The sequence below is a fragment of the Lepidochelys kempii genome, chromosome 7, assembly GCF_965140285.1.
Source record: "Lepidochelys kempii isolate rLepKem1 chromosome 7, rLepKem1.hap1, whole genome shotgun sequence".
In the NCBI taxonomy this organism is placed as follows: Eukaryota; Metazoa; Chordata; order Testudines; family Cheloniidae; genus Lepidochelys; species Lepidochelys kempii.
Window position 1 is genome coordinate 27,228,635 of NC_136386.1, and position 984,284 is coordinate 28,212,918.

At 40.2% G+C, this 984,284-nt stretch overlaps 6 protein-coding genes and 1 long non-coding RNA gene across 18 annotated transcripts; 5 read left to right on the forward strand and 2 right to left on the reverse strand.

Moving 5' to 3' along the window:
* Nucleotides 1-6,252: 6,252 nt before the first annotated feature.
* CACNA2D3 (calcium voltage-gated channel auxiliary subunit alpha2delta 3) lies at nt 6,253-730,362 on the reverse strand. 5 transcript variants are annotated; one of them, XM_078853618.1, is made up of 37 exons: nt 729,904-730,362; nt 729,157-729,238; nt 566,886-567,002; nt 497,239-497,298; nt 443,180-443,342; nt 409,216-409,347; nt 404,572-404,632; nt 404,339-404,489; nt 387,196-387,270; nt 358,691-358,780; nt 345,244-345,357; nt 251,592-251,670; nt 242,159-242,292; nt 186,043-186,114; nt 185,118-185,198; nt 180,184-180,258; nt 161,829-161,912; nt 154,494-154,565; nt 154,182-154,243; nt 152,746-152,813; nt 150,141-150,186; nt 149,887-149,984; nt 148,549-148,642; nt 146,020-146,115; nt 142,022-142,143; nt 141,567-141,647; nt 75,588-75,649; nt 74,133-74,177; nt 65,676-65,738; nt 62,691-62,761; nt 44,867-44,942; nt 40,468-40,520; nt 38,788-38,843; nt 33,354-33,465; nt 10,473-10,585; nt 9,215-9,297; nt 6,253-6,633 (listed from the first exon to the last, which is right to left on the reverse strand). In XM_078853618.1, exons 1-37 carry the CDS (start codon nt 730,014-730,016, stop codon nt 6,541-6,543), a joined length of 3,249 nt encoding a protein of 1,082 aa, XP_078709744.1. In that variant the 5' UTR covers nt 730,017-730,362; the 3' UTR covers nt 6,253-6,540. The 5 variants fall into 5 exon arrangements, 4 of the variants coding, with proteins under 4 accessions (XP_078709744.1, XP_078709741.1, XP_078709743.1 ...); XM_078853615.1 differs by lacking the exon at nt 9,215-9,297 and having other exon boundaries at nt 10,475-10,585; XM_078853617.1 differs by lacking the exons at nt 9,215-9,297; nt 729,157-729,238; nt 729,904-730,362 and adding an exon at nt 588,744-588,805 and having other exon boundaries at nt 10,475-10,585.
* Nucleotides 113,831-124,044, forward strand: LRTM1 (leucine rich repeat transmembrane protein 1). The gene is made up of 3 exons (XM_073354720.1): nt 113,831-113,837; nt 115,345-115,941; nt 123,611-124,044. The coding sequence occupies exons 1-3, from the start codon at nt 113,831-113,833 to the stop codon at nt 124,042-124,044; spliced, it is 1,038 nt and encodes a 345-aa protein (XP_073210821.1).
* On the forward strand, nt 653,301-667,985 carry LOC140914214 (uncharacterized). The gene is made up of 4 exons (XR_012159821.2): nt 653,301-653,315; nt 654,024-654,167; nt 662,198-662,290; nt 662,723-667,985. It is a non-coding gene; the product is annotated as an uncharacterized LOC140914214 (long non-coding RNA).
* Nucleotides 730,363-883,236: 152,874 nt separating the features above from the next.
* On the forward strand, nt 883,237-887,840 carry SELENOK (selenoprotein K). Of its 2 annotated transcripts, none has more exons than XM_073351545.1 (4): nt 883,237-883,345; nt 885,742-885,832; nt 886,814-886,894; nt 887,744-887,840. In XM_073351545.1, exons 1-4 carry the CDS (start codon nt 883,327-883,329, stop codon nt 887,838-887,840), a joined length of 288 nt encoding a protein of 95 aa, XP_073207646.1. In that variant the 5' UTR covers nt 883,237-883,326. The 2 variants fall into 2 exon arrangements, with proteins under 2 accessions (XP_073207646.1, XP_073207648.1); XM_073351547.1 differs by having other exon boundaries at nt 887,744-887,831.
* An 8,550-nt stretch (nt 887,841-896,390) lies between these two features.
* Nucleotides 896,391-924,777, forward strand: ACTR8 (actin related protein 8). 3 transcript variants are annotated; one of them, XM_073351533.2, is made up of 14 exons: nt 896,394-896,797; nt 897,906-898,076; nt 899,129-899,239; nt 899,475-899,579; nt 900,473-900,646; nt 901,420-901,513; nt 904,866-904,998; nt 905,379-905,532; nt 906,953-907,048; nt 908,499-908,639; nt 910,340-910,604; nt 910,992-911,155; nt 911,882-912,021; nt 919,080-924,272. In XM_073351533.2, exons 1-14 carry the CDS (start codon nt 896,675-896,677, stop codon nt 919,171-919,173), a joined length of 1,965 nt encoding a protein of 654 aa, XP_073207634.1. In that variant the 5' UTR covers nt 896,394-896,674; the 3' UTR covers nt 919,174-924,272. The 3 variants fall into 3 exon arrangements, with proteins under 3 accessions (XP_073207636.1, XP_073207634.1, XP_073207635.1); XM_073351535.2 differs by lacking the exon at nt 906,953-907,048 and having other exon boundaries at nt 896,391-896,797; nt 919,080-924,777; XM_073351534.2 differs by lacking the exon at nt 919,080-924,272 and having other exon boundaries at nt 896,397-896,797; nt 911,882-916,779.
* On the reverse strand, nt 913,783-952,966 carry IL17RB (interleukin 17 receptor B). Of its 4 annotated transcripts, none has more exons than XM_078853619.1 (11): nt 952,355-952,966; nt 933,492-934,308; nt 931,166-931,306; nt 927,279-927,406; nt 926,109-926,235; nt 924,258-924,305; nt 922,925-923,076; nt 920,863-920,928; nt 919,443-919,527; nt 918,297-918,401; nt 913,783-915,423 (listed from the first exon to the last, which is right to left on the reverse strand). In XM_078853619.1, the coding sequence occupies exons 3-11, from the start codon at nt 931,170-931,172 to the stop codon at nt 914,810-914,812; spliced, it is 1,332 nt and encodes a 443-aa protein (XP_078709745.1). In that variant the 5' UTR covers nt 931,173-931,306; nt 933,492-934,308; nt 952,355-952,966; the 3' UTR covers nt 913,783-914,809. The 4 variants fall into 4 exon arrangements, with proteins under 4 accessions (XP_078709745.1, XP_073207640.1, XP_073207641.1 ...); XM_073351539.1 differs by lacking the exon at nt 952,355-952,966 and adding an exon at nt 936,307-936,425 and having other exon boundaries at nt 934,284-934,308; XM_073351540.1 differs by lacking the exons at nt 924,258-924,305; nt 952,355-952,966 and adding an exon at nt 936,307-936,425 and having other exon boundaries at nt 934,284-934,308.
* On the forward strand, nt 952,774-978,124 carry CHDH (choline dehydrogenase). Of its 2 annotated transcripts, XM_073351536.2 has the most exons (9): nt 952,774-952,936; nt 953,680-953,734; nt 958,515-959,344; nt 959,680-959,831; nt 967,089-967,218; nt 972,962-973,096; nt 974,497-974,639; nt 975,351-975,453; nt 976,135-978,124. In XM_073351536.2, the coding sequence occupies exons 3-9, from the start codon at nt 958,585-958,587 to the stop codon at nt 976,551-976,553; spliced, it is 1,842 nt and encodes a 613-aa protein (XP_073207637.1). In that variant the 5' UTR covers nt 952,774-952,936; nt 953,680-953,734; nt 958,515-958,584; the 3' UTR covers nt 976,554-978,124. The 2 variants fall into 2 exon arrangements, with proteins under 2 accessions (XP_073207637.1, XP_073207638.1); XM_073351537.2 differs by lacking the exon at nt 953,680-953,734.
* Nucleotides 978,125-984,284: the final 6,160 nt, after the last annotated feature.

Below are 984,284 nucleotides of genomic sequence, written 5' to 3' on the forward strand. Positions count from 1 at the left end.
GACAGAAGAATTCTTCCGTTGACCTAGTACCGTCTACACTGGGGTTAGGTCAGCTTAACTACATCTCTCAGGGGTATGGCTTTTTCACTCCCCTGAGAGATAGAGCTGGACGGATCTAACTTTTTGGTGTCGACCTGGCCTGTGCCTATACTGTGGAGATATACCAGTATAACTATGCCAGCATAGCCCAGTAGCGTAGGCACCTCTTACACCAAAAGAAAGGGGGTTTTCTATCTGGAAGGAATATCACCTCTACCAATGGCATTAGCTATGTTGATGGAAGCACTCGTCAGTTGACATACAGGCACCTAGACAGGGGGTTATGGCAGCATAGCTAGGGTGGTTGGGGTGTGGTTTTTTCACACCCCAACCGATATACCTATGCTGATATAACTTTCAAATGTAGACCAAGTCTCAACATTTTCAAAATTCAACTACCAGCCTCTTAAACAATTCTGTTAACCTGCTTACTGAACAACATCTTTCTTAAATTAAAAACAGTAAATGAAACCTCAGTAGTTTAACATTTAGCATGCATCGTAAGGAAAGAACTTTAGGGTATCACTATAATATAATGCCATTTTCCCCCTCACTTTAGTTTCAAGCAGCACTAATATTGTAGAGAACGCTTACAAATCTTTAAAGATGATAATCTGATTAATCCTTTCGAATCTAACTACAACTGTTTATGGTCTAATTTTTACTGTTAATGTTTCTGAGAAATACTGCCAACAATAACTGTTTCCTGACCTGTAATATAGCTATCAGTTATTTTCCTTAACATGGATCTCTAGAGTTCTTGAACTGAAACCATTACTGGGGAAATTTTCAAAAGTGGTTACAGACCTAAATCTACTTCTCCATTAAAGTCAGTGGGAGATTTACCATTACTCTAAATGGAAGCTAGGCCAGTGCTGAGTGCTTTCAAAAATCCCAGCCAAAAATTCCAGATAAAATAATGCCACTTTTGATGAAAGGCAAACAGCTCAAATTTATTCTAAACTCAAAATCGCATGTATTTATCAATGAAGGCTGTCAGTTAGTTCCATCATACATGCAGCTGATGCTTTAAATGTCTTGTCCTCAGTAACAATGCTGTGACGCTCTCCTCTGGGAACCCAACACTGTAAGCCATCCGATGAAGTGAGCTGTAGCTCACGAAAGCTTATGCTCAAATAAATTGGTTAGTCTCTGAGGTGCCACTAGTACTCCTTTTCTTTTTGCGAATACAGACTAACTCGGCTGTTACTCTGAAACCTGTAAGCCACTATGTTACCTCTCTGCCCTAATAAGACAGAGCTTTGCTGAAGCTTAGACTGTGAGCAAGCTCCATGCCACACCAGTCTATCTGCTTCACCGGCAAACTCCTCAAAACTCTGACAGTCTTAACCTCGCTTTGCAGGTAACAGTCAGTGAACCCCAGTTCCTGAGTACCTCAGAGATGTCTCTCTGCAGTGTCCAGAACTTTCACTAGTCACTCACAGAAATTATTAAGACAACTGTCCCCAGAGAGCCAGAATACACACCAGCCTGTTAGCTCACCGAGGACACACCTTTTACCTCAATACACAGCACTGAGATGGTTTATAGGAAAACTAAGAATAAGTGTACTAATAAAAGAACACAGATTTAAGGAATACCGTGCAAGAATAAAAGCAATCATAAAGGATTACAAAAATAGCACACTCTCTATTGCCTAAAACTTAATTCTAGCAAGTTATGTCTTTGCCTAACATGGTTTCTCACTTACATCAAGCCACCAGCATCGCCACCCCTCCAGGCAAGAGGTCCAATGTTTACAGAATCAGAAGGTACTGTCCCATTTGTCATCCCTTCTTTTTGTAGTCCAGTAAACTGTTGAAAAGGGATTCTTCTGAAACATATCCCCAGATAAAGTTTTCTCCCCTTCTGTATGGAGTTCAGATCCCCAGCATGATTATCACAAATGCCCTTTTTAGATTCCTCTAAGTAGACTTGATTTGGGAAGAGACAGGCTCCCAGTGTCTCATTCATAAAAAATACAGGGGAGTTGGGCTTGTTGGGGAGAGAGAGCCTTTGTGGATAATTTAGATATAGCTCAGATAGGTATATGAATTTTCGGGTATTTATCTGTACCACCTGAATTTTGAGCCATTGAAGAGGGGTGCCTAGTTGTAACTTTGCTATTCAGCTGTATGGATATTTGACTTGTCAGCAATTTTCTGGGTATTAGAAAATCCCAGCACCTTCCACAGGTGAAAGTTCAATTAATTTTCACCTAAGAAAAAAATTCATTTCCACCAGAATAAGTTAATGTCACTGCCCCAAAATAACAGGTACAAGCACAGCAAAGAATGAGCAGCTAAAGGATAATTCCCAATTTGTGACCTGAATTTTACCAGCATGGCCAGGAACAGTCAGCCCCATTGGTAAAAACTAGGACAAAGGTGGTGCTCAATCAGGTGTCTTGGAAGGAAGGTTTAGGAAACAGTGTAATTAAGCAGGAAAACTTAAGGTCAACCACCTAATATTTTCACGGAGTTGGTGGGGGGGGCAGTTCTTTGTAATTTTTTTTCCAGGGGAAAGCTTTCAAATAGTTGTTTTGTATGTGTCTTTCTTAATGGAGAATGAGTGGACAATGGAGACAAGGCTCATACAATTCTCATGGTTCCCATTTATAAGGGACAGAAAAGGGCAAAGTATAAACGGCCTAGGGAGACCCTAAAGGACTTAAGAGAGAAAGGGAAACAACTAGAACTGCTTCCACCTAAGCCCTCTAACACAAGCTTCCACCTTGTCTTCTGAAACCAAAGGGCTCAAAAGGCCAGTGCCTTGTTCTAGGGATTTCACTACCAGCCGAATACAGAAATGTCCCTTGTAGCCACTTACACAATGAAACAATCATTGCAGCCTTTAATATCTTCCTGCCCCAGGCAACCACCTGTTTTGCCTAACATATATATTGCAGAATTGGTCTTGGCAGTGGGTTGGGCTGTCTCAGTGTCACAGAAACAACAAGAGGAGATGGCACAGCTGCAGAATCCGCCTTGGGCTATGGCTTATACGGTTTAAAGGAGTGTTTGCAGGAGTGACAACTATAAGCAGACTATTTTCCCACACAAACTATTAGAAAATGGTGCGTTCAAGTCTGGTCCTAAGCACCAAAGTAGTTTTCTCCCTATCAAGATTAAAGGGAAAATTGGCAGCTGGGGTTAATAAGTCTGAAATCAATGCCATTACCAAGAAAAATAGCAACAGAATCCTGCAGCGATACCTATTACTGTGTAGAAACATATAGTGATATTATCATGGTTGTATTTGGATCTAGCCTCAGGTTTCAGGATGATAAAAATGTAGATTTATATCTGTGTTTCCTGTTTATTAAATATATATACAGTTTCTCAGTTTGCATCTGTATATATTAATGTACATACACATATTTCTATTGACTTAGCTGGGGGTTGGATCAGGTCTTGTATGATTTTTCAGGTACTGCAAGTTGCATGAAGATCAGTGTTTATCCACTGGATTTTATCCATCCATCCATCCATCCAGTTGTTCATACAGCATCCATCATCATAATATCACAGTGTCTTTTAGAAGATGGCATAATATTTTCTAGTGTTTATCCCACTGACAGCAATAGGGCATGCTGAGACTGGTACTGCTAAAGGATTGACCCATTTATTCAGCATAGGTGAAATTTACTCCTTCACAAGGCCGACGTGGGGGGCAGTAACAATGGACTGGTGGGGAGATGGAATTACTTTATCCTTTGTCACCTGCAACATGTTATCGGTTTGCAGTCCAGCTCCTCTTCAGCATCTCTGAATGTCAACTCAGGGTCTTTGGGCCAGTGGCTTCATGCAGTTAAGGACCACACAATATATTACCAATCTGCCCCTCAGCTGTGCCATGCTCCCATGAATGATGCCTAGAATATAGAATAAGTTCCTATAGAGCATTTTATAAATCTAAATTTCAGTTGAATATAAGGAATATAATCAGTTAGGGAACCTTAAGTCTGAAGACAGAAATGAGAAACTGCACTGCCAAACCAGTAGATAGTAGAACTAGATAAACCCCACACCGGAAAACAACCAAGTTCTAAAGGAACTTACCCAACACTTTAAAAATGTCGTCACTAGCAGCCCTCTTGGATGAAACATCACATTACAGGCAGCAGTTCTTTTCTTTGGATTATGCTGTTCTGCATAGTATTTGGTTTGATACACATTAATGAACTAGATCTTTATAATTTTGACTAACTCAATAGAGAAAGAAAATGAGCTGTCTCGTTTTTCTGAGCAATATTCATTTAACATGCCCATATTTTAATCTTTCTTATTCCTTCAGTGCTTTCCTGAATATGAAACTAGTCTGCTACTTTCCATAATTAACAATTAATTATTATTAGGAGTGTTCACCTTGGTTCAGCAGGAAATCAATTCGCTCATTTAGTTCTTTTCTTAAGATCCTTTCTTTGTAAAAGCAATAGCCATTTCTAGCATCAGCTAGGATTACATTCAAAATAATTAATTAGAAAGATTCCAGCTTCCCTTTCCACTTACAGGAAAACTGTCTGAACTGGGGATTTTTTCATACCCATACTCTAAATTTCATTTTAGTTCTTCACACATTTATAGTAGCTAACCACAACCACCAAGAAAAAGTTTTGTTTTACGAGCCTTTGTCTTGGTTGTATCATTTGAGAGACAACCCTTTTCTAGCATACACACAGCCTCTCTGTTCTTATCATGAGAGACAGACATTACATTCAGTATTTGTTCAAAGGGAAGATGGCTTTCTTTTACTTCCTAGTGGGAAAATTCTCTCACCAAATTTAGAACCATAGTATTTAATCATAAAGCTAATATAGTGTATTTTTACTGGTAAAGTTTTAATGATGTCATTTCCTTGATAAGATTCCTTGCATTTATACAGAACGCTCCAAAGACCAATCATGCTTTGGATTCCTGTTCTTGTCTTTCCAAGATCAAGCTCCTCAGCCATCATATTTACGATCAAAACATTACTAGTAAATTGAAAGGGGCAAGGTGCCAATACTTCAGGGATTTATAAGCATCTCTTTTTGTCTAGAAAAAGCTCTAAACCTTTTTTTTAACTGTACTTACTGTCAGCCTCCCTCTGCTACCAAATGATACAATTTTTTAATATGTTAAATTGTGGTCTCATCATATTAGGCAGCATTTACTCTGGAATCCAGCTCCTGAATGAAATATTGTAACTATTCAGATTGATTCGTTTCCAGGGCTGGATTTACATCTTAAGCGCCCCTAGGCACAGCATCTTCAGCACACACCCACACACATCTGCCTACAGCTGACCTTCGTGTCCTACAGTTTTAGAGAGGTAAGGCCACCCTAAGTATGTGCCTACTGTGCCTCATTGGAAATCCGGCCCTGTACGTTTCTAAGTAAGGCATTCAAAGATATCTAAGTCTTGGGTAACTTTTTTTTTCTCAATCTGATTTCCAGTTATAGGTGTGAGGTAGTGTGATCCTGACTGAGGCATAAACAAGGCATTAGGACAAAGGAATCCTGACTCCTTGCTGCCCCTGACTCACCCTGTGACTTGGGCATGTCACAACTTCTCTGTCTCTCCATTTCACCACAGGGAACTTGACCTAAGTATCCCACAGTTAATATATGTAAAAAAGCATTTTGAAGCTGAGGAGCAGAATGTAAGTGCTAATGTATCACCATCATCACCTCCTCTTTTAAGTCAATTACATTTGTAAATGTGAAACATCTCCATATCTTTTAAAAAGTGTTAACTATTGAATTCTGCCACTTGTGATACATATTACTAAAGAACCAGATTCAAAACCTGTGGACGTTAACAGAAAGACTTCAATGGGCTTCGGCTCACACTCCTAATGTCCTAAGATTTTCTTTATATCTGTGTTAAAAAAGCTCCAGTTTCACTGTAAATCATCAGAGAATGTTATCTGTGTCCCAGGTGAGCAAAATAACCGAACCACATGTGCAATTTGAAGGACGTGCTTATGTTCCATTGACTTGGTTAATAATATAAGTCACTCAGCCTTTATTATAAAAAATTAGGTATGTGTTATTCTCTAGTTTCCCATTATCTCAGAAATAGTTTAACAAAGCCTACACACGTGAAATATCCCCTTACCTGTATTATTATGTTCCAATTACTAGTTCAGGAAAAATGTTTAGTTGCTATATTTAAAAAAATACACAATGAAATTATGATTTTAATATACTTTATTTAAAAAGTACACAGTTTTAAATTGGTTTCAATGGGACAAAGCAGAAAGTAATGGACACCTGTGTATATCTGTTAAAGTCCTTTTTTGATGAATTGTGACTATCATATGGCAAATTCACATTTGCATGACTTGCAAAGTAAAAAGATAACCCTTTTTGAACATAGCTTTGTTTATCTCATCAACAGTTTAAAATCATGAAATGCTGATGTTTTGACTATATTTCTTGTCTTCTATGTTGCACCATTTCTCAGTTCACAGTTTATCCATGTATTTAGCATGCCAAGTGAACACATCAGTCAACGTCACCTTGAGAAAATTGCCAAAAGCAGTGGAAGAAGAACAAGAGTAGGTTTAGCACTAAGGCCTAGAACACCCCCACATTCTCTTGCATTCTCCTAAAGAAAAGAACAAAGAAGAATTAAGACAAAAATATTAAGATTCATGACAGGTTTCAGAGTAGCAGCCGTGTTAGTCTGTATCTGCAGAAAGAACAGGAGTACTTGTGGCACCTTAGAGACTAACAAATTTATTTGAGCATAAGCTTTCATGGGCTAAAACCCACTTCATCAGATGCATGCAGTGGAAAATACTGTAGGAAGATTTTATATATACAGAGAACATGAAACAATGGGTGTTACCATACACACTGTAAAGAGAGGGATCACTTAAGGTGAGCTATTACCAGCAAAAGAGGAAAAAAACCTTTTGTAGTGATAATCAAGATGGACCATTTCCAGCAGTTGAAAACAACATGTGAGGAACGGGGGAGGGGGGGCGAATAAACATGGGGAAATAGTTTTACTTTGTGTAATGACACATCCACTCCCAGTCTTTATTCAAGCCTAATTTAATGGTGTCCAGTTTGCAAATTAATTCCAACTCAGCAGTCTCTCATTGGAGTCTACTTGTGCGACATTGATGACAACTTCGTCATCTGGACCCATGGAAAAGAAGCCCTTGAGGAATTCCACCATGATTTCAACAATTTCCACCCCACCATCAACTTCAGCCTGGACCAGTCCACAGAAGAGATCCACTTCCTGGACACTACAGTGCTAATAAGTGATGGTCACATAAACACCACCCTATACCAGAAACCTACTGACCACTATAATTACCTACATGCCTCCAGCTTTCATCCAGACCACACCACACGATCCATTGTCTACAGCCAAGCTCTACGATACAACCGCATTTGCTCCAACCCCTCAGACAGAGACAAACACCTACAAGATCTCTGTCAAGCATTCTTACAACTACAATACCCACCTGCTGAAGTGAAGAAACAGACTGACAGAGCCAGAAGAGTACCCAGAAGTCACCTACTACAGGACAGGCCCAGCAAAGAAAATAACAGAACGCCACTAGCCGTCATCTTCACCCCCAACTAAAACCTCTCCAACGCATCATCAAGGATCTACAACTTATCCTGAAGGACGACCCATCACTCACAGATCTTGGGAGACAGGCCAGTCCTTGCTTACAGGCAGCCCCCCAACCTGAAGCAAATACTCACGAGCAACCACACACCACACAACAAAAACACTAACCCAGGAAACTATCCTTGCAAGAAAGCCCGTTGCCAACTGTGTCCACAGATCTATTCAGGGGACACCATCATAGGGCCTAATCACATCAGCCACGCTATCAAAGGCTTGTTCACCTGCACATCTACCAATGTGATATATGCCATCATGTGCCAGCAATGCCCCTCTGTCATGTACATTGGCCAAACTGGACAGTCTCTACGTAAAAGAATAAATGGACACGAATTAGACCACAAGAATTATAACATTCCAAAACGAGTTGGAGAACACTTCAATCTCTCTGGTCACTTGATTACAGACCTAAAAGTCACAATATTACAACAACAAAACTTCAAAAACAGACTCCAACGAGAGACTGCTGAATTGGAATTAATTTGTAAACTGGACACCATTTAATTAGGCTTGAATAAAGACTGGGAGTGGATGTGTCATTACACAAAGTAAAACTATTTCCCCATGTTTATTTTTCCCCCCTACTTTTACTCACACGTTCTTGTCAATTGCTGAAAATGGCCCATCTTGATTATCAATACAAAAAGTTTTTTTTCTCTTTTGCTGGTAATAGCTCACCTTAAGTGATCACTCTCGTTATAGTGTGTATGGTAACACCCATTGTTTCATGTTCTCTGTGTATATAAAATCTTCCTACTGTATTTTCCACTGCATGCAGCCGATGAAGTGGGTTTTAGCCCACAAAAGCTTATGCTCAAATAAATTTGTTAGTCTCTAAGGTGCCATAAGTACTCCTGTTCTTATTAAGATTCATGGCAAAGAATGGATATTTATGAAAGCAGTAGATGGCAGATTTTGTGTAATCAAAATTTGTGTAATCAAAGCACAGAAAAATAAAGATGATCAGAAAGCTACTCTTGGCTTTGGGTGACCTTGGGCAAGTCACTTCCTTTCTGTGCCTTTCCAGAGTGGATATTTAAGCTCTTAAAGTATGTAGCACTTGTGTAGCATCTTAAAAGCATTGTGTCGGAGTCCCAGATAAACAAATCAACAAATCACAAAATTACCAGTATGACAATTGAAATGCTGATGTTATTTACTCACGTAGAGATCAAATCCTGTCCCATGGCTAAGTGGCTTGGTTTCAGAAAGGAACACATGGAAGGAATCTTGCGGTCAGCATTAGACCCAGAATAAGATCTCAGAAGTTCCTGGATGCCAATTCTGCACTCAGATCATGCCTCTGCCTCTTACATGTTGTGCCGTGATGTGCAAACACAGCACTTAATTGTGAAATGGAGTACAAGCTCACTAGACAATTTGCGCATTGCTTGCAATCATGTAGAAACTTCCCTTTACTACTATGTTCAGAATGTCCAGAATATTTAGTTGCTTTTCACACTAGAAGACAGTTTTCTAATACCTACTCTAGAAAAAATATTTACCATAGAGGGGAAAAAAAATTATAAAAACTTACTTCAGGATGAAATCCATGACAAGATTCTGGACGTCTTCTAATCTTCTGAGATTTTAAACGTTCACATTTAAGGGATTCATTATGTTCACAGTAGTTAAGGAAAGATCTTATGATCATTGCATTTAAATATTCAAAGTTTGTTTGAATGGATTTGAAATGAAGTCCTTCCATCCATCCCTTCCTCCTCCCACTCCTCTAAAATCCAGCCAATCAACAAAAGAAGTAGGTCATAATGCTATTGTTGTTCTTCCCAGTGTTGTTCCCATTTGGCACTTAACATGACCAAATGGTCCTTTGAAAGTTCTATCACTCAGCAACAAAAATATACTGCAGATTCTTTTTGGTGAATTCCTATTTATGAGAAGAAACAAACCCCAAACTCTAGTGTGGCAATAAAACAAGATGGTGTTTAGACTACAAATTAAGTTACCAATTTACTTTGTTACAGAATCTATTTTTTATATTTTCAGAACACAAAGTGATACCTTTCAGCATAGCAATACAGCCCTAAAATACAAAGTTAAGGAAAATACTATATATTACATTATAATACAGGAGATATCCATGTTTAAACTGTTTTCTTTGGCAATATGGGTACAATTTTCAAAAGCACCAAAGATTTAGGAGGCTATGTCCTATTTTCAGAAGTGACTTAAGCACTTAAGGCCAATTTTACAGAGACGTTTATGTGCCTAACTATGCAGGTAGGCCTTACAAAGCACTTAAGTGAGTTAGGTGCACAACTCTCATTGACTTTCAATGGGACTTAGGCTCTTAAATGCATAAGTCACTTTGGAAAATGAGAGTTAAAATATGTCTATACTACCCGCCGGATCAGCAGGCAGCTATTGATCCAGTGGGGGTCAATTTATCGTGTCAAGTCTAGACACGATAAATTGACCCCTGAGCACTCTCCCGTCAACTCCTGTACTCCACTGCCGTGAGAGGCGCAGACAGAGTTGATGGGGGAGCAGCAGCAGACTCACCGCAGCGAAGACACTGCAGTGAGTAGGTCTAAGTACGTCAACTTCAGCTACGTTATTCATGTAGCTGAAGTTGCGTAACTTAGATCGATTCCCCCCTCTCCCCCCGGTGGAGACCAGGCCTAAGGAGCAGATCCTCAGCTGCCTTGACTTCAATGGGCCATGACAGTTTACAACAGCTGAGGATCTCTCTGTTAGGCTCATAAATCACACAGGGTAAAATTCAGTATTTGCACTTTGAGTCTCCCTCTTACAATCTTAAAAATAAAGGATATACCTTATTTCTATGGGTTCCATGGTAATTGGCAAGATAGACTCACAGTTGCATTCATTATCTACTACCACCATGAAGAGATTGCTGCTTGGGATTTGCTGGATGACAAAGGACCTGTAAATTTAAGAGTCAGTAATGAATGGTAACATTTTCTATTGTACATGATCACATTTCTTAGCAACAGGCTTTTGGTAAGGGCATTTTAATATATCAATAAAACAAAAAAAATACTTAATAATAATAATAATGATAATAATAAACTAGACACAACATATGCAGATCAATAAATATAGCTTTTACTGAAAGTCATTCACAGACAGAGAAGCCTGTGCAAGGCTCTCCTCACCTTATAAACTCTGTGGTGCCCTTCTAAGGTATGTACATTGAGGGGAGCAGCTGCATAGAAGGTCCCCTACACAGAACTTAATTTGTGCCAGGGCTGAGCCCTGGCACCTCTAGGCTTGGAGGTTCATAGCCCCAGAACCTCAGGGCTTCCTGCATGAGTTATGAATGTAAAAAAATTGTTTGAGTCCTGGCACCTAATTGCTCGAGCCCGAGCACGTCTTTCATTACAAATTAATCACTGCCCCTATGTAGGGGGCTCTGCCTCAGTTATGAATAGGCTGGTACAAAATGGATCAGTAGGGATGGCCTGAGAGCACAGCAATTGGATTTCTGCTCATGCCCATCTCCTACCCCTAGGGTCTCAGGAGTCAAGTATATTTCGATATAATTTGTGGATTTATTTTATGTTCTTGAATTTTTGCTCCACATTGAATCACGGCTTATATATTTACTATTAGGATACTTCAAGTAGATACTAACTGCCCAGGATTCTGCATAATTACTGTGCTAAGCAAAGTCTGCCAATATACATTCAAAGTCAGGGACTGCACGGTCATCAAATTATGGGTGGTTTTATTCACCACTGATCTTGCATTAAACAGCATGAATTAAGGAACAGGATCCTAGCTAGCAGACATCTTGTCCTGCTGAGAGTCATCATATTGCCAAGCCAGTGGAACCAAGATTATGCCTCAAATATTTATGAGTCAGGAGGTGTATTTGGTAATCAACTAGAAAACGTACTGTATATGCAGCACCTCAGTTAAATTATGACAACAAGATGTACAAGAAATTCAGACATGAGAACAAAGCAACACTGCTAATAAATATAAGAAACACTACACTCAAGTGCAGTGCATGTTCCTTCTCAGCATGAGTAAACTCCCACTGAAGCCAAAAATGAGTCTGATTTCAGTGGGAATTGGATTTGACCCTCCGTGCATCTCCACAAGGGGAGGGAGACGGGGAGAAGCCAGAGCCTGTGGTTTACAGGATGGAACAAATTGCACACGGCAAGACAATCTGAGGCAACAGGGGTGGGGCTGCATCAGAATGACCCTACTCAAGACTGTGCCTAGTGGGCACAATTCACCCCCTATTCTGAAATTTAGGACACAAGACAAGACCTTTATAGTTTGGACCCGGATTTAATTTACCCATGTCAGTATTTATACATCAAGTCAATGTAACAACATCTTGTGACATGTAACATCTTTGAAAGTTGGCACATCTAGACATGAGGTTTTTCGGCATGGTGAACTGGTGAGCATGCATGAAGGTAATGAGGGCTTGGACATGAGTAGATGTGGACAGAAGCATATTTTCACTCAGACGTCTCTATTTAAAATACATATTGTCTTACTAAAAAAACCTCTCTGCTTTTCCAAAAATCACAGAAGATGAAATACAAGGGGGGAAAATATCTTTGAACCTAGCTTGAGAAAAGAATAATTGGAAAACCTGCTATAAAAATATTGCCAACGGAAAGATTAAACACTTTTCAATATTTTTAAAACTCACTGAACCTCCATTAAAGTTACACTTAGAGAGATCTGCAATATGTTAGCTTTATGTTTATACATGAAATATACATTTATGGCATAATGTACAGGACTGAACTTTATAAATGCACCTAAACAGCTGGAGCATGTAGCAAGGCTGACATCATTGTAACGGAGCATCTGTGTCTTTGTGTGTGAAAGAAATGGGGCCAATAAAAGGAAAGGAGGAAAATTCTTTCACAGAAAATAACAGCAACATTTTATATGCATGAATAGCTCAGAAAGTTATAAATAAATGCAATCCCAAAGGAGGGAAAATGCAATTTCCCAGTTTATCCATCCCAGGAACTGAAACAACCCAGTCCTATGCTTTCTGGAAACAATATTTATATTTATTATATCTGTAAAATTGGCTCAAAAAATCTGAAAGCAGGTACTCAAAAGTGTTGATATCATTACTGTTCATTTGAATAACTCTATTTTGGCGGGAACGGGGCATCACTGCTTTGTCCAACTTGAGTTCTCCTTCTGAATCGCAAATTTCTTTTGTGGATTGCCCCCATTTTGAAGCCCTCCCAGGGACTCTTAGACCTGTAGGAAAACATGCATCTTATGTCCAGGGCAGTTGGGGCTTACAGTTGACATTTCATGAAAGGTGGACATATTTGCCATTTATTTCTTCCTCCTCTGGGGTGTTATAATGACTGTGCAGTAGAGAATATTGCTTGTTTTAAAAAAATTCCTGAACTTTTCCTGTAACTTCACCTAGTAGAAATAAAGCAGGAAGTGCTTTAAGGCAAAAGTGAGCCTACAGCTGGTAGCCATGGTCCTGAGTAGATTTCTACATGAGTTGCTTCTCTAGAAAGTCAGAAGCTGTAAAGACTGTTAGGAATGAAAGACACTTAAGAATGGAGCTGATTGGGAATTTTTTTGACCTTAATACTTTTTGTTGGAAAATGCCAAGTTGCTGAAACTGAAATGTTTCACAGGAACATGCCAGTTTTGTCTAAACTTTTGTTGAGAAAGGTTTCTTGGGTCTAGGATGGAATTTTCTGGTCAAAACCAGAGAGCCAGGCCAGATGGTTAATAGCCTGGTGGTTAGGGAACTCACCTGGGAGAACCAGATTCAAGTCCCTGCTTTGAATCAGGCAGAGTAGGGACTTGAACCTCACTCTCCCATCCCTAACCACCAGGCTATTGGCTACTCTGGTGTGCGCGTATATGTGTCTAGTCTGTCTGTCCTCCACTCCCTCCCCTCCACCCCCCCAAAAAACAACTTTGACAAGTCCTGATTTTGTACCAGTGTAGAATGGGAAAATGTTTTGAAAACTCAAACATTTTTGTGGATGAGAAACACATTTCCCCCTTAGCTTTACTTAGGAATATTGTTGGACCTGGTAATTTGGTGTATTCATGTATATGTCTGAACTGAAAGAAACTCTATGCAATATATTTACAAGGTACCCAGTATTAGGTTAATCTGAAACGTTATATATTAATATATATCTTTACAAGGTATCAAGTATTAAGGTTAGTCTGTCACCAGTGGGGGATTAATGATTTTGCCGCCCCCAGGTCCTGAAATAATTGCTGCCCCCGGCCCCATATGAACTTGTTTTAGTTTTTGTACAAATTCGTTCGAATCCACTGGTAGCTGTTTCCTGAGGCAAGCCTAGGAGGAAGGGGGGAGAAACCGAGTGGTGGCGCACAAGGGGAGGAGGCGGTAGTGGAGTGGAGGTGAGCTGGGGCGGGGAGCGGTTCCTCTGCCCCTGCCCCGGGCTACTTGCTGCGGCCCTCCCCGCGCCCCCAGCTCACCTCCGCCCTGCCTCCTCCCCTGACTGCACTGCTGCTCCGCTTCTCCTCCCTCCCAGCACTTTCGTGCGGCAAGCCTGGGAGGAAGGGGGAAGGAGGAGAAATGCGGCGAGCCTGCGTGAGCAGGTGGGGCCAGGGATTTGGGGAAGGGTTTGGAATGGGGGGCAGGGAAGGTGTGGAGTTGGGGAAGGGGGGGTGCGAGCACCCAGCAGCGCCGGGTAAAGTCAGCTCCTATGGCTATTATAAATTTGCCACCCCTGCACATTTGCCGCCCTAGGCCTGGGCCTTGTCGGCCTAGGGAATAATACGCCGCTGTCTGTCACACTGCTCCCACTGACAACATATTGATCTGGTTCCCTTCTCGGTCCAGCACCAGCTCTCAACAGTGAATGATGTGATAAATCCATAGTATAAATAGGATGCATATCTGTCTATCTTAGGTGTTTTTAAGTGCTTGGCACTGTGGCACCTAACTCCGAAGATGTATCTATCCTCCTCCAAAGGGGGTAAGCCCATGCAAAGTTTAAACCTCTTTGCCTATTGCTGCACCTCACAGCCCAACTAGTCTGTTCCACAGCAACTGGTGAGTGACAAACACCTTGCAAGATGGCACAGCTGGACTATCTGCACCACTCTACGGGTGCATTCAAATTAAGCTTTGCTTCTTCAGCATGGCCCTGATTCAGGAAAGCCCTTGAACAGGTCTTTAAATCCATTCCTGTTCAGAATAGTATTGAAGCACGTGTGAACTGAACTTTAAATATGTGCTTGCGTCCTAATTACTTCAATGTTCTGAATCGGAATGCTTTTTTCAAATGGGGCATATTTGAATTCAAGCTTCCTATGATAAAAACAGCTAATGCAATGCTTATGCATGCACTCCTGAAGCTACTAAGATATTTTTTCCTTGAGGAAACTCTAATACATGTTGTCTATCACAGGCAGTAAATTCATCCAATATATACTTGTAGAAAATGAAGATAGAAGTTTTCGATTTAGTGGGATAACCTTTAATTTATCTTTCTTTACCCATTTGTTTTTGTGTGTGTGCTTCAAACAAAATTTTCTCCCCCCACAATTCTCAAACCTAATCCTGAAATGAAGCTGCAATGCTGAATGTGTGTCTTTACCAGCCATAAACAAAGGATTAGAATGTGGTTATCAGATCCAGGTGAGGAACGTAGGTTGAGTAAAGCTGAGTGAGTAATTTGGGAATAATAATTTATTTGATCAATTTAGCCTGCTTTTCTATGTGTGGAACATTCACCAACAGATGACTTTTTTTTTCAATTGATGCTATTCAAAACCATCTCATGGATTTTGGGGGTCTTTTAACCTTACGGGATTGACCTCAAACAAATTTTCTGCAGGTATTCACTATTCAAGCTGCACTGATTAGCAAGTCATGTGGTATCATTTCCACCCTCAAACCGGATAAGCATGCAAGCACTCCCAGAATTAATACTTGCATCTAACTTTAAAATTCAGTTTCCATGGTTATATGCTCATGTGACTTTGAAATTCACTTTGAACGTTCATGCCAGTGACTCTCAATAGCTTGACCAGAGAATACAAAAAGGTGCATGAACACAATCAGAGTAAAGTCATTTAAAAACTGAAATAGTCAACCAAAATGTTTTGCAGTGTATGCCAAGCTCTAGTTGTGAGGGAGAAAAAACTCCAACAAAAATATCTCCAATGAGCTGTAGAGGAAAATACAGAAAGTTGCTGACAAAGTAACAAAAATGGTGCCAGCTGTCAAGTGGGCTCCTCAGAGAGTCTCCAAAGTCTAGATTTCAAAGAGTATTTCTGAGTCACCTGCTGGGTTAGGCTGTCATTTGTGTCACCAGCAATATGGGAGCCAAATATCAGTGATGGATTACAGGTTTTATTGAATTTTTTTACTGGTTTAACAATCAAAAAGATTATCTCTGTTTAATATTTATGGTGAATGTTTCATGTTTAAAGAGGAAAGGCTCTTTTCAAGTTAAGTAATGTAAATCTTTGAGTTGGAGACTTTTGCTTTACAACAGTATCATCATCCTCAATTGCCATCCACGACAAGCGAATATTAGTTTTGATAGTGTTAGCACACAGAGAGCCTTACACGCTTCTTCATGCATAAAACATCATGAACTCCCTTGTTATACTGAAGCCACATTGAGTCAATAGAAACCTTAGTAATCATTCTACCCATCTTTCATCCACTGTGGAACTGGTTTGGTTTATTTACAGTGTAGCTCCAGAGGCTCAATACAGCCTTGTAGAGGAAGTGTATCTTCACTCTGCTTTTACAAGGAAAGGTGGGGAAAGAAGACATTAAGCACTTGAAAAGGAAATGGGGGGAGAGCAAGAGAAAAGAAAATCTAAACTATTTTCTTGCTCTAGCCAAAGAGGAAATAGGGCTCAAAGGCAGAATGACATGAAATTCACTATTTTGATTCACAGAATCATGCACTGATTTTTTTCACACTCTAAGTTTTTCTTTTTTAAGCGATTTTGGCAACAGAAAAAGAGGGTGTTCTTTGCTAAAAAAAAATGGACCCACATTTTGCTTGGAAATAGGTAATTTTTGCTCACAAAATGCACTTTGGTAAAAGTTTCCGTGAAAATGAACCCATTTTCAAGAGTGGAATGAGACTAAAAAAAAAATCTATTTCAAGCAGTTTTGCATCTTTAATGATATTTTATGAATTGCTGCTTTGAGGGGCATCTTAATAAGACACAGTTTTAATAAGTTAGTAATTTTACTTCATTCTTTGAAGTTTCAATATGGTGTGTGTGTTGCTATGGAACTGTGGCAGACATCTGAACTACTACATTGGGTCTGTTAATGGTTGAATTTCAAGACTTTCAAGTGATATGCTAGAATTTAAATCTGAATTTCTTACTTTCAGGCATACATAATTCTTTAATCATGTTGTTCACCACTACTAAATGTCTATGTACAATCCTAATTTATGGACATAATTTCTAAATGGAAATGTACTCATTGCTGAAGAAAATTTGCACATTGTAGAGATGGTGGCTACTTGGAATCACCATAAATGTCACAGGGTGCTTTACAAAATATAAAATAAGGTTCATGTCCTGTCCCAAACAGCTTAATGTGCACAAAAATTTGCCTCTATTACATCCATGAACATTCCACTCAGGAAAATGGGCACATGTGTAACAAGGCAGAATTTGGCCCTTTTTCTTTTGCAGCACCCTTAGATATGAGGCCTCTATGTTTTGCAAAGTAATGATTAAGGGCTAGTTCCTTGGGAATGGCAAACATGCAGTGTGCACCAGTCAAGGGCTCACCTGATTCTGCTGTTGGTCACTGCTTATCATTGCCTTGTGATAACTTACTGAAGTCACAAGGGGCCGAACCATAGCTCATGATCATTGTGGGCTTTTTTTTTTTTTAAGTGATTCAATACTACTAGAAGGCTTCAGCTTTCCTTTCCCAAAATACGTGGACCACAAAGTCACTACTGAGCTCATTAGAAATCAAATATGAAAGAGAAGTGTGTTCAGTCCAGCTAAGCTAATTGAACCTTTAAGTTATTTACTTTCTCCTGTTTAAGTAAAACATCTCCTGCTAAAGGGAAATCAATATTATTATTAAACAATTTGTATTTACATGCCGGCACATACCTACAAACAAATCCAGGTGGTTAAGGAAACTACATGTTCAATGCAGCATACTTTGTATGGGAGTGAAAATGGGCCAGACATCAGTATGAACAGAGGACAGGGCCAGAATAGACCACACGGGCCCAGGATTCACAGGAATCCCTGGTCCCATACCCCATGAATTCCTGGTCAACTGCACATAAATAAAAACAAGGAGTACTTGTGGCACTTTAGAGACTAACACATTTATTTGGGCATAAACTTTCGTGGGCTAAAACCCACTTCATCAGATGCATGAAGTGGAAAATACAGTAGGCAGAATATATATACACAGTACATGAAAAGATGGGAGTTGCCTTACCAAGTGGGGGGTCAATTCACTGACCCCCCCACTTGGTAAGGCAACTCCCATCTTTTCATGTACTGTGTATATATATTCTGCCTACTGTATTTTTCACTTCATGCATCTGATGAAGTGGGTTTTAACCCACGAAATCTTATGCCCAAATAAATTTGTTAGTCTCTAAGGTGCCACAAGTACTCCTCGTTGTTTTTACAGACTAACACAGCTACCACTCTGAAACCTGCACATAAATACTTTCTCTCCTCATTCTTTTTAGGCTTCTGATGGCTTTTTACAGCCATGCTGCCATTTGCTGGTGGACAGTACCAGTGCTATATGACCCTTCTCCACCAATGAGGTCCATAAATCATATAGGAGAGGTAATACAACACCAAACAGCTTTAAAAAAATCCCTGTCTTCTACATAGCTCTCTTAGGAGAAGGAACATACAAATATAGAGCAGCTGTGCTGCTGCTCCCAGAGCCCCCTCTCCCTCCGACCTTTAGGAGGGTGTATGGAGGCTACAAAGTGTTTAAGGAACCTAGCTGAATGATGAATATGGGTCTCTGAAGACACTTATGGAACAGGACAATATTTGCAGAACATGTGTGAATTTACAGATAGCTGTATCCCTCCTGTGGTCCACCTTCTGGAGTGGAAGATATTTTTCTGTGTCATTCTGGGGGCACCTGAGCATATAACTAGCTTTGGAATCAATTAGACTCATTTAAATAAAATTCTGTATACCTACTGCCCATAAGTAAAGTGAATTCTCTTCTTGTGCAACACAGGAATATTGCTGTTTCATGCATTGCTTTTCAGATCACACTAGCTTTTTAGGGGCATTTTACAAGCAACTGTTACCTTCTAGAACTTTTTAAAAGTGGATATCATTATGTTATTCTGTGCTAATGATAACAGATGCTATACAGCAGAGTATGTGGTAGCAATGAACACATGGGTTATATGGGGTTTGAATTCCATTAATATTTGAAATGTCTGCACAGATTTGTATTTAATCTCATGTTCCTGGACATTTAGTTTGATTTAAGAAAAAACTAATTTCCAGATACCTGTTTTTCATTTTGTCTCCATCTATAATCATTGTAGGAAATGTTTGACACTAGTGCTCAGTGCTACAATGATGACAGGGGTGTATACACCCAGGGGTGTTGGAACTAGGGGTGCTGCCACATCCCCTGGCTTGAAGTGGTTTTCACTACGTACAGGGTTTATAGTGCAATGGCTTTCAGCATCCCCACTATAAAAATGGTTCCAATGCTACTGCATATACCTAGACCCAAGTTTTGACTGTGTGGATGTATACCTCCCAACACACATGCATCCACATAAGTCACCATTCTCCTAGCAATCAGTACTGATACCATTTTTGTTCTGGGTCATGTATACAAGCTCTGCTGGATGGATTAGCTATGCTATCACAGGGAATAATATAATGTGTAAAGAGTATTAGGGCACCTTAAAAAGTGGCCTGAATTTCAGAGGTGCTGAGCACCAGTAGCTCTCATTTGCTTCACTGAGAGTTTTGATTCTTCAGCACCTCTGAAAAATCAGGCTATTTTTTCCAGACACTTAAATATGGATTTACATTGCTAACTTCAAGCACCCAGGGCATAAGATTTTTAGTTATTACTTTGGGATTTCATGTCATATCTGTCAGGTTTTGATCTTTCCTATTTTTGTTTTAAGTAAAATAAAATAAAATAATAAAAAAAACCCACACTCATACATCAGGGTACAGTAAATGGAAAATGTTGTACAATCTACACTCAAATAGCTGTTACTCACAACATAACTGACAGTTGCATATATCCAACTTTAATGGTCTGGAACAAACTATACCCATTCAACTGAACTGTAGATATCCGTTGTTCTGGTTTCCAAATCACATCATGTGTTTTCCAGGCTGCTGGCTATCTTTCCAACCCACATTTCTCTCACTTATCCATTTTTAAATGAATGAAATGTCTATACTGCAAGCATAAATTAGGTTGTTTAGGATTTTTAAATAAAATATGAAATAGAGAACGGAATATTTTTATAATACTTGTGCCAACAACATCATTTTGGAGTGTTTGAACTTTTAAACTAGATGAAAAAAACCTGTGGTTCTTTGACACAAAAAGACAGTTCTGAGGCCTGATCCTGCAGCATGAACCAGACAGGTGAACTCCTGCTACAGCAGGGCTCTGCATGGGTATAAGCATTCACCCATTCAGACCAGATTGCAGGATTAGGTCCTTAAATGAATGAGACAGATATCACTGATAAATGTTACCCACCCATTTCAACAGGTGGGGGAATCGCATGGGGCCGGCAGTGAAAGAGGATAGCCCCAGCAATGAGGGAGGGAGACACTCAATGAGGGACAACAGGTGGCCCCTCCACCCCTTGGAGTCTTTGGCACCCATTAGCCAGTTGGGGGAAAGGCCAGCATCTCCCAGCTTCAGCGATTTAACCTGGAGCAGGAGCTAGGTGGAGCCTCTTTTGTCTCTGTTCCAGCAGGCGATGTCTATACAGGGCAACAATGGATAAATATAGGAAGACTTGCCCATAGGAGAGATTTCTTCTGAACTATCGGGTGTCACTTTTGAAATGCAGGAGGCAGGATAATTCCCTCTAACCTCTTCCATGCTGCAGAAAGACATTTTCTTTGTAATGAGGAAAATAACCACCGAAGGCAGTTGAGGAATTTTATAGACAAATGATAAAAGTACAATTGAGTGACCTTGTGTTTACTGATGATGTTGTCCTGCTCAGTTCAACACAATGCTTAATGGAAGAAAAGACCCAGTTTTTGGCAGACACAAGAAAACAAGTTGGTTTGTTCATCAACCATGGGAAGACAAAATATATGGCTACCAATGTTTCAAAAGCAATCATCTGAGTTGACAGGGAAACATTAGAAGAAAATAAATCCTACTTTTCTGGGGAGCAAGATGTGCTACGATGGTGGCACCATGCCAGATGTCAAACATTGAATATCAAAAAGGGCAAACAACTTTCAGAAATTTGAAAAGAATTGGAAAAGTAGCATGAATGGCACTGATACAAAAATATAATTTTTTAACAATGACATCATGTCTGTCCTCTATGGAGCAGAGTCATGCAAATCCACAACAACAATTGATAAGAAGTTAAACTCATTCCAAAGCAATGCCTATTGAAGATTTTCAGAGTCCACTGGAAAGAGTTTATGACAATATCAGAAATTGTAAATGGAGCACACCAGCTTCAAGCTTCAAACGTGGCAAGAAGACATATTTAGGACACAATTTAAGGAAGCCACCAACATGACTTCCACATCAAGTGATAACACAGACACCAGCTGGAGAGAGAAAAAGAGGGCCACCTAGAGAAACATTACATAGAACAATAGAGAAAGAAGCTAAATCCATCAGCATGACATTCAGAAGCCTGACCAGACCAAAATTGCTGGATGACCTATGTCCCTGAGGGTGTTGAAGAAAGAATTAAAGAAAGATCACATGCATGAGATTAACAAGAATATTGTATATCATATTGTATCCAGACAAACCTATAGTTTCTTTTAGTTTACAAAATAATTTGCCCTGCACAACTGTGAAGTTTAAGGATGAACTTGTTTTCCTTAGTTAAAGGCTACTAACTGTTTATAAAACTCACAGCCTTTATTATGCAGAAATGATGAAAACCCAGATGCATAGGTCACATTTGCATTAAATCAATCAGACTGCACTAATTCAGTGCAATGATTTATTATTAACTGAAATAAATCTCTTCATAACTCTAAGGATTGTTCATAACAATGGCTGACTTTAAAAGTTCACTGGAACATTTTCTAGTTTTAATCAATGTTCTTAATCCAAATATTTTATTTGTCAAAAGAATTCAATATAATCATACCAGTTTCAATTATTTTGGTAATTTATTTCATAATACCTATCAGCAAGTATGTCTCTAACAATATAGACAACAAAAAAGTTTTCCCCAGGAGTAGAGAGTTAAAGAAACCCCTACGACAATGCAGTTCCTGTTTCTCTGTTATGCTTTTGTTGGGTGCCTCAGTCTGGATGTGTCACACATGCCAGCTGGGCACATCTTGGGGGAAAACTCTGTCCCGCTGGTCTCTGACACATACCCCTGCTCCCCACCCCCAACCTCGAGCCCAGGGATTCAGAGGGAGAAACAGCTTGATGCTGGGTCCTGGGTCTGTACAGAGTTTCCTGCATGATGTCTCATTTCTTCACGACGTACTGGGAACTGCAGCTGCCAGGAACCCTCCAGCTTCCTCTTCCTCTCCCCCACAGCAGTGTCCTGTATTTGTGAGCTGGAGAGTTGGACTCTGCTGGATCCAGCAGCCCCTAGTGGTGGCCAACAGGTCTGCAGCACCAATTCTGCCTGGAAAAATGAAATTCTGCGCAGAACATTAATTCTGCGCAAATTATGCAGGGGGAAGCTTGTCCCCCATGCAACAAAATGTGAAACCTTTTCACAATTGCAGATCCTCTAGTTCTCTAGTGTCCCAGCACCCACATCCCTCTTCCTTAGGAACATGGTTGTATACATCCAACCCATTTAAACTCCTAACCATGTACCCTTTGACTTTTGTGGGATATGTGAGTACACATTATTCCTGCAAATAAGTGAACAGGCAATCAATATTTCAGACACAACAGATACATTTACTTCATCTTTAAAGAGAAACACATTAGGGCTTTGTTACTGAAAAGTTATTGAGCAATGTGCTTAGTTTTTAAGCATGTAAGGAACCTACACCTAGAGTCCGTGTTGTATGTGGGGAGTCAGTCCACATGTTCTAAACTACAGAATTAAAAGGTGTTTGTTCAATTAATATTATTGCTGAGGTATTTCCATTTAAATGTCTTTCACATCTCTGTACTGTAATATAAGACCAGATGTAGGACACCTTGTATGCTGCAAGTTGGTAACCTTGACAATGCACAAGAGGTGTTTAGACACATGCTAATAAGAAAAATTTCCCAGTCACAAAAAGAAATAGTGCATTAAGAAAGCAATTTCCTTCTTAAGTTCACAAAATGCCCTTTGAAATAGATTGTCATGGTCAGACATTTTATTTAGATATTAAGTATACAATGTTTCAAGCAGTTTCTCTTTGACCCACAGGGCTTATTTAATTCACTGGCTTTCGAAGCTAAGCAAATGGAAGGAGAATCACAGTTAACAAACATAGATTTGTATGGCTTTGACAGTTCAATAGGCAGCCTCAGATATATTATCTGAACAAGTGACAAAGAGATGTCTTGGCAGGACTCAGATGCCTCTTGGCAGGATGTGACCAAGGACACAAACGTGAATTGAGAAAAGAATACAAAAATATAATGAAAATCAAATACTATCTTTAAGGTAATATGTTGTAAATAGCAGCTACTATGATACTGAATCCCACGGACAAATAAAAAAGTTCCAAAATGTTTTATGTTGAAATCTTTCATCTGTTTTTAAAAATACAGGTTGGAAACTGTCCAAGGGATTGTGAGGCTAATAACTGACAAGTAGTCACCTGTCTGCTAATTTATATATGTGCTGCCTTCTTATTTCATATTACTATTTTCTTTTCAAAACATGGCAACTTACTTCATTTCCTGCACTAGCCATTCAAAATATAATGTTATCAAAGGGTAAAGATAAAATTAGCTACACATTAACTTTAAGTTCCACCTGCATGACAAAGGTTATCATCTCTGTTGCATTTGGAAAGAAGAGGAAGTTATCTCACTTTACAATTGGAGGAAACTTGGCTAATACTCAGTAGAGGAATGTACAGTATGTACAGTAAATACAAAGCCTTGGCATAAACAGACTTTGCAGTTTAGATTGGATAATTTGATCCATTTTATAAGGAGAGAAGAAGAAAAATTTTCTGTATGGAATCAGCTACAAGTTTCATTTTTGGCTGCCTTAATAATGATCTTGGAAATATTATATTTTTATTGGTCAGTGTCGGTAAACATCGATTTCACTGCATACACACACACACAAACCAACAAAAAAAATATTTCCATTGACATAATCAAAATTTACAGCGAGGCTAAGAAAGAAAAATGGTGCTTGAGAACTTACTAGTTTGAATTAGGGATATTTACTTTGTATATTTTCATATGAGATGTTGACAACTTGTGTTTTAACAATTATTAAGCTTTAACTTTTTGAATCTCAAAGTCTACAGTAATTTAATATTTACTGTCTGGCTCTCCCATAGTCATTCCCACAACTCTAAAAATTTAAATGGATAAAAATGTTCAAAATCCTTAAAAATAAACTAACATTATCCATTAAAGTTTTTTAAAAATTAAATAAATTCAGTTAAGCCTACTTAAGAACCTTCTTATTATCCTGCAGTTGCTCTACCTACAATACATCCCCTGACATCTATGAGGGTTCTGCATGAGCAATGACTGTAAAATCAGGCAGATTTGATTCTGGAAACCATTGTGCCAGAGGACAGCATTCCTACATCTTCTTTAGGGTCTGAAACACAGATCTTTCCTACTGGAGAGAGTTTTTGGTCAGTGGGCCTTTATTTATGGCTCCCTAGATAAAATCCTGTGATTTACTGATATACAGATAAGAAAACAGCCATTATATTTTCATCTTTAGCAATTTTTAAAGATATCACTGAGATACAGATATCATCCTGTACCTACAGTTTGTAAAAATAAACATTTAATGAAATTATAAAAAAAAAAAATCAACTAATCCAAAAACCCTAACAACTACAAAGGATAACGTAACCTTAAGAGTCATTAGTTCCATTTTACAAACAGAATTGCTACTTGGATTAGAAAATACATTTTTCACCCATAACTCGGTATTAGTATTGCTCTAATTTATATATTATTAATTCAGTTTGCAATAGGGTGACCAGACAGCGAGTGTGAAAAATCAGGACAGGGGGTGTGGGGTAATAAGAGCCTATATAAGAAAAAGACTCAAAAATCGGGACTGTCCCTATAAAATTGGGACATCTGGTCACCATAGATTGCAAGTTAAAAAATAAACAAACAAAAGAACTATGAACGCCCATAACAAACCCATTAGCAAGCCATTGAACCCCCTTTTTAAAGGACCTCAGGTCAGATTCTCATTCACACTAAGGCCACTTTACACTGTTCTGACGGCCAGGTCAGTGTCAAGGGGGTCTAATGTAAATGAAATCTTACCCCTTGATCTCCACAATGAATTCCTGTTGCAGTGTGCAAAATGCTGAGCTCATCCTGCAAAGTCAATGCTCATTCAAGTCAATGTAAGTTAAAGGTGATTAGCCCATTTTTTTTTATCGTTTCCACCACCACCAGTGAGAAATGTAGGTATGACACATCTGCTGCTCAGCTTGAACACAGGTCAAAACCATTCATTTGTCTGTTAGATATTACCCACACGCTAGAGTATACTTGGCATGGCTGCTGAAAAAGCAACTACATAAAACATACAATGTAACATCAACTATAAGGAATAGTTGCTTTTGCCCATGGGCCTTTAAGATGAATATGGTAAAATGAATAACAACCAAAACTACTTCTGAAGGGGTGATTGTATTTTACCGCCCAATCCACTCCTGGAATCCGTGGGGAGATCCTGATATATGAACAGGGAAGAAATTGGGCCTTGGTGTTTTGCTTGTTTTATGTGGCAAGCTGATTTGTTTAGAAGTAAACTAACTCCATCTGAAAAGGCAAATTATTATTTATTCTATGGAAAATTGAATTGCATATTTATTTACACATTTGAAGCAAGATTAAGTACAGCAGTTTAGTAAGCCTCTGCCAAACAACAAATGCAGAAGTGTTTTAGCAAATTATGTTAGATCTCAAAATTGAGTGGTTTTAAAATACCATTATATTTTTAATGCTATAAATTGTACTACTCATGTTGAGTACAATCTGAATCTAAGTTGTGTTATTTATCTGATCACCGCTGAATAAGCACATTCTATGGACAAGTCTGAAATTTGCTATTAAAAAGCTGCACAAAGAGCTGTGTGATCTCCAAATTAACTAGAATTCCAATCTCATTTACCTGTTTCTATGTGTAAAAAGCAGCAAAAAACACTATCCCTTAAAAACAGCAACAACAACAACTTGCCTTGGTTGGCTCCCTGGTGATTTGCAAGTTGGATAACTATGTATTTCTTCCCTTATGACATGGAACATATTGGTGTACATCAGGGGCTTAGGAAGGGTTTAGTTTATTCACATTTTAGGTGGCCATGTATACAATATAGCTGTTATTCAATGCAGTAACTCCTATGAATGTAAACAGTAATTGTTCGTGCAGTATATGAACACTTGTGCTTAAGTCCTACTGAAGTCACATACATACTTAACTGCTTTCCTGAACTGGGATGGGTACAGGCACGTTTACATGGTTTCCTGGTGAAAAATAGCAGGGCTGTCGATTAATCGCTGTTAACTCATACGATTAACTCAAAAAAATTAATCTCGATTAATCACAATTTTAATCGCACTCTTAAACAATAGAATACCAATTGAAATTGAACAACTATTTTTGGATGTTTTTGTATATTTTCAAATATATTGATTTAAATTACCACACAGAATACAAAGTGTACAGAGCTCACTTTATGCTATTATTTTTATTACAAATATTTGCATTGTAAAAATGATAAAAAAATAGTATTTTTCAATTCACCTCATTCAAGTACCATAATGCAATCTCTTTATTGTGAAAGTGCAACTTACAAATGTAGATTTTTTTGTTACATAACTGCACTCAAAAACAAAACAATGTAAAACTTTAGAGCCTACAAGTCCACTCAGTCCTACTTCTTATTCAGCCAATTGCTAAGACAAACAGGTTTGTTTACATTTAGGGGAGATAATGCTGCTGGCTTCTTATTTACATTGTCACTTGAAAGTGAGAAAAGGCGTTAACATGGCACTTTTGTAGCTGGCACTGCAAGGTATTTACATGTCAGATGTGCTAAAAATCCATATGCCCCTTCATGCTTTGGCTACCATTCCAGAGGACATGCTTCCATGCTGATGATGCTCATTAAAAAAATAATGTTTAATTATATTTTGACTGAACTCCTTGGGGGGAGAATAGTATGTCCCCTGTTCTGTTTTACCTGCATTCTGCCATGTATTTAATATTATAGCAGTCTCGGGTGATGACCCAGCACATGTTGTTCATTTTAAGAACATTTTAAGAACACTTTAAGAAATCCATGCAGATTTGACAAAATGCAAAGAAGGTACCAATGTGAGATTTCCAAAGATAGCTACAACACTCAACCGAAGGTTTAAGAATCTGAAGTGCCTTCCATAATCTGAGAGGGACGAGGTGTGGAACATGCTTTCAGAAGTCTTAAAAGAGCAACACTCTGATGCAGAAACTATAGAACTGAAAAAGAAAATCAACCTTCTGCTGGTGGCATCTGACTCAGATGATGAAAGTGAACACGTATTGGTCTGCACTGCTTTGGATTATCAAGCAGAACCCATCATCAGCATGGATGCATGTCCTCTGTAATGGTGGTTGAAGATGAAGGGACATATGAATCTTTAGTGCATCTGGCCCGTATATATCTTACAACACCGGCTACAACAGTGCCATGCAAACATCTGTTCTCATTTTCAGGTGACATTGTAAACAAGAAGCAGGCAGCATTATCTCCTGCAGACTTGTTTGTCTGAGAGAGTGGCTGAACAAGAAGTAGGACTGAGTGGACTTCTAGGGTCTAAAGTTTTACACTGTTTTATTTTTGAATGCAGGGGTTTTTTTGTACATAATTCTATATTTGTAAGTTCAACTTTCATGATAAAGATATTGCATTATTGTACTTGAATGAGGTGAATTGAAAAATACTATTTCTTTTATCATTTTTAGAGTGCAAATATTTGTAATAAAAAATATACCATATATAAAGTGAGCACTGTACACTTTGTATTCTGTGCTGTAATTGAAATCAATATATTTGAAAATGTAGAAAGCATCCAAAATATTTAAATAAATGGTATTCTATTATTGTTTAACAACATGATTAATCACAATTAATTTTTTTAATCGCGTGATTAATCACGATTAATTTTTTTAATCGCTTGACAGCCCGAAAAATAGCTTTTTTTCTATTTACATTTCTCTTTATTTTGTACCTTAACACTATGCACAAGAAATCCAAATAGAGTTGAGAATATTTCCTCAGGATTTTGTCACCGTGCAGTTAGTCTCTTAAACCCAAATGTTGCAATTGAAACTGATGGGAGTTCTGCCTTTCAAGTTAATAGGAGCAGGCCCAGGCCCTTGACTTGTAGCCATGTCCAGTGTGTCATAACTGTACCTGAACAAAGTAGGAAAAGGGCCTATTTTTCAAATTAGCATGTATGTGATGTCTGCCTAATTTGCGCGCACAATTTACCACAATTGCATGTGCAAATCTGGTAGCTATGCGTTCAGATGGTTCCATTTGTCTACTCACTAACAGTAACTGCATGCATGCAATTTTGAAAATACAAGGCATAAATCTACTACCCAGGTAATAATCAGAGAAGGTATTTGCTATGCATACTAGAATAGGAGATCTCTCCCTGTTCATAAGTCCCTGAATTTATACCAAAATGAATGGTATATCTCTAAGTGAACCTAACAAAATTAGCAGAATTTTAATACAAAATGCCTACAACTGTGGAAAAAATAATTAGATTAGAAAGGAACATTTTATCAGCAGGGATATACTGCAAAGGTTTGATACTGGCATGTTTATCAAATTCTAGCACTGTAAATGTTATCTTCCTCTCTAAGTTATAATAATAAACACTTTGCACTTCTAAGAGACCTTTCATTCAAGTAGTTCAAAGTGCTTTATAAACATTAATTAAGCCTCACAATCCCCGTGTGAGGTAGGCAAAGAACATAGCAGAAGCTAGAAAATAATATTGTAGTCAACTGAAATTGAGGTAGAATTGAGGTGGACTGAATTACCTGCATTAGACTTTGGTTAAGTGATTGGGGTAACACCCTATATTTGTGACTAGGGCTGTGAATTACTTAGTAAGCCCTAAATTTAATGTCTAATCTAAAAGACATCACCTCCAAACAGCATAGTGTCCCTTAAAAACCACATTGAGGGCTTTGTGCACTGTGCAGTATTGACTCAGAGGGAAGAGTGTTGCTTACCATTGATAAATCATTATCTCTTTTAAGCAACTATTTCCAATACTGCAGCTGCTTCTTATTGAGTGGAATATTTAACAGTCTGTCATTTGAGTTTAAAACACAATGCTGTGTGCGTGTACGTGTGTGTGTACAAGAAAGAAACAGCTTACTGGAAAATATGAAAATGTTTTATGTAGAAAACCAACATATTCAGTTTTGTGCTCTTGTTGACAATCTCAAATGCCCCAAAAATATGGGCTGACTTGTTTTTGATTTCTGTTACAATAACAGATTAATTTAATAATCAGTGGGATATTGAATGACAAAAAATTATTGGTTGAGGCAGCCAAACCCTGACCCTAATGACATTCTTATGTTAATTCTTGTTTTCTTTTAGGCTCCTACTTTCTTAATAAAACCTATATTTTAAAAACATTTTAAACACTGCAAATTGTCCTGAAGAACTATTTCTTTCTTTATAGCAAGTTTACACATACAAGATTATATTATATACATATGCACACATTTAGCGCCTGATCCAAAGCCCACTGAAGTCAGTAGGCATCTTTCTGTTGACTTAAATGGGCTTTCAAACGAGGCCATAGAGTTATTTATGAGTGAACAATGTATATATTTGATGTAGTCCCTTATAATATTTGTGATTTGTTCACCAGCACTTTGATTTTAATTCACATACCTAATATTCAAATTTATTTTAAAGCTTTATGCAAAGTAATTATAGCCTTTAAATTGGACCCTATCACTCAAGGTCCTGAAGTCCCTTGTGAGTCAATAAGAGTTGACAGCAAGCTATATCATGCAGGATTAGTCATTTGATTCTTGCTTTGTGTATGCTCTATTCACAATCAATATTTGTGCTGAATGATTGTTTTTGTAAGTCAAATAATATTGCTTCATTTCACTAACTGGTTGACCAAAACTTTTACAAAACCGGAGAAAGGCTTGAATGAGTCACTTGTGGTACAAACTTTCTTGCAGTGGAAGAGTACAATATTTCCAGATTGAATACTTGCGTAAATATCTATGACATTTTCACTTTCCCAAAATGTTCTTGAAAGCAAAAATTATTCATATGAATGCATGTGAAAATTAAACAAAGGAGTTGGGAATACCACGGGAGTAAATTTGTGATGTATATTCAGCTGAATATTTGCGAATACCTTTCTCCAGTAGCCACCCTGCTCTATTTGTATAAATGTGTAAAATAAATATACTCATTTATGGCCTGATCCATCTCACATTAGAATCAATGGAAAGACTCCCACTGACTCTATGGGAGCTGGATTGAAACCCTTAGCATCCGATCACGTGAAGCACTGAGCACCCTCAAGTCCCACTGAAGGCAGTGGAAGTTGAGGGCACGCAGCAGCCTGTAATATTGGACCCTTACTTGCAGCAAATGAGACACCACTCTTAAATTAAGAATATTGAGCAATATGCTTCCTTGTAAAAATATTTACTGTACTGAAGCCATGAAATTGAAAAATGGGTCATTAGATGTAGGTCCACAGAAGGCTCTGGGTCAAATTCCTTAGCTATTCTGTGGGAAAGCTGCTTGGGTTATAGCAAAACATTTGGTAACCAGTGCAGAGTACAATCTTAGATGCACTTTGTAGATTGTTAATGACAGTCAGTGGGTAAACTGCATAACGAAGAGTGTTCCCATGAAAATCTAACAGTTCTTCGGGATTATTTCTCTATGGTTTGCCATTGCTTGTGGAGAAAAATAATGGGTGGCTTGAGAACAGTTGGTAACTAACGTAGATTTGGTTGTGGTGGTTTTTTGTTTTGTTTTGTTTTTTGTTCCACTGTGGAACATAAAATGTTTTTCTATGAAAATCATCTTAGCACATTATTTTTAAAATACTATAATTTTCACTAAACTCAGTTTCCAACTCATTGCTTTCCAAGTTTGGCAGAATGATGTTATTTTTTGAAAGTTATTTCCTTTGCCCTGAAATTACCTACACAGCCTGAAAATCTGGTCCCGTTAAATCAATCTCTTTTTAATGGAATCAAGCCTTTTTGCAATGTTAAACAAAATGTATGTGATAAAGTAATTTGCTGTGCATATTCTCACTAATCCTCTGAGCAATGATGATAAAGCCATACTGTTTTATTTCTACATTGTTGACATCAAGCATAATATAGTAATATAACAATAAGTGGTGTTTGCTATGTGGGAACATAATGGCTTGATTTTCTTGAGTTTGTACTTTTCATGCAGTAGGACCTATTGTTACAATGAAAGTGTTCTGCAGGATTAGTTTATAAAATAAGACTACTTCTGTCACCAAAAGCCTTATAAAAAGAGTTGCTCTGACATGACTGCAATAGTTTCTTTATAACTAAATGATAACCAGAAATGAACTAGAAGTGAATACTCATTTTCAGCACGTCTTAAGTCTTCAAAAAGCTATGGGGTGATCAAAATGCACTCCTCAGCCCCAAGTTCTACAATATGGTTTGTAGCAGTTCTCATCCTTAATACAAAGGTGTAGCCCACAGGCTACTGGTTCCAGCATGAGATGATATGTCTTGATCCAAGTGGTCTGTGCTCAGATCCATATAGAATATTAAGTTCTGAGACTTGCAATTTCCAACTTTGTAGTAAAGTTGAGTGATGTTGCAATCTTTTGTATTTCATAAAAATTAAAAAGATCTCTTAGGCTTCTGACATGTTATTAATTTGTCCCTAAATATGTTAAAGGGTGGATGCCTCTGGCATACCGTCTGGCTGACCCCCCCACAATAAGTGTGTGAACCAAACACTTGACATTTCACTTGCTAGCTCCAACATAACATTGGCCACATTGCTGTGCTTCACTCTTTACAGTAAGAAAAATACATTTTTCAGATTCAGAAGTTTGTTCACTGTAACTAAACTGCCTTCACAAATGATCACTTTATAAATTATACCTCAGGGATTCACTCACTTATTTTTTTAAGATGTTCAGGTTATTACAAAGCATGTGTGTTGAAATGGGTTGAAATGAAAGTTTAGAGTGAAATCCTGCAAAACACCCATTGACTTCAGTTGGGCCAGGATTTCACCCTTAGTTACTAACTGCATATTGGTTTAGGATGGAGGAAGAAGGCTATAACAATTTCTGTCTGAACCAAATAAATCAAAAGTGGTAGGAATTTTGATTGTACTAGTTCTTCTTGGTATTTCTGTGATAGAAAGGATACTACTGCAAATATTAATGTGTTTTGTGACAATGATCTCTCAGCATACGGAAAGTTAAATTAAACAACAGAAACCATCACTAAGTATACAAAATTAATATAATCATGTGCATAAACTATACTTCTGTTCAGTCACTGAGTGACATTCTAATGATAATATACTGTTAAGTGACATTTCTTATTATCGATTTAGAGAGACACTAATGCAATGAGCAAGCATATTACTTTTGGGGGGGAAAGTTGGGACGAATTAATTTTCTTTGAAGTTCTTCTTTTAACCCTGGGAAGGACTCGTCTACTATCGTAATAGTACAAGCAACCAAGGGATGTCTAATGTGTGCCAGACTTGTCCATTGTCAGCTCAGCTTCCCAGCGCGAAAGCTTGGGAAAAGATCTTTACTCCTCTCCCATGCTTTTCAGCTTAACAACTCCAATATGGGGAGAGTGTTGGAGAGTCAAACAGAACAAACAGATACCACTGCACCAAAAGCCAGTGGAATTCCTACGTTGTTTTGCTTATAGGACAACTAACTGCCTTGACCTTTCATTTGTATGTAAATCAGTAAAAAATTCTCCCTTTTTTAGGATATTGCACAAGTCTGGTCTCCAGTCGTTGACCTAAAACTTATACCACTGCAAAGAACTTCTTCATTCACTAGAAGCCTGGACCTACCCAGCATTTTCTGGTACAGTAAAATATCCCTTGCTTTAATTTCAGAACATTAACCCTTTATATGACCCGTACACTACTGATAGAAATGGCATCCAGTCATTGATGGATAAGACACACTGTAAAAGCTAGAACTGCATATCCTTCAACATAAACTTAAAAATCTCAGTTTATCTGGTTTGTCACAATCTGTTGTATAAAAAATTGAAAGGGCTTACTTGAAACAGTCATCACAAGCAATGTTTCCCGTGGTCTCCTTTATCGTGCGTTCAGAAACAAATGCTGGATATTCAGTATCACAAGGCTCTAGGGTTTGTTTCAATCTCTGTGCTATAGGCATATAAAAATATCTTAATGTTACTTGGGAAGAACAGGCACACAAAAACTCTCAACAATGTGAGCTACTGTACCAAACAGCTTACAGTGAATGGAAATGTTACTCAGCTTCTGCCACCCTGTGATATTTCCTAGGCAGTGCAAAATGCTTTTTTTTAATTAACAAAAAACTCTTTTAGCTGGGGGATGTAATTCTGTAAGACATAAACCTTATCATAGTTATTTGCGATTTACCCTTAGCCAAGCTAGTTTTCATTTATGGACAAGATCTTGTTTTCACACTATGGATAGACTCAAGCGAAACTAGCTGCTGCTTTTATGTTTCAAGTGTACATATCTACTTTCTAATTCTCCTTAATAATTGTATTTAAATGCATTTGCTGGAGTACCCCTAATTAAGGTACTGTACATTCAATTGAAGTCAGCATATCATTTCTGTGGAGGGTGACCCTCGAGACTTTGCATTGTCTCAGAACTCACAAAGAAAGGACATAGGGGACAAAAAAAAAGGAAAAAAGAAAAAAGATCTCACCAAGAAGTGATGCTCAGGTTTTGGGTGTCTTTTATCTCTGGCTTTTCCCTCCCTAACATAATAATACTTAATTTTCCATAGCACTTTTCATCCATAGATGCCTCAAAGTGCTTTACATGGGAGGGTAAGTATCACTATTCCCATTTTACTCTTGGGAAAACTGAGGCACACAGCAGTGACATGACTTGTTCCTAGTCAAACCACAGGACAATGACAGAGCTGAGAATGACATGCAGGTCTCCTTACCCCCACTCTAGTGACTTATTCACTGGATCATATTTTACTGCTTATATGTGCAAACAACCTCTAGACGTATCTTCAACTAATTGCTTTCTGGGGAAACTGGCTATCAATTATGTAAGGATAGATTACACTGAACAGGCTCATGGACTCCACAGTTTCTCCACTCAAGATTGTTTTAGAGCCAATGGTAAGCCTACTGCAGATCAGTCAGGGAATTATCGCAAAGTTGGGTTTGTAAGTCAAAGAAAACAGTAGGATATATCTCTCCGAACTATATTATTTTTTACATGCCAAACAAAAACAAATTTTCTCATATGCATCAAACTTAGGCGGGGTATTGTTGGAGGGAGATGAGAAGACAGGAAGAGGGGGAGATTAATATGATATGTCTCATCCTTTTTTATACAGGCACTTAGGCACCTAAGCCATGTTAGTGGTTTTGAAAACTTTACCTCTGGCCTGGACTACACCACAGAGTTAGGTCGATTGAAAGGCAGCTTATGCAGGGGTGCTGGAGGAATTTTTATAGTAGGGGTATAGAGAGCTATTGAACCAAACTGTAAACCCTGTGTATAATGGAAACCACTTCAAGCCTGAGGGTATAACAGCACCCCCAGCTCCAGCACCTATGAGCTTACGTCGACCTAACTATGTAAGTGTCTATACTACAATGGTGCTCCTGCCCATGTAAATTGCCCACTACATCAACCTAATAACACCACCTCCATGAGAGGCATAGCACTTAAGTGGGTGTAGTTCGGGTGATGCAGTGTTTATGTTACTTACATCACCTGTTGATGAGGGATTTATTTGCGGGGAAGAGAGCCCAAGGCTGGCTACCTCCCAGTGAGGGATTGAGGGCGGGGAGGAGAGCCCAAGCCTGTTTGACCCCTGGCAAGGCATTAAGTGTGGGGGGAAATCCCTCACTTGGAGGTAGCAAGGCTCAGGCTCTCCTCACCTCCCCCAATCCCTTACCAGGAGGTGGCCACAGTCCAGGCTGCCAGCCCTGGCACGGAGGCTCCCACCACCAGGGCGGGGGCTAGGGTGTCTCCAGCTGTCAACTCTGGGGTAGGGAGGTTCTGGCTGTCAGTGCCCCACTTCAGTCGGTGGAAGCGCTCCAGGTGAGGACATGTTCCGCTGACAGAAGGAGCTGTTGTGGACATGAGAAACCGCAATAATGATTGCGGGGCTGTACGTCAATCTAACTTAGGTCAGCTTAATTTTGGAATGTAGACAAGGCCTCTGTGTCTTGCACCGATGGAACTAATCTGACTCTGTTTTACAGAGTGGGAAATATCTGATCCACAGAAACCTGTGCATCATGCTTCATGAGTAAGTTTTACATTTAAATAATTAAGGAGATTTGAGAATTATATTCATTTTACACTAGTCAGGAATTTATGATGGAAAAAATCTTTATAATCAAATGCGTGAAAACTAGAGGAGTGGGGGGAATCACCTGGCACTGTAGGGTTCTGCCTCTGTTAGGGACCACTTTATTGGGTCTGGCCACCTAGATGAGGTTAACTGGCAAGGATCTGCACCATCCCCCCTTTCCTTCCTGTTCTCTCCATTTGGGATGGTGAATACCTGCTGCACCAGAATGGTTGGTGTGATCCCCACCTATGATTCTGGAGCCCTACTCCCTCATGTATCAACAGACCTAGGTAACAAAGAGGCTTCCAGAGACTGGAAAGTTTCAGATTTCTCTGGTCTCTTGATTGTGAGGCCCAAGGTTGAGGAAGCCATCTCCCGTCTCAAATTCATAAGTGTGAGAGAGGTTATGGGGCTCCGTGATGCAGGTAGAAATATTTCTCCTACCATGAAGTTGATGAGCTGGCAGGTGTTTGGAGCAGGTTTTGTGTCAATAATAATGCACAAAATATACTTGTCATTTTACCCTTGGAGGGATTGAAAATCACTATGATCTATGAGGTATTGTTAAGAAAGGCATGGGAATTTGTTGCTACTGCGTGAGTTCTTTGGTTTTAATTGAGTGAGGTATATACATGTTCACTGTAACTCTCAATAGTACTAATGGGAGCAATGCTGTGGCATCTGAATAAGAACATACCTCAACATTTGCTTTTCGGAATACTTTTTCTTTCATTTATCTTGGGTAATGGAAGCCAATTTCCAAATGACTGCCAGATCACCAAATTCTAATTAGGTAAGCTAGTTTTATAAAAATGATAGCTTTCCAGTGAGCAGGAGCCCTATTCATTAAGGAAATGGAGCAGGTGAAGTGTATAATGACATGCAACATTTTTAGCTAAAACATGAATGAATGTCCCTCATTCACACTGTTGCTTTTCAGTAAAGTAATGGTAAATTTTTGGTTGTGGGGGGGAAGATAAAATGGCAAGTTAATAATATTGGTGGTGTTTGGTATCTAGAACATACCTACAAACCAAAGCAGGGGAACTACATAGACATTTAACAAAGAGAGGTACTAATTATAAAGTCATCTCTTCAAATGTGATGCATGCACCATTTGGATGGACTGCATCAGGACTAGAGGTAGTAGGGTGACCAGACAGCAATGTGAAAAATCGGGACGGGGGTGAGGGGTAAAAGTAACCTATATAAGAAAAAGCCCCCAAAATCGGGACTGTCCCTATAAAATCAGGATATCTGGTCACGCTAAGAGGTGGGCAAAAAACTGATTTTTTGGTTTTCTGGAAGTTCCAGAAAAATGGAAAAAAAATCAATTCAAACCAAACCAAAAATGAAAATTCAGACTTTTTGTAAATCAGACAGACACAAATTTTGTTTTGGGACAAAAGAAATATTTGGTTTCTGAGCATTTTAAGCCTTTTTTAAAATAAAAGCAAAGAGCTAGATTCACAAAACCAAAGCAGGGGATGGTGGTCCCCTTAACACAAATGGTTAGGGTACTCACTTGGGATGTTTGAGACCCAGGTTTGAATCCCTGCTACAGAGCTAGTATTTGAATTCTTCCCCCATTCCAGGATGGCACCCTTACCACCAAGCTAGGGTATTCTGGGTCTCCCAGTGTCACATGCTGAAGCTGTTCAATTTCGTATAAAATACGTGATTAGTCATTGGGCCAGAGAGAACAAAGCGCTACAGTCTGGTAATTAGGCCACCCAGCTAGGATGATGGAGATCCAAGATCAAGTCCCTGTGCTAATGACCATTTAATTATTTGTACAATGGAACAGCTTCAATAGGTGAGATTGAGAGAGATCCACCACAGAATACCTTCTAGTCTGGTGGTAAGGGCACTCAGCTGAAATGTGGGAGATTCAGGTCTGAATCCCTGCTCCAGAGAAGGGAACTGAACCCATGTCTTCCCCTGTCCTAGGAGGATGCCTGAGCTACTAGGCTCCTGGGTATGTGGAGGAGGAGGCAACGGAATCAAACCAGGATCAAAGGAATGCAAAAGATAAATGAAAGGTTACGTGTGCACCCCTTGCTCCTAAACTATGCTATCAGCAACTCAGGATCTGGGCCTTGAAATGGAGAATGTTTTAATTGTTATAGTGGCAAATGACAACCTAGTGTAATGATACCTAGTGTAATAAACAGTTTAATAACACTATTCTTACTAATTATCATACAGAAATTCTGAAGTATCCAAAAGGATTAAAAAAATATATATAAGAGCTGATCAAAACTAGAAATTTTCATTGTGCAGGAAATTCTGACATTCTGATATTTGTTTTCATTCCAAATCAGAAAAAAATAAATGGCAAGTTCCCATGAAACAAAAATGTTGACCTTTTTTTTTTAAAAAAAAACTGATTCCATAAAATCTAAACTTTCGTTCCAGTTTCAACTTTGTTAGCACTTTTATAATCTATCATAATTTATAATAGACTATAAAATAAAATAAATTTTAAAATAAAGTCATTTTTAAACAACAAAAAATCAAAGCACTCTGTTCTGACAAGGTCAAAATGGAATATTTAGACCTTATCAAAATGTGGTCTTTTTTCCAAGTTTTTTTCCTAAATGGAATTGTTAAATTAACATATTCCCACAGAATGTTTTGATTTTGATAAAACAGCATTTTCCAATAGAAAATAAATTCTATCAGAAAAATGTTGACCAGTTCTATACAATATGTGCTATAAACAGAATGAGGCTAATGGTGATGCATTAAGCAGGAAGATTTTTTTGTTTTTAATTTAGAAAAGAAAAAAATATTAGAACAGGAAAAATTCATCTTGTTTTATTGTATTCTGTTTTTTGTTTAAAATCACCTTCACAAAATCATCCTTAATATTATTTATATGTCACATGCATTTTAAGTTCTGCTTTTATGCTAATACATTGTAATTTCACTGCAGTATTAAAAATACACATAAGCACACACACACAGAGATATGGAAAATAACTGAGTCCTAAACTATCATAATGAGGGCTGAAAGAGAATATAATATTGATGACAGACAAAAATTTACCATTAACAATATTAATATAGTAAATAAAACACTTAATGTATGTTTTAATATTAAAAGTGCAATTAAATCTAGAATATTTTTCATTAGGGCCATAAGAACAGTTTACACTTACCTTTTGCTGTTAAATCTGAGTGCCACCAACTGCACAAATTAAATTCCACCAAGAACCTAAAGAAATTATCAAAATGTTTCATATTATTACATAGAACGTTTTCAAAATATTAGCTCTTTGTTCCATCTTTAAAATGTCGGTAGGGTGATACCATTCATCCCATTTTAAATAAAAACAAACAAGAAACTGATGTTCAAGCTGCTAGCATAACTCCTGAGTTATCTTTTGCTATTGCTATATTTTCACTAGGCTTTATCTTGCCAGTGAAAACTTATTCTGAAATTAACACTATCGAGATATTGTAGCTACATCATTTTACAATCAAGAGCTTTTACATGAGAAAGCTCATTAAAATTCCCAGTGCATGGCAGCCCACAGCAATTTTACAGTTGACCATTATTTATAGTTATTCTTCATCATACAGAATATTTTGATTCTCTAGTAAAAAGCCATATGGTTAGAACTTTCCTGGCCATGATACAGCAATACAAATAAAATACTTTCTTATGCTTATTCAAGGATCCTAAATAATAAAATATTATTTTACTTCTAGCAGTAGAACAGACTTGATTAACCAGAGGCTAACTAGTTTTGGGGGGTTTTTTGGTCTATCTATCTATCGAGAAAATACACTAGCCCATGAAAATACGCTGAAGGTCAACTGTAATGTATCAGCTTTTATTATAATGTGAAACCAACATGCAAAGTTAACCTTAATGACAAGAGACTACAAATTTTCAAATTCAGAAGGGGAGAAGTGTGTTTCTTGCAATTTTTGATGTTGTTACAACCAGCAAGAAAATCTCATTTGCAATGTGATTTTTTCTGATATTTACTTTGAGAGATGCATTTCAATTCTGCAGAGTGTTAATGGCCAATTAATTACAGTTTCCAAGATCATACTTCAAACTGTCTTTTCAAAAGCTCATAATACTTTTCAATTAAAACAAAATAGTTACGAGAAAAGATTGCTTCCTATTTATGGAGAGATTACATTTAAGCCTGAAATTGAGCTGTCTGAAAAGTACAATAATAAAACACACAGCTTAGAATATTCTAAGTGATTTGTTTACATAATAACACAAAACAGATTTTTTTAAAGCTCTCCTTCATTTTGTGTGATTCTTCCCTGTGCTTTTTTAGGCAATAGGTCCAATTTCTTTCAAAAGTCCATGCCCACTAATGCATCATCTATGTTCATTTAAAACATTGTGGGGATTAGATAAAGTCAACAATTAAATAACATGTGATAAGCACACCTTGATCTGGCATAAGTTTTAAAGGGTCCAACTTATAGAATACTTTATGAAATCACAAAATAACACAATGAATCACTAAGACAGCGTGTTCTATTGACTACAGCCCACCCAAGCAGCACTAAAAACAGCCAGACATTCATGTTAAATTTAACAGTAACCACAATAATAAATTTGGTTTGCGTATTGCAAGCTGCTAGACTGCTAAGCAAAGACATAAGGATATAAGTGACAACCATGAATAACTTATTAAAAGCTTCAATTATACATTCCTATATTATATATTTTCTAAGACTTTTACACCAGAGATTTAATAATAAAGAAAAATGTTACTGAATTAATAACAAGTTTTTTTAAAAAATAATTCAGTATGTAGGACAAAAAAGTTAAAATATTCTTTAAATTCTTGACAAAATTTACTTACACGGCAAGTTCAGTCATTATCCATTTTACTGCGGCAAAGAAGGCATTATAAGGCTGAAGAGAAGCAATTCATTTAATAAAAAGGTAAAACATACAGTATTTGTAGTTTAACTGAAGGCTTTATATAAAGACAATGGTATTTGAAACATATGGGTATCATGTCAAAAAGTAGCAGAGCTTTATCTAGGAGATTAAAAAGTAGATACAGTATCTCAATGGCAACATTTTAAAACATTCAAACTACACAGTCATGAAATGTGCTTTACAAGTAAAACAAACGTGATCCAATGCAGGAGTTATCATTGAGAAACAAGGAATTTCTGCAAATGATACTTAAATATTTTACCTCTAGGGGCTACTATTTCCTAGGCTAATGTGGAGGGAGTAGTACTGATAGATCACTTAAGTGTTTTCAATTGTAATTCACAGAGTTGCCTCTCTGCAATGTAAATCTCTATTCCTCACCTCACTGCCCTTCATTGTAATGGGGAGAGGAAAACTGACACAGCTTGAATTTACTTTTTGTATGTGAAGTCATCTGTGCCTTTCTGAAAGCCCAGAACTCGGGAATATTCAGAGTGTTAAAATATTTATTAATTTTCCCTATATTTTGTGGGAAATTAATTAAACTAATAATTCAATTATTTTTAAATGGAAGTAAATTGATAATTTTGATTTTATTGTGTTTTATACATTTTAAATATTTTTCAAATAAAGTATCAATAGCAATATTCATTTTGGGGGTAACCCATGCAGAATAGTTAGTTTCCTGAAATCTGAAATACAGAAGTCCATCCTCTCACATATTTGTGCATAGATCTTTCAGCTCTGTAAGATGTTTTGAGTTCTTCTTGTAGATGCCAGAGCATCAAGGCATAACTTTGAGCATATGCATAGTCCCACTGACTATAATGGAACTACTCAAATGCTTGAAGTCATACATATGCTTAAGAACCTTGCTGAATCAGCACCTTAATAAGGTCCCCATTGCAGTAACATCTGGAATACCTAGGCACAATGGAAAAAGAATGGAATGTCAGCTTAAACTGTTTTATTTCTGATTTCTGGCAGGTGAAGAGGATGTTTAACTAAACAATGCCATTTTTTAAGAGCTTGGGGTCATGTTCTCCCCTAGGTGTATGCTGTGCAGAGAGAAACAGAACAACCCTCATCACACAGAGGATGCTATATACAGCATTTCCTCTCTTAGGGAAGTGGAATTTAAGATACAATTTACATGAGTTATTGTAGCTTTGAGCAGCAGCAACTTCCCAACTGAAGCTTTCAGAGACCACAGAGGGGGTTTTGGTACATGGCTGGTCAACCCACAGCCAACTGCAGTATAGTGTATGTGCCATCATTGCTAGAAAGGGATGCTGAAGTGGTGCATATAACCTGAGACCAACAAGATCTTGACCTATGAAGGGCTGCTTTATAGGAAAAAATAAATGAACTAAAGAGCTAAGTGATGACTAAAGGGGATAAGATAACCCTCTACCAGAGCTGGTCAGAAAATGAAATTTCCACTCAGTGGGAAATTTAGACAGTGCAAAAATTGTTTTAATTGGAAAATTCCATAGTTTCACACACAAAAAATAATCTGAAAATCCTTTATTCTGAAAAAATTGATTTTCCCTCATAATGTCGAATCACTTCATGTTGATAATGTCAAAACAATATAAAATAAACACAATTTTAACATAATATTAAAGAAAAACATGAATTAAAATGTTCTAACATTATCAAAACAATGTTTCAAAAGTTCTAAATTGAAATATTTTGATGCTGTTGAAATTTTGCCATATCATCAAAATGAAAAAAGAAAACTAAAATGTTATTCATTTAGATGTTTTCCTGGTGAAAATGTCATGGCAATTGACACTTTCTCATGAAATCTTTGATTTTGACTAAGCTGCATTTTCGGATGGAAAACTTGTTCTGACATTTTTTTAAACCAGCTGTACTGACTGCTGATATATATATATATATATATGAAAGATCCTAACACTAAAGAGGGAGAGAAATCATTTAATGTCATGATCTTGCAAAGGGATCCACCTGGGTGGCCTTTATCCTTGCACAGGTCCCTTGTTAACACTGGTTTATTGGTTTGGCTCATGGAGGTATAATTTGAAGTTAGTGGGTGAAATTAAGATAAGGAAAAATCAGGCTGAATATCAGGAAAAAACCTTCTTTATTATGAGACCTATTTGGCTGTGGAATAATCCCATAAAGGAAGGGCCAAAAATCCCGTCACACTTGGGACTTTTAAAACTAACCATACTGTACAGCACAATCCTACACTGACAATGAGATGGACTGGATGATCTATATGTCTCTTGTCCATTTCTAACCTCTATTATTTTAATCCCATGGTCTACAGGCATATTCTACAAATCCTGACTGTGCGCCATCTCCTGCTTTGCACAGTCACTCCTCCTGAGTGGATGATATGGTGGAACACTGTCTCTTTAAGACTTGTGCACAGTTTTAAACTTTCAACCTCAAGACCAGCCTTACTTGTGCCTGCAATTGTACATATGTAATTCTGAGGTGGGAATATAGCACATATGTGAACATGAACAGTATGTGTCTGTGCAAATTGTATGGTAAGGTGCCTAATAGGCGACTTACATGTGCAAAGCTGTGGGCCAAGACACAAATGAGCTGCTTTTTAAAATCTGGCCTTAACGTCTCAGCCTGCATTTTCTTTACACTGTCACTGCAGTCATGATACTTGGAGATGGGTGAACCAGCAGAGATAAAATAAACTCCAAGTGAAGCTTTGCCCAGCCTTCAAAGTGAAACTGAAGTAAATCTCTTTTGGGAGTCCAAAAAACAAATGGTTATCTTTGATAGAAAATGTTCACCACATGTCTCAGTATATGCCACAATTTTCCAGGAAAGGCTTTTCTTCCAATATTCCCAGTGTGACCAGAAATAGGGAGTAATGACTATCTCTTGCAAAAATGTCTGCTTTTGAGATATAATTTTTGCATACCAAAGAGGTTAAGATAGTACAATTCCACATTCTGGGATGCTGATCCAGACTGAACTGACACCCTGCCTCCCCCCAAAAAACCTTTTTGATGTTTTTCCATTGCTGTTACTTTAAAGACATTTTATATCTCTCCTGCAAATCTGATTCAGAATATTCCATATCATTTAGCTGACATCTTACAACTTGATCCTGAAAACACTTACTGCTTTGCATAGTGCTATATAGTCCCAATATGATAGTAAGCATCTCTAAGCTCAGGCCTTTGCTTGGAAATGTTGTATTCCATATCTTCAGGTATTTAAAAATATGCAGGCTCATGCAAATACATACATGCAAATGTTGTAAAATGCATATGATTATTCAACAAGGCATAAAAGTTATACATAGATATTTGGAAATCACCATAATATTTAAATATTTACCTAGCAGTTTAAGTAATTATGCTGACAGAACTATTAGGTTTAGCTTGTATATCTGTACTCAGGTACATTTTTAAAAAAATCTGTTTAATAACTTTTTCTAGAGTCTATGATATCAGTGAATAGGGTCCTTCAGTTTTGCAAATATTTTGTGGCAGCCTTTATATACACATTTTTTACGCTAAATACTAACAAATTTGGTTAAAAACAATTCATTTTGTAATATAAAAGAGATAATTCAACTATATACATCCAATCTAATGGTCCATTCTGGCTTTTAAAAAAAACTATGAATATTTTGTATTATAAAACACCCTAAAATTATTAACTGCAGCTCTGATCCTTTAATGACCAGAGGTCTGCTCACGTGGAACACATTTGACTTCACTCGGGTTCTGAGAAGGCACAGGAGTCTATATGCAGACCTAGGTTTAAGTGGTCAGTGAAATTCCACTTTAGAAAAATAGATCTGTTGTTCAGTTTACTGCAGAACTTCAAAACAAGGTGCAGAAAACATTAACTTGAAGGCTTTAACAAATCCAACCACCCTGTAATTAAAACCTCCCAAACCTTTTTTTTTAAACAAATTATATATTTTAAAATTCCAGATCTTTGCCTAAAGCAAATGTTTATAGTTAATTTAGAAAGTTATGAGAGTAGGTGTTCAAAATGGGACAATAACATGCTGACAGACCCTTAGCATTAGTAGTGCTGGTGGAAAAAGCTACCGTACAAGAGTTTGGTCCTGCAAATACTTAAACACAGTGGATTTATGGATATAGAACCATTGTTCATATCGGATGGGATGGTACGATAAAAGTAAGAGCTTTAATAGTTCCAAATAGCAATAATAGGCTTGTGATAACTACAGTCAAAATATTACATCATATATATAATTTGCAACAATTTTATATATATATATTTGTAACAATTTTCTGGTGATTTTGTGCAAGGGTGCTCATAATGTTAACTATACTTACGTCCAGTAAGCTATGGGCACTGTCGCTACTCTCTTTGTTTGTTCTACACATGGCCTGGTAGTCATAAAGTGTAATTCTACAGAGAAGAACAGAAAACTGCTTGACTAAGAAGAAAACACACCAGAATAAAATGGTGAAATACAACAGGGTCTGCCCACAAAGTAGGCAGCAAAATAAAATTTAAAAGGGGGAGGAAAGGGGAGGGAGGGTCATTAAAATACATTCCAGACAAAGGAGCATAAAGGCAAGAAACACTGTAAAACTTCGTAAGGATTTTATCAGGCTGTGGGACAAAACGACGGCATAGTTGGGAGAAGAGAAAATAGGGAAAGGTACACATACAGTCTAACAGATGGTGAGGTAAGCTATGCAAGGAAAAGGAGACTATACATTCAACAGGATGCTTAAACAATTAGATTTTGATTCTGGACTGAGATCTGCACATTTAGCCCCAGAAAGCGAAACAACCTATGCATTTGAGGGGCTACTTGTACCACAACACTCTCTGTACCCTCAAAGGTGAAGTAAGACATCTCCACACATCTAGAGAGTCCACATACCAGTTATCCCCTCCAAGGGTTGTGGCTTCCCAAGAAGTGGGAGTTTGAAGCTCAGCGTATTCGCTATTTCGATATTCCAACCAGCATGAGTGTAACTGTGCTACTTTTTATGAGCGCAAAATATTCAATATGTATAGTGCTTGCTGTAATAAACAATTTATAGGAACCTCCTCAGATGCATAGTCAAAAGGGAGCTCTCTGCCATCTTTGACATAACTGAGAGATTTTGTGTAAAATCCAGCACTTAGAGACACGTGGAATTGTGACAGTCTCTAAAAATGTGTCCATACAACAATGAGTCAATTACACCCATCCACATAGATCGCTTTTAACATCTGTGACAGATGAAATATTGATTTTAATCATCATTTAATAAGTCATTACAAGTCTGAATTAACAAACGTTACTAATGTAAATTAAACATCCATTTAATGGTTTCATCATCATAAGTATGAGAGAACACAAGTGGATGTGAATGGCTTATAAAAATGTGAAAGGGGACTGGAGTGTTCTCTAACATTTGGCATGCCTCTAAGTGAAATGAAAAGCACATCACACTCTAGGGTTAGGCCATAGGATGCCACAGTGGCATGTCAAAGCCAAAGAGTCAGCTAATGACACATTTTTAACGTCACTCAGAAGCATTCTATACCATATACGTGAAATGTTAGCAATCCAAAGTGCAAATTGTTGCAGTCCATATTGTTAGGTAACTATATATAATCTAAATTTGTGACTGGAACTGTCACTAAGAGGTTCTGAGAATCATTCAAATGTTAGGTTTCAGAGTAGCAGCTGTGTTAGTCTGTATTCGCAAAAAGAAAAGGAGTACTTGGGGCACCTTAGAGACTAACAAATTTATTTGAGCATAAGCTTTCGTGAGCTACAGCTCACTTCATCGGATGCATTCAGTGGAAAATACAGTGCGGAGATTTATATACATAGAGAACATGAAACAATGAGTGTTACCATACACACTGTAAGGAGAGTGATCACTTAAGATGAGCTATTACCAGCAGGAGAGCGGGGCGGGGGGGGGGGGGAGAAAACCTTTTGTAGTGATAATCAAGGTGGGCCATTTCCAGCAGTTGACAAGAACGTCTGAGGAACAGTGATGTCACGGCAAACCTGGTGGCTGAACTTTGTCCTCACCCATAACTATTTCATATTTGGGGACAATGTATACCTTCAAATCAGTGGCACAGCTATGGGTACCCGCATGGCCCCACAGTATGCCAACATTTTTATGGCTGGCTTAGAACAACGCTTCCTCAGCTCTCGTCCCCTAATGCCCCTACTCTACTTGTGCTACATTGATGACATCTTCATCATCTGGACCCATAGAAAAGAAGCCCTTGAGGAATTCCACCATGATTTCAACAATTTCCACCCTACCATCAACCTCAGCCTAGACCAGTCCACACAAGAGATCCACGTCCTGGACACTATGGTGCTAATAAGCGATGGTCACATAAACACCACCCTATACCGGAAACCTACTGACCACTATTCCTACCTACATGCCTCCAGCTTTCACCCTGACCACACCACACGATCCATTGTCTACAACCAAGCTGTACGATACAACCGCATTTCCTTCAACCCCTCAGACAGAGACAAACACCTACAAGATCTCTGTCAAGCATTCTTACAACTACAATACCCACCTGCAGAAGTGAAGAAACAGATTGAAAGAGCCAGAAGAGTACTCAGAAGTCACCTACTGCAGGACAGGCCCAACAAAGAAAATAACAGAACGTCACTAGCCATCACTTTCAGCCCTCAACTAAAACCTCTCCAACGCATCATCAAGGATCTACCACCTATCCTGAAGGACAAGCATCACTCTCACAGATCTTGGGAGACAGGCCAGTCCTTGGTTACAGACAGCCCCCCAACCTGAAGCAAATACTCACCAGCAACTACACACCACACAACAGAACCACTAACCCAGGAACCTATCCTTGCAATAAAGCCCATTGCCAGCTGTGTCCACATATCTATTCAGGGGACACCATCATAGGGCCTAATCACATCAGCCACACTATCAGAGGCTCGTTCACCTGCACATCTACCAATGTGATATATACCATCATGTGCCAGCAATGCCCCTCTGCCATGTACATTGGCCAAACTGGACAGTCTCTACGTAAAAGAATAAATGGACACAAATCAGACGTCAAGAATTGTAACATTCAAAAACCAGTTGGAGAACACTTCAATCTCTCTGGTCACTCGATTACAGACCTAAAAGTGGCAATTCTTCAACAAAAAAACTTCTAAAACAGACTCCAACGAGAGACTGCTGAATTGGAATTAATTTGCAAACTCGATACAATTAACTTAGGCTTGAATAGAGACTGGGAGTGGATGGGTCATTACACAAAGTAAAACTATTTCCCCATGTTTATTTCCCCCCCGCCCACCCCCCCACTGTTCCTCAGATGTTCTTGTCAACTAGTGGAAATGGCCCACCTTGATTATCTCTACAAAAGGTTTTCTCCCCACCCCCCGCTCTCCTGCTGGTAATAGCCCACCTTAGTCGATCACTCTCCTTACAGTGTGTATGGTAACACCCATTGTTTCATGTTCTCTGTGTATATAAATCTCCCCACTGTATTTTCCACTGAATGCGTCCGATGAAGTGAGCTGTAGCTCATGAAAGCTTATGCTCAAATAAATTTGTTAGTCTCTAAGGTGCCACAAGTACTCCTTTTATTCAAATGTTATATATTAGTTACACAGTATATTTCTTTCTGGCTCAGATATATTTTGACTAAGTGGTTTGGATCCTGCAGTTTCAGCTAAACATTTAGTATGTGTCACATAATGCTTTCTTACTTACTATATCTTATGTCCAGTAAAAAAAATGGCAAGGAAGCCAGAGCTGTATCGGCCTGGCAGAAAGAGGCAAATGGTAGACAAAACGCATAACTAGAGACCTATACATGGGTGTAGGTTAAACACTGACCATATTTGGCAGAATCACGCCCACAGCCAGATCCACGCACACAGATCTGCCAAGACAAACAGAGCAGTACATGGTGTAAGTTGTGCTGCCCTTATGGCATGCAGAAATACACCACTTCTTCTAGCTTTCCCCCTTCTCCCCGCTAACCAGGGTTACACTTTCCAAGCCTCTCCATCTCCAGCCATGGCTCCTGTGTTTCACTCCTCTGTATCTAAGAACCATGCACTGCTCTTATCACTGATGTCAGCACGTGTTAAGCACACAAAGAAGAGCAGTTTACAGGCTTTAATTGTTCTATGAAGAATTGCCAAAGAAGACTACTTCGCTGAAATGCCCCCACTCTCCCATGCCCCGTTGTCTGTTCTTAGTGTTCAGTTTTCACTCCTTTCCTGGTATGTTTAATATAATGAATAAAAGTACTGCAAACGTGGTATTTGAAAAGTGCAATCATATCATCTAATGCCAGCTTCATCTGCTATAAGAGGTTTGTTAATCTGAAGATTGCTTTATCCTGCCTAGAAGTTTTAATGAAATTATATTACTATGTACCACTTAGAACATCTGTTATAATTATCATTTAGACTCCAGTCTTAAATATTGGAAGATGTCTTTAAATATTTTTTTTAATATTAACGCTTGTAAATACTATGATTGTATAAGTGAAATGTTGCGTGTGATTTCTTTACTAAACATTCAATGATAAAGGTTAATAAAATATTGCAATATGAATTCAAACAAGTAATTTTAAATACAAAATTTAACGGAATAACCCTGGTTACACAGGCTGATGGGTAAGGATGGTATTGTTTTGGAAAAATCTAAAATTGCTCTTATTGTTTGTAACACCTGGGTTAAAACATGTAGTGAAACAGAATTTTACTTTGCTGTAAGGCAAGAAGTAAGCCTTAGCTTTAAGGCACACGGAGAGCGTTATAACAGATATCCTTTCAATCAAGGTGAGCAAATAGCATAATAGCTATTGCTGGGCTGGAGTGCCACAAACCCATGTGTGTATGATACTGCAATGTGTTTATAGTCTTTTCTAAATATATTAAAGTGTTTCCAGAGAGAAGATTCCGGTTACAGGCGGAAAGTATAGGAAAGTCGCTTTCAAAACAGAGACAGCGTATCCAGGTGGAAAAAAAATTGAACAAATCTTAAGGAAAGCTGCAGGACAGATACAGTTTTCCTAATAAAGGCCTGGAATAAATTCTGCTTTTGTGAAGGAAGTACTGATGTTGTTACAACATGTGCTATTTAACAATGGCTATTAAATCCTACCAAACTGAGTAAAATAAGTGTTATGCTGTTTTTCAAAGGGTCAGCTTCAATGCTACTGAAAACCTGCATCTTTCCAAAGACAATTCAAACAACAACATCAACAAAGGATGTGCAGATCACATTAGCAAAAGTATGACTGTAGACAGCTTCATAAGGTCTAATTCTTCACCAATGGAAGCCAATGGGAAGATTGCAGTAACCATGAATGGCCATAGGATGATGCCCATAATGACGCTGAAATTTGAACACTACAACATGTTGAAACAATTCAGGACTTTCATTCAACGTCACTATTAATAGATATTAAAGATCAATACAAATGGGTTCTACAGCATTCACAAATTCAAATGCCAGCTTTCCTTTATTCTTGAAAATGTGTTACAGCTCTAAGATTTCCTGTACATCAAAATGGTAAAAGACTTCTAGTGCTAATACTTGCAAACACCACTGTAGCATGAATAGCAAAAGTAGTGATCCAAGATTCTGAAAGGTTTCAGAGTAACAGCCGTGTTAGTCTGTATTCGCAAAAAGAAAAGGAGTACTTGTGGCACCTTAGAGACTAACCAATTTATTAGAGCATAAGCTTTTGTGAGCTACAGCTCACTTCATCAGATGCATATCGTGGAAACTGCAGCAGACTTTATATATACACAGAGAATATGAACCAATACCTCCTCCCACCCCACTGTCCTGCTGGTAATAGCTTATCTAAAGTGATCATCAGGTGGGCCATTTCCAGTACAAATCCAGGTTTTCTCACCCTCCACCCCCCCACACAAATTCACTCTCCTGCTGGTGATAGCCCATCCAAAGTGACAACTCTTTACACAATGTGCATGACAATCAAGTTGGGCTATTTCCTGCACAAATCCAGGTTTTCTCACATCCCCCCAGCCCCATACACACACAAACTCACTCTCCTGCTGGTAATAGCTCATCCAAACTGACCACTCTTCAAGATTAAATCCAAGTTAAACCAGAAAATCTGGGGGGGGGGGTAGGAAAAAACAAGAGGAAACAGGCTACCTTGCATAATGACTTAGCCACTCCAAGTCTCTATTTAAGCCTAAATTAATAGTATCCAATTTGCAAATGAATTCCAATTCAGCAGTTTCTCGCTGGAGTCTGGATTTGAAGTTTTTTTGTTTTAAGATAGCGACCTTCATGTCTGTGATTGCGTGACCAGAGAGATTGAAGTGTTCTCTGACTGGTTTATGAATGTTATAATTCTTGACATCTGATTTGTGTCCATTTATTCTTTTACGTAGAGACTGTCCAGTCTGACCAATGTACATGGCAGAGGGGCATTGCTGGCACATGATGGCATATATCATATTGGTGGATGTGCAGGTGAACAAGCCTCTGATAGTGTGGCTGATGTTATTAGGCCCTGTGATGGTGTCCCCTGAATAGATATGTGGGCACAATTGGCAACGGGCTTTGTTGCAAGGATAAGTTCCTGGGTTAGTGGTTCTGTTGTGTGGTATGTGGTTGTTGGTGAGTATTTGCTTCAGGTTGCTGTAGGCAAGGACTGGCCTGTCTCCCAAGATTTGTGAGAGTGTTGGGTCATCCTTTAGGATAGGTTGTAGATCCTTAATAATGCGTTGGAGGGGTTTTAGTTGGGGGCTGAAGGTGACGGCTAGTGGCGTTCTGTTATTTTCTTTGTTAGGCCTGTCCTGTAGTAGGTAACTTCTGGGAACTCTTCTGGCTCTATCAATCTGTTTCTTTACTTCTGCAGGTGGGTATTGTAGTTGTAAGAAAGCTTGACAGAGATCTTGTAGGTGTTTGTCTCTGTCTGAGGGGTTGGAGCAAATGCGGTTGTATCGCAGAGCTTGGCTGTAGACGATGGATCGTGTGGTGTGGTCAGGGTGAAAGCTGGAGGCATGCAGGTAGGAATAGCGGTCAGTAGCTTTCCGGTATAGGGTGGTGTTTATGTGACCATTGTTTATTAGCACTGTAGTGTCCAGGAAGTGGATCTCTTGTGTGGACTGGACCAGGCTGAGGTTGGTGGTGGGATGGAAATTGTTGAAATCATGGTGGAATTCCTCAAGGGCTTCTTTTCCATGGGTCCAGATGATGAAGATGTCATCAATATAGCGCAAGTAGAGTAGGGGCTTTAGGGGACGAGAGCTGAGCCTCTCTCTCTACTCTACTTTCTACTCTCAGCCCAGCAGAAGCAGCTGTTCTATCTCGGGGCCTCTCCTTCTGCCCCTCCACTCCCACGAACATGATACAGTTCTGTGGTGACCTAGAATCCTATTTTCGACGTCTCCGACTCAAGGAATATTTCCAAAATACCTCTGAACAGCATACTAATCCACAGAGGTCTCCCTACCAACACTACAGAAAGAGGGATTCTAGGTGGACTCCTCCTGAAGGTCGAAACAGCAGACTGGACTTCTACATAGAGTGCTTCCGCCGACGTGCACGGGCTGAAATTGTGGAAAAGCAGCATCACTTGCCCCATAACCTCAGCCATGCGGAACGCAATGCCATCCACAGCCTCAGAAACAACTCTGACATCATAATCAAAAAGGCTGACAAAGGAGGTGCTGTTGTCATCATGAATAGGTCGGAATATGAACAAGAGGCTGCTCGGCAGCTCTCCAACACGAGTTTCTACAAGCCATTACCCTCTGATCCCACTGAGAGTTACCAAAAGCAACTACAGCATTTGCTCAAGAAACTTCCTGAAAAAGCACAAGATCAAATCCGCACAGACACACCCCTGGAACCCCGACCTGGGATATTCTATCTACTACCCAAGATCCATAAACCTGGAAATCCTGGGCGCCCCATCATCTCAGGCACTGGCACCCTGACAGCAGGATTGTCTGGCTATGTAGACTCCCTCCTCAGGCCCTACGCTACCAGCACTCCCACCTACCTTCGAGACACCACTGACTTCCTGAGGAAACTTCAATCCATCGGTGATCTTCCTGATAACACCATCCTGGCCACTATGGATGTAGAAGCCCTCTACACCAACATTCCACACAAAGATGGACTACAAGCCGTCAAGAACACTATCCCCGATAATGTCACGGCTAACCTGGTGGCTGAACTATGTGACTTTGTCCTTACCCATAACTACTTCACATTTGGGGACAATGTATACCTTCAAATCAGCGGCACTGCTATGGGTACCCACATGGCCCCACAGTATGCCAACATTTTTATGGCTGATTTAGAACAACGCTTCCTCAGCTCTCGTCCCCTAAAGCCCCTACTCTACTTGTGCTATATTGATGATATCTTCATCATCTGGACCCATGGAAAAGAAGCCCTTGAGGAATTCCACCATGATTTCAACAATTTCCATCCCACCACCAACCTCAGCCTGGTCCAGTCCACACAAGAGATCCACTTCCTGGACACTACAGTGCTAATAAACAATGGTCACATAAACACCACCCTATACCGGAAAGCTACTGACCGCTATTCCTACCTGCATGCCTCCAGCTTTCACCCTGACCACACCACACGATCCATCGTCTACAGCCAAGCTCTGCGATACAACCGCATTTGCTCCAACCCCTCAGACAGAGACAAACACCTACAAGATCTCTGTCAAGCTTTCTTACAACTACAATACCCACCTGCAGAAGTAAAGAAACAGATTGATAGAGCCAGAAGAGTTCCCAGAAGTTACCTACTACAGGACAGGCCTAACAAAGAAAATAACAGAACGCCACTAGCCGTCACCTTCAGCCCCCAACTAAAACCCCTCCAACGCATTATTAAGGATCTACAACCTATCCTAAAGGATGACCCAACACTCTCACAAATCTTGGGAGACAGGCCAGTCCTTGCCTACAGCAACCTGAAGCAAATACTCACCAACAACCACATACCACACAACAGAACCACTAACCCAGGAACTTATCCTTGCAACAAAGCCCGTTGCCAATTGTGCCCACATATCTATTCAGGGGACACCATCACAGGGCCTAATAACATCAGCCACACTATCAGAGGCTCGTTCACCTGCACATCCACCAATGTGATATATGCCATCATGTGCCAGCAATGCCCCTCTGCCATGTACATTGGTCAAACTGGACAGTCTCTACGTAAAAGAATAAATGGACACAAATCAGATGTCAAGAATTATAACATTCATAAACCAGTCAGAGAACACTTCAATCTCTCTGGTCACGCAATCACAGACATGAAGGTCGCTATCTTAAAACAAAAAAACTTCAAATCCAGACTCCAGCGAGAAACTGCTGAATTGGAATTCATTTGCAAATTGGATACTATTAATTTAGGCTTAAATAGAGACTTGGAGTGGCTAAGTCATTATGCAAGGTAGCCTGTTTCCTCTTGTTTTTTCCTACCCCCCCCCCAGATTTTCTGGTTTAACTTGGATTTAAACTTGAAGAGTGGTCAGTTTGGATGAGCTATTACCAGCAGGGGAGTGAGTTTGTGTGTGTATGGGGGTTGGGGGGATGTGAGAAAACCTGGATTTGTGCAGGAAATAGCCCAACTTGATTGTCATGCACATTGTGTAAAGAGTTGTCACTTTGGATGGGCTATCACCAGCAGGAGAGTGAATTTGTGTGGGGGGGGTGGAGGGTGAGAAAACCTGGATTTGTACTGGAAATGGCCCACCTGATGATCACTTTAGATAAGCTATTACCAGCAGGACAGTGGGGTGGGAGGAGGTATTGGTTCATATTCTCTGTGTATATATAAAGTCTGCTGCAGTTTCCACGATATGCATCTGATGAAGTGAGCTGTAGCTCACGAAAGCTTATGCTCTAATAAATTGGTTAGTCTCTAAGGTGCCACAAGTACTCCTTTTCTTTTTTCAAGATTCTGAAGTGCTTCTGTGTAAAGATTTCATTTCTACAGTATTATATTAATACTAATGTCATTCTAAGATGTTATAAAATAATTTTTCCTCAATATTTAGACAGGTTTAACTAAATGTTGCAAAAAGAAAGATTTTTAGGTTATTTAGCCTTTCTGAAGTGATTGTGATGCTGTTTGAAAAGTTTGTGGCTACCTGTGTCCTGTTCAGCTGTTTATAGTTAAAGAACATGATAATTGCCAGCTTTCCCTCTGATCTAAATTTAAACCCATCTAGTTATGCGCAACCCAAGCCTGATGTGTTCTTAGAATCAGTAGATTATTCTTGCCAGAGGGAACATGCCTGAGTCTTTATGACATCACTGTACTGTTAACTGCCCACATTTCCATACTTTATCATCGTCACTGAAGTCCACAGAACAGTTGCTTTCAAAATCTGATATATGATAGACACAAACTATATATAAAACTTTAAGTAATGGAAAACAAATTTTCAACAGCTAACTATGCACCTCTGTTTTAGATAAACTTGGGGGATATATCCATTTTGGTGAAACCCTTTTATAGTCAGTTTCCTGATACAGTAAATTCAGTGTTGCACTTTACAATGTACTTGCAGTTGAGTAAAAATCTGGTTCAAGAAAATTAAACATCTAACCCAAAATCACTGGGTAGGCCAGAGTGGGGACCATGCTTGACAGTATTTTTCCCATGCAGCTTCCTACAGTGAACTGTATCTCACTTGTGGGATATAGGCCTACATTGCTGTGCATGCATTAGAGGTAGAAGATTTCTCCCAGGTTATCTCTGGGTCCTGCTAGTTGTCCTCAGATCAGCATTGGCTGCACCTCAACGCTATTAGGGCTGTCACCTCTACCCCGTTGATCCACACAGGGATTAGATTCTTGGCCAGGCCTCTTTTTCTAACCCAGGTGTCTGGCATCCATGCCTGCCCATCGGGGCAATTCATGAAGGAGCAGTCACAGCAGAAATGACCTGTTGCTAGCACAAAAAAGCAAGTGTGAGTTGAGGTTTTTTTTCCACCCCTGACTGCACAGAGGAGGTGGGACTTGTGTGGTGGGTCTTTCTTTGGGACTGGTCCGTCCTCTCACTCTTTCCTCCCCTTGGAACCAGTCTTCTAGGGCTTTGTTATAGCCATGGACTGGCTGGGGGCGCCAGACCTGGCATGCAGTTCCCCAGTGGGTTGCCCCCTCAGCAGGCCAGAAGGTCTGCTGTCACTGGTCAGCTGGGGTGAGCATCTTTGGTTTTGAGTGGCACCACTGTCAGGTCTGCAGCTGCTAAATTGTTCCAGCACCACTTGTTTGGCCACCTGTCCTCCTGTCCATCTGTTGGGCTGGAGCCACTGCCAAGAGTATTCCTTAAGCCTCTTGGTCACTGCTCATAACTGGGTCCCCAGGGGACATCTTTCCCAACATAAGCACTATTGGTGGGTTTCTGCCATGATACGGAAGGTGTCCAAGATGGCCCCTTGACCTTAGCATAATCTTGGGCTTCCATGGCATCAAAGTTCCAGTACATAGCTTGAGTAAGTCCAGTAAGATATGGTGCCAGCAAAACAGTCCTGTATTTGGATGGCCATCAAGCTGCTGTGATGACCCTCTTGAAAGTGACTGAGAAAGCTTTGGAGTCATCTTCTGGCCCCGTTTTTGTGAGTCTTACAGGAGGTTCGTAATTGTGGTGGGGCTCAAGGTACCAGTCGCCATGTTTGCGTTTGCTCCGGGAGGTTGTAAAATGGCCATCACCTGTTGAAGCAGGCTTGTTGCTGTTCCTGCTGTTGTCGCCTGCTCCTGGATAAGCTGTTATTGCTGTTGTTGGGCAGTCATATGTTGGAAAACCTGGTTCTGCTGCTGTTGGCTGACCATCAGCCACTTCAAAAATTTGTCGAAATCCATTTTTCTTCTCATTCTCTCTCTCTCTCCCCTCTTTTTCTTCCCTTCCAGTTCTTCTTCTCAAAGTCTTACAGCAGACCCAGCGTGAATGCTTACATTCTCCACCAAGTTGGGATGTTGTCACTTGATGGAAGCATCACCCAGTGATTAGGGGGTGAGTTCCTCCTTAGTGCAGAGGGTGGTTGGTAGGAGAGCCCGGGCTCTCCCCTCTACTGGGCTCGACCCAGGGCTCTGCGAGGGTTACCAAGGGCGCCTTACAGTTGCCCTATCTGGGCCACTTCCTACCCCCCATTCTATAGTCCATGCTTTTCCATCTATAACAACAGATGCTGAAGAAAAGGTATAAACTGCACCTTTAGTCTGTCTAGGCCCACCAGATAGGCTCCCCTTTTCCTAGAAGAGCTGCTGCAGCATCCCTTCTTAGGCGCTCCCAAGGCATATCTTTCTCCCTGCCTTGTCTTTCCCTTTCTGAGTGGTCTGGCTTCCTTTTAAGTTCCATCTGGAGCATGCTCTGGGCGGGGTTGTCTGGGCCCAGATCTATCCTTTAACCCCTTCAGTCCTAGTGCAGGGTTTATACACCCCATCAAAACCAGCAGCACAGGTTATACTAACTTATGTATTACTTTCAGCTAGATCTTCAGCATGTGTTTTACTTTCTACCTATCAATGTCAAACATTCTTATTTACAAATATACTAGCAAAGACATGCAACTGAATAAAAATAGTAATTTTCTCACCAATTAAAGATATTATGGCATATATGTAATTTATATGAATAACAAGCTTTATATGATTCTGTCTTGTAACTTATGCAAGCTGCAATTCTATAAGAAAGGAGGAAATGCACACAAAGGGAAGCAGGGAAATTGTCAATGGGAGTAGCCCTGTGCCAAAGTGAGTAATTAACACAATCTTCTTCCAAAATTCAGCAAACCAAAAAATTCTGACCCTGAGTCATCTTAGCTTAATATATGTGCCTGTGAGCAACTGTTAGATTCATCTCCAGTGCTCCTTTTAATACCACCTAATCATGATCCCATAACGAATGCATGTACTGCCTACTAAGATTCCCAAGTGTCAGCGGACAATACTATGGTATTTTACAACAAACTATTTTTCAGCTATGTGATGAAACATGCACAGTACATTGCAAGTAAATGTTGTGAAATTTTTACCGTTAGGGGACTGGGTGACTCAGGTGACCGGTAGGGGACATGAAATATAACCTCTAGGCTGTGAGTTGAAATCCCACCCAGTTAGGCAGTGACTGAATAGTGGCCTGTGTGAAATGAATTGATGGGTCTCAGTCCAGTTCTAATGGACAGATGTCCACCTCCTCAAACACAGTTGGCATCCTTGCTTGAATTCTCAGCAGAAGGGCAAGATTTAATGAGCATGGAGAGTGAACTAGCCTCTCAGGCTTAGAGGTGGCCCTGTAGGTCACTGGCTGAACAGTGTAAGGATAGACAAACAGATTATTATAGTCTCCAGGGCTGTCAATCCAGCACCTTTCATCACTACTAAATTCAGTTAAAAAAATAAAAATAAATTATGCCTTTGACAAAAATAACTTGTCAGCGCATGTCTTTGGCTGTGCTTAGGAGAAGAGCTGAACTAGTTTTTAACTGCTTCTAATTGCCAAGATACTGCAAAGCATAACATTTATAAAGCTACAACTCGACGTTTATTTCTAGCATGCAGAACAAGGACCCTTTTACGCAGCACACATGGTTGGGGCCTTACAGTTGGGTAAAGATATTCCTGTATATCTTAATACACTGTATGAAAGTGGTAGTAAAATTCACTCAGACCTAAAGTCTAAACCCAAATTCAGTTATGAGCCCTTGAATCTTAGATGTCGGATGGGCCAAGAGCATACCACAGAGCCATGAAAAAGTGACAAGAGCACCGGTCAAGAAATACAGCTGGCAAATTTAAACAGTCAGAACAGGGCTCCTCTTTCTGGCAACGTCATTAGGTAAGATGGGGAGACTGATCTATCTTTACTGCCTAGAGATTGTGTGCAGGTTACAAATGAGGCCTATTGTGCAGGGCATTTTTGTTAACCAAAAAAACCCCCAAAATGCAAATAACCCCCCCAAAACCCCAAACCAAAAACAGCAACAACCCTCCCCTCCCACAACCCTGCACCTGAGTGCATTAATTTTGTCATATTTTATGACATACTTTTGGGGTATATGTTGGGTCTGATCCTGCTCAAAGTCAATGCAAGATTTTCATTGACTTCTTCAGTGGGAGTAGAAACAGGCCCTGGGGACTACAGCAATTAAATACATCAGAAATAGGGACTGTTTTCCTCTGGACCAGCGAAATAATGTTCAAATTTGTACAGGTGAATACAGCTACATTAAGCCCCTCTTGACTGCCCCTTCACTCTCAGCAGTAGTCTCCTCCAAAGTGCACATTTCATAAACAAATTGCGGATAAAAAGGTCATTGCATTTTTAAATGATTTTGAATACCACCAAATAAATAAATCAGTCCATCCAGTAGGAAGCTAAGCACTAAATTAAAGAAAACAAGACTTGCAAATATAACATTTATCTTTTAAAATATTCCCAGCACATTTAATTAAAAGTCATGTCTCAGTCAAGGAGCTTACATGTTAAAATGTCCCATGGTACACAGGTGAACATGCTTCTTTAGAAGGCTGTTATGTCTGAAAGGGAGTGGCGTGACCCACTAAGTTATTCTTTTTCCAGTATTTGGCTTCAAAAATGCTTTGCAGTTTTGCATGTAGCTTTTCAAAGCTTTCGGAATTTCATAGGCTAGTGAGGATTATAACCAAGAAGCAAAACATTTCTAAGATTTGGCGAACTTTCACTAAACTTAATTTATAAGCCAATCAAAAGATAGAATGTGTGTGCATGCATGCATGTGTGTGAGTGAGAGAGAGAGAGAGAGAAAACGGTAAGAGGTTTGGAATGTACCGTACTTTAAAAGCACAGAGAGCATGCATTATTCACTAGGAAGCACATAAAGAAAGATAAATGAAAGAAGCAGGGGAAGGCGAGCAGTAAGAGCAGCCTTCAGAGCAACAAGAAATTGTTAGTGAGCCTTAGCATCTGGGAAAGCTGGAATCCAGGTGTCCACCAGTTTGGTCTTATGTTCTGAGAACATGATTAAATACCAAAGTAGAGGTCCTTCTGCAGGGGCCAGGAGAATGCCTGATGGAAACAGAACTGTCAAGAGGAGAGGATATTGTGTCATATTTGCCTTTAAAATGTACTCATTTTTAGATCCTACTGAAGAATTTTGGGGGGACTTTTTGGTAGACTAGACCTTCGGCTTTCTCTTCCATTTTTACTCAGTTCATCCCTTTTATAAACATATTTATTCATAGATCTCTGATTTTGTAGGCTTTTCCACATTATATACTTTTCTTTCAGCAAACAAATAGCATTTCACACTATTCCCATGAACTGTGTGGTGTGACTCTTGCAAAAAGCTAAAGTATATTGGTTCTTGTAGCAAATCTTTTTAATTGAGAAGAAGTTTTTCATGATAAGTTTCAGTACCTATAAAAGCTGCAGCTTTTTGGTTTATATCAATTCAGTTCCTTCCATATGTACATCTTAATTTAATTGGTAATGCATTTAAATGACATTTTAATACCGGACTGTGTGCATTATACAGAACGTACAGTAGACAATGATTTGATAACTAAGGACTTAACAGTCAACAGGCCATGTGACTACAGAGGTAATTTGCTAAGAAAAAGACTATATATTTTCCTGAACATAAAGTTCAAACTAAGAAGATCAACAAAAGTGCACTACTCAGTCTAAGAAAAAGACTTTTTAGTTCTACTTGAAGTTTCACATTAAAATACAAACAGCCAATATATGGATGGATTTGTGAATACCCAGGTACATGATGAAAACAAATGTGGACTTATGGAAACAACCCCCTTTTGCCCAATGCTTCCAGCCTGATTGTGAGAAGTACTGAGTGCTCTCTTATCCAATAGAAGTTGAGGGAACTCAGAATATCACAAGAGGTCATCTGATCCCTTTGCAGGATCGGGCCCTTAGTTTGTGTGATAATTAGCATGAATCTGTGATGTAGTGGAATCTCTTTGTATTGCCACTTGGGATAGCTAGGTTCAAGAGGAACTTTAGGACTCCCATTTCTCAGGGTGTGTCAATAAATGCCTTTTGTGTTTTATGGTGTTGGTCCAGGTATCATGGAAGCCTACACTTTGCCAGCTAAGCCACTGAGGAGCACAAACAGCTCAGGTGACACTTTTTATAGCACACACATCTGCTGGAAAGTAGACAACATATAGGCAGCAAACTGGAATAAAGGATAGCTCTGGAAATCATCAGAGAAAAACTTCAAAGAATATAGAGACCGATTAGAGCCTGCTCTCTAATCTGATCTCCATAATAACCATAATAATAGGAAATATGATGTACATAATATTTATGGCAACTGCTCTGTTGTGCTCACGCAGCATCAATGCCCAGAATGCAGAGATCCCCTCCAAACCCTTACATGCTTTTTTCCCCTGATTTGAAATAAAAATAAATAAATACATTAAGGTAAAGTAAAAAGAAAACAATAACCTTTAAACAAGGAACATGTCTGATTAATGTTCATTACAAACCCAGGAAAGGTTCCCATTCCATGTTGGTGGGAGGATTCTTTTTAAAAGCCTTGTATACCTCAGACGAAAGTGACTTTACTTTCTGTTGCACTGGGCTATCTGCTGTACCACAGAAAGAGCAGGTGGCTCATTTAGTGCAATTATACCAGTTTGATTCTAACCCATTTTTTAAATTCACTGGCAACGACCAGCTAATTCTGTTTAAATAATCCACTCACTGTGTTTAAATTTTGCTTTCAGTGTGTGGTTCAGTCACTCTCAGTTAGTGGATTCGATGTTGGCTTCATTCTTTCTAGCTGCCTCATAGCTAAACATGAACCGATTAGCCATTCCAAGTTGGCTATTGCTGCACATGAGATGGATCCTTCACTTCATTTATGTTAGTCATGGAGCTCAGCCCCACTGAATTTTTGGTTGAACAACTATTTAAAATGCCAATATTCTGCCGGATAGGAAAAAAGCAAAGATTGGAGGCAAAGCATTATCCTTTGCATTTAATGCCAATTTTTAGCTTGGATTAAATAAAATGGCTTGCTTCTTGCCCTTCCATCCCAGAACCCATTTAGTAAATAGGAATTAGTTCACTTCATTTCATAATAACTATTAAAAATGTAACAGTAAACAAATAACAGTTCCTTTGCCAGCAGAATTAAGGTTGCCACCATCAGAAAACTAGGATTTGGGACTATTCACTGAGTGCTAGATCTTCTCATTTTGGGAGAGCTCTTTATTGTGTGTGATGAACCACTGTACAGCCCAACAGGAGCACAGGAAGCATACGGCCTCTAAGGATATGACTACACTACAATCAGGAGGTGTGACTTAGCTTTAAAATCAAAGCTAGCTTGAGTACAACAGCAGTAACAATACAGCAGAAGGGTGGGTAAATGCAAGGACTACAGTTCTTCACAGCTCTTATATGGGGCATACAACGGTGAAGGGATGGAGGCTATTTAGAGCTGTGTAAAAACCAGGCAGAATCTAGTACTGAGTTGGGAGATAAGGTTAACATATCCTTGCAAAATTCTACTTGCCCACTTCCCTGAAGTGAGTAATTTATTTTGATGGGCACATAAAAAAATTCATTTGTTTTTCATTATGATGTTGGTAAGGCCCAGCAAGTAGATTTTTGCCTGGCCTGGTCAATTTTCATGACAATTTTGCGAGGCTGAGATAGTAAATGTGAGTGAAAATATATCAATGAGAAGTAATTCCTTCCCTTTTATCTCTGGGACACTTTGGACTTTTCTGGTTTGTCTTTTCTAAAGAGGAGAATCTCCAGGATTATATAGGTTACATTGTTTTCTATTTCCTCTGTGACTTGCTTTAAAAATCTTTTTAAGCTGCTCTGCAGTATATAGGGCCCAATTCTGCGGCCATTGAAGTCAATGGGAACAGGATTGGACTCAGATTCTTATTTCAGTATCATACTCCAATAAGCTATACTGTGTTAACAGGAAACTCATTGTAACCCAAGTCTCCAAGACTTGTAACAGTCCATGTATGTGGCATCAAATTACGAAGATCACCTGGAACATGAGCACAAGCAGAATCCAGCCACTCAGTCAACTTTGGGCTTGTTTTATTTGACCTTGGTTTTATTTTACTTTATTTATACAAACCTTTTTTTAAGGGAGAGAAGGTTGTAAAATTCTTACCTTTTAAAGGAGCCCATTGTTAACAATTTGTTCATCACAGCCCCCTCGATCTCACCAAAAAAGTTCCCAGTCTGAGGGGGAAGAACATACATGACCGGAAGTGGAGATAAATGCAAAAAAAGAGTGGATACAATTTAAACTGGCATATCCTAGGACCTGACAAGAGTGGAGCTGACAGTTACATAGATAGATTTTCAGGACTACTGCTACTTAAAAATTGAAAAGGACTTAACAGTCATGACAAGTTATGGGGATTACAGAGTAAACCCTTGAGCAGATGGGTGAGTTTATACAATAGATTGAGGTACATTGCATAACATCTAATGTCAGAAATAAAAACCACCCAAATCTCAAGCTTGTAAAGAAAATGCAACTAATCTGATCACAAACCCTTGTGATTAAAATGCTACTCCATAAAGATATAAACTGGTTTTGAAAGGATTTCCTAAATGGTCATAAAAAAGCATTGTTTATAATTCCTGCATGACCTGTTTATGGAGCTGGAACATTACATTTCACCAATCCTATAAATTTTCACCCCATTTAGAGTCATTTCCTGCTTAAAACCACTCATCTCGATGAATGATCCATTTTGCCTTTGTTCAGTAAATGAAAAGATATGGAATAATGAAGACAAATTTCTGATGAGAAAACAAACATTCCTGTTATGAATTTGATATACAATCTGGAAGAAACCCCATTATCCATTAGGCCTGGTCCTGACAGCTAGGCAAATGGAGCTGTAAAGAATCATGCATGTGCAGGACAGTGTCTTTTTCCAGTGTAGGGATGGCATTTTTAATTCAGGACCTCAATTCACAGAACAATTGGACATGATCTTTGCACTGTTTTAAAGGGGAAAATCCCAGAATTTAGGGGAAGCGGGAGGAAAGGGCATGAATAACTAAACCCTAGTTTTCATTACAAGTAACTTACTTGACCTCAACTATACACCTGGGAGTTTGCAGACAGAAGTTACAGACCTAGCCAAGGGGCATTCCTCTGTCTAAAGAGCAAGTATTGCCTTTTTCACTGAGGGGAAACCTGGGACATTTTTCAAAACACATGAATGTGTAAAGCCTGCTAGGGGCAAGGCGAACATTTTTATTTTATGTGACTAAATGCACCAATTTCAATAGCACTGGTTGATTAATGATGAAGAAGAATTATCCTAATTGCAAGACAGGAAATCAGACAGCGTCAAATGAGCCCAGACCAGGAAAGGCTGGTATAATATTAGATAGCAAATCTGATTTATCAAGTCATGAGTCAGTTGTATTCAGGCATTTAAAGGACAGCTCTCACTCAAAACACTCTTTTTACAGTTTTAAACATTAGCTTCTCCTCAGAAATCAGTAACCTTTACACAGTTTGTGGGTTTTTGAGAACATTTGAACTGCTCAGTTTAGATCAAGTAAAGAAATGGATTGTCCAGGTGTAGGGCAGGGCTCTTAGAGCTGCTCTAGTTACTTCTGAAGCAGGAGTCCTCCAAATAGCAGCAGAGAAGGAGAATCCCAGATATTAGGGTAACTGATAGTGCCCCTCCTCCTCACGCACAAAGGAGATAGCTTTGTGTGGTGTGTGGCAAAGGAGTATGGAAAGACAGAGTCTTATTGCCAGGGCCCTACTATATTCAGGGTCCATTTTGGTCAATTTCACGGTCATAGGATTTTAAAAATCGTAAATTTCATGATTTCAGCTATTTAAATCTGAAATTTCACAGTGTTGTAATTGTAGGGGTCCTGACCCAAAAGGAGTTTGAGGTGGGGTTTGCAAGATTATTGTAGGGGGGTTGCGGTACTGCTACCCTTAGCTCTGCACTGCTGCTGGCGGCGGCACTGCCTTCAGAGCTGGGCAGTTGGAGATGGTATTGCCTCCTTTGTTGGGGAGGGTCAAAGTCAATTTCTGCCTCTGTGCCCTTGATACTGCCATGAGACTGCCTGCTTGTGATGCAGTCAGAGTAGGCTTTGAAACTGAGCTGGTTGGAAGGTTTTCAACCAAACATTTTTCCACCGGAAAACATTGATCCGTCACAAGTGAAAAATTTCACAGAAACTTGTTGACTTTGATGAACCTAATATAACACAGGCAGGTTTCAAAATCTGCCTGCCAGGCAGGTTTCACAAGGAAACCTAGCTAATTTCCTGCCATCTCACCTGCCTGGCTCCTTGGCAGCCCTCCTGAATGATTGTCCCAGAGTTGGGACCCCAGGGCTTCCAGGGTCCCAGCTCTTTGGCAGCCCCACCATGTGGACTGCTTCAGACTTGGGGGCCCCAGGGCTTCCAGACTGCTAGGCCAGCTGGCTTCACACAGCTTGGAGAGCCTGCTGGCACAGGAGTGTGGAAGCCCTGGGGTCTCCGACTCTGAGGCAGTCATCATAAAGAGGTTGGTATGGCGCCAAGGGTGCTGGAAGCTGCTGACTGAATTAACATGATTCTTGTCAGTTTCACTGCTGCCCACTATTGAATTGCACTGGTGAAAGTGACCAGTCTGGTCAGACAAAATATGATTCTTTTTCGTGGGAGCAAGGGTCAGGGTGAGGGAAGATGTCTCTGAAAGAATTTAAGGTTCTACATCCCAGTAAACCTACCTAATCATATCAAACTTAATTCAGCTGAGATCTAGCCAGAAATATGGGAATTTCAGATCACAACTGAATGAGGTAAAAACTCCACATGGAACCCTCTTCCTCAAGGTAAAAATTCTTAAAGGGGAACAGATACCTCTGTAGCAAAGAGTTCTATAATTTATGAGTTTAGAGCAGACCCACCCCACTGTGAGCTAGAAATTCTTTGAGGCCCTCTGAGAGGCAAATTACATTCTTTGAGGGAGGGATCTTTTTAATCTCATGCTACTTATTCCTTAAATGTGGATCATTGTCTTAATGCTTCAACACTGAAGACCATGTTTAATAAACAGAATCAAACAAACTAAACATTTTCTAATATCTGATATGGGACTGGTTAAAAAAAGCCTGCCACTTACCTGTCTGTAGTCTTCAGATACTAAAATAAATCCATTATTATCTATGAGGTAGCAGTTAATTGCCTACAAAATAATAAAGCCACAATTTCAAGTCTTGTTTTTAAAGTATGTCACTGATTTCATTAAGTAATGTATTTCAATCCCACGTGTCCTCTAAACAGATAAACATTTGGCCCTTATATAATTGTAAATGCTCAAATAAATTATAAGTGAACCAACTTCGCAACTGAGAGCAATGATTAAGGTATCTTAAGTGATTACTTCATGCACAAATGCCCCAAACCAAGGGGTTATCGAACAGAACCAAAAATATTTTTAAAAAAAATTCAACATTTTAATAATGCATTTTTAAAAATATTTCCCTGTAACAAAGAATGCAAAGGCATACAGGCCTGGTGCTACTCATGGCTTATGCTCTATTTAGAGAGCAACATCAGCACAATGTCATTACCCTAATGATGTATTAATGAAAACACAGTGTCAGCTTGGAGGACCAACAGGGGACCAGGTAATATTTTTTAATTTGTTCATAGAATGAGAGGGGGTAAAGCCTTCTGTAAAAGAGGCCCCATAGGTCTCCTAAAGGTTTTCAAACTGTGTTTTTAATTGGGACCTGGAATCAGGGGTAGGAATGTTAGCTTTAGGTAGGTCATACTTATAAATTACATAAAGCAAGGTAAACTCAAATCAGTGCTTCCCCCACATTATTTTAACCTCAAGTGAATGATTTGCTACAGGCTAAGTTTTAATTACTGCTCTGCAGAATTTAAATTCAAGGTTTAGCTCAAACCTTGGTATAACTTAGTTCCTCTTTATTATTACTTCAGATACCTGCCCCAACATTATATTTGTAACATATCTTTACTCTAGGCCTAACTCAGCAAAATATTGTTCCTTACACATTGTGAAATTTACATTAAAAAGTTCAGGATCGCTCCCAACACAGTACATTTCATGGATTAGCTCTTATTCCAAAGTCTTCTCTTCTTACCATAAATAGGCCGGATGCAGCCATGAATAAAAGGTACCCTGTGTTGCACAACAGCAACCCAAGACAATGTTCCTACAATTTGGAAATTAATACAGAGTCTGATCCTGGAGTCCTATCTTCAGTGGGAGTTTTGCCTGGGTAAGAACTACATGATCAGGCCCATAGCCTTCTTCACAACATGTATGCTGTGACCATTGATTCATATCTTGGCTTTTGGTTGAGAGTTGTTAAATTACTACAGAAGAAGCAGCCCTTGCCCTTGACAACCAGGAAGATAAAGTTCACTGAGTAATAATACATGCTCACTCACTATGTTTGGAGGTTCAGTTCAGATAAGCGAATGCTTAGACACATGTTTAAAGGTTATCTAAATCGCTTTAGCCTTCTGTATTGGACTGGAAATACGAAAAGATTTCTAATATTTACTCTTCTGGTCCAGGCTGGAAATATTGTGACAATGTTATGCAGTCTTTCAGGTTGAATTTTGATACTTCAGATTCTGGTTAAATACTGGCAGTGAACCCCCACCCCGAAAACTCAACTTTGCAGAAATGTCTGTTTCCAGTTTGTTTTTAACAAATGGGCAAAAGTTTGGTGAGCTTATCACTCCAACCAGTTTTGCTCATCCACAACACAGATACTGGGCGTTTCCTTTGACACTGGAGCTGGAGCTCATGTAGAGCCTCTTGCAGCTCTGTTTCAGAAGCCCCACCCTATTCACCCACAATTAGGATGGGAATCCAGCCTGGCAGACGCTGCAAGTCTAGCTGATGGCTCGTTTGGCAGGTAGGGAGTTGTTAAGTTGCTGCAACTTGTGGATGGTTGCAAGTGCGAGTAAAAGGATGAGACTCCTATTAACTTTACTGGAAGCTAAGTTAAGCCAACATGGAATACTTTCAAAAATTCCACCATAAAGCTACTCTTTGCTGGCGCAACCATCAAGGGAGGGTAGCAGCACAGAGGATGCACATTCAGCCCTGATGCATACAGGGGTGAATCAACAGGCCACCCACGCACCTCAACAGGTGGGGGAAGTTGATTAGGCTGGTGGTGAAGTGGGACAGCCCCAACAGCAAGAGAAGGAGACACTTGATGAAGGACATTGGGTAGCTCTTCCCCTGCTTGGAATCTTTGCTACCCATTGGCCAGTTAGGGTGCAGAGTTGCTGATTGGCCTGCATCTCCCAGCTCCAGGGATTTAACCTGGAACACAAGCCATGTTGAGCCTCTTGTGGCTCCATTGCAGCAGTGTTACTCACTGATGCAGCAGTAGAAGCAGTCAGAATGCAGAGGAAGACAGTGGGTATCCCAATCATACTCAATATTTGGACTTGCAGACAATCTACAAAGCATTGGACCCACACAAAAGCAGCCAGGACAGCAGATAGATCCCAGCCGGGTTTCAGGGCTGACACCATTTGCATCCAGTGTTTCAGCAAAAGAGGCCTGCAGAGGCATCAGGTCATTGACAAACAACGTGGTCCTGCCTCATGTTCTGGTTATTCACCTCAAGGAAAATGATCTCAGGGGCTGCATGGGAGTTGATTTCAGGGATAGAATCCAGAGGGTTGTTGGCTCGATTAGGCAATCATGGCTGGAGGTTGGGTTAATATGATCACTAGTGCTTGCAAGGCGGGTTGGTGAGGTGCTCCAAACCCACCCAAAGTGGACAAGGCTAGGTAGAAAGTGAATTGGGATGTCACCAGGATACCTGTGGAAACAAGGGGGTTGGTGGTACTGCATAAGGTCGCCTGTTACAATAGGCCTTAATTTTTCAGGGATGATGATGTACCTTTGTCACATGGAGGTACTTACATATGGCTATGGAATGTGAGGGAATGGGATGGGACAGGAGCTGTGATACCAGGCACTGTCACTGCGGGGAGGAGTGACCTAGCTAGTCGCTAATGCCTCTGTGGCTGGTTAAAAGGATAAAATGAACAGTTCTCAGAGGTAAAAGACCTGGGATTTTGTTGATGGGCCCTGGGCTCATGGGATAGGGTGAGGCCTTGTGCCCTTGTGGGCTGAGTCCCCACCCTTCTGCCTCCTCTTCCTCCACACAGGAGGTGGAGTGGTAAGACTCACAGCAAACTGATTCTTGGGGTAGGTTGAGGAGCGTCTATCCTGAGTTATGGGTTATATGATAGGAGCCCTGTAACCCCCCCCCCCACTGGAACCACTTAAATGCCTGGTATAGGGGAGTATTGCTGATGGGTAGGTAGCTCCCCTCCCTTGTGTTTAACTTAATAAAAGTTGTGGCCTTCTACTTAAAATCCATCCACACATGTCCTCATTTTGCTGCTATATCCGGATCAAATGCCACCCACCCATCTCAATGGGGTGGCCGGATCAACTGTAGTTTTTAGCAGCCACACAAACAGTTGCACAGACAGTGGTTGTCCAAAGCTCAGAAATAAATAAAAACAGTCACACGGAACAAGACAAAGTCTGGCTTCATTCGCTATTCTTTCTCAGTCAAGCAACCTGCAGAAGGGAACAAAATGCCTGGATTCCAGAATGAGAAGCGATATCTTGTTTCTCTTAGCCATAGCCACTTGTTAGCATTGTTCAGGTTTTAGAAGGTGATGAGTGGCCTGATTCATAGGTGAGAAAGGACCACTGTGATCTAGTCTGACTTCCTGTATAACAGGCCATAGCATTTCCCCAAAATAATTCCTAGAACAAATCTATTAGAAAAATATCCAATCTGGATTTAAAAATGGTCACATGATGGAGAATCCACCATAACCCTTGGTAAATTTTTCCAAAGATTAATTACTCTCCCCATTAAAGATGTACGTCTTATTGCTAGTCTGAATTTGTCTAGCTTAAATTTCCAGCTAGTCGATTGTGTTATACCTTTCCCTGCTAGACTGAAGAGCCTATTATTAAATATTTGTTCCACACGTAATTTGTTCCTCATGTTCCACTAATAAAGTCATCCTTAATCTTCCCTTTGTTAAATAAATTGAGCTCTCTTAGTCTATCATTGTAAGCAATGTTCTCTAATCCTCTAATCATTCTCATGGCTCTTCTATGAACCCTCGCTGACTTATCAGCATCCTTCTTGTATTACGGGTACCAGGACTGGGCACCGGATTCCAGCCCGAGTTGCACCAGCGCCCACAATAGAGAGTTAAAATAACCTCTCTGCCGATACTCAAGGTTTCCCTGTGTATGCATCCCAGGATTGCATTAGTGGAGTACTCCCTAGGATTAGGTGTTCAGCTACTTATCCACCAAGACCCCCACATCTTTTCAGTGTCTTTGGTTCCCAGGATAGAGTCCCCCAGCTGGTAAGTATGGCCTACATTCTTTGTTCCTAGATGTATGTATTTACATTTAGTTATATTAAAACACATATTGTTTGCTTGCACCCAGTTTATCAAGAGAGTCAAATCACTCTGTATCAGTGTCTGTATCACTCTGTCCTCTTCATTATTTACCAATCCCTCAAATGTGTGTGTCAAGTGGGATTTATGTGCCTAAGCACCTTTGTGTGTCTGGACCTAACTGTCTTGTGCAAGGTCACACAGAAAGTCTGTGGAGGAACAGGGAATTAGACCCAGGTCTCCTGAGGCACAGGCTAATGCCCTAACCACTAGCCCATTCTTCCTGTGTGCTAACAACACTACTGGAGATAGGGAAATGGATCTATGTGGTGAGAGGGTTTATGTTGTTCATTTCTTGGGCTCATCCAAATATTCCATGGGGGATAATGCACCACATGCAGGAGTGCATTCACTCGTCTTTCACTTGCCATAAATAAAAATAGCCTTCTCCATATAGCAAGAAACCCAGGAAAGATTATTTAAATTAAAAAAAAGCATTCGCAAAGGACAGTTGGAGGGATTTACTCGTCCAGCGCATAAGCATGAAATTCTTAATTATGAGATTAGTTCAGGAGATAATATTATTCAGACACAGTAGGCTCATGTGAGCCCTGTAGGATTTGATTCACAACAATAACCAAGTGTGAACCATACACTTCAGGTTTGCTTGAAGGCTCAAGTTCAATGAACTGCAGACTTCAAGGGGAACATTCCATATGCAGACAGTCCTTGGGCTTGTAAAAAGGAGCAGGCATGACATCCAGAATAAACTTGGCAAGAACGTGGGCTGAGTTCTGAGAATGCAACTGACCTTGCACCTAAAACTAGATTACTCTGGAGTGGGTTCAAGGTCTGAGTATTTTGCATAGCTCCAGTGTACAATTATATTAACAATCATGGAACGTAATATGAATTAAAACACATCCCACCTCAACACACTTGTGAAAATAACCGATTAACAAATTCATAGTCCCCCCTCAAAGAAACTGAAATTTCTGTTTAACTGCATGAGTGGCATGTCATCACTATTCAGTGCCATTAAAGCAAGGTTCAAAACTCACCAACTTGTTCAGCTTATGCCCACTGTGCAACTGGATGACAGACAAGGTCTCCCCTATTAGTTGGGTTTTAGCTGCTGCTCACCAGTAAGTAAACCATTTACCAGATGTCTGCTTGCCGTTGAGAGCAGGACAGTAAGGGCCATTGAGAGAGATTGTGACTTTTGAAATTTGATAGGATGTAAGAAGGGAAAAGTTTGTTTGTTTGTTTTTTTACAAATCTGCTTCCCTTCTCCAGTATAGCAACTGATGGCATATTTTGTGATTTATTAAAAGGCTTGATTTGACAAAAAAAGTCACATATCATCACAGCTGTTTATATAAGAAAATATGTACCATTACTATTCAATCACTAGGACAGCCACAAGGCAGGGAATCACCTCCACCCATCTGGATATTCCACTGGCTGACGGCTTGAGCTAAATGGTAAGGAGATTTCATATAGCACTCTAACCCTACCCAGATTGCCTGAGGTTATACTCAGCTCAGCAACCTGGTTGGATATAACTGGGAACCCATTGATACAAGTATTTTAAAGGCTGTTGGAGGGGATCCAAGGTAAAGTTTGTCCATTAAGTCCACAGCAGGCAGGCACAAAACTAACTTTAGTGGAGCAAGACTGGGAACGTGAAATTAACAATTCTACAGAGCTTATGTTTTGTATTGGGAGCCTGATCACATTTTAGGGGAAGAGGCTGTGAGCTCACTGAGCCCTAATTAAAATGGACTGAAATGTAAATGACGGCATGGAAACGGAGGTATAAAAGAGGATGGAAATGGCTGCCTTAGCATGAAATCAAGGATTCTGGGGAGAGGGTGTATTTTTAAATTGGCAGTTGAAAAGAAGAACCTTTTTTCAAAGGTTAAAAAATTAAAAAAAGAGGATGCAAGCTTCAAAGGAAGGAGACATAGGCCTCTAAAGAGAGAGACAGAAAAGGCACATTAGAGACCATCCACATTGCCAGGGCACAGGATAATCACTGGCCTTTCCACAGTTGACTGCTAGAGTAATAGTGGAGACTGCTTGTATTAGCAGCTATTTAATGGATGGGGAACACAGATTAACTTCAGAGATTTGGCTGACTGCTAATACTTATTTTTCTTTAGTGCTGCCTCTTAAGCCTCTATCATCTAGTGAATTCACTATTTAATGGAGCTAGTTGGAACATTTTCAACAAAATGAAATTTCATCAAAATATGTTGTCTACTCAATGTTAAAAGGTTTTACAGAGACATAGTGGCTCCAACGAAGTTGTCAAGTGTAAAGGTGGAGGATGGGAGAGAGACTCCCTTATACTCTACAACCTGGTGGTTAGAGTGCTGCCCTGGAATGTTGGAGACCCAGGTTCATCCCTCCTCTGCCTGCTTCAGAGTGGGATAAAAAACTTTCTGAATCAGACACTTGATGCTGGGACTCCCACATCCCAGGTCAGTGCCCTACTCACCAAGACACACACCCTCCTGCATTGAAAAGCTCAGGTTTTAATCTGAAAATAGATTTTTCAACACAATTCCATTTTTGCAAAAACATTCCAAAGGTTTTGGTTTCAATCCAATGCAGAACAAAACTAAATGCAGAAACCATGACAGCTGCCATGAAATTGAATTGTCGTTTTCCAGTCAGCTCTACTATTTAGTTCTTGGAAATGCATTGTAGTTTGCTGTAATGAGTTACTAATTTGATATGTTGAAGAAGTTGCCATGCTCCATTCTTATAATGTTGGAATTTTAAATTCTGTTTCCAGAATGTTTTGTGTGTTTTCAATCCCCTGTGGAACTGTCACACATTTAAAAAGTGGTATCACTCTACCTGGGTCTCGGCTGTGTTTTTTCAATAAAACGTCTGTTCAAAATGCTCTGAATGTCAAACTATGTTGGGAATGCGGGGTAGAATCCCAGAAATTGGCTTGCCAGAATTATTGTCAGACATCGTAAACTGTTTGTAAGTTAATTTAAAGAAAAGTCTAGTACAAAATGAAAATATTTTTTTTCCACAAGCCTGAATTGAATGTCCATCTTAATACTTGCACATGTTTCAAAACACTGTTAAAACACACCTGATGACCCTTTTTGGATAACTTACACTCTTATTGGGAGGGGAATGAGGTTTGAATTGACTGTTCCCAGTGAAGCCCCAACTTAATTTTATACCACAGGAAATACTGCGGAATACTTACTTTAACTATTATTGTTAATTATTTATACAGTGCTGTAATGAACTGACGACCTCCCCAGCTCACAGATGACCCACTGCCACATGCAGAGTCTCTTTCCAGAAGTTTTTTTTTTTTTTCAAACTTTGGCAAAAGGTAACAAAAACTCAGCCCACCCTGGGCTACAGCTCCCAAGGATTTTCCCCCCATTTCCTGCAGGAAGGACGGAGAGATATCTTCCATGTTCTGTTCACTGAGCACCACTACTCAAGGGCTTCTCTTTGGAGGCCATTCTTTCCCTAGCAGGTTTCCACTGCCTCCCTGTCCCAGGGAACTTCCTGCTGCTTCTTCCCACACTTTAGCACTCCCTCTCCCTGGTTTTCTCTCTCTAGTCCCAGATATCCTATTTTAAACCTAATTGGGGTCAGCAGACCCGTCACAGGTTCACTTGCCCTGCTCCCTCCTAAAGGGGCCAGCCACCCTGTGACAAGCACAATGACTGAGATTGGTGATATACAAAACATAACATAATCCAAGAAATTTTATGTCTAACAGACAAACAGTTCTAACAGGGCAACAGTTCCAATGTAGCTTTGTGCTTAATGAATCTTTCCAATTATAATTTCCAGTTTTAATATGTAAAAATATTATCAAGTGGGTAATCTTCACATAATAAGGAATAGTTATTTATTATGTAAAAATGTTCCTTTAATGAAAGGTACATTAACTTCTTATTCTATGGTATGTATCAGGGACGTGTCTGTATTTTAAGATGAACAGTACATGGGTATAATAGTATCCCTGAACAGCTTTTTACCATTTCCAAACTGACTTCAGAAAGTGCACTGCCTTACCTCAGATGAAGTTGCCATACTAAAAACTAAATGGAGATATAAAATGAGAAAAAGTCTATAAAATACTTACTTCATCATCACAGCTTATAGAACATCTTCCATCAAGAGATGGACACTGCAGGGGACACCAATAGGATATATATTTTACACCAATTTTTTTTAAAAAAATTTATTCTGGTGGTTGTCTGAACTGATATTTTAAAAACGATAAGTAAAAATTTAATCAAGAACAGTAGTTAATCTAGAAAAGACCACAAAAGTAGGACTATATTACATTAATTCCGCATTCCTGTTGTGACAGCATCTGCATCAAGGGGGTTAATTCATGCTGTGCCAATTTCATTTGCTTATTCCAATCTTTGCTGCCTATCTATAATGATACAGGGCCTTACAAGGCCTTAAAATGATAGGCAAGGCTCCACTGGGACTTCAGTAGGGGTATTGTGTGAGCCAATATTTCACAGAATACTTTAGAGATGATTATTCTCAGAAATAGTACAATCTCAATGTATTCTCAAATCGGCCATGTAAACTCTTGATCCTTTTAAAACTGGAAGAGATTATTTTGTTAAATAAATACACATTTTATTATTTATTAAAAACAAACTAGCCAAAAATGATTCACTGAATACAGTTAGTCGCTAGATCATTACGTCAGGTCGCTTAAAGCTAGATAGCAGATATACCATAAACCCTGAAAAAGGGACATAACTGTGCCACGCAAGAGAGACCAGGAGCCAAATTGTGACTCAGTCACACAATCTGGTCCTTGTTTTCCCCTTTCCTCCAGGAGGGACTTTATCTATGCCAGCCCTTTACCTGACACAGTTTACTTCTCCCCCTGCACCAACTGTGCTAGCTGGTCCATTTTAGGGACAGTGGACTCAAAGCTCCATCCATTTCTTGCCTACCTGCAGTGGAATGGGAGTAGCAGCCCCATGGAGGCTGCTCCCCAGGTTGAACTGTAACCCATGGTTACATGCCCTACCCCTGCCTTAATTCCCTGCATAGGCATGATGGGACAGCACAGTCTTGTCCCTAGTAATAGCAATGCACTGGAAGAAACGAGGGAAAAAAAAGGTCATTTGAAACCATATACAAAAATTTTGAGTGAAATCAGGTTTGTATTAAGTATATTTATTCTTACTGTTATCAAAATGCACTGATCAACCCAAAAGATACTTGAATATTGACAAGGTCATTCATATTTTTCATGTCATTGTTGCATTTTTTAATGCAATGTACCCTTAGGATAACTGTTCATGGATCTGTAGGTTATACTTGGGAGACTGGATTTGGGGAGCCTCTCCATTCATGACAATGAGTGTTGGATCAGTCCCATGTGTTTAGCCTCATGATCACACTTTTGTGTTATAATGAATTGAAAAGTAAATTAGAATAGCTTACAAACATTCATAGGAAATCTAGAACTGACTTGGCTAAACATATATAGAACATCATCACCGGTACAGGAAAAGAGTTGCTATGGTCTCATTTGCATAAGTAGCATCTAATTGGAACATACCTGTCTACTGGCAGTCCAAAACTTCCGCTGGAAAAATTCAAGTTTCATCTGGATACCTACAGCTGGTAGAAATTATAAATAAAACCAAGGTATTAAAATATTTTACATGGTTATTTCAAAAGATTCATGGGGGGATATACTGGTGAAACCTACTTGGAAAAAAAATATCCCAGTGGTTAAATTTAAGAGATCGTCATGGTCACACATTAAACCAGATTTATCTTTTGCTTAAGAAATCAAGATACTGAGGACACAATATAGTAGGAACTCATAAATCAGGAGTTATTAAAATTGTATGTCCTTTACAGTTAAAATAAAGGAACTGCAAAGTGAGCACCAAAGCTATGGCAATTCTTTTTTTCTAGACTGGTCCAATATCTCAATAATCCAACTCTGATGCATGCTGGAAAAAACATAACTATTACTACTGACAGGCCAGGACAATAAGTAAAATTTAGCTGCTGTGGAATTCTGCACTACAGCGGAACCCCACTGTGGGCTGAAGTCTTAAGTTGTCCAAAATGAGTGAAAGATGGCAGAAAGGCCATCTATAGATATTTGACCTTCAGATATTTGTGTCAATTTTGTGAAAGTAAGCCCAAGGTGAAGTAAAAGGAATGAGGTAAAATGAATGAGTGTGTCTAATTTAAAATATTGTTGGTTAAAGAGTTTTAAGACTCCTGATGAGGTTACCAATGGTAACACATTATGAACAATTTTAAAAATGGTTTACTAAAACATTATAATTAAAAGCTTATATGCTTTTGGAAACATATTATTAATATCTTCATTTTTTAAAAGTTACGATTTTGAAGAAAATGGCAGGAATTACAAGACAAAGATTTAGGGATGCCTTATGTTGCATGGCTACTTCAATTGCTCCTGTTGGCCATTGCAGGGAGGCAGATCTGCCCTGATATCTGGCCCCTTCTGCTCCATCCTAGAGCACTCCTTTCTACTAGTGGGGTCTTCCCTATGGCTCCTTTATGCTAATCTGGCCGAAGCACAAGGACCAACACAAGAACAAACCAGCACCTCACTGGGCATGGTCTATCCTCAAATCCAATATAAAATTTCCCTGTACAGATCTTCCTGCAGGTCCTCCATAGGAGCTGCAGTTCTTGGAGCTTTGGTGACCAGACAAGGATTCCAGCAACTTCATTGTCATTCATTATCGAAAAAACTCCCACCAAAATCCAAATTGTTTTGGAAACTCTAAGGAGACTTCATTCATTCAATCTTTCTCTAAGACCTATGTTATGGACTGCTTTTAATCATATTTCCATTCTTCCATAATATCTTATTCAGACTGGCAGTTGGTATTTGTTTTCACAAATACGCTGAAGATGAAATCATGAGCACATTTCATACTATATTACCAAATATAAAAATGTATGTGATATGGAACTCAAAATATACTGCTACAATGGGATGTAAAATTAATAACAGAGGAACATTTTCATATTGTATTGGTGTAGAAAAAGTTTTGTCCCTGCTGTGCATCACATGCAATACTCCATGGTGCTCTCAGGGAGATCAGCACCCCTACAATGTTCCATTAGGCATAAAAATACATCTTTAGGTGCCTAAATACCTCTGAAAATCTGGCCCTGAGTCCTTTATATTTAGTAATAAATTTAATAGCCTATTTAACAGTTATTAAAGAGCACCTTTCATCAAAGGATCTCAAAGCACTTCACAAAAGTAGTTAAGAATATCATCATTTTACTGATGGGAAAAATGAGACAAGTAAGATGAATGAAAGAATTCACACAGTCAGTGGCAGAATTCAGAATAGAACATAGGTCTTCTGACTCCAAGATGCTTGCTCTAACCATTAGATGACAATGCTGCCTTTCCTAAAAGAATGCAGATATAAATATAAAGTAGCTTGGGGCTCAAATATTTCATTATGAAGTTCTGAAAGGCTAAAGGTCTGTGGATAACCCAGAAAAAATGTATTGTCTCAAAAATCTTTTTCAAGTATATTTGATTGGTCTTAGGGCATAAAATAATCTGACCAAAACAATATCCTGTTCTTGTCTCAGTGCTCTTGAAAAGCACAGGGAATATATATTTCCTCACATGAAGCCTGCAAAAATGCTTTAGTATTACCTCAGGGGTTGAAACTAAAATTATTACTCCATTCACAAGCATTGTTAATTCTTCTGAACATGAGTTCAGTCAAATAATTATAATCTGAAATGTAGGAAACATTCGTAATTGCCATTTATTATACTTTACATACAGATGACTGTTCAAAGCACTGCATGTCAGGAAAAATGAATTCTAAGGAGTTATTCACTCAAAAAAGCATATAAAACACTATGTAGACTTCCTAATGACATTGCACAAACCAGCATATAAACAATAAAAAAGGATAGGATTAAAATGTCATATTAGGATATACTCTCTTCAAAGAAAACTCCTGGTGCTGCTTTCACCATAAAGTGTTAATGGGAGCTGTGTTTTCTCTTCTTGTCTTTCACCATAGAAATATATCATGTAGCACTTTGTTATTTAAAAACAAGTATAAGAAGGATTACAAAGCTTTCCTTGGGGGAATACTTCACAAGGGAAGTATGTAATCTGTTAGGCGTGATATTTAAAACTTTGCCACTTTTGACATCCTATAACCTCGAACAGCGCAGACTAAAATATGTTACATTTCTGTTTTACTTTCTTAAATAATATTGTACCTTAGAGATTAATGTTGCAGCCCTACTAATAGCCAAATAGCTAAATGATCTGAACAGTGTTTAAAAAAGGATAGAAGAACACTGGCAGAGTTGGTAAAGTCCAACCCTGAAGACTTCACACAAGTGAAACTCCCACTGAAAATCGTGGGAGTTTTACATGAGTGAGAGCAGGCCCAGCATTTCTGTCTGCTTTTTCCCCCTCCTGGTCTGTCCAAGTATACACTGAAATTCACAGAGCTGACACCAATAAAAACAAAACTGCAGCTGCCTGCCTTCTCTCATCTTCATAAAGAGAGCATGTTTCGCAGAAATTAGTCCCAGGATTTCAATTGTCTTTATATTCCAACATTACTTTGTGAAGTTCATTAAAATGTGCACATGAAATGTTTTACAGATGAGCTATGTCATAATTATCTCATTACAGTTTCAAATTCTCTCTCATGTGGTAAGTAATTTATACTGGGCATTAGGATATGTTCAGTATAAATTCATCTTTGATTTAAGCAAGGTTATAGGCTGTATATTTAACACTTGTCTACAAAGGTTTATTATGGAACTTGGGTGTTTGTAAAATGTTATCAAAGAGGAACAATATTATGGTATATTATGAATTGCTCTTATATGTTGATTACGCTTACATTAAAATGGTTTACAAGAATCAAAATGACTTTTAAACAAATGTTGTTTTTCTAGGTACTAGGTATGAATGCCAAATATATTTTTATGATCATTTTCTGATGCTTTACGATTTGGATATCAGATAAGTTGAAGAAATATCTTTCTTGTACTTAGGCTCTAATTCAGGAAAGCACTTAAGCACATGCTTAAAGTTAAGCATGTGAGTTATCCTGCTGAATTCAATGGCTACTCTTTTGCTGGATTGGGACCTCAGCTCTGAAAGGGGCAAGGTCCATGGTCATCCTTTTATTTTGTGAGAGTGAGTTCCATAGTTCCCATGAAAGCTCTGTCTTCCACACTCCCCCTAATAGTTGGCAGTTTCATTGTTCCATAGTCATGGAGAGAGAAGCAATCTCTTAAGCAGCCATGGCCTGTCCCATGGAGGGCTTTGAATGTCAGGGCAGAAACCTTGAAGTAGTCTTTCCAGTATAGAGCTCTGGGGTGATGTGTTCACAGTGACCTGCGTTGCTAAGCAGGCAGGCTGCCCTACTTTTAAATCATAGAATATCAGGGTTGGAAGGGACCTTAGGGGGTCATCTAGTCCAACCCCCTGCTCAAAGCAGGACCAATCCCCAACTAAATCATCCCAGCCAGGGCTTTGTCAAGCCTGACCTTAAAAACCTCAAAGAAAGGAGATTCCACCACCTCCCTAGGTAACGCATTCCAGTGCTTCACCACCCTCCTATTGAAAAAGTTTTTCCTAATATCCAATCTAAACCTCCCCCACTGCAACTTGAGACCATTACTCCTTGTTCTCTCATCTGCTACCATTGAGAACAGTCTAGATCCATCCTCTTTGGAATGCCCTTTCAGGTAGTTGACAGCAACTATCAAATCCCCCCTCATTCTTCTCTTCTGCAGACTAAACAATCCCCGTTCCCTCAGCCTCTCCTCACAAGTCATGTGTTCCAGTCCCCTAATAATTTTTGTTGCCCTCCACTGGACGCTTTCCAATTTTTCCACATCCTTCTTGTAGTGTGGGGCCCAAAACTGGACCCAGAGGAGAATGATCATGTCCCTCGATCTGCTGGCAATGCCCCTACTTATACATCCCAAAATGCCATTCTTGGCAACAAGGGCACACTGTTGACTCATATCCACCTTCTTGTCCACTGTAACCCCTAGGTCCTTTTCTGCAGAACTGCTCCCTAGCCATTTGGTCCCTAGTAGCAGTGCATGGGATTCTTCCATCCGAAGTGCAGGACTCTGCACTTGTCTGTGTTGAACCTCATCAGATTTCTTTTAGCGCAAACCTCTAATTTGTCTAGGTCCCTCTGTATCCTATCCCTACCCTCCAGCGTATCTACCACTCTTCCCAGTTTAGTGTAATTTGCAAACTTGCTGAGGGTGCAGTCCACGCCATCCTCCAGATCATTAATGAAGATATTGAACCAAACCGGCCTCAGGACCGACCCCTGTGGCACTCCACTTTATACCGGCTGCCAACTAGACATGGAGCCATTGATCACTACCTGTTGAGCCCGATGACCTAGCCAGCTTTCTATCCACCTTATAGTCCATTCATCCAATCCATACTTCAACTTGCTGGCAAGAATACTGTGGGAGACTGTATCAAAAACTTTGCTAAAGTCAAGGAATAACATGTCCACTGCTTTCCCCTCATCCACAGAGCCAGTTATCTCGTCATAGAAGGCAATTTGATTAGTCAGGCATGACTTGCCCTTGGTGAATCCATGCTGACTGTTCCTGATCACTTTCCTCTCCTCTAAGTGCTTCAGAATTGATTCCTTGAGGACCTGCTCCATGATTTTTCCAGGGACTGAGGTGAGGCTGACTGACCCGTAGTTCCCCAGATCCTCCTTCTTCCCTTTTTGAAAGATGGGCAAATTTTCATTGGGAGAATTTTCAGGGCACCTGGTTTCCTCTCCAGATACAATTAATTGCAATGATCTAGTCTAGAGATCAAGAACGTCTGAATCATCTTAGCTAGGTGTGTGTCCAATATGCGGAGAGACAATCTTCTGGCCAGACATAGATGAAGTTGGCACTTTTTGCTATCATGACTATTTGGGCACTGAGGAGTCCAAAAGGGCTTATTTAACAATCTACAGGCAGAGGTCTTCAATAGTGGGGCATATTATAAAGAAAAGGGGCTTATTATAAAGGAAATAACCTTTTCTGCTAATATCTCTAACATCTTGCCTGGGTTCAGCCTTAGCCAGCTGCTCTGCATCTAGATGCTGCCTAGGTCTTCAGAAAGCTAGGAGACTTGACATTTAGGAGATGTAGCACTGGGCACTGACTATGGTACTCCAGCCCATGTATCTCATGATGCAGTCCCACCTCACACCCTACTACCATTGTCTGCTTATCGATAACAAAGTTGAGACTTGGCCTTCAAAATATGAGAAAAGGCTTAAAATCAAGACAAGTTAAAAACTAATCCAGTGCTGTGAGTTTCCTCCTCCTAACACTCTCTTTAGACTAATCAAGAAAATCTATATTAGGGGAGTTGCAGCTGTTCCTCAAGTCAGGCCAATGTTTTCAAATGAAATGCTACTGAGGGTACATTATTATGTCAGCTGTGGCTACAGCACTGAAACAGTTGAATAATAGGAGAGATGAGATTGAGTCCTGCTTTTCCTTTTGTACTATATGCACTATTAAAAGATAGCTGGAGCTAAAGAAGCTACATTGGGTAGCACTCCCTGTGGGGTTCATTACACTCCTGTCCAAACTATGTGCACTATACGTTACTTGAGAAAAGTAATGAACAGAATCTGTTAGCCACTAAGCAAAGGTGGCTTTGGCTACGAGTTCTTACGAGCCCAACTGAACATTGTTTTGTGGCCCCAATACACCACATAGGATGGAATAGAGAGGAATGCTGAGGTGTAAGTGCCACTTTGATGACATTATGTGATGCCATCCTGTTACAATATTGTGTTAATGTGATGACGCTGGATCCCTACACAACCGCTGGTACCAGAGGCCATGCCAGGATGGCTCTGGTCAGTGATGAAGTGACTCTCCAGATGTTGAAGGTTGAATACTTCTCTATATGATTCATTTGGCAGAGTACAGCATTAAAAGAGATTCATGGCATCAGCAGTTACAATAACAAGTGAAGTTAAAACTGAAGGGGTAGTTTGAAATTTAAAGCATATCCATACTATGAATATTTGTACTGGACCAAGCAAATCCCTAGTGCAGTTGTGCTGCACTGAGGTAAAACAGGGCTTGCCGTGGTATAGTTTACTGTAATTTATGCCAGTCAAGCAAAACTACTTTACTAGTTTTCACAAATCTATATTGTGCATCGCATTACAGGAGTACAGGGGGCCCAATTAATGACTATAGGGGGCCCAATTAATCATTGCTCTGGGTCTTGTTTTTTTTTTTACTTATATACTACCACTCTAGTCTAGTAGCATTTTACATTTACGTTGCACAAGGTGGAGGACTCAGCAAAATCAGACCCAGAAAGTTACATGGAAAAATTTTCACCTGAAGTGAGTTACTCTCATTACCACTTGTGAGTGATGAGGTCATCCACAAATACAAAGTCTGAGTTTCAGCACAGCAATACTGTGCTGAATTTTAATAATCCAAACATTTGATACCATATGAAATAATAATTTGTAGTCAATCTACTAGCAAGGCAACAAATAGCCTTTGAAAGCAACTAAAGACAATAGGCAACATTAACTCCATGGAAATATTTTTTTTTCTTTTGACAAAGCTACCCATATTCCTCAGCACACAGGCTATGAAATAACAGATGGCAGGGACCTACAGCTTGAAACTCAGTTTCAAGAAGGCAGTTGCTATTCTGACTTTTCAATGTGTATCATAATCTAGTCAGTCATTTTAAAGCACAAATATGAGAACATAAGGGCTAATGTGCTTGTTTAAAGGACCAAAATGCAAAATACTAGACATGATTAATCACTCAGGACTCATTTAGGCTGCTCAGTCCAAATACTTAGTTACTGGCCATTTGCAATGCAATTGCATGCAAAATTTTCCTTCACTTCATTTGCTAATGGTTTCACTTGTATGTGTATATTTGCCAGTTCAGGTACATTATATTTAAATAATAGATGGTTACAGGGATCACTGAGGGAATAATTCTACTGAAAGGTGAGGGTGGATGGTTTATAACAGGGGTCTCAAACATGCGTCCCGCAGGCCGCAAAGTTATTTGCTGCAGCCTGCCGCCCCGGAGTTATTTCCTGCGGCCACCAAGCTCCCTTCCCCTGCCACCTCCCCTCTTTCCCCCAGTGCGCCACATCCCCTCTCCTCTGCCTACCTCCAGGCACTTCCCGCTGCCAAACAGCTGTTTGGCAGCACTTAGCACTTTCCAGGAGGGAGGGGGGAGGAGCGGGGAGCGGCACGCTCAGGGGAGGAGGCGGAGAACAGGCGGGGCAGGGGCAGGGATTTGGGGAAGGGGTTGGAATAGGGGCAGGAAGGGGGTAGAGTTAGGGTGCGGACTTTGAGGAAGGGGTTGGAATGGGGGCGGGGAAGGGGTGGAAAGAGGCAAGGCCTCATGGAAGGGGTGGAGTGGGGGCGGGGGGGTTCTTTTGTATCTTTATATGAAAACGTGTCAGTGATGCAGCCCTTGGGCCAATGTACTAGTCCTCATGTTGCCCCTGTGGTGATTTGAGTTTGAGAGCCCTGGTTTATAATATCACCAGAAAGCTCAAGTCTTCATTGTAGCCCTTTGGATCCTTTCCTTTTTCAATTATATTGGAACTCCACACGGCTTTTAAGTTTCAAAACATATATATATATAGGGTGACCAGATAGCAAGTGTGAAAAATTGGGACAGCTAATAATCTTATAAATTAGGTATATTACAGAATGATTTGGTTGATAAGACACTGAACTGACACTTCAAGACTTGGTTCAATTCCTGGTTCAGTCACAGACTTCCTGTGTAACCATGAACAAGTCAATTCATCTACCCCGTGCCTCAGTTTCCCATCTGGGGATACAACTTCCCTATCTCACAGGGGTGTTGTGAGGATAAAATACATTATTGATGGGGAGGTGTTCAAGTACTACAGTGATGAGGCACATATGTATCTAGAAAGACAGAGAGAAAACAAATAACTCCTCAGAATGGACCAGCATTTCTCACACTATATGGGTAAAACCTATGTTTGAAAACATGGTCAGCAAATACAAAAAGCAAATTTGTAGCCAGACAAGGAAAATGTTGTTGCTCTGTAACCCTTTCATCAGCAAATAACCTCTTCTCTATGCATTGGTGTATGCTGAAAGTACAGGAGTTCCCATACTGAAAATATAGGGCCTGCTTCCTCCTGTAAAACAAGTGATGGCGGCCAGACTGGGCAGTTCTATAAGAGGGGAAAAGCGGTGGCATCGTAACGCCTTCTACAAGCCAGCTGGGGTTCTGTAGGTTTTTTGAGGGCGAGCTTGGGGCAAAAGTGGCAAAGCCAAAAATCTTCTTCACTCTCTGGGCTATCCAAATGGGAGTGAATGGTACTTTGAAGTTAAAGCTGCACTGACTGCCACAGCACATCCTCTACAGTTCTACTGTGAGGGAAGGCATCCAACGGGAGGGCCAGAGTCTGTCCACAAAACATCATGGAAGAGCCCGCCACACACATGAAAGCTCTGGGACCAGTAGAGATGGAAGCAGAGTTCCACACAGCAGCCTGGGTTCAACAAATGTGGAGACCCATGTCCCTTGCCCTACTCCCGACTCTCCTCCCCTGAAGATATCATTAGAAGGTGAATGTTGTGGAATATCCAGGACCCTGTCTCCCCTCTTTCCACAGAGGATACAATATGGCCCATGATTAGTGATCTTTTCATGCCTGATTCTTTTTATTTAGCAAATAACTTTTATGACAGACTGAGGAGTAATTTAGTTGTCTAATCCACAGGTGCAGGAACTAGGGTGCTGGGGGTGCTGCCGCACCCCCGGCTTAAAGTGGTTTCCATTATATACAGTTTGGTTCAATGGCTCTCACACCCCCACTATAAAAATGGTTCCAGCACCCTTGGCTTAATCTGGAGTTTAGAAGATTCACAGCTTTTTAGGGTAGTTTTATATTGATGTTCAGGCCCTCATATCTCTTCCTCTGCTAACAATTACTTTAAATTAAATTTACGCGACTCCAAAGTCAGAAATATTGGAGTCATATCTTAACCAGAACTTAGTAAGAATGATGGGCAGGCTTTTAGGAAAGAGAAAGGAGGGTGGAAAACTAAGACCTTGTTTCTGATGTAATCCTTATCCACGATTTTACCCTTTCTGTCTTGACTACTCCAATTCTCTCCATTACAATCTTCCCAAATCACTAGTGTGTAAATGTGAACTATTCCAGAATACTGTAATTATACTACTGTCTCTGCAAACAAGGAAATAGCACTTCATAGGCTACAACAAGAGCTATCTCGGATTAGGTTCAAAGCTGTTCTTTTAAGTACCCTGGGTTTTCAGATTAGCCAAGGACCAAATAGCCATAGAGACTGAACAACCTCCTCACACCAGAGATGATTTCCGAGGTATACTGTGAAGCAGCATGCTCTGTAACTGCCTACAGTGTGTCTGCATTGTATATTAAAAGAGTACTTCCATGTCCAGAGCTGAAAGTCTAACACTTTTCACAAGTGCTAAATTCACCTCAAAACATGTATTTGACATATCCTGTAATGAGGACATAAAGAGGATCGTACACCCGAAAGTCTCTTAATTCCAATACCTTTTAACCAACAAATATATATTTCAGTCACATCATTATGTAACATAAGCATGTTCGAGTATCCTCTCGTGTAGCTATCTCCTAAGATAAAGTAATTCTTTCATCACCAAAGGAAGAATTAAAAATTATGAGTTAGCACTGATATACTATTAATTGTTAAATTTATAACTACTGAATGATAAAAAAAGAAATATGGCCAATGACTGCACCAAACTATTTACTCCTTTTGTGTCTGAAGTACTTGTATGCACCTTTCTTAGAGCACAATGCAATACCTTTCCCTGTAAGAATAAAAAACTATCATTTATTAATTTGGACAGGGTGTCAGAGGTATAGGTAAACACTGTCTTCCAAAATGTGCTATTTTTTGTATTCAGTGCAGATTTTTAATATATTTTCTGATAGGTTCTCCAACATGAAGATTTTTTTAAATGGAGCGTTTTAATTACAAATGTCAGCACTGACATTATTTCACTGGAAAGGTCACAATTACACAGGACAAGTTAATACCGAAAGCAGCGGGCGAAGAAGGGGAAGTAGCTCTTTGTCTGCAAAAAGCACCTATGTATTAGCTGCATCTGCACATTACAATAAGAATCTCCTAGAGTTAAAATGATATCTATAATCAATTGGTCCTTTACCATGTTCAGAGTTTAAGGAATATTATAAAACATTGTTTCACCATGTTGAAGTATGCCATATCCAAACTAAGCAACGAAGCTACCTAGACTATACAGGATCATGCCATTGTTTCCAAGTTTTGTCATGTTTATTCCTATTTGCTTCTCCCAGTTAAACAGTGTAATGTTTGCTTGTTTGTGGTTTCTTTCTTGGTAAAATGAAAGAATGTTAAACTACACTGATTCATAATTGAAGGGACACTATCAACCTGGTGTAGGTCCCCAAATGTATTTCTTTTATTAGAGGAAAGTATACATCAGAGATATATACTCCCATATCTAAATGTATATCTATGTCTGGAACATAACTAAATATCAAATCAATATTGTATCTGTATGCATACACATACACACATCTCCTGCCTCAACCTGAACTATGGAGTCGCTATCAGTGCTTATTTTGTCCATAAAATAACCTATTGTTAATCTATAAACAAACTTGAAATAAAAACATTTTATAAATATTAAATTACATGCAGATGCATACACACATTGAAATGGTTTCTGGTTAAAATGTTTTTGTGTTCTCAATGGTATTAAAAATTGTTCCAGGTATTATTGATACCTTGATTTAACTGTTATAGGCACAAACATCCTGGCAATGTTGCACACACATCTAAGGTTGCAAATATAATTAATGATGCCACCACAGCTTGGTAGGGTGCTCAAGCATAGTTTGCTAAAGACCAAGATGTCACAATACAGCTCCCCTGTTGGAGCTATGGAGATGCCAGGTATAAATGAGTGAATGTTCATGAGTGGCGATAGTGGAGAGCTAAAGTTCTGTACAATGCTCTAAGTGAAACTTGAAGCTGCTACCCCTCCTCCCAGAAGTTTTTTGGAATTAGTGGTGGGGTCAGTTGTTCTGGCTGGGGGACTCCAAAGATAGAAGGGAGGTTGTGCCAACTGGCATCTCCTCGAGGCAAAAGGAAAGCAGAAAGAAAGGCGAGCATGGGTGCTTGATGGGAGGCAGCACAGAAAGGGGAACAGAATGATGATCCTTGGAGGCCTAAGTTAATTGAAACTCAAACCATCAGGGAAAGTTGAAAGGGCTTGGTTTGCAGCCAAGCCTTGACAAGCTGAATTGTGGAGCTCAGTCTGTGAACACCACCGCTAACCAGACCCTCTTTGACTCCCTGACACATGTCTTCCTTCTGGAGGACTAATGAAACAGTCGCAGGAGGAAACATGAAAAGGAAATAAATTGAGTGAATACATGAAAATATATAGATGCTGCTGACTGAAAATACATTGTATTTCAAGCAGGTTTCAGTGAGATGCTTGGAAGAAAACAGGTATCTGTGAATTACCATTATGACAGTTAGACTATATTTCAAACTTTACAAGGTAGCAGTTGATATGCTGCCAATATTTTAACAAAAGGCTCCCACAAAAAAATGTTCTCCTTTACCCTGTGATAAGCCTGGTGTACGAGGGGTGGGACTCAGGGGAGGCACTCGAAAATCCATGTGTTGTTTTCCCATTTCAGCATAAAAAAGCTCTCTCATAACCAAGGAGGAGGGTGACCAGATGTCCCGATTTTATAGGGACAGCCCCAATTTTTGGGTCTTCTTTTTTATATAGGCTCCTATTACCCCCCACACCCTGACCCAGTTTTTCACATTTGCTGTCTGGTCACCCTACCACTTGGCAAACTTACTTCACTGGAACGATAAACAGCTTGTTCCCGAAAAATTTAATGAGTGCATCGACAGTACAATGCAGCGGTTTTTCCTGTGTAATTTGAAGGTGGGACAGAGGATGGGATGAAAGTGTGTCTAGTGTCTGCAGAATACTCCTGTAGATTTTTAGAAAACACCTGCCACCTAATGCAATCTGGTCCATTTCATTGCCAAAAAGGTGTCCTTTGGTAGTATTTTTATGAGTCTCAGGAATGATATACAGGTATCCAGAGAGGGGGCAAACTTCATCTGAGGCAAGAAAACTGTTCTGGCAGCAGAATTTTTACAAGGAATTCCTATGAGCCTTTGGGAGCCCTCCCTCCAGCACCTCCCTAGAAGGTAGCTATTTCTTAATTTTGATGATAGAGGAAATATGTAAAGATGGAAATCTGACTGTACTATGATTAAAATAAAGAAAATTTTATTTTAATAAATCTCTAACCATTTTATAGTGTTTGCTCATTCACTTTTTGGCAATATTCAAACACATCCCATGACTGGAACAAAAAAATAATACATTTATAAATCTTAAGGGAGGCGTCATGAAATGTCATGTATTTTTTTAAAAAAACATTAACTCTACTTGTTACAATTAAGGTTTTAATCTTACTAGTTGTTAGTGTGGCTTAGTTGGTATTCCTTTCACCTCTGGGCCAAAGGCTCGTGGTTTCAAGTTTCTAATTAGTGAACCTCAAGAGGCTCAGAGTTCCAATAAACAGCCACAAGTTGTGGTCCTTATCTGAACCCTTTGAGTCTGTGACTCCACTCTCCCCTGAGACTCTTCCACAGTTAGTCTCGACTGAAATGCAGCAAGAACAATCCTTCTTTCAACAGTTCCCTTCCTCTAGTTCCAGTCCTGATCACCAAATGGGTTCAAAATCACTGATCTACACATTCCATAATCTCAAGGAAGACTGATTACAGAAACGGGTGCAGCTTCTCTGGTTCTTATTTCCAAATAGGTTGATCTATTCCCTAGTTCAAGTTTTAATGCTAGAACGGTGACTCATGCCCAATCCTGACACAAAAGTGCAGTGCTGGGCAGGTCCTGCACTGTTAGGGATGGCATTTTTTAAAGTTTAGATGAAGAAAAGATCTCTCTCTTCCTGGTGACGAACAGTTATAGATTCCTTACAGATCTGTGCTAGGTTTTGTGGAGCCCTACATGAAATAACTTTTGGGTCTACATCCAGTTTCTCCCATATGTGACTAAGTCCCTCCCCTCTCCCTCGCTTCTCCTTACCCATGGAACACAACCTGACTGCCTCCTTCTTCCTGAACTGCAACTTCCCTGTGGTTCGATGACCTCATCCCTCTCATCTGTTTGTGTGATACATCCATAGATTGGGAAGCAAGGAGGTGGGGCAGAAGAATGGGATTCTAAGCAGGGAAGGAGTGAGAACAGTTAGGGAATTCAATTTCTGCTGCACCCTGATGGTTTCAGAGTTATACTGTACCACAGACTGGTAACAATACTCCATCTAGCATGATGGGTGTATGCATCTAGTGCCAGGTCCTTGGAAGCATGAGACCCTATTGGTCCAACAGGCCTAAGACCAACACTAGAGAAAACTGTGTCCAGGTCAAAATTCCTTTATTCATCATCACTTGAAACCAACACTCAAAAGTATGTGTTTGATCTATTACTGAACAGATAATAGTTACCATTTTCCTCTACACATTCCCTGTGCTATCCCACTACACTATAAATTGCTTCAGGTTACCATGAATATAAGTGGTAGTATATAAAGTCAAGTACTATTCTATTGTATTTTCTACATGAGAAGTATCTGATTACATGAGCATAACTTGCTAACTTTTCAGTAGTATGTATCTCTCTGCTAAATATTTTTGAAGTAAAATAGCTATTTGCTATAAGGACCAAGAATAGCTTCGGTTTTTTGTTTGTTTGTTTGTTTTTGTTTTTTTGACAACATGAATTAGTTTAAGCACATTGTGGTAATCTACAGATTTAGGAGCTCTTTTTAGAAGTGTGTATGCAGAAAAGAGCTGGTGCTTCCCTTGGGGATTTTGTGGGTACTCGTACCTTTGTGTGCGTGCAACTCTGATTTGCATGGTCACTTGAGGCACTCTCCGGAACAAGCAAAAGTGTGCATGCATTAAAAAAAAAAAAAATCTGTGCCTTAATTTTTGTACCTCTTAACTATTTTTAGTAGGAGAGAATAAATGCAAAAAACATGGACAGTAATGGGTAGTCTCCATGAATGGCATTTGCTGTAAAAGCAGCTTTACCTGCCTGTTATCCACTCCTTTGTTTTCTGTTAGCACAGAAAATGCAGTTTTCTTTAGTCTGTACATGAAAAGAACAGAGTAACATGTTTGTTCAATGTAAGCATAAGGTACTTACTACCTTGGCTAAGAGCCAGCTATCCCGAAGTACCCCCTGAACTGTAGGTTTAAGCCATGTTGAAACAAGAAGTCATTAAACAAATACTGGATTTTACTGTACTGAAATGCAGGAATTTTTCCTTTTCATTATCCTCCCTCTCATTTTATCTACTTAAAAGAAAATCAGGAATTCTTTCAAAAAAGATGAGTAGTTTTGTGTGTTTATTGTTTCTCAATATATCAATTACAGGCATGCCTGGTGAGAACTTGAATGGGTGTCCAAAACGTATTTCAGAAGATTGATTAATATGAATTATACCTCTGTTTCCATATTTTAAGTTGTTTAGCCTCATTCCATGAGAACACTTTTCCATTAGCATTTTGAAATCTAATCCCGAAGGGCAAAATTAAACTTGGGGCCAAATGCTGTATCTGGATGCTCACGCAATCCTTACCGATTTAACTGGGACTTACATATATATTTGCGAAAAGAATTTAACCCTTGACCCCCCTCTCTTATACCAAAAAAGCCAAATGTGCGAATTAGTGGACTAATCTGGACAGGTACTGAGCACTTTACAGATAGGGTGCTTGGGATGGAGGGACAGCCTTCATTTTGATTTTGCTATCTTGCATTATTTCATCTTCCAGTCGGAATGCTATTCAAATGTAGAGCTGAGCAGAAACAACTGGTTTTTTCAGTTCACTGGCAGAGGATTTTGGTTTGGGGCAACCAAAAATTTCACCAAACCAAAAAAGTAAAAACTGTTTGGGGTCAAACAAAACTTTCAGTTTGAACCAAACCAAATTTTTCATTTAATTTTCAACTTTTAACCCTTTTAATTTTTTTTAAAATGAAACTGAAATAAATTTTGACTTGAAAAGCTGATTTAAATAAAAAAAATTCATTCTGAAAATGTCAGAATGAAACATTCTGATTTTTTTCCTGAATTTTGGAGGGGTTTTTGACTGATACAATTTGACATGAGTTTACAAAATGTTTCAGTCAACCCCTGTCTACATTTTTCAATGAAAAAGTTGCATGTAAAAATTTCAACCAGTTTTACTCAAATGTTGTTCTTTGTTTTTTGGTAGCCTTTCAGGTCCTTATGCACTAAGGCATAATTTTGTTTTATGACTTGCATATTACTGTATCTAAATAATTAAAAAATTACAACTTTTAAAAAAATAGACTACAGAATAAAAACAGTAAAAATATAAGTACTGATATTTAACAAATGGTTTAACATGTTCAGTGTGCTGTATAAACATTAACTAATTAATCCTCACTACCCCTTGTGAGGTTGGTAAGCACTATGGCTTAGATCTGAAAATGCACTTAAGCATATGCCTAATTTTGAGCATATTACTCGTCCCAGGAAAGTCAATGAAACTATTCACATGCTTCAAGAGAGGCATGTGCTTAAATGCTTTGCTAGATTGGGTCTAAATTCTTTCTCCCAGAATATAAAGAACAAACTTTAACCCTGAGATAAGGGTGAACCTAAAGGGTCCAGATAGGGAGACGCCAAGGAAAGAAGCAGCAACTAATTGAATTGGGAAGCTTGTGGCAGCTGGGGCTAGTGAGGGCAGACAGACTGTTGATTTATTGGACTCTTTAATATAGTCCCGAAGACGTTCATTTGGACTTTGTGACATGGCTGGAGGGCCAAATCATTGAAGACCCAACGAAGTCAATTGGCAGCCGATCGGGGATACAAGGGGCAAGAAAGGGCACAACCTGCTGCTTGAAGGTGCTCCAGAGGTGAGTGTCCCATTACAGTGACATTTTCAAAAATGTCTTAGTGATTTAGGAGCTTAAGTCCCATTAAAAAAATTATGTAGGCACTTAGGAGACTTTCAATGATATTTAGGTTTCTAAGGGCCAGATTTTTAAAAAGGTAGTTAGGTCCCTAAAGATGAAGACAGATTCTCAGTGGGATTTTCAAAAGCACATAGGTGCCTAACCCATCCTGAAACTGATGGGATTAAGGTGATTAAGACCCAGATTTTTAAAGGTATTTAGGCATTGCTGCACTTAGTGTTTCAATGCCTAATTGAGTTAGGAGCCTAAATCTCATTTTCAAAGGGATTCAGGCATTTAGGCACCTAATTCCCTTTGAAAATCTGGACCTAAGTGCTTTTCCACTAGGTGCTTATCTGTATCTTTACTTGGGAAATGGTATTTAGGTTCCTAAATCACCTAAATTAGGTGCTTTTGAAAAATGTCCCCATTTTCCCCACACTTTTGCATTATTTTATAAAATGTTCAGTTTATTAACATTCCCATACAGTATCTTTAATTAATCATAATAATGAATAAGGAGAACACTTTTCATTTCTTGTTACCTTTCAAACATAGATGTCAGAGTGCTTTACCAGTATTAACTAAACCCCACATCACATCTTTGAGGTAAGTATGTTTTTTTTCTCCCTAATAACTAGAACTTCTTAGCACCAGAAAAAATGAATAGAAACTAAGCTGTAAACCACTGAACACTAGTTTTCTTCTTTTTCATTAGAAACAAAGGAAATACAATAAAACAAGCACAATAAAGATACAATAAAGTATTAACTGACTTCAGTAAAACATTTTTAAGGGATTTAATTTTATTCTGGTCTTAAATCATTTTTATAATAAAAAATTGGTAAAATGACAGAGATGGAAAAATAGGAGGATTACATACAAAGCTCTTTGCTTGAGCCAGCAAAGGAGTTAGAAAATGGTGTCTATAAGGAGCTCTGCTTCGAAGACACGATTTCTGCCTATGTAAGGATATGCTTATAGGGTGTTGACTTCATAGCTGAGATTCTTTTTCATTTAATTCACTTATATTAGATTATGGTACTGATTATGATCATATCCACAAATCAGTATTTTAACAGAGTTTCCATGGGAACATTATATGCCCCTGTTTTTTAACTTTGTAGACAAGGCAATGCCTGTTTAACAAGTTGAACTAGTTTGATGAGGACAACATGTTTTGTTTAAGTTACATTAACTCAGGCCAATATTTCCTAATTGCATTACCAGGAGAAACATTTACAGAAGTTCTTTTTTGTGGAAAACCTTCCATAGTCCAGAGTTTGAGTCATTTTAATCACTGAAGAACAGGAAACATCAGCACTGCCATTTCTTATCAAACTGAAAATGTGTTAACTGTTCTTAAATCCATAAAATTTAATCCTTTATCAAATGACAAAATTAGTCTTGTTTTCTACTCTTCATATGTAAGAAAACTATCCCACAGCATCTGGATTTCTGAGAAATTCCTAGCAGAGAACACATGCTTATGAAGCCAGGGTGGTCAGAGGTTAAAATAGTGGACTGGGCATCAGGAGACACAGTTTTCATTCCTGGCTCTTCCCCTTATCTTATCTCTTCCCCCTTAACTTTGAGCAAGTCTCTTTCCTTCATCATTATCCTCATTTCACAAATGGGGAAACTATTTCACTTGCTTTGCAAAGGGCTTTGAGGTCTATGAATGAAAGTGCAAAAAAAGGGAAGCATTATTAACAATATGTTGTTACAAAGTATATTAGGACCCAATCTTGGAACACTTATTCAACCTCCAGTCAATTGGATAACTTGCATAAATAAGCATTACCCATCTGAGAAAAATATGGCTGGAGTGAGCCTTTAAAATTCAAGACATAGCATGGATTGTCCCCGCAGACTTCAACAGAAGCAAGTCTTCCGAAAATATTGAGATAATTTTCTTTTAAAATACATAAATACTGTTTATAAAATAAGAATTTCAACAAAGCATACACCCATCAACTTTTAACTTACACAGTCTACAACTAAGAGAAGTAATCTATAGCAAGATTTTTTTAAAATACTGAACTTTATAAAATCACAGGGTGGGGATTTTACTGGCTGTAGTAGATGTTCCCCCTGCCAGCATAAAAAAAAAATATGGCCAAAAGAACGATGAGATATCTATAAATCTGAAATGCTAATAAAAGCTTAATAAAAAAAATCAGCAACGAATAGTTTAACAACATTAGTATATAGCAGTAAGTTGAGTGAAGCGAGCTGTGTTTTAATTCACTAAAGCAGTGGTTCCCAAACTTGTTCTGCTGCTTGTGCTTGTGCTCCCAGTGGCTGTGGTTCGCTGCTCCAGGCCAACAGGAAGCGGCACGCGCCGAGGGACGTACTGGCCGCTGCTTCCAGCAGCTCTCATTGGCCTGGAGCAGTGAACTGTGGCCAGTGGGAGCCGCACTCGGCCGAACCTGCAGACGCAGCAGGTAAACAAATTGGCCCGGCCCACCAGGGGCTTTCCCTGCACAAACGGCGGAACAAGTTTGGGAACCACTGGATTAAAGTATACTGTACTTCAGGGAAGCAGGCTACATTTGTTTAAAGACAGTCTCTACCCACACTTCCTATTTTTCAGAAGTCCTCTATTGAGAATAGTGATAAAATACAGGATATATTTGAATGACCCCACCAGGATGCCTTAAAGATAGTTGTCATTTTGATGTGCTCAGTACATTTAATGTAATCTTATATTTCACAAAACAGTATTTTCTCGTTGATCCTCTTTGGAAAGAAAATATTTTTACATTTATATTAGCAGGAAAAATGGCTTTCAGTCAATACTCAGAATAAAGAAAATGGAGTGTGATAATCAAATTACAGAACAGAGTCAAACAACAGAAACACAGAAAACCTGAGCGAACCCCCCGCAAACTTTACAGAAACTACTGCCCCACCAAAGAACTTATATTTAGGGTCAGTTGCATGGTCTGATTGATCAGGACACATTGTAGAATGGAGAAAGATAAGTGAATGTTGCAGCATGCTGCAATTTTTATTAACTTGAATATTAAAGGGCTTTGAGGCTGATCATTCCCCCACAAACTCTAAGGCATTAACTAAGTCTAGGCTGGTGTTCAATGCTATACAACTAAGGAATGAGAGTTAGGTCTGTCAGCCAAACCCCAGTACTGAATTCATGATTCAAACTACTGCTGAATCCCACTGGTTTCTCCCCACTCCCTACTGAGATTTTATCATGAGCACTGTGATAATTGGTGGGTTTTTTAAAGCCCCATTTCCTGGAATCATTATTTCATGAGAATCTCAGCTTTCATTTAAATGAGGCGGGGGAAAAAAGGTAAGTTCCCAGCTCTCATGACTGCAGGCAAAAGCTTGAAAAAGTGAACCATAAAGGCTCAAAACATTTTAAGCCAATCATGATTTCTGGGGTCTGATTCATGATTTTTAATGCTTGGGCTTCGCAGTACTGGATGTAGTTCAGTCTGAGAAGATTTTCCTTACTGCACAGGCTAACAGTGTCCACCCAGCCCCTCTGGGGCTTGTATCCAGTAATACCCAAGAATCTGGCCCTGAAATCTCTTTTAGCATTGGGTACTGGCCACAAATAATTTTAACATTTAAACAATTTATTTATTGACATTTATTACCTGCCTCGCATCTTTTGTGTGTGTTTGCTACCCCTTATTCTTATGATCAGGCATTCAGGATGCTCCGAGGAAAGTGAAAAAACCCACTGGGCACCTTGCCAATGCTAACACAGGGGGCAAAATTCCTTCCTGACCCCAAAAGGTGGTCACACCCACAACAAGCCCAGACACTGAGGTCTGACAATTGTACTATCTGTAGGGCATGGCAGCTTTCAGAAGCAAGAATGATTGCTGCATGCCCAGGAATGCTTAAACACAGAGGATTTGAGGTGGGGCAGGGGGGAGAGGGAGCCAATCAACTTCCTCTACTCTTCAGTTGGACAGTGGGTGCCTGGGGGAGGTTGGGACATTGCTACACCCTGCCCCTGCTTACACATGATTAATACATGTGTTTGCAGGAGGTGAAAAAGGAGGCCCTGGTGTCAGTAAGCAGACCCTCCCTCCAACCAGGGCCTCAGGGGTGGCCATCCCTCTGCTGACCCAATTCATAGGGTTGCCAGATGTCCAGTTTTCGACCGGAATGCCCAGTCGAAAGGGACCATGGCGGCTCTGGTCACCAGGCCGTTAAAAGTCCAGTCAGCAGCACAGTGGGGCTAAGGCAGGCTCCCTGCCTGCCATGGCTCCCAGCAGCTCTCGGAAGCAGTGGCATGTAGGGGCATTCAGGGGGCTCTGCACACTACTCCTGCCCTAAGTGCCAGCCCTGAAGCTCCCATTGTCCGGGAACTGCGGCCAATGGGAGCTGCGGGGGTGGTGCCTGCAGACGGGGAGGCATGCAGAGCCACCTGGCTGCAACTCCATGTAGGAACCAGAGGGGGAATATGCAGCTGCTTCCAGGAGCTGCTTGTGGTAAGTACCGCCTGAAGCCTGCACCCGACCCCTTTTCATGCCCCAACCCCTGGCCCAGTCCTGATCCCTCTCCCGCCTGCTGAACCCCTTGGTCCCAGCCCAGAGCACCTTCCTGCAGCCCAAACACTTCATCCCCAGCACCATCCCAGATCCTGCATGCCCAGCCAGACCCCTCACACCACCCTGTGCCCCAACCCACTGCCCCAGCCCTGATCCCCCTCCTACACCCCAAATCTCTCATCCCCAGCCCCACTCCAGAGCCCGCATGCCCAGTTGGAGCCCTCACACCTCCCCTCCCACATGTCCAAACCCCCTGCCCCAGCCCTGATCCCCCTCCCACACTCCAAACCCCTCGGTTCCAACCTGGAGCTCCCTCCTACACCCCAAACCCCTCATCCCCAGCTCCACCCCAGAGTCCGTACCCCCAACCAGAGCCCTCACACACTTCCGCACCCCAACCCAGAGCTCCCTCCCGCACTCCAAACTCCTCAGCCTCTCCTGCACCCCAAATCCCTCATCCCCAGCCCACACCAGAGCCCACACCCCCAGCTGGAGCCCTCACCCTGTCCCCTGCACCCCAACTCCCTACCCCCTACCCCTGGTGAAAATGAGCAACTGAGGGTGGGAAAAAGTGAGCGACAGAGGGAGGTGGGGCTTCAGGGAAGGGGCGGGACTTTGGAGATGGGGCGGGGCTTTGGAGATGGGGCGGGGCAGGGGTGTTCGGTTTTGTGCGAGTAGAAAGTTGGCAGCAACCCTACCCATCCAGCATCTCTAAGATGGGCAGAAGCATTCTCACTAAGAGTCACAATTCTTACTCAAGGCCCAATTATTGAAATCTTTGCCTGCTCTATTTTGCTCACCATTTCTTAGTATAGTTTTCAGCAAATCAGAGGGGCAACACATTTGCAATGAGAAATTATACAAATTTGTAATTAAAGAGTACAAACTGTACACTTTATCCTGTTTCTGCTGAATTCAATGGGAGCTTGCCTAATTATTTCACTGGGAGCAGAATCAGGCCCATTATCTTCACTGAGTGTATTTAAGGTTGTAAAGTACTTTTAAGTAACCACGCTCAGGCACGACAGTGATTAGGGCCATATACTGTAAGTACACGGATTTTGTTTTTACTTTCTAAACCTGGACTGCAGCGATGTGCCTGAAAAGTTGTGCAGAACAATTGTTTTCAGCTAAATTACATAATGTAACATTACACTGTAGAAATTAACTCTATTTACCTGGAGCCTACCTAGCAGCAATAACTGCCTTTGAGAAGAATTAATGAGGGCTTAATTAAAGAAAGACTGTCGGACTGCTCTCCCAAAGTGGATATCTGTTAGTTCCTAAGTTGAGAGCAATGCTATGTGAAAGTCTGAATGTTTTAAGGCACATCATAGGGCAGTATAGAGGTTTCATTTCCATTTCCTTTCCTGCCTGCGCTGCTCTTTTAAGTTGAACCAAATATTAATATAAATTAAACTGCCTACAGTCTATCACAGTGTCATCAGCTACAAGGATACTAATGAAAGTGACAGCTCTCTGCTCTTCCTTCTTACTCAGGGGTTTAAAGAAAGGAAACTTCTGAACTCAAGTAGTAACTAATGAAAACCTATTTAAGTTCTTATTGATGCTACAAATAGTGTCATAGAAATCATTAGTGCAATAAGTTTAGGCTTGGCAGAATTCAATTTAAAAAAAATTTGATGGATAATATTGATGTTTGGTTTTAAGCAATTTTTTCTATTTTTACCCATTTAAATTTTCCCAGTTGCAGGAAATTATGGAGGGCAATAATGACATTATTTAATGACAGCAGTTGTGATTCAGAAAGTTGAAGCTTTATAGTTGTTAAACACAAATTGTCAACATCACGTCAAAACATACAAGGCCAATATCCTGAAATCAAACTCTGCTAAGCAGCATTTTTCTTACTTTGCCTATCTGTAAATTTCATTAATTATCAATGGAAATATTTTTTTACTGGTTTTTGTGTGTATGGTTAAATCAACTTACCAACAATTACCAATAAATCCATCCAAGTAATAATTTGCAGATATTGCATAACTTCTCAAACTCTAAAAGCAGTAGCTTCCTTTCACCCCATATTTTCAGCATCATGGAAGCCTGTAATATGGTCCTTAGAAAATACCTTTTCTAATTCTGATGAAACTATAAGATGGGAAAAGATGAACACTGAGCCACGGACTGCCATTTTGGAAACTGAATGGGATGGAAAGGTCTTGGAGAAAATAGGAATCACACAGGTCAGCCCTTTCATTACATTTGAAAATTACATACTACAGGAGGGAGTAAAAGCAAATAAAGCAGATAAAATGTTGGCCAAGAGTGCTATAAATAGGTGGCTAGAAGAGGCCCTACTATGTCAGAAGCCTTTGAGGACATGCCCAAAATTAACTAGCATTAAACAGAAGTGATAAAATACAAAGGGGCACTCAACTGCTACCTGATAGAATAAACTGATATATTTTACCTGTATGTGTTAGTATCAGGCACTGCTAATGAAGTAGAAGTCAGGTATAAATACTGAGAAAGGATGTGATTAATACTGATGTGTCTCTTCAATTTCAGGGAAAAAGCAAGAGGAAAATAATCAATTTTATGCAGATTTTTTCTTTATGCTTGCCTACAGGCACTCAAAGTGCTGTCATAAGTTTGCTATCCTCTCAACTAATGCATCTACCTGAACCAGAAAGTTCATCCTTCAAATACACGAACAGCATCTGTGGGGACAGCATAATAGAACCTACAATAAAAGCTTGCAGACAACTTATGATAGAACAAACAACTAAGGGCATCTCAGTATCATGACAGTTAGGAAGCATTATCCTCATTTAAATTGAACACTGAAATGTATTCCCAGAAGTTGTTATGCTCTTATTTCTCTTTTCTTTTTGCAATCACAGAAAACATTTCACCCACCACAGAAGGAAATCTTGACTCTTGATGAGATTTAGAAGTAAAATACAGCTAGCTGCTGACATGGTATGTAAATTGTGATTCTGGACACTGTACAAATACATAGAAAGAGATGGTTCCTTACTCTGACAATCTTACAGTCTAATTACACAAGACAAAGAGTAACAGCTACATAACATAGAAAAAATATACAAAATACTTTTAAAAAAAATTGATTTCCTCCACTTCCCATTTCACTGACCCAGCACCTCAGCCAATGTGTTCGTTCCTCCATTGCTGACCCAATCAGCCCACCCCACAGAAACACACTGTTATCTACCTTTTGCATAAATTTTCCTCCCAGGGTCACTCCAATTCTGACTCAACACTCAGTTCTTCCATCCCCACTCCTTCTACTTCTGCAGTCTGGTTAAATTAAATTGCTATACCTGTTAAAGGACTGTAACTACCTATCTATTATTTTAACTATCCACACTATTATTTGTAAGTCCTTTTAGTGGCCTATTTTGGAGATACTCAGCAGCAACATCAACTGTGTTTCCCAAGCATTTATCATTTCTGACAACAGCACAACTGAGGCACATGTGGTAAAGGGGGAGGAGATCACCTATATACCTTTGCTTTACTCTCCAGCTTCATATAAAAGGTTTCTGTGGGAGAAAAAGAATTTTAAAGACATGGCGGGGGTTAGAAAATCTGCTTGCCATTAAGAAAAATACCAAGAGATCCCTAAGACGTTGTAGTAGTATAATTCTCTCAGTGCCTGCTGCTACATCATTTTTAAAAAGGCACTGCAGCTATCCTATTTTCAGCATGCTAGCTCGTTCAGAGCTAGGACAGGTATGGTTCAAAGGGCTAGCTACGTTCAAAGGGGGCAGGTGACAAAAGCCCACAGGTAAGCATAAACAAAGTAACCAGGGGGACAGTTATTTTAGACTTGATTCTGACCAACAGGGAGGACTTTGTAGTGAATCCATAGGTGAAAGGCAGTTTGGATGAAAATGATCCTGAAATGAGATTTCATGATTCTAAGGTAGAAAAGAAAGAGTTTCAAAGGGAGAAGAACAGAGACACGGGGACAGCAACATGCCACGTACCTCCTTGTAAAACAAATCTGCTATTGAAATAGAGAACAGCAGCAGCAAGCACAGGTATCAATCTCATTCTTGTTCATTGGAATCATATGGAAAGAAAGTATTTGCAATATCCCTATTCCATTTGTGAAACAGTACAATCATGAATCAACAGTGATGTTCCAGTTTCTATCCAGCTGTTATACTGACATATGCTTGCTGGTGATGACTGCAGCATAATGCATATAAAACAACACTGAAGAGGATTACTGTCTCACATTATCCAATACATGCTACAGTGTAGTTTATTGTGCTATTATACACCTGTAATACCTTTTAGAATTACTGATTCAAAATGACAGGTTTCAGAGTAGCAGCCGTGTTAGTCTGTATTCGCAAAAAGAAAAGGAGTACTTGTGGCACCTTAGAGACTAACAAATTTATTTGAGCATAAGCTTTTGTGAGCTACAGCTCACTTCATCGGATGCATCCGATGAAGTGAGCTGTAGCTCACGAAAGCTTATGCTCAAATAAATTTGATGCAAAATGTAATTCCTTACAGAAAAACAGATAGAAAGCCTGATCTAAAGACCATACTGTGGTCTGTTCCTGCAAGCTACTGAGTAGAGCTGGTTGGAATTTTATGAGTAAACAGCTTTCCCCCCCTTGAATATGCTGTTTTGTCAAAACCAAATTGTTTTGCTGAAACGTTTCAGTTATGATGGACTTTTGATGAAATACAGGCAGATTTCCAACGGTTTCCTGCCAGCTCGCCTGGTGGGGTGCTGGAGACACAAGGACTTCTAGTGTCCTCAGCTCTGGAACAGTCTCACCAGGCAGTCTGCCCCAGGGCTGGAGACCCCAGGACTTCTTGGAGCCTGGAAGCCTCAGTTCCTGGCCCCAAAGCAGGGATCCTGGAAGTCCTGAGAACCGTGGCTCATATCAGGGCTTTCAAACTCCCTGCAGCAGAGCTGGGAACATAGGTTCCCAAGATCCATGGCTGCTTTCTACTTGTTAGTCCACTAGCGCTGACAAGGAGCCAGGAGCCTAGAAGCCCTCTGAGCCATGGAGATTGGGCTCCCAGGCTCAATTTTGTTTCAAAAATTTTTAAATAAAATGTATTGATTATTTCAAAAGGAATTTGCTTGCAGAAGAGAAAATTCCTCCCAACGTCAAAAGTTCTACTTTTTGATCTGAAATACAGTGGGTTGTTTTTCAGAATTTCCTGTAAAACGGGAATTCTGACTTTTGAATATCTCTACTACTGAGCAATCTGTTCCTGATGCAACAGAGTATTTAAGCATATGATCAAACAAGTGTTCAAGTGCTCTCCTGGATTAGGGCCAGAATGCTTAGAACCTTGCCTAAGTCAATGGGAAGATTCCCACTGATTTTAATGGAAATTTCCTAAAACCAGAAATTCAGCAGTTAAAAAACTAACAATTTTATATCTGAATTAAATTGAGATTAATTCTAGCATTATGCCCCATGAAATCCCATTAAAGTCCACACACTCTGTTGTTCACATAACTATTTCATTTACACAGGTATTAAGTTAATGAGAGAAATCCCTATTATGAATCCACAGAACCTATAGTTTCAAACATTCATTTATCAATTTAACTAAATTGTTTATACAAACACTTTGCCACAAAAATGGTAGTGATAAATGCTATTTTGTAGTAGAATTAGAGATCTGCAGCTAAAGAGACACAGTATGTATTTTATTTTACTATCTCATTATAGACTGAGCGTGTTTTAAATATCACTAAAGAAACCATCTTTAGCAAAACCTCTTCCAATTTTGATAACAGATTATGTATTAAAATAAACATATACAACTCACAGAAAATTAAATTTTTATGGTATTAGAAAATACAATGTCCCCAAATTTGTCTTAGAAGTAACATCATGGTCACCTGTGACTGAAAAATGAAATTTCTAATTAAACAGTGCTACAAAAAACAACCAAAATGCACCAAGAAAAAGCTGACAAAAGAACTTGTTCTTTGGTGTAATAGGAGTAAATCAAGAATGATAATGAAATTGATCCCAATTTATACTTTTCAAGCTGGGAAAAAATGGTCTAAAATATCTAAATAAAACAACATGTAAATCCTATCCTTTATCTCAGACATGCTTTTCCAATTCCCATTTTCTTTATCCTTTTGTTTCTATTACTTTTATGTCAAGTAACATCTGTTTCTATTTACTGTAGCAGCAACATGAACTCACTAATTAACTTTAATCATACTTATCTGACATACATTTTATCTATATCTGCAAAGATGTACAGCACGCACAACAGCTTATTATTATAAGTTGGGAATTGATTGAAAATTGAAGCCTATTTTACTGCTGCTACTTGTGACGGCACCAATAAGTATGCAGACACATGAAATTTGATTTAAAGGCCTCTGGCTGCAACTTTATCTAACTTGTAATTAAGTGTAAGGTAACCCAGCATCGCTATTCCCTGCGGTCATTCTTGACTCCAAAGGCCTTGCATCCCCTAAACCAAACCTTCGATCAAAAAGACTGGGCTCACTGTAGAGGGAGTGCTTGCAACTGAGCCAGACCAGAAAGCCCGTGAGCCCGCTCCGCACCTACATGACTCAGACCCTGCTTATTCCAAACCCCTGCTGGAGTTTTGGGGAAAGGGGCTATCACAAACCAACCTCACAAAAGGCTCTCAGCCAAAGTTGTCACATACAAACAATACATAAACTGAGTCTCCTACTGGATTCATAGCCTCACCTCATCTAGCTGAAAAAGAAAACTGAAACCTTCCAGGACAAATAACTGACCCAACAGGCAAATATCTGTTCCTATCTCAGACACTGGCTATTCCTAGATGCATCAGTGGAAGGTGAAAAAAACCCTGCAAAAAAAACAGTAATTATGGAATACATTGCTCATAGCGGAATTCATGTCATTAGTGGTTAGTTAATGGCCCAAAGTGGGAGGATTTAGATCCCTTCTAAACATTTTTTATTCTATCCAATGTATTGTACCTATGGATGCTCTCATTAGTCATATACATTTCTAAATCTTATTTGAACAAGAACCAAAGGAAGGCAAAATAAGCCAAAAGGCAAGACCAAAATGCTGCTCCTGCCCCCAAAATCAGTTTTCCAAGTGGAAAGACCATAACTTCCATCCCCAGATTTGCTCTCCAGCATCTGACTGAAAAGCTTTTGCTTTACTCCGTTGAAGGGTTAAAGCTGAACAAATTGGAACTGCCACCAAGAGGAGGTAAGAGTAGTCTCTTAAACAGCATTTTACATCATCTCCCTTAAGCTATGCAGTAACCAAGCAGGGGCACTGGCAAAGTTTGACATTCTCAATCCCTAGCTGGTATCACTCTAGTCATCTCCCAGCCCAGTCAATCAGGAGCTTCCACCTCTGTAGCCAGCCTGGGCAGAGACACATAAAGGAGTTTGGTAAATACACCTGGTTAGCAGTTTCTGAGTAAACTGTGCCTCATGCAGAGTTGTGATGCTTCTCAGGGGAACCCATGGTCATGGGGAATCTCACTACCAGCTGCTCTTAGCATGAGGAAGTCTTGTCTGTGCCCCTCACAGGCAGGGGTGGCGAGTTGTGTGTGCGAGTTATATGGGCTCCAGCAACATTCAGGGCCCGGGGGCCCAGCTCCACCAATGTTTGGGGCCGGGTCTCTCCTCCAACCCCGCCTGCCATCCCCACGCACCTCCCCCGAGTGTCCCTCGACCCCCACTTGCTGCCCCCGCCTGCCTCCCCGGGGTCTGGAGCAGAGCATCCCTGACTCTCCTCTGCAGCTCCATGCTGCCTCCCTGCATCAACTGCTGCTTCAGGGTCCTAGTGCCCCCCCAACCATTGCTGCCCCCCATCCAGCCTTCCCCCTCAGACCCTTTCATTTTCCAGTGGGACCCTCCACCAGCACAGCCCCCCCCCCCACCTGCAGTCACCGTGTCACACCTCAATGGCCCCCCCTCCCTCAGGGAGTCTTCAGGGAAGGCAGATCAGCACTGTATGGCTAACACTGTTGCAAGCATCATGAAGCATTTTAGGGAGGGTCAAAGATGTGTGAGTGGAGAGTGGAAGTTTCCTTTACAGGGTACGAGAGGCCGAGAAGGGGGAGAAGAAGAAGAGAGCAGAGAACAACTAACGGGAATTTCAGCTAGCTCAGTCGGAAGATAAGACACTGGCCCCAGCAGCCCAAGGACACTGCTCACAGCCGAAACTTGGCTGACAGCAGAGAAAGACGGGGGCTTCAGGCTTTCCTGGGCAAAAGTGAGAAAGAAAAATCCAACTGCCCAGACATGCAAGACAGCAAGGTCAGCCTGATCAAAAACACAGTCCAGGGCTGCAGAAAGTAAAAACACCGACGAGATGACCTGTGTCCCTGGGAATGGTGAAGAGACCACAGAAAGCAGGTTTGGACTGGCACAAAGAGCACTAGGAGCAGAGATACACCCCCAAGGGAGCCCAGGACTTAAAACGTCCTGAGAGCCAGAGCAACTTGGAGAGCACAACAGATCCTTGGACTGCCTGGGCCCAGGACAGCACTCCCGTCTACCTCCCTCCTCCCCTTTCTTCTGACGTTACACCCAGACTTGGCCAGTCTGGGTCGTGCATGTGTGAGCATGAAAGTGGGTTAGGGCTTGGGGCATTAACGCTTTCTTTCTTCCCCTGAGTGACATGGGGAGCGTTCCCAATACTCTCTGCTGTTATTTTATTATTTTATCAATAAAGCTTTAAAATTTTGACACGTGGTGTGTTACATCATCTCCACCCTTAACGATCCTGTGGCCTCAGACTGATCACCTGACGCTTCAGGCACACTGGTAACAGAAATCTGTCACAACCGCTCCTGCCCCACGCTGGACAAGGGGAAGCCCCACCCCCAGTGAGGCTACAGTGAGGGGCAGCAGCAGGAGAGGAGGAGCACATGTGATGGCAGCCCCCCCTCACGGCACCCACCACAGAGGAGGTGAGGGGGCTTCCTGTACCTGAGAGGGGCCCTAGGAGCACGTGCAGTGACAGTGGTGCAAGGTGAGTGTGGTGCAGGGGGGGCCCTCCCCACAGCTCGATGCTGCCTGCGGGGAGAGGGCTGGGGGGGATCCTCCTCTCTGGCCCTTGCCCCAGGGCCCAAACCCCTCATCCCCAGCCCTGTCCCACTCCAGAGCCCTCACCCCCAGCCAGAGCCATCACCCCCTGCACCACAACCCTCTGCCCCACCCCGAGCCCCTCCCAAACCCCTCATCCCCAGCCCCACCCCACCCCAGAGCCCTCACCCCCGCACCACAACCCTCTGCCCCACCCTGAGCCCCTCCCACACCCCTGCACCCCTCATCCCCAGCCCTCTGCCTGAGCCCCCCCACAGCTTAACCCCATGACCAGCTCCACCCCAGAGCCCTCATATTTTTACATTATTTTAAAAAATATACAGTAACTCCTTGCTTAACATTGTTATGATATGTTCCTGGAAAATGCTACTTTAAGTGAAACGATGTTAAGCAAATCCAATTTCCCCATAAGAATGAATGTAAATATGGGGGTTAGGTTCCAGGGAATTTTTTTTTGCCAGGCAAAAGACTATTTTATATATATACACAGTATGAGTTTTAAACAAACAATTTAATACTGGTACGCAGTGATGATGATTGTGAAGCTTGGTTGAGGTGGTGGAGTCAGAGGGTGGGATATTTCCCAGGGGATGCCCGACTGCTAAATGATGAACTAGCACTCGGCTGAGCCCTCAAGGGTTAACACATTGTTGGTAATGCTGCCTCACACTCTATAAGGCAGCAGGAATGGAAGGGGTGGGGGGGAGACAGCATGGCAGAGAGACACATACCCTTTGTGTGAGAGAGAGACTTTGAGACAGCAGCTGCTGCCAGCAAGCTCCCTCCATTCTGAGCCCTGTTGTGTCCCTCGCTGCTCTGTGGAGATGGGTGGGGGCAGGAATGGGGGAGGGGGACACCCTGACATGAGCACTCCTCTTCCCCCTCCCACCCTGCACAGCAAGCAGGAGGCTCCCAGAGCAGCTCCAAGGCAGAGGGCAGGAGCAGCACAGGGTAGTGTGGGGGGGAGGGACACTTGAACTGTCCAGCAATTGATAGTCTGCTGGGCAGCAGTCACACAGGGAACTTAGGGGAGCTGGTAGGGGGGCTGCCGGCCCACCCTGGTTCCAAGCCCCCACCACTAGCGCTCCAACGGGCTGCTCCTTCTGCAAGCTGTGGACAAAGCAGGCAGCTGCCAAACAACACTAAAAGGGAGCAGTGTGCAACTTTAAACAAGCATGTTCCCTAATTTAGAGGTTCTCAAACTGTGGTCCATTCAGGTGGTCTGCGGAGAGTTCCCTCTAAGGTGCACTCTTGGGCGGCCGCACATGAGAGAATGAAGGGCCATCCACCTAATTATTGGAGCCGCACAGGCTTGGGGAGAGAGGGAGAGAGCCCCTCATCCTTCCCAGCCCCAGCTTGGGGGCTGCTGCGCTGGGGGACAGGGCACATCCATCATATTAGAAAGGTTACGACTACTGATTAAAATATGAGTTGTGTGCTTTTCCGTGTAGAACAAAAAAAGTTGTTTATTATTAAGGGGTTTTTTTATATAGCAATTTTATCCAAAACATTTTACAATAGTTAGCTAACGTTACAAACAACATTTGGAAAGATCATTAAGTGGTCCACCAAGACCCTCAGCAATTTTCAAGTGGTCCGTGGAAAAAAAAGTTTGAGAGCCACTGCTCTAATTGATCAGTAACAGAACAATAAAACAACGTTAACTGGATGACTTTAAGTGAGGAGTTACTGTATATTGGCTTACAAGGCAGGTGTGTGTGGGGGGGGGGGGAGAAACTTGGACCTGTTCTGGGCACCACCAAAAATTATACAAACCTGCCGCCCCTGCCCACAGGTTGGCTCCCTGACACTACCAGCCACAAGCAGCACAAGCACTTCCTTCTCAGCCTGCTGGACTCTGCTGTCCTCTGCAGGTTAGCGATAGGGACACTCGAACCCTCAAGTCCACCAAACATTTCCCTGGAGTGCCCAGCCGCTGATCCACTGGACACTCACAGAATTCCAGATTCTCTGTTCCTAAATGAACAGTACACCACAGTTTACCAGTTTCACTGTAGAATACACCTCCGCTTAACACACAGCACTTAGATTGGTTCACAGAGAAAGCAAGTATAATTTTATTTAAGAACAGAGATTCAAATGATAGCAAGCAGAAATACTAGGAACAAAGGGTTACATATAAAATAAAATCCTAACATGCACTCTAGAGCTTAAACTTAACTAACAGCACATTATTATGTCACGAGAGCAAACGCTAACCCAAAATCCTTCCAGCATCTTACAGCCAGGCTTGGCTGTCATCTTCCAATCATGAAGCAAACCCACTGCCAGCTTATTTCATAGGTGAATGACACAAAGGTATTCCTTTGCAACCCCAGATATATCAAAACAGTCCTTTGACTGTTATTCGTAAATAGGACAGAATACTTTGTATTCCTTTCTGAAGATTTTGCCATCTCTTGTTAATTACTTTATCTTGATGAGTTGGGGGCTTACTATGCAGAAGGATATTCATTGTTAAGTATACAATGTTCAATTTTGAGAAGGAATACTGAACAAGTTTGGTGGAGTCCTCGCACTCCTTGAGCACCAAGACTGTCATCAGATCCAGAAACTGAAAGAGCTTCTTGTGTCCTCTCACCCTCTTGTATCAGAATGTGGCCCATAGCCAGGAAAGACTGGGACAGTCTCCCATGATACAATACTATGTTTTCTCACGCAATATTATGCTTATTTTGCAAGAGGTGATAGGTGGGCTGTTTCAGTATTATTCATGGGTTTTGTCCACAAGCTCAATTTGAAGAAGAGACTGTATTGCTTTGAATTGCATCAGAGATTTCCAAGACAAGATTATTCGTTTAACTAGTTTAAAATCATTCATTAGCAGAATGGAAATCTAATGTTCACACAATTTCTAGGTTAAGCAACTGTTGCTATTTTAGCCGATTCCATGTCAAAAACAGAAGGAAAGTACAAGCGTGAAATGACCAGAAAGCACTGTGTTTATGAGCAAATTTCATATGTAATGATGCCTTTCTGTACTTGATATAAAATGTATTAGAAACAGAATGTTGTAGCTTTAAAGTATTTGACACATTTGTTTATCTTCATATTATTTCCCTATTGCTAGATTCTCTTTAAATCCAGGGTGTTTTTCTGTAAATAGAACTTCTGTAAATAGAACCATACTCCTTCTTCTGAATATGAAGTAATCAACTGCTTTTGGCTAGAACTGTGACAAACTATCTTCTAATCATTGGTCAGTGGGGTGCCCCCACTAAGGGGCAGCAGGGATAGAGGGTGTTAGTTTAATGGGTTGTCTTTACATTTGTGATGGGAAACATCATGTTACATTCTGATACAACAAGGCACAAGTTAGCTTAAGTGGTCACAACAATAGTTGCTGCACCACATCAAAAAAGAGAAAATCTTAATGTTCAAGTGCCGAGAAGTAGAGCAGATTTCATGGTTATTCTGTTTCTGGCAAATCTCTACTTGCCTCAGTATTGTAATTTTCACCACATCAGACTTTTCTCTCATAACCAAAGCATTACTACTAAGAAACAGGAATAGAACATGTATTATAGGGTGGGAAAAACTCTGTTTACAAATACAAATCTTCACTGATTTCTATATAGGGAAGAAAACACCTACACACACATGAAAGGTGAATTAACAGATTTAATCATAGGTTTCCAAAGTTGAATGGGGCATGAAGATTTAACTAAAAAAAGCAATAACTTCTTATATCACGATGCAGAGAACATAAAACAAGCCCTGTGTTATTGTTGGAAATGAACCTCACACAGTGCTTAACTTTCAATGACCTTGCCCTGTGAACATCTTTTCAATTTGTTGAGTGCTAAAAATAACACAATTGTAGCTGCAAAGGATTACTCAGACTAAGATAGGCACTTGAAAGGCATTCTTTACAGCTTCTGTTAGTTCACACAAGAGCACAGGAAATACACCTGGATAGCAAGCTCTCTTACACACACACACACACACACACACTCAGATCATTGAATTAATCAGCCTATGGAAAACTTTACTAAAATCCGTGGAGAATTTTTAAAGTGAGAAAAAACAGAGCCATAGCAGGAAACAACAACATGAAGAGTTACTGTATCCTGTAACAAGGTCAGGAGTTGCTAGGGGGGCCCTAATGTCAGTCATCATTGATGCAAGGGATGGGATATGTCAAGAATGGAGGAATGGCCTTTGTTGCAGGAACTGCAGTGAGGCAACACTTAAGGCAAGGGCATTCCCAGCTGCTGTGGCTTCAAACAGCAAAACATAAAAATCAAAGATGTGGAACACTTGCTGCTAGCAGGGCTGCTAAAAGTGTTATTTCTGAGTGTTACAGTGGCTCATCTCTAAATGTTACAGTAGCCCCATTTACATCTAGGTCAATCCTAATTAAAATTAGTCACTGTTAAACACAATATTTACTTCCATTTGTGCATGCATTTGCAGGGGGTGGGGCAGGTAGCAATAACTTATAGCACTAAGGTTTGGAAGCCTTTGTTTTAACCTTTTATATAGTTTGGTATTAATGTGAAGGCCACTACCCCTGGCCTTTAAATTCAACACATTTGGAAAGTCAAAGCATTTAAGTGCTACTGTGGTGCCATGTGACTCACATTCATAGGATTCTTTTTCACTGTGTTGTCTTTCATCTCGAAACAACATGATGTGTCATTCAACAAGGGTTTAAGAAACTAGACCGGGGTGGCCAATCTGTGGCTCTGGAGCCACATGCGACTCTTCAGAAGTTAATATGAGGATCCTTGTACAGGCACCGACTCCAAGGCTGGAGCTACAGGTGCCAACTTTCCAATGTGCCGGGTGTGCTCACTGCTCAACTCCTGGCTCTGCCACAGGCCCTTCCCACACTACACCCCTTCCTGCCCCCTCCCCTGAGCCTGCAGTGCCCTTGCTCCTTCCCCCTTCCCCCCCGACCCTCCTGCAGGCCACAAAAGAGCTGATAGGGAGGTTCAGGGAGGGAGGGGGAGCTGCTGATTGGCAGGACTGCTGGTGGGTGGGAGGTGCTGGGATCGGGGTCGGGGAGCTGATGGTGGGCTGCTGACACATTACTGTGGCTCTTTGGCAACGTACATTGGTAAATTCTGTCTCCTTCTCAGGCTCAGGTTGGCCACCCCTGAACTATACAGTCTGTCATCTACAGCAGTAACTGTACTATTCAGTGGATGAAAAATCATGATTACTTTACAGAGTGTCAGTTGCTCTACATTTTCAGTCACTGTTCAGCTTTCCTTCGATTCTTTTGACTGGTGTCAGATACAGTTCAACAAAGTACCTCCAGATAGTAACAAAGAATTATATAGTTCTAATTTTTCCAATTTTTTCCTCACCTTCCTTGAACAATTTCTATTTAGTTACCACATTTGTAAGGTGCCACAATTTGGGGCGGAGTTGGGGAAAGCATAAAAGCTCCACTTTGGAAATGAATCTGCAATATCAACTCTCCTCTCCAAACTCAGGGCCAAAAATTCTACCCTTGCATATGCCTAGGCAACTCCTGCTGGAATCACTGGCAGGTTCATGTATGTGTGAACTGTTAGGACACCCAGGAGCAGAGACTTGTCCAATAGCAGTAGAGGCCAAATCAGCCTTTTCAGCATACATCTGACCAGGAAATGTTGTCATTTTCTGCTGGAAGAAGAGCCGGTCTTTTGAATTCCTGCTTTTGTCAACTCCAGGTAAGACCAGTGTAATGCCCATGAAGGCTACGTAGAAATTACAGCTAATATAGCCTATAGTGGTCCACCTCCTAAAGAAGAAACACTGACAAGAATATACTGCACAAGTGCTTTGCAATCTACAGGATCCTATCCAATTCAAAGTCCTGCTCCTCTGCCACAAAGCCCTAAATTGGGCTGAAACCTGTCCATATCTGTGACCAATGGGTGCTCTCTCTCTCTGTCTCAGGGCAGCATTCATTCCGGGCACTTCAAGTGAAAGAATTCCATATGCACCTATATGGGGCCTTGGCGAAAGCTTTCCTGGTGAACAGTCTGGGTTGCAGATCTAGGCTCTGAAACAGTCAAGACTGAGTCCAAACTTTGCCACGTTCACAGCATATTGCAAGACCCACCTCTTTGATCAAGTGTTTTCCTGCTGGGAGAGTGGAATACCCTAACTCCTACTGGAGTACAACCTTAGTATTAAAGGGTGTGTAGGAGAAGTACGGAGTGGATTGCTTTGCTTTCTTCAGGGTGGCAATCTTACTTATATTTGTATTAGATATTTATAATTCAGCTTGGAAAAAAGGAGACTAAAGGGTGATATGATAGAGGTATATAAAATCATGAGTGGTGTGGAGAAAGTGAATAAGGAAAAGTTATTTACTTGTGCCCGTAATACAAGAACTAGGGCCCACCAAATGAAATTAATGGGCTGCAGGTTTAAAACAAATAAAAGGAAGTTCTTCACACAGCACACAGTCAACTTGTGGAACTCCTTGCCTGAGGAGGTTGTGAAGGCTAGGACTATAACAAGGTTTAAAAGAGAACTAGATAAATTCATGGAGGTTAAGTCCATTAATGGCTATTAGCCATGATGGGTAAGGAATGGTGTCCCTAGCCTCTGTTTGTCAGAGGGTGGAGATGGATGGCAGGAGAGACACCACTTGATCGTTACCTGTTAGGTTCACTCCCTCTGGGGTACCTGGCATTGGTCACTGAGGGCAGACAGGATACTGGGCTGGATGGACCTTTGGTCTGACCCAGTATGGCCATTCTTCTGTTTTTATGTTAAGATTAACTAGAGAAGACAGAACTTCAGAAATTAGTTTATAAATTATTGTATAAATAATGTAGAGGCAGAATTTGGCTCTCGGTCTCCTGAAAGCTCAAGCTAATTCATGTACAAACCAAAAATTAAGCTGAGACACTTTCTGCATCATCTCATAGTATTACAAATAAGACTAGTAGCTGAGTTCACTGCAAGCTGTTCTTGTGCATCCAAAGGCAGAATTTGGCCCTAACAATGTTACATTGTATGGTCAGCATTTGGAGAGGCTTGACATTTTGTGATGGTGCAGTTTCAAGGGCCCTCTTCATGACAAAGCTAACAGATGCATAAAAGTGAGCATGTGACCTTAGAGGAGCTCATTATACCAGATTTCACATTCCTTTGAACACCTTATCGCAGCTTTAATTCTATGGCAGTCATACGCCATTAGCCCTTTTACTATTGTGAATGCTACAATGTGAAGTGTTATTTTATTTCTAAAGAAGTTAACAGTGAGATAAAGTCAATATATTACCATGTGAAATATGAGTTTTCAATCAAATGTCACTTAAAGTGTCAACGCATTTGCGAAAAAAGCAGACCAATATTTTTAGTATCCCATACAAATATGTTTGCCATTCTTACCAAGGAAGGCACCAGCTCTGTGTTCCCATGCAACAAAATCCTGTCAGCACAGTTAATCCCTGTGGATGTCAGAAGAATAAGCCCCAGAAGAGCAAACAACTGCACTGTCAAAACCATGTCATCAACATGCAAGCCTATTTCTAGTATTATTACACACTCCATTGCCTCCAATCACAACCCAGGAAAACTAGAATCCATGTTCAGAGTCATCTGATCTTGAGGAATTGACACAGCATGGCTAATAATCCCACAGAATTCAGAAACTACATTGGATTTTAAAAAGGCAGCCTTATTTTTGTACCTTGGATTTGAAGCAGATTAAATAATAGAAAAGGGTAGGCTATCAGCTCATGATTTGTATACTACAGCTGTCCAGTTTGAGCTGACAGACATTCTTTGCAGGGCTAGTTGACTGAATAAGAAAGGCAGAGAAAAACTCAGAGTAATAGGTGGACTGTAAAAAAAAAAAAAAAGTGTGATAGAGGGGGGGAAATGAATGCAACAACAACCAAAGCTGATGGAGTTACTCACTAGAACAAATAGTTAAAGCTCCTTTGTAAACGACAAAATGAAGGTATAAAGGAAACTGGATTAGTTCATAGTCCTGACACACACTTCAAGTTGTAATATAGTGTAAATTACTGTTCTAAGTAAACTTGGACTAAGCTTTCTGCAAGCAGGACAACAATAGAACCACCATGAAAGGTGAGCTATAATTTACTTTTTAGACCTATAGTGAAGTGCTCTGTAAAGAAATATTTCCTTTGCCAACCAGTTTCTATTTTTAACTTTACAGTGGAAGTTACTGTTTAAGTTGTTTTTCTTGTTTCTGAAGCTAACAGTTGTAAAACGGCACAATGCTACAGAATATTTTTTTCTTGAACACAGAATCAGGCACTGTAGCAAAATTTTCAAATACAATTTCATTTAGAGTGTTAATTAATAAGTGGTTTGCAAGGTAAATTGTTGTCACAAAAATCCAAACCTTTCACTTACAGATTTAATGTGTTCAATACGGAAATCTCATTCTGTTGTTCTTTTAAGATAGTGTTCCTGTTACTAATTAATGTTTGAGCTCTACACGTCAATATGCACTGTATCCTTTATTTTCCAAGACTTTTAAATAATAATTGATGAGAAGCTTTTCTACTTTGAAATAACAGATACTATTAATGATTCGATGCATCACAAAGACAATGTTAAAAAGGATTTATCCACCTATTGCTCTGATTCTCCGGAGCCAACATAATTCATATGGGATCAGCAGCCAAGACTCCCTAATATATCTTTATTATTCCATTGTATGCATATTAACATAACTTTAGGCAGCATGATGTTTTTAAAGGAATAGCGTTAACCACATATGACAGGTACAAGGTATTATTATTTCAGTCAAAGCCAACTGGATCACTGTCAGGAGCCATGGGAGTAGATAATTTTAAATATTAAATATCATTGAGTACTCCTGTCACCTCATTTATCATTTTAACAACTGTACTTCACAAATGTTTGCTTAGTGGATAGATGTTCAAATCTTTGGAAAATACAGCTGGCATTCAGATAAAGGAATTTCAATTAATAAGCATAAACATGGGTGGATATTTTAAAGAACAGACTAAAAAAATCTGGCTCACTGGAAACTTTTGTTGAATCCTCTGTAGTGAAGTCTTTGAAGATTATTGTTTTCTCTAAAGGAACACAAGCTTAATTCTTTAAGGTGCAACATTCAATCAAAAAAGTAACTAAACAGGGACTGTGCTTGCAATTTTAACATACAGTGATTCAGAATCACTGGCTCGGAACCACTATCACTATAGAAAGATAAACATTACAATTTAATATCCTTGGGAACTCTATGAGAGTGTTTCATTCCTATGGGTATGTAGCAGCTAGAAATTCATCATATTTTTATGGCAAGGGGGTGATGGCTAAGCTTGCTAAAAGTTATTTGCATTTAAGATAAAGCCATGAAAAGTAGCTCAGTTTGAAACTAGAGAAAAATTATCTTTAGTCTACATTATATGAGGTTTCCAAAATTTTATCTAGGGCTGATTTATACTATTCTGATGTACCAAACTGTGAAACAAATGTACATTATTGTCCATTACCAAAAAGTACATCTTTTGTCTATGCTACCAATGTTTGTATTACCAAAACACACCGATTATAAATTAGTTTCACCACATTATCACTTCTTTTACTTCTTGTACAGGTGAACTGCTTTTGGTTTCAAGTATCATTGTACTAATGCATATGGTATGTGGATGCCCCGAAAAGTGCCTATGTCATCAAACGTCAAAGACAGTGGACTGCAGGAATCAAGGACTTGTTGAAATTCCCTCCCACATACCTCCTGAAACTCTAATATTACAGTTGCAGAATAACCATATTTGGAAAATCAATCAAAATGCATTCAATGAGACCCCTTTGCTCAAAATTTTAGACTTGTCTAATAATTCTGTTTCAAATTTGTCATCGGGTGCTTTCCAAGGATTACGATATCTACAGGTTCTAAACCTAACCAAGAACTTGATTCATTACCTAGAAAACAAGACTTTCAATTCCCTCCCTCAATTAAAAGAACTGGATTTGTCATCCAACAGTATATTACATTTGCCTGAAACTCTAGGAAATAATACAGAGAATATAACTTTATTGTCTGTTAAGTATAACAAGGTTCAAAGACTGGACAGAATTCTGCTGGAATCCCTCCCAAACCTGAAAGTTGTTCTTTTCAAGAATAATCCATGGCAATGCACTTGTCATGTCATTGGCCTTAAACTGTGGCTAGAGAGCTTTTTATACAGAGGTAAGTAATTTTCTCTATTAGATAAAATGTAAAGAAAATGGTCTAACATATACTTGATCTATCCGAGCTACCATGGCCTTGATACCAGAAAGCACTTAAGTACATACTTAACTTTCTCTCTGCTCTGGACTAGAGTTTGGCAAATACCTGAGTTTTCAGACTGCTGGAAGTTCAAGAACATAAACTCAATTTGGGTTAAATTGAATCCAGAATTTAAATAAATATTGGCAAAGGAAACATGTAGTTTGACGCAAAGCATTTTGTTTCCAGACTTTTAAAATAGGCTCAATTAAAAAAAAAAAAAGAGGAAGTAGAGGTAATGGTTGTGGTGTGGTATATATCTTATAACTTTTAGCCCAGTACTTAGGATATTCACCTGGGATATGGGAATCCCCACTTTGGAGCAGGGATTTGAACCCCCAGAGATTAGTGCCTACCAGGCTATTGACTACTCTGGGGGAGGTCTCTCTCAGTATCTCCTGGTGAAGCTGCTTGTATAAATAATTATTCATTCTAGTAAGGACTTGAACTTGGGTCTGCCCCCTTCCAGCGGAGTGCCCTAACCACTGGATTAAAATGATAATACAGAAATACACAATGCCACGGTAAAGGAAAAATTAAGTTTGTATGTAGTTTAAAAGCAGCACAAAGTTGTTTGGCCATATCTCTACCTGCATTTAATCTCTTCCATTTATAAATCCCTTAGTTATTCTACATAAAAAGAGAATAAGACTTAACTCTGTTTTTTGTAAGTCAGAAGTTGTCTCGCTCTGCTTTTGAATGGCATTGCAATGCTTTGTTCTGAGCAGCTTTAGAATCCAAGATGATTAGATAAAAGGGAAAAAAAAACATTTATAATCCTAAAATGTTTGGTTTTTTTAAGTATATCTCTTTTATATGCAGTGTAGGAAGTGAAAGGTATTAAAATTAAAGGAAGACCTGGCTCTGATTGCTGTGGGAGCTAGTCAGACTTTGAGAAGTCAAAAGAACAAGCCAATCCTATTTCCTCTAAAATAAACATTGATGCATGAATGTGATACAAATACTTCCTTGGTTTCCTATCTGTACGTAGATCAACATATTGGCATGGTACAAGGCAACAGCTCATGTGAAGATGCGCTATGTCTTCTGTTTGCCCTCTGTAACACAATTGCTATTCAGTGTCCATTGATAGCCTTCACTCATAGTTATATGGGCAGGAATTTTGAAGATGAGATTCGGTTTGTGCACAGAAGGAAGGCTGAAGAGATGAGATTGAAAGGAAATCTGACATGTCATAACCCATGACAGATTGTCCTTTGTTGTGCCTAAATAGAGTTGCTTTAATCATTCAACAAACAGAAGAGTTTCTGTGGAACTAACCAACTAATTTTCACTCCTTATTTCTCCTTCTAATTAATTACTTTTAAATGACTTTGTGCAAGAATAACTTTAAACCTTGCAAAAATAACCTTGAAAACCTCACACTTTGGTTACTAGAACTGTTTAAAGTTCATATGCACACTTCCTTGTTAAAATGAAATGTATATAATTGGACAATTTATATGTCCAGTTAGTGAATTGGTAACAAACAATCAAGTCTCCAAATGTTTCACCGGGAAATTCTCACTACCATCCAGTCACACACTGAGTACACCACAGGTAATCACTAAACTACACCCCCCCCCCCTCAAAATTTTATTTTTATTTCAGGAATTACCACCATGAGAAGAGACATATTTCTTTTTACAGTAGCTCTCTTTTTATGCTGTGGCCAAATCATAGGGCCAGTTCCTTAGCATACCCAGCGCAGACGGAAAGCAGCATTTATTGTGTACCTGAAGGAAATGGTTAGCATAAGGGGAATCTCCAGCACAAGTTAAGCCATTGCAGCTGGGCACAACTTAGAGTGGACTTGAGGCTGCTCTAAACTGTGCTGGAGGCACAGCTCTCAGGCGTTCTAGGAGTGGGGAGCCGAAATGATAGTGTAATAGCACCTCCAGAGCCATCTGTTCTAGAAGCAGCATTGGCACAGACAAGGATCTGGTCCATTGGATCTGTGTTAAAGCATCTAAAGTACATTTAATTAAGTTCCATCAGTACAAGATGCCTAATACTTGGCTAGGTAACAGGTGGGATTAGTTATAGAAAATAATAAATAAAATTAAACAAGCTTTTAAGCCAGTGATATGTGCAATTTATCAAAATATTCAACAGGCTAAGTTGATAGAGTGGGTCTGTAATTTAACTGATAAAAATTAGTCTCCTGAGGGCTTTCTCTCCCAGGGTTAAAGTCATACGACTTTCTGGACTGTTAAACTATTAAGTTATTTCTTTCAGCCTCCAGGCTTTTGTTACATTTTGCTGGACCTATTCCCTAGAACAAATTTTAGCAGGGGTTCTGAATTCCGTATGCAACAGAAGGTAATGATCCAAGATAAGCATATCAGATTATCTTAATTACTATGCCAGCAGCACAGCTTCTTTAGTTTATCTCAGAAACACAGCCATTGTTTGGCAATTCAGTGATTTTTTTTCTTGTCTCACCTTTGCTTTACAAAAATTTGCCAAAATTTTAAAAAACCAAGTGAAATGCAACACACAAACGCATTTTAACGACCAGTGTTGGAAGAAGTCTAGATATTCTGTACTCTAATATTTCTCCAGTATTATTCTTCTGTGACTTATACTAACCAAAATAAGTTATGTTCCTGTAACAGGGTAGCTGGTCCCTTAAATGAAACTGGGCTCAGCTCTTGCATTCCAGTCAAGTTCACCCTAGCTTGATGTAATGAGTTGGGCGTGGCTGGCCCCAGGGAGTTATAAATGAGAGTTCAGAACACTGATAGCATTTAGAAAGGAAGAAAGAGTCCTGAGAATAATACAGACTCCAAGGAGAGACTGCTAAATTGGAATTAATTTGCAAACTGGATACAATTAATTTAGGCTTGAATAAAGACTGGGAGTGGATGTGTTATTACACAAAGTAAAACTACTTCCCCATGTTTATTTCCTCCCCCCTCGCCCACTGTTCCTCACATGTTCTTGTCAACTGCTGGAAATGGCCCACCTTGATTATCACTGCAAAAGGTTCCCCCTCCCCTCCTGCTGGTAATAGCTCATCTTACCTGATCACTCTTGTTACAGTGTGTATGTATTGTTTCATGTTCTCTGCATATATAAATCTCCCCACTGTATTTTCCACTGCATGCATCCGATGAAGTGAGCTGTAGCTCACGAAAGCTTATGCTCAAATAAATTTGTTAGTCTCCAAGGTGCCACAAGTATTCCTTTTCTTTTTGCGGATACAGACTAACATGGCCGCTACTCTGAAACCTGAGAATAAAGAGCACTCAGAGGAGGGGATGCCCCTGAAGGTGGAGCAGTGAGAGTTCCCTCATTGAGCAGTGAAGCCAGATCAATGCAGGTGAAAACAGAAGGTACAAAGGTAGTCAGGAGGTCACCTACAAGCTTCCCCAGGCCCAACAGCCATGACTGGAGAGAGCTGAAGGCTGAGAGAAGCAGAGGGAAATGCCTGCTGGCTCTCTGAGGTTGATAGCTAATGCTGAAAGGCCAGAGAGACCTGAAGAGTATAGGTACTTGGAGGGGGTGGAGGCAGTAAATGACTACAAACACAAGGGGAAGGGAAACAGAATAAGTTTGAGAACCACTGATCTAAGAGCATTGGGATGCCCAGGGCCTCAGGGGAAAGACCTGTCTGTTGGGCTCAAGAAGTGAAACACACCCATTTTGCTTGGTAGGATTGTCTTGTGGAGTTCTTTCTGCTACTGGAGAGGACTGCCTACTCTGCATACTGCCAACAGACACTCCTGTGCTAGCGGAGGCATCCACCCAAAAACCAAGCTGTCAAGTGAAGCGTCCACGGATTGGGGTGCCAGAGTCTGCAGCTATGTTCTGTGAGCAGTCCCGGAAACGTCGGGAGTGGGAGAGGGTGGAGAAGAAGAGGAAATCAGAACTGGCAAGGCCAGAACGGAGCAATCGGGATGACCATCACCCTTTCCCACTAGAGTTTGTGACAGACACATGACAAGAGTGGTAGGGGAGGGAAGATGTAGTTGCTTCAGTGACCACATAGAACTTTGGCTAGCGAAAGGAACAGTTGAGGCATCTGAGATCCAAGATTGGTCTCATCCCCCTTCTTGTGTACCAGAAAACAGTTTGAATACTTGAAAGGCTGTGGGGACTGGCTCCATTGCACCTCTCTGCAGGGGGAGTCCACCTCTAGGGTAAGAATACTGTCGTGAGAGTGATGCCTGGCATGGGATCAGCACAGGGGATGTGGAAGAGGCAGCGTCACAAACTCAATGGTATAGCCATGTCGAATGACACCCAGGACCCATTTTGTCTGTTGTTATTACTCTCCATGCTGTCAGAAAGAGTTTGAGATGGCCCCCAAAAGGGGTGGCTGGTAAAACCATTGGGGTGCAAAGTGGTTGATGGCTCTCTAGTTGCACTCAGAAATATCGCTTAGCAAAGATTGGGCATGTTGTGCAGATGACTTCATCATCAAAACAGGTGGATGAGATCTGTGGGCCTTCGGGCATTTCTGTGGAGGCTCATAGATGGTAGAACTGGGGCCATGAGCTCCAATATGGCCTACCTGGTTGATCCTGCTGTTGAAGCAATGGTGCCCAAGGAGTCAAGTACCAGTGGCTCCTGGGCTGAGCTAAGGTAGGGTATTGCCATGGTGCCACTGGGACCTTCTGATAGGTATGTCTTCAGAACAGGCAGCAGACCATGCGTAGCATCTGGATCCTCAAGCTCAGAGGAACCAGAGTCCTGTGCAAATGGTGGTGCCAACAAAATGGGGTGTGTTGGAGGAATTCAGCCAGAAGGTGGCAGATTCGAGACAGTGGATGGGGCTCTCTTAGTCGGCAAGAGTTCTGGAACTCATGGAAACCTCACCCTTTCCAGGGGAGGACAGCTGATGAGGTCCAGGAGGATTTTTGAGTCTCCCTGAGTCAACAGCTCCTGGTTTATGGACAGAACTGGGGCCAGTAAAGGGATCCATCTCTGGACCAATGATGCCGACGCAGGAGTGGTATGTGGGTCTGGAACTGGAACTGGAGGGTCTGTTGAGCAACTTTTTGTTGCTCTTGTGGGACTTGGAATTTGGTGCTGCTCCATGGCCGGAACTTGTGGACAGCACAGCATCTTTCTTAGACTGGAGAAAGACTTACTGTCATGCTTATGTGCATGCTCCCATGACTCACGACTAGGCCTTGACGCAGGGTCCATAGCACTGGTACCAGTGGAGCCGGACTGAGGATCCATGGTAGGAGACACTCTCTTGGACTGTTCAGGCCAATGTACGGAGGGAAGGGGGGGGGGGGGTTCCCTGACCAGGATCTGACTGCAGCCCCATGGTAACTTGCATGAGGTGCTTTTTAGGACAAAAGACTCTGCCTTCCCATGAACAAGCAGGGAAGGAGAGGCAGATACCGCATCTGGACACGGTGAGGGCTTCCCCCAAATAGTACAGGCAGTGTTGGTACTCATCGCTGAGGGAAAACAAGCATGGACAGAAAGGGCAGACTTTGAATCATGGACTTTTTGGCATAATCCAGTACCGGGGGGAATTGTTCGGCAGAGAACCGCAGAAGCACAGTCCCAAGTCCTTAATCGTACCAAACTTTTAGAAACAAGAAAATTGCTCCAGAAACAGCAAAAATCTTGACTATATACAGTACCAAGACCTGGGTGCTGTAGGGGGTAGAGGGAGTTGGAGATTGTTTGCCAGGTAACCGCCGAAGTGAGATCTCCAGCCCTTAAACCAACAAAACTTCTAAAAACAATAAAACCACTACAAAAACCTGAAGAATCCTGACTAAATATGAAAATAAAAAAAGTTTTTCTTAAAAGTTTTGGAAAATGCATTACTAAGGACAAGAAGACAGCAGAAGCTCTAACACAGACCATGTGGCGGTGAGAAGGAACTGCAGATGTCTACCCCACCTTTTATCACCTTCGGCGAAACCATAAGGCAGTGCAAGGGTGCATGCATGGACCGATGGACATAACTACTTTGAAAAGCTCTGGTTCCAGGCATTTGCGCATAACCCTCAGTGGAACACTGATTGGGACCATCACTTGACGAAGAATAAAAGATTTCTTGAACTGAATGCAACTCAAGCAATTGATTCTTGTTTCATATACTTAAATAATTAAAGAGAATGCTTAAGTGATGGTAGAATTGTAGTTTTCCATTCCAACACCCTTTTCAGTCACTCATAACCATGGAAGGATCAGAGCTGCCAAATTTGGAACTTCAGCCATATCCACACTGAAAATGTCCATGTTTGGAAGTCTTTGGATCCAGGCTTTTGGTTTGACCTGTTACAGATCAAGGCTTCAGCTGCTAGGCTCTGATTCATCTTGGAACATCACCAATATTTGTCGGGAAGGTGGTCTTAGAAATTTGGTATGGGCCAATCTTAACTCACCAGCTTCTAAAACAAATTCTTTTTAAGATTAAAATTTCCATGCCTGGCCACAGAGGGAGAGGAATTTTGAAGTGACTTGATTCAGTTACTTTTGAATAATGCAAACTTGAAAATATACAATGGTTGTAGCCCTACCCAGTAGCTATAGGGCCATGATATGTGGGATGGTAAGGGAGCTGACTTCTGATACATATGTGCTCTAATGCACTAAGGACTGATCCTGCCCCGCTGCTTGAGCAAGGGTGAAAAGGCTCCCTACTCCATTCCCCCCACACCAAGTTCACCCATTCAGCGGAGAGCAGGTACCAGCCCTAAAGGCTGCATGGGGCACGAGTCACTTTCAGGTTTACACTAGTGTAGATGGTGGATTCTCTGTAACTTGAAGTCTTTAAGTCATGATTTGAGGACTTCAGTAACTCAGCCAGAAGTTATGGGTCTATTACCGGAGTGGGTGGGTGAGGTTCTATGGCCTGCAATGTGCAGGTCAGACTAGATGATCATAATAGTCCCTTCTGGTCTTAAAATCTATGAGTCTAATAAAATACATAGGATATACTGTATGGACAACTTTGAAATTAGAAAATTCAACTGCTTTACTTTTCTAACTTTTGTATGGAGAATACTGTTTTTGGCATGTAATGTGAATGGTATCATGCTTTTATAAACTATGTAGAAAAAATCAGGGCATTTAGGATATTTTATTTTAACAATTTGCAGCATGGCAAATGTTAGCACATAGTGTCAGAATTATCACTACTTCAAGGACCATTGCTGTGAATGCTAATAGGAAATGTTTACAAAAGACATATTGTTTCCATCTATGTTTATTAAAAAAAGTAGTGGTAAGAATGTGCTTGGTAATAATAGCTCTTTGGTTTCACTTATGGCTTTATACCTGCCTATTTTTATACTACTGGGTGTGTGTGTCTGGTGGTGATGCGGGGATGGAGGGGTTGTTTTGTTTTTACTATAAACATTGATAAAGTACAGGTAAATGTACTCCTAATGAATTATTGGTTACAAGTAATTGCTTATTTGAGTATATAAAAGTGTTATAATCCTAGTGTTTAACTAATTGGAAACATACACAAAATAATATATGGTTGTAAATTGTTTAAAAGTAGAAAAATGAAGCAGTTTATAAATTCCATTGGGCTTCGTTTTGTTTTTACATACAGAAAATTCAGAACGCCAAAGAGCTCAAGACTTTAATATGTTCTTTTCAGGAGGAATAAGTGATGGCATTATATGCTCAACACCAGAAAATCGGAAGGGAAAGGACCTCCTCAAAATTCCTTATGAGATGTACGGGGCATGCCCTCCCACAGTCGCTAATATTCATCTGGCTAATATTCATCACCACAACTTTGAGCACAGAAGTTCTCTGAAGCACACTCAGCACAATGAAAATGGAGAAAGTAGCCGTTCAGACTGTGAACCTAAACCAAAGCCAAGGCCAGTTAGTTTGCGTCATGCAATTGCCACTGTAGTAATAACTGGAGTTGTCTGTGGAATTGTGTGTCTAATGATGTTGGCAGCTGCTGTGTATGGTTGTGCCTATGCTGCAATTACTGCTAAATACCACAGAGAACACTTGGCCCCAGTAACAGAGCAGGGGAGTCCCGAGGAAAAAGAGCCATTTGGTAGTTCCTTGGCTTAAGTTACTTTTGGTCTTTGGTTTCACCCAAGTAAGACTCCTCGTTTCAATCAGAAGCTTAGTGTCAGGTATGACTGATTTACTTCTTACTCCTGTATTTTGCTTTTTCACATTAAAAAAGTTTCTGTAAAATAAGCATTCATTCCTGGGAAGCAATTTATGTTGAGAGGTGAAATAAATATATTATTTATGTTTTGTGCATGCATACATTCTGAAGTATTACATGAGGATGTGAGTTTGAGATTAATTAAATCTTCATGTAAACACTTTCAAATATTCTGTTCTACATTAACTAGTCCACTGTGTAACATTAGTATAATTCATGGCAATTACAAACAGACAGTCACTAGCCATCACAATGGAATGGAAAATGCAAAGCAATTTTAAGTGGCTTGGTAAAGCTTGCCTAATATGTACCTAAGGAATACATGGCAGAACAGTTACCTCTAAATACAGGTCATACTATCTAATAGTAGAACTGTCCAAATTATTCACTGCAAGTAACTGACCCAACAATTTTTTAAAAATAAATAATTTGCAAACACATTTTCTACTATTCGACCGGCTCTACTAGATAAACCATTTTAATATTGCACCCATGATGTAGTTTATGACATGGAAAATCCATAATTAGCTATAGCAGTTCAGTTCTAGGCCTTGTCCAAAGATAGAAACATCTTTCTCTTACTTGGGGAACAGTAAAGAGGAGCTGGCAAGATGGAAGTGAAGGAGAAATGGTTAACATGACTGCATCATGGCATTCTGATAAAAGGATTTGAGAAATGGCATGGACAGAAGCAAAAATAAAATATAGACATAGAAGCTACACTTTCTTCCTCAACAAAGGACTAATACACAACCACCACAGACACTTCTGATGGTCTTAATTCATAAAACTTCCATTTGGCAACTCTCATAACAGGAATAAAATAATGGATTTGGTACTGAAACCAATACAATTATGTGTTTGTATACTGTTATTCTCTCTCTTATGTCTGGCTAGATTCCCCGTAGGATGTATCCTAGCAGAGGAATCCATAAGCAGAAAGTTTGCTATAAGAGGAAGTTGCAGTCACAAAATCCTCAACACCAGAGAACCAGAAGGGAAAGAATATTCTTAAACTGCAGAAACATTTTTCAAATAAAATATTTGGCTAGGGAGTTCACTGCACCATTTAAATCTAGTATTAGATTATTATAATATATATGTCTAAATTTTCTAGCCTGGATTTTAGTTTCAGAATTAGCATTTTGTAACAAAAAAAAAAAGGAATTTTATTTTAACTAGTGTAGTGATGCAAGGGTATTGGATGGAATTTTACCATCTGTGCACTAAATGAAGATCCTCAGTGCCAAACCAAAGGCAAAGGCCCTTTACTGGTGGGAATTACAAGGGAGCTGGGAGACACATACACACAAGCTAAATTTAGGGTCCAGGGCACCCATGCAATTAGACTGCAGATGCAAATGTGAAAAATGCTAAAGCTCCAATTGACTTCAGTGGAGCCAGGATTTCACTGACACTGCTCCCAGTAACCTGGGACTCAGCTATGGCCCTTTAAGTACAAATACCCTCTGCTCACCCCTTAAAAAAAAACAACCCAACCTACCAAAACCTTTTAGACCGTCTTCCTAAAGAAGCAAAAAAAGATACAAAAATGATTTTTAAATATTTTTTAGGTCACCTTTAAGCTGCTTTTGCCATTTTCATGTGCACTTAAGGCCTTAAGTCCATGTGAAATTCTGCCATAAAGCAAGATACTTCTTACTTCCATTAGTGCATTCCTTTGTATGACTGGAGTAGGCCAATCCATACTAAATGTGTCATATACATTCTAACATGCTGTATGTTAAAAAAAATGCAGAAACATCACATTATGCTTTGATAAAATTGTATACATTTATAAATTCAGCCCACGGTTGCCACAAACAGCCATTTAAGATGATAATGTTTACCAACAGTTTAAATGTCAACAGAGGAAAATATAGAGCCAATCATTTAAATTAACAAATGCAAACTTACAATTTTGCAATATGAAAAATGTAATGTTTATCTGTAAAAATAAAATTCAGATGAAAGACACAATTTGCTGAGTATTCTGTGAGAACCACAAATTATCTTTCACAACCACTGCAGTTCAGAAGGGATGATTTTCAAACGCCTTACAGATTATTTTTAGCTGCTCATTGTATACTGCTGAATCCAGGGATTCCCTACAGAAATGGCCTTAATTTGTAAAACTATGGACATCTGCTGCTGCTGAAATAATGAGTTATTTGCACAGATTTATTTTGTCAGTAAAGGTAATTGACAAACAGTTTCAACAATGCAATGTAGAGTATTTCTATAAACACAGTGTTTCCCCCGCAAACTCTGGAAGAGCCCCTTTATTCCTGAAAACATCAGGATAGCTTGTTCACTGCTTGCCATTTGGAAAGACAGCTGAAAGAAATGGATTGTACTATTCTTATCTTTCAAACAGGGGTCACCTTGTCACTGCTTTCAGAATCGATACCTGGAAAATGGAGACGAAGAATGTGGTCCTACTCGCAAATTTGTTCCCCATTTAGAATAGGAGACAAAACCACACAGATTTCACTTTGTTCTCTACAGAAAAAGCCCATTAATGGTTATACATGGAGAGAAACACAAGTACTGAGTTTTCCATACTGAGTGCTGTATGCAAGTCTTTCCATCCAAAACTTGCAGAAGGATAATAAAAATGTAACTTCATTACCCCCAAGTGATCCCACTTCCAATCAGAGAGAGAACGCCCCTCCTTGTTTTTCAAAGTAGGCAGCTCAATTACATTATACATAGTGTATCTTTCATTTGCAACATTAACAAAATAAGACACCATTGTTTGCATAATAGTGACCTCCTATTTGCTGCTGGCCAGGTGACAAAAGTACAGAGGCTCCCTTTAGTTCAGCATTGAAAAAGTATGCTTATTTGAACCTCTTTAGTCTGCAAAACAGGTCTGGAAAGGTCATATTAATAACATTCACACAAGATTCTTGGTATTTCCTGGTTTTGTGTTACCTGAAATATGACTGCATGCGCCCCTGGTAAGGCAGCCAGCAACATCAATCACCTGGATGTAGCATTGACCTAGGGTTGCCAACTGTCCAGGATTGACCTGGAGCCTCCAGGAATTGAAGATTAATCTTCAATTAAAGATTATGTCATGTGATGAAATCTCCAGGAATACATCCAACCAAAATTGGCAACCCTCCATTGACCCATCATGGGGGAAGGGACAGATGATTCAGTGACAGCAAAGTACATGACTACAGCATGTTATGAACAGAGGTTGAGCCTGTGGTCAGCTCTGCGTGATTAGAGAGCGATTGATAGATTTAGGGCCAAAGTTTTCCATGGACTTCTTGCCTTTGTGGATATTGCAAGCTGAGGTTCTTCCACAGGATTGCCATTCTTGCTTCAAGGAGGGAATGAGAATCTGCAAATCCTGTGCGTTTTTGGAAGCAAAAGGTTTTCCATGGAAGGGGATAAACTAGCTAACCCACAGTATTTAATTTATAATGAATGTATTTATTATCCTCATAATTGTAGAGAAACAAACAATACATTGCTTAAAATTCAAACCAATGCAGCATTATCTTAATTTCATAAAATCAATCCAGATTCTTTGCCATGTAATCTAATCAAGGAATTATTTGGTTGGCAGCAATGTCCTTTGGCAAAAACCTCTACAATCTGCTACTAGAGCACACTGCTAGACCCACACACCTGCTAAACTTTCCCACGTTAGCTACACTTTTCAAAAAGAACAGCCTAACACAACTGGCCAAGAGTGAGGAGCAGAATCCTCTTTGAAGTTCACTATACATATCAGCATACAGATCTACTCTACCTGTGCAGCACTTGGATTCTAGGTGATGAGTGCTATAGAATAAAATAGACAGATTAGGCAGCCGTGGCACTTATGCTCAGAAATTATGATTACATTAACAGAGAAATATCCCCCTCAAGAAATGTGCTATCAGATAAAATCATCATTTCTAAATGGTGAAGCCAACTGAGAGTGTGTGCATGTGAATGCCTTGAACACTGAACGTACATTCTGTTTTTTACTGAAGCCATTAGTATACATTTCATTATTAGATTTATGAATATGAAGAGAATATGAAAAATGTATTAGGCCCTTTGGAAAAATATAAACTAACTGTTTTCCACTAAAGCATGCTGGGACATGCAAGGGATTTACTAAGCATTACTACTGATTATAATGTTCAGTGGCTTACAAACTGGAGTAAAGATTAAGTAAATCACTGTCTTGACTGATGAGAAAAGCATATATTTTAGAAACTTAGAATCTTTGGATGGCGTTTCAGTGTAACGGCCATTTTCCCTTAAACATTACTACTAAGAGAGACTTTTTATAGATGAGGTTATTGCTTTAAAGCACTTTTCATGGTTGTAGTCACATTCAAAGTAGTGGCAGGTAAAACAGTGGGTAAGCTGAACAGTACACAATATTTTATGAACAATTAATAGATGCTTTATCCTACCTAATACTTTAACTTAATATACCATAGTGCAGTAGAATGGAGGAAATATTTGACTACGTGGGAGACATTTACAATATACTTCATTCCTAAAGGTAATTGGTACTTACAGAGTGTTAACCTGTTGAAGTTAATGGCTTAATTTACAAGGCTCATATTTGTAAAAGTATGTGTTGGGACTTTTCATTTACAAAACTCCCAAAGCATATGCTTACAGGCACATCCACATGACACACTGGGTACACATTTTTAAAAATCTGGATCCAAGGCTTTTAAATGTCATTGACTGAGTCTACTGTACTAATTCTTAAACCACTACCAGTATCCTGAGATAACTGACTGAAGAACAGAATTTTTCACAAAGCTAATAATGGGTAACTAAATACTAACAGGTAACCTGGAATATTCCCATATTGCAATACAGTCAAACCTCACTTACCTGAAGCCTGGTCAACCGAGAGTCTTAGATAGTTTTGGACAGTTGACATGTCCTCTGAGTTTGATTTCAATGTATAAGTCTTTCTGTGCTGATTTAGGCACAAGGACCTGAACATAGAAGTTTTAATACACATGTGACCAGCACCATAAAGACAGTCACTTTCAAAAGCGACTCATGATTTCGAGTGCCTCCATTTTTGAGTGTCCAACTTGTGACACCTGAAAGGGGCATGGTTTTCAGAGAGTGGGTGTTCACTAAAATCAGGCCCCTTTAAAATGTCCCAAAAAACAGAGACACCCAAAATCATGGTGTGCTCCAGGCTTGAAACTTAAGCCTGAAACACAGCAGCTGCCACCTCCTTCTTAGCTGTTTATGACTGAGAGGATCTGGCTAACAGACCAACATCTACTAGGTGGGGTCATTCAATTTATCTAAGGGATTATATATTATTTAAATGACTTTCTTTAATTTTGAACCATTGTAATGACTTTGTATAAATGATGAGCATGTGAAAATAGAAAGTTAGCAAAGAGGTGAGGTGAGGCTGGGAGGTCTATGAAAGAATCAAACAAAAACATGACCTGTCCATGAGTTCAAGTAGACTTGCCTACCTCTGGCTGACTACCAACACAAAGCATCAGGTTAGGATTAAAATATAGGAAGCAGTGATTTAGCACTGAAAGTAGAACGCTGAAGGTGACTGATTAGGAGACTGTACAGAAAAAGTAGTGACTAACAAAGGTTTGGAGATAAAATGATGGAGCATGTTTATGAGCTGATCTATTGAGATTTTAAAACAGTAGCCTTTTGTACTTTATTTATTTATTGCATTTCCTCCATTCTAAGGTATTAAAAGATCCTCTTTGAAAAGTTAAATATTTGAAAGGGGAAATGCCCTTGTTCAGTTTTATATGGGATGATTTATTTAAAGCTGTGAAAACCGTATTATATGTTTGCATAATATAGTGTTGTGGTGAGACAAGGAATATTCAATGAAATTGTCAGAGAAAAGAGCTGTTGCTAGGCTACCTTTACCAGAAAATTAGTTTCATTCTCCTACTTTTAATTTAAAAATGGCTTGATACTTTTAAACTTTATATTGTAAGCAAGCAAATGTATATTCAAAAAAGCCCTGAAAATACTTTAAAACAATCTATAGTTTTAAAATAAATAAATTGCACTAATGGATTCCCTTAATTCTAGTAAGCCATTACAACATGTTCATTTACAAGAAATCTTTCACCTGAGAATTTATTTCTATCACCACCACTATATATCAGTGAATAAGTATTAAAAGGATATATAAACAAATAGCTGTCACAGTCAATATGACTTTTCCTTGTGCACTGCAGCATTGACACTATAGAATAAAGTTTCTAGTTTCTCAAAACTTTTGACTATTTTTATTCCCGTGGCAAAGAATAGTGAGCAACCCAATACACATTGTGTCCTTGTGCTCTGACATCAACTACTATGGAATTAAATGCACCAGCTAAATGTGGCTTGTTATTATGTGATACTTGAATGACAGATTCCTTAGAACTTTAAATACCACATGCCTATAGACAGATAATATACTGTGTAAAGAAATTAATCAGTTACACTATGTACTCTTTTTAACTTCTGCCTCTTTGTAGTGGGAAAATAATTGCACCATCCAAAGGTTTGGGCCAGATTCTGTCATCCTCACTGAAGCTGAGTAGTAACTTGCTGCATGAATACTGTTATTGTTTTGAAAAGTTGTATTTGCGAAGTAAACAATTAATTAACATGTCCATTAGTGGCAGAATCCGGCCCTTAGGACAAGTGTAATGGGGTCCCTGCAGGGCCCTCCTGGCTCCTGCCAGGCTGAGAAAGTCACACAGAGACCTTGTTGCAGTGCTCACCTGGTGCCTTTATTTACAGGTTGTGTTCCCACCACCTTTCCACCATACACATAGTCCCTTTCTTACAGTCCACCAGCAGGGGACAAACTATCTCTCTCTGCTTCCCCTCACTGCCTTTCCTCTACTGCAGCTTCCCTCTTTCCAGCTCCTCCCCTGGCTTCCCTCCCCTGGGGCTTTTCTCCAGCCCCAGCCTGATGAGGCAGCAGCTGTTCCAGCTTCCCCAATCAGGGCTCCTTTAATTGGAACTGGAGTGACAGAGAGTTGGCTAGGCAGTTTTCTGCTTAGCACCCTGTGACAACAAGATACACAAGTCTTCTCTTTTACATATATAGTAAAACCTCTGGAGTTATGAACTGACCAGTCAACCACACACCTCATTTGGAAATGGAAGTACACAATCAGGCAGCAGCAGATTTACACACACAAAAAAGCAAATACAGTATAGTATTGTGTTAAACAAACTACTAAAAAAATAAAGGGAAAGCAGCATTTCTTCTGCATAGTAACGCTTCAAAGCTGTATTAAGTCAATGTTCAGTTGTAAACTTTTGAAAGAACCATAACGTTTTGTTCAGAGTTATGAACAACCTCCATTCTGGAGATATTCGTAACTCTGACGTTCTATTGTACCCCAAAAGGCTATAAAAACTGGCTGTCTCGGGGCCGCGTTCTTAAGGAAACAATTTGGCTTGCTATGTAGAGGGAAAACAAAAACCTCAACCAAGAGTCTTGTAACAGTGGAGCTGCAGTGGGGCTCCCCCACTTACTACTCCTTAATCTTAATTTGTCCCCAACCTTGGTGCTGTGCTTGTGCAGCAATTGCTTCAGCACCCTCTATGTACCTCCAGCAGAAAGGGGGCATTACTGGACATACCTGGAGATACTTGGGTGTCTCTCCCCATTAATCACCATTTGCTGATAAGGAGTCGTAGTGGAGGTGCATACCTTGCTTGAACAGTAGATTTTGGAGAGCAGAGTTTCCTTCTCGTCTCCTGATTACACTAGGCTAGGAGAAATCTTCAGACCAAAAGGCTCTTTTATTCAGCTCTATTTTGGAACTGGGCCCACACAGGTTTGGGGGAACATAACCCACCTTTAGTTAACTTGGAGTTTCAGTTAATTGGACGTACCTTAATCAGGGCTTGCTTGTATTCAGAGACTAAAATTTTTACCTGATAAGTAAGAGTTCTGATGCTTTTAAAATGTGTTATGGAAGATGTTGCCCTGACTTAGAACAGTAATGTAGGGATCGCAGGAAGTTCTGTCTGCACGCAGTGTCCATCTAGTGCTTTGCATGTAATAAGGTGATTAATGTTGACATTCAAATATAAATATCCAATAGCAAAAAAGTTTCTATTTAAAAATTATTTAAAAGTTTCCTCAACAGGAAATAATCAAATTAAACAACAGAACAAAGCTACTAGCTATTTGCCCCATTAGACCCTCCTTCCTGACCTCACCACCCTTTAGTAGTATGCAAAACAAGACGTATACAATTCCACATTTTCACCAATAGGTGGCACTAGTGCTTTCTACTTTTATTAGAACAGACAAGGAGCCCTCAGTTACCTCAGGGGAAACAAACCCTGTTGTACTTAAAAAGTGAGTTCATCTAATAACTATAAACTATTCTTCTACTACAATGACAGGTTTCAGAGTAGCAGCCGTGTAAGTCTGTATTCACAAAAAGAAAAGGAGTACTTGTGGCACCTTAGATACTAACAAATTTATTTGAGCATGAGCTTTCGTGAGCTACAACTCACTTTCATCGGATGCATTCAGTGGAAAATACAGTGGGGGAGATTAATATACATAGAGAACATGAAACAATGGGTGTTACCGTACACACTGTAAGGAGAGTGATCGCTTAAGGTGAGCTATTACCAGCAGGAGAGTGGGGGGGGAACCTTTTGTGGTGATAATCAAGGTGGGCCATTTCCAGCAGTTGACAAGAACGTCTGAGGAACAGTGGGGGAGGGGGAACAAACATGTCACTAGCTGGGTGTCTGGCTATGTAGACTCCCTCCTCAGGCTCTACGCTACCAGCACTCCCAGCTATCAAGACACCACTGACCTCCTGAGGAAACTACAATCCATCGGTGATCTTCCTGAAAACACCATCCTGGCCGCTATGGATGTAGAAGCCCTCTACACGAACATTCCACACAAAGATGGACTACAGGCCATCAGGAACAGTATCCCCGATAATGTCACGGCAAACCCGGTGGCTGAACTTTGTGACTTTGTCCTCACCCATAACTATTTCACATTTGGGGACAAAGTATACCTTCAAATCAGTGGCACTGCTATGGGTACCCGCATGGCCCCACAGTATGCCAACATTTTTATGGCTGACTTAGAATAACGCTTCCTCAGCTCTCGTCCCCTAATGCCCCTACTCTACTTGCGCTACATTGATGACATCATCATCTGGACCCCTGGAAAAGTAGCCCTTCAGGAATTCCACAATGATTTCAACAATTTCCATCCCACCATCAACCTCAGCCTGGACCAGTCCACACAAGAGATCCACTTCCTGGACACTATGGTGCTAATAAGCAATGGTCACATAAACACCACCCTATACCGGAAACCTACTGACCGCTATGCTTACCTACATGCCTCCAGCTTTCGTCCAGACCACACCACACGATCCATTGTCTACAGCCAAGCTCTACGATACAACCGCATTTGCTCCAACCCCTCAGACAGAGACAAACACCTACAAGATCTCTATCAAGCATTCTTACAACTACAATACCCACCTGCTGAAGTGAAGAAACAGATTGACAGAGCCAGAAGAGTCCCCAAGAGTCACCTACTACAGGACAGGCCCAACAAAGAAAATAACAGAACGTCACTAGCCATCACCTTCAGCCCCCAACTAAAACCTCTCCAACGCATCATCAAGGATCTACAACCTATCCTGAAGGATGACCCATCACTCTCACAGATCTTGGAAGACAGGCCAGTCCTTGCTTACAGACAGCCCCCCAACCTGAAGCAAATACTCACCAGCAACCACACACCACACAACAGAACCACTAACCCAGGAACCTATCCTTGCAACAAAGCCCGTTGCCAACTGTGTCCACATATCTATTCAGGAGACACCATCATAGGGCCTAATCACATCAGCCACACCATCAGAGGCTCGTTCACCTGCACATCTACCAATGTGATATATGCCATCATGTGCCAGCAATGCCCCTCTGCCATGTACATTGCCAAACTGGACAGTCTCTACGTAAAAGAATAAATGGACACAAATCAGACGTCAAGAATTATAACATTCAAAAACCAGTCGGAGAACACTTCAATCTCTTTGGTCACTCGATTACAGACCTAAAAGTGGCAATTCGTCAACAAAAAAACTTCAAAGCAGACTCCAACGAGAGACTGCTGAATTGGAATTAATTTGCAAACTGGATACAATTAACTTAGGCTTGAATAGAGAATGGGAGTGGATGGGTCATTACACAAAATAAAACTATTTCCCCGTGTTTATTCCCCCACCCCCCACTGTTCCTCAGACGTTCTTGTCAACTGCTGGAAATGGCCCACCTTGATTATCACTACAAAAGGTTTCCCCCACCCCCACTCTCCTGCTGGTAATAGCTCACCTTACGTGATCACTCTCCTTACAGTGTGTATGGTAACACCCATTGTTTCACGTTCTCTGTGTATATAAATCTCCCTACTGTATTTTCCACTGAATGTATCCGATGAAGTGAGCTGTAGTTCACGAAAGCTTATGCTCAAATAAATTTGTTAGTCTCTAAGGTGCCACAAGTCCTCCTTTTCTTCTACTGTAATCTTTGCTTTCTGAAATGAACATAGGAATGACATTCAGACTAGATTTTCAAAGCAGCAGCATCTTTATATATAATTACTATTTAAACTCACTTAGAAAGGTCTTCTTCCAATGACAGCATCAGTATTTATTAAAATGCAATACAGAGATACTCAATAATCATACCTAGTATTTAAAATATCTCATATTAGCAAGGTGTCATGTCGCTTTTGCATCCTGCGACATTAGACATGCAGACACATTTAACAGTCCCTTTGTTAATGTTTATTCTCGTACTCCTCTCTACAAAGCAACTAGGACTAGATAGGTTCGTAAATTAGTTGAGAGATTTTAGATTGTACCTGATCTCACCCAGTAAAGGAAAAATAAGAGAATTTCTCTACTTGTATCCCAGAAGCCTAAGAGGATGGAGAATAGACTAAACCTTGGGTTTGACATGCCTCAAGATTCTGGCCAGCTCTGCTCAGTCCTTCATCTTTCTGAGGGAGATGCACTGAGCACTATGCAGTTTACTGCTTGCTTATGGGTCTTTTGGCTGATGCTTTAAAATCCAAGGCACTTTATTGTCTGTGGTGACACTAAAGAATCCCTTGACAATTTTTTTTGTAAGTCAGAAATTTGCTTAATGTTCTTGATCAAAATTCTCCCCTGTATAATTGGTTTGCAATGTGATGTGTATCTGTTAACGGCTGTTCTCCATTTCAAATGTGGCTAGATTTCAGTGGTGCAGTTTTGCATATTGGTTGTGAAGTGTTTGGGGACCATTCAGAATGAAAGGTGCTACATAATGTAAAGACTAGTCTATACCGTAGCATTTGGACCACAACCTGTACACAGGGGTGGGGTGAATGAAGGGAGCAAATCAGAATTCCTTCAGTGTCCCTAGGGAGGTGGCCTGTGGAGTGGGGGCTGTGCCAAACACCCTTGAAAAGGAGCACGCTCTGTAATGTTTCAGCTCTGATGGCCCTGTCTTCATTCCTCCCCACCACCCCCATTTTGACTCCCTTTGACGAGTTGGGCACCAATAATGATACTAGATCTTCTTTTCCCTTGTATTTAGGGAGGCAAAGGACTGGGCCTTCTTACTCCTTATGAGCAACTGGTCTGGGCCAACCGTTACTGCATTATCACTGCTTTCCATTTCTAAATGTCGAAGAACACTAAAGGCACCCCTCTGTCAAAGGGCCAACATATAGAATCTACTGCCAATCACTTTGAAATTTAACCACAGCAGAGAATAATACAAGAATACAATGGTCCAATTTGTGTTAGTTCACCATAAGATCACATTGTTGCTGCCTTTCACACAAGCTGCAGAAGAGAAGCTCAGTCCTAACCTGTGTCATTCTTAATCAGCAGCGTTGCCACCAAAAATAAAATTCCCATCCAAAGTACCCTGATCTTGCTAGAATAAAAACAACAACAAAACCCCGCAGGTTGACCTTGCAGCACGAGCAATTTAAAAAATATACTTTTTAAATGTAAATTCGATATAGAAATCACTGAGGGAACATAATGCGGAACACTAAGACATCTCTCTTGTGAACATAACTGCATTTTAACTACACGTCATATACACATTTTTCAGGCTTATTATCCATATCTCTGCAGCAAATAAATTAAGCTTTCAGATTGTACACAAACACAATAAATATATTTGTGTATATTTATAGATACACATACAGACATGCCTAACTCAAATCTGCATTTATTTAAGTTGATAAAGTCCTAGTTTGCTAGCTGGAGTGAGAGGAATTTAAAAAGCATCTCATGCTTTTCTCCAGCATTCTCACTTTGGACTGACAGAGGGGGTACAGATGGTAAAGCAGCAGCAGGACTCAAATTCTGTGTGGCAGTGTTGCCAACCATTCTAACTCTACAAACTCATTGATTTTGAAGATCTCCTGCCATTATTATTGGATTATGCTTCCTCCATTTGTAATAAGCATTTCTGTTAGCACAGAACTAGATAAGTTAGCATAGATAAGGGGCCTATTATCAGTGATGCTCTTCTACAAAAGAGGAAAACAAAAAGAGAAAGAAATACAAAGAAAACAGAAAAGGAGGACTTGTGGCACCTTAGAGACTAACCAATTTATTTGAGCATGAGCTTTCGTGAGCTACAGCTCACTTCATCTGATGAAGTGAGCTGTAGCTCACGAAAGCTCATGCTCAAATAAATTGGTTAGTCTCTAAGGTGCCACAAGTCCTCCTTTTCTTTTTGCGAATACAGACTAACACGGCTGTTCCTCTGAAAGAAAACAGAGAGGATTGGATAGAGAGTAGCAGGAATTTTGTTTCTCCCCCATGGTTAGGTATAAATGAGGCTCCTCTTTAATATTCATATATTTTTTGTTTATAAAAAAGACTTACTATTTTAGGGTGTTCTGCAAAGAAAAATGTTCTGGTGTAGTTTTATTTTCAGCCAATACCTCTGTGGTGAAGACAGTGATTTTATGCCAAAGGAGTATCTCAGTTGCTAGTGTGCTGTAATCTATTGACTTAATAGGAATCAGGAATATTTATTTCATAAAATAGAAAGTGTGGTTTTGGCAGAATTTAGATTTTACATATAAATTCTTTTGAAAATATTACCATAAATGACTTAGGAGCCCAAATCCCATTTTCAAAAGTGACTTGGAACCTGACTTAGGACCAGATTTTTAAAGGTATTTAGGCATTGCTCTGCTCAGCGCAGCAACACCAAGCTGATTTCGGAGTCAAAGTCTCATTGAAAGTCAATGGGACTTAGGAACCTAAGTCACTTTTGAAAATGAAATGAAATTAAAACAGTCAGATAGGGGTTGCAGCACTGTCATACCACTGCCTAAATGCCTTTACAAATCTGGATCGTAGGCACTTAGGAGTTTAAGTCTCACAGGTGCTTTTGAACATATTACTCATAATCCTTTGCAAATCCCTAAGTAAGTTGTACAGTGAAACCAGAACTTCTAGTTGCCCACCACTTCTCCACTTCCCACCTTTTTATTTTTACAATAAGTAGAATACCTTAGTTCAGTGAGATCTAAAAAGTTGTACTGTAACTTGTTCCATGGAAAAAATGGAATTGATAATGCCCATTTATGCTCTGCAGCTGAAGTATAAATAGAATAATGCATATAATTGTTGTCTCTCTGAACATCTGTTATTGTCTGATGGCTACCTCTAAGCAAAGTAGTTGCTGAAGATGCAGGGAAAAACTGAGTGAGTGAGTGAGTGAGTGAGTGACTGAAGCAGGAAGAATTGATCTTATACAATCTAGTGGCCAGATTTTTTAAAGCATACAAAATTGGTGGCAGATTTTTCTAAAAGAGCTCAGCTCCTATATAGGCACCTAAATGCAGTGGCCAGATTTTCAAAACATCTCAGGGCCCAGCAGCTCCCACTGAAAACAATCAGGTACTGAACACTTTTGAAGACTAGGTCTTTAATGTAGGTGCCTAGATGGAAACCTGTTGGGTGCACAGTTATTTTGAAAATCTGGAACTAGAATTATTTCCCTGTTCAAATTGCCAGTTCAAATGCAGAACAGAGAAAAGGGAACCAAACTCAGATCTCTTGGCTGTTTCATGGCCTACATAAAACTATTGTTACATGATTTGTTGAAAAGGGATTAAAGGTGGTTATGTGTGACATATCCCCAAAGCAAATCCTAAAGTGCAAGAAATGTCATGATATAGGACACCTGTTAATTATGCCCTTAAGCCCACCCAGCACATTTGCACTGATGGAGATAGACTTTGGACTTTGATAAGGAACTTCATTTTGTCTCCAACTAATAAAGGAACACATTATACATAACATATCAGTATCCCTCATAGTACAATGAAAATCCGTAGTTATATCTGCAGCAACATTAACCATTATCCACGTTGACATTTTTGCACAAATTAATTGTTCTCGTATGTTTTTATAAGAGAATGATGAATTTATAATTAAGATTTTCTGTTATGCTGTGAGGGAGAACAATGGTTTGTGTATCTTCTCATCAACTGGGGGCAGAAGGGCACTTTTCCTGTGACCTTGTGGAATCTGTTTTATCAGTGGGGATATGCTGAGCTTTAGAGAATAGTTGATAGGTGTCCCATTATTTGGCATACCCTTATTTTTCAGGGATTTGCGTGCTGGGGATAAGACTCATTTAACCAGCTTGAATCCCACTTAAACTATTTTTTGTTTGTTTATGGAATTTCCTGACTTACCTTAATATGATAAATATAGAGTGGTTTGGGGTAGTATGCCCCCCTAACTTTCCCTCCAGTGGGACAGGAAAGAGAGCCAAAGGCATAGAGAGGGGCACGGCGGGCTAATTGTGTGTGAGTGTGTGTGTGTGTGTGTGTGTGAGAAGTGGAGGGAAATTAGTTTTATTTCTACCCTCCCCGACTCCAGCTCAATGGTTCCTGCATTCCTGTGGTGAGGTCAGCTTGTGTATGGCCACATCTGCTCTGCTGGGCCAGCCACAATTCCTCAGGGTGGAAGAGCCTCCATGAAAGCTGCAGAGTATAAAACAGAGGCCAGAAAGCACCCTAACACTGGATTTCAAAAGTTCTCTCACCTGGGAACCCCTGATGCTACTCTTTGACTGAGATGAGGTTCACAGCATAGACAGCAGCCCTCTTCCCAACAACAATATATTTCTTCAGTTCCATTGGAAACAAGAACCAAGAGGTGACCATCTTGCCAAGGGGCAACCTCACTTTGACATAACAAGTATAGCTCTCAAATAGACTGCATATCAGTTGAATCAGACTCCCAGTTGGTGGGGAGAGAAAGAAGGAAGAGATCCCCATCAAAAATTAAAATCCCAGCTCTTAAAAACATTGATGCTTATATTTGTGTGCACTTAACAGCACTTAATGCCTTATATGCCTTCCTTAGAAGGCAGTCAAATACCAGCCACCCCATTTTACAAAGGAGGTAATCGAAAGTATGCATAAGTCACTTCTAGCAGAGCTGGGAACAGAGCCTAGATCTTTAATATGACAATCACAACCTCTCAACTCAGCCACACCGCCTCTAAGAAAGAACCTGCCAAATTTACGTGCTTGGGTACACGCTGGTTGTAACCACTAGACCACACTCCTCTTCCAAAGATTGGAATAAAACACTGTGTTTTGCTGTGTTGCCCACTGGAAAAATGAGTGTTGTTTTCCCCTTTAGAGGCTGCTCCACAGAAAAGCAGAAGTTACTTCAGACACTTAAGTGATAGAGACTTGGGCTTGGGATATGAAGAAGCTGGATTCAAATGCTGCTAATGACCCATGCAGTGGACTTAGAATTCCTGTTTTCCAAGTTTTTTTTTTTTTTTTAAAGAAACTGGTGTATTTAATTGATAGTGTGAAAATACTGTTAAAACAGGATTTATAGTGGAAAACCATTTAAGCTGGCAATAATGGTGCAACATACAACAAAGTACAGGTGTTCCAATTTCCATCAATTTTCCACACACTGATGTCCCACACTGGCAGATTTGAAGCTTGAGAAATATAGCAGCAGAAGTGGTCTAGTGAATGGGGGTCAGGTTCTAGTAGGCAGCCTGTGCTTTCAGAAATGGTAGCCATCTTTACAAGAAACACCTCCTCAGTTAGTAAAGTAGTGGTCACCTTTATTGAGTGTATTAGTAGTATCTATCCCATCGGATAGTATCAGATCTTTTGTAAATGACGGGAAATAGTGGCCATTTGAGAAAAGGAATATTATGACTAGAATGGTAAAGATAGGAAAAAACAATTGTTGATAACTTTGCTTACTTACAACCTAATTTCTTGAATTGTAGATTAGAAGGTGGCTGGCAATGAAGTTTAACGATATTGAATGTGTGAATGGTAACATACCAGGCATTTGTTAGTAAAAGACTTCTGAAAAATTTCAGATACTGGAGAGAAATTTCCAAAAGAACCAATTTTTTAAATTAATTTGAACTCTAACCAAATAAGAGACAACTGAAAAGCACAGGTAAGGGCCTGTAGGAGTGGGAGAATGCTTGTGGGGAGGCAGAATTCCTCACCTATATTCACAGATTTTAAGGACCAAAGGAACCATTATGATGGTCACCCATTCTGACCTCCAGCATAACATCAGCCAAGGGACCTGAATTAATTCCTGCTTCACTTCCAATAACTGTGGCTGAACTAAAGCTTATCTTTCAAAAGAAAAACATCCAAACTCGATTTTAAAATTTCCAGTAATGGAGAATCCATGACAACCTTTGGAAAGTTTTTCCAATAGTTAATTGCCCTCACTGTTAAAAATTTGTGCCTTATTTCTAGTCTGAATTTGTCTGACTTCAGCTTTCAGCCATTCGATCTTGTTAGACCATTGTTTGGTAGACTGAAGAGCCCTCTATTACCAAATTTCTGCTCCCCATGTAGGTACTTCTAGATAGTGATCAAGTCACTCCTTAACCTTCTCTTTGATAAACTGAATAGACTGAGTTCCTTAAGTCTTGCACTATTGGGAGTGTTTTCCAAATTCTGAAGAATGTGTTGAATCATATTATATTTGAGAGATTTTTGTTACATTTGTTTTTCCTTAAGGAAACTCATTCTGGTTTATAATTGTGAAGATTTGCTCCTATGAGTACTGAATAATCTTTGCTGATTACTGCTGTGTTATTACTGCTATGTCAACCTAGCAGTTTACAGGGGGGGACTTGGGTGCCCAACGAACACAGACTCAAGCTCTTAGGGAGAGGAGGCCTGCAAAGACCTAGGCTTTAGGGCATTCAATTGCACTTGAGATGTTTTCTTTCAAATTGTTTTTTCTGCATGTAATTTCCACTAAGTCAGACAGTCTGAAAAGGTAAGGAATTCACACACTGCTTTCATATAGACATACATATAAACAAACAATTTTACCTGCAACCACTGGAGATTTTCTGTCATCTAAAAGTTGAATGGCAGTACTAGCTGTCACCACATTGCTTTTGTTTGCTGTTTCTACAAGGTGTAAAAAAAAAAAAAAAAAAAAGCTATTAAAATCAAAACATATTGCAGTGTAAGCAAGTTCAGCTGTAGATTTTTAGTTTGAAAAAAATACCAAATCTTCATATGAATTTAATGCTCAGGAAAAGTGCTGGTTTGACATTCAATTACAGCCCCTATTTATCCACAAACCTGGTACAGCACAGGCAGTGACACTGCAAGTTTCCCTACCATGCCTGATTACAGAATTTGTGAACCTGGTGAAAATTTCAGTGCAGATTTCAGAAGATGAAACTCAGTTCAATACCCTCTCCAGAACATAACAACGTATGTTGGCTCTTCCCAATGTTATACATGCTTCAGTATTTAAATATGACAAAATTACAGACCTCTACTAAATGGGATTGAATAGACAAAGCTGCCTGGTAGCTGCTCAGCGGCTCTTCTGTACCAGAGTGGAAAATGATCAGCATTAAAAATATTCTCTTTATCTTCAGCTGTCAGGAAGTCTCTTGAAACAGAAGAAAGAAGAAAATATTTGCTGCTTTTTGTATATCACCAAAACATTTCAAGCTTGGCAATCAAAACAAAACAACATCTTTAATCTTTGGGAAAGAAAATGTGGGTTCTTTTCTATATCATTTGTGCAGTAAAAGAATTCAATATATCACTGAATAATTCTTGATATACTTGCAGTATCTTCTCAGAGAACAAATTTGGTAGCAACCCTGCTGTGTACAAGCTGAGAAGGGTGGGAAAAGGGGTAAAAAACTCAGCCAAAATCAAGTAGTACTTTGGAAAATTGTACTACTGTAGAAATTTAAAAAGATGCCTTTCTTTCTAGCAACTTGTTCAAATAATGTTTTACTTTTTAAACTAGCTGTGTGTGGTGGAAGAGGTGTTGTAACGAGTGAGGGCAACTGTTTCAAGCAATCCAAGTTCAAGTCTTGAGTTAGGCCAACACGATTAATAACTGTTCTTTCCAAGAAGATATAGTGGGAGGGGTGAATAATGAACTTAGCTATATCCTTCCCCAAAACAGGATGTCAGGGAAAGGTGCCTGAGGTAGAAGGGAGGGGTCATATGAGGAAAAAATGCAACTATCTTCTCCATGCTCATTGCTTTCCGTGTGCTGGATGAGGACACTAGCAGCACAAGCTGCAAGTCCACTGATTCCGGCTAACATATTTTCCACCAAACAACAATATTGTGTATTCAGATTAAATACCTTGCAAAAATCCTTAGTTATCATAAGTATAAGTACCAGATTACCTTGCACAAAACACATACACGTTTACCTGACATTTGCAATACACAGAGCCTCTTGCAGTAAGCTTCACCAACTAGAGAAAGTTTATTTTAAGAGAGCTCCATTTTAAGCAACACATGCGTCCAAAAATTGCTGCGTAACATTTTCTGGCACTGAAATCAGTATGTTCCACACATATTTGCACTTGCATATTGCAATTCCTTAGAAATAGGTCCTGAAAGATAAATCCTGGGTAAAGATGTCGTAGGGAGATCAAAATGAATACCTTCTTTCTTAAAACCTTTTCACACACCAATGATCCAGCTTTTTAAGTGATTTCCACTGTTGTCTTTGCAGTTTAATGGTGAGGAATATTTAACCATAAGAGAAGACAAGTATCTCTTCCTACACAATGCTGAACATTGCTCTAATATTGATTTTCACAGAATTACATTAAATATTATTGGCTCTCATAAAAGGACTGACATTGATTGCAGATGCTGATTGAAGCATAAAAAACAGTTATACTGTCAACATGATTTCCAAATAATATGACATGTATTCAAATCGGTAAAAATTAAGGGCATTTTCCTGCTGCTGCTGAAGTCAACAGGAGTTTTGCCATGGACTTCAGAGGGAACAGGACTGGACTCTAAGTAAATACAAATGTATGTCAAAGTTATGGACTGAGGGGTTTTTTCTTTCATCACTGTGGTTATTGTACAGGATTAGAATAGAACTATATGAGTAGATAGCTAGAAAGTTGACTTTTACTAGATAATTCTGTGTGGTTTTACTTGATAAAATCTAAGCTCTAAAACACCAACTTCTGTCTCATGCTAACTGTGGGAATTAATCTATTGTGTACAGCTAACCTCTCAAGTTTCTGTCTGAATTTATCTCTCTCTCTTATATGTACATGGTGTAAACATACTATCATGTTGCTATAACATCTTTGCACTTATGCCCAGATCCCCAAAATAACTTAGGTGCCAACTCCTCGTTTAGGTCCCCTTAGGACCTAAATTTCCACTGTTTAAGTCCTTGAGGGGCCTACATTTCTGCCTCTGGGCATATGCACTGTTGCCTCAGTCCTGGCCAGTACCTATCTTATGCCGAAGGTCCAGCAAAGATCCTCAGACCAGGTAAAACTAGACATTGTCCCACTTTGCTTGCCTGGAGAGCCCAATCCAGTAGGTATGCTCAGAGCAAGCCTAACTACACACAAAACAGCTAGGGAGGAAAAGAGAACTCCTTTATAAGCACTAGCCCAGTTGTTAGGGAACTCACCCAGGACATGGAAGACCCCTGATAATGAGCAGGAATTTGAACATGGGTTTCCCACCTCTCAGCTGAGTGCCCTAACAACTGGACTATGGAGTCACTCACTCACTCTCTGGCCCACTCCAGAGAGGAGAGAATGGGAGAGAGCCACACCAGAATATCCCAAAGTCCAGTGAGCTAAATATTGTAGGAGAGACTGCTCCCTCTCCTCTTCACCTCTTCCTCCACCAGGCCATTTTGGGAACAGTTTGGATGTGCTGCCACCATTCTGGCAAGAAACAGTTTAGGTGACTGACTCCGGGACAGGGTTTATGGCTGTGGATCCCAAGTAGAGACAGGCACCTTCCCCCAGCCCAGACGTAGCACCTAACTCCTTGAGAGGGGCATGGCTTAGTACTTACCCCTCTTCTTGGCATGTGATATTGGGTATTTAAGGCAGCTCCCTGCCTAGTGTGCCAGCTTTGGTAAATCCATTTCTTAGGTGCCTAACACTCCCCATTCATTATATAGGAAGCCTGGGTGCCTAACCTAGGGTCTGTGGATTCCACTCGGTGACTAGGCACCTAAAAGTTAGGTGCTGCAACCTCAGTATTGCAACACCCTAAGTCCCTTTATGGCTTTGGGCCTTGGGGCCTGATCCAACTTACACTAGTAAACGAAAGGACTCCCACTGACTTTAATATGTGTTGGACCCTTTTATGGCAGCTTTCTTCAAAGAATCTCATTGGGGATATATTATATTTCCCCATTTTAAACAGATGGCAAACTGATGCACACAGCGTGTAAGTATCTTGCCTAAAGTCATGCAGCAAGCCAATGCAAAGATGGGCATAGAGCAAACATTTCCTGACAACCCTGCACTAATCTCTAAACAACACTGCCTCACCCCAAACATTCATATTACTCATACTTACTAAGTTTTCCACTTACTCAAAGTATAAAACAATCACACTGACACTAAGTTATTTAGAAAAAAAGTCCAATATATACAGATAAACTGTTTCCCATAATATTCAACATGATCCTATTGTCTATATTATCTAAGCTTAATATAATTGGTGAAGAATTATTTTCCTTTCTACACTATGCAATATTCAGTATTAAGGAATTTTAAAATGAGCATTGTGATTACATTTTAAAAAATATTTTTGTGTGGCTTTTTTTCTCTTCCAAATTTAACTTTATAAAATACTTGAAGAGCATGGTTGAATGGCATAGATTATACTTTAAAGCCATAGCAATCCTCTGTGCAAGTATCTCACGGTAGACTGTGATAAGAGACAGTGCTCAACCTATATACAACCCTTCAAACTGAAGTATCCTTCCGTATGTTACAAATGACATAATGCATATCTAACATTTTGTGAGCCAAAGGCATTACAGAATAAGCAAAATTAAAGTTTTGATTTAGCAATATCAGCACACTAAGTGTTACAGACCTTCAGTTGAGGGAATTCCACAACTGGGATGAATAACTGCTGGAAACACCTAAAGACATTTGTTTTGGAGTGGGCTTAAGAAAAAATTGCATGATTTCCTCCATCTTCTGCAGCTCCAGTATCATCTTAGTTTTGCACTGAATAATCAGGATGTGATTTCTAACTCCAGGAGGGTGGAAAAAAGCAAACATATGGACTGAAAAAAGGCCCCTATTATAGCTGATATGCAGGTGAAAAATATTACACTAGTTTCAAAAGTTACAGAAAAATCTAAAGAAGACTACAAGAACTGTTCTTGTTTATTCTATGTATTCAGCTTTGCCAGTGTGAAACTTTGGGGAAGAAAAAAAGAGCATATTTCCTAAAAATTTTCTTGCCTACCCATCTGCTCCTTCAGCACAGTCATGTGACTTACTGATTAGTAAGTTGCTCTGGTCCCACAAACAGGTTGATACGAGATAGACCCGTCCGGGTTCCAAGAAAGGCAACTTCCACTCCCTTGTCAGAATTTCTGAAATAGAGCAGCACACAAGCAAAGATAAACATTTCCAAACAGTAAATAGATAGAGCTAGTGAAAGAGAATTTTTGATCTCATTCCTCTTATTTTTGAATTTATTGAAAGATATGTTCATTTTTGTTAAGATAAAACACACACACAGTTTGAAAAGTTATTTGGCCGCTGCATGAAATCTGTTTCTTCAAGATGGATTTGTGTGGTGGAATTACCTGAAGACTGGGGGAAGAACGGGAGTGGGTAACTAGCAGCATAGCTCCTCATGGTCACTCATCCTGATCCTTGGCTGAGATAGGGACTACAAACCCTGCTCACCCACTGCCTCAAATATAGTGCCCAACTATAAAAAAGGGACATAAGGTCAGCCCAGAGAATTACAGACCAGTCAGCTTAACTTCAGTGCCCAGAAAGATAATAATCGAGCAAATAATTAAGCAATTAATTTGCAAACACCTAAAAGATAATAAAGTGATAAGTAATAGTCAGCATGGATTTGACAAGAACAAATCATGTCAAACCAACCTAATAGCTTTCTTTGACAGAGTAATAAGCCTTATGGATAGTGGGGAAGTGGTAGATGTGGTATATCTTGACTTTAGTAAGACTTTCGATACTTTCTCACATGACCTTTTCATAAAAAAACTAGAAATACAACCTAATGGAGCTACTATAAAGTGGGTGCATAACTGGTTGGAAAACTATTCCCAGAGAGTATTTATCAGTGGTACAAACTGGAAGGGCATATCCAGTGGATCCCAGTTTTCAAGTACATAAAACGTTGTTACAAGGAGGAGGGAGAAATAATATTCTCCTTAACCTCTGAGGACAGGACAAGAAGCAATGGGCTTACATTGCAGCAAGAGCGGTTTAGCTTGGACATTAGGAAAAACTTCCTAGGTGTCAGAGTGGTTAAGCACTGGAATAAATTGCCTAGGGAGGCTGTGGAATCATCATGATTGGAGATTTTTATGAACAGGTTAATCGAACACCTGCCAGGGATGTTCTAGATAATACTTAGTCCTGCCATGAGCACAGGGGACTGGACAAGATGACCTATCAAGGTCCCTTCCAGTTCTACGATCATCTCTGAGGATTTGTAGGCACTGGGTTCACATTATCACAAAACCAACTACACCTTTGGCCCTCCTACCGCCAGCGTCCAATCCCCTATTCCTCCTCAATGAACTGTGTCTGTAGTGGCAGAGCAGATATAAAAGGTGTATAGGAGTCTCCCTGTACATGCCCTCTGAAGTTGCCTTCCACGCACGGAGTGAAATAGCTGTAGTTCCATTGTGTTGGAGGATTCAGAAGACCTTATTCTGCTGTGCGAATTTTACCCTCAAAGCTTAGGGTATATTAACACAAGTGGCCATCATAGAACATCATTTCTTATCTCTCAAGAGTAGACTGGCTAACCCCAGTTGGTTATCAGTTCAGTGCACAATATAAGCACAATTAATTTTATAGGTAGAATAATTAAAACACTTTTTCAGGCTGGATTTTTGATGTGTATTTTTAAACTAAATTTTAAATCTTTTTTTAACATTTGACTTAAACAGAACAAAACTTATATTTCCATGGTATTTTCTCTTTTCACCCACAGTTTCCTAAAGACGGAGATGGAAAAATCACAATCCTAGTAATTACAAACCAACCTCAACTAATTACCTCACTGTATTATATGTGGCTTTACAATAACAGGCCTTTTCATACAACACAGAAAATTGTACAAACTTAACCAAATCTCATCTGGATAGTCTCCAGAATTCCCTTTCTACAATTATAGCTCACATAGGCTTTGCTAATCGAATTACCTATTTCCCCAATATATATCACATTTCTCTGCATAATACTATAGCTTAAGTATATTGTATGTAGTGTAAAAGCTCAAATAAAGGAATAGCGAATGCACTGTACAGTAGAGCATTTAGTTCCAATCTGGTTTTGAAAATTTTAAAATCTATACACTTTCATATCCAAGACTTATGTCTAGAAAGTCAGAGTGAATAATGTGCAATGAATAATTTATGTTATTAATTTCACTGTTTTATGTACATAACCTGCTCTCGAACAAATTACAAATTTCAGAGATATATTCATTTTTAGAAAATTTTCATTAATTTCTTAGAGAATAATTCCAAATACTGTGTTGTATTTTCATTTCCTACTTTGTTTGCTAGTTTCATGTGTTATTCTGTATTGTTAAAGATCGTGCAACCTCAAAAACCACAATCACCCACAATTTTTCATCATCTGATCAGCCCAACTACATAGGTATTTATAACACACTCATCTCCACCGTATCTGGGTAAAAGGTTCTTAAATTGTTAAGGTGTTTTTCAATAATATTTCATAATCATATTTCACTGCATGTGCTAGTGTATACTTTATTATTATACTAAAATGTGCATATGTATTTATTTACTTACTCTGATTTATTTAGAGCTAAACTGGTCCAATAAGCTTCTATTGGTGCACTCACCACTGCATCAAACAGAACTTCTTGTATCAATTCTTTATCACCTATGAAAATATATTAAATAAATAGCAAAAAATAGATTATATGTGTGGTGAAAAAAAGTCAAATCAAAATATTTTATTAGGTGAACCACACATAAATAGTATTAATTATTTATATTCAACCTATATTTCATCTACTTTAAGCAAATGGGCTCTTCACAGAATTACAAGCTAAATATGTAAAGGTGTAAACTACTTTACTTCAACCATCACCAAAATTCTCCTCATGCTTTGTGCTCGTGTGAAACTGGCAGCCTTTACAATGGCACCAGCAGCAATGTTAGATGAGGAAGTGACATGGGCGTTTAGGTAAAACAATGCAATTTCTCATGTTGGTATTTGTGCAGGAGCCCAGATTAATGCACAATGTTTTGCAAAACAAGCTATCCGGTATATTAAAATGACCCACCCAAATCAAACGAAAGGGTCTGCTCCCAGAAGTAAAACTCCTGGGATTTTGTTGGTGGACCGCGGGCCTATGGAAAAAGGGGAGACCTGAAATCTTTGCAGATCAAGGTCCCTCAGTTGGTATCCTCTGTCTCCCTTGCCGGGGAGAGGGATTTATGAGTTTTATGGTAGGAGTCCTGTAACCTTTCATTGGACCCACTTAAATGCCTGGAACAAAGGAAACAGGACAGAGAGAGCCCTTCCCCAATATTAAATTAATAAAGTTGCAGCCTGCTACTTAAACCCAGCTCTGTGTCATTTTACTGTGTGTGTTGATCAATGATCATGAAAGTTCCAGGTCTCAGGTTTACATTTCATCTAAAGGACAACCTGCCTCTTCTACTGGACTGGAGTACTGGCGCTCTTCTAACTCTTCGGGAAGAGTGCCACCTCCCTAAAAGTTCACCATCACCACTTCCTGAAGCATGCGGTGTTTTCTCTAGAAGTTTCGTCCAAGTACTCTCTCAGCCCCCTATCCTTAATTAATAAGATCTGAGGAGACCATGACACAAGATAGCATGACTGCCTAGTGTGAACTGGAAATTCAGTGTTTGGATTTTCAATACTATATATGGTAAAATATCTGGGTATCAGTACATGTAAGTACTAAACCAATAGATTGTCTTATACTCTCAAGTAGATATGGAATTTGCAAGATGATGTCAGTTAATCATACCTGTCTAACCATATTAGCAATTCAACTAATTCGCATTTTATTATGTAAAGTTTAAATACAATCATTGTTTAGATAAGAGAACATTTATGAAATTTATCAGTATAAAAATATTTAACATACTCACATTGAAGCAATGGCTCTTTTCCTGTGAGGTAGAGTTTAATAGCTCCTAGCTGAGTCATTTGATGGTGTTCAGGATGTAAGTCAGTGTTGCAATATGACCTGAGAACATAATGTTGCCAAAATACTGCAATGTAAATATTTATAAGCATGATCTCTCTTTGTCTTTGAATGTGAAGAGTTGGGCACAGTAAGCACAAACAATATTAAACAAAGAAGGGTAAAAAGCACCGATTTCATGCTTTGTTTAAGACTTACCATTCATCTGCCAAAGATACATCAGGGTGTTCTAAATCATGCAAACCTGAAACAGGAATAATAACATGTTATATAGGAAGCAGTCTAGGTAACAGATGGATATTTACATATACTTCATTGCATACCCTCTTCCTTCTTGGAAGAAGTATTATTACCACAGCATAATAAATCACAGTAAACTATGTTCACATACACTTCAGGGTCTGACAAACTGGCAAGAGCCAAGTAAATGAGCATTAAGGATGAAATGCCAGGAATAAAATCATTTGTTTGTGCCCAGATATTTAAGCTCATATGATATGTTTAGCGATCCGAAGAAGATCTGAGCAAAAAGAGCTGCATTAAGGTAAAGTACCAGACAACTTTGAATTCACTTGCTCTCGTTATTTTAATAAAGCCCTTTATGTTACATCATAATCTAGAGTTGCAAGGAAGAACTTTTTTTTTCAGAAATGATAGTATTTTTTAAACAAAAGGATGCTATGGTCTCATGAATATGAATAGGAATTTACAGAATAATCTGGAAGGAGTCTATTGTTATTAACACTTCATGGAGATGCCTGTAAATCAGTACTGTATTATTAGTTATATAGAACCATAAATTTGAATTTTGGAAGTTTTAAAACTCTTAATCTCATATCAGTAAATGTAGGCATGTTGGTCCCATGGGATAAAGCAAAATGGGCTAAATTTTCATAATGTGGACTCTGGGTCTTACCTATGAAGATGTAAGTACATAAGTAACCATGGGCACAAATGTGGGGTTTATGAATGCAATTACACGTGAGTACATATGCTCTGCAGGTCCAACTTAAGGTCCAAGTTTTCAACATTCAGGCAATAATTTATTATTACTATGTATTATGCTGATGGTAGCATCAGTCATTTTAGAAAGAAAGAAAGAATTTGATTAGAGGGAACCAGAAACTGACTTTTTTGTTCCTTTCTTTTTTTACTTAATACACATGTAAACAATATGAACTGTAGGTAGCATGGCAGAAGTGGATCTTTAAGAGGGGCTTAACTGTGCATATGGTAAGGGCCTGGCAATGAGCTCAGGAAGTTCATGACATTAATAAGGTAAAATACAAAAAAGGGGGCATGCAGTTTATGTGAGAAGCTGACAAAGACCGATGAGGGTAGGAACATTAGCTAAGCGAAGGGGGCAAAATTGTGATGCAAAGTGAGAAAAGCTTGAGTAAGTAGGGAGGGAAAGAGTTATACAGAGCTTTGAAAGTGGTGACAAACAGCTTGAATCTGATGTGACAGCAGATGTAGGATTCAAAATTGTGGTCCTTAGTGATTGGGCAGATGGCAATATTGTCCAGAGGGATACAGTCAGAAAAGTGGAGAGGGTTTGGGAGAGTAGAGTTTGGTTGTGGCTATGTTAAAGCTTAAGGTGATGATGAGACATCCAAGAGCAAATGTCAGACACACAGGCCAAGATGTGGGACTGGATGAAGGAAGATAGGTCAGAGGCGTGTTGGGACCAGCTCAGAGCATAAAGACTTACAAGGCTCACACCATGCTACCTTTCTTTCTAGGTATTTATATAGTCCCCTCACAAACATTAATGTACTTACTTACTTTCACAACAACTCTGTGAGGTAGGGAACTAAGATCCACAAACATGAACTGACTTGTCTGGGGGTCTCAGAAAAAGTCTGTGGCAGGCCTGGGAATTGAACCCAGATCTTCTCAGTGTTTTTCCTCAGGCCTTAACCACAAGCAGCAAGCATTCCCTTTTTAACCCCCTTTTCACACAATGCTGATTATTTGGAGCTACCACTACAACTTCTCTCCTCACTCTCTCAGCACAAAGCTCCTCCGTTGTAAATGGCCAGCATACAGTTATAGCCATTATATGTTGGTAGCCACCTACCAGCTCCTGGGGATCCTTCTGCCTACCTAGCTCCCTCCATTATTGCTGTTCCTTCATTTTCCTGATTTCCCTTTCCTAAGACCCTCTCATACTGTATTCCATACAGGTCCACACACTTCCATGCCTGACCTCATCCCCACACAGCTGCCTCTATTCACCCAACCTCTCCTTCTTGGAAAGCTCTTTGATCACCATTTTAATTCTTTCATCCATTTCACTAATGAATTTACCAAAAATTAAAACTCTAGAAAGAAGAAGTGTTTTTTTTCTTTTAGTTTTGCTAATAAAAAGCAAAAAAAATCAAAACCAAAAGCGCTCAGCTCTAGACCTAGTTCTAAGTTGATTAACATAGACTTGCTCTAAATTGTGTGGTGATAAGGCTTACTATACTGTAGTCTGTGCATAGCAAAATACTACTTTAAATGTATCCAATATACTGATTAAGAAATTAGCACGACGTTTCTTCTATAAGGATTATTAACAACAAACACGAGCCTTTGAGTGATTCTTCAGCATGGGAGGCTTCCAGAAAAGAAGATCCGTAAGCACATTCTGACTACATGTCATATTAAAATGCTTAAATGTCAGGAATATCATAAATAATCTAATCCCGCTAGGGAATCTGCAGAAAAACCATGTGAGAGATGCACAAGCTTTAGGCCCACTAAAGATCAACAATAAAACTATTGTGCAGGCATCACGAGAAGGTAGATGGTATCTTACCTTCTTCTATAGTTACGTTCCCTCTGAAGAAATATTTGCCATGTCCTCTAGAGAGAGACACACCTAAACTGTGCAGAGAAATAAAGCAGACCTTGAAATCTGTGGCACAAATAATAGCAGAGACTGAGAGCTATTTTGCCTTGCTAACAATTCTAGTTAATGTACTATGCATATTTTAAAAAACAAAACCCCACTGATTATATTTATTGTTCAACTACCTACTTGAATGCCATTTGGGGTTTGATATGCCAGCAACAATTGGTTGTATTTATGTATGCTTAGAGGTGCAGCAAACCATTCACTCTTTGGCAAACTAAAAAACAAGTCACTCTAAGTACACAACTATTCACCCAGCATGCTCATTCTTCATCCAAATACTGAACTTGCCCACACAGGCTTGTAAAGAGTTGTCTTCTCCATTGCAAATCAGGCTCAGCTATTGAGAAATTTTACAAAGTTTGTAAGCCAATGGAGATGGTGAAAGGAAAGAAATATCAGAACATGATAACGGTGTCAGGAAGAAATTCTCAATGTAATTTTTCTGTTGCTCACATTTTTCACCTGTTTATATATTTTTTTCATTGACGTTATTTAGCTCCACTTAAAGTTTTTCAAAAATTAAGTAATCTGTTGGGGTTTTTTTGTTTGTTTTTTTAAAAAGGAAATCATCACCCTGCACTGGGTTGCTCATGTATGGGAGGCGACCCTAAAAGTCCCTCCCACTTTTTAGTGAACTCATGCAGCTGCAATGCAGGATGCCTTCTGACAGTCATATGTGCTAGGAGGGTGGCTAGGTTCACAGGAATATTTCAGTAGAGTTCTGCAATTACCAGCTTCCCTCTTTGAACACAGGCTACCGTAAATATACTTTTATTAATGCATTATTTCTAATTCAATGTTGGGCATTCAGTTAGTGATTTCTTGCCATTTTTGTTAAAACCCAGGCCAAAATAATATGGCTGACTTATTCAGTTTTAGTTGTACAAATACACTGAAGATAGTTCAGGGAAACAAAATATAAAAACCTCAAATTGGAAGTGAAATACTACCTCCATTTATATTGCATTTTTGTTGTGGAAAAAAAAATCAAAATGGGGCTCAATATGTAGTTAGTTAAATGGATTATAGTATTTATAGCTCTCTGAGTACTTGCAAAAACCTCTTGTTCAATGTAAACCTCAACTGAATATTTTTTTAGTGAAACGTAAGCCATGACAAACACAGTGAGTTTGCCTATGTGAGGTTGCACAAACTTTCCATCCACGGAAAAGCTGAAAGGAATGCTGGAAAGCCTCTTTTCTTTGCTATTTTCAGCATTGTCCAGGAATATTTCATTGTGAACTCCTGCTGGTGCTCTTTTAATAAGCTCACAAGCTTTGTACAAATGCAAGTACAATGAGTCTGATGAAATGTCCATTTATTATGGTCAGCTCTACCTGAAAGGAGTACCCCTGATGTCTGTATAATAGTAGTCATTTGTCATCACCAATACCCGTTTCTAGATTCAGAACAAGAAAGTCAGAGAAAAGAAAATAAGGTTAGTTTGCTATGAGAAATTTGTAAAAGAGTAAATGGTTAGTTTGTGATAAGGTTAATAATGACATAAAAGGTACATGCGTGGCTCAGGATTATTAAAGGCAAGAGAAAAATAATCTTAGTGAAACATATCTATTCCAAATAATCTTCAACGATCATTTCAACATCTGTTTGCTTTACATTTAGCAGGAAGAGCATTTTATACATTGTACCCCTTTGTCCACTGTCTTCTTCACCTCCATAGAAAATTTCCCTGTTTTCCGATTCACCATTGCATTTCGAAGCTGAAATGAGAAAAACATTTTTGTCACTTCCTTCATGTGTATATTTAGTAATTTTCACATCCCAAAGTTCTCAAATATTTCCATTTGGTCACAGCAGTTCTTTGTTTTCATATGGTTAGGACACAATTTTTCAGCAATTACTGCTGCACTTCCAATAAGTGTGTCTGTTAGAGGTGTTATGATAAGGCAGTCCGGTAGGAGGGAAATAATCTGTGATTCAGCTATGCCAACAAGCCATACAATGGCAAAGTAATAAAGAATAACTACAGCTATTTCATTTTTCTTTCAACTTCCATTAGGCTACACCTTAAATCAACCCAGAAACTGAAACTGGTACAGAATTGGACAGTCCACTAGGTAAGCAATGTCTCACCAGGAACACACAACAGCAGCGATCTGTGATCTGCACTGGCTGCCTCACAGATTCTGTGTGGAGTTTAAAGTATTGATTTTTACCTGTAAAGTCCTAAGCTGCCAAAGAATACCTTCCTGAAGTACCATACTGTCACAAGTCTACTGTTTTAAGGTGCTTGGGCTGGAGCCCCCACAGTGTAAAAGAGGACCAAATGGCAGGGCATTCTTTTTGAGGAACCCTTACCTTTGTAACTTACTACCCCTGTCTGTTTATTTGAAATAGGCCATTAAGTTCAATATTTTAGAGCTATCTATCCAGGTTTTTGGGAAGGGAGAAATATGATGAGAGCTGCTATGTGGGAGTAATGTGAGTATTGTTTGGATGTCTTTTCTGTATTTGCATGCAATGTTGTTCTAGCTGCGTCAATCCCAGGATATTAGAGACAAGTTGAGTGAGGTAATATAATTTATTGGGCCAATATCTGTTGGTGAGAGAGACAAGCTTTCAAGCTACATAGAGCTCTTCTTCAGGTCTGGGAAAGATACTCAATACTCAACAGTGTTACAGCTAAATACAAGGTCGAACAGATAATTTAGCATAAATAGTCGGCACATATTCTAAGGAATGGTTCAAGGTGAAGTGGTATTTGGTTATTTACCGGTTTAGGGTCAGAAGCTCCTGACACTTTCTTATCCTGTTGTATTTTTAATTAATGGCACAGGCACAGAGAACTTAGGAAAGATATCTTTATGATATATTTTAAATTAAAATATTGTTCTGTTTGTGGATATTTGTCTGGTAAACAATAACAATATTTGTTGTAAATACTTCATAAACATAATTCTCATTACAGATTCCCACTAATTACCTATTCATTCATGCTCACTCTGCAGATGAGCTACCATATTTTCAGATATAGTATTATATTTTATCTGGCAAAATATGTTCTGTAGAGGACAATGAAATAAATAAATAAATGCAGAAGAGTGTTATGAAATGAGCAATTTCAATCTCCCTTAAATCATTGCTATTTACAATATTGGAAACAATGTTGCACCTAGTGTTATAGCAACATCCATCCCTTTCCTTCTCCAATACCACATGCCACATATGACAGATTGGTCAATGAGGGCAGATTTCAATGACAATTTGCAAATGTGACCCTATCAAGGTGCTATGCAGGCTTTTCTGGTTAGTTAGAATGAGCGGGGACTGCCAAAGCTTGTTAGTGAAATATCTGTTTATATTTTCATGAAAAGAAATTGAGCATGGCTGAGCTATCAAAAACTCCAATGTTTGTGCTCTTTAAATGTAATTCTAGCTGTCTAGATTTGAGTTAACTATCTTACTTTCCTGTTAGTGAGTGTAAAAGAATAATTTTTAGCTGGAGGCATGCATAAAATAAAGCACATATTTTCCTGTAGATTTTTTTAACAATACATAATAGGCAATTCTGGAAATATTTTCCCATTTTAACTTTTGTGGTTTTGGACTTGGAGAGCTGGTCTTAATTAACAATCTACTTTCTAACATTTAAAGAACTGTTCCATTTATCTTTAACATGTTTTTCATTTCCTCCCCTTTTTGGTGCCTCCAGTTATCTAGGACCCATTCCTCCCACAAACCTCAGGCAAGCCATAGATTTACTAATAGGGCCTCAAAAACTCTAGTCGCATTTATGATCAAGTCTGCTTATGGCATTATCTTTACTTATTTGCTTTCTGCAAGTACATTTCTTGGATTTATAATCTGGTTTCTCAGCTCTTCTGCAGTGTCAGCTCTGCTCTGAGTACATAAAGCAAGTACTGCCTCAGATGGCTATAGACACTCAAAACATCATTCAGACTTCTTTCAAAAACACACACACACACACACACACACACACACACTTTGTCCAACTACAAATTATAGTAAAAGAATTTTAAGAAGTAACTTTGTGAAAAACAAGTACTCCAAGGATTTCTGTTCCTAATAGTGTGTCAGTAAGATCAAGTTAGTGGCTTCTATAACTTGGGGAAAGAATTAATGAAAAAAAATACCTCCACTGAATCTGCTTGTTGCTACCGAAATTCTAAATTCAGCTTTGCTACCTTCTCCTCACTAGGCCACAGGTTAGGTCCTAATTTATGTCTACTGTATACATTTTTGTATTACAAAATATGCCCTCTATTATGTGTCTTCATGTCCTACTGAGAGATGAAGGAAGGTCCAGTGGTTAGAGTTCTAGCCTAGGATTTGGAGACCAAGGTTCAAATACATGCTCTGCCACTCACTTCCTGTGTGAAACTGTGCAAGTCATTTAGCTTCTCCATATCTCAGTTTCCCATCTAAAAACCCTATGTCACAAAGGCTTGGGGAAGATAAATACATTAAATATTGTGAAACTCAGAGATCTACTGGAAAAAAAAAGCTATATAAGAGCTAGGTATTATTATTTCTGTCAGCCAACACACTCTCAAGGCTAAAGTATGAGATCATTTAACGTGCTTGGAAAACTGTGAAATCATTAAGTCAATGTAGTAACTAGTGAAAAATTCTCGTACACAACTTCAACAGAAGTGTTTTGTGGGGGTAAAATATGTCAGTAATATGTTTCATGATTACAAGCAGCTGTATGAATAAGCTAATTCTTTACTTCTTCTTGAACTTGAGCAAACAATGCCTATTTGGTCTGGCACAGGGAGAAACAAGAGCATCAAACCCAGGCCTTCTGAGCAGCTAAGCAGCATGCTGCCTTCAAGTCAGCAAACTGTATCACAAAGCTCTAATTCCCCAATGAAATGTCCAGCAGCCTCACTGACCCTTCCTATTACCAAGGAGGGGCTACATTTTCTTCCAGGGAATGGTGACATAAATAATCTCTGAAAAAAACAAAACTAAACACCACCACATTTCAAAACTTTCTGGATAGTCCTTAGACCTTAGAAGGGTTAAATGAAGAGTGGGATTAGTCTAGGGTCGCCAGGTGTCTGGTTTTCGACTGGAACGCCCAGTCGAAAAGGGACCTTTGCTGCTCTGGTTGGCACTGCCAACCGGGCTGTTAGAAGTCCAGTCGGCAGCGCAGTGGAAGCCCAAGGCTAAGGCAGGCTCCCTGCCTGCCATGGCTCCATGAGGCTCCCGGAAGCAGCTGCCAGGTCCCTGCAGCCCCTAGATGCATGGGCAGCCAAGAAGGCCTGTGCACTGACCCCGCCCCGAGGGCTGACTCCGCAGCTCCCATTGGCCAGAAACCACAACCACTGGAAGCTGCGGGGCTGGAGCCTGTGGGCGCAAGGGCAGCATCAGAGCCTCCCTGGCTGCCCATGCCCCTACGTAAGCGCCGCTGGGACCCCACACTCCCCCACATACCCATCCCCTGCACCAGCCTGGAGTCCCCTCCTGCACCCAAACTCCTTCCTGGTACCCTCACCCCCCAGCACCCCAACCCCCTGCCCCAGCCCAGAGTCCCCTCGTCCACCCCAAACCCCTCATTTCTGGCCCCACCCCAGAGCCTGTTCCCTCAGCCAGAGCCCCCCCAACCCCAACTCCATGCCCCAGCCCAGAGCCCCCTCCTTTCCCCTAAACACCTCATCTCTAGCCCCAGCCCAGGGCCTGCACCCACAGCTGGAGTCATCATCCCACCCCCGCACCCCAGCCCCCTGCCCCAACCCGGAGCCCTCTCCTGCACCCTGAACCCCTCATTTCTGGCCCCACCCCAGGACCCACACCCTCAGCCGGAGCCCTCATCCCCCTGCTGCACCCCAACCCCCATGAAAGTGAGTGATGGTGCGGGAGAGCAAGCGACAGAGAGGGAGGATGGAGCGAGTGGGGGCGGGGCCTCGGAGAAGGGGCAGGGCAAGGGCAGGGTGTTCACTTTTGTGCGGTTAGAAAGTTGGCAACACTAGACTGGTCATTACTTTGATGAGGAAAGTCCACTCCAAACCTTAAAATTCTATTGATCTCTAGTCATGTTGCTAAGAATGGTTCTATCTGTAGCCTTCATCATGCATTTCCTTATTTTGAACTGCTCCTCCTCCATCCCTTTTCTTGATCTTTCTGTCTCTCTGTGTATCTGTAGCTCTCATATATGTGGCATGTATAGTTATATTAAACATGCGCACACACACACACTCCTCTCCCATTACACAATAAAATTGTAGCAGTGCTGGGCTTGGTTTCAAAAATCTCCATAAAAGTATTCTTTTCACTTTGTGTTTTCTCATATTTAGACATCTGCAAGAATATTTCCAGTTGCAGGTGGCACTGCCAAAGCATTAGGCCAGGATTTGGAGTTTTACTACCTTTTTCCACAACATTTAACATATTGTCTATTCAGAAAATATTTGGTGACTAATGATCTACTAGTAGATTTGTAGGCCATTGTTGTACAAAAAAAGATATCTATTGTTGAGATTACTTTTGAAGGAGGATTTGTTTACTTAAGTATGTGATGATGAATTGTAAGAATTCTGGAACCTGCTAGATTTGACCCCTGTAAGGGAGTTACTATGATGTGTATATATTATGCGCAAGTATCCAAGACTGTGGTTATTAGTGGTCCAAAGCTACAGTACTAGGCCCATATATTTCCTGTCATGTACTCTGTATTCCTCAAAACTAAATCATCTTGCTTTTTATCTAGTTTTCACTTTTATATGTTGGGAGCCGACCTGGACCCAGTCCACAAGCTTATTGCTCAATTTAGTCTATTAGTAGTACTAAGAAAACTATTAGGTTTTTTTCGAAACCTGAAACCATGGGAAACTCTGCTTGTTTCAGGGTTCGAACATTAAAAACTAAAACTAGCAGAGTTTAGTCCAAACCTTTTTTGGGCCCCATGAACCTTTCATCAAAAATTGAAATAAAACTCTTTGCTGTCTCTGGATAGACACAAAACAGACTTTGGTTTGGTTTTGTAAGGAAACTTTGGTGACTGTTGGTCACACGATAAGTCTTCTGGGTCTCACATAAACTGCCCAAAATTGAATCCACAGGCAGTGCACAGAGATGAACGTCTGCCAGTTCTATCAGGAGCTTTGCTGGCTTTGTTGTATATTCAGACAAAACCAGAATCCAAGCACAGCTCCATTGATTTAAATCTTTTTGAACCAAAATCAGTTTGTGTTCAACAAGAAAACCTGAAACCACTAACTAGAGTTGTGTGGAATTTGTTGCAACTAAAGTGAGAACACAAATGAAGAAATAAAACTGTATAAACCAACTAGAAGGAATTATAGAATTATACAGGAAATGCTGAGTAGAATCAAAATGGGATAAAATATAGAAGGAAATAGGAAAAAAAAAGACAAATTCATGAATGCCTAAAAGGATGCATGTTCAGTTTACTAATAGTAGACTATTAATACTGTAATTTTTGTACATTGAGATTATATTTTTAAAAACATCAGTTAGTAGTAGATACATTAGGTAGAATGATATGTAATCAAGGATAAGAAAAAGGCAATGTAGAAAACATGAAGGATTTCAGAGATTACAGAAGGACAGTTAGAGAATATGAAAACATGAAAAGGAAATTTTACACATTGAAGGAAAAGAAAAATGCACTAGGTGACATAAAGAAGAAGAAAGGTTTCATGTAAAGTCAGCACAAAACCTCAAATATGGAGGCAATATGGCTTCTTGAGAGACAATGAGGACAATCTATCAACAAGAAAGAAACATATTGCTAAAACATAAATGAATTGTTTCATTATTCACAAAAGGAGGGAATGGGCAGTGGCAGACACCGAAATATATTTTGCAACCAAGAAAAAATATATAGACTTATGTCAGAAAAGGGATCAAGAAATTAGTACATCTGAAATCTGACAAAACTCCTGGGGAAGTTGTACGTGATTCATCCCAGATTTCAGAAGGACATGACAAAGTAAATATGGGAACCTTCAGTGTGTGCATTCAAAACCTCTCTGGAAACAGTAGAAGTATGAGGGATTCAAGAGATGCTACTGATATTTGAGAAGGAATCTAGGAAAGATCTATGAAAACACAGACATGCAGGCATGACTTTGGCAGTGGTGAAGTTATGGGAAAAAATAAGTAACAGGGACAGAAAGGGGAGCACCTGGAAAGTTACGATTTAATTAAGGTCAGTCAGCATGGATTCACACGAAATGAATCATGCCTAACAAATCAGATTTATTGAGGAAGTAACAGAAGGACCAGGCAAAGGTTAAGCCATGGACATACACATAAGGAAAACTTTTGATACAGTACCACAAAAAAGACTAAACCTGCAAGGTAACTAAGAATGGGACAGAGGGTAAACTACACAGTGGATAGAGAAATATGAGTAATATTTGGAGAGATCTTGTGCATGGCAGCAGGTGAGGATAGAAGGAATTGATTTGTATGATGTTCTTCAAACCTGAAATTAGGTGTTAGGAGTAAATCATTGATAGAGGCTCCATGCTAGCTACTGTGATCTAAACAGACTTCGGCATCTGTTTTTGTTTGTTTTTTAATTTAGTTTAGTTTGTTCTTTTTATTTCTAAGGGCAGCATGAGCCAAGAGAGCTCCTCCAGAAAGGTGGAGCAGTCAAAATCTGGTCCAGATTTCTCTGTTTGATCTGATAGGTGGGCCAGACCTGAACAGATGTACTGATCCTTAGTGACCAGCACAGTGCCACTGGGGTTGGTAATGGGACACATGGAATATGAAAGTTAGATGATGAATTTTACAGATGATACAAACAGAGAGGGAGAGAGAGAGAGAGAGAGAGAGAGAAACATGCATATGTGAAAGAAAGAATCAATACAAAATAGGAGGGTAAATAAAATTCTTAATTAGGTAAAATGGGACTACTGTCTCTGGAGCAGTTAGGTGGCCTCTTTGCTGACTACTTGAACAGTTACCAAGTACAGTAGTGGGATACAACAATCTCTTCTGACAGGCCCTTAAAACAAATCACTTACCACATCATCTCTGTCTTCCCACTCAACCTCAGAAAGATCAACACTGCTGTAGTTGGGTTTTCTTCGCTTTTTTCCTTCTTCATACTAGCATTCAAAATAAAATTAAAAAAATTAAAACATTAGGCATGTTATATTTCACTTGCACAAAGATCCAATGTCAGATGATTTTACGAGTTGCTGGATGGATACTGGTTAGATGCAATGTACATTTTCAGTGTGTGGTTTAATTAATATAAAGTGAAGCACAACGATGCTCAAACATTTTCTGTGAACTGACAAACCTGCTTAGTATATGTTTATACACAGGACTCCTATGCTGCAATGCAAATCTTTCCCTCAAGCAGAATTCTCCTTTCTGCATATGACTCTAATGTCAGACCCCTTTTAGAAATGTGGGGAAAGTAATACTCCTAATAAATTAGTTTGTTCTCTTTGCCACATTTTATAATCAACTCAGCAATTATACCTTCCACACATTACTAACCATATGGAAACTACATAAGGCCCTGATCTCAAAGTTTATACTAAGTGTCCCAAACTAGCTTTCAGTCAGGCAGGAAGTTATATTTCCTACAATCTTATCAACAAAATGTTTACACGTTTCTCTTTAAATAAGATAAGCTGTGAGTCTCGAGAAGCTTGGTGTTAATATTTACTGATATTACATTTTATCTATGATTTAATAGGAAAAAGAAAGTAATATACTAATAATGGCATGTTATAGTTTTTATCACTACAGCCATTGTTACTCTGTAAATTTCACATTTTAAGTAAACATCTTTAATGACAAATGGGGTGTTTATAATATAGGAAATTCTGCCCTCTGCTGAACATCAGAAATCAGCGACCCCACTAGTTTAAGAACAAACATCTTGAGGTATGGAGCAAGAGAGTATGTTTTACATAGGATTTCCCAGCTTTCTAAGTGGATAAATTAATCCATATGGTTTTAAGTGAATTGATGGGAACATATTTGAAACATGCGTACATTTTGCTGACAATGTTTGTGTGCTTTAAAATGTTGAAGACTCATTTTCTAGGCCTTTTACTTTTTATAATGGCTAAAAGGAAAAAAAAAAACACAAAACTTTCTACCAAGAGCGGTCAGAGAAACAGGAAGATCTTGGGCAGTTCTGGAATCAAGTTTGTAACTTTGCAGGCTTGGAACGATGGCCCCTCTACCACACAGACTGCAGAGGCAGGAACTTTCAGTCCTCTTTTGTGGGGAATACACACTTGCACTTGCACTAAGCCTAATCTTCCGGGGAGATGCCTTCCTTCTTCAAGGTTAAAACTGACTTCTATTCTCATGAATTTTATTCTGAATTAAAGGAACTGGATATTGAACTCATGGTCATATCTGTAGTCTCAGAATAATTTAAAAAATAGAGATGTCAGAGAAGGAATTCCTTCTGGAGAAGCTGCATATTTCTTTCAGGGGATCAGTTGCCAGATTGTATTTACAACAGAGATGTTGGGGGAGGGGTTGTAAACACTGGCCAGTAGTAGATCACAATGCTGCTCTGCCTTCTTACTTTTGTTCACAGTGATTTCGCTCCTCCAATCATTCCCATGGGCAGTACTTGTGAGAGGCCAGGTCTGATTACTTCCTGAATCAGTTCTCATTATTCTTTTTGAGAAAGACAAACACTTGCCAGGTCCTCTGTGGAAAGCCTTAGTCGAAGGTCACTTAACAAGTTGAGGGCTTAGTTTTTGCAGTTTTACACTCAGTTTGCAATCCCCTAGTGTGGATGCAGTTATACCAATATAAAGGTATTTCAAAACATGCTATAATGATATAAAAATATTTATACTGGTATAACTGTGTCCACATATGGGGTCACACCAATTTACCCAAATCATTATAATTTTTTTTCAACTAATTTAGTTAAACTGGGACAAAAAATTGTGTGCAGTCAGACCTTTAGATACTGGGCGTTGACAAATACTACATAGTTAGACATGAGGTGGGATAATTTGGGTGTAGTAAACATGTAATAACTCCTGAACTACTGCCAATATATAATTATACCTTTATTTAGGACTTGTCTGTACCAGAGGGGTGTAAATTTTAGTCAGCACAAATGTGTCATGCACTAACTGGCCTGTGTGGACGCTGCAGGTGCACAATAAAAGTTCCCTAGTATGTGTTAATATAGTCCCCTTTCCAACAGTACTACGTTAACGTGACCTACGCAACTTTTAGGGTGCACCAGCAGCGTCCACATGGGTCAGTTAGTGCATAACACTGTGAGGCAGGCTACAATTTACACCCTCTGATGTGGACTAATGCATGCTGTAGAAAAGCCATTACATACATTTAAGACTTTCTGGGGTATATTCTGTTCTCATACACATGTGAGAACTGTTACTGAAGACAAAGGGAGCTGTGCTTATGTATCTGAAGACAGAACTGTGCTGTCAAATATGAGGCAACCCAACTATATCATTTTGTTTATGGACTTCTTTTTCATACTAACTCTATGGTTTTCATATGTTTCATTTAAGTAACATGCATTCAAAGAGAGATGGAAACAGAGTCCAGAGAGCACACATATCCAAAGTATGAGCTATACAGTGAACTGAACCACAGTGGAACTTGTTAACAACCAGAAGACAAGTGTTCAAAAATTCAGAACTTACAGGTAGAAACAAAAGTGCATATCTCAAATGAAGTTTCCTATAGCCATGCAAGGAAGAAGAGCAGAAACCTCCCTCAGGTTCATCAGGGAACTCACGATAAGAGCTGGGCAAAACATTTTTGACTAATTTTTTTTCAATGAAAAAATGTAGATTTAGGTCCAACAAAGCAATTTGCTAATTTTTGTAGAATCCACTGAATCCTTTCAGTTGCAAAAAGAACCCCAGAATTCTGAGAGTGTCTAAATAGCTTGTTGTGACATTTTAAAAAAGGAACATTTTTACTTTTTGATTCAAAATGACTTTTGAATTTTACTTCAATTGTATTAAAAATATTTAAAGGTAAAAACTTGAAAATGAAATGAAACATTTCATTGCATGCCTAATAAAACATTTAACCTGACCCCAAATGAAATTTTTTTACCATTTCCAATTGACCGAAAAATTCAAAAAGTTGTGTGTTAGGACAACCTGAAATTAATTGCTTTTATATACTCTTTGATTTAGCTACCAAAAAAACTAGTTACTCACACATTTCTCCTTGCCATGCAGATACGGGAAACCCTTAGATACTACAATAACCGTGCTAGACAAAACACAAAAACTTTCATTGACTTCCATAGGGCCAGCATACGACCTGAAATACTCAATCCAGCAAACACTTGTGCAAGTGTGTAACTTTTGCATATCTGACTAATTGCACTATCGTATGAGCAAGATTACACATCTGTGTAAATATTTTCTGGATTGGGGCCTAATACAAAAAGATGGATAGACAGATTATAGAGCAGTTAATAATAATACTCTTTGGTATATTTAGAACTTCTCAAGCTGTCTATCTACTCTGTTCTAGTTCCTTTCTAATTTTAGTATTTAACATCCCCCTAAGATTAATTTTTACATACTGAAAACAAAGCTTGGGGTCAATTTACCTCTTTAAAAATCTCTTTACAAAATGTAATTCATCCATATATTTTCTTTTTCTACTGAATTTAACCTATCTTTACTTCTGTGTCTGACACTCTCTGTTGAAGTATAAAATACTGATTGAAGTCTGGAGCCAAACCCATTTGCAAGGTTATTCATACTGTAATACACTGAAACAAATTAGTAAAATATACACTAGGAAAGATGGAAACTAGGAATTCTACCAAATTAGCTTCCTTTCAGAGCATGCAAGAAAGAGCTAGATCTAAGGTGGGCACTGTTAATCCAGTTTTCGGCCACCACAAAATGTGTGGTGATATTATTTAGTGAATTAACATCTGCAAAATGAAGGATACATGCTGCATTTAAAAAAAAAAACATTTTGAATAGCACACTGGACTTCTTCTTAATCACCTTTTAAATTAAAAACCTCTCTCACAAGAATGCATATTTTTGAATAAAATAGGCAACCACTTCCTTTGGTCATTATAATGACCTTTTTCTTAATCAGTGTCTTTTATTTGAGGTTTGGCCAAACTGTTTTAATACTTGATGATTCATGAACAATGTGTGAGGTGTTCTGCTTGAAGATTTTTAAGTCACTTTTTTTGCTGCCCAGTATAAAACTATTTATATGTGCCCTTATTAAGCTCTATGCTTTGATTTTTTTTTACCCCTGAGAAGTCCCCTATGGGTTAGGCAACATTTGCATTTAACATGACTTGGCATGCGATTATAAAGTCACAGTGTAGCAATCTGAAAAGGAGTACTTGTGGCACCTTAGAGACTAACCAATTTATTTGAGCATGAGCTTTCGTGAGCTACAGCTCACTTCAATCTGACTCAAGAGGGACTGAGTGGTGTCTTAACAACTGAAAATCTCAGGTCTAAGATGATGAGAATAGGGTGATCAGACAGCAAATATGAAAAATTGGGACGGGAAGGGGGGTATTAGGAGCCTATATAAGAAAAAGACCCAAAAATCAGGGTTGTCCCTATAAAATCGGGACATCTGGTCACCCTAGATGGGAACTTAGTAGATACATGCTCCATCTTGATAATGGGTAGTAGTGGAGGAGAGTAAACAACTGAAACAGCATCCTCTGAAGTTCCAGTATATTGCAGGGAACTGTAGCCCGAATCCCCAGTGGAAAAGTACTGTAGCAAACAATATACTTTGTGACCAAATTCCAAGGACTAGAGTGGCAGAAATAATCTCTCCCTGACCAAAGTATTCTGGCATGAAAGGTAGCAATCAGGAAAAGAATGAAAATTTCTAATTTAAAAATTTATCAAAAGTCTGTTGTGTTCACACCCTTATGGACAAACACTACAGAATTTAATAAGAAATCAGTAAATTTTTATAGAAATTCCATAGGGATTTATGGGAACGACACTAAGAATCAAGGATCTGATTCAAAAGTCCATCTCTGTTCTCCAAAGCATTTTAGGCAGATGCTTAACGTTAGGCACATAGTTAAGTCCCATTGAACTCAATGGGACTTTAGCCCGAGTCTAATGTTAAGCTTGTGCCTAAATGGTTTGATGAATAGATATGTGCTTAAGCATGTGTGTAAATGCTTTAATGAATTGTGATCATATAGAAATGACCAAACAATGAGATTTTATAGACCTATAGATATGCAGTTATATTGAGCCATCATATCTCATTCTAAACTATCCTATAAGGTTTTTTTTAATATAAAAATTATGTTCTATCTTATGTAAGACTTTTCCATACAGATTTTTAAGTTACTAGGAAACTCAGACACTACAGACATACTGTAGTAGTTCTATGGAGAGCTTGGTTATTGTTGTCAGTTCTCTAAGGTTCTGGACATTAACATTAAAAATCATTTATGGTCTGAAGTAATTCCTAGTACACTCAATGGAAAGACCCTCACTGTTGTATTGGGAACTCATATAACACTGAAATTTCCCATGATGCTTAACAAACAGAGGGCCAGTAGCTGAGGACTTTACTCAGCCACTGACCCAAGTAGTGAGTTATTGCTTGGTGTGCAGACGGATTGCCCAGGCTGCACCAACCTTTAAAACAGCACAGACTATTCCTGCCACTACTCCCCCAAATGTGGCCTGCCTGCTCTGTGGGCTTGTGCACATGGCTGTGGTACACAGCCTCTCTCCTCCTTGACCCCTTTGAGTGATATGTTCCTGCAATGGGGGACTAGTCCCTTCACTTCCCCAAATGGAGGTACTGTGTCAGGCTCTTGCATGGGCCATATAAGTAAGTGGAGACCCCTTGAGTCCCCCTTCTCTCCATCTAATGGCAAACGTCAATGGTAGTTCTTCCAAGCACAGGCTGAGGAAAAAGCCACAATGTAAGGTTCTCAGCATTTGGTTCACAGATGAGACAACTGTCCTGCCCTGAAGTGCTTACAGTCTAGATAAGATAGGACAAACACAAGACAAACCCAGAGAAAACAGTTCCGGAAAGGGTGAGGATTATTAACGATGAGAAGAAGGCAGGAGGGACTGTTTGAAGAGGGATTTCATACCCTTATGTCTGGAAAAAATACCTTCCTGTTCCATCCATTTACATTAAATCATGCAAGAGGACTGAGTGTTCAGTTAATATGCACTGCACTGCCCTAAAACACACTGCCTCAGGATGTGAGTGTGAGGCTGCATCCTTTCTCCATTTAAATCTCTTCTGTCTGGCCTTTAAACCATTTATTTCATTTGCATTTTCTCCTAGCTATATGGTCCTGATTTGTCTCTTGTAGTACTTGTGCTTTGTGACCTGCATTTATTTTGTGACTTTGAAATATCTTTTATTGAGCTCTGCTGGACCCTGGATTTGTAGAGCACTTGGAGATGTTCAGTCATAAAAGGTGCTTGTAAAAGAAAACTCCTAGGATTAAGATTAAGAAAATGTGACTTCTTTACTCTCTGAGAAGTGAAAAAGAACTTCCCTTTCAAAAGAAAGGCTCACACATAAAAGTCTATTATTTAAGACTTTAATCCAGAAGTTCTTAGGTTATGGTTGGCAATGAAGACCAGTTATTTTTGACTGATCATTCATGCCAGCTGGCAGTGAGAAACTGCCATACTGTAAAATTTCCAGCAATATTGCAAAAGCTGACAAGGGTAGCCATGTTGCTTAAAATGGTGTATGTGTGTGGAGAGAATGGGGGAAGGGGGTGGGAAGAGCAGGAAATATACAACCTTCATTTTTCAAGTAAGAAAGTAGTAGGGGCAAATAGATGTGTCCTATACAGTAAGATCCCCCTGTCTAAGTAATGCAAGAAAATCATTTTCATGCCATACCTGTATTTCAAGGATTCTGGCAACTCAAAGACATACATATGTGCATGTTTTACAAATAGTACAGAAAATGTATAAACTGATGACATGGAAAATATGGAAATAGTACAGGGGAAGGTGGAACCAAAGAAACAGAACACAGCTTTATGTCACATGACTACCGAGACCAGGTGAACAGAACTTTGTTTTAGATCATATCATCAGCTAGATCACAGTTGAGTAGTAAAGTGACATGTATTTGATTCATTTCACTGAAAAAAAACAAAACACCCAGGTTTACAATTTTATTTGCATTCTCAGAACCTTATTTGGGATTATGTAAAATTGACAGCTGCTTATAATTATTTTGGGTTTCAGCTGAAATAATTAAAAACATCTGCCTTTATCTTAACACTACCAGACTTAAACCCATGAGCTTGGTTTTACCTAACTTCAAAGCTGAAAACAAAGAATAAAAGAAACCTTTGCATATTACTAACAAATTTCCAGTGATTCATTTATATGTACAACCAGTTATTCGAACAGCCTGCAAACCTTTAATTATCTTTTAAATATATGTAATTTAGAACTGCTAATTAGATAGCAATTTAATGCTCTCACAGGGATTCAGATGCTCTGTCTTTTTAAAAATGTAAACTCCAATAGGAATAATCATTGGCATTCAAGTGATTGATTTTTTCAGTTATTTAAATGAACATGAGGCATTTACACTGTTCAAATCATTTAAATATTCTGCTGTCAGCTGCAGCTGTAGAGTTTTACGGACTCTGAATAAAGCAAGGGTAAGTGTAGGTTATCTTACGTTCCAGGCGGGACTCCCCAGAGAGGAATGAGATTTGCTGCTTATGAAAGGCTAACACTGCTTAAGTGGGGCATTAATGTTTCCTCTGAGACTTGGATTTCTCTGTTTTCTATATTTGGAGAAACAAATTTTCCCAGAATTTACAGCTCTGAAAGACTTAATACTAGTTTAGCAATCTTTAAATACACAGGTCTTTTAGCTATATACAATATATCATGGCATTTAATGTTTTAATTTAAACTCATTGACTTACTCTGGTAGCCAAACTGCCAACATATTTAGGTGAGGGTTTTATAGTACATGTAGAGCCTTTGTTTCCTGAATATACCTTCCCCTATTAGGACCAATCTTTAAAATAAATTACATAAAGATGTGCATCATTTTGAGGAAAGCAATTTATCAATTAGACTACATATCACAATGATAGAAAACATTATTTATGTATAACCATTCCAAATACCATCATTGCTAGCATTCCTAAGCTAAAGCTAAGAGTGAGTTTCAGTTTCCCCATGAGGATACAACAGTTTGATTTAAACTTAGACATGTTAAAAAATCCTTAGTCAAAACCGAGTAAGAAACTGAAACTCTGGTGCAGCAGTATTTAAATTCTAACTCATCATGGATTATATAGCATTTATCTATGAGCCATGACACATTCATGATCTCAAATTTAGCAAAAATAAAAAGGTAGAATATGATGCTTCTCAATTCAATATTATAGTGGTCATCTGTGAAAAACAGAGAAATTAAGAGGCTCTCCTCCCCAAATGAAATTTTGTTAGTGTATTCCACCCCATAAAGCAAAATCTCTCATTCCTTTTGTGAACAACAGCCCAGATTCTGATGTCAATTACAAGGGAAAAGAACCAGAGATTCTATGCAGTCCACTAGGGACTTCACTATTAGTGATCAAATTTCTGTGGAAGGTGCTCAGATACTGTGGTGATGGCCGGCAGTACAAATCTCTAAAATAGACAGATAAGATAGTTACACAGGTATAAGCCCAGAGTAACTGTATTCACTACAAATTAAATGACCTTTCTGAATTTCACTGTAACCCCTCCATCTTCTCTTCAAGAACCACTTCTCCTGTGACACTACAAAAACTGGCTAACCAGTAATGGCTAGGCTGAGGGGTAATCAGGTATTGTTGATGTTTATATTTTTAATTATTATAAAAATTGTATACAATTTGATTGTAATCCTCTCTCCAGCCCTTAGTATGGCAATTGTCTTCATAGACTGGAAGCTCTTCAGGATAAGTACTATGTCTTCCTGTGTGTGGACAGCGTCTAGGACAATGGAGGTACTCATAGAATATCAATAAAAAACCAACAATATAAAGGCATAAGTGTAAATGGGATAGAAATCTTTCCTCAGGTGTGCAAATTTCAAGAATCCATAAGGACTAGGGTAAGCCAATTAACACTGATTTGAAAAACCTAAATAAAAGGATCAAAATCAAATGTATTTATTGTTAAATCAATGATTCCTAGGTTCATACAAATATGAAATTGTGCATGATTAAACAGAAGTAAAACAACTTTGTTATGCAAAATAAAATTCTGCATTCACTACAAAAAATAAGGATTTGTAATAGAAATATGACAGACAGCAGTGATCTTATAGAGATGCCCAGATAAAAAACAAACTAACAAAATGGATAAGATCTACTTCTGATCTCATTTACACAAGTAAAACTTCAATAAAGTCAATGAAGTTACTCCTGATTTAAATTGGTCTATATCAGATTTGGAGAGTTATCCCCATCAAAAACTAGTAATGTCTTACACATATGAGGCACCTTCATCCAGAAGACTCCGAAAAGTAGATAAGGGGTTGTTGCACCCACAAGTGAAATGAAGCTATATAATGTTTGTAAAACCATATAGCAGTTCTGGGAGGGGAAGAGATTATTTCACCCAATAAATCTTCCAGTTGTCTATGACTAGCACCTTCTATATTAAATATGGATGTATATATCAAATATCATAGTGTGCATGAACTTTACAGACACATAAGGCAGGGGCCATCTTTTTGCTATGTGTTTGTACAGTGCCTGGCACTACTGAAATATAAACAACAAATAATAAAATAGTAATAGACTCTCTCCCAGCCCTGAAAAGCTTGAAATTTATATCAAAGAATAATGACACTAGACCATGATGAGAACAAGAATAAACAATGGAAAGGGAACAAAGCCAAGAAAATAATATTATTTGCTAAGGAAAGCAGATGATACAATTTGCTTAGTTTCAGATGGTTGTTTTTTATGGTCTTTTTTTTTTTTTTAAACATGTTGTCCTTTTTGGACCAGAACAGAGATTAGTGGCAGAAAGAGGTGTGAAAGAAGTAAATTTTAGGAGGAGAAAGAGGCTGCTTTCAATACATTACTATACAGTATACTACTGTGTTTGCATCAAACCTAAATACAGTATACAAGATTGCATGCAGAGTGCAGTAATATCTTGATTTTCCTGACTCAACTTCCAGTTTGCAAATTTGGTTTCCCCTTTAGTTTTGATTCAGAATGTTATTTACTTTTCTTTGCAAAATGTATGAAGCCCTTATAAATATATACAGTATTCTACAATAATAATTTAAAACACTGCAGTCTCACTACTGTAAGCTCTAGTGTGTTGGAGCATTTCGGTAGTTTTCTTAATAGGGACATTTTTTCTCAGCATAGAAGCACTCACTATTTATTTTTCCATACTACAGTACAAAAACCACTCTCAAATATATCAGAAAAAGGAAATATATACTTTTTTCTTTTTCCCTTTTTAAGAAATTCCAGTAAATATTTGTTTCTGCATTCTAATACTGTATTTTGAAGTCAAGAGAAACACATTAAATATCAGTTTTAGCTTTCTCTTTTTTACATAAATGTAACATACTAAAAACAGGTGTGATTCAAAGTTACATTCATATCTGTTTCGAATAAGGAAAGAATTGGCACTGCCTAGTCCCAGTGCCCATGAGGTCCACACTTGGCAGTGCTAGGGTGCCACCTAATGGCAATTCTTCCTCAATTCATCACTGGTTTATAACCACAGGGGAACTGGAAATTGCATTTTTCTGACTCAGTGCTCAGAAAACAAATCATTATGAAATGGATAGAAAATGGAGCTGAAAAACTAGCAACAAGGTGTTGAATTTCAACACTTCACACAGGCACATTCTCAGTAAGCACTACATAGAGCAGAACATTAGACAATCTATTACTAATTACATTGTTCCTATACTATATTGCCCTCTTCTAAGGCAATGTCTCCTGGTATTCCTAGTGTGGGTGCACTGGCTATGAAAGACCTGGTTTCGTGTGACAGAGCTAATGACAATGAATGTAACCGAAGAGAAAAAGTATTCATCACAGGAAGAGAATGAAAAATAAGAGATGGCCTGAAGAGAGGTGGGATAGGAAGGAAAAACAAAGGGAAAAGCTGTTTCTCAGAGCTACAACTGGACTATTCCACTCCGTTATTAAAACCTTTGGTGGAGCAATGTAACTAAATACAGGTACACTGCTCCTGGAATAGTTCAGTCAGCTCCCCTGCATGACCACAATGGTCTGTGCAAACATCCTTGCAGCACTGCTTTGGAAGCTGCAAGTGAACATTTTCCTGATAATTTAAAACCTGATTTGACCTCCTAGAGGTCACAACTCAGTTTCTTTCCCTGCAGGGTGCCCAGCAGTGATTGTTCCCACTAACAGTCTACACAAAAAACTCCAGTTATATTAAAATGAAAGCAAAGTTTATTCAACAAATGGGAGAAAATAAAGAGAAAATCACTACCACAATGAACAACAAAAAACAGTTAGTGAAATATAAACCCAACATGACTAATCAGTACGAGAATTGTACGTAGCAAGGCTCCACACTGAATGGCAAAAGATACTCATTAAATAAGATAAAATCCTTACACATTACAAAGCGTCCCCTCCCCAAACCAGCTGTTGCTAGCCTGCCTGTCTTTTCAGGCACCCACAAAGGGAGTTTCTCAAGAAATAGTATGCCTCTCTTTCCCATGTTACTCCAGAACTTAACAGATATGGCTCATTGGAGTTAGCCACTCAGGAATCTCTGAGTATAATAGCATTACATCATCTCAGACAAAACTAATGATAATCTAAACCAGTTTGAATCCAGCTGGTACATTGTTTGATTGGAGGTAACCCCAAATTATGCAGAAGTTTTAGCTAATATCCTCTGTTAATTATTTAATTCCAGTCCTGCATGCATGTCACAATCTTGATTGCCAGGAAGTTAATGGGAATTTCCCCATTGGCTTTAATGGGACTTGGAATTGGCCACAATAATTGTGATTTTCTTATAAAAAGAATTACATCCATAATGGCCCAGCCCAGCCATCACTGCATAAACAAAAGCCCCACTACAGTCAATGAAAGCTTGTCAATATGCAGTGATTACAAGATGCCAATTTTAAAAAAGATTCTTCCAAAAACTGAAAGGAAGATAGACTGAACATACTGTATTGAGCTCACTCCAGCTGACAGCTTTCAGGCACACTTCCCAACATTTTGATTTTAAAAAGAAGGAAGATTGTATAGGTAATGAGATAAATACACCCAAAATGTCCAGTGATGAGAGGGGTGTTGATGGTAATGGATTCATTTCTCCCATTAAAAAAATACCGCCACATCTTAACTCAGGAAGGTGGGTAACACCATTTGCCAGACTAATTTACATTAGGCTTTCTTGTTGGATTTCATTACAATTTGTTCCTTAAATTCTACTGCATAAAGAATGGATAAGATATAATTTCTAGTATAGTGTTTGAAGTCAGTAATTTTCAGGAGGAGGATGGGAAGGTGGGGTGTGCGTGTGCATGTTTTAAAACTCTTGTAGGGGGGCTTTAAATTATACAAATATATTGTGCGAAAATACAGGCCATGAGGTGCATTCCATGGGACAAAAAAAAAACAAAAAAACGCTCTTCAAAAGTTTATTTAAGAACCAAGGATGAAGTGATGGTTATCTAGAGAGGGAGGTGAACCCTATCAAACAACAAAATCTCTCCTCACCTTTTTTAGAGCATCTTTTCAATTAAAGGAGCCGATGCCATATCCTTAGCATAAGGCTGGGTATCAAGAAAATGAATCATCCCCTCAACAAAATATTCACCTCAATACACAAAGAGAAGGGAAATACTGACATGTGATAAGTTCCAAAAGAAGGAACACCCCTGCCTCCATACCAGGACCTCTAAAAAGTGGATAAGAACAGAATACCAATTATTCCAGCACTGAACCCACAGCAGACAATTAATAACTACAAAGGTAACAGAAATGTTTAAATAACTAGTTAGTGCCTTCTTTTTTTCTTTCCACAAAATCTACAGATGTAGAAAATATAGGAATTTTAATTCATTTAATGAAAGTATTTAACCTAAGAGGTTTTTTTCCTCACTTTAACCATCTCTTTTATTTCCCCTTTTTCCAGTCTCTCTCTCTTCCACTCATTCCATCCATGTATCTCCACATAGGTTTTTTTTTTTTTCTAATTTCTGCTGAGTGATTCCTCCTCCCTGGCCTCTTTTGCCATAAGGATTTCCACTGACACCTTTACCTTCCTCTGCAAGGCTCGAAAGGAGATGTGGACTAATATGCTGACACTTAGGGCTTGTCTATAGAGCGGGGTAATGCGGACTATGGAGGTGTGACTTCTGAAGCGCACTAACGTGCTGCACATTGATTGGTCCATAAAGACCTGCTAGTATGCATTAAAGGTTCCCTGTTGCACTTTACTATGGTGCAGTACTACATTAAAGAGCACTAAGGAACCTTTAGTGTGCACCAGCTCAGCCTACATGGACCAATTAATTCTTAGCACATTAGTGTGCTTTAAAAATCACACCCTCTAGTGCACATTATCCCATCATGTAGAGAAGCCCTAAGAAAGATGGGAACCCAGGACAGGAGGGAAGTAGGTCACTGTTCTCACACTCTCTCCTCCCGTACCATCTTATCATCTTCAGTGAAGAGTTAAGTTGAGGGTGGGAGGATGCAGTGACACCAAGAGAGCTGAGTCTTATCCCAGATCAGTAGATTCATGGCTTCGACCCCATCCACTCCCTCTTTGCAGTGAGATGCATATACTGGAGAGTGGGTAGTGGAGGTGATGAGTGGGGAGAGGAGATAGTGCTAAAAAAGTTCATTAACAAAACCCCACAGCTTGTCTGTTGTGAAATTTTCAAGTCCAAAAATAAAAAATCTGCCAGGGTGCCATGGAATGTGCATAGCTATTTCACATTATAGAAGTAGCTGGATGAAATCCGGGGAGTTCTGCCCTTTACTTCAGTAGGGCCAAGATTTCACCCTCAATCTACATGTGTTAGACAAGAGATCATCATCATTAGTACTAATCTGTATTGCAGCATTGCCCAAAGATCCCAGAGAGGTTCACTGTCCTATATACTAAGTGCTCTACATACACACAGAAAAATGCAATCACTGCCTCAAATAGCTTATGGGGTAATTTGAGACAAATATTCAACAAGAGTAATGAACAAAGGGAGGAAATGGGTGGAGGGAGGACACAATGATAATAAGATCATGCGGTTATATAGGTCAGCTATGTGCAGAACTTGATGGTTGCAAATTGTTTGAATTTAAAAAAAAATATCAACTACGCTGACTGTCATCCAACGTAACCGCTATTATCTGGTTGATTTCTAGAGAGAGAGGGTTGGACCACAGTAGTAAAGTATGCAAACCTCTTATTATAGGGTAGAACAGAATTCTTTGGTTCATCATTACATGTACATGTGAAATTCTATCAGTTCAACTCCAATAATGAGGAACAAGATCTGTGCTTTATCACCGTACTAGCATTCCTGGCTAAATTCAAGCATTTCCTTGCAACTTCCTCAGTTAATAAGGTTTGTTAACTAAAAACAGGTGGAAAAGGAAGACATACAGGAACACTACAGAGGAAACCCTGTTTATCCAAAATACGTTACAGAAAATGGTTAAAGATCAATTCACATATATCAAACTACGAGCCCTTTAATGCAGCCAAGGCCAATGAAACCAATTAAGTGTTAGTTGCACACGTTAAAGCTACCTCCCAGGCAGAGTTCACATTCATGCTCAAACCATGCAAGACTTTTTAAAACAAGAATGAAACCAAAAAACAAACATTGAAGCGAAATTTTGTCACGGATCAAAAACTGGCTAAGAGTCAGGGAACAAAAAATAGGAATAAACAGTTTTCATCTTGGTGAACAGCAGGGAGCCTCATGGTTCCATAATATGTCTGATGCTGTTTAATGTATTTATTAGCAATCTGGAAATAGGGTGAGCACTGAGGTAGCAATGTCTGCAGATGAGACAAAGTTATCTGGGTTATTCAAGTGCATAGAAGACTAAAGTACTTCAGGATCTAACCAATCTAGGAAAACGGGCAACATGATGGCAGATGACATTTAATGTTGGTAAGTGCAAGATAATGCACACTGGAGGAGAAAAATGAAATTATATATATGTCTTAGAAGCAGAGCCCTGTGTGGATACAAAAAGGTGCATCTGCATCCGGTCCATGATTCGCAAAAATTGTCTGTGGGTAGACGCATCCACGGATGTGGATATCTGCAGATTTGCAGTGCTCTAAATAGCTCCACAGGTAACTGTGCAGCAGTGATGCAGGGCTGTGTCAAGTCCCCAACTGCCCTCTGGCCCCCGTTCTCCCCAGAGACCTCCTGCCCTGCCACCCGCTCTGCCCCTGCCATACGTCCTTTCTTGTTCCAGGCAGGGAGGCTACAATTCTGGGTCCTTCTATGCAGTGCTGCTCTTCCTGTGGTGAGCTTGGACACCCCTACGTAGTTACAGAGGCTCTAATGCACGCAGTTATTGCCGCCTGCTCATTTAAAGAACAACCCCACCTTCAAAATGGTGCGTGGCTCATTCCCTTTTGGGAGTTATAGTTTACCTCCTTCCTCAGAGCAAGCGGGGGACTACAACTCCCAGAATGCCCAGCAGGCTGGCTGACCGCTGCTCCATTCCGCTGAGTGTGGGCTGCAGGGCCCTGAGCTGATACAAAAGTCGTATCTGCATCTGTGATATGAGCTGCAAAAATGGTTTACAGAAATCCGCATCTGCGGATGTGGATATCCGCAGATACAAAGCAGATACCTGTAGATTTTCAGGTCTCTGCTTACAAGGTTCTCAATTAACTGTATCAGCTGAGAAAAGGGACCTGGTCAACCCTGTGAACAGCTCAATAAAGATTCTGCTCAGTGTGCAATTGCAGTCAAAAAAGCAAACAAGATGTAAAAATGGGTTACGACAAGGATGAGGAATAATATTGTAAAAATGATAATGCCATTGTATAAATCAATGGGACAGCCTAATCTGAAATACTAGCCACTGCATCTCCAAAAGAAGATACTGTAGAATCCAAGGAGGTTCAGGGAAGGGCAACAAGAATGAGTAGGAGGATAGAACAACTCTCGTATGAAGAGAGAGTGAAAAGATTGGGATTGTTTCATATAGCAAGGAGTTGAACATTAGAAGATATGATCAAAGTATATAAAATAATGAATGGTATAGAGAAGGCTGATCAGGAGCTCTGTTTTCTCTGTCTCATAACATGAGGAAAAAGGGTATTCAATTAAATTTAAAAGGTGGCAAATTAAAAACTGATAAAAGGAAATACTTCTTCCCACACAAGGTGTAATTAAACTGTGGAATTCATTGCCACAGGATGCCATTTAGGCTAATAAGATTAAAAAAGGATTAGACATTTATATGGATAGGAAGAATATTCAGAGTTATCATAGTTAATATTAACAAAATCTTGGAAAGGTATAAAATCTTATGCTTCACAATTTAAGACAATCTCTAGATCTACTGAGGATTAAGATAAGACATTCCTGGCGAGGGAGGGCAGATTACAAGACTTCTGCCCACTATGGGGTTTCTTGCACCTTCCTTTGGATCATCTACTGCTGCAAATTGTTGAAGACAAGATACTGGACTGGACGGACCATGGTACTGACCCACTATAGCAATTCCTGTTTTTACATATATAGTACACACACACTATCTTGCCACAGATACAGTGCAAATTTGAACAATAGATGGAATGGTGAGATGTTGATTTAGAACTCGCTATTTTGTTTATGAATAAACTGGCTGAATGGAGGCATAAGAGAGTGGAGGCTTCTCTTTTCCCAGTCTTGAAGTGTTTCAGAGGCAGAGACTCTAATTCCAATGTTTAGCAAAAGATATAAACTCACCATGATGGAGGTGTAGCCCCATGGAATGTGGTACAGTAACCAATCTCTTAGGGTAAGATATGAGGGTCGTTGGAGTACTTGTATTTAACTTTGTGGCTGTCTGGGAGTTGGGATGTGGAACTGGAGGTAGGGATCTAGTGGTTCCATGTTTGTATGGTAACAAACAAGGTGGGTTAATTTGCAAGGACCATCTCAGAGGACCTTATTGTTTCTTGGTCTATAATTTGCCAAATTCTACCCAGCTGCTACAGTCCTCCTTCCTGCATGCCTGTGGCAAATTCCACAAGGCAGAAACACAAGGTACTTTTAACAGAAAGAGAAATCCTCCTTACTATATAAAAAAAATATAATGAGCAAATTTCTGTTAGGTTGCCTTTAGAGATACTATAATGTCCATCTTGCTCCATGCTTAGTTCTCCATTTCTACCCAAAAGCTGGTGGAAAAAAGCTATTCCATTCACCCATGGAAGTTCCAGCATTGATCTTTTCATTTCATTCATCTCCAGTCAAATAATAAATAAGGAAACAATCAACTCAAATACAAATGTTAATTGAGTGTGTAATTCCTAATCCAAATGTTAAACAGACAAAACATTTGTGCTGACTGAAAATGCAGGATGTGCTAATGACTTCATAAATCATACTTTTAAATAATTCTAATTTATTTATATATGAAATTAGCCATCCAATTAATATTGCTGTTTTCTACTAAAATATTGTTAAAATCAGATATTACCCTAAGTGCCTACTTGAGAAATACATATGGCACCCACCTGTGTACTAGAGTGAATTCATTAATACCACTGCTTTACTAAGGGTTGATGGTGATGGAACACTTGCATACACTGTTCCTAAACAATGATGCAATCAAGAATGAAGCTATTCTTCAGGGTATTATGTCGATAAACATTTGCATAATGGGCACTTCTATTTTACTTATTTTGATTAATGCAAACAAGATGACAAAGAAAATAAAGGTGAACTTTGTTGCTATTATTTTACTAAAAATCCCTTGTGTCCCTCTTTTACCATAAAATGTGCGATTTTGGAAAATTCTGTACATATTTTAAATTGGAATCCACTTTAAAATGACAAATAGGGGTTATTACATAGTATTAGAGCATTCCGTTTCAGTGTAAAATGCACATAATTATAGCAACGTTGGGGTTTGCCATTCTGTAGAATAGAGGTCTGTATCTTTTACAGACTGATTTGTATATTTATGTACCATGGAATTATTTGTGTTAACATTCGTTTCTATTATGCTATAAAATATACTGAGCATTTATACTCAACCCTATGTTCAAAAGTGGCATTTCTCAAAGGCATGAGGTATTATATTTTGATCTTCATCACCAATATTATATTCTTCACACATTAAGTAAATATAATAACCAAAAATGCATAAAATAAGTCAATAAATAGCTTTCTTACCAATGGTCTGAGTTCTGGATGTGTCAAAATGTATCCATTGTTTGTAATTGCAAAAGCATATCCATGAATACCTAACTGTAAGAATAAATGAGAAAGGAGCATTAATTCGCTTGGTCTCCAGTGAATTCTGAAACAAAAAAGCAGCCAAACATTTAGTCATTTACAGCTTAAACCTGGCATTCATAACCCTTATCTCAACACAATATTTCATTAAAATGAATGCAAAGCACCAATTCTTGACATTTAGTGAACTTGGTAAATAGCACAATTTTAAAATGTCACAAATACATTTTGCTATTTCAGATACTTATTCCTACGTACTTGATGTGAACATTTTAAAACATTAATCATAAAAGAAAAACATAATAGGTGTGATGTGATACACTATGTGCTAAAATGAAGGGATACTGGAATTTAGTAAACTCACAAATCCACAGGAGAGGCCAGGTTCTGCTTCTCTACTTGTGCAAGTGGCTGCATTAGATCAATGGAACTACTGAAATCAATGGGACTGCTCCCATGAGTCGGCTGAACAAGAGGTGGCCTATTATCAGCGATATTTACATACAATAGTGTTGAGGCTATTTCATTTCCAAATTATTTCAAGTTTACTTTGATATACACAGAACAAGGATTAATTCTAATGCAGAAGTTCATGTAATTTATATTTCTGGATTGAATGGAACGGTGGGAACTCATTTGAGAGCAATGAAATGTTTCATTAGGCCCACAAGTACAAGTAATCAAAGATAGCACTGTGCTTATTTAAATAACAGTCCTATCTTTTGATAATATTCCTATTACACAGTTGGCTGCTCCCATTGACTACAATAAATGTACTTTCAAATCACTGATATGGTCATTAAAACATCCCTTAGCATAAACTTGGCACCGATACCATATCTTTCTGTAGGTGCTGTGCATAACTCAATTTTAACACAGTAAAGATTTGTATACAGATTTAGATATCAATCACTATCTTTTCCACTGAGTTATTTCAGTTTTGAGACACCGTAACGTAACATTTATCTGTAAAATTATTCCTTGTGTTACATAATAAAGGAATGTGATTGTGTTCAAATACTTAAGTACATTGCAATTCTTTCCAAACTAGAAGTACCCTGGTTTGTCAGTTACCTTAAATTTCTTGTTATGAGACTACTTTTTATAAAAATCGCTATCCCCTATTAAAGCCCTGATTCAGCAAATGATCCATCTTCAGCAATGCACTGAAGTATATGCTTAAATTCAGGTACATGATTAAAACTTTACTCAACAGGGATGAACTATAGCACATACTTAAATGCTCTGTTGAATTGGGTCCTAGTACAAAATGGTCTGGATAGAAATGTTAACAGTCAAAAGTCAGAGCCATTTCTCACAGTGATGACTATAACGGCAAGTCTGAAGATTTCTGTAATTTACTGGAAAGATAAAACTCAGGGTGGTATTATAGCTAGATCAGAGAGAGCTCCTATCTGATTGAGATTTATGTTGTATTTTGCTCAGAATTATCAGATATATATTCAACTCTATGTGCCATAGAGAAGGTTGCTTCATGAATTAGCAGTTGCAATAAGTTTTAGTAAAGGGTAATAGAAGGTGGTAGGCTCTTGGCATCTCTTCATAAAGCAAAAAGAAAACAATTTTGGACATATTTCACCTATTATACTATGACATGTGAACTTGCATCTGGCTAAATATCAGATCTCAAGTATAATTGTCTATATGGCGATAATTTCAGAAAAAAATCTTAACAATTAAAGTCAGGTAATGAAATAAATGTAGGTGGTATATATCCTAGAAACAATATCTATTTAAAATGTTCTGTGCCTTCAAGTGTGGCACTTTGTCATAGTTTGTGCCATGGTTGAAGATGTACAATGTTTGCACTTAAAATGTTTCTTCTGTTTTCAGAGACATTGCTCCTTCCAGCGGCATTCCCCATTAGAAATATTGGGACTCTCTCTCAAAACTGATAGATTATTTCAAAAGAGAAGAAACTTTGTGTGACCACTGCAAAGTGACACATAAGAATGAAATATTTATGAGTCACATCCCACTTTCTTCATTCAGGACAAACTCCCACTGAAATCAATGCAAGTTTTGCCTGAGTAAGGACTGCTGGTAACAGCTCATTGTTACTGTTCATCTTCCACCGCCCAAGGCCCATCTCATCTAAGCTAACAGAATTCCAAGGTAGCAGAGTTCCATCTCCAAGAAACAGTATCACATCCCTATATGAATGTCACTGAATAAATAAAGCATTCCATATATTGCATCTACAGGATCAGATCCCATATGTTGCCCATGTTCTTCTATCAAAATAACGATATTTCATATTATACAATGGACAAATGCTTATAGTGTGTGAAAAATGGACGTTATAATTCAAATTTTTTTGCCACCATAACTAAACTGCATGATGATAAAGTGCCTGTTACAATTATCTTCTCTTGTGTTACACAGTGTAGTGTAAAATACCTCCTTGAAATCAAAATCTATTTCTCAGAAAGAGAGACATATATTATTTCATAGAATCAGACTGAGCCTTCAATATATAATATGGTCAACATAGATAAAACAGAGCTTTTAATCTCTCCGTCCTCAGCGCCCCCAAAACAAACAACAACAAAAACCAAAACCAAGAAACAGTCCCATGCCTCCTTTCTCGATCACTCTGGACAACACCACCATCCTGCCTGTCACTTAGGCCTGTAACCTCGGCATCATCATCAACTCAGACTTCTCTAGGTCCTCATATCCAGGCTATGTCAAACTCTTTCAGATTCTTTCTGTGTAACATCTTTAAGATATGGTCTTTTGCATTCAGCCATATAGCTAAAACTCTCATCCAGGCTGTCATCATCTTGTGTCTCAATTACTGCAACATCCTTCTCCTGAGCCTTGGCAAATATAATCTTGCCCCACTCATATCAATTCAGAATGCTGCTGCGAAGATAATTTTCCTAGCTCATTATTTTGACCCTGTGAGTGATCTCTCTCTTTGTATTCTTCAACTAGCTTCCCCTTCCCTATTGCATCAGACACAAGCTACTTGTCTTCTTTTTAAAGGTCCTTCAGGACCTATCCACACCCAACCCATCAGCTCTCATTCACTATTGAGATGTCATCTCCTGCTTCTGATCAGTTCTGATCATGATGTCACCCTCCATTGCTCCTTTTTGTTCCTTTTAAACAAGCACTTTTGTGCTTCCCCCCCGCTGCTCCTCATGCTTGGGACAAGCTCCCCATAAACTTCTGCAAAGCTACCTTGTTACCCTCCTTCAAAACTCTCCTTCAAACTCTTCTTTCTTGTGATGTCTACAAAAAACTTGACAACAGTTAGGTTGCTGTAATGCGGAGAGAACACCACCTATCATACTGACCAATATTGTCTCCAGGTATGTTTACACTTAAAACACTACAGTGGCATAGCTACACCACTGCAGCTGTGTTACTGTAGCACTTTAGTGTAGACACTACCCACGCTGGTAGGAGGGCTTCTCCCATCAGCGTAGGTAATCCACCTCCCCGAGAGGTGGTAGCTAGAATTTCTTACACTGACCTAGCATTGTCTACACTGGGGGTTAGATCGGTAAAGTTACATCTCTCAAGTGTAGACCAGGCCTCATTATTTCTTGAGCTCCCACATACTGTCTGCTGTATCATTAGCAAATCATTCATGATAATTCAGTAATTGGTATTGTATTCAGTTATAATGAAATTAACAGTAGAACTTGGAAGCTGAGGTTCGCTGGTTTTGTGACTTCCTAGAATGGTCTCCTAATCTCAATAATGCCCGCTTCTCCACTAGAAAACTAGATGATTTAGGTGATCAAGTAACTAAGACCCAGATAGTATGATTGAAAATCAGATAAGAAAGTAGGTGCTGAATAAACTCAGTACAATTTAATTGTTACCTGCTATTCAAATAGTGGGCCTATCTCAAATAGAGACGTATGGCATCACAGTATTTGCCTATTTGTGTTGCAAAGAAACTTCCATTAGTGATTATGTTGAAACCATCATATTAATGTTCACTTGTTACTGAAACAGGATTATAATCTAGCACTTCAGAGATGGAGGACTAGTGAAATAATAATACACTGGATCAAACATAAATGAAAAGTAGTATTATCTTTACATTCATCACTAACCTATTTTTACCAAGCTACAAATGATTCATGATTGCCAAGTTTATTTTGCTTGATCTATTTTATTTATAGCTCTTTTTAAGAGTTTTATAAGTGTCATCTATAAATTTGGAAACCTAAATATAAGGGAATATTTAATGTATCCTGAACAGCACAAAAGACGATAGTAAACTGGGTTGGACAGAGTGAAACAAGTCTATGAAAGATGGCATTTGCTTTAATTCAAGGACATAGGAGCTTTCAGGTCAAGAAGTTCTAGGCAGGCAGGAATTCTGAAAGGAAAGTTAAGGATGGACTGAGTACATCTTTGTCTGGCTTGCACACAAGGATATTCAGGCCACCAAAATCATTTTCTGGTTAGTATATGTATGTGATATTCTGTAGCATGGAATTCTCAAAATTATTTTATTAAAGTTCACTTATTTATGAACATTAATTGACAGAGGGGACTATAAAAGTGTACAAAATCTAGAATGCTGTGCCCCCACACTGACTAATAGAAATTTGATTTGATCGGTGGGGCTGTTCAATCTAGTCATTAGTGCAAGAGAATGAGGACTTCTATGGAAACACCAGTCAGTCAGTGGCGTTACTAAGGATTAACACAAGCAGAAGTGTGTACAGCATTTGTCCCCTGGGGTTCCATTTCTGATTCTGTCACTAATTTGGATATATAAATTGGGTGCTATATATCTTACAATAAATAAATCTAAAATATTATTGTTAATTCAGCCCTATACTCTAAATATTTTGAATACATAATCATATGTAAATTACCTTATATTTTGGAATGGCCTTTAGAAGTTCTTTAACTGGAACATCTGTACCAACTACTCCCAGAAGAATCCCTTTGGATCTCTGTTTGAAAAGAAAATGCAGACCATTCAGAAGAATAAACAATCATTGTTGAAACAACGCATGCCATCAATAATTATGTTCATATTGTAAAAATTGTACTGAGAGTACAGATCGTAACATAATCTGCCAACTACTTAAAAAGATAAGGGGAGGTTGCAGCTAATGTGGCTGGCCACACACAACACACACTCCATCAGCAGTTGGCCTCCTTTCCTTGGCCTGAAAATGAAATCAAAGAAGTATGCAAACTTTCAGCAGATAAGGAAGGTCTCCTCAACTAAACTCTTCTACTTGTGAAGCAGTTTTAAGATGAAATGTTACAGATAAAACATGTGACTTTTCTTCTTTTCCAATTTGCACTGTCATCTGATACCCAAGAGAGAAAAATTAAACATTATGGGAGAAGTAAATGTAATTCTCTTTAATAATATAGCAGGATGTTAAAATAACAGGTCTGTAAAATACAGCTATTCAAACCACCTATATGAATATTACTAATGTGCTGGACCTATCTGAGATAAGAAGGTAGTCTGGAGGAGAAAATATATATAGATTATTTGTTGTAACAAAGCTAATGTAGAAGTAAGAAGACACATGGGTCTAATACCACTGCATCAAGTTCATCATCTAGGTGTTTTCTCTTATAAATAATACCATTAACTATTTTGAGAACTATAGTTTCTACACTATAATTATTTGTGCATAAATATATTTATCACGTTTAATTTTATTCTAACAATAGATGCAAATGGCAAAACAAATAATAATAATAAAGTTCTGCAAGTTATTAAATTTCACTGCAGACACCAAAGTATCACATTGTAGAAACAGTTTGAGTACTTACAGTCTCATTTTGCTTACTAAATACTGGCATGGCAACAGTGGTCATCAAAACCAATCCCTGATCCTCAGCAAGCTATATTTGAAAAGAAAAAGGTATTACCTCTAAGCTACTTCAGCCCATTATGAAATCATAATTATAGCGGCATCTAACTAAGTTTTCTTCTTTTTTAAATGAGATCATGCATTTCATCTAAATGGCTTTTGCAACTTTAAAATTTCAATCCAGCCCCCTCCCTCCCCCAGCCCACACCACATCAATTTGCTAGTCATGGGGTTACCTGGCCAGAGTATCTTTGCTGGTGTCTCTGAAGAGAGATACCAGGGGGCTGAAATGAGGGCTGTGGGAGCAGTATGTGCACCAGGTAAACAGGCGGAGCTAGAGCTACCTCTTTCCCATTGGCAGCTCTGCCATGATTGACTCAGGGTGAGATCATGGGTTCAGACAATTTGTCTCAGGTTCAGACTCAGAATTCTCATCAGCTAGGACAGAGGCAGCGGAATGACAGCCAGTCAGCATTCCAGGAGCACCTTTGGTGCCTTAGTACTCAACCGGTTTAAGTTTGTTGGACCAGCTGGTGGCATCAAGCACTGGCTGGTTCTGTATCTCAGGTTTTAACATGTTTCTTCAATTAGGGAGAGACCAGGCCTCCTGAACTTTGGCCCATTCAGGAGAAACATGTGGAACAATTTATCATCATTGACCAAAGGAGAGTGGGATTGCTTAGGAAATTGTGTCTTTGCACCTACTTGCTATTTTTTCTTTTGACAGGTGGCAGAGTTCCCATATGCATCTTTGTTACAAGACAAATGATGGAGGGACGTATTTGGCTGGGATTCCACAGGGTGGACTGGCACCGCTCTGTCACCCTGCAGAGCTTGAGGGACTTGAACATCATCATATGAAGGGAAGTGCAAGTTACTAATTAAAGCAGCATTTTCCCTGCAGGTTTTTTTTGGGGGGGGGTGGGAGGGGGAAAGGGGTGAGAGTGCATTTAAATTAGGTGAGGTTATCCCAGCTATCAGGGGCACCAAGCATCCAGGTACAATAAGGACTGATGATTTGACAGTGGGGCTCAGGTAGATTGAGTTGTGCACATATTTTTCCAAAAGGAGGGAGCAGGGGAGCTGATCATCCTGAGAAAACACCTAGGGAAGCTGCATGGCCAGTTGCAGTTGTGTGGACTATATACAAAACCTCCATCCAATCCCCATGTTGCTGTTACTACATTGGGACACATCCTCTTGAACTAAATTTCAGTTCAGGGCCATATTTTGGAGAAACTTGGCACCTTTTAGTTTCCACACCCAGCCTGTTTTGAGCACAATCCTTTTCCTATAGGAGCAGCCATGGCTATTGCCTGTTCAGATTTTCAGAATATAGACGTCACAGTCATTGGTGGCCAGGTCATTTTAAGAGACACATTAGGAACTAATAAATTTGACTGTTGAGATCTCTGACATTTTATTTCTTTTAATTCCCAGTTTGTTGTATGGCTTTCATTCTCCCAAGCTGCCAGCCACTCAATGGGAATGCAAATGGGTTTCAGGATTGAGAAGGTTCATACCGGACAGGACACACACAGGAACATGGAGATGGGATCACCTCATGCTTTGTTTTTTTAGAGATGCTTATTAGCACCTAATGTGATCCTTGTCCTATACGTCAGGAATGATTTAAGTAGAGAAGGGGGAACCCGGGGTCTGGGCTGGTAGCTAGAGTCAAGTGTGATTGTACCAGTGTAAGAACTTATTCTCCTTAGCCAGAGTAGTATGGTCTAGCATGCTGAAATGGTGGGTATGGAGGAGAGCCTCCTTGGGTCACATTAGACAAGGCCAGAACAAATGTAAATAGAGACATGAAAAAGCATTCCGCTAGTTATGGGATGACATCTTGGAGGTTTTAGATGATTGCCCAGGGTTACTCAGCTCTGACAGTGTGTATTTGTCAGGCATCCATTAGGATATGTTTACTGTGGAAGTCCAATTCAGGCTTAAGGGATAACTGAGAACAATTTGTTTGCTGGGAAGTCAACTATGCAACTGATATCTATCTGGTGGTGTTCTTTAAAATGGGGTGGGAGAGAAATCAGACCAGAATTTGGCTGAAAGCTTTGGGGAAAGGGGTCCTTAACACCAAACATATACTAAGGGTGCATAGGGTCAATCAATGTCCTGTATTAGTGATATCCATTGGTAGAGACTGCTGCGGGTTGCCCAGTGGTTGTTGTAACCTTCTTTATGAGGTTAGAAGCGTATGCTTATGGTCCAGGCTTACTGCTTTGCTCTGGGTGGGTGGATGGTTTCAGATGGGCTGCTGGCCACTTCCATGATCTCTGGGTCAGGAAATGATTGGCTCAAAGATGGCTGACATTTTGGGAGATCGACTGCAATCACTCCTTCCTATAAAGGCTACATGTTTCACCCTTCATAATTTATTTTATACTAAATATTATTTCTGTATTAAAGTTGAATATTTGTGTCAGAAAATTCATTAGGTTGTGAAGAGTTTTTCTTGGGTGATTCCCTGGGCAATGATGTTTTTGGTGGAAATACTTTGAAATAGTAGAATGGTAGTCACTGGGTGTTTCCATCAGCACACATTGTGACACAATTAACACTGGAACAGGTAAGTAAATTACAAAGGAAGCCATGATCTAGGAATTTTGCATGGATGTTAAGTCTTTTAATCCCTTTTCGTAATAAAATTAATAGTAGTGTATCATGGTTGCTGAAAAACATTAATTGTCCGAACAAACTTGGTAAGAAGTAAAAATGATGTATTCTTTTATCAATAATTAAACTAAACTTCATCCTACATTTATCATAACTGGAACCAACATATATCACTGATACCTACAGAACAGGCTAGGGTTCTTTATCTTGTACTATAAGTAGCAGCAAATAGTTAATTAGAAATTCATATTTAAAATATCTTCCTTTGTCACACATATAAGAATTTAGATATCAACAACTCTTAAACCAAAATGTAATTACATCCTCACTGAAATGATGCTATTTATTTAAAAACTCAAAGACGACAGTATGATTACTAATAGCTACTCAGATGGTCAAATTTTCAAAATCCATTTTCCAATCATATAGACCAAACTGAGAACTTCCAACTCCATCAACACGTCCCATGCTCAGAAACAAGCTATGTATGTATGTTAATAAATACATAAATAAAGCATTTAGACTTCCATTACAAAACTACACATCTGTACTTTCTTTTAGATTTCTGAAGAAATTTCAATTCCTAAGATGTGTCATGTGCGAAACAAATTGAAATGGGCAAATGTCTTTTTTTTACCGTAAAACATGATCAAATATGTTTTTATGCAGACTTTTAATGGCAGCTTAGTCACAAATATAAAGGAGGAAAAAATATTTCAGTTATTATAGACAATTATGTTGAATGGTATTCATCTATGATCTACTAATGTAATTTTCAGTTAACTACAACGGAGCATCCTTGGAAATGACTGAAATACAAGTATGCAGTGTTACTGTAACCATGTCAATCCTAGGATATAAGCGAAACAAGATGGGTTGGATGACCTGAAGAAGAGCTCTGTGTAGCTTGAAAGCTTGTCTCTCTCACCAACAGAAGTTGATCCAATGAAAGATATACCTCACCCACCTTGTCTCTCTGACATCCAAATGACATGATTTTAACCAGCTGCTATATATATGGTCTGACCTCAGTTTAACGGTCAATTTTGCCTACCCATTTTCTATTGCCACCGAGGTGAATCAGATGGTGGAGGTGGCGCTCCCGTCCCACCCCCGAGAGGGATGGCCCGGGCCCTGACACGTGTAGCTGGCATGAGTCACCTAGCATTGCTGCTCACCCCCCTGAACATTCCTCCATGCCTCCTTAGGGAGATGCGCCCCACAGTTTGAAAACCCCTGTGCTATGCTTATTCTTGACCTGGGGCACTATGTAAATTAACAGACATAGGCTCAGAATGAAATTAACGTTCTTTCTCTTATTATTTGATAGCATATGAATTACTACATTTTGATTTCCTTCAACTAAGTATATTACAAATAAAAAAATATATAAGAAAACAAAAATAGTCGACAATGAGTAAAACACAAATTCCACTGGCAAGCTCAAACACTTGAGGATACGAAGACATATGTGAGCTGAAAGAAAGGTATGTGCTTTGACGTGTTTTCAAAACCATTTTAGAGTACAGTATTTAAGCTATAAAATTAAGTGACAAAACAAGCATTACTTAAATGCTTTTGAACAGTTAGAAGGTTAGGCAAATCAGCGGGGTGTAAGATGCTGAGAGCCCCACAACAGTAAAATGAGGAGAAATGGGGTCAAGAACTCAAATTTTGGAGTCATTCATGTAATCAGTAAAGCTGGTTGAATGTAAAAAAATTGTCAGATTTTGCAGCTGTTCCCAAAGGGTAGCTGGAACTTTCAAAGGGGCCTCCGGACATTTGGTACTCAAATCCCATTGACCTTAACTGGGGATTGGACGCCTAACTACCATAGGTCCTTTTGGAAATTCCAGCATACTTTTTTGTTTTAATAAACAGTGGCAAAATTTAGTTGACACACTATCTATTGAATAATATTTGATCAGCTCTAGCTGATAGTGAGGGCAGCTATGCAGCAGTTAAAATAGAACTGTGTCCAAGGTAGAGTTGATAAGCTTTTCATAATTTTCTTCCATTTACAAAGAATGTATTCACTGGCTCCAGAAATGGATGTGAGCTCCACCTCTGTTTCTAAACTACTTGATTCTGGAGAGAAGAAAATAGACGGAAACTGATGTATACAAAAGCTGTAAATTCAAGAGTTATTTTTAAGGCACTGTCAGTGACTTTAGTTAATACTGGACTCAATTCATTATTAGTCAAATGGACAATAATTACTGGATCATTTTGATTTAGGAGATCCCTAAGTGAACATTGCTTTCCTGAAGTGACAGGTCAAATGGAAGGATACTACTAACAATTTATAGAAAAATAATTAAAGGAACACATTCTCTGCTCTGGCCCTCCTTGAGGCATCATAGGGATCAAATGATTTCCTTGAAAGAGGGCAAGAAATATTTACATGCATCTGATCCCTGTATCCTGCCATGTGTAGCTTGTTGACAGACTCTTGCACCCATTTGGAGTATGACTTCAGCAGAGCTCCACACAGGTGCCATAGGCCATCTGCATCTTACATGGTCCAGGATCAGTCTCTGCTTATACAAAATATGGCTCTAAAAGGGAGTTCTGCACTTTAAAACTCCTCTTTCCCTGCAGAATATATCCTCACCTGCAGCCTGAAGTCCACAGAATAACAAGGAGTTCCTGAATAAAAAAAACCTCTTTTCCTGAAGGACATGAGAAATTTTAAAGGGAAAGAACAACAAAAGGATGCAGAGAGAAAGGTTTCTAGTGAAGTACCAAGAAGTAAGGTAATATTTTTAAAAAGTCTATGAATGTTTAGGATTCTATGCTTTATGCCAGTGGTTCCCAAACTTGTTTTGCCGCTTGTGCAGGGAAAGCCCCTGGCAGCCTGGGCCGGTTTGTTTAACTGCCACGTCCGCAGGTTTGGCCCATTGCGGCTCCCAGTGGCCGCGGTTCGCTACTCCAGGCCAATGGGAGCTGCTGGAAGCGGCGTGGGCCAAGGGAAGTGGCAGGTAAACAAACCGGCCTGGCCCGCCAGGGCCTTTCCCTGCACAAGCAGCGGAACAAGTTTGGGAACCACTGCTTTATGCGAAAAAACACACAGTGTAACTAAACAACACCCTCACTGCTGAAATAACCAGTAGTTTCTCCACTAATATTATAAAATACGTTTAAAAACCAGCAAACTTCAACATTTTATTTGTAAACACACAGAGCTGACTCCATAGGGCAGCCCAATACATTGGCATCAGTCAAATGCAAGTGTTTGAAAGAAAACACTGGCTTTTATTATGCTAAGAGTTGCATTAAGAAGTTTTATTTGAGAAGCTGCTTTATCTGCCAGAACATGGGACAGTTTTGTTCAGTAACCATAGAATGTAATAAGAAGAAAAATGTTGGACAGTATTTCCTGGAATGACCCAAAGTTTGTAGTCTCCTTTTGATCCACCACCATGACCACCAGGCAGTACTTAAAGAAATCAAATAGCTCTGTGGCATATTTATTTTGATTATGTATCGCAACATCTGTACCCTACTTGGTGTCTCCGGTAATAATTTAGAAAACTCCCTTCGATTTATGCATGCCCACTTACTTAACAGAGAAATTAACGGACAGGAAGATGAAGACATTCCAAATATCCCATAGGATTTTATTTTAAAGGAAGAGAGATGAGTGTGAACAGACTCAGCCCCATCCCCTGTTCTCAGAGCACAGATCCTGAGATAGTCTCCAAATCAAAACCTTTCCGGAGGGTTCAATTTTATAGGTAAATGAAAAATAAACATTCAGCCTATGCTTCCTCCTTGTGCCTAGCTATTCTGAAGACCTCAAGGACCTTCTCTGTCCTACTAGGCAGGGTAAAAAGCACATACCCTATCAGAGTTGGCCTGACTGCTGCATCACATGAAGACATGAGTCAAGGGATATGTCTGAGTCCCCACAGACAAACTGACCTGAAAGGGTTTGGCCCTCAGTAGCTGCGGTTTGGTTTTGACTAAGCTCTCCCATATTAATATGGAGCAATCCACTAGGCTGGATACCATCTTCCCTTCTCGTAGCATGGTCACAGTACACCTGCTGGGTGTCCGGGAGCTCCTAACTTCTGGCACACTACATCTCTCTCACTAGTTGGAATGTATGCAGGAGCAAGGTTTTTTTCCTGCATCCCAGTTTTCTATGTGAACAGCATAATAAGAGGACTTGCCCTATATTGTGAGTGAGCACCCTTTTTTGACCCCTGTGGTAGGGCTGGAGTCTGAGTTTGCTGTTGCTGCAGCTGCTGTTCTGCCAGCTATTCTGGGACTTCTTCAGTTTTCCTGTTTTGGTATTACATGTGAATGGGCTGAGTTCCTACTTCAACCTCAATAGAGCACACAGGCCCAGGATTAGTAACAAAATCCTTCCTGGGGTTTGGCTTTATTAGTAACTCAAAAGCAACAACAAATCTCAGTTTCAGTTTCTTCTCAAACCAGGTTTCAGTTTTCTTCCTCAAACCTGGTTTCCATCCAGGATCTCCCTTTACTCCATTATTTCTCTCCTGCCAGCAGACCCTTCCCATCTCACTTAAATCACAGGGAAAATGAACAAGTCACACCTGCCACAATGAGTCAGCCAAATTTCTGCATCTTTAAGGAGTGTTCTAACATTTTCGAAAAGAGCAGGTCAAGAGAAGAATCTCACCACTCTGTTACACTGGCCAATTAGCTTAGAAATTGTGAGGCATTCTGGTGTGTGGTCATTTGATAATACTTGAGAAGGTAAAAGGATCACCCTTCATTTAAATCCTGTGTAGGAAGAGCTGGTTGGGATTTTGATTCAGTAAGACATTAAATAAAGGGGAAATGTGCATATATCTACACAAAGATGGTTCACATATCATGGAAATAGTTGATTGGGAGAACAGATCTAGATTCTGCTTTAAGTCGTGATGGGCAAACCTAAAAGACTGGGAGGACCTCTTCTGGCAAAACATTTAGATGCTTATCTTAAACTCTCTCATGTCTGGCACTGGAAATTTCACAAGACATTCAGTATTTCTTGGTTTTGGCTGGATCAGGTATATTGTACCATATTTCTAGCTTAACTCATAGTGTTTCAGTTTCTGACTGAAACTAAGAATTTTACAGGGGTAAAGTAAGAAAAATATATACTTCAGGATTTGTGTTCAGTTTGTTTAAAGTTCTGGGTGAAGTTTAGTATTGGTTGTTATTTATTTTACACTTGTTTGCTATACCTAATCCTAAAGCACATAAACAAAGATGTGGTAGTTTTACAATAGACCAACTATCTCAGGCATATTTTAGTCCCATAATTGCTAGGCTAGTTTGGATGATGGTTGGAAAGCAGAATAATTTAAAAAGGCCACTGCAGAAAAAATGTATCTTTGTTTTTTATGTGGATCTTTGGGGGGGATGTTAAAGTTATTTTATCACTTCTACATAAAAATAATCTCCTTGAAGCTTATGGATAAAGCAGAACCAGTGATAGTTGGCTTCCCCTAGAAGGCTTTTCTAATCCAGATATTTATGGTGGCATTGGGGGTGGGCGGAAGCTATACAGGGGCCTTGAAGCTGTGGCCCTAATTAAGTAGTGTATCATAATATACTTAGCAAATAATAAGACAAGCCCCAAAAATTAAAAAGGGGAAGGATGAAAAATGCATTCCTTGGCTTAGAAGTCACTGAATGCTTAGAACCAAGACACAGAGTTTAGAGAGGAGAATTTCCCTGCGTTATTCCCTCAGATAAATGGCTGATCTTGTTCTATCTAACTATAGCAAAAGCATTATGACTGGGAAATAATCCCCTTATACATACTAGATTTACAGTTTTAAGTGCCGCATTCTTTTTCTCCTTTGCCTCTGTGACATTTTGAGGTCCACCCAGGCCAGGAACAAGTCCCATCACTACCTGCCCTGTAACTTCAGAGGGCCTTTGTGCTGTGCAGCTATGGTTCAATTCCCTGATATCAATAGCCTGCCCACAAGAATAAGGTCTCACCCTCTCACCAGCCTAGTTACACTTTGTAGGGTGAAACCAACAGCCCTAAGTGAGCTGATAACTGGAGGGCTGGTTTCACACCTTTGGGGGAACCAGAAAGGAATACTCTGAGTGTCTGGTAATTAAGAACTTGGAAGGGCTATTGGAGTCACCCTGAGAAGTGTAAACAGGTTGGTGAGAATAAAGGTGAGACCTTATGCTTGTGGGGAGGCAAATGTCAGAACTGAACCATAGCTATGCAGAACAAAGACCCCCCGAAGTTATAGCGCAGTTGATGATGGAACCCTTTACTGGTGTGGATGGACCCCAAAATGTCACAGCTTCCCTAGCCCCATTTCCATCAGGAGTCTCCAATACAGTAGCAGGAGTTTAGGAATGATCTCTGCACCTTAAGCAGTGCATTCTCCTTATGTATGTATAGCCAAGGAGGGATGCACTGTCTTGACCCAAATTCTGACCTAAAACTACCCGTTTGTAGTTGTTGCTGATACCATATTATTCTCATTAATGTGTTATGTGTAACAGTTATAATAAATCTGCATGCTAGAAATGGAGGGGTGGGTTCCTGTCTTTTGGGACGTGAGAACAATTAACTTAAGGACAATAACAAAGTCCAGATTTTTTTCATATGTTCCTTTGTTTTTCAAAAGGAATACACAGTACTGTTTCATTTTAACTGCTATTCTGAAGGGGTATTTTTATATTTCACAAGACATGTACATTTCCTAATTATTATTAATGATTAAAAGAATATGAAGTAAACAATATACAAATAATTTAAATGCAAAGAAACTCTGAAGGGGTAATCCTGTTTTTTTTTTTAATAAAGTATCATTAGACCTCAGAAGCGGGGGAGGGAAAAATCAGATCTTAAAGCTGTATTGCTCTTTGTTTAGTATTTTTCAGAATTTATAGCTTGTTTTTTGAGGAAACCATAAGTTACAACAGTATTTTCAGAATATTTTCCACCCACTTTTCCAAAGAGTTTTGATTTTTGAGGGACTTTTACTTGTACTCATGTACATGAGTTATTAGACTTGTAACAACAAAATATCTGTTCTCTGTTAAAATGACTTACAGAATACATCCATAAAGCCCAAAGCAAAAGATAATATAAGCAGAAGTTAACTGATACTATGCTGCTCCTATCCAGCTTTCATTTCCCACTTTATAGAGCTTTTTATAACAGGGCAAAAAGGATTATTTCTTGCAACAATTACTATCATTAAAGAGATGCTTATGATCATTATCAGATAACTTGCCTCTTGTTATTATACAAGACTACTCCTAGGAGCACAGGGTTTAATGGGTTTGAGAGGAATACCTGCTTACAGCTGAAGTGCACTCTTATTGTACAAGAAGTTTACTGTAGTATTTTTGTACCAGTTGGCATAGCCTTCTAATGGAGACCCTTACATTGAAGATGAACTATATGCATGCATTGATAGGTATCCCATACAAAGAAAAACTTGGTTAAATTAACAGTTGTGCGGATGGCTGCTCAAGTGTATTCCTTTTTTACACAACAACTAAAAATTCAGGAAATCAAGATTCATCTTCACACCAACATGGACCCACATGTATTAGCACCGAAACACACTCATGTGCTCTACAATAACATTCTTTTGAATCCCAACATATAAGAAACCATATCTCCATTCAATTCCTCACCATCACAATGAAACACATAACTTGAACTCTCACTTCAACAAGGTTAAATGAAATTATCTACACGCAGGTGTGTACCAAAAGTCTATAGTATCCTATTTCTAGAGGGGAAAATATGAAATTGGAGTTAAGGGTGTGAAACTGGGTATGAATGCGATACATATCAAAAGTAAAACAGGAATGAAAGACTGGGGATAGCATAGTGGGACAGGGACTATGGGGGAAGCAGGCTTCTGCAGGGGACATGGGCTATATGGGGGCATGGGAGTGAGTGGGGAAGTGTGGGGAGCAGCATATGGGAATTTGACCTGTATATGTAGGAAGATGGGGAGCTTGACTTAGGGGATCCTAGAGAGGAAGAAAGAGAAGCTCTGCTCTGAGCAGCCATGTGAGGGAAGCATAGGAACATGACTAGGGTATCATGGAAGTGTGTTGGAAGGCCTTGAGTGAGGTGGAACTGGGGTGGCATAGGAGCTCAGTAAACTATCTTACCAGTATCCATGCTGGAAGGGTTCCCCAAAATGCTACTGTCTCAGTTCCCAGGCATACCTGGCCGCAACCCCATAGCAGACACTTAAAGTCTGAGGCCTTGGTGCTGAGGCGCTCACCTTCCCTCCACCCCTAGCCCCGGAACTGCCCTACTTTGACCTAAACCTTCCCCCCAGTCTGCAGCCCCATATCTCCCCAACTTCCATATCCTCTTATGGCTCGGCCTTCCTCCTTGATTATCTTGCTTGTACGTGCTGCGCAGAGACAGTGATAGAGGCTGGGAGCATCAGAGAACAGAAGCAGCTAGTGAAACATGACAGTGTCATTGGCTTTTTCGTTGTATTATATAGACTATTATGGAAAAGGGTAATAGCTCTTTTGTGTTTACATTTAAATTGTGACCTGGGATGTTAGGGAAATCTCTGTGTGTGAAGTCTGGAGAGATCATAGTTCTTTAGTGACAGGAGCTATGGAGAGAATGTCAAAAATAGCTAATTTTTAAATATTTACTCAGTCAAAGTTACTAAATCACTGACCACAAAAATATTATTGAAAATTAATCACCCCCTGAAGAATGTGTGGTAAAGTTGAAGACTAAATTCAACAATTTATTCTTGTTTTAAGTACAAATCTCAATGTAGACTTACTACAGACCCACTATAGTGCCTCCTATATATATATCTGAGATTATAAAGGTGAAAACAATTAGCCCCCATGCAGAATTAGAAAAAGGCAAAAATCAAATTAACAATAAACCAGGGTCAAATGTAAATATTTACTGAATGATTCTTTTGTACTTAATTTGATTCAATTTAACTTTTATCATTTTAGTAAAAATGCTAAAATTGCTAGTCATTCATTTCAGTGAAAATAGCAGCGTTACAAATTTTCAATTTTCTATTCCCAGTGACAGCTTCAACACTTCAAAGTATAAAAAGGTAAATGAGGTGAGGAATGATAAATGATGCTCCAAAATTGCTGAAACACGATAGCACCAAGATAAAAGAGGGCAAAACTCTACTTACACAAGTTAAAGGATAACACAAAAAGAAAAAAGAAAGCTGTCAGGAACTTTGGGAAACAAACATCACCAGACATTTAAAAAAAAAAAAAAAACATTTGAAGGAGACACAATTCCTTTTATGTGACAATAGATTAAAAAACCCTAGATGATTTTTTAAAAACGTTTACGTGTTCTTATAACTATCTACCTGCATTTTTGTGTCTAATTTATACACTTCTGCGTCTTCATACAAGTTAAGTAGAACAAAATATCACAGCAGGAGTAGGACAATAGGTCTTGAACCCTACTGTGTTTGTTCAAGAAAGAAAGCTATTTCTAACAGGAAACAAAACACCCTGTTGGGCTATTAAAGAGGAATAGCTTTTTGCTATTCTATAAAGCCCAAGTGAATCAAGTGCTGTTCAAAACTGGTTGGAGGCTGTGGTTCACTTTAACTATGGATTTGAGAAAAATGTCATTTCCCCTCCATACAAACATTTGGCCCAAGAATTTTTTCAAATCCATAACTGAAAACATTTGAAACTTGGCAAAATGATTAAGTTACAGATTTATTTTAAATTATTGTTATTTGCACAACTCTTTGTAGTGTTCTCTGATGGATCATTCTAGCCACACCTCTTTCTCCGTTTTTGTTGGCCAATATTAAAAACAGAACCTTTACTACCTACAGCAGTTAAGTTTCTTACTGTATTTGTGGTATTTTCCATTCTCATTTTAGGGAAAACCACAAAAATCTTTGTAAAGACAAATACCACGGTACAGTAAATAGCTGATTTAAACTGCACCCACTTCATGTCACCTCCAGTCCAGTTTTGAATTCACAGTAATTAGTTCCACAGTGCATAGCACAGTAATTTACACACTAGGTTTTGATTTGTATTTCATTCCCACAGACAAAATAAAATATAACAAGCTTCAAAGTGGGTAGTTAAGGGCTACAGAGCAATGACTAAACACTCACTGTCTCCAAATTTGTTACATGCAAAAAAACCCAAAAAGCCCAAAAGATTTTATAAACTGACTTACAATGGGTATTAAATGCTAAAGGTAAACTTGGATGGTACATTTTTATTTTAGATCATCAAAAGATTAATGTGAGCATGTTTAGAGAGAGGCGACTGTTTGAAATGTTTATAGAGAAAACATTCACAGAGTATACACAGATTCCAACAAAAACAATGTACAAGTTCCGTCATCATATGGAAGAACATTTGCACTAGGGACTAAGTCATTCATAAAGAAGTGCATCAGTCCTGTACTGCTCCCCTTCACCCTGCAAACAGCAAGGGCTTCCCTGATATGGAATGTGCTCACCATGACTTGATTTGCTGAAAAATTTCTGGAGATTAAACATTTCTTGTGTTGCATGTCATGGGAAGAAAGCACCCAAATTAGTTACCCACATAGCCTTATTTACATCTGAAATCATGACTTACTTTAGCCAACAAGCAACTTTGCATTGCTTGATATAGAGCTGCAGCAAGCTGCTGGTCAGTCATAAAAACTAATCTTGCAGCTTTAGGCTGACCATAAATCCAGATGCACCCCTCCACTGACCCATTAGGCTTCCATTTGCATCATGGTAAATTAGAATGAGGGTACCAGAGGAATTCTGATATGATCCCAGGCATCTGCTGAGGTTCAGCCGGCAGGAGATAGGCTTGGGAGGAGCAGCATGAACAATACGTTTTGAATCAAAAAGGTAACCTTTATGTACAGAGTGCTGCAAAGTGCAAGAGGGAGCAGCAAAAGGTGCCAGAGAGTAGCTGAGAGATTGGAATCAGGTGATTCTGGGAACGGGGGAAAGAAGCATGATAGTGGGGGCAAGACTGGTATGATATTACTACACAAATCAGTAATATAAAGCCTCATTGTGAGCATATTAAGGAACTAGCAAGGACTGTCACAAGTTATACAGCTAGTACAGAATGAGGAACAAGTATATCTCACAGTAAAGCCTATAATCTTTCTAAAGTAAACCAAGCTATATTTTAAAAATACCATATTCTTACCTGGTAGGTGAAATATCAAAAGCCCTCATGGATTATTTGTAACTGTCCTCTTCCCCCTCCCCCTTCCCCTGAAAGTAGGGCACAGTCTAGCAAAAAATGCAGATGGCTTCAATTCTGCAATAATCTGTTTTGGGGTAACACAGTGAAAAATGGCTTTTGAGGTCTTGTATGTAAGCTAGGTGTAGTTTTTACTGATCTGGAACAATAGTAATTTGTGGTGGAACATTATTTGATATTTCAACATTGTAGCACATAAGGACACATGACCCGAAATCACGACACAATCTGCCAAACATTTTTAAAAGTTCGAAGGGGATATGTACTTATGAACCAGCCTCTTGTAACCTCTCTTTCTTCTGTGTTCAGATTGTTAGAGAAACATTTCACAGACACTCTTAGACAAATGGGTGAAAACAAAAAAGGCTGTACTGTAGCTGAAGTTAGGCAGGCTGATTCCTACCACTTATCCAGGAAGCTAAAAACAAAGTATTCTTTAAACCATCAATTTTCAAAAATTACGTATTTCCTGTTTTTCACCATGTGTCACACTGGGTGCCCACTGTGTATTCTGCCATCACTGTCAGAGAATAAAAACAGACTGCAGATGTAACCCAGTGTCACATGACAGCATGTTACCTGGGGGGCTGGAAATGTGATTTTTTGGTATCCCTGAACAAAGATATGTCAAATTTATATGGTATCATACAGACATAAATTCAAACACATTAAGCAATCTTTTACAGATTTGCAGGCTTCTGGGTGTCCATTAGTTCTGAACAGACTTTTCATTAGAAAGAGCATTTGTTCTGTATCTCTCATTTAGAACTGGATTTGCTTTTTTCACCCAAGATTATTAGTAATAATAATACTTAGTACCTATGTATAACTTTTCATACTGAAAGTGCTTTATGAACTTCAATTCAAGGTAAGTCTGCAAAACTCTTTGACCTTATAATATTGCCCCCAAACCACAAAATAATATCCTAAATTTGGTGATTATTGTATTTTCTTGAAGTTTTGATTATATTTGTGAACTATACAAGAATGATGCAACAGGCATCAAGTGATATGTTTTTGTCACAATCATCGTGATATCTTGACATGCAATGGTGACTCTGGTATCATACCATATCAGTGCGGAAGCTGTACAAGAACAAGAGCACACTGTATGAAATCTACTTAGACAAATTATGTTAGATGTATCAAGAGGCTTTTTGATAGACAATACAATGGGGACCAGTGAAAGGCCATGGGTTTCACTGCCCTTCCAGCAGAGAACGCAAGGGCCCATGGATGGTTCACTTGGGCTAATCATGTCAATTTGATGTTTGCCTATTATTTTCCAGACAAAATGGCTCCCCTGTTGTGCTCAAGTAGCAGGTCACTGCTTGTCCATTTTGTTCAATTAGCTGTTACATTGTGTTTGAATTGCAGCTATCAGCAGGTGATTCAGCTGCTCACAATGCGCGGCTTTGATGTCAGCTGTGTTACTTGCTGCTCCATTTCAGTGCAGCATTGACATGGTGAACCATTTCACTGATTGCCACTGTACCATATTCACAACATTGTGGAAACATGAAGAGTTGGAGATTTCTTTGAATGATTAAGATTTGATTGAAAGTAGTTTACCTTTTGAGCCTGAGGGAGCTGGAAAACAACAAAACAGAACAAGCAATCATTATATGTTGAATTAGTTTGAAAGGTGACAGCTAGTTTATTAATAAAATCAGAAAAGTAATAAAAAGAAAACAAAGAACAAAGGGAAGCAACTATAGAAACTAAATGTACAATGCCAATTAATTCCACTTTCTGTATAAACATGGGGCTACATTAACAGAAGGTTTATTATGATTTGACAGCTTCTCTGTTAGGTAGCACAAGCACCATGCAACTTGTTAAAATACCACAGTGCTAGGACAAGGACCGTTTCCCCAGTAGATATGGTAACACACTTGAATTGTGAAGTTCCATCTTCCTGTACACAAATATAATTCATCCTGGGAAAGCTGAAGTTTTGAATTCAATCTTTCTGGTTTTATAAAGGACTGAACCTGCTCTTTACTGTTCACTTAGTATGGTGAATACAAAATAAGATGGGCTTATTGCACTTAAACTGAGAATTTCAATATCCATGATATACGTAATGAGAAAAAACAGATAAGTAATATGAAGTTACTGTAAAATGAAAGACATACCGTGTGCTTATAAAAATATGTGTGTATGGATATATACATGATTATACAGTACGTGTAGATATGCATGCATGTACAGAGACACAAATATACTGTGTGCGTGCGTGTGTGTGTATCTATATCACAAAGCCATTTCTTTGTAAATTGAAAAGGAGTACTTGTGGCACCTTAGAGACTAACCAATTTATTTGAGCATAAGCTTTCGTGAGCTACAGCTCACTTCATCGGATGCATACTGTAGAAAGTGTAGAAGATCTTATTATATACACACATAGCATGAAAAAATACCTCCTCCCACCCCACTCTCCTGCTGGTAATAGCTTATCTAAAGTGATCATTCTCCTTACAATGTGTATGATAATCAAGTTGGGCCATTTCCAGCACAAATGGCCCAACTTGATTATCATACACATTGTAAGGAGAGTGATCACTTTAGATAAGCTATTACCAGCAGGAGAGTGGGGTGGGAGGAGGTATTTTTTCATGCTTTGTGTGTATATAATAAGATCTTCTACACTTTCCACAGTATGCATCCGATGAAGTGAGCTGTAGCTCACGAAAGCTCATGCTCAAATAAATTGGTTAGTCTCTAAGGTGCCACAAGTACTCCTTTTCTTTTTGCGAATACAGACTAACACGGCTGTTACTCTGGTTCCTTGTAAATTGAGGCCATGTTTAAAATGAAATGTAAAGGTAGAAATTAGTTCAGGTAGAAATTCTCTGTGTGGACATTTAATGATTTCACTGTGAAAGTTGTATATAAACTGAGCACCATTAGTAATACCTTCATCCCAACAGAAAAAAAAATATTGCCATATTACCTGAAGACAAGGTGTGTATATTGATTATCATTTATCCCTAAATATGTCCATCGTATATGCGGTGAGCAATAATTCATATATATGGTATGAGGAGCAGTCTGTAAACTCCATTACATATCATGTACCTTGTTCATTAAAGATGAACTACTGGGTTTTGTTGTAGAAAATAAACCACCCTGCTGGTGGTGCACAGGAGTCAGGAATGTAGATCATAGAGAGGTACAATACACTACACTAAACTTCCTTTTCAATCCTTTTCCTTTTATCTTTTTCAAACTCTAAACAGAAATTCTCATTGATAGTAAATCCAAACCTGTGCTGAATCCACCTTCTTAGAAACATTTCTACCTCCAGTAGGAATTGCTGCTTTTATAGATATCAGGTGAGCACAGAAACATGCAGGTGAATAAAGACCAAAGCTCAAAAGGACTTCAGAATCTACACTGAGTTAACAGACCCCAACCAGTGCTCCAGAATTATAACAGACGACAAAAGAGCTCCCATCCAGAATTTTGGCTGCTGCTCATTCCTCACCTGTATCCTCTGCCTCCAGCGCAAATGCTGGCAATAAAGAGAGCTGTCACGTGACTCCTACACTATGCCTTGTATTATAAAGACAACCACCAGAGCTCTATTTTTATGAATTAATTCAAAACACAAAACTCCACCAACCTAAGAAAAGAATAATAGATACAGGTATGAAATCTTGAACACAATGCAAAAGATGACCAAATTAGAGGATGTATGTGTACTTCTTTAAGAAAGTGTTTGTATTTGAGTAACAGCTAAATAGTATGATATGCACAACTTGCTATGTGCATTATAGCTGTTTGACTAATTGTAAAATAAATATCATAATTAAGTCCTGCTTAAACAGCCAGAGTGCAAGTTAGAACTGCCTTGGGCCTTTCTGAACAGGTATCTACTTATTATTCTCTCATTTGATTAACCATTTGATTCATGGATGAAAATGCTGTTACTCTGAAACCTTCTTTTCACAAACTTTCTCTTTTTACAGACAAAAGGAGGATGTTGAAACATGAACATTTAAATTTATGTTTATGGTGCTGCCTTTGCTTTGCAACTGCTCTCTCTATGCTATTCTTTCTTGGTAACTAACATACTAACAAAGAGCATCGTTTCTATCAGTGGCTCAAACTAATCAAACTACAATGATAGATGCACTAAACAGAGAGTTGTACCCCTAAACCAGAGACCTTCGGAGCAGGTTTGTCTGAATCACTGGACATTGCCATCTTGGATATTTTCATAATCTTCTGCCTTGTACATACTTCCCTCCAAAACAGTATTTGAAGGAATGACATCATATCACTGGAGAACGTGGACTAGTCACCAACAGCATTATCATTTCAGAAATCCTGACTTCTGGATTAGATGAAAACTAAATAAGAAAAATCAGCATTATGCCAACTAACTAACTAACGTTCAGCAGAGATGGGCTTAATTAAAAACAACAACTTAGATCTGGATTCCAAGCACCTAGGAAGTTCAACTCTGTCAGATCCAGTTTGCTTCATTAAATAAAATAGATACAGTTTAATCATTTTCTTTACAGTATTTAAAAACGTTTTTCATTAACTAATTTCAGAACTGGAATAACTCATAAATGATCCTATACCTTCTACCATATATGGATTTTGCATGTTTGGTCAAGCCTTTTGCCATATGAGACATTTATTTAGAGAGTTACATTTACATGGAAAAGTGATGAGTAATTTTCTAGTGGCAATCACCATATAAAATTGTGGACTAGAGCTTGTAAACCATTACTCATACAAGCAGTCCTATTTACTTCACTGGGATTATTCTCATGAGTTGTTAAAGGTTTGCAGAGTCAGTTTGTAAAAATGTAATTCAGATTCCCAGGGTGGTTTATCAATTCCCTGTTACAGCCTTCCTGTAAACTGAGGAATATCTGTTTGCTTTGATTGTTTATCCTTTGAAGCATTAGCAGTCAAAACTTGGATTAAGAATATCTCAGTCATCAGATGAGGGTTATTTTCCATTAGGCTTTGCTGGGCTGGTACTTTGCTACTTTTCAGCCAGAGTCTTTAAGTTCAGGACCAGGGCCTTTTCCTTGAAAAATCAGCCTTTGTGACATCCAGATAAATCTTCATTCTGATGCGGGTTTGAAGCTTGGCTGTTACAAGATACTCTGTGTGAACAATTCACATTGTTCAGTTGAATTGTTACAAATTCCTTTGCAATAAACTATGGCTCTTTGCCGGACATTACCCTTTCTGGAAAGCCGTAGGAAAGAAATACTTTTCCTAACATTAACAGTACTGATCTGACCTATTATTGCAGACTCTAACAACTGCATGTCTCTGTGTAAAACCTATTGGGTATTTCTGATTCCTGTGGTTTGCTCTCACACTGCCAAAAAAGCAGCGTTTCAATAAACTACATGATCTTTTCCTGACTCTCAAAAGCATATTGTAGCAGTTTCTATTCTACTTGCATCTACCATAAATTGTCTTCTCCCAGGCTCGATCTGAAAAGCCACCTCTATTTCTATTTGTTTTCAGTGTCAGCATTTTTTCATGTAACACTCAAGAATAATTTTTGAAGGACTTGTTAATATTGTTCTCTCACTACATACCATACATTCAACATATAGAAATAATCACAATGCAGCTTCAAGACTTGCCATGCCTTATACCTTTCAGGCAAATTAATACAATAACAAAAGACACCTCTTAGAAGCCCCTCTGCCTCAGCCCCCCACCAACTCCATTGGGTTGGGATTCTGAAGGAGGAGGTGTAGGCAGCAGCTTCATTCTGCAGCATGCTTTCCTCCAGACCCTGCAGATGTTTTGTGCAAGAGTTAATGATGCTCTGTGGAGAAAGTACTAGGAGTACAAATCTGTGGAAGCCAGGGAATGCTGCTCACAACCCCCTGTAACTTCTGTAAGGAAAACTAGCCTATCTGTGTATGTTTACACTGCAATTAAACCCTTGCAGCTGGCCCATGTCAGCTGACACAGGCGTACAGGGTTCAAGCTACGGGGCTTTCTAATTACGGTGTAGATGTTCAGGCTTGGAGTGGGGGCCAGGCTCTGGGACTCTCCCTTCTTGCAGGGTCTCAGAGCCCAGGGTCCAGCCCGAGCCTGAAAGTCTAGACAGCAATTAGACAGCCCAGTGAGCCCGAGTCAGTTGACATGGCCCAGCTGCAGGTGTTTAATTGCAGCACAGACATACCCTCAGTGTTAAATGAAAAGCCTTCCTTTCTCTTGCTTGTCAGTGTAGCTGCCTCACAAGTCATGTTGCCATTAGCTTCCTGTGAAGAAGACTCAATAGAGGTAATAGCGATTGGAACAAACTCTGAAAGGTTTACCACGTGAAGTTTCCTGGGACCTGAGTGGATTTTTCCACAGGAGAGCACAATGTGGTACTCTGTTTTTAATATTTTCTTTCAAATTCCTGAAGTACTGAATTTAATAAATAAAGTTTACAATACAGACCAATTACTGAAGTAAAGGAGAACAAAATGAATCTGGAGCCATAACATGTTTTGTCTACTTATTCTCAAAAAAATTTGTATTATTAGTATTATTGAACATCTATACTGCAGTAATGCTGTCAGGGTTCCTTCCCCACTCTGAACTCTAGGGTACAGATGTGGGGACCCTCATGAAAGACCACCTAAGCTTATTTCTACCAACTTAGGTTAAAAACTTCCCCAAGGTACAAACTTGCCTTGACCTTGAACAATATGCTGCCACCACCAAGCATTTTAAACAAAGAACAGGGAAAGAGACCACTTGGAGACGTCTTCCCCCAAAATAGCCCCCCAAGCCCTACACCCCCTTTCCTGGGGAGGCTTGAGACTAATATCCTAACCAATTGGTTACAAAATCATCAAAGACCCAAACTTGGAACAATGGAAAAATCAGTCAGGTTCTTAAAAGAAGGATTTTATTAAAAAAAAGAAAGGTAAAAATCACCTCTGTAAAATCAGGATGGAAAATACTTTACAGGGTATTCAGATTCAAAGCACAGAGGATCCCCCTCTGGGCAAAACCTTAAAGTTACAGAAAACAGGAATAAACCTCCCTCTTAACACAGGGAAAATTCACATAAAACAAAAGATAAACCAATCCGCCTTGCCTGGCTTACCTATACTGGTTGCAATATTGGAGTCTTGGATTAGGGTGGGTTGGAGAAGATGGATTTCTGTCTGGCTTCTCTCAGTCCCAAGAGAGAACAACCAGGTAAACAAAGAGCACAAACAAAAGCCTTCCCTCCCCACCCCAAGATTTGAAAGTATCTTGTCCCCTTATTGGTCCTTTGGGTCTGATGCCAGCCAGGTTAGCTGAGTGTCTTAACCCTTTACAGGTAACAGGATGTTGCCTCTGGTCAGGAGGGATTTTATAGCACTGTATACAGAAAGGTGGTTACCCTTCCCTTTATATTTATGACAAATGCCTACAAACTCAACCAAAACAGAGCCTATTGTGCTGGGTTCTGTATAAGCAAATAGTAAATGAAAGTCCCTGATTCAAGGAGCTTATAGTTTAAAATACAAGACTAACAGGTATATGAGACAAACAATAAGGCTGGGTTGAGCAGTGGAGTAAAAAAAAAAAACTTCAAACATAATAGGATGTGCAAAATTTTAGCCAATCAGGAGCAGCAATCATAACTCATCACCTGCCTAACCATTATCAGATGACAGTTTTCTGCTCAGTCCTCATTCTCAAAGGAAATTTGCATAACTCCTTCAAAAGACAAGGCTAGGAACTTAAATTCTTAACTCTACTGGACATAAAAAAAACTCATGGATTTAACAGACACGGACTTCATGCTCATTACGGTAATTTGCAATACACCCTTCTGCCTGCTAACCCTGAATTGCCCACTTCATTGTAAGTGGTCTCCCACAGTATGTGTGAAACCCTTATGCTTAACAATCTGTCCCACCTTGTATTTAGCTCAAGACACTGTTTTTTTTCTCCAGCCCTAAGGAAAAGCTCTGTGAAACTCAAAAGCTTGTCTTCTACACTAACAAAAGTTAGTCCAATAAAAGATATTATCTCACCTACCTAGTCTTTGTTCATTACAACAGATAGTGGTGAATTTTAGTTTTACATTTCCCAGAATAACGGAAATGCTTTCACATAGACAGATAACCATGGTAAATAGGAAGCTTTGAATATTTGAAAGCAAAACATGAGTTTAGGCAAAACATGTAAGTGTTACAGATGAAAAGCATTAAAATCCCCTAATAATATTTTCATGTAATTTTTTAAAAAGTTTCAAACAGTTTTTAAAAATTTTGATTAGACTACTCCTTTACAATATTTGCAACTCAAACATTATACCATTATTGCATGAAAATTCATACATCTTATTGACTGTTAAGTTGATATACTTGATTGACCAGAAACTATAAAGAGGTGAAATTGACTAATCTATTTTCATTGTCAATGTTGAGTGAAGTGCAGAGGGAGTAGTTATGCTCCCATTGACTTTGATGATGCAAGATCAGCAGAACTAAGAGCATGTGTGATGAAAAAATAATTAGATTTTCAAGATTATTTTAGAGTTAATTATCTCAAGGTCCTGCCATGCAATCACATGCACAAGTAATTTTCATCACAGGAATATTTCCATTGACCTACTCCTGTGGAAAAAAACTACTCTTGTGATAAAGACCTTACTACTAATAGTTAACTTTTTAAAAAATAAACAGAAAACTTCTCAGTTTAATCGTGACAGCAACCCTATTATTTAAAACCTTACAAAATACTTTGATGTTGGCAATGCCAGCATACTCATTAGCATACTCATTAGCCTACTATCTAACTGTGAAATAGTTTGGGAAATCATCTACTTTACTCTTGGCTTTCATATTAACAGTCTTTATAATGCACCAATGATTGGCTGCTTTTTTTTTAAATGTATTACCTTTATCTAGCTTGGGTATGAAAGATTAATATTATTATTCCTCCCCTTTGCATACATCTGTTGATGTTTAGGTTACACCACTCCCTTGGCCAAGAATTTTCCACAAGGATTTGTTGCATGTTACCAGCTTAAACCATTTTTTCTACATTTAATTACAGCCAAAATGTTAACAGTAAAATAGTGTAGGCCAAAATTTTGATTTGCTTTAAAATCATTAAGAAATGCTTTGGAGATTGTAATATACATTTGTTTAAATAAACATTTTCCAATACTTTGTGACAAGAGAAAAACTGTAACAAAACCAATAGCCCGATTAGTTGAAACCAATACAAAACATTGGTCTGTGTTCCCTTAGCTGGCTCCGCAGCAACAGATAACCAGTAATTAAGAATTTTCAAAGCTGCCTAACTGCTGCCCAGACTTATGGGGGTTTGCCTTCTATTTCTTATATTCAGTGAGCATCACTAATTGTGCTAGGGCACAAAATAATCTTACTAAAGCCAAAATCCATCAGAAATACATGAAAGAAAAAAAGAAAAAAAAATCAAAGTAGGATAAAAAGAAAAACTCTGAAGAAATGGTTCATCTTCCAAATCATTTTACAAAGTATTGAAAACAATAGAGAATACAAAGAAAATAAATTGTAACACATTTTTCACCAAGTTCCTTTTTTGTAAGAGGTCAGACTTTCAGGATCCTACTGAATAGTATATATTCATTTATATGTCCACGAGGCAGTAAGACCACAATGTCACAGGACTGAATTTTATAAAAGATAAGATAAACAAATACCTGAAAGAAAAAAAAGTATGGAGAAAATTTAACTGTTCTTGCTTTGTCCAAGGTTGTTGTTTAATAGAAGAGTCCAGCTGAATACAAAAACTGTCACCTCACAATGTTCTTGGGGTACATAAGACATAATTTTTTATCAGTGGGAGTAATTAACTATTTGAACAATTTACCAAAGGTTGTGGTGCATTCTCTATCACTGGCCATTTTAAAATCAAGATTGGATGTTTTTCTAAATGATATTGTTTAGGAGTTATTGTGGGGGAAGTTCTCTGGCATGTGTTTCATAGGAGATCAGACTAGACGATTACAGCAATCCCTTCTGACCTTAGAATTAATGAATAATGACTATCACAGACATGTCCCTGTGCATTATAAGAGCCCAGTGGAGTTTTCCCTTCACGGAACAATATCCATCAGAATATTCTGTATGCCTTTTCTTTTCTAGTTGCTCTCATTGCCTTTTAAATCATATTAGCATTATTTAACTTATAAACCACTACAACAAAAAACATTCCACGAGTCTTACATTTCTTCCAATATGAAACTAGGAACACTTATTCCCATCAGTAAATAAATAAAGTATATCCTATAACCTATTTATGGTCCAATTTCCATAAGTGGCAAAGTTGTAAACTTACATATTAAAAGTCACAAAGGAAATACTAAATTGGCAACAGCCTAAAATTTTAAATCTCATAACATAAACTAGGTTTGATTTTGGTGTAAATAACTGCCTTCTGCATCTTGAACAAAGAAGAGGGGTCAGGCCCCACAGTAACCAAAGAATGTGTATGGTGAGTGTAAAACTACAGCAAATCATAAACCTCCATTCACTGTACCACTCTTCAAAGTGCAAATATCTTCACAAAAAACAAGGCAATGGAGAATATGGCCTAGTATCTTTAGAACAGTTCTGTATGATCCAGCACCACCACATTCCTCAGTCATTGGACTCAGTCAGAAACTGCAGGAGTTAGGGTTTATTTTTTTCTTCCCCCCCACTTATGGGCACTTTTTTCACTTATGGACAATAGCATAATTAACACCTATAAGTAACTGGCAGGATCTAAAGGTAGGCTGAACTTTGTTAATTTAAGTATCAGATATATATAAAAAATCCTCCCCCCCCCCCCGCAAAAGGAGATAATTTTAGGGAATAGCCATAATTGAAGAAGGTGAACACTCAGGAGAATAACTGCCTAACTGATATTTATTGCATTTTATCTGGAAATATATTCCAATTAGATGCCTGACCTGCATTTCTGTAAATGATTAGACAATGTTTGTAAGTTGTCCTCAGATGATACGGGGTGAAAAAATGTATTTTTGTCATGTTTTCAACAAACAGTAGTTTGAAAAACATGAAGCAACTTCCATAAGCCCAGACTGATGAGTCCAATAATCAAATGGGCTTCAAGTCTTTATTTCCCTGAATATATCATCTATAGGAGTTGAAAGGTAAGATGGATTCCAAGATAGTGTCTTTTCCCCCTCTCGTTCTTTTCCAGATTCTAAACGCCAGACCTGCAAAAGGATGGTCAACTAAACTGATCTGGGTTAAGTGTGATGATATTCAATGGTTCACATTATAAATGCTGTGAATTTAGAAGATTGCTCTCCATTTGGATCCAATGATCCTGGCTTGGCGGACTATGACAGTATTTTTTTTTTAAATGTAGTAGGGAGGCCTAGTAACACACTTTAAAATTAGGGAGTGTTAATCCTTCCATCTCTTTAAGGCCAAACAGGATAGACCATTTTACCCTAGCATTCCCATCTTTCCAAATAAAAGTGGGTAACAAAAAGATCAAGCTTCTCAAGGAAACTGTGAAATTGTTTGATAGGTGAATATGGGGAATAGTTGCAAGATAGATAATATTGGGAAGAATAACAATCTTGATCACATTCATGCTCTCCAGATAGCTAATAACAAGGTCTTTCTAGTACATGAGGTAGTTGTTCATTTTCTGAAGAAAAGGGAGATAATTTACATGAAACAGAAATACTAGTGGAAGAGAGCTGAATCTCTTGGTATCTAAAGAGGTCTGTAACTACAGACAAAGGGCATATGGCAACTGTTTTCTCTATTTTCTGAGGGTCTGCTCCAAAACCCGTTGTTAATTATTTTGGCATATTGATTTGTTATGTAGACATTTTTCCATGTGCCATAATTACCCACAGTACATATGGAACACAATGGGCTGGTTTGGAAAAGAATAGCAGGCTATATTCTGCATATAAAGCAACTTTGTGTTCTCCAATTTTAATGATCTGAGTAGAGAACTAACCTGATTCAACATGCCAGCAGTCCCAGAAGGAGGCTGAATTTAAAGGAGTTATAGGAGGCATCCGTGTTTTGTTCCTCTTCTGAGTTGGAATGTCGAAGATATGAATCCATGACAAGTGGTCATAATCCACTGCATCCTAATTAAAGTCCCACCTTACTTCCTGAAAGATATTCTCAGGACTGAGAGAGATTATTAAATGTTGTTGAGGTTTCAACCAGACAGACTGACGTAAATTCAACAACTCTCTCATACTGTCCAAACCATGATGGCTATTCACAAATATGGCCTGATTTCTGTGAATCAGTTTATCCATGACCATATCCAGTTAGGTTGCAATTATCTGAGCCAGGATTTTTTACATCTGCATTAAAGATGGAGATTGGTCTGTAGTTTGCACAATCATCAACTGGCCTTTCCTCTTTTGGGATTACAATGATTCATCAAGTAGGGAGAGTTAGCAGTCAAAATATGATTAAATACCTAAGGCAACACAGGGATCAGTTTTTCTGAAAAGTTTTCACAGGATTTGATTATTTTATGATTATATATGTTTTTTTATTTTAAGTTTCTTGAAAGGACAAGATAGATAAGGATAAGATAGATAAAATCAAAGTAAGAGACTTTATTTGTGAGACATACTATTTTTGTTCACATTGGTGTGTTTTTGATAAAGGCTCAAAGAATTCAGGCTGCATTTCTTTGGTAGTATGGACATCGAACCCTGAAGAGGTTTTAGTGCTCTGTTGTTTTTTTTTCTTTTTAATAGCCAGGCTAATGCTTTATCAGATGTGTTGACTTTCTCCTAATAAAAACTTAATGTGTTCTAATTGCATACTCTGAATTGTTCGTTCTAATTAAATTTATTTCTCAATTCTCATAATTTTTCCCATAGTGTTATGACCTAAGACACAATTCTATATTTTTTTCCAGCTGAGCCTGAAGTTGTTGATTTGCAAATTGTTTATTCATCAGTGTTACTGAGATAGCTCTACTCCTTATCACTGCTTTGGGAGCATCCCATGGCAAGTGAAGGAAAATCTCAGGATGCAGTTTCTATCTAAACAGTGGCATCATTCAGCACCTGCAGTATCTTCCAGGAGAAGTCATTTCATTAAAACCCTAGATTTCATATTTTTTAGTTGTAGTACCAATAGTCTTGGTATGAAATGTCAATTGAATGAACGAATCACACTTGAACACAAGAGAAATCAAGAAATAAAGTCATCTCAAATATATACTGTGTGCTTGCTAGAGTTAAAGGTGTAACTTCTTTCCAAGTGGTGAAGCTGGCACCAGATATTGGCCACATTGCTTCCTTATATAAATGTTGCCGATCTTTTTACCTTATAGTGTAGAGAACAGCTGGATGTGCCTAATCTTGAGAAGTTAGGGTTATGCTGAAGTTGCACCCTATTACCACTGTTCCTTTGGCATGTGAATTCACAGGACTTGATCCTTGATTGCAGCATTAACCTACAGCATTGACTCTTAAGTGCTTTTTCAGCACACACTGGATCTACTCTTCTACAGCTCTAGGCCTCCAGGACTGTGATAAAGAATTATTTGACAGTGTCCTCACAAGCTTCCTTTACACCCTGTCCTTCATTTTTCTTTTCCTTAAAAAGCACTTAGGTTTCAAATACTATTTATTTTATTGAAGCAATAATTATCCTAGAGGTTCATACATGGTCATTTTCAATGTTAACTTGATTTCCTTGTGAACAACATTCTATTTTTAAATGGAAACTTCTGTCAAAGGGATTTCTTTGAGTGATACCTTCCATAGCAAATTCCCATGGTGGTTTAACCAATAAGGACAATTTTAATTCTGATATATTTTCCAGAGCTGGCACTCTTGCATTCAATTTCTATGTAATATAATGAATAAACTGGGCACCCATAGCCAATTCAAACATATAACTTGATTCTGGAAAAGATGTATTGTTTGGATTTGCGCAACTTCCTCATGCTATGATGTTACAAATGACTTAATACTGGTTCCAAATCCTAGAAATAAAAATGCATATTTGATCAACTCACTAGTTATTAGAATACATTCCAGACTTCACAATTACATTTTAGATACTATGTTTTGTTCTGTGTTTGCACAGCACCTAGCAGAATGGGGTTCTGGTCCATGACTTTGGTTACTAGGTGCTACAGTAATACAAATAACTTAATAATATTATTCAATTTACCTTTGCAATAAACCAAGAAGTCAAGACATATGAAAAGAAAAGCTGCTAAAACATCACAGATCCTTTTGGGTATCAGACCTCTGGAACCCAAAATCAGGCTTCCATTTGCAGGAACCATACAGAAGGAAGAACACTAAATTTATCCAAATTATGCTCACAATTATCTGGAGACCCCCCCAAAAAATCTGATTTCTGTTGCGAGGGACAGAAAAATATCATTATTGTATAATCACTATTAATGTTACACTATCAGTGTTCCAAGCACTTCCATACTTCAGTAGAACCTCAGAGTTATGAACACCAGTTATGAACTGACCAGTCAACCACACACTTCATTTGGAACCGGAATTACACAATCAGGCAGCAATGGAGGGAAAAAAAAAAAAGAACAGCAAATACAGCACAGTATGTATTAAATGTTAACTACTAAAAAAAAGGGGAAAGCAGCATTTTTCTTCTGCATGGTAAAGTTTCAAAGCTGTTTTAAGTCAATGTTCAGTTTTAAACTTTTGAAAGAACAACCATAAAGTTTTGGTCAAAGTTATGAACATATCAAAGTTCCGAACAACCTCCAGTCCTGAGGTGTTCATAACTCTAAGGTTCTACTGTACCTTTAAGCAAAATTATTCAATAATTAACATCTTGGTTTCTTTGTGACACCTCCTCTAAAGTGCCACAGGACTCCTCGTTGTTTTTGCTGATACAGACTAACATGGCTACCACTCTGAAACCTGTCACCTGGGTTTCTGCATTGTAAGACCCCACTTCAGAAGCCCATCCCTATGCAGCCAAGTATTTAAGCACATACATAACTTTAGAACTGTGCTTAAAGTCTTACTGACTTGAGGGACTTGTGTGTTCTGTGTGTTTAAATGATTTGCTGAATTGCAGCCTAGGTAAACCAATTGTTACCAACCCATCTGTTACCAAATGGTTAGCATATACGAATGTGATTATCTCTGGAAAATTCATAAACAGCTGGGGTTTTGGATGCTGTTTGATTACATTATGACTAGCTTATGCTGTAAAAGTCACAATGTGGACTAGCAGCATTTGACACTGGATACCTGTGTCAGAAATTTTGCTTTGGGAAGCAGCACTCTAGCAGTGATGTGAAATACGGTGGCATGCAGGGTAAGTAATTGATTTAGTGACACCAGCAGAAAAGCATAAATCATTCCCATTGGCTAAGCTGTTTTATCCCTTTTGAGGGTCCTCGTTCATGAAAGTATTTAAACAAAAACTAAGCATGTGCTTAAGTCCTATTTAAGTCAGTAACATTAAGTGCGGTCCTGAATAAGGATGCTTTTCTGAATTGGGGCTATGGAGAATAAGCCATACAACAGGCAACTGTTAGCTAATGTTTCAAAGGTCTTGTGTTAAGCATGATATACTGATTATTTTGTCATGTTTCACTATATTCTGTCCTTTTGGTCAAAGAAAATTCTAAATCCCTCCAAGTTTTCACATCTGTTTTAGGACTGACTCACAATAATTACTAACACAATCTAAACAATCTCTTGTTAACCTCTCACAATGATGGACTTGTCAAAAGTTCACCATGTGTCATTCCGATTGTAGCATTCATTTATGTAATACAGTCCAAACAGTATATTCCTTATTGTATTACCTGAATTTAAAAAATGAAAGGCCTTTCTGAAAAAGAAAACAAGATGGTATAAAAGTCCTAGTATCTCTCAGAGGAGGTGAACTATGGATTCACTGGGGTACAGTATCCTGAACAATGTCAGTGTTTAAGCTAATGTGTTACTGCTGGAAACTGCAGGGACACTGTCCCGGACACATGGAAAGGCAAAATGCAAGGGATGTGGTTTAATTAGGCTGCAACTTTATTAACTCATCTGGGAACAATCTGGCAATAATTCATACAGTGCAGGTCAGGATTCCTTCCTTAATAGTTTCCACCTGGGGAAGGGCAGCCATCAGCCCCGCACCCTTTCACAGCTGGTCCCTAGCATGTTGCTGGGACCCCACTGCCCATCGTTTTCTCCACACGATCAGATGTTAGGAGCCCCAACACCACTTCCTTGCTTCTTTAGAGGATACCTTCCCCATAATCAACTTCCAATTCCAGTTTTATCAGGGAAGAAGATGCCCCATGGAATTAATACCTGCACAGGACACACGCCACTTGCTAAACTATGATATCTTGAAACTTACTTATTGACCTATCCCACAGGGTCTCTGAGCTGCTATGGGGAAGGCGAGAAAACCTATCCCACCCTAGCCAATCTGGTGGTGAGGGTAAAATTCCTTTCAAGTCCTGAAAAAGACAACTAGTTCAATGCCCACAGTAGACCAAAAATGGCAGTCCCAGGTGCTGGAAGGTGAGAGCTGCTAATCTGGTTGGGAGAGAGGGCTCAGGCTGGAGAAATAGGGTTATATACCCTCTCTCAGGTGCACAGGGGACAATGGCTTACCTGAGTCCCACCAGCCTTCCCAACAGTTCAAGTGATGGCTTCCAATCCCCAGCTGACAAGAGGAGGGGGGGCCTTAAAGCAGCCACAACCCTTTTTTCTGCCAGTAAAGTTAAAACCCATCTTTCCTGAGATTGTGGGGGTTCTATTTTGCAGAGATACTCCACTGTACAGTAGCTAATCAATATTTACCACATGATATGTACAATGCTATGTAAACTGATTATGGGGGCAGAAAATACAATAAAATCAAATGCTTGAAAAATGGGTTTCGTGCTCTATATGTACAAAATATGGGTTTACTTCTTCCTATGTACAAACTATGGGGATGTTTCTCCATTGCTTGAATATGCATGCCACAGCTCCCACTGAAGTCCATGAAAGTTTGGGTACACAAAGAAAGAAATGTCAAACTCACCGTCAGGGTTTAGCACAGGTTTTTTTTAAGACTCTCTTTAGTCTGCCTACTTAGGATTCCACTTATTCAGCTGCTTCAAGCTTCTCTTGACAACTTACTTTTACAACATAGAAGTTTATTCTCCTCTCCCTAGACCCATGTAACTCCTATTGACATTATGGAGAGTTATGTGCATAGAGGAGGAAATAAATCCAGTCACCTGATGTTAATATTTCAATGCAAGTATGAAGAGGGTGATGATATGCCTCACCTCAGAAGAAATTTGCACATGCTTTTTGCAGGGATAAATACTAAATCTCCTTTTGTTCATATAATTGTTTTACTGGGCTTCTACATATTTTGCAGTAACCAAAGTATCTCAGTCAAGAATCCATTAGACTGAGAACAGATTTTTAGAACTGCATGCAAAATGTTCCTGTCAGAAGGAAACATAAAGGTTGCTATGGTGAACAGTGTCATAACTTAAATGTGAAAGCCAACATTTAAGTTTCTAGCTTTAAAAATAATTCTCTCAAGGTATGTGAGAATTAAAAGAAGAGAAGCTCTAGTAAAAAGACAAAAGAAAAAACAAAAGGAACAAAGGTACCAAAGTAATATTCTGAAATAAAGAAAAGAAGACAACATGTTTTACCACAAATTTATCTGTAATAAGCATAGCTTGCCCATTTGAAAATCTTGCACTACTCTGGACTACATAAATGTTTTATAACATAAATGCATTAAATAATGTCTGAATTTTACATATACAAATTAGGGACATAAAGGAATATCCAGGGTTTTATTTTTAAATAACAGAATCATTCCGAAAAAGGCAAAATAATGCTAAATTTTAAACTGGTTAATTAAGTCACATCTGTCTGTATCTGATCACTGTCCTCTGTCTTGAACTGGAATTAAAATAGCTGTAACATCATTTTAATTACATAGACTAATAGTTTTCTCTTTCTAATGAGTGCAAACTGTTTACATAAAAGATTTTATTTAAATTACCCAGAGTGATTACTTTAAATGCACAGTTTGGTGGAAAGCTATAGTCATAAATAATTAATTTTCCTTTTTAACAAGACTTATGTTAATTTTACAAAGAAGCCACAAGGCTAAATAAGGAAAGAAAAGAGCAGATTCATTTGATGAGAATAATTCCACACAGTATTTCCACAGAGCAAAATTCCATACTCCTTTACATCAGTGTAAAACAAGACTGAGTTCATTCAAGTAACTTTGGATTTTCACCAGTTAAATGAAAACTGCCATAGTAGCTACTGGTCATTAATGCAATATTCCATTACATTATATAGCATCATAAAAATGTAGGCCTGGAAGGGACCACACAAGGTCATTTAAGTCCAGCCTCCTGAGATGAGGATGGACCAAGTATACCTAGACAAACACCTGTCAGGGATTGGTGTTTCTCAAATGCAGCCACCGTGGCCGCATGTGGCCACCAGGGGCTTTTCGTGGCCACCATGGGCAGTCACAACCTCCTGGGCGGAGTTTGGGAGGGGAGGCAAAGCAGTGTTAACAAACATACAAAAATCACTTTTCACAGAAACAGACTTACTAACTAGCAAGTCTAAAACAAAAAAAAGCAACCAAAAAAAAATAAAGCAAAAGAAACAACAACAAAAGACAAGAACGTGCAAAGCACCTTACTCGTCTCTATTCTGTGTAGGTCCAGTAAAGAATAGAGAGAACTGTACATTATTTTTATTATTGAACCTGTAAAAAAATCCTACATAAGTAAATTACAATGTATATGTGCACATTTATTTGTTTTTCCTAATTATTTTAGGAAAAATTGTCAGAGCAGCCACCACCCAGAGTTGGTCGCTGCATTCTGAGGCCACCAAAAAATTCCTTGTGAGACCTAACCTGATCTTAGAAACCTCTAATGATGAGGATTCCAAAACTTCCCTTGGAACCCTATTCCAATGCTTAACTACCCTTCTAGTTAGAAAGTTTTTTCCAATATCTAACCTAAATCTAGCTGATGCAATTAGTCCAATTACTTCTTGTCCTACCTTCAGTGGATGTGAGAACAATTAAACAATGTCCTCTTTATAAGAGCCCTTAACACATTTGAAGATTTATCAGGTTTCACACCCCTCTCCCCCCAATCCCAGTCTTCTTTTCTCAAGACTCTATAATTATCACTATCACTACTCACCTATACTCCTTGTTCTATCACAGGTGCGTCCCTTTCTTACAAGCAGAAGCTACATTCATGTACAGAATTTTTGTTTTTATATATTTTATTGTTATCTGTATGTAGAAAAAATTTAATTAGAAGAAAATTCATGCTGATATGTTACTACTAAATAAGATTTAAAAAAAAACCCTCATCTGTTCATGTTGGTATAATTACAGTGTGGTGTCATGTAAAGGTATTCCTGGAGGAGAAACATTGTCCGGCTATACCAGAAGGAGGACAGGAGACATCAGATATGGTTTAATCAGGCTGCAACTTTATTATTAGATGGCGGGACTAGCTGGCAGATAAAAATGAAAAGTACAGGCAACTCCATGTTCATTCAATAACTACCCGAAGGCTGTCGCTGGCCCCCCTTCATTTACCATCAGGTCCTCAAGCCAACCCATTGCTGGAACTTTACCATCCACCCCTCCATCATAGGGGGGTTAAGGTGGGCTATAAGAAAGGGGGGTTGGCTCCCTGCTGTACTATTCATAGGAGCTCCAACCCCTCCACCTCATTCCATTCCTTTAACCAACACCTTCTTTTTAAGTTCTTTACCAAGCCATTTATCCAGTCACTGGATGCCTTTCCTATGGAGTACCAGCACTGGACATCCGCCCCACACTTACATAATGAGTTGTGATAATAGTCTAACCCCCCTTCCTCCTAACCATAAAAAGTCCTCCCTGAACCCAATGTGGGGATGGTGAAAAAAACCCACTCCACCTCGGCTGATCTGGTGGTGAGGGAAAAAATCCTTCCTAGCCTCCCTTAAAAGGAGCAACTAGAACTAGAACAAACTTTTTTAAAAAATACAGCTGTAACAAACTCTAATAATAGTCAATATTTAGATGGTGAAATTTACTCTACATGCACACTGAAGGTATTTGGGTTCTGTGTGGGTGGATTGTGAGGGTGAAATCCAGTCTCCCGTCCCTCAGGGCCAATTCGTCGATTGGCTTTGTAGATTCCCCATGCGGCTACCCTAACATCTTGGCTTGAATACCCATTGTAGCTCCTCTACACTTCTTGGGTAAACTACTGAGGATATTGGATCTGTGTAAACGTGGATCCATAGCCACACTCTGGCCTATTCCACTCTGTCTCCATTGTGGCTTTTCCTGTCAGTATTGGTGGAACCAAAGAAGTCTCCTTCAGCAGTGTAGATGGTGAACAGACACTTCTGTATCACTGCCCAAACAGTGGACCCCTTATGCTGGTTCTCTTTGGCGTGGGTGTTTCAGAGGGTTTTGCACTCGAACTCAGCACCACAGGTGAATTTGAAAAGAGGAAACTATATACATTATAGCAATACTGTTCAAAACTACTTAAAAGGAAAGTCAACAGCACTGTGGCTAGCAATCTAGAGAGTGATAATCAAAGACAGAATAATTATGAAAAGCTTTTTCAAATTTTTAGGGATGTTACCAAGATGGGATGTTGAAAAAGAGGTTCTAAGTTTTGATGCTGATAGCTTTCATGTTATGGAGAGAATTAGTGTAATTGCATTTCAATTGTAAACTATATTAAAAAAGCACTAACATATATAAAGTATATTACAGTACATTATCGTGTTACAGTCAGAGAATGGTAACAGCTTCATGCTGTTTTATGAGGTAATAAGGGGAAGTTACTCACCTTGCAGTCACTGAAGTTCTCGAGATGTGTGTCCCTGTGGGTGTTCCAGTCTAGGTGTTGGTGCGTCCCGGCACCGTTGATCGGAGATTTTCGGTAGCAGTGCCTGGTCGGGACGCAGGCGCTCAGTTGGTATCTCCCATCTCATTGGAATCTTCCTGAGCGCCTGCGTCCCGCACCCCCCTCAGTTCCTTCTCTACAGTGGAGAGATTATACTAGTACTCCAAAGTAGAGGGGAGGAGGGCGGGGAGTGGAGCACCCGCAGGGACACACATCTCGAAGAACTTCAGTTACTGCAAGGTGAGTAACTTCCCCTTCTTCTTCGAGTGCTGTCCCTGTGGGTGCTCCACTCTAGATGAATGTGTAGCAGTTCCCACTATGGTCAGTGGGACTTTGGAGATGCAGCAGTGAGTACTGTAGAGATTACTGAATGGCCTACTATGGTGTCTACCGTGGTATCTTGCATGATAGCATAGTGTTTGGCAAACGTGCGTTCAGATGACCATGTAGCCACTTTACAGATGACAGAAATGGGTACGTTATGTAGGAAGGCAACGGATGTCGACATAGCTCGAGTGGAATGAGTTCTAATGCCTTCGGGTGGTTGAATATTTTGAATACGGTAAGAGGATCTGATGCAGTCAGAGATCCACTTGGACAGACGTTAGCAGTGTCCCTAAGGTGTGTCTATTGGGTTTGAAATTGGAATTGAGCCAGCCCTGAAGACATCTCATGTGTAGCCTGGTGTACTGGACCACGAAGGTGGTGGCTGCCACATGACCAAGGAGCTGTAGACAGATTCTTGCCTGTGTCCTGGGACAAACAGAGAGTGTGTGTATGAGCTGCGTGATAGTGAGGAATCTGTGATATGGGAGTGAGGCTCTGCTCTGGATTGAGTCGAGATGAGCTCCGATGAACTTGATCTGTTGTGTAAGTGTCAGGGTGGATTTTTGGATGTTTATTTGGAGGCCTAGGCTGTGAAAGAGGGAGATGGCAAAACAGGTAGCTTGAAGTGTCTCACCATAGGAGTTGCCCTTGATGAGGCAATCGTCCAGGTAGGGGAAAAGCGTGATCCCATATTTGTGGAGGTGAGCTATGACCACAGCTAGAGTTTTGGAAAAACCTCTTGGTGCTGTGGAGAGGCCAAAAGGAAGAACTCTGTATTGAAAATGGTCGCGACCGATTGTGAATCGCAGGACGCGTCTATGAGCTGGATGAATTGATATATGAAAATAAGCATCCTGTAGTCGAGGGCTGTGAACCAGTCCACTTGATCCAGTACAGGAATTATTGTGCCCAGTGTGACCATCTTGAATTTTTGTATCCTTACAAATTTGTTCAGTTGGCATAGAGCTAGTATAGGCCTCCATCCCCCGGTCTTTTTCTGGGTCAGGAAGTAATGGGAGTAGAACCCTTTCCCTTGATGTTGTGTCGGCACAGGTACCACACTGCCTAGCTGGAGAAGGTGAGCCACTTCTATGCGAAGTAGGTGCTCGTGAGAGGGGTCCCTGAAGAGGGACAGGGAAGGGTAGGTGGATAGGATATGAATGAGATAGAGTAACTAAACTGAACTATTTCAAGGACCCAGCGGTCCTGTGTAATACGCTGCCAGGCATGTTGGGAACTCTGGAGGCGGTGGCCAAATGGGCAAGTAGGCTGTGGAATCAAGGGATGGTCATGCAAAGCACCAACCAACGTTTCAAAATTGTTGTTTATTCCCGGATGGGTGGGAGGTGGTTGCTTGAGCTTGATTTTGTCTGCGCTTAGGGGGGGTCTAGCATGATTCCTATTTACGTGTATGGTTTGAGTTGAGGCCGATAATATTCTTGTGCGAGCGGTCTTTGGTAGGGTTGGTATCATTGTCTCCTGGGAAGGGATGAGTGAATGTCCAGGGTGCGCAGTGTCACTCTAGAATCTTTCATGGTGTGAAGTAGTTCATTGGTTTTTTTGGAAAACAGTTTGTCTTTATCAAAGGGGAGGTCCTCCACTTTGGTCTGCAGATCTTTAGGGATGCCAGATGCAGAAAGCCATGAAGATCTGTGCATAACCACAGCAGTTGCAGTAGTATGGACTGCTGTGTCCACCATGTCTAAAGAGGCTTGTAGGGCCGTTCTGGAAATCAATTGGCCCTCACTCAGAATTGATTTGAAGTCTACTCTCCTATCCTCTGGAATATAGGAGGCAAATTCAAAAAAATTTATTGTAGTTATCAAAGTCGTAGCTGGCGCTGAGTGCAGAGTAGTTTGCAATCCTGAATTGTAGAGTGGAGGACGTGTAAATCTTGTGACCCAAGACGTCAAGGCATTTAAGGTCCTTGTTTTGTGGGGTGGGCCAATATTGTGGCTGTTTCATCCTTTGTGTGACTGCATCCATGACAAGAGAGTTTGGCTGTGGGAAGAAAATAGGAAGTCAGCATACTTAGCAGGAACTTAGTATTTATGTTCAGCCTTTCTGCAGGTTGGTAATAAAGAAGTTGGAGTTTGCCAGAGAGTGTCAGATGGTTCTAGGAGTGCTTCATTTATAGGTGCAGAGGGTGCAGAGGGTTGCAGGATTCTGAGGAGTTTGTGTTGTGTCTCCTGAACCTCTTCTAGGGGGATGTCTTGACTGAGTGCCACCATCTTGAAAAGCTCTTGAAATTGTTTACAGTTGTCCATGTTCTGTGGAGGTGGGCGGGGGGGGCTCCATCTGGAGCAGATGGAGAATTAGGGTTTGATGAGTCAGGATATGGTTCGTAGCTCACGTTCTCAAGAGGGGGTTCAGGTACTCTAGAAGTGGACGGAGCTGGAGATCAAGGCACAGAAGCAGGTAGTGGTTTCGTGGAAGAGGTCTGAGGATGAGTGGTAGGAGGATGTGGCCAAGGGTACCACTGAGGCCAAGGCATAAGGTAGGAGAACCCAGGTGCCATCCATGGGGGGCGGAGGAGGGGCAAAGTAGGGAAACTGAGGCTGGTGGCTGTGGACCATAACCTGAGGTGGAAGAGGTTCCAGTGGAGGAGGAGAGGCAGGTGGGGAGAACTCCGCCTGCTGCTGTATATTGGGTTTGCTATCAGTGAAGGTAGCCAGTTCAGGTGGTGAGAGCGGCTGTTTGAAGACTGAGCCCTGTGTATCCAGGAGTGGAGAGTTAGGCTCAGGTGGCACTGAGGTCACAATGAGTGAGGAACTGGTGCTCCTACTCCCTGGGCTGCGCTCGAGCGCGTTAGCAAGTGAAAGTGAAAGTGTCAGTGGTCCCGCAGGTCTGTTGGAGGTGCCCTGCAGGGGGTCCACTGCTGATGCCGGGACAGGAGGCAGGCTCAGTGCCGACGTTCTTCCCGGCACCAGGGCAGAGCGTGCAGTCAGCATCGCGGCTATTTTTAGCACGGAGGGGGTCAGTGCTGACGTCCTTGTCGGCACCGGGGCAGAGTGCGCAGCTGGCACCATGGCTATTTTTAGCCCTGAGGCACTCGGTGCCACGGAAACCTTCCTGGTACGGGAGGTTGGGTTCCTGCCTCTGCGGTCTGCGGGAGCCGCAGCTGAGGCTTTAGAGAGAGCTGGACATCAAAGATACCGGGAAAGAAAGAAAAAAACATTCAATAATTTGGTTTAATTTAGGGTTGTTTTTTCTTTTAACCTATGGATCAGGAAATCATCAAGTGGTTTCTTTTGTCACAAATTCCTTTATATATTTGTGCTGTATCTTATTTGGTTAAATGGGGTTGCCACTTGTTTTTCTTTTCACAAAGATTTCATGGATTTATTGTGTTTTTTAATCATTTGTAAGAGATGCATAGAGTACTTGATAGGCACTTCCTGTTCATTTATCAGTCCAAACACATAAAGTACATTGTTATCAAGGACAATTTTATGCACAAAATAAACAGGACATTGCCTATAGTAGGTGTTACAGTGATGCACCATGGCTACAAAAAAAACCCTATAAGCTTAGTCGGTTAAATTTTTCCCCTACTTTACAATTTACCCTGAATAATAATAATACCTAGCTCTTAAACAGCACTATTCAACAACAAATCTCAAAGTACTTAACTAAGATGGTCAGTATCATTATTCCCATTTTACAGATGGGGAAACTGAGGCACAGAGCAGCAGAGTGGAGGGGAAATTTTGGCCAAGGATATCAGGGAAAAGTCATATTTTTACAAAAAGTGCCACGGAAAGTTTAATATCCAAAAAGGGGGGGGGGGAGACAAAGCATGTATTGACTTCATGTGAACATTCTGTTTCTTTATTATAGAGAGAATGTATTGATAATATTTATATTAAAATCAAGCCATTCCTCATATGTACTCTATACCCCAAACTTCAAACTTTATTGGAGATTTTCCGCCAGTTCTGTGACACTGCATCGCGTTTTGTTATTTTTTTTCCTTCTGTTTGTCATTACTGAGTGAGAGACTCTTTCCGGATATTATATTTTGCCACTTTGAAGTACCCTGAAGGTTAGACCAGCAAGCCACTAGCTCAGAACTGCTCTGAATGGCACAGTATATCAGAGAGAGAATGAAGTAGCTATTGTATGCTCATAAGGCTATTTGAGCTGATAATAAATATTAAAATAATGGGGATGAAGCTTCAGAGAAAAAAGATAACAAAATAACTATTAGTAGAATTTTATTATACAAAAACTAATTAACATATATTATAATGAACTACCAAGAACAGCACTAAGAGCAGACCGTAAAGGCAGTTTGGGCACAACTACTAATTAAAAGAAAACTATAAATAGTTCTAGGTACCTTTCCTTGCTATTCTGACCTGACATTTCCTCCAATGTAGGCACCCTACCCTATCAAAACAAAACAAAAAGCACTGGGACAGCTGAACAACTGATAAGAATTTACCTTTTAAACCATAGTAATATATAAATTGGACTTTACTGAGTCTCAAGTTCTTCTTTTATCTCACCTAAGAAAGGCAGACATCTTGTACTTCCTATCCCATTGTGACCATGAAAGGGCAAACACACAAAAGAACCACCTTGGTTCTCTTATAAAGGACTGAGTGGAGGTCAGAGGATGTCTGTAGGTAGGGAAGGAGCAAGCCACGTGCACACAAATTCAGTGGCTCCTCTAGTCAGAGAACCATGCATTGGGATGTAGATGTAAAGGTGCCAGGAAAGATCCACCCCTAGCAAAACCCCTCCACACAAATCTTGTTCATTTGTACAGGCATTTGAGAATGTCATCAATAATACATCAAAAGCATATTTTGGAAATAACCTGGTGATATGACTGAGCTCTCTAACACAGCGGTGGCCATTAGGTGAGATGGGGAATCAGCAGCTGCAGAGGTGTGCTTCAGGCTTGTGTGCATCAGCACAACACCTGATTTTAACAGCTAACAGTGATGCACAGCAGCAGAAGGTAGGATTAAGTCAATACATGTTACAAGCATTATTTTTTTAAATGTGTATTGTATTTGTAAGAGATGCATAGAGTACTTGATAGGCACTTAAATACAAGAATTCAAAATATGAATCTTAAAGAGGCTACAGCTTATACTGTCCTGAAATCTCTCTGGGTTCAACAAACCTCTGATTTAACATTAGATTTTCTCTTTTTTTCCCCCCTTCCTCCACCCCCCACCCCTTTTTTTTAACTAATTTAGGAAAACTGAGGTTATGACACAGCTTACTGGCAACATCATCAGCTGACAACACGGTGCCATCAATGCTTCTTATTGTTCATTAGCTTTTGTTGTGAGGAATAGAGAGTGCCTATCAGCCATAATAAGTATGTAGCTAATGCATCTCACCAGTCTAGTTTTACACCCAAATTTTATAGGTATACGTTTATCAAAAGGCCATGAAGCATTTTATGGGTGCATCACATTGCAAGCTAAATTCAGCAGGCTGTATAAAAATCCATTCACTTTGTGGAAAGAGCTATATTTCTCATTACACTTTTTATTTTAGAAGAAACACTTTGTTTTTACTTTGCACAACTTGAGGCTACTCAATCAAAGCTGCCTAACAGTAAGAAACCTTCTGGTTTGATTGACAGCATTTATGACCTTTAGCTATACTGAAAGAAAGTTAATTTTAATGTTTTTTAGAACGCATGACCTAAATTAATTTCAAATGCTCGGTTTATTACAGTTTAGTGAAATGCTTCTGCTCTCCAGTTCTCTAATACGTGATAGAAACCATTTTGGCCTGAGGCCTGAACAGTTTCTTCATCTGCTGCTGCTTCCCTTATGGTGTTACCCAGATGTTTAAAAAATGTTATCTTAGAAACTTCCCTCTTTCACCTTGACATCTCACAAGAAACAGGCTGTGAAATGCTGAGGCCGTCACAGAGTTGCCACTAGTTGCTCATGTTAATGGCTATCCTGAGAAGTACCCAGACCATCATGGAGAAGTATAGTCATCACATGTATCAGTTACATTAGCTAATGACAAATAGGTTAAACAAGGCTCAACAACTTCACAATTTTTTTAAATGTCAGTGTACATCTGTTTTCACTTGAAGCCAGGGACTCAAACTGGACTATAACATAGAAAGAGGGGTCACATTAAGACAAGTTGCTGCTAACTCTAATACTTACTCTTTTGAGTTCAGGTGAAGGCCTTAACCCAGAAAACAGAACATTAAAATTGTGGTGTCAATCAACGGCAGTAGAATTCAAAGCTGAAAACTAAGATTTAAAATGTGAGGGACCTGTTTCTAATTTCACTCTGGTTCTACATCAGTGTAACTCCAATGACTTAAATGGAGATATTCTGTACTGGTGTAAATCAGGAGTAAGACCCAACATATGCAGTATTGTACATGAAGAAATGCAAGGAGATATTAGATCTAGCTAGTTCTATATTGTTAATTCTTGATTGAATAAATCTAGCACTGTAGAAAACTGAAGATTTTAGTAAAAACTGTGACCCCCAACAGAGCAGCAAGACAAAGGACAGTTCACAGGGATAAGGATTAGGTGTGTTGCCTTGCTATTACTATTATTATAGTGTTTTAATGTGTTTATCCCTGTAAAATCTTTGTGCCACTACATGAAGGCTATTTAATATTAAACAACCTATAATCATATCTCAAATTTAAAACAGACAATTAATTTACAACATCAATTAAATGGACTCCCTCCATCAAATAGCTCGATAAATTGCTTTCGGGTTTGCTTGACTAGGAGTTGATAACAGTTAATTTCAAAGTTGGTTGGCTAGAATTAGGGATGTAAGCCCATACTTAAGGTTCTTATAAATAGGCTTGGAAGGATTAAATTTTTACCAGTAAATGTGAGTAAACATCAACTTCGCCATACACCTGTCCCTCCCGAACAGAAAAAAATATTTTGATCGATAGTAACAGAAATGTACAGATAGGCAAAGTAAGAAAAATGATGTTTGAGAACTTAATAGAATCCCATTTTAATGTGTATAAAATATGTTATAGAGCTGTGGTTACAAAATTGTCTGATTCCTCCCCCCCTCCACAATTTCACACAACTGCGACAATTTAAATTGTTAAAAATAGAAACAATGCTTAAAAATAAACATTGATTTTAGCTGTCAAAATTACAAAAAAAACCTAAAAATTGAATTCTACCAAGCCTACTTATAAATGGCCTGTTTTCCAGTGATGCTGAGCTCTTGCAGTTCCCATTAAAGTCAACTGCAGCTACTGTTGCTCAGAACCTCAAAAAAAAAATCAAAATATTTAATTAAGTACATAATCATGTATTTAAGTATCTACATTTTGGTACCTAACTTTGAAATTTTTGATCTGAGTAAACCATGGCCCTCCTGTTGGACCAGCAAGTGGAAGTGAGTTTCACAGCCAAGGGTCCTCAGCTTGGAACTCCCTGCATCAAGCAACAGCAGTTTAAATCTATGGATTATTATGGGGATGCATTTAAGCTGATCTTAACTACTATGGTGGTTTAAAGAGGGAAAGGTAGTCTCTTAAACAGTCCAGTTCTAAACTATATAGTACATCAACACCTTGAATTGCACCTGGAACTAGACAGGAAGCTAGTACTGTGTGTGGGAACAGGCACGATATAATCCATAATGTTGACACACCGTCTAGGTAGACAGCTGCATTTTGCACCAGCTTCCAAGTGATGTGCAATTACGGAATTAGCCATAGAGACCACTGCAATCATCCAACCTGATTAACAATATGCCAGAAGTGTTCATGTGTCAACAGAATATTCAATCATGCACACTCACCTTTTCTACAACACCCCAGTTCCACTAGAATGGAATACCTCATCCATTCTCAAATCCTCTTTCAGCCATAGCTTAATATCACACATGAAAGAAAAGCACTCCTGGACTTTCTCTTCTGAAAAGTGTTACATACGTGCATATAAATCAGCTAATATTAATAATAATAATAATACATGCATAATAAATCAGCTACATTTTCAAATACTTTAAAAATTTTCTAAGCACCCCACACTTACTCAGAGACTAGTAGGGCACCTGCCTCACTGAATTTCCTCAACTGGATGGAACACTTCTGGCCAGACAATTAAAGGAAATGTTTCCTCTGGAAGACCTGACTTGACACCACACAATGGTGAGGAGGTAGGTCAACTCGCAGCAGCAGCAGCATCAGCTGGAAGCTTTCCACAAACACCCCCCCCGCAAATCAAACCAAAACCCCTCTCCATGTACAGACTATCTAACTGCACTTACACACACTTTATACGTATATACCAATACGTAGTTAAGAGCTTGCAGAATAATGAAAAAAATCTATTTGTGAATAATTATTTCTTGATAAATTGCTAAACTTCACAATAAATACTATTTACAGTGTTATTTGAGCAACGCTAATTTTCATATGTACATAGTATTGCCTATGTATGTTGGTACTATACAAAATCTCTGACAAATTGGAGAGAAAAGAACCATTAACAACTAACTCACCCAACCTCAACACCTACCCAAAAAATAGTCTTTCCTTCTGTTTTCTCTCCCCGTTTTTTGTATTTAATTCTGTCACTGCAGCATAACTCAAATGGCACCGATAATTTAATGAGTCTTTATTCTTTATTTCAGTCTTTTATTCAAGTAGTTCAGATAAAGTATATTTCATCTTCACTGCCCTTTCTTTTGAAATGTCATAAAATGAGACATATGCGATGAAAAGATGGAATTTGTATATTACATTAAATCCATTGCCTTCCTGCATTATCATTTTACTCTAAATAATCCTTCATGAGAAAATGAAACATGAAAAATGTCATATATCCGACCAAGTAACTGCAATTTCCTTATAATCAACTCAGCTTCATTCAGAACATTTGTCTGTGATCTTATTAGTCTCAAACAGATATTAATTGCAAAGGCATTTAAATAGTAGTTTTCTTTGGGTAAGGACAAGTTTTTCCAGAGTGTTTGATCGAACATAATGGGGGGGAAAATCTAGAAACAAGTTCTCCCTCTGCTTAGTGATCTTTCACCTTTTGATTTTCAATTCTGTGAAATGACAAGAACAGCAATTCTGTGTGAAACTCAAAATGGAATGTCCCCTCACCTAAAAGCACTACACATCAGTGGCAGGCTGCAGATGGAAAAGGTCCCAAATTGCTGTATCTCTAGCATGCAGGTGTCTGGGAGCAAGACTGGAACCCTTTTGGCATGGATATACTAGTAAATCAAAATCAACATGAGAACTACTCTCTATAATTTATATACAATAATTGGTGGGAGAAAGTCCAGCAGGTGAACAGTTTCAGACATTTGTACTTCACTGAATTATTTTTAAGATACAACCTATTAAAGCCTCATATAGAGAGTAACAATAATTCCCTATATAATGTTGTCATAAACATACAGCTAAGGGTAGCCTAGAATTCCTCCTTACCTGTAAGGGGTTAAGAAGCTCAAATAACCTGGCTGGCACCTGATCAAAAGGACCAATGCGGAAAGAAGATACTTTCAAATCTGGGAGGTGGGGGAGAGGCTTTGTTTGTGCTCTTTGTGTGTGTGTTCTCTGGGGAAGCAGAGAAGCATCAGGTCAGAAAACTACTTCTCCTAAAATCATCCTAAAATGAGTCTCAATATTGCAAAAAGAGTAAGTAAATAAGGCAAGGTGTGTTAGATTATCTTTTGTTTTTAGCTTGTGAATTTTCCCTATGTTTAGAGGGAGGTTTATCCCTGTTTTTTGTAACTTTAAAGTTTTGCCTAGAGGGGAATCCTCTGTGTTTTGAGTCTGATTACCCTGTAAAGTTACCTTCCATCCTGATTTTACAGAGATGCTTCTTTTACTTTTTTTTCTTTATAATAAAAGTTCTGTTTTTTAAGAATCTGGTTTATCTATTTGATTGGTATATTAATTCTCAAGCCTCCCCAGGAAAGGGGGTGACGGGAGGATATTTTAGGGAACAGGAACTCCAAGTGGTCCTTTCCCTGAATCTTTGTCTAACTCACTTGGTGGTGGTGGCAGCAGTACCCATCCAAGGACAAGGAAGGATTTGTGCCTTGGGGAAGTTTTTAACCTAAGCCGATAGAAATAAGATTAGGGGGTCTTTCATGTGGGTCCCCACATCTGTACCCTAGAGTTCAGAGTGGGGAGGGAACCCTGACAAAAGTAATGATATTACAGGCCAGAAAACTGTGTAAAATAAGAGAAAACCCTGGAAACTCATGACAAAGTCCTAACATAGTGGTTTTAAAGATCATTTTCTTTAGATCTACAGTGCTAGTAAAAGAGAATCTGTTCATCAAACATTTGTACCTGACTGAATTTCCTAGATACTAAATTTAATCACAGTATGTTTTGTGAATGAATCCACTTTGAAATTTCAGTAGTACCAGTGGGAAATGATAACGCAGCTAAGCAATGCTGGGACAGCCAAAACACTTTCATAATAGTATGCTAATCCTACAAGGATGGGCTCCATCAGTCCCAAATCCTGGGCAAGCAATGTTACTGTGGGAACACAATACAAGTGAATGCCAGTATTTGAAAGATCTGAATAAGCACTTTTGTGCTTTTTCTCCCATAATGCCCCTCACACCTGGGAGGAACTCCCCATAAAAGTATGCAAAACTACCTCATTATCCTTCTCCACATCCCTCCTTAAACTCTTTTTTGCCACGATGCCTACAAAAAAAGTGACATATTAGGCTGCTGGTATGCTGAGACAACTGCCTATCATGCTGTCAAATAGGATTTCTATTCTCCTTTTTTTAAGTAACTGTACACTAGCAAAAATAATTATAATAGTAATCCGTTTCAATGGAAATAAAGTACAGTGATATTTATAGTCTGTGCCAGAGTTATAATGACTGTGGGGTGAGAAGTGAAGTGTCACAGCATGTTCCACATGTTTTTAACACTGTTTCTAAGGCTCTGGAGGCTATTAAATTTAATGAACCCATCTGCTATGAAATAGAGGTCCAACCATAATCAGTTTTCTCAGTGCCATATAATACAGATGGCATTCCATGTTCCACATCCCCAGCAGGAAATTTCATGCTCCTCTTTAAGTGCAGAGTTTTGGTTTGGTTTGGTTTGATGTTTGGACCATCTTTTTGATCTGTGGCATTTTATTGTGCACATACTGTACACACAGTGATGCACATGAAAAGTGTTAACTCATTAAAATAAATATTGCCATCTCTTACAACTTTTTTCTAGCAGCTCTGACAACCAGCAATTAGATCTGTGCGGCAACACTCTGTGGCTAATGCAATCACTGAAAATTCCCCTAATGGCAGACATTCCAACACTAGCACTGGGGCAAACACAAACATGTAATTTATCGGGCATACAAGGGTTTACTTTAAGCGCTGAAAGGTTATGTATGAGTGTGTACACTGAAAAGCACAATTTATCCATAATATATTTGTCTACATGCCTTCGAAATTGTATATTTGGTGCACACCAGCAGGGAAATTGCAAAATTAATTCTTATTTTAAACGATCATATTTCCATTAGTTCATAGCAGATTTTATTTTCTCTCACATGCCCATTTTCTTTTCAGGGTTCTCAATTTGTCTGTTTATTGGGCCATGCCGCTCTTATACCTGTTGTGTGTGATCTGGGACCCTAAGCTCTCATTTAAGTGGCACAACATTCCTTGCACTGATTAGCACCCAACTGCCAAGCATAAGTTTTTCAAGTTGTGCATTAGCTTACAAAAAGGAACACATTCTATTAATGACATTTTGAGCTGCACCTAAAAGATAATGAGTGTGCATGAATTCTATTCATTTGAGAGGTTTATACATTTACAATCTTGAGCATTCATTATATTTTGTCAATTGATACACAGGATCTTACTGGATTTAACACAATTAATGTCGTTAGCAGTAATTTGTTTACTCTTGATACAGCAGTAAAGCTAATGGATTAGAACAGTTGAGTGGAAAACTGGAATGTTTAATTATAGTGATTGGAAATTTTGGGCCAGACAGTTCTCAAAACCTCTGGGGAAGGCTTTTTGCATAGAAATCTCCATGATGATTCCCTGAGAGGTGCCCCCACATCATCTCATCGGGGGAGGAGGGCAGGTGGACACACACCTCTTTATTTTTGTGTGTGTGTGTTGTCTTACCAGTGTAAAAGTCACAGGACCCTTCTCCAAACCTGTTAGAGCCCAAATTAACTGCAGGAGGCCTTGGTCATCTGAGAAGAAGGCCTGTAGCTCCAAATAGGCTGTGGCTCCTGGCAGTGTTACTTCAGTGGAACAGCACTACCAGGGACCCCTCCTAGGTGTGCTGTATTTGTCAGAGATAAAATGAAAAGGTAATCCATGCTAGGGCTGTATTATCTTTTCCAGGTAAGTTAATCCAGGTTGGAGGGTAGACGATAGACATTCTCCAAACCCCATCCTATCTCCTCAGAGACACCTGAGTTGCAGAGAGAACTCTGCAGAGCTGTGGAGTGGAAGAGACAAGGATGCTGTGGAGGGGCCTGAGCCCCCATCCGCCTAATGGAAAGGCTGAGATCCATGCATGGGGAGTTTGCTCCGCATTGAGATCAAGTGGGTAAACCCAGGCTATTTATCAGAAAAGGGAGAAGAGTCTCCAAGGATTCAAATCCTGCCAAATAAATCCAAAAGCTCTCATTAAAATTAGGATCCACGACCAAATTCAATCTACAAAATTCCATCTGTAAAACTAGGTCTGGTCTACACTGGGAGTGGGGGGAAGATCGACCTAAGTTACGCAACTTCAGCTACGAGAATAGCATAGATAAAGTCGACGTATCTGAGGTCGACTTACCTCGTGTCCACACAGCGCAGGGTTGACTGCTGCCACTCCCCCGTCAACTCCGCTTCCGCCTCTCGCTGCAGTGGAGTACAGGAGTCGATGGCAGAGCGATCGGGGATGATAAATCTATCACCGATGGATCGATCACTACCAGCCGATCCAGCGGGTAGTGTAGACGTACATAGTGGCAGTGAACTGGTGCAACTCTCATGGGAATTTCTGAGCCATAATCTGGGATAACAGCACTCTCCTGTGAAGGGCAATGAATTGCTTGATTCTAAGGGATACTGACCTGGAAGCAGGGGAGGGTGTGTTTCTCTTGCCCTTCCACCCTAATTAGGGGATGAAAACAGGAAGCATCTGCCACTCCCAAGATAACTTGTGTTGGAGCAGCAAGAACCATTGTTCAAGATGGGGAAGTGGCTATCCGGTGCACCCTAAACACTCAGAGAGTCAGAAGATAGAGAACAGGTAATAGAGACCCTCCCCTTATGATAACAAAGTTAGCAAAAATTGTCCCAGGGGCCTGGGAGAAGGTGGGGTATGGGAGTACCAGAGGATTGTTATCTGGAAGATTGGATTATACAGGACATTAATCTCCAAGAAACCTTGCAGGGACTTTAGACCCATCCTCTAAAATCAGCCATGCACAGTTTCATTGACAATTAGTCTTAATCACAGGATCATGAGGGGCAGGAAAAAGATAGGGCAATGTAAGGAAGATAAAGCTGGAAAAGTAAGTACAACACAATGATAGCAGGGGCCATCGTAAAAAGTGTGGGACCAAAAAAAAAATGTCATGAAATCAAATTTAATCATTTATGGGTGGTGTGTAAATTCTCTTTTCATAGATGTTTATAAATGGTATTTACTAATATTCACTAACATAGTTATGTCTAATATTTACTTGCTGTGGTGACAGAAGATCTTTCCATACTTGCTATGAAACATATTAGTGGGATGCAGTACTGAAATACATAATCTACTAAAAAATTCCAGCCCTGGGCACCTTTTACCATGATAAAAATGCTAATTACATCCACTTATGATAATAGCACAATTAACTCATGCCAGAAAAGGTATGTGATGATATCTCTGGGAATAGAGTCTAGTTGAAATCGGGTAAGACTTCATTTTTATTCCTTCATAAAAGCTCCTACATGCAATGTGTGCAAAGGAAATTGAATGGTATGTAGTTTATGTAGTTTACCTCAACTTAAATTCTTGGAAAGAAAAGAGATAATAAAAGCTTAAGACCTAATGTAGCTTATGCTGCATCCATGTGTGTTATACAGAGGGCCTCATGTATTTTGCAATTCTGGGGCTGTGGAATTGCCACAGAATTAATTTTTTTGCCTTAGAATTGTACTCCAGAAACTCAGCTTCCATTTTATTTTTATTTTTTTACAAATAAATAGCAAATAGCCTGACGGTTGCAGAGATAATCTTGAAAATGTGACCTGATTATAATGCCTGCTGGATTCTGCAGAGAGCCAGAAACAATAGTTCTGAGGGTTTGACTAGATTTGAATTTTCAGTGAAGGTCTAGCACAAATCAACTGATTATGAATTAAGACATGTTAGTTAAACAACAAGTGTCAGAGTAGACACTTCAGAAATATCTGTTTCAAAACACAAGCTTTTGTTCTTAGTTATATTCAATCCTAGGCTAGAGCGAATTGAGTTCCCCCCCCTTAATCCTGCCACTCATGGGGGGGAATGAGGTGCTGAACCAGGCTGCCCGAATGTCATCATATGAGCCCACCAGCAGTGCAAACACAATGAAAAAGCATTTACTTGAAAATAATCATAAATGAATTTTATGCCAGTGATTATTTTGAACTATACGTTAGCAGGGGTTCTCAAACTTCATTGCACCACAAACCCCTTCTGACAATAAGAATTACTATATGACCCCAGGAGCGGGGACTGAAGCCTGAACATGCCTGAGGCCCACTGACCGGGTGGGGTTGGGAGCAAAGCTGAAGCCCAAGGGTTTCAGCCCCAGGTGGGGGGCCTGTAGCCTGAGTCCCAACACGCAGGGCTGAAACACTCAGACTTCGGCCCTGGGCCCCAGCAAATCTAAGCCAGCCTTGGCAAACCATTAAAATGGGGGTGTGACCCACTTTGGGGTCCTGACCCACAGTTTGAGAACCACTGCATTATAGCTCTGTGTGCCACTAGAAAGGAGTAGGAAGGATGTGAAAGAAGATAACATTGTAGAAGGATTTAGAGACTCATACAGGAGTCAAATTAAGCCTGCTGGTGATGACTCAAGTCAGTACTTTTTTTCTGAAGGCTGCCATCTTGTGCTTCAGACTCTACAATGTCATTAAAAAAAGCCTTTGCCTTTATGGATACAAAAGCCACAAGAATGTGAACTGACTGCAATCAATGTGGTAATGTCTGCCTGAGCTTGCAAGAGTTAAACTGCCCCATTCATCTCAGTGTGGTCTTAACCCTGTAGTTATTCTAAATGTTAATGCTGTTGACTTTTCTATTGATGAAAGAAGAGGGAGAAGCATATCATGAACAGCTGCTTAAGCGCCTGTGAGTGGCGTCTTATTTTGGCATCTAGAATTCATGAACATTAATCTGTAGATGGAGCCTACTTTGTGAGCAAAGCTCAGGTGAATATTGCTACTCCACTTCCCCACCCTCCATTTCAAGATCTGATATGCATTGTTCAAAACAATGTTCCTTTGCTACACTGACCTGATGGCTAGAATTGTCAATAAACCTTGCTAGAACTCCAATAAAAGATGCTTCAAGTTACTAGTCATTTGCCCCTTATCACATGCCTGAAAAGGCCCAGTAAGTGATTAACTGTGAGGCAAATTGTAAATGTGTATGAAAATGAAAAGCCCTCTTCAGTTACACAGAGGAAATATACTATGCTATATATATATAGTATTACATCACTGCTGTTGTGTTACGAATCTCTGCCTGACTAGTCCACCTCTCGCAAGTCACTGTCCAAACAGAAAGAAGGTGGGACATTTATTTACATATTTTCAAACATTTTCTCCATATGCCTCATTCTACATCCAGGTGGGATCTCTGGTACAGGGAGCCCTTTCCTTAGCAGAGAGATTCGAGGAACAACCATGGTTGTCAACAGTGTCAGCGGGACATCAGTAAGGATTTGTTTTTGTCACGGAGGTCATGGAAGTCATGGATTCTGTGACTTTCTGTGACCTCCATGACTTCTGCAGCTGACAGTGCACCTGAACCGGGGGTGCCTGAGCAACTCAGCCCCCTCCCCTGCCCCGAGACCACAGCAGCAAGAGTGTGTGGGGGGGCTCAGGGATGGGGTTTGGGGTGCACGGCGGTGGTTACCTGGGGGACTAGGCTCCTAGCTCCATGTGCTGCCTCCATCTGCAGGAACCGCCCTCGCAGCTCCCACTGGCCGTGGTTCCCAACCAATGGGAGCTGAAGAGTTGGGGCTTGGGGCCAGGGGAGGCAGCACGTGGAGCTAGGAGCTGGAGGTCACTGTTTCCCAGGAGCCGGGTAGGGAGCCTGTCCCAGCCCTGCCAACCCCGCAAGCACCGCTGCGCTGTTCACCCCCACACATACAGTGAGCACCCGTGGCACCCCTGGGCCATCCCCCCAAGCTGCCCCCCCCATGTTTTAGTCAGAGTTAAAATAGTGAATTTTGTTTACGGCCCGTGACCTATCCATGACTTTTACTAAAAATACCTGTGACTAAAACCTAGCCTTATTTAGAAGTTTACCATGGGGAAGCAGCTTCTATTATGATTTGAGCTGTACGAAACAATTATCTGAACCATAGCTTTTACAGTAGGGGAAGCTGCAGGCAAAACATTGCCCTCTCTCATATTTATATGAGAGAGAAAATTTTCATCATGAAAACTGACAGTGGCCTCAATTGGCCAAATTTCACCCTCTGATAAATCCACAAACTTTCACTTGCAAATATTCACAAAGTGAAAACTGAGGCACTAGTCCTGGGCTAGTTTTTTTGTACCACAGTTAGTGACTGAGGCCATATTTGTGCCTCTCTGTTTCTTGTGCTGCCCAGTTTGTGCCTAGTTTAATCCCCAATTTAAGGATTGTTCTTTACATCTAATTACATATGGCCCCAAGGAGCCATTCCTTCAGCCAGGGACCACTGGGGTGTCAGGATGCCACCACATCCCCTTTCCCAAGCCATGTTCACTTGCATTGACAAGTTGTAGCTGGACATAGAGTGATCAAAATGTACATTTGGAAGGGACCTTAAGAGCCACCTGGTCAATCCCCTGGCCCCACACTGAGTCAAGATTAAGTGTCCCTAGACCACCCTTGAAAAGTGTTGGTCTTTCCTGTTCTTAAAAATCTCCAGTGACAGGGATTCTACAGACCCCTTAGGAAGTCTATATCCTCGGTTGAAAACCACTCATTCACCATATCACACAAAATGAATCGCCACTCTCAAGTAGTTCCATACTTTTTATCAATCCCTACTCAGGCATAACATTACAGTTGATTGCCTAAAATTAGGCACATACATGCCGAGAGTCACCTGTAAGCGGCTCTATTTTCAGAAGTGCTGAGCACCCACATCTCCCATGAAAGTTGATGCACCAATAGCAAGGTTAAGGACCTGGCGCTGGAACTTTCACATAGATCTAGATCTGAGAATGGGGATGTTCTTTACAAGGCTCCTTCTGCACTATTTTCCCAGGGCTTGAACTACGGTTCTTTCCATTTATCCTCTTCCTGTATAGTCTCACTGTTGATTTGGGAAAGAAAAGGGATTTACCCTAGAGCACCAGGTATAATGGGGCCCTCAGGCCCTACCAAAATATAAATAACTACTAATCAAATTAATCAGAGTCTAGGGGTGGGAGGAGAGCACAGAAAGCAGAGATTTAAAGTGTTTTATTTTGATTGAAATAAATCAGCATTCATTTGGATTAAGATTCTTTATTCAAGAATGTAACACCTCAACTGTTTTTATTTTTCCTGTTTTCTCCTCCAAACTGCTTCTCTAAACTCACTCTGCTGTTCTCAAGTAGGTATTGCATTTACTCCCTCATGCTGTATTTAGTTAGGATTATAAACAATGTAAGTGGACTTGGAAGGATTAGCTTTTTATCTGTAAGTGTCAATAAACATCTATTTCTCCATACACACACAAACCGATGAAAAAATATTTCCACCAATAATCTTAATTTACACATAGGCAAAGAAAGAAAAATGCTGCTTGAGAACATATTAGCATTTGACTTAAGGCTATTTACTTTTGAATTTTGATATATGATGTTGACAATTTGTGCTTTAACTGTTCTAAATAAGAATCTACCAAATTCGCGGCCATGAAAATTGTGTTGCGGGCCATTAAATCTGGTCTCCCATGAAAACTGGTCTTTTGTGTACTTTTAACCCATACAATACAATAGGGTAAAAGTATACAAAAGCGTGCTAATAAAGTTTGCGGATGATACAAAGCTGGGAGGTATTTCCAGTAGAGATAAGGAGGTTTTAGTACCATTATACAAGGCACTGGTGAGACCTCACCTGGAATACTGTGTGAGTTCTGGTCTCCTATGTTTAAGAAGGATGAATTCAAACTGGAACAGGTACAGAGAAGGGCTACTAGGATGATCCAAGGAATGGAAAACTTGTCTTATGAAAGGAGACTCAAGGAGCTTGGCTTGTTTAGCCTAACTAAAAGAAGGTTGAGGGGAGATATGATTGCTCTCTCTATATATATCAGAGGGATAAATACCGGAGAGGGAGAGGAATTATTTAAGCTCAGTACCACTGTGGACACAAGAACAAATGGATATAAACTGGTCATTGGGAAGTTTAGACTTGAAATTAGACGAAGGTTTCTAACCATCAGAGGAGTGAAGTTTTGGAATAGCATTCCAGGGAAAGCAGTGGGGTCAAAAGATCTTTCTGGCTTTAAGATTAAACTCGATAAGTTTATGGAGGAGATGGTATGATGGGATAACATGATTTTGGTAATTAATTGATCTTTAAATATTCATGGTAAATAGGCCTAATGGCCTGTGATGGGATGTTAGATGGGGTGGGATCTGAGTTACCCAGGAAAGAATTTTCTGTAGTATCTGGCTGGTGAATCTTGCCCATTTGCTCAGGGTTTAGCTGATCGCCATATTTGGGGTTGGGAAGGAATTTTCCTCCAGGGCAGATTGGAAGAGGCCCTGGAGGTGTTTCGCCTTCCTCTGTAGCATGGGGCACGGGTCACTTGCTGGAGGATTCTCTGCTCCTTGAAGTCTGTAAACCACGATTTGAGGACTTCAATAGCTCAGACATAGGTGAGAGGTTTTTCGCAGGAGCGGGTGGGTGAGATTCTGTGGCCTGCGTTGTGCAGGAGGTCAGACTAGATGATCATAATGGTCCCTTCTGACCTTTGTATCTATGAATCTATACAGCATTTCTCATACTAGGTGTCCTGACCCAAAAGGAGGTTGGCAAGCCTATTGTAGGACGGGTCGTAGTATTGCCACCCTTACTTCAGCACTGCCTTCAGAGCTGGGCGGATAGAGAGCAGCAGCTGCTGGCTTGTTTGGGTTGCAACAAAACACACTCTTTATCCAGGTTAAAGAGAAAGAGGATAAGAAAGAGAATTGACCTCTAAGACATAACTTACAAGGAGTTTTCACCCAAAGGCATCAGAAATACAGATATGAAAGAAGAGTGTTATCAGAGATGCAAAATAAGATGTATTGACTACTTAAAGCATAGGAGATATGAGAGAGAGAGAGAAACATTATGAGAATTAAAACAAAACACTTTAGATTCTACCAGCCCTCTCCCCATTTCAGAAAATGTCTTGAAGCAGGGAACTTTGAGGCTCTATGTACTTTTTACCCTTCTCACCCTAACGTTTCCATGAAGAAAAGGAGGAGTGCAGATTAATCATGCTCTTAACTGCTACTTATTGGTAAAACAGGAAATAGGAAATAAGTGGATTACATCCAAAACAACATTTCCAAATGGGACTATTTTTTTTTCCTCTTTGGTAACTATAGATGTTCATATTTGTTTTAAATTATTCTGTCCAAGACCACAATTCAGACAAAAGAAGAAGACTTAACTCAACCTAAAACTGAAATAAAACAGCATCTTCAATTGTTTTTTCTGGGACATTTTTATGATGATTTTATTTTAAGCTTGCTAGCGGCTCAACAGCTTGGCAAAGTTTAAAACTTTCCCCCCCTACTCCCTTAAAGAAAAAGAAAGAAAAAAAAGCGGGGGGGGGGAGCAGGGGCTAGGGAGGGAAGGTTTGAGCTCACCTGATGGGGTTTTCTCAGTTTGCCCGGTTCTCATGAGGATTAAAAACAGTTAAAATAAATGAACAGCTTTGCAGCTGCTGATCTGTGATTTCTACTCCTCCGAACCAATATTTGTAACCATTTCACACTAAATTAAGAACATTTGCTGCAACTCTTGCTTTATGGAGTGCTTCTACAATATGTTACTCCCAATTAGGTAAATGAGAAAAAGAAAGAAAAAAAGCTTAACCAAGCTGCTGAAACCAAATAAAATGAATCTTTACCTGGGTCAGACACAACTTGCTAAACATATGATCAGTAAATTAACTGTCATTTCAAAAAAGAAAATCTGCATTAAATCTAATGCTTCCCAGGTGCCGAACCTGAAAATTATACATCAGTAAGGTAACCAAGTCATCTACCAACCAGAACAAAAAGGATTTGTCCTATTTTAATATATAACACGTACAACATTTTCAATATTCTTCAATTGAAAACATCTTAGTAGTCACCTAGTCATTGGCCTACCTCTGTAGATTAAATATATTAACAACTATTGCAGAAGTCTCATTTAATGTAGTTTATAGTTAAATTTACATTCATTTAAAGGCATTTGGAAAATGATGATTACTACAAGTTACTAATCTTTATATTACTGGTCAAGTCTAACAACCAAACTAAACATTGATGATCATAAAGGCAACAGTGACTGTTACTTTTTGGGTCTGACCTATGTATTCCTACATTATTTACAAATGTATAAACACCTACTAACTGCTGTAACTGGAATTAGTTCATTCAAACCTTGTAAAATTTAACCCCCACCTAGTGACAGTCAAAGGGTGGAAAGATGCACAACTAGTATTGTTAACCACAATAGCAGGTTTAAATCTAATTCCTCATCTTCTTCTGTAAGCATGTGTTTTAAATGCTTTCTCATGCAGACTTACAGTGCTGTCGATATATGCTTCAGTCCATACCACATCATGCTCTTGATCAATAACCTTTGGTCGGCTAAGAACATGGAGGTATTCCATGACGTTCTCCTGCACGTCAGCTAATGTAGAGATCTGAGTAAAAAACCCTGTGAAAACACAGAGATTCCAAGTTATGAGGCTAACAAAAAGAATTAAGGAAGATTCCAACAATAAATATGATGCATGTTATGTCTGCTGTGTTTTCTGTTTAACTGTCTCCAAAGGAGACATGCAAAAGGACCATATTTGATGAGAAGCAGCCTTGTCCAATATTAATTTGTGAAAGCAGAAGTCTGTGAAACAGTGTGTCAGCCTTTGAAGGACTCAGTTCCTGAGACTGTTCTACACCATTGCATAGCTTATCCTAAGTTTTTGGTTCCAAGACAGTTTTGTGGTTTCATGGTAAAGTAGAAATTATGGGATTTTTTTCATGGTAAATACTTAATAAAAATTAGAACTGTATTAACTCTTTACAACATTATACCAAACCATGCAAAACTGATCTAGTTTCAGGTGTCAGTTTACAGAAGTGAATTGGGGTCAAAATGGGGAAAAAATAGTCGTGGTACTCCATTTCAGACCTGTCCACACTCTCAATCCTGGGTGGCATGGAATGTGAATAAACTCCTGATACCGTAATACATTCTTTGCAAATGGCAGGGGCCAATGAGAATAGAATCAGAATCACTTGGGTAAATAATCACAACTTTGAATCATAAACCTTGAAACATGACACCTCCTAAAGGCAGTATCCTGGCAGCAGTGAAATAGGGAAGGCCACAGCCACCTACAATGTCACCAGCTTTATTCTCTTTCAATGACCTCAAATGCAAAGTATCCTTACATGTCCTTGCCCTGCCAATCCCATTTAATCCAAATATGATAAAGGCTTGGAGCAACTCCAAGGCCACAGCCCTGCCCAGACTACTGTATGCGTTTACCCAAATTTAACCTCATCTACACTACTGTGTCTGGATCTCCATTCAACACCAACCCTCTTCTCTACTACCAGAGGACGGATGCCTAATGGACAGGAAAGAGGCATTACCACAACTCCTGATCTTTGAAGGGTTAGAGCACCAGCCTTCAAATGGTGATAGGCAGCTGGAAACAACAACTGTTGAGCTGTATTTAGTAGAGAGGGAAAAACCAGATTGGATAAAACAACAGACCAAAATCTTCTATCAAAGTTCCAAGTGGAACTTTTGACTTTTCAAAAAGCTTGACTAACGTTTTTTCCTTCCTCATTTTTGTGACCTTTAATATTTTCTAATTCCATCCAGCATCAAAAGTACAAAGTCTGAGATGTCTAGTTAATTACCAAACCTAAAGGTTTTTGGATATATGTAATGTCGTCACGGTTACAGTGGGAGTCTGGATCTTAAGACATCTCAGCTTGCTCTGTGATTGTAGATAGGACATTTACAGTTTTCTTCATCTTTAATATGGTTTCATTTATGCTATCTACCACACAGGTTTGTTCTGAAGCTAAACTGAGTAACATTTATAAAGCAATTTCAGATCCTTGGAATTACAGTATTCTTCAACTAAGTGTACAAAAGTTTGGATTCTCATTTGACATAACCCAAACTTCCACACCTTTTAAGGTTTTTATACATTTCTATCATTAATTTATCACATTTACGACAAGTTTTTTGATCCACTTCTCTTTCATTGTGGGTTACATTTTATAACTCTCTGGCCATTATAAATATAATGCATGTGAGGCTCCCTCCTGCAGATATGAAATAGTCCACAGAAGTGAAAGACCGTGTCAGTTCCCATAGGTGTAATGGGAGAATAGTACCTCACAGGTGTGTTGTGAGGATGACTACATTAAAGGTTGTTAAGCAGTCAGATACCATGGTAGAGAGTGCCATAGATATTTGTGCTGAGAAAAATCAGTAACTCAGACTACTTTAGCCATCCATAATAAAGCATTTCACCTTATTGGTGACTACAAAAATACCTCAATCTTCAACGTAAAGTCCTAGACTGTGGCTCACCAGAATTGCAGAACCTGCACTAGGGAGAGGTGCAGAGGCTGCCCCCCTTGCCCCCACACAGAACCTGCTCATCAGAAAGGAATCTGGAAGCAGGCACAGCCTGAGCTTGATACTCCACCAGTTGCTAAGCATGGGAAAAATACATTGCCCTTTTAAGTGGGGGAAGGTGGCAGATTGTGCTTTCCTCCCCCAACCCCGAACAGGGAGCTCCAAGAGAGATCATGATTCTTTTAGGCAGATCTCACCCACTGCTCCTCTGTGAGGCACTGTATCTCTGCACCACAACTTACTTAGTGCTATTAGCATGATCTAGCCCAGTATTTCTCAACGACTGATCCGTGAACCGGTGCCGGTCCCGGAGACCTCCTTGACACAGTTTAGCAAGCTGGTCCCTGGTATCAAAAAGGATGAGTAACACTGATCTAGCCCACCCAACTTTACGGTCAGAGAGAGTCAGAAAAGATGATAAAACAGTACAAAACAACAAATTCTTGGCTAGACAAACATTGTAGCCAATCATAACGCACTCCTCTTTAAAGCTTGTCCTCATGTGCCAACCAATAATCCATGTGTCACTTGATACAAATATGGCATGTTTCCATATATATAGAATTCCTCTTGTCTCCAGAACATGAAATTATAGCACTTACATGAACAGTGCAAAGGTGTATGATGATGTGGCTCACTCTACATATCGGAAATATGTGGATATGAAATAAGTTAAAAAAACTATTTTCTTTGGTGCATATCTTCATACTCAACCAGCAAAGACAGATGGGACACTTACATTTCTCTGAGGGCAAAGTTCAGATAAATTTGGTTGCCTTATCTGTGAATTCTTATTCTTTCAAATATTTTAGCTTTTATAATTTTTAACTCTGCATTTCCTGGCATTGTATGGTTTGGGGAGTTTGGTTTGTGTTAAATTTTATTTACTAATTAGAATGTTCTATAAGGATATTAACTTACTGAAACATATTCTCAGCCTTAAATTTCACTTTAAAGGAGATGATTTGTTTTTGGTCTGGTTTTTTTTGGAGCTTTTGAAGCCTAGCAGCTTAACGACTGACTCAATCTTAATTGGGAAATCTGTTCTTGGGAAAACTACATTCTGTATAAATGGTGGAAAGATAGAAAAGTCTACCTTTATTTCATGAGTTATTGATTGAGAATACTTTTGGGAAAAGGTAATATGTATATTAGCCTTTCTGACATGCTGAGCTCTCCATTTTTGTGGCTGCAGGATAGCTGTAGCCAAAACGTGGGCTTTCCCTTCCTGTCAGCACTAACACACATTTCATTATCTAGCCCTTTTTATATTGTGTAAAGGTCACTACATACCTAAAATCTAATTACTTTTCTATATAAACTATTTAAGTATGGAACTCAATAAATAAAACCCCCAAAACATTTTGGTTTCTAAGACCTTTCATCAAGGACTCCGAGCACTGCACAGTTGTGGGTAAGTATTATTTTTATTTTATAAGCGATAGCATACATTTTCAAAGGTGATTTTGAAACACCTCAATTTTGGGGTGTTCACCTTGAGACATCTTAAAAAGGGAGATGCTCAGCATCTTTATGGGATCTCTGGTTGAGCACTCAAAATAACTAGCTACTCATGGAAATTTAGGCAGGTGAGACGGACACACAAAGAAATTAACTAACTTTATCTCCATCTCCTTCTTTTAGGCCAGTGTGTCAGTTGCAGCTGAGGAAAAATCCACCAAAAGCAAAACTAAACTATGCTAAGGAGCACACAAACCCTTTTAAAAATGTGCTGCTATTTCTAAAGCCTCTGGATAGGGGACTTAAAATAGGGAGTATTTCCCCCCACACATATGCCCCTTTTTACATTTTGTAATTGTTTTTCTGAATAATCCTAAAAGAGCATGGTTTAGTCATGAGTTTTTTTTAGATATTTCCACATGACCTTGAGTTATTATTCCAAAATGTATTATGTATTATGTTTTGCGACTTCCTTGTATGTTTCTTAATGCTTTGTTTTATATAGTGTACAGTTTATATGAGCTTATTACTATTATGTATTATTTCTAGATAGTTCCTAAGGACCCAATCAGGGATCGGGCCTCAGTTGTGCTAGGCACCACGCTACTGAGCAACATATGACCAGCCCTGCCTTCACAGAGTTCAAATTTTAAGAGGCCATTACACATTAGATCCTTGAACAAGTAATAAAAATAGAAGCAGATTACTAACTAGAGTAGAACCTCAGAATTACAAACACCTCAGAGTTTCTATGCAGAAGAAAAATGCTGTTTACTCTTTATTTTTTTAGTAGTTTACGATTAAGACGGTGCTGTATTGTATTTGATTTTTTTTTCCCATCTCTGTTGCTGCCTGATTCCATACTTCCGGTTCCAAATGAGGCGTGTGGTTGACCACTCGGTTTGTAATTCTGAGATTCTACTGTATCATAAAAAAAACTTTATGTGTATATGTGCCCAGGACCACGGAGAGATTCTTATCCAACAATTTTTTCTTTTCCACATATTTTCAAGTCAGAATTACAGGATATTTTTAATGTTAAATTTCTATTAAAATTACTACTTTGAATATTCATTTAACAAGTTTCTGAATTTCTAAGACTCGCGCATCCTTCATTCACAAGTCCTTATGCTACCTTTGAAATAAAGCTTGCCTCCACAGAAAGTCAGCATAAGCTAGGGTGCCCCATGCAAGGTTTTTATGTCACTATGTTTCAGATAAAATGGTCTTTCCCCCCTCTTTCTTTTTTATGCAGAAAGAGAAGACACTAACTCCTGGAGGTCGGTGAAGAATGGAACAACAGACATGACCCACACTAACCCAACGATAATTTAAACAACAATCAACAGGGAACCATGTGGTATTTTGTACCAGCTTTTTTCATTTTAAATTTGTGCATATGGCAAGATACAGCGTCAAAATACTGAGAATGACAAACATTTTCCTACTAACTTTATTTTGCAGATAACGAAGGGATATGTTTTGGTATTGCCAAAATCCCTTTTATGGCAATAGAGATATCCACTTAAGGAGGTTATTCTTGTCCATATCCTATATAAATACAAAGTACTCTCTTTTAAAGATACACAAAGAGGCATACACACGCACACATTTGACATTTCTAGGCACCATGACACATGTGAAGTGCTTCATTTCTTTTTGGAATAGTGCATCATACTCCAAAGGATCTGAACAAAACTGTATAACCAAAATAACTTTTCATGACATAAGCCAGTGATGTAGATGAATATGGGGTGGAAAGTTGAGACAAAAAAAAGTGTGTTACAGGGCTTAACCAAATGCATTTAATCAGCTAGGCTCAGCCTATTAAAATTATTGACCTTTTTAAAAATGTCTTTCTGTAAGAGTTTTTGTTAAGAAATTTAATTTTTGATTGATAATAGGAAGTAGGTGAGGACTGGAGTCATAGCTGTAACCATATACATTCTCTTTATTTTCCTTTGTGGTGTTCTTCTCAAAGCTGGGTTTGAGTTTGCACTGTAGGCTTTTGAATGTTTAGTCTCCCTTTTAATGTGTTTTTAGACTTCATGGCTCATGTTAAAAGCCTGCAATCAGTTTATAATTTCCATGAAATTATAATTAATACTAGAATTAGCTGCCTATTGTGAACTTTTGGCTCATGCTTTCCAGGTAGCATTGATTTATTTACTTTCTTCCGAGACACAGTAGTTTTCCCTGAACTTTAACTTCCACTATAATAAAGTGTAATGAGTTGCCACAGCCTGAGTGATGGAACTCCCCAAAATTTTTGCATACTTGTTCAAATATTTATTTTTGCATTTTCTCCCTTGTAAGTTATTATACTAGAGTTAAGGCCAAGGGGAGGCAACGTTGTTGTATTGCACTTCCACCAAGTATTTGGACTGTTTGATTATTTGTGTGTGTAATACTACCATATGTCACAAAAGCCAATCCTCAACTGAATCACACACTCACCCATTATATGAAACTGTTAACCAGGGGATTTCAGCTCCTCCTTCTTTAGACTTTGAGGTTTAATCAGGAAATAAAGAGTTATGCACTGAAATCCTTGAGCACAGCTGCGAAGCCTATGTGAGTTATACCAGATAAACCTTTGCTTTAACTTACACATTCTTACAACTTCCTCTGGCTGCTTGGTACAGAAGTTATATCGTCTAAGATTCACTTTCACACACAACAACTACTATTTTTTTAGGTAATAAAAGTTCTTCCAGGAACTATAGGCCATTTCATAAGACTCAACATGATGTTTCATAAAATTATTTGGTTAAACATTAAATATAATTTGGTTAAATGATTATCCTCTGAAATTAGACTTCCTTTCCATACTCCCATTATCCTAAGATAATAGTGATTTTCAGCCAAATGTCCACCAGTAGCATTAGATCCCAAACAGCTCAAAACAACAAACTATTTTCAACAGTGCACTGTGTACTTGATAAGAAATGTGTCCCACTTTCAGGTCATGGAACAAAATGGGTGCAGTGTTCTTGTAAGGAATACAAGATTAGAACCTAGTCTCCTTGGAGAGGGACTAAGGAGGGTATTCATCACTGCATTGGAGCTGTAATGCTCCCCAGCAGAATACCCCCAGCAAAAGGGGCTTTCCCAACAAGGTGAACAACATGCATAACTGTCTCTGTGCCACTTGCTGCAAGAGCCCACAGTGCTGGAGGTGTTGGGATGATGCTGTTTGTGCAAGGGGATGTAGCTGGTGCTTCCTAGACCTCAGCTATTTCCTAATAATATAACAGGCCATGGAGCTGTTGTCATTAAGGCACAAGTTGGGCAAACCCTCAGGACTGCACAGCTTTTTTGCTAGGCTCCCATCAACCCCAAGATAAGGGATGCACAAGCCTCTCTTCCTTTGTCCGTTCACCAGGCTCTCTGGTGTGGCGGAGATGAATCCCCTCTTTTGTCCTCCTCTGTGTTTTGTAAAGGGCCCACCACACTGAGGGTGCATAATTAATAACAAACATTCAAAAGAGGGACTGTCAAATGATTAAACTGACATACTTTTATCATATAAATATTTGTTTCATACCCTCTGTTTTGTAAGTAACCAAAAGTTTAAGGCCTATCTTTATTTTTACAGCTGGCCGACTTTCTGTTGAAAGTGACTGTTGAGAGAGATGCAGTGGCTGCATACTTTAAAACTTGGCAAGTTGAGCATTGGGAAACTTTACACCTTTGTTCACTTTAAGATCCTGGTAAATCTCCACTTTTTTTTTTTTTTTTTTAACTTCATGTGCACTTGCTTACAGAAAAATGGGGAAAATTATTGTAAATTTCATAAACCATTCTACCGGGGGTTTGAGGTCTTGATTCTTTTAATGTATTTAAAATGGTTTGCTGCTTAGCCTCATTAAGCCCATACTCCCTCAAGATATGCCCTACTTAAGCATAAAATATAGCAGAGAAATGTGGGGGAAGGGGGACGGGTGTCTCATGGTTTAACCATTAGATTCCAGAAGTTAAAGAACTTTTGCAAGGTGGTATGAATTTCCCTAGTGATCCTTTTCGAAAGAAAGGATTTTGCTGTCCACAATGCAGTCAGCTGGAAACCTTGCAAACAGCCTTCATCTATGCTGTGCTTCCAAGGGGAAAATCACTGCAAGGAAAATTGATTTTAGGGCCATTGACCTCAGTAACAACAACACGCTTTGGCCCACCCATGCAAGAAGTAAACTGCAGTGCAGTCATTCAGCCAATCTGCAGATCGGCTTTACTAGGTCTCTTCTCCCTGAGCTGTAATATGTCTTTTCACTAAAGAACTTGGCTGAACCAGAGCTAAAAAATCGAAGGGAAAGTTCTGAATCTCATGTAACTTGAGCTGAAGATGGTTGTGCTGCTTCCTACAGTGTCAGATCCTAGACTCTATAAATGAATTACAGATCAGAGATGGAAGACCCTAGTGTCAGGGAGCAAGTCATATAACCGATGCAATCTGAGGCAAAAGTCTAGGGAGACGATAATTAAAATAAACCATTCAGATGACACCTAATGGCCAGATTCTGCTCTCATTTACACACTCATTTAAGTCTGGAGTAGTTTCTTTAGCTTCAGTAGATTTTATCCAGATTTACCCGGGTGTGAGAGAGAACCAGATTTGACCCCCTCTGGTTTAGAAAAAGGCAAACCTACAATATTCTTCCATCAGAGTATACAAAAGCAAAGTGATGAGAAGTCTACTGTGTTTGTTGCTAGTAATGGTAAAGAACAAAGATGTGCACTTTCCCTTCATCAGGAACGAGACTGACATGTACCAGATGAACTAGTCAGGCAGCTCCTATTGCCTGGCCATAATTTCTAAGTTGCTGTGCTTAGATCTTTATGAAGCTATAGTACTGTACTGTCTACAAAGCTAAAGCATTTGGTTGATTAAATTGTCTTCAAAAAGATGCTTCAAAGGATTCCTATACAATGACTAAAACTAAATTATGGTGTAACATTAGCTGATTAAGACAAGACTTCAAACTGAGTAATTCCCATCAGATGGACACAACAGTGGTTAAAGCAATAATGTCTATGTGCATAGTGCCTTATGTGAGTCATCATAATGTAATGAGGCTCAAAGAAAAAACAAAATGACAGATAATATTTTTCAAGAATAAAGATAAAGAAAAATTGACTTTAATCAGTGATTTCTAAATTATTACTATTTATAGTATGCAATGTTGTAGCCATGTCAATCCCAGGTTATTAGAGACACACAGTGGGTGAGGTAATATCTTTTATTGGATCAACTTCTGTTGGTGAAAGCAACAAGATTTTGAGCTTACACAGAGCTGTGTACACCTTGTCTCTCTATTATATATATAATGTCCATCTCTCATATGTTCTATTATGATCATCATTACCATAGTACCCGAACATCTCATACCCTCATGTATTTCTCCTCACAAGATACAAATCTCTTTTTCCTATTTAGATTGTGAGTTCTTCAGGGGAGGGATGTGGTTTACTATACGGTTTGTACAGTGCCTAGCACATTGCAGCCCTAATCTCAGTCGGAGTCCTATGCACTACCTAATACCAATAAAATAATAGTAATAATATTACTAGTATAATAATAGTAATAGTAACAGTGAAGGAGCTTTTTAAATTGAGGCTAACCCTTTGAGAACAAAGAAGAAATTGAAAATCACATCTGTGAAATATTTTAGGTGCATTTTAATTAACCATAAATGTATATCAAACTGGTTATATTTTTAAGTCTTCATACTCTAGATATGTTTTCACAAACAAATCTATCTTCCTGAAAAACCAACCGATCCCCTCTAAACAGTTCACCTTAAACTGCTGGCAATGAGATGACTCTTGTAGCAAGGCTGAAAGATTGTACAAAGCTTAACATTATACCTTCCAGTTAAAGAAGGTAAACCAACCTTTGTTAGCACAGGCCATCCATTTGAGGTTGTCAGCAAAAGCAGCTTCTCTTCCGATCAGATAGGTAAACATTCGAACCTGAAAGTACAATACAACAGATTAAGTCACTTAATACTTCAGTTCCATGCTTAAAGCATATGCAGTTTAGCTATTTTACATATGGGCAGTTCACATGTATAGAAACACATCACAAAGGTTTAAAGGATTGCTAGTTTAAAAATCTATGCCAGTAAAATATTTATGACATAGTGCGTTTCTTTGTTCTCTTTAACCAAGTGGTTATCACTCTGGATGTTTTTAATATCTGGCACTTAACCAAAGCCATGAGTAAAGATAAAAGAAAACAAATTAAAACTATTGGTACATAATATGAAGTCACATATTTGAGATGTCTGTTGTGCAGTTGTGAATTTAGAAGGCTGCTCTGGTCTTGGGGTTGTATTTTAATAATTAAATACATCATTGCTATAGATGTGGGAACTTGAAACAACCTGCTGGCAAATCCTCTCTGTCTTTCAAAAAATAATGTATACACAGTGGTATATATACACGCGACACTGATGATATCCAGGTGGTAAATTGCAGAGCCATGTGACAAATTACTTCGACTGCCCTCCTGAACTCTGCCCACTTATCCATCTCACTGACACTACTAAAGTTTCAATTTTTGTGCAGCTTCAAACAGCTGCCATTTAATATAAAACAAAATAAAACCAACCCAGTGAAATGATTCCCTCTCTTCAAACACCTTCACTCAAACTCTTCTCTCTAAATTACTATTTATTTAATATAGATACTTAAATTATTTCCATTTTCTTCCTAGCTGAGTATCTCACAAACATTAATGAATTTATCCTCACAATACTCCAGTAAAGCATGAAGCGTTATTTTACAGACGGGGAACTGACATAGAGAAGGGTTATGTAATTTCAACACAGTCATGCAGGAAAACTGTGCCAAAGCTGGGAACTGAACTCAGATCTCCGGAGTCCAAAGACTTCCCCTTTGGAAACAATATTTTCCCCTCAATTTTACTCACTCCCACTTCTATCCTCTGATGTATTTTATTTTGTAATTCTTTGTACTTCTCTAATGGCTTTCAAATTGCAAATATAATACAAGTGTATTACATATGTTAATGACATCTGACAATGCCCAGTAAGTTAGGTATATTATTATTAGTGAGGGATGAAACTTTTGTACTAAAACACCAAAACGGGTGAAACTTTCTGAAACTCATCTGTTTGGATTTTTGATGAAACCCCCCAAACTGACAAAGGCTGGCCAGGGACCCATAATCTCCACAAATCCATCCCTTAAAAGGAATCAGCTCTCTTTCCCACCCACTATCATTTTCTTTGTGTCTTCCAGAGACAGGGACTGCTACTTTCTCCCCACCATTAGCACAGGATGCTTATATCAATCTCTCGGTTTCTTCAGTAACCCATTCATCCTCATCTTGTGTCTTTGGGATGACAGCAAGACAGGCCTGGCTTCACACTAGACTTACAGAATATCTTCAGGGAAGCAGAAAATGTGCCCACTTCCAGACCACAGAGTTACAGATCTGAAAACGACTGATCAGAGCTCACTTAAACAATGCCTTCCTTCCTTAACTTAATGACTAGTGCATTTTTCCCTTAGGACCATGACAAAAGCCCAACTGGAAAGAGAACATTAGAACACCTGGTTCTTTTTCTTGACAGAGACTCTACACAAACTGCTTCAGTTAGTCTCTCACTTGCAAACAGCTTGCCATAGCTCTTATCAAGCCATCAAAATCAGGCTTAAACAGATTTATAATCTATTAAAAATGTAGAGTAAGAACACGTCATATAATACTTTTTATTCATATTAAATAGACATTTAATTGGAAACATAAAACAATACTAAATGCTGGTTTCCATCACCTGAAAACACCACCACAGATTTTAAGTCGTCATTGTCAGGTAAAACATATTGCAAGGGATGAGGAGTTGTTGTATTTTCTTTAAACACACTTTTTGACAAGCACACCAGCATTTTCTGATTGCAAATTGTTCTTTTGTAAAAAAAGAAACAGAATCAACTAAGTGGATCTCAATCAGTAAAACTGATAAGACAGTAGCGTAGAGATATTGAAAATCTTTGTCCCCAAAAGACCATCCCTTCTAGTGGATATATACTATAGAAAAACTCCAAATCAAATAGTTCAACCACCTCTTTAGCAGAGCTACGTTGTGGGCATTCCCACAGAGGTGAATATACAATGGACAGTGAAGCCCTGGTCCTGGTCCTACACCTTTGTAGTCAATAGGAGTTCTCCCATAGACATCAGGAAAACCATATCTTAGAGCACACCAGTTAATTAGCTATCACAAATATTTAAATCTAAGAATACTTCTTTTGCCGATAAGCTTTTTTCTTTTTAGTTCCACTTCAGCTGCTGTTTATTATGCTCCCAAACATTTCAGATTTAATTTTCTGCTCATGGAAATAATATCACTGACAGGAGCTGGGCATGATCTCCAACAACTTTTGCTATAGTAGTTCCATTCTGACCAGCAGTATCCCTGCTATTCCATTCCTTCCTTAAACAGAAACCACCAGTATCAAATTGCATGATTGTTTTGTGATGTGAACAAAAGGAAATTAAGGTGAGATCAAAAACTCTGGTATTTTGAACCCAGTCTTCCAAAAGTAAAAAAAAAAAAAAAATAAATCATGCATCATCTCACAATGACTTCCAGTCTCCTCTTAGCTGTTTAGAGAATGCTGCTTTCGTTTCTTGTCAAAGCCTCAAACTTGTCAGGTTTGTCCGACACGCAACATTAAAGTACACGGCATGCCGTTAAGAGATAATATTGCTTTTTTTTTTGGCACTATTACTGCTTCTTCGCTTTTTGACTAAGATCAAATGCAGTGTCAGTTTCATACGTGATGTGACTTCTATTGAAGAACTATATTCTGCTCTTTCAGGCCAGTGAACTTGATTAATTAGTAGATATCTTTTTTATCTCTAACTTCTGTGATCCTACTGATGTAACCCAGCAAAGCCAGACGAGCACATACACTTTGAAAATAAAAGTATTTCACCAAGATGTGTTTTTAAGGTATCTTTGAAACAAAAAAAGCTTCTAAGTAAAGTAAGATAATCAGATTTCATATTTGATACTTAAATCTCTGAAGGTACTTTCATAGACTTCGGTACATTTTTCTGGTTTTTTTTTTCCTTTTTCTATAGAATGCAGTACTTTAGAACATCACATCTCAACTTTAAAAAATGTTTAAGGTTTGAAAAGTAACAGGTAAAGACAACGCTTAGCAGATCTTTTTTCTGGGGCTTTTTGTTGTGGATCATATTTTGAGAGGAAGTTAAATTTGAGTCAATAAAGCCATGAATTCCAAGAGGTTAGATGGATCAGACGGTGTACGCAGTGAGAGAGGAGAGGGAAGTACATGCTGAGTAGAGGATACAGTGACACATTTATGTGGGAAGATAAGAAATGAATACGTCTATTTGTTTTTTGCGAAAAGTTACTAAGTCCTGCTAGGCTCAAAGGACCTTCAGTACTAGAAGTAGTGAGAGGATGAAACAGACCTTTATAGTTTAAAAAAAATGGTAGCTGCTTCTTTGGAAGATTTTGCTGTTTCAAAACCAATTTAATACACCGGTTATATGTTTCCTGTAGAAATGCAGACGTTCAGTGTTTTCAGATTTTAACCATGAGGAAATGTGTAATAAAATTATTTCAAGACTCTAGCAAAAAGAATTATTCTTGAACCCAAAGTGTGCATAGATTTTAGTCACACTTTTAGAATCCAAATAAATGCCAGTTTTTCGGTGCAGATATAGAGTATGCTAATCCCATTTAAATGAGCATCATTGGAGACATATTTAAGAAATAGTACATTTCTAAAAATCAGGTGCTTCTTCAAACACCTAGCAATAATATTCTGCCCTCTGAGTAGACCAGTCAATGGGAGTCTGTAGTAGTGATGTTGTTTATAATATTACATTCTCCTGGGTGGATGGATAGACAGGCAGACATATACATACACACATGCCCTTAAATTAAAAGAATCAAGAGTAGAAGCCTTGAACACTAGCAAAATATTGCATTTCCAAAGTTATTCATTACAAGAATGTTGCTCAAAGCATGACCAAACAAATACCTGAAACTAGAAAGAGAGACTCTTTGGATCTCTTTGGCCCTCTCTAGACCAGCAGAAAAACTGTTCAACAAGGATTGAGGAAAAGCCAAAAAGTAGCTGAGCTTGATGACAGATTCAAAACTTGTCTCATTTTCTAATGGCCTTAATTGTTTCTGTGTCTTGCAGACTCTCCGCAAGGAAGATATTTTAATTAAACACAGGAATATAACATGTTTTGTAGTAACAACTATAGTTCCCATATTTGTGAAAATAGAGAAAATTCTGAGCTGCATATTATATAATTAAGAGTTTGAATTCAATACAAAACCAAATCCTGCTTTCATCAGTAGAAGGCAAGACAACTTTATTGAAGTATCACTGTCCAACAAACTTTCCCACAGATACCATGTTAGAATCATGGCTTAAAAAAAGCAAGAAAAAACAAAGGCTTCCTTTGCTTCAGCCTGTAATACTCATTAGTTAATTTTGGTTGCAAACTCGCAATGTGGATGATCTTAAATAATCTGGAAAACAAATTAATATCAAAGGAATAACCAGATATAAAGAACTTTCAAAATCCTCTGATTTAATATATTTACAATTTAAACAAATACTCAACAATACAATTCCTTCCATTTTTCAATTAGCTGTTCCTGCTCATTTGCAGTTAATCAAAAATGATTTGTAGAATACCACCAATACCACCACTGTAGGTAAAAGTTCACATACAGGGTGATTTTCACTTCAGATTCCTGAAGTTTTTGGAAGTTCTTTCTCTTTTCTTTAAATCCAATCCTTCTGTCAGTTTAAATACTTTTTAAGGTCCACATTTTGCTTCCAGGTTCATTTAGGTAGCTCCCATTTAACTGAATGGGGGTCACCTATGCCCAATTGCAAAATTTGTCCCAAATATGTTCCCAGTTGTTCTAAAAATCAAACACAGAAAGTATAATCATTTACTTTTTTGTAATTTTGTTAAAAATATATTTTTTAAAAAAAATATATACTGATTTTAGTGCATTGAATTAATTTGATGCAATTAAATATGTTCTTAATCTGTAAAGAAAATACCATTACGTGTAATTTTTTATTTCCATGCTTTGTTGATGGCTAGCTAAAATATTAGTAAACACAACCTTTAATCTCTAATCACAAGAGAAACAATACAATCAGAAGTATACCCCCAAAAATGCGACATAAATCACTGTCTCTGTTTATCTTCCTGAAAACAGTGCTGCCTTATAGTCTATGTGGAGACTGAATCCATCTAGAGATTTATGTTTAATGGTCTCCTTTAATCTACAAATAATCAAACTGCAACTGTGTTCCTAATAAAAGAAGTCCAACCTTATCTAAAGGAGAAAGAGGCAAATATGGGAAGATGCTAGAACAGCAACCAAACTGAATTAAAGCTACAAGTAATAAAATTTCAACAAATGGGTATCATAGATCATCATGAGAAATGGACTGCCATTATACTGGTGCTGCAAGGATGTTAATGATTTTTCCCTGAAAGTGTTTTATACACACATTTCCTATGATGTAAGCAGTGTTTCTAGAAAATATTTTAAGCATCAGCATAGGCAGTGCTAATTGTTTGACATCTACCTTGAAACAAACAAAAAAGACCACAGTCTCACAGCCCTGAAAATGACTGACCAGAGCACATTTAAACAATGCCTACTTTCCTTAACTTAATGACTAGATTATTTTCCCCCTTAGGGCTATGGATTATAACAGTATATCAAATATGTTATTAACCTTAGCCATGAAATATAAAAGCAAAAGAAAAATATAATTTCTACCTACCTTTTATAAAAATCAAAAATAAGATAACCTATCATTTAAAATATCTGTACTGTACTGCTGCATATTCAGTATCAATGGGTTACTGCTCAGCATAGTTAAGAGAAAACAAGAGTATAATGAGAAAAAAAGATGAATTGTACTACAAGTGAAACTATTTTATATTGGTTTTAAAGGTGCCAAACTAGATTTATACATACAGATATCTATATTCCTCCTTGATTTTGAGGACAACCTTTAGAATTCAGCTAGGAGGATAAATAATTCTTATTATCTGCCACTTCTACAAGTTTGTCTGATCTGTCAATGAACCCAGTGGTTTACATTTTATTTACTATGAACTTGCAGTGGGAAGTTATCGCTGATGACTAACTATTCAATGCAATAACAGCTTGCCACAGTTGTTTTCTGCTTTCAGATACTATGGTCATGAGTGAGGTATAAATAGATTAGGGCTAAAACTTTCCAGAATGCCTAAGTGACTTAAGAGCCTAAGTCCCATTTTCAAAAATGACTTAAGGCCTGGTTTTCACACAGTTCTTATACTGGTATAAATACTCTGGTTGGGCTATGGAGGATATTTTAATAATAGTTAATACTTCTACATGTACAATACAGCCCCGACTGTGAACATAGTTAAACCAGCATAAAGGTGCCTTAAACTGACATAGCATAGTCTCATTCCCATACAGGAGTAGCTCTACCCATATAAAGCAACTTTATATCTATATGATGGCACACACAAGGGGTGTGTATTGGGTTAACTGTATAAATATAGTTAAAGCAGTATAACTTTTACATTTGGCCAAGCCCTGAGGCCCATAGAAACCTAAGTTCCATTGACTTTCAGTGAGACACACATTTCATTGTGCCTAAATCTGTTCTGAACATGGGATTTAGGCACTTTAGAAAATTTGACCCTGTATGGGTTAGATGTTAAGTATAGGAGTGAATTTTGATATCTCAGATACCACTGTAAAGTAAATGCTGGAAAATACAGACTTGTAATGGTGACCACCATATCTTCTCTAGGGTCTTTTGTGGAATAACTGAACAGTAGAACCACTCTGAAAAGTGACTGATTGAATAAGGTGTCTGTCTTACATAATCTGCTCCACATGTGTAGTAGTATTACATTGTCTGGTACTAAATAGATATGGGACTCAGATGTTTGGGAGAGAAGCCAAAAATTAAACATTTTTAATTTTCAGACCTAGGCCTCACATAGATTGTCCTCTGTGGGGAGAGGAAATATTCACAGGCAGAAATATTAGTTTTCAATTATTATAACTGCTGTTTGCAACTTTGAACATTTTAGCCATGTCAGAATCACTGGCTGCAAAGCAAATATTGTCCAAAAAGCCAAATATTTCACTTTTAGGACTACATTTGCTATTTCTGCGCTGTCTGCAACTCCTATAGGCATGCCCTGAACTACGATTTCTGTTATGCAGTGCTACAGTGGTAACAGATGTTGGGAGAGAAAGCTCTAAATTAATGTTACAGACCCTGAAGGGTAGGATCTATAATAGAGCTTGTGGCTAACTTTCTTTTCTAAGTGTTTTTAGATGCCTGATAGCAGCATTGGAGACTAATGTCCTTTATCCTTCTATAGCAGCTGTAGAAACTTCCTAACACTGCCCCACTATTATGTGTCAGTTCATACGTAGATGAAGGGGGCAAACACTCGCCATTCAGCTACGATCCTATCTGATGAGATTGCTAACATGGGTTCTGATGAACCCAAAATGTGATGTGATCAAATGCCTACTAAGAATTGGACTAATTCCAACTATTCATTTTATACAGGCCAGATTCTCTTTTGATATTTTGCTTTTTTATGATTGAGATTGATAATTGTGTTCCAGAACAGTAGCCTCTGGTAGTGGGCTTGTGAGATAAAACACAACATGTGGACTATTGCAATGACATGTTTGTGTTGGTAACCCTGATCGGTGTGCCTGGACAAAGAAACCAGTGTTTGTGTGTTAAATTACCAAGTTAAGTAGTCCACACAAAATTGAATATAAATCTTGCACCCAGGTGACTAAGGAATAGTTAATTAGATGACCAGTAGAGAATACAGATATTTAATTGACTCTGTTATTATTTTTAAAACCTCTTTCCTTTGCCCCGCATTCTTCTGTCCCCTTTCCTTTTGATTGCTACATGCACTTCTTTCAGTTTGCCTTAAAATAGATCATAACTTAGATTGCACAACCTATTGTCCGCATGTGGCTCACTATTGGAGAATAAGTAATCAGTATCGGTGAAATGTCCAGTAAATGGGTTTATATAATGCTGGTGAATATTATGGAAATCGAAAGATGGAAAGGACCCACTGGGCATGTGGTGTGCAACCTACAGCCACTCAACTGTATTCACCTTTAATACTTCACTCAGAATACTGGTGAGAGAGCCGTGGATGAAGAATGGGGACTTGCTCCTCTGTATCCTAAACAAGATGAGCTGACCTAGGGTAATTGCAACTGTTAGTCAGGGGAGCTGATGAAAGGCTCGTCCCACAACTAAACTCTGCAAGGCTCATAATTCTGCAACCCTGAAGGCTCTTCTTGATGCTGAACAGCTGGTAAAATAATATTTTCAGATATTTAATGCTGCCAGAGGGAAAAGGGAACTTCTGCTTGCAGCTAACAGTGAAGTGAAGACCTTTTCTTGCAGCTGCAAGCTATTTCATGGACATCTCCAGCAGAATAGAGTTTCCTCTCTGACTTGCCAAGAAAGGACAGTTGCCTCTATGTTGAATTGATTAAGATGCTTCAATATTCATTGGATCAACAGCTGAGAGAATATTAGAGGGACAAACAATACTCAAGTTACTAGCAGGCTCCTTTTCAACTACACCCAGAGAACTTGGGACTAGAGGTCATCTAGAATTAACTTATATTGCTGAAATCTAAGTTTCGTAAAGGATTTTCTATGAATGTCTGAATTTCATGAAATCGAGTCATGGATGGGGGCTGCTTTTTCTTCAAGCCTCTTTGGAAGTACTTATATTTCTGAACCAACATTTTGGATTGTGAATCTAAGCAAATAAAATCACTGGTACTACCCAGTAGATTTTAACCTGCATGGCATAACGTGTACCCATCTTAAAAGGTAAAGACAGACATTGAGAAGCAATACCATTTTTCCCATTGATATGCCTTCTCCTACAATGCTTAAAGCATACTTGGTCATTGTGTTGTATAAAACACTCGTTACACTCACAGAATTTTGTATACAAAAAAATTCCTGTGTGCATTCATCTCCGATTAAAGTTAGAGCTAAGTGATTAATCATCTGCCTACAGGAGCTGGTCCACTGCCAGCCCCTGCCAGCACAACCTGCAGAGATCCATTCACAAATACCTTGCAAGCCAAAAATTAGGGTCCGTTCACCCTTTCTGAACATGAGAGACAGAGGATATGGGAGGAATCAGAAGGGAAAAGGAATAATGACAAAGCATAAGGGGGAAAGGAAAGGAACAGAATATGCCAACAACAAAATTGCCATGTGCACCCTGAAAATCAGTATCATTTTCCATGCAGAATATAGCCTGACTATTCCCTGAGGGATATATCTCCCCTTCCCTAGAAAGCCTGACTAGATAGCCAAAAAGCCAGAGACAAACTATATGAAATCAACTGAAATAAAAGCAGAAGTAAGTTTATTAAGGGGTAACTGTAGACTTGAAAAACTGTACCACACTCTACTTCAGTGGTGGGCAACTTGCGGCCCATCAGGATAATCTTTTTGCGATGAGACATTTTGCGGACGTTGACCGTCTGCAGGCACAGCCCCCCACACCTCCCGGTGGCTGAGGTTTGCCCACCACTGCCCTTCCATTCTTATTAGTTATGCTTATCAGGATTAACCCCTTCTTATGCTACTGTTTTGGTAATATTTTTATGCTATAAAGTTATTTGCTTCCTTCTTAGAAACAATTTCTGTCTCTGCTGATTTATCCATCAATTTACTATATATGTTTATTCATGTTCCATTCCCTCTAGTTCCTATTTAAAGTGGAAATATTTTTAAAAAGTTAGTTATAAAGCAGCTTTTATCTTCGTCATTAACTCTTCTACCTTTAGGTATGAGGAAATGGCTTCTACTCTCTGGCCTCCTGCGGCTTTATCATTTTTTCTGCCCTCCGCTTTCAGGTGCTCCTCTTTTAAAGGTTTGCATTTACACATTGCCTCATATTTTCTGTTTCCTGCAATTACATCCTGTATCCAGAAACTATTTTTCCAGCGGCATTCTTTTCTTTACATCCCGAGGACCCTAAACTGATGGGATGGCTCAACAGACATAAGCCAGCAGCAGTCAATAGTTTTGATTAATCAGAAAATAAGATACTATAAACAATAACAGTAGGAAAACACAACACTGCCTCATCCTGGGGATCATCCAGTTTCAGGGCCCAGGTGCTGAGCTCTGTTTTCCCACAAATATGCACCTCCCCCTTTTTTCCCCAGCAGGCCTTCATATAGCACTTCCCCAGAAACCATGTGAAAGGAGAAGGAAAACTGATGCTGGACTCAAACCTTTGTGTACTGGAGACCATACACCCTGATGTGCTGTTCCATGAGGAAGGGTTTGGGTCTAATCATTAAGATAATTGAGGGCAGTGTTCAGAAAACTCCAATGAACTAGGTACTTCACAGAGATGGGCAAAAGTTAACAAAAAAAACATATAACTGAGTTCAGAGTTGTCAACATTTTTGAAAAACTACACAGCAACCTATATTTATGATGAATAATTTCCCACTGCCAAAGTACCCCACACTGCCATTATATCATTTTACAGTATGGAAAGATATATTAGATAACAAAAAATAACCCAAACGGACAAATGCCCCTTGTTGTCTCAGTGGTTTGGGGGCTTTGTCTGGCATGGCAGGGGGAAAGACATCTCTGGCACCCTGATCTCCCACTGTGCGCCCTGAATCCTTGTTGATCATGGGGGTGCAGGGAGGGGACAGTTCCTTATTGTAGTGACCACTTTGAAGACATACAGAGAGCTGATTGTTGTTTAACTACGTGCAATGATTAAAGAAAACTCACCACCACATTCAGGTTGAACAGTTCAAGAAAAGAGTACAAAAGATTTCTACAGCAACATGCAGTATTTTCTATTCCTGTCTTTTTTGTTCACTGTATAGTTTTATGCATTTTCAGTTGTATCACTAAACCTATAGCACAGAACATAGCAAATGAAAAACATGGCTAAAAAACGTGGCATAACATGGTATTACCACTAAAACTATAATTTTGCATTTCCTGACTATTTCTTATCTTAACAGTTCAACTGTTAGGTTTAGTATTGCCGAATTGAAAAAATTGGCTGAATGAAATTTCCAACAAATTTTCCGAATATGAAACCTTTGGGCTGAGACCAAGCCTGGAAAGCTTCATTCCAAAGAGACCACTTTTCACAAAGTTATGATTATCTGAAAACCAGAGATTATAACAGAAACCAATTTGGAACCTTCACAAAGCTTTCACTTCCAGCCAAAAAACTATAATGTTTCTCCCACCTTTATAAATTACTTTGAGACCACTGGATTAAAAGTGCTATAAATATTTTAGATAGATCTATAGCTCAAGTGCCAATAAAACCTTTATACCACACTATCACCCACTATCACGCAAAATATACACCATATATTTTTACAGAAGAACTATTTTGGAAATATTTTCCAGAGTTTTATATTTTTTATTAATTCTAGTTTTGATATCCTTCTACTTGTAAAGTCAGCTGTAGTACAATGAATCCAACTTTATAGTGTTCAGATAGAGAAGAAAATTATAGGTTTTTAAAACTGCCACAAATATGTAAAATAGGTTTTCTGTAGACAATGTCACAATTTTAAAGTCCAAAACCTTACAGTTTACTGGAGCCAGAAACAAGTGGTCTATCCCCCACTAGAAAACTAGGAAACTCCTCTCTTCAGTGATCTAAAGCTCCTGTTTCCAGTCCTGATGGGAAGTGAGATATTAGATCCTAAATCTGTTATCTGTCATCATGAACTGTGAATAGACAATTAAGAAGAATGCTTGATTTATTTAGTAAATCAAGACCAGAACTTTGTCCTTCATCTCCAAAACGGTAGATCTCTACCACTTGAGCCAAGGGAGCCTCCTTTAGAAATTATTGTTCTTCAGAAGATTTGCACCAGGATAGAATTATTAATTATTTGCTCTGCTTTTGTCATTCATTTTTTGTCACTCAGTTTAAACCATTTTCATTCACCTAACTAGGTAGTGGAAACAATACAATGTGACTTATCTGACCAGTCAACAGTACAAATAATGTATAGCAAACAGCAGGGAGTTGAAGTGAAAGTTTATGAACAATCCCCAGAGTGAATTTTTTTCGTAAAACACTATTTGGTGAACTCTTCTACCTAACAAATATCAGGACTACTTCACAAATGATCTGCAAACAAGAAAAGGAGCTATATTTCCAATTAATAGTATTAACCATGAATAATTCAACCAGCTCTAATTATTGTCATTCCTATCACTTGAAAAGAGTCAACAGATTTCCTGAAATGTAAGCACAAGCTTACTTTACATTTTGCTCCTTATGTGCAAAGTATCAGCCTAAACAAATTAGTACGTCTGAATTATATTACAAATCACTTGGGGGGATAAAGGATTAGAGCAGAAACAATGACATAAAAACAGTCAATCTAGGAGAAGCTGCTGTAACAGCGGCAGACTCATACAAACCCTGCTACAACACAACTTTATTTTCTTGTATAATGACTAATGGTTTTGCATTAGTTCATAAGAACAGATCAGGACGAATTCCGACTAACCCAATGCTATCAACTTCCCCACTTACCCCTGATATTCCATAGTTACAGGATGTAATATGGAACAATGGTAACACATTCACAGTACATTTCACTCTGCGTGGTCCAGACACAGATTAAGGGGATGACATAATGGATAAAACACTGGCCTTTTCCCCCACAGGATTTTGTCCAGTCTACAGTCCTGTCAGATAATGAGTTTGGCAATCTCTGCTTAGTCTTTTTTTAGACACTAATCCCCATCACAGAATTTCTATATAATTCATCATATAATTTAATACACCTGGCAGCCTTACCACCAGTTCATTCTTTTGTTATGTAATAGCCCAAAGTTAAGTCAAGGGTGGTTAATGCTCTGACAACCAGTTATTATCTCCCATAATAGCTGATTTTGAGGAGATTATTGCAGTCATAAACCATTTTGTAAAAATTGGCAACTGGGAAACCAATGTAACAAAATAAGGTGATATTTGGACATTTTATCACTGATTTTCTAGCAATCTGCAAGGGAGTTTCTAGCATCCAAATAATGCTTCAGAGGAAATTTGAGATTAAAGGCACAGTGTCATGGCTCAGGAGTCTGAGGACTGACTAAGCCCAGAGACTGTAAGAGTTTGAGCTATCTTGAGGTAAATGCTGCTTTTTTTTTTATTTGACTATAGTTCTCCACTAATCTTCCATTCCATTTGCTCCTCTTTGTTTAGTTTAGTCCTTGTCTTTAACACCATTTATTTCTTTTCCATTTTGAAGTACTTACTACTGCTAGTTTTCCTTCTTTAGGGCCTTGCTGCCACTGGAGCAAGAGGCTCTGGTTCTGTTGGGACCTTTTCAGCTCAGATGGGGACAGTAGGTGGGATGAAGGCAGGACAAGAGGTGCAATATGGAGTTTATTGGATAAAACTGAGGCCGCGCACTGAAAGTGGGGAAAACTTTGGCTAAGCAGATAACCAATGAAACTCCAGCATTGGAATGGCATTGGCATATATGTAGATAGATAAAGGTTGAGGTTTTCAAAGCGAAGGGATCCCCATTTGAAATATTTGTTAATCAGGCCTCCAAATCCCCTCAGAGCTTAGAAAAATACCACCCCAGCATTCTGCAAACTTCATAGCATTCAGAAGCCTTCAAAACATTCACTTCATTAGTGGAGCGGTTGAGAGGTCACTGAACTGCAAAAGGGCAACTACAAAGGACACTTCTTGTAAGGTCCTCCTGTGCTTCCATACTTGTCAAGCGAGTTATCCCCGAGTCTCTCTGCTTCTCTATTTGTGTAGCACATTTATAATGTAATAATGTAAGTTTAAAAGATATCATTTATATAATTAATGGAATTTATTATTCCGTAGTGTATAGACCTCACTGGAGGCGGGGAGGGGGGAGGCATGTGGGGAAGGGGGAATAAATATCATTGGAGTGAAACCAGAAAGCTAGATTTAAACCATAGTCACCTCCTCTCCAAGTCAAAAGTATTGCGCTAAAGAACCATACATTTACACCATACAAGCTGGTGAAAATGTGACTGGGGAATGAAGGCTCTGCATCTACAACACTTTCTACATGTGGTGAAATTTAAGTAAGTGAACATCTGTGTCTAATGATTTATAGGCCATTGAAATCTACACCAGTATGTCTACACTGAAGCTGGGACCAAGCCTCCCAACCAGTGTAGACAGACTCATGCTAGCTGAGCTCAAGCTAGTCCATTAAAAATAGCAGTGTGGACATTGCAGCACAGGTGGCGGTTCAGGCTAGCCATCCAAGCTGACACCCACCCGATCCCCTGGGTCTGAGCTTGGGTGGCTAGCCCAAACTTTCGCTGATGCTATGACATCCACACTGCTATTTTTAGTGCACTAGTTTGAGCCCCATTAGTGCCAGTCTGTCTATGTGGGCTGGGGGGTTTGCTCCCAGCTGCAGAATAGACATACCCAATAAATTGTGCCAGATACTTCACTGGGGCAGGAGCAGGCCCTACAAAGAGAAAAAAACAACCACAAAAAGACTCTGTGGTGACATGACAAGTGTGGCGAGACAGGTGTGGTCATCAAGGGTAAAATATTATGAGAACTGTAAGAACAGAATAAGATTGAAACCCTTTTTGTGGAAAAAGGAAAATTATATTTTCAGGAAACTCTAAAATGTCCCTACTCATTTTAATACAATTTTTAGAAAATGTTTGTACTGTATTATGAACAAAAATCCATTAACAGTTACAACGAAGAGAGAATATAACATCATGTTTGTTGGTACTTGCTAGAGAATAATTCACACTTATTGAGCTACTAACGTTAGTGTTTGATGGATGTAAGAGTAATTTCCAGCTGGAAACCTAGCACATCTCTTACTGGCTTGGCCAGCAGTAGCCTTCTCTTTAGCATACTTGGCAGAGTAGACTGCCAAGGTCCAGCACTGAGATTCAGCCAAAGTATAAGTTTGCAAACACAGATTCTTCACTGATTGGAATGGACATCGCTAATTGGAATGGAGCCACTATTTGACAAAGCCTGCTAGGAATGTCTACTTACTGTTAGACATGCCTAACTGTGGGTAATCAAAATCTTCTCAACCTAGAAGCCCCACTTCTGTTTAATAAAATCTCTAGGAAATTATTGCAGTAGTGGATGGAAGAATAAATGTGATTTTAAATATCACTAATGCTTTACAATATACAGAAATAACAACTATTATGCTGACGCTCATTCAGTTCTTTAAATGAAGTATATATACATGAGGAATTGTTTGAACCCTGAAAGCATTACAGTGATGAAATTAAATAGGCATCATCTTTCTTTATCTTGACATTTCAGCCAACTAGAGGCAATTGCTGCTTAGACTGTCAGGCTACACCAGTCAGCACTAAAATTATTATACTGCCTTTAAGTTTATCTTTGATTAAAAATTAAATGTAAGTCTCCTTTATCATTTTCTGTAGCCCATCCATGTGTTCTCACAGTTAAATTAAGACAGACTAAATATTTAATACACTGTTCTAATTAGCTACAAACCGTTACCTGATTTCTGTCTGTAAATGAATGTGAAAAGACTCTGGAGGCCTAATGTTAACTTTCACCCACTCTGGTTATATGAGAGAAATTACAGGCACTAATTAGACTCTTCAAACTGCAAAGAAATAGAATTTTCATAACTAGTTTATTAAAAATGTAAGTCCCCCTTGAGACAGGGCAAATTGCTTCTATCCTGATCCGCTTATCCTTGTACAACACCATATAGAAGACTCATGTTGTCTGATTTACTCAGCTCATATTTCTCCCAAATTAATGAGTGCTCAAATTATTCCAGCTGCCCCGTTGGCACAGGGAAAAATTGAAAATCCATGGCTGCCAAGTGACGTGTATAACCCAGCTGCTAAATAAAACATGCTTATGGGGACACAGCTGTTGAGGTGCCTATTTACATTAAAATAACTGAGTCCATGAATACAGAAAAATGCCTAAAGACAGCAAAACAGTGTGTAACACTTTGTTTAACTCTTTCATTAGGTCAGGTCACAGAAGGTTACAGTTTACAGTCTGGATGTGAAAGTTTGGCTAATTTATTAAAAGTGTCAAAAAAGTCACTTGTCTAATCCTATCCTCAAATTTTCTTTTACAGAAGTGGGAAATTTAGAGAAATCACAGTATTTCAATTCACATTTCAAAGGAGAAAGTTGATTGTCAAAATTCAGGTACTTGAAAATATAATATGGAAAAACAGCTAGTAAGCTTTCTGCCCAGCTCTCTGAACATGTGTGAAGGTGCCATTGTTAAGTGCAATCTTCCAGGAAGCAGAAGTCCTCCTGGAGTTATACACACTTTTGAAGAGGCAGATGAACTAGACAGCATATTACATGTGTGATTCCTTAACCTGTACTAGCTGCTGCTTCACGTTCACAAAATTGAAGGTACTAGTTACTATCTGTAAAAGTCCATATTACCTCAGATACCAACTCTCTTCTCCAAAACCTTTCATGACACACTGACTCATACATTCATTCATAAATTAAAGACCAGAAGGACTATTATGATTACCTAGCCTGGCCTCTTGCATAACATCAAGCCCATAACTTCTTGGTAGAGTTTGACATATCTTTTCATTTCACTGACCAGCTCTCTCTCTCTCTCTGTGTGTGTGGGTTTTAGAGCACTCTGAAATTCTGTATTCATCCAGGTTCAAGGTCCTGTTCTGCTTGAGTCAGTGATCTTGAATGAAGAACTCTAAATCACTCAGAGCCGTGACTTGAACATAGGTCTTCCACACACCAGGGTGGTGCCATAGCTACCAGTCCACATCCCCTGTTCCAATACAGAATGAAAACAAAACTTCAAAACCTCAAGTTGCTGTGGAACAGAATTGTTCTGCAGTCAACTCCATAACAGTCAGAATGCCTTGAAAATTTCATTTGCCAGCTCAGGAGCTGAGGAAGGATTTTGTGATATTAAGTTAGGGTCTTTGGGTCCAGGGATTCCCCAGATATGCCCCTTCCTCAAGAGAAACTTAAAATTTTCAGACTCCTATATCTTATTTTTCATTGAGGGGGGAAAAATACGACTATCCTCATAAAACTTGTGTGGCAGAGCATAGGGTGAACCCCTTTGATGCCCTGCTAAAGGGGTGGCTCATCCCCTGCTTCCCAGCAGAGCAGCCTGGTGCAGGGGTCCAGACACCCAGCAAGGAGCTCAGCTGCAGACCCTAACAAGGGCAGGTTCAGGGGAAACAGCTGAACCAAGTGGAGCCAGCTGGGCTGGTCACTGGGAGGAGATATAAGCTCAGGGAAAGGCGAAGAGAGGAGGCTAGCCAGGGGAGAAGACAGGGGGACTGCAGCTCTGTCTCTACCGACTGCAGGAAGCCTCAGGGGCCAGAAGACCCAGGGAAGGGTCAGTGTGGGGATCGGTGTTGGGGGGAATTGGAGCTGCACTAAACACTGTAAATAAAGAGACAAGGGTGAAACAACTGAAAGAGGCTTGGGACCCCTTCTTTGACCGCCTAAGCACAAGAGCACAGGGCCACGGGCAGGGAACCTGTGCGCACCCTGTGACAACTTGTATCACTGGATTGCCACTTAGCTCAGCTAATTCAACAGTACCAAGAACAAATATAGATACCTGTATTTCTAAAGTTATTGCTCTGCAAAGGCTTTATCACCACTCTTTGTAAACAGTTCTCAGTGTTCAGTTCTCCTTTTGAAAGTTTGAGTTGTATGGGCAATTTTGAGGAAGTTGAGCATTCCACAATTGTACCCTCAATGTCATCCACCCATCTATCAAAGTCCCACTTTGGCAGGCAGCACTGTGCCCAGGATATGTGGCATAGGCTGATACGGGAGGGACTTGGTGCCACACTGTAACACCAGAGAGGATGGCACAAAAGTCTGCTCCAAGATATATTGGTTCTGTTCTGAGAGAGGCTCACTGAACTCATTCCATGCAGCACTAACCATGACAGATAGGGCCAGTGTCAGAACCTGAGAATGGACATGCTCAGTGTATGTTAGAGACATGAAGGGTGGGATTCACAAAGGCATTTAGGTGCCTAACTCCCACTGGTGTCTAAATACCTTTGTGAATGCCGCCTAAAGTGAAGAGGTGGGGGAGAACTCCCACTGAGATGTATGGGACAGTTCACATCTCTTAGTGCTGTTGTTTCTGGCTGTTGAAAACATCCTCTGGAGATGAATAAACCACTTCATATCTCCGCAAGTCTCATATGCTGCAGAAGATTATGCAGAGCCTCTTCTTTCTACACTAGGTCCAAACATAGGGTAGACACTAGGTTTACCCTTCCCTTTGCTGTCTCCAGCTGGGAGATGCACTGCTTATTCCTGCTCCTCAGCTACCACATGCCCTCCTTTCACATCCCCTCCAGTCCTATTGGGGACTTGGAATGGCCAAGAGAAGGGCAGAGCAGGCAGCTGAGTGTGGCAAGATGCACTCAGGAATTTCCTTCATGTGGTGTGGGATACACTATTGTAACTCTGTATTTTCTGGTTTTTAGAAGTTATGTTTGTCTTTCCTTAATGCCATAGTCCCCGGGCTATCAAAGGTTTGAGTTCAGCCACAATCCACATCTCAAAAGGGCACAAGGCAGCATTAGGCAAACTTAATTCCACAGTAACAGTGACATAGAGGTAATAACACCTTCTACTTGATATCCCCCCATGTATATACCCTAGGATCATATTGACCTCTTTAGCCCAAGATCACACTGTGAATTCATGTTCAGATGGTTAGCCACCATGACTCCTAAGTACTTTTCAGAGTCACTGCTTTCCAGAATACATTCCCGCATCCTGTGTGACCAACATTCCTTTCATTACCAAGCAATCTAAACTGTGCTGTATAACTGACCTAGCATCATTATTTACCCTAAGGCCTATCTTCGTATCATCTGAATCTGAATCAAATACCTTACAGAAGTCTACGTATGTTATGTTAGAGACACCTTTATCAACTAAGACTGTGATCTCAAAAAAACAAATGCCAAGTTTGTTTGACAAGACTTGTTGTCCATTAAGCCATGTTGGTTGGCATTACTTATACGCTCATCCTTTAACTCTTTACTGTCTGGATCCTGAACCAACCATTTGATGATCTTCATGTGGTCAATGCCAGGCTACCTGGCCTATCATTACCTGTTCTATCCCATTTATTCTGTTTAAATACTGGCACAATTTTATCAGTCCTCTTGAATCTTCCCAGTATTCTCAGAGTTATTAAACATCAACATCAGTGGTTCAGCTACATGGAAGGAACACTTTTGGCTATGTGTTCCAAGGCTGATACTTGCAGAAACTGTAAGCAAAATATCTCCAGCCACTAAACACGGGAAAGAAGTTTGGCAAGGTTCATTGTCTAAGATCAGGATTATAATAAACTTTATGGGAATTACAAGACATGACCCATATTCTGTGGTTAATTATCAAAACATCTTCTGTTTGCTCGCCCCTTCATTTGCAATGTAGTTTTGGATTGTCCAAACTATATAGAAGTATGTAGTGATGTCACTGAATGTACCATGCATAGGGGGAACAGATGAGTATTCTATAAACACTCTTCAGTCCGAAAACATGTAGCCTAAACAAAGCACTTCCTCCTCCTTTTAGGAGAAGATGGGAAGAACAAAAGCTGGAAAACAAAATGAGGACATTTGAGCATCAACACACTTACATTTGACAATGATTAAAAAGTGTAAGGGAAAAGAAAAGTGGTGAAAATGCAGAACTCAAAAGTTAAAAGAAAAAGTAAGGTATTTTTGCAGAAGGAGCTTTGCCACAGAGCAATTCCGATTACTTTGAAATGTTTCTGACAGACAACATTGCCATACACATTCTTCCTTATGGCACAATTTCTGAGAGAATAATTGAGTCTATTCAAAAGCATCTTTTCTAACTTTCTCCTGCCCACATGAATACACCAGTTACAAGGTTTAAAATAATGTCAATGAATCAGAGCTCTAGGACATTTTAATAGGTAGCATTGTTCTTAACATCTAAAAACTCCTGACTCTTCAGGAGTTTTATCACAGATGTCTGGTGCTCATTTCTACCTGCAGGGCCCAAGTACAAATAAAATGGAGATCTTTGTAGATTCACAACTAGAATGACAAAAACTATGCAGAGAAAATATTTTCAGAAAGCCACTGACCCCTTATTCCATAATGATACACATTGCATAGTACCAGTAGTAAGTCTGTCAACGATGAGATTTCATGAGCCGACTAATAAAGCAAAAGTCAGACTGAATTCATATCTATGCTCCAGGAATGATAAGAAATGGTATATACCCAGTAGAAAGACACAGTTACTGCTAGTCTAGCTGCCTGTGGTATGGCAGAACACTGACCTCCTCTTTATCAACACTCAGAGAAGTAATATATTACCACCATTTCTTACAAAATATTTAATCCACATGCAAAATAGGACAAACATTTCTTTACAATACTGGATGACATGAAACTAATGATAAAGGAGATGCTATCTGAATGAAAAGGTTCAATATCTGAGGCTCAAAACTACAGGCATAGCATCTCTTGCATGATTTCCTTAATAAAATGAATTTGAACTGATCATTACAGATGAGCCATAACCAAAATACCCACACAATCTACTTGTCTCCAGAGGCTCTGAAGTAGTATGTTTTTGGTGAGATACTTGCCTTTGCCACCCAAATTAATCACCCCAAAACAATTATCTGGGGTTACATAAAATATTAACTCTACAACACTGCCATCCTGTCAAAGAAAGCAAAACAGAAATGTGGAAAAGAGAGTGGAACAAATTTAATAGAAAGTAAGGACGTTGAAGAAGACACAGAAAGCAGGAAAAAAAAGCAATGGGTGGGGAAGGGAAGACAGCAGAAGTGTAAAAAACTAAAACCAACAAAGGAAGAAAATATGAGAGGTAATGGGGTGAGAAAAGAGAGAAAAGCAGAAATAGAACAGTAGAAGAATGGAAAGGATAAGGGTAGGGTTACCATACGTCCAGGTTTTCCTGGACAAGATCTGTTTGTTGGTCCTCCAATCTCCGTCCAGGCAGATTTTTGAAATATGAACAAATGTCCATGATTTGGTATTGCCACCCTTACTTCTGAGCTTCTGGCCAGACACCCAACTCTGAAGACAGAGCTGGACCTGGAAAGTGGCAGCTGCTGGCAGGACGCCCAGCTCTGAAGACAGTGCTGCTATACATGGTATGGTATTGCCACCCTTACTTCAGCACGGCTGCTGGCAGCAGCACTGCCTTCAGAGCTGGTTGGCTTGAGAATGGCGGCTGCAATAATGCCCCCTCCCACTGCCTCTGGCAGTGTCCTCTATTTAGGAACTTGAAATATGGTAAAGCTAGGCAAGGGACCATTAAAGAGATGGGGGAAAGCCAGTTTAATACAAAAAGGAGAAGACAATGACATTTCTGAGAGCTGAGATGAGTAAACTAGGGCAATGAAATGAAGAGAGGAGTTTTCAGTGAATCAGAGTACAAACAAAAGCAAACAAATTGCAGTGACAATTTTGTTTTGGAAGCTCAAATAAAGATTGTGCTATAGGCAAGCATGCTATATCAATTAGCACAGGAAAAAACAACCAGCCCCATTTATAATAGGACAAATAAAAAAACTATGATATTAAGTATTAGACAAAATATAAGACCGATATCACTGAAGCTTTTGATCTAAGGAAACTTATGAATAATTACTGAAACGAGAGTGAGGGAAGGAGAGAGAGAGAACATGAACTTACACTATTTCTCTATACTTATGTGTTATAAACAGAGAAGAAAAGTGGATTTTTGTTTTAAAAGTGATGAGACCAGCGTACATATAGGTCTCAGAAAAAAGTTAAAAGGGAGGTCCAATATGTAAGATATTAAGATAGAGAAATTACTGGGCCTTTAAATGAGATGGGGTAAGGTGGCCAGGTGCCTCCTTTTCGAACAGAAAGTACAGTTGAAAAGGGGATCTGACAGGATCCAGTCATCACCCGCTCCAGCCCCTATTCAGCCAAGGCCACCTCCTACCTTTATTGGGTGGCTGCAGCTCCCAGTCCTGGTTCTCAGGCAAGTCCCTCCTGACCCTGGGAGCAGGGGCTGGGAGGGGAAAAGCAGTGAGTGAGGGGGGCAGAGGGGAAGAGAAGTGGATGGAGGTGGGGCCTCAGAGGAAGAGAAGGGGCAGGAGTGGGGCCTCGGGGGAAGAGGTGGACCAGGGGAGGGTCTGGCACGTCTGCTGGAGTGTCCGGTTTTTAAATATTACCAAGTTGGCTACCCTAGATAGGAGAGACAGAGGAAGAGGCCATTCAATTGAAGCGGGCCCGGCTATCCTAGCAGCTGCCATAGAGGTAAGGTACAGTCAGGTCCCAAGGACAAATCATCCCTCTCCCTACAGACCAATAAATCAGGAGGGAGGAAGAAGCAGAAGGGGGCATTAGGGGAAAGAGTAAATGACCAGCAGAGGGCAAGGAAAGCTGCCAAGTCTTTGTCTTCGTTGCAGCAGACTCTGGCTGATGCCAGGGAGTAGAAAAAAAACAGCCTGCAGTCTGTTGAAACTGACTACCTATCTGTTTATTTGATCTTTTGCCAGCAACTATTTTGAGGCACAACACATAGTTTGTATAATAATTAGGGTCAGGAGAACTAAGAAGTGGCCTGAACTTTGTTAATTCCCCCAAAACCCTATGTTGTACGTTTCAGGAAAAGTCTTATTCATTTACTATAAAGTGAAATACCGTGCTAAAGTAGGTAGCTTGAAAATTATCACATCAAGACGACATTATCTTTCATCTGTTTATATAGAATAAGGTGCAATATGCAGAAACATGATAAACGAAATACATATAGCTTTAATTTTAAGGAATTCCCTTCTGAATCATTTGCAAGAAAAAAATAAGATCGTCTTTTCTTTCTTTGACACTGTCTTCAACTTCACTTCGGATATTCCCATCATCAGATAGAAGAACCCAACATCTACACAGTTATAGTTTATAGCAGATAGGAACCTTAACTTCCTCATTCTACCAATGCCTACTCTAATCTAAAAACCAACTCGCAGCAAAACTCCTTTGCTTTCCTCTTGTCCTGTTCTTGGAACATGTCCTATTTATTAGCCTTTCCTTTCAAATGCATTTTCCTATTGCATTTCTTCTCAACTTTTCCGTGTCTTTTTAAGGTATCTTTTAAAATATTTTTTAAGCTGTGATAGGTTTTTTGAATGGTATAATTCACCATAATGGCACATGTCCCTTCAATAAAGATTTCTCAGTGATAAGTTGTTTCAGAAGATGTTATTTTACAGAAGCGCTAAAAGTAAGCAAACAAATACTAAATTAAAATGCAATTCAAGGCATTTCTTTAACTGCGAGCTGCTCATGAAAGTGACTGTACTTTCCTGAGTGCCTGGAAAGATTTAGTACATTACACCTGGACACTATCACATGGAATTCTGCAGGGATCCATCTAGTCTTCCCTTATGTTTAACAGGCTGCTGGAAGGGTTTGTGAGAAGATATGGGCAGCAGCATTTTCAGTATGCTGATAACACTTTGCTCTTTCTCCCTGACTCTCCTGATCCTGCCAGTATTATTGATCATCTAGCCTAGTGTTTGCAGGAGACTGGGACAGGGATGAGAGCTGGCTGGCTGAAGCTCAATCCAGCCCAAAACTGAGGTGTTGCTGGTAGACTCAGGGAAACAAGCAGATGATATGGTGAGGCAGATATCTCCCACTTTGTTTTAGTGCGTTCCTATCATTTGCTACATGTGTTCACAGTCTGGACATTACACTGGATCCCCAGCTGTTGTTGGATGATCATATAGCATCAGTGCCCAGGAATTCTTTTTATCATCTATGCCTGCTTAGAAGATTGAGACCCTTCTTTCAGATGTAGGCACGCTACCATAATCCATGCCTTTGTTACCTCACAACTGGATTACTGAAATCCAGGTGATAAGGGCTTACAGCCTAGGTCAATTCAGAAATTTAAATTGGTGCAGGATGCAGTGATGCTTCTTGGTGACAGCACCCAGCCTCGGTGTTCCATGAGATACACTGGCTATATATCATTTTCCATTTTAAATATAAGAGGCTGATTTTGATCTATAAAATCCCAAATGGTTTAGAATTATGTTAATGGAAAGTCTCCTCTCTTTGTGCCACGCTGGCATATCTGCCACCCGTGGGGACACTCAAGCTGCCTTCTCCTCAATTTCAAAGAGAGGGGGCTGGCAGTGGAGCTCTCTCTCTGTGAGTGGGCCTCAGCTCTGGAACAGGACTTCACCACTTCTGCAAACTAGCCCAAGTCAGAGCATGTTACAAGATGCATTTACGCAGGCTCCTGGGAAGGTCGGCCTTTGAGAAAAATCAGGTGCGTGTAAGAGGGAAAAGTTGTGGGCTGCAGGTTATTTAATTTCTAATTAGGTTTTAGTAACTATGGCTTCCAGCCTTGGATAGACAACTGTTATATTATTTGTATAAGAATAATAAATAACAAAGCTAATATTGAGTTAATAGGAGGTACAGTAAGTAGCATATATAGTGGGTAAACTCATTAGTATGCCTTTGGAGACGTGTTCAAATCCTAATTTCAGTTATCAATGAAACTGAGTATTTGTGACCTCATTATAATTGCTAGAGGATACTCATCCACATCACTGGCAGTATGGTCCTGTGAATAAGGAATTGGACTGGGACTCAGGAGACCTGAAATCTATTCCTCGCTCTGCCACTGACCTGGGGTGTGATCTCTGGAAAGTGAATGCACCAGTGTGTGCTTTTTTTACCTTCCCATCGTTAGTCTGACTTGTATATTTAAATGAACCCTTTGGGGCAGATGACTTTTCTTACTATGTGTTTTTATGATGCCTAGCACAATGGGGCCCCAATACGCAACTGTAAAATAAATAAGAGTCATGAAAGACCAACACAGTTTACCCGTCTCTCCTCAAGAGAAGACCATGGCTATAAATAACAGGATGTTGCTATCAGAACAAAGGTGCATTAGCTGAGATCACAGTGTAAGCAACTTTGTATAGCACCTGCCAACATCATGCTTAGCTCAAACCTATTATCCCTGCACTTTCATGCACCGTAAATTCATCCAAAATAATAATTATTGTTATATTAAAATAAATGTCACTTTAAAATGAAGCTGCTCTGATTCTGCAGGCAACAATGTAAAGTTGTAATTATATTTGAAGCAATTTTTCTAAATGATAATAGAGGGGGGGAAAGCACTTGAGGGCCTGAATTATTATATAATAATTTATGCCTAGATTCTGTGACAGCACTCTGTCTTTTGCTTTGTACTAAGCAACTGACATAAGTGTGAATTATTACAGAATAACTCATTCCCTGCCATGTCCTTTTGCTTTATTAACCATTTAATGTAAAGATTTACTCATTCATATTTTTACCTCCATATGGCAACTTTCTGCCATTGCCAGCTCGTGGGTTACTGTGCAAAATTGAAGTCAGAGAAGTTACTCTAGAATTTCAGCTGTGGAACAAAGCAGAATTTAGGCCATTGTCTCCTATTTTAATATACTTGCCTTGTATCATGAAAAACATCCGTTGACCTAGCCTCCTTTCCACAGATCTCATCTTTTCAATCTCCAAAATCTAGGAGCAGGGTATCTATACCTATTCTCTTTCTTATCCCATTCAATCTTACCTCTGCACACTCAGAAAGACATCATCCCCAGAGTCACTGATGACCACTGAAGATGCACTTCTGTCTTTCTATTCTTCTTGATCTGTCCATTCTCTTCACCTATGCTTGCTATGCACTCCTAGGCTTCTGTGATTTTGCGCTTTCCTGGTTCTCCTCTTACGTTGCTGCCCACTCTTTCAGCATCCCCTCTGGTGATTCTCCCCATCTATGTCAGCATTCATCACTCAGCAAACAGTCAGTAGGTCTATCCATATGCTTAACTGTTTGGCTGCATCAGATCAGAGTGCACTTGGCAACATTTGCACATTGCAAGATGAAGCCCTAAATGGGAAAAATTACTGCAATATAATATGCCTAATTCTCAATGGGAAACAGCATGGACAAATATTCAGGAACACATTGAATTCTCTACCACCAAGCTCTTTTAAGAATATAATTCAAAACAGATATTATAATTCTAAAAAAATTTTCTGGACTCCAGAAAGATAACACAAATCAGAACTGTCAAGAGACAAACACTGCTGGCCATCTAAAGAAAAACAACCGACTATTTTTACATGCATTTTTTCTATGTCCAATTTTATTTTAAATCTTCTAGATTGAAGTGTGTAAAAATCTGATTACTAGTCCAGACAATCAGCTCCCATCTAGAGCACTGTATCTCCCCTTATTAAAAATAGTCAGTTTACATGCTAGAGTAAAGGTCCAAACCACAGTAAGCAGCAGTGCTTTGACTTTTAGTGTAGAAACATGTTCAGATTTCACACATGAAATGGAAACTGAATTTTTACTTCAGGTTTGCATATGGGACTTGAGCTATGACTACTGAAATACCTTCAGACAGGGGAATACTTTTGTTTGTCAAGGCTAGGAAGGAGTGTGAAAAGAACAGGGGCTCTGGTAGGTCTTTTTCTTTTAATGGTTACAACTTCTTTTTGATGTTTAAGTTTTCTTTAGGGGTCTGGGTTTAGAATGTTAAAGGTATATCTGTGTTTTCTACTTAAGATTAAGGTCCAACTGCGAAATTCTGCCACAATCTCTTATTTATTTTCATTGAAAAGATTCAAAATGGGTTCGAGTGAATAAGAATTCAACTGAGTTTGAACTGAAACTGAAAGAAAAGCCACCTTTTGCCTCTTCATGCACACCTACTTTGTAGTTAGCAGGAAAGACGACCAAATTTTCAAGGGCGAAATCAAAACCTCCACTGCAGAAAATAAACAAACTGCTGAGGCCTATGAAAGTTGTAAAATTTAGCTCCCCCACCAAGAACGCAGTGGGTGGATAAAACTCCAGAACCTCCTGCAAATAAGGGGATTGAATTGTGTCTTAACTTACATATGTGCATTTAAAAGCATCCTGCTCTAAAAGATTTAATTGATCTGTCCCCAGTCCAAATAGCACCCCCCACTTTTTTGCATATCTTGGCATAGGTTGGAGGTATAACAGTGTTAAAACTCTAACTTTCATGCTCCTCTCCTCAATCAACACATACCTATTATAAACATCCCAAAGTCCACGTTGGCAATCATCCCAAATGCTCCAATGAAAGGGTTTTTGTTCAGTTTCATCCATTCGATGTCAGGTTTATTTTTTGCTATTTTTCTGTCATTTTTGTCTTTAGTTGCTGTAGAAACCCCAGATCCAAGCAGCCACTAATCTAAACCTTAAAGTTATCTATCTTTGAATTGAAATTTCCATATTTTATTAGCACATAGATTGAAAACATTGGTTACTCTATCAGAAAGAATATATCATTAAATTTATAACAGGACAGACCCTCCAGATATTTCTTATCCAAGCAGATTACAAATCAGTTAAACAGAATGGACTTATTGAGACATGACTCTGAAAAATGGAAATGTGGTGGGTTTATTTATTCCTCAGTTTAAAGGAGCCAAGATATGCAAAACTCCAGGGGACCTAAGCAGCCCCCTGACTCTTGGCCCTTAAACAAGGCAGGAATTAAATTCTAATCATTCCCTTTTTGAACCATGATCTTAGTCATTTTTTTAAAATATGTACAGTATTTTAAGCCTAAAACAGATTTCAGGAGTAAAATGCACATGATGGTCATCAATGGAGACATCTATACTCCACAGTTTGGACGGCAATAAGCAGTGTGAGATTTAAGCAGGGGAGCAGAGCAAATTTAAACACATTGCATATGAAAAGAGAATGGATTTAATCATAAAAACAAATGATCACTCAAAATCTTACTTTCATTTATATTTATGGTAACTTTTCTATCATAGTCTACAGATGCACAGTACATATGTGCTGCAGGTAGTCTTTAGAAACTACTGTCCAGTAAGACATTTTGGATCTTTTCTACTATACATATATGACTTTCCAGGGTGCAATCCAGACCAGTAAGGGGCTGTGTCACCCTTGCCCTGCAACCCTGAGTGCCTCACAATGCTTTGCTGCTGCAACTCCCAACCTGGGTTCCTCACAAACAGCCAAACAACGTGCAGGTCACACCCTGAGCGTCTGTGTATAGCCACAGTCCTGGGTCCAGCAACTCTGATTCCAGCAGCCTGTTAGCAAACACTAGCCATACCCTGGCTTCCAGCAGCCTTGGTTACTACTTGCAAGCAACACACTCCCAATCCCAGATTTTCTCCTAAAAACATGTGTTTTGCATTGCCTTCTCCTGGACAGTCCAGGTATATGAGGTTCATTGCCCCTCTAAGGGGATCAACATACACAACAGTCTGCTACCTTAACTGAAGTTACCCAAACAATTCAGAACACTGGATTCATTTTAATTCAAAAATAAAATAAGTTTATTTAACTATAAAGAGATAGGTTGTTTTGAGTGAGTACAAGTATAAGCCATGGAAGTCAGAAATGGTTACAAGAGAAATAAAGATAAAATGCTTTCTAAACTTAAACTAGACTTGTTTCAAGGTGAAGTTCTTACCACATGCTTCCAGCAACAGGGCTGACCAAGTTTAAGGTCAGGATCTGCTCCCAAAGTCCATAGGCTGTTTCTTTTAACATCTTAGATGGAAAAGAGAGATGGACAGGGAGAGGTAACTTTGGGTGCTTTTGCCCCTCAATTTTATAGTTCAGTTACCCTTTGAAATGCATTTTCCTGAGAGTTACTCCTAGTTAAAGTTTATTCAAACAGTAAAGAACGTGACATAGTGTCTGGTGGTGAAAGAGGATGCGTGCTGTTTTTTCTCACCTGTGTTTGGTGAAATGCAGATTTTTTTTGGTCTCCTGTCTTCCCCCTCTTGCTGTGTGATGACCCAGTTTACAACTTATATGTAAATTGAGGTAAACACATATTTCTTTGTGTAGGACCTACTTGACCACTCCTGCCTAATCAGGGCTACGTGGGTTTGAAGATGTGCCACCAACATCATTCAAGGGGAACTCATAACTTTACACATAATGTTGTTACACAAATTTTACCACGATATTATTGGCCAGCAAGTTATTAGTTTTCAAGGCATATTTTGAACAAAGATTATTACAATGGTGATTAGGGTGTGAATACAAAAGTGCGTTCGGTCACAACTGAGTTTACGGAAATCTGAAGTGTAGTGAGGGAGTTTTATTTCAAAAGAAAATGGACACAGTAGCTTTTGCAGAGGCCACAATACAAACTCCTACAATTTGCATGAACTTGTCACTCTTCTCAGAAGATGGCACTCACTCTAAGTGACAACTATATAGGTTTACTTATTATTATTACTTATATGTTCCCAAACAGTGCTTCTCATTTTACAGACAATAACTCATGGTCTTTATCAGTGAGTTTATAACCTAAGACCTCATTCCTGCAAAGACTTGAGCACATGATCTGCTTAACTGGGCCCACTGTGTTCCAAAGTTTCTCATCAGACAGTACTCTCAAGAAAATCTATTCACAGTTCATAAAGTTAGGTGCATGCCTAAGTCTTCGCAGGATCAGTGATAGCAAACACAGGGGGAAGGGGGAGAAGCAAGGATGAAGATTATAACTATGTGATTATTTTAGTGTTTTATATATGAATCATGGTGGTTGTTGACTGACTTGAGGAATTAATGAATAGTAATTGCATATCCCTGAAAAGTAGTTGGTAATTAAATGAATTTAGAGTTGGCACCATAATATCGCAGCAACTGTCAATCTGCATTGATTCGGGTAACAGAATATCTTCTAAGATACCACCAGTACCACAGTTACTTGGGGTGATGAATGTTGAGTTTTTAATGTTGCCCACTGCAGAAGATTCCAAGTGTCCCTTATTCTTGTATAAAAGCCAAAACTATCTATGACAGGTTTCAGAGTAGCAGCCGTGTTAGTCTGTATTCGCAAAAAGAAAAGGAGTGATGAAGTGAGCTGTAGCTCATGAAAGCTTATGCTCAAATAAATTTGTTAGTCTCTAAGGTGCCACAAGTACTCCTTTTCTTTTTAAAAATATCTATGTAAGTTCTGAATAATTAATGCAAGTTACTACTGGAAATGTAGAGAAAATATTTGCTAAACAAGACCAATGTTTACTTATATAGATGCATAAGTTCATGTGGAAGATAAAAAAAAAGTAAAAGCAAGTTTCACATTTTGTCCGCTCAAGCCTAGAAAAGAAGGCAACTTCCTGCTAACGGGTGAGATTATTACATAGATAGCACCCAATAGCATGAAATATGAGTGTTATGTCCAACTATAAAAGGTGACTTGCCTTTAAACTATAGTTCCCCATCACTACCATGTACGTCCCCTGCATTTCATTGTCTTATATTATATAATGACGTGACTAATTGTTACCTGTTACACAGAAAGTATATATACGATGTCTATGATCTAGGGATTAAAAATCAACAAATTCACTTTGTATCAAGTGTGACAAAGTTCCTCCTCTACCTTGGTGGGTCTTTTGCTTATTGGCGGATTTGCTCACCTTGCAGCTTCACAGCAGCCCTCAGTTTGGCCATTTTCATGAACCCACAGTCCAGGACAACTCCTCCTGCATCTGACCAGGAGTTGGGAGGTTTGGGGGGAACCCAGGCCCGCCCTCTACTCCGGGTTCCAGCCCAGGGCCCTGTGGAATGCAGCTGTCTAGAGTGCCTCCTGGAACAGCTGTGCAACAGCTACAACTCCCTGGGCTACTTCCCCATGGCCTCCTCCCAACACCTTCTTTATCCTCACCATAGGACCTCTCTTCTGGTGTCTGATGATGCTTGTATTCCTCAGTCCTCCAACAGTATGCGTTCTCACTCTCAGCTCCTAGAACCTCTTGCTCCCAGCTCTTCATACACACACACACACACACACCACAAACTGAAGTGAGCTCCTTTTTAAAACCCAAGTGCCCTGATTAGCCTGCCTTAATTGATTCCAGCAGCTTCTTGATTGGCTGCAGGTGTTCTAATCAGCCTGTCAGTCTTAATTGTCTCCAGAAGGTTCCTGATTGTTCTGGAACCTTCCCAGTTACCTTACCCAGGGAAAAGGGACCTACTTAACCTGGGGCTAATATATCTGCCTTCTATCACTCTCCTGTAGCCATCTGGCCTGACCCTGTCACACAAGGTACAAAGGCATTATTTTAAGAAAATTTACTGCTTATGGTGTTTTTCATGGTAAGAAATCTGCAACTGAAGCTCTTAGATAGCAAGGAAACAACTTCCTTTAGGGGTTGACTGGAAAAAGCAACTTTTAAAAAAAGACTATTTGTTTAACTAACAACTTAAAGCTTACAGGAGTTTCTAGATAAAGCTCTATTAGGACAAAACTGCCCATCAATGACTGCCAAGAACTACAGCAGGGAACTTACCCCTGTCTTCCTCCTCCTTCAAAGAGCCAAATATATGCAGAACTGAAGTGCAATAACTGAAAAGTGACTGATCTCTTACATTTGGTTTGAGAAATTTGCTTTGTCTGCTCTACTCGGCAGTCTTTGTTAGCCACATTCATTATCAGATGAGTGCACTGACCCCTATCTATTTTCACTTTTTACGATGGCTTCATTTTCATACAGAGTATTTGTATTTCTTAGATTACAGCCATTTGTAAAGGTTCTCTCAACTGGAAAAAAAATAAATTATACAACAGGACAGCAGACCATAAAATCCCAATCTGGATTGTTTGCAGCTTTCTATAGCATGACCAAAAAAACAGAAGCAGAAAACAGATATGGAACAACATTATAGGGTTTACAGTAGCTGGTGAAAACTATCCAATCAATATAATGACAGTTGGTGTGCTCAGGGCTGTTCATGAAATGCAGGATGTTCACTGGGGAGCTTGTGAGTAATAGCTAGACAGCATTAAAAGGTGTTCCGTCATTGAACATCAAATACATGACTGCCTCCTCTTGATACTTGCCTGCTAGAGTTTTCACAGTTCACTGATACCAACTCAAATTGAACTGAGGTGATATGTGGTGATGGACTGTAAATTAGTTAGAGGGGAGAACTGGAAAAGTGTCATCAGGTTGCGGAAGAGAAGACTGTGCTTTGGCCTCCTTAGTGTTTAGATGCAAATTTTAGTAGTGGGAAGTACTTACTCTGATGTGATCTGTAATATTGACTGCAAAAATACAAAAATGTGCAGAATATAAAATAATTCTTGAAAACTCATAGCAGTTACTGCTTAAAGTCCTCGGGTCCATTAGGACTTACACCTGTGTAACCGAGAGAGGCACTGAGCCTCTTATAGTATTAAATATAGAAAAACACCTCACTCTAATAATGATTTGCACCTCTACTGGCACCTTCTATCTGAAGTCAGGAGTCATCCCAATGTCAGGAGGGGAAGTAGAACTCTCCAAGTAGAAAGAAGAACAAGGAGATGTGGGGAAGAGTGTACCCCATTATCTCAGAACTTAAGAAAAGTGTTGTGTAGTATTCCCCGTTTCCTGGTTGGGAAAGTAATATGCCTCTTCTACCTATCGGACAAGAGGAGAAATAGATAGAGCAGATAGAGGGCCTCACTGCCCATGATTCATATGCTTGCAGGGTCTGTATTCTGGGAATGGTTCAGAAGCATGCTTTATGTAAAATATATATTTATTCATTTAGGGCTTGAGAAAGGCACTGGGTTTGCAAGTCTCAAGACAAAAGATAAATCGTGTCTAGCAGTGATGCAAATGTCCACCCCCTGCTTTCTCAGTGTGCCTCAACTGGGGAATCCCTTTTTAATAGTGAGAGGCTGAAGTAGGGTTGCCAACTTTCTAATAACACAAAACCAAAAACCCTAACACCGCCCCTGCCCCGAGGCCCCACATACTTGGCTGCTTGTGTCAGCACTCTGTGTACTCACCAGGAGTACTCATGCCAACACAAAGGGAAATGCACAGTGGGTTAGTATCCCAGCGTGCCATGGAATTTTCTGAATCTATGTGGTGCTTATCATATATTTACAAGTACAGTATGCTTGGAGTACCACTATGTATTCTGCAAGGTGTTGTGAAATAATAAAGATAATTGTATTCTCCATCAACAGAAATTTACTGAGTGGCAAAACTACAGAAAGTCAATGCACTACAAACTTTAAACAGGCAATGCACTGCAAACTTTAAACTTATATTAGCCAAATGAAACTTTGAAATAGGAAAGGCAGCAAATATTTCTGTTCATGTCAGTGCATAAATGTAGTCCATTGTGGCTATGTCATAAATATAAAGGGAAGGGTAAACCCCTTTGAAATCCCTCCTGGCCAGGGGAAAGCTCCTCTCACCTGTAAAGGGTTAAGAAGCTAAAGGTAACCTCGCTGGCACCTGACCAAAATGACCAATGAGGAGACAAGATACTTTCAAAAGCTGGGAGGAGGGAGAGAAACAAAGGGTCTGTGTGTCTGTCTATATTCTGTCTTTGTCGGGGATAGACCAGGAATGGAGTCTTAGAACTTTTAGTAAGTAATCTAGCTAGGTACGTGTAAGATTATGATTTCTTTAAATGGCTGAGAAAAGAACTGTGCTGAATAGAATAACTATTTCTGTCTGTGTATCTTTTTTGTAACTTAAGGTTTTGCCTAGAGGGATTCTCTATGTTTTGAATCTAATTACCCTGTAAGGTATCTACCATCCTGATTTTACAGGGGGGATTTCTTCATTTCTATTTACTTCTATTTTTATTAAAAGTCTTCTTGTAAGAAAACTGAATGCTTTTTCATTGTTCTCAGATCCAAGGGTTTGGGTCTGTGGTCACCTATGCAAATTGGTGAGGCTTTTTATCCAACATTTCCCAGGAAAGGGGGGGTGCAAGTGTTGGGAGGATTGTTCATTGTTCTTAAGATCCAAGGGTCTGCGTCTGTAGTCACCTAGGCAAATTGGTGAGGCTTTTTACCAAACCTTGTCCAGGAAGTGGGGTGCAAGGTTTTGGGAAGTATTTTGGGGGGAAAGACGTGTCCAAACAGCTCTTCCCCAGTAACCAGTATTAGTTTGGTGGTGGTAGCGGCCAATCCAAGGACAAAGGGTGGAATATTTTGTACCTTGGGGAAGTTTTGACCTAAGCTGGTAAAGATAAGCTTAGGAGGTTTTTCATGCAGGTCCCCACATCTGTACCCTAGAGTTCAGAGTCGGGGAGGAACCTTGACAGGCTACATATACACTAACTGTAGTTCTCACAAGTCAGTGAATGTGAAACTGTGTTTCTCCTTGCTGTTCTGTGGCACAGAGTGGTAGGGATTAGGACACAGCCCGTGATGCTCCCTGGAATGTTGGGAGGGAGAGTTTAGAGTTCTGCTAGCCTGGAGTTCTCCAAGAACTGCAAAGGGTGGAGAGTCTGGGATTTTTGAACCTGTAGGTCAACCAAGCTCTGAAGCATTTCTGTTTTCTGCCTGAGAAGACCCATTATGTCCTGATGCATTTCCCTCTTGTTTTTCTGCACCTTTCTCCCAACCGCTCTTTCCTTCTCCATGCCATCTGCCATGCTGATCCTCCAGACACTTTGTTCACAGTCCAATGCAGCACTGGCTTGCAGGATCTCACTGAACGCGTCCTCCCTAGTCCTTGTCTTTCTCCTCCTCAGGGTCAGGCAGTCTGTGGGCATGAAGGGGCATCCCTCACAGCCACAACGACAGCAGCTGCTGATAAAAATAGACAGATGTATCACTGGATTTACAGTCGCAATAGAAAGGAAAAGATAAATTTCAAAACTCCCTTCCCCTTGCTCCCATAAAAACTTTTAATAAGACGTACTTATTGACACTTCAACTTTGGAGCGCCTCTAAACAGCACTGATCTCCAGCCCCAGCCATGGTGCGTATGGCCTGCTGGGGGCAGGGGAAGAAAGGAATTTCGGTTGCATGAAACTATATAATTTCTATCCCTATTCCATGGGTATGAGTCTAGGGCAATGGCATAGAATACTGGCTCTGTTTTCAACAGCCAGTGGTGGTTTCAGTGTATATCTCACTCCTGAGGGTAACAAAGGCACAGCGAGCATGGCTACTACTGGCATCCCAAAGTTGCCTGGGCTGTTTACTACAATGGTGCCAACCGAACTCATCGCAGAGTGATATGGGAAAGTGTTCTACCATTTAGGAAGCAGTAAGGCAGCCATTCCTAGAAACCTTTGGGAGAGGATTGCAGAATATTTCCATGAAAGTTTCATTAAGATCTCTCAGGATGACACAAGGACATCCCTATGTACATAAACAAAACGGAAAAATGCATGCACATGCTTACCCGAGGTGCCTTTCCCCTCATTAGGCTCATCCGTACTCTGCTGGAGGAACTGGCTAGACCATGCCGGAGGCTCGATTAGGTCCTGGCTCGGAGCACGGAGAGAGCCATGTCTCCCAACTTCACACTGTTCATAGCAGGGATCTCTGTCTCAGGCTCCTCAGAGATATCCACAGCGGTCTGCGGGGTGCTAGTGGAGTCTCCAAGTATGATTTGCTGTTTGTTGTAAAGCAAAATCTGTGGCTCACTTCCAGGTCAACTGTAGCACCGCCTGGCCCTGTGGTATGTCTGGTGCAGTTCCTTTACTTTCACACGACAGTGCTGCTGATCCCCGTATTCCGAGCTCCATGCCATTTGGGCAGATGGTTTTACTGTGTTTCCGTAACATGGCACTTATTTCAGCCAGAGACTATTTTTTTCAGTGTAGATACGTGCACAAACAGGTTGATACAAAGAGATGGATATTGACCTAATTTTGTAGTATAGGCCAGGCCTGAGAATGCTAACAAAGGTACTGATTATTGCTTATCATGAGGGAATTGTCTATGATGCAGGTACCTGTCCACTGGGAACTGATCTGATGATCAACTCATTTTACATAACACATCCAACACAGAGCCCAGCAACTGTGACCCAGACACAAGAACACAGTTTAAAAAGTATAATTGGGTTAAAATAAAAGAATTAGATAAATTCATGGAGGATAGGCCCATAGATGGCTATTTGCCAAGATGGTCAGGGACACAGTTCCATTCTCCAGGTGTCCCTAAACCTTCAACTGCCAGAAGCTGAGGCTGGACAGAAGAAGATGGATCACTCAGAACTGCCCTGTTCGGTTCATTCCCTCTGAAGCACTTGGCACAAGCCACTGTCACAGACAGGATACTGGGCCAGATAGACCACTGGTCTGACCCAGCATGGCCATTCTTACGTTTTTAAGTTTCACAATGTAACTCTGAACACTAGATTAACATAACAAGCAAAAAAGAAAAATCAATTACAAGACTAGAAAGTAAATTTGTATCAGGAATTGAAACAACCATCTATGAATTCTGTATAAAGCAAGGACATATGGCCAAGACTCAAAGCATCACCCTGCTATACTATTAAATTGTACTACTTACTATAAACATATTCCTCAGAGACCATCTACTGTTCAGCAGAGCCACCATGGTAGTTACAAATGCCATTTAGTAAGTCACTGATTTCTCTACTATTATCAGGCTACTGCAGCTGTTCACTTCAATCAAGTGGAATATCCTTTCAAGATATTGTTCTGAGCTTGGAAAGCCAATAACTGACTTGATCACTGAGAGAGCCAGACAGCATTTTATTCAAATTTGCATTAAAGGTAGAGCATGGATACATAAGCAGGCAAATAACCGTTTAACTATTAACTTAAACAGAATAGGCCAAGTCCATTCTGTTTCCAGTAAATCTTTGCATGGACAGATTAACCCTATCACAGACCCGATTCAACATCCTAATATGTGTTAGAAACCCTGTAGCACCAGATTTTCAGAAGACCTCAGTTCCTATTTAGGCAACTAAGTAGGGGGCAAGATTTGAAAAGAGCTCAGCATCTAACATGTTGAGCTCTTTGGAAAAATCTAACACATCAGTGGTGGGCAACCTGCAGCTCATCAGGGTAATCTGCTGGCAGGCTACCAGACAGTTTGTTTACATTTGCACGGCCATCCATAGCTCCCAGTGGCCACGGCTCGCCGTCCCCTGCCAATGGGAGCTGCGGGAAGTGGCGCGGGCTGCAGGGATGTGCTGGCCGCCACTTCCCACAGCTCCCATTGGCCGGGAACGGTGAGCCGCGGCCACTGGGAGCTGCGGGCGGCAGTGCAAATGTAAACCAACTGACTGGAAGCCCATCAACTGATTACCCTGATGAACCACAGGTTGCCCACCACTAGTCCAAATTTACCTTAAAACCTAGAGTGGCAGAAAACCACAAGATAAGGGTGTATAAAGGAAGGGTGTTAAGAAAGCTGCTTCTAAGCATCCAAAAGATCGTATCAGTTTTGAGATAGGGTCCAAAGTGATTAGCACAATAAATGTATCAATTCTGTGATTTTACTCAGCTCCTAAATTTACCAGCTTACACCATCAATTTTTAAAGTGCTCTTATTGTAGAAATGAGTGATCCAGTTCAATTAAATTAAGTTCTCAATTGAACCTTCTTGCATCATGTCTGATAAACCAAACAAATGTTGAGGGTTCAGAATACCTGGAGGGTGAAGGGATAATCACTAGCAGCCAGCTTGCATTTACTAAGGACAAATCATGCCAACCAGCTTGATTTCCTTCTTTGACAAGTAACTAGTTTGATGGATAGGAGGAACGTGGTAGACATAATATACCTGGACTTTAGCAAGGCTATTGACACAGTCCCACATGACATTCATATAAGTAAGTTGGAGAAATGTGGGCTCAGTGGAACTACCATTAAGTGGATACATAATTGGTTAAACAACTGTAAACAACAAGTAACTATTAATGGAATGATGTCAGATTGGAGGGAGGTCTCGAGTGGAGTTCCACAGGGATCTGTTCTGGGTCTGATGTTATTTAACATCTTTATTAATGATCTGGATGTAGGAATGAAGAGCACACTGATCAAATTTGCATACGACACAAAGCTGGGGGGTTTGCAAACATACTGGAGGATAGAGCTAAAATTCAAAGGGCTCCTGATAAGTTGGAGAACTGGGCTACGGACAGCAAAATGAAATTCAACAAAGATAAATGCAAGGTGCTACACTTCGTGAAGAAAAACCAAATGTGGGGCTGCTGTTGTACAGAGCTGCAGGAGATGCAGAAGTGTAGGGGGTGGGGCTGGGCGTTCTGCCCCTTTCCCTGTTGCCCCTCCCAGCTCTACCCCCTGCCCTTCCACAGAGCTGTGTCTGCTTCGTGCCTGGAAGGGCGGCGGGTGGGGCTGGCGTTCTGCTCCTTTCCCTGCTGGGAGGGGCAGTGGGGAAAGGAGCAGAACGCCGGCAGCTCCTCCAGCTGCTGTACTGCTCCCAGCTCCCCCCCTGCTGCCCTGTTCTCCTGAGAGGCAGCTCTGTGGAGGGGCTGGGGGCGGTACGGTGTCTTTCCGGTACACCATACAGGCTATAAAAAGCTTGCTGGTATGGCGTACTGGACCGGATCGACTTACTTGCACTGCTGGTTTAGACACAACAAACCTGCAACATGGCAGGGGGTTAAACTAGAAAACCCTTGCAGTCCCTTCTAACCCTATAGTTCTATGATTCTGTGTCCAGTTTAGGATCCTCCCTGTGTTCCTGCGGTATGCGGGCACGCAAGAGAATAATGCACTCGTTTCTTTCAGTAATATAGGGATAATAATACTCACTCTTCTGTTTACCTCCAAAGGATGGGGTGAGAATAAATCAGTTAACGATTGGAACAGGATCTGAAGGTGTATTATGCCAAGGAATTGTAGTATTTGAATGTTGATATAAATAATAAAAAAGAAACCATCGCAAGATGTGTCAGGTTGTGATCTAACTCATAGGATTCTAGATTATAGGATTTATTTTTTTTGACATTTCTTGATGCTAGGAACTGTCAGCTGCTGCTGTGTTTGTCAGTATACATTTTAGCAATGCTAATGATGATAGCTACCGATACCTGGGCCTCCCATGTGCTCACGTATGGCCAAAGGTAACTTGCAGTAATCTTCCTCTGTTTCCCCACCTTCAAGGTCCCTTAAGAACAGCATGGTCCACAGTATTTCAAACAAGTTTATGCCTTCTGAGTGGAGGCTAGTTTATTTAATCTAGCACACAGTCTCCCCCTCTTTAACCCCATAATGCTTCCCTCTTGACTAAGGGAATCCCACAGCCTTCCTTCTGGAGCCTGGGCTATTCTTCTCCCTGGTCCCTTTGGTTTACCCTTCACTAGTTCCACTCAGGCTGGCAACTTAGTTTGCCCCAGACAGAACTAAATGGTGTCTCTCCCCTGGTAGTCCAAAACAAAGAGGAAGTCTTTATACCAGTTCTAAACTAGCCCTGATGATCAGCTCCTTCTTCCTAGGGAGTCTGTCTTCCCTCCTCTGATTCAACTGCCACTCCCAGACTTTACTCAGCCTTCTGGCTTGGGCTTCCAAACTCCTCTGCTGTCAGGGTCTATCCTGCAAGAACCTCTCTCATTTTCTGCCATTTCTGGAGCTTCTCTCCTCTCTCTGAAACTCTTATTTGGGACATCTGTCCTCCATCAGGTCCCATCAAAGCTGCTAAAACAGCACAGGTTGGCTAGAGCAATTCCCTCTCAAAGGACAGACCACACTCTGTGACATTCCCCAGCATTAAGAGGTGGCGATTCAACACATCTGATTATGCATACACACAACCTCCCTCTATTGCAATTACCACAAAGACATACAAAGAAGAAGCCTAACCCAGTCCCGCAAACTCATTTTTTGTGAATAGTCCTTATGTGAACAAACCATTGATTTCAAGTCATTGGACTACTTCATGTGAGTGAAACATTCATGAGAAATTCCCGTGGGAGTAAAAGTTTGCAGAATTGGTCCCAAAGAGTAAAGATTATAAAGGTTCATTGCTTTATTTTGAACAAATAATATATCAACTGCATGGCCCCAACAAGCAATGAAGCAAACAATGTTATCTCAGCCAGCATCTATCATTTTTCTTAGAGGAAACTTTAGATGCTGTACAAGTTAATAAATGCTTAAGAAACATATTTATAGCTCAGCATTTTAATTGCAGCTGTCACACTACATTTAATGTGGAAAAGATACAGTTTTAAAAATTATCTAGTTCCTCTAAACACCTTTTGCTCAGAAAAGAATCTTTTTCTCTCTGCTCAATTCAAAACTGCAATCTGAATACCCACCCTTTGAATTTGCTCCAGTAATCTTTTCTTCCTACATTTGCACTGGTGTTACTATTGTAGCCATTTCAAAGCCGCAATTACTGTAGTTGCCAAAAGTGATGTTTCTAGAAAATAGTTTGCACAAGTGAAAAATACCAGCCTTTTATAAAACAAGATTAAAAAAAGAAAAAAACTGTTGTTTTTGTCACCTCGAGAGACTCTAGTAAGGGGGCTCATCAGAAATACGGTGGCTTCCAGTTTCCTAATGAAGGGAACAAATTTATAATAAACACATGTTAATTTCACACTCTTCTAATCTATTGCACTACAAACAACATGTCTGAGTTAGTAATGACTGCGTTGTTCAGCTCTCTGAATCCAAATTTTATAACTCCTAATTGAAGTTACACATTGAAGTCAATGGGAGTTGGGAGTACTGACTCAACATCTAGCAGGTGGTGTTCAGTAAGTCACCTGATCAGTGTGTGTGTGTGTGTGTGTGTGCAAACCCACAAAAGAGTACAAGAAGAGTTAGACTCCAATCCTAGAACTCTCAGATAGAAGAGTACATCAGAAGCACAAAGCCCCAAAGTCAACAAGGATCCTCCAGGGTGCAGGGATCCACCCTCAGTCAACAGCAGGACTGAGACCATATATTGTGCATGGAAATGCAAAGTTACATACAAGTAATACATTTATTCACATAATTGTACTGCATTCTGAACCAATCTTCCTTTGTGTTATATACTTTAAAATTGTATATTTTTACATTATCTCACACATGATTTCAGACAGACTGTATTAATATGATACATATATCCTGGGAAGCAATGTGGCCCAGTGGATAGCACACTGGACTGGAACTCAGGAGAGCTGGTTTCTATTCCTGGCTCTGCTATTGGCCTGCTGGGTGACCTTGGGCAAATCACTCCATTTGTATGTGCCTCAGTTTCCCCATCTGTAAAATAAGGATAACGCTATGTGCTTCTCTATTAAGCACTCTAAGATCTACTGATGAAAAGCACTACATAAGAACAAGGTATTAATTATTATCATCTTCAAGCCAACTGTAGAAAAGATATACAAACCCTCACTTGTGCTCAGCATGTAATTTTAATTAGTCCATTTTGACATTCTTTCAAAAAGGACATACGTAATCTGGTTGGGAGGGCACTGAGAACCAAATAATACCATTTTATTTTTAAGTTTTAACATTCCTACTAAAAGTTGAATTTTAAACTTTAAACTTTAATGTGGATGTGCATGTTAAAATCTGTCACTTTAAGTGAATGTGTGTATATCGAAGTAGGAAGCATGGCAAAGAATGATCGTGAGCCAATGAAACATATGTTGATACTGAATATGATTATAACATTATGAACTAACGAAGAAGAAAATGAATCGAAAATTCTTTGATAGTAAGCAGCATCCCAACTGCTGTGTGAAAAAATTGTTAATATTACTGTAGGAAAAATGAGAAAACCTATCCCTCCATAAGCAACCACTACCACTGCTAGCTCAAATTAGTGTTGCGGGCATCCCACCCTAAACAAACACAGGGAGTCCTCGGAGGTGGTACCTCCCACTAAACAGCGGTCACATAAAATTGCTGGCCAAGACTACTTAGAAGCAGGTTTCCTTGGAGAACCGGTGAACACATCAGCAGCAATCGTGTGGAATCCTTTTATTGGGTATCACAATATAAGCAAATCTTTCAAGTGAAGACTAATCGCCACCTATGGTGATATTTCTCAAGAACCTCAAACATGACTCCAAATGAGGAACAATTGGGAAAAGCCAGAGCTCCAAATTAGTGTTTGATTTCATTATGGAGAGGCTAACAAAGTTAGGAATGGGAGCATTGACCAAATATAAGCTACTTTCAAATGTATATATAAGTTACAGTAGTACAAGTTACAACCTTCTAAATTACAAGCTTAGGGTCTGATTAGCCACTACATTACTCCCGTTAAATGCTATTGCAACTCCATTGATTTGGGGTTCCTACCTATAAGTATGGACAAGCACTTATGCTTTGACAGTGACTACTATAGTTAAACCACCTCTCTCATGTACCCAGATATCTCTGAAAGTTTGTTATTGTAAGACAGTGGTCCCCAAACTTTTCTGGTTACAGACCTCCCTCCCTCCCCCAGGAGCCACCCTTGGGAGCCAGGACTGGGTGCAGGGTCGCGGTTGAGGCCAGCACCAGTACTGCAGCTTGGGCCAGTCAGGAGCAGGCCTACACTGAAGCCGGGGGCTGTGGCCAGGAGTGGACCCGCAGTTGAGGCCAGGAGCTGGGGACCACGGCTAACACTGGAACTACCTACAGCTGGGGTTGCGGTGGCGGCTGCAGCCATGAGCGGAGTCGTGGCCAAGGGCTGGACCGGACCTGCGACTGTGGGCAGGGCCAGAGTGGAGCTGGCGCTCCCTCCTTACCCCCTGTGGAGGTTGGCCAGGGCCCCGCCCTGCCTCCCGAACATTCCTTCATGCGCCCTAGGGGAGCGAGCCCCACAGTTCGGGGACCGCTGATGTAAGACAAGATTCTTTTCTCAGTTACTCAAATCTAGAATATCCCTACTGACGATTGGTGGTTTTCTGAATTTTCACTAGCGTTAACTGAGGGTAACATCTGTCTTGTAAGGAAGAACTTTGGTATTTTTGTAAAGTTAAAATTTTTTGGAGGCTATTTAATCTTTTCCTCAGATTTCCCCCTCCTATCATGTTTTATGATGATTTTTTAGGAATTCTCTGCAAATGAAGTACTTTTTCTTCTCTTTATGAATACCTACAAGTAAGAGGCAGGATGTTGTTTTTGTTTTTAATTCCTCACTTTTCTACTGCTTGTCATGCTTTTGTTTGTGTATTTTCAAAGTCTAAAGGAACTATATATATATAAAAATGAACATCAGAACATTCTAATCAGAATCCTCAACATCTCTATATTTTTTTAAAATCAACTTTTTTTTTTTTTTGCTAACACACAAAGTGAATGAAAAATTTATGAAACCAGACATCTTGTGCTGCATTCTATTTCCTTTTGTCTTATAGCCAGTTCTCTTAAAAAACTTCAAAGGACAATGGAATTGTGACTCATCCTTACAACAAAAAATCCTGTATGTCAAAATGTAACCTCTCCCCTCAGAGACCTCAGCTTGAATGAGCTATCCCAAATAATTTAAGTATTCCCTGCACTGCTGCATCTGTTGAGTTTCAGATACCAAAGAAACATTTAGCTTATATTTATATTTACCCTTATCTCTTGTCACAATGGAATCAAGAATTAGATCAGCTCCCATTTAGAGTTAAGAGGTCAAATATACCATGATATTTTGTATATTGTAATTGCTTCTAAACAAGGTAATCAAATGGAATATGATCATGCCAAAACAGATGGTACAATACAGTACAAGTTGTAAAAGTATGGTATATTAGAATATACTATAATACTTAATATTAAGTAAATTGTTGTTTAATTACCAAATTCAACAACATGACCTGTAGAATTCAAATGAGTGAGAGAACAACAATTAACTCTTGTCTACTAGTTAACAAACATACTGAATGAGAATATAAAGTTATCTGGCTCTGCAACAGAATCAGCTGCTACAACTTAAAAAAAACTTAAAATATCTTTCCTTCTTGCTTTTCCCCCTCCAGCAGTATTTTTGGTATCCATTAAAATGGGTGATTTGAATGCTCTGAAGATAGTTCATATATGCTGAGAAGCAACTGGCCACAAATCTCTCCCCCACTTTGGAATGCATGAAAAATGAGTAACGTCTGTGCTGTTCCTACTCTTGGACTGAGAGGTGAACATGACAAAAAGAGTAAGGTCACCTACAAAAAAAGAGCAGAAAGAGTTCCTATTTTAATGCCAAACAATTTATATTAAAAGAGGTATTCAGGACAATGGCCCAGAGGCACTTCTTGTGCTGACATACTGGGCCTTTAAGTGGTATGTTGCATGGCTATTATTCATCGGTTAAAGCGGCCTTTGGCAAACGTTCGCTATTTGCTTTGTAAAATTTTTGCAGTGGGACTGGAAAATTTTGTGAAATTTTACACGAACACCACAAAAATGGTGAAAATGTTTTTCAAATGTTGTTAAACCATTCAAATCTGCCAAATTGTCTATTTTTATTGGCTTTTAAAATCTCATTTTAAGTTAATATATGAAGATATATAAGGTCAGATCTTGAGGTGCAGCTGATCTTCACAGAATGCAGGTCAGAGTGTGTGTGCAAAGGTGGCTTTAATTGCTGCTCCATCTCTGGGCAGGACTGGTCCCTCAATGCCAAGTTAGAGTGGTCTAAGGGATGCCATAACTTACGCCAATTGCAAATGACACAAATGTCTAAAACTGAAGCCAATGATGGGTATGACACAGATTTGTCCTGTCCACAACCACTCTACCCTCACTAGACCCTCTTTTCTCTGTTACATCAGAAAGAAGGGAGAGCCACTATTATAGCTGTATGACACCAGAGGACACTGAGATAATTTCCCTAGGCAAATTAAGCCAACTATAGGGACAGATTCTGCTAGCAGCGTGATGCAAAGCAACTTCACTACAGCAGAGAACACATCCTTTACTTGACATGTTCAAAGTGTTTCTCAAATAGTAACTAATTAATCCTCTAATGAGTCCCTTGAGATAAATAAGTAGTATCTCCATTTTACAGATCAGGAAACAGACATTAAGGGCTTGATTCTCCACCATGCATGAACGAAGCTTGGGAGCAGTAGTGAGGGGCTGGGGAGCGGACAGTAGCTCCCTGATTCTCAGCTGTTGGTTTAGTATATGTTAAAGCTGCTGGGGAGGCAGCTTTAACTGATAACACTGACATGAAGTCCCACACTAGTTAAGAATGAGATACAGAGGAGCCATGCTATGCCATACACTCTTCACAACACACTGTCCTCTTCTGACATGCCCTTCCCTGTCCCCAACACATCCCCAGCCCCAGGAGCGGGGGTTCCATTAAGGAACTTTATGCTTGTGGAGTCCACAGCACAAATCTCTGGTCACTTGGTGGACTGTAGAACCCAGACCAAAATGGATCAAATGCAGTTATGGTCAGAAAAACGGCTAAGCAAAAATGATAGCTTCTTCCTCAGCAAACCTTCTCCCTTTGTTTTTTCTCAGTTTTTATTAAGTTTTCTCCTGTTAGTACTACACAGCTATGGGAGCATGAGCTGTATGCTATTCTTGCTTATGCATCATCAACAGAACTTTTGACTGAGTCTATTCCAACCCCCATTGAAGTCAATGACATTCTTTCCATTGATTTCAATGGGAGTTAGTCAAGGCCCTAAATTCCAGTTGCAGATTATAGTACTGGTGGAGAAGCATATGTGAGAAAAAACCTTCCTGGACTGAAATTACAAGGCATGTTTGCAGACCTGTGTAAAGGGGTCAACTCACCGCAGGAGCACCTCCTTGTGGGTACTCCACCCCTTTAGGCCTCCAGAAAAAATCCCTAATCCAGGACAGGACCACAGGGTTTACTCTCCTCCTGACATCCTCCTTGTCTCTGGCCAACTCCCTTTCCCCCTAGGGAGTGGTTGCAGACCTCCACCTGTAGCCTCCTTCCTGCTGTCACTTCCTGGCTTCATCATCCTAGCCCAGGTCTTCCCCCTGCTGGGCTTCATCTTCCATTAGTTCTTATCAATCCCTGGCTTCCCTCAAGGTGCAACATATAAGGTTAATTGGCTCTTTCTGGCCCACATTCACCCACTCAGGGTTTGTGTGGGATGGACACCCTATCATAGGCTGACAGAAAATTTTTTTAACTCATACAATTAACAAATTTAAGGTGGGTATTCTTGAAAGACAAACACAAAACCTGAGCATGCCATTTTTACAATGACTTCAAAAGGGGAAAAGATCAGACCATTTACATCTGTTGTCCAAAGTCCCTGGAAGAACTGAGATTGGAACTCGGACTGTCTGGTTCATACAGACACAAATTCTTCTTTCCACAATTTCATTTCTGGAGTTATTGTTAAAGTATGTTCACCTTATGTGGAAAACGTTTTGCCTAATTTTAGTATTGAGTAGATGAATTTACACAAGGTAAAAAATGTTAAACAGGTTCACATTACATTTTTCTACATAAAAAATGTTTAATACATCATTTTTAAGAGTGCCTTTCAAGCACACGGGCTTACTGTTTCAGAGCAATCCTCATTACAATCACAATATGCTCTTATGATGATAAAGCTACCCCCCACGTTTTCTTGCCCTCTCATTTATTTTATTCTCTTCCTTATGCCCACACTTTTACCTACAGGGCCCTTGTAAAAATACAGTAATCCACAGTAGTCACTCGAAACACTGCTGTATATCGATTTGAAGGATGTCAGGGTTGGGAGACTTACTTCACTCTACTTCGCTGGCCTACATTCCTTATTTTAAAAAAAGTCTGGGAAACACAGTGGTAGCAGAAGGTCTTGTAGGCCTTATTCTCAATTAATAGAAAAAAAAAAGCAACAGACATGTGGAGCTGTATTTATTTATTTATTGAAATTCTCAGAGGCTCCTGCATTCACATCTTTCATTTTATTCTTTGCTCCCAAGATTTCTTTTTCACCCACCTTCACTTCTCTTTTTGTCTTGTATCATCAGTTCTTTCCTTTCTCTTCTGTCTCCCTAGCTCCTGTTTCTCCTCTCTTCTTCCCTAGCTCCTTCCCTTTTTTGAGTTTTCCGTTTTCCTCTTCCCATCTCTCATACCTCTCGTCCACTCAAATTCTGCCAGTACTGACGTGTCAGGCATGCTTAATTTAGTGCACTTATTTCATAATAATATATCCAAATAATTTTCCAATACCTATCTTCCTATTCCAATGTGGTAGACTGGAATAAAGGCTATGTCAAATAAAGACAACTACCTGAAAGAGTGGTGAGCAAACACATGAATGTTGTTTAATTTGCAAGTGAGGGGGGTATTATGTAAGACATCTTACCAAGGGAGTAATAATAAACTGTTGCCAATGAATACATTATTCCATTATTATAAGAGCAATTCTGCAATATGCTGTGGCAAGTCTTGCACACTAATATATTTTACCTGAGACGAAGTATATTTACCGAACAGTCCCATAATCCTGTGATACAAATAGCAAAGGGTTTTGTTTTTTCCATTCAATTAAATGTGAAAGTTACAAGAACATTATGATTCCCAATTCTGTATGGCAGACTAAGGCCAGATTTTTAAAAGTATTAAGGTGCCTAAAGATGCTGAAAGTGGGATTTTCAAAAGTGTCTAGGTGCCTAGCTCCCAGTGATTTCAGACCACTACGTACAGTCTATCTGCATCTTTAGGAGCCTAAAGACCTTTCAAAATCCACCCCTAACTCCACAGACAGTTCTAAATTCTACTGTCAAATTTCACCTCATCTGATTAGTGGTTTAACCAAACAAAAACTGGAGAACAAAACATCAGTGATGTGAACTAAATAGAAAATAGCAGAAAGTGTTATAATTTGTGTTGCCTCAAGATTTTTGTACATTTTGGAACATCATTTATGGGCCTGATTCTGCACTCTTTACTCAGAAAAAGCTCTCACTGAAATGAATGGAAATGAATAAAAAGGCTGTGTGACTTCAGTGCTATCTCCAGGACACTTACTAGATACCAACTGTACTAGATAATGTTGATAAGCAGCCATCTTTAAAGTCTACACAGTATACAATCCTGCTACTTCTGATCAGTAAATTTGGTGCTACTTCAGCATGCTGAAGTCTACCAATTAATTCCCACTACTATGAGCATCTTGAATTCCAAAAGATAAGAAAGACATATACAATGGGAAAAGTCTGAGCCCTTCCAAAAGCTGGCAACTTCTAAGGACTCTTGCAGATAAGATTAATAAAATAATACTGATATTGGAAGAGATCTGATATGATTCCTCGTATTGTGGTCATGTGTTTTATAAAAGCTACCGTACTATACTTGAAGGCTCTGGTGATTAAGTTGTCTACATGATCCCTGCTTCCTTTTGTTGTTTTGTTTTTAATCACTGCAGCTACCCTCAGCATCAGAGTAATGCCTGTATCTCAGAGACGATGCGATGGGCACGTATGAGGAGTCGAGTGACTAACAGCAAAACTGGACTTTAGTTCATAAACTACTGAGAATTCCTCAAAACAGGCACACATATGGTACTTACTTGCACAAAGAATTCCTCAAAACAGGTACACATGGTACTTACATAAAGAAATACTAGGAGACTGAGTAAAGTGGTTTGTCTTCTGAAAATTCTGCTGGCCTCCCTGGAAGATCCTGCAAGCCTACTGCGGTAAACATGGCAGGCAAACGCATATGCACGAGTTAAAATATCCTATATCTATATCTACCAAATACTTACCTGAGATACTAGGAAAAGGAATAGGAAACACCCCTTTAACATGAATTAATTCAACAGTGATTTCTATAGAGACAATCTTCTGATTCTAAAAGCAGGAGGAGAAAACTGACCTATCTTGTACATTTGCCTCGACAGATGTGGAGGAATTGCCTTGGCTCCAATAGTGCTTGAGTTTCTGTCTCTGGGGAACCATTATCCATTCAAAGGCCAAGAGAAAGAAGAACAGATTAATTTATAACTCAACATGTTCTTTTGATTTTTATAGCAGTTTGGTTTTTGTTTAATTTAATTTCTCACTTTAGCATACATCATTCAGTCATGATGGTCAGGATCTGTAAACCAAAGCCTAACAAAACCTATTTAAAATAAATTAATCGGGGCCTTGGAAAAATGCAAAGAACTCAAGAGAGCCTTGCTCTGGACAGCATGTAAGCAAGCAAACAGACACAAGTGCACTACGCATCTTACGCCAATTTTTAAAGCGTATATCTTCAAGTTCACATGTACGGAACACAAGAGGGATTTCTTTTTGTTTTAACTAGTGATAAGTCAATGACACAATATACAATTAAATAATGGTGAGCTAAGGATATTTACAGGTTGCAATCAATTAAAAAAACTTTGTGGGTGTTGTCCAATAGGAAATCTATTCAAATTTTGAACATGAACATCTTACTGTGACTGTGGAATGTGAAATAATCTATTTATATACTAAAGTAAAACTTTATGATGAGCGGCAAAGAGTCCTGTTGCACCTTATAGACTAACAGATGTATTGGAGCATAAGCTTTTGTGGGTGAATACCCACTTTGTCGGATGCGCTTTTACAGATCCAGACTAACATGGCTACCCCTCTGATACTTGACTTTATGATGAATCTCTCACAAATACAAGCAGTACCTAGTCAGTCCATCTCTATGCAAGACCTAAATCTGCTATAATTTAGTACTTTCCCATCTTACTGTTAACTGAAAATGTCTTCTGAGCTAGAGATTACTATAATTATTTTTCCTAAGATTTCTTATGGGAATATATTTCCAGCCTCCTCTCTTTGTCCCATGATAGCCTTCTTTGGCCAAGAAAGGTAATCTCCTAAATGCTACAGTACACATCAGATATCTAATTCATTCTTTTTTCCAGATCTTTTACTAGGATTACTGTACTAGTTAGGGAATTTAATCAAGTGCAACCTCCTCCCATATATACGCGCATTAGATAAGTAGACAAATAGAGAGGTTTCAGAGTAACAGCCGTGTTAGTCTGTATTCACAAAAAGAAAAGGAGTACTTGTGGCACCTTAGAGACTAATCAATTTATTTGAGCATGAGCTTCATCGGATGCATACTGTTTCCACGGTATGCATCCGATGAAGTGAGCTGTAGCTCACGAAAGCTCATGCTCAAATAAATTGGTTAGTCTCTAAGGTGCCACAAGTACTCCTTTTCTTTAGACAAATAGAGACTGTTTACATGTATCACATACATGTATCATTAAACTGGCAGTGATACACTCAGTTGTTACTGAAAGCAAGTAAAGTTAGAAAGTAGAATATAGTAAAGGATCTTGGATCAAGCTTTAGCTTGTAAGTTAAAACAGCAGGCTATCCAGAGGGCTAAAACTATTGTACTTAACACAAGAGGACAAAAATTAGTGGGTGGACATGATTGCATTCTAGATGGACTTCCACCATCTCAGCAGTGCATATTGTGCTCCTAACCTTGGTGATACCTCGGCATATACCTGGAGTTTTCAATGTCTGAGAAGTATTCATAAGAATATAACAGCCACACTGCGTCAGACCAATGATCCTTCTAGCCTAGTATGCTCTTCTTCTACAGTACCCAGTGCTAGATATTTGAGAAAGAATTAACAGAACAGAGTAATGTACTGAGTGATCCAGCCCTGGTCATCCAGTCCCAGCTTCTGGCAGTCAGAGGTTCACAACATCCTTTGGCAATGAGTTCCACAGGATGACTGTATGATGTGTGAAGAAGTACTTCCTTATAGTTCTTTTAAACCTACTGCCTGTTAGCGTCATTGGGTGACCTGGGTTCTTGAATTATATAAAGGCTATAAATAATAGTTTCTTATTCACTTCCTCCACAGCATTCATATCCTTTTATAGACCTCTATCATTTTTGTTGCCCTTCTCTCTATTTCTTCCAATTCTGTCTTTTTTAAGAAATGGAGCAATCAGAGTTGAACGCAGTTTCAAGGTGTGGGTGTGCCATGGATTTATATAGTGGCATTATGACATTTCTGTCTTATTATCTATCCCTTTCCTAATGGCTCCTAACATTCGCTTAGCCTTTTTGACAACCGCTGCAAATTGAGCAGATGTTTTCAGAGACATATCCACAATGACTCCAAGATCACTTTCTTGAAAGGTAACAGCTAATTTAGACCCCATCATTTTTGTATGTATAACTGGGATTATGCTTTCCAATGTGCATTACTTTGCATTTATCAACACTGAATTTCATCTGCCATTTTCTTGCCCTGTCACCCAGTTTTATGAGACCCCTTCGTAACTCTTCACAGTCTGCTTTGGACTTACCTATCTTAAGTAATTTTGTGTCATCTGCAAACTTTGCCACCTCACTGTTTACTCCTTTTCCCAGACCATTTATGAATATGTTGAATAGGACTGGTCCCAGTACAGACCCCTGGCGGGACAACACAATTTACCTCTCTCCATTCTGAAAACTAACCACTTATTCCTACCCTTTGTTTCCTGTCTTTTAAGCAGTTACTGATGAGAGGACCTTCCCTCTTATCTCATGACTCCTCAGTTTGCTTAAGAGCCTTTGGTGAGAGACCTTGTCAAAGCTTTCTGAAAGTCCAAGTATATTATATCCTCTGGATCACTCTTGTCCATAGATTTGTTGATTCCCTCAAAGAATTCTAATAAATTAATGAGGCCTGATTTCTCTTTACAAAAGGCATGTTGATTCTTCTCCAACAAATCATATTTACCTATGTGTAATCTGTTCTTTACCATAGTTTCAACCAATTTGCCTAATACTGAAGTTTGGCTTAGTGGCCTGTAATTGCCAGGATCACCTCTGGGGCCTCTTTAAAACTGGCATTACATTAACTATCCAATCATCTGGTACAGAGGCCAATTTATGCAATAGGTTACATACCACAGAGTATTTCTTCAATTTCATGTCTGAGTTCCTTCAGAACTCTTGGGTGAATACCATCTGGCCTGGTGACTTCTTATTGCTTAATTTATCAGTTTGTTCCAAAACCTCCTCCAATACCTCAATCTGGGACACTTCCTCAGATTTTTCATCTAAAAAAAATGGCTTTTGTGTGGGAATCTCCCTCACATCCTCAGCTGTGAAGACCGATACAAAGGATTCATTTAGCTTCTCTGCAACGGCCTTGTCTTCCTTGAGTGCTGTTTTACCACCTTGATCATCTGTCTCCCGTTGTTCCTCCAATTCAGCCACTCCGATCTCAAGAGCCTGTATTTGATCTCTGATAGCCAGGAGCTGCTTGCACCGAATGCACACATATGCCATCTGCCCACAAGGAAGATAATCACACATGATGCATTCAGTGCAATAAACTGAGTTGTTCTGGGCCAGATCCTGCAGTGCTGCTTTTCTGAGCTTTAAGCTAAATGTAAACCTCCAAATTCTGGCCCATATGGGGGGCTCCTCAAACCACCATGCAACCTAGAGCTGCCCTAGGATACCCCTGCCTTGTCACAGCCCTTTTTTGCAATGCTAAACGGGAGCACACTACACTCCAGCTACCCCTCCACTCACGCCTTCCCCATCTCACCCCCAACACATTTTCTACACCAGGAGCTGCAAGAATGGGCTGGCATACAGCAAATACATAAACTTTGGCTTTGTGCTAAGCAGGGAAACTTCTCTGTGGCAGAGCGATTCTGCAGAGAATTGTTTTTGCCTCCTTTGCAACTCATTTCTACCACCAGAGAAGCAAAAATGGGCTGCAGCGCGGCGCTCTGCTTGCAGTGCCTCCCTTCTTCACGCTGTAGAAATTAAATTACCAAAGGAACACATGTGACCTTGCACACATTTAAAGACTCTTTCCATTATTGCCTTTTAACATTTCCCTTGCCTTAAAATGCTTCAAAGTCAAACAGAAACCACCCTCTCCCCAACCAACCATGACAAAATACATAAAGCAAAAACAGGAAGAAATTACGTAATAAAACAGGGAAAATTATAAAACAATATAAACCAAATCTAACCAACGCATTTATAATAGAAGCATCTTATCTATGCTTGATCCACTAGCACCTAATCAATCAAATAATAAATATTTTATTTTTGGAGCCAAAGCCCCAAATTCAATTTATATTTCACAGTCCCAGCGAATATATAAAGGCTGTCCAAATCTGCTTGCATAAATCCCTGTGATTGCCTAGGTTCTCATCATACAAGCATTCACTGAACAAGAGAGAGAAGAAAGATGATGTTTCATCTTGCTAGCAGGCATAGAAGCAAAAGATTAGTTTTTAACAGTTTTAGAGGAGCCACGTGACAGAGGGTCATTGGTGGTTCACTACTCCATGTCAGCAGCTCTTATCAGGCCTGACATACTCAATGCACCCAACACACAGTTGTCATAATCTGTATCTAAAAGGTGGCATGTAAGGTATCACTGGAACACTAGTAACTCATTGATCGATAATATTCCTGAATGATATATACACAGCATGTGTACAAATTATGAATATGTACTTGAATTATATTCTTAAATAGGTTTGGCAAGTAATGCATAAGCACAGTTTGCTTTCGACAAAGGAATATGGCTTTACCTGTTTACATTTAAGCAGTAAACAGGGCCATCAAGCTAACACATGGAGAAGGAGACAGCATGGCATCTATGCCCCAGCAGGAGAGAGAAGGTTGGTCTCGGTTTTACTTTTCAAAGAATGCACAGCAAAGGTTTACTGGTCTATAAAGACATGGGCTGAACTGCACATGACAAGCAATTGAATCAGCTGATTGTATATAATATTACTGTCTTATAAAAATATATAGAGTGAGGTCTTTTATGAAAGCCTATCACACACAGGTAATTAGGATCATTGTGAGCTGTATGTATTAACACTACATAAAGAATTATGCATACTCATTAAAATTAGACTTTCCAGTTTGTGACCAAACAAAGGGAGAAAAAGACTTTTCCCCAGACAGGACCTGCCTCCCCTGAAATTAAGCAAGGTGTGACTAGAAACAATGGAAGCTCCATTTACCCACAAATCAGCTGGGGGATGGGAAGACCACAGGAACGGGGAAACAGCATGAGGTCATCCTACCTCTTGAAACAAGTACATTGAACTTTGGAAGACATAAGCAAGGATTGAAGCCATCTTTGGCATCCATCACTAGACAGGCACAAGGGAACAGAGCTCTTGCAAGATAGAAAGTTACGTCCTTCAACCAAGGACTTCAATTGCAATTGTAGTTCAATTTAACAGCAATTTGGTCTCAGCATTATTAAAATTATCTTCTCATCTGCTACCAATTTCCTTGCCAGTTACTAAGTATGGTACATTTAAACTACTGGTTGTTTGAGAGCTGTTACAGGAAGTTTACCATAGTACAAAGGAGATCACAAAGAAGAAGAAAGGTTTATTTTAAAATGCAAAGGGTGCTGGTCAATGGGCAACTATGTACACACAAACTTCTCCATGATGTAACTGATGATAAATTACTGTACCCAGATTGTATTCACAGCCCACACGCTCAATACTGCACATTTAAAAGGCACCTCTGAATTTTTTTTTGTTAATTTGTGTGTCTTTGCTCCTAATTGCATACTGAAACCATGATCCTGTGAAGAGAAGTGGAGTGGTATTTTAATTACCAACCATTTTAAGTACATTCCTTAGAGGCCTGATGGCGGTATTGTTGATCAATATTTTCATCACATTTTTTAAATTAAAAAAAACTTTTTTACACTCATTAGTTTATATTTGAATTTGTTTAACATATGAACCAGCATCAGAATATTTCTGCACTCTTTTTCTCATGGTGTAAGCAACTAACTTCAATAGTTGCTGTGTGCAAAATTTGGTTTGTAAAATCCATATAAATTGGTATATAGAGTGGTTCCATGTTATGTTCAGCATACCTTTTAGTACATATCTTCACTGCAGAGTTAGCCCTGGTCGTCGGCACATGGGTCTGCGCACCCTAAGTTAGCCTATCCCGGGTGTGAACATCTCCATGGCAAATCCCCACCCACATTACTGTGTCCTCACTGTGTCTGCACTCACCCATGTGGGTCTAGGGATATATCACATGGTTCTTTGTGCTGAGAAGCTCTACAGTTATCTCCCAGTCAATTGTGGCAGAATTTGTCTGACCTTCAGAAGGAACTGTGGAAAGGCATCAGAGGACTATCAGCACTCAAGTCCTCACTGCAAAGTGAGTGGGTTCCAGCCTAGGTTAAATCAAAGCTGAAGCTCTAGCCCAGAGGTTCTCAAACTGTGGTCCGCGGGAGCTCCATTCATGTGGTCCGCGGACATTCCCTCTAAGGTGCACACCTGGGCAGCCGCACACAAGAGAATGAAGGGCCACCCACCTAATTAGTGGAACCACTAATTAAGTGCATGGAACCTGGAGAAGACACACATGTAAGGTGAGGTGGTGTCCTTGGGGGGAATAAAGTGTAGGTGGGAGGGGGCAGTGGATTGAGAAGAGGGGGTGTGGGGAATTTGGGATGTGGAGGGCTGCGGCGGCCAGAGAAAGAGGCGACTTTTCCCAGTTCCAAGGCTGCAGGTGCTGTGGAGAGACAGTCCTCCATCCCAGCCCCAGCTCTGTGGCTGCTGTGGTGAGGGAGAGAACCTCCTCCTTCCCAGCCCCAGCTTGTGGGCTGCCACAGCGGGAGAGAGAGGGCACATCCATCGCATTAGAAAGGTAAGACTACTGATATTCAAATATGAGTTGTGTGCTTTTATTTGTAGAACAAAAAAAGTTAATTAAGTTATTTTATATAGCACTTTTATCCAAAGCTCTTTACAATAGTTAGCTAATGGTACAAACAACATTTGGAAAGATCAAGTGGTATACCGAGACCCTCTGCAATTTTCAAGTGGCCCGCGAAAAATTAAAGTTTGAGAACTACTGCTCTAGCCTATACCCTTGCCAAGCAAGCCAGGTAAAGCACCTCCAAACCTGGGTAAAAGATTTGTGCATATGGATGATAGGAAGGGTTTGGGCTTAAACCAGGGTAAGAACCTGGGTTAAATCTACAGTGAAGACATATCCTTAGGGCTTGTCTACATTATGCTGCAGTGGAGACTAGAGGGGTATTAACTGCAGAGTGCACGGAAGTATTGAACACTATCTGCCCTATATCAACGCTGCTGGTGTGAACTAAATGGCATCTACTTTGTATTAACATAGACCTATTTGAAAGTCCTGTCTGCAGTTCGCAGACCCAGCAGACATAGGCTTAGATTCAAATCCTTCAGCATTCAGAGGGTTAACAGAGGTGGAATTGAACTGCTGAGTGATCTCAATTAGTCTAAAAAGGAGCAAGTTTTCAATCTTTTAATACATTTTTCTTCTGTTGTTCTGTGAGTGTTGTAATATATTTTTAATAAATTTATTAAATCAATCTAGTGTTCAGACCAGTTTTCATTTCAAATAGTGTTTTTACAAGGCAAGCAGAGGAAAAAAAGCAATTAAGCAGGATTCGTCCCATGCAGGTGCATAATTTGTGGTAAAATGGTTCATGAATGGAGCACAAATGAAAGACAATTAAAGTTTTAATACTCTATGCCAAATAAGGAATGTATTTGCTCATATTCTGATACACGTGCTAATATTCATATGTTTAGAATTATGACCTCACATCTAACAGTAAGACTTTCATTCAGCACTTTTAACCACTTTAGTAATCCTTGGGGATAATCTTTTTGCTTTGTCCTTTCAGAGATGCTGATATTTGTGAAATGCTACACTTTGGCTGACTGTCAAAGGGCCACATCCTGGCCGTGCATAAAGTTATATCCTCTGAAATGACATTTAGTAAAAAACTGAGCACATTTAAGCCCTCTGCTTTTAGAGGTAAATGGATCTTTTTACAGTTCTAGGCGCCCTAAATGGGCAAAAATTATATGACAAATGAACAGACGGGAAAGAACCATAATTATGTCATTCTTGCTCTTTGCTCAGGGTGACGGACTGAAGGCAATATTTATAAAGGAGGATTTTTTGCATGTGACCAATTTTCTAAAAGCATATTTTTTATTTAAAAAACAAAAAACAAAATTAACCAAGTCCAGTATCCAACCCAAGTGGCTGAGCAGGGTGTTGGGGAGATTTAAGGAAATAGGGGGAAGGAATCCTGCCACTAGGTCCTACAATGGCTGTAGAATTGCTCCTTGTCTGGCACTGCATCCTTAAGAAAGTAGTTTTAGCCCTCATATGTCTCCTACTCAAGTGGGGTAGGGGGGATCTGTATAGCCCCCTGACCCAGGCATGTTGAAGTGCAGCCAGGGAACCACTGTGTACTCCATGCACTGAAAGCAGCACACTCCATCGTCGTGTCCCTCCCCAAATTCTGGCCTCTCTGAACAGTGCCACTGAACTGGTTCCACTGCCATGGCAGTGGCAACAGGATTTATCCCCAAGGGCCCATCCTTTATCCATTATTTGACTGTCGATATTGTACTTTGTGCTGTACAGAACACAATCACTTAACTTTATTGAGAGCTCTAAACGCACAAGGATTGGACCTTAAATTACTGTGTTTTAGTATTTTACTCTGTGAAGGAGCTCTAGCACAGTGGTTCTCAAATTTTTCCACACTGGGACCCCATCATTTTTATCCTGAGACCAGCTGGGAGTCCTGCACCTTTAACCCTGACACCCCATACCCAAGTTAGCAATATGAGAGTGGCATATTGTTTGTGAGCCCCAAGCACCTGTTTGCAACCCCAGGGGAGTTGAGAACTCAGCAGAAAGCCATTCAGAGAAGCCAGTGCTGATCAGTGTATTCAACGTGTTCATTGCCACTGGCAGACATGCAATAATCAAGAGAAATATTAAGAACAGTACATTGCTATTGCTGATGCTCTCAATGTTGTGAGTCTATTAGGTTTTGCACATGCTTCCTATACAACACACTTTATTGAATAGAAAAGGTCCCTTTGTGCAGCATATTATTATTATAGTAACACAAAGTGCTTCACAGAAGATTTGGAAGAGAAAGTCTTAGCCAGATATGGCTACTTTAGATTTTAAGGTGTCTGAGACAATTTTCTTCTAATATTGATAAGACGGAGTTCAGGTCTTCCTAGTGCTGATTTTAAAAGATTTTGGATTTTGATTAAAAATTGAACTGCACAGGTAAGAAAACTAGATAGCCTACCAAAGAAGGTACTGAGTTTATGTCAGAGTTGTGTGTCAAAGAATGTGTAATCCTAGCATTTTGGGAATGACTCTCCCCTGATCTGCGTTCATCATGCTAACTCTAGCTCTAGAGCTGCCATTAGGATGAAATCTAAATTAGCAAGATCAGAACTTTATAAATCTTACCAAAATAAAACTTATGGTGCTTAAGTCTCTGGACAACCTACTGGTTGTTACTATGCAAGAAGGCATATCTCACAAGAGCAAACCATATTTAGATGTATCAGCGTAACTTTTCAGCCGAACACAATTTCATTACTAACCTGAAGCCACACTAATTATGTATTATATAACAAAAAGACATACCCTAGATTCCAGCCATAGTTTCCAAAAAGTAGATATATACCCTAACTTTAAAATAATATATTCACTGCACTTAAGTGGAACAAGACTGTTACGTTACTAAACAGAATGGGAGACTGGTTTTTCCAGAGCTTTTAAAATAGCTATGCTTTCTTTTTTCCAGGTAAGTCTGCATATGTAGCCACTGCTGGAAGAGAAAGCATCAATGCTTTTGCACTCATAAGGTTAACTGAAAATATATTTCTAGACAGAATCCCTTATGGATTCTATTTTGTTTTTCAGAAGTATAGTGTACAACAGCCCAATCCAACAGCTGAATGTGAAACTTTCTTAAGTAAACTTGGAGTGCATTAACCTTAATAGTTGATAAATACCACTTTCAAAACTATTGTCTGCCATACTTAATAATACAACGTGCTGCATCTAAGCTAAAAGGCATAAATTACACCTAAAAAGCACTCTGTACTAAATATTATACTCTAAAAGAAATCTAACATCTTCTACAACTGCTATTCCTTTTTCAAACCTGATACAGTTTGTTTCAAAAAATTTGCTTTCCTTCTCTTTTTAAACTTCAGTCTTCTAACTGATCTGAATTTGTAAATGGAAAAAGGAAGAAGACATGCACAGTGCAGGTCACACTGGCAGGAAGGGGAGTCTGACTATTGACTCAAGTGGGAGCAGCATCAGGCCCACTGGTCTATATCCCTTTGCTTGTAAGAACCTCTACCCTGTTAACAGCACCATATGGTGACATGGCTTCAATTTCCCTTTTTCTTTGTTGCCAAACCATATTTTTGTCATACATTTAATTCATTCAAGAATCTAAAAATAATAAAAAGATGTAATCAGCATAGACAGACAGTAAAAACAGGATTAAAATACTTGGGATTGAGCCAAGCATTTATACTGAAGCCAGTTTCTCTATCTATACCACCCTCATTTCTTTGTTTGTTATTTTCCCTTCTGAATGTCAGCATTCTTCCTTCCTTAAACCACACTTTAAAACTAAAAATATCAGAAAGCTTCCTCAACTGATATTTCTACGGAAATGGGCACAATATGCACACACACACACACATTACATAAAAAGCAATGTCTAAGCAGATGATTGAGTTAATACGTATAAACAATTTGCTGACCTGGATTATCATATTCATAGAATATCAGGGTTGGAAGGGACCTCAGGAGGACATAGAATCATGGAATCATAGAATATCAGGGTTGGAAGGGACCCCAGAAGGTCATCTAGTCCAACCCCCTGCTCGAAGCAGGACCAATTCCCAGTTAAATCATCCCAGCCAGGGCTTTGTCAAGCCTGACCTTAAAAACCTCTAAGGAAGGAGATTCTACCACCTCCCTAGGTAACGCATTCCAGTGTTTCACCACCCTCACCTCCTGCTCAAAGCAGGACCAGTCCCCAATTTTTGCCCCAGATCCCTAAATGGCCCCCTCAAGGATTGAGCTCATAACCCTGGGTTTAGCAGACCAATGCTCAAACCACTGAGCTAACATCATTTTTCAGAGTAAATGAGCACAGATATCTGCTTCTGCAGAAACATGACTCTCAGGACTGCAGTCAATAAAGGGAGACATTTTGGTCAAAGCTGAAGAACAAATAGCTCACAGCAAGTGGTAAGGTTGTTGTTTTTCCTTCCTCTCTTTTACACTTTGCTTTGAATTGATAACCGAAACAACCAAAAGAAAGCTAATTGACTTCACAGAGATACTCTACAATCACAAACCATTCCATACTGATCATTCTTCTCTATGATGGAAATGAAATAATTTCATAGAGGACAACACTGCATTACTGTGTCAAAAAAGCGAACAGAATGCTGTGAATAATTAAGAAAGGGATAGATAATAGGACAGAAAATATCATGTTGCCTCTGTATAAATCCATGGTACACCCACATCTTGAATACTGTGTGCAGATGTGGTCGCCCTATCTCAAAAAAGATATATTGGAATTGAAAAAGCTTCAGAAAAGGGTAACAAAAATGATTAGGAGTATGGAATGGCTTCCATACGGGGGGAGATTAATAAGACTGGGACTTTTCAGCTTGGAAAAGAGATGGCTAAGGGGAGATATGATTGAGGTCTATAAAATCACGACTGGTGTAGAGAAAGTAGATAAGGAAGTGTTTACTCCTTCTCATAACACAAGAACTAGTGGTCACCAAATGAAATTAATAGGCAGCAGGTTTAAAACAAATAAAGGGAAGTATTTCTTCACACAACACACAGTCAACCTGTGGAACTCCTTGCCAAAGGATGTTGTGAAGGCCAAGACCATAACAGGGTTCAAAAAAGAACTAGATAAATTCATGGAGGACAGGTCCATCAATGGCTCTTAGCCAGGATGGGCAGGAATGGTGTCCCTAGCCTCTGTTTGCCAGAAGCTGGGAATGAGCGACTGGGGATGGATCATTTGATGATTACCTGTTCTGTTCATTCCCTCTGGGGCACCAGGCACTTATCAGAAGACAGGATACTGGGCTAGACAGATCTTTGGTCTGACCCAGTAGCGCCGTTCTTGTGTTCTTATGTACTGATCCCCTGACATAACATGATGGCCAGGCAAGTCAGTAATTTATGATGCTTAGTACGTGAAATCTAGATCCATACAGTAAACATCATCTTCAACTGCTTTCTTTCTTGGCCATTGTTATATCATGAAGCATTGCCAGGACACACAAAGTCTGACAGTTTTTTTCTTTTAATTTTCTGTGGTCTGGTACCAAAGTTAGAGAACGATTGTACTGAATCCAGCCATAAGAGAGACAGAATAAAAAACTAAAATAAAAATATGTTGTACAAGAGCTAAAAATTATAATGTTTCATCTTTTCAGCTGTCGACGTGAAAAAGGTCGTTCCTCTCCTTCTCCCTCTCTCTGTGTCAACCACATAAAAAGGGTCAGGATTTGTGAATTTCATTTAGGGCAAATCTAATAATCACTTCTTGGAAACTAGTGCAGCTTTCAAACCACAGATAAATTAAGAATTTTCATGAGTTTGCCAGTTGTGGAAATTTGTTATTTTTCATTAAAAATGTGTAATAATTATTGAACATTTTTGGCCTGAAATTTTTTTTATTTTGCTCTGAAGATGGGAGGATCATTGAGGGACGCTGGGAAACAGTAGGTTTTGAGGAAGGATTTAAAGCAAAAGAGGGTTTCTGTGGTGAACAAGATCAGACAGGACATTCCAGGTATAGCGAATCGCATGGGAGAAGGAAATAAAGGGCGCATGGACAGAGGTGAAATTGGCAGAGTGCAGGGTCCAAACAGGAGCACATTGAGCAACCACAGCTGAAATGAAAGCAAGGGCAAAACTGTTCTAATCCTTGAAAGTAAGCATAAGGAGCTTAAAACGGCACAGGTTTCTGACTGACATGCTCTCTCTCTCACACACACTCACTCACACCCCCACCCCACCCCCAATACCTACCTACATTTGCATTCAGTCTACAGGGAAAACCTATCAGACTGCATGGCTCAACTCATACTCCAGCCTTGCCATAAGAGTCTGCAATTTGGGCAGTGGCTTGTATTGTTTTAACTGTCACTAAATAAAGTGGAATGTAACTGACCCCTCATTTAGCCTGAATGCAAGATGGCTATCACCCCCACCACAGAATTACAGAAATGTTTGGCTGGACAGGACCTTGACAGGTCATCTATTCCAGCCTCCTGCACTGAGGCAGGACCAAGTATACCTGCTCATCCCTGACAGGTGTGTGTATAATCTGTTCTTTAAAAAAAAAAAAAATCCTTCAGTGATGGGGATTTCACAACCCCCCTATGAAGCCTCGCCTCTTCAATGAAGTTTGTGACTGCTCAGAGATCAAAGCTGCACTTGCAGCATAGCACTATTTAATTGTGTGTGTAGTATCTTTACATATTGGACATACAGGATAAGGATTCGAAAAGCTGGTTTGTAATCCAAAATCTGACACTAACTTTTCTATGTTGCGTGACCTAACTCCTCTGAGCCTCAGTTGCCTCATCTGTTAAATGGAGACAGGCATATTCACTACTGGAGATAATTATACCTTTTAAAAAATGTTTGTAGAGTTCTATATAAGCACAAAATATTATTGAGGTCTGTCAGCAGCAAAAGTGCTAGTACAAATGAGAACTGCCCTTAATCAAGGACACCACGTTGCTTTTGTGGGTACTGATACCAGTCAGGACTTTCTAGGATTAAAGATGGGTTAAATTTAAACCCATCATGACCACGACCTTTTTCCACCAAAATTCACAAGCATGGATTGTGCGTGAAAACAGCTTTCAAACTTTTTACAAAAACCCAAATAGAGAGAAATAGTTCACAAGATATTTTGGAAACAAATTTAATTTAATAAAATTCTTTCATTTTTGTGCACACTTTGCTACCTCAAAGCCCTGGAAAATCTGACAAATAAATTGTATAATAACTATGCCACCCAGTTCTAGTAACAAGTAATTACTTTATATTTCCATTTCCCTAGTCACTATATTAAGTATCCGTTTATGAGGTGAATTATGGCACCAGTGCCAGAGTTGTATGGTGCCTACAGTTAAGTATTGTATTACAGTAGTGCCAATTCTGTATGAATCAATGAGTTTCCAGATACTATTTTCTTCACTCTTGACATTTTATTTTATAAAATTAAAACTTTACATGCTATTTTTGACTACTTTGCTCAGGAAAGTTAATTACTAGAGAGCATTTTATTTCCTCTTCACTAGCTCATGAATTCCTCCTGATTTTTGATGAGGCATAAAACTGGGACCCATTGACAGACTATTACTATTACTTGCCAGATGTGCAATAGCTCATGTTTTTGAAAAGGACAGATTCCCCACTATTAGTGGAGGGAAGAAATTAAGTATGGGAAATCCTTTCAATGGAACAATTATAAGAACAACCTTAAATCAGGATCCAATAGATTGTATAATGTATGGTTCCATTTGGAATTTGAACATAATAAATACACAGATGATGACAAGAGGGTGACCTAACAGCAATGAGTCTTCTGCAGGTAACAAAGTACCAGATATTTGTTCTACTTGCCCACAGAAAGTTCATGTATATTAACGTTAAAATAAAACAGCTAAAAATAAAAACAAAACTGAGACCCTGCCCATGTATGGGCATTAAAGATCCACTTTTCACAAGAATGTTAATGTGTCCTTGTTCTAGCCAGATTCCTACACTCTCCCTGTCTGAAACTCTCCTTGTAAAGTTGCAACTGGAGAAATTATTTTTACACTTCCCCTCCTAAAAACTGTTGTGTAGTGTTGTTGGCTCAGAATGAATACCTGCATTGCTCAGATTGAGGAGTGATCCCTGGATATACAGCCTGTAAAGCACACAGGAATTCTTCCAGATGAAAAGAACTATGTAAATACAAGGTAGTACTGTCGATAGAGGTAGATGTGATGTACAGCTCATCATATTTGAGAAATGTAACAGTAACTTGTTATCTTTCTCCCCTAATTTTTTTTTTTTTACCTTGCTGTTGAGGTATGATTACAAAACCATTGCAACATTGCAGGATTAGTGATAGGACAAGACAGAAACAGTCAAAATGGACATCTTTTAAATGTAAGCAGGCAAAAAAAGAAATAGGGACTGCTTTGATATTACTCCCAGCAGTGACATAAAGGGGCATAATTAGGAATGCTAGCTGGTCAGTGTTTTTGAATGTTACAAAGTAAATCCTTATAATTCCACTTCTCAGGGAAGGCAATACTTCTGAAAAGGAAAGAAAAGTGGATAATCTAGGTGAGATAGGCAAAATAAAATAAAACAAGAAATAACAACAGCACTGAACCTATCCACAGCAGGTGAGAAAGTCCTTGCAAGGATACATGCTAGGATAAGGTGTGACACAGAGGCCCATCTGTCGTTCGCTACTCTGTGTCAGCACCTGTTGTTAGGCCTGACATACTCCCTAACATACTGTTTACATAATCTGTATCTAAAAGTTGGCATATAAGCTATCATTGGAAAACTAATAACTCACTGATCATTAATATAATTGTATGATATATGTATGGGGTGTATATAGCAAGTTATACATATGTGCTAGAATTATGTTGTTAAAATGTGTTTGGCAAGCAAAGACAAGCACAGTGTGCCTTGGACAAAGAAATATGTATTTGTTTGTCTGACCAGCATGGTCATCAGGAAAAGACAATGAAGGCACATTTACATAAAAGGTAAACAAAGCCAGTCACATAGTGAGTGGGGGAAAATAGCCTCTTAACTATAAAGACAGGTGGTCTGAACCTCTAATGATAAGTAATTGAATCAACTGATTACATACAGTACTACTGTATTATAAAAGTGTATCAAATGAAGCCTTTTTAAAAAAAGTTAATGACACACTGGTTATTAATTTCATTGTAAAATGTATGCATTGGCACTATATGAGGAATTATGGATACTTAATGATATTATGCTTTAAAAATCTATGACTAAAAGGGGTTTAAACCAGGCAGGTCGGGGGAGTTGATAAACAGGTTCCCTACTAGACAGGAGGAATGGCAGTTATCTACCTCTCTCCAATGAAATTACGACAGGTGTGACCAAAAAACAATGGAAGCCATGTTTACATACAAATCAACAGGAGGATGGGAAGACCACAGGAAGGTCAAAACAGCTTGAGGTCATACTGAATCGGGGAACAAAACAGTGAGTTTGGGAAGATATAAGGAGAAAGAAGAAGCCAACTTGGCATCCATCACTTGACAGACACAAGGGGCCAGAGCTCTGACAAGCTGAAAGAGATAGGTCCTTCACCTGAGAGGGCTGAAGTCTTTGGGAACCTAACATAGGTGAGTAACCCGCTTAAGCAAAGATCTTTCACCCAGAAAACAAGGGAAACCAGCATCTTGTACTTCTCTGGAAGGTCCTGACTGAGAGAAAGTCAGCCATCACTGGAAAGAAAAAGGTTTGTAAGAAATCTACCTTAGACCAAGGCTGTGGCTTGTTAAGTAAACTCTTAGACACTGGAAAGTGCATTTTACTTTTATTTGCTTGTAACTATTTTGTTTTTATCTCTAGTAATTGAACTCACTTAAAACCTCTCTCTGTTAATAAACATGTTTAACTTTAATTCTAAATCAGCGCAGTACTGTGTTTGTCTTGAAGTGATTATTAACGTTGCTGTGCCTTTGTCTCTTTAAAGGAGCAACAGATCTTATTACTCCTGGGAATGTTCAGAAGGGGACTGGACATTTCAGGGCAGATGGTAGTGGGGAAATTCGAGACTGGGAGTATGATGGAGTCATTTGGCTAGTAGCAAACCAAGGCTGGTGGAGACCTGAGGGCGGCTGTGCTGTTGTAACCAGGGTGCTGGAGTCAAGAGTTGCTGAACCAGGGCTGCACAACACACAGAAACCCAATACATGCTTGTATGTTGGCTGGGAGAATCCAGACAGGGAGTTATAGCAGTAAAGCATTTTCAGACACTCACGTTTACACAGTGACACAACATCTCATTGGTCTGCAATGCACCCCAAAACATGACATCATGCTCTTCAAGCATGATACTTTAGGGCACCAACTGAACACTGAAGGGTTCAGGAGGCAGCATCAGGTATACGCCACTGAGGTGGACAAACCCCACACTATACCAGCAAAGCAACAGTAAATAGTCTTATTAGGGCTGAAGCCAGCCTCACCCTACACCACCAACCAGCAACATAAAATCTGGAGTAAAAAGGGAAAGAAATAGGCTTTAGAGTGCGGCTGCTGTGGCAGAAGGATCTTGAGTGTGCAGCAAGGAAGACCTACAAGGTGGGCTGAGGAGAGATAAGCTAGAGACCCCAGGAGCAGCTGATCGTAGGTAAAAGGCTTTGACTGACTTTATTAACAAATGAACAATATGACAACACAGTCAGACTCCAGGAAGTGTTCACATACTGCCAGAGGCCAGATACCAGGCTTGATGGACCATTGGCCCAATCTAGTCTGACATATCCTGTATTTTCACCATATGTTCCTAGAGTGCTTCTACACCAGAATGAGCCTATTCAGCTCATTCATCTATAACTAGGATAAAGCTTCTTCTGCTAGCTTTTCATCTTTTAAAATAACCCAGACAAATTCACTCAAACCCCCTCCTTATGCCAAATAACCAAAAATAAAAATAGGTGGAAAAGGGGTTCTAATGATACTGTCTTAATATTTGATTGAGCCGATTAAATCAACTTATGCAAAGTAACTAACAAATAGGTCTCAAAATAATCTACAGAAATCAGATAAGGGAGCTTTGGATGCAAGAGCACAAAACCCTGAGGGGACTGAGGCCCTGGCAGCATGGCTAATAAATGTAATTGTAACGATAAAAGCTCATAAATGGCTTCATTCTACACTGCCACTCACAGCCCAACCTGCTATCGCTCACTCCTGCTATACACAATGACCTTTGTCACGCTCGAGAAAACAGTGTCCCACTGCGATTTGACTCTTACTGAGTGGCCAGATGGGGCAGTTTTGCTTCATTATTTGTTTCTGTGAAGTGGAAATGCCAACAGAACGATTCATTACTGTCAAGACCATCTCTGCAAACCCCCTCTGATTTATTAGGGCATAAACTGCTGCACTGGATGTAATGAGACATAAATGTTCTGTAAGGCCCATGAACTCAAGAAGGAAATACACTGCCATCAAGAGGCTATGGGCCTAATTTATTAACAGCTTGTGCCAGTGCTGTTGTAGAAAAATCATGCCATCAGCATGTATTGCAGTAGTAGTTCTCCTGGGGAAAAAAAGAGTAAAATTTCTCAAGTATCAGGAGACAAAGCGGTCAATGGCCATTTATGTAAAATGTTGACTGTAATTTTCATCTGAACTGCACATTAGAGAGAGCTAGAGAGGGATGCAACGGAACTGCAATATGTAAATTCTTTACCCTTAAAATAGTAACATTCTTTAAAATGGCATTTAATTAGTTTTAAGGTTGTAACTCAAAAGGACAAAGAGAAAAAAAATGGAAAAATAAATTAGAGGCTTTGTCTAACACTTCTTGTTATGCTACACTGTTAAAGAATTTCAGATCACTCTGGTTTTTTGTGCTTACATCCTTGTATCCAGCCCAAATCCTCCAGTGTGTCTTTGGTCTCTGTTACGTCTACACTGCAGCAAGAGGCGAGCCTCCCAGCCCAGGTAGACAGACTCGTACCAGGAGGGCTTATGCTAGCACACTCAAAATAGCTCTGTGGACATTGAGGCACTGGTGAAAGATCAGGCTAGTCAACTGAGCTTGGACCCAGGGGTAGGGTGGGCTTGAGCTGGGGTGGCTAGCCTGAGCCTCTGCTGGTGCAGAAATATCCACACATCTATTTTTAACAAATGTGTCCACCTGAGCTGGGAGGCTTGCTCCCAGCAGCCGCGCAGACATACCCTCAGGGTTAGTCTATACACATAAAAATTACACCACTTTAATTGTACTGGTGCAGTTAAAGTGGTCTGATGTCCCAAGCATATTAGCAGTTATTCCAGTATAAGATTGCTTATAACAGTACAGCTTATTCTTGTACAGAAAGGTGAATAAGTTATACCGGTGTAAAAGCATCTTTACATCATTATAACTGTGTCCCCACTAGGGCGTGTACTACCATAATTGTTTCAGTAAAAAAACCCTCCCAAACCAAAATAGTTATTCCAACTACAAATTTCAAGTGCAGACAAGGCCTCAGTCTGGTTCCCACTGTTTCAACTGGTTTGAGTGCTCTGCACAAGAGCTACCCTGAGCCACTAAGGATACATCTACACGGGAATGAAAGACTTGCGTCACAGCCCTGGCTACCCTGGGCCAGATGCCTCAGGCTCGTGGGACTGGGGCTGCAGGGCTAAGAATTGCAGTGTAGACGTTTACACTCTGGCTGGAGCCCAGGCTCTGGGTCCCTCCCCGGTTGTGGGGTCACAGAGCTTGGGATCCAGCCTGAGCCAGAACATCTACACTGCAATTTTACAGTTCCACAGCCCAAACCCCATGAGTCTGAGTCATCTGACCCAGGCCAGCCACAGGTGTTTAATGCTGTGTAGATGTACCCTACAGCTTTGCACTCTGCCTTTGTCTCTTAATGACCCTTAAGTGTAAACTGCTAAGCAACTATTAGAAAGGACTTTTCCTTCTTTAGGTGAATAGGCGCTGCTACCTGGACAGACCCTTAGGGTGAAATATCCACCCCCATTTATGCTAAACCAGTGACAGATCAAGATACAATAGGAATAATCAAAGAGCACCCCAACATTTGTCACACTTATGTATTGGAATAAATACATAGCAAGACGAAAAACAGAGGGCCAAAAATTTTGCAGTGCCTTATACCATTGCATCAGGTAAAACGTGTGTTCCGTTTACCCATTAAAACAAAATATAGAAAATGATGTACTGTGTTGGCACACAGTAGAACTAGCTAGAGGAAAGTTAGTTCCATAAACTTATCAAGCTTAGTCTTGAAGCCAGATATGTCTCTTGCCTCCACTGCTCCCTTTGGAAGGCTATTCCAGAACTTCATTCCTCTGATGGTTAGAAACCTTTGTCTAATTTCAAGTCTAAACTTCCTGATGGCCAGTTTATATCCATTTGTTCTTGTGGTCCACATTGGTACGGAGTTTAAATAATTCCTCTCCCTCCCTGGTATTTATCCCTCTGATATATTTAGAGAGAGCAGTCGACTTACACATTCTGCATTTGAGTTGTTAAGAAGGTCCATCAATGTTATATCTAGAGTAAATCCACTGGAGTAGTTACTCTGGATTTATACCAATCTAAATTAAATAAAATTTGGTCCTGTACAGCATTGCCACTTTTGTGAATTCTATCACGAGTAATGTCATTTTCACCCCCTGCTGCAGATGGTTTCGTAATGATGCAAAAAGCTCCAGCCATCGCCCAATTCTGGGGAAGCAAGATGGAAAGCAAGCCTCTCCCCTAACAATCCCCTGTAGCCTAATGAAATATACACTACACTGCAAGCCGCATGAGGAGTTCCAGTCCCAGCTCTTCCACTGACTGCTGTTAATATTTCAGTGCCCTTCACAATCCTTATTATCGTACAACATTTCGTACCTTGAGGGGTAGCTATCATTCGCTAATTTCGCAGATAAGATAAATGAGAGCTTGCACAAGGTCACCTCAGGCAGAGCTGAAAATAGAAACCACGTTCCTCACCAAGGAGAGCCAAATCTCACCCACTGTGACAGACAGTCTTTCAAAAGGAACATGCCAAATTCAATGCTTGTGTACCTAACACTAACGCATCCTAGAGAGTGTAAACTTAATGCTCACCTTAATGCACTGGAAAAGGTAACTGGCACTTCTACAAAGAGACAGTGTACAAAAACTCCCAACTGAAATCTGGTTTAAATAAATTACTGGTCAGGTGCTGTAGCAGCCTTACACTTTTTCTGAAATTGTTAGAGGCCCTTGTTCACATTACAGACTAATACTCACCAAAGTTGTTTTTCTCTTACAGAAGGGCAGATTCTGAATTTTGTTTTTGGAAGACCTGAAAAGAAATACCTAGTCTTTGAAAAAGTTGAGCTAATTTCTCTCATGCAACGATGTAAAAGGAAACAACGCATCTCAAGCCATCCCCAGGCGAAGCGAGCAACACCTTCTTTTACATCTGAAAAGAGCAGTAAGCTCAAGTAAGAAAATTAGAAGTGTGAGGATATTGCTTATGATGGCATTGTAACCTGCCTATACCTTTAATTTCATAATCCTCTGTCCCTCGGAGAGCAGGAACAATTTGTACCAGCAGAGCTCCTGTAGGCAGTTCTGGGTCTTGTAGATATTGTAGCGCTGTTAGCACTTGATTAAATATTAATGTGGGAACGAAGGCCAGGTTCTTTTGCTACTCAACAACCCATTAATAAATCACTCTGGAGGAGGAGAAGATGTAGCTCAAAGACGTGTGTGTTTTGTTGAGCCTCTTTCTTTTTGGTAAATCTAGCCCCATATGCGACGGGAAAAAATAGTTCATTAGGAGTGTTTTTCATATACGTACTTGGCTTGCTTTACATTACTATTCACTTATGCCTATTAAACATTCGCTCATTTAAAATGTCATGAACTTAAATATAGCTAAGCCAAGTGTTATTTCACCTCCGGCTTCCTGGATTATGACGAGTTATCTAGACTGTTTACCACGTTGCTTATTTTATGCATTTTACATAGTTTATTGCTAAAGATTCCATATTTTCTTGTAACAAGTGGCCTTAAATAGATATGAGAAGAAAGAAAATTGATAATAACTTAGAAAACTTAAGTAGTTACTACTTTTCCTTCTCTGTATGACTTCACATGCACTTTTAGTGGCTGTTAAAAGAAAACAAGAGAAATTTTGTTTTTAAAATGTCATGTACTGATACCAAAAAAATGAAAATATAGGTTTCCTAGATATGCAATGCAGAGTCAACAAAGGGTTTAGTGTAGCCATGGAGAAAATTACCAATTTGCCCTACAAATAAAAAGGAACAGTTCACTTTTCTAGAGCTGAAAATAAACTTGATAAATCATTTTTCCTTCATGAGGCAGAACTAAGTCTTAACAGCACCAGTTCTGGTTTTCACCTGATAGATTGTGCCCTGCACTGGGGGCCATTGGAATCACGGTGCCCCAGAGTCAACACTGGTGGGCATTCTGCTGTGCATTCTGCTGCTTTTCAAAGCCTTTGGGTGCACAGGGGCAGCATGCATACTGTTACACTCCTTCATAGGGTACAGCCTACTACCCCTTGCATGGAAAGCCAGTTCAGAACCCTTGATTCCACCCCTAACCACATACTTTGGGGAACTGTGTAACCCCCAGAAATTGAGAGGGAGCAGTTCCTGTACCAATCCTACCCAGCCTTTGCACAAGACAGGGTGATGGGGGCAGAGCCGTATATAGATATTTCAGAGTCCGAAGCACACCAGGACATGGTGCCACCTTTGCCTGCTCTCCTGCCCCTGAAGCGGCAGTGGCAGCAGGACAGTATTACCAACCCCAGGTTCCTCCACACCCCTATAATCAAGATTTTTGTTAAAACAGACAATAAATGTGGGTTATTTTTATTTGCCTTCTCATTTTTGTGTGTTAATACTTCATGTTTTCAAGCTCTTCTCGACAGCCACGAGGGCTAAACTAAAACTACACAAGTTAATTATGTTTAGGAGTCTCTCTCATTAAGCCAAACAGAGCAAACCGCTGATCTGAGAATTCATTTTTAGTCCCACCTTTCAAGAGAACTGTGCATAAGCTTGGGACAGCCATATAAAAAAAAAAACAACGAAAAAGACCACTGACCGTACTGATCAAGTGGGTTATAAGCTGTCACTCTTAACCCCCTCCCCCAGATATGAGCCAAGCACACTTTTCTGGCTGAAGTTATACTAGGATGTCATTTCACAAAGGCAATCTCAAATGTTTGGCTCATCTCCACTTTGTCTACCTTTTAGGGAGTATTTAGGTCACTCTAATTAAAACAACTAGCTGCAAAATGGAGTACCTTGCGTTAAAATGCATTTAGCCAACCAGTGTCTTTTTAGCCAAAAACTCACTATTCTCAAACATGATGCTAAGATTGCTGTAGACACAGTTTTCACATGCTCTTTATGTACACATCTGACTGTATCACACACATTTATTTTTGATTGTCTAAAAGAATCAAAACATGAATAAACAACAACAATAGCAATCATACCAGTAATTATAACTAATCATGCTAAACTTCTATTAGTACCATCTATTAGTCCCAGTTCTACCACCCTTATTCTTGCTGAGAAGTCTCATTGGGACTATTGGAGAAAAAAGGTACCACTCAGCATTAATAACTGTGGCAGAATCTGGCCTTTACAGCTCAGTATTAATTGATATTTCTCAAGTGCTTGAAAGTCTCAGATGGAAAGTGAGATATAAGGGCCCTATTGCCTGTTTCCATAGAAAAACCCACAGGACAGTGGCAAAACGGGGAAAGAAACTGCCTGGTGGTTTTTGGTGTGGAGTCCCAGATTATTCTTTTCTGGGAAGGGGGGATTTTGTCCCAACATCACGGGATAGGTCATGAGGTCAGCCCCATATTCTATGGGGGGAAGCAATGAGAAGCTTTCCACACATCAGCTGTGTGCTGTTGTGCGCTCTATTGAAATTCTCTAGTAGACTGCTGTAGAGCCATGCCCACAGGGCTTGAACCAACTGGTAGCTGTCCTGGCACCCCATTTAAACAGGCTCTCCAAGGTGGAAGTATAAAGGGAATAAATGGAAAGACTATTCAACCAAGGCTGTACTTGTATGTATAATGATGAAATTTGCCTTCCATGAATTTTTGTGCCAATAAATCTTGATTATATGAATATTTGACGGAAATGAGTGTAAGCTTGACCAAAGCAGAATCATTTCAACATTTGCACAACTGCTAATGGCAAATGTTGCTAGTATTCACCCATCTCTATCACAGATGTTCCAGCAGGCAGGATATAGACAACACTCCTATTTTAAGAAGAAATCAGCCACTGATTTTTCACAGCAAGAATGATAGTAATAAGTGCGTTTAGTTGTTTTTATTCTGTATCCTGTTAATTTAGTCTCTGAGGATGAGGCTAATAGAGCAGATAGATTATCTGGGAATTTCTCTGGTTCTTTTTTTAAATGGCAACAGAGAGATGAACATAACTGCATTCTTGCAGCCTGTTAACTGCAATGCAGTCACTTTTAGGATGGTTATGTCCTTATTTGTTGTTAATGCTTGATCAGTGGAAGCTGGGCAGGCCAAAACTGGCAAACTGAAGCAATGTGCTGTGCCTAACATAGCATTGATTATTTGATCAGTGTTTCACATCTCTCTAAGCATAAAGCATACTGTAAGGGGAGGTCAGCTGCAGCCATTAATTTTATAATCAGTTTGTTGAAAACCACATTATAAATGGCAACATCAGTCAATGGCTTGGAAATGTTTTCTTCCAAGTCTGTGCAGATGGGTAATTCACTGTATACTTGCTTTTCATAGCCAGCATTCTAGGCAGTTTCATTTCAGCCTTACTTCTGTGCAGCAGAAAAATTTGCTGAGCCCCCTGGCTTACTTCCTTCTCTCCCTGCACTCCCCCACAATGTTTTTGCTCAGATTTTCTTTTAAACTCTTGGAATTTCTATTAAGCAATCAAATGAAAAAGAATGACTGGGGTTAACCCTCAAATTATCCTCCAGAACAAAGAAAGATTAACAGCTGTGCCTATTCTTTTTTTCCTCATTTTAAGTTTCTTCTCATTACTTCAGGGAAGAAGCAAAGTCTACAAGAATAAGCACAGGAGCTGCTAACTTCTAAAGTGCTTCTATCCCCTGAACTATAAATGTCCAATAATCATAATCATCATGGAAGAGCTGCTTGCAATTCCATCATTAAAGTTCTTTTGACTTTTGCCCTTAAGCCACTCTGTTAGGTGTGAAGAATTTAGCATATCTTCCCCAGAATTACAGTATATTCTCTTGGAGTAGAGAATGATTTTTTTTTGTGAATTTACAAGTATATCTTATGTAGGTTATGAGTTAAAATTAATTTTAAATAATAAGTCCTTTTCAGAAATTTAGCATCCTGTGTTGGAACATAATTTGTCTTAAATAATCTTAAAAGTTTAGGCTCTTAAAACTTCCCATATGATTAAAGCTCACTAAACTCTTGTGGTATATCTTGATTTTAGTAAGTGTCTCACATGACCTTCTCATAAACAAACCTAGGGAAATAAAACCTAGATTGAACTACTATAATTTGGATGCATAACTGGTTGGAAAACCATTCTGAGAGAGTAGTTATTAGCAGTCCACAGCCAAGCTGGAAGGGCATATTGAGTGGGATACCACAGGGATCAGTTCTGGGATCAATTCTGTTGAATATCTTTATCAGTGATCTAGATAATGACATAAAGAGTACAACTATAAAGTTTGGGGAGGATAACAAGCTGGGAGGATTTGCAAGTGTTGTGGAGGATAGGATTAAAATTCAAAATGATCTGGACAAACTGGAGATATGGTCTAAAGTAAATAGGATGAAATTCAATAAGGACAAATGCAAAATACCCCACTTAGGAAGGAACAATTAATTGCACACATACAAAATGGAAAATGACTACCGAGTATTTTATAAAGGAGTATTGCAGAAAGGTATCTGGGGATCATAGCAGATTCACAAGCTAAATATGAGTCAACAATGTAACACTGTTGCAAAAAAAGCGAACATCATTCTGGGATGTATTAGCAAGAGTGTTGCACGCATAACGCGAGAAGTAATTCGTTTGCTCTACTCCGAGCTGATTAGGCCTCAACTGGAGTATTGTGTCCAGTTCGGGGTGCCACATTTCAGGAAAGATGTGGACAAATTGGAGAAACTCCAGAGAAGAGCAACAAAAATGATTAAAGGTCTAGAAAACATGACCTATGAGGGAAGGCTGAAAAAACTGGGTTTGTCTAGTCTGGAAAAGAGAAGACTTAGGGGGGAACATGATAACAGTTTTCAAGTACATAAAAGGTTGTTACAAGGAGGAGGGAGAAAAATTGTTCTTGTTAATCTCTGAGGATAGGACAAGAAGCAATGGGCTTAAATCGCAGCAAAAGCAGTGTAGGTTGGACATTAGGAAAAACTTCCTAACTAGAATAAATTGCCTAGGGAGGTTGTGGAACCTCCATCATTGGAGATTTTTAAGAGCAAGTTAGGCAGTCACCTATCAGGGATGGTCTGGATAATACTTAGTCTTGCCTTGAGTGCGGGGGACTGGACTAGAAGATGTCTCAAGGTCCCTTCCAGTCCTATGATCCTCTATAAGGACCATGGTTTTGCTTCCAGACTTTCCTTAAAGCTGGCAGGCTGTGAAAAGCATGTCTATTGGGCCCTTTCTGGACTGAAATCCACACAGTCTCTAGGAGGACGGTTTCCACACGATAGGTGTTAAGTCTATTCCATGTGACCCATGCAAGAATTTTCCCAGCAACAGAGAGTAGGAAAATGCTGTGGAGATTATGACAGTTTGCCCTATTACCCTTACATTTACAGAGCTTGCAATGTTGGTCTCCTTGACATCCTGTGGCACTGATTCTTGCTGCCAGATAAATCCAGAAGAGCCATGTTAGGTGCCTTGAAGTGTGAGTGTCTTATAGTTCTCTTCTAGAACGCAATTTGATCCAGGTGTTCTCTTGTGACACCTGCTTGATTGTTGTTATTGTCTAACGTAAAGTAAGATTTCAGACACTACATATGAAATTCTTTTGACTCCAAAAAGCCATAGTCTTGAAAGCGCATTTCCAAAATGAAAGAATTATCTAGTTTTTTATAACTAACACAATAAAATTTGTGCATTCATGGTTGCTTCTATTTTTATAATAGCATGTTGAACAGCAGCCCAAGGGGGACACACTGTACAAGTACAATGTACTCTTCAACGAGTCCCAGGTGATTCATGATCCTTATGTGTTTTTTCAAGATATGAATCCCTAAGGAAGTAAGACAATGGAAGAAAGTCTACTACATTGTGGAGCATCCAACAATAAAATTAACTCAACTTGTATGTTACAATCCAGGAAGAGGCTTCAAGAGCTCCTAAGGGGAAACCTCTGATGTTGAGTTTAGAATCTAACAGAAGTCTATGCACAAGTGTTATCCCACAGAAACAGAACATATTCACTCAGATGTATAAATCTCTTCATTTCAATTTTCTTTTTATAGAAATGATTCAAGTAAGGGTATCAGAGAGGATTATATGATGATGGCAAAAATCACTCTTTCATTCGGAACACTTATGGAGAACTGCAGGTTTTATCAGTTTTTCAGCAGATTTTTCCCATCAAGAGTGGGACACAAAAGTTAAGTCTACAGAGACGATCAAATTTTCCAAAAGTGTGAGAGTAAAGGAAACTGGTTCTTATGTCAGTTTATAGGACATAATGGTAATTTCTCTACTAATAAACTGAAATAAACAAAAGTGCAAATTATATAAAACACAGAATACAAAGGTAATTTATAAGCACCTATTTTATACACATTTAAGATGATCCTACTGCAGAATTTCAAAGAGAGGTCTCTTAAGATAATAAGCACTCAGTCCTCAAATTCAGTAAAGCACTCCAGTGCATGCTTGAGTCCCATTGACTTTATATGTATGACTTCAGTGGGATTTACGCCTGTGCTTTAATACTTTATTTAGCTGGGCTGGGATTTCTCACATGTTTAAGTGCTTTCCAGAATTGACACCTTAAGGAGTGTACTGTACAGTGTGATCCCGTGTACACAAATGATGACTCCTCAATGTATGACAGTGGAGTTTACTACATAGTCAGGCTCTGCACAGGATAATAGTAAAAATCTGGGTAAAAAATAAACTTCATTTGACTCTTATACTTTCCAGCAGCAGTATTTGCCAGCTATGAACAAGATAAGCAAGAAATACCTTGCAATGCATACATAATGAGATGATGACAGAATCTCAGACATACTATACCAAACCCTGAATTTTCTCTTCTTGTAACTTTTTCCCACTGGTCTGATGTGACATAGCAATTCTTATGTCTCACATCATGCTTCTCTTGATTTAGTATTTAAGACATCAAACTGCCAACTTCTACATTCAATTTAACTATATCTAAACAAAATATAACTTTAAGCCTTTGAAAGCAATGTGTTTAGACTTTTCATATTAATTCTGCCAGGACTATATATAAACACGTGTGTCAAATACTGCAATCTTCACTCATGCAAAAGTTCCAACTGCCTGAGAAAGGACTGCAGAACTATCCAAATTAGGCTGCAATATACTCCCAACATCTAGACTGAATTTACAGAAAACAGGAAAAGGAAAATCGTCTCTTTTAGGTTGTTTGTATTTTGACTAATTACTTTACAGTCACTTGTGGGACATGAGAATTGCTATGCCACATCAAACCAGAAGTCAAACTAGTCCAGGATCCATCAGAAGAACATGCAAGAAACCAGTTAGTGCCACTGCAGTTTGCTTCCTCCCCATCCAGGGGAACAATGAGACTGCCCTTTGATCAGGGCAGACTGTAAAGTGACAGGCTAGCCCAATATAAATTCAGACAATTTCAGAAAGTTTTTAGCAGTCAATTTTTAAAATAGGTGATTTATGAAGATGCTTAATCTAACATCAAACTGTTCAACTGATTTCACTTTGTACCTAATACACTGAAATACTGTTTTAAATACGTTATACGGCAAGACCTAGTTGACTAAGCATGGGTAATATGAATTTATAGTTTCTTTTTTTTTTTTTTGGCAGTGAACGATTAACAGTATGCATGGTGTGCTCTCTTCACTCATGATACTGCACAGAACTTTTAAGTTACTATTGTACAATATATCAGTTCTGACTATGCCTCAGATCTCTCTCTCATGCTTGTCTTGTTTAAGTCAGAAGATACATACACTATAAGCAAAAGTAATTAAAAATAAACGGAGACAGTGAACTATGTTCTGGCTTTCAATAAATTGCAGCAGTGTTCAGCTTTAACCACACTGACTAAAAAACAATTTTATCAGGCTGTTGAAGGATTACAATAAATAAATGATCTCACTATTTCCATAAATGGATGACATAATTCATCACAAAACCACTATTTCTAAAACAGAGGTCTTAGTCTGGGCACATTTTCCAAAATTAAATGGGTACATTTGCTGAACCACTCATCCTTAAAGAGGAATTGCTGGTGTAAGGATCCAGTGAAGTAGAACCCTGGCCTGCAGGGCTCCAGATGAGTGACACTCCCACACTACCACCTGGCTGCCATGATCGATGTGCTATAAATGCTGGCAGACTAAACACCGGGGAAGTGCTATCCACAGAAGACCAGACTGGGAGCACCTCCATGACCTCCAACTGGTCCAGGCACACTATTTACGAGGGAAGGAATTCCAGGAAGCTGTTCTTTTTTTTCACCTAGATCTTCACTGTAGCAAAGCGACGCTCACTGGTGCAGTGCCTCCTGCTGGTTACCCTGGAAATTAGCTCGATTCCAGCTCAGAGCACCCTCTGCTGGCCGGTGACTCACCTGCCTCAGGCCCCCGTGTCCCTCCCAGACCCCAGTGCCACTTACCCTGGGGTTCTGCCCCAGCAGTCCCCTCATTCTCTGGGTCTCCCCTCCCAGGGGAACACCCAACCTCCTAAGTCCACCTCACCTCAGTGGCTACTGCCAGTCATCATCTAGCTCCTGTTCATTGGGGCAGACTGCAGTATAATGGCCACTCACCACTGGCAAGGGGAGTTTGGACCCTGCTGCCTTTCCCTGCAGCCCAGTACCTCTCTCGGCCTTCCTGTCAGGCTGCAGCCTGGGAGGTTGCCAGGCCTGAGCTCCCCAGCTCTGCCTGCCCCTTCCCCAACACTGCTCTGTCCACAGTACCCTTTGCTCCTTCAGGCAGCTAGGTCCATCTCTCTCCAAAGCTAGAGAGAGACCGACCCAGCACCTGGCTCACAGTCCTTTTATAGGGCACAGCCTGGCCCTGATTGGCTGCCTCCCAGCCTTTTCTTATTGGCTGTCAGTCCCAGCCCTCTCATTTTGCTAAAGTATGTCGCAGTAGCCAGTTCAATCAACAGGTGCATGCAGTTACAATACCAGATGTTACTGTGCTGAGCATGGACAAAATCACTACTACACATATTCCAGAACAGATAAAGTGCACTGTAAACGTTCCCACCATACCCTCAGGCAAACCACACTCTATTCAGCTAACGTTGGACACGGGCTCAGCAGTGTCTATACTACTTGATTCCATCTATCTGCATTACTTTAAAGATGTGCCTCTTACTGAACCCAAACTTCACTTGGTGTGCTATTTGAAAAACCATATTCCAGTACATGGCTGCCTGCCAGTAACAGTTACTTTTGGTGATTGCTGTCTAACTGCAGAGTTCTACATTGTCCACAAAGGCACTCCTATCCTTGGCAGAGATTTATTGGCTGCTTTAAATCTCAGGGTAGTTAAGGGATGAATTGATCTTCCTCAGCAAAGCACTCTTGCAGTACACACACCAGTTTCAGCTGGGACCCAACGCCAAGATGAGGAGAAACTCGGCTGTGCTTATGGGTTTCTGCATAAAGTTAAAATGCTGAATAATGTGATGCCTGTACGACAGAAGTTACGGCGCTTACCATTTTCAGTCAGGGAAACTGCTTCAGAGGAACTTAGAAAAGTTGTTCAAAAGGACATTATTGAAGAGATCAACTCCTTGGAATGGGTTTCTCCAATAGTAGTGATGCAGAAGAAGGTTGGAGGCATTCACCTTTGTGCGGACGTAAGGGAGACAAATAAAGCTACTGTGATTGACAGCCATCCTCTTCCTCACATACAAGAAGTATTTGCAGAACTCCGTGGAGCAAAGCTGTTTTCTACTCTTGATTTGCAGAGCGCATACCACCAGGTTATGATGCATGAAGATAGCAGACACCCCACAGCATTTATTACACGTGAGGGACTATTTCGTTTTAAACGTGTTCCATACGGTCTCGCATCTGCCCCAAGTGCCTTTCAAAAAATGATCTCATTGATTCTGAAGAATCAACATGGAGTTCAGTACTATCTGGATGATATTATCCTGTTTGGAAATACTTCTGAGGAGCATGACAATAACCTGCAGTCTGTACTGAACTGCATAAGCACAGCAGGTCTCCAGCTCAATAGGTCCAAAGGCAAATTTAGACAAACTGAACTCTCCTTTCGGGGGCATACAATTTCACAGGTTGGACTAAAACCTGATCCAGATCATATTCTGGCAATTTCAAATGCTCCTCCTCCAACAGATTGGCAAACCTTACGTTCCTTCTTGGCTCTTACCTCCTGGTATGCAAAATTCATTCCCAATTATGGTTCTGTCATTGAACCGTTATGGGAATTACTACGGAGAAGTTCAACCTTAGTGTGGACAACGGATGCACAAGCTAGTTTCGAAACGGTGAAAGACCTTGACTGTACATAGTCCTGCATTGCCCACAATTGTAACTACTGGTGCTTCTGATTATGGACTTGGGGCTGTGCTCACACAACTGCATGAGGACAACACAGAGAGGACTGTTGCATTTGCTTCAAGGACACTAAGTAATGCTGAGAGAAAATATTCTACAGTCAAAAAAGAAGCACTTGCTTGTGTCTGGGCTACTGAAAAATGGAGAACTTACCTCTGGGGCTGCACGTTCAAGTTGTGCACAGACGACAGCCTTTTGATGATGCTGCTCACCACGAAAGGACGAGAAGAGCAGGATACCGTATTGCTCGATGGTCTGCAAGACTAATCTCTTTCAATTATGAACTGGAATATAAGCCTGAAAACCAAAATGTGGTCGCTGATTGCATTTCTCACCTGCCTTTGCCTTCACCAGATGGTCCACCGGAGGATGAGGATGTAGTGGTTGTGCTTATTACAAGCATTCTCACTGCAGTTATAAGAGAACAATTTCAAGCTGCTTGTTCAGCGTGTCCAATTCAACAAAAACTACGGGAATTTCTGACAAAGAGATTGCCCAGTCACCCTAAAAGCCTTGACCCAGTTTTGCTGCCTTATTTTAGAGTTCAGGATGCACTTTCTTTGTTTGATGGCTGTGTGCTATAAGGTACACACCGGCTCCTCGTGCCAAAAGAATTACAGTCAAAACTCATATTCATCAAGTAATTGTCCAAACCAAACAATGACTACGGGATCTGTATTGGTGGCCAGGGATGGGCTCTCAAACTGAAGCACTCAAAATCCTGTGTCACTTGCCAAATGCATGATAAGACAGCAGTGACATGTACCCCTCCATTACAGCCTGTTCCTCTTCCTGAATCTGCATGGGAAAAAGTGGTGATTGACATTGTAGGACCCTTTGATACTGCTCCACCTGACTGCCGTTATGCCATCACTTTAATAGACTATTTCAGTAAATGGCCTGAGGTAGTGTTTACATCACAAATCTCTTCTGTTACAGTAATTAAGTTCCTCTCTTCAGTTTTTAGCAGGGAAGGTAACCCCAAAGAACTGGTTTCAGATAATGGTAGTCAATTTACTTCCCTGGAGTTTGAAACTTTTCTAGCACAGAGGAACATTTAAACACAGAAGGTCATCCCTATATTACCCTCAAGCCAATGGGAAAATCGAACGGTTTAACAGAAGTTTGAAAAAGAGTTTACAAACTGCTAAACTGGAAGGGCAATTGTGGATACCCTTCACTACTGATTTCTTGCAAGCATACCAGGCTACATGACATGTCACAATGCAAAGATCACCCGCAGAGTTACTGCATGGGAAACAGATGAATACTAAATTGAACATTGCTGGATTGTTAAAGGCACGACCTGATGCCCCAAATTTGGATGATATGAGAAGAACAGTTGAACAGAACCAAGCAAAGTCTAAGGCTTTCACAGACAAGCGGTTGGGTGCTAAGGAACCAAAGTTTGAGTGTGGTTCCTTTGTTAGGATATGAAAACCTGGAATTTTATGCAAAGGGGACCATAAATTCACAGCTCCTCTTAAAATCATAGAGAAGAAGGGATCTTACACCTATCGACTTTCTGATGGGCAGGTATGGAATGCTTCTTATCTTGCACCTGCCTATGCACCAAGAGCAGATTATGCCAACACCCAGTCTGCACTGGATGACTTCACCGTAGTACCAACACAACAAGACATTGCACTGGAACCGGGGCTTGAGAGACGGCCTGTCAGACCCAGATGACCACTATTTTATGTAGTATCTACAGTGTTTTCAGTGAAATATTTCTGCCAACAGTATAGTGTCTTTGTCATAAATATAAAGGGAAGGGTAACCACCTTTCTGTATAAAGTGCTATAAAATCCCTCCTGGCCAGAGGCAACATCCTGTTACCTGTAAAGGGTTAAGAAGCTCAGCTAACCTGGCTGGCACCTGACCCAAAGGACCAATAAGGGAACAAGATACTTTCAAATCTTGGGGGGCGAAAGGCTTTTGTTTGTGCTCTTTGTTTACGTGTTTGTTCTCTCTTGGGACTGAGAGAGGCCAGACAGAAATCCATCTTCTCCAACACATCCTAATCCAAGTCTCCAATATTGCAACCAGTATAGGTAAGCCAGGCAAGGCGGATTAGTTTATCTTTTGTTTTATGTGAATTTTCCCTGTGTTAAGAGGGAGGTTTATTCCTGTTTTCTGTAACTTTAAGGTTTTGCCCAGAGGGGGATCCTCTTTGTTTTGAATCTGAATACCCTGTAAAGTATTTTCCATCCTGATGTTACAGAGGTAATCCTTTTACCTTTTCTTTAATTAAAATTCTTCTTTTAAGAACCTGATTGATATTTCATTGTTCTTAAGATCCAAGGTAAAGAGGTTTCCACTTTGAAAATAAAGTACTGTTGAAGCTTGTTAGTACCTTGCCTGGTTGATACAACACAGCCCCGCTATACTCACCTTCTTCCAGCCTTGTCCAAGCCTTGCACCCAGCTCTGCCCCTGCCTTCTCTGACTGCAGATACCCCGATTCTGACTCTCAGCTCTGATTACAGGCTCTGACTTCAGTTCTGACCCTTGAGCTCTGACTTCAGTTCTGACCCTTGAGCTCTGACTCCTGGCTCGGACTTAGATTTGACCATTGGTCTCTGATTCCTGCTCCAACTGCTAGGCCTGACTGTCCACAGCCCAGTGCTGGGTACTATACAATAAATGGAGCCATTTTTATTAGCAAATTTATCCTGATTTTCTTCATATGTGTTTGTTACTTATAAGTAGTGCCAAATAGTTCGGACAAATACATTTCAAACCACAAGTCTGTTTGCTTTGACTGTTCACTAATTATTAGCCAAGTTGAATTGGTCCCCTAAGAAACATAATATTGTTTCTGCTCCTTGATTGGTTGATAAACATTTAAACAGGATAAAGGCACGTTGGGTCGAAATTTTAATTGGTATAAATGATTATTCACACTAAAATTTGTGAAGCATTCAGGAAGCATCAGCCAATACATGATTGCGGCCAAATGCATAATTCTTTCCATGAGGGAAAGTAGTCCTTCCTGTGCCAATCCATTTACATCATAAAAGGATGAGATTTGATTACCCTTATTTTAACAAAATCCCCCCTTTCTTTCTCTCTCTCTTTCTCTCTCTTTTTTTTTTTTTTTTTTTTTTTGCTTTTAACTGATAAGAGGAGTTATTTGTAGCAAATTAAGATCAGGGTCTCCTAACAGAAATCTCTAGCATCTAGGAATTCTGAATTAGGGAACACAGCTGTGAATAGCTGACTTTCAGACACCTCTGTGTTATTTCTAATTGAAACAAAAAACTGTCTATTGAGACTACTGCCTACCCTGCTGCCCAGTACTGTCTCACCGCTTCCTTGTACTCCACTGTCTTTCTCCATCTATTGTCTTATACTTAGTCCCTGCCCCAAAGAGCTTACAATCTGTCTTTTTGTTCTGTGTCTGTTCAGGACCTAGTTCAGGGCGGTCCTGGTCTGTGACAAAAGCTTCTAGCTGCTATGGCAATAAAAATAATATTGGGGAAAGTAGCCACCTTCCACTTCTTTTTACTAGGTAGGGGACAAATAGGGTGAAAGCTTTCACCCATATAAACGTACTTCTTGAATGTGGCTTTTAAGCAATATTGCAAAACTTGTAAGGGGTGATGGAAAGAAACCCCAGAATCAAGGACTCTAACAGTTCTATGATCAGTAACTTTCCTTTATCCCAGAATCACAAAGAGCTTTTGTTTGGCACACAATCTTTTATCCCACTGCAGAGGGGCCTCCAAAGACAGATAATCAACCTAAGTTATGTTGTAGCTTACAAAGACCTACAATATGTATGGCGTCTTTCCTTTTGTTCTTGAGATAACTAACAATAAAATACACAGTGCGCACAATAGTAATAACAATTGCCTTTGAAGTACTTCAGCGTTTTTAGAAAAAGAAAATCAATTTAATAACACCCAGACAATAGTGTAGTCAGGACATTCGATTTGCTGTACTAATGTTCCATGTTTGCAACATCAGCATGTTCCTAAATTAAGGAGACTTGGTTAAAATTCTAGAAAATGTTTCATATCCCCGTAGATGACAGAGTTGAAGAAATAGATAAATTGTCATCACTGTTTTGCCACGATGCAGCTCTCCATTTCCCCTTGGCCTGTTGTCAGAGTGCCCACTTTATTTCACTTTTGTCCTTAAGGATGTTTACAGACAAAACAAATGAAAATATGTTTAATAGTTTCGTTTACCCTTGTGAAAAGGAGGGTTAGTGAAGAGCATGCTCATCCATTATTTATGAAAGAGCCCCAAAGGTATTCTATGGGGCTAAAAGTTTAAAAGTACAAAGATATTCATCTCATGCACAGCATTTAACATGCAGTAGCTTTTTGGTCAGCTGTATTGCTTACTGCATTGGTTTTTTAGTAAAACAAAACATAGCTTTATTAAAAGCAGATATTATTATATTTATTCATTTGATAGAGCTAACGTTTTAAACTGTTTAATTTAAAGCCAGAAGCTGGGACTGGAGGACAGGGGATGGATCACTTGATAACTGCCATGTTCTGTTCATTCTCTCTGAAGCATCTGGCACCAGCCACTGTCAGCAGACAGGATACTGGGCTAAATGAACCATTGGTCTGACCCAGTATGGCCATTCTTATGCTCTTACGTTAAAGGAAAAAGCTTTATTTATAGCACTGACAAATCATTTTATTTAACAAAGCATAACGCCTCATATCAGTAACTGCACTATAACTATTGATCCCATAACATATACTTTTAAGTGCCACATAATTAAGGAGTAATTATCTGGTTACTTTTGTCTGCTAATGTGGGGTATTATCGTGAAAGCTAAAACCCAGAAAGTTTCAGGTAATTAATCTTTGAGTTGCTTGTTAATTTTAAGTACTGCATGAATATCTACAGAGCTGTAGAAATGTTGCTTGCCACATGAAGCTGCTGCAAAAGTTGGTACATAAATGCTTGTAGTTTCAAAGTAAAAACTAAGTGATAATTAGTTTGATTTGTTTTTTCAACAATTCTGTCCAGACAATACTTCAGGCAGTAATTGCTGATAAGGATTTCAGCATCATGGACAGTCCTTTGGAACTAGGAGTAAAGATTCCATTACAGTATTTCCTGACTTTTGTATTACTTAAGTGGTTGCTAACACAGACAAAGCCTGTCTTCTAAAGCCAGAGTTGCAATGGTTCACAAGGAAGGAAAGAGCATAGAGAAAATATTTCCCTTCCAAAAAAACCCAGCAAAGCAGGATTTCCACAGAACACTCAAGAACAATAGGAGCAAGATAGACAGCCAATGTGCCAACCCAGGTACTACATCTCCAACAGATAGCAGTCTACAAAACAACAGGAGTGCCTAGGCCACAAGCTATCTACCACAAATGCTACTCTTAGACACAAGTGTAGGCCAGCAGAAGATCAAAGAACTGCTCCCACGCTTCTTTCGAACAGCAAACATGCTCCAGAGTATTTCCATCTTTCTCTCCTTTCACCCTCCTCAAACCTGATAGGAAGAATCCTAACCTGTCCAGCAGGATTCCTGTAGGAGAGGACACTCTAGGCAGAGTTTTGGTTCCCCGAACTGCACCAGCCAGGGTGGGCTATGGTCCTTGAACTTTACTGGGTAAGTTTTAAGAAACTGAGAACACATATACAAAAATAAAGAAACAATGGGATTAACACATCTACCATAGTGTGCAATGCTTTAAAACTGTACCTTCAATTATAAACATGAAGCCTTCCCTGGGTTAGAGATTAGATTACAGGCCTATGGGGAGTGCTGCAGTTCAGTGAATTTAATGCTTCCCTTTCCCTTTCCAGAGACTGAATGTGCCAAAACATCACCAAATGAAGGCTTTGAAACAGAGATGGTCCAGAAAATAAAAATTATTTGATCCTTCTGGCTTCTTGAGAGTGCTGCCCCAATACATGTGGAAAATAAGTAAGCTGGCAAACACTGAGCCAAAAAGATGATATCCAAACCTAACACAGGCTCTGATTCAGGAAAGCATTTAAGCATACCATTGATTTCAGTGGGACTTTAAGTATGTGTTTAAATGCTTTCTTGGAGAGGGTGCCAGAGAACACAAACTGAAATGCATACCGGTAAAAAAAAAGCAAAAAAACCCAACACCACCTTTTTTGAGATGCTCAGATACAATGATGAGGAAGGCTATATAAGTCCCTAGATAGAGATAGATACATGGACAGACAGGAGGGGGGATATGTGGAGAAGTGAGATTAAACATTTAGATAACTTGGCCTTCTACAAAGTTTTCCACTCCGATGTAGGAACTCACTTGTTACCCTCTTGTTAACTTTTATCATTTCAAAATCTCTTAAGTATAATATTCATTAAGCTGGTAGTCCTCTTTGCTCTGAGTTATGAGTATACAATCAATACCCAGCATGACAGTGGAGAGCATGATGCTGCAAGAAGTTCTGACTTTCAGAGGAGGGATGAAGTGACCGTACATGGTCATTGGAAATGCTGTGGCACTTTAACAAGATTAACTAGGTGCTATGTTTCATCTCAGGGAAAGCTGCTTCGAATTCTTGCCAAAAGAAAGGCACTGGGATCATATTACTTATGGACAGAGAACTATTGTCATCAGTGGCTTATTGAGACAAACTTGAAGAATTTTGTTTTTGTTTTCTCGAAAAACAGTTTTCCATACAATGATTTTCTTTTTATACATTTTAAGTTGTCCTAATGTACACAGTTGATCAATAATTGACAAATTTTCCTACCGTACATTTTAATATAGTAGTGGGAGCAACTACAGATAACAAAAGCATGTGTCTAATTCACTTACTGCTTCAGCTGATATACAAAAGTTATCCTTGGGAATCAAACAGGATGTGTTTTGGAACAGAACCATTCAAGGTGCTGCTTCCAGCAAGAAAGCATAACAAACACTATCCTTGTTAAGAATAATTTTGGTTGCATGTTGGAAAGCTGTACTTTTGTATGAATATATTAAATACTCAGTGCAGCTGGATACACTTGGGTTTTTTTTGTTTTTTTGGCCAGTGTGATGTTAAGATCTGTTGTAATTAAGTGGTTGAACCTGAGAACAGTGGAGGTAGTTTGTATGAATATGAGAAAAGTACGAAACAATGTAAAACTCGTTTATAGTGTGAAGGTCCAGGTTTTTAAAGTGTTAAGATTCTATTTAGAACTATTAAAAAGGAAAATAAAGAAAGACATTAACAACTCCAGTACCAGAGTCATTCAAACAAAACATGTTGTGTTATTTAAATAACTCTACCAGATATACATATCAAGGATGAGAATGTATCTAAAGATATTTGGGTGGGTTGGGTGGTTTCTTTTTGGGGGGCATTGTAGATTTTGCATAAAACAAAAAAGGAAAAAAATATTCTCACAAGTAGGAGCAGTCCAAAAGCTCATTTAGAATAGCCTTTCCAAGGTAATAATTCTTCAGATAATGCACAAAACTAGTCTGGCCTCCCAAAATGAACAATATTGCTTTCAGGCCAGCTGCTCTCATGGATTAGTTGAAAACAGAGCATTCAACCGTTCTGAATATTATCCAATAGAATTTCTTTACTTTTACTTAAAAGTATTATCAGTAAGAAGCAGATTTTCAACCAATTACCAAATGGAATATTTCTGTGATGATTATTAATACAGTGCTCTTATCAATGATTATACAGATCTAAGAAAAATTACCATTTGCCTAAGGCAAGAAGATGTATAGTTTGAAAATAAAGGAGTAAAAATGAAAATGTATATGACAAAAATGGGTTTTCATTCTCATCATTTTTTAAAAAAAAAAAGATTTTTATTGACAAGAAAAAATTGGCAAAGGATCCTACGAATAAGTTTATCAGTTATGTTTATTGAATCTGTCCCTCTCTGTGTGTGACAAGATGTAGCAGCTGCCACTAGATATGGCATATTATCATCATTTAACATTATTAGTGTATGGGGAAAAAAAATCCTTATTCAACAAGGTAATTAAGGTAGACACATGCTTAAGTCCCATTCTGAATTCGAGCCATAAACATTTTCTTTGGGCCCATCCCTGTCTAGAATCATAGAATCATAGAATCATAGAATATCAGGGTTGGAAGGGACCCCAGAAGGTCATCTAGTCCAACCCCCTGCTCAAAGCAGGACCAATTCCCAGTTAAATCATCCCAGCCAGGGCTTTGTCAAGCCTGACCTTAAAAACCTCTAAGGAAGGAGATTCTACCACCTCCCTAGGTAACGCATTCCAGTGTTTCACCACCCTCTTAGTGAAAAAGTTTTTCCTAATATCCAATCTAAACCTCCCCCACTGCAACTTGAGACCATTACTCCTCGTTCTGTCATCTGCTACCATTGAGAACAGTCTAGAGCCATCCTCTTTGGAACCCCCTTTCAGGTAGTTGAAAGCAGCTATCAAATCCCCCCTCATTCTTCTCTTCTGCAGACTAAACAATCCCAGCTCCCTCAGCCTCTCCTCATAACTCATGTGTTCCAGTCCCCTAATCATTTTTGTTGCCCTTCGCTGGACTCTCTCCAATTTTTCCACATCCTTCTTTTAGTGTGGGGCCCAAAACTGGACACAGTACTCCAGATGAGGCCTCACCAATGTCGAATAGAGGGGAACGATCACGTCCCTCGATCTGCTCGCTATGCCCCTACTTATACATCCCAAAATGCCATTGGCCTTCTTGGCAACAAGGGCACACTGCTGACTCATATCCAGCTTCTCGTCCACTGTCACCCCTAGGTCCTTTTCCGCAGAACTGCTGCCTAGCCATTCGGTCCCTAGTCTGTAGCTGTGCATTGGGTTCTTCCGTCCTAAGTGCAGGACCCTGCACTTATCCTTATTGAACCTCATCAGATTCCTTTTGGCCCAATCTTCCAATTGGTCTAGGTCCTTCTGTATCCTATCCCTCCCCTCCAGCGTATCTACCACTCCTCCCAGTTTAGTATCATCCGCAAATTTGCTGAGAGTGCAATCCACACCATCCTCCAGATCATTTATGAAGATAAATGATCTACCACAGTATCTAAGTGACAAATAAGACATAAGTGCTAGGAAAGATGAGAAGATGGGGTAGAAAGTAAACAAAAAGAAAGAGGTAGAAAAATTACAGCTCATTTTAAACATACACCTTACAAATATCAGGATTGTTTTAGCGATCTTGTAAAGCAGCACAGACAAGGTTTTCATATCAATGACTGAACATGCTGGGGCACAATTTTCAAGCAACATGTACTAAGCTCCATACACGAAAAACCTAAGCAAACACTGCAAACTGGATTTTTTAGTTTGGAGGGAATTTGACAATTTCAAAATTTCTTCCATGCAGGAACACAGAAAATCAAAACATTTTTAAAATTTCCCAAAAAAACAAATTTTACAAAATTGCAGTTTTGGTCAATCAAAATGTTTTGCTTTGATAAACTGAAATGTTCAGAGCTGATCTCAACTTTTTTATTTTATATTATATTTTATAATAAAAAGTCTGAAAAATTGAAATGAAAAGTTGTACTGAAATGGAAAATCAGAATGTTCGGTTTCAAAATGGTTGAAATGGAATGCTTTGACATTGCTTTTTTTCAATTTTCCCTTTGAAATGAATTTTTGTCAAAGGAGACATTTTTAAACGTTTCACTTTCAACAAACTGGAATATTTTTCCTTCAGAAATTTCGTCGGAAGATTTCCACCCCACTCTAGTTAACATACAACACTTTTGAAAATGTACCTCATTTAATATTAAGGAAAAAATACTGCCCTGGAGCAGTGTGTTCTCTGCTATAGGACTCCTACCCACACTGGGCCTCATGGCGGATTAGGGAGAAGAAAGTTCCCTAAAGCACATTTGTAAAGTGCATCCTGACGTGCAGCATCTGTGCTAGTTATCAGTGTCCCAGATATAATCCTTCTTCTGCACACAATGGCTGTTTGGGAACTTAGCACAAGGGTTTGCAAGGTTAACCAGATTTCTTGACTGTTATGGAGTGATCCTCCCATATTGCTCATACAGGCGGGAAAGAGGCTCCTGATGCCCTCTCCCATTTAACAAGAAAAAGTTCAACGGAGAGCAAGATTTAGCCCTACCCTATGATTTAAGAAAACATAAGGCCTCAGCGGACGGAGAACACATGCTTCTAACAGAGCCCTGAGATCTTCTATATAGACTAGCATTTGTTAGTATATCTAAAAGCTATCAGAAAACACAAGAAGAAAGTCGAGATGCACTGAAGTTCATAGTTCTGGGAGGAAAAGCTTTTCATCACAAGATACACTTGGTAAAATGGCACTATTATATTTCCTCATTATTTCTAAGCATCTGACATGGCTTTTTTAAAAACTTAGAGCTATTTTCAGTTTGTATCGTCAATCTATTATATCCAAACTGGAGATGAGAAGATTGGGGAAAAAATGCAACAAATGCTAATTCAGATTCAAAAGATAACTTAGCACCAACCATATCCCTCATCTTCTGTATTTGCTCAAGCAGCTAAGTTTTATTAGGGTTGTTACTCGCAAAAAGGCAAATTTAATTTTAAATGTGCAACTATTCACTGCAAGCAAATTTTAAACTATATATATAATTGTAATATTTGCAAGTAGGGCTGTGTTGATTAGTCTCATAAATCATCGAATCAGGGAAGAGAAACACCACTACATGATTTAATTAACTAAACAATACAGCACGAATGTTGAAATTCATAGATCAAGTATTCACAACTAACTCTTCACAGGCTATTAATACAGGTTGAAAACTGTACACTGACAGCTTTGAATAATTCTGAATAAGAATAAAATGGAGGATTTTGTTTTCCCCATACATATACTTTGTAATTTGAAAAAATGACAACTGAAAAATAAATCATTTGTTTAAAATGATTATGGTGAGTTAATCACATCCAAGTTATAGTCTGTTACTTTATCTCAAAACACTACTACAGCTGGGTGAATATTGGGGAAGCCACAAATATTTGTTTACATATTTTAAACACAAGCATTTCGGTACACATTTAAATACAGACATTTGTACAAGTTTGCTGGCTGGAATGTTTATGGAAACAGAGATTTTTAAGCAAATGTTAGAGAGAATACATGGAAAGTGAATTTAGAATTCATAAGCAAGATTATTTGCCACAGAAGCCCAATTCTAAGAGTAACACTGAGCCAGTTAGGGAAAAAACATATCCTACGATAAATCTAATAAAAAACAGCTAAAATTTTTAATACTCAAACTTCTGGCAAACAAGTTACTATATAAATATTGTATTATTCCCATAATTATTTGGTGAATCATTTCAATTGACAGATACATTCAAGAAAAATCACCATTTGCTTGTAGTTAATTTGTGAACAGAAACTTAGTTGAAAATCTTGCCATTGAATAAGTTATTCATTATTAATTCTTTTCCATGCTTTAACAATAAAAACAGAGGTCAAATGGGGGGAAAAAACCTTATTTTTATATAACTAGACATAATACATTAAAAAATTCGCTTGATCAACATGCACCTCAAGAAAATTAGGGAAACAAAATCAAAGGTCAAGTATGTCTATGTCTGAAGTGCAAATAATTTCTCCTGGATGAAGCATGAAGGTGTTTCTTGAAGCATGCTATTAGATATATAAAACATTTCTGTTACATTTCAACTTAGTTGGCAATTGAGATGCGACCCATCCAATTATGAGAAGTACACATGCAAATGTTGACATCCAAAGAGATTTCTTTAACACAGTACATTCCTTTAGTCTAGACTAATCACAGGTAAGGACACTGCCATATGAAGCAACAAGGTGACTAGGGCAAAAAATTAGTCCGAAGCAAACAACAAATATTGTCTTTTTTATTATTTCCACTGAGCAAGGACTAACTCCTCTTCTCAAGAAGAATATTATTGCTCTCCCTACAATATGCAAATAAAATCTCATGTCTGCATTCTTGAACAGATGTCATGCCTCTCAATGGATACTTGCAAAGGCACAAAAGTGATGAACTTTTTTCTCTAGGGAAGGGGAGTTACAAAAGGAGTTAGCAAGGTTTCTGAAGAGGGGAATAGGACTTCAGATGCTTTTAGTCACTAATGGATATTCTCTGAATCAAAAGCTCTTAACCAGTGGGAAATGGCAAAAATGTGTGTCATTTTTCCCTACATGAAATGACAGTAATCAGCATAACATTTCTATGACTATGCATAGAACAGAAACAGTAAGACAGTCTCATAATCTTCCATTTTCTCTCACTCCCCAATTGTTAATAAATGAGGTTTAGTTCAGGTAAAAGGGAAAATTAGTATAGAAAATAAATGAAATTTAATAAGCAAAAGAAACTTTACTAAAAATCACATGTCAAAACATATTCAGATATGTTAGGTATTATTCCATGCATTGTTGAAACCCCAGGTTTCATTTTCATATTAATCAACAGTATTCAGAGCTAATATGTGACTGTGTGCATATATGTGGTATATACCACAACAGCGAATTTGACATACAAAATCCTCCTTAAAACATGGTTGTTCTATAGAAAAGCAAGGCTCAAAAACAAACTACAAGAGAAAAGAAAACTACTTAACATTGGAATACAATGTATATAAGAGTCTTTTTCAGCTAGGAACTGCAAGAGGGCCCAGTACCAAAAGCATATTAATTTACAGGCTAGTTATGTTTGTTTGGGCAAATTTCCTCATCAAGGTATATAGAGCAAAATAGATATTTTAACTAGATCTACTGTCAATTGCTAACTCTGTCCCCGACTCTGCCATACACAAAAATACAAGAAAGTGCCATATTGTCTCCTGTTCTACCCATATAGTATGTCACTTGCCCAACGTGAGCCACAACACACAACACAATCTTCTCTGGCTCCTAAAAGCAGCATGCCATCACTGCATTCTTTATAAACGTTTCAGGAGAAAATGAAGGTAACATTTCCATTTTTAATGATTTCTCTTTGAGGAAACATCATATAATCCTAAAAACAGACCCCAGAGGTAATGATTTCCTTAGCACGTTGTTATCCTGAGAAGGTTATACATTGAAAGGCCACCTCCATCCCTAGACAAGATCATATAAGTATTGTTTTTGTCATTAGAGAAACATCCATCTATCTAAGTAAATTATTACAAAGACGTTTAAGAAACTTTTCATTAGACATACATTTATCATGGATAAAGAACATTCAGGTTTTCCATCAAACAGTGTCTATACTGTACTTACCTTCCTGTCTGGCCAGTTGTACTTTGCAAATATCGTATCATACGTGTCCACAGCACCATCAGTGATCAGCATTATGGCTTGACTGCAAATACTCCCTTGTCCTGTGTGATTGAACTGTGAAAGGAAACAGTCATTTGAGTAACAGACTTAAGTGCAGGTTTCAGAGTAGCAGCCGTGTTAGTCTGTATTCGCAAAAAGAAAAGGAGTACTTGTGGCACCTTAGAGAAGTGCGTAGGTCCTATAGAGAAGCTCTACTGAGCCCAGTGTGTAGGTTAAAGAAACATTCACATAATTTTTGTAATCTTTTATTATATATGTATTCATCTATTACACTACACTTTGTATAATAAAAGAGGTACCATTGATTATTGTGTCTCCACAGAGTGGTATAAACAGTCTGATCAATTAGAAGATAGACATTCATAAATACAGCATCCTTAGCATTTTCTCTATCCCCGCAAAAAACAACCCATTAAATGAAAAGCCCATATGGAACCAAATCCTCCAGTTGAGTACTGTGGAATATCAGAGGGGTGGGGTTTTTTTGTTTGTTTTTGTTTGTTTGTTTTGTTTTTGTTATCACAGTAGACATAAGCTACTCAAGGGAAGATTGCATTCCTTAAGGAATCTTTCCCATAAAGTTTTTATTTGGGGGAAATTTTAGTATTTATATATGCATATCTTCAAATATACCAGGGTGTCATACAACTCCTAGTGGATATCTCATAACAACTGTTTCCTCTTCTATTATACAAATACCAAAGTACAAGACCATAGTATCTAAGTGACTTGCAAATATTATTCCATGTATCAATTGGGGTATATTAAGAAGCAATATCATGCCAATTTTACAGATGAGGAAATGTGGCACAAACTCAGATAAATTAAGTCATTTTTCCAAGGTCACACAGGAAGTCAGTTCCTGATCCAGGAATATATCTTGAGTCTGAATCCAAGAAAACGGGAGATCAGTGTTGACAAAAATGTGAAATGGACTTAGTGAAAATCAAGAAGTGATCTGATACTGAATTTTGCAAAACCAGAAGAGAGAGGCTGGAGGAAATGAGTGCTCCAACACTGGAAGGAGAGAAACAACAACAATATGGAGAAAGAAATTACCAAGCATGGACTTGCCGGACAACCAAAAGCTTTATTCCAAGGAGGAAATAGAATATTCCTTTCCTTTATTCCATTTATGCAAATGGAAACTGAAAGCCCAAAAAGGGAAATTAGTGGTGATGAACCACATGCAAAATGTATTGGTAAATGCAATGATACAGGATAAAGATCAGCCATAAATGGAAGAAATATAGAGGACAATTATGAATGAAACAACACCTGAAGAAAGTACTGGAAATATTAAAGATTTGTTGATTGAACAAACAGAAGACATTAAGCACTGACCAATGCTACCAAGGATGAGGACCAGCAAAGACTGTAGGATATAGTACAAGCACTGGATGAAGCTCTCAAGGAAGCTGTAAGACTAAAACATGTTAGTTAGTTGAACAATATAACTTATGCTACAGCAACAGTAGCAGCTCAACGGTTTCACATCAAGCCAGTTGAGGATTTGAACCGCTGGAAAACTCCCTATATTGAAGAACTCCCATGAAAACAAAGGTTAAACCAAAAGATTAAGCTTTTACATCAGGATATCAGCCTACTGAATGAATTTTAAAATATCATTTGAAGAGAAAAGAAAAGCGAATGGCCCTGGAGATGAAATATGAGCTCAATGAAAGAGATTTGAGAGTTGTGAAGGAACAATGCAAATAGAAACTGATCACTGAGTCATAGGTGTGGAAGATATTCAGCACAAAGCTCTCAATATCAAGAGAACAGAATCTTCACAAGATAACCTCAGAGATTATTTGATCAGATCAACATGGGGAAGAATATTAGTGCTAACGGAAGGAAATTTGGTCTGAGGACATACAATCTGCTGTCTCATTTGTTGTATTAAAAAAGTGAGAGAAAAATTTAAAAGCCACGTAACAGAGGAATATACAGGAATGTCAAAGACAAAAATAGATGAGATACTAAGAATGAAAAATCAGAACGCCTCCAGACCAGATAGGATGCATGGAGTCTGCCTGAAATGCCTAACAACTCTCCATGATTGTTTACTTGAACAGCTTAATAAATGTTTCAGAATGGACGTCCAAGATGGTGATAGGGAGAATCATCCATATTAAAAAAAAAAAAAAAAAGAAAAAAAAAAAAAAGGAAGGAGGCCACCGTGATCCCAATCACAAGTTTAACAACTATGTGGAAAGTTCTTATGGCAATTCTGGATAGTGTTAGCATGCAATGGATGCTGCTTACTGAACAAAAAGCTGAAGAGTACACACAAAAGGCACTAAGACCACCTCAGGCTGAAAAGGACAAGACATGGAGAGGAGGTACATCCAACTACATGACAGAGGAAAAGGGTCTGCTATTGGTGAATCAAGCAATTGACAATGAAGAATAATGTTGAAATCAATGAGTCAGAGTAACAGATCATCTGGTTGCAGTAACAAGCAATGGCCAAGTGTGCAGCCCAGCCCGGAAAGCACAGAAGAAAAGAGAAAGCAAATCACCAAAGAAAGCCTCGAAAGATTTATACAGAAATTAATGAAGGGATAGCGGTGGTGAAGGATCGTACCCCTTAGTTATAGAGGATAACAAACTCATGGCTTGTAGAAGGATACCTCTAAAGAGAATCAGAAAGCCTCACTATGAGAGCACTAGAGCAGTCCTCAAGGCTTAGTTATGAATGAAACAAAACTGACCGCCAGAACTCCTCCCCAAACTGCAGAATGTGTTCCCAAAAGGAAGAGATGGTGGAGCATGTGCTGAACCCCTGCAGGAGTCTGGCTGGGAGAGAAAAACAGGTTACTCACCTATTTTGTAACTGTTGTTCTTTGAGATGGGTTGCTCACATCTATTCCACTTAGGTGTGTGTGCGCACTGCGTGCACGGATGTCAGAAACTTTTCCCTAGCAACTACCCATCGGGCCAGCTGTGGAGCCCCCTGGAGGGGCGCCAATATGACGCTCTATATACGATCCTGCTGGCCCCTTCAGTTCCTTCTTGCTGGCAACTCTGACAGAGGGGAAGGTGGGGGGGAATGGAATAGATATGAGCAACACATCTCAAAGAACAGTTACAAAAGAGGTGAGAAACCGTTTTTTCTTCTTTAAGTGCTTGCTCATATCAATTCCAGTTAGGTGACTCCCAAGCCTTACCTCGGAGGTGGGGTCGGAATCAAGGTATTGCAGACTGAAGAATCGCCCTGCCGAAGGCCGCATCATCGCAAGATTGATGGACAATGGCGTAGTGTGACGTGAAGGTGTGCACCAAAGCCCACATGGCAGCCTTGCAGATTTCCTGAAGAGATACATTCACCAGGAAGGCTGCAGAGGAAGCTTGAGCTCTCATGGAATGAGCTATAACAACAGGCGGAGGGACATTTGCCAAGTTATAACAGGTATGAATACACATGGTTATCCATGAAGATATCGGCTGGGAAGAAACTGGAGCACCTTTCATTCGTTCCACTATAGCAACGAACAACTGGGTCATCTTGTGAAAGGGCTTTGTCCTATCTATGTAGGAGGAGAGTGCCCTTCTGACATCTAGTGAATGCAGCTGCTGCTCTCAAAGATTGGCATGCGGCTTTGGATAGAAAACTGGCAGGAAAATATCCTGGCTGACATGGAAACGGGTTAAAACTTTTGGCAGGAAAGCTGGATGAGACCTAAACTGAACTTTACCTTTGTGGAAGATGCTAGATGGTGGCTCACACGTGAGAGCCCGTAGCTCAGAAACACGTCGTGCTGAGGTGATGGCCACTAGGAAGGCAACCTTCCAGGAGAGGTAGAGGAGCGGACAGGAAGCTAGCCGCTTGAAAGGGGGACCCATGAGGCAGGAGAAGACTAAATTAAGGTCCCAGGCTGGCACGGGGGCTTCATCGGGGGATGGATCCTTTCCAGCCCTTTTAGGAAAAGTCCCACGATGAGGTGTACAAACACGGAATGCCCAGAAGCTCATGGGTGGATTGCCAAGATAGCCATGAGGTGGACCTTAAGAGAGTCGAAGACCAGATGTTGGTCTTTCAAGTGCATTAAGTAATCTAGGATGCACGGGATTGAAGCCTGAAGTGGAAGCACCTCTGTTGGGCATACCAAATGGAAAACCTTTTCCACTTTGCTTTGTACATCATCCTGGTAGAAGGCTTGCGGCTTTCCAGGAGCACCTGTCTCACCAAGTCCGAACAGGCGAGCTCAGCCTGGTTCAACCATGGATCCTCCAAGCCATGAGGTGGACAGACTGTAGGTCCGGATGGACGAGACGACCGTGATTCTGTGAGATGAGGTCGGGAGTGAGAGGTAGATGCAGCGGGGCCCGGATTGACAGATCCAAGAGAGATGGGTACTGGCACTGGCGAGGCCAAGCCAGGGCCACCAGTATGACGTCTGCCTTCTCCCTGCGGACCTTGAGAAGGACCTTGTGGACCAGGGGGAATGGCAGGAAGGTATATAGTAACTGACCGGACCATGAGATCAGGAAGGTATCTGCGATTGATCCCAGACCGTGACCCCGGAAGGAGCAGAAAGTTGGGCACTTCCTGTTGACCTGTGTGGCAAACAGATCAATTGGGGGAACCCCCAGCTGTGAAAGACAGAGTGGATAACGTCCGGGTGGATCAACCACTCATGAGTAAGGAAGCGTCTGCTCAAGCTGTCTGCCAGTACGTTCTGAATGCCCAGCAGGTATGAAGCCTGGAGAAAGATGGAATGGGTTAGACAGAATTCCCATAGTAGGAGGGCTTCCTGACAGAGGAGACAATCGGGCTCTGCCTTGTTTGTTTAAATAAAACATGGCCATGGTGTTGTCTGTCAGCACCACTACACAATGGCCCTGCAAGTGGGACGGAAATGCTTAGCATGCGAGACAAATAGCCCTGAGTTCTTTGATATTGATATGTAGGGCCAGTTCCTCTACTTGCCATAGACCTTGAGTCGTCAGGCTTCCGAGATGCGTTCCCCAGCCCAGCACGGACGCATCAGTTACCAGGGTCAGAATGGGCTGGGGAGGGTCAAATGGGACCCCAGCGCTCACCATGAGGGGGTCCAGCAACGAACGCAGGGAATCAAGGATGTGCCCCGGGACAGTGAGCACCATGTCCAGACTGTCACGACCCACGCGACATACATACGCCAGCCACGCCTGTAGGGGCCTGAGCCGCAATCTGGCATGCTGCACCACGTGCAGGACATCATGTGGCCCAACAGCTTGAGGCAGTGGTAGTGGGGAAGTCGCGAAGACTGGTGATTATATGCGCAATGGCTAGACGTTGAGCCTCTGGGAGAAAAGCTCTCGCTTGATTTGCATCCAGAACCGCTCCGATAAATTCTATTGTTTGGGTCGGGGCAAGAACTGACTTGTTGACATTGAGAATGATACCCAACCGGTCGAACGTGTCCTTGACCAATTGCACCTGTGATTTCACAAGCTGGTGGGACTGGCCTCATATGAGCTGGTCGTCTAGGTACGGGTAGACATGCACGCAGTGGTGGCGAAGGAAGGCTGAGATGATCGCCATGCATTTGGTGAAGATGCAGGGAGCCATGCACAGGCCAAACGGGAGGGCTGTGAACTGATAATGCATCTTGTTCACCACGAAATAAAGAAAACATCTGTGAGATGGAGTGATTGAGCTGTGAAAATAAGTGTCCTTCATATTGAGGGCGGCATACCAGTCTCCCGGATACAGTGAGGGAATGATCATGCCCAAGGAGACCATGCGGAACTTCAAGTTGACGATGTACTTGTTGAGCTCCCTGAGGTCCAGAATGGGCTGTAGACCTCCTTTTGTCTTGGGAACGAGGAAGTAAGTGAGTAAAAACCCTTGCCCGTGAGCTCCTGAGGCACCTTCTCCACAGCCCGTAGAGCGAGGAAGGATTGTAACTCCTGGATAAGGAGTTGCTCATGAGAGAGGTCCCTGAAGAGGAATGAGCAAGTGGGGTGGGAGGGTGGGAAGGAGCAGAAGTGGATAGAATAGCCCACCTCTACTGTGCGGAGGACTCACTGGTCCGATGTAATAAGGGACCATACATGGTAGAAGCAGGATAAACGGTTCAGGAAGGCAGGATAACCGGCTGGGATATGGACTGGTAGTCCATCCTCATGCGCATCTTCAAAATGGGGGCTTAGGGCCTCAGTGGTGAGGGAGGCTTGGACTGCCCCTGGCCCTGTCCAGACGGAGGGTGCGATGGTCTGCACCTGGTGTATCTACTTCTCCTGTGGGTGAGGGGGGCCAGATGTGGATGTGCCCACCACCACCTCATCAAGTGAAGACAAGGAGGAAGCGACCAGCAGGATTGGGTCCGAGACAGCCCCTTGGTTCACTGGTTCCGGTTCCTCCTGGGCACTGGGTGTAGCCTCCACCAGGGGTGGGCATGGATCCAGGGTTTGTGTGGGGTGTGGAGGAGGATGACTGATGGTTGCCTCGGGAACACAGGACCAGAACATGATGGTGGATAGACACCTGGAGGGGCACCCTGGTCTTGGTGGTACGCCAAGGGAGTCCAGAACTGCCACTTTTTGGGTTGGCAGTGGGGCACCAAAGCATCCTGTTGGAGACTGCCCGGACCTGATCAGGGTGCCTCTGATGCTCCCGATGCCCTGCCCGACCTGGGAGAGGGTGACTGGGAGTGGGACGGCCAAGGAGAGCGGTACACTGCGCTGGGGGGGGTTCCGCATCCCCCGATGGGCGGGATGGGTACTGTGCAGAGTTGCAGGACCCAGACGATGATCTACGGTGCTGTTGTAGGGAGTGGTACTGAGAGGTCAACTGGCGCCAAGATGTTGGATTTCATCTTGGTGGGTAGTGACCACAGGAGTGTGACTGCGACCAGTGCTGTGCTGGGGAACGGTGCCATGCTGGGGAATGGTGCCACAATGGAGAGCGGTGCTGTGCCGGGGACCGGTGCCACGATGGGGAGCGGTACTGCGATTAGGAGCGGTGCCGCTGCGTGGAACAGTGTCAGTACGAGCGGTGTCGTGAGGTCTGACCTTGACTTAAACCTCATCAACCTTAAACATCGACCTGTCAGCCGATGACCACCTCGAGCTGGAGAGGCTCAGAGGATCGGGGCTGTGAGAACAGAGCTGCGAGTTGGACCAGTGCGGAGTATGGCAGTGCCAGGACTCAGAGCGGCGCGGTGGAGCTGATCTGGGAGCAGGCAGCCCAAAGATTGCCAGTTTGCCCCTTGCGGGTGCCAGGACTCAAGATAGTGTGGGCCTCAAGCCTGGAGACTTAGGCACTGTAATATCAATGAGGCCTCTGGCAGTCTCAAGGGTGTCAGGTGTGGAAGGCAGCGTGACCTCCTCAACCTGGAGATACAAGGAGTCTGGCGGTACAGGGCTTCCCGGGGAGGTGGGAGCCCGTGGAGGACGAGGCCTACTGGGAGAACTGTCGGCCTTATTCCCCTGGTCTGCACTGTGTTCTGACGGGGGTGCGATTACCGCCTTGGACCTTCGCGGGAACTTCTCCATGGCCTGCTTCTTGTGAGTAGCCAGAGAGTGAGAATGGTGCCGGGGGAGCGCTTTTGGGCCCTGGGGGACCGCCAAGCCCTAGAAAGGCATGCAGAGTCCTTTGGCGCTGAAGACGGCACCGCTGCAGGTGAGCTCCGCACCGAGGCACTCGGGATCAAGCATTGAGGCGGATGGAGAGCAGACTCCATGAGGAGTTGTTTAACTCTAATGTCCCTCTCCTTTCTAGTGCGAGGTTTAAAGGCTTTGCAAATCTTGCACTTATCCGCCTGATGGGATTCTCCCAGACACCGGAGGCAGGAGTCATGAAGATCACCCATGGGCATGGACTTGCTGCAGGAGTCACAAGGTTTGAAGCCCTGGGCTGGCATGCCTGGGGCCCTGAAGGGCACTCGTTGAAGGGGAAATCCCTTCAAGTGTTAACGACAACACTTAATACTAAAGATAACAGATAAACACTTGACTCACAATAAAGATAAGTAGAGAAGCTAGGGAGTAGTGGAGCACTTGCGAACAAGAGACCACTGTTCCAATAACCGTCACTGGCGTAAGAAGGAACTGAAGGGGGGTCGGGCTGATAGGGCCATATATAGAGCGCCATATCAGCGCCGCTCCACAGCCGGCCCCACAGGTAGCTGCTAGGGAAACATTTCCAACATCCGTGTACGCAGTGCATGCACACACCTAACTGGAACTGATATGAGCAAGCACTCGAAGAAGAATATATGAACAGACACAACGAGGTTGCCAAGTGTCTGCATTGGAGCCTCTGTGGCAAGGTCTCATTTAAATGAACCATGTGGAATTACAACCACTTATTCGAAAGCGCTCTAGAGAATGAAGAGGCTAAGATTTTATGCGAACTGGCACAGCCTGAATGCTGCAGGCAAACAGGACATAGTTGTTACAGAAAAGAAGACAAACAAGACAATGTTAATTGATATTGAGATACCAGCAGCAAAACAAACATAAAAGATTGTGAAGTATGAAGAACTCTGCCACAAAGTGGAATGATTATGGAAAACTAGAACATAGACAAGCCCAGTGATTATTGGAGCACTTAGAGCGGAGGTGGGCAAACTACAGCCCGCAGGACCATCCTGCCCAGCCCCTAAGCTTCCAGCCGGGGAGGCTAGCCCCCGGCCCCTCTCCAGCTGTCTCCCCTCTCCCACAGCCATCGCCGCTTGCACCCCCTCCCAGGCTTTCCAATAAGCCTTTCCCGCTGCTCTGGGCGGCATGGTAAGGGGGCAGGGGGAGTTGGATAAGGGACAGGAGGTCCCGGGGCATAGTCGGGGGCAGGGGCTTGTTGGATGGGGCAGAGGTTTGTGGGGGCAGTCAGGAGACATAGAGCAGAACGGTTGGATATGGGGTGGGGTCCGGGGGGGGACAGTTAGGGATGGGGGTCCCAGGAGGGGGCGGTCAGGGGACAAGGAGTAGTGGGGGGGGTTGGATGGGTCTGGGGGCCTGTCAGGGGGTGGGGGTGTGGATAGGGGTTGGGACAGTCAGGGGACAGGAAGCAGGGGGTGTTGGATAGAGGGTGAGGTCCTGGGGGGGTGGTTAGGGGCAGGGGGTCCTGGGAGGGCGATGTCAGGAGACAAGAAGCAGGGGGGGTTGGATGGGTCGGAGGTTCTGAGGGGGCGGGAAGTGGGAGGGGGCGGATAGGGGGCAGGGGCCAAGCTGTTTGCGGAGGCACAGCCTTCCCTACCCGGCCCTCCATACCATTTTGCAACCCCGATGCGGCCCTCGGGGCCAAAAAGTTTGCCCACCCCTGACTTAGAGTGATCCCTAAGAGTGTGAATGAGCAGCTCAAGAATATGGTAGGAGCACAAGACATCATGGATAGTGACTTCCAGAAGACAACGTTCATAGGCACTGAGAGAATTTTACGGAAAGTCAAAGGAGAACGAGTGTATCTGAACTTCTAAAATGCAGAAATTCTACTGAGGGTTCAAAAAAACACCTGACTACCCAAACCTATGGAGTCGCGTCATGGTCAAGATTTACTGGTGACTTGGGGGGTAAATTTTAGACAGTAGCTTTCTCCTTTTTATGCTTAAAGATCACGCATGTTGTGAAGGCTATTTGTTTAAAAACCCAAACATCCTGATGATCTAATATTAATAACAACAACAAATAAATTTGCTGATGTTCAAAAACATTCTTCACCTCAAGGGGACACATACATCATGGTAGCAATCCATGGGTGTGATCTGGGGACACAGTTACTGGAAGGCAGTCATGAGTGTCACCCGCTACTAAAGCTTCATGATATTATATATTTAGTATTGTACAGTCAGCCAGAAATACGTGGTATTCCCAGCACAGGATAAAGAAGCAGTCACTCTTGCCGTCTCCTCTAACACAGCACAGAGTTAGTATCACATGCACGACACAATCTCTGAATGAACTGGTCTCACAGACACTTTAGTCAATCTTCCAAAGTGATTTTGAATATAAACACAGATATAATTCTCTATTTTCAACTGCATTTTCCCCCAGTGAATCTCCATTATCCTTTTCCTTACACTCAAAGGAAGGATACTTTGGGTCTCCAGCATGAAGCCGCTGAAGGCTTTGTCTAATCTTGAGCTCAGCCCACTTGTGTTTTAGCTACTGAACAGATGGAATTTCTTTTTCCATCAGATGTTTACAGATGAGTTGTTTGTAAGTAGATCTACTGATGAAGTAATAGAGCCAGAGGCACTGAGAAAATGGAATGTCTCTGTTTGGAAATCTTTCTGTTTACTTCAGCAGGTTTTGGATCAGGAACAAGATCCCCGATGCACTGACATTAAATCATAGTTGGGACAGTTCAGTGGTTTGAGCATTGGCCTGCTAATCCCAGGGTTGTGAGTTCAATCCTTGAGGGGGCCATTTGAGGATCTGGGGCAAAAATTGGGGATTGGTCCTGCTTTGAGCAGGAGGTTGGACTAGATGACGTCCTGAGATCCCTTGCAACCCTGATATTCTATGATAGTTCTCCCAAAATTACTGTAAATAGTTCTGGCATCTTGTGGTTCAGTCCTTCTGTCATTGCAATTTTAAGTCTCTGACTTGTGCTACTTTTCCAATCCCATCCAGTCTATGAGTGAGAAAAGTGGCATTCCTTTCATTATAATATGCTTAGATCTAACATTTTCCCATATCTATAAAATTAGTTTGTCAAAAGAAGGATTCATCACATGGACTACTCTTTTTAAATTATCCTAACTAAATTATGGAAAAAAGGGCAAAGTATATTAGAATATCTAAAGAATGGTGAAGGTGGGATGTCTTCATATATTTATTTTAAAACATTACTATTCTCTGTCTACATCTACATTATTCTACGTGGTAATCCTGCTGTTTGAATATTTTGAAGAATGCGATTAAATTCAAATGCTTTGATGAGTAATATCTCCTCATATTTGTCTAGAACTTTATTTTTATTGAATAGCAAGAGTGATGAAAGTGTTTTCCATAATAATAACAATGACAAGGGCCTTATGATGAACTACAATTAACTCAGTGATTCATCAGTTAGCAGTGAAAATTTCAATGCATCCTGACATTTAGAGCATTTAGTTGTGATTAAGTCTTTGAAATGTCACAGAATTTTATTTAATTGGCTATGATTTTTTAAAGAGGTAATCACTGCAAAGATTGCATTCATCACCAAAAGAGATAATTGCAGTTGTCACATGACATAGTAGGTGCTAACTACTGTACCAAGCACATCGGTATTCTTGCAGCAACTAATGAATACTGCATAAATCAATGGTTGGAAAGAACTTGGGAGTGGATTTAAATGTGGTTTTCAAAGACACTACTATCAACACCTTCAACTTCAAAGACATTAGTATTAACAAACTAGGCAAATACTGAAACTGAAATGCAGGTAATTGTGAGACAAAATTAACTGAGTTTAATTACTGTAACCTCTGAACCATCCTAAAAACCCAGCCAGAATCTCAATAGCCTATTTGTGTGATAAATAGCTTTTGTGAGAGTGAGACACCCCTAACTAACCTGTAATGTACAGGAACAGATTTCTACCCCTTAAAGGTCACATACTGTAGATGAAGTAGAAAATAGTTTAAAGTCCCCTTCTAAGGGAGATTAAGTAGCATCCTTCTGAACAAAGCTGTTTAAAAGCACACTTGTAAGAGAGCATAAAGTGAGTATATGTATAAAGACAGGTTTCAGAGTAACAGCCGTGTTAGTCTGTATTCGCAAAAAGAAAAGGCGTACTTGTGGCACCTTAGAGACTAACCAATTTATTTGAGCATAAGCTTTCGTGAGCTACAGCTCACTTCATCGGATGAAGTGAGCTGTAGCTCATGAAAGCTTGCGCTCAAATAAATTGGTTAGTCTCTAAGGTGCCACAAGTACGCCTTTTCTTTATATGTATATAACAGACATATTTCTGTGTTCACAGAATCTTGGAAGATCAGGGTTGGAAGAGACCTCAGGAGGTCATCTAGTCCAACCCCCTGCTCAAAGCAGGACTAACCCCAACTAAATCATATTATAAATATGTAAAGTAAAAATATATGAAGCTATTACCTCCATTTTTATATTATAAATGGAGGAAGACATTACTCTTCAGAGTCAGATCTGAAGGTACATGTAGCATGTTCCATCACTGCCTTCCCAATGATTCTCACTCACCATGGTTACAGCTCACTGGGACATGATTTCAGTTCATTCTCTCTGCTATCTATTTACGTAACTAGGTTTTTAAGTAGGCTTTATACTACACTCAGTTCTGTATTGTCTAAGTGCCTTACACATTTTAATACAAACACCTAGGACCTCAGGTTATCTTGATCACTGGAATCAATATTTTTTCCAGTGTATGTGGATTTGGAGGGCTAATCTAGGATGTGTTTTGTGCATACAATAGCTGATATGTACCGTGGCACATCAGGTTTCTGATATTATATTCTGTGTCCACATTGGGGCTTTTAATAAACTCTACAAACAGGCTAGAGTTGCTCATTCTTCATGCAGCTTCTCCTATAACCATGTTTGGCATGTTCTGTATCAGAGAATTAATCCCATACTGTTTGAGTGGACAATGCGGCAGTGGAATATATTTGCTTCAGCTTCCCACCATTGTATATACCTTTGTCCGCTAGACTGAAGGGCCCTCTACTGCTCGCTATGAAGTATTTATGAACCATGATCAGCTCATCTCTTACAGGCTCTTTTGATAATCTATTGAATTAAACTTCTTAAAATTATTCACTGTAAGGCATATTTTCTGACAAATTTGAAAATATTCTCAAATGGAATTTTGAATTCAAAATCATGAATATTCACACTTGTTTTCTTAGCGAACCAGCCAATGGGAGTGTGGAGCTGCTGCTCAGGGCGGGGGCAGCACGTGGAGCCCCATGGTCCCCCTGCCTAGAAGCCAGACCTGCTGCTGGCTGCTTCCAGGACGCAGCGTGGTATCAGAACAAGTAGGCACTAGCCTGCCTTAGCTAGGCAGCACTGCCGACGGGACTTTTAACGTTCCGGTCGGTGGTGCTGACCAGAGTGACCAAGTGCCTTACATGCTGCGACCCAGTATTGGGTTGCGACTCGACCTTTGAAAATCGCTGGTCTAATGTGAATAAACAGCCACTTAAATAATCTTGACAATATATATATGTGTGTGTGTGTGTGTGTGTGTTTGTGTGTGTGTGTGATAGATCTGCCACGTTTATTGGATATGGGCAATTTTCAAGTATTACACTGTAGGCTAGCTCATGAAGCACCTCTCTTATCATCATAATCCTAAGGGGGGTGGGGACTTTGAGCAGGAGCCGGTCATGATTTATTAGCTAGGTATTAAAATGAAAGTTCATTTTTGGCAATTAACTTAATGGGGGGGAGGAGCATCAATGCCAATGCTTAAAGAAAGGTGCAAACTTACATCACTGAGAATGTTGAAAGCCTCATTTAAAGCTATATCCAGCATTCCAATTCCTTTTGCAAAAAGTTTGTTGAGGTGTTCCCTGAAGTGCTGAAACATGAAAAAAACAGGTTGTAAAAGCAATATTCTAAGAAATTCAATATACATGTTAATACATTTTATAGAGGTCATTGACTGACGATTTAGGGTATTTTAATATACCTATATAACATTAATGATAAAATACAGATTAAAGTAAATCTGTGATAAAAGGGAACAATTTTGTTACTTACCTGTTCAATTATTTTTCTCATACATATCCAAATCACAATCCTGAATCACTGGACAGCCAGCTGTCAACACTGAGACAGTTCTCAACAATTTATAGCACACAATTCCTAGCCTGTTTAGGCAGAGGGAGCCTCAACATATTCCCAGTGGATGTTCCAACAAAAATAATGAAACCAAGAAAAAAATCCACATCTAATAGGATCCATCTATCCTCAATAAAAACAAATATTAGCAATAACTTTAGGAGTAAAGGGTATTGTGGATTGGATATATGAGGAGGCGGATAGACATGTTTTGTTATTTGATATTCTTAGTTCTGTTAGTCAAATGCAAACGGGACTGTTATGACAAGAGAAATTAGAAGTCCAAGATTAATGCACAAATTAGAAATTTGTGTTATTAACCTGATTTGTGTAAGTCGATATCTGGATGGGATTTCAATAAAAAGCTACATTATAAAAGAAGCTGCAAAATTGTCCAGTTCTCAAGCTATATGGAGTCCACCAAACCTGGCATGGATTGAAATGAGCAAGTACCATAGACAATAATAGCGGGAAAGGAGAATTAGGAAAGGATGCTTATGAGTTGAAGGGTGCTTGTGCGAGCTCACAAAAGCCTCATGTTAACAGAGCCAGATTCTGGGCTCCAAGAAGAAGAATTTTAGCTTTCTTTCCATTTCATTTTGTTTTAAAAGAAAGTCTCCGGAATTTAAAACATAAAAGTGTATAAACCAATCACTGTGGGAGAAAGGAATCAACAGATGGTCCTCACTTCTGCAGGAAGATGTTAGGGAGAATTTAAAGTATGACTTGATCCTGAACCATAGACTACCCATTTGTTTTCTCTTTGACCTTATACCCCAGAATCCTCTATGTGGTTTCAGCAAAAATGACTATTCACACTAATTCATAAGCAAAATTCATTCTTGGTGTAACTCCACTGAGTTACAGCAGGGATATTGGGGCAGTAATTCTGTGGCCGGTACTAGAGGCTTCAGAGGATATTTTTTTGGCAGGAATAAACTCTTATGCTCAGCCATTTAATCAATTTTCACTTTGTTTTCTGTTTAGGTGTATCTATCACTTCTTGAGCCTTAACATAGCTGCTTTGAAGGTTCTTAAACGAACTCCAATGCAATATTATGGCTGATAAAACAATTCTTCTACACCAGGGATGAGACATACTTACATCATCAAATTCACCCCTGTGCAGAGGGTTAGCGTCAAACCTATGGATTGCCTATGTCCCATTTAACCCTGTTTTGAGGCATTAAGTGGGACTTGAATCGTGCAGAGAGCTTGGGGTAAAATTACTCCCACAGAGCGATTCAGGAAGCTTGCACTGCCACTACCCATGCTATAATATTGGTTTACTAACTAAACACACTTCATTTTCTGGAACTGACAAAATTCTGTCCCCTTTCATAAATATTACATTCAGCAATAGTATAACACCACAACAAGGGTATAATAATAAGGCCAGAATATGTTCCAGACATATTGGACATTAAAAAAAACGGTTGGCAATTTTTGAGAGAAACTGTAAATTGCCAGACATGGAATGATCCCATTTTTATAACCAAACAACTAATTCACTTGATTTTTCTCTCTAAAAACAATGTTTTCATATCAGGGAATTAAGTCTTCTAGGTTTATAATGAAAAGATTGACATACAAACTGACACAAACAGTGTCATGAACCATGCTGCTATAAAAAGAAGTTGTATGTAGTATCACATAGTACGAGTCACTCTCTTAAACAATTCTCTATAATGCAACTTTTTTTGTAAAATAAAAGTATATTGTAGTTTATTGGAAGCAGAATACTTTCTATTTTGTTAAACTCTAGTAAATTAGAGGTAAAAAATTTACATCTCCGCTCCAGCCAATTTTGAGGCATACGTTTTTGCCACAAGAAGAGGCTAGTTTTCCAAAACAATGAGTGTAGTTTAATGTTAATAGTGACCTTCTAAATGTGGTTTCAGAGTAGCAGCCGTGTTAGTCTGTATTCGCAAAAAGAAAAGGAGTACTTGTGGCACCTTAGAGACTAACCAATTTATTTGAGCATAAGCTTTCGTGAGCTACAGCTCACTTCATCGGATGCATACCGTGGAAACGTTTTACTAAATTACATTCTTCTAAATGTGGTTCACACACTTCAATATTTTGAATAGCCAAAAGGCAAAGCCTTGTTTATCTAAATAAGCAGTGACAGCATAAAACCCAGTACAGCCTAGATAGTGAAATGGTGCTTTTGCCTCCAATACCAGATAATTAATTTAAACTAACACCAATAAATATCTGTATTATAATAGTAATAATAATTTTAATGAAATTCTTTCCTACTTGCTACATAGATATAATTAATAATTTGAATAAAGAAAATCACAAGTTCGGGCGAGTGGGGAAAGACTGGAGAAGGAAGCCATGTCTTGGGGGAAACCTTGACAGTACATTTGGCTTTATGGCATTTCTAGAACTAGATAAAGAACTAGATTAACTAGAGAAAGAACTAAATAAATGGATATCTGATCCAGTAGGGGAACACCTACATTTCTATATGGCCAAGCAATGTTTGTAATTGGACATTTTCAAAAACACAAAGCCAAATGAAACAAAGTAGTAATTATGTTTCTAAAATAAAGCAAAGTACCACTGACCTTTAATACATTTGTATTGCACTGAAATTTTTAAAGTAATAATAAAATGATGTGAATAAAATACTCAAACATTCAATAAATGCATTGAACTTTTTTATACTGTAACCAAATACAAATTTTAAAATCCTTGGAAATTTAAGCTTATATTGACAGCAAACTACATTGCCAGCTTTTCAACCACAATTCTGGGGCTGATTCTTTGTTCCTAGCATAATTCAGAACACCCTCCTGCGTACTCTAAACTGTCTATAGCCCTGATTCAAAGCCCAGTGAAGTCAAGGTTCCAATTAGGTTCAATGGATATCGTCCCCAGCCTAATGTCATGAAAAGGATTACTAAAAAAAAAACTGCTTTTCAGATTGTCTTGAAAAATGGAAAAATTAAAGCTAAATTAACATTTTCTGTGAACATTTTTGATTTGGTCATAAATCCATCTTTTGTCAAAACAATTATTTTGACAAGAAAATTTCAACTAGCTGTAGCAGCCACACCCCCTCTCTCACAGACCTGGCAGAGGTGGTGATGGAGCAGCGCACAGCTGTCATAGCTGCCTCTTGTGCCCCAGACTGGTGGAATCTCCTGGAAACTGGCAATACCAACTTTGTACAGGAGGGTCAAGGTTCTGAGCTTTTATCTTTTAATAAATCAACTGGATTAAAATAAGCAATTAAGAATCCCAATTGAATTTTTGCCCTTGGAAGCAGATTACTGTTCCACAAACAGTAATTAAATTAAAAAAGAACTTTGCTATAAAATAATGCTTCACAATAGTTTACAAAAGCTCAGAGTGTTTCACAGCCTATTGGATACTGTAAAAACTTTCTGACAATATATGTACACTATCACATATGAATATACATCAAGAAACAGATTATTTACAATTACCAATAAATAGTATAATTTCTAACCTAGAAATCAATGCATATGATCTATCAGAATAACAAATATTTTCTCTCCTCATAGTTAGATATATATGAGCTGAAAAATACACTGTTGAAGTATGTATAAATATAATGTTGACATTTGTTTGCTATACAAAACAGTAAAATGTTGACAATGGATTTCATGCACTATGAATTTTAATGAATCCATGTTTTCTGCCTCTGGCCTCATAGTGAGCAGATGCTAGTAGGTGATTCTGCAAAGGGACTGAATTAATTAAGGGTTGTTGTTTTTTTAAACTATGCTTTGTATTCTCTATCTTTCATTGGTTTTCAATCTGCTCTTTGTTGTTTGAGAATGCCAGTAGCACTTCAACACTATGTTTATCCATCCACCAGAAAATTTAGTCAACAACATTTAAATGATTGTTTCTTTAATGTGCAGTGCACATCTTTACCATACTGGGTTTCATGGATACACTGCACTAACTGGAGTTACGCCAAAGGAAGTTAAAAGTCTTTTCAATGGTGGAACAAAGAATAAATTTTTCAAGCTGTTAGTCTATGTCTAGTTGAGGGTGGGTTTGTTTTAAAACAATCAAAATTTATTATTGTGCCTATTGCACTTTATAAAAAGCCAGATTCCAATACCCATAATGACAATGAGTGATACTATATTCCATGAGCAGTCCAAATTACTTCAGTGGGATTACTGATGGCATAAGGTGTTGTTCAGTGAATCTGACCCATGATGATTATTGTTTCTAGGCGGAAAAAACAAAGCTCCAGACATTCAGTTTCTCCCTTTTCAGATTTCCAGTCATCTACAGCTATGCGCTAGACTAGAGCATATTGTAAGTCACGCTTCTGCAACTCCTTTCATTAGTAAAGGAATACTACAGGCATTACATTTTCACAAAAACATCTAATTTTGGATGCAAGAATGCCAGCATTTCAACTTCGCATACCTCTGCTTGTGTGTTTGTACGTTATATTGGTGTCTACAAACACCAATCGGCATCCACATCAGGAAGTATATATATAACACCAGGAGTGCTGCACATGTAAACAATATTTTGTAACTATATCATATTTTACAATCAATTTCAGTGCATTCCAAAAAAGCAAACCTGACAGCTCCCTGAAAGTCACATAAGTATTACACTGATTTTACAGTTGAGGGTCAGTGTGTTTAAAGACTCCGACTTGAAAAAACAGTATGTGACCATGCAATTAGGCTTTATTATAATGCATATGCACAAGGGAGCAGAACTGAGGTTGCACTGGCAACTGTAAATCTGGCATTCCCTAACTTTCAATTGCTTGACTTTGTAACCTAAATCATTTTCTTTTACCATACATTTTTGAATGTAATTTCCTAGCAGAATTTCCTAGTCTACAGTATAGATTTCTACCACTTGAGCTATAGGACTAAACTACATTAGGTGTCAGCAGAAATAGGCCACTATTGTAGGGGAAAGACTGGGCCGCTGGTGCCATGTTGTAGGTGCAGGAGAGAGAAATCAGGGAGAACCAATCCATGCACTGAGGTGAGACACTTCTGGCTCATGCACTGCCCTCAAAGTGAAAAACTGGCTGCTGGTGGCATGTGCTGGGTCTAAGTAGGGGTGTGACTGGGGATGGGATGGGAGGAGACATCTGTCGACTGAAAACGTGCTCTTCGCCAAATTTCAGAGAGTCGATGCAAATTACGAGATGTTACAGCTTCTCAAAAAAGGTTGCAAAAATCTTTTATAATGAAAGTGTTAGGAGAACCTAAGTAAGTGTCTCCTGTGATAATATCAGCAAACACCACATTTTAAATTAGAAGCGTGATTGCAAGTTTAGAGTCTCCCTTTAAATTACTTATTCGAGGTCAGACAGAGCCCAGAATAGAATCTTGGATTCCCTTGCTCTTAAGCATTAAAAAGGCCCTTGCACCTTCTTATTTTTACATATGATGTTCTTCTGATAGTAAGTAGCAAGAGACACCAGTGAAAATTTCTCTCTCACTTATCTGCCATCTTCCTCAGGGCTTTTTTAGTACCTATCACCTTAGAATTGGAGCTCGTGCACAGTAATATGAGAGTGTGTAGACGTTGAAAGGGATATCTGCAGATGTACAACTGTGTACACAGACATTTGTGTGTAATTATAAACCTAATTTCCATATGCAATTACCACTATGTGCAATGTCTACTAGCAGACTCAGATACCTAATTTGCATGCATAACCTTGGCAATTCTGAATATAAATTAGTCACACAATTATGACAATCAGGCCTTGATGTCTGATAACAAAATTATAGGTGAATAATATATACAAGGGAAGTTGTGACTTCATTACAATAAGTGTATGCATTCAGCTGAGGATCTATCCATGTCTCAATTTAGAGCTGGTTGGAAAAATGTAGGGTGAAAAGAGGAATTTCAGGAAAATTTAATGGTGAAATTCAGCACTGCTCAGAGGGGCAGGACAAGGACCATGTATCACTCAAAGAGAGCTTCCCTGGTACAGAAGCCCTGCTGAACTCTGCACATATCTGACTCTGTTTAAAAAAAATACTCTCGGATGTCAAATATCTTATTTTGATGACAAATTTCCAACCAACAGACCCAACAATGATTTACGATTGGCAAACAAGGTTTTATACAGGTCAATCAAGCTGTGGACAGTGGATCTCTTGGCTTCTGGAGGGGAGGGATAGGATACAGAAGGACCTAGACCAATTGGAAGATTGGGCCAAAAGGAATCTGATGAGGTTCAATAAGGATAAGTGCAGGGTCCTGCACTTAGGACGGAAGAACCCAATGCACAGCTACAGACTAGGGACCGAATGGCTAGGCAGCAGTTCTGCAGAAAAGGACCTAGGGGTGACAGTGGACGAGAAGCTGGATATGAGTCAGCAGTGTGCCCTTGTTGCCAAGAAGGCCAATGGCATTTTGGGATGTATAAGTAGGGGCATAGCGAGCAGATCGAGGGACGTGATCGTTCCCCTCTATTCGACATTGGTGAGGCCTCATCTGGAGTATTGTGTCCAGTTTTGGGCCCCACACTTCAAGAAGGATGTGGATAAATTGGAGAGAGTCCAGCGAAGGGCAACAAAAATGATTAGGGGACTGGAACACATGAGTTATGAGGAGAGGCTGAGGGAGCTGGGATTGTTTAGCCTGCAGAAGAGAAGAATGAGGGGGGATTTGATAGCTGCTTTCAACTACCTGAAAGGGGGTTCCAAAGAGGATGGCTCTAGACTGTTCTCAATGGTAGCAGATGACAGAACGAGGAGTAATGGTCTCAAGTTGCAGTGGGGGAGGTTTAGATTGGATATTAGGAAAAACTTTTTCACTAAGAGGGTGGTGAAACACTGGAATGCGTTACCTAGGGAGGTGGTAGAATCTCCTTCCTTAGAGGTTTTTAAGGTCAGGCTTGACAAAGCCCTGGCTGGGATGATTTAACTGGGAATTGGTCCTGCTTTGAGCAGGGGGTTGGACTAGATGACCTTCTGGGGTCCCTTCCAACCCTGATATTCTATGATTCTATGATTCATACTAGCCTTCAAGTCAGAAAGAAATCAAGAAAATAATTTGCTCACCTTAAATTCGGAGGAAATGTTCTTGTCTCATGTCTAAGTACAAAGCATATGTGTCTGAAGAATAATGGGCAGTATAGGGCATACTGTGGCTATTGTTTCCAGAAGGACAACACAATAAGGAAAGGGGGCTCCCCTACACTGAAGCAGGAAAAGTCCCATTTCTGATTAAAATTATGGCACCCCAGCAACAGGTTTTGGATTACCCCAGTAGGTAGATGGGGTTTACTTATGGAAAGCTTTTCCAGTTGTCTCAGTATTCTACACTAGGGCCCCAGTACACATGTTCCTGCAGAAGACTAACAATCACTATTGCTGCATGAATCAGCAACAGATTAAACAGGAAGATCCAATTGGGCAGAATGTTGGTAGGAGTTATTTAGGCAGTTGTATGTATGTCCTGCAATTAGCATAGTGAGCCAGAGTCCCCCCCAACACACACGCACACAAGCTGCCTCCCACTAGCCCTGCTTTTGCACATCTCCCTAGCCATGCCCCAGACCCATTCAACATGTCCCCCTCCAACCTGGGCCCTCCACACGACCATACCTTGGGCTCCCTACCACAAGCAGGGAATGGCCTTGAAGTCTTCACTCACTGGTATAGAAATGTTTCTATTTTCCTTACTTCCCCCACTCCCCCAATAACTCAAATCACACCCAGTGCCTGGAGCAAAGATAACTATATTACGGGGAATAATGCTGGGGTGCAGGAAGGTTGGGGTATAGGGTGGTTGTGGTGCCCTAGCAGGGCTGGGAAGTACAATGGGGTTGGGGTGTACCGACACACCTGGGATTGCAGGGGGTTGGGGTGCAAGGGATTTAGGTTGCACTGGCAGAACTGGGGTGCAGGAGACTGGGAGGCAGTGTTGGGGTGCAATGGCAGAGCTATGGGTGCAGAAAGGTTGGAGTGCAAGGTGGTTGAGGTGCACTGGCAGAGTTGTGGAGTGCACAGAGATTGGGGTGCACTGGCAAAGCAGGGGGAGTAGGGGGTTGGGGTGCACTGGCAGGGTTAAGGCTGCAGGGTGGTTGGGGTGCTAGAAGGTTGGGGTTCACTGGCAAAGCTGGGGGCATAGTGAGGATGGAATATTCTGGCAGAGCTGTGGAGTGCACAGGAGTTGGGGTACATGGCAGAGCTGGGGCTGCAGGGTGGATGGAGTATAGGGGGCTGGAGTTTCCTGGCAGAGCTGTGGAATGAAGGCAGGTTGGGTGCATTGGTAGAACTGAGGGGGGTGGGGTGCCATGTCTCTTCACCTCCCCTACCATCCATCCCCCTCCCCTGGCTGCAGCCTCAATCCCCCACAACCCTATTCCCTCACTCCTCCACCCCCTAGTACCCTTCCCCTCTCAGGAAGCATCCCCTCATATATTCCCCCCCCCAAGATTTGATTACATTCCCCCACCCCAAAAAAATGGCCACCCGTGACTCACAAGTTGTAACAACCTCAAACCACTTAGTCCTAAACTTCTTTTGTCTTGGGTGGAGATTAATTTATCCAGACACATTAATTGAAGGGTGAAATCACAGAAATCAACAGGCCAGTGATTCATCCACTCATTAGTACTCATTAGTTTAACAATACAAGGCAACTGGAGGAAACTGGTTTGGGGCTCCTATAACTAGAGGCAAATGATTCAAAATCTGCATCACTTACGCTACCCAGCGTCATCACCAACCACACCAAATTTCAAAGCAATCTGATTAACTGTTCAGAGTTTAGACCCTCTACAAGAGTTGAGTTTAAAGCATATAAAATGGGAGGAACAGAAACCCTCTAGCCATTTTTCAGTATTGGCACATGCAGAGTAAAAATGTACATTTTCTTAAATACCATTCTCAGCTGGGGTCCCCCAAAGATTTAGTGAGTGCTCTGGGCAGGGGGTTGGACTAGATGATCTCCTGAGGTCCCTTCCAACCCTGATATTCTATGATTCTATGATTCTAACTACCTTGGGTAAAATTCAACAGATTGAGACCATTTTGACCCATAGCTCATTGATAGTTTCATCTCAAGCACTGGGCAAAATACCAAACACACAAACACATCTAGAAACTCTATTTTAAAATGGTTGTTTTTTCTGGGCTTATAAAAAACGTTTTGCTAAAAAAAAATCCAATCAGCTCTCACTCTCTGTCACATGTTGGATTCCCTCTAGCTGAAGTTCTGTGCAACAGGGAGGAACATGACCCTTTTTATTCTATCATTTACTGTGGGCTGGACTGTGATACCTTTAATTACAGTGATTTTAATGGGACTACACAAAAAGTAAGTTACTACTCAGCATGAGTAAGGGTACCCAAACCTTAAAGGTTTTTTGTACTGGCTCGCAAGACCATTGTTTCACATCACAACATACGAATCAGTGGACACAGCCCTGTCCGCTGAGCCCCCAGGTGAAAGTAGTGGGTCATAGCTGAATTTTGCAATGGAGCTTGTGCAGCTACACTAGCTGGCATTTTGTGCCCCCTACAGGGCTCGGTTGTGTCACCTGAAGAACAATCTTGTTAGTGGGACCAACTTGGGTCTCCGGGCCAGGGTTACGAGAGACTGCAGCTTGCTTTTGCAACTCTCCCCATGCTTTGATATGACCCCAAATGTTCCTAAGATATATCTGGCAGAGAGGTGCCAGATCAGCTGGGATGACTGCACCAGGAAAAAAGCCAACAGCAAAATAGCCAAGACCAGCCTATATGTAGTGGAATCATGAGGTTCATTAATTTGTCACAGGGAGGATTATCCATGTATTTTTATGACACAATAGCATTCACTTCTCCAGTGCAGATTTGGACATTTTCTTACTGACACTTGGACCTGGTCAGAGCAGTTACTTGTTATATATGTAGAGTGGTGGACATCATGGTATGGTAGAGTGGTGGACATGGTAGAGTGGTGGACATCATCCTATCTAATCACTTGTGTTCCCGGGGGGAGGGGGGGGTCAGGCAACATTTGCAGTAGTGCTGCTCTTGGAGGGAGGCTACAGTTTATCCATAACCCCAACACTGGACTATGAGTAACCTAGTATCAGGGGAATGAGGACTTGCAGCTGCACCTGCTCAGTCTCTGGGCAGCCTATGAGCACATCTGAGCCACAGCAGGGCTGCTTGATTGCCGGACTGGCCGAGGAAGTCAGCAAGCCTGCTCTGAAGCCCACCAGCAACAACTGATCTCTGATTGTTCCATATTTATGCCTACAGCGGTGACTGCTCCTGTGCCAGCCTTGTTTCCAACCTCACTCCAGTCCTGTTCCCTTACTGGCTTCTTGACTCTGACCCCTTGGCTCTGCTTACTGGCTTCCGCTCCAACAATTAGGCTTGACCGCCCCGGCCCAGTTTGTGGCACCAGAACCAAGATATACAAAAAAGGAGATGAGGTTTAAATATGTCCAGACATAAGGCATTGCTTGTTACTCCAAATTATTTGCATGGGGAAGGAGTAGGCTGAGAGAAACTGAACTGCATGTCAGTAGTTTGGAAGGGGCTGGGGTCTAGTTGTGGCTATTGAATGAAATAAAGGTGACCACAGTGGGATATTTTTATTTATTTATTGTACTGCTGCTTTGTGCCCATTGCAATCTTCCTTAATTACATAAAATTTTAAAAAGTTACAGCTATTTGCTGAAACAAAATTATATATGTAGAGTTTTTGTTTCCCAGCCTCTCAGTGGCAATGTCAAACAACTTAGTTGCTGCTTTATTTTCTGTTTGTTTGATTTCAGGTAATTAAATCAAGAAAATAAAAGCTCACTGAAAGCAGTCACACACTAAGCCCTGTCTATTTCTGTCATTTTAATTTACACAAGGGTAGCTCTCTAGTTAGTTCTACTGACTATCCCTATCTGTGCATCTATAAGATGTTCTATAAATTTCATATCATCTGGAAACATTTATAGGGAAATGTCCTCAATCCATATATAGTGTCTATAAAGGAAGAATGTATATTGTGATATTGTAACTTTAAATCTGGAGTTACATTAAATCAGATTGTCATCTCATTCCTATGGGGTAGGTAAATTGCAATATGGAATTTCTCAAAGATGAAAAAACCTCTTGGCCCAAGAAAACTGGTATTAAAATATGCAATCCCACATGTTTGTAATTTTGTGGAGAAAGTGCAGACAGTGACAGAATAGTGTCTGAACTATTTCCCACTTCTTTTTCATTTGTATATAGCAAATTGATATATTTCAAGGTAGCAGCTGTTTAATGACAAACCCAAATTATAAATTATCTTGATATTATGCAAATTTTATATATATTTGATATTACTACACCATATTTAGGTACTAAGACTCATTTCAACCTGTTTTTATGTCACCTGTAGCAATTACAGGTTTGACCCTGGTGATAAATTAGATGCAAATCCAATTTTGCACATTATGGAAAGTATATATTCTGAATCCAATCTATACTAAACTTCCGAAAATGAATACAGCTCAGCACAAGAGGTTTAAGGGAAACACCTTCAATATGACTAAAAGACAGAATTTAGAAAAATGGGTTAAGCTAGCTAGCTGTTACATTTCGTTACTTCATCTCCGTTTTTGCTGTATCATGTGTAAGTTGTGAACATTCCACAACTAAATCGTACACTGTGAACCCTCTAGGTACTTAAAAATCAAAGCAGGAATACTAGACAACACACTTCTCAAGATCCATGGCTCCTACTCATGCCTTTCACACAGTAAAAGTAAAACTGAAAACTTACCGGTACGGGGGCTGGCTCTCCCCGCCCAAGGGGCAGGGCCTTGGGTGGAAGGGGCGGGGCTGAGGGGTTCAGCGTCCCCCAGCCAGCCCTTCCACGCTGCCTGGTCCGCACTACCCGGCGCTCCAGCAGCAGCAACCAGAGCCCCAGGCCCTTTTAAATAGCCGGCCACGGGGGTCGGGGGGGATGTCGCTGCCCCTTTTGCGCTCCCTCATCGGCAGCCCTGCTGCTAGGGTCCCAGCAGGGCCACCGACAGGAGGCACAAAAGGGGCAGTGCTTTAAGGTAAGGTGGTATGGGCCAGTACCGGTGGCCACTTTTTACCGGTATGCCATACTGGCGCGTACCACCTTACTTTCACCCCCGCTTTCACAACATGTGGTGTACCTCACACAGCACACTAAGTGCCCCAACAACAAACTATATGGGTGCAATGAAACAATCGTTATGCTTTCAAATGAACTTGCACAGAAAAATTAGAAAAAAAACAAAAACATCTCATCACCCATGGACAAACACTTTTCACAAAGCGATCAACGATCAACTCCAAATCTGACCTCTCAGTCCTCATCCTTAAATGAAACCTGCACAGCTTCACAAGACAAGCCTGGAGACATCAAAAATCAAGGATTAAATAAAGACACTGGATTTATGGCTCATTACAACAATCTGTAACCCACTGTACCCCTTTGTCTTACAACTGTAGGGGTGGTAACTGCCACTTCACTTTGAATAGTCTCTTGCAACATGAATTAACTCCTTCCTGGTTTCACCCTTACATTTCGCTGTGACATTCTGAATACCCGGGACCCACCCAGTTACAACACTACTGCAAACAGACTTTGGTAGATCACCTTGGATTGAGATGCCTGCTTTGTGCCTTAATACAGTACCTGGCATGTGCATAAACATTTCACATATTTTACATTTCACGGTCATATCCAAAATAGTAAGTAAGTTTATAAAATCTCTGATTTGATTCAAACATGTTTCTGAAAGCAACAGTGCTTTTCATCAGCTGTATAATACACAGACAGAAATCAAAGGTCCAGTTAGGTCAACAGAGCCAGCCATACAGCTGCGTGCAAATTAATTTCTGCAAAAATGTTTCATTAAAACCAATATGCCATACCCAGGTTTCTTCCTTGAGATTTAATGTTAGAGGTATTTCTTTTATTTTTATTTAGTCAGATTTTTACAGCCAGGTCTGGACTGTATTCCTTTGCTATCCCTGTAGTAGGCCAGGAACACACTGTGATTTTCAGAATCACAACTGACTTCCTGGTTCCACAGTGGACAGAGGGAAAGTCCTGGTTAGAATACTGGGAACATGGAGGTCGAATCTCCGCTCATTGCCCACTCCTGTTAGCTCATTCCCTGACAATAAAAATTTGTTAACAACTTTCACTAATAGTTTAAAACTATTTAAAAATCCAGACTACAACACACTGGACATACAAGACACTGAATAAATGTATGCGCCCATCACTCTAGTATATATACACAGAAAACATTTATGGAGGAATGTTGCTCAGTAGGAAACTGCCTAGTTTAGTATGGGGTGTGCATGGGGTAATTTACCCTAGCTAACTCTTGACTCCAGCTAGGTTGGATATTCATAGCAGTGAAGGCACCACAGTGCAGGTACTACCAGCCCAGCCCAGACCTCAATTATGTACTCAGCTTCCTAGCCAGCTCTGAAACCCACACTTTGCCGTTTTTCTGCTCCTGCTACTCTCAGTAGCTGGATTCAAGCCCGTTCACAGATCTGCTGTGTGGACACACCCAAAGACTAGGACTTATAAAGAGAATTTTAAAGGCATGATTTATGTCTCAGTCATAGTCTATGTCAGTTATCATGCTGAAAACATTACTAATAAACTAATTACTAATAAATCAAATACAACTTTGAATTTAAGAACAAAATAAATGAGGTGAGCTGTCAGTGGGGTTGAAGGATAACTCAGCCCATTTTCCCCCTTCGTTCTGACTGCTCTTCCTAATCATGAATGCACCTGGGAATCAGGAACCACAACAATAATAATAAGGGATGAGGTAGGACTGAACAGAACTCAGACTTTGGCTAGTGAAAAAATAGCAAAATGCTACAGAATTTACATAAAGATAAGATACGACCAGACTATCCACTGTAAGTTATGGAAACAATGGTTGCTGCTCCATTATTAAGTCTGAGTTGAGTTTTGCACTTAAAGCGGGGATTTGTCATATATGAAGAATACAATGTATCCTTCCCCCACAAAAAATTACAGCACTTAAACTGAGTACAGAATTATTTTTCTGAGAATTTAAATGAAAATCTTAATTAGTTTGAGTTAAAGCTAATATTAAAATGGGCTCTTAAGAAATGTAGCAATCTGTGATCATCCTTTTATTGTCCCAGTTGACAAGGAGGAAAAAAAGAAAAGAAAAGAATACACAGTCTTTAAAAATCAATTTCCTCTCATTTGCAACCACAAACATTAAAGTACATATCTGAGTGCCTTAACTGCATTTCCATACCTTAACATGTTTGGATTTCTTCTAGATTTAACTCTAACTCTGAATTTCCTTGGCTTGTAATACTTGTTGTGGGGATAATTACAACCTCACTAAAAATGTGTACCCTATATTACTGCTGTATAGACTCAATCTTAACATTTAGATCTGGCAATTTATATTCGGTTTGTGGTCCTACTCCCTATTAAGTCCACAGAAGCTTGGCAGTGCCTTTAATAGGAGCAGGATCAAGTGCAAGTAGAAAAGAGGAAATTCAGGGCCAAAACCCACAAATATATACTCACAAGCAGGTCCATAAGCTTTAATTCTGACTCTTATACATTTAATTAGTGTTTCATCTCTAAGCTGAAAAGTAGGCATTTACTCATGCTTATCTGTAACAATGTTATTAACACTCATATAAATCATCGATATTGAGCCTGAAGGGCCTTGGAATCTTGGAGGTCAAAAGGACCAGAATCTCTTGTGCTACTTGAGAAAGCATAATGTAAATCAAAAGGGACAAATTTGAGTGCGAGAGAAGGGTGAATCACTTAAGTACTTTGGGCTAAACCCTGCCACTGTCTGGGCCAGTTCTGCCATGAGGGGCAGGGCACTGAAAGTCTGTATAAGACATTAAAACCTCTTGGGCACCATGGCACACAGCACGATGGAGATTCCTTGCAAACCACCACAGACAAAGAGGAAAATGGCCAGTGCATATGTGATTTTGTGATTCTACAGATCATTCACCCCTGCCCCCCCATAGAGGGACAGCACACTAGCTGCATGGGTTACAGCAGCCCTAATACTAGTAATGGCGGCCTAGAAGTAAATCCTTGCACTCCAATCCCTGAACATTTTTACCTCACGTACTGAGGCTGTCCATGGAAACAGTATTTGCCCCTTTATGCTTACCATGAACAAAGCATACTATAAATATGGTTGGCGTGTTCCTCTTGTAGGCATATTCATTCTAAAGTTCTGAGATTAAAAACAAGCTTTCAGCAAGAGAATGAACAACATTTAGTAACTTACTTAAGCGACTTCTCTACAGTAGAAAGACTCCATTTGAGCATTCAATATAGGGAGCAAAATACAACAAATACCTTGAAGACAGATGTAGTTTGGGTTATTGATCCTGTGAAAACAACTCATGCTTAAATTATTGAAATAGCTATTTTCCTCCACTATTGTAAAAATCCAATGAAAACCCATTCAGACATGTGAAGTAATTATTTCTTTCTGCTTCTGCTAAGCTTGCTTATTTGTGCCATGTGTGATATAGGCACATTAAGCTAGCAAGGTGCAGTTAGAAAAATCAGAAAAAAATTACTTAATAAAAAGACAGTTTATGAGTTATGTTCAATATTGGCATTCAGATATCATGGTGATGTCTATGGTTATACATACACACACACACACACACATATATATAAAAAACTTCACCTACAATATACTATAATTTGTATGCACATATGAAATAACTATAATGACACACTAACTGAAAAATATTTGCATTAGTGTAATTATTATTCATACCATAACGCTGCTTTCTCTGTTTGTAAATGTACTCTATATATAGTTGCACTATATACTCTGTTTTTTTCAATATTAATTCTTTACTCTCTCTAGTAATTGCTATTAAAACATTTTTCACACTGGTCTCCAGCATACCACACTTTTCCTCAAAATCTAGATTTGGACATAACTAGTTATCTCAGATGCCAAGATGACCAGTGCACTATAAGAATGTGAATACAAAAGAAAAGAACAGAACTATGGGTAATGATTGGTAAATATTGTCTTTATGATGGCAACCACTGTGCTGTATTTTCTATGCCAGCATAAAAACCATACAATAGTTTGCAAATGTAGAAGCTAATGTAACTTAAAATTGTGTAATTAAAAAAAAAACCCTAAGGTTTTAACATTAAATGTGTTTAATGTACTGGAGAAGTCAAATGACTATTAGTATTTATTGACAAGAGCTTTATGAGATGGCTTTAAAATCTTTTCCTTTGCTGACATCTTTTTTTCTAACATGTCCAAGACTGCTGTTTTGATACCACAGGAAAATAGCGGTCTATATTCGTATCTTTAAAAAGAAAAGGAGTACTTGTGGCACCTTAGAGACTAACCAATTTATTTGAGCATAAGCTTTCGTGAGCTACAGCTCACTTCATCGGATGCAACTCACAAAAGCTTATGCTCAAATAAATTGATTAGTCTCTAAGGTGCCACAAGTACTCCTTTTCTTTTTGCAAATACAGACTAACACGGCTGCTACTCTGAAACCATTCATATCTTTGTAGTTTGCTTGTTGATTTTAATTATTTTTTGAGAGATTAAACTTGTGGCTTTTGCCAAACGTAGTTAAAATAAGGAATGACAAATTACTAAACGGTTTAATGCTACATTATTTCATAACATACTTATTAATTAGCACTTGATGCTGTAGTAAGTAATCAGGCCACTGAATAGCCTGCAGATTAATTGTACAAGCATCTCCATAAACAAAATGTGGCCTGCTATGGAGACTGTCACTTGTTTTAGTCTAATGATATACACTCTGATAAACAAAGTGTATTTGGCTCTGAATTCATACAAAACGACAGAACAGCTGCAGTTGTTAAAGATTACATAATTATTAGGGCAAAGTGAAAGAAAGGCTAAAGCTGGAAGAAACTTAATGAATGATAGTATTTGGCATGATACTAGAAAAAACCTAGAATTTTGAAAAATCTTTTGTAACTTTAAAAACAATTGCTTCATGAGAAATTGCTTGCAATTAAACCTAATTTCTAACTAAGCAATGATCTGAGTATAGAGAGACCCTGGAGAGACAGTTAATATCACAAAGATGTGTCTGCTGCTACTTTGTCTTGCAAGCTTATAAAATTCATTGCAGTGTCCACAGAGCTTTCATGGCGATGATGTGATCCATTCCAGAAAAAGTGCGGAGCTTGTGAAAAACTGAATGGGAAAACTGAACGTTTCTTCAGTTACCACAAACTTTCCTTCTAGTTCTCTCACTTTTAATGGACAGGACAGTATTCTATCTTAGTACAAATATATTGGAATAGCACACTTAATAAACATGCATAGGCCCGCGTGTGTCAGTATGAACCTGACATGCCAAACCTGCGAAAAAAACACAGAAATTGGGCTTGTGTTTGGCTTAATTGGCTTGCGAGTTGCTTGTTGGCTAACTTTTGGCTTGTAGCTTGTTTGGCTTGTTGCTTTTTTTTTTTTTTTGACCAGCTCCCGGCAAGCAGGGGCAAGGGGGAGCAAGCAGGGGCAATGGGGGAGAGAGTCGGGAGTGCACAGTGGGCCCACCACAGTCCCAGACAGCACGCCGGGGGGATCTAGTCACCTAGAGTGTTGGGGTTCTTAGGGACTGGCTTGTTTTGAAATGGGAATAGCTTCATTTTTGGCTTATTGTGAAAATCGGGGTGCTTATTTACTGCATGAAAGCTGGCAACTTTGGTATGAACATATTCTGGTTCATAGGGTTTTTTGCTGCTTTGGCTATGTCTCTCAATATTATTTTCTAACTGCATGTATTTAACAGTTTCAGCAGAAGGGGTTTGTATTTAGGTGAGGTGCAGTACTTTGAAGGCAGAGATAGTAAGGACAACAACTATTCTTCTGGTGTTGAAAGAAGGTTCCAATGTAATGGAGTTGTGTGATTCTTTTGATGAAGGAAAGTTGAAACATAGTGAAAGAAGTCTCCAGGGAAAAGAGGTAGTTTTAAAATCCATGAAGAAAAAATAAGAATCTGATATTGAAATTTCTAGATAAGGGGTCAAATTAATCTCTCACTCAACTGCAATGTGTTTGATTTCTTGCAGAATTAAAGACTGTTAAAATAGGCTGAATCTGTTTATCAGCATAGCCCACTTCCCTGATGTCATTTTCACCTCCCTCCCTCCCCTTGGAGTGACCATTCCCCATTACCATCCTAGTCCCAACTACCCCTGGCTTTTGCTCATAGCAGGAGAGGAGAACAGTGTCCCATATTCCACTGTCTCCATAGTCCATTGCTTCTAAAATTAATTTAAAAGCAACCGCAACAGTATGCCTCAGTGGGTTACAACACCCACTGAACTCTGCTCAGTAATAAAACTCTGCCAGAGAAGCCTGTAAGTAGTCACCTGGACTGATGACATTTATTCTGAAAATATATTTGTAAGTGGCTAACATAGGTCTTTACATAGTATTCTAAGGCAAAATGAATAAGCTATGGCTATTTTGAGTGAGTTTATATTTCATTATTCAAATCAAATCTTTGCAGTATCTATAAGCAATTCATCCACATATCAGTGTGCTTTTTATTCCTCTGGGAAGCAATATGGATCTAATGCAGTGAGCTGTAGCTCACAAAAGCTTTTGCTCCAATAAATTGGTTAGTCTCTAAGGTGCCACAAGTCCTCCTTTTCTTTTTGCGAATACAGACTAACACAGCTGCTACTCTGAAACCTGTCAATATGGATAATATTTCTCTAAAAATACGATGTTTCCGATTGTGAATTGTAGAGTAGCAGAATGGCATTGTTTACTATGTGAAATGCAGAGAACAGACATACAGTTGCTGCTGTTGATACTAAAGATTCTTACTTGTGAATTGTGACTGAGTTTCTTAAATGATCATTTTATTGCGGGTGTATCTAATGAGCCATGTGAAAGTTGTGGAAGTCCTAGATCAAGAACTGAAGATTCAGAAGTATTGCTCAGATGTAATGTCTGGAATTAATCCTACTATTGCACTTTCTGTCATTCTGCAACTGATCAAAATGCAGATTACCACATATCCCTATATTACTTAATGTCGGATTCAATTTAATTGATCAAAACGTTTTTATGCCACCCAGATGATGCTCAATTATTATGAGCAGTATTTTACTATTCAAAATAGCTAAGTATGATTTAATATTTTACTCTCTGGAATACACTGCGACATAATTTATATTTGGCTGAAACCCATTTTGAAATCACATCCAGAATCAATTTGGGCTGGTTTATCCTGTAAGTAAGTTAAAGGTTTGGGGAGAGTAACTACACAACCTTTTGCCAGCTAAAGCCACATTCTCCTTATTTATTATTTACCTTCCAGAAAACCCAGACTAAAGAATAAGGCTCAGATATGTGGGACATAATACATGGCAGCACTTTCATTTAGCCTGCACATTGTCAATCACTTTTCATTCTTCATAGGAACTAAGAACTGAATGTCATTGCATTATTTTTAAGTTAAGTACCTCTGACACATTAAAAGTATGTCTGCCTAAACACTTTCAGGCACAGAAATGTCATTGTCAATAATGCTGCTTACACGCTTACACTAGATGAAGACAAAGAGCCAATGAGCTGTGACAGCTATTTAATTCAGCACGATATATTTAGTTCATGTGCCTATATTGTGATGCACCCCTACAAACACTTTGTGAATTGTCTGACATAGTAAGGCCTGATGCTGCACATTTTCAATATATCCACGCAAGAAACAGGGCCTGATCCAAAGCCCACTGAAATCAACGGAAAGACTCTTGTTGACTTCAATGTATTTTGGGTCAGGTCCATTGAGAAGAAATATTTAAAAACATCATTACTTGCACATTTAAAAGCTAGGTCAGGAATTAACACAGTACCCTTAAAACATAGCTACCTTACCTACCACTTTAGCTATTTTTGAATAATTGCTGTAACTTCAGGACAAAACATGTTCATACAGGTTGACTTTCAAAGGTTGCTTAGGAAGTCAGGCACCCACCTCACACTGACTTTCAATGGGAACTGGACCCCTAATTCTCTTAGGCCTTTGGGGAAAATCCCAGCCTCAAATATTTTGGAATATATTCCTAGTTGCAGTGAATGTGTTTGTATTTTCTCTGTAAAGGACCATGCAAACCTACATTATGATTTAACATTTTACATAGTAATCATGTAACTTCCTTTGTTTAGGCAGTCCTGTTTCAAGTTGAATAAGTTTGCCAATGGCCCTACTTTTTGATATCAGGATCCACAAACACTTTGGAATACGTAGCAGTGAAAGCTGCAGAGATGGTGGTGATGGTCCTTTCTTAAAATTATTTCCTAAATGCAGTATCAGTTAAACTTTCAGCAACGGTGGAACTATTTAATGTTTCAAACATGAAGTGTACCATTACAGCTTTTAAATGTTAGCGTGCATGAGTTTAACATCCACACACTCTCACACGAGAACTCAAATGTGCTCATGCACAAACTCACACCTCTTCTCCACAAGACTTTTCTGCCAGTAAAAGGGGTGAGGTTGGGCCTAATGGATGTGAGCCAGGCAAGTAACACTTTGGGAGAAGGGAGAGGAATATGCCTGGTGCTGAACCTCAGACTGAAAAGTGTTGTCAGTGCTCTCCTCCAAGGTCTGTGGAAGGGACAGTTTGGGCTTTTCAGCTGCAATCAAGTACTTAAAAGGCAGTTCTATCTGGCAGAAAGACAAGCAGAGTAGGCTTAGTAGCCAAACCAGAGTAGGCTTAGTAACTACTTTTAGAGTCTTTCAAATGTAGCAGAGCTGCAACAAGGCAAAGTTTGATTTTTAAGGGGAAATAAGGCTTGTAAACTACTGGCTCTAGGCAAATATTAAAAAGGCAGTTTGTCAAACAGGGAAGGGCTAGTTGTATTTGCTAAGAAAGCTAGAGGAGAATTTATAGTAAAATAAGCTACAATTTGACTATTTGACTCCACTGAAAAATACAATTTTGTTTGAATTTAGGAGGGAATAGCTTTTCAAATGCAAGTAAATAACTAAGTTGTGAGCATGGTCAAACCAAACAGCCATTTGAAAATCAAAGGAATTTTGATTCAAACAAACACTGTTTATGCATTTTTCTGACCACATTTATTATCTGCTAGTTTAGATATGTCAGATATTAGAAAATTTTGATGTACAGCTTTTTTCCTCAGTATTTGCTAATTATAGAGGGATATCTGGCTGATATGTTGCTTTTTTCTTCCTATCTTGAAAATTTCTCCTCTGCCTGCAAGATATCTCAGATGATAGCAAAAAAAGACTTCTCTGCACCTCCTCATTCCACACTGGAGCTGACTGAATGTTGAAAAAACAGTGTTTGTGAACATTTGACAAGCAATCCCATACCAATCAAATAAAGTAAATAGTTTCTGAATAACTCAAAAGAAAAACTGTTCATTCAAACTATTTGCAATAACTTTTGAATAGAAAATACATTAGTAGAAATCAGGATCACTTCATGAACAAATCACAAACTGAAATGGCCAAATGTTTTATGCAAATGAATTATCTGATGAATTTAGCCCATTAGTCTAACAGTAATTGAGTACATTAGAACTTTTTTTGTAGACTATATTATTGCTCTAAACAAATCTAATATCAAAATGAGCACAGTGAAATGACATGCATAGAACAAAGACTACAAAATACAAAACCAGATGGGATGAACCACATATTTAAATATTGGGTAAAATTTTCAAAAGCACCTAATTGCTTGGGATGTAGGAACTTGGGTTTCGAAGAGATTTTGATGCTTTTTGAATGAGATTTAGGCTCGTAAGTGATTTAAGTACTTTTGAACATTTTACCCATTATGTGTAATGTAATACACATTAACTCGTGTCACAAAGCAGGCAATTTTTTTGCACTTTCATTGGTGATATGATCCACTGCATAGTTAGGTTACATGACAAAGAAGGGACAGCAGAAATATTAGAACAAACCCACTGGGCAGTCATGCCCAATTTCCTGATATATTTTCCCAACCAGACATTTCTGTGAAACAATTTGTGCTTTTAAACAACCATCATCAGTGACTGTAACAAGACAGCAGAATAGGTGATGCAGACCGAATGGCAATTTTTTTTGCCAGTCTCTGTTGGATAGATAATTTTGTTACAGTTTAGTGCATATCCACCATACACACACAGTACTTGATGTACTGTGTAAGCAGCATAGTTCTGACGAAACAATTGTATTCCTTCAAGGAAGTGTCCTCTTCCACTGAATTGCAAAAGCTACAGGTACCAAAATACACACAAAATAGCTTTAAAATACCTAAATCGTACTGTACAAATGAGAAACTCAATCTCTATTTCCCAGTAGATTATATGCAGTTGTTGCAATTAACTCAGTAGTCAATACACACATTTTATTGCTGACTTAGAACAACGCTTCCTCAGCTCTCGTCCCCTAACAACTCCTACTCTATTTGTGCTACATTGATGACATCTTCATCATCTGGACCCATGGAAAAGAAGCCCTTGAGGAATTCCACCATGATTTCAACAATTTCCATCCCACCACCAACCTCAGCCTGGTCCAGTCCACACAAGAGATCCACTTCCTGGACACTACAGTGCTAATAAACAATGGTCACATAAACACCACCCTATACCGGAAACCTACTGACTGCTATACTTACCTACATGCCTCCAGCTTCCGTCCAGGACACTCCACACGATCCATTGTCTACAGCCAAGCTCTAAGATACAACCGCATTTGCTCCAACCCTCAGACAGAGACAAACACCTACATGATCTCTATCAAGCATTCTTAAAACTAAAATACCCACCTGCGGAAGTGAAAAAAACAGATTGACAGAGCCAGAAGAGTACCCAGAAGTCACCTACTACAGGACAAGCTCAACAAAGAAAATAACAGAACACCACTAGCCGTCACCTTCAGCCCCAACTAAAACCTCTCCAGCGCATCATCAAAGATTTACAATCTATCCTGAAAAATGATCCCTCACTCTCACAGATCTTGGGAGGCAGATCAGTCCTCGCTTACAGACAGCCCCCCACCCTGAAGCAAATACTCACGAGCAACCACACAACAAAAACACTAACCCAGGAACCTATCCTTGCAACAAAGCCCGATGCAAACTCTGTCCACATATTTATTCAAGTGACACCATCATAGGACCTAATCACATTAGCCACGCCATCAGGGGCTCGTTCACCTGCACATCTCCAGTGTGATATATGCCATCATGTGCCAGCAATGCCCCTCTGCCATGTACATTGGCAAAACCAGACAGCCTCTACGCAAAAGAATAAATGGACACAAATCTGACATCAGGAATCATAACATTCAAAAACCGGTAGGAGAACACTTCAACCTCTGTGGCCACTCAGTAAAAGATTTAAGGGTGGCAATTTTGCAACAGAAAAGCTTCAAAAACAGACTCCAATGAGAAACTGCTGAGCTTGAATTAATATGCAAACTAGATACCATTAACTTGGGTTTGAATAGAGACTGGGAGCGGCTGGGTCATTACACATATTGAATCCTCACACCTTCTTGTCAACTGTCTAAATGGGCCATCTTGATTATCACTACAAAAGTTTTTTTTTCTCCTACTGATAATACCTGATCTTAACTAATTAGCCCCTCTCAGTTTATATGGTAACTTCCAACTTATCTGTATGTATATATCTTACTATATGTTCCATTCTATGCATCCAATGAAGTGAGCTGTAGCTCATGAAAGATTATGCTCTAATAAATTTGTTAGTCTCTGTCATAAATATAAAGGGAAGGGTAAACACCTTTAAAATCCCTCCTGGCCAGGGAAAAATCCTTTCACCTGTAAAGGGTTAAGAAGCTAGGATAACCTCGCTGGCACCTGACCAAAATGACCAATGAGGAGACAAGATACTTTCAAAAGCTGGGAGGAGGGAGAAAAACAAAGGGTCTGTGTCTGTCTGTGTGATGCTTTTGCTGGGGACAGAACAGGAATGGAGTCTTAGAACTTAGTAAGTAATCTAGCTAGATATGCATTAGATGATGATTTCTTTAAATGGCTGAGAAATTAAGCTGTGCTGAATACAATGGATATTCCTGTCTGTGCGTCTTTTTGTAACTTTTTGTAACTTTTTTGTAACTTTGCCACCATTCTTCCCTTATACAGGGACTCTTAGACTTTAAGGCCATACGGGACCATCATGGTCACCTAGTCTGACCTGCACATCACAGGCCACAAACCCAATCCTGTAATGGGCCCATAAACTCTGGCTGGTACTGAAGTCCTATCTTGATTAAAGACTTTAGGTAACAGAGAATCCACTGTTTACTTGAGCTCAAGCCAGCAAGTGACCCATGCCAAACGCTGCAGAGGAAGGCAAAAACCAACCAGGGTTTCTGTCGATCTGACTGGGGAAAAATTCCTTCCTGATGCCCAATATGGTGATCGGTTAGACTCAGAGCATGTGGGTGAGATACACCAGCCAGATACCTCCCTGTCTAGTGTCCCATTTCCAGTCACTGGAGATATTTGCTAACAGCAGTCATGGACGGGTCACATGTTATTGTAGGAAATCTCATCATACTGTCCCCTCCATAAACTTATCAAGCTGAGACTTAAAACAAGTTAGGGGTTTTGCCCCACTACTCCCCTTGGAAGGCTGTTCCAAAACTTCACTTCTCTGATGGTTAGAAACCTGTGTCTAATTTCAATACTAGACTTATCAATGGCCAGTTTATATCCATTTGTTCTTCTGCCAGCATCAGTCTCTAACTTAAAGAACTTAAAGACAAAGCCCTGGCTGGGATGATTTAGTTGGAGGCTGGTCCTGCTTTGAGCAGGGGGTTGGACTAGATGACCTCCCGAGGTCTCTTCCAACCCTAATCTTCTATGATTCTATGAACTCCTGTCATTCCCTGGTGTTTATCCCTCTGATGTATTTACAGAGAGCAATCATATCTCTCCTCAACCTTCGTTTTGTTCAGCTAAACAAGCCAAGCTCTTTAAGTCTCCTCTTGTAAGGTAGTAGCCCCTTACTGCACCTGTTCCAGTTTGAATTTATCTTCCTTAAACTTGGGAGACCAGAATTGCACACACTATTCCTGATGAGGTATCACCAGCACCTTGCATAATGGTAATAATACTTCCTGTCTCTACTGGAAATACCTCACCCGATGCCGTAGGAATGCATTAGTCTTTTTCATGGCTGCACCACATTGGCAGTTTATAGTCATCCTGTGACTGACCAATACACCCAGATCTTTTTCCTCCTCTATTGATTCCAACTAGCATATCCCCAGCTTATAGAAGAAAAATCTTGTTGTTAGTTCTTAAGAGGATGACTTTGCACTATTAAATTTATCCCATTTCTATTACTTCAGTTTTCAATGTCATCCAAATCCTCTTGTACGATATCCTGGTCCTCCTCCATATTGGCAATACCTCCTAACTGTGTGCCATCCACAGATTTTAATAGTACAGTCTCACTTTTTGTGCCAAGATCATTAATGAAAGAGTTAAATAAGATTGGTCCCAAGATCAGTACTCCACCAGTAACCTAGCTCCAGTCTGACAGTTCACCTTTTAGCATGACCTGGTATAGTCTCCCCTTTAACCAGTTCTTTACCCACTTTTCATTTCTCATATTAATTCCCATCTTCTCCAATTTAACCAATAATTTCCCACGTAGAATTGTTTCAAATGCTTTACTGAAATCCACATAGATTAGGTCTGCTGCATTTCCTTTGTCTAGAAAATCAGTTATCTTCTCAGAGATCAATTTGGTCTGGTATGATCTACCTTTTGTAAAACCATGTTGTATTTTATTCCCAATTATTCTTTACCTCTATGTCCCTTAACCACTCACTCTTTCGAAGTTTGTTCTTAGACTTTGCATACAATTGAGGTCAAACTAACAGGCTTGTCATTTCCTGAATCACTTTTCTTCCTTTCTTGAATAAAGGTACTATTTTTGCAATTCTCCAGTCATAGGGTGTGACCCTCGAGTTTATGAATTCATTAAAAATCCTTGCTATTGGGCTCGCAATTTCATGTGCAAGCTCCTTTAATATTATTGGATGGAGATTATCCAGACCCCCTGAGCTGGTTCCATTAAACTGTCTAAGTTTGGCTTCCACCTCAAATTTGGTAATTTCTACTTCCATAGCCTCATTCTCATTCGCCACCCTGCCACTGTCCCCAAGCTTCTCATTACTCTTGTTAAAAACTGAGGCAACATATTCATTTATGTGTTGGCCCATACCTAGATTATCTTTAACCTCCACCCCATCTTATCTACTTAGTGGCCCCCCTTCTTCTTTCCTTGTTTTCTTTTAACTTATATGATTAAAGAATATTTTACTATTGGTTTTAATTTCCTTTTGCATGGTTCAGCTCTGCTTGGCTTTTGGCAGTTCTCACTTTTTCTCCCATTTTCTGATCTCCAAGGGACAGGAAATATCTGGGTCAAATATCGGGGTAATGATTGGAAACATTTAATTTGAAATTGCTTACTCTACCATCTTTGCTCTTCTATATTATCATATAAATGATCTTACTAGGGTTGGATTTTCCTGGTGCAACACTTATAGTGAGAAGCATACACTAAACTAGTGATACCAAGTAGTTAAACCATACTGTATAAACTCATTTTAATCTGCACTAAAATGTATGTAAGCAATAAGGTTGTATTTACCAACTGACCTGAAAGACTACTGTGAATAAGTCACATTGTATCTTGTGAGCAACTTGGAACAAAAATCCAAGAGGTATAGGCCAAGATTTTTAGAAGTGATTAGTGGATGCCCAACATCAGATACCTTAAAGGGATCTGATTTTTCAGAGGGTGGCTGTTCAGTACTTTCTGAAAATCAAGTCTCACACTCATTTATGCAATTTTTTTGACGCTCATTTAAGGGGTTAATTGTACTTGTTGTACCTTCTCTGTTATAAATGGGTGTCTAAATATAGCAGTTAATGAGTCATTTCCTTTAGCAAAGCCTTAATTCCTTGATTTTAACAGGTTTAATATCACTTTTAAATCCATCACTTATTACTAAATCTAGAAGAAAGTTTGAAAATATTTGGCTAGAATGTTAAATCTTTTCTTTCATTAAAAATTATGATCAATGAAGTCATAGCTGTTGTTTTGAGGATGTCAAAATGGCCTTAATGAGACACAAAAGTCATAGTCTAGCTCACAAAAAAAATGTTTTGGGCAATAATTTTATTGCATGTGGATAGCACGTATTACACAAATTGATACAGACGTGAACACTTCTGAGGTCGACTGTTCCATCGCCTGACTGATTTCACTGTTTGGACTCTGCCCCACCCGCCACTCTTTCCATTATTTAGCTTGACTTTTCACTTTACTAGCTGCAGGCCATTTTCCATTGTTTTGCTCCTTTTGACCACCCTGGCTACAAAAAAAACCCACAATTTCAATTGGCGTAATTCTTTTTACCTTCACTTACCAAGAATTATTGTGTAGCTTTGCTGGTGTGGGATGAACACATTAACATGGGAGACAAAATATCCTATACAGTGTTTGATCCCACAGTCTTTATTCAAATAAATCTCCTACTGAAGTCAAAATAAATGTTCCCTGAGAAATGACTGAAGGATTGTGTTTGAAATTTTCACAGTGTTTTGAGAACTTTCTAGAAGAACACTGTTATTATAATTTTAGACAGTCTGGTATGAAAAGCTGAAACTTCAGTGTTACATAGAGAAACTACAGTTGCTTTCATTTGTTTAAAGATTTTTGTTTTAACATTCCTCTTTGTGCATAAATATGGAATCTGATTCTATGTAACTTTTGAGAACAGTGAGACAGTTATAATTTAAAGCAATTTAAACCAGTATGGTGTGAGTTGAAAAAAAAAGTGACTAAATCTGACTAATATCCAGCTATTTCTATTGAAATTATTTATATATTATTCCAGTAAGCTTATTTGCTCAAAGTAACTAAACGAACATTTTTTTCTTACCTGCGGAGTCACATAACAGACTATTTTTAAATAGGACAAGAACAATTAATGTAATAAGTTCTAATAATGGGATCTGGTTTATTCAAAAATATCATTATAACACAGTGATATGCATCGCATCCTATATCCTTTTTGCTTTGTTACTCTCATTCCTTACCTCTTTGTTGGCTCTGTCTGCTTGTACTAACGTTCCATTCAGACACGGTTCTACATAGTGAAGTTCTTCATTATACTGTGGGGGGGGGGAGTGGGAAGATGGAAAATTTAATTAAAGACTTTGAAAGATACAATTTATTTTAATGATTTAGAGCTACAGTAAAAAATCCACATAAAACAAAAACAATAGAATTCAATTCATTTAAAAAAAACTGGGCTTGGGATTTTTTTTCTTCATATCATTCTTAGTATTTCAAAGGCTAGAATTTTAAAAAGAGAGGACCTACGTGATCAAATGCCAGAATACAGGTAGGTTTAGTGCATAGTACATAGTTAAATAAACCACACTACAGCAACAGATACAAATGTTCTGAATCTTAGGAAGACTGACTGATCGAAAAACCTCCCAGGTTGGAATCTGGATAGTATTAAGAATTCAATACTGATACAGTTCCAGCCTTAATTCCCAATCCTCTGCTTCATTTTGAGCAAACACTGACAAATATTTGAGCCAAGGCATGACACATTTTGGGGGGATGGTATTGTAGGAACTGAGCCAAAGCTCTATGAATTTGAACCCATTCTGGAAATGTTTGGAAGTGATCAATCAGAGATTGGCAGTCTTTGTAAAACTAGCTTCAATCACTTGGGTCCAGAGTCTTAAAAGGTATTAGGTGTTGCTCCACTCACTACTGCAAGGCCTATGTGACTTAGATGGCTACAGTCTGGTCTGCACTACAGCACTAGGTTGACATAAGGCAGTTATGTCATAGGTTAACATAAGGCAGCTTATGTCAACCTAATTATGGAAGTGTAGACACTTAAATTTCGCTCCAACTGACGTAACTGCCCTGCTATGCTGACTTAAGAACTCCACCTCTACGTGCGGCGTAGAGTCAAGGTCGATGTAGTTAGGTCAGCACAGTGACAATCTGTTCAAGTGCTCCTGGGGAGGACATGTACTGCTGATACAAGGAGCAAAGAGGAGACATGCACAAGTGATGTAATTACTGTGGTGGCTATATGCCAATGTAAGTTCGGTACACTTAATTTTGTAGTGTAAACGTGGCCTAAGTCCCACTTTCAAAAGTGAATCAAGCATTGAGAATAGTAAGTCCCATGGATGTCCGGTGAGATGTATGTGCCTCAACTTTTGAAAATGAGACTTAGTTGTCTCAGTCACTTGGGCTGAAAGCCTCAAAAGTGTTTAGGGTCCTAATCACCACTGATCCGAGGCTTGCAACCCTGAGCAGAGAATGCCAAAATACCTTTTAAAAACTGGGTATTAGTCTTACAGCATGAATGTTACCCTTATTCTTCCTTTTCTGTCTATTCTTCTGCAGCAGTATCACAAGCCAAAATATGGAGGGGGAGGCCTTTCTGCTTGGTTTCACCTCTCAACAGATACCAAGTGAATCAGTGGAATAACCATGACAGCCAACGAAAGAGGACAGCAAGTTCAGCCAAAAGTATTCAGAGAAGACATTTCACATGATTAATGTAAGAACTCACTCTGCCTCTCTCCATCTCAATGGGAATAAAAAGAGTCTTACAATGATTAATTGCAAAAGTGTGCTAACATAAGGTTCTTCCCACATTACAAGTCTGCATGGTCCATGTCTGGCTGGGACTCTGGATTTATTCTACATTCTCTTCAACTTCACACTGCTCCTTTTCTCATATTCTGTCTAACCCTAGACCCCCTGCAGCCTTCTCCTTCTTGGACCATCAGTCATCATCATTCATGTGGACACTGACAGCAGTGCTCTCCAACACTCATTAATTAATTACATGCTCATTAGTGCATGGGGCAGGATATTTAATTTGATCAGTGCCAAACTATTCTGGAGGCAGTGTGCCAAATTCTGTTAGTTATACACTGGTATAACTCTCAAATAACTACACTCACTGACTGCACCGGCTATAGTCTGTATTCAAACTGAGTAACAGAATAATTGGATTATTGTATCAATGGCATGTGTTATCTGGTCAGTGATTCTCTGTTCTGCACCTAGTGTGTATACATCTCTAATTATTTTAATGCAGTCAATATCAATCCATTGTGAGGATTCCTATGCACACTATGACAAAGTTCCTCCTCTGCCTTGGTGGATCCTGTGCGTTCTGGCGGATTTGTTCTCCTCAGAGGTTCAAAGCAGTCCTCTTTTGTTAGTGGCACAAACCTGCCATTCACTCAGCTAACCTCATCACTGGCCAGCATGGGGGAAAGGGAAAAAAATCTCTGTAGTCTCTGTTGTCCCACCTAGTGGGTCAGGGACAGGCCAGATCCCTTTCCAAATTAGACCTTTCCCTCTGGTGTGTCTCACAGACCAGGTCAACTCCTCCTGTGTCAGATCAGAAGTCTGGGGGGAAAGGGGGAACCCAGCCCGCCCTCTACTCCGGGTTCCAGCCCAGGGCCCTGTGGACAGCAGCTGTCTACATCATCTCCTGTAACAGCTGCATGACAGCTACAACTCCCTGGGCTACTTCCCCATGGTCTCCCCCAAGCACCTTCTTTATCCCCACTGCAGGACCTTCCCTCCTGATGAGAGATAGCATTTGTACTCCTCAGTCCTCCAGCAGCACGCCCTCTCACTTCCAGCTCCTTGCACGACCAGACCAACTGAAGGGAGGTCTTTTTTACACCAGATACCCTGATTAGCTGACCTGCCTCAATTGGTTCTAGTAGATTCCTAATTTGCTCCAGATGTCCTAATTAGTCTGCCTGCCTTAATTGGATCTAGTAAGTTCCTGATTATTCTGGCAAAGCACCTGTTATCTTACCCACGGAAAAGAGACCCGCTGAATCTGGGGGCTAATGTATATACCTTCTATCACTCTCCTGTAGCCATCTGGTCTGGCCCTGTCACAACACCGATAGCTCCACGGGTCAAATGAAAAAGCCAAAATAGCAATGGGAGATCAGGGCCTCTTGAGAAAGTGTTGTACATATCTCAGAATTACAGAAGCTCCTTGTTCTGATAAATACTATACTTTTTCCTGCAATGCTCACCTCCATTTCTTCTATTCTGCCACCACACATGGAATGTCCTTCCAAACCAATGCCAAATCCACACCCAATCCATGTTTAAATACATCCTCACCACTCTCTTCCATGGCTACCACCAACAAAACCCAAAATCTATGTCAAACACTACCACACTGAGAAAATAAATTTAAACTATTTCCCCCTCTGGGTTTTGCAGCATGTCCTTTCCACACTATATGTTCCACTTAAGCCTGATTCTACAGTTTGATCTGTGTGGGCAAACCCCGGTGGCATTGCAAGTTCAAGGCCGTAGAAAACGTGACGACCTCCTGCCTTTATGTGTGTGTCTTACATAGCGCCAAGCACATGGTCTATACTTAGCCAATCAACAACAACAACAACAGTGTGACTCCATAATGTTTTATGGAAATATGCTTATGAGTGTGAATATGATGTAACTAGAATATGGTTTATGAAAAAGATCTCTTGTAAGGTATCATTACAAAGTTATGACCTACTGAATATATTCATCCTATTTGTATGCATGTATCATCCTTGTGTCTGAAGCTAGAAATATGAAGTATAACTCTGAGGTCCTATTGTAACTATGCAAAGTGTGAGCCATTAATGGTGGTTCAGAATCTTGATGGCTCCCATTGACTAGGACAATTGGTTGTAGATGGTTTATTTACCTGCAAGCCTTCCTGTGGAAGTGTGGGCCAACCCGTGGGTAATGAAAAATGAGGTTTTACAGTGACATGTGAGCATGTCACATGATACTGGAATCCATCTTAAATCTGGTACTTTTCCATTTAGAAGGAGGGGTGGGAACCCAGAGAGACAAAAGATTCCCATCTTGTGCCAAAGCTATAAAAGGGGGTGGAACAGAACAAGGGAGGCTGCCAGTCATGAGAACACCCCTAGTTTCACCTAAGATATCTGCTGGAACAAACAAGCACTGTACCAGGGAAGGAGTCTAGGAAGGAGTCTAGTCTGTGAAAGAAGCTTTTTGGAACATCTCTGAGGATGAGATTTTACCTGTAAACAGGTTTCAGAGCAGCACCCGTGTTAGTCTGTATTCGCAAAAGGAAAAGGAGTACTTGTGGCACCTTAGAGACTAACAAATTTATTTGAGCATAAGCTTTCGTGAGCTACAGCTCACTTCATCGGATGCATTTTTTACCTATAAACAGTTTCTTAATGCTTAGACTTGCGTGTTTTTGCTTTATTTTGCTTGGTGACTTACTTTGCTCTGTCTTACCTGAAACCACTTAAATCCTACTTTTTATACTTAATAAAATCACTTTTGTTTATTATTTAACCATAAGTGATTAATACCTGGGGGAGCAAACAGCTGTGCATATCTCTCTATCAGTGTTATTGGCGGCGGACAATTTATGAGATTACCCTGTATAAGCTTTATACAGAGTAAGACAGATTTATTTGGGGTTTGGATCCCATTGGGAACTGGGTATCGGGGTGCTGGAGATAGGGGACCTGCTGAACAGTTTTTGGTTAAAGTCTGCAGCCTTGCGGGTGTGGACTAGACCTGGGTCTGTATTGCAGCAGGCTAGCATGTCTGGCTCAATAAGGCAGGGTTCTGGAGTCCCAAGCTGGCAGGGAAAATGGACTCAGAGGTAAATTCAGCATGTCAGGTGACAGTCCCAAGAGGGTCCCTGTGACGAAACCCGTCACAAATAGAATCCACCCCATCATATTTTAATCATTACCTTGGTTTCCAGGATCTTATCCATGTGAGCAAAAGGAGAATATCCAACTGCTGCAGTAGTAACACTGATTTCTTTCCATGCCTCTCACCACTACAAGGCAAATGAATCAGTTTCCTACTTTATAACAGGTCACATCTAAACAGCCTAAGTTCAGACGGTTAGAAATCTATGAGGTCCCCTTTCAGTACTATTTTGGATGAATCAGATCATCACAGATAACCAGAAATCCTGTGGACTAGTTAGATTGCTCTGTGTGTGCTTGCCAGGCTCCTCATAACCTCTCCAGGGCTGCACTTTCCACAGTTGTGCAGTACCAAGGAAGCCCACATCATCACAAAGATTACACTTTTAGTCCCTTAGCAGTATAATTTTACAGAAGGGACTTCCTTTCCAGAAGAGTATGAATATGATTAAGAATGTTCACTCTGGCATCAAGGTTGCACGAAGAGTCTCATTCTCATTATCATTATATGCACAAGGCATAGAAATTTATTCTTTAGAATCCCAGCCAAATTGTTAGGGGTACTATTTGAGTTTGTGGCTTCTAATTTACCTTGACTACATTAGCATATGTATGCTATCACAATCATATGTATGGTATCACAAGAGAAATTGGATTTGTACGGAGATGCGCGGATCTCTTTCCTTCTGACAGGGCAGGAGGCCACACCTCCTCGCTGCTTCTCAAGCAGGGCTTAGCTCACAGCTAGTGAGTCCACCTGGTGATTAGCCAATTAGCAATTAGTTCTTCTGCCAAATCTCTCAGTCAGGGCAGTGAGCAGTTAGTAGGCCTGGCTGACATTCAGCCCAGGCCTTAACTAGTCTTTCAACCCCAAACCCTCAGACAGTGAAGTTCACCGTTATATCTCAGGCTGAGTCTGTGTGATACAGCCCAGCAGTTTAGGGTGGGGAATTAACTCCCAACCGGAAGCGACAGCAAATGCGTCAGGTGCCCTAGCTCCAGCAGGTGCCAGACCAATTCAGGCCTCCTGGCCTATTAGTGGGGACATGGCCACCCTTCACAGGTGGAGTGCCCATGGTAGGGGGATGCAGGATGTCCCTCTCCACTGCATCCCAGCCCAGGGCCCTATTAGTGGCAGGGTTGTTCGCCACTAGGTTAGTGGGGATCCGCCCACAACATGCTGGCCAGTTCACAACAGTTCCACAGCCGAACCCTATTCGGCGTCCCTGGGCTCCTTCCTACCCTCTTGGGGTACCTTGGTTCTGGGGTCATTCTCGGTCTCCCCTGTGTAAACAGCCAACGGAAGCCCCGGCAGTTCATTGGCGTTGCTGGTCTCCAGAAATTCAGGTAACTCTTCTGGTCGGGCAGCCGTCACCTTCAGCTCCAGGCTCCTGCAGCAAGGAAGAGATATCCTGCTCCTCTGGTAGCTCTCCCTCTACTGAGCTAGGAGGCTGGCCTTTTATAGTCCCGCTTCCTGTCCCGCCCCTCTGCTTCCGGGGGGGCAGCCGCGGGTGGTCTGGTTCTGCCCACCGGGGGGTGATTTTGGGTCTCTCCCCTTCTGACAGGCGCGGGGCCACACCTCCTTGCTACACCCCTCCACCCCTTCAAATCCAGCCCCCAACCTTTGGGGCTGGCATGCTCTGCCTCCCCCAACCGGGAAAGCCCATCCGCATTTGCATTCTCCTTACCCGCCCTATGGTGAACGGTAAATGGGAACGGCTGCAGAGCAAGGTACCACCTCATCAGTCTCGCATTGGTGTCTCATGTTCTGGAGCCACTTAAGGGGGGCATGATCTATGACTACCACAAAACTATTCTCCAGGAAGTAGGACCGCAGGGCCTCGACAGCCTACTGACCGCCAGTAGCCTATTGGTCTCCCTCTCAAAGGTGGAGTAGTTCTGTTCCCAGGGGAAAAGTTTCTGACTGATGTAGAGTATGGGGTGTTCCTCACCATCAAAGGTCTGGGAGAGGACAGCCCCAAGTCCCACGGCCGAAGCATCGGTCTGGACCACAAACTTTCGGTCGAAGTCCAGGCTATATAAAACTGGTTCACAGCAAAGGTGGTCTTTTAACATCTGAAAGACTTGGGCGCACTCTGGGGACCCGTTGACGCGTTGTGGCTGGCTCTTTGTTAAGAGTTCAGTCAAGGGGGCAGCAATGGAGGCAAACTTGGGGATAAAGCGGTGATAATACCCTACCAGTCCCAAGAACTGCCTTACTTACTTCTTTGTAGTTGCGGCAGGCTGGTTCTGGATTGCCTGGACCTTCCCAACTACAGGCCGTACCTTCCCCCGCCCCAGGACATACCCTAAGTAGGTGGTCTCCTGGAAGCCGATTTGACATTTCTTGGGGTTAGTCGTCAAACCTGCAGCCCGAAGAGACCGCAAGACGGCTGCCACTCGGTTTAGGTGTCCCTCCCAGTGTCGACTGTAAATCACCACATCGTCCAAATAGGCAGCGGCATATTCGAGGTGTGGTTGAAGAAGGCAGTCCATTAACCATTGGAATGCCGCAGGGGCCCCATGAAGTCCGAAAGGCATGTAGGTAAATTGGTAGAGGGAAGTGAAGATCATTCCGTGATCAGTTAGTATTTCCCTTGGTAAGCCTACCTAAGCAAAGATTTTCTGAAGTTCCGGCATGATACACTAGGCGGTGATGGACTTCATGGGGATGGCCTCGGGGAAGCAAATGGCATAGTCCATGACAACTAGGATGTACTGAAAGCCTGTGGTGCTCCTCGTAAGGGGTCCAATTAGATCCATAGTGACACATTCCACCTGGTTATAGGCCCGCCTTAAGGTGAGGTCCTCTTTTTGGTCTCGACAGAAGTCCCCCTCTATGCCCCAGAGAGGTCCCTCATCCTCGGGTGCTACTCGGGGTTCATCTGGAGGGTTCTTCGGCCTCCCTTGGGTGGGTCTAAAGGAACCCCAGGGGGTTGCTCTTCCTCGTCACCCTCAAGAGGGTCTTCTTCCAAACTCAGCCTCTCCGGCCCAGTCTGGAGGGATGCTGTCTGCAGTACCCAGCTGAACTCCAGCCAATCTCTCCCAAAGATGATGGGATAGGGGAGGTTCAGGGCAACTCCCACTGTCAGTTGTCGGGTTACTCCCTGAATTGTGAAGGTCAGTTGAGCACAGGGCTACACCTTCACATCCCCGTGAACACAGCGGAGTTGGATGGGCTTGTGGGTCACGCGATCTGCTGGGACAAAGTTTTCCCGCACCATCGTCAGGCTATGCCCCGAATTCACAAGGGCCTCCCCTGCCTTCCCCCAAGGATAGCTGGGACGGTCACTTTGGGACTGGAATATTGGCAGGTCCAGACATCCGCGGCATAGACCTGGCCAAAGGGACAGTCCAGGGCGGGGCATTGCCTCTGGAGGTATCCTAACTGGCCACACCTGAAGCAGGGGCAGATAGTGATGGGACTCGGCCAACCCTCTGAATGCAGAGGATGATCCAGGCTCTCTCTCGGAGGAGTCCTTTGCTCGCTGTCATGGCTCATCAGAGGGCGGGGGTCTTCGGGATCAAACCCAGGGGTCCTCCACCGTGTTGGCTGTTTTCATGGCCTAGATGTGGGCGGGTTATCTCCGGAAACCCGGAGTACTTTCCCCCATCTGGTAGGGGGATCCGCCCTAGTCCCAGCAGTCTGTGGGTCACTGGGATCTCGGCTGCTAAGTAGTCCTCCATGAGCCCAACTGCTGCCTTCAGAATTGTAGGCCAATGCCGCAGGACCCACGCCCTCCTTCACCACAAGAGGATGTGGACAAATTGTTCCATAATCACTTGTTCGGCCAGTTCAATGGTCGTGTGTCACTCCAGTTGGAGCCAGCTCCAGCAGGCATCCTTAAACTCCTGGGTGACGACGCAGGGTCGTGTCCCAAGCGGATAAGTCTCCTCCCGAAACCTACGCCAGAAGGTTTCGGCTGTTGTGTCCAGAGCGTCCAAGATAGCAGTCTTAACTGATTGGTAGTCTCAGGCCTCCTCGTTAGGAAGGCCTTGGTAGGCGGCCTGAGAGGCCCCCATCAAATATGGGGCTAGGAGCATGGCCCATTGTTCTGGGGCCCACGCAGCAGCTGAGGCAGCCTACTCAAATGTAACCAAAAATGCCTCTGGGTCATCTTCAGGACCCATCTTGTGAGCCGGATGGGTAGGGTGGGGGTCACGGGGGCTCCTGCCCCACCTTCCCCCCTCTCCCCTCCTACCCCAGCTCAGGATTGATTTTCGATCCTCAGCACTGATCATATTACAGCAGTAACCAAGTCATCTTTATACCATTGAGCTAGGAAGCTGTAACCATTTCTTTTGGATGTGGGACTTGTTAATGTTACCCAGGCCTTCATAACCTCAAGATTAGACTGTTGCAATTAGATTAGACATGGGGAACATCTTAAAACCATGTAGAGACTGAAAATGGTGCAGTGTACAGCCGCTTCCTTATTCAAGGCAGCTGCTCGTTGGAGTACATGACACCAGGGCTCATGGCTGCCTATTGGACTGCAGGTGGAGTTTCAGGTGTCGATTAGAACACATAGAGCCCTAAATGGCAGCTTAGAACCTGCCTCTCCCTTTGCGCCCTATTTCCACTATTACAGTCAGCAGAGGTACATGAGCTAAATTCTCCTCAAAATCAGAGAGAGGGAGGGCCTGAGGACTCTGGAACTTGCTCTCCCTCTTGGTCCAAAATAGCCCAAAATTGAGGACCTGTAATACTACCCTGCCTGAATGAATAGTTAGATAAAAAGGGGTTGTTAAAGAAACCAGACAGAAAAGGTAAAACAATAGCCTAGATAAGGAGCATCCCCTCAAACACAATAGCCAGGTTTATAGCCCTGAAAATGGACTCGAGACCCAACACTAGTGACAGGACTGCTTGCCAAAGCAGAGAATCTGGAGATCAAAAGACACCAATCTGTTAAAAGCTCTACCCTACTGAGACCTTGAGGCAATGAGGGTGGGGAGAGCTGTCAATGGCTGCACGCTAACAGAGACACAGATGCAACGTGGTGCCCAGGAAAAACATAGGGGCACCAGGGCCAATTCAGGTCTACTAAGGTCAATGCCAAGCGTGGGTAAGATAACATGCATGTAGGTTTCTGGCATTTTAAATCCCTTTCTTTAAGCACTGTGTACTTTTTTCTAAATAAATCACTTTGTTTTGAAGAACTTGCCTCTGTGCTACTGCATACTGTTACTACTTACACTCCCAAAGGGAAACTCTGACAGGTACCAAACTCCCTGGTCTTGCTAGGCATCACAGTTGGGTATCAGGGACATACAATCCAGAGACCCAGACAAAAAAAGTGCAGACACAGGCTTGCTACTTGAAAGGGGTTCACCTGGGGGACTGGAAAAGGGTCTCAGAAGGGGAAGCCTATCATGGGACTGTGTATTACTGATTGAGAATCAGCTTTTATAAATATATTTATAGTGCATGTAAATAAAGACAAGATTGCATGTGACTGGGGCATAAGCCAAATCACATCTACAAAAATCCCATGTAAGAAAGAAGTGTAGTTACAAAAGGTGCTAGAAGCCACAAATTCCCATCGTTAGAGCCATACAAACCCTTTAAACCCGTATCAAGAAAAAATTAGTTACCTACAGTTTGGTATTCATCAAAACCACTCAATAACACTAATGATCCTATATCAACTGACTTACTGTTGTCTGCTTTACCTGCCTTGCCTGATGAACTGCACAGCTTCATGCTTAACTGAGCAAGGACATAGAAAATCCATTTCCCTCATTCAACGTAAAGTTGTCGCTTAACTTTCACATACCCTACCACAACATTAATTGTCTAAAGTAAAAAGAGTAACTTCTGTGGTGAAAGCTTTGAATATTCTTGAGTTTCAATTATGTTTTAAATGTATTCTCTTCCGTCACATATTCCCACATCCATATACTCTAGCCACTCGTGTTCCTTGTCTCTACCACACCTAAAATGGGCATTTGATATAATTAGGGCCTTACCAAATTCATGGTCAATTTCGGTCAACTTCACGGTCATGCAGTTTTAAAAATAATAAATTTCATGATTTCAGCTATTTAAATCTGAAATTTCAGGGTGTTGTAATTGTAGGGGTCCAAAAAGGTTATTGTAGTGGGGGGTTGTGATATTGCTACCCTTATTTCTGTGCTGCTGCTGGCAGCGGCACTGCCTTCAGAGCTGGGCAGCTGGAGAACAGCTGTAAAGGCAGAGCTGCTGCCAGCAGCAGTGCAGAAGTAAGGATGGCCTGGTATGGTATTGCCACCCCTATTTCTGCACTGCTGCCACTCTCCTGCCACCCAGCTCTGAAGGCAGCACAGAAGTAAGGATGGCAATATTGCAACCCCCCTAAAATAACCTTGTGACCCCCCCTGCAACTCCCTTTTTGGTCAGGACTCCCAATTTGAGAAATGCTGGTCTCCCACTGTGAAATCTGCATAGTATTAGGTAAAAGCACACAAAAGACCAGATTTCACAGAGGGAGGCCAGATTTCATGGTCCGAGACACATTTTGCATGGCCGTGAATTCGGTAGGGCCCTAGATAGAATAGAGAAAGTTTCCCCTGCACCATCCTTTCCCAATTTCACCTTTAAAATCTCAATCTGATCTTATCTCCCTGGCAATTTAAAATGAAAAAAAATTTCAAACCCAAATTAAATTTTTGACATTGCTGGAGTAAAGTAAAATGGGTGAGCAGCTGATCAACAACTGACTCTAACCAGAAACATTTACTCCTAGAGAGAGGCATGTAACTTGGTATATCCCCCTGCAACAGCTGCTCCTTTTTGTGGAAATTGAGGCTAGAAACATGTGTCTGTTGTAATCTGTATACATTGTTATACTGTATGATCACATAATATTAATGTTTGAAAATATGGCTTTTCCATTCATTCAGTTTCCAAATTCCTCCCTCAAGAGATCTTAAACAAAATCCATAGAGAGAGACAATGAAATTCACCTCTGCTGTACTGAGCCAAGATGAGGCCTTCCACTCTATACCCAGATTAGGGCTGCACAAAGATCCCTGGACAGCCTGATATGGAGCAAAACAACAGGCTCAAACCAGGGGAGGTATTTATATTTGTATTTATATATTTGTATTTATATGAGTCCTTTATCCCACCACTCTGTACAAGTAGCACAGAATCTATAGCAACTGTACCAGCCCAAAGGCAGGAAAAACGTATTACAACCCTACATGCTGGCTCAGGTTTGGTTGAGGAGGTGAAATCCAACCATCTACACTTCAATGGCACAAAACCTGATTTACTCAATCAGGCTGAAGCGAATTACACCCTTCATCTATTCTGAATGAATAGAAGGGCTTCAAATGATGCAATTCTGAACAACCACAACAAATTCTGTTGATATGGTTATAATGGAAATTCTGCACATTAAAAACTGGGGGTCTTATTGCTGCGCCTTGAACTCACCAATAATGATCTCCTCTAATCAACTTGGCTAAAAATCATTTGGCTGAGGCATTTAAATTGATTTAACAAATCTCATCCCAGTTAATATTTTGCTCATTTCATGTACGGCTTATGCTTCTGAAAAGCATTTTTCAAATTTTAGCATTGGACAGAATTAGCACTCTGGCTTTTATGATAATATTGTTAATTTAATGCATGACTTAGAGTTATACTTCAAAGCAAATTGAAAAAAATATGTCTGTTCTCTTGTTGTTGCAGACATCTCTGTTCATGCACTGATGATCTAACCTTAAATTTTAACTTAGACTGCACAAAATCACTCTCATATTTCAACAATACTTTTGTAATTCAATCATCTAGTCCATCAATTTTGGATAGGTTTTGCAATAACCTACCCGTGAAAGCAAAAATGATTTTTAACATTATCTTTTTATGTTTATTTTCTGGAAGGATCCACATTGGATTTTTTTATGTTCTATGTACACAGATATATTTAATAAATAATTTAGTAAAGGAGGAAACAGGCCATAGATATCACATATATACCCTGTCTATTAAAATATTTTTCACTATCCTATTTTATGCATACTTCAATTAACTGAATTTTTAATGATGTTCACATATAGTGACTGTAACTCGTTTTTAGTCAGGCTTTAGTCTTTCATCTGCTCCGAGCCCTTGCCTTCCTGCCATATCTTACTTTCTTTCACTGATATGGTTGCTGATTCTCTACATGGTTTACTCTCGTCCACTTGATTTTTTTGGCCCTCTCCCATTGCAAGATCCATCCTGCCAACCCTGTTTCCTGGCTCACCCCCAATATCTGCTTCCTCCCTTCCTGCTCTTATGCTGCAATGTTATTGGTAGAAATCCTATGGCCAGGCTGACTTCCTCTACTACGAATTCATGCTCTCCCCCTCCAGTTCTTCCACCTTCCTAACTAAGCAATTCTACTTCCTCAATTTAATTGAATCCCATATGCTTAATCCCAGACACATTTTTGTCATCTTTTGACTCAGTCCTCAAACCTTCCCCTCCTCCTGTCTCCACTTCTCTCTCAACACAGGTTCTTGCTGATTGCTTCCAAGAAAAGTTGATAAAATACAACATGACCTTCCCCCTCCCACTGCCTCTCCTTCCCTTCTTCCTTTCCCTCCTGCAACTCTCTCCTTCTCCAGTCACAGACACAGATGTTTCTCATCTGCTCCCCTCTCTAACCTCTCCATTTGCTCCCATTACTCCATCCCATCTCTTGATCATCCTTGTGCCTATTCTCATCCTCTCACTTTTCTCCTTAACCTCTCACTCTCCTCTAGCTCATTCCATTCATATTACAAGTGCACATTAGTCCCTCCCATCTTAAAAAAAAATCCCCAAACACGCTTGAGCCCACTTGCCGCTCCAGAAACTGCCCAGCCTCCCTTCTGCCTTACATCTCTAAATTCCCCTTTCTCTTGTCCTGCTACACCTTACATCCGAGTAATCTTGTTCACAAATTCAACTACCAACTCTATGCTGGTGACTCACTGATCTACCACTCTGCTGCAGACCTATCTCCTTCTGCCCAAACTAAAATCTCAGCCTCTCACTCTGATATGTCCTAGTGGCAGTCCAGCTATCAGGTCAAGTACAACATGGCTAAACAGTACTCTTAATCCTTCCCCCAAAAGCTCTGCCCACTACATCCTTTTAGGATCACTACAGACACTTGTTGCTCAGGCCCATTATCTGGATCATCTTCAATTGGATCTCTCTCTAGGTGCCCATACCCAACAATCTATAAATCTTGCAGATTCCTTCTGAACAACATCTTTAAGATCTTGCCACTCCTAGCCATCCATACAGTTAAAAATCTTCTCCAGGCTCGCATCATCTCCCGTCTCAATTACTGCAACATCCTTTTCTCTGGGCTTGACACTGTAATCTTACCCCGCTCATATCCATTCAAACTACTGCTACAAAGATCATTTCCCTAGCCCATCACATTGACAATGTCATCCCTCTCTTTGCATCCTTCACTGGTTCCCCCTTTCTCAGTTGCACCAAATATAAGCTACTTCTCTTCACTTTCAAGGATCTTCACAGTCTATCCCCCCAACATCTCTCTCTTTCACCACTGAGATATTGACTCTCATGTCCATTTACCCCCGGATGCCAGCCTCCATTTTCAAACAAGCACCTCTGTGTATTCTCCCATGCTGTCCCTCATGCTTGAGAGGAGCTCTCAATAGGAATCTGCAAAACTACCTTATTATCCTTCTTCACAACCCTCCTTAAAATTCTCCTTTTCTGTGATGCCTACAAAAAACTTGAAAACACAGTTAAGCTACTGGTGTGTGGAGATACCACTGCCAATCATGCTACTATTCTCTCATTGTTTCCTTGAACTCCCCCATGTGTCTGTCTGTACCACCTGCTGTTTCCTGTTCTATACAGCTTGTAAGCTCTTGCACAGTGCCTAATACCAGGGGTCATGGACCATGGCTAGGGCTCTTGAGCATTAACACAAATCATCATCATCATCAGCGGATTCAGTTGTGTCTACAAATAAATGTGGATCCAAAATCTGCAAGCACAAACAGAAGCAGTTTGATATCTAACGCTCTGTTTGTGCCCATTTTGAAGTGTCTAAGAAGCTATCGTATAGAATGTAGTATAAAAATATTATGCTTAAATCATATAAAATGCCTACAAATTAAAATAAAAACTGTTTAAAAAGTGATTTACACTCTCTTAAATGAATAATTTAGTAACTCTATAGTTACAAGAATAATAAAATCTCTAAATATCTTTGGGGTTCCTATAATAAACCAAGCATGCAGTAATTCTAGAATTATAAAAGAATAAGTATGTAGTTGCTATTATAAGTTAAGCAACTCGCAGCTATATGGTTATTGTACTAAAGTAAGGTTTCTACCACAGCTTTATTGCAAAGTCACTAGCTTTTATACATTTTCCTAGATAAATAGGTCTATTGGGTTACTCCATTAAGAAAATTCTTTTCATGAAAAGCATTTAATTTTCTTCCTGAATTGTTTATAATAATTGACACAACTACTGATAAGCATCATGATTACCGACTAAATATGGCTCTTTAAATATCTTAATTCTTTAGTTGATACATTTTTGCCACTTAGAACCTTAATTAGATTATTTAAGTTGATCACAGTTTTGTTGAAGAATAAACCTTTCTTGGTACAGAATGTAATTATGCCTTCCTCATCTGTGAGTTTCTGTTAATTATGTAATGAGTAATTAAAGATTACTAAGAAAGATATTCTGAACTAACTTGCCTGTTATCTGTTAAAATAGAGTAAGTACTTGGATATTTAGGGCCTATTTAGTCATTTTACATAAAAAAGATCTTCATTTTACTGGGGAGATTTTGTACTACATACAGTGCACTTGCTTGTACCTCAATAACCTCTTCAACATATATAGAATTAAACAGTTTGGAGAAAATCCTAGGTTTGATATATTATGATACAAACATAAAGCATTTATAAAGCTATCAGCAAAGGAACATGTGTAAGCTACCAGCCAAGAGCAGCCACAATATAGAAGTTGAAAAGGCAGCCAACTTTAGGTCCTGTTCCTGACACCCTTACTCATGTGAGTAGTCCCTTTATTTTTAAGGGTTGCAGAATTAGGCTCTTACCTTGTAATTAAAAAAATTACTGTGCCGTGGAAAATTAACTGCCAAATCACACAGAAATAATGACAGCTGTTAATGATTTAATGTATCATCTTTAGTAGCACCGATAATGCATATCAGCTCAGCTTTGCTGCACCCATTCTATTCCTTGCAAAACAATGTCATATCACAAGATCATATCGGAAACTGACCTAGAATTTGAATAGAGCATACAGCAAATGTATGTCCTCTTGTATGTATACTATGGTAACTCGGGATAAGTATCACATACCAATTTTCATAAATAATTCTACAGACCATTAAAGCAGTGATTCTCAAATTATTGTACTGGTGACCCTTTTCATATAGCATGCCTCCGTGTGCGCCACCCCCCCCTTAAATTAAAAACACTTCTTTACATATTTAACACCATTATGAGTGCTGGAGGCAAAGTGGGGTTTGGGGTGGAGGCTGACAGCTCGCGACCCCCCATGAAATAACCTAGTGACCCCGAGGGGTCCCGACCCACAGTTTGAGACCCCTGCATTAAAGAATGTCGGTGGTGAGTGACATGTGAATTGCCATATTTGCCATTATTTTGTTGTTGCTTTAAAAGTACAGAAAAAGAATGGCTATTAGGAATAAAAGTGAAACGAGACCCACAAAGATGATATGCAGATCAAGATGACACAGTGCAGTGAGTTCTGCATGTTGCTTTACGTGCTTCATGACTTTTCTGCCTATGCATCCAGCACTTCTGGAACTCAATTAGCTTAGGGGCTAAACACCATCCCTCATATCTCAGACTGAAAACTTTGAGGGTATCTTTGCAAACTTGATGCGAGTATGTTGCAGTTTTAATTAAGGGGCTCAGACACTACCAGCCTATTTCAACTTATTTTTATGTGCAAAGCACTTCTTAGCTTGCACTCTACCATGGAAAACAGAGAAAAACGCATCAACAGGTTGGGGCAGGGGAGGGAGCTGAACATACAGATTGCATTAAAAGGTTGCATAAAGTCACAAACCAGAGCTGTGCTGGCTGCAACTCAGGCAATCACATTAGGTTATTATGGCAGTGATTACTGCAACTCCCAGAATGACATACAGAAAACCCTGCCATCTGACACGGAAAGTAGTCATGTGTTGGGATCAAAGAGGGAATAGGTCCAGAGAATTTTCAATCTGTTACGTGAAAGCAAGGAATAAAGTTGCTTTGGAAGAAATCCAAAGAGTCTGTCCAATTATTGAGGTTCAGTGAAGTAGCACGCCATTACACAGTCCTCGACACGTGTCGTCCAAATTCAGTTTGTTCATGTACATGGCAGGATGTAGAATATGACAAAGAACACAACACAAAACAATTAATTAGAAAAAGAGGGGAAGAAAAATACAGAGAAACTCACAGCAATTATGTTGAAAAAGTCATCATCTCCGAGGGTATCCAAAATAGATGATACAGTTTGCTTAGCAATTGTCAGACGGAGTCCTTTCATGCTGCCGCTGACATCAACTAAAATGACCACATCTTTTGGAGAAGTAGCTGCCTGTATGTACCTAGACCAAGAAGCAAAATGCAGACTGATCTTATATTTTTTTATATTTCTTAAAAACACATTGGTGGTTGACTGTTACCTACCATTTTCGATTTCTGCAGTCAAATGCAATAACTCCATTCTCATCTGGTTCCCATTTAATTCCTGTTTAAAAAAAAAGATTACATTACAATATATCAGAATGTTCATTATACGTGTCTTCGCTAGTGGTGAAAGTAGCATTTAAAGGATTCTAATATTTTATTGATTGAGCAGACATGCTTAAATATCACATATAAAGAACTATAGCAGTTGCTGGTCACAGCAGTAGCTAATGCAGGAAAAATACTTTAACAAAATAGGACCATGGGAAATACAATCATGTTTCTTTCAGACCACTGCAGGGTGAAGACTGCTTCACCACTATTCTGTTCATCACAATAAAGAATGTGGCTCGAAACATCGCTATGCTTAGCAATGGTAGTTGGCAAGAGCGTGATGATGCTAATCAAGTCAATTTCCCCACTACTCTTTCTACCATGACTCAACTTGCCAGGGACTGTCATGCTTGATGGCATCACTGACAGGTTGTGTTTCAGACATTTTGCCACAGACCACTTGACTATGATGAGGTAATGTCTCTGACCTGTGGGTCAGAGGAAATATAATACTAGCTTTCAAATAAAGAACATCAACAGGCCAGTCCCCCCTGTTTTTAAATCAAGATATTTCTGGATTTGCATTCAATCCCTAGAACAATAAAGGATCCTCTTAAAATAACCATGCTAGAATTTCTACTATCGAAATGTCAAGGATCTGAAGACCTGAACTATAATCTAAAACCTATAGAGAGAGATGTGTCAGTCATCAGCCAACCATAAATACATATATACAAACACTGAAGACTTTAAGGTCCAGAAAACAGCCTCTAACCAACTAAAAGAGCACTTTTACTCTTTCACTACTGGCCTGATCTTGAATTAGGGAAGTCAATGGGAGCGTTGTCATTGAAATTAATGGGAGCAGGGTCTGGTGCTATGTAAGAGCAGAGTGTTATGTAACAGCCTGTATTCTGTTGGCGTTTAATGGGTGTTAATCAATGTATGCTTAAAATAATCCTTTGAGATAATCAGATGGCATCAGGCCGAAGATGCCAAGAAAGTGCAAAATAAAAGAAGGAATGAATGAATGAATGAAGAGGAAATATTATTGCATCTATAGACAGAGCAGAATACCCAAGTGGAGAACTCTCTGAATGATCTGAAAGGTGAATTATCTTCTTTTATCTTCTCACACTATTTCAGGTTAAGAAATTACTTATCTTTTTGTGCCTCGTAATTTTTTCAAGTAGAGAGAGAGCCAGAAACACAGAAACATCCTAAGTGTGTCCCTAAACATTTTTTAATGCCTTGAAACGTATATGAACATTTTTCATGCCTTACAGCAAAGGCAATTCTCGTCTCTATTAACCTACAGAGAAGGTGTTTGAACCCATGTCATCCTATACGTGGAACTTGGCATGATTTCTGGTTTTCTGTTTTATGTCCCATGGTTATCTAACCCCAGGGAGAGATGAGTCCCACAGCACGAGGGAGAGGCTCCCTTTAAGCCATATGAATGAGGAAATTATTAGCAAGGAAAATGCTAATTTAATTTGATTTAGCATAGAAATAAAGATGTGTAGTAATTACTTTTACTTACCACAATATGAAACAGCTCTACTACTCCAAAATTAGGCTTTTTACATTATTGTTAGCTGTCTGAGTTCTATTTCTACAGTTGCAATGTTGATATAACTTCTGCCTGAAGTCACATTTTCATAATTCCCAAGCAAAATTAAAACATCGTTTTTTATTAAAAATTCAAATCCAGCAGAATTACGTGATATCTCATATGATACAGCACTATGCAGAAAAATGCCCCATGGGTCTTATCTGTTCTCACCAAGAAACATGAGTACACCTAAAAAGAAAAGGAGTACTTGTGGCACCTTAGAGACTAACCAATTTATTTGAGCATAAGCTTTTGTGAGCTACAGCTCACTTCATCGGATGCATGCAGTAGAAAATACAGTGTAGCGATAATCAAGGTGGGCCATTTTCAGCAGTTGACAAGAATGTGTGAGGAACAGTAGGGGAATGGAGGGGGAAATAAACTTGGAGAAATAGTTTTACTTTGTGTAATGACACATCCACTCCCAGTCTTTATTCAAGCCTAAGTTAATTGTATCCAGTTTGCAAATTAATTCCAATTCAGCAGTCTCTCATTGGAGTCTGCTTTGAAATTTTTTTGTGGAGAATTGCCACTTTTAGGTCTGTGATGGAGTGACCAAAGAGATTGAAGTGCTCTCTGACTGGTTTTTGAATGTTATAATTCTTGACATCTGATTTGTGTCCATTTATTCTTTTACGTAGAGATTGTCCAGTTTGGCCAATGTACATGGCAGAGGGGCATTGCTGGCACATAATGGCATAAAGCACACTGGTAGATGATAGTGTGGCTGATGTGATTAGTCCCTATGATGGTGTCCCCTGAATAGATATGTGGACACAGTTGGCAACAGGCTTTGTTGCAAGGATAGGTTCCTGGGTTACTGTTTTTGTTGTGTGGTGTGTGGTTGCTCGTGAGTATTTGCTTCAGGTTGGGGGGCTGTCTGTAAGTAAGGACTGGCCTGTCTCCCAAGATCTGTGAGAGTGATGGGTCATCCTTCAGGATAGGTTGTAGATCCTTGATGATGTGTTGGAGAGGTTTTAGTTGGGGGAAGAAGGTGACGGCTAGTGGCGTTCTGTTATTTTCTTTGTTGGGCCTGTCCTGTAGTAGGTGACTTCTGGGTACTTTTCTGGCTCTGTCAATCTGTTTCTTCACTTCAGCAGGTGGGTATTGTAGTTACAACAAAAAACTTCAAAAACAGACTCCAACGAGAGACTGCTGAATTGGAATTAATTTGCAAACTGGATACAATTAACTTAGGCTTGAATAAAGACTGGGAGTGGATGTGTCATTACACAAAGTAAAACTATTTCCCCATGTTTATTCCCCCCCCCCCGCCCCTACTGTTCCGCACACGTTCTTGTCAACTGCTGGAAATGGCCCACCTTGATTATCACTTCAAAAGGTCCCCACCCCCACTCCCCCTCTCCTGCTGGTAATAGCTCACCTTACCTGATCACTCTTGTTACAGTGTGTATGGTAACACACATTGTTTCATATTCTCTGTGTATATAAATCTCCCCACTGCATGCACCCGATGAAGTGAGCTGTAGCTCACGAAAGCTTATGCTCAAATAAATTGGTTAGTCTCTAAGGCGCCACAAGTACTCCTTTTCTTTTTGCGAATACAGACTAACACGGCTACCCTGAAAACCTATGAGTATACCTATAATTCTGCAAACTTTTTTCCCCACTTTGTTACATGTGTGTGCTAGCATGCATGCATGCACAGCATTTGCTGGAACCAGTGATGTCTCATCTTCAAATTATGCCAACTCGCTCTGAATTTCTACATACACAAGATGCACAGTGAGAAAATGTAGGCCTTGCAAATAGGATTGGAGTTTTGAAATGGCAAAATTGCAAGTATGGGCTCAATTTCTTTTGTAATTTACATTCAGTTGTATTAATTTCCTAGTTGTCATAATACAAGGAATTTGTAAGCAGTAAGCCAAATGCACTACATTGGGTAAATGTACAAAACATGGTGTTCCAGTTTCAGGGTAATAACACCCGTATTCCCCCTCAGTGCTCCCTCGAGGGCACCCTCTTAAGGTTCCTGGCTCCCAAATGCCATCTCTCTTGGGCAGAGAACAGCTTCTCTCTCTCTCTCATTCCCACGGTTTTAAGGCTGCACATCTCCCTGCCTTACACTATGATATCCCCAGCAAGCTAGTATGTCTAAAAGCCACCAGCTGTGTTTTACTTTCTCTGCAAGGGTTATGAGCAGCATATTGCCAGCAGTTACAGCATACCACACCAACCCTTCTAAGCAAGCATCTTTATTCTTAAGGTAACAGTATTACAGAAAAACACGTAAGAAACCAATAAAAGTTCCCCTACACATGCCAAAAGCGTACCAGAGGTCGCCCATTCGTTTTATGGGGCCCTAGTAAGCCAAAGTCTTTCCAACCCTTCTGCAGGGGTTGGACTGAAGATTCTGCCCATACGTTGGATTAGAAAGAAGGCCCCAAGTCAGTTTAACCACAAGCTTTTTATGTCAAAAGCCTTTTCTTTGTCTGTTGGTCTCTGGAAAATCCAGTTTGAACTAGTTTATGTGAGCCTCCCCAAGGGTTGTACCTCTTTAAAGGTGTTTAAAACCTAATAATTCACCTTAATCACCCCTCCACACCCACCCTGTTTTTGGTTCTTGGTGGAGCTGTGATAATCATACCCCATAGAACAGAACACAGTCATACTTTCAATCCCTGCCCCAGAGTGATACATACATTTAATACAATATGTTCCCACAAAGATACTACATGCATTTGCAGTATTTGTCACACCTAAATTGGGTAAATGTGCAAAAGCAAGGAACAATATATTTGCTGTGGGACGATTCCCATTTTTTTCACAATTCCAAATATTAATGGGGGGAAGGGGATAAATATTAATAGCCCTTGTTTTTTTTCAGAACTCTAAATTAAGTCAAAGGAATCTGTGGGTGCTTGCAAAATTCAGGACCTGCAACACTAATTTTTTTCATGGAAACCTGTAGCAATATCACCTGTTCATTTTATTTTAATTAATATGCATACCTGGATACTGTCTAAAAAATCCCTTTGCACTTCCAAAATACTGCCATATGAGAGAAGGGTCACGGTCAAAGTTATCGACAAACACCTTGTTTAAGGATTCTGACCAAAAGACTCCATTTACGATAGCTGGATCTGAAAAAATAAAGAAGAGTGACACTCAGTTGATAGAATCCCTTGCACCATATCATCTTTGGCTGATTCAGTATCTAAAGTCATTGATCTGTAATTTGTAGCTCATAAGTCAAGTGCACTCTCTATATGTGGCTCCTATGAAGTCCAGTCAGTATTTCTCCAGGACTTTCTGGGTCTCACCACCAATTAACTTGGTGTGTATAGGTCCCTAGAAACTATTTTCCCCAGCCTTCATTCCCAGCATTCAGGAGATGACCCACAAAACACACCTACTCCAAAGACAGCGAAAACTTTCTTCAGTAGCCAAGAGAGAAGAGTGAGGGGAAAATGCACTTTCCAATCAAACTAGCCTCCCAACAGCTAGCAGTGTGTGGAAAGATGGGTGTGATGATGTTATGTTGTACTATAACATGATACTGCATAAATGGACAATGGTGTTGAGTCATGATGATGCAATGTTATCATGTATTAATGCAACATGACAACACAAATATTGGATAAAGTGGCAGGAAGTCATGATGGGATTATTTTGTGTCTCTCTAACACTCCATTTCTTAATGAAGTTGCTTTGAAGCAGTTACAGGCATACTTACAAACACTTTCAACACTATTTATGTATTTTACCTAGTGGAAATATATACATAGGTGCAGAAGATCACAGATTAGTGATGTATATATTGAAAGAGTTCCAAGATATATTTTATAGGTGAGAGTTAAATTTGTTAATTAGAACATATAACAGAAAGGGTCACATCACTATTATTGAATAAATGTACTGTAAGGGTAACAGATTATTAATTACTTTAACTCATAATTTACACACTTTTTAAGACTCAGGATTTTTCATGATAATGTTATTTATGTATTCTGTATGAATGTTTTGTACTTAGTATGGTCACTTTAACTGTACGTTAAAAGTTTATTTGTGGGGATAACATACATAATATCCCTGTCAAAAGACAGATTCTATTTCACCACTTCGTGACCTATGATGTGTACTCTTACACACCAACACTCCTATCTTCGCTGAAATCTTTAGAGGGAGACCCTCTGCATAGTAGTATCGTTTTTTAGTACAGTGGGGTCTAACGTATGTTTTACTTTATAAAACCAGATACTGGTCAGCATGCACATTAGAAAGTGAAGTGCCTTTCATTTCCTGTTGGAGTATGTATGCATATTGTCATTTACTCTGCATTCAAACAAATGCATAGCAAACACAACATAGCACTAACTACGATGTGAAAAAACATGGAGCTTGGATTTCCCAGCACTGACTGATCTATTCTTTTATTCCCATAAACAGAATAGTACATGAAAGCAAACTAAAACTCTCTATGTGAGAAGATATTTTTTCTATTACATTTGTTTTTTCTTTTAATACAGCATGGTATATTCAACCAGTGACACTTAAAATCCTAAAACACCCTCGTATTTTTGTATGATGTAAAGTGGTTATTTGGCATAAAAGTGACAAAGCAAAATTGAATTAATATGTTTGGAAGCCAAGGTTTTTGAGCTAGATAACAATGTGGTTTTGAAATGAGACATGATAAAGAAAGACGCTCTATATACCTAATACAACCTGCACCTAAAGGCAATGGTTTCAAAAAGAAAAAACAAAGCTAACTTAAAATCTGTATTGTTTTTAAAAGTATGAAAACATACACACAACTTGTTCAAGTATTTGAAATAACACTTCCACTAGAAAAACAAAGCAAACTTAAATCAGAGCTGTAATCTTTAATTAAAAAAAAAGGCACATACAACTGCACACTTGTCCAAGTGTTTCATATAATGCTCCCACAGACTTGTAAAATAATGGCACTCTGCATTGATTTCAGAAGATTGCTTGGAATGTGATTTTAATGGAGTGGAAAAAAGGTGAATTGTTTTCTATCCTTACATTCATCAAAGAAAAACACCAGGAGAAAAAGGGAAATGTCTCAGCTACACATCTTTGAACTCTGCATTCATCTAAATATTTAGGTTTACATAGAAGGGCCGTTGAAAAAGCAAACTCAACAAAGCAGATTTTGTTTTAAAAACATGTCTAGTGCAGTTAAATTTAGTCCTAGAACAAGAAATGTGAATATATATATATATATATATATAACCTGTCAAACTAGAGACATACCAAACACAATTTTGAGTTCTCAAAAACAAATCTACTATATGGAAGTAAACCCATGTCACTATACATTTTTGGTGTTGCCTAAAGGTCATTATTCTGTACAGCAGAAAACCTCAGGTATTCGCTAGTTTACAGTTACTCCAATAAATTTCCCTGAAACACCATGGCCTGAAATTCAGGATCATTCTTGCCTAAGCTACAAAAATAAATCATCAATTTGGAGAAATAGGATCCTAATCTAACAAGAAAGCAAACCTTGCATTCAGTCCTAATACTGCATTTAGTGATTAGATGACAAAGATGACGTGTTAAAATGTCAGCCATGTTCTCACCCCACCATGTAGCCCAACACTATCTTGAATGTTGTGATTCTAGTCCCACTGAAACCATGCTAGCTCTGTTGGAGGAGCCAGATTACTATTAAACAGCACAGCTGTTTCAATGATTCATTGCAGCAGTAGTATAGCTAAGGTGGTCAGGAGTTCAAATCTCACTTGAATCAGAAAATTTAGTTTCAGGTTCTTTAGGGTTTATTTCCTTTTCTAGGAGCATTTTACCTGGATTTGTGCTTGAAATGGGCCAACTTGATTATCATACACATTGTAAGGAGAGTGATCACTTTAGATAAGCTATTACCAGCAGGAGAGTGGGGTGGGGGGAGAGAAAACCTTTTGTAGTGGTAAACACCCATTTTTTCATGGTTTGTGTGTGTAAAAAGATCTTCTATACTTTCCACAGTATGCATCCGATGAAGTGAGCTGTAGCTCACAAAAGCTTATGCTCATATAAATTGGTTAGTCTCTAAGGTGCCACAAGTACTCCTTTTCTTTTTGCGGATACAGACTAATACGGCTGTTACTCTGAAACCTGTCATTATGCAAGGCACTGAATTTAGCCGTATGGAGTGGAAATCTAGCAACTGCATGAAAAAACTTGTACAGAGACAGACAGACATCGTCTTCCTTTCCAAATGCAAACAGATGGACATCGTACCAAAAGGACTGAAGGTAAAAAATCCATTACAATATACATACCACACAGCCATGCTGACAGCGTGTGCCACAGGCTCTCAAAGAAACTGCGGAACCACCTGATCAACATCCTCTACAGCAAACAGGGAAAGATAAAGAATGAGCTCTCAAAAATGGATACTCTCATAAAAAACCAACCTTCCACACAAACTTCCTCGTGGCTGGACTTTACTAAAACTAGGGAAGCCATTTACAACACACACTTTGCTTGTCTACAAAAGAAAAAGGACACGAAACTTTCTAAACTACTACATGCCACAAGGGGCCACAGCAATAGTTCCCTCAACCCACCCAGCAATATTGTTAACCTACCCAACTATACTCTTAGCCCAGCAGAAGCAGCTGTCCTATCTCGGGGCCTCTCCTTCTGCCCCTCTCCCCCCACGAACATGATACAGTTCCGTGGTGACCTAGAATCCTATTTTTGACATCTCCGACTCAAGGAATATTTCCAACACACCTCTGAACAACATACTAATCCACAGAGACCTCCCTACCAACACTACAAAAAGAAGGATTCTAGGTGGACTCCTCCTGAAGGTCAAGACAGCAGACTGCACTTCTACATAGAGTGCGTCCACCAATGTGCACGGGCTGAAATTGTGGAAAAGCAGCATCACTTTCCCCACAACCTCAGCCGTGGAGAACACAATGCCACCCACAGCCTCAGAAACAACTCTGACATCATAATCAAAAAGGCTGACAAAGAAGGTGCTGTCGTCATCATGAATAGGTCGGAATATGAACAAGATGCTGCTCAGCAGCTCTCCAACACCACTTTCTACAAGCCATTACCCTCTGATCCCACTGAGAGTTACCAAAAGCAACTACAGCATTTGCTCAAGAAACTCCCTAGAAAAGCACAAGATCAAATCCGCACAGACACACCCCTGGAACCCTGACCTGGGATATTCTATCTACTACCCAAGATCCATAAACCTGGAAATCCTGGGCGCCCCATCATCTCAGGTATTGGCACCCTGACAGCAGGATTGTCTGGCTATGTAGACTCCCTCCTCAGGCCCTACGCTACCAGCACTCCTAGCTACCTTCGAGACACCATTGACTTCCTGAGGAAACTACAATCCATCGGTGATCTTCCTGATAACACCATCCTGGCCACTATGGATGTAGAAGCCCTCTACACCAACATTCCAAACAAAGATGGACTATAAGCCGTCAAGAACACTATCCCCGATAATATCACGGCAAACCTGGTGGCTGAACTTTGTGGCTTTGTCCTCACCCATAACTATTTCACATTTGGGGACAATGTATACCTTCAAATCAGCGGCACTGCTATGGGTACCCGCATGGCCCCACAGTATGCCAACATTTTTATGGCTGACTTAGAACAACGCTTCCTCAGCTCTCGTCCCCTAACGCGCCTACTCTACTTGCGCTATATTGATGACATCTTCATCGTTTGGACCCATGGAAGAGAAGCCCTTGAGGAATTCCACCATGATTTCAACAATTTCCATCCCAACATCAACCTCAGCCTGGTCCAGTCCACACAAGAAATCCACTTGCTGGACACTACAGTGCTAATAAACGATGATCACATAAACACCACCCTATACCGGAAACCTACTGACCGCTATTCCTACCTACATGCCTCCAGCTTTCACCCTGACCACATCACACGATCCATTGTCTACAGCCAGCTCTGCGATACAACTGCATTTGCTCCAACCCCTCAGACAGAGACAAACACCTACAAGATCTCTATCAAGCATTCTTACAACTACAATACCCACGTGCGGAAGTGAAGAAACAGACTGATAGAGCCAGAAGAGTTCCCAGAAGTCACCTACTACAGGACAGGCCTAACAAAGAAAATAACAGAACGCCACTAGCCGTCACCTTCAGCTCCCAACTAAAACCCCTCCAACGCATTATTAAGGATCTACAACCTATCCTGAAGGATGACCCAACACTCTCACAAATCTTGGGAGACAGGCCAGTCCTTGCCTACAGACAGCCCCGCAACCTGAAGCAAATACTCACCAGCAACCACATACCACACAACAGAACCACTAACCCAGGAACCTATCCTTGCAACAAAGCCCGTTGCCAACTGTGTCCACATATCTATTCAGGGGACACCATCACAGGGCCTAATAACATCAGCCACACTATCAGAGGCTCGTTCACCTGCACATCCACCAATGTGATATATGCCATCATGTGCCAGCAATGCCCCTCTGCCATGTACTTTGGTCAAACTGGACAGTCTCTATGTCAAAGAATAAATGGACACAAATCAGATGTCAAGAATTATAACATTCATAAACCAGTCGGAGAACACTTCAATCTCTCTTGTCACGCAATTACAGACATGAAAGTTGCAATATTACAACAAAAAGCTTCAAAACCAGACTCCAGCGAGAGACTGTTCAATTGGAATTCATTTGCAAATTGGATACAATTAACTTAGGCTTGAATAGAGACTGGGAGTGGCTAAGTCATTATGCAAGGTAACCTATTTCCCCTTGTTTTTTCCTACTCCCCCCCCCCAGACGTTCTTGTTAAACCCTGGATTTGTGCTGGAAATGGCCTACCTTGATTATCATACACATTGTAAGGAGAGTGATCACTTTAGACAAGCTATTACCAACAGGAGAGTTTGGGTGGGGGGGAACCTGGATTTGTGCTGGCAATGGACCAACTTGATTATCATACACATTTTAAGGAGAGTGATCACTTTAGATAAGCTATTACCAGCAGGAGAGTGGGGTGGGGGGAGAGAAAACCTTTTGTAGTGGTAAACACCCATTTTTTCATGCTTTGTGTGTGTAAAAAGATCTTCTATACTTTCCACAGTATGCATCCGATGAAGTGAGCTGCAGCTCATGAAAGCTTATGCTCAAATAAATTGGTTAGTCTCTAAGGTGCCACAAGTACTCCTTTTCTTCTTACTCATAAACTAGAAGCACCCAAGTCTCAACCTGGTTGTTGTGAATTGACTGGTATTTGGACCAGCTTCTCTTTGTGTGAGTACCACCCAAACTACAACTAAGACCCATTCGAAATCTCAAGGCACATCTTCTAATGGTACATATGTTAGATCTGTTGTGCTAGCCAAATTCCAATTTTGGAAACTACATTCTGCCAAAACTGCCTCCGCTGTTTCATTTGGAAGCAGTATTTTCCATGCCTGCCCTGTTGTGTATTGCTGCCGTGTGCTGAGGGCATCCCTCAAAATAGCTACATTTCAATATTGGTTAACGAGATTCTTTTGAATATTTGGGGGATGAAAAGCTGTATGTAAACAAAAATTCATTAGCATGATGCTATCAGGCAAACTCAAAAACAATAAATGTAAATCTTCTGACACAATACTTTAAACATAGATCCTATTTTTGTTTTGCAAAGACACGTCCTGGCAATAACCTCTAAAATAAAATTAAAACATTCTTTTATTCTCCCATCTCCTACTCTGCCTGGCTTGCAGATACTTATGATTCTGTTCTATAACCGTTTGTGTAGCTGCTATCTGGTTTTTTTATTGATATTTAATATAAACACAGCCCCAAGGCAAACAGGTACATTGACAGGAATCTGAAATATTATTGCCAAGGAACAGTACAACTGCATGTAGCAATTAAGTAGGTGTCACAGATACTATTGACCCCAAGAAGTAGGGCTGAAGGCTCAGCAAAGACAAGCAAGATGTGCCAGCTGACAGAATGCACCAAAATGGAATGCACAGAATGAAGAGGAAGACTGGCACTGGAATAAGAAACATTTTATTGACATGGTTCACAAGAAATTCACATGCACAGGGAAATAGGTAAGATAATTCTATGATAAGAGGCTAATATATAGCATTTTGCATTCTAGTTATTTCAGCAAGCTTCAAAATAATATATTTGATATTGATGGTGAAGTGCAATGACTCTGAAGGAAATACAATACTGTGGTTCCCACAATGTTTTGGGCAATCTGTCTCATTACTGAGAGCAAGTATTAATCAAGATAATAGGTTTATCCCCTATTGTATTCAATAGGTGATGTGATCTTTAAATTCTGCCTGAACAGCTTCCAGGGACATACAAAAGGTCTTCTCCCTGTAATGTCTGCCCTGAAGGACAGCAACTCTAACGCTGCAGAGCAAAGTACAGTACCAGTACTGCATAGGGTGACCAGATATCTCAATTTTACAGGGACAGTCCCGATTTTTGGGTCTTTTTCTTATATAGGCTCCTATTACCCCCCACCCCCTGTCCCGATTTTTTACACTTGCTTTCTGGTCATCCTAGTACTGTAGCTCAGTGTCAGTATTGTGTATAAGACCAAGTGCTAATACGAGACTTAAAATCCAACACACCTGTAGCTCAAAAGGTGATAGAATTGCCAGCTAAACCATGCTGACACTGACAACATATTTAGTCTGATGTTTTAAAAATAACAGAAATCAATCACATCACTGGCACACAGACCACCAGTATAATTATTATTCTAGCTGGCACTTAAAATAGTGCTTTGTATCTTCAGAGCACTGTCCAAAAAATAACTAATAAATCCTTCACAATGCCCCTGTGATGTAGTTAAGTAACACCCAGTGTCACAGGAGCCTGAGAACCTGTAATGACATTAAAATAGAATTTGCTCCTGAACACAGAAAATCTTGAACTACTCTAAACATTCTGAAATACGATAAATTAATACATTCTTATGTAATTGTGTGCACATACAATGCACCTTTCATCTGAAGATCTCAAAGTGCTTTACAAATGTATATGAAGTCTCAATACCCGTGCAATATAGGTAAAGGGTATTACTCCACTCTAGATAGGGGTGCAGCTTATCTCTGGGGTGGAACACAGTGGATATTTAATAGTGTGTGGTAACAGACAACATTGTAAGACAGGAAGTAGTAAATACTATATCTAATTGAAAGTAGAGGAGATATTTAGACATTTACAAATGAATTACCCAAGTTCACGAACAAGGTCCGCTCCCAGACTGCTGCGCTGGGCATCACAACATGGGGAAAAGATGGCCAGCCCTCTGTGGAGAAAGAGGTGGTTAGGGACTATTTAGAAAAGCTGGACGTGCACAAGTCCATGGGGCCGGACGAGTTGCATCCGAGAGTGCTAAAGGAATTGGCGGCTGTGATTGCAGAGCCATTGGCCATTATCTTCGAAAACTCATGGCGAACGGGGGAAGTCCTGGATGACTGGAAAAAGGCTAATGTAGTGCCAATCTTTAAAAAAGGGAAGGAGGATCCTGGGAACTACAGGCCACTCAGCCTCACCTCAGTCCCCAGAAAAATCATGGAGCAGGTCCTCAAAGAATCAATCCTGAAGCACTTACATGAGAGGAAAGTGATCATGAACAAGTCAGCATGGATTCACCAAGGGAAGGTCATGCCTGACTAATCTAATCACCTTCTATGATGAGATTACTGGTTCTGTGGATGAAGGGAAAGCAGTGGATGTATTGTTTCTTGACTTTAGCAAAGTTTTTGACACGGTCTCCCACAGTATTCTTGTCAGCAAGTTAAAGAAGTATGGGTTGGATGAATGCACTATAAAGTGGGTAGAAAGTTGGCTAGATTGTCGGGCTCAACGGGTAGTGATCAATGGCTCCATGTCTAGTTAGCAGCCGGTGTCAAGTGGAGTGCCCTAGGGGTCGGTCCTGGGGCCAGTTTTGTTCAATATCTTCATAAATGATCTGGAGGATGGTGTGGATTGCACTCTCAGCAAATTTGCGGATGATACTAAACTGGGAGGAGTGGTAGATACGCTGGAGGGCAGGGATAGGATACAGAGGGACCTAGACAAATTGGAGGATTGGGCCAAAAGAAATCTGATGAGGTTCAATAAGGATAAGTGCAGGGTCCTGCACTTAGGACGGAAGAACCCAATGCACAGCTACAGACTAGGGACCGAATGGCTAGGCAGCAGTTCTGCGGAAAAGGACCTAGGGGTGACAGTGGATGAGAAGCTGGATATGAGTCAGCAGTGTGCCCTTGTTGCCAAGAAGGCCAATGGCATTTTGGGATGTATAAGTAGGGGCATAGCGAGCAGATCGAGGGACGTGATCGTCCCCCGCTATTCAACATTGGTGAGGCCTCATCTGGAGTACTGTGTCCAGTTTTGGGCCCCACACTACAAGAAGGATGTGGGTAAATTGGAGAGAGTCCAGCAAAGGGCAACAAAAATGATTAGGGGTCTGGAACGCATGACTTATGAGGAGAGGCTGAGGGAACTGGGATTGTTTAGTCTGCAGAAGAGAAGAATGAGGGGGGATTTGATAGCTGCTTTCAACTACCTGAGAGGTGGTTCCAGAGAGGATGGTTCTAGACTATTCTCAGTGGTAGAAGAGGACAGGACAAGGAGTAATGGTCTCAAGTTGCAGTGGGGGAGGTTTAGGTTGGATATTAGGAAAAACTTTTTCACTAGGAGGGTGGTGAAACACTGGAATGCGTTACTTAGGGAGGTGGTAGAATCTCCTTCCTTAGAAGTTTTTAAGATCAGGCTTGACAAAGCCCTGGCTGGGATGATTTAATTGGGGATTGGTCCTGCTTTGAGCAGGGGGTTGGACTAGATGACCTCCTGAGGTCCCTTCCAACCCTGATATTCTATGATACTATGATTCTAAGTTGGAATACAGCCATAGTGTGCTCATTTTTATGAAAAGTTCATGGAATTTTTAAATTACCAAGGTGGTCTGGATCTCAGTTTTATTTTTCATTCAAAAGACATCATTTCCAGCTGTAAAGTTCTTCCTAACACCATGCTGGGGCACTGACTCAGAGAAAAGCTTGCCATCTAATGAATTAAAAGAATACTTTCTGCAACACTTGGAGGTATCCTGGCAGTCTCCAATCCAACTGCTGACCTCTTTTAACCCTGTTTAGCTTGTGAGATGCAGTAGGATCACATCACAAGGTAAGACTACTTCAGGCAACAGGCCAGTTTCATACTTTCGGAGAAATATAGAACAGATGTTTATATTATTGCAAGAATACTAACAGAAGGATAACAATACTGATAGGTACTGTACATGCTTCTAAGAAAATGCATCATCACAGAGCTCTAGAAGGCCAAGGTCTGATTGAGGAAAAGTGAAGAACAATGCAGAAGACGACAACTAACGCAGCTCTCCAGATAGAAAAGGAAAGGAAAAGTACAACTCTCAACTCACAATAACCAACAAACTGAAAGAATAGGAGCCCAACATAAATGTAGCAAGTTCATCACAGAAGCAAATCCAGACTCAGAAACTAAAAGAATATGAAGAGTCAATTGTGACACACAGGAAATGCTTGAACATGTTTCCAAGCAAACTGGATGGAACTGCATCTATCATCGACCAGGAAATCTAAAACTATGCTGGTGGCATGGGAGGAAAAGGTGCTTGACAGACAATACAGGAAGCCAGTAGAACACATTTCAAATTATAGTAAAAGAAAGGAAATGTCAATGCTACTAAATGAAATCAACCATGCCATAAAATATTTAACATACAACATACCAAAAGAGAGAGTTATACTCAGCTGCTGTCCAAATGATATATGACAAGGATATGGCGCAGCCTTGGAAACCAAAGCTAAGCTCACAGAATCTGCTCAAGGACAAACCTGTGTACAAATCTTTTCTGTAAGTGTTTTAAAAGCAAGCAGAAGTAACCACCATAAGAAAAAACCTGAGCCCTCTGTGAAGTAAGTGCCTGATCATTATTGTTAAGTTATTCAATAGAAAAACATCATGTGTACTATGAATGGGAACTATCCATATACTCTATGGTATGTTGGAGCCTTAAAAAAAGAAAAGAGAGAGAGAATTTTTGTTCCTTTTGCTAAAACGTATTAGGATTATATAGGGCTATAGTCAAATACCAAGCCTCCACCAATACACATGAGAATATATCAACACGAGTGTGGTTGTCTGAATCTGGGTGAGACACAAATCAGGCAGACACAATGTTGTCTGACCTCAGACTGTTGACTGTGACAAATCATCTATGTTATCTCTACAATTCACTTGTCCCATAACCTGCCAACAGCTATGGTGCTTCTTTAAAGGCTCTATTCAGCACTCCTTACCTAGGCAAAGCTCCCATTGCCTTCAATGGAGGTTCTGCCTAAGTGAAATGTGGTTAGAACAAGTTTTTCAGATATGAAAGTGTTCAGCTGCTTAAAAACCTCTACAACGACTAATAAAACATCTGGAACCATAATACAGATGGACAAGTGCATCTTGGGATGAATACATTATAAATTCAGAATTATGGATTCTAAAACACTAATTGCTCCTTTTGAAATACGGCAAATAAAAACCATACGAAAGAAACACAGATAAACAAAATGCAGACAGTGTAAAAATGCCTTTGTAGGTTTTCAGACAAATAGAATTCCTAAATGTTTTATGTTCTAGCCAAGTATACTAATACTAGACCACAAGAGCATGCTTTCTCTCTCTGTCTCACCCTCCTGTCTAGGTTGTTCTTTCACACCATACAGATCCAAAAAAATCAAAGTGAGGTCTGTGTTATGTAGCAAGATGGAGAGGTAAATAATTACTGTATTCTAAAATAATAGAAAAAAAAGAAGAAAATGCATCTTAGAACAAGTGTGTATGTATCTTTCTGTGACTGTTGATCTCTTCTGCTTCCCTGTAAACAAAAGCTACAATTGTTACATTTGTCATACAACTATTTGAACAAACGTCTGGGCATATCCAATCCTGGTGGGTGTCAGAAACAGATATTACAACACTTACCACCTAAGCGTGGATATTTCGGCTACTTTCTAAATATACAGTTCAGAGGGGGAAATGGTACCTCGAAAAACCTTTTTTTTCAATCCAGTCAAAAACTTTTGTATAGATATATAGTCATGCGTTTGTTTCTGATTAATCTATTATATGTCTGCTTCTACTGTGGGTGGCATGGGGGTTTGATTTGTTTCTCCTCTTATTTAAATCAATAATAGGCCAAATCCAGTTTGCTTATTCAGACTGAAGCAAATGAAACTACTCAAATGAGTAGGGCCAACAGGATTTAAACTACAATCCATTTTCTGTATACACCATCATATTAATTTTTGTTGATTCTGCAATCAAGAAAGGTGCAGATGGCTTGCACAAGTGTTTTATTATTTAGAAGTGATAACTGTATGAGCTCACTAAGCTCACTTCCCCCCCAACTCCAAAAGAGATTAGATCATGACTTTTACCTTATTTTTACGTCTACTCTTAATCTTGTCTAGTGATCACTTACAACTGTTCACTTTATTCTTCAGGTATTTGTCTTACTCATTTTTTGTTTCTTTGTTTTTCCTGTAGAATATACCTACCGTTTAAAATGAGCAGTTTCAGAACTGAATGAAAGACCAAAGAGTGCCGAATTCTGCTATCAGTTACACTAGTGTAAGACGGTGGGGTTTCATGGGAGTAATAGAGGGCAACATTTGGCCTAGTATTACTTACCCAGAAGCATTGTCCATGGAGAGATTTAAAAAAATACATTAAGAGCTAGAGTCTTACTCAGAATGTGTGTCTGGGCAGGAGACTTAGGATGTAACAGCCCCTTTTACACAGTTATATGGGCTACCCAGATAATAGGTTCAGGTACAAAGGAGTAAGCAAGGCAAAGCGGCCATTTCTTTATTGAGAAGAATAGATAGGCCTGTAACCAAAGCTGATCCAGAAAATAGGAGGGTGTGCTGTCTTCCAGGTGCTAAGATACGGGATGTAGACCTGAGGTTAAAAAGGATTCTAAAGGGAGCGGGAAAGAATCCCCTAATTATCCTTCATGTGGGAACAAATGATACGGCTAGATTCTCACTGGAAAGTATTAAGGGAGACTATGTTAGGCTGGGGAGGACGCTTAAGGAAATTGAGGCTCAGGTGATCTTTAGTGGGATTTTGCCTGTTCCTAGAGAAGGGCAACAAAGGTGTGACAAGATTATGACTATCAATAGATGGCTTAGGCAGTGGTGCTATAAGGAGGGCTTTGGGATGTATGGCCATTGGGAGGCATTCATGGATAGAGGACAGTTCTCTCGGGATGGACTTCATCTGAGTAGGGAAGGAAATAGACTTCTAGGATGGAGGCTGGCACAACTGATTAAGAGAGCTTTAAACTAGGAATTTGGGGGAGATGGTTGGGAGATGTCCAGGTAATCTCCACGCCAGAATTTAGCATAGAGTGGAAAGAAAATGAAGTAAGAGTGGATACAGCTGTAGGTAGGAGGAAGGGCAGTGTAGATACAAGTCTAATAGGTTATACTGGTAGTAAAATAACCGTGCCTAATAGGGTACAGAATGTGAGTGAGGCCAAACAGCAAAAATTAAGATGTTTGTACACTAATGCAAGGAGCCTAGGTAACAAAATGGAGGAACTAGAGTTACTGGTGCAGGAAGTGAAACCAGATATTATAGGTATAACAGAGACCTGGTGGAATAGTAGTCATGACTGGGCTACAGGTATTGAAGGGTATGTGCTGTTTAGGAAAGACCGAAATAAAGGTAAAGGTGGTGGAGTAGCACTGTATATCAATGATGAGATAGAATGTAAAGAAATAAGAAGCGATGAAATGGATATGACTGAGTCTGTCTGGGCAACAATTAAATTGGGGAAGAAAACTATTAGAGCCTCCCCTGGGATAGTGCTTGGGGTGTGCTATAGACCGCCGGGATCTAATTTGGATATGGATAGAGCCCTTTTTAATGTTTTTAATAAAGTAAATACTAATGGAAACTGTGTGATCATGGGAGACTTTAACTTCCCAGATATAGACTGGAGGATGAGTGCTAGTAATAATAATAGGGCTCAGATTTTCCTAGATGCGATAGCTGATGGATTCCTTCAACAAGTAGTTGCTGAACCGACTAGAGGGGATGCCATTTTAGATCTGGTCTTGGCGAGTAATGAGGATCTCATAGAGGAAATGGTTGTAGGGGATAATCTTGGCTCAAGTGATCATGAGCTAATTCAGTTCAAACTGAATGGAAGGATTAACAAAAATAAATCTGCAACTAGGGTTTTTGATTTCAAAAGGGCTGACTTTCAAAAATTAAGGAAATTAGTTAGGGAAGTGGATTGGACTGAAGAATTTATGGGTTTAAAGGTAGAGGAGGCCTGGGATTATTTTAAATTAAAGCTGCAGAAGCTATCGGAAGCCTGCATCCCAAGAAAGGGGAAAAAATTCATAGGCAGGAGTTGTAGACCAAGCTGGATGAGCAAGCATCTTAGAGAGGTAATTAAGAAAAAGCAGAAAGCATATAGGGAGTGGAAGAAGGGAGGGATCAGTAAGGAAAGCTACCTTATTGAGGTCAGAATATGTAGGGATAAAGTGAGACAGGCTAAAAGTCAAGTAGAGTTGGACCTTGCAAAGGGAATTAAAACCAATAGTAAAAGGTTCTATAGTCATATAAATAGGAAAAAAACAAAGAAAGAAGAAGTGGGACCGCTAAAAACTGAGGATGGAGTGGAGGTCAAGGATAATCTAGGCATGGCCCAATATCTAAACAAATACTTTGCCTCAGTCTTTAATAAGACTAAAGAGGATCTTAGGGATAATGGTAGCATGATAAATGGGAATGAGGATATGGAGGTAGACATCACCATATCTGAGGTAGAAGCGAAACTCAAACAGCTTAATGGGGCTAAATCGGGGGGCCCAGATAATCTTCATCCAAGAATATTAAAAGAATTGGCACAAGAAATTGCAAGCCCATTAGCAAGAATTTTTAATGAATCTGTAAATTCAGGGGTTGTACCGTATGATTGGAGAATTGCTAACATAGTTCCTATTTTTAAGAAAGGGAAAAAAAGTGATCCAAGTAATTATAGGCCTGTTAGTTTGACATCTGTAGTATGCAAGGTCTTGGAAAAAATTTTGAAGGAGAAGGTAGTTAAGGACATTGAAGTCAATGGTAAATGGGACAAAATACAACATGGTTTTACAAAAGGTAGATCGTGCCAAACCAACCTGATTTCCTTCTTTGAGAGAGTAACAGATTTTTTAGATAAAGGAAACGCAGTGGATCTAATTTATTTAGATTTTAGTAAGGCGTTTGATACTGTGCCACATGGGGAATTATTAGTTAAATTGGATAAGATGGGCATCAATGGGAAAATTGAAAGGTGGATAGGGAATTGGTTAAAGGGGAGACTACAACGGGTCCTACTGAAAGGTGAACTGTCAAGTTGGAGGGAGGTTACCAGTGGAGTTCCTCAAGGATCAGTTTTGGGACCAATCTTATTTAATCTTTTTATTACTGACCTGGGCACAAAAAGTGGGAGTGTGCTAATAAAGTTTGCAGATGATACAAAGCTGGGAGGTATTGCTAATTTAGAGAAGGACAGGGATACCCTACAGGAGGATCTGGATGACCTTGTAAACTGGAGTAATAGGAATAGGATGAAATTTAATAGTGAGAAGTGTAAGGTCATGCATTTAGGGATTAATAACAAGAATTTTAGTTATAAGCTAGGGACGCATCAACTAGAAGTAACGGAGGAGGAAAAGGACCTTGGAGTATTGGTTGATCATAGGTTGACTATGAGCTGCCAATGTGATATGGCTGTGAAAAAAGCTAATGTCGTCTTGGGATGCATCAGGAGAGGTATTTCCAGTAGGGATAAGGAGGTTTTAGTACCGTTATATAAGGCACTGGTGAGACCTCACCTGGAATACTGTGTGCAGTTCTGGTCTCCCATGTTTAAGAAGGATGAATTCAAACTGGAACAGGTACAGAGAAGGGCTACTAGGATGATCCGAGGAATGGAAAACTTGTCTTATGAAAGGAGACTCAGGGAGCTTGGCTTGTTTAGCCTAACTAAAAGAAGGTTGAGGGGAGATATGATTGCTCTCTATAAATATATCAGAGGGATAAATACCAGAGAGGGAGAGGAATTATTTAAACTCAATACCAATGTGGACACAAGAACAAATGGATATAAACTGGCCACTAGGAAATTTAGATTAGAAATTAGACGAAGGTTTCTAACCATCAGAGGAGTGAAGTTTTGGAATAGCCTTCCGAGGGAAGTAGTGGGGGCAAAAGATCTATCTTGCTTTAAGATTAAACTCGATAAGTTTATGGAGGAGATGGTATGATGGGATAACATGGTTTTGGTAATTAAATATTCATGGTAAATAGGCCCAATGGCCTGTGATGGGTTTTTAGATGGGGTAAGATCCAAGTTACCCGGGAAAGAATTTTCTGTAGTATCTGGCTGATGAATCTTGCCCATATGCTCAGGGTTTAGCTGATCGCCATATTTGGGGTCGGGAAGGAATTTTCCTCCAGGGCAGATTGGAAGGCCCTGGAGGTTTTTCGCCTTCCTCTGTAGCATGGGGCACGGGTCACTTGCTGGAGGATTCTCTGCTCCTTGAGGTCTTCAAACTACAATTTGAGGACTTCAATAGCACAGATATAGGTGTGAGGTCTTTTTTAGGAGTGGTGGGTGAAATTCTGTGGCCTGCATTGTGCAGGAGGTCAGACTAGATGATCATAATGGTCCCTTCTGACCTAAATATCTATGAATCTATGAATTTACTCCCTTCATAGAGCAGATGGAGCATTGGTTCCAGAATAGCTACTAAGTAAACAGAGTAGTTAAAGAAGCAAGGCAGGTTGGTGGTATCCACTGATGGTATAGGCCAGTGGTGAGTAACTGCCCCTGAACACCTGGGAGCAAGGAGGAAGTATGGGAAGAATTACAACTAAGATGTCTCCCTAGGTCACAATGACTCTAGGGCAGGGATCTCAAACACGCAGCCCACAGAGTTATTTGCTGCAGCCTGCCAACCTCCCCACACCCCGAGTTATTTCCTGCAGGCTGCCAAGCGCCCTTCACCCACCGCCCCCGCCCGCCCCCCACCGCGCTGTGTCCCCACTCCTCTGCCTACCTCCAGGAACTTCCCGCCGCCAAACAGCTGTTTGGCAGTGCTTAGCGCTTTCCGGGGGGGAGGGAGGAGCAGGGAGCCACACACTCAGGGGAGGAGGCGGAGAATAGGCGGGGCAGGGATTTGGGGAAGGGGTTGGAACGGGGCAGGGAGGAGGTGGAGTTGGGGTGGGGACTTTGGGGAAGGGTTTGGAATGGGGGCGGGGCATGGTCAGGGCCTCATGGAAGCAGTGGATTGGGGCAGGGCCAGGGACAGCGCGGGGTGTCAGTGATGCAGCCCTCAGGCCAATGTACTAGTCCTCATGTGGCCCTCATGGTGATTTGAGTTTGAGATCCCTGCTCTAGGGGATATGCCTGAAGTAGTGAATGTAGCTATCACACCATCCTTTCCACAAGGCTGTGCCAAAGGTCAGACTCTAGCCCTAAGTAACTAAACAAGAGCAGCTGAACCAAGAAGTGTTAAAGAGTAGGGGCTCTTACAGAAAAAAAAAATGTGACAACTCAGCTCATCTTTGACATCTAGTTGCTGTGGTGATATGGATATATTAAAACATATAGATTAGATAGAGCCAGATAGGAAAGGTCAAGCACAATACACATCTTGAGTGAGGATGCCAACATTTCCGAAGTCCTGTAGACATTGCTTCAGTACAGAGAACAAACAACTGGGAAGCTAATGCCTTTTGCAAGCACAAAGCAGTGACCTTAAGAGAGACTGGGAATTATCGGACACATGGAATTTGAGCAAAGCGAGATGCAACCAGCAGAGAATTCTGTGCATCTTTGTAAAACAGCCAGTCAGAGTTAAAAGAAAGAAATGTGGAATGATGGGAAACTCTCTGCAATATTTATTAAATCTGAATGAATAAGGAAGGTCTTTTCAAAGGATGAACAATGGAAGTCCTTTAACATGGGAACTCCACCATCAGCAATCGCACACGTCTTTATCTGAGCAGAGACTGCAGTTGGTAAAGCCAGAATGGTGGGAAACTGTGGATACGGAGACCATTACATGACACAATGGACCAGAGTTGCAGGGAATTAGGATTGAAAGCAGGGTAAAAGTGACTGGAAATAGCAGTGCTACAGAGAACACTGTTCCCTTGAATCAGACTGAAGAGCTGCCAGCACTTCTGATAAAACCAAGTTACCTGCCTTTAAAAAGAAAGTTTTTATCTGAAAGTGTGAACATACCAACCAGTACTTCCTGTTCTGACTTGTGCTTGGATTTTGGAGAGACAGGCAAACTGGACAGAGGGACCTATTTGGCTGGCTGCAATAATCAAGAAAGACACTGGCAAAGATCCAAAGAAAAATAATGTAAGATAGGGTTAGCAGGGTAGATACCAGAACCTCTGAAGAACAAGACGCTTTGAATAGTCTGGACTTTGAAAACAATACTAATATCAGAACTAACTAGGGAGCTAAAAAACAAACAGAAAAGAAATCCAGAAGAGCAAGAATAACTACCCTGGCCTTCCCCATCCAAGCTGCATAAAACTTCTTGACCAATATTTACCTTAGTCTATCGTGCCCTTCCCACTATTGTTTCTGTAGGGCATATACCAAAGGAACATCAGGATACAGAGGTATCAGGGTGTGCCTTTGCTTTCGTATTCACTCTGGTTAGTTGAGATGATTTCAGACACACGAGTGCGTAACTAGCTGAAGGCTGGAGTGCCCAACTGCCTCATGAATGTGCCAAGCAACAGTTTACTGCTGATTGGCCAATGGAGATTCCAGTTTACCTACATCTACACGAGGGATGATGACTGAGACTTAATAATATTCAGAGAGACAAGGAGAAGAACAATATTGTTGTACCAGTCACTACCGGGAAAAGGGTTCTGACGCGGAATACATTTTAGTTAAATCATCAAATTGAGGTGCTATTCATAAGATAGTAATTATGTTTTGCAATTCCCATAAGGTTACATCAACATATAACTCCAAGTATCAGGTATTTTGCAAGAAAAGTGAAGGAAGTTGAAAGATTATTCCCTTTATAAAGTCTGTAATTTGTATTTCTATCAGTGAACAAAGACCAACATTTCTATTTTTTGTACTTTGCTGCGGCTATCTGCATTATTTGTATAGTTCAGGTATTACTATTAATTTGTTCCTGGTAACACCCAAAGCATGTGAGGCATTGTCCCAACAGAAAGAAGGCACAGACCCTGTCTAAAAGAGTTTACAATCTAAAAATAGAGTTTAGGAGGAGGGATTTCAACATATAAACCCAGTGGTCATCAAGGTTGTACGTGGCTATATCTATTTTTAATAATCCCCAGCATGTCAAATTTTCAACAACATGTCCAGGAAAGATTATCAAGCATGGAAGTTAACAAATTACATATGATAGTGACAGATGAGATTTTATTTCTCAATTTCACACCTGGCAGGAAAGTGTTTTTACATATCTGCCAGTTGTAGATTATAATCTTTGTGCATCACTTGGAGAATGAATTTTTTTGGTTCTAATATTCTAGAAAATAGATAATTTTGGTTTGACAGCCACTTGGAAGGAGTTGATGGGGAAGTATGACTGAATGATATTCATAGCTTCTTTTAAGTGCCAAATTGAAAAAACCTACTTAATCAAAAAAATGGCTGTGGTTCATCACATTTCAATATCTTTTTGAGAAGGCTCTATTACAGATTTTTTTTTCCTATGCAAGCAGAACTTTTGATTACGGCCTGCATTTATCAATTTGTAGTGAATAAACGCATCTTTTAGCATGCCATTGAACACCATGCTATGGAAATGCCATTTGACATAGGTGATATTCTCTTCCTTGGCTATAAAGTGTTCAAGGGAAAACTTAAATGTGATTCTGTAAAGTCCAAGTTTGCAATCCACAGTTGCCAAGTTTCTGGTACTGAAAGAAGCAAACAGGTAAGTCATGGGTCTAATCGAAATGTGCATGTCCTGTAACAAACAGAAGCCAAGTTAGTTAAGACTTTGAGGGGCTGAACTTCAAATAAGTGACTATTTGTCTAAATATATATATATATATATATATATATTGTAATTCCTCAGTATCCAACTTATTTTATGTTGTATGCTGGTCCATTGGTTAATCTCATGCATTGCACAGTAACATACCTTTTCCAAATTTGTGGTGTGGATGCATAGGAACTGAATTGAACTATCAGTTCATTTCACATATGCCACCATTCAGTGTTCACAAGGTAAAAACTTTTGGTATTCTATTTCAGTATCCTTATGTAGTACATATAAATAAGTCCCACTGATCCTAATGGAAAGAGTGCATGCATATGGAGAAGAAAGCAGAGCTTGTTTGATATTTTTGTTACTAAAATAATCACATTCAGAATTGCTCCTGGCCATATTGCATCCTCACCATTTTCACTTTTTTCATGGTATTAAATGATGTGGTTGATCATGAGTGAAGATAGGAAACATCCACAAATGAAGAGATAAAGATAACACAGCCTGGAAAAGAATACTGAAGAAAGGGAATGTAAAATTGACTGTCAATTTCATTAAAATGTTCAGAAGATACAAACTGGTTTAAGTCACATGATAGTGTACTTTTAACATCCTGCAAGTGATACAGGATGGCAGAGACAAGGAAGTGGCAAGGGAGACAATATGGATGTTATATAGACAATCATGTCATGCCTAGCGACCTGGAAGGTAGAGATAAAAGCACATTCCTGGACAAGAGCATCTTAAGCTTATATTGATGGCCAGACCAAACTGGCTGATGATATTGGAAGAATATCAGATATGGTATCTCCTCATGGAAAGCAGCAAACCTGGACAAAAACTAAATTAAATTACCATACCAGAAAATATAGAAGAACATTTTAAATTTACTTTTTCCTGTAACTTGTTTAGATTAGAGTCTGGCAAATGGATTTTTTAAAATCATTTTCACAAATGCTTTTCTCTAAATATATTGTTTATAGGAAGTGGTTACTGTAATTGAGTCAAACTTACAACAGAAAGATTGTTGCTATTTAAATAAGTGTCTAGTCAATGGTATGTAAGTAGTCTCAGCAGAATACTACCATATTAGCTGGTACAGTTTGATTGGTTACAGTTTGATTAGCTGTAATTAATCAGGACTTCTGAATCTTTTTCTCCACACCATTGAACATTTTATACTACATCCACAAGCCACATAGTTGTTAAAAAACTGTAAGCACAGCTTCAGACTCTCAGCAACATATTGTTTGCCTTATGTTTGTCAGTTGAGTCGACATAAACCATATCTCCTGTTGACAGAAATGCTTAAAAGTATTCATGGACTGTACCATCCATCATAGAAAAATACTCTGTAGCTATGGAAAGCATAGCTAAAAATCACTTCCTATACCCTGTAAAAGCTCAAACCAGCCTCTACATCAAAGAGGGATTTATTTAAAGAAAAATTAGGACCTCACTAAATTGCTACAGTATGGCATTATTGTGCATCCTCAAGGCAGTGGACCAATTCCCTGGATTCAGTAAATGCTGAATGGTTAATTAGACCAAACCAGATTTTTCCCTCTTTTGATCGGTGTTATGAATTGTCCCGGATGCCACTAGAAGAAAGACAAGACACCAGAATGTGGTTTTAACTAGCCAGCAACTTTATTAACTTATCACATCTGGGTAACTTTCCGGCTATAGCTAGATCAATGCAGGTCTTCCTTCCTTCTGTAATCCATACTACCTGAAGGTGGTCTACCTCAGCTCCACCCCCTCTATACCTCTTATTTGGTGCCATCGCCTTTCCCTCATACAAGAGTTGAGCGTATGGGGGAAGGGGTGTCTCCTCACTGTTCATGACATTAGGAGCCCCCACATCATTCCTTGTCTTCCTTAGGAGGCACCTTCTCCCTCTCTGCTTCCATTTTGGGTATTATCAGGGAGCCAGACTCCCTACTGAAGGATTTTCTGCACTGGGCACTTGAGTCAAGTTGCAACAACTTGATTTTTACAATCTAAGCTACCCATTGGGTCCCTGAATTGCAGAGAGGATGGCAGTGAGGAAAAAATTCCTTCTCAGCCCCAAAAAGGCAGCCAGCACAAGACCCCAGCAAGGCTCAATATCTGGTCCTACTCTAACCCCAAGGCTGTGAAGAGGGAAGGAGCTATTGCTCTCTGGTGCAGACAGTACTCCAGGGAGGGGAAAGGCCCCTTCCTTTGGGTGTACAAGAGCCAATGGTCTTCCGTTGCACCCTTTTATCCAGTCAGTCAGCTAAGAAGTCCCTCTCCTCCCCTCCCCTCCCTAAACCCACCAAGAAGCTGTGTGACCATGAAGACAGGAGAAAGATGGGGGGACAATCCCTAAAAGGGCCCAAGGGTTCTCTCTTTACTGCAGGCTCAGACAAAGCCTACTCACCACTGAGGCTGCAGCGGCGAGGGTTGTGGTGGTACCTGTGCACTCAGAGATTTCTTTTTCATTAAAAATGGTTACCCTGGCATTCAGAGAGTTGCTAGATTTTACCTGATAATTATTCAGGGTTTTAAATAACCTTTTATTTTACTTTTTTATCACTATAATCTGATCATTTTGGTGAGTTGCACTGTTCCACAATTCATATCTGATTGTTACTCGGATAGAGCACCTTCTCCAATGAGATTCATTAATATTGATTTTTGCAGTGAGAATAAGATTGTTGTCAACTTGTCAATGGATTCCCCAGGATTATTTTTACTACCAGTAAATTTAGAAAACAGACTATTTTATCCTAACAAATACTAGGCTTGGGATTTTCAAAGGCTCCAAAAGAAGTTAGGTGCCCAACTCTCACTGACTTCCAAACATTTGAAAATCCTACCGTAAATGGATTTATAATGAAATACCATTTTGTAACCCAATAGTACCACCATATTATTTTCTCTAAGATGATGAATCGTAACCAGTGATACTCCCAGGCAACTTTGCATAGGTGCCACATTCATAGTTCTTCTGAGATCAGAACTTAATTCCAAATTTACAGGAACATTTTGATGACCATTCATTCAATAAATTTTCTTATGAACTGTCAAGGCCCACTTTCAAAACATGCAAAATGTTTGTGCTTAAAAATAAAAATATTTTCTTTTTCTGCATTAATCAAGAATAATTTATATTTATATTTTCTTATATAAATTTATATTTATATTTATTTATATTTTATATTTATATTTAATATAATTTTATATTTATATTTATATTTTCCTTATTACATTAACTACCACAAATGAGTTTTGCAGCTTACCAGGTACCACCCAATCCCCCCCCAAAAAAGTGTAAGGGAGAAAATGAACGATTAAATTTATATGCATTTAACATTTTAGCACGTAGATACCACATATTTTAGAAACTATGAAGCAGCTGAAATTAGAGCTATGACAAAGTGCTAAATCTGAAGGGCAAATATTCAGAACTTACGTAGGCCACAAAGACCCAGGTAACTTTACAATTACATAGTAAGACAAGGCCCTGACCATCTTCAAAATAAACATGTTGTACTTGATTAAAGAGCAACATTATAAAACACTACTACTCAAATTAGGAAGCATTAGTGAACCACTTTCCCCAATTTCTTCTTCCAGTGGTGGATGCACTGAATGCACATCTAAATGTACAAGAGTTCTGAGAAACTGAAGTAAAGCAAAATTTGGCTTGTTTTTTGGGTGTGTTAGCATGGGTGCTGGTTTGGGGGTTTTTTTCCCTTGATGCTTGGCTGACACTGCTGATGCCTTTGCAAATAAGGCTATCTGAATCAAGCTACCAGTAGATGGCTTCGACTATATTATCTGCCTAAGTACAGAACTGTTACTTTAAAAAAAATGAACAGATTTGTGGTCCAAAAAGGTTTTTTTTTTCAAATCACACAGTATCCTCTGAAGCTTGTCTTATGTGATCTAAAAAAAGGGATAGCAATATCACTCACATGTACTGATAGTCTTTAAGTTAATGTCAGACAGAATTGTAGAGAAAACTAAGAGGAGAAATTTATTAAGTCTGAATAATTCTGATGTCTCAACATTTTAAAAAAATCTCTGTAAACAGCGTGCTAAAAGCCTGCATAATTTTCATAATCTATAAAAGAGAAAATCAAAACACAGCTCTGTGTTATAAAGCCAAATTGGACAGCAACTTTCCAGCTTTACTGAGAGATTGTGAAGATATTCTGTGCTGTATTTTGACAATGTTCCATTAAAAACAGTAATTGTTTCTAACATGTTTACATTTCATTACTGTAGCGCAAACTTCACCAATGCAATGGAGTGCATCACATTTGGTTCGGGAGGTCAATAGCATCAGATTTCTAAAGAATGACAGACTCATGTAAATACATCTCAGCTCATACTGAAAGGCTGGTTATTTAATGTGTGTTGAGCAACAAGTAAAAATGTATGAGGATGCTTTAAAGTGGCCACTTAAATCAGAAAGTCATTTACTGGAGATAGTCATTAGAAAAATTTCACTGTATGTGAAGGCTTTTAAATGTTGCTGTTATGTATTATGTGATAAATTCTGCTCTCAACACTGATCAAAATTTCAATTCAGGTCACTTTTATTGATGGAAACTCAGAAGCAGTTTGGACACTTTTCTTTAAACTTCATTGAAAAATTCACCTGGGCCAACAGTGAAAATTAATGTTAATAGCCAAAGTTATAGGGGAGCTGTGGAGAGAGCCCCAAAAACGAGTCAACGTGCATGTGCAAATCCAATGTGTGTATGTAACACTGGGTCTTTCCCTCATCGCTGCAAGTATGCCATTTTCAAATGTGCACATGTGAAATTGTTTGCAGTGTTGCTGTAGCCATGTTGATCCCAGGTTAGGAGAGAGACAAGGTAGGTGAGCTAATGTCGTTTATTGGACCAATTTCTGATAGAGAAAGAGACAGGATTGCAAGTTTACACAGAGTTTACACAACCTGAAGAACCTCTCTGAGATTAAAAAAACCAGAGCTCCGAGTCTCAGAGCCCAGGTCAGCTGACTCAGACCTGTAGGACTCGGACTGCAGGGCTAAAAATAGCAGTGTAGACGTTTGGGCTCAGCCTAGAGCCTGGGCTCTGAGACTCTCTTTCCCCTCGCCCCCCTCGTGGGATCTCAGAGCCAAGGCTCCAGCCTGAGTCCAAATGTCTACACTGCAATTTTATATCCCCCCAGCCCGATCCCAATACAGCTGACCAGGGCCAGCTGCAGCCAAGCTGCAGGTCTTTTATTGCAGTGTAGACATACCCTTTTAAAGCTCAAAAGCTTGTCTCTTTCGCCAGCAGAAGTTGGGCCAATAAAAGATATAACCTCCCCCACCATGTCTTTGTCACATATGAAATGTCTATCATCTTGGTCATCATCAGTGATTCAACCCAGAACCTACAGCATTAAAGCATGAACCTCTACAGTTTCAGTTTAAGATATATGGCCCTACTTTTACAAAACACTCAACCACGTGCTTAAGTCCATCCCTTAAGCAGCACTTGTGTAACTTTAATGTCAATTTGCTTAAAGTAAAACGGATGTGCTTTGCTGAATAGAGGCCTTAGACTTACATCCTCTGTGGATTGAGCACTGACACACAGCACACACTAACTAATGGGCTGCATGTGCATTATTTGAAAAATTGTGTCAAGTGATATAATGGAATCCTGGCTGAAACTAATTGTGGAGTGATGACTATAGATCAGGGTGGGCAAACTCTGGCCCACGAGCCATTTTAAGCTGGCCTGCGAGTTGCACCAGCAGCTCGGTCCCGCTCCAGTGTTCCAGGTGGGGTGCTGGGTCTCAGGGCTGCAGCACGTGGCTTGGCCCTGCTCCAGCTGGGTCGGGGGCCACACTACATGGCTCCCGGAAGCCAGCATGGCCCAGCTCTGGCTCCTACGTGCTCCAATGGGAGCTGCAGGGGTGGTGCCTGCAGACGGGGCAGTGTGCAGAACCACTTGGACGCATCTCAGCGTAGGAGCCGGAGAAGGGACATGTCACTGCTTCCAGGAGCCGCTTGAGGTAAGCGCTGCTCAGAGGCTGCACCCCCTGAGCCTCTCCCCACGCCCCAAAATCCCTGCCCCAGCCCTAATCCCCCTCCCACTCTCCAAAACCCTTGATCCCAGCCTGGAGCACCCTCCTGCATCCCAAACTTCTCATCCCCAGCCCCACCCCAGAGCCAACACCCCCAGCCAGAACCTGCACCCCTTCCCATAACCCTGCCCCAACCCTGATCCCCCCTCCCACCCTCTGAATCCCTCGGTCCCAGCCCAGAGCACCCTCCTACACCCCAAACTCTTCATTCCCAGCCCCATCCCAGAGCCAGCACCCCCTCCCGCATTCCAATCCCAATTTTGTGAGCATTCATGGCCCGCCATACAATTTCTATTCCCTGATGTGACCCTTGGGTCACAAAGTTTGCCCATCCCTGCTATAGATTAAAAATACTGTGCTTCAAAGTATTATTGCATAAAAGTGTTTTCGCTCCTGACACTTGCTGTAGAAAGATGCATTCCAAAATGTGAATAGAAACACATTTAAAATAAATAGGCAAACAGAGCAGTCAGATTTTTGAAATCTGTATTTTATCTGATACTAAGTAGGTTTGGACTCTCCCCACCCCAATTTCTTACTGTAACTAAATTTAACACAGAACAAAACAGCTCAATAGATAACTAAGTTTTGCAGCGCTATAGAGAACATTTAATTCCATTGCCAACTGTGCTAACTGGATGAAAAGTTTATCCTTTAGGAAATATTTCTGCATTATAAAACTCAGTGAATGAGATAAGATTGCATAAAGTCAACTGGAAATGAGTATAAAAGAAAATCTTCCATTAACGTAAATCAATTTAGCTAAGCCTACTTGGTTTCTGTTGCCAAGAAAAATTACACTTTTCACTTGTAGTGTCTATTTAGTTATTTCATCAAACTTCTTGCAACTAAGTATGTAACTTTAGTTCCGGCCAGTAAACCAGCTGCCCTCTCTTCTGGTGCCACATCAGCCCCTGGTGGGTGAAAGATGTAACTGCAGTGTGCCCCTCCTGTGGCTTCCCTTTGCCTCCCCCTCAGAATCAATTATTCTGGAGGGGGGAGGGGGGTGGAATTTGTGGAGGACATTAATTCTGAACTTGCACACTGACACAAAATTCCCCCAGGAGTAAACAGTGTGGTAGGAGTCTAGAGGCACATATATGTATCTATGATCCTACTTCACAGCTTTGGCTGGCAGCTGGGTCAGGTGACCAAGTGCCACATGATAGCAACCTGGAGACAGCACTTCCTTTAAGAGGGAGCCCGTTTAAATAAAGCAGGGAAAACCAGGGTTAGGACCTAGCAGAGGCACTCTACACCAATTAAGCAGAAAGCCTGGAGAGAGACACTGCAGGGAGCAGGAATAGAAGCCTCACTTGGGAGAGGTTTTAGCAAAGGCCAGACATCAGTACTGTGGTTTGGGAAGGAACTGTAAAGTTTGTGGGAAAGATTTCTATTTGAGTTGACACTGAACTGTTGTTAATAAACTAGACCCAAAGAAGGGGGTATCCTGGAACCATGCAAGTCTTCGTGCATTCTTCAGGAAACTGGGTTGGGGAAACTGAGGTAGCAGACACATGACCAGATGGAAAAGCCAACCTCACTACACAGTGTATTAAATTTTTTATACAACAAACTGTTCGTGCTTTAAAAATGTCCTTGTGATGATTTGCTTCCCTGTTTGGACCACGGTTAAAATTACAGTGAATTCCTTAAAGTGAATTTTTATAATGAAGTCAGTGTTTATATTGAACATATTTACTTAAAGCAGAGATTTAATAAAGCCAGATTGTATTCTGAATGTTGCAGTGACCCGAAACCATTTGGGTCTGTCATTTTATTTCACCATAAAAGCACTTTATCATCTCTGTTCACTATCAGTGTGTTCGACTGTAGCTATATGTCTGAGTTCACTCTCATTTGCCCTGCAGTAAAGCTAAACAATTCCATTTAATTCAACAAGTCACACAGGTGTATCTGCAAAAAGAAAAGGAGCACTAGTGGCACATTAGAGACTAACCAATTTATTTGAGCATAAGCTTTCGTGAGTAGTTGTAGTTGTAAGAATGCTTGATAGAGATCTTGTAGGTGTTTGTCTCTGTCTGAGGGGTTGGAGCAAATGCGGTTGCATCGTAGAGCTTGGCTGTAGACAATGGATCATGTGGTGTGGTCTGGGTGAAAGCTGGAGGCATGTAGGTAGGAATAACGGTCAGTAGGTTTCCAGTATAGGGTGGTGTTTATGTGACCATCACTTATTAGCACCGTAATGTCCAGGAAGTGGATCTCTTGTGTGGACTGGTCCAGGCTGAGGTTGATGTTGGGATGGAAATTGTTGAAATCATGCTGGAATTCCTCAAGGGCTTCTTTTCCATGGGTCCAGATGATGAAGATATCATGATGACACTACGGTGCTAATAAGCGATGGTCACATAAATGGGTGTTATCATACACACTATAAGTAGAGTGATCACTTAAGATGAGCTATTACGAACAGGAGAGTGAGGGGTGGAGAAAACTTTCTGTAGTGATAATCAAGGTGGGCATCAAGCATTCTTACAACTACAATACCCACCTGCTGAAGCGAAGAAACAGATTGACAGAGCCAGGAGAGTACCCAGAAGTCACCTACTACAGGACAGACCCAACAAAGATAATAACAGAACACCACTAGCCGTCACCTTCTTGCCCCAACTAAAACCTCTCCAACGCATCATCAAGAATCTACAACCTATCCTGAAGGATGACCCATCACTCTCACAAATCTTGGGAGACAGGCCAGTCCTTGCCTTCAGACAGCCCCCCAACCTGAAGCAAATACTCACCAGCAACCACATACCACACAACAGAACCACTAACCCAGGAACCTATCCTTGCAACAAAGCCCGTTGCCAACTTTGCCCACATATCTATTCAGGGGACACATCATAGGGCCTAATCACATCAGCCACACTATCAGAGACTCATTCACCTGCACATCTACCAATGAGATATATGCCATCATGTGCCAGCAATGCCCCTCTGCCATGTACATTGGTCAAACTGGACAGTCTCTACGTAAAAGAATAAATGGACACAAATCAGATGTCAAGAATTATAACATTCATAAACCAGTCAGAGAACACTTCAATCTCTCTGGTCACTCGATCTCAGACCTAAAGGTCGCAATATTAAAACAAAAAGACTTCAAAAACAGACTCCAACGAGAGACTGCTGAATTGAAATTAATTTGCAAACTGGATACAATTAACTTAGGTTTGAATAGAGACTGGGAGTGGATGTGTCATTACACAAAGTAAAACTATTTCCCCATGTTTATTCCCCGCCCCCTACTGCTCCTCGGACTTTCCTGTTAACTGCTGGAAATGGCCCACCTTGATTATCACTACAAAAAGTTTTCTCCCCCTCCCCGCTCGTAATAGGTCATCTTAAGCGATCACTCTCCTTACAGCATGTATGATAACACCCATTCTTTCATGTTCTGTGTGTATATAAATCTCCTCACTGTATTTTCCACTGAATGCATCCGATGAAGTGAGCTGTAGCTCACAAAAGCTTATGCTCAAATAAATTGGTTAGTCTCTAAAGTGCCACTACTACTCATTTTCTTTTTGCTAATACAGACTAACACGGCTGCTACTCTGAAACAGGTGTATATGTGGTATGAGAACATGATCAGGCCCATAGTACCTTAAATGACAACCTTGGGACTCAAACTACTGTCTGCTGTCTCCCCCAACTGGACATCAGACTCCTGCTGCTGAAACTGGTTTCTGAGAGATGTTGCAGAGGTTGGTCCATATATTTGGCCTCTGGTAAATGTGTTTTGTACCTCAACAGTAGCACAAATGGGCCTTGAAGCAGTAATTAAATATCAACTGAGGATTCCCCAGTTAGCTACCTGCTTCCCACCACCTGGCAAAGCAGGTGTACTGGGGAGAATGCAGGGCCAGAGCACAATGCACTCCAACAATCCTGGCCAGGAGAGCTGCTCCATGGGAGTCATTATCAGCTCATGCAAGTTAAAGTAACCCTGAAGCTGCTCTAACTGACAGTTTGGCTTCAGGTAGTCTTTATGGATGGGGGAAGGAGAGATGGAGGGTGGAAAGGTCAGTGTCAACAAGCCACCTGTGCACCGTTTTCCAAGGTGTGCTTAGCACTGCTCTGACACACCTAAGTATCTGACTATTAGTGTTTCTAAAATACACAAGGGAGGATTCTGATCTCATGCTGGTTTTACATAATTTACTCATTGTTTAAAATGGCACCTTATCTTGAGTCTTACGAAAACTTCTCTAAATTCATGTCTAATGACTGTTGAACTTCTATGCTTTTCAAACTGCTTGAAAAACAAAACATTATTGTAAACAGATACTTTCCAGCACCATGTCCTCAAACTTTTGCATTTTAAATAACCTCAGAAACAGAACATGAGTCTCTTGGTGAAACAGCTGAGCGCTGGAAGAGTGTTGTGTGTTTTGACATATAAATAAGCACACTAACATCCCACTTAGCTTCAGAACTCCTTCAGTTATATTCATGATAGGAATTCAGAAACATCAGTGTGTTCACGACAACCCAATACTTGTACTAGCTTCACAGTCTAAAAATCAATAGCTTTGCATTACAATGGTGAAGATTCATATCTTGTTAATTAATGTACTCAGTTTCGTATAGGCTAGTACACAGGAGACACAGGGAAAGAGAGACAGGTACCATCCAAGATCACACTTGGTAATGGCACACTAATAATCAGACTAACCCCCACACCAATGCAAAATTTAGGATCAGAAAATTATCCCAGAAAGAAAATATACACAAATCCTCTTATTTAGTAAGTGATTGTACAGAAATCCTCTTATTTAGTAAGTGATTCCCCTGTTGCATGTTTAAATGTACCTTTACAGTATGAATAAGTGCTCTTCACTCAGTCAAACAGCTTGTATATAAACTTACTTATATATATTTCCATGCTAGGCTGGGTTGTCTGGTTTTTTTTAAGCTGGTTGGCTGTTTTTCCTTGAACAGTTTGCATATTAGATTGTGAGCTCCTCAGGAATGTAATGGGTCTTACCTATGGTCTGTGAAGTGCTGTATAAATTTAGACTGCTACATTTGAGCAGTCTGTAATAGCTGAATAAGTGATAAGTTCTACTGTGCTTATCGGCCTTCTGCCACTTGTGCCCACCCAACCAGACACTGATGGGAGCACTGCCCAAATATCTCTGATGGTATCTAGTAATTCACAATCTGTACTAATATCTGTGGCATTCAGTGTTGGCAACTCTTCTGGTTTTATCACAAATCTCCCGATATTTGCTGTGTTGCTTTAAGTCCCAGCTCTGGGATTCATGGAATTATGTGAAATCTCATTGTTTTCCACCCCAAGTAAATTTCTAGCCCTCATAGTTGCAGACAAAAGCTTGAAAATGTGAATTCTAAGCGTATGTCTATACTGCAGTTAGATACCCAGGCTGGCCCAGACCAGCTGACTCAGGCTTCCGGGGCTCGGGCTAAGGGACTGTTTAACTGCGGTGTAAACATTCAGGCTCAGGCTGGAGCCCAGGCTCTAGGGCCCTGCAAGGTGGGAGGGTCCCAGAACTCAGAGTGCACACAAGCCCAAACGTCTACACCACAATTAAAAAGGCCCTTAGCCCAAGCTCCGCAAACCTGAGTCAGTTGGCATGGGCCAGCCACAGGTGTCTAACTGCAGTGTAGAAATACCAGTTAGGCACGAACAACAGAGGGCAAATATTTTAAAAAGTCCCCCAAAATTATTATTTTTAAAAGTCTTATGATTTTTTAAGCCAATCTCATTATTATTGAGGCTTGACTCATGATTTCAAATACCCTGGTTGGCAATACTGTGTGGTTTTGCCAATTCCCTACGAATCCAACAAAATGAGACAAAAGACGCAGCTGACCAAAGGACATTCTCTGTTATGCAGGTGCTTTGCTGGCAATCCATAACTATCCAGTGCCTATGCCTTAAGCCAACGGTTTGATTAAGCTATCGAGGACCATACACTGCAATGGATAAACACGAGTATGGTGTGCCAAAAAGCCGAAGCATATGGATCACCTCGCTTTGCTGAGGGAATGTCAACGTGAACATCCAAGCTGAGTCTGTGTATCTGTTTTAGGAAAATATCAGCAATAATCCAGATTTCAGCAGTTGGAAAAAATTTGAAAGATAAAAATAATGTTTCTGCAGCTGCACAAAGTGATTATTTTGGCTGGTTTGAATTAGGCAAAGTGGAGACAGGAATCACCATCATGGATTCCCTCATCTCTCTCTATAGGCAGATCCTGTATGAGTGGCCAAAACATGATTTGACAGCCCAGTTGACTTAGGCCTGAATGTGTAGTTCATTAGGGTCTGAAAAGTAGTTCTGCACAGAAAAGTACTGTATAATATTAAATAGGAAGAAGGTCCTCACATTTTAATAAAATCCCCATCACCTCAATTGCTCAGCGATTTAACTTCTCCCTAAAATATGACTAACTTAGCATTTCTAAATCCCTTTGCAACCATCACAATAATATTTCCTTTTTGTTTTTCTTTTAATGAGGATTCAATATGAATATAGAAAGTCTGGAATGAGCTCATTTAGAGACAGGTACAAATAGAAAAATATTAGCACTTTTTAAATGTGAAACAGAAATCATTTGATAGTGTTCAAAGTTTTTTCTAAATCTCTTTAAAATATTCCACTTCAGTCATCTCACAAACCTTTAAATATTCTCTGTGAAGCTTTGTTATTTTGTGATCCCAATTTTAAACATTTCTCTACAATTTCTGAGTTGTCAGGCTTCTCCGTAGTGTGAATCACATCTTAGAAGAAAGGTTGCCTCATGAATCACTTCTCCTCTCAGTCTAAATTGTTTGGACTATCTCCCGTTTCATTTGCAATTACACAACATCCCTACGTCAATTACCGCAATTGCTGACATGGAATTGTAGCATTTGGAAAGTACTGAATGCATTTTTAGCTGTCTTTTAACACAGTTTAAATGAGAAGCCAGCTCTCCATGGATCACTGACAAGGGCTCCAAGGACCACAGTTTGTAAACTTGTGTGCTATAACTTAATACATTTCATCATTGGAATGGCCCAGAAAATTAAATTGATTGTTGCTCTATAATTGCAATAAGCAGACATAGAGACTGAATTCTGATGACTGGACAACAAGAAATTCCAATGGGAAAATGAAAACAAGCTGTTATGAGTTCAGTTTGTACTCCCTATATTCCGGCTCAATCCACTGAGTTTGTTAGATCAGGCATTTAGTAGGCATATATATTATGTACTACATGTCAAGTATACCATTCAGTATCAAGTGTGATATCTTATTAAAATTAACTTGCTGTACATGTTACCTAAGAGTCAGCAGCAGCTGTAGTTATAAACAGTTGAGAGTTTTCCTACCTGCTTGATGGGTTTACTCTCCGTCATGTTTAAAAGGTGCATTTAGGCTCTCTATTTGCCATGAGCCTAACTAATGAATGACGGTTTACAGCCTGTTCAACTGATCTGGAAACTATGGAAAGCAATTTGCCCTAAATAAGTTTTCCTCTGATACAATATGTGCTGCAAAATACATATGCAATGTGTTGATTATATTAGGTCACCATACATGTTGCCATAGAAGAAAAGAAATTATATTCAGAGCTGTAGCTCTTATGGCATTACCTCAGCTGAAGACTGAGAGAAACTAACTCTAACAAAGCACAGAATTAGTTTATAAAATATAGTCATTTATTAACAACATGTTGCTTCATACCTTTAACTCGAGGAATGCAGAGAGAAAGAAGATATTAGCTAACCTTTGTTGTACATATTGGTCGGTACTTGGACGTCACTCAGGCTGATGTTCACAGGCAAGTTATTGAAGTGGTCATTTGGCACTAGAATGAACTCCTTCCCAAGTTCTAAAAAGTTTCCTTCTTCATCTCGTTCATTTATGAGAACAGCGTTGAAGTATTCATACTGCAACAAAAATTTGCATTCAGTTATTACACCCTCTGAACAATTTTCTTACATTTTAATCCATTCATTCATCTATCTAATATTTATTAGCATATGTTTTTGTCTAAACCAGAAGAACATGATATAAAAAGCTACATATTTTTAGGAGCTTAAAGATTCATTTTAGGAAACTAGTACATGTGCACTTCTTTCTGAAAACAATTTAATATCTGTGAATGCACATCCCTCTTAACATTAAATGGTAAGGGCAGTCCAACCCCACTGTACACAAAAGAAGTACTATTTTAACACAAAGTTTTCTCAATCTAAACCATTTGTTGCACAATTATGTACTGGCAAAAGTCTCTCTTTTTAGCTTAATATTTTCCATTAATTCGAGAACTGCTATTAGTGATATACTGAAAGCATTCTGACTTCATCAAGTATGTTAAAAGGAATTGGCTAAAACCTATGACAGCAGAATTTTATAGCATTTTTCTCCTAGGTTTTTATACTACTTCAACCATAATTTGGATTGACTGGCATCTCTTAAAGAAAAGGAGTTATCCATTTCATGCTGAACATCACAAATACATATTACAAAAGGTTTCATACAATCCAACTTCAACTTTGACAGTAATTTAAATCTAGATTTGACTTTTTTCTGGAGAAAGAAATCATCATCTGTATGTGTAAAGACTCCTAAATGGTATTTGGCTTCTTCTGGAAAAAGTATAACAAGATAAGCAAAAGTGATTTAGATAAAATTATTGATGGGGGGGTGCATGAGAGTGTGGGTGTATACGTGAGAAAGAAAAAAAAAAAGAGAGAGAGAGACCTAGCTCAAAAACAGGGATTCTAGCAAACTTTGGAGGCAACTAGCAGCAGTACATAACCCCATTTTAATCTTTCAACCTTTGAAAACAAAAAAGTTTTTCAAATGTTTACTAACTGTAAAAGATCCAAATATAATATCTTTGACAAAGCCCATGAAGTTGAATCCCAGTCATTGTTATAACTAAGTACACGATTATAAATAATAATAGGACACAGAGACTAGATACATAATCCTGTGGAAATTAACTTTATAGGATTTCTTCTTTATATTTATTAGGGCAAAAGGATAGCTACTTAGCATAGAAACAGATAAATGATACACGATTGGTACCTGAAAGCTTTAAATGCTTTGAAAAGTGTCATTTTTCAATTTTACATGCAACTAGTTTTACTGAGCTAATGCAAACAACTAATACCTTGTAGTTCATGTATTTCCACTGAAACATTCATCACCTTACAATCAACGTGCCTGAGGCAGAGTCCTATACAGCACAGTCACTCTCTCAGCTGTTATTGTCCTGGCTATGCAGGAAGAAAGACAGACTACAAGAGATGTGGTTTAATTAGGCCACAACTTTATCTCATCTGGGAACTACCCAGCATTAAATCATATAGAGCAGATCATCAGTCTTTCCTTAATCCTTTCCACCTATCTGAGAGGGCTCCCATTGGCTCTCCCCACTCACAACCTGTTGCTGGGTCCCCAGCACCCACCCCTTGTACAAGGATTAAGGGAGCTGGGGAAAGGGGTTTTTCTCCCCACTGTACCAGACGTTAGGAGTCCCAATCCATCTTTCCTCAGCTTCTTTAGGGGATGCTTCCCCATAAGTCCACCTCAGACTGCAGTTTATTAGGGAACCAGACCCCTGATGAACAATTACTTGCCAAGTTCCAACCACATGAATTTTACAGCCTATCTTACCTACTGTTTATTTGGGCTACCGAGAGGAAAGTGGAAACACACGCCCTGCCCAGGCCAATCCAGTGGTGAGGAAAAATTCCTTCCCAGCCTGGAAAAGATGACGAGCATGATGCGAAACAGCAAGGCCCAAAACCTGGTCCCTACTCAGAATGCCACCCTGGACAAGGGGGAGGGCTTATAAAACCTCCTTAGGGAGTGGGAGTCAACAGGCTTATGTTGTGCCAATGTGCCAAAGAGCCTTGTAGCGGGGGTGGTCACCCGCTCAGGCCTTAAAGGGCTTAAAACAGCCCAGGAGAGGGCTGTTGCTGGGAGCAAGCATTGCCCCAGGCTGATTGGGGGAAGCAGGCTCAGCTGTGGCCACACCCCTATCAGGGCTCAGCTGGCCCTTATAAGAGGACAATGGGCCAGGAGCAGGTAGAGTCTCCTCTAGCTGTTGAGAGAGATGGGCCTGGCTGCTGGGGAGTGTACCGGAATACCTGAGGTGAAGTAGGGCTGGGGAAGGCCAGAGGAGCTGGAAGGCTCCAGACTGGAAAAGCCCCAGGCAGCAGGCCTAGCAGATAGCCTAAGATAGGTCCTGGGGTTGCAGGGGGCAGCCCCCGCGTAGGCAGAGGCAGCAGGTCTAAACCCCCCTTGCCTGTGATGATTGGCTTATACACTGCAGTCTGACCCAGTGTGGGGGCTCAATGGTGACTGGCAGTACCAAAGACTGAGGCAAGGTGGGGATAGTGGGTGGGGGTTCCCTGGGGAGGGAAGACCCAGAGACTGGGTAAAAGGGGCACCGGGGGCCAATGGCAAGTGGGACATTGGCCTGCAGAGGGTGCTCCGGAGGCTGGAAGAGCTAATTCCCTGAGAGACCAGCAGGAGGTGCAGCAGGGGCGAGTCTTGCCCCGTGACAGCCTGCATCTCACGCCCACAAGGAGGCAGCGTATTCAAAAAGGAAGAGAATAAACAAGGGAGGAGTACTCCTTAAAGTCACCGACCGTTCTCTTTCCTTTGCTGGCCCACACACAGCACATTCCCACCACTAAGGCTGCAGAAGATCAGGGAGCACATTAGTACTTTTTACATTACTAAATATTAATGCATCTAATCATATGATGGCAAGTTGTGCGTGCCTTGGATTTCACTGCCATTGACAATGGAACTTTTCTGTTTTTTTAAACACATTTTCATAAACATGTAAATCAAAATTCAACCACAATATATTTAAATATTACAGCTTTTAAAAGAAAGGTGCAATGCCTTCATTCCCTGAATTTCTGCTCTTGCTAATTCTGGTACAATTCCATTGTCTTCATTGATAAAACTAACAGCAGAATGCGGCTTATCCTGTTAATATACTAAGTTCTTGAAAAGAAAGGCATAAATGGTATGGAAATAGTCAAGTACACACAGTATGTGAAGAAATTGGTCAGATTGCAATTTGGCCATGAAAGGCATGCGAGTCACGAACAAAAGCACACTGCTGGCATACTTTGCTTTCCTTCATCAGTTTGGTTATTCCTTTCCCAAATGAATTAATCAGTAGACATCCTCCTTCACTATGTTCTGTTGAAAGGAAAAGTAATTTACAATTGTAAATGTTAAATTGCCAGGCTAGTTGGGTATTAAAATTTGTTAGGCTCGAAATAAAAGACACTACTACTTTTGCAATTAAAGGGTTTTTCTTTGTTTGATTAACTTTTTAGGCCTGAGTCTATGGTTTGTGTTTTACAATTGTGGAGATGTTTGCGGAATAATCCGATTATGTAAACTATACAGTAAAAACAAATTGAAATGTATGTTCATCCATCAATTATTCTAAAGGCATTAAAGTCCATAACAAAAAACATTCGATTTTATTAACATCTCCCCTAAACTTTTTTTTGTCATGCTGAATGAACAAAAATAATTTATTTGTTTTTTTCTTTTCTTAAAAATTGTGCCATAGAGAACAAATATCAGGTAAGCTCTGCAGCTGAAACAGTGAGCATTGCGGTTAGGAAGAGATTGGCATCTAGGCAGTAATGTTGTATAGTGGTTTCTTCTGTGCACATTTGCTACTGCTTCCCAGGAAAATATTGCCTATGACAGCTGAAAGGTGGTAGGAGGAAAATTAAAAATTGGATTAAAAATAGTGAAGTAAATCCATCGGGCACTCTGACACTACATTTGAGATAATGCCCTAGGGAAAGGGAAAAAACTCTTATTTGCTGACAACACAGATACTCCAGCTGCTAAGCGCGAAGAGAAAATGACTTCAGTTTAATCTTGTCAACCTCGGATGCAACCTTAACAAGGTGAGCTCCCACAGTGCGCAATATGACATGCCAAAAACATATTAGCCTGATAAATAGCAAAATGATAATTTGGGTTAGGAGTACTGTGAGACTGATTGTGATATGACCAAACAGTGAGATTATTCTAATATTGTGCGTAAAGAGCCATGCACAGTGAGTGACAAACTAAAGCAAAATCATTACAAGGAAAGCCATTAACATAATTTATTACAGAGATATTACTTAAAACCTGTACAAGAACATTAATATTCTAGAGTGCATTTGTGTCTGCTATTGTGAAACTGTATTTTACACATTCGCTATTATACATCACCACCTTTGTAATAGGCAGGTTTCTGAAAACTACCTAGAATTTTGATGCCCACTCACTCTATAATGAGCAAATGCATAGCAACTTGGGAGAACTAAAAATTTAAAGAGAAATCTCTGCTTTCATTTCTTTTTTTAAAATCTTTTTTCCTTCCAAGCCAAACTGATCAGTAGAGCTCAGAGGAACAAGCAGCTGAACCACTCTACTTCAGCAAGAGCAGAGAAGAGCCAAAAGATCCTTCATGAGCTACGCACATTGATTATAAAATGACTCCACTGAGTTTGGGGTGCATTTCAAAGAATTATATCACTAACAGTCCCAACATTTTTAGGCTGGGCCTGTACACAGTGGGTGCAACAGTGGTAAAAACGAACCTGTTATGTTTGGGTGGGTGGGGTGGCAAGTTGCTAAAAATTGTTTGTATTGTAGGTTAATTCAATATGCAGAGACTGATTCTGACAGGAAAGCTTCAACTGTAATTTGCTTTATTTTAAAGCCTGTTTAAATATGAATGTTTGTGGCAAATTCCTGCCACAGTAGCTGATGTGTGTTGAATGATGTCTCTGGACAGCTACCAGGACCAACCATAAACTGCCAGGAGACTGGATTCTTGCAAAGGGTATAGTAGAAAAACATCCTGGGAAAAATGCAAGGCTTGTGGAATGTTAAAGCCACGAGAGAAAGATTTCTCCTTCCCCCCCCGCCACCAGAGACATGGACTGACCCAAGACCATGGGGAAACTTTTGGGCTACAAGCCTCAACTCAGCAAGGTACTTAGACATGTGCCCTATTCAAGCACTTGAGTAGTTCCATCGACTTCAGTAGGAACCTTGCTGAATCCAGATGCTAGTGAGTGAGTTAAGCTATAAAAAAGTGCTCTAAGTATACTGCAGTACTGTTAGCTCTCTACAAGAACTACTGCAAATGAATGCAATTATTTTGAGATGAATGCCATTCTTTTGACTGCTGACATTTTTTTTCCAGAGTAAACAAATCTTGTGATGCTTTAAGTGGTTTATCATAAAAATATTTGATAAATATTTTTAAAACAATATTTACTTTTTGAAATACAAATATTTCCTTTTTATTTAAAAAGGAAAAACATTGTATTAAATCATTTTGACCCAGTTTTCACTTACATTCTAAGTACTCCCCCTTAAGTTGTAATAATAAACACAATTCAGTTGGCTGCTGTCTTACTTTAAAATTGTGAAATCACATTATTGCAGAACAATTTGAATGAAAGAGAATAACTTTGTTTCTTGTTAAATTAATGTGGCAGCTCTTCTGAAGATACATAAAGTGGTTTTCTGAGTAAGTACAAGAAAAATACACACACGGGTTATCAGGACTGTGAAAACCTAAACACAACACACGTAGGGGGAAAAATTACAGTAGTGATTCCAGTTAGTTACAGGAGACAGAGATGTACAGTAACTCCTCACTTAAAGTCGCCCCAGTTAACACTGTTTCATTATTAGGTTGCTGATCTATTAGAGAACATACTCGTTTAAAGTCACACAACGTTCCGTTATAAGGTCATTTGGCTTGTCCCCCTCCACCTGGCACTGCAGGGTTGGGGTACGGGGGCTTGCCCCATTCCGCCTGTCTGGTGCTCCTGCCACGGAGCAGGATTGGGGCGCAGGGGCTTGCCCCGTTCCGCCCACTGGTGTTCCAGCTGGGGAGCACAGTCAGGGTGTGGGGGCTTATCCCACTCCGCCTGCCCAGCATTTCAGCTGGGGAGTGGGCAAGCCCCCGACCCCACTCCCCAGCAGGAGCACTGGGCAGGGAGAGTGGGGCAAGCCCCCACGCTCCGACCCCACTACGCCTCACCTCAACCAAGCTTCACAATCATCATTGGTAAGAACAGTATTAAACAGTTTGTTTAAAATTATACTGTATATGTATACAATGTCTTTTGTCTGGTGAAAAAAATTCCCTGGAACCTAACACCCCCCCTCCCCGCCATTTACATTAATTCTTAAGGGGAAATTGGATTCGCTTAACATCATTTTGCTTAAAGTAGCATTTTTCAGGAACATAACTACAACACTAAGTGAGGAGTTTATAAGATTGTTTTACCAATATACTTGAAATGGAGAATGCATTATTCCTGAAGGACACCCTGTAAGCAGATTTCAGAGCGGTGGCCGTGTTAGTCTGTATCAGCAAAAACAACGAGGAGTGCTTGTGGCACCTTAGACTAACAAATTTATTTGGGCATAAGCTTTCATGGGCTAAAACCCACTTCATCAGATGCATGGAGTGAAAAATACAATAAGCAGTAACCCAAGCTCGCGTCAGTAATTGCAGAGTACACACAGTCAGTGGGACTTAGGGTATCAACTGAAAGCTCCTAAATCTCTTTTGAAAATGGGACTTAGGTGCTCTCAAATTTCACTCTTACTGTCTACTTTAAATGCAGTACAGAAACATTAACAGAAGAGGGTTTCGTTTTTTTTTTTCTTTTCAATAAACATGAGAACTTTATTGGCCTTTATTTAAACCAAATGTTTCGGAGAATCTGCCACAAGCCTGTAACTTTTCATTTTAAAAGAACCCTTCTGCAAAAGCAAGAAAACAAATATTTACACTTAGTGCTTCTATAGCATCTTCCATTAGAGGATCTCAAAGCATCCTGCAAACGCTATTGATACAAGCTTCATATTACCCCCGTGAAATAAGAACCAGTGTTCTTCATTTTACGGACAAGAGAAACAAAGGCACAATATTGTAAAGCAAGTCTAAGGTAGAACCCAGATCCCCTGACTCCATACTGAACCATATTTTTCCTCAAGAGACTATAGATATTATTTTCACAGCATAAGAAAAGAACCACTGTACCATATTTCACTGTCACGTTAAAATGAATATTCTATTAGTATGGAGTAGATCAGAAGACATGTGCACAATGTTTATTACACAAAATTCACAGGGTCTGAGAACTTGTGCCAAGTTTCAAAAATATCTAGACGCAGTTCGGAGCAAACTTAGGCCAATTATTATTTGATGGAAACCATGTGAAAATGCAGAGTTTCATGGATTTGGCTTAAAAAATCAAGTGAAATTCAATGAGTTTTCATTTGAACCTGAATGTCTAAGCAAAAAGACTCCAGTACAAAGAGATGCAAACACTCAAAGTGAACCGAAGAAAAAGGAATTCATAACCCCCTGAAAACTACCACATTCCACACAGCTTTATTCTGCACCCACATCACCGAAAAGACATTCGCTTGAGACTAATCCCAACTTCTCTTTTTTTTTTAAACTACATGTATAGAATATGAAATGTCCAGACAGACAAGAAGAGTTCCACACATATGCACTGAACAGTTACTCTTCATTTTTAAAAATCTAAATTTTTGCAAATGATTTAATTAAAAAAAGACTTTGCAGGGAATTGCTCATTCACAATAAACCGCACGAAAAAGGATCAAAAATGCAGGATTCAGGCCCTAGATGTTGACAAAGATTTTGTGTGCGCTTAACTCTATGCACTGTGAGTACTCCCACTGAAGTCAATAGGGCTACTCCCAGTGCATAAGGTGATGCATATGCTTTGGGTTTTGCAGGACTGGCACCCAAATCACTGCTTTTCATGTGTAAAAGCTGCATGAAGTACCATTTAAAGCATTCCCATTAATACACTCTTACCCTCATGCTCTGAGAAGTCTCAGCATTTTCCAGCTTTAGTTTCACATTCCAGTTTTAATAGTAATTATGGGTAAACTTTTCAAAAAGCATTTAAGTGACTTAGCAGCCTAAGTCTTAGTCTACAATACCAAAGATAATCACACTGCCCAGCAGACATAGCTATGCTGGCAAAATCCCTGGCATAGACACAACTATGGTGACAGAAGAGGGTTTCATCAGCTTAGCTAATGTCATTCAGGGAAGTGGTGTAGCTATGTTGGCGGAAGAATGCCTGTCAACTTACAATGAGCCTCCAACGAGGGGGCTCTGCTGGGATAGCTATGCTGGCAAAAGTTCTGTGGTGTAGCCTTTCAAGCCTTGAAAAATGAATGGGACTTAGGGCCCTAAGTCACTTAGATGTTTTTGAAAATTTTATCCATTTAGCCTAACCTTCCACAAAAGGAGACCCATGGGATCTCGGGACTTTCATTGATTATTGGGTTGTGAATCACAGGATTTGGGACACCATCTTGCACAAATCCAAAATCAATGGGACCTGCACTGGGAATGACCTTTTACATTTTCTGTAACCCTCTTTGAAGATGCACAAAACTCATTATTTAGCACTACTCCATTTCAATTTACACTACCAGCCAGAATTATAAGCCTGCTTCTCCTCCCTTGAATCTGCTGTCAGTTTCATCTTAGAAACTGAGGACGCAGTCAGCATCAGCAGCTTCTACAGAAGTGGGGGGGAAAGCAGAGCTGCAGCAAAATCAATGTAGTATTATTTCTTAAATGTCTCTTCATCTTTTCCTTGGATAACAGATACTAACCTGCCAGATAGATTTCTAAACCATAGCTTTTTTGTAACCTGTTATACAACAATAAAAAATGTTAAAGAAGATTTTGAAGTGGGTAAATTGAAAAGTTTTTAAATTAAATCAATGTGGCACTGCACAGGTATTCGCCTGTACATAGCAAATTGCAGTACAGGGGCCTACTGTTATAAAACGCAGATAATGTAGGTTTTAACGTCAAGGAGCCCTGTGGCAGATTGTCACTATTTGTCCCTGCCTCATCCATCTCAACGTTTGAATGGGACAAGACTTTTTGAATAAAAGCCATACATATAAAGTTAGCAGACACTGTAAGATAATATTAGTTTGTCACTGTGTAACTCATATCTAGCTACAGCTAAAAATCTGTATGCTCACATTATATCCAAAATTTAGTTGTACAAAACTGAAGCAGCTATTGAAGTTCACGTGAATAAACACAAAGTAGATTAAGACAAGAGCTTTAGAATGAGGCACTAAGACAGTAGATGGCAGTACAAAGCACAGCTGAACTGAATCCTGCCTAGCGGGACAGCCTTGCTGTGATCAGTGATTCATGAATAAAACTGGTCAAAACCTGAGTTTCTGGTTTGTGGGAAATCTTGACATTTTGAAATTTCATTTCATTCAAACACACAACAGATATTTCTGAAATCTCCCATGAAGCGGAATTTCCAAAACAAATCAGTTTCAGACAATTATCTTTCAGAATTTTGAAATTCATTTAGAATTACATGTTTATATTATTTTTACACTATTTCATGACATGTCAGTTGTAATAGTGCATAATAGATGTCATATTATGACATAATAGCTGAAACGTGTTGTATTGAACAACCACCACCAACAGGTGATACTAATCTAGAAAAAAAGGTAAAATGGTTCAATCAATACTAATTAGCAGCTGCCCTTCGTGGTTTTCACCATCAAATACAATCAATAGAATATTTCAACTATTATGTGTGATAAAATGATGTCAATACTATTAGTGCATACGTTGCACTGACGCTACTCAAGTGTCATGAAACAGTGTAAAAATACAAACATTAAAATTAAAATCTGAAACAAATTTTCAAAATATTCTGCAATTAATTTTTTCAAAACTTTTTTTTTTGTCTCAAAAGCCTTTTTGTGGGAATTTTCATTGAAACAGGCTTTTTCAAAATGTTTCAATTTCAACAAAAACAGCATTTGTAAAAAAATGTTAAAAAAAATAGTAAAAAAATAATTCCCAACCAGCTCTATTCATGAATAGGAAGAGGTTCAAGAGTCCCTATTTCGTTTAATGAAACTTCCATGAAAACTTGCCGAAAATAAAAAAATAAATGAGTTTTCAGTTTTACAAAAATATGAACATTTTCCACAGAAATGTGAAATGTTTCCTCAGGAAAGTAGCGACTTGCGTGGAAGCTGGAGGAAGGAACATGGGTCTACAGAAGGGAAGATCTTGAAAGAGGCACCAGAAAGTCAGTTTGTGTATAGATGGATACAAATGCTAAACTGCAGTTGGAGCAACTCTGTAAATAAGCTGCTCTAACAGAGACAGATTTATGTAATAAGAATAGAGTCCTCAGTGTTATCGCCCAGGACTTCACACCTGAAATGCAGTGGCAGTGGTCGGTCTAGTAAGACTCACAGCATGGAATGTGCACCGCAGAAGATGACTGCCAGCATGGGCAGCGCGTGAACCACTGGGTGGGGGAGGCTAGCCTCCTGCCCTGCCCCTTCCACGCAAGGGCCTGCCAGAGCCCAGAGCTCCCGCACTGCAGCCGCCGGCCCCAAGCTAGCCCTGGAGCACCGTGAGGGAAGGTGGGCAGCTACAGCCCTCCCAGGCCCTGGAGCCGGGCCTTAGCCATACAGCAGAAGCAGGAGGTCTGGGGGCGGAGCATGCGCTGAGCCATGCCTGGCTGTTTGTGCAGGCACAGCCTCCCCCAGCCTATGGTACCCACTGCCCATGCCTGCCAGCCACTCAACTGCCATATTTGCATCTATGCTATCAGAGCAATAACCAGTTCGATTCCAGCTGGATCACACCGGCAGCAATCCTAATGCAATCCCAGGAAAACTAATAAGCAGCAATACTAGACTGACTTCCTAGTGCGTCCTCCAAACTCTTCCCTTGTGCAACTCATGCTCTTCCCTCCAGCTTCCATGCAGGTTGAAATGGGTGTGGAACGGCAATATTTTCCAACCAGCTCTACCATTTGGCTTTCCTCTCTCTCTCTGGTGGAAAGCAACTTGGACCCCGATTGTTCAAAATACAAGGCAAAGATGGACTGATGCACCCATGCAGAGCCACAATGGGTATGTCTACACTGCAGTGTAAGCCCAGGATAAGTAGAACTCAAGTTAACAGACCCCGGCTTTGTTAACCTAGGGCTTGAGCATCTGTACTCATCTGTAATCCCAGGTTAGGAATTGTTGAACCCTGGGTCCCACCCTGGAACTCCAGCATCTACATTGCATTATACAGGCCCAAGTCCGATCACCCATATCCCAGACTTCCTACTGCCCTCCCAAAATGTGGCCACTCTAGCCCTTTGTTCGTGGTGCAGTGTGGGAAAACAAGAGTCAGCTTGAGGGACCATGATATACTTTTGGCAGATTCCCAGAGCATGAGAGACTGCATGCATCTACACTGAAAAGCAACAACACTTGAACCCTAAGTCCCTGCTTGACTCAGGCTTGGACACTCCATCCCCATGGTACCAAGTCCTTGGTTAGTGGGATATGTGTGTAGACAAAAGGAGGGTCAGGCTTGAGCCTAAATTCACATTCTGGCTTACACTGCAGTATAAACATACCCAATGACTTCACATGGCTATGCATTGGCACAACAGACCACCTATGTGTTGTGTATTGAAGAACTGGGGTGCTAATTACTATTCTCCAGAAAACAGGTGAGCCATATGCAACGCTCTAGATATAAACTGCAACTCTGAACAAACAAACATTACACTAGTTTCTTCTTTCCAACAAGTCATTATATACTGAACAACAAGGAGAACAAGCCAGTATTTTTCATGGTACTCAAACAACAACATGAGTTGCAATGTTTTGTTTTTTGGAGATTGGGGTTGTTTCTTTGTTTTTAAACAGCATGTTAAATTAATATTATTAACCACACCCAAAATATAAATAAATAAAGAGAGAGAGCATGCAACATTATTGAGTTTATTTGGAAATAAAATGAGAGATGAGATGTTGAGCAAATGAACATATACAAATCCCCTTCAAAAGATTTATGACTCTCTGGTGTAATATAGCAATCTGGTCAGCTAAGTCTGAAGTTGGAATAACAAGACCACGTTGATGAGTTAATTTAATAAAAGAAACACATATCTCTGGAGCCACAGAGTTCTGCAGAAAAAAAACAACTGCATCTACTTTATTCATAAAAACTCTATTCATTTAAAAATTGTTTCAAGATTATATAACAAAATAAAGCAATAATAATTTAAAAAAGATGTGGATTCATATAATGGTTGCAAAACAAAAATATTAAACCTAACATTAGATTTTTCAACTTTTAGATACATGCAGACCTACCAGGCAATTCGCAAATATTTCATCCTCAGATACAAATCCAGAATCTTACCAAGACATTTTAATTATCAGGGATGATTTACAGGTTTGAAGAGTTATTCAAAACACTGCATGCATTCTTCTTTTTTAATTATATCCCACTCGGGATTTTAGAATTTTGAGTACATCATCGTTGATTTTTCTTGCACCATGCTTGTACTGAATTATGTTAATTTCATTGTTAAAATACAGAAATATAGAAAACTAACTTTAATAACTGTCAGTTTTATAGAATAGAGACCCTTGTGATCTTTTGTGTCTTGATCAGCAAATCTGAGCCACACCAAATGGAAACGTGCACACAGCTGCACAAGACAATTGATCAGAGCTGTCTCAAAATCCCGGTGTATATTTGGCTGAGCTAGGCTAGTATAGATTTTATAGGTTTAAAGTGTAGTTGTAATATGCATAAATAATCACTGATTTAAACAAGTAAATGATAGTCTTACATTAAAATAAGTGAATACTAATGCCTAACATCATACCATATAAAAATGGCTGTTACCTTTATGTCTCCAAGCCTGATCTATTTTATGTAACAAATAGTCAGGTCAACAACAACAAAAACAACAGCAGCAACACAAGGGTAGCTTGTATAAAATTAATTTGTCAGAATGAAGTCATAAAAATAGTCCACACTCTGGCCTTTTATCCCTTCTATTATGTGGAATTTAAACAAGCCATTCCTGCTAGATAAGAATACTTACTGAACAATTTACTGGTTTGATTATTCAGTGGTAGCATTCATTATGACTTTAATCTTAGTTTCTGAATTATGGTCAGACCGTAGCAGGGTTTAAGACTTTATCAATACAACTGAAGCCATAATTTAGGTTTTCAGAACAGATCAGCATTATTCATATTCCAGAAGGCATGAAGTTCTAGTCTGAAAACAAATCTGACTGAATAATTTGTAGATGTATTGATGGTCAGCCCCACTATCCAGCATGTTTCTCATTTTGTTTATATGCTATTTAAGAGTGCACAGGTAGGAAGTGTGGTGTGTGCAGCTAAAAGGTGATGTTGTTTGAGGAGCATGAGTCTGAAGAACTAGAAGCAGGATTTCATAAGTATATCATGATCAGTAGAACTGGAATCAGAGTGCCCATGTTCCCTGGAGGGACTGTTACTGTTGGGTCACCGGTGGAACAGAGACCATGGAGAGTTAGGCTGGAAGCAACTCAGCCACATGGACAGAGCATGCCACAGAGTTTAATAAAGTTTCACTTGTTCAACTTAACCTGCATTCGGCTTCACTCTTTGCTAATGAAACATGGCGGCAATATCTGAGTTGTGAATTCTCTGAAGTGCAGCAGCTGGCAAACTGAGCCATACAACTTGGTCTGACACCCCTCAGAGTCCTGAATATTGCAGACTCAAAGCTAGCCCAGCAGTGGACCAGGTGGAATGAGACGTACAAGCTGTATACAGTCCTAACTACGCAGGAGGACGATGACAACAGCAGGAAAGTAAAATTGTTAGTTTACCTTATTGGGAATTAGGCAGAAAGATTCGCACTACTGCCTCATGCCTCACAGTAGTCCTAGGAGCCCTGGGGACCAGTACTCCACAAAGCAAAACAAATCTGCGGCGCAAAACAGATTTTTCACTAACAGTCTGAAAAGGAGGGGACAGACCCCTAGGTTACTGCCTTATGCATAGTGACTGTTACATGGAATTCTGAAAACTTGACTGTCTCCCTAATTCAGGATGGGATAGACTGCAGCACTTTGGGACCATCACCTGCCGAAGTGGCTCCTTTCAGAAGGCGATCTCACATTAGCCAGGTGCTTTGACATAGGATGTGCAGAGGCAGCCTCAAGAGATGGAAGCCCTAGGAGGCACAACACCCACAGAGATACATGCAGTGAGACAAAAGCAAAGGAGATCAGGTGACCAGGGTTCCATACCCATGAGTCAGATGCATATACAGTGGGAGACAGCATGAACAGGTAATGGAGAAGTGACCCGCACCAGGACAGCATTACAAGCAATGTGGGAAGAGGAGCCATTTTAGCAGCATGTGCACAAACAGAGGAAAAATCTCAGAAAGATTAAATCAGACTTCTACATGAGTGGGGGTGGCATATCAGAAAGTGGTGTTGACCTAATAAGTCTCTCCTTCAGTCTGAGAGCATATGAGGTTCAGGCTGTCAGGCAGGAAAGCAACAAGAGACAGTACCAACCTCTATGCATGCAACAATGGTAAAAGGGAAATACCCTGTATGATTTCAGCTGGATAGCAGGGCCTATTGCAATGTGATTCCTAGGGGTGAATTCGCCTCAAACACACTATTACAAAGAACAGGCTCACCTAATAATGTACAATGAGAGTAAAATGCAGCCTGCAAGAAAATGTGACCTCATAGTAACTAACCGGAAAAGAACGATGGTACTAACCAAAGTCTGGGATGGTCGATGATACAATGGAGACATCTGTACCAGTAAATCAGGATGTTTTCAAAGGCAATGGGTGCCTCCGAGGAAAGCTGTGACTGGAAGTAAACCCCACAGTGGAGTGTGTGTGTGTATGTATGTATCACAAGGAAAACTGCAGTGGCACTATGTAATCCAGTACACAAGGAGCTCAGAGGTCTGCAGAGCAGGGGTATAACAGCACCTGTAAAGGCCAGTTCAGCCTGGGTAAGCAGCATGGTGGTGGCAAAGAAGCCATCATTCAATTCTATATCTGCACATACCCAAAGCCTCTATACCAGGCATTGAAAGGATACCACTATCCACTGCCGACTATCCACAATTACTGACATCTTGCCAGAGCTCTCCAGAGCCAGAATCTTTATGGTCTGTGGTGTGAGGAATGGGTTTCGGCACATACATCTGGATAAAGAGCCCAGCATACTGACAACCTTTGCAGCACCATTTGGTTGCTACAGATGGCTGTGCATGCAAATGAGCATACGCCCAGCACCAGAGGTGTTCCAGAGAAAACTCACCCAAACACTGGAGGGATGATCTAGGGTGAAAATAATTACAGGTGACATCCTAATTGTACAATGATACAGAAGCTGAATGATCATGACAGAAAACCACAAGCTTTTCTACAGTGATACAGGGACAAGAACATAAACCCTCAACCTAGAAAAACTGACTCCAACAGTCTGAGGTGACATACGCTGGACATCTGCTAACAGAAGAGGGACTGAACGCAGATCCCAATAAAATGAAGGCAGTCAGAGACACGCCTGCCCCCAGGGGATGTAAAAGGGGCACAACACTTCATAAAATGATACATTTTCTGTCCAAGTTCTCTTCACACCTGGCTGCATTGCGGAATCCATATGTCAACTCACAAGGCAAGATGTGGAGTGGGACTGGGCAGGTCTCTAACAGCAAGTGTTCAATACTACTGAAATATAAATCTCCCCACTGTATTTTCCACTGAATGCATCCGATGAAGTGAGCTGTAGCTCACGAAAGCTCATGCTCACATAAATTGGTTAGTCTCTAAGGTGCCACTAGTCCTCCTTTCCTTTTCGCGAATACAGACTAACACGGCTGCTACTCTGAAACAAATGATAATGATGTCACTGTCCTGAAGTATTACTAGCTAGGAAATCCACTGACTCATCAATGTGATTCCCTGAGGATAGGATTGGGTGTAGCTCTTTTGAAGGAGCAGGCAGCCACTTATGTCAGTAGTGCCCTGTCAGAGACGGAACACGGGTATGCCCAAACAGAAAAAATGCTTCTGGCTGTGGTATTTGGAGTGGAACAATTCCAATAACACATCTATGGCCACCCGGTAATAGTGCTGTCAGATCACAGAACCCTAGAGACAATCATGGCAAAGTCCCTTCTTAGTGCTCCAAAGAGATTGCAGAGCACGTTGATGCACCTCCACACTACCAGACAGAAATCAGATATTGTCCAGAATGATTACTAGTGTTAGCTGACACCCTGAGCAGGGCATATATGCCCAGCATCAGCAAGTTGGGGTAGGGGATCAGCACATAGTGCAGCATATTAATGGATTCAATCTTCTAGTTTCAACAATGAAGCTGATGGAAATCAAAGAGACTAAAGGAAAAGACAGCCAGTCAAGAGAGGGATACTAGCAGGGTGGCAGAAGAGAAAAGCCAAGTACTGGCTGGAACAGAGCAATACTTTCAAATTAAAGATGAGCTGAGTGTGTAGGATGGAAACATATTTTGAGGACAGAGCTGTTGTTCTTGCCTCATTGCATAAGGATGTCATGCGATTACATACCACACACCTGGGCACTGAGAGCTGTCTTAGGCTACAGAGTGTATTTACTGGTCAGGAATGAATACACAATTCCGCTCCTTGATAGAAGGGTGCAATACCTGCCAGTCATGTGATAACTGCCAGCAGAAAGGGATGCTGTTACCATATCAGCTGCCCACCCAACCACAGGAAATGGTGGAAGTGGAATTATTTGCCTTAATGAAAAAGCCATACTCAATTACAGTGGACTACTATTCTGATTTTTGGGAGGTACAAAGAAGCAAGTCAGTGATTGGCAAACTGAAGGCCCACTTTGCAAGATATTGCATTGTGGACATTGTATTCACTGACAACAGACCCCAATTTGCCTTGGAAAAATTAAAGGAAATTTGCACAAAAAACAGGAGTTTGACCATCACACCTCCTCCCCAGCATACCCCTAGAGTAACGGTAAAGTAATGGTAAGGTGGAATCAGCTGTGAAAACAGCTAAGAGACTGGTATACAAAGCTATTTCTTCTGGTTCAGACTCCTTGTTAGCATTTGTGGTGCACAGGAATACCCCATAACCTGAGAGGTCCAAAGTAGTCCAGTGCAGTCGCTAATGGGGTAAAGGACCAAAACCCTGATACCAATGAGAGGACACCTGTTGCAGCCAGAAGGATGTAGATAATGCCGAGAGGACACGGCCAACCATCAGAGAGTACAGACACTAGAGTATGACGGGTTACTCAAGAACCTCTGGGCCCTGGAGACAGCCACTTGTATGAGGATCCAGCCATTAGAGAGACACCAGAAGGAGTCATGAGGGGAACAGTGGTAACAAGGTCAATCAAGATGATTTCACAAAAAGGACAAGTGGTCTAAAAGAACAGAAAACACTTATGAGCCAGCACACAACTACTCCCAGAGAGCAGAACACAGAAACAGAGAACCATCTGGAAGTCAACCCTACAGGAGGGAGGAGACTTCACAGAGAGATAGAGTGTTAGACTCGGACAGGTGACAAGAAGACTCTGATAGGTCACTTCTGGTGTGGTTGTTTGTTGAGGATACCAAACCATCTAATTCTGTGGTAAAGATGAGACTTCACCTCAGCTATAAGCTATCAATCTCTGGTCACAGGAATATAGGCTGAAGGTCTGGACATCAATTATTTGCTTTTAATGTTTATATTAAATGTTAGTAATATATGGAAAAGGTATCATGTTCAGTGGAACTGGAGTCAGAAGGCCCATGTTTTCTGGCGGGGCTGTTATTCACAGGACAGCAGAGGAATGGTTGGAATTGGGCTGAAAGCAACTTAGCCACATGGACAGAGCAATCCACAGAGTTTAATATAATTCCACTTGTTCAAATTAACCTACATTCACCTTCACTATTTGCAAGGGAAACAATAAGGAAGCCCGTAAGGAATCTGGGAAGCTGAAAAAGGCAAATGGCAGCCCAACTTCATAGGGTAAATGATTTCCTTACTTTTTCTTCCCAGACATCTCAACAAGAAAGATCACACACACTGATGCTTTGGGGCTCTCTGACATTTAAAAACAGATTGAAAAAATATTTTGCAGTTGCCTAGTTAAACACTCCAAACAATTTTCCATTTCACGTTTCCCTCCCCGTCTCTGGCAAAGAATGCACTGAAAATAACAAGACAAGAGAGGGAATGCAGTATCATCCAGTCACAAATCAGCTGGAAGTATTCATCTAGTAAAACACAAAGAGCTCCTTATTTCTCCCAGATGTGTATCAGTGATCCTGCTCCGCAAGTTACTAGAGCAGGGATAGTGGCAATGACATTTTGAAGACTTATGCACAGTTCTTCTCTCACTGTTAATATATGCTCTGGTCATCATATTCTCTAAACATATTGGGACATACTATTCACTCCTCAGGATTTCATTACGAGAAAAGAACTAAATGAAAGGACATTATGTAAATGTGCTAATACATTTACAAGAAGATTCTGAATATCTTTAAATACTAATTGCAGAAACACAGACCACTAGAGCATTCTAATAAAACATACTCCCGGACCAAAAAAAAAACACCCAATAGAGTTTTGAATTTGTTGTTGTTGAATTTGTTACCATAGATACATTAAAAAAAATAAATTCATCTTATTTGACTGTTTTTAAATGGCTCTTTTAATGGCTAATTAATACATTTAATGTATCTCTCTACTGTGATTACTTTAATGCAAATGTGTGATGATAATGGCTTACAATACCATTGGCTCTATCATAATTTCATTGTACAAATACCCTATCCTAGAAAACACAAGGCATCTGCAAACCCCAGTAAACCATTTAACCACTGAAACAACGTGCTCTTTGAATACAGGGCTTATCCGACAGGAGAGAGTATTTAAAATAATGAACAGTCTATGAGGCTGGCCCAGTGGTCATTAATTCAGACTTCCCAGACATAAGTTTGCTACACAGACAACTTACTGTATATAGATTCCAAAGGCAAAATTGCACTAGGTATGGTTATGCTATCCTTAAGACTGCCACAAAAAAAGATGGAAGCAAGTCCTCCCTCCTAATAAGGTACCATGAAAGGACTTTATAAAGCAACCTCTTGTCATTAGCAATTGCACCATAATAACATATGACGTGATTAGCCCATAAGGGGATCTTAACAACATCGCATCCATCATATCATGAAGAAGCCCTGAAACATAATAAACATTGTTACAGTTTAATGATTTGTTGTTTAAACAAACACACAGACTTAAACCAGACTCTTTCCTTTTGAACTTTTGTAACAAAAAGTATATTCAAAGATAAAGAAGGGATTATGCCAGTGGATATCATTCAAATCCTAATATAACATACATCCACTTACAGTAAAAATATATGAGGAATCATGTTAATATCTCAACAAACATTCAGGCACTTACTGTGGCTCAACCATAATGTGGGATCAAGCATAATTGTCTGTTACATCTTGATGCTGAAATTTCCTGGAATTTGTTTTCAGTAAAGCTTATTGGGAGCAATGAAGCGGCACCTCCATAATCTCTCTAAGTCAGACTTTTATTTAGAAAGACTTTTACTACCTGAAGGCTTATTATTTATGTAAGATTATTTTCTGACCAGAAAAATGTCTCCATTTATGTATATTCTGCATTCTAATTACTTTGTAAATTGATATGCATATTTGTCAGCATCTTGGATTCAATTGGTGATGAGCACTGAATACATTGAGCACTAGTGCAAACCCACTGAACTGAATGAGATAGCAGGGTTGAGGAGTTAACACCTGCTACAGAGAGGCCCTGAAACTTACAGGGTGGGAGGAGGGAATACGTTTAACTGGATGTTCTGAATCCAATTTTTAGCTCAAATACGATTGGCAGTGTGAATGCATGGCCAGGTAGTATGACTTTGTCAAGCCCAACAACCTCCTAGCTACCCTGCTGCAGTGGCATATAATAGTTCCTGGGCTTTCATAAAATATGCCGCAGACAAAGTGCAAAACATCTTCCTTTTCTTTATTGGTAGGGCCCTACCAAATTCACTGTCCATCTTGGTCAATTTCATGGTCATAGGATTTTTAAAATAGTAAATTTCATTATTTCAGCAATTTAAACCTGAAATGTCACGGTGTTGCAATTGAAGGGGTCCTGACCCAAAAAGGAGTTGTGGGGGAGGGGGGGCCTTATAAGGTTATTGTAGGGGGGGTTGCAGTACTGCTACCCTTACTTTTACGCTGCTGCCTGCAAAGCTGGGCCCTCAGTCAGCAGCCACCGCAGAGCTGGGTGCCCAGCCAACAACTGCCACTCTCTGTCCACCCAGCTCTGAAGGCAGCGCAGAAGTAAGGGTGCCAATACCTCAATCCCCCCTTAAATAACTTTGTGACCCTCTTCAACTCCCTTTTGGGTCAGGACCCCCAATTTGAGAAACACTGGTCTCCCCCATGAAATCTGTATAGTATAGAGTAAAAGCACACAAAAGACCTGATTTCACAGGGAGAGACCAGATTTCACGGTCCGTGATGCGTTTTTCATGGCCCTGAATTTGGTAGGGCCCTATTTATTAGGGATGTTTTAAAAGGAGAAAACAGAGGTGCTGGCCCTTCCAGACTAACACAACCAACAAAGTTTCCTGCATCTCCAGTTCAAAGCATCCACACAGAGCTGGATAGTGTGGCTGTTTCCTAGGCAAGTTTCATAGGAATTCTATAAGGTGAAGCTTTCTTCATCAGCCAAATCCAAACAAAAGGTAAAGTTTCTGACTCGCAGAATAAAGCCACCTTGCTACTGCTCTACACAGGCATCAATGGGATTAGTTCACCAGTTCTTTTCCTGGATGAGTCCCGTGTTTCTGGACCCCTCCTTTCTACATCCAGTTCTTCCCTAGACAGGAGACAAATCCAGCAGCCCAAGATTGCCTTATCTTTATGACTCCCTCTTAGTAAACCCCAAGTGGAGGGCTCTGCCCCCCCTCAGTACCTACTCAGGCAAATTCTCAAAACTCAGTTCTCCATCCTCTTTCCCTCTAAGGTTAACTCTTTCTCAGCCTATTCAGCTGTAGTGTACATATACACCATCACAGCTTGAATTTGATATTCAAATCAAACCCTGCTGAAGGATAAGAAGAAGAGACAATAGAAATATAATCTCTCTCCCTGATTATTTCTAATGGATCATCTTCGCAAGCCTAATGCAAGAAACTGACATGGATGGATCCTCAGTGTACTGAACAGATCTGGCACTAGGTAGTCAGCAGTTGAAATTGACAGAACAGGATAAAATAAGATAAATTGTACTTTATACTAACCTCCCCATAGACTCAGAGCTTGAGGCACTGCTATTAACTACAACTACTAGGTTCACAAGGCTAAAATACAACTGCTATCACTCTCAACCTTCACCTCTGAATCCCAAGCAAGTTTTCTGCTCATCTTCAAAAAAGAGGTGGAAGTTTTCTTGGGGCTTGAATTAGGAAGGCACAAGTATAATATTGCCATGAGGTAAACTTGCTGAAAATATTTTGATTTCACAATAGTTTTGATCTTTCACTGTTTTGCTTAAAGGAACAGCAGAAGGAGACAATGGATGCTTTGTACTGTTCAAGGGTATCGACTTTTTTTTTTATGCTGGCAAGGGTTATTTAATTTTTGCACAGAAGAGGGAGGACTAACAGAAGCAACAGCGCTATGGGCAACAGCAGCAGACTCTCTAATTCATCTTTGGTTACTTTTACTGTGTCAGAAGAAGCTGGGGAACAGTGCATATGGTGTACATTAACTTTCTCATTAGGTTTCAGAGCTTTGTTACAGATTATTGCACTGAGCTGTAGATATAAGAATTTGGTGACGCACATCACATGCACATGACAAACAGTCGTGGCAAGTTTGTGAGCAGTTTGTAACAGAAGGAAAGGAAAATCCTAAACATATAATGTAGGCAGTGGCAGCTCCGCAGTACAGGCCAGCTCACTCTTGTTGAATTCATGACGCAGGCACAATGGACTGCCACACCTACTTTTCCCACCAAATTTTCTAATCATCCAACACCTATACCATATATTGCCAATCAACAGTGAGCTCTGTCCAACAAGTTCAGCCAAGATAAGAGACAGCGCTATTCCAGATGCTAAAAATAGGCACTCCAGAGGCTTCCAAGACAAGCCCTTCTCAAAAATGCCACTTTTCAAAGCAAAATTTCCAATCAAACAATTTGTATTTTAAAAAATAAAATAGAAGAGTATAAGAATGTGTACTTCTGTTGGCAATAAAAGCTGTGGAAATACCTATTTTACCTGACCAATTTTTTGCCGTCTGCTCTGATGTGACGCAAAAATCACATTCACTAAGCTGCAATCCCCAGAGGCTTTCCCCTGGCCTCTCTCTGCCCCTCGAGAGTACGTCTACACAGCAGATAAACACTCACGGCCAGCCCAAGTCAGCTGACTTGGGCTCGTGGGACTCAGGCTGTAAAATTGCTGCAGCCTGAGCCTGATCTTCTACACAGCACTTATTAGTTCTGCAACCTGAGCCCCGCGAGCCCGTGTCCCACTGACCAGGGCCAGCCACGAACATTAAGTGGGTCTTTTATTCCAGTGTAGAGGTCTCCAAGAGGCCACACCCATCCCTTAAATTGCCTACAGGGTGATGTGACAGGAAGGCAGCCTTTAACCTCTTCCTGGCTGCTTTTACTTTGCTACAGGCCACAATAGCCAAAAGTAATCAGGTATGGACCACGTACACACACAAAATGTTAAGTTTTCTTCCGTCTGTGGTTCCGAGCAGTCCTAAGAACATATTAACAGTATCTTTCATAAGAATATAACAACTGCCATACAGGATAAAGCAAATGGTCCATCTAGGGTAGTCCAGGTTCCTATTTTCATCAATGGCGTGTATCAGATACTGCAATACATTAAAATCACTGGAAAACGGGAGTAGCTAAATTCAAAGTTTGGCTTTTAGCCAACTTTGATCCTCTCTGACCTCAACTTGACAGCACTTATATCACTGCATAATACCAATGTTACTCCAGAATGATTCTAGCCCAGGACAGCTCTCAGCGGGAAGAGAAAACAGACCTTTTCTGGAAAGGAGCTTCCACGGGAGTAGTGCTGCACGGAATTGAAAAGGTGACACAAATTCCATCATGCTGTAACACTTGACAATACTATAGTGTAGTACGGTAGCAGTGGACAGTAATATAGTGTAGGGCAAAGTAAATATATATGCAAATATAAAACAATTATTTAATATTAGTATTATAGTAGCACCTGGAGCACTCAATCAGCATCAGTGTTCCATTGTGTGAGGGACTGTACAAATATATAGAAAGATAGCCCGTATCTTATGATTTTAATTAAAATGGCTTTCTAATGAACTGCACTGCAGAAGAAATCCTCATGCACGGCCTTGTAACAGACTGCAAATAGCATGCTTCTTCTGAATCATCTGTCAAAATACTCATCTTACCCATAAGGTCAGCAGATAGCCCTTGTTTTAGCAGCAACAAAATGATTGCATGGCTCTGTCTCAACATCTGTACAAATCCATCCATTTGACCTCAAGGTGATAGGCAAGCTGATCAACACAGCAGCTCCTCCGATGATTAATTTGGCAGTCAATATACTAAAGACCAGGCAGATGTCCTGGCTGTTATGGTTATTTAATAACGACAGTTAAGATATCTTCAGAATTTTTTAAAAGAAAATTTAGAGAACTCTATTCATAAACTAGTTATAGAAGTGGTATGGATTCTTGAGTGCAATAAGGAAAAATCATCACTGTGTAAATTCTTACATTTTCCACTTAGCGGATAACTCACGCAGTATCGTGAATCACAGAGGTTAACTGACCAGTGTCTACACCCTCTTGAAAACATGAACATGAAATGGCTGTGAATCACTTAAACAATGGGCCTGAATTTATTTTATTTATATTACACATCAACATTTCTAAGACATAGTTTTTGCCCAGCTACTTTCCTGGAAGTGTAAACCACCATCAAAGTACATGAATAAATCTTCTGAGAACAATTGGATTTGAATATGACAAATGGCAAACAATTACAAATTCACATATACAGACTCATTGTCAAACTTGCTCCAGGCTTGGAAATGTCTTCACATTTTTCCACAATTTATACAGGAATTTGGTATGTAGCAAATATATAATTAGTATTAAACGTGATTAATGCATACCGTGGGAAAACACGGAAAGAACTGAAATAGAGCACCATGGAGTTCCTTCCCCTCTCTCTACCCAGACTGCAATCAAGCATATGCATATCTGTCTCTCTGGAAATTTGAACAAAAAGCCAGAACACAATTATGTGAGCTGGCTTTCTTCCCCTCTGGCTGAAGTAACGTATGTTCCATTTTTCACTGTCACACTATTTACCATCCATATTTTGATCATCCTTTATTTTAGTCACATCATTTAGCAACATGGTTATTGGGTTGTCTAGCTCACCCCTGATATCATTCTCCATGGTTCCTTCCATCTTTCCACCTTCGCTCACTTTCTTATTTCTCTCTCACAAGGTTATTTTATCATTCTTATTTGCCTATGTTTGTCAATTAAGCAAGAAATGTTATAAAAAAAGCACAATACTCATCACTGGAAATGTGGGGAACCCTGCAGTTTTGGTCCACATGGGTTTAGGAAAACCATGTTTTGATTTTGATCCACATTGGTTTACCACCCCAGTTTTGCTTTGAGTATTGTGTTAGAATAAATATAGAAGTTCCATGGTTCACCCGGTTTCATGTTGAAAACATGTGAAACTACATGTTTTTCCAAAGTTTTATATGAACAAATACATTGATCCCTACATTAGTGCAACTGAGCTTAGATTTGCTTAAAAATTTCTAAATCTTAGCAAAGCTTACCATAGAACTGCACTGAGTTTTAAACTTTTAATGATACCTAAACCAAGCAAAGTTTAGTGTAATTTCAGAAATCTTTAAAAAAAAGTTTTGCAAACTTTGGCAAGAACATGCTTTTAATAGTGCTTACTTAAATACAATAAGCTTGAATAATGCAAACACCCACTGTATGTATGGGTTATATTACGTATGCATTTTATTGTGTTAAATCTTCGTAAAAGTAAGGAGGCAGGTGGATTAATGATATTTTGGTTAAAGCATGGGAATTGGAACTGGAAAAGCTAGGTCCTATTCCTGCCTATGCCAGAAATTACATGCACAACTTGGGGGGTAAGATAACTGGTAAAATTTTCAAAAATGGATTAGGAGTCTCATTCCTGTTTTCAAAAAATGGCTTAGGACTTGTCTACACAGGGACAGTCACGAAACAACAAGTGCTGAGTCATTGACTTGACTCTTCCCTACATGTATAATACATTACATGTTCGGTACAGAAACTTAAATAAGACAGACCGCTCCATTAAAAAAAATATGACAAGAGAACTTTTAAGGTTGCACAATTATTAGTCAGAGGTAGGAGAATGATAAAGTTAAGGATCCATGTGCATCCTCAACTCTGCCTACATTATGTTACATTCTTTAATTACATAATCATTATTCCTTATGTAATAGAATAGAATTCACTTTTTTCTACAACCTTAGATAAACACATGTAGCATCTTAGAATAGTTTTCATTCTTTTCATAATAATCCACTATCATCTTTACTGACAATTTTTTATCCTTCAGTCGCATTTCACTGTGTGGAGCCCTATTGACTTCAGTGTGGCCCTGTAGGGATGCAGGGGACTGCCTCTGAGGACCCAATTACAGGATCAGGGGCTTTGTCAGCAGACACATACTGTACATTTTCTTTTCAACGAGCAGCACTTTGGGCAATTCAAGAAAGGAGGCAACTTAATATTAAGTAAACATATATGGGCCTCCTGTATTCAGCTATGTCTGTACTTTTTCATCATTACTCAAGGTTGTTATACTTCGCCTGTAGTAGGTTGTGTAAGAATGGTTTACTGTGTCCTTTTTCATGTACATTATTTCATGGACTCTGACTGGCATATGAGCAATAGTTCATAATACTAGAAGATCATTCATGTACATTTAAGGTTGTATTAAAAATTTATATTATATAGGAAAGACTATATGGTCATGTACAACTGCATCACAATTGCTAGACAAAAGGGGACTGACTTAGACTTATCATTGGCATGTCTGGATTTGTGAGTACTTAAATTATTCAACATTAATGTTCTCTTAACAAGAAGAGCTACCTCTCGGCCTCAGAGCAGCCCAGAACCTCTACATTTGTATGTGGAACAGACCACCCCTCCTGTATCCAGCAAGTGCCCTACTTCAGGGATTGTGAGAGGGTCATAAAATCATAGAATATCAGGGTTGGAAGGGACCTCAGGCGGTCATCTAGTCCAACCCCCTGCTCTAAGCAGGACCGATCCCCAATTAAATCATCCCAGCCAGGGCTTTGTCAAGCCTGACCTTAAAAAAAACTTCTAAGGAAGGAGATTCCACCATCTCCCTAGGTAACGCATTCCAGTGATTAACCACCCTCCTAGTGAAAAAGTTTTTCCTAATATCCAACCTAAATCTCCCCCACGGCAACTTGAGACCATTACTCCTTGTCCTGTCATCCGCTACCACTGAGAATAGTCTAGATTCATCCTCTTTGGAACCCCCTTTCAGGTAGTTGAAAGCAGCTATCAAATCTCCCCTCATTCTTCTCTTCTGTAGACTAAACAATCCCAGTTCCCTCAGCCTCTCCTCATAAGTCATGTGTTCCAGTCCCCTAATCATTTTTGTTGCCCTCTGCTGGACTCTCTACAATTTTTCCACATCCTTCTTGTAGTGTGAGGCCCAATACTGGACACAGAACTCTAGATGAGGCCTCACCAATGTCGAACAGAGGGGAACGATCACATCCCTCGATCTGCTGGCAATGCCCCTACTTATACACCCCAAAATGCCATTGGCCTTCTTGGCTACAAGGGCACACTGTTGACTCATATCCAGCTTCTCATCCTCTGTAACCCCTAGTCCTTTTCTGCCGAGCCATTCGATCCCTAGTCTGTAGCGGTGCATGGGATTCTTCCGTCCTAAGTGCAGGACTCTGCACTTGTCTTTGTTGAACCTCATCAGATTTCTTTTGGCCCAATCCTCCAATTTGTCTAGGTCTCTCTGTCTCCTTTCCCTACCCTCCAGCGTATCTACCACTCCTCCCAGTTTAGTGTTCTCTGCAAACTTGCTGAGGGTGCAATCCACACCATCCTCCAGATCATTAATGAAGATATTGAACAAAACCGGCCCCAGGACTGACCCTTGGGGCACTCCGCTTGATACTGGCTGCCAAGTAGACATGGAGCCATTGATCACTACCCGTTGAGCCTGACAACCTAGCCAATTTTCTACCCACCTTATAGTGCATTCATCCAGCCCATACCTCTTCAACTTGCTGACAAGAATACTGTGGGAGACAGCGTCAGAAGCTTTGCTAAAGTCAAGGAACACCACGTCTACTGGTCAAGGTAAGATCACTTACAGTATCCCTACACTGCTGCTGTGCCAGAGGAATTCTCCTCTGGCCAACTGTGGTGTCTTTACAGTCCCTGTATGCCAGAACAGCGTACAGGAAGAACCAGGGCAGGTCGAAGAATCTCGGCCTTCATATAAGCCTGTATTCAAAGGCTTAGAATTTGGTCAAATCAAGGCAATTTTCACCAAAACACATAAAGATACTTCTTCACAAGGGCTATAATCTATTTTACCCATTCATATCCACACTAGAACTATTAACAAAATCTGAACATTCCAATTAATTTTTATAATGGGGAATTTTTTTAACTCTCTACTTTGTCTTAAATGGCTCAGTTATTTTTGCATAAACTTTCAAAACAAACTGGCCCTTTATCAGAGACCGAGCCTTGAAAACATCAGCCTGAAAAACATGAGTTTTCCGATGTTATAAAGTGTCTGAAAATAGGAGATTAGAATGGAAACACGTTTGCTACTGGTAAAACATGAGCATATAGGAAAACGCTAATTTTAAAGGAAATAGAAAAGCTCTTAGAAATTTCCCATAATGTCCTCCCTATAAATACACAAAAGACAGCATACTTCATAGAACTAAGGAAAATGGAGTGCAACTACACTGAGAGATTATTGCAATATAAATGCATATGAAATTAATCAGAAAGCTAAAGTTGTAGAAGTTCCATCCAAAGATAAAAATGAAACACACTGGGTTGTAGCTATGCTTAAATACTGCAACAAAACCTTATCTTGGACCAGTTTTAAAATATTTATAAACAAAGTGGAAAAAAATAATTCTTCGGGAGTGAGGAAATATCTTAAAGAACTGGGAGTGTTGTAACTTAAATGCAATAAATAAATAAATAAATAAACCCCTGATAACCATATCTCTCAAAGTGAAATCTTTAAAGGTTTTAGTTTTAGTTTTTTGTATTTTTTTTTAAACAATCATAAATACTCCGACAGTTGTACTGGTGTGAAACAAGAGTGGCATCTAGTGGCTAGTAATGTTACAGTACTTTTTCCCATTGAACAGCTGGGATATGTTCCAGACCTGTTTTTCTGCAGTATTTCTTTACAATCATCTGGATTATAATTGGGTATCTGGCAGCTGCCTTGCTAGCAAAATCTGAAGAAAATGTTAACTTTCTAAAGAGTAAATAGAGAGGTAATATTTTAGCCTTTGTTTATTTATGTTTTGTTAGTGTATTCACTTAGATGTGAATAGATAGAAAAACTGTTAACTTGCTTAGAAAAATTTGGCAAGAAAAGATTGCACACGTTGCCTGGGAAAATCTTTAACATGTATATTAGTTCAATATAAATCTACCTGTTGAGTTAAAGTAATAATTATCTGACTGTGCCCATTGCTATTTCATCCATCAGGTATATTATGTTTCATGACACTTTTCAAAATCACTGGACATGTTTTGTGAGTAGTACAGTATGTTTAGGTTTTTTACTGTGAAAACAACTGAAAAGGCATTTGGAAATGCCTCAAGACAGGAGATAATCTATTGGAATGGAGATAGCCTGTATTTCCTGCAGAATGCCTCCGATCCTGCGGGGCAACACTTCTCTGTATGTTGTAGGGAGGGTACAGAAGGGCTGTGCATTCACACGTATTTTGGAGAGAGAGGAAACTGATGAGTAATTGGTGCAAGTTGCATTTTAGATATACATCAATAACGTACCTCCAGAAAAACCCATGATTGTGTACATTTGACTAAGTACAGGAGGAAATTATTTTAACACTAATATTAGAATACAAACCACAGTTTACTTTGACTTCTTTTGTATATGCAAATTCAGAGGACCAGTTTCTAATCTCTGATGCAAAATATACATCACCAAGTGAAATGTTCTCTCTTCAATCTGGGGGGGAGGGGCAATCTTTATTTTTAAAAATCATAGAATATCAGGGTTGGAAGGGCCTTCAGGAGGTCATCAAGTCCAACCCCCTGCTCTAAGCAGGACCAATCCCCAACTAAATTATCCCAGCCAGGGCTTTGTTAAGCCAGGCCTTAAAAACCTCAAAGTAAGGAGGTTCCACCACCTCCCTAGGTAACGCATTCCAGTGATTAACCACCCTCCTAGTGAAAAAGTTTTTCCTAATATCCAACCTGAACCTCCCCGACTGCAACTTGAGACCATTACTCCACATTCTGCCATCTGCTACCACTGAGAACAGTCTAGATTCATCCTCTTTGGAACCCCTTTCAGGTAGTTGAAAGCAGCTATCAAATCCCCCCTCATTCTTCTCTTCCGCAGACTAAGCAATCCCAGTTCCCTCAGTCTCTCCTCATAAGTCATGTGTTCCAGTCCCCTAATCATTTTTGTTGCCCTCTGCTGGACTCTCTCCAATTTTTTCACATCTTTCTTGTAATGTGAGGCCCAAAACTGGACACAGTACTGCAGATGAGGCCTCACCAATGTCGAATAGAGGGGAATGATCACATCTCTCGATCTGCTGGCAACGCCCCTACTTATACACCCCAAAATGCCATTGGCCTTCTTGGCAACAAAGGCACACTGTTGACTCATATCCAGATTCTCGTCCACTGTAACCCCTAGGTCCTTTTCTGGAGAACTGCTGCCGAGCCATTCTGTCCCTAGTTTGTAGCAGTGCATGAGATTCTGCCATCCTAAGTGCAGGACTCTGCACTTGTCTTTGTTGAACCTCATCAGATTTCTTTTGGCCCAATCCTCTAATTTGTCTCGGTCCCCCTGTATCCTATCCCTACCCTCCAGTGTATCTACCTCTCCTCCCAATTTAGCATCATCTGCAAACTTGCTAACGGTGCAATCCACGCCATCCTCCAGATCATTAATGAAGATATCGAACAAAACCGGCCCCAGGACCAACCTTTGGGGCACTCCGCTTGATACCGGCTGCCAACTAGACATGGAGCCATTGATCACTACCCGTTGAGCCCGACAATCTAGCCAGCTTTCTATCCACCTTACAGTCCATTCATCCAGCCCATACTTCTTTAACTTGCTGGCAAGAATACTGTGGGAGACTTTGTCAAAAGCTTTGCTAAAGTCAAGGAATAACATGTCCACTGCTTTCCCCTCATCCACAGAGCCATGTATTTTCCAAGTGCAATTTGGATGATAATAGTGCATTCATACTGAAAAAGCCACTCAAGGTTATTAAATCACATAATTTGACTTTGTGTTTACAATTCACATTTTCATTTGAGGCTGCTCTTCCCCATGACAGTAACATCATTTCTATTACAGTCACTGCACATAAATATCTATAATCATAAGCTACATATTAATTGGTGCTAATATTTATGACTGTATGATGACATTGATAGTGAATGTTGAAAGCACTGTTATTTATATCAGCAGTTAAGAACAGTGTGACAGGAAGCTGTGAATTGTAATCAATGTCTCAGGCAAAATCATCACACTAATATTCAAATATTGAAAAGCAGGGCTGAAATGTTTAATATTAATGTATATATAAACAAAGACATTGTTTAAAATATTTTAAAACTCCCATCAATTATAGACAACACATATTTGCAAATTTTGGCAAGGCAGTAATATACAATTGTAAAGTTCTATTTGCTGAAATGTTTGAACCTTTAGGAAGTAAGGATTTTTCATTATTCCAGACAAATTGAAATGTAATTTATTACAAATTCTTGGACACCACTTCACTCCTGCAAACTTCAAATGCCAGTCCCCATTACCAGTTTGGATCCCAATCCTGCTCCCACTGAAGTTAAAGGCAAAATTCACAGTAGTTTCAATGGAAACAGGAGCTGGCCCTACAAGTTGGCATATGTCAGTCTCATAACATTAATCATTTTACAATGATTTCATTTCATTGTAATTTTGTATTTTACAGTATTTACTTCACATAAACTCAGTCTGTTTTGTGTGACCTGTTGTGTGTGTTTTAAGAAGCTGCCTCAACTGGCACCAAAACAATCCATAATGTTACTATTTTTAGTGTAACTTAACCAAATTTTAAATGGTTACTGAATGAATCCAGTGTAGATGTAAACAGGTCTTCCACGTACCTCTGCACTCTGAGATTGCAGACTGCCAATTTTAGGCCTATTCATCCTATGTAGCCACACATAGTCCCATATTACATGCTACAAGCTGACCCATTTGCCTCTAGCAAGCCTGGTATAGTGTGAATTCCTGACCTCCACTACCCAGCTTGGAAAGTTCTCCTTTAATTGCACCTTCTGACTTGATTGGCCACGTAGGAGCAAGGAGTTAGGAGAAGACAAAGATTCTCATGAACAGATGAGGTGCAGGAAGTTGTTGCAGGAAAGTAAAAGGCAACCAGAGGAAAGTTGTGTATGTACTAATCTGTAAGTTATCCTTTTCTGAGTCACCAGAGGTCAGATAATTTTAGTAATACTACTAAATGACTACGCAATTTGTACAATTCATATATCTGCTATTACTTGTCATATTTGTATGATTTAAAGTTAATTTGATTCTTAATAAAGAAAAACCACAACCAAAATATTTTGAAGCATAAGTCAAAATACAGGACTTCAAATATAGGTCATCTCTTTTATGTCATTGTATTGTCCTTTTACATTTCATATATTTGTCCTAGGACTATTCAGGAAAAAAACAGCTGCATTGCCTTTCAGATTCATCTACAAAATTTAAAAAAACAAAGACTGCCGTATTTTTCATTTGGGCCTACCAGACATAAGCCACCAAATTTCAAATCCTTATATATTCAAATTAACTTGTGCTCAGTACATTTTCAAATATACTTGCTGAGCTGTGATAGATCACTTCCAAGATATTTTGAACTGGGTAGTTTAGCTGAATATCATTATTTATTTATTTATTTATTTGCTCTATGGTAGTGCCTAGGATCCCCAGTCATTAACCAAGACATCATTTTTCTGGGAGCTACACAAACACAGGGCTTGCTGGTTCAAATAGCAGAACATCAGAGCGCAGGAGGGAACTTTTGGTGCACAGCAGCAGTTAGCGTGCAACACACTGGAGTGCAGTAGATTTACACCCCAGCTTGCTGCACACTGACCTGATTCGTTTAATAAGTCCTAAGTATAAGATAAGAGACAACAGGTGAATACAAACAGCTAGATGGGGAGCACAAAGAAACAATGAGACAATATCGGTCACCATGATAAGCAGCAGTCTCAGCACACCAGCTGCCTAACCACTGTTAAGTCTCTTGTAGGCAATTAGCTGAAAGACCATTGTTAGAAAGATGGTTAGAAGAACAATGCAATTAAAGTGGAATGTTTAAAATGCAACAACAACAACAAAAAACAGACCGTTTATTCCCAACTGTAATTGTCTAAGATTCTGTGTAGCTAAAGATACAGTATGAATGATTAAAGTCATGGAGACATGTTTCTAGTTAACATAAGCCAGTTCTGTTGGTAAAATGTTACTTAATCAATATACATCAGTACATCAATACACATTCTAGTATCAAGGCAGAGTTGCAGCTCAGCATCTAAGGTAACAGTAATGGAAAATAGAACTTGCCATTATGTATCATAAAATTATAATCATTTTCAGAAATCTGTTAATGCTTTCCTTCAGAGAGACAACCATCAGGAAACGCAATCTATTTAAACATGAAGATAACAAAAGGAAATGATCTTTTAACAGGGTGGTTGGGTTAAGAACATTTTTATGAGACAAACTTTAACAGATTTCCTGACCTCATTTTATTAACCTAGATGTCAAAATAGACAAAAACTTTGTTTTTATATTCCACATGTAGAATATGAAAATTCATCTAAATCTGGGCCTGGAATATGCATTTTCCAGACAGCATCCAAGATCGTATTTGCCATAATCATTATTTTGTGTGTGTACACAATGATGTCACTGTTTATGACATTATAAGCCCAGTTCACAAAGTACTGTATAATTTTATGTGGTCCTGCTGTAGTTCATTTACACACAAACTGTAGTGTAATGCCTGCCAAATTCACAAGGAAATGTCAAAGCTTATCTGGAAATGCAGTGATTTATAGACAGGGTTCAGACAAGCGTGTAGTTGCATATAAAAGCCAGTGAGACCCTAAGAAACATCTCCTTTGCCTACAAAAGAATTGGTCACTGAAGGACTCCTTAATCAGTCAATAGAAGAAAGCAGCTTTAGTCTTGCCACAAGAGAAGGTACAAAAATGACACAGAAGAAAAGATCTATCATCTAAACTCTCTGTGCCTGATTCTCACTTACACCAAAAAAAGGAGTACTTGTGGCACCTTAGAGACTAACAAATTTATTTGAGCATAAGCTTTTGTGAGCTACAGCTCACTTCATCGGATGCATTCAGTGGAAAATACAGAAGGGAGATTTATATACACAGAGAACATGAAACAATGGGTGTTACCATACACACTGTAAAGAGAGGTTTCAGAATAACAGCCGTGTTAGTCTGTATTCGCAAAAAGAAAAGGAGTACTTGTGGCACCTTAGAGACTAACCAATTTATTTGAGCATCAGCTTTCGTGAGCTACAGCTCACTTCATCGGATGCATACTGTGGAAAACACAGAAGATGGTTTTATACACACAGAACATGAAAAAATGGTTCTCTCCCCCCACCCCACTCTCCTGCTGGTAATAGCTTATCTAAAGCGATCACTCTCCTTACAATGTATATGATAATCAAGGTGGGCCATTTCCAGCACAAATTCAGGTTTTCTCCACCCCCCTCCCCACCTCCCAAACAAAACCCACTGTCCTGTTGGTAACAGCTTATCTAAAGTGATCACTCTCCTTACAATGTGTATGATAATCAAGGTGCTGGAAATGCCACAAGTACTCCTTTTCTTTTTGAAGATCTGAACAGATTATTTAGCTTACTTAAGTAAAATGCATCTGAGGAAGTGAGCTGTAGCTCACGAAAGCTTATGCTCTAATAAATTGGTTAGTCTCTAAGGTGCCACAAGTACTCCTTTTCTTTTTGCGAATACAGACTAACATGGCTGTTACTCTGAAACCTTACTTAAGTAGTTAACACATATTTCAAGGGACCATTCAACATGAAGTGGCCCATTATCACATCTGTAGATGACCTATCAGTCCTCATCATCAAAAGAAACCTGCACAACACTTTCAAAAGACAAACCTGGGAGCTTAAATTCATAACTTTGCTAGATACTAAAAATCATGAATTTAATAGAGACACTGGATTTATGGCTTATTACAAAAATCTGCAACCCGTTAACAACCACCTCAGCTGTTTTCCCCTTTCCTCCTTTCTTCTCTGTGACTGGAGGGGTATTAACAGGCCACTTTACCTTAAATGGTACCTTCAAACATGTATGTTTTAACTACTTTTGCTAAACAATCTGTTCAAATCTTGTATTTAGCAGTGACAGTTCTTTTGCTAAACAATATGTTCAATCTTGCATTTAGCAGGTTTCCCAAACCTGAAAAAGAGCTCACCAACAGAAGTTGGTCCAATAAAAGATATTACCTCACCCACCTTGTTTCTCTACTATTCTGGGACCAAGAAAGCTACAACACTACATACAAAATATACTTCATCACATTTACTACCAAACCATGAAGATTTATTATAAACAAGCTAAACTGTACTTATAAAATGGCCAAATTCTGACATCCATTGGTTTGTAACAGTGTGTAATGAGAAACATTTTGTGATACACGACCCTTGGATCACTTTATTATTATGTGCACTACCTTACTTTCTAAATTTGGTAAACATGCAATAATTCTCCTAGTCTTCAGTGTTAATTAGGTTCTGACCCTGAAAGGTAAAATTGGTGAGAGAGGTAGAAGTTCAACACCACTCAGAATCAGGCCCTGAGTGAAGTTCTACTATTTTGCCTTTCCTCTCTCTCTCCCTCCCCATCTTTTCATATCTGCAACATAATTAGAAGGGGTTAAAGATCTGGAAACTAGGATCTGTAGAGGAGAAAATTAATCATTGTACTACTAAGAACTTTTACAACAAGGGCACTTTCAACAAATTAAACAATACAATCTCAGGGGAGAGATTTTCAAAGCCACAAAGGGGAGTTATTGAAAGTCTAACTCCCCTTTGTGCTTTTGAAAATCTCTACCTCAATCATCAATCAATATCATTGCACACAATGGGATTATCCATGTGTTTACAGGATTTTGCAGGATTAGAGCCATAGACAGTACTTAATTTGTAATGAAAGAGGTGCCAGGGCTCAAGCAATTTTTTTAGATTTATAACTGATCACAGCAAGCCCAGAGGTGCCAGGGCTATGAACTGCCAAGGCTAGAGGTGTCACAAATTAAGCACTGACCACAGAGCAAAAGATGGATTATTGTGCTAGACACTGTACAAATACATAGAAAGACATGGCCCTTGGGTTAGGATACTGTTTGCCAGAACTGGAAGTGGAAAGTGGCTGTGTTGGAAAATATCACATAAATTGACAAGAATGATTAGCCAACAGCAGCCTCTCAAATTTGCTGATATGCACAGAAATGTTCACTAATACCTCTGATATGCACAATTTGGAGACATATGCAAACACAGTGGATTTGACACGCAGGTTGAGCTCAAACTAAAATAGATTTCCTATATTTTTTAAAATGTCTGAGTTGAACATTTTGTAGAACTGTAGCCACAAATCATTTAGTCTTGTACATTTTATATTTCAGTTTTCAATTTAAACATGAAATCAAATTAATTGTATTGTAATTTTGTTTCTATTTTTTTGTTATAAATATGTAACAAATAAAATTTTGTGAGGCAAGTGACCATTATGAAATTTTCAATTTGTCTGGCAATAGATATGATTTAATTAGAGCACAACTTTATTTACTTAAAATATCAGAGAGTACCCAGCAATCAGTTGTACAGTGCAGGTCATAATAATTTCCATAATAATTTCCACATTTTTGGGAAGGCTGCCATCAGCCCTTCTGCTTCCCAACCAGGTCCCAGGCATCCAGTTACTGAGACCCCAACACTTTCCCTTCGTACGAGGGTTAAGGAGGCTAGAAAAGGAGGGGGCCTGGCTCCTTGCTGAACCAGATTTAGGAGCTCCAACCCCTGTTTCTTCAGGTCACTTAAGGGATGCTTTCCTTTAAGTCTTTTCCAATCCGTTTTACCTCCTGATCTGGTCCAGGCGCTTCTTGATCTTCCCCACTTCAACCAGGTACATTTTCCCCTTCCTAACCCCTCTGCTACCAGTTGCAGATGAAGCCTTTATAGACCCTCCCTCCCCCCCCCTTTTTTTTTTATAAACAGTCCAGCCATACAAGGACCCGCACATACAGTTGCAATGAGCACATTCTTTCGAGTACACTGGAGAGCACATCATGTAAATCAATTATGTGGCATTTTGCTGCAATTTCTATGGGCCTGATCCTAGAAATACCTTTTACCAGGGAATTACTCCTAATAGGGCCACTCACAACAGTAAATACTACAAGACTAGCAGTAAGGGTTTGCAGGATTAGGCTCTAAATACTTAAGAGTTCAAGTGCAAAGCAAAATTATTTCATTCTTGGAAGGATTGGCACATCCAAAATATCAGCCTGTTACTTTAAAAAAATGCATTATTATTATTAAAGTACACCTGCCTATAAATATGCATACATAATTTGTTTCATACTGTCACTCATTCCAAACCTTGCTAGATTGTAGACATTAGCCTAGAAGGTTGAATATTTCAAGTCTAATATTTCTGCAAGTTCACTGTAGAATTATTATACATTGAACATTTCATTTGAAACACAGAAGGAACCTGACAGCCCTTAATTGTACACCTTAGGCATTATCATGGCCTTTTACAGTTTTATATTAGCATCTACTATTCAAGTTAAGATTACAGTTCATTTTTATGGGTTCTGAATAATTTTAGCAACATCTGAACGTTTAATAGTCTCCAATATATATTCCACAAGCAGAACGTTTCAGCCGTATGAAGTATGCAAATATGTTCACAGATTAAAAATAATAATAAAAACCCCCCAAGCCACTGAATTCAGTCAAATCCTTAATTTTATTATTAACTGTCCCAGTGTATCACTGATGAAATGATGTGTGAAAATACAGGGTGAGGCAAAATAACCTACTTGATCCCAGAAAATTTTCAAACAATGATCATTACCAGGTTTAATTAACTTCAGTACAAAAACGGGCTCATTCTGTCTCAAGGCAATGAAGCTCACCATGCAGACAATACAATTAGAAACAAAGCACAAGTCTAAAGCAGGTTGTATTTTAAATTTGAAATAATGAGCACAGTGTTTTAATTGTGTGTTAAGCAATTATGTGAGATTCAAATACAACAAAAAACAATGCACAAAAATATGAAGCGATGGATATAGCTGGTTGCTCACCCATTATCTTCCTATAAATTCTGGTAAGAAAAATAATTAGTATGTGCAATACTTTAGAAGATCATAGATGAAAAATTTCTAAAAAGTACTCACTTTTACATCACACCATTCAGAGATGGGAATTACCAAAGCAATGAGTTACTTGGTGACTTCTAACTTTCCTCCCTTATATACATTCATTAAATCTTTATGTACAATATTATTTTGCCTTGAAAATTACAGTTGTGTAGCAAAGAAATTGCTCTCCCACAAAAAGGAATAATGCAAGGTAACTTTCTCCCTACTGAGCGAACATCAACTTTTTAATCTTTTGTCTGTTTCTAAGGCTATTTATAACACTACAGGCTATATCGACATAACTTATATTGTACATCAGTGTGAATAAACCACCCCTCGAGTGACCTAAGTTACACGAACATAAGCGCTTGTGTGCACAGTCCTATGCTGGCGGGAGAGTTTCTCCGTCAGCATAGCTTTGCCATTCGCAGAGATCGTTTTATTATGCTGACGCGAGAGCTCTCTCCCGTCAGCATAGAGCACGGCAGCAGCTCAGCTGTATTGGTACAGCTGTGCCACGGCAGCACTGTACATGTAGACGTGCCCTAATTATCAGAGTGGAAAACGGTCTTGTATTTAATTTAACCATGAAGCAACTCCAAAAAGAGCCCAAGAGGAGAAGCACAGATGGCCTGTCATTTATTTCTCCCATTTATAGTTTATTAAACTTAAAAATCATACAAAAAAGGTGTGGGGGTGGGGAGAAGAAAAAATCATGCCTCGACTGTAGTATCAGACATCATTGCTTGTTACGGGCTATCGGCTTGATAATCAGAAATCCCTAGGGTAACATTCTGAAATGCTTTGCTTTTCAGATAGGTGTGAGCCAATGAAGTTTAATATTCTATGAAGACCAGGAAACAGCAAGCTCAGCCCAATCAGGTACCAGGCTGCACAAATATTCCTGCTTGTGAACTCTTTCACATAAAGCAAGCAGGAAGAGTCTGAAGATAATAGTGTGTACATCATGCAAAAGGTATCACTCTCCCAAAAGATAGGCACCACATAGGGTGAACTGCTCCACTAAATTATATTATTCCTCAGAGGAAAACAGAGAACATTATATTGAATTTTGCAGGGGCTAATTAAGGATTTTTATTTATTTTGCTGGAATGAAGCTGAGCACCAATAAGCCTTGTAGGTAACTCCTACACTGCCTACCCCCTAAGCATCTGGATGTATAGTCCTCTCAACATATTTCAGAATTCAAAAATATAAACTAAAGAGATGTTTTAAATAGATCAATTTTAAATATATCTGACAGGCAGCTGAGATAGCAAGTAGAGCAGGCAGGCACGTAGTAGAGGAGATCGGACTTTGATGATAGAACATGTTGTATACTTCTTTATAGAAGCCTTAACAAATCAGAAAGCAACAGTCTCAGTACGCCACTACCACCTCACATTGTCGGATATGCCTATGAATAAGGAAAGCTAAGCTAGTGTGTTTTTTTTTCAAAACTAAACGGATATAATCAAAATCCTCAGAATTATGATTTTCCTTTGACATCGCTGAAGCCAAGGAGAATAGTTTCATGGAAATATTCAGAGTGATCTTGACGGGGTAAAAGGGCATGTCTGAAAGTGTCTGATCTGTACTTCTGGCTCCCAATGTGAAATCACACAACATTCTGTGCAGAGCTGCTGTGATTGGTCAGGCAAAGGACACATGACTCTCTGGGGTGGGATCAAATTACTGAAGGGCAGGTGAGGGTTTACTGAAGACAGAAAGCCAAATATAGTTAGAAAGGGCTTTCCACAGCCAAGGTGTTCCGCTTTTCCTGAGCTGTTTTACTTGTGGATCTCTCTTTCCCTGAGTATTGTTTTCCATTTTCAACCTTCCCATGATCTGACACCAGTAGCTTTATAACAGCATCTTGTGTGGCCATTTCACCAAGGATCATTCCCCCCCCCCCCCCCAGTTCTTTAATGTTGTCAATCACAGCATTGCTATAATCACAAATTGGTTGTCCTGTAACCATGTCTATTGTGCACATCTTCTCTAGTTCTTTTTCAGTGTATTTCACCTCTACTTGCTTTGAAAATCAGCACAATTACTTTTTCTGACACATATGACATTTTCAAGCTTGGTACGTTTCCCAGGAATGCTGCAGTGCTTTATTACATCTTCCCCCCACAGTTTCTTCTTTGTTTCCTGAACCCATTTTTTTTCTGTCAGAGTTGCTAAGACTGTTTCCTTCTAGCTGTGGTGCTTTTTTGTTTTTCTTTTTTTAAATCTCATTTCTTTTTAACTTGCATTTGTAGGCTGCCCATTGTTAATCTCTCTGGGGTTTCCTAATTAAACGTATGTCAGGCAGTTTCGTTCACTGTTTTATATACAGTCTTCTGATTTGGAGTCAATCCTCATGTCATCTGCTTATCTCCAGTGAGGTGCATGAGGGAATTTATTTGGTGCTCGCTCACCTCTTACTGACAAGTCCTTGCGCAACACAAAGCAGCTCAAAATGGCTTATCCATTTTAGCCACCCTGAATGATCAGCAAAAGTAAAGCTTTATTAAGGAACTTTTGGAGAAGTGTCAATGCCCTTGGAAAACAATGTTTGTGCCTTTACAAATTCTTTGGCTACTTTCTTTCTGCTGCTTCTTCAGCCTTTTTCCTGAACCCCCCCATTCCTCTGAATCCTTACCTACTGTGGCCTATCCACAATAGCTCCTTTCACCCAACTGATATTCTTCTGCACCCCCATCTTTTTGTCTCCCTGCTGCTATTCTGCAGGCTGTGTCCTGCTTCTCACATTCTCCTTGATTGTGTGGTTAATGGGCAGGGGATAGCCATCTCCCCAGAAGGCAGTCTGGCTTTAGTCTCATTGAAAAGCATGTGAGGTGCTGGCTCTTTTTACTAGGGACTAGGATTGCCAATTTTATACTCACACAAAACTGAACACCATTGCTCCGCCCCCTGCCCCACTCCTTCTCCGAGGCCCCGCCCCCACTCCCTCCATCACTCGCTTTCCTCATCCTCACTCACTCTGTCATTTTCACCGGGCTAGCTCAGGAGGTTGGGGTGCAGGCTCCAGGGTGGGACTGGGAATCAGGGGTTTGGGGTACAGGAGGGGGCTCCAGGCTGGGGGGCTCAGGGTGGAGGCAGGTGGAGGCTCTGGGGTGGGGCTGAGGGGTTTGGGGTGTAGGAGGGTGCTCCGGGCTGGGACTGGGGGTTCGGAGGGTGGGAGGGGGGGATCAGGGCTGGGGCAGGGGTTTGGGGTGCATGTGGGGTGAAAGCTCCGGCTGGGGGTGTGGGCCCTGGGGTAGGGCTGAGGGTATGGGCTTTGGGATACAAGAGGTTGCTCTGGGCTGGGACTGAGGGGTTCGGAGGGTAGGAGAGGGATCAGGACGGGGCAGGGGGCTGGGGCGCGGGTGATGTGAGAGCTCTGGTTGCGGGTCCCGCAGCTCCCATTGGCCATGGTTCCCAGCCAATGGGAGCTGCAAAGTTGGTGCTTGGGGTGGGGGCAGCACGTGGAGCCCCCTGACTACCCCTATGCATAGGAGCCAGAGAAGGGCATGCCACTGCTTCCAGGAGCTTCAGGGAGCCTGCCTTAGCCCCGCTGTCCTGCTGACCAGACTGTGAACAGCTCGGTCAGTGGTGCTGACCAGAGGCATCAGGGCTCCTTTATGAGCAGGTGTTCTGGTCGTAAACCAGACACCTGGCAACCCTACTGGGGACACACATTTCCATATGCAGAGATTGTAAGGAATGGTGGCCATCTTGGCTGAGGGTATTCTGCACTGCTGGAAGTAACTGGCCATTTGAATAAAGGAAATTTCATGAGTTTTGACATCTGCAATCTAAGATTATGTGAGTCATTACTGTAACTCTCAATCCTGTAGGAGACATTTCAACCTCACTTTAGCATTGGTCATATCATTATATTGGGGATGCACTTTAAAAGAACTGTGATTACCTTGTTAAAGCAAACTTGATCTTGGTGCCAATCAGTATTGTTGATGAAAAATGGCCCTTTCAACTTGATTTGAGTAGTTCCTTCTTGTACAGCGAAACTGGGTGGCTTGCCCCATGGACTGGAGAGCCTGGGGTTAAACCAACCCTGATTATGGAATGAGGTCCACCTGAGGGGAATGAGACAATTCCCTGTGGAGAGCAGAAGGGGGAAAACCCAGGTAGGTCCAGCCAAGCTGGTGAACGCTGCATGGAGACAATACTATGACACCAGGGAACTTTCAGGTAAAGCCCTGTCAAGGTTCCTCCCCCACTCTGAACTCTAGGGTACAGATGTGGGGATCTGCATGAAAAACCTCCTAAGCTTATCTTTACCAGCTTAGGTCAAAACTTCCCCAAGGTACAAAATATTCCACCCTTTGTCCTTGGATTGGCCGCTACCACCACCAAACTAATACTGGTTACTGGGGAAGAGCTATTTGGACGCGTCTTTCCCCCCAAAATACTTCCCAAAACCTTGCACCCCACTTCCTGGACAAGGTTTGGTAAAAAGCCTCACCGATTTGCCTAGGTGACTACAGACCCAGACCCTTGGATCTTAAGAACAATGAACAATCCTCCCAACACTTGCACCCCCCCTTTCCTGGGAAATGTTGGATAAAAAGCCTCACCAATTTGCATAGGTGACCACAGACCCAAACCCTTGAATCTGAGAACAATGAAAAAGCATTCAGTTTTCTTACAAGAAGACTTTTAATAAAAATAGAAGTAAATAGAAATAAAGAAATCCCCCCTGTAAAATCAGGATGGTAGATATCTTACAGGGTAATTAGATTCAAAAACAGAGAACCCCTCTAGGCAAAACCTTAAGTTACAAAAAAGATACACAGACAGAAATAGTTATTCTATTCAGCACAATTCTTTTCTCAGCCATTTAAAGAAATCATAATCTAACACATACCTAGCTAGATTACTTACTAAAAGTTCTAAGACTCCATTCCTGGTCTATCCCCGGCAGAAACCAGCATATAGACAGACCACAGACCCTTTGTTTCTCTCCCTCCTCCCAGCTTTTGAAAGTATCTTGTCTCCTCATTGGTCATTTTGGTCAGGTGCCAGCGAGGTTACCTTTAGCTTCTTAACCCTTTACAGATGAGAGGAGCTTTCCCCTGGCCAGGAGGGATTTCAAAGGGGTTTACCCTTCCCTTTATATTTAAGACAAGCCCAGTGAGTTGAAGGCTGCTGGAAGGGGCTGGAAACCCTGACTGTATTTGGGACTGGACATCAGAGTCCCAGCAAGCGACAGCTCGGAGGACTGGCTGGGAGATTAGACTGGGATAGAAGAAGAAAGAGTGAGAGAAAATGCCGGACCAAGTATGGACTTTTTCTTTGTGTTGTTGGAATGGACTTTAGTTTGGGAATCTGGGTTGTTTTAAACCCGTTCTGGTATTAGACTAGTCCCAGGTAGGGGGACTCTTAACCAGAGAAAACCTCTGAGCTCTTAAGAGGCCTGCAAAACAGGACTAACAGGGACAGGATGCCTGCAAAGGGACCTGCAGTCAGGAGTGGGTGCTCACACTAAGCTGCAGTCCTGTTATGTACAGCTTTATCCTGGTATCTCAACAATGCCAGCTGGTTCATATATGTAAGTGTTCATCTGACCTGTAATAAATTATATAGTTTCTCAAGACATCTCTTTCAAGAGAGGATTCAGTGTTGCCAACTCTCACGATTTTATCAGGAGTCTAACAACAACAATTGGCATTTTACTAATAGCACTATCTGCTGGAGTACTGTGAACACATGAGAATCTCAGCATGTGTATGTTTAAAAAGTAAATTTCTCATCCTTATGGCTGTGGAGAAACAGCTTGAAAATGTGACCTGAATGCACCCTAGAGGTTCAAATGCCAGAAGGCAAATATATAATATTTTATTTTAAATTTCATGATTTTTTGGGGACTGACTCATGACATTTTAATGTTTAGGGTTTGGCAATAATACAGAACTTCCCCAGGCAACCCTCCAAGACAAAAATACAAAAGACAGGCCCTTAAGAGGTGTGGCCAGCACTCACAATGAGGTACACAGCAAAAGGAGGAGGAAGCATTTTAGGATGACTGAATTAATTGCTGTATCGTACAATTCTATAAACAATCCCATGATTCAGCATTTCTGCAGAATAGTTTACAGCAAATACACCAGGCAATAGCACTATATTTGCATTAGATGTAGGTAAAACTGGATTTACAATGAAATGCATAAGCTCATTATAAGGTTCAGCTGACAGGAACAAAAATCGAAAGATAACTGAACACATCCTCTATTTGTATCAATGATAAGTTAGAGAATTACTGAACACCAAACCATCATTTGTGATATCTATCTTAGTTATCGAGTTCAACCCCTACACACACACACACGATTAGATACTGCACTATGTGTTAAAGGAAGGAGCACATGAAGTCCCTCTCCGGCTGCTGTATCCTGGACCTGATTCTGTGCAGGCACCAGAAACTGTTCACTGGTGCTCATGGAAGCACTAGGAGGGGGACCCTGTAAGCATTCTATAGTTCCAAGAAGACAAGGCCTATTGTGTAGAGGGTGTATCCAGCCTCAGAAGCTGGCAGAGGATACAGAATATACTACACATGCTAGCAGTGAGTTCATCCTCCCCTTTTTCAAAAGAGAAGCAAACTATTTCTGTCAGTACATTGTAGTTGTAGCCCTGTGTTGATGGGACAGCACTTGAACCCAATGTGCAGAAAGTACTGCTCCCTGGATGTCTTCCCTCATAAAGAGCAAAACTGCATGGAAGTCAAGAACAAAGAACATAATGACAGAGAACCTGTTGCTGTGTTTCTGAAAAATATTGCATTGCATCCCTGGCTGTCAGACAATGAATTGAAATATCTGCATTGCTGTATCCCTCTATAAAGTTCAACCCACATTTTCTGAAAGAGAAATAAATTATTAATATGAATGTTAATATAAATAAAATCACTCTGGTACGATGCTTTGGATTAAAGTTGGTTGTTTGTATTCCTGAAATTGAGTGTTAGAAACTCAAAGGAACACAAATTTAAAAGAGGAGAGGAGAAGGAAGTCTGACTGATGACCAAGCTTGCTTTAAAAAAAAGATAGCAGCTGAAAAGCGAATGGAAAACAAAGTAATTTCTCCTAGGAAATAACTAATTGTGCTTTATTTATGTTTGCCCGACACAAATCTCTTTTTGTAGTCAGCTGCTGCAGACATAAAAATCAGATATAAAATCTTGGAAAAGCATCCAAAATTGTTCCATGGTCCCATCTCTCAGCATGCTCTCTCTGATACATAAGCCCTCTCAGGCATGCACTGTGAATGTGATGTAGGGATCTCACTCTGAAGGTTATTTATGTGTTGAGCAACTCTGGAGAATTATCAACTAGTAGCAGTTTGAAATTCACTGCTTCCTTGCTAGCTTAACAGCCATTTATTTTTTCTCATTCCTCCTTACAGCCCCAAGAAGCAAAGAGGAAACAGCGAATAAGCTACATGATTGAAAGGTTTGTTCTTTAGAGCTTAAGTCTGGATGTCAGTTTGCTGCAGCTCTAATATAAAAGCAATTTTGAGTCAAACTAAGAAGCCTTGAGCTTGAAGTCAACAGGAGTTTTACTAAATTAAGGACTGCAAAATTTGATCTTTCGTTACGAGTAAGGCAGGTTTGTGAAACAGTTTAACAGAAAAAAATTAAAACAGAATAATATTTTGCTTAACATTGTGATCATTTAAGATAGCAGAGAAGGTGTGCCTTATGCACACGGAAATAGGAATGCAGCCATTATTGTCACTTCTCCTCTATCATCACCATCCTTAAAAGTGCAGGTGGCTTTTTTTAAAAAGTGACGTTGTGGGGTTCTACTTTTAGTGTGTCTCACTGATTCCCTATCAGTTTTGCTCAATATTTAGATAAGCCCTGCTAGCCTATCCTGGGTTTTTTCTACAATCATTCATCAATAATAAAAATTCTGCAGGCCATGGTAATACTTCTGCAGCCACAGTGTATAACTGAAGGTATAATCTGAACACAAGTGAACCCCACTGAAGGTTAACAGTGCAATATAAATGTAGCTGAGAGAAATCTGGCCTGCAGAATCTTTTCCCCAGTGCTGGATTTGGAGGGCTGGCATTTAGAAAAATATGTTTCTGATTTTTAGAATAAGCACATTTGATAAGGAATCAGTGAGATACAATAAACACTGGACCCCATTTTGCTGTTTTTAGAACCACTTTTTCATGAAGGCATTTAAATGGTTTATCCTGTGAAATGGTGAGCACTTGCAACTCCTGTGTGAATTGTGATGATCAGGACTTCTCAAGGTCAGACTTTAACGTTGTGGGTTTATTACTGACATCTAATAAAATATTAACACTAATGGATTATAAAATCTAGTCACTAAGTGCATCATTTCAAAATTACTGAGATAATGAATGTGTGAATAGACTTTTCCAAGTACACTAATATTAAAATAATGCACATGGTTTGAATAAGTATTTAACAAGATGGTATACTGTAGGTATCCCCAATTATCTTTCATCCTATTATTTTCCAGTAACTTAGAATCATAGAATATCAGGGTTGGAAGGGACCCCAGAAGGTCATCTAGTCCAACCCCCTGCTCGAAGCAGGACCAATTCCCAGTTAAATCATCCCAGCCAGGGCTTTGTCAAGCCTGACCTTAAAAACCTCTAGGGAAGGAGATTCTACCACCTCCCTAGGTAACGCATTCCAGTGTTTCACCACCCTCATAGTGAAAAAGTTTTTCCTAATATCCAATCTAAACCTCCCCCACTGCAACTTGAGACCATTACTCCTCGTTCAGTCATCTGCTACCATTGAGAACAGTCTAGAGCCATCCTCTTTGGAACCCCCTTTCAGGTAGTTGAGAGCAGCTATCAAATCCCCCCTCATTCTTCTCTTCTGCAGACTAAACAATCCCAGCTCCCTCAGTCTCTGCTCATAAGTCATGTGTTCTAGACCCCTAATCATTTTTGTTGCTCTTCGCTGGACTCTCTCCAATTTATCCGCATCCTTCTTGTAGTGTGGGGCCCAAAATTGGACACAGTACTCCAGATGAGGCCTCACCAATGTCGAATAGAGAATCATGCCAGCAGAAGCAGATGCTGCAGGGACCTACAAAATCTTTGGACACTGGTAATGTCATCAGTCTGAAAGTCTGTTTACTCAAAACCCCTTCTGGCCACTCTCACACAATCACTTCACTCCCAGGGCTTGTCTACATTACAGACGTTACAACAGCACAGCTATGGTACTGCAGTGCCATAGTTTAGACACCTGCTACAGCGACGGAATGGGTTTTGCCATTACTGTAGTTAATCTACCCCCTCAAGACTCTGTAACTAGGTCGACAGAAGAATTCTTCCATTTACCAAGCAGTGTCTATATCAGGCTTAGGTCAACTTAACTACATATCTGAGGAGTGTGAACTTTTCACACCCCTGAATGACAGAGCGAGGCTCACCTAAATTTTGTCCTCCCTACTCCATTCCTTCCTCTCCTCCCCATCCCCAGCCTCTCTACATCTTACCCTTCCTTTATCTTTCCATGTAGCTGATCCCCTCCTAACGAAACCTAATTTCTTTTTTAATTGTGGAATTAACACGATTCTTGGAAATTATCACTTTGTTCACTCTTTTGAATGCTCTATCCCTTTGTCTATTTAGATTGTAAGCTCTTTGGGGTAGGAATTGTCTTTTACTCTGTATTTGTACAGTACTATAAGGTAGGGCCCAACAAGGCCCCCATCTCAGCTGTGGTCACCGGACACTAGTGTAGCACGGACATTCTAATATTTATTTATTTATTTAAACATACACAGATGTCAGTTAACCAAACATGAACATTAATTTTGTTATCTAATGTGGGTTAAATAGTAGAAAATTCCATTTTGCCTATTTTTTTAAAATCAATCCCTGGGAGCAATGGGAATTCGGTGGTATCGGTCCAGGTTCTCATGGGCAAGCATCCACATCACAAATTGATGACCTTGTTGGCAGCCTCAGCAGACAGACTGAGGGGGCCACTGAGACTTAGGTTTTGTCTTCACTACCAAGTTTTGTCACCAAAAACTGCCTCTTGGTGACAAAACAGACAGAGCGTACACACGGCAATGCGACTTTTGTTGGGAAAAATGCCCGGTTTTGGGGACAAAAAGCTTCCACCCCTGCAAGAGACATTTTTTTTTTGACCCTTCCTTTATTGTCAACAAAGAGCCAGTGTAGACACTGCTATTTGTTTTGTCGACAGAACTGGCTTCCATCAGTATCCCACAATGCCTGCCTTGATTGCTCTGCTCAGTGTTTTGATCTCTGCTGCCCAGCAGGCATGCGCCCCTCCCCTTTCAAAGCTCCAGGAAGTATCTGACAACTGAGTGTGCTGCTCCCTTTGGGGAACAAAGAGCAAATCATTGGAATGCTCCTGTTCTGCCCTGCACTAGGAACACAGCAGCCGGCAGACTGCTGTCGCAGGGAGGGTGGGAGGAGAGACTGCTGCGCAGCTTTGACATTCCTCAGCTCAGAGAGCTCACAGAGCTACTGATGATGCCATGCCCGGCAGCTGAGGAGGCTGTGGGAGAACTCGGAGGGAATCCTCCCAAGATGAGCAGCGATCAGCTCCCCCTTCCCACAACACTGCACTGAGGGATACATGCCCACAGTGCATTGCTCACACTGTCGATGATGGTGTCCACGATGTGGACAGGATCTGTCGACAGCGGGAGCAAGTATGAACACCCTTTGGCGATTTTTGTTTTGTTGACTTTTGGGTGTCGACATTCATTTTGTCGACAAAACTTAGTAGTGTAGACAAAGCCTAAACTATACTCTCACTTCTTATAGATGGTCCCTCCAGTCAGAGTGGAGGATCACTGGTGGGGCAGTTTGTGGAGAAGTTTGTATCACCATTCCAGTGCTATTAAACAGGTATTTTCTGTAAGTACAGGAAACTCCCAAAGGGGATAGGGAATTGGAGGAGGAGGATCAATTTCAGTTCCACTGAGAAACTTTACTTCAGTTGCTTTTATTGCTACAATTCCTACTCTTTCTTTGGGTCTAAAACCAATTATTTTTACCTCTGGCAGACATACATTTAGGTTAAGATTTTCAAAAGAGAGCCTCAAGTAAAGCTCCTAAATCCACATTTATGCCCCACATTTAGTGGCTCGATTTTCAAAGATATTGGAGCTATGTCTACACTACCGTGATAAGTCGACCTATGCTATGCAATTCCAGCTACGTTATTCATGTAATGTCTTCAGTCTGAAAGTCTGTTTACGTTATTCACGTAGCTGGAATCAATGTACCTTAGGTTGAGTTACTGTGGGGTCTACACCATGGGGGGGGGGGTCAACGGGAGAATATCTCCCGTCGACTTACCTTACTCTTCTCGTTGGGGGTAGAGTACAGAGGTCGACTGCAGAGCAATCTGCTGTCAATTTGGCAGGTCTTCACTAGACCCGCTAAATCACCCACCAGTGGATCGATCTCAGAGTGTCGATCCTGGCTGTAGCGTGGACCTGCCTTAAGACCCAGCAGCTTCCACTGGAGTCAATAGCAAATGCCCATCAACTTCAGTGGCAGCAATACTAGGACTTCCTATTGCAAAACAGGAGGAAATTGCATACTAGGCCAAGTTCCTCCTATTCTCCAATCATCTCTTGCCATTTTTGATTTCCAGCCATACCTTTGTACAGCATCTGTGGAAGTTCCATCTTATATGGTATTTCACATGGTGGCAGAATGTAAAAAAGAGAAATAACTGAAGTCGCTCACTTATTTATACAATTTGGAAACCCTCAGATATGTGCCCATATGATGGATAGAGTTTTCCAAAGACACAAAGGGCAGTTAGGCACCCAATTCCCAGTGAAAGAAAACAGGAGTACCAACACCATTCCTCTTTCTCAAGGATGTATCACATATTGCAAACTTTCAAGGGTTGAGAATTTGTCACAATGTAAAAAGTACCCTAACCATGTAACACTGACTTAGAAAAGCTTCAGCCTATCACCCTATTTTTTTTTCTGAGCATAGAATGTATGGGGGACGGACAGCTCAGTTGTTTAGGGGTGAGGGATAGCTCAGTGGTTTGAGCATTGGCCTGCTAAACCCAGGGTTGTGAGTTCAATCCTTGAGGGGGCCATTTAGAGATCTGGGGCAAAAATTGGGGATTGGTCCTGCTTTGAGCAGGGGGTTGGACTAGATGATCTCTTGAGGTCCCTTCCAACCCTGATATTCTCTGAATGTAGGAGTTCACTACAAGTATTTAAGACTTTATTAAAAATACAGGATATTACATATCTGACAGCTGCTGAAGAAGAGAGAACGAAGGTGGGTGAGGTAATATCTTTTATTGGACCAACTTCTGTTGGTGAAAGAGACAAGCTTTTGAGCTCACATTGTTAAGATATAAAGAAAATCAGAGTGTACTATAAATCTCATGAAAAAATGCTCACATACTAAAATGGTGGCTGCAATATAATACTGTGATGCAGAAAATTTTGTCAGCTGAGTGAGTGGTTTGGATAAGCACCCACTAATCACATCGCTAAATGTTTGAAGTGGCCCATCATTTGTATGCAACTGCAGTAGTAATTACATAGAGCCATAAGTTAGATTTTAGAAGTCAATTTTGGGAAGTTTTAAATTGTACAAACTGACCATTTTCCAAAGGTTTGGAGAGATTACTATGGGGCAGGATGGTGCGAGGATCTGCGCTAAGTAGGCTGAGAGGAAAAGTTTGGACTCCTGGGGAAAATGAGTCCCAGCCAGGCCTTCCCCATTCTCCGTTGAGGGACCCCAGTTGGACAGACATTCCCCAGCTCAGGGCCCTGTTGTAAGGCTTGAACCAGCAGAATCCAGAATGGTGCTTCAATCTTTCTTTCCCAGGAGTTCTGCATTTTAAGAAATTTATACTCCAAGCACGAGTACTAAGCAATTTAGTCATTAGAATGTTGGATTTCAGTCAAGAGGAATGATTTTGTTATATTGTTATTTACAATTTCTTTGCAACAGATTATCTCCTTACATGAGTGAACTACTATCCTCTCTTTTTCCCCTCTCTCCTTAGAAGCACAAGTCTCCTGCAGCTAAGTTAGAGAGCTGTTTCACATCTACAGTACTTAAAAACCCTCAGCATCCTGGGATAACCTCCCTGTGGAAATGCAGAAGAGCCTGTCTCTATATTGCTTTCTCTGACATTTTAAGTTGTAAGCTCGAGTTGTTTTATACAGAGGCAAGCACACTGTCAGTGTTCAATAAATAAAAATACTTACCCCTACTTTATAAGTCATCCAGAGATGATGAGCAAACTCATAAGTCTATAGAAATATTGTCATAAAGCAACTACACTTAACGGTAAGAATGTGGATTGATTTTATTTACACAAATATTCCTGTTGTGTGAAATATGTGAAATATTTATTCAAATGTAAGCAAACTTGACAAACACTCCTTGATACCATATTATAAGCATAACTTTGAAATCCTATACACTGGTGGGAAAAGTACTGTTTTGGCTTAGAACTTGAAATCCAGATGTTTAGAAGTTCATCTACCCCCAACTTGCTACAACTGCAGCTCTTGGTTCACATTCCTGTAGAAACAAAGAACTTCTCAAGGCCAAATACAGCCAGTTAAAGCTTTAAATTCAGATATGCCTGAGGTAGAGCTCTGTTATTAATCAAACATGCAGTATTTGACGCTGGTGAGTTAGACAATCATATCACTCGGTTTGATTTATTTCTTTCAAATAATGGACATTTTTATTTATGTCTCTTACTGAAGATGTTTTTCTTGTTTATCTCTGACACTGAATCTGTCGAAGTTAACATCTGAATGCTTAGATCATTATAATGCACAATAGTATATTGATTAGAATTCTTATAAGATAACTAAGGATACCAATAAAGCTATTAAGAATAAAACCCATAAGGAACTGAATTTGACCCAACAGAAGGATAGAATTTCAGCATTACCAAAGAATTCCAGAGATATAAAAGATGAGCTCTTCCAGCTGTAGTTTTTTAACTTGGTATTTTTCCAGAGAAATAAAAATATTAATATACTTTTATTTTTCCTTTACATCATTTTTATGTAGTGATAGAAGATTGTTCATACTCTCATCAAACCACAGACAATGATTCTGGACCAATAAAAGTACAAAAACATTTTATCTGCTTTTGCATTTTCAAGAGCAGTGGGGATCAGACAAAGAGCTTAGACTCGTGTTGTGTAGCATACAACTCATTTAAACTTCTTTCACACTGTCTCCCCCATTTAGGCAAGGCATAAGAAGCTTGGCAAATTCCTCTTCCACAGCAAAATTGCAGCAAGATTTCTATCCCCTTCAACTTGAATGAACACTGCCAAATCATTCTGGTCATTATTTTTATGTTGAGCAGATGGTGGTATGAGATTTTGATAAACAACAATAATCTCCCAGAGATTGCAGGGTTGCATCGGGGTCACCGAAACCAAGATTAACAATTGATTAGCTTTAATGGACCATGGCAGTAATAAACAACAGAGCGCTACACAGAGATTTGATTGTCCTATTAATGCTGCTGACACAAATGGCTTTTAACTGGCTTCCTAAAAGTGTTTATATCTTCAAAGCCTCAACAAATGAAGGACTTTGTCAAAGTTAGAACCATCCTCAGTGAAGAGGCATTTACTGTATACATTTAAAACAGTCTTCTATAAATGTGCTCCTGATTTATTTAGACAATAGATTCAATTTCTTCCAGGTGTGAAGTTCATAAAATGAAATGCAGTAGGCCTTCCAAAGGCTGGAGCGCAGTAGAGTTCTCAGCCATTTGAATCCAGATAGATATAACACAAAAAAATTATGAAGCATCACTACTTCTAATGTCAACATTTTATCTTAATTTCAAAGCTTCCTTATCCTTAACTCTGAAGAGGTCACTCTCGGTATTCTCTTCCTATAACAGATTTATTTTCACAGGGAATCATTTATTCCACTCCAGCTTTTTATTATGAAAAGGTACTTTGTTTTGACTATAAAGTAACCATGGCAAGTTCTGAAAACAGAACCTACTGAGACAGATTTTAAGCATGGAGAAATATGTAATCTTCCTCCCTTTTCCTTAAACCTATTTTCCTTAATGTTTACTGCTCAGCATTAAGACAGACAGATTCTTAATGGACACCCATAGAAAATGTTAGAAGACAATCTACGTAGCGAGAACCAAACTGAATAATACCTTTGCCTAACACAGCATTCAGTGGACCAAGGAACAGAAATTCATTACAGCCAGGAAGATATTTATTAATTTAAATATTGAAGTACAATACATATTTTATTATTAAGTTAGCTTCTATTATTTTATTGTCTGATGAATTTGTATTCTTATATGCTTTGCCTTATTTTCTTAAAGCTTTTTCAATCTTTTTTTATCTTGTTTCCCAATTTTTCTCGTTTTCTCACTTCCCTTGCATTCTGCACCAGTACGCACAAAAAGGCACTATTTTGATACAGTGATGGTACAGCACTAAAACCTCTGTGTAAAAAAGCCTTGTCTGCACTAACCATGGGTCCAAACACAAACCATTTGCACAGTCCAATGTCACTCTAATCCCATCACTGTGGGTTACCACCCCATTTGCAAATTCAACTCTCCAAAGAGCAATTCCTTCCCAGTACAGTGCAATTATGCAATATGCTGCTAATTACTGTGTTTAAAAAATCTTGACATAAGTAGTCATAGAGGGAATTTAAATGAAATCTCTAAAAGAGTAAAATCCACCTGCTAGGTCTCCCAAAATGCAAACACGAAGTGCATAACTTGCCAAAATACTGAGCCAATCTCCCTTAATTCCATTTTCTGTAGTAAGCATCCCTTTATTACTCACATGCCTGGCTTTCCACAGCAGTCCTTGGAGTAAAAATACAAAGCTATTCTATAAGCCTTTATATGTTCTGATAAATGTTTTTTTTAAAAAATCAATTTCTAATTACCTGTAAATCAGCATCAAATTCATGTTTCAAGTGAGCATCCTCTGCAGCTTCAACAAGACGCTGGAAAAAGGAGAAAACAGTAAGTACACTGTTGGCATGAACTGATATCTTTAAATCCCAGTGGTTCTTCCAGAATGATTAGAAAACAATTATTAGCAAGTTGGATAACTCATTGTCACCATATGCTATGGTGCTTCATTGACATAAAAAGACACTGAGTCAGATTCTTAAAAGAGTTTAAGACCAGATATTTCAAGTGCTCAGCACCAGCAATTCAAGCCTGATTTTTAAATGAGCTCATCTGTCATTAAAGTGCAAGCAAAAGCCAGATTTTCACAAGTATTTAGCATCCAGTAGCTCCCATTATGACACTTACAGCAAGATTTTTAAGAGGACTCAACATCCAGTGTGCTAAACTGTTTTGAAAATATGGCTGCATATTTTGATGCAGAAGAGCTGAGTTCTTTTCAAATCTGGTCCTACACATAAAATTGAAAGGTTTCCACCCCCACCAGGGATGCAGTAGTAATCCTTGATTATAAACAACTGAAATTAAAATGGGATTCTGGAGAACAGTTAAAATATAAGGGATTAAAAAATTAGAGATGAATTTTATGTACCTAGCATGTATTCGGTGTTGTACTGTAATAGGGGCATAATCACAAGATTTCCTATTAAAACAATTAATTTCAATCCATACTCCCAGTACATAGTATCTTCTCAAATGCCTCCATAATTAAAAGGAGAAAAAATGTAAAATGTTTCTCTCTTAATGACAAAATTAAAAATTCCCTGTTTTGGGCTTCCTTGTGAGTAATGCCTCAATAATGGAGAAACTTTTACCAAATGTAACCACTGTTTCTTTATTCTTACTCAAAAAATGCAAGACATAATATGGGTTCAATCCAGACATTTTGCTCCACAAAAAGATATAATATTCCTTCCAAAACTATATTTTAGTTTTTTGTACTATTGTAAATTTGACTATTCTTGTTATCCAGACAAGTGCCTGCTTTTTTTATTATTTTAAATCCTTCCAGATAAAGAGCTGGATAAGTTCATGGTCAACAATAACATTTGTCATATAAGCAACAAGAAAGGTAATTGAACATCATGCTACAGGGAATAAATTTATCACAATCAAGGCCTAGGAGGGATTCCATCACCCCCTTGATGAAGGGTATACAGGTGTGTATATTTTTGTTTGTTTGTTTTTGCTTTCTTTTAACACATCAAGTATCAGCACTTTCATGTTTTCATGGTAGATGCTATAGAAAAACTCAAAATAGATTAGTTAGCTGCATAGCTCCTACTAACTTTAATAGGAGTCATGAAGCTAAATTTCCATGCATGATTTTGAAAATAATGTACCCCCTAGGGTAGCTGTGTCATATGAAATAACAAGTATTCCTGAACCCTAGTGGATCTTTGAATGCAAAGCCATCTACCATCACAGACAGAAACACAGTATAAATACTTAGACTGAAATAACCAATTATATAGAATTACTCCAAGCGTAACAAACTTGGCTACAGTAGAACCTCAGAGTTACAAATACCCCGGAATGGGGGTTGTTCATAACTCTGAAATGTTTGTAACTCTGAATAAAACATTTTGGTTGTTCTTTCAAAAGTTTACAGCTGAAAATTGACTTAATACAACTTTGAAACTTTACTATGCAGAAGAAAAATGCTGCTTTTAACCACCTTAATTTAAATGAAACAAGCACAAAAATGGTTTCCTTACCTTATCAAATCTTTTTTTTAAAACGTTCTTATTTTTTAGTAGTTTATATTTAACAGTACTACACTATATTTGCTTTTTTAAAGTTTTATTTATTTATTTATTTATTTTCTCTGCTGCGACCTGACTGCATAATTCCAGTTCCAAATGAGGTGTGTGGTTGACTGGTCAGTTCATAACTCTGGTGTTTGTAACTCTGAGGTTCTTCTATACATTTAGTTAGCTGAGATACTTTTATATTATATGGAGAATGATACCTATTATAATGCTATTAAAAGCTGATCTTGAAATTCATGGGGGCTATTTCAGTCTACAAATAAATTTGACTACAAATCTTTTATAGGTTTCAGAGTAGCAGCCGTCTTAGTCTGTATTTGCAAAAAGAAAAGGAGTACTTGTGGCACCTTGGAGACTAACAAATTTATTTGAGCTTAAGCTTTCGTGAGCTACAGCTCACTTTATCGGATGCATTTATATTTATACTAAAAATACCAAAGAATAAATATGCATTTCGAAGGGCAAACCTCATACCAACTGTAGCATGTTTTAAAAATTAATTATTGCTCCCAATCTGCTCTGTCGCATTAGCAATGTGCTAAAAATCAGTTTAAATTTTTTAGACTTCTTTTACCAATTAAGAAAGAAAAATATTGTGAGCAAAATAAAAGGCTTAACTCAATAAATTCAAGTAAGTGTGCACCTCCACCCTCTCTTTTAAAAACCAGAATTGGACTACAAAAATGTTTGTTTAGAAGCTTCTTTTTGAGTGTACAGTATAGAAGACCATGACTATGATGGGTATTTTTAATTAAAAACGCAGGCAGTGGAGCAGAAAAGGGGTCAAACAGATACCTTCATACAAGTGAATTTTGGGGCAAAGGGCAGACATCAAGCTTTTTTTTTCCTTCCACACTGACGCATTTACTAATTCAGAAATTATTCTAGTATATCATGAGGAATCCAATCCTTGAAAAACATTACTTAGTGGCTATAAAACTGTAATTCATAGTTTTTTATATATATAGTTTGTATTGACCCCCAATGTTCCTAAATTACATTTTTCTCTTCAGTGAAATAAACTGTAGATGAGAAATTACCTAGCTCATGCTTCTGTGGTAATGGTAGAGACAATCTTCTAAAGAGGGAGGCACCAAAATAAAGGGCACTAATTGGTTGGTACCTCCTACTTTTAAATATGTTTTTTTTTATTACTCCATATAAAAATATTGGCACTCCCCCTCCCGAAGTTCCCACAAACAAAGGGTCTCCTCTCACATGGTTAGGGAGGCACTGCACACACCACCCCCACCACTCACTGAGGTAACAAGATGACAAAAGCTTTGTAAAAAGAATGTAATAAATACAAACATACACCGCATGTTCAGTACAATACTCCCCAATACATTTATTGTAATATTTCTCAGTACTAGCATAGAGGAGACCAGGAAATCTGGGGAGAGATGTGGAAAAGGTAAACTAGTAATGAGGTAAGACCATACAATAACATGTTACTAGATCTACGCAGATTAAATCATAATGAACAAATTCTATACAAATGAATCATTTTTCATAGAAGTCTCCAAAGGAATGAAGCATTAAGGAAATGAGGACCTGAGACAAAAATATAAAAACCATATGTAACACTACAACATTTTTATGACAATGTCCCATTTTAAAACATTTTCATGACAAAATACTTTATCTCAGAATGATTTCTGAGCACTCAGTGATTAGTAATGTTCACCTAATGGTTAATAATGACATGCTTATATATCTATATATATAGACACCAATATATTTTCATTAGAGTAAATATGCTCTAAATGTATTGCTGTAGCCAATAAATGCTTACTAACGCTTCGCTATTCTGAAGGAAATCTTTAGTTATCTATATCGATTTGCACTGAGTGAATTACACACTTGGAAGTAAAATATTTAAGGACATATACTTTAACTGCATGTTTAATCCTATATGTGTGCACACATATAAATGAAAACGTGCACACAGACTGAAGGCCGTACATAATCCATGGATAATAACAATTTGCACCTCTTATAGTACCCTTCAATTTAAGAAGTCAGTTAATTAATCAATCCTCAACACTTCAAAAGTTACAAAGTTATTTGTCTACTATCCCACGGTACAGCACTTACAGAGCTGGGATAAGAATCCAGGAGTCCTGGCACTATCAGTCTCAAAGACTAACATGGTCACTAAAATGCAATTCTAGTGTTGGTTTTCTGAACAGTATTAGAATTATAGACTATTTACCACCAGGGGTCATGGTGGGTAAGGTCTCTCTAGTATCCTGGGACTGACATGGCTACAACTACACTACGTATTTATCACAGACACATACAGAGAAGAGAGTGAGAGAGAGAGAACGCCTCAATTTCCTCCCCACCCCACAATTCCTAGGAAGGTGCCATCACAGCCATGATGTATTAAACCCATACCTTTTATTCCATAATCTGATAGAATCTACTGATATAAACCTGTTGATATGTGTGGTCCTTGCACAAAGCAATTATATTAAATAGCTACTTCTGAATTTAAGCGATTTACTGAGGCAGATTTATTTTTAATTAGTTAAAGCTCAATTGCTTCAGATGTGACACGATCAGATTGACCGTCCTGCACCTTTACGCAGTGGGGGTGTGTTTGGCTGGCTGGCTTAGTGAAAGGAACAGTGCTCTGTGGCTGGTGGGGCGGGGGGGAAATGAAAACTGCTGCAAAAAGAGGTTAGCATGGTTGCTGACATCCCTTAGGACTGCGGGGTTCAAAAGGGGTAGGTCGGCCTCTAAAGCCTTTCTTTTTACATGGACCAAGGCTGAAGCAGGACCCACCCTCCCTCCTTTTTAGGTGGTAAAATACCAGGTTTGGTCAACACCTGCTGTGGGCATTACCCTAGCTGTCCCTTTTTTTAGTGGGGCTGGGAAGGAATTTTTCTCTTACCACCATATTGGCTTGGATGCAATTTGGGGGTTTTTTGCCTTCTCTACAGCGGGTTTCAGGAAGGATTTCTGTTCATGCATGGCATGACGGGCGGTAGGCCATATGTCGCAACTCATTATTTAATGTAGGGCAGATGTCCAATGCGGGTAGTCCATAGGAAAGGTATACAGTGACCAGATAAATGGCCTGGGAAAGGACTTAAAAAGAGATGTTCATTAAAGGAAGGAACGGGGTGTGGTTGGGGACTCCTATAAGTGGTATGTCAGGGAGCCAACACCCTATTCTTATAGCCCACTTTAACCCTCCTAAGAGTGGGGTGGATGGTAAGGTCCCGGCAATGGATTTGTTGGATGGACCTGGATGGAAAAAGAAGGGAAGCTGGTAAAAGCCCCCTGGGTAATTATGGAATAAACATGAGGTTACCAGCACTGTACACCATCCGCTGGGTAGTCCCACACATCTAATAATAAACTGGCAGCCGATTAAATCCATGTCAAATGTCTCCAGTCCTTATTTCCATGTAGCCAGACAAGTGCTAATAATGATTATCAGAGTGGCCTTTGTGAATCCCCCCTTCTGCTGCTATGGCAAGTTAGAAGATGTAGGCCACAAACTTGCAGACTGCAGTTATCAGCAAGGGTTGCTGGTTCCTCATGGATTTGCATAATGCCCTTCCCTCAGCTATTGAATGGTTAAGACACTTAGACTGACATGCTTGACTTGATCATCTATGTAGATGCAATTACAATATATATTTTAACTTGAACTAGGGATGAGGCAAAGTCATTTCCCCTAGTTTTAAACACACAAATGTCAAGGGTTTAAAAATTAAATCAGAATTTGAATAACTTTGTGGGTGTCTTCTAAGTAGGAGAATGAAAAAATAGGAGCAGAAATGGGATAAAGAATAAAAATCCAATGTGAAAACTGGGTGACAAATGGAGCAGAGACTGGACCGCATGAAAAAATAAATGGAGACACAGAGAAAGGGGAAGAGAACAGTTCTAATGAAAACATTAATACATATAATACAGAACACCCACTTGTGCCAACATAGCTTTTGCAGGGGGGAGGGAGGGACTTCTTCACTCTCTCTCCTCAATCAGGCTTCCCATAGGTTAGAAAAAGGATTCTGTTTATTTTAAACTGACGTGCCTTTGTGGGGAGGCAGGAAACAGATTTAACTAAAATGAAGTGAGTTCACAAAATAGATTTTAAAAAGCCTTTAAACATAGAGACTACTTCGAGAGGATTTCTGAGCTCCTTAACTATACTGGGATCAGCCACCTCTACCTCTAAATGCTAAGTGAAATTATATGTCTTTCTTATCAAATCATAAAGGAAGAATAGAAAAGAAACAAATCAGCTGTGGAACACAAAGACAGACATGTTGCTATGAAATACCTTTTTCTACAAACTATATTGCTATACATTTTAAAGGAAACACACAAAAAAAGGCTCCAATGGGATCATCATAACAATCTAAGTAATACCAAGTGTATTCCATAATTGCTGATCTAATTAAACACAAAATTTTGTCATGAAACAGCTAAGATGTGTTATATAGGTTATATGTGTAGCAAAGGCCACAGAAGCAAGGAAATGAAAAGTTAAGCCATCTAATAGCAATACCTTCTATTTCTCCACTCAAAGGCACACACCTTACTACTACCACAATTCTCATCCACCACAACCTTAAAATTCTGCCCTATCCCACCAAAGGATGGCAGCCTTCCACCACCCCCTTTTACCAAATTATCCTTTCCAAACACACCAGACTTTTCCTCAGCCTTCATTTCAGCTTAACAACCACACTAACTTTTCTCTACACTATTAGTTGTATCCACTGGTATACTACGTTGATGTGTTGGTGAGTAGGAAGTGTGATGGAGGGGATGCTGGAAGGCTGTAGTCAGATAAATTGAATGGGTAGCACTCTTAACTGTTTCACAGCTAAGTTTGTGTGTATTAACTTCCTAATTTTTCAAAATATTTAAGCATTAAAGGCTCCCTGCATGCAAATCCCCATTTCTCTTTTCACTTCAAGTCCCCCACAACCTCAATATAATAGTCAGTAGCAGTTTTGAACCAATGAACTTTCTATGGTTTATCAAAGAAAAGCTCTCCCTCCTCCCCCAGCACTGACGAACCAAAGGAAGTTTGTATGCAGTGTTATATCTATGTCAGTCCCAGGATATGAGAGAGACAAGGTGGGTGAGGTAATATTTTTATTGGACCAACTTCTGTTGAAGAGAGAGACAAGCTTTCGAGACATACAGAGCACTTTCTCAGGTCTGGGAAAGGCACTCAGGCTATGTCTACACTAGAGACCTTACAGCGGCACATCTTTTTTACCAATGCAGCTGTGCTGCTATAAGATCTCGTGTAGCCCCTCTCATGTAGGGCTCTCCCGTCAACATAATTAAACCACTCCCAATAAGTAGCGACAATTACGTCGGCAGGAGAAGCTCTCCTGCCAGCATAACGCAGTGCACACTATCATTTATGCTGGCAAAACTTATGTTGCTCAGGGGTAGTGTAGCCATGGCCTCAGTCTCACAGCTAAATACAAAGTTGAACAGATAGTTTAGCATAAGTAGTTAGCACATATTGTAAGGGACCACTTAAGTTGAAGTGGCCTGTTAACACCCCTTGAGTCATAGGACAAAAAAGGAGGGGGGGCATTAATGGGTTAGAAGGGGCGCCAGAACAAGGGCCATGGGCCCATGGCTCTCCCACTTTTTGAAAGTGGAGGTCCACTTTTCACCATGGGCCTCTCCCCCTGCCCCTCCTCTTCCCCCTGAGGCCCTGCCCCCTGGCCAAGCCCCCAGATCATGTCACTGTCCCCTGAGCCTCCTGCCTCAGGCAGATGGAAGGTCTACAGCTCCCCACAGCTGCTCGGGCAGCTCTTACTATGGCCGGACTGCGGCTCCGAGGCCCTGCCTCCTGGCCAGAACTGAGTCAGGGTAAGAGCTGCCCGGGCAGCTGTGGGGAGCCATGGACCCTCCACCTGCGCTGAGTGGCAAACCAGGGGCAAGGACACAAGCCTGGGACAACTCTCAGCCCCCACCTTGGGCAGGTGGAGGGGCCCGGACTCCCCAGTCCCACTTTGGCTTCTGGCTTGGCTGGGGATGGGGCCATGGAGGACACAGGGCCCCTTGGATCCCCCACTTTTGAGAAGGCACCACCGCCCTGAGGGTTAGATTGTTGTAATAAACTCTAAATCCAGTATCTTTATTAAGACCGTGATTTTTAGTGTCTGGCAAAGTTACAAATTTAAGCTTCCAGGCTTGTCTTTTGAAAGTGTTGTGCAGGCTTCCTTTGAGGATGAGGACTGATAGGTCAGATACAGAGTCATCGCTTTGTGAAAAATGTTCACCCACAGATGATAGGAAAATGATGAGACAAAAGCACCCTGTGTGAGTTCATTCAAGGGAGTAGTGATTGTCTGGTTTCACCCACGTAGTTGTATTGGGGTATTTAGTGCACTAGATGAGGTAGACCACATGTTGTGATAGGCATGTGTAGGATCCTGGCAAGCCCTGGCACAAATTAAGCACTGAAGATTTCTAACCACAGAATGAAGTTCTGGAACAGCCTTCCAAGGGGGGGAGTGGGGGAAAAAAAACCTAACTGGTTTCAAGACTGAGCTTGGTAAGTTTATGGAAGGGATGGTATGAGGAGACTGCCTACAATGGCATGTAGCTGATCTGTGACTGCTGCAGGAAATATCTCCAATGGCTGGTGAGGGGACACTAGAAGCAGTTCAGATTTCAGGTAATCTGACCTCCTGCACATTGCAGACCACAGAACCTCACCCACCCACTCCTGTAATACACCCATAATCTCTGGCTGATTTAGGGGAGGGTCCAGAGTTACTACAGAGAATTCTTTCCCAGGTGTCTGGCTGGTGGGTCTTGCTCACATGCTCAGGCTCTAACGGATCACTGTATTTAGGGTTGGGAAGGAATTTCCCCCCAGATCAGATTGGTAGAGATCTGGGGGCGGGGGTGAAGGGGAGGGGAGTGTTCGCTATCCTCTGCAGCATGGGGCACTGGTCACTTGCAGGTTTAAACTAGTGTAAATGGCGGATTCTCTGTAACTTGAAGTCTAAATCATTATTTGTGTTCATCAGTAACTCAGAGGTTCTGTAGCCTGCAATGTGCAGGAGGTCAGAGTAGAGGATCATGATGGCCCCTTCTGACCTTAAAGTATGAGAGTCTAAGAGAGCCATCAGTAGTACTATTTATGACATACAATAGTACAACTTTCAGAGTAACAGCCGTGTTAGTCTGTATTCGCAAAAAGAAAAGGAGTACTTGTGACACCTTAGAAACTAACCAATTTATTTGAGCATAAGCTTTCGTGAGCTACAGCTCACTTCATCGGATGCATACCGTGGAAACTGCAGCAGACTTTATATATACACAGAGAATATGAAACAATACCTCCTCCCACCCCGCTGTCCTGCTGGTAATAGCTTATCTAAAGTGATCATCAGGTGGGCCATTTCCAGCACAAATCCAGGTTTTCTCACCCTCCACCCCCCCACACAAATTCACTCTCCTGCTGGTGATAGCCCATCCAAAGTGACAACTCTTTACACAATGTGCATGACATGTTTACACAATGTGCATGACAATCATGTCATGTCATGCACATTGTGTAAAGAGTTGTCACTTTGGATGGGCTATCACCAGCAGGAGAGTGAATTTGTGTGGGGGGGTGGAGGGTGAGAAAACCTGGATTTGTGCTGGAAATGGCCCACCTGATGATCACTTTAGATAAGCTATTACCAGCAGGACAGCGGGGTGGGAGGAGGTATTGTTTCATATTCTCTGTGTATATATAAAGTCTGCTGCAGTTTCCACGGTATGCATCCGATGAAGTGAGCTGTAGCTCACGAACGCTTATGCTCAAATAAATTGGTTAGTCTCTAAGGTGCCACAAGTACTCCTTTTCTTTTTGCGAATAGTACAACTGATTTCCTTATGACTGGTACCAAACATTAGTACTATCCGGCTTCCAAAATGTGTTAGTTAGGCAGATGGTACCCAGTAATACTCACTGATGCAAAGGCAAGAGCATGATCCTCTAATGCTAAAATGCCTAGAAAATGGAATTATTATGATGAACTTTTATCATCTTGTATTGATTCATGATTGACAGCTTTTCAGATTTAGCTTGGTTGCAGGGCAGACGCTTATAAAAAAGGATAAAGAACTTGGACTTCTAAAGGCTGAACAAACAAGTGGGAAATATAAAAAGATGATATTGTAATGAGTTACATATTGCATAACAGTAGTTGAGATAATCATGGTGTAATTAGATGTGTTCTTGACCTAACTCGGTCAATATCCACTGAGTGTATTGTGTCTGAGGACCAATTTGGGGTGAAAGGGAGAAGAGGAAGAAGGAAAGACAACAGATTTGTCTCTTATTGAGTACTTGTGTGTTCAGTGCTGCGCAAAACATCCGTAACACAGTGGGCCAAATCAGGTCCAGCCAGGCTACACTGAGCATAGGGCAAGAGGGGGTACTGCATTACATGTGGTTTTATGCTACCTTTTGGCTCCCTGTTCCTGGGGCTAGCCAGGGACCAATTTAACTGCAGGCATAACTTACAGCACAGCTGCTTCATCAGAGTGCAGCCATGATCCCTTCCATAGTAAAACCTCCTCTTTGGGGAGCTGGGAGGTAGGTGGCAGATAATTACTATACCAGCTCTGAACTACCCAGGGATTAGATTACCCCAAGGGTGGAGAAGGCTCAGGAGACCTGTGCAGATATTTTTACTTCCTTTTTGAGCCATCAATCAGCCTAAAGAGACATAACAGAGCTGAAGATCAAACCCTCATATTCCATTTGCAATTCACCACTTGAGTGTTGCTTCTATACTCCACATGACCAGAACAATTTAATTCCATATTCACAATGACTTACAGTGCACCCTCTAATCATATTTAGATGTCCCCATGTAAACGAACCTCTAAGAAAATAGACCTGGCATGCCGTATATTATTAACCTACAGTTGCCATTGTGATCCCTCTGCATGCTGCCCAATAAAACCTAGCAATCAATAAATACACCTGCTCTATATACCCAATTTAAAAACATATTCTATTTAACTTCACTAAGTAACACTGGAACCAAAAATTGCTCTGTGAAAATTAACCTAATTAAACATGTGTCCCAGTAATTAAGCACCATTTAGCTGTAAAGACTGAGAAATCCACCTAATTAAATAGATTTACACAATGTTGTCTGGTTTAGGTTTGGATTCTTTGAAAGGGCATTTCAGTGTCTTGACAGTATAATGCAAATGCCTTTATGTGTGCTCCCTTTTATTCCTAAGACCTTGAATTCAACCTGTAGAAAGGCTTAAATAATAGAATCCAAAGCGATTATGATGCATGAATAAGAAGTTTATTCACTCACTATCTGGCATATTTTCTTTCTTTGAAGTTGATTTTATACAAGGCTATCAGCAATGCGCCAGAAAGAAATGTAATAAATGGTATTACAAATTTAGCATTAACACCACCAGGGGGCAATAATGCCTGTGCAAAACTATTCAAGTAACTTTTTATGAGACCCTTCCTAAGTCCAGTCTTCTTTTTATACTAGACCAAACCTTGTGACTTTGTGTTTTTGTGTCATGCCACTAGATTGTGAAATTTTCATCCATTGGCTACTAGAATGTGTAAATCTGCTGGGCAATTTAAATCTCTCTTAAAGACTTATTATTTGACTTGGCTTTTAATTAGAATCTTTTATGCTGCTAAAGGAGCAACTACCCATTTCAGATTAACTAGCTGAATTACAAAGTGATTTACAACGAATGTCATGAAAAAACCTAAATAAATAATATTGAAATAAAAATAAGTTAAACAAACAATATTATTTTCCCACTGACTCTTATTTCTGCCGCAGGAATGTAGTGATTATTTTTATTGCATTTGGATTCTAAGACAACTAAACCTTAAATACATTCAACACTAATTAAGCAGTCGTCATGCCTCCTGGGAAAATAATCACCAAATTAAGGGGAAAAGAATGGTTTTAGATAGCATTTTTTAAGAGTTCACAATAAGTTCTCACCAATTAGCTGTTATCTATAGATGGTACAACATATAATACACAGAAAACAACCTGCATTAATTATATCTTTCATGACAATAAAAGGCACAATAAAGCAATGGAAAGACTGATGACCACTAGTTTCAGAGATTTTTGAGGAGAACAATGTAGCATTTTTTCTAGTAAAAAACAACAAAAGACCTAAAATATTTGTACTGCAGAATCCACAGGGAACAATATTGTACCAAAAAGCATTATGAATAGTGTTCAGCATAGTAAAAACCTTTATCACCTATCACTTACCATTATAAAATAATACACCTTTAAACATTACCTAACTAATCCTCACTGCAGCCCTGTGAGGTAGGTAAACATAATTATCCCCATTTTACAAATGGAGAGAGTATGCCATAGTGGTAAAATGACTTGCCCAAGTCCATACAGCGAGTTAGTATCAAAATCTGTATTAGAACCTAGGAGTTCCCATTTCCCTTTGATTGGCAATAGATAAATATGATACAGTGTTTGTCAGTAAATGAGGGGCTTGATCCAAAGCCCACTGAAATCAATGGACAGATTCCATTGGATTAGGCCCTAGATGAGAATTTCTATGAAAAGTGATGTCTCCCTGTTCTAGTTGGAAAATTGTGAGGATGCAACCAGTATCTATGTAGGTTATAAAAAGACAAAGACCTATTCCAAAATTAGAGGATCCTAACTTAAGGAAAGTCTTTGTCAGAAATCTGATGAAGTTTTATTATGATAGCATCTTCAAATTCACGTTAATTAAAAGGGGGTACTAGCATCTATTTCAGTTAAACCTTTGTGATAATCAGGATCCAGACACTCCACTATGAAGTAGCTTTCAAAGCTGCCAAGAAGAGAGCATACACTTGCCTTCCAATGTAAACAGTGGATATGTTCTTCCTGCATTTTGAAAGAGAATGAGAGGACAAATAGAAATGAGATGGAGCTGCAAAATTCAGAGCTGGATTTTGAGCACCTCAAGCCCCACCCACATTTTAGGGATGTTCGAACTAAAAATGCTGGCTCATGCCCATCTCTAAAATAAAAGCCCTTATTATTTCTGCGAAGGTTCCTTCCCCACTCAGAACTCTAGGGTACAGATGTGGGGACCTGCATGAAAGACCCTTACCTGAAAGGCCTTACCTGATCACTCTGGTTACAGTGTGTATGGTAACACCCATTGTTTCATATTCTCTATGTATATAAATCTCCCCACTGTATTTTTCACTGAATGCATCCGATGAAGTGAGCTGTAGCTCACAAAAGCTTATGCTCAAATAAATTGGTTAGTCTCTAAGGTGCCACAAGTACTCCTTTTCTTTTTGCGAATACAGACTAACACGGCTGCTACTCTGAAATATGACAGAACAAAGGTCCATCAAGTTCAGCATCCTTCCCATACCTGGATGCTGTAAAGTAGTATGCATACCAACTCATAATGAATCTGGTCAACTGTGCTGCATTACCTTGTGTATTTGGGGCGGTAGATTCTTCTTGAACCTAACCAATTTATGCTCTAAACTGTGAGAAATTATAGCTCCCATAATTTTCACGCTAACTAGTGTGACTGGTACACTACACATTTCTTATTCCCAGAAGCATCTAATACTCTTTCTTTTTAGCCTTTATTAGATCTTGAAGTACTAAGGAGAAGTGGTGACCAAAATTGAACACTACAGTTTTCAGGATATTGACTTATGGTACCGTTTGTCTGCATAGTATCATTATAATATTTTCCATGTTATTTTCTGTCCCTACCTTAATACAGTTTAATGTCTTATTTTTTTTTATACCTGCCATCACCCAAACAGATTTCTTTACTCAAGTGTTTACAAAAACGTCTAGATCATTTTTGTGAGCTGTTACTCTAAGTCAGCTTACACATAGTTTAAATTGTTCCTTCCAAGGTGCCCTATCTTGCATTTATTTCTGTTACATGGTTCTCCATCTGCTTTATCATGTTTGCTCAATTATCTAGCTTTCCTATTTTCAACTGAACGAATGCGGTCTCATTAGCAAGTTTTGTCACATCACTATTTACCACAGCCTTCTAGACCATTCATATAGCAAACATACACCCTGATAGGAATCCTTGAGACATGCTGAGGTATTGGCACCTTCTTCCTGCTCTTAATTTCTTACCTCTTAAGACATTCGAGAATACAACCTAATCAGAACTGATTATATGTGTGTGTCAAAACAGAACATCTAAATAGTGACCTGGATATGAGGTTCCTTCACATTGGTGATCATGAAGAGACATATTGCATCGCATTAAACCCTTGGGAAACACATGTAGTTTACAAGCTTGTATTACATAACAGCCTGAAAGAATTCTGTATGTATACAAGTCCATGGCAGACAACTGCACCAAGATGCAAGTTCAGTTTTTTGCTGTGTGTACACAGTACCTAGCACAATGCGGAGCTAGTTCCTCACTAAGGCTTCTAAGCACGACAGTAATATAAACAACAATCACAAAAGTCAAAATAACAGTCTTTAAATATAAATTGCACCCTCACATTAATAGGGTGTCATTTACCATTTCCCACACTGACTAGCATTTAATGCATGTACAACTAGAATAAAATTCATAGTCTATGATACATAGGTTTTGAGTGTGAACTTTACCTGTCTGTTTTCTTGTAACCAGATATCAAGCTATAGGATACTGCATAGAGTAAAGCTATTCTGCTGCTTCACAATGGCAGACAGATGAGGTAGGTCTCAGTTAATCCAGCTCAAGAGTATATAAAAATGAAAGCTTCTCTAAGGCAAAAGAGAGAAGTAGGAGGAGAAATCCTATGAACAGCCAAGCACAGAGTGCTCAAAAATAGTTTAAATACATTGTTACTTGTTAAAAATATTGGATAGGAAAATGAGTTTTGGACAATAACCAAATGTGGAAGTGCTGTGTTTAAAGAAGGGGATAGTGAACAGCTACTGTACCAGCTAACAGGCCAGACTAGGTGGTCAGGTAGAAATACAGAGGGGAAAAACAAGGTAGTTCATCTTTCTTCTTATATTCTGGCCACCTTTAGGAGTAAACAGACCCAGCTAGGGAAACTGGAAATGTGTTAGAGTCCTGTTGGGCCTTACAAGGAAATATGTATTTTTTAGGGTTGCCTCCTGTTTAGATTTCCCTAGGATCAACCCTTTTTGAGGTAGCTGTCCCTGGAAATCTGTAAGTTACAGCTGTCCAGTTTCATGGGTTTAAGTTCATCTCTGATGCCCTAGAGGTGGCAACTTTACTATTTGTCTTTTAGAGTAGTGAATGGCAGTTGTATTATCAATCAGCTCGCGCAGCCCTCCTCCAGGTATCAAAGTCATCACTATTCTCATGCATACTCAGTTCACAAGTTGACCACCTGTGGACACAAGCAGTAGTTGTGCCTTTTCCTATTTCAGAGCACAAAGCATTAAAGGGCTTGGGATAAGAGATAAGAAGACTGTCACCTAAACAGGGGCAACACATTCAGAATAATACATCTAGATATATAATTCCCAAATAACTCCAAAGGACCTATGTCAGTGTACTAGACGAAACAGTGTGGTTAACACAGCTAATGGTAACAGGCATAACAAAATGTTTATTCAGTCAAGTAAATACTATGTATTTGTAAATACAAACACACACACCCCAAAATTGCAGGTGCCGATCACTTAAATGCATAGTTATATAATGTGTATGGAATTTAAGAGCAACGAAATAAAAAAATATTTCAAGGAAAGAACACAAAGATTCCAATTAACAATCCTGGAAATTTAAATATTAAGCCTGTTTAAATTAATTTTAGATTAATACCTTCTGTAACTTCAGTGACTGTTTTAAAATGACGTCAGTGGAGTTAGATGACGCATTAGTTTGGTCACGTGTTCAGAACTTGCAGTACTGTACTACTCTTACCCCCATCCTGAGGGAGCTCAGGAGATCATCTAGTCCAACCCCCTGCTCAAAGCAGGACCAATCCCCAATTTTTGCCCCAGATCAACTTAACAGCCCCCTCAAGGATTGAACTCACAACCCTGGGTTTAGCAGGCCAATGCTCAAACCACTGAGAATAAAAAAAAAACATTTAGTATCTGAATTGTTGTAGACATTTAGCAAAGACATGGAGTTTTAGGCTAATTACCCTCACATATATTTTTGCACTAGTTGTTGGGGGAGGTAAGTCATGATAAAGCACACCTTATCTTTATACTTGGACAGGGGAGCTAATTACCATTTTTTTATTCCAACTATTTCTATTAATTTCATTGGTCTTATTTCATGAACCTTTCAACTGACTGCTTTTATAAGCTGAGTTCCTAATACCATCCCCTAATAATAATGAATGATCAAAGTGGGAGTGCTGACTGAATTTGATATGTGAGTAGTTCTTGCCCATTAGCAGTCTACTTGAGAAGTGTTCCTTCCTCATCACTGATATCTTTTCCAAGCCTTGTGTTGTTTAGTATTGTACTATCAAAGTAAAATATGGCTACAACCACGTAATTCTTAAAGGTTTAAAATGTACATTTTTATTATGTCTATTTAATAATTAGTTTTTAAGATCTAGTTTAGATAGAAAAAATATATCACAAACAAGAACAACTTGCTTGATACTATGTAGCAAATAATTTGCAGAGGAAATAGGGACACCTTTTGATTGTATACTTTAACAAGCACTGTGTGGTTCCTTATGTAGATCAACAGTGCTCTGGTAGATATATTTAGGCAACCTTCTCAATTTAGGGGCATAATACTCAACTAAAGACATAAGTCTAATGCAGAGGCAAGTTAGGTGAAATGATAATATATATACTCTGCAGGGTTTGTCAGCTTAGATTTTAAAATTCAGCGCCTGATTTGACTGCATATTTATGATTAGACTGTGGTGTTACACTAGAATCATAGAATATCAGGGTTGGAAGGGACCTCAGGAGGTCATCTAGTCCAACCCCCTGCTCAAAGCAGGACCAATCCCCAATTTTTGCCCCAGATCTCTAAATGGCCCCCTCAAGGATTGAACTCACAACTCTGGGTTTAGCAGGTCAATGCTCAAACCACTGAGCTACCCCTCCCCCTACAGTGAACATTGTCCAAGAAATTAGATTTGTTTAAAGATGAAAAATATGTATAAGAACAAGGGATTGGAAAGTTTAGTCTTTATGCATGCCTTAGGTATGGTGGAAGAACAGGTTATTTAAGAGTAGCGTGCAAACATATATTACTAAAATAATATTCTTCACAAAAAAGGGTTAAATGTGGCTTTATTGATTTTTAGAGTGTTTATATTTTTAACTGTATCATAGGTGGGGCTGGTAGGTAACGCTGGTAACGCTGCTTAATACAAACATGCTTAATACATAGGTAACGCTGCTTAATACAAAAGTTGCCTGACACTTCATTATAAGACCTTGCTTTCAGCTTACAACTTTGCCAAACTTTACCAATGGGGGCTGCTTTTTTACATGCCAGGTGTCCGACTCAGGCTGAATTGTTTTGGAAAATTTCAGCCAAGATCCATCAGCCTTTTCCAAGAACAAGGCTAGGGAAAAATATTTTGTTTTGCCCATGTCTGCTGAACTTTTATTTGAAGAGGTTTGGTGCCCCCCATGCTTTGGAGAGGGAACTTGAAATTGGGTAGGGGTGGTTGTGTGTCGGGGATGGCTAAAAGCAAATCTCTATGAACATCTGCCTAATATGGGCAAGTTACAAGCCTTTGAAAAATGAGTTCACATGTGTTCACTAGAGACTTTTTAAATTTCAGCAACTAAACTTCCTTAAGATTCTGTGTGCACTAACCATGCTATAGCCTGAGGCTAAGTAGGATTTTCTTTGCAATTGCAACTCTAGGCTGTTACAGGCCATGCCAGGTCCAGGCACCAGAACTGAGAACAGAGAGTCTGTCTCCCCCATGGAAAAAAAAATGGTGCGTGCTTACATACATGAAGACTGTGTCATAATGCCTATGCACAAGGGGGCCACATTAAGGTGGCACAAGCAATTTAATTTCCTATCTGTTTCTATATACACATATATATATACACACACACACACACACAACCAACCATCCACACACTTCTTTTCATTTGTAGATCTCTATGCATTTTATATAGGTTGCCAAGTCTCAGCCTCTTCATTTCACCGATGGGAGAACTGAGGGTCAGGAAGGTTGAGAGGTTTGCCCAACATTATACTCAAGTCGGTGTCAGTCCTGGGAATAGAACCCAAGTATCTGGATTCTCAGATCTATGCCTACCCTGTCCACTGGATGATGTTACCTAGAAACAAATCTAAGGTACTGTAGTCACTCCGACTGAAGTGGAACCATAAATTACTTTTGCACTGTAGTCATAGAACTTCTAAACATTCTAATCATAATTCTGATCTCAAAGTTCAAATAAAAATATCTATTTTAACATGCTAACCTATAAGAAACATGTTGGTTACTGTCCTGTTTTAAGAGAAAACAACCCACTTTGTTCACAAAATAAGTGAAATTGAATATATTTGATAAGTTTTTATTAAAATTACTTCTTTGAAATTAAAATCAATTATGCTACAGCAACGTAAGTAAATATTTGTATATGTTGTACATATTTTACATCCTTAATTTTTGTAAAAATACACTCAAGGACCACAACTACCAAAGATATTAATGGAATTCCATCACTGATTATGAGCATCTAGATAATCTTCAGATAAATAATTATCCCATTTAATTATTACCATATTTCATGTTAAAATCAAAGGACCAATTTCATTCTATGTACAATTTTATTGGCTTTAATGAACTTCAGTGGCATTATCCTGCTTTTACCTGTGCAACTACGAAGGAAAAGGAGGGGTGGTAGAGCATGGCACTGCCAGCTACCATCTGGCACAGAACTCATCCTGTGTGTGTAGGGCAGGATGGCTCAGGGCAGGCTGCCACACAGAGTGCATAAAAATCAATTATTTAATAAAAGTAAAACAATCAGATTTGTTTTAACTTAAATTAAATACACATTTTTTAAAAATAAACCTATTTAAAATTAAATGTGAAATTATGACAACCTATGTTAAGGCACAATTTTACTGTAATCGATTAAAATCACAAAATAATTTTAAAAATAATATTAATCAATACATGTTTGTTGCCAGATTTTAAAGAAAGTCAATCCACTGTCCTGGTGGACGTCACTGACTAAGTACCTGGAACCACGGTAAAGTATTAAAGTAAAGTATTAAACCAGCTTTTGACTGACAGCAATAGCCTCGCCTGCAAGTGCAGAGAGAACCTTTTCTTCATTTCAAATGTATTCAGTTAATTCAGTCCAATGATTATTTGATTCAATTTTTTAAATAATCTACTGGGATTTGAAATAGCAGGAAAGCTTGTTTTCTTCTTCCCATCTATGAATAAAATCTAGATCTGAGAACAATATCTACCAATTCTAAAATCTCGAAGGACATGGTAACCAGAAAATCAGTCTAATTCACTAACTGCAGTTAATACTTCCTTAGTGTACTATGTCAGTTATGTATCTAGCACTTTTAAAGTTGTTTTGTTCAATAAAAATGTCATGTTAAAATATTTTTCTGCATTTTTAATTTAACTTAAATTTTTATCTCAACAGAGCTTGACGCAAATCACAAGAAATTAATTAGCATCTGGAAAATAAGAAATGCATCATTCACCATTTTCTATCATAATAAAAATGCACAAATTAAGAAGCAATTTAAGTTACATAATTGCTTAAATAAATGTGTATAAATATAACGTATCGTCCTAGTTAGTAAAAAACAAACAACAAATTTAGTGTAAAGGCTACCCCCTTTAGTTTCAAATCAACATGTTTTAATGGTTACCAACTAATGAGAATGAACCTTTGTTTAGGAAAACAACTAAAAAGTACAAATGCAAAGCATGACTAAAATTTATTATTTAATACAAAGTTTCCAGCTTGCTGATTTAAATCATAATTTAAATTGCTCTGATTTGAACCAATCCACCCTGCTGCCACATCATATTGCTTACTGCTCTGAGCAGAGGTATAGTACATACTACACTAGCATTTGTTGCCCACGAGCCATGTTCCTTGTAGGAATGATGGGTATGCCAGTGTGCTCCCTGGTATACTTTCTTCAGTGCTATGGTTGACCAGTCAGGGTATATTACCTTTATATCCTGTCCTGTTCTTTTCTCCATAGAAAGAGGCTTCCCTTCTTTCTATTGTGAACCAGGTGAAGGAAATATTACTTGCAACTCTTAAGTATAGTGCTTAGACATATGGGGATGAAGCAAAGTTATTGTTGGGAGTCTGAACACTGAATTACCTCGTGATTTTTGCAGCTTGTTCAGCTCCTCAACGTTATTGTAATTTTTTTTTCAACTGGTGTTTAGATTATTTTTGAAAGTAGTATTTCCATTAAAATATACACTGAAGATCTTCTCAATTAAATATACTGAAAGAGTGCCTTTCAAAGATAGTAATGTTGGCTACGCTATTAAACCTATAATATTTTATTTCTCTTCACTCCCATCTGTAAAATTGAGATAATGATATTTAACTCATTTGTAGAGCACTTTGAGATCTACTGATGAAAAGCACTATATCAGAGCTGGGTATTATTATTCCATCTTTTACATTACTTCTGTGTCTCAACATTATTGCACCAGGAGTTGTAAAACTTCTTTCTCTCTTAAAAAGTATGAGATGTAAATGCAGCAAAATGTACTGTACTGATAAGACATTTGTGCTAGTTCAAATTCCATTAAAACAAATCAAACTTGTGTGCCATTCACTTCAAAGGAAATTCCGCCCACTGTAGAAATTGCTAAGAAACATGGATTAAAAAAACCTTAGCAATGCACCCATTGATCAGATACAGTAACTGTTATTCAAAGTGAAGTATACTGAGTGCTTTATATCTTTATTAATAAACCAAAAGAGTTTAATCAGCTTACAGCTGCCTACATTTTTTTTTTAAATTAAGCCAGTTTCTCTCTGCAACTTGGCAAAAATCCTGTGAAACCAAGCTAAACCTCCTTATTTTTGCCAGTTCAATAATTGCAGCCTAATGCAGTTGAATTATTTTTGACAGAAAAATATCCCCTGCAAGATGAGAACCTGCAGGCCAAGTTTCAGCACAATCTGTTTTCAAACTATGGAGATACTAACTTCCTCGGCAACCTTTGGCACACGGCCTGTCAGGGAAATCCACTGGCAGACCGGGACGGTTTGTTTACCTGCAGCATCCGCATGTTCGGCCGATTACAACTCCCACTGGCCACAGTTCGCCAGTCCAGGCCAAAAGGGGCTGCGGGAAGCAGTGTGGCCCAAGGGATGTGCTGGCTGCCACATCCCGCAGTCCCTATTGGCCTGGAACGGTGAATCGTGGCCAGTGGGAGCTGCGATCGACCGAACCTGCGGACACGGCCTGTAAACAAACTGGCCCAGCCCACCAGTGGATTTCGCTGATGGGCCACGTGCCAAAGGCAGCCGATCCCTGTAACACTAAGGGTTTCCAGAGGAACACCCTGGAGCCCATGGACTACTGCCAATTTCAGCAACATTTTGTCTGCAGGTAGCACTGTCCCCATCATTGCCAGTTCAACAGTATTATTTCAGCGGCTCCAGCTAAAGAGCTAATCATCTCATCTCAATGACAGTCTCTCAAAAACAGCAGTGATGCAACAACATGGCATAGGAACTCGGCTCTTTCTGCAGGTCTTAAGTTCATTATAACATTTTGATCTAAAAGTGGCACTGAACTCAATTATACTATACTACCTAATGAGATATGGTGGATGGAGAGGAGTCCCTAGGCCCATAACTAACTCTTCATAGCCATGCTGTATGTACAGTATCAAATTATAACATTTTCTGTCAAAATCATAGCATATTAAAACAATTATATCTCCAACTACATACCCATTAGTATCTATTTACGCATGTAATCATTTTAGTGGTTGAATAGCAAATAGATCCTTAAGTCAAGAAGGTTATTTTCCACTCACTTGTCCCTTACTTCTGCTTTATCAGTCTTAAGAGAGAGATGATGCAACATCTTTACCTGCAGCATCCGCATGTTGCGGATGATACTAAACTGGGAGGAGTGGTAGATACGCTGGAGGGGAGGGATAGGATACAGAAGGACCTAGACCAATTGGAGGATTGGGCCAAAAGAAATCTGATGAAGTTCAATAAGGATAAGTGCAGGGTCCTGCACTTAGGACGGAAGAATCCCATGCACCGCTACAGACTAGGGACCGAATGGCTAGGCAGCAGTTCTGCGGAAAAGGACCTAGGGGTGACAGTGGATGAGAAGCTGGATATGAGTCAGCAGTGTGCCCTTGTTGCCAAGAAGGCCAATGGCATTTTGGGATGTATAAGTAGGGGCATAGCGAGCAGATCGAGGGACGTGATCGTTCCCCTCTATTCGACATTGGTGAGGCCTCATCTGGAGTACTGTGTCCAGTTTTGGGCCCCACACTACAAGAAGGATGTGGATAAATTGGAGAGAGTCCAGCGAAGGGCAACAAAAATGATTAGGGGACTGGAACACATGAGTTATGAGGAGAGGCTGAGGGAGCTGGGATTGTTTAGCCTGCAGAAGAGAAGAATGAGGGGGGATTTGATAGCTGCTTTCAACTACCTGAAAGGGGGTTCCAAAGAGGATGGCTCTAGACTGTTCTCAATGGTAGCAGATGACAGAACGAGGAGTAATGGTCTCAAGTTGCAGTGGGGGAGGTTTAGATTGGATATTAGGAAAAACTTTTTCACTAAGAGGGTGGTGAAACACTGGAATGCGTTACCTAGGGAGGTGGTAGAATCTCCTTCCTTAGAGGTTTTTAAGGTCAGGCTTGACAAAGCCCTGGCTGGGATGATTTAACTGGGAATTGGTCCTGCTTCGAGCAGGGGGTTGGACTAGATGACCTTCTGGGGTCCCTTCCAACCCTGATATTCTATGATTCTATGATCTTACGGCAGGGCTCATAAGAAAAACAACTAGAAGAACAGAGTCCAAACAGGAATGCCCCTGAATATGCTCAGATCCCAACTGACAGGTCTGGATCTATCTCCAAAGTTTTAGTTCAAGATCCAAATTCCAGAAAATGATCATTTTAAATTTCAGGATTCCCTCCACTTCATTGCCTAACTGAAAGAGGTTACTGTTCTTTCAAATCCAATGGGCATCTCCTGTAAAGTAGTAGCTGACCCAATCCCATCCCCACAGCAGGGATTAAATGACAGCAGGGACCAGCACAGTTCAATCCCTGCAGCTAACACTGCTGGAACTACAAATCCCAGAGGCCCTTGTATGGTTGTGATGGAACAAAAACACCTGACCCCCACATGCTAATATTGCAAGTATCTGGATCCAGATCCCACCAGGTCATCTCAAGGATAATCTTCAAAACTGCTTAAGCTAATTTTTCTGCTTGTAATAAATACACTTTGCTCTTCCTTTAAAGTGTAGCTGCAGTAGTTAGCCATGAAACATAACTAAAGAAAGAGAATTTCCAATGGAGCACAAAACTATCTGTGGCCTCGGTTCTAATTATTAATCATCTCCATGTTTGCTTCATACATAATTTTCCTCCTGATTTCCTTGAGTCCCATCCCCTACCGACAGCAAAAAAGACCCAAATCCTGTATTTCATGCAGGATCCTTGTGCTCACATGGAACTCAGTGGTCGAGCCAGAGTTTGCCAGTTTAGACATAGGAAAAGAGACAGCAAAAAATAAAAAATAAATATTGCCATAGGAGTGAGCAAGCATATGTATTATACACTACAGGTCTGTTTAGCCTCCCTCTCTGCCTTGCCTTATGTTCACCATTTCATTATGATGCAATGGAAACCCATCAAAGTCTGTGCTAATGATAAACCGTCATGACAATGACTGATAACGTTTTGAAGAAGAAATGCAGTGTTCTTTAGTAACCTTGGTAGCACAGTCACTTTCACTGAATATAATACAGCCAAAAAGCAACCTTTTCTGCTTCACAAAATGATACTCAGCGGTAGAATGTAAGGAATTAAACTTCAATGTCTTATTTTTATACATGTAGATGAGCTAAAGTACATGCAGAGATGCTGCTTTTCCAGAATGAATAGTATTGTGTTTTATGTTCAAGAACATTAAAAAGAACAACTGAATGGATATAAAAAGTATTTTAGCTCCATAAGATAGTTAATTGCTTTCAGCAATTACATTGCTAATGATGTATACAAAAATGTCTTTGTTAACCTTAAACTGTAATATTAAATGCTTTTGATCTGAATGTTAACATTCAAATCTTGTTCATGTATCAAAATTAAACTTTGCAAATTAGTATCTAGGTTTTTCTGATGCTATGTCTAACCTTTATAACCCCAGCCTGGCTTGAAATCATTATAGGAATCTTTTCCACTCTTCAGTTCACTTAACAGATTTTACATATATTTTTTCTACCTATGACCGTTTATAAACTGTGAAATTATTGCCCAACAGGGAGAGAACTAATATTAGTACCACTTCCAACTAACTTTCCTCTTTAAGTGGGGGCAAAAGACTTATCTGGCTTCAAGACTGAGCTTGATAAGTTTATGCAAGCGATGATATGATGGGATAGCCTAATTTTGGCAATTAATTGATCTTCAACTATTAGCAGTAGATATGCCCAATGGCCTGTGATGGGATGTTAGATAGGGTGGGATCTGAGTTACTACAGAGTGTCTGGGTGTCTGGCTGGTGAGTCTTGCCCACATGCTCAGGGTTTAGCTGATCACCATATTTGGGGTCGGGAAGGAATTTTCCTCCAGAGCAGATTGGCAGAGGCCCTGGGGTTTTTTTGCCTTCCTCTGCAGCATGGGGCACGGGTCACTTGCTGGAGGATTCTCTATACCTCAAAGTCTTTAAACCATGATTTAAGAACTTCAATAGCTCAGACATAGATTAGCAGTTTGTTACAGGAGTGGGTGGGTGAGATTCTGTGGTCTGCGTTGTGCAGGAGGTCAGACTAGACAATCATAATGGTCCCTTCTGACCTTAAAGTCTATAATTCTATGATTCTATGAAATTGTAATGCCAAACACTACAATACATTGGCTTTCTGCCATATTTACAATTAGGAATTGTTTTATTTGATTATGTATACTTTGTATCTTCATATAACAGTATGTAAATATTTTAGAGAGCTCTTGTTTAAGAATTAGAAATACAGAAGAGCCTTATAGTTGCAATGTATATTTCTTAACCTTACTGGACCACTGGACATATTAAAATAGAAAAATGCATTATTTGTGAATGACAGATGAGAAATTATATTCAAGAATTGGTGATCCTTGAATAGACTACCAGAATATTTTGATGAAGAACAGTTGAATCATTAATAATTGTAACTAATTTCAGAAACAGACCTGGATATTAAATACTTCAAATTTGGGTAGAATTCAGATTTATCTTTTTGTTGCAATTTGCAAATTACAGATCCATGGGTATGTATACGCTGCCACGAAAACACCATGGAACTGAATCTGAGAGCCCAAGTATATTAACTCAGGCTTGGCTGCAGGGCTGAAAGTGGCAGTGAAGACATGTGGGCTTGAGCTGGAGCCTGAGCACTGAAACCCTCCCCCATGGCTGGGTTTCAGAGCCCAGACTCCAGCCTAAACCCATATGTCTATACTATTATTTTTAGGCCTGGAGCCCAAGCCCAGTAAGCCCAAGTCAATTGGGCTTGGGCTCTAAGACTCAGCACCATGGGTCTACCCTGCAAAGAAAACCACACCCATAGTTTGGTTACTGATGTTCCCTGAAATTCAAAGACCTTCAGGATTTGGGGTATTTGACTAAAGTATCTCTCTAGTTACTAAGCTCTTAGGAACCACAACTTCACCATCTCAAGTATTTAATTATAGGAGGTGTGGTACATTGGCTAACACATCCCCATATATAATTGTTTTCAGACATGTTCTGAAGATTTTTAATTCATCATGTGTTTGCAGCATGAAATTTGGAAGGAAAGCAATAGCTCTGGGATCAAGGAGGTGCCTTTTGCCATCTCCCTGAAAATCCTTTCAGATTTAGCCAAGTTCTTCAGCTGTCAAAAAATTTCTATTTGTACTCTGTCACTCTCAGGAGAGCTTGCTAGAGGCTTGCTGCTAAAACCTTCAGTAGTCCCTCCACCCTAAGCAAGCTCTCCAGAGTCTCACTTCAAATGCTATGCAGACCTGAAAATCCAGATAGACACAAGAAAGATGTCCTTCGCTTGCTCTTTTCTCCAGTTAAAATACACCCAAACACCCTAGTGCACTGGGCTGTGAAACATGAGTTATAGACTCATCTTTTCTAAAAGGTGGTATTAATAATTCTTAATCCTTAATAATTAATAATTCAGATTTAAGGGTGGCAATTTTGCAACAGAAAAGCTTCAAAAACAGGCTCCAACGAGAAACTGCTGAGCTTGAATTAATATACAAACTAGATACCATTAACTTGGGTTTGAATAGAGACTGGGAGTGGCTGGGTCATTACACATATTGAATCTATTTCCTTAAGCTAAGTATTCTCAACCTTCTTGTCAACTGTCTAAATGGGCCATCTTGATCATCACTACAAAAGTTTTTTTTCTCCTGCTGATAATAGCTCGTTTTAACTAATTAGCCTCTCACAGTTTGTATGGTAACTTCCAACTTATCTGTATGTATATCTTACTATATGCTCCATTCTATGCATCCATTGAAGTGAGCTGTAGCTCATGAAAGCTTATGCGCTAATAAATTTGTTAGTCTCTAAGGTGCCACAAATACTCCTGTTCTTTTTGCGGATACAAACTAACACGGCTGCTACACTGAAACCCATTAATAATTCTGTGCCTTTTCAACCCTTATCGATCCAGGCCTGCTTGAGTAATTGCTTCTACTTCCTAACTTTTGAGTGCTTGACTTTGCAACTCTAGTACAATTATTTTAAACACAGACTTTTGGTATGTAACTTATATAGAGACTAAAATTCTCAAAATCCCTTTCAACAGGCAAGCCACACCAAGGACAAGCACACCATTCGGTATTTGTGGAATTAAACATTTGTTCACGAAAAGCAGGTCGTTGCATCTGCAAGTAGGCAAGTCACTGATTTTAAAGCCAGATGGAACCATTAAGATAATTTAATCTGACCTCCTGTATAAAACAGGCCATAGAACCTCACCCAGTAATTTACACATCAAGCCCCTAACTTCTGTTTGAGACAATTCTACAAGTTGTACAAGAGAATCAGCAGTATTTGAACATATGACCATTTACACAACAAGCAGGAACCTTTCCACATCACCACCAAATCATTGTATTGTGATGTCCAAGGTCACGTAGCAAGGCAGCACCAGAACTGGGAATAAACACAGCTTTCCTGCTTCTGAGAGTGGTGCCGCATCAACCAGACCACACTGCCTCTGCAAGAGAAAGCATGCACACAAAACAGAAATGATTCCCTGATCACAGTTCACCTGAACAGCCAACAGAAGATGACTTCACCCAATCAGATGAATAGACTCAGATTCCAAGGCCTGAAGGGACCACTATGATCATCTAGTCTGACCTCCTGTGTAACAGAGACCATCGAACTTGCCCAAAATAATTCCTAGAGCATATATTTTAGAAAAACATCCAGTCTTGACTTGAAAGTGGTCAGTGATGCAGAATTAACCTCCTTTAATTCTTTATTAATCAAGTCCCATATCAACCACTCCATGATCTTGGCTGGGACTGATGTCAAACTAAAAGGCCTATAATTATCTGGGTATCCCGTTTACGCTTTTTAAGTATTGGCACAAGATTAGCTTTCTTCAGGTCGTCTCGAACTTCCCCAATGTTCCAAGACTTATTGAAAATCAACATTCAGAGACAAGCCAGCTCTTTTAAAACTCTTGGATGAAAGATATTGAGATCTGCTGATTTAAAAATGCCTAATGCTAGTAGTTGTGTTTAACATCCTAAGACACTAGTGAAATGGAAAGTGTTACAACATATGATGAAATTACATTTGTTTTTTCCCCAAATACAGAACAGAAATATTTACTGAACATTTTTGCCTTTTCTGCATTGTCTTGAATACAGAACAATCATATTAAAGTCTGATCCTCTACCAACTGACCTACCTGGATTCACTGTACAGCTGTGTGATTTCTTACTGCTAATGCCAGTTTATACATATAGGTGTAGGTTTTAAAGTACACAGCTGATGCATGTATTTGTTTTTGTTGCTTATAGCTTTGTACATTTATCCCATATTGTACACCCACATATGCTCTAAGAAATCTACACAGAAACTTAACTCTCCCTGCAAACCAGCCCTTAAAGCGTACAAGCTTGCCAGAATCAACAATTAGCAAAGAGGAAATTGTGTTCAGGAAAACAATAGAGTTCAGCCAGGCGCATACTTATGACAGACCCAGAGGTAACTCTAAAGTCATCAACAGAATTGCTTATGACACTTGCAATGCAAAGGAGCCACATATTGCAGGACAAAAAGTCTTTATTTATATCTTGTCATTTGTGTCCTGGCACGGATGAAATATTTGGAACTGTGAATGCTGACCTTTCTAGCAGAGAAGAGTGTTGATGAATGACAAGAAAGTGACTGATCTGGTATTAATGTTTGTGATTATTCTAAACTTAATCCATAAAATGATAACTGTCTCCTACAATTTATGTGTTGTGGATTACATATTCTGTTATATAAACCTATCTGCATTTCACAAGTGAAGGGAAAATCTCAACCCAACATGCAAGAGGTAAACTGAACCTCATCCAAAAACAAATTCTCAGTTCTGCAAATCCAGGTTGAAAATTTCATGAAGAGAAAGTCTGATGAGATTTCTTATACCTTTTGGTTCCAGTTGGTTCATTATGTAACGAGAGAATATCTTATCACTCTTTTACAGGATTTTGCCACTTCTGCTCTCTGCTGGAATCAGGAAGTGCAGAGGTGCTTGAAAATGAAAACAGTATTGTGCTAAAAGGTTGGGATTGTGTAAGAGCCAGAACCTGTTTTTTCTTATCTCAGAGCAAACTGACTTACTTGCATTGATTGTGAAGCTTCAATAATAGGGAAGGAATGCACCTTGGTGCTAGTTCCTTTTCATTAGAAGATCGCTATTGTATTATTTATTATTTGTATAACTGTAGCATCTAGGAGCCCTGGTCATGAGCCAGGACCCCACTGTGCCAGGCACAGTACCAACACAAAGACGGTCCCTGTGCCAAAGAGTTTACAATCCAAGTATAAGATGTGAGACAACAGATAGATACATAAAGATTGGGGGAGGGACTGGGAGGGAAAGGAAGGAGTACAAGGAAACAATGGAACAGTGTTGAACATCATATTGTCACAAGCAAAATGGCATGGTAATTTTGTAACAAAACTGCAAAATGGAGAACAGGTTTTGTTATGAACAAGAAACTCCCTGAGATTCAAAGAACATCAAGAGAGACCCCCAAAAGGACGTGTTATCAATATTTTAACAAACCTCACGTTCCAGGGTACACGTGTTTCCCAGAATGAGGGGCAAGAAACCTATCAGTTTACCCAGTCAAACAAAATTAACGTATCATAGCCATAGCCAAGGAAGGAGGCAGCACCACATGGTAGATAATTTCAGTTACGCTGCACTTACTGGAAATATTTAGTCTTGGTTTCTGAAATCTGTACAGAATTTGTTGATAACACAATGTTCATTTGTGTCGTGTGTGTGTGCACGCGTTGGTAATCTTTACTAGTAATTTATGTAATATCCGATATTCAATGTAATTTTGTCCACTGAAAAGGCAAAAAATGAATTTCTCTTCAGAAATATTTTTATGAGCTATGAAGACAAAAGTCATCACCTCCATGTACAATTTAACAGTGTTTAATGGAATGAGCTCTGTCAGAAACAAGGAAATCATCCCAGTTTACCCTTAAATTTGAGGGCACAATTTTAACAAGGGGCTCCAGAGAACCATCCTGAACCCTCTCTAGAGCATCACTGGTTTCAGATGTGTTTCAGGCATGGATTCCCCCACTCCTCCAAGGCTCTTCTTCCCAGTTGATCTTTATAGCAGTCTTTACTCAGGGTTGGGGAAGTCCAGTGGACTTTCTGATCCCTTCTGTTTGTCTTCAGAATTATAGAAACAGAAGATCACTTGGCTTGGCTTCTCCCATCTGGAATGGTAGACATTGGGGGGAAAAAACCAGATAGCTTTCAGGTGGAGAAGAATGTATGCCATGCTCTGGGCAGGTTGAAGGAATGAAACTATATTCATTAAAATGTACAAAGATTATCACCTTAAGTATGTCTTCTATAGCTGTACTTATGGAACCAATCCCAAACTGGCAGGCAGCTAGTTTACTCCAAATTTGCCAGTGGCCAACTGGACTAGTTCTGCAAAACACACTAAAGACCCACTGCTTCCTGGGCATAGGAAAACTAATTTCAATAGGAGAAAGGAGAGAGAAAATGATGGAAGACGACTGCGTCCAACTGTATTGGTACAGAAAGTACTACTTTCAGAAGCTGGGTGTATATGGGGAGTAAGTGCTGTATTGGCTGATTCATCATTTTTATTATTAAAATGATGAAACCAGGTGAGATGGAACCTTTTTCCTAGAGATTTTAGGTTTATTTCAAACCAAGACAAAAATTAAATTCAAAGGGTAGTGCAAATTTAAAACTGGAGATTTCACAGAGCTCTGGTAAAAAGTTATTTCATATTACAATGTTATATTTCTTAATTTTTTAAAGTTAGGTTACCTCTAGGTCAGAAGCTTGGAATACCAAAATTAAAAGCTACTCCAAACCATATTATCCGTTTATGGTTCTGCTGCTCCAGTGAAGACAGATTTTTAACATGGTGGTGAAGAGGCTCAAAAATTTGAGATGACTTAGCTTTCAAACATTTTCCAGAGCGGTTTACTGAATATGTTCCCGCTTAAGTTTTGACTTGTTCCAAGAATGATTAGGTGGCAGTTCCAGTTGTTGGGCCAAAGGTGCTTTGCAATAATTTTTTTAGCTGCAACTATTTCAAAATGTCTCTTTGAAGACAGAGTCTTTACAGAGGACTCAATATCCTCACACAGTAAGTATCACTGCCTTTCTAGTTTTCCCTGTAATTTAAACAGCCTCTTTTGCTTGCAATATTCTATACATTTCACAAAAAAGACAGACAATACATAGCTGACAATGATTCCCTCTCCTAGAATACTCTACACAGCTGTAGAATTAACACTCATGTCAAGTAGGTCCTGAGATGTGGGCACCGTCTATATAGGAGGCATATTAGGTCTTCTCCCATGACAATATATGGATTCACTCATAAAATGGGCAAACATCTAACCTGTTGCCCGGCAGCCAATTTGCAGGCTCATAGCTTACAATTGCCAGCTGCAGGTTTCTGGGAAAAACTGTCTCATGGTGAGCCATGCAGACAATCACCACACAAGAGCCTCACATAGATGAAGAATAGAGAAAGATGCCTGACCCTTAGATCTAAAAGAACAAATGCTGTCACCAAGTGATCTGAGGACACTGACATAATTAAACAGATGTAAATTCCCGCAGAATAACCCATTTAGGACAGAAGGGGAAGGGAGAATGGATACCTGGAACTCCATTAAGACACAAGAGAGCTGTGGAGGGACCTTCCTGGCTACAGGAGCCAAGCAAAAGGAATGGGGAGCTGTTGGGCTAAGCATAGAAACATCAAAGGTGATATCTCAGGACCTGGCACTGCATGATCATTGACAAGTCACTTCATCTCAGTTTATCCATCTATAAAATGAACATATTGCTTTTCACATTAAGGTTTAAACGACTTTAAGAGCCTTAGATGAAAGGATATATAGAATTATATACTTATGTCGGGAAGACTTAGAATTGCATGAAAACTCACAATAGAGAGCGCCCAGTTTAACACAATTTGGGGCTAGTATTGTCTGCCTTGATAGACTGTGAATATATTTTCTTCACCAAAAACTCCCCAAACACCATTTTATATAATTGACCATACCCATCACCAGCGAACTTTATTTCCACTGGATTTTGCTAAAATAGCAGAGCACTCAGAAACTGCCAAGTTATGATTCACTAAGCAGTGCCAAGGTTAGACCTTGATGCCCATAAAGATTCATTAAGTATGAAACACAGTATCAGCAGTGTCTTTCTACTGACCTAAGCAATAATTTTGGCTCAAAGTTCTTAAAGTTTTCAATAACATGAAAGGTAAAGAGCACTGGCTTAACAGCTTTTAACCAGATATTTGATACTATGTATGCTCAAAAAGAGACCCTAAGGTCTATAAAAGATGAATGAAGAGAGTAAAAAACGTTAAACAATTTTACAAATACAAACCACGGGTGTTTGAGTCGTTATTTTTATTTATTTTAGTCTAGCATAAAGAATGATTCAGTATCTCAGTTATTTTGTTGCTATTGTGCAACTACTGTGCCAAAACAACATCTTACAATAATTTGAATCATTTAATTCATATACCATGCCACACAAAAAGAATGAAATATGTTTAGCTAATACAATGACACCTAGAGAATAGGGTGACATTCTCGCATAAATCTTCTATTCCAGGCTATGCTTAAATTAATAGCATCAGAAATAATTAACTAGTGCAAAGGGGAGGTTGGATATTTTCAACAGAAGCCACAGCTGCGTGGGAGGTTGCAGGGAAGTTGACAGGCCTCTTCCGAAGAAAGTTGAAATTAAACAAATATATAAAAGTTGGAGCAAAAACTCACAGACCATGGCTGGTGATGCTGACAGACTAATAGTTTTCTGTGTTTATGAGATTTTTAGCGCCTTTTTTTGCACAAGAGTTTTGCAAACGACTGACAGTGAATGGAAATACAGTGAACATTTCATTTAGTGAAGTTTCATATAGGTTCAGTACAAACTGGAGTTCAATTTTTAGTGACCTTTTGTTTACAGTGAAATTGTTCTATGGATTAAAGTTCACCATAATATTGTTTTACTTCCACTTTGTAACGAATGGGAAAGACTTTTAACATCTAAGATCTTTGTGGTTGCTTCTGTTTAAGTAATCCAAATACACCAGAGTAAAGGCTCAGGACTCTTACGCTACTTGAGAGCATGTGCATGTATGAGTAGAAGTTGTGTGACATTTCCAGTTATAAGACCCTGTTTTCAGTTGCTTATCACTTAAGTGAACTTTAACCATTTGGGCTGGCCTCAAGCTCAATTTTTGGAAAGTTTCAGCTAAAGTGGTTCAGGCATTTCTCAGAACGAGGTGAGATAAAAATATGTTGGTCCCATCTTAAATTCTTACAACAGTTTTGTTGAGAAATATTTAGTGTCTCCATGCTTAGGAATTTGAAATTTTACTGGAGGAGGGGTTTGCTCATGTCAGGAAAGTGCCTTTTCCCAAACCCATTAAAAGCCACCCACATTTGATCAAATCATAAACCTAAAAAAAATAATAAAAAAACCACCCAACCTCAATTTACACATGCTCAGTAGAGACTTGTTGCAGTTTGGCAGATTCTCTGAAGATTCCATCAATAATAAGCACACTACGTCTCTTACGTCTCTTCACAGCTTCTACAAGTTAACTGCACTGCGCATGCATCATCCCCAGAGCCTGCAGTTGTAGAAGCTAAGCAGGATTTTCCCAGGAATTGCTCCTGCCAGAGGGCATTGCAGCACTGAACATGTAACAGAGAGCAGGAAGATTGTTTTTTCTGTGCTCTCAGTGCTCCTACTGATGCACATGCAGAGAAAGAATGGAGAAGGAGGAAGCAGTCACAATGGAATTAACAGAAATGAGAAATGGGGTCGAGGGAGCAGAGAAGGAATGGGACAAGTGGGAGGAGTGGAGAGGCTGGCTGGATTAAAGTACGGGGGAAGAGGGGCAGTTAGAGAAGAGCAGAAAGGAAAGGGGCCAGGGACTGGGAGTGTTGGATAGGAGCAGAGGGAAAGCAGAAGCCAGAGTGGAGATGGAGGGTTGCATGGAAACAAAGAGGAAAGGATGTAGTATCAGGGATGAGGATTTAGGATTGGATGGAGACAGAGACAGCCTAGCAGCACGAGGTAAATGTTGATAACCACTAAAATACACTTCCCTACAGAACCTGGAACTGAATCAGGAGTCTTCAGTCTCTACATTCCTCTGCTGTCAGCAAGTTGCTATGAAACCCACTGGGGAAACTGTGTGGTGACTCATCTGCTACCATTTACTCCATTAGATCAAGTGGTAAATTGTCTGTGCTGTGCATCTAAAGATCCAAATCCTGTTGATGACCCACATGGGGAATCAGTATGGTTCCTCATGAAAAAAATACATATCCACAAGGGGGTGAATTAAAGGTATAGGTTTCTTAAATTTTGAGTGCTTGACTTTGCAACCTTAATGTTCTTTCAACATGGTTTCTTTCCATTTAAATGAATGGAATGGGTGGGTGGATGGATGGGAGACTTGCATGAGTGCAAATGTAGCTTTAGACTGAATAATGGTACAGAAACTGTATGAGTGATTAATGATCTTCTGCTTTTCAAACTGTAACTCCTCAAGTGTCTTAATGTGGCTGAGGACATTGGAGCAATATACAGAATCATTTAAATGGTCCATATTACAACTGAAAGACAGAATAAAAAATAGTGAAAGATCAATCTAAGTCTACTCCCAGGCCCTTGTCCTGCTATCAGCATCAAGGTTCCATACTTTCCCTATTTTCTTATGTTGTTTATTATGCTTGTGAGACCTTTGAGAAAACATTTACTGTTTTTGGCTCCAGCTATTCAGCCTGTCACGCTGCTTTGAGAACATTGCTGAAGTAATGCATGAAACCTGACTGACACCTGGACCCAGCTAAAACAGACGTGATGGCAGTAGGCGGAGGTCACCATTGTGATAAATTATGTGCCTATTATTCTATACAATTTTTTGACCGGCCATTGTCCCATTCAATGAGTCGTCACATGTGGTCAGGATAAGCTTCAATCATGTTAATATTTTGCCAACTTTCATCTTGTGGAAACCTTCCCACTACCATTCAGATCCTTATATTATTCTTTGACCACTTTAACTGCTATCAGAAAGTCAACTCAGAACGTTGTGATACTGAGATCAGCTATACCATACTCTTGGTAAGCTATTAATGTTGCATGCATATTGCAAATATCGTAAATAGATGGCCACCTAGGACCTTTACAGTTATCACTGCTGCAAGCATAACTACTCAACTTCACAGAAACAGATCCATCTTTCAAGCACAAGCCCTACTCAAACTGAAAAATAATTCCCTGTGTGTGTCAAAGAATGGGGCACAATTAAGCAACTACTGATTCTTTCCAGTAGAGGGCAGTGGTAAATGTACCCAATAACCATTTCATTACAGCCAACATTTTCAAATTGATGCCTAAACCAGGCTCTTAGATCCATATTTAAGTGCCTAAGTAAATGCCTTGACTTAGAATAGTTCTTAGCACACAACTCCCAATGAAGTCAATAGAAATTGTTGGGTGTTCAACAGTTTGGGAAAACTGGCCACTGAAATAAATGACATAAAGACTTAAAAGCCTAACTTTAGGCATGCACATCTTTGAAAAATCTTGGCCTACATCATCATTAATTCTAAAATCAACAGACTCACATTGTGTTTGTAAACAACCAATCACATACAACCATCTGGCAGTCATCAGTAATCTTGCAAGGTATTTGGTGTAGAAAGTTCCCAAGAATTGCCTCATAAGTTACCTGGCAGATCATTCAGATCTCAGTCTACAATACTTTCAAAACAGGAAGTTACAGAATAAGGGAACTGAATGACAAGGACTGGTAATAGATTACCAAGTCTTTTCCTTCTGGACCACTGGTTTCAATTCTGTTCAGCCCAGAAGTGACAAGATGTTATGCAGGTTGCAGGTTATGCATATGCAGGTTGGTTGGTGTCTTATGTTAAATAAATTGCTGCTCTTAATTCATTTTCTAATGGACAGAAGACCACATCACAACCAGTATTACTTAGACCAAATGCTCACAGTCTCAGCTCAAATATCAAGGGTTAACTGGGCATTGATATGAAATTACTCTCATCCCTAGACGTGGTCTTGCCTTTATACAGTCCGAGATATTTTTGCTTTTGTATGGTATTAATTTCCTTTTTCATGAAGAACACTAACATTTTATGAGATTATAAAAACGTTATAAAATTAGAAAAAATAAGATGATTTCTCTGAGGTGTTGATAGTTTGATTCAGATGGTGTTTTATAGACCGTATAAAATATTTCTACACTAGAGATATCAATTCTACAGTGATACAAGATTCAACAGAAGCCAACATTTTTGTAATATTTCTATTACATTATAAGGAAAAGAAAAGAGATTTAAGTGGCTGTGTGATTTTATTCTATACTGCAGTAAAGATTTGCTCATGATTTAAATCAGCAGTGTCACAATCAATGAATGCCTGTGAATTTACCCAATGTTGTAATGGCCTTGCAAGAGTTTTACTAGAGCACTGTTAAAATTCATTCACTACTTAAACCCGATAATGTTTAAAATTAGTGCAAAGTTTATTTTTATCTCTGTGCACTAGAAGTTTCTGCACAGTATACAGAGAACCAAGGCATGAAAATATCCTCTGATCACAGATTACGCTGAGTGGGATCCGTGGACCCACTTGCAGGGTTGGGACCCAACGTCTCCAATCAGAAATGCACTGAAACTACAGGTATTCATAAAGTACCAACTTTATGCAGATCCTTTATGAGAACACTGCAATATTAAGGCTCAGATCCTGGGATGCTGCACAGTGTTTTATTTGTAAACTACAGTATAAAAGGTTCTGTTATAGGATCAAAGAAAAAAATATTTTATAGCAAATATAATGATCTTAGCTTTTCGTTTTCTGAGGAGAAATCTAGTATGTTGTCATGAGACTCTAAACCTTTCCACTGTGGAATGAACCTTTAGGACCACATTACACATCATAAAATCAGACACGTAGGGCTAGAAGAGACCTTCAGAGGTCATCTAGTCCAGGCCCCTGCACTGCTGATTTCTAGTTATTTTTAGAATGGAAAATACGGAGTGTTGTAACTTGACCCTGTCATTTTGAGGGTATGAGAATGCAGTCCTGATGTTCACATTTTAAGGCCTCAGGCTTGTATAATTCCACTTGCCCTGCAGGTAAGCAGGGTCTTTTTATACAGGGACTCAATCTTACTCAATAGTTTTCACCATGCATGCAGAACAGGCAAGTTTTTAAATTTCTGGCACTGTATATAACATCCCTCCTACGGATTTTTATAGTAACGGCACTGCACATGGAGAGAATACTATTAGTACGTACCCTCAGACTGGGAACTAACAGAATGCTCCAATTACAGTTTTACACACAAACCATTTTAATATGATGGAATATATTACACCCAGTATGCTACATTACATTATTTAAAACAGAAATGATGTTCTGTCTCTTCGCTGCCTTTAAAATAGCCTCCTCCCCTACGCTTCATCCAGTGGTACCAAGAAGTGAGTGTGTGACAGCATCATACAGAAATTTTACCCCTTCTGTTCTTTAATACTTGTTTTTATTTATTACATTCAGAGGATTAGCAGTAAGACTAGGCTAGCACTTGTATTATAAACCCTGATTTTCAGAGCTTGCCATTAGTAAATGAAAACTGAACATTCTTTTCTTTAAAAATCTAGTCAAGAACTGGGAAATATCCATCAAAGTTTTGCATACTAAAATTATTCCTTCTTGCGCAGTCCAATGAATTGATAAGGGTACTTTTCAGCCATCTGAGGCAGCACAAGGGTTAATTCTCATTGATACTGAATAGAGCTACTCTGTACTTCTCATTTCTGCTAAGATGATAACTACCTCACTACTGCATTTACTATTGAAGAGATGCCTCTGTGCTGATGCTGTCTCCTACATTACCCTGTTTCTTACAGAAACATTCTCTCATTCTGCCCTCATTTTCAGTTCTTCAAAGATATGCAGACATCTTGAAATGATAGCAGGAGGTCTTCCCTCAATCGATCTATATGGCTGAATAGGAACATGTCATAAATATAAAGGGAAGGGTAAACACCTTTGAAATCCCTCCTGGCCAGAGGAAAAACCCTTTCACCTGTAAAGGGTTAAGAAGCTAGGATAACCTCGCTGGCACCTGACCAAAATGACCAATGAGGAGACAAGATACTTTCAAAAGCTGGGAGGAGGGAGAAAAACAAAGGGTCTGTGTCTGTCTGTGTGATGCTTTTGCTGGGGACAGAACAGGAATGGAGTCTTAGAACTTAGTAAATAATCTAGCTAGATATGCGTTAGATTATGATTTCTTTAAATGGCTGAGAAATTAAGCTGTGCTAAACAGAAAGGATATTCCTGTCTGTGTGTCTTTTTGTAACTTAAGGTTTTGCCTAGAGGGATTCTCTATGTTTTGAATCTAATTACCCTGTAAAGTATTTACCATCCTGATTTTACACAGGTGATTCTTTTTTACTTTTTACTTCTATTAAAATCCTTCTTTTCAGAAACTGAATGTTTTTTCATTGTTCTTAAGATCCAAGGGTTTGGGTTTGTGGTCACCTATGCAAATTGGTGAGAATTTTTACCAAACCTTCCCCAGGAAGTGGGGTGCCAGGGTTGGGAGGATTTTGGGGGGAAAGACGTTTCCAAACAACGCTTTCCTAATAAAAATAAACCCAGATAAATGTTTGGTGGTGGCAGTGGAAGTCCAAGGGCAAAGGGTAAAAATAGTTTGTACCTTGGGGGAAGTTTTAACCTAAGCTGGTAAAAGTAAGCTTAGGAGGTTTTCATGCAGGTCCCCACATCTGTACCCTGGAGGTCAGAGTGGGGAAGGAACCTTGACAGCACATAAACCCACAATAAAGAGATGTATTCTAATCTAAGAACAAAATAGAATTTAGAAATCAGGGAAGCAGTCTTCACAGTCTCAATAAGGTTTGGATGACAAAGAAAATGGTCTGACAGGGTGGAAATGCAAAAAATGTCTCAGTCTGGACAAGAGAAAACAAAATGTTTTGATTAAAATGTGTGACAAACAGAGGGAAATCATAAGGAGAGATATAGTGGAAGGTGAAATGTCAGAGAAAAAAATACTCTTGTGGATGAAGCAGAGACTTAAACCTGATAAGAAAAAAAAAGAATAGTTTATGGGAAGAGATTCAAGAGATCAGGGAAGAAGGATAAAGAAAAAGTTAGTCCAAAATTAAAGGAGTGCAATAAAACAGAGATAAACAGCAAGAAGTTCTTTAAAAAGATAAGAAGCCAACAGTCTGGCAAGGAGTCAACTAGGCCATTAAGGGATGTGAGAAGAAAGAGTGACAGATGGCATTGCTACAACAGCAAGAATGAATTCTTTGCATCAGAATTCAGTAAAGAAGCTACCTCCCTCCCAGAGAACAGGACACATTTTTCTGATGAGAATGCAAATGCTCAAAGCACAGAGAGTTAAAAGCAAAAAAAGCCTCCCCCCCCTTATGAATTTCCTAACTTCCTAGGGATCCAATAAAAATCAGACCTACATCCAACACTCTGGTTTTGTAACAAACTAAAAGCAGATTGTTCTGACATTCAGAAAACAAAAACAGCTTCAGAGTTCCAAGTCAACATTTCCATTACAGAACTACAATGCAATCCCTCCGGTAGAAGTACTATACGTATTAGCCCCCAATCCCTTGGTGTAGAGCTACTATCGCTGGCTAAACAAAATACAAGACCTGTTTATAACATTCCAAACACTATGCATTACATGCTTACCTGTGGGGTGGGGGACAGGGGGGAGAACAAACAGCAAGAGGTTTTGTAAACTGCAACATATTTATTGGAACAGAAATGGAACAATGAGGTATATTTCTGACAATTAATCAAGTATCCCGTCAAAGCAGAACAGAGCATCAGAGAAGACTGCTAAAACAGATTACATATACTCAAGGAGGAACAGAAAGAATGAGATAGTTGATATGTTCTTGTACAGAAACATCTTAAATGAATCAAGTGAGAGTAATATTTTGATCTATATAAAAATAAGCTCCTGCTTATGGAATCAAACCATCTTCTATATTAAATGTATTATATGTACCATATCATCTGCATTTTGATGACCAGAAAAAATTATCTAGACTATTTTAAATTAGACTACTTGCTGGCTTCAGTCAAACTCTGGTTCACAGACTATAAAACTGCTTTTCAGTAGTAATATTAAGTTTATAAATGCTTGTGTGATGGAACTGGAAAGGTTTAGTGGTACCTGACGCATATGGGGTGCTGAGCTGATTAATGGGATATTTACTATATAAATAGTTTAATTTAAAAGGGTCTATAATGAAAAATAAGCAGGAAGGAAAGAGAATGGCTTGAGATAAACTTCTCCATTAACAACTGAGGGTTATTAAGAGACAATGCTAGGAAAGGAAAAGGCTTCCCACGCTGGAGATCAAAGGAACGGTGACACTTTGAAAAGAACACTCTCAGGAGAGAGAGGAGGCAGTTGTTCAAAGGAAGCAGGCTGAGACACAGGCACCCGTTGGAGTGTTCGAAGAAGTCAGGCCTGCCTCGCTTGCCATCGGGGAGGGTAAACCTTGTCAGGGGTTACATTAGAAAATGGAGTCATAAGTCCACCCCATTTTGGCTTAATCAATTTTCACCTTTATTTATTCAATTTCAGATAGAATTATTGTCACTTAAAGTGTCTGAACAAATATTTATGCCAGACCATAACAACAGAGAATAGGTAGACCGGCAAGTTACCGTGTTCCAGAGCACTGAGCTCGCTTTCTATACTTCAGATGGTGGCTGCCTCCTCTGAGCCTTTGCTCTGTCCTTCAGTCCCATTCTTCAGTTTCTGGTCAGCTGTTTCTCTGATTTGCGTTCACTTGTAATTTTTCTCCAATCAAATTTTCACACAGCAACCCTTTGAAGCTTGCATTATGTACAAGTTACATAAAACTCAATTTATCTCCTCCCATCCACCCACCCTCCCCTCTATTTTTTTTTTTGCTGTCCATGAAGATTTTATGTCATGTATTTTATGTCACCCTGTTCCCTGGTCTTCGAAGTAAAAGGCTTCTTGTTGTACAGGGTTGTTTTACTGTAACAAAACTTCCCGTACATGTTACCTTTGTTCTGTCAGCACTTTATGCAAAAGAAGAATTGGCAAAACCACGCTTATGCCAGCAAAGTCTTGGCCCAAGTGTTACCTTATCTATATTCATTCAGTATCCATAATTATAAATCACTACAATACAGCAAAGCTCAATCTTACCATTTAGCAATTCATCGTTTATATTTGATTATATTTAGTATGTGTATATCACCATACCCCTTAATCTATTTGGGGCTGGGGAGGGCTGGAGAACTTGCTTTAATGTTAGCATTTCTTTATCTTCCTTAAATATTGGCTTTCAAAGGCCTTTTTCATTGAAAGTCCAGTTTCATTTGTGAATCATTAAAAAAAACTTGATTAGAAATTTTCCTGTGTTGCATTTTGAGGGGTGCCTCAATTTTAGGACCTTGATCTTTAGTACGTTTTGATGGTGCCCCAAACACCCTGTAGGTAAGATAGACATGAATGTAGAGTGTGTGTGTTTGGCAGGGGGGAGAGGGGGGTCTACTCAGACACCAGGGAAGGAACAGAGGTGCAGGTAGCCCTATAACTGACATCTTGTGCAGTCCCTTTTTTATGTGGGGGGGTGTTAAAGGCATAAGGAAATTCACACAAAACTTGTTCTCCACTAGCTGCTCCAGTATAAATCCAATTTAAACTTGGAGAGTGGTCAGTTTGGATGAGCTATTACCAGCAGGAGAGTGAGTTTGTGTGTGTATGGGGGTGGGGGGTGTGTGAGAAAACCTGAATTTGTGCTGGAAATGGCCCACCTTGATTATCATGCACATTGTAGGGAGAGTGGTCACTTTGGATGAGCTATTACCACCAGGATAGTGAGTTTGTGTGTGTGGTTTTTGGGAGGGGGGTGAGGGGTGAGAGAACCTGGATTTGTGCAGGAAATGGCCCAACTTGATTATCATGCACATTGTGTAAAGAGTTGTCACTTTGGATGGGCTATCACCAGCAGGAGAGTGAATTTGTGTGGGGGGGTGGAGGATGAGAAAACCTGGATTTGTGCTGGAAATGGCCCAACCTGATGATCACTTTAGATAAGCTATTACCAGCAGGACAGTGGGGTGGGAGGAGGTATTGTTTCATATTCTCTGTGTGTATATAAAGTCTGCTGCAGTTTCCACGGTATGCATCCGATGAAGTGAGCTGTAGCTCACGAAAGCTCATGCTCAAATAAATTGGTTAGTCTCTAAGGTGCCACAAGTACTCCTTTTCTTTTTGCGAATACAGACTAACACGGCTGTTACTCTGAAACCAGTATAAATCCAGTTATCCTTAGTGGGAATTATGTGTATGCATCAAGGAAAGAAGACATCTCACCTCACTAAAACATTACAAGAGAGGTAATCTAGTGAAGTAGACTCAGGCCTTTAAATTTTTCCTGCCCTACAGTAAGTGAGTGGGATCTTTTTTCTTAAACAGAAGACAATATTTTAAAGAGCCACATCTGCAGGAAGACAACTTAATGTGTGCAGCCATGCCTATATTTCACCCTTAACAGTAGATTTTCTTGCTTTTATTGGCAATGCTGATTGCAGTAGTAACTTGTAGTGATGGCAAGTCATATCTGAAAGAACATGCAAGTTGCAATAAATAGAGTGATTAAATATCAAGCTTCAGGCCATAAACTGATCCCCGACTGCGTCCAGGTAAGAACTTCCCCACTTCTCAGCCCTCTCACATGCCATCCACAATTACAGAAGTGTTTTAGTTCATTTGTGATGGGAGGAATTTCATCTTTTTCTGATGTGTTATTTATTAGCCATTATTTAAGAGGAAGGTTCCCAAAGCGGATGAACCAGCAACATAAGTCCAGCATGATAACCATAGTGGTCACAGATTCCACGTTAAACAAAAGAGACTAGAGTATAAGGATTGAAAAGTATTTATAAATAGGTGACTTGCTTCTGAGATACTTCTCATTAACATGTGAATAAAAAAATAAAGTAGCTTTTAAATAAAATCTTAAAAAATTCTTAGAGCAAAGGATAAATTAGGGGAAAATGGATCTTCTACACTCATCTGTAGTCATAGCAACGAGAGTTCCAAACACAATGGAAGGCTATATGGAAAATGAGATACTAAAATTGTAAACTATTATGAAAGATTTTAAACAGTTTTAAATACAGATTAGCCATTTCTTCATTTTCTTTGGCTATCCCTCAATATGAGGATGATGTCTGCCAAGGGGGTTCACTGGTGAGTTTTTAAGTAACTGTGGAGCCCAGTTCTTGCCCTGCAGATTTCCCCACAGAAGTGACAGGTGTAATCTTGGAGGAGACAGTTGTTCGCTGGAGTGCTGTGCCCTTTCTTTCCTCCTTTGTCACTTCTCTGTCTCATGAGCATGTCTGCTCTCCTCAAAGTGAGCTGTTGCTTGGTGTATGGGTGATGCCACTGTGTGCTGTTCCGCGCCAAGTCCTCCCAGTTGGTTGGGTTGATGCCTCCCTTTTTAAGATGGGAGTACTTTCAGTATGCCTTTGAAACGCTTCCGCTGCCCTCTGCGAGCCCTTCTTCCCCGACTTAACTGAGAGAGGAGTACTTGCTTTGCGAGGCAAGTGTCAGGCATGCATACACAGTGGCCAGCCCAACAGAGTTGGTATTTCATGACCTGCGCTTCTATACTGCTGATGTTGGCTGCAGAGAGAATGCTAATGTTAATGCTAATGCTAATGTTGCATTGATCTTCCCAGCTGATCCTGACAATCCTCCTGAGGCAGCGCTGCTGGAACCACTCCAGTCGCTTGAGATGTCGTCTGTAGGTTACCCAGGTCTCACACCCATAGAGAAGGGTAGGGATGATAACTGCCTTGTAAACGAAGATCTGTAACTGTAAGATAACTGCCTTGTAAACGAAGTACCTGTTTGTAGATCCCCATCATTGAAGACTCGTTTGAGTAGTCTTCCAAAAGATATGCTGGCACAGCAGATCCTGTATTCAATTTCTGTGTCAATGTTGGCTGTTTGGGAGAGGTGGCTGCCAAGGTATGGAAAATGGTCCACATTTTCCAGGGTGTGATAAATATAAAGGGAAGGGCAACCACCTTCCTGTATACAGTGCTATAAAATACCTCCCGGCCACAGGCAAAACCCTTTCACCTGTAAAGGGTTAAGAAGCTAAGGTAACCCCGCTGGCACCTGACCCAAAATGGCCAATGAGGGGGACAAGATTCTTTCAAATCTGGAGGGGGGGGGGGATAAGCAGTTTGGGCTGTCTGTGTGATGCTTTTGCCAGGAACAGATCAGGAATACAGCCTTACAACTCCTGTAAAGTTAGTAAATAATCTATAAGTAACCTAGCTAGAAAATGCGTTCGATTTTCTTGTGTTTAATGGCTGGTAAAATAAACTGTGCTGGATGGAATGTATATTCCTGTTTTTGTGTCTTTTTGTAACTTAAGGTTTTGCCTAGAGGGATTCTCTATGGTTGGAATCTGATTACCCTTAAGGTATTTACCACCCTGATTTTACAGAGGTGATTCTTTTACCTTTTCTTTAATTAAAATTCTTCTTCTAAGAACCTGATTGATTTTTCATTGTTCTTAAGATCCAAGAGTTTGGGTCTGTGTACACCTGTACAAATTGGTGAGGATTCTTATCAAGCCTTCCCCAGAAAAGGGGGTGTAGGGCTTGGGGGGATATTTTGGGGGGGGAAGACGTCTCCAAGTGGTCTCTTTCCCTGTTCTTTGTTTAAAACGCTTGGTGGTGGCAGCATAAGGTTCAAGGACAAGGCAAGGTTTGTACCTTGGGGAAGTTTTTAACCTAAGCTGGTAAGAATAAGCTTAGGGAGTCTTTCATGCAGGTCCCCACATCTGTGCCCTAGAGTTCAGAGTGGGGAAGGAACCTTGACACAAGGGTTCTCCACTGATTGTGATTTGTGGAGTACAAAAGAATAGTTTGTACTCCACAACTGCTTGACACAGGTGTGAATGGTTCAGTCTCTAAGCCATTTCAGTATTCGAGAAAGGGGACAAATCTTTGTGCAGGAACTGCAGAAGTATTGCTCTCCTCTCCATCGCAGGGAAGATTCTTCTCCGGATCCTACTCAACGGCCTCCTCCCCCTTGCCGAGGAACTCCTCCCCGAATCAGTGTGGCTTCAGGCCATCCTGAGGCACAACCAACATGATCTTCGGGGCATGACAGATTCAGGAGAAGTGCAGAGAGCAATACCAGGAACTGTTCATGGCATTCATTGACCTAACCAAGGCCTTTGACTCTATCAATCATGATGCTCTATTGAGGGTCCTGTGTAGGTTTGGCTGTCCACAGAAATTCATTTCCATCATCAGACTACTCCATGATGGGATGACTGCTGCCATTTTGTGCATTTCTTCATCACTGCTATATGTTAGGGTAGGTTTCGCAAGAAATAATATCTGAACAATTCTTGCTCGTAGAGCAAGTATCTCATCTAACAGGCCACCTAAATCTCCCTAGCCAGTGCCAGCAATGGAAATACAATTTGGGTAAGGATGGTCTTGTGATTAAAGCAAAGAACTATAAATCAGTTTACCTTAATTTTATACTAGGCATGACAGTCTTCTTATGTGATCTTGGCCTGGTCAAATTCTCTGTGTTAAATTTCCCCAACTGTAAAATGGGGATAATATCTACCTATTGCACAGTAGTATTATGAGGCTTAATTCATCAATGTTTGTAAAATGTTTTGAACTCTTTGTACCGAAGGCTCCATACAAGTTCAACGTAGTATTAGTACTATTTTTAGCCTGTTCCCTAGATTCTCCACCCCCCTCCAAAAAAAAAAAAAAAAAAAAAAAAAAAAAAAAGCTATGCAGGAAAGAAGACTGACTGCATTTCATTTTTTCACCTTTGTAAGTATCCCACCTCCTACTCATGGGCTAAAGATGCTTCTATGTAACTAGGAAAGACAATAAAACATATAAACATATGTTCTGTTCCTGGATGGGAATATTGTCCTGTACAACCATTTGTACCCCATACGGGTCTTGTACCTTCTTCCCTTGCATGCCTAGACTGAGGGGGTAGGGTGCCTTTCACAATGTTCACAACTTTGGCACAAAACTCTTTCACTCTGAGGAGCTTTGCTTTACTTGTCTATCAGCCTCAGAGCTTCTTCTCCATAGAGCTTTGGGTTTGCTCAAATGAGACAATGTGATGTTATCAGCACAGGACCCCTTCTGTTTCTGAGCATGGAAGGGAGAGCTGGAGATTCAATTCTAAATAGGAGAAAGTGAACAGAGGGGAAGGGGAGCAGACTCCAGGATAGGTACACAAAAGGGAGAAGGAATTCCGAGTTCATGGGCTTGGCAATGCTGTGTGGCTGTGCGCTGCCACACAACTTGCAAAGTGTGCTATTCCACGTACACTCTGAAGCAGAGTAACTCATTTACACAACACCCTGCAGTGCATTCTTAGGTATCAAAAGACATGATCAAACTCTCAATGCAAGGGTTCGTCTCCATTACAAGTGTTACAGCAGCACAGCTCCAGCTGCTCCAATGTAGGGTAGACACTTGCTACAGCTACTGTGACTGTAGTAAATCCACCCCCTCGAGAGGCAGTAGGTAGGTTGACAGAAGAATTCTTCCATCGATCTAGTGGTGTCTACACTGGGACTTAAGTCAGCTTAACTATATCTCTCAGCAATGTGAATTTTTCACACCCGAGTGGCCTACCTTGGTCAACCTAAATTTGAGGTGTAGACCAGGGCTAAAGTTGGTTGACAAAGGACCCAGTGGTGTCACCCTCAGTCACGGTGATCAATAACACGCTACACAAGTAGTTCCATTTAAACCAATGGGACTATGTTTGTAGTAAAGTATTAGTCAATGTAAGGGTGGCAAAATTGGACCCCAAATCTCTACATTTTTTGGAAGTGTCTTTTCGTTTTGCTAGAGCCAGTGTTAAGGTTAGGGGCTTGAGATAATTTTTCTGTTTATTGGTACCTTATATGATGAGGGCGTTAAGTGTGACATACATGTAACTGTAGCATAAAATACAATCATTTTTATTCATCTTAATCAATCTTAAAAAAGTGTAACAATGTAGTAATATTTCCCAAGTGTTAAAAAAAAATCAAAGTAGTAAAGGCCACTAAACATCTATAAATGTAAAGCAAGCAAGATAAATTCAACATTAATGACTCATAGACTTTAAGGCCTGAAGGGACCATCATGATCATGTAACCTCACCTCCTGCACAGACCCAGAACCTCACCCACCCCTTCCTGAAATAGACCCATAACCTCTGGCTGTGTTACTGAAGTCCTGAAATCATGATTTAAAGACTTCAAGTTACAGAGAATCCATCATTTACACTAGTTTAAACTTGCAAGTGATCCAGGCCCCATGCTGCAGAGGAAGGCAAAAGACCCTCAAGGTCTCTGCCAATATGACCCAACCCCAAATATGGCGATCAGTTAGAGCCTGAGCATGTGGGCAAGACCCACCAGCCAGGCACCTCGGAAAGAATTCTCTGTAGAACTCAGAGCTCTCCCCATCTAGTGTCCGATAAGAACAGTCATACTGGGTCAGGCCAAAGTCCATCTAGCCCACTATCCTGTCACCGACTGTTGGAGATATTTGCTACAAGAAGTCTACATGCCATTGTAGACAGTCTCATCATACTATCCCCTCCATGAACTTATCAATATCGGTCTTGAAGCCAATTAGGTATTTTACCCCCACTGCTTCTCTTGAAAAACTCTTCCAGAGCTTCACTCCTCTGATGGTTAGAAACCTTTGTCTAAATTCAAGCCTAAACTTGTTGAAGGCCAATTGATATCCATTTGTTCTTGTGTCCCCATTGGTGCTTAACGTAAATAACTCCTCTCCCTCCCTGATATTGATCCCTCCGATGTATTTATAGAAAGCAATCATATCTCCCCTCAGCCTTGTTTTGTTTAAACTAAACATGCCAAGCTCTATGAGTCTCCTCTCATAAGTTAGGTTTTCCTATTCCTTGGATCATCCTAGCATGCTAGCACATTTAAAGCGCTAAATTAGAACCTCTCCACAAAACACAGAAAGTAAGAGTGATAAAAATGTGAATTCCCTGACAAAATTCAGTTTCCTTTCAAAATATTAATCATTACCAAACAAGTTACCACTCACGATTAAAGACTTAATTCTACTGTACTGAGTGTGAAAATCTGAAAATCATTTAAAAAAGACACTATTGTCTACAAATTCCCGATTGTAAAACTGGGGAGAAAGTCACTCTGGGATACTACAGGGGGATAAAGTGATTAGATAGGTCTCTTAAGGCCACCTCTCTCCCGCAGCCAAATATCTGGCAGCTTTTGGGTCACAGAAAAAGCGGTTGGAGCCAGGAAGAAAAATAGCACAAAACATTGTGGCAGATCATCTTACATAATAAGCAGGAAATTAATGCTGCATCTCCTGTTAAGTAATCCCCACACTTCTATGGAGCCACAGAAAATAACCAATAGTTATAAAGCCCTTCCTACTGACTCTGCAATGGCTGGGACGGGGAGCCTTTCTACACTGCTGGGTTGTGCTCATTGTGGTTTCAGTAGTGCTGTGGAGTTCCTCCCCCCCCCCCAATTTGTTTCTTTCCACATGCTTTTGTAACCTTTGTTGTGAGGTTTTGGTTTTCCTTGACGTCAGAATATTTCCCATTTAGAGAACAGAGACTCAATGGCATCTGAAAAGCCACATGTATTTTCATGCATTCAGAAGGGTAACTTTTTGATCTCAACGTGTGAATTCTCACTATTACAACAGTAGGCCAAACAAACATCAGTTAACTGCAAAGTATTAGATTAGCAGACAAAGTCTGACAAATTAAATGTTTTACAAGTTATTTTTTGAGGATATTAGAAAACTTTAGATGGAGGGACATTAGCAAGTTGATATTCTTGCCATTAACTTGGCATTATCTTCTAACTGAGTGCCAGTTAGCCTGTTGTGAATATAAAGAAGATAAATGTTGGAAGAATGAAGTAAAAAAAAGTATGAAATTTCTTTTAAGTGTAATCTTTGTATGATTCCTTAGTGATGACTGTGTTTCAAAAGAAGCGTGGACTAAAGTAGTAAATACATATGCACAGCTATACAGCAGTTCATTTTCTTTTTTGTTATTGTAGTATTTTATCCCTCTGAAACGACCACCCCAGCAACAGAAGGAACAATAATATAACCATACTGAAGCGCTGTACTCCAGAGATAAGTGTAATTCAACCTTCACAATAAAACACAGAATTATCACTAAAACTACAGTTTATAGTAAAGGTATGAAACTGTTTACTTCTTCCCACCAGCACCATTTTGATTTCGATTTACTGGTACTATTTGTCCTCAGGGAGTACTTACACAGCATTGCTAAAAGAGATCATACGAGATATGCTGTACCTACTTAAAGCACAGAAAATGTGTTTGATCCAGGAGAATATATCTTAATGCCTGTGGAAGAATATGTAGCTTTATCTATTCATATGGACAGTAAAATGACCTACAAAATGTTCTCTGTAATTTAGCTGTTTGCGCTCTTCAATGTAATTTATTTTTAAAATATGCATTTCAGTTGACATTATATAATCATGTTTCGTGCTACTGACAGCAAGATGCTACTTTAAATAAACCAATTCATTTCCCTGGTTTGCTGTAGAAAACAGTGCTATAGACTAAAAGTAGCTAATAAATAAAATCTTAAAGTAAAAGAATCGCATCAGTTTAAAAGCGAGTTATACTCTCCTTGTGCGTATACAATCTACTGCTCCAAAACTATTTAAAATACAAGCATCTAGATTTTTTTTAACAGCTGGGAAAATCATATATGTCTACTTATCATTTTATCAAAACTCTGCAATTTTTCTACATTTCTCTGCAATTTTTCTACATATGCAAAAAAATTCCAAACATACATTTCACATGCAATCCATTACTCAAACAAAATTCACCAAAAAGCTTCTCAGCCTTTTTCCATACTGTAATCCTCACGTTACAACAGGAAAAAATTGGGGATCCCCTCACTCATCATACTGCCACACAAAGACTCCCCTGGACCTATTCAGAACCCACCCCCCCCACCACCACCACCAGTTAAGAACCCATGTTACAGCCATGATATATAATCTGTTCCCAATGTAGCATAGGCAAATAAATATTCAGGCTCTTGGTTGCACCAAACACTTCCTAGAATGGCTACAAAAATGCAACCAAGTTAATAATTTTTAAAGTTTCCCCGCTATGGATGCAGCAGGGAGTAGGGCAGCCAAAGGAAAAGGGCTTTGTTTTAAATTTGTTAGCCCGGCAAACCATTTTTCTTCTACACCCAAAGTTACAATTTAATATGACATTGTTGACATGGTCATTTCTATTACTGAAATTTATGAGCTGTAAAACCTTTCAAAAATTCCTCTTTATGAACCTGCTACGTAGTGGAATCAGACAGTCTGACTCATTTCAGAAAGCATCTTCTAGGAGGCAGCACAGCTTCAGCAAAGGCTTCTGGGTCGCCCAGAATGTTGAAGTCCCAAGTTTCTTCTTCAGAGGATGTTATATAAAGATATTCATCTTTTTTCCCATTTGTTTATTAAGCCTTAATAGAACCTAACTCATCTTGCACCAAGTAATCCACATGCTGGCCCAACCCAGTATCCACCAATGACTCATCATAAAAAAATAAAAATAAAGATAAACTTCATTGGGGATGGCAGACAGGATATTATATTAACTAAGAGATTAAGCCACCATGTGGACTGCATACAGAATATTTTAATAAGAATCCTTGATAGAACAACTGAGGAAACAATGCCTCACTGGAAGTTTCCTTTAGGGTAACCCATTGCTCAGTATGTGTCACATCCCACTCTGTGCCTGATCCACAGAGGATGAGGGTCTGCTACAGCCTCCAGCTATGAGGAGCCAGATTCTTTACCTCAAGCTGCAGAGACTCATCCTTTTATCCCTGGAGAACCTTGGTTCAGTCTCTGGTGTCTGCCAATATGGAGGTTCTCTCAAAAGCTGAAGCTTGTCTGGGATTCAGACTGCCATGGCCTCATATGCTTGGGATGAGCCTTCCTCTGTCCAGCGGAAGCAAGTGTTATGTGTCCCAGTTTGTGCTGGATCCACAAAGAGTGAGAGTCTGTTACAGCCCCCAACTACTGAGGTTAGCTCTCTATTCATGTTTCTACCTCCAGAGCTCAAGCTATAGAGACTTCTGCTTTTAAATGCTCTCTGTAGCTGGGGGGCTGTAAGTGACTCACCTCCTCTGTGGAGCAGCAAAAATGTGACTCACACTGATTAGTGGGTTACTTTAGTAGCAAAGAGGTATCTTAATAGTCAGCATTAGGACTCAAACTAAATTGCGTATGTAACATACTTGGACACCTACATTAGGGCAGCCAGTTCTGTATGTGGGTGCTTAATTTAGCAATTGCCTTATACTGGTAGGCAGTCATCTAAAAAATCCCAATAAACTCCCAAAGAGAAAATAGAACACCATAAATTAGGTACCCAAGTATAAACTGTGGACCTTCTATGTATTTGCCAGACAGGACACCATAAGACAAACAATCTCAATCTGTTAATGTCTCATTACGGCATACAACCTGGACTATTTTATTGCAGTAACATCTTTTAAAGAATTTTTTTGGAAGTGTTAAAAGAAGTTTTAAAATGGGAATTTTTCTGCTACAAGAAAGAGTTAATGCAAAAAGATAAAATATAGCAGGGACAAATATTTGAAAAGATTTCCCTTTTGCTATTTCTCTAGGATGAAGGAGCAGTTCACCTCCACTTCAATCTGCTTTCGTCGCCCAGAAGACTGTTTCATGTGGCACTAGGCCAGTCTTCATAATCCTGAATTTATGATTTACTCAAAATCATGCATATCTCAAACACAATGTCACTGTGGAAAGCTGCATCAACTCCTAAGTGAGGCTGCCTTGAAAGATTAGCTAGACAGAGCACATGAAGACACATTACTAGAATCCATATGGCCTCCCAATCTTAACAAATTTGCTCTATTTGTGGCGGGCAGAAGGGGAGAAAAACATTCAAAACCATGTTATAGTGGGTTTATTTCTAAAAATATATTAGGCAGATACCCCCAAATATAAACATTACATATTAGATAAAAGAAAAGGAGTACTTGTGGCACCTTAGAGACTAACCAATTTATTTGAGCATGAGCTTTCGTGAGCTACAGCTCACTTCATCGGATGCATCATCTACAGACTTCTGTTTGGAGAGAAAATGAAACTCTTTGGAATCAATCGGTGCATAAAAATGTAAGGATGGCTTGTTATATATCAGCATCTTATTACTGAAAATTGAAGAAACTGTAATGATTACCACTAGAAATATTCGGAGTGCATATACAGTACTGCTGGGGACATTATGACAGAAAAAAGAACTGTTGAACAAAGCCATTGTTGAAATTATTCTGGATTATGCATATGTCTTCTCATGTAATAAAACTGCAGTGAAATAGAGCAAAGAAGGATGGGAGTGAAGATAATAAATGGGTTGTTTTCCCTTCTATGAGTTGTCAAATCAACTTTTTATAGTCCTGCCCCACTGGCAGTATAAGTCAGTACAACGGACCCAACATGTCACATGCTAGTAGCTTGAGTGCACTTAGGGAGTGAAAGTCCACAAGAGAATTAATGATGAGTTACAATTGTAGTAAGAAGAAAAGGAGTACTTGTGGCACCTTAGAGACTAACCAATTTATTTGAGCATAAATAAATTGGTTAGTCTCTAAGGTGCCACAAGTACTCCTTTTCTTTTTGCGAATACAGACTAACACGGCTGTTCCTCTGAAACCTGTCAATTGTAGTAAGTTTCATGCAAAAAGTGCCCCGAAGTGCTTTATACTAATAATAAATACTTATATTTATATAATAATTGGTCCAGGTTTAAACAGACCTGGGCCTGATCTGAAATTCTGGCTTTAACCACACCCAAACTATTCTGCAGCTTGTGTCTATTTCTAGTTCATTGTAGTTATTAGTAATTGTTTTATAATCAAACACGTCATTTGACCCTTTGTTTCCAGTTTCCAGATGAGCCACGCTACATGATTATCTACAAATCTTCTAGATACAAAAGGTACACATGCAAAAGAGACCTTACCCTAGAACGTAATTATTATACTGATTTATACTACAGCAAACCAAGGAGCACCCATCCCAAACTTTGGGTACCCTTGATAAACTTATACATGCACATTCTAGAATTAACAGTCTCCAGCTATAACCTACAGATAACCCTACCCCATAAGCAACACAGATCAACACTAACTCATTAAAAGGTAATTTAAAAAACCCACCACCAGAGTCTCCCTATGACCACTCCCTAGCTGGACCTAACTCCCCACAGCCAAGGAGAAGAGATGAGCCCTGAAACATGTCCTGAAGGACAAAGTTGGACTGTTAAGGACCAAAGGTGCAAGGGTGGGGGGAGGGGGGAGAAGAAAGATGGGAGTAAGTTCAAAAGGAATATTGCCCTAAAGGACAACACCTTTCGGCAACCTTTTCTCTTTCAGATGATCATTTCTAATTATATATGTAAACTATACTGTATGTGTGTCAAATTTCAAAAGTTCTGTTATTCCAAAACCAGTGTTAGACAACACATGCAATTTCTTGTGGGTCTATACAAGTGGTGTATTTAAATATGCAAAGTAGTAATGACCACAACCAAGTTATTTAAAATTGAACAAAGCCAAATCTACAGACATTTCTCTGGTGTCTTTCACCTCTTTGAACTCTGGGGGTTCAGACTAAAATTTAGTAGTCCTGGATCCAAACTACTCCTGATTTTTGTCCAGCAAACAAAACCCCAGTTCTCAAGGCATTGTGAAATAAATCCATTTTCATGCATGTCTATATTAGCCTAAAAGTAACTTAAAACACTGAAACTATTTATTCAAACTGCACAAACTACTGCTGAGATAAAATGGGATCAGCATCCAAGTCAATCCTGGTTTTTTCCTCCTAAACCAAAACCCAACTGTTGAGATTTTGCAAAAACAATCCCTAGTTTCATCCATCTTTGATATACTGGAAATGCTGCTGCCATTTGATTTACGTGCCAACACTTTTAAAAATCAGGAATAACTGTAATTAATTCCAAACGTAGATTTAAACAATGTGTATTTAAAAGAGGATATAAAAGTCTAAACTGGAAAAACATTCAGGAAAAAACCGTGCAAAAGCTTTTTGTGGATAATAAATCTGGGATTAAATATTAACTTTAAAAATGCTAACGTTTCAAGTAGTTAGTATAAATCACACAAATGAACATCAGTGAGGCAACATGGGCATTTTTGTTAAAATCATTAGTTATGCTAATGGCAAATATTAAAATATGCTAATACCCTAAACTGTGATTAAAAAAAAGCAGGATACATGGGGCTAATTTCTTCTTGTTAATTCTTCTTAAAAGTGACTCCTTTATTGTTTTCCCTCCTGCTGTGCACAGTGCTTTTTTATGTTGTTGATGATGAAGGCTTAACGTTACAAATTTCTGCAGTGAAGTTTGCTAAATGACGTATTTTGTGAGGTGGTTACTTTGATTTTTCCTCTGCCTGTTTGTGGAGATAAGTGTTATATATTTTAGTGCAGCAGCTTTAAGCATTTTTCACATCTTTTACAATATTGGAAATGAATCCTGAATAATCATTTCTAACTGCAAAAGCTTTTAGTTTTCCTCTTCCAAGTCTCTGCTCTCTTTTCCCTCCTACTTATGTGAATTTTTTTTTCTATATTTGAACATGCTAAGGAACTTTTTGAATTTCTCTAACAATGGTTAGACTTTTTTTTTTTAATTTGGGAAAATCAAAATACTGGCTGTTATTCAGGTGTTTATGTTTTAGGTAAATATTCACTCTGTGTTCAAGCAGCTCCCATTAGCATTAATGAGAATAACATACCTGCAGTAATGAACATGTGTAGTTTCAAATATATTGCTATCTTGATACTGAATATAAGGGATTATGTACATCACTCAGAAACGCCGGGTAAGTACATACCCCAAATTTCCTAACACTGTCAATAGGAAACAATATCCAGTTTCCAACACTGAAAAATACAGAATTAGATTTTCACTATTATAGGTCAGTGCTCAGGAATTGCAAAGTGTAAGATCACTGTGAAGGGGAAAGGTTATTTTGCAAAGTTCTACTGATTCAAAGTGCTTAGGATGAATGAATTCTTAACTATTATGGATAAATGACTGACGCATGTGAATGACCTTCCTGCAGTTTGTATTATTTCTCTTTCTATCTTACAAAAAAAAATCAAACAATTGAAATTCACTGAGTGAGAGTGAAAGGACAGATTGTCTATTTATATTACCTATCCAGAGAACAGACTTTTGTGATCTATGATAATTGGGCTCCCTGAGACACTTAAGAGTATTGACAGGTTTCAGAGTAGCAGTCGTGTTAGTCTGTATCTGCAAAAAGAAAAGGAGTACTTGTGGCACCTTAGAAAATAAATTTATTTGAGCATAAGCTTTCATGAGCTACAGCTCACTTCATCGGATCTTTGTCTAACTCAAGGTTACCTAGCTGTCACTCAGGAAGGTGCATCATACAAAATTCCTCAACTTGTATGGTGCTACCAGTACGAGTAAGGATCTCATGTGAGTAAGGGCTGACAGATGAGGCTCAGACTGTATATGCAAAGAGACAGACAGTCCTTGATGTACAGAAAGAATGAAGGGGAAGGGTGCAAGAAACCAATTCCCACACCCATGCTCCCTCAGCAAAGGCTAGGTAGCAGCACACCCTGTGCTCCAGGGAGTTCACACTCATCCCATTGGGTGCATGGAGGAGGCAGATCCTTGGCCCTACCTGCCCATCTCACTCTCAAAGCGCACACACACACGGAGCAGGTGGCAGCACCACATTCCTGTGCAATGGTAATTAGCAGCAGCCTCACTGTGCGTCCGCGACTAAATGACACAAATCTGGCCCAAGGTGAGGTTTCAGGGTGGCCAAGCAAAGGTTCAGACAAACCTATCTCCTCTAGAGAGCGAGTAACGTAAATGGGAGCAGATACAGAATGCTAGGGAACAGGGATTCTCTTTCAGACAGACACAGACAGGCTCCAACATGCCTATCAGCTTCTGAGACACAGGACAGACCATTAGTGTTGCTAACTCTCACGATTCTGTCATGACTCTTGCAATATTTGATAAAAAGAAAAGGAGTACTTGTGGCACCTTAGAGACTAACCAATTTATTAGAGCATAAGCTTTCGTGAGCTACAGCTCACTTCCTCAGATGCATCTGATATTTATTTGATATTTGATATTTTTCTTAAAGCCTCAGATCCTAGAATTAGGTGATTATGTGAAAATCTCCTTTGAATTTCTTTTAAAAAGGTATGTTTCTAGCCCTGAAGGTTACAGAGAAAAGCCTGAAAACATGAACCACGTGCACTCTAAAGGCTCTGAACAAGGTCAAAGAAAGAGAAACCCAAATTTATTATTTTTTTAAAATTCTCTTTATTTTGTGGTCCTGACTCATGATTTGCAAACGTTTTGGACTGGCAGACAAAACTTCTTTCTAAGGTATCACGATAAATTTGTTATTGTTTGTGCATCATTAAGAGTTGACTGCACTCACATGCCAACTATTATTTTCTTGGAACTGTAGTAACTTATAAAGCCCCTGATTTCTATTGTTGTGGATGTTATAATTACAACAGTAGCTCGAGAGGTGAAAGTATCCCTTTTCAACTGATTCCTTTCCATCTTTGAGTTCACTTCTTATGTATAACTCAAAAGTGTCTGTCCACACATGCATGTACTCAGTGGGAAGCTAAATGAACTGCAAATCCAAACACTGAAGAAAAATGTGTCCCAAGTAATTTAAGAAACCATTGCAACTGAAGGCGCTGTCCGGAACTTCATATGAACAAGGCTTTTATTTTTCCATATTTGGCAAAAGCATTAAGCAGCCCAGTAGCAGTAAACAAGAAAAATATTTGCTGTGTTTTTAAATACTGTTTAAGATATGGTTATCAAGGGTTGTGTAGTAAACTGCTGAATGCACCATACATGGTCAGTAAATTACTAGCCACCTTTTCATTTCCCCAATATGTCCTAATTTGCCAAATGTAAATAAAGGTCTAAACTCTTTTCAGAACAGAGATTTGTCACTTCTGTATGGGAGATTGGGCAAATTGTGAATAAAAATTCAATGATATCAAACCAACTAGGAACAATTAGAGTTAAAATACTAAATGTGCATACAAACATATTGCTGAAAACCTTTAATTTGTTGGCATTAATTAATACAATTATAGTCATCTCTCTTTTATTCATTATGTATTTATTCTGTCATTTGGAACTATTTATAGTGACATTAGGTTGATACACCATAATTTCCTTCCACCTCCAACCCATTTACGATTCTTTCCTCCAGCAGTTGTATTAATTTAATAGCATTATTTATTCATCTAATCTGATTAAAAATACTGTAATATATTTTAAAATAAGATCAAAATAGCACATGTTGCACTGTACCATTTTATCTTTGCTAATGATCCAAATGCAACACTACCTTATATAATGCATGCTGATGTTCACATTCCCCTGTTCTAATTCTGGAAGTGCAAATTACCTGAATTAGGGCATATAATTAATGCACTGATCATGTGTTTATTATACACATGGACATAGTGAGTTTGGTAAGGTGTAATTAATTTTCAGGTTCAGGGCATTCTTTTTGTATTGTAATTTTAGACAGATACGAAGCATGAATGATCATTTGCTTTTCTTCTCAAGGATACTGTTTCCAATCCAACCTTGACCAAAGAGACAGGCAATCATTTTAAACAGAATAAAAAATAGGGTGTAATAAAATACACACTGGGCATGGAAAACGTGATTAGAAGTGACATTTCATTTTGGACATGAGCTTAATCTTCCTCACTTCCCTCACAATACAAATTTTAAAAGATCTCATTTGTACAAAATAATTTAGTTTCAAAGAGTCTTTTGGAAGATTTCCCACTTCGTAGATTATGCACGGTAGTTTTAAGAAGTCCCAGCTGAAATGGACTCAAATGCTTATAATGTATGCACACACATCTGATAAAAAATTAAGTGGATGCAATATTCAATTGGTTATTTAATATAGAACTCTGTCTGCACTAGAGAAGGCTGACTGGCTGTTGGGATAAACCAGACCTTTTCCCACACACTGCCTTGTTACCTAGGCGGAAAGACTGGTGTCCTTACCTCACATTCCCCTTCAGTATTTCAGGAGGCAGACAGCTGGCTAGCTATCCCATCCTAGATGTAAGAGCGGTGACTGGTAGATTCACTTCCATCTCCAAATGCTCCTACCCATATAAGTCAAATACATATTCAATATGATAATATGAAGTATGTATAAAATCAAGCTTTTTAACTGCTTCCCAAGGTTAAGAACGCGTAGTGTACCCAATGTTCAAAATGGATTTATGTGATACTGAACATTCCAAAAAACACAACCACATCGTGCTAAAACCTTAAATTTGGTTTTGGTAAGAAAACTAACTATGTTAAAATAGCACCTTCTTACTCAACAGATCTAATCCTTACATATTCAGTCATATCTGCTTCAGCAACTAAAAATATTTTTTATTACTTTTTAGTCTACTTGCCACATAAAGCCAAGACTTCTGTTGAGAAAGGAGTTGGTATCACATCAACAAAATTGTTAACAAGATTTACAGTGCAGTAAATTCTGCCCTTGGCTATCTTTGTGCAAGCCTACCAAAGACAATGGGGATTCACAGACGTAAGTAAGGGGAGTAAATTCTGCCTTCATATACATCTGTGCAATTTACCCACAGATAAGGCTGGGATTTAGTCAGAGGTCATGGAATCTGTGACTTCCAAAGACCGCCGTGACTTCAGCCAGCACTAGCAGGGAGCTGTGGGGTACCCCCGCCGGCCCCAGGTGACAGGAGCCCCCTGCAATTCCCCACCACTCTGGATGGCAGGCTGACCCCCTGCCGCTCTGGGCAACAGGGGAGATCCTCGGACATTGCCAGCCGCCCTGGGCAGCAGGGGAGACTCCAGAGCTCCTGGCAGCTGCTGGTGGCAGGGGGAACCCCTGCAGCTCCAAGCCCCCACGGGAGGCAGGGAGGACCCCCACAGCTTAGAGCCGCCAGTGGAGGGGGACCCTGGAGCTCCGAGCTCCCCACAGGTGGTGCGGGCACCTGGAGCTCCCAGCCCAGGCGCAGCTGCCCAGGTTCCCCGTTTTGTCATGGATATTTTTAGTAAAAGTCAGGGACAGGTCACAGGCGTCCGTGAATTTTTCATTATTGCCCTTGTCCTGTCCGTACCTTTTACTAAAAATATCCGTGACAAAATCTTAGCCTTACCCATAGATCCTTTTCTACAATGGTCCGTGCAGCAGCAGGAAAGAACTCGGTTTGACTTTCAGAGCCCTGAGGGGCTCGAAGTTACATAAACCAACTTTTCCATTTACTTACAGAGCAAATTTGATCCTAACATCTTTAAGAAACAGCAGGCATTTTTACACAGCCACTTTTCAGAGTAGCATCACAATAAAAAAAATGAGTACTTGTGGCACCTTAGAGACTAACAAATTTATTTGAGCATAAGCTTTCATGAGCTACAGCCGAGAAAGTGAGCTGTAGCTCATGAAAGCTTATGCTCAAATAAATTTGTTAGTCTCTAAGGTGCCACAAGTACTCCTTTTCTTTTTGCGAATACAGACTAACACAGGTGCTACTCTGAAACCTGTCAATAAAAAATGGTGATCCTGATTAGACCTGGAAAAAATCCATCATACACAACAGCCAGAATTGTTATTTCAAAATGAAGAGCATCTATACCGACAGTGCAGAAAACAGAATGATTTGCAGAGAGGAGGTTAAAGCTCTTGTATATTATTTTTAAACATGTTCTTTTGGGCAACCTGGTGCATTTCAAAGACATTTGATTTGCTCATTTAAAAATTGCCATTGAGAGCCATGGGACAAAAGTAATCCCAGGCAGAGATGATTTTGCAGCACTCAGGGAGTGTAGAATTCGAGGCAAATCATCAACCCTAACCAATTTGAATGTTGCTGTAGCACTTAAGAGGGTTGACACAGCACTCCTCAATGGGATATATGTGATCAGAAATGCACTGCTAGACTCAGGAAACTGAACTGGCACTCAATTAGGTGTCCATAACAAGTTAATCTAGCAGCAAGAGAAAGAAACTGATCCTACTTCAAAATTACAGTCATACAACATCCACTCTGAAGAGATGTCTAAATTGCCCAGAGAAAGAAAAAGGACAAAAACAAAACAAATGAAAACCGCCAAGTAGAATTACTAATAAAAATGCAGACAACAAACAATTCCAGTCATGTATCTACAGAACCAAAAGTAAATTGACAGCTATTTTAAGACAAAACATCTTTCAGTCAAACTTAAAGAAATATATAACATCTGTCATGGAAATAATAAAATACCATCTAAATGAATTAAGTTAGTTAAATTCACCACCAAAAGTTGTATGGTGAGGGTTTTATTTTTTAGCAGTTTTCCTTTTTTTCATTTACCACATGCTTTTCTCTCCTACTATTCTCACATATTCTGTCCCTCTATCGCCATGCTATTCTTCCCTTTCATTTTTCCATCTCCCCTACAAATTCAGTATCTCCAAAATATTCTCTCCCTTACAGCTTCCTCACCACACTCCCCAAATCTGTTTTTACAATAGGCTCCCGTCTGCTCTCATCTCCAACCTTTAACTGGGTTCCACAGGCTCTCCATCTCCTCCCATGAGTGGATGTAACCATCCACTTCCACCTCAAGGTAGGATCATGTCCTCTTATCTCTCTTCAACTCCAATAGGTTCAGAGACAGATAGACACGCTAGGACAACTGGAGAGGTGCAACCTCTCTCACCCACAACCCTACTGCCACACATCTTTCACAAGCCTCCATCTCTAACAATCAATGAGGGGTGGGTTCTGAAAACTATTGCTGCTGAAGGTGAAAGTGGTGAGAAAGACAACCTCTAAAGTGCAACCCAGTAAATTAATAGAGCCGAGTTAATCTTGCAAAAGACACACAATGAATACATCAAAAATGAAATCTTCCTTGGATTTGTTGAGCTTTGTCTTAGTTTGCTTTCTGTGAATATTCTAGTGAACAAGTTCAGTGGCATTATTTAGAAACAGCAAACTTTAAGTGAATAATAGAAAATATTCATAGAACGCAAATTGACAGAGATAGCAGAAGGAAAATTGTAAATTCAAGCATGTACATAGGGGCCTGATCTAAAAGCTACCCTCATCCAATCAGGAAAAAGAAACCACATCTTATGTGTCCAATCAAAATTAAACACATTTATATTTAGAATGCTGAATATTCTCAAAATGCTTGCCAACAATTTACAGACCAAAAATTATTCAAATACTAAATACATTCAAGAAAATTGTAAGCTGCTTGGGGACAATATGTAAACAAAGGCTACACTCACTGAATAAATTATTCAGTGTGAATTATTTCCTGAGCTTTATCAAACAAATTGGCTCTGGGTGCACACTGTAAAATACAGCCTATGGGTAAAAACAGTTCCTTCAGTTATGAAATATTGCCCTAAGCTTTGGTCTATTTACCACAGTCTGTCTGTCCATCCGTCCATCCATCTATTCATCCATCCATCCATGTTCATTCTACATTCATCATCAAGATATTCAAGTCCCTGTTTTTAATAACCAGTTATAACTTGGGCACTATTTTACTCTTATTTTCTTTGGAGCAAGTCAATATTTGTATACTATATTCATATGCACCCACACACACACACCCCTCATATGCTATGTACATATAAAAACAAAATCATCCTAATAGTATCTCTTAGCAGTTTTGAAGATTGATGTAAAAATCTGTGGAAAAATCCACACTCTATTGTAAATGTTTATTAAATGCAAATGCTGATATTTTGCTCCTTGGAAAATGTGTCTATGCATGTGAAATTTCATGATAGAAAGCTTTAAAGTCCCAGGTTTCTCTAGATAAACCCCACTGGTTTACTGATGCGTGAATACACAAAAATTGAATTACTGTACAACAGCAATTACTTTTCACAGTACAACTATAATGGGAATCAGCTCTGCAATGAACACCACATAGCTCTACGAGGAAAAAAAACTTGATAAAAATTGTTTTATTTAACACATTTTCTTCTAGTCAAGGATATTTATTTTAAAGCAAAACATTCCTCAATATGACAGGTTTCAGAGTAACAGCCGTGTTAGTCTGTATTCGCAAAAAGAAAAGGAGTACTTGTGGCACCTTAGAGACTAACCAATTTGAGTATAAGCTTTCGTGAGCTACAGCTCACTTCATCGGATGTAGTGAGCTGTAGCTCACGAAAGCTTATGCTCAAATAAATTGGTTAGTCTCTAAGGTGCCACAAGTATTCCATTCCTCAATATGTTATTTCTCATCTTATCAATGTAAAGCAAGAATCATTTTGATAGGATTCTGTTTACTTACAGTGGAACTTTAATACTAATAAGCTATTTAATGATGTATCCCAAGTTTTAGTAAAAGATGGTGGAATGTTCCCTAACAATAAAGTTGACTTCACAGCACTTTATATACTACCCTTCACAAACTCTCTGTATCCTCTTTGGTTTGTTTATTTTCTACTTCCCATAACAGTGGTGGGCAACCTGCGGCCCATCAGGGTAATCTGCTAGCGGGCCACGAGACAGTTTGTTTACATTGACTGTCTGCAGGCATGGACGCCTGCAGTTCCCAGTGGCCACAGTTCGCCGTTCCCAGCCAATGGGAGCTGTGGTCCCAGCTCCGGGAGGGGGCTAAGACTGGGGCCACAGCTGGGCCGGGGCTGGGGACAGAGCTTCGGCCACGGGGCCAGCAGCTAGGTGGTGCTCCCTTCCTGCCCCGTGTGCGCTGGCACAGGCCCCAGTAGGGGGACGGGCCCCACAGTTTGGGGACTTCTGACAAACATTAAATTTGGCCAACTGGCTGCAATTTTACCATAACTTGATAAATCAATATAAGATAGCCTAACGGCAACCTAACATTGCAAGAATGGGAGTTCTTGGAGGAAGTGGGCTGGTTGTACCTGGTCAGCTGCTTGGAGTTTAACCATCAAAGGGGCCTAGGATTGAGGCATTTGCTGTCTCCCTCTGCATTGCTGCCAGCTTATAGCTTGCTACCCATATTCCCTCTCTTACAATTGAATTCAATTGTGTCTTGCAGCTGCAGCAGCAGCTACTGCTAAATTTTACTCTGGGGGAATTCTGTGCCACTGGACAATGCAGAATTTGTGCAGAAATTCATGTTATGTGCAGAATTACCTCCCACCATTGCCCCACCACAAAAATGGACTACATAGCTACTGGCTGCCACTAGGGGGTGCTGAACCCAGCAGATCCCAGCTTGCAAATAGAAGACACTGCCCTGGGGAGGAGGAGGAGGGAGCTGGAGCGTTCCCAACAGCTGCAGTTCCTGGCATGCCCAGAAGGAAAGAGGTGGCATGCAGTGCATACAAGCCTGGGACTCAGCATCAGGCTCTTTTCTAGTTTTACAACAGGCTATAGAAAAAGCACTACTGAAATCAGTACAAACTAAAATTTCATACAGACAAGGACTTGTTTATACTGCTCTATATACTATACACTGAAATGCAAGTACAGTATTTATATTCCAATGGATTTATTTTATAATTATATGGTAAAAAGGAGAAAGTCAGCCATTTTTCATTAATAGTGTGCTGTGACACTTCTGTATTTTGAGGTCTGATTTTGTAAGCAAGTAGCTTTTACGTGAAGTGAAACTTGGGGGTACCCAACACAAATCAGACTCCTGAAAGGGATACAGCAGTCTGGAAAGGCTGAGAACCACTGCACTAGAATGTGTTCTTCACTATTATAAAGACAATTAAAAATTAGCAGCATTGTATCAGTCCCACTTAGCATCACTTGAACTTCAGCATTGCACAACAATTTTTACAACAAAATTACTAAATCTTAACCCAACTATCAACTATTGCATTGATCATCTGGGATATATTAGTTAATGAGAACATCCTTAACTACAGCAACCATACATTAATGTTAACTAGATCTAGAATTATTTGTAAATGTTCAGCATAGTAAAGAAAGTTACCTATAAAACAGCACATCACCAAGTAGATGACAAAAGGTTTAGCGCTTTTGGTTTCCCATTTACTTTACACATCTGACAGCATGAAAATAGGACTTTCTGTGACAGGATAATTGCATACTGAAGAGTAATTCAAGTAGTGGATGAGTATGATAAAAATCACACTGAATCAACTAATCACTATGGAAAGTGATGAGAAAGAAAGAAAATCAAGCCAGAATATAAAAGGAGGGAAAATGTTCAACACTGATTAGTAGCTGAGAACAAGTTGATGCGTTTAAAAAAAATCTGAAGGACTTTACATTACTCTATTTCTGTATTTTCAAGTTTTATCCGGACCTATTTCCCACAGATTAAAGAGTCTACATTACTGGGGTTTTCTGAATGACGACTACCTCCGATCACTATTTCTGTTAAATGCTGAAAATATGCTGTCTGAAATAATTATTATGTGCCAGTCACTTGAAATACTATTTCAATCAAAATGTAGATTTTTGGCAGAGACAACTACTTGCAGTTCATTCAACCAGTACTTAGGACTGTATCAAATTGTGGTACCATTAGAGCAGCAACATTTTATGAATATTTGGATTTTGAACCCCGTTGATGGATGCCCCAATTACGTTGTATGGGGGGAATTCTGCAGTATTTCCATTATTTTGGAGTTTACCAGATTACGAGTGTTTGAGCTCTAGAAGTTAATTTAAATAATATTTTGGTTGCAATTTTGAAATTTAGGCTTTTGGAATGAACATTGAGCTTTGGCATAGGTCTGCTTGTGCCGGTTTCTTATTAATCTCAATAAATACCAGAATCCTGCAATATATACACACATTAAAAAAAATTATTCCAGGGCCAGTTAAATGCAGCATGCTTTTTGTCTCAAGTGGAAGCATAGAGAAGATGAGCTAACTGTAGATTTGCTGCACAAGATATAAGTTGTACAGAACGAGCATTGTATCACAGGATTTCAGAGCTTTTCAAGAAGTGCAACTGGCAAACTGCCGTCCTTCACATTATAAATGTATTATTATAACTTCAAACCATAGCACTCACTCATTAAGCCTCAGCAGGAATAAGCATTTTATTCATCCCTCTAACAATCACCTCAAAATATCCAAGGTGGCTACATGTTATGTAACTGTTTCCAGTAAAGCTATTATCTTGCTATCAGAACTAAGAAGATTTTCAATAATAAAACCACTTCCAAATTTGGTTTTGCAAACTTTTTTTTCTTACAAATTAAGGAAAACAAGACATACATATATCGGGAGCTCTGGGTTCTAGCCACCTTTTATTGCACCAAAGCCTCTTCTCACCATACCAGGGGTGGGCGAACTTTTTGGCCCGAGGGCCACATCTGGGTATGGAAATAGTATGGTGGGCCATGAATGCTCACGAAATTAGGGGTTGAGGTGCAGGGGGCGGGGTGAGGGATCTGGCTGGGGGGTTGGCGTGCAGGAGGGTTGTCCAGGCTGGGACCAAGGGGTTTGGAGGGAGGGAGAGGGATCAGGGCTGGGGCAGCAGGTCGGGGTGCAGGAGGGGGCCAGGGGTGCAGGCTCCAGGTGGCGCTTATCTCAAGCGGCTCCCAGAAACAGAGGAATGTCCCCCCTCCGGCTTCTACGCGGAGGCGCAGCCAGGCGGCTCTGTGCGCCACCCTCTCTGCAAGCGCCACCCCTGCAGCTCCCATGGGCCACAATTCCCAGCCAATGCAAGCTGCGGGGGGAGCATGCAGAGCCCCTTGGCTGCCCCTACGCGTAGGTGCCGAGGCGGGGGGGAGAACATGCCACTGCTTCTGGAAGCCATGCGGAGCAGGGCAAGCCCTGGATCCCACTCCCCAGCGGGAGCTCGAGGGCCAAATTAAAATGTCTGGAGGGCCGCAGCCCCCAGGCCATAGTTTGCCCACCCCTGCACCATACTGTATTCTGTTTGCCAGAAGCTGGGATTGGGTGATAGGGCATGAATCACTTGATGATAACCTGTCTGTTCATTCCCTCTGGGGCACCTGCCATTGGCCACTGTCAGAGAGGACAGGATACTGGGCTTGATGGACCTTTGGTCTGACCCAATGTGGCAGTTCTTATGTTCTTCTGCTTTAATGTCACAGAATTCTGGCGGACTGTTACTCAGAGCAAAGCATTATGGTCCATATAAAACATTATTTCTTAGATATCAAGACCATGTCTATAACAGGAGCCAAAACATTTCTAAACACCTGTCATAAATATAAAGGGAAGGGTAAACCCCTTTGAAATCCTTCCTGGCCAGGGGAAAGCTCCTCTCACCTGTAAAGGGTTAAGAAGCTAAAGGTAACCTCGCTGGCACCTGACCAAAATGACCAATGAGGAGACAAGATACTTTCAAAAGCTGGGAGGAGAGAGAGAAACAAAGGGTCTGTGTGTCTGTTTATATGCTGGTCTTTGTCGGGGATAGACCAGGAATGGAGTCTTAGAACTTTTAGTAAGTAATCTAGCTAGGTATGTGTTAGATTATGATTTCTTTAAATGGCTGAGAAAAGAATTGTGCTGAATAGAATAACTATTTCTGTCTGTGTATCTTTTTTGTAACTTAAGGTTTTGCCTAGAGGGGTTCTCTATGTTTTTGAATCTAATTACCCTGTAAGATATCTACCATCCTGATTTTACAGGGGGGATTTCTTCATTTCTATTTACTTCTATTTTTATTAAAAGTCTTCTTGTAAGAAACTGAATGCTTTTTCATTGTTCTCAGATCCAAGGGTTTGGGTCTGTGGTCACCTATGCAAATTGGTGAGGCTTTTTATCCAACATTTCCCAGGAAAGGGGGGGTGCAAGTGTTGGGAGGATTGTTCATTGTTCTTAAGATCCAAGGGTCTGGGTCTGTAGTCACCTAGGCAAATTGGTGAGGCTTTTTACCAAACCTTGTCCAGGAAGTGGGGTGCAAGGTTTTGGGAAGTATTTTGGGGGGAAGGATGCATCCAAACAGCTCTTCCCCAGTAACCAGTATTAGCTTGGTGGTGGTAGCGGCCAGTCCAAGGACAACGGGTGGAATATTTTGTACCTTGGGGAAGTTTTGACCTAAGCTGGTAAAGATAAGCTTAGGAGGTTTTTCATGCAGGTCCCCACATCTGTACCCTAGAGTTCAGAGTGGGGGAGGAACCTTGACAACACCACATGAATTCAAATTAGAGAACATGCACTGCAGTGCTGAGACAGACACCAACTGCTCTTTCCTACTGACTCCCCATTCCTGTAAACAGACATGGTCTTTCATTACCCATAGTTTGCGACTCACTGTTAGCTACAAATGGCAGTGCTGCACTGAAGTGCTTTAGTGGAGCTCTCTTGATGCTTTTTTCCCCACATTTCCTGATCTCAAAGCAGTACTCCTTCTGCTAGGAAATAAGGAAACTGATCCCTTCACAGTCAATATTGTGCAACTCCCTGCAGAAGATGTTTAAGTGCAGTTCTGCTCTAAAAAGGGGCAGTAAAAATAGCATTGTATATATAATCTGTGTATATAATCTGTCAGAGCCTCCCTGTCAAGTGTGTTCAGTTTATAGGTTAATAGACATTTTATTTTACAGTCAACCCAGAAAACTCAACCTTTAATCTGGAAGTCTAGCAGAATTCTTTACTTTTTCTGATCATGCACAAGAAAAATAGTTCTGCAAGTCAAATTTTTACTTCAGTCACACCAGTGAAACCCCAGTGTCTTCAACTGCTGCTTTCAGTGACACTTCTGGAACCTCAGGACTTTCAGTGCATTGATGTGGACACAGCAGCAAAATGGAGGACAGACATGCACAGAATTTAGTGGCAGGCCACAACTTTTATTAAACTTTATCACAAAGGAGGGGAGCTATCCACCACCGATACTCTCCTATCCTAGCCATTTAATTGATTCCAGTGCAGGGGACCTTACCCATAAAGGGGGGTAGTTTCTCCTTAGCTTACCCACATGACTCAGCTCTCTGAGTCCTTGCACCCTCTGCCCCTGAAGGGGACAAAGGGTGCAGCAGGGCGAGGACCTCAGCCCGAGATGGCCACAAGGTCTCACCCTATCACATGAGCCCAAGGCCCATTACCAAAATTCCAGGTCTTTTACCTCTCTTAACCACAGAGGAAACTAGCCAAAGGGGGCACCAGCAACTACCTTGGTCACCCCCCAACACACAGACCCAATCACACCGCACACCTCCAGCTATCAATTCCTGCCCAATAGATGCCTCAGAACGGTTCTCAAACTTCATTGCTCCATTATGCCCTTCTGACAACAAAAATTACTACATGACCTCAGGCAGGAAGGCAGAACCTGAGCCCCACCGCCCCCAGGCTTCAGTCTCACGCTGGCCTTGGCAACCCCATTAAAATGGAGTCCTCACCCACTCTGGGGTCCCGACTCACAGTTTGAGAGTGACTGAGTGTTCTCCTAGGTCAGCACCTCCATTTAACAAATGTACACCATCAACTCTGAAAACTTCTGGCTGATTGTAACAGATGTTCCTGTGCTGTATCACTGAACCCCCTATGTCCAGGAATATCTTGGTAACCTGTCTATTCACTTTCACCCATCTTCTTTTATATCCTGAGGAGGACGAGGATTGCTGCTGCAATCTGGTGAGTAACCCTGCTGGAACAGAGCCAAAAGAGGTTCCGCATGGCCCAGGCACTGGGCTAAATCCTGGGAGCTGGGAAATGCTAGCCAATCGGCACCCCTCTCCCCCAGCCAGCCAATGAGTGCTAGAGACTCCCAGAGGAGGAGCTACCTTTTGTCCCTTGGGGAGTGTCTCCATCCCTTGCCTCTGGTACTGTCCCCCTTTCACCGCCAGCCCCATCAATTTCCCCTACCCATTTATGCAGGTGGGTGGCATTTTGCTCATATATAAATGAATGGAAGTTAACAAACAATTGTTGATGATACCAAAGAAGAAACAGAATACAGCTCACCCTCTCAGGTGTGTGGGTTGTGCAAAGCTAAAAGGAATCAAAAGTGGTAAAAACATTTATTTTTGTCACTAAAATCAGCGTATATGACTCTGAACACACAAAAAGTGCCACTCCGCCCTTTATAAACATTGCTGTGGAGAGGAGTTTCAGCAATGAGAGGCAAGCAGAAAATTATGTACAATAGACACATTTGCCAGCCTTTGTTACACATTTACCACAGATTGGGGGTGGGGAGGAGGGCAATCAGAATGTTTCAGATTGTTCAATCAAGGGAGATTAGACTAGGCAGATCCCTTCAAATATTTTTATTGTTCTACAGGGTACTGCAATTAATTCTGGTTTGGTTGGTATAAATTTTAACACAGATATATATATATACACACACACACCATCATTTTATCAGCAAATATGACACTTCAAGAATATTTGTAATGAACTGGTACTTCCAAGCTTGCCACATATACAAAGCTTTTACTTGATCATAGGTAAATGCTCTGCCAAATTTTTCTTACTGATGGTATAATCAACTTTCATCTACTTCTGAGAGCTGGACCTTAAAAGCACTTCTGAAGTCTTCCAGTACTTTCTACATCTTCACCTTCAATTCCCATGGATGCAACATTCTAAGCTACTGACACATTTTGTACAACTGCACAAAATATTAAAGCAAAATGATCTACTACTTACCCGTACAGCTTCAGACTTTTTATGAAACATTTCTTCCATACTTTTTGCTAGCTTTTTCACAAGCTGAAGGCCATCAATTTCTTCTACTGAAACATCCTTCTCATATTCTTTGTATTTCTGCAAGAAAGTAGAATTTTAAAGGAAATTACTTGAAACTCTGACAACTTGTAACTCGATGCATACTCCGTTTTCTCTGGCTTCTGTACATTTCCTTGGTATTCAGTTGGGTACTGGAGGGCTACTTAACGCAAAAACACTTTTACTGTTAGATCCAGAATGCCAATAGTGAAAAATAGAATAAAATGTATTAATCCCTTCCACTGTGGGGAAAGGAACCAAAACAAAGCCACATCTGCTCAAACATACATAACAGCAAACAGTATAAACAAAAAGACCTTATTTTAAACTGGTGATATGTCCATAGTCCCCTCTAGTTTTAGGTCCCCAGAGCTAGCCTCCTTCAACAAAGATCAAACAGAACTTGAATAAAATAGCTCTTCTTGGGCCCTGATTCAGAAAACCATGTAAGCATGTGCTTAACTTCATATACATGCATATGGCTACCACTAAACAGCAAAGTGCCCTTTCACAGGAACAAATGAGGATGAATCCTACTTTGTGGTCTCTTCTCTTTTCAATGCACATATATGCACAAGTAACTCTTGGTATCATGAATAAGAATTAGACAGGTATGGAGAGAAATACATCCCAAAAGCAGGTCAGCCATTCATTTCTAGCCACCTTTTGTTCTTTTATGCATGTCAACATTTTGAATTTTATTTCTGTATTGGTGTTTACAATAAAACAACTGTATTTTCTTTGGGATCAGTCCTGAAGATAGTAGTGTATTCCCTCCCACCATGAATAATCCCATTATGGTCAATACACTCAACCATAAAGGTTTTCATAATCAGGCTATGGTTTTGTAATCTGACTCTCTCTTTTAGGGCTTACTCTTGCTGGCTATGAATGAAGTAATTGGCAAAACTCCCATTATGGCAAGGGGAATACTGTAGTATGTAATTAGGGATGAAACCATCCAATTTAATATAATGAATTATATCCTTTTCATATTATTAATTATATTGAATTATCCATAGCTTCATCAGGAACAGAAGTGTATTAATAATCATTTAATAATAAATTAATATTAGATGCCTCCACGAACAGATAAGTAATGTGAGGTTCCTGCTCTGAAGAGTTTACCATCAAAGTTCATTTAAGATACAAGGAGGATGCATAAGAGTTACAGTAATAAGATACACAACTATTTATCAAAGATATGCAAACATCATGGTGGGACACTTTAAAAAATAAATACTAATGAGAAATAGGTTTATATATGAGAAATATATAAATACTTATTGTTGAATACATTACTGTTTTAATGCTAGATTATACGATAGAGACAAATATGAAACAAAGTCTCTCCTCTGAGGAGCTCACATTCAAAGTGAAGAAAGGCAATATTATTTGGTTTGTGGTTATGTTCCACTACAAATTAGTGGGGGTTTTTTAAATCTCTACACTATGCTATACTCCATCCACCATTCTTAAGCTCAGGCACTGCCAGTAAGATTTTTCAAAATTAGCAAATTAATGCCCTCATCCGGCAAACACTTAAGCATGTGCACAACTTTACTTACATGAATAGTCCCATTTGACAGGCACACGCACACTCACAGGAAGCAAATTCTTCCAGGAAATCTCATTGTAAGAGTTATGCTCACTGGTTCAGGAAATCGAAGTACTATCATGTGACTAAAAGCTACGCATTGCAGCTCAAATTTGATATTTTCAATTTTGACCACCAACCCATAAAAAGTACAATAGATATGGCACGTGCTTCTTGAAAAGCTGATTAAGCATTCACTTAAGAGCTTTGCTGAAGTCCCACTGACTTAAATAGACACTTAAATGCTTTGCAGAATGAAGGCCTTAACCAGATGTTTAAATATTTTCAGTATTGCACTCCCCAGTTACTGCATCATAAGATGACAATCCTCTAAGATAGAGTATCTTCTTAAAGACAATGCACTCACCACAGCTCAACATGGCATCCAACATCCTTGTCCAGCTGGCCAGAAGCAAAAGGTTATTGCCCTTTTAAGGATTTCATCCTACAGTCATAGTACAGGGGGAAAGATTACAGGGAGCAGGAAAGAGCTGGGAGGAGGGCAGGGAGCATTACCCTGCCTGCTGACCAAGAGAGACGGGGGTATTTATACCCTAGGAAGCACCAGAGAAGCCCTCTTTTCTCTGGATCAGGCTGGCATACTGAGACATACTGAGCTACTGTATGCTACAGAATTCTAAATATTTCCATAGTAACCTCATGGAAAAGAGACAAACTAAAACAAATAATGTACATATTGTAACTTGTCCCAGATGCAAATAAGTTTGACTTTGTTTTATACTAAAGGTGAGTAAACAGTTAATTTGTTACAAAAATATTTGACAAGTGTTTGCCTCCTTCTACTTATGGAATGCTACAAACAAAACAAGATTTTCTTGAATTTATTCAGCTTAATCCTATTTATTCAGTTTTTTTATTTATTTTATTTTTGGTGATTTTCCTCTTATTCTATAACTAGATCAAAATTCAAAAACCCAAATTGAAGCTTTTTAATCAGTTTCACTAGTCACATAAAAGTGACATGAAAATTGTTTTCATTCCCTAATTCAGTCAATTAGCATAACACTTTAAAATCAAGTTTCTTGGAATTTGGTTTCTGAGACCATTTGAGTTTATGAGCCCAAAATATCATTGTGTGACCATTCATGCTAGGAAAGGTGAACTGCACAAGTGTTCATACTAAAGAAACACAAAAAGAAGTAAACGCAGCTGAAGTGAATGAAACATTCAAACCAGTATCTGCAGATTTTTTTTGTCGCATTTATTTTTGTTTGCAATCATAAAATAATTTTCCATTTCCAATTTCAACCTTCTTGCAAAAAGAGTAATGGATGCCTGAAAGAAAAGCAAGCTGGGGGACAATACAATATATAGTATCATTGTACGACTGTTTTGTCTCCCCAAGGCAACCTTTTTATCATTCTCTGAAGACCTTTCTACTCTAAGAAGAGGGTTTTTTTTGTTTTTTACGTTTCCCACCATTGGTAACATCAGTTCAGCTCCACTGGCGTTAGCACAGTCAGCCTGAGGGAAGACCGAATGCCACAGCTATTTTTAATACTATATTGAGACCCCAGAGAAAGTGCAACCAAAAAAAAAAAGTTGATAATACTTGGAGTCAGGTAGTTCAAGACAGGAGTAAATTCCAGTGATGGACAGTAAGCACAAGCTCAGGACACATAGCAAGAAGGGTTCTCTTTTGCAATACTAAAATTTTCAGAAAGAATGGTCTATACTCACTTAAGCCTGACTACATGTCTGTAATGACCTATTTAGATGGGACCTTTTGTGAACTATATAATCTTTTTGATCAATACCCAAGGGAGAAAGCAGCTGAAGTACTCTCCTGGAAACAACTGAATATCAGAGCCAATGACATTAATTACTGTTTAACAAGTTTTGTAACTAAAACTTGCCCATGGAATTAATATCACAAAGAGCAATGGAAATATAAGATTTCTCAGTTAACTTCCAGGTGCACTATGAACTTCTGATTTTCTAGAACATCGTCATATCAGCAGTACTTACATACTAAAGACTTACCATTGTGCAATTTTGTTCTAATAGACTTTTCAAAAGGAGTCTATTAATTAAACTCTAACTACCTTTGAAAAGCTTCATTTAAACCAACCTGATTTTTGATGCTGCTCTTTTTTTTTTTCCTCTTTTTTTTTAAATCTGCCATGTTAATAGAACAAGCAAGAATTTAGGTCACTATCCCCCAAGGGTATTTATGCCATTTTACATAATTAACTAATCCCAATTTTGTGTTTTTCTACCCACTTTGATCAAATGAGCATAAAGTAGCTTGTTATCCATGCACAGCAACTACTTCATTTTCACTGATCAGAGCAAGTGGAAGAACAGAGTCCACAGTAGGCAGTGATACAATATTGTAAAATATATCAATGGTGCTAAAAAGTAGTATGCTGAAAAAGCTTTGCTGTGAACTGATTCCATTAAAAACTGCCTGCTTTCCTCAGTGATCTTTTTTGATAAGTCCAGGGCTAAAGAGGCTGCCTTAAATAACTGCTGTGCTTATTATATCACTAGGTCAGCACTAGAGAGGCAATTCCCTGAAATGCTTATTTCCAGGCTGCGTGATCAGTGTTTAACATAGCCGATTCTGATAAAAGTGTTTTCTTAACAATTGACCTTTGAGTTCCTGGAAAGTCATCTTAAATGCACTGCCTGAAGAGATTGTTTTCGGGTCATAACAAGGTTAGATCAATGAGTTCTATCAAGTGAAGAAAACCTGAAAATTATTGTTTGTGGAAACTGACTGATGCAGCTCTAAGACATCAATTTTTTCTGGTCACTCCAGGTATTATGCGATATAGTCTACCAGTCTGCTGTGAGAAACTATTTCTAAAAATCTCTATTTCGAGTGATTAGTGCTTTTTAAAAAGACGGATTTACAGACTTAAAATAAAAGTGGATGGTTTAGACGCTCTTCTACTTTACATGGAGAAAATGCAAACTAATATGTATAACGTAAGCCTACAGTTTTACAATGATGTCTGTTCATACATGTTACTTTCATTTGTCTTAATTAACATTTGTAACCCAGGTTAGTGGGTCTGATGAAAAAGGGAGACAAGTTTGTTGTGGGTAGATGAGAGGTGTGCTCACCTCACCAACTGTGACTGGGCAAACCTTGGGGGATAGAAGGCTGACTAAGCCAGTCGGAGGGTGGGGATGAGAAGAAGACAGTTCTGCCTGAGTGCAGGTGCCCCCTGCCTGAGGAAACAGTGGCACTCCCCTGCTGACACCCCTTGCAATGATGTTGCCGATTTGCCCTGAAAGGGGGTTGGCAAACTACTCTTGGGGAGGAAAACCCATCTTGGAAACACTGAGGAGACCCCTACACCTTTTTCCCCCACTGTGAGTAACACTTATTGCTGCTGCATAGAGGTTAGCACCCTGGGCAAATGGACACCTTCATCACCTCACCACACACAAGCACCTTGAGGCATTAAAGGCCTGAAGACATGAGGGTTCCTCCATATTATGGAGCCCACTGATGTGAAATAAACTAGATTCATGAATCCAGGGAAATTCACCCTGGGAGTTGTTACTTGGGGGGTTATATAATGTTACTGGTGTACCCACTCCAAAACCATCTTCTCCTTCCCCTTATACGAGTCCTCTATATTTCCCTTTGTAAATAAAGGGTACATTGATTGTTGGTTCAGAAGAGCGTTTGTACGACATATCAGGTTAGTCATAAAGTAAGTACTGGGACAGGTTGAAACTACAAAGGGAGGTACAGAAGGGTTCCTGACTACCTTAAACAGTCAGGTGGAGGCACCACCAGTTAATAACTAAGAACCCAGACCACTGAAATGCACTGAAACCAAAGCAGAGGGATACAAGGTAATGGCTCCTGTGGATGGTCAGCTGCTCTTAGGGGTATGGCAACCCATAAAATCCCCTTACACATGAATATATTTCAACATACAGAAAGAGTTGGAGCAAATCGTGGATATTATTTAAGCTCTCATTGAAAAGACCACACATGTATGATGACACATGTCTAGCTGACTGTTGGAAGCCTCTATGAATATTTGCATGAAACTAGGAGTATTTACTTCATTTGCAGGATCTTGGCAGCTAAGGAGTTTATTTGATATGTATTTTGCATCAGCAGTTTCATTGCCTTAAAAGTACTTCTTATATTATTTTTGCTGCTGAAGGCAGAAGATTCCAAAAATGGAGACATTTTGTGGTTGGAAAGAACACCAGCTGTTTTTAGTATCCTTGCACCCTAGTGACTGTGTTTAATGGGAAGAAGTCTGGGTTTAATTTGTGCACGTATATGCAATTTTTCTACATGTTCACTATGCATGAGACTGGGAACGTAGATTGGATCTAGAAGCAAGTTGGCTTTATGGTAAATATTAATACAGAAAGTTTAAACTGTTAAAAATATGTGGAGAACAATAAAACTTAAGTGACAGCCACAATTTTAAATAGATTTTCCTCCTTCCACTAGAGAAGTGGGGGCAACCTGCAGCCCATGGGCTGCAGGGACGTGCTGCCTGCCACTACCCGCAGCTCCCATTGGCCAGGAATGGCGAACCCCAGCCACTGGGAGCCACGGGCGGCCGTGCCTGCGGACGGTCATTGTAAACAAACTCCCTCACAGCCCGCCAGCGGATTACCCTGGTGGGCTATAGGTTGCCCACCACTGCACTAGAGACCGTCTGAACCACAGACTTCCATCATTTCTTAACAGGAACTTTGCAGCCATGAATTTCTGTACTGTTGCATTGGCTGATTTATTTAATTTCAAATTAATTTAATATAAAATATGATTATTTCTTCCACTCTGATGCAATCTTGAGAAAAACAGCAGCTGTCCCATCAAAACTGCAAATAAGCAAACCACCACGATTACAAGGGTTAGGGACAGGACGCAGGGCTTATGTCCTTTCTATTTTAGTCCCCCCCCACCCCATCTCTTAGTGCTACAACCCTGGATGGTTTCTCAAAGCAACACCTTGTTCAGCTGCTCTCTGCACTCTGAATATATTTGGTGGCACTGTACATATTTTAAATAAATAGGTTTTCCAATATTCTATACTTTACTTCAGTTTATAAGACATTGAAATGCTTGGACCAGTATTCTTTCCAAAGCCTGCAATGATACATTTACATTGTTAAAGAAGGAAAACAGTCTCAATAACTTAACAGTAAGTAAATGCCAGGGGGTAACACATAATTTCATGAAAGCTTAGGGTCACAGCTGAACACTTCCTCTGATAAGTGGATTTCTAGTTCTAAATAAGATCGAGTACAAATAGTCCAAGCAACTTTTGATTTACTACATTACAAGAAATATTTAAAACTCTGATTCTGTTAGTGAAATCCTCCTTTAGTATGAAATCCTCCACACAGCCAAGAACTCCTCCACAGAGCCAAGAGCATTTATCATTTGAGAAAACAGACACAAAAAATGCATTATTTCTGCAGCTTCTATTTAACCAGATCATTTCACACAAGCACAAGGAAAAGAAAAATACTATTTCACTGTCAGAACTTTTAATGTTGTTCATATATTTGGGTCATTTTTTAAAACTTGCATAACTGAACATCTAGAAATAACGTACCAGAAATCAACCCACACAAAGCTGAGGTTGGAAGTAGTCTGTGCAATCCAAATAATTGGCAGTGGAGTGTCAATAAATAGGAAGCATGGGTGGGCAGGGCAACAGAAAAATACCTTCTCGAAGCAAGACAGCTCTGGAAAGAAGGTGTATATTAGTCAAAGGTAGGTTATTTTTTCAATAGGGAAACAGGGGTTGTTGTGCATACACACATTCATCTCTATCTCTATTATCTCTCATTGAAAGAAAGATAATTGCTCTGAAGTAACTTTGTTTAAATAGGCAAATAAATAAATTAAAAATGTTTGGTGAATATTTTAAGACCTACACTGTCCTTAGCTTGGCTACATAGATATTATGGGCACTAAATGAATTTGATCTAAAGGCTCCATCTAATACTCTGCAAAACTCTTACTTCTTTTTGCCACTTCCCTATTTGGGATTGGTGATTTTTATTAGCCTTCTTCCAAAACTCATGACCATATGCCAGGCTGTCATGCAGATTGGTCTACCTGGACTGGTCATATCCAGTCCAGGTACCAAGACTTTGGTATCTCCCATGGAAGTCTTCCATCCACAATCATTACAGTAACCATCCTACTGATATAGCTTTCAGATATCTGCTGGATATGTTCGATCATTCCAAGGTAGCCTAGCCTTCCTCAACATGTCTTCAATTCGAACAACCTGCATTGGACCCCTTACAACCTCATTTTTGTTTCCTCTCATGGAGTGTCCAACCATTTGACCACCTCATTTCCATGGTGGAAAGCATACAGATTTCCTTTCTTGTGGCTGGCCAAGTCTCCGTTCTGTACATTAAAATCAAATTACAGTTTTATACACTATCTGGCCCTCGGGCCAAAAAGTTTGCCCACGCCTGGTATAGATCATAATAAGACCACAAGCCGAGGGAGAGAAGGATATTTTCAGGAGTTTATGGAAGGAAAGAGAGTCCTAATCCAGGGGGGCGGGTGTGAAAGGGGCTTGCTTGGTCCTGGGAAGGAAACCAGGTGATTTGAGGAGATCCAAAATGGGGAGTGAATAAAATGAAGATAGATGATTGGACTTAGGTGAAATAAGATGGAGAGTGGGGATAACTGATACTGGTGAGGGTAACCCTGAGAGTTGTAGGTTGATGAGTGTCTGAGAAGAAAGTCTGTGGGGTAGGGAGGTGATGAGAAGGAGCTGAGAGGTTCAAAAGATGGTTTGCAGACTTGATGTATGAAGAGAGGGATATTGTGACATGTTAGAGGTGCTTGGAGGAGTAGGACTGACTTGGAGGGGGACTAGCAGGTACAGGAGTGCTGGAATCATGGTTCTGCACCCAAAATGAATAGTACTTGTAGTCTTACACCTATGCCCCCCCCCCCCCGCCCGGTGCTACAATACTTACAAAGTGGGATCTGAGTTACTATAGAGAATTCTTTCCTGGGTATCTGGCTGGTGAATCTTGCCCTATGCTCAGGGTTCAGCTGATCGCCATATTTGGGGTCAGGAAGGAATTTTCCTCCAGGGCAGATTGGAAGAGGCCCTGGAGGTTTTTCGCCTTCCTCTGTAGCATGGGGCACGGGTCACTTGCTGGAGGATTCTCTGCTCCTTGAAGTCTTTAAACCACGATTTGAGGACTTCAATAGCACAGACATAGGTGAGAGGTTTATTGCAGGAGTGGGCGGGTGAGATTCTGTGACCTGCATTGTGCAGGAGGTCAGACTAGATGATCATAATGGTCCCTTCTGACCTTAATATCTATGAATCTATGAATCACAGAGAATTGGGGTCAGCTCCTCCATTTACTCAAATCAGCTTTAATATGACGACAGGCATCACTCGGGCGGGGGGGGGCGCACCATCGTCAACAACCACTGATCCTAGATATTTAAATTCTTTCACTCTTTTAAGCTCTCTGCCTATAATGTCCTTTATGGTGAGTCCTCTTCCCTCAGTTACCACAGCCTTGTATAGTCTACAAAGCTGTTAAGTACAACTACCATCCACACTAAAAGGGAGAATACAGTGTCTAGGAACACAGTGATATCCCTTTAAATCGTTTGTGAGAATACCATAAGCGCCACAAGAGAGAGACATTTTAAAAGCTGCCAGAAACCAGTCAGAGCAGAAGTATGCCTGTAGCTAGATCTTGCAGGTGTATGCATATTTTGTAAAATGGTTATTTGTGACCCAATTTTCCCATGTGGTTTCTTCACTTTGTTTTTGTTGTGTGAAGAGTAAAAGACAATAGACTGCATCAGGCAAATAGAAGGGGTGTATACATGCACACATGTATGAGGACAGCAGCATGCAGCTGGGTCACAAAAAATATTTTAGGAAATATGAACAAATACCTCAAGGGCTAGCTACGTGCCTACTTCTGCTCTGACTGATTTCCGTCAGCTTTTAAAACTTACCTCTCTTGTGGCACTTATGTTGTTCTCACAAGCCATCTAACAGGATACCATTCTGTTCCCTTACACTGCATACTCCCATTTAGTGTGGATGCTAGCTGTACTTAACAGTTTTGTAGAGCTCTGCAGTGATGGATAGCAGAGCTGGGCGATATTTTTTGGGCAAAACATGTTCGACCAAAAAAAATGCAGATTAGGGTCATTTAGCAAATTCATGTTGAGTTCACCAAATTATTGCGGATGGAAAAAAACCAACACCTTCCACACAAATAAAATTATTTTGTTCTCATAGTTCCAAAAATGAAATATTTTTACTTGATTCTAAACTATTTTTGTTTCAAATTTTTACTTCAATTTTATTTAAAATATTAAAGGTAAAAAATCCTCAAAAATGAAACACTTTTTGTTCCAGGTTGCTTAAAATGTTTTGCTTGACCCAAAATATTTTTTCTTTATTTTGTTTTGGTGAAAAACTGACAAGTTTTCATTTTGAATCAATCCTAAACTATTTTTTTCTTTCAATTTTTTTGGTTTGGACATCAAACAAAAAATCTGTTATTCACACAGCCCTAGTCATGAGCAGCAAGCATGCATATTTTTATCCAATACACTTTATAAAAAAGTGACTTAAATCTTTGAAATATTCAAATCTGAACTGCTGCACTTTTGCAAGTTTAACATGAAATTACAGAAATGCAGGCATAAATTAATGAAAGCCAAAACCAAGTTAATACCAGCCTCAAATATTGTGAAAGAAGGGAAGAGGTTAGCATGACTTCACTGATCTCCAAATTCCATGCGTTCTCAAAAGAGGGAACCAGTCAGACTTTTTGATCTAGTACCAGATGCATTAGAACGTCAATTCTGATTATGAAAACTCACCAGAGCAGGAACTCATTGTTAGCTGAAAGGTTGAATATACCTCAAATAAATGACATACCATGCAGAAAATCCTCCATCACTCCGGTACATTTAAAATTCACCTACTTCTAAGCTACAAGAAGAATATATTGGATAATAGGAAAAACTTTTTAATGTGTATATTGCTCTGTATACGGTTTCTGACGTCTATGGACAATCAAGACAATATTGTGTCTTTTCAACAATATATTTAAGCTTCTTAGGGTTGCCATGTAGTTGATCCTGAAAATCCACAATTGGAATAGTGAAAATTTGAGGAAGCTTTTCATGATGTAGTTCAAGATTCAGACTGGGTAGGTCACCAGTCCTAGAGGGACTCCCATGGCTGAAGCCACATTGTATTTCCTCTAGTCCCCCATGTGTTCAGGAGCATTAATATGCTACTCAGTTTCCCAGGGTAAGAGCATGCATTATTGTGTGCTTTGGGTTCCCTGTGAACTCTTAAAATACAATTAAAACCCTCAAACATTCTTCTTCCCTGTCCTCTGTCTATCAGACTGCAAGAGTTGGCTTCCTAATCTTTAATATTCTTAAAATACCTCCAATTAGTAGGAATAGCATTATTGTTTGATATTTTTCCTCACACTGCTGCCGATTTAAAATGAAGATCAAAGACCTTCTCTCTCGTCCCCAAACATGCATGTTTCTGCCAGAGGCCCACAGGGTAATTCTCTAATTATCTGTATTTTGTCAGTTGTTACTACCCCAGAACTGATTTATAGGCTGAGATTACTAAGCCTCATAATATTTAAATTTTAGTTTTGCAAGGGAACACATCCCCACCCCTCAGAGGTTTGAGTTCTGTTATACTGTACCACACACAGGCCTACAATCTGCTGTTTGTGCATTTTTGACCTACCAGAGACCTACACTCCCCTAGGATTTAGTTGTACTGTTTGGAATTGTCTCCGTTACTACTATAAGGGAACTGATTTAAATCAGAAGTTCAGAGGATCAGTATGAGCAGAAGAGGTCTCTCCCCTAGGAGGCAGCAGTTCAACAGCAAGCACCAAGCAAAGGGTAGGAGCTACACATATTAATCTGCAACAGTAATTTGCTAAACTACTTTTATCTGCATGTCTCTGAAAGTTTCTGCTAAAAATCTTGGTTGAAATCCTGGCCCTATAGAGTTTTGCCATTGACTTCAATGGGGGCAGTATTTCACCCTACATCGTTAATTTATGAAACCTAACTGAGATTAGCAATGATTAGAGAAGAATGTGTTGGAGCCTCAGATTGGGCCACAAGTACTCAAAAACCAGCAACAGCACATTTACTGTGAAGAGGAATTAGACAGTCATCACCTAAATGATACAGTCATCACCTAAATTAGACAATCATCACCTAAATGATTTGCTGACACAGTTTGTGACACATGGTGTTTCTAGAGACAAGGAATGAAAGGCAGATGCGGAGACTCATGAAAAGGGCGTGACAAAATTTTAGCAGCCTTGAGGAGGGACAAGCCTCCACTTGCCCTGAACTAGGTGTGGATCTCAGATTAAAGTTCCATTTTCCATTTCATTGCACACATGCACACACACAAATTCATATTGTATGCAATACCTGGAATTGCAGCAGAGAAGCCACAAGGAGTAACAAAAGTGATACTGATTACAACACTGGTTCCTCTTATGTCCTCTTTGGCAACTGATATAAATCAGAAACCCATGCTGGGACAGACGACATAGCCGGGCCAGCTTCATAGATCTAGTCAATACTTGTTACATACTATTGGACTGCAAAATTACTCAGCAAGAGGACAGCATGACCTGTCAGGAATTTCATGACCTCAGAATGTCAGAACTATACCTGAACATTTGAGAAGAGGGAACACCTTTCCTCACACTGTAGAAACACCTTTATGAGATTCCATTTTTTCATATGGCAATTTAATACATCTAGAAATTGTCAGTAGCTAACATGAAAGGTAGACAGCTAAAATTAATCATCAATATAAACGGATAGGCTTCAGGGCATAAGCAACCAATAACTTTTAGGAACAATGAAAACCATGGTACACCCACAAAATCTGAAGCTATGGGAAATACTGAAATACAAAACTCAATAGCTAACATAACTTCATTGTCTTAAGTGAAGTTATACATGGAATGAAATTTGGCCAAATGTGTTTAGAACATCCTCATCCTTGCTCTCTGGCAAGATTCTGCTGTAAGTAAAGTCATGGTCATCATCATGTTCCCATTACACCTCTGGCATTTAGGGGAGTACTTGATGCTAATTTAAAATGGGCATACATCCTCTTTCCCCATTATATATTAGAGTATAGAATTGGATGCTCTAAATTTCACAAAACTTCACAATTCAGTGCAGTAAATGGCAAAATGCTACTTATAAATTACTCAGCCTTTGTAGCAGTACACCAATAAAAATAATCTGTAATACCCTTTGATGAGGTAGGATAAAGCACTAAATAATGTAATGTAAAGCAAAGTAAGACTCCAACCAGGCCTCACAGCTGAATCTGACCCAAATGTTCATATGTATAATTAAACGGGCTTTTGTCTCTAGAAGTCAAGATATTGGTGCCTTATAATCTTCAATAGTGAATCACTCACTAAACAGGCTGATTTCAGAGTAGCAACCGTGTTAGTCTGTATTCGCAAAAAGAAAAGGAGTACTTGTGGCACCTTAGAGACTAATCAATTTATTTGAGCATAAGCTTTCGTGAGCTACAGCTCACTTCATCGGATGCATAAAGTGGAAAGTACAGTGAGGAGATTTTATATATACACACAGACCATGAAAAAATATACATTGAAAGGAGAGTGATCACTTAAGAGGAGCTATTACCAGCAGGAGAGTGGGGTGGGGGGAGAGAAAACCTTTTGAAGTGATAATCAAGGTGGGCCATTTCCAGCACATTTCCAGGAGTTAACAAGAACGTCTGAGGAACAGTGGGGGGGGGGGAGAGGAATAAACAAGGGGAAATAGTTTCACTTAGTATAATGACTCAACCACTCCCAGTCTCTATTCAAGCCTAAGTTAATTGTATCCAATTTGCAAATTAATTCCAATTCAGCAGTCTCCAGTTGGAGTCTGTTTTCAAAGTTATTTTGTTGAAGGACACTCACTTTGAGATCAGAAATCGAGTGACCAGAGAGATTGAAGTGTTCTCCGACTGGTTTATGAATGTTATAATTCTTGACATCTGATTTGTGTCCATTTATTCTTTTATGTAGAGACTGTCTAGTTTGCCCAATGTACATGGCAGAGGGGCATTGCTGGCAAATGATGGCATATATCTCATTGGTAGATGTGCAGGTGAACAAGCCTGTGATAGTGTGGCTGATGTGATTAGGCCCCATATTAGGCCCTATGTGATTAGGCCCTATGATGGTGTCCCCTGAATAGATATGTGGGCACAGTTGGCAACGGGCTTTGTTGCAAGGATAGGTTCCTGGGTTAGTGGTTCTGTTGTGTGGTTGCTGGTGAGTATTTGCTTCAGGTTGGGGTGCTGTCTATAAGCAAGGACTGGCCTGTCTCCCAAGATTTGTGAGAGTGATGGGTCGTCCTTCAGGATAGGTTGTAGATCCTTGAAAATGCGTTGGAGAGGTTTTAGTTGGGGGCTGAAGGTGACGGCTAGTGGCGTTCTGTTATTTTCTTTGTTGGGCCTATCCTGTAGTAGGTGAGATACACAGTATATTTTTGAAGTGAGCTGTAGCTCACGAAAGCTTATGCTCAAATAAATTGGTTAGTCTAAGGTGCCACAAGTCCTCCTTTTCTTTAAACTCAGTTCAGATAATCTGCCACGGAAGCACTATCAGTGACACCCGCGCCCTTTGGTGCGGAGATACAGGTTTGAAGTACCACACAAGTTAATTGGCTTATCTGAAGTCTTTTAAATTCTATATTTGGGATGTCCTGACAATCGAATGTAATCAATGAATGAGTCTGCTAGATTGTAACGAGCTTAAAGCTAATACAATTTGCAGCTGTTAATGTGGTTTCTTCAGTTACAGAGCCAAAAGCTATGTCAGTGTTAGAAAACGGAGAGCAGGCTCTCAATTAATATTTAACCCCTGGCCACAGGAATGATCAGAAAGAGCTACCTTTAGGTCCAAGTTACCTACTTGAGATCCTCCAGAATCCAGAAAACACTGTGGTGAGAACATACAATAAGTTTCATAGACTAGGAAACATTTGATCTCTTTTCCTGCTGACCCATTTCACCGGTGATCATGGGAATGATTCACTACCTATTCTACACAGAAAACTTTCATTGATTTTTGTATACTTCTCATATTTAAAAGTTTTCCATGCTATTACTTGGCTCCATCACACAAAAATTTAAAATAATAATTTTTGAAAACTTTCATTGATTTATGATAACTGTACAACAATTTTACTGTTCAGTTTTACTATTCAGTGCTTTGAGGGTAGGGTGGGGTTAAAAATGAGAATAGCGTGAGAAACGATCCTTTAATTACAATGGGCCAGACTGCGTTACCTTTACTCACACTGAATAGACTGCAGTAAAAGTAGTCCCACTGAAATCCAGGGTACTACATGCAAAATAAGATACTATTTTGAGTGAAATATCAGTAGTACTAAATCTCTTGGTATGGCAAAACTATCATAACATTTAGCAAACATGGTATTGTTTTAAAACAAAAAAATTGTTCAAACTGATACAGTTTATGTCCCTGGAAATTACACATAGTTCTATCACGCTAGAGGCCAACTCAATTTTATTGCACTTGAGAGATGGCAGATCCATTCCCAGTAGAGGAACTGTAAAAATACAACCGGGCTTCTAGATGAACTACAGCTACTACAATTGTTTAAATACGCATTCTTAGAGTAAAAGCAAATTTGAGGTGAAAGAAAAGTGGCTGTCCAGCATCAAGTGTGCATATAAGTTGGCTTCAGTACATTTTCATTATGCTGAGTCCTTGTCAGAAGGCTCTACTGTGAAAGAGAACAAAAATTGACAGTCTATTTCCATGACAAGCTTAATTTTTGAAACTGTTCTTAGCAAGACATTTAACATTTTCTCAGTATTATGATGATCCTGTTTTTCCAGCACATATCTTAAAGCAGTTTACAAAGGAAGTTAACTATCATTATCTCCATTTACAGATAGTGAAAATGAGGCATAGATAGGTGCAGTGACCTGCCCAATTTCATACAACAGGTCATGGCAGAAATGGAAAGAGAACCCAGATCCCCTGGCTCCCAGTCCAGTGTCCAGTCTACTAGACCACATATAAAACATTACTAACTTTAATCAGATCCACAAAGAAAAAAGGAGTCAATTTTTTTTCTTCTGAACATGTATGTGCCTCATTCCTTGACATTAAAAACTCCTTCATAACTGAGAGTTCATGTTACAGCACATTACACATTCCTATAAGCCTTTGCTGGGCTTCTTGGTGTTGGTGAAATCCATCAATACTGTCCTCTGATGATAGTACACTTGTTTCCTATCCTCAAAGGAGTTATTTTATTTGTTTCATCAAATGACATCAGGACTCTCTATGCTAGCATTTCATGTTTAACTGTTACAAGACATGGGTATCTGAGATACCACAATTATTTCCTAGCCTACTCATTTAGTTGCCTCAGAAGAGTCATCTGCCTTTACAATGCAGAACAGTGATGTATTTGTTGTTCATTAGATTATTAATTACGCATAGCTTTACCTGGCACTCTGCAGACCATTTTTCCCTGGAAGCTACCTCTGAGTGGACTGAGGCAAAATACTTATTACTCTTCTTTTAAAATATTTGCATATAATTTAAGTATGTTACACTGTCTCTGCCATTTTGTGCATTGTGTCCCCAATGCATTTAATTTCTTCAAAGATATTTTTATCTGACCGAGTCTTCTCATTTTCTGTGTTTTAAGTGCTACGAAACTAAGTCAATAAAGCATCATCATCTTGACCACAATTTCAATCAAGGGACTGAAACAAAAAGCTAGTGATTTGGTACTCTATTCTGTATAGATAATTATACTGCACTCATCACTGTAGTACGAAAGCACCTGGTACTTCTCTCAGCACACAACTGTGACCTGCAGTCCATGTTTGCAGAAGGTGTCTCCCTTTAGCCCTCTGCACAGACTGCAGTATCAAGGGTTGCAGAATAGGGACAGTCTTGATTCAGACCTAGAGCCAGAGCAGCTGAGTTAGTGTGGAAAGGGGAGTAACCTGCCCCAGGTGGCACTGATTACTTCCCATCTGCAGTACAGGGGAAGCCACAGTCCATATTGTGAATACCTGAGTCACCACACAATCAAATAGGAATTATGCTAGCTGTTCATAGGCCTCAGAAACTTGTCCTCCTTTTTACCTTATTTCTATATTTCAACTATTAAATAAGGCTGGCCCCAAAAAAGGAAGGACAGTCAATTTTGATTCTCTTTCCATGAAGGAGCCAGCGATCTGGGCTGCTACTCATGATTACATTTTGCTGGTAGCCTCCCTTGCTCCCTCCCACCCCCAGTTGGTTGCTAGGGTTTTAGCACTTAACAGAGTTTGGTTATACTACAACTCTCAACAAATCCACTTGCCTGCTCAGAGTTTATGATTTCAAACTCATAGGAGAAAAATGCTATGACAGAATATCACCTAACCTCTTCTCAGCCTGTGTCTGTGGTGCTTACAAGCATGCCATTCTGTCTCAAAAAGGGTGTGAATTCATGTGTTCTGCAGGAGGAGAAAAAGTCTTAAGCAAAATTTCAATAGCTTCCATTAGAATCCTTCATCTGGTCTCCATTTTCTTTTTTTAAACTGGTGACTTGATTTCACTCTGGAACCAGTAGTTCAATAGTCCAATTGCTCTGTTCTAAAACTCAGGGCCACACTGTGGAAACCTTACTCACATTGAGTAGTACCTCTCTCCACAACTGATTCCCACTGATTTAATATGAGGAACTACTCAGTAGGAGTAAGACCCTTTGCGGACAACTGGAAATAGTAGTAAACTGATCATTTAACGATGGAGGTTTGACTACTGAAGAGGGAAGGAAGGAAACCAACCCACTTCTAGCTATCAGCATTGCTAGATGATTTGTCAGGTGTTATACTGTAGTTTGACTAGATATGCAGAGAGTGACAATCAGATACTAAACAAGGCCTTCCAAGCTTATGATCTCACTGCAGTTTTTCATTCTTCAATCAATCAGCAAGAAACAGATTGAGATGGGCTTCTGCATATGGACAACTAAAGAGGAACTGTGTTTTAAAATAACTCAATTCATCTACAAGCTAAGATAAGGGTAATCATGCTTTTGGGTGTCTGATGATCACTCCATGTCTGAAAGGACCATCTAAAACTTTGTATGTAGTATTATGAGTACGTTCCCCTCTCAGAAGCATCAGTCATAGCCTACTGTCATAAATGTAAAGGGAAGGGTAAACCCCTTTAAAATCCTTCCTGGCCAGAGGAAAAATCCTCTCACCTGTAAAGGGTTAAGAAGCTAAAGGTAACCTCGCTGGCACCTGACCAAAATGACCAATGAGGAGACAAGATACTTTCAAAAGCTGGGAGGAAGGAGAGAAACAAAGGGTCTGTTGGTATGCTGCTTTAATGGGGATAGAACAGGAATGGAGTCTTAGAACTTTTAGTAAGTAATCTAGCTAGGTATGCGTTAGATTATGATTTCTTTAAATGGCTGAGAAAAGAATTGTGCTGAATAGAATGACTATTTCTGTCTGAGTGTCTTTTTTGTAACTTAAGGTTTTGCCTAGAGGGGTTCTCTATGTTTTTTAATCTAATTACCCTGTAAGGTACCTACCATCCTGATTTTACAGTGGTGATTCCTTTACACCTATTTACTTCTATTTCTATTAAAAAGTCTTCTTGTAAGAAAACTGAATGCTTTTTCATTGTTCTCAGATCCAAGGGTTTGGGTCTGTGGTCACCTATGCAAATTGGTGAGAATTTTTACCAAACCTTTCCCAGGAAGTGGGGTGCAAGGGTTGGGAGGATTTTGGGGGAAAGACGTGTCCAAACTACGTTTCCCAGTAAACCCAGTTAGAGTTTGGTGGTGGCAGTGGTTATTCCAAAGACAAAGGATAAAATTAATTTGTACCTTGGGGAAGTTTTAACCTAAGCTGATAAAAAGTAAGCTTAGGAGGTTTTCATGCAGGTCCCCACATCTGTACCCTAGAGTTCAGAGTGGGGGAGGAACCTTGACACCTACCGAGAGAGGCAGCATACAAGTCTAGGTCTGTGCTAACGGATATGGCAAATGTTAGGCTCAGTTCCTTAAGTAGGGTAAAGGGTGGTATGTATCCTGTTGCTAAGAGGGGGCAAGAAATGTGAGGTGATTTTCTTAAACATGATACCTTCATAATAACAATATGTTTGTTGCCATTAGAATCTAAGATTCTTTCTGCAGAAAAAGAAAGAAAGCTAGTTCACCAAGCTGGGTTTTTCACATTCTCACAGATCTCACAAGTGAATAATGCACACTCTCTTAATGTATTGTCAGATTCTGGTATTTGGTAAATGGTTGCTCCTCAGGCTGTAAGCCAAACTGAATTAGTCATTTTAATGTAACTGTGGACTTCTGCTTTCCAGAGATGGCCTCAGATTTTGGGCTTGCACATAATTGTGCAAACAAACATCTTCAGATACATTTTATAGTACTGAGACCTAATCACCTGATCAGGTCTATTTAGATCTCAGTGTTACTCACAAAAATTTTCCTCTAATTACCTGCCAAAGCAAAAACATGGACCAAAAGAAAAACCAAGAAGCACAGCTGAGACCCCTTTGAAAATCAGAGCCAGAGTTTAAATTTGATGGTAGAGTTACTCCACTTTTTCAGAATAAAGTCAGCAATGAAGACACCAGACAGTTTTCAACCGTGCAGACAAAAAAAGAAAAAAACACCATTCTTTGAACAGAAGAAACACTTCATAATCAGAGTATAAAGAAAGAATTAAGTAAACCTTCTATCATAAACCTAAATCTAATAGGAGTAACTTTTTAAAGGAACATTGGCTATAAAACTTATTTTCACTCCCAATTACATATCAATCCTACTGTTTTAACAGTTTAATTTATGAATGTAAAAACATGTACCCTCTTTTAACAATGAAGACAGAAAAAGGGAAGCATCTCAAAGAAACAGTGTTCAGAGACTGGAATATGAAGTACATTCTACTTCTTTTTTTAAATAAATTACCACAAAAGCTCTGTGCTGTATATAGCCAATAAGAGCATCATACTCCATTTATAAATTTCAATTCCAGTATCTATCTTCTAAATAAATCTTGTGTTTCTAAACCTTATGTAGAGTGCAATGATTTGTTAATTTACTCTTCCCACATTCAATATAATCACTTTTAAATTAATCCTCTTTTCCCTTGGCATTCAGATTTTATATTATCTGTTGCTGCAAATCTTCAACATAAGGAGACAGCTGCCTCTCTCTAAGGCTGTGAAGAGTTTTCCATTTCAATTCTGGTTTTGGACATACACTGCTTTAAATTCTTCATAAAGTCTTTTCCACCTCAAATTTAGCAAGTGTGGTTTAGGATCAGATTTTTTTTCCCCATTCAAATTTTGAGATGAATCAGAGCAGCTGCTTCCGAGATACCAATATAAACAAATTTGGTGTAAATCATGTATGGAAAAGTCTTATGAAGGTTTTTGTCCATTCAGATCTCAAAATAGCTTGGCCCAGAAATTTCAAATTTGGATTATCCACCCTTCCTAGCTGCGATACAATGCATGGGATTATTCTTGGGAACGAATATTCTGGAAGGTATGCAGAATCTTTTTTCAGTTTTATAATAGATCATGGATATTTGCAAATGCATTGCAAAATACATAAAGGACTGTACCACTTCAAAGTATGGTTGACCCCACACAGTTTTAAGAAAAAAGTGGGGGGGCTCATTTCACTCCCAGGAGATCACATCACAACACTACCATAAGCAGCTTGATAGTCAAAGAAGGGAAGCAAAGGATCACTCCCAAAGGATACCCTTCCCACCACTTAACATGGTCATTCCAGGCCAAGGTTGAAACACAATGACAACAATATACAAGAAAACTTGCACTGCAACTGACAGTGACGTCCCTGCACTGCAGATAAATAGAGGACTTTGTTTTCTGAGGTCGTCAGCCTGGCACCTTCTACCCATAATAAATTCAGTTATATTAAAAAAAACAGGGGGGGAAGCAAGGAGACAATATAACAAATCCACAGCTGCTAGGAGTATCAGATGTTTCCAAGATGCTGGCAGTGGCTTCTCTGAGGGTTAATTACCCAAAACTGTTAGGAAAAGATTTTTAAAACATATTTAAACATATGCCAATATCAATTTTGCAGCTCAGCTTACATTTAAAAAGCAATTTTAAATTGCTATTTAGCACTATCAAATATCGGGCTGGCACTACCTTAGAAACCGCTTCTTCTATGAAGAAATATCTATTATTCTTGCAAACTTACTACAGGATTTCACACAAAGTACTTATTGAACAAATGTATGAGTAGGACTGTAACAAATTGAGAAAACGTCTGTATTATTTCTTAGGAAAATTAGATACAACTTAATTTCCCTGCTCAATTTTATAGTATTACCTGACCAAATGCGGAGTTAAATCAAAGGTTTCTCTACGGAATCCAGGAAGGGTAAACAAAGACACTTCAAAAGGAGTAAAGATAACAATGGCTAGGCCACCAATTGGGAGAAGCTATTCAGCTGGCACCACCAATTAGGCTGTTTTTCTCTTCCCAAGGCAAGGGGCTTGTCTACACTACCAGCCAGATCGATGGGCAGCGATCAATCCAGCGGGGGGTCGATTTATCCTGTCTATCATAGGTGTGATAAATCGACCGCCAATCACTTTAGCATTGACTCCAACTTAATGAAAAGTGCAAAGGGAATCAACGGCAGAGCGTCTCCCATCAACACACCACAGTGAAGACACCACGGTAAATAGATCTAAGTACGTCAACTTCAACTACGTTATTCACGTAGCTGAAGTTGCAGAACTTAAATTGATCCCCCCCTCCCCACATAGTGTAGACCTGCCCTAGGGCTGAGATCCAAGGATTCTGAGGGGTTAAAATGGTGCCCCTAACAGAAAAGTGGTCAGCTCAGCCAGAAGCTGACCGAGACCCAGGGCTTGTCTACATTTAAAACACTACAGATGGCCTTGCTAGGGAACACCATTGACAGCCCGGGAGGTCATAATGCAGAGATCCAGTGAGATAGTGGTTGTACTGCAGGATCCCATCCCAGAGGGACATGAAGACATATGCCCACTGCACTGCTGTACTGCTTTAGTGTAGACACTACCTGAGTCAATAGAAAGGGGTCTCCCATTGGAGTAGACAATCCACTTCCCCGAGAGGCAGAAACTAAGTTCATGTTTGTTGTTCTTCTCTGGACTTTCTCCACGTTGTTCACATCTTTCCTGAAACATGTGCAGTTCTGGGTACCACAATACTCCAGTTGAGGCCTAATCAGCACAGAGTAGAGCAGAAAGAGAATTACTTCTTGTGTCTTGCTTACAACACTCCTGCTAATGCAGCCCAGGATGATGTTTGCTTTTTTGCAACAGTGTTACAGTGTTGACCCTCTATGACCCCCAGATCCCTTTCTGCAGTACTCCTTCCTAGGCAGTCATTTCCCATTTTGCATGTCTGCAACTGATTGTTCCTTCCTAAGTGGAGTACTTTACATTTGTCCTTAATGGATTTCATCCTATGTACTTCAGACCATTTCTCCAGTTTGTCCAAATCATTCTGAATTTTAATCCTATCCTCCAAAGCACTTGCAACTCCCTCCGCTCAGCTAGGTATCGACCACAAACTTTATAAGTGCATTCTCTATGCCATTGTCTAAATCACTGATGAAGATACAGAACAGAACTGGACCCAGAACCAATCCCTGTGGGACCCCACTTGATATGCACTTTCAGCTTGACTGTGAACCACTGAAACTACTCTCTGGGAACAGAGTAGCAGCCGTGTTAGTCCGTATCCGCAAAAAGAAAAGGAGGACTTGTGGCACCTTAGAGACTATGCTCAAATAAATTTGTTAGTCTCTAAAGTGCCACAAGTCCTCCTTTTCTTTTTTCTCTGGGAACAGTTTTCCAACCAGTTATGCACCCACTCAATAGTAGCTCCATCTAGGTTGTATTTCCCTAGTGTGTTTAAGAAAAGGTCATAAACCTCTATCCATCTGGGCAAATAAATCATATCTGCTTTTGGAGATACTGCTTCCATGTCATTGCATGTTACCACTGGTCACAACCCCCTGAAAGAGAATTCTGGCAAGGTCCAAGCCCAGCTGGACTTGCTAGGGAACAGCACTGACAGCCAGGGAGGATGTACTGCAGAGCCGCAGGCAGAGTGATTGGATTGCAGGATCTCACTTGAAAGGGGGTGCTCTTGGAGAACTGGAGAAGGGTACGTAACAGTATTTTGTTCAACAACAATATTAGTAAATGGTATTTCCAAAGGATAGGATGTATGTTAGGAGCTTCCATCATTCTCACGGTGTAGCAGGTCCAACTTAATTCCCACAGAAGTCTGCCAGATGGCTCGCTCTTCCCCTCCCTGGAATGCTGCTTTTGCTTTGCATAGGAGAGTCATGAGTAGGAAACTGAACAGTTATTTCTTCATTAATTCCTCAGCTGGAGTGAGGTACTGCAGTGTTTTATTTTCCATGGCAAATCACATCTGCCTGCTCTAACTAGACACCGTTATGTCAGTAGGAAACGAAGACCAGAAGTGATAACTTGCTGTGGGCTGTAAGGTCCTGGGGTACATCCACAGACTAATTCTTTCAACAGCTTTTCTTTGTTATGTCTATTGCATTACCCTCCCTCTTATCATTATGTCTGCCTCACTATTGTTCCAGCTCCCTGTCAAACTGTTCTGCTTTCTATCTGCCTCTTTGAGACTCAGTACTTCAGTCGAGTATTATCACATGATACCTATTTTCATTCCCACCTACGTGGAGCAGCCAGAACTCCATTCCTACATTTCAAAACTCTGTCAGAACCAGTGATAAAATAAACTGAGTAATATAAAGAAACTGGGGCATGGGTATGGGGGGCAGACTAAGGAAGGGCTCAGGAGTATTCTTGGTGGATAAATTTTGCCATTAATTATAACACTACATATATCTTTATAATCGGAAGCATTCCAAAGGCAAATATTCACTCATCAAAAACCTCTTTTTGAGGTGGGGTCAAAGTCACGAGTTTATAATAGTTAACTGTAACTATCCATCAGAAGCAGTGACCTGTTCCATTAATTCATACCCATGTTAACAACTGTAACATTTACTATAACTTACATTTGTCTGCTTGAATAATATTCTTCTGAATTTTCACTCTACATAGTGCAGACCTTCACTCACTCACTCGGTTAGTCTTATTTCACTGCTTACTTCTTAAAGGACATAGTATTGACCATCTACTGTTCCGCTACATAGTTGCGCCTTTCTCCTCCCCCACCCCGGATAAAAGTTTCAGAGTAGCAGTCGTGTTAGTCTGTATTTGCAAAAAGAAAAAGGAGTACTTGTGGCACCTTAGAGACTAACCAATTTATTTGAGCGTAAGCTTTTGTGAGCTACAGCTCACTTCTGAGCTGTAGCTCACAAAAGCTTACGCTCAAATAAATTGGTTAGTCTCTAAGGTGCCACAAGTACTCCTTTTTTTTCCCCAGATAAAAGTATTCACCACTGATTTATTTTAAAAAAAAAAAAAGAAAAAGAAAAAGCTTCCAAAAGATGGCCCCTGTAACTATTAACAAAAGTACATGCTGAGAATACTTGAATTTGGGTACTTAGATTTAGCCTCCTAATTTAGACACCTGAATACAAAGTGACCTTATGTTCAGAAGACCTAAGCACCTACAAATCCCACTGAAGAAAATTGCAGCTATGGGTTCACAAACCTTTTGGGGGGAAAAAAAAATCAGGCCATTTTCAGATACCTAAATTAGGATTTAGCAGGAGGAGCTGAGGTTTGAAGATTTTAACCCATACTGTTCTCAAAATTGTGAATCAGATGTCCAAAGTCACAAACTGCTAGCCATGTCAAGAATAGAAACCAGGTCATCCAACTGGCAATGCTATATTCAATCCAATATTTAATAAATGCTCTTAAAGAGCAAGATACTAGTTAATACGTTAGATCACACATCTAATTAAATATTTCTGTTTGCACCACTTAGCTACATGGTGCTTTTTGTTAGTGTGGTATTTGCCCATTGTTGATTCTCAACACATTTTTCTCCTTCAACACTATTTTTTCCTCTCTCCCTTTTAGTTAAAAATGAAGGAGATGACGCTTGAAACCTCATTAAGGAAATGACCTATGCACAAAGAAAACAGCCAGAGCTTGTTATTCAAACTGTAGCTCTTGTTAGTTTTCTGGGGAAATCTGATGAATAATCTACAGCATGATGGCCTTTGTACCACAACACATACACACTATATTATCAGCAGGTATTACAATCCATCAACATAAACAGTGAACACATTGTTTGGCAAAAACTTTGCAGTTGGGAAAAACCTTCTTCGCAACCTGTTTATGAGACTTACAACACATGCAAATAAATCTGTTAATGGGAAACACTCCAAGGAGATTTAATCTCCCCTTGCTAAATGCATCTAGCTCTCCAGTCATGCCACAAGGATTTGCACATGTGTCAACCGCAGACTAGGAGACAGATCCCCTAATTCTGCTCATTTTTGCAGCACCAGCTCTGGTCCTACATTGCAAAATATATTTAAACAATCTTCCCCGCTTTTCTCTCAACAAAAGTGCCTAACAAACAAATTAATTGACTGCTTGGCTGGGGCATAATTGTCTTTGTGTTTATTTGTAGGTATGTGGTTAGACTAGAAACATTTCAGCAGTTGGGTACTGTACAGCTCATGTTCGGAAGGCTTTTGTTAACTGAAACAACCTTTGACCAGATTTTTTTAAAAATTAAATGTAAATCAAATTTGGCTTTATGTTCTACAGTGTAAACCACATTATTTCTCTCTAACACATTTGTAGAGACACTTTGGTATATAGTTTATTGAAATAAATATGGAGGTTCTTAAGCAGCTTTTGTTTTGTTCCGCAGACCTAGGAAGTGTTTTTGAAACCCAAGAACTGATTACACCAGGATCACCAGACTTCACCTCACCAAAAAATAAACTGCAAAACATAGTAACATGCTAGACTGCCAGCATACAGTACAGAAACAAATTATTTCATTTCAGTCTATAGTACTCACAGACATGAAGAGAAGTTATACACCTGTGTATTTCTCAGAAAAAAATTATGGAGCCTTTGCACTGTAAAGCACCTGGAAACAGCTTCATTTTGCTTAGTCAATAAACCACTACTAATGATAATGTAATTATGAATTAAAGATGTATCAATCTGCATGAAGAGAGAATAGAAACCACCAATAATAGCCAAATCAATACTATAAAGTCCTGAAGAGAGTAGTTTGCTCTCCTTCAGCAAACAGTAATTAATTTCCCTTTTTTCTCCTTATACCAGAAGAATCTAGAGAAAGAGTGGTTTAATCACCTAAAAGATCTTTCATTAGAAAGAGAATATATTTGGATAAGTAGTTCAGTACACTTCTTTGTTTATGGAACTTTTTAAAAAATATTATCAGGATTGCACACATGTATGCACAAAACACCACATGCAGAAGTGTTTGCCATGAGGTATTGAAACGGAAACAAAAGGTTCTCAATAATATTTGAATTATAACCATTTGGAATTATTCGTGCTTTTAGAAAATACCCTGTTTCAGCTTCACCCAGTTAGTAAAATTTCTGCAGCACATTTTTGCAACCCAACTATCTCTGTTTTAAAACTGAGTATAGGCAGGCAGGCACACACAATCATACATTTCAATGTTGCATAATACAGAACATTAATTCTTAAAAATGATGTTCCTGTGTTGATTTTTTAAATCTACAGCAGTTAATGAAATATTTTATTGTACTGAATGGAAAGATTCAGGCTTAACTATAATGGGTCTGATGAAGACACCCATCTCCTGCTGAAATTAATGAGCGTTGATGGCCCTAACATCTCCTAGAAGGTGCTCAGCAAGAGAGAAAGCCATTACTTTTTAAGAACAGAATCTGTTAATATTCACAGTTTTTGAACTCTTAAAGATTAATTTCTGCAGACAGTAAGCTTAAGAATTGAAGTTGCTACAACTAATATATCATTGCAATAATGATATTCAGTGAGTAGCTCTAAATTATATTTTTAAATAAGGGCATTTTCCACATATAATGTACAGCAAACATCATAAGCCACTATTTTTCTTTGCTCAGAAACATTTATATGAAGACACTTTTGAGATATCCACCCCCATTTTGCTAATCATCTCTGAACATAGAACATAAAACAAAAAACCCACACTAAATCACCAGTTACTGTCGATCAATCAATAACTCCTTTCTGCTGAACACAAAGCAGTTTTAGCTGAACTGAACTCCGACCTCAAATCAGCAAGACCGTGAGTAGTACCGCTGTGGTAAACAAGACACATAACTAAGTGTGCAAATTAAGTGCTAGAGTTCCCTGTGAATCAGGGCCTCTGCGGTTACTTCTGACAAACATGTGCTTTAATGTTGCCAACCAAAATGCCATCAAGCTCAACAAATTTAATGACTTGGAGACAGAGTTTGAGCTTTAGTGCTTCTCCAGAGCAATGAATTAAAGATTTGTAATCTGGAGTCAAATCTTAATTTTGTGGGGCTTTTGTCAATCAGTCACTGTGACTGTAAACACTGCACAAGATAATGGCGGGACAAAATCTGTGCCAATACTAGATTGGTTATTTTATCCCGAAGTTAGTTATCTGTAAATTCTTCTCAGATTCCCACTTGTAATGTAAACATCCTGGACTTCATATGGAAGCTTGCTTTCATTCCACAAAATATAATTTGTTTCTTATTAAGGCAGATCTGCAGAGAACCGTGTACCTCAATAAAATGTACTTGTGGCAACCAGATAGTCTGTTTGCATTTGGAGGCACTGCAGAGCACGTGCAGAATACACAAGACTGCCAGAGGCATACATCTGTTTGTGCGGTTCTAGTTCAGTAGTTTAAGGAATGAAGTATCACCTCATTACAGAACTGCCATGTATGAGTGAATTTGTGGAGCTTGCCCTCCTCACAGTAAGACAGTTCTAATCTCCTTGCAACCCACAGTGGCAGCACAGAGATGAAGTGTTAAGCTTATCAGGCCTCATCTGTACCATCACCTACTTAGTTAAACCCAGGCCATCTATTACTCTGTCATTTCTTTGTTCCTGAGGTGCCTGAATGCATAATAGCCAATGCTGAAAGATACAAGATATCTTCAAGGCTTCAAAAGAGGAGCATCCACTTTTTTTTTTAAAAAAAAAAGACTTGTACAGCAAAATGAAAACAATTCACAAGTCTTTTCTGTGTAGGTTGCTCTAAATACATTTCCCTCCCAACTGAAAAATCTATTTTATGCTATCATTGTATTCTCTATTATAATTATAAGATTATTCAAACATTTAAATGAGTTAGCCTTTTAATGTTTGTGTTGGAATTTCTGATTCTAAAACAGTGTATATTTATTATATATGAAGGGTACTATGGTGGGATTTTTTTGATTCAGTACTATTTTTAATTTTAGATTTTATGCCACATTGAAGATAATTTCCATTGGCACATTCAACTGTTTGTGAGAATGAACTAAATAGATCATCAACTGAAAACTCTGGTCCCAGTCCCAAAATAAAAGGGTCAACCTTCAGGTTAAAATAACCAGAGAGCCTGTTAGATAGTAATATGGTCAACATGCCCTTTATTCATCCAAAATAAGATGGGGTTTTACAGCTTTTTATTAACACCATAACCCACCTTGAAAGAATGTCTTATGTGAAATTCATCCTCAGGGGTGAGACTCAGAAAACCCTGTATTGAGTTCCAAACACATACCAGCAAAGAAGTTAATTGAGGACTTGTAAAAGCTTGAAATGGCTTTGCCCCGAGTGTCATCAATATGCTTTCCCAGCAGGGGCGGCTCTACCAATTTTGCCACCCCAAGCAGTCGCCGCTGAATTGCCACCACCACAACAGCGCCAGGGCTGCTGCCAAATTGCCACCGCACCCAGAAGAGCGGCGGAGCTGCCGCCCAAAAGTGGCGCTGCTGCCAAATTGCGGCCTGCTTGGAAAGCTGGTTCCTGGAGCCGGCCCTGTTTCCCAGGAGCAGACTGGGAGGCACTCTCACCCTCAGAGTCACATTCTGCCTTCCAGTTTCACCCCTTGCTCAGAGGGGGAAGCGCTCTCTATAAGGTCTGTTGCTGGTGTAGCGTACATCTTTAGAGATGCTAGCACAGGTATGCTAACTGACATGTTGGGGGAAATGAAGCCTGCCTACATATGCAAAGAGAAAGGTATGCAGCAGTTGTTCAGAGACTGTGTCTCTCCTTGTGCTGCTACCCAGGTAGGCCAGGCAGGGGGAAAATGGGATGCATCATACTCCCTTACTCCCCCTTGGCATGTGTAAGCAGGGGAATAGTCCTGCTATTGTGGGGAACTTTCCTGGCTTCTGCACTACCCCAGTGAAGTGGACTAGCCAAAAGATCTGAGTCCTCGCTCCCACTTCCTTTACCCAGTGGCCTCTCTGCCCTTGAGGACTCCCCTTCCACTCTCCTGTCTGGCAGAGTCCTTGTAACACCAACAAGGCTGGGCCCAGGATTCCTGGGGGGCTCGACCCCCAACCCTTGCTGTGGTCACCTAAGACAGGGGCTAGGGTGTCCCCACTCCGGGGTACTCTCTGCACTGGGCACTTCTCTGACCCACTGACCATTACATACAAGTTAAAGCAAATGCAAGTTATTTAATCAACAATTAATTTTAAGAATAAAGGAAAATGGGAAAGGTTAAAGGAAACACATCAATCCGCTCTGTGGCAGGGAACATCACAAACAGTGACTCTGGAATGCCAGGGCAGCTCACAGGCTGTTCCTTGTAAGTCCCAGGCCTCCTTCTCAGGCCCTGGCTGTGCTGCAGGGATGCTTTGGGTTGGACACTCGCACTGGTGGTGGCCACATGCTCTTGGGCTCTAAGTGGTAGGACCCTTCTTCCCAGCCTTGCCCCTGCCCTGTCAGGGTTACCAATCCCCCTCTGAGTCTAGCCTGCAGAGCCTCCTGGTTGAGGCGTCTCCCTGTGCTGGGCCCACTGCCCAGGGTCCACCCTTGCTCTCACCAGCTACTCATAACACCCGGCTCTGGACTACTCCAGCCCCAGCCCCAGCTCAACTCTGTCTTAGCTCTAGCTCCACTCTGCCTCAGCATGGCTGCTGCTCTGCCTCCAGCTCCCTGGGCTGCTTCTCTGGCCCTGGTTGCTACAGCTCTGCTCCCAGGACAGGTCTGCTCTGCAGGCTGCTTCTGTGACTCTGCTCCAAGCACTGACCTGCTTTCTGGGCTGCTCTTCTGGCCCCTCTGACTCTGGTTGCTGCAGCTCTCCTCCCAGGTCAAGACTGCTCTCTCTGGGCTGTGCCTCTGGCTTTGGGGCTGCTGCTCTGCTCCCAGGACAGGGGCTGCTCTCTGGGCTGCTTTTCTGGTCCCTCTGGAACTGGCACAGCTCTGTTCCCCAGCTCAGCTCAGGCCCCTGCTTTCTCCTTAGCTTGGCCCCTCTCTTGGCCCCACTCTGTCTGACCCAGTCAATTCCAGCTCACATGGAGGATGGGACCTCACTGGCCTCCTGACTCCCTGATTAGCCTGCTCACCCTGTCCTTCAGGCTGACCTGGAGCATTGGCCTCTCCCCATTGCTCCTACGGACTGACAGTCTCAGGGTCCTGATTCCCCATCGACCCTTCCCTCTTTTAGTACTGGGAGCTAGCAACTAAAACACCCCCACTGAATGTTAGTAAGGGGGCAACAGTCCCCTTACACATGCAATGGAAGTCTAGTCATTTTCTATGTATCCAGTACAGACACCCATCACACGTGATTTTTGACAATGGAAAGGTACAACAAGCAACAGTCAAAGCTTGCCAGTGTTTTGCTAATTACTCAGTATCTTGTATGGACTTAAGGCAGTGGTTTTCAACCTGTGGTCTGCAGAGGTCGAAGGGGTCCGTGAAAAGTCGTTGTTACCAAAGACCAGTGGTTTTCAACCTGTAGTCCACAGACCCCTGTGGGTCTGCAGACTGTCTAAGATTTCCAAAGGCATCCACGCCACCATTCAAATTCTTTTAGAGGTCCGTAAGTAAAAAAGGGTTGAAAACCACTTATTTAAGGTACTCAAGTTGCCATGTTACATTTGTGGAATACTGTCCACAGGCCTGCACTGAGGAGCCTCAGTTCGATCTGGAATATTTATAGGGATTTATTTGGGGTTTGGTTTTTTTAAGTGTTTTAAATTATTCTAAATCAGCAATTAGCACTTGGCTCATTCTTCATTATTTTGCTGTTACAACTGAAGATTTGAAGAGTCCAAGTTGGAATATGCTGCCAATCTCTTCATCATTAGTTCCTTGCAAGTCAGAAACATAAAATTATACATTTACGAGAGAGAGAGAGAGTTTATAACAGCGAATTAAATCACTTTGCAACAACAGTGTACATTAAAGAATGTTAATTTGATTACTGTCAGCATTGCAGCTTGCTGTCAATACTGCATCTAAAAAAAATCCTTATGAGATAAACGTGAACATATCCTAATCACACTGCATCATATTTACATTCTTCTTGTAGAAAGGAGCTTTTAGGGATAGTGTTAGAAGAAAAGTGCTGTTCATTCCTGACGTTACCCATGTTCAGATAATTGAATAAACCCACTTTTACTGGATTAAGTTTCAAGTAATATAGTTGGTGCTTGCGTCCACCTTTTTGATACTGAAGAGTACAGGCCACTATAACATGCCAAGATACTAACGGTTTGCTATTGAATTAGTACCAAAAACAATACAAGTGTAAAAAATTAAGGACAGTGCAGAAGATCAGGGTGTACGGTTTTCAGCTTCTGGTCCTCAATATTTAAAAACACGGTCGCAAGGTAACTTTTCTATAGCACACTAAAGTATTCCATTAAGTATGTATTCACTAGTTATCGATTTGGGGATTGTTCAGTCTTTCTGATATCTGGGCTGATGATCTCTCCAGCTATAATCTTTTGCCAGAAAAGACTGAGCCTACCCAGGCTGTATATTTCTGAAAGGTGACTAATTTCAAATGTAAGTTGTTTATTATTACATAATTAGTGACTAAAGAGGTCATCTATATTCTATCATTTTAGTGATCCATTAACATCCCACAAAGGAGACCAGAGATAGGCTACTTTCTCTTTCCCATCTGGCTCAGGTGATCCAATGGGTAAGATCACTCCCTGGAAAAGAAAAACCACAGGGACAGCCTGTGGCATGCTCAAGTGTTGCCCTCAGAAAAGCCTCTTATTACTGCAGGATGACAAGAGATCTGCCATATCAAACAGTACAACTGACAGGAATCTAGTGTCCCTATTTGGCTTCTCCTGGATATTTTACTGTTATATCTTCTGTAATGCCCATCTTTTGTTCCTTTAATTAGCACATTCCATCTATAATCCCGCCCTGAGAAAAACCTTTGTTCCCAAATAATAATTTCACGAACAAGCAGTCAATTTCTAAATTTTGGTCATCTTTGGCTTTCTTTAGAATCCTCTCCCCAGTCTAACTTTCTAAATAATATTAACATATTGCAGCATATCATATTTGGGCAGGGGGGACATGATGTTTTGAAGTTATCAGTGAATTCATTTAAGACAACTCTTTGGTTCAAAGTATTCTTATAACATGTTTTCCATTCAAAGACCTTCCATATAATATACATACAGCGTTGGTGTTCTCCTTAAGAAGTTCAGATTCTCTATTTTAAGATGTTTTTTCTTCTGTGGTTCTTCTATCAGAAGTACAATGAGAAAGTGCCAAAAGAGGGAAACTTGGCTGGGAAGAGAACTTGCATCTTCTGGTCTTCCTAGTCACGACTTACTGTGACTGAATTCATCTAACTTGTCTATAACCTTATTTCTGCACTTATAACAATGGATACAATAACTCTTCATCTCATAGGAGTGTTTTGAAGATCATATCATATCATGCTTTGAGATCTTTGGACAAAAGAAATGCATGAAAAGTCTCGTTACCATATTTCCACCTCAATTTGATCCCTTTGGGAAACTGCCTTCCTATTCTTCTGATGCTGCTCCTTCCAATCTAACCCCCTGAAATGTTTTAGTGAGTAAAGGCAGATTTTTTCTGGGAAGGGGGTTAAAATGTATACACATGAATACTTTGCACATAGCACATTTATTCTAATAACCTCAAAAGCACTATCCACTAGAATCAGTGATCCATTTTACAGATAGGAAGTTATTTATCACAACCACATAGTGAATCAGCGGTACAGTAACAGCCCAGATCTTGACTCCAATCATCCTACATGAAACACAAGGATCACACTGCTTCCATTTCCCTATTAAATCACAGAACTTTTTCCAAATATAATTTGTATTAGGACATCTATTTCATCCCCTGAGGAACAAAGAGTTGTCTCCAACAGAATATTCTTTACTGCTTTTCAAAATTTTTGTGCACTTCAAGCAATGAGACTTCCCTCTCTCCCTTTAGGAGATTATTCCACAGTCTAGCAGCTCTCACTCTTAGGAAGTTTTCCCTGATATTTTACCTAGATTTTTCCCATTGCATCTGGGTATATGCAACCTTGTCCAATCATTATTGTCCCTCCTTTGTGTTTGCAGCCTTCATATACTTGTAAATACTCATCAGGTATTCCCAGTTGTTGCTTATCGTGTGTGTATGTGTATTAGAAAATACTTTGTTTCTTCATCTTTTTTTCTATAAATTAATACTTCCAGACCCTTATTTTGTTCCTCTTCTCTCTACTGCCTCCAGTTTGCCTACACATACTAGTATTAAAGTGCCTAGAAATGAATGTATTATTTCAGGTATCATTTCACCAGTTGGATGGAAAGTGACAAATCACCATTCTGCTCCAGGATATGCTGTTACTGAATAGCCAACACATATGTACTAGGCTTGGTTTTTAAGTCTCTAAATGAGACTAAAGTCTCTACAATGAGATCTACAAAACAAACCAAGTTTAATGCAAATGATTTCTCCACCAACACCTTTAATTGGCAGCTGTGTGTTAATTGGCAAACTTTAAACTTTCAGGATACTTACAAGTTACATTGTGTGTTGAGTTCTGCAGAGTTCACTCATAATATATTTGGCAATAAGTTTACAGAAGCTATTAAAAACACCTCTGGGCTGAGAGCAAACATGAAAAAATTCATACTTAAAGGATTTTTAGTTAGGAAAGTTAATGTAACCGAAATTGAGGTTTAAAATAAAAGCTGCATTTTGGAGAAGAAAAATGGTGTTGTTAAGACACTGGACTGGGACTCATGATATTTTGGCTTTATTCCCAGCTTTTCCATATACTTCTAGTGTGTGATTTCAAACAAGTCAGGTAATCTCTCAGCACTTCACTTTCCCCATCTATAAATGGAGATCACTTATTCCTCCTAATCTTCAACTGTTTTGCCTATATAAACTGTTTTGCCCTACAACTACACAGGCAGACTGCAATAACTGTTCAAAGCCCTATGATTTCAGAGCATCAGCAAAGCCAGGTTTCAGCAGTGGCAGAGCTGGAGAGCAATGGGGGTCATTGGTGGTGGCACTTCAAATACACCGGTTGACTCAAGAGGGCATCACACAAACACCTAAAGGCTGCTGGGGGGCAGTCAGCCTCAGGCCCTCTCCTCCCCCTTTGTGCCTTCTTCCCTTTTAACTCTGCTTCAGTGGGGCTCTGTGTCACAGCGGTCTGTCCACATGCTATCAACTGCAGAACTAAGGCCTTAGACTACAAGATCTTTGGAAAGTGACTACCTTTTACTATGTTTATGTGTCTGTGCAGTAGGACCTCCAATCCCAATCTCACCCAATCTCAGTTAGGGACTATAGGTAATACAAGTAGTAAATCATAATAGCAAATCCAACCTAACTACTTCTCCCTCTGCAAATACGTACATCACATATATTCTATATGTGTAAGGAGCACTGGCTAATCATTTCAGGTGTTCAACAATTTAGCTAGCCAATGGTGTAAGCCTCATTTAAAATTGTAAAAACATGAAAGAAATATTTATATTTCTTTATTAAAAAATTAAAGAATTCCAAGTAAAATATTCCAAGCAAAGAATTCCAAGTAAAATATAACACCTGTAGTCATAGTTTGCAAATGCAGCACACAACCAAGATTTGTAGCAGCAAAGAAAATACGATGACAGTGATTTCAGGATACCTTGATATATTTAGACAAATTAAACAATCCTTTTTGTGCTCATCTACCATGAAATGTGTGTACACAATCTATTATGCAGTTGTAAAAATAGTTATCCACTTCCCAAATAAAGAGTAACTGACTACGTGTCTCAAAACTCAGTCAAAGCTTCTGTCACTATCATAATATATCTTTGGGACTGATTCAAGAAAAAAAATATCCTATCTTAATGCCATTTTGATCAATGAAACTTGAGAATCAAAAAATGGAATGTCTTCAAATGAAGCAGTATTAGTTTTAGATAACTAAATCAATGCCCCAGTAAGACACAGAACTCCAAAAGATAGACAGGTGAGCAATATAGTATTTTCAAATTTTTAACTTAATTATACTGTAGTATAAAACCACAAAACCTTCAAATATTCAATACATATAAATGAGGGACACACAAGACTCCCTCGTCTCTCTACCTGGATTCCACTGAATCAAGCAAACCATGCCTTAAAAAGTGACATCAAGCTTATAAATTATGACAGTGCACTGACTGGTGAGACATCGCACACTTGATTTTCAAACACACACCACTAAGAAGCCCTAGTTATAGCAGTTTCTCTGATCTTGAGTTTCTCCTGCAATAGTCTGAATGCTGGAAACAAAAAGGGATTACTAGTATATGGAAAGAGACAGCTGGAAAAGAAAAGGGGAATGAGATAGTGTAGTTTTAACAATGAAGATGGAGGAAAGGAATGGGCTAGTTTGATGTGAAAAAGGAGCTGAGAGCCACGTGTTTAACAAATTTAGGAAAAAAAAATCACAATTTGGAATTATGGAACTGTAATTCCACTTCGGGATTCTGGTGACACCACATCATACACACCACTAAAGCTTCATTCTTGAGGTTTATGTCACCCGGACTCCGTGGTGAAATTATGGGTCTGTAATTCACAACTGCCTCTATTTAGTCTATGTATTATGGTTGCCTGCATTTCATTTGTATATAGCATGTACTTACATACCCATTAGCCATGGACCTTTATGTGCCTGCATAAATCAGTTTTTCCTTCAAGAGCCAAGTGTGGAATCCATCAATGGGAAACAACAAAATCTAACTGCATAAGCAATTTTCTCGTGTGTCAGATTCTTCTGATCCAAAAATAATATGGAAAGAAGTCTAAACAAACTATGCACTCCTACAAGATTTCTCTTAGAAACACACACCTGATTTTATCAAATTTTTTGGAAGTAAGAAAAACTAAACAAAACACAAGATAGGTACATAAACAAGCTGCACATATGCCATAAATATTAGCAGATGGGTAAAGAATTTCCTGTATTAACCAAAGTGAAGTACAGCAGTGTGTATTGTGCTATTAAAAGTATACATCAAGTATTAATATGTTGCATTCAGTAGCCTTGAAAAGGTGTCATGAAAATTTATCAGTCCAGGCACAAAATCTCACCCTTTGTTATGATGCTAATAATAAAAAAAGATTATTTAATCATCCAGAAAAAAATTACTTATCGGAGGTACATGGTTGAGTAGATGTTTTGCAAGACTGGCATAATCTGGTGTATATATGTGTGTACAATAAATCACTTTTACAACGTTACCCACACAAACAAAAACAGAGCATAGTAATAACACAGGGCCCAATTCTGTAACCCTTTCCCCACCTGAGTTGTCATACTGACATCACCGGGACTCCTGCATAGGTAAAGATTTTTCACATGAGTAAAAACTCCAAGAATGGTCTTTTAAACTGCAGAGAATGTCTAAGTAGCATGAAATAAATATTTAAAAATATTGTAAATATAATTTGGATGATAAAAATCTAGAATTTACAAAACAGCACGTAACAGTTTTACATAAAATTAAGGAAAGTTTGTAACAGTGTTTTAGACCTCTTCTCAGCATTCCTGTGGCCAAAGTGAAGACTAAAAATATTCAGATGTGCACTGTCTTGCTGCAGTAACACTGTATTCTCATACTTTACTGAGAGATTGAACTGATTTCCTGTGCACTAACAATATTTAAAGTTTTCACTTACTGTAAATATAATAATATAATAAACAGAAGATGTCTTAAAATTTGTGGTTTGCACCTAATTAATAGCCCTGAGCGGTTCTGAACTCAACTGAATGATGCAATGTTTCTGATACTGCTGCTATACATTGCTGAAGTCATAAGACAATACTAAGCCTACCTTTTTGGAAGTGTTATTTTTCCTGAGTAGCATACTGAACCCCCATCACAGAAATTGCTGGTGACCAAGATGTTCCAGCTCAGGGCTTCATCCTGCAATCCTCATTCAGGCAAATCTCCCGTTGTTCCCACTGGGAGTTTCATCTGAGTGAGGACTCCAGAGGTAGACTTTTTCAGGGTCATTTTCCCACTAAATCTTTGAGGATATGGACATCTCCTGGATGTAATTCTAGCCACATGATTCACAGTTGCCAATTGTTTATTCTATATTTGATATGTGAATCACCAACAGACCGAGAAAAGCCATTACATTTTACCATGCCAATTTGGCTCTCATGCTCACTCCATAAATATACACTAGGAAATTTTTTGTTGGAATCAATGTTGCTGCATATGAATGGTGACCACTTTTCAAAACAAAATAACCAGGCTCATTTCTACATGCTCTTTGTTTATGTTTCTCATATTTCCAGAGTTAATGGATTAGGACTCAACATTTTCTACTACAAAAGGACAAAGGGGTGGGGGTGAGGTTTTGTTCATTTAGCTAAAAATGACCCAAAATGGTTATTTTGAAATATTATAAAAACCAACCAGAAGCATCTGTTGCTATGCTGAGACCGCTTGTGCCATTATTTTCAGCTCAGAGGTCATTAATAAATCAAAAACTCATTAAACCTTTTTAGTCCTCAGATAATGACTAATGGATCAAATTCTTCCTTCAGTTACACACATGCACCACCCTACCAAAGTCAACGGAATTTTGGTGCCAAACTTTATCAGAAAGAGCCTTGTGAGAGATAAGAGATTCCACAACCACATAACTTACACAGCCTTTTGTCACACTGAACCCCACTAGCAGCGGACGGTGGCTCTTCTTTAAAAAAAAACAAAAGAAAAAACCAGTTTCTTGCACCTGTGGCTGCATCAGCAACTTTCCCAGCTCAGTGGGCTCATCTTCACACCCAGAGGAAGAGATGCTTGTTCCTAGGAGGAGCCTGCTATGAGCTACATCACTCATTCACTCACAGAGAGGTCTCTCTGTCCCTCCTCAAATGTCTTTAGGCCAGTGCACTGGCCACCAACCGGTAGATCGCAACAGATTGGTCAATTCTGAAGCTGCTGACAGCTGATTGCGATCTCTGGCCCATAGAAGTCCAGTGGTGCAGTGGGCTAAGGCAGGCTCCCTGCCTGCCCTCGCCCCACGCTGCTCCCGGAAACAGCTAGCATGCCCCTGGCCTGTGGCCCGTGGGGGAAGGGGAGAGCAGGGGTCTCCATGCACTGCCCATGCCTGCAAGCATTGCCCCCAGAGCTCCCATTGGCCGGGAATGGGGAACTGTAGCCAATGGGAGCTGTGGGGGCAGTGCATGGAGACCCCTGCCCCCCCAGGAGCCACAGGGGCATGCTGGCCACTTTGGGGAGTGGCATGGGGCTGAGATGCGCCACCAACTGGAAGCTGCCTGAGGTAAGTGCCGCCCAGTGGGAGCCTGCACCTCTCCCACACCCCAACCCCCAGCCCTGAGCCCCCTCCCAGAGCCAGCACCCCAAACCCCCTCCTGCACTCCAAACCCCCTGCCCCAGCCGTGAGCCCCCTCCCAGAGCCAACACCCCATATTCCCTCCTGCACCCTGAACCCCTGCCCCAGTGCTTAGCCCCTGCCCAGAGCCAGCACCCCATACCCCCTCCTGCACCTCAACACTCTTCCTCAACCTGGAGCCCCCTTCTGCACCCAAACTCCCTCCCAAAGCTTCCACCCCTCACCTCTTCCTGCACCCCAAATCCCTGCTCCAGGCTCAGCTCAGAGCCCCCTCCCACACTCCGAACCCCTCGGCCCCAGCCCAGACCCCGCAGTCCCTCCCACACCCCAACACCTTGCCCCAGCCTGGTGAAAGTGAGTGAGGGTGGGGGAGAGCGAGCAATGGATTGAGGGGGGATGGAGTGAATGGGGTGGGGCCTCAGGGAGGGGAAGGGATAGATTCTGGGTTGCTGTTAAATTCAAAAAGTGATCTTGTGCATAAAAAGGTTGGAGACCACTGGGCTAGTGGCTAACCACTTTTATAGTAGTGGCACATTAAATTGTCCTGTGTATTATGATGCACTCCAGATGCCTGCACTTCAAAGTTAGGTGTCTAACAAACCTATTCTCACATCCCATTCCTATTCCAAAACTCTGAGGAGAAAAGACTAAAGAAAGAGGAAAAAGCCTAGAAAAAATCCTGTCTCTAGGCTAAATAAATGTAGAGATTGTCAACTGAAAATTGCCTGTGACCATTTTGTGGACATTCCAGGAGACTTCCTGGTGGTCCTGTGGGCCAGTTAGATGGTGAGGCTGCGATTGAAAATGCATTAATGAGAGTAGAATTTGGCCTCAGATCTTTAGAGTGAACAATGATATAATTAGTCTACTTAATAGCTTCTATTTAATCACCACACCATTAAAACACCTGCATTTCCTCCTGCATTGTAGCATTCTTATTTTCTATGTTTCCTGGCTTAAAGCATATTTAAGGAAACAAGCTACAATACTAAAAAGCACAAACAAGGAGCTAAGTGAAGTATTACACTCTTTCTAGAACGTGCTATTTCTAGTCAAGAAGTGGCTAAGAACATTCAAATCTTCAAACTGTGACATCTGAAAAAAAGCAGTTATACAAGATATTCATGCAGCTTCAAATATGCCTCTTGAAGATGCAGATGTGGCAATTTCCTGCAACGTCTTGACAGGAGACAAATTAGTATCTTTAAAGTCAGCATTAGGTGTTCTATTTGGACCTAGCAGAGAAGGAGCTAGAAACACAACTGTCTGCTGTGAAGCTTTTATTGTTCTTCTGACAGCAAAAACTGAAACCAAAACAAAAGTGAGCCTTTTCATGGGGATGAGGGAGAATGCTCAAACTTTAAAGGTACAGGCCATCACATTAGACACATTTTAGCTTTCATAACTGTACTACATTCATGTAAGATCTCCAGGTTGGGAAAAATCAATTTTTAAGAGTGGGTATAGTCACAAAAATGGTAAAAATGGCACCTTCCTATTCAATAGTTGCTACAGCTCATGAGAGATGTACCCAGATATGTAATAAAAGGCAGAATTGTTTTATAGAAAGACACACTGTAGGTGATATGAAATTTGCTATGCAAAAATTCTAGACTACAGAGTGTAGTTACTGTACTAGCTAGTACTCTCATGAGCTGCACTCATGTAACTGAGAGCAGAACTGGGTACATAATGTAGCTGCCAAAGACATACTGCCAACAATAAATAAATGCTTTGGGATAAATAAGGGCACAACCATACTTATTGTGAGCCTCTAACCAGTTAGGTATTACAGGGCAGATCCTCAGCTGGTGTAAGTTGCCATAACTTCCACCCAAGTCAGAGCTATGATAAGTTACACCTACTCAAGAGCACCCTCATGAGCTCAGTGGTCTGAGTCAGTTACTTTAAAAATACTGGATGTAGTCCGGGATCCACTGAAGTTAATGGCAAAACTCCCAAGGTCCTCACGGGAGCCTAGGATTTCCTAGGTAAGGGGTAGGAAATGCATGTGACACAAAATGCAGGTCTCTGTCAGTATGTGTGCTGTGCAAATATGAAAGAATGGAGAGATTTTTAGTTTTGTTAATTAGCAGGCTTTTGCTTTTTGGTAGGCCCTGAAATAATCTTGGAACATAGGAAGATATATGAGACAGGGAGTTCATTGTGCAAAAAGGATGTGTCAATGATTTCCTATCTTTGAGAGGTGTGTTTGAGCTTAGGAGGCATGTGTGTATTCTTTATTTTTCCTTAGGGAGAATAAATAAATGTGATGATAAAATTAACATTATGTCATTCCCAGAGGACTGGTGTATAATATAATGATCCATTTATTGTTTAAGGTCCCATATCTTGTTTGTGAATTGTAGGTTTCTGCAATTATAATGTCCAGTTAAATGGAAAGCTACTACTTGCATTTGGAGCTCCCTACATTGGGGACACCTTCAAAAGCTTGAGCATCCAGTACCCAGGAGGGTGCTGTGAATTTGGAACCTACGCATATGGCTTTTGGATAACATAGTACAATAGCTAGGTGGCCAAATTGTTGCAGAAGGCAGATGTGAGGTAATTAGGATTTTTTTAAAAAATGAACTGGAATATTTTAGGGTTGTTTGGAAGAATTATTGATAATCTAAAAAAGGCTGAGTTGGACAGGTGAGCTCTTTCAGTTTAGATTTTGTTAGAGGTAAGATAGGAGCACAGAGAAGCCCAGGTCTAAAAACAACTCCTGGTCTATATATTTACCCTTTGTTTGTCTAGTAAATTAGCAATAAATTCCTTAAACTGAATAGCTGTCGTAAATATTGGTACCACTCCCCTAGATACTGTGAGAACACTAACACAGACCACCAACCTTTTAGGATACAAATACTCCTAAAGTGGCATATTAAAAAACAAGAACTGGAGCAATACATAGGTGTGCTCACCATTCCTGCACATGTTTGAACCATAACCTGCAATTTGTAATGGAATTATACTCCAACTATGTACTCCAAATTAGAAGGCACCTACCTACCCTAGATACCAACTGTTATTGGCAAGGACTAGCTGCTGCCAAGAGACTATACTGCAACAGTGAAGAAATACAGTAGATAAGCAGCAGCAATGCAGCAGAAAGGCAGATAGCTGTAGGCATGAACCAGGGTAAAAACAAGAGTTTAAGAAGGGGAACAGTCCTGCTATTGTGGGGAACTTTCCTGGCTTCTGCACTACCCCCGTGAAGTGGAATAGCAAAAGGACCTGAACCCTCACTCCCACTTCCTTTACCCAGTAGCCTCCCTGCCCTTGAGGGCTCCCCTTCCATTCTCCTGTCTGGCAGAGTCCTCATAACCCCAACAAGGCTGGGCCCAGGATTCCTGGGGGGCTCGACCCCCAACCCTGCTGTGGTCACCTAAGACAGGGGCTAGGGTGTCCCCACTCCGGGGTACTCTCTGCACTGGGCACTTCTCTGACCCACTGACCATTACATACAAGTTAAAGCAAATGCAAGTTATTTAATCAACAATTAATTTTAAAAAGAATAAGGAAAAATGGGAAAGGTTAAAGGAAACACATCAACCCGCTCTGTGGCAGGGAACATCACAAACAGTGTCTCTGGAATGTCAGGGCAGTTCACAGTCTGTTCCTTGTAAGTCTCAGGCCTTCTTCTCAGGCCCTGGCTGTGCTGCAGGGATGCTTTGGGTTGGACACTCGCTCTGGTGGTGGCCACACACTCTCAGTCTCTAAGTGGTAGGACCCTTCTTCCCAGTGTCACCTCCACCCTGTCGGGGTTACGATCCAAGCCTGGCCTGCAGTGCCTCTTGGCTGAGGTACCTCCCTGTGCTGGGCCTGCTGCCCAGGGTCCCCCTCGCTCTCCCCAGCTGCTCACCGCACCTGGCTCCGGACTGCTCCAGCCCCAGCTCCACCAGTCTGTCTCAGCGCCACTGCTGCTCTGCCTCCAGTTCCCTGGGCTGCTTCTTTGGCCCCTCTGGCTTTGGTTGCTACAGCTCTGCTCCCAGGACAGGTCTGCTCTGCAGGCTGCTTCTGTGATTCTGCTCCCAGCACTGACCTGCTTCCTGGGCTGCTTTTCTGGCCCCTCTGGCTCTGGTTGCTGCATCTTTCTTCCCAGGACAAGTCTGCTCTCTCGGGGCTGTGCCTCTGGCTTTGGGGCTGCAGCTCAGCTCCCAGAACAGGGTCTGCTCTCTCTGGATCTGGCACAGCTCTGCTCCCCAGCTCAGCTTGGGCCCCTGCTTTCTCCTTAGCTCAGCCCCACTCTGACCCAGGTAATTCCAGCTCACACGAAGGACGGGACCTCCCTGGCCTCCTGACTCCCTGATTAGCCTGCACGCCCTGTCATTCAGGCTGACCTGGAGCACTGGCCCTCCCCATTGTTCCTGGGGGCTATCAGTCTCAGGGTCCTGATTTCCCATAGACCCTTCCCCTTTTAGTACTGGGAGCTAGCCAACCAAAACACCCCCACTGAATGTTAGTAAGGTGGCAACAGTCCCCTTACAGATGCAATCAGTGAATTCAACTGCCTATTATACACAGAGATCTGGATGATATTGTCATTAGCAGGAGAAGCTGTTACAAGGAGGCATAAAATACGTCTCTATATGCTCCCTAGTTATTGTTCTAGCTAGCAAGTGGGGAGATACGATACATAAATAATTGGATACTTGACAGAGATTCAGAGAAACTTCATTTAGGATATCAATACAAGGTCTTTACATAGTCCATCCAAGTTCAACCACTGTTAGTCAGTGATCAAGCCCTCACTCTTCTCCTCAAGGTCCACCAGTAAAAAAGGTCTCCAGATGAACGCAGGGAAAACTGATTTTAAATGTCACAATTAGAACTGGTCAATAACTTTCCAAGAGAACACTTTTCAGTTGGAAAATGGTGTTTCAAAGTCTAAGTGTTTCATGGGAATGAGGCAAGCATGCTCCATTTGAAAAATAAACAGAGATAAGGCAACTGAAGGTACTGTCCAGTGCTCTCCAAGATTTAGGCAGCAGCGTCTTCACCACCTAGAGGTGAAGAAGATTCTACAGCAGGAAGGGAGTATCACCATATGCACTGAGGGAGAGAGCAAGTGTTCCTTTTGGGGATAGCTTGAAGGACTTTGGACTGGTTCACATTTCTTCTTCACCCCTCAAGGAAGAGAGTGCTGCTGCAAGAGCAGCAGCAGCATAGAAAAGGTTTCATGGATATGTCCAGGATCCCATGCAAGCGCCCATTAACTCAGACCTTCATTACTAGCAGCTGACAAGGGATGTGTGGCCAAGCATTGCAACAACTGGCTGTCCCCCACCTCTCCTACCCATCAAGCAGCATCTACTCAGACCACTTTTTTAGTGTAAATAGCTGGTGATACAGTCTCCGACAGGCTCAAAGAATGTAGAGAGCCTATTATTTGTCCATTTAAATAGAGCACTGCTTCTCCAGGGACACATCCTGTGGCAGGAGACCAGAAGAAGCCTGGTGGAAGATCATATGGTCATGGCTCAGGAAGACATTGCTGAAGACAGACACTACCTTAGGGCTCCTTATTGTTCTCCAGAATCAGCCCATAGCAGGCTGCCCTGCCATCACTGCAAAATGTTCAAGAGCCTCCTGTTTCTAATGTGGAGAGGGGAGCACCTTCTGTCTCCCTCTTCCCACACTCACTCCTACCTTCCTCACCTCCCATTCCTATTCCCGGGGCTGGGGGGAATATTTATTCCTTTTCATTCTGTTTGTCTGTGCACCAGTCTTGTAGTCTCCTGCCACCCTGACTGACACTGATGCATAGAAAACTGAATTGAAAATGGCCACTACTAAAGTCCCTGGGTTGAAAAAAAAATAAAAACATTTTGTTGTGAAAATGTTTTTCAACATTTCAAGATCAATAGGAAGTCCATGAGCCCCACCATCTCCAAGGAATTTCAAGTAATGACAATTTCCTTCCATAAGCTTACTTTTTATTTTAGCCATTTAGAAACAGAAAGGCTTTCATTGAAATTAAAGGAGTGGGTATTTGTTCTCCACTTAGAAAATTTTTGCCTGCAATAAAGCCGGCTACATAAGTGCCCATTATCTATATCTGTAATGCAATGACAACATATGTAGCATAGGTCCAACATTCCTATTATTCTGCCCTGTAAACCAGGGTGCAATGATTCCTAAAGAAATAAAAATGCACTTTGAGATTTCCCCCCTTTATTTTCTTTATGTGGGTGATATTTCCTTACTGTGAGACGCTGGAGTTGTAAGACGTTTATCAAACAAGCAAACCTTTGAATGTCAACTCCTTCGAATTCCATAAAGCAAGCTTAAAAAAAAAAATCAATAAATGTAGAAACAATCTTAGAACCGTAAGTGACTGAGGGTGCACTATCTCTAATGTAGCAAATAAAAATAAAACCTGTGTGATCACAGATCATATACTGTAACAGCAACAATGCTGATAAGATTATGGTAATAAAGATGTAGACAGATCAATAGAAAATCTGCTATATTTTGGATAGTCAGCAAATAGTGGTACAGTATATTACCCGAGCAAGAGACAGTTTGATCATTTTCTGTTACCTTTGGCATGATCTATTGCTAAGAAAAAAAAATTTGTTTGCATCTATTGTCCACTGATGAATTCAAGATAAATGTCAGGTAATGAGTCATACTGAGTACCATAAAAGGAACTGGTCACAGGTAGGCATGAAATAATGGATAAAAACAGGCGTTTCCCTTTCCCCCAGGAAAAGTAACAGCAAATTATTACATACTATAAGGGGGGGGGGGCGCGAATACATGAATTTGTATAATAAACATCTCTATTTTTACACAAAAATATAAAGTTTTACTGTTTTAGTACTATTTAATACCTGCCTCTGTGTCACCTCATTATGGCAGTCAAAATCCCTGGCTCTCAGGAACTGCATATGGTGTTGTAAAATATTGGAAAGTTTAATAGTAAGCTTCACTCCACTTCTATTAAAATAGATGTTAGAAATTACATGAAAACTCTTCAGTTTAATTAATACCATGCATTTAACACTGACAGACATCAGCAATATTCAGCAACTGCAAACATGCTGTAGATTTTGATTGAAAAATAACTGTAAGCACATTTAGTGTTGTCAAATGCCAGACTAAGAGGCTTGCACACTGAAGTCCTGTTATTTATAGAAACAAGTACAGAACCTGGAGAGTATCCCTGCATGTTTTAATAACTGTAGGGGTGAGTAGCTAGTTGCATTTCCATGCTCACTGAAACTTTGGCCCCTCTCTGAGTATGCCAATAACAAAGATGCCAAATTAGTGGCCATCATAATGGTGGGTTTTGTTATATGGGCTACTCATTCACTTCGCACGTGTTTAATGATGGGTGAAACCTCAAAAGGTTTCATTCAAACAATTATCCACCAGGACCTGCCACAGCAAGACCCCTGGAGATGGAATAGAGGCCAAAACTGGATGTCCCTGGAATTTTACAAGTGTTTGTAGAACTAATTTGCTTGATTTTGATTCACATATGGCCACATGCCTGTATTACATTTAGAGTTTCAGCTTCCAACATACCTCAAAACAAAGGTGTCAGTCTCATCACGTTATCATGTCAGAACAATAAACCGACCCAGCAAAAACTTTCAACCAACATAGGCTGAGTTTTGAGTAAGTGAGTTTCACATGGGTTTTGAGGGTTGTTTCAATTATTTCACACAACACTATGTCCCTCATATTTCTGGATGTGGCGCTCATTTAACAAAGTTATTTCATCCAACTCTAAATACGTCCAATTTTTGCTTTTTCCCCCCCACAGTCTGCTGACATGCTCAACAACTTAAAGCCTTTGCATAAAGAATTTTAATAGTGGTTGGAAGAATGTATTTGATCTGAATAGCTCCTGTTAACTTGAAAAATTCTTGTCTTAAAAAAATATCCTTCAGTGCAGTTCCAAAAATAAAGTGAAATAATTTGTTTTAATTAAATGGACTTTTAATTATGTACGTTTCTTACACGTCACTTTTATGATGTATGCTTATTATGCTCATCATAAAATCACTTTAAGAAACTCTTCTGCTGAGAGATTATTGTTGTGAACAGATTACTGTTAGTGCCATGGGACTCATGCAAATGAGATAATTCAGTAACGTTGCTTACCACTGCAAAGGCTGAGAGCTGTGGCAGCAGAGAAGGTGGAATTTTCTCAAAACAAAAAGGCCCAAATTCTGCTCTCAATTGCAGCTGTAACAACCGTCCTTAACTTGATATTTGGCCCAAAATGTCTTTCAGTAAATTCATCACAAAGCTAACCAATTTAGACTAGTCATTGCAGCTGCACACAGTGTAGGTCAGAGAAAAATCTGGCCTTACATTCTATACATTTTACAATGATACATACCCCATCAATGCACTTTCACTCTAGTTCATATTTTCCTCACATGATTTATTATAAACTACCAAGGGCATCATCTAGGGTATTAGGCAAGTGTTCAGTCAATATTTTGCAAACACTTTCTCAGCTGGGCAGAAAGTCTTTTCAGTACTAATGGAGGCATTGTCAGTTATAAGTATCAACCTTTCTAGTCACTTTGTTAGATCATTTTTCTTGCATCAGTCCTTTATACTACAGAAGTCTAACACTGGTCAGCAAAAAAAAAAAGGGGGGGGAGAATGCTGCCTAAGCACCGAACAACAACTGGAAAGGCAAACTTAATATGGATATATTATGCAAATAGTAGGAAAGAAATATTAAATACTTCTCCCCCCCCCCTGAATGCAAGGTTAAAAGGCACTTTCTAGCTGTTGTCTGCTTTAGTTATATAAGGCTGAGTCAGACAGCTGTAAAAAGAGAAAAAGAGCAGGACTGCCACTATTGCAAGGTTTTTAAGCTGTGGTCAGTTATTAAAACAAGTGAATTTCAAAAATTTGAGAGGCAGATAAGCATCCAAAATTTAGCCATTTATCCAAAATCTTAGCCAAACATCCCATGAGATTTCCAGCCTCAAGAACTGTTTTGGTTTTTCTTATCAGACAGAAAGAAAATCACAAGGAAAAACAAAACATTATTTCTACTGCAGTAAAGCCTAGAAGCCCCAGTAATGGATCAAGATCCCTTGTGCCAAAAGTTGTTCAAACACAGGACAAAAAGAAAAAAAACAAACGACAGCTCCCTGCCTCCAACAACCTCCCTTTTGGTATCTCGTACCTATTCTTCTAGTAAAGCCAGGATAAAGCAGTACAGAACCAAGTGAAATTGAAAAGCAAGTTCTAAAAAGTTACCTGTACCTGCAGATCACAATTATTTGTGTTAATCAGGACTAGTAAGGACAGAGAACTGCAGAGGGACATAACATAGGTAATTGGGCAACACAATGGCAGATGCAATTCAGTCTTGACAAAGTATATTGTAATCTCAACTATTTGTATATGTTGTTGGACACTAAATTAAGGCTCCAATGCCTCGGCTGACTGTATGGACGGAGGTGTTGACTTGGTGGCATGGGTGGGGTCAGCTGCTACACAGGGACTTTAATGTACCCAACTCTGGAAAAAAGTCTAGGAAGTCACTGTGATCAGCTCACTGAAAGTTCTCTTTAATATTAAGTCAAAAAAGTAAACTGCTAGGCTGTAGAAAAAAGGAAAGACAAAAATATTTTTTTCTAACATTTCTATTTTTTAACGTTACAATATTTTCATTATTAAATTAATGGGATGCCTTCACCTGGAATATTCTGCTCAGTTATAGTCACCTTATTTCAAAGAGGATAAGGTGGAAGTTCAGAAATTGATTATTTAAAAAATTCCAAGACCTCTGAAGACTTCAGTACAAGGAAAGACTGAAAAAACTGGGACTGCTTAAGCTTGGAGAGGACACAAGAGATGTATACAATTAATTATTGTACTCTATATGTCTGTCATATTTGACAGAAAGCTAATCAGGAGCCCCTGTTCATACTTTGTCGATGCAATAAAAGGACGATATTCTTAGAAACAGAAAAACATTTCAGTTTACAAATATAGTTTAAACACCATATCTCTAAACTATGGAACTCATTGAGGCCAAGAGCTCAGCAGTATTTGAAAATATGGATAATGAGAACAGAGTTACTTTAGAGAGGATTTTTAAAAATTAGAAGGGAGATAAACCTTCATGCACCAAGGGCATAAGCCAACCAACTCAGTAGGAAGAAGCTCTCTTTATAGGCAGGTTTTTCCATAGATTTTCACCATCATGGTGATTTTAGCACCTTTGTCTACAGCATCTGGTATTGGCCAGCATCAGAGCCAGGATACTGGACTAGTGAACTACTAGTCTAGTCTGCTATGGCAATTTGTTTGATTTAGTCTGACTATTCAAATTGGTTCTTGCAGCATTCAAACAAGGTCACTCATACCTGGTTATTATTGTGATACTATCTTCTTTACAGAAAAAACTGTACTGTAGCATTTATTAAAACTTTGTAGGTTACTGAAGTTTCTGCTTTAAGGTTTTCTGAAGGAACAGGAAAAAAAAAATAGAAAGGCTCCATTTTTATTTTTACAATGGTGCTTTAAGCATGCTACTAAAGACTATATAAATAAATCTAAGTAGTCCGCCCACTTTATAACTAGAGGCTCTGATAAAGTAGACACTCGGCAGATGATTATATAAAAGAACTGGGTAAGTTTAAATCCTTTGAGTTCAAACAGACTGCTTAGTATTTGGAACAATCTCCATATTTGATCAGATCTGAAGTATGAAACAGAGTTTGACCTAAAAAAAACAAATGAAAGAAGTGAAGAATAATGTGATTTTGTGCAACTTACTATAGTTATCACTACAATATCAACATGACTTAAGCTTCCAACAAACAGGCCAATGATGTAGTCTGAGGGCTTGTCTACATTACCCACTGGACCAATGGGCAGCGATCGATCCAGCGGGGGTTGATTTATCACGTCTAGTATAGATGCGAGAAATCAACCGCTGAGCACTCTCCCGTTGACTCCGGTACTCCAACAGAGTGAGAGGTACAGGCGGAGTCAACGGGGGAGCGTCAGTCGACTCACCACAGTGAAGACACCGTGGTGAGTAGATCTAAGTACGTCGACTTCAGCTACGTTATTCACATAGGTGAAGTTGCATAACTTAGATCGATTCCTACCCCCCCCCCCAGTGTAGACTAGACCTGAAAAGCCCATTTCTATGCTCCTGAAAAAATATTTTAACTGGATCTAGTCGTAAAGTTGCCGTCAGTACCAAGCAATTTGCAGATTACAAGTTTTAGTATAAACATCCATGAAACATGTATTTCTGAACTACAAATGATGCTTGGACTACACTTCTGCTTCCAGACAGCGACTATCCTGCTGTTGCATATATTATATAGGGGTGTGTATATATTAGAATTTTGGATTTTCTCACCTCAATATCCTGAATTTTTAAACTTTTCATTTGCTTGGCATCATACATTTTTTTCCTGTTATTGAGACAGACACTTCCCCCAAGAAGGAAAGAGTATGGAATCTTGCTGGATCATCTTAAAAAATAAAAAAAAAAAAATTAAAAAACACTGATTCCTAGGAGAATGAAAGAATAGTTGGTGGTGAAGAATAAGAAAGACCAAAACAAAACCCAAAACAAAACCCCAAACCACACTCCTAACACAGCATTGAGGCTGTACTGTTCTCAGGCTACACACAACAAATTACTCTCTCAAAAGAAGAATGCAGGTCTTACATGAACTGGAACAATTAATTTCACGCTTGTCATCCCAGCCTCAATAGTGTGTTGATTTGAATCAGATATTTGTGGTGCATTACTGCATGCAGTGGACATTCTTGATACCTCTTGAGCAGACATATTGCTATGATGACTACCATTGTAAAACAATCCATCAATAAGAGTAATTACAGTATTGATCAAAATGGCTTGCTGTTTTGTATCAGAATCAATTCTCAGGAGTTGCCAGAAACAGGAATGTCTAATGGACTATTCCATCACTGTAGGAACTGAAACAGCTAATATTCTGGAAAGCTCTTAATAATTACTCATTGACTCTAGATTTCTGCTTCAGTAGTTAACTATACCCTGCTTACTGTTGCTTGAAAGTCAGTCTTAGTGGTTGAAGTAAGATTCCAATGCAAATTTATGAGGTGCTAACATCTGCAAAAAATGTGAAAAACTCCTTAAATAATTTTATTATGCTCAGCTAAAAATCAGAGAAATCTAATTATATTTCTTATTACATTGTTTCTGGGTGAGAAAATGCATTCTTGGTGTAGACAGCTCATTTTACAGTGGCTGCTCTTACAGTATTCTGTGACAGGCAGGGTGGAATGCATTACGGTTGAGATTGTAAACAAGAGAAAGCATAATGTCACTAATGTGAAATTTTCATATGAGTGTCACTCACTAGATTACAGATAATGATGAGACAGCTCCAGCTCTTAATGCTTCATTATAAACTCTCGAAGACATCTTCCTGGTGCCTTCCTGCCTTTCTTCTGACCTAAATTATAATACTGAACTACAACCATTTCAGGCCATGTTTTCATATCTTACTTGGAAAACAGAAATCTGATATGTTTTTTATCAGCAATTTAAGTTTATATCTATATTAAAGAATAAATTAAACTATACAAGCTCAATGAGATGGTATTATATTGTTTTACATAAAGAAACTTTTGCATAATACATTAGCACTATCATCAATATTTCCTTTGGTATTTGCTGAAGTAGCATTAATTATGCTCACTTTCTTTTGGTATTCATGTACCATTGATGTAATTAATTTGGTGTTTACTAGAGCATTAAGTGTTCTCTTTTATAATAGATTTCCCAGTACCCCGTGTAGTGGTTGACCTTAAAAATGTGCCAATTTTGCCTTAGATAAACAGAGAAGTTTAACTCAACATTTGCAACATTCCCAAGAAATACCACAAAGACAAAATTAATCTTTGATACTTTGTTGATGAGTGTGGCATGAATGCCTTGATAGCTAAATAGATCAAAAATGTTAAATTTAAAAAGGTATCCACTGTAAATTGCCTAGGTGAATTCTGGCTTCTGTGTGGTCAGTTTTAATAGAACTAGCAGTTCCTCTATTTATTTGCCCCCAGAAAGGTGCTTTTGGGATTGATGAAGTTTTTAAAACTTCATCAATTATCAACGTTCAAGATTTTGCAGCTGTATTGGAAGATTAAGGTAAAATGAAAGAAATTTTGCTAAGTGAGCAAAGAAACTAGTAAGACTTCTGTCTTAAATGACAGCTCCCATCTGTCCTACCACTGGTGGAAATGATGAGTCTGAATCAGCTAATAGAGGATATGTTCTAAACCTCTTGGGAGACAATAGGAGTCTTTTCACTGGACTTCAATCGGCTTTGGATCAGACCCATAATTTATAAGTTTCCAGAAATTATGCTACCAGTATAAATTGTAATGTAAAATTTGTATTGGATATTTATACTACTCAACTACAGCCACATAGATAAAACGGTTATGTCCCATCCCTTCCAGTTCTACAATTCTATGTACCAATTAACCCTATGTTACTAACAACATCCTCACCCTCTCAGAGGTATTGTATTTCCCATACTATGATATAAAGAAGTTAATATCTACCAACACATACCAAATAGTAGCAGCTGAGATACCACAGTTATTTGCTAGTTTTACCTATTAGAAAATTATGGGAACCACTATATGTTAAAAAGCTAGAAATACCGTGTATATAAGCAATAAGAGATCACTGTCAACATCATTGTAAATACCAAGGATTTAAATTAGGCAATAAATGTGGCATTTCAAATACTGCTGAGTAGCAACTATTGATAAATATTGACTTTTTAATGGTCATGATTGTGTTTTATTTTAGTGGCAATACTAAATGACAATGACTTATTTTAGTGAGAATACATATTCTTGTGAAGAAACAGACAAAAAATCCTATGACAAAATAGCATCAAAAATATGTCACTAAAGAATATTTATGAAACAGGCTGCTAGGAGTAGGCTGGAAAGATTAGATGTGTGTCAATAAATGTCAATTTCACTCTATACACACAAAAGCTGATGAAAAGATTTTTTTTCATGGATCATAATCAAAATTTACAGATAGACAAAGTAAGAAAAATGCTCCTTGAAAACTTAGAGTTTCATTTAAGGATACTTACTTTTGTGCATTAACAGTTATAAAGCTTTAACTTTCTGAATCTCAACACCTATTGTAATTAAATAATTGTCTGATCCTCCCCCCCATAACTTCCTGCAACTGTGAAAATTTAAATAGCTAAAAATAACAGTACTTAAAACCCCTAATTCTGTGCAAACGTGAAAAAAATTAAATGCTTTCAAAAAATGTTGATATTATCCATTTAAATTATTTTTTAAAAACTGAATTCTGCTAAGCCTGGTTATATGTGATATGCATTTAGAATCTGTAGAAAACACTACAGAAGTGGGAAAAAACTTGCAAAAACGACTTACAACCCAGCAGGACACTTTGGATGAAAATGTACTTATGACAAAACTACACCCTACAAAAGTTAAACTTCACTGTTGGACACAAATTTAGCATCAGGTTCACCAAGAAAGATTAAAAGAGTATACGTTTGGGAGCCTCTGAAGGCAAAAGTCTTCGAAGAAGGGACCATTTTAATACTTACTGATTGCTCCCAAGAATGATTTATAATACATTTAGGTTTTTAAATCAGGTACTTTCTATTATTCTTGAAAGTCTACACATACAGTTAAAGTCATCCCACACATGCACTTACCATCCACCAATTCAAGTGCCAGATGGTATAGACCAGGGGTGGGCAAACTACTGCCCATGGGCCGGATCTGGCCCCTCAGGGCGTTGAATCCGGCCCATGAGATTGCCAGCCCATGGCGTCAGAGGCCCCGCTCCACTCCAGGAAGCGGCCGGCACCACATACCTGAGGCCCCTGGAGGAGCGGGGGCAGAGGGATCCGTGAGCTACTCTTGCCTGTGGGTACCTCCCCAAAGCTCCCATTGGCCAGGAACGGGGAACCATGGCCAATGGGAGCTTCAGGGGAGGTACCCATAGGCAAGGACAGCATGTGGACCCCTCTGCCCCCACTCCCTCAGGGGCCGCAGGAATGTGGTGCCAGCCATTTCCTGGGAGTAGAGCTGCGAGGGGCCGGGGACAGGGCAGGCAGGGAACCTGCCCTGGCCTGGGAACAGTGCATTCCGCTGCCACCCCAGAGCCACTCCAGGTAAGCAGCACTGGGCCGGAGCCTGCACCTCGAACCCCTCCTGCACCCCACACCTGTCCTGCACCCAAACCCCCTGCCCTGAGCCCCCTGCTGCACCTCTCACCCCAACCCCCTGCCCTGAGCCTCCTCCTGCACTCTGCCCCCCTCCCTGCACCACTGCCCTGAGCCCCCTCCCACACTGTGCACCCCCTCCTGCACCCCAGTCCCCTTCCTTGAGCCCCCTTGTACAACCCGCACCTCTCCTCTGCCCCAACCCCTTACCCTGTGCCCCTTCCTGCACACCACACCCCCTCCCACACTCCAACCCCTGCACCCAGCCCTACATTCATGGCCCTGCATGCAATTTCCCCACCCAGATGTGGCCCTCAGGCCAAAAAGATTGCCCAACCTGGTATAGAGGGAAAGCACAATTCTCAGGAGCGCCCCTTGGCAGAATGCATGTGCCTGGTCTTTCAGCTTCTGTAGCCCTCCTTGGGCTCAGGTCCTTAATTAGTCCCGCAGTCTTTAAATGGTCTTGGCCATAGTATCGAGCCGTCCTCCAGGAAGCAATGTTCTCACCCTCTCAAGGCCTTTCTGTCCCCAGCTCTCCTGCTGGGCCACTTAAAAAAAGTTCAGTTCCCTTTCTGGGGTATATCAAAGTCCCAGTCACTTCCCCAGTGGCCAATGCGGGGGACCTGGGCCCACCCAATACTCTGGGTCCCAGCCCAGGGACCCCATAGATGGCAGCTGTCCACCAGGTCCCTTTATCTACACTATGTTGCTTCTACAATTCCCTGGGTCGCTTCCCTGCAGCCCTAGCACATTATTCACCCTTACCTCATGGTCTTGTCCTGGTTGAGTCCCATCAGCAAGCCAGGAGCTCCTTCTCGCTCCCCCAGTCTCTGCCAGCATGGCTCTGTCCAAGGTCCTGTAGCTCCCTCAGCAGCCAGGCAAACCACCCACACTCCTCCAGCTCCAGAAAGGCACTGAACTCACTTTGGCCCTGCAGGTCTTTTTATACTAGCCCACTGGGCCCTGATTGGCTGTCTCCCAGCACCTTCTCTAGGCCACTTGGAGGACCCTACTCTCCTGTCTTTTTCTGTAGCAGGGTGTAGTAAGACCACAGGGTCCTCTGGAGGGCATCAAAGAGTCTGGTAAACCCCTTCACAGATGGGCAAAGACATCCTGGGGAAGATTTTGGTTAGTATAGTACCTTACAATATCATTTAACCATAGCCCTCGGCAAATTGCTGAACTCCCACTTTACATCATTTTTACATTATACTCTTAGAAGAACTGCCTCCCCAAACTGCCTGGTGTGACCCTGGCCACACTCAGTTGCCAGCCCCCTTCCTGCCTGCTTCCAGTTCCCATTCTTCCGTGGCCCAGGCTGGGGTGGGCTGGCCTGTCGCCAGGACTTCAGGCTGCTGGTATAATAATATCTTGCGGTATACTGTTACTTTGGGAATAGTGACCTGGCAATTCTGTGAACATTCACTGATTAAGGGGCAGGACACTCCAGGGAACACTCAGAGGTTGGTGTGTGCCTGTCGCTAACCTGGACAGAGAAAGCGAAGCCTGCACAGGCCTGGAAGGCAGTGCTTGTGTTGCCAGGGGCTGGGGCTTCAGGTAGCTGGGCCACAGCAGACAGAGACAAGACCTCCTCATACTAAGGGGCAGGTGAGATGCCTCACAACCTTGGGTACCTCTGGGAAACATCAGAACTTAAATATGGCATGCCCTATCCCTCACTTGTATGTTGCTTATTACATTTTTAAACTCTTTAGAAGGGGAAATTTTAATTCCTGTCTTTCAAGTACATAGCACAGTGTGCATCCTGAGTAACAAAAAGCAAGGATGGAGAGTAAGTGGCAGGAATAGTGCATTTTGTGGGGAGGTATTTGAAGGAGGGGGTAAGGACGCTTGATGAATATTTACTTTATTTCAGTATAAGATATATTGAAAAAGTGTACTCAAACATAACAAATGCTGTTTGTCTGGCATGACTGAGAAATTTACCCTGTACCATTTGAAAAAAAAATGTAATAAACTGTAATTTTTAAAAAATTGTTTTTAAAAATTAATATCTAGGAAGCCACATTTATTTTCCACTGAAATCCCAGGGACATTTTAGGTGGATGAACTATATGTTTTTAACCAAGTTGAGGTCTTTTTTGATATTCTGAATTACCACAAGCTTTTATTGCGGCATCAGCTCACGCCTGTCAACATATAAAAGTGGCAGAGGGATTTACTCTTCAGAGACAAACATTTTAATCCACTGAATTAAACCAAATGAGCTCCTCCATCAACCACTTTTTTGTTAATTTCTGTCTATTCCAAGTATAAAGAATTCCTTGTACCTAATCCATGTTAAAAGATTATCTCAATGTCACTATGTTTCACTTTATTAAATTTTGCAACAAATACTCTGGGAGGGTCTGAGGTTTACAAACTACATGTAAGCCATATCCGTACTCTATCTATGCACAAAAAAGTCATGATTTTGCAAACAAATAGCTGCTCACAGATATCTCTGCCTATTTGCCTATTCATAGAACACAAACTCCACAACATGCATCTGCAGCTTTAATTAACTCTCTCAGGAGGTGATCTGACAAAAGTCAATAGGTACAGCATGTTCTCGATGCGGTAGGAATAGCACAAAAGCATCCACTTCATTTCTAATCTCTGACTCGCTGCTAAACAGAGATGCTTGGAGTAAGGGGTGGCCATAGCTCCATGGACTGTCTGCTCCAGGCCTTGATGCAATAATCAAATCCTGATCATCAAATTTCCCCACCCAACCCTCATTTCAGTAGCAAACATGTAGTTGCTTTGTGGTCACCAAACCCTGATCCCTTCACGGAAGGTGCAATCTGAGACTACACTTTCACTGCCATCTATGGGGTCTCTGTTGCATGTCCCTTAAGATCTCTACTCTGTATGCAGAGGTCTCTCTGCTTGACTGACAGATGAAAAGACAAGAGGAGGTCAAGTGGCATCCTGTTCCCAGAACTGGAGTTCGGTAACAGCTCTGAAATATGCCTATCGACCAGTTAGGACAATTTAAAGGTCTAGAATACATGACCTACGAGGAAAGAATGAAAAAACTGGGTTTGTTTAGCCTGGAGAAGAGAAGACTGATGAGGGACTTGATAATTTTCAAGTATGTAAAAGACTGTTATAAAGAGGAGAGGGATAAATTGTTCTTCTTATCCACAGAGAAAAGGACAATTAGTAATAGGCTTAAGTTGCAGCAAAAGAGATTTTAGGTTAGAGATTAGGAAAAATTTCCTAACTGTAAGGATAGTTAAACACTGGAATAAATTACATAGAGAAGTTGTGGAATCTCTGTCATTGGGGGTTTTTAAGAGCAGCATGACAATCACCTTCCAGGGATGGTCTAGATAATACTTAGTCCTGCCTCAGTGCAGGGAACTGGACTAGATAATCTATTGAGGTTCCTTCTAGTCCTACATTTCTATGATTCTATGTCACCAAAAAGGAAATAAACATTGTTTAACCTCAGAAGGTTCTTGTCTAACCCTGTACAGGAGAGACAAGGAAGGTGGGGTAATATCTTTTATTGGACCAACTTCTGTTGATGGAAAGTAAAAGCTTCACAGAGCCTCATCTTCAGGTCTGGGGAAAGAAACCAGAGTATCTGAGTTAAATACATTTTGGGACAGATTGTTAAACTTAATGGGTTAACGCATTGTGGGAGATCACTTAAACTCAAGTGGGCAATTAAGGGTTAGCAGATAGTAGGGCGTGTTACAAGTTGTTATACTATGTCTGTTGACTCCATGATGAATTTAAGTTCCCAGGCTTGTCTTCTGAACGTGTTGTGCAGGTTTCCTATGAGGACAGGAACTGAGAAATCAGATATGGAGTGATCACTTCGCAAAAAAAGAGTTCACTCACAGAGAATATTGGGTTGTCATCTTATTTTTCTGTGTGAGTTCATTCAAGAGCGCACTGATTGGTTTTACCCACATAGTTGTTGGGGCATTTGTTGCACTGAATAAGATACACCACAATTGTGATAGGCACATGTGGGACCCAGGAATTTTGAAAGGTGTCTTATGGGGGTATTGATCATCATAGCAGCAGAGCTGTGTCTTGTATTTATCCCAGACAATCTTAGTTTCTTTCCCCAGATCTGAAGAAGAGCTATGTGAAGTGCTTGTACCTTTAACCAATAGAAGTTGGTCCACCTGGTCTCTCTCATATCTTGGGATAAACATGGCTAGAACAACACTGCAAATAACCCTGTATTGTCACATTCAGATAATATTGTTCTGTTTTTTCTCCTCTGATGAAATACATAGTTGATCTAATTCAGTGCTATTTAAATAGAGTACAATTACACTAAAGCCAACGGAATCATGTCCATTTATGCCACATGCCCATTTGGCTGTAATGATGACCAATGGACAACATATAATCTACAGAAGAAATCTATACAGCATCGTAAGACTACACATCACTAGAAGTATATGCTCCTCTGGTGTTCCACATGTACAACAAATTTCTGAGTGTAACAAAACTGTTACATCCTTACAGCGAAATAGCAAGAGTTAAACTTCACACGTTCCTACTGAGGTCTACAATAAGTAATTCTGAGGGGTGAGAAACCTGCTGGCACTACAACTGCCAACACTCAGGGAGACTTGATTGCACTCTTCTGCAAATAAGCAGAGCAAATTACTGTATTGTAAGCTGGGCACGGACTAGTAGCACTTATATAGGGGTGAGCAGCGATAAAAGGTTAAAGACTTTGCACAGCAGGCTATCAAACTGTCAAACATGTGTAAGAATATTTTTTCCTGCTCTTGTTTCAAATGTCTTACACCAAGGCAGACCAGAAACTAGAAAAACCCAGAATGGAAAAATGGATATTTTCAGGAGGCCAGCTTAAGAAAAAAAGATGAACATATTAATATTAGAACTACTCACACGTTATCCAAATACCCACAAATTCTAACATGCAAGGCAACTGGGATCTTTCAGCGTAGCTATCATTAAAACCAAGATATACCATGGTAAGTACAAAATGACATAAAATGACAGCACAAATGACAATAAAATAAAATAAAATGCAAATGACCGTGTTCTCCAATGGACGTCTCAATTATGATAGAAGGTTTTCTGCATTTAAAAATAGATGCTGGTGGTAAGGTCAGACACTCTCAACAGCCCCACCCTGCGTTGCATGTGGATATATTTACATATATGAATATATCTGCATTCATGTATGTCTACCATACTGGAGCTTGAAATTTAAAGCTAAGATTCAGCTCATTTGTTTATTCAAACAAGGGCTGCAGCTGAGCATCCAATATTGGAACTAACACTAGAGGGATCTACATTATATGTTTCTCTTTCCCTCCCCCTTAAGCCCCAAATAAAACTAATTGTTTTTAGTCAGACCTATCAGTTGTTTCACTGTACTTAAAAATGAGTGCAATATAAGAAAAATATTCTAGGTCATCTGTACTGAAGCACAGAATATATGCAGCGAGATTAACAGTAAATTTGTTCTTTTAACAATTCTAGTATCATAGGGAGGCTGTGTTATGATGCATGTTTCAACTACACAGATGCACGTGAAAGATATGCAGATATTTTGCCCCACAAAATACACTGGAAGAAATACACAAAGCAGTTTTTGCCAAGTTACAAAAGACCTTGAAAAGCCATTACCTAGAAAAGTTATCGAGACCTGTGATGTTTCATTATATATTGTCAGCTTGTCTAGATGAACAGTTTGTGCATGGCAAGCTGGGGTGCAAAGCTACAGCACACTAGCATGTCATGCACTAACTGTCTGTATGGACCTTCATACTGCACCCTAAAAGATCCCTAGTGAACTTTAATCTATTCTTTGAAACCGGAGTAGGTTAAAGTGCAGTAGGGAACTGTAGGATTCATACAAGGTTTATGCGCTTGGCAACATTCAGGGTACACCCGGAGTGTTGTGCTGGACCTGTGCACACACAGCTCCTTTCAAGGGCATCAACCTTGGAATCTCGCCCAGATGTCGTGAATCGTGGGAAGCCTCCCAGGACTGGGCTCAAGGCCCGAGAGCAAGGAATGCGGTAGATAGAAACTGGTAAATAAGAATGTTAAACAAAGCCAGTGTATTCCTTTTATCTGTTGGAGAATGTAATGCGCGGGGGGAGAGAAAGAATAAAGGGGGAAGGTGGAAAGCTGACAGGCAGAAGCCTGTTAGCAGACCAGCCGCTTGCTTGCTAAAAGCTCTGTGCTGTCTTGTCATTGAACCGTCACAACTGGCGCCCAAACGTGGGGCCCTCAGCACTCACCTTGCCCGGCAAGGGTTTCAGACACGTCACTCATCCGCTTCACGGATCCCGGTGAGTATTTTTCATTGCGGTAAGTATGGGAAGCTCCCTCTCTGCTTTGCAAGTGCAACACTGCAGTGAGCTACAGTATTTGCTGCGTAAGGCTCAGCATGATTGCCCCACTTGAGAACTCACTCTCCTGCTACAGGAGGTGAGTGCCCAATGCCTGTGGTACCCTGAAGCTGGAACCCTTAAGCTAGCGGACTGGGAGCGGTTGGGCCCGACATTGCATAAAGAGCCTCGGGCGCCCGTGCAGGCTTTACATGCCTGGCACCTCTGCCGTGACGCGATACAGCGTGTCACCTCGGACAGGCCTTCCCTCGCGAGGCTGGTGATCTTGCCATGCCCATCCGCTCCTGCAGCCATCCCCCCTCCTGGCGATGCGACACAGCGTGTCGCCTCGGAAAGGCCCTCTCCCACGCCAACAGAGAGGCTGCCGATCCCGCCACCTCCGTCCGGCTCCTGCAACCATCCCTCCCGCTGCTTTGCCCCCAGTGCCTCTATTACCACCGCCTCCCTGGCCTTCCCCACCAGAGCCGGTGTGTGATCACCCTCCCACCGTGGTGCCCCATGTTCCGGGGCCCCCCAGAGGGTCGTCCGCGTCTGCTCAGCGGCTTTCGCTGGTGCAACAAATGGTCCATGCAGCAAAGACTCGCTCAGATCTTACAGCAGAGGAGCTGGCTGAGCTGGTCTCAGTTTGTCTGGTGACCTGGCAGGATGCTGGCCAGGGCAACCAGGTTGCAAACTGGGTCAGTTTGCCTTACTCGGTGATCAGAGAGGTAAAGAAAGCGATTCGCGAGTTCGGTCTGACCAGCACGTATGTGCGTGGTCTCATTGAAGGGCTAGGTTCTGGGTATTCCCTGGTCCCTGAAGACTGGAAGGCGCTGTTGCGCATGATGCTGACACCTAGTCAGTATGTTATTTGGCTTAGTGAATTTCGGCAAATGGCGGAACGCCAGGCCCAGGTGTATAGAGAGCAAGGTATCATTTATGAGCACTTGGCAGGGGAGGGCCAATTTGCTACTGTCCAGCTGCAGTCTCAACTCCCTCAGGCCGTCTTTCCCATTATTTCCACCTGCGCCCAGCATGCTTTCCGGAAGATCCCGGATTCAGGCAAGCCTACCAAAAGCTTTGCCAGTATCCGTCAGGGTGCATCAGAGTCCTTTATGGATTTTACCAACAGATTGCAGGAGTCTATCCTCCGGCAGGTGGATAGCCCTGCGGCAGCTCAGGAGATCCTGTTAAAAATGGCAGTTGAGAATGCGAACAAGGATTGCCGCCGTGCTCTCCAGGCGGCACAAGCCTCTGGAATTCTAGAGCTGTCAGACATGCTGCGGGCGTGCCAAAACATCGGCATCCAAGCCCATAAGGCTGGAGTTCTGGCTGCCGCCCTGCGGAAAAGCGGGAAGGAGGGGAAGCGTTGTTACCGCTGTGGTAAGGAGGGTCACTTTCAGCGGGAGTGCCACTCCTCGGCGGCGCCCGCCCGCCCCTCAAAGAAGTGCCCCAAGTGTCAGAAGGGCTATCACTGGGCTAATCAGTGTTGTAGCGGGTTGGGAAACCGCGCGACGGGTTCCCCCCGAACCCAGGGCCAAACGGGGGTGTTTCCCACTCAGACAACTGTTCCTCTGCTTTAAAACCCATAGACTCCATGAAGGCGGCGACTGCCGGAAGTGCAGGGCTTGATTTGATTATGCAGGAGGACGCTGATTTTCAGTTGCCGGGGGAGGTTTGCGCCATACCTACCCAGGTGATGGGACCTCTCCCTGCCGGATTTGTGGGTCTGGTTCTCCCTCGCTCACACGCTGGGAAACAGGGTTTTTTTGTCATCCCAGGGGTCATTGACGCCGATTACACCGGCGTTATTAAGGTTCAGTTGTGGACCCATCTTCCGCAGTCGCTCCCGTGTGGACGGTCAATTGCGCAATTGATTTTAGTCCCCTATCAGGTGCCAGCTGCAGAGGATCGAGCCCGGGGCGGAGGCGGCTTTGGATCGACGCTGGCTCAGTCGCCATCTCACAGCACGTCCTCTCCACTTGTTGCTCTAACAATTTCGGTCCGCCCCTCGAAACCTCAGTTAACACTTCTCTTAAATAATGTTCCTTTTACAGGGCTGGTGGACACTGGAGCTGATGTTACGGTGATTCGTGATCCGGAGTGGCCGGTCGGTTGGCCAACAGTTCCTTCTAAAGAGTTGTGGGGAATCGGGGGTAGCAAACCCGGGCGCCAAAGATTGTCTTGGGTCACGGTCTCTAAACCAGGAGGCCGTGCCCTTGCTACAATCCGCCCTTTTGTACTCCCTGTCCACCTCAATATTTGGGGCCGTGACTTACTTGTAAAGCTGGACACCACCCTCGATATTAATATATAATGGCCCGAAACTCTCCCTCACCCACCTTGCCATCCACATTACCATTGGTATGGCAATCCTTAGAGCCCGTATGGATTGACCAGTGGCCCCTCCCTCTAGAAAAGCTGAAAGTGCTTCATTCACTTGTACAACAATATTTGCATGCACAGCGCTTGGAGAGCTTCACTAGTCCTTGGAACTAGCTGCTGTTATTTTGGCCTTTCAATTTTTTGCTGATTGTCCCTTTAATTTGATCGTGGACATGCATTATGTTTATCAGGTAATTGATCATTTACCCCTTGCCCTTATTACCCCTCAGGTCGATGCGGACCTTCTTCGCCTGTTTTTGTCCTTACAGTATCTCATCACCACTCGTAATTTCCCTTATTTTGTTGCTCAGATTCGCAGTCATACCCCTCTGCCTGGACTGCTTACTGAGGGCAATGCGCGCGCCAATCGCGCATTACGTGGTGAGGTAAATTCCCTTTTTTCTGACCCCATTGAAAGCCATGCCTTTTTTCATCAGTCTGCCTCTGTTTTGGTCCGGCAGTTTTACATTCCTGCTGATCATGCAGGTTCTATTGTTCGTTCCTGCCCCCACTGTGCCGCTGCTGCCCCTACCCTTTTTTATGCCGTTAACCCCAGAGGTACCGCGGCGAATCAGCTGTGGCAAATGGCTGTCACTCATGTGCCACAATTCCGCCCCTATTCGTTTTTATATGTTTCCATTGATACCGATTCGGGATTCCTTTGGGCAACCCCACAGCGTGGGGAAGCCACTCCTAAAGTTATTCACCATTTGCTAGCCTGTTTTGCTGTTATGGGTCGCCCAAGCCAGATAAAAACAGATAATGCCCCAGCCTACTGCTCCACAGCCCTTTCCACCTTTTGTGTCCAATGGGACGTCCGTCTCACACACGGGATCCCTTATAATTCCACTGGCCAAGCCATTGCTGAACGTGCAAATCGCACGCTAAAAACCTTGCTCAACAAACAATTAAAACAAGGGGAGCTGCATCTCCGAACCTTAGGAGACATTCAGCAACAATTGCATATCCTTTTGTTCACTTTAAATAATTTAACGCTGAACACAGATCAGCAGACCCCCACGGATCGGCATTTTCACAAATCCGAGGTACTGGAAAGACCGCATGTCTATTACCGTCAGCTGCCCGATCCGCAATGGTTGGGCCCAGTGCCTCTAATTACTTGGGGTCGGGGATATGCTGCTGTGTCTCTCCCTGCAGGACCGTTGTGGGTTCCGGCCCGGTGTGCGCGACTGGCCCTGAAACAGCATGGCGTGGCACCAGGGGCTGTCGAACCCCATACCGGAGTTTCAGCTGACCTTGGAGGAGAACGCGGTGCCTCCCGGGTCAACAACAGTAGGACGGAGACGGAGGAGGCGTAGCGTCCCAAGCCAGCCCGTGACATGGGGAGCAGTAAAAGCATTGGTCGCCGCGGCTCAACGAAGACTGGCAGCAAACCAACAGCCAGAGACTTCTGAGACTTTGTTTGTGGCAATTCTTGCCCAAATTACTGCTAATTCTGTATTGACTGTATGCCCTTTGTGCCTGCTATTTCCTGTAGGGGTTGGCTCGGGAGCGCTTTCTTCGTTACGAGCCCGAATGACATATAACCTATGGGAAAGATTGGCTTCAATAGCAAATGTTACTCACTTTTGTTTATCTGATTTTGTAGCAGCTGAAGAACTGTTAGGTGCATGCCTTATTCCAGTATGTCATCACCCTGAGGAAATTGGAAATGAGATGATGCTCACTGCTTACGCGAACCTCTCTTCCCAGTACTCTAGCATGGCTAATTGGGGCCCGGCCAATTACACTTTACCTTCTTAAGCTCATTTTTTGCTGTTGCTGTGTGCAGTGTATTTCCTTTTTGTTAAGGCTTTGTCAAGACCCGCCCTGGCAGGCTCCACGAGTTATGACCTTGTCTGTCCGGGAGTTAATTGGCTTGCAAAAGCAAATTGATGGCTACCATGAGATGGCCGAGCACAAATAAACAAAAAAGGAGGGGATGTAGGATTCATACAAGGTTTATGTGCTTGGCAACATTCAGGGCACACCCGGAGTGTTGTTCTGGACCTGTGCACACACAGCTCCTTTCAAGGGCATCAACCTTGGAATCTCGCCCAGATATCGTGAATCGTGGGAAGCCTCCCAGGACTGGGCTCAAGGCCCGAGAGCAAGGAATGCGGTAGATAGAAACTGGTAAATAAGAATGTTAAACAAAGCCAGTGTATTCCTTTTATCTGTTGGAGAATGTAATGCGCGGGGGAAGAGAAAGAATAAAGGGGGAAGGTGGAAAGCTGACAGGCAGAAGCCTGTTAGCAGACCAGCCGCTTGCTTGCTAAAAGCTCTGTGCTGTCTTGTCATTGAACGGCCACAGGGAACCTCTAGTGCACAGTAGCAGGATTCACAGACAGAGCATGGCACACTTGCGCACTGTAGATTTACATTCCAGTTTGCCGCATGCAAACTGTTCATCTAGACAAGCATGTGTATGACTACAATGTGCAGCGGACCTTGTTTCTGCAAGTTTTCCTGCTTTATTTCTCTAAAAGTGGCATGACCAAAGTTTATAAGAACACTTTGTATACAACGCGTATACACCAATCACAGATGGCATGATCTGTTTCTCATTTTTTAATCAGATGATAGCTGTAGAATACTTGCATATGGTTTTCACACATGTAGCATTTCCCTAGTTTCTTCGGGTGTTTTGTTTTTCTGAATCTGAATCCTTCCTGCATCATCAGATATTACTTGGGGCACTAATCAGATTTCGCCATCTCTGTCTAATATACTATTTGCCAGAATGGCTTTTCTTTTCCCCCTAAGAAGACGGTGTTGATCTATTGCTGAACCCTCAATCTGAAGGACCAGTGGACTGCTTTTCACCTAGTTCCTTTTCTTTGGCCTGTCTGGCTTGGGTGGCTCCATCAGGAGTTAAAACTCCTACTAGCATAGCTCTTACATCGCTGGAACACCCAAGCCTATTGATGAATGCTGGTTTAGGTGCATGTGAGGCTACTGGGGGAGATGGTATGAATGACACCCAGCTCTAGGTCACCTTTTCCTAAGACCCAGGAAGGGTGGCATGTTGCCTTTCTGAGAACCTGGTTCAGACAGGGTCTGGGGCTTCTTAAGAAAAACATCCACTTCCATGATGGTGTCAAGACCTAATTACAGGGAGGGATTTTTTTATAGCCTCTGAAAGTTCATCCTGGTACATTTTGTTGCTACATTACTACCTCAATCAGTCAAACATCTAGAAAGGATTACATTTACCCAGGCACAAATTTATCACAATTCAGTACCAAGGTTTGCTGTATCATTTAAATAAACAGAAGGTATTCAAAGATCAAGAGGACCTGCCACTTTTATCCATTATTCTTCCAGCTACTAAGGCAGTCTTTGCTGTTTGCTGGGCAAGGAAGAGGTTCCTACATTCTGGATTTGAGCAAAATACCACCAAAAACTAATATTAAGTCTCTAGACTGAAACAGAGAATCATATTCATTCTATTAGCTTCCCCCAAATTTATCGACACTTCTAAGGCATGTAATGTAATGTGCATTTGTTAAATTCCAATTCTGCAATGTACCTTCCCCCTTAAAAAGTCCCCAAACTTTTTTTCCAAGTTAAATAATCTTTTATTTACTGTGCAATACCAGTTTTGTAATGGATGACCTTTGAATGCATACATTAAATTTTTTCAGAAGTGGACATAAAGCTGTGAATCTAATCAAAAGTTCAGAATTAATATCTCACGCCAAAGGGCAATCTATTTTTCTCCTTAAATCATTTTAGTTTGTCTTATGGAGAATCCTTTGCATTCTGAAATCCTTTTAAAATGTGCAGTAGCAAAATGACTGAAGCTAAAACTGAAAATGTTTAAAACTCTACAAGGTGCATGAGGTAGTATCTTTTATTGGACCAACTTCTCTTGGTGAGAGAGAAGTTGGCCCAATAAAAGATATTGGCACACACCCCCTCTTGACTCTCTAATATCCTAGGACTGACATAGCTACAACGGCACTGCATACGTACATAAAACTTTATAAGGCAAAATCAACCTCTCTTTCTTTATTCTTCCACCCCATCAGTATGCACCACATCTGAGATCTGAGAGTGGCAGTAGCTGCATTCTTACTCCACTAGCACATTGCCCTGGCCTTCCTTACATCCAGTGGTAAAATCTCTCTTTATGAAAATATGACTTACAAAATTATGGAAAATACCATTTACGAAATTATGGAAAATTACCCAGAACCACATGATGGATGTCCATAGAAAGATCCACCTAAATTTTCACTGTGTCCCTAGTCTTCACTTTTTGGGGAAAGATAATTGTGGGGAAACTGGAGTCCTCAGATCTCCTTGGTCACTCTCAGCTTCATTCTAGCCCATGGCATGTGACAGAGGCTCCATTTGTTTCCGAAGCCCAAATTCAGGAACACATCCCTTATTCAGGACAACACTGCACATGCTTAAAATTAGAACATGCTCAAAGTGCAGTCCTGAATAGGGGTGGACTTAAGCACATTCTATTGATCAACACTGCTTTAGGTGCATGCGAGGCTACTGGGGAAGATGGGTGTGAATGATAGCCAACTCTAGATCACCTTTTTAGCAGTATACCAGGCAGGTTGGTGTGTTGCCTTTCTGAGAACCTGGCTCATATAAGGACTTGGGCCTCATTAAGAAGAGCACTCCTATTCAGTAAAGCACTTAAGCATGTGCTTAGAGTTAACCACATGCTTAAGTGTTTTCCTGAATTCAGGCCTTGGATGAGAATCAAGCTGATTGATGCTCAGTCCTAATATGATGATAAATACAAATAGTCAAAGACAGTCTAAGTGCATAGTTGGTGAACAACCCATAAGCTACAGTATGTTCATGTTGAGCAATTATAAACAAATAAAAAAAACATGTTCATATTTAATTTGTTAACACAAAAAGATGCTAATTCAGTGCATAAATTGCTTGCTGAGAACTTTTCACCCAGCTCCAGTACTTCCAATCCACAATAAGCTGTAAAATATGTATAACAACATTTAGATTGTTTAAAGTGAAATGAGAAATTATAAATACTACCTATGTTTTTAGCAGATTCTCTTTTTTAAAAAAATTATAATATTGATATTACTTTTGACACTTCTTTTTATATAAAATTCCAGCACACAGAGACTACAGGTTAATTTGTCACACAATTTTTGATGCATCGACTTCATGTTAGGGAGCTGTCATCACACACACATTCAAAGGACAATTTGAGGTTGCTGCAGCTTGAGTTAAGCTAGATTGAATCAGATGATAAAAAATGATTTAAATAATTTTTTCATCTGTGTACCATAGACAAAACAAAGGCAAGAATAATTATTAGGTATAAATTCTAAAAATTCATGTATTAGATGGATGGCTATTTATGTACATAGAAGATGACACAAACCCTGTCCCAACAAGTTTACATGCTATGGGCTGGCTGCTGCAAACACTCAATGCAAGCAGGCCCAATGAAGCCATGTAAAATATTTTAGCCTGTAGGTTATTAGCAAACTATCAACTTCTATTGCATTTAAAATCATCTAGATAGACTCAATATACTCACTAGCCACCACTGCTATTATTTAGAGCAGTGGTTCCCCAAACTGTGGCCCCCAGCAGGGTGCAAGCAGATTTCATTACTGGTAAGGGGGGGGCATGACAGAAAAAGTTTGGAGACCACTGTTTTAGAGTTTAGCTACCATGCTTCCTGCTCTACAAACAGTGGACATTAGAGTCCATAATGCAAGGAGTTTTCGACCTAACAGTAGTCCACAGTGAGACAGAATTATATGCCTCCATATACCTATAATCAATATCTGAATGACACTTTTTGTGTCTTGTATATGGATGAGCTTGTATATGGATGTCTGCACATTGGGGGTTAAATCAGTCTCAGCATGAGCACTCCTGGGTCAGGCAAATGTGAGTTTCGCTTAAATGAGGGATGTGAGATTTGACCAACCATGTATTACTCAACAGACATTTGCAAGAATCACTCTAGCCACTGGAAGCTGCCACAAGAGACACTGCAAATGCCAAGCTTGTTAACAATAAATTAATATTCTGCCCCCCCTTCAATATGTAGAACCTATTTTTGAATAGGCTGTTTCATTACATTTAAGTCTACATTTCCATAATAAGTTACTCTCGTTGTATTCTACACCATTCTCCTCACCATCCAAAAACCCCTAAAACCACCCCCCAAAACACTAGCAGATTAAATCTGCTAGTGCACAGAATTCCACTATTTTAAAATGAATGGATGAAAAAGCAATTTGGTTTATTCTCACCAACCTAAACTCAGAGTCTACTCTAGCGAGTTTCCAAGATACATTTAATGTCACTTCAGCCAACAAATCCTTTCTAATTTATCCAGCTAAAAAAGTAATAAATTGACTTGTAAGCCATAGGACAGCAAATCTGAGAAGATAAACTCATTGTATGGAGCCAGGGTGGCTCCCCTCCGAACCAGAGGGTAAAGAGCCACCCTTGCAGCCTGACTGGGCGGGGCCAGGCCAAGCTTCCGCCAATCCCTGGAAGGGGAAGGGTGGGACAGGAAGTACAAAGGGCGGGGCCCTCTGCCCAGTGAGGAGAGCCCCAGGGAGGGAGACAGACATAGGCTGCTGGTGGCTCCCTTGTGATCCTGCTGCTGACCCAGGCGAAGCCCTGGTCAAGGAGGAGCCTGACTGGGAGGAAGGCCTGTGGCAACCAGGGCTGCCAGCCACTCAATACCCAGAGGACCTGGAGGGGCCTGATGGCAGCCTGGGCCAGCGTGAGTCCGATACCGAGGGGGAGCGGGAGTGGCCTGCAGCGGAATACCCGGAGGAGATGGAGGGACCAGAGTGGCCTGCAGCGGAATACCCGGAGGAGATGGAGGGACTGGAGTGGCCCGCAGCGGAATACTTAGATGAGATGGAGGGACTGGAGCTGCCTGCAGCGGAATACCTGGAGGAGATGGAGGGACCGGAGTGGCCCGCCTGAGAGACTGGGTAGGAAGTAGCCCAGGGGCCGAACTACACTGTGGGGTGGGTCTGTTTGGTCAGTGGGCGTGGACGGCCCTGCTGACCCAGCGGCGGGACTTTTGCCTCCCGCCACTGCCAGGGCCCTGGGCTGGAACGCAGTGGAGTTGAGTGGGCCTGCGTTCCCCTACCCCGGCGCTCCCCTGCCTGAGGGGCGCGCTACGGACTTGTGCCGGCACACCTTCCCTGCTAATTCCCCAACGCCCGGAAGGTGTGGCTGAGGCCTGCCATGGAGACCATAGCTCTCCATCACCCCTAGGGGCTCAGAGGACTGACACCTGTCACACTCATGAATATCTAATCCACTTCAAACTTTGCTTCAAATTAGCTCAGCAGCTGGTGTGCTGTGACCACTGCTTATTACACTAATCAGAATAGTCTCATTGCTATCTAGTACTCCCATGCCTCTTTGTGGTATCCAGATGTTCTCTCTCATCGTATACTTAGATTGCAAGCTTTTTGGGGCACCGGTTGTCTTTTTGTTGTATGTGTGTACAGTGCCTTGCACAAGGGGGTGCTAATCCCCGATTGGGAACTCTAGGGGATACCACAATGCACAAATATTACATAATAAACTTCACAGCATTGTGCATAGGATCAAGCATTACTACTTTTGTTTGTTTCTAGTAGTGGTGTTTCTATCATAGGAGCTGACAGCAATCCCAGACTGTCTAACAGCTTCCCTTATAAAAGATTCTGACCTTTTCCTCTGAGAACCTCTCACACCTCTGCTGTTGGCAACAGGCCTTTGATATTTGGCAGGTGGGTGCCCTCGGACTACAAAAGTGATTTTTCTTTGTCCCATGAAATTCTGTTCAGCTTTTGTTTAGATATATAGAGTGGATTTCTTCTTCTTTTTAAACAGTTTCCCTTCTCTCACTTGCATTTGTCGGAAACATTTTGGCAGACGGACAAAACAATAACATGAAAATCCTAAAGCTGACCTGGCACTAACGCCACCGCACCACACAACACATTGGGCTGGGAACAGCTGGGAGCTTCCAGAGCAGCTGTAGCAGGGTCAGAAGCAGGAAGAGAGCCAGCCTGGATTCTTCTTGCTGGACCCAGTTCATGGTGTCAGTGGCCTACGTCCCCTTCTGGGGGCACCACATGAGACAGGAATCTTCAGAAAGGAGAGCACAGAACAAACCTGAGTGGGCTCCATTCACCCCATAAAGCACCCCCTCTCCAGTTCAACCACCTGGCCACAGCAACCGATTCCTCACCCATCCACTGTGGGCCGCACATGGGATAGAACTTTCTCAGCTCTCAGCGCTGGGGGAAGGAAAGAGATGGTCCAGCCTCCCCCATCCAACCATTCTCCAGACCCAGCAAACAACATCAGCAGCCCCCCCACCCTTAGGGGTACAACATGGGGCGGGAGCTCCCCCAGCTCCACAGTGGGGAGGGAAGAGGGCGGGCCAGATCCTTTCTCCCCATTCTCCTTTCCCCTCTCCATCTACCCCTGTACGATGACCTGGACCCAGCAGGCCATCCTCCTCCAGGACAACACACTTCTCCTGCTAGCAGCAAATGTTAGCTCTGTAGCTCAAGTGCTAGCAGTCTGTGCCTTTTTCCTTTAACCAAAACTAAGAAATAAGTTACAAGTAACTACATTAAAGACCATTATTTAAGTTGCAAAGTCAAGCATTCAAATGCCAGAAAGAGCCAAATTTACAGTTGCACACTTATTTTGGCCTTTAAATGTATGCCATATGATATGGTCTTTAACTATATCAGGGTGGCCAACCTTTGGCTCTGGAGCCACATGCGGCTCTTCAGAAGTTAATATGCGGCTCTTTGTATAGGCACCGACTCTGGGGCTGGAGCTACAGACGCCAACTTTCCAATGTGCCAGGGGGGGTGCTCACTGCTCAACTCTGGCTCTGTCCCCACTCCACCCCTTTCTGCCCCCTCCGCTGAACCTGCCATGCCCTCGCTCTTTCCCCTCCCTCTCCCCGAGCCTCCTGCATGCCACGAAACAGCTGATCAGGAGGTGCGGAGAGAGAGGGGGAGGAGCTGATCAATGAGGCTGCCTGTGGGCAGGAGGCAGGGGCTGATGCGGGGCTGCCGACTTATTACTGTGGCTCTTTGGTAATGTACACTGGTAAATTCTGGGTCCTTCTCAGGCTCAGGTTGGCCACCCCTGAACTATATAAACACATGCTAGTTTTCCCACAGGATCCCTGCATCGTTCAGTACACAGGATGGGCATACAAGGAGACCCAATTAACATTGCACTGGCTTCTGTAAATCAAGCATTTCCTAACTTTCGAGTACCTGACTTTGTAACCTAAATAATGTGCTCTTAATGGGATTTTTTATATGTAATCTGTACTTATATTAATATTCTCATGTTGCTGTAGTACCTCAGGGAATCTGTTATGAGGCCATACCAACATCATGGTATTGTTACAGCCCTACAGATAGCACCCTAGGGCATTAAAAATCCTCAGGAAGACAGACCCTAACCCCCAGCAAATGCAAATATGCAGTCCCTATTAAACTGCTCTAGGAAGCCTCATCCTTGTTTATTTGTTTTGCATAACAAATATTTCTTATGGCCCTGCTCCTAACTATTCCACAACTCGTATGGGAATTGTGTGTCTCTGGAAGTTATGTATGCAAAGAATCAACCTGTATGTTGCTAACTGTTCCCATTACTAGACTTCAGCGGCTCAGTCCTTGGCTCCATACATGCAGTGCTTGGCAAAACTCACGATCATGCAAAGGTGACTTAAAGGTAGCTTTGTTCCACTACAGTCATGTGGTCACTGTGCAGCTTGAGGGATGATCTCATTGTGCAGCTATCAGCAGCCTTTATCTTGGCCCTATGCCTGGTGAGAATTCACCTGTAAGCACCAAATCTGACTTTTTGATAGCTTTGCACTGGTGGAACCACAAAAAGCTGCCCTTATGCAGATGAGAATCAGGCCTTATCTGATTACGGGAATTAGCCCAATGCTGTACAGAGCTAGAAGAATGCAGCTGATCACCAGAATTACAAACTGAGGGGGGTGCTACTGCATAAAAAGTACGTCAAAGAAAATGTCTCATGATAGTGACCAAGGCAAAAGTCCCCTCTTAAAAGAGAGATACTTGGGTAGTCAGGGTCAAACTTCAAAACAATTAACATGGAGAAAGAATATGCAAATCACAAAGCACTTGAGGGGAGCTGCTCACAACATTAACTTTTAGTACTCATTATATGATCCCATGGCTAAAAACTAATGTACTGTGAATTATACACCACTTCATTATAATTCAAATGACTTTTTGTTCCTTCTTATGCTTTTACTGTTTGGTATATTAAATACCTCTACTTTCACTATATAATATAATATGGTGGCAATGTTAATCAAATAATACTTTAAATACAAAATATTCAACAAGCTATTGTGGTTGAATACTATTCAGATACATTATTCAGCAAACTTGCCATTATACATATTTAATTACTTCTTGTATGGCAAGGGGAACAAGCACAAAACATAAAGACCTAAGATATTCTTTAAGGGACAAAAAACCCCACAACCTCTTCATGATCATCGTGATCATCATCATCATCCTGTGTGTCGCTTTGAAAACTAGGGTTCGTTGGAAAGTACTTGAGAAGAAAAAACACCATTTTATAAACTTTATTCTTTTTCTAATTCTTAGATGCAAATCAAATGCCCAGTAACATTAGGAAGCTTATATAATATGTTAGATTACTGTCTTTAGTGTAGCCTGAGGTGTAGATTGACTTCCTGTTTCATTTATAGAAGATTCACAAAATAGCTTAGCCAAATACCAAATACTAATTTTGAATATCCTCTCTCCACTTGGCCTCTTCCTGATATTCTCCATCAAGATTCAATTTTGTGATACTCAAAAATTAAAAGATCTTTCAAACTGTGGGTTGTTTCCCCCTTCATGCCATATCACACTCTTTAATACAGATTGCAATTTCTGTCCACCAAAATATTAGCAAACCGACTGGAAAAATACCTTCTTGATCTAAACACACAATCAAATGAGTCCATCTCAGAGAGTCACTTGACATTTTATACTAACAGCCTAAATGCCAGAAGTTTTTTCAACGATATTGGGAAGTTCACGCTCTGGTATCACTTTGAAAAGAACTTTTGTATCAAAGCAGGGAATGGAGGTTCACCCTTTTATCTACTGCCTCACCCTTTATCTAACAAACTTATCTAACACCTCCTCATGTTTCTCAGCAGTCAACTAATGCCCTTTACCCCTCTACTTTCTTTAATTATAAATAACACTTCTTATTTTGTTCTCAGGAAACATTTTTCATTCATAAATATCAAAGCACTTAAGTTTCATTATCCCCTTTTAACAGCCAGGAAAGGAGAAGCATAAATAGGTGAAATGAATTGCCCAAGACCACAGAGTCAAAAATAGATCCTGTGTCTGAGAATGGACCACAGTGAATTATGCCAAGACAAATTAAGAACAAAATTATCTTAAATAAATCTACAGTACAAAACCCAGACCTAGGTCTAAGTCTACACCCAGACTTTCCGAATTTGATCAAAACCTGCGCATTTGGTACAGATAAACCAGACAAGTAACACTCTTCCACCTTTTCATTTAGTTGTGTTTTTTCCCCACAAAATAAGGGGAGAGCAGGAAAAAAAGACAAAGCAACAAAAGAGGAGGGGAATGGGAAGGGAGGAAAGGAGAGGGGGAAGGGGCGGCAGGGTGAGGAAAGGAATGCAATGTCTTGGTTTCCATCTGCTAGTAATTAATGAAAGGTTTCTAAAATGCTAGACCACATCTTTTCAAATTTGTCCACCGTCCCTCTTCTCCCAAATGTTACCTGCTCTTTAGTTGCCAGGTCAGCGAAGTCACTGAGGCAAGCTTCTATCCCTGGAGCCATCTGCTCTTCCAACTAAACAACATGAGTCATTTCACTACAAGCGCCTCTCTAGAGAATCAAAGCTCTCTGTGAGAGGGAGAGTTTCCACGATGATGGGCTATATCCCAAAACAGTTCTAGAAAATAATTTTTATGGAAGTATCCATCATCATATTAATCCTCCGACCTATCTCTAGCCAAAAGGATTGTATCTTAAGACAGTCCCAAAGCATGTGAGCCAGTGTGGCTCCAGGAAACCTATGTCTCCAGGAGCAGTCTTCTTTGGAAAGACCATGTACTGTATGCAGAGACCAATGTGAATTAAATTTTAGAGTCCCGTCTTTGTGTTCATCCATCAAAGTTTCTGCCTGTCCCTGAAAGCTTGTCTGTGTAGAAGAGGATCTGGCCGTATTACTTTATTTTGGGCAATAACACAAGAAATAATCTTAGTATTTCTTAAACTAACCTGGAATGTTTTCTAAACAATTCTGTAGAGAACTAGAAGTATCTAGTTCACTACTGCAGTTGCATAATTCTAAGCCGGTCTACACATTGTATACTCAGAAGTCGATCTCTCAATCAATAACCCACTTCTGGTCATTTCCCTTTCCCAGTAATATCAGTCATTGTACATTGGAATGCATCTGATGAAGTGAGCTATAGCTCACGAAAGCTTATGCTCAAATAAATTTGTTAGTCTCTAAGGTGCCACAAGTACTCCTTTTCTTTTTGCGAATACAGACTAACATGGCTGCTACTCTGAAACCAATCATTGTACAGTATGGATTTTATATGAGTACCTACATGATTTAGGAATCTAATTCCCATCTTTAAAGCATGTAAGTGATTTAGGTGCCAAAGTATAATTTACTTTCAATGGGATTTCAGAGTCTAAGTAATTTTGAGCTGATTTAAACTATTTTGGGTAGGGTTGTGATTTTACTGGATCTTTTTACTGATTGCATTAAAATGGTGCAACTTCTAGGGCTAGTCTACACTGGCAGCGTTTTAACGTGGCTAGTGTGGTCGTGGCAGAGCGCTGGGCAAGAGCTCTCCCAGCGCTCTAAAAAAAACAGTGCTGGTGCACTGTCTACACCGGCACTTTACAGCACTGAAATTTGCTGCAACTGGGAGTGGTTGGGTCATTACAAAACCTAAACCTAATTTCCCGCTACTGTTACTCACACCTTCTTGCCAACTGTTTGAAATGGGCCACTCTCATTACCACTTCAAAAGTTATTTTTCCTCCCTTGGCATCCTATTGTTAATTGAATTGTCTCGTTAGACTGACCTCACACTTGGTAAGGCAACTCCCATCTTTTCATGTATTTATACCTGCTCCTGTATTTTCCACTCCATGCATCTGATGAAGTGGGTTCTAGCCCACAAAAGCTTATGCCCAAAGTCTCTAAAGTGCCACAAGGACTCCTCATTATTTTTCCTGATACAGACTAAGGTGGCTGCCACTCTGAAACTTGCTGCGCTCAGGAGGGTGTTTTTTCACACTCCTGAGCGAGAAAGGTGCAGCGCTATAAATTGCCAGTGTAGACAAGCCCCTAGTGTAGATGCAGTTATACAGTTATAATGGTGCCTTATACCAGTATAGCTTAGTCCTGTAATATAAGTAATGTAACTATATCCACACTAGAGTGTTATAGTATTTCAACGCTACCATTTCAAAACATAGAATCATAGAATATCAGGGTTGGAAGGGACCCCTGAAGGTCATCTAGTCCAACCCCCTGCTCGAAGCAGGACCAATTCCCAGTTAAATCATCCCAGCCAGGGCTTTGTCAAGCCTGACCTTAAAAACCTCTAAGGAAGGAGGTTCCTCTAAACCTCTAAACAATGCAATTAAAGCAGTCGGGGGGAGTAAGATCTTCTGAAAATATTAACCTATATCTTCTTTAAAGAAAACCCTTATTTTCTCTGAAACTGTAAATATTCCCCCCTCCCTCCCAACAATATAAAAGTTCCTTTGATCCTATATAGGGGTCAGCCCTATAGAATATAGGAAATTAGCAGAGCCCTCTTTGCATATGCTGACCAATGTGTGAAGTTCATTTGCATGTTAGTGGGTCTTTTTCTCAGGGTTCTCTCTTCTAGCAGTTGAGGTGTGGAAACGAAGGGAGGAGAAACTGCTTTTGTAGTTGGCAAGCCATTCACAGTTTTTGTTTAATCCTGAGCTGCTGATGTTCATTTGCAAATTTAACACCGTCAGCTAGAAGAGGGCCTCATCCTCCCTGATTGAACTAACCTCGTTATCCCTAGCCTGATTCTTCCTTGCATATTTATACCTGCCTCTGGAAATTTCCACTACGTGCAACCAACGAAGTGGGTATTCACCCATGAAAGCTTATGCTCAATACATCTGTTAGTATATAAGGTGCCACAGGACTCTTTGCAGCTTTTACAGATCCAGACTAACACGGCTACCCCTCTGATACTTTTTACAAATGTTTACAACTAAAATTATTTTAATACACATTCCTAACCCAGAACTCCTCCCTTTATTTCAGACGGGAATTATATTGAGGCAATATGATGCCAGGTTAATCTCTCACACATGTATCTAACACTTTTATTGTGTTTCCTGTACTCGAAGAAAAACAAGCTTAATGAGGCTAAACATTTGCAACTGCTTTCACACAGTCAGATTGGAAGAGGTTTTAAAGTACTCCTGGAATGCCATGGCTGCGAAATTATTTAAACATGCTATAAAACTAATCTTTACCAGAATCAGACCACCAACCACAGAACTGACTGTCTTCAAAAATGATCCTTTCAAATGTACACAGTATTATGTTAAGGGAAGACTATTACTTCATGTGACATGGGCCAGGTTGGATTCTTAAATGACTGGGTTTTGATCTGTCATGTATGAATCCATGTGGCAGCTTTAAGATAATAAACAAACAGCAACCCATTTAGTCTTCTTTCCAAAGGAGATAAATTTAGGGGGGGAAATAGTATTTCAGATTAAATTGTAACCCTTTTCAATGTCTAAGTGTAGCAAAAAGTATGTAACTATTCCAGCACTCTTGGAAAGACAGACAAACTTCTCAGCATGCAATCTGCCTTAAAAGTATTTTTTCTCTAACTCCTCTGGTTCATTCTTTCTGTAAAATAAGGTAAGTGCCAATCTCATCAGTTCTTTAACATTTTAGAAATCCTCAACAAATTTTTTCTCAGGGCAGCTGGAATCCATTGCCTGTGTGAAATTTAGTAGGGTTCTTTGGTTCTTTTTGGAACCATGAACACAATATGTAGGCAAAAAGAGTAGTATATAATAGGGTTTTAGCAGATTTAAAACACTGAAATGTCCATATTCATATCTTTGCCTCTATGTCAGTTTGCTGCTTCAAATTCAGTTTATAGATACTTTCACTATTTGAGACTTTTTCCCCCCAAGAAGTAGGTTGTACTAATTGGTTTGATTGAAAAGAAGAGGCTTTTGCTGGAGTTGTTTCAGTGTTCCCATTAGTGTGCTACTCTGCTACACATCAGACTGTTCCTACAAAAAAACGGGGATTATAGTAACTGGGGATGAAGGTTTTGATTACAGTGCGGTTTTATCCTGACCTCAGTTACGGTAAATTAATGTAAAAAAGCAAATACATTGTAAATGCATACTATTCTATCATTCTAGGAGCAATACCCACTCTGTGCCGCCATAATTCTGCATGATCTGTCACACTGAAATAATAAAGACAACTATAAGAGTAGAGTTGCATGGTACAGAACCACCATTTCGAACAAGTGTTGTTCATTTCAGTTACAGAATAAGGACAAAGGGTCAGCATCTGAGGAAAAAGGATACAAAGCGCACTACATCCAATGTAATTACAGTGGTTGGAATCAGCTAAAGTGTTCCTCATGAAAGTCCCCAAGATGTGAACTCTTCAGAACTAGAAGCTGATCATTCTCATGAAGTTTCCTCAGCTGTGGAACTCCCTCCCTCTTGTTGTCTATTGGAATCTGTTAGCTGACTTTCAGCCTGTGGTGCTAGGCTACTCTTTTTTGGTCAACCATTTAAGCTTGAACTTAATCTAAGATTTAAGAAGCTTTCCTCCCCCTCTTCCTCCTGCCATCTAGTAGGTGGGCGTGGTTGACATGTATCTCTGGCTGTTATTCCTGTCCAATGCACAGAACTAGTGCCAAACATCTCATTCAGCATTCTTTCATTCCCTACATATTTGCTCAGATACATCACAAAAGGATAAAGGTATTTTAAACTAGGCAACTACAGTGTTGCAGGTCTGTTGGATAAAAAAGAAATCTATTATGTTTCATCCTAAACCCCTTTTGCTCAATAAATTAAGTTAAATTGTTGACATTATTCCAAAGGGCAGCATTTAATTATGAAAGTCTAGCCCCATATCCTTTATTTTAAAAGAAAATGGTTGAATCTCAACTGCATGTTAAATAAACTAAATCACATTCCAAACAATGTAAAATATTGGAATTACCCTAACACACATAATTATCAAAATTAATTAGACTGTGCAGCTTGTTAGCCATTGTAATACTATTTTGATGAAAAACAAGAACTCATTGAATTACATGTAAATGAGAAAAAGGAAAATTATATAAATTTTTTAAATTTTGCTGGACTATAACACTTCTTAGCCAAACCACTGACTTCCTCACTTTCATTATAAAAAGAAACACATATTTGAACTATTGAAATCAAAGAGCGTTCCCTTATTGAATACAGTAGGAGCAACATCTGACCAATGTCAGCATTCAGCTAGCTTTGGAAATAAATGCTTGCCTTTCTAGTGCTTATTCTGTGGCTCTGAAAATTGATAATCTACATGGGACAGAGGCAAGATTACTTTTACAATGCACAAAGCAGAGAATTAAGTAATGATTACATGTTGCTAGACGGTTGCATTAAAACAAACTGTTGCCTCAGTAACACTAAATTTAAGTGAGTGGCTGTGCGTGACTGGGGTTAGTGTTTGTGCTGGGTGTGGCAGCTGGGTCAAATAATTCATCATCTGTGCAGTCTCCCTAATAAGCAATGAAACGGGTGCATGCAAATTAGCTGTAAAGTACGCTAGTGATTGGTTGAGTTATGGCTGATATCACAACCGCCTAGGGCCGTGGTTCTCAACCACGTGTATACGTACCCCTCAGGGCAGGCAGTGGTCTTCCAGGGGGGTACATCAATTCAGCTAGATACTTGCTTAGTTTTACAACAGGCTACATAAAAAACAGTAGTGAAGTCAGTACAAATTAAAATTTCATACAGACAATGACTTGCTTACACTGTTCTATATACTATACACTGAAATGTAAGTATAATATTTATATTCCAATTGATTTTATAATTATATGGTAAAAAATGGGAGAGTAAGCAAGTTTTCAGTAATAGTGTGCTGTGACACTTGTGTTCTTATGTCTGATTTTATAAGCAAGTTGTTTTTAAGTAAGACGAAGCTTGGGATATGCAGGACAAATCAGACCCCTGAAAGGGGTACAGTAGTCTGGAAGGTTGAGAACCACTGGTCTAGGACTTTTGGCATGGCACAAATTCAAAACTCAGCATCAGTGAAGTAAAAAGGGCTGAGAACTTAAAAAGTGGACAGAAATAGACCACAATACCCAGTGATAATTCAACTTGGTGATACAGTAAGAACATAAGAACGGCCATTCTGGATCAGACCAAGGGTCCATCTAGCCCAGTATCCTGTCTTCCGACAGTGGCCAATGCCAGGTGCCCAAGAGGGAATGAACGGAACAGGTAATCATCAAGTGATCCATCACCTATTGCCCATTCCCAGCTTCTGGCAAACAGAGGCTAGGGACACAATCCCTGCCCATCCTGGCTAAGAGCCATTGATGGACCTATCCTCCATAAACTTATCTAGCTCTTTTTTTGAAGCCTGTTAGAGTCTTGGCCTTCACAACAGCCTCTGGCAAATAGTTCCACAGGTTGACTGTGCACTGTGTGAAGAAGTACTTCCTTTGGTTTTAAGCCTGCTGCCTATTAATTTAATTTGGTGACCCCTAGTTCGTGTGTTATGAGAAGGAGTAAAGAACACTTCCTTATTTACTTTCTCCACATCAGTCATGATTTTATAAACACCTATCATATCTCCCCCCAGTCATCTATCTTCCAAGATGAAAAGTCCCAATCTTATTAATAAAAAGAAAAGGAGTACTTGTGGCACCTTAGAGACTAACCAATTTATTTGAGCATGAGCTTTCGTGAGCTACAGCTCACTTCATCGGATGCTTACCGTGGAAACTGCAGCAGACTTTATATACACACAGAGATCATAAAACAATACCTCCTCCCACCCCACTGTCCTGCTGGTAATAGCTTATCTAAAGTGATCATCAAGTTGGGCCATTTCCAGCACAAATCCAGATTTTCTCACCCTCCCCCCCCCCCGCACAAACTCACTCTCCTGCTGGTAATAGCCCATCCAAATTGACAACTCTGTACACAATGTGAATGATAATCAAGGTGGGCCATTTCCTGCACAAATCCAGGTTCTCTCACCCCCTCACCCCCCTCCAAAAAACACACACACAAACTCACTATCCTGCTGGTAATAGCTCATCCAAAGTGACCACTCTCCCTACAATGTGCATGATAATCAAGGTGGGCCATTTCCAGCACAAATCCAGGTTTTCTCACACCCCCCCCCCACCCCCATACACACACAAACTCACTCTGGAGTTTGTGTGTGTATGGGGGTGGGGGGGCGAGAGAACCTGGATTTGTGCAGGAAATGGCCCACCTTGATTATCATGCACATTGTAGGGAGAGTGGTCACTTTGGATGAGCTATTACCAGCAGGATAGTGAGTTTGTGTGTGTGTTTTTTGGAGGGGGGTGAGGGGGTGAGAGAACCTGGATTTGTGCTGGAAATGGCCCAACTTGATGATCACTTTAGATAAGCTATTACCAGCAGGACAGTGGGGTGGGAGGAGGTATTGTTTTATGATCTCTGTGTGTATATAAAGTCTGCTGCAGTTTCCACGGTATGCATACAATGAAGTGAGCTGTAGCTCACGAAAGCTCATGCTCAAATAAATTGGTTAGTCTCTAAGGTGCCACAAGTACTCCTTTTCTTTTTGCGAATACAGACTAACACGGCTGTTACTCTGAAACCAATCTTATTAATCTCTCCTCATACAGAAGCTGTTCCATACCCCTAACCTTTTTTGTTGCCCTTCTCTATACCTTTTCCAATTCCAGTATATATTTTTTGAGATGTGGTGAGCACATCTGCATGCAGTATTCAGGATGTGGGCGTACCAGGGGTTTATACAGAGGCAATATGATATATTCTGTCTTTTCATCTATCCCTTTCTTGAGGATTCCAAACATTCTGTTTGCTTTTTTGACTGCCGCTGCACATTGAGTTGATGTTTTCCGAGAACTATCCACAATGTCTCCAAGATCTCTTTCTTGAGTGGTAACAGCTAATTTAGACCCCGTAATTTTATATCTATCATTGGAATTATGTTTTTCAGTGTGCATTACTTTGCATTTATCAACATTGAATTTCATCTGCCATTTTGTAGCCCAGTTTTGTGAGATCCCTTTGTAGATCTTCACAGTCTGCTTTGGACTTAAGTACACTCCCATTTACCCAAATTCCCTTTCCCAGAAAATCCTAGTTATCCCCCATATAGACCAGTTAGTCAGTAACACACTAATAACTTCTCAATTAGAAAAGGAGTACTTGTGGCACCTTAGAGACTAACCGATTTATTTGAGCATGAGCTTTCGTGAGCTACAGCTCACTTCATCGGATGCATACCGTGGAAACTGCAGAAGACATTATATACACAGAGACCATGAAACAATACCTCCTCCCACCCCACTGTCCTGCTGGTAATAGCTTATCTAAAGTGATCATCAAGTTGGGCCATTTCCAGCACAAATCCAGGTTTTCTCACCCTCCCCACCCCCTCCACAAACTCACTCTCCTGCTGGTAATAGCTCATCCAAAGTGACCACTCCCCCTACAATAAGAAAAGGAGTACTTGTGGCACCTTAGAAACTAACCAATTTATTTGAGCATGAGCTTTCGTGAGCTACAGCTCACTTCAGCGGAGGAGGTATTGTTTCATGATCTCTGTATGTATATAATGTCTGCTGCAGTTTCCACGATATGCATCCGATGAAGTGAGCTGTAGCTCACGAAAGCTCATGCTCAAATAAATTGGTTAGTCGCTAAGGTGCCACAAGTACTCCTTTTCTTTTTGCGAATACAGACTAACAGGGCTGTTACTCTGAAATCTCCCTACAATGTGCATGGTAATCAAGGTGGGCCATTTCCAGCACAAATCCAGGCTTTCACACACACACACACACACACACACACACACACGAAAACACACACACACACAGAAACTCACTCTCCTGCTGGCAATAGCTCATCCAAACTGACCACTCTCCAAGTTTAAATCCAAGTTTAACCAGAACGTCTTGGGGGGGCGGGTTAGGAAAAAACAAGGGGAAATAGGCTACCTTGCATAATGACTTAGCCACTCCCAGTCTCTATTTAAGCCTAAATTAATAGTATCCAATTTGCAAATGAATTCCAATTCAGCAGTTTCTCGCTGGAGTCTGGATTTGAAGGTTTTTTTGTTGTAAGATAAACTTCTCAATTAGTCTCTTAGTACCTTTTAGCACTTATCAATAGCTTTGTACTTTCATTACTTGTGCTTTGCGTTTTATTAAGGAGTAAAAACAAACTTTATTAAGTTTCTTAAAACCACTGTGGACATAATTTTAATACAATTTTAGTGTCTTAATAAATTCAATTAAGCTGTTTTTTACTCTAAGTACAAAGACGCTGATTAATGCTAACAAGAGCTAAGAGGCTAACTGAGAAGTCATTAGCAGGTGATTAACATAGGACTACATACAGTGAAACTGCAGCTCAATGCACTTCCATGTATTCCAACGCCCAGCTATATGAAGTTTTGGATCTCCCCTGGCTATTCAATAAACAGGAATGTACCGTATTCTGAATAAAAAGCTTCTCCAACCATACTTGTAGCTGCTTCCATTGCTTCACAGTGACTTTACAGACATTTTAGGTTTCAAAGTGACACAGAGTGGAATTCTATTGTACAGACAGAGTGCCCATCACAATAACAGCTAGGAAGGTGGCTGAAAGGTGTCAGGTAATATGATAGGTTTCAGAGTAACAGCCGTGTTAGTCTGTATTCGCAAAAAGAAAAGGAGGACTTGTGGCACCTTAGAGACTAACCAATTTATTAGAGCATAAGCTTTCGTGAGCTACAGCTCACTTCTTCAGATGCATATCGTGGAAACTGCAGCAGGCTTTATATATACACAGAGAATATGAAACAATACCTCCTCCCACCCCACTGTCCTGCTGGTAATAGCTTATCTAAAGTGATTTCCAGCACAAATCCAGGTTTTCTCACCCTCCACCCCCCCACACAAATTCACTCTCCTGCTGGTGATAGCCCATCCAAAGTGATAACTCTTTACACAATGTGCATGACAATTAAGCTGGGCTATTTCCTGCATAAATCCAGGTTCTCACATCCCCCCCACCCCCCTACACACACAAACTCACTCTCCTGCTGGTAAAAAGAAAAGGAGTACTTGTGGCACCTTAGAGACTAACCAATTTAATAGCTCATCCAAACTGACCACTCTTCAAGTTAAAATCCAAGTTAAACCAGAACATCTGGGGGGGGGGGTAGGAAAAAACAAGAGGAAACAGGCTACCTTGCATAATGACTTAGCCACTCCAAGTCTCTATTTAAGCCTAAATTAATAGTATTAATTAAATATTTATTTAATATTAATTAAAATACTAAATTAATAGTATTAATATGATGACCACTGTGAGAACTACACCTGCCTGCACCTGTCTCCTACAAAATGGATCAAATCAAGTTGCTCGGAAAGGTCTAAAATTTTTCAATGGAGAAATAATGCAATTTCCCCCATAACCTTAATGTTACACTGACTTCTAGTAAATGTAAACATGGATAACCATAAAGGGACCGTGCTAAAGTTTTCAAAAGTACATACAGTCTCATCATTATTTCTGTTCTTATGTTATTATGCCTTTCCTCTTCCCTCACTGGGAAATGGCCCACCTTGATCATCACTACAAAAGGGTCCGTCCTGCTGGTAATAACTTACCTTAACTGATCACTCTTGTTACAGTGTGTATGGCAACACCCATTGCTTCATGTTCACTGTGTATATAAATCTCCCCACTGCATGCATCCAATGAAGTGAGCTGTAGCTCACGAAAGCTTATGCTCAAATAAATTGGTTAGTCTCTAAGGTGCCACAAGTACTCCTTTTCTTTTTGCAGATACAGACTAACACGCCTGCTACTCTGAAACCTGACAATTTAGTGTCAGTTTCTTCATTTGTCAAGTTATAAGGAATATGACTGTTAGTTAAATAGCCAATCCCTAAATTCAGCACACAGACAAAATATGCTTCTTAGTTTTAGAAGCATGTCACAGTCATCTCCTTAATTCAGCAAAGATTCCTTAAGCAATGCAAGTAAACAAACACATCTGTGATTATGGCCATGGGAACAGAGCAGGAAATAGGCTGTTATCTTCTCCAGACAGACTCTTATCAACACATCCATTAAAGCACAGTAAACTGCTACCAAGGATAAACTTACTGAATTTTAACTGCATTATTGATGTAGTGCTGAAGAAAAGCTTTAACCCATGCTGGTAAATATCAATGTAAATGTTACGTGAATAGGCATGTCACTAATTTATTATATTTTTCATGAAAATATTAATATTCCTAGCTCAATCCATTAACACTGCATGCACTCTTTACTACGGGCCAATCCTATATTGCATTGTATGCCTTTAACTCTCAATTAAATAGGAGCTGAAAGGGCTCAGCATTGTGCAAGAGATGCTCAGTATCTTTCAGGATGCAGCTCCTATTCAAAAGTGGAAAAACAAGGAGACAAACCAACCAATGATTAACTTTGTTTTTATAAACAGCAGAAATATCACACCACACATGGACCTTTTCCATCCCACCCCCCCTTCCCCTCTGCAGCAACCGTAATTTGTCCTGAGGATCTCAAACAAATGGCCTATTCAGTTTGCTTTTTGTCCTTTGTCACTATGCTGCTATTAAAGTGCAAATTAAGCATGCAGGATAAATTACAATTTGTCTAGAACCAGAGATATTGATGGCTGTTTAGTTCACAAAAGCTACTGTAATCGACTCACTACTAGGTGGTGGTTGTTGTTTAAATCATCATGCCTTTTGGGTCCATTACTTCATCAGTTAATTTGAACATACTTTTCCAACTAAGGCACATTTTGAATATTGTAATGTTTTTTCTGGATAAATTATTATCCTAATTATCTATCAGAGAGCTGCAGGCTGTCACATGATCTGCAGAAGACAAACATTTAATTTGATTTGATAGTTTACTAGAAAATCTAAAGAGACTTGTCACCTATACCTTCTAGTAGATTTAGGGTTTTGACCCTCAAGGATCAAAACACAGCAATTTCTTGGGTTTGTTTTTTTAAATGTTTTCCAGACAGCATGCCAATACTATAAAGAAGCGTGAGCAGTTGAACTATCCCCATAAAATGTGGTTATTGTCACAAAATTACCACATCTATATAACTCCTTCTAACCTAACCCTCTTTATATTCAGAGTCATATTTGATCATTCATTTACAAAAGAAAGTGATGACTGCTTTTTATTTTCAGTTAGTTATGAAAGAAACATTTGGATTCCACTCTGATTCATGTATCATTAACAGAACTGTTAATGAAATTCCAGATAAAGAGTCTTCATTAGTGATAATGACGCATGAACCAAAAAGAGCCCAGCCTGACCTTCAGACTCCAGGAGGAGTTTGCAAGGCTGTCGAGTGAGGAAAATAATCTTTTATTTTAAATTGAGCACATTTGATGTGGAAGTCATGAAACACAGGAAGCATCAATGTCATTTTTGCACATTGGTCAGAATATAAAACATTTTACTAGGTTTATTTCAGAAGCAGTAGGGGAAATGCATATACAGGTAGTATCTTTTTAGAACCATGCGGGCAGGGCTGCTCAGTGCATCTGTGCTTTGCTTAGGCAACTAGGACAACAGCACTGCACATGATTATAAAAATTGGCCATGGGCAGAGGTCATTAGTAAACCAAAAAAACAACAACAAAAACCCCACCCCACAGTCTAGCTTCTCAGTTGAATGCTCAATAATCAGCCTACAATCACTTGCATTAATACAAAGTAGAAACTAAAGTTTCACACAAACTCTTTATACTCAAACAACTGAACAAATGGCATAAATGAACGATGCTGCGCCATTCTATCTTTTGAGATTGAAATTTAAATATATCTACCACCAGAGACTGCCGATTTCATGTGACTGCAAATAAAGTAGTGAAATGCAATGTTTTTCAGCAGAGTAGTGAAAAGATGACAATGGGAGAATTTGTTTTTAGCTCATTCAATGAAAATTGCTTTCTAGGAGTAGCTACTGTGAATCTCCATTTTAGATGTGTTCAGGTTTCATAACCATTCTCTTTAGTAACTGCTGAAGTTCAAGCACCTCCAATTTCTAGTTTATGGAAAGATGACAGTGTGAACAAATCTGACTAGCCAACTGATGTGAATACACATGGATGAGTCAATGTCCATTCTTTTCCGTTTCACCTAGTGGCAGAGTATAAAAGCAACATAATTCACTGCTCAGCAGTTTCTCAACCAGCTCTTCTTGCATCAGATTTGAAGTAACAGAAGAGTGCCATCTCAACAAGTGCACACGGAGAAACCAGGCCGCTACCGTCTCACGGAGACTAAGGTATTCCATTCCTTTTATTGGAAGGATCACTACATTTTTCAGTTTCAATGTCAAGGATGGAAAGAGGTATATCTTTATCCTCATTAGCTGTTTTGTTTGTAAGTACAGATGCAAATGATCAAAATGTAATTCTTCAACTACCTTACTAGAATGAATTTCAAACACTAAGATCATTTACAGAAGCTCTTCAGAAGTAATATAGTTAAGATTTGTCCCAAAATTAATAACTCCCCCCTTTGTGTATAAGCTACATTGTGAAGGGAAATTGTTCCCTGATAAAACAGCAAAGAGGAACTATTTCCTTAATCTTTCCTAACTAACATATGCAAATACTCCACTGTAAATTCTGTCCATATCACAGGACTGTAAAAGCCTCAACCCCTGGGGGAAAAAAATGTACATCAGCTCCTGTAAGTGTTCTGTAATATTAAGAAATTCGCGTGTGTGAAAAAACACTTCAAAATTGCAAGTATATGCAAGAACATTTTTGAACTCTTACTTTACACCTTACTGTTCTCTGAAGGGAGGGAAGGGGAGAGAGAGAGAACACCAAATAATTTGAAAGAAAAAGCAGGCATTCAGAAAAACCCAGTGCAAAAGAAAGCTGGCTTTGTGCTTAGTTTAATAAGATAAATTAATTTTAAGGATCGGTGGCAGTAGTATAATATTCTAGGAATTTTCTAACTAAAACTTTTTTATTTTAAACAAAATGGACTCTTGATATAAAGAGCAAAAGCGTGTAATGGGAGTGTTCATCCAAAAGTGCTAATTGTGTATTAAAACTGTACACACGCTACAAGAAAGATTCCATAAATGTTTGTTCATAACTTTTTTGAATATGTTTACTTTAACTGTGTTCACAACAACTCTTGTATGAGTTTTACATGAATATTCTAGCAACTGAGTTTGCAAACAGGCTTACTTAAATGGATTTTCCCCAAACAGCATATATTTTAAGCAAATATTGAAGTAGCCATTGCAAGGATTCACACCAGATTCTAAAAGTTATGTCCAACTGACTACAACTAGATCAGTCTAGTTTCACTTGCCAGCCTGACTCACATGGAAACAAAGAGAACATGAAAAGATGAATACAGAATCAGGTTTTTTAAATGCTTTTAGTTTTATTATGTAAGTGGCTGTATTCTCAGTAAAAAAGGAAATAAAAACACTAATATGATTTTTATCACAAATTAGCACATTAAGCACACTCACAATTTTAAAATAATTGTGTTAAAATGATAAATAAAATGCAAAGCGTTTGTAAGTCCAAATGCTCAGCATGCTCATAATTGAAAAAGTCAGTCTAAGCTCAACCACACTCTGTTCATTTGATGTTTGGGAATGGAGGCACCTTAGAACTCACCAGTCTCAAAATACAAACAGGAACACCCAAAAACGAAAGCCATTAAAACAGAAGGAAGGAAGGAGAAACATAGTAAAATGATTTTAAATCCAGGAGAGTAGTTTTATAGTCACTGTGACAGTGAACAGAGAACTAGTGAAGTGACCGATGAATAGGACTAGCATACTCCTGCAGTCCTGCACCATGCTGAGTTTCCCTTCATCTTCTAATTACTTGATGCAAGTTGAGAGGACTTCTCACTTCATAAAAAATGTTATGCACCATGTATCTTAGGCCACAGGTTAAGTACCTGGCCACAGTATCATTCTCCACCTTTTGTAGCCTTGCCACATAGAGGAAAATATCAGAAAAAAAACACACACTGTAAAAAAAGCAAGTCTATTCCTGTCCCCTTTACACACACACAGCTCACAGCTGATGGCAAGACAACCACAGGGAATGCTACTTGATAAAATACTACTATAGTGACTTCAAATGACTGAAAGTAAAAATATGCAGAAGTGCTTTCTGAAGACCAGATTGTTTTAAGTGAATAACAGATCCACTTAACCAGACAATTTATTTTATATATCTTGAATATTTTAAAAAGTGTTTACCAACAATTGTACAATAGCTTTTAGACTAATGCAAAGAAAGAAAAAAAAAAACATTTAGCACCAGTTCTCATAAATAATTCAAAGGTTTCATTTACCATAACCATGTCTGCTATTTAGTGTCAGTAAATAATGTATCAGGCATATACTGTATGCTATTTTCTACAGCAACTACTAAAGAGTATCAGGAAGCCATCTGTGTTCATGGTTTTGTCAATCAGGACACTCTTGTGTGCATGCATAAAATGATTGCCAATGAAGACATCTACCTAGGTAATGGATGGAAATGACTTTTTTTAATGTGAAATTAAGTAAAAATTATATAAAGTGCAACACAGATGAGGATTCTGAATAGCATAAATATTCATAACTTGCAAACCGACAAAGCATACCTCCGAAACCATAGGAACCACTCTATGAAAAGAGTTGGGTCTTCCACATTCAATGTGCCACTGACAGGTGAATTTGCATAAGTGCAAATTAACATTTCAAAAGCCTTGTCTTTGCTAGCATTTTTCAAGAAATCGCTCACCATGGCAGTGCAACCAGTGCAGCTTCACTGATTGTAGCAACGGTGGAAGTGTGAACATAGCCCAGGCTCAGATGGTTTTACTACTAGTGTTTCATCTAAGCCCACCTACACTAGTGCTCCCACTATTATCGCCAAAAAATGCTACTGTAACAGTCAACAAGAAGTTGTTTTAATTTTTTTAAGCGAAGAGCTTGCTTAGTGTAGTTATAATTTACAGGTTTTCCAACAATACACTGTTCAAACTTACTGCAAATAAGTCTTCTGATGCAGAGGAATCCTCTGGTCTGACTCATCAGTAAGATCCCAGAACAGAAAATTCCTTCTATGTGTGAGAAAAAGGATTACTGTACTAACAAAAGCTAACCTTACAGTTATCAAAAATGCTTTTGATACCGTATCTAATCTGTTGGATTGATAATCAAAATAGCTTAAGCAGAGCCCTCTAGAAGTCCATTTAGTTTATCTTTATATATGAATTTTAGTGGTGAAAATACATTTTAATGCTATAAATGAGTGTGTACTTGCATAGCATCTGGTTAATATTATCATTTTCTGAAACAAATAAAATACGTAAAATTTTACATAAGAACGGCCATACTGGGTCAGACCAAAGGTCCATCTAGTCCGGTATCCTGTCTACCGACAATGACAGGTGCCCCAGAGGGAATGAACAGAACAGGTAATCAAATGATCCATCACCTGTTGCCCATTCCCAGGTTCTGGCAAACAAAGGCTAGGGACACAATCCCTGCCCATCCTGGCTAATAGCCATTGATGGACCTATCTAGTTCTTTTTTTAACCCTGTTATAGTCGGTCTTCACAACATCCTCTGGTAAGGAGTTCCAGAGGTTGACCACGCATTGTGTGAAAAAATACTTCCGTTTGTTTTAAACCTGCTGCCTATTGATTTCATTTGGTGACCCCTAGTTCGTGTGTTATGAGAAGGAATAAAGAACACTTCCTTATTTACTTTCTCCACATCAGTCATGATTTTATAGACACCTATCATATCCCTCCCCCCCCAAGTTGTCTATTTTCCAAGCTAAAAAGTCCCAGTCTTATTAATCTTTCCTCATATGGAAGCCGTTCCATACCCCTAACCATTTTTGTTGCCCTTTTCTGAACCTTTTGCAATTCAACGTATCTTTCTTGAGATGGGGCGACCACATTTGCATGTAGAATTCAGGATGTGGGCGTACCATGGGTTTATACAGAGACACTGTTATTACCTATCCCTTTCTTAAGGATTCCCAACATTCTTTTTTGACGGCTGCTGCATATGTTTTCAGAGAACAATCCACAAGGACTCCAAAATCTCTTTTTTGAGTGGTAAGAGTTAATTTAGACCTCACCATTTTATATCCATCATTGGGATTATGTTTTCCAGTGTGCCTTAGTTTGCATTTATCAACATTGAATTTCATCTGCCATTTTGTTGCCCAGTCACCCAGTTTTGTGAGATCCTTTTGTAGCTCTTCGCAGTCTGCTTGGGACTTAATTAACTATATCAAACCAAGAGCGTGGTTTCTTGTATAATCTCACTTTACATTACTTGATTTAAATGGTCTAATAGAAATTCACACAAATTATCAAAAAGCTGTCCTTGAGCACTCCAGAGAGAATTATGTTGACTATACCATGGAGTAGACTTAAGGATGCAATTGTACCAGATTCAATAGAATTTTTTTACATTATTTTTTACAATATACTTATTTTACTTTTTTTTAGATTCCTTCTCTATTCTTTATGGCTATGTAACACTAGACATGCCTGCATGTATTAGGCATAGATCTGTACACTTGCCTCCCAGTATTACACTACATTCTTGATTCAGAACAGGTTTGATTCTAACTACTTGTTAAACTAATTCAATTCTCAATCAAGCTACATTCTATGCTCACATGTTCCTTTTGTCAAGCCCTGTCACCTAAATGGCAACAACTGTATCATTTTCTCCAAGATCTCCTAGAAAATTATCTGTAGCCAGCTTGTGATTAACAGTTCATGAATAATGTGCAAGGTATTTTGGGAGCTGTAGTTCAATAAACACAATTTCATCTCAGGAGAGTTTAATATGAACACCTGTTTCCCTCCCAATATTTCCCTTCAGTAAATAATTGAGGATAGTTTAAAATTCCAATGGAAATTGACAGAAGCTTAATTTTTAAAAGCATATTTTCTTATACTTTTGGAGATCTGTTTCGATATTTCTAGCATCTGATTTAGGAGCTGTAAGAAAATGCCTAAACAAAACTAAAACAAAAAATTATGAAAAATGCATGGTTTTATACCACCTGTGAGATTTTTGAAGGCTCATGTGAGAACAATGTTTCCAGAGTATTTTAAAGCAATTCAGCCCTAGAACAGTAAAGGGCTGGTAAAACCAGGGCCAGAGGAGTGTAGCGTGACCCTGCTACTCATTAAAAGATAGAAGCAACAATGACCCAGACGGCAGCTCAGTAAGACCTTCCTAGCTTCTACCCCGGGATCCCCCCCACAAAAGAATGGATAGGAGAAGGCATCCCGCTGGCCATCCCTGAGTTTTGGATTCTACATATATTCAAAAAATACAAGTTGTGCTTCATATTGACCAAACCGGAGTTAAATTCACTCAGACCTGTGTGAAATGTTTCTTGGCCAGCACATTAATTCAGTATTAGTTAAAGTCAGCATTAGTTAAAAGTTAACCATCACACAGTATGCTGTATATACTATTCATAGGTAAGTCACATCACCCAGAGCCTGTATTTGTGGAGGTTCTACATGTAGAATGGCTGCAGCATCAGGCTCAGTGTGTATGAAAAAATTTAACCTACCTATGAAGGTATCATTGAGAGTATATTCATGCTACAGTGATATACTTATAGAAAACCACTGTTCTACGCCCTGGCAAACCCATTTTACAGTAGAAGACAGCTACAGCAGAATATACTTGCTACAGATCATCCAAGTGTTTAATCCAAGGTATTACAATGCTGTACATTTGTAAGAGACTACAAACAACATAAGATGCTCCTTAAGGACTTCTACGGTGCTTACTGTCTCCAGGAAACATTGGGATATAGAGGTGGGCTTTGCACTGTGCCCTTTTAGTCAATAAACTAAGGCACTGATCCTGCAATCACATATGCATATGCTTCACTTTGGTGCCATGAAGAGTATCACACAAACTTCACTTCAACATGTGCAAATGTTTGCATAAAAGCTCTACCACATTAAAAGAAGAAGCAAATTCCCAAATCATTGGCCCCCTCCTCTACTGAGAGCACCCTACACCAGATCAATGACATTTAAATCCAAAACAGATGCAGATACAATTGTTAAATGAAGCAATAATAATGACAGAGTGAAGAAAGTCCAGGAATCGTCACTTAGAAGTCATGAGTCAAATGAAATCTTATATCAGAGGATATTTAATAATAAGACCCATTCTGTCACCAGGAAGAAAGCTCTAATTCAACTAAAGCTAGCAAAATCTTTAGATCTCCATGAAAATATTTAAAAATTTGCAAATAATATCTTTTAGCAATGGAGTAAACTCAGGACAAAATTAAACATTTTGCTATAGACCATCTTGTTGGGAATCTTATCCGCATTAAAATGTATGCGAAGAGAGATGCACTCTCCCATCATGAAAACAGTATTCTTGAGCACAAGCAGAACAGCATAATTATAAGTGCTCTAAAAACAGAATCCACATTACAGAGCCAAAGCATAGAGGTAATTTTATAGGGAAATTTAGGGAAAGAGTCTGGCTGTCATTTTCAGTGCATGTAATCACAGAAGAATCTGCGATACAGCTAAGAACAAAACATCCTCTTGAGGTTTTTGGTCCTGTATCTCAGCCACACAAAAATCCCTATTAGTTGCAGGCTGCTTCTAAAACCTCACTTGCTTAGTTTCTCTTTGGCTATCAACACTGGCTGGGAATTTACCATGTGAAGCTCAGACACTAAAGAGTGATGATACAGAAAATATATTTCATCTAGCTGTATTATCAGTGAAGCCCACATAACAACACAACAAATAACCTGCAAATTGCTTCAATTAAAATATATTACTGATTAACTTTTAAAATGCTTTGATAAGCAAAAATAAACTGGAATCCATATCTAAAGCTCCAGACCCTCATTCTAAACCAAAATGGATCATATTTGCACAGGAAAAAACCCTATCAGCTTGTCAAAACCAGGAAAAAAACCTAATTCCATTACTTTGTGGAGAAAAGGAACTATACATGGATTTCTAACACCAACGTATATTAACAGACTAAGACTATGTTTACACGGGCAAGTTTTTGCACCAAAAGTTATACCACTTTTATTAAAGTGCTTTCGTTAAAACCGCTGTTGCAGTCCATGCTCGCTCCTTGTGGCACTGGAGCACACACACTAGCAGCTCTTGCAATGACAGAGCAGTGCATTGTGGTAGCTATCCCACTATGCAACTGGCCACAGGGTGCTTTGGGAAGGGTTTGCAATGCCTCATGGGGCAGGTACAGCATCACATGATGCAGGTTTCTCAGTCCCATAGTTCCATGGGCATCCTAGATTGCCAGCAGCTTTTCAACTCAAGTGTGTGGGGGAAAGTGTGTGACAGGGACCATGTGTATGGTGGGTGTGGAGGGAGGGAAGACAGACAGTGTGTGTCGGGGGAGAGTGTGTCAGCATGCTGTCCAGTCCTGCGGCAGGGGGAGGGGGAGACCCTGACCTCAGCCCCCACCTCCCTCCCTGGCTCTGAACAGCACAGTCCCTCTTGCGGTCACACACACATATCCACCCCTGCCTGCCTGCTCTGTTTGTACTGGGAGAGACAGCAGTAGCATTCCACGTTAATCATTTTCTTTGTGTCCCCAGAGCAGAGCAGCACAGCAAGTGTTAAATAAACTTCTCCACAGAAACTTCATACTGTAGAGACAGATAATATGGAAGTAATCCAGAGTTATCAACAAATAGCAAAATAGTGACCATTTACTGTTGCGTCTGAGCAAGCCATGAAGGTTAGAGGGGACTCCACTAACAGACATTCCATCCCTGCGGTCTTCTGCCAGTAAAACCCAAGGCAGCAAACACCCTATTATTAACTATCATCTCTCAGATGGCCTGGTGTCTGATGATTACTCAACAGCTTTAGGCTAACTTTGTGACACTCCCTCCAGCCCCCAGAATCCTCAGATGGCTCAGCAACTGGTCAGCTTCCCAATGCAGATTAAAGCACCCTGACTGTGTCGAGTCTTTGTTATGCAAGGATTTGGGGTACAGCTGCAAAGAAAGCCATACAACTCTGCAGAGGAGTAGAACAGGCAAAATGGCAAATGCAAGCTTTAAAAGAGGGAGTCAAGAAACTGTACATGTGGTTTACCATACAACAAAATATGAAGGATGGGCCTGGCAGAAAAACCTAAGTCAGACAGTAAGAAAAGGTGCCAAAAACTCTCAAGAAACAGACAGCCCAGATGGCAGTATACCTGGCCCTATAAGGTTCATGCAACACTGACATCCATCCCATACAAATAGTCACTTCTGTTACATATTTCAGAGCTGGTCAAAACAATGGAGAAATATATAGGAATGGAGGAAAGTTCCTGCACATATTCAAACAAGGACTAAATAAATTTTCAAAACAGAGCAGGTGAGTTGAAATCCTCTTTCCTTCAAACACCTGAGTGCATAAAGAACTATACAGGACTTAGACAGTATTACAATCTTCAGAGCAATTTAAAAAAGCTTCAGAAGATTTGGAACCATCAGGTTACGTGGCAGCTAACTTATGCACAGTAACAGATTCTGCATTAACCCACCTGTTGCCTGTTTGTCTCATTCACTTGTGGCATTCTGCCTCAATCTGGGCCCTGATCCTGAAATGATCTCTGCATGGGTAGACTCCTGCACTTGGTTGGAGATCATTGCAAGAATAGGGCCTTGGACTGCAAAGCTCCTACAACAAGAAAAACTTCCTCATATTATATGGGGACCATGTATCCCTACATTACATTTTATTCATTTATGAAGTGCTTTTTTTTCTTTTAAATTTTAAATTGAATTCTCTCTCTTATAATTTCAGGAGGAAACTTTGATCCTGCGGGAAAAAGCAACTCTGAAGCAGAAACACCACTGAATCCAGTTTTTAATCATACAATAGAAAGAAAAGCAGAGAACCAGTTTATAAATTTTTTTCCTGCTCTGCACACCTTAATTTTGGTGTTAAATAATTGTATATTTTCACAATGACAAGGAGTTAACAGTAACTATAGATCCAAATACAGCCAAATGTACATTCAAAAAGAGAAAGGGACCCATTATTTTAAAAACCAGGGATACAACTACAGTAATAAGGCAATATGAAGAGAAATTACTTGAAAAGTTATCTTAAAATTCTGTGAAATGATAAATTTCTGTGTCCTATAACATACAATATATATGGACAAAAACGCACAGCTTCAGTTATTAAATTTATCATCATTACTCTTCAACTAATTCATTTGGTTGCCTTTGAGCCTCGATATATACACCACACATTCCCTTCAGTGTAGTTCACAGCTGCCTAGCTTCCCTCAGAAGCAGCACACATCTCAAATGAACACAAAGCCACAAACAAAATCTTTAACATATCTATGGGCTTCCTTCTCCCGAGCCAGCTCCTCCAGCAGCAGCATGGCTAACTCCCTTATTTCCTCCCTGCACAGAACTCCCAGTTAATTCCCCTGGCTGTCTTCACCTGCTTTAAAACAATTTTTCAACATCTGTTCAAAAATTCTCTCCAAATCCTCCACAAGTAATTTGAATACTTTACTTTAAATAGCTGCTGCTAAAAAGTGGGTGAATATATTCAAGCTTAATGGTCCAAATTTACAGAGGGGTATAAAAGCAGTGCTTTGTAAATATGAACTCAGGTCTTCCCTTCAAAGAAACCATGTTACACAAAAATATACACACACACCCCTGCCCCCCCTTTGGAACAGTTTTGAGACTTGCATTTCCAACCTGTCTTAAAAGCTGTCACCTTTCTTCCCCTAGCCCTAATGCCTCTTATCATTACATGCCAAGTTACGTTTTAGAACCCGATCTGCAGAGTATTGATAATAGTCACTAAGGCTATGTCTACACTGCAATTAGACACCCAGGGCTGGCCCATGCCAGCTGACTCAGGCTCACAGGGCTCTGGCTAAAGGGCCATTTAATTGAGGTAGGAAAAAGAACCAAGTTGAAATCATGTGGTTGCTTTGTCTGGTAATGCAAACATGAAGGTTACAAAAATTAAGTATTAAATTCACAAAGCATTTGCAAGTTTGGACTGTTAGTTTCAAAGCTCTTCTGCACAAGAACAGCGTCTTATTTGTCTCTTAGCCGCCATGCATTTTTATGAGGCTTTATGCATACAAATGCATGTTCCCACAAATTTTGCAGCAAGAATTAGAGTGACCCACTAAAAACCTGAGCCAGTATATTGAGACATCAGATTAGAGCAACCTAGTGCATTTCTTGCTCCTGAACATCTGTGCAAAGAGAGGGGCAGACGAGATAACCCCTTGTTCAACTTGGGACCAGAGAGTGCTTTTTTTTTTTAACCAAAAAAGTACTAAATTAAAATTATTTAGTATTTTTCTGGCTTTTTTAATTGTAAAAAGGATAATATCTAAATTAGGAGGCTGGCCTTAGCTGTATTAATGTGACATGTTACAACTTACTGTAGAGATAGAAGTTAAAAACAGTTGAGTATGCACAGTCCTCTTGAAAGATACCATGAGCAAGAAAAATTGTTAAGGCTTAGCTTCATTTTATAAAAAAAGAGTGCATAAAATCATCAGAAGTAATATCTGCAATATATTTTCACTCATTTGCAAAAACTGCTGAAAAAAGTCCATTTATGATGAAGTCAGTAAAATACCTTATTCATGTGGTATGACATTGGCATTTAACAACTCTGAAGACTGACACTGAAGAAGTCTAACTGTATTAAATGAGATTGTTTGATTGAGCTTATTCTGAAATCTAATTTTATCTTTGTTCCACACAATGTGGAGGGAGAGAAGGGTTATAAATATTGTCAACATTATAAGTTTAAAAGAAAATATAACAAAGGCACAGAGCACAGAGCAGTAAATGAAATTATACATCACATGCTGAGACCTAGTTGATATTTTGCACTAAATGAGAACTTCCTGCATTCTTTCCGGCTGTTTTAGGAGAAGGCAGTACTTAATTCAGGCTTTGGGAATTATTGCATGTCTTTATTAAGTTTGTGAATTCAAGAGCTACAAAGATTCAAGATTTTAATTCCTATGCAGTGGTAGTGTTACAGTAACAAGTTGGATAACTAGAGCTTTAGACCGTTAATTACTAGACATGCTAGAAAAAGAACAACTGTAGAAAATGAAACTTAGGAAAGAAAAACTTGTGAAATATATAGATCAGATACCTTATAGTTTGGAACATTTAACTTTTCCCAATCAGGTTGTTTATGAGTTTGATGTATCTGAGTTTTATGAAGTGTTGTTGGACAGTGAATTAGGTTTAGTACGTGCTATGCCCTGAAATCACTGGAGTCACCAGAGGAGAGCAGTGCTGCCAGCTCTCATAGTTTTACTGCAAGTCTTGAAATATTTGAAGTTTTTCCTTAAAGGCCCAGACCTGGGAGTCATCTTGTTATATGAGAATTTCAGCTTTCATTTCAAAATACATACATATCTAAATTTCTAGCCTTCGTCGTTACAGAGTAAACTTTGAAAAACGTTAACCCTACTGACTGCAACCAGATAGCAAACAGAGAATCCCAAAATTAATTAGGTTTAAATCTCAGGATTTTTCATCCAACATCATGATATTGGAGGGCCTGACTCATTTTTAAATGCTTGGGGCTGGTAATACTGGGAAACAGATGAGTAGCCATTCTCCCTAATTGTTTGTGGGCTTGGTGACCCGACATATACCTGGATAAGAATCACTGCACTTAGGTACCAGTGCTGAAGTTGGGTTATTTTAAATTTATTTTATTTTTAAAGCAGGAATAGAGGCAATTGAGGCTGGAACAGATGCTGTGGTCTAGTCTCAGTCAGAGCACCTGCAATTATATAATTTTAGCAATTAATTTTGACTGGGGTTTGCTCAGCAGTAGCTGAATGTTCTGTGGATGATTGGTTGGAAAGTGGCCTATTGTGATTGGTTTCTTTTCTGCAGACTAACATTCAGATGGTAACATTTGCTTACTGCAGCAAAAGAAAGGAAAATAACTCCTGAAGACTTAAGTGATCATTTGTAAAGCACCAGCAAAAGCACTGAGCAGGGGATAAATAAAAGATATCTGACTATAGTTCACTGTTCTTCGGGGTAAAATTAAACCTTGGCGTTTCAGATCCAGAACAGAGTCCTCTCTCTGCAACAACAGAGAAAAGCTCAAGGGTGTTGGGATCCAGACTTTTGATTTAGGCTTCTCCTGAATCAAATAAATACTTACACTATTATAATAAAAAGAAATCTGAGATGGATAAGATTAACAGAAGAGAACTTAATTTCCCCATATTTTTAACTGTTTAGATTTGGTTTGTGTGGGTCACAGGTGGCACTGGGAAAACACAAATTAATGAATTATTTTGGAGGTTGAATTTATGGTCACATGAGAACCTCAAGTAAATCTTATTTCAAGTGGGTACAAGAACTAACACGTTTTGTACAGACCTATTTCCGAACTGATAGCCTGCTTCCTTTTCACAAACAATAAGGATCCCATGATGTATGCCATGCTGTTGCAGCCATGGCACTTTCTGTGAGAGATGGAGTTGCTCTGGTGTCCTCTCTCTTTAGAGTTCTCTTTCTCATTGTGAGGGGTTGGATCACAGAAACCCCTCTGGGGCTGCCAACTGATGTGCCAAGGCTACTTCTGCCCCTGCCTTCCTTGCCAACTTGGGACTCCAGAACCCTGCCTGGCTGTGCCAGACATGCGTGCCAGCCACAAACACTGACCCAGGTCTGAACCACATCCCACAAACTGCAAGCTTAATTAAAAGCAGCTTAAGAAGTGTTCCTGTCTTTAACACTCAGATGCCCAACTCCCAATGGGGTTTAAACCCCAAATAAATCCGTTTTACCCAGGGTAAACTCATAAATTGTTCGCCCTCTATAACACTGATAGAGAGATATGCACAGCTGTTTGCCCCCCCCCCGGTATTAATACATACTCTGGGTTAATTAATAAGTAAAAAGTGATTTTATTAAATTCAGAAAGTAGGATTTAAGTGGTTCCAAGTAGTAACAGACAGAACAAAGTGAATTAGCAAGTAAAATAAAACAAAACACGCAAGTCTAAGCCTAATACAGTAATAAAACTGAATACGGATAAAATCTCACCCTCAGGGGTGTTTCAGTAAGTTTTTCACAGACTGGAAGCCTTCCCCGTCTGGGCACAGCCCTTTCTCCTAGTACAGCCCTTGTTCCAGCTCAGGTGGTAGCTAAGGGATTTCTCATGACCGCCGCCTCCTTTGTTCTGTTCCACCCCCTTATATGGCTTTGGCACAAAGCCAGGATCTCTCATCTCTCTGGGTCCTCACCCCACCCCCTCTAAATGGAAAAGCACCAGGTTTAAGATGGATTTTAGTACTAGGTGACATGGTCACATTTCCTGTGAGACTCCCAGCCTGACTCACAGGAAGACCTGCCTGCAAACAGAGCCATCCACAGTCAGTTGTCCTGGCTGATGAGAGCCATCAAGATTCCAAACCACCATTAATGACCCATGCTTTGCATAATTACAGTAGGCTCTCAGAGCTATATTTCATATTTCTAGTTTCAGACACAAGAGTGATACATTCATACAAACAGGATGATCAGACTCAGCAGATTATAAGCTTTGTAATGATACCTTATAGGAGACCCTTTGCATGAAGCATATTCCAGTTCCATTATATTCATACTCATTAGCATATTTTCACAAAATTATATAGAGTGCAATGTCACACTCATTCCGAATGTACTGCATATTGTGCAGCTAACTAGAAAAGACTACAGCAGCACCAGAGGTGGGAGGAGAACTGGCTACTATGTAAGGAGGAGACTTGCTGCTGACCACCTCAAAACAGCAGGCAGTTCTCCACCTCCCCCACCAAGTCCCCTGTGCTTCGAGGCCAAGAACGGGTATGCAGTACTGGCAACAAGAGAAGAAGAGTAGAACCCATTGTTGGGGAAGAGGAGCTATCTGCTTTTTGTAACCTAAGATTTTGCCTAGAGGGATTCTCTATGTTTTGAATGTGATTACCCTGTAAAGTATTTACCATCCTGATTTTACAGAGGTGATTCTTTTACCTTTTCTTTAATTAAAATTCTTCTTTTAAGAACGTGATTGATTTTTCATTGTTCTTAAGATCCAAGGGTTTGGGTGTGTGTTCACCTGTACAAATTGGTGAGGATTATTATCAAGCCTTCCCCAGGAAAGGGGGTGTAGGGCTTGGGGGGATATTTTGGGGGAAGACGTCTCCAAATGGGCTTTTTCCCTGTTCTTTGTTTAAAAATGCTTGGTGGTAGCAGCATACTGTTCAAGGACAAGGCAAAGTTTGTACCTTGGGAAGTTTTTAACCTAAGCTGGTAAGAATAAGCTTAGGGGGTCTTTCATACAGGTCCCCACATCTGTACCCTAGAGTTCAGAGTGGGGAAGGAACCGTGACAGCAACCAATACAGCAAAACACAAAATGTCCAGCAGATTTTTGGCATGTGTGGAGGACTACTTCTGGTTTCAAAAAGTGAAGGATGTTCCCAGGGTGCCTCCACTTTAGATTTGATTCTGAGTAACAGAATTAGTTGCAAATTTGAAGGTGGAAAATAACATGGTTGAAAGTAATCATGAGCTGAAGGCATCATGATTTTAAGGAAAGGAGTGAGAGCAGCAGAATAAGGACAATGGACTCTAAAAAAACAGACTTTAGTAAACTCAGAACTAGTACATACTGTCCCATGGGAAGAAAAACTAAAGGAAAAAAGTTCAGGAGAACTGGCAGTTTCTGAAAGAGACAACAGCAAACTATCCCAATGCAATGGAAAGAAAGGCAGAATAGTAAGACACCAAAATGGCTGCATCGGAAGCCCTTTAATTACCTGAAAAGCAAGAAAAGAGTCTTACAAAAAGTGGAAACAGACAAATTGCTAAGGATGAATACAAAAGAATAACAAACACGTAGGGATAAAATCAGAAAGGCTAAGGTACAAAGTGAGTTACACCTAACAAAGGATATAAAAGGCTATAAGAGGTTTTATAAATACATTAGGAGCATGAAAACAATGAAGGGAAGCATTGGTCCATTACTTAGCAGGGAAAGAGAACTAACAACACAGGACACCAAAAAGGCTGAGATATTTTAGTGCCGATTTTGCTTCTGTCTTCTCTAAAAAGTTAACTGTGATTGGGTGCTTAAGACAATTAATATTAACAAGGGGAAAGGAACACAAGCTGAAATAAGGAAAGAGCAGGTTAAAATATTCAGGTAAGTTAGATGTATTCAAGTCAGCAAGCTCTGACAAAATTCACCCAAGGGTACTTAAGGAAGGTACTTAACTGAAGCAATTTTGGAACCATTAGCAATTATCACTGAGAACTCATGGAAGTGGGTGAAGTCCCAGAGGACCGGAGAAGGGCAAACAGTGTACATATATTTTAAAAGGGGAACAAAAAGGGCTTGGGGAAATATACACTACTCAGCCTAACTTTGATACCTGGAAAGATACTGGAACAAATTATTAAATAATCAGTTTGTAAGTACCTAGAGGATAATAGGCAAGGTGATAAGTAACAGCCAACATTTGTCAAGATCATGTTATGCCCAGCCAACTTAAATTTCCTTCTTTGGCAAGGTTACTTGCCTACTGAATATTGGGAAGCATTAATCTTGATTTTAGTAAAGCTTTTGACACTGTCCTACATGACATTCTCATAAGCAAACTTGTGAAATGTGATCTCGATGAAATTATTATGAAATGGGTGCACAACTGGTTGAAACTGTACTCAAAGACAACTTATCAATAATTTGCTGTCAGACTGGGAGGATGTATCTAATGGTGTCCCACAGAGGTCCGTCCTGGATCCAGTACTATTCAATATTTTCATTAACGACTTGGAGTGGAGAATATGCTTATAAAAATCTGTGGATAACACTAAGATAGGAGGGGTTGCAAGGACTTTTCAGGACAAGATCAGAATTCAAAAGGACATTGACAAATTGGAGAATTGGTCTGAAATCAACAAGATGAAATTCAATAAAGACAAGTGCAAAGTATTATACTTTATATTATATTAGGAAGGAAAAATTAAATGCACAAATACAAAATGAGGAATAACTGGCTAGGCAGTACTACTGTAGGATGAGATCTGGGGATTATAGTGGATCACAAATTGAATATGAGTCAACAATGTGATCCAGTTGCAAAAAAAGCTAATATTCTGGGGTGTATGTACCACAAGGGAGGTAATTGTTCCACTCTTTGGCACTGGTGAGGCCTCAGCTGGAGTACTGCCTCCAGTTTTGGGTACAATACTTTAAAAAAGATTTGGACAAATTGGAGGAGTCCGGAGAAGATCCATAAAAATGATAAAAGATTTAGAAAACCTGATCGATGAGGAAAAGTTTAAAATATTGGATATATCTAGTCTTTGGAGAAGATGAATGAGGGAGGACATGCTAGTCTTCAATTATGTAATTGGCTGTTATAAATGGGATGCTGCTCAATTTTTCTCCATGTCCACCAAGGGTAGGATAAGAAGTAATCGACTTAGTTTGCAGCAAGAAAGTTTCAGGTTAGATGGTAGGAAAAACATTCAAAGTATAAGAAGAGTTAAGTACTAGAATAGGTAAAAGGGAAGTTGCCCGTCACTAGAGCTTTTTAAGAACAGGTCAGACAAATACCTATCTGGGATCTAGGTATACTTGGTACTGCCTCAGCATGAGGGGGTGGGCTAAAATAACATCTTGAGGTCCCTTCCAGCCCTACAGTTCTGTGGTTCTATTATTATGATGTTTAGGTTAGCTGCCATCTTTTATAAGAGTGACTGCATTGCAGTGGTGCTATCTGTAAAGTATTCTGGGATCATTTGAGAAGAAGATGCTAATGTAACGTATTTTTAAACTGTTCAGACTTGTCTAATTTCAGTTTGAAATTAGACATTTTAAAAAGCATGAACACAAGAATAAAAATTGTACCATCACAGATCTACTGTATACAAGTTTTCAATAAATATCTAATTAAGGTAGGCAATTGCAATCAACACCACTAACTTCCAAACCAGAAAAATAGAATGGTTTGCAAATCTCTATTAAATGTATCCTAAATATCCCACACTAAAACAGGAGACAATTTTACAAAGGAGAAATATGCTTGGTATATACCAAGACTAAAAACTTTTCAAAAATAGAGTATTTATTGAATTTGAACAATAAAAGGATATTAAAGACAAAATCATCACTATGTATATGCTCAAGGTTTGTGTAGATAGATCATTTCTCAACTAACACATATCCCAGCTCTCACCTACACTCTTCTCCTTCATCTAACACAAACCAGAAAAGAAAGGAAAGTATGAAAGAATGTAGGAATGTAGGAAGAGGAACGTGTGTCTTATAGTCCTTTATTCTCTGCTATAAGATATATTTGGGAATTCAGTGCTAGGACTGAATCAAAATCAGTACTAGCAGGCAGATTACAATAATCTGTTACAAACATTTCTGCTTAAATTAACTTTGCAGTACTCATTGATTGTAGTCTTTTTTAATGATTTTTTTATTAAAACCTATGGGATTTGTAAACAACTTTGTGAGCTGCATGTGAAAGTGAATAAAGTGTGTACATTTCTTTCCACAGAAGTTTATTTAACTTTACGGTCCCACGGTCCCTGTTAAATATGGATATAATGATTAATAGCATCAGAGTAATTGGTGTCCAGTGTCTATTCATCACAGGGGTTCCATTTCTTTACAAAGTTCCTCCTTATGTAAAAAATATAGGACGTTCATGTTGTACCGGACAGCTTGATTAATGATACTACAGTTAGAGTCCCTCACATAATAAGCATGGTGTAAGTATTGTAAATGTCAGTTGTTCTGCCCAGTTTCAAGTAGGTTTAGTTCTGTTCACAATTAATAAAGGAAAAAGGTGGAAAACTATGTCTATTATTAGAGTTCTTGAAATTATTAATTTCAACAGTGCCCAGTTTTGCCATTCTAGCTACAGGTCAGGTGAAAAATCTGAGGAAGCAACTCAAGTCTAATTAGGTAAATAACCTTTTAAACATTGTATAGAAACATATTTACAAAACATACTGTAAATTATACTAACAGTCCAAACACGTCAAGGATATGAAAGGCATCCACAGCATTTACAAAACTCAACAGCATATGCAAATAAAAGATATACAGCACTGAGAATAATTCAAACTTAAATTCAGTGCTAACATACAGCTGCGAGAGCTGGAGATCTACAGAAAACTAGATCCTTCAGAAATAAGTCCCTATGAAAGATTCTGGGAATTGGTTTGAAAGACTTGGTTTTGGGAATTGGTTTTGTAAGTCTGAGTCAAGCACAATGTTATTTTCACACAGTTCATGTGTGAATTGATTTCTCTGTTAATAAATTATTTTTCCTGCACCTTTCCAAATAGGTAGATTCTAGCAAATTGTTTTATTGTGAAATGCAAACCTAATTCAAATAATGTAAACATAATCCACAAATCTGTGGAAAATTACTTGAGAACATAACTATTAGAAATAAATAATCTAGTGTAATTTGTAGTGAAAGTTCAAAGCCTGATTTATTTCCTTTTCCATACATGCTGTATAAATGTCAACAAGAAAGAAACAGCATAAAAGTAAATCATCCCTCAAAACCAGGTGTACACTAGTCCTATACAATGCACACCAGAATGTTTGTTAGAATAACTTACTATGCAATGCAGGAGACATGGAACTCAAATAACTTTTGCATTAAAGAACACCCTACGAAAATGAAAATCAAACCATCATGTTTTAAATAGAAGATGTGATGATGCACGTTGCATTTTTTTCGTTAGATTAATCCAGGGACTCTCTCCATGCGGTTTGACACAGACAGTAAGTAACACAAGCATGGTTGGGGGTGGGAATGGACAAGGAGACAGAGACATCAAGTTTTCCTTCTTGTATCAGTTATGATGTAACAGAATGAACTTGCCAGAAATCCCCTAAAGAGGACAGAAATAAAGTCAGGAAACTTCTTTAAACTAACATTTGAAAAATCTTATATTCACTAATTTGTGGAACTGAAGTAAAGCAAATCCCAGCACCTGATTCCAACTCAGCTATCTTCTATTTTCATGGGGAAATATCTAGGGTATGTGAAAAGGCAATAAGGGTTTGAAAACTTTAACTTAGAAAAAGTTTTTTGGTGGCAGTAGGTTTTTTTGTTTTGTTTTAAATGCTGGTAGCCAGCAATTGAATTAATTCCCACTTGTGGTGTAGACAAGGATAAAAAAATATATAAAGCATAAAAGAGACGATCATAACCCATGATCAGAACAGGAGGAAGGAGGACAGTGAGATAACAGTGGGGTAAAGAATACCTATATGTATAAACAGCCTAGTGTGCATACGGTATTCGGACTCTAAATTTTACTACAATCCAGGTTCCAGGGTTCAGACATGTTGAGCAAAAGCTGAAGCATTTACTTCAACTAAAGGTTATAGACATCATGAAATAAGTGGGAAGTTTTGTAAGAACAGACTGGTATGTCCTTCTTTAGACTATATTGGAAATATTCTACCATATGTATATTCCCTTAGCTTTCTTGAAACTTAAATCAGGAAGTGAAGATGTAATAGAAAAAAAACCTAAAGTCAGAACGGAAAAATTAACCAACCTTCTTGACCAGAAAGTTCAGTTTTGTTGGAGTTCTGAGGAGAAAATGGAGGCTGGTTCACCAGTGCTAGACAGTACTATTTTCATTGTTTACTTGAAGTCAGTTTTTCAAATCAGCTTAATGTGTATTTTTATTTTATTTTGGAACTATATAAAGAAATTGTCCCGAAGTCCCAAAGATGAACTCACAGCACCTCTAAGAAATAGTTAGGGTCTGCTGCCCCCACCTGAAAGCAATTTCAATCCTTTTAAAAAAAAAGTGCAAATTTGGGATATTCTAAGGGTGTGTTTTATAAAAATCTCTTCATAGATGTTTGCTTTGGTGAAGCTCTATTATTTTTAGCCAAACACTGAAAGCTCTGTCAGTATATGAAAAACTATATCCTGAGCAGGGATAGGAGAAATTAGTGCAAATATATTTTAAAAACAGACTAATATTTGGAGGGAAAAAAAACTTAAGTATAAGGTAACAGTTAGGAAGGAACAAGCCCTACATAAGATGAACCCCTGGGGCTTCTTCCATCTTCAAACATCCTTGGCATGTGGAAATAAGATTTCTAAAACTATGCCACATCTGACTAAATTACCTGTACTTTACAAAAGATTAATTGTTTTCACTGAAATTTGCTCAACTGTGATCTCTAATTATTACAAGCACACTATCCCTCAGATGTCTGAGCCTATTTCAGTTGCCATAACAACTTGGCATTGAATCATACCTCACTTATGGAAATGTGTATGCATATGCATTGTATCTACCCGTCTGGAAAGCATCCTCCCATTCCCAACCTACCATTTCATTGGCATATCATAGAACACTGACAAATGACAATACATTCTTTCTAATATAGTGTATTTTGACTTATGATTTCAAATTTCATATCATAATATTTTTTAAATATTCATCATTATTACCAATAGCTTCAGTTTAATTTCCTTGATTCTGCACTGAATGTAATGGTAAGAATGATGTTCTACATTCTGTAATGTAATTCTATTATGAGAATGCAGGGTTCAAATCAGAGAGTAAATGCATATACCATAGATTGGAAAAACTGTTAAAGCATTAGGACTCTCTGTTCTGCAAAGGGATCCCCCTTACATTGATCTAAACAGCCATTCTAATGGGTGGATTCCTTTGCAAGATCAGAACTTTAAACTGCACATTCAGTCTTTCCAATTACATAGTATATTCTATAAATTTAATCTTACTATGTTGATACACAGTTCCTTGGAGAATTTAAGAATTACCATGGCCTATAATGAGATATAACACATTGTGTGGAGTAGGGGTAGGAATATAGGTACAAATTAGAAACAGACCCAAGATTTAAAGCTTACATCCAAATCTGAACTTCCACGAAGTACAGATCACAGTAAATTATTATTTAATACGTACAATTATTAAATTCCCCAAGAAATTGTGTCAGGATCCAGGGCTTGATTATGACTCCATCTGTAATTCAGATAAAATAAGAAATGGTCCAAATCTTCACCTCAAATCAAACCTGGACCTTTTTGAAGATGTAAAATAGTTCAGAAGAAAGATCTCTTCCTCCCTCACTCTAACCTCCTGGGATAAACAGAAGGGGTCTCTTAATGCCATTTCTGAAGGACAAGCACGAGTGCCCAAGATCCAAGGCTTACATAAGACGACATGTCAAAATTTTGACTTAAAGCAAACATAAATCTCCCATATAAACAATTTACACTTTGCCAATTCAAATGCATGTCTTTCAACCCTGGTTTATGTTGGCAACCAAACTGTAGTAAACTGTGTTACCAGATTTTGGAAAGAAGAGTGAACACACAGAGATACTTTAAGTAAACCACCAAATGAAAATTGCAAAATGCAAGGTAAACACTGTTAAGTGTATTGCTAAGCAATACAAATTATGATGGCTATGGGAATGCTGTCACTAGTAATTTATCACTCTGAAAAAGAGACAGCCAATGGATCTGAGAGGGCAGACTTTCGTTTAGGGCATTTGTGAAGATAGCAAAAGGGTGACAGAGAGATCTTTTGCATCCAGCTGTGACAAAGGACCCCACTGGGGTAAGGGGAAGCATGCAAAGTAATCCTTACTTTCCCTGATAAGTCTGGGGCATGAGCTGGAGAGTTCAGCACAAAGTGATGTGTGATGATAATTTGCTTTCTCCCCCGCAAACTGTTGACCATATTCTTTGAATAGGATGGCTATTTATTGTAAGGTATTAATCATCATCTTAGCTAAAGAAAATATGACATAATTTTTTTCTTCCTGCTTGACTCCTGCCTACTGAAAAGAGTTGAATAAACAAATGCTTGCATGCTTCTGGGCATTAACTACCGTTTATTTACATTTCCAGATGTCTGCCTTTGATACGTTAGTACACAGAAGCACTTAGAAACTGTAATTCTGTATACTCAAGACCCAACAGACCTTCCCTACCTCTAAATAATGTATTCAAAACAGCAACAAAATGTAAGACTCCTATAAGCTACCGAACCTTTTCACTCATGATAAACACGAAGACCTATTTATCTAGAAGGATATTATCAAATTCTAAATTCATCAGAACTGCATTAAATAATAATATCTCTCCCCCCAGAAGCAGTATATTTTATGCACATAAAACAGTACTTTGAGCTTTAAAGTGTATGCAGATAAACAATTTTTATCATATTTCCAAAGTAACATTCACATTTACACTAATCTCAGAATAAATCTGTTAGTTTGAAAACATCAGATCATTGGATTTCACCCACTGTACCAACAAGCTAGTGAAATCACATGACAAAAGGTCAAATGGACATTTGTGAGTGTACTTTCCACTCATACACCAAAGAGGGGAGAAAATATTCAAACTAAAAAGGCCACCACCCGCCTTCAGTTGAAGAGCGCTATATTTATACATCTATTTGAAGTTATTCATTGGCTATGTTGACATCTATGGTGTCGTGTAGAGTAGACACTCCAAGCCCAGCTACCACCTGTATAAATAGGAGCACAGACAGTGAGGCACTGCTTAGGCAAGTAGAATACAGACATGCCAGACCCTTAGGGCATATACCTTACATCGCTCTCTACAGTGCCTCCCTCACTACACTGCAGTGTAGTGTCCTGCTGCCAGAGCCTTTTGCAGAGAAAAGCCCTAGCACTTCCCAGCTGCAAGACCCTCTCTCTACTGCCTCCCCCCGCCAAGTCTTTCACTGCCAGTTGCAGCTACACGCCACAGCGTGGACGTGGCCTGCTTCTCACTGCAGCATGCAGTTACGCATGCCCTACACTCTGCTATAAGTGTAGACACGGCCATTGTAGCTATGACAATATACTCCAGATGAGAACCTGGCCCTAAGGTAGAACGCTCCTGCCTCTACTTATACCAGTTTTCACGTTTTCTGTGTATGCAGAGCCCATTCCTGAACATTAATAAGCATCTCAGCTTTTAGTTGCTTGCACAATGGGATCGATACTAATATGCCTCACTTTTCTGTTTGTTTTAAACATAAAACAGAAAGAGAAATTACATACCCAAATGCTGCTTATTGCTGTTATTTTCAAAAACAGAAAATCAGAAATCAATACAGGTAATATATGAATTTATACCTTGTTGAGACTTATAGAAAGCATCATCACCACACATCTCAGTGCACACAACTTGAAAAATAAAAAAAGTTTTTATTTTTCAAGGAGGCAAAATAAGTGCAGACATTCCCAAATATACACAATCCCCCATAAGCACACACTCCACACAGAAAAAATGGATGGAAACCTAAAATAGGAATTCTAGGGCCCTGAAAGATATATTTTTAATGTATAATATCCAAGACCTCCATTCTGACAATATTTAGGCACACACTTAACTTTAATCATGTGAGTAAAAGTTAAACACATGCTCTGCCTAATACTTTACAAATCATATAAGCAGCCTTATGGGGAAATATTTACAGAAGTTTGGGATTGCCACATTGCTAAGAAGAGTATGCCTAAGTCAGTTATGCAGGTCATTCCAAACTCATACTGATAAAAGCTTTATACCAGGCTACCCTATTCTGTACATTAAAAACATTACTATTTTGGGGATGTTTTAAAAAGTTTTAAAAATTTCATTGGGACTATTTTTGTGTATCTGCCGGTAAAGCCAGGCTCCTTAGTTACTATGAGTCTCAAAAGAGCAGGGCTCAGAAGGAGAGAAAAAATAAAACTAATACATTTTAAACCCTCTAAAACAAACTGAAATACCTCTTTTAAATATAAGAGTGTGTCCACTTGAAATCAGATATTTTGGATCTTTCAGGGACTAAGAGTTCTGGGACGCACTGGGAAACGGAGAATCTCCCTTCACCCAATAGCATAAACCTCCCTAAGTCAACAGAAACTTACACTGGTGCAGAATTAAAAATTGTTCAGCATGTGCCTTAGCCCAGTGCTCTTTTCAGGGAAAGGAAACTCCACATTTGTGGGACAAAAGGGGGGAAACATTTCATTGGCAGGTTGATTTAAAAAACACAGGTGCCACACCCACTGTCTTGAAGTGGTTTCTATCATATACAGGGTTTACAGTTTGGTTCAAATTGCTCCCAGCACCCCATTACACAAATTGTTCCAGCACCCCTGTTTAAAAAGTAAAGGAATGGCAGCTATTTATAGCTGCTTGTTTTCCTAAAATAGAAGATAACCATGGAAAATGTTGGCAAACTGTGACCCTCTAATGGCTTTTATATCTCATATTGTCTTAACATTTTAATCTAGGTTTTCCAAAAGACCAAGTGCCCTTTTCATTTCTAACTTTCATAATAAACACCTTGGACAACACATTGCAGGTGTTCTGGATTTTATAGATAGAGTCCCAACACTGTCCCTTCCTAACATTCTGCTTATTCTCATAAGCAGCAGCACCCATACAGAGTCTTGACTGGAATTTATACATTGATGACTGTACACGAGGCGGAAAATAAATGTTTCCCTCAGATTTTATTTAGATTCTAAGTTAAAATGTGCAAAGATCAGAAGAGTTTCTAAGACAGGGCACAGCTACACAGACAAAGCATAACTATTGGGCAAAAGTCCACACCTGGTGACCTACAAAGAGGATCCAAGCACTCATCTAAACAAATAGATGTCTTTCTTTTAATATACGGCCTATAAATTCCCAGCCATCTTGATCAATGCAAATTGCCGCACAAAATATTTTTTCTTATCCAGGAAATGTATGTTCTCAGACGTTCAGACCAGAAAAGACCATTGTGATCTAATATGACTCCCGGCACATCACAGGCCACAGAACCTCAACTACCCATTCCTGTAGCAGACCCCATAACCTTTGGCTGAGTTACTGAAGTCCTCAAATCTTGATTTAAAGATGTCAAGTTACAGAGAACCCACCATTTACTCTAATTCCAACCAGCAAGTGACCTGTGTCCCACACTGCAGAGGAAGATGAAAAAACTCCAAGGTCTGCCAACCTGACGTGGGGGAAAATTCCATCCTGACCCCAAACATGGCAATCAGTTAGACCCTGAGCTTGTGGGCAAGATTGACCAGCCATACACCTGAGAAAGAATTATTTTTCTATGTATGCCATTCCTAATTCCTTAAGGTGACAGATGATCATCCCTTGATATTTATGAATCAAACTCTAACCCTCTCACAGAAATGCCAGAACAGAAGAAACAATACACCAAGAATTCTGAGTTTTAACTCAAAGTTACCACTGTATTCTCCCAAAAGGGGGAAGTTTGTGGGTGTGTGGAGAGATGCAGGGGGCTGGGGCTCTGTCTGCAAACCCTATATAGGCAAAGGAGCTCAGAGAAACTTGGATTCCTGCCGAAAACCAATCCAGCAGATCTAGGGGCATCTGCATAGGGAGTCCATCCTCATTCCAAGGCTAATTCCTGAGCACCTCCCCTTCCTTCCGTATCTATCTCTGGACTCACGGCTTGCTCAGGAGCCATTCTGTTGCTCCTACCATGCCTGCATCCTATGTCACCCTCTGTGGACAGTGGAGTGCAAAGCAGCAGTTAATGAGATGAGAAACAAACATTCATTTCTGCTGGATTTAGCATCAGTATTTTTAATGAGATACCACGGGAACACATCATATGCACTAACTGTTCCTTGGTTGGGTCCTGCTATGGGCAACCTCACCTCTGACTCCCAGCCAGGCTTTATTACTGTGCTAGGGGCCAATATGCTGTACAGCGAATACTTTCCTTGATTTTTATGCTCTCTGGGAGAGTGCATTGAAAATTCAGACCCATAAAATTCCAACAAAGACAGCAAAGGTGAACGCTGTAATGCAGACAGGACATAGGTGCTTTCCTGACATTTAAAACACTTCTGCCTTTTCTATACTTCAACTTCCACTACAAAATAATTGCAGGTTCAGATTTTCCCAGTGTAGAATCACCCTCTGTGTCCAGTTTTTTTTATCACTTTGTTGCTCTTCAAATTGCACAGAGACAGAAAGAAGTACTGGCCCTGAAAAAGTCATTTCCAAATGGTAAGAGCTACTGGACCTCTCAGAGAAATATTCATTTCTCACAGACATACATATTATATGTTACTTTTATATAATGCTTTCAAAAACTGAAGAAACATGATTACATCATGAGCCAGGAATCATTTTTCTGAACAGTACAACCCATCTGGGGCATCCTTATTGGAAGCACCAGTGAAGCAAAAATCAGATAAAAATTTTAATAAATCTAAATACTAAAAAGAACTTGGTTTTAAAAGAGCATTTTCTCAATTGTAAAAGAGCCAGAAAATCAGGACAAATATAACCAAGTATCACAAAGCTACCATTTTTTTAACAGAAAGATAGAGACACGTCACTTTTGAGGTTAATTTCAAATGCAGCTGCTGTGATGTTCAGCTTGCAGTAGAAAAAATATATCATAAAAACTAATATTTGGTTCATTTGAGAGAATAGTTAAGCACTGATTTTTATGACAGCTATGTTGGTTTTTAACACTGAACCCCCAAAATCCTAAGTATATTCCAACTGTTACTTGTTTTAAAAAAAACTTTATATTTACAAGATTTTTCTCTCAACTGCTCAAATTTAGTCTTTCACATCATTTACAAAGCTCAGAAATGGTACTTTCAAATAAACCAATAATGGAGACACAAAGATTTAAAATAAAATATTCAATTTATCCTGCATTATGGAAGTAAATGATCTGGACAGGTCCTGTAAGAAAGGTCTTAAAATGCTGTGATATGGTTAAACCACAAGTTAAAATAAATGACAGCACTGATGAAATATAAATCTGCCCATACAAGCAGGTGACTGGACATTGGACTCATCTTTAGAAATATTTTCTCAATCTCTAAAACTGGGCTGAATTTTAAAGAAAATGTTTAAATTCAATTAGTCCAGAACTGTTCTAGCCACAGATTAGAAAATGAAATGTTCATACTCCGCATGTACCAACCTATTACATACTCAGCAGAAGCATGCAGCAATTTTTCTCTATACCTATGTTCTATAGAAATTCTGCAAGATGTCTGTGTGGTTTTTCTTTAGAATGCCCTGGATACTGGAACACAAAAACACACAATAGCATATACTGCCCTACAGAGGAGAGAACGAGAAGATATTCCTTAAAGCAACATTCATCGGCAGGTAGTGATCAATCCCTGATCGCTCTGCTGTCGACTCCGGAACTCCACCAGGGCGAGAGGCGGCCGTCGATCCCGTGCCACAAGGACGCGAAGTAAGTGATTCTAACTCCATCTAAGATACGCAACTTCAGCTATGAGAATAGCGTAGCTGAAGTCAATGTATCTTAGATCGATCCCGCCCAATAGTGTAGTCCAGGCCGTAGTCCTACCGACTTTCTAGTGACCAGGTAGCAAAGTAAAAGTGATATCTGAAATATAGATTGTAGGCAAGTGTGGTTCTAAAAATGAGAAAGTTGTGTGTTCTTTATTCCACCAGATTCTCTAAAAAAAAACAACAAGCTAATAAGCCTGCCTCCGGCTCTAGCAACTAAAAGCAAGTCAAAAACCTATTTTCAAATTGTGAAAACCACACTGGATTAACAGAAGCTTTATGTTGCTGTCTCAGTAGCAGCAACTGGCTCTGACAGACTATTTTTAAACTGAATCCCTTTCTGATTCTAAGATACAGTGTGTATAAGGATAATAATACTTGGCACTTCTAGAACATCTTCCATGGAAGACTTAAAGTGTTTTCCACAACATCCCATGGATAAATATCCCAATTTTACAGATGCAGAAATCAAAGCACACAGAGATGAAAGGCCAGATTTTCAAGAGTTCAGCTCCCATTTACACACTTACAGAGGCCAGCTTTTCAAAATAACTCACTACCTTGGGTGCACAATGGCTGCTGAGCACTACTGAAAAATCTAGTATTTTGTTACGTTCCTAAACAGGAGCATAACTTTGAAAATCTAGCCCCAGCCATGGACTTGAAACTCCAGCCCTGAGCGCTTTTGAAAATTCAGTCTCACATGGCTTGCCCAAAGTGACCCAGATGGTTGCAGAGCAGGGAAGAGATATCCTAACCTCCAGCTGAAGTTTTAACAACAAAGACCATCCTCTGCCTTTATACGTCCAATCAGGGGAGCCTCTTATACAATTGTTCAATAATGTGAACATTTAACAACTATTTAGTAATATTTTAAGTATCTTTATTTCCTGACCCCCATGACATAATTTAGGTCACTGTTACAAAAGGTTATATACCTGTCATATGGCAGGAGTCAGCATACACAAACTCCAGTGGCTGCTGTTACACCGGAGCCAAGCAGACCTATTTTTCAGTTCCTCTGCCTCACAGATGATTACTCTGCCAGAGCAAGGAATCAAGGAAGGGGGACCGCAGTAGCGCAAAGGCTGTAGGGGGAAGCCAGTTACCTTCAGTGACCCCCAGGCTTAGAAGCAAATCCTGCCTCCCCTCACCCAATGGAAGAATCAGAATCAAACTGCAAATTCACAGTTGTCACTCCTTTATGCAGTTATTCCAGTGGAAGGATGCATTAGGCCCTGTTTGAAAGAGAGTTCCCCTGCAGTGAGCTCCATGTACTAATAAATGTCCATGTTTATCAAGAAAGCCCTCCTGATGCTTTGGATTAACAGAAGCATGTTGATGTACATCATCAACCCAATTTATTTATCCAGTTGCAGACGATTGTATTTAATACTTTTGCAGATCAAAAATAATGTTGAATTCTTCTTGTAGACATGCTAAAGCAATGCACTAACGACTATTTTTTCCATAAAATAGTCTGAAAATTCAGTAAGCTTCTCAGACTCCAGATTCCAATACATAATAGTGCAATGAAGCTGACAGGTTCCCTCCCCATCCCCCTCCCCACCACCACCACACAATAAATAGTGTGATTTGGAGCACTGGAGGATAACAGAATAAAGAGAAAGCAAGAACATCTTTCCTCAAATCACTTCTACAAAATACCAGTGTACTATTGAACTGGGTTAGCGCACAAGTAACATCTAAAACAGAAAAAATAGGACACTTTCTGAACTTAGCAACTGCTTTTTTTCGATTAATATACAGTGCTGGACATTAGGATAATTTTCATTTCCATTCACAGGTTTCAAGGTGAACAGCTAATAACCTGTAATAAGTTACTTGCTTAAGATTAATGGTTTTCAGTGTGGGGTACTATAATTTAGTGCTGTTGTCCTTAGCAGGATGCATGGATGAATGAACATAATAAAAAAATCCTGGCAATGGTCTTCAAGACCACCAGGCACACACCGAACAAAGAAGAAGTGACATTTTCAACCTTGCACTTGCCCTTTGAATTATAGTGACAGTATGAAATAAAAGATGGTCAGCACTGCATGTATTTATTCACAGAATTTGCATTTCCTTCTGCATAGCAACCCATCAATCCAGCAGTTGGCAAATGTGATACTTGTCAGTCCACAGACGGCTTAATACCAGCAATCGTTTCAGGGCTGGGGCCCTATATAGTGTGGGGGGGTACCCTATCTAAATACTTCTTTAAAAAAAAAAATTTGAAACTTCGTTTCATTATTTCAACTTAGAGTAGATTTTCAGTATTCCGCATCAGCTTACATTACAATCAAACAAATTGTTGCAACCCACTAAAGGCTTAAGGGCTTGATCCAAAGTCTACTGTTGTCATCGGAAGTCTTTACATTGACTTCAATGGAGTTTGGATCGGGCCCATGTAGGGCTTACTCTGTCAAGTGTTGATTGCCTCCTGCACTGCAATAGGAGCTGAGGGTACTCAGCCCCTTTCAGGAGCAAGCCCTAAGTAATTTCATTGGCCTCTTTAAAACAAAAAACAAAATAAAAAAACATTTTGGGTGAATTTAGTGTTCACAAAAGGCACCAGCCTATGTGGATCCTGGGTCGGATGGTGGAGCTCACCAAAACGAAAGGCCCACCCTCCTCGGGTGACAGAGAAGCCACAGATCCCAGAACTCTCATGATTAAGGCTGCGAGTCTGTCACGGAGGTCATGAAAGTCACAGATTCCATGACTTTCTGGGACCTCCGTGACTTCTGCAGTGTCCCAGGCAGTTGACTCCAGGGCCACCTGAGCTGCTGGGGTGGCACAAAGCAGCGGTACTGGAGCCACCGTGGTGCCCTGGAGCCACCCTTTCCCCCCACCCCCCGAGCAGCAGCAGCGGCGGCGCCCTGGAGCTCTTCCTCCAGAGCAGCACCCCAGTGCCCCCCAGAGCACCTAAGATTTAGTCATGGGGTATTCTTCGTAAAAGTCATGGACTGGTCATGGGCCGTGAATTTTTGTTTATTGCCCGTGACCAGTCCATGACTTTTACGAAGAATACCCATGACTAAATCTTAGTTCCACATAATCATGAGTAAGGCTAAGAATGAACAAACAGGGACAGGGTGCAGGTCACAGGGTCAACACAAGGGATACGGGGGGGTTGCTGAGCAGAGAACCCTGAACAATGCCCACTACTCTGAGGAGTCCAAGAAGCCAATGGACGCTGCCCAGAGGAACTTAGTCCAGAGGCATACACAGAGAGCCACAGAAAACCTCCCCCGTTCAGCCTCCTCCACCTGGACTGAAGTGTGGCTATCTTGGCAAGTGCCAAGAGGTTGATGAAGGGTCTCCTGACTTTATGGGTCTACAGTTGGAGCAGACATACAGGGAGAGGTCCAGAATCTCAGAGGAAGGTCTACAACCTGGCACCCTGCAGGCAGGTGTGCCCAGGGTCTCCCTCTCACCACTAAAATGACAGGCTTTGGGACTGACAACTCTGTATACAGAAGTCCTCTATTTAGGCCAGCTCCGGTAGTACAGCAGAGTCAATCACAACCATCCCCAACAATGCCCTACATGTGTGTCTCAAATTGCACCCGGAGAGAAACAATCTCTAGGAGCAAAAGGTTTCCCTGTTCATGCAGGTTGTGCTACAAATTATGTCCCCAAATTATGTCTTAAGGGACAGCCCAGAGTATGGGATTTTCTGGTGAAGGCACATTGCATCTATGGGCATTAGCAAGCAGCACTGTACCCCTAAGGCACAATGCCTTCAGTGCACCCCTACTGTGCTTTGTGGGTGGAGAGAGGGAAAATAAATTGGTACAGCCCTGAAAGGGTGCAGCATACTACCCCTTTCACATCCAACCTGCTCCGCTGGCTGGTGCCTAGTGATGTCTAGAAAGGAATTTACCTTCTTAGTAAGAAAGAAAATAATTAAAGCTAGCTACCAATCTTTTCTGGACATCCCAAACCAATATCAGCACCCTAGTCACATGAAACAAAGATTGCACAGGTATGCGGTTATTTGATTTTGGGAAGTTAGCTGTACATGCAGACTAGATGTAGAAAAATACAGAAAAAGAATTTGCATTGATGAAAACATTGTAGAATGATCATCTTTCTTTTTGATGTTGCTAAGCGATAATTTTCAATTCATTTAAACAAACATATATACAAAAATGATATTTCAGTTTCAGCTGGATCAACTGAATTCTGATTCTCCATTTCTAAATTTATTAAAGCAGTTTTTCATATCATGGAAGAGATTAACAGAATTTGTTAGCCATTTCTGTGATTACAAGAAGATAATCTCAGGCAGGAACTCTCTCTTATATTAGGATTTTATTTTTTAAAATTGTAAGTGAACATTAATGTTCAAATACACCAACTCATTTTATAAACAAAAGTCCAAAATGCCTGTCATGAGTGTTAGGCCTAGTGTCTGCATTCATCTGATTTGTGTTGGACACTATCTTCTGCTACATTTAAATCCCTATCTTCTTCCAGTACTGTTTTTGTTATGGTAATTTAAGTTTAATACACTGATCCAAAATCCAGTATTCTACAGAAGACCAAAACAAAAAAGTCAGATAGTAACGACTATCTTAAAACAGATATTACAAAAAAAAAAAAAACAACAACAACAACAACTACAGAACTATTTTCTTCCATCAACCCCTATTTGAGAATACAGGCATACAACTGAACATTAGTAATACCTTGTGGTAACAATTTTCACATTTATTTACAATTAGAATAGTAAAATTCAACAACTCATTCTCAGTGGCATTTCATATGGAAATTTTACTTTTGACTGATTTTGCACCTCTAATATTTTTCTGTATGCATACTTTTTGGCACAACAGCACAAAGTGTCACACACACACACAGAGTTCATGTTGTTTTCAGTGAAAAATGTCTGATCAAAAAGGGCCCTTTTTTTGCAGCAATGGTCCCATATTCAAGTTTGTAACAAAATGTGAATAAACTTAGTTTTGAGTAGATTTGTATTTCATTGAAAATATTTTGGATATTTCTAATTGCAACATGTAACTTATTTAAGGATACAGAAAAGGAATTTCTCTCTCTTCCTTGGTTCAAGTATAACTGGAAAAATAGACGGGGTGGCATCATTGCAATGGTTTTGATTTACTTTCTCTTTTAAGTCAGTCTGTACATAAATTCCACTAAAAAAATTATGAGCATCAGTATTCTTTGTTCTTCAGGTAATTCATTCATTCATTCATTCATTCAGGTAATTCAGGTAATTCATTCATTCATTCAGGTAATTCAATAAAATTGTACAGCACAGACAAGTTAAAACACAAGAAAGCATTCAGGTAATTCATTCATTCATTCAGGTAATTCAATAAAATTGTACAGCACAGACAAGTTAAAACACAAGAAAGCATCCTGCTCACTTCAGATACAGTCTTCTAAAGTCACAGAGTGTGTTGGGGGGGAAGGGGGACGGAAGAAGAAGAGTCAGAATGTCTCCGCGCACGGAGAGCACACAACAGCCTGGATACTGCTACAGCCTTTCAGAAGGTGAAGTACACTCCCCTCCCCATCCTCAGCCTTGAGGTGTATAACACCTCTCTGCCTTCTCTGACAGCCAGTGGTGCTGTATTGCTTATAGGTGTGAAAAGACATTGAGACCATACACACTGCTTCAGGAGATGAGTAGGTAGGGGAGGCATCTTTGGCTCAAAGTCAGGAGGTTCCACAGATAAGCTCTACTGCTCCTCTCCTCCCAAAAGCCACTCCCCGCTATTGTGCCTGACGTATCTCAGAGTATTGTGTTTGCAAGTGTGCACCTGTCTGTGTGTGCACGCGCATGACCATACATGGGCATTCATATCGGTACAGTCCATAGCCCTGTTTCTCCATGGAACTCAACTCTGTCTCCTCTGACCCCAGGACTCTGTACTCTTCCCTTTTCTCTGTTACCTCTACTTATGGTGTGCGCTCCTCAGCGTACCCCTCTGTGCTCTGTTTCCCACACCACCTCTTGAGTCCAATAAGAGATGTCTGTCCTCCACTCAGCAATACATTCCTTCCTTGAATGTTGGGGAGAAACATCTCCCATTCTCCCCTGTGGTTGCAACCATCTGAATAAAATACAAGCAGAGACATACTTTTACTCAGGTTCACCAAGAACCCTCTTACTGTCAGTGCATTTTCCATTACACTTGTGAGAAGAATCAATAGAATAGGATTTCAAATAAGCCAGGAGCAAGTTTCTCACAAAAAAAGGTGAAAATAACGTAGCCTCTGGCATTTGTTATCTGAGGGCTGACTTTGCAAGGACACACAAAGCACATGGCAGTAAAAGACCAAAGGAACAGCAAGCCAAGTCACACCAGATAATTCAGATCGGTGTGCTCCAGCCAGAGAATTACATTGCTAACCTAGAATCCAAGCACTGCAGTCTGTACACACTAAGGCTACAACAACACTTTCCTCAGATGCCACAAAATTATAGAGAAGACAAGAAAAGGGACAGTATTCACCACATCCATCAACATGGAAATGCTGCACTCCCAGTTTTAAGCTGGTAATTTTCTTTGGAATTGTGTTGTTACTTTTAAAATTACATGTTCTACCCAACAAACGTTACAATGTCTCTGTGTGTATGTACAGAAATTGCCAGTAGCAGGTGGCTGAAAGACAAAGGTTGTTTGTTTGTTTTCAAGTAGAACACTACTGTTTTCATTGCCTTCATCAAAGCCTGTAAGATGACTGAACACCCACTGTAACTGAAAGACTAACCAACTTGAGCAACAAGTTTCACAGCCATCAGCTAGCTCAAAGGTGAAATGCAATATATTTAAGAGTTAGACAAGAGCAGTTTGACTTTTCACCTGTATCAAAAGCTGTATAACAAGATGCAATACTTATCCACTTGTTTCATCATTTCATATAAAGTCCACTCTTCTATTTTGTATTTATATGCCAATTCCTTTTGGCTCCATTTTATAAAGTAAAAAAGATTTCTGTAAGACTCAAATGGATCTTATTGGTCCTAAATTCTTATTGACAATCATTTCAAGAACTCTGCATTACAGAATTTCCCATGTACTTATTTCCTTTAAATACTGACAGATTAAACATGCCAGCAAATAATACTGTACTATGAACACTGTATTTCAGCTAATTTTGTCCCCTTTTAAGAATTTTTAAAGCATTTTTGCTATTTCTATCAACAACATAAGCCAATGTTGACTTCTCTTCACTTCTGACTTCCACTATATTAAAAAAAAAAGGAACTTGGTGACATCTTTGAAAAGCAGACCTACTCTCGACACATCAGCTTAACAACTCTAAGCTACTACATAAATGCAACAGAAGTAATATGTGAAAAGAGAACCAGGCCAAAAGGGAGCTCCATTCTTGCAGTAGAACGCAAGTGAAGAGTGATAAAAACACCATCAAGGCATTTAAGCTCAGCTACCACGCCCTGGAATAAATTGTTCAAAGCCGTAATAACTATTTTTGATTCTGGTTGCTGCTAGTGCAAAGAACAGGTCTCTGAAGTTCCTAGATTCATTTTCATGCTGTCTAAAGCCTCACAGAATAAGATGGCCACATTATCATTTGAAGAGGCCTAACAATGGTTGGCAGATATATTCAAATGCTACTTGCACATCCAATAAGCATATTGTACAGCATCAATAGATGAAATTGTTCCCATGTTTTTTGTGAATACAAATATACTACTAACCAGAACATCAAACTAATTAGAGCTGAAATAACATTCAATACACAGAAAATGAACAGGAAGGACATGAACTACTCAAAGAATAAAATGGGCAAAGTAATAGAGTTTGTAAATGTAAATCTGTAGTTAAATCCTCTAAAAATTATTGGCAGCTGGAAGCATAGCAGAGGAAGTATGCTCAGATCCTTAATGGTGACAAGAACAGTGTCATATTGCTCTTTAGTAACTTCTCTAGCTGACTCAAGAATAGCACTGATAGGACCTGGAGGAAGCAACATGCATCCCTCTTCAGCACGAGGTTGGGTTTGCTGCAGGGTTGGAGAGAAAAACAGAAGAACACTGGTGCTCCGAGAAGGGCCCAGAAAATCCCCAAAAGATAAATAGCTGGTCAGAGGCATGAAACTGATCAAAGACATCAGTGGCTGTGTGGTTTATTTTTTATGGCAGAGTATATTATCCAGACCTTCTCTTTAACGGTCTTCTTTATAGCAGCACTTGCTTGTAAAGAGGTAACAGGGAAAAGCCATTCTCTCAAAGATGTCTATGACCCCACAGAGAAAACATAAGCCTGTTTTCTCCCTCTCCCCCCCGCCCCCACGCCCCACTTGAAGGACCTAATGGTGGGGTTACTGCTAGGAGTAGATAGGGAACTTGTTTCAATTATTGGATACCTGGACTTTTATTTTGAAGAGCTTTGGGGGGCAGAGGGGAAGGAGAAGTTAAATTCCCTACAGGCTGTACTGATTAAAGTATTTCCTTCACACCTTCCTTAACACTGGAATGGTGATCTTGAAAGAATACCTGTTCCAGGAGAAGTGTGGAGTTTGTTGCTAACAGAAGATTCATAAATGCACCAATTTCCCCAGCAGTTTTTTGCATAAAAATGCTTCCCTGCTGCAGAAGATTCCATCAGTAGTTCCTAAAAGTAACAGGCAGGTAGAATGTTACTACAGAAGAGAATACAGTTCAGATGGAAGGATGGCTGTTAAGCTTAACAGGGAACAGTATCTCTAGGTAATAATTGCCTTAACATTACTGAGAGTAATAGCTGATGAGATGGAAAAGGCTTCTGAGTCATCTACTTCCTGAGTTTATTCTCCAGCCTTTTTGTATTCTATGTTTTCAAAGGTGAGAGTAACAGATGGTTCTTATATTCCAGCAAAATAAATCTGCTATCTTTGCACCAACAAAAACATATATTTACATCTGCAAAAGAGCAATTTATGACAGCAAACAGTGCTTTTTAAGTCAGGTGCCATTTATTGGCAACAAATGGTTGTGTTTTCCCCAACAGGTGCATCTCGCAGATGCAGTCACTGCATCTGCCGTTGGTATGCTACAGGTTCCTTACAGAGGCCCCAATCCTACAGTTCTTACCCTGACCTTTCTGGGAATTCTCCCTTAGTAGAGTTTGCAATATATGACCCAGACAACAAGCACACATTACAATCTGAGAGAGAGGTTCCAATCTGGATCTAAGCTTTCTGAATATTCTGGGATGTTGAGATCTAGGCTTTTCTATAAATTTTGTGAAAGACACAACCTTTTTTGCAAATGCAGATTTCAAAAGAGGATATTCAGTTCCTACCTGAGTATGCTCAAAATGAACATCTGTGTGACTGACTATTCAAATCTGGGAATTAAAAGACCAACATATGGAAACTGGACTTACACTGCCTACAAATCCCGAATGAACAAGAACTCTTATCTTTCAGTTGAAAGGAGGAGGTTTTTCCTCACTTGTTCCCATCATGACTTTCACCATTCCATAAGCAATGTAAGTGTCTTGGAAACATAAAATCACAGCCTTCAGGATATAAAATTATGTCTGATCCCTCATTGGAAAGTGCAACAAGCTATCACTGCAAAAATCTTTAGAACTTGTCAACAAAGATGCCAGGTTCTTTCTTAGTGTCTTACTCATGCTGCCATCCTGTGACAAAAAATGGTAAATGCAAGAATAAAATCCCATTGCAAAGCCAGACCATAAACTACAAAATATTATAGAAATCCCTTTCTGTTGTGAAGCACAGGAAAAAAAATTAGAATTAATCTTATTCAAAATAAAATTCACAAAAATTAATACCTTAAAGAGCAATGTAGTTTTACACGGATTACAGTGTATTAATTGACAGGTTTCAGAGTAACAGCCGTATTAGTCTGTATTCGCAAAAAGAAAAGGAGTACTTGTGGCACCTTAGAGACTAATCAATTTATTTGAGCATAAGCTTTCGTGAGCTACAGCTCGTAAGGTGCCACAAGTACTCCTTTTCTTTTAGTGTATTAATTAGTGTTAAGCTTGGACTTCTCGTAACTTCTATGAAGGATCTTGGCATAAAATGAAGAAAGAGTAGGAAATGTGTCAAGCTAATAGAGGTCTACTATGGATCCAATGAGGGTTTGGGTTTTTTTCTGAGACATTATTATAATGAGCTGGTTGTATTTTCCTGAAACACCCATCCTGTTAACAAGTGTGGACTCTGCTGGGTTGGCAGTGACAACAAGAGTAAGACAAAGATGTAGGATGTCCCCACTATTGTATACACTGGTCATTGACTATGTCATGAAGAAAGGAACCACAGAAGGCAATCAAGGAATTTTATGGATAAATGACAAAGTACAACTGATGACCTCATTTTTGCTGATGACATTGTCCTGCTTAATTCATCGCATCACATAATAGGAAGAAAAGGCCCAGCTTTTGGCAGATACAGCAAAACAAGCTGGTTTGTTCATCAACAAGGGGGAAGCCAAAATATATGGATATCAGTGTCCAAAAAGTAACCATCAGAGTGAATGAATAAACACTAGATGAAGTAAGTTATTTCGTCTAAGGAATGATATGTGCAATAAAGATGACACCATGCAAAATGTCAAGCAACAAATATCAAAAGCAGCAAACAACTGTCAAACTTGAAAAGATTTGGAAAAGTAATATGATTAGCACTGACATGAAAATATGAATTTTTACCACCAACCTCATGTCTGTCATCCTTTATGGAGCAGAGTCATGGAAATCTACAGCAGAAATTGGTAAGAAGATCAGTTCATTCCAAGGTAAATACCTGTAGAAGATCTTCAGAGTCCATTGCAAAGAGTTGCTTGCAACATCAGAAATTCTAAATAGATCAAACCAATCTAAAGCATCAAATATGGTAGAATTAGGACAATTAACATATTTACGACATGTTTTAAGGACTACCAACACACTTCCATGAAAAGAAATAATATGGACACCACACAGAATGAGAAAAAAAAAGAATAAATATTACACAAAATAGAGAAAGAAGCCAAATCCATCAACATGACACTCAGAACAGACCAGCATAAGACTGAAATAAATGGCAGAAACTGGTGGACATCCAATTCACTTAAGGGTGTGGGAAGAAAAAAAAAGAAAGGCCTTGCTGGAAAAAAAGTCAAGAGGCTTCCGCAGATCACTGAGGCAGGTTACTCCATACCCTATGTTGACATAAGGCGGGTGGAAGTGGTGCTGTAGAGAGAATATAGGCTGTGGATTGAGCAGTCCCAAGAGACAAACCTATGAGCAGCCAAGCTCAAGTCAAGGTTTGTACTGAATTTTATCTTATTTTTCTATTCCTTTTTTAAAAAAGCCAAAGCACGGGAAGGGGAAGAGTTTTCATCTCTGCACAGTGCTTCTCTGTCTAGAACAGGACTGGACGATGATTGAGAGGTTACCTTCAACCAGTAAACTACTGTTCTTCAGTTGGAAGACTTCTCCTGGGCTGTCCGTTTAACTCTTTTTATGATGAGACACAAAAGCTTCACATCATACCCTTCTACTTACTATAAAGCCATCAAACCTGACTTCCTTGGCTAGATGGAGAGAACACAGAAAAAGTACATTCAGCAGTTTGTTTTGCGGGGGGGTGGGGGGGAAGTGTCACTACAGCTAGATGATGACAATTTTTGCATACATAAAGAAGGAAGACTGATGTCATGGTGAGCCCAGACACTGATGCACCTCCAAGGACAGACCATTTATTGCCCTGCTCATTACAATAAAAGCCTGGGTACATTTTTGGTCACTCGATAAACCTGGAGATTATTGAGAGTCACAGTCAAGGCCATAGAACAGGATAAAAGTCACAGATGGCATGTGTTCAGCCAACTACAGGGCTCATTGAGATTTGAATCCTAAAGGGATTGTACCTGAGAAAGGAAACTAGGCGGAATGCTCGGTGCAAGGCTCTGGTAAGGAAGGCATCATATAGCAGGCTGGCAGTGTTTGTTCTAAAATTCCCACCCATTTAGCAGGTTTTCCTCCTGCTCAGGAAAGGTTAAGTGGGTTCTGCTGATTCACCAAGAGAGGTCACTTGTTGTTAGAGAACTGGCTGAAATATTGGTCAGTTTGTAAAAAAAAATGGTTTTGGATCTTTTTTAAGTTTCTATGACTTCTAAAAACACCCACCATTTTTAAAACGTCTCTACTACTTACTCCCATTCAGGTGGGCATGAGAAAGAATATGGCATATGGGTTGTGCAATCCAGAAATAGGAGCCTTAGCAGCAGCCAATCCCAGGGAGAAAACTTGAGCTGAAGTTTAAGTTGCATTATTGTTAATTTCTTCATTACTAATTAAACCCCTTGAAGAAGGCAAATTTTGACTCCACATTGGATGGGCTTTGTTATAAAGACATTGGCAAAAGGACATCTTCACAGTTACAAATTCACTATGGGCCTGATTGAGAACCCTTTACTCAGACTGATGAGCAGTTGCCCAGACAATTAGCCTTGTTGATGTCAATGCAAGTAAGGGATTCCCAATCTAGCCCTATGCTCTCAGACTCTGGCACTTCAACAATCTACCTTATAGTATTAGCTGAGTAGGATACATGCAGCAATCAGCAGTATAAACACGTTTTCCTGTGGAAGAAGCAAAGCACATAACACAGCCAGACACATACATAAACAGACATTTATAGACAGATATGTAAAGGGGGAGAGAGAGATAACTTTCCAAATATAGAAATGTGTTCTAGAGACCATAAATTTCAAATATACAATGAAAGCTGGTCAGGGTATGTGGGTATGGGTATGTGTATATATGTTGAATAGACAAACATTTGACTGAGTGGGGAAGATATCAAAGGACAGTTCAGGCTACTAACATTCTCTTTTTCCTTTGCACAACTGATCACTAGAATATTTTACACCATTTTTGCATGAACTATTGAAACTTCTTTAATTCCTTTGAAACTTACACATGTCCTGGTTTGCACTCCTCTGAAACATGCTGAGTTGCTGAAAGGTCTAAAGGGGTTTGGTTTGGTTTATTTTTTTCTCCAGACTTTATTTTGTGGTCATTTTTGTTTACAATATTCTGGCACTAGAAGCAGATCTTAGGGCATAGGCCTGCTGAGACTGGAAGGTCTCATATCTACTACTGGAAAGGTGGCTATTACATATAGACTTGCCAGTACTTGGAGAACTGAACCAGTATACTTCAGAGGTGTATCTTTTTACACATTTTCAGACCACTGTAGCAAGTCAGCTTCCAGTGTATCATAGAACATTAGCTGGTGATGGATGAATCTCAAAAGTTGTGGACTTTGGGTTAATTTTAGATGTGGCCAAAGATTTGTATTGATCTGATTCGATTCAAACAACCCAAACCATGAATTAGGTGGGAAATTTCATGAGAAAAGGCTTTCCCCATGAGACTTTCATCACACTGCACTCCCAATCCATGGCATAAATATTATAAGATCGTCCTGTCCCACAGCGTGCTGTCATTTCCAGTTCCAGACAGAAGCTAGAAGGAAAAGAATACCCAAACATTTCAAAAACTTTATCAAAATGTTCACCTGGAGTTTGGATATAACAATGGGGAAACTACAGCAAATTGTCCAATGAGATCATCAGAATTAAGTCAGCAATTGGTGTACAAAGTCTAACTGAAAAACAAAACCCCCAAGCCTCTTTTTTACCTTATATCATTTACCTAAACTTAGATTTGGTAACCACAGGATGTTAAGAGGTACAATAAAGACTCTTCTGAAATTGTCCAAGTAGGATTATGAAGACTGAGATGTTGATATCCATGATGCCATCTGTCCTGATGTCTAGCTATAATGCAATCACTGAAATTTAACAACTCTTCACTTTATATTCATAGTTTTTTCCTCTTTCAGAAATTGCTTCCCTCGAGGTCTGTCATAGCCCAAGACTCACTAGTTCCATGGCCCAATGAAAGATATTTACTTGGGTCAACTTTTGTTTTCACTTTTGAATTTTAGTATTTTTTTTCTAAATCATTTACGAATACTAATATGGTACTATGTAATACTAATATGAATATTACATTCTTATACACAGCAGCTAAGGGCTCCTAAATGCTACTTGATGTCATAATAATGGCTTTGTGGTGTTCTATTTTAAGCACCTAGCTTCTATTGCAAGCAACGCTCTAGTAACTGATAAAAATAAAAACAACAAAGCAACCACTCCAAGGCATGCTCAGGAGAAATGCTCCCCAGGGAAGCATTTGCAATTTTCTATGATTTAATATGGTTCACTTAGCCATGTTTTAACTTTAAGTTTATATAAAAATTTATATATGACTGGACAGGCCTTGTGCAAATGCAAACCAGCATACCTTTCCTGTGTTGAAGGAAGATGAAGCCACAAAGCCTTAGCTGGGCATTATAATGTGCTTCTACCATCTTCTACATATTCAATTATAGGCATGCTAAAACACTGTAAACTTCAAAATACCTTAGTCTTTTCTAATCAATCATAGAATATCAGGGTTGGAAGGGACCTCAGGAAGTCATCTAGTCCAACCCCCTGCTCAAAGCAGGACCAATCCCCAATTAAATCATCCCAGCCAGGGCTTTGTCAGGCCTGACCTTAAAAGCCTCAAAGGAAGGAGATGCCACCACCTCTCTAGGTAACCCATTCCAGTGCTTCACCACCCTCCTAGTGAAAAAGTTTTTCCCTAATATCCAACCTAAACCTCCCCCACTGCAACTTGAGACCATTACTCCTCATTCTGTCACCTGTTACTACTGAGAACAGTCTAGAGCCATCCTTTTTGGAACCCCCTTTCAGGTAGTTGAAAGCACCTAGCAAATCCCCCCTCATTCTTCTCTTCCGCAGACTAAACAATCCCAGTTCCCTCAGCCTCTCCTCATAAGCCACGTGTTCCAGACCCTTAATCATTTTTGTTGCCCTCCACTGGATGTTTTCCAATTTTTCCACATCCTTCTTGTAGTGTGGGGCCCAAAACTGGACACAGTACTCCAGATGAGGCCTCAATGTCGAATAGAGGGGAACGATCACGTCCCTCGATCTGCTGGCAATGTCCCTACTTATACAGCCCAAAATGCCATTGGCCTTCTTGGCAACAAGGACACACTGTTGACTCATATCCAGCTTCTCGTCCACTGTAAACCCTAAGTCTTTTTCTGCAGAACTCCTGCCTAGCCATTCAGTCCCTAGTCTGTAGCGGTGCATGGGATTCTTCCATCCTAAGTGCAGGACTCTGCACTTGTCCTTGTAGGACTGTGAAATGGGAAAGTCCATGTGTCATTGTGCTCACAGAAGTCACATATTCTACTATTTTTCATCTTTCTCCTTCAACTCCAAGTTTCTCTTTTTAGTTTTTAAGCCCACATTAGGATAGAAATCCTGATAGGAGATGGAAGAAGCAGCTCAGACCTAGGTCCTACTCCTAGGTTCACCCACTCTATCCTGTCTCTAATGGGACTCTTTAGAGAAAAGAAAGCTAAATAACCCATGATTAGGAAAAATCACCAAGACAAATTCACAAATCTGAACCTCAATCCTGCAATAAGATCCATCTATGCAGATCAAATTGTAGGATCAGGGCCTTAGCAGTTAGTTTACATTTCGAAAGACAGCTTTGCAACAATATTTAGAATTTTATTTATTTACGTAGTCTAAATGTTTTCACAATTGATAAAAAAATATGACATCTAATGAAAAATACGTGCAGTTTATTCTGTGCCATTTCATGACCCAGAATCTTTGCTTTTGTGAAATTTCCATATGTTGGCTGATTTGCATCAAAACTTAATAAATTTAAATTTTTATTTAGGTAACTAAAACTGGAGGCAACTAAAAATGTTTACACACCAATTTAGTAAAAATGTTACTGTGCTCAAGTTCTGACTGAGGTTTAGTATGCAAGACAAATCAGAAGTTTTTATGTTGTGACTGAAAAATGGCCTGAATTGACAAGAACAATTTTCAAAATGTGGGATAATCATCACTTTTCTGAGTTTGGAAAGGGAGTTACACCTGCAAAATTTTATGTATAAAGGCGCTTTTCTTCAGGAAGTTTAAAGAGAGATCAAAAAATTGTGACACTAGACTTAAGGACCATACCACAGACTGGACTAAAGAAGATCCATTCAATCCACTTGTTCTAATCTCTATTATTTTATTTGCAGTTTAAATGTGAAATGTTCTTATTTAAAAGGCATTTTTAAGTACTGTGTTGTTTTTCAAGGCTGTTCTATATAGGTTCTTATACCGCATTCATCACTGTAGTATGTGAGTGCATTAAGCAATGTGACTACCCATCTGTCACACATTTGCCTTCTCATCCTCTCCCCCGAGGGAGAAGTGTGTGCAGTAGTGTGTTTTGTTTTCAATTTTTTAAAATACTAATATATCTAGCACAGAGAGAGAGAGAGAGAGAGCATGCGCATGCATTAGAGAAAGCAAGATCAAAGAAATGCCTCTTGCAATTAGAGCAGAAGGTGGTGAGCTTTGTGATGGTCGGTAGTTCCTGTGTAAGTTGATTCCACAATCTTGGGCTGGTCCCTGAGAAAGCTCTGTCTCCTGCCAGACAAACTTTATCCTTACTACAGAAATTTAAATCACCTTTAAGAAACAAATATATTACAGGTAACTGTTATAGTGACCCGACATCCAACTTCAGCTATTGCTTGAATTATTTAGTTTGCTGTTAAGTTCCGTAACAGCAAACTAAATAAGAATATCAAATACTTGTTTAGCACAGCAGGGCAGCTCTTTCTTTCCCAAGTTCTAGAAAGATGAGAATAGCAGCAGAGACACTCTTCATGCGCAGATGGGCAATGACTGCATTACAACATCTTAAGTAATGTTTTCACTGGAGTGCTGCAGCATTTGTTTAATTTATACAAGGAATATGCAGGGAAAAAAATAGTGTGAACATCTCCCTCAGTTTCTGCTATCTAATCTTTAATAAATATGGCTATGCAATTTACAAAAATAAATAAGCGACAAAGAAATGTGTACTATTGACATCTTTTAAAATTAAAGTACTAGAAAAATCCAACTGCTGTGAGACTGTTGGCTATCGTGGTAAAGTAAAAATACAGCCATAGTAATCACTTATCAGGAACCTGTATTAGTGATTGTCACAGCCCGGGTCAACCTCACCCAGCTGGACTCTAACCAAACCGATGTGCTTGGACCCAAATGCTGAGCCCCCGTGCTTTTAAGCTCCACTTAGTCACAAGGTTGGCTCCAGCCACCATCTCTGTCTCCTGCCTCTCTGGCATATTTTCTAGGCACAGACACTATCTGGTACCCCTTCTGAAAGTGGGACCCTGTGGCCCAGCCACTCTGCACACCAACACCCAGTAGCTTAAACACACCCTTCCCAGAGCTCCATCCTTGGGGGCACTCTGGTTTATACTTTAAGCTTTCAGGGTCAGGTGGCAGTTGAAGCAAATAGACACAGTTGGGGATCTTTCCTCCCCAGCCCCCTTCTTCTCCTGTACAGGTCTTGCCTTCTGTTTCTGGTCTCTTCTCTAAAATGGCCATTGAGAGAACCTTACTTTTACAGACTTCCAGTCCCCTTTGTTAGGTGACTCCCTGGTCTGCCTCAACCCCCTATCTCTCTGGTTGGTGCTCAGTTGCTCAGTCACCACCCAGCAGAAGTCCAGACCTGAAAAACTGTTTTGCCCTGGACTGAAGCCAGTTCTTAGTCCAAGGGGTGCTTCCATTTGAATGAATGATGATCAAGATGTAACAACACTCCACTGTTAACCTTCTCCCAGGAGCAAGAATTTCTCTTGACACTTTCTGGGTATTCCAGTTCAATATGGAGTCTGCAGAGCCAAGATGAAGGCACAGAACATTCCTATAATCAAAATGGTGCTTAGAAAACAAAATGAAGTTTGATATAGGTATATACAAAGAATTCACAATATCAAACCGAATTCATAAGTTTGTACACAGCCAGGTCCCTTAACTCACCACAATGATAAAGTGAAAAGAAAAAGAAGGAGTACTTGTGGCACCTTAGAGACTAACACATTTATTTGAGCATAAGCTTTCGTGAGCTACAGCTCACTTCATCGGATGCATGCAGTGGAAAATACAGTGGGGAGATTTATATACACAGAGAACATGAACCAGTGGGTGTTACCATACACCTGTAACAAGAGTGATCACAACAAAAGGTTCTTCTCCCCTCCCCCCCACTCTCCTGCTGGTAATAGCTCACCTTAAGTGATCACTCTGGTTACAGTGTGTAACACCCATTGTTTCATGTTCTCTGTGTATATAAATCTCCCCACTGTATTTTCCACTGCATGCATCCGATGAAGTGAGCTGTAGCTCACGAAAGCTTATGCTCAAATAAATTGGTTAGTCTCTAAGGTGCCACAAGTCCTCCTTTTCTTTTTGCGAATACAGACTAACACGGCTGCTACTCTGAAACCAATGATAAAGTGCACATTCTCCGAGATACAATAAGGTGAGTTCATTCATCATTTTGATTAATTCATCCTATTAAGATTATATTATAACTTTTATAGCTTCTTTCATCAAACTATATCACAAAATGCTTTATACCATTGCCTAATACAGGGCAATGAATAATATGTAGCATAACTTGCCAAAAATGTGGAGTAACGATATTGCACAATTACTGTATTAAAGCATTCAGTCAAAAGGCCAGTAACAGAGTAAGAAAGTTTAAGGATACGTCCACACGGCAAAAAAACCGACAACATGGCAGTGAGTCTCAGAGCCTGGGTCAACTGACTCAGGCTTGAGCTACAGGGCTAAAAATAGCATTACAGACCTTACTGCTCAGGCTGGTGCCTGGGATCTGAGACCCTCTCCTCACAATGGGCTTCAGAGCAGGGGCTGCAGCCCAAGTGGGAACATCCCGCTTGGAGTCCCGCAGTAAAAACCTTAGTCAGCTGACCCAGCAGACTTGCTGCCACCAGTTGTTTTTATTTATTTTTTTTCTAGAGTAGACATTCTCTAACAGACATAGGCAAGGGTTTGTATGCTAATGGGCTCACTCAGCAACCCAGGAAAAATTCAGGCCATACCCTCAGGGCACAATGTATTAATTCAAATTTAAAAAGAAAATCTATTTCCAAGAGCAAAACAGGCTGTAGGTGCCCAGAGGCTTCTTCCTTTGCCTTTTCTCTGTCCTCAGAAAAAGGGACACTGGCCTTCCTTTAAAGCCCTGCTGAATCGTGACACAGGCAGGCAGTCCTTAACCCTGTCCTGGCTTTCCCACCTTGTCCCAGGGTTAAAGAAGTTTTAAAATGTGATGTTAAAGATGGAGTGGAAGCAGAGACATGGAGGTATATGACGGGTGTTGATACCCTTTTTGACCCAAGCATTAGCCAAAATTCAGGGTCTTGCAAGTTGCTTCCTTTCGGAGGAGAAATTCTTCATGGAGTCAGGTATTTCTTTGATACAGAAAGTCCTGATTCCCTGAACACAGCAGGAATCAACACAAGGAGACCGTTTCTTTGCTCAGAATGCTAGGGCTTTTTCCAGCCAGTACTCTGCTCAAAAGCTCTCAGCTTTTTGCTCAAGATCACACAAGTGCTTCCCTAGCTTCTCTGGTGTTCCCGGTGGGGCCTTTTCTGTCTGCTTCACTGTTGCACTCACAGCCCACTCCATCAAATAATACACAGTGCCCTAGCTTTTGCTTTCTGCCCCCATAAAAACTCTCCATGCTCATAGCTCAGATTCCTGACTGGCCTTGCATATAGCCTGTGTTTTGGACAGTAACTCCTATTATTTCAGCTATTTCGTAAAGGAACTTAGTTACCTTTTTTATTCATCATGAATGAAAGGCAGCCGTTGCACTCACCAGCTTCAACAATCTTTCACTCAACCCTGAATGTCACAGTACTCCAGATGGAGCTGAAAAGGAGAAAGCTTTCTTTAAAAAAAAAAAAAAAAAAAAAGTGTGATTATGGGAAGGAACAGAAAAAAGGCAATCAGTCTCAATCCTGCAAACACTTGTGTTTAATTTTATTTCTAGGAGTAGTTCCATTTCTGTAAATGTGCTTAAAGTCAAGCATGGGCTTGTTAGCAGGACTGACACCTAAATAAGCAGAGAGAGAGATCAGGGAGAGAAGTAAAGCAAGATAAGACCCATGAAGGCTGATGGGCAAGGCCATCGAGAGTTTTAAATATAAATCAGGAACATTTTGAGCTGGCTCCTGAAACAACTGGAGTAATTTGAGGGTGGTATGATGGGATTGCACACCTTGCTACATGGGCCTATATGTAGCAGCACATTCTGGACATACTTGAGTCTGAAGAAGTAGGATATATGGCCACTGAGGAGAGAGTTGTAATAGTCATGATTAGTGAAGATCAAAGCATGAGAATGAGCTGATTCAGTGATGTACAGTGATAGTGCATGGGCAATTGCTAAAAAGAGTAAGAAGTTTCATAAAAACTGAATGGACTAGACTTAGCAAGTAAGTGTAAAACAGAAGGAAGGGAGCACGTGGGCGGCGGGGCTGTGAGCTCCTGCTGCTCTGAGTGGCATGGTAAGGGGGCAGTGGGGTAAGGGGGGCAGGGGGCAGTTGGATAGGGCAGAGGTTCGGGGGAGGGGCGGTCAGGGGAGAGGGAGCAGGGGTCGGTTGGATAGGCATGGCGTGGGAGTCCCGGGGGGCCTGTCAGGGGGCGGGGGTGTGGACAGGGGTTGGGGGCAGTCAGGGGACAGGAAGCGTTGGATACGGGGTGGAGTCCCAGGGTGGGTGGTTGGGGTGGAGGGTTCTGAGGGGGTGGATATGGGGCAGGGGCCAGGCTGTTTGGGGAGGCACAACCTTCCCTACCCGGCCCTCCATACAGTTTCACAACCCAGATCTGGCCCTCGGGCCAAAAAGTTTGCCCACCTCTGGTTTAGGATGAGCATTCCATTCAGCAAGAATGCTTGATGGAGAAGTAGGCAAGTGAGCAATCAAAGCTGGCATCATTGACCAAAATGTGATAAGACAAAAGAACAGATAGTTGCACCTCAATGGTGCATGATAGTAAGCACCTCAATGGTGAAAATAAAGTTTGAATTTGATTTTGATTTTTTTTTTGTCTCTGAAAACAACAGAACAAATTACGTCTGCAAGGGTAGAGTTAGGATTTTTGTGTGGTTTTGTCCCATCCCCCACCTCCGCCACCACCTCTCTCACATACACTTCTCCTTTTCCCCATATTTGTCAAAATGTCTCCAACTCTGGAAAAATTACAAGAGTGGCAAACTGGTAACTTTGCCTCTCAGTAGCTTTTCAAGTTTTAGGCTGTCTACACTTTGAGCGCTACAGTGACACAGTTGCAGCACCACAGCTACACTGTTGTAGTACCATAGTGTAGACCAGGGATCAGTAACCTTTAGCACGTGGCCCGTCAGGTTCGGCCCACGCCACTTCCTGCAACCCCCATTGACCTGGAACAGTGAACCGCGGCCAGTGGGAGCTGCAACCGGCCGAACCTGCAGACGCTGCAGGTAAACAAACTGTCCCAGCCTGCCAGCGGATTTCCCTGATGGGCCGCATGCCAAAGGTTGCCAATTCCTGGTGTAGACTCTTCCTAAATCAATGGAAGGGGTTTTTCTTGTTAATGTAGGTAATCCACCTCTCTGATGAGCAGTAGCTACATCGACTGAAAAATTCTTCCATTGATCTAGCCATGTCTATGCCAAGGTTTAGGTCCACTTAACTATGACACTCTGGGGTGTGAATTTTTTACGTCCGAGAGAGGTAGCTAGGTTGATCTAAAAATATAAGTGTAGGTCAGGCCTTAGCTCATCAATTTCACAAAAGAAATAAGGATTGCCAGTTCCTTTGGAAGTGAGGGAGCAGAAGAAAGTAGGTAGACTTTTGTCAAAATCACTAAGTGAGGGAAAGGAGTCTGGTTTTCTTTTTCAGTTCATCTCATTTGACTAGAAATACAGCTCACTCTTCCATTTAAGTGATTAAATAGAACAAAATCTGTCTTCCGATGATTTCTCACTGATCCAAGAAGAAAGGGTCAAATCATACATAGTGCAAGCATTTGTACCATTAAAATAAGTTACATTTTGATTTAATGTGCAGCACTCAACAAAATTTATAATTACTTTTGGTATATAAGCAATAGCATTTGATCATTTTTCCATCTGAAGGAATGTTGCATCCTCTAACACAACACCTATTTTTCTAAAGGAGTGACCCTCACTAAAGGTAATAAACATACATAGCAATGAGGCTTGTGTACTGTGACAAATTTCCTCCTCTACCTTGGTGGGTCTTGCGCTTATTGGCGGATTTGCTCACCTTGGAGAATTCATGGCAGCCCTCAGTTTGGCCGTTTTTGTGAACCAACGGTCCAGGTCAACTCCTGTGTCTGATCAGGAGTTGGGAGGTTTGGGAGGAACCCGGGCCCACCCTCTACTCCGGATTCCAGCCCAGGGCCCTGTGAAATGCAGCTGTCTAGAGTGCCTCCTGGAACAGCTGTGCGACAGCTACAACTCCCAGGGCTACTTTCCCATGGCCTCCTCCCAATACTTTTATCCTCACCATAGTACCTTCCTCCTGGTGTCTGATAATTCTTGTATTCCTCAGTCCTCCAATGGTATGCATTCTCACTCTCAGCTCCTAGTGCCTCTTGCTCCCAGCTCCTCACATGCAAACCACAAACTGAAGTGAGCTCCTTTTTAAGCCTAGGTGCCCTGATTAGCCTGCCTTAATTGGTTCTGGCCGCTTCTTGATAGGCTGCAGGTGTTCTAATCAGCCTGTCTGCCTTAATAGTTTCCAGAAAGTTCCTGATTATTCTGAAACCTTCCCTGTTACCTTACCCAGGGAAAAGGGACCTACTTAACCTGGGGCTAATATATCTGCCTTCTATCACTCTCCTGTAGCCATCTGGCCCGACCCTGTCACAATACATAAAAGAAAATATATAGACTGCAGATCCATTCCTTTTGTAATTTATATAATTACCAGGGTGTTGAATGCATACTGGTTTAACATTTATAAACAGGTATGGAAGTCATACTGCACACAGCAACAGATCTGCTCACATGTCTTTAATGTATCTGCAAGCAATTTTTATTTTAACATAAAATACCTGTTGTATTTTACATTCTCTTACTTTTCTGTGGAATAATATTTCCACTTCCTTTTACATCCTATTGTTAATGTTAACAGTCATGGCCTTAAACTTCGGCTGGTGATGTAGAACTAATCTTGACTCCTACAATCAGCTATCTTTATAAATTCAGATTGGTAAACAAAAAACTTATAAACTGTTAAATGCAGATTTTTAATCAGTAAATACTTTTTTTCAGTCACAACTTAGATATTTGATCCAAAAGGTCTCAGTACTTCAGATTTAATAATTTATCAGAAGTCTTGCAGATTTACTCCAGTTTAACTGAGAGCAGCATCTGGCCCAATTTCTTCTGTAATAATGAGACTCCAAATGTTGAGTTAATGAATTTATCCTTAATAAGGATAAAGTGGTGGTGTTAATTTTGAATTGTCCCACTTTTGTCAAACTTTAATTCAAATCCCTAACCTTTTGGAGACTGAATACATTGTTCAGATTTGAGACCTATTCAATTCTTGGGATCTGGCTAATTGAGGGAGAGCCTCTGTCGTGTACCATACCGTCACAGTTGTGATCAGTAGAGGTGTTTGAGTTGGAACTCTTCCCCCAATTTTAAATGTCTTGCACTTATATAGGGCCACATTGTGGAACAGCACTCTGGGACGGGCCATCAGCTATGAAACCAGTTCTTAGTCCAATCCAAAATAGCCCTGTTTTGCCAGCCTTCTAGGCACACTACAAGGCTTATCTTATTACCTATGTTTTTGAGGAAGGAAGTATCAGGTAAGAGCTGAGGGTTTGCATGTGGAGTGGTAATTTTTAACAGTTCTGAAGGGTATTATTGGGATGTGTGTTTTATTGGAGGTTATTGGAGGGTGCTGCGTTAGCTTATTAATCTATACAAGGAGTTCCTAGGGTTTTCATTTTGTTTATAAACTGAAACAAACATCTAATCTATCTATCTATATATATATATATAGGCCAATCAAATTTTTAAACATAAAAGTAACTTTACACAGAGAAGCAGTCACATGGAACTAACTCAGGCTACTCACATGTGTATGTATTTGCAGGCCGGGTCTTAGGGCCTACTCCTGCATTTTTTGCACAGGCTAAACTTCCATGATGCCCACTAGCACTGTGGGAGTTTTGCCTGGATGACATTGCATTGCTGGCTCCTACAAATAGATACATCTGCACCTTCCACGGAAACACATTCAAATTTTGGAGAATAATGCAGTACCTGTTTCTCAGCACTCAACAAAACAATGAAGAGTGCGGGAATTCAAGACTAACACGGCATCCTGTATAAACTGCGGGGGAAATTCAGATAGAATGAATGTAGCTAAGTGACCTGGAAACGTTTCAGGACACTGTGGTTAACACACCTACTCTTATGAAAAGGACTATAAATAAATCTTTGCTAAGTGGTCAGAAACCTCAATTTTACTCCTTATCCAAAGGATGACCCCCTCTCCCCACGTAAAAGAATAAATGGACACAAATTGAATATCAGGAATGGTAACATACAAAAGCCAGTGGGAGAACACTTTAATCTTCCTGGACATTCTGTAACAGATTTGAAAGTAGCTATACTTGAACAAAAAAACTTCAGAAACAGACTTCAAAGAGAAACAGCAGAACTAAAATTCATTTGCAAATGTAACACCATTAATTTGGGCTTGAATAGGGACTGGGAGTGGCTGGCTCATTACAAAAGCAGCTTTGCCTCTTCTGGAATTGACACCTCCTCATCTATTGTTGGGAGTGGACTACATCCACGCTGATCAAATTGGCCCTGTCAACACCGGTTCTCCACTTGTGAGATAACTCCCTTCTCTTCATGTGTCAGTATATTTATGTCTGCATCTGTAATTTTCACTCCATGCATCTGAAGAAGTGGGGTTTTTACCCATGAAAGCTTATGGTCAAATACATCTGTTAGTCTTTAAGGTGCCACGGGACTCCTTGTTGTTTTTGTGGATACAGACTAACACAGCTACTCCCTGATACCCCTCTCCACTGACACAGTGACCCCATCACCATTCCGAATCGTCTGAATGAATGCCAACTTTGAGAGAAGAGGATCTCTTAGTGAATACACATTACTACTTCAACTAGTAACTACATATTCCTTGGAAGTCTCCTATCCAACTACTGACACAGCATAGCCCTGAGTTCATTTTGTAGACTGGACAGAAATAGAGCATAAATTATGGCTGCAGCTAATCCCCATGCCTGTTCACTGGAGTTTAAAGAATAAAGACTTCCTGACAAACCCATCTTGGCCTTTAAATTTTAGATGTCTGGAGAGACTACAATTTCACTTACATGCTGCATATAAATTTGAAGACTATCTCCCTACTTTACCTCTTTTAAATGTTTTTTTCTTTTTAAAAAACACACCAAAATATATAACAACTTTCAAACCCAATACCATGTGTAATAAACTCATGATTCAGGAAGCATACAGGTGAATGAAAGGAGACAGCGCTGATTTTTAGGTGACAGTTAATTACTCAAGTTAGGGGGATGCTGCAAATGACATTTGAAATGCTTTGCTCAGGTTCCAAAAAAGCTGTACACTCTGTGCCCCTTTCATTCTCTATTCATGAGCATTCGTACAATTTTTTTTTTTTGCATGAACGTTTGGGAAATAGCTGTAGTCACCTCAAAAACAAGTGTTTTGGGGTAATTATTTGGTATTCTCCTGCTTTAGACATTCCAGTCAAGGAACAGAAACAATATAATGCATCTCAGGTGACCATCATACCACTATAAATAATGAACAAATAAAGGATTAGCTGAATTTAACATTTTGTGAAAATTCTCTAGGCTAAAGTTCTTTCACCAATTATTTTATATGGACAAATAAATAAGTATATTAAAAATCTAAATTTGTTCAGAAATCATTTTCAGATGCAAAAAGACTACATTCATCAGATACTCTTTCACTCTGAGGCCCTATCACTCACCATGTTTACCTCCCAAATATTTCAGTACCTTGTGCAAAACTGTAAGAAACAGTTGCAAATAAACAAAAAAATATCTCCTTGCTATTTAGTCTTTTTAGCTGTATGCATGCTTTTGCAAAACACAAGGCCTTGCTCTCCCTGGGAATTACATCAAGATAAAAGTAAACTTAGACCTCCATTTGAAGTCAGCAGGGCTTTTCTGGTGTCTTTTACAGGCTGTGGTGTTACAAGTTGCAACAGTGTTTTAATCTCCAACTTGGGTTGGAAGTTTACTGTGCTGTCAGTAGACAGCCTCTGCTTTAGGATTTGCCAGTCTCTGGGTTTCCATATCCACTGCCAACACAATTGCTCTTTTTTTTTGGTTGTCTAGATTTCATTAGTTCAGCACCACTCTCTCTTCATTACTACTAATACTTTCTCAGGGATCAGGCCATATCTCACATGTACTAGTCTACATTATGCCATCATTCTAGTTGCCATATTAGATTTCACTATTTCCTGCTCCGATACAGACTTGCTTCCCCAAAATAGTAATTCCTCGTTTACAGTACAGGCTTTAAGTCAAACAAAGCCTCTCGTACTTACTGCTTCAGTATAGATTTTCCCCTAAAGAAATGGTTTTCTCAGCAGGAGTTCCCGGGTCTCAAGAGCAGCATGCTGGTTTCCTGGACTACAAAACTCCTTTCAGTTTGGGTCATGGGAATGTAGGGGTCCTTTCTCTGCCTTGCAGTTCATCTGTCTTTTCTATGCCCCTGTTGCTTCCCATTCATTTCACCCTAAGTATATATTTTATTTTCTTTGTTAACTGCAGTGTTTAAGTAACTTCAGTCTGTACAGTTATGATTTGTGGGTTTGCTTTCTTGCTCTGCTGTTCCATGCTCTCTTCAGTTTAAATTGTCTATATAAACTGGTAAAGAGCTTCTACCTAGGTTTATATATACTGCTACAAGGAAGAAAAAACATCCAGTCTGCTCTCCTAAAGCAGAGGAATACAACTATATGCTAATTATTTCTCCAGTCCGCTACCTGAAAGTACTTTTTACAGTGGCATCCAAAGATATTTTCAAACTTTAGTCAGGATCTTACAGTGTGAATGTCCTCCCCTATTGACTCTAGCCAGTATTTTCATATTGGGTCATTGACTACACTGTTAGATTGCATGTCAAGCCACTTAATATGGTTTAATTAGTGGTTAGTTTTCTTAAAGAGAAAGTCTACATTCTATATGAATGAAAGCCTGGCTTGTAGTGGATCACTCTGCTCACGTTTGTGACAGATTAGATTTTATAGCTACCAGACACCAAAGATGAAAAGCAAGAATATTCAGACTTCAGCTGTACCATCCCTGAAGCCAAATGACTATCATTTTATGACAGCTGTTCAAAAATCTATGACCACTGTTTGTACATGATGCTATATTACTACATTAATAGACATTTTCACTGATAATGGAAACTAGGAGGAGGCTAGGAGTAAAGCTTTATGTTAGAACTTGCAGCCATGGACTGTCGGCATCCAACAGATTTATTAGCTCTTACTTATATTGTGCCTTTTACAGTATTTCCAGCCTCTGCCTCAACAAAGCACAATACAAGAGATGTTATATACATGGCACTGTAACAAAGAGTACTCACTTCATATTTCAAATTTCCATCAAGCTTTATGAATTACAGTACAAATTTAAAGTAAAAGCATAGGTGAGTTATGGCATCTCCCTGAATTCTCTGTGCAAAAATAGGACAGAAGAATATACACATTAATCCTCAAGAGGATTTCACTTTCCAAGAATATTTTATAAAAAAAACTGGTAAAATAATAAAGTATATCAGTGACTGCAACAATTCAGAAGTTGTCTAGGAATCCACACCCCACCCCTGTCCATTCCACATTTCACCACAGAATTGTGCTAAACTTTCATTTAAAAGAAAAATCATAGCCTAAAATGTTCAAAGGTGCTTAAATTTGTATAAGTGTGATTGTTGGAGGAGCTCAACTATTCTGAAATTCAGACCACTTATTCAGGTACCTAAATATGGACTGTAGGTACCCAACTTTAAAAATTTTGAACTGTTAGCATTCATAGTTGTAAAATAACATTGAAAATGTCAATCAGGTGTAAACTGATGCATTGTTTTCATCCGGAGTCTACAGACTGACTGAAATAGCAGCTCTGAGGAGCATTAACTTCCCCATTCCCCTCAACTGATTGTTTACTCTGAAAGCTAAAAATAATACAAAATGTTGACTTTATGTTACTTCTTAACATCTTAGTAGACATATCCAGCTTATGTTTATCCCACCACCCACTCCTCGATAGGTGCCAAATGCTCCCAACCTCCAGCTTTGCTACAACTTTTATAGTAGAGTTACATATTGTTGATGCAGAAAGCCTTTGCATATTGAAAACTGGCAACAGCATAAAATAAGTTTAAATTAATATCAAAATAAGTAATAATGGTGAACAGAGTATAATATTCATTTTCACATTTAATTAAATTAAAATCACCATTTCTTTTATTTAATTGAGGCTGCTGCAGAATTTCCAGTCTGTTACACCAGAGAGCTGCAGAAGCCAGGTGCATCAATACTGTATAGTACTGTTTACCTCCTGTTGAGAGGAAGGTACTTGACTTGGACTCAGTAGAGCTGGGTTCTATTTATGGCTCTGCAATAGAATTTGTGTGGCCTTGCTCAAGTCACAACCTCTGTGGCCCAGATTCAGCAAAGCACTTAAGCATATGACTCACTTTAAACACATTCTAAAGTCCACAAGTGAAATCCTGTCCCTATATAAGTCAATGGAATCAGGATCTCCCAACTTACTGAAGACCCATTAAGTAAATTAATAGTGCTGATGTGATATACTTAGATTTCTGTGAGGCATGTTTAATTTGGTACCACATGACATTTGATTAAAAAAATAGAATATAAAATTAATATGGCACAAGTTAAATGGATTAAAAACTGGCTAACTGATAGGTCTTAAAATATAGGTGGGGAATCTTCATTAAGATGGCATATTTCTAATGGGCTACTGCAGGGACTGGTTCTTGGCCCTACGCTATTTAATATTTTTATCCATGACCTGAAAGAAAAGAAAACCACCACTGACAAAGTTTGCAGATGACAAGAATTGGGGGAGTGTTAAACAATGAAGGGGACAGGTCATTGATGCAGAGCTATCTGGATCACTCGGTAAACTAGGCTCAAGCAAACAAGATGTGGCTTAACATGGCCAATTGTGAATGTATACATCTAGGAACACAGAATATTACAGGATCGGGAACAATATCTTGGCACACCGTGACTCTGAAAAAGACTGAGTTCCTAGTGCGATGTTTTGGCCATAAATGCTGCTACAATCCTTGGATGCAAAACCAGGAATCTTAGGTAGGAGAAGAGAAGTTATTTTACGCTCTGTACTTAACACTGGTACAACTACTACTGGAGCGCTGTCCAGTTCTGGCATCCATAATTCAGGAAGGATATTGATAAACTGGAGAGGATTCAGAGAAGAGCCACGAGAAATGATTGAAATAGTAGAAAACATGCCCTATTGTGATAAACTCAAGGAACTCAATCTATGTATCTAAAGAAAAAGGTTAAGAGGTGACTTGATTACAGTCTATAAGTATCTACATGGAGAAACAGGCTTCAATCTAGCAGACAAATGGCTGAAAGTTGCAGCAAGGCAAATTCAGACTGGCAGTAAAGCGTACATTTTTAACGGTGAGGTTAATGAACCATGGTTCAATTTAACAGGAGTTGTGGTGGATTCTCCATCACTGACTATTTTAAAATCTAGATTGGATGTTTTTCTAAAAAAATATGCTGCAGGAATTATTTTGGGGAAGTCCTATGGTCTGTGTTATACGGGACGTCAGACTAGATCAGGGGTTGGCAACCTTTCAGAAGTGGTGTGCCGAGTCTTCATTTATTCACTTTAATTTAAGGTTTTGCGTGCCAGTAATTCATTTTAACATTTTTTAGAAGGTCTCTCTCTATAAGTCTATATATTATATAATTAAACTATTGTTGTATGTAAAGTAAACAAGGTTTTCAAAGTGTTTAAGAAGTTTCATTTAAAATTAAATTAAAATGCTGATCTTATGCCGCTGGCCCGCTCAGCCCGCTGCCAGCCTGGGGTTCTGTTCACCTAGGCCGGCAGCAGGCTGAGCTTTCTCTCTGCACTGAGCTGAGGGTAGGAGTGCACTGAGCACAGGGCGGGGGGTAAAGGAGCAGGCTGCGGGTTGGGGTGCAGGGTCTGGCCAGGAGCTAGAATGAGGGAGGGGGCTCAGGGTTGGGGCAGGAGGTTTAGGTGTGGAGTGCTTACATGGGCAGCTCCCATTTGGTGCGAGGGGTGCAGGAGCTCCCGTTTGGTGCTCAGGGTTGGGGTGGGAATGTGGGGGGTGCAAGAGTCAGGGCATGGGGTGTGGGGGGGGGCTGGGTATGTGGGGGGGGGCTGGAGTCAGGGCTGGGGTCGTGGGGGTGGAGGGGTCAGGGCAGAGGGTTGCGGAAGGCGCGGAGAAGAGCAGGCCGGGGCAGGCAGGATTTTTAATGGCACGCTGCTGCCTGCCGGGGTCCTGGCCCCGGCCCCACTCAGCCCGCTGCCGGCCTGGGTTTGGCAGTGGGCTGAGCAGGGCCGGCAGCTGGGAGCCGGCAGGCAGCAGCGTGCCAAAAAAAAAAAATCGGCTCGCATGCCGTCTTTGGCAAGCATGCCATAGGTTGCCGACCCCTGGACTAGATGATCACAATGGTCCCTTATGGCCTTGGACTCTGAATCGATGAAAACTAAAGGTTAAGCACATGCTTAAGTACTTCGCTGAATCAAAGTCTTCGTGCCTTATTAATCCCATTTTACAGATGGAGAAGCAATACTTACTTTCTCCTGCCCTTTGTTTGTGCTATCTATGTAGATATCCAGCTCTCCAGGTCAGGAACTCTCTCATTACATGCTTAAACAGTGCCTAACACAATGGAGCTCCCATTAAAAAAGAAAACATACTACCAGAAATATGCAAGTATAAGGAGAGAGAGAGAACTTATCAGCTACAAGAATCACAAAAGCATGAATTTAGCATTTTACATAAAGCTTCCCACTGCCTTGGAGAAAAATAAATATATATAACAATTAACCATAAGTGAAAAGTAATTAAATCTCTTTATAGAGTTTTTACTTTATAGTATTATAAAATAATTCTAACTAGTATTAAATGTGCTTAGAGCAATTTGTTTGCAAGGAGTGTTTCACCCCTTTCTTCCTAGGGATTTAATTCCTACTATACCCTGTTTGTAAAACAACTGACTGCAGGGATGGGTGAACCCAGTTCTAGGTTTGCAAAATTACCTCAAGTTTGCAAATCTCACACACACACACCCCCCTTTCTAGCTAAAGTGAAGTCTTATTTATTGGGAAAAGAAACAATTTCACAAAAGCTGGCTGGAACAAGAGGTTACTTTCTAGACCAGTGGTTCCCAAACTAGGGGCACCACTTGTTCAGGGAAAGCCCCTGGTGGGCCAGGCCGGTTTGTTTACTTGCAGCATCCGCAGCTCCCAGTGGCCACGGTTCGCTGCTCCAGGCCAATGGGGGCTGCGGGAAGTGGCAGCCAGCACGTCCCTCGGCCCGTGCCACTTCCCGCAGCTCCCATTGGCCGAGAATGGTGAACCGCAGCAACTGGGAGCTGCGATCAACCAGACCTGCAGACGCAGCAGGTAAACAAACCGGCCTGGCCCACCAGGGTCTTTCCCTGAACAAGCTGCATCCCTAGTTTGGGAACCACTGTTCTAGACTATATTTTTTCCATAGATGGGTTTTCTACCTCTTTCCCCTCACCACGTACAGATCCTTTTCTAGAAATCTGTGTGTCAATTGCTGTGTGAGTATAGTGCTAAACACAATGGGCTCGTCATTCTGATCAGGACCTCTAAGCACAATTGAATGCTATGTTTTTAATAATTGTTTTTCTTGTCCCTGCTCTATTTTACACCATCTCTCCATTTCTTTTTCATTTCCCATTCTTTGCTCTGCTTTACTTCCCAGCTATTTTTCCACTGCTCCTTTCCGCTTCCTCCTTTCCCCCTCAGAAAGACCCAAACCCAATAACATTCAACTTTCAGTTAAGTTTACAAACTCACACTCTCAATTTGTTTTGCCTAGTTTCAACCCAACTTGACTCATTCCTAATTACAGATAAATTATCTCTTGACTGTGCGACCACTGTACACAGAATATTTTCTGTATACAACTTCAGTCTCTCCCACTCACATGCACCTGTCAAACTTTGAGATCATGTTTTTCTGAATGCTACTGTCAAGGCTAATTTCCCTCTCTGGCACTTTGAGTGCAGAAGGTGGGGCCCGCAAGGACTCTAAAAATTAATACTGGCCACTCCAGGCTTGTATTAAACTCCCAAGGTTACAGCTTTTCTCTGACGTTGGATTGGTAAATGCTGCCAACACCCAAGTGCAAAACCTCTTTGAGAACCCAGGAAGGCGCACTTGGGAATTCCTTCCTGTGGGGTACCCTCAAGCCCTTTCACCCCCCACTTCCGGGGAAGAGCTGAGAAAGAAAAACAAAGGAAATCAGCTGTTGCCACTAGCTAATTAAACATGTGCACAAACACAAAAATCCAATTCTGTTCTTTAAAAAACGTAAACTTTATTAAAAAAACAAAAGGAAGAAAATACATCTGGGAAACTTAGGCTATTGATAGATTTTAAAAGGGCAAATACAATGATTAAGCATCAAGAATAGCATCTTGAGGTCCAGCTTAAAAGGTTATAAGCAAACAAAAGCATCTGGGGTTAGCACAGAGGAGTCCACAAGCCATAAAGAAATAAAAAAAGAAACCAGATCGTGTCTTCCTAGGCCAGGGATCGGCATCCTTTGGCACGCGGCCCCTCAGGGAAATCTGCTGGTGAGCCAGGACGGTTTGTTTGCCTGCAGGGTCCGCAGGTTTGGTTGATCACAGCTCCCACTGACCATGGCTCACTGATCCAGGCCAATGGGGACTGCGGGAAGTGGCGTGGGCCAAGCGATGTGCTGGACGTCGCTTCCCGCAGCCCCCATTGGCCTGGAACAGCAAACCGCAGCCAGTGGGAGCTGCGATCGGCCAAACCTGCAGACACTGCAGATAAATGAACCGGCCCGGCCCACCAGTGGATTTCCCTGACAAGCCGCGTGCCAAAGGTTGCTGATCTCTGTCCTAGACATTTCCTGATCTGCTTACATATCTGGGATTTCAAATGAGTAGTTTCTAGGTATGATACTGATGATTTTTCATACCTAGCCCCAAGCTTCTTACAGCATAGTTGCAGCCCTGTCTGCCTCTCCCCAAGAACAACAACAAGACAGACAAAAGTAGAGTCTTGTTTCAGTTTTAAAAAGTTCTAGCCTTCCCATTGGCTCTTTTGGCCATGTGCCCACTCACTTCCTTTTACCTATGTATCACAGTGAGACTTTTAACGCTTTTTTGGTAAAGCAAGTAGAGAACAGCTACTAAGAGAGATTTTATAGCTAACTGGCTGGCTGGCTCCATAAAAGGAAGCTACACCCCACCTTCATTTATCACAGCTACCTTGTGGACCTCACTTTCACTGAACCAAATATTTAAAGACAAACATAATTCTAACACTCTAAATAGGATCCCCATAGGGTGAAAAGACTAAATTATGCAGAGCTGGGAAGAACAATAATCTCTCAAATATTTAAAATATACAAGGGGGAAAAACTAAGTAAATATGAAGCCATCTTTAAAATACTTTTTCATTTAATTATGTTACAGTTTTAGGGGTAAATATATTAGAATGTGCCAGGGTAATCCAGAAGGGTTTAATAGTTTTTGAATAAGTTATTAAAATATGGAATTCAAACCAGCTTTATGAACTTTTTGGATAATCTGGGCCCAGGTTCAATTGAAACTTTATTGATTTATGATTTTGGAGCAAATCTGCTTGTACCTCGGTGGGCTTCAGGTAGTTGTGATAGATACTTTGCTACTATGAACAACAATGGTAGATGTGGTAAGAGAAATGCCATCCACCTGCCTCAGATGGGGGGAACTTGATAGTGCTGGTGGTGAAAAGGGACAGTCCCCACATCAAGGAAGGCACTTGCTGAGGGACACCAGGTAGCTCCTTCCCAGCCATGGAGTCTCTGGCACCCCTTGGCCAGTTGGGTGGGAGAGGGGCTGAAGGCCAGTATTCCCTGGCTCCCAGGATTTCACCCGGAACAGGGGCCACATAGAGCCTCTTTCCACTCTGTTCCAGCAGCCCCACCCTAACCACTCTGAACTTGGAACAGGAATCCAGCCTGACAGATGCTGTGTGGCTAGCTGATCAGCCATTTGACAGACAGGAAGGAACTTCTCTCTCCCATGGGCCAATTAGCAGAGGACAAGGGAATTCTTCCCCTTCCTCACAGCACCTTCAAGCCACAGTGGGTTAAGTACAAATGCACTTAGTACCGCTAACAGAGGTAACTTGGTGGATTTGTTAATTACTGTAGTTGCAACTTGTGGCCAGTTTCCAGTGTGATTAAAAGGATAAAATGAACAGTTAATACAGGTAAAATACCTGGGATTTTGCGTTAGGCTCATGGGAGGTCCCCACCCTTCTGTAACTGCTGTCCCCCTTACAGGAGTGGTAGGAGTGCGGTAGGACTGAGAGTGAGCTGCAGTCCAGAGGGTAGGCTGAAGATAAGCCCACCCCAAGTTACAGGAAATACAGTAGGAGCCCTGTAACACCCACCCTGGAACCAATTAAATGCCTGGTATAGTACAGTACGGGTGATGGAAAGGTAGGGCATGCTCTGTATTCCAGAAATTGTACAATCATTCTGAAACTGTAAAAACATGAGGTTTTCACCACCATCTTTACAACCCCATAATGATTTCTAAAGTAATCTACTGAAACCATCTAGGTTACTATTAAAAAAGCATTGCCCCAATGGGAAAATGAGTTTACAACACCGCTCTAACAAAACAAGACAACATGCATGGGGCAGTCGGTAACAGAAAGCTAATGCAAACTGTTAAAAAAATGAGTAAAGACAGCAGGCACACACAAAGGTAGCAAGGTAAACAAGGACAGAATGTATCAAGGGAAAAGAAACAGAATAGCAGAAGAAAGAGTTCTCATTTTCCTTTGTGACCTGATACAACTGCAGAATATATTAATGTGCAATTGAATCAGCATCTGTATTCTTTTTTTAATTTATTTAAAATCTGACTAATACTTTGACAAATGTATTAAAAAATTAAATGTCTGTTCAGAGAGCTTAATACAAATTAAAGGACAAATCAAAATTAGTAAAGACCATCAAGTTTTCTATATTTAGAGCTACAAATGCCACTAAATAACTAGGACTTCAAAAATTTTGCCAAAAGGCTAAGATGTTGAGTAGAAAAATGCTGAGAAACTGGAATTTCAGATTTTGGTTGCTTTTCCTAAGTATAATCAAATTGAATCTGTCTAAAATATAATGAGAAAATACTGTATTGTCATCCTTGCAACACAACGGAAATATCCGCAGAAAAGCTTTCTTGTAACTTCAGAAATTCCAGTTCTAATTCCAGCTATAAAACAAGTGAAAAAAATAACTCTCTCAAGGTTTGTAAATCTTAAGAAAGGTTCAGTCAGTTTTGTTATGAAAGTGAATCAGTGGAGCTAAGCATGAGATGCAACTTTTTCATAACTAAGCTGCCTAGTTATTAGCAACGAAAGCAGGATGGATAAAAGTCAATGTTTTGTTTTTAATTTAAAATTGTTTATTTAAATAGTTTTTTTCCTCCAAAAGCATTTTATCAAAAAAAATCCCATCTAAAGAGAGTTTTAATTAAGATACATTATAGCTCAAAGATCTCATCACGGAATACAGGTTTCCAAGCAGCAGCCGTGTTAGTCTGTATTCGCAAAAAGAAAAGGAGTACTTGTGGCATCTTAGAGACTAACCAATTTATTTGAGCATAAGCTTTCATGAGCTACAGCTTTCCACTGAATGCATCTGATGAAGTGAGCTGTAGCTCACGAAAGCTTATGCTCAAATAAATTGGTTAGTCTCTAAGGTGCCACAAGTCCTCCTTTTCATCATGGAATAGGGATTATAAATTATGACACAATATATTCATGTAATGTTTAAGAAAAGTTTTGTAAATGAGTTCCAATATTTCATGGATTAGGGACCCAATCTTATGGGGTTGGAAGGGCTTCTGTATAGATTTAGGTTAATCTTTCTATCTACCCAATGGGACTCAGTGCTCAGACTGGAAGATACCATCAGAGATGCTTCGTTTTGCAGTTCTCAAACTGTGGATTTGTGTCTCCAGAGACAACACGCTTGTTAACAGAAAAAATGGTTTTAAATAAAAATAAAAATAAATAAATAAAATAAATAAAATAAATAAGAGGTGAGAAACAACAGACCTCAACCCTACTGTCCCTCTGCAAATTTGTGTACACCGAGTCAATCCCTTACCTCTCTCTAAAAGTGCAAAGTTTCAAAAAGTTCAATGAATAGCAGATTGTTGGGGGCAGAATAGATCTGGACAAGAAGAAGAAGTCAGGAGATAAATGTGAGAAGGGAGGAACAGGCAGTAGAAACAAAATTGAAACTGTTTGAGCAGCATATTCCAGAAGTCTTGAGGTCTTTCTGAGTTTAGCCTTCATTGATTTGAGATCTACCATACCATTCTCTCTAGAACAGAAAACCTACAATGGCAGCAGGCCGTAAAAGAGACCCAGTCTGGGAATATGAACCATTCAAGAAATATATGTTTGCTGATGATGTTTTAAAGAAAGTCACACCAGTGAACTGGTGGAAGTCACTTAAGCACTTGGATTCGGAGACTACTGAAGTGATGATCTCACTTTTAAGTAGCTTCTTCTGCCGGTGTAGAAAGAATATTTTCTTCCTTTGGACTAATTCATTCCAAATTGAGAAATCGTTTGTGACCTGAAAAAGCAGGAAAGCTTGTTTTTCTTTTCCAGATTATGAACAAACAGGAAAATGAAGGTGAAGACAACTGAGTTAGCGGCAGAAGCTAATATTTTAAGTTTCTCATGTTGACTTGGCTGACACAGTCTATTTAATTTTGGGTTGTTTTTTTTAAAAAAAAAATTTCATTAACTATTTTATTTAACAATTTTAACTAAAACAAATCTGATTTTAAAAAACTTGAATGTTTAACTAAATTCAAAAATTTATGCTTGTTTTGTTAAATTATAATGTTTGCTGTTGAAGAAAAAAAATCCAGAATACATAACGTTGTTTTAGTTAAATAAAACAATTTAAATGTCTGTCTGGTGAGGTTCTCCTCCTAATACAGCATGGCAAGAAAATCCTCCAAATATTAATGATTAACCTGTTGAACTGGAGATAGTTCACCTTTATTTATGACTTCATAAATATTTGCTTCAATTACCTTTGGTAATTGAAATAAACAATCATTCATTTTCTGATATAGCTGTAAAACTAATCTGAAAAGTTTTCAAAATAAATCACTTTAAAAACATATAGTGTGTGCCTTCTAAAAATGAAACCTACATCTATTTCTGAGTTGTGAAGAATATGTTTTAAGATTATAACAACCCACATGTTTATGAGGAAATTCAGGATTAAATCGAGACTTCCACCCTGACTGAAAGCACACACAAATCCTGATTATGACTTAGATTCTAATCAAGTTTCATATTCATCGGGATAATCTGAAGAACAATAAGAGTAGAAGCTACTTAGACATTACAGAAGAATAGTACTAATATGGCGTGTACTTCACTATATACATACACTTCAGGGGAGTCTGCCAAACTCACCTTTCCAGAGCTCCATCAAGGGAAACCCTTTTTACGAGGGGTTTTAAGAAAACTTCTGCCAAAAAGGAAACTACTAAAAATTTATTCAAAAAGGAAAAACATCTTTTACAACCACATGTATAAGCATGTTCACCTCTGAGATAAACTCAAAGAGCAGATAATATGGTTCAGAGTGCTTTAGGGCCATCACATGTAGGAAGATGGAATTATCCACATGGACTTTTTCAAAATCATATGCCCAGGCTAGCTCAGATTAGTAACAGTGTTGTGTGCTCTGCTGTGGGACACAGGAATAGCCTACCCTTATGACTTTTACTGAAGTAAGATGCATCACAAAGGGGTCATTAATCTCGTCCAAGGAATAAGGTGATGACTACTCACTCTAAGTGCCTCCAGGACATCTCAATGTTCAACAATATTATGTGTTGGTCTGGTTATTGGGATAGCTTTCACCGCATGAATATATTGGTTCAACTTAATATGGGTCTGTCTAGAACACAGGCAGGAAGGAAAAGAATGGTTCAAGATAGTCACCTATCAGCAATCACTTATGAGATGGTAAGGGACAATGCAGGCTATTCGGTTTGATGATTCTTGCCAGCCTACAAAGCTGGTTTGACCAGAAACAGCCCGGAGCCACCAAATACCACGGAATAAAGAACTCTGATAGGGTTTTAAAAGAGCACTCTTTCAGCTGGAGGGAGTACTAAGGGGGAAACAGACTTCAACACGGGAAGCTGTTGGAGATGCCCGGAGAAGCTAGATCTGCCTAGGTCTACATGAGATAGTGGGACTTCAGGATAGGTCTACACTTGCAGGGGTTGGCAATAATTTTTGCAGGGGGACCACTCCACGAATTTTGGTAAGTCATCATGGGCCACACATTTCTACTATATTAATGGGGGGGGGGGTGCGGGATCTGGGAGGGAGTTTGGGTGCAGGAGGGCGCTCCGGGCTGGTACAGAGTGTTGGGATGCAGGAGAGGGTGAGGGCTCTAGGAGGGAGTTTGGTGCAGGAGGGGGCTCCAAGCTGGGGCAGGGGATTGGGGTTCAGGAGGGGGTGCAGTGTTTGGTAGGGAGATTGAGTGCAGAAGGGGATTCTGACCTGGGGCAGAGGGTTGGAGTGTGGGACGGGGTGCGAGGTGCAGGCTCTGGCCAGGAGGCACTTACCACACAGGTGGCTCCCGGCCGGTGGCGCAGGGCTCAGGCAGGCTGCCTGCATGCTGTGGCCCCATGCTGCTCCTGGAAGCAGCTGTGGCCGGCAGCTGCTGGCACGTCTCTGCACGCCCTTATGGGGAGGGTGTAGTGGGTCTCCGTGCCCACAAGCACCACCCTTGCAGCTCCCATTGGCTGGTGCTGAGGGAGGGGTGCGCAGAGACATGCCAGCAGCATCTGGTCGGTTCCAGGAGCAGCGTGGGGCCACGGCAGGCAGGTAGCCTGCCTGAGTGCCCCACTCTGGGACCTTTAGCGGCCTGCCAATCACAAGGGGACAGCCAAAGAGCCTGGTGGGCTGACAAACATTAGATGAGCCAGATCTGGCCCATAGGCCACATTTTACCCACCCCGGGTGTAGAGTACAGACACTGCATGCCGAGCTAGCACAGATATAAAACAGAAGTGTAGGTGATGAGGCACGACTAAAGCAAGTAGAGTAGAGACAAGCCAGAACCCTACAAATAGGGTTGCCAACTTTCTAATTGCACAAAATTGAACATCATTGCTCCGCCCCTTGCCCCCAGACCCCACGCACACCTTCTGAGCCGCCGCCCTCTCCCCCCCATCACTCACTCTTCCCCACCCTCACTCACTTTCAGTGGGCTCGGGTAGGGGGTTGCGGTGCAGGAGGGGCGAAGGCTCCAGCTGGGGGTGCGGGCTCTGGGCTGGGGCCAGAAATGAGGGGTTTGGCATACAGGAGGAAGCTCCAGGCTGGGGCCAAGGGGTTTGGAATGCAGGAAGGGGCTCAGGGCTGTGGTAGGGGATTGGGGTGCGGGAGGGGGTTCTGACCTGGGGCAGGAGGTTCAGGGTGCACTCAGAGACCAAAGAGGTGACAGCAGTACAAGCATCCCTGTAACTATGACAACTACCTTCTTGACTAAAGGCCTCTGCTAATATACAAACAAAGGGTGGTTGTGACACTCCCCAGGAGTACCAGGATTGTGAGGCACTTCACCACCACCTGCCCTTAGCGTGTAAACAGTCTTGTCTGTGCCGGCTGTGGATCAGCTCCCTGAAGCCATGAGCTTCTGGCAGCACAATCTTCCAAGCCGTTGTAGGCATTTTATTCTCTGTACAGGTAACAATAGGCACACACCAACCCTTGAATACTCCGAGCATTCCCTTGAACTCACTGAACACTCACAGAATTACCATGCCTGCTGTTCCCAAAGGAACAGTATGCCCCAACTTGTAAGATTCAACTCAGGACCATCACTTTGCTTACCACAGCAGTGCTTAGATATATTTATGGTGAAAACAAGAATAAGTTTACTACCAAGTGATAGCGAGTAAAAATATTGGAAACGAATGGTTACATATAAAAAAATCATAACACTCTAGTTCCTGTCTAAAGAAGCTTCTCTCTCCCAGCATTTTCAAGCCTGGTTGAGATCCCACTTTCATGAAATTCACTGTCCATTTACTTCCTTCATCAGGGATGCCCAGGTGTCTTCTTTGCCCCCCAAATATAGCAAAGCAAACCCTTTGAAGTCCACCTCAAGTTAAGTTTCTCTCCCCCAGCTGCTGTTCTCTTCCTATAAACTCCTTCCTGAAATTTTTACAATCCTTCAGTTGCGTTCCATCCAGACTGGTGACAGGAGTCCCACTGTGAACGAGACAATACTCAATTTACATATAAACAGATAGATGGGTAAAGACCTGTTCTCTGACTAACTGGATTTTCATCTTTGCTGATGACCAACCCCCAGACACAGATTTGAAAAACATTTTCAGTGTACACAGCTCCTTACACAACATCTGTACATGCACTTCATGGTGCTACTGAGGACCACTGGGAAACACTCTTTGGTGAACTAGAATGTATATACCAGACTCGGAAGCTTCCTGTAACCCCTCTGTACTCTCTTGCCAGAAAGCATTCAGAGGTTCTTGGGACACAGTCATGTGACCTTACTGTAGGCTCATCTGTGCTCCTGCATTCCCAAATAGCAACAGTATGATTAAAAAGGGGGAGGGGGAATCTCTTATGAACAAATTTATAGTAGTTTCCTTTTGGCCAGCTAAGAGATTACATATTTTCCTCTCAAATGTGGACCTTGCCATGATTACCAATTCCTTTGGTCACCTCAAGCCTAGACTTCCCACACTGTGCTCTGACTGGGGCTTCCACTGAAGGCCAGGCAGGAGCTCCACCTAGTACAGCATGCAGTTACCTGCCTCTTAAACAGGACAGTTTAGGAGATCATATCACACCTGTGTTCTATAGAGCCTGCACTGGCTGTCAATTCACTGAACTGGCTGCAAATTTGAGATGCTAGTTGCTACCAATACGTCTAGATGTAGGCTTAAAAAGTATCTTTCCTTATGCAGTGTCATGACACCTGCACTCAGAAGCAATGCACTGTCTGTCCATCCAAAGATGGGTCACTGAGATCTGGGGGTTGGCTGTTTGCAGAGGGGCTCGTCCGAGTCCATTCCTTCTGGAAATCGATCTGGGTCCCTGATGCTCTTAGAACAAAGTAAGACACATCTTTTTGCTCAGGCTTTCTACCAACTGCAGACTTGGCATTTAGACTGAAATTCACCATGCTTGGTATTTTCAGAGTAGGTGGCTACATGCCAAAGTGGGTCACAGAAAATAGCCACTATATTTTGGAAAAATTATATATAATCTAAACTATGTAAAGTGCTCACAGCTACTATGGTGATGGGGCCTTGTAAGTGCATGTAGTAGCAATCATAACATTTTATGCAGGCCTTTTGGTGAAATTTCTATAGCAACCTAGAGTATAATTCTTCCCATCAGTACATAATGTCTGTGTTCTACAATATGTTAATCATTTATTATTATTTTAAAGTATCATACCCTATAGAATGGTAATGACATTTGCAAGTGTAGAGTATTGATTAGCAGTTGCTTAAAAGTGAATCACTATTACAATGCGGCATCTGTTCATGGCTCTACCTGCCGTCACTGTCAAAGTAATTTGCATGGAGACTGGCTCTTTTAACCTTGAAATGTTAGCATTTTCCAATACAGGATGTGAAAACAAAACAACCATAAATGCATTAAGTGAGGAAATTAGCATTCATTTCCTTTCAAGAGCTAATGTTTTCCAGTTGGATTGTCCACTCAAAAATTTCCATATTAAAAGACACTGTTCAAAGTACAATGCATGTACTGTAAACTTACTGAAACCATCTCATATTTCCATGGTATATCAACAGCAGAACACTTTCACCTTTAATAATAAAAAGCAATGGAATCATTCTGTGCTTGCAAAACCTATACAGATGCAGACGGCACTGATGTGAATAAGCAGGGAATGCAGTATGGCTTGAAATGACATTTTCTTTTAAGTTAAAAAAAGATGTTAAAAATCACTACGAGACTCAGGCAAAAATAGACTATATGGTAGATCATTACAAACCTTAAGCTATGGTTCACATTCCAGAGCTGTCAGTTAGGGAGGCTAAACACTCAGGGTGTAATTGTGGCTCTGCTGAAGGTAATGAGAGTTTTGTATTTACTTCAGTGGAACCAGGTTTTCACCCCAAAAAAGGGAAGAGAATCCTCTGTCTGACTGAGGAGAATACATCGAGCTATGGAAAGTGAGAGTGTATCCATATATTACAACTAGATCCATAACTGATATTAAATAAGGACCTTTTCTGAAAATTTTTATGGTGTGCTACAGCTTCAGTGCAGTAGACTGCATAAGCATCTCTGTGTTTTGGTTTTTCTTGAGGAAAGGGAAACAAAAAGCATCCTTCCAAGGGAATTCACTTTTATGTCTCTTTGTAATATTCAAGCTCATTAAATGCTTGGTAATCAGTTTGGTGTGGAGAGTAGCTTTCTGGGGTATGTGGCTCAAATAAATGCACAGATTAAAAGGAGATGGAACAACAAGTGATGCATACAAAAAAAAAGGCAATTTCTTAAAATGACTCAAGCAAAAATCTAGGATTAAAGTGTTTTTACATCCTTGCATGTATCTCTCTATCATTTTGTAATGATAATTTTTATTTGATTGTATGAGACACCCAGAAGTTTTGCTGAGCACAAACTTGAAGCTATATAATTATAATTTACTTAATGTGATGTTGGTACGATATGATTAATAAAACTTACCTTTTTTTAAATCACAAGTATATTTACTCCTAACATTATTTTTGATATTATTCATTTCTTACTAAGAAGACTCAATACAGTATTGCTTCTTTGCAAGGTGAAAATTAATAATCAAAACTGGCATAAAATTTAAAGCCAGTGTCCAACAAGACAATCATTTATGCCTTTGCTTTAATTTGCGCTATCAGCAATATTACCGACCCATACCCCAATACAGACAACAGTATTCATATTACCTTGAATTAAAATAATAAAATTAAGGTTTTTAAAAAGTGAGCTGCATGGGGAGGGGGAGTAAGAAATGCAATTAAATGTCAAGATGATTGGACTAAATTTCTCTGAATAAAGTGAACTTTGTCACCATTATGTGTTTTAAAACTAAAGATAGATGTACTGCATGAGTCAGATGCACCAGCTGAATACTAATTGATCTAAATCACCCTGTTATAATAATGTTGCACTGACATTTCCATAGTTGTAAGAAGCTAAGAAGATAGAGCACCAAATCTATTCAGGAAAATAAAATGCAATTAAAACTTTAAAAAAGGGAATGTTACGTTGACTGGAAAAAATGCTTTGAGAAAATGCAATGATTTGGGAGGCTCCACTATACGGAAGCACTTGAAGTAAGCAGTTGACATATTCATACAATACACACGGTTAGAATTTAAGATAATAGGTGGTTAAGTAAACAGTAAAGGTTCAGTTTAATACTTTCTATAAGAAAAAGAAAGCTTTGGATAAACTTGTGTTTAGCAAGAAACCTAAATAGCAAGTGCTGATAAATAAATGGATGTTTTTATATTGCCCCTATATCAACTGATTAAATGGAATATTGCCAATTCTGGCCTCAAGAAAGGAATGTCAGTGCGCTGTGTATGAAAAAAATGACTCCCCAATAGAAACCTGAGAAAGCATAAACCAGGCTAAAGAACCAGCAGCTCTATAGGAGCCTGAAGAGCTTTACTGCGTAAAGCCCAATTATTTTTAACATTAAAGGAAGGTGCATCACCTGTGTTTCATTACCACCATTCTGCTGCAACAGTATTAAATTGGAAACCTTTATTACTGTGAACTTTAGAATGGGAACAGCAGTGTTTCCAAACAAAGCTCTTCCAGAATTCTTATTACAGCAGGTTAAATAAGCATCTCCACTGCATTTAAATCCTGATTTGAATCCTGTAGGTAAAAATTCTGGCTATTCTAGCAGACTATGCTAGCATATCTGTTGCAGTTCTAATTAGCCATAATCACAATATTATAGAGATATGGCCTTTTAAAAGCATGTCAAGATGAAAAGTGAAGCTAAGGCTTTCTGAAAGTATAAGGGAAACAATAGCGTTTCTCCCCTGCCCCCCAACCCAACCAGCACATATCACACAGGACAGTTAATTAATTTGAACCAAATCCTAGGACCCAGCAGTATCTGCTAACTAGTTGAAGAGTATGTGTGTCTCTGCAGCAGCATGCAGACAGTTTCTTTTATGATGCCAAATCAACATGACAAACTGTCCCTAAATTAGAAACATCTAAGCAACAATATTCTGTTTTCTCAGTTGGGTGTTCTGAATACACAGTAGTGTTCATTTGCTTTAAAGATAAAATAATGCAGTATAAAAATCAATTGTATTCATAAAAAAGGTAATTTGTTTAAAAAGCGGCTAGTTTTCAATTCTGCAAGTTAAACATATATGAACAGTCTGAATTTCATCTAGAGCAGAATCTGGAAGAAATCATCATCATCTGCCCCATATTTTTATAAGGGCATAACAATATAACCAGACTATAGAAATAGCAACAACAGAATGCTGAAATGCCCCATCTAGAGATATTTCAACTTGGTTATATAGTTGTAAGCACAAATGTATATTTACGTAGAGATTGCTTCAGAATGATGAATAACCATCACTTCTATGCAAGTTGCTACCAAAAATTCAAAACGGTAATGCTTAAAGTAACAATACTTCAGAATAATTACTAACTATTAATTGTAAATATCTTTGTGAAGTTTGGCCTTAGAGATTAACCTATTTAACTTCCATATTCAAATTTAATTTAGCAAGTTGTCATTTGAGCCTCAATATATAAAATAGTCGAGAAGCACTATGTCTAAATATAGTCTCAATTTCAAATTTATTCCTGTGAAATAACTTTGTTTATTCCACATTAAGACAAAATTAACTGAATAACCTTTAAGTGAAAAATTAATATGAAAAAGACTTCAGAATACTTTGCAACTTAGAAATCTATACCAATCAGCTATAGTGCCTTTATAGGTACTTTATAACTCCATCTGCTAATATTTTATATTCCTAATCAGAAGGTATTGTTTCATCCACAGATATGATCAACAATTCATGTAAACTCACAACCTTATTTGAAAATGTACTAACTCTAGAAACCCAATTCTGTCAGAATAAATTCTAAACAGATCCTTAAGTTGTTGGACACTTGAAAAAATGTTCATGTTTGGGACACTGATGTATTAGCACTTCATCAAATGTTGTGATTTATTCCACCACTGACTTACGTGCACTGAAAATTATTTGCATTTATACTTTTAAAATCTTCAAGGTTGGTATGTGTTGATTTGCACAAATTGAAGAAAGCGGAAGTATAAAACGTTACAGAAGAATACCTGTAAAAGCATTCTACCATCCTGGCTCATCCACTACCATCAATGTAGAGAAATGCAAAGTTTCAGAGAACAGGTCCCAAATGGAATTTAAAATAAAATTAAAATGCAATTATGGCAACCAAGATGCTGGTGGGAAATAAAATCCTACTGTCTGCAATACAGCCCTAAATACCTATTATATTATAAGGCAAAAAGGCAAGAAATTAAAAACAAATATCAAGGAATAAGCCCACAATGGTCAGGCTGTGAAACAACAGAAACAGATTTGCTGGTAAATTAGAAAGGATGCTGATGCAAAGGTAAAATGAGCATTGAGGTAGCTTCCAGTCACCTATAGCATAACCACCAACAGAAAGAATTCTTACTACTTTGCTGGTGGGGGGGGGGGGAGAGGAACAAAGGAAAATACATTATTACAGAAGTGGTCATATCAGTATCTAAGAAGAGAAGAATGATTAAGGATCTATACTGACTATGGTCTTAACAGCTTTGAGAATCAAAATGCGTTCTGAATTTTGCAATCAAACATTGGACAGTTTATCTTCAGTAGATAAACTTTGAAAATCATGTGCGTGCGCACAGAGGTTTTCACTTGTGGACAAAGTTAAATAAGACCATATTAACTAAAAGGACATATCTGGCAATGCTCAATTAAAATTAACATATTTGAACAATATTAAATCATTTCCAAAACATGGAATATGTTTTGATTAGATACTGGTCAGCAGTTCAAAAAGGTAATGTTATTGTGTTTCCTGATTACAAAACAGTTTATGCAGAAAGCATGATGGCACAAACTACACAAAGAAGTGTTTAAAGTATGTATAAAATATGAAGTAGGACTACAATGAATGTAGAGGGTCCCAAAGGTTAGATTAAAATAACTGTATACCGAAAATGCTACATTCAGACAATATAATGACCTTGAGAAGCACTAAGACACCAAATACTTCTGTTCTTAAGATCTATATAAACTTAAACTCAATTTTTGCAATACTGGAAACAACAATATTGAAAACATCAATTCCTTATACAGTAAGTACTCTTACATATCTTTAATAAATCAGATATTGCTGCAATTTTAATTTTACCATAAACTTTTTGAATCACCAATGTAAGACATACTGTCTGTTGCATAAATTTCCAAAGGATATAAATACTTTCAAAATATGCACCATAAACAATTACCACACAGCATACATAACAAGTTACTTTGGACTAAAGTCCTGTTTGAAAAAAGTTACCTGATTAATTGGCATTCATATATGGGAAATTATTGGATTTCAATATCATGCTTTGAGGATCATATATTAAATGTTGCACAACTGCAATACCGAAGTCTTTTAACATCTCTCTCATAATTTTTAATTAATCAACCACTATAAAAACAAGTTCTCAATATGGAACTTTTATCAGAAGATGCAGATTCTAACTGAACTGTGCAACTTTATATTAAAGTCTTATAATCGATTCTGTGTTCTCATTACTCTTCAGAATTATGTAGACTTAAACCAATTTCTCAAGTTTTTGCTTTACTTCACTAGGTTATTACCCAGCTGTGCAAGAAGATAACCACATTCATTCCCCTTATCTGTAATGATGTAATACATCCCAGCACCGGGTAGAGAGGATTGGGAAATAATGGGATTGCAAAAACAGCAGAGATGATAAACAATGGTGCAGTCGTCTTTCCCTAATACAGTGGACTGCATGCTTACAACACAGGATGCAAATGATAAAATATGCCCTAATTCTGCTCCTTGAATGAAGTTAACATTTTTCCACAGAGAAGCAGCTATTTTTCCATGCTGAAACATCAAACTAGAGTAACGAGACAAAATAGCTATGTTCTAAGCTTCACTGTGCACTTCACAAGTAAGTAATTTTGTTTGGAACTGAAATCCATTAAAAATCACCAGATAATCAGAAAGTCTCCAGCCAGCGCAGTGCAAGGAGACAGCAGGGCCTAGGAACTGTATACAGAGCAAAAAAAGCCCTCTGACCAAAGGATGTGCTGCTCTCCCGTTTGTTTAGAAAACTAAATCTGCCTCCATTTTCTGTGCTAAAACCATTGCTTACTACTACTACTGGAGAGATCCTTACCTTCTGCAGAAGCTGGGAACCTGAGTATTTAGCTGCGATGGATTTGATCTCCCCACCAAAAGCAGAGGCCCAGAGCTTTACACTGTGGGGAGTAGGGGGAAAAAGACAGGAAGAAATGTAATACATATGTTACAGTAGGCAACACACACACACACACACACAGAGCTACAGCCTCAACTGCACTTTAAAGAATCTAAGCAATACTGCCTCAAAAAGCAGGGGTTAGGAAATAACACCACACCAAAAGAACAGAGGAGCTATTCACAAGTGCAAGCCCCAAGGTGCAGGTAGTTCACATCATACACCAAGGTAAGGCTTGGGATTTCAAGCTGCTTAAGCTGCGCTTAAAAACAAACAAGCTGATTTGTAAAGAGACAGGTTTTTGCATAATCTCTAACATACTACTTGGCTGCAAGAAAGAAGATGAAATAGCAGGCAGGACAGCGTTGGAAGCTGAGAAATCAGCATATTAGAGTGAGTAAATGCATCACCTCCAAACATAAAGGCTTTTAACTTTAGTTTCTATATCTGTTTACCTCCACCCCCCCAGCCCCCCCAAAATAAAATTCAAGCATCAGTGAGTTAATCATTGGCACTGGACTTCAAACAGAACTGGCAAGGGAATAAAATGCTCTGAGCAGTCAAACATCTGCAACAAACAACAAAACCAACAAAAACTTGGGCACCGGGATTCCAAGTTCTCACCCCTGGAGCGCGGTCGGAGAGCAAAAACATGAAAACACTTACACCGACAAGGGGATCTGCTGCTCCGATCCGACCACATCCACTAGGGCTGTGTTAAAAGCGGTCCAGAAAAGAAAGAAGACCCCCCAAAACGCCCGGAGTAGGTTCAAAATCATGGTTTCTCTCAGAGGCTGAGAAGACTTAGGGAAATTCGAGCAGTGCTGATCTCAGCAGCAGAGCTGATTGCTAAAGCCTCTTTCCCCCACCAAAGCAGCGCTGGGGAGGAAAATAATAATATATATCTATCACAGCTCCATCCTCATCCCTCCCCAGAATGGCCCTCTCTGGGTAATGGAAGGAGAGGACCAGAGAAAAAGCTCTAATGACTTGAAAAAACTATTGTGTCCTTGGTAACAGCGAAGCGTTTTCCAGCCCTGCTGCAGCCACTTTGCACGTAGTTCTTTACAACTCCGCAGTCAGCGGTGTGCTGGAGTTACTCCAGTGCGCTGCCGCTGCTCCGAAGTGCCCTTAGCAGCGAGGCAGCAGCCCCTATTGATTCCAAGCGGGGAGGCTGCCTCCTTGCAATTACGGCTCACTTTACAAACGGAAAGCTGCCGAGAGGTCTCCGGTAAACTCCAGCCTTCATCCCAGATCAAGTCAGGCAATGCACTGGTTCTGTGGGAGCAGCCTTCTAGTGGGATAGCGCGGAGAGCCAGAGCGCGCAAAGCAGGCACAGGAGGAGAGGGGCCAAGGGCCAAGGTCTGGCAAAGTCTGGAGGAGCTCAGAGTGCGACTCAGCCCTTCCCGGGGGGTGGGGGGAGCTGACGGGAGCAGTGCACATTGCCCTAGGGGCTGGGCTGGGAAGGGCTCGGCAGGGCTGGCAGGAGCAGGAGGGGGGCCGCGTACACCCACCGGAGCCCTGGCCAATTCAGAGCATGCACTGCTGCATGACAAGCGTCTGTCACCCAGCCCTCCAGCGGAGATGGATGGCCGGAGCTCAGCCCCTCGCGCCGGAAACAGCTGAGCATCCCGGCCGCAGAGTCGCCGCGAGGGGGAAGAGGACGGGAGGCAAAGCCGGCAGAGCGGACCCTGGGCGAAGGGGCATGTTGAGACGCAGAAGCGGCGGATTCCCAGGCCCCGGGCTTAGGTCAGGTTCGCACACTGAACGGAGTCCGATGTAGCATGTCCTTGGGCAGGAAGGCACGTTTGCAGCGTCCTCCCTGGCTGAGCGCTGCAGCGAGTCGCTCTCCGAGAGATCAGGACGGGGAAAGGCTTATGAATGAAAGGAGATGCAGTATGAGTGAATCAATGCAGGCTAAGGGACTGGAGCCTATGAATGAATTATTAATTTGTGCTTGTGGAGGAATTCCCCTTAGTGAAGTGAGCAGAGGCTCACAAGCTATTCCACAGAGAGAGCAGCTGGGAAGCAGGAATGATTGAGCCAGGTATTTTTGGTGTGTTTTAACCTCCCCTGTCCTGGTTTCTCGCCTCTCTTCCCTGCCCCGGAATTGCTTGTTCTAACCCTCTACCTCCAAAAGCTAAAGACTTAAAATAGCATTTGAACTTCAACATAAATAATCATACCGGGAATTAAAGATGATCTGAGCATGGGCTGAGTCATCCTTACTCTGTGCTGGAGAGATCAGCTACTGAAACACTAATGCACAATATCTAGAATTCTAGTTTACCTAGTCATGTCTAATTAGACCATAATTAGACCATATTCCTTTGTACGCAGTACACTTTCCTTGTTAGCCTTGCCTCCCTTGAGGTTTGGTACACAGTACCGGTACTTTGCTTTCACATTAACTTTTACACGTGTGCTGAACAGCTTGCTGTAAATATTACCATCCCCTTTCACTATCTGATTGCCATAGAACATGTGTCCTGGCCAAAATGTAACTGCTGTTTAGTAAGATGACCAAATCTCTGGAAAAACTGAAGATTTAAGAAAAAAGGTAAAAGGTTCTAAAGCAATTTGTACAGTTATTGGAAAAGCTTGGAGTTTAGCTTTCATTACACACTACTCATTCCCCCATATGAAGTAGATTGCCCTCATCTTCAGTCTTACCTTGGTTTGGAGGGGAAATGCACGTTTTTATCTTGTGTTTTTGGGCTACCCATATGACTTTGTGCACTGACAATCCCCTTGGTCTGCAAATGTTGAAATCTGTGTGATCCAATGAGCATTTGGTAAGAAATGGTTTAAATATACTATAAAAGAAATGGTTTTAAATATACAGGCGCTCAGCCTACCTACAGGCAAAATGTAAAAACTATGTATGGATGACTAAACATATATAATGAATTATACACCCTTTTGAACATGTCCTATAAACAGTAAGACCTTTTCAGTACAATATCAGACTGTAGACATGCACAGATGCTTCTCCTATACATGTTTGTTATGCAATTTTTAAATGTTATGTCAGGAAAGTAATCGGTATGGCTTTAACTCCTAGAACACAAACATATTTTTTGTTGCTCAGTCCAACAAAGTACACTGTTTACAAATGTGGTTTAAATATGAACTGGCTTGGTTCTTCAAGACAGTTAGCTGAAGCCTTGAAAACATTTTTAAAGTATATAATGTATTTGCAGATGTTTGATAGATATTTCTAAAATTGCAACCTAAAACATGTGAAAAATGACCAACTGGTTAATATGATAGAGGCTTAATTCAGCTTAGAGGCTGAATTACTTAAGTCTTGACTCTGGATTTTTTTATTTAACATTTCTTATATATTTTATACTAGGTCTTATTCACAATTGAGTGTGCGCGCACACACGCGTGTGCGTGTGCACATAATTGAATATTTGTATTGTCATAATACAGGAAAAACCTACTCTGCCCCTTGCCCACACACAATAAAGACTTAAATATAGCAATAGCCAGTTTGTTTTTGTCATCAAATGTCCATGTTCCATTACTACATTGAAAAATATTTTCAATATCTTATTCATTTATGTACTCTAGAATGTTCATGCACCTTTTTGGAACTTTTTTGTCCACTAAATCAAATGTAAACCTGTATTATTCTGTGTTGTAATTGTGGTTTAACACATACATAATCATAAATCACTGTAAATACATATTACACAAATGGGCACAAATCAGTGGTTTGAGCATTGGCCTGCTAAACCCAGGGTTGTGAGTTCAATCCTTGAGGGGGCCATTTAGGGATCTGGGGCAAAAATTGGGGATTGGTCCTGCTTTGAGCAGGGGCTTGGACTAGATGACCTCCTGAAGTCCCTTCCAACCCTGATATTCTGTGAAGTATCCTAGCCTGACTACTCATGGAGGTCACTACATTCAACACATCCAGCTTCAACATTATAATACCATGATGGGGAAGCTATAGTGGCAATGGAAGTGTCACAAAGCAGAAATACTTTTTTCTGCATTGAGGGCTCATAATGATCATGCGAGGGGGTAGGGGGAGAAGAGGGAAAGTAAGTGGTCTAATGGAAGGTATTGTGGGTTGTTGATTTATTTTTAAATTATTTACATTGATTGTTGTAGGTAAAATGAAAGCTGTAGGTGGTAAATGGAAAGGAAGAATCTTATTCCAGTTTTATGCTAACCAAGTCATTTAAAAAAATCCTGAGGTGGAAATAGCCAGAAATGGATGATATTATGTTGTGGTTCACAATTTATCATAACCTAGTGATGATCTGGAGTGAGACAGGCGATGAAGTCACCTGCAATTTAAAAAGATACATGGTTATCAACATTTAACCTCAAAATGATTTTGTAGCTATATTGGTTTACTCACTGTGACCCTAGGCATCCCTATATTCATACACTACTGCAATAGTATTTGTACAAAATCTGTGTTGTGAGTACCATATGAAAGCTAACATGCTGCTTGTTAATATTATTGTAAAATGCATGTGTTAACATATGTGAAGTTATGAATTCCCTCTGTATGATGTTAGTAGGACATGTTTAAGACTAGACAGCCTCGTCTAGGTAAAGGTGATAAAGAGGTCCGCTCGAGACAAAGGAATGTGGCTTTACCTCACTTGACATATTAGTGGTCAACAATGCCATCGAGCTAAATCAGAAGGGGTTATCCTGAATGAGAGAGAGAAAAAATGATATAACAGGACCCCTGCTCCCCATAGACACACAGGAGATTGAATCCCCAGGAGACCTTCTTGATTTGAAAGACAGGCATCCCTTGAGGGATAAGGAACAGAAAGACTCCATCTTTATCCTTCACCTTAGGAGACAAAGGAACCAAGTGAGTTGATCTCTGTGATGGGGCCTGACCACACTGCCCAGTGAAAGCTGGAAAGGAGACTGCAGGTGAGAGAAACCATCTTGAACAAAAGGCAGATTAAGTTTTGCAGATTAAGTTTTAGTCTTAGAGATATGTTTTCACTTTTATTTGCTTTAGCCATCTCTACCTTTATCCCTTCTATTTGGTATCATTGAATCCATGTTCTTTTGTTAATACAAACTTGTTTTACTTTCATTATAAATCTTCACTGCAGTGTAAGTTCAGTAAAGTGCGTGCTTCTAGAAAGCCAAACAGGTTACGGTGTTTTACTGTCTCTGCAAAGGCAGCAAACCTAACGCTTCCTCTGTGAGGGTCTTGTGAGAGGGACTGATCTCTGCAAGTTGCATGATTTTGAGGTGAATTCAAGGCAAGAAGTGTTAAGGTCATCCTGCAAGGTGTAACCAGGTTGGGCAAACCCAGGGGAACACTTGTGACATGCTGGCAGGCTGTTGGGGTCAGAGCTGTACAGTCATGAGACACCCTGGCAGATGGTGACTGAACCTCTTACTGGCCTGAGTGAACCCCAAAATGTCTCACTCATGCCTTTATCACTGCTGAATCTCAGAGAGGCCTCTAGAAAATATGCATACAAACCAATATGTTAAGCAGTGATGCTAGGTGACAAAACTTGTCTCAGTATTCTGTAACTAACCCCCTTGGAGTCTCAGAAGCAAATACTAGTACATTATTGCCTAAAGAATGAAGGCCCTACCTAAATGGAACCTTGAAGCCAGTCTGCTTTCACTAAATGGTAGTCTCAGGGAGTATAATTTCCCACACTGAGCTAAACGTTGTCTAATAACTTGGGTTCCCCCCGCCTCCTTTTCCAAGGTTGTTAAGTCATCTCATCTTTTTCTCATTCATAGATGATCAAGCAAAAGAGTACACAGTGCTTTACACACACACGAAAGAGTTCCTACTCCACCTCCCAGAGGTTGAAATCTAACTAGAATATACGATATGCCAGATAGCTGTTCAAAGGGTCAGAGAGGAGATGAATGCTGGAAGCCTTCACAAAAGAACAGCATGTTAAGGAAGGAACTGAGGGAGTTTACATGGTGAGAAAGAAATGGAAGATAGTTCAAGGGATAAGGGTGGCATGACAGATGATACGTAGGCCAGAATAGAAGTTGGAGACTAAAGGTCCATTTTGGTAAACAGGTGGAGTAAAGAACCATCAGAGCAATTCCAAAGCCCTTCCCTCTCCTTTCAAATATATTGTAAAAGGGTGAGGTGTGGAGAAAAGAAAAAAGGGTCATTCTCAGCTTTGCAACATTCTTTGAGATCTTTGATGAAAGACATGGTTTTGAGCTTAGAGAAAGCAATTAAGAGAGGCACTAAGGAAACATATGGAACAAGGGTGGGGAGTAGGAGGAAATGAAGTAATTAATACAAATGTTTATTGTATTTCTTTTTCCTGACACATCCTCTCAGTAAGCCCTACCCATATAAGTAAATAAATGCAAAAAGCTAAAGTGGCCAAAGAAACCTGTGCAGAAAAATGCAAGCTACAGCTACCTGAAATTTAAAAAAATACAAACCCCACAAGAGTTCATTTTATGTGCCTGTATTCCATAAGAGTTAGAAGATGCATATGCTGCAAAGCAATGGAAAGATATGTCCTAGTTGGAGTGCACAGCTGCTAACATTCACACTTTGAGGCATACTTCTGGGAAGCTGAAGGCACAGAGATTGTAATTCTGAAATAGGTGTGTTTTGTGTAATGATCCTTTCATTTTATAAAATAAAAGATACCATGATTTTTTTCTTCTCTGAAATATATCTATCCCCAAAGCAACCCCTCAAATAAGAAATGGGAGGAAAGAAGGGAGAAGCAGAAGAACATGAAGGGATATGGTCTCTGTATACAATAAAACATAATATGGTGCACTGTACTGATCTTTCTTGCCTTTAACTTTCATGTGACTTTCATTTCTCCATTCTTTCTTTCACATATGTTTACACGTGTAAAATGGAAAGAAGTGAACAAGAGGGATATGATATGATCATATCTAAGCCTCACAAAGCACTTTAAGACCCTCACATGAAAGGCACAATATAAATGCTAAGTAATATTATTTGGAAACACACCAATGGGAGAAGGATTGATAAAATAATGCTTTAAAAAAATCTTTGGCTTGGTTTTATCTGGCATAAGAACACAGCTCTTATTTGTTTCAAATGAACTGAATGTCTGAGTGCATGTGTGTATATGTCTACATATTAGACTATTCTCTGGCAGACCTAACATATTGTTGGAATTTTATGAAGGTCCCTAGTGTATGAGACTAAGTGTTTTATTGGTACGGGAACGCTAATTATTGACTGATCCCAACCCACTTAGGACAAAGATTGAGGTCAAGTAACACTACTCATAGGATTTAGTGAATACAATACTACATAATGTGCGTGAGTTAGTGCCTTTCAGACTTTAAGTAAAACAAAAAAAAAACAAAGATGTATAGCATATTATAGAGAATTCAGTTATAAAAATGAATCATGTTATGTCTAAAGCTATGTTACGTTTCCATATATAATTTATTGTTTGTGCTTCATTATAGATAAAATATTAAAATTTTACTTCACAAGAATATTCACAGGATAGAATACAAGCTATGTTTATAACTATTGCTAGAGAACAATGGCATTAAAATAAAAAGCTGCATAGAAGAGCAAAACCCCCTCAAAATATACTGTCAGGTCAATATTTTGACTACACATTATCTTTGGCATATTTCAACCCAAAATAAACCTCGCACAGTGTGCCCTAAAACCACAAGGAATGCATAGTTAATTTAGCTTGCACAAAGACTGTGTTCAGCAGGCTTTAGCATCTCCGCATGGAGTTAAAAATGTAAAAGAGCAGAGCATTATCACATCCCAGCCTATGAGAGCTCATGCTGCATGGGCAAGCTAGAATGCTTTAAGATAATGATGTTTATAGCTAACCAAATCCAATTTAAGCAGTCCACTGTAGCTCCAGTCTGTTAGTTCCATTTCACATAGGCTTAATTTATTTTAAATTTTCAACTATTGAAGACTGCTTTTTGTTTCTTTTGAGTGTCAGGCTGGAAAATGAACTCTTCCAGCAGCAAATGAATTATCTTTTACACCTAAGGCTAGTGTTACGTCGTATATGTTAATGTTTTCATTGCATTCAAAATATTTGAACACAGAAGCTAGTGGCTAAAATAAGAAATCATAACTGAGAAATATAACACAACAGACAAAATATTGTGACAAAAAAAGAAAAAAGCTACAATGGGACACCGATGATATAAAAAATAAAGAGCAAAAGTGATAAAGCATTTAAGTGATGAATCTAGGATTGTCTGTAGATTACAAAAATTAAATCGCTCACCTTGCATAATCTGAACCATGGAAATTCCTTTAACTGAGCTCCCTTGAATGACTATCCTCCTAGATATGAGCTTGAAAGATTATTTGAATCATTTCAGATTTGGGATGCACTACAACAAAATAGTTGTGATACCAAGCACATGGTAATTCAGCGATGGGGATTGTGATCAACTACAAATCTGAAGTGAGTCACAGGCAAAAAATGGCACTAAACAACCTCAGCAGGGGGGAAGCCTCACTGACAACAATCAAAAAAGCCCATTGACTTGAAGTGAGGGGCACCTACCATCTGCCACAGAACTGCAACCCTAATCCTGGCCCAGCATGGAAGGCTGTGGGAAGGGAGAGGCAGACAGCAAGCCTGGCCCCACACTCACCCTGGGCATGGGCAGCGGTCGCTCCTGTGTCCTGCAGGGCTAAACCTGGGTTCCCATTCCAGACGTTGTGAACTAGAGCATGGGGTTGCAGCAGTGCTCAGGTTTGGACCCTCTCATGATGGGAGGGCCCCCAGACCAGATTTGAGTGAGTGGCACTGCAACCCTGTGTACCAGGTCACAATGCCCAGAGCGAGGAGCCAGGCTGAACTCACAGGTCACAGAAGCCAAGCTGCGGAGCGTGGGGCAGGCTTGCTCTCCAACCACCACTCCAGGCCTTCCCTCTGCACTAGTTTGGCAGGGCATCCCACTTAGAGCCTTCCTGCAGCATATCACAGCAAACAGAACTTGTGGATAAAACCAAGAAATCACAATTCTGGGACTTCACTGTGACAAACCAGCAGCCCTAATCATGAACACTGACTGATCCTAAAAGTCACAGAGAAATTATCTCAGAATTACACAGGAAAAAGATGCATATAAAGAAACAAGCAAAGAAGAGTAATGTTTTCCACTAAATTAGAGACTAGCATCAGCTTGAGAAAAAAAAAAGCCAGTGTTTTAAATTCAGGATATTAGATTGTCTCAAGTATTCAGTCATAGTGGTGTCCAATGTCAACCTAATGAAAAACTACAGTATCACACAGTAATAGCCCAAAACCATTACAGTATCACTACTGGAAGTAATAGTGTGATGCCCAACAAACAGGACCCTGCAGTACTTTATTTGTAGATGAACTATTGCAAGCGTTATCACATATCCAGTCATAAGTCATCATCTGCCTGTAAAATTAAGTTAGTCAAAGGGTGGCAAACATGTCCACACAAGACTTCTAATAACGTTAGGAAATACTAGATACATTATGGAATCTTTCAAATCCAGCCAATAGAAGCCAAGTAAATCCTATCTTGAATATAGGTGGGTTGACAAATTGACTACATGTCTTGAAAGGCTAATAAAATAACTATTTAAATATCTTTGTCAAGCAAAAATATTAAAGATTATTTTGACTCATGCAAACCAGGAAATTTCCCCTCCTACCAGCCCATCGTCAGGGGTTGTTTGTACAAATATTTTGCAGTCTTAGATCACCACTTGTTCTGGTGTTCAATAAAGAGAGCTATTGCCTGGAAGGCAGGAACTGATCTATTACCCAGGACCCCCTCACACAGAACATTCTTTGGGTCAGAGGTAGTGATGGATTCAGCATCTCACATGGCGAGGCCCTGGAGTAGTAATCTTGGCTGAAGATGCATTTGCTCAAAATGATTGGGCAACTTTGGCATCACACAGAATACCTGACACTGCAACACGTAGAAAACAGCCACAACATGGAGTTTAGTATTCTGACTGTTGCATACAATACCGTGATTCCATATGTCCAGTTCCCTACAACCTGCACAATAAATGGCAGCTTGCATGACATGGAATTGTAAAACATTCATGGTTTGCTTGTTGGGGATTGGTATATGTCAAGGTTCCTTCCCCACTCTGAACTCTAGGGTACAGATGTGGGGACCCGCATGAAAGACCCCCTAAGCTTATTCTTACCAGCTTAGGTTAAAAACTTCCCCAAGGTACAAGCTTTGCTTTGTCCTTGAACCGTATGCTGCCACCACCAAGCGTTTTAAACAAAGAACAAGGAAAGAGACCACTTGGAGACGTCTGCCCCCACAATATCCCTCCAAACCCTACACACACCCTTTCCTGGGGAGGCTTGAGAATAATATACTAACCAATTGGTTACAAAATCATCAAAGACCCAAACCCCTGGATCTTGGAACAATGGAAAAATCAGTCAGGTTCTTAAAAGAAGGATTTTATTTAAAAAAAAGAAAGGTAAAAGAATCACCTCTGTTAAATCAGGATGGAAATTACTTTACAGGGTATTCAGATTCAAAGCACAGAGGATCCCCCTCTGGGCAAAAACTTAAAGTTACAGAAAACAGGAATAAACCTCCCTCTTAACACAGGGAAAATTCACATAAAACAAAGGATAAACCAATCCGCCTTGCCTGGCTTACCTATACTGGTTGCAATATTGGAGACTTGGATTAGGATGGGTTGGAGAAGATGGATTTCTGTCTGGCCTCTCTCAGTCCGAAGAGAGAACACACACGTAAACAAAGAGCACAAATGAAAGCCTTCCCGTCCACCCCAAGATTTGAAAGAATCTTGTCCCCTTATTGATCCTTTGGGTCAGGTGCCAGCCAGGTTAGCTAAGCATCTTAACCCTTTACAGGTAACAGGATGTTGCCTCTGGCCAGGACGGATTTTATAGCACTGTATACAGAAAGGTGGTTACCCTTCCCTTTATATTTATGACAACCCACAAAATTTTGAGTGTGAAAATAAAGCTTGTTTAAAGATACATTTCAAATAAAAAAAATACCATTTGAGAGTATTTATGCGTATGTAAAATATTTGTCAAAGCACTCATTTCTAGGTTATACACTATTAACCACCCCAGTGACACTAAAGTTGCAGGAAACATTTGTCAGACCACTATGCCCATTGCTTAAAATGGAGAGATCCATTAAAAAGTAAGCGGGCTAACAAATTCAGGCCTTAATAGTCATCTCACTAGGGCTATGAAACCACAAGGGTATTATGAATGTCATCTTCTGTTAAGTCTAGTTACAGGCAACCTACAGTGTGTGATAGACCGTAAATATAAAAAAAAAACAGGGATGAAGCATTTTCAGGTTACTACCCCCTGCCACCATCTGAATGATACAGGAAACACCCATCATAATGTCGGTTTCATCATGAATCCCAGGAAACACTTTCATTCCATCTCCAATCAGTCAAAAAACAGGGTGCTGATACCTTATGTTTGGAAGGTGGGTACAATATGGTATGTGATCCAAATGGTCATATTTTAGAATAAGACATGAAATGCTGGTGTTATGACCCACGTAAGGTGGTATGATCTCATAAGTCAATATGAAGCTCTGTTAACTAAAAATACCACATGCATTACAAGTTAAGTCTTACATCCACATTAAAAACTAGAATTCTCAGGCCTCAGACCAGTAGGATACATTGAGATCACCCTCCATAGACATGGAGAAAATCAAGTTCTAAAGGTATCCCCAGTTAGCAGTTTGGAACTTATTCATGTGACAGTACAAAGAGATCAAAAGCGCATCCTGTCAATGTTGCACAATAAAGTTTAAAAGAAAATGTGTCAAAGACAGAAGTGGGACTTCTTGGGCAAGAGTGTTCTTACTGAAACACAATTCAAACCTTCTTTTGCCATTTTCCTCTGTTGTCCATAATCCTCATCTTCCTCATCTTCTTTTGCCAATTTGCCATTTTCCTCTGTTGTCCATAATCATAACTCTGACTTATTCTTCCACCGGCTTCTTCCATGTCTATAAACCTGTGACCATCCGTCCCTAAATATTTTGTTTTATTTGTCACTGCCTCAACTTTTTACTACAAGGCATTAAAAGTAAATATTTGCTAAATTACTACAACAGATACCACACATCTCCTAATTCTAAGAATAAAGAAACACACTGATAATCTCCAGAATTATGTTTTAAGTGTTAGAAAATCCATCCTTTCAATGGTAATACCGTACCTCTACAAACCTTTATCTGTGCCTCTAACTCCCTCCCTATATGAGCCCCAGGTCATCGGAGTCCAGTATGAGCAGAATGCTGCTCCCCATCTTCTCACTCAAAACACAGTTGCATCAAGACTCCACAAACAATCCTATTGCCTTCCTTTCATTTCAGGATCCATTTCAAAATTGCCCTCCTTGTTTATTGACACACTCCAGCCTATTTCAGACTTAGATTCTCTAAATCTCCTCACATCTCCCTTCTCCTCATCTAGCACTGGCCTAATTCTTTATCACTGCCCACAATCTCACCACCATTGACATGAAAGCCTTCTGTTTTACAGTCCATTACAGGGAACACCTGTCCTTTGCTTCACAAGCTCTCCATTTACTTTCAGATCTCAGCAGAAAACATCTCTTCTCCCTTAACAGTAACTCAGTTTTTGCTCTGCTCTTATTTAAATATCTGTTCTTCTCTGGAAAAAGACTTTTTAAAAACAGTATTGAAGGGTTCCATGTATATATTGTGTCTCTATTCTCAGTGTTGCCCACTCTTGTGATTTTATAATGAGTTTCACAAAATTTGGTATGTTTCTTGAAGCCACAGCTGCTGGAATCAAGAGATTGCATGAGGATCTCAGCTTTCATTTTTAAGTGAAAGTTTCTAGCCCTCATGATTGCGTACAAGGGCTCAAAAATGTGAAGAGAGTATGCCACAGGCTCAAAAACCAGATGTGAAATAAAAACAACCCTCCCCAACCCAAAGTGTACTTTTAAGCTTATGATTAAAGCCCGGCACTGATATAAAGTTTATATCCACATCCAATCTGCAAAAATGATACACAGATGTAAATCGGATATCTGCAGATTTTCAGGGCTTTACATATAAAATTTGGATCCGCATCCATACATAAGCAGCAAAAATGTCCACGGATATCCACGTATGTGGATGTCTGAGGTTATAAAGTGGATATTTGCAGATTTGCAGAGCTTTACTTATGATTTTTAAGCCAAGTTCATAATTTTTTTTGAGGCCTGACTCATGATTTTGGAATGTTTGGGGTTGGAAAAATACAATATTGCCACATCAAGTTTTTATGCTTTACAAATTATCTTCTCCAGACCTGAGGCATAGCTCTGTGAAGCTTGAAAGTTTGTCCCTGCCACCAACAGCAACTGGTCCAATAAAAGATATTACCTCACCCAGATTCTCTCTTACTTTACAAATAAGATTTTTTTCCTAAGGGCTTGATTACATACAAAAGTTGCATCAATTTAACTAAATTAGAAACCAATTTAGTTAAATCAGTGAAACCCCTTGAGTCAAATACTGACAAGCTGAATCAAGATAGAGCACACTTAATTAGAAAGAATCTTCACAAAAGGAGTTTGCACTGATTTAACTAAAACTGGTTTCTAAACTGATTTAGTTAAATCAGTGTTCAGGTTACATGTAGACCAGGTCTAGTCCCAATCCTGCAAACTCAGCCTGGAATCTGAGAGTTAAGACGAGTTTGTTTTGGCTTGTGTATACATCACTAATATTTTAATATACTGCAGGCCAGATTCTACCCTCAGTCACATGCAGAGAGTTCCCAAATTACACCACCAAGTTAAAAAACAAGACTTAAAAAAAAAAAAAAAAGGATACCCCTATGAAGTGGATAATTTCCGTTAATTACAAACACTTGGTAAACTCTATCTGCACCTCCCTGTTTTATTGCACATGCACTCACCTAAAAAACACATTTTATTCTGGTTTCTTTATTCTGGAAACCAGCCAGATTCCAAAATGGGAAATACCACAGGTTTACAATGGCCTCTTATAGCGACTGCACAGATGCCCATATGTGATACTCACTAGTAGTACTGCAGTGGCAAAGCTGCAAGGTCACCAAGCAGAGTACGCATTAACATCAGCCATTGATCAAACAGCACTGACCTGCTCATCAGTGCAGCACTAATCCCTCTGGGTTTATTTCTATCCAGGGAGCTGCCATTCTAAGGACTCTCATTCTAGTTACACTGTTTTAAAATTCTCCTCCTAACCAGAAGCTCTAGGAAGCTACCTGCTTTCTTTCAAGAAATTTAAGGTCTAAAAACAGATCCTGTAAATTGCCAGCTCAACACTGTGTTATTGCTAGTTTAAATAAGAAAAATGGTTAAAAATGAAGTATCACTTTGGAGTAAGATGATTTCAAAAAGCTAGTGCCCTCAAAACTTCGTTAACAAATTTGTAGTAGTAATCTGATACAGAAGGTAGATGGTATCGTCACGCTGTCTGGAATGGTTCACAACGATGGGTGCCAGCCTCAGGGCAGACTGTCAAAAAGAAGGGCAGACATCCCAACCTGGTTAGATTTCACCAACCCAGTAACAAATGAGAACTCCTGAAGCACTGTAACAGTCATACAATGGAGTCACAGATAGAGCCCGTGGGCATTGTAGTCTTTCTTGCCACCCAGGCAAGTTGGTTGTAATACACCAAAGATCAGGATTTAAAAGGTCTACAGTAAAATGGATGAGAAAATGGTTATCAAGGATTACTTCATCACCACCACCACCACACTTACAGGACATTTCAGCAGAAAAGAAATCCAACATTAAACATGAAACATGATGCACAGTGTGACCCCTCAGCAAGCAGTCCCTCCACAAACAAACTGCAGAACATTAGTGAAGTACTAGACTGGTATTTACTGACAAACATAGCTTCAGCCACCAGTATTCTTGGGCCAAGACAACCAAAGAAGTCACAGTAATAATTAAAGTACACTGAATTCCAGGTTAAAATACTTTAATAGTTATTGTTAGCTCTTTGGGGGGGACTGTCTTTTTGGTTTGTGTTTATACAGCACCTAGCACAATAGGGTCCTGGTCCATGACTGGGGATTTTGGTGTTACCAGGTAAAATGTAAGCCAATTTAAAAACATATTTATTGAGGTGTGCAACAATGCAATCAACAATTATTTATTTAAGCAAGTATCAACAATTATTATTTGTATTACAGGAGTGTCTAGAGGCCCCAACTGAGATTTGGATCCCATTAGGATTGTCCCTTACAGACATGATGAGAAGCAGTCCCTTCCCCCAATAATTTATAATCTAAACAGGCAGGACAGACTAGAGGTAGGAGAGTAAAGAGGAACAGAGGTGAACTGATATGCCCAAGACTGCACAGCGGAACAAGACTAGCACCCAAGTCTCCAGACTCCCATTCGTTGCCACCCAACACCACAGAAATGTAACACTCCATCTTAGGACATGCATCAGCCATGCCATGTACCTCGGGAAAGTGCAAGGAGGGAGCTGGGACTGGAACAGTTTGAGTGTTCAGAAGTGGTGAATTGGTTTATTTTTAAATGTTGGTTACTTCTTAGATAACCTCAACCCCTTCCTTCCTCAGATCCTATTTTCCTGTTCCCAATAAAGATCCCTCCTCTGTTATGCTATTTTTTTGGTGTATCATTACTTGGCTGGGGTTTATTTACTTTATTGCCCCTGCATACTGGGCTTTACAGTCCTTTCCAGCTTGCAGTAGTATCATTGATTTCTCAAAGGATAGCATCTCTGTGGATGGGGCACAAAGAAGAGTCACTTTAAGTGGAAATACTAAGCACCAAGAATCCAGGACCCAACTCACACGAGGAGAAAGGAGAAGCTGCTCCAAATACTGGTGTGTGAGCAAGCTGCACTCACTACTGTAGTGCCCTCTACTGTCAGAGCATGGTGCTGAAGGGGATCATTTTTGGCAGCCCCTGAAGACTATTTCTTTGGCCCTGTTATGACCCATCTCAGTTGGTCATCAGTAGCCTAGCTCCCCAGCCAGATCACCTTTCGGTTCAGTCCCCTTCCAGGGTAATGAAAATCCAAATAACCAAACAAATCTAAACAAATGGTGCTTCTGCCCCTATTGGGCAACAGTGAAGTTCTCTGCTCTTCATCCGTGCTCCTGGAGACTGCAGAGTTTCTTTTTTGCTCCATCAGCTGAGCACTGCCTCTCAAGGCCTTCTCCTGGGACACTCTTCTTCCTAGCATGGTTCCCCATTGCCTCTCCATCCCAGGGACTCTAGCAGCATTTCCCCATGGACCATCATGCTTCTTACATATCCTATCTCAGTGTTCCCCACAGAAGCCTGACCTTCTCATAAAAACAGAAGAATGACCATACTGGGTCAGACCAAAGGTCCATCCAGTCCAGTTGCCTGTCTGCCAACAGTGACCAATGCCAGGTGCCCCAGAGGGAGTGAACCTAACAGGTAATGATCAAGTGATCTCTCTCCTGCCATCCATCTCCACCCTCTGACAAACAGAGGCTAGGGACACCATTCCTTACCCATAGCCATTAATGGACTTAACCGGATAAATTCATGGAGGTTCTCTTTTAAACCCTGTTATAGTCCTAGTCTTCACAACCCTCCTCAGGCAAGGAGTTCTACAGGTTGACTGTGCGCTGAGTGAAGAACAACGTCCTTTTATTTATTTTAAACCTGCTGCCCATTAATTTCATTTGGTGGCCCTTAGTTCTTATATTATGGGAACAAGTAAATATCTTCCTTATTCAATTTCTCCACACCACTCATGATTTTATACACCTCTATCATATCCCCCCTTAGTCTCCTCTTTTCCAAGCTGAAAAGTCCTAGCCTCTTTAATCTCTCCTCATATGGGACCCATTCCAAACCCCTAATCATTTTAGTTGCTCTTTTCTAATGCCAGTAGGTCTTTGAGTTGAGGGGACTGCATCTGTAAGCAGTATTCAAGATGTGGGCATACCATGGATTTATATAAGGGCAATAAGATATTCTCCATCTTATTCTCTATCCCTTTTTTAAGGATTCCTACCATCCCATTTGCTTTTTTGACTGCCACTGCACACTGCGTAGACGTCTTCAGAGAACTATCCACGATGACTCCAAGATCTTTTTCTTGATTAGTTGTAGCTAAATTAGCCCTCATCATATTGTATGTATAGTTGGGGTTATTTTCCCCCCCCACCATGTGCATTACTTTACATTTATCCACATTAAATTTCATTTGCCATTTTGTTGCCTAATCACTTAGTTTTGTGAGATCTTTTTGAAATTCTTCAGTCTGCTTTGGTCTTAACTATCTTGAGCAGTTTAGCATCATCTGAAAACTTTGCCACCCCACTGTTTACCCCTTTCTCCAGATCATTTATGAATAGGTTAAATAGGATTGGTCCTAGGACTGACCCTTGGGGAATACCACTAGTTACCCCTCTCCATTTATTCCTACCCTTTGTTCCCTGTCTTTTAACCAGTTCTCTATCCATGAAAGGATCTTCCCTCTTATCCCTCTGGTTCTCTTCAGCCTGCCTTCATCAGAGATTGGGGACTGCCCATGCTCCCCACATCATTAAGTTCTCCTCCCTCTCTATGTAGGTTTCCCATACCTTTCCACAGCTAGGGTCATTAATTGTAATTGAGTCCAGCTCATGATCAGTGGGGGATTAACTGCTAGGTCACAGGCAAGACTGAGCCTGACTCCCTTTAAGAGCCAGCTGGCCTGTGACATGGTGACACCAAGCATCTCAGAGTAAAGGGAGGAGACAGCATAAGCCACACCTCAGGGGAGGAGCTACATTTGCTAGAGGAGAAGACTGGGTACCAGTCCACTTTGTTTCTATTCCCATTTCTGCCTGACTTGTTATATGGTCTTGGGAAGTCATCTCATATCTCTGCCTCATTTTATCCAGAACTATCACACCTAGTCAACATGCAGGGCGTTGTTACAGTTACTGATCCCTAACTACAGTTAATGCTCAGGTATACAGATACCGCCACTCAGATTGGTTTAGGAGCTCTTATTTGCATAATCAAATGTACTATTATTTCTCAACATAGAGTTTAAACAAATCCTTGCATTATAACTCGCTACTCCCCTCATAATGCCGCAGTCACATACCTACCCCACTAATATGTGATACCTCAACTTCTGACCCTCTCTCCTAACAATACCTACTCCAGGCACTAAATTCAACTTCATTTTTTTCCCCAAAGAACTATACTTACTGGGAAGAGGGGGAAAATAAGGGTTCCTCCAGGGGTGAAGGGTGAAGAGTAAAAATTGAATGGAACTGTGGTTAAATGGGGTAAGGATGTGGGGAAGAATTCAAAAGGTGAGAGGGCCATGTGTATTGTGAGCATATAGGTCAGGAGTTCTGAGGGCAACAGCCCATCAGAGCACTGGGATTTATAGTTGCCAATCAAAGCATGGATGAAAACCATATTTCAATACAAATAATTATAATTGAGATGCTCCCTGTTAAACAACACCACCACCACCACGGGCTAATAAATTAATTTAATGTTTAACTCATCAGGGCTAGGTTATGTCATCTAGCCACAGTCCTGACTAGGGATCAGTACAAAGCTCAGGGAAGGATTGTACCTCATGGACTGTAAATGTCCTCGGCCCTTTTACCGCTTCTTTTGGATACCTGTACCGGTCAGAGACAATCTACCACTTGATAGCTAAAATACAATGTCCGTCTTATGAAATGTGTATTTGGGTATCTTGGCACAGGCCATCACTGAACATTCCTAGCTCTTAAAGAAAGAAAAAAGTTATTTTGATGTTCCAGTACCATGGGGAGCAAAAAGCCATTAACAATTTAATAAGTGAGACAGCATTTAAACCAGTAGTGGATGAAGTCAAGTATATCCGGCATATAAACTACTAATGGATATAGTCAATACAGCCCATTTGTGTCTGTAAACTGCACATCTCTTTCATATTATGCTGGACTCTGTCCGCTAACAGAACACTATGTCGAGAATAGCAGCATTCCACACCAGCAAACCCTTCTCAGCAACAATTCTTAGAGCAGCAGTTGCTGCATCAAGAAATTTGTAAGATCAGGAAACTACAGCTGTTGAAGACTACACTTACCTTTCTGGCTATCTTACCTCACTTGTATTACCAAGGTAACTGGTATTTTACATTTTTTAAAAATGATTGATGAAGTGCACAGGGATTTAAAAAAAAAATGCCATAGTGACCTAAACCTATATTTAAAGAAACATTTAGCACACACTGTCATAGCTCACAATCACCCACAATACCGCCCCCTGACCTCGCCTTGTTCCCCCCTCCCGCCCCCCCTGAGTCTGAGATACAGTAGTAAACTCACACTCTTCTAGAATACGAATTGCCATCAGGGAAGGGTAATAATCTCAAGGCTTGCATTATTTCACAGCCGAGTTGTTTGAAGACAGGCCGGCCGTTACATAAAGCAGCTGTGTTTGGCTTTTCCTCTCCTTCATTAATAGACTTGAATCGTTTTTTTAAACTTAGTTCTCAATATTGTTCTCATTACAGCTTTCCTTTTCTCCAAATGCTGTTACATGAACTTAGCTTTAGCAGTAAACACAAAAGCTTCCTTTCTTTACACAACAGTATTTTACATTCAGTTTAAAAAAAGAAAGAAAAAAAAAGATAGAAAAAGAAACCTCTTTGGGTTCTCTAGACATGTTTGCATTAAGTAGAATTCAGGATGACCCCACAGAAAATCTGACTTTGCAGATGTCAAGTAACCTTTCTTTTCACTGGACTCACAAAGACGACTTCAGCATTTTTTTGCTCAGCTTGGCATTATCAAACATAAGGGACAAAGACACTACCCTATATTTGTACAGCAGAAAAAAGCCAGGAGTAATGAAAATCCATTTTCATGCATTATTTTTATTTTTATTTTTTTTTATTGCCCAGTGAGAGTGTGCTTCACTGTTATCCAGGCTGAAAGACTTTATGAAAAGACTGCAGTCTGAAGAGAATTCTAGCATATGCCATTTCTTTTTTTAAAATAATTTTTGGCATGTAGAATTTAAAAAGCAATAATTACACATAAGAAGTTTAGATTTTAAAAACACAGTAACAATAAAAAAAAACAAAAACAAAAAAACAAAACAACACTAGGCTTTAGCAGTAATCTCTTTTCTAGTTCTCCAGTGTTTCCATGTTAAGAATTTTCTATCCACAAAGGACCATCTTGAAATATTTGACATCTCAGTGCACTTCTATTGTTATAGTTACATTGTTAGATCTCTGGAAGGGTGCTAAAATATATATAAAATACACAGAGGTAGCAGAGTAAAACAAAAACTGAATTAGACTTGAAGATATAATAGGAGGCCTCCTAGGTTTCAGACAGACATTCTCTGGTATTACCATAGATAGTTGGTGTGCCTAAGGTCTTTTGTTATTTCCCCCTCTTCCATCTCATCTCCTCAACTCTCCTCTTTCCTTTCAGCTGGTTTCCTTCTGCCTAGATTATATTTTTGCCTTATTTTGACCCTCTTCTCTTTCTGTTTTTTTTTTAACACCATATCTGTCATATCAAATACTTCTGCATTTCATCCTTTGGTTTATCACCACTGTTGAATCAGCATTTCTGTGTGCACCAATTCCTTTCAATGACTCGTAAGTTTTTTTTACTGCAGTGCTGAGCCGCTTGAGTAAAATAGGAGGAGCTATTGAAGAGGGGATTCCCTCCCCCTGCCCCCCAGATATTAAGTGGCAAAGCTCTTGAAAATTTGGGAATGTTCTCCCTAGTCCAGGGAAAAGCAGAATAAATAATCTTAGCTACACCAAAAAGTTCTACATTCCAGATTCCAAAGGACACTTCCAGAAATATCCTCTTTTGCATAGATTAAAAATAATGTGCTACTTAGGAGAAAACTATATTCTGCAAAGTGTATTAACATTAGGTAAAATCCTCATACTGAGGTATTAACCTACAGCAGCATATAATAAATTGCAATTACTCATATGATATTTACCTTGTGAAGAATGAGCCTATTGTTGTATATGAAACCTGTCTGGTCTGCACTAATACACACACACAGTAAGTCACCTAGTGAAATAACCCATCAATCACATGTTAGCACTAAACCTGCCCCCATATAATGAAATTTCCAGTTCATTAAAGAAAAGCAGCTGCAGAACCTACAATTCTGCCAGAACTGCCAATAGTGCAGCAAGATGTTAGGGAGAGATTTGTTGTGGGCAGGGAGACCTTTGATTATTCAAAATGCAATGACAATGATCACCATATGTTGGACAGATTACGTGTGCTGTCATGAAGTCACAGGGTCTGGTCTATGCCCCAGCCTGTCACCAGTCTCCTGGGAGTGACCCCTTTAGTGTGCTGGGCCCCAAAGACCCACAAAGTTCCACAGAGGCAGCCCATGGCATCAACATTTCCCGTCTATGTCCGTGGCTACCTGCAGTGAACCCAGCCAAGCCAAATTCCTATGGGAGATTTATACTGTGCCCCTTCAGGGTGCAGTGCTCTCAGTGAATAGTCACAGCGATATAGGCACATTTTGTAAAAGAAGATAACCATTTATTAGTCACCAGGCTACAGAATCTTCAAGTCCTTAAGTTAACACAAGTTACACTATAGGCTATCCTGGTCAAACCAGGCCCTGATGGGCCAACCAAAGTGATGGACTCCATCTCTTATTCGCTCTCTGTTTCCCCTTTCTCCACCACCACTCGGGGTTCCTGAGTCCTTTTAAAAAGGACCCCTTTTTCAGTCACCTGACACCTCGCTCTTCAGCTCAGTTCACAAGTCCTGCCTGCTGGGAATTCCTCCTGTTAGGTCTTAATAGTTAGGTAACTGGGGCATCTCTTGGTCTTGCTGGATCCCCTGTAGATTTGGGCCAGTGTCAGCCAGTTCTTTAAAGATCCTATTCATTCCCCTGCAGAAGGTGTGTGTCACCTTGCTGTCTGTCTCCTGCACTGTTCCAGGAGCAGTGTTAACCCTTTGGCACCCACCTGTAAGCAATACCATGTGCAGAGGGAAACTGAGACATGCTTAGGAGTCATAAAAGTATTATAGAAAATTCCCACTTCATCACACATGCACCATAAATGTCCTTCCATTTGAGCAACACTTTTAACTATCATAGGCACTGTGTTATGTAACAAGGATCCCAATGCCAGTTGGTAGTGGCCTGCCATTTCAGATCACCAGGTCCTGAGTTTGAATCCCACTTGGGGAAACATTTCTTTCCTTGCTGACAGCACAAACCTGCATATGTATTTTAAATTTTAATGACAGCTTGACAGCTGAAAAAAAATCTGCTCATATTATTCAGGTCAAAATGTACAGTCTTAGTAAAGCTGTGTGAACCTCTTATTAGGATACCTCCAATGTTCAACTCAAACTTCAGAGAACACCCAAAAATCAGCCTGCAATTTTTACCTCTGTTTGTGAGCCAGCAGTGGTTTGCTCAGATTTGTGTTAGTGTCTGCAAAGCTGGATATGCACATTTTTGCTCTATTTGGGACCACTGCTGGTGCATTCAGGCTACATGGGGCAGATCAGATGAGATTTCTCCAGTGTCCCTGAGTTGGGGGAGGGGTAAACTCAGCAACACAGACAGGGAGGCTCAGCAGAAGCCATTTCACTGGTGTCTCACAATATGGCCGTATTTGGCAGAGCATTTTGATCCAACTAGAGGAACCCCCCCAGGAAAAATGAAATAGCCAGTGCAGGCTAGAGATAGGACTGCGCTGCAATGCTCAAGAATGCTTAGATCGGGGGGTCAAATTTGGACCTACTCCTAACACTTTCTTAATTCCATCATTTACTGGAAACTAAGTGTGCTATTTAGCATCATTAGATCTATTATTTTTCATACTTTTAAAATGGCAACATTACTCTGACTGTATGTGTGTGGTGTAGCAACTCTCCAGGCACATGAACTCTCTCTCTCCTCCACCTGCCACGCTCAGTCAGTGTTTCTAAGCCTTAAAGTACCCAGGCACAATCTACCTCTAGAGCCAGATGCTGCTGTGGCTGCATGCACACATCTTCATAGTAGTTCTATTGTCTTCATACTGCAATGCCATTGCTGCAGTCACCCTCCCCTTTTTAAGTCAACCACTTTTTCACCCTGTAATATACTTCAGCATAGTCCCAACTGTTTTTGCTGGATTAGTGCTCTTAAGATTTGTCATCACTGCCACAAAGTAGGTTCCTGGATATGACTGCAATCCACCCTGGCACCTAGCAAGGGCAGGAACTGCATTTTAAAGTGTTAGTCCACCTGCCCTACTCTGCAGTTACGTCGTGTTTTGCACCTCTTCAGTTCCCTTCATTTGAGAATCTCAACATATTTTAAAACCTTTTATTACATTAGCATCATAACATCCGTATGTGATAGTCAAGAGTAATGCCCAAATTACAGATGAATCAACATGGGTGCTGAATGAATATGTGACTTACTGAAGGTTGCACAAGAAGTCAAGGACAGATGTCCTTATCCCAGTCCTGTGTTTTCACAATATGACCATTTTTTTCCCTGGGAAAATTTTTCACTTTAAAACATTTTTTGTCTTCTTGCTATGATCACGTCTTCTCTGTTGACTAACTAAAGCCCCCACCCCCACCCCACCCCCACACATTGTCCAGTATGGCCACTAGTCCCACTTCTAATTCTGGCAAACCAGCATCAATCTAGACTTTGCCTAAAGGTTTGTGAGATTTGAACATGGGGAAACTGATTTAAACACCTAATGCAGTAGCTTTCAACCTTTCCAGACTACTGTACCACTTTTCAGGAGTCTGATTTGTCTTGCATACCCCTGGGTTTCACCTCACTTAAAAACTACTTTCTTACAAAATCAGACATAAAAATACAAGTGTCACAGCACACTATTACTGAAAAATGGCTTACTTTCTCATTTTTAATCATAATATAAATATTGTACGTGTATATAGAGCAGTATAAACTATACACTGAAATATAAGTCCCGTCTGTATGAAATTTTAGTTTGTATTGACTTCGCTAGTGCATTTTATGTAGCCTGTTGTAAAATGAGGCAAATATCTAGGCGAATTGATGTACCCCCTGGAAGACCTCTCCATACCTCCAGGGGTACACATACCCCGGGTTGAGAACCACTGGCCAAATGCACTTGAACCTTCTGGAAAAGAAAAGTCAACCTCGTCCAAACCCAACTTTCAAACTAGCTTACAGATAAATAATTACTTGCCCCTAAATAAAGTGTTAGTTTACTGCATTTTAATACACATAACATCTCAGCATTGAATGAAATAATTCCTGTTGTTTTTCCCTCTGAAATTTGAAGTCATAAAGTTTCTGATTTCATCGTAGTAGTAACAAGCATCGCCCATATAGCCCATGGGCTATATTTTCACTGTTAAGGACTGATACTTTGTGCTTTCTTTGTCAGATCTCAAAGCACTTCATGCATAATAGAACAAGCCTCACAACATCCCTGTGAAATGTGCATCATCCTCCCCATTTTACACATAACAAAACTGAGGCACTGAGAGGGTGATTTGACACAGGATTGTGTGCCAAGCCAGGAAGTGAACCCAGAGCCCAACTTCTAGTTCTGGGCTTTAACCATAAAATTTGGTAAACTATGCATTCAGGACAGGAAAGAGACTGAAAAAGCTGATGTAATACCATATTGCAAAACAGAAAGAAATCACCAGCACTGGAAATAGGGTAGGAATCATGCACTGAAAAAATAAAGTGTGCTTTAGTGCCAGGCTGATCCACAGCACCCAAGGGCAGACAGATTAGGTTTGACCAGACATCCACTAGGAAGAGCTAGACACACCAATGTTTTCTTTCTTAATGGTGCAAATGAGTGTTATTTTTGTCCATCTGCAGATTTGTTGTTATGACAGCGCCAGTGAAAGGTGAGAAAAAACAGACTGGAATAAAGAAATGCAACATGGGGCTTTTTAGTGTTTTAATGCAGGCTGTTGGGGCTAACTGATGGGCAGGAGACGTGGGTTCAGTGAGTTGAAGAGCTGAGCGTGGAGCTCAGCATTTAAGGGAGATCAATGAAAATGCCAATAAAGTTTTGTAATAAATGTTGAGAAGTGAGACAGAAGCCCGGGTTGGGTTACTCTACCTTTAATTTTAATAGCGAAGAGTATGTTGCTGGTTACTTGAGACCAGTAGGTGTGACAGACCGGGGGAAGTGGAAGACAGAAAGTTTTATTTTCAGATACCAAAATCAGAGGCTGCCTTTTTAGGCAGGTCTGTCAGGTATGCAGAGATGCAGCTGGGTTGGTGCTAGTACCAGAAACAGAGCCTGATTCTCTGCTGCTTCCTACCTTATGTCATCATTTGCACCCACTCTGCATAGGTGTAAGACCCCATCAAATTAGAATCTCCCCCCACACCCATACAAGCGTTTTGACACCCACTTTGCTCAGAAGAAAATCATCACAGAAAAGAGCAAAGTAGTGGAGTATTAGGCCCACAGGGGGTTGATGGGGTACACACAGTAGGCCAAATTCTTCCATAATCTCCACTGTGTCACTGGCATTGCACAGGATGGAAGTCAGCAGACTTTGGCTCACTTTCTCTTCTAAAATGGGCAGAATGACAGGTCCTTCCTTAACTTCTTGTACCAGTGCAGATGGTGTGTCACAGTTCCTCCCCCACTCTGAACTCTAGGGTACAGATGTGGGGACCTGCATGAAAAAACCTCCTAAGCTTATCTTTACCAGCTTAGGTCAAAACTTCCCCAAGGTACAAAATATTACTCCCGTTATCCTTGGACTGGCCGCTACCACCACCAAACTAATACTGGTTACTGGGGAAGAGCTGTTTGGACGCGTCCTTCCCCCCAAAATACTTCCCAAAACCTTGCACCCCACTTCCTGGACAAGGTTTGGTAAAAAGCCTCACCAATTTGCTTAGGTGACTACAGACCCAGACCCTTGGATCTTAAGAACAATGAACAATCCTCCCAACACTTGCACCCCCCCTTTCCTGGGAAATGTTGGATAAAAAGCCTCACCAATTTGCATAGGTGACCACAGACCCAAACCCTTGGATCTGAGAACAATGAAAAAGCATTCAGTGTTTTACAAGAAGACTTTTAATAAAAAATAGAAGTAAATAGAAATAAAGAAATCCCCCCTGTAAAATCAGGATGGTAGATATCTTACAGGGTAATTAGATTCAAAAACATAGAGAACCCCTCTAGGCAAAACCTTAAGTTACAAAAAAGATACACAGACAGAAATAGTTATTCTATTCAGCACAATTCTTTTCTCAGCCATTTAAAGAAATCATAATCTAACACATACCTAGCTAGATTACTTACTAAAAGTTCTAAGACTCCATTCCTGTTCTGTCCCTGGCCAAGACGACTACAGACAGACACAGACCCTTTGTTTCTCTCCCTCCTCCCAGCTTTTGAAAGTATCTTGTCTCCTCATTGGTCATTTTGGTCAGGTGCCAGCGAGGTTACCTTTAGCTTCTTAACCCTTTACAGGTGAGAGGAGCTTTCCCCTGGCCAGGAGGGATTTCAAAGGGGTTTACCCTTCCCTTTATATTTATGACATGGTGTTTACCAGGAGGGTAAGTAAAGGACATTTCTTCATTTCACGGTCCTCCCCACTCAGTTAGTGAATGGAAAATAAAAATGGAAGCTGCTAAGTCATAGCACTCCAAGTCACCACACAATGCTTGTGAGCTCACAGTGGCTTCATGCAGAGCTATGCAGTTTAGTGTAAAGCTCTCTGGACTTACTGTCCTGTTTATGGACATGCTTTAGGTTAAAAATTCCCTTTACAGTTATGGCTTGGTCATTGTGGTAGCTATTTACACTATTGTCCTGTGGGATGTTTTATCACAAGCACTTAGGACAGCACATTTTTGTCTATTCCCAAACCAGAAAAAGAAAAAGGCCCGACTTTCAATTTTCAGACGTTTCCGAAACAGACAAGGCCTTTTTCAACTTAGATATGATAGTCCCCGACTCAAAAGGCAAGGACTTTCTCGGACAAAGCAGCTTTGGATCTTGCTCCCCATGCTGCCCCACCAGAGCTTGAGTTACCCAGGCCTTTACCCAAGTAGAAACTTAGATAGGATCTGCCTTCTTTTTTGTAGGACTGATCAGCAAATAGGTCACTGCCACTTTACCTATTCCAACCTTTGTTACCAGTCTTAGAATGGATTGGGGAGGGCTCCCAGGAGCCAGGAGAAATGGGTGCACAGACAGAGGAATGGAGAGGAGATACAGGGGACGAGGGAGGCTCACACCTCCAGCCCTTTGTTAATGTCTACATAACAATGGCCATACTGAGTCAGACAAATGGTCAATATAGCCCAGTATCCTCTCTTCCAACAGTGGACAGTGCCAGATGCTTCAGAAGAAATTAGCAGAAATGGGCAATTTATGGAGTGATCCATCCCTGTCATCCATTCCCAGCTTCTACCTCTTGCTCTTTTTCTCTGCTAGTTTAAACTCACCCTACCATTGGTGAGCCAGATGCTTGATGCCAATTACAATTAAGCTTGTTATCATTCCCATCACACACATTTTATTTAGGCTGGCTGCTGGATCGCAGCAGCCCAAGCTTCACATGGCTTTCCTTCCTTTTACAACTCTACCAACTGATTCAAGGGCATCCAGCTATATAAGGCAAGAATTTAACTACTGTCTGCTAAGGTTTATGCTGGATCCATCTTTTATGAAGAGAATAGAGTGTGATGACCTGAGACCCTTCCAACATCACCATTTGCTGAATGCATGCCACTCTTTTGAAGTTGATTTTTTTTTTAAGATAAAAGAAACTAGCACCTTCCTGCTCACAAGTGGTAATTAGAGGGAATTGCCCTGATTGGGCGGTGGGCGTGTGCATGCAAACATGCATGTAAGTATAAACTTTATATACAGTTCTACAGAAGAATGGTTCTTCAAGATTTACCACCGATAACAGCTCTCTTCATATCAGCATTTGAGTAAAAAAACCTAAACTTCTGTATGCATATTTTCTGTTCATTTACCGTGAAGTTCAAAGAACATTTCTGTGCAACACAACTGTACCTTGCAGCTGCAAAAACACTTCACCTGTGTGCACACAAGGCTTAGAATGAACATTTTCAAAGCCTGCTAGGACAAGCCACATTCATCCTTTACAATGCACACATATGCACAGCAGTTTGGTACTTTGTGTGGGTGGTTTGTATTGTTTTATAAGACATTTCAGGTGTATTTTATATTTTTGAAGTTAACACTTAGAATAGCTGGCAGAAACAGAGGCATCTCCAAAAAAAATTGAAAATATAGCTAATTTCAGTGCTCAAAATTAGAGGAAAGTAAGACTGACTGTGGAAAGGGAATAACCATCAGATTCCTTACCCCTAACACACACATTGGAGCACAATCTTGTTTAGACGATTAGCACTCTTTAGGGGTTAGCTGTGAGTTTGTCATATAAAACTGATGATGTGTTTTAACACCCAGCTGCAGAATCTAATTTTATTCTCTTCATGATCTTGTGTCACACTTATCCCTGTAGTATCTGTGCATTTTCCTGTTGGCCATGTTACTTAATACATTAGCTCTTATGGTTCATTCTCTCCCTCATCCTCTTCTCAGAGAGAAAACTGAGTATGCAATATAGTGTGTGGTTTGGTCTTTTATTAAATGTGCCTGTTGCTATGTGTCTATGTTAGGGATGGCAAGGCTGAAGAAGTGCAGCGTGCATTTGGAGTGCAAGATAGTTAGATCTGTGATGGTCCTTAGTTCCTGAGGGCATTTATTCCATAGCCTCAGTCTGTCCCCCAGAAAGCTCTGCCTCCTGCACACATGCGCTTTACCTTTATGATAGAAAGTTCTATTGACAATTACTCTTCTTTCTGCAGCTTTATCCACTCTTTTAGATATGCTGGGCCCAGGCAATTGAGTGCTTTGAAGATATGGACCCAGACTTTGAACTTGTCTCAGTATTCTATGGGAAGCCAGTATAGCAAGCGGAGGACAAGTTTCACATACCCACGGTAGCCCTTGTTGGTGAGAAGACATGCTGAAGCACTCTGTATTAGTATCAGAAATATTGCATTGCTACAGTCCAGCTGGGAAGTGACAAAGGTATTGTATAACTGAAGCCAGGCCACTGTCCATCAGGATGGGATGAAGTCTCCTAGTCACCTGGAAATAGTAGCACCCATGACTAATGCTATGTGAGAACACTGGGGAATTCAGGAGCAGTCAAATTAAAGTTTTTTGACTAGTTTAATTGTGCAAATACTGAACAATCAGTTAAAACTCTTCCAAGTGTTTTCCTCTTCACACCAGCATGACCTGCACCAGGTTGAGCGTCAACCAGCTATTTTCATCTGAGCCAAGCACCAGGCTATCGTGGCAGCAGTGGTGTGGTCCTATGGGGCGAAGGCTAAGTAGAGACAAGCTCTAAACTCTCAGTCAACATGTGAAACAAAGATAGTGACACCATCCATTGTATCCAAACAAAATATCTTGCTTCTATTTAGTTAAAAACCACATACAATATTAATAGATCTTAAAGCAAAATGAAAGTCTCACATAATCCATGTAATAGCTTCCACATTCACAGGAGAATATATAAAGCCATCCCCATAAAAATGAAGGATTATGGATCTTTATTGCCATTATTGTCTTCAACACCATGAACAACATCTTTCAGTTACTGGTTACTGCAAAACTGTACAATACAGCACATAGACATTAAAGTCATGTCACATCAGAAAGAAAAAGAGTATAAGTTGTCATTGTAATATCTTTTGTAAAACTTCCTATTCTCTTTTTGTACTACTTCCACATACTCCACACAGTGAAAATTTTTTACCCAGTATTTTAGACTATATCAATAAACCTTGGATGTAAGCACTATTGAAAAGTAAAGGTATTACCTTCAAACAATGGGATAGTCACCCAGTAAAATAAAAATAGTACTTTGCCCTTGCACAGCAGTTTACATTTTCAATAAAATTGTGTAAATAATGAAAACTCACAGAACATCCTTTGATGTGCGTATTATCCCCATTTTACAGATGTGGACACAGACACAGAGATTAGGTAACTTGCCCTAAAAACACATAGCACATAGAGCCGGGGCAGAACACTGACATTCTTGGCAACCAACCCATGCTCAAATCCACTAGACATCCCTGTGTCTGTCTTATTTATTACCATCTGGAGAACAAAGCCAGCAAGGTGGGATATATTTAGCAACTTCTGCTCTCAACTAGTATGGTCAGTTACTGCATGGGCCTCATCCCACCTCTCCCTATGAGCCTCACTGCAAGAGCACTGCTCCCCATCCCATTACTCAGTGACTTTGCTGTATTTAATCATTGACAAACAGACTTTGAGGAGGAAGAGCTTCCAGAAATGCCAGTTCAGTCACATTATTTTGAGGAGATTAACAAACTGTAAAGACAGCCTGGAAGAATGCCAACAATCACTGTGCTGATGCCTTCATTCACCTATTTGCCCCTATTACTACACATTTGCATAAAGGCAATTTAAATTGATCAGTAAATAACAATACTAAGACCTTTGCAGGCTGTCTAGATAATGTTAGTGTCCCGTACCTCTATGAAGACTATAACTGATGTAGAAATGTCCCTTATAGAAAATTCCCATGTAATTTAATGAAGAATTATATCCCAGTTTTTGACTTCTACAGGATGATTCAAGAAATGTTTACAAACAATATAATTCTCTATTAAATTCTGTTAAAGAGTAAATTCTATAGAACCTAGTTGGTTTCATCCCTATTAAATTCCATAAATCTTTTCCATAAGGATCACATTGTATACTTTAACACTTCTGCCACATAGTCACTGCTGCCCACCCCATGAAGAGGAGCAGGCACATGTAAAGTTGTTCTTTCTGGGTGGACACATGATTGCATGTAAACATGACATAAAATGAAATTACAGGTGGATATGTAGTCTCAGCATCAGCAGGTGGCATTGGGAGAGCATATTTAGCATGTTTCTTCCAAGCTGAAGCCTTAGGCTAGTTAAAAAAAACTTGGTGACTCTGTGTTAATTAAATTGTAAAGTGGCAAACAGTAATACTAGTAATGACCGTACACTGAGGGTGGTGAATCAGATGTGTCTGTCTCTGAGGTGCAGGCTGGAAAACCTTCACTTTGACAAAAACCTATTACTTAAATTGGTGGCAAGTATGTAGTATGCTTCTAGTCCAACAATCAAGGGAATTCTAGAATGAAATTAACCTAAAAAACAACCTACTACCTTCAACTAGGGAACAGCCAAACCAGGAGGAGGGTGGTGGGTGGGTGGAAAGGAAGGGCACCAGATTTACACAAAGATAGTGTGTACACTTACTGTTTCACTGAATAACAGCAACAACGGGACAGATTAAGAGAAAATATTAAATTAAAGTTTTCCTGTCTCTAAAAACTTTAATAGAAGAAACATTCACTTCTGGGGAAACCTGCAAGATCATAGTACCAGTGCATACAACAAAGCAAACTAAACAAAGTTATCAGGTTCTTCCTCCTCTGATTTACAGTGACCTTTCGACCTCATTACCCTTCCCCCCTTCACCTCCTATTAGCCTACTTCTTGCATAACTCCATGCAAGAAGTGCCTTCCTCCATGCTTGGCATCCCCTACTTGTAATCAGTAAAACCACCACTCTCTCCTCTTTCAGCCCCTTCATCAAGGCCTGTTTCTGCTGTCATGCTTACAAGAAAGAAGTCCACTAAGTCAACCAATATAAATAGAGGGTCAACTGGCCATGGGAATATTTTCCTACCTGCCATTCTAAACATAGATATTTTACTTTTAAATAAATACTTAGTTATGTTTTCTTAGTTATGTCTCTGTTTTATCTGCCCCACCCCATTTGCTGCTTGTCTTCTCAGACCGACATTTTCACTAGTTTACAGTGAAAAAAGAGTTTTCTAATTTTGCTTCTAGCGAACCCTGCCCAATATTTATTATTACTGTTAAACTCAGTTTTGTCCATTCATGCTTTTAAAATATTCATCTGTTTGGATTTCTGCCCTCCCACCCCAGTGGTAAACTGCCACCCTTCCCTTGCCTCCGTATTATGATTTATACAGCACCAAAAGCAAGAACGAAACTTTACAGAAAAACAGCACTGACAGCTCCTCACCTCAAGTAAGATACAAGCTAAATTAGACCTTGTAGTCCAGTCTCTCTCAGTTCCATGCTGAATATCAATGGAAAAATCATGTTAGGCTGGTCTTACAGTGTGGCATTAATTCCCTTAGTAAATTGGCAGGATGCTCTCAACACGTTGCAGGATTAGGTCCTTTGGTAATTTTTTCATGAGAAATTTAAAAAAATTTTACAATCGGTGACCATTTCAAAGTAACTACAAATAGGGAAAAGCTCACACTGGGTATATCGGAATATGGTGGCAAGATGAAGGTAGCAAGGTGCATTTACTGCAAATAAAAATGGTGAGCCCTTTAGGCATGGATGAACAATGCCTAAAACTGGAGCTCCATCTGCATCAGATTTCTAGGACGCTTACAAGAACCAGAATAGCAATGGTAAACAAGGACAAATTTGCTGTTCTAAGCCCCTAGTTTTCTGTATTCTTTTTTGTTTATCTCTGTCCTTTCACTCAGTCCTTCCCCCTCCCCCCCCGCCCCATTTGTTTCTTTACATACTTCACTTAATACAGTGCATACTATTCTTACCTCTTTGTTCTGATGATCCTTTCTGACTGTCTCTATAGTCACCACTTTTGCTGAATTAGGTTATTTTACCCTTTGATCCCCTAATTGTTCTTTTAGCCTGAAATTCCTTTGTGCCTTTCCTGCACGCTGCTTAAATTCTTCATTGTCTAATCTGCAATTTAGCTGCTTCACTTTTACCCCAGTTCATTATTCCTGATGTATTGATTCTACAGATTTGTCTTTCTTTGGCTAAGCTGATCTACTCCTTTCAGAGCTGAGTCTCACATTTTTGAAAACACTTTTGAGCTTTTCTCTAAATTCTCTGTTATTGTTTGTGAGCTGTCCCCCACCATACTCTAGTTTAATTTATTGGCCTACTGTAGCTACTGATACAAAAAACTTTCCCTCTGGATTTTCAAACTAATGGGGTGTTATGATTTCATGTGAAGTATGCAGAAAATACCCAAAGAATACACTATTTCTCCCCAGACAGAAGGGATTTTTTAAAAAATGAAATAAAATTAGGAGCTAGTCACTGTAGTTCTCCATACCCACTTTGCCTGTTCCAAAAGTGGCACCTTTTTGATTAAAAAAAAAACCATGAAGAAAAGGTTTAACCTCTTTTCTAAGCCATAAAAAGGGGGAAACAAGTCCTGTGGCTTCTGTTAAAAACTACAGAGTGGAAAACTGTCTCCACCAAAACATTGGCAGGCACCAGGTACTCTGCTCGAAAAAGGACCTGTGTCTATGACACACACAATATCCCATAATCCCCCACACAAAGATTGACTAATCATTCTCATCACCTTCCTAACACTTATATTTATAGGAAAGCTTCATTACTGTTTCAAATGCAGTGTTGGTGCAAGAAAGCATAAATTCATTGACTTCATGCGTACACCAGGGCTAAATTACCTCCACTGTATTAAGTTCACACAATCCAGATACAGCTTAACTGTTAAACAGCACCCATTGCATACCACTCAAGTCTACATATAACAGAGCACAGAAACCCAGAAGAAATTAAAACAAAAAAAAGTGAAAAACAATGAGAAACTACATGACTTTTAATAGAGGATTTTTTCAAAATATTGAAGCAAAGAGCTTTCTAAGCAGTTCAAATGGGGCTTTTTTAGATCTGGCACCACAGAACTTTGTGTAATGTAATTTTCAGTTCACCTCTAGATGCCTTTTTATGAATCAAAAGGGCAGCAGGTTAGCAATTGTCAACATCTCAACTTTGAAATTAGTATCATCTAAGGAATTAGTCTTATTTTTCTCTACAATTGTGAATGCAAAGTAGTCTACCTTTGGTGCGCAAACCGCTGCACAGAGATAATTAACAAGAAATAATTACAATGTACTTGGCAAATTATAGCTTTGCCCTGTGTGAAAAGGACATGTCTTATTTATACTTACTCCTCAGGGCTCTCTGAATGATCGAGTTCTAAGTCTAATGTTTAAAGGTGAGCCAACAACATGGACCTTCATCGTGTGACCAAGAGTGATTTTCTTTGCATGCAAAGAAATCATTCTCAAAATGACCATATCTGTGTTTAATATTGTACATAGCAAACCTATTAAAAAAAATATTGTTGCAAAGGGGTTCTTGTCCTAACACGAAATTCTCGCTTTATTAGAGTATGAAAACTCGGATACCCTATCAACTCTAATCCTTGCCCAGTCAAATATAGTCACCACACAATTTCTTCTATTGTCAATGTGCTATTAGAATATTTGCTGGTAAAAAACAAAGCACCTACTCCACTTCTCTTACCTCACCCCCACCCCGCAGCCCCCTGACAAAAAACAGACACTGCTTTTGTTGAAAATTTTACAGAGATGGGAAAAATCTAGTAAGTAAGGCCATTATAAGATGGTGATAGACAATATAATGGAGATGTGCAAAAATCCATAGTGTGTATACTTCATCAGATCATATAATCACATACTACTGCTTTTGTGCTAGCACAAAATATTATGCTGATTAAGACCAATTTCCCTTTCTAAAGCCCCAATATATAAAACTGTTACACTTTCCAGCTTACAGATTCCTGCGAGACGTAAGCATTCACTTCTTTAGTCCACTAGCCTCTTTTGGGAGCCCACTGTTTCATTATCTTGGCATGAGGTATTACTAATGGTATATCATAGCACTGTAATTGAGAATTATCGTCTGAGACACAAATTAAGGAATATTTCCATTCTTATATTCCACTTTGAAACAAAACCTATACACATAATTATTTCAGATCACTGCTGTCATATATAAATAAAATAAATATGAAAAATAAAAATTTGTCTTGATAACAATTCCACTTACAAAGTAGATTAAATATTTTTAAAGATTAATAGCAGATTTTAAAACTCTGGGAACTGGCTAATTTTTACTACTGGCATAGCAATTTTTAAGGCATTTTTACTGCTTTCACTATAGCTTTGTTCCACTAGTAAGTGGCTATTGTTTCACTTTCATTAATTAAAATATAACTCTTACATCAGGTCAACTTTATTTCTAACTTTGAAAAAAAATGGCAAAATAAAAAGGGTGACAGTATAATAGCTGGATGGCTACCAAAAATAAGTGGAAAACAATTGAACAGCTGATAATAACTGTTGTAGGACTTAGAAAATGGTAGCAGATGGTTAATGGCAGCCCCCCGGAGGCATTATTCCCCAACAGCTACTTGATTTATAAGTCTAGCTTGATTGAGGATTTTTCCTCTTCCTGTCTCAGCCAAAGAATTTAAAAGAAACAAAAAAAAGACACCCCACTATTGGCCATTTAGAGGCCTAAGCTGAAGGCCCACAATGGCGACAGTGTAAATATAAATTATGTTGTCATGTTTTTATCTGCATGTGTTAATTTACTCTATTTTTGTTTTAGATATTGGTAGTTATAGCTATTGCTATTCAGTTTTCCAACATGCTCTCTCTGATTCAACACAGGTGTGCAATTTACCATGTGCCTTTTATGCTCAGGTGATTATATCCTGAGTGTGTAGGTTTCACACTCTCATCCATTCCTTGTTTTAACAAATTCCAAGTTTCAGGTTTGGGGACTGGGAGAACTAGTGCAAAAAGGCATCACTATCAGCTAAGGGGCACAAGTCCTCTCCAGTAGAAGAGAAATCAACCTCACTACTGGGTAGAGATTATCCTGCTGGATTTTACCAAAAGGTGCATCAGTGGCAGGAAGATAACCTGAATGCTCTCCTTTTTAGAACTGCCTGGGCTTTCTGCTGAAGTGTTTAGTTTCACTGTCTTGGTATTGAAGTTGTGACACCTATTTCAAACCACCAATAAGTCTGTCTCATTATTGAAGTGTACTCCTTCAAAAATGTCAGAGAACAGTTCTAGGGCCATTGTATGGGGCTATAGCTCTATTGCATTTTACTCTTCCCTTGACTGAAGTCTTAAACAGTCCAATGTGGGTAAAAGGCAGAAGGAAAGATTAGCATGGATTCAAAGAAATTGCATGAACTAATTTTGTTTTGGGGTAAAGAAATTGCATATTAGGGATTTTTGAGCCTTCGGTGATCTATAGAATTGTTATACATACACAGACCATATTAATTTTAAGATGAGAGGGAACATCCATATATGGACTATTGGCAGTTGCTCTGATTGGACGAGGTTGCTATCCCTTAAGGCATTTCTTTTTTGGGAGTGCACTTGGCAAATTACTCAGCTTAGTAGAGAGCTGTGGGCAGCTGCGTCCCCACATCACATTGTGATCCTACTCACCATATTTACCATCACACATTTGGGCTTTTCCAGTCCTGAAAGATATTCTGACCAGGGCTGATGTGGAGAAGGAACCAGGCAAAAATCACCATGAGTGTGCGCTAAGCAAAACCTGAGATGGTAATATAAGGTCCCTTCTATTCTTGCCACCTACTGCGTCAATTTCAAGCAGCCACTTTATTGTGCCTACTTCTGACATACGTCTCTTTTTGCCTTCTCTCTAGGCTTAGTCTGGTTTAGCTGATCTGAACAAAATCTAACCTTCCTCAACTGTTGTAAATAGTTTGGCAAGCTGAAAGTGATGATGGGCTACCCAGGCTGTGGTGAAAGATTTGCTTCCCACGAACTGTCCAGAGGAAAATCAGAGCAACTTAGCTAAACATTTTTGAGAGTCAGCTGATTTGCAAAGGTAGCTAAAATGGACTTTGTGCTGTGCCTGTAGCCTTCTGGAAATTGAACCGCACCAGCCAAACTCAATTTCACTATCTCTTTACATTAAGAAGAAACAGGATCAGACTAACAGAATCTGAGCTACAACCTAAAACTGACCCTCTTTCCTCCAACAAGAATATTTGATGCAATTCAAGAGAATTTCAAGTGAGAATTTTGTCCTTATAGGTTCTTTCAATAGATACAAGGGTAATAAATTAGCTAAAATGACTTAAAGGACATGGTTGCCTTTTGTGACAAACCCCAAAGATGTAACCATTTCTTCAGATCAAATTTTGGATGTATGACTCAGACATCTTTCTAACCCTCATTCCAGAGCCTATTTTCCTGTTGCCTAGAAACCAAAGTAAAGGAGTATAATGGGGTGACACCCACCTCTCACGAGCACCCCTTGGTCAAGTGCATGTACCTACACTCTTCCTTTATGGTGACCCTTGTCGGTGATTTGTCAGGTGGGTTTTCAGTGACTCCGCTCTCTGGCCGAGTCTCTCACACAGTCTGTATGTGAAACAGAACAGACCCTTTCTGGGGTATACAGTCCACCAAGGGCCTATCCCAGTACCCCTCCATTAGTATCTCTATAGCCCTCCCCGGCCTCAGTCTCTAAATAGTCTCAGCCATGGTATGAGGCTGCACACATAGAGCTTCCTCCTTGGAGAGGCAGTCTTCCTGTAGGTTTCAGAGTAACTCAAGTCTTCCTGTAGCCCTCCTTGGGCTCCGTCCTTACTCAGCAGCCAGCCAGGAGCTCTCGCTTGCTCCCCTGGTCCCTGCCAGCAACCGTTCTGTCTGTGGTCCTGCTACTCCTTCAGTCAAGCAGCCAGAAACATAGTTCTCACTCCTCCAGCTCCAGGCAGCAACGGACTGACTCTGGCCCTGCAGCTCCTTTTACGTGAGTCTGCTGGGCCCTGATTGGCTGCTTCCCCAAAGCAACTCTAGACCACTTGGAGGACATCTCTTTTTCTCCTGTCTGGGACAGGGTGTGGTAGGACCCTGAGGTCTCCAGCACAGGGCCTCTGAGCCTAGTCTACCCCATCACAAGGGGATAGGCATATTAACTAACAATCAATCTATTGAGACCGTGTGATGGACTCAGCAAGATAGGTGTGTGTAGCCATTAAGACCGAACATGTTAAGAGGGTCTCTGTGTGGGGTAGACAGTCTTTCCAGGAAAGAACTACATAACATTCACAAAGGCTTTTGTGGGCAAATAGATTGCTCCTTCCAGATAGGATCAGGTAAGATTCTCTTTAAAGAGAAACAGAGGCAGAGACAAAGAGTATGTCTATGCTACAAGCACTACAGCAGCACAGCTGTGGAGCTGTACTATGCCTTTGTGGCACATTAGTGTAGACTCTTGCTACAGCAACAGAAAGGGTTTTTCCTGTCACAACAGTAAATCCACCTCCTTGAGAGGTGGTAGCTAGGTCGACAGTAGGGTCTTCTGTTGTCCTACACCTGGGCTTAGGGCAACTTAACTACATCTCTCAGGGGTGTGACTTTTTCACACCTCTGAACAACATAGCTAGGTTCAACTAAGTTTTAGATGTAGACCAGGCCAAAGATGATGCTCTATAGTATGTGACAGAGGGGCACACTCGACACAGGAATGCCTTCACTGCAGAAGTAACTCAAGTTTTCTATACTTTAATTATTCCTCTTGAGTTAGTGCAGCCACACAGTGAAATAACAGTTGAGCTGCTCTAGCCACACTGGGCTGGTACTGCACTCACTCATGTGTGGCAATAAGTGTTCTGTGGACATATCCCATGGTTCTTTGATCTGCAGTAAGCTGAGCTGCTCAATGAATTATTTCCCTGTTAATTGTAGGAGAACTTATCTGTTCTTTCCAGGCTCACAGGGGAATTGTGAGAAGGCACTGGAGGACTACTGGCACTTAAACACAGCTTGCTTGAGTCCACACTCCTACATGGTCATGTTAGCTGCTGACAAGTTAGGCTAAAACTCAAGTTTGCACATCTCCTCTGATGGGCCAGCCAACTTGAGTTAAAAACACCACCACACTCAAGTTAAGGGTTTGTATATGTGGATAAGATTTGAGTTAGGGGCACCATTCAACCTATAAAACTTAAATTAATATTGAAGTGAAGACAATCCACAAGAGGGAAAGTGCTGCCAGGTGGTTGTGAATCAGACAATCAACCATGCGCTCTCTGGGACAACTACACACATGGTTAGAAAGGTAATCTGTCTAAAATAGCCTGTCTATTGTTAACTTGCAGCAAATGTAAAATTTAGATCTAAGGAAATTTTTTATTTTTGTTTAAACTTTCTCTCTATCTTGTTTCAAATAAAACCTGTAGTATTAAGATCTGCTGTATATTTGGAAGGAATCACCCCAATCTTCCATTTCTGAAGAGAAATGCACACAGGTAACCTCACAAAGGAGTACTGAAGGCTAAAGAAACCTGTGAATCTAAGGGCTTGTCTTACTATGGGGAGATCGATGCTGCTGCAATCAATGCAGCAGGGGTTGATTTAGCGGGTCTAGCAAAGACCAATCAATGGCAGAGCACTCGCTGGTCGACCCCAGTACTCTACCTTTCCGAGATAGGGTGACCAGATGGCAAGTGTGAAAAATCGGGATGCAGGTGCAGGATAATAGGCACCTATTTAAGACAAAGCCCTGAATATCAGGACTGTCCCTATAAAATCTGGACATCTGGTCACCCTACTCCAAGAAGAGTAAGGTAAGTCAACCGGAGAGCGTCTCCTGTTGATGCAGCGCAGTGAAAACACCAGGGTAAGTCGACCTTAGCTATGTTGACTCCAGCTATGTTATTCACTTACCTGGAGGAGCGTAACTTAGGTTGACTTACCCCGGTAGTGAAGACAAGCCCTAAGGCACCGACTCTTGTCATAGTCCAAAGCACAAAGATTGGGTCTTCAATCAGGTAAATGTATTGCAGATGGCTCAGGTCGGTAACACACAGTGAAATGCTAAAAGGCCACAGAGGAGCAAGAGTTTTAGGTGGCCCCAAAGGTCACAAGTTTTGAATGACATAAGTAATAGGGAAATGGGAGAGTTACTTTAGGTAGGTTTCAGAGTAACAGCCGTGTTAGTCTGTATTCGCAAAAAGAAAAGGAGTACTAGTGGCACCTTAGAGACTAACCATATGCTCTAATAAATTGGTTAGTCTCTAAGGTGCCACAAGTACTCCTTTTCTTTTTACTTTAGGTAGGTGATTAATAAATGTGAAAAAGAATGGCTGCTCATGCTGAAACCAATTTTTTGATAATTGTGATAGAAAAAAAGAGGCAACTTAAAATTGTAACATGTTGTAAACCCTGTGAAGTCCTTGCAACAGCCCCAGAAAATGAACTGCATGATCAAGCAGTGTTATGCAATATGAACTGCATTCACATTAGTCCGGGCAAATGGGATGGTGCCTTCAGTTTATCTAGCTTTCTTGGGAACATTTTGAAATGTACTTAGGTACCTAAAGATTGGCACCGAGTGGGAAGATTAGGCACCTAACTCATCAACGAGTTACGTGAAAGACACCAGTCAGTATCTTCCACTGAATAGATATAGCACTATCCAATCCACCACAGCAACGTTAAGTAAGAACAGTAACATGCACTAAAGTCAGTTTTGCTTCCAAAACCATACAAATTGCCTTCACTAATACCACTGAGCACCTGAAGCAGAGTTGTAAATGGCAGCAATACACATTCAAACAAATTATGTTACGTATTACACTCTAAGTGACATCTATGTCCCAATACTCAGTGGCTTTTCGGTACATAAATATACAATTGAGTTCAATAAAATGAGTTAGCTGTTGACTTGTGTACAAAGATCCTTATATTAATCAGGTGCATGATGTGTGGACTGAATTCCAATAAAAAGTAAAACAACATCAATTACAGTGAATCACAGCTAAATGGTAATATGACCTTCCTCTAAGGGCCTGTTAATGATCTGGCTCTCGATCTCATATGTTATTTTTCATTTGAATTTTACTGATTTTTGAAGGGCATGCATTTAAAAATAGCCTGCACCATGACAAAAGGAAGTATTTATTGTAACTGGAGAAGTGCCTACCTTATGAATTCCATTATTTCATATTAGAACCTAAACCCCACTCTTTCTTCAATGGTGAATGCAATAAGCAGAGAAAAGCATAGGTCTGGTGAGACAGATTTCACTCCAAACTCTCAAGGAAAGTATCCTAGGAAAAGGGAAGCAGTCATTTCTTACCCCACCATCATATGCCCTAGGAAGAAACTTTCTGGATGTGCAGGTTAGTCCACAAGAGTCTACTATGGGATTTTTTTAAGCACTGTCCTCTGAAGCAGTTGGTACTGGCCACTGTCAGAGACAGAAAAGTGGACCAGATGGATCACTGGTCTGCGCCCAACAGGACAGTTCCCATGACCATGGTTTTATTTGGTCACAAAATGGAACCAATTAAATTCAGAAATCCAAATTTGCTAGTCAGCAGCTGCTTTTGGATTAGACATACTTGCAGAGAAGTAGTGCAGCTAACTAAATTATTTACTTACTACAGGTTTACTAAGAAGAAAATACAGTTAAAATGTGACTACAACTGCATAAACACTGCACATAATTTTCCATAATTACTAATTTGGATTTTTAAATGCACTTGCTCCCACTGGTGTTCCACCCCCTTTTCTGTTAGCTTGCAGGAATATTCTAGGGGAAAATCTTTAGTAATATGAATGCTCAGAGACACAATTGAAGCTCTCATGCTCAAGTATTATCTGAAAGGAAATTCTGAATTGTCATAAACCAACTATTTGAATTCTGAAAGGTCAATTGCAAATTGTACACTCAAATAAACAATTCAATAATCATCTATTTAACCCACAATGACCCAAGTCATCCAGCTAGAGAACAGAAACAATAGCATGACAGTCATGTAAATAACGAACAACAGCAAGAATTTTAAATTTTCATCAGGAAAACTTTTCGCTGAAAAAATTCAAATTTTCAGTAAGACATACATCTGAGAATTTCTTTGTTTGTAGACATGTAAGTTTAAAAAATCTTCACTGAACTCTAAATTGTGGTATAGTAGACATAGCCTTTGTTCTTTGCAAAATAAAGTTAAATAGGGAAGCAGTTATTTACCTGGTATAAGTATTAAATAAATAACATTATTAATTTATTAACATAGTCTCCACTGAAGTTTTTGTGGAATATGTGTAAATCTTGTTCAATGATTGTATATTGTGATATAGCTTACTGCAAGTATGTTACTCTACAAACCCACATGTATTTCCCCCCTTTTCATGTTGATCCTTTTAGCAAATAAAACAAAGTATTAAGTCATTCCTCCCCACCCCCAGCTCAATCAGGCAAGGAGCCCTTTGAAGTGATTTTTCCTCCTCTTCTTAATGAAGAGTCTTTCTAAATACAGATTGACATTCAAAGGTTCCATAATTCTAATCCCACACCAGGTCTCAGAAAACAATACTCTTGAGGCTTGTTTATGGACTTCACTTTCCCCGCCCCCCACTTGAAAAACACCACTGAATAGGTTTTAATGTGCCCGGGATACATTTAGAAACTCTAAAGGTAACATCTACTCATCAAAAATGTAGGAAAACTAAGACAAGAGTTCAAGTAGAAAAATCAGGTAGCTCTGAAAAGGCATTTGTGGTTACTGCTTAAGGCTGTCATGAAAAGAAACAGATCAAAATAACTCCATTAACGATAACCTCAGAAGCACTGTGAAGCTAAACGCTTGTTACTATGGTTCTGGTCTCTAGTGGGAATTCAAAATAGTGTGTAAAAACGGTGAATAAATGTATAAAATGGTTTGAATTAAGAAAACACATGGTGCGTTATTGGGCAATAAAACATCTCCACTCCACCCACCTCAAATTCTTCTTTTTTTCCCCCCAGCCTCTGATAATGCAAAGAAAGCAGGCACTAGCTAAAGCAGTAGGGACAGGGAAACTCAATAATCACTGACAATCTGTACTATTCGGAAAAGCTAAGTGAGTCACGATTGTACTGTTACTATGCCTTTTTCAGTGCAGATTTCTTTTGTGTAATATTTCAGTATTGAACAAAGGATAACATGAAAATGATACAATGAAAGTAGTGATTTTTATAAACACTTATGAAACTTTTGCTTTATTTGCAGCAAAAAAAAATTTTAAATTCCTAATCTATTTAAGAATGAAAAACTGAGAAAATTCAAACAAATGTTTCCATATGGTCCTAGCTGCCAGATCTATAAGGCTGTGCATCATGGTTTATTATGTATTGTTTGTATTACAGTAGCACCTAACAGTATGGACCAGGATGCCATTGTGCAGTCAATTCGGTGTTCAAATTAAGAAGAGGGCACTAACCAAAATCCCCAATCAGTATAATCCTCTTGTTGTACAGGAAAGAAAACCAAATTCAGAGTTTGGTCGCACTGCATCCTGGAAAAGTCTTTTCTAGTTTGCAGAGTTTATTTTCAGATAGATAAAGGAAGGGGAGTAGGAAAATTGGAAACAGTTAGTGCAAAAAAACCAGGCAGGCATCCAATTCCTCATTCTTCACTTTCTGTATACACAATGAGCCAAATTTATCTGATCTATCTCCATAGCCCTGCATCTTCAGATAAAAGCTGGGAGTGAAATCTGGCCCCAGTGAAGTCAATGGCAGTTTTGCAGAATTTCACCCTGGTCATCTCCATCACAATGGGTGGATTAAGTTTAATTTTTCAAAATCATGGTCATCTGTCATTGGGTAAAGACGAGCACTGTAATCTCATACTAGTAGTCCTAATGGAGAAGAGACAGTGATTAGTGGTACAGTCTCATCTTTGAAGTGAAGCAGTGAATTCAGATGCCTTAAAGGTAAGGTAAGAAAGTCTTGGACATTGTAGAGAACATCCAGAGTTACAATAATAAGGATTACAACTGAAAATAAAGAACTAGTATCTTTATGCTTCACTGCATAAAACAACTGCTAACTAATGGGGAGTCTGGAATAACTTCCACTAAAAATTGATTGTTTCCCATAACCAAATACTGTAGCTTTTCTTGCACTTTCCTCTAAAGCAGCGTTTCCCCAACCTTTTTGGCCACGGAACACTTTTTAGCCTATTACGGAACACTTATAATATTATTTTGTAGTCATCTGGTTTTCAAATAAAAAATTGTGTTATTTATGCTCAAATATATATTTTATTTTATAAAACAAAGCAAAAGTACAAATTTAAAATAACTTGAACTAACAATTTCTAACTGGAAAGCACATATAAAGTAGTACAAAAATCAATTGCTAGAGTCAAAATTAAATTCTAGAGTCTTTCGCAGAACGCCTATTCACATCGTGTGGAACACCAGTGTTCCATGGAACACAGTTTGGGAAACGCTGCTCTAAAGCATATGGCATGCTTCACCATCAGAGGCAGTCTGCAATACTGCACTGACCACTGGTCTGACCCAATATGGTAGTTCCTATGTTCATATTATCAGACCAGGTTGATGGCTTTCATGGTTACTGTCTAATTTGAAAGGGCAAGTACCTAACTTAACAAGTGACAGGATATTTACAGAGGCTGATTTGAAGAGTAAGAAGGTACCATTTTAGTATAAGCACTTTTCAGAATAAAACCATACTCTAAAATTGCATGGGACAGTGAACTGGAAGGTATTGCATACCCCAGTGAAGACATGGAAATATAAAGGAACCTAGAAAAGTCAGAAATAAATATGGGCAAGACAAAGTGATAACTTGGGAAAACACAAGCTACTTCAGGAGGAACTGAATGCACTCAATGAAGTGAGCTGTAGCTCACGAAAGCTTATGCTCAAATAAATCTGTTAGTCTCTAGCCACAAGTACTCCTTTTCTTTTTGCGAATACAGACTAACACGGCTGCTACTCTGAAACCGTTCAGGAGGAACATCATCTAAAAAGTGCAACTATTTAATAGAAGTGAGGAATTTTAAAAACAATTAAATTGAGATTTTAATTTTGAGAGAGATCTAGGAGGTGATGGTAGAAAAACAAATTAGGTAAGAGTTTGCAGTGCAATATGGTGATTTTAAACTGCACAGGCAGAACAATCACACAATGGAGCAGGGAGGAGATAATCCCTTGCAATATAGCACCAGTGCGTCTGCACATAGACTACAGGATTCAGTTCAGGGTACCTCAATATCAGAAATAAATGAGCAAATTGGAAGGAATGTAGAGGCCGATGAAAGTGATTAAAGGAATTGGAGGGACTGATTTATGAGGCAAGTTCAACAGTAGTTAACATACTTAGAATTGCTAAATGATGACTAAGGGGAAATATGAGCCACCTACAGATACTTGAAGGGTGTAAATATTAAACTGAGCAAAAGGAAACATTTAGGTGTTCCAGTGGGTATTACTAGGAACAATGGGAAGAAATTAAGCAAAGGAAAATTTAGGCTGATTATCAGGATAATTGCTATAAAGGGTAGACAAGGGACTGTGGAACAGGTTCCTCAAGGAAGTGGTAAAATTTCCATAATTTGAATAACTCAAATGGACTTACACAATGTGCTTTGGGAACATTTTTCCATTGACAGGGGAAAGATTAGATAAACAAATATGTCCGTTCAATCTTAAATTTTAGAATGCTAAGGATACACCATATTTGTAGGAGACTGAACGCCTTATTTCAGTGAAAACAGAGGCTATCCAAATCTTCCAAGTGGAGACGCCCTTGGGCTAAATGGATATATTGGCTATTGCTTTAAAACTTTGTGGAAGCATTATTGTACATTAAACTATTTTTAAAAGGTTTAAATATTTCCTCTTCCGAGTGCACTTAAGGAACCTGAATTATGCTCTTTAACTGGTCAAGGAAATTTACATATGTTTAATGTCACTGTAATTAGACATCTAAATAAATAATAGGAACCTGGACAATTACATGAGGCATGAGGATTTTATCCTCTTATCCTAAGTCATAAGCCAGCTGCTAATTGCCTGTGGTCGGAAGAAACATATCCTCAGGAGATGCTATTACGTAACTGTCCATAAAGTTCCTCACGAGTTCCTCTGAAAGATCTGGTGTTCAGCCACTATCGCAGGTAAGGTACTGAATTAGTTAGAACTCTGTTCTGATTCAGTACAGTAATTTCTATGCAATCTTGTCAAGAAATTGAATCATAAAAGAGCTGCCCTAACATTCAACTCAAAGGGTGTCATTTTGTTCTGTTACCTTAGTCCAACCATTATAACTGAAAGGAAAATTTGACCCAAAATATTTTGTCATCTCAGCATTGCAATTACATTGCATTGCAGCTATAGGAGCACCAAAATTTGCAATGACATAACTGGGAAATAAATTGTAACAATGTTTAAATCCATTTATCCTATAAGTTACTGGGGAAAAAAATTAATGGTCTTAAATGCTCCAACTTTATTGTGAGCAGCAGAAGTTTCTCATAAGCTCAACTGAAGGTTGTTTCAGCAACATTCTGCTTTTAATTGGCCATTGTGTGATTTTTAAGGAGTGGGAGACTCAGAATGCTGAATGGTACTTCAAGGAGCTGAAAAGGGTAGAGATGCAAATTAGAAAATGTAACACATGACATTTCTTCTACAATTATTTGCTTATGTATTTGCTATTCACAAAAATATGAAGCATTTCCCTCTCCCCCACATTAAAACATTGCAATTCAGCCTGAGCAGAATAGTGTCCCTTCCAACACCACAATAAGAGTTTCACTGTTCTACTGTAAGAGTTCAAGCAGTACTACTGCAGGGTAATATCAGCAAAAGTAAAATAATTTATGGGTATTGCATTAATTTGGGGATCGTGTATTGTAATAGTGAGTAATTATGTAAATTATGGTTATAATTTGTTAATGCAAATCACAGTTTCATATGTTAAGTAGAAAAACTATGGGTAAATTGTGATGATGCCATAATACCACAGACATTTTCAACAGCTGCTATTGTGTTTGTGCCAAATGAGCAGTCCACTTCACACATGGTACTTATGAACTAAAAATTCCCCTGTGTCTATCTGTATTGCTCAGTATTTGTTGTTCCTTCCAATTCAGGAACATCTGCAAAGTTGGATAGCTTATTTGCATGGCCATCATTTCAATACTTGGTTCTTATACTGGTCCTTTAGCATCTTTATCTTCTAGTTCCAGTCTCCTTACTTAATCATATATGGTAAAAAAAATTTGAAGAGCTTTTTTCCTTCAGCTGTGCACTCATGGAGCATGTGGAGATTTGGCGTATTTTCTAACATTAACCAATGACAAGAAACTTTACAAAACTCCAGGCAGGTCAATTAATTGCATCTCCTTTTGCTCTCGTCTGTGGGAGCATGGGTAAAGTAACACCAACATACAAGGGGAAATATCCACACTGCATTGCTAGGAATAACTGAGCCTTGCAGAGTTTATGGAAGCCATCTTTTTTATTTTAAAATTATTCTTACCCTCCACTGTTTGTCTTCTAAGAATTCCAACATGTATTTGGAGACACTTTGATTTTTAATTCAAACCATATTGTTTTGCCTGAATGATTAAGACTGTCTGAACTCTTATCAAATACATGAGACTTGTTTTCTCTGAAGTAGTTCTAAGAAAGTAGCTCTTCTCCTGATGCCTCTGGGTGAAGGAGTCAATTCAGGGGTTTACACCACATCCTTTTTTGTGACCAAAATGCTTGTGCTAGCTTCTGCTGACTGAAACACTTAGTATACATTTTCTGGCCCAGTGACTCCAACCATAGTAGATCAAGCTGCTTCTCCACTTGACTCTCTGCAGCACAGCCACTGTTGCTGGCTCTCAGCTGTACCAATATCAGCTTGCATCCTACATCTTCACTCTTCATGGGTCCAGCAACTCAACAGTCTCAATTCAACAGCATTTGGGTAGCCAGTTGGCACGTCTACTTTTCAAATGTTTGTCCCCGTTCCTACCTTCAGTCAGTCTTAGAGAGAACACATTTGCTAGAACTTGAGCACATCAGGTTTGTTCAGAATGGTTTGAATTCACACTTTATGTAACCTCAGATTTGTTTTAAACCACCCCTGTTAAAAATGTTTCCCTGTGCATACATTTAAGAAAACAAAACTGGTATATTGTGGCTCAAAATACTTTTAGAAGTCTTTTAAAGCTTCTGAAGCCATCAATAATTTGGGAAAGGAACAACTTCTTTTAGAGAGACATATGGATGCAGTGTAAATAAATGGAAAACTAATGATGTCTAAATTCTCCAGGACATTAATTACTGTGTGGAAAAACAAAACCAAATGACTATGATTGTGATAACCAGATGATTTTATAATGCAGTTTGCCAAACTAAAACATGGCTTTCCATATAATTCACAGTCACTGCTTAATCTGCAGGCACTTCAATTTAAAAAAAAAAATAAAAAAGTCATTTTGTAACCTATTTTCATCTGCCGTCTTTTTCCAGAAACACTGTGGTCTAACACCCTCCTTTTTGCCCCCTTTTATTTTCCTGGCTCATTTGAAAAAAAAATCTTTTTTAGCTCTGCTTAATTAACAGCCAGAAAAAAAATCACTTACAAGATTCTGGGATGCTTTATAGGCAGCAGAAAATGGGAAGTGATGGAATAAAGCAAGCAGGTAGTTTTTGACCTGGAAAAGCATTATCCTTTTCCATTACATTAAGTGCTGGAGGGAAAAGCCAAGAAAATGGCACCATTTTACTGTGGTATTTGAAAAAGTATTGGGTACTGTCTGAAAAGTTAGAACACACTATTCAGAGTGCCTTAATTTATCATTATTTTTTTTAAATACGAAATTCTTTCCGTAAGAACATGGTTCACTATACTTCAAACAGGCAGCTATTCAAGCCCCACAGTGTCTCACTGTTTCATAATTGCCAGGTCAATGACACCTGGGGTTTACTAGCATTTGCAGAATCATGAGCACTGGTGTTTGTCCTTAGAAAAGAGAACCTGATAAACATTTCAGGGAGTTTGTCAAAAAAAAAAAAAAAAAAACAACATCCGGGAGTCTGAAACATACAGTGAAGTCTAACTGTAGAAATAAATGGTTATTCTCTACAAAAGATGTGGCCATGTCAGACATTTTTAGACATCTGCAATCAACCAAGTGTTTTTGAATGAACATTAATGGAATCATAGAAGTAGGGCTGGAAGGGACGTCAAAAGGTTGTCTAGACCATCCCCCCACACTGAGACAGGATTAATTATACCTAGAATACCCTGTTCATCCAACCTGTTCTTAAAAACCTTCAATGACGGGGATTCCATAACCTCCTCAAAGATAGCTAAGCACTGGTACAGTCTACATCATTAGGAAAAAAACTTTCTAATATTTAATCTGAGTCTCACTTATGGCAAACTAAGCCAATTATTTCTTGTCCTACCTTTTGTGGATATGGAGAACAATTGACCACCATACGCTTTTGTGACGGAACGCCCCCCTGTAGTCACACGCTACACACTCTTGTAATAATCTTTGTATAAGGCACGCCTTGTGAGATATCATTTGAAAAGTCAACTTGCCAGTAGGTTCTTGGCTGACCTTCTGTACTTGAATAACTGCTTTCACTGATTGTTGGTGATCTCCTCTCAGTGGTATCTCCATCCTTTTGGCTGAAAAAGATCTTCCTCTCAATGGTATTAGGGTTTTGGTCCTTCCACCCATCAGTGCCTGTACTGGACTGTTTTGGCACTCCTGTGATGGAGTACTCCTTTGTGCCAAAAATGCTAACAAGGGGTGTGAACGACAAGAAACAGCCTTGTGCAACAGCTTCTAAGTGGTTTTCGTGGCTGATTCCACCTTACCATTACTCTGAGGGTCTGGGGGTCAAGATCCCATTTGTGTACAAATTCCTTTAATTCTTCCAAGGCAAAGTGGGGTGCACTGGTCTGTAAACAGAGTGTTTGGAATGCCATATCTGGCAAAGTGGGCCTTTGGTTTGCCAATCACTGACTGGCTTCTTGCATCAGGCAGGGCACTGGCCTCTCAGAAATTTGAAAAGTAGTCCACTGTAATCAAGTACTGCTTTGCCATTAAGGTAAATAAGTCTGTTTCCATCTTTTCTCACGGTCAAGTAGGCAGCTTATGTGGTAACAGTCTCATTCTGCTGGTGATCACATGACTAGTAGATGTCACATCCTTCTATCAAGGGGCGGAGTTGTGTATTCATTCCCAGCCAGTAAACACACACTCTAGCTGTCTTAGATGGGCTATCAATGCCCAGGTGTGAGGCATGCATTTTTTGCATGACATCATTACATAAGGAGGCAGGGCCAACACACTCTGTCCTCAGAACAGGATTCCATCCTGCACACTCAGCTCATCTGTAGTTTGAAAATATGGTTCTGCTCCTGCCAGTACTTAGGTTTTGTCTTTTTGTTAGTATCCCTCTATTATCCCTTTGACTGCCTGTAGCTGGATGTCCTTTTCCTTAACTTCTTTCATCTCCATCAGCTTCACTGTTGAAACTGGAAAACAGAATTAACTAACAAGCTGCACTATGTCCTGAGTGCCTCTCTCCCAACTTGCTGATGCTGGGGATATGCTCTCCCCCCACCCACCCCCCACACCACGCTCAGGGTGTCAGCTAACACCAGTAATCGTTCTGGACAATATCTGGTCTCTACTTAGTAGAGCTAGAGTCACATCAACACGGGCTGAAAATCTCTTTGGAGGACTAAGAAGGGGATTTGCCATGATTAAGGTTGCAATTTAGTCATAGAGGTCACAGAAGTCATGGAATCTGTGACTTCCAAAGACCTCCATGACTTTAGCCAGTGCCGGCTGGGAGCTGCAGGGTCCCCTGCCACCTACAGTGGCTGGGAGCTGCGGAGGTACCCCACAGCTCCCTGTGCCACTGGCAGCAGGGGTAGCCCAGCAGCAGGAGGAATCCCTGCTGCTCCTGGCCACCATGGGCAGCAAGGAGGACCTGGTGGCAGGGGGGAATCCCTGTCACTCCCGGCCGCCACAGGTGGCGGGGGGATCCTCACTGCTCCCATTCACTGCAGGCGGTAGAGGGAACCCCGGCAGCTCCCAACCCCTGCAGGGAGCAGGGGGGACCCCCACAGCTTGAAGCCACCAGTAGAGGGGGACCCTGGAGCCCCAAGCCCCCTGCAGCTGCCCAGGGTACCCATTTTGTCATGGGTATTTCTTCATCCTTTCTCCAGTGCCTCACATTGGAGTATCAGGGGCTTTCCTAGCTGCTAGTACTTCAGGACAGGGGCATCCATTATGATTCGTTTCAGCACGTCAAATGCTCACTGTTGGGGACCTGCCCAGTCACACTCCAGATCCTGCCTTGGGAGCTGATGTAGGGGTTCCGCGATTACAGTCAGGCGTGGACAGAACTTGGACTGAAAATTTATTATTGCCATGAACTGTTGTGCCCCTTTTACATCTCCTGGAGTTAGCATAACTCTGACTGCCTTGATCTTATTGAGGTCTGCTTTCAGGCCCTCTGCTGCAAACAGATGTACAACACATATCACCTCACTCTGTGGAGTCACATTTTTCCTGGGTTGAGTTATATGTTCTTCTTCCTGCAATGCTGTAGAAAAGCTTGGGGTTTTCTGTCACAGTTTAATTCAGCTTATGTTTCATTACTTCCTTCACCTTTCATTACTTCCTTCCTTCATTACAGTGAGGATACCTGGCATTATTTTTACCCCAGGCAGTCCTTCCAGCATTTGCGGGAGTCTTCTCTGGAACACCTCTGGTGCTGGGCTTATGCTCATCTGCATACACAGCCATCTGTGGCAACCAAATAGTGTTACAAAGTTATAATCTGGGCTCTTTATCCAGGCTAATATGCCAAAACCCATTCCTCACATCACAGACTGTAAATATTCTGGCTTTGAAGAGTTCTGGCAGGATGTCAACAATTGTGAGCACTGGATAGTGGCATCCTTTCAATGCCTGGCTCAGTGGTTGAGTCTATGCAGATATGTAATTTGTCTGATGGCTTCTTTGCCACTGCCATGCTTCTCACCCAGGTTGTATGGGCCTTTTCACTTGCTATTTATACCCTTATTCTGCAGACTTTTGAGCTCCTTGTATATTGGATTACATAATGCCCCTGGAATTTTCCTTTGTGATAAGCACACAGGTTCCACTCTGAGGTTTACTTCCAGTCACAGCTTTCCTTTGAGGAAACATTGCCTTTGAAAACATCCCCATATGCTATTAAAATAGTCTCTGTTGTCCCCAGGACTCCTTCTGTAGCTTCTTGCACTACAGCTATAAAATTCTGATGTGGTACCCTGATCAGCTCCTTGGCTTGTATGACTGCAGGCTTATCATCCACCACCCCAAACTTCAATTAGTACATCTGTTCTTTTCTGGATTAGTTACTAGGAGGTCACATTTTCTTACAGACTGCATTATGGTCTCATTGTACATTATTAGATTGCAGCTGCTTTTTGTAATAGGTGTGTTCAAGTCCAATTCACCCTGAAGAATCTCACTGTAGGAGGCCCTGCTATCCAGCTCAAAACACATGGTATTTCCCTAATACTACTGTTGCATGCACAGAGGTTGGTATTGTCCCTGATTGCTTTCCTGTCCCAACTGGGCATGAACCTATGCTCTCAGACTCAAGGAGAGTATCAGGATGTCATCACTGCTGACGTGCCATCCCCCTCTTGTAAAAGTTTGACTGAATTTTCCGGAGAGCAGCTTCTACTCTTGCACACACTACTAAAATGGTTCAACTTGGCTCATTCCTTGCAATGATATCCCAGTGTGGGGCACTTCTCCATTACCTGCTCATGCTGTCTTCCAAAATAAATGCATCTCACAGTGGGTATGGAACCCTGGCCACCTGTTCTCCTTGCAGTTGTCTCCCTGCATGTACTTCTGAGGGTGTTATGCCTCCTAGGGCTTCCATCCTTTCTCTTGAGGTTTCCACTGCAGGTCCCATGAGTAAACATCTGGCTAATGTAAGATTCCCTTCTTCCTGGATCAGCTGCTCCTGCAATGGTGATCTCAAGTGCCACAAACTGTCCTGAATTGCTGAGTGTTTCCAGTCCCCAAAATGGAACATAGCTGCCAACGTGCATAAGGCAGTAACATAGGAGTCTATCCCTCCACTTTAGATTGGTCTCTAGTGAAAGATTTGTCACTGTACAATTCTGTTCTGCTTTGGCAAGCAATACTTTCCCAGGGCTCCCAGAGCTGTTGGAAGACTAAAGGCAATGGCAAGCTTCAGAGTGGTGCAGAGCTCTCTGCCCTGTTCCCCAATCAGGTAAAACAACAGTTTTACTTTCCTCTTATTGAAATTCTACTGCATGGCCAGGTCTGTGCACAGCTCAAACTCCTCCTACCACCAGTCCTTCACTGGTCTAGTTTTGTGTCTGAAAAATCCAGAGCTCCAAAGGATTCAGGCCAAATTCCATAGTATAGTCTGCCCGCTAATGCACTTCAGAGAATTCACAGCTCAGATACTGCCACCATGTTTCCTAAGCAAAGAGTGAAGCTGAATGCAGGTTAAGTTGAACAAGTAGAACATTAATAAACCCTATGGCCCACTCTGTCCATGTGGCTGAGTTGCTTCCAGCCCAATTCTTCACATTCCCAGTTTTCCTGGTGTCCCCTCAGTAACAGTTCCTGCAGGGAACATGGACCCTCTGACTCCAGTTCCATTGATCATGACAGGCATAAATAGCATTAATGAGATGAAATTAATCAAAAGAAAATTTAGGGTAACCATCAGTAAATATTTCCTCAATATGAGATGTAATAAATGGAAGACTAAAACACCCAGAAAAGGAAGCACACCCCCCCATGCTTTGAATCCATTTGCAAGTGGACTGAAAAGCTTTGGTGAATATATGATAAAAGGAACCAGAGACAAAGTAAATATTGGAACAGGTCTTTTCCATCTGTAATATCTATGAGGCTATGAAATGGTAAGACAGATCCATTTTTCTCTTTATGGTTGAAAATATTGCAATGCTGAAGAAGGGGGAAACAAAGTAGATGAATAAGTCTGGACTTTCACTCCCTAAGTACAGTTTATGTTCACTAATACAAGGCTGAAAAGCTTCTTCAAACCAATCCTTAATTAAAAGGGAATTTCTATTTCTTGGAAATATTTTGCACAGGCTTACTCATTTGTGTGGGCTTTTCCACAGACTCATGAACCCGATTTTTAATCTTAGGTCACTTTATCCCCTTTCTTAGCAAATGAAATAAATTAACATTAAAAGTTAAAATGAAAACTAAACAGTTTTGACAGCTGCAGAAGAAAAGCATGAAAACAGAAGAATAGGAATTAAAAGGAGATGAGAGGCAGCAAGGCACTTACCAGCCAAACCACCTGAATAGGAATGTGTGTTTTAATCATTCATTTGGGATCACTGTATTTTGGGGAGTGAGTCCTGATCCCCATAGTACATGTCCTCCCTTCCCCTAGAAACCTGACTGAAGCAAAAGTCTTCCACATATATGTCCAAGGTATTGGTATGACCCCAGTGGATAATCTTGATGCTGATGAAATAAAATGACTTCTGAAGCTGGGGAATGTTAATGTTTCAGAGCATAGAATCATAGAAGTTTAGGGTTGGAAGAGACCTCAGGAGGTCATCTAGTCCAATCCCCTGCTCAAAGAATGTTCCTTTTCTCAAAGCCTCCTGCTGTTCCTACTGTAGTTTGCTTAATAGTTATACCCAGTTAGCCACTGTCTACTCCCTGGCAGTTGATGTAAGTTTATTACCCATTTTTTCCTTTAACAAGAAAGCAAATCCACATTCATAAATGCTCCAGACAGGTACGGTAAGCTAACTTGAACTTCCAGCTAAACCAAAGCAAAACTGGAACACTTCTGTGGTTGAAAAAGTATTTACTTCACTTTTGTTTCCTTCTGTAAATTCACTAGCTTCTTTGCTCCTTAGTCTGAGCCAAAACTAGAAGCAAAATAATTAAATACAAAAATATAAGAGTCTGTTGTATTAATAATTTCAGCCAGATGAAACAAGGAGCTATATGAAATTTAAAAAGTTGCCCAGCTCGTGTAAGATTTTCAAATTGATTTGTGTCCAAACTTCTGTGCTTTTCTAGATTTCTGAATCTTTTGATGTTTTTATATTGCCAGCAAGTTAATTCTGAACCATTGTACGCATCTTGAATGGCAGAATAATTTTAGAAGATTAATAACTATACCTATGTCCTGGAAGATAGTTGATGAATATTCATCAGTATTTTGGAGGCTGAATACTCATCAATATTTATCATTTTGGATCAGATGTGCAAGCACCATTAATGCCCAACACGGAAGAGTTAATTCAAGACAAAGCTCTAAATAAACCGTTACCCGACTACCAATTAGTTCTACTTCTTAAACCAAGTACTTGTAATTGTGATAATGCAACATAATTATACTAAAAAAAAACCTTAAAGAGACTAAAATATATTCAAAAATTGTTAATGTGATACTAAGATTAGAATGTTACTGAGCTTCATGGAGTTTTAATGATAACCATAATCCAAGGCCCCATTAGTCACATACAGCACCCTGATTATCCCATGCAGCATTCATGCAAGTTGTAAGGTTAATTATGTAATGTTATAGAAAAATGGTTTAAAAACTTGAATTATGTAAAAACCAAGACTAATTAACGAGTCAGTTTAAAGTTATGAGTGTTTATCGATTACAGCAAATAAAAACAAATGGAGTAACAGAGGAGCCACAAAATAGCATTGATAATAATAAAAATCTCAAAGTGCTTTACAAAGGAGGTCAGTATCAGTAAGGGATTAGTATGGTCAACAATGTATGGTGCAACAAAAGAAAACAGGAAGAAGTGTGATTCAAACCCATTATGAAAGTAAACAGTGTATGCCAAAGGATATAGTACCATTTTATCAGTACAAAGGGGTACTTATTATAGGAAGATTGAGTTATGCATCAGATTGCAGAAGAGAAACAAAAATGAAAGGGTATAAAACAATCATACAAAAAGGGAAAACTCATTCTTCCCTTTGCTAAAAGAAAAAGAAATGCAAGGCTGTCAACCAGAACTAGACAAGCTACAGAGAACTTCTTTTCGAACATAAGAGGAATGAAGTGTCACTTGATTGGTAGAAAACTGGCTCCTGAAAGCAACTTTACATTCATGCAAGAGTCATTTGAGAGACCAGAAGCTGATATATTTAGACTTAGGTAGCAATCAGTGTCACAAATAATGAACATAAGGCATACTGAAAAGAGCTGGTCTGCATATTAATTTTCTCAGACTGCATAAGAAACGGAGAATGCAAACATGGCTGTAGGCTTACTACACACTATTGGTACCAGAGGCAGCTACCATATGAAGTTGTGAAGGCTCCTTTTTGTGATAATCAAATAAAAACTAGTCATCAATGATCCTCTGAAAGTTCAGAAGCGTTATTTGAATTCCAACCTCAAGCTGATCTTAATTTTTTCTTCAAAGATTTTTGGGTATTAAAACAACAAAAAGTTAATATTCCCGATTAAGATGCCATGTGTGTAGAAAGAAAAATGGGATTGGGTCATAAATTAATTCTGATCTACCTCTACTGAAATGCAGAGTCTATCTGTGGTCTGGACTTGTCCAGACTGAACAAGAACACACTTTAAATTATGCTCTCTCTTCACAGACTTCTTGATGACAGTCAAAAGATTTCAAAATATCTTAGTGGTGATCAAGTATGGTCCATTTGGCAGAATCAAAAAAAATGTCCTTCCAGGTATTACAGCACATGATATAGTCAATAATTGCTACATCTCAAGGGACTTCTCTGAGGATAGTTCATGCTATGGGTAAAGACAGGTGATGGTTGGCCCTTGTAGAGTATTCAGAAATTATAGACCAGAGTGAATTAGAGAAATATTTATTTCTCTATTGTAAGAGATGCCAAGTAGCACCCCCATAGTGAAGGTTGCATATTTTATTTATAACCTTTATTTATAACCTTTTCACGTGCAAAGTATTATCATTGTAAACAGCTCTTCTGGAAACTACACAGCTCCTAGTGAACAATATCCCCTTTGCTCGACTTTTGATAGGGTGAGATGCTGCTGCACAAACGAAGGGGAAAAAAATTCAGATTTGCAATTTCAGGAGAAAGCAAAGACTTCTGACCTAAACCCAGAGGTAAGTGGGGAAGTAGGATACCGGGAGGAAACACAAGGAGGGTGGTACAACAGGGAAGGCCTCCTTATTCATACTGAGAAAGTAGGGCAATCAGCTGGTTATCTTAGGTGCCTGTACACGAATGCAAGAAATCTGGGAAACAAGCAGAAAGAATTGGAAGTCCTGGCACAGTCAAAGAACTATGATGTGATTGGAATAACAGAAACTTGGTGAGGTAACTCACATGACTGGAGCACTGTCATGGATGGGTATAAACTGTTCAAGAAGGACAGGCTGGAGAGAAAAGGTGGAGGAGTTGCACTGTATGTAAGAAAGCAGTATGATTGCTCAGAGCTCCAGTGTGAAACTGGAGAAAAGCCTGTTGAGAGTCTTTGGGTTAAGTTTAGAGGTGAGATCAACAAGGGTGATGTCATGGTGGGTGTCTGCTACAGATCACAAGACCAGGAGGATGAGGTAGACAAGGCTTTCATTGGACAGAAGTTTTCAGATCACAGGCCCTGGTTCTCATGAGGGACTTCAATCATCCTGACATCTGCTTGGAGAGCAATACAGCAGTGCACAGCCAATCCAGAAAGTTTTTGGAGAGCATTGGGGACAACTTCCTGGTGCAAGTGCTGGAGGAACCAACTAGGGGCTGTGATCCTCTTGACCTGCTGCTCAAACAGGGAAGAATTGGCAGGGGAAGTAGAAGTGGGTGGCAACCTGGGCAGTAGTGACCATGAGATGGTCCAGTTCAGGATCCTGACAAAAGGAAGAAAGGAGAGCAGCAGAATATGGACCCTGGACTTCAGAAAAGCAGACTTTGCTCCTTCAAGAAACTGATGGGCAGGATCCCCTGGGAGGCTAATATGAGGGGGAAAGGAGTCCAAGAGAGCTGTCTGTATTTTAAAGAAGCCTTATTGAGGGTGCAGGAACAAACCATCGCAATGTGCAGAAAGAAAAGCAAATATGGCAGGCGACCAGCTTGGCTTAACAGAGAAATCTTCGGTAATCTTAAACACAAAAAGGAAGCTTAAAAAGAAGTGGAAACTTGGACAGAGGACTAGGGAAGAGTATAAATATATTGCTCGAGCACGCAGGGGTATAATCAGGAACGCCAAAGCACAACTGGAGTTGCAGCTAGGAAGGGATGTGAAGGGTAACAAGAGGGGTTTCTATAGATATGTTAGCAACAAGAAGGTGGTCAGGGAAAGTATGGGACCCTTACTGAATGTGACAGGCAACCTAGTGATAGATGATGTGGAAAAAGCTGAAGTAGTCAATGCTTTTTTTTTGCCTCAGTCTTCACAGACAAGGTCAGCTCCCAGACTGCTGCACTGGCAGGAGGTGAGCAGCCCTCAGTGGTGAAAGGACAGGCTAAGGACTATTTAGAAAAGCTGGACATGCACAAGTCCATGGGTTCAGATGTAATGCATCCGAGGGTACTGAGGGAGTTGGCTGATGTGATTGCAGAGCCATTGGCCATTATCTTTGAAAACTCCTGGCAATCGGGGGAGGTCCTGGACGATTGGAAAAAGGCAAATCTAGTGCCCATCCTTAAAAAAGGGAAGAAGAAGAATCTGGGGAACTACAGACTAGTCAGCCTCACCTCAGTCCTTAGAAAATTCATGAAGCAGGTCCTCAAGGAATCCATTTTGTAGCACTTGAAGGAGAGGAAGGTGATCAGGAACAGTCAACATGGATGCACCAAGGGCAAGTCATGCCTGACCAACCTGATTGCCTTCTATGAGGAGATAACTGGCTCTGTGGATATGGGGAAAGTGGTGGACACGATATATCTTAACTTTAGCAAAGCTTTCGATATGGTCTCCCACAGTATTCTTGCCAGCAAGTTAAAGTATGGATTAGCTGAATGGACTATAAGGTGGATAGAAAGCTGGCTAGACTGTCGGGCTAGTGTAGTGATCAATGGATCGATGTCTAGTTGGCAGCCAGTATCAAGTGGAGCGCCCCAGGGGTCGGTCCTGGGGATGGTTTTGTTCAACATCTTCATTAATGATCTGGAGGATGGCGTGGATTGCACCCTCAGCAAGTTCGCGGATGACACTAAGCTGCAGGGAAGAGGTAGATATGCTGAAGGGTAGGGATAGGATCCAGAGTGACCTAGACAAATTGGAGGATTGGGCCAAAAGAAATCTGATAAGGTTCACAAAGGACAAGTGCAGAGTCCTGTACTTAGGATGGAAGAATCCCATGCACTGCTACAGGCTGGGGACCGACTGGCCGAGTGGCAGTTCTGTGGAAAAGGACCTGGGGATTACAGTGGATGAGAAGCTGGATAGGAGTCAACAGTGTGCCCTTGTTTCCAAGAAGGCTAATGGCATATTGGGCTGCTTTAGTAGGAACATTGCCAGCAGATCGAGGGAAGTGATTAATCCCCTCTATTCGGCACTGGTGAGGCTACATCTGGAGTATTGCATCCAGTTTTGGGCTCCCCACTACAGAAAGGATGTGGACAAATTAGAGAGAGTCCAGCAGAGGGCAACAGAAATTATTAGGGGGATGGGGCACATGATTTACGAGGAGAGGCTGAGGGAACTGGGATTATTTAGTCTGCAGAAGAGAAGAGTGAGGGGGCATTTGATAGCTGCTTTCAACTACCCGACGGGGGGTTCCAAAGAGGATGGAGCTAGGTTGTTCTCAGTGGTGGCAGATGACAGAAGAAGAAGCAATGGTCTCAAGTTGCAGTAGGGAGATCTAGTTTAGATATTAGGAAAAACTATTTCACTAGGAGGGTGGTGAAGCACTGGAATGGGTTACCTAGGGAAGTGGTGGAATCTCCATCCTTAGAGGTTTCTAAGGCCTGGCTTAACAAAGCCTTGGCTGGGATGATTTAGTTGGGATTGGTCCTGCTTTGAGCAGGGGGTTGGACTAGATGACTTCCTGAGGTCTCTTCCAACTCTAATCTTCTATGATTCTTGCAACCATTCTAGTCCTCCAGTTTCTCTCTAAGTTAGCGATACAAAGAAAACACCTTCCTGGCTGGATTTGGCTGAAACCGTGACATGCAGAGGCATCACGCAAAATTTTAAATTTACTAAAACATAAAAAAATTCAAGTTTGGTCCAATTTCGACAGAAGTATCAAAATACTTGACATGTACCTTTTATTGGTTTTAAAAAACTACAACAAATGTTCCAAGGGAGTACGTCATGGGATAGCTATATTGCAGGGTTTGGAACCTTTACTGCAAAACACTGTTGTATTTTTTTTAAAAAAAAGGAATAATACAAATCGCATGTTATACTCATGTGCATCGCCATTGTGTGCACTGACTGCACGCGTTGTGTGATGAGTAGTCTTAAATCTAATGAATAGACTACAGGGACCTGAGGGATTTCTGCTGTGTGAGATAATGGCAAAGCCAGAATGCTTCTCATTTTGCACATAGCTTCATGAAAAACCATTTCTACAGTGCATATTTTTCGGGTACTAGATAGTAAACAGAGAAGGCTGTTTCTATTAGACAAGGTGTTTGATACAACAGTAGCCCATTCCAAATAGCATTGATTAACATAATCTTTTTTATTGAAAACCACCACCAAGAGTGAAAAGATATTCCAAGAGTTTTAACACCTGAAAATACAGGCATAAAATATGAGGTTTGCAACACAAGAGTTATATTTCTGCTAGTATCTCCAAAACCAGAATACTGAAATCCAAACAAAAACAAACACACTATCTCCTGATACCATTTGGCACAGAAGAAGAAAATGCAATATTCCTCTTGGGACCCAAAGGAATTACAGAAGAGACATCTGAAAAGAGGTTATGTGCTGTCCTTTACACTAAAGACAACCAGGACTCTACCCAAAAAGTGTCATAACTGTAGCTTATGTCACATGTCAGATTATTGTTTGTTATTGGAGACTCTATCCTGGACAGAATTTGAAACAAAGCAAGCAAAAAACCCCCACACAGTGGATGGATGGGTATCCATAAGAAATTACAACATGGATATTTGTTGTTTTACAAGAGGTTGGGTTTATGTTTTTTATGGTTTACGAAGCAAAACCAAGTTATCTCAGGAATGTGCAGGCCCTTGTTCTATGGACAATGATAAACACAAAGAATATTAAACTACTTTTTAAAAAAACACTACTAAAAACAGGATGAAAACTGATTATAACTATGAAATTCATTTTTAAAAGTTTTTCAAATGAGAAAAAAAGAAAGGAAAGGAAAGGAAAGGAAAGGAAAGAACAAAAGGTGGAGTAAATTGAATGGAAACAGACCAAAGAAGTGAGAGGGATTTTTATATAAGTTCTTTTGAGAGGTTCCTCTGGTCCCTTTTTCTTACAAATCTTTCCCTGATTGCCTCCTCTATCCGAGAATCCCAGCAATGTCATTAAAATAGATATTTTAGTTTGGCAAATATAAAACTAGTGTTTAATATCTACTGTACCAAAGTTTTGAAGTTTCTTCAAGGTACAAAATTTGAAACCATTCATTCTGGTTTTAAGAAAACAGTAACTGTGCAAATGAATTATGTTTTGGGCAACTGTTGCTTTCTCATTGACAAAAACCTGATTAAAGTTGGGTAAAATATTCATTCAGAAGGTTTTTCCATTAACAGTTCCCCGTTTGAGTTTGGAAACAAGCATTTTAGCAGTGTTTTTCACATTTTCAAAAGCTTTTGATTAATTTTTGCACAAAATATTTTTCACTATCTTGATATCTACTTTAGAGGGATCAGGAGGAAAGCATGTACCTGTCAACATAAGCCTACAAACCAGGAGCAAAACTGTTCTGTTAGGACTCCTACCACTGATTCACCTCATAATACTTTTCACTTACAGTATGCATCAGTTCACAAATACTTGGTAGGTTTTTGATCACTCCTATAAAGTGAGAGGTTAAAATGACTTGCCTGAGGCAATCCATCAAAAATTAGCATTAGAAACAGGATTAGAAGCCAGGCCTCCTGATTCACCTGTCTTTACCAATGTACTAGGTAATAGTAGTACCGTACTTTGTATGCAAGTCACAGCTTCTCTCTTTCCCATTTATAAAATGGAGATAATTCTTGCCTTCATACTGCATACTCTACAGACATACCCATTTCATGGCCCCTTTAAATTTATAAAGATGGTACTCAGTCTATTCACTTTAAAACCATCCAGAAACTGTAGCTAGTGTAGAATATGATAGTCCATTTAGAGCAGGGGTTCTCAAACTGGTGATTGGGACCCCCTCAGTGGGTCACAAAGTTCTTACATGGGGGGTCACGAGTTGACAGCCTCCACCCCAAACCCCGCTTTGCCGCCAGCATTTATAATGGTGTTAAATACATTTTAAAAAGTGTTTTTAATTTTAAGGGGTGGGGAGGGAACACGCACTCAGAGTGTTTCTATGTGAAAGGACAACAAGGAGTCTGGTTGCACCTTAAAGACTAACAGATTTATCTGTGCATAAGCTTTTGTGGGTAAAAAAACACTTCTTCAGATGCATGGAGTGAAAATTACAGATACAGGCATTAGATAATGACACATAAAGAGAAGGGAGTTACCTCACAAGTGGAGAACCGGTGTTGACAGGGCCAATTCGATCAGGGTGGATGTAGTCCACTCCCAATAATTGATGAGGCAGTGTCAATTCCAGGAGAGGCAAAGCTGCTTTTGTAATGAGACAGCCACTCCCAGTCCCTATTCAAGCCCAAATTAATGGTGTTAAATTTGCAAATGAATTTTAGTTCTGCTGTTTCTCTTTGAAGTGTGTTTCTGAAGTTTTTTTGTTCAAGTGTAGCTACTTTAAAATCTGTTACAGAATGTCCAGGGAGATTGAAGTGTTCTCCTACTGGCTTTTGTATGTTACCATTCCTGATGTCCGATTTTTCCATTTATTCTTTTACATAGGGACTCTCCAGTTTGGCCAATGTACATGGCAGAGGGGCATTGCTGGCATATATAACATTAGTAGATGTGCAAGTGAGTGGGCCTCCGATGGTGTGGCTGATGTGGTTGGGTCCTCTGATGGTGTCGCTAGAGTCGATATGGGGACAGAGTAGACAATGAGGTTTGCTACAGGGATTGGTTCCTGGGTTAGTGTTTCTGTGGTGTGGTGTGTAGCTGCTGATGAGTAATTGCGTCAGGTTGTGGGGCTGTCTGTAAGCGAGGACTGGCCTGCCTCTCACGGTCACCAGTACAAAAGTTTGAGAACAACTGCTTTAGAGTATCTTGCCACTGGCACACTAAATCAGTACTTCATGATCTGCACTAGCTGCCTGGGGATTTATGGGTAAAGTTAAAGTTTTTGTTTTGACCTTTAAAGACCTAAATGGCTAACAATCCACATACCTGAGACACTGCCTCTTTCATAGCACCATACTACCAGAGTTAAGATCAGTGGAGTCATGCAAGCTCTGTTGACATAAGGAAGACAATGCTGCTTTGTGGAGGTTCAATACAAGACAGGACACGGCTTTAGGCAAGCAAGCAGGCTGGTCTGCTGACGGGATTGCCCCTGTCAGATTTTCCACCTCTCTTTTATTTCTCTCCCCCCTGCGCATTACATACTCCGACCGCAAAAGGCATCAACAAAGGAAATAATATGACTTTGATTAATATTCTTATTTACCAGCCTCTATCTACTACAATCCTTGTTCTCAGGCCTTGAGCCCAGTCCAAGGAAGCTTCCCACGGTTCATGTCCTTTAGTTGACTTCCCATGGTCCATGTCCTTGGACAGAGCAGTGTGTGCATCGCTCCTACACAACAGTCAGGGTGTGCCCTGAATGTTTCCAGGTGCATGAACGCTACATGAACCCTTCACTGCTTATCTGTGAAAGTGTCCCAGTTTTGGAATTTGCTCCTCTCTCCCCTGCCCCTGTCCCCTCCACAACCCCTTGGTCTGATGTGCTTCAGGGCACATTGCAATGCTATTTTTTCCCCTGACATGCATTTTAAAATGGGTGGAAATTGTTTGAGTGGGAGAGGGATTTGATGATTTAGGCAGGGCCTGCTCCTCTGGGGAAGAAGGGAGTAAAACAGGTCTCAGCCAAGGTCACACCCCATCCTCCCCACCTACGAGTTCTCTCCAGACCCAGAACTTTACAGATGAGACCTCGACCTTTAGCAGCACTAGGACCCATAGAGTCCCTCCCTGCTATCATGTGGCCTTGAGGAAAAACTGCATAGAGTAGCCAGCCAGAACTCAAGCTGGTAGTTAGAGCTGCAGACGTGGACTACGCAGAGTTCTTGGCATACTGATGTCAGAGCATTTTCTGTGGTTTTGCCTGGACATTCTCCCCCCTCTGTTGACAGGCTCTTTGCTCTGACCCACTCCTATCTCCTAACTTTTGGCCTAAAGTGATTTGTGATTCTTTGTGATTCTATTCTTATTACTACTGCATTAAAATAAGCTTTCCTTATTGAATGAGAAAATGTTGTTTTCATTTTAGACAAAACTTTTGATCATATTCTGAGGTTTTGATATGAAAGAAATGTAAAGGTTGACTCCAATTTTGTTTTAGATCTAGCAAGACGTAAGCCTTGCAGGAAAGACACACAAAGCAAGACTCTAGTCCCAGCTACTGCCTTGACCCTCATTGAAAACAAGATTCAAATCTCCCATGCACAGCTTCTAGAATCATTAAAACAAGACTTGAAACATCAGAAGTTATTAGCAGCTCATTATTATACAGTTGAATGTTTCAACTCCCCCTCAGAGTTACTTTAGCCTAAGATTCCCCCCACCCCCAAATAAAAATTAAATGACATTTTTGCCAGCATTTGCTATGGCTAATTTAAATATACTAATATCTGTAACACTAGAATCCACTTTAAAACATATTGTATTCTTTTACAGTTTATATGTTGGTAAGAGACGAGAAAAAATGTCTAAAACAGCCAGTTTTAAGAGTTAATGACATGATTAGGCAGCTGGAATGAAAGGCTACTTCGGTTATTTCTATCTTCATATACTACATGAAATATACCCCAAAAAATTCCATGAGGGTGGTCCAAACAGTTAAGGGGATTAGTAACAGGACTGTGGTTCAAACCAAGCCCAGATTAGCAGTGACTCAATGTTGTCCCCATCTGGTGGTTTTTCAGTAGCCTATGCAACAACTCAGTCCAAGTCCTCGAGGTAAGTGTCCACACCATAAAGAGTTCTACTACATTTGATACTCATTAGCAACCTTGTAGGCATCCTCAGCAAAGAGCCCACACAACAAAGTGGTCCCTTTAAGTGGATGCATAAATCATGACACAGTTTGTGGGGAAACTTGCACTGCCATTGATTGTGCTCTACGGGCAGTGCAGCATTTTCACCAGCACTACATTAAACACGTTTTTTTAATAAAAAGAACTCATTATGTAAGCAAGCAAGCACTATATCCAAAACATGGAAGTAACTACAGAGAAACCTCGGTTAACCAAAAGTCTCTTGGCCAAAGGTGGGATATTTTCTGAAGTTCTGATTTCAGTGCAATAAAGGCTTGATTCAAAGTTTACTGAAATCAACTTCAATAGGCTTAAATCAGACCCAAAGCTTCTTCTGTAGAAAGCTTTATGTACTCAAATGCTTACAATGTAGTTCTACTCTGAAAACTGACCATAATAAAAAGACATCCTTTTGACTCAACAGATCTGAAATGGAAGATTTGTTTTGAAGAGTGCTTTTGACTGAGAAACGGGGCAGTGATTGTGAGGAGACGAGACGGAATCCAATGTCCATTTGAATTCTGTGTCGCTTCTCCCAGTTGCCATCTTGCTGTGTGCCTGTTGCCAATTTTATTACATTCCTTTTTGTATTATATAGAAATACCACATTTCTTGTATGCTTCACAAATATATATGTGTGATGTTTCACTCCATATTATTTATGAAAATATGCTTATGATATGGATGACATAACTAAGATATACTTTATGCAAGATGGCTCATGTAAGATATCATTGGAAAGGTTATGATTTTACTGAATGTGATTATCCAGTTTGTATGCCTGTATCATTTCTGTATCTGAAGTTAGGAATATTAACTATGTATCTGTATTTCCAATGTGTTACTTTGGGTGTCACACCAACCAGCCCTTCAGGTACAACAATGGAAAAGCCAGACAGGGCTAATGGGCCATTAGCAGAGACAATGAACTCTGAAAGAGATTAGTCTTCCTGTGGATGCTCCAGATAGCCTATGAGCAATGGCTGCCACAGTCCTGCAGAGACATGGGTATGAGTCACCTGGTACTGGACCCACCCAGTGTTCTTCCACTGGGAGACAAAGGGTTCCCACCATACACAAGAGCCATATAAGGCCGGGGAGTGACATCATTGTGGTTCTCCTCTGCCTCCCCACCCAGAGGGACACTGAAAAACACCTGGGAGCAAGAACTGAACTGAGGGGAGAAGAGTTGAAGCCAGGCTGGAAGGGCATCCAGTCTGAATGGAAATACTTGAAATCTCCAGCTGCAGGCCAGTGCAGCTGCCTTTCAAGACTTTCTGTAATCTACCTATGACAATATTTAGAGTGAGAATTTACATTTTGTAGTATGTTTCTCAAGTATATTGAGCTTAGCTTGTGTATTTCATTTTATTTGCTCAGTAATCTGCTTGTTCTGTCTGTTATCTCTTATATTAACTACAAACGGTGAATTTTAAGTGAATAATAAACTTATTTGTTTATAATATAACCCCAGTTGTACAATTCACAATTGTGGGGGTAAGAGGTTGTGCATTCCTTCCTCCGCATTGAGGGAAGAGGTGGATTTCATAATATATCTTTGGGTCTGCACCCCAAGGGAGGTGGACACCCAAGTGCTGGGGGCAAATCCCTTAAGCTGACCCTTCACAGAACTGATCTCAGTGTCTGTTTCGTTCTGCAGTTTGGAGAGGCCCTGCTTGTGTGTGTGCTGGAGGAGACTTAATAGAATTGCTTGGCTCATCAAGACAAGTAAAAAGGGTACTCAGGCTGGCATAATAGATAGGCTCAGTGGTATCTCAGCACATCAGGTGGCATCCTAAGAGGGGCAACCCATCACAATATGCATACAAGAAATGTGGTGTACTTTGAAGACATTTTTATAATTGAAAATTCAAGACCCTTGAGGGTGAGGGGTTGGGGGCCTTTTTATTTGTTTTTTCAGGTTGTTCTTTTTCCTGAAACAGTAAGTTATTCTTAAGAGGCCTGATCCAAAGCTGACTGATATCAGTAGAAATCCAGTCATTTCCAGTGGACTTGGGGCTCAAGCCTTTGATTCCATTCTTAAAGAGATACTAGCAAATGCTCAAATAAATTTGTTAGTCTCTAAGATGCCACAAGTACTCCTGTTCTTCTTGTTGATTTGGCTATTCAAAAGACTACTGCCCTTTGCCTAAGTGAGAGTGGTCACAGGGCAGTTCAGACTAGTAGCAGCAGATGGTCCCGTGGACAAAGGAACTGGGTACTCCACGTGGAGGAGTGTGTGACAGCCAGTTTCTTTTTGAGTACACAAGCGCTATCATTTCTTTTAGGACGTTCAGACACAAGAAAGCAATCATAATACCTGAAGTCGTTATTCAACCCATTAATCTCCCTTTGATTAACAAACACGCACACAGAAGATGAACCTATTCTCCGAAGTGGCCAACTCCACACAAGTCACCGTGTCTACATTGGAGCTGAAAGTGGCCCAATACCTGTAAACTAAAGTGCAAACTAAATGATTTTGTGTATGGTCCTCCTTTCTCGAGTTTTGGAAGGGGAATAGTTTTATATTCCATTACTGACCTCTCTGACAGATCATGTGATCCAAGTCCTAAGAAAACTAGGATCTGGAGTCCACAAAGCTAAAGCAAAAAGGCTTCATGCAGATATCATTCCTGTAAAGAAAAAAATCGAAGGGGGCACTCTCACCCAAAGTTCAAATAAAGACAGTCACATATCCTGGATTTTCTCACAACTAAGATTGCCATTTACCCTCAGGTCTAAGTCCTACAGTAGATCAATCTTAAGAATCTCTGTATTTACTCCTCTTATAGGCCCTTTAATTCCCATTGGCTTCAATTGCTCCTAAGGACAAAATAATTCCCTCCAACTAATGTCAGCTGTAATTCCCTCCAACTAATGTCAGTTCATGGAAGAAGACCCTAGCAGTCCATCAGAGAGGAAAGATAATTAGGGTTTGATCTTACTCCCATTCAGGTTAATAGGAGTTTTACCACTGACTTGAATGGAAGTAGGTTGGACCTTAGTCCGCATGACCCTACAAAGCTGAGCACACCTTTGTTTTTCTTTGTGTGTGACATATGTAATAATTGCTAATATATTTACAAAAAAGTGAGTATTACTTTATTTGCAGTGTTGTGATAGCCATGCTGGTCCCTGGATAAGAGAGAGATAAGGTCGGTGAGGGAATAGATCTTCTATGGGACCAACTTCTGTTGCTGGAAGAAACAAGCTTTACCTTTGAAAGCTCAATAGCTTATACCTTCCACCAGCAGAAGTTGGTCCCATGTCTCTCTCATATCACTCTTAAACAAATTAGTGCGTGTGAGGAGGAGACCAGAAATCTATTAGTGATGCCTTTTCCATTTTAGAGGCTTTCAGGGGTTGTTCAATTTGTGTTATTTTTGCTCTGTTTCAGCCTTTTTCTGAATGGGGTGTTTGTATTTTACAAATTTGTAAAAGCTTTTCATTTTGGGTTAGCATTTTCCATCTTTGGCTTCTGTGTGTGTCTTCATCACAGAGTGCCATGAGGCTAAATTAATTAATGTTTGTGAAATATTTTGATATCCTTAAAAGGAAGCTGCTACAGAAGTGCAAAGCATTATTATTGTTTATTATGTGTCAACTGGGCTCAGAAAACTATCCATATGGTTGTAGCTAATGGCAAGTTTGTAAGAGCAAGAATGAATGTTATATAGTGTGTGCGCGCGCGCTGGTTTAACACTAGTGAACCCATATCTACTCTACTCACAACTCAATCATTTGCATATTTTCTCCAAAACACCTTTAGTATATATTGGAAAAGGCAGTCGATATCATGTATGTAAGTATATATATATATATATATTTCTGCTAAATTCCTGAAGGCAAGAAGAAGAGACTACACAGCATCTTTCTGCAATCTAATATGCTAGGAAGGAAAAAAAAACTGATTGAACAGCAGTAAGTCTGGTCTGCTTCTTAAGCACAGGCAACCTGCAATATCAGGAATTGTAATTTAAATCCAATCCTTTAAAAGAATTCTGATCTTAAGAAGAAGTATTGGGAGAAAGTGATGATTAGTGGTTTGACCCGGGTCTTGAGGGTCTTGGGAATCCTAGGTTCTGTTTCCAACTGTGTCACTGACTGAGTCAAATCCTGTCTGCCTTATATCTGATTAAAATGGGAGTACTTGAATAAAGTGACTGGGGTTTGGATCCTGTTGTTCAACCTTAGGCAAGTCACTTAGGGTACGAGCCATGCACCTAAATTCATTCAGTGACTAAGTTTTTGCCTCTCAGGCATGCATACTGCAGCCTTACTCTGGGTATCCGGTGCCTATCTCCCACCTGAGCCCCAGAGCAATTCGCAAATAAGGGAAGGTAGGTGTTCAGCACATGCAGGGGAGAATCCATTTTTGAGTTATTTACATGTGCAGCCTGATTTAGCTGAGCACTTATAACCTCAAATGAAATCAATGGGCAGTGTAGGTGATTCCTTCTGAAAACTCAGGCTCCTGAGATCTTCATGCCTACGTTTACATATCTGTAAAGTGGATATAACAACCTACCTCCTAGAATGGTTCTAAGCATTATTTAGTTTAATTATTACATAGTTTCATGTCCTTGGGAGAAAAATACTATGAAAGAATAAATTATCATTTTTACTATTTAATTTTTATATTACAGTAGAACCCAGAGGCCCAATCAAGATCCAGTCCCCAATTTACTAGATGTTTGTACAAACACAAAGGAAGACATGGCCCCTGATCTAAAGACCGAATGTGGATGCCAGCCTTTTGGCTAAGTTCTGTATTTAAATTCATATACAACTACCACTGAAGTCAATGAGTGCTGCATCAGCACATCTCAGGGCATCAGGCCTTTTGAAGTTATCAGAAAACTGGTAGCAAGTGGGGCTATTAAAAAACCCAGCTTGTCAATAAATGTTTGCAGTTTTCAAGTTCCTGTCTTATCTAGTCCTGATAATTATTAGCTGAACCAGACTGAAAAAGCCATTATAAGGATCTATAGATATTCTTTGTGAGGTTTTTGCCCACTGATTTATCTTTCTCAATTTCACTGCAAGATGGTCCCTGTAGAACTGAAGTGATTTCACTCTTCACACAGCTTCTGTGAACAGGATTTTAGAAATATTTCAAGTTAGGCAGCAATAAAAGGAGACATTTGACCTTGAGAAAGTACTGTACTATAGTTTTGTTAGAGCACTCAGCAAGACTGCCTAGTTTCCTTGCTGCTAATTTCTCAAAGTAGTACATATTTCTAAATTTAGGCTTATGGAGTTATTGAACCTTCCCTGAAAAAGGTATCTGAAGTCCTGCCAACACCCAGAGCCTCTCTTTCAGCCTTTTGACTGTTAAAAGACTGATTTCCAGATTTAAAAATTGACCTTCTTCTATTTCACTGCAAATAGCTGATTTTTTTCAGTCCAAAAAGGAAACAATCAAAAAAACAAAAAGACTGAAGTCAACAAGCCCTTTGCAAAACCGTTAGAGGACAGGGGGAAATAGCAAATGAGTTTCAAATACCATGCTCATGCCCACATTCCTCAGTCAAGTAATAATCCCATTTAAAAAACAAGCATTTTTTGCCTGACTGCTTAGACAAACAGGCTTATCTTCAAAAACTTTTCTTTTGTAGGATTTGAAAAAAAACACAGTTTAAAAGTGTTCCTAAATGTAATTATATAACCTGTTATGATCTCATATACAAAAAAATGTTTAGTAACTAAAGCTACACACATTTCATCAAACCTGATGGCCTTATACATTGTGGGATGGTAGTAGCCTCTCTATAGTTAAAGTTGGAACCAAGTTTTGGTTACCAAATTGATACTAACCACCCTCCCTGAAGAAAGAAAAACACACTGACCTTAACAGATAGGTTAGCGCTGTGTCCAAAGTAAAGTCTCAACAATTTGAAGTCATCAGACAAACAGTTCCAGACACCCTACAACTGTTCATGTTTACCAGGACTTCAAAAGAGTAAGTTCTTTTGTAACAAAGAAATAGAATGGAGATCTAACAATTTACTTTACTGGACTCTCAAAAGTGATAACTAAAGCCCAGAATTATGTTGTATTTGATTACAGTCACATTCATGAAGTATTTGACATTTATATTAATGTGTCACTATGGGTCTTCAACATCAAATGACAACCAGATATCTAAACTACTGCAGATAATTGCACTCATGTGAGTCCCACTGACTTCAACTTCAGATACAATTGCAGGCCTGGGAATGCATTTTGTATCAGCATTGCAAAATGTTTAGATTAAATGTTTATAGTGTGTTAGTTCATCTTTAAAAAACGTCAGAACTTTGACTGTGATATGAACTTACACTTCAAGTCAAATCTTGCTTTCCTTGACTATAATGGAGCATTTCTTGTGGAGATGATAATAATACTTACCTCTTAGATAGCAAAGCATAATGTTTTTAATCTGATAAGGCAAGCACGATTTGGCCCACTGTCCTGTAAATCAATATGATGAGAGCAAATCTACTAGAAAGATCTAATGTATTTGTTGAGTTTACATCTATTTTTAGCAGTTTTATCAGGAGCTCTGTTCTTAGGATGAGTTTTGAGAAACTGACTTGCTACTCCCATGAAGAAAACAGATGCTAAGATTTTGGTTGATCATTTTCTACCTTTGAATCCTCAGTAACTATGCAACCTTAATATTCTCTTAACTTAGTTTTAAGTTAAGACTGGTATCTATATAATATCATGATATTTCTGAGTTGCTCCTTTGAGACAATGAGGTGGAATGCTCAAGAAAAATCATGTCTGTAATTTCAAGCAATTCTGTGCCCTTGCAAAGCTCCATAAGGGCTATTACAGAAGTGGCATAATTTAGGAAATTCTCAAGGCTGCTTTGCCTTGCAAAGGGGGCCCCAACTGATCCTAGCAGCACTTTAATAGAGGAGGTACAAGATACCTGTGTTGCTGCCTAAATCTGGCCTAGCGTAAGCAAAAAGTGTGCAAACTTCTGCCAGGTAGCCTTGCCAATGCACATCAAGCTTGACTTGTAAGATTTCCAACAATTCCAGTCCTGGTCCCCATCTCTCATCTAAAGTGTCTTCATTCTGGGCAGTGACTCCTGCTGTCCTAATTACGGACCTCCTTACTATACAGGATGCTGCTCATTCTGAATTGTGTCAAACTGCGGGCTTGGAAGTGACCATCAAACTCATGTTTACCTTTGATCCATATTTCTATGGACATACGCATTTATTCATTCTATAATTCAGTAAAAAATATTTGGTTACTATAGCAACTTCTTGTACTATTGCACAGATACCTAATTAAAAGTTCATTTATCCATATAACAAGTGAAGTTAATTAACTGTTTACATCAAATATTCTAATCAGATATGTTGCGATGGCAATATTGTTTTAAAAGGACAACTCGTTCCTGTTTCAGACATTTTTGGATCACACAGCATTTATATCACACTTTCAGATTAGAATGCAGAGTTTCATGTTGAGCTCTTTGGTTAACTCAATCGGATTTGTTCAATGTGTACCATTTGGAAATTGAAACTCTACCAATACATAGATAACAGATGCCTTCACATCCAGTATAGCACTGATTAAACAAGAAAAAGGAATGACTATCCCAGTAGAAAGAAAAGAAGGACTTGTGGCACCTTAGAGACTAACAAATGTATTTGAGCATAAGCTTTTGTAAGCTACAGCTCGCTTCATCGGATGCCTTGAGCTTATGCTCAGATAAATGTGTTAGTCTCTAAGGTGCCACAAGTCCTCCTTTTCTTTTTGCGGGTACAGACTAACACGGCTGCTACTCTGAAACCTGCCCCAGTAGAGCGCTTTGAAAAACACTAGCAGCACAAAGGGCATATTATTCAGAGACTGTAATGGTAAACGCTGGTCAGAAACAGTGTAATTAGAAAAAAAAATCAGCCAATAGTATTGCTTTTAAGAATCTCCATAATTTTTCCTATGTGGTTTGTTGTCATAGAAATCTTTCTATTCCCGGTGCAGTCAATCAACTCAAGACCCAGACCCTTCCAAAACAGAGAGGGAAAAGTGCATCTAGTCTTCATTACCAGAACACAAGTATATTTAAACAGAATCAGTTTCCAGCCAAAAGATAATTTGAATTGTAATGTTTAGTCAGATGTGGTGCCCCCATAACTAATTTTGCATCAACACTTCTATTACAGTCTTTACAAGATTTAGCTTAACAATGAAGGTCTACAGCACAAGCTCAGCAAAGTGATTACAAATCTTTATAAAAATATAGAATATGAAACTATGGGTTCACCTGCTTAATTTCTGATTCTATATTCAACAGACTTCATTGCTCATGTTTGAGACACATTTTGGAGAAATTATTTTTTAATCCCTTGCAGACAGTGTATACAACCAGTGGCTACCCTGACATCTGTTTTTCCTCTTTTCTCTGATCACATTCAAAATGTCATTTGTTTCAAATGATTCTGTCATAAAAGTTAAGTCAGTCTGATTTTTCCCAAATCTCTGAGTTATAGTATATAAATCCCACCAGTGTCCGATAGGCTTAAAACATCCATTAATGTCTTTCCACATTGTCAATCAATATATTTTTAAGCACACATTTTGCTTCAGACTGATATCCAGCACTTACATTTTTATTAATATTCTCTTTTTTTTAATTTCATCTTCTCTGGTCTCCACAGATATTACCTGCAAGGGGAAGAAGAAAGTGCATTACTGCTAATATCAGCCTCTACCTTTCCCATGTTATTATTCACCATAGCTATTTCCTATAATGCTTTTCTTTAATGGATGGGGGAGCAAAAGGCTGCTACTGGAAAAAAAAATTGTCAGTACATCAAATTTTTCCTAACTTTTAGTCTTTTCATTATGGCCTCTTCACAGGGATGAAGTAAAAGCATTTGTACTTGATAGGAAGTGGTCTCAAAACAGCCTGTACTCCCTAAAAGGTATTACTGTATATGGGGGTGTGAATGGAAGAGTTTGAAATGCTCTCTTCTCCCCTTCGCTTTCTTTCCCAACCTGAGCAAGTACAGTTCTGACACAAAGCACAGCAAACCCTATTCCAGCATTTGCCTTTTCTCACCTTCTGTTCTTTCCTTTCCTATTCTGGAAGATGGGTTTGAAAGAGAAAGACCCCCAAATGGGGCCAATCAATTTTTAAAATACATCTTCCCACAGGAGAGATGTCAGTCAGGAAGCAGAACTGGAATATACAAGCACTGGGGTGGAAAGGAAGTGCATGAGTACCCTTGCTGTGATGTCAGACAGTCCGGATTAGCTCTGCAGACAAGAGGAATGATTGGAGCAACACAAGCTGTTTCCCTGGATTGGAAAAATAAACTGAACCCTGTACTTAAGGATGCCTGACATTCCCTATCATCAGACCCTGTTTTCAGTTGCTTATAACTTTGCCAAAATTTTGTAGCACAGGCTGAAGTTTCACATGCCAGGTGCCTGGCTCAAGCTGATTCTTCCCCCCCCCCTCCCCCGCCACACACTGTTTCAGAAAAATAAATGGTCCAGCTGCTTCTGAGAGTGAGAGTAGGGGGGAAAAGTGCCATGTGAAAAAACGGTGCTCTAGAATTCTAAAGAAAAATCATATAACTGTGATTTCTAGCAGTTCTGCACACTTGCAAAGCATGATGGGGGTTGTTATATCAGTGGCACAACTTAGGGAACCCACAGTGCTGTGTTACCACCCTATTCCCCCCAAACCCGGCACCACTTCTATCCCCCTCCAGCCTGTCCCTGTCCTAGTCCTGTCTTGCCTTCCCACCCAACCCTGATTTCCTCCCTGCACCTCCTAGTCCCTTTGCCCAGCCAGTCTCTCTCCCACCACTCAGCTTCCAATCTTTCCCCTTTATCTCTCCTGTCAGCTCTCATTCCAAGTCATCCCTTCACCTCCGGGCATTTTGTACCAATCTACTCCCTCTGCTGCCACCCCCTAAGGTCCAGTTCTTGTTCCCTCTGCATTCAAGTCAGGAGCCTTCCTCGCACCCGCTGACTAGATGCCAGCAGCAGCAGCACTTAGACCATAAGACAGTCTCCCTGTTCTCAGTTCCCATACCTGGTGCCTCAGCAGCCAATTGCAGGGAAGCCTCCACAGTTCCCACACCTCGAGGCTGGAGCATGCTCAGGGCAGAGAGATTCTTCTGAGAATTTAGTTGCCAGACAATATCAAGTCTCTACCGAGCATATGTGAACTGCGATTTTTCAGAGGCTTATAACATGGCCAGATTTAGGCCTTTTAAAAATAAATAAATAAATAAATAAATAACCCCACAGAACCTGCCAAAGCCAAATCCCCGATACAAAAGCTACATTCCTCGCAAATTTCAAGCCCCTGCTCCAAAGCATGACAGCACTAATTTTTCAACACAAAAGCTGTAAAATTTCTTAACATGGATAACACATTTTTCTTACCTTATTCTCAGAAACAATTAAACAATTTCAACTGAAAAACTCCCCCACCCAACAAAACATTAGCCAGAAGCAAACAATCAGCATGGAAAATTTCATGCCTGAACTTTTCAAGTTTGGTAAAGTTACAAGCTACTGAGAAAGTATCAGGCAACCCTATCTATTGGTATCACTATCTGCATCATCTCTCACAGACACTCAGTTAAATTTGATCCTCTGCATTCAGTATTCACATTTTATAACCCAGACACTTTATACTGCACCACAGTCTATGCACAGAATTGTTATTTACCCATTCTTCACCCCCCATAGTCTAAGGCAGAGAGACAATATATAACCAGATTGCCTAGACACCCCTTTGTGGTGCATCAGGGCACAACTCGCTCAGCTGCAGGTCTGCGATGGTCAGGTGCCACCCCTCACAAGTGCAGTGCCATGATGGCTTAGCCCTTCAGCTATGGCACTCTTGAGTCCCACCCCTCTAGGGCATTAGAGTCCATAATAAAATGGAACCAGTGAACTCAAAATCAGGAAGGTTCATCAGCAGAACCCCACCCTTCTGCTCAGGGTTTCTTTCTGTGTAGCCAGTGCCTTTTGTTAGTCTTCCTGGTTCCAGTCATCCCATCCACCAGAAAGCTTGTCCAGGTAGCAAGCGGTCTCAGGCTCTTGGCTGGAATCAGACTTCCCTCCTCAAGGAAGACAAAGAGCTCTGTCCTCCTTTCTGGTCAAGCCCTTCCTGAGCTGGATCTCTTCCTTTTAAGGCCTCTTCCTCTCTCCACTCCTAACAACAACTGCAGGTGTAGCATGGTGGGGCCAATTATGTCCACAGGCCCTTGTTAACTCCCTCCCTGACAGCATGGGGCCTGCGTGCCCCATCACATAGGGGTACCATTATGTGAAATGGCAGTTCGGTCTTACTATGAAATGTCAATTGTCTATTTTATCTGGGCTGTGAAGACTGGTATAGTACACTTAGACTAAATATAAAGAAAACATTTCTAGTTAATGAAATGTAAACCTCAAAGGGCTTTGGCAGTTCAGGTCTGCATGGATAAATGTCTAAAAGCTCAGACACCCAAACAGCTTCCTGGGTACAAAGTGGAGCACAATCCCCAATATTTCAGTCAAGGAGCCACATGATGGGAGCTGTTTAAAGACAGAGTTCTATCATCCCCACCAATGCACCCTGAGATGCATACGTGAAATAAGTGGAAGGAATGGTTGAGGTGTGGACAACTGCACTATATAAGGACAGAGGGGGAGCGGATGAATCTTTGCAAAAAGATAAAGAAAAAAAAAAAAGTTGAGGACGGTAATCCATACGATCAAAGACGTTGCTAGGCAGCAAGACACAAATCTATGCCAAGAGACCCAGGCAAAACAGCTTGGGATATGTAGAAGGAATTCAGCCATTTCTAACAGCACACGCTACTGCAGTACATACACACCAAGAGTATGTTTACACTGCACATTCCTTATGGCGGCATGTCGGGTACATACTCTGCAAGCTCTCCTAGCATGTGTATAGATGTGAGGCACTACGTAGGCAAGTAAGACATACCTGAAGCCTGTGGGTACATACCCTACACAGTGCTCTATGGGCCCAAGTAGTGCCTCCCCTGTCTACACTGCTACTTTTAGCCGTGTAGCATCTGGCTGTCTCCCTGCTGCCGGACCCTTTCCCCACTTCAGTGAAAGACTCTGGCAACAGGGAAGGGCTCCAGCAGCTCCCTCCTGCTCTTTGTTCTTGTACTGAAGAACAAACAGCAGCTACTATGGACCTCTACTGATGAAGTGAATTTGAAGCAATGAGAGAGACATGAAAGGCTTCATAAATCTATTTTGAGCTGTCCAGTCCCTCAGATGTCATGTAATTTTCTCTATATGCCAGTTTCCTCCCATTAAATATCTTCTCTAAGGTATGTCTAATGTTAAATATTTATATTTAAGATTTACCAAAGCAAGCATTGCTAAAATATTAGCAGTGATATTTCTAGAGAATTAAACCTATAAAACTTAAATATTTTAATTTCCCATGGAGGGGAACCAAAGAGCATTGAACTATAAATGTATTACTCTGCAGTTTTCACTGGGGAGGAGGGATTTTGAATAGGATTAATTTTGATACAACTGCACATCATGAAGGAATTTTCACAATTACTTAAATGCTTATTTTGCAGTAGTACCTCAATGCCTCAACAAGCTTGGGCCCCATTGTGCTGGGCATTGTGCAGACATGGAAATTGACAGTCCCTATCACAAAAAACTTGCAGTCTAGAAGACAAGACAAAACAGGTGCAGTAATTATAGCTCTCCACCTGCCTGCCCATTATCAGGCTGTAATTCACTATCGACAGTATAGGAGATGTGAGTTTTGAAGAGGGACTGGAATGAGGACAGGTTGGTGGCTTTATGGATTTTGACTAGTAATTATTCTCACTCAAAGGGGAGCATGAGAGAATGCTTGTCTGTGAAGCAGAGAATCAGACAATCAGCCTGGCATCATTGACAAAGTGGAGGTGAGAGCCAACCATGTGATAACATTAGGGTGAATATGTAGGATGGACTAGCTTTTGGAAGAACTTTGAAAGTAAGGACAAAGGACAAAAAGCTGGTGCAAGTCAGTAAAGTCAATGGAGCTACACTAATTTACACCCACTGAGGATATGGTCCAAAAAGTTTGTGCATAATAGAGTGTCAAGCCAGAAAGATTATTCTAGCAGCAGCATTTGAATGGCCTTGAGCAGAGTGTGCACTCAGCCATCAAGGCCAGAGAGGAGGAGATCACAGTCGTCAAAGCATAAACTGATCATGGATTGGACAAGAGTTTTGGCAGCGTGGGCAGACAGTAAGCGTTGGATACTGGAGATGGTGTTGAGGAAGAAGCAGAATTTAGATATGGCCTGGAAGTGAGTCAAAAGAGGGCCAACTCAAAAGACGAAGCCAAGATTATGGGCCTCAGCAACAGGAAGAATGGTAGTATTGTCTGCTGTGACAGAGGAAGGATGAAAAGCGTTGGGCCTGTGAGGAAGGATTAGGAACTATGTTTTGGCCATTTTAAGCTTCAGTGGCTGACTGGACCTGCAGGAGGAGAAGTCATAAAAAGGCTGAACTTTCTTCCTTCTGCCCAAGCCAAAAGGTACATTTGTGAATTCACCACAAAGATAAGAGGTTAAGACTTGATAGAAATATACTTTTACCTGTGCCTTCATATCCCAGGCCAGGCTTTAAGCACCAGACTACTTACCAATCTACTCACCTTCCCAAATCAAAAATTTCAGGTTTCAATTTGAAAACACAGATATCGCAACACAATTCCATTTTTGCAAAAATGTTGAGAAGTTTGCATTTTCATGCCAATGCACAATGAAAACAAGTTTTGAAAGTTGTCGCGAAATAGAATTGTTGTTCTCCAGTCAGTTCTAGTTGAGAATGAAAGTTAGGGAGGTCATGAGATGAGAAAGGATGGGATTACTGGGACAGATTGAGGTGTTTGACATCCTCCCTATTTTCCTTGTCTATGTATGGAGTGACAGGGGAGGAGGAGCAGAATGTGGTGGAGGATGTTGGGATTAACACTTCAGAACGAACATTTCTAAGAGTGATTTGCGGATTCCAGGAGTCAAAACTACAAAATATCACAGAATCTTAGAAATGTAGGGCTGAAAGGGACCTTAAGAGGTCATCATCAAGTCCAGCCCTCTGTGCTGAGGTAGAACCAATAAACCTAGACCATCTCTAGCAAGTGTTTGTCTAACCTGCTTTTAAAAACCTCCAATTATAAGGATTCCACAACCTCTTTTGGAAGCCTATTTCAGGTCTTAACTACCTTTATTGTTAGGTTAGATATAAGGAAAAAATGTCTAAAATTTCCCTTGCTGCAGATTAAGCCCATTACTTCTTGTCCTACCTCCAGGGGAACCCAGGAGGACAATTGAGCTGTGTCCTCTTTGTAACAGCCCGTAACATATTTGAAGACCTATCAGGTTCTCCCCTGCCAAGTCTTTTCTCAAGACTAGACATGCCCAATTTTTTTTTAAATCTTTCCTCATAGATCATGTTTTCCAATCCCTTTATCTCCTCTGGACTCTCTCCAATTTGTCCACATCTTTCCTAAAGTGTGGTACCTAGAACTGGACACAGTACTGCAGCTGAGACCTCACCACTGCTAATTAGAGCAGGACAATTACCTCCCATGTCTTATACATGACGCTCCCGTTACACATCCCAGAATGATATTAGCCATTTTCAGAACTAAATCACACGGTTAACTCATTCAGTTTGTGAACCACTGTAATCCCCAGATCCTTTTCACAGTGCTACTAGCTTGCTGGTTATTTCCCCATTTTGTAGTTGAGCATGTGATTTTTTTCTTCCCAAGTGAAGTACTTTACTCTTGTCTTTATTTAATTTTATCTTGCTTATATCAGACCAATTCTCTAATTTGTCAAGGTTGTTATGAATTCTAATTCTCTCCGCCCAAGTGATTGCAGCCCCACCCAGCTTGGTGTCATCCACAAATTTTATAAGCATACTGGCCACTCCATTATCCAAGTCATTAATGAAAATATTGACTAGTACCAGACCCAAAACTGACCACTGCGAGACCCCATTAGATATGCCCTCCCAGTTTGACAGCAAGCAATTGATAACTACTCTTTGATTATGATGTTTCAACCAGTTGTGCACCCATTTTATAGTAATTTCATCTAGACCACATTTGCCTAGTTTACCTATCCTATGAAAATGTCATGTCAGACACTGTCAAAAGCTTTACTAAAATCAAGATATATCACATCTACTGTTTCCCTTCCCCCTCACCCCCAGTCTACTAGGTCAGTAACTGTGTCAAAAGAGGAAATGAAGCTGGTCTTGCATGACTGATTTTTGACAAGTCCATCAGTGTTAATATTGTATTAGAGTAATTTTGATATTGTAAATATACCAGGAGTTTGAGACCTTATATACTTGGTTTTCCTATTATTTTTCAAACAAACAATCTTTTGACATTTTTTTCCTGATTTGTATTCTGGGCTTATCCAGAAAGGATAATTATTTGCCATAACTGTAAAATTAGCCTCAACAACAGTAAAGCAAAATTGCCACTGACTCGTTCTCCCCTCCGTTCCCCAGACACTTTTCTCCATGCAGTTGGCCATTTTTTCTTTAAATCTGCTGCATCTACAGTTTTTCATCAAATCAGATCAGGTGGCATCACTACAGTTGAACTCACCTTACAAAGCCTGAATATTTTAAGTGCAACGTTTTAAGAAAAAATATCCCAATTAAAAAAAAAACACCACAAAGATTATTACAGTAATAAAATAGCTAGTGAAAAGGCAAAAGAAACTTGTCCATATACTGTAGGTTTACAGAAGGAAATAAGTACCGACCAAAAGGAAACTGCCTCTCATACAATTAATTTTCATTATACATTCATCTGCATATGTTACTTATGTGAAGGACCTCGGTTTTCTAACAAGTTCTCTCTGCCACATGGCAAGATTTCAGTGCCTGTGCTGTATTTTATAATTACAGACAGAAATGTGCAGCCATCTATTGAAGAGTGGATGGATTAATAGAACATTAAAGCATTTCAGAGATGAACACAGGAAAATATTCCTTTGTTGGGTACACCTTTCAAAATACTAATTAATTTATACCTCCATCTTCACAGGTCCTCCAAAAATAGTTTGACATATGAACGTGACAGAAGAGATGTTTCCTTCCAGAAAGAATCCATTCTGTTCCAATTTCTAATGGAGTCTCCTGTGTATGCCCAGGAGATGAGTGTATCATTCTAGAATCATGTACTTTGATTAAGAAATGCCTGCTGAGGACCAGATTATGAATCCCTTTCTTGCACTGGTATGCAAATACTCACAGGAATAGCGAAGACAGTGACGATAACAGGACTACTTATGCAAGTAACTGTTCACCAGTGGAAGTAGGGAGTTCATAATCTGGCCCTCAACGTCATGTGCCCCATTAAAAGAACTTCCTTAAATAGTGGCACTGAAACTCATTAGTTAAGGAAATAATTATGGCCAATAAGCAGTCATGGGATAAGAGGGAAAGTCCTCCTCAACAGCTGGTTAAAAGATAGAAAACAAAGGGTAGAAATAAATGGTCAGTTTTCACAAAAGAAAAAGGTAAATAGTAGGGGCACCCCAAGGATTTGTACTGGGACCTGTGCTGCTCAATTAAATCATAAATGATCTGGTTAAAAAGGGCAAACAGTGAGGAGGCAAAATTGCAGATGATACAAAATTCCTCACAACCACTAAGTCCAAAAGAGGACTGTGAAGAGTTGCAAAGAGATCTCACTAAACTGGGTGACTGAGCAATAAAAATGATAGATGAAAATTCAGTGTTCATAAGTGCAAAGTAAGGCACAGTGGAAAACATAACCCAAGCTATACATACAAAACGATGTGGTTTAAATTAGCTCTTATCACTCAAGAGACTTCTTGGAGTCATCGTGGATAGCTCTCTGAAAACATCTGCTCAGTGTGAAGCAGCAGTCAAAAAAGTTAATAATGTTGGGAACCATTAGGAAAGGGATAGACACTAAAACAGAAAATATCATAATATCATCATATAAATCCATAGTACATAAACCTCTTGAATACCATGTGCAGTTCTGGTATCTCCACCTCAAAAAAAGATATATTAGAATTGGAAAAGGTACAAAGAAGGGCAAAAAAGTGATTAGAGGTATAGAACAGCTTCTACACCAAGAAAGATTCAAAAAAGATTAGATCTAATTAGCTTGGAAAAGAGCCAACTAAGGGGGGATATGACAGAGGTCTATAAAATCATGACTGGTGTGGAGAAAGTGAATAAGGAAGTGTTAATTTACCCCTTCCCATAACACAAGAACTAGGGGTCACCCAATGAAATTAATAGGCAGCAGATGTAAAAATATACATAAGGAAGTACTACTTCACATAATGCACAGCCAACCTGTGGAACTTGTTGCCTGGGATGTTGTGAAGGCCAAAAGTGTAACTGGTTTCAAAAATAAGAATTAGATAAATTCATGGATAACAAATCCATTAATGTTCAGGGCCAAAATTACCACTGCAATTGTCATTTTTTAAATTTCATATTCATAGAACACTCACTAAACTCCCAAAGTTCTATTCCAGCATTCACTTCCAAATCCATCAAGATCTAGAGGGTATATCCTCAAGCCAGTACTTAATGTTAGTTTATTTCTGTAACTAAACCACTGAACCACCACAATGACAAACACTTTAGACATTTGTAATAACAATAGTTGAAGTTAATGGGACTTAGGTTTCTAAGTCACTTAAGCACTTCTGAAAAATTTACCCTATGTTTTTCCACAGTTAAAGCCTCCATCACATAAATGTTTGCTGTAGAAAATGATCTACAATGTTCAGTGGTACTTCAAGTTGACATATCCTTTATGTAACTTAGCTCAGTTTAACTCTGTGTGCCCCCTACATATTCAGCAAAGAGACACATAGAATTAAGCAGCTGTTCCTTCTGAATGTCTTTTTAAGAAAAAAAAATCAGTCTGTGTCTGCAGTTCTATAAAAGATATGGCTGCAGGTATGCCCATATTGAGGGGAAGGGATGCTGCTGTATGCTATTGGGTTTAAGGACAAGGACCAAGATTTTGCAAGCCTGGGTGTCTAAAGTCGAACTTCTACATCCATATTAGGCACCTAAATATAAGTAACCTGGTTTTCAAATGTGCTGAACACCTGCAGGACCCATTGTTTCAGTATGATTTATGGGTGTTCAGAACTTCTGAAAGTCAGGCCACTTATATTTAGGTACTTAAACATGGGATTTGGAAGTTTGACTTTATGTATCCAGCTTTGAAAGTCTTGGCCCAGATATGTACTGAAACCCAACAGATATTTTTAGCACTTAATAAAAACTAGCCTAAGTTTAAACCTCAATGCTGCACATATTTTAAATATTTTACAAATACATAAAATTCTCACATAGAGCCATGATGAATGAGTTCTATAGATAGCAGAACAACGACTTCCCTTTTGGTATTAACCATGTACATGTTCTAAGCACTTCCTTATCTGATTTAGAGTATGCAACTTTTGGTCGTTATGAGAACACCTATAAATCCACAGAGGAAAAAAATCTCCTATCCTTGTATACTACAGCAGCAGATGGAAGCAAAGCAAGCAATAAAGACTATATGCTGAGTCTCCCTGAAGACAAAAAGAAAAGGAGTACTTGTGGCACCTTAGAGACTAAACAATTTATTTGAGCATAAACTTTCGTAAGCTACAGCTCACTTCATCGGATGCATAATGTGGAAAATACAGAAGATGTTCTTATACATACAAACCATGAAAAAATGGGTGTTTACCACTACAAAAGGTTTTCTCTCCCCCCACCCCACTCTCCTGCTGGTAATAGCTTATCTAAAGTGATCACTCTCCTTACAATGTGTATGATAATCAAGGTGGGCCATTTCCAGCACAAATCCAGGTCCCCCCCCTTTTTTTTTCCCCACACACATGCTCTCCTGTTGGTAATAGCTTATCTAAAGTGATCACTCTCCTTACAATGTGTATGATAATCAAGGTGGGCCATTTCCAGCACAAATCCAGGGTTTAACAAGAATGTCTGAGGGGGGGGGGTGTAGGTAGGAAAAAACAAGGGGAAATAGGCTTGAATAGAGACTGGGAGTGGCTAAGTCATTATGCAAGATAACCTAAGTTAATTGTATCCAATTTGCAAATGAATTCCAATTCAACAGTCTCTCGCTGGAGTCTGGTTTTGAAGTTTTTCTGTTGTAATATTGCAACTTTCATGTCTGTAATCGCATGACCAGAGAGACTGAAGTGTTCTCCGACTGGTTTATGAATGTTATAATTCTTGACATCTGATTTGTGTCCATTTATTCTTTTATGGAGAGACTGTCCAGTTTGACCAATGTACATGGCAGAGGGGCATTGCTGGCACATGATGGCATATATCACATTGGTGGATGTGCAGGTGAACGAGCCTCCGATAGTGTGGCTGATGTTATTAGGCCCTGTGATGGTGTCCCCTGAATAGATATGTGGGTACAGTTGGCAACGAGCTTTGTTGCAAGGATAGGTTCCTGGGTTAGTGGTTCTGTTGTGTGGTATGTGGTTGCTGGTGAGTATTCGCTTCAGGTTGGGAGGCTGTCTGTAGGCAAGGACTGGCCTGTCTCCCAAGATTTGTGAGAGTGTTGGGACAGGCAATTCTGCTTCCCTCATCAGCCAAATAACTTGCAAGTAAGACACCATATTTCAAATATAAATGTTTCAGCATAGTGGAATACTGACATGATCAAAATATATTAGCATAGCATAGGTTCCTCAAAATATTCCTCCTTCCCACTTTCTAGAAAGTTACCCAAGTGATCCAGCATGCACAAAATTCTGCATAGGCCACTCTCCTTGAAGAGATAAAGGAAAGTCATTATAGCAGGAAGAAGAAGAAAAAAGAGGATATCAGAAGCAAGCTCACCAGGAGGGGGAGGGGCACGAGTAAAAGCTGGCCCTTCCTTTGTGAGAATTTCACTGAAATGGAAAACTGCCTTAGAGGCATTAACCACAGCTCTTCTGATGGAGCTGACCTGCTGCATTAAACTTGTTTTTTTTTGTTTTTTTTTTGGAAAGGGGCAGAAGGGAAAAACATTGAAGCAAAGCCCTTACAAATTATCTTGTTTTATTACACACATTTTACATTTCAGAAGTCTTCATTTTCATCCATCTGACTTTGCTCACTTTTCATTATTTAAGACTTGTGTATTTGGTAAAGAAAAATATATGTACTTGTGCTATTATGCTTATGAATTTCAAACATGTTTTAAAGGTGACTTGTAACTCCAGTTAGTTCCACCATGCAATCCACATGAGATTTTATTTTATTTTCAAGTCTGGGTTAATCCTGAATTATTTGCAATTACATAGAATTCAGTGCTGTGCAATGCTCATCCCTTCATGTGTGTCCAATTAGAAAGGACTTTAGAAGATATTCAGGGAAGCTGCAGTTGCCTGATACTTTGCATGATATAATGATGCTCAGAGTTTCATCGTGATTTTGTCTTATTCCTCTTTTCAAATTCTACTGAAAACACAAACTGACATAGGAAAATTAATACAAATAAAGCTTCCATATGTAGCAAAAATATTTCATTACGTAAAATATGTGTAAGTAGTGCAGCTTGAAAATAAAGCAGGTATATTATTCAGCTCCAAAAATGTCTAAAATTATAATGAGATGGCTCATGAACATTCTTATTATGTAAATCCAGATTCCTTCATGAATATCCAAGATAAAAGCTGAAACTGACAGAACCTATTTGTGGCTAAGCAGCAGTCTCTGCACTCACATATCTGAAGTTCATGTTAGTTCTACAAAAATGCTTTGTTCCTAATCTTTGGAGCTGTTCTTCATTAGCCATGTGAAGCTTGCTCTTGTATAATTTGAGAGGGTTGAAAAGACAAACAGGAAAAGTTTATATATGGATAGCAGGGAATATAACTGAAGGACTATTCAGATGGTCAGAGGCGGCTGAGCAGCTATGCACCCCTTTTAAGAAAATTCTAATAGTTTATAAATTTAATACACAGAATACATTATATGATTGCACCATATGCTAGAGCATGAACACCTTATTATATAATGTCAGCAATTAGTTCATGAACAAAATGCAAGATGAATCTAGTAAATAGGATATGCTTTTTCTAGTTTTATGCAATAATTTGAAGATATTGTTTTTTCAGTTATACTTTATAGAATCATGTTTTCTATATTCAAAGGAATAATGAATAGATATTTCATTTGTAATGAATTTTTCCAGTTTGTTGTTTACCAACAGCACATATTGAGTAGAGAGTTTTAATGAGTAATTCTAGTATTACATGTTTTCACCTTTATTGGAAACCAGTACATCCTAGTCTCCTAGAGTGATTTGCAGACCTTAAATTAAAGGGAGATTTTATTAAGAATGCCTACTGTAAGCAGGAATAATCTCTCCCTGCATTGCTAGCTATACTCCAATCATTTCATTTTCTCGTATGCCTCAGTGGAGTCCTTCATAAAGTTACATGAGCCTGTGCATCAAGTTTCAGGATAGATGTATTTACATTTTAAACCACATGGTCAAAAATATAGTATTTTTATGCCTGGAAAGTCAAAACGTTCTCAGAAAAACAAAGTGCAAATTCCAGTTATGAGTCCGTATTCTGCTCTCAGTTACATACATAGCACCACACTGAAATCAACAAGATGATTGGAGGACAGAATGCTGGCCAAGGTTCTAAGTAGAACAAACATCAATACTACCATGAACAGTGCTTTAGAAATGCTTTAACTAGTCACTGTGAATGTGTATATTAGTGCCTAATCTACTAATATTTCAAACACAACTAGAGTGATTTATATTAAAGTATATGTAAACCTGCAAGTATCCACAAGACTAGTATTGCTTTCAAATTACCATATTTGTATAATTAACTAGTTATCTTGATTCCTTAGTATTTGGAATATTTATGGAGTATTCCATGCATGTCAATCTTTCAAAGGTGTTTATTATTGGCTCTTTAAACTAATCAGATTGTGGGCTTGTAGTTACAAGAAACAGCCAATTAGTTTCATAAAATAAAAACAAGCTACCACAAGCAATTATATGTGCATGTGATGCTCACTATACACCATCACTGTCAACAAAAAAGACTTTAATATCAGATTCAGTAGCTGATAAAACCACAGTGATAAAAGATATAGTTCTGACGGTCATCATCTGAGATTTGTACAAAATATACAGTGATTTTACAAATAAGATAACCTGGACCACATGCTTTGTTTTCAAGTTCAGTATATGGTATAGTCCTCTCAGTGGCCAAGGTTACCACCATGGGCAAAAATTCTAGTTCAAATGGCCTGGGTCAGTCCTTGACCTGGACAGTGGTGGCTTAAATTAAAATCAACAAAAAGAAGGGTCAATAAACATCTTCCTTCCCTGTACTCCAGCGGGCACCAAGTAGCTTTGAGACATGGCAGAAGATTTTCTTTGAAGTCCCAAGCTCTACGGCTGTCTTTCTTCCTGTTTGTCCCACTTTCTACTTGGGCTCACCCTCATTAGCTACAGCAGCTGGGGTATGTCTCCCCTACCTGAGATTTCTCACAGTTGAGCCAAGGTGGAGCTGATTTTGCTGTCTGCAGGCAGGGAGGATTCTCAACAATGCTTTAGGTTCTTTTCTATCAGCCCCTTGTCCAGAGTTTCATGACTGATTCCCCCTCTCTGCAAGTGGGTTTTGGAGTTTGTTTTTTGCCACTATCTAGAACTGCAAACATTAGTTTTCCTGTCCATTATCACCTAAGTATTTATTTTGGTCTGTTTACCAAATGACTATAACACACTTTACAAACAATTATGAATTTAGCTTGACAACACTTTTGAAGTAGGTAAATAGTATAACATCCCCATTTATAGAGGAGAGAGTGAGAAAAAGATTAAAGGTAAAAATTTTTAAAGCAGCTAATTGATTTAAAAGCCTAAGTCCCATTGACTTTTAAGCACATAAGTGGTTTTTGAAAATAGGACTTAGGCACTTCTGAAAATTCAGGATTAGTATATATGGAGTTTTAGGTTTTCAGCTGAGTGAATTTCATGCTCATGAAATATGCCAGATCAATAACACTTATTAATCTAGTCCTCTGTTTAGTTCCAGAACTGAAATCCAGGCAAGGACAAAGAACGTAAAATCTTTGGTGGGGATTCTGGAGGAGAGCATTTTGAAGTACTGTGAAAAATCATAGCTTATCAGTTGAAGGAATTTGTCCTCTAATCATCAACAAGGTATGCAGTCTGGAGTGGGGGGTCCTTCTGTATCCCCTCCTGGACACCCAGATGCCATAGACAGCCAGAAAAATCTTCTGCCCTGTTTGGTTAGCCAAGTGGCGACACACCTTTATTATTATAAAATATTTATCACATGATAGTGTCAAGAGGTTGCATTCAGCATCAACATCCCTTTATGCTGGGGACTGTACAAACTCAGAAGCAGGTACAGTCTAGCAGATGCATATCTGACTAATACAAGGTCAGACAATGTTCACCACCTTCATGCTCAACTTAGTGTAATGTGCTCTACCTACGATTGAAAGTGATTGCCTTGAAGAAATTCCAGATGGCACAACATGCAGCCGCTCATCATCTAGACAACATGAGGCATAGAAAATACCTCATTTTTCAATTCTATGCATTACACTGACTACTGGTGCAATGCTGGACCAGTGTAAAGTCTTATTCTTAATCTTCAAGTCCCTAAACAGGATGAGTTTCAATTACCTAAGAGCCTGCCTCTCTGTGGCTGTGACCTGACAAGAGTGCACTGCTTGGGCATTCCAGATTTGACAGTGCCAAAAGGTGAAACATGTATGAGCAGGGGATTTTCAGCAGCAGGCTCAACCATGGAACTCATCTGCAAGCAGTTACTTTGACAATGGATTTCCAACCTCCAGATCACAGTTTAAGATCCATCCTTCGCCTCATTAGCCTTAACACTAAAAAGTTCACAAAGATAGCTGAAAAATTCCTAAACATCAAAAACCCACATCCACTTTCTCAACCTACCATCAGGCAAAGAAAAGAACATAGTCTACAAACTAATTGTATGTTTTTAAAATTCTGGTAACATTCAAATATATTGAAATACATACCCAGATAGGTTACACTGGCACAATGTTTAATCCTTGTTCAGGAAAGAGCATGCTAGAAGCAAGAGGGAAGTCAAGTCTCTTTCATCCCTTTTTAATCCTGGCTCTATCTACTGAGATCACCAGTAAGGGGCTACTCACGTGCAGAAGTCGGTATTGTGATGTTCACATCTGTCCACTGGGAACTGATCTTATGTGACACGGGCCACACAATCCGAAAAATATGAGAATAATTTTTAGTAACTACCAAAATGAACTAGATTTGAACCAGTAAATTACAGAAGAAAGGCTATATGGTCACTAAATATATTATATAAAAATAAAGAGGCTCACCTATTCAGCAACACTCCAATGGATACACTCCCTCGATTCTGAGATATTGTTGTTCATCACAACTCCACTTTATGTTCCTTCAGGCAGTTCTGATCTGGGTGCCAAGGTTTTCATACAGATCAACTTGATCTAATATTTTTGGTAAGATTTTGAGTTTAAGCTTAAACTTGGCTCTGTGGTGTTTGCAATATCTACAGTGTTCTACTATTCAGAGTTTTAAAGACTGACAATGAAATTATTCCAATTCCTTTAGTGCAGCCTTGCAAAATTCAACTTGCCAATTCATCCAGGACAAGTAATTTTTTTTTTGGCAGTCGAATAAAATATACTTTTTTCATTATATTTGTTATTGTGTTAATAGGAAGATGAAAAAATTAATGCCTGGGCCAGTAAATTTATGAGAACTGAAAAAATCTACATTGGCATATACCTTAGACATGTATGATTTTATTGTAAGTAGTTTTAGAGCCAAATTATATCCTTAATTATATCCTTAAATACCTACTACATAACTCCTCAATGTGCAGGAGAGTAAGACTGTCATGATAACTAGTAGTCATTTTCAAATTAATCTAATATTATACTATCTTTCAAGTAGCATGAATCTTCATATCCACAGCATTTTAATGGAGGTTCTTCAAAAGTGGGCATGGTTTTGCAGTAAATTAAGATTAAGAAAATGCTTAGTCACTAAACATAGTGACATCTGAGAGCATATCTGGAGAATATAATTTGAACTGACCTTGGAAGGAATCATTTACATTCCTCATGTGCATAACCAGTGAGGAGCTATCTATATGCAGTTTCACACCTCATGAACTTTTGCTCATTATCCATCTAAATCAGAGATCCAAATACAAAATCTGGCACTCGGGACACCATGTGGATTTCTGACATTCCTTGGAAAATGTAGGGTCCTGAAATCAATGGTTAGATTATAATGATTCACAAATGTAGAGGTTTTTTGGTTTTTAGCCAGGAAGCATAAATATAATAGGAATATTATATCATTTTGCCTAACTGTTTCAAAATATCTCATTTAACAGAGCACAACAGCATGGAAACTGCTTATACAAAATATGTGAAGGGACTGCAGTATTTCCTGGCATCTGGCATGCCCTCAGTGAAGTACAGGGCTGGCCCTTCAGTTGTAGCATGCCACCTAGGCTCTGCTATGCTACGGTCTAGGTGAGGGGTTCTCAAACTGTGGGTTGGGACCCCAAAGTGGGTCATGACCAGATTTTAATGGGGTCACCAGGGACAGCATAAGACTTGCTGGGACCCAGGGCTGAAGCTGAAGCCCAAGCTCCACCCCCACCCGGGGCAATGGGGCTTGGGCTCTGGCCTCCTATCCCCTGACCCCGGGACAGCAGGGTTCGGGCCCTCTCCCTGGGGTCATGTAGTAATTTTGTTGTCCGAAGGAAGTCACAGTGCAATGAAGTCTGAGAACCCCTGGTCTAGGTGACATGACAATTCACTGATAGTGATGAAAATTTACTGATATGCCAATGTGTGCCATGCCTTTCATTTCATGTGCCATGCATACATGCAACCCCTCCTGTGAAATGTTGCAATGTATATTTTTCAAGTCACATTAGATTATGCTGCTGGGCTATAGTCCTTTTGCAATTTAAAAAGTCATAATTAGCATTTGACATTAGAAGACAAGTGTTGGCCAAACTGTTCAGATGCTGTGTTTTAACTGGGGATTCTTTGTTGCTGTATTTTTCCCCCTTGCATACTAGTTTACCATTGCTACAGTGGTCTATTTATGTCCAGTAGATAAATCGGTATGATATTTTTGCTAGCTTGGACCATCAGAACAGGGCATATGGCAGACTCAAACACATACATAGTGACCCGGATATAGTCGGAGTTACATCTACAACACTGATCATGTTTGGCAGTGTGAGGAAACAGAAGTAAAGTGGCAGAATACACTATATTTTCCACAGACAGAAACAAAGTATTTTGAGTTAAGCATGTTTTTCAACACCTCTAGCCACAAACATTATGTATCCAGACACAAACAGCAACATTTACAAGGCCAGAGAGCATGTCCCTTACACACGTGTGTGGGATGAGGGGTGGGAGAATGAGCAAGGATCCCCTCCTTCTCTCTTGTGCAAGGGTCTGTCAGACACTGCTTCCTTGCTGCACTCCCAGTGGCATCTAAAGTAAATGGTGAGGATCGTCACTTTACAGAGCAGGCTGACTGCACTGGGGGAGCAAACTTTACCTTATTAAAGGCATCGCAGTTTCACAGCTACCTGGGCCACAAAATGTAAATATATTAGTTTTAAACACACATAAGCAAAATCTTGTCCATGTAAACTTGCAGCAAAATAAAGAACTATGTAAATATACTATGAACACTGTTAAAGAGTCTATCTAGCCAAACTTCTTAGTCAAATCATTAATGCTATTTTTCTAATGCTCACAAGTATGTACAAATAGATAAATAAACTTAGGGTATGTCTACGCTGTAGTTAGACACCCGCAGCTGGTCTGTGGCAGCTAAATCAGGCTCCTGGGGCTCAGGCTAAGGGCCGTTTAATTGCAGCATAGATGTTCAGGATTAGGCTGGAAGCTGTGCTCTGGGACCCTGCAAGGTAGGAGGGTCCCTGAGCTCAGGCTGCAGCTCGAGCCCGAATATCTACACCACAATTAAACAGCCTTAGCCCAAGTCAGCTGGCACAGGCCAGCTGCGGGTGTCTAACTGCAATGTAGACATACCTGGTATGAGAGGGACTCCAATTAGGGGTTCAGATTTCCCAGGAGTCCTTATATGCCCATAACTACAAGTGTCTTGAAACTCTTCAGTGTTGCTATTTCTCATGATTTTATTATGAGCCTTGAGATACTTAGGATTTTTTTTGGGGGGGGGAAGTGTTAGCCCCACCTTCCTGGAGACATGAGTTATATGAGATCTCAGCTTTCATTTTAAAAGAAAAGAGTAAAGCTATAGGTTAACCATAGCCTAAGTCAACGTACGTTATATCACACGGCGGTGTGAATTAGCCACCCAGAGTGAGGTAACTTATGCCGACTTAAGCGCCTGTGTGGACAGCAGTATGTCAGTGGGAGATCTTCTCCTGCCAACACAGCTACCACCACTCACGGGGTCTGGAGTAGTTAAGCCAATGGGAGAGCTCTCTACCCTCGACTTAGAGTGGCTACTCTAGAGAGCTTACAGTGGTCATAGCCTCCATTTCTATCCCTCATGGTTGTGGAGAAAATCTTGAAACTGGGCCCCTTGGTCTCTTTAAATGGAGGGATAGTTTAATTATTCAGGCTAGGTATAGAAATCTGATCTTTGCTGGTTTTAACTAATGTCAAAGTTTTCAAGTAATAAAGTCAAACATGGTTTCAGAGTAACAGCCGTGTTAGTCTGTCTTTGCAAAAAGAAAAGGAGTACTTGTGGCACCTTAGAGACTAACCAATTTATTTGAGCATGAGCATGAGCTTCCTGATAACACCATCCTGGCCACTATGGATGTAGAAGTCCTCTGCACCAACATTCCACACAAAGATGGACTACAAGCCATCAAGAACACTATCCCCGATAATGTCACGGCAAACCTGGTGGCTGAACTTTGTGACTTTGTCCTTACCCATAACTATTTTACATTTGGGGACAATGTATACCTTCAGATCAGCGGCACTGCTATGGGTACCCATATGGCCCCACAGTATGCCAACATTTTTATGGCTGATTTAGAACAACGCTTCCTCAGCTCTCGTCCCCTAAAGCCCCTACTCTACTTGTGCTATATTGATGACATCTTCATCATCTGGACCCATGGAAAAGAAGCCCTTGAGGAATTCCACCATGATTTCAACAATTTCCATCCCACCATTAACCTCAGCCTGGTCCAGTCCACACAAGAGATCCACTTCCTGGACACTACAGTGCTAATAAACAATGGTCACATAAACACCACCCTATACCGGAAACCTACTGACTGCTATTCCTACCTACATGCCTCCAGCTTTCACCCTGACCACACCACATGATCCATCGTCTACAGCCAAGCTCTGCGATACAACCGCATTTGCTCCAACCGCTCAGACAGAGACAAACACCTACAAGATCTCTATCAAACTTTCTTACAACTACAATACCCACCTACGGAAGTGAAGAAACAGATTGAGAGACAGAAGAGTTCCCAGAAGTCACCTACTACAGGACAGGCCTAACAAAGAAAATAACAGAATGCCACTAGCCGTCACCTTCAGCCCCCAACTAAAACCCCTTCAATGCATTATTAAGGATCTACAACCTATCCTGAAGGATGACCCAACACTGTCACAAATCTTGGGAGACAGGCCAGTCCTTGCCTACAGACAGCCCCGCAACCTGAAGCAAATACTCACCAACAACCACATACCACACAACAGAACCACTAGCCCAGGAACCTATCCTTGCAACAAAGCCCGTTGCCAACTGTGCCCACATATCTATTCAGGGGACACCATCACAGGGCCTAATAACATCAGCCACACTATCAGAGGCTCGTTCACCTGCACATCCACCAATGTGATATATGCCATCATGTGCCAGCAATGCCCCTCTGCCATTTACATTGGTCAAACTGGACAGTCTCTACGTAAAAGAATAAATGGACACAAATCAGATGTCAAGAATTATAACATTCATAAACCAGTCGGAGAACACTTCAATCTCTCTGGTCACGCAATCACCGACATGAAGGTCACTATCTTACAACAAAAAAACTTCAAATCCAGACTCCAGCGAGAAACTGCTGAATTGGAATTCATTTGCAAATTGGATACTATTAATTTAGGCTTAAATAGAGACTGGGAGTGGCTAAGTCATTATGCAAGGTAGTCTAATCATCCAAACTGACCACTCTCCTAAATTTGGAGAGTGGTCAGTTTGGATGAGCTATTGCCAGCAGGAGAGTGAGTTTATGTGTGTGTGTGTGTGTTCCCGGGGGACGGGGGTGTGTGTGTGAGAAAGCCTGGATCTGTGCTGGAAATGACCCACCTTGATTACCATGCACATTGTAGGGAGAGTGGTCACTTTGGATGAGCTATTACCAGCAGGAGAGTGAGTTTGTGTGTGTATGGGGGTGGGGAGATGAGAAAACCGGGATTTATGCTGGAAATGGCCCACCTTGATTATCATGCACATTGTAGGGAGAGTGGTCACTTTGGATAAGCTATTACCAGCAGGAGAGTGAGTTTGTGTGTGTGTTTTTTTGGAGGGGGGTGAGGGAGTAAGAGAACCTGGATTTGTGCTGGAAATGACCCACCTTGATTATCATACACATTGTGAAAAGAGTGGTCACTTTGGATGGGCTATTACCAGCAGGAGAGTGAGTTGGGGGGGCGGGGGGGGCGGAGGGTGAGAAAACCTGGATTTGTGCTGGAAATGGCCCAACTTGATTATCATACACATTGTGAAAAGAGTGGTCACTTTGGATGGGCTATTACCAGCAGGAGAGTGAGTTTGTGTGGGTGGGGGCGGAGGGTGAGAAAACCTGGATTTGTGCTGGAAATGGCCCAACTTGATGATCACTTTAGATAAGCTATTACCAGCAGGACAGTGGGGTGGGAGGGGGTATTGTTTCATGGTCTCTGTGTGTATATAATGTCTACTGCAGTTTCCACGGTATGCATCCGATGAAGTGAGCTGTAGCTCATGAAAGCTCATGCTCAAATAAATTGGTTAGTCTCTAAGGTGCCACAAGTACTCCTTTTCTTTTTGCAAAGTCAAAACATATTGGGCAAAATTCACTGCTGGTACAGTAGGGTACAACTCCGCTGCCATCACTGGAAATGCTCACCCATCAGAAGTGAATATAGCCAACTATATTTAGCCATGAAATTAGGGTCCTTTCAGTTTTACTGGAGGAAGAAAAAATCAGACGGTGAAGTCCTCCACAAGGCTACATGTGGCAGGCACAAAGCCACTCAAGAACATATTCTAAGGGCTTGGCTGCACTTGCGAGTTACAGCGCAATAAAGGAGCCCCGGGCGCACTAGCTCACTACCCGTCCACACTGGCAAGGCACGTAGAGCGCTCTGACTCCGTGGCTACAGAGCTGCTGGTTCTCCACCTCGGCGAGTGGAATAACGTTTGCTGCGCCCCCGCTGGAGCGCCGCGGCGCCAGTGTGGGCGAGGTGTTTTATTACTGTGCTCTGATCAGCCTCCGGAAACATCCCATAATCCCCTTAAGTCAAGTGGCCACTCTTGTCCTTGCTTTTGAATCGCTGCAGGAATGCGGATATGCCCTTTGAAAGCTCTGTTTCTAACAGCCGGCTGCTTATCTGCTCCGAGACAAAGCAACCATTAGTGTGGAATGCTGTGTGAGAGAGAGGGCCTGCTGCTTTCTGAACTTACAAGACAGCATGCTGACATACTCTCAGCCCCCCCAAAACCCACTCTCTCTCCCCCCACATACACACAACACACTCCCTGTCACACTCCACCCCACCCACCCCCCGTTTGAAAAGCACGTTGCAGCCACGTGCATGCTGGGATAGCTGCCCATAATGCACTGATCCCAATGCCACTGCAAGTGCTGCATACGTGCTTGAAGCTGTCAGTGTGGACAGACTGCAGCTCCTTCCCTACTGAGCTCTACGAAGGCTGGTTTAACTTAAAGCGCTCTACATCTGCAAGTGTAGCCATTCCCTAATAGGAGCACAACGAGAACTACAAACTGCTAGACCAGTGGTTCCCAAACTTTTGCTCCACCGCTTGTGCAGGGAAAGCCCCTGGCGGGCTGGGCTGGTTTGTTTACCTGCCGCATCCACGGGTTCAGCCGATCGCGGCTCCCAGTGGCTGTGGTTCGCTGCTCCAGGCCAATGGGAGCTGCTGGAAGCATCGTGGGCCAAGGGACATACTGGCCGCCACTTCCAGCAGCGCCCATTGGCCTGGAGCAGCGAACCGGGCCACTAGGAGCCGTGATCGGCCAAACTGGCAGATGCAGCAGGTAAACAAACCGGCCCAGCCCGCCAGGGGCTTTCGCTGCACAAGCAGCGGAACAGGTTTGGGAACCACTGTACTAGACTCATTTAAATAAAATGCAATGATGCTGCAATCCACACTATACTGTCACTTGAGAAATTTTTTTTCAAGAAAATAACTTAAAAATTAGTTGCCAGGTAAGGCCATTTATCATTATGTACTAAAGCTAACTCGCGTGAATTTGAACAGTTAACAGCTGGACTAATTAGAGACCAAATGATTTGCAATCTAACAGAGTGAGAAGTAGGTCTTTTGCAAAAGAGGGGCAGTTGATATGTGCAGGATAAACCCATCTCTCACTGTTAACAAGCAACAAAAGAACTGAAATGCATCTACTTAAAAATACATATGAAGGCATAAATGCAAGAGTAAATAGAAACCTGGCTTGCAATAAAACATGGTGGCAAATAGAAAGTAATGTAAAGGCAATTCTGCATATAGGTGTTCAGAATAAAAGCTTCTTCTTTTCCCCAAAAGTGCATAACTCAGAACAAAATTGTAACCACCACACAGCTAGGATATAAAGCTGTGATGATGATCCAGAAACAAAGTTCTTGATTGATCTCTTAAAGTGACAAAGCAAATTATTACATCATATTGCTTTATGACCCTGGAAATAAATGTTTCGTTAGCAAAATCTTACCTTCCTCCCTCAAACCATTTAGCACTGGCCTCTCTATCCTTCCATCTGGTCTAGCCACAATTGTTGAAATAATCATCTCCTACATCGTTCTTTATAAATAAATATTGATTTCTCTGTAGGTCAGGTGGACTGACTTTTTATCCATTTCCATGCACTTTCATTTGGGCTACTACCTTTGCATATATGCAGACCACGCTACTTTGTCTATGAGATTTACAACTACTTTGCAGTCTGACTTATTATACTAATTTGCATTACAATACAGATACTGATAACTGAATTTTTAAATATGTTTTTAAAAGGAAAACTCAAAAAATAAAATATGGAAATCAAAGCAACACAGTTGTTGTTCATGGTAAGGATAAAGTTCTTTTCCGTCACAAAACTGGTACTAGACAGGGATATGCTGCAGTGGAAGCTTCCACATTACTTTGCCAGCATGCCTTAGTCCTCATCTGGATATGCCTATTGTAGGGTAATTCAATCTCCACACCTAATTAGTTCTTAGTATCTCTGCTAAGGTGACCCAGTAACTGTGCCCATTCTGAAGGGGACTTAGCAATGTAGACAGTTTGGACACCTGCCTCCTAAGAGGTGGGCTGAAACCACCAACTCACTTCTTATATGGTAGTCCAGTAAACAGGTAACTACCCTGGGCTAGAGTCAGACTAACTGAAGTAGTGACAAGCTCTATCTCCATCCCAATTATTCAATTTTCTATTATTTTGACACACAGTAGTGGAGCTGGCAATCCATTCTTTTCTGCTATTTCATGTATTGTTCCAACCCTATAACATGCCCAACTTCTTTTTTTTTCCAATGTAGCCTTCTTTCTTTTGTAAAATCGGATCTCCTTAAAGGCTTTATAAAGTTTTGACAATAGACCTGTAGATCTTTTGATACTATTTGAAATTCTATTACAATAAGTTGTGTCTATTTTTGTTATCCTTTTTGCTGTACAACCTATCGACTGACACAAAATGATAAAGTGGAATATTTAGAGAACAACATGTATCTTTATACTTTTCCCAAGAGATATTCTTCCTCATATCCCCCCACACCACCCGCCACATTCTCCGAAGGTATAGTTTGAAAAAGCTGGCTTGTTTCCTGTCCATTGGTATAACCTACTTCTTATGGACACATTTGATCCCAGATTTTCAACATATCTTACAACCGGATGACAGCAAACATCCTGCTCTTCATATTATAAATTGTGGTATCACTAAGATTAACATCCAAGTAGAAACTAATAAATACTCCAGTCCAAATCAATATATGTTTGGTTTTCAGATAGATAAAATAATTCTTACACATCCATATAGCATTATGTCTGTACTAACATTGTACACTATTAACACGCAATATTGCAAAATAATTAACTCAAGCAAAGTATAGCATACAATGTGCATTTAACAAATTGTGAAAGAATTAGTTATTGGTAGGATTGGCAGCAAAGTAAATAATTAGAAAAGCAAACATTTTCTTCTCAAAGAGGGGCAAAATGGTATTGAATTATCAATAAAAAGCAATGTTAGCAGTCTAATATATATTATATATACATATACACTCCAGCCCGCCCCCAAAACCAGTGATCTGGGGCCCCATGGGGGGCCATGAGCAGGTTTCAGGGGGTCTTCCAAATTAAACCAGAGAGGAGAGCTGGCGTTAGACTTGCTGGGGCCCAGAGCAGAAAGCTGAAGCCTGAGCCCTGCCACCCGTGGCTGAAGCCAAAGCCCGAGCCCCACTCCCCAGGGCTGAAGCTGTAGTCCGAGCCTCTAAACCCCTCCACCAGCTGAAGCTGAACTCCAAGCAACTTAGCTTCGCTGAGGCCTCGTCGCATGGGACCCTGGGCAATTGCCCTGCTTGCTACCCCTTAATGCTGGCCCTGGCTTTTAATCTACTGGTTATGCAGAAAACCAGTTGTTGTGGCACAAGTGGGCCGTGGAGTTTTTATAGCATGTTGGAGGGCCTCAAAGAAAAAAGTTGAGAACTCCTGCCCTAAACCATCAGAAAATAATTTTGAAAAATAAGATCTTTTAAGTTTAAAAGGCTGTAAACAAAACCTTCTCTTCCTATTTCTACACAATATTTAGCGCACTGACTGTCATTCTTTTTTTTGCTTTAGTTGAATCTGTCTTTCCCTCACTGGAGCAGTGAATGAATACAGCTTAAGAGTTTGAAAGAATATTTATTTATTCCTCAGTAAGTGTAAAAGCCATGATATGCTGTAAAGCCCAGTAACTCTCAGCTGTGTTCAAGTTTATGATGTTATTTAAAAATGAATAATTTATAAAACATTTCCCATAACTTTTAAATTTTATAACTCCCCTACCAATTTCATGCCAAAATCTTTACTTTATATCCATTATTCTCCATTCCCTTTCAATCTTTTCTAGTGGAATAATGAGCACTCCATATTGGGGTGTATTTTACTCCAAAAAAAAAAAAAAAGACAGATGACTGAAGTTAATATTGGGGAATTTTTATGTCAGTGAAAACTGTTCAATTTGATTGGTGAAGAACTATACAAAATTAAGTAAAGGAACAAGAACATGCCAATAAATATATTTTTTTCCTAACATATTGACTAAAAACAATGTATAAGGCATACATTTATAGCAGTGAGGGTAATTAACTATTGGAAAAATTTACCAAAGGTTTGCCTGGATTCTTTATTACTAGTAATTTTTAAATCAATATTGGATTCTTTTTTTAAAAAAAGATATGCTTTAATTTAAAAGGGATTTAGGGAAGTCCTATGGCCTATGTTATACAGCCCAGACTAGATGGTCACAACGGTCCCTTCTGGCCTTGGAATCTCTGAAGATACCGTGCATAATATAAGTGCCAGGGACAGTGGAACTGGAGTGGCAGTGGGGGGTCTAGTGTCACTGCAATGGGAATATTGGGGGGGGGGGTGTCTGCCTCTATGGGAACTTTTACACACATGCAGAGATAGAGCAGTCACCACAGGTCCCAGGATCAAGCAGGAACTGCCAGGACTTCCCTTCTCAGCCTGGAGCCAGCTGTCCCACCCACCCCACCAAGTCTCAGTAGCTCCTCTTCCTCCCGCCCCCGCCCCCCACACACAACATAAGTGCACATACAAAAGTCTTCATAGATCCTGAATCAATTAGTGTAACGTTATGTGCATACACTGAATATTCCTACCTACCATGTGAAACTTGGCAGGTCTGTGGGCAGGCTGTGCACTTGGCTGGTCTCCCAGCATAAATCAGATCAATATGAGGAGCGCCAGAAGTCCTACTTGTAGCCAGGGATAGCCCATGTGTAAAACCTCTATACTGGCTATGGACCCCCAGAGGACCTCCCAATGCTGGACTGATTCTCCTGTGGCCGATTAGACTGGCTTTAGAGTCACTTTTCATTGATGGCATGGTGCAGAGAGACTACAGTTTAGCTGAGGGTCAGGGCCAAGGTATTTTCAGTGATGGTCCCTATGCCTGGGAACACCCTACTGGAGAAAATCAGAATGTGCTTCAGTCTGATCAATTTCAGACTCCAGTGCAAAAAACCAACCAACCAACCAAAAGCCAACTACAAAATAATGTTCCCACAATGAGAGAAGTTAATAGAGCACTCTCACCTACACCTACTTGCAACTACACTCAGAAAGGCAGGAGTAGAACCCATTCTGGCTATTGAGTTGACTATAAAATTTCCTAAGATAAAATGAGCACGTAGGCTTTTTCCAAGTATTAAGCAATATATGAAGAGGTAACAGAAAGCCTTCACTTTAGAAGATGTTACAGTGTACACCTTCCAGGTAAATTTTGTGCAATTATTCAATATGTAGGACATTATGAATAGTGCAGCACTTTTACTGCTATGCAATGACAACCATGAATAAAAATGCTGACTAACCTGCAGCGATTGTACAGGAACTTGCTGCTGTTGCAATCCAACCTTCCTCAACAGTTTATGCTACAAGCTGATGAAGCTGAAACATTGAGGAAGAAACAAATGGAGATAAGTAAAAACTAGCAGCCAAATTTACTCTGCTTTCAGCAATCAATGCATTTAAAAAAACCAAACCCCCCCTCCCCCAAAAAACCCACTATCTGCTGCCACAATTTCTTACAACAAGACCACTATTGGAACATTAAGAATTTGGAAGTACTGTACATTAGACACATCTAAGGGAGAAGCCACTCAAATAGTAATGCAATAATTTTACACAGATTAGAACTACAACTTCTAATAGGATCTCAGTATCACTTAGAACTTCTTCATCTGAAAAGTCTTTTAATACATCTAAAGCCCTTTTTGCAAGGTAATATTTTGAACAAGCCTAGTGACTTGCAGTACATGTACAAAAAAAATCATAAAGTACTACAAAATACATGTGGCCTCATTAGGAATAAATTTAGGCTCTACATCAGCTGCAGTTATTTCAGAAAGTTGTGTCAATGTCAATCATGCATTCAATGAAATCAAGTTGCAGAAGTTTGCTTTACAACATACTTTTAACACATTCTAGATTTCTGAAACTTATTCAAATTTTGGAACACAATTTGAATGACTAACGCCTTCTCATGGCCCACCTGCTCTCTCAACCACCAGAGTCTGGGCCAGATCCAGTCAATGGAGTTAAGCCAGTTTGCACCACTTAAGGATCACCCCAACCCCTGTTTTTACACCTTTTTTGTGGAAAGTTCTTGGTTACATTTTAAAAAAATCATTTGTCTCAGTTTTAAAGGAGAGAAGATTAAAGTCAATTTGACTTAATGTGTTCGGTAACATCTGCTTATGTTCTATCTATGCTATATAAATATTTTTGCTAGATACAGGATCCTAGGTATAAGCAAAGACCAAGGAAGACAATATAAACAAGTGACTTCATGACTTCAGAGTCATGGTGGTGGAATTCAAACCCAGATTATATATTTGCCTTGAGACGAATGCAAAATGTGGGGCTTGTCTTCACCTACAGAGCCGCTATAGCACCTGAGTGAAGGTGCTACTATGCCAACAGAAGAGCTTCTTCTTTTGGTGCAGTTAATCCATCTCTGTAAGAGGTGGTATCTGTGTCGACGGGAGACGCTCTCCCGTTGAAATAGCGCTGTCTACCCCAGGGGTTCCATTGGTATAACTATGTTGCTCAGTGGGGTAGATTTTTCACACTTCTGAATGATGTAGTTATACGGATACAAGTCTGTAGTATAGACCTGGCCTTAGATAAAGCCATGTGTATCTCTGAGAGCTTGTCTTCTGATGTGAATATCATTGATCTCTCCAAGCATATTCATTTCAATCTTGTAATCATTTTTGTTAGCCACCTTTTAGATGTTTGGCATTAGAGATGACGGCCATTAAAGTGAAAAATCTCTCGTTCTGCAGTACCCAGAGGGATATGAAGCTACAGGCAAGTAAGGAAAGGGAAATTTCTCTTACTGAATGAGGATTGGTTTCTATGACAGCTGAGCTACAATGTTCCATGAACATTATCTTCCAAAAGTCATGAGAATACTTTCTGAATACAACGTTGGTACACCATCAGAAACTTTATTCAATAGTATACGGAGAAAAAAATAAAATAAAACCCTCTCTTACAACATGGTACATTTTCTGATCACAAAGTTCCTTGTGCGTTGCCCAAATCAGTCTCTTAGACTGCAAGCCCCACAAGGCCAGGGACTCCGTATTCTGTGTTTTACACTGACTCAAAAACACGATCAGTGCTGAAAAAAAATCATTCCCTCGCAAAACGGGTTGTCCATTTTTTAAATGGAATGTTTACTTATGTTTGTTAGAAGATGTATAATTTAATAGCACATCTAAGAACCTGCAGAGTTTGCTAAAAGAACTGCGTCTTTATACGGATATTTATATTCAGTAAATTAGTCTAATATTTGAATTGAAACAAAAGGACAGGTTATGAGGATTCTCTAACTACAAGAAAGGGTCATATATTATTGATGTTTTCTAACCTATCAGAATAAGTTCTGGAAATTAGTAAATCCAAACTTCTCTCTCCAATTTCAGTATATTAAATGTCAAAAAACTTCAACTGGGAGCTAGTGTGGATAAGTATTTAGCACTTAGTCTGGATTCCTGTTTTCTATTCCTGGTTCTCCCCTGATTCACTGTGAGCAAATCATTTCATTGCTTTGGGACTCATTTTACCCATCTTTAAAATGGGAATGAAATTTGTAACAACTCTGTGAGGTATAAGTCTTACAAAATCATGTGACCAGAAGTTCTTGAGCAAGAGGTGTTATATAAATAACTAACCTTTTTAAAAATAGTGCTGCTAATATGGGGAAATACTTCAAAACTGCTAAATTTTGTGCTGCCCATGTATTCATGGCTATGTTTCTTCAAACTATGGCTGGCTTTCAAAAACTCTGCCTCAGAAGAAACCCAAATGAATTTGGGGGTTGGGAGAAGAGGGTGTGAATGCCTAGGACAGTATTTGTATTGCTGGATGCAAATGTATACATATATTTCCGGAAATGCTAAATGGATGAATGGCAGGATTTTGTTTTCTTGTTAATTCACTCAGCTGTCCACTTGTTTCTGCTCATGCCCTGAACAAAAGTGTGTGAGACAGATTAATAATAATAAAAAAAAAGATATAAAGGTACATCTGAGGCAATGATAAAGAGAAGGGATAGAGTTTTCAGGGAGACTATACACTGAGTGAAGCCCATCTGCTTTAAACATTTTTAAATACTGTGCCATTTCAGCTGTTCCAAATGTCAGGTGTAATTTAAAATATGAAGAATTAAATAGGGAGGTTTGTCATTTGCAGGTAGATATGCACAGTGTGATGTCCACCACCTTTAAAAATTGAACTGGAAAGGCACAGCAGCGGAACAGCAAGAAAGCAGACTTGATGCTTGTACTAAAATGTTATGCCCAGTAGGTCATAGCTCAATATGGATATATCTATACAGCAATTAGACACTACAGCCTCTCTCATACAAAGGGCCCAGGTGCATATTTTACTAAGAACTAACAATTATGCTCTCACATACCAATTCATGGCATGTAGAGAAAATAATGTTTTGTGATCCAGTCATTGAAGGTTTCCCACGCAGCCCTAATGGCACGACCAATTGTGCGTTGACTGCTGTCTCTTGTGTCTGTCAGTATATGTTTAAAGCACGTACTGGGTGCTCTATGGGAAGAAGTGTGCTAAGATGAAAGCTACATTTTCTTCTAGGAATATTGATGGAGCAAAGTTATAGGATCCCTGGATCAGGGCTCTGTAGTTGAGGTACTGAGGGTGAAAAAAAGACAGTGGGACTTTTCAAGTTTGTCACTTCATAGTGTGTCTACTTCTACTTTGACACAACACTGGAGTAGGAATCCCTCAAAAATAAATATATCATCCTGGACTTGATGTAAATAATTCTAAGCTCACCACGACCCAACCAGAAAATGAATGGAGATAACTCAGTCAGGTTTCCTAAGATCTCAGATCTTTAAGCCAGGTTTTATTAGATGAGTATACTATGTATAATTAGTACTAAATAGCATTTAGGAGTGTATAATATTCACACATTCCCTCCTCACTCAATATGCTTCCACATGCATTTTCTGAAAAAGTGGTCTGCTTTTCTGTGCTATGTAGTGTGGAGACACCTACTGGAAAAAAATTAAGTAGAACAAAAGCTGGGAACTAATTTACACAACGTAATACAAGATAGCTCAAACTGCTAGTAAGAGGAGTTGTATAAATCTTCATTAGTGTTGCCACTGCTACTTATCTCAGTCAGCATAGAGCACTGCTGAATTTAATTTCCCCCTTTTTACTGGTTGTGGGATTGAGACAGTCTTGTTTGAGAATCTTTACAACTAATGCTTTAAAAAAAGCTAGAGTCCCTGGTTAAAGACTTACTATTTAAACCTCTCCAAAGCAATCTCTTTGCCACACTACATTTCTTATGTTTTATTACTCTAAAAATAGACAGAAGACCATATTCAACTGAACAACACTTAAACTTGACATATGATTCTACTTTAATTTTTTAAAATCTTCACAGCTCTTAACAGTTCTACATTTTGAGATAAAGGCAGCATTTTGAATTAGATTGTCTCTTCTGCTTTTATCCTGCTTTCTTTAATATCTACAGTATGGTAGAGAAAAAATGATTTAACTAGAAAAATGTGCATAGTATAACCTGAGGGACTGGAGGGAGGGGCATTTTAAGAGAAAAAGCATTGAATAGGTACAAAAGTCATAGGCTTGGTTTAAAGGTGGGTGAGGAGAGAAGGGGCATTTTTATTTTAAAATTTCAAACTTTTTTTAAATACGTCCTGCAAATGATGGCCTCCAGAGTGCAAAGATTTGTACAGATACACAAATAAAAAACACCACCCCCAAAAAAACCCCCCAAAAAATACCAATAGTAAGAAACATGTTTAAACTTGCATGTCTCCAAAAGAGACTTTTGACAATTAAAAGTGTTTCTAAACGAACAACTGCTATTCACAAAAAATGAGCTGAAAATTACAACTCAAGTTTTCCTGTGCTATATGCTCTCCTGCTTCTGAGGTCTGGTCAGCAACCCCAGCCTTGGCATGGCAACACAGAGACATGTAGGAACATATACCATTGAGAATCAGGGAAGCAGAGCTCTGCCTTACCCCTCATGTGAGGGCAGTGGAAGTGTCCAGGGTAGGAACCAGTTCTGCCTTCTTTAGGCCACTGAGAGCTCCCTACCATGAGGGAAATTCTCAGATGGCCTGTTTCAGCCAGAATCTGGCTCCTTTGCACCACTTGAACCATGCAGAAGAGCCAGGTCAGAGGTGATAATCGGTTACTTAGTAAATATTAAAAGAAAACAGAAGGTGGTAGATAATGGCTACTTGTAAACATATCTAATTATTATAATAAATTAATGATCTTAATCACAAAATTAAGTTGGTCCAATAAAAGATTTATCTTACTTACCTTGTCGCTCTAAAATTAAAGTGAGTGTCTTTGGAAATGATTGATGGGCATGTACAAGTTAAACAGCTGGCTGAAAAAGTATTTATCTCAAAAAATTACTAAATTTATTTGAGGTTTTCCAGGAAAAATGTCATTTTGTTTCACTGGGAAAAAACTGGCTGCTTAACTTTTTACCAAACCACTAGAAAAAGGACAGAGGGGAATAGCGTTCTTCCCCTCAGCAAAGTGAAATTTTTGAAGTTTTGGTGAAAAGTGACACATTTCAACTAAAATGAACATTTCCTGCCAGGAAGTTAGTTTTGGTCAAAGACATTTTGACAGCAACATTTTTTCCCACTTTAAACGCCTTGCTCGTCATAGTGTGTTTCTAAACCTCGTCATTCACATTTGTATTTCCTCTGCCCCCCTTCTTAAATATATAGGGCTTTTTCCTTATTCTTACAGACACTTGTGCATAAACTGAAAATATTAGCAAATCCCAATACCCAGCAATAGCAATGGAAATTCTTGCAGATTCTACTCTTTATAGTGGGCCAGGCTGAAAAAGCATTATTGGTTCTGTGCTTCCATCACATATGGTAAGTGTTACCTAACCAACACATAGGCTCATATTAGTTTACTTTTTCTTTGTCATGAGCCTAGCTTGCGCTGCTAGGGACCTAATTAACCTCGTAACTTTTTAGGGAATATCAGGAAGATTGAACTTGAAACTACATTTTACTTAACTATTTTCCTGATTATTGCAATACTTGCTATTTAAGGAAGACCCTCTCTATACACTTCAGTAAAATGTCATCCTACAGCTCAAAAAAATAAAAATAAAAATAAAAATAAATTGAGTGCGTAAGGACAAAAGGGATGTTCGAACAAACACAGTTCATTGTCGCCATCAGACCTTGCAGAGATATTTGAAGAGCACGTTGAAAAGGTTGGAATCATTATCTGGACAACTCCATTCACACAAACTACTACTTTGAACAACAGAACGGTCGACTGTCAAATTGTTCCCATTTTGGGAGGTCCACTCAGTCAAAAGTTAAAATGGTTGTCCTAAAAATAAAACATGATGTCTTTGGTAAGGGAGGGACAAGTGGACTAACCAGCTACACATGCTTTATTTCCCTGACCTGATCATTTCAATTCAGTCTCCAAGAGAGAATCAGAAATAGGACTGCTCCTAAACTTGACGTATTTCCATAGTTCTCTTTTGCTTCCTCAACCCAAACAAAGGTGAAACATCAGAGGACTCACAAAGGTAGGTCTTAAATACTGTAAATAGTATTACCTCTTTACCTGCCTTTACCACTATTTAATAAAGTGAGAGTCATCATTCAACAGTTACGTTTCTTAGACAGCCCTGAAAATTTTCAAAATTGAAAGTACCTCATGATCGATTTTTTAAAATAGTAAATTGCTAACAGAAATACCTCCAAATTGTTGTTTTCAGCAAACTTCTTAAGATCCTGGGACTAAGATCTGACAACAGATCACATCCTTGCAGGAGGAGGGAGATCATAGTTGTATGTTTGGAATCCGGAAGCAAGTTAAAAGCTTAATAGTAAATAAGAGCTTAACTGAACTGCATTACCTGTAGGAGAGGAACCAAACTCCACCTCAAATGATCTCCAGCAAACTGTCAAGAGAACTCAAGAATGTGATCCCAGCCTCTGGCAATGGCATGGCACCATACAAAATCTTCTAACAATGGGTGCCATTAAACTAAATAAAATACACATAATGCCCTGTGGTTGCTAAAGTTTAACACGTTATTTCCCGTTCTAAATATAGGTAATACCTCAAATGGAGTAAAATTCATCTTCGTGCAGAGGTACTGAAGAGGTGCACAGGTCTTGTGATGGCACTCAGCACAAATTGTACACTATTGTACCATTTCCCAAGTAACCTTTCATGGATGGGTCATGCACACGACAATGTGAAGGGGTAGGGCTAGAACCTGAGTTGGTGTAACTCAGCGCTGCTCCACTAAAGTCACTTAGTACAGCCTCAAGTTTTTGCAAATGCAAAATACCGTACAATAGAACACATGAAGATTAAAACATAAAATAAAAAAAAACCTCACGCCACAGGAACAGCCATTCCTGTCCTGCAGGACTGAACCTGGCTTCCTAGTTCAGGGTTTGTGACCTGGCACATGGGGATGCAGAGCCACTCACTCAAATTTGGCTCTGGCAGCCCCTGCCCCGCCATCATGACACAGAGGGGTGGCCTCGCCAAACCTGAACAGCATTGTGACCCCATGCGCCAGATCACAATTCTGGGAGCAGAGAACTGGACAGGAGTTGCTGACATGGGGCAAGTGCATGGGAGGATCTCTCTCTCTGCAGCTCCACCCACCCACCAGGGGCGGGAACCAACCCCGGGGTAGGAAATGCATAAAAACAAAACAAGAAATTCCTGAAAAACGAAACGAAGTTATAAATAGGAATTTCGCAGGTCTCTATGAATTGGCATAGGTGCATTGATTTCAAATATTGATTTAAATCAGCTGAGGGACCTAGTCCAATATATTCAAGTTACTTTCTATATGGGAGCAATCTTTTAAAAATATAGGGCTTCCTGAATTTTCTGAGCTCTACTCAAAAGCACCAAAAGTTTTCAGGTGTATAAATTTTCATTTATGCAAGTCTGTAAAAGCCAGACAGATTTAAATCCTAATGTATCTATTTTTCTCATTGTTGGCCTGACGGAACAAAGGATTTAAGGGGAGTATTTTACCACAATCCCATGAAATACAGGTCCTCTCTCCTTCAGTCAGTGCAGGTAATCACACATCCAGTAAAATGTTGAAATAGGCATTCAGAATAAAATCATTTTACAGGAAATATGCAAAGTCTTATTGTGCATGACTAAAATTCAGCAGATTACACTAGCACTGCAGCTTTACAGCTGGTTCTCTAGACACCCATTATATTTTGTGAGCTGTTTGTACTGTAGCTTTTGATATTCTTAAAGGATTGACGGCATCCATTTCCTTTCAAATAAGGCCGTTTTCAATTTAGCAGCATTCACCAACCTGCAAATCAGTGTCTGCGAGACACTCTTAAGAATATCATTTTCAGACGACGGATGTTTTGCAGGTGGTTTTGCAGAGAACCATGAAATGCAGCTGCCACAAAACCTTTGATGAGACATAAGTAGAACAACATCAAAAGTACGCTGCCTTTTGAGCAAATACATGAAAGTGCAAAACTAGCTGACAGTGTCACATCATAAAATTCATTTTAGCTAGCAGACAGAAACAGAGAAAAAAAGCTGTGTTCATAGCTTGGAATTTAGGCTGCAGAGGATAAAGAGAAATATTTTTTAAAACCGCTATTATTTCACATTCTTGTAGGCTGAAAACAGAAACTAACCCTTTCAAGGGGGATTTATGGAAATCTTGATGTCATGAGCCACAAAACTGACTTCTATAACATTTCTCAATGGTTTTATATTTTTCAAGACAGACGTCTGGCCAAGATTAATTTTTTTCATGTGGACTTTTTTATTACAACTTTAAGGATTTGCTCAAAATCTGAACACTCACATTTAATACGATAGGTGAATGGCAGCACACTATAGTTAAAGTTACAAAACACTTATCATTATTACATGCTGTTTTCACTCAGCTTTTCACCTTTAATCTGAAATATGGTATGCTTGGTCTCTGTACGAAGAGCTGGGGAGGGATGGGGGTGCGTGCACGTGTGGGTTTGGTTTAAATTTCAGCAAAAATTTCTTCTGCTATTTTTGGTCTTATCTACACTATAAAAAGAATTGTGTAAGGAGTTTAAATGTGATTGCTGCTCAATCATAAGAGGGTTTAGTCTAATGTCTGTGCATGCAGCCACACCATGTTAAAATCAGCACTAAAATAGTAAAATTTAAAAAAAACCCAAAAAACCCAAACCCACCCTCTCTACCCTATCTAAATATAGCTCATTTTTGTTTAACTTTTAACTCTAGCTCAGTCCTGTCCATGCACAGGCTCAACCAAACCTTTCTGACAACATGACAGATAACTAAGCTTAACCACTACTGTTCAGCTCAATCAATGGACTTAGAATCATAGAATATCAGGGTTGGAAGGGACCTCAGGGAGGTCATCTAGTCCAACCCCCGCTCAAAGCAGGACTAATCCCCAATTAAATCATCCCAGCCAGACCTTAAAAACTTCTAAGGAAGGAGATTCCACCACCTCCCTAGGTAACGCATTCCAGTTTTCACCACCCTCCTAGTGAAAAAGTTTTTCATACTATCCAACCTAAACCTCCCCCAATGCAACTTGAGACCATTATTCCTTGTTCTGTCATCTGCTACCACTGAGAACAGTCTAGATCCATCCCCTTTCAGGTAGTTGAAAGCAGCTATCAAATCCCCCCTCATTCTTCTCTTCCGCAGACTAAACAATCCCAGTTCTCTCAGCTTCTCCTCATAAGTCATGTGTTCCAGACCGCTAATCATTTTTGTTGCCCTAAGCTGGACTCTTTCCAATTTTTCCACATCCTTCTTGTAGTGTGGGGCCCAAAACTGGACACAGTACTCCAGATGAGGCCTCACCAATGTCGAATAGAGGGGGACGATTACGTCCCTCGATCTGCTGGCAATGCCCCTACTTATACATCCCAAAATGCCATTGGCCTTCTTGGCAACAAGGGCACACTGTTGACTCATATCCAGCTTCTCATCCACTGTAACCCCTAGGTCCTTTTCTGCAGAACTGCTGCCAAGCCGTTCGGTCCCTAGTTTGTAGCGGTGCATGGGATTCTTCCATCCTAAGTGCAGGACTCTGCACTTGTCCTTGTTGAACCTCATCAGATTTCTTTTGGCCCAATCCTCTAATTTGTCTAGGGCCCTCTGTATCCTATCCCTACCCTCCAGCGTATCTACCTCTCCTCCCAGTTTAGTGTCATCTGCAAACTTGCTGAGGGTGCAATCCAAACCATCCTCCAGATCATTTATGAAGATATTGAACAAAACCGGCCCGAGGACTGACCCTTGGGGCACTCCACTTGATACCAGCTGCCAACTAGACATGGAGCCATTGATCACTACCCGTTGAGCCCGACAATCTAACCAACTTTCTATCCACCTTATAGTCCATTCATCCAGCCTATACTTCCTTAACTTGCTGGCAAGAATACTGTGGGAGACCATGTCAAAAGCTTTGCTAAAGTCACATCCACTGCTTTCCCCTCATCCACAGAGCCAGTTATCTCGTCATAGAAGGCAATTAGATTAGTCAGGCATGACTTTCCCTTGGTGAATCCATGCTGACTGTTCCTGATCACTTTCCTCTCCTCCAAGTGCTTCAGAATTGATTCCTTGAGGACCTGCTCCATGATTTTTCCAGGGACTTGAGGTGAGGCTGACTGGCCTGTAGTTCCCAGGATCCTCCTTCTTCCCTTTTTAAAAGATGGGCACTACATTAGCCTTTTTCCAGTCATCCGGGACTTCCCCCGATCGCCATGAGTTTTCAAAGATAATGGCCAATGGCTCTGCAATCACATCCGACAACTCCTTTAGCACTCTTGGATGCAGCGCATCTAGCCCCATGGACTTGTGCTCGTCCAGCTTTTCTAAATAGTCCCAAACCACTTCTTTCTCCACGGAGAGCTGGTCACCTCCTCCCCATGCTGTGCTGCCCAGTGCAGGAGTCTGGGAGCTGACCTTGTTCGTGAAGACAGAGGCAAAAAAAGCATTGAGTATATTAGCTTTTTCCACATCCTCTGTCTCTAGGTTGCCTCCCGCATTCAGTAAGGGGCCACACTTTCCTTGACTTTCTTCTTGTTGCTAACATACCTGAAGAAACCCTTCTTGTTACTCTTAACATCTCTTGCTAGCTGCAACTCCGGGTGTGATTTGGCCTTCCTGATTTCACTCCTGCATGCCCAAGCAATATTTTTATACTCTTCCCTGGTCATTTGTCCAATCTTCCACTTCTTGTAAGCTTCCTTTTTGTGTTTAAGATCAGCAAGGATTTCACTGTGAAGCCAAGCTGGTCACCTGCCATATTTACTATTCTTTCTACACATCGGGATGGTTTGTCCCTGTAACCTCAATAAGGATTCTTTAACATACAGCCAACTCTCCTGGACTCCTTTCCCCCTCATGTTATTCTCCCAGGGGATCCTGCCCATCAGTTCCCTGAGGGAGTCAAAGTCTGCTTTTCCGAAGTGCAGGGTCCGTATTCTGTTGCTCTCCTTTCTTCCCTGTGTCAGGATCCTGAACTGGACCATCTCATGGTCACTGCCTTCCAGGTTCCCATCCACTTTTGCTTCCCCTACTAATTCTTCCCGGTTTGTGAGCAGCAGGTCAAGAAGAGCTCTGCCTCTAGTTGGTTCCTCCAGCACTTGCACCAGGAAATTGTCCCCTACACTTTCCAAAAACTTCCTGGATTGTCTGTGCACCGCTGTATTACTCTCTCAGCAGATATCAGGGTGATTGAAGTCTCCCATGAGAACCAGGGCCTGAGATCTAGTAACTTCCGTGAGTTGCCAGAAGAAAGCCTCATCCACCTCATCCCCCTGGTCTGGTGGTCTATAGCAGACTTCCACCACGACATCACCCTTGTTGCTCACACTTCTAAACTTAATCCAGAGACTCTCAGGTTTTTCTGCAGTTTCATACTTGAGCTCTGAGCAGTCATACTGCTCCCTTACATACAATGCAACTCCCCTGCCTTTTCTGCCCTGCCTGTCCTTCCTGAACAGTTTATATCCATCCATGACAGTACTCCAGTCATGTGAGTTATCCCACCAAGTCTGTGTTATTCCAATCACATCATAATTCCTTGACTGTGCCAGGACTTCCAGTTCTCCCTGCTTGTTTCCCAGGCTTCTTGCATTTGTGTATAGGCACTTGAGATAACTCGCTGATTGTCCCTCTTTCTCAGTATGAGGCAGGAGCCCTGCCCTCTCGTGTGTTCCTGCTCGTGCTTCCTCCGGTATCCCACTTGCCCACTTAACTCAGGGCTTTGGTCTCCTTCCCCTGGTGAACCTAGTTTAAAGCCCTCCTCACTATGTTAGCCAACCTGCTTGTGAAGATGCTCTTCCCTCTCTTTATTAGGTGGAGCCCATCTCTGCCTAGCACTCCTCCTTCTTGGAACACCATCCCATGGTCAAAGAATCCAAAGCCTTCTCTCCGACACCACCTGCGTAGCCATTCGTTGACTTCCACGATTCGATGATTTCTAACCAGGCCTTTTCCTTCCACGGGAAGGATGGACAAGAAGACCACTTGCACCTCAAACTCCTTTATCCTTCTTCCCAGAGCCACGTAGTCTGCAGTGATCTGCTCAAGGTCATTCTTGGCAGTATCATTGGTGCCCACGTGGAGAAGCAGGAAGGGGTAGCGATCTGAGGACTTGATGCGTCTCGGCAGTCTCTCCGTCACATTGTGAATCCTAGCTCCTGGCAAGCAGCAGACTTCTCGGTTTTCCTGGTCAGGACGGCAGATAGATAACTCAGTCCCCCTAAGGAGAGAGACCCCGACCACCACCACCTGCCTCCTTCTCTTGGGAGCGGTGGTCGTGAAACCCCCAACCTTAGGACAGTGCATCTCATGCCTTCCAATGGGCGGAGTCTCCTTCTGTTCCCTTCCCTCAGATTTATCATCTAGTCCTCTCTCCGCATTAGTACGTGTGGCGAAAACATGAAAACGGTTATTTACCTGTATCTGCGTTGCTGGTACATGGACGCTCCCCTTTCTTCTTCTGGAGGTCACATGCTGTTAAATTTCTTCACTGTCCTCCTGTCCTCACAGTGCAGCCTGCTCTGAATCTTCAGAACGTTGTGTCTGTAGAAGCATATCCTGACGTCCGTCCAGGAAATCTTCAGTTTCTCTTATGCAACACAGGGTCGATACCTGTTGCTACAGACCTTGAACCTTCCCTTCCAATATGGAGACCAGCTCGCACTTTGTACAGACAAAGTCGCTTCTGTCCTGTGGAAGAAAGACAAACATGGCGTATCCAGTGCAGGTCACAACAGCTGAACACTCCCCATCCATATTACCTTCCTTCTACGCACCTGATTCAGGTTAGGCATGTGTTTAAGTGTCCTTCCTGAATAGGGATACTTTCCTGAATCAACACATAAATGCTTTGAATAGGGATAGGATTATTTACGTGCATAAGGTTAGGCATTTGTTTAAGTGCTTTACTCAACTGGGACCATAGCCTTTTGTCCATACCAAGTGTCTGCTATATTTCAGCCATTATTTTTGGGAGTCCCTTTGGGGGAAAAAATGGCTGTAACTTTTTAATTTTATTTTCTTTACGTTGGGAGAAGTATATTTTCCCCCAGATCAAAACCAGGAATTTTGTTTTTTGGAAAATGAATATTCACTTTTGGGCAGAGATCAAGAACCAATTTATAGCAACTCTACTCCACAGTAGATTGGGCAGGTATGACAAGAGAGGTATGGCCAAATAACCTATTGGGTCTTATGGCGGGTAAATCAGAATACAGCTTGGCCAGAACTGAGAATCTGAGTCATCTTTCCTCAAAAGCTTTCAAATGTAAGGCATTAGTTTTAACACTCCCTTTATTACTAAAAGCACTTCCCTGAATACATCTGCTCCACAGTATTTAGAAGTTCATAGGACTTTTCTACCTATGTGACCCAAACCATTACTTTGATGCAATATAGGTGCACTCCTCAAAGCCTGTGACAGATATAGTCACTGAAGGCCAAGCAAAAAGGTGGAGCTATAGTCATTCATCCAGTTATCAGAAAGCAGTTCAGACCATGCATTCCACAAATTCATTTTTAAAAGAACATTCTAAATTTCAGTTTGGATTCTCTAGGTGGTATTTCCAGCAATGCTTCCGTAAGTGGAAATCACCCATTCTGATTTTTTTGTTTTAAGATTAAGTTATCAGCACATCTCTTTTTGCACCCTTTAAATTCTAAGAAGAAATTTAGACTTCAATAAGCCTTTTTGAATTCTGCTGTGGACAGCAGAATTTTCCTCAGCAATATGCAGAATTGTGGTTAGACAATGCTACTTTGTAAGTAAAAATACAAACTATCTGCTATCGAAAAAGATAAAAGGGTTGAAATATTAGTTGAGGTATATTATAGCTTCCTTTAAAACACATTTACTGGAGGAGTAGGATAGGATTGCTTTGATAGAACACATGTTTAAAATGAATGCCTTCATTCAGTGTCCTTGCCAGTGAGTCATTCACAAAATTTGAATGCATCTGGCTTTATTTTGATCAGCATTTGGGACTATTTTGATTTCCTTGGCAAGGGATCTGAACCTACCTTTACTTGAATTCTTACAGAAGTTTATTTTTACCTAGAGATAAAAAAAACAAAAAACCCAAAGCATTCACTTATATATGTATTCAGATTTGGTTCAATATGGGGAGCAAATTTTAAATTGTTGGTAGTGTATTTGTGGCCACAGCAAACTGATTTCTAGTGTCATATGTATGTTCCATGCCAAAGGATACTTTGTAAGTAATTCTCTCTTTAATCAAGGTTTATTAAATGGTATATTAGTGTTTCCACAGTTAAAAGGTCTGTCAGCATTTCCATTAAAACCCCTCTTACAGGAACGTTTAACCCAATCCATAAAAAAATTTGCCCTAGGCTGAAATGTAGCTGGCATCCACTTCAAATACTTTTTTCCCCAAAAAGTGGTTTTGGAATGTATTTCACTTGTTAAAACCAAGAATAAGAGGCCTGATCCTGCATCCACTGAAATCTGTTTCACCTATACCTGAAGTTCTGTGATGTAACTAATTTGGGTTCTCCCTTCAACATCATTGTTCCTTGGTTCCTTTGGTCTTAAGAAACCACCTTTACAGCAGTACAGCTGTCCTTGTACTACCATCATGTACAATCTTGGCGCTACATGGCATATATGTTCTTGCTGTCCTGTCTGTCATCAGGTGCTGTTTGTACATTTACTGGCTGTTCTATCTGAGTTCAGGCACTTCTTTAATACCTCTTTTCTAGTGCTATTTGGCTTGCGGTCACTGCTGTTTGATTTGTTCTGACATCTTTGCCACTACTTCTGGCTACAAAAGTTTATTTGCTGACGAGAGTAGAGTCCATGTGTGACAGGACATGAAGCACTGTACAGGGCTACTGCCCAAGCCTTCTGTTGGTGTAGTTCTCTAGTCCAACATTACTGTACATTGGTCTAATTATCCTGGTATGCCTTGTTAGCAATTTCTTGACTCTACTCTCGGAAGACAGGATACTGGGCTAGATGGAGCTTTGGTCTGACTCAGTATGGCAGTTCTTATGTTGACGATCTTGATAACTGTTTCTGCCCATAGGCTAGCTGTGAATTTGAGAGGATGTGACATTCAAATTCTGCTGATGCAAATTTCAAAATTTCCAACAGGCAAAACTGAGGTCTATTATATGTAATCACAGTTGCTGGATTTCCACGCAGGTCAAACCAAATTTTGCAACATTCAATGACAGAGGCTGCTGCTGTTGCATGAGAGGGATTTATTTCTCAATAATCAGAATACTTATCAGCCATCAGAAGGTATACTTGATCTCCTAATATACTTGGGTCCATACCTAGTTTATTCCATTGGTGCACAGATGTTTCATGTGTCGTATTAGCTAGGGATTTATTGAAGATACAGCACTGGCTTTATCATCTTTGGTGCCTAAAATGACACAATTCTCTACCAAGTTTGTTTGCAGGTGTGCAAAATTTGCATAAAGAGGCTATCTGGCTGATACTAGTTGCCTATTGGTATACAGCTTCAGTTTGATCAGATATATTGAAAAATATACTTCACTTATTTTAGGCACAAAATAGTCCTCTTCCTCCCCGGCCCTCACTAACTCTAACTGATTGCAAGTTAGGAAGCAATCCTTACCCATTGTGGGATTCAGTATGGCCACTCTGATCATCCTGCTTTCATTATCCACTCTTGAAGCTACTTATAGTTCGTCCGTGAAGCCCTGGAGCAGCTCTATTTTTCAAAGATTTACACAAAATTTGTATCACACCAAGGAGTGCAGTGTTGCTCACAGCCGTTGCTAAAGTATCTAGGTACCTACAGTCTGCCTCAAAGAATTAAAGATGGCAAAAATTATTTTACTTCGCACGCCCTGTTAAGAGCTGACATAAAGCATGGCACAAAGAAAGTCATTGGCAATGCACACCACCTTGTACTGGTCCTAGAAAAATTGATGTACAACGCTGCATGTGTGAGCATCCTGTCCTGGCAAATGATCTACTGTGTAGAGCACTCACACAGCATCAGCCACAGAATTTTGATTTGGAGTGATAGGACACAAACTAGAAAATCCGTGAAACTATGCATCTTGACTCTCAGACTGTAGGTATAAATCTGCAATGCTGGCAAGAAGAAGAGCTTTACATTCGCTATGGAGAGAACCCACTGAGAGGAATTAATTGATATGCAAACATGGAATCCCACGTAATGATGGATGTTTTGGTATATTTTAAGTCATTTTTCAGAGTATGCCTTACTTTGGTTTTTATTCATCTCAAACATTATGACTGCCCTATTCTGGATATAAGTTTTTTTCACCTTAATCGGAATATAGCTGGCAGCAATTCCTTGTGTTTAAGAGATGACAAAAAGCAATGCATAGAAACAAGAACTGAAGCACTACAAGTCACTTCAATCTGTAAAGTTCAGATTTTGGCTTATTAGTGTCACACTTAATTGGATGCAATGGTAATGTTTACACCAAGAAAAATTAAGTATTACAGTGGCCGAGTATTAATGATTATTTTTAAAAACTCTCCGAGGCAAAGAACACTTTCTTTAATGTAAGGTGGTGTTGATGCGGTTGTTAGTGTTTGTGCAATGAGTGAAACAAATGCATCAGTAATGAGTTAGCATTAGAACATCAGCCAGGAGACTCCCACAAATCCTTTGTCGTGCTGCAGTGACTTTAGTAATATTATAGTGGATGTCTTCAACCAAGCTGACTGCTGTCCCAAAGTGTTAGTTTTTAATAAACAAAACATTCCCCAAGAGTCTGTGTTACAAGTATCACTCTGATGAATAGAGAATGAGCATCAAGTCAAAAAGACAAGGTCAAGGAATTAGTCAGAATTTACAGAAGTCTTTTTCTTATTGATCTCTTCATAATACTCTCTTGGAAACTAGAGCCTAAAGATATTCCATTACCAACATGTTTTCAGTCCATTGCAAGTCACCAAGATGTCAATTTTTTCCTAGACACAGTTTTCCACAAGAGCTGGGGTCTGGGTCCTAGTGTTTTCTCTCCACAGAAGGGCTCTATTTTTGCTCTGGTGAGCTTTACTTTTTTTCAGTTTGATTATTGAAGTCTTATAAGATTTGGGATTTGGATAGCTATGCAGCAGAAAAATGCTTAGGCAAACCTATGGAAACCACCATGCCCTGAAGCTCACGATCTTCTCCTCCACGCAATGCCACCAACCCCAAAAGATTCCCACTATATCTGCAACAGCTTCTTTGGGATGAAGACAAAAGTGACCGGATACCTTCATAAAGCAGACGGTATCCAGTATGCCTGTTTCCCCAACTTTGGCATCTTTAGGGGAAGACAGCAGGCCCAGTCTCCCTTGATTCAAGCCTGAGTTTTCTCCCTCTTCCTGTCCCCATGGAGTAGAGAATAGGGATTCTCTCTCTATATATATATTCTCAAGGACCTGGGATCAGTGGGTCACCCTCATTCCCCCTGATCAGCCTCAGGGCAGCATTAAGATAGACAGGTTGGGTGTCTGTTTCTTGTGTAACATTCATGTATTTGTAAAAAGAAAAGGAGGACTTATGGCACCTTAGAGACTAACCAATTTATTTGAGCGTGAGCTTTCGTGAGCTGCAGCTCACTTCCACGGCATGCATCCGATGAAGTGAGCTGTAGCTCACGAAAGCTCACGCTCAAATAAATTGGTTGGTCTCTAAGGTGCCACAAGTCCTCCTTTTCTTTTTGCGAATACAGATGTTAATACAGATTAACACGGCTGCTACTCTGAAACCTGCTTCATGTATTTGGTATAGAAAACATTACATCTTGAGAGAGATTGTCCCCATAAAATAGCTTGTAGTGTGGGGAAGTGTGCACCAAATTGCATAAGATTTGGCAGCTATGTGGGTGATAATATTGATGCCAGCTCATGATATTGCCAGGAAGAAGATGTGAACAAAGTGCAGGGTGTACTGCCTGTAGGGTAAGGGGTCTGATGTGTTTCCCCTGGTTCTGCTCCACTCTGGATACTCACTTACCAAGAGAGCCCAGAGTAACAGCTGAGCCAGCAAGAGTAAGAAAAATTGTTGGCCAGCTAGCTATTTGCCCCTGTTGGCAGGATATCATGACCCTTAAAAAAAAAAAAAAGCTGGGCCAACTACCAAGTACATGGACCGGGACTGTCAGCACTCAGAGCTAACTTTAAAAATCTCATGACAATCCCAGACAAAATGGATGCAGGCAACGCATCTGTTAAAATTGTAGGTGCATTATGCTAACTGTTCAAGTTTATGTGACTGTCCTCTAAGTTCTACTTGCTGAACAGAGATTCACTGAGCACACAAGGTGTAGGCCAGTGGAACAGGAAGGAGAGTAGCAAGGGAAGTGATCTGCCTGCACAATTGTGGACACAGACAGAATCTCTCTCTCTGCTGTCTCTTCATAACAACAACTTTGAGGGTTCAAAGGAGCGAGCAGCACAGCAGGATCATTTTCATCACACATAAAAATTCAGCAAGGCTTGCACAGAATTAGAGGATCTGTGGGGTACTTCCAGGTCCTCACTGAACATGAAAGCAGATTTCCTTACCCCGTTTAGAAATGCCTCTGAGAAAAGCCAGTTGCTGTATGATTACCCAAATCTACTAACAGATTGCTCATGGAGACTTACACACTTTGACCAGAGTTTTCAAAAGTGGTAACTGATTTTCAGTGCCTCTTGGTTTGGGGCCTGATAGTCAGAGATGCTAAGCACATGCAGTTCTCATTAACTTCAGCAGGAGCCATGGATGTTCAGCATTTCTAAGTCACGCCCACGGTGTCTAAAGTTAAGCACCTACCAATTGGGACACAGACGAAAAAAAAACATTTTTTAAAGTTTGGAGATTAGGAAACTGTCGAGGTATTTGTAGGAGAGTGGTATGCCATTTCTGCCAGGAAATACTGTGTACACCAGGGATCTGATAAACTTATTAAAAAGGAACGTTAACCCCTGCATATTGCCACTTACATTGATTTGTTTTTAGCTAAATTGAAAGACCATTACATTCATGGTCTCAAATCTTAGATAACATTTTCAAGTTTGATATCCTGCTGACTCAAAATGCCCAGGAGTTTATTTTTAAACTAGCAAAGCAAAGCCATTCAAACAGGAACCACTTCTACACAGAGATTTCACCTCAGTACAGACAACAGTTTCTTGAAGTTTATGGATATTGGGTCCAAGAAAGAGCTGAAGGACTGAACTTTACAATTTGTCATATAGTAAACTGAAGGGCATGGCCAGCTGAAATTTCCAACACATACAATAGGAAAAAATGTCTCAAATATAGCTCAGACTGCAATGCAAAAAAATCTATGAAATCCATCTGGAAGGCACACACAAGAAACTGCATTTGAGGGCTTGTCTACATTAGCAAAAAGAAAAGGAGGACTTGTGGCACCTTAGAGACTAACCAATTTATTTGAGCATGAGCTTTCGTGAGCTACAGCTCACTTCATCGGATGCATACCGTGGAAACTGCAGCAGACTTTATATACACACAGAGATCATAAAACAATACCTCCTCCCACCCCACTGTCCTGCTGGTAATAGCTTATCTAAAGTGATCATCAAGTTGAGCCATTTCCAGCACAAATCCAGGTTTTCTCGCCCTCCCCCCCCACACACAAATTCACTCTCCTGCTGGTGATAGCCCATCCAAAGTGACAACTCTCTACACAATGTGCATGATAATCAAGGTGGGCCATTTCCTGCACAAATCCAGGTTCTCTCACCCCCTCACCCCCCTCCAAAGAACACACACACAAACTCACTATTCTGCTGGTAATAGCTCATCCAAAGTGACCACTCTCCCTACAATGTGCATGATAATCAAGGTGGGCCATTTCCAGCACAAATCCAGGTTTTCTCACCCCCCCACCCCCATACACACACAAACTCACTCTCCTGCTGGCAATAGCTCATCCAAACTGACCACTCTCCAAGTTTAAATCCAAGTTTAACCAGAGCGTCTGGGGGGGGGGGGGTTAGGAAAAAACAAGGGGAAATAGGCTACCTTGCATAATGACTTAGCCACTCCCAGTCTCTATTTAAGCCTAAATTAATAGTATCCAATTTGCAAATGAATTCCAATTCAGCAGTTTCTTGCTGGAGTCTGGATTTGAAGTTTTTTTGTTTTAAGATAGCAACCTTCATGTCTGTGATTGCGTGACCAGAGAGATTGAAGTGTTCTCCGACTGGTTTATGAATGTTATAATTCTTGACATCTGATTTGTGTCCATTTATTCTTTGATGTAGAGACTGTCCAGTTTGACCAATGTAAATGGCAGAGGGGCATTGCTGGCACATGATGGCATATATCACATTGGTGGATGTGCAGGTGAACGAGCCTCTGACAGTGTGGCTGATGTTATTAGGCCCTGTGATGGTGTCCCCTGAATAGATATGTGGGCACAGTTGGCAACGGGCTTTGTTGCAAGGATAGGTTCCTGGGCTAGTGGTTCTGTTGTGTGGTATGTGGTTGTTGGTGAGTATTTGCTTCAGGTTGCGGGGCTGTCTGTAGGCAAGGACTGGCCTGTCTCCCAAGATTTGTGAGAGTGTTGGGTCATCCTTTAGGATAGGTTGTAGATCCTTAATAATGCTATTTCCCCTTGTTTTTTCCTAACCCCCCCCCCACCGGGACGTTCTGGTTAAACCTGGATTTAAACTTGGAGAGTGGTCAGTTTGGATGAGCTATTGCCAGCAGGAGAGTGAGTTTGTGTGTGTATGGGGGTGGGGGGGTGAGAAAACCTGGATTTGTGCTGGAAATGGCCCACCTTGATTATCATACACATTGTGAAAAGAGTGGTCACTTTGGATGAGCTATCACCAGCAGGAGAGTGAGTTTGTGTGTGTGTTTTTTGGAGGGGGGTGAGAGAACCTGGATTTGTGCTGGAAATGGCTCAACTTGATGATCACTTTAGATAAGCTATTACCAGCAGGACAGTGGGGTGGGAGGAGGTATTGTTTTATGATCTCTGTGTGTATATAAAGTCTGCTGCAGTTTCCACGGTATGCATCCGATGAAGTGAGCTGTAGCTCACGAAAGCTCATGCTCAAATAAATTGGTTAGTCTCTAAGGTGCCACAAGTACTCCTTTTCTTTTTGCGAATACAGACTAACACGGCTGTTAGTCTGAAACCTGTCTACATTAGGGTTGCCAATTTTCTACTTGCGCAAAACCCAACATCCTTGCCCTGCCCCTCCTCTGAGGCCCTGTCCCCTGCCCACTCCATTGCTCCCCTCTGTTGCTTGCTCTCCTCACCCTCACTCACTCATTTTCACCAGGCTGGCTCAGGGGACTGGGGTGTAGGAGGGGGATGAGGGCTCTAGCTGGAGGTGCAGACTCTGGGGTGGGGCTGGGGATGAGGGATTTGGGGTATAGGAAGGTGCTCTGGGCTGGGACCAAAGGGTTCAGGACTGTGGTAGTGGTTGGGGCATGGGAAGGAGGTGAGGACTCTGGCTGGGGGTGTGAGCTCTGGGGTGGGGCTGGGGATGAGGGGTTTGGGGTGCAGGATAGTGCTTTGGGCTGGGACCGAAGGGTTTGGAGGGCAGGAGGTGGATCAAGGCTGGGGCAAGGGGTTGGGGAGGGGTTCAGGGGTGCTTACCTCAGGCAGCTCCCAGAAGCAGCTGCATATCCCCCCTCCAGCTGCTACATGGAGGCATGGCCAGGTGGCTCTGTGTGCTGCCCTGTCCACAGGCGCCACACCTGCAGCTCCCACTGGCTGTGGTTCCCAGCCAATGGGAGCTGCAGAGCCAGTGCTTGGGGCAGAGGCAGCATGCAGAGGGAGGACATGCTGCTGGTTCTGGGAGCTGAGCGGAGCCAAGGCAGGGGGGCCTTCAGGGGGCCTGCCTTAGCCCCGCTGTACCACTGACTCAACTTTTAATGGCCCTGCCAGCAGTGCTGACTGGAGCCACCAGGGTCCTTTTCAACTGGGCATTCCAGTCAAAAACTGGACACTTGGCAACCATAGTCTACATGGCAGGGTAACGCACTATGGGGCGGGGGGGTGATTTCTAGAGTGCACTAATGTGTTGTGGGTTAATTGGTCTGTGTAGACCCTGCTGGTGTGCACTAAAAGTTCCCTAGGGTGCTTTAACGTTATGCAGCACAACATTAAAGCTCAAATATGCAGAGATAGTTGAAATATAGTTTCAGTTATAACTATCATTATAAACACAGTTTTAATTCTTGCACTCACTAATTCTCAAAGCAAAATCTAGTTGATATTCCCCATATGTGGTCTTCTGTTGGGGTCTCTGCAGAGCTCATGAGTTTCACAGTCAGTGCCTACTTTAGAAGTATCACAGGGTTTCCCGATCTCCAGGCATGCCCTGACCTTGTGGAGCTCATGCTGCTTGCAGATAATCATTTTGCAGGGCCTCTCATATACACACACACAAAATCTAGGAGATTACATAAAGTATTCTATTATTAATGTTTGCTGTAATTCATTTCTACATTTTGAATTGTCTTTATAAACTGGTGGAATGACTCAGCAGAAAACAGTTTCTGACAGCAAGCTCGCTTCCTCAAGAGATAACATATGCAGAAAAAGAAAACCATGTCCCTGCCTTAGGATCAAGCTCAGTCCTCTGACCTTGGATGTGAAGCCCAGCCTGAAAAGGCTTCTTTCTGTGTCTCGGGGTATGGCTACGCTGCAGAGGTCTGATTGTAGCAGGGGCTGGCATAGCTGCTCTAGCCTTAATCTAGATAGCATGGCTAAAAATAGCAGTGAAGGTAGGGTGGCATGGGTTTCAGCATGGGCTAATAACACAGGTATGTCCTTAGGACCCCCAGGGGCTTCTACAGCTTGTGATGCCTGTGTAACCACATTTGTCCTGCTATTTATATCCATGCTAGCTAGATTAAAGCTAGTGCAAATATACCATTCTGCAATTATACCTCCTTCTGCAGCGTAGGCACCCCTGTTGGAGGGGGAATACCTTTACCTGGGCAGAGGAAAATATAAATACAGATTAAGTAATTTTATAATATAAATTGTGTAGTATGAGAACAAATTTTGCTCACATGCAGACATTTTACCTTTTCATATTAGTATATGCTGCTGCATCTAGTGCTAAACTGGTAAATGAAAGTAAAAGATTCACACGTCTGTCTTCCTGGGAGACCTAAATTGATTAGGAAGGTTTGAATATCATCTTTATTCTCAGAAGGATCTTGTAGTGTTAATTACATTATCTGTTTCATTAGTGAGCTTGTGATTTTTAATTTAGACAGGCCATGGGGATAAATGTCTGTGGGCATATGGGCCCTCAGTCAGTTTGGACTAAGAATATCCCTGAAGTACAATACTCAGCTATAGTCTTAGTCCAAACAGGTGCATTATCTCACTAGATTTTCCTCCCTGCCAGAGAAAATGGCATACACTGACCACTGCTTGGAATCATAGCGTTAGAAGGAACCACAAGGATCATCTTGTCTAACCCCCTGCCAAGATGCAGAATTTGTTGTGTCTAAACCACCCAAGACAGATGGCTATCCAGCACCCTTTTGTAAATGCCCTTTTGTAAGCTTCCACAACCTCCCTAGGCATCTGTTCCATTGTCCTAACGTTCTTACAGTTTCAAATTTCAGGGAAAACTTCCTATCTAAATCTGCTGTGCTGTAGTTTGAACCCATTCCCTCTTGTCCTGCCCTCTGTGGCAAGAGAACAATTTTTCCTCCATCTTTTTTATAGCAGCCTTTAAAGTATTTGAAGACCACTATTATGTTCTCCCTTAATTTCCTCTTTTCCAAACTTAACATAACCAGTTCCTTCAGCCTTTGCTCATATGGCTTGCATTCCATCCCTTTGATCATCTTCGTTGCTTTGGACCCTTTCCAGTTTCTCGACATCGGTGACCAAAATTGGAGACAATACTCCATCTGAGGCCTAACCAGTGCTGAGTAGAGTGGTATTATCACCTCCTGTGACTTGCATGCGATGACGTGGTTAATGCAACCTAAAACTGCATTTGCTTTTTTTGCAACAGCATCTCATTGCTGACTGATGTTGAGGTTGTGATCCACCACTTCTCCCAGATCCTTCTCAGCAGTGCGGCTGCCAAGCCAGTTATCTGCCATTTTGTATTTGTGCATGTGTTTTTTCTTCCCTAAGCATAGCACCTTACATTTGTCTTTGTTCAATTTAATTTTGTTGTCTGTATGCCTGGTCTCCAATGTATCAAGATCTCTCTGAATTTTAGCTCTATCCTCCAAAGTGTTGGAAACCCCCCTAACTCTGTCATCTGCAAATTTGATCCAGGTCATTAAAAAAGATGTTAAACATCACCAGACCCAGAACAGATCCCTGTGAAACCCCACTTGAGACCTCCCTCCAGTCTGACATTATTCCATTTATAGTTACTCTTTGTTTGCAGTTGCTTACTCTTACAGCTACAGTTCCACCAACTGAAGGCCCATATGACCAGACATTTATCTCAAAAGTTTGTTGATCTCTGGTGACCCAAAATAAAATGATTTAGCATAAATAGGAGACCTTCAAGCCAACCACAGCATTAGCAGGACAGAGGTAGCCTAAACCTATTATACGTAAATAACCATTTGCAAAGAAAAAACCCATTGCACATCTCCCCCTTTTCTTCTTGTTTCTCTTTTTCCCCTACCATTTCTCCCTTATTTTATTTCTGACAATGTGTATACACAGTTTAAGTAAAAAGAAAAGGAGTACTTGTGGCACCTTAGAGACTAACCAATTTATTTGAGCATAAGCTTTTGTGAGCTACAGCTCACTTCATCGGATGCATACTGTGGAAAATACAGAAGATGTTTTTATACACACAGACCATGAAAAAATGGGTGTTTATCACTACAAAAGGTTTTCTCTCCCCCCACCCCACTCTCCTGCTGGTAATAGCTTATCTAAAGTGATCACTTTAGATAAGCTATTACCAACAGGAGAGTGGGTTTGTGGGGGGGGGGGAGAAAACCTGGATTTGTGCTGGAAATAGCCCACCTTGATTATCATACACATTGTAAGGAGAGTGATCACTTTAGATAAGCTATTACCAGCAGGAGAGTGGGGTGGGGGGAGAGAAAACCTTTTGTAGTGATAAACACCCATTTTTTCATGGTCTGTGTGTATAAAAACATCTTCTGTATTTTCCACAGTATGCATCCGATGAAGTGAGCTGTAGCTCACAAAAGCTTATGCTCAAATAAATTGGTTAGTCTCTAAGGTGCCACGAGTCCTCCTTTTCTTTTTGCGAACACAGACTAACATGGCTGTTACTCTGAAACAGTTTAAGTAGTTTTACACAGATGTCACTGACAAGCCTGAAGGCAATGGGCTTGCAGAGGTGTAGCGAAGGGCATAAATTTGCAGAACCTCTATGTCCTAGTGATGATTAAAGTTGTGCAGATAAACTGATTTGTTGTCTTGCTGTTCCAAGAATTAAAAAAAGAAAAAAATTTGTTCCAGTCAAACAAAATTTTCAGCTAACCAAATATTTTAAAAAATAGTTTTGAACAAAAAAACCCAAAACATTTTGTTTGACCCCCAAAACAAAGTATTTTGGTTAGATTTCAAGCATTTTTAAATGTTTGATTGTTTTCAACGTAACAGAAGAAATTTGGAACCTTCTCCCCTCAAAAAATTAAAACATTGTTTGAAGAGCGTTGAAACAAAATGTTTCAATTTTATTTGTTTAGGTTTAAAAAAATTAATTTGGCAAAACTGACAAACATTTTGCAAAATGTTTTGGTATCACTGAATCTGCATGTTTCACTAAAACAAGTTTTCTATGGAAAAGTTTGCCCTGCTCTAGTGATGGTAAGTTATCAGGAGAAGAACCCAGTTTGGCTGTAGAGCACAAGGAGTGTTAGTAGGGCCAGCAAGATTTTTTATATAACATTTACAAATGGAAGCACATTTGATATGGAATCAGTTAGACGGTAACTCTGGAGGCCGATAATCTCATTATTACCAAGTCACTATCGAAGACAAAACTACATTGTAATGTTACGTTTCTGTTCTGACAGTAGATAATGATTGAGCCTATTTAGAGAGTTACATTGTCACGGGTACCATCTGCAGAGACAGGAAGAGTTTATGGGAGGAAACGGAGGTTTGTAATCCCATCCTGTCCCTTTTCATTCTGGCTTTTCAGATGACATGAGGAATCCCAGTGGAAAGATATGCTCTCATCTCTGACTATGTGGCAGAGAGGAAAACGTAATTGATTAGTCTTATTAAGGAAACTGCTTTTGCCAAAAGCATGTAGTTTACCCAGGTTACTCAGTTTATCCATAAAATGAATTATATGCTGTGCAGCTGTAGGAAAAGTACAACTTTCTGTGCAAGGTAGATCTTTTATTTTAATTTTAAAAGAAGTAGCTTCAGTTGCATGAAAATATCCAACTAATAGCAATTCTGAGGAGTGCAATATTAGTTTAATTAGAAAATTAATGAGAAAGGGGCATTATGAGCAAAGAAATGCAGATCTAAAGGATTTCCTTTAAATGTTGTATAATCTCTGTAATATCACTTCTTGTGCCTGTGAAAATATTAAGTGAGAAGAGGTGATTCAAAGACATCAAGAGAAAAAAAAATTAGAGAAAGATAGGCAGAGATATAGCATTAAGTGAAAGGTTCAAGAGAAACAGATCTTCCTGGTCTCTCTTTAGTTCACTCTTCTAACAAATAAATCATTGGCACGTAAGCACTTCTACAATGAGAATTACTTGGGAGGGGAAACACATGCTGGCGTAGTCTTGATGCCCAGCATTGGCTACACCATGTTGGCAGGTATAGCAATATGTTGCACCATATCAATGATCCTGTATACAACAGTTATTGTTAGGCTAACAAAGCTGTCTATAGTTGACAGTCACTAACTATTCCCTAGTAAATTCAGCCATAGTTGATCTTGGAGTAGATTTGACTGTAGAAACAAATGAAGTGGAGTATTTTAACCTGGGTAAAGCTGCTTTTTCATTGAAGGCTTTGCAGTGGCATGGGGGGGGGGGGGCGGGGGAAGAGGTAAGTATTACATATCTGAGTGAATGTGTTACATATAATGAAAAGCAGAGCTATTGCTTATATCTAGCATTTGGTCCTAAAATTCAGTTTTGCATTTATATGGGTTAACTTTTCCATATCACAGTAACTTGATGTATGTTCACACTTTAGAATACAAGCAACTTCTAAATCTTATATTTTTTATCAAAATGAAATAAATCTACATTAGCATGTTTAATAGTTAGAGTAGTGAAATTGGAAGCTGGGTCTGTTTCTGACTCTGCCATTGATACTGAGTGTAACTCCAGTAGGCAAGTTTTCGTCTCTTAGCCTATCAAATGGGTATGGTCCAGGAATGCTTCAGGCCATGCGCTCCTGCACAAATTTAGCAATACTCAGGTGAAGCCATCCCTCCTCCACCCCACTTAAATAACTAGCACCAAACAGGGTAACTGTTTGCCAGTTTCCCTCTTCCCTTTTAAAAATGGGATGAAACTCTCCACTAGATTCACTCTTTTCTTCACTGACTGCAGAAGAGAACTGACCTAGGCTCTATCATCTTTGGCAGTTCGGAAACTGTAAGTAGTAAGGCTGACCCCGAATGCAACACCTACCTATTAGGTCATAAATCACATTAGAACATTCCAGTGCAAGATGCTATAAACTGCCATTGTGAAGTGTATTTTGGAGGTCTGTGTCACCATATAGTGGGCACAATAACCTTTCCTTTACTAGCATAGCTGACAGCATTGCTCTTCAGATAGAAGATTGTCTTTGCCATATTTCATGTTTTACATTTAAGAAGAGGGAGGCATAAGCCCAGCTGTTTTAAACCAAATGAGGATAACACTGGCCATATACCCAGTAAGGCAATCTTTTAAAGATTTTAAAAGCCTATGGATTGTAGCAGCAAGCTTTAGACACCTGTATCTGGTTTTTATTATTGCAACATATGGTCTGAATCAAAGATGGATTTCTCTAAGATACTCATGTTCTGTAGCTTAATTGCTCTCTTTGGGCCTGATCCAACACCTATTGAAGTCAATGGAAAGACACACATGGATTTCAATGGGAGTTGGATCTGGCCCTCCACACCGTGCTGTGCCTCAAAGTGAAAGCAGCAAACCAGCATGTAGCTGGTCAGTGCTGAGGCTATATAGCTTTGAATAATGTTACCTGTCTTATGCCTGATGCAAGAATAAGCCTGTTAAGAGAAGAGGTTCTATAATATTGTATTTATGAGAAACATAGCAACTTCTATTGCTTTTTTCTTCTTCAAATTCACATTTCATCTGCCTTCTCCTGATAATTTTCCAAAGTGGTAAGGAAATTTATCCAAGAATATATTTAACCTTAGAACCTGGGCAAATTTATATAGTCTATATTTATATTTATATTTAGAGTAACAAGAAATATTCACACACACACTAAACTAACCACTCTACTTTTCTAGCATAGCCATTAATAATTAGGCCTACAAATTTGACTTAATTATAGGCTCAGTTGTAAGAAGGGAGTGTAAATTCATAAGATGTCACAGTAACCTATAACAATAAACATTGTTGGGGGAAAAGTATAAAAAGGGAGACAAAGATTGAATTATTCCGAACTAAAAGGCCTATATTTTTATTTATATATATAAATAAATAAATTCAAAGACTGTGTTAAGATCATCTGTGGTAAACAGCGAGAGACAAAATAAATAAATAAATCGATGAACCAAAACTTATCTGTCACATTAGGCATGAGGGTTTGACAAAACAACAAGGAGGGGGACTATTCTGCCCATTACTCCCCTTTTGGGGTCCCAATGGGAAGAGCTTATGAGAAAAAAAATTGGAAACTGCAGCAAATTTTGCCATCATGGCTGCCACCCCCACCATCTCCTTCGTCCCCAGACCTCTTTTATCTGATCCTGGAGAAGTGTCCTGACCAGGCCAGAAAGAGGGAGGCTGATGACATCACCACTTCCACCAAGTCAGCCAAATCCAAAACACCACCCCTCTGGGTCCTCTTTACCCTGCCTCCCATGTGATAAGGGAGACAGCTAAAAATAATGTCCGAAATAGCCCAATGCTGGTATGAGTTTGCCAAGTCTCAGAGTGGCTAATGAGACTGTGTGCTGGGCCTGTGGGTTTTTTTTTGTTTTTTTAGCATTGAGGTTGCAAGTGAGAATCAACACCGGAGACAGAAGCTGCATTTTCTGTCTTTGCTGTCCTTTTTTCTCCCACTTTTGTGGGAGTTAGTGTTGTTTTGAACACTAGGAAGCAGGATTGGACTTCAACAGCAGCAGCAACAGCACAGATCAAGTAACCTTTTCTCTTTTCCCCAAAAAGGACAGTTATTGCCATCTAAGACTGTCAAGCGTTTTTTCCTCCTAAGGACACTCTACAGGTGAACAGAACAAGGGATGTGTTAAAATGCAAGCCCTAATACTTCACATTTCAAAGGCTTTAACTTTCTTTTCTCCATCTTTAATAAAACATTTGAATAATGCGTTTGCCATGGTACTAAATAGGCTGAGGTCTCTATTCCAAATGCCAAACCTAGTTTAACACTGTTTAATGTTGTACAGTGACTGGATTATGTTTACACCTTTGACTCTTTGGGCCCCTATATCCCATATAAATTAAATACAAACATAGAAAATAAAGAAATAACTCTGATATTATGAGTATAAAGTACTGTATTTCCTCCCACACGTAACAGGCGTACATTAGCAACATAATCATTTACTCACCCTAAAAGTTCCATTGAAGTCAGTAGGCTTGCAAGGGTGTAAGTGAGTGAAGAATTGACTTCAGGAATTATTGGTCTGAAAACTTGAATTAAACCCCCTCGAAACTACGGCAGTTAGTGGGCTTCAAAAGACTTAAAAACTTACGAGGTGCTGAAATCTGACTTGCTGGCTGTCGTTAACTTTGCTGGACATAGTTTTTAAATCAGAGCTATGGATACATTTTTGCTCTTATTTATACAGGTGTAAATCTAGAATAGCTCCACTGAAGTGATATCCAGTTTACAGTAGTATAGAAAACCTAATTTCAGTCCCAAGGAAGTGACCCAGGGCCAGACTGTTTAAGGCAGGGGTAGTCAATAGGCAGACTGCAGACTAAATCCAGACCACCACATGCTTTTGAATGGACCCCAAAATCTTTTTATTTACTTATCTTTTATTATTATTTTCTCTGGCATCTGGACCTTGATTATACCTTGACCAAGAAATTAATTGACTACCCCTGGATTAAGGTATTTAGTTGCCCAAAGATGCAGACAGGCACTGTGTGAAATTTTCAGAAGTATCAAGACACCAAACTCCCTTTGATTTCAATGACATTAGTGCAATCTTCAAAAATGCCAAGGTGCCTATCCGCATGTTAATTCCCTTTAAAGTCTGATCTTGGAAACTACACGGTGTAACTTGATCTGACTAAGATAAGTGACTTAAGCAAAACACAAACCACCCCCCACCCCCCTCAAAAATCTAGTGCACCAGCAGACATTCTGGTATCATCTTGACCTTTGCAATCTATCTCAACTTTTACTACATCTTCAAGACAAGAGGACTTGAGGCTCTTGAGAAGTATTATGTTCATAGAATCCAGTGATCTACAACAATGCTGGTTGTACTGAAGTCTGTATCCTCACTGGAGGATAAAATGGAACTAATCACCTTACAGAATGCAGAACTGAATGTGTGTCTCTCAAAGATAAGTCAAAATCTATTGAAACAAAGCAGTTTACACAATGCATTCAGCATTAGCTGTTATTTGAGAGAAGGGAATTAAAGTACTTAAAAATTCTACCCGGGGAAAAAAAATACCTTCAGTTTTTGTAGATAATCAGTAGTAAGAAGTGGGTCTGACCTTAAGACAAATTTTCAGAAAGGCCCTCTAGATTGGTATCCCTTAACTGTGTGTGCTTTCGTTAATACATGGAGAGCCTACATTTACACAGCCTAATCTAATGATTGTATTGAAATGTACAAACTTGGATTGTACCTAACCTCTAAAATTAATAAATGAAGTATTGGGGGGTGGCTCTCTTTGATGGACACCCAGCCAGCCAGTTAGCTGTAAAATCCCTCTTGGTAGCTATTCTCTGCTTGCTTTACCTGTAAAGGGTTAAAAGTCCCCCAGGTAAAGAAAAGGTAGTAGGCACCTGACCAAAAGAGCCAATGGGAAGGTAGGTTTCAGAGTAGCAGCCGTGTTAGTCTATATTCGCAAAAAGAAAAGGAGTACTTGTGGCACCTTAGAGACTAACAAATTTATTTGAGCATTTGTTGCATCCAATGAAGTGAGCTGTAGCTCACGAAAGCTTATGCTCAAATAAATTTGTTAGTCTCTAAGGTGCCACAAGTACTCCTTTTCTTAATGGGAAGGTAGAACTTTTTAAATTGCGAAAGAAACTTTCCCTTTGTCTGTTGTTCTCTCTGGGCTGCAGGGACACGGAGCAGCAATGCTATAAGCAATTTAAGCCAGGTATGATTATAGATTATCAATTCATACCTCGAGCCTACTTATCTGAAGCTTCAGATAAGTAAGTAAAATTAGGGAATGTCTAAAAAGATACGATTAGGTTTATTTCTGTTTATTTTTTTAAGGCTTGTGGACTCCTCTGTGCTAACCCCAGATGCTTTTGTTTGTAACCTTTAAGTTAACCCCCAAGAAAGCTATTTTGGGTGCTTAATTTTTGGAATGCTCTTTTAAAGTCTAGCAAAAGCCTAAGTTCCAGATGTATTTTCTTCCTTTTTGTTTTTAATAAAATTTACCTTTAAGAACAGGATTGGATTTTTGGTGTCCTAAGAGGCTTGTGCATGTTTTTTGATTAGCTGGTAGCAACAGTTAATTTCCTTTGTTTTCTTTCTCAGCTCTTCCATGGAGGGGGTGAAAGGGCTTGAGGGTACCACAGAGGGAGGAATTCCTAAGTGCTCCTTCCTGGGTGCAAGGGGATTTTTTGCTTTTGGGTTGTAGCAGTGTTTACCAAGCCCAGGACAGAGAAAAGCTGTAAGCTTGGGAGTTTAATACAAGCCTGGAGTGGCAAGTGTTAATTTTTAAAATCCTTGTGGGCCCCAACCATCTGTACTCAAAATGACAAAGTGGGGATTCAGCCTTGACAGGCACTTTTGAAAATCTGACATTTGTTATTTCCTAGAGCTCAGCAAAAAAGAAGATATTTTCATTTTAAGTGTTATAGGAATAAAGCTTTCGACAAGGAACCCCAAAATTGCACCTTCTTAGGGTGACCATACATCTTGTTTTGGCTAGGACAGTCCCCTTTTTAAGTGCTGTCCTGGACGTCCCAACTTTTTTGACAAAACTGGGCGTTTGTCCCGTTTGCTCTTGCCAACTTATGATCAACATATTCTGTGCTATGGAAAACTCATTTTAAAATACCTCAGTGTCCCTGCTGTGCGGTTCCACCCCACCCCCAAATGTAGATAGATCACGATGTAAGCCAACGGCCATACAACATAGAGATCTATGCTACCAGTGCAAAGCCTTGGACCCTTGATGCTACACGCTGATACCAGAGATCTGTGGGATATGGAATTTGCTTTCCCATAGTTGTCCACTTTATAGAAGAACTAGAGACCTCCAGAAGAGGAGTATAGTTAATATTTATAAAAAGCTAATTAATGTTTTCTCCCAGAACTTCTGGGAAGCAAATAGGTAAGCATTATTCAATTACTATGTCCATTTTACAGATAGGGAAATGAAGACAGAATTAAATGACTTGCCCCAAGGGACTCGGTGGTAGAGCTGGGATTGAAAGCCAGTCCCTATGTAGTATTTTAGGATTAAATTCAGCCCTATGTAGAGAGCCAGAACAAGGCCTGTGCACCACTTAATTTTGACAGCTCAGACAGGACTAACGTGATGTATAGGTCTTGTTCTGAGTCTTTGCACAAGGTTGAATTTCACTTCTAGTATGTTAGATGAGATGTAGTAGATGAGATGTGAGATGAGATGATATGTAGTAGTTAGCAAAAAAGTCTATCCCTTTCTGTGTGCAGAAGAGAATTAATGCTCTCAGGGCAATAAGAAATTAAAAAACATTCCTTCTACTGAGTAGAGAAAAAGTATTCTTTATGGGAGCCTGCATCACTATATACATATCTTTGTGAAAGTTTCTTCTCAAAAACAGTTTGGCAGATACCCAAACCCTGCATGAGGGTAGGATGTTTGCAGAAAGCTAGAATCTAGAAAGGTAACTATTTGCAGGTTACTTACTGTATTTAAGAAAATACTGTACAAAACACCATAGTAGGTGGTTAAGTGCTCTGGTTTAGAAGTTGAGATTTTTATTTTATTATTAACTTGTTTGAGGATTTTTATTATTTGGGGTTTTTTAAACTATGAAAATGTGATTCTGTGACAGAAATACTATTGCAGGTATTACAGCTTTGTGCATTGCAGTGATAGCTGTGGATCACGTAACAGCAGTGTCCAAGCCCAGGGGAACCCTTAATTTCACCACAAAGGTGGCTCTGATAGGACTGGTGGTGTCCCAGATCTTTGGACTACACCTCCACTTTAATGCTAGAAGGCATTAAGTCCTCCTGCACCGCAGACTGGTACAACAGTGACCCAGTTAATGTTCCCTACATGATCTTTAACTGGAATTCCAAAGCAGAAGGAAAAGTATCTAAATAGCCACGGGAAATCAAGTTTGGACTCTATGCTGCATAACAACATTCCATTTCTCTTAACATACTGGATTCATAAGAGTTCACTTTAAAATAGTTGAGTATCTCAAAGAGGAAAAAAAAAAAGCTAGATTCTCAGCAGCTCTGAACTAGTATTGCTTCATTAAGTTCAGAGGAGTTATGCGGATTTATGCCAGCTGAGAATTTGGTCCTGTATTTTTAATTCACAAGTTTTGATTTAGTATAATGGGTCTATCTTTATGCAAGTATTGCTCTAGCATGCTCACCACCTTGGCATCTGAGCACCCAGAGACCTAATTACAGCTGGGAAAAACTAGTGAATATTTTTTCCTGAAATTACACCATTCACCTTCTGGCAAGATTTTACATCCCCCAGACTTTTGGGGCCTGAACTGTTTGCACTGAAGTGTACAAACCTGCAGTTAGAGCATTAGATTATAATCTACCCTGAGAAAGAAGCAGGCAGAGTGTTTTTGGGCTGCACCTGTAACAGACCAAGACAGTCACAGTCACCCTCCTAGTAACCCCAGTGCTCCAGGGATAGTGTTAATGGTGCCAGGTCTATACCTGGCACAGCAGCGCACACAGCATGTAGCAAACCTACCCTACGGGGTAGAGACAAGGCTTCCCTCATCCCCGTTGCATTCTGCCCCTTCCGACCTACCTGAATTCGAGGAGGAAATTAACAGTGGTGCTATTTGCTTTTACTCTCATGCTGCTGCTCACAGTTAGAGCAGGTTGGATACCTGTTTTTTGGGGTTTGGTTTTTTGTTTTTTTTTTTGTTCTCTTGCCTTTCACAAAAATGCCTCTGAACAGCTAATCATTTTGAATCAATCAACTCAAATATTCCTCCCCCACCCAAAAAAAAATTCATCAAATTGAAAGTGTTTCATTTGGCCCCAAGTGGATTTTTTATTCTTTTTACAGGCCTAGATTCACAAAATGGCAGGGGGTGGAGGAGATGTAGCCTTCCCTCTAACTTTTATCTCAGTGGTTAGAGTACTCATATAAGATGTGAGAGACCCAGGTTTAATTCCCCATTCTTCCTGAATTAGAGAATGAATTTAAATACAGGTCTCCCATTTCTCAGAAGCACACTAAAACTACTGGGCTATAAGGGAGTCTGGTAAAGATCTCTCTCAATTTCTGCTGTTGAAGCTATTCCATCTTTTGTAAATTAAACAGTCATTCGTGCAGGGACATGACGTGGAAGATGCAAATTCATAAGTGAGTACCCTAACCACTAGGGTAGAGTGTCATTCATAGTGGCACCTCAGTCACTCATAATGACTTAGTGCTTCTTCAATGAATATCCATTAGGCCAGAGTGAGATTTGCTCAATAGCCTGGTGGTGAGGTTATTCATCCAGGAACTCAGATGCTCTTAAGTGTTGGACTTATGCACCTAAAGTGGCAGTTAGGCACCTAAATCCTTTTGTGGCTCTAGCCCTTCCTTCTCATTCCTACTTCTGCCATTGATTGATTTCAATACTTTGTAGTTACATAGCAAACTAAGAAAAGCGAGTCTCTATGCAAAAATCTTGGGATAACAGAGAGCGGGATTACCAAAAGCAAATGATGTTGAAATAATCCTTTTCCCACTGAAATCAATGATAAAGCACCCGTTAATTTCAAAAAGAACAAAGCTCAGCAAAAGTTTTTGCAAATCCCACCAGAAAAGTTGTGTTTACTTGCTTGTGAAGTGCCTATAACTGGTAGCTATATCCAGGCATCTAAAACCAGATTTCCCGCCCCCTCCACCCGCCCAACTGAATGCATGCATGCAATTTCCTGTGCAAAAGTATGCATGTGTAGTTTGCATGGACAGATATGCCATCTGTGCATATATAAGTTACATTTTTCCCCTGCACAATTACGAATGTTATAGATTATCATGCAAAGATCATGATTTCAAATTCTTACATAAAGTTGATTATAATCAGAATTATACCTCTTCAGAAAAATCTAAGTCACATGCAACAGTTGTGACTCAGCTACATTAACTAATTTGATCAAAATAATGACTTTTCAGGAGACTGTACCAACTTATTCATAAGTTTTTAAATAAACTCATCAGAATGAACCAGTTGTCTCATCGTTATTTTGCTCACCAAAAGTGAAATGCAATTGACTTGATGCATTGGTTTTTAACAGGTATCCTGTATGCTATTTTTGAACTAGGCTGCAAAGCTAGGAGTAGCTAAAGGATCTTCAACAACTAAAGCTGAAGCCTAGATGTCACAGATGGTCCTAATAATGATTGTGGCTTTTTTGCACTGCTGGCTTCCTCTTGCAGCCTTTGCTATGGCAGCAGTGGCTAATCCTCAAGTTCACACTCAAGTTCACATTAATCCTGTTATAGCTATCCCTAGAGTACATGAGGGAACCCATCACTGTCTACAACAGAGTTAGCTACATTTTAATGAAGAAACAGCTGAGTTTCAAATAATGTAGTATTGGGGATAGAGATTTAAGAAGAATTTGCTATTGTTCCTTAGTGGAGTGTTTGCTATATTGAAAGACTAAACTTAAAATTATAAATATTTCTATTTGACAGAGGAATGACATCTCACCCAACCAGCAGAGGCTCCATGAGCCTCCAGGGCATCACGACTGAAGAGACAGTTCCACATTGGGCAGGGTGAGGCTCACAAGCATCTGCACTAAACCATTTATGGAAGCATACAGGACAGCAATCGAACTGCAGCCAGATTTAACGACAAAAATAAGAATAAGCTTAGTCAAAATGAGAAAACAGAAGATAGTGTTGCAATTTAAAGCAACCCTTAAATTTTATTCTTCCATACATGCCTCAGAACAGGCATTCCCATATCTGTCTCCTATTGAAACCAAACCTCCCGCCTTACTATGGCCTTATATACCTGTCCCAGCTGTCCCAGAATGCACTACTCACACTGACCCTGATCTAAAGCCCACTGAAGTCAACGAAAGTCCTTTAATTGACTATCTTCTGCATTGCACTCAGTTCAGGCAGCAAAACAAAGGTAAATGACAAAATGTAGCACACTGTTGCAATACCCCTGCTTCCAGCTGCTCCTCTCATGCACCAGATTCAGATTTACTCGACCATCTAGACCTGGCCCCTTCCCAGGATTTATAGAAGCTACTCTGTTTCCCCCACCAAGCAGTTCTGCAGCTCCTCAGTATGGAGTAGGTGGTTTTTGTCCCTCTTCCCTCCAATTGCACACAACCAGCTTATCGCCTATAGAGGAAAGCCTGGCCCACACAAAACACGTTGTGGTGCTTTAATAGATAGCTGCATACACGATCTTCCTAGTAAGGCCCTTAGTGAACACATTCGTTCCAAGAGGGAGAGACTTTGATCTAACCTTTAAAAGGTTGGCAGTTTAGATACCTTCATTTTGCCACCTATTCTCCTTCAGTATGCTTACCTTTTCACAGTCTTTAGGTACTGATACCTGCTTAATTATCACTATATTTAATAGCCAGAACCTAAGCAGATGCACATGTGAAGATTAGACTAAATCCATAGTTGAAGTGTCATTAAATCCTTTCCAATCACATTGTCATCTGCAGCTGGTGCACAGTTCTGATTTGTTGGCAGCGCACTAGGGCACAAGAGAAACATCTACATCACATTCTTCAACTTTTCTTTACCATCACGGTTCTTCTGATGTCTGACTATTCCTTTTAATTTCTATAAATGTTGGCTTTTCTTTAAAAGTTAAGTAATTTTTAGAATCAAATACAATATTTTTGAGCACAGGTATTCACATTTATAAGTTAATATTGGAGACCACTTTTTTCAAATGTTGCCTCTTGTTTTTCTTCAATATAGGTTGTGACAACCTATATTCTGGTTGGACTCTCCCCCTCCATTTCTTTCCTGTATTGCAGGATCACCAGCTGCACCAATGACAAAGTTAAACCACAAGTCTTTCCATAGACTGGCAGATAACTATTTGGGGAGCAGTTGGGATATCTGCAACTCAAAAATTCCAGAGTGTACAAGATGTCAACTGAGAAGGCATTTCTAGAGCCAGCTGTAGTAAGGGGCCCTGAAACATAAACCCTTGTATCAGAGGCCTGGTCTGAGGCCTAAAGCCTGAACCAAAGTACTTCCAGGCATTGCTTAGCAAAGCTGGGGTATGAGCCAGAGGCAGGCCCGAATTGCAGAACTTGGCAAGAAAAGGGCTCCTAGAAAGCATGCACTAATGATATAAGTAGTAATAAAAGGAACTTGGACACCCCGATACGAGGACACCCCGATACGAGGACACTTCACAGAAACAACAAGGAACAGCCAGGTGCATCCCAAAGACGGGGTCAAAAGGACAGCATGATGGACAGATCTGTTTGTTTGAACCAACACAATCAAAGGGGGAGACAGCAACCTAATGAGTCAAGGGGCTGTACCTCAATACGTCAGTAGGGATGAGTAATCTGTCCTCCAACTATATAAAAGTAGGTCCCAGAGTGCATATCTTTGTCCAGCCTAGGGGGCAGTGGAGTGTCCCGCCACTGACTGAGCTGTGTCCATTGCCAGGGGACACATATTTATAGTATGTCCTGTAGAGTCTAGAGGAAACTATTACTGTGCTTCATTTGACAATAAACCTAGCCAGCTGCCTTCGTACCTTACTAGAGTCTGTGGTCTTTGGGGGTTCTCTCGGGGTCTGCTGTGTCAGCTATCTGTGCAGAGCTGGGGCAGCACACAGAGGGAACACGCCCGCAGCCGACTGTTCTCATCATTGAATCAGAGCAGAGCACCTCACCGGTAACTACCAGCAACACCAGCAGCTATTCCCCTCTGTCTATACCCTCAGCTCATATGCAAAATACGCCAGTTATTCCACAGTTTCTTGTCCAACACACCACAGTCACCCAAGTACACTATCCAGCCTTCTGAAACTAAAAACAAGTGTTAAGTTTCACCAAGCCTTGTCAGTTTAAGATTTTTCTTTAATTGCACAACAAGACAAAGATACCAGGAAGTACAAACAATGACACAGTAAAGTCAAAGGATTTTCATAAACAATCGATCAAAAAAACCCAAAAAACAAACAAACAAAACCAAAACCCCACTATGGTTGTCCTGTTGGTAGTAAGCTTGCAGGGTAAGTAGATAGTAGCATACTGTATTGTTTCCATACTTATGCTGCCACCTGGTGGCTGTTCAAAGTACCATAAGTACAATTTTTAAACTACCTGAAGCATGGTCATCTCTCTACTTTCTTCAGATATTGTCTCACTAGAGACCATGCTATTTCTAATTGTTTCTCTGGATAAAGAGAAAATTCAGTTTAAACACCAGAAACTATTTTACGCTGCACGTAGGAGTTACAAAAAATGTATTACACTGGAATTATTTGGAAGGCATAATTGACTAGGAACTTCCGCTGCTAAACGTAGAAGTCCATTATCCTTATAAAAATATACAATAAGCCCCCAAAAAATCATTTAGGGTGGATTCACAAAGATACTTAGGTACCTAAGTTTGGGTTGAGGCATCTAAGCCCTAACTGTAGACTCCACTGATTCACAAATCTCCTACCCAACCCTGTAGGGTCCTAAACTCACTCGGCACCTAATTTTTCAGAGTTAAAGAGTTCCATAGGTAAAGTTTCTTCTGTTGGGCATACACATTGCTGCCTCACTCTAGGCATCAGGATGCTTACTCCTATCTACATCCCTGAGTGAGTCACAAGCTGGGGGAAAATAGCAGGCAAATGCTTATCTAGTAGGTATGCTCAGAGGATGTCTACCAGATTGGGTCCCATTCAAAAATCTGGATGGATGAGGAGGCCAGCTACTGGAGGGGGTCCCATCCGAAAATCTGGCCAGAAGTGGTGCCACTTAATTTATAACTTTTAGCTTAGTGGTTAGAGCATTCACCTGGAATGTGGGAGACTCAGCATCAATTCCCCTTGTGCCTGCAGAGGAGAAAGGCTGTGAACAGGGATCTCACTCTTCTCAAGAGTGCTCTAACCACTGAGCTATGGAATATTCACATGTGGGACTCCCTCAATCTGTCCTCTTGAAGCTTCTCCACTATGTATAAATAAATAGAGAAAGAGAATGACTGTGTAACCTGGGTGTTCGGGCACCCACCTGGTAGGTGGGAGATCCAAGGTACAGTTCACCCAGAGGTGAAAGTAAGTTGGTATGCCCAGGTACGGCGCAGGCCCTTTAAATAGCCCCCAGAACCCTGGGGTAGCGGGGGCTCCAGCTGCCTCTGTCACCCCAGTCCTTTAAATAGCTGCTGGAGCCCAGCTGCTTCCCCAGGGCTCTGGCGGCTAATTAAAGGACCAGGGCCGTAGAAGCAGTGGAGCCCCGGGCCCTTTAAATAGCCCCATGAGCCCTGGGCTGCTGCTGCTACCCTGTTGGGGGGGGGGGGGAGGAGAAGGTGGGGACACTTACCTTACAGGGTGGGTTGGGGCTGGCTCTGACCCCCTCAGCCCCACTCCTTCCGGCAGCCAGAGCTGGCCCCAGCATACCGGTAAGTCACTCGACTTACTTTCACCCCTGAGTTCACCTGGTCCTGTGACGAAAGTACTTATACACAGTGGAACAGTTTCCAAGCTGGAGACACTGACGAAGCCCCACATCAGAGTCTCTTATTGCTCAGGGTTAAAGCACACTCCTGAGACATAAGAGACCTCCCTGTTCAACTCTTTTCTCCCACTCTGGAGGAAAAAAAATAGTGTGTGGGGGGAGAACTGAACACAGATCTCCCATATGAATACCCCAACCATTGAGTTAAAAGCTGTAAGTCAGGTGGCACCTCCTCCCCCAGCCATTTTGTGTAGAGTGAGGCAGGACCCCTAACTCATTCTCATAAGAAACACCTTAGGCACTTAAGTTGCCTGACTTCAAGAGAAGGGTTCCCAAGCTGTGAATTGCTACCAGAGGTCCCTGGAGCCTGGACTTAGGAACCTATTTCCAGGAGAGGGTTGGCATCTCCCATTGGCTAGTTTGGTAGCTCCCCACCTTGCATGCTGGCTTTTGTGAATTGCAGTTCCCTATGTTCACTACTTTTACAAGACCACGATAAATTTCATACAAAGTGTACCTTATGAAGTATCATTTAAAACTCAATTTGCTGATGATTGCCCTGCTAAAATGTGTGGCAACGTTTTATGTAAAATTATAAAATTCTACTGTATAAGGCATGTTCCAAGTCTGGGGAAACAGCTTCAAACTAGCTCCCCAGAGAGAAAAGGCTAGCCAACATCTCAGCCAGGACTATCATCTGGTTAAGCGGCCATTCTTTGGCAGGAAAAAGGGTGTGAGCAAGAAATTTACATTTTGGCAATGGAACAGCTGGAGATTCCTGTGCAAATAGACTGTCTCCTGAACCTCAGCTGGAGATGATTTTCAAAGAGGAAAATAGCTATAAGAAGTGAGAACGGAGGACACAAATCATCCCTCCTCCCTTTCTCTCTGCCCACAATATCCACAATGCCTGCAGGACAAGGAAGAAGCATTGGACTGGGGGAGAGGTCCTGGCTGAAAGGCATCCAACCACTAAGACTGTCTCTCACCACATGATTTGCATTTTGTTTTAAGTTCACTTAGCTTGTTAAGTTAGATATTAGTTTACATTTACCTTTTATTTCTTTGTAACCAATTATGACTTGTGCCTTATTACTTGTAATCACTTAATCTTTCTTTCAGAGTAGCAGCCGTGTTAGTCTGTATTCGCAAAAAGAAAAGGAGTACTTGAGGCACCTTAGAGACTAACAAATTTATTTGAGCATAAGCTTTCGTGAGCTACAGCCACAAGTACTCCTTTCCTTTTTAATCTTTCCGTAGTTAATAAACTTGTTCTATTGTTTTATTTAATCTAACGTGTTTGGGAACTTCATTTGGGATAACAAGATTTGTGCACGTCATTTCCTATTAATGAAATGGCAGACTTTCTCTGAACTTGTATTGTCCAGAAGGGTACAGGGCAGTACAAGACTCACATTTCTCTGGGACTGGGAATTTGCTGGTGTTACTCTGTAATATAATTCATGGGTGGGTGGGTGGCTAGCTGTAGCACTCAGACAGTATAGCTGGGGGTGATTTACATGCTGGAAGCTGTATGGGAGCAGACTAGAAGTGGTTGCTCTCACAGTGAAGCAGTGTAAAAGACACCCCAAGTTGGAGAATTGAGGGGGGACAGCTGTTCAACAGTTCAGATTGTACCTTGGGGGAGAGAGGTGCCTGTGACATTACCCAAATCATTGTACAGAGAGCCCAGGCACCTAACTCAGGTTTTGTGAATTACAGTGCTGTTTCTGTGATCTAAGCACCTAGGTTAGGCATTGAGATGCTCAGCGTCACAAAACCCAAGTCTTTTTGTGAATCTAGCCCTTTCTTCCCAGAAAGATATTTCATTTCATACAAGAAATTCGTCATACTAACAGAAATAAAAAAACAAACCTAAAGCTACTCTGTCAATATAGGATCATAGTGGTTAGAAATTGAAAAAGACTTCTTAGATATAGGAGTCTATCCCCTGTAAGCAGAACATATCATCCCTTTGAACCTCCCTCCCCAGGTTATGTTGCATATTAAATTGGTATTGATACTGCTAATAATTTAGTTGTGTAGAGTCCCTATTCTGTGTGCCATCCTGCATTTAGGCTGCAGTCTAGACATTAATAAATGGTCTTAAAAGACATAAGAATCAGTGACAGATTTTGACACAGGGCCTCTCTGCCACTCAGAAAACATGAGAAAATAAATCAATCAGAGCAAAAAGCACTTTCATCCTAATTCTAGACAATAACCAGAGCTGTTGTCTTAACAGAATAGGTTTTTTTTGGTGGAAAGACTGAAATCTTCTCCAATTCCTAGACTATACAGTGCATGTGAGAATATTTCAGTACTGGGCTCTGGAGAAACAGCCATGGGACTTCACTGAACTGCCTAAAACTGAGGCTTACTTAATTTAAAAAAAAAAAAAAAAAAAGTTAACAAGATCAGCTAGCAAAAATTCCAACCTCTATTATTTTGATTATTTTCACAGGGATAGAAGGCCTTCTCCGAATGCTACATACAAAAGTACAATGTGTGTACATAAGAGGCATATATTGACACTTATTCTAACAATTTTTCTTTTGAGTGTGTTCAAGACCCAGACTGAACTGGGTATGATGTTCGGGCATAATATTGCTCGGGCATGTAGGAATGATATCAGGAGGGCCAAATCGCACCTGGAGCTGCAGCTAGCAAGAGATGACAAGAGTAACAAGAAGGGTTTCTTCAGGTATGTTGGCAACAAGAAGAAAGCCAAGGAAAGTGTGGGCCCCTTACTGAATGAGGGAGGCAACCTAGTGACAGAGGATGTGGAAAAAGCTAATGTACTCAACGCTTTTTTTGCCTCTGTTTTCACTAACAAGGTCAGCTCCCAGACTGCTGCGCTGGGCATCACAAAATGGGGAAGAGATGGCCAGCCCTCTGTGGAGATAGAGGTGGTTAGAGACTATTTAGAAAAGCTGGACGTGCACAAGTCCATGGGGCCGGACGAGTTGCATCCAAGAGTGGTGAAGGAATTGGCGGCTGTGATTGCAGAGCCATTGGCCATTATCTTTGAAAACTCGTGGCGAACGGGGGAAGTCCCGGATGACTGAAAAAAGGCTAATGTAGTGCCAATCTTTAAAAAAGGGAAGAAGGAGGACCCTGGGAACTACAGGCCAGTCAGCCTCACCTCAGTCCCTGGAAAAATCATGGAGCAGGTCCTCAAATAATCAATCCTGAAGCACTTGCATGAGAGGAAAGTGATCAGGAACAGCCAGCATGGATTCACCAAGGGAAGGTCATGCCTGACTAATCTAATCGCCTTTTATGATGAGATTACTGGTTCTGTGGATGAAGGGAAAGCAGTGGATGTATTGTTTCTTGACTTTAGCAAAGCTTTTGACACGGTCTCCCACAGTATTCTTGTCAGCAAGTTAAGAAAGTATGGGCTGGATGAATGCACTATAAGGTGGGTAGAAAGCTGGCTAGATTGTCGGGCTCAACGGGTAGTGATCAATGGCTCCATGTCTAGTTGGCAGCCGGTATCAAGTGGAGTGCCCCAAGGGTCGGTCCTGGGGCCGGTTTTGTTCAATGTCTTCATAAATGATCTGGAGGATGGTGTTGATTGCACTCTCAGCAAATTTGCGGATGATACTAAACTGGGAGGAGTGGTAGATACGCTGGAGGGGAGGGATAGGGATACAGAAGGACCTAGACAAATTGGAGGATTGGGCCAAAAGAAATCTGATGAGGTTCAATAAGGATAAGTGCAGGGTCCTGCACTTAGGATGGAAGAATCCAATGCACCGCTACAGACTAGGGACCGAATGGCTAGGCAGCAGTTCTGCGGAAAAGGACCTAGGGGTGACAGTGGACGAGAAGCTGGATATGAGTCAACAGTGTGCCCTTGTTGCCAAGAAGGCCAATGGCATTTTGGGATGTATAAGGAGGGGCATAGCGAGCAGATCGAGGGACGTGATCGTTTCCCTCTATTCGACATTGGTGAGGCCTCATCTGGAGTACTGTGTCCAGTTTTGGGCCCCACACTACAAGAAGGATGTGGATAAATTGGAGAGAGTCCAGCGAAGGGCAACAAAAATGATTAGGGGTCTAGAACACATGACTTATGAGGAGAGGCTGAGGGAGCTGGGATTGTTTAGCCTGCAGAAGAGAAGAATGAGGGGGGATTTGATAGCTGCTTTCAACTACCTGAAAGGGGGTTCTAAAGAGGATGGCTCTAGACTGTTCTCAATGGTAGCAGATGACAGAACGAGGAGTAATGGTCTCAAGTTGCAGTGGGGGAGGTTTAGATTGGATATTAGGAAAAACTTTTTCACTAAGAGGGTGGTGAAACACTGGAATGCGTTACCTAGGGAGGTGGTAGAATCTCCTTCCTTAGAGGTTTTTAAGGTCAGGCTTGACAAAGCCCTGGCTGGGATGATTTAACTGGGAATTGGTCCTGCTTCGAGCAGGGGGTTGGACTAGATGACCTTCAGGGGTCCCTTCCAACCCTGATATTCTATGATTCTATGATGTCATTTCAATCCTGTGACTCTCATGCTATCTCTTCTATATGGGAGAAATCCACAGCTCTATGAAAAGGAGATGTGTCTGATGATTAAATATCCACAGTGGCTTCCAGTTCCCCTTCAAGACATGGCAGAGTTGCTCCAATGTAGACCACATTGAAGAATACTTGATTGGAAAGTTGTGTAGTTTCAACTTGTTACGTAGGATATCCTATAGTGAGGCCCTGATAGCAATGCACCATTACCATGTGTAATTTTCTGTCCTTATTAAACCTTGATAGAAGGTCCATTTTATGATGCATGTAAAATCCCAGAAATAGATGTACTTAGTTACTTATTAACTTTTAAAGAAGCTAAATTTAGAGTAAATCAATTTACCACCTACACACGGGTGCCATGTGCTGGTGTCCAAGTTACCATCTGATAGGGAACTAAACAATTCATTTTGTACAAGGATTTGTAAGGCAGAGAAAGAAAGAAAAGTCTCACTATGGCTTGGGACTTTACGTTATTTTTATATAGATATAAAAATCACAAAGCCACCAGGAAAAAGCCTCAGTCTCCAGGGCCTTCTGTAAGTTAACACAGAACTGATCTATTGCCTGCACAGCTCTCACTGGCATCACAAATCTCCCATTAGCTTGCAGCCAAGATGACCACAGCACAGCTGATGAATTTTAAAATGCCAATTGAGCCACTTCAGGCCTTATTTATCCCTAGCCAAAATGGCTGCCCAGCCAAATCTTTCCTCCTGTGCCTACTTTCAAAGGAACTTCCCACTGTCTCATGTCACTACACCAGGTTTCAGAGTAACAGCCGTGTTAGTCTGTATTCGCAAAAAGAAAAGGAGTACTTGTGGCACCTTAGAGACTAACCAATTTATTTGAGCATGAGCTTTCGTGAGCTACAGCTCACTTCATCGGATGCATACCGTGGAAACTGCAGCAGACTTTATATACATATAGAGAATATGAAACAATACCTCCTCCCACCCCACTGTCCTGCTGGTAATAGCTTATCTAAAGTGATCATCAAGTTGGGCCATTTCCAGGACAAATCCAGGTTTTCTCACCCTCCACACACAAATTCACTCTCCTGCTGGTAATAGCCCATCCAAAGTGACAACTCTCTACACAATGTGCATGATAATCAAGTTGGGCCATTTCCTGCACAAATCCAGGTTCTCTCACCCCCTCAAAAAAACACACACACAAACTCACTATCCTGCTGGTAATAGCTCATCCAAAGTGACCACTCTCCCTACAATGTGCATGATAATCAAGGTGGGCCATTTCCAGCACAAATTCATATGTGTGGGGGGTGTATGGGGGTGAGAAAACCTGAATTTGTGCTGGAAATGGCCCACCTTGGTTATCATGCACATTGTAGGGAGAGTGGTCACTTTGGATGAGCTATTACCAGCAGGATAGTGAGTTTGTGTGTGTGTTTTTTGGAGGGGGTGAGGGGGTGAGAGAACCTGGATTTGTGCAGGAAATGGCCCAACTTGATTATCATGCACATTGTGTAGAGAGTTGTCACTTTGGATGGGCTATTACCAGCAGGAGAGTTAATTTGTGTGGAGGGGGTGGAGGGTGAGAAAACCTGGATTTGTCCTGGAAATGGCCCAACTTGATGATCACTTTAGATAAGCTATTACCAGCAGGACAGTGGGGTGGGAGGAGGTATTGTTTCATATTCTCTATATGTATATAAAGTCTGCTGCAGTTTCCACGGTATGCATCCGATGAAGTGAGCTGTAGCTCACGAAAGCTCATGCTCAAATAAATTGGTTAGTCTCTAAGGTGCCACAAGTACTCCTTTTCTTTTTGCGACTACACCAGGTGTCCTCCAACTTTGGATCTCTGAATATTCCCCATCAAGGAAAAGGAAACTGACTAAAAAAAAAAATCCATAGGGTTGGGGGGTCACAGGAATTACATCAGCTTGGTGACACAACACATACTGGGAGTGCTCTGCCAATGGCATCTCCCCAGTTTTTGCTTTCCTTTGTGAGGGAGGATGGGTGCAGCTACACAAGGCAGAGAGATAGGGTGCCAGGGGAAACAGAAACGAGGGGTGCTGTAAGTATCAGAAACCACTTCCCATCCAAATTTCCTACCCCACCAAACTTTGTCAATAGCTGGGCCAGGTGATAATTCTGACTACTAATTATATATACACTTAATCAAAATTTGACATTGAATACTTTTTAAAATGAGTTGCCTACAGTTGTGAGCATCCAGTTGTCTCTTGTGTTGCAAATATTTTGTTTTCCTACTGTGAGTTTTCTGGTTTGTTGGAAGAAGACCTGATATTTACAAGAACCATAAAATATTTCACTTCATAAATATGCTTATAGCTTCTTTCACCATTGCTCTCAGTGATTACTAATGGTTTATTTCTTTTTGGAATACGTGTTACAATGGGCTCATGTTCATATATAAAACTATGTCTGCAATGTTGTAGTCATGTTAGGCCCAGATTATGAGAGAGACAAGGCGGGTGAGATTATACCTTTTATTGGACTAACCTCTGTTGGTAGAAGAGACAAACTTTGAGCTTACACAGACGTCTTCTTCTGGTCTGGGACTAGGAAAGGTACTCAGGCCATATCTACACTACAAACTTATGTTGACTGAAGATAGTCGGCATACAGCCACCTCAGTTAGTATTTCACTTGTGGGAGTACATACTTGGTTCCTTGCGTCAGCAGTGTGTGTACTCACCAGGAGTGCTTCTATCAATGCAGAGTGCAGTGCACCATAGATAGGTTTCCCATTGTGCAACTCCTCACCAGCCAGCAGGCTGTCTTTAGGAAAGTTTTGGCACTGCACAATGGAGCTGAAAAGAGTCACACAGGGTGACTGGGAGCATGGGAGGCAATTTCCCAGGTTGTAACTGTCTCTGTCCCATAATTTGGGTCTTTCCCCTTCCCCCCAAAATCCCACAAACCTGCATAGCCCTCCTTGCTGTCCACCACTCTCTGATAAATCTGCACTATTTTCATGAACATTGCAAGCACAGAGAACACAATCCTGGAGTATTTGCAGAGCTACAAGAACCATGAATGAGAAGGGAACATCCTGATTCCTTGGAGGACAGACTGCTGTGGGACAGAAGAACCCACTCAAGGCTATTGCTGTCATTCTCAAAGCAGCTGCAGAGGGAGTGTCACTTCTGGCCCTGAGAAACAAGCACTGACTGGTGGGATCACATCTTAATGCAGGTTTGGGATGATGGGCAAGTGGCTACAGAACTTTCTGATGCACCAGGCCACGTCCCTGGATTGTGCATTGAGATCACCTAGCCCTCCAGTGCGGGGACACCGAAATGAGAGATGCACCGACAGTGGAGACGCAAATGGCAATCTCACTCTGAGAACTTGCAGTGCCAGATTCCTACCAGTCAGCTGGGAATCAATTTGGAGTCGGGAGATTCACCAGAAGGGCCACTGATCGCTTCCTGCTACACTGCCAGGGCTGGCTCCAGGCACCAGCTTTCCAAGCAGGTGCTTGGGGCGGCATTGAGACTGGGGCGGCCGGCCGTGCCCCGCGGCGGTAATTCAGTGGCAGCTCCGCCGCTCTTCCAGCCGCAGCGGCTTTTGGGCAGCAGCTCCACCGCTCTTCCGGGAGTGGCGGCCAATCAGCGGCAGCTCTGCCACTCATGCGGCGGCGGCAATTCGGCGGTGACTGCGTGGGGCGGCAAAAGTGGTAGAGCCGCCCCTGTACACTGCACTTTGATTCCGGGCACTGTGCAGGACATAGTGGACAGATCTGCAGCAGTGAGGTTTCCGAATTGCGGTGGAGCAATAGATCCACCCCACACATCCCTGTTTTGGCCCCAGACCACGTTGCCACTGAGTGCCTCAAGAGAAAGGGCTACTTTTCTATGGTTATGCAAGCATTGTGGAGCACCAGGGGACACTTCACAGATATCAGTATGGGCTGTTAAGGGAAGTGCATGATGTTCACGTCTTTAGGAACACAGGACTGATCAAGCTTGTCTGCTTCCCGACAAGCAGATTACCACTGGGAATGTTGAAGTGTCCGTTGTGACCCTTGAGGGCCCAGCCTACCCCTTGCTCAGGAAGCCATACCCCTACCAACTTGATGACACCAAGGAATGATTCAGCTGTCTGCTCACCAGCTGCAGAATGGTAGATGAATGTGCTTTTGGTCATGTGAGTAAACACTGCCCTTCAAAAGATTGGATCTCAAGGAGAAAAATATCCCCACAGTTGCAGCTGCCTGCTGTGTCCTGCATAATGTAAGTGAAGTAAAGGGGGAAGAGTTTCCACTGGGGTAGATGGCAGAGATGGAGCCCTTTAACCTTCCCCTCTCCAGTATTTAAAGACAGAGCTTATTAGAGTCAATTGAGAGTCATTGTTTCTGTTCAGTGATTACTAGAGCTGACATCACTGAGAAGCAGGTCTAAGGTTATGCCTTAGTTCTGGTCTAGGAACAATGGTAAAGTGAAAGAATGCAGAAGCTGTACTGACAGTGAGGTTCTCTGCTACCCCGTGAAGTCACTAAGAGCTGAAATCTAGACATTTCTGAATTTCTAAGTGGTGGAACCTCAGAACATGGGATCACAGATGCAGCAGTGAGCATCCAAAAGTGGCAGCAACTGACCACCAGCAGCGGAGAAAAGCAGCCAGTTGTAGAGGTACTGATTGACACACACCCCGCCCTGGTATAGAAGGTGAATGTGACACTGCACCCTATATTCTTCACAGTGGTATGGTTATGTCTTATGAGGTGTCTAAGGAAAAGTTATGATTTGCTGAATATGATTATCCTATTTGTATGAATGTATCATTTTTGTACCTGAAGTTATGAATATTGACTATATATCTGTATTCCAAATGTGCTACTCTAGAAAACACCCACAGCAAGCCTTTCAGGTATAACAATGAAGAAGCTAGACAGTGCTGATGGTCTATCAGCAAAGACAATGGACAAGCTTAGCTTTCCTGTAAACGTTTCAGCCAGCTTGTAAGTAACGGCTGCTATGACTCAACAAGAGCATGATATTGAACTCCATTTTGGCACCTGTACTTTTCCATAAACTGGCTGGGAATGGAGTTTGGAGCAAAGGGTTCCTGCCATATCGTACAGCTATATCTATGTCATAGATACACTTGCATATTATGGCACACGTGTACTACATATCAGAGACATATGTGATGTTATGGGATTTGTAATGCCCTGTATTACATACAACTTCATACCCTATTACATACCTCTGTCTTGGGCATGTGATTAAGCATTTTGCTAAACATGGGCCTAAGTCTTAGAAAATGAGGAGTCCTTGTGAGGTCAGTATTGACTATTAACATACTCATGCACAGTTACTTGCTGATTTTATTCCTCTTATTTAACAGTTCTGTAATATCAAATGTATCCAAAATGCCTTCATGCTGAAACTATATGCAAAGTATAAAAGACATCCAAATCCTCAAGAAGCTTGTTTTATGTTTCCTTAGCACACAAGGGATCCATTCACACTTACTCTATGCATTAATATGAGATATTAAAAGCGTAAAAATATAGCTATATCACTGTAATATATAAATACTTTCATTTTTAATTATGATTAATTATCCAGTTCTATTGTGAGTTCCTTGAAACATTGCAGACTATTATCTTTAAATATACATTACTATAACATTTTTTCAAGCTTGCAAGTGAAGCAGCATATGCTTAAGAGTTTGCAGGATCAGGTAATTCATTTTTAAGAAGGATTTTTTTCAGTAAAAGGAAAACAAAGTTACATATTAACTGGAAAACCAAATGCACATTGCTTGCAGTAGGTATGTAGTAACATGTAAGGTACAGGAATTCTTTAGTAGAAGTAACACTGGTTTCAGAATCAGCTTGTAAAGTAAGGTCTTTATCCAGGAAAAAAAAGAACAAATAAAAACCAAAACTCAAGTGCTTAACTTTACACAGGTACACACCAACCAAAGTTCACCATTGGGAAAAATTCAAGCAAGATAATATAGGTTTCAGAGTAGCAGCTGTGTTAGTCTGTATTCGCAAAAAGAAAAGGAGTACTTGTGGCACCTTAGAGACTAATAAATAACAAATAAATAAATTTGTTAGTCTCTAAGGTGCCACAAGTACTCCTTTACTTTTTAAGATAATATAGTGTCTGTAATGAAGTCCACTCACCACTCATGTCCAGGCTGGCTTCGCACTTATTTCACTGCCCATGGTAACTCTTCCTCTTCCAGTAACTTAGCCCACCAACAGAGTCACTCTCTTAAATCCACCCCTTCTGGGATCACAACTCTCCAAACTGAAAGTCCCCAAAAGTGTTCTTAAAGACAAACAAAAATCCTTTGCACCTCTCTGGGACTCTTCCTCAGCCAGTTGTCAGCTCAGCCAACAACCCCCTTGTTAGCGGCAATAACCCTTGGTGTGAGCTTGTATACCCCCTTTCTTAGGGCTAGGAGCAGTTCCATTATATACTCTGCACTCCAGCCCAGGGCCCTGTACCAAACAGCTAGGTCGGTTCCTTTACCCAGGCTGCAATTGTCCCTGCCACTTCCTACCTAGCCTCTTAAGTTTTCATGTGGGTCTTTGCTTAACCAGTGTCTCTCCCAGGCTTTCCTACCTCCAGAGTTTTGACTAGTCTCTTCCTTGTTTGGGTAGGGCCTTTCCCTGACCTCCTAGTCTAAAGAACTTCTTACTGTCTGAGCTTTCTGCTTGCTTCTCTCACTCTCCATCTCATTTCCTCAGATAAGCTTTATCCTTACTTAGGTCTAGCTCTCATTCACACTACCACATCCACCTTCTGCCCTTTGTGGGAAATGTGCCTGACTCTGCTCAGGTGGAATCATTGTGTAATCAAGTTGGCTTAGCCTCATGCTCTCCAGCCCACAGGGCAAGCCACTCTCTTACAGTGCCCTTAGTGAATATTTGGGGAGTAAGTTGTACACACAAGTGGTGACATGTGAAAAAGTACTAACCTGCTGGAGAGAGAGGAAAAATAAAGGTGAGGAAAAGCAGTCATCACTGCTGGATCAATGGGAATGAAAAAGGCCATGACAACAGCCCAAGGAATTAGATAATATTGAAGTCATGTGATGACAAAAAATAAACTTATGCTATAGAAGAAAGAAAATATAAATTTTAAATGAAAAGTGTAAATTGCAAAATCATATAAAGATAGAAAGTGTTATAATAAAAACACTGCGATGTGATTGTTTAGCTGGCAGCATCAATTTTTACTATCCTATTCAAACCATAAATTACATAACACAATGACATCCATATGCATTGTTAGCCAAAGTAAATGATCACGTGCCAAGGACAATAAGAGTAATAAAAATACAGTTGTTAAAATAAATACATTAGGAGTGAAAATAATGTAGTCTGGTGTACAGGTAATGGAGCATCATTCAACAGCAGATAAGAGCCGCTATGAGGCTATACGCAGACAAGTTACACCAACACCCCCGGGCAAGGGATTCTTTTAAACACCAGAAACACCTATGATAATTATGAAAATGTTTAGGACAGTGTGTTTGTAAATGATTTCACTGAATCAAGGCTCCCTTGGGCGCTCTGTACATCCTTTCAGATGAAGAGGAGATACCTGGGCTAGGTCTTGGACCACCCTGTTCCTTTCACAGCCCTGGGGAGGGGATGCTGAGGTGGACCGCCCACAGAGAAACACCCGTCTCTGCCCCCCCAATCTGGGCAACCACTACGGAGCACTCTCCCCTTTTGCAAAAACTCTCATCCCTTCTGCCCTTCCCTACCCTGGGGTTTCCCCTTCTCCTCCTCTAGCCTCTCCCCTTCCCCTCCTCTGCCCGAGCCAACTGTACCCACCTCCCACCTTGACCGGCCTCCTCCTCTGCCCCCTTTAATCGCCCCCGCCCCCTTATTATTATTGTGATTATTATTTTTGGAGGGGTCAGGGCAAGGAAGAGCAGCGCCTTCGGCGAGAGTTACTGCGCATGCTCCGTAGCCGCCCCGGAGGACGTCGTGCCCGGAAGAAGCGACTTGCGACACGACAGCGGCGCGCGGAGGGGCGGCCATGGTTTACATTTCGAACGGTGAGGCGCGGGGGCGGGGGGTTGAAGCGCCGGGAAGCCGGCGTGGGGTGGGGGCGAGGGGCTCGGTCCCTGGTGCAGGGCGGGTCGCTCGGGAGCGGGACCCGCCCGCAGCCCTGCGCCTTCTCCTCACCTCGGGGGCCTGGACAGCCCGGGCGCCGCTGCTGTGCCAAGTGCGGCGCTGTCAGGGGGGCCTGGGCTGCTGCCGCCTGGCGGAGCCTGGCTCGCACTCGCGGGGGCCGCCGGCAGGCGAACACCAGGCTAAGGGGGCCCGGGAATCGAAGTGGGGCTGAGCTGCCAGCAGCAGCACAAGTCACCTCAGGTTTGGTGCCCGGCTGTGCCCCCTGCCTGAAAAATCTCCCTGCCATTGAGTGTAAAGCGATGGGCTGTGAAACCTCAACCTTAGCTCTCTGTCTAGACGGAAAGGTGCCTGCAGACGGCCAGGGCTTTGGAGCGGAGCCCGGGGCTGGAGCGCGGAGCAAGTGGCGCTGCAGGTTTTTGCCTGGAGCGGAGCCGGAGCACCGCTCCAAAGCCCTGGATGGGACACTGTCTCTTCCTCACTGTGTCACTATTAAAGTAGACACACGTAATTATGAAGCAGAGGCCATAGGCAAGACCCTGCTTCAGCTGATTCTCACAAACTTATCTGGCCCTACTATTCTGTATTTCCTGTCCTGAGCCATGTTAATTTGAAAGGCATCCGAATCTCCCAAAGTCTAGAGACAATAATAAACGTTTTTCTTGCTAATGTCGCATGGCAAAGTCACTATCAAGTATTAGAAACTTTTCAACTTAGCCCTCAACCCTTCATGTCTAACTTTCTGTTAGCCTTTGTTCTATAATGGTTAATGTTTAGTAAACCGCTTTGTTAGACTTTATGAGCCTGTCACGGAATAGACTTGTTATTAGCCCAAGGGTGGGCAAACTTTTTGGCCAGGGCCATGTCTTGGTATGAAAACTGTATGGTGTGCCATGAATGCTCACAAAACTGGGGTTGGGCTGTAGGAGGGGGTGAGGGCTCTGACTGGGGGTGTGGCCAGAAATGAGGACTTCCTGGTGCAGGAGGAGGCTCTGGGCTGGAGCAGGGGATTGCGGTGCAGGGGCGGGAGGCTCTGGTTGGAGGTGTGGGCTCTGGGGTGAGGGATTTCAGGTGTAGAAGGGTGCTCCAAGCTGAGACCAAGGGGTTCAGAGAGCGGGAGGGGGATCAGGGCTCGGGTTGGGGGTTAGGGCTCTGGGGTGGGACTAGAAATGAGGAGTTCAGGGTGTGGGAGGGGGCTCCAGGCTGGGGCAGGGGGTTGGGTTGGGGTGTGGGAGGGGGTCGGGGTGCAGGTTCTGGCCGGTGCTTACCTCAAGCAGCTCCTGGAAGCAGCGGTGTGTCCTGGCTCCTATGCAAAGGTGCAGCCAGGCGTCTCTGTGCGCTGCCCTGTCTGCAGGCACTGCCCCTGCAGCTCCCATTAGCTGCAGTTCCTGACCAATGGGAGCTGCGGGGGTGGCGATTGGGGTGGGGGCAGCATGCGTAGCCCCCTGGCTGCCCCTAAGTGTAGGAGCCAGAATGGGGACATGCAGCTGCTTCCTGGAGCCTCAACATGCACATGCAGAGTGGCCTCAGACCCCGCTCCCTGGCTGGAGTGTGGGACTAGGGCAAGCCCTAGACCCCGCTCCCCAGCAGGAGCTTGAGGGTCAGTTTAAATTGGCTGGAGGGCTGGATGTGGGCCCCGGGCAGTACTTTGCCCACCCCGTATTAGCCCCTATGTAGTACATTTGTAGCCAGTTAATCATTAGTCTAGACTAAAGACTGGCCTGGACCAAAACTCCAGGGGTGAAATGCTGGCCCGATTGAAGTCAGTAAGAGTTTTGCTATTTAATTTGGTGGAGCCAGATTTGCACATGATATCTAAACCCCACCAATCTTGAGGAAGCTAAGAACTGGAACTAAATTGTGTAGCTCAGGCTTATCTCTAACTCAGACCAGGAAAATAATAGAAACTTTGGTAAATATATTTTGATAGCAGATAATGGTTTTCTAAGTAAAAATATTGCCACATCTGAAACATAAACACAGAATTGTTCTTCATGGTTAATTTACCTTGTATGCAGTGCAAATTTTGATGGTGGTGGTTCACTTTATATAAGTGAATCAGCTTGTGCAGTTTTATTTTTACAAAGGTGTAATATAACTACAGGAAAAGAAACTTGCCAGTGGCAATATTTGTAAAATGTATTTTCTCTCTGACATCTGCTGATTCACTGTTTGTGATATTTGCTGGTAATATTTTTAAATATCATTGGTAGCTGATGAATAATAATATATTTTTTTTCATTTAACGTACCATACAATGGAATTGATTTGTATCACTGAATGGCATTTTAATGTATTTACTGTATCCTTTATGTTATAGGACAAGTGTTGGATACCCAGAGTCGGGCTCCTTGGAGTTTGTCATTTATAACCGACTTCTTCTGGGGAATAGCAGATTTTGTGGTTTTATTGTAAGTATTCATATAATGCTTAAGTATTGTCAAGTTACTAAATGAAGCAAGTATTAATTTGCCTTGGAGAAACAAACACACAAATATACATATTTTGCAAAGCAATATTATAGAGCTACTACTTTGTTGCAAATGTCCACAGTAGTTCCCTGAGCATGTTAGGTCTTTCTTCTGTTCCATTTCATGCATCAGAATGGATGGCTTTAAAAAATACTCTGTATGAATCTAAAAAGCTGGGAGAAAACTGATACTAACTCATTACAGCTGGATTTTAATGTATCGTAGCTGCTGTCAGCTAAATATTGATCATTTTAGTCATGATTACTTCTAATTCTCTAAATAGTTATTGAAGGGTGTATGTTTTGGTGGAATTGTTTCTAGTACTCAGTCAAATAAGTGTATCAACAAACCTTGGGGCAGCAATGCCTAGGTCAGTAGCTTCTAGCTGGCATAAAAATAACCGCAGAGTGGTAATCACAATTTACTTCATGCATGCGCAAATCAAGTTTAGATTCTGTCTCAACTCCAGGTAAATTAGAAGACTGAATGACACTTCTGCAGACTTCACTTATGCTTTTCACTGTTTAAATTCCAGGTTTGACTTTTATGCACACCTTGCAGTTAGAGAAGCTAGAATGTACGCAAGTACATATGGAACATGTTGTATAATGCTTAGCATTCAACTTAGGTTTATTTCAATCTTAAATCAATTTAGAATTATTTAAACTCTTTACTCAATTTTTGACCCATTAACTAGTAGTTAGAAATAGAATTTCTGATCTCCTCTTATTCAGAAGTAACAAGTAACTTGAAAAATAGTATAAACCAAGTATCCTTTCTGGTGCTAATGTACAATACTTCCATTATTGAACACCCGTTACTGCTTTTGCATCCAGTGTTTTGCCATATATTCCAGCATTGCTGAAAAACTGTTAATTTCTAGCATTCAACTCCTATCACTCTTGTTTCCTTTATTTTTAGCTTCCAGAGCATTGTTCAGCCAGATTTGAGAAGGAGAGGCTATACATCTTCCTCAAACTCAAGATATGATGATGGAAGAGGGTATTGCTTTTCTTCAGCTTCCTATGTTTAGATTATTATTTTATTTTTTTTATGTTAGGAGAATGTTTTAGCATAAACTGTTTAGAGTCATGGTGCTTTACTTTAACTAAGAACAAATTGAGAAGTCATACCAAGAAATTTAAGACATATGTAACTTTATATAATACAAGATCATCATTTTCTTTTACTTTATCTGTTGCATAGCCTAAAATTCAAGAATACAACTCCTAATTCATATTTAACAGCATTTTCCAATTGTATGTAGTAGAAGGTATTACATTTTTCTTGGTTTTATTTGGCTGAAATCTTTCTCTTATTATATATTCATGGGTTAGACCTTTAGCCTACACATAGATAACTTCTCACTTCCATGTGGAATGGAGGGCTTAGGCGACCATAATACTAAGATACATACCTTCCTATGTCTGTTTTTTTTTTTTTGGTTGGTTGGTTTTTGCAGACTGTGAAGAGTCTGGACCAATAAGCAGTCTCTGTCACAGGATAGGAGTCAGGATCTCTTCATGAATGGTCCTAGCCTCTTATGCATCCCCTGATATCTGCCAATTTGAGGGAAACTTTACTTCTGAGGGGAAGGGGTAGTTAGGAGCAGTCTTCACAAGGGAATCCTTATGGAGATTTTCTTGTCAGAAGCTTCCTCCTGCGGCTTTTCACATGGAAGGGGTCAATTCGGCTCTTTGTTTTTAGCAGTCAGGCACTTGCAGTACAAAAAAGGGGAAAGATGTTGTAATGGGAACTTAGGAACAGTGTATTTGCACCTGATGGAGACCATTGTCATGGTTGCATAGTGATGGACAATATTTACCGAAGTTTTCCCCACTCTCTAATTAGGCCTCCAGGAAATCCTCGTCGTAGGATGGGTCGGATAAATCACGGCGGTGGAGGTCCCAGTCCACCACCCATGGCTGGAGGAGGATGAGGAAGGTAACTTACAGTTTGTTATATCATGCTTAGAACTTACTTCAAAAGCAATGGAAGTCTTAATAAGAATTAAACTTACAGGTAGAATTCATAATAATAAAAGAATAATGGGTAATTTTACCCTGCTCTTGCAAAAGTTATTAAAAATAAATGAAAGAAAAGTCAAGGGAATCAGAAAACTACATGATAAACAAAAAGGAGTATATTTATAGACTTCTTATTATACTTGTGGTTCAGAAACTTCCACAAGAATTCCTTACAGATTTTTGATATATCTTTCTCTAGGCAACGAGAGATAGAGAGATACATAATATAATTAGATTTGCTGGGGTGCGATTGGAAATGTAAAATAGAGCTTTATACCTTTTTGATTCATGATTTCAGTCCCATGCAGATCAACAAGGGAGTGAAGCTTCCCACTATCTAATGGATATCTGGTGGTCTGTGAGAGATCAAATGCATTTCATCTGTATCGCCTTAGCCAAGCATCCACTTCACATCACCACCCCAACAGTTAGCACTGATTACCAACTTTATAGGCTGTCTCAGCAAAGGGATGGAGGATTGATTGGGCAATAGAGACTAAACTCTCCTCTGATCACTAAAAGTTGCCTGCCCATAGCAGGGCTGAAGCACAGTGGTGGGGCACTGAGGGACGCTTCCACTCCTGCCTGTGCAGTACCTATTCTGTCGAACCTCAGGCTTTTACTGGTTTTAGGAAGGCATGCATAAACTTAATTTAATCAGTTTCCAGCTAAAATGTTTTTAACAGTTTGCATGGTCCACAGTGGCCGCCCGATGTGACAGTCTTGTTTAAAAGATATATTCTGGCTGGGTAGTTAAAACCCTGTTCCCTAATATGAATAAAAACCCTGCATGATCTCTGTACCCTGTAATAATTTTTATTATAATTACATTACCATGTAAGTTTGTACACATAATTATAATATAGCATAACAAAAATAGTTAGAAAAAGTACTTTAAAGGCTTAATATAATTTTATCCCAAACCACCTACGGTTGTATGATCCTATAGCGAAAAATGGTACCTTAATTCAATATGACTGTTACAAACACTTGCAAATCAAATTTAATCTTGCTGTTGTATGTCTGATCTAATCCTGTATTTACACAGTTATATTATGGTATTTTAAAACAATTGGACAATGAAACTTTTCTCAAGAAATAAAATATTTAAAAAAAAAAAAAAAAAACCAACCACAACTGTAAAAAGCCATGGTAGAATGTTACGTAAAAGTAAAGACCTGTGAGTAGTGCTGCTTTTATTTGGTAATTAGCAAATCTGTACATGGTTAATAGAAGACTTTCAAAAGTAATTGGTTTTAAAGAGTGAGAAGTTTCTTTTCCATTTAACACATACAACACAATGTTTTTTCTAGTTAAGCTGTAATATTTTGAATGGCTTTATTTTGCCAATTTATGTTGGATTTATTAATGGCCAATTTTTTAATATGAATGAACATCATCTTAAATTTTTTTCTTCGTGAGAAGATAGATACACATGAACCAAATGTCCAGTAATTCCTTGTTTAAAAACTAAATATGGCAAACAGTTCTGGTTCTAGAAACAGTAAATGTAAGTCTTTCTTACAACTGCATTTCCATTTTTTAGACCCTTTGATACATAAAGTTTATTCAGTTTTGTCTTGTTTCATTTGGTAAATATAATTTTTGGATTTCTTTTTGTTTCAACTAGAGAAGAGGTGAAAAACAGTTCTCTTGTACCACAGCATCATGAACTATATTAATAATGTGTGGTATGCTCAGACATAGACAACTTGAACATTTTTTGGCATACCTCAAAAATGGTGGCTATATTTTAAAAAAAATTTCTACAGCACTGTGTGATGGGATTCCCAAGGTGCAACCTGGGACTATAGGACCGCTGTGCCACTTTCATTTCCCAGCCTGCGCTGTGTCTCATAATGCTTTGCTAGTGACAAGCAGCAAACCCCTACAGGCGCTATCATCACTCAGCACAACGGCATGTGGAGCTCCACACCCAGCTAGATTGCATGAATACTCCCACAGCCAGTCATGATCACACAGAGAAAGGCACCAGCCAAATCCCCCCCAGCTCCCAGCACTGTGTACATTTATTTATTGGTTCATCACTTCATCAACAGAAAGTGGATAAACACCAGGCTTTGCAAACCTGAGCAGTTTTGCCACACACTTTATACAAATTCACTGGTAAAGATAAACAGTTAAACAAATGTATTGACTATAAAAGATAGATTTTAAGTGATTATAAGTGATAGGCAAAAAGTCAGAGTTAGTTACCAAAAGAAAAGAAAATATAAGCATGCAGTCTAAACTCTCAACCCTATTAGACTGCACAACATCTAGGTTAAGCAGTTTTTCTCACCCCACTGGATATTGCAGTTCATAGTACACAGGATTCACCCTTGAAACCTGGGCTGCTCTCTCCTCTCTTGGACTCTTAAGTCTTCTCAATGTCCTTATTGCTTGCAGCATAGGTGGGGGCAGGAGAAAGGCCAAGCGTGTGGCCACTGTGTTCTGTTTTATACCCTTAGTCGATGTGCTTGGAGAACACAAGTCCAGGCATTTCTGGTGGGCATTGCTAAGGGCATGTCTTCACTAGCAATGTTAAAGCACTGGCCGCGGCAGCGCTTTAACGTGGCTGTGTAGTCGCGGCATAGCGCTCGGAGAGAGCTCTCCCAGTGCTATTAAAAAAACAAAACAAAACACTTCCACGAGGAGAATAGCTACCAGTGCTGGTGCACTGTCTACACTGGCACTTTACAGCACTGAAACTAGCGGTGCTCACGGGGGTGTTTTTTCACACCCCTGAGCGAGAAAGTCGCAGCGCTGTAAAGTGCCAGTGTAGACAAGCCCTGAGTCCCCAAGCAAGGTTGAGCAATTCCCCTGGTGTGGCCTTATGCAGGGGAGTCATTGAATTGTAACTCCCTTGCTGCACAATGGCTGTGGATGGGTTGTTTGACACCCCGCCCGGACATTGATTACTTTCCTTGCTGTTGTCTCTGGGGAGCTAATATCTGGCTGATTCCCCAACTCACATCATGTTTTAGTGACAACCGTACAACGCAATTCTCATAACTACATATACATTAATGATTATGATTAGAAAAATGACTTTCAGCAGATCATAATCTTTCCCCTGATACCTCACATGGCCCACTTTATATGTAAGATCACAGTTCTATAGAAATGAGGAATATGAGGATTACAGGGCACTCCTGCAAGGCACAGAATGTCACATGCTGTACTTAGCCTTTAGATCTATGAATTGCTATTTCCTTTGTTTAAAATGGGTGCTTTATGTAATATAAATGTAAAATAGTAGGGCAAACAAAACTTATTTTACCATTTATTTGTAGGTAAATGCCTGCTTCTTAGGACAGGCAACTGGACTTACACATTTGCAAGACTAAAGGGAAGAAGCATTAGATGATGGACCAAACGAGTGGGAATGTTGTGAATGTGTATGCCTAATGGAAACTGCTCTGCAATTAAGCAGATAATGAAGTTGTGCTGGGAATTCCTTCTTCCGGGATCCAGTGTAACTGAAGTGCAGTGTTATTAAATGCACATGTTATTTACTGTCTGTCTCAAAGCCTTTTTGTATAGTTTGTGAATATTTTATTGTAGTGGCAGAGTAATAAGCAAATATATTTGGCTTTGCAAAACATTGACTCTCTTCATCCTTGGTTAGTAAGAACCATTAAAATAATTCTATTGATAATACAGTAAGTATGTTCATGACCAAAGAAAATTCATTCACATGCCACTTTTTAGCATTTGGTATAGAAGATCACACAAGGGACAAGCTTTAAGAAGGGGTATTTCTTGGCACATTTCATATCTAATATTGTATCTTAACAGAAACTGACAGCATTTTCCTTTCCATTTCTTATATTTCTGTTAGACTATATATTATGTAGTCTAACAATGTTACCTTTTCAACCTTATACTATTTTTGAGACCTTTTGTCATGCAACGTTTTATACTGTTTCCTTTTCACACATCAAAAAGATCCTGTTCATGCCCAGTAACTGGATATGCAGCATATTTTTATCTTTTAAGATCTGTGTCTGTGATGGGCTAAACAACTTCTAGACTTCAACTGAGGGCTTGTCTATAGGGCTAGTTAGCGGCCAGGATGTGAATATACAGGGCGCTAACTAGCTGTGTGGACCCTGCTACTTGCACCAAAAGTGCTCGAGTGCATTTTGGCATACTCCCATTTTAAAATACTTCTTGGGCAGGAGCTCCATTTGTTATGCTTATACAAAGCACACAAGATTTTTTTTTTTTTATAGGGGAGAGGGCAACATACCGCATTTATTGAAGATACAACAATTAGCATATGCTTTTTCGTTACACATACGCACACTATGCACACTGTCCCGCCAGTTGATGTTATAGTTGCCAGCTAGGTTGATCACCAGTAGGGAGGAGCCAGGTTCCGTCGGTCATGACACGATGCTCCGAGGAAGTCTTGGCAGGACGAACCCAAAGTTTTATGGCAAGGCAACCCGTTTATACAGTGACTCTTCCTCATTGGGACCAATGAGTTTTGCTCCATTATGCTGTAATTAACTGTTGTTTGACGAGTGCTTGCTTTTGTTTTTTTTAATTGTTTTTGTTTTTTATTACAGCTATTTTGTCCCCATTGATAGGTGCCTGTCTCATCTTTAGAGTAGACAATTTGCCGTCCTCTGACATTTTAATAGGGGTGTGTTGCAGCCTTCTGGCGCCCTTGCGTCTGTTTCTGGTTTCTTCCTTGTACAGCTGGTTTAGCTATGGCCTTTACACTTATTTTTTAACACATACAATTTTTATTTACACACAAAACCCTTCTTTAGAGAATTTGTTACCTTCAAAAGATAACAAATAGTGTTTTATGTTGAACAAAAAAGGCACTGTAAATTAGGCCTTACTAAATCTTGCAACTATCTTTTTCTACATTGGGGCCTAGGCCTTCAAAATTTCTCTAATCTAATTAACATAGACACAGACAAGATTCTGTCTGTTACTTGCAAGGCATGAATAAAAAGAAAATGACTAATACTAGTATCATAGAATATCAGGATTGGAAGAGACCTCAGGAGGTCATCTAGTCCAACCCCCTGCTCAAAGCAGGACCCAATCCCCAACTAAATCATCCCAGCCAGGGCTGTCTCAAGCCTGACCTTAAAAACTTCAAAGGAAGCTCTCCCTAGGTAATGCATTCGAGAGCTTCACCACCCTCCTAGTGAAATAATGTTTCCTAATATCCAACCTAATCCTCCCCCACTGCAACTTGAGACCATTACTCCTTGTTCTATCAGCTGGTACCCCTGAGAACAGTCTAGATCCAGTCTAGTCTCTTTGGAACCCCCTTTTAGGTAGCTGAAAGCAGCTGTCAAATCCCCTCTCATTCTTCTCTTCTGCAGACTAAACAATCCCAGTTCCCTCAGCCTCTCCTCATAAATAAATGTGTTCCAGTCCTCTAATCATTTTTGTTGCCACTATTCTATTTATTTTATTACCTTAATTCTTACTATAAAACATATACTGTATATAGGTAAAACATAACCAATTATATAGCACAGTACTTATGGTACAACATAATCCCACTTTTGACCCCTCAAGAACAATTCTTGAGTGGGTCATATTTTATATAATTGTTTCATAGCAATGTATTGGGAGGCAATTTGAGCTTGTGGTTGCAACTTAATGAACTTTTTTTTTTAATCCAGCAACACCTACAAAACATTCCAATTAGGTAAGAACAGGATAGTACCAATACAATTAACAATGGATGAAGCATAATTGACAATATGCCTTTGGAAGTGGGTGACCAGCCTGTAAAAACATCATACCAATGATATGCAGTGAGTTCTTTTTTAGAATTAGTGATTTTAATTACTGGTATATCTTCATTTGCATGTGTTGTTTTGACAATTTGTTTTTCCATATCCTTTTGGGTTTCTTGCAAAAATGGAGTTACTTTTGCTTCTAGAAGCAAATGATCAGCTAATTCCTGCCAATCCAAACCAAGGGAGATGTGGAAAAATTAACTAAGAGGGCGATCACGGTACTTTGAGCTTTCTTTAGTTTAGGGAGGCAATAAGTGTGGTTATTGGTGTATAAAATGCATTTTTTGAAAATATTGTTCTCCAGGATGCAATACATACACATTGTTCCATATATAAAATATGGGTTAAACTAAAAAATGTATCCCAAACTCATGTGCCTAACAACATATCCGTACTGCATGGTTTTGTGGTGGCAGACAGGGAGAGGCATACCCATTTGCGAGAGTCCCACTCTGTACACTGTTGTGTGTTTAATACTATTTCCCGCCCCCCCCCCCCCCCAGCCCACTGACCCATAATGTGAGGTAATCAGAAAGATCCCATTGGCAGTTTTGGTAGTGGACTGACTTTTCATAGCTCTGCCTCCACAGATTGCTGATGTGCAATTCTGACAATAATTTCTCCTAGTAGCAGTTCAGGCTTAACCATGTTGGAGACAACTGGGGGTGTATATACCTAGACAGTTTGTGTGTGTATATCTATCCATCTATCTATCTTATCTGTATAGTTTTTCCCAACAGATGGGTCAGAGAGAGGACTTTAATCCTCCCCCTGTTGCCCAATCCTGCTACGATTTGGGGTATACCCACCTTTAATTATTTTCCCCCAGTAGTCCGGGGTGGAGAGAGGAATGCTAAACCTTTCTTCTGTTTCTCAGCCCTGCTACGACCGAGGGTGTGTATACCTTTTTAATCATAAAATATTTTAATTCATAAAATACCAACAGTGAATACACTATTAACCACAAATCGTTCCCTCTTTACTGCCTGGTATCTTTATGAGCGGGGGTGTGCACACCTGAATGATCTATCACCTTTAAATGTATGGTATGCCTTCTTAGCAGTATTGTTAACAATTACAGTGCATATTCTTCCCCCTTTCGCAATTCTCCACCAAAAATGTTATGCTTATACAAAGCACACGAGATTTTTTTTTATAGTGGGGAAGGCAACACGCCGCATTTATTGAAGATACAACAATTAGCATATGCTTCTTAGTCACACATATGCACACTGTCCTGCCAGTTGATGTTATAGTTACCAGTCCGGATCAACCTACTGGCCAGCTAGATTGATCACCGGTAGGGAGGAGCCGGGTTCTGTTGGTTGTGACACGATGCTCCGGGGAAGTCTTGGCAAGACAAACTCAAAGTCTTGCCTGTCTCATCTTTAGAGTTGTCAGTTGTATTTGGTGCTGTTCAAATATGTGAAAAGTTTTTTCTTCACAGTGAAAACAGGCTAAAGAATAAATACAGATTTATTGCCATGCGTTTTCATCATAGAGGAGAAGGAAAAAGAACTTCTCCCAAGTTATGTGTACATTTTGTTTACTTTCACCTATATTCTCAGACTGAAGATACTGATCATCTTGTTGTTTAGTCCCTGATTCAAAATGTGAGTGTTCCTGTTGACTTCAAAGGAACTGCTCATGGGCTCAAAGTTAGGAACACATTTAAGTACCTGGCCAAATCAGGATCAGATGCCTTATGTATTATTGTGTGATTGTTGATTTGAACTTTTTTCTAAGCATCTGAGGCAGTTAATTATTGTAACAACTGAAGCTATACCTTAGAGTAGTATAAATTCCTTGTTTATTTGATTATGCCATAGTCACCAGATGGCAAAACCAGCCCTTCCTGTAGTTCAGAACTATGACTTGTAGGCATTTAAAGCAAAGTTGCTGCCTGTAGTGGACTTTCTTTCTAGATTTCTTTTTAAACCCCATCTCTTGTAACAAGAAAAACCTATTTCCCAGCATATCTGGTGGTTAGATGGAGATTATCCTTTAAAAAAAAAATCCTGTTATTGGTCCGTAAAAAGAGCTTCCTTCCCACCATGGAAAACAGTCAGAGAGATACACAGCATATAGGTAGTTAATGTTTTAATATTACATAATGTGCACAGAATAACTATGCTTTAGGGGGAAATAAGCATAATATTAAAAAAAAAAAAACTGTCTGAATTCTGGATGCAGTTTCTAAGAAAGGTAGCTTTCTACATTAGCTTGATGAGTTTTCTCATCAAATCTGACTTGCATGTTTTCTTAAATAAATAGCGTGGAGTACTCTTGACTTCTGAAGGGATTAGACCTTGAACAGTTAAGAGCTGAGGGTTTGCCTGTGCAGTTTCAAATGTTCCCAAGGGGAGGGAATGATACCATTTTCTAACTTCTGTGACACATGCAGCTTTACCAGATAAACACCACCTCCCCCCTTTGCCCATAGAGTGCTGTTCTGGCCTTCAAGCTGCAGTAAAGCATTGCACAGTCTGCTTACACAGATGCCAAGCGATGACAGGCTGGTCAGTGGGAATGTGACAGTATCCGCCCTTGCAAAATATTCGACCCTTGCAAAATCGTAAATTGGGGGAAGGGGGAATGAGGGTGGGAATAATCATTGCTGTTATTGTGACAACTCAGTAAAGGGGGGACGGTGACCGCTGGCCCCTGGGGCTGCAGGAGGGACCTGAGCCTTTGTCGGAGGGTGTGGCTGCCTTGGGCCTGTACCGCCCCTCAGCGGTGTATGTGCTCTGGGAAGGGGAGGCCTAAGCCGCGGCTGGAGCAAGGGGCCAGGCCTGACTTTGCCCTGGGAACGCGGGGAGGGGCCGTACGCGGAGCGCTGCGCCGCGCGGGCCCCGGAGCGGGCGCAGGGACACGCCGGGCGCGCTGCCGGTCGGCCTGTCTCCGCGTTCGGTGTCGCGCGGCCGGCGGGGAGGGGACCCGGACCCGGACCCGGACCCGGACCCGCGCGGGCGGCCATGACCCAGGCCGAGAAAGGCGAAGCGGAGAACGGGAAAGACAAAGAGCGGGACAAGGAGCGGGAGCAGCGCGGGGCCAAGCGGCCCATCGTCCCCGCCGCCGTGCCCGAGTCCCTGCAGGAGGTGAGCCCCGGCGGGCAGCTTAGACCGCCCGGCCCAGCGCCCTGCGGCAACTTCCCCAGCGCGGGTCACCCCAGCCCCCTGCCCTCGGGGCGCGGGTCCTCCCCCCCAACCCTCTCTCCCCTCGGGGCGCGGGTCCCCTCGTCTGCCAGCCCCCTCTTCTTTCGGGGTGCAGGTCGCCGCCTCCCCCCGCCCCATCTCCCCTCGGGGTTCCCTCCAGCCCCTTCTTCTCTCAGGCACGTCACTGCAACACTGCACGTCACTCGGGTGTCTGGCCACCTCCGTCTCTCCCCGGCAGGCTGTTCCTTTCTCCTCTCGGCTCTCGCTGCTGAGCCTTTGCTGCCCCCAGCGCGCCCCCCGCCTCCTGCACGAGCAACTCTCTCCTTCCTCCTCGCATTGCCCCTTCCCCGCCGCACGGGTGCTCCGCCTTGTGCTGGCTCTTTGTGCCTCCTTCCCCGTGGCAGCTGCACTCTCGCCTTCTCCGCAGGGAGGACCCCTGAGACGGGAAGGGAAAGGGCTGCCCTATGCATCCAAAGAGATTCCCTGTTGCCCTCTCTGGTGAACGCTGCGCTAGTTGACTGTTTTCCCCTTCAGAAAGACTTCCCTCCCCTGTGGGATCGTGGCAGGCCTCTCTCTTTCTGTGGTACATGGGGTACTTCAAAATATGTGCTGGGGACATCCTCAGAACTGTGCAGTTGGCATTGCCGAACTTATCCAGGTTAAATCTGGAGCAAACATCAGTTATAAGCATCAGTTGTGGAGTGGTTTTGAGATATTAAAAGTTTAGCATCTGCCTGCATTACACACTCTTTGGCATCCGGAGACAAAATTTTCCTAGTGTGAAGCATTTTGTCAGTATCCCTGCTGGCTGTCTGTTTCCACCCCAGACTTGCATTTCAGTGGTTTTGTATGTATATATAGCACTTTGAAATCCTTTGGGATAAAAGGCACTACTTTATAATGTACGTTTAGTAGCACTTTGTTTGTAGAGGGTGGTGTCTCAGGGAGAAGTGACTGTAAACTCAAGAAGATATTAGGCAATTATAGGCAGAAGTGGACTACACTTATGGACGTGCATGTAATATACTACTGTGTATTTCAATGTTTCCAGCAAATACAAAGCAACTTCATTGTTGTGATACATCCTGGATCAACAACTCTGAGAATTGGGAGAGCCACTGACACACTTCCTGTTGGTACTCCCCATATCATTGCAAGAAGACAGAAACATCAAGGACAGCCTGTGTACAAAGATAGTTGGCTCCTAAGAGATGGACTCAATGTAAGTGCCATGTTAAATTTTAGAAATTGTAACAATTCAAGGCCAGCTAAAACTATTTCCATTTTTTTCATTTTACTTTTGGTTGTGAATTGTGGGTTTCGTATTTTCCATGTCATTAAATTCAAACATACTTTTCCAAAGAAACACCAAAGTATGGTTGTTTAAAACTAATATCAAAAGAATGAAAGAAAAGACAATTCAGTAAAAATTGTGACTAAACAACAAAGAAAATATATTAATAGGCATTTAGGTGAACTTGTTATTACTGGTGGTCAAGGTTACTGTTGGTATAAGCAGGTGCCATTCCACTGAAGTTAACAGAATTGCACAGTTTATGCTGTTTGAGCACCTCTACTTGTTCTGAGCACATTAAATGAAAGAATCATATGCACACATTACAAGCTCTTTAACAGATCTTCCTATTTGCTCCCATCACACTTTACATTCATATTTTGGGAATGGTGATTGGAGTAGAATAAAGTTAAAATCTGATGACTTCATTTGCAGCATATTCATTCAAAATGAAGTTTGTAATTTATTTAATACATTACACTGTATAATCTTTTCTAAGAATATGATTGAACAAGCAAATTTAGTTTAAATAATTTAAATGTACACAGTAATGTTTATAATTTGAGTCTTTAATGTAAATTAATTCACCAAATTAGCATCTTAAATATTTTTAAATTTTATTTTCTGAACAGAGTATTACTTAAACATGTTACACCTATCATTTTATATTTGTGGCATTTAATAGACAATGTCACCGAGCTCACTGGAATTGGACCCAGTCCAGTATCCATTAAAGTTAATGGAAAGACTCTAATTGACTCAAGTTGTGTGTTAGGGCTCGTGAAACAAATGTGTGTTTTCCAAAAGTCAGTGTACAGTCACCATACTTGCATTCTCATCATCTCTTGTCATTTAATCACTGTAGGGATCTCACATATTTTACTGACTGTCAGCTTTAGTATTCATTATACAGAGTTGTATACTTTACTTGTATTTTGAAAGAGAGCTTTTTATGCTGTATGTGTTTGTTTTTTGTTTAGAAACCTGAAAGTACTGAGCAAAGACAAAATGGCCTTAAAATGGTGGACCAAGCAATATGGTCCAAAAAGATGTCAAATGGTGCAAGGCGTATACCAGTGTCACCTGATCAGGTAACTCATTCAGAATAGTTTGTTAAATTGTTCTGTTATACAGTAGTTCAATTTGATATCTTCTAAAGGGTAAAAGAAGAGCAGTTCATGCAACAATAAGCAGCAGATGTTCCTTGGCCATACAGAAGAGGAAAGTGCATTCTCAAAATGGGCCTTCAGTATATTTTTCCACTTATGCATAAAAGATGATTGGCAAAATATTTCCTAATAATGCATGACTTAATTTACATTACAGTCTCGATCATACAATAGACAGATGCGGCCGGCTATTCTAGATCACAGCTCTGGGAACAAATGGACAAATACATCCCATCATCCTGAGTATCTGGTAGGAGAAGAGGTAGGAGTTCACTATCCCCTTGAAACAAGGTGCTGGTATTGTCCTTTAATGCAAATATTTAAATTCACAATTTGATATAATATGTATCAAACGGCAAGTTATCCTAAATATTCAAACAGTAGATAATGATGAAATCTCTAGCTGGGGGGGGAAATCCTCCCAAAGAGACTACATGACCATTTAGTGTCATTTAGCATGACATGAAAATTCCCTAACCTGGAAAAAGTGCTTATTTGTTAATTAGAGTAAACTGTAGTTCTTTTAAGAATCCTTTTCCTCCATTGTTTTTCCCTCATACAAATAAAACATCAATGATTAACACAAGAAACTTTTTAGTTAGATGTTAATAAAAGCAATAGGTCAAATCCTCAGCTAGTGTGTAAATTAGCATTTCTTCATTGACTAAATTAAACTGTCCCATTGTGTATAGTATGCAGAAAAGGCAAGAAATCGGTGACTGGATCAGCACAAGGCACCATATGCCGCATAATTTGTTTATTGATTACTTCAGTGCTTCAGAGTGTTTGTTTTCTTTAAGCACTCTTTTTTTCTCTCTGGTCTGGTTTAATACTTGAAATTTGTTACCAACCACTCCATGGGGTTATTTTTATTGTTACTCGTATTCAGATTTCTAGTTTCAGATCTTTAACTACTTACCCATTTTTTTCCTATTCTATATTGGATTGTCCAATCATGCTCCCATTGCTGTAGTTGGAAAGGCCTTTCCATTTGAGAAGAAGTTACTTTTAAAAATATTGCAGTAGTGTACAGGGGCCCCAATCCTGGATCAGGGCCACATTGTGCACTCTGTGTGTGCAATCTGTTGTATCTGCTAATGAACAGAACAAATTGTTAGCGTTAATTATTAACCTTTCTTTCTCTTTTCTCTTCAGGCACTATATGTTAATCCTTTAGATTGTTATAATATTCACTGGCCTATCCGAAGAGGACAGTTAAACCTTCACCCAGGGCCTGGCGGCTCCCTTACTGCAGTACTAGCAGATCTTGAAGTTATCTGGTCGCACGTAATACAAAAATATTTGGAAATACCACTGAAAGACTTAAAGGTGAGCTCGTGGTGACTTTCAGTTCAGCTGAGTAAGTTTGTACTACACCCACATCTGAAGCCTCTTATTTTAGCTCCATCTCTTGCATTGTCTGGAGGGTTCCAGGGGGTGTCAACTGAAGAGCCACCTATCTTACTCTTGTCGCTGACCGTGTTGCCTCTCAATCTTTCAGTAAATTTTGTCCCCCAGCATGCATTGCTCCCATGGATTTTACTTGGAGTTGTGTGCACTTATCTGAGAGCAGCATTTGGTACTGAAACTTTAAAAGTAAGTTGGATAGTCTTTGAACATTCAAATTCATAAAATATTTCACTTCATTGTTCTGTCTTCATAGGCTGATTAGAGTTTTTAAGGGACTGAGGTCTAGAATCAGAGTCTAAGGCCAGAAGGAAACACCAGATCATCTACCCTGACCTGCATATCACAGGCCACTAACAGCACACCCAGGCTAAACCTGCTTAATTTTTCTTATTGAGCAGGTAGCTTTTCTTGTGTCTGCCATGTCTATTGCATGAAATGTTTTTAAACATTTCTTAAGCTCCTGTAAATACAGACATTTGATACCACATTGAACTGAATTTTTAAATGATGAAAATAAATGTTTTTTTACATTACCACGCTCTCTCCAGTCGTTCTGCTTCTTCTCAGTGCCTTTACATCTGTATTTTTTCAGTAGCGTACCATGGGGCATCTAGCATTCTAGCATATATAAAGGAATTGTTCTGAACTCTACATTGATTTGAAAGCTGCCCGTAATTTGCTTTTGTCTTCAGTATTACAGATGCATTTTACTAATACCAGACATCTATAATAAACAGCATGTGAAAGAACTGGTACATATGATCCTAATGAAGATGGGCTTTTCAGGTAAAAGTGAATAAGTGAGCATTTAATATTCATTTGTATAGCTTAAAGATTTTTTTTTAAAGGCATCTGATTTCTGAGCCAGACCCACTTTCTATTCTGAGACTGGCACCCCTTGCCTCTTGCCAGTCACTATTGCAACTCTTGTCTCTTTTGGCAGGGCTAACTAGTAAGCCAGCATTATGGCAAGTTACTCATGCTCTTCGTTTACTTCTTAAAAGACCAAACTTATCACTTCAGGTGAGGCTTGCTCCCGACCAACTTACACAAAGTAAATCATAAAGCAGCTCTTGAAATGGGATACAGACGCCCCCCAACTTACACAATCGTTCCATTCCGGAAAGCCTTGCATAACTTGAATTTTGCATAAGTCGGAAATGTATACCTGTACGTTACGCAAAAATTTCCGCAACTCAAAAATCCTATTTCTCACTTATGGAACATTTTCCGTAAGTGCGAATTTGCATAAATCGGGTCTTGCGTAACCCAGGCAGCATCGGTATCTTGCATGGTAACAGACTGATGTCTGAAGCCTCGTTGCCTTCTTATTACTGTTGCATTTTAGTGATGGGTTTAAGTGTCCGTGCAAAGAATGCTGAGATCCTTCAAGGTTTGAAAAAAAGGGTCTATATAAATGCAAGGTGTTATTCTCCTTTTCATTGATGGATCGTACAAAAGGAGTATCTGGATGACCTAAATATTTACACTCGAAGCAGGAGAAGATTTTTTTTTTTAAATACTTACAGAGTGAAGTACATTAATTTTTGAACTGTTGAATTGTTTTCTGTTCAATGTTTTTTCCCCCTAGTTTGAAAGTCCCTTCTTTTTATAGGAAATAAGGAAATGTAATTCCCTTCCAGTTCATAAAGCTAACAAACTTTCCATGTAATGTAATGATTTTTTTTTTTTGAAAGTCCAAGACTGACTTTGTGTCATATTGTGTTTTGTTTAGAGAGTCACCATAGCACTGGCAGTGTAACTTGATGTATGAACAGAGTGCTTAAGTTTAAACTTATCAAACAGTACTTGCAGGAGCCAGAAAGTCCACTTCTGTGTTAGGCACTTAAAGCTCTTAAACAGATTTGAAAGCTCAAAAGAGAGGCTTAGAAAGTGGAAACAAATAAGATTTACAATAATTTACATACTAAATGATAACATGAGGTTAATTGCAAGCCATTAGAGCATATCTACCCTTGTGAGCCTTTTATGTTTAATATCCTTTATTGTTGAGCATTCTCACAGCAACAAATAGTTTCCTCTTCCTTGCTAGACACCAGTAGTATGAACTTGCTTAGCCTTTTCTGTAGCCGATAAAGAAAATTCATAAGATAAAAGGAAGGGATTTAAATAGGTGGAAGGGAAACAACCTGCAAAAGACAGAGCGTCTTAATACATGTATATGAATGAAATTGATTTGTTGCTTTTTTTTAAGATGAAATAGCCAATTAGGTCCCTTCCTCAATTTATAGCTGTTTTATAGCTCATACCTGTAGTTTTTGGTTGGAAGGTCTTACTCTTAGGGGTGCATACCCTAATGAGGAGAATACTACATGTTTAATGGTATGTGGAAAGAAAAAATGTTTGTTCTTTGACAATAAAGGCTTATGTCTACATTGCTGTGCATACAGGAAAAAGTAACAACATACAAGAGGCTGGGAAAGACATTTATTCAATTCTTCTAAACTTTCCTCCTGTTCCTCTAAGTCTGTTTGATGACAAAGTTTAAAAAAAATAAAGCCTCCTTTTTAGTTTTTGTTTGGCTAAGTCTGACGGATTACACAGTGTACATGAGGGTGCATGAGTATGAAATACTGGAAATTTATAGAAGTTAAAATATTATCAGCTCCACTTGAGGGCGCCATTTCCTAAACATTAATTCAGTGTTAAGATGAACTAATTACTGAATGTAACTACTAAACTCCGTGTCTTCTATTTAAAAGACCTACATTTAAAATTAGTCAAAAGAAAAGGAGTACTTGTGTGCCACAAGTACTCCTTTTCTTTTTGCGAATACAGACTAACATGGCTGTTACTCTGAAACCTTAAAATTTGTCCTTACCTATTGTTCTACAAACTACTTGCCTAAAATGAGCAATTCTCTTCCTTCAGAGTTCAGAAGAAGGGGATTTGAATGGAGTCTTTGTTTAGTACTCTTCAAGTGAAAGTGTATGGCTGGGATGTAAACATGAAGAATGCATTTGTGAGGGTTGAAAGTGCATTGAAGGGGATGCACAGAAGCATGGTATCAAACCTTGTCTATCCATTTAAAGAACTTACTCAAAAGTTAAAAAGGAAATGATCAGATTAAAATCAAAAATGCAAGAAAAATGTCTTCCCTGTGTGACAAAGAGGCCCATTAGTGGCTCACTACTTTGTCAGGTTTCAGAGTAGCAGCCGTGTTAGTCTGTATTCGTCACGAAAGCTTATGCTCAAATAAATTGGTTAGTCTCTAAAGTGCCACAAGTACTCCTTTTCTTTTTACTTTGTGTCAGCAACTCTTGTCAGGTCTGACATACTCTGTATATACCAACTCACTGTTATCATAATCTGTGTCTAAAAGGTGTCATAGAATCATAGAATATCAGAGTTGGAAGGGACCTCAGGAGGTCATCTAGTCCAAGCCCCTGCTCAAAGCAGGACCAATCCCTAATTTTTGTCCCAGATCCCTACATGGCCGCCTCAAGGATTGAACTCACAACCCTGGGTTTAGCTGGCCAGTGCTCAAACTGCTGAGCTATCCTGCCCCCCTCATGTGAGGTGTATGCAAACTGGTAACATGCTGGTTGTAAGAGTTGTTAAATACACTCTAGAATTATGTTCTTAAAATGTGTTTGGCAAGCAATGCATAAATCTTGTCAGTCTTAAACAAAGGAATGCGTATTTGGTATGTCTTAAACAAAGGTATGTCTGACCAGCCTGATCCTCAGGAAGGGACAAGGAAGGTACGTTTACATACAAGATAAACATAGCCATCAAATTAGCAAGTGGGTTAGGTAGCCTTTTAACTCTCACAATGAGAGGAAAAGACTGCAAAAATGAACAGCTCCCTGGTGGACACAGCAAGCTGAGTCCCCAGCACAGCTTCTTTCCTCCTGAAGCAAGGTCATTGAATTTTGGAAAATATAAGCAAGGACAGAAAGCCATTTTAGCATCCATCACTTGAGGGAGTGAAGGGGCCAGAGTTCGTGAAATCACAGAACTTTGGTCTTTCAGGTAAGAGGGCTGAAGTCTCTGGAATCTGAGTGTAGGTGAGAAAACTGCTTAGGCAAAGATTGTAGCTTACTGAAATTAAGTTTACTTTAAATGTCTGGAGCTTGGTTTAAAACCAGACTTAATCTTCCTCTCATATTTTTAGGTATAGTGGTCCATCAGGAGTCTGTCTGTGCTACTTTTGGAAGTGGCTTAGGTAGTGCGTGTATAGTAGATGTAGGGGATCAGAAGACAAGCGTTTGCTGTGTAGAGGATGGCGTTTCACACCGTAACACCCGGTAACTTTTTCTTTATGAGCAAAATTACTTCAAAACCACTAATGAGGGTGGGGTGCAGATGATTTATCTTACATTACTTGTTTTTAAGAAGGATTTATTAGTAGATATACATAAGGGCAACACTGTATTAATGTAGTTAATTGTTTTTTGGTTTAATACTTATGACTTTCACAACAGGAACATCCCGTTCTACTATATGATCCATATTGGAGAGTTTTTGTTCCTGTAAAGAGAGCAGGAGCTGGCCCTATGTGCCATGTAAACTATGTGGAAGTCGTGAGCACAATATTGTACATGTTCATTTTTAGGCTGATACATAATGTTAGCTCTGGGCTCGATGAATAAACTAATGTTCATCTGTTACTTTCTCTTTGTTTTAGGTTGTGCCTTGCATATGGTGGGTCTGATGTATCAAGGTGTTTTTACTGGCTTATGCAGCGAGCTGGGTTTCCTTACAGGGATTGCCAGTTAGCTAATAAAATGGACTGCCTTCTCCTTCAGCACTTAAAAGAGACATTTTGTCATTTAGACCAGGTGGGGAAAAAGTCTTAAGCTTAAGTTGTTGATTCTACATGACAGTTTTTGGAACAATGATTATCTTGTCTTCCTGAGTTGGGTGAGGATTTGCTTGTGCATTATTAGTAATTAATTAATTAATTCCCCGTTAGTATAAAGCAGTGGTCCCCAACCTATCTGTGGGAATAGCACATTCCTATTCCCAACAGACTGTGGTGGGCACCAAACACCCCGCCGCCAAGAAGTGGCAACAGAAAGAAGCCTTGCCGCTGAAATGCCACCGAGAAATGGCAACGCTTCTCGGCGGCATTTTGGCAGGCGGTTCTCAGGTGGCCGCGCTCAGCGGCGGCATTTCGGTGGCATGGTGTCCTGCAGGCGCACACAACTTCCCTGGTGGGTGCCATTGCACCCACGGGCACCAAGTTGGGGACCTCTGGTATAAAGTATACTTAAAAGGCTTCTAATGTTAGTATCCAGTTGTAGCATCAAATGACCTTGCTATATTTGTGCATAAAACATTTCATTTTCCTATAACCATGATACCAGGCAGTTAGTACATGAACTCTTGCATTTAAATACAAAATATTTGCGCACATACATCTCTAAAGGTGTTTGCCATTTCAACATTTAAGAAATCAACAAAAGTTTAAAATACTTCCAACTCCACATGTTTTTCCTGGAGTTCAAAAACACAAGCAGAGATTTTCCTTTGAAAAGAAGGTGTTGGTATAGCCACTTTACAATTTAGATTTATGGCTCTGATAACACACACTACATTCTTTTTTCACACTTTGGCCTGTACTTAAAACATGCATGTCTGACATGGTTTGTCGTTTTGATATTTGCTTGTCCTTGAGAGATGGAAGCAGAAACCTTTTGGAATGTCTTTGATTAGCTTTAATATTTTGTAACATAACTAACTAAACATATTCATTGTTATGTTTCCAAACATCCTGGCTATGACGTACTTGAAGCTATGTCTTAATTTTCAGTAAAGGTGCAAACAAGTTTGTAATGTCCTAATTAAAAATAAGTTAAAATTTTATTAATACAATTTTTGCATCAGTATTGAGGTCTCCCCCCCACAGCAAGTTTCTTGCTGAGTTCCTTCCGTGTGGTTCAGTTAATCCTCTGGGTTGTTGAGTCACGTAGTTCCCATTTTAGGCCTCGGTCCTACAACAGGATCTGCTAACATGTATTCCACTACCCAAGCACAGCCATGTTGACTTCAGTGGGAATCTGCATGCAGAAAAGGCTGCATTAGCAGACCCTGTTGCAGGACAAAGGCTTTGGAAAACAGGAAATACAAACAAAATTCAGATTCATAAGTGAGTTTCATTATTTGTTTGTCTTGATGAATACAAGTAAAAAGCTTTGAGACAGGAATCTTAGACTGTACAGAATTGATTACCTTCTTGCCATATTCTATTAAAAATAGGATATTTCTGGATTGCAAGACCATGAGTTTCAGATTCGTCATCCAGACTCTCCAGCCTTATTATACCAGTTCCGTTTAGGGGATGAAAAACTACAGGTAAATTCAAAATGTGTGTGCACAACAGTAGAACCTTGTGATGAAGTCAAAGTCTGGATGGCTGCAAGAGGGTACTTAAAGGTCGCTATATTAGCCCTAGAATGTTAAAGGCCCTTTTTCCTATAAACCGAGAAGGGGTTACCTCAGGTCAAATTAGGGACACCTGAATCCACTTAAACACGGTCTGAGGCCTTTAAAAACCCCTCCTCTGGGGAGAGCAAAGGAGGACACACACACACCCAGTGGCAGCAGGGGAATAGGCTATTCCAGGGTGAGAGGCTGTGTTCCTTCCCATAGGGGAAACAGCCAAACCTGAATGCCTGGTAGGGGAAGGACTGACACCCCAGGGTAACCAACCAGATGATCCCTTGCCCCAGCGAGGGGGGCAGCGAAAGGTACCCCTCTGGGGTTTTTGTTCAGGAGACTGTTTCCTTTTGTTTGGTGGAGGATCACCCCTTAGGCCGACTCTCAGACCTATCCTGAAAATATGATCAAGGGAGCGTAGAAGGGGGATGACAAACCCTGGCTGAGTGGGGCTGATTACCCCAGGCCCACCATCACGAGAGGGGGAAACACTAAGTCTTGCAAGAGAAAAGAGGTGTTTAAGAGGCCGTGTTTAAGAGGCCACTTTAAGAATGGCCATACTGGGTCAGACCAATGGTCCATCTAACCTAGCATGCTGTCTTCTGACAGTGGCCAATGCCAGGTGCCCCAGAGGGAATGAACAGAACAGGTAATCACCAAGCGATCCATCCCCTGATGCCCATACCCAGCTTCTGGCAAAAATGTACGGAGGATGCATATCTGTCACTACCCTCCCACAGCATATGCCCCATTGCCCAGTACTCCATGGAATGCCTTACTAAGCTGCCTCACATTTTAGTGGATGTACCCTACAGAGGTTGTATGCTTTACCCGTACTTAAGGGCACTTTGTTAAAAGCTGTTAAAATCAATTTGCTGTAGATAGGAGCATCTCTAATACATCATGGTGACCACCTCATTACCTCTCTGTCTTGTGGCTAATACCAATTAAGTATCTGACATGCCTCCTATCTGTGGTCCTGCATCCTATACTTGATGAATGCTGATATATACGTTTTTTTTCTCTCTCACTACTATGACTTTTTGTAATACACTTGTAATGCTGATGAACACTAGTTGACAGTCTGATACCATTTAACATATATATAATGTGCGTGGGGTTTTCTTTAATGGTTTACAACTTCATTTTTTAAAGAAAACTCAGTTACTTCTCCCTGTTAAAAGGCTATTTGAAACAAAGTAGTAATCTGATTCTGAGGCATGAGACACTTTACAATTGTAAATTCAGTAAAAAATTATTAGGCTTTATTTTAAAAAGAATATCTGTTAATGGACAAACATTGAACTTCAAAAATATTTGTTTAAACAGAAGATTGTATTAAACTTTTTTATCTTTTACTACCCAGGCTCCGATGGCTCTGTTTTATCCAGCAACTTTTGGAATTGTTGGGCAGAAAATGACATCTTTGCAACACAGGTCACAAGGTGACCCAGAGGATCCTCATGATGAACATTATCTATTAGCTACCCAAAGTAAACAAGAGCAGGTGTGTTAATGTTTAGTTTTCACAGAAAACTACCGTTTACCTAGAAAAAAGAAAAGGAGTACTTGTGGCACCTTAGAGACTAACAAACTTATTTGAGCATAAGCTTTCGTGAGCTACAGCTCACTTCATTGGATGCATTCAGTGGAAAATACAGTGGGGAGATTTATATACATAGAGAACATGAAACAATGGGTGTTACCATACACACTGTAACGAGAGTGATCAGGTAAGGTGAGCAATAACCAGCAGGAGAGCTGGGGAGAAAAAACCTTTTGTAGTGATAATCAAGGTGGGCCATTTCCAGCAGTTGACAAGAACATCTGAGGAACAGTGCGTGGGGGGGGGGGGGGGAGGAAGAGAGGGGAATAAACATAATTACTACCTGTGTGTGTTTCACTCACCATTGAAAAGCAGCCATCTCTTAAGCTGAGAGATGGCAGCTGTTCTGTGTCCAAAGCATTAAAGAACAGGTTTTAGGCAGGGAAGTGAAGAATAACTTGTCCACTAGAAACAACAGAGGCAGTTTACATAGGCCAAAATGTAATCGCCCATCTTAGAATTTACCCAGAACACTGAAGCTAACACAGTTTTGCAGAAATTGCCATGGAGTTTTCACCAACTACACCTAGTCAGGATCTCTGCCTCATCTCATCTGAAAGGCAGCACCTTTAGCATGCTTTGTAATAATTGTAGAAGGTTAATTTTGTAATTATGTGCTAAATGTCACTCTTGGCCTGAGTAGTGGAGACATTCAGCACGTTTTTGTAGTAAATGAAATCTCTCATAATTAGCATTTTTTTTTCACAAAGACTTATTAAAAAAACCTGTTTACAGTGAATTATAAATAATTTTAAATAATTATACAGCACTTGGAGCACTTCATAAATATTAAGTAATGGGAATAATTAAAAATGTACACAAATCCTTTAACTACTATAAAACTTATGGGCTAAAAAAAATTAACTGATTTGTAACAGGCAAATGTATAGGATTTTGATTCAATTTAAGGCGAATCTACAGAGTTTTTGTACTGTTAAAACTATATGGGTTTAGAAAATGTAGTGAGAATAATGGCTTGTCTACACTTGAAACGCTACAGCGGCATAGCAGCAGCACTGCAGTATAGACACTATCTACGCTAACGGGAGGGGTTCTCCCATCAGTGTAGGTAATCCACCTTCCTGAGAGGCGTTAGCGAGGTCAACAGGAGAATTCATCCATCAACCAGGCACTGTCTACATGGGGCCTTAGGTCTGTTTAACTATGTCACATAGCGACCTAGTTTTCTAGTGTAGACCAGGTCTAAATTAAACTGATATAAGCACCTCTTATACAAGTATAACTGTATCCACACTAAGGGGTTATTACTGTTTTAACTATGTGTAGACAAGCCCATAGATAAAACTTCTGTATTTGTGGAAACTACGTTATGACTTTATGCTATGATACCCATTTGAAATGTTTGATGGACTTCGAAAATTATTTTTTTTAAAAGTCGTGGTTTAGAATAATATTTGTATGGGGTGGAAATGCAACATTCAACAGTTCTTTTCAGCAAGCTAAAGAGAATCAAAAGAACAATTAGTGCTATATTATTTGTCATTAGAACGCTGTTCTATGCCAAAACAACCTGCGAGGATTTGAAATGAATTTTTTTAATTAATAAAATTAACTTACCAGTTTATTATTTTGTTTTTAAGTCTGCAAAAGCTACAGCTGATAGGAAGTCCATGTCCAAGCCTGGTGGATTTGAGGGAGACTTGCGTGGCCAGTCCTCAGACATTTCAGAGAGGATGTATCCACAAGAAGTGGAACTGGGATCCTCTCAGAGTGATTGTATAATAGCTGGAAATGAATCTGAGGAACTCCTAGCAGCACACATGTCCAGGAAAACCGCTATATCCCAGTTTGAAGGCAAAGCACTAGGCCTTGACAAAGCCATTCTTCATAGTATTGACTGCTGTGGTAAGAACTATATTTGCATAATACTGTCATTAGAGCCCAATCACTTGGTCAGGATTCATATCAAATTCCAACATCTTTCATTACCTTACAGAAACTAGAATTCTCTACTTTAGCTCTGTTGTCTAGAAAATAAAGAATTCATCCATCTAGTCTAGTCATGTCTTCTAGAAAATAAAGTGCTGTACGGTCTCTCATTTCCAGTGCTTTATGAAAGCCCATTTTTGTTAAATATCTTCATGCTTTTAATAACTGAGAAATGTCTGCTTCTGCAATAACTTTCACTCATCCTAACTACTTTGACTTTTATGCAGTTCTTCATAATCCAAGTTTAGGTAGTATTAGCGATTCATTTATTTTTATTTAAAATTATATATCATATCATTCCAGCATCTGATGATACCAAAAAGAAGATGTATAGTTCTATCCTAGTAGTGGGAGGAGGTCTGATGTTTCATAAAGCTCAGGAATTTCTTCAGCACCGAATTCTCAACAAAATGCCTCCTTCTTTCAGAAGAGTTGTTGAAAATGTAGAAGTCATTACAAGACCTAAGGTATGATGTTAATGAAGCTGAATTAATGAACTATTCATAGACTATTTGGAATCTAAAGGTTTAAAAATCTATTATTTCAGAACTATCACAGTTTAGTTACATTCCTTATGGGAGACCTGAGATCAGATTGTTTTTCAGATCACTATACTATGAGCTACCACTACAGATATATGTATCTGGAGGTAGAATGGTTAGTTATAGTAGCCTTACAATTGATAGATTAGTGCTAATTGCTTCTTTCAGAATAAGAAACATAACCAACAGCTAGTACAGTTAGTTTTAGGAAAAGGGACTTGGAGTGGCCATGAGAAATACGGTAAAAGATAACTAATCCTGTCTGCTTGTCAGTAACATAAGTTAACATTAGCAAAGAAGGAAGAGTAAGAAATATAAGAGGATGCATAGTATTGTGTGTAAATAATATTTGGCATTAATCAGCTAAATTTCTAAAACAAACTCTAAGTATTCCCTTTTTCATTAGTTTTACTAGCGAGGGTTGATTTTCCTTGTTGACACCTGTAAAATCAGTGACTTCCAAGTTCCTTAATAAATTAAACATGGTGAAAATATTTAGGTTTATCACATAAAAACATTTGGGGAAATTGTTGGCCTGATTTTTCAAAGGTGCTGAGTGAACTTCCATTACATTAAATGGGAGCTGGCCGTATTTAGTACCTCTGAAAATCAGATCCGTAATTTTTGTGCAATCCTTGTTCTTAATTTTAGGATATGGATCCACGCTTGATTGCATGGAAAGGAGGTGCAGTTTTGGCCTGCCTGGATACAACACAGGAGCTATGGATCTATCAGCGAGAATGGCAACGCTTTGGTGTCCGGATGTTACGTGAGAGAGCTGCATTTGTGTGGTAATCTAACGAGATTATAGTGGAACCTCAATTAACTGAATATTACTTTTCAAAATTGTCCTGTTGTCCGAAGAAAGCTCATTTCCCCTGCTTGTGGTTTGAGACTTTTTTTTTTTTAAATATGCTAGTTTTTGGCTGAGGTTTTTCAGAAGAGCCTGAATTAGGTGCCAAAATCCTATTGAGTCAAAAGGGAAGTAAGTGCCTAAAATGCATGGGCACCTTTAAAAATCCCAAGTTTTTGGCTTTTTACATACAGATTTCTGTGCATATGGGTGCTCCTGCTTTATCCAAATAAATTATAAACAGTTGGGGCACAAGTCAAACTTAGTGTATAAAATACTAAAGTGGCATACAGACAGACATGCATTTGTAAATAAGTAACATTATACTGAATGATTTGGTCTTAACTTTAGAAGCAGTAAGTCTAGTCTGGAAGCTTTTAAAGGAAAATTGCAGTGCCTCTTAATAGGATTGATTTAAAATGTAATGGATATGACTCCTCTTCTTAAACATTTTAAACCATTAAGATCAGAACCCTGTGAAAAAGTGAAATTAAGTACCGTTGAGGAACAAAGTAAGTATCTTAACACAGCTTTTTCCTTCTGTATGATCTTCATGAATTTTATTTAATGCAATGTTACTTCTCACACTTCTTTTATTCTTTAGAAAAGAATCCATGTAGAGTTTTTGTCATATAAATATACAAACTTCTGGTGGTTACAAATACTTTAATTGGACAAGTTTAATGAAAAAAACGGAACAAAATAAATACAAGATATACATATCATCATCCCTGTTAAATGTTTAATAACTACTAAAATGAGTAGCAGCTTACAGCTACTCTTCCTAGTGGTGTGTTTTCTTCCAGAATCAGTGCTAACTTCAAAGAGAGAGACCATTTCTCTATAACAATTGAACTGTGTTTCACCTATTTTCTTGCATGTTTTCACTGTCAGGAAGACTTGTCAACATCCAAAATCACTGACACAGTTTTTGGCTCCTACCCCCTTAAAATATCCCCAAAACACTGCATCTGAGCCAGCACAACAATGTTCAGTGCTATCACAGTACAGGCAGCAGGAGCTCACCTTTGATAGGTAGCCCTTATTCACACAAGGATGAAGAAAATCATGAAACTGAAATCCTTCTCATTACTGTCCACTGCATTAGATAGGCAAAAAAGCCATACACTAACTGTAAAAAGTTATCTGAAGTGACAATTTTGAAATCTCCAGCTCACCCACAGTGGTACCACCCTGCTACTGTTAATCCCACCCCACAACTAGTTGATGGCAACATTCAGCATTATGGGGGAGTATGCCCAGACCATTCCTGCACTGCTAGCGCTTTGTCTGTTGTGACTTATCCCACCCTGTCTGTTGTAGCAATCTACTCTAGACTATAAATATAAACCTCATAGGGATACTTCCAGAATTTTAGTGACTACCAAAGAGGCATCTACTTTTTTAAAAACAGAAGAAAATTTGTTCTTTTTAAGAGCTAATTTTCCTGTCACTGAAAATTCTCTTGGAAAATGCATTTATGTTAAAACATTAGTGCAATCTTAAACTAAAAGCAGCGAGCTATATCAGTGTGCCATTCCTGTATATTTGTTGCAGGCAGCTGAAGACAGTCTGTCTCTGACTTTTTTTCATCCCAAGGTACTTGAAGCATAACCAACGAATACCCAATCTGGTATCTTTGTCTGTCCAAGTTAAATATTGTTGCTAGTTTTGCTGTAACAAAAAGGGTCCACAAATCTAACTGTATAAAACAATTATTTAATTTTTTAAAATGTGGTAGCTGAACCGTATTACAGAAAATGTACATATTTACAGAGATCATATTTGATTTGATAGACTTCAAATGGGTTCTGTACAATAAACGTTTCATAATTCCACATGGTTATCAGTATCATCAATGGGGCTTGACTTGTACATGTGGCAGATGATTTCATGAACCAAACATGGGTATTAATGGCCTATCCAGTTGTTTCCTTCTTGCGGTCAGGTGGGAAACAAGTGTTGCTTCTTAAATATACTTAATTTCCTTAGCATTTGAGCGTCAGGAACTCCAGGAAGAGAACTGCTATAACCATTATATAGATGTATTAAGTCCTTTATTTACACTACAAAACTTATTCAGACACAAATTTATCGTATAGAATTATTAACATAGCATTAACAGTCCAGAGGAGGACATTAAATTTTAGTCCAATTAAATCCAGTAAGTAGATAAAGGGAAAACCCGCTATCATATGCACAAGATACATTTAAATAATCTTATGAAACATAGAAAATTGTAATTTTTCTCCTCTCATCAGAAAGTAATTCGAGATATTTTCCCCTCATGTTTTAATTTACCTATTTTTCTCCTTTTTTAGACGGTGTTTTAAACATAAGACCAAATCATGCCCCAAAGTCTATAGGACCATTAATTTTTAAAAAGTTTGTTTTGTTTTCCAAATACAATATAGTAACAATGACAATTCCATGTCAAACTGACCATACCTAGCTTTTCATTCTATACTCTTTTCCTTAATTTTAAAAACTAGCTTTACAATTAAATGACTAGCTTTAAATATTTCTTCCTAATTTACATAAAGGAGTTTACAATACACTGATGAATGGGTAGTTACCTCTCCTATGTAGACTTTTATAGCTTCGGTTTCTCTTTACTTTCAGCCTCTTAATTGCAGGATCAGGGCAAAAATCAGTTAAGCATGTTTTATCCAGAATTAATTTCACCCAAGCAAACTCATTTTAAATCCATCAAGTGCCTTACAAAATCATATTCTTCTGCTGCTGAGATCTTGTCTATTGTATTCCTCAGTTTGTATACATTTGGTGCTAGGTCTCCAGCCACAAACTAATTTTGTATTTGTGCCATGGGCCTGCTTATGTGAACTAGAAAGATCTCTACGAAAGATGTCAATGTCCTTCATGAGACAATATTTTGGACAGGTGTTCAGAGCACTTGGGAGAGTGTCTTCTGAATTTATTTCACTGAAAGAAACCACCATGTATTTGTGCAGAGAAGACATATTTTTCATATCGCTGCAGAAGAGGTTAAATGCAAGAGTGAACATACACTCAGAGTTATCTTTGTGGCTGTCTATGCTTTTGTAGCAAACACTATCACATTCAGTAATGATATAGCTTGAACTGAGGAAAATTATCTTATCTGCAGTTTCTTTCTGAATAGCAAGCCATTGTACTGGGCCTTGTTCAGCAATTCTCCTTCTCTGCCACATATCGATAATAACATCACTTTGACAGTGCTTGTGCAGAAATTCAGCAAAAGCCAGGACAGTATGCTGAAAACACACTTCTTTTGGATATATAACCAGTACTTTAACAGGTTGTTGTAGCTCTGCATGATGGAAGAACATTTTCTTTGTATCTGTCAATAAAAAATATATATATACTATATTGAATTTAAACATTTTTAGCAGCAAATAAAATCAACATTTGAATGAGTTCCTAAACTAGGTATGGAGGAGTTATGCACTTGTAAAAAAAAGATTTATTCCAGAAGGTTCATTTTTAAAAGATTAGATTATGCAAGTCAATCACTAAATCAACCCTCATTTTGACTCCAAACCCTGTCTACTAGGAAACTGCTGACACTGGTTGGCAAATAAGTCAATGTGTCCCCATGAACCAATGCTGAAAGTAGATTGACAAAACTAGTTTTGTCTGGTTTTTACTAGTACAAGACAGTACACGTTCCATTGTGTCTCAGTCACCTTTCTGTAACAGTGCTGTAAACAGTTTTGTGCCATTTAATGTAAAGCTCTGTCCTCACTCTGAAAACTGCAATGTTAGTTTCAGAATTCAGTGGTACAGAACTATTTTTATGGCTAATGGAGTTTCTCATTTTGAGGATGTGGTTTAAACTTCTCCCTGACAATGGGTGGAGTCTTTATTTCCAATTCATTGCCATGACTTTTAAAGCAAAGGTGAGAGGAAGTGTAATAAAACATAGTGTGCTGAACATAGTGTGCTGAACTTTTAAAGCAAAGGTGAGAGGAAGTGTAATAAAACATAGTGTATCCAAGAGCTAGTCTAGGTATTTGTGAAGTGGTATAATCTCCAGCTAAGACCAAAGATGTTCAGTTTAGTAAGGACTATACCCCCAATTTTGTTTCTCTGTATTTTAGAAGCATAATTCTAGTAGGTGAAGTGTGGGATGGAAACTAGGAGATCTAAGAGGGAAATTAGCTAAAGAAACTCTCAGTATAGCTGAAGCAGGAAGATTACATGAAAATGGGTGGGTTTGCTGAACTACCAGAGAGCTAAGAGGGAGCATTTGAGGAGAACAAGGCCATTGCAGAGACGTTAAATGGTTTCTTTGCTTCATTCTTCACTACAGAGGATGTTGGGGAGATACCTACTCTTTTCAGATAATAAAGATGAGATGCTGTCTAAAACTAAGGGGTTAGAAGGTGCTCAGCAAACTGAGATGAGCAGCAAAAAATTACCAGGACCTGATAAGCAAATAGTTCTGAGTGAGGAATTATGGAGCTAACAAAAAATAGGTACTATATCAGAAGACTGGAGGGTAGTAAAATGTGCCTATTTAAAAAAAAAAGGTTTCAAGACTTATCCTTGGAATTCCAGACTAGTGACCTTTACTTAAATGTGAGTTAAACTGGTTGAAATATTTAGGGTTATAAAATACCTAGATTAATGTGATAGTATAGGGATAAGACAGTCCTGGCTTCTGTACAGAAAAAATTATGGCACGTTAGTAGAATTCTTCATTAAAAAAACCAGTGGATTAAGGAAAGCATCCAGTTGATATAATTTATTTGGACTTCCTAAGAGCTTCTAATAAAGTCCCTCACCAGAGGCAATTAAGGAAAGTAGGTAAGAAGTAAAGAAACTAGTTAAAAATCAAAGCAAAGAGCAGGAATGAATTATCAGTTTTAAACATGGCAAAAAATTGGGGAATATCAATGTTCCCTAATAGGACTGGTGTTTACTATATTTATTATTCAAGTGGAAAATGATCGGGAGGGTAGGGGACAAAACTTGCAGATGACATTTATTTAGGTTAGTCAAGACTGGCAAAAGCTGTCATGAGTATCAAAGTGAGCTAAAAAAGCTAGGAGAATGGGCAGCACAATAGCTACTGAAAGGCCATGCTGACAATTACAAGGTCATGCCCACTGAAATGAAAAAAATTTAATAGGCATTGTGGGGTACAATTAACTACCACCAAAAGATGGAAGGAAAAAGACTTGGGCGTCCTTGGGACAACTCCACAAAAACCTCAAAAAGAACAGGAGTACTTATGGCACCTAGTTAGTCTCTAAGGTGCCACAAGTACTCCTGTTCTTTTTGCGGATACAGACTAACACGGCTGCTACTCTGAAACAAAAACCTCAGGCTTCTGTTGTGATATATGACAGTCAATGAAACTGAAAGATGACCTGTAAAACTGGCAAAAGGAAATACTTTTTTAACCCACTGAATTATTAACCTGTTTAATTCATTGACACACATTACCACTGAGGCAAGAGAGAGCCTAGTAGCATTAAAAAAAGATTATATTTTTATGTTGATGATGAGAACATCCACAGAAAATCAGAGGTATAAAACCCTTGTGTTTCAGGGCATAAACCAAGCCAGCCACTAATCTTGGGGGTTTAGGAAGAAAGTTCCCTTATGTGCAGGTTATTCTATAAGTGAAGTCTCTTGTACTTTCCTCTCAAGCATCTGGTACTAGGCGTTGTCATAGATGAGATACCGAACTGGAGAAATCACTGGTGTGATCCAGTATGGTGGCTTCTCTAAGTTTATCTTAGTTCTATATGGACTTTGCTTGAGGCAGTGCTTCTTATAAATGATGTCATTTGAGACTTTTCTACTTCTGGTTTGCACCTAAAACATAAGTCTTCTCTTCCCACCTTGCCATTCTTTTATCTCCTCTAGAGACATGCATACAAAACAAGTAATGAATCTAGTGAGCCCTAGAATTGGACACAATTTGTGTTTTAGGTAATTTTTAAACTACTCTTGTTGTTGGTTTTAATATAAATAATTATAGGATTGAACATTTACCCTGAAATTCACATATAAGTGAAGGGCGGGCTAAGAGTTTCATAAATTAGGGTATAGTAATGCTTGCTTGTTGTGATATTTAAAAGATATGATATATAAGTGCACTGCAACACCTTTAATATGAACTGCCTCACTAAAAGGAAACTGAGGCAAAGATCAAAGAACCTTAAAGTACAGCTTTTTCAAAAGAATGAGTAAAGGTCTTACCACAGTTCCTGAAAAATACTACAGCAGCAATCACACACACAATTACAAATAAAGCAGCAAGGATGAGACACACATATCTTCCAGATGAATCAATTGTGATGGTCCCTAAAAGAGAGAGAACCATAAGTCTTCAATGAGGAGCCTTTTGAATAATTGACTTTAAAGAAAAAAAGGCTTTTGGTTACTTAACAATTGAACTAAGCATTTCCAGGCTGTATACATGAAAGAGAAACTGCACTAAAATATGACTTTCCCCACAAAGGTTATGCAGAAATGTTAACATGTGCTGAGGAACTTGAGAAACCCTGTTCTCTACACTGCAGCAGGTGCTATCTTCTTCCCATCCTACTCCCTTAAGTTTCCTTCCATGTCCCTGCAGAGACTGGCAAATACTTCCTTCTCCCAGCAGACTGACATCCCATGTGTCATTCTGACCTCCCTCTGCTGTTTTGTCAGCACTGATAGCTGTTAACTGGCTTTAATTTATATAGTTTAAATATGCAATGTATTTAGCATGAAAACAAACATTTTGGAAGGAGTGCTGTAAGAGGAAGGATAATGAAAGACAAAGTAGACCAAGGACTTCAAAGGGACTGCCAGAGGTACAGTATATGATCCTAGAGTGCTCATCATCTACTTAGCCTCAACGTTAATCCTTCCCATGCTGTCAGATGTTGCCTAGGGTACAAACAAGACTTTCCCATCCTGGGCTATCATGCTGTTTGGCAAAATGGCGATCTTGTGTTTTAATAACTTAACTTTCCTTTTTTTTTTTAAATCAAGGATAGGTTGTTGGCCTATTGCTCAACCCCCCAACCTTGTGGACCAGTGGATTGCTGTCCATCTCATCTACTACCCTTTGACCTGTCCAGTTTAGGTGGCCCTACCAGGAGTTAAAACTGCTGCCACCACAGCTCTGAGGGGCATTGGAACACAGAAGCCTTTCTACCACATCAAGCTGCAGTCCCTAGGGAAGGATCGTTAAAGAAGTATCTGAAATTCAAATTTTTCTTTACCAAAGAGTAACTGCTCTAGACTTGAAAGCGTAAGAGACACACAATGGTAGGTCAGTGGACATAGTAAGAGACAGAACAAGCTATAATTCCTACTTCATCTGTTTTGAATGCTGATAAATACTCAACTAACCATTACTGTGGTTTTGAACACACATTGTTAGGGTTCCTTTGTGCCTTCGACAATCATATTCACATTTAGCAAAATAAGGAATTATCTAAAGAAAAAAGAAAAGTAGAAGAAAAATTCTAATATGCAGACAAATAAATACTTAGTGACAGCTTTATTCCTTCCTGTTTCTTTTATCCTGTTTGGCCCTTTGGTGTCCTATTCTGATTACTGAGTTTCTTAAAGAGACTTTATCGCGTGACAATATAGAAACTTAAAAAGTACTTTCCTTACTAATAACTTATATGACTAAAACGAAAGAGTAATTTCCTTTTCACTGTTTATTCTGCTGGTTTATCTTGTGCATGACCATACTACTGCAATGCCTAGTTTGCAAACACTAATTGGGAATATTTAAGCAATATATTTGTTAAAATTAAATAGTTTTAGAAAGAGTTCCATTGAACCACCTCTTTTCATTTTCATAATTTCAATAAAACCTAGATTTGTGGCTCAAACTGCCTGTGTCCATTTAAATGATGCACATTGATAACAGGAATAAAGAGCCCAGTACGTGTGTCTTCTCAGGCTAAAAGGCAAAATATAGTACTAGTATATGCTCTTTATGAAGCTGTACTTAGTAAGAGTCAAGGCTTTTCTGTATTCTCTGGTGGTTCTATAACTGGGAAATGCATCTGAGACTTACTGGAGTTGAGGTCAGAGTAAGGTATATAATTGAAAATAGGCTGCTATACCATCCTATATAAACCTCAATTTGGGTACCAATAGTTTATATGTGACCACATTTTGGGCCCACACTGAAATTAATGGGAAAACACCTGTTGATTTCTATGGTACAGCTTATTATCCTACAACTTATTATGAACCAGACCGTTGTGTATACAGAACAAGAATACGTGATCCCAACCTTAAATGGACCAATTTAGAATACAGTCATTTGTAGATGTTTTTAAGAATAAATATAAACTCCAGATAATACATTTCCCAGCTTATCTGCTTAACTGCTCTGTGCAGTGAAGCAATTTTAAGGAAATAGAAACCACAGGATTATAGATTCATCTGTTTGTCTTAGTTGTTCGCACATATATCCCCAAAAGGCAAGAATCTGGATCTGAAAAACACCCCAGTAATACCAAGACCTCAGTGTAAATATATTAAACACGTTTGTCTTAAGCGTTGTAGCACAGGAGATTTATACTGTGCAATTTATTTAATCACTATTAGTAGAAACAAAACTTATGTCCAGTAATCCATGTCCATTCACTTAATGCAGTACAAAGGTGAACTCGAAATCAAGAGCTACATGGTATTGCACACAGGGTTACTAGACATTAGCCAGAAACAATGTAGTATTTGCATACAATTCATTCATTTTAAAGAAGCTACTTTTCCCATTGCAAATTCAATCAAAATTGAACTTTACCTGTACAGAAATATTGTTGCTTTGATCACTCACTGGTATTCTAACAGAAGTTCTAGTTTCATTGATCTAATGCAGATAGAAACCAACAAGAAAAAAAAAGTTGAAGCAAATGTGTTACACAAAGGAATAATTTAAAAATAATATATAATAAGGGGAAATATATTTAAAATATTGATCAGATTTGTTGACACTATTAAATATAATATACATTTGTTGTTTTAAGTGATGATTATATCATTTTTAAATCTGACCTCTTTGCTAGGTAAGAAAAAATTTCAGAATATCTCAGCACGTAACCTTCATTAAGAATAAGTTTGAGTTTAGGTAAAGCTTATTTAAACTAGTACCATATTACCATTTTACAGTCTATTATTACACCTTCCCTGTAGAACACTCCCAATTTGAAAATGTTACAAATCGAAGCATTTTTAAAATCTGAAAGATAAATGGGTAAACCACAAGGTAGCACCATGGAGAGTAAAATGTTTGAATCGTAGAACCAAAGAAGATTAGGGTTGGAAGAGACCTCAGGATGTCATCTAGTCCAACACCCTGCTCAAAGCAGGACCAACCCCAACTAAATCATCCCAGCCAGGGCTTTGTCAAGCCAGGCCTTAAAAACCTCTAAGGATGGAGATTCCACCACCTCCCTAGGTAACCCATTCCAGTGCTTCACCACCCTCCTAGTGAAATAGTTTTTTCCTAATATCCAACTTAGACCTCCAGCACTGCAATTTGAAACCACTGCTGCTTCTTCTGTCATCTGCCACCACTGAGAACAGCCTAGCTCCATCCTCTTTGGAACCCCCCTTCAGGTGGTTGAAGGCTGCTACCAAATCCCCCCTCACTCTTCTCTTCTGTAGACTAAATAATTCCAATTCTCTCAGCCTCGCCTCATAAATCATGTGCCCCAGCCCCCTAATCATTTTCGTTGCCCTCTGCTGGACTCTCTCCAATTTGTCCACATCCTTTCTGTAGTGGGGGGTCCAAAACTGGATGCAGTGCTCCAGATGTGGCTTCACCAGTGTCAAATAGAGGGAAATAATCACTTCCCTCGATCTGCTGGCAATGCTCCTACTAATGCAGTCTAATATGCCGTTAGCCTTCTTGGCAACAAGGGCACACTGCTGACTCCTATCCAGCTTCTCATCCACTGTAATCCTCAGGTCCTTTTCTGCAGAACTGCCACTTAGCCAGTCGGTCCCCAGCCTGTAGCGGTGCATGGGATTCTTCATTCCAAGAATTGTTGAACCTCATCAGATTTCTTTTGGCCCAAGCCTCCAATTTGTCTAAGTCACTCTGGACCCTATACCTACCCTCCAGCGTATCTACATCTCCCCACAGCTTAGTGTCATCTGAAAATTTGCTGAGGGTGCAATCCGTCCCATCATCCAGATCATTAATAAAGATGTTGAACAAAACCGGCCCCAGGACTGACCCCTGGGGCACTCCACTTGATACCGGCTGCCAACTAGACATCGATCCATTGATCACTACCCGTTGAGACTGACAATCTAGCAAGCTTTCTATCCACCTTGTCATCCATTCATCCAATCCATACTTCTTTAACTTACTGACAAGAATACTGTGGGAGACCATATCAAAAGCTTTGCTAAAGTCAAGATATATCACATGCACTGCTTTCCCCATATCCACAGAGCCAGTGGACAGTGTGTGCTGCAGATTATTGACTAGACCTTCCAAATTAGCAGAACTCAAATACTCAGCTCTGGGATTTTACACAGTTCTCTTACCACCTGAAGCACAAAGAAAAACTTGCTGCCTTCTTGGAGAAAAGGAGCATAATTATTGGAGCACAGCTCTTCCTAAAGTTGGCTGTCATTCTCCTAGAACCCAGCACACAGACTTCTCATGGACTGCTGGCCAGTTCCTCTAATTTGTCTGAAAAAAGCATGCCCCCCGCTAACTTGGTAAAATGTGTTGTAATGTAGATTGTGATAAAGGAGAGGAAAAATAAAAGAAATTGGATTTACCATTTTTAGGTATCTAAAAAAGCATGTGTATGTTTTAATGTTAGCTGTTATATGTACAAGAAAAATACCTTTGTCATCAAATCCTTTTCAATAGGTACATCACATTTCTCACACTCATAGAGAAGTATGGTATATTTGGTCCCAAGGCTACTTGTTGTAAAATTCACTTCCACTTCTGCCTCTGTTTTACATGCAGTTATATTTGGATTCCACAGACTTCCTGTGGGTTGTAAAGAATACAGTTTAAAATTCTTAATAACTGCCTACGTGCTGAAAGTTGTTCCCATTTGAATGTAGTGCTCGTAAAAGGTGCCAGACTGACAGCCCAAGAGAGTGGCTGCCTGTTTGGACAGCATGGGCAGTGGGAAAACAATTGCCCCACAGTGGCCTAATTCTGACCAGCGGAGACAACCTTTAGAAGTGAGAAAACAGGCTAAATTCCACACTTGTTGGCCTCTCTGCTGAAGTGCCCTACTGGGGAGAGAGGGGGGTGTGTCTCAGAGTGGCAAGTCAGAAGAGTGGTTGGTCAAAGTAGCTATGTTGCTGCTGAGTTCAGGCACTGATATTTTAAAATGAAAGTGGCAAGCATGTCCCGCATATTTAAGACTCAAACAAATTCACAAAGGCTTTTTAGCCTCCTCCCTACCAGATCCTGTATGGAATTCCTTTGCCTCATCACAGGTGCCTTTTGCAATCTGGGATCTGTCCAGTGGTAACTGGACTAACTCTACCATCTTATAAACACATGCCAAATTAATCTCTCGATCCCACAATATATTAGATTAGGAAGTATGGAAATATCCTCTAATTTAGACTGTGCCTACTGCTACTTTAGGAATGTGCGGGATTCTCAAACTTCTGATTTCAGGGGAATTCAAATTTGGTACCAGAAGCAAGATTCAGATTTAGGTCTCTGCTTCCTATTTAACAGCAGCAGCATTCACTCCATCCTTCATAGCTGGGATTGCGGTTGGCACATGGGTAGATCTGATATCACACACAAGACACCAGATATCAGCATAATGCTATCACATTCTTTATTACAAAGAATGTCCAAAAGGATACAAGGAGGGCTGTTTGTCAAAACTACAGGGGACAAGATAGTTTGATTTCAATATTTACACATTTACATGGGATTTTTTTATTTAATTAGTCTCAAAGGGCAGATAGTCCCTTAAGGGCCTTTTCAAAGTTGGATAAATATAATCTTGTGAAGAGTTATGAGCAGTTTTCTTTCTTATCATTGACTGCATGTATATCCTGGCACTGAAATTGGCTCCAGCGTGTTCATCTCCCCTTTTCAGTATTTTAAAGGCTTTATAAGGTAGAAAATAAATATCAAGATTGTCCCTATTGCTACATTTGTGAAAATAAATCCAAAGATACATCTATTGCACTTACCCACTTCTATGCAACTTTTGCTGTATTTCATTACATTATCTTTACAACCTGTGGATTTAAATGGATTTTATATATTTTAGCAAATATATTATCTCTTTGCAGCTATATATTTTCATTGAAGCCTATCACATGCGCATATGAAGTCATTTCTCACCAACAAACTGTAGATATCACAATTAGAGTTATTTGCATTCCTGGGCAGCTCCTATGAAATGAGCTCCACAAGCAGCATTCTCATCTCCTCATTTAGTTCTCCCATTTTGGAAGTGTCACATCCTTCTCCCCTGTCTCAGGCACAAAAATGTGGGCAGCTCTGCTCATGTATGCAGGTAACCACGCTACAGACACATGATTCTCTTCAGATAAAATCTTCTTGTGGCAATTTATGAACCCAAACAAAAAAAACTTGGCCTTTCTGATAGCATTAGAAGCCTCTTCACACGTAATACATGCATCTACCCCCACTAAGAAGGTTGGTCCCCCCACTACAGAAGGGATGTGGACAAATTGGAGAGAGTCCAGCAGAGGACAATGAAAATGGTTAGGGGGCTGGGACACATGACTTATGAGGAGAGGCTGAGGGAACTGGGATTGTTTAGTCTGCAGAAGAGAAGAGTGAGGGGGAATTTGATAGCAGCCTTCAACTACCTGAAGACGGGTGCCAAAGAGGATGAGGCTAAGCTGTTCTCAGTGGTGGCAGATGACAGAACAAGAAGCAATGGTCTCAAGTTGCAGTGGGGGAGGTCTAGGTTGGATATTAGGAAAAACCATTTCACTGGGAGGGTGGGAAGCACTGGAATGGGTTACCTAGGGAGGTGGTGGAATCTCTATCCTTAGAGGTTTTTAAGGCCTGGCTTGACAAAGCCCTGGCTGGGATGATTTAGTTGGGGATTGGTCCTGCTTTGAGCAGGGGGTTGGACTAGATGACCTCCTGAGGTCTCTTCCAATCCTTATATTCTATGATATTACCACAGTTAAAAAAAAAAAAAAGGCCCCTGAACTGCTTCCTCTGCTTTTTAATTATCTAATTCCCAGCAGTTAAAAATCTAAACAAGAAAAGACAACACAAGGCCATGCCTGCTTACAGTGATTTAAAAACAAAGTGAACATAGTGTTTTTTAAAGATGCTAAATGGACAGCCCTGGAAGAGGACAATCCTCTATCTGTCTACAGAACAAGTACAGCACAGGCAGCACCTTAACCCTGGTGTGGGGAGGTCCAAATCTAGATGTGAAGGTAGTGTGGATACCCATATAGCTTCCTGAGTGCCAAGATGGATGCCAGTTGTAGTATCACTTGTGATGGTGCTTGTTGTGGTATGGAAACCTTGTTCACTCGGAACAAATACTCACTTCACAGAGTCACCAAACAAGGATTGGTCACTCAGAATCACCTGAGCCATCTGGCCCCACTTTTTGAACACTTAGCCTATTACCAAGCTGCCTTATAATTTTAGAGAAAGCTTAATATTCTTGATTAGTTTATTAAGAACTAAAAGTGAGAATAAAGTTAGCCACAGGTGTGACATCATAAAAAAAAAAATCTACAAAGCCGACAGTTTTCTGCTTTAAAAAACTGATTTTACCTGTTACTAGAAGTTAGAGAGAAAAAAAGTAGGGAAGAGAAAGGAGAGCTTGGAAGGAAAAAGTAACTAAGGATGTGTAATCAAAGCTAAATTAATTATCTCTGCATCTACATGTTTATTATGCAATCTGTTTAAATATAAAAATACATTTGTTTTTGTTGATTCCTAGCTTTTCAAAACATCCTGTACAATAAAGTCTGGAAATAATTTAGTATCATAAATAAGATTTTCATATGAACCAGGTTAAATAGAGACTGGTAAATTACCTGGTGAAGTTAACATGATGGATTTTGATGGAGAATCCTCATATATATTTGCTGGGGGAAGGTTGTAAGCACTGACAGAATAAGACATTTCTGGTTCTACAGGGAATCCAACGTAGTGGAACTGCCACTAAAACAAAACAATTAAAACAGCAGTTTTGAGGGCCAAATTCTTCTTTCAGTTATGCTTGGCAACTTCAGTGAACTCTGTGAGCTGTGCTGGTATAACTGAGAAAAGAATTGCCCTCTCAAATCATTAAATACTGAGAGAGATGTACATTGAAACAGTGAAAAATATAATTTTGAGGTACATAGAATGTCTGAGATACACACTGCTGTGAAACTTGTTTGGTTCTTAAGATCCTGATACCAAAAATCATTCAGAAACTTTTCCAATATCAGTTTATGCCTGGTAGAATATCAAATTTCATTTCCAATCCTATATACTTGGAAAGAACTGTATTCAGAATAACACATCCAAATCCAGCTTTGAAAACCCAGGGTTTCTCTTCATCTTAGTAATAATTAAAAAACAACAACTAACATTTGAAAGATACCACAAAGCTAATCATCCCTGTCATTTTCATGCATTCACGGGAGCCAGATCAGGCATAGTTGGGGAGGTAGAAGTGCAGAAAGAAGGAGCAATGGCTTCACATCAAGCTGTCCTAGTTCCTCAGTCTTTTAGAAATTCACCACTGGTGTATCATGGGCTTGGGGTTCCACAAGATTGGAGAGGGCAGTTTGGGAGGAGGGCTGCCATTCAGGATACCATCCCCTACCCTCTGATCGTGAAATGAAAGATAATACTGAACCAATCTGTATTATCTCATATTGGCTGCCCCTCTGTACTGTGAGCTCTAAAACACAGAGACAGCATGGGAGCAGAACTTATTGGGGTGACATGCTGCCACGGGAAAAGGCGCAGCTAGGTCCTCCACACAGCTTTCCCCTCTGCCAGTGTCTGAAAAAATGCAGGTTTGTACAGCTAAACCCGTTTTACTAAATTTTCTGAAGGAGTCCAATCCACAGCTCATTCTTTACCAGCCCTCTGTGCATTAACTGTGGCACAGAGGAATGATCTGGCCTTAATTTTTAAATGACACCTCCCTACTCTCTCCTCCCTAAGAACAACAAATGACAAAATAATCACTTTTTAAAAAATGTTCTTACTCTTCTATTCCCAAGCATGGTTTGACTTTGAAACTTCTCTGTGTAATTGCACCGAACACACTCAAAATGTTCTCTAGTTCCTTTACTCATCACACAGATCTTTGTAGCTGTGAGTTCTTTGATGCTGGCTGGAAGTAAAGAAGAAAAAATGGTATTCATAGATATAAATATTTGCATAGATCTTTGCTGCTCATACATAAAGAAATAAAATAAACCGTGTGCAGTATTAAACAGAGAAAACTATAGTGATACAATAGATCCTTGCATAAACTAATGAGAGCAATGATATTTTAAGGTTGTCATGATACTCTTAACCCTCTGGCTCTATTTACAGTATAAACCATGGTCTTAGCTATCACCATGTTTTTGTAATAACTAGTTCATGCCAAACTCATCTGACCAAGTTAAAACAAACTTGACTAAGTTAAGTCCATAACACATCTCTTTTCACAGCTCAATCATATGTATACAGTACATCTATAACCACAACACTAACTTTTATGTGTAGCAGTGCACTCTGGGAAAATCTTGGCAGCTATCCCAGAGTGCCGTAGCAAGGTTAGAGCACCAGTAGCAATACGTGAGGTAATATGCTCTGGGATGTCCTTCTACCAAAAAGCTGTGAAGAAGGAAAAGTGGCCATACACATGTATTATTAGGTGGGTTCTCCATATACAGCAAAGAAACAATGTTATGAATGTTATGTTTAAAGAAAAACAACTATAAACCAGCATAAGCCATTATGGCTAGGCTGGCATATGATTAGCTGCTGTGCTTACTAACTGTTTATTAACTATGTTGTGTGTGTATGATTAGAGCCAACTATGTCACTAACAAGTTACAAACTCAGTTAAAAGTTTGCTGCTGGAATATACCAGCTACATTCACCTCAGTGATGCATACAGCACTGTGAAATCAGTGAATACTTCACCCCCAGCCCCGAAGCTCATTCATGAGATTTTCCCTCTACAAGGTTACAAAAAAGAGAGGTGGGGGGAGAGGGGGCTTAAAATGAAGCCTGGAGCCAGTTGAGTTTAAAAAAACAATCTTTGATAGTGGCACATCAACTCCTACATTGACACTTACCACAACATATGTAGTGTTCTAGTGGTTTGTACTAAAAATGAAAAATGCTTAAAATATTGAGATTTTTTTGAGTACAAAGCAATGCCTGATTTCTAAAACTGTATTTCCATTACATTTGTACTAACATGACTATCCTTTGATTTGCATGCACATGTATGTGCTAGGAATTGCCATGACAAAGATCACAGTAACGATGATTAAATGTTAGAGCAGTGGTTTTCAAACTTCATTGTACCAAGGCCCTCTTCTGACAACAAAAATTACTACATGACTCCAGACCGGGGGCAGAGTCGGGGTGGAGCAAGAGCCCTGCCACCCTGGCTGAAGCCCTTAGGATTTGGCTTCAGCCCTGGGACCCCAGCAAGTCTAATGTTGGCTCTGGCAACCCCATTAAAATGGGGTTGCGACCCACTTTGGGGTCCCGACCCACAGTTTGAGAACCGCTCTGTTAGAGCAAACTGCACAATCCTCTGAACCCCCTGACTAAATGATTCAGTTACTACTGTTAACAAAAGAAAAAATCATATGTGGAGGATGGGGAGAGTGAGAGGTAGAGAGGAACTGAAAAATGAACAAACAATGACTTTTAAGGTTGTGGTTTGTTGGCTAGAAAGCATGCCTGCAAGAGATTAACTGTAATTCAGGCCCTACGCTACCAGCACTCCCAGCTATCTTTGAGACACCACTGACTTCCTGAGGAAACTACAATCCATCGGTGATCTTCTTGAAAACACCATCCTGGCCACTATGGATGTAGAAGTCCTCTACACCAACATTCCACACAAAGATGGACTACAAGCCGTCAGGAACAGTATCCCCGATAATGTCACGGCAAACCTGGTGGCTGAACTTTGTGACTTTGTCCTCACCCATAACTATTTCACATTTGGGGACAATGTATACCTTCAAATCAGCGGCACTGCTATGGGTACCCGCATGGCCCCACAGTATGCCAACATTTTTATGGCTGACTTAGAACAACGCTTCCTCAGCTCTCGTCCCCTAATGCCCCTACTCTACTTGTGCTACTTTGATGACATCTTCATCATCTGGACCCATGGAAAAGAAGCCCTTGAGGAATTCCACCATGATTTCAACAATTTCCATCCCACCATCAACCTCAGCCTGGACCACTTCCTGGACACTACGGTGCTAATAAGCGATGGTCACATAAACACCACCCTATACCAGAAACCTACTGACCGCTATGCCTACCTACATGCCTCCAGCTTTTATCCAGACCACACCACACGATCCATTGTCTATAGCCAAGTTCTACGATACAACCGCATTTGCTCCAACCCCTCAGACAGAGACAAACACCTACAAGATCTCTATCAAGCGTTCTTACAACTACAATACCCACCTGCTGAAGTGAAGAAACAGATTGACAGAGCCAGAAGAGTACCCGTAAGTTACCTACTACAGGACAGGCCCAACAAAGAAAATAACAGAACGCCACTAGCCATCACCGTCAGCCCCCAACTAAAACCTCTCCAATGCTTCATCAAGGATCTACAACCTATCCTGAAGGAGGACCCATCACTCTCACAGATCTTGGGAGACAGGCCAGTCCTTGCTTACAGACAGCCCCCCAACCTGAAGCAAATACTCACCAGCAACCACACACCACACAACAGAACCACTAACCCAGGAACCTATCCTTGCAACAAAGCCCGTTGCCAACTGTGTCCACATATCTATTCAGGGGACACCTTCATAGGGCCTAATCACATCAGCCACACTATCAGAGGCTCGTTCATCTGCACATCTACCAATGTGATATATGCCATCATGTGCCAGCAATGCCCCTCTGCCATGTACATTGGTCAAAGCAGGCAGTCTGTACGTAAAAGAATAAATGGACACAAATCAGATGTCAAGAATTATAACATTCAAAAACCAGTCAGAGAATACTTCAATCTCTTTGGTCACTTGATTACAGACCTAAAAGTGGCAATTCTTCAACAAAAAAACTTCAGAAACAGACTCCAACAAGATAGTGCTGAATTGGAATTAAATTTGCAAACTGGACACAATTAACTTAGGCTTGAATAAAGACTGGGAGTGGATGGGTCATTACATAAAGTAAAACTATTTCCCTATGCTTATTCCGGCCCCCACCCCCACGGTTATTCACACCTTCTTGTCAACTGTTGGAAATGGCCCACCTTGATTATCACTACAAAAGGTTCCGCCCCCCCCGTTCTCCTGCTGGTACTAGTTCACCTTACCTGATCACTCTCGTTACAGTGTGGATGGTAACACCCATTGTTTCATGTTCTCTGTGTATATAAATCTCCCCACTGTATTTTCCACTGCATGCATCCGATGACGTGAGCTGTAGCTCACAAAAGCTTATGCTCAAATAAATTTTTTAGTGTCTAAGGTGCCACAAGTCCTCCTTTTCTTTTTGCGGACACAGACTAACATGGCTACTATTCTGAAACCTATAATTGATAGTTGATGGTCTCAATCCACTTCCCATTTGACAAGTGTCCCACATGAGAAAACTCACCAGCACAGTCGTCAACAACTGACACCATGGTTAGTAGTTTCTATGGAGAAGCCAAGTGTCAAATGGGCCATGCAGACAGACTTGCTCTTAAAAGTATTTCCTTCCATTCAAGACAGAGAAAAGATTGCAGAGCAGCATAAAGAAGCTTTCACTGCCACTATTCCTGTTGTGTGCTTGGAGGATATTGGTGTTCAGGGCTGTTAATGCAACATGCTTCACAAGCACTAAATTCAAAAGGAAATGTTATATTGTATAGTCTTATGTACTTGGATGTCACACCTACCATCCATGCTGAGGCTCCAGCTGATATTTATAAGATATGACCTGAAGTGTGTCTCCACTTCTGTTTCAATTAACTGGGCAGTGAGATTATGAAGATCTGCCGGTGTTAGATTGTGCCATTTTCTCAACTCATGAGCAGGACCTTGCAAAGATGAGTAGACATGAGTTAAAAGTAGAGCAGCTACCTAGTATTTAAACACATTCCATATTGTCAATCAGTCTGTGAATTCTACTGGTATTTTCACCTACTTATGAAAATAATCACTTTTTGTGTCTCAGAAACAAGAATTTACCATTAGGAAAACCACTCCTCTCCCATGCACCCAGCAGATTCTGTTTCTGACACTAACAGTTCATTTCAAAAACTCTGATTGTTTGTTCTTATGTAACTAAACGATACATTCTTTTCATGTGCTGAGAAACTTCAAATCAGATATATCTTATAAAGTCAGTCTGAGCATAAGTTTGGAAATCATGTACATTGACGACATTTGCAGTGTCTTTCCTGTATTAATAAGCACATTTAACCGCATTTAATGTAAACCAGGGTTGTTTTTTTTACCAAGAAATAGAGCAATATCTAAAATATGGAGGTGGGAGGGGGGAATGTAAATCTAATGTAATCTAAACTAGTACTGCTCCTGAGACAGTATTGTGAGCTGGGACAATGTAGCTGTACTCAGGGTCTCCTGTAAGAGATCAGAATTTCTGCAATGAATGAATAAAGATACAGAACTACCTTCTCTACTGTGGTAGTGACTGAAACCACCCATACTATGTCAGTGTACCTGGCCAACAGTCAAGTGGGAGACAGTTTGGAAGGGAGTCAAGTACTTGATAGAGACTGAGAAAAGAGATGGAGAAAATCTATCCAACTGGAAACTGTCTCTTATCAGAGACAGAAAGCTTTAAAAAAAAGAAAAGTCAACGCTAATAGCAAAGTGGCAGGAGCAAGGCTCACCTTATCAGGCAGCGTGCCGTAGGGATGTCACATTTGTATAATTTTTGGTTGTGCCCAAGCAGAACCATCCTGTCCATATGACGGACTGGGGGCAACTGCCCTGGGCCCCACGCTTTGGGTGGCCCCATGCTTCAGGGGGACACCAGGCCCCCTGCTAGCCCCCCAGGCCGCCCTGGACCCCGCACCTCCATGAAGCACGGGGCAGGGGTAGACACCACTGTGTTGCATGACGGACACTTGACAAAATTACCGGACTTAGTGATTTTTTTGGGGGGTGGGGGTTATTATGTCATTCAGTCATTCAACCCCTAAAAAAAGCACAGAATTTTCCACACTGAAAAAAAAACCAGTAACCTAGCTAATAATAAATAATAATAATAATAAATTAAACTCACATAATTAATTAAAAATGTGTGTATATTGAATATGAGATTATTACATGAGAAATGAAAATGAGCTTGCTTTGGGATTTTACAAGGCACTTATATCATTTAAACACATTTGGTACCCTGCGTAATGATAACACTTCTTGCAAATCACATAAATAAGGAACCCATGGTCCCCTTCCCTCACCCCATTGCAAAGGCACAGGGGTTATTGCTGGCTGCCCTAGGGTTGCAGAAAACCCTATGGGCAAAACATATGGAAAGAAGGGGATCAATTTATACAGAGGGCTGAAGGGGGACTCCCATTGTGCATTAATTAACACTTAATAAATACATCAAAATTAAATACATTACAGAGATAAGAACCTGTAATGATAGACTTTACTTCATGAGAAGCTCCAGAGAAAGCAATGATAGGGTGAATCCTAGGGAGACCAAAGAGGCTGGTAGAGGGAGCAGACAGAAAACAAGGGTAGAAGCAGAGTCGCTGCAGGATTGACCCAATCTTGTGCCTCTCCCCTGTGGGTGAAAACACTGATCACGATCACTATAGGAGGGAACAATAGAATAGAATACCCAGAAGAATGAATGACTTGAGGACAATTTCCTGAAGGGACCCTTACCCTTCCAGGGGTTTTCTAGCTCCAACAACATTTACGTTTCTATATAGGGTAGTTTGGCACACAGAAATAAAAATCTGCACCTCTTCAATGTGTTTTTGGGCCAATGGAAAAACCAGGTACAATAAATGACTTTGAAAATTGCCTATGAAACTGAGTTAACAAAATAAATGAGCTTATGAACAACCAGAAAATATACTTCTCAAGTGAAAAACTATAAATGGACTTCTTTGTAAAGAAATTGTAAGTTTCCTTACACGAAAAGCCACAAACTGCCTGGAAAGGACAATTAGATTGAATTACTTAGATTCATAGATATTTAGGTCAGAAGGGACCACTTGCTTCTGTGAAATTACATACCCAGAGAATTGCTGTGCCTGTGATGATGACTGGGGCTTGCTCATCTGTGGCTTCCCCCTCCCCGTGCTGTGGAGACACGGTCAGGCAGGCTGCCTCAGGTGCAGTTCCCATTAGCCATGATGGCCAACGGGTTGGGAGCCTCCAGGCCAATGAGCTTGGGAGGGGAAGACTGTAGTGAGCAGGGGAGGCAGCGGGGAGGGGAGCTGTCTCTGGAGGCACAAAGGGGGGGCTCTCTGGAGAGGGGGTGATGGGGGCACAGGGGCAGGTGGGGGAGTCTTTCGGGGGAGGCAAACGGTTGTGTGGATCTCTGTGGGGTGGGAGGGAGTGATGGACGGAGCCAGCTGCAGCCCGGGTCTGGTCTGCGGCCGGGGGAGGGTTGCTATAGCCCCCCCAGGAAGCCACCTCAGTACTTAATGCCAGCCCCTGGGTGCCCATCACTGCTCCTTCCCCCCCCCCATCTGTCTGTCCCCACAGCTGTGTGTGCCTGTCCCTTTCTGGGCTGGGAGCTGGCTCAGCGACTCTCCGCAGCACGCAGGGATGTGGGGGGAGGGAGGGTGGTGGTTCCCGGGGTGAGAGTGCTTCCCGTTACCAAGCCAGGGTGCGGGGCCTCCCAAAGCACGGGGCCTGGGGCCCAAACATTGGTGGAGCCGGGCCCACCTTCATGAATATTGATGGTGCAGGGGCACCACGCCCATATTACTTGCTGCCTAAACCTGAATAATCACAGATTAACTATTTTTAATTAGGTACCTCTTTTAACAGTGTAAAGAGATCCATTTTATTTATACATACCAGTTTCAAAGCCACAGTTAATAGACTGTAAGAAAGAAAACAGCATTAAAATAAAACAAACTAAAAGCAGACAGATCTACTCTAAAGATAGAAATTCCCTATACTTTTAACATATTAAAATCCCAACTTTAAAGAGACAGCATTAACTTGAAACAAAATCAAACTTCTCCCTGAAAATTATGTACATACTATAGTTACAAGCACTGTCTAAAATTTCTAACACTGAAATAAATTAGAGAATAAAATGATTGCTCTTTTTAAAACACAGGTTGCTGTACTTTAAATAAAAATATCCTGCCAGAAGGATAATCAGGTGAACAGTTTCCCTTGAAGGCTGGTCAACTTCTCCTTGCTGCAAAGACTCAAACATCAACAGAGGAGAAGAAAAATCCATATATGATATTTAAAGATTAATTTTTAAAAATTCATGACATACTATGTAATGTATGGTTTCAGAGTAGCAGCAGTGTTAGTCTGTATTCGCAAGAAGAAAAGGAGTACTTGTGGCACCTTAGAGACTAACAAATTTATTTGAGCATAAGCTTTCATGAGCTACAGCTCACTTCATCGGATGCATTCAGTGGAAAATACAGTGGAGAGATTTATATACACAGAGAACATGAAACAATGGGTGTTACCATACATACTGTATGTATTTCCCTCAGAAAATGACAGAAGTGCACCTTTAGGTCGTTGTTTCAATCATTTCTACAAGATTCTAACTCTATAAATATGCTGCTCTGTGTTTGCTAGTTTGCAGAATGAGGATGGACTGATGTAAAAAGCAACATAGCCTTCTTACTTTTTTTCTTTTTCATTCTGCATTTTACATGTCCTTTTCATAGCAAAGTTGTAGTGCACAATGACATTTTGTGACTAATGACACTTGGACATGACAGACTATCTTCCAGTTTAACAGCATGGACCCAGAAGAGAAGAACCTAAGACTGAAATGTTGCCTGCTAGCAAAATGTTTTCACTTCACATTGACACCTTTTAACATGGGGTTGAATGGCATCTAAGCACTGTGCAATAGAGCATCAGAGTCCAAATGAAAACACAACCAACCCACATAAAGCCAGCCAGAACCAAAGAACCTGCCACCTATTTATCTAGCAGAATTTAGGGGATGGTGAGGCCTAAAATTATCTGGAGCCACGTTTCTGAGGTACTGTTGTGCCTGGATGTCTAGGGATTTTGGTGCAATAGGAGCAGCTATTGTAAAAAAAGATATTGGAAGGGATATAAATCCTCATGCTTTGGAGTTTAAACCAATCTTTATGAGGCTGTGGGTTAGGATGAGACCTTCATAGTAAGTATATTATCCAACATCTGCCTACTGCTATGTTTCTTTCACCTGACTGAAACGTCTGATGCTGGCCATTTTTGGAGATAGGATACTGGTTTTTTGGGGGAGGAACGACTTGACAGTCAGAAGTTACTGAGCAGGAGCACAGCCTGCTCTCATGCCTGTCATACACATATTATACCCTCTCTTTGATAATTCTGCCTCCTCTACCTTCCTTATGACTATCAACAAAAAAACAAAAACAAAAACGAGGAGTGCTTGTGTCACCTTAGAGACTAACAAATTTATTTGGACATAAGCTTTCATGGGCTTATGCCCAAATAAATTTGTTAGTCTCTAAGATGCCACAAATACTCCTCGGGGTTTTTTTTTGCTGAAACGGACTAACACCGCTACCACTCTGAAACCTATCAACAGGCATTCTTGGGAAAGCAAATGACAACTCCCTCACTAACCCCCATTAATTTAGGGAAACAAATAAACTGACTAATAGGGGCTGGAAGCAGACTCTGCAGATTTAAAGCAGTGTTCCACTCAAACAGGGAGGACGGTTACATAGCTGTCACCACCCACTCTGTGACATCCATCCCTTTCTAGTGCACAAAGAATCAGCCACCTTTTGCACAGATTGGAGTGAAAACCTCTTCAACTCCATTTGATGGGAATGGGTAGAAGCAGAAGAGGGGTGGGTTATCCTCCCTCCTTGTATCTTACCGGCCAGCCTTGTCCCCAGGAACCACAGCTACTCAGCACCAAGCTCAGCAGGACACTGGCTGCTAGAGTCATCTCCACTTGCATCTTGGCTGAGATTCCCCTCTGCTCTTCCTGGGACTCTACTCACTACAAATCACTGAAAGCCTAAGCTCGGTATCAAGGGTGTTGAGGCCCCTCCACCTCCCTCACAGCCAATGTATTACTCAAAGCCTTTCCCCTCCCACTCCCCCAGATTTGGCCTGTCAGCGAGTCTGAAAACACCGCAATAAAAACCAACCCCTAAAGAGCTTTGGCTCAAAGCCAATACATAAACAGAAGAAGAAATACACTCACTGTAACTTAGAGAAGTCACTTTTACAACACACAAGGAAGGAGTAGCAAAAACAAGGCTCAGAGTAAAACCTGACATCCCCTTCCTGGAATCTTTCCTCTGTGCCTAGCTAAGCTGCAAGATCCCTCCCATTCTGGGGAAGCCTATACAATAGCTGAGGTCATGTAATTAATAAAACAGAATATCTTGCTATATTTTCAGCTTTAACTCTTTGCATGCCTCGTTTTCTGGATTTTAGAGCTGCTCACCATGGACAGCAGTGAAGTGGAGTGCTTAGCAACAAACAGTGATCAAGTCCTTGGACTGAATCCATCCCTGGTGTTACAGGGAAAGAATGGGCTGGTACTCGGTGTTGCTTTTTTGTGAGGCATAAAGAATATGTTTTTTCCCCTCTTTGTTCTTTATGTTAGAAAGTCAGGTCCTGTTTGTGTGATGGGCACTAACATCTGGAGAACTAACACAATAGCGACATCACAGGAACCAAGAGACTGAAACTGACCAATTGAGTGGAGAAGGATTTTTAAGTCTGGCTGCTTGAAAGCTATAGTTTTTGTTTGTTTTTGTTAACCCATATTTAACTATAATAACCAACAAACATTTTGGAGCAAGGATGCCTTTGTTAAAGATTTAACCTCCTCTCTGCCCACCTCTTCAGTTTGGTTTTAGAGCCCACAGTAAACTTTCTAAAACATTTAGAAGGTCCTCCATCAAATCAGGGAAGATCAGACTTGACATTCTTAAGGTAAAAGAACATGCTGAGAAAAAAATAATCCCAAAAGAAAAAAGTGCCAAACTTGGTTTAATTGCAAGTATAGACAAGGACAAACTGTTCAGCATAATTTCAGAAACATACAGGTCTGGGCATGTGGTATACAAACATACAATTCTGATTTATAGACAAATATACTGTGGCAACTTTATCATCTCAGGTCTGTAGATTTTGGTAATCACACAAGGACTGAGTACCACTCTACACACACTTCAGGAATAGCTATATTGCTGTAAGTGGCCTCAATGATCTATGTATAGGTGGAACGAAAACATTAGCTAGTTGGCTCTTTGGTCTGTTCTTTCTAAATTACGTAGCAACAGTAATTTAAAAACAAATATCTTTAGAACATTTTTCAACAATTTGAAAGCCAACAAATTGAACACTGATCAAAGATTTACTTTTAACACAAGATACCATTGTGGCTAGTAACTTAGCAGGATTCAAAAAAGGATTAAATATTTTATATGGAAAATATCCACATTTACATTGGATAGAATAAAATAATGAAATGGGTAGAAAATTTATTGTTTCTGTGCATACACTAGCTGACAGAGCTTCTGAAGAAACGGAACAGGTTATTCCAATACACCTTCCCTCACCTTCTTTTGAATCAAACAGCAACCATTGTCAGAGCCAGGATACTGGCCTAGTTGATTACTGATCTGATTTGGTAAGGCAATTCCTATGTCCTATGTTCCTCACTTACAGGAATGTTAAGGTAGGTTACACATTTGAGGGTAGACTGCTTAACAATATGTTTAAATACATAAAAGAAAAAAAATCAGTACAAAACATGCTTTTTAATAACTTTGAGTAGTCGTCTTTTGAATAGGCCATAATGGTCTCAAGTCAATAGCATTTTTGCCCCTGGGGTTAGAGCAGTTAGCCAATATTCAGCGCCATGCTGGGCTGTTTCTGATAGCAGGATAAATTGATTATACCAATCAAGTATTTCTTTGGTGCAATACTGTTTTACAAAGAATTTACACAAAGTTCTGTTTCTCTGAACAGTCATTTGTGTATGCACAATGTGCCCAGCCATTTAATGGCGTCATCATCAGCCAGGTGGAGAGCCAGTAGCCAGCTGTCAAAATAAATAAGTGGGCCCTGGACACTGTCTGAAGTTGACCACAGCTGCATTGCGAGTCATTAGAAAGCCCCCATTTAAAGAGACTAGCTGCACAGTTGCCCTGTCCTGTTCAAACTGATTCAGAGATGAACACAGGTGGCTTGGCAGATCAAAACCAGGTAGACAGATGATGGGTCAGTGATGAGAGAGTGATTAATGACTGTCATCACTGACCATTTGTTGCACCAAGCAGATTCCACCATCATGTCCTTTTTTGATGGCCGCTGCACATTGAGTGGATGTTTTCAGAGAACTATCCACAATGACTCCAAGATCTCTTTCTTGAGTGGGAACAGTTAATTAAACCCCATCATTTTATATGTATAGTTGGGATTATGTTTTCCAATGTGCATTACTTTGCATTTATCAACAGTGAATTTCATCTGCTATTTTGTTTCCCAGTCACCCAGTTTTGTGAAAGCCTTTTGTAACTCTTCGCAGTCTGCTTGGGACTTAGCTATCTTGAATAGTTTTGTATCATCAGCAAATTTTGCCACTTCACTGTTTACCCTTTTTTTCAGATAATTTATGAATATGCTGAATAGGACTGGTCCCAGTACAAACCCGAGGGACACCACAATTTACCGCTCTCCATTCTGAAAACTGACCATTTATTCCTACCCTTTGTTTCCTATCTTTTAAGCAGTTACCAATCCATGAGAGGACCTTCCCTCTTATCCCATGACAGCTTGCTTTGCTTAAGAGCCTTTGGTGAGGGACCCTGTCAAAGGCTTTCTGAAAATCTAAGTACACTATATCCACTGGATCCCCCTTGTCCACGTGCTTTTTGACCCCTTCAAAGAATTCTAGTAGATTGGTGAGGCATGATTTCCCTTCACAAAAACCGTGTTGACTTTTCCCCAACAAATCATGTTTATCTATGTGTCTGACAATTTTATTCTTTACTATAGTTTCAACCAGTTTGCCTTATACTGAAGTCAGTTGCACCGACCTGTAATTGCCGGTATCATCTCTGGAGTTCTTTTTAAAAATTGGTGTCACATTAGCTATTCTCCAGTCATTTGGTACAGAAGCTGATTTAAATGATAGGTTACAAACTACAGTTAGCAGTTCTTCAATTTCACATTTGAGTTCCTTTAGAACTCTTGGGTGAATACCATCTAGTCCTGGTGACTTATTACTGTTTAGTTTATCAATTTGTTCTAAAATCTCCTCTAAAAACACCTCAATCGGCGACAGTTCCTCAGATTTGTCACCTAAAAGGAATGGCTCTGGTTTGAGAATTTCTCTCATCCTCAGCCATGAAGACTGATGCAACGAATTCATTTAGTTTCTCCACAATGGCCTTATTGTCACTGAGTGCTCCTTTAGCATCTCGATCGGCCAGTGGCCCCACTGGTTGTTTAGCAGGCTTCCTGCCTCTGAGGTACTTAAAAAAAAAAAGCTATTACTTTTTAACACTTCATTTGCCAGAGTTTATGCTCCTGTCTATTTTCCTCACCAGGATTTAACTTCCACTTTTTAAAGGATGCCTTTGTGTCTTCACTGCTTCTTTTATTTTGTTGTTTAGCCACGGAGGCATTTTTTTGGTTCTCTTACTATGTTTTTTTAATTTGGGGTATACATTACCCCACTGCTGGGTAGTGGCTTCCATTGTTTAAGGTATCACTTCGGGCCATTTAATAACTCCATCATTTAGTAAAAAGAAAAGGAGTACTTGTGGCACCTTAGAGACTAACCAATTTATTTGAGCATAAGCTTTCGTGAGCTACAGCTCACTCCATCGGAGTGCCACAAGTACTCCTTTTCTTTTTGCGAATACAGACTAACACGGCTGTTACTCTGATCCCTCATTTAGTGTGAATGAAACGTGGCTACCATGCCCCTCAACTTCAAAGAGGCCTATGATTACCCATCGATCAAAAACACACTTGCTGGCAGCCAGCAACACGCTCCAGCAAAAGAGTACAGTGTGAATTACATAATAACTCAGCAGATTTTATGCTCATATTTCTTCCCTTCAGTTGAAGTAAGTAAGTATCCAAGAGAAACTGGACTAGAAGAAACAGGCACTTATTTAATACTGGATATTATGTTCAGTGTTAGAATGTTTTATCTGGTTTCAGAGGAACAGCCGTGTTAGTCTGTATTCGCAAAAAGAAAAGGAGTACTTGTGGCACCTTATCTGTATCTTTGGCTTATTTATAGTTACTCCTATATTTGTGAAAGTTTAGCAAGAAGTCTCTCTGCAATGTGACCCCATATTAGCTTGGGAAGGCACTGTGGTCCAATAAGAGTTAGCATTCTTTTCTTCCTCTTTTGCATGGGAAGTTTATAAAAGACTCTTTTGTGTGAATGTGGGAGCGTGGGGGAAGGGAGAGTGTGACTTAGAGTATGCTACAGACAGATGCTGGAAAATAAGTTTTCTACTAGTAAGTGAAAAAGGCTGTGTGAATGAAATGGAAACCCTGCCAAGAAGAGAGTTTGTTCCCCCTGGTTTCAGGAGAAGTTTTCCACTACAAAAACTAAAAGGAGGCAGTTCTGGTTAAGTGAGTTTGTTACATTCTGCAAGCATTTTAAGAGTTGTAGAAGTAGTTCTAAATATGACTGCCTTTTCAATGCAAAACAAGAGAAGCTTTTTTGAGAGATAAACTATATGATAACATTGCAAGTAAGTATTAATCCTTTGTAAGAATGTATGCTACTTCTATAAATCCATGAGGGACCCCCACTTGTGGAGAGTCTACTAGACTTGACTGTGCTATGCAGATTAAATAAATTATTGTTAAAGGTGACCTGCAAAGTTTGAAATTTTATTTGCTCCTTTACGACCTATAATAAAAGTTTTTGTAAAGTTTCTTTTCCTGCTTGTTTTTTTATGTTAGCAATATCAGAAAGATCAAGTCTTATCTAACTTTCTTCCCCCTAGTTGACTCATTAGGTAACTAAAAAACCTATTTGCTGACCTCAACTGAAGGGACAAAGGTGTGAGAATCTTTATCAGAGCTTTTCTTTCAAGTCTTTTTCAGGACTTTAAGTTAAATAGTGTAACAGTCAGCCTGACATTTCCTTCCCCTAACAATTGTTCAAATTTTAATCTTGTCTTTTGCATGTCATCCTCTTGCTAATCTTCAGGTATCTGTCCATGCTTCCAGCAAAAATAGGGCACACAAAGTGAAAAAATTCTAATGTAAAAAGACAAACAAAAAAAAGCTTTAAAACACCTTTGGGAAAAGCCCTGGCATTTGTATTTTATTTTTATTTATTTTACCTGTATAATACCTCTGTAATGTCTTTTCTTGTTGTACTTGATATTTTTAATAAAAAAAGAATGGACCAAACTCACACTTTGTAGTAAATTTTTAGAATATGCCTTTCAGACCTGATTGTGTACCATACATATAGTATCTGTGGAATTTCATAACTGCTCAATATCAGTCTAACATCAGTCAGCCTATTGTGACATTACAGTCCATTATGCTTTTGCTCCATAATCATGGCAATCAACTATTAATAATTCAGTCTACTTATCCTTGTGTTGCCAGAATATGTCAAAAAGAAAAGGAGTATTTGTGGCACCTTAGAGACTAACCAGTTTATTTGAGCATAAGCTTTCGGGAACTACAGCTCACTTCATCGGATGCATACTGTGGAAAGTTTAGAAGATCTTATTATATACACACAAAGCATGAAAAAATACCTCCTCCCACCCCCTCTCCTGCTGGTAATAGCTTATCTAAAGTGATCACTCTCCTTACAATGTGCATGATAATCAAGTTGGGCCATTTCCAGCAAAAATCCAGGTTTTCTCACACCCCCCCCCCACACAAACTCACTCTCCTGCTGGTAATAGCTTATCTAAAGTGACCACTCTCCTTACAATGTGTATGATAATCAAGGTGGGCCACTTCCAACACAAATCCAGGTTCCCCACCCCACACACATACACAAACTCACTCTCTGTACATTGGTCAAACTGGACAGTCTCTACGTAAAAGAGTAAATGGGCACAAATCAGATGTCAAGAATTATGGCATTCGTGGACTGGTCGGAGGGCACTTCAGTCTCTCTGGTCGCGCAGTTGCAGACATGGAGGTCACTGTTTTACAACAAGGGAACTTTGGGTTCAGGCTCCAGTGAGGGACTGCTGGATTGGAATTCATTTGCAGATTGGATGCAGTTGGCTTGGGTGGAGACTTGGAGTGGCTTAGTTGTTGTGCGGGGTGGCCTGTTTCCCCTTGTTTTTTCCTGCCCTCTCCCCCCCCGACATTCTTGTTAAACCCTGGATTTGTGCTGGAAATGGCCCACCTTGATTATCATACACAATGTAGGGAGAGTGGTCACTTTGGATAGGCTATTGCCAGCGGGAGAGTGAGTCTGTGTGTGTGTTTGGGGGGGGTGAACCTGGATTTGTGTTGGAAGTGGCCCACCTTGATTATCATACACATTGTAAGGAGAGTGGTCACTTTAGATAAGCTATTACCAGCAGGAGAGTGAGTTTGTGTGTGTGGGGCAGGGGGGCGGTGAGAAAACCTGGATTTGTGCTGGAAATGGCCCAACTTGATTATCATACACATTGTAAGGAGAGTGGTCACTTTAGATAAGCTATTACCAGCAGGAGAGGGGGGTGGGAGGAGGTATTTTTTCATGCTTTGTGTGTATATAATAAGATCTTCTAAACTTTCCACAGTATGCATCCGATGAAGTGAGCTGTAGCTCACAAAAGCTTATGCTCAAATAAATTGGTTAGTCTCTAAGGTGCCACAAGTACTCCTTTTCTTTTTGCGAATACAGACTAACACAGCTGTTACTCTGAAACCAGAATATGTCAGTGCTTACGAGATAAGTTACTTATTGTTCAACTCACCAACTCATGATGTCCTGCAGAATCAGGATAATAGGGTCTGTTCTGCAGGGGCTATACATAAACAACTCTCACTACCATCAATAGCTATTATTCATTTGTTGTAATGGAAAATTAGAACCAAGTGTACTCTGAAAGAGGTACAGAGGTGGCATAAATTGACATAGCTATATTGAAGTCAATAGAGTCACAAGTTCTGGCCCTGAACTTTCTTACCAAATGTTAATGGAAAACATTAATACACGTACACAGCAGGAGTCTGTATTTCTAAAGGAAATACTTGGTAGGGTTTTTTTTTTTTCAGAACCATAAAAGTAGTTCATCAAAAAAAGAAACTAATCACCTATAACATTCCATTAAAAATAAAAATTTCACTGAACAGAAAGCATATTCATCTTGGTCTATGTCAAACAAGGAATGTTCCATCCATTTCTCCATTAGTTTCAACAGAACAGAAACATCTGACTGAATCATCAGTGGCTTATTCCCTGCTCTTACTATAAATGGTCAGCTTTACATTCTCACGATCACCAGTCATAGCTGTTATTTTCAGTTACTGTAGAACTGAAGACCATCAAACTCACAGTGATCAGGGACGTATTTCTTTTACAATACACTTGACATTTTTAGAGCACATTTTAAAAATGATTTTTCCGGCACTGCTTAAAACTAAGCCTCCCCTTAGATTTTTCCCTCATCTTCATCAGTGGCCAAAGTGAGGAATTAGTTTATATAATACATTCAGGTCCTGATTTTCTTTTCATATGGGAGTAAAATCAGGGGTAACTCCACTGAAGTCAACTCAGTTATACCATTATAAAACCCATGTATGAGAAAAACCAGCCCCTCCATCACCACTGCTGAGAAATAAACAGTGTTCATATCTTTTATGTGACAGGAGATCACCCAACCACCATGATACAAAATCTGCTAACATTTATGACTACTAGGTCATGCGGACTGGGCTGCAGGGGAGTGGAGAGGGAAAACCAAGAAGTCTGCTGCTTGCCAGGAGCTAGGATTCACGATGTGACGGAGAGACTGCCGAGAATCATCAAGCCCTCGGATTGTTACCCCTTCCTGCTTCTCCACGTGGGCACCAATGATACTGCCAAGAATGACCTTGAGCGGATCACTGCAGACTACGTGCCTCTGGGAAGAAGGATAAAGGAGTTTGATGTGCAAGTGGTGTTTTTGTCCATCCTTCCCGTGGAAGGAAAAGGCCTGGTTAGAAACTGTTGAATTGTGGAAGTCAACGAATGGCTATGCAGGTGGTGTCGGAGAGAAGGCTTTGGATTCTTTGACCACAGGATGGTGTTCCAGGAAGGAGGAGTGCTAGGCAGAGACAGGCTCCACCTAATGAAGAGAGGGAAGAGCATCTTTGCAAGCAGGCTGGCTAACCTAGCGAGGAGGGCTTTAAACTAGGTTCACCGGGGGAAGGAGACCAAAGCCCGGAGTTAAGTGGGGAAGTGGGATACTGGGAGGAAGCACGAGCAGGAGCATGCGAGAGGGGAGGGCTCCTGCCTCATACTGAGAAAGAGGGATGATCAGCAAGTTATCTTAAGTGCCTATACACAAATGCAAGAAGCCTGAGAAACAAGCAGGGAGAACTGGAAGTCCTGGCACAGTCAAGGAATTATGATGTGATTGGAATAACACAGACTTGGTGGCATAACTCACATGACTGGAGTACTGTCATGGATGGATATAAACTGTTCAGGAAGGACAGGCAGGGCAGAAAAGGTTGGGGAGTTGCACTGTATGTAAGGGAGCAGTATGACTGCTCAGAGCTCAAGTATGAAACTGCAGAAAAACCTGAGAGTCTCTGGATTAAGTTCAGAAGTGTGAACAACAAGGGTGATGTCGTGGTGGGAGTCTGCTATAGACCACCGGACCAGGGGGATGAGGTGGATGAGGCTTTCTTCCGGCAACTCACGGAAGTTACTAGATCGCAGGCCCTGGTTCTCATGGGAGACTTCAATCACCCTGATATCTGCTGAGAGAATAATGCACAGACAATCCAGGAAGTTTTTGGAAAGTGCAGGGGATAATTTCCTGGTGCAAGTGCTGGAGGAACCAACTAGAGGCAGAACTCTTCTTGACCTGCTGCTCACAAACCGGGAAGAATTAGTAGGGGAAGCAAAAGTGGATGGGAACCTGGAAGGCAGTGACTATGAGATGGTCCAGTTCAGGATCCTGACACAGGGAAGAAAGGAAAGCAGCAGAATACCTGGACCCTGGACTTCAGAAAAGCAGACTGACTCCCTCAGGGAACTGATGGGCAGGATCCCCTGGGAGAATAACATGAGGGGGAAAGGAGTCCAGGAGAGTTGGCTGTATGTTAAAGAATCCTTATTGAAGTGACAGGGACAAACCATCCTGATGTGTAGAAAAAATAGTAAATATGGCAGGCAACCAGCTTGGCTTCACAGTGAAATCCTTGCTGATCTTAAACGCAAAAAAGAAGCTTACAAGAAGTAGAAGATTGGACAAATGACCAGGGAAGAGTATAAAAATATTGCTCGGGCATGCAGGAGTGAAATCAGGAAGGCCAAATCACACCTGCAGCTAGCAAGAGATGTTAAGAGTAACAAGAAGGGTTTCTTCAGGTATGTTAGCAACAAGAAGAAAGTCAAGGGAACTGTGGGCCCCTTACTGAATGAGGGAGGCAACCTAGTGACAGAGGATGTGGAAAAAGCTAATGTACTCAATGCTTTTTTTTGCCTCTGTTTTCACGAACAAGGTCAGCTCCCAGACTACTGCACTGGGCAGCACAGCATGGGGAGGAAGTGACCACTTCTTTCTCCACAGAGGGCTGGTTCGGGACTATTTAGAAAAGCTGGACGAGCACAAGTCCATGGGGCCGGATGTGCTGCATCCGAGAGTGCTAAAGGAGTTGTCGGATGTGATTGCAGAGCCATTGGCCATTATCTTTGAAAACTCATGGCGATCGGGGGAAGTCCCGGACGACTAGAAAAAGTCTAATGTAGTGCCCAACTTTAAAAAGGGAAAGAGGAGGATCCTGGGAACTACAGGCCAGTCAGCCTCACCTCAAGTCCCTGGAAAAATCATGGAGCAGGTCCTCAAGGAATCAATTCTGAAGCACTTAGAGGAGAGGAAAGTGATCAGGAACAGTCAGCATGGATTCACCAAGGGCAAGTCATGCCTGACTCTCATTTAATTGCTTTCTATGTCGAGATAACTAGCTCTGTGGATGAGGGGAAAGCAGTGGACGTGTTGTTCCTTGACTTTAGCAAAGCTTTTGACACGGTCTCCCACAGTATTCTTGCCAGCAAGTTAAAGAAGTATGGGCTGGATGAATGGACTATAAGGTGGATAGAAAGTTGGAAAGATTGACGGGCTCAACGGGTAGTGATCAATGGCTCCATGTCTAGTTGGCAGCTGGTATCAAGTGGAGTGCCCCAAAGGTTGGTCCTCAGGCCGGTTTTGTTCAATATCTTCATAAATGATCTGGAGGATGGTGTGGATTGCACCCTCAGCAAGTTTGCAGATGACATAAAACTGGGAGGAGAGGTTGATTCGCTGGAGGGTAGGGATAGGATACAGAGGGACCTAGACAAATTAGAGGATTGGGCCAAAAGAAATCTGATGAGGTTCAACAAGGACAAGAGCAGAGTCCCGCACTTAGGACAGAAGAATCCCATGCACCACTACAGACTAGGGATCGAATGGCTCGGCAGCAGTTCTGCAGAAAAGGACCTAGGGGTTACAGTGGACGAGAAGCTGGATATGAGTCAACAGTGTGCCCTTGTTGCCAAGAAGGCCAATGGCATTTTGGGATGTATAAGTAGGGGCATTGCCAGCAGATCGAGGGACATGATCATTCCCCTCTATTCGACATTGGTGAGGCCTCATCTGGAGTACTGGGTCCAGTTTTGGGCCCCACATTACAAGAAGGATGTGGAAAAATTGGAAAGAGTCCAGCGGAGAGCAACAAAAATTATTAGGGGACTGGAACACATGACTTATGAGGAGAGGCTGAGGGAACTGGAATTATTTAGTCTACAGAAGAGAAGAGTGAGGGGGGATTTGATAGCAGCCTTCAGCTACCTGAAGGGGGGTTCCAAAGAAGATGGAGCTAGGCTGTTCTCAGTGGTAGCAGATGACAGAACAAGGAGTCATGGTCTCAAGTTGCAGTGGGGGAGATTTAGGTTGGATATTAGGAAAAACTTTTTCACTAGGAGAGTGGTGAAACACTGGAATGTGTTACCTAGGGAGGTGGTGGAATCTCCTTCCTTAGAAGTTTTTAAGGTCAGGCTTGACAAAGCCCTGGCTGGGATGTTAGTTGGCGATTGGTCCTGCTTTGAGCAGGGAGTTGGACTAGATGACCTCCTGAGGTCTCTTCCAACCCTGATATTCTATTCTAAAGACAAATTATAAAGTTTCTCTTCCTCAAACTCCATGTTCAGGTGGATTTTGCCACCTAATACTGTGGTAGCTCCAGGAACTCTGTCTTCTGGTGTATCATTATCATAAAGAACAACCAAAATTTCAGACATATAACCATCTGAGCTGAAAACCAATACTTTGCCAGGGAAGTAATAGCAGCACTCATCCAACCCAGCTGCTAAGAAATATCAACACCCAAACTATTATGCTGGCCCCTCCTCAGCACTCAAGCCTTACCTCCTCCCTCATTCCACTCTCTCCCAGAGCTGTGTCTACAGATAGCAGGGCAGAAGCTGTACTATTGCAAATGTCACCATTCCACTGTTTGCTTTAATATATACTTTGAAATGAACAAAGATTGGCAGGCACACCTGTTTTTACATGCAGATGTGATCACAAGTATTTAAGAAAAACTTTAATGCCCAAAATCTGCTCTCAGTTATTCACAGAAATCTATAAGGTTGGACATGGATGTTGGAAAGCAGAATTTATCCTTAACTTATACATTTAATATACTAAAATATAACTTTAGATCTTATTTAAGAGTCTGTTTCTAAATGTCTATAGTCTTATAATATTTTACACTTAGGTGCACCTTTCATCATAAAGGAACCTAAAATCCTTCATCAATTATGTACATGACATACAACAGCAGAGAAGTGCAGCCACCTTTGAGGTTTGGCATGTGACAAAACAACAAGATTCAGTACACTACACAACAGTAAGTGATGTCCATTTTTACCAAGGACACTGCGGCAAACCAGTATTTTTATGGAAAATGCCAAGGTGTTTTTACTTTATTTATCTTGGTATTTATATGCCCATTACAGTGGTATCTGAGCACCTCACAAAGATTATAGGTAATGGATTTATTCTATAACAACCCTATAGGGAATTTATTATCCCCAATGTACTGACTCAGTGTGACCGGGGTCCCAGTGGGGAGCCAGCTGAGGTCACTCAATTAGGGTGAACTGCAAAGAATGGGGTAGACAATCCCCATAAAGCTGGTGAATATTCCAATACTTAGATTCACCAAGCCAGCATAAAACAGCTTCTTTATTACCTTAAAAAGAAAAGGAGTACTTGTGGCACCTTAGAGACTAACCAATTTATTTGAGCATGAGCTTTCGTGAGCTACAGCTCACTTCATCGGATGCATACTGTGGAAACTGCAGAAGACATTATATACACAGAGACGATGAAACAATACCTCCTCCCACCCCACTCTCCTGCTGGTAATAGCTTATCTAAAGGTTTCAGAGTAACAGCCGTGTTAGTCTGTATTCGCAAAAAGAAAAGGAGTACTTGTGGCACCTTAGAGACTAACCAATTTATTTGAGCATGAGCTTTCGTGAGCTACAGCTCACTTCATCGGATGCATCCGATGAAGTGAGCTGTAGCTCACGAAAGCTCATGCTCAAATAAATTGGTTAGTCTCTAAGGTGCCACAAGTACTCCTTTTCTTTTAGCTTATCTAAAGTGATCATCAAGTTTAGATAAGCTTATCATCACTTTAGATAAGCTATTACCAGCAGGAGAGTGGGGTGGGAGGAGGTATTGTTTCATGGTCTCTGTGTATATAATGTCTTCTGCAGTTTCCACAGTATGCATCCGATGAAGTGAGCTGTAGCTCACGAAAGCTCATGCTCAAATAAATTGGTTAGTCTCTAAGGTGCCACAAGTACTCCTTTTCTTTTTGCGAATACAGACTAACACGGCTGTTACTCTGAAACCTGTCTTTATTACCTTACTGGTTACTCAGAAGTCCAAACAACACAGTGATCCTTAGAGTGATCCAGCCTCAGGCTTCCATCCAGGTACCCACATCAAACGTGATGAAAATTTCTGCAAATCTTTATTTCATCACATAAAAGAACAGGTTCTACCAATCCCAAAGGATATGACACATTACCTCCCAAGCTAATAATGAATGTTTCAGATCTTACCCAAATACACGCTACAGCCAATTCTTACTAACTAAACTAAAATTTATTAAAAAACAAAAGAGAGTATGGTTAAAAGATCATTATACATCCAGACATGAGTTCAATTCATTGGGGTTCAGATTGATTGAAGAGATGGTGAGCTTTGTAGTTGCAAAGAGTTCCTTTAGTATTCAGTTCATAGATCATAGTCCAACGTCCAAAGCTCATATTCAGGGCATACCAGCATAACTGGGACCTCAGTCTTGTGACTCAAACTTCCCCTGATGAAGTCTAAGCAGATCTGAGATGACAGAACCAGGACCCAAGGATCTTTTATACAATTTCATGTTTGAAAAGTTGGGATTTCCTCCAGCAACAAAAGGTAATTAGGATGACTTTGAAGGAGGTCCATCACTGGTACTTAGCTATACGAATTAGCATAAGGCCATTTGCTTGTTCCTCCACCATTCACAGTACATTTCAAAGAGAGATGAATTCCGAGATATCCCAGTTTACAATTCATTTAAACGATAGGATCTTCTTTTGACCTCTGAATTATCAGAATACAGCATAGACAGGGACTGTTGATTACATTGTCAACCCTACTCATACATATATAAATACACAAAAACACAAACATTATCTCCCTACATGTCTTTTGAGCGTTATTTATTTTGCAGCAATAAGGCTGATATGTTCTATATTTATGGTAATAAGCATGAACCATTATACACAAATATGACTTTATATTACAGAATAAATTAAGCTACTGAAGAAGCCGTAAACCAACTAAGTCTTAATCACATTCTTTTTTCAATACTCATACAAAAATGTGATGGATTTATGACTCTTCCTTTTTAATATACAGTACCAAAGTCAATTTAGAATACATGTTAAAGCTAAAGGAAAAATAAATTAGATATAGTTATAACATTTTTATTGTCAAGTGTAATATATTCTTATGTCTGTACAAACAGGTTCTGTCCTTTGAAGTTTGTGATATCTAAAGATTTGAGATGTAAATCCTAGCTGAATTTGCAAATACGTATTGGCCCAGTAACCATAAACTTGAAGCAGAACATGTAAAACATTTAAATAAACAATAACATATAGTATGTGAGGTACCCCACAGCGAACAGCAAAATAATGGTATAATTACAGAATGATCCTATTCTCTCCCCTGCCCAGCAGTGAACGCAATGGGAAATTTCCAAGTACATTTTCCTATTGTCCTTTCCAGACCATTTCTGAATGCTCCATGCAATGAAGCTTCTAACATTCCCTATCCCAGCTTAGTTGGTATTACTGTCAAATATTTTTTCTGAAGATTTCTTTAATTAATTTCATCCATCACTCACAGGGTGGAAACTGCTGAAAACTTTCCATTAAAAGAAAACAGCATACATCCACCATTTTAATAATTATTTCTCTGCAAATTTCCAACATCCCTACTTTTGAGTAAAAACAAGTTAGGATGCCTTAAAGTAGATTTACACTATGGGTCTTTCTCGTTTTATTTAGCTCAATAGAAAAATTGAAACTGAATAAACAACGAGGAGTCCTTGTGGCACCTTAGAGACTAACAAATTTATCTGGGCATAAGCTTTCGTGGGATATAACCCACTCCACTTATATCCCATGAAAGCTTATGCCCAAATAAATTTGTTAGTGCCACAAGGACTCCTTGTTGTTTTTACTGATACAGATTAAGATGGCTACTCCTCTGAAAACCGAAACTGAATAGAAAACACCAGTGTACAGATGCCTTAGGGCTCCGAATGTTGCTAACAGGAAAGGTGATAAACCGGTGTTAGTAATGGAACGACATTTTTTAAACATTTCCTTAGAGTAGTTCGTACTAGGGTGAAGTATGCACCAAAAATAATAGAGGTGAGGGATTTACTTAAATGATTTATCTGTATTACAGTAGCATCTAAAGGCCTCATTGTGCTATATGCTGTATTGTACTATGTCTTCGTTGTGGAGAAGATGGATGATTCAATGATTAGAGCACTAACCTAGGACTTGTGAGCATCATTACAGCACTAACCTAGGACTTGTGAGCATCAAGTCCCTTCTCTGCCACACACTAGCTGGATGACCAGGCGCAAGTCACTTAGGGCAGTAATTCTCAACCTTTCTAGACTACTGTACCCCTTTCAGGAGTCTGATTTGTCCTGCGTATCTTAAGTTTAACCTCATTTAACTTGCTACTTGCTTACAAAATCAGACATAAAATACAAAAGTGTCACAGCACACTATTACTGAAATATTGCTTTCTCATTTTTACCATATAATTATGAAATAAATCAATTGGAATAGAATATTCAGTGTACAGATCAGTGTACAGATCAAACAACTCATTGTATGAAATTTTAGTTTGTACTGATTTCACTAGTGCTTTTTCTGGAGCCTGTTGTAAAACCAGACAAATATCTAGATGAGCTGATGTACTGGATGGAAGCCTCTGTGTACCCCCAAACCACTGATCTAGGGAACAGAGGCACAGAGAGGTTATCTATAAAAAGGAGATAATGGCATTTCCCTACCTCACAGGAATGTTGAGGCTAAACATATTAAAGAGTTGAGGCACTTAGACACCACAATGACCCTTGTGAGTACCACAGACTGACGTGTATAAAGTTTTGCCTACCTTAAACTTTACGATTCAGCATTTCTATGCCGTTTTGCGGCCAGAAAAGTGAAACAGCAGCAAGCTGGCAAGGGCAAAAGACAAAACTGGGGTTAAACTGCGGGACGCTCTTCCGTGTGTAAACAGGGAGATGTGAGGAGGGACAGTAATCAGAAAAGCGGTGGCTTTTACCGGCTGTAAGGTCACCAAGAAGTAAAGCTACGTGCTGACAAGTCTGGTTTTCCAGGCAAGTCAACGTTTGAACAGCTCCCCACGCTCCGTGCAGGTGCAGGCCGGCCCAGCAGACTCGCTGCTCAGAGGGGGAGACAGCCCCCGGGCTCAGCCGTTAACTGGAGCCCGAAATGCGCCGCGGCTCGTGGAAGCCCCTCCAGCCCCGACGCCAGCCTGCAACCGGGACAGGGACGGGGGGAAGGGGAGGCGGCTCGGGGCAGGAGCCCGCCCCCCTCGGCTCTGGCTGCCCTTTGGATGGTCCAAGGGCCAGTCAGCGGACTCCCGCTGTCCAAAGTTCGGCGCGGAGCTAGAAGGCTCCGGAGTCGAGCGGGGCCGCGGCCGATGGTGCTGAGGAGCCGGGCTCGCTGCCCCGTGAGTGCGGCTGGGGCCTGAGGAGGGAGAGTCGTGGGCCGGGTGGGGGCGAGACTGGGGCAGGGAAGGCGGGCGGTGGCTGGGAGCCCCGGAGTGCGCTCGCCTCACCCCCCACCCGGGCCGAGCCTCAGCCGCGAGCTCGGTTCGCGCCAGGTGCTGGAAAGGCTCTGGGCGGGGGCGGGGAACTTCCCTCAGCTTCATTCCCTGCCCCCCCCCCCAGCCTTTGGCCGAGCAGCGCCGGCAGAGGCGCTTCCTGGGGTTCAACCTGCCTCGTGGCAGCGGCGTGGCCATGCTCTGCCTGCTCCTTCCCTGGCCTACGGGGGGGGCTTCCCCCTCCCCCCTGCGTTGGGCCTCTCCTGCCCCCCTGCAGCTCCCTGAAACTTACAGGCGTTCGTGTGATAGCGACGCGGTTTACCGGACCGTCTTGTCGTTTGTGCTGGCTGAAGGTAAAGGCTCCCCAAAAGCAAATGGAACTAGGCCGATTTTCGGCAGCTTGTTGGGAGTCTGGGCCCCATGTTTACTTTATATTAAAAGGTTTCTCTAGTGCATGAGTCACTTGCTTATGGGCCCTCGTCTGGGTGACTTTTAAATACTGCAGAAACGATCCTGCCATATGTCCTTAAACAAATTAACTTCAGCTACTAGCAAAATTGCTGAGAAAATTATCTAAAATGTTTCCATAGACATTCATTTAGCTGTGTTTAATATCATTCATTTAGCTGTGTTTAATATCTCACCCTTAGGTTGGAATGGAAAAAGAAAGGCAAGTCATACTTCTTGCAGAGGGTTAACCACTAGGTAATACTATTAATGGAAGTATTGCAAGAGTGAAGATAAACATCCAGGAAAACTAAACCATGATACTTTTGAGATGAGTCACAGTAAAACAGTATCTATGTTCTAACAAATCCTCAGAGAAAGTGGGTGAACTTTACATAATTACCACTGAGAACCTTCTTCTGACTCTAACAAAATCTGAAAGGAATTTATTTTCAACAATAATAAAGATCTCAATATGCCTCTCCTATATAGTCCAATACAGGTATAAGGAGATTTGGGTCATTCCCCACAAACCGAAATAGGAATTTGTATGGCATTCTATTTGAGGGATTAACAAGATAAAAGCAACGAGAACTGTGTATATTGGATTTAGATTAAGAATCATGGGACTTTTCCATGCCCACACTAGCATTCAGATTTATTTGAATGCCTTGGTCTCCGTCTGTAAGCTGCTGTCTCACTTCCATCTTGACCTTTCTGGTGTCATAGTTCATTTTCTCTGGTCAGGGATTTCCAACAGTGATTAACCTTATTTAAGAAACTTGAAGTTGCAATATCTAAAATAAAACAGGTCTAGTTTCAATACAGAAAGCAAAAACAAACAAACAAAAAACCCATGAAATGTAAATTAGAATTTAAACTCTGTTAAACTAATGGTGAAACCTATACCAGAGATCGCTCTCTGTATTCAGACGGTTTCCCTAAAGGTCTCTGCTCAGACGCATCCCCTGAGAAAAGTAGTACACCTCTGTTCCCCCTCTTAGTAACAAATATGTATTGGTTCCTTGAGCAATTATTTAAAACAGGTTTAATCCTACTACAAAACACCTCCACAGCTAATAGGGCATATAGCTTATATTAGAGTTTTGAATAACAGTGAAACTTCATTGTATGGAAATGATTTGACCCCTTACTATTCTTGTATAACCTGCTCTTGGATGAGTATGTTATCAGCTGCAGTTAGTTTCTTAGGAGGTATTTGTTTAGCCCTTTTAGGTGGGTACTATATTCTCTGAAACCAGACTCTCCGCAGGTTTTGAGGTGTTGAACTGGATTCTCCCTGGTTAGGGTTAGACTTCAAGCTCCACTTTTTGTACTGTTGCTGTTGAGAAATCATGAGTGATCATCTACAACTAAATGGTTCTGGAAGATTGCATCTGGTTCTAGCCTCCCCAGGAAGTAGCATTCTCTGTTTTGAAATAGAGGTTTAATTATTCCCTGGCTTCTCTTTGGTCACCCATTACTGGAGACTCCTTACAAACCTGTTAAGGTTCCTCCCCCACTCTGAACTCTAGGGTACAGATGTGGGGACCTGCATGAAAAACCTCCTAAGCTTATCTTTACCAGCTTAGGTCAAAACTTCCCCAAGGTACAAAATATTACACCCGTTATCCTTGGACTGGCCGCTACCACCACCAAACTAATACTGGTTACTGGGGAAGAGCTGTTTGGACACGTCCTTCCCCCCAAAATACTTCCCAAAACCTTGCACCCCACTTCCTGGACAAGGTTTGGTAAAAAGCCTCACCAATTTGCCTAGGTGACTACAGACCCAGACCCTTGGATCTTAAGAACAATGCACAATCCTCCCAACACTTGCACCCCCCCCTTTCCTGGGAAATGTTGGATAAAAAGCCTCACCAATTTGCATAGGTGAGCACAGACCCAAACCCTTGGATCTGAGAACAATGAAAAAGCATTCAGTGTTTTACAAGAAGACTTTTAATAAAAAATAGAAGTAAATAGAAATAAAGAAATCCCCCCTGTAAAATCAGGATGGTAGATATCTTACAGGGTAATTAGATTCAAAAACATAGAGAACCCCTCTAGGCAAAACCTTAAGTTACAAAAAAGATACACAGACAGAAATAGTTATTCTATTCAGCACAATTCTTTTCTCAGCCATTTAAAGAAATCATAATCTAACACATACCTAGCTAGATTACTTACTAAAAGTTCTAAGGCTCCATTCCTGGTCTATCCCTGGCAGAAAACCAGCATACAGACAGACACAGACCCTTTGTTTCTCTCCCTCCTCCCAGCTTTTGAAAGTATCTTGTCTCCTCATTGGTCATTTTGGTCAGGTGCCAGCGAGGTTACCTTTAGCTTCTTAACCCTTTACAGGTGAGAGGAGCTTTCCCCTGGCCAGGAGGGATTTCAAAGGGGTTTACCCTTCCCTTTATATTTATGACACCTGTGTTAGAGACTACCCTAATTACATATATAAACTGGGGTTGGAGAGGAGATTCACCAGCCAGGGTAGTCAAAATAAAGCCTAACCTTTTAATTTCAGTTTCATGCCTCTTTTCTCAAGGCCAGTTTTATTAATAAAAAGAAGATGCAAAAGAGGTCAGAGTAATAGAAAACACTGGATAGCAAAGGCCTGTTCCACTTTCTACAAGCTTGGCTGGGACAAAACATACCCTTTTTCCCCTTCATAGCCCTTGCAGCTACTCCAGGCCACCTGCTTCAACAAGCTTACCCCCAATCCTCCTCTTTCTCAAAGTGACTCACATGCATTCTTTTAAAAGTCTCCAGCAGGCAGTCACATGCTTGATCAGCTGACCTATCTCCCTCATGTATCCTGCCTGGAGACTACAACTCTCAGAATCTTCCATTCTCCAGGGATTTACTCCTGTAACATGTACTGGCCATATCTGTAATTACATGTAAGCATTCTGTTACAAACCTCTTGCCATAAGAGACTGACACAAAGTCTCCTCAAATATGCTACACACGGTTCCAATCCAACTCTATAAGAAAATCTATCTTGAAAAGCTATGGATTGTCAGTATCTTTGGTAGTTGAAAGATTCACGGTTATACCTATAAGGTGGGTAGAAAGCTGGCTAGATTGTCGGGCTCAACGGGTAGTGATCAATGGCTCCATGTCTAGTTGGCAGCCGGTATCAAGTGGAGTGCCCCAAGGGTTGGTCCTGGGGCCGGTTTTGTTCAATGTCTTCATAAATGATCTGGAGGATGGTGTGGATTGCACTCTCAGCAAATTTGCGGATGATACTAAACTGGGAGGAGTGGTAGATACGCTGGAGGGGAGGGATAGGATACAGAAGGACCTAGACCAATTGGAAGATTGGGCCAAAAGGAATCTGATGAGGTTCAATAAGGATAAGTGCAGGGTCCTGCACTTAGGACGGAAGAACCCAATGCACAGCTACAGACTAGGGACCGAATGGCTAGGCAGCAGTTCTGCGGAAAAGGACCTAGGGGTGACAGTGGACGAGAAGCTGGATATGAGTCAGCAGTGTGCCCTTGTTGCCAAGAAGGCCAATGGCATTTTGGGATGTATAAGTAGGGGCATAGCGAGCAGATCGAGGGACGTGATCGTTCCCCTCTATTCGACATTGGTGAGGCCTCATCTGGAGTACTGTGTCCAGTTTTGGGCCCCACACTTCAAGAAGGATGTGGATAAATTGGAGAGAGTCCAGCGAAGGGCAACAAAAATGATTAGGGGACTGGAACACATGAGTTATGAGGAGAGGCTGAGGGAGCTGGGATTGTTTAGCCTGCAGAAGAGAAGAATGAGGGGGGATTTGATAGCTGCTTTCAACTACCTGAAAGGGGGTTCCAAAGAGGATGGCTCTAGACTGTTCTCAATGGTAGCAGATGACAGAACGAGGAGTAATGGTCTCAAGTTGCAGTGGGGGAGGTTTAGATTGGATATTAGGAAAAACTTTTTCACTAAGAGGGTGGTGAAACACTGGAATGCGTTACCTAGGGAGGTGGTAGAATCTCCTTCCTTAGAGGTTTTTAAGGTCAGGCTTGACAAAGCCCTGGCTGGGATGATTTAACTGGGAATTGGTCCTGCTTTGAGCAGGGGGTTGGACTAGATGACCTTCTGGGGTCCCTTCCAACCCTGATATTCTATGATTCTATGATTCTATACCTGTAAATTATACACAGCACAAGACCCATGGCTGACCTAACAGCAGCTATAATAGGCATGATTCTCCTCCTTTACATTGGTGTAAATCTGATGTACAGGTTTGCTGACTCACACTCTTTATCATGAGTCTCACAATATTTCGTGTTTTTCTTAAATTCCCAGATGATGGAGGAAAGAACACCTACAATTTTATTATTCTCATGACTTTTGAACAATTGGGATTAGTAATACCAGGAGTAATGGAATTACATTGATCTAAAACTAGTGTGAACGAAGGAGATTGTGGCCTGCTGTTTCTTGCCAAACGACCTGTTCTCTGTAGCTATTCCACCCTGTCTTGTAACATCTGCAAGAGCAGGCCTGTCTTCCTATGGTTTTCAGACCCCTATTAAATACAAGGGCTATATTATATCCATATATATCTACATGGACTGGGCATTAGGGTGGGAATCAAGACACATGGATTCCATTCTTAGGGTCAGCTATTGCCTAGCTGTGTGACCTTTAGCAAATCACTTCTCTGTGCCTCAGTTCCCCCTTAGGCAAACTGGGAGTAGTTATGCTTAGCTACCTCTTAAAAATGTTAATAAAAACAGATAAGCATTTTGAATAAACTAACACATTTAGGTGGACTGCATATAATGCAAAAAACAATGCTAATCAACTGGCATTAAACTGCTTGCATATAAAGAATAACAAAGCAGCATGTTGCAATAAAATAAATGTTTATTGTCATGCTGGCACTGCAGTTATCTATTTGGATAGCCGTATAATTAATGTGGATGCCAGCTTTGCTTTAAAATGACGCATCAAAATTTTAGGCCACATGTTGCAGTCCTTTATGATTGAACTAGATGCATCATAATACATTTTTAAGATCTTTTTTGTGTTCTAGGACAAGATATTTGATGCTGCATTGTATGGGACAAGAAGTTCTTAAAAAGAGAAGACACATATAAGAAAGGATGTCTCATTTAATCAAAGGAGTTAAAAAATGTTATGGTCCTTCTATCAGTCAAATGCACAAAGTAACAGGATTTCCATTTAAACCACCCCTACTCAAAAGCTTACTAGCCTACAGTGGGCAAAAATTAAAAACTTCACGTACATGTTCTAAACTTAGTTCTGAAAATGCAGATTCTTACAGTTACATCATAGTTGGAGCTGGATCGGCAGGGTGTGTATTAGGCAGCCGATTGACTGAAGATCCCCTTAGTACTGTTTTACTTTTGGAAGCAGGCCCTAAAGACACCCTTCTAGGTAGTAAAAGATTAATGTGGAAGATTCATATGCCTGCTGCATTAACCTATAATCTTTGTGATGAAAAATATAATTGGTATTACCACACAACACCACAAAAGCACATGGATAATCGAATTATGTACTGGCCCAGAGGTAGAGTGTGGGGTGGCTCCTCATCTCTCAATGCTATGGTGTACATTCGGGGGCATGCAGAAGACTACAATCGATGGCATAGAGAAGGTGCTGTGGGATGGGACTATGAATTTTGCTTGCCTTATTTTAAGAAGGCACAGACCCATGAGCTGGGTCCTAACCTGTACAGAGGTGGGAATGGACCGTTGCATGTGTCAAGAGGAAAGACGAACCATCCTCTTCATCATGCATTCCTGGGTGCAGCCCAGCAGGCTGGCTATTCTTTCACAGATGATATGAATGGTTACCAACAAGAAGGATTTGGCTGGATGGATATGACTATACACAGAGGTAAACCTTAAAGAGTTACTTTGGGAGTGTATGTATCTAACCTATAAATGGTATTTAAGGGTCGATCTATTTTCCATTGAATTCAATGGGAGTATTTTCATTGACTTCAAAACATTTCTTCCCTTAGAAAGGAGAGAGGATTTCATAATGCTGCTATCAGCTGTTTGCATTCATTCCTTTAGTCCTTAAATTTAAAGCTCTTTCTTCTGAATGATAAATGTGGCACCCCACTCTAATTTCTGTATAGGAAGAAAGACAAGAAAATACCTTGAAAATGAAGGCACATGAACTATTTTGATGCTTGCAGATGTTAAATGAAAACATGTATTTTGTAGGTCAAAGATGGAGCACAGCTAGTGCTTACCTTCACCCTGCCATAACACGCCCAAACTTGTCCACAGAAGATAGAACGCTTGTAACGAAAATTTTGTTTCAAGGAACAAAAGCCATAGGGGTTGAGTATGTCAAGAATGGGCAAAGGAAAAAGGTAAGAATTTTTATTTCCCTTCCTGAAAGAATGGGGTCAAAGAAAAATAAGCCTTATTTAACAACAAATAGAAACTAAGACTGACACATCCTTTCTGTACAAAAATTCCACTTTTCAGATGTAATACTGTAGCTCAAAAACACTAGTCAGTTTCAAGGATATGATTCTTTGTTAGATAGTTATGTTAGAAAATATATTTCCTTTTTATCATTTCAGACATCAGGATATTCTCTGTGCTGAAAGAGGGAATGATGAGAGTGTAGAAAGGAAAAGGCTATGCTTGAGGTTTGAAATTGGAACCTACTCTGTAGTCATGCACAGTTACAGTGTGTTGGCTATTGTACTGAATTACTAATGTGCTGGAAAAACAATTTAGGAAAATCTGTTAAAACTGAGTATCTCCTATGGAGTCTGAATAGCTTAGGGGATAGATAATGGAACATAGAGTCATTCTTTGTTGCCATTTTGAATCCAGTTAAGTCTAGTAATGACTAACTACTATAAGGCACATTCCCAGCTGCAGAATAGACATACCCTAACAATTTTATGGCTATTTGGTAGCCTATATGAAATGGGTTTGTGATTTCACTCCAACTTCCACTGAACAGGCATCCACATCACAGAGATTGTCACAACCAGGGGGACATGCGCTGGTAGTCTCAGCACATAAGCCAAGAATGGAATGGGAGTCAGGACTAAAATGGCCTTTGATATTCGGTCAGGATCGAGGAATATTAGCAAAACAATGAGTAACTGCCATTACTTCTTAGCTTTTCTATGGATAAATGGAGGACTTCAGTTTCTGGGGCTTTCAATTCAGTACTTTTCATAAGAAAAGAAGTATTCAGTGAGGGCTTATCTACATTGTGAGGTAATGTGCTCTAGGAGGTATGATTTCTAAAGTGGACTAATGTACTGTGCATCATTTGGTCTGGATAGACCCTGCTGGTGCACACTAAAGGTTCCTTAGTGCACTTTAATGTAGTACTGTTTCAGATAGCACTATGTTAAAGCACACCAGCAAGGTCTACACAGACCAATTGATACACAACACATTAGTGCACTTTAGAAATCACTCCCCTGTAGCTCGCATTACCCCACCATGTAGACAAGCCCTTACTCTTCCCTTTTGAATATTACTCCTGATTATTACATATGTAACTAGGTAACTGCCTAAGGTGGATTCAGATATTATTTTAAAGTTCTAATAACAAGGGTGAAATGTTGGAATAATAATACACCAAAGGGGAGGAGAGCATAAATCTTGACAGTTTGAGTTCACTGAACATAAGAACGGCCATGCTGGATCAGACCAAAGGTCCATCTAGCCCAGTGTCCTGTCTTCCGACAGTGGCCAATGCCAGGTTCCCCACAGGGAATGAACAGAACAGGTAATCATCAAGTGATCCATTCCCTGTTGCCCATTCCCAGCTTCTGGCAAACAGAGGCTAGGGACACCATCGCTGCCTATCCTGGCTAAAAGCCATTGATGGATCTATCCTCCATGAATTTATCTAGTTCTTTTTTGAACCCTGTTATGGTCTTATGGTAGCAAGGAGTTGCGCAGGTTGGCCGTGCATTGTGTGAAAAAATACTTCCTTTTGTTTGTTTTAAATCTATTGCCTATTAATTTCATTTGGTGGCCCCTAGTTTTTGTGTTATAAGAAGGAGTAAATAACACTTCCTTATTTACTTTCTCCACACCAGTCATGATTTTATAGACCTCTATCATATCCCCCCTTAATTGTCTCTCTTCCAAGCTGAAAAGTCCCAGTCTTCTTCATCTCTTGTCATATGGAAGCCGTTCCATATGCTTAATCATTTTTGTTGTCCTTTTCTGAACCTTTTCCAATTCCAATGTATCTTCTTTGAGACTGGGCGACCACATCTGCATGCAGTATTCAAGATGTGGGCATACCATGGATTTATATAGAGGCAATATGATATTTTCTGTCTTATTATCTATCCCTTAATGATTCCCAACATTCTGTTTGCTTTTTTGACTGCCACTGTGCATTGAGTGGGTGTTTTCAGAGAAGTATCCACAATGACTCCAAGATCTCTTTCTTGAGTGGTAACAGCCATCCCAGATCCCATCATTCTATATGGACAGCTGGGACCACGTTCTCCAATGTACATCACCCTGCACCTATCAACACCAAACTTCATCTGCCACTTTGTTGCCCAGTCACCCAGTTTTGAGAGATCCCCCGTAGCCCTTCGCAATCAGCCCCAGACTCAACCATCTTGAGTAGTTCTGCATCATCTGCAAATTCCGCCACCCCACCGCCCACTCCTCCCAGATCATTTATGAACATGTTAAACAGGACTGGGCCCAGTACAGACCCCTGGAGGACACCACTATTTACCTCTCTCCATCCTGAAAATGACCATCCATTCCTACCCCTCGCTTCCCATCCTCCAACCAGTCACCAATCCATGAGAGAACTCTCCCTTCCATCCCATGACTGCCCACTTTGCCCAAGGGACCTTGTCAAAGGTTCTCTGAAAATCCAAATACACTATATCCACTGGATTCCCCTTGTCTTCATTCCTGTTGACCCCCCTCAAAGAATTCTAGTAGATTGGTGAGGCATGATTTCCCCCCACAAAAACCATGTTGACTATTCCCCAACAAGCCATTGTCATCCATGTGTCCGACAATCCCGCTCTCCACCATAGCTTCAACCAGCTTGCCCGGCACTGAAGTCAGGCCCACCGGCCTGCAACTGCCAGGGTCACCTCTTTCAAAAATTGGCATCACACTAGCTATCCTCCAGCCACCTGGCACAGAAGCCAATCCAAATGATAGGCGACAGACCACAGTGAGTAGTCCTGCAGTGTCACACCTGAGTTCCCCCAGAACTCCCAGGTGAATACCATCTGGCACCAGTAACCCGCCACTCTTCAGTCTATCAACCTGTTCTAAAGCCCCCTCCAATGACACCTTAATCTGGGACAGCTCCCCAGACCCGCACCCAAATAGAATGGCTCAGGCCCGGGAATCTCCCCCACATTCTCAACTGTGAAGACCAATGCAACAAATTCATCCAGCTTCCCCACAACAGCCTTATTGTCCCTGAGTGCTCCCCCAGCATCCTGATTGTCTGAAGTACATTATACCCACAGGAATCAATATGTAGAGGGCGTTGAGTGACTGAACACCTGCTAAATGTTAAAAGATAATATAAATAAACTATTCTTTGATCTGCTAAAGCACAGAACATGTCTATTCTTTTCTAAGCCAATTAGAATGATGCTTTCCATTAATAATGCAGGGCAAAAGTTGCAGAATTCTCATTGACTTTAATGGGAGCCCCATATGTCTGAGAGGAGAAGTTGGCCAGAAACAGCACCTGTCACTTTACTGAGCAATTTACTTACATGAACATGAATAATCTTTCATTATTATAGAGAAGGTGTTTGGCTGAGAACGATGGCACAGGACAAGTGTACTTTTATTAGTTTTGGCCCTAAAAATAAAGTACTAGATACAGGAACATCATGTGTACTGTGTATAAATATTGATATGATTTGGTGAGCTAGTTGACCACATGATGGGTAGCAGGAGACCCAGAAGGTAGTCTCATCTCTGCCACTGATTTCCTGTGTGACCTTGGATAAATCACTTAATCTCGCTGCCTCAGTGCACCATCTAAGTAAGTGCAGGACATTGTTTTTTCTCTCTCTCTGCCCAGTTATTATATATTTTAATGTATTAGGGCCAAATGTGCTTTTTAAAACTTCAGCTACACAAGTCTTATTCAATATATTTTCTTATATGTTCCTGGAAAAAGAGCGCTCTGATTCCTCTGTCATTCTACCACAGTGTCTGGTTTTTATTTTCTGCCATTTCTAATTCAAGTGCAAGGGGTTTAGAAAAATGCATGCATTTGGGAAAACTAAATTGGGATCTGCATGACAGTTTCAAAATTTAACTTTCAGCTTGATCTCATTAAAAGTAAAAGCTTGCAAGAGTAAAAAGGTGACCCTTTCTTGCTTTATGATACATAAAAAAGATACCACAGTTTCTTCTCTCCCCCTCCCCCCACTTTTTTAATATTAGAAATTCAAGCCTCGTCTCCCTTGTTTTTTTTCTGGGAAGATTCTAAGGATGACGGGAGAACTAATAGTTTTATGACATCAGAGAAACTATGCAAGGAAGCCTGATTGAGAAGAGAAATGATTTTTATAGACTATTTATTTAAAATTCTGTGTTATATTTGTTTAGTTAACAACTATTGAAATCAAACAGTTAGGAAAAACTATTTGATTGTTGAAGTTTTCTCAGTCTTCCCTTTTAAGTGAAGATTTAGGGCCTGATCCAAAGCACATTAAAATCCGAAAGATCCCCACAGATTTTAATGGACATTGGATACGGCCTTAAGAAAGCTCCCAGTCATTTCAGAAGTCCTTCAGAAAAAACAAATAAAATGGCCTTGGTAGTCCTGGTATGTTTTAGGTAAAAAAAATCAAGCAAAAAAGAATATTTATGGGGGTTGGGGAATGCTTTCAGACTTTTTTTTATGTATCATAAACTATATATGTGTGTGTACATATATAAGGGACCAATTTGATTGTTTTTCCTCTGAGGTCACCTTTAAATGCACTACATGACTATATACAACATGAATTACAAGCTATGAATGTCTATGCAGCAGGGTTGCACTGGGTATAAACCCATAACCTAGAGCAGAGATAAGAGTACACATTTGGAAATAGTATGATTTGAAACAAGCCACATTTTCATTAGGAAACAAAAATGTGAACACATACTTCATTTACACAGTGACTCTCTGATGATTCGCTGAAACTATTTTTGTATACATTATGCAATGTACTGTAGAGATTTTGCATAGCTGTTGTTTTATGAACCAATTCAATAAACCTGAATGTTTTGTGTATTAGTTCTACCATACTAGACAATTGTCCAGAGCAGAAAAATACAAGGGGGAGCAAAAAGTCACCACTGGGTGTGCTAGCAGTAACATCAGATGAGTAGTGTGAAAACAATTAATAAAAATCAAACTTTTTGTAAGTTTTGTTCTGTTCTATCAGTCAGAAAGAAAATAGGAATAGTAAAAGTAAATGGTACTTCGCATACTGGTATTGCCTGTATACATAAAGGAAAAATCAAGTTGGTCATTTTTAGAAGACTACAGAACCATGCCTAAAATACCACAGCTAAAATTAAAGTGGAGACACAGTGTAGAGTCTTAAATTCTACAAAAGTAAACACTGGGCTTAAATTCTAGTGTCTGCAGATGAGCAATACAAGAGCTGCCTTCTTGAGCTCTTTTTTTTGTCATTTCTAGTGATTTTATTAAATTGAGGCAAATCTCTATATACACATTTAGCAGAAGTCTATTTACATGTATTAGATGGATAATATCTATGTTTACTTTTAAGCATTTTTATTTTTGTTGATTTAAATTTCACAGTTGTGGAAAATTATGGGGTGAGGGGTATGTGTGATGGGGCGGGACTCACCCCTGCAGCACCTCCTGCTGGTCATCCAAGGAATTAGCGTTTCCAGCCTCTGGAGAGCCCTTTGCAGGCCGGTGTCCCGCTTGCTGGTGGGCCCCAAGTCCCTCCCGGACCCCGGTGCCCCTTTCACGAATGGATGCTGCCCCCTGGCAGTACCCCCACTCCATGGCATTTGCTTTGCAAGTTATGAAAGTATGTTCAAAGATGCCGATTGCTCAATGTATGCTCAGTGATGCTAGATGAGATGTATTACAGGACATTGAGCACCAGTGCAGTGTTAATTTTACAACATTCTATAGCTCAAAGTAGTAGTAGCTTTAGGATTTGTATCAGATTTAAATGGCCTTTGTTTCTACTTCCCTATGTGAATACACTCCTATTTGTCCCTTTACATGTATTTCATGTAATCTAGTCACTTTTAAGTTTCTTGAATATTTCTTTCCTAACCTCCCCACTATGCAAAAGTTTGAATTTATTTCCCCAATGCTGATAGCACTTTCTCTGACCCTAAGATCTCAAATATCTAAGGGCAAAATTCTGCTCTTGCTATTCTGAACCTTATAATGGAAAGTGCTGGACATGTGGAGAGTTCCTGAGCCATTTTGTTAATATAAGGCAGGTTGATTTCAGGGGTGCAGGGGAGAAATGTGCTCTGTAGCAAACTGTAATGGTCCTTTAAACAGACTGAGCTCCCCAAAAGCACCTGTTGCCAAAGACAGAATTGCTAACCTTGCCTGGAGATCAGTCCCCTTGGAGACATGGTTTCCTGTTGGACACATTCATTGCTCCCCGTCTAACAATGAAGAGAGTGATAGATCAGAGTTCTGTCTAGCTGCTGACTGGATGAGTTGGGGATGAGGAGAGGAAGAGCAGCCTGCACACTTTTCTCCAACCCCTCATGAGACAGGGCAGGATTTTGCCCTAGATCTGCAGTGCTGATCTGACAACTGAGAGCAAGAGAAAACAAATGAATATGAACCATGAAGCTTATGGGTGGAAAGAGTCAGAGAGGAGATGATGAAGATGTTAGATAATGAATGTCTACTCACTAGGTACCGATGAGATAAATAGGTCAACCTCTGAGGTCCTCAGCTAAGGGTTAGCAGCATAAGTAGTAACCAGCTGAGAGATGCACATTCTTTAGGCTGTTTAATGAAAAAACTGTCATACAAAACAATGTATGTATACATACTTATAAGGGCTCCCTGCTATAGCACATAGCTATGTGGGGCAATGGAAGTGTGGAATCCATGAGACCACAAGGGCTGTGAAACCAAAAATTCGCCTCAGTTGGACTGAGGATGTGACAATGCTTGAAGAGAGACTTTGTTGAGCTAACATATTACAGAATACCTCAGAGTGTAAAATCTTTTTCAGGATTTTTAATCTATTAATCACTAGTGAAAATGGAACAGGCTCTGGCTGTTTCCTTGCTTGAAGTTACTGTAGATCTCTGTTCTGGAAAGAAGTGTGCAAGTGTACTGCCAATCATGTTATTTGATCAATTAAATGCTTGTGTACCCTACAGTCTTAATAAATTACAAAACTTTGTTCAGTTCACATTGTGTTCCAATGTGACATCTGAGTTATTTCTGTCCATAGAAACTTATACCAAGGTAAGCAAAGCATTTGGAATAATAAAGATGGATGCTGGTATGATTCTAAAGAAATAGAGTATCTTTTTTTTAAAAAAAAGCTCTTGGAAATATTGGTTGTGGTCTAAAATCAAACCTGTAATAATCTTCTTTAAAATTTATTTTTAATTTTCAGGCTCTTGCCAGTAAGGAAGTGATTTTAAGTGGAGGTGCCATAAATTCCCCACAGCTGCTTATGTTGTCTGGGGTTGGAAATGCAGATGACCTCAAAAAATTAGGGATCCCTGTTGTTTGTCACCTTCCTGGTAATCTTTTTATTGGTTTTATCTTTCACCTCCCTAATGGTCTGATCCAGAGCCCATTGAAGTCATTGGAATGACTGCCATTAATTTCAGTGGCCTTTAGATCAGGCTCTGTGGACCCAAACCAACTACCATTACAGTCAATGGAAAGACTCCCGTTGACTTTAATGGAAGTTAGAAAAAACTCTTTTATACATTGCACCTCTCCATGTAATGGTGTCCAATATTCATTTCTTTCTGAACTATGGCAGTAGATAACTTATTTTAAAGCAAAGAAGCCGTATGTATCACTGATATTTTTAAATTAGAGCTGTACATTCTCTTTGATCCACAGCGGATTGCCTACCGATAGTAATCAGAGTTTAATATAAGGATGGAGGGTAGAACATGGGCCTTATGTAGTAACTGAACTTTTCTAGCTAAAAGTTATCGTTGCATTTAGAAATTATGCCTACCATTGTTAGAACCAGAACTATTTCTGCTATTTGTTTATATGGCTTCTTGCATGCTCCATTTTCCTATGTGTGCTCAAGAAAATTAAACAAACAATTGCATATCTAAATTATTTGAAAATCTTACTCAAATGATCATTGTTAGGTCTAAGAGTCAACACACCATGAGGAATAACATGGGAGAGTTTTTCCTTGCATTCTGCAATACCGGCATATGGCCTGAATAAATACCTTAAATTAAGCATGTGGCAATTCTCCAAAAAGGGCCATATTTTTGGAATGTAATGTGCCCACGCTACACATACCCACGTCATATGTACTTTGAAAGCTTATTTTATGTACGTTTAGATGAAGTATGATGTGGTGCTGCCAACTGGTGCCATAAGTTTGTAGGTGAGGTGAAACAATGCTACCCACAATGAGAAATTGTCATTTTTTGCACAGTTCCAGAAACACTGTAACATGACTATGACAACATTTTGGATAAATTAACTTCAGTACCTTAATAGTGTTTATTGATCAAAGCTACCAAATGACAACCTCTGAATAGGGGCCCTCCCAATCGGGGGGTCTAAATCCACTGCTCTTGGCTACTTCCTACCACTATCCCTTCAGTTTGGAGCATGGCCCTTGTAGTCCAATTCACTGGGATGGCTTGCCTCCGATAGCACCCTTTTGTGGACCTTGGGTGGTGCCCTGCCATAATCCCAGGCTCCTACCTCTTTGCTAGTCAGCACTGAACTGAGCCAGGCTCTCACCTTTTCTCCTTTCTCCAGGCCTGGCATTGGCTGCAGGTATAATGGGGCGGGGCTAGCTGGGCCCAACGGCTCTCTTTAACCCCTGCCGTGCTGGTGGGTAGTTTCTCTGCTTCATCACAGTCCAGAACTGATTTACTATGAAAAAGTACCTGGGAAAATAAACGCCTGTCACCTACAATGAACACTGTCTGAATTCTCTCCTGGTGTCTTTTAAAACTTTATCTTGTGATGTCCTACCAATACTAAATAACGCTAATCATAGAATATCAGGGTTGGAAGGGACCTCAGGAGGTTATCTAGTCCAACCCGCTGCTCAAAGCAGGACCTAATCCCAACTATATCATCCCAGCCAGGGCTTTGTCAAGCCTGACCTTAAAAACCTCTAAGGAAGGAGATTCTACCACCTCTCTAGGTAACCCATTCCAGTGATTCACCACCCTCCTGGTGAAAAAGTTTTTCCAAATATCCAACCTACACCTCCCCCACTGCAACTTGAGACCATTACTCCTCGTTCTATCATCTGGTACCACTGAGAACAGTCTAGATCCATCGTCTTTGGAACCCCCTTTCAGGTAGTTGAAAGCAGCTATCAAATCCCTCCTCATTCTTCTCTTCCGCAGACTAAATAATCCCAGTTCCCTCAGTCTCTCCTCATAAGTCATGTGCTCTAGCCTCCTAATCATTTTTGTTGCCCTCTTCTGGGCTCTTTCCAATTTGTCTACATCCTTCTTGTCGTGTCGGGCCCAAAATTGAACACAGTACTCCAGATGAGGCCTCACCAGTGCTGAATAGAGGGGAATGATCACATACCTTGATCTGCTGGCAATGCTCCTACTTATACAGCTCAAAATGTCATTAGCTTCTTGGCAACAAGGGCACACTGTTGACTCATAATATTGTTCTCATTCAGGTGATTCCATTTTGGGCTGGTTTCAACCACAAGCTTGCAACAAAGAAGAGAACCTACCCAGCAGTTGCATATTCACCTATTACGGATGCCAGACCAGCTGACATGGCCACAGTCTATACTACTGTGCTGAAATGTCAGCAACTGTAGGACAGGTGCCTTTTGTTCAGATCATGGATCAGCAGCTGTGTGCTGTCACTCAACAAGTGAAATGGACTCTCCAAATGAACTTGGTACCAATGTGATTCACCTGGATGTTTTTCACACCCTGTGCTGTTTTATTGCATGTGTTACGAAATTTTGATGAGACGCAGGATTGCTAGACCTTCTTGTTGATACTGATGTGTATGCTGCTTGTAATGCAGATCAAATGCTTGCTGCTAAGCAATTCAGCTGTGCTCTATAGGTATGTCTACACTGCAATAAAAAACCTGCTGCAGGCCTGCATCAGCGGACTCAGTCTAAAGGGCTGTTTAATTGTAGTGTAGATATTCAGGATCAGGCTGGAGCCGAGCTCAGACACCCTCCCCCTTGTCAGGACCCAGAGCTCGGGCTCCAGCCCGAGCCAGAAATGTCTACACCACAATTAAACAGCCCCTTAGCCTGAGCCCAGTCAGGTGACGTGGGCCAGCAGTGGGTGTTTAATTGCATAGGGTATAGACATACCCCTATGGCTTGGCTCTAGCATTAGAGGCCCGGAGTGCTCCAAAACTTTATTCTTTTGTTAAATTGTGTGAGCAGGAAGGAGGTACTCATGTAGTTCCAGCATTTGTCTGGCAAATGTTGGCTCACACTCAAAAGGTGTCTGAGTCTGAAGACTCAACAGTCCTTACAACGTCATTAAAGAGCTTGTTTGTGCTGTAATTCAGTATGTGCGGTCACTACTGAAGGACTTTCAGATATGTGGGTATGCCCAGTCTCCTACATTCAAGGTCTGGGAGCATTTTCTCCAGGTTATGTAGACACTGCATCTAAATGTCCATGCAGAGTGAGTGTGTGATTGGAAACTTCACATGACATAGCAGGTCATGCTTCAATGCATCTTTACTGCAAACAGAGCCAACTATGCCAGATGGATATCAATCTACATTTTTGATATGTTAAAATTTCCCTGAAGTAGTATTCACTGCCTTTGAATCTGGGGGGAATTTGCTGTATGTCATACTTCTGTTTTTTTCAGTGGAATTTGGAGTGACATGGGAACAGGGAAAACTGTCCTCAAAGACTCATAGGGCAGTAGTGGGATTGTAGTACTGACAAGAAAGAAGCCAGCCCTTGTCAGATAGACACTCACATGACATGTCCTGAGTGAATATGCAAAAACTCTGAGAGAAAGAAGTGGCCTAACAAGAAGTAGTGAAGACTAAGTTCACAAACAAGTCCTTGCCTTTGCACTGAAGAGGAATGAAAAGCATTTTACAGCAGTTACCAACCATGTCATCAGCAATATGACAAACCCATTTGATCCTGAGTCACATCTAGAGGTGCTTATCACCATATATAATGGACACCATGTAACATCAGATGTACAAGACTCTCTACTGAAAATAGCAGATGTTGGTGAAGAACAAATGGAGAGATTTGTGAGAGGTGCACTTGATTCTGATTGGACAGGTAACATCTTCAGCCCAGTCAAGAAATCTGGCACCAAACATTTGCTGACATGATCAAGAAAACTAAATTTAAGCCTGCCCAGGGAGGGATTATCACAGCATTTATCAGACCAGAAATTGTTTTCTGAAGAGCCCTGTCCTTAGTAAGATGCAACGATGCTGTTTCAATGGCAACTGTTCTTAGTCACCAAGTAGGACCTGTGCCTATGTTCCTCTTCCATGCTGTGGAACAATGAGAAGAACAGACAAAGCTGAATTAGGACATCATCTGGAAGCTCAAGCTGAAAGGATCCATGAGCTAAGAGCATGTGACAAAGAAACCACAGGGTATATCAGAGATGCCGTGGGTAGTCTTTGACAGATAATGACAACAGTAACTCTGTGAAAACTGCAGAAAAATAGCGCCAGACAGGATCTAACAAGGATGCAAGAAATGTCAGGTGATTGGTGGATGTCTGTGCCTCCATGGAAGAAGTTTCTAAACGTGGCATCCAACAAGCATTCATTTGTAAAATTCCTCTGTAAATATATGGTTCAAAGTGAACCTGAGGGTGTAGGAGCACACCAACACAAATACTCCTTCTTCCTGAGGCCTAAGTAGGAAAGTCCATCATCACCAGCAGAAGTGAAGGTGCTGAAGAAGTCCAAGAACTTGTACAGTATTCAAGAGGAAGCTGTATGTGCCAATATAGCTTTTGGGTCTCTTGGTGTCAAAGGAACTATAGGAATACGTCACTTGATATAGATGTTTTGGAACTTGCTGTTCACTACTTTCCAAAAGTGAAACATATAGATAATGTGGATTGAAATAGGCAACATTACCAACACAACTGACAAGTGTTGCTTCATACCTATGTGTGCAGTTTATGATGCACTCACTCCTGACTTCTGCAACATACTTCCTGCTGTATACGCATTAACAGGATGTGACCTAGTGTCATTCCTGTTTGATATTGAGGGAAAAAAATCTGTGTTTAATGTCAAAACAGAGGTTCAGAGATCTTGCCAAATTAGGATAGAGTAATGGACAAGTTGTAATTTCTGCAGCAAGGAAATTGGTAGCACTGCTGTATGACCAGAGCAAGAAAGAAAAGGATACCCTCAAGGACTTGAATTTCTTGTACCTCAATCTAGCCATCAAAAAGGACAAATGGCCAAACTACCATCATGTCAGGGCAGTTTTGAAGATCATGTCAAAAGAGCAACTTGACAAACAAAGATTTGCATGTCTTTGCAGATAGGTAAACCAGATACTGGATCACCATTGCGACATGGATGGAAAAATGTGGAGGATGAACTACTTCCTGGATTCTTCAAGGGCCAATGGAGACCTTATTTGAGCCTGTATCAGTTTCGATCACAGAAGAATCAACTGTGTCTGTAGTTAGAACAATCTTCCCTGCACAGAACTGTGTACCTGCCAAGGCAATGAAGATCATGGTAACCCCCTCATACTCAACAGAGAACATAATGATGAACAAGATGATGATGATGTTGACTAGAAATGTCACCAGCGTTCTACATTTAACGATACCTCTACAAATTATTAGACTTTGTTTTACCCTTTAGATGGTTCTTGTGATGCATGGAGGTCACAAAGAAATTAAATTTTATGTCTTGAAATAACACATAGCCATTAAACAAACAGAAACAAATGCACATATTTCAAAGTGGTCATTTTAACGTGTTGATGCTATAATTGTTTATGCCCCTTTCTGTGGTAATGGCACCACTTGACAGCTCCACATTATATCTCATCTTAAAGTAGACATAATAAAATGATGTGAGTGTGTGTAGATAGGGTACATTAACTTGATGAAATCAGTGGTGTCTGCTGCTTGCCTAAATGGGCTGGACTAGGCCCAGGGTCCATGGTGTTTGACACCACTGCCTTTGTAAGAGGTTATTTCAGTTTCCATTCAGGGTAGTTTATAGAGGAAAATGTACCTGCTTGTATATAAACATTTACATTTTGCCTGTATATAATTTCTTGCGGTTTTTGTTTGTTTGTACCAGGGGTAGGCCAGAATCTTCAAGATCATTTAGAAGTGTACATACAGCAGAAGTGCACCAAACCTATTACTCTCTACAAAGCACAAAAGCTTATTAACATGGCAAAGATTGGTTTAGAATGGCTTTGGAAATTTACAGGTATGTAAAAAATGTGAAACTGTCCCACTGTTCAGTTCTATAGGATTACCAAATTTGGCTTTTAGCTGAACTATATATGTCAGAATCCCAGAGTGTCTTTCCCAATGAAGCTTTATTATTACCAATTCTGCAGAAACTGGAGATTTTAAAAAATCAGTTCAAATGGGGGGAGACTGTGCAGTTTCTTTAGCTTTAATTTGCTTAGTTTTTTCCAAATTAGAATTTATTTTAACAAATGTAATGTTTATTGTAACAAATGAGGTTGAGATGCACTTTTTTTGTAGCATTTCGTTCCCTACCCTTAAATTCAGGCAGGGAATCTTTGCATGTTGCTAAATGTTTGCATTTGTGCCTAACTCCCATTTTGGGATATGTTCCATACTTAAATCTATGGGCCACTGAGAAAAGCTACTGTAAAAAGTGAAGTCAGAAAATGATGTATTAAGACACTGTCTAGAAAACAAATACACTGAACTAAATTCATCCTTGGTGTAACTCCATAAAAGGTAGTTATCTCATTGCATTGTCCAGAACTCTTAAAACTTACTTGTACTTGTATTGTCCAGAAATAATGCATTCTCCTGTCTTATAGTAGCCCAGTCCCTAAATTACATTTTCAAGGATAAATTGTAAAGATTTTTCTTAGCAAGTAAAACAAATAAGACAATTTCAGTGCTAAACTACCCCCCATGCAGTTTCACTGTCTTAGCGTGGTGTCACAGCAAAGCATTTGGCCCAATATATCATGTGCTATTGCATACATATGACTTTTTATTACTGGAAGTAACTATTTTTAAAAGGATGGATTATGACTCATCTAGTTGGGTGGCACAGAGATTTAAAGGCGTGCTGTACAGCAGTGTGGAGGGGAAGTAGGGTCTGCAGATGGTGTCAGGGGGCAGGGAGTGGGCAGAGCTCCCTGTTGCATCTGGGAGCATTAACTGCACTGGATATCTAGCTGCCACAGCTTATTCCCTCCCTCAACCAGCGGACACTCCCAGTGACAATCTTCCATCTAAGCTGCTTCAGAAGCATTGCAACAGTGCACTGCCCTTCATATTAAGCAAACTGTAATACCCCATTCTAGCCCAAAGTAAATGGAAAGATTTAGGAAGCTGGAGACACCTTGGGATTTTTTTAAAGTCAAACACATTTTACATTTATTTAGTGATAAACATGATGAAAGTAATGTACACTGCACAAGTTATAAGTTAATTGCATATGGATTTGCACCCCTCGCAGTTTCACTGTCTTTGATTGACATAATTGTGTGCATTGCACAAGTGGAAAGGTGTATGGGGCATGGAGAAATGGTGCTGAAACAAGGATTTTAAAAATACACATTTTTCTTGCCTTTTGAATATTTTAGAATTTTTCTTTCTTTCTTTCTCAATCTCTAGGAGATGGAGCTACTGCTCACTTAGAATCTGGTGGATTTATTAGAAGTCAGCCAGGTGTTCCTCATCCAGACATTCAGTTCCATTTTCTTCCTTCTCAGGTGATTGATCATGGACGTGTTGCTTCCAAGCTGGAAGCTTACCAGGTCAGTGGTTTAAGGACACAAATTAGCAATGTCCTGAATTAGCAAGGAGATTTACAGTTTATTGGAAACATTAATACTAGTACAGTGATCAAGTTACAGATTGTTCAGTATTGTGTAAAATATGTGACTTAATTGCCTACATTGCAAAAATATTTACAAATTGTATTTGTTGCTGGTGCCAGAATAATTTTACTCTTTATCTTTGGAAAAATACGCAATAAGTTTATTAGGGGCTATGAACCTGATTCTGTGTCATTGTCATCAGTAGTACATAATCAAGTTCTATATTATAATATTTTGTTTTCCCTTTAACTCCTTTGTAGTGTGTCTTTTTGTTGTCTCAATATATAATGTAGATTCAAAAGTCTGTAGTTCATACTGTGAAACTGTCACTATATACAGTACATCTGTTTTCTTTGGCTGGTTTTTACTTCACGATGATAGTAATTTGGTCATCCGAACTGTCAGCTACTACTAAACTGAAATAACATTTGCTTGTTGTTGTATTAGAAATAGTTTATTTCCTGTGCTGTGCATATAACCAAAAAACATAAGAAAAAATGTTCATATTGTGGCCTCCCCTTTTATTCTCCCTTTTTTATATTTTGTTTGGGTAATCTGTAAGAAGACTCCATGTTTTTAAAAATTGCATTGGACTCTGAAGTCTGTCTAGATGGAATTTTGTCATGCGGTGTGTTGGGGCTATTGCAGGTTCATGTTGGACCCATGAGGAGCACAAGTGTGGGCTGGCTAAAGCTGAAAAGTACAGATCCAAGGGACCATCCTGTGATTGAACCAAACTACTTGTCAATGGGTAAATGCCTGGTATCTATATTGAGTTGGTCTCATTCAGTTCCTTCCCCCTTGCTCCCAGGAGAAGTGATCTAACTACCTGCCCATATCAGTAGGAAATTACTCCCCATTTGACACCGGCTCAACTGTGCTGGTTGGCACATTGGTATTATTATTACTATTTATGTTGTGATAGCTCAGAGGAGCCCCAGTTAATGACCAGAATGCTATTTTGCTAGGTGCTGTACAAACTCTGAGCAAAAAGACAGTTCCTGCCTGTTCCCTGCCCCTTCCTGTTCACCCCACACCCACCTGTGCAAGAGGGGGAGTAAAGGCCACCACACACCTTGGTTGCCTCCCCCCACTCAGCTGGTGATCACATAGCCCATACCCTCTTTATTCCTGTGTATCATTTTTATTCATCCTACTCTCCTGTACAAGTGTGTAGGACAAGTGACAATTTTGCCCCTGGTGAATGTATCTTGGAAAAAAGTTCCCATTGTTTTTTCTTTCAGTAACAAGTTGAGAGCCTTTAAATTGTATATAAGCCTCCTTCCACTTTAATTTTGCCGCCTTTTCTTGGTATAGCACACTGTCCTGTACTAGCATTATGATGCTGCTGTTTGTTTGTTTGAATTATGCAAAGGGAAGTATTTCTAACCAGTGTGTGTATTTATAGTCTCTTTGTTTCCTCTCTGTACAGAAACAGATGTGTGGGAATTTCGTCAGTGTGTCAAGTTATCCAGAGAAATTTTTGCTCAGAAAGCTTTTGAAAAATTCTGTGGTCCTGAAATTCAGCCAGGAAGTCATATCCAGTCTGACAAAGAAATAGATGCTTTCATAAGACAGAAGGCTGATAGTGCTTATCATCCTTCTTGTACCTGTAAAATGGGGCAGCCGTCTGACACCACTGCTGTGGTTGATCCTCAGACCAAAGTAATTGGGGTTGAAAACCTGAGAGTTGTAGATGCCTCAATAATGCCCAGTGTGGTCAGTGGGAATTTGAATGCCCCAACCATTATGATAGCAGAAAAAGCTGCTGATATGATCAAGGGGTTCCCATCACTCAGTGAGAAAAATGTTCCTGTATATAAACCTCAAACCTTGGAAACTCAGCGATGAACAAAATGCCCACGCTTATTTTCCAGGTGAGTTTTTACCCACATGGAAATCTTACATTGGACTTTGCCAAGAGAACAAATGTATTGCTACAAAAAATTACAGGTAGGTATTAATTCACTACCTCTCTGATATTGAGAAGGTTGTAACAGTAATTTAAAAAAAAATCAAGTTATTTGCAGTAACTGGTCATTTTAGTCAAGCATTTGGGTGATGACCAGTTTTTGTAATGTAGTTTGAAGTTTATGCTGAAGAGGGTCAGTTCTGCCTTACAAAAAGAAGAGGCAATCATGTGAGCTATCAAGGAGTTCAGGACCTGTATGGCTGAGCGTGGGATGGTAGAAGTGGATGTTTGCTGCTTTGCATAGAACAGTAAGACACTTAAAACCAGTGATGAGCTGCCAAAATCTGAAGAACTGGTTCCTTCAGTCACTCTGGGTCTTCGGCAGCACTGAGGGACCAATAAATGTCAACTTCATTTATTGGTGCTTGTGTAATAATTTATACTAAAATGGATAATGTATTATGGAGGTACTGATCACAGCTCCATTGTTAAGGTTGAATTGTTTTAAACTTAAAGGCATACGTATAGTATTAGATATAGTCAAGTTAAAAAGATATCCATATTTGATATACAGATTGCCTTAATAGCTTCTATAAAAACAAACAGCTGATTATTTAAAATTTCTATAATGATAAATTCTCCATGTTCTTTGTATTTAACTTAATAAAATTCAGTTAATAACTTAATTTGTTTTGGTTGCGTAATGCAATATGGAAACTTACCTTGTTTCACTACTGTATGTTTAAGGGGGCCATGAAAGGTGACTGCCCAGCTGCAAATGATGAAACAGACTCTAAGGTCTGGATTGTTACTAAAGTGTAAACACTTTTTAAAAAAAATTACCTGCTGTCTAGAGAGATCTTTTACCACATCAGATAGATGCTTGTCTGCCCCTGTTCAGTTAACTTGAACATCTTGGCTCATTTACTTTTAGAAAGAATAAATACATCTTGGCTCTACTATTTTGATAATGCTTGCCTAATGCCCAGACTTTTTTCTGGATGTTTGCTGAGAAAAATCCTTTACAGATATCAATCAATGGCCCTTTCTTGAGTGTGTTCTAATAGCTTTCCAGATATCATTAAAGATCACAGGAGGTACAGGCCCCTGCATTGTGATGTGTTCTTGCAAGGTAGTATGGAAATCCCCATAGAATGGAATAGTGAATGGAGTAGAAACAGGATGGAAATTACAATCCTTCTTTTCCCCACCACTAATAGCAGAGGAGGGAGGGAAAAGATCTTTATTCCAGCCTGCACCTGCACTCCTTACTCCTACAAATTTGAATGGGAATTTTTGCTTGGGTAAGGGGTGCAGCCTCAGCCCTATAGCTTGTACATTTTTTTAAAAAAAAAGGGCATTTAAATCCTGTTTTATACTTTGATTCTTTTTAAATCTGCATGATGTTTAATGTAAACGAGGAAATGTGCATAATCCTTGCATAATCTGTCATTATGACAATTAAACTCCTGTGAAAGTTTTTGCTATTGTGCTGTTTTAGCTTGCATAATCATCTTAATCAGCATCATGGTTTAACAGACAAATTTCTGTAGCAGATTTCTCCATTATCTGTTTTCATAAAATAAGCTATTTAGAAATGGGAACATGTCAAAACTAAAAAAAAACATCAGATGTTAGAATGTCTGCAGAGCACAATTAATATTAGTCCTCAGAATAAGGCTAAAATGTTTAGCATTCATAATTAAGTTCCCATAATTAAGTTTCCCATGTAGAAACTGTCTGTTATATGAATATGCCGGAAGGAGGAGTGGAGACACTGGAGGTGGTTTAGTTAGGCTGCAACTTCATTCCCAAACATCTGGGAGTACCGGTAGGTAAAAGTGCAGGTAGATCTACAGGTTTCAGAGTAGCAGTCGTGTTAGTCTATATCTGCAAAAAGAAAAGGAGTACTTGTGGCACCTTAGAGACTAACAAATTTATTTGAGCATAAGCTTTTGTGAGGTACAGCTCACTTCATCGGGTAATTCCATAATCATTTACATATGCTGGGGGTGAGGGAGAGTTGCTCTCAGCTCTTCCCCTTTACTCCTCCTGGTCCACAGCTAATCTGCACCTGGGACCTCATGACCCCCCTTCCTCTTGAATGAGGGCTCCCTGCCATACCTGTCATAAGAATCCTGAAACCCCCTATTCCACCCATTTCCGCTCCTTTTTACAATACCTCTTTTAAATCCTTTACCAAGGAGCGCCATGGACTTTATCTGTGGAGTACCTGCACTGGACATCTGCTCCATACTGAGCTGCATCATCATAAGCTAACCCCCATTTTCACTTGGTACAACTGAGCCCCCAACACACTGTGCGGAAGGCAAAACAAAAACAAAAAAACCCCCTCACCCTGACCAATCTGGAGATGAAGGAAAAAATTCCTTCCCAGCCCCCAGTTGCGAGAAAGGAGCAATTAATGCCCACAGTGTATTATGACAAAACCTGGTGTTTAGTTGCTATCATGCAAGGGTGGGGGTGGGAATGTTGCTCCGCCTGTCCCAAGTAAAAGAGGGCTTTTATAGCACCAGCATGGATCTAAATAGTCTCCCCTTTCTTCCAGTCACCTAAGGGAGAGGGAGACATGGGTTCATGTCCTCAAACTGATCTGCTCTGAAGCTGCTGCAGCTCTCTAGCTACCTAGCCCTTAAAGGGACCACACATCTTTTGCTACAGGCCAGACAACAGCCTCTACTGCTTCATGTACGGTGAGGTCATATCTCGGATTCCTGTGCCGGTTTTTAAAAAGACCTGAAAAATTAGTACAAGAAGAATGTGGATTTATTAAATAGTCTGTGAACTAAAAGAAATCCTACAAATATAACTCAATTATTGAGCAAGTAGATGTCAAATAATAAAGCTAGTACTCCTATGGCTGAGATGTTATGAAAGATAGTATTATCTTAAGTCAGGGACTGTTACCAACATGTAAAGGACAAAAATTATTATTAAATGCAGGAAGAGAAAATGCTCACAATAGCTTAGCATACATTGGCAATTGCTGAAAGTACAGTAAATACAGGTCTTGCAGCTGTAAATATGTAACTTTAAAGCTTGCTTGAGCCTTCCAATGAACAGCGGAATAATTTACTCCAGAAAAATAGAATTTTACACAGTTCAAGCAGGTTATAAAAAAAACCCTGCTGACTCAAAAGTTGACTAAAGGAACAACTGCAGATGTTCTAGGCAGATATTCCTACCTGGTGCTGTTGCAAAGCACTGGTGGAGCCCTATAATTAACTGAGGAAAAGACATGCTGTGTTAGAATAATTGCGTAAAACAAACAAAGAAACTGAAGAGAGAAGATGACAGCACTGAACACGCTTCCATAATGAGACAGGTAAACCATTTCTGTCTGATGCATGTCGTTGGTAGGAGGTGAGCAATAACAATGTGTTAGGTATTAGACTATCTACTGTGTTTATAAGTCAGCCTATCTGATACAACCCTGTGGGGCGGGCAGCTGTGTGTCGGATGAGACTTATATACGTTGTGCCTTTTATTGTGTAATATTTTACTTGGTACTATTGCATTCAAGATTTTCAAATAAAAAATGCACAGTATTAAGGCTCTTTCTGGCATTTAGAGTAAGTGGTACCACACCATTAAAAATAATATGTATCGGCCACACTTGCCACAGCAGTGTGCAACTGACGTGGGGAGCAGTTTTGAAAGGCTACGTAGTGGTGGAAGTCCTTGTATATGATGAATAATAGTATAGTATACCAGGGTCACATTTTTGGCATATGAATTGTTGTTTATACTATTTGCAAAAAGAAAATGAGTATTTGTGGCACCTTAGGGACTAACCAGTTTATTTGAGCATAAGCTTTCGTGAGCTACAGCTCACTTCATCGGATGCATGCTGTGGAAAATAAAGAAGATGTTTTTATACACACAGACCATGAAAAAATGGGTGTTTATCACTACAAAAGGTTCTCTCTCCCCCCACCCCACGCTCCTGCTGGAAATAGCTTATCTAAAGTGATCACTCTCCTTACAATGTGTATGATAATCAAGGTGGGGCATTTCCAGCACAAATTCAGGGTTTAACAAGAACGTCTGAGGAACGGGGGGGGGGGGGGGAGAGGAATAAACAAGGGGAAATAGGTTACTTTTTATAATGAATCAACCATTCCCAGTCTCTATTCAAGCCTAAGTTAATTGTATCCAATTTGCAAATTAATTCCAATTCAGCTGTCTCTCGTTGGAGTCTGTTTTCAAAGTTTTTTTGTTGAAGGATAGTCACTTTGAGATCAGAAATCGAGTGACCAGAGAGATTGAAGTGTTCACCGACTGGTTTATGAATGTTATAATTCTTGACATCTGATTTGTGTCCATTTATTCTTTTACGTAGAGACTGTCCAGTTTGCCCAAAGTACATGGCAGGGGGCATTGCTGGCACATGATGGCATATATCACATTGGTAGATGTGCAGGTGAATGAGCCTCTGATAGTGTGGCTGATGTTATTAGGCCCTGTGATGGTGTCCCCTGAATAGATATGTGGGCACAGTTGGCAACGAGCTTTGTTGCAAGGATAGGTTCCTGGGTTAGTGGTTCTGTTGTGTGGTATGTGGTTGCTGGTGAGTATTCGCTTCAGGTTGGGGGGCTGTCTGTAGGCAAGGACTGGCCTGTCTCCCAAGATTTGTGAGAGTGTTGGGTCATCCTTCAGGATAGGTTGTTGATCCTTGATAATGCGTTGGAGGGGTTTTAGTTGGGGGCTGAAGGTAACGGCTAGTGGCGTTCTGTTATTTTCTTTGTTAGGCCTGTCCTGTAGTAGGTGACTTCTGGGAACTCTTCTGGCTCTATCAATCTGTTTCTTCACTTCCGCAGTTGGGTATTGTAGTTGTTAGAATGCTTGATAGAGATCTTGTAGGTGTTTGTCTCTGTTTAAGGGTTGGAGCAAATGCGGTTGTATCGCAGAGCTTGGCTGTAGACAATGGATCATGTGGTGTGGTCAGGGTGAAAGCTGGAGGCATGTAGGTAGGAATAGCAGTCAGTAGGTGGGGAGAAAACCTGGATTTGTGCTGGAAATGGCTCACCTTTATTATCATACACATTGTAAGGAAAGTGATCACTTTAGATAAGCTATTACCAGCAGGAGAGAAAACCTTTTGTAGTGATAAACACCCATTTTTTTCATGGTCTGTGTGTATAAAAACATCTTCTGTATTTTCCACTGAATGCATCCGATGAAGTGAGCTGTAGCTCACGAAAGCTTATGCTCAAATAAATTGGTTAGTCTCTAAGGTGCCACAAATACTCCTTTTCTTTTTGCGAATACAGACTAACACAGCTGCTACTCTGAAACCTGTTTATACTATTGCAGCGCATTCCCTAGCTACAGTGTGGTATAACTTATAATCATACACACATCCCATAATGCATTAAGTGAATGCTGTGGTATCATAATAGAGCATTTAAAGGGTCAGGAAATGGCAAAGTTAATTTTGCATGCACTACTGCATTTGTACTTTTTATACATACACATTACTATAATATTCAATCACACAGTTAAAAACAAGTCCTCAAATACATTTTCCCTGCACCCAAAAATACACGCACATATTGCAATATTTGTTCACTCCTTTATCCTTACAGTATTTTCATGGTCATGCTTCTCTAGCTGCTTTATTGATTTAGGCCTCAGTGCTCCAGAATGCAGGACGGCTTTGTAGCGCTCCTTTGATGCAAAGCAGCCTTAAAGGCAGTGAATCAGCCATTGAGAATTTTGCCTACCTATGGGAATCCTTAGGCTGGTGCAGAGTCACAATAAGCGGTTCCTGTGTTACCCCCTGGCTGCTGCTGCTGTATTCCTGGTTAGGTGGGCCTCAGCTCCAACTGATCCCAGGCTGCTGTAATGGCTTCTGGGGCTATTGGTGTAATATGCTTGAACATGCTCTGGGGACTGGGCTGGTGCCTAGCAGTGCCAGCACTGGGATGTATTAAGGCCACTTTACTCCTCCATGTCTTGTTTAATCTGAGAGCACAACTTGGCTGATCCAGAGAATCTGGCTCTGACTTTTTATATGGTAAATGCTCTCTTTGCTATGGTGTGCATTTGAGTAACGTTGTCAGCCCCATCTAGTTACAGGGCCTTTCCATAAATTATTTAGCAGATTAGGGGTTGCCTGGGTGGGGCCTTAATTTTGTATGACAGTATTTGTTTCAGTGTTACAAGGAGAGGTAGGTGGATCTTGAAAAATCACCAAAAAAATGTGTTACATAATTTATGGATGCTCCCAAATAAGCAGATGAATCCTGCTTTAAGAGCCTTCCATGTGCTAAGGCAGTTAGTTACAACCCAAAAACTAGTTGAGCTGGGAACTTTGATGTCATTAAACATACCAGCATTTTCACTGTTACTCTGTGCTGTGGTAGGTGCTCTTCGTTCTTTTTGTTGTCCCACCTAAGCCGTCTGTTGAATCTTGCTAGAGACATTACCATCATTTCCATGGCAATAAGTGTCTCAGACACAGGTCGAGGGCCCTGGCAGATCATATTATTCACGCATAAATACTCTGAATAACAAAAAGGGCTAAACAAATGAAAATTGGTCAAAAACATCATTTTGTATCAATATTCTTATTTCATGTTTCCTTCGGTGTGGAAATTGCTTTCAAAAACAGAAGAAAATTAGCAATATTTCTAAAGCTGTATTTTGTTAGTCTCGGGAGAAAAAAAAATCAATTAGTTGTTTCTATAACCTGAATTTTCATGTAAAGGCTGTTTAGTCTAAAGTCTGTTTGCAAAGGTTGGGTTTCAGCTGAGCTGCTAACAAGTGATGTAACTATAATTGAAACATGCAGCTGTCAAACACAGCAAACCTGATGGGTCAGATTGTAATACACATTTATAAAAGACTTAATTTAATTGTTCCTATCTTCATTTCAGAAACAGCAATGCATTTACTCATCTTATTTCAAAAATAAATTTAAAATGAAAAATTTTCTCAGATTATGATGATGCAAACCACTTTCTTGGATGATAGGCCTCTGTCCTCCAGGCTCCCAGAAGATATTATTGAAATACTGGATGACATTGTGCATACTTGCCTGTGTTTGGGCTATGTGTTGATGACTGGAAACTATATGTTTTATTAATCTCTAGAGCCCTATATAGACAGATACAGTGATCTCTGCCCAAAATCTGCCAAGTTGCTTAAATGAATAGTTAAGGTTACCTGAGTATTTGTAGTATTTCCTATATTTATGAGAGAAATTAGTGAGTTATCTAATCGAATTAGCAAGATTTTAATATATAGAGACATATAGAGGGAGACTATTTCACTCTTACAGTGCCATAACTGAGCAGAAAGGATGTTTTATGTATCCTTATAATATATTCTCATGATTTTTTTTTTAAAAGATTGAATACGTGGTCTATTGTAGCCAGATTTTCAAAACCCTCTATTTTCATGCAAAATAGTAACTCTGCCTTAAGAAGAATATTCAGGGTAGACACTAATCATATAAAAGATTTATGTGTGTAGCATCCCAGTGAAGACAGCGTAACTTTGTGCAGTCATGAGGTTCCACCTGGGGAGATTATGTCAGAAGGCTGCGACCTTATATAACTTTTATATAGTTATAAAAATGCCATGTACAGTATCTACAGAATTTGGAATATGTTAGTAGGAATCACTGTAGTGAAGAAATTTAG

Bases quoted from the DNA above. Each gene is read 5' to 3' on its own strand.
- LRTM1 (XM_073354720.1), top strand. The intron at 115,942-123,610 runs GTAAGTAATTTT...TGTTCTTTTCAG, and splicing joins AGAGAGCTTTTTATACAGAG to GAGGAATAAGTGATGGCATT.
- IL17RB (XM_073351539.1), bottom strand. From the start codon at position 936,390: ATGCAAGTGGAGATGACTCTAGCAGCCAGTGTCCTGCTGAGCTTGGTG. The intron at 919,528-920,862 runs GTAAAGTTCAAT...TTTTTTCTTTAG, and splicing joins GCAACAATATTTCTGTACAG to ATAATTCCTTATTTTGCTAA. The intron at 918,402-919,442 runs GTTAGTTGAGTA...TCTCTCTTTTAG, and splicing joins TGTTCAAAACCACAGTAATG to GGACCATCACAATTGATTCA.
- SELENOK (XM_073351547.1), top strand. The intron at 885,833-886,813 runs GTAAGTATTCAT...CTTTATTTTTAG, and splicing joins GCAGATTTTGTGGTTTTATT to CTTCCAGAGCATTGTTCAGC. The intron at 886,895-887,743 runs GTATTGCTTTTC...CTCTCTAATTAG, and splicing joins AGATATGATGATGGAAGAGG to GCCTCCAGGAAATCCTCGTC.
- CHDH (XM_073351536.2), top strand. From the start codon at position 958,585: ATGTCTCATTTAATCAAAGGAGTTAAAAAATGTTATGGTCCTTCTATC. The intron at 959,832-967,088 runs GTAAGAATTTTT...TTTAATTTTCAG, and splicing joins AGAATGGGCAAAGGAAAAAG to GCTCTTGCCAGTAAGGAAGT. The intron at 975,454-976,134 runs GTAAATGCCTGG...CTCTCTGTACAG, and splicing joins ACCAAACTACTTGTCAATGG to AAACAGATGTGTGGGAATTT.
- ACTR8 (XM_073351533.2), top strand. From the start codon at position 896,675: ATGACCCAGGCCGAGAAAGGCGAAGCGGAGAACGGGAAAGACAAAGAG. The intron at 900,647-901,419 runs GTGAGCTCGTGG...TTTTGTCTTCAG, and splicing joins TACCACTGAAAGACTTAAAG to TATTACAGATGCATTTTACT. The intron at 907,049-908,498 runs GTAAATTCAAAA...TTTACTACCCAG, and splicing joins TAGGGGATGAAAAACTACAG to GCTCCGATGGCTCTGTTTTA.
- CACNA2D3 (XM_078853618.1), bottom strand. From the start codon at position 730,016: ATGATTTTGAACCTACTCCGGGCGTTTTGGGGGGTCTTCTTTCTTTTC. The intron at 567,003-729,156 runs GTAAGGATCTCT...ACTTTCTTGCAG, and splicing joins GTTCCCAGCTTCTGCAGAAG to AAATACAAAGAATATGAGAA. The intron at 409,348-443,179 runs GTTAGCTAATAT...TTATTTTTTCAG, and splicing joins GACCAATATGTACAACAAAG to ATCCAGCTATCGTAAATGGA.